The following is a 1153433-nucleotide window of genomic DNA, read 5'->3' on the forward strand; positions in this document are numbered from 1 at the left end:
ATTTATGCGACATAATCGAGAGGTCAGCGCGTGCACAGAATTCTGCACCGGCAACACTCGCAATTACGGACGGCTATAGAGGTAGCAAGACTCATTATTTCCAACGACTTATTGAGTCAATGCCACATCGAGTTGCTGTTCTATGCAGGGCAAAAGGGTGCCGACACGATGTTAGGAGTATATCATGACGTTTGTCTTCTCAGTGGTAATGGAAAAACAGCAGGATGATACGCGGTTTCGGTAGCCTAGCAAACATCCTCAGATGTTGTTCAGGCTATGGTCCATACCTAAGCACCGTGTTGTCGAAAGGGACATATCTATTAAGCGTAACTTCATAACATCGAAAGACGGGTCAAACCATGTCTGCTTCTGCATGAAACTAGTAGATTACATTGCGAGCGACACTATTAAAATTTATAATACGAATTTAATACGTTGTTATAGGCAGCCATTTATTGTATTTGTTTCCTTCTGGTAATTCTGCAAATGGCTAAATGTTGTTCTTGGCATTACCTGCACTATGTGATCAAAAGTATCCGGACACCCCCAGAAACATACGTTTTTCGTATTAGGTGCATTGTGCTGCCACTTACTGCCAAGTACTACATATCAGCGTCCTCAGTAGTCATTAAACATCACGAGAGAGCAGAGTACTATGACAGGTAGGCGGCAGGTGTGAAAACTAGGATTTCATGATCGAGCGGTTGCAAATGAGCCACAGATCACGCCAGTAAATGCCAAACGACGCCTCGCTTGGTGTATGGAGCGTAAACATTAGACGACTGAACAGTTGAAAAACGTTGTGTGGAGTGACGAATGGCCAGCCGGTGTGGCCGTGCGGTTAAAGGCACTTCAGTCTGGAACCGCGTGACCGCTACGGTCGCAGGTTCGAATCCTGCCTCGGGCACGGATGTGTGTGATGTCCTTAGGTTAGTTAGGTTTAAGTAGTTCTAAGTTCTAGGGGACTTATGACCACAGATGTTGAGTCCCATAGTGCTCAGAGCCATTTGAACCATTTTTTGAGTGACGAATCACGATACACAATTTGGTGATCCGATGGCAGGGTGTTGGTCTCTGACTCCTAGATATAGTGTGTTAATTTATACTCAATACTCCGTTCTACAATTTCGTTCACGATCAGTAAATCGTCCACTGAACAATGTACAGTTATTCAGCCAACTACTAACTTTGCCTAATTCAAATCCTTAAACTTTTTTTTTTAAATAAAGGAGACTTATGTCACTTCTTCGCAGCTTCATTCCGCCTTCTCGGTTGATTTCAAAATTCCTATAAGAGTGAATACCGCCTCCACAGCTGAGTGGGTAGCTTAGATAGCTGTCATGCAGAGGACCTGGTTTATATTCCCAGTTTTGCCCTGGATATTTCCTCTATAGGAAGACTGGTACGGGATGCACTCATCGTCTAATGATAATTGAGGGGCTACTTGACTGAGTTCCACGGCTCCAGGTCTGGAAAATCTGCAGAGCGACCTGGAGAGCTGTGTGCTGACTACATGCCCCTCCGCACCGCAGTCCCATGACGCAACAAGGTAAAGGATGACCCGGCGGCCGGTAGGCGTCCTTTGGGCCTTCACGGCCGGTACGAGGAGCACATGGAACGTACCCTTTGTGAACAGAAGTTGCTATGTTAAGTAAATCTGAAGTAAATAACGTATGTCTGCAAAATTCACTAACTCGTGAGCTATCGGTTAATAGCAAACAGTTGAGACCAAAACATACCCCTTGTTAGTTTGTCAGTAAGCAGTTTATCGTGATAAGAAAAAGGGCCGAATAATCCTATATCTTTCTCCGATTGTGTGGACGGATTGCAATAAAAATAGCACTCTCTCAACCTGTGAAGATTTGACGTTACGTTTCTACTTTTTAATATCAAGCTTATTTTTGATTTTAGACCAGGAAGTAATTAAATGTAAATAATGCATCCGAGCTTTCTACATTATCGAGTGATATTAAGCTCTGCCTCACTGGGCCCGATATTTCTTTCCTACGAACGCGCTAGATGTCACAGCAAAGTACAGGTATGTCATAATAAAACTTTCGCTACATGAGGCAGTGTAGATGGAAAGCCATTCGTCGCATGGGAATCCAACTTTACAGGAATGATATTCAGACTATGCGCTGCAGGATTTGTCTCGTTAGTACGTTAGTGATATTATTTGTCGCTAGGCGCCGGTACTGATACGGCGATCCCGAGTTGAAACACAAGAATTAGTGTGAATTACAGGTGTAGACAGTCAACATGGTTTTGGACAATGTGAGCAGGGCTTTAGTCGTAAAACTGTTTTATCAAAACAACAGCAAGAGTGCTGCTGCTCTTCATGAATATTGACGCATTAAAGGACTACGGAGAGGTCTTCCGTCCGCGCTGCGGTTGAGTAACATGATTCGGAAGTTCGAATTAACTGACGATCTGCGAATTTTTCCTGGGAGAGGTCTTCGGCTAATTGAGCCACAAATTGTTGAAGAAGTTGCTGCTGCCATGACTGAGAATGCTGGGCGCAATGTGCGATCTTTAAGCTGTACACGAGCTGTGTCGCGACATCTGAACATTCCGTGGTCCACCATTCGAAAAGTACTGCGAACTGTGAAATGGTATCCGTATAAACTTCACATTACTCACACTGATCAACGTTTGTAACCTGCAGTGTAAATATAGTACACTATAAAATGTTATCCTCTCATGTGGAAATTAAAATGTGTTTCTTCCAGCCGGCCGCGGTGGCCGAGCGGTTCTAGGCGCTTCAGTGCGGAACCGCGCGACTGTTACGGTCGTAGGTTCGAATCCTGCCTCGGGCATGGATGTGTGTGATGTCCTTAGGTTAGTTAGGTTTAAGTAGTTCTAAGTTCTAGGGGACTGATGACCTCAGATGTTAAGTCCCATAGTGCTCAGAGCCATTTGAACCATTTTGTTTCTTTCAGTGGTTTATTCGTTGTTTCTCTTACGCATGTACTTACAAATATTTCCACAATGTTTCATATTCCTACAATCACTCGTTTTTCATGGGGACCCTCTCAAGAAGCGACAATTTAATCATAACCATCCTGAACACAGCAAAAAATTATAGAAACGGTGACGCATCGGAATTCATTATTAATCCACTTCATTACAATTAACAACTCTATCAAGGTTTCCACGTTGTTTAAAACCTGTGTTATTGTCTTTCACGAATTATTTAACATAATCAACGTTTCCTTTAGTTGTCTTTCCGCGCTTCTTTAATGGCACTGGCTAATCAGCACACGCGTTTTGTTTCATGCTTGGCGTGCACCTTATGGTAACAAAGTATTAACTCTTAATTTTCTGCGAAGAAAATAATGTCGTATCAATATTTGTGGAATCCAAACACATTCTCAACAGTGAATACGATATTGCGGTCGCTCGGTTCCGGACTGAAGCGCCTAGAACCGCTCGGCCACACCGGCCGGCCGGCCAACATGAATTAGATGTTTCACAGGTGCTCTAGATGGTGAGTCACCTAACATTACCGCTGGATATATTTCGTAAACCACATCAAATACTAACGAATCGATTCCACAGACCGAACGTGAGGAGAGGGGCTAGTGTAATTGGTTAATACAAACCATTAAAAATGCACGGAAGTATGTTTTTTAACACAAACCTACGTTTTTTTAAATGGAACCCCGTTAGTTTTGTTAGCACATCTGAACATATAAACAAATACGTAATCAGTGCCGTTTGTTGCATTGTAAATTGTTAATTACATCCGAAGATATTGTAACCTAAAGTTGGCGCTTGAGTACCACTCCTCCGCTGTTCGATCGTGTGTATCGGAGAGCACCGAATTATGTAGGGATCCAAAGGGAACGGTGATGGACCTTAGGTACAGAAGAGACTGGAACAGCAAATGACGTCCACATGCTGTCACCTTTTTATTGGTCTTTTTCACTGACGCACATGTACATTACCATGAGGGGTGAGATACACGTACACACGTGGTTTCCGTTTTCAATTACGGAGTGGAATAGAGTGTGTCCCGACATGTCAGGCCAATAGATGTTCAATGTGGTGGCCATCATTTGCTGCACACAATTGCAACCTCTGGCGTAATGAATGTCGTACACGCCGCAGTACATCTGGTGTAATGTCGCCGCAGGCTGCCACAATACGTTGTTTCATATCCTCTGGGGTTGTAGGCACATCACGGTACACATTCTCCTTTAACGGACCCCACAGAAACAAGTCCAGAAGTGTAAGATCAGGAGAACGGGCTGGCCAATTTATGCGTCCTTCACGTCCTATGAAACGCCCGTCGAACATCCTGTCAAGGGTCAGCCTAGTGTTAATTGCGGAATGTGCAGGTGCACCATCATGCTGATACCACATACTTCGACGCGTTTCCAGTGGGACATTTTCGAGCAACGTTGGCAGATCATTCGGTAGAAACGCGATGTATATTGCAGCTGTTTGGGCCCCTGCAATGAAGTGAGGACCAATGAGGTGGTCGCCAATGATTCCGCACCATACATTTACAGTCGACGGTCGCTGTCGCTCTACCTGTCTGAGCCAGCGAGGATTGTCCACGCACCAGTAATGCATGTTCCGTAGATTCACTGCCCCGTGGTTTGTGAAACTCGCTTCATCGGTGAACAGGTAGAACTACAACGCATTCTCTGTTAATGCCCATTGACAGAATTGCACTCGATGATTAAAGTTATCACCATGTAATTGCTGATGTAGCGACACATGAAACGGGTGAAAGCGGTGACGATGCAGTATGCGCATGACACTACTTTGACTCAGTCCACCAGCTCTCGAGATGTCCCGTGTACTCATGTGTGGGTTCATGGCAACAGCAGCTAACACACCAACTGCACCCGCTTCTCCTGTGACGGGCCTGTTACGGACCCGTTTGCGTTCTACGACCATACCTGTTGCATACAGTTGACGGTAGATGTTTTGCAATGTGCGGCACGTTGGATGCTCTCTGTCCGGATACCGTTCTGCATACACCCTGCAGGCTTCAGTTGCATTTCGTCGACGCTCGCCATAGATGAGTATCATCTCCGCCTTTTCAGAGTTCGAATACACCATGATCACAGTTCCTACAACACTACACTATCACAGACGTCTGGTAACACGGAGTACTACAGTTGGTCTGCGTGCGGAGACCAATGCAGAATAACAATAGCAGCAAGCGCTACATGCGGACACTGCGAAAGCTAGACCAAACCACAACAGTGCACTACAGCCACACTCGTAAACTCCGTCGTCATGGGAAACATGCTGCTCGCCGACCGTGGCCCGTATTTGTTACAACACACAACTGAACGTCGGAGGTTTCAAGCGTCAACTTTAGGTTACAATATCTCCGAATGTAATTAACATTTTACAATGCAACAAACGGCACTGATTACGTATTTGTTTATATGTTCAGATGTGCTAACGAAACTAACGTGGTTCCATTTTAAAAAACGTAGGTTTGTGTTAAAAAACATACTTCCGTGCATTTTTGTATGGTTTGTATTAAACAATTACACTAGCCCCTCTCCTCACGTTCGGTCTATCTAATCGGTTCGTCAGTATTTGATGTGGTTTACGAAATATATCCAGCGGTAACGTTAGGTGACTCACCCTGTATATGCAAAGTCATAACCGATAGTTCGCTGATTGTTTTTCGTTTCTGCTGTGTACAGTTAACATGAAATCCATTTAGTACAATTCCTAAAATTATGGACTACTTAATGACAGTCAGTTTCTGTCACAATTCTTTGTTACTGGAGATGCGCTGAAAACATTTCTTTCCATAGACATTGCTTTTGTCGTCTAGAAAAGATAGATCTAGTGTGAAAATTCCTTCTGGGAGATGACTGTCAGAATTATTTCATTCTTACCTATGCACCTCCAGAGGCACTACTGAACTGTTGAAAATATAAATATTGCAATATTTCATCAGCATTAAAGTCATGTAACGAAGTACGATATTCTGGGGTGCTCTTGATTTGAAAATTAATTTTCTGCCTGCTCTTTCCGTAATTTGTCTAGAAACAGCCTGATACCTGCAATGAGTGTAGGACCTACTAATTCCACAGAAGTCCGTTTTGAATAGTTGCTTAAGCTGTAATTACTCTATGTTTCGCTCATGACTATTTTCACAGTGAGGGGAACGGGCGTCCATGCACGCCTTCCTATGTGGCACCCTGTCTTACGGAATCTGAAGGTGCAAAACGTGGTTTGTAGCTGGAACAAATTTCTTATTACTTTTTTTCCTTGTAATTAGAAGGCTATAAAATGGACCCATTACAATCATCACAATATTTAATACAACTGAGGCTATTTAGAACACACACAAATAAGTTTTTCGGTTTTTGCGACCGGTGCATACGCGTGTGTACTTGTAGTTAATGCAAGCGGCAAAAACCAGAGAACTCGGAATTGGCGTGCTAATAGACAAAGTGGCCGAACTCGGGCAATGGCAAACAACTGCCAACAGCCAAATATACGCCATAGTACAATACGTATGCTAATCAAGTATCTACTGCAAGCTGATAGCTACGACTACGCATTCTGTCAAATCCCACCGGTCTCTCTAGCAAATGAGATGATGTTCCGACGGGGAGATCAAAAGGGGAGACGCACTGGCAATAGATTTGAATGTTTTTAGGGAAGATACCAACATAATTAATAAAAGTTGGTGATTTAGGAATACGGGTTAGACATTATAGGAGTGGGAATGCCTATTTCTTCCGACAAAGATATTGTGTGTATCGAGGTCGAAACTGAGTCTGGCTGCAAAGTTATATGGACGCAATTATCCCGATTAGATGAACTCAAGTTTCTCGTCGGATGTTTTTACCGGCCACCTAATTTCGATGTAAAGGTTGTAAAATCATTCAAAAAAGTCTACTCACGGTAGTGGTAACACAGTAGTACCCCAATGACGCTGTGTTATTTGGAGGAGACTTTAAACTAATGAATACCTTCTAACAAGGGAGTTCTCAACGCTTTCTTCGAGACTGTCTCGAGCACTTATTTCGGCAATCCATTCACAGTGGAAATATTTTTGACCTCGTAGCTACAAAAAGGCCCGAACTTACCTCCAATGTCAGCGATCACGAGGTCATGATAGACACAGTAGTTACTAAAGTTAATAAATCCATTACTATGAGTGATGGTCTTTTATGAGGTACCAGACTCCAAATGTCCACTGCTTGTAGCTCTACTCGAAGTGTTCGGAAACTGGTTGAGTTCGATATGCACTCACCGACAGAACGACAGAAGCAATTTCGATCGAGTAGGTTAGGAGCTTCTTGCCACACGCCACGCCATGCCACTAATTGCAACCCCCCCCCCCCCCCCAGGTTCGAGTCCTCTCTTCGGGCATGGGTGTGTGTGTTGTTCTTAGCTTTTAAATAGTGTGTAAGTCTAGGGACCGATGACCTCAGCAGTTTGGACCCTTAGAAATTCACACACATTTGAACATTTGATCTTCTTACAACCATTCTTATTTCACCCCGTTATAAGGTTGCGAGTAGTAGACTGTTGTTTGAAGACAGTTCTTCTGTAGACAATCGGGCAACTTCAGTGATGGTCGTGTCCAAACACGATAGCTGTTATCTGCAGTTCTCTTATTTTTTTACGTCCACCCTACCTACAGCGCTGATAACATACAGCGGTTTGTCACGCACACACCGCTTCACTCTCGTAACCAAAACTATCACTAGGGGACAGAGTGACAGTCTGGTAATTGTTATACACCATTACAGTACACCACAACGACCAGTGCGCTGCTTTTATGGGGTCACAAACATTTTGTCCTATGAGCTTACGAAATCATGTTTCAGCCTCCTGTCGTATCTGAAAAACGACAATACAAAATAATAACAATTTGTTAAAGGATGTGTAAGATCTGTGAAAGAAATTGAAATGTAAATAAGCTAATAACGTAACTAATTAATTTTTGTACATTGTCACATAAGGTACGACGCTGGTGAAAATAAGTAAGGTTTATGTTGTGTTCTATATCATCTATGATGACACACCTGCATTTCAGCAAATCACAGAGATCCCAAAATTACTGTAACTCATAATGAATCAGAGGCAGGGAGGAGTGTGCTCTTCTTAATATTTCGCTGTGAAACTACAATGACTGTGAATCACAGAAAATGTCGTTTGTATAGTGAAATTTTATTTAAATCGCAGTGACTGAGGTAATTGATTAGTATTCATATATGCAAGCGTTGGAAATGATAATGATCATGAAATGGTGAGCAATAATATTCGCAGCCAGCCTTGGTGTAAACAGTTGGCAAGTTATTTATAGGTTGAAGTTCGGTATCGGTGATGTTATTCGCAGTAAATATGACTTAATGATATCGAAACGGCACGTTCGATAAGTCAGTATCTGTCTTGGTACAATTACTATAACCGTCACTTATATCAGGCACGTGCCAGCGGAAAACAATTTGTGCCTCTACATTCATTTAATTACTGAAGTCGTTTTTGTCACTGGTATTAGTGGCATCAGACTTCAACTTTGAATATCTGGCTTGTGCATTATTCGTCACATCACCATACATGCTCGTGGTGGAATCGGTTGCTCCTAAACAACCGAAATCTGTTATTATCGTTTCACATATCTATAAACTGAATGTTTTTTCTCCGATAAGACGGAAAATACAGTTCATTTGGTTGTTCTTGTGTATCAGGTCTTGCGAACACTATATGATCCAGACATTCACTTGAGAACTTTGTAAGAGACCTAACGCCTCAGGAAAATTTAAATTTGTCTGTCTATTGCCAAAGCTCACTCACATCATTTTTGAAATACAACCGACATTGCCTGATTTTGATACAAATTAATGAATCAGGTAATTTTAAATAAAGAGCTACGACATTCCCCTTCATTTCTAATAATAATATTCATAATTTCTGTAGGTAGTGGAAGAGTTGCTGAAATACTGTATTCATAAATGTATTCTTGCTTTGCTGTGACAGTTGACAGGTTTAAGAGATATACATATTGTATGGCCAAATGTAAGCAGAAAGTAGTATACAAATTATCTTATAGATGAGTTTCAGCATGATAGCGCTAGTTTTCAATATTGTAGCGACTTCATATGTACAAAAAGAACAAAAATAGCCTTACTTTCGTACTGAATGTTTTCAAATGACTCTAATGACGTCGACATCGACGGGACCTTAAACCGTAATCTTCCTTCCTTCTTCCTTAATTTTTTTTTTCAAATCCGGCAAAATGGGCCACAACAGACGCGCAAATACATTTTGTGAAACACAAGTTGATTCGCCCATCAATCGCAAACGTTATATTGAATCCAGTTCGTCTCACAACTGTAACCACAAACAACAGAAGTCGATTCTCATGTGGCAGGAAATTGATTCTTAAGCATGGATGAGAATTCGGTCAGCTCGACGTTTTATGAATTTTTCAGAACATCTTAAGCTGATAGAGTGTGTTTCCCAGTTGATTAACACCAGCTGTCTTTTCATAAATCTTCTTCTTATTTTGCCTGTGTTGTTGTCTCGCAGTTTCGCCGGGTCGATAGGGTTAGTGTCGGATTTGGCGAGGTTAATTTTAAGGGGTGGCCGGAGGCCCTTCCTGCCGCCACCCCGTACCCCCCCTTGACAGAATTAGTGTACCACAGCTGTCTATGTCTAGTGTAATCCATGGAATAGTGCAAACGTGTTCAGATGTCTGCGAGTCGTGTAACTGAGGCCGAACGTGGGGAACAGCCTAGTATTCACCTAGTGGGATGTGGAAAACCGCCTAAAAACAACATCCAGGCTGGGCTGGCACAACGCCCTACGTCGGTAATCCGCAGGGCGGATTCGATCCGGAGCTGGCGCGCCTACTCGAATCCAGTAAGCAGCGCATTGGCGCTCTCGGTTAACCTGGAGAGTAGCTGTCTTTTCACATAGATATTAAGTGAAAATCTTGTCCAGGTACCTTTTTTTCCTCGTGTACTAATTTAAACATTCCCACAAAGTAATGAGCAATTTCACACTTTCTTACCGTGATACTGGGTCTCGCTATGCATTCTAATCTGTCTAATGTTTTACAAGCATTTATGTCTTTCCTCAAACGTTGGTTTGAAGTGAGGTATCAAGTCCACCTATGCTAACAAATCTCCATCGAAACATAGTTATTAGCACGTTGTACCGTTTTTCTAATTCTTACGGAGTTTTTGTTCTCGGAAACACTTTGACTGATTGAATATATGTTTTCTTCTGACCATTTATCTTGGCCATCTGCTCTCTGCATAAATACAGACACCATTCACTAAATAAAAATAATAATCTATTCACCTTGCCCATCCTTTCCGAAACATGTGAGGGCCTATATTACCCTACCGAGGTTATAAACGAAACCATGATGCACTATCAAAATAAATGGAAATATTTGTTCAAAATTTTGATTGCGAGCTATAGACACAACTAGCTGTTCGACAGTGTTGGCTCCTTTATCCCCTATCTGCTTTTCATGTTATGGGTAACGGAACGTAACCCAAGAAAACAACTTATAGGCAGAAAGACACGGTACAATCAAAGTAACCTGGCCCAGAATGTATTCCGCGTAGTTCAGCAACACTGGCGTTACTTCTGAGCTCTTGTACTACCTGCTGCCGAATTCTAATATCGCTCAGTGGACGGTACTAAATGCTAGGCCGTTCTACTTTCTACTAATCGTGTGTAGCATTTATTAGAAGCGCAAACGAAAATCAAACAAAACAGTCCTGATACTTGTAGGTTCTCTTCGTTCAAATAAGCAGTTCTGCGTTTCATTGACTGCTGATTATTTCAAAACAATATTGGGAAGGTATATCCGTAGAGCGATATTTTATTAAGAAAACAGAGTTAAAGGCTGTTACGGGAAAAGTAGTATAAGTTTGCCACAGCTCTACACCCGCTGCTTATCCACCTCATACATCTCTCGCTTCCATCGAGCGACGGACCCCCTTGAAGATGTCTCCCGCAGTCGGAGACGAAATGTTGGGAATCGACACAGAATTCATCAACCGACCACGGCATAACAGCCCGGATAATTATAATGGACAAGATTGCGAACCTTTCACAGAATTAATTTCTTTCGAATATTATTTTAGTAATTATAATGATTTGCTTAAGTCTTCTGAACAGGGCGAGTCCCTCAGAATGTTTCAATATTTTTATCACTTTCCATTGCATCCACTTCAAAGGACGGAACAATGCACCAGATAAAATTGTCAGGCGAACATTTATTCACAGTGAAGTTGATTGGAGCATCCAAAGAATTAATTTCATCTAGAGAACGAGCGCACACACATAATAAAACTGAGAATTGAGACAGAGATACCATAAAGAAAGAAATTGCTAGGTTTTAATCGGTTGAGTGTACCGGAATAGTTTCTCTGTTGCTTGAAATTAACCATTTTATGGTGGAGTAAGTACGCTACGAGATGGCAGAAAATAGTTGGCCGCATCGTGTCGCGGCGACCATGTAACTCAGGCTGATTGCATTACGCATCTGAATGAACTGAACAGCACGGCTTCACTTGATACAGCCATCTGAATAAACATGAGGCTACGCTGTGGGGTGTGTGTGCTGCCACCGCGGACAAAGCCGTGCGTCTGGGCCACCACCGCCTTGTGGAACCTCGTCAGGTACAGAAATTATTCCCTTTATTAGTTGGTTTACTACTGCAGCCCGGCGCGGCTAGGTGATTAGTTCACTAATGTCATCAACGAGTCGTGCGCGCCAGTAGCATCGAAAGAAAAAGGATTGAGAACCTGACAGCGTCATAGGTAATTAAACACGTTACCAAATACTAATAATCGTGCTTCAGATGGTTTACACAGGTGGAAAAATTGTATCGAGAGTGCCAATGTCATGTCAAATAGACGATAAAGTTTCCTGAAATAGCCTATTAAGGTGAAATTACATGTACTGATCGAGGAGATGTAGCAATTTGGACGTTTTGGAACTCTAGACCAATGTATCGTAAGCTCAGTCCCTCTAGTTCCACTTTTGTTTGCATTTCTTCCCTAAACGTATATAACACATAAGCATGACGAAAGGGATCTGCGCTAACACCTTTTCTAATTTTTGCTATCTTTTCCCTCCCATTTACTCCCAGTTACTTATGTGAACTGATGATGATATGCGTACCAAAGAAAAACAAAAAACACAAAAAGTGGAGAACAAATCCATTGCGTAAGTTTCGCTGATTACATTGCTCCATCCTCAGATTCACGCAAGGATACGAACAGGATGCTGGAAGAACTAGGAGCTTGTCTCACAAGGTGGCAGTTTATGATAAATGGAAAGCAGGGGAAGCTCCGAGAAGTAAGCAAGTGCGTCCAGATTTCTGCTCTGAATGTAAAACTGCATAACACTGTCGGTAATAGCATTTTCCGTTGCAGTTAACGTTCCGGTTCTTGATTCCCGGTACAGTACACAGGTTCAATCTGTCAGATCAGCGAACACTCAAGTGCAGAGTGAAATATTCTTCATCTTTTGAACCCAGAAATCTATCAAGTAACATATTTTTGTTATTTAGGAATCACGACTTCCGAAGGCAGCAGATTCGACTTAGAGATTAATACTTAGCTCTAAACGCAGCTTCCAGAACACACTTAAGACCCAAAGAAACTCGTACACCTGCTTAATAACATTTAGGGCCCCGCGAACACGCAGAAGTGCCGCAACATGACGTGCAATTGACTCAAATAAGGTCTGAAGTAGTGCTGGCGGGAACAGACACATTGAATCCTGAAGGGCTGTCCATAAATCCGTAAGAGTACGAGGGGGTGGAAATCTCTTCTGAACACCATGCTGCAAGGCATCCCAGATATGCTCAATAATGTTCATGTCTGGGGAGTTCGGTGGTCAGCGGGACTGTTTAAACTTAGAAGATTGTACCTGGAGTCACTCTTTAGCAATTCTGGACGTTTGGGGTGTCACATTGTCGTTCGGGAATTGCCTAAGTCCGTCGGAATGCACAATGAACATGAATGGATACAGGTGATGAGACAGGATGCTTACGTACATGTCACCTATCACAGTCGTATCTAGACGTATCAGGAGTCCCATATCACTCTAACTGCACACACCCCACACCATTACAGAGCCTCCACCAGCTTGATCAGTCCCTTGCTGACATGCAGGATCCATAGATTCATGAGGTTGTCTCCATACCCGTACATGTCCACCCGCTCGATACAATGTGAAACGAGACTCGTCCAACCAGGCAACACGTTTCCAGTCGTCAACAATCCAATGTTGATGCTGGCGGGCCCAGGCGAGGTTTAAGGCTTTGTGTCGTCCAGTCATCAAGGATACACGAGTGGGTCTGTGGCTCCTAAAGCCAATATCGATGATGTTTCGTTAAATATGGTTCGCACGCTCACACTTGTTGATGGCCCAGCATTGAAACCTGCAGCAATCTGCGGAAGGGTTGCACTTCTGTCACGTTGATCGATTATCTCCAGTCATCGTTGGTCCTGGCCATCGGGACACCAGAAAGGTGAACATGGAGAAAAGTAACCAAAACAATCTTGAAGCAAAAGTAGATGAAAGAAGATCTCTCTTTAAATAGACGAAGCAAAGGAAGACTCTCCTCTCAGGCACAGCAACATCCCAACCAACATCTTTGAAGCAGAGTACTGTAGCAGACACAATGAGGTAGAACCACAATATGTTACTTTGAAGAACGCAAGGAAACGATAGGATTCAGAAACTATTGTGAAATGAAAATTTTTATCGTAGGATTATTTTTTGTTTGATAGTATCAATCTTGTCAGCCATATCAGATACCAAATGATTCTCCGCCTGTATTAAAACATTAACTAAATTCAAATAATTAGTGATGTCGACCGTAAAAGATGTTGTCACTGCAATAATTATCTTTAACTTAGATTTTTTCGTAATGAGTACCTTCACTTCAGCCTGCATTCACTTTCGTTCATCACAGCAGAAGTTGGTCATGTCACCTTTTATGGCTGGTGTTGTAATGATGGCTCTCAAATGGCTCTGAGCACTATGCGACTTAACTTCTGAGGTCATCAGTCGCCTAGAACTTAGAACTAATTAAACCTAACTAACCTAAGGACATCACACACATCCATGCCCGAGGCAGGATTCGAACCTGCGACCGTAGCGGTCGCGCGGTTCCAGACTGTAGCGCCTAGAACCGCTCGTCCACTCCGGCCGGCTGTTATAATGATGTTCCAGAAATGCTTTTCCAGCACGTAATTGTGCGATGGCACACTAAGCACGCTGCATGGCCTTCAAGACATTACGAAAAGTAAGGTAATTCCCTTTCAGCGTTTCAGAATCAAATGATATGGTTTCCCCACCATGTTATGAATTTATTTATTTACACTGAAGCGCCAAAGAAACTCGTATGGGCATGCGTATTCAAACATAGAGATGTAAACAGTCCCTGTGGTCGGCAACGCTTATATAAGGCAACACGTGTGTGGCGCATTTGTTAGATCGTTTACGGCTGCTACAATCGCAGGTCATCAAGATTTCAAAGAGTTTCAACGTGTTATTATGGTCGGCGCATGAGCGATGGGACACAGCATCTCCAAGGTAGCGATGAAGTGGGAATGTTCCTGTACGACTATTTCAAGAGTGTACCGTGAATACCAGGAATCCGGTAAAACATCAAATGTCCGACAGCGCTGTGGCCGGAAAAGATCCTACAAGAACGAGACGAACGACGGCTGAAGAGAATCGTTCAACGTGACAGAAGTGCAACCCTTCCGCAAATTGCTGCAGATTTCAATTCTGGGCCATCAAGTGTCAGCGTGCGAACCATTCAACGAAACATTTTCGACATAGGCTTTTGGAAACGAACGCCCGCTCGTGTACTCTTGATGACTTCACGACCCAAAGCTCCAAGCCTCGCCTGGTCCCGTCAACACCGACACTGGACTGCTGATGACCGGAAACTTGTTGCCTGATCGGACGAGTCTCGTTTCAAGCTGTATCGAGTGGATTGACGTGTAAGAATATTGAGACAACCTCATGAATGCATGGACCCTGCATGGCAGCAGAGGACTGTTCAAGCTTGAGGAGGCTCTGTAATGGTATGTGGCGTGTGCAGTTGGAGTGATGTGGGACCCCTGATACGTCTAGATATGACTCTGACATGTGAAACGTAAGTAAGCATCCAGTCTGATCACCTGTATCCATTCAAGTCCATTGCGCATTCCGACGGACTTCAGCAATTCCAGCAAGACAATGTGACACCTCACACGTCCAGAATTGGTACAGAGCGGCTCCATGTACACTCTTCTGAGTTTAAACACTTCCGCTGCAAACTGAACTCCCCCAGCATGAACGTTAATGAGCATATATGGGACGCCTTGTAACGTGCTGTTCAGAAGAGATCTCCAGCAGCTATTACGGGTTTATGGACAGCCCTCCAAGATTCAGGGCGTCAGTTTGCTCCAGCACTACTTCAGACATTAGTCGAGTCCATGCCACGTCGTGTTGCGGTACTTCTGCGTGCTCGCAGGGGCCCTACACAATATTAGGCAGGTGTACTAGTTTCTTTGTCTCTTCAGTGTAATCCTTTTATGTCTGACAACTGCGCGGGCGCTATGATATTCCTAATGCGGAATGTAAATCTAATTTGGTATTGTAAGCAAACTGTGACAAGCTGAGTGCTTCTCTGTAGCGGCGTCCGGATGCAGCCTTCCCGTTGCTTTCCTCCTCGCCCCTCACTCAGCAGCATTGGCCGCAGCGCTCGGAACATTGGGCAGGTGCGCGGCCGGACCGCTCACTCTCCCGGAGCGCCATTTGGCCAGGCCTGCTCTGGAGCAAGTTCTAACCGTGTCCAGGAAGCGATCGTATTCGTTTGAGATTGGACTGAGCGCCTGAATTTCATTAACTAACGGCCCGCCTGTTGTGTTGGCAGAAGAGCCAACACCGTGTTACTAGTGGAGGCCGAAATGCACGTCCACAGCTCGTGGTCGTGCGGTAGCGTTCTCGCTTCCCGCGCCCCGGTTCCCGGGTTCGATTCCCGGCGGGTTAGGGATTTTCTCTGCCTCGTGATTACTGGGTGTTGTGTGATGTCCTTAGGTTAGTTAGGTTTAATTAGCTCTAAGTTCTAGGGGACTGATGACCATATATGTTAAGTCCCATAGTGCTCAGAACCATTTTGAACCGAACTGCACGCATTTTAGCTCACGCAGGCTGGCGTGAGGAGGGAAGGACTATACTGACGTGAGGTCTGGAACATGACAAGGAATTAGAATTCAGTATGCGGACGTAATTAGTTTGATACTTAACTTTAATCCATTAATGATGAACGTCGCTTTTGACGGTACATGATTCACAATATTATCTGTTCAGAATACATTCTTGAAGATGAATATGGCGCCTTGCTTGGTCGTAGCAAATGACGTAGCTGAGGGCTATGATAAACTGTCGTCTCGGCAAATGAGAGCGTATGTAGACAGTGAACCATCGCTAGCAAAGTCGGCTGTACAACTGGGGCGAGTGCTAGGAAGTCTCTCTAGACTAGACCTGCTGTGTGGCGGCGCTCTGTCTGCAATCACTGATAGTGGCGACACGCGGGTCCGACGTATACTAACGGACCGCGGCCGATTTAAACGCTACCACCTAGCAAGTTTGGTGTCTGGCGGAGACACCACACCGCCGAACTTGTCACAGCTGGCCTAAAATTGTATCTCCCACAAAACTGCGCCTTTTGTGGCCATATAGCCAGCAGCATTTGGCACATAATTGGTCGATGTTGCGTGTTCAGAATAAGAGAAAAAAAAAAAAAGATTGGAAATACTGCAGGGCTGCCTCCTCATTCACGGAAAGGAAGTCATGTTTGTATCCACGGTGTCATCTTCCGCTGTCGAAAGACGAAGGAGGCCCTTTAGTCCGGAACCGCGCTGCTGCTACGGTCGCAGGTTTGAATCCTGCCTCGAGCGTGGATGTGTGTGTTGTCCTTAGGTTAGTTAGGTTTAAGTTGTTCTAAGTTTAGGGGACTGATGACCTCAGATGTTAAGCCCCATAGTGCTTAGAGGTATTTGAACCATTTGAAAGACGAATGTAGTTTGTTGCCAGGAATAATTCAAAATCGATTGGTTTCTGCCCACGTCAGTACAGTTTTGCCATTTTGGTCTTCTTGCGTAGTATCTGACGTAACTGTGACTGTTAAAATCATGAATGGTGGAGGATGGTATTTTGTTTATCGAGGTTTCCTGGTGACTTACAGCTGAAATTATATGTTGAAGTCTTATAGAGGTCTCTTGGAACACCTGAACTCAGCCGTGACGAACCGAGTATTGTTCTCCTCAGTGTGGCATCTGATTCTTACTTGGAGGTCTCGTTATGAGAGGTTTGTACGCCTATATTGCGTGTGTGATTTTTCTGCGTCCAATTTTATCCCTCGAACGCTCAAACGTCGGTGACTGTTGTCCCTATGCGTTTCTTTCAAGCAGAAAGGGAATGTAATTAATCCACTGAATTACAGACCCGCATCAGTAACGTCGATTTGCAGTAGGATTTTGAAACGTATATTGTGTTCGAACAGTATGAATTACCTGGAAGAAGACGATTTATTGACAAATAGCTAATACTGGTTCACAAAATATTGTTCTACTGAAAAACAGCTAGCTCTTTACTGGCACATAGCAATGAGTGCTATCGACAGGGAATGTCAAATTGATTCCATATTTTTAGATTCCCAGGAGGATTTTCACATGGTTCCTCACAAGCGACTTCAAATAAAATTGTTTTCCTATGGGGTATCGTCTCGATTGTGCTACTGGTTTTGCGACTTCCTGTCAGAAAGGTCACAGTTCATAGTGACTGACGTTGAGTAATTGAGTAAAACGAAGTAATATCGGGCATTCCCTAAGGGAGTGTCATAGGCCCACTGCTCATCCTGACCTACACAAACGATTACGAGATAATCTGAGCAGTCCTCTTAGATTACTTGCAGCTGATGCTGTCATTTACCACCCTATTAGGTCATCAGATGCTAAAACAAGTTGTAAAATAATTTACACAAGATATCTATTTAGAGCGAAAGTGGCAATTTACTCAAAATAATGAAAAGTGTGAAGACATCCACATGAGTACCACAGGAATTGCGCTAAATTTCGGTTACACAGTAAATCACACACATATAATGCCTGTAAATCCAACTAAATACACCTTGTGATCAAAAGTATCCGGACACCTACAAAAACATACGTTTTTCGTGTTAGGTGCATTGTGCTGCCACCTACTGCCACGTACTCCATATCAGGGGTCTCAGTAGTCACTAGACATCGTGAGAGAGCAGAATGGTGCGGTCCACTGAACTCACGAGCTTCGAACGTGGTCAGGTGATTGGGTTTCACTTGTGTCATACGTCTGTACGTGAGATTTCCACACTCCTATACATACCTAGGTCCACTGTTTCCGATGTGATAGTGAAGTGGAAACGTGAAGGGACACGTACAGCACAAAAGCGTACAGGCCGACCTCGTCTGTTGACTTACAGAGACCGCTGACAGTTGAAGAGGATCGTAATGTGTAATAGGCAGACATCTACATCTATCGCGAGATATACGTAGGAGGGAGCAATATACTGCTTGTCTCCTCGGTGAAGGTATGTTATCGAAACTTCAACAAAAGCCCGTAACGAGCTACTGAGCGTTCCTCTTGCAGAGTCGCCGGCCGGAGTGGCCGTGCGTTTCTAGGCGCTACAGTCTGGAACCGCGTGACTGCTACGGTCGCAGGTTCGAATCTTGCCTCGGGCATGGATGTGTGTGATGTCCTTAGGTTAGTTAGGTTTAAGTAGTTCTAAGTTCTAGGGGACTGATGACCACAGCAGTTAAGTCCCATAGTGCTCAGAGCCATCTTGCAGAGTCTTCCACTGAAGTCTGTCTGTCATCTCCATAACGCTTCCGCGATTACTAAATGATCCTGTAATGAAGCGCGCTGCTTTCCGTTGGATATTCTCTATCTCTTCTATCAACCCTATCTGGTACGGATCCCACACCGGTGAGCAGTATTCAAGCAGTGGGCGAACAAGTGTACTGTAACCTACTTCTATCCAGTCTATCACACAGGAATTCCAAACAGCATCAGGATCCACTAGAAGTACTGTGACAGTTAGGCGGGAGATAAGAAAACTTGGATTTCATAGTCGAGCGGCTGCTCGTAAGTCACATAACACGCCGATGTATGCCAAACGACATCTCGCTTGGTTTAAGGAGCGTGAGCATTGGACGATTTAACAGTGGAAAAATGTTGTATGGAGTGGCGATCCACGGTACACAATGTGGCGATCCGATATCAGGGTTTGGGTATGGCGAATGCCCGGTGAAAGTCATCTGCCAGAGTGTGTAGTACCAACAGTAAAATTCGGAGGCGATGGTGTTACGGTGTGGTCGTGTTTTTCATGGAGGAGGCTTGCACCCCTTGTTGTTTTGCGTAGCACTATCACAGCACAGGCCTACATTGATGTTTTAAGCACCTTCTTGCTTTCCACTGTTGAAGAGCAGTTCGGAGATGGCGACTGCATCTTTCGATACGATTGAGCTCCTTTTCATTATGCACGGCCTGTGGAGGAGTAGTTACACGACAACAACATCCCTGTAATGGATTGGCCTGCAAGAGTCCTGACCTGAATCCTATAGAACACCTTTGTGATGTTTTGGAACGCCGACTTCGTGCCAGGCCTCACCGACCGACATCGATACGTCTTCTCAATGCAGCACTCCGTGAAGAATGGACTGCCATTCCCCAAGAAACCGTCCATCACCTGATTGAACGGAAGCCTGCGGGAGTGGAAGCTGTCATCAAGGCTGAGGGTGGATCAACACCATTCGAATTCCAGCATTACCGATGGAGGGCGCCACGAACACGTCAGTCTTTTCAGCCACGTGTCCGGATACTTTTGTTCACATAGTGTACTTAGTAATTGGAATAACGATAACTTAAATTGGAATGATCACATAGATAATGTTACGGGGAAAGCGAACCAAAGACTGGGATTTATTGGCATAACAGCTAGAAATTGAAATAGGTCTAACTAAGGAGACTGCTTACCCTACGCTGTCCACCCTCCTCTGGAGTACTGCTGTGCAGTGTGTCATTCACTTCACATATCACTGTCGGAGGACACCGACAAACTTCAAAGAATGGGCTGCTTGTTTCATATGATCACGAAGTAGGCGAGAGAGTTCCACAGATATGATACTTCAGTTGGGCTGACAACCATCTAAACAAAGGTGTTTTTATTTGCGGCGGATCTTCTTGTGAAATTTCATTTACCAACTCTTTCCTCCAAGTGTGAAAATATTTTGTTGGCGGCCACCTACATAGCGTGGAACGATCATCATAATAAAATAGTACAAAGCTCGCACAGAAAAATTTAAGTATACGTTTTTCTCGGCCTGTTTTAGAGAGTGGAATGGTAGGTAAATAGCTTGAAGATTGTTCGATGAACTCTATGATAGTCAGTTAATTGTGAATTGCAGAGTAGTCATATAGATGTAAATGTACAGATCCTCACATTTATTTGATATAACTTGTGTAGCATAAGTTCTTTCCAAGATCAAAAACCTTACGTTTTCGTAGAGGTAATAGAGGAGGTTCCGAAAAAAATGTTCAAATGTGTGTGAAATCTTATGGGACATAACTGCTAAGGTCATCAGTCCCCAAGCTTACACACTACTTAAACTAAATTATCCTAAGGACGAACACACACACCCATGCCCGAGGGAGGACTCGAACCTCCGCCGGGACCAACCGCACAGTCCATGACTGCAGCGCCTTTAACCGCTCGGCTAATCCCGCGCAGCGGAGGTTCCGATGTGAACCTTATAGGTTACTTGCGAAACACTTAAAATGACTCTACTAACTGTGATGCTAGTAGTTGAAATGAATGAAGCATCTGTAGTCGTTGCCGAGGGAGTCCGCAGCTCGTGGTCTAGTGCATAGCGTTGCTACCTCTCGATCGCGATATCCCGGGTTCGATTCCCGGCCGGGTTGGTGATTTTCTCTGCCCGGGGATTGGGTGTTCGTATTGTTCTCGTCATTTCATCATCTTATTCATGACAGTGGCTCTATTGGACTGTGTAATAATGGCTCCATTGGACTGTGTAATAATTGGGACGTTGTACGGGCGCTCATGACCGCGCAGTTGAGAGCCCCACAAACCAAACATCGTTGCCGAGGGACGCCAGAATGTAGTAGCACGTTCTGCGGGGACGTATCTTTCATGCCGTCGCGTTGAATTACATCTGTTAGGGCGTCCCGCATTGTATCACAAAGCTCGCATTTTTGCAGTCTAGGAGGCAGTGTGTAATTGTATCGAATACTTTCCGTCAGTCAGGTCACGGCGTATTACTGGTAGACGTTACCTAACGCCACGCTCAAATCAACGGACTTCGGTTTGTCCCCTGCACCGTATCCACTTTGTTCGAAATAGTGATACAAAAAGATGGCGTCGATGCTATTGTGTCACTGAAGAGAAGCGTTCTGAGTCTGACATAGCCTTTCAGAAATACCCTTACAATGGTTAGCTGTCGTTGTTCCCGAAGGACTTCTGGTACTTATCTCCACAACAGGAGCGGCAAGTTAAGAGGGCTTCCGTACAATAAGCTTATCGCACACAGTCTGTGGCGTAAAGACGAACCAGAAGCAAACCTTTCATCCTTTTTCACTGGTGGCGTATGGGTAGTGATTGCAAGACGACATGTGCAAGCAAATGGAACACGCAGTGTCACGGCTGAAAGCGTGCCGTGTCCCGTGAGTTTAGGTAACAGCTTTTTTGGCTTAAACAAACAAGTTGTTGGTAAATTTTCAGTACTTGCAGTCCACATTACTTACAGTTATTAGCTATGAAAAGTTAGTAGTTTTCAAAACCAGCAAAAGATCAGCATTAACCAAAATATCAGTTTTAGTAGACATATATCTCGGTAAAATATAAATTTTGAATATGACAGGGGTTTTTTTCATGCAAATATGCAAATTCTACATATCTTTTGAAGCCTTTGGCTCGTCCAAAAAGTAGTTAAAAAGTCTCTCGTCTCTGTGTGGTCTATTCGTATATCGTATACGTTGATAGTTGATAGTCCCATCCTTTCGTTATATATATATATATATATATATATATATATATATATATATATATATATATATATATATTAGCGAGGTTTCTACGGCTGCCGCTGCCTCTCGCATCCGAATCTCCATCGCTCACGGTCATTCCAGTCTTCTTCATTAAGACCTCTTGCCGCCGTTGCTTCGTTGACGTCGTCTTTCCAGCATCTCGCAGGTCTACCGCGCTTTCTTCTTTGATGTGGAGTCCATTGCCATACACGTTTTAGCAATATTGTATCTGGCATGCGCTGTAAGTAACCATACCAGAGTAGGCGTTTCCTTTCTATGTAGTCTAGGAATGTGCTTTCGACATTAGCTACCATACACTATAAGAGCCAGTTATCCTGGAGGAAACATTCAACTTGGTGTTGATGAAATGCTTCTTACGTGTAACAGATGTGTTGAGTATCGTCCCATGGTAGTTTGGCTGTTACTTAGTTCCAGTTCAACCGCTGACAAAACGACATTCAATTTCCGGGTCGAAAATGGTAGGCTCGAAAAACTTTCTTCTATCATTGCTTTGAGTTTCTGTGGATAGAGCCATCCAATATCTTTATCATCGCTTTACGCCTCTCCACTTTCTACGATGCTATTCCAATTACAACGGCTCTTTAATCGGCTAAACCAACCGTTATTAGCGTTAACATTTCATCTTAGGCCGCCGCCCTAGCTTCTTCTTTCAGTCTCTCAAATATCAGCGTAGCTTGAGAGAAGAACTTGTTCTGATCAACTGCACAATTGTTCTTCTTACTTGATTATCAAACCATAATTTTAATACTGTTTCCATCTGAGCGATAATACCATGACGTTTACGAAAGATGTTCAAATGTTTAAATGTGTGTGAAATCTTATGGGACTTAACTGCTAAGGTCATCAGTCCCTTAGCTTACACACTACTTAACCTAAATTATCCTAAGGAGAAACACACACGCCCATGCACGACGGAGGACTCGAACCTCCGCCGGGACCAACCGATCAGTCCATGACTGCAGCTCCTAAGACCGCCCGGCTAATCCCGCACGGCTTTACGACAGATACTTGAATTCAAATACTGAACATTTTTCAAAGCTTCGAGAATTTTCTGTTTACCTTTTACAATTGTTCCGACTGTTGATTCCAGTGGATTAAACTTCTTTGCCAATTATCAAACTTTAATTTTTATATTAAAGTATTGATACAAATGAATCAGTTCTGCTTCGTTTGGGTGATATAGAATCTATCATTTAAGCCAGCTTCGTGGTTAAAATGATTCTGCACTAAACATTTCAGAACCTGTCGTAAGCGAAACATTGTGTGCACGGAGCGGGAGAATAGGGGTGCACGACGTTCTAACAGATGAATCGCGTAACTCGGAATTTGCGTAAAACAGGGTAACCTAAGTCGGGGTATTACTGAAGTGAAATTCTAGTGCACCTTGATTTCATTAAAAGTTACTAAAAATACTTTTGTCCCATTTTTACGGAACCAGTAAACAGGAACACACTGTAAAACCAAGATATATTTGTGGGTTTGTAAGCAGTGCGAGGAAAATCGAACTGCGTCGTATACAACCTAATTCACGACATTATCAAATTCCATCGTTCTACACCAAAGAAGCAATCTACAATTTGCTCTTGACATATGGTACTCGAACCGGAACCGTCTCTTCGAAATGTTTAGATGCGATACTAATTACGGGTAACTCTAACACATTTCTGTTTGCTGATGACACTAGCTTGGTAGTAAAGGATGTTGTGTGCAACATTGGCTCGGTTTCAAATAGTGCAGTTCATGACAGAAGTTCACGGATTGTAGAAAATAAACTATAACATTAAGACTCAGTTTTTACAGTTTCTAACACACAATTCAAAGAAACCTGACGTTTTAATTTCACAGAGTGGGCACATGACTAGTGAAACTGAACAGTTCAGATTCGCAGGTGTTCAGATAGATAGTAAACTGTCACGGGACGCCCACGTTCAGGATATTGTTCAAAGACCTGATGCTGCCATTTTTACTACTCGAACAGGATCTGAAGTAAGTGATAGTTTGACACGAAAATTAGTCTACCTTGCTTATTTTCATTAGCTTATGTCATATGGTATTATATTTTGTGGTAACTCTTCCCATTCTAAAAGGATATTTTTGGGTCAGAAACGAGTGGTTCGGGCAGTAAGTGGTGTGAGTAAGCGAACTTTTTGTCGACCCCAGTTCCGAGTTTGGGTATTTTCACATTGGCCTCTCAATATATATATATATATATATATATATATATATATATATATATATATATATATATTCTTTCCTGTCGTTTCTCGTTAAAAATATCAGCTTATTCCCAAGGAATAGCAGCTTTCACTCACTTAATACTCGGCAGAAATCCAACCTGCATTTGGATCAGACTTCCTTAACTCTTGTGCAGAAAGATGTGCAGTATACTGCTACATACATTTGCAATAAGCTACCACAAGAATTCAAAATTCTTAGCAGTAATCCTCGCCCTTTCAAATCGTAACTGAATAGTTTCCTCATGGTCGCTCCTTCTATTATCTTGCGTACTTCCTTGAAAAATTAAGCTGATTCTTATGTTATATTGTTGATTTATGTTATATTGTAAGACGTTTCCAGGGGCAGATGTGGACTCTGACCACAATCTATTGGTTATGACCTGTAGATTAAAACTGAAGAAACTGCAAAAAGGTGGGAATTTAAGGAGATGGGACCTGGATAAACTGAAAGAACCAGAGGTTGTACAGAGTTTCAGGGAGAGCATAAGGGAACAATTAAGAGGAATGGGGGAAAGAAATACAGTAGAAGAAGAATGGGTAGCTCTGAGGGATGAAGTAGTGAAGGCAGCAGAGGATCAAGTAGGTAAAAAGAAGAGGGTTAGTAGAAATCCTTGGGTAACAGAAGAAATATTGAATTTAATTGATGAAAGGAGAAAATATAAAAATGCAGTAAATGAAGCAGGCAAAAAGGAATACAAACGTCTCAAAAATGAGATCGACAGGAAGTGCAAAATGGCTAAGCAGGGATGGCTAGAGGACAAATGTAAGGATGTAGAGGCTTATCTCACTAGGGGTAAGATAGATACTGCCTACAGGAAAACTGAAGAGACCTTTGGAGATAAGAGAACCACATGTATGAACATCAAGAGCTCAGATGGAAACCCAGTTCTAACCAAAGAAGGGAAAGCAGAAAGGTGGAAGGAGTATATAGAGGGTCTATACAAGGGCGATGCACTTGAGGACAATATTATGGAAATGGAAGAAGATGTAGATGAAGATGAAATGGGAGATACGATACTGCGTGAAGAGTTTGACAGAGCACTGAAGGACCTGAGTCGAAACAAGGCCCCCGGGGTAGACAACATTCCATTGGAACTACTGACGGCCTTGGGAGAGCCAGTCCTGACAAAACTCTACCATCTGGTGAGCAAGATGTATGAAACAGGCGAAATACCCTCAGACTTCAAGAAGAATATAATAATTCCAATCCCAAAGAAAGCAGGTGTTGACAGATGTGAAAATTACCGAACTATCAGCTTAATAAGTCACAGCTGCAAAATACTAACACGAATTCTTTACAGACGAATGGAAAAACTAGTAGAAGCCGACCTCGGGGAAGATCAGTTTGGATTCCGTAGAAATACTGGAACACGTGAGGCAACACTGACCTTACGACTTATCTTAGAAGAAAGATTAAGGAAAGTCAAACCTACGTTTCTAGCATTTGTAGACTTAGAGAAAGCTTTTGACAATGTTGACTGGAATACTCTCTTTCAAATTCTAAAGGTGGCAGGGGTAAAATACAGGGAGCGAAAGGCTATTTAGAACTTGTACAGAAACCAGATGGCAGTTATAAGAGTTGAGGGACATGAAAGGGAAGCAGTGGTTGGGAAGGGAGTAAGACAGGGTTGTAGCCTCTCCCCGGTGTTATTCAATCTCTATATTGAGCAAGCAGTAAAGGAAACGAAAGAAAAATTTGGAGTAGGTATTAAAATCCATGGAGAAGAAATAAAAACTTTGAGGTTCGCCGATGACATTGTAATTCTGGCAGAGACAGCAAAGGACTTGGGAGAGCAGTTGAACGGAATGGATGGTGTCTTGAAGGGAGGATATGAGATGAACATCAACAAAAGCAAAACGAGGATAATGGAATGTAGTAGAGTTAAGTCGGGTGATGCTGAGGGTATTAGATTAGGAAATGAGACACTTAAAGTAGTAAAGGAGTTTTGCTATTTGGGGAGCAAAATAACTGATGATGGACGAAGTAGAGAGGATATAAAATGTAGACTGGCAATGGCAAGGAAAGCGTTTCTGAAGAAGAGAAATTTGTTAACATCGAGTATAGATTTAAGTGTCAGGAAGTTATTTCTGTAAGTATTTGTATGGAGTGTAGCCATGTATGGAAGTGAAACATGGACGGTAAATAGTTTGGACAAGAAGTGAATAGAAGCTTTTGAAATGTGGTGCTACAGAAGAATGCTGAAGATTAGATGGGTAGATCACATAACTAATGAGGAAGTATTGAATAGGATTGGGGAGAAGAGAAGTTTGTGGCACAACTTGACCAGAAGAAGGGATCGGTTGGTAGGACATGTTCTGAGGCATCAAGGGATCACCAATTTAGTATTGGAGGGCAGCGTGGAGGGTAAAAATCATAGGGGGAGATCAAGAGATGAATACACTAAGCAGATTCAGAAGGATGTAGGTTGCAGTAGGTATTGGGAGATGAAGAAGCTTGCACAGGATAGAGTAGCATGGAGAGCTGCATCAAACCAGTCTCAGGACTGAAGACCACAACAACAACATTGTTGACTGCGTTTACTTAAACCTATGGCTTGACTTTTTGGGTTGATAAACATTTAATTTTCTCCTGTTGTTACTTCTATGTTGTAATTTTTTATATTGACACGTTACATGACCTTGGAGATTTGCTCCTTAATTTGGTCCTACGGAACATAACGTGTAAGTAAAAAAGTAAATAAATAAAAAACAGGTGACGGAAAATATTTGTTCCTAAACTCGTTATTCTGGAGCCCCTTACATATTTGTAAACAAACCTCCCAAAATTATTCATTATTGTCGCACCTTGCGATACCCTACGTATTTTGTTAAAAGTTCATGTTTCAGGCGGAATGCTTCCACCTTCTGATTGCATGATGAAGAAGCTTTCACTGCTGTCACACAGTGGCCTTTGCTGCGTAGTTCACACACAAATAGAGCAAAAGCGAAATAAATGTTGACTGCAAAAGAACACCAGATGGCTGTATTGTAAACAGTGTGGGCGCTTTGTTTGACAGTTTCCTGTCTGTGCTGCGTGCCGCGTTTTAATCAGCACGTGTCAGGACCACTGCTGCCCTCTGTGGCGTGTGGTTTGATTCTGCAGAGGCTCCCTCTGAACTTTGCCTGTCTGTCCCCTGCCCTCTATTACTTCGGTATTTCCGTTTAGAAATTCAATTTCACAATGAAATCACAATTTGACTGGTTCGCCTGTACGAGACGGACACTATGGAAATTACTGCCTGTGTTTTTTGGCCCTGCAATGCACTTTTTCGATCAGGTTATCATTTTCTGCTCTCCAGAGCTATGTATATCAGTATGTTTGTGTTTTCCATAAACGAATCTGCCTTTAGAGCCGCTCTCAACTTCAAATTTTACGTAAAAAGAAAGGACGTTCAGTAATCGCTGAGAATTCCTATAACTTACTGTTTGTGGTTTATCTGTTTTCGAGTACACGTCATCTAACACCCTGTTAGAGAAAGTGTAAGAAAAACATTATTTGCCGAAAGATATACACAATGTAACTACAAATCATCGTAATATTATAGCTCTGGAAGGGTAATCCTTACGTACAACGTACTGGAATGAGCTCAAGGTATGAGTAAAATCAGCCGGGTCTCCTTTATGGCTGAGTATGGGTAAGGTCAAAGCCATTGCGGTAGCCATTACATTTTTCATGACGCATATCTGCATTCTCTTATACTACGAGCGCCATTTTTATTTCAACCTCCGTGCGGTCATGAAATGGAAACCACAGTGAAAAGAAAGAAATGTTTTATTTGCAACATTTAGCTATAGCTCCTAGCTACTGTGTGATGAAAAGTATCCGGACACCCACAAAAACATACGTTTTCCATATTAGGTGCATTTTGCCGCCACCTAGTGCCAGCTACTCCATATCAATGACCTCTGTAGTCATTAGACATCGCGAGGGAGCAGAATGGGGCGCTCTGCGGAGCTCAAGGACTTCCAACGTGGTCAGGTGATTGGGTGTGACTTGCGTCATACATCTGTACGCGAGATTTCCACACTCCTAAACATCGCTAGGTCCACTGTTTCCAATGTGATAGTGAAGTGGAAAACGTGAAGGGACACGTACAGCACAAAAGCGTACAGGCCGACCTCGTCGTTTGATTGACAGAGACCGCCGACAGTTGAAGAGGGTCGTAATGTGTAATAGGCAGACACCTATCCGGACCATCACACAGGAATTCCAAACTGCATAAGGATCCACTGCAAGTACTATGACAGTTAGGCGGGAGGTGAGAAAACTTGGATTGGTCGAGCGGCTGCTAATAAGCCACACATCACGCCGGTATATGCCAAACGACGTCTCGCTTGGTGCAAGGAGCGTAAGCTTTGGACGATTGAACAGTGGAAAAACGTTGTGTGGGGTGACGAATCATGGTACACAATGTGGCGATCCGATGGCAGGGTGTGGGTGTGGCGAATGGCCGGTGAACGTCATCTGCTAGCGTGTGTAGCGCCAACAGTAAAATTCGGAGGCGATGGTATTACGGTGTGTTCGTGTTTTTCATGGAGGGGGCATGAACCCCATGGTGGTTTGCGTGGCACTATCACAGCGCAGGCCTACGTTGATGTTTTAAGCATGTTCTTGCTTCACACTGTTGAAGAGCAATTACAGGATGACGATGTCATCTTTCAACACGATCGAGCACCTGCTCATAATGCACGGCTTGTGGCGGAGTGGTTACACGAAAATAATATCCCTTTAATGGACAGGCCTGCACAGATTCCTGACCTGAATCATATAGAATACCTTTGGGATGTTTTGGAACGCCGACTTCGTGCCATGCTTCACCGACCGACAACGATACCTCTCCTCAGTGCAGCACTCCGTGAAGAATGGGCTGCCATTCCCCAAGGAACCTTCCAGCACGTGACTGAACGTATGCCTCCGAGAGTGGAAGATCTCATCAAGGTTAAGGGTGGGCCAACGTAATATTGAATTCCAGCATTACCGATGGACGGCACCACGAACTTGTAAGTCATTTTCAGCCGAATGTCCGAATACTTTCGATCACATAGTGTACGTCTTTACACAGTCACCATACCGACTTACACGTCTGTCTTCGCATACCAATTTTCCAGTTCCCTCCTCACAGAAGGCAGTTTCCTGCGATTTCCGCTAATTCCCTGCGCTGGTCTGCAGCTCGTTGTGTGTGCCAAAATTCTGCCGTCAAAAACGGTTTTTGACGTGAGCGAAGAGACGAAAGTCAGAGGGAGCTAAGTTCGGGCTGTGTGGTGGGTGATCAAACATTTCCCATAGAAAGGGCAGCACGAGCGTCTTCGATCCACTTGCAGTGTGCGACCCAGAATTGTCATGAAGAAGGAAATGAGAGTCACGTAATTTGCAATCAGGCGAAACTCCCGAGCAAGACTTCCCGCTTGGTGAATGACACTATTTTCTAAGCATCTTTATGTGCTCAGTGTGTGCCCAGAATTGAAATTGCGACATGGGAGATAAAAGAATATACTAGAGACGCTGCACAACACTTCTGCGCAAATCTTTGCCGGATTTCCTTTGGTCTTTATTTCGCGACCGATCGGTTGTTGGAATAAAATAGGGCTCATATAACGTAATATACCCTACTAAATGATACAAGTAGCTTAATTTCATTTACTCCTAGAAATGGTAGCCCAAAATGTTCTGAAATTATAGACCAATCACTTTCTTGCTCACAGACTCTATAGTTTCGGATTATATATTTAGTTCTTAATCGACAGACTACTTTAACATATCCACAGAAAATACACGTTTCAATAAGCCTACAAGACAACTCAACTGATTAGTCTAAGGTTGTTAGCGATGATCTCCTACACGTAAAATCAAAACCATGGTTTTTAATCTACTTTATTTCGTAATACTATTTAAGTTTAGAATTTTTAATCTTTCGAGAATTCTGCTATCGGCGAGCAGCAGCCTGTGAAGCATACAAAAATATGTCGTCAGTCGAACGGAGATTGTGTCTTGAAAACATACATTTTTCAGGACTACCATAGGCGTCCCAGAACAGTTATGTTTTTTTCTTGGTGTCAATGATCTGTGCTTTCTTCTTGTAAATGTAAGTTATACGATGCCTCAAAAACTATGACAAATTTTGGAAGACATTTCCTTTTACCGGGAGTAGGAAAACTGTCAGCTCACCATATTGAAAAAGTATATATACCGGTAGCTATTTTTGTCCTGAGGATATAGGAACAGAGAGAGTACGATTCTAATGTTGCAGGGTGCGTACGCTAGAAATCAAAGCGCCGCTGATGCGTCAGTGCTATACAACCTTCTTCCTTCCCGCTGTTACTCCAGAAAAAAAATATCAAATTAGGGAAATAATTTATAAAGTTTTGAAGTTTCGGGAAACTACTCATATGCGTTGTATGTGCAAAAAGCAAAAAAGTTCCCCACATTTGGAGGGTTTATTGCTCCCCCCCCCCTTTTTTTGATCCCAACCTAACGTCAGTTTCCTTCGCTTTTAAATTTATCCACAAAATGATTCAATTTTAGAAGACAACACCAATTACAAAAAAAGCTCCTCGTAAAATTCTGCACTAAAAAGGTCTTGCTCTTATTTTAAGTCAGACCCGAATAGTTTTAGAGATATAGGGGTTGAAATAGGAAGCTGTTGATTGATAATTTCTACAGTTTTTGTAGCTTTGTCAGTTATGTAACTGAAAAGAATTAAGTCTGTGGAAATATTTTTTGTACTTTCAACTTGATAGAGTTTCTTTTGTGTTCAGTATTGTTGAAATCAGGACTAGGTAACCAACAGTAAAAAAGGCAACTAACAGAATTTAAGCCGAGCGGTATTCTCGTCACACGCTGAATGTGAAACTGGTACAATTTTTCTGCATTTAATGTTCGCCGTACAATACTTCGTTGGACACTCTTACCTGCAGAAAGTAGTAGGACTAAGCTACACCGTTTCAACAAACTGTTGCTATTCCTGCACAGGTTGTTGGACTCCGTGTTCAGAAGAATACCTGTTCAACGCAATATGCTAAAAAATCTGGTATAGAGGAATGCGACGTGTCTGAAAGCGCCGGCGGTATTCTTCAACAGCAGTGGGAGCACTACTACTGGAGAAACCCTAAACGTACACCACACCTGTATATTCTTCATTAGTGTAGATTTCTGGTATTTTAGCCAGCGCGCGTACAAACATAGGTAACCGAAGCTTCTCACCGATACTCTCTCAGTATCTCGGTCAACAACACTGACAACACATCTTGGACAACTGCCCTGTCAACGGGGAAGTTGAAAGTAATGAGGTAGATTGGACTTAAAAAGAAAAAGACTTTGGGTGGACAAGACTCATATGTGCACACCACTAACCCAAAAACAAATGTACATTAAATATGTTCTATCTCGGAAATCATCTGGAATAACTCATATGTACATCTCAAGTTTTCCGCTTCAAATGAGCGTTCCTGTCATATCCCTTAATACTCACCATTCATTCTGGGACACTTTGTAGATGGCGTTTAGACTTTCTCGTCCGACGAAAGAATTATTTTGTAGGGATAAAAAAAAAGTCTTCAAATGTGTGTGAAATCTTATGGGACTTAACTGCTAAGGTCATCAGTCCCTAAGCTTACACACTACTTAACCTAAATTATCCTAAGGACAAACACACACACCCATGCCCGAGGGAGGACTCGAACCTCCAACGGGGGGAGCCACGCGAACCGTGGCAAGGCGCCTCAGACCCCACGGCTACTTGTAGGAATATGAGACTGCCTTTTCGCTTAGTTTCGTCCCTATCCCAACTGGGAGAACTGGTCCATCTCTTTCATTTTTCAACCTTGAGGTAGTCAGCGTGAAGTAATATGGTACAATATCAAAGGTCTTATATCATACTCCGCTTCACTAGCTGGTTTACAATCTAATTTGCCAGATAATTATGCGTCTGGCGGGGCTCCGTTTCTTAGTTTTCATTGGAAGAGTATTCTACAATCGCGCATTATGTTTTCAACTGTCATAAGAAGTATTTAGTCAGCAGATAATAACGGATGGTTTTTCGAGCCTATGACACATCGATAAAGCACCTCTGCAATTCAGTTTCCTTTGAGTAATATCAGTATGAATATCCTAGAGGTAAATATGAGAAGGACGGGAAAATGTGCGGGTTATGGAACTGGTCACCTCTTATTCATCCATATTAATGCTGTGGGTAAAATTTTGATGTAGAGTTATGAAATTTCGGAACTAGATTTGTTTAGGTAACGTATCTAAGTGATTAACCTTGCAAGATCACAGGTTAATTCAAGTGCGAAATAAGCCACTGTAAATAGGAAGATCACATTGCTCGGTAACATCAAATAAAAGGGTTCTTTCAGTAGTTTATGAAAAACGAACCATTTAGGATGTAAATGTAATTGATATTTTTATATACTTTGGCTCGGGTAATGTGCATCAGAAGTTTGTCGATGTATCTTTGATGTATCCTGAATATGACGGCTGTAACATCTGTACTCATAGGCGGAACTGACAGTCTGCATTCTACGGGTATTTAACCTATATATCAGACCGAACGAACAGAAGCCGAAAATGATGAAAATTTCCTCCCATAATCTAGTCAATCAGCATTTTCTCGAAGGAAGTTCTATAATTGTTCCCGAGAATACCTTTCTACTTTATCCATAGCAGTAAAATACACCGACTTCAAAAATCGCAACACCAAAAATTTTGATTTAGAGTTATGAAATTTCGGAACTACATTTGTTTAGGTAACGTATCTAAGTGATTAACCTTGCAAGATCACAGGTTAATTCAAGCGCGAAATAAGCCACTGTAAATGTGAAATTTTGATGTATTAATAACCGGTGTAACCAACCAGAATGATGAATACAAGAATGCAAAAATGCATTACGTATGCTGTACAGATGCCGGATGTCAGTTTGCGGGATGGAGTTCCATGCCTGTTGCATTTGGTCGGTCAGTACAGAGACGGTTAGTTCTGTTTGTGGATGATACTGGATTTGTCGTCCGATTATATCCCATATGTGTTCGATTGGAGACAGATCTAGTGATCGAGCAGGCCAAGGGACATGTTGACACACGGTAGATCATGTTCGGTTACAGCAGCGGTATGTGGGCGAGCGGTATCCTGTTGGAAAACACCTCATGGAATGCTGTTCATGAATGGCAGCACATCAGGTAGAATCACCAGACTAACGTACAGATATGCAGGAAGGGTGTGTGGGATAAGCACGAGAGTACTCCTGCTGTCTCACGATCATACGAAATCGCACCCCAGACCATAACTCCAGGTGTAAGTCCAGAGTGTGTAACACGTAGACAGGGTGGCTGTGGCCCCTTAAGCGGCCTCCTTCTAATCAACACACGGCCGTCACTGGCCTCGAGGCAGAACCAGCTTTCGCCAGAAAACACAAAAGGCCTCCACTCTGACCTTCAATGAGTTCTCGCTTTACACCACTGCGGTTGCAGCTGGCGATGGTTTGAGATCGGTGGAATGCACGCTACAGGGCGTCTAGATCGGAGCTGTCCTTGCAGTAACCGATTTTTAACAATTCGTTGTGTAACTGTGGTGCCAACCACTGCACAAGTTGCTGCTGGAGATGCAGTACGATGAGGCAGAGCCATACGTCGAAGACGATTGTCGTTTCTCTCGGTAGTGCTACGTGGCCCTACGGAGCCCGATTTCCTTGCGAACGTACACTTTCGTGACCACCGTTGCCAGCAGTCACGTACAGTGGCTACATTCCTGCCAAGTGTTTCTGCAGTCTCTTGTAGCCCTATTACACGACCTTTTTCATACACAGTAAGGTGTTAATAATGGCGTCTTTCTCGTCATAAAGGCATTCTTGACTAACATCAACTCAGTGCGTCCAATCTGAAAGGTAACTAAGGCTAATAGACGTCATGCTTCAGATGCAGAAATACGCCTAATAACTTTCGTTTATGTCGCACAAATTCTTCTTGGTAATGCGATTTTTTTCCATCAGTGTGTTTTCTTGATTATTTTCTGTGGTGGGGCCATAAAGGTACACACATCAAAAAAAGTTTTTCGTCATCTCGCTTCCGAGAGTTCCGGAACCTGTACAGAAAATTGGAATAGAGATCTACATAAACATCATTTCCGCCCTTGTTATTGCTCATGAAAACCACACATTGTGTGTTGTACCACCATACAGCAAGACCTTCAGAGGTGGTAGTCCAGACTGCTATACACACCAGTACCTCTAATACCCAGTAGCACTACACTTGCACTGCTGCATGCCTGTATTCGTCGTGGCATACTATCCACAAGTCCATCAAGGCACTGTTGGTCCAGATTGTCCCACTCCACAACAGCGATTCGGCGTAGATCCCTCAGAGTGGTTGGTGGGTCTCGTCGTCCATAAACAACCCTTTTCCGTCTAACCCAGGCATGTTCGATAGGATTCGTGACCGGAGAAGATGCTCTAGTTGAGCGATGTCGTTATCCTGAAGGAAGTCATTCACAAGATGTGCACGATAGGAATGCGAATTGTCGTCCATGATGACGAATGCCTCGCCAATATACTGCCGATATGGTTGCACTGTCGGTCGGAGGATGGCATTCACGTATCGTACAGCCGTTACTGCGCCTTCCATGACCACCAGCGGCGTACGTCGGCCCCACGTAATGCCATCCCAAAACAGCAGGTAATCTCCACCTTGCTGCACTCGCTGGACAGTGTGTCTAAGGCCTTCAACCTGACCGGGTTGCCTCCAAATACGTCTCCGACGATTGTCTGGTTGAAGGCATATGTGACACTCATCCGTGTAGAGAACGTGATGCCAATCCTGAGCGGTCCATTCGGCATGTTGCTGGGCCCATATGTACCGCGCTGCATGGTGTCGTGGTTGCAAAGGTGGACCTCAGCATGGACGTCGGGAGTGATATTGAGCATCATGCAGCCTATTGCACACAGTTTGAGTCGTAACACAACGTTCTGTGGCTGCACGAAAAGCATTATTCAACATGGTGGCATTGCTGTCAGGGTTCCTCCGAACCATAATCTGTAGGTAGCAATCATCCACTGCAGTAGTAGCCCTTGGTCGACCTGAGCGAGGCATTTCATCGACAGTTCCTATCTCTCTGCATCTCTTCCATGTCCGAACAACATCACTTTGGTTCACTCCGAGACGCCTGGACGCTCCCCTGGTTGAGAGACCTTTCTAACACAAAGTAACAATGCGGACACGATCGAACCGCGGTATCCACAGAGTAGGCATGGCTGTACTACAGACAACACGAGCCTTGTACCTCCTTCCTGGTGGACTGACTGGAACTGATCGGCTGTCGGACCCCCTCCGTCTAATAGGCGCTGCTCATGCATAGTTGTTTACATCTTTGGGCAGGTTTGGTTCAAATGGCTCTGAGCAGTATGGGACTTAACTGGCTCTGAGCACTATGGGACTTAACATCTGAGATCGTGAGTCCCCTAGAACTTAGAACTACTTAAACCTAACTAACCTAAGGACATCACGCACATCCATTCCCGAGGCACGATTCGAATCTGCGACCATAGCGGTCGCGTGGTTCCAGACTGTAGCGCCTATAACCGCTGGGCCACACTGGCCGGCTTGGGCAGGTTTAGTGACCTCTCTGAACAGTCAAAGGGACTGTGTCTGTGATACAATATCCGCAGTCAACGTCTACCTCCAGGAGTTCTGGGAACAGGGGTGATGCAAAATTTCTATGATGTGTGTATTCAAAGCTTTCACTTACCTATACTCTATTCAAGATGTAGGACTATTTCCACTTCAGGTGAATGAGAACTTTATCTAGCCTCTAATCCAACCAAACGTGTAGCGGAGTGCAATAAGTAATTCAACACATTATTTCCTGGAAGCAGGTTGGATTTGTTCAGGATTCGTATATGCCATAATATTCCCCACTCTTCTGGCCATAGTGCACTATTTTTCAACATAATCTCCGTTCAATGAGACGACTAACGCTATCTTACTGGAAGGGCTCACATGATACCATTCTACTAGTTGACGTCGAAACCAACGCCTTACTACACCAACAACCTTCTCATCATCCACGTACTACATCCCGCGTAGAGCATCCTTCACTGGTCCAAGCAGTTGAAAGTCGAAAGGTGCGAGATTCAGGCTGTAGGGTAGATGAGGCAGAACAGCTGCATAAAGATTTGTGAGCTCCTTTTAGGAGCGCAGATTTTTGTGAGGATTTGCGTTGTCGTGGAGAACGGAAACTTCGCTTGCATTTTTGTGGCGACGAACACGTCAAAGTTGTTTCTTCACTTTCCTGACGGTGGCACAATGATGGTAGCATCATGATGAAGGACATCAAACTGAATAGCACCTTCATAGTACCAGAAGACCGTTGCCATGACTTTACCGGCTGACGGTTAGGCTTTTATCATTTGCTTCCGAGGAGAGGTTGTGTGACGCCACTCCATGGATTGCCGTTTCGTTTCCGGTTCGAAGTGATGAAACCATGACAAACTTCCATTGGCTTCTGTCTCGGGTTCTTCGGCCGACGTTCATCTAATGATTTTACTGACGTTTCGCCAGCACGAGTGGCTGGCATTGTCAAAGCTTAACCCTCCATTGTCGGTGGTGAACTGGAGCCGAGCTCGCGGCCGCGGTTCTAGGCGCTACAGTCTGGAGCCGAGCGACCGCTACGGTCGCAGGTTCGAATCCTGCCTCGGGCATGGATGTGTGTGATGTCCTTAGGTTAGTTAGGTTTAATTAGTTCTAAGTTCTAGGCGACTGATGACCTCAGAAGTTAAGTCGCATAGTGCTCAGAGCCATTTGAACCATTTGCACGAGGAGTATTGTAAACTGAAGTGCCGATCAGAGTTTAATTGTTGAGTTATGCGAGGTATTGTTGTGTGACATGTAGCATGTGACAGCACGTCATTGGTGAGTGTCGCTGTTAGAGTACAACTAATGCCACCGGAGAAGAAAACCGCAGACCGAATCGGGCAGTACTGAATGCTAACGTGAGATTGAAGAGTGAAGTGGGCATTACTGTTTTAATAGCGTGTACCGCCGGGGAACGGAAATTTTTCTGACAAACAACAGACACAGCGCATAACCATCTAAATTTGCACTGTTGTGTGCAGATACTTTTAGTGCAGTACAAATACAAATACAAGTAAGAAATTGAACGAAATGCGATTACTCTGTAAGAGCCGCCGGAGACAGCGGATCTGTTGCACAAAAATACCTAGAAAATTCGCTGAACTATATCCGAAATTTTGGGTGTGGAATCTACTACATCTACATCTACATCCATACTCCGCAAGCCACCTGACGGTGTGTGGCGGAGGGTACCTTGAGTACCTCTATCGGTTCTCCCTTCTATTCCATTCTCGTATTGTTCGTGGAAAGAAGGATTGTCGGTATGCCTCTGTGTGGGCTCTAATCTCTCTGATTTTATCCTCATGGTCTCTTCGCGAGATATACGTAGGAGGGAGCAATATACTGCTTGACTCTTCGGTGAAGGTATGTTCTCGAAACTTTGACAAAAGCCCGTTTCGAGCTACTGAGCGTCTCTCCTGCAGAGTCTTCCACTGGAGTTTATCTATCATCTCCGTAACGCTTTCGCGATTACTAAATGATCCTGTAACGAAGCGCGCTGCTCTCCGTTGGATCTTCTCTATATATTCTATCAACCCTATCTGGTACGGATCCCACACTGTGGAGCAGTATTCAAGCAGTGGGCGAACAAGAGTACTGTAACCTACTTCATTTGTTTTCGGATTGCATTTCCTTAGGATTCTTCCAATGAATCTCAGTCTGGCATCTGCTTTACCGACGATCAACATTATATGATCATTCCATTTTAAATAACTCCTAATGCGTACTCCCAGATAATTTATGCTTCCAGTTGCTGACCTGCTATTTTGTAGCTAAATGATAAAGGATCTATCTTTCTGTGTATTCGCAGCACATTACACTTGTCTACATTGAGATTCAATTGCCATTCCCTGCACCATGCGTCAATTCGCTGCAGATCCTCCCGCATTTCAGTACAATTTTCCATTGTTACAACCTCTCGATACACCACAGCATCATCCGCAAAAAGCCTCAGTGAACTTCCGATGTCATCCACAAGGTCATTTCTGTATATTGTGAATAGCAACGGTCCTATGACACTCCCCTGCGGCACACCTGAAATCACTCTTACTTCGGAAGACTTCTCTCCATTGAGAATGACATGCTGCGTTCTGTTATCTAGGAACTCCTCAATCCAATCACACAATTGGTCTGATAGTCCATATGCTCTTACTTCGTTCATTAAACGACTGTGGGGAACTGTATCGAACGCCTTGCGGAAGTCAAGAAACACGGCATTTACCAGTGAACCCGTATCTATGGCCCTCTGAGTCTCGTGGACGAATAGCGCGAGCTGGGTTTCACATGACCGTCTTTTTCGAAACCCATGCTGATTCCTACAGAGTAGATTTCTAGTCTCCAGAAAAGTCATTATACTCGAACATAATACGTGTTCCAAAATTCTACAACTGATCGACGTTAGAGATATAGGTCTACAGTTCTGCACATCTGTTCGACGTCTCTTCTTGAAAACGGGGATGACCTGTGCCCTTTTCCAATCCTTTGGAATGCTACGCTCTTCTAGAGACCTACGGTACACCGCAGCAAGAAGGGGGGCAAGTTCCTTCGCGTACTCTGTGTTAAATTGAACTAGTATCCCATCAGGTCCAGAGGGCTTTCCTCTTTTGAGCGATTTTAATTGTTTCTCTATCCCTCTGTCGTCTATTTCGATATCTACCATTTTGTTATCTGTGCGACAATCTAGAGAAGGAACTACAGTGCAATCTTCCTCTGTGAAACAACTTTGGAAAAAGACATTTAGTATTTCGGCCTTTAGTCTGTCATCCTCTGTTTCAGTACCATTTTGGTCACAGAGTGTCTGGACATTTTGTTTTGATCCACCTACCGCTTTGACATAAGACCAAAATTTCTTAGGATTTTCTGCCAAGTCAGTACATAGAACTTTACTTTCGAATTCATTGAACGCCTCTCGCATAGCCCTCCTCACACTACATTTCGCTTCGCGTAATTTTTGTTTGTCTGCAAGGCTTTGGCTATGTTTATGTTTGCTGTGAAGTTCCCTTTGCTTCCGCAGCAGTTTTCTAACTCGGTTGTTGTACCACGGTGGCTCTTTTCCATCTCTTACGATCTTGGTTGGCACATACTCATCTAACGCATTATGTACGACTGTTTTGAACTTTGTCCACTGATCCTCAACACTATCTGTACTTGAGACAAAACTTTTGTGTTGAGCCAACAGGTACTCTGAAATCTGCTTTTTGTCACTTTTTCTAAACAGAAATATCTTCCTACCCTTATTAATATTCCTATTTACGGCTGAAATCATCGATGCCGTAACCGCTTTATGATCGCTGATTCCCTGTTCTGCGTTAACTTTTTCAAATAGTTCGGGTCTGTTTGTCACCAGAAAGTCTAATATGTTATCGCCACGAGTCGATTCTCTGTTTAACTGCTCAAGGTAGTTTTCAGATAAAGCACTTAAAAAAATTTCACTGGATTCTTTGTCCCTGCCACCCGTTATGAACGTTTCAGTCTCCCAGTCTATATCCGGCAAATTAAAATCTCCACCCAGAACTATAACATGGTGGGGAAATCTACTCGAAATACACTCCTGGAAATGGAAAAAAGAACACATTGACACCGGTGTGTCAGACCCACCATACTTGCTCCGGACACTGCGAGAGGGCTGTACAAGCAATGATCACACGCACGGCACAGCGGACACACCAGGAACCGCGGTGTTGGCCGTCGAATGGCGCTAGCTGCGCAGCATTTGTGCACCGCCGCCGTCAGTATCAGCCAGTTTGCCGTGGCATACGGAGCTCCATCGCAGTCTTTAACACTGGTAGCATGCCGCGACAGTGTGGACGTGAACCGTATGTGCAGTTGACGGACTTTGAGCGAGGGCGTATAGTGGGCATGCGGGAGGCCGGGTGGACGTACCGCCGAATTGCTCAACACGTGGGGCGTGAGGTCTCCACAGTACATCGATGTTGTCGCCAGTGGTCGGCGGAAGGTGCACGTGCCCGTCGACCTGGGACCGGACCGCAGCGACGCACGGATGCACGCCAAGACCGTAGGATCCTACGCAGTGCCGTAGGGGACCGCACCGCCACTTCCCAGCAAATTAGGGACACTGTTGCTCCTGGGGTATCGGCGAGGACCATTCGCAACCGTCTCCATGAAGCTGGGCTACGGTACCGCACACTGTTAGGCCGTCTTCTGCTCACGCCCCAACATCGTGCAGCCCGCCTCCAGTGGTGTCGCGACAGGCGTGAATGGAGGGACGAATGGAGACGTGTCGTCTTCAGCGATGAGAGTCGCTTCTGCCTTGGTGCCAATGATGGTCGTATGCGTGTTTGGCGCCGTGCAGGTGAGCGCCACAATCAGGACTGCATACGACCGAGGCACACAGGGCCAACACCCGGCATCATGGTGTGGGGAGCGATCTCCTACACTGGCCGTACACCACTGGTGATCGTTGAGGGGACACTGAATAGTGCACGGTACATCCAAACCGTCATCGAACCCATCGTTCTACCATTCCTAGACTGGCAAGGGAACTTGCTGTTCCAACAGGACAATGCACGTCCGCATGTATCCCGTGCCACCCAACGTGCTCTAGAAGGTGTAAGTCAACTACCCTGGCCAGCAAGATCTCCGGATCTGTCCCCCATTGAGCATGTTTGGGACTGGATGAAGCGTCGTCTCACGCGGTCTGCACGTCCAGCACGAACGCTGGTCCAACTGAGGCGCCAGGTGGAAATGGCATGGCAAGCCGTTCCACAGGACTACATCCAGCATCTCTACGATCGTCTCCATGGGAGAATAGCAGCCTGCATTGCTGCGAAATGTGTATATACACTGTACTAGTGCCGACATTGTGCATGCTCTGTTGCCTGTGTCTATGTGCCTGTGGTTCTGTCAGCGTGATCATGTGATGTATCTGACCCCAGGAATGTGTCAATAAAGTTTCCCCTTCCTGGGACAATGAATTCACGGTGTTCTTATTTCAATTTCCAGGAGTGTATTTTCCAAATTATCCTTCAGGTGCTCAGCCACAACAGCTGCTGAGCCAGGGGGCCTATAAAGACATCCAATTACCATGTCTGAGCCTGCTTTAACCGTGGCCTTCACCCAAATCATTTCACAATTCGGATCTCCGTCAATTTCCTTCGATACTATTGCACTTCTTATCGCTATAAACACGCCTCCCCCTTCACTGTCCAGCCTGTCTCTGCGGTATACATTCCAATCTGAGTTTAGGATTTCATTACTATTTACATCTGGTTTCAGCCAACTTTCTGTCCCTAGTACTATATGGGCGTTGTGACCGTTTATTAATGAGAGCAGTTCTGGGACCTTTCTGTAGACGCTCCTGCAGTTTACTATTAGCACATTAATATTGTTATTCCCTGTTGCATTTTGCCTACTCCTACCTTGCTGCGTCTCAGGAGGCGTCTTGTCGGGCCTAGGGAGGGGATTCTCTAACCTAAAAAACCCCCATGTGCACTCCACACGTACTCCGCTACCCTTGTAGCCGCTTCCGGCGTGTAGTGCACGCCTGACCTATTCAGGGGGACCCTACATTTCTTCACCCGATAGCGGAGGTCGAGAAATTTGCACCCCAGATGTCCGCAGAATCGTATTATTCAGGATCATCAGTCAGAAAAGAAACTGTAGTGGGCTTGGCGCGGCTGACACAACCAGAAGCGAAACTCCTGCTTTTTTTTTCGACGTCTCAGTGTTGTCGAAATTTGAGACAATCGAGGTTTTCATTCAATGCTGCTGCAGAGTTTGGCACTTAGTGGTAGCGGAGCTACCAACTGTAAGGAACCTACCATCTTCAGGCCCCTGACCGACGTGTAGGAAGATCCCACCTCGGTTCTGATCAAAACAGGGGCCAGCCATACTGGTATTAGGAGATTTCTACTTGCTCTAGCGATACCTTCAACCATCACCTTCCGGCTGAGAGGTTTTTAATTTGACATTCTGTATCGAACAGCCGAGTTTCCCAACCACCTATGAAAAGATGGACATACAGATATAAGGCACCTTCTGACCCGTGGAGAATAAGAGCACTATATTTTAATGTAGTATACTTATATTTTAATGTAATAAAAAGATATCTGAATGGTGCGAAACGTGGCAGTTGACCCTAAATAACGAAAAGTGTGAGGTCATCCACATGAATGCTAAAAGGAACTCGTTAAACTTCGGTTACACGATGAATCAGTCTAATCCAAAAGCCGTAAATTCCACTAAATACCTAGGTATTACAATTACGAACAACTTAAATTGGAAGGAACACATAGAAAATGTTGTGGGGAAAGCTAACCAAAGACTGCGTTTTATTGGCAGGACACTTAGAAAATGTAACAGACCTACTAAGGAGACTGCCTACACTACGCTTGTCCGTCCTCTTTTAGAATACTGCTGCGCGGTGTGGAATCCTTACCAGATAGGACTGACGGAGTGCATCGAAAAAGTTCAAAGAAAGGCAGCACGTTTTGTATTATCACGAAATATGGGAGAGAATGTCGCGGAAATGATACAGGATTTGGGCTGGAAATCATTAAAAGAACGGCGTTTTTCGTTGCGACGGAATCTGCTGACGAAATTCCAATCACGAACTTTCTCCTCCGAATTCGAAAATATTTTGTTGACACCGACCTACATAAGAAGGAACGATCACCACGATAAAATGAGAGAAATCAGAGTTCGTACGGAAAGATATAGGTGTTCATTCTCTCCGCGCGCTATACGAGATTGGAATAATAGATAATTGTGAAGGTGGTTCGATGAACCCTCTGCCAGGCACTTAAATGTGATTTGCCGAGTATCCATGTAGATGTAGATTTAGATGTAAATGTATACAGTGCTCAAAGGGCAACATCATCGGCTAAGTCGGTGGCGGAAGTCAACTCTTGAAATAGGTTTCCTGCTACAACTTTAGAATGAAAATATCGGAATTTCGTGACAGACAACTTGCGGCAAATGAGTTCCCGTACGTAGCGATTCTGGGACACTGTACACTATATGGAAAAACACTCTGTATATAACTTAATTTACAAAAAAGTAACGATACTGCTTGTTTTCAGTAAAACAGTAGTCGTACATCCAGAAAAGTGTGCTCGACCGAAACCGGCCATGTTTGCGACCTCTGTCTCTCCAACCATGAGAAAGCTCCAACGGCTTAAAAATAACACGCTGGCGGTACCTCTGAATAACAGCTTGACATATAAATCTTCTCCTACGTTCGTCACTATTGACACAGGTCATAAAAATACATTGTGAGAGCGCTTGTTCTATTGGCTTTTTCTTCGTATTATTCGGACGCAGTGATGGGAGGAAATGCCCGTCAGAGGGCCCTTCCGTCAACAGTATCTCCTCCACGCTCTTATTTCAATTCCAGCAGTAAAACTGAAAAAGAAAACAGGATGATGAAGCGACGCACCTTGTCTGCGGACGCATTACTCAACATCACTCCATACGTTTCCCAGATGTTCCATTTCTTCCTTAACTGGCTCTGTTTTACTGAAAGCATGCTTTGTTGTACAACCACAGCCTCTATCGATTCCAGATTCTAGAAATATGAGGATAAAGGCTCCGTGCCTACAAACTGTGTAAGATTAAATAATGTGAGAAAAGTCCTAAAAAGTTTTCTGAGCAAACCATTAACATTACGCGTGAGAAACGTACGTGTTTAGAGTAGTATGGTTGATAAAAAGGTTGTATTGAGGTGGGTCATTTGTAGGTTTGTGAACTAAACTATAGACCGAAGCAATGAGTATAAATTTGCCTGGAATTAGTTAGTTCCGGGAAAGCTTTTGAATCCGTTTCAAATAAATCTGCACTGATAGCCTCAGACTAAAAAAAGAACATTGATACTACATGCTTGAGTTTACTGACGATTATGTAGGCCAGTACTGCAGCTTCGAATAGAAGGCTTCATCACGCCAGTGAGAAATTCATAATTATAACGAAGGTAGGTAAGCAACTTCCAAAACACAAAAACTCTTCTCAGCGCCCTAAAATAAGTTTTAAAATCCCTAAAATGGGAAAACGAGGAAGAAATGGAACATATCTGAACAACCTTCGTTTTGCTGATGACATTGTAGGGCTTGCCTCTAATGCAGAATAGGTCGTCAACTAATACAAGAACTTGCGGAAAGGAAGGAATACTGGGATTGGTCGTTCGGTTGTCGAAGAGACCGTTAGAGATGCAGGATATACTCCAATTCGGGAAGAACAACGAAGGAACTCTGCGGTTCCCTTTCAAAACAACCGTCCCGGTATTCGGGAAGGACAGCGAAGGAAATCTGCCGTTCTCTTAAAAAAAAAAAAAAATCCCGGATTTGTGAAAATCTGCAACTACGTTCATACACCACAAAACACCATGCGGTGCATGGCGGAGGATACCTTGTAGCTACTACTGCTAATCATTCCCTTTTTTCACTCGAAAATGGCGTGAGTGAAGAACGACTGTCTATTTGCTTACGTACGAGCCATGATTTCTCTTATTTGCCTTTTTGGCCCTTACGCTAGATGTACATTGGTGCCAGCAGAATCATTCAGCAGGCTGTTGCAGATGCCGATTCACTGAACTCTCAACAGTGTTTCGCGAAAAGAATGTCGTCTTCCCTGCAGGCATTCCCGTTTGAGCTCACGGAGCATTTCTGTAATACGCGTCTTAATCAAACCTGCCGGCAACAAATCTATCAGTGCGCTCCTGAATTTCTTCGACGTAACGAACACCTAAGGTCAGTTGTAGGGAACTCGAATGGTCTACTTCGGTTTATTGGGAGAATTACAGGACAATGTCGCTCATTTATTAAGGAGACAGCGCGCGAGTGTTTGGGATCCCTAGCACGTTTGATTCGAGGAAGACATCGAAGTAATTCAAAGGTAAGCGGCTAGATTTGTTAACAGAAAGTTTGATCAGCACGCCAGTATTACGGAATCCCTGTTGTGGAGATGACGCGTTGTTTTCGTGAAATGCTGCTGACAACATTTGGACAACCGGTATTTGCGTCAGAGCAAGGAACGACCCTACTCCCACCAACAGACATCTCGCGTGAGGACCGGGTGGACAAAATAAGAGAAATCAGGTCTCAAACGGAAGCATGTGGACAGTCATTACTGCATCGCTCCGTTGGCTAGTGGTATGAGAAACGGTGGTTTCCAACATGCAGAGTACTTTTTAATCCGATTCTGTATGGATCCAAAACACTCGAACGGTACTCAAGAATTGGTCGCTCTAGTGTTCTGTATCTTTTCTCCTTTATAGATGAGCCACACTTTCCTAGAATTCCCCAAATAAACCAAAATCGACCGGTCGCCTTCCCGACAACCGACTTTCCGTGTTTGTACTATTTCATTTCGCTCTGCAGGGTTAACACTTAGATGGAGTGGCTGTGCCAAGCAGTACACCACTGACACTGTATTCAAACATGACATGATTGAAACTTCCTGGCAGATCAAAACTGTGTGCCGGACCGGGACTCGAACTCGGGACCTTTGCCTTTCGCGGGCAAAGGCAAAGGTCCCGAGTTCGAGTCTCGGTCCGGCACACAGTTTTGATCTGCCAGGAAGTTTCATATCAGCGCACACTTCGCTGCAGACTGAAAATCTCATTCTGGAACGACAGGATTGTTTTTCCTGCTCATCTGGATTAGCTTACAGTTTCCACACTTAGAGCTCCCCTTCATCACACTAAACACAAACTCGGCCAAGTCATCCTCTGTCCTTCTACAGCCGCTTGACGACACCTTACCGTACACTACCGTGTCATCAGCAAACAGTCACATTGTAGGCCTAAATCCCTATTGTGGACAAAAATTTCAGCCTCCTACGAAGTGCGAATCCAGTATCTCTTCAGTTCTCCACATCGCTCGTAGTACAATGACGTGAAAAAAATGATTGGATACCTCCTAATACCATGTCGGACCTCCTTTTGTCCGGTGCAGTACAGAAGCTCTACGTGGCATGGATTCAATAAGTCGTTGGAAGTCCCCTGCAGAAATATTGAGCCATGCTGCCTCTACAGCCGTCCATAGTTGCGAAGCTGTTGCGAGTGCAGAGTTTCGTGCACGAACTTACCTCTCGATTATGTTCCATAAACGTTCGATGGGATTTATGTCGGCCGATCTGTGTGGCTAAATCATTCGCTCTGACTGTCCAGAATGTTCTTTAAACCAATCGCAAACAGTTATGGCCCTGTGACATGGTGCATTGTCCTCCAAAACAATTCCATCGTTGTTTGGGGACATGAAGTCCATGAATGGCTGAAAATGGTCTCCGAGTAGCCGAACATAACAGAATACCTAAAAAGCGGGAGCTATATCAACAGGCTAATATTAGTCAAAGGATGAAGAGGAGGACACTGAAGTGGGGCGAACATCTAATTAGGACGGAGGAGGAACGACTACCTAAAGTAGCATTCTCTGGATCCATAGGGGGCAGAAGGAAACGGTGAAGGCCACGAATCAGATTGAAGGATGACATCGGCGAGGACGCGGTGGTAATGGGCTTGAGAATGGACTACAAAAGTTAAGAACAGAGAGCACTGTAAGAGGAATGTAGGGAACGAGTATGGTCTCCAAGGCTCAAGCGACAGTTACGAAGAAGCAGCTTCTATTTAATTGCAAACCAATTCTTCTGAGGGATTTGAATAAGAACAGGGCGAACGCTGTAATTTCTCTCTTATTGTCATGAAATGCAGCAAGTAAAACAGATGACGTTCTAGCAAAAAATGTTATTGTTGATATATAGACGATATCAGATGTATGGGAGGTGATGATAAGGATTAATTTTGAAACAAAAATAGCAAAACATCAGTGGATAAAAAGTAATGTGAAGCTTATGTAAAATATACTTAACTGAAAGATGCAGAAACTGAACAAAAATTTACAGAACATTTAATACCGGCCATTAAAATTGCTTCATCAAGAAGAAATGCAGATGATAAACGGGTATTCATTGGGCAAATATATTATACTAGAACTGACATGTGATTACATTTTCACGCAATTTGGGTGAATAGATAATGAGAAATCAGTACCCAGAACAACCACCTCTGGCCGTAATAACGGCCTTGATACGCCTGGGCATTGAGTCAAACACAAGAGCTTGGATGGCGTGTACAGGTACAGCTGCCAATGCAGCTTCAACACGATACAACAGTTCATAAGAGTAGTCAGTGGCGTATTGTGACGAGATAGTTGCTCGGCCACCATTGACCAGACGTTTTCGATTGGTGAGAGATCTGGAGAATGTGCTGGCCAGGACAGCAGTCGAACATTTTCTGTATCCAGAAAAGCCTGTACAGGACCTGAAACATGCGGTCGTGCATTATCCTGATGAAATGTAGGTTTTCGCAAGGATCGAATGAAGGGTAGAGCCACAGGTCGTAACACATCTGAAATGTAACGTCCACTGATCAAAGTGCAGTCAGTGCGAACAAGAGGTGACCGAGGCGGGTAACCAGTAGCACCCCATACCATCACGCCGGGTGATACGCCAGTATGGCAATGACGAATTCACGCTTCCAATGTGCGCTCATCGCGATGTCGCCAAACACGGATGCGACCATCATGATGCTGCAAACTGAACCTGGATTCATCCGAAAAAATTACGTTTTGCCGTTCGTGCACCCAGGTTCGTCGTTGAGTACACCATCGCAGGCGCTCCTGTCTGTGATGCAGCTTCAAGGATAACCGCAGCCATGGTCTCCGAGCTGATAGTCCATGCTGCTGCAAACGTCGTCGAACTGTTCGTGCAGATGGTTGTTGCCTTGCAAACGTCCCCATCTGTTGACTCAGGGATCGAGACGTGGCTGCACGATCCGTTACAGCCATGCGGATGAGATGGCTGTCATCTCGACTGCTAGTGATACGAGGCCGTTGGGACCCCGCACGCAGTTCCGTATTACCCTCCTGAACCCACCGATTCCATATTCTGCTAACAGTCATTGGATCTCGACCAACGCGAGCAGCAATGTCGCGATACGATAAACCGCAATCGCGATTAGCTACAATCCGACCTTTATCGAAGTCGGAAATGTGATGGTACGCATTTCTCCTCCTTACACGAGGCATCACAACAACGTTTCACCAGGCAACGCCGGTCAACTACTGTTTGTGTATGAGAAATCGGGTGGAAACTTTCCTCATGTCAGCACGTTGTAGGTGTCGCCACCGGCGCCAACCTTGTGTGAATGCTCTGAAAAGCTAATCATTTGCATATCACAGTATCTTCTTCCTGTCGGTTAAATTTCGCGTCTGTAGCACGACATCTTGGTGGTGTAGCAATTGTAATCGCCAGTAGTGTAATTTCGAATATACAACAACAGATGGAGTCTAATAGAAGTGAAGTTTCTTCATTCATTAACAATGGAACAGGATATAAACACTTTTCAATTACTGTTATAGAACACATAAGGATAGATATTGTGGTGAGGCATATTTACTAGAGATATGGTGTACACGCCGCAGTGAAAGCTGACATAAGCCGATCTTATAGTTTGTATCTCTTGTATCTTGTAACGAATGAAGACAGCAGAGACGTGCTGGCAGTCGTCACTTGGAGTGTCGGGCTTACAAAACGGGTAGGCACGCACGGCTGAGGCTGCTGGCTGCCGTCACACGGAGGCTCGATTCGCGTTGCCGCAGATTCATTGTAGCCACGGCACGCTGCAGCCGGCCGAAGACCTCCAAGTTTCACCGCGATAAGGCCCATACTTCACTCCAAACTTGTAGCGCGCTGTAAATCTGCTGTCGTTGTTATTTAGTAGTTTCCCTGACCACCTACAGCGCGCTGCTTTAGTTTACAGTATGTATTCAGAATCTGGGGATCGCGGGTAGAAATACTCCGGCGACACTATTCCTTTAAAAAAACCACTCGTTCGCTGTCGATGCTTCAGTGAATAATAGAAAACAAAATCTAACGTTTGGTGAAGTAAGGACACCTAAATTATGTTACTACCTCCATTATCTTTATTCAGTCATATTTTTAACGTTTGAGCTCTCTACCGACTATGTGATTTCTAGTATAAAATTCTGTCAGCCTTCACGCTGCGTCATGTCTAAGATAAAACTCGAGCTGTAGAATATATTTATCACGTTCTTCGTCAAAATTTGTGTTCTACCTCAGACATAGCTTGGCTACAATGGCTAGAATGCAGAGAAAATTTTATGGAAGGATGACGCAGCGGAAAAACATCATTGGGTCTTCACATTACTTTCTTCGTCAGTGAGTTACCTTCCGAGCTGTAGTACATGACATCTCTCCATCTTTCTATTTCCAAAAGCTGTTGGCTGTGAACTCTGTTGACCGTCAACCAATTTTCTTAGAGTGTCACTGGCCGACATGTAACAAACCGAGGTCTTATAATTCTTTTTTCCAAACCCCACGTCGTTTAATAAAGCAAAACGTGAACAGAGTTTCGATTTAACACCTTTTTTTACTCTGTCCATGTCAAATGATAAAAAACAATTGCTTCTGCAAAAGGCTATTGTTAGTTTCCGCATGTGTGAGAATACCGTTATTTTAATTTGTTTTCTTTCAGGATAATCCTATTCTTTACGCTGCCTCAGAAATCGAGTATTTTCTTTAAATGCTCCAACTTTATCATCGGTCACACCACGACTAGGTCTGCGATTGATCATGCATACTGAAAAGGAAAGGAACAGTTCTACGTACTATCGACAACCCACGATCAAGTCCGCCGGGCGAAGTGGCCGTGCGGTTAAAGGCGCTGCAGTCTGGAACCGCGAGACCGCTGCGGTCGCAGGTTCGAATCCTGCCTCGGGCATGGATGTTTGTGATGTCCTTAGGTTAGTTAGGTTTAACTAGTTCTAAGTTCTAGGGGACTAATGACCTAAACAGTTGAGTCCCATAGTGCTCAGAGCCATTTGAACCATTTTTGAACCACGATCAAGTCCGTCCTGAAATACCACGCTGATGAAAGCAATGCTTCGGAGAAAGACGTTAATTTTAGTTTTTCAACATTGGTGTGTATTTGCTTAATGTTTATTGCACTGTGTTCTATGAGCATACTCCTTTAGACAATAAACCACTTTTTCCCAACAGAAGCACGTATCAGAACAAATGGGCAATGGGGACAGATTTTTTTCCGAATCGGACGCGATTTAGTTAGGATACCAGCTATGATTAAAAATGTAAAATCACTCTCGGCATGTACCTCATCTAGAGATAAACTCTTCTAAAACAGGTTGGGGGGGGGGGGCAATTGGGATGCTTTCCGTGTTTTCAGTAAGTGATGTTTCTACTGGTGGAGGCACTGGAGAAACAAGTCAATCTTCATAGCGGAATGATCAGCGAAGGTGGCTGCTATGCGGAGGACCAGGAATTGATCCCTGGAAGTTCCAACGTTTTTTCCATAGTGGAAGGTCTGGTACGGGGTGCACTCTACCTCGTGATGCCAATAAAGGAGCTACATGAATGAGAAGTAGCGGCTCCACGATATGGAAAGCAAGCGAAATGTCCGGAAGAGGTGTGCTGACCACATGTCCCTGCATTATGCATCTGCATGACGCCGCAAGGCAGAGGATGACACGGCGGCCGGTCTACATCCATTCGGACTACAAGGCTTGGAGAAGGGGTTAGTTACTGGAGGCGCAGACTCATCGGGCAATGCCGCCACAGGCAAACTTCCAGAAGCCATTGTATACATGGACAGGTCAGTCACTTGTTTCGCCTATGGGTCAAGCACGCCAATGCATAATCGAGGTGCCCGTCCAAACAACATCACAAGATTCACGACTCGAAACGACATGGGTATGGCGTATTCTGATGAGATATATTAGTAAAATAACTATTATTCTTTTTGGAAAGTATACATGTCTTTTAACGCTACCGACGGTTCAAACCCGCGTCCGGCCATCCAGATTTAGGTTTTCCGTGATTTCCCTAAATCGCTTCAGGCAAATGCAGGGATCGTTCCTTTGAAAGAGCACGGCCGACTTCCTTCCCCATCCTTCCCTAACTTGATGGCACCGATGACCTCGCTGTTTGGTTCCCTCCCCCAAATCAATCAACCAACCTCTTAACGTGGGGTAAAGATGGCGTTACAGAAAAATAAGGTTCAAATGGTTCAAATGGCTCTGAGCACTATGGACTTAACTTCTGAGGTCATCAGTCCCCTAGAACGTAGAACTACTTAAACCTAACTAACCTAAGGACATCACACACATCCATGCCCGGGGCAGGATTCGAACCTGCGACCGTAGCGGTCGCGCGGTTCTGGACTGTAGCACCTAGAACCGCTCGGCCACTCCGGCCGGCGAAAAATAAGGAAACTTGCTAAACTTGATTTACGAAAAAATAATCAGAGCTGTTTAACAAGGCTGAACTTTCGAGAACGCCAGGGGACAACAGACAGAGAGAGATACTGCAATTGCTAGGCCTGAGGTGAGGCACTTAAATTCTGCTTGTCTGAGAGCTTATCTCTTAGTTTAAACCAATAACAAACAGCCAGAAAAGTGATCCTCAGATCCTTGTGTATGTAACAGCCATCTATTTTTCCTATTTTATCTTATTTTTAACAACATGATATTAAGGAATTTTGTCCAGGGTAACTCGAATCAGTTTGGTTCAAAATAGCTAAATTTTGTGGAAAGAAGCATTAATAGATCTGTCAGTTTACACCTACATCTGGAACACACAACTTTTTGTGTTTGTTGATTGACAGTAAAGAGCTTGAGCGTATTGTTTATATAACCATTAATACACAGTACATAACAGACAATAGGTAATTACCTTGTCAAAAAACGATTTATCGCAAAGCTCGATAACGAATTTAACTACTAATGTGACTGCAGTTTTTCTGTAGGTAATTGAGAAGAGTGAATATGTCACTGAGGATGAAAGAAAAGTAAGAGGGCGAAGCCTGTACTAGCAGATAGCTTACTTTCATCGAGACGGGTCAACATAGATAATATCAACTGCCTTCAACACAGTTTGTTTGTATGTAATTTAATCCAAGACTTTTCAAATATATAAAGTATACAGCCAACCAGCTTGAATAAGTTTAATGCTAAAACCTTGACCAGATTTCAATACCACTAAGGCTATCTTCTTCAAAAGGAAAGTCACCTATAACGTTTTAAACATATTACAAAATAAAAGTCTAAAATACTTAATACCTGACAACACTGAAAAGGCGTACATGCAATAGAAGCGATACTTACATAATTTACATGGCGCTAAACTTGTGCCGGCCGTTGTGGCCGAGCGGTTCTAGGCGCTTCAGTCTGGAACCGCGCTGCTGCTACGGTCACAGGTTCGAATCCTGCCTCGGACATGGATATGTGTGATGTCTTTAGGTTAGTTAGGTTTAAGTAGTTCTAAGTCTAGGGGACTGATGACCTCAGATGTTAGGTCCGATAGTGCTTAGAGCCATTTGAACCATTTTTTGCTAAAATTGTAAACATACATGATGGACTAAGGAGCTCAAGTCAAACAGCAGAAAATGTGGAATAAAGTCTTCTATGGAACCAGTAAAAATTCTTACACACATAATAACTTATTGAAAGAGCAGACATTGGACTGAACGTGTGACAACTAGTCACTATGCTAGGTAAACATGGAATAATGTTCAACTGTGTGTGAATTTCTAAGGGACCAAACTGCTAAGGTCATCAGTCCCTAGACTTACACACTACTTAAACTAACTTATGCTAAGAACAACACACACACCCATGAGCGAGGGAGGACTCGAACTTCCGACGGGACGGGCCGCGGAGTCAATGACTTTGCGCCCCTAACCCCCCGGCCACTGCGCGGGGCTAAACATGGCATAGAGCGCGGCATTCACTGGGCGCTAGTAGCGTGATAAACCCTCAATTGTAAGAGTTGCACTACTGTTACAGTAATACAGCAGTATGATACATATTTATCTGTTTTAAACAAAGTAAATTACTTTTAGTATATAAGAAAGTGTGTATAAAAGATAAAAATGGAATAATTTTTTTTATAAAAATGACTACTACAGTCTGTAAAGTGAAAAGATAAAATGGTCAATTACAAATGCGTGCTGAGAATAACGAACGTGTCCCTCCAAATCCACCTCAGTCAGCTTACCTCCTGGTGTAAGCAATGACTCCTTAAGATTATGACCTCCAAAACCTTGGCAGTAGTTACAGGGCGCACCGGCCGCTCCTTCTGTCTCCACAACTTCTGCCTCATCATTTATGACAGTCCCACCCAGCTAACTAACACACTAAAATACCTTTGACTAACCTTCGACAGGCGACTAACGTGGAAACCTCAATTTCTGAACATCCAACAGAAAGCCCATAATAGACTAAAACTACTAATACTGATCGAACGTGGGGACTACATCCCCCTCCTTTGCTATGCAAATATTGCGTGAATATCAGCCACTCCCACGTTCTCTAAGTCCCTCCAGATCCTGAGACGCCATGCACTCCGCTTTCCGCATCTCTTTACCTTCCCACACAAGGATCCTTTACCAGCTCATCAAATTCCCGCCTATCCCCACAGATACTGAACACTTCCGAACAATCTACGCCATCTGCACACTCGACTCCAATAATGCTGTCGTTTCCCGCTCTACTGTCGAGTCCTCATATGCTGCCGCGCCTTCACCAACACATTTTGCATCCCCTGTACGCACACACCCTCCCTCCACCAACCTCCCAAAGGAACTTCAACCATCTCTCCTTCAAAGATCGTGAACTCCGCCCTGGCATTTACCCATCCTAGCTATAAGTCCACCCCACCTATTCTACCTCACAGGGCTTTCTCTCCCTCCCATCCCCACATTTCCTTACCCTTCTTTTTTCCACCACCTAACTTACTTTTCCCATCCCCTGATTTCCAACGACTGTTAGTGTCACCAGTTCCTCCTCTACTCCACTCCTTCTCTCCCAACAGCACCTCCTACGCCATTGCAGCTATGCAAAAGTCCTCCATCCTTATACCACTACAATCCTACCTTCCTCACCACCCAACATTTCCCCCTTCAACAACAGTCTTCACAACCCAGGGTAGGTCCCTCCGGTTCGTAGTGACAGAAAAGTGCTTATTTGAATATCAGTGTTTCGGTATCAGGCTATAAATGTTTTTAAATGTGCGCTTATTGTGTTTCGTTTTACCTCTTATTATCACTGTTTTTAATTACCAGTGCAAGTGGTCGTATGTCTCATATATCTAAAAACTTCCATTTTATTTTTCTCCCTCAAAAATTCAAATTCAATATAAATATCTCCCCTATTTGTTTCTTGTTTTTTTTCATCTAATTAAATTTTTACTGTCAGTTGGCTGAAGAGCGGGTTGTCTGTACCGCTGACAGCCGAACCTCTCCCCCACCCCACCCATGTGGGGCGTGCAGGAATGAAATAATAATAACGAAAAAAACGAACGTACTTTAGCAGGACTTGATCAAAAAGTTACAATAAGCAAAAACAGGCAAAATATGCTTTACACAAAATCTGCAAAACGAATGTGGTACCCAGTGCCGTCTGACGTGCAATCAGTAAGGAAGTACAGAGTTCATAATTGAAAGTCGGGACAACGTTTCCGAAATGGAATCGAACGAAAACATGAACCGAAGCATCATACAGTTGCAAGCAATGGCTTAAAGAAGCTTTTGTTTCGTAACTGTAGTTGTTCGTTTAAAATGAGTCCTTCGTTACTGCCCATATGTGTAAATATCTCAAATTCTACCAGTACATCAAGTTTCCACCTTTTCTTCTCTCCATGTAGAATCATCATTTTATCTACTTCCTTTGGACTGTGACCTGATATTAATAAATGCTCAGCGAAAGTAGAATTATGAACATTAGCACCTTTCTTCCCTAGTATGTGCTCCTTATATCTTACGTTAAAAGCCCTACCGCTTTGTCTGATATAAACCACTGGGCGCCGGCCGTTGTGACCGAGAGCTTCTAGGCGCTTTAGTCAGGAACCGCGCTGCTGCTACGGTCGCAGGTTCGAATCCTGCCTCGGGCATGGATGTGTGTGATGTCCTTAGGTTCGTTAGGTTTAAGTAGGTCTAAGTCTAGGGGACTGATGACCTCAGATGTTAAGTCCCATAGTGCTTAGAGCCATTTGAAAACACTGGGCACATACCGCAAGTAATTCTGCAAACTGAGACGCATAAAGATTACTTTCAAGTCTATAAATTATGGATTAAATACTTTTGTGAATTGTCATTCGTGGAGAAAACCTTGCAGCCATATTTTCTAACTAACTGTCGCTGAATCCTATGCGATACACAACATAAGTAAGGTAGTGACATACATTTCCATTTATCAATATCCCAATTCAGAACCTTACCTGGAGTAGTGACTCTTTTATTAGTTTTCCCTTCGAAAATTTTACCATTAATGAGAGTTAGTAACCATTCTATGTGCTGACACTATAGTGCAACGAATAGCTGAATGAAATAAAGCTGTCTTATGGGACTGAGTATGTGGTGAACAGCAGGCACAATCTGATCAGTATTCGTTGTCTTACGGAAGATATCTACTATGGCGCCGGCCGGAGTGGCCGAGCGGGCAGTCTGCTTTCGGCTGCGGTGGGGCGAGGACGTCCGCTGCGCCCCGCCGTGCGCGACCGTGAGCGCTTGCTTGTGTTTACCTTCTCGCAGTGCGAGTTGTATTTGTTCCAAGTTCAGTGCGACTATGGCACACACATGGCGCCACGATGCGATCAAATTTACTTTCCAACCAGATCACGCGCGTCCTCGAGCCTATGAAATAGAACAGTTCATACGTGATGATCTACGTTTAGATCCGGCGACTGTCGTCGGAATACATTTTTCTATAACGGCGAGCGTGGTTTATGTTAAAATGACCAGTGCAGAGGTCTGCGCGACTGTGGTGTCTAAATACTTGAACTCACTCAGATTCAAACATTCTGACGGACATATTGGCGCAGTGACGGTGGATCATGCAGGCATGGGTCTAAGGACTGTAAGGGTTTTTGAGCTCCCCTTCGAGGTCCCTGAGGAAGTTGTCAAGGACACCTTCCGACCATATGGCAATGTCATCAGTCACGTTGCAGAAAAGTGGCAAGCTTTCTCGACGTATAAGGTCTACAATGGTGTGCGCCAAATTAAACTTGAGCTCAAGAAACATGTGCCGTCCTATTTGAACATCGGTGGCTGTCGTGCAATCATAATGTACGACGGTCAACCGCGTACCTGTTCCGGATGTGGACAGGAAGGCCATGTTCGATCGAGCTGCTTACAACGTAGAATTGCGCACACACCAGTGGGAGACTCCATTTCTCCGACGGCGACGACAATCCTGCCCCTCACGTACGCTCAGACGACGATGCGCACCATAGTTGAGGACGACACGGACGATCGGGCACACCCATCGACGTCAGAAGAACCAAGAGAGGAAGTGGAAGGACCCCAGATGCCAACCCATGTGTCGCCTCCTTCGCGGCAACAACAGCAGCAACAGTCCCACGGACTCGAGACGCAACATAACAATCAGAACGAGATGGACGTGGACGCGGACATTGTCCCGACCGCGGCTTTCCTAGCGGAAGGTGATACGATGCTGGATTGCCTCCCACATTCGGATACGGATGTCCACGTTCGAAAGCAACGTTCGCCTCGACGACGCAAGGGACGTCGGCGGACCCCTTCTGACGATTGCCTCCTACACACGGTCGGTCAAGAAGGTGACATCTCGTCAGACGGCATGGATGCTGCGCCTGCTGAGGATCTAAGTTGTGTAGACGGTTCACTTGCCCATACTACGAGTGCCCAGTTGCTTCTTGCACCACAGACGCGGAAGGTCGCGTCGATGGATGGCGCTCCGTCTACCTCTGGCAAAGTCGACGTGCGTGAGAGAGATTTAGGTGCCGATCAGCTACACAGCATCGTGTTGCACCCACTGTGGTCGGACGATGTTGAGGAACTTCCTGGAGAGGGCACGGGTGACAGAGGGGGGGGGGGGGGGGGGGTGGCGTTGAGGATGCCACTCCTAGCGTGAAAGACTCATAAGTTGTAGCGGGTTCGGTGGGTCCGACATCTCTTGCGGTTATCTTCGATTGCCATGGCGTCTACACTATGTGAAGCGGCTAGGCAGCACACCTTTCGCCTTGCCACAATCAATATCAACGCGATAAGGGCACCACACAAACTGACAATGCTACAACGCATGCTCGATGCGGCGGACATCGACGTGGCCCTCTTGCAGGAAGTATGTGTCGCTAGTTTCCCTGACTTCTACGGATATACCGCCCACATCTCCCACGCCTCTTCTACCGATTGTGGTGTGGCTGTTCTGCTACGGGACGGCATGGCAGCTACGGACATACTGTACTTACCATGTGCAAGAGCCACGGCAGTAACTGTCAATGGTGTACGACTCATCAATGTATATGCCCCTTCAGGGTCAGGGAGACGGAGAGATCGGGCCCGCTTTTTTTCGGAAGATATTACGCCTCTATTTATGGGCCGCATAGACTATATGATGATCGGAGGAGATTTTAACTGTACATTATCTCCGTCTGATCAGCAGCCACATCACGTCCAGTGTGTGGAATTGGAAATGCTAGTGCGTGATCTCCACCTGATCGACACGTGGCGCCACATCCACGGCCCAGCTCCTGGTTACACCCATTATACAAGTCATTCATCAAGTCGGTTAGACAGGAGTTATGTCACAAGCACCCTTTCGACGGCGACGAGAGGAGCAGAGCTCTGGCCGAGTGCATTCACCGACCACACAGCCTATATTTGCACCATTGCCCTCCAACCTGCACGTGTGTGGCGCAGTAGGCCCCACCTGAAACTGGACGTCGCCCATCTGGACGAGCCAGCATGTAAATGTGCTATCGAAGAGTCGTGGAACGCATCCTTACAGCGTCGTGGTCGTTACCGATCGACCCTCAGTTGGTGGATTGAATGTGCGAAGCCTGCTCTTAGGCGCACCTTCATGGCTCACGGCCGGGAAGCAGCGGCATGGAGGAGGAGCACGGAAAACTTTTATTACACCGTCCTACGGGAATGTTTTGCTATGGAGCCCTCACCTGACAGGCAGATCATAGTCAATCGCGCGAAAGCGCAGCTCGTCTCCTTAGCACGCCGTCATTTACAAGGCGCTGTTATACGGTCGCGTGCTCCAGACACGATACAATCAGAAAGGCCATCTATGCACCACGTGCTGCTAGAACGCAGGATGCGCCGTAGGGCACTGGTAACCGACATGATAACGGACGACGGTCGACACGTGGTAGAACAAGCAGATATAGCAGAAGCCTTCTTTGGGCATTACACTCAACTTTATTCAGCAGTGCTCCCTGATATGGCGATGGTAGACACCGTTTCAGCACATGTCCACGGTACAGTTCCACCAGACATGGTACCGACTTTACTGGGAGAAGTGACAGAAGAGGAAGTGCTCGACGCCATTGGTAAAGGCGCTCCCCATAAATCACCAGGAATCGATGGATTACCATTAGAGTTCTCTCGAGCCTTTAAACAACTGTTGGTACCGTGTTTGATTGAAATTTGTCAGGAATTGATGTCCCCGGGTATAACGTTGCCTGCACCGTTCTTGGAAGGTCTGATTGTCCCCATCCATAAGCCGAAGGGACGGAATAATGTCCGCGATTATCGCCCCTTAACGTTATTGAACAGCGACTTCAAGATCTTTTCGAGGCTGCTATCAGAACGTATTCGCGGCACACTATTGCACGTCCTGTCCGGTGATCAGACGTCCTTGAGGGGACCCAACAACATCAGAACTGCGTTATGTCGTTACAGAGATCTCATCTCCTTTGCACGGGTGAGACGTTTACCGGCATCCCTGGCGTCTATCGACTTTAGTCAGGCTTTTGACGGTGTGGGCCACACTTTCCTCACGACCGTCCTACGGCGCATGGAATACCCCGACCCCTTTATCACAGTGTTGACACGCCTTCTGCATTCTGCTACTTCTCGAGTTCTTGTTAATGGAACACTGACGGCACCCATGCCGATCCGCCGATCAGTACGACAGGGATGTCCATTATCAACATTGTTATTTGCATTGGCCTTAGAACGTTTGTTGTGTGGTCTCCGAGACAGGCTCACTGGGATACAGTTCGGCGGCTCCATCTATCGTTGCACCGCATATGCGGATGATTTGATGATCGTCATACGTGGAGCTGGCGACATGGCCGCGGCTTTGGACTGGATTGCAACCTACGGTACAGCTTCTGGTAGCCAAATCATCGTTGAAAAGTCCGTCGCCTTGAGCATCGGGATTGGGCTACCGCAGGAACACATTGCCCCCTTACGCTTCAGTGATACTGTACGCTGCTTGGGCTTAGATTTCATGAACGACATGCGACGCTCGACGACGCTCACTTATCGACGCCTTCTTAACCAAATTAGGGCCGGAATTGCAAATCAGCGCTTGCGATCCCTCAACATCGTACAGCGGGCGTATTATGCCAATGTATACCTTGCGTCCCGCATACCGCATGTCGCCCAAACGCTACCCATTCCGAAACCCTTGGCTCGTAGCATTATGGCAGCGCTGGGATACTTTGTCACCGCTGGTATGTTACTGAAGATCAGATACGTATCTCTTACCCTCCCCAAGGAAAAAGGTGGTCTCGGCCTAGTTAACGTCCATGATAGGGCCATTGCCCTTTATGTTAGCTCACATTTACGTCTGCTGCGCCGTTGTCCTACGAGCCTCACGAGTCTGCTTCTGACGGCGCTACGACCTGCTTCACTAAGAGCGCCAGTACCATTACAGGACATTCCAGCGCCCCTCTTTTATATAGGACGTTTCTATTTAGAACAAAGCTATTGCAGTGTAGCGCTTACGACACCGCAAATGGCCACAACTCGACGCCTATATCACGGCATGCTGCAACGCTGCCCCCAAAATGTGGTCGAACTAAAATATCCTGACGTACGTTGGCGCGTGGTGTGGAAGACTGTACACGATGCCATGTTTGGTTTCGATGTTGTTTCCCAATGGTACGTAGTCGTTAATGGGAAGCTGGTGACGCAAGAACGTCTCTACAATATCCACATGGCAGAATCTCCCAACTGTGTGGGTTGCAATGCAGTAGATTCTGACGAGCACCGCCTCAGCTGTGGAGAGGCGGAACCGGTTTGGCACCTTGTGCGGCAGATGCTGGCTTATCTCTTGCGAGTTAGGCCGGAGCGTATATCTGCACGCACGTTATTGTTTCCGGATGAGACATTTTACTCTACGACTCGAACCAACTCTGTCACCTGGATACGTGGACATGCGGTCCATTACCTCTGTCGTGACGGACACAAGAACTTACTTGACTTCTGGCTCTATTTCTTTTTTTTTTAAATTCTTTATTTCCAAATACATATTAATCATACAATGTAGCCCACTACCTTATGTGATTAGTGGGCCGTAATACATGTACATTTATTCATCTTTTTGCAGCTATTCTACATATAACTTAGTAACTAGTTATTTAGAGCACTATATGAGAACTACAATGGGCATAGTAATGTGTTCTTAGTACTAAGTGGTATCCTACTAACTATGGACTAGTCACTATAGCCTGCAGCGTTACAAATGTGTCAGCTGGAAGTATAAACCTACTATAAGGCCTTGCTCATTGGGCTAACCCCAATGAGCGTGCCCCTGACACTGGGCAGGCCATGGTGTTAGTCGCTGCAGGTTCCTATAATTAAAGTCTATAAACTAGGTTCTACAACTAAACTTATCCTAGGGTCAAGTTTGGGTGCGTTGTCTCATTCAGTTTTTAAGTGCACCCCACTCCCCCTAATCCCGAGCGCGGCGGATTCTCGACTGAAGAAGTCGGCCTTTCCGCGCTCAGGCGGTTTGGGAATAGGGTACTAGACTTCATCGGTATTTAAGGTGTCTTAGTATGGAGCTAGTTCGGTTCTCGCAGATAGTCCCTTAAGACTTTCCGTGATACCGCGTTTGCCAGTTCGTTAATAGTCTGAAAAGTGTCGCGTTGTCTCAACAGCCTGAAAGTGTCGTTGTGGGGTAGTTGGTCTGTAACACAGAGGCCACATCATTGAAAAGGGGGCACTCGTAGACTACATGGTCAGGAGTACCCTCCGGAACACCACAGTCACACGCGGGTGTCGCCTTTCTTCCAAATCGACATAAGTATGTCGGATAGGGTCCATGGCCAGTGAGAAGGTGAATCAGTCCCCTAGTTGGTTCGAAATACTTCATTTCCATTCTTTCCTTGACATCTGGTAAGAAGTTGAAGGCTCTTCGCCCTGTTTCTTCGTTTTCCCATGAATGTTTTAACATGTAATTGCTTCTTTATAACATTTTAAACATATAGGTCACATATCTAAATCAGCAACATACATCTTAAGGACGTTTTTGTAACTCTGTCCACTGTTTATACTCTTGAGTCTTCGGCTTACGACGTTGATCAATCGCCACGTAATGTAATAATGCAATAAACTCCACTCTTTGTAATTTTCGACTGTATGTCTCTACAAAATAAAATTTAATGATACCTATTCTTATTGCCAATAATGAAGCCCGAGATAAATAATTAAATTTATTTATAGTTTCAAAAGATAGAAGCTTTGCGAATTTGCTGCCCTTGTGGGCATCATTTGTACATGTATATCATTCCCGAGGCTGTCTCTTTCTGTGCGCTTATTAGCCTTGGGGTAAGAGTTCTTCGAGGTTTCTCAGTTAATTTGTTCTTCCATTAAGAACAAAGCCAGAGGCTACCATCCCCGCCAACGCGCATGCGCAACGCAGATACGTTTGTCTTAGTCTGGTGTGTTCCCTACAGTGCTGCTGGCTGTCTCAGCTTCATCTTTCTACTTCAGCGAGTGCAATGAAAGACGCCTACAGTGAACAATATTTTATTCCAACACGCCCAAGACCAAGCGCTAGGACCGCTCCTGGCCTTCATACGCAGACACGATCTGTCGGAAAGCATGGACAGCAAATTGCTGTTGGCACCCCTGGAAAGTGTTGTCGTTGAGGGCCTGTAGTCATACTCGGGACGTGAATTAATGGGTACGGATGAAAGAAACATTCTTATAACGTTGTAAATCAATATTAATGGCACGATTCCTGGTTCAGTCACTTTGATTACTTATGAGTCAAAATGGAAGGAGCACATAACGTCAGTTGTAAGGAAGGCGAATGGCCGACTGCGGTTGACTGGGAGAGTTCCGGGAATGTGTAGTGCACCTGTTAATGAGAGCGTGCACAGAATGCTGGTGCGGTTCTTGAATACTAGCCTAGTTATTGTACACTGGCCGAAGAAAGTAGAAAGGCACTCAAAAGGAGAGAAGGAAACGAAATGAATTTGACCGTTTGAGAGTGTGTGTGATGTTATTTCAGTGTTTACGATATCGAATCAAACTTACAAAGAACTTGGCAGTATGAGCCCAAATATATGTATGACGTTGCGCTCAAGCCGTTGCGTCCTCTCATGAGGCAGGCTGATCCACAACTGTTGCAACAGGTCGTTGAGACCCGTGACGCTGGCACTGGGACGCAGATGACTTGTAAATTAGGCCCACACATGTTCTATCGGGTACAGATATTGAGATCTTGCTGATCACACTAGTACCATAACATCACGCTGACATCATTGAGACAAAAGTCGTGCGCTGATGAGCATTTACCCGTTGAAAAATGTAGCCACGATAATGGCACATGAGGGGTAACACATACAGACACAAGATGTCCGTGATGAACGGTTGTGCCACAGAGTTCTCTCAGTCTCTGCGAGCTACGACCTGTAGTCACACCATAACGATCGGAGTAACCGTGCTGTGTGTGTCCAAAACATTGGACCACTCCTCAGATCACCGCCGCCCTCCGTACTATGATCATTCGCGGTAGTGCACAACCGCGATTCACCGCTGAATAAAATGCGATGGCATTCACCAGCAGATCATACTTCTCGCACATGGCAGTGTTCACTGATTGCGTCTACATCTACACATATACTCCGCTAGCCACCAAGCGGTGTGTGGCGGAGGGCACAATTCGCGCCAAAGTCATATTCTCCCCTCAAATGGTTCAAATGGCTCTGAGCACTATGGGACTTGGTCATCAGTCCCCTAGAACTTAGAACTACTTAAACCTAACTAACCTAAGGACATCACCCACATCCATGCCCGAGGCAGGATTCGAACCTGCGATCGTAGCTGTCCCGCGGCTCCGGACTGAGCGCCTAGAACCGCTAGACCATCGCGGCCGGCTATTCCCCCTCCCCTCTCTGTTCCACTCGCGGATTGTGCGAGGGAAAAACGACTGTCTGAACGCCTCAGTAGGAGCTCTAATTTCCCTTATCTTTCAATGGAGATCATTGCGTGATTTGAATGTTGGTGGTAATAATATATGCTCTACATCCTCGGCGAAGATCGCATTTCGGAATTTAGTGAGCAGCCCCTTCCGTTTAGCGCGCCGTCTATCAGCAAGTGTGTCCTACTTCAAACTTTCAATAAGGTTTGTAACGCAGAGGCAGATGTGAAGAATTACTATGTGTTTGGCATACAATATGTCGATACTCCTTTGTGATGTTCGGACGTGGTCTTGACGACGAGAACGGCTGGTCTCGCGTTCCAAAATCGGTCCACTGTCACATCAGACTGCTCCACAAAACACGATATTGCACGATTCTACCAGCCGGTGAAATGTAAAACCACAATGAGGCCCATTTTAGAATCCGAGAGGTGCTGATAACGCTGCCTCATATTGATACACAGTATCTCCGAGTCCTTCGCAGTGATCAGTAAACATCTGTTCACGCCTCTTATATACCTTACGGGGCCTTGTAACAGGAGTAAACACGAACACCGCTAATGCAGTCTGATGGTCATTCTGGCACAGAGAATTGTAACTCCAGTCGTTTACATACATGCACGCAGTTACATAGACATCCCATCACCTCTTCGGAGTGCGTCACGTTTTTGTCTGGCAGCGTATTTACATAGCGTACAGCACACAGTACATCCTCCACATCTAAGCGTTTCCTGTTTCACATGGCCATCTTCTGGCTGGTCGTGTTTAGATTGTTAACCAGAGTTACTTGAGTTTAGCGAAGTTAGGGTCTTGAAATAAAGATAAATAGTCCTCGTTTTTAAGATTTAAAACTTACGTACCACCTTTCCGACGTATCAGACGTTCCCTCGTTTTCCAGTTCGTACCAGTGTAGACCCTTTTTCTCAGCAGTGCCTGCGACTGTGCTCACTCGCCACAGCGTTTGATTTTTAGTTGACTGGTTTGTCCAGTGAACTTTAAGTATACGATATCACGTAACTGCAACAAGTCATCAACCCTTCTTTCCTATTTCTGGTAAAACAATATGTGGTTATGGTGAAACTAATTTTTAAATAACCTCTTTAGAAAGCGAAAATCTCCTCTATCAAAATTAAACTGGATTCCACAAACAGAGATATTGCGAAACTCCGCTCACTCTGCTCCCTCGCGAGATCTATAGCCTGTAGACAACGGCGCTCAAGCTGACGCCGAATTCTTTGACTTCAGGAAGGTATTTGACACCGTCCCGCACTGCCGGTTAGTGGAAAAATAAATAAAAACGAGCTTATAGAGTATCAGACCAGATCTCCGACTGGATTCAAGACTTCCTTGCGGATAGAACTCGAAATGTCTCTGTATACCCATCTTCGTACAGATGGTTGTGGGACCTCGGCTGCTCACTAAGAACAGTGAATCAAAACACCTTTCAGCCGTCTAAATTTCAACTGTTATTTGATTGATCAATAAAAATTGATATTTAGACCGCTGAAAGGTGTTTTTATTCGATATTCAGAACTCAACGCGTCGCCCGTCAAACTTCACCGGATGGGTCCTCCCGGCCAGCGATTCCATACGCTCATTTCATTTCATTTGTTTCTGTAAATATGTTACAGATATTTTTCTAGTTTTCACCAGTACTCGGTCGTATAAGAATAAAGGATAGCTTTCTTATTAAGAACTCTGTTAAAATACTGTCCAATGCAAAGAGAAGATAAACACATGCAGTACGCATGTAGTTTGTAGCTGGTGACGTGGGATAAGAGTTTGTACTGTATAATGACGAACCCAAATCTCGTCACCAAAGTTTGCTGGAAAGTCTGAAGACAGGACCTGTGTTAGCCTCATCTGAGATTTGAACCACGCGTATTTGAGAACTCTGAAATCATTACGGGAAGTTGGAGTTGCAACTTATTAGGGAACCGGAGGATCGCTACAAATTGCAAACTTTAAGTAACTTTAGACGCTTGAGTGAACTCAGTTGAATGTCGACCGTGATTATTTTACAATATGCCAGAAACGACTTTTCGGGATAAATTTCAGTCATCAGTTGCAGATAATACTACAGTTGCTGAAAATTACAGCTATGAATAATATGACAGAGCCGCGCGAGGTAGCCACGCCATCTGAGGGGCTTCACCACGGTTCGCGCGGCTTCTCCCGTCGGAGGTTTGAGTTCTTCCTTGGGCATGAGCGTGTGTGTTGTCCTTAGTTTAAGTAAGATTAAGTAGTGTGTAAGCCTAGGGACCGATGACCTTATCAGTTTGGTCCCGTAGGAACTTACCACAAATTTCCAAATTTCCAACATAACAGAAAATTCTTATGTACGTTGATAACCGTTCTTAAACAGCCAAGACAGCTTTTTTCTAGACAGTATAGCTACTTTTATACGCATAACTGAAGAACACATTGAGGTTCTGTAAATTTATGATTGATATTCCCACGAAGATCATTTAAAAATTCAGTTACGTCCACAATAACTTTTACTATATTTTGTGCGTTTGACTAACAGTTTGACGATTTGTAGAGGTGTGTGGTCACCCAGGGACACCGACCTTAGCTGGCCACATGTGATGCAGCAAATGGACAGCTCCATGCTAAAAATATCGCCTTAAGAACCGATGATTGGGGGATACCGTTGCAAAGACTGTTATTTCCTTAAAGGTGTAAATAAAACAAGGAAGCGTGTTTTCTAAATCCTCGACATACTCATTGAACATGATCGCAGACTTCGTCTCACTAGGATGTTACTGGCGCGTGGAAGCTGGGAAAGGAAGTGTTACTTAACTGGTTTCTAAGTGGTTTGCGAGACGAGAATCAGTCGACCATCTGTGTGTAAGAAAAAAAGGAAGGCTGTCACCAACCCGAAGGTTGATTTGAACACCACAATCCTTTACTAGGTATGGTGCTATTGAGAGTAGTAAGGCAAGCCAGTTGTAACAGAAACCACAGTTAAACGCGGCTTCCGAACCACGCTGCATCTCGTCATTTTTCACACTGACAAACATCGGAGATTAAAGAAGGGATAACTAACAAATAAAAATCTTATAACCGACCGGAAATCGAAGACCTGTTCTTATATCCATAGTTTGTCACTTAACGGACGAGGCTCCAAGCCCAACTACTTGTCTGTATTGCTAGTAAATTACTTTGGTAGGGATCGAATACTGGTCGGATCACGGATTTTTCATTCTGCGTTTCAACGTAGCTTTCACCTCTCGACTTGTGGAGTCGAGCATATCGCCGAAGTGGCGTCTAATTGAAACACATGCACCAGATAATTGAGCCGGACGTCTTCCTCATTAGCAGGCTTTGATGCATTTCCAAAACTGCCTTTCACATGTTGTCCTGTGTACTTTTTGCGCACATATTTTCATTTTTCTATGAGAGGAGAGCGTCCTAAAAATGTGATCTTTTCTGTTATAATCATTCAATAGCGGCGTCGTTTGCTTCTAACTTTCACGCTAGTAGGTAATTGTGCGTACTTCACTATACATTGTAGTAAACTAGTTGTTTACTGAAATTCCCAAGAGGAGCCTCTGATGTTCATAATAGTGTCCTCCTCCGGGACACACGAGCGCTAAGCCACGTCTGTCCATTTTAATCATTAAAGGCGCTGTTTAAACGGGCCATGTATAAAGCGGTGTCGGAGCATTGTCACTAGAAGTAGTTATCGGTACTCAAACACAAGTTATTCTTGTTTTGGATCATGTTCCTCAATTTAATCTTCCAGGTTCACTGTACAGTATTTAGAATTTTTCAAGATCAATTCGCGAAAGTTTGAACTAGGCTACGTTTTGTCTTGAGGTACGAGCTTTCTTGTATTTAGTGTGTAATTTATGACTACAGGGTGTTACAAAAAGGTACGGCCAAAATTTCAGGAAACATTCCTCACACACAAAGAAAGAAAATATGTTATGTGGACATGTGTCCGGAAACGCTTACTTTCCATGTTAGAGCTCATTTTATTACTTCTCTTCAAATCACATTAATCATGGAATGGAAACACACAGCAACAGAACTTACCAGCGTGACTTCAAACACTTTGTTACAGGAAATGTTCAAAATGTCCTCCGTTAGCGAGGATACATGCATCCACCCTCCGTCGCATGGAATCCCTGATGCGCTGATGCAGCCCTGGAGAATGGCGTATTGTATCACAGCCGTCCACAATACGAGCACGAAGATTCTCTACATTCGGTACCGGGGTTGCGTAGACAAGAGCTTTCGAATGCCCCCATAAATGAAAGTCAAGAGGGTTGAGGTCAGGAGAGCGTGGAGGCCATGGAATTGGTCCGCCTCTATCAATCCATCGGTCACCGAATCTGTTGTTGAGAAGCGTACGAACACTTTGACTGAAATGTGTAGGAGCTCCATCGTGCATGAACCACATGTTATGTCGTACTTGTAAAGGCACATGTTGTAGCAGCACAGGTAGAGTATCCCGTATGAAATCATGATAACGTGCTCCACTGAGCGTAGGTGGAAGAACATGGGGCCCAATCAAGACATCACCAACAATGCCTGCCGAAACTTTCACAGAAAATCTGTGTTGATGTCGTGATTGCACAATTGCGTGCGGATTCACGTCAGCCCACACATGTTGATTGTGAAAATTTACAATTTGATCACGTTGGAGTACATACTGACGAAACTAAAATGAGCTCTAACATGGAAATTAAGCGTTTCCGGACACATGTCCACATAACATCTTTTCTTTATTTGTATGTTAGGAATGTTTCATGAAAGTTTGGCCGTACCTTTTTGTAACACCGTTTATAGACGACTTGTATGAATACAGATACAAGTGTAATATTGGTTTATTATTTTATTTGTTGCTCGTTTTGTTGTTGACGCTGAGTCTACAGATGGATTAAAGGAGATTCTCAAACATATTAAGGGAAGAGTAAAAACTTTGTCGAAAATAACAGAGAGATATTTAACTAAGCAAAGACTGTTTTTGCCTTGTTTCACACTTTTATTATTAATGTTACTGTACTACCTAGGTTTCGGGTTATAAGCCCATTTTCCGGTAAATTACTGATTCTCAAAGATGATAATGCACAGATAAACATGATGACAAGCAAAGATAACCATGTCAACTTCTTAAGGTATCGATCAATAGCTTAATGTAAAATTACGTCAGCGGCCATTTTTAACAAATTACGTTATTACACAGGTCAGCAATTATACTAACCTGACAGGACTAAAGTTATGCATCAGCCAAGAACTTTTAAACTACGATGGACTGGGACACAGAGTTTTGCTTCTATCCTGGGGTTGTGATCTCATCAAAAAGAGGCGAATAGCTGAATTGGGTTTGCTCGTTTAATAATAGGTGTGAGGATGTATAGATCTATCCTTAAATTTCTAAAATTTCTAATTGGTTGAGTTTAGCCCCCTCTTCCCCTGGGTGTAAGACTTGTACATCTATTATGTATTTGTGGTTATTGTTCAAGCAATGTTCTCCAAAGGCTGAATCAGGATTCTTCAGTCTCCAGCTTCTGTGCTGTTCTTTAAGCCTGGTGCACACTGACCTCCCCGTCAGTCCAGTGTAGCAAGACTGACACTCACGGCATGTCGTTTTATGAACTCCACTTTTTGTGATGGCTGGTTGTGTGTCTTTTGCATTGAACAAGCAACTACTTATTGTCTGAGCGACATAGAAAAACACAGAGAAACCCTTTGCCTTCAAAATGTTACTTATGCTATTTTATGTTTTCCTATAAAAGGTAATCTGCACTATTACTTTTCCAATAGGGACCTGGCTTGCTTCTTCACCTTTTTACCAAAAAATTTTATCAATGATTTTGGGGTTAAACTTATTATTTGAGGCTATTATTTTTGTTGTGCTAAGTTCCTGGTCAAAGCTTTCTTGGGACATAGGGATAGGAAGGAGAATATGGATCGTGTGGTGGAATGCTGCATGTCTGCAGGTTGTAGGATACTGTGAGGAAGCTGGCATGAATGTGCCAGCGAAGGAGTCTTTTCGGTAAATTTTCAATTTAATAATAAAATTGTGAAACAAGGCAAAAACAGCGTTTGTTTATTTAATTTACAATGTTTCACCAAGAACCCACAGTCGATTCAATTTAAAAGAGATATTTTGTCTTGACGTTCCTACTCAATGGTTGCAATAACCTGTGCAAGGACAACGTTCCCTGTTTCAAACCATTGCATTACAGTGCGGTACCTTTAGTTACCGGGTATATCAGCGTGCGCAGAATTTTCTACAACCACAAATGAAAACATTTCATTCTAGTCCAACTGAAAATAAAGTTTCCGTGGAAGACGCGTGGTTGCAAACACCTGATTTGCAAAGTAGTATCTGTTTTATATACCTCCACGAAAAAGGGATAGTATATTTCAGTCACGAACTGATCAATTCACAACGAAATATTTAATTCTTGTAACCAGGTGAGTATTTACAGTTCTGTAGCTAAATCCTGAAGTCTTCTGGATGCAGCACACTTATGGGTACTTCCAGTAGGCAGCACGAGTGTTAAGTTATTCACTTTGTTTTTCTCAGAACTTTATTTCACACTTGTGCAAACTAATATAAACCCTCGTATAAACGTTCATCGTACAAAAGCGTATTTATACACTACTGGCCATTAAAATTGCTACGCCAAGAAGAAATATAGATGATAAACGGGTATTCATTGGACAAATGTATTATACTAGAACTGACATGTGATTACATTTTCACGCAATTTGGGTGCATACATCCTGAGAAATCAGTACCCAGAACAAACACCTCTGGCCGTAATAACGCCCTCGATACGCCTGGGCATAGAGTCAAACAGAGCTTGGATGGCGTGTACACGTACAGTTGCCCATGCAGCTTCAACACGACACCACAGTTCATCAAGAGTAGTGACTGGCGTATTGTGGCGAGCCAGCTGCTCGGTCACCATTGACCAGACGTTTTCAATTGGTGAGAGATCTGGAGAATCGGCTGGCCAAGGCAGCATTCGAACATTTTCTGTATCCAGAAAGGCCCGTACAGGACCTGCAACATGAGGTCGTGGATTATCGTGCTGAAATGTAGGGTTTCGCAGAGATCGAATGAAGGGTAGAGCCACGGGTCATAGCACATCTGAAATGTAGCGTCCACTGTTCAAAGTGCCGTCAATGCGAACAAGAGGTGACCGAGATATGTAACCAATGGCACCCCATACCAACACGCTGGGTGATACGCCACTATGGCGATGACGAATACACGCTTCCAATGTGCGTTCACAGCGATGTCGCCAAACACGGATGCGACCATCATGATGCTCCAAACAGAACCTGGATTCATCCGAAAAAATTAGGTTTTGCCGTTCGTGCACCCAGGTTCGTCGTTGAGTACACCATCACAGGCGCTCCTGTCTGTGATGCAGCGTCAAGGGTAACCGCAGCCATGGTCTCCGATCTGATAGTACATGTTGCTGCAAACGTCGTCGAACTATTCGTGCAGATGGTTGTTGTCTCGGAAACTCAGGGATCGATAGGTGGCTGCACGATCCGTTACAGCCATGCGGATAAGATGCCTGTCATCTCGACTGCTAGTGATACGAGGCCGTTGGGATCCAGCACGGCGTTCCGTATTACCCTCCTGAACCCACCGATTTCATATTCTGCTAACAGTCATTGGATCTCGAGCAACGGAGCACCAGTGTCGCGATACAGTAAACCGCAATCACGATAGGCTACAATCCGACCTTTATCGAAGTCGGAAACGTGATGGTACGCATTTCTCCTCATTACACGAGGCATCACAACAGCATTTCGGGGTCTGGACCCCTCCACCATCCTCCACACCAATAAATCCCTCATCCGCCCTATCCTTTGTTACGCCCATCCGGCCTGGGTCTCCGGCCCCCCTACCTTTTATAAATCCCTACAAATCCTTAAACGCCATGCCCTCCGCCTCGCCTATCGCATTTGTCTCCCCTCCCCCATGCAGATCCTGTATGATCTCATCCCCTTTCCCCACCTCCTCCTTTTCCTTGAGAGGATACGGATCCTGTACACCTCCCACAAACTCGATCCTCCTCATCCGCTTGTCTCACCCATCCTCTCCCACCCCCGCCCATTGCCGCACCTGTATTCCCACATCCCACCCGGTCTCCATCTTTCCACCCACCTTACCCTCTCCCAAGGTGGCTTCCGCCAGCTCCCCCTCCCTGATGATGTCCTCCTCCCCTCCATCTACCCCTCCTATCAACTTTGATCCTGCCCCCCACCCCCACTTCCAGTGTCCGTTCCTTTAGGCACCCTCCCTCCTTTATCTTCCCTTCCCTTCTCTTTCCTTTTCCCCCATCCCCTCCCTCCACCCCTCTTCCCCCATGCTTCATCCCCTTCCTCCCTCCCCCCATCTCCCCTGCCCATGGCATCCCTGCTCTCCCCTCTCCCTCACCCACTCCCTTTCCCGCTCCTCCTCTCTTGGCAGGTCCCCGGACTCGCACACGCTCAGTGAACATTCGCGCGCTGGAGATCATCGCCATCAGTGTCTCGTGTGTGTGCCGCCGTTTGTGTTTAGTGTTTGTTCGCCGTCATGCCACCACTGTTCACGTGTACCGTCGCCATCATCCGTGTTATGTGCGCCGTGTCAACTAGTGCTAGTGATGTTTCTCGTCCAGCGTGAACGGCTCCATGTTTTTTGTTTCTTAGTGTCTACATTTTTTGCCCGCCGTTTTTGTCTTCTCTGTACCACCTATATGTTTTACTTCTTGTAAAACTAAAGGCTGCATAGCGGCGTACTCTGCTGCTGACAGCCCGCCATGTGTAAGGTGATCAAAATCACAATAAAGGAGAAAAAAAACAGCATTTCTCCAGGCAACGCCGGTCAAGTGCTGTTTGTGTATGAGAAATCGGTTGGAAACTTTCCTCATGTCAGCACGTTGTAGGTGTCGCCACCGGCGCCAACTTGTGTGAATGCTCTGAAAAGCTAATCATTTGCATATCACAGCGTATTCTTCCTGTCGGTTAAATTTCACATCTGTAGCACGTTATTCTCGTGGTGTAGCAATTTTAATGGCCAGTAGTGTATTTAGAGATCGTGTGGCTTAGTATCTAAGTATACTTGAAAACGTAACTCTACTGTTTGGTATTAAGTTGCAACGCCACGGCTGATTTTGCTAGTCGTACAGAAAGTGCCATCTGACTTTGTGGTGATTTTTGCTTCTGCATTCCGGAACACATGCCTTCCTTGTTAAAAACGGCTATGTTCATCTACTGGAAAAGCTGTAGTAGAACCTGTAGCACTATACGAACCCAACAGGTGCCAGAAATGTTTCTCAGTATCAGATTAGCTGAGCTATTAATTGAAAGGTAGTTTGAGAGTAAAAATTTCAATGCATTGTCACTTGTTTGTTACAAAAAACGCTGTCAGGCCCGTGCTAATGCTAAGTTCTACTTTCAATACTCATACGCAATCACAGTCATTCGCAATAGCCAGCTTACGGTAATAAATCAAACCCGTTACCAAAAGGATTAACAAATGGATTATCTTCGAGAGAATGCTACGAATGTTCAGTTTACGATCGCGCCTTGTATAACACCCCATTCGGATTTTAGTTATTGAAAAGTTACAGTTTACATGTTAAAATCTAAGTTTAGCATGTTCGTCTATTTCACACCTTCGCATCCACTTTACGGTACTCCACGGTCAAGTTTTAATCATTATTTTGCAAAACATTCACATCTATTCAGAGCTGTTTGTATCCATGTCCGAACATGACCACGGCTGGGATTCGAACGGACTCTTTAGACTTCACAAAGCAGATCTTTATTCCACAACATACGCGCGAACGTTCTATCCTCTGACTGGCTGATATTCATCGTAACCAATCCAATATTATTATTCAACGACGCAATCCCGTGTCTTCTACATTTGACCAATCACAACTTGATAGCTTTTAGGAACAATTTATCAAAAAAAATATATAAATTCCACAAACATCAAAATAACTCCCTCTTTAAATAACAAAATTATCGTAAAATGTATCTTGTTCTCTCAGTCCCATAAACTGGCTAGTTGCACTTTCCGATTCCCCCAGAGTATGATTCACTCTCTCAGTACTCAGTTCTCTACGAACATGTACTCCGTTAATAAACATAACAGTATTCATTTATTAAACACTTCGCATTCACACTAGTAATTAAAGAAATTAGCAATAGTTAATGAAAATCGGATAAATACTGTTTTGTTTCCCAAATATACAGTAGTGACTACTTGATAATTTCATAGTCCCTTTCTGCCACAGCCAAAATTACCGGATCCGTCGACATCTGTTATACTAGACATGACTACGTATGAAACCGTCTGGCTGCTACGCTCTCTTACCTGCAAAGGCGCGATGCAAGACGCAACGCTTCAAAGTGTTAATTGCTGTGAAGATCTGCTTTAGCGCCGAGGTCTCATTATGACGACATCGATGTTGTTAGACTGTGGTATGTGTCATTCACCATAAGAAAATACGCAAAGTGAGATATTCCTCGAGCGCAAAATCTTATATTTTGCCTAAAGGTGACTGTTGAGATGCCGGGCAGGGAAAGGAGAATGTCTTAGAAAGGGCTGATATGAAGCAGACTAAGCGCATGGCGTGTTTCACACTTTTATAAGGTGATTTACATTATCGTCTTTGTGGGACTGATTGTCGCCTGGTAGCGTCGCGCGTACGTGACACGGTAAGAGAAGTATGTAAGCGGAGGAGAGATGGATGGACTATCATTCTAGTAACGATACAGGTTGTAAATGGAGAAATCCACTGGGATATACACTGATATAAGCGAGTTTGACAAACTGCAGATTGTTATGCCTCTTCGCTTGGGAAACACCATCTCTGAAACGGTTAAGCTTATCGGCTGTTCGAGTGCTACTGTCGCGAACGTCTATGAAAAGTGGTTGGCAGATGGTGAAACCACGAGTAGGCGACAAGCTGATTGACGTTCCTGCCCTGTCAGTTAATGTGGATCCGCGCAGTGGTCACGTGGTTTGAGGCGCCATGTCACGGATTGCGCGGCCCCTCCTGCCGGACGTTCGAGTTCTCCCTCAGGCATGGGTGTGTGTTTGTTCGTAGAATAGGTTAGTTTAAGTAGTAAGTAAGTCTAGGGACCGATGACCTCAACAGTTTGGTCCCTTAGGAATTCACACATATTTGAACATTGAACAGTTAACGTGGAGATTGGAGGCTTCACTGGATACTAAAGCAAGATAGGCGGCTGTTTGTAGCTGGTCAGGCGACAGACCACAATGCTGGTGCAAGAACAATGGTTTCAGAGCACACAGTTCAGTGCACATTGTCGAAGACAGTGTTCTGTAACAGTCGACCGTATGTGTCCCCACGATGGCTCAACAACATTCGAAATTACGACTACAGTGAGCACTTGAGCATCGAGATTGGACCGTGGCTCAGTGGAAACCTCGTTGGGTGAACCACGTTTCTTGTTATACCAAGTCGACGGTCGTGTCCGGATATGCTGTTATACAGGTGAACGGCTGATCGTAACATAAACCGCACTGTGATAGAAATCTAATGGGGCAGTTTGCGCTGTAACGACCATTCATCTGGGTTTCCGTGCAACCCGGGGTAGTAATCGAAAACACTAGGACAACTGTGGACTGCGTGACCATCTTTACGGACCCCCAGTATCCCTTTATGCTATGTCTCCCCCGACTGCGATGCCATCTTTAGCAGGATAAATGTCCGCCTCACAAGGACAAAATGCTGCAATAGTGAGTTGAGGGGCACCACAGTGATCTCACGTTAATTTCTTGAAGCCCAAATTCGGTAATCTGAATCCGATGGAACACATTTGGAATGTCATCGGGTGTCATCTTCGTGTCCACGAGACAATGGTCCTTATTGTAAGGGAACTGCGTTACATGTGCGTAGATATTTAGTGCCCCCTAACACTGGAGACCTACACCGTCTAGTAGAATCCATGCACACAGAATCGCTGCTGTAGTGCGGTGGACTAACACTCTGTCATTCAGATATACGTCATGTTTTGGTGCATCTGTGTATATCTCATCGTACTTTTAAATACGATAAAAAATTTACACTGGATCCTAACTGCCACTATCAGTCACACTTCAGTTACATACTTTGGTTTCCTAGTAACGCCTTTCGAGTTGCTGCTCATGATAAATTATCTTTCATAGCACATAGAGAGGAAGTACAAGTAACTATTCCTTTATAGTATGTCGCACACTGCTCTCTCGATAACGAGACTGAAATCAAAGTTGAACAACGTGTTGTGGTAATATCATTAACGGTAAGACACATTTTTTCCGATCTACACAAATATTAGCAGGAAAGATGCGTAAATCTATAGCCCCAGGTCATTGACAGCAGTATCTTGTAGAATTACGAACCATATTTTATGTAGTATGAAGAATTTTATGGAGACCGAATATTTTTTCTTCAATAGCAGCCAACTTGGACTCCGCAAGCACCAGTCGTGAGAAGCTATTTGCTCTGTTCTTTCATCAGTTTCACAAGGGAGTAGACAGAGGAGTTCTGACTGACGATTCGTTTATTCACCTCTGGATAACCTTTGGTACACTTCGGAGTGAGCCTAGCACCACGCGGAGTGGCCACGCGGTTTGAGGCGCCATGTCACGGATTGTGCGGCCCCTCCCGCCGGAGGTTTGAGTCCTCCCTCGGGCATGGGTGTATGTGTTGTTCTCAGTGTAAGTTAGATTAAGTAGTGAGTAAGTCTAGGGACCGATGATCTCAGCAGTTTGGTCCCTTAGGAATTCACATATATTTGAACATTTGAAGTGAGCCTAGCAAAAACAAAATTACTTCCATAGACTATAGAATAAAGGAACAGATGGAATGGAAAACATCCTAGAAAACTGCAAGCTGGCTCCTATATATACCGAGGTAGCTGTATTCATTTTCCCCTTAAGGTAGTGCTATGGGAGCGCTGTTGCTAGTGATATAAGAAATACGTGACCTGCCAGATAACTTCTATACTACTATAAGGCAGTTCGAACACAAAGTGGTTGTGTTCCGGTAGTGATATAGTTAGAAAATCGTTACGCCATGCTGGGAGACTTTGAGATGGTAGGCACCTGGTGGAAAGACTTACAGCTCACTCTCTCGATAAATCCAGATAATTTAACGCCCGTAAACAGCCGCAAAGATCCGCTATCTTTTGCTTATACATTCGGACATCTGTCACTGCAATGAGTCAAAACCGTCAAATGTCTACCAGGAAATGGCGAGAGCGATGTAACAAGTCGACTGGCGACCACTATGATCGGATTGCATCCGTCCCATCTTCGATGGCCGCGCATTTTCCACGGAGAGCTGAGTCAGCTTTGAAAATGAATCTGTATTAAGGCAGCGTGGACTGAATGTGGTTGTTAGTCTTGCTGCACTATTGACAGACATTTACTTCAAAACGTGATACAGTTTCTTAGCGTGATTTCTCATTTCGAGAGTACATTGAGACCTTTACAGTAAATAGGGACTTAAGTGCAAATTAAACACATACTGTTATTAAAATTGTGTTGACTGTAGATTAATATTGTTTGAAGCAATAGCCTTAAAGTATTCAGAAAACAAACAGTGACTGCATAAGTGATTTTTATGGCTCCAAAGAGGGCTGATCTAAGTCAGACTCGAAAGAAGATACTGTGGAGTGTGTTAAGCCTCGAGTATCCCAGAACAGTCATCACCAAATAAGCCACCTACAAAGAAGCAAATTTGTCCGGTCATAGCCAGTGGATTAACTCAGTTTCCGTGAAATAATGTACTTAAAAAAAGAGACAGCTACTGGTATCAGTTTCATCCGACAGAAAACTTTCACCTTTTTTTCACGCGATAGTTATTGATTTTCTTCGTATAGCAGTTGCGAAAACGGACAGATATATTTTAGAATGTTGTTGAATCAGAATTGGGTGACTGCTAATGTGTTATTACACAGGATAGTCAGAAACAGTCTGGAAAATTTGTAAAGGTGTTGCAGAATAGACCGTGCTGGGAAATAACGATTAAGAAAAAAATTCGATACGTTGCACCGCTTCCGAGTTAATTAGCACTGAAATTAGCCAGTCAGGCCATCGCGCGCCCAAATTCAAGCGACCCACCAGAGACAGTGCCACCAAGCGTATTCTTAGTTTGGTTTCCTAAAACCTAAAAAGAGAGCGACACGAGAAGTAGTCATGGGACGGTAGTAAGGATCGAAACCGAGCCATAGGCTGAGCAGGCTCGTGCGCTATCATCTTCGCAGTGAGGACAACGGACACTAATTGTAACCGGCTGTCGGCGCAACCGCCTAACTGGCTGACTTCAGTCCTAATTAACCCGGAAACGCCCAAACGTATTTCATTTTTTCTTAACAATTTTTTCTCAGCTCAACCTAGCCTGCGACACTCTTACAGTCTCTTCAGACTGTTTCTGACCACCCTGCAGATGAGCGTGATCTGATGTCGTCTGTGGAAGCAGTGGGCTTACCTCCACTGGGGAGACGTTTCCTTCTCCTTGCTGAGATAAGGCGAGCAAGTAGTCGCCTTACTCGCAGCCAGGGGTAATGCTTGCCGTATCTTTATGCGTTTCTCCACCAAGACTAATTCTCAAGAAGCGTAGGCAAAAAGTGAGTGAGACGAGTCTTTTTTTAGCTCTGACAAGTTTGGTTGCGAAGCAATCACCAGCAGCAAGCACAGAAATGTTCGTTTTGTAAATAAAAACCGTCGCTTCTTGCTCCAGTGTATTTTATTTAATTTTACTTCTTCCAGACGCGTTTCGCCTATTAAACGGCATCTTCGGTGGAATCTAGAATGATATAGTTTTGTTTTCCTATGCGATTTTTGTAGGTTATGAAACAATTCACCTCTCGGTTTTCTAACATTCTGCGTGGTGTCTGTTTGTTCTATATCGTGTCTCCCTACCACTTTCGCGCAACGACGCTCTGAGCGTGTTTTTTAGGGAACTGACTAGTTTGAACCTGGGACCTGTTGCTGGTAAGGAGACGCCAGACCACACATGACATGTAGAGCTCAGAAGAGTTCAGTGAGACTAGCGATGATATAACCAAATACGTAAATATTAGCCGGCCGCGGTGGTCTAGCGGTTCTAGGCGCTCAGTCCGGAACCGCGCGACTTCTACGGTCGCAAGTTCGAATCCTGCCTCAGGCATGGATGTGTGTGATGTCCTGCGGTTAGTTAGGTGTAAGTAGTTCTAAGTTCTAGAGGACTGATGACCACAGATGTTAAGTCCCATAGTGCTCAGAGCCATTTGAACCATTTAGCCATACTTAATTATTTCAGCGTCAGCTCCACTTCAGACACTATAAAAGAATCTTAATACTAACTAAATTTAGTGGAAGGGGTTCAAGGCTTTCCTATTTTTAGTTAGCTGGTAAAATAACATCGAAAAAGCAGTTAAGTTTACCACTGGAAATTTTATTCTACTCACAAAACATTGTTTATAAATTGCACTATTGATAAAAGGAAATGTTTTAATACAGGATGGCAAAAACCAACTGCGTTCAACAAAAATGTGAACGAATATTCCCTGAATGGGTTTCCAAGTTCTACAATGGATTGAAGGATGACCTCTGCCATATCACATCTATAATCCAGGTTTAAATTAAGTTTCACAAAAGAGAAAACTATCAAAATGGTCTACAGTGACCCTCAATTATCTTTAATTACTTATCTAACTTGTCGTAAATTACAGTGGCTGATGTGGCTTCTCAATAACTATATAACAGAAAAATCATCGCATTTCAGATTTTTACTTCAAGTGGAAAATGTGAACACCATGAGCTTTAATTGACGATCGACACTAGTATTACGCAAAAAGGGGGTGTAACAGATGAGACTTCTGCAGTTCTGAGTGAAGCTTTATGCGCTGTTATGCGGCATCGCGTGCGTTCATTACCTTGTCAGTGTTCGTCAGGGGGCGGCGGGCAGTACAGCTCCGCTCACCTCGCCGTCTCGGAAGCCACTCCCTCCTAACTTCTCCTTACTACAATTTACTGAAGTTTGTTTAAAAAAACTATCTGGCTGTGTTTTCATCTGACCAATCAGGGTCTCAATGTTAACCTTAAGCTCCACCTACAAAAATTCTGTCTATCCAATGAGAAACGTTATACTTTTCGTGGTGGGGCAATGTTTTTAAAGTTTGCAATGTAACAGAGACGCGAAAAAGTCTCACGCTGAAACTTGCAGCTGGTGTGGTCCTTTTAGTGTTATCGTAAGATCTACACTGTTCTTCTGGAGGGCTCTATCTTTTAACATGGGCTGGGGGGTGGTCCTCACGTAACAGAGACGCGAAAAAGTCTCACGCTAAAACTTGCGGCTGGGGTAGCCCTTTTTGTGTTATCGTAAGATCTATACTGTCCTTCTGGAGGGCTCTAGCTTTTAACATGGGCTGCGGGGTGGTCCTAGCGGATAGCTGGCGACGTGGGTGTCCGTCCCTTATCGTAGGGTCTTCCAGCTTAACACGGTTCTGCTCTCGGCTTCTGTTCTCGCTTCTCCCCTCGGAACTGCGTCTGTCTCACGGTGGGAAGGTATGACATGCATTTAGGCATTCTTGTGTTAGTCTGTGGTATTCCATTTGCTCACTCGTTACTCGTATTACTTTGGTTAATTTAATGTCACAATTTATTTGGAGCTATGTGACATACTACTGGATTTGCTTATCATGTCAGGGTTTTCATGGAATGTGTTGGATTTGCCTGACACCTTACATATCACCACCCTTCGAACTTACTATTTGTACTGAAGTTAGGCAATGATTGAATCGTTGTCTAAGCCAGTCAAAAATTATTCCGTTATCTAAATTTTGTTGCCTACTGTTCAGCCACGTTATTCTGTTCTATGCTAGTTTGTATTACTAATTTATATTTTTTTATTCTTCCACATTATTATCAGAAATATGTTTATATTGACAAGGGAAGTATATTTTTATTCTATTATAATTATTTTTTGATTATTTTCTTTCTTTATTTAATTGTGAAGTTTTTTTAAGAAGTTTGTTATCGAAAGTGAGGAGTGTTTCACATCGATTTTCTTAGAAACATTGTTTTTATAAATGTAGTAATTAAGTAAAATCTATTCCTAATACATTTTCTAAATATCATGTACAAGTAAAATGTTTTTGTTTCTAGATACTCATTTCAACATTGTTACGCTAACAAATAAGAATTATTTCCAAGAATTGCTTTGACAAAGAAATAGACATACACAAGTATTGAGATATTATCCTAACAAATGGTACAAATGTTAAAAAAAGGGAAACCATCCAACAAGATAATTTTTTATTCTTTGCTTTTATAAGGAGAAAATAAGTAAAATATAGCTATTCTTTTATTTTTATGAGGACAAAATAAGTGGCATATAGTTTTAGTGTTTGTTATGCCTTACTTTTGTTCTTTATATACTGTCCATTTCAGAACTAATGACTTATTTTTATCGATAGTCTATTTTTTTTACTTAAGTCCATAGTCAATGACTGTTATTTTGTAGTTTATTAGCTGTCTGGTGTGCTTAACTTATTTAGTTTCTCACACTTTTGTTTTGCACAATTCCTACATCACATAATTTGATTTCACACATTCACACAATCCTATGAATGTTTAAGCATGAGGTTGGCGAATGTTTTTTGCATGAAGGTGATGGACTTGAGTGAGATGGATGTGGGCAAGTATTTGATGTACAGCTTCGTTCGTCGTTCCTTGTTGGCTTTGCAAGTGTGTGTTGCTGTTGTGGAGGTCCCATAATGGAGTGGAGCTGTGAGCGCAGAATCTCGTGGTTTACTGGCTTTTTATGCGTGAAAGTCATTGTTATGTGTCGCTGAAAGCGGTCGTTTTTCGTTGTAATACTTTGCAGACGACCAGTTTACAATAGGATAGGGATTTGGGAAGGTATCTACATCTACATCTACATCTATACTCCGCGAGCCACCTTACGGTGTGTGGCGGAGGGTACTTATTGTACCACTATCTGATCCCCCCTTCCCTGTTCCATTCACGAATTGTGCGTGGGAAGAACGACTGCTTGTAAGTCACCGTATTTGCTCTAATTTCTCGGATCTTTTCGTTGTGATCATTACGCGAGATATATGTGGGCGGTAGTAATATGTTGCCCAGCTCTTCCCGGAATGTGCTCTCTCGTAATTTCGATAATAAACCTCTCCGTATTGCGTAACGCCTTTCTTGAAGTGTCCGCCACTGGAGCTTGTTCAGCATCTCCGTAACGCTCTCGCGCTGACTAAATGTCCCCATGACGAATCGCGCTGCTTTTCGCTGGATCATGTCTATCTCTTCTATTAATCCAACCTGGTAAGGGTCCCATACTGATGAGCAATACTCAAGAATCGGACGAACAAGCGTTTTGTAAGCTACTTCTTTCGTCGATGAGTCACATTTTCTTAGAATTCTTCCTATGAATCTCAACCTGGCGCCTGCTTTTCCCACTATTTGTTTTATGTGATCATTCCACTTCAGATCGCTCCGGATAGTAGCTCCTAAGTATTTTACGGTCGTTACCGCTTCCAATGATTTACCACCTATGGCATAATCGTACTGGAGTGGATTTCTGCCCCTATGTATGCGAATTATATTACATTTATCTACGTTTAGGGAAAGCTGCCAGCTGTCGCACCATGCATTAATCCTCTGCAGGTCCTCCTGGAGTACGTACGAGTCTTCTGATGTTGCTACTTTCTTGTAGACAACCGTGTCATCTGCAAATAGCCTCACGGAGCTACCGATGTTGTCAACTAAGTCATTTATGTATATTGTAAACAATAAAGGTCCTATCACGCTTCCCTGCGGTACTCCCGAAATTGCCTCTACATCTGCAGATTTTGAACCGTTAAGAATGACATGTTGTGTTCTTTCTTCTAGGAAATCCTGAATCCAATCACAAACCTGGTCCGATATTCCGTAAGCTCGTAGTTTTTTCACTAAACGTAAGTGCGGAACCGTATCAAATGCCTTCCTGAAGTCCAGGAATACGGCATCAATCTGCTCGCCAGTGTCTACGGCACTGTGAATTTCTTGGGCAAATAGGGCGAGCTGAGTTTCACATGATCTCTGTTTGCGGAATCCATGTTGGTTATAATGAAGGAGATTTGTATTATCTAAGAACGTCATAATACGAGAACACAAAACATGTTCCATTGTTCTACAACAGATTGACGTAAGCGAAATAGGCCTATAATTATTCCCATCTGATTTATTACCCTTCTTGAAAATGGGAACGACCTGCGCTTTCTTCCAGTCGCTAGGTACTTTACGTTCTTCCAGCGATCTACGATAAATTGCTGATAGAAAGGGGGCAAGTTCTTTAGCATAATCACTGTAGAATCTTAAGGGTATCTCGGCTGGTCCGGATGCTTTTCCGCTACTAAGTGATAGCAGTTGTTTTTCAATTCCGATATCGTTTATTTCAATATTTTCCATTTTGGCGTCCGTGCGACGGCTGAAGTCAGGGACCGTGTTACGATTTTCCGCAGTGAAACAGTTTCGGAACACTGAATTCAGTATTTCTGCCTTTCTTCGGTCGTCCTCTGTTTCGGTGCCATCGTGGTCAACGAGTGACTGAATAGGGGATTTAGATCCGCTTGCCGATTTTACATATGACCAAAACTTTTTAGGGTTCTTGTTTAGATTGTTTGCCAATGTTTTATGTTCGAATTCGTTGAATGCTTCTCTCATTGCTCTCTTTACGCTCTTTTTCGCTTCGTTCAGCTTTTCCTTATCAGCTATGATTCGACTACTCTTAAACCTATGATGAAGCTTTCTTTGTTTCCGTAGTACCTTTCGTACATGATTGTTATACCACGGTGGATCTTTCCCCTCGCTTTGGACCTTAGTCGGTACGAACTTATCTAAGGCGTACTGGACGATGTTTCTGAATTTTTTCCATTTTTGTTCCACATCCTCTTCCTCAGAAATGAACGTTTGATGGTGGTCACTCAGATATTCTGCGATTTGTGCCCTATCACTCTTGTTAAGCAAATATATTTTCCTTCCTTTCTTGGCATTTCTTATTACACTTGTAGTCATTGATGCAACCACTGACTTATGATCACTGATACCCTCTTCTACATTCACGGAGTCGAAAAGTTCCGGTCTATTTGTTGCTATGAGGTCTAAAACGTTAGCTTCACGAGTTGGTTCTCTAACTATCTGCTCGAAGTAATTCTCGGACAAGGCAGTCAGGATAATGTCACAAGAGTCTCTGTCCCTGGCTCCAGTTCTGATTGTGTGACTATCCCATTCTATACCTGGTAGATTGAAGTCTCCCCCTATTACAATAGTATGATCACGAAACTTCTTCACGACGTTCTGCAGGTTCTCTCTGAGGCGCTCAACTACTACGGTTGCTGATGCAGGTGGTCTATAGAAGCATCCGACTATCATATCTGACCCACCTTTGATACTTAACTTAACCCAGATTATTTCACATTCGCATTCGCTAATAACTTCACTGGATATTATTGAATTCTTTACTGCTATAAATACTCCTCCACCATTGGCGTTTATCCTATCCTTGCGGTATATATTCCATTCTGTGTCTAGGATTACGTTACTGTTCACTTCTGGTTTTAACCAACTTTCCGTTCCTAATACTATATGCGCACTATTTCCTTCAATAAGAGATACTAATTCAGGAACCTTGCCCTGGATACTCCTGCAGTTTACCAATATTACGTTAACTTTTCCTGTTTTTGCTCTCTGAGGACGGACGTTCTTTATCAACGATGATAATGTCCTCTCTGGTAAGCCGTCAGGTATTTTATCGTTTCGCCCAAGGGGGGGTCCCTCTAACCTAAAAAACCCCCGTGTGCACGCCACACGTACTCTGCTACCCTAGTAGCTGCTTCCGGTGTGTAGTGCACGCCTGACCTGTCTTGGGGGGCCCTACAGTTCTCCACCCAATAACGGAGGTCGATGAATTTGCAACCATTATAGTCGCAGAGTCGTCTGAGCCTCTGGTTTAGACCCTCCACACGGCTCCAAACCAGAGGACCGCAATCGACTCTGGGCACTATGCTGCAGATATTAAGCTCAGCTTGCACTCCACGTGCGATGCTGGTTGTCTTCACCAAATCAGCCAGCCGCCGGAAGGAACCAAGGATGGCCTCAGAACCCAAGCGGCAGGCGTCATTCGTTCCGACATGTGCTACTATCTGCAGCCGGTCACACCCAGTGCGTTCAATAGCTGCCGGAAGGGCCTCCTCCACATTACGGACGAGACCCCCCGGCAGGCACACTGAGTGCACACTGGCATTCTTCCCCGACCTACCCGCTATTTTCCTGAGGGGCTCCATAACCCGCCTAATGTTGGAGCTCCCTATAACTAATAGGCCCGCCCTCTGTGACTGTCGGGACCTTGCCGGAGAATCGGCCACTGGCCCAACAGGCGAGGCATCCTGTGGTGGCTCGGAAACGATGTCATCACCACTAGGAAGCACCCCGTACCTGTTGGAAAGGGTAAGGCAGCTGCCACGCGGCCAGATCCCACCTTCGCCTTTTGGCCAGGCACGCGCGAGCCCACCACTGTCCGCCATTCACCCTTGAGTGATGGCTGACCGGTAAGATGCTCACTGCCGGAAGACGCAGCGACATCAGGGGTTCCATGTGATTCCAAGGCCACCGAAGTAGGCATAGGTCTCACCACAGTTGCCCCAATGCCACTACGAGCCGACGCCTGCGCCTCGAGCTCGATGAGCCTAACAGACAAAGCCTCCACCTGCCCCCGAAGAGTGGCCAATTGTCCTTGCGTCCGCTCACAACAACCACAGTCCCTACACATGACTATGTTTACCCTACTCTATACGGTGACAAATTCCCAAGATAATCTTCTGATGAGCTACTCTGATAATCAAGAAACACTCACTGAAATACGAGACGCGAAAACTACGCTAGGTTTTCCCAGAAAAACTATTTAAAAGCTAAGCGCAGCAAATAAGTACAAAAACGCTTTATACAAACAGTACTCGCTGCTGCTGGTGCTCTCGCTCTGGCTGTCACAAGACTATTCTTCACCCATCTTCTTTCTTGGTCTCAATCTTGCGAATCTTCAACTTCGGTTCTTCCTGCTTTTTCTCTACTTCTTACTTGCTTCTTGGTTCTTCTCTGGGCAGGATATGGAAATATTTATTGATAACTAGTCGCTTTGAAGTACTCCTCTTAGTAACAGTTTGATAAATTGTTTGGGCGTATCATTTATACCTTGTGGAAGTTTTCTTCAGTTTCATGCATCAGCGTGCTGTTTAATAGCAGTAGTGTGACTTTTACTCATATTTTTTTTTAGCCAGTGGTGCCTTGCCCAAGCAGTCTTCTCGTCGGGCCATTTTTTTCTCGCTCCGCTAAGTCGGGGCGTTCGGAGACCTTTCTGGCGTTCGGTGTCCTGTCGTGTCTCTGCAGGGCTCCGCCACTGTGTGGTTCCGTGTTCTGTCCCAGCAGGGTTCCGACACCCTGTGGTTCAGCTTGGCGGGAGATTTATTTACTGCCCACTTCGGCTACAAGGGCCTTCTGTTGGTCTCGCTGTCCTTTCCCTTCTCTAGACACTTCTGCCTTGTAGGCATCGTATCTTGCTAATTACGTCCTTTCCTTTCTTGATACTTCTCGCGTTACAACATGTGGGTCATTGCATCTCGTCCTTGCTGGAGTTTTTACAATGGTTCTTACAAAAAGTTTTACTTATAATCATCTAACATATGTCTAGTACCTACATTGTTTTATGCCTTCTTAAAAGCTTTACAAATTTCGGCGCCCTTCCCATGTTACAATTCTACGATATTTTGAGTCTTAACTTCTAAAAGAATTCTCAAATTCGTTTTTTTTTGTGTAGTGTCGTTGTGTATCGCATTTTAGTATTTCATGCTGTTAGACTATCTACGTTTTATCCCTTCACCTTAATCTATGGTACTATTGGTATTATTTTTGTTTTCGTTTTTATTAAAACTACTTTCGTTTTCCCACCTTCCTCTCTCTTCATTCTTCTTTCTCCTGACGATCTTATCTGCAACATAATCTTGAAATATTGTGCTGATTATTTACCAGTAATAAAATTAATCTTCCAACTTGTACTGAAAGTGTTTAATACTGCCGGTCTTAGGTACAAATACCTCTGCTTTATCTCGTAAAATACCCTCTCTTTTACTGTGTTCTGAAATACCATGAACTTCTTGCAATTTTTTGTCGATTTCCTTATGGACTTCTAACATGAGTTGAGGCGATTCCCCCTTTTGTGCATACCATTCTAATTCTTCATCCTCTTTATCTTGAATCATTCTTAATTGTTTGTTTATAACTGGTATTTCTTCTAATTTTAGCTTTTGCTCAAAGAGAAGTGTGACACTCCCGAATGTTACGCTACCTTTCCCCATATCTATTATCGCTTGTCTCTCATTTAAAAAATCTGCACCTATGATCAAATGTACAGTTAGTTTAGGTATAATCACGAAGTTGGTTTCGATCTTTTGACCTTGACACGAAAGAGTTAACCTTGTTGGCATTGGCGCTTAGCTGTCAATTCGAACGTTTATCGGGACTTGGTGGTCTTGTCTCCACCTCTTCTATCTGTACTCTCTTTTCTTGTTCAGCTTGTTGATAGTGGTTTCTTTGTTGATAATTTGTCGGTCTATTGGTTCTCCAGTGCCCGTTCCGGTTGTCGTTACTCCCTCTGTAATAGTTGTTGCCGTTCCTGGGTGAATTATAGTTATTGGCATATTCTCTTCTAAATCCATAACCGGTTCTTTGTTGAAATCTATTGTCGTTTCTTGGTGCAAAGTTATCACGTGGTTCGTAATTATTGTTTCTTCGTACTGTGTCTTGTGGATTCCACTGCTTTTTGCTTTCGTTTTCACGTGCGCTTCGTCTTCTTCTTGCGTCATCTTCCGAAAATATGAACTCTATTTCCCTTAGAATACCTTTAAATGCTTCGACGTCATTGCCTCCACGACCTACTAATGATTGCTGGTATTTCAATGGTAGCTTCATCGCGCATAATTTAATCAACTCTCCGTCACTGTATGGTACATCTAAGCATTGATTTTTCTTTGCCATTAATTCGAAAAATTTCACGGGACTCTTCTCTCCTGAATTTTCAAAATATGGGTTCTGTAATCATTCGTACTTCACTCTGTTCTGTGCTTCGCTACATCAATATCGTGAGAGAAACGTCTCTCTGAAATCTTCGTACGATCGGCATGTCGCTGCAACATTCTGCATGGTTGCTGCGACTGTTCCTGACATGTGTGCACATATAAAGTCTAATTTGTGTGCTATCGTCCAGTGTTCTGGTAATCCTACTCGGAATTGACCAATAAAAGTTCGTGGATGTAATGAGTTTCCTTCTCGAAAGTGTTGAAATTTCCTGACTGTGAGGAAATGATCGTTGTCGTACTTCGTCATAGTTCCATATGAAATTCGCGATTCTTCGCCACTTTTGTTTCTGATCATTTCTCCCGTCGTTCTTTCCGGTTGTGGTAGATCCATTGGATATTGTCCACTGTAACTTTCGCCTACCCTTGCGTAGTATCGTTGGAGTGGTACGCAATAATTTTCTTCCATCAGTTGTGAACGTGTAGCTGAATGCATTGCACTGTACTCTTCGCGACCTGGCTTTCCATTGTCAGGTATTGGTTTGGTATCTTGTCTGGCTAACCTTGCTGCTTCATTGCACGATCCAAACTGTCTTGAATCATACATTTGTGATTCCGCATGTGTTTGTGATGACGTTTGTTCATCAAGAATTTCGAAACGTGTTTGTTGCTGTGCAAGCTGTCTGATTTCACTTATGTTGCTTTTCGCCTGTAATTGGAATCGCAAATGCGTAATATCTTCGTTAATTGCTTGTTTTTCCGGTGCTGTTACAGATACGGATGTGGTTGCAGACTCTGTGCTTGTTCGATCCTGTTCACTACGCTCTTCAATGGTTTGCAACAACTCTGTTCGCAATTTCTGAAATTGTCGCTTCGTTTGCGCTTCTATTTTGACTATGCGGTTATCATATCTTTTCAGCGCTGCTTTTGTGATACGTTTGTGTAACACACTGTTTTCAACAACTTCACGCGCTGTACCAGCTGCTTGTCTAGTAATTTTGTTTATCTGTTTCTCTACTTTCTTGACTTCTCCCTGGGTGTTGTTACGTAATGTTTTGATCTCGTCCTGAATGTCATTACGCAACGTTTGTACGTCCGCTTGTACCTTGTCAATGTCTGATCTCAATTGATTGTGGCCTGTTATTAAGTTTCCTATCACTTCTCGAGATTCCTTTGCCTCGTCTTCAATATGACTTAGGTGTAACTGAATTTTTTTGTTTTGTTCTTTAATCTCACGCATTTGTCTCGTGGTTTCTGCATTCTGAATTTGAATTTGGTTCGCTATATCTTTATTTTTCCTTGTCATGGTTTCCGTAATTTGTTGTAATAATTCTGCCAGATTGGTGGGTCCTATTGCGTTTTCTTCCGACATCCTACGCTCTGTGTTTTCGCCCAAGTGTTGGTTCGCAACAGATTGCATTGAACTGTGTGGTGACACGTTTCTGCTCGCATTCCACGTACTCTGTGGTGAGGGAGCTCTGATTACTTGTACTATGGGTTCTACGTATTCAAGACGCAAGTTAGAATCCTCATCAACTATCTCTCTACTTTCCTGTTCCTCTGTCGTATGCTGACTTACGTTTTCTATGCCTTGACGTACATTATCCTCGTTATGGTGCGTTATATGTCCTATTTCTCGCGATACTGCATCGTCTGTTGTACTGTCCTCTTTTCTCTGTCCATCTTCATCCTGGGTCTCTACCTCAATTCGGTCAAGGTCTCGATCTGCCATTGCTAATCTTTCCGAATCGCTTATTTTCTGTTTTAAAAGCAATTCACGCGCCCTACTTCGAGTCAACATGCGCTCATACAATCTCACGCGTTTCATAAACTTTTCGTTCACACGACTTGACACTTATTATACCCAAGACTGACTATCCATTCACTTACCTGTTGGGTCAGAACCAACTTGTCAACGGCGTATCCGCCACCTGTGCTCTTGCATTGAGGAGAAAACTTAATTCTAAGAATTTTAAAATTTATAACTTAATTATGCTATTGTCTCTGCTAGAATGTCTCACTATCTATCTCTGCAGCTACTGTTTTCAACTATTTATGCCTTTCAAAAAAAATTTTTTTTTATTACGAAAAATTTTTAACAGCATATTTTCCTGACCTAGTTAGGCATGTGGTCGACCTTCAATCATGGTATTTTACCATCCTGGCAGGGTCGCCATTTTCTAACATTCTGCGTGGTGTCTGTTTGTTCTATATCGTGTCTCCCTACCACTTTCGCGCATCGACGCTCTCAGCGTGTTTTTTAGGGAACTGACTAGTTTGAACCTGGGACCTGTTGCTGATAAGGAGACGCCAGACCACACATGACATGTAGAGCTCAGAAGAGTTCAGTGAGACTAGCGATGATATAACCAAATACTTAATGATTTCTGCGTCAGCTCCACTGCACTCCCTGTAAAAGAATCTTAATACCAACTAAATTTAGTGGAAGGGGTTCAAGGCTTTCCTATTTTTAGTTAGCTGGTAAAATAACATCGAAAAAGCAGTTAAGTTTACCACTGGAAATTTTATTCTACTCACAAAACATTGTTTATAAATTGCACTATTGATAAAAGGAAATGTTTTAATACAGGATGGTAAAAACCAACTGCGTTCAACAAAAATGTGAGCGAATATTCCCTGAATGGGTTTCCAAGTTCTACAAAGGATTGAAGGATGACCTATGCCATATCACATCTATAATCCAGGTTTAAATTAAGTTTCACAAAAGAGAAAACTATCAAAATGGTCTACAGTGACCCTCAATTATCTTTAATTACTTATCGAACTTGTCGTAAATTACAGTGGCTGATGTGGCTTCTCAATAACTATATAACAGAAAAATCATCGCATTTCAGATTTTTACTTCAAGTGGAAAATGTGAACACCATGAGCTTTAATTGACGATCGACACTAGTATTACGCAAAAAGGGGGTGTAACAGATGAGACTTCTGCAGTTCTGAGTGAAGCTTTATGCGCTGTTATGCGGCATCGCGTGCGTTCATTACCTTGTCAGTGTTCGTCAGGGGGCGGCGGGCAGTACAGCTCCGCTCACCTCGCCGTCTCGGAAGCCACTCCCTCCTAACTTCTCCTTACTACAATTTACTGAAGTTTGTTTAAAAAAACTATCTGGCTGTGTTTTCATCTGACCAATCAGGGTCTCAATGTTAACCTTAAGCTCCACCTACAAAAATTCTGTCTATCCAATGAGAAACGTTATACTTTTCGTGGTGGGGCAATGTTTTTAAAGTTTGCAATGTAACAGAGACGCGAAAAAGTCTCACGCTGAAACTTGCAGCTGGTGTGGTCCTTTTAGTGTTATCGTAAGATCTACACTGTTCTTCTGGAGGGCTCTATCTTTTAACATGGGCTGGGGGGTGGTCCTGACGTAACAGAGACGCGAAAAAGTCTCACGCTAAAACTTGCGGCTGGGGTAGCCCTTTTTGTGTTATCGTAAGATCTATACTGTCCTTCTGGAGGGCTCTAGCTTTTAACATGGGCTGCGGGGTGGTCCTAGCGGATAGCTGGCGACGTGGGTGTCCGTCCCTTATCGTAGGGCCTTCCAGCTTAACACGGTTCTGCTCTCGGCTTCTGTTCTCGCTTCTCCCCTCGGAACTGCGTCTGTCTCACGGTGGGAAGGTATGACATGCATTTAGGCATTCTTGTGTTAGTCTGTGGTATTCCATTTGCTCACTCGTTACTCGTATTACTTTGGTTAATTTAATGTCACGATTTATTTGGAGCTATGTGACATACTACTGGATTTGCTTATCATATCAGGGTTTTCATGGAAGGTGTTGGATTTGCCTGACACATAACAGTTTTTGCGTAAATAAGTGATTGCTTGTCCATGAACCTCTCTACAAAACATTTAAACCAAACCTCATTTCAGCTGAACACCAAAACTTTCAACCACTCTCTGACAACTATTGCGTTCATATTCAACTTTCTACAGGTCGCACTGAATAACCACCGACACACGCACACACACACACACACACACACAGGGAGAGAGAGAGAGAGAGCTTGAGAGAGGGCGAGAGGGAGAGATAGAGAGAGAAAGAGAGAGAGAGAGAGAGACATAAACAGAACAGAAACATGAATGGACATTAGTTTTCACCACCAACTTCGTTAGGTCGGCACGGCAACATGTACGTAAACAATCCAAACAGGATTTGACATAAAGTGAGCTCACAGCAGTCACGACCTTAAATCACAGTTTTAGATCAAATGCATATAACTAGTGACAGAAGACAAATAGTGCTACACAGCAATAAACGCAAACAATATGAGAATTATGAAGAAAAAAGTTCAGAACATGAAACCGTGATTATGTTTCGTAAGTGAAATTATAGTGCCACCTACCGCATGTGACCAGATGAGAGGAAACACTGATGTCAACCAAAAACGCGAAGAACTGTGAGTAATCACTTGTTTAGATAAAGAAACGAAACGTGGACTGTTTTGAAATCTAGAAATATGTATATAAAAACAAAACTGTATCATTCTTGATTCCACTGATGATGCTTTAAAGCAAGGGGCGAAACGCATCTAGAACAAAAAAACATACATTTCAGCAAGAAAAGGCGGTTTTTATTTACCAAACGAATATTTTTAGCACTCCTTCCAAAAAACCAGGCGACTCTGAAAACCACCATGCTATCAACCCTCTGTCGCCGCTAGCACCAACGCCTGCAGCTACCCACCGTGAGCGGCGGAACTGTTGCAACTGCATCGGGTTCGTACACACTGTGCTTGGGGTACGGAAACCTGAACGAAGTAACCGCATGCAAACGAACAATCGCCTGCTTCTCAGTGGTCGCCCTTATGCTTAACGGCTAATGCCATCAAACTGAAACTTTGGGTACCAGAGACTTCTGTACCAGAGAACGTCACTGACAACAATCCTTGTTCAATCCAACGAAACTAAATATACAAAATTCGGCGAAAAGTTTGCTGAAATCGAAACTAATCAGCACATCAATATATAAATTACACGACTACACCTCTTTCATCATAACAGTGAGAACCCGCTCACTTCGTCATCGATTTTTGTAGTCAGCGTAACAGAAATGTTCAACAAGAAGCACTGTCAGACGTGACAAGAACGGCGTACAGTGTCTTGTAGACTACATACGTAAACGTAGAAGATCTCAGAATTAACCTCTGGTGATGTGAGAGGGTAGAGGAAATTTCAGTGCTCGGCGTGTGATTTGAATCGCAGTGCACCAGCGCGACAGACCCGCACTTAAACGCAACTGCAGCTCGCAGCTCACTCCGTCCATCGAGAAGCGGGGTTACGCTCATAAGCGTTTACCACACACCACGTAATGCCACATAGTGCAGTTCTTGTCACTCGAAAAGCAGTTCGTAATTCAACGACAAGTAGTATTCCAATCTTACTTTCATTGTTTCTATTGCATGCTTGAAGTAAACGTGTGGATTACATATGGCGAGCGACATATCTACATCTACATCATACTCCGCAAGCCACCTAATGGTATGTGGTGGAGGGTACTTTCGGTACCACTGTCTGATCTCTCCAATCCTGTTCCACTCGCGAATAGCGCGTGTCATGAATGATTGTTGGTAAGCCTCTGTATTGGCTCTAATTTCTTGAATTTTCTCGTCGTGGTCAATACGTGAGATGTATGTGGGGGGAAGTAATATGTTGTTTGACTCCTCCTGAAAAGTGCTGTCCCGAAATTTCAATAGTAAATCTGCACGTCATGCACAACATTTCTCTTGTAACGTCTGCCAGTAGCGTTTGTTTAGCATCTCCGTAAAGCTCTCTCGCCAGCTAAACGATCCCGTGACGAAACGCGCCGCTCTTCATTGGATCTTCTCTACCTCTTCTATCAGCCCTACCTCATAGGGATCCCAGATAGATGAACAGTACTCAAGATTCTGGCGAACAAGCGCCTTATAAGCCACTTCCTTCGTGGATGAGTTACATTTCCTTAAGATTCTTCTGATGAATCTGAGTCTTGTGTCTGCTTTTCCCGCTATTTTATATGGTCATTTCACTTAAAGTCGCTCTGGATAGTTGCGCCTAGATACTTTACGGCAGACGCTATCTCTAGTTGTTTGTCATCAATAGTGTAGCTGTACAGTAGTGGATTTCTTTTCCTATGTATGCGCAGTATGTTACATTTATTTACGTTCAGTTTCAACTGCCAGAGTCTGCACCATTCATCAATTCTCTGCAGGTAGTTCTGCAAATTCTTACTATCTTCTGGCGTTGCTACTTTGGTATAAACAACTGCATTATCTGCGAATAGCCTTAAGGAGCATCCGACGTTTTCTAGTAGATAATTTACGTATATTGTGAACAGCAACGGTCCTGTCACACTTCCCTGTGGTACTCATGATGTTACTTCTACATCTGTCGATTTAGTTCCGTTAAGAGCGACGTGTTGAATTCTATCTGCAAGAAAGTCTAGAATTTAATCGTAGTTCTGCTCCGATACTCCGTAAGCTCGTTTTTTTTTTTTTCATTAAACGGCAATGCGGGACGCTGTCAAATGCCTTACTGAAGTCAAGGAACACGGCATCAGCCTGAGCGCCGTTGTCCGCTGCGCTGTGGCTCAAACCCTGATATGACAAGCAAATCCAGTAGTATGTCACATAGCTCCAAATAAATCGTGACATTAAATTAACCAAAGTAATACGAGTAACGAGTGAGCGAGCTGAATTTCGCAGAATCTCTGCTAGCGGAAACCATGTTGATTTTTATAGAGGAGCTGTTCATTTTCCAAAAACGTCATAATTCTTGAGTATAATTCCATGATTCTACAACAGGTTGACGTCAACGATATAGGTCTATAATTGTGTGGATCTATCTTACAGCTTTTCTTAAAAATGGGAATGACCTGCCCTTTTTTCCAGTCGTTAGGTACGTTTCGTCGCTCAAGCGATCTATGATAAACTACTGCTAGAAGGGGAGCAAGTTCTTTCGCATAATGTTTATAGAATTTTATAGGGATCTCATCTGGTCCTGAAGCCTTTCCAATACTAAGCGATTGTAGCTGTTTTTCAATTCCGCGTTCGGTTATCTCAATATCTGCCATTTCGACTTTCGCGCGACGATTGAAAGGAGAGACGGTGTTACGATCTTCCGCGGTGAAACAACTTCGAAAGACCGAATCAGTATTTCGGCCTTCTCTCTGTTATCTTCCGTTTCTGTGCCGGTGTGGTCGCTGAGAAAATGAATGGGTGATTTTGACCCACTTACTCATTTTACATACGACCAAATTCTCTTAGGGTTTTAACTCATGTCGGTTGACAACGTTTTACTTTCGAAATCATAGAACGCTTCTGTCATTGCTCTCCCTACGCACATTTCCGCTTCGTTCAGCTTTTGTTGGTCAGCTACTTCTGTTTAATCTGAGGTGAAGCGCTCTTTGTTTACGTAGCCCTTTTCTAACATGACTATCAAACCATGGTGGCTCTTTCCCATCCCTTAAATCCTTACTCGGAACATACTTGTCTAGGACATATTGAACGAGACCTTTGAATTTTTTCCATTTGTTCTCCACACCTTCGTTCTCATTACTGAATATTTGATGCTGACTGCTGAGATATCCTGAAATTTGTATCCTCTCAGCCTTTCTGAGCAAATATATCTTCCTACCTTTCTTAACATTCCTTGTAGGACCCGTCGTCATACACTCCTGGAAATTGAAATAAGAACACCGTGAATTCATTGTCCCAGGAAGGGGAAACTTTATTGACACATTCCTGGGGTCATATACATCACATGATCACACTGACAGAACCACAGGCACATAGACACAGGCAACAGAGCATGCACAATGTCGGCACTAGTACAGTGTATATCCACCTTTCGCAGCAATGCAGGCTGCTATTCTCCCACGGAGACGATCGTAGAGATGCTGGATGTAGTCCTGTGGAACGGCTTGCCATGCCATTTCCACCTGGCGCCTCAGTTGGACCAGCGTTCGTGCTGGACGTGCAGACCGCGTGAGACGACGCTTCATCCAGTCCCAAACATGCTCAATGGGGGACAGATCCGGAGATCTTGCTGGCCAGGGTAGTTGACTTACACCTTCTAGAGCACGTTGGGTGGCACGGGATACATGCGGACGTGCATTGTCCTGTTGGAACAGCAAGTTCCCTTGCCGGACTAGGAATGGTAGAACGATGGGTTCGATGACGGTTTGGATGTACCGTGCACTATTCAGTGTCCCCTCGACGATCACCAGTGGTGTACGGCCAGTGTAGGAGATCGCTCCCCACACCATGATGCCAGGTGTTGGCCCTGTGTGCCTCGGTCGTATGCAGTCCTGATTGTGGCGCTCACCTGCACGGCGCCAAACACGCATACGACCATCATTGGCACCAAGGCAGAAGCGACTCTCTTCGCTGAAGACGACACGTCTCCATTCGTCCCTCCATTCACGCCTGTCGCGACACCACTGGAGGCGGGCTGCACGATGTTGGGGCGTGAGCGGAAGACGGCCTAACGGTGTGCGGGACCGTAGCCCAGCTTCATGGAGACGGTTGCGAATGGTCCTCGCCGATACCCCAGGAGCAACAGTGTCCCTAATTTGCTGGGAAGTGGCGGTGCAGTCCCCTACGGCACTGCGTAGGATCCTACGGTCTTGGCGTGCATCCGTGCGTCGCTGCGGTCCGGTCCCAGGTCGACGGGCACGTGCACCTTCCGCCGACCACTGGCGACAACATCGACGTACTGTGGAGACCTCACGCCCCACGTGTTGAGCAATTCGACGGTACGTCCACCCGGCCTCCCGCATGCCCACTATACGCCCTCGCTCAAAGTTCGTCAACTGCACTTACGGTTCACGTCCACGCTGTCGCGGCATGCTACCAGTGTTAAAGACTGCGATGGAGCTCCGTATGCCACGGCAAACTGGCTGACACTGACGGCGGCGGTGCACAAATGCTGCGCAGCTAGCGCCATTCGACGGCCAACACCGCGGTTCCTGGTGTGTCCGCTGTGCCGTGCGTGTGATCATTGCTTGTACAGCCCTCTCGCAGTGTGCGGAGCAAGTATGGTGGGTCTGACACACCGGTGTCAATGTGTTCTTTTTTCCATTTCCAGGAGTGTAGATGATGTCCCAGCCATATGAACACTGATACCTTCCTCTACGTTAACTGATTCGATAAGTTCAGTTCTGTTTGTTGCCAGGAGGTCTAAGACATAAACCTATCGCACTTTTTCTTTCGTAAACGGTTCGAGATATCGAAACGACGTTTCCGGAAAATTATAGTAGGCAGAGGGCGACTTCATGTTGTTGCATGAGTAGTTCTGTTACCTGTTGTATCAACCGAAAAGCAAGTGTGTTCTTTTCTAACTAGGCTGAATCTTTTTAACAGTATTCGGATACCCCTGAAAAGGTGAGTACAGTGATGTAAAATTATCTGACAAATCTGCCGAATTTGAAAAGCTAGGCTGCCGAAACCGGCTATTGTAGTGTAAATTCCGCCAGTTGAGTTTCGTACGCCAGACTCCGTCGTTTTTTGCTGCAGGAAAATACGCCTACACTACTAAGATAAAATTTATTTCCCATTGGCCCTACTATATACGGCATAGATGAAGGGTCAGCTCCGGCTGTTGCAAATGAAACTATTGATAGCTTCGTGTTAGAAAGGACCTCGCTACGGTCGCAGGTTCGAATCCTGCCTCGGGCATGGACGTGAGTGATGTCCTTCGGTTATTTAGGTTTAAGTAGTTCTAAGTTCTAGGCGACTGATGACCTCAGAAGTTAAGTCCCATAGTGCTCAGAGGCATTTTTAGAAAGAACCTCGGTAAACTATGTTAGGTGTGTGTGTGTGTGTGTGTGTGTGTGTGTGTGTGTGTGTGTGTGTGTGGGCGAGGGGGGGGTTGGGAGGAGGGGGGGAGAGGGAGGCGTACACACTCAACACACTCAAAAAGGCTGGATACAAAGGTGGAACATGAAATGAGATCTATTTCTGTTACCAAGGGCTTTCGAATGACGATAAAGAAATTTATTGTTCCATTAAAAAATTATTACTGAAGCATATCTTAGCTGGTACAAGAATTGCACAATTTTGTGCTCCTCTGCGTATTATCATTTGCCGGAAACCTCTTTGCGATGTATTTAACGATGCTCGAAATAAAAACGGTGCAAGTCTTAGGTGATTTTATCTCTCTCTCTCTCACCACCACGCTAGAGAATGTGAGTATGTGTGTATGTGTGTGTGTGTGTGTGAGAGAGAGAGAGAGAGAGAGAGAGAGAGAGAGAGATGGATGTGTATGTGGTGTAGGACGCGTGTGGTGGCCGGAGGTAAGAGCGGGTTGTGTGAGAAATGTTTGTGGATATGATATGTAAATTAATGCGGAGCCCGGCCTGCGGGGGTTAAAGGAGCAACTGCGCTCGCAGCCGCAGGCTGGCTCACGCACGTTTACTTCCGCTCGGACTGTCTCTTCTGCTATCTTTATATTAATACCCCACAACCTCTCCAGATTGTCGCCGAAAACAAGTCATATTTTGCATTTATACTGTCACATCTTACGTCGAGTTACCCGAGGTTCAATAATAACCGAGTCTTCAAACTTAGCAATTCACAGCCACCGAAATCAGGAAATGCGGTGACTTCCCGATGCGCACAGAAATGTCATCTACAGAGAGTACACTTAATTACCAGACGAAAATACATCTTCTGTTTGTTTGCTTGTTTGGCCAACGGTTTAGTCAATAATTAAGGATAACGATTGTGTACATAAGAACAAACTTCGGAAATATTCGTGACCGGAACAGAGAGGAGACTTACTGCGTCGTGTTGAAACGATCAGTGCGGGGAAATATGTGCTGCGTTCGTGAAGTGGCGCTGGCGGCTCGCTAGATGTGTCCTTAGTTCCCACTGTCTTTCATGTGGTCCACTACTAAAAGTTTTCGTGCAGTTTGATACCATAACGCTTCATTTCCAAGCGTTCTTTTTAATGCTATCTTTTCTGATAAAGCTGGTCAGGTTTATGTTTCTCCGACATGTCATTTGTCATCAACAGAAAAGTACCGATTGCTCATTAAATTTTGGTTTTCTTGGAAACTGATACATAACATTCCTTTTTATTTGTACCTTGTTTAATTTTCTTTACAATTAAAGAGTTACAGAGGATAGGCAGTCCGGAGCTCGTGGTCGTTTGGTAGCGTTCTCTCTTCCCGCGCCCCGGTTCCAGGGTTCGATTCCCGGCGGGGTCAGGGATTTTCTCTGCCTCGTGATGACTGGGTGTTGTGTGATGTCCTTAGGTTAGTTAGGTTTAAGTAGTTCTAAGTTCTAGGGGACTGATGACAATAGATGTTAAGTCCCATAGTGCTCAGAGCCTAAAGAGGATAGGCATAATAATGTGAACAGTGGTAGTAATTGGATGGTTGTGTTTAAGGGTCAACAGTGCAGGTAAGGCACGTGTCGCGCTGGACTGTGGGTGTTCAGTACGAACTAGAGATCAGTGCAGGTTGTTTACGAGTAATGCACACTTCGTATTTGAATTTAAAGGCAGAGGTCGACGTACAATGGAAGACCTAACAGAGTTCCAATGAGGGCAGACTGTGGGGCCCTATTAGCTGGAGCACCAGTAGCCAAGACAGCCAACTAATTTAAATGTTGCAAGACCAACTGTTTCAACATTCGTTACAGCCTGCACAAAACATTGAAAGGTATCATCGTGCAAACATAGTAGTGGGTGCAAATCAAAACTAAATGAGAGAGATCGTCTTACGCTAACACGAATTGTTTCAAAACAACACAAAACTACGGCGGCTAAAGTGACGGCAGAGCTCAGTGGCAATCTTCGATACCCCGTATCTGTCGACACTGTACGCTGGGAACTCCATAAAGCGAATATTCATGGACGTGCTGCTATACCGAAACCATTGGTGACGACAACCAATGCAAAGAAGCGTAAAACATGGTGTCAGGTGCATAAATCCTAGACGGCTGATCAGTGAAAACACCTCATATGGTCCGACGAGTCAACGTTTTCGTTATTTTCAACGTCGGGCCAAGTTTACGACTGCAGAACGCCTAAAGAAGCTTACAATCCTGATTGCTTGATTCCAACGGTTAAGCATGGAGGTGGAAGTGTGATGGTGTGGGCAGCCATATCACGATATTCTGCTGGTCCCATCATTACTCTCAAAGGCCGTGTTACCGCTAACGATTATGTGAACATTTTAGGTGATCAGGTGCACACCATGATTCAAACGTTGTTCCCCAACAATGATGCCATATTTCAGGACGATAATGCACACATTCACACAGCCAAGACAGAGGAGCAACTGCTGCAGCGTCTTCCCTGACCAGCACAGTCCCGGACTTGAACATTGTCGAGCCCTTGTGGGCGGTATTAGAGCGCAGACGCCGGAGCAGATTTCCGCCTCCCTTGTCACTACAGGAGTTAGAGGAGATTGTGATCGAAGAGTGGCATAACATTCCATTGCAGACTATACAATCATTATACGGCAATATTCCAAGAAGAATCGCAGCTATATTACTGGCAAATGCGGGTCCAAACCCATATTAATAAATGTAGGCGCCCGGTGGTCCCGGTCGCCTACGGTGGACTGGAAGCCGAGCGGTGACTTCTCCAGTGGTCAGGATGCTAGGAAATGACTGTGGACGCGTCAGAAACGCCAAAGAAACATTATTAATTCATGACTCCTTTATTCCTGCCGAGTACAATGTGGTCCGCGTAACACAGGCTGGCTGAGCTTGGTGATATCAACGACCTCCCACGAGTCCTCGCTGACTGAGCGATGACACCAGCTCCGGGCCGCACCAGTCTTGCTAGCGCAGCGCCGCGTGCCGTGACGTAGCGGAGGAATGCCCTTACTTCGGCCGGCGTGGCTGGCGGCGTCCGGCTCGGCGGCGGACAACAGGAGGCTCCGGGTTGGAGTCCCGGCAGTGTCGGCGCGAGAGGCGTTATCGTAGTGCGGAGTGTACTCTACCCCACCCCGTGTTCTTCCCTGCTCCTCCTGGTGGCTCGTCCGCCGTGGACGGGCGGAACGGGCTGCAGTCGCCCAGCGTCGTCGGCTCACCCGGTTGTGACGGCGGATGCACAGGGCCTAGGCCCCGCACGGTCTCGACGACGGCTCACTGATATGGTCAGCATTGGCGGCGAGCGAGTCTGCCGCGATGTCTGCTAATTCTGGGTTGATGATTGACAGCGGCAGCAGAGAGGACCAGAGCTGGTACTGTCCCCTCACGTCTACTGCTGGATGGGCCGCCTATAGTGCAACATCTTCATAATAAAGATTAACATGTCCATCACCGAGCTGAGCGCTACGCAGCGATCCAGTACACATCTAACTGCAAGTCTAACCGCGAGTGCCTTGTTGCTATCAAGCTGGTGTATTTAAAGGAAGCACGAGCGACGTCCTGACGTCATGCTTGTTTCTAATGATTGCATTCGTTCCACTTATACTGCTGATTTATCTGTTGTATTCGCCCCTTAGGTGTTCTTGTGAGAGAGTTACGTGTTGTTACGACAGACTTACGCAAAGTTATGAAATGCAGTACAGCTGACGCTATACCTCTGTCTTACACTCTACGGAAGTCTCCATCTAACACCGCGTGCTAAGCAATTCTCTCTCGCCTGTTGTGTGTAACCAGGCCACTGCCCCTGCGTGACGACATATTCCGGTACACGTGCAATCCTCTTACATCTTGGCTAACCTACTGCCTCTGGCTCTCAGCATAGGCAACGAAACTTTGACAATATTCCACGTTTCCAACTTTTTTTGCCCGTATCTCGTGGTCGTGTGGTAGCATTCTCGCTTCCCACGCCCGGGTTCCCTGGTTCGATTCCCGGCGGGGTCAGGGATTTTCTCTGCCTCGTGATGGCTGGGTGTTGTGTGCTGTCCTTAGGTTAGTTAGGTTTAAGTAGTTCTAGGTTCTAGGGGACTGATGACCATAGAAGTTAAGTCCCGTAGTGCTCAGAGCCATTTGAACCATTTTTTTCCAACTTTTTGCTATTTTGCGACACTACATAAACAATTCCCAAGTAAGTAGAGGTGTTCGCATTAATTTGCCTATCCCCTGTACTTACAGACGGCCAACTCACAGTAATAATACCACCTCATATACAAGAAGTCGACGAGCAATAACCATTCACAGACGACAGGGGACAGTACTAGCAGTGGAGGGTAAATAAAGCGCGTCAGGAGATATCCAAAACAGTGTAGTCGTGTCGTAATACGGAAACGGAGCGATTATCTTATGTCCAAATGGACGTTATCATTGGGTGTCCGGTCAAGGGTGGAAGCATTTCCGAAATGGATAAGTTTGTAAACTGATCGCATGCCTCCACGCTTAAAGTATACCGTGCATGGCAAAATGGCGCAATCCAAAACTGGCGCCGATGGAACTGTAGTTCCCTCTCTAGATTGTCGCACAGATGACAAAATGGTACATATCGAAATAGGCGACAGACGGATAGAGAAACAATTAAAATCGCTTAAAGGAGGAAAGGTCGCTGGACCTGATGGGATACCAGTTAGATTTTCCACAGAGTACACGAAGGAACTTGCCTCCGTTCTTACAGCGCTGTACCGTAGGCCTCTACAAGAGCGTAGCGTTCCAAAGGATTGGAAAAGGGCACAGGTCATCCCCGTTTTCAAGAAGGGACGTCGAACAGATGTGCACAACTATAGACCAATATCTCTAACGTAAATCAGTTGTAAAATTTTGGAACACGTATTATGTTCGAGTACAATGACTTTTCTGGAGACTAGAAATCTACTCTGTAGGAATCAGCATGGGTTTCGTAAAAGACGGTCGTGTGAAACCCAGCTCGCGCTATTCGTCCACGAGACTCAGAGGGCCATAGACACGGGTTCACAGGTAGATGCCGTGTTTCTTGACTTCAGCAAGGCGTTCGATACTGTTCCCCACAGTCGTTTAATGAACAAAGTAAGAGCATATGGACTATCAGACCAATTGTGTGATTGGATTGAAGAGTTCCTAAGTAACAGAACGCAGTATGTCATTCTCAATGGAGAGAAGTCTTCTGAAGTAAGAGTGATTTCAGGTGTGCCGCAGGGGAGTGTCGTAGGACCGTTGCTATTCACAATATACATAAATGACCTTGTGGATGACATCGGAAGTTCACTGAGGCTTTTTGCCGATGATGCTGTGGTGTATCGAGAGGTTGTAACAATGGAAAATTGTACTGAAATGCAGGAGGATCTGCAGCGAATTGACGTATGGTGCAGGGAATGGCAATTGAATCTCAATGTAGACAAGTGTAATGTGCTGCGAATACGTAGAAAGAAAGATCCCTAATCATTTAGCTACAATACAGCAGGTCAGCAACTGGAAGCAGTTAATTCCATAAATTATCTGGGAGTACGCATTAGGAGTTATTTAAAATGGAATGATCATATAAAGTTGATCGTCGGTAAAGCAGATGCCAGACTGAGATTCATTGGAAGAATCCTAAGGAAATGCAATCCGAAAACAAAGGAAGTAGGTTACAGTACGCTTGTTCGCGCTCTGCTTGAATACTGCTCAGCAGTGTGGGATCCGTACCAGATAGTGTTGACAGAAGAGATAGAGAAGATCCAACGGAGAGCAGCTCGCTTCGTTACAGGATCATTTAGTAATCGCGAAAGCGTTACGGAGATGATAGATAAACTCCAGTGGAAGACTCTGCAGGAGAGACGCTCAGTAGCTCGGTACGGGCTTTTGTTGAAGTTTCGAGAACATGCCTTCACCGAGGAGTCAAGCAGTATATTGCTCTCTCCTACGTATATCTCGCGAAGAGACCATGAGAATAAAATCAGAGAGATTAGAGCCCACAAAGAGGCATACCGACAAACCTTCTTTCCACGAACAATACGAGACTGGAATAGAAGGGAGAACCGATAGAGGTACTCAGGGTACCCTCCGCCACACACCGTCAAGTGGCTTGCGGAGTGTGGATGTAGATGTAGGTAAACTACTGGCCTTAGACGACAGGATTAAACTTCGGCTGTGGAGACGGTTACGGGAGAGAAAAAGTCCAACTGTCGAGCAACTGATCGGTAGGATGGACCAAGGGGCTACCAGCAGTGTCTCCTCAATGACCATTCAGCGAACGTTGCTACGTATGGGCCTCCTTCGCAGCAGCCACACTGTTCACGCACTCGTACCCACTGCTGTTCATCGGTGACGAAGCCTGGAATTTGCACGACAGTACCACAAATGGATGTCCATTGAGTGGCGACACGAGGCCGTTTCACATAAATCAGGTTTTATGCTCCATCGGCGTGAAACGTCTAAAAGAAAACACACTGCAACAATCGTCCGAAGGATCCACTCCTGAGGAGGGAGCGTCATGGTTTCGGTAGTGTTTTCGTGACATTCCCTGGGTGATCTCGTCATTCTGCAACGCACAACGGATCAACACAAGTATACATCTATCCTTAGAGATTGTGTCCGCCCGTACATGAAGTTTGTTTCTCCCCGAAACGATGGCATCTACCAGCAGGACACTGCAAAGCTCTCTGTGCACGTGCGTGGTGCGAAGAGCAAAACGATGAGTTCACCGCAGCCTCCTGGACATTGAACTTCCCAGATTTAAACCCAGTCGAAAATCTGGCTGTTCGTGACATGGCTCCTCAACTGAGAAACCTTGCGCAGCCACAGCACTGATTGGTTCAAATGGCTCTGAGCGCTATGAGACTTAACATCTGAGGTCATCAGTCCCCTAGAACTTAGAACAACTTAAACCTAACTAACCTAAGGACATCACAAACATCCATGCCCGAGGCAGAATTCGAACCTGCCACCGTAGCAGTCACGCGGTTCTGGACTGAAGCGCCTAGAACCGCTCGGCCACCGCGGCCGGCCACAGCACTGGCTTCGGCATTATTCCACACGCGAGTCGGTACCTTCCAGAAACTCATTGACTACTCTCTTCCTTCACGTCTCGCAACTGTCCGCCCTGCAAAAGGTGGTTATTCAGGCTTTTCACAGGTGGTCACACTAATGTGACTGGACGGTGTACTTTGGCTACGTTCACCATAAACGGTATTTACTTTTTTGGCTTTTGTATACGTTGTGAATGTTTCAATAGCTTTGCGAGTAAGTTACGTGATTGCTACAACAGCAGAACACAGACTGAAGGGCTTCAAGCGCACTGACAAATATGAGAACCGTATCTGCGTTCGTTTGTGGAACAGCTCTAACGGGGAGGCAGTGGTTGTCGGCACTGTTATCTTTTCGCTGAAGTTCTCGTAGAAGATTTTTTCGGTTATCACATATGAAAGCACGTAGTCCCACTACACAAAAAAAATCTCGTGTCGTAACTCGGCGACTATAAAAGACAAAAAGCTTAAACAAAACATTTAAAAGAACCCCGACATCAGAAACCTCTAAAATGTAAAAAAAAAATGTATTGCCTCTTTAATGTAGGTAGTCATATTACGATCAAAGCGTCATCGCGTGGGGGGACCGGTCTGTAAATATTTTTTTAAAAAAAGTTACCAGCAGCTATCCTTTCTAGAACAGCATTTTTTCATCATTGCTGGCTATAAGACTCTTCCGTTTGGCATCATCTCTTCCACCTCTGTGCGTCCCGTACCCACACCCCTAAAAAGCTAGTGAAGTTATAATTACTTATTATACAAAATATGAAAACTAATCCGTCTTTCACTAGCCTAACACTATTAAAGCATAGAATTACCTCTTTATTTTATATATATTTTTACATAATTACGTACGAACTTAATTTCGTGCATGCAGGAAGATCTGCAGCGGATATGCACTTGGTGCGGGGAGTGGCAACTGACCCTTAACATAGACAAATGCAATGTATTGCGAATACATAGAAAGAAGGATCCTTTATTGTATGATTATATGATAGCGGAACAAACACTGGAAGCAATTACTTCTGTAAAATATCTGGGAGTATGCGCACGGAAGGATTTGAAGTGGAATAATCATATAAAATTAATTGTTGGTAAGGCGGGTGCCAGGTTGAGATTCATTGGGAGAGTCCTCAGAAAATGTACCCATCAACAAAGGAGGTGGCTTACAAAACATTTGTTCAACCTATACTTGAGTATTGCTCATCAGTGCGGGGCCCGTACCAGGTCAGGTTGACAGAGGAGATAGAGAAGATCCTAAGAAGAGAGGCGCGTTTCGTCACAGGGTTATTTGGTAAGCGTGATAGCGTTACGGAGATGTTTAGCAAACTCAAGTGGCAGACTCTGCAAGAGAGTCGCTCTGCATCGCGGTGTAGCTTGCCGTCCAGGTATCGAGAGGGTGCGATTCTGTATGAGGTATCGAACATATTGCTTCCCCCTACTTATACCTCCCGAGGAGTTCACGAATGTAAAATTAGAGAGATTCGAGCGCACACAGAGGCTTTCCGGCAGTCGTTCTTCCCGCGAACCATACGCGACTGGAACAGGAAAGGGAGGTAATGACAGTGGCGCGTAAAGTGCCCTCCGCCACACAACGTTGGGTGGCTTGCGGAGTATAAATGTAGATGTAATCTATCTTACGAGGCCGATGCCCTGCAGTGGTTTGATAACAGCGTGCTTCCTCACACTTGATTAAACCGTGAGCGCAAGTCGCGGGGTGTGCGGTATGTGGCAGGCGGGGCATGACCAAGTTCGACGGCCCGAACGGGTGTCGCGTGAGGGCATGTGTCGTTGACTGCTGTGTCTACATTGCGAATTGCTCGGAGTGAGTGAATTAAGACTTAGACTCAACAATAAGATATTGTTGTTTTGCTATTTATCTACGCTGCCTAGGTACACTATGTGATGAAAAGTATCCGAACATCTGGCTGAGAATGACTTACAAGTTCGTGGCGCCCTCCATCGGTAATGCTTGAATTCAGTACGGTGTTGGCCCACCATTAGCCTCGAGAGCTCCCGCTCACGCAGGCATACGTTCACTCAGATGCTGGAAGGTTTCTTGGAAAGTGGCAACCCATTCTTCACGGAGTGCTGCACTGACGAGAGGTACCGATGTCGGTCAGTGAGGCCTGGCACGAAGTCGGCTTTCCAAAACATCCCCAAGGTGCTCTATAAGATTCAGGTCAGTTCACGTCAGGACTCTGTGCAGGCCAGTCCATTACAGAGATGTTATTGTCGTGTAACGACTCCGCCACATATTGTGCATTATGAACAGGTGATCGGTCGTGTTGAAAGATGCAATCGCCATCCCCGAATTGTTCTTCAACAGTGCGAAGCAAGAAGGTGCTTAAAACATCAATGCAGGCCTTAGCCTGATAACGCCACGCAAAACAAGAAGGAGTGCAAACCTCATCCATGAGAAACACGACCACACCATAACACCACCGCCTCCGAATTTTACTGTTGGCACTACAGACGCTGGCAAATGACGTACACCGGGCATTCACCATACCCACACCCTGCCACTGGATCGCCACATCGTGTACCGTGATTCGTCACTTCACGTAAAGTTTTTTCATCGTTCAATCGTCCAATGTTTACGCTCCTTACACCAAGCGAGGCGTCGTTTGGCATTTACCAGCATGATGGGTGGCTGTTGAGCAGCCGCTCGACCATTACATCCAATTTTTCTCATCTTCAGCCTAACTGTCATAGTACTTGCAGTGGATACTGATGCAGTTTATAATTCCTGCGTCATGTTCTGGATAGATTTCTGCCTATTACACATTACGACTCTTTTCAACTTTAGGCGGTCTCTGACAGTCAACAGACGAAGTCGGCCCGTACGCTTTTGTGCTGCCCGTGGCCCTTCACGTTTCCACTTCAACATCACATCGGAAACAGTGGACTTAGGGATGTTTAGCAGTGTGGAAATCTCGCGTACAGACGTATGACACAAGTGACACCCTATCACCTGACCACGTTCGAAGTCCGTGGGTTCCGCGGAGCGCCCCATTCTGCTCTCTCATGACGTATAACGACTACTGAAGTCGTTGATATGGCGTACGTGGCAGCAGGTGGCAGCACAATGCACCTAATATGAAAAACGTATATTTTTAGGGGTGTCCGGATACTTTCGATCACATGTGTACCTTACTTGCATCTAAATTTCATACCATATCATTTTCACATGTATTTTGCTTTTATTTTATTTACTTAGTGGTCACTCGACGCTACGACGCTTGGATATAAATATTACTGCTTATATTAAATTTAAAGGAGCAATACATACTTTTTTTACTTTTTATAGCTTTTTTTACGTCGGAGTATTTTTAAATTTTTAATTTAAATTTTAATTCATGCATTTTAAACGCCGTATTTTACTGGAAGACATTCTACGATCGACATTCTATCCGCACATTTACACAAATACTGGCGGACACAGAATAACGGGAATGTTTGAAATGAGTAGTGACAGCCATTAGCAGGTGGCAGCACTGCAAGTTCGAGACAATTAGCGAGTAAAAAGTCCGCCATTTCAGTAATCATGGATCAGTGGAACGGACAACAGCGTGCGTTAGCCATAAAAATGATTTATAAAAACAATGATAGTTTGGTTGCGGCGCAGAGGTTTCGACGTTTTTATAATTTAGGACGTCATGGTGCCGTTCCGTCGTAACACGCGATAAAATGTTGGATTAATAACTTTGAAGTGACTGGATCTGCCTTCAAGAAGGAACCAACACGACGACCAACCAGAGCCACATAACCTCATCCCTTCCACCTAGCCCCACAATCCTGACTCTTCCTCCGAGAATCCCATCGGTTGTAACGCTCCTTCTTGCGGATTCGTGACTAGGATACTATCACGCGTCAGCTGCAAACTCGAAGAGATATCAGGAATTTATTAAATGCAAAAAAAAAAAAAAAAAAAAAAAACAAGACTGGCGTCAGATATGCACCAGTCTCAAAGCTACACTCCGCATTAACTAATTGAAGTGTTGGAAAGCAGTCCATCGACTCACTGTCAATATCGCCACTACTCGCTCCTTCACAACAACCATCTCTTACCTGTCAACCTGAGCAACGCTGATCACGTTACATGCTCTCTCTCCAACGCCCTTTGCATCCCTGATGACTCTCATTTTGAGTACTCCCTGTTCCATACCATCAATGAACGCAAAAGCACTGCTATCCCACCTGCGCCTGCCAGCTCCAGTATTTGTACAACGAATCACAAACAGAATTAAATACACCAACACAGCACATGACATAAAACAAGTACTCCACAAAAAATGGAACACTTTCCCTGTCACGACTGCATTACCTACCGACGTCTCAAAGAACGCTCAGTCTCCTATCTAGTGACACTTACAACCACATTCAGCATTATCCTCAGGAAAGTCTACTAATCTCAACAATGAGAAAACCCCTGAAATACTACTTCTTCCCAAGCCGCTCAAACCAGCTACTGGTACATCCTCCTACCATCCTGGCTGCCTCACCTCAGTGTTTATGTTCAAAATGGTTCAAATGGCTCTGATCACTATGGGACTTAACATCTGAGGTCATCAGTCCCCTAGAACTTAGAACTACTTAAACGTAACTAACCTAAGGACATCACACACATCCATGCCCGAGGTAGGATTCGAACCTGCGACCGTAGCGGTTGCGCGGTTCCAGACTGAAGCGTCTAGAACCGCTCGGCCACTGCGGCCGGCCCAGTGTTTAGGAAAGTATTCGAATCCATCCTCTCCCAACGCATCCATCAACACCTGAACCAACACCACCTCCTTCCCACTAACTAGTATGGCTTCTTTGGTGACCAACTCTACACCTCAACCATCTCCTATTCCACCAGCTCAACACCTAGCCGTCTCCAGATAGGTATTCGGCCTGGAATCTCATTGATTGGCATAGAATCGTCTTCAGAGATAAGTCTCCGCCTCGAACTCAGCCACGATGATCAGCAAAAACGTGATTGAAGGCGTCCCGTCAGTGACGGCATACCAACCTAATTGTCGCCTGCTGTACTGCCCAACAACCAAGAGTGATGGTCTGAGGTGCCATTTCTTTTCGTAGCAGGATCCCTTTGGTTTTCATCCACTGCACCCTTACAGCACGTCAGTACGTCGACGATATTCTGCGCTCCGTTTTGTTGCCCTTCGTGGCAAGCCATCCCGGGCATACGTTTCAGGAGTATAACGCTCGCCCGCTCACGGAGAGAATTTCTGCAGCTTGTCTGGATGCTTGACAAACCCTACCTTGGCCAGCAACGTCGCCAGATCTCTCCTCAATCGAGAACATTTGGGACATTATGGGTAAGGCCCTCCAACCAACTCGGGATTCCGACGATATAACGCGCCACATCGACAGAATTTGGCACGATATCCCTCAGGAGGCATCCAACAATTCTGTCAATTAAAGCCAAACTGAATAACTTCTTGCATAAGGGCCAGAGGTGTACCAACGCATAATTGACTTGCTCAATTTATGAGGCTTTTTCTCTTGAATAAATCATCCAATTTTTCTGAAATTGTAATCATTTGTTTGCCTGTATATGTACGTCACATCTTCCGATTTCCGTCCCATTTGGATAATTCCTTCATGGTGCATCGTTTCCTTTGTCTTGGAGTGTATAAGAGACAGGCGGAATACCGTTAGACTTCAAGAAGAATGTAGTAACTTCAATTCAAAAGAAGGAAGATACACACTACTGTGAATTCTGCCGAACCATCAATTTAATAAGTCATGGTTGCAAAATACTGACATGAATTATTTAAAAAAATGGAAAATCTGGTAGAAGACGACCTCGAGGAAGACAAAAGTATCCAAGAAGATGAGTTGAAGAAATGCAAGTATATGGTTTTAGCTTTTGCATATTTATTGAAAGCCTTTGAAAATATAGACTAGATGACACTCTTTGTTACTATGAAGGGAGCAGCGACAAAATACTGGGAGCGATAGGTTATTTACAAATTGTACAGAAATCAGTCTGCAGTCATAAGAATCGCAGGATATGAAAGGGAAGCCGCAGCTGAGAAAGAGAGTGGTAGCCTTTCCCCTACGTTATTGATCAAGCTGTGAAGGAAACCAAGGAGAAACTTGGACAGGGAGCTGATGATACTATTATTATTCCGTCTGAGACGACTAAGAGCTTGTAGGAGCAGCTGAACGGAATGGTTTGTGTTTTGAAATGAGATTGTAAGATGAACATCAGTAAAAGTAGAACAAGTGTTCCGGAATGTATTCCAATTAAATTAGACAGTTCCGAGAGAATTAGATTAGCAAATGAGACACTAAAAGTGGAAGTTAAATTCTGCTATTTCGGCAGCAAAGTAACTGATGATGCCCTAAGCACAAATGATATCAAATGCAGATTTGCAATAGCAAGAAATGCATTTTTGAGGAACAGGTATATTCTAAGATCTAAAATAAATCTAAGTACCAAATTGTTGCCGGCTGGTGTGGCCGTGCGGTTCTAGGCGCTTCAGTCTGGAACCGCGTGACCGCTGCGGTCGCAGGTTGGAATCCTGCCTCGGGCATGGATGTGTGTGACGTCCTTAGGTAGTTAGGTTTAAGTAGTTCCAAGTTCTAGGCGACTGATGACCACAGATGTTAAGTCCCATAGTGCTCAGAGCCATTTGAACCATTTTGAACCAGATTGTTAGGATTTCGTGGCCACTTGTTGACAAATTGCCTCATAGCTTCTGTGTAGGGTTCTTCGGTCAATGTTTGACAATTTTGGTAACGTTTCGCCTGCACGAGTAGCTGGAATTGTCAAAGCTTCACCCACCATCGCTGGTGGACTACAGGAATCGAGCTCGCGGCCAAAGATTGTATGTATCTGGCGCGCCGAAGTCGGAGGGCATTTCCGTTGTCATTACTGCTGTGGCGCTCCCCTTGTTACCTGCAACGGTCGTTCGCTGCAGCACGGGAATGCAGTATCTGTTCACCTTGAGGGTTTCCCCTTTCTTGTTGAAGTTACTGTCATTTTTGTGGATTTGTATAGCTTTCCTGAAGAAGTGGGTGTGCTCTTCTCCATACAAAGAACTTCCGTGTCGGGGAATTTTATTATGTTGTCGGTTCCATACAACACGTTCTCCGCCGGCCGCTGTGGCCGAGCGCTTCTAGGCGCTTCAGTCTGGAACCGCGCGACCACTACTGTCGCAGGTTCGAATCCTGCCTCGGGCATGGATGTGTGTGATGTCCTCAGATGTTAAGTCCCATAGTGCTCAGAGCCATTTGAACCAACACGTTCTCCGCCACAGCCGATTTCTCCATTTGTCCCAACCTGCAATGGCGCTTATGTTCGATGATTCTGGTGTAGATTGATCGTTCAGTCATTTTAACTTCGACTTTTCCGCATCTACATAGTGTGCAGTATATTCCTAACACTGTAAACTGGTTCTTATTCTCCTTTACCGATCTGGAACACACTTTGTTCTTCTTTGTCGGTTTATAAATAGTCTTCACATCGTGTTGGCGCAATATAAGGCCGTTTTTATCCATCATTCTGGGAAAGTATGGTAAAAAGGCTGTACCCGACAATTTTTCTTCCGATTTTGTGTCACTTCGCCTAGTGTTTGGTTCCGTGACGCTTCTTATGCAACTGGTACCCATTGCTCCTCAGAACGCTTCCTAGGTGTTGCATCTCGCATCTGAGGCGCTGCGGCTCACATATTCGTGGTGGTGGTGGTGGTTGTTGGGATGTTTAAGGGGGACTAAACAGCTAAGGTCATCAGTCCCCCACACATATTCGTCTTTCGCACGTTACAAACGTATTAATTATGCCTTTTTTGGCCCAATTGGCGATTTGACAGTTCGTTCAGGTATTGGTTCGTATGTGTGGGTTTCCTGTACCCGCTATATCCCAAGTTTTAGTCATCCTCGAAAACAGCACATCTAGAAAGAGTTGCTGCTGATTCCCTTCTCTGTTGGCAGAGAGACTGTTCAGGTGTCGTAGGAAGTCACCGAGCTGTTCCTCACCTTAACTGCAGGCAATAAAGGTAACGTCGGCTTATATACGAGGGTCGTTCAATAAGTAATGCCCACATTTTAAAAAAAATATCCGTTAATATACATAGACAAACGTCCTTGTTGGTGCTTCACAATTGATGTTTGTTCTGTGCGCCGGTGAAGTTTCGAACCCTCCTGGCAGGTGGTACAGCCGTAGTACAGCGTCAAAGTGGCGTCTACATACGACTCACGTTACAAGCAGCGTGCTGTTATTGAATTCTTGTGTGCAGGAAAAGAAACCGTGGTGAACATCCATAAATGTGTGTGTGCAGTGTATGGCGACGCTGCATTTGATTGATGTACAGTTGGGCGATGTGTAAACAAAATTACAGCCTCAGGAAATGCAGAAACGAAGTTTTATGTTCAGCCACGCTCGGGAGATCCTGTCACAGCCACGGCTCCAGACATGCTGAATCGTGCGGATGCCATTATTCGTGCGGACCGGCGCATCAAAACTTGACAATTGGCTCTACAATTGTCTGTCAACATTGTAAGTGCGTCTGCAGTGATCGAGACTCTCTGATATTCAAAGAGTTACTCACGATGGGTTCCATGTAATGTCACATCGGACCACAAGAATCAATGGAAGGCCATTTCATGTGAATGGTGAATCTCGGATTGCCATTTCTTTGGGCCGGTTAAAGATTATCTACACGGAACACACTTTGAAGATGACGAGAGTGTCAGTCACCCAGTGAAAACATGGCTACGCCTACAGGACAAGAGCTTTTACCAGCAGGGAATACATGCTGTTCCACAACATTGGCGTATGACCATAGAATGTGATGGAGGCTACGTAGAAAAATAGAACATGGAAAAAACGTGTTGATGTACATTGTCATCAAATTATGACTCTTAACGATAAAAATATTCTAAAAAAATGTGGGGCATTACTTATTGAACAATCCTCGTATAATACATCTTAGGTTTATAAGCTGTCAGTTCCAGCGCCTGGCCGGCCGGAGTGGCCGAGCGGTTCTAGGCGCTTCAGTCTGGAACCGCTCGACCGCAACTGTCGCAGGTTCGAATCCTGCCTCGGGCATGGATATGTTAGTTAGGTTTAAGTAGTTCTAAGTTATAGGGGACTGATGACCTCAGATGTTAGGTCCCATAATGCTCAGAGCCATTTGAACCATTTTTGAACCAGCGCCTGTTTTCCGAAATGTTCCAAGAAGAAGTTCGATACCACTGGATTAAGGCTACCCATGGGGTCGTAGAAATTGCCATTCCACATGAAATAGCTCGTGGTGAGACATGCATGGAAGAGCATGACGATGTCTTGCGGAAAAATGGAACCGACATACACCAGAGTATCATTGAGTGTCACATTGGTAAACAACATCAAAGCCGACTAGGATATCACTTGGTCCAAGTTTTAGTTTCTTCAGTGAGTGTTAATGTTACAGTCTTTTACGATTAAACGACAAAAATGGCTCTAAGCACTATGAGACTTATCTGAGGTCATCAGTTCCCTAGACTTAGAACTACTTAAACCTAACTAACCTAAGGACATCACACACATCTATGCCCGAGGCAGGATTCGAACCTGTGACCATAACAGCAGCGCGGTTCCGGACTGAAGCGCCTAGAACCGCTCGGCCACTTAGGCCGGCTGATTAAACGACAGAATCATCGGAAATGCACAGAATTTGTATACGGAAGGAACCGAATTCACACCCTGGAATCGACAATTGCATTGTGATATTATGTGGTTAATTTACGTCATTTCAGGATGAAGGCTTAGCAGTTCCATCCTCGTATTCTATTTTCAGCGTTAACAACATGATGTCAGTACTGTACTTGACTGTGACGATCCTCATAGGTGTAGAACCGGAATGAATAACAAAAAGTGCCGTATGAATGAACCCATGTGAGATGTCGCTATCGTTTCGGAACGCGTCACACGCAGAAGTAACGCATCGCCATTGTTTTATTATGACAATTGGTTATTTGTGGCCGCACGCGCCCCATTTACGACATCGAGTCACATTGATCACTTTGCTTTGAGGAAGGACACAGTAACATTTGAAATGAGCTGTTTCTGCGGGATAATTAATTTTGTATTATCGGCTGCTCTTTCGTTCATTGTCAACGCGTCGCACTACTATGCGTTTCGTTTCTGGGCTTGTCCGCCCGTTTTCAATCGCAGCTGTCCCTGTTCCCATAAACAAAAATCGCTTAATCGTTTGTCAGTGTGAGTACAGTTTTATGTATCCGTGACTGTTCACGCACGGAACGAGCTCATACAGAGCGACACCATGTTTCACACAAGAGAGGAGCTTTTATGCGCTGCTCTGCATTTGATACGGTCTAGGCGTAGAAAATAAAGACTTTATCGGAACACTGATATTTACACTCAACAGTAGACGCTATCGTAGGCTTTCGCGACCATCGTCACCTTTGGTACGACTTTTCTGATTTATATGACATGATTATCTCGTTGTTAAATATCCCAATGTTACGTCCACTAACGCAAGGATGATGTATCTATCAATGGAGTGTCATGTCCACACATCGTTAAGTGTTATTGCATCCTGCTCCTAGAGCCAGATGGAACGTACGTTTACAGAGACGCGGTCGATGTTTTCGGTGATCCGTGCTTTCTAAAGCCCTCTATACACAGAAGCGAACTCAAGCGAATGCGCTTTCAACCCGCATGGGATTCCGGGTAAACTATTTTTATTTATCATGAAAATTCTCCAACATAGCAATGATACATTACCCACTTCATTACAGACACCACGAACATAAGCAACGGAAATGGTCAGTTTTTTCGTATATTTTTAAATTTAATAAGCATAATAGATGTGAACTTCATCTTGTTTACATCCGAGGAAATTTATTACGCTTTTTCTGGCTTAATAAAAAGATTTACGGGGCTTGTGTTTATTTATTCCTTTCCCGCCCGTTGAAAATAATGTAATGAATTTATTGTGTTTCTCATATCCCTAGTAGGACTTTTGGCTTGCTAGGCGATTTCCTACCAGTCATATTTCTTTTTCAATGGTATTTGTGCTGTGGATGTCCCGGATCCCAGAAGCACATATGATATCTACATTCATCCATCAGCAACACTACATTCATTTCTCTCACACAAATAATGTCAACGACAACAGAGGTAGACGAGATAGCAGACGAAAGCTTTCTATACTGCTAGCGCCGAAGCGAAAAGGACGTGAACATCCTTTGATGGGTCGCTGAAAAGCTGAAAACTAGCGGAGCACGAAAGATCAATTGCGAATGCGAACAAAGTACGACATAATGCCGTCTGTGCACACGCACCTGGCGTTTTCACCAGAAATAATTCCTGTTCGCTGCTGTCCGTGCGCTTGCGTTCGTTTCGGTTACGAGTGCTTAATGCGGGGGTGGCACATTTCTTGCCTCCTGCTCGCCCCAAACATTGAGCTCGCCCCAAACTGATAGAGCTAAAGGGCAAATAAACCCTTGTTGAAGAAAAGAGCCAGCGTGATTATGTGAAGAAAACACTCAAAGGCTCAATGTGGCAAAGGACAGTTAAGCAAATATACAGAAAATATTTTGCATGTGGAAATTGTTTTCCTTTGTTCTTGCTACTGGTAATAATCAACCAAACTAACATATTACCGACAAAGGGAAATTAAAATTAATAGAAAATTAAAATAATTCTGTCCTCGGCAGTACAGGTCTAGTACGATAATAGTAGCCTGCTACGATATGCCTCTAACATTTGAAGTTGGTTCTAAATATAAGGGCGTGTATTCTAGCTCTAGTTCCCGTGTGCTACAAAGTTGTTCCTAGAAATTTCTTGTAGCTATTCAGTCTTACATCCACCCTCCGGTAACTGCGAATTTTCTGGAAATTTGTGGAATACAAGCGCAGTTTCTAGAGTATTGTCTGTGGGCTTTATTTCACTTCCAAAGATTTTCTGCATAGTCAAAACTGATTTGCCAACTACCGAAAAACATTTTCCACCGCACGTTGTACGCACCACAATGATAGCTGAATACCTACCATACTCATCAGCAACCAGCCGTTGCAGTAACTGTAGCATTAGATTTTAAAATAATGGAAATGCCTCACCCCCTGTAGAACTTGCGAAAAATTTCCCTGTAACCGCCTTTATGACCTGAGATATGCAATTCAGCTTCTTCATTTCTTATGTTTGCAACTAATAAAGTAATTACGAATACATTTCCATCGACATATTTTATTTTTGGTACACGTTTCTGCTGCACTCCTGATTGATTTGCTCGTAATGGTTACAAAGTTACACGACAAGATCGCGTCGCCGGTTTGCCATTATCAAGCGTCCAGATGGTATAATATCTATAATATTGTTTCTTGCGTTTATGTTAGTTTTTGCATCTACGTTGGGTACATTACACTTACGTCTTAGCTGGTACGATGTGGCCATATTGCATCTTGGAGAGTAAATGTCGGATGTCCTTCTTTTATGTTATGATCACATTATTTCTATATCTTTTTCTCGGTACAATTGTTTTTGACATCTTCTTGACAGCTCCGGCTCCAGCAGTGCTTACAATGGAAATTATATTTCGCGGAAAGTCAGTGACTAAGTTTCATTTTCAAAGATAGTATATTTTGATTTAACGTAAATAATATTCTATTGTTTTGCGATAGTCGTGATAACTTACCCTCTGTCTTTGTTAATGTCAATAAAATGTTCTAGTATTTTTTTATGTTTTAAATCTGTTTGTTCATTAAAGATGTTCCCTGGGTATTTTTCTGTAGGAGTGTAAATTTCCATTTCTTCCAAAATGCTCCTTGTATGTACATACTTTAACAGTAATTCCGAAATTCCTAAGGGTATGTCGAACAGAAAATTTATTGCATTTCTCACAATAAATTACGTTGAGGCATGGATTTGAAAAAGTGGATATATTATTTTTTGATTATCGATTTAGGCCGTCAGGATGTTATTCGTACGAAATGATAATATTATATTTGTTTTCTTTTACAAATTGTTCGTCTTACTCAATAGCTGACCCCTGCATTAATCTGTGACATTGGTAGGTTTGTTTATGATTCTTTCTTACCTCTTTAATGTTATTTCTTTCTGTGCGCTATATGTTTTTTTGTATGCTGTTCATATAATTTCAGTAATATTTTGGGGTTGAAGTCATTTTGTTGTGCTATATATTGTAGCGCTTCTATTCCATTTTTCATCGTATTATTATCTAGAGGCAATTTCAAAAATCTGTTAATCATTGATTTGAAATAAGCTATTTCTGCGAATCTGGATGACAGTAACCATAATGTACTATACAAGCCGAAACGAGCTCGCCGTGTAACTTTGTTACCACTACAAGTAAATAAATCAATAGTGCAGCAGAAACCTGTACCAAAAATAAATATGTTGTTCTTCGAACTCATGCTTGCCCACTGGGAAAGAAGTTGTTGTATATAACACTTCCATAGCTAAATGGAACCATTACATCAGTTGCTGTAGCTCGATATTTCGGATCAGCTGTTGCCGCAAGTACTACTGAAAATGTTTTTTGGAGTTATAAAATAAGAGAAAGATGCTGATTTAGCACGTTTAATTAATGTTTACTTCAACATTAGCAGGCTGCTTCCCAGCCTCTGTCACCTGTCCTATCTGTCTAGTGAAGGTGCAAATTTCTCGACCTCCGCTATCGGGTGGAGAAATGTAGGGTCCCCCTGAATAGGTCAGGCGTGCACTACACGCCGGAAGCGGCTACAAGGGTAGCGGAGTACGTGAGGAGTGCACATGGGGGTCTTTTATGTTAGAGAATTCCCTCCCTAGGCTCGACAAGACGCCTCCTGAGACGCGGCAAGGTAGGAGTAGGCAAAATGCAACAGGGAATAACAATATTAATGTGCTAATAGTAAACTGTAGGAGCGTCTATAGAAAGGTCCCAGAACTGCTCTCATTAATAAACGGTCACAACGCCCATATAGTACTAGGGACAGAAAGTTGGCTGAAACCAGACGTAAACAGTAATGAAATCCTAAACTCAGATTAGAGTGTATACCGCAGAGACAGGCTGGACAGTGAAGGGGGAGGCGTGTTTATAGCGATAAGAAGTGCAATAGTATCGAAGGAAATTGACGGAGATCCGAAATGTGAAATGATTTGGGTGAAGGTCACGGTTAAAGCAGGCTCAGACATGGTAATTGGATGTCTCTATAGGCCCCCTGGCTCAGCAGCTGTTGTGGTTGAGGACATGAAGGATAATTTGGAAAATATTTCGAGTAGATTTCCCCACCATGTTATAGTTCTGGGTGCAGATTTTAATTTGCCGGATATAGACTGGGAGACTCAAACGTTCATAACGGGTGGCAGGGGCAAAGAATATAGTGAATTTTTTTTTAAGTGCTTTATCTGAAAACTACCTTGAGCAGTTAAACAGAGAAACTAATCATGGTGATAACATATTAGACCTTCTGGTGACAAACAGACTCGAACTAGTTGAAACAGTTAACGCAGAACAGGGAATCAGCGATCATAAAGGGGTTACGGCATCGATGATTTCAGCCGTAAATAGAATTATTAAAAAAGCTAGGAAGATTTTTCTGTTTAGCAAAAGTGACAAAAAGCAGATTGCAGAGTACCTGACGGCTCAACACCAAAGTTTTGTCTCAAGTACAGATAGTGTTGAGGATCAGTGGACAAAGTTCAAAACCGTTAGATGAGTATGTGCCAAGCAAGATCGTAAGAGATGAAAAAGAGCCACCGTTCTACAACAACCGAGATAGAAAACTGCTGTGGAAGCAAAGGGAACTTCACAGCAAACATAAACATAGCCAAAGCCTTGCAGACAAACTAAAATTACGCGAAGCGAAATGTAGTGTGAGGAGGGCTATGCGAGAGGCGTTCAATGAATTCGAAAGTAAAGTTCTATGTACTGACTTGGCAGAAAATCCTAAGAAATTTTGGTCTTATGTCAAAGCGGTAGGTGGATCAAAACAAAATGTCCAGACACTCTGTGACCAAAATGGTACTGAAACAGAGGATGACAGACTAAAGGCCGAAATATTAAACGTGTTTTTCCAAAGCTGTTTCACAGAGGAAGACTGCACTGTAGTTCCTTCTCTTGACTGTCGCACAGATGACAAAATGGTAGATATCGAAATAGACGACAGAGGGATAGAGAAACAATTAAAATCGCTTAAAAGAGCAAAGGCCGCTGGACCTGATGGGCTACCAGATCGATCTTACACAGAGTACGCGAAGACAGTCGTTCTTCCCGCGAACCATATGCGACTGGAACAGGAAAGGGAGGTAGTGACAGTGGCACGTAAAGTGCCCTCCGCCACACACCGTTGGGTGGCTTGCGGAGTATAAATGTAGATGTAGATGTAGATGTAGAACTTGCCCCACTTCTTGCAGCGGTGTACCGTAGGTCTCTAGAAGAGCGTAGCGTTCCAAAGGATTGCAAAAGGACACACGTCATCCCCGTTTTCAAGAAGGGACGTCGAACAGATGTGCAGAACTGTAGACCTATATCTCTAACGTCGATCAGTTGTTGAATTTTGGAACACGTATTATGTTCGAGTATAATGACTTTTCTGGAGACTAGAAATCTACTCTGTAGGAATCAGCATGGGTTTCGAAAAAGACGATCGTGTGAAACCCAGCTCGCGCTATTCTTCCGCGAGACTCAGAGGGCCATAGACACGGGTTCACAGGTAGATGCCGTGTTTCTTGACTTCCGCAAGGCGTTCGATACAGTTCCCCACCGTCGTTTGATGAACAAAGTAAGAGCATATGGACTATCAGACCAATTGTGTGATTGGATTGAAGAGTTCCTAAGTAACAGAACGCAGCATGACATTCTCAATGGAGAGAAGTCTTCCGAAGTAAGAGTGGTTGCAGGTGTGACGCAGGGGAGTATCGCAGCACCGTTGCTATTCACAATATACATAAATGATCTTGTGGATGACATCGGAAGTTCACTGAGGCTTTTTGCAGATGATGCTGTGGTGTATCGAGAGGTTGCAACAATGGAAAATTGTACTGAAATGCAGGAGGATCTGCAGCGAATTGACGCATGGTGCAGGGAATGGCAATTGAATCTCAATGTAGACAAGTGTAATGTGCTGCGAATACATAGAAACATAGATCCCTTATCATTTAGCTACAAAATAGCAGGTCAGCAGCTGGAAGCAGTTAATTCCATAAATTATCCGGGAGGACGCATTAGGAGTGAATTAAAATGGAATGATCATATAAAGTTGATCGTCGGTAAAGCAGATGCCAGACTGAGATTCGTTGGAAGAATCCTAAGGAAATGCAATCAGAAAACAAAGGAAGTAGGTTACAGTACGCTTGTTCGCCCTCTGCTTTAATACTGCTCAGCAGTGTGGGATCCGTACCATATAGGGTTGATAGAAGAGATAGAGAAGATCCAACGGAGAGCAGCGCGCTTCGTTACAGGATCATTTAGTAATCGCGAAAGCGTTACGGAGATGATAGATAAACTCCAGTGGAAGACTCTGCAGGAGAGACGCTCAGTAGCTCGGTACGGGCTTTTGCTGAAGTTTCGAGAACATACCTTCACCGAAGAGTCAAGCAGTATATTGCTCTCTCCTACGTATATCTCGCGAAGAGACCACGAGGATAAAATCAGAGAGATTAGAGCCCACACAGAAGCATACCGACAATCCTTCTTTCCACGAACAATACGAGACTGGAATAGAAGGGAGAACCGATAGAGGTACTCAGGGTACCATCCAACGCACATCGTCAGGTGGCTTGCGGAGTATGGAAGTAGATGTAGATGTAGAAGGTAAGTGGCTGCCTTACGATGTGTGGCGAAGGGTTCTTGCTTTCCCAGTGTCACTTCCCCTTTTTCCCGTTTCGTTCGCGAAAGGTTCACGTTAAGAACGATTGCTGGTAAGCCTCTGTATAGGCTCAAATTTCTCTAATTTTGTCTTCCTGGTCTTTTCGCGGGATATAGGCTTCGTAGACGGAAGTAATACATTGGTTGATTCTTCTAGGAACGTACGCTCTCGGGACTTTAACAGCAAAAATTATCGTGATTCTAAACGCCTCTCTGGCAGCGTCTGCCACTGGAGCTCGCTGAGCATTTACGTCATGCTTTCGCGCTTAATAAATGAAACTGTAACGAAACGTGCTCCTTTTCTTTGGCTCTATCTACTTCCTCTATTAATACTACCTGCTTCAGATCCCAAACTGACGAGCAGTATTCAGGTATTTGTCGAACGAGTGTTTCGTAACTACTTCCTTTTCTAATGGACTAAATTTCCTGAGGATTATTCCAGTAAATCTGCTTTAGACGCGATAAATTTAATCGTTCCACTATAGTACGCGAGATTCGCAGAACTTAATAGTTTTGTCACACTCGTTATGCTGTTTAGCTAAAGCTCATTGAAAGGCATTCCCATTATGTGAAATTCGCAATTGTTCTCGTGTGTTTCGTTCCTGTCCCGGTGTCCTCTTCAGAAACACCTACGTAGTAAGCGACGAATGGATAAATAGTAATGTACAGTTATTTAATTAAATAGTTGAATAAAGGACAAAAAAGTAGGTAAAAGCAGCATATAATATAATTAATTACCTAAATGAGCAGTTTTTGTTCAAGTCTTCTGTATCGTAATGGTTATTATTTATTCATACATAATTAATTCCGTCACTTATTCACGCTTCGTTTTAGTCAACGCTGTGACGCAGGGTCTTCGGGGCTGTGGGACGAGTCTGACTACTTCAGCGAAGTATGCCGCAACAAGTAACGACTGCTGATAACCTGGGAAACAAATAGCAGCAGGAGTTGCAATTTTACTTTCTGACACTAGGCTCATAACCTATAGAAGTTAGCCTTAGTGGCTGAAACCAGTCTTGGTGTCAGAAAATAAAATTGCAGCTGCTTCTGTTATTCGCTTCCAGGAAATTACTACAGTAGCGGACTATGAACCATCATGTTCCCCATACTGGACAAATCTTCCCACATAGATAATTATAGGGATTAAAATTCAAAAGGCTCCAAGCACTATGGAGGTCATCAGTCAAAAAAAAATGGTTCAGATGGCTCTGAGCACTATGGGACTTAACATCTGAGGTCATCAGTCCCCTAGACTTAGAACTACTTAAACCTAACTAACCTTAGGACATCACTCACATCCATGCCGGAGGCAGGATTCGAACCTGCGACCGTAGCAGCCGCGTGGTTCCCGACTGAGGCGCCTAGAACTGCTCGACCACCTGATAAGTGTCAGCCTGCGAACCATTTCACAAAACATCATCGATATGGACTTTCGGGATCGAAGGCCCACTCGTGTACCCTTTATTACTACACGACACAAAGCTTTACACCTCACCTGGTCCCGTCAACACGGACAATAGGACTGTTGATGACTGGGAACATGTTGCCTGATTGGATGAGTCTGGTTTCTAACTGTATCGATCGGATGGACATGTACGACCTCATGAATCCATGGAAACTGCATGTCAGTAGGGGACTGTTCAAGCTGGTGGAGATTCTGTAGTGGTGTGGGGCGTGTGCAGTTGGAGTAATATGGGACGTCTAGATACGACTCCGACAGGTGAACACGTACGTAAGCAACTTGTCTGATCACCTGCATCCATTCATGTGCACTGTACATTCCGACGGACTCGGGCAGTTCCAGCAGGACAATGCGACACCCCAAAATCCAGAATAGCTACAGAGTGGCTCCAGTAACACTCTTCTGAGCTTAAACCACTTCCCCTGGCCACCACACCCCCACACATGAACATTATTGAGCAAATCTGGGATACCTTGCAACGTGCTGTTCAGAAGAGATCTCCACCCTCCCGTACTGATACGGATTTACGGATGGCCCTGCAGGATTCATGGTGTCACTTCCCTCCAGCACTACTTCAGACATTAGTCGAGTCTACGGCACATCGTGTAGCTTACAATAATTTCTTGGGTCTGAGCACTATGGGACTTAACATCTGAGGTCATCAGTCCCCTAGAATTAGAAGTACTTAAACCTAACTAACCTAAGGACATCACACACATCCATGCCCGAGGCAGGATTCGAACCTACGACAGTAGCAGCAGCGTGGTTTCGGACTGAAGCGCCTAGAACCGCTTGGTCACAGCGTCCGGTGGTAAATTAGCACCTCCCTTAATTCGAAAAATCAAAGTGCAAAACTCAAACACGAAACACAAATTAAATTTCCTTTCTAACTTTCACCATAAAGTCTCAAAAACCTTCCTTCGAATGAGGTGAGTGACGTCGGTGAAGCGTTCTCGGGTGAACTTCCTTCATCGAAGTCTCTTGATAGTGCCGTTATACAAGACATTGTATTTCAAGTCTGCTGATTTTGAATATTAACAGCCACCGAATCCCTGACTTCGTCACTGATTTTGCAGCACTAAAAACTTGAAGTAACTGCGTAATTATTATTTACAGGCACCACATCTGATACCATTAACAGAGCTTACGGACGTGGAAAGAGGGGGTGGGGAGGGATGGCAAGTTCATAGTCAGTTGAACAGGGCCGGTTGGTTATGTATCTACTGAGGTTATTGGCCTACGAAGTATTTTTGTTATTTCTGTTCTACATAGCTCTTCTTGTTGTGGTATTCAGTCAGAAGAATCGTTTGATGCAACTCTTCATGCTAATCTGTCTTGCGCAAGCCTCTTCATCTCTGCATAACTACAGCAACCTACATCCACTTGCACCTGCTTACTGTATTCAAGCCTGAACACTAAATAAATTTTGTATACCTCACAGTTATCTAGTAATTGAGCCTTATCTTCACTATTGAAAATACACTCGCGTGTGGTGTTTGTCACATTGTATGAAATCCTATAGATGCAGGATTTCAGACATATTGCTACGCTTTGTTGTACTGGTCCTTGGTATGGGCTTGTGTACCGCTTCCTGCAGGTAGTTGAAGGAGCAGTAGAGGGGGCGTAAGGGCGAGATATAATTTTCTGTTTGTTTCCTATGCAAGATGTGGTCAATCAGGATTATAGCCACTGGTTGAGGCAATAAATTTCATTATGTCTAACTCCTTTTTGAAATCTTCTTTGGACAGTGGAATAGATATGAGACGGTGCTCTATTGAGTGGAAAGCTGCTTGTTTGTGTGTTACTGGGTGTTTTAAGAAAGAAGGTGATACTACGTCTGTAGTTACTGTTTTTCTAGAGATTTTGAAACAATGAGCCAGTGTACTGATATCAGTGGTTAGATCTAGAAAGTTTATGGATTGTTGTCGACACCATTGTCCGCGCGGTTTGAGACACCATGTCACGGATTACGCTGTCCCTCACGGCAGAGGTTCGAGTCCTCCCTCGGGCATGGGTGTGTGTGTGTCGTTATTAGCATAATTTATTTTAAGTTAGTTTAAGTAGTGTGTAAGTTTACGGACCGATGACCTCAGAAGTTTGGTCCCTTAGGAATTCGCACACATTTGAACATTTTGAACATCCATTGTGAAATGAATGTTTTTATGTTGAAAAAAGGTGTAGAGCTGTATTCGAGGGCCTGTCCACATACAGAGAACATCATTTACGTATTTGAAGCAGCATTTAATATTTGCACTCAAAGGTGCTTTATTAAGAAAATATTTTTCAAAACATTCCATAAGTATTTCAGCTAAAAGTGGTCGGTTGACATTAGGCCTGTACATCAACTCTGTCAGAATATCAACGTATTTCCCGACTAGTATGTTGGAAAACAAACTACAGACATCAAAGAATACTAATTTAGCATTGTGGGAGATAGATCTACAAACTTATTTTCGTTGTCTACTAGATTTGAAATACCATGCTTTGATTTGAATTTTGTTTTACTTTGATTAGAGTTTATAAAATGAAGTAGTGAATGATGATATAACTGGATGGATGGGTACACCATAGTTGAAGTAGTTTTGGAAACCATACAATCTAGGACTCTCTGGGCCAGTTTATAGCCAGTTTATAAAATGGAGCAGTGAATGATGATGTAACTGGATGGATGGGTACACCATAGTTGAAGTAGTTTTGAAAACCATACAATCTAGGACGCTCTGTGTTCGTATTAGTTAATATCCAGAACTCATCTGACAAATCCACGACTTCGTTGCACCTAACTACTTACACATCTACATTTATACTGTACGATCTTGTTTCACGTGCATGGTTGAGACCCTTCAGGACCGACCTACATCTACGACACTATACTGCAAATCGCACTTAAGTATTTGACAGAGATTTCATAGAATCGCTTACATATTATTTTTCTACTGTTGGACTGTCGAAAAGGACGTGGGAGTAATGAACACCTCCGTGAGAGCTCCTTTTTATTTATTTTAACACGACTGTCATTTCTCCTTATGTATCTCTTGTCTAAATGACCGCGAAATTTGTTTCCATCTTCTGATGACTATACTAGACTAAAGGACAGTATCACCTGCTAGCAGTCTAAGATGGCTCCTCAGATTGTCTCCAAAATCGTTTATATAGATTCAAAGGGCCTCTAATACTACCTTAGGGAACACCAGATATAACGTCTATTTCACCCCATGACTTCTCATTACTTATTGCGAGCTATGACCTTTCTGACAGGAAATCGTAAATCTAGCCCTGGCGCTGGGACGATATTCCATAGGCACGCAGTTTGATTAGAAGCTGGTTGTGAGGAACGGTGTTAAAAAGCCTCTTGGAACTCTAGAAATCTTTAATCATCTTGAAAGCCCCTCTCAATAGCATTTTATTGCGTCTTGTTAATAAGGGCCAGTTGTTCATAAGAGCAATGTTATCTGAAGTCGTCTTGGTTAACATACAATTGTATTTCTTGAAGTTTTGTAACTTGGGTATCGGGAGGTATTTTGTGTCTATCTCCGACCTTCTGTCACTTCATATTTTTCAGTATTTCCGTCACAGACTCAAGCGAGTAAATAGAAACTGTAACCATTCGTGTTCCACCTGTGTATGATATTACGCGCTCAGGAGGGCCACCGTTAATCTTAGGAAATTTCTCCTTGTCGTGGATGTTATCCTGTATTCATTCACATTCAGAAAGAGCTGTCAATCACTGCACCAAGTGAAAATTAAGGGTTTAAAACTCGGTTGTGGTAGTATAAAATATAGTTACTGTCAAAGGATTTGTTGACACGATATCGTAGGATTTAAAGTACTGTTCCGGGGGAGAAACTGAGCTATTGGACCAGAGGCGTTGGAAGCATGCGACTTTTCTGTAAACAGGAATGAATGTCCACGAGAACTGGAGAAACGGGCGCGGGGCGTCGCCTACCTTCCCTTGGGCCGCCTTTCATTATGGCGCTGACCCGGTCGATTTTAATAAAGACACGGCTATGCTACGACCTCCCCTGCATTTTAGAGCAGAAATGGAGAAGTTTTGCGAAACATATTACTAGACGTTCTCCGGGAAGGCGCACGTCAGGGAACGCTGATTTTATACAATGAAGGAGGAATCTGGTACACATCTTTAATCTTCTCCTTGCTGATCGCAGGTAGAGTATTAAAAACGAAAGGTTGCCTCTGTCGTGGCATCCAATGCTCTTTCATGTCACACGAAAGTAGGTATATTAGTTGTACTGTGTATCCATTCGCTCTTTTACTTAATGTTGCCTTTTATTCGGTTACAAATACCTGAAATCTCGTGTTCTAAGATTTGAAACAGTCTTACCTCTGTTCACAGAACGAATGTTCCAGTCTGAAGTTGAGCGTACACTATTTAGCAACTTGCAGACAGTTTAAAATTGTTTATCGAAATGGAACTGAACGCAGGACTTTTTTTTGTACGGGCAGCGTTCTTTCAGACAGAGCTTTGTACGCACGGAAATCTACCTCGGTAAGAGCAGTTACCAAGAAAGGCAATGTTCTGGTTTCGAATCCCAGTACAGTACAGGCTATTCCACTTCAAATCGGGCGAAAAATTAGAAAGTTGAGGTGGTATTATTTTAGAATAAGTAACTTCTATGTATGTTGATTTCTCTAAAAGAAAATGACTTTTATAAACTTATCTATTAAATGTGTACTAGCTTCCGAGTTAAAATTAGGTAATTTTGAGTTATTTTCCGAAGTAGGCAATCTGTCTGCCGTGTAACTCAAGAATCTAAAATAGGATTTCAGTGAGCTATGATTCATTTTGAAGCTGAGTGTCTGTTGTTGATTGTGGTAGACAACAATAACAGAAGGAACATTAATTTCATGAACTGAGCTTATATACAGTTCTCATAACGATTAAACTTACGTAAGCTTGAACCCCTTTTTATTTCACTGTGACTTCATTTTTCAGTTTTATGGAGCCCTTGTCTGAAACTCGGAAAAAGTAATTAAAGAATGACTATTACGCTCGCCCTGTACTTAGGTTGCTATGAGCTGCCGTCTGATACTCAACATGAGTAGAGGCCTCGCAGGTAGTCAAGGTTAACAGCAGGTGCAATATTACGCATCGCAGCCAATGGGCTTTGCCGCTGTAACCATTTACTTTTTAATTTTTTTCGTAGCTGTCCATTCAAGGCACTATATAAATATTAACTAATACTACTTGAAATCAAATTCTGAATAATATGGCATAATTTCTATTCCATTTAAAATGTGAAACATGATGAAAATTAAATAAAATTTAAGTTCTAAAAATACTGCATCAGTACAATATCAAACTATACAATACGACCTTCATTCTGAAATTTATTTGCGAATTTTACTTTGAATAGTTTCTGAAATACGAGTCTCAGAATCGTGTGAATTTATTAAATTACCGTAAGCTTGAGCCCTAAAAATCCGAGAAACGTTTGTTTTGCACAGCTACCATTTTGGAAAAGATATTGACCTAACGTCTACTTTAGATAATAGAACACTGTATCCCCACAAAAAATGTGAAGTTTCCTGCCGCCCGAATTAAAATGGAACATCTCCTACAAAATTTTAATCATCAAAGAAGTTTAATTGAGTATGTTGTTTGTGTGCCGCTTGTAATCAGTTTCGTCTACATTGTCGATGTCAGATGTACTACTTGACATCATTTCTGTAGGCACTGAACACAAATAATTATTAGGTCACGGATTCTTGAAAACCTTTCCAGTTTATTTAATTCGGGATCATAGATAGCACGATGGTCTATTTTGAGGAAGAAAAAAATTAGAGATGTTCATGGTCATACCACACAGTCTTGTTTACACTCTTCACTCGTAGCTCGGGGTCAGTGTATACACTACGAACAGCGGAGTCATCATAGGCTAAATCAACTCTCGGTATAATACAGTTCCAAGGAAGTCCACAGCACAAGTTCAAATGCAGAAACCAGTCAAAGAAACGGAATCCGCAGCGAAGATAATTAAACTGGTTCATTGTGAAGATATACGCAGTTTTCGATGCTGAATATAATGTTGGCTGTAGAGAGATTCTGCACTTCGTTGCTTTAACCCATGGATGTGATAAGGTCTAAACCTATTAGTTTTACCGCTGTCGTGCTTCTTCCGTTAATTAAACCGTCGTCGTCGATTACTCAGTTTACTGAGAACAGCGACGGTCCTTTTGACCGTATAACGTAGCCGGAGGCATTTCCCAGTAGTCGCGCCGTGACCGGTGCTTACGCCCAGATCCGGAATTTAGCGCCGGTGGAAATTTCAGTGATTTCGGTAAGTAAATAAAAGAAATGACGAATAATAGACTGGAGGTGGGTACCATAACGCTTTCAATGCACCTTTACAGCCACCTGCAACTGCAGTGAGACTCTACTCGGAGATAACCATTTCACTAGTGATGGCGGAAATTCCCATCATGACCATACATTCCTGATCACGAGAGTATGTACCAGTTTTCTGGCTTAGATGCCACACCTCTCTGCATTGAATTATTTCGTTTGTAGAGGATACTAAACTCGGATGTTACTAAGTAGTAGGCGATTCATCTTCTCCTTTCCCTTCATTCCATACTTATGCATTATAAAAAGAAAGCACAAGAAAGCACTCGGGACCATCCGACCGCTGTGACATCCTCAGGGATGCGGATAGGAAGGGCGTGCGGTCAGCACACCGCTCTCCCGGTCGTCCTGATGGTTTTCCTTGACCGGAGCAGCAACTATTCCGTCCAGTAGCTCCTCAATGTGCATCACGAGGTTGAGTGCACCCCGAAAAATGGCAACAGTGCAGGGCGGCCTGGATGTTCACCCATCCAAGTGCCGGCCACGCCCGACAGCGCTTAACTTCGGTAATCTGACGGGAACCGGTGTATCCACTGCGACAAGGCCGTTGACCTATGCATCCTAACAGAAAGAAAATACTACAGTACACACTTCCGCCAGTACTTCAACATTCACGAAGTCTCCTGCATACCGGCACACAATTTCAGTCTGTCAGGAATTTTCAGTGTAGACGTCGTGTATTGAACTGGGGACCTAGAAACGATGGAGAGGCTTCGTCCCGCCGTAGCCCTCAGTGGTACACAACCCCACAACCGACCACAGCAGACCCCCACCCCACCGCCGCCCCACACCGAACCCAGGATTATTGCGCGGTTCGGCCCCCAGTGGACCCCTTCCCCTCCCCACCCCACCGGAAACGTCTCATACCAGACGAGTGTAACCCCAAACGTTTGAGTGGTAGAGTAATTATGGTGTGCCTGCCGTTGTGGCCAGCGGTTCTAGGCACTTCAGTCCGGAGCCGCGCTGCTGCTACGGTCGCTGGTTCGAATCCCGCCTCGGGCATGGATGTGTGTGATGTCCTTAGATTAGTTAGGTTTAAGTAGTTCTAAGTTTAGGAGATTGATGACCTCAGATGTTAAGTCTCATAGTGCTCAGAGCCATTTGAACCAATTATGGTGCACGCGTACGTGGAGACAGTGTTTGCGCAGCAGTCGCCGACATAGGAAGGAATACATACATACTACAACAAATAACAGATCACATTTGAGAAAAGAATCTCTGCTGGACACACAACTGGCTGTAAAATTACTATACATCAATGTTCCTCGCAAATTAAAACTGTCTGCCGGTCAGACACGAAGAATTCTGGACCTTTGCCTTCCGTTGGCAAGCGCTCTACCGTCTAAGCTAACCAAGCACAACTCACGATCCGTCATCACAGGTTTACTTCTGCCAGTACCTCGTGTCCTACATTCCGGAATGGACAGAAATTCTCCTGGGAGACTTGCGGGACTAGCACTCCTGGAAGAAAGTATGTTGTGGAGACACGGCTTAGCCACAGCCTGGGTGATGTGCGGAAAGCAAAAGTCCCGAGTTCGAGTCTCGGTCCGGCACACAGTTTTAATTCATCGGGAAGTTTCATATCAGCGCACACTTCACTGCAGCGTGGAATATACATTCTGGAAATATTCCCTAGACTCATCATAGTGTGTAGACAAGCGGCCAGCGTCCTCATTGGTTAAAACTTCCAGGCTGAGAGGCCACAGTCGATCTGTAAAACTACTTCTTCCAGACGTTTCGTTGCCAACTGCGGGCAACATCTTCCGAGGTGAGTCAGCGACTCCTCCCACACAGCCTGAGCCCCCTACAGAAAGTGACTTATGTCAACAGATATGTGGCGCTTAAACTGGTCCATGCCTCCCAAGCACTCCCTCTACCATCGATCCTGCAACGTCAACTCCAACAGGTTCTTGGGTATTTCGTTTCAGCCGGTACCATCTTCAAAATCCGATATGCAATTCTCACACCCTCTCCCACTATATATATATATGTTGAGATCTTGACTGGAACCTTCACCCTCCCATAAGAAATGCATCTGGGAAGTCCTCATTCCAGACTCACATGCCCCACCAATCAGTGTAGAACACGTTGCTCCAGTGTTACCTCACAATTCTACCTATTTCATCGAACTTAGTTATGCACTCGACGCTCTTCCAAAAACGCGCCACCGAGGGCAAAGGATTTTTATAAGTTGTTGTAGATGCACAGCCCCCACAACACGATGGAGGTACAAGTACCGGACGTCCAGTAGTCGACGGTTTGAAGCTTTCCTTCTGTCTGACATCAGGACGTTTTGATACCACAATGTCAATGGCAAGTTTCCCATCAACCAACGGTACACAGTACCAGTCTGTCTCCATCACCATTTTGCACAAGTTGCCTACATAAGGACACCGATGATCACCGCCTCACATGCACTACGAAACGTGATGTCTGGATCCTAACACAATGTATATTTACGATTACCTCCGCATCTCAGCAGCGAAGATCCACCCCTATCTCCTAGAATTCCCACACAATTATTTTACTGCAGCGAAGCACCACGCTATCACTTGGTTCCGAGGTTATGTAATCGCCTACCTTTTCCGTGATCCACCGCGCCTGACCTTTAGCGCCATATACTGGAAGCTCATAATACGCTCTAACGTTCCTCAACATATCGTCGGAACCTTGCCAGCTGTTTGCGCAGTGTAATCAACTTCTCCCCGCCCCCTCCCCCCCCCCCCGTTCCCTCTCCTTCGTAGTTGTGGAGTATCCAATCTCCGCCTTTCGTGACACGTGTACGATTGCTCTAGAATGGTGCGCCGTACCAACATGTCCAAGCAGGCGACATGAACGTGTGCAGTGAGATATTTTCAGTTTTTTTCTGGATTTAAATTTTAGCTCATGTGTTTGCCCGTGATGTCGAGGGCCTCGCCCCGTATTGCTTCCACCCCCCCCCTACTCCTCTCCTCCCACCTCCCACGAACGGCCTGATACGCCGACCGAATCTCGTCTCGTAGATATGTGTTGAAAAGTAAAAAATAAATAAAAAATAAATAAAAGAAAAAATAACAACAAAATAAAAGTAGAAAACCATTGTTATCAGTTACCTCGATTTAATTCCTTTCACGGCACACCCGTCGTAGCGGGTACGGGGGAAGGGGAAGTCGCGGCCAGGTCTTGGATTGCAACCCCTACCCTCTTCCCCCTCCTGCCCTCCCCGTCACGACTCAGTTTATGTGATCAGGTAAATAAAAAAATATTGGTAGAGCACTTGCCTCCAAAACGCAAAGGTCCCGGTGTCGAGTCTCGGTCCGGTACCTTACCAGGAAGCGCACGTTCTGCTGCAGAGTGAAAAATTTATTGTGGTTGCAATACACAACTTTGCTAAAGTATATGATGATTGCCGATACAGGACTGCTAATAAGAGCGCACACTCCCGCAGCTGTAAACGTCACGTCATGCGTAAGGGAACTGTGGAATTTCGTGTGCAGTGTGATGTCTCGGCCGGCCTGTGTGGCCGAGCGGTTCTAGGCGCTACAGTCTGGAACCGCGCGACCGCTACGGTCGCAGGTTCGAATACTGCCTTGGGCATGGATGTGTGTGGTGTCCTTATGTTAGTTAGGTTTAAGTAGTTCTAAGTTCTAGGGCACTGATGACCACAGAAGTTAAGTCCCATAGTGCCCAGAGCCATTTGAACCATTTTGTGATGTCTCGGCACTTGGTACTGCCAAGCTCCTGCTAACTTTTAACGAGCAATCAGATAAATTCCAACCACGAAGAACACCCTGCCCTCGGAGGGATACTGTACCCGCCAACAGCTACTTTTACGGTTGCCGAATGGAACTCTAGGGCTGCCTACTGTGGTATCTAGTACGAATGATGTTTCTTTTCTTCAAATTACTGAAAGAAGAAAAGCACTGTAATAAGAATTGAATGGTTATTAAAAAGAACACTTCTCTCTTAATGCATTTTACTCCGTTAAAAGTTTAAAAGGATCCAGTGGGGAACGTATTGATCGCTCCAGCCCAGTAACGGTATTATTTTAAATCTACATCTATATTTATACTCCGCAGGCCACCCAACGGTGTGTGGCGGAGGGCACTTTACGTGCCACTGTCATTACCTCCCTTTCCTGTTCCAGTCGTGTATGGTTCGCGGGAAGAATGACTGCCGGAAAGCCTCCGCGCGCGCTCGAATCTCTCTAATTTTACATTCCTGATCTCCTCGGGACGTACAAGTAGGGGGAAGCAATATATTCGATACCTCATCCAGAAACGCACCCTCTCGAAACCTGGATACCAAGCTACACTGCGATGCAAAGCGCCTCTCTTGCAGAGTCTGCCACTTGAGTTTGCTAAAAATCTCCGTAACGCTATCACGCTAACCAAATAACACTGTGACGAAACTCGTCGCTCTTCTTTGAATCTTCTCTATCTCCTCTGTCAACCCGACCTGGTACGGATCCCACACTGATGAGCAGTACTCAAGTATAGGTTGAACGAGTGTTTTGTAAGCCACCTCCTTTGTTGATGGACTACATTTACTAAGGACTCTCCCTACGAATCTCAACCTGACACCCGCCTTACCAACAATTAATTTTATAGGATCATTCCACATCAAATCGTTCCGCACGCATACTCCCAGATATTTTACAGAAGTAACTGCTACCAGTGTTTGTTCCGCTATCATATAATCATTCAATAAAGGATCCTTCTTTCCATGTATTCACAATACATTACATTTTTCTATGTTAAGGGTCAGTTGCCACTCGCTGCACCAAGTGACTATCCGCTACAAATCTTCCTGCATTTCGCTGCAATTTTCTAATGCTGCAACTTCTCTGTATACTACAGCATCATCCGCGAAAAACCGCATGGAACTTCCGACACTATCTGCTAGGTCATTTTATACATTGTGAAAAGCAATGGTCCCTTAAAACTTCCCTGTGGCACGCCAGAGGTTACTTTAACGTCAGTAGACGTCTCTCGATTGAGGACAACATGCTGTGTTCTGTTTGCTAAAAACTCTTCAATCTAGCCACACAGCTGGTCTGATATTCTGTAGGCTCTTGCTTTGTTTATCAGGCGACAGTGCGGAACTGTATCGAACGCCTTCCGGAAGTCAAGGAAAATGGCATCTACCTGGGAGCCTGTATCTAATATTTTCTGGGTCTCATGAACAAATAAAGCGAGTTGGATCTCACACGATCGCTGTTTCCGGAATCCATGTTGATTCCTACAGAGAAGATTCTGGGTTTCCAGAAATGACATGATACGCGAGCAAAAAAACTTGTTCTAAAATTCTACAACAGATCGATGCCAGAGATATAGGTTATGCGTTAAACATCGCCCATCAACACAATGTGGTGCCAACAACACACTGCTCTAACATTTATTTACCTTTTTACAACGATTATTGGGAACGCAGTTTCCGGTTTAAATAATTGAAAAAAAAGTACAGGCCGTTAGGATTGTTCAGATTATTTTCAGTCAGTAGAAACTCTCGATCGTTCCTGCGACCCACGGTAAGTTGTTGCTAGACGAGGACAAGTTATTTGGATTTTCGGCACAAAAAGGTCACCCTGTCAGGTCCTGTGACCTTTCACCTGTCGAGCGATTTCTACATCTACGTATACATAACTGCACTGGATTCACAAGAAAGTGTCTGGCAGAGGATTCACAGAATCAACTTCAAGCTATTTCACTGCCCATTCATTCTCGAAAAGCGTGTGAAGAAAACGAACACTTAAATATTTCTGTGCGCGCTCTTGTTTATTTTATTTTATTACAATACCTATAAGGGTGCGCGCCAACAAAATGCTTCCTCATTCGGAGGAGAAAGTTGATGATAGAAATTTCATAAGAAGACTCTGCCGCAACGCCCTTGTTTTAATGTTTGCCACACCAATTCGAGTATAATATCTCTGGCACTTTCTTCCCTGTTTCGCGATAATGCAAAACGAGTTGTCCTCCCCACATAATTGTCTATGCTATCATTCCAATTTAAGTTATTCGTAATTATAATCCCTAAGTATATAGTTGAATATACAGCCTTTAGATTTGTGTGATTTATCGTGTAACTGAAATTTAGCGGATTCCTTTCAGTACTCCTGTGGATGACTTCACGCTTCTCATAATTGTCACTTTTCGCGCCTTAGATACATGTTGTCTGTATCATTTCGCAATTGGTTTTGATCATCTGATGACTTGATAACACAGTAAATGACAGCATCATCCGCAAATAATCTAAAAGGCCTGCTCAGATAGTCTCCTAAATCGTTTATATAGATCAGAAACAGCAAAAGGCCTAAGACGTTTCATTGGGGAACGTCGGTTTTTACTTCTCTTTCTCTCGATAACTTTCTGTCCAATACTACTATGTAGGCACGCTATTTGATTAGAAGTCGCTTGTGAAGGACGATCTCAAAACCCTTCTGAAAATCTAAAAATATGGAAGCCATTTCAGATCCCATGTTGATAGCACTCATTACTTCGTATGAATAAAGAGGTAGTTGTATTTCGCAAGAACGATAAATCGTTATCTTCGCAGTAATTCACAATGTTCAAACATATTATACGTCCCTAAATCTTACTGTAAATCGACGTTAGTGATGTGGATCTGTAGTTCAGTAGATTGCTCCCATTTCCTTTCTTTAGCATTGGTGTGACCTGTGCAAATTTCCAGTCTTCAGGTGCAGATCTTTTGTCTAGCGAGTGGTTGCACATTGTTTTTCAGAAAAAGAAACAGAACACCTTGAACGACTAGAGATAGAACGTTCATATCTACAGGACATATACATTAGTATGTTCTGCAGAAATGATCAAAATTTCAGTCACCTCGGTTCACTATGTGTCCTGTTGCCTAGTAGGCACAGGGTCCACCATGGCCCCTGATAACTTGTTCCATGCATCGAAGCGTATAAGGAGCAAATGGCGTCCTGTGGCATAGCCATGCATGCTGCATTCACCTCGTTCCAAAGTTCATCTGTAGTGGTTGGCATTGGGTCACAGCGCTGCATCCGTCATTCCACCATATCCAACACATTTTCTGGTCATGCATTGTCTTGCTGAAGAATGGCGTCTGGAGTGTTGTATTGACATGATATGGCTGCAGGTCGCAGGATATCATTCACGTAGGTCACACTGGTCACAGTGCCCTGGACACGCACCGACTGTGATTTGTCATTGTACCCAATAGCACCCCACACTATAAGGCCTTGAGTTGGTGCTGTATGTTTTATGCGAATGCAGTCACCATTATGCCGCTCCCCCTATCTGCGGCGAACAAAAATGCGGCCATCATTTTCAAACAAACAGAACCTGGATTCGTTCAAAATCGCTATCTGATGCCATTTCTGTCCTCAGTGACGTCGTTCAATACACCATTGCCGTCTGGCATGTTTCTGCACATTCGTCAAAGATAGACAGAGAAGTAGACGACGCGCACGTAACCCATGCCGTAATAATCGCTGACGGACTCTCCCTTTGACAGTGTACGATGTGTTACGCTGTTCCACTGTTGCGCCAAAGCCTGGGAGAACGCAGATCTGTCCTGCATTGACATTCGGATGATATGTCTATCTACTACGCGGTCGGGGGGAGGGGGGCGGGGGGTCAGGATAGTGCGACCTGACCCATCTCGTCGTGTTCTAGTGTTCTACGGCCTTCCGTGAACCATTCTGCACACACCCGTTGCACTGCCGAAACACTTTGTCCCATACGAGCAGCAGTGTCCCTGATGGATGCATCACATTCTCTTATGCCAGTAATGGGCCCTCTTTCAAAACTCACTGATTCGACGGTACGGTTCGGGCATTCGTCTCCGAGGCATACTGCATACCTGCTCAAGTCACGCTGATCCATTACCCTCGGCTAACAGTGTCAACGAGAGCCGCAGCCACATTTTGCGGGTAGGTGGTGGTGTGCCACAATATCGATGTTGAACGTGAACCGTCCAGCCGACATGGTTCAGACGCTAGTCATTTCTGCAGAACATATTGACGTACACGTCCTGTGAGTATGAACGTCCTTTCTCTGGTTGTTCGTGCTGTTCTGTTTTTTCTGAACATGAGTGTACGTTCTTGGTAAGTACGGATCTATTGTACCAGCATACCCTGAAACGAACCTAACTGGTATACTATGTGGACCTCAGGCCTTGCGTTCAGTAAGTGGTTGATGCTGCTTCGCTAGACAGGATAGTTACTTTTAAGTTACTCATGTGGGCAGTTCGTCTTGAATCGAACGTTGGTATATTTATTTCGTCCTCTTTGCTGAAGGACTTCCGGAAACTTGTGTTTAATAGCTCTGATTTAGGGGCGTTGTCATCAGGAAAATTACCATTGCTTTCACGAGGTGAAGGTATTGATCGTATCTGACGCACGACCAGAACCTCTTGGGATTTTCTTCCAGATTTCGAGCTTGTGGAAACTAATAAATTGCTTACATTACTTGAGGGTATTTTTGTTCCGTCATTGCAACTACAAAAATGAGTGATTCTTTTACAAGGCGCGTTTCGCTTTATTGAGGTCATCAGTGGTCTGTAATTAAATTATTTACATTTTGATTTGCTTTTAGATCAAAAACAGTTCGTTAAGAATATGGTGATTTGTACTTACGGTGATTTTCGCTTGATTTCTCGCTTACATCGGGAAACGCCGTCTGCTAGCATACTGTTGCTTTTCGGCCTTAGACACTGTTAATTTTAGTCTAATATTTAGTTGTTTTGCAGCAGTATGCCCACACAAATCAAGAACTGATTCACATTAAGTCATCGGGCCACATCAATTTGCGACAATTTGCTTCCATTCTTCCCATAGTCCTCCACCGCAAAGAGAATGGTAGGTGTCTTCTCAGTGCCATATTGCACAGACTGTCACTGTGCATACAGCGACTGTGGATCTGGGACTACCCGGCAAAAACAACCCCGTGTGACAGGAGCCTTGACGCCATCGTTGGCGGTGTTGTCCGTTGACCAGGATGCCATCTTCGGTGCAGGACACGATCGTACGGATATCTGTTGACATTTTGTACGATTATATCGTGATTTAAACACAGGACACCAGTGTATGTGCGACGTTACTTTGATATCCGACCGTTTCTCCTGGAATTTTTACTTTTATTGTCAGCTAGTATAATAAAATCAGTCAGGATTTATTCGAACAAGGAGTCGGCATTACCATCAGCGGCATTATTATCAGCAAAGGAATACAGCAACATTTTTACGGATACTGTCAGCGAAGCGTCGTGAGCAACAAATGTGAATTATGCTGTACGTTCTGTTTCCGTTCTTGTTCCAAACTGGTAGTTCTCTCAGTGGCGCCCACAGATGCGTAGCGTGTGACAGCGCTCCAACTACAAGAATACTGAATTGTGCGTTATCGCTCCTCTCGGTTTCTCGGGTGTAAAAACGACTGTGCTGACACCGTGGTCAGGTCTTCAGTTCGCCGTGACGGGTACTGCCATTGTTTTTCCTCAACCTCTATACAGGATGCAACTAAATTCCTTTACGCACCTCCAGGACAGGTTCCTTACACCGAAAGAATGAAATAAGTCTAATAAACATTGTCTATAAAATGCATATCTTCAGAGCTATGAGTACTTGTTAATCTTATATACTGTGAAATACGTCTCTTCCACTGTAATCCCTTTGGTATCCATATTTTGGAAGGTGGTACTATGGACCAAAACAGGAAATATAAGTCCCATATACACTCCTGGAAATGGAAAAAAGAACACATTGACACCGGTGTGTCAGACCCACCATACTTGCTCCGGACACTGCGAGAGGGCTGTACAAGCAATGATCACACGCACAGCACAGCGGACACACCAGGAACCGCGGTGTTGGCCGTCGAATGGCGCTAGCTGCGCAGCATTTGTGCACCGCCGCCGTCAGTGTCAGCCAGTTTGCCGTGGCATACGGAGCTCCATCGCAGTCTTTAACACTGGTAGCATGCCGCGACAGCGTGGACGTGAACCGTATGTGCAGCTGACGGACTTTGAGCGAGGGCGTATAGTGGGCATGCGGGAGGCCGGGTGGACGTACCGCCGAATTGCTCAACACGTGGGGCGTGAGGTCTCCACAGTACATCGATGTTGTCGCCAGTGGTCGGCGGAAGGTGCACGTGCCCGTCGACCTGGGACCGGACCGCAGCGACGCACGGATGCACGCCAAGACCGTAGGATCCTACGTAGTGCCGTAGGGGACCGCACCGCCACTTCCCAGCAAATTAGGGACACTGTTGTTCCAGGGGTATCGGCGAGGACCATTCGCAACCGTCTCCATGAAGCTGGGCTACGGTCCCGCACACCGTTAGGCCGTCTTCCGCTCACGCCCCAACGTCGTGCAGCCCGCCTCCAGTGGTGTCGCGACAGGCGTGAATGGAGGGACGAATGGAGACGTGTCGTCTTCAGCGATGAGAGTCGCTTCTGCCTTGGTGCCAATGATGGTCGTATGCGTGTTTGGCGCCGTGCAGGTGAGCGCCACAATCAGGACTGCATACGACCGAGGCACACAGGGCCAACACCAGGCATCATGGTGTGGGGAGCGATCTGCTACACTGGCCGTACACCACTGGTGATCGTCGAGGGGACACTGAATAGTGCACGGTACATCCAAACCGTCATCGAACCCATCGTTCTACCATTCCTAGACCGGCAAGGGAACTTGCTGTTCCAACAGGACAATGCATGTTCGCATGTATCCCGTGCCACCCAACGTGCTCTAGAAGGTGTAAGTCAACTACCCTGGCCAGCAAGATCTCCGGATCTGTCCCCCATTGAGCATGTTTGGGACTGGATGAAGCGTCGTCTCACGCGGTCTGCACGTCCAGCACGAACACTGGTCCGACTGAGGCGCCAGGTGGAAATGGCATGGCAAGCCGTTCCACAGGACTACATCAAGCATCTCTACGATCGTCTCCATGGGAGAATAGCAGCCTGCATTGCTGCGAAAGGTGGATATACACTGTACTAGTGCCGACATTGTGCATGCTCTGTTGCCTGTGTCTATGTGCCTGTGGTTCTGTCAGTGTGATCATGTGATGTATCTGACCCCAGGAATGTGACAATAAAGTTTCCCCTTCCTGGGACAATGAATTCACGGTGTTCTTATTTCAATTTCCAGGAGTGTATATATATATATATATATATATATATATATATATCACCTGGCCCGGGTGATAGTACCTCGTAAGGGTCCCTTGCCAGGGTAACGGTGAAGACCTCAACGGCAGTGAAGGCGGAGATGAAGATCATCGGAACGGCGGAACTGGCGGAAGAGGTGAAGATTAACCAACGGTCCAGAAGGCGGAAGAAGACACTATATGTCCCAACGGCTTTTGGAGCGGAAGAGTTATCTTCAATCAGCAGCGTCTGTACTTCAGAGAAGCGGCTGCGAAAGGCGTCTGTACTCCAGAGGAGCGGCCTGAATTAACTTCTTAGTGTAGCGAACTAAGTCTTAGTGGAAGGAGGTGTATACCTCTGGAAACAACAGCTTTAACCAAGTATCAGAAATGGAAGGCGCAATGAGAATGTTTCCTCCCCGTGGTGGTAATACCGCCGAAGCTGGGCATTCGGATCCGGGGGCCCAGCATCATTGCGCAACAGACCAGTCGGAGGGTCCTAGGATCCCTAACGCTAAACATAGGAACAGACATCAAACGTTCATAGGAACACTGAACGTGAACTCAATGCTGAGAACAGGTAAACAAAAAGAACTGACAAAACTAATGGATGAACACAAACTAAAAGTTCTGGCTATACAAGAAACAAGATACCCAGATGAGGATACAGTACAGGCAGACCAGTACAGGATTTATAAAGGGAAACCAGCACAGATAGTAAAGAATACAAAAGGTCTTCGGGTATATGGCACAGCATTTGTGATACATAACTCATTTTCTACTAAGGTACTAGAATTTAAATCTAAATCACCAAGAATATCATTGATAACATTCAGAAATAAAAATAAAAAGTACACACTTATAAATGCCCATGCACCAATAAATAAAGACAACCAACAAAATCCAGAGAAAGTGCAGACATTTTGGGAGGAACTGGAAGAAACAATAGGGAAGATCCCTGAGCAACACACTACAATTCTGTTAGGAGACTTTAATGCACAAATTGGAAGAAACGAATTATCAAAAAGCACAGGGAGGTTTACAGCACACACTAAAACTAACATGAATGGCCAGAGATTAGTAGAGTTTTGTGAGAAATTCAAATTGAACATTATGACAACTAAATTCCAGAAGAATCCCAAAAAACAAACAACATGGAAATCACCGAACAAATTACTTGGCGAGTTCCAGATTGATCACGTGGCAATAAGTTATGATAATTCAAGGGACATTCAAGATGTACAGGTGGTGAAAGGGGCCAACTTTGATTCTGACCATTATCTGACCAAAATTAAGATGAAATTAACACCAGAAAGAAGTCACAAGAGTGACGAAACAAAAATAGCCAAATACAGAGTACAGGACTTAATGCTCAATCAGCAAGTCTTAGACGACTACAAGGAAAAGACAGATAAAATCAAAAGTCACAAATGGGAAGAAATTGCAACCTCAATACGAGACGCAGCAGAACAAACAATTTTACTAACCAAAAAGAAAAAGCATCCCTGGTGGAATGAGGTCTGTGAGAAAGCACTACAGAAAAGAGCCAGAACTTGGGAGAAATACAACTCAACCAAAAGGCCAACTGACTGGGAGCAGTTCAAAACGCAAAGACGTGAAACGACGAAAATCATTAAGAGTGAACGAAGGAAATATGACACACAACAAATACAGAAAATACAAGATGAATTTTCTAAGAATAATACACGCAATTTCTTTCAAACATTCAGAACTACAATAACAAGATATAAACCACCGACACTCTGCTTCAAAGATGAAAAAGGAAATCTGATCACCAGCGTGGAACAAAATTGCCAACACCTAGCGAACTACTTTGAAACGCTGCTAAGCTGCAAAAGACCTGATGAAACCTTGACATTTGAGAAGCCTAAGAATAAGCTACCAGACTCTGAACCACCTAATAAAGAAGAAATTAAAGAGATCTTGAAAGGATTGAAAAACAATAAAGCATCTGGTAAGGATTCGTTAGTCGCGGAACTACTGAAATACGCAGGAGAAAAATTAATAAATAATTTCGAGGCGCTGTTTGAAGAGATTTGGAATACAGAGAAGATTCCGGAGGAATGGAAGACAGCATTGATTCATCCGTTACATAAGAAGGGTGCCAAGACAAATGCAAATAACTACAGAGGTATCTCATTGTTATCAGTGGCTTATAAGATCCTATCCAAGGCACTACAAAACAGGATTGAAAATCAGGTAGAGAAAGAACTGGGTGAATATCAGGCTGGGTTTAGAAAAGGAAGATCATGCAGTGAACAGATATTCAGTCTACTCTCCATAATACAACTTCGCGCACGCACATCGAAAAATCTAGTAATTACATTCATAGACTTCAAAAAAGCATATGATTCTATTGATAGACCAACTCTGATTAACACATTAGAAGAATTTGGGATTGATGATAAAAGCAGAAGTCTAATCCAGGAAACCCTTACGGGAACAAAATCGCAAGTGAAGTTTTTGGGTAGATTGTCACAACCGTTTGTAATTGGAACAGGTGTTAGACAAGGGGATGGGCTCTCCCCGCTGTTGTTTAACATTGTCCTTGAAAAAGTGGTCAGGGAATGGAGAAAGAAGATGGCAGAAGCTGGAGTGAAAAATGGGATAACGTTAGGAAGAAATAAAACAAAAATTGAATGTCTGGCATTTGCTGATGACATGGCAATATTGGCAGATGACATCGAAACAGCAAAGATTCAGATAGAAATGCTGCATGAGATCGCTGAGAAGACAGGTCTACAAATATCGTATGAAAAGACAGAACTGATGATACAGGACAAAACAGACCCAACACAGACATTGCAAACTAAATATGGAATAATTAAGAGAGTTCATAAATTTAAGTATCTAGGGGAATGGATTACACCGACAGGGTTACCAAATGTTTCACTACAGGAAAGAGCAATAAAGATGGAAACGGCATACCAGCTATGCCGAAATGTATACAATAAAAAGTCGATCTCCATCAATGCCAAGCTCAGGCACTACAATGCGGTAATAAAACCAGAAAGTTTGTATGCGATTGAATGCATCCCACTGAACAGAAAACGTCTGTTGGAGAAATTGGAAATAAAAGAGAGAAAAATACTGAGAAAGATCTTAGGACCTAAAAAGGATGGACAGGATTATAAATTGCGATCCAATAAAGAGTTATACGAGAAAATTGAAAAACTGACAACATCCTTTAAAAAGAGAAGACTGAGTTTCTATGGGCATGTCAAAAGAATGGCACCAGAAAGAACGGCAAAGAAAATCCTGGAATACATGGAAAGCAGAAAGACACAAATTAACTGGCTGAAAGAAGTAAAAGAAGACATTGCAGAAATGAACATTATACCAGAGACAGTTTACAACAGAATGGAATATAGGAATGCCATCAACAAAATACAGGGATTCAAAGACCGAACGCAATCAAAGAAGACGGGAACAACCTGGTCGCAAGAACGTAAAGAAGCCCACTCAGAAAAAATGAAGAAGTACTGGGAAGAACGCAAGAAAAAGCACAAGAAATGACTGATGCTTAGCGTAGTCCAAAGTTGACTGTAACGAATAATAATAATAATAATAATATATATATATATATATATATATATATATATATATATATATATATATAAGGGCTCTAAAATGCACACCTTAAGAACTATGACAAATTGTTAAGTAGAAGCAATGTGTTTCTCAGTAGCGAAGATTAACTACTGCTCATACATTGAAGCGCCAAAGAAACTAGTACACCTGCCTAATATGGTGTAGGGCACCCGCGAGCAACCAGAAGTGCCGCAACACGACGTGGCATGGACTCGACTAATGTCTGAAGTACTGGTGTAGGAAACTGATAACATGAATACTGCAGGGATGCCCAAAAATCCGTAAGAGGACGAGAGGGTGGAATCTCTTCTCAACAGCATGTTGCAAGGCATCCCAGATATGCTCAGGAATATTCATGTTTGCCTTTCGAGGGCAAGTGCTCTACCAACTGAGCTACCGAAGCACGACTCACGGCCGGTACTCACAGCTTTACTTCTGCCAGCAGCTCGTCTCCTACCTTCCAAACTTTACAGAAGCTCTCCTGCGAAACTTGCAGAACTAGCACTCCACAAAGAAAGGATATAGCGGAGACATGGCTTAGCCACAGCCTGGGGGATGATTCCAGAATGAGATTTTCACTCTGCAGCGGAGTGTGCGCTGATATGAAACTTCCTGGCAGATTAAAACTGTGTGCCCGACCGAGACTCGAACTCGGGACCTTTGCCTTTCGCGGGCAAGTGCTCTACCAACTGAACTACCGAAGCACGACTCACGCCCGGTACTCACAGCTGTACTTCTGCCAGTATCTCGTCTCCTACCTTCCAAACTTTACAGAAGCTCTCCTGCGAAACTTGCAGAACTAGCACTGCTGAAAGAAAGGATATAGCGGAGACATGGCTTAACCACAGCCTGGGGGATGTTTCCAGAATGAGATTTTCACTCTGCAGCGGAGTGTGCGCTGATATGAAACTTCCTGGCAGATTAAAACTGTGTGCCCGACCGAGACTCGAACTCGGGACCTTTGCCATTCGGGGGCAAGTGCTCTACCAACTGAGCTACCGAAGTACGACTCACGGTCGGGCACACAGTTTTAATCTGCCAGGAAGTTTCATATCAGCGCACACTCCGCTGCAGAGTGAAAATCTCATTCTGGAAACATCCCCCAGGCTGTGGCTAAGCCATGTCCCCGCTATATCCTTTCTTTCAGGAGTGCTAGTTCTGCAAGTTTCGCAGGAGAGCTTCTGTAAAGTTTGGAAGGTAGGAGACGAGATACTGGCAGAAGTAAAGCTGTGAGTACCGGGCGGGAGTCGTCCTTCGGTAGCTCAGTTGGACAGTGCGGCTCTCGCAGCCGAGCGAAGCAGACGTGCGGTGTGTGCTCTCCGCTGTCAGAGAGAGCCCGCGCGCCTTGTTTACTTTCTTCGGGCAACACTAACGTGACGCCGTAGCGCTACAAGACCATGGCAAACCAATACAGAAGATCAACCTTGAAATTCACATTTCGGAACGACTTTACCCGACCAAAGGCGCTCGAAGTCGAACGCTTTTTAAAAGAGGAAGCCAAGATCCCGGCTGCCGACATCGTCGGCATTCACTTTTCGATCGTCAGTAGCACGGTCTATGTAAAGCTCATAAACGAAACTACATGCGAGAAGGTACTTCGTGAGATGAAACAAGAACTCCGCTTCTGCCACGCAGATGGCAATGTTGGCAACGTCGAGGTTGGCCATGCCGCAATGGGACTGCGGACTATCCGCATATTCGAACTTCCATTTGAACTCCCGGCGGCAGAAGTTGCAGCGGCGCTCCGCCCCTACGGCACGGTACACGAACACGTGGCTGAAAAATGGACCCAGTTTAAGACGTATCCCGTACTCAATGGAGTACGCCAAGTGCGCATAGATCTCCAACGACACGTGCCATCCTATCTACAGATAGGAGGATGCCGGGCCATAGTTATTTATGACGGCCAGCCGAAGACGTGTTCCGGATGCGGCAAAGAAGGACACCTTCGTTCCGAGTGCCTCCAGCGTCGGATCACACAACTCCCACCGAAGGACGTTGCACCACCAGCGGCGAAGACTATTCTACCCGTGACTTACGCGGCGGCGCTCACGACGTTCTCCACACAACAGACACGGCCGACCGCTTCAGCGGTACAAGAATCACTTTCCACGGACAAAAACCTGGATGATCCGCCGACCTGGCCAGTGGTGGAAAATAGTACTACGACTCTGGAGCTACCGAACGCGACAGACATTGACGCCGGCAAGATGGCAATTGATTCCCTTATTGTACCGACCGAAGCGTTTGTTCCGGCGGAGCGTGAGTCAGTGCCGTCATCTGACAATGAAGGTCATGTACGGAAACAGCGATCACCGAAACGCCGAAAGCGCCGTCGTCGGACCGTGTTGGAACACAGCGGTTCGCATTCGGCCGGGGAAGAACTGACCCCTCAAGAAGCCAGCCGCGAAGCTGGGGCTGTTTCCACTGACTCCAACCTTGCAGAACAGACAGAAAAACATGCAGCTTTCGAACATCAGCCCATTGACAGAAACAGTGAGCAACGGGAAGGTACCAGTGCAGGCAGCGAAGTCGCCCGGTCCCTTACTACCAAACATTCCGAGGCTATGGAACATGAACAGACATCCGCGCCCGCTTCGTGGGCCGAGGACGTCGAGACACAAGATCCCGACCCGCGGCCAGCTGAGGCGCCGCCGGATCATGCAGCATAAGCAGCACAGGGAGGACCGCGTTTGGCGGGGGGTGACATTACTTCCGATGTTCGCTTCTCTCCAACTTCAACATGGATAACCTCACCCAAACAACGCGTTGCCAGGCTTACCGCCTGGCGACAATGAATATCAACATGATCAGTTCCCCTGTCAAGATCCAACTTTTGAAAGAAACCATACGAGCCATGGGAGTTGACTTTGCTTTCCTACAAGTAGTGAAAACGACTGCACTCCCGCACTTTTACGGTTACGCCACACATGTGACGCCCGGTAGCCCTGCAGACACTGGAGTGGCCATATTAGTGCGTGAAGGTATTGAAGTTACCGACGTCACGTTTCTTCCCTCCGCGCGAGGAATAGCATTTACGGCACTCAACACCCGATTCATTAATGTTTACGCGCAGTCGGGTACCACAAGACGTCACGACCGCGCCAGATTCTACTCCACAGATGTCGCTCCCCTTTTCCTTGGACGATACGACCACAGCGTCTTCGCCGGCGATTTTAATTGCGTACTTCACCCCAAGGACCAAATCCCACATTACATGCCTTGTTCGGAACTGGGTGCGATGATCCAAGAACTTCACTTGTGCGACACGTGGAAAAAAGTCCACGGTAACCGCTCTGGCCACACTCATCTTACCAGTCATTCGGCCAGCCGACTTGACCGCGTATATGTGTCACAAGATCTCACACAAGGTGTGGTGGACGCCGAATTATGGCCTCAAGCCTATTCCGATCACAGTGCCTATATCTGCACTATACACCTACGCCCCCAACAAGTCTGGCGCAGCAATGGCTTTTGGAAGCTCAACATAACTCATCTCCAGGACCTGGATTGCCGTCGGCAAGTTGCAACAACGTGGACTGACTGTGAACGCCGCCACCCAGGATACACCTCGACCCTGGAGTGGTGGCTCCTCTGTGCCAAACCAGCAATCCGTAGGACACTTACGCGATATGGCAAGGACGTGACTGCGTGGCATCGACAGACCCTCGATTTTTACTACGCGGCACTCAGGGACCTCGACGCCTTACCCCCTTCCCCGGAGAGAAAACATGACCAAAGCAGAATCAAGGCTCACATACTATCATTGACGAAGCGTCGACTAGAAGGTGCAGTAGTCCGCTCGCGACGGCATGACCGAACGGTTGCAGAGGAACCCACTATGCACCACGTTGTGGCGGGTAAGCGCCGACAACGTCAACATTTAATCACACAACTCAGGACACACGTTGGTCGCTTATGTACGACCCAAGCAACCATAGTAAAGGCGGTGGAGGATCATTTTCGTCATCTTTACAAGGAAAGAACCGTCACTGACGAGGCCACTACTGAAGTGTTACAGCAGATAACACGTACTATCGACGAGGCTACCGTGAATGCACTAACAGAGGAAATCTCACTCGAAGAAGTCGAAGACGCCGTGGACAAAGGTGCGGCCAATAAAGCTCCTGGACCTGATGGATTGCCCATCGAATTCTACCGGACTTTCCGTGACATCATGATGCCTCGCTGGGTTATAATGTTCCGCGAACTTATGTCTCCAGACTGTGTTGCGCCGCCAGCGTTTGTAGAAGGTCTCCTCATACCAGTACACAAGCCAGGTGGAGGGCTATCGATTAACGACTATCGGCTGCTTACAATGTTGAACGCCGATTACAAGATTTTCACCAGGATTATGGCGAGCCGTATTAAGACGACTTTGCCGATGATCCTCGCTCCAGAACAGACGTCGCGGGGGGGAGAAGCCAACATACACATGGCCACCGGTGACTGCAGGGACTTAATAGCGATCGCTTCTGCGTGCCGTCTGAGAGCGGCGATCGTCTCCGTCGATTTCAACCGCGCCTTTGATAGAGTGCACCAAAACTTCCTCCTACGAGTGATGGACTGTATGGGATTCCCCCCGGGCCTCATCGACACCCTACGGCGTCTTTGGACCGCAGCCAGCTCACACGTCCAGGTCAATGGAAGGACGGTAGGACCAGTACCCATTAAGAGGTCTCTACGACAGGGTTGTCCCCTTTCTACCTACCTTTATGCAATCGCACTCGAGCCACTCCTAGGGGGCCTTAAACACCGCCTATCTGGTATCACGCTGCGGGACGTCACCTTTCGCTATAGGACATACGCTGACGACCTGCTACTGCTGGTTCGTTCCAATGACGAAGTTCAAAGCGTACTAACCTGGATTGAGCGATACGGACAGGCCGCAGGCAGTCTTCTGAACATCAACAAGTCGGCGGCGTTGGACATTGGGCGTGGTCTCGGACCGGAAGCCCTCGCTCCCCTCCCACCAGTTTCTGATCTGCGATATTTGGGCATCACGTTCAAGAAATATGTACGTAAAACAGCTGCAGCAAACTACCGACGGTTATTACAGATCATACGCGCAATGGTGCGACAGAACCTGCTCCGGGACTTGAATCAGCTACAACGTGCTGAATACTTGAACCTCCACGTAGCATCCAAACTCAACCACGTGGCACAGGTCCTCCCACTACCGCTGCAGATAGGTCGCCGGCTTCAGGCGGCCTTCAGTTACTACGTTTCCGCAGGTCATATCTTTAAAGTACGATACGACACTCTTACCCTCCCAGTGCACAAAGGAGGGCTGGGATTGGTCAACGTCAGGGCGAGAGCAGCTGCCCTTTACATGAGCAACATGAGGAAAGCGATGGAAAAGTCAATATACCTCTCTCACGGGTCGTTTACTACAGGTTCTGATGCCAGCCTCTAACGTCCCGCCGGTGTCGGTTGCGCACGTCGCACCACAGCTCTCCCATATGTCGACCTTCATTCTTGATTACAGCTATGTCAGCTTGAACCTCTCCGCCACACGTCCACCGAAGGCGAAAGATTTTTATACCAACCTTCTGCGGGCTGTTCACTATAACGTGGTGGAAAACAAGTACCCTACGGTTCACTGGCCAAGAGTGTGGAAAACGATACACCACCACTTTCTGTCATCCACGGTGCGTTCGAAGTAGTATCAGATCGCCAACAAAAAATATGCCACACGCCAGCGACTTCACACTATTGGACTGGCAGACTCCCCTTATTGCCCAGATTGTCACCTTTTGGATACCGATGAACATCGTTTTACTTGCGCATCATCGTCCGGAGTTTGGCGACTAACACAGAAGATACTGGCTTGTTACCTCCGGGTCACACCTGATATGATTGACCCGCAGACCCTACTCTGTCCCGATGAAACTTACTTTCCGGCTGCAAAATATCATGCGCTTACATGGTTCAAGGGACTTACCGTCGCCTACATCTTTAGCGACGGGGAGAAAGAGCAGCTTGATTACTGGTGGTTCCTACAAAATGCTCACAATGCCCTCGAACGCACACCGAAATACCGTACGCTCTTCGCAAATTATTTACGCAGCGTTTTCGTTAACCCCCCACTCAGCTGGGGAGTGCCAGGCTGTGGTTAATGTGCTGTGCCGCATCACACTAACGGCTCAACGTTCTGCCTTGTCAGCCATGACCAAAGGAAGACACAAGCTGCTGCAAGGATACTGTTTTCCTTGAGGCACTAGCGAAGCAGAATGCCTCCGTTGCAGATGCCCTTCAAAGGCGCTATTGGAGATTTCAGATAACGATGGCAAGGCTCCACGTGGAACCAGTTACATTATTGAAGAACCTTTTAGTTAGAATTACATCAGTGGTTTATATATTTATTTTTTTGATTACTCTTTTATGCCACCTTTGTTGTTGTAACACTTACTTGTAACACTTAGTTACTAGAATTCTCATTTGTACACGCTCCCTAAATGTAATCATATAAGAAAATAAGAAAAAGTGGCAACGAATAGACCTAACCTTTATTCCCATACTTCCCCTGGTCTATAGGCAGCTCTCTGGGGTGGGTTTACTCAGGAGTCAACGCCTGAAGTGGATCAGATTTTTTTTGTTATAGGATGACAAGTGGCGGTGGCACTTAGGTTTTTTATTTTTTTATTTTTTTATTTTTATTTATTTATTTTTTAGTTCCATTTTCCTAAGGGGCTTTTTAAGGGAAAAAAGTGGTCCAAAAGGGGGGTAGCGTCTAAAAAACAAAAAAAAAACAAAAAAGACAAAAAAATAAAAAAGGGGGGTAACGTAAAAAAAAGAAAAAAAGTTGGTAGAGCATTTGACCGCGAAAACAAAAATAAAGATAAAAAAAAGAAAATATGTAGGAAAAAAAAAGTTGGTAGAGCACTTGCCCGCGAAAGGCAAAGGTCCCGAGTTCGAGTCTCGGTCGGGCACACAGTTTTAATCTGCCAGGAAGTTTCATATCAGCGCACTCTCCGCTGTAGAGTGAAAATCTCATTCTGGAAACATCCCCCCGGCTGTGGCTAAGCCATGTCTCCGCTATATCCTTTCTTTCAGGAGTGCTAGTTCTGCAAGTTTCGCAGGAGAGCTTCTGTAAAGTTTGGATGGTAGGAGACGAGATACTGGCAGAAGTAAAGCTGTGAGTACCGGGCGTGAGTCGTGCTTCGGTAGCTCAGTTGGTAGAGCACTTGCCCGCGAAAGGCAAAGGTTCCGAGTTCGAGTCTCGGTCGGGCACACAGTTTTAATCTGCCAGGAAGTTTCATATCAGCGCACACTCCGCTGCAGAGTGAAAATCTCATTCTGGCATGTTTGGGAAGTTTGGTGACCAGCGCAAGTATTTAAATATTGCAGATTCTTTCTGGAGCCACTCTGTAGCAATTCTGGACGTCCCAAGTCCATCGGAATGCACACTGGACACGAATGGTTGCAGATGAGCTAGCAGGATGCTTACGTACGTTTCACCGGTCAGAGTCGTATCTACACTTATCATGGGTCCCATATTACTCCAATTACACACGCCCCACGCCATTCGCTTCAGTCTGGAACCGCGCGACCGCTACGGTCGCAGGTTCGAATCCTGCTTCGGGCATGGATGTGTGTGATGTCCTTAGGTTAGGTAGGTTTAAGTAGTTGTAGGTTCTAGGGGGCTGATGACCTCAAATGTTACGTCCGATAGTGCTCAGAGCCATTTGAACCCACGCCATTACAGAGCCTCCACCAGCTTGAACAGTCCCCTGCTGACATGCAGGGTCTATGGATTCATGAGGTTGTCTCCATACACATACACGTCCATTCACTCGAGAAAATTTGACACACGTTTCCAGTTACCAACAGTCCAATGTCGATGTTGACGGGCCCAGGTGAGGCGTAAAGCTTTTTGTCGTGTAGTCATCAAGGATACACGAGTGGGGCATCGGATACGAATGCCCATATCGATGATATTTCGTTGAATGGTTCACACGCTGACACTTGTTGATGGCCCAGCATTGAAATCTGCAACAATTAACGGAAGGGTTGCTCTTCTGACACGTTGAATGATTCTCTTCAGTCGTCGTTGGTCCCGTTGTTGCAGTATCTTCTTCTCCCCGCAGTGATGTCGGAGATTGGATGTTTTACCGGATTTCTGATGTTCACGGTACACTTCATCCCTACATCGGAGATGCTGTGTTCCATCGCTCATTCCCAGACTATAACAACACGTTCAAACACACTTAAATCTTGATAACCTGCTGTTGTAGCAGCAGTAACCGTTCTCTCAATTACGCCAGACATTTGTCTTATATAGGCGTTGCCGACCGCAGCGCCTTATTCTGCCTGTTTACAAATCTCTGTATTTGAATGTGGATGCCTATACCAGTTCGTCTGAGGCTTCAGTGTAGCTCTTCAGGTGTGCGTTTAAGAGCCCATGTTCACTGGACTTGTTTTCGTTCGTACAACCTCCTCCCTAAATACACTCTATGGAAATGGAAAAAAGAACACATTGACACCGGTGTGTCAGACCCACCATACTTGCTCCGGACACTGCGAGAGGGCTGTACAAGCAATGATCACACGCACGGCACAGCGGACACACCAGGAACCGCGGTGTTGGCCGTCGAATGGCGCTAGCTGCGCAGCATTTGTGCACCGCCGCCGTCAGTGTCAGCCAGTTTGCCGTGGCATACGGAGCTCCATCGCAGTCTTTAACACTGGTAGCATGCTGCGACAGCGTGGACGTGAACCGTATGTGCAGTTGACGGACTTTGAGCGAGGGCGTATAGTGGGCATGTGGGAGGCCGGGTGGACGTACCGCCGAATTGCTCAACACGTGGGGCGTGAGGTCTCCACAGTACATCGATGTTGTCGCCAGTGGTCGGCGGAAGGTGCACGTGCCCGTCGACCTGGGACTGGACCGCAGCGACGCACGGATGCACGCCAAGACCGTAGGATCCTACGCAGTGCCGTAGGGGACCGCACCGCCACTTCCCACCAAATTAGGGACACTGTTGCTCCTGGGGTATCGGCGAGGACCATTCGAAACCGTCTCCATGAAGCTGGGCTACGGTCCCGCACACCGTTAGGCCGTCTTCCGCTCACGCCCCAACATCGTGCAGCCCGCCTCCAGTGGTGTCGCGACAGGCGTGAATGGAGGGACGAATGGAGACGTGTCGTCTTCAGCGATGAGAGTCGCTTCTGCCTTGGTGCCAATGATGGTCGTATGCGTGTTTGGCGCCGTGCAGGTGAGCGCCACAATTAGGACTGCATACGACCGAGGCACACAGGGCCAACACCCGGCATCATGGTGTGGGGAGCGATCTCCTACACTGGCCGTACACCAATGGTGATCGTCGAGGGGACACTGAATAGTGCACGGTACATCCAAACCGTCACCGAACCCATCGTTCTACCATTCCTAGACCGGCAAGGGAACTTGCTGTTCCAACAGGACAATGCACGTCCGCATGTATCCCGTGCCACCCAACGTGCTCTAGAAGGTGTAAGTCAACTACCCTGGCCAGCAAGATCTCCGGATCTGTCCCCCATTGAGCATGTTTGGGACTGGATGAAGCGTCGTTTCACGCGGTCTGCACGTCCAGCACGAACGCTGGTCCAACTGAGGCGCCAGGTGGAAATGGCATGGCAAGCCGTTCCACAGGACTACATCCAGCATCTCTACGATCGTCTCCATGGGAGAATAGCAGCCTGCATTGCTGCGAAAGGTGGATATACACTGTACTAGTGCCGACATTGTGCATGCTCTGTTGCCTGTGTCTATGTGCCTGTGGTTCTGTCAGTGTGATCATGTGATGTATCTGACCCCAGGAATGTGTCAATAAAGTTTCCCCTTCCTGGGACAATGAATTCACGGTGTTCTTATTTCAATTTCCAGGAGTGTATGCTAAGTAAAGGCTGTGCAGTAAAAGAGCTGTGTTCCTCAGTATGGACAAACAGCAAGTGCTCATGGTTCTTAAGGAAGTCATTTTAGAGCCCATTTTTACTAGACATTTGTTCTTGTTTTGGTGTAAGGAACCCGTCCTCAAAGTCTGGAAAGTGAATTTAGTTGCACCCTGTACAGGCGGAAGTCCATTCATCTCCCATTCGTTGTTCATCACTTAATCCTGCACGATGTAATGTTGTTACATAATTTTAAGATGGTTTACGATTTACAGTTAACGTGCCACAGGTGGTAACATGCAGCCGGCAGTAATGCATTGTGCGGCGTGTGGCATAGCGGCGGTCACCTAGCTGTGGCTGTTCTCTCACGTGCGTCAGGAATGTGCTGCGGCATGTTGCTATGCTAACAAGGATCGCCCTGTGGCTGCCACTGGACAGTTCTGTTGTTTCTAACAATTCCACGTAAAATTCATGGTTAGGTCCAAGCCCTGTCGCGTCACTGGACGTAAGTACGGTGCGGCTTGTCGTTTCCGCACGGACAACCCTGTCTTTAACACTTTCGCCATCAATTTTTTTTCCGAGTGAAAGCCATTAATGAAGAGTTATTTTACTTAATGTCGTCGTCAGAAGTAACAATACGAAAAAAAAAAATAATTCCCGCCGTTTCGTTTTCCAACTCGGGGAGGAGTGAGACATATGTATCCCACTCGTCTTTTGACGTAAGACGTAAGTGTCACTATGGTAATTTTCAGAAAAGGACTTGGATCGTATTTATGATTACACTTAAATAATTTGACGATTCAGAGGCTACCAGGATACAGATTAGCTGGCTGTTTTTCAGCAAGTTACTTGCGGAGTGGGAGACTGGCAATGTACTTAAAAAACAATATTCCGTTTGAATCCATAGATGTATCATGCCACTGCACTGAACAGATATTTGAATGTTGTGCAGGGGCAGTAGAATTTAGCGAAACTAAACTTCAAGTTGTTGTTGTTTATAGATATCCTGACTCTGACTTCAGAGCATTTCTGCTCAAGCTAGAGAGGGTTCTTGGTTCACTTTATAGGAAGTGCCAAAATTAGTTATACGTGTGGACTTCAATATTAATTTTGTATATGATTGTGCAAGAAAAATGATGTTGGTAGATCTCGCAAACTCATATGATCTGATACAGACTGGTTTTTCCAACTAGGGTGCAGGGAAACAGTAGCACAGCCATAGACAATATTTTTCTTCATTCTTCATTACTAGATGGGCATTCTGTTGGTAAAAGGGTGATCGGCCTTTCATACCATATTGCACAAATTTTAACACTAAATGGCTTTTGTACTCAAACAGATGTCGTATATAATTACAAACTATGTAGGAAAGCTAATCCAACGGCAATAGGGAGTTTTTTAAATCTCGTTAAGGAACAAGAGTGGCAGGATTTCTCATACTCTGAGAGTTGCTTTCCATTAGAACGTTCTAAACGGGCTACTAGCAGTAAAAGACAGCCTGGGTGGCTGACTAGTTGGATAAGGATATAATGTAGAACAAAGCGGGAATTATATCAAAAAGTTAGAAGTAATCACAATCAAGCTACTGTGGCCTATTACAAACAGTATTGTAAGGTGCTTAAAAATGTTATTAGGAAGGTAAGGGGTATGTGGTACACAAATAGAATAGCTAATTAACAGGATAAAATTTAAACTATTTATCAGTTGTGAAGGAAGCGTCTGGTCAACAGGACTTAATCGACGATATAAAGTCAGTTCTTAGTAAAAATATTTCTGTTTCTGATAAGTCAGATATACGTGCAGTATTAAGCAATCATTTTCTGAGCGTTGCTGGTGAATTAAATAAAAACTTAGCTGCTACAGGGAATCATACAACACTCTTGGAAAATGCGTTTCCGAGACTGACGCCTGAAATACTCCTCTGTGATACTGACAAAGGGGAGATTGAGTCAGTAATTAAAACAGTGAAGACTAAGGATTTTCATGGATATGATGGAGTGTGTAACAGAATATTAAAATACTGTGCTGCACATGTTAGCCCGATACTTAGCCATATTTGTAATTTTTCCTTTCAGAATGGTCAGTTTCCTGAACGATTAATATACTCAGTAGTAAAGCTGCTTTATAAAAATGGAGAAAGAGATAATGAAGACAATTTTAGACCTATTTCCATGCCATCAGTGTTTGCTTAAGTTATTGAAAAGTCTGCGTATGTAAGGGTAATTGATCATTTTATATCTTGTAATTTGCTATCAAATGTACAGTACGGCATAAGAAGTGGTTTAACAACTGAAAATGCTACATTCTCTTTTCTCTGAGAGATACTGGATGGAGTAAACAAAAGGTTTCGAACGCTAGGCATTTTTTTCGATTTAACTCAAGTGTTTGGTTGTGTTGATTACAAAATATTTCTCCAGAAATTGGACCATTACGGAACACGGGGAGTAGCTCAAAATTGGTTCACCTCTTACTTTAACAACAGACAGCAAAAGGTCATTATTCACAGTTTTGAGAATGGCTATGATGTTGTGTTTGAGTGGGGCACGGTCAAACGAGGGGTGCCCCTGGAATTAGTGTTGGGGTCACTCCTGTTTATTATTTATATAAATGATATGCCCTCTGATAATACGGGTAACTAAAATATTTCTGTTTGCTGATGACACTAGCTAGGTAGTAAAGGATATTGTCTGCAACATTGGCTTGGCTTCAATTAGCGCAGTTCATGACATAAGTTCATGGCTTGTAGAAAATAAATTAATGGTAAATCACAGTAAGATTCAGTTTTTACAGTTTCTAACACACAGCCGGCCGCAGGGGCCGAGCGGTTCTAGGTGCTTCAGTCCGGAACCGCGCTACTGCTACGGTCGCAGTTTCGAATCCTGCCTCGGGAATGGATGTGTGTGATGTCTTTAGGTTAGTTAGCTTTAAGTAGTTCTAATTCTAGGGGACTGACGACCTCAGATGTTAAGCCCCATAGTGCTTAGAACCATTTGAACCATTTTTTTCTAACACACAATTCAACAAATCCCGACATTTTAATTTCACAGAATGGGCATATGATTAGTGAAACTGAATAGTTCAGATTTGTAGATGTACAGATAGATAGTAAACTGTCATGGGAAGCCCACGTTCGGGATACTGTTCAAAGACCTAACGGTGCCATTTTTACTATTCGAACGTTATCTGAAGTAAGTCATTGTTTGACACGAAAATTAGTCTACTGTGCTTATTTTCATCCGCTTATGTTGTATGGTATCATATTTTGGGGTAACTCTTCCCATTCTAAAATGATATTTTTGGTTCAGAAATGGGCGGTGTAAGTTCCCGAATCCTTTGTGGACCCCTTGTCACTAGTGTTGGTATTTTGACATTGGCCTCTCAATATATATGTATTCTCTACTGTCGTTTCTTGTTAAATATCAGCTTATTCCCAAGAATTAGCAGCTTTTCTCGGTTAATACTCGGCAGAAATCCAACCCGCATTTGGATCGCACTTCCTTAACTCTTGTGCAGAAAGGTGTGCAGTATACTGCTGCATCCATTTTTAATAAGCAACCTCAAGTATTCAAAAATCTTAGCAGTAATCTACGCCCCTAAATTCCAAACTGAAGAGCTTCCTCATGGGTCACTCCTGCTATTCTGTTGAGGAGTTCCTTGAAAAACTAAGCTGATTCTTATGTTATATTGTTAATTGCGTTTACTCCAACTTATTGCTTGACATTTTGGGTTCATAAACATTTTATTTTATCTGTTATTATTTTTATGTTGTAATTTCATGTACTGAGACGTTTTATGACCTTTGGTATTTATCGAGGGGACGCTAACCAGCACTCAATAAGTACATAATGTTGCAGTTCTTGCAACAGGAAGGTGATGTGTTGTTCCAACAGGATAACGATCGCCCACACACTGCCCTTGAAACTCAACGTGCTACGCAACACGTGAATCAACTCCCCTAGCCAGCACCAACACCGGACTTGTCTCCAATTTTGTACGTGTGGGATATGATGGGAGGAGTAGTGACTCGTGCGACTTTTCCACCAACAACTCTTACAGAAGTACATGAACAGGTAGAGCAGGAGCGGTATAGCATATCCTTGGACGGTATCGTACAGTTGACTGGATGCCCGTCAGCGCCTGCATTGCCACCCGCGGAGGCTGCACCAAGTACTAATATATGTTTCAGCGTGGGTCGACAGCTGATACCTCAGAATCGCGTATGCTACTGATCTGTAAATGCTATTGATCTGTAAATGTAATCAATATACGTACTCCATATGCACTGTTGCAACAATAAATCGTGCGTGAATTGGAAACTTCTAAAATGATGTACGAATTTTTTTTTCCCGCGCATCGTATTATGTCTGCGGCAGACCTTGCTTTTCGTGTCAGTGATCGTAAAAGTACGAGGCGTATACCGAAAGTACGGTTCGACGGGTCGAGAATTGGAAACTACAGTGAAAATCCGATAAATCTGCATAGGTGTGTTGGACAGTGGCCGGCCGGAGTGGCCGAGCGGTTCTAGGCGCTACAGTCTGGAACCGCGCGATTGCTACGGTCGCAGGTTCGAATCCTGCCTCGGGCATGGATGTGTGTGATGTCCTTAGGTTAGTTATGTTTAAGTAGTTCTAAGTTCTAGGGGACTGATGACCACAGCAGTTAAGTCCCATAGTGCCCAGAGCCATCTGAACCATTTTTTGTTGGACAGTGTCCCTAGTACGCCTGTTGATCGCGTCATGTCTGTCTTTTCAGTTCTGAACGCATAGTGAGCACGTAAAGATGCCTAGAAAACAGTGTCTCCCGCACAGTATGAGTGTCTGTGAGAGATTTCGCCTGATTTGATGCAGCCCACATAATAGAACTATCATGCATTTCCTTTTTCATGACAGTTCTCGCCCGCACTCTGCAGGGGCAATGAGGACACCGCTGCAGTGTTCTCGACGGTAAGCGTTTTATCGCCCTCCATACAGCCCGGACTTTACTCCCTTCGATTTTCATCTCTGCTGACATGTGCCGCTGGCTATGAAGTCATCGTTTTGGCACAGACAACGAACTGCACATCAGCGTAGAGAATCGGCGAAAAGTGCGGCCGCTTGCCTTCTGTGACGAGGTTATTGGAAAGTTGGTACAAGGCTACGACAAATGTCTCAGACGGAGCGGCGACTATGTAGAGACGTTGCTGGAAGGCGTGGCTAACTGCTGCAAATAAAACACTTTTCATTTTCACTATGGTTTCCATTTATCGACCGATTGGACCTTTATTTATTTCTAATTTCTGCTACCAGTCACTTGTTTATTTTATGTTTAATCTAACACAATGCAACGCGTTTCGAACGTGTTCTGTTCATCTTCAGGCGTTTTTACATACATACATACAGAGAAATGTTATTTAAAGAGAAAAGGTCTTAAACTATATTAATCTAGAACTGACAGTACCACCTCAAGCGAAGCTTCTATCCCTAGATATTGTAAACATTTACGGCAGTATACCTGTAGATGAAAAAGTTGAGATAATAAGAATGAACCTATTGAGAAACAAGACAATGAGCAAACCAGAAATCATAGAACTTGTAGAAGTACTTCATTTAGTGCTCTCACACAATGACTTCTCCTTTAACAATAAAATTTAGAAGCAGTACCAAGGACTAGCAATGTGAAGCCCTCTCAGTGGCCTAATAGCTGAAATATTTATCAAACATATAGAAAATAAAATTCTAACACTAAATGATAACATCACAAGCAAAGTTAAATTCTATAACAGGTATGTAGATGATACCCTCATTCTATTTGATGGCACAGAGGATGAAGTGACAAACCCTTATAACAAATTCCATAGCCTACATAAAAATATTCAATTCACTCTTGAACAGGAAGAAAACAACACCATACCTTTTCTTGACATAAAAATATCAAAACAGAACCAAAAGGTAGCTTTTAGTGTTTACAGACAACCTACTGGCACTGACACCACTATACCAAACTCCTCTACACATCCCTCCTCACACAAAAAAGCTGTACAGAGCACACAAATTTCCACTTCAACATTCAGAACTCCAACAAGAAATAGAAACCATAACATATACTGCAATAAACAATGGGTATGACCCTTCTCTAATTAATACCATGTCACAACAGATAAAAAATAAACTGAACAAAGAACATCAAATTACACTCACAACTGACAGTGCCACAGCAGTCAAATATGTAAAAATGCCATACCTTGGAATAATATCTGACAAATTAGCAAGACTATTCAAAAACGCAGAAGTAAAAATCAGCTTCAGCACCAACAACACCCTAAGTAGGAGCTTATTCACAATATAAAACCACCCGATACAAGTCTTGATACATATGACATTTGCTAAATTACCTGCAGCCAATGTAATACACATTATATCGGCTAAACGGGCAGAAATTTCAAAACCCAATTCGCTAAACATTTAGACTGCTACAGGATTGATAAATGCAACAAATCAGCAGTAGCAACTCTCATTAAAGACACAGGCCACCCTTTGAAAATCGAAAACAACCTCGAAATTTTACACAAAATAGGAAAAAGTAAAAGAATGGATATCATGGAAGAAATGGAAATTTTCATACATAATACAAAGCTTTAAGATAACATTCTTAATGAAATAACCGAATTCAAAAACTCAAAATTCTTCAGCAATCTTAAACCTGTTCAAACTCAACAGATTCCAGATATGTCAATGTAAATAATTGACTACAAATCTGTCAGTACCAAGAATATCGGTACAAAACCTCGATAATCGATACAGACTCACATGCTACAGTCCGCCATCTTGTGTTGTGTGCATAACGTCGAAGCAATCTAGATTAGATTAGAGTAGATTAGATTAATACTAGTTCCATGGATCATGAATACGATATTTCGTAGTGATGTGGAACGAGTCGAATTTTCCAATACGTGACATAATTAGGTTAATTTAACAACATACTTAAGTTAATATAACAACTTTATTTTTTGTGTTTTTTTATTTTTATTTTTTTATTTTTTTATTTTTTTAATGTTTTTTTTCTTAATTTATATCTAAAAATTCCTCTATGGAGTAGAAGGAGTTGTCATTCAGAAATTCTTTCAATTTCTTCTTAAATACTTGTTGGTTATCTGTCAGACTTTTGATACTATTTGGTAAGTGACCAAAGACTTTAGTGCCAGTATAATTCACCCCTTTCTGTGCCAAAGTTAGATTTAATCTTGAATAGTGAAGATCGTCCTTTCTCCTAGTATTGTAGTTATGCACACTGCTATTACTTTTGAATTGGGTTTGGTTGTTAATAACAAATTTCATAAGAGAGTATATATACTGAGAAGCTACTGTGAATATCCCTAGATCCTTAAATAAATGTCTGCAGGATGATCTTGGGTGGACTCCAGCTATTATTCTGATTACACGCTTCTGTGCAATAAATACTTTATTCCTCAGTGATGAATTACCCCAAAATATGATGCCATATGAAAGCAATGAGTGAAAATAGGCGTAGTAAGCTAATTTACTAAGATGTTTATCACCAAAATTTGCAATGACCCTTATTGCATAAGTAGCTGAACTCAAACGTTTCAGCAGATCATCAATGTGTTTCTTCCAATTTAATCTTTCATCAATGGACATACCTAAAAATTTGGAATATTGTACCTTAGCTATATGCTTCTGATTAAGGTCTATATTTATTAATGGCGTCATACCATTCACTGTACAGAACTATATGTACTGTGTCTTATCAAAATTCAGTGAGAGTCCGTTTACAAGGAACCACTTAGTAATTTTCTGAAAGACAGTATTGACAATTTCATCAGTTAATTCTTGTTTCTCAGGTGTGATTACTATACTTGTATCATAAGCAAAGAGAACTAACTTTGCCTTTTCATGAATATAGAATGGCAAGTCATTAATATATAATAAGAACAACAAAGGACCCAAGACTGACCCTTGTGGAACCCCATTCTTGATAGTTCCCCAGTTTGAGGAATGTGCTGATCTTTGCATGTTACGAGAACTACTTATTTCAACTTTCTGCACTCTTCCAGTTAGGTATGAATTAAACCATTTGTGCACTGTCCCACTCATGCCACAATACTTGAGCTTGTCTAGCAGAATTTCATGATTTACACAATCAAAAGCCTTTGAGAGATCACAAAAAATCCCAATGGGAGGTGTTCGGTTATTCAGATCATTCAAAATTTGACTGGTGAAAGCATATATGGCATTTTCTGTTGAAAAACCTTTCTGGAAATCAAACTGACATTTTGTTAGTACTTCATTTTTACAGATATGTGAAGCTACTCTTGAATACATTACTTTCTCAAAAATTTTGGATAAAGCTGTTAGAAGGGAGATTGGACGGTAATTGTTGACATCAGATCTATCCCCCTTTTTATGCAAAGGTATAACAATAGCATATTTCAGTCTATCAGGGAAAATGCCCTGTTCCAGAGAGCTATTACACAGGTGGCTGAGAATCTTACTTATCTGTTGAGAACAAGCTTTTAGTATTTTGCTGGAAATGCCATCAATTCCATGTGAGTTTTTGCTTTTAAGCAAGTTTATTATTTTCCTAATTTCAGAGGGAGAAGTGGGTGAGATTTCAATTGTATCAAATTGCATAGGTATGGCCTCTTCCATTAACAGCCTAGCATCTTCTAATGAACACCTGGATCCTACTATATCCACAACATTTAGAAAATGATTATTAAAAATATTTTCAACTTTTGACTTTTTGTTCGTAAAGTTTTCATTCAATTTGATGGTAATACTGTCTTCCTCTGCTTTTGGTTGACCTGTTTCTCTTTTAATAATATTCCAAATTGTTTTAATTTTATTATCAGAGTTGCTGATTTCAGACATGATACACATACTCCTGGATTTTTTAATAACTTTTCTTCATATAACACAGTAGCTTTTATAATTTTTGATAGTTTCTGGGGCACTACTCGTTCTTGCTGTCAGATACATTTCCCTTTTCCGGTTACAAGATATTTTTATACCCTTAGTAAGCCATGGTTTGTTACAAGGTTTCTTACGAGTATATTTAACTATTTTCTTGGGGAAGCAGTTTTCAAATGCATTTGCAAAAATGTCATGAAATAAATTATATTTTAAATTGGCATCAGGTTCACGGTACACCTCATCCCAGTCTAACTGCTGTAGGCTTTCCCTGAAATTTGCAATTGTTAAATCGTTGACTGAATGTACTACTTTGGAGGACTGTTTAGTATTGCTGAATGGAGCTATGTCATATATTGTAACTAGCTGTGCACCATGATTAGAAATACCATTCTCAACAGGCTGAACATTTATCTGGTTAAACTTATCTTGGTCTATAAAGAAGTTATCTATCAGTGAGCTGCTATCCTTTACCACCTGAGTAGGAAAATCAATAACGGGTGTCAAATTGAAAGAACCGAGTAATACTCAAGGTCATGTTTCCTATTACCCTCTTTCAGAGAATCTACATTGAAGTCCCCACAAATAATAATTTGCTTCCCCCTGTCTGACAGATAGCACAACAAGGAGTCCACATTTTTCAGAAATAGATGAAAATTTCCTGATGGGGACCTATATACAGTTACAATTATAAATGTGCCTTTATTTAATTTAAGCTCACAGCCACATGCTTCTATATGTTTCTCTACACAAAACTTTTTTGTTTCTATACTTTTTGCACAATGATAACTTTTGACATATATGGCAACTCGTCCTTTCTCCATATTTTCTCTCATTACATGTGCAGAGAGCTTATAACCACTTACATTTACCTTATCCATATCAGTAACAATGTGATGCTCAGACAGTCATAGTATATCTATTTCATTCTCAGCTTCTAAATCTTCTAAACAAACCAGAAGCTCATCTACTTTATTCTTTAAACTCCCAATATTTTGATGAAATATACTTACATTATTTTTAATTATACTTTTATGAGAACCTTTCCTTATTCTAACATTTGCAGTACTCTCCTGTCTGAGTTTCTCATTGTGCTTAGGCCTAGTTCCTATACCAGTGGTCACATGGTGTTCAGAGAGGCAGATTATGTCAACTGGGTTGGGTGACTTTAATTCATCAATGGAATTACCTAGGACTGAGATACAACTTGGTGGAGATAAAATTTCTGGTGATTGGTGAAAATTTATAATTGATAGCTGTGATTGGTGATCCAATGTGCTAGAATTGTGCTGTTTAATTTCTTTCCTAAACTGAAGATTTGTTTCATGCATCTGTGCAGTGAATTACGTTGGCAATCAGTGACAAAATACAATGTGCAATAGTGTAATGTCAATCAATAGCTCCACCATTACACCAGTGATGCAAGTGTAGCAGCAAGATAATGAAATCGTAAGTGATCAACCGTCATATAAAAGCCTTTCACACTATTTCGTAACACATAACTGATGCAAATCTATCTGCATCCTACACAGTCAACCACAAGGAAGAAAACCAGCAGAAGACATCATTGATTTCGATTTCTAGCCATCCACTGCCCCCCTCCTCCCCCTCCACCCCCCAAATGCCACACCAGTCACTACAGTAACAAACAATGGACAAAGAGTTCTAGATTAATCTAACTTAAGACTGTTTCTTTTTAAGTAACATTTCTCTTTATGTATGTATGTATGTATAAACGCCTGAAGATGAACAGAACATGTTCGAAACGCGTTGCATTATGTTAGATCAAACATAAAATAAATTAGTGACTGGTAGCAGAAATTAGAAATAAATAATTATCCCACACACTCACGGTTCACAAACATAGCCATTATGGCCGAAAATAATTACGATCGAACCTTACTTTCGGAATATGCCCCGTGCCTGTGTTACCTCGAGACTTTATTCCAATGTTGCATCGAAGACGGCTGATATTCGTCGATCTTGAATAGAGGCTGACGATTCCATGTAGATTATTCATCCGTTTGAAGCAGTATTCAGACATGAATACCTTTCTTGTAATAATATCTCAGTATCTAGATGTACATGACGCAACCACACGCCACATAATCGACCGCTCAGGATAAATTGGCATCCACTGTCACAGTCCGTACTTACTACGACGTTATAACGGTTTATTTGATTATAAATATAAGTTGATTCGCAGTCACTCACAGTTTATTTGTTGTCAGCGTGCAATTCATATACATGTCGCTCACGCATTGTTTCAATTGCAAGTTAGCGCTTAGCGTCTGTAGCACTAGCAAAAACGTTGTTGCCTTTAATGTCACTGTTCTTTGACTATTTGCCGTTAACCAATGCCCACTAACTGAACTGTTCTCACAGTAGTGTCCACATTTTAACCGGATCGCGTAACACACAAAACCCGAAAGCAGCTCTCGCCCTTAATGAACAAAGCCGTGACGACATGCACCGCTGTTCTTTCGATCTTCACCATTCCTCTCTTAATCCCACCTGGTAAGGATCCCACACTGACGATCACTACTGAGATACAGGTGGAAGTAGGGTATTGTAGGAGACTTCACTCGTCGTAAATTACATTTACAGACGATTCTTCCAGTGAATCTCAGCCTGGCTTATAGATTTCCTGCAGGTGGTATTATTGAGTCGTCCGTAATTAGGTAGCTACAGATACTCTTAGAAATTTTATGATTATCACTGTCTCAAGAGAACAACATGTTAATAATTTTGTCGACAACGAGATAACTAGATGCAGCACAGAAGTTCACATTCAGGAGGAATAGAGACGGAAGCCCTCCACGTCCTTTCCCAAGCAACCATTCCGCAACTTTAATCAACAGGCTGGGTGAAATTAAATGTCCCGGAAAATATTTCGTGCTCCTTAAGGCATGCAACCCAACTTACATAATCCACCTCAATTACAGATGGTGTATAACTTGTGTTTCCTTTCTTAATGCGCATGTAATATTTTTTGGGCCACTTTCATTTTGCCCACCTTGTACTTCAAAGATCGTGGAATACCTCAGTCTGGATGTCCTGACGAGTATTTGAAGACTGGTTCTCCCGAATGTGAGTCCAATGTCTCCAGTACTACATCTCGCTTCAGAAAAGAAATTCGCATATGTGCCCGTTATTACGAGAGTAAGTGAACACTTATTTTAGCAAGTACCTCAATGTTGCCTAGTTTCTACGTAGATTTTTGCTGGTGTTGCTCACGCCCTAATGACTACAACGGGTTGCCGAGCTAATCCCATAGTGCTGTCGAAGTCATCATTCTCTGAATTTGCGGAGCCGTTTTTAGGTAGGCTTCCGAATATTTTAGTTGCTACAGAGTCCAAAGGTCAAACAATTTGAATATACCATTCTGCCACACTGACTATCATTCATAGGCATTCTGAGTCTTCGATCCTTCAAAATAAAGAAACGTATATTTTCATAAAAAAATTAGTATTTCAATATTATTATAGCTCTCTTACATTCCATAATTATACATATAATCCTGGTATTTGCGAATATAGAGCATATCGTTGAAAGGGTTCCCCGTGAGCAAAAGACTGTCAGTTATGTACAGTGCAGTTAGTGCTGCGTGTATATGGTCTGCAGGAGTGTATCCTTTATTTCCTTGGCACCGTTTGAAAAATGGTTCAAATGGCTCTAAGCACTATGGGACTTGACATCGGAGGTCATCAGTCCCCTAGACTTAGAACTACTTAAACCTAACTAACCTAAGGACATCACACACATCCATGCCCGAGGCAGAATCCGAACCTGCGACCGTAGCAGCCGCGTGGTTCCGGACTGAAGCGCCTAGAACCGCTCGGCCACAGTGCGCTGTTTGAAAGGACAACGTTATGTGCCCACGCCGAGTTACACCGTTTCCGTCTTTCAGCAACTTAAACAAATTGAACATAGTACTGTGAGCTATACCCACAACTATCAGTCAGTTAAGCTGATACACTTTTGAAGTGATGGCATAGCCTCCAGCAACTGTTAACAACACGGTATCAACCGTGGTGGGAAATATTGCCATCTTGGCCTCTTGTGCTGTCTTAGATGGATGAAAATCTATTACACTGAAACAGAAAAGAATTTAGAAACAACAGTTATACTGCTCGAGATAAACAGAGAGAGACAAAGAGAGAGAGAGAGAGAGAGAGAGAGAGAGAGAGAGAGAGAGGTGACTGGTTGAAAACCACCTCAAGTAACGGATCTGTAACTACCCACTTGATTACAATAATCAAATGCGCCGTATGACCTTACTTCCTCGCTCCACGTAGCCTCAGGTAAAATAATATCACTTAGTTAATTAGTGACTTAAATCCTTCGTACGCAACTGCAGAGACCTCTGTAGGGTATGACAAACCTTTAGGATAAAAATTATAGGGACGATTGAGGATCCTAAACTGTGATAAGGAACCAATGGTCGGAAGCGAATTTTTCAACTTGCACGAGGCCTTCAGTGAGCAGTGCATTTGAACCACCGCGTTGAAAAACAGTAAACGAACACCTCTGATGTGAAGTTTACTAACTACTGAGACTGTCGAAGATGGAGCAATCCTCGTCACAGGAACATTCAGACACACACTGACTGTGAATGAAAACCTCGTGCCACTTCGTAGGGTATAATGCCCGGAAAGCGTAAGAATATGCATCAGGTGCCATTGTAATTCGAAGAAATGTTTCTCCATGAGTAGAAAGTTGCGAGAACCTGGCTAGTTTCAGCCTAATTGTTCGCACCGTAGAATTTGGGAGCTGGTGTTGGATCTTGTGGGAGCAGATTCGTCTATGACCACTCATCACTTGCCTGAAAATTGCACGCGCATAAAATAATGTATTATTTTATTTATGACTGGATATTTTTCTACGTATTCGCCTATGCTTTTTATCTTACAGTAACATGGTTATCGATTATTACAAAGTATCTACCTATAGTGGTCGTTATAGACGCTACTGCCTGTAGTAATGTACTATGTAATTATTTTACTTGTTTCTCTGTTAACATATATTACATATTCATGTCGAATATTCACCTGTAGCTTACATGTTACGCATTTTAATATTTGAAAATGGCAGTTTAAATTTGTCGTAACTACTCAGCACTGTAGAAACAGTTGTGATCTTGGCAAATAAAGTGTTCGTATAAGAAGATTCAGCATTTATAATAATAAATACAATTTTTCGATAGTAAGTTGGAATCGTATTGTAACCCAGTCATCAACGAAAGTTTACGAATATATACAAAAAGCAATTCAAAGTTGCTGTTCGTAAAGTATGTTGAGTCAGGGCTTCCACATGTAGCGGACTTAATTCAGTAGAGGAGTGCCTCACCTCGGAATTGGATGCAGTGTAATTGAAATATTACCCTTAGGCAGTTTGGTCTTTAATATGTTTGCGCAACTAAGGTTAGACAAAGAACTTCGTACGTCGCTTTAGTGGTCCATTGATGATGAGCCTGTGTATTTTGTGATTTAAACTTATCTTTGATACTGAACTGCCATCAGCATAGAATGCTATGCAAAATAAAGATGTTGCCTACAATATTGTCGTTGTAGTCTTCATTCCGGAGACTGATTTAATGCAGCTCTCCATGCTTCTCTAACCTATGCAAGCCTCGTACTCTCTGAATAACTACTGCAACTTACGTCCTTCTGAATCTACTTACCGTATTTTTTTCTTAGTCTCCCTCTGCAACTTTTACCCCCCACAATTCCCTCCAGTACTAAGTTGCCTTGATGCCTCAGAATGATTCGTATCAAACGAGCCTTTCTTCCAGTCAGGTTGTACCACAAATTTCTTTTCTCCTCTATTCTATTCACTAGCTCCTCATTAGTTATGTGACCTACCCAGCTAATCTGAAGCACTCTTCCGTAGTACCACATTTCAATAGCTTCTATTTTCTTCTTGTATAAACTGTTTATCCTCCATGTTTCACCTCGACACGTGGCTATATTCCATATAAACATTTTCTAACACTTGTGCCTTTATTCGATATTAACACACTTCTTTTCTTCTGAAACGGTTCTCTTGTCATTGCCCGTCTACATTTTATATCCTCACCACATCAGCTATAATCAGTTGTTTTGGTCCCCAAATAGCAATCTCATCTACTACTTTAAGTGTGTCATTCCGTAATCGAATTTCCTTAGCGTCGCCTGATTTAATTCGACTACACTCCATTATCCTCGTTTTGCATTTGTTGATGTTCATCTCACATCCTCCTTTCAAGACACTCTCCATTCTGTTCAGCTTCTCTTCCAGGTCTTTTGCGGTCTCTGACAGAATTACAATGTCATCAGCAAACCTCAAAGTTTTTATTTCTTCTCCCTAAGCTTTGATCCCTATCCCAAATTTTTGTTTTGGTTCCTGAATGCTTACTCAGTGTACAGACTGAATAATATTGTCGTTAGGATACAAGCATGTCGCACTCATTTGTCAACAACTGCCTCCCTTTCATGACCCTCGACTCTTATAACTGTCGTCTGGTTACCGCACAAGACATAAATAGCCATTCTATCCCTGTATTTTCTGTCTTCTATCTGGTCCGCCCCGATAGCTGAGTGGTTTTCTTTAGGGTGCCGGAGGTGGCCCCACTCTGACTTTGTTGTTATTTCACGCTGCGTGGTAGGACGGCAGCGAGGTTCCTTCCACGGCAGGTAATGTGTAAGGATGTATTATGTTTATTTTGTGAGTAATAAAGGTTTCAGTTTCTCCTACCTTCCTTAAAAAAAATAAAAAGAAAAAAATATAAAAGTGGTCAGCGTGACGGATTGCAGTTCAACGGGCCCGGGTTCGATTCCCGGCTGGGTCTGAGATTTTCTCCGCTCAGGGACTGGTTGTTGTGTTGTCTTCATCATCATTTCATCCCCATCTAGCCCGCAGGTCGCCCAATGTGGCGTCGAATGTAATAAGACCTGCACCAAGGCGGCCAGACCTGCCCCGCAAAGAGCCTCTCGGCCAATGACGCCAAACGCTCATTTCCATTTTCTTCTATCTTAAGAATATCAAAGAGAGTATTCCAGTCAACAGTATCAAAAACTTTCTCTAAGTTTACAAATGCTATAAATGTAGCTTTGCATTTCCTTAACTACTCTTCTAAGATGAGTCGTAGGGTCAGCATTGCCTCGCGTGTTCCTTTATTTCTCTAGAATCCAAACTGATCTTCTACGAGGTCAGAATCTGCCAGTTTTTCCATTCTTCTATGAAGAAATAGTGTCAGTAGTTTGTAACCATGACTCACTAAACCCAAAGTTCCAAAATATACACAGCTCTAAGCACCCTTTCTTTAGAATTGGAATTATTACATTCTTCTTAAAGTCTGAGATATTTCGCTTGTCTCGTACGTCTTCCACTCCAGATGGAAGAGTTTTGTCCTGACCGGCTCACCCAGAAGTGTCAGCGGTTCTGACGGAATGTCGACTCACGGGGCCTTGTTTCCACAAACGTCTTTCAGTGTTCTGTAACATTCTCATCGCAGTAGCATATCTTCATCTACGTTGTGACGGTATAGCCCCCAAAAAGATTTCCATAAACTTTGAAAGAGGAAGCGACTGAGTCCGCTAGATTTGTTTTGGGCTGAAAGACAGACGTAGCCGCGCGACCGCGAGTTCGACAGCAAAACAGGGTGGAAGCGGGCCACGTGGAGGCCGTACTGAGCTGCACACAGCGGCACCAGCTTCGAAGTTCCACCAGTAGATAGCGGTGCTCCTTGAGGTTCTGCTAATGGGTCGATATAGAAGTACGAAAAATCCTGGTGATTAGCAAACATTCAGGATGCTCTGAAAACACGTGGTTCGCTGGCCGTTGGGGGCAAGGAATGGTTTAAAGACTCCCACCACTAGCCAAAAGCATCAGCTAAAATGTTGAATATAAGATATCTCAATAAAGAATTGAACCTCTTCGCATACTGGAAAGCCAGTACCATACATAATTAGGACACTGGAAAGCCAGTACCACACATAAAAGGAGAAAGTTATGACGAGAGCGAGGATTTAGATGGCAGAGCGGTTCTAGGCGCTACAGTCTGGAACCGTGCGACCGCTACGGTCGCAGGTTCGAATCCTGCCTCGGGTATGGCTGTGTGTGCTGTCCTTAGGTTAGTTGGTTTAAGTAGTTCTAAGTTCTATGACCTCAGCAGTTGAGTCCCATAGTGCTCAGAGCCATTTGAACCATTTTTGAGGATTTAGACGTACCCTTGGTACGATGGATAGTATCTAAGTTATTTTATGTTAAATACTTTGTGAACAGTATTAACTTTAAAAATGAAAAAGTTGACAACACCTTTATCAGTTTTTTTTTAAATGAAGTGTTTTTGAATAGGTCTCGTAGAGATCCAGCAAAGAATGAGTTGTTGTAGACATTACTAGTTTCGAAATGAAGGCTGCAAAGTTTATTCCGTGTTTGAAAATAGTGGATTTTAGCCATAAAGTTAATTAATATATTGGAAGTATAGACAGTACTGTAAAATAAATATAGTTATTGAAGTATGAGTATGGTTACTGCTAATTGTTTATATCTGTTAAATACAATATAACAACAAATAACATTTTCCATGATAGAATTAGAAGTTACGAGAAAACTAGTGAATGGAATGAAAAAGTGAAAGCAGCTATGAAAATATGAGAAAAAGTTCATACAAAATCATGTACCTCGTACAATACATATGTATAGTGAAATATTTATAGTTTTTATACGTTCCAAAAGAAAGAAAGTGTATGTTTTAATTCATGTTACAATTCGAGGATATAAATACTGGGCAGCCATCTTCGTGCAGACACCCTGATAATGGCGGCGCTAAAAGGCGAGTAGTCCAATTCTGGCAGTATTCACAGGCAGTCGTTTTGGTGTATTTTTATGTGCAGCAGGACAGTCGGTTCGTGAGAGTGCTGGAATTTCCTTAAGTGTCTAAACGTGGACTTAAAAAATTTACATGTGTATCACTAGAAAACACAATATTTTTCGTCAGAGAACGATTCAGAACTTTGAATCTTCACTGGCGACCGTAACGAATGGAATTTTCTTTTAATCGCGTAATTTTTGCCATTTCGCAACTGAGGAGCTTTAACTTGAATTTTAAGCGAATGGGCTCAGAATTGTTACGAGATTTTGGAGCGCACGAGATACTGCCTGGCTTTATTTAAGTTCTCGCAATGGCGTAGTAACATTCTTTATTGATAGTACATAAACTCGTTACTGTGAGAATAACAAGACATAAACTTGTTACTGTGAGAATAACAGGACGTGAATTAAATGTTTATACACTTCCATCCGTGAGTGTAGTGAGCAAATTCCTGCCTCCATTTCATTGGAAGTTCCTTTTTACTTACTCGATAATTTTGGGGCGAATGCGATGAGTGATGTATTGGGCTCTTGACTTAAACGTAGCCAAATTAAGTAAACAACAAATAGTGCGGTCCTTTGTAGAGTGCTACTAACTGGAACATTAACTTGATGATATTCTGCAGAGTAATGCAGGGGGCTCTTAGCTAATTCAATTGTTTTTTGGATGTAAGCTTTTAAGAGACAGTTACAGTTTCTTTTTTATTATTATTTCTTTTACAAGTTAGTGTGCACCCGAACTGAACCTTGGAGATGGATTTGAAGTCTTGGTCTGGTATTGTTCATGCTGAACTGACCCGGAAAACAGCAGGGTTGCGAGGGAGAACAGTGCTACAAACCACGAGGAACACCGTACCACCACCAACAACAGCAGCAGCATCAACAGTGGCGCGAGTAATAGCTACGCCTATCACCTAACCGGGGGTCGCGGCCTCGTTTGGAGAAGGTTAGCGCGGCGTCGGACAGCATCATGTGGCTTCGCAGAGAGCAACCGGTGGGATGCAGTCTACAGAGGTTCCACACACGCCTCTCCGCAGCAGCAGCCGTATTCAGCGTCAGCAGAGCCTTAGCAAGCACCAAAGTTAAGTTCCGCAGCAGGCGCTTTAATTGTTGTTTGTAATTCCAGTTCTCTTGCCAACCACAACGATGGAGCTGTTGATAAAGAAGTCGTCCAGTGATCGTGATTCGAACAGAAATGGGAGTGAGCCGCAGAGCCCACAAAGACAAGAATTAGTGAAAATGGCTCAGGAGGATATGCTTACTAGTTTGTTGATTTCGGTGGGGAGTTAAAAAATTTAAATTAAATCCGATCAAGAAAGTTCTATAGGGGACGTGGATAGCAACACTGGGAGTTTAGAAAATTCAGTGAGTAAATTAACAAATAAAATAATGGCTAATTTAGACAAAATTTGGAAGATCTAACGGGAAAATTTGGGACAGTGGAACAGTACTGGCTTACCAGAATTGGCACTGTCGAGGCTGAGATGAAGCGTGAAATTGACTCAGGGGAACAGCTGTGTGATGTTAGGAATTTAGAGACAAGGTATGCTTTAGTTAACGTGGATAAGAAGATTGTGGCCAGCCGTGATGAGACCAAGACAATGCTGATATGGTTCAAATGGCTCTGAGCACTATGGGACTTAACTCCTGAGGTCATCAGTCCCCTAGAACTTAGAACTACTCAAATCTAACTAATCTAAGGACATCACACACATCCATGCCCGAGGCAGAATTCGAACCTGCGACCGTAGCAGGCGCGTGGTTCGCCTAGAACCGCTCGACCACAGCGCGCTGTTTGATCAATGTAAGGTTAAATTTGCGAAGAGGTTGTTAGAGGGTTCTGCTCAAACATCGGCAAATCAATGAACTGATCACTTAATTCACTTCAGGCAGTTGAAAAATTGTTTTTGAATAGGTGCTGGAGCAATTAAAACAAAGTAGATTGCAGAATAATTTTCTGAATGGTCCAGTGTACAGGTTGGGTAACTTTACCATTAGAAAATTTTGCCAGGAAGAGTTACGAAAGTTTGTGCATTTAGGCAGGCCATTGCGGGTACCCACTGAGGTTTCTGCTTGGAGAAGGAGATTGCCAGAAAACTTGGAGTGGGAGATGATGCATTGTCCAATTGATTCTATTGAAAATTTTCTATACCTTATTGAAATGATGGATGAGGCACTGTCCCACTAACCAAGTTATGGGAGGAATAATCAAGTAACCAGTCAGAGGGATCAGCATGATAACAGGAGTAACAGCAACTGTACAAACTGCCAGCAGAATCATAATAGAAAGAGGGATATGGATTAAAGTTGGAGAGAGAACAGGGGGAGATTAGGTGATGAGGATAGGTAACAAAGGGGTCCGGGGGAAAATAACAGAACTGAACCAGGCCAGTGGAAGAAAATGGAAACAGGAGATGGGAGCAGAATAACAAAAGACTACAGGGCCACAGTTCGAAAAACTACTAGTTGTTCCAAATGGGGTCCATTTTGGGACAAGGAATGATCCATGAAATAAGACCAAGTTGGGATAATAATTACAGGCAGTTTAGCAGGAGATGTTTCAGGAATAATAATAATAACCATAATATAAGTAAAGAGATAAGGGAAGAAATAATTCTCAGAATAGATGCATTTCTGGGTAATGGAAGTTTGTTTGGTGGTTGGCATATGCAGTATGATAAACGAAATGTAAACAGATGATCTTTATGACCAGGCAGTGGGATCTGTCTCTAATTTTTATGGGGAGAGTGAGTGTTATTTGCAGGATGGAACTGCATATAATGTCTCTGTTGTAGGAGCTGTATCTGGTTAAAATAGAGCCTAATGATGTAAATTCTGTTGAGATTTGTGTGAATAAGGTTGGACAGCCAACTTTATTATTAGTTGAACCATGGAAGAATAAAAAGGAATGTGTTTTTGATTTAAAGGATCGGCTAAACAGGGCCAAGTGGATCCAGAAGTGGGCGCCAGAATATTGGTCACTTAGCAAATATGTTAAGCAGTTGGGGGAGTGAGGAGAGAGGGATGAGGCATACTATGACGCTCTTACAGAAATATTTGATGGGGATAGACAATTTGATGTACTAAGGAGAGTTTGTGTGTTAATGGAGGGAGAAGATAGGATGAGGAGTAATAATGTACAACAAATAATTGTTCAGATAGTGGAAAATGGGGTGGAGATGATGAAATTCATAATTTCTTGATTTGGAGAAAAATTAAAACAACTATGAGGCCAGTCACTGGGTAAATTTTGGAAAGTACATTCAGAAAGTGGAACCAAATATATGGCACAAAGAAAAATTTAGTTTTCGCAGGAGGCTAGGGGGTTGAGTGTAGGGAATACTGAATTTCAAAATGCATTTGAGTTAATGTTTGCAGGGGATGATGAGATAGAACCATATAGTGGGGGTCAAGTGAGTACCATGGTGAAAGATTTTATACATAAAGTAGTGAGGACCGTTTAGCTGAGACTGAGTTAAAGCATGAATACACTGAAAATGTGCAGGCCGGCCGGTGTGGCCGAGCGGTTCTAAGCGCTTCAGTCTGGAACCGCGCGACCGCTACGGTCACAGGTTCGAATCCTGCCTCGGGCATGGATGTGTGTGATGTCCTTAGGTTTAAGTAGTTCTAAGTTCTAGGGGGCTGATGACCTCAGATGTTAAGTCCCATAGTGCTCAGAGCCATTTGAACCAAAAGGTGCAGCCAATAATTAATGTTAAAGTGGGAAAAGTATGTGAGACTGCTGTAGTAGACATTGGCACTTCCGTTAGGGGAACAGCAGAAGGTTTTTGTGATCACATCAGGCCTGATAAGACAGTTGAATTTCCAGTCGTAGGGGTGAGAATTAAAAATGCAACCAGAAATTATAGCAAACAAGTGAGGAAGGAGTCTCTACTAGATATAAACATTGGGGGTGAATTGTTTAGTCATGCATTCCTCATGTTTAAAATATACTTAAGTTTAAATCTGGTAATGGGCATTGATTTTTGAGTAAGGATAGGGCATATATTAACTGTAAAGATAAGGTGTAGGAATCTAATGTTCTAATGTTGGGGGAGGCATGAAGTGCAATAAATGATGATGACTTAGTGCAGGCTTTCATGGGTCTCAATGTTTATTGGATGAAGTAGAGACTGAGGAAGAGATAAGCAGGAAGGTAAATGACTCTACGGGTATTGACGACACAGAAAGGAGAGAACTATACAACCTATTAAGTAGAAATAGAAATGTATTTTCAGAGATGCCAAGGAAGGTGACCAATTTCGAGTGTTCTCTCAGAGTGAAACCACATGAACGTATTAGGATTATATCATATGCCATTGCAGTGACAGAAAGAGAGGATGCTAGAACGGAACTGCAGCTTATGCTTCATGTGGTGATGTATTTGTAATTAATTACAGGGGTAGTATTATTTTGCTGTTATATGTAAGAATTTTGGAGGGGCTGACTCAGAGTAAATATGTGCAATTGTGTCAAAATTCTGTGAGTGAGTTAAGAGGATTGGTAGATGGCAGAGAAGAGAAGAATAATGGTATTATAAGTGCCAGTAGCTACAGTCCAGTTTAGCAATTAATAGGTAGTTGATCTGAACTTAAAAAGAAGGCTATTAATCGAAATGTAATATGGAATTGTGTTTAGAGCTTTTGTTTTGGTTTGATATTTGTCATATGCTGTTGCAGCCATGCACGTATAGATATTTTGTTTTGGACCAACACCATATATTTCTTGGTGTGTAAGTGGCCATGTGGAGGCCATATTTTTAGCAGCTAATCAAGAGCAGAGTAACTTAACAGTACTTTCAAGTCACTGTTATCATATTTGAGGGATTGTATTTCTGAACAAACTAACATTTTGGTTTCCGTTTCTGAAGGCCTATGGGTTTTATTGGCTCCATGTACAGCACTGATTAATATCTTCCTATGAATTAGGATATCTTTGGTCTCTGTGGCACTAAGCTTAAATTAAGATGTTAAGTAACATCACTGGAAATTTGGATTGTTGTTCTAAATAGGGCTTGTTTGTTTGTTAATACTTTTTCATGACACGAGTCACTTGAACCGTCTTCTTTGAGCATTAATGATTGCAGATCATAATTTCACTTTTATGGGAGAAACCTTGCCTCAGTGTAGTACAGTCGCAATGACTTGGATCCTTCCGTTTCTGAATGGCGAAAGTTGTTATGACAGAAATGTACTTAGCACAAGCTCCTTACAAGCACTAGAATCTGTTTATTTCCATCAGGCGTCGCCCTGAAATTCAGTGTTGATTGTGTCAAGTCTGAATTGCGGATGGGGTGGCATTCGATCCGACCAGTCCTTGGTGTTCAGACAATCGGCAGTCGCAGAAATCTCGTTGGGCTACTTTCGTTTCTTGCCAATGTCATGTCAGCTGGGTGGCAAGTCAGCTTGAAACGGCGCCTCTGACATGAGTTGCCTTATTGTAATGACGCTGGGCAGCTCATCGTAAGACTACAAAACGTGTAGCGAATTTATTGTCTGTGATCCTTTAACATATAGAGAAAAGTGAATTGCCAAAACTAGAGAATTTTTTAACAGCAAAACGAATTGGGAAAAAATTACTACTTGGTAGTAAACTTCAGTTTTCTTAACAGTGGAATTGTGTCCACGGGAATTTTGATTTCAGTTGTCTTTTGTTTATTGCGTTTGCCAGACAAAACTGTATTTCACATAAATATAGGAAAACGTGAGGTTAGCCGTTAGTTTTTAGGAGCTGTTTAATTGTTACATGTTGTCTAACGATTTGTAGTTGAGTATTTTTTATGCACAGTACTACTAATATTTAGATATGTGATTGGGATAGGATTAGGGTAGTAAGTGCCGGTGCATCAGTTAGTTTTACTTTCTCTATACTTAATGAGTGGGCAACGGCCTTGCCGCAGTGGATACACCGGTTCCCGTGAGATCACCGAAGTTCAGCGCTGTCGGGCGTGGCGGGCACTTGGATGGGTGACCCTCCAGGCCACCAAGCGCTGTTGCCATTTTTCGGGGTGCACTCTGCCTCGTGATGCCAATTGAGGAGCTATTCGACCGAATAGTAGCGGCTTCGGTCAAGAATACCATCATAACGACTGGAAGAGTCGTGTGCTGACCCCACGCCCCTCCTATCCGCATCCTCGTCTGAGGATGACACGGCGGTCGGATGGTCCTGGTAGGCCACTCATGGCCTGAAGACGGAGTGCTATACTTAATGAGTTGGGGAGATACTATGTTGATGTGATACTATACTTACTGCTAATTGCGACACCCTTCACTGTGTGAATGAGTCGCGAGTGGGGTATTGTGACGGTACAGCCCACAAAAAGATGTCCGTAAATTTTGAGACCAAACGCGACTGCCTCCGGACTGTTGGTTTTGGGCTGAAAGACAGACGTAGCCGAGCGACCACGAGTTCGACAGAAAAAGAGGGATGGAAACGGACGGAGGCCGCGCTGAGGTGCGCACAGTGGCACCGGCTTTGCAGTTCCACCAGTAGATGTTGGCGCTCTTTGAGCTTCTGCTGCTGGATAGATATGGAAGCATGAAAAATCCTGGTGACTACCAGACATTCAGGATGCTCTGAAAACACATGGCCGGAATTCCTCGTGCTCGCTGACTGTTGGGGGCAAAGAGTGGTGGAAAAGACCGCCATGACTGGCCAGAGGGGCCAGATAAAATTCTGAATAAAAGATCTCAATAAAAAGGTGTACCTGTTAGGATACTCGAAATCCAGTACCACATATAAAAGGAGAACGTGATGACGAGTGCTAAGGTTCAGACGCGCCTTCGGTTCGATGTATAGTATCTAGGTTATTTTAAGTTAAATATCTTGTGAACAATGTTAACGTTAAAAATTCATAAGTTGATGACACCTTTACTGATTTTTATAAACGAAGTTTCTGTGAATAGGTCTCGTAAAGAGCCATCAAAAAATCAAGACAGGATTGTTAGATTACCAGTTTTGAAATAAAGGCTGGGGAGGGTATTCCGTGTGGGGATGATAGTGAAATTTTGCCGCAGCATTAATTAATATGTTGATAGTACAGACAGTATTGTAAAATAAATATAGTTATAGAAGTATGAGTATGGTTACTGTTAATTTTTTGTATCTGTTAAAGACAATGTAACAACAAATAACGTTTTGCATGATAGAATTAGAATTTACAAGATAACTAATGAGTGGAATGAAAAGCTGAAAGCAAGGATGACAAGATAATAAAACGTCCATGCAAAATCATGCATCTCGGATAATAAATATGTATAGCGATGTATTTATATGTTCCAGAACTAAGAAAGTATATGTTTTCACTCATGTTGCAATTGAGGATATAAATACAGGGCAGCCATCTTGGTGCAGACAGTCTGATAGTGGCGGCCCTAGGAGGTGAATAGTCTGACTCTGGAGAATTTGCAGGCAGTTGTAGTGGTGAATTATGTATGCACAGTATGATAATCACTTCATGAAAGTGTTGAAAATTTTTTAAGTGTATAAAGGTGGACTTGAAAAATTTACATTTGTGTTCCTAGAAAACACAATATTTTTCGTCAGGGGACGATTCAGAACTTTGAAATTTCACCGCCGACCTTAACGAGTGGATTTTTTTATCTTGTAATTTTTGTTATTTCGCATATGAGGAACTTTATCTTGAATTTTAAGTGAGTGGGGTTCACAATTGATGCGAGATTTTGGAGTGCGCGAGATACTGCGTGGGTTTATGTAAGTTCTCTCACTTACTTAGTAACATTCAGTATTGATAGTTCATAAACTTGTTACTGGGAAAATAACAGGACAGAAATTCAATTTTGATATACTTTCTTTATTGAGCGTAGTGAGCTCTCTTTACGAAAATTTCTGCAAGCATTTAATTGGAAGCTCCTTTTCCTTAGTTGACAATTCTGGTGCCAATGTGACGAGTGATTGATTTGCCGATAGAATCAAACGCAGCCAAATTAAGTAAAATAAATACAAGCATTCACTGCAGCCCTTGATAGAGATCTACTAATTGGGACATTAACTCGTTGATAATCTGCACAGTAGTGCTGGGGTCTCCGAGCTAATTCAGTTATTTTTTGGACGTAAGGTTTTAAGAGGCAGTTACAGTTCCTTTTGTACAGGCTATTGGAGTGTTTTCTGGAAATTGTTTTAAAAGATTAATTATGTTTAGATTTGGATGAATTTTAGGTAATGCTGATAACAATGAGAAGGAACTATACCGTATCTAATTACGAGATTAGTGGTTATCTTCAGCGCCACACATTGTAGAAGCAGTTACGGGTAATACCTATACATTGTAAAATCTCTGTCATCAAAAGGAAAGGAAGACTTAAATTTGTGGAATGGGTTCTTAGAACACGCAACACATCTGTAAAGGAAATGGTACTTAATACGCTATTGCGACCAGCTCTATAATATTGTTACCGTGTTTGGAGTCCGTATCATACATGCGTGACAACAGGCATTGAACTTATTCAGAGACGCGTCGCAAGAACCCCAAAATGTCGGTATAGCTCACTCGACAGTGTAAAGGAAACATCCGGGGAACTTGAATGGGAGTCCTTGAAATGAAGATGATCTCGAAAAACTTTGTCGCATAAATGTCGTGCTGCCGCCATTGTAAGTCTTGTTTAGGGATCATGAGAACAGGGTGAGATGGATACAGAGGCATGTAGACAGTAATTTCTCCCTCGCTTAATACACGAGTGAAATAGGAAAGAAAATCGATAATATTATTAAGATGTAACTTTCACGATGCACTGTAGGCCTACATCGGCCAGAGGAATACGTAGATGTACAGGGATCGCACAAAAATATGGAAACACCGCGAGAAATGCATGCTTGAACATAAATACAGATGCTAGCCTAGTCTGCAAGTTGCGCTGTTGGATTTCACCACGAAAGGCAACTATGTAATTTCCTCAATATGTTGTAAGAATCAGTCGTGGTATGAACAATGTCCTGTGTAGTTGTAAGTGCACTATCTCGGAGCTAAGAGAATTTGATTGACGGCAAATTTTTGGTATCTTATGGTGTATGCTTCCGTAACCAAGGTAGCCGAGGTCTTTGGTGTGAAAGAGGCAACGTGTCGAAGATTTATATCGTATACAGGGAATGAGGAAAAACATCACCCACCAAACCACATGGCCGACGACAGTGTGTATTGTGTGACGGTGACGGACGGTCATTGAAGAAGATTGTGACGAAACATAAAAGGATGACAACGGCAATTGTCACTGCAGAACTAAATTTCGCATTCGCGAACCCTATCAGTATAAAAATTGGAAATTTGTGATAAGTTTCTATGGGACCAAACTGCTGAGGTCATCGGTCCCTAGCCTTACACACTACTTAATCTGACTTTAACTAACTTACGCTAAGGACATCACACACACACACACACACACACACACACACACACACACACACACACACACACACACACACACATATATATATATATATATATATATATATATATATATATATGCCCGAGGGAGGACTCCAACCTCCGACGAAGGGAGCGACGCGAACCGTGGCAAGGCGCCAGAGACCGCGCGGCTACTCTGCACGGCGCCTGTTGAGCTTATGGCCGGAGAGGCCATGTCAGTTCTGAACGTCTCCGACGTAGCCTGGTTCAGACGCCGATCGGAGTCGTCGCTGCGTTACCTCTATCTCATGCGTCTGCGGCGGTGCTGCCTGCTGCATCCCCTCTAAATCCATCGGCATCGACTCCTCTCGACGACGCGATGGACGTATCGCCTGTCTCTCCTACACGCCTGTCAGAGGCAATGCAGAGGAATTATGACCGCAGCAGGTACATGCTGTCTGTCCCGACCCATGGTTGTTGCTAATGGAGCTGTACCGGCCTCCGCTTTTCTGCCATCTGGCCACATGTCGGACGATAGCCTCCCGCTATCCGACACGGAACAGCATGTTACGAACCAACGGTCCTCGAGGAAAAGGAAGAGACAACGCTGTACCCCTTCTGAGACTGCCTCCATGCCTCCATCGGATGTGTGCACAGATGACGACCCTGCTACTGATGGCGCTCTGTCCTCTAACGCCGTGACGTCTGTATACGGGGTGAGTCACCTAACGTTACCGCTGGATATATTTCGTAAACCACATCAAATACGGACGCACAGATTCCACAGACCGAACGTGAGGAGAGGGGCTAGTGTAATTGTTTAATACAAACCATAAAAAAATGTACGGATGTATGTTTTTTAACACAAACCAACGTTTTTTTAAATGGAACCACGTTAGTTTTGTTAGCACATCTGAACATATAAACAAATACACAATCAGTGCCGTTTGTTGCATTGTAAAATGTTAATTACATCCGGAGATATTGTAACCTAAAGTTGACGCCTGAAACCTCCGACGTTCAGTTGCGTGTTGTAACAAACACGGGCCACGGTCGGCGAGTAGCATCTGCAGAACATGTTTACGATGACGACCGTGTTTACGAGTGTGGCTGTAGTGCACTGTTGTGGTTTGGTCTAGCTGTCGCAGTGTCCGCATGTAGCGCTTGCTGCTATTGTTATTCTGCATTCGTCTCCGCACGCAGGCCAACTGTAGTACACCGTGTTACCAGACGTCTGTGATAGTGTACTGTTGTAGGAACTGTGACCATGGTGTATTCGAACTCTGAAAAGGCGGAGTTGATACTCATCTATGGCGAGTGTCGACGAAATGCAGCTGAAGCCTGCAGGGTGTATACAGAACTGTACCCGGACAGAGAGCATCCAACGTGCCGCACATTGCAAAACATCTGCCGCCAACTGTATGCAACAGGTATGGTCGTAGCACGCAAACGGGTCCGTAACAGGCCCGTCACAGGAGAAGCGGATGCAGTTGGTGTGTTAGCTGCTGTTGCCATGAACCCACACATGAGTACACGGGACATTTCGACAGCTGGTGGACTGAGTCAAAGTAGTGTCATGCGCATACTGCATCGTCACCGCTTTCACCCGTTTCATGTGTCGCTACATCAGCAATTACATGGTGATAACTTTAATCATCGAGTGCAATTCTGTCAATGGGCATTAACAGAGAATGCGTTGCAGTTCTACCTGTTTACCGATGAAGCGGGTTTCACAAACCACGGGGCAGTGAATCTACGGAACATGCATTACTGGTCCGTGGACAATCCTCGCTGGCTCCGACAGGTAGAGCGACAGCGACCGTGGACTGTAAATGTATGGTGCGGAATCACTGGCGACCACCTCATTGGTCCTCACTTCATTGCAGGGGCCCAAACAGCTGCAACATACATCGCGTTTCTACCGAATGGTCTGCCAACGTTGCTCGAAAATGTCCCACTGGAAATGCGTCGACGTATGTGGTATCAGCATGATGGTGCACCTGCACATTCCGCAATTAACACTAGGCTGACCCTTGACAGGATGTTCAACGGGCGTTTCATAGGACGTGGAGGACGCATAAATTGGCCAGCCCGTTCTCCTTATCTTACACCTCTGGACTTGTTTCTGTGGGGTACGTTAAAGGAGAATGTGTACCGTGATATGCCTACAACCCGAGAGGATATGAAACAACGTATTGTGGCAGCCTGCGGCGACATTACACCAGATGTACTGCGGCGTGTACGACATTCATTACGCCAGAGATTGCAATTGTGTGCAGCAAATGATGGCCACCACATTGAACAACTATTGGCCTGACATGTCGGAACACACTCTATTCCACTCCGTAATTGAAAACGGGAACCACGCGTGTACGTGTACCTCACCCCTCATGGTAATGTACATGTGCGTCAGTGAAAAAGACCAATAAAAAGGTGTCAGCATGTGGACGTAATGTGCTGTTCCAGTCTCTTCTGTACCTAAGGTCCATCACCGTTCCCTTTGGATCCCTACGTAATTCAGTGCTCTCCGATACACACGATCGAACAGCGGAGGACTGGTACTCAAGCGTCAACTTTAGGTTACAATATCTCTGGATGCAATTAACATTTCACAATGCAACAAACGGCACAGATTACGTATTTGCTTATATGCTCAGATGTGCAAACAAAACGAACGGGATTCCATTTAAAAAAACGTAGGTTTGTGTTAAAGAACATACTTCCGTGCATTTTTTTATGGTTTGTATTAATCAATTACACTAGCCCCTCTCCTCACGTTCGGTCTGTGGAATCGATTCGTCAGTATTTGTTATGGTTTACGAAATATGTCCAGCGGTAATGTTAGGTGACTCACCCTGTATAAGAAGGGCAAAGGACGAATCCTCAAAATTACAGACCAATACCCTTAACATCGGTTTGTTGCAGGATTCTCGTACATATTCTCAGTTCGAATATAATGAATTTCCTTGAGACAGAGAAGTCATCATCAGATGGCATATTCCTTGACTTCCGGAAAGCGTTTGACTCGGCGCCCCACTGCAGACTCCTAACTAAGGTACGAGCACATGGGATTGGTTCCCAAATATGTGAGTGGCTCGAAGACTTCTTAAGTAATAGAACCCAGTATGTTGCCCTCGATGGTGAGTGTTCATCGGAGGTGAGGGTATCACCTGGAGTGCCCGAGGGAAGTGTGGTAGGTCCGCTGTTGTTTTCTGTCTACATAAATGATCTTTTGGATAGGGTGGATAGCAACGTGCGGCTGTTTGCTGATGGTGCTGTGGTGTACGGGAAGGTGTCGTAGTTGAGTGACTGTAGGAGGATACAAGATGACTTGGACAGGATTTGTCACTGGTGTAAAGAATGGCAGCTAACTCTAAATATAGATAAACGTACATTAATGCAGATTAATAGGAAAAAGAATCCCATAATGTTTGAATACTGCATTAGTAGTGTAGCGCTTGACACAGTCACGTCGATTAAATATTTGGGCGTAACATTGCAGAGCAATATGAAGTGGGACAAGCATGTAATGGCAGTTGTGGGGAAGGCGTATAGTCACCTTCGGTTCGTTGGTAGAATTGTGGTTCATCTGTAAAGGAGACCGCTTATAAAACACTAATACGACCTATTCTTGAGAACTGCTCGAGCGTTTGGGATCCCTATCAGGTCGGATTGAGGAAGGACATAGAAGAAATTCTGAGGCGGGCTGCTAGATTTGATACTGGTAGGTTTGATCATCACACGAGTGTTACGGAAATGCTTCAGGAACTCGGGTGGGAGTCTCTGGAGGAAAGGAGGCGTTCTTTTCGTGAATCGCTACTGAGGAAATTTAGAGAACCAGCATTTGAGGCTGACTGCAGTACAATTTTACTGCCGCCAACTTACATTTCGCGGAAAGACCACAAAGATAAGTTAAGAGAGATTAGGGCTCGTACAGAGGCATATAGGCAGTCATTTTTCACTCGTTCTGTTTGGGAGTGGAACAGGGAGAGAAGATACTAGTTGTGGTACGAGGTACCCTCCGCCACGCACCGTATGATGGATTGTGGAGTATGTATGTAGATGTAGATGTAGAACGCGACGTCTTTTCCCACCTCCATCTCCAGTCAGCGACCTGCTCGTGACACCGACATTCCTCCTTGCGTCTGATGCGGTTGCCTCCCTTTCTGTGTCTGGCGCTACCTGTGGGTGTACCTCTGGGTGTTCCACTGAACCGGCCCAGTGACACGTCTGCCTCCTGCGCAGACGTCGTCGATGCTGAGATGAATATTCTGGAGATGTACAGAACGATGGACCCCCCCCCCCCCTCGGTCGGATCGGCTCCCTCTCTGTCACAGTGATGTGCCCTTCCACAGGGGCCTAACAGGGATCTCCCTGTGATTCCCCATTGTTTGAATCGCCTGTCCTCATGGCGATGCCACCTTTCCAGACTTATCACATAGCCACGGTCAATATCAATTCCATTCGCATACGCCACAAACTGGCTTTAATCCATGACATGCTGTATTCTGCGGACGTTGACTCTGCTCTCATTCAGGAAATGCACGTTGCAGCGTTCTGTTTACCCCATGGTTTTATAACATGCGTTTCTCATGCTTCACCTACTGGTGGTGGAGTGGCGATCCTCTTACGTGACGGTATCTTCGCTGATGCAGTTGCCTTTCTTCCTGATGCCAGAAGTATGGCTCTCACGTTTAGTCGCGTCAGGATCGTCAATGCCTATGCGCCATCTGGTTCGGGTCGCCGCCGTGAACGTTTCAAATTCTTCTCAGAGACAGTCACGCCTCTTTTCCTGGATCGGTAGGATGCATTGATCATGGGAGCCGATTTCGACTGCTCCCAGATATCCAAAGACCAATTACCACGTAACTTCCCGTGCACCGCGATAGCGTCAATATCCAGCACTCCAGCCTTGTGGGTTCTTAGGAGCATGTTCATGGTGATCGTCCGCGGTTTACAAATTTCACTAGCCATTCTTCCAGCCGCCTCGATAGTGTTTACATCTCCCGCGATGTTGTAAGTGGCGTGCAGGCTGCTGAAATCAGGCCCATTGCTTTCTCTGACTATGACGCATATATCTGCGCCATCAGTGTCTGCCGCTGACTATGGATCACGGGTCCTGGGTTCGATTCCCGGCCAGGTTGGGAATCTTCTCCGCCTGGAGACTGGGTGTTTGTGTTGTCATCATTTCATCATCTTTCATGAAAGTGGTGAGTTTGGACTGATTAAAAATTGGGAATTTGAATGGGCGCTGATAACTGCGCAGTTGAGCGCCCCACAAACCATCGTCATCACCAGTCTCTGCCGCCAAAGGGTGTGGCGCGCCCGTGGACCGTGAAAACTGAATATGATCCAAATTACTTCACCCGACTGCCGGCAGCTCATCGAGACCACGTGGACAGCTTGTCTTCGACACCGTGATGCCTGTCAATCTGCCCTGTCTTGGTGGGTGCTCTGTGAAAAGCCTGCCTCTTCGCAAGGCCTTGATTGGTTACGGAAGGGAGGTTGCGGCGTGGCGGCGACGAACTCAGGAATTCTGCTTCACCATTCCCGGGAATCTACTATGATGCCGTATTCGCCATAATGCCAAGACACAGATTACATCCCTCTCTCATTGCCACCTCGAAGGAGCTATGTTCAGGGCGCACACAGACGAGGGGTTAGTGCAGCAGAGTCCATTTATGTTTCATGTCATAGCGGAACGACGTCACCCTCTGAGGACTTTGATTACTGTTCCTGCGACCGATGATTGGCAGCGTTGGATCTGCTTGCTTGCTAACGTCAGAGAGGACGAAGTCCATGATGATATCCAGGCGGGTTCTGGGCGAACAGGTCGCCTGGGCCAGATGGCCCCCAACTGGAGTTTTATCGTATGTTTCTTCCCCTTCTGGCGCCAGTGTGGACGGAAATTTGTCAGGACCTTATGTCACCTTTCGTGCCAATTCCAGACGGGTTCCTCGATGATTTCCTCATTCCCATCCATAAGCCTCTGAGTACCTCATACATATGCAATTACCGCCCCTTGACGTTACTCTGCAATTACACAAAGACCTTCAACCGACTATTGGCTACGCGGCTTAAAGTGGTGGCTCCGTACTTGGGTTCCCCCGATCAAACTTCTTTGGGAGGTGCCAATGATATGCGCACTGCCTTCAGTCACTATCGGGACATAATGGTGCTCGTCGTTTCCGTAGACTTTTGGCAGCTCTTGACTTCGGCGTTCCATCGGGTCGATCACGACGACCTGGAGGGGCTGCTCCGGAATGTGGGATAACCTGATACTGCCGTCGACGTCGTAACGCATGTCCTCCTTGGAGCTACGTCTCGTGTACTCTATAATGGCCGTCTCACTCCTTCCATCTCAATCCGTCGATCAGTGCTTCAAGGCTGCCCGCTCTCTGGACTGTTGTATGCTTTCGCCATGGAACCGTTGCTCTGCGGCCTCCTTCAACGCCTCTCTGGGATGTCTGTGGGTGACCATGTATTCAGCTGCACTGCATATCCAGACGATCTCGTCAACGTTATTCGTAGCCGTTCTGAGGTCAGGGAGACACGGGCATGGGTTACCACCTACGGCGAAGCTTCTGGTAGCTGCCTTAACGTCCAAAAATCGGACCTTATGGCTATAGGTGCGGGGTTCCTGCGGACAGCGCTGCTGCTATGCGTGTAGCTGATAATATCAAAGACGTGGGACACGATTTCGCAAGTGATCTGCGGCGCACGATTACCCTCAACTGCCGGCGCCTTTTTTCCCAACTAAGAGCTGGGCTCTTACATCACCATTTACGAGCACTCGATCTTCTTCAACGGACACAATATGTAAACGTATATTTGGCGTCACGTATCCCCCACGTGGCACAGACACTTCCTATTCCGCCATCTATGGCCCGACGCATACTAGCGACACTGGATTCATTTGTTTGCCACGGCTTGCTGTCCAAGATAAAGCACGAGACCCTCACACTCCCGCAGCGCAGGGAACGTTAAGTTCAAATGGCTCTGAGGACTATGGGACTTAACTTCTGAGGTGATCTGTCCCCTAGACTTAGAACTACTTAAACCTAACTAACCTAAGGACATCACACACATCCATGCCCGAGGCAGGATTCGAACCTGCGACCGTAGCAGCATCGTGGTTCCGGACTGAAGCGCCTAGAACCGCTCGACCACAGCGGCTGGTATATTAATGTTAATTTAAAATAATAGGAAAATAAGTAGATAAGCCATTGACGTTCATTGTACCTCTGCTCCACGTTCAGTACGCTTTCCTTGGTTCCTGAGGGGTGGGAACGGGACGTGGTGGCCAGGTCTCGGATTGCAACTCCCGCCCACTTTGCACTACCGCTCCTTTCAGCCCCAGGAAGATCCCTAGAAACGGCGACCGCTCGCGATAAGTGGAAATCCAGGTTCTAGACCCGGTCGGTCACAAATTTTCATTGCCGCCATTCCGTTCTACAGCTGAAGGTTTTCTGTATTCACAATTGCGAATACATTTCACGTACTACATAACTATATAAGCCGTAACTGCACCCTTAATAATCGAACTTGGTTTCTGTTCATAACAAAATATGAACAACCTTCTACAACCCTATACTATGTACCTCTAACCATTGCGATTACTTTTTCTGAGTTTCCAGATCGTAGGAGCGAAGTAGATCTGTGGGGTCTTTTATTTAATACCTTTCACGGCATGTTATCTTATTGTTATCCATATTTCGTCGCGTGTAATTAGTATCTCTCTTAAGCTATTTTTTGTCGCTCAGTCAGAGAGAGTAATGTTAAATCAACTATCTGGCAGTCTGCTAAGACCTCGATTATTGTAATTATCTATGGCTCGCTGTCTGTCCAGGATGACAACAATCGACTAAAATACTTTCCTAAAATTTGATATCTACAGCTATCTGAGCTGTAAATTAATTTATGGAAATTTAGGATCGTTGTTGACCGGACTTTAGACGACTTAATCTTCAATAAGTCAACTTATTTCCACAAACAATATCATATACCACTGATGGAAAATGTTGAATTACGGATACAGTGATAAATAATTACGAGTGTGTCCTCGCAGAAGCGCATTAGTACGGTTGCCAAACATGACTTAGTAATGCACAAGTTCCAACATATATTTTACTCGTCGAACGTTTCAAATAACTTATGTAAGTGTTATAGGCCTTATATTATTCTTAATCTGTAGAAAACACTTAATCCAGCAAACAGAAGAGCAAAAACCCCTTCATATAACAAATTATAACAGCCCCTCTATAATTACTGCACTACTGAATTTATTATTGAATTATTATTGAACTTTATTGTATTATTGAATAACAACAACCTGCATAAACCTTTGTATAGTTGACTAAATTCGTCCAACGAAGGCCACAAAATAAAAATAGTAGAGTATCTGAGTAGGCCTCTCAGAATTTTTCCATTTGATGTTGTTATTTAGCGTTTAATAAAGTCATTAGAAGACCAAAATCAACTGCAAAATTATTTAGACAAGATGTCTGTTGCGAAAAGTGCCAAGTGCTTCTCAACGATGAAACGTGTGAGGATCTCCACACGCGCGCTTGAAGGAATCCGTTAAATGTCGGTTAGATGATAAATCACACAAATCTAAGGGATGTTACTTCAGCTAAATACCGAGGAATTACAATTACGAACAACTTAAAATGGAACGAATACGTAGAAAATGTTGTTAGAAAGTTGAACCAAAGAATACGTTTCATTGGCGGAACACACAGCAGATGCAACAAATCTACTAAACAGACAGTGCAACAAGTCTACTAAACAGACAGCCTCCACTCTGGTTGCCCGTCTTCTACGAGAGTAATGCTAAGCGATGTTTGATCCTTATCAGATGAGATTGATGGAGGACATCGCAAAAGGTCAAAGGAGGGCAGCTCGTTTTGTTTCCTTGTGAAGTAGGGAAGATAGTGTCACGGATATGAGATCAGAGTTAGGGTGGTAATCATTAAAACAAAGACGTTTTTCGTCACGGTGACATGTTTTCACGAAATTGCATATTTTGTTAACTCTCGCCCTCAAAAAGAGATTGACCATCGTAGTAAAATAAGTGAAATCAAAGATCGCTAGGAAAGATTTAAGTATTCATTTTTCCCGCGTGCTGTTTAAGAGTGGAACGGTAGAGAAATAGTCTGAATGTGTTTCGATGGACCCTCTGCCAAGAACTTAAATGTGAAATGTAGAGCTGTCATGTACATTTAGATATAGATGTAAGTAAGTTAGTAAGTAATGGGAGATGTGAATCGCTAAAATATTGCTAAATCCGAAGTAGCTTCACTTGATTCAAATTCTGTGTCGCCGACAGCACATAAAATGGTAAAATCTCAGAATAAGCATCTAAGAATAATCCAAAGACTACCGACTACGGTCACACCAAATTCTATCAGCTGCAATATTCTACCACGGAATTTGCTTTTTTAACTATAGACGACACTTTTCGCAGAAAATCGTTACACTCCACAACCGGAATTCGCCCTAAATGCAGCAAACACTTGCAGCTTTCTCACTCTGACTACACCAATAAGCCATATGCATTATACACACGCCTGGCAGGTAACTTGTGTACCTACGATATTTTGTCCCGCTTTTTGTGAAAATCATTCCTGAAGTGCATTATGCTCAATAATCGACTCAGAATTGGAGGAATGGATAGATGATGGGAAACTGAACATTTTTCATCATCATATGTGGATGGAGCAGACGCTTATTTCCCGAGAAATCGAGGAAAGAAACTTTGACGACTACCGCTTATGTAACCATAAGGCAAACAAGGAAAGTGACGCTGCAGACCGGAGAACCGTGTTCTATACCTACATGCATTCTGTAGTAATTTTTTTCGGATATATTTTTCATCGTATAAGATTTGCTGGCAATAGTGAGTTAATTTGTTAATAAATCAAGAAGAAATAATAACAAGGTCGGTAAATAAATGTTAAATCTTTATTAATTCAATCTATTTGAGACATATACTTACCTACCTTGTAATTATTTATGATTTATTTATTTACCTGATTCACCCTACTATTCCGGCAAAGTTTGATCCGTGGAAAAAATACTGCAAAGTGCATGTAAGAATCGAACAGACAGTTTCTCAGCTGGCCAAACAGAGTCCTCTGTTTTCTGCCGCTTTCCTTGAATGGCCTTAACCTTACTGGTACATACGCCAGAGTCATAAAAATTTCTTTTATAGCTTTCTCTGAAATAAATGCTAGTGAACACCATATAAGATGATAGAGAATCCCGTCAATTTTGTGTCAATTGTGTGTCATGAACATTGGGCTGGTTTGCGCAAAAAAAGGGAGAAAGGGAGGGGAGGGATATATCTGCCGAATATAAGCCGAATCGGCTGATGGTGTCTCAGGCTTTCCTCTTGTTGGTGAGATTTTTTGCAAAATAAAAGAAATTTGTTAAAACTGCAGTAGATACGCCTACAATATGATATCCTGTAAATATTTTTCGTCACTTTTGCTGTGATGCACTCAGAAGTAACATTGCGTCGTTCAATCATGAAGTTGTGGTCATAAATATTACACAGCGTCTGAAGTAATTAATTATCAAACACATATAAACAAGTAGACTTATAAATCGAAAGATATATTGTTATTACTATATACTAACCCGACTGCATGCTGCCTCCTGTGTGCATGTGTCTATTGTTAATTACTTGGGAATCGTGACTGAAGTACATTAGCAGTTTGCAGTGGGTGCCAGATAATTAATATAGTTCACAGTAGATAAATGTACTGCGGTCCATATCACTTAAGAACTGGCATCACTTTTTGTTTGACAGATATTAATTTTCTACTACATTACTTCATTATGTACTCGTATTTCTAAGCAAGAATAACTCTTAAAGTGTTCATCATATCACTCAGCCCTTTATATGAGAAATTCCTGCTTGAAATATCCTTTTCAAACGTTGTACTTTGCTTTATCTTGGCTCACCTGATACTGGCAATGATAATTCATCCAGACTCTGTATACTACCGATTTCCTGCCATTTTCGGTATTAATTACAAGATCAGATTAATTTTCAGTATTACCTAGTATGTGGTCCGGAAAATTGCGTGCGTACCACATGGCTACCTGTTTATCGGTGAAAACTTGTTTCCTAGTGTCCTCTGCCTTCCACCGTCCCTGCCCCGGTGGCAGATGAGACGTACATCGCACTGACGGCCAGATCAAAAACCAGTTACTCCCACTCCTCTGCCCTCGACATGTCATGTAACATCAAGTTACAACTATGTCAGTTATTTTGCTCAGATTCGTACTAATAGCGTTTACTGATGAGAAACCCAAAGATGTGTCACTAATGACTGAAGTACGAGATTCGCTCTTGCTCTGTACGTTTACTGAAGTAATCTGATAACCTTAATTTGATGAAACGTGCAAGGAAAGAATTTACGCGTATATTTTTAATTTTTTATTTTTTAATGAATGTAAATTTATTCTTATAGTTCTCTTTTACGGCATTACTTCTTCTTCCTGTAGATGCTTATAATACGTCCGTGAGTTGCCTTCCGCAAATAGTGTTAGCGGCCAGGCGTCACAGAGGTATGTCGCTCCAAACTTTTCGTATCGTAATACTTCTGTTTCGGTGGCAGTTCCTCTTTACAATCTTATGACACACAGTCGCTCTTTAGTGTGGCCTAGTACTCATATATTCGGAATGTTCTACTTTAGCTAATCGTTGGCGAAATGAAAAGGTAAGGGAAAAGCGTCTTTTTTCTTACATTAATAATTACTAACCCTGGGTGGCTGATTGCCTATCATCTGCGGGTATCGAAACCGAAAATAATTTGGATAGAGAGAGAGACAGAGAGAGAGAAAGGATTTACTTTAGTATCAGAATAAGCAAAACTGAAAGCTGACAGAGAGGAGGAAAATGAATGTCTGCTTCTTTCTTGAAATTCATTCCGTTTGCGCCTATTTGAAACATGTGTTTTGCATTAAGAGATAAGTATAAATGAAGCGTTTTTTTTTCATTTTTCTCCTTGAATATGTTTTGAACACCTTCAGAATGACTCCATCGCTGGTTGTCACACTGATGATATTAATATTACCACAACTTCCAATTTCAAGTTAACGTCACATGTTTAAAGAGGTACATAAAAATGTCTTACTCCACAACGTTTCATTTCTCATTATTTCTTCAAAAGTGTTAATCTTTTATGTGCCCTTCAAAATGTGTGTTGAGTTTCAGGAGGACCGAGGAAGTTTGTAGGATACATTGTATCGCATTTATCAATGTACAGGTAATGAATTATTCAATTCTAACGTGAATATCTTTTATAACCATAATATTAATAATTCTGTATTCTTTTAGGTAACAATTGATGCAACATGTTTGACAGAATATTAATAGAGACGGTATTTACAGCCAATGCGAAACAATAAACAGGGTGGCGCGTATTGAAGATACACCAGCTACTTCCTGTGAAAGTCTACTAGATTTTCATTTTTCGTAGTGTCATTATAACCTTGGGGGAAAATGTTACTCATGGCTAGTGACTAGATATGACAGAACTGTTAAAAAAGGTACACGTTGCAGTGAATATTGACATGACCGTAAATCGTTACAGTTCCAAGTGTTTCAGTATGTCAGTCAGGAACTGGTGAACAAGTAATGCTGGTACGTCTAATCCAAATACATCATAGCACACTATTTTTTGATGAAGGTGTGTTGACAGGTTAAAACTGTCCGTCAGGCCGGTAATCGAACCCCGCCTGTAGCTGTTCCCATAAAGCAACCCACTCATTATGCACTCGTTTTTTCCCTACCAAACAGCCATCCAAAGCCAGAGATCAAGTTCCAATTCCCGGCCCGACAAACAGTTTTAATCTGGTAATCTGGTACTAATGGTTGATTTCGGCGCACATTTCGCTGCTGAATGAAAGCTGCTCATTCAGAAATCGTATTATTTACTTTCCCTTTGTTTCTCTTTAACTCCCGCGGTCTCTCTCCACACACACACACACACACACACACACACACACACACACACACACACACACAAGCGCTACACAAATGCATATGTGAAACATATACAAACGCGCACTCGTGCCAGTGATAATAGATATTTCTATTATGATTTACGGGCATTGATAGTTAAGTCCAATAAACATCTGTCACATACAAGGATATTTTGACAAGTGACTTGTGTTTTTAAATGAAGTCATTCAGCTTTAAGCTGTTTTTGTTCTTTATTTGCGTATATGTTTCGATTGCAATTTTGTCACATGGTCACTTTCAGGCTGAATGATTTCATTTAAAGATTTCGCGAAAGCTGCGGACACAGTTCTCATCAAAAAATGTCTTGTTTTGCTTAAAAGCTCTTTTTGTGTTATCTGAAAATCTTGTAAGGCTGTTGCAGAGTAGGTTGTGCTGAGAAATAATTGTTAAGAAAGAATTCGATATGCTGTGCTGTTTTACAGTCAACTAGCGTTGAAGTTAGCCAATCAGCCCGTCGCGCACGCTTATCGTAGCGTAGATGATAAGATACTGCACTGTCTTTGGCTCGGGTTCGAACCTTACTACCGTCCCATACCCAAGTTTTTTATCGCTGCCATGTTCGATTTTAGGAAACCAACCAGAGAACACGTTTGGCACAACCGACTGGCGCGTTGCTTGAATTTTCGGCCGCAGCGGCCTGTTTGGCTAACTTCAAGGCTAATTAACTCGGAAACGGCGCAACCTATCGATATTTTTTCTTCGCATCTACCTATTTTTCAGCACAACCTACCCTGAAACACTCTTACAAGCTTTTCGGACTGTTTCTCACTACTTCCCATGTTCAATTTTTGTATTGCTCTCTTGTTTGGTTCTAGGAAACCAAACGGATTATGTTTTTGGCGACACCGTCTTTGGCGCTCCAATAATATTTGCACGCCAAAAGACCTGAATGGCCGAATTTTTTCTCCACAGCAATTTAGAGGCACAACCTACCCTGAGCACCTTTGCAAGCTTTTTAGGCTGATCTTCACCACCCTGCATATGTCATGAAAACAGCTTTGCAAATTATTGTGTATAAGAAAAAACAGCTTTGTCAAGAAATCAAATTGCTGCAAAAAGTGTCAATAAATGATACTTTAACGAACTGTATCGCAAAACATATGCTTAATAATAAATAAATAGCTATTTGATGTCATTGTTATTATTTCCAGATCCTTTGGCCATATAATTATTGTTGATAATAATTTATTTGTGACAGATCTAAAACTCTCCATCATGACACAGAGACCTCGAAACAAGAGGCCTTCACAGTTGAATTGGTACAGCATTTCAGTGTTACTTGTAGAAGAATCAAATCATTTCTAATTCTGTCCGTTTTGTTTCTCCTCCACGCAAAATACGAGGGTTATTCCAAAAGTAAGGTCCGATCGGTCGCGAAATGGAAACGACTATGAAAATCCGATAAAGCTTTGCACAGATGTGTTGGGTAGTGTCTCTAGTATAACCCCAGTTAGCATCACGTCGCTCTTCTCATTTCTGAGCTCGCAGTGAGTGCGTAAAGATGTCTAGAAAATAGTGTCTGCCGCCAAGTACGAGGGCCTGGTGAGAAATTTCGCCTGAAGCTATGCAGCCAACAATACATAACTGTCGTGCTGTTTCGTCTTCACGACAATTCTCAGCCGCATTCTGCAGGGGCAATGAAGATGCTCCTGCATCGTTTTCAAATGGAAATGTTAGATTACCCACAATACAGTCCGCAATTGTCTCCCCCTGAGTTTCATCTCTGGTCACATGAACCGCTGTCTTTGAAGACGACATTTTGACACAGACAACGAGGTGTAGGCCAGCGTGGAGAATTGGCGGAAAGCACTGGCGGCTGCCTTCTATGATGAGGCTATTGAAAAGTTGGTACAACGCTATGACAAAAGTCTAAGTCAGAACGGCGACTACGTAGAGAAGTAGCTGAAAGGTGTAGCTAATTGTTACAAGTAAAACATTTCTGATGTTCACTGTGGTTTCAATTTGGCAATCAATCGGACCTTACTTTTGGAATAACCCTCGTATATCGAAACAGGTTAGGTGATTGTAGAAGTCAGAGTGTTCTACGACAATAGCCACGTATTAGACAGTTAGGTGTAGGTGTGCCAAGGATTTGAGAAGCAATTTGTGGGTATAGTGGGAATGTGCTCTATTAGTAAGGCAACTGAACGCCAACAAAATATTATTGAAATGAAAAAAATTTTACAAACACTACTTAGGTTCATTAACCCTAGTGACCATGCCATTGTTTGCAGTGAATATATTTCTAATTAACTGGTCAATTACAGGTCTCACCTCACTGTTACAGCTGATGTAGTTTGTGCCCACAGGCGTCGTGGAAGCCAGCGCTGCCATACAAAAATTGCAGAGTTTTAACCAAAAAGTTACTTTCTGTCAAATATAGAGAGGATCTGCATACTATTTTCATCGTACGCTGTAAGTCTACGTTTACATACAAACTACAAGGTACCTGGAGTAGATCAAATTCTGACACAAATTCCTCGATAAAACTAACACTGGCAAGACTCATCGATATGACACCCAGGATGTATGAGCCAGGGCGCAATACCTCAAGCTTCAAAAAGAATGTAGCAATCCTAAAACCAAAGAAGACCGGTGTTATATTTACGGAACCATCACCTTAATAAATCAGGGTTGCAAAATACTGTTAACTGCAGAAGAATTAAACGACTGGTAGAAACCGACATGGGGAACATCAATTTGATTTCAGAGGAAATGTAGGAACAAACGAGGCAGATAGACTGAAAAAAGACAAATTCACATTTGTAGCAATCGTAGGTTTCCAAGAGACTTCCGAGAATATCTTCTGGAATACACTTTTAAAAATTCCAGTGTTATCACGGATAAAATGCAGGAAGCGACAGGATGTCTTCGGCTTGTACAGAAACTTGACTCCAGTTCTACGAGTCGAAAAACGCGAAAGGGTGCCAGTAGCAGAGAAAGGTTCGAATCATATCCTCCAATTCATTTCGTCTCTACATAGATCGAGCAGTAAAGGAAACTGTGGGGAAGCTCGGAAAAGGAATTAACTTTAAAGCAGAACAAAACGCTGAAATATTTGTGGAAAACATTGGAATCCTGTTATAGACGAAACAGTGCTTGGATTAACAGATAAGTATAATGTATAACGTCTTGAGAAGATACTGTAAGGTGAATATAAACAAAATTGAAACACTGGTACTGGACTGTAATTGAATTAAATCAGATGACACTGAATCAACTGGAATAGGTAATGAAATACTAAAAGTAGTGGCGATTTATATATATTAGAGAAACGGGCACATAAACGGTAAAGAGACAAAAAAAATAGAATTTTTGAAATGTTGTGCTTCGAAAGATGCTGAAGATGAGAAGGGCAGATCGAATAATGTATTAAGAAGCCTTGAGTCAATTTTGGGAGAAAATAGCTTTGTGGCACACTGATTTTATTTGAACACTGAGGTAAAAAGCAACATCGGTCCTAGTCACTACTGCCCGCACCGAAACAAGGTTTATTGTAACCGTATCACTTCCTGCGATTCTATTAAAGCCGACCACTACCGTTAAGGAGTATTAGGAGGCCATTTACTAGTTATGTACATGCTACGATCTTTACAGCGCTTACGCTAAACTCCTCTGCCCACACTCTGATAGCGGATATTTACGTCTTGGATACCCTAATGAGATTGCCCTCTCTACATTAGGCTATATCCCGCATACCCCAGTCCCACTGTCTTTTTCAGATTTCGACCCGTCAGAAATCAGACAGTGTCTCCTGCACGGTGTCTTGGTTCGTTCTTCCACTGCTCCTTACCTCCAATTGTTAAAATGGAAGGTTTGCTGTTTTAGCTGGAAGTTATTGTAGAGTCATGCGACATTTCCCAGACAATTCCTATGTCTACCACATTTCCTATACTGATGTGTAGTTAAGGATATCATAAAAGTTTGCAGTTATTTCCGTCTTTTAGCCTATATGCCCCTATCGCTGATTCCATTTTAACCCACAGGCGTAATGGTGGATGTCCAGTATGGTTTCCATCCCAGGAGTGAGTGCGTTACTAATTCCGCCTGTTGTGGTTAAGAAGGTCGGTCCTGGATCTTGCCAGCCTCCTGTTCTACTTTTTTCCACCATACTGTGGCTCCTTAAATTATAATAGGTCTTACTACAGTGGTGTATATCCAGTATATACTCTTGGCACTTAGACCGTACATTTTTTCATGCGAGTGCTTTTCGTCTTGGAGCATATAAAGGACGATAGGTACATGCTTCGATGGATGATAGTATTAGTGCTTCTGAACAAAACACGTCAGCTGAACATATGACCTATTCTGAACAGTTTCTGAGATAGAACACGTTTAATGTACATTGTTATTTATTTTCTGTATTTTCAAACATAGTCATTGTCTACAATGTATCGCCGTACTGTAGACGAAGTAGTTCTAAGTTCTAGTGGACTGATGACCACAGATGTTAAGTCCCATAGTGCTCAGAACCATTTGAACCATTTTGTAGACGAAGCTGAGACGAACATTGTGATACAGGACACTTGTGGTCTATTAAATCGGAAAACTACCTCTAAGTGGCCTACAAGAACGACCTAAGTAACAACTCACGCCTGTTGTGCGCGATTTTGAATATCCTCGTTCTATCTTCGCAAACACTAAAAGTGCTAGAGAAAAAAATATGGGTAGGCCCTTTTTTAAAGAAAACTGGACATAGTTTAATTTTGTGCTGCGACACGTTTTCGCTGGAGGCAGAGGTTTTCGAGTTACTCAGAGAAGATGTACAAAAGTGATATTAAATGTGTTCTACCTCGTAAACCATTCAGAATAAGGCATATGTCCATATAATATTTTTCGTTCAGAATCACTAATACATCACTCCTCAAAGCATGTACCTTTCCTCCTGGCTCATGTATTTCTTATGTGAGTGGTCGATGATAGTTTCTCATCTAGGGTTACCACTAGATGCTCCATTAGCCTCTCTACAGATAGAGCTTCATCGAGAAGCTTGATATTCTAGCTTCCTCGTAAAGAGCACTACAACAGTTTTCTTGGAGCTGACCAGTTTTGTGTAATGTTAAATGCACAAAGTGCCAATGCTCTAACAGTACTAGCAAATTCATCAGTTCCAGATTATTGTTCCACTAAGGTACATTCGTGTTTGTGCACTTCTTTAGGATTGGACCGTTTTTTTTTTAAATACTAGGTCACGAAAGCGGACGTCACTGGGTCTGACATTTCCTCGAAATCTACTGGATTCCTTATCGAAGTTCTGACTTTAGAGAAGCCTGACGTGATATTTTTCATGCGAGTCCCATTTTGTTTTCTTATGACTCATATAGCGCATGGTCTATTCAAAACCCATTTTAACTTCAAACTAAATATACATGTGGTCAGATAAGGATGGCTCCAACGTTACGTGACACTGTTTGACGTAACTGCCAATTATAATGGGCCCGAAAGTTTGTCTATTACGTATTGCCTTTTTATGTTCTGAACGTAGGTTCCCTGCCCTAAAGTAAGATTTTGGTTTTCTTGTTACATTCCTATAACTATATCCTTACAACTATCCTGATTATCGAATAAAAATGCCCCGCGATTTTGGATGAAAAAATCTGAAAATCGTCCGCTGTCAATTTAAGAGCCTTGGTAACGAAACTAACACCTTTGCGATGTTGAAAACATCAGCCGCTGTCTACACCAGCAGCTTCGCCTCCCCTCACATAGATATCTTGGGCACCATCTCCTTAAGCCACTCTATCGTTAACATCCCCTCATAGACAGACCTTCCTGAATTTGGGTCCTAGACTTGCGTCTCCCGCACTCTTACCAAATAGATCCATCTGAACAAGCTTCATTCGCTGCAAGGTAACGTTGACCAACGGATATCGCTGTTGTATAACAGCCATCCTGAGAAGTGGGCGTGTTTGACCCTCTCCTCTGTTCTCTTGTTTTCTATCTTAGAGGTGAACAGGGTCTGTTCAACCCCTCCAGTTGTTTGGGGCCATCCTGATAAGTGGGAGTGTTTGACCCTCTCCCCTGTTCTCATGTTTTCTATCTTAGTGGTGAACAGGGTCTGTTCAACCCCTCCAGTTGTTTGGAGTCTTAGGATCAAGACTTTTTAGTCCTCTCCTTTTTTGTTTAGAAAGCCATTGTTTACCTTCCTTTTGCTTTTGTTCTTTGAGAATTTTTCTCCTCTGAGCCCCACACAGGGATTTAATCTCGATCTGATCTAACTCCTCGGTGGAAATTTCCACTTATTGGACTCGTCCATCACCCGATCCAGTTGCAGAAACAGTTTCCATCGGTTCCAACCACGATGCTTGCCTGTTTGAGGTTTCATCTCCCTCAGCTTTTCTTTTTTCTTGTTGCCTATTCTCCATTTCACTCCACGATAATTGGGGATTTATTCAGTCGACACCACGGAACTCCATGGTGCAAGCATAATTATTAAGGAAGTGCGCTTGGTATCCCTGCGGCTTCATTAATGACACGTCTTCCCATCTAACACGCACACCTCGGCATCTTCGGTTCGACTGGGAAAGAAGTTTTGTTGTTGGACACTCTTCATCTGGTTCATTCGCTAAGCCCTGTCTGGCATGTGATACTCTACGACTATCTCTGCTACCACTGACATAGCCCTCAGCTTTTTGCGAAGAAGCAAGTCTCTCTGCCCGCACGGACAGTGTTTCTACATGGAGGTGTCCGCCAGACATATTGTAAGTTTTCTCTGTAATTTATCTACGTATAAGACACAGAATATTCTTTTTCAAAAACTTTCTCCTCGTGTAACATGTCCTAAGGATATCGTATTAAACTGCTGAGCAATACTGACTGTTGGTTGTCCCTGTAGTGCGCTTGTGAACAGTGTCGTGAGTCAAAACTTTAATCTTAGTGAAATGCTGAATTTCAAATAATGAAAATTAATCTAATTAAATCACAAAAGAAAAAGAAAATTTTGCATCACTTGGCACCAATGAAGATTCTGTTTTATGTGTCTTGTCATTAACTCAGACGCAATACTGAAGAACATTGTGAAATTTATGTAGCATGAAGTGCAATATCTGACTAGAAATATCCACGAAATGAAATACTGCACATCTCGGAAGAAAATAACTGTCCAAGATAACGTTCACTGTTCACTGTAAATTACTCTGCTTGCTTAGGACAACACCTGAAACTTCTGGCTACATAATGTTTGCTTACAAGAATGCAAAGTGAGATCTGCCACGAAAGAAAAGTAACTTACCTCTTAACCAGCATGCTATTTTGTGTCTTGTGTATTGACGTGCTTGAAAGCAAATTGAAATGTTCAAATGCTGCAGATAAAGAAAAATAATATACTCCCTACTAAATTTTTCTTTGCTTGTCACAAACAGTTTGAGCCTACATGTGGCGTAAAGTGCAATGCACATACAACAAAATATTTAAAACTTTACTAAAAATGATGGAGAGTTTTACTCTACAGGAAAACGTTCTCCAAATATTAGACTCCAATTACTGACAAAAAAAGACTGTACAACATAAGATGACTATAACAATTACGAAATAATCTCATCACAAAAATTACAGACAGTTACACCATTTCTTTTATTAGTGACATAATGAAAAGAAAGAGATCAAATTAACAGTAATGCTGAATATCGTTAGTTATCTAAGGGACAAAGATTTCCTTCAGTTATTAGTTCTCACAAGCAAATATGTCATCCCTGCAAGTGGATTGGATATCTTGAATATTCCTCGAAATATCTTGTTCATCCGAACAGCAAAAAAATATCATTACAAAGAAGTTTTCGTCTCCATCATAAGGTGTTCCCACTAATTTCATCCAGATTCACAAATATCAGATCTCCTTCTCTAAAACTCAAGTGCTCGCTAGCACATCTCTAATAAGACTCTCCTAATGCAGCACAACCGACCGGCGACCAAGCGCAAAACAGATTGCATTAAACACAGAGTCAAAAGCTTATCCACTACTCGTGCAGTATGCTCATGATTCTTGGTTCCAGTAGAGTAAAGATAAAATATTCACAATGGCAGAAAACATATTAAACCCCTACATTATTATCTGATCCCCCCACCCACCTCCCAGAAAAAAAATCATATGGATTGTCTTAGCTACGGTAAGGCAAGAAGTATCACAGTAAAAAAAAAAACTACAAAGAGGTGAGTACAATAAGCTAGAATTATGAATAACATTACAAATTGTATGATTTCAGGTTACAAAATGTACAACAGACTGTTCTCAGTTGTGTTTCACATACGAAGATTGTCTTTGCACAGTAGGGAGTACACACTTTAGTTGCCGAATTCTGCATATTGTGGGTAAATATTGCATTATTTATAACCACCGAAGATTTTCTTTAATATCTCATTTCATCAGTCCTGAGGCTAGTGTGGGAACACAGTTGAAGAAAAAAATTTTGCATCACTTAGCACCAATGAAGATTCTGTTTTATGTATCTTGTCATTAATTTTGTAGTTAACAAAAAGAATGCAACTAACACAATATCGACAAATCTCCTAAAGCACTGATGAAATCATATCTGAGATAGACTCAGTAAGGTAACTGATTACCCATCGCTGGTAACACACTGAAGATTGGTAGTAAATATAGACTCAAATATGAACAGACTCAGGAAAGTAATTTTCCACTAGCATCTCATATGTCCATTTGAAATCTCGTAGACATCCTCAGTATGTGGTATGCCGTTTCGACAAATGTTTAACAGTCTGTTCTGTGTGGCACTCAGTGCCACTCAAATTATCACTCCATATTTCCTTTAAGAGTGTGCAAAAATTAGTTAAATACCTGGCAACTGCACTGAGTTTGTTGTTTTACAGTACATTGAAAATTAATTATGAAACGAAAAGCAGAAAAGTGTATTACATTACAAAAATCTGAACTGTATTAGCAGTATTGTTTCTCTAAGAAATGACTTATGGATATCTATGTCAAGTAACAAAAGAAATTAAGCTTTCATATACAGTAAAAATATGACCTTCTTCCTAGCAAACATGTGAAATGGTACAAGAGTGTTACATGAAAATATAATACGAAGCTTATGTCTAAAGCAGCATTATCTATGGATTACCACAATCGTTGTGATCAGCATACATCTATTTGTACAAACAGTTGTGAAATATTCTGCGCAAGATGCAAAAGTAAAGTTTAACTAGTGGAGCAACTGAGGAACCATCAGTATCTTAGAATAGTGACAAACTGCAATGAAAATGTGCAAGAAAATCTAATGTACACACGGTAGAATAGCTTGTGTCGCACAATCACTCAGAAAATGTTTGGTTACATAGAATTAATGACTAACATGTAAAATGTAGGAATAGTGGTAGTAAACATACATATGTGGGAAATACATACATGAGAAATACACACGAACAACATAAGAGCAAGGAGGTACATTGACCACAAAGAAAGGGTAAACAGACAAATGTATCATGGTTCACATAAAAGTAAGAGGAATGAGAACTGTGCGCACTTCAGAAACAGTCTGTCAATCAATGTCATATATGACTCTATTGTACTGATCAGCTGTTTAACTTCTTTATTGTGTGTATGCTTAATGAATTCACAATTTCGCTTGGATCTCATTCTTTCCTCATAATACCTCCCATCTCAGCTCACTTGCCAAAAACATCATATTCACATAATAATTCCTTTCATTTCAATTTACCTGCCAAAAACATAACCATATTTCCTGAAAATATTTCATTATCACACTATTATAACCACAAAATATAACGATTATTCAACCTGCCTATACTCATTTTTATTTCGACATTACCATCAACCTCTTTCTTCAAACATAGTGTATATGCAACTTCATTCAACTGGTCTACTCAAACATATTACTACTTCCATATATCTGTATTAATTTCTTTCTCTTTTCTAGCTGCGCGTGGTACAGTCTCCATTTACTCTCTTTCTACACCCATTTTCATAATTCACTCATTAGTCATGACACTTACCTTATTTATAGATTCCAACAGCAAAGGATTATCCTAAATGCGCTCTTGTAAAACTATGTGCACCACGATATACACACATTCACAAAAATATTTCATGAGGAAAGCAAAAGAGCCAAATTCATTATCATACACTTATGAACACAAAAAATATTTCATCAGAAAGGCAATGCAGCGAAGTCTCTTATCATACACATATGCAGCAAAAACATTATGGTGAACCAGTAAACAAAATGAAGTACACATTCTCAAGTTCAGGCAACTCATAGACAAAAAATTTCATTCTAAAAGCAATGGAGAAACTAAAGCAAAGTATGTCATCACATAAATGCAAGATAACAGTGTCAATATAACATGCCAGTAAGAAATCGGTGTGAAAAGGTATGTTGGTGCATCAATAATTGAGTAAGGCATAGCTATGTTAACCAGTAGTCATATTACGCAACAATAATTATGTACATTTCACAAAACTAATCTAAGCTATGGCTAGGAAAGTAATCAATATATCCTCAAAGCCAAAAACGGGAAAAACATATTCGACTGATAGCACTTTATTAATTAAAATACTAATTTTCACCACAAGAGTATGTTTGTGTTTAGACACTCGACGTTCGAAAAGAGAACAAATATGGTCAAAAATACAGTTGGAACACCCATATGTACCATCTCTAGGGAAACTTTTGCATATCAATAGTATTTCCATTCACGTTTTCCATCTGTGCCTGGTATCATCATACAGCAGTGAGAAATTTTTGAGTTAGTAGTGCATCCTATGTGCAATGTGCAAACATGTCTCATAACTCTGGAATGTATGCACAGTAGCCAAAATCATTTTATATAATCCGTCATAATCTAACCTGTAGACAAAAAGAAGTACATTTAATTACAAAAAAATACAGATTTCAACAGTATGATGCTCTTGTATATCATATACAGCAAAATCAGAAAAACTGTCACAAAACATCATAATGAACATTATATGAAAGAAAGATATGCCATAGAAATAGCGATTTAAGGATGTTTCCAAGACAATCATATCTGAAGAAAATATAAAAATCACTATTCTACAAACAGTTTGATTTTTGCTGCGTAATGGAGTGCTTTACTCTTTTTAGCACGTGTTTTTCTGGCTCTCTTTTCCATATGATTGAAGTAACAGGCTGGGCGGAGTTTATTAAAGCACTTACATTGCCCATAATGAGTGTACCTGATATGTGTGCGCTAAATGATTTCGTTTACTGAATCGTCAGGTGTTTGCAAGACCCAAAGTGAGTTGTTGATAGTACGTCTCTTAAAGAGAATCTTGTTGTGTGGTAGGCAACACTGTCTTACCTCTTTGTATCTTTTGCTGTGCCACTTATTTTTAAGGTGTCTCCAGATGGGATCCTTATCCTGTTCCTGTGCGATATGTTTTAATGAGGAAGCAATGAGGATCTCAAAGGCAACTTTCTGTGTAGAGGGAATACTGAAGTATTTCTCAAGACTGCATCTACGCATATAAATTTTTGTTTAGCCAATGGGTGGACGAGGTAAAGTGTCTGGAGCAACATTTTGTGAGCCAGGAGTATGAACTATAGTAAAACTGAATTCATAAAGACACAATTCCCAACGTTTTAGCCTGTCATGATTCAGTTTTGAAGACATCAAAAATAGTAGTGCATGATGATCAGTGTAGGCTTTAATGTTATTGTCAAACAAGGAAAAACGAAATTTGGAAAATACCCAAATGTTTCCTAGTGCTTCTAGTTTAGTCACCGAATAATTTCTTTCTGATTTCGTTAGGACATGGATAGCAAAAGCTATACTTCTTTGCACAATGATACCATATTCCTCAAGTTCCTGGAATAAATGAGCACCTAACCCAACTTTTAGAAACTCTGTGTCAAAACAAAGACCACATGACAGGTCTAGATGAGCAAGAATTGAGGCATTCAGAAGTGCATCCCTTAAACTACCACTACCATATTGTGTCTTTACCAACAACAGAACAAAATTTTGGAGTGGCAAGCATTTCCATACTCAAGAAGTAACGGTAAAAATTCATTAATCCAAGAAAGCTACGAAATTGTCTTTTGGTGTCAGGAAGAGGAATGGCTTTGATTGCCTCAGTCTTTTCAGAAACAGGCTTTATGCCTGATATGAGATGATAATGGCTAGAAACCTTACTCTGGTGTTGCCAAATACTGATTTTTCCAGAGTAATAGTAATTCCTGGTACTTGAAAAATGCATAGCAAACTATTGAGGATAAAGTTATGTTGTGGCTAAGATTTTTCAGCTATGAGAATGTCATCAACATATTGTAACGTTACGCGTGTTTAGGCAATCTAATCGGCCGCCTAGAACTGCTGCGAGACAAGATGAATTTGTTGTACTGCTGAACATAAACAGTCACAGGACACGCCTTAGTCAGCCCGGCTAGTTGACCCTTTCCGGCAAGCTACGTACAGGGACAACGAGCGCGTCGATGGAAACGGGTAAACCCCACAGCTACGAATTTGGACGGCTGATTCTTGCATTGCCTTTGTGCAGAATATGAGCCAGGAAATGACGGAGTGTCATAAAATCTTGAAGATGGCTACGTTATAGCTCTCTGAGATACGACAATAACTCACATCAAATATTAATACAAATCTGAATAAATCGGCGATCTCAGATGAATAAAACGCATCCACTGACACAGCAACATTTCAATATCCTTAAGACAGAAGTTAATATTTCACAATCAATTAACATTTACACAATGAACCTCTGAATTAACAACTTTTAAACGCATTGCACTATAGCTATCATCCCTGAAAGTTACGTATTATCTAAATTATTTGTATCTTCTTCATTAAGGAAATTTTTATCAAAACGTCGTATTCTCCACATTTATACAACAAATGAGTACAGCATCAGAGCCTCAGATATTGTTACACTTGTATTTTTACTCAATGAACAGAATTCTTACACTAATTTTATTTAAATGTTGATTGCGAGTGGTGTTAAAATCTTTCATTAATGAACAATCCTTTATTTGTAAGTATTGCGAATAACATGTGTAACAGCATGTTTGTGATATTTCTTTATTTAAATATTTTTGTATAATGTTAGTTCAGTCCAGGAAGTGATCATGTTGAGTGAAATCATGTCTTTAGAGCCTGAGAATGACGTATTTTTGATGGGGACGGTCTTAGGCCAATGAGAGTTGGACGGTATAGGAACACAACGGGGGTCAACTGGAGACTGGGAATTTTCGGCTGAAGAGCCCAAGGGAACGAGTCTGGAATCTTTTATGTCGAGAGCTGGAAGAAAGCAGACCTGCCTATGGTAACGTGCCTGATTCAGTAGTATAGATGAGTGATTCTGGGTGGTGAACGCCCATTACGATACTTTTGAAGGTACTTTATACATATTTCGAGAGGTCTGAATGTGCTCCAGAGCAGGACTCTAAGTTTTCCGTTTGTATTAAGGAAGTGAGGATAAACAGAGTATGCGTTACTATTCTTCTTATCGTCTGTGTTAATTTGTGAACCATGACGTCGAGCTCTGAACGATTTTGAGTTGGTGAATCTTTCGTGTATTGTGATCACGAAATGGACTTATATTTTGCAATTCTTTCACAACATTGTCTGGGGACTTCGCTACCATCCTCGTAACACTCTCAAATTAAACTTTCCTGCATTTGATAAGGGTCCTTTCTGTCTGTATTTTAACTGAATACCGCTGCGGGCTTTCAAAAAGAAATGGTAGCCTTAAACTGACTTAGAGTTCCAATATTAAACGTTTTGGCTGGTTTCGTTGTCTAGGGGCTAGGATACGTAGTTGCCACATAGATGCCAAATACTGCTGAGTCTACAGTATACAATACGAATATACACATGAATCGAATGGTCGAAGGTTACCATCACTCGGAAATTGCGAATTTTGAATGTATCACAGAAATTTATAAATGAAATATTTAAATTAAATAAAATCTGCAGGTACTATTTTAACGACTTTAAATGATGAGTACGACAGCAGAAGTACCTTTAAGAATGCCATTTATTACTGTAAAACACTTATTGCTGTCAATGGTCCAGCAATTGAATAAAATATAAGTTCAATAACAGGGAAAAAATAGATTCCTACTTCACGTAATTAAGTATGAGTAACAACAAAGCTCACGAGGTATTCACTTCTAAACGCAGAAGCCATGGAAATCTCACAAGTGCACAAGTAGGCACTACAAAATATTTCTATCTACTGCGACCACGCGAAAACTGCTCAACACTCTCCAAGTATTTCCTGCGACCGTCGGTCGCGCCTTCCCATCCAGCACTCCACCCATGTCCTCTGCGACCGCATACTCCCCCACTTCCATACGGTCTCTCAATTGACTTCGGTAGTCGCCTACAGTAGAAACGAGCGCTGTGACTGGCTAGAGCGCTCTCGCCATGTCTCCAAGCCAACGCACACTCACAAACATATTGAAACACACACGAAATACTGGATTTGCATTTAAATAACTTGAAATTCAATAAATATTCCTACGGCTGGACCATAAACACGCTCTAACAGACATTATTAAATACATGAACAGATTAAATAAACATATATCAAAGGAATAGAAACAGAAGTAGGCCATTAGCCTAATGCCTCTGTGCTTTCTGAAACACAGTAAATATTTGACCAATTTCTTCATGAATAGTGTATATCTGATATAAACAAAGACATAGACGAATAAATATATTTATAAGCATGCTGCTAACGTTTTTTCGCGTAGTTGTGGAGTACTTATGGCCTGATGCGATCAATAGTGATCGGCCACTTTGACCTCCAATAACTCATGTACTATTCAAGTTACATGCCTGTAATTCATACCAATTTAGAGTTACACTAATAGCTTTCTAAAGACATGTCTATCGACAAAATCGGATGAACCGTTTAGATTTTGGAAATTAGTTGCTGGGTGTTACTTGTATAATTTACAGTCAGATACTAAACTTTGAACTAATAAAGATATTGAAAATCTGATTACACCATCAGAATCATCGTGCAAATAATTGTAATGTACATACTTCTTTTTAAGGTATCTTGATCCCTCTGGCGATTAATAACTTCTACATGAACTGTGAAATGTCTACCATTATGGTTTCATGAAGTCTGCCATCTTTGTCACTCCCGGCGTGCAAATCTCCTTCATCGACACAAAGCCCAATCCTCGACACAGCGCCAACATAGAATTCCCAGCCACGCGGTCAGCCCGGACCACGCCGTAGGGCTACCCCTCTTGCTCCTGCTGATGTTCGGCACCACATGGTTGCTGACGAGCTCCGGCTTGCCAAGCCGCCCGTGTGGCTACGCCTACTCAGAAATTAGAATATTTTCAGGGCGCCACAACTCGCCCGTTACCTCACACGCCTCCACTTATTACATTCTGGCTTGTCAGAATCTTCAGAAGTAGCACCCTTCAGTTCATACACGTACATACACTCCTGGAAATGGAAAAAAGAACACATTGACACCGGTGTGTCAGACCCACCATACTTGCTCCGGACACTGCGAGAGGGCTGTACAAGCAATGATCACACGCACGGCACAGCGGACACACCAGGAACCGCGGTGTTGGCCGTCGAATGGCGCTAGCTGCGCAGCATTTCTGCACCGCCGCCGTCAGTGTCAGCCAGTTTGCCGTGGCATACGGAGCTCCATCGCAGTCTTTAACACTGGTAGCATGCCGCGACAGCGTGGACGTGAACCGTATGTGCAGTTGACGGACTTTGAGCGAGGGCGTATAGTGGGCATGCGGGAGGCCGGGTGGACGTACCGCCGAATTGCTCAATACGTGGGGCGTGAGGTCTCCACAGTACATCGATGTTGTCGCCAGTGGTCGGCGGAAGGTGCACGTGCCCGTCGACCTGGGACCGGACCGCAGCGACGCACAGATGCACGCCAAGACCGTAGGATCCTACGCAGTGCCGTAGGGGACCGCACCGCCACTTCCCAGCAAATTAGGGACACTGTTGCTCCTGGGGTATCGGCGAGGACCATTCGCAACCGTCTCCATGAAGCTGGGCTACGGTCCCGAACACCGTTAGGCCGTCTTCCGCTCACGCCCCAACATCGTACAGCCCGCCTCCAGTGGTGTCGCGACAGGCGTGAATGGAGGGACGAATGGAGACGTGTCGTCTTCAGCGATGAGAGTCGCTTCTGCCTTGGTGCCAATGATGGTCGTATGCGTGTTTGGCACCGTGCAGGTGAGCGCCACAATCAGGACTGCATACGACCGAGGCACACAGGGCCAACACCCGGCATCATGGTGTGGGGAGTGATCTCCTACACTGGCCGTACACCACTGGTGATCGTCGAGGGGACACTGAATAGTGCACGGTACATCCAAACCGTCATCGAACCCATCGTTCTACCATTCCTAGACCGGCAAGGGAACTTGCTGTTCCAACAGGACAATGCACGTCCGCATGTATCCCGTGCCACCCAACGTGCTCTAGAAGGTGTAAGTCAACTACCCTGGCCAGCAAGATCTCCGGATCTGTCCCCCATTGAGCATGTTTGGGACTGGATGAAGCGTCGTCTCACGCGGTCTGCACGTCCAGCACGAACGCTGGTCCAACTGAGGCGCCAGATGGAAATGGCATGGCAAGCCGTTCCACAGGACTACATCCAGCATCTCTACGATCGTCTCCATGGGAGAATAGCAGCCTGCATTGCTGCGAAAGGTGGATATACACTGTACTAGTGCTGACATTGTGCATGCTCTGTTGCCTGTGTCTATGTGCCTGTGGTTCTGTCAGTGTGATCATGTGATGTATCTGACCCCTGGAATGTGTCAATAAAGTTTCCCCTTCCTGGGACAATGAATTCACGGTGTTCTTATTTCAATTTCCAGGAGTGTATAAAACAAATTGCAAATAACAGAATTAAATGATTAAAAAGCCGCACCAATAGCGTTTATAAAATTTTTGTAGTGGTGTGGGAGCAGCATGAATTTTGAAATAAACTTAAACTAACACAAATTATGAACGAAACGGCATGTTAAATAAATGCCTGCATTTCAGTTATGCATAAACAATTTTTTGGACAAGAAATAAAAATTTTTAAATGCACTTTCACTTATGTGCGAATTTGTATGCATTTCTTGTGACACTCACTCAGCACTAAGGCGCCTTCTCTCACTAATTTTTCCGTCGCACAATACACGCTCTTGCAGATTTTAGCACAAAGTACTGATCAACTCACATCAGTCTTTTGACCAAGTGCCTCGCAGAAATTGTGTCTGCCTCTGAATTCCGAGCTCCACCATTTATCGTGACAAATCTGTCTACAACGAAAGCCAAAAGCACAAACTCGTCAACAAACCGTTTCGAAAACCCAACCAGGATCCTCGCTAAAGATTCCCCCAGTGGAAAACGATACTTTAGGAACAAAGGCAAACGACTGAATCACAGTAAGCTCAAATTCCCACAAGTTCTATTTAATTGACTTTAATAAATCCTTTCTGCCTCCATGCACCAAAAAACGGGTGCACATACAATCACAATTTTAATACCCTTCAAACTGATCACTAAATTCTTTGCCACACTCTTATACTAAGCATAAATCAATATATATTTTACTTAAATGCACGAGGTCACTGACCTCCACGCACCCTCAGTGCCTCAACTTCCCTGTCTTGCACAAGTGCAGTGTCACAATAAACTAACAAATTACTGATGAATCCCCAAGTAAAACATATAAAATCATCCCTCCAGAATTACTACCTCTAATCACAAATTAGAACAGCTTTTCATTTCTCCTATTTCTCTATATATAACCTCAACTCCGTCACGTTTCTTAGACCCAGAGGTTTTCCTGAGACAGGGTATTTTAAATGGTATGCAATTGGATGAGGACACTCTGACACAACAAATGGTCCATAGTACAACTTGAATAATTTCTTAAGCTCCCCGTCCACTTCGGTGGAACGCTCTTTGGTGCGTACGAGCGCTTTGTCCCTCACTTTGTACTTCATCAGGTTCTATCGCCCATCGTGTCGCCTAACTTTTTTCAGGTGGGCCGTTACTGCCTGCTCTCTTTCAGCAGCCGATTCAGCTTTTCGCAGCGGGAATTCTACCGTTCTGTGAGTAGAAACTCTGGTTTCACCGCAGTCATGACTTCCAAAGGTGAGTACCCGGCAGCCTTACTTTTTACGCTGTTGAGTACGTCCTCAAACGCGCTCACGCACTGCACCCACTTCGAATACCGACTGCTGGCATACATCCTACATAAACGTCCTATTTCCCGCATATACCGTTCACACGGGTTGCTCGCTAGGTATTAGACGAATATACGGATATGTTGCTCACCCTGGTCGTTCATGAACGTGTTCCAATCATTCGAAGTAAACTGTGAAACGCGCTCACGTACTCCACCCACTTGGAATGTCGATTGCTGGCATACGTCTTACATTAACGTCCTACTTCCCTCATATACCGTTCACACAGGTTGCTCGTTGGGTGGTAGACGGATATACGGATATGTTGCACACCCTGGTTATTCATGAACATGTTCCAGTCGTTGAAAGTAAACTGTGATCCGTTCTCATACAACAGCCTTACTGGTTTTACAATATTCTGGAAGAAATCCTTCTCCAGTTTGGCGATCAGGGTTTTAGTATTCGCTTTCCGTATCGGATATCGTTTAATGAACTTAGAGAACACGTCCACCGCAACAAAGATGTACTTCATGCCGCCGCGTCCTGTGGATAGTGGGCCAAAATAGTCCTCAGCCAGTAAGTCGCGCACTTTGGTAGTTACAATGCTTTGCATTTCCCCCTGTCGCGCGGTCGTGCAGTATTTGACCCGTTGGCAACGGTCGCACGCCGCCAGCTGCGAACAGACCCACCTGGCCAGGTTATTTACGGGGGCGTATTCCTCGATTATTTCAGTGCACTTTTCGGCACGTAATGTCGGTGACATAAATCGACGTAGTCTATTAACTGTTCCACGAACCTATTGGGAAAACACAATCTCCATTTGTCCGTCTCTTCATCTTTCTGCCCGAATAACACTCCCTTGTGTATCATAAAATATTTGGGTACTTTGTCGTATCCCTTGCTGTAGAAATTCACCTTAATGTTTTTCAGTTCAGGATCATCGTTTTGTGCTCGGCACGTATCTTTGCACACTGCACGGATTTGTTTCTCCCCCGCTATCCCCTGCATATACAGTAGCTTAAATTCGTTCGGGTCCTCCCTTCCATCGTCTTCCGCCCCCACTGGTAATCTGGACAGAGCATCAGCATCACAATTTTCTGTACCCTTGATGTAGCGGACTTTGTGTTCGAATTACTGCATGAACATTGCCCAACGCATTAAGCGGTCGTTCACTATCCTGCAGTCCTGCAGATAACTCAGCGCCTTGTGGTCCGACAACACTGTCACTTTTCTGCCCTCTAAATACATGCGGAATTTCTTAAATCCGTGCACGATGGCAAACATCTTCTTCTCCGATATGCTCTATCCCCGTTCGTAGCATGCGGCTGGAGAATTACCCACTACATGTTCAATTTTTCCATTGACTAGCTTTCCCTGAAATAGCTCACAACCTATTCCATAGTCCGAACTGTCCGACGCTAAACAGAAAGGAAGATTCATATCTAGGTAGTACAACATCTCACTATTGCACAATTTATTCTTTATACCCCGGTATCTCGTTTCACATTCCTCGTTCCACCTCCAAGCTGCATTTTTCAACAATTTGCCTAAATTTGGAATATTCATTCCTCCCTCCCCCAAGAATTTTCTGCAGAAACCGCACAAGCCCAAGCATGACTTCAGTTGTTTCCTACTTTTGGATCTATTACATTCGGCAAAGGACTTTAATTTTTCGGAACTAGGTAAAATGCCTTCCGAAGCAAGGATATGCCCCAGAAATTGAATTTCTGCTCGAAGAAACTCACATTTTGCGAGCTTTAAAGTCATTCCACTTCGTCTCAGAGCCGTGAGTACCTCCTCCAAAACACGACAATGGTCATTCCACGTTTTTGTAGTGATCAATACATCATCTACGTATATCACGAGTTTGCTCATTAGACTCTCCTCCAGGACATGACTCAACGCTCTTACAAAAACTGCCACAGAAATTATAAGTCCGAATGGTACTACCGTAAACCGGTAGCTCCGCTCTTCAAAAAGGAAAAAAGTGTACCGTCTGCTTTCCTCTGCCAACAGTATCTGCCAGAATCCCGAGGTCAGATCAGCAATGGACATTAAACTGATATTATTAAAATTATGCAGCAGTTCCTCCATATTTTCAAGTTGATCTAATTCCCTTACAATTACTTTATTTATTTTTCTCGCATCTAATACAATTCTGGCCGAGTTATCATGCTATTTTAACAATAACGACAGGATAGCAGTAATTGGACCTACATTGTTCTATACCCCAATCTATAATTTGTTTTAATCGAACTCTGACGGCATCCCGATCAGCTATAGGTATTACATACGGTTTGCACTTTATTGGTTCGTGAGGTTTCACTTTAATGGAGTACTCGAAATCGGTAACCTTACCAGGTCGATCCAAGAATACGTCCTCCTAGCGGTACAAGAACCCACACATCTCTTCCTTTTCCCCTTCTGATATACCCTTGACTGCATCAATCACTTCCTTAATTCTGTTATGCATATCGACTTCCTTACTCTATCCCTCAGTAAATATGGCATGAGCAATCTGACTTTCACCTGCTAAAAGTCTTTTAAATTTTACTTACCGTTTTTCATTCTGAAACTGAAATTCTAGGCATTTCTCTACATAATTAAGGGAAGCATAGTATTTGCACAGGAAGTTAGTTCCTGAAATTACGTCCTTTACAAGACCACTCACTACAAAACATTCTATCTCGAATTTATTTTCTCCACATTTAAATTCTAAATGTATTTGTTGTCTTATTGACCTACTCATACCACCAACTGTCGTTTGAATCTGCACGCTAGTGACTAGGAAGATAACTTGTTTCCTATTTTTGAACATGTTCATAAAACTTTCCGACACCGCTGACACATTACTACTTGAATCTAAAAGTGCAACTACCATTTCTTTGCCAATTTCAATTTCAACAATTGGCTGTACATTTATCATTTCCTTTCGTTCTAAATATATCTCCCTTAATAAATCATTTTCTACGTCTCGTCCCTTCTCTTCTAATTCTAGCGCACACACATTCTGTTCTATCTATCCCTCAATCTCATGTTCATCCCAAAATAATTCATTAAATATTTCCTTCGTCCCAAATCCCTTGCTTCCCTTTGCTAAACCTCTAGCAATTTTAAACTTCTCTCGTTTCCACATATGCGGCAGTAACGACCGTAATGTTCTAAAGTAGCAACGCCAGTCACACTAAAATCACACTCCTCGTTCATATACCAATTAATACTAACTTCATTACACAAACTATCCCCATCTATACTATTTACTTCAGCCATCACTAAATTTTCTGTTAGTTCTTCCACACATTTCGCCGATTCACTACTCACAGCATGCACAACTTAACTGTTTTTCCCCTCCAAAATATCGACACTTGCAGCTTCAACAAAATTACATATCAATTCACTGTTAAACACTTTGTCTCCCTGAAATAATACATTGATGCCCAAGTTATCATCACCATATATATTTCTCTCAGCAACCTTATCTTCTGATACACCATTTAAATCAATACATAAATTCACATCAGAAACTTTACTTTCCTCCGTCGACAAATTAACTTTAAGTGAATAGTACACAATTTTATCCTCCGCCGCTACATTACACAAATTGCTGCTACCTTGTCGTACCATTTTGGGACTTCCAGACTTGCTACATTCCGCCGTGATCGGACAAAACTCAGCACACACTGCCATATCTACACACTTTTTATCCAGGTTAGCCCCCGATCCTACTTTACATACATTCTCACATTCATACTGCGACAAACGTTTTAGATCCACACATTCATCATTAACTTTCGTTTCACCTTCATTCGTTACTAGAAACACGTAAATTACTTCCTCCGAAGTATCAATACCAGTAGCTTTTACATCATTACATATACACTCCTGGAAATGGAAAAAAGAACACATTGATACCGGTGTGTCAGACCCACCATACTTGCTCCGGACACTGCGAGAGGGCTGTACAAGCAATGATCACACGCACGGCACAGCGGACACACCAGGAACCGCGGTGTTGGCCGTCGAATGGCGCTAGCTGCGCAGCATTTGTGCACCGCCGCCGTCAGTGTCAGCCAGGTTGCCGTGGCATACGGAGCTGCATCGCAGTCTTTAACACTGGTAGCATGCCGCGACAGCGTGGACGTGAACCGTATGTGCAGTTGACGGACTTTGAGCGAGGGCGTATTGTGGGCATGCGGGAGGCCGGGTGGACGTACCGCCGAATTGCTCAACACGTGGGGCGTGAGGTCTCCACAGTACATCGATGTTGTCGCCAGTGGTCGGCGGAAGGTGCACGTGCCCGTCGACCTGGGACCGGACCGCAGCGACGCACGGATGCACGCCAAGACCGTAGGATCCTACGCAGTGCCGTAGGGGACCGCACCGCCACTTCCCAGCAAATTAGGGACACTGTTGCTCCTGGGGTATCGGCGAGGACCATTCGCAACCGTCTCCATGAAGCTGTGCTACGGTCCCGCACACCGTTAGGCCGTCTTCCGCTCACGCCCCAACATCGTGCAGCCCGCCTCCAGTGGTGTCACGACAGGCGTGAATGGAGGGACGAATGAAGACGTGTCGTCTTCAGCGATGAGAGTCGCATCTGCCTTGGTGCCAATGATGGTCGTATGCGTGTTTGGCGCCGTGCAGGTGAGCGCCACAATCAGGACTGCATACGACCGAGGCACACAGGGCCAACACCCGGCATCATGGTGTGGGGAGTGATCTCCTACACTGGCCGTACACCACTGGTGATCGTCGAGGGGACACTGAATAGTGCACGGTACATCCAAACCGTCATCGAACCCATCGTTCTACCATTCCTAGACCGGCAAGGGAACTTGCTGTTCCAACAGGACAATGCACGTCCGCATGTATCCCGTGCCACCCAACGTGCTCTAGAAGGTGTAAGTCAACTACCCTGGCCAGCAAGATCTCCAGATCTGTCCCCCATTGAGCATGTTTGGGACTGGATGAAGCGTCGTCTCACGCGGTCTGCACGTCCAGCACGAACGCTGGTCCAACTGAGGCGCCAGGTGGAAATGGCATGGCAAGCCGTTCCACAGGGCTACATCCAGCATCTCTACGATCGTCTCCATGGGAGAATAGCAGCCTGCATTGCTGCGAAAGGTGGATATACACTGTACTAGTGCCGACATTGTGCATGCTCTGTTGCCTGTGTCTATGTGCCTGTGGTTCTGTCAGTGTGATCATGTGATGTATCTGACCCCAGGAATGTGTCAATAAAGTTTCCCCTTCCTGGGACAATGAATTCACGGTGTTCTTATTTCAATTTCCAGGAGTGTATTACCAGTACTCTGTTCCTTCAAACAGAAATCATCTACCTCCGCCGATACATTTTTAACTTCAACTGGTGGCAAGACCAATGCTAAACTTCCTTTAGTAACATTGACGCTTTCCGCCGAAACACAGTTACCCTCATTTGCAGCTGTCGAGACCAAAGCTACGCCACCTTCACTAACATCGACGCTTTTCGCCGACTCACAAATACTTGCTACTACAACACCTTCCGTACTGCAATTGCTACTATTTGCTAATACCTCTTAATACCTCTTCAGGACTCTCCACACAATTTGCTTTCACGAAATTCATCTCCTCTTTAACTTGTTTTTGAACCACTGAATCTTTCCATTCATCATCATTCACACACTCATTCATTACACATTCACAACTTACATCATTCCCCGTAAATTTATTCCCATTACTTTTACTTAAATCTCTCACAAATCTATGCTTCCGCCGTTCGCGCCTGCTTTTGTTGAAACAGCCACCTATACAGCTCTCCTCTTTAACATACTCCGTATCACATATTTGTTGCCTTTCTCCAAACCCATCAACATTTCTACCATTACCATTGTCTACAGTCCTTTTCATCACCTGTTCAGATCGCCATCCCCGGACATGAGATGTGGTGAAAATCAGTTTCTCGACCGGTTGTTAGGCGATTGCACTTCGTGCAAATTTCCCCCGTCAAATCTGCGTTCTTTACGTGGGTCCCGTTCACGGAAGTTATCAGGCCCGTTCCTTCTGCTCATTCCACCTACTATCTCCCTGAGAATTCCTTTGATTTCTCTCACGATTATTATTTTGGTGATGATTAATTGGATTCCCATTTTGATAACTACCACCCGGTTTGCTCTGAGGTTTGAACTTCAAAGCCCTCTCTAACTTTTCTACAAATTCTAGAAATTCGTCCACGGAATTAATGGACTCTGGACAAAATTCCACTGCAGATTTTCGGGTAATCACCTTTTTAACGTGGTGATTTCCTCTAAAACCCCAAACTGATATTTTGTCTCACTCCAAAATTTATCCAAAAAACACTTTTCGAACTCTTCGTAAGATTCGCACGAACTACATTTAAAGTTTGCCCAAGACTGTGGGTCTCCCTCCAAATGCCACTTAACGTATTTTATTTTCGCTTCGTCCGACATGCCGTGAACAAAAGCATTTCTACACGCAGCCAATAAATTTACTGGGTTACATCTTCCGTCATCTGTGCACCATTTCACAGATCCGGCATTTGCCCAAGGGATATTTATAACCAGCGTGGCCTGTTGGGAGGCTAACGAATTTAAATCACTTTCTATCTGCTCCATTTGTCTTCTAATTCATTTTCACTAGTGATACTGGACTGTATTTTATCTTTAATTTTGCCCACTTTTTTTTCTCCCGCTCACCTACACGATTGGCAATGTCACTAATTGCTAAATTTATATCGCTTTTATGAGCATCTTGCCATTTTATACAGTCGCTTACCTTGCTCCCAAGTTCCGTCTGTATCTTATCCATTTTTTCCCAATACCTTTTTCCATTGATTCGATATTAGGTTTTACTATTACAACTTTGTGTGTAATTTTCCCCATGTCCACTCGGACACATTTTAATTTATCATCAGTTCCTTTTTCAAGGTTACACATAATATTTCAACTTCCTTTTTCATAGCGGAACCTCTTTCAGTTCGAAAGAAATGGTTCAAATGGCTCTGAGCACTATGGGACTTAACTTCTGAGGTCATCAGTCCCCTAGAACTTAGAACTAATTAAACCTAACTAACCTAAGGACATCACACACGTCCATGCCCGAGGCAGGATTCGAACCTGCGACCGTAGCGGTCTCGCGGTTCCAGACTGTAGCGCCTAGAACCGCACAGCCACTCCTGTGGGCCTCTTTCAGTTCGCATTGTACCCATATCAGTCCGAATTGTATCCTTAACTGTTTGCAATATGCCCATATCTGTTCGCAATGTACCCATATATCTTCGAATTGTACTGATATTAGCCGGCCGGTGTGGCCGAGCGGTTCTGGGCGCTTCAGTCTGGAACCGCGCGACCGAAACGGTCGCAGGTTCGAATTCTGGCATGGATGTGGGTGATATCCTTAAGTTAGTTAGGTTTAAGTAGTTCTAAGTTCTAGGGGACTGATGACCTCAGATGTTAAGTCCCATAGTGCTCAGAGCCATTTGTACTGATATTATTTGCCATTGTATTCATATTCTTTCCCAATCCCTGGATCATTTGCATTAGCTGGAGCATCATATCTCTTCCACATTCATTCCCCTTGCCTGAATTCCTACTAGTTACAATTTCGCGCTCTGATTTCGGACTAACTGGCTCACTTCCGTTTCCAGAATTACACATGCTAGGTGACTGTTTTAAATTAAGAGATCTATAAGTGGAGCTTGAACTTCAGAGCTAAACACTATATCACTATTTGCGCAGGCACTTACCTGATCTGAGATGGTTACCTCTGCCATGGTGATGCTGTCGGTTGTAGTGGAAGTCGACATTGAAGACTGCCCTGGAGTACTTGAAGACGCTGCTGTCGTACTGCAGTTGATCTACGTCCGACACTGGAGACATCGCCTGATGTAACTGTAGCTCTGCCGGTTACGGCATGTTCCAACCATCTCCAGTGCCGCAGTCTGTTAAATGCGCTAACCACTACCGTTCCCTGCACTGAACTTATTTAGACTCTGAGCCCCCACGCAAATTGCCTTTAATGTGATAGATTAGGACTTGTATCTATAGCATGTGTTAGTTGTAAATATTACTGCATAATACACTATTGCCAGCCGCGGTGGCCGAGCGGTTCTAGGCGATTCAGTCCGGAACCGCGTGACTGCTACGGTTGCAGGTTCGATTCCTGCCTCGGGCATGGATGTATGTGATGTCCTTAGATTAGTTAGGTTTAAGTAGTTCTAGGTTACGGGGACTGATGACCTCATATATTAAGTCCAATAGTGCTCAGAGCCATTTTGAACCATTTGAATAGACTATTTCCAGAAACCTACTTGTGGGGACAAAAACCGATCTTACGCTGTGTTTAGTGAGAGGTTCACACTACAGAAATCTCTATTTGTTTTGCAAAGATTTTAAACTTCGCATAGTACGCTAAATAACAAAGAGCAAAGAAATTACCACTTTGCGAGACACATATCCCGGACGACCCCCGAACTGCGGGCTTTCAAAAAAAAATTAATGGTGGCCCTCAACTATGTACCCTCAGACTCAGAGTTGAAATATTAAAAGTTTTGGCTGGTTTCGTTGTCTAGGGGATGGGATACGTACTTGCCTGTATTACATATCAAATACTGCTGAGTCTACAGCATACAATCTGAATATACACATGAATCGAATGGTCGAAGGTTCCTATCACTCGGCAATTGCGAATTTTGTATGTAACATAGAAAATTTATAAATGAAATATTGCAATTAAATAAAATCTGCAGGTACTATTTTAACGACTTTAAATGATGAGTACGATAGCAGAAGTACCTTTAAGAGTGCCATTTATTACTGTAAAACACTTATTGGTGCCAATGGTCCGGCAATTAAATAAAGTATAAGTTCAATAACAGGGAAACAATAGATTCTTACTTCACATAATCAGTTATGAACAACATAGTTCGCGAGATATTCACTTCTATGCGCATACTATGTCTTCACTGCAGATGCCATGGAAATCTCACAAGTGCACAAGTCGGCACTGCAAAATATTTCTATCTGCTGCGACCACGCGAAAACTACTCAACACTCTCCAAGTATTTCCTGCGACTGTCCGTCACGCCTTCTCGTCCAGCACTCTCCGCTTTTCCTCTGCGACCCGATGCTCCCCCACTTCCATACAGTCTCTCCATTGACTTCGGTAGTCGCCTACCATAGTAACGAGCGCTGTGATTGGCTAGAGACAACGCACACTCACAAACATATTGAAACACACACGAAATACTGGATTTACATTTAAATAACTTGAAATTCAATAAATATTCCTACGGCTGGAACATAAACAAACTCTAACACAAATTATTAAATACATAAACGGAGTAAATAGACATATATCAAAGGAATAGAAACAAACGTAGGCCATTAGTCTAACGCCACTGTGCTTCCTGAAACACAGTAAATATTTGACCAATTTCTTCATGAATAGTACATATCGAATGTAAACAAAGACATAGATGAATAAATATATTTATAAGCATGCTGCTACCGTTTTTTCGTGTAACTGTGGAGTACTTATGGTCTGACGTGATCGATAGTAATCAGTCACTTTGACCTCCAATAACTCAGGTACTATTCAAGTTACATGCCTGTAATTCATACCAATTTAGGTTTACACTAATAGCTTTCTAAAGACACGTTTATCGACCATATCGGATGAACTGTTTAGATTTTGGAAATTCGTTGCTGGGTATTACTTGTATATTTTACAGTCAGATTCATAAACCAAGTGTTAACTATGATTAAATTACGCTCTGTGCAAAATTCTACCGGGCGTCTTCCGCTTTCATTCCTTCCCTCAGTCCATATTCACCTTTATCATTTCACTGCCCTAATTTTAACGAAAGTATAGACTCTTTGTGAAATTGATGGGCAGTTAACTACATACATCACAAAATGTCGTGTAAGGCATGAAAAACAGTTTGTTAGTAACGCAAGATGTTTGGGATATTAGGTTGCATTCATAGATTAGATTTTCAGTTGTTACTAATTTCCAGCAGAAAACGCAAACACTGCAGTTTAGAACAGATTCACTCTCTTGGAAGCTCCAAGTACTTAATTTGCAATGTACTTTAAACAGTTTATTCATTATCTGTCCTGTTCCAATTCAATGGGATCCGTGTTCCTTTTCATATCACCGCACCATCTGTTCTGGGGCCTCCCATTCCTTCTTTTATATCCTCTAGATTTAAAATGAAACATCTTATTCCACCATCTGTTAGGATCTGGTTTCGGTTTGTGGCCAGCCCACACCATTACAGGCCGGTAATGTGTTATGTGTTTTCTGTTCCCGAGTTCTTACTCCGCTGACCGCGTTCCTCATCTTGACCCTGAGACAGACGCCCAGACTCCGTATCTCTATACCCTTCGCGCACAGTGTAATTTATACGCTCTGAACTTTTTCAGAATCAATGTTTCTAGACTGTAAATTGTTATTGATAGGACACAGGTATTGTAAACTTTTGGTTTTAGAGTCATTGAAACGTCTTTGTTGACCAGGATGAAGCGAAGCGTTCTAAATGCTACGTACAGCAGATATCCGTAAATTCGTAGAGAATTCTTGTTGGTTGATTTGGAACAGGGAACCAAACAGCGAGGTCATCGGTCCCATTATGTTAGGGAAAGATGGGGAAGGGAATCAGCCGTGTCCTTTCAAAGAAACCATCTCTTCGCTTGCCTGAAACGATTTAGGGAAATCACGGAAAACCTAAAGCAGGATACAGGACGCAGGTTTGAACCGTCGTCCTCCCGAAAGCGAGTCCAGAGTACTAACCACTGAGCCATCTCGCTCGGTGGAGCATTCTGGAAAATGCTTCTATCCAACAGTAGATTGTGAATGACAGATATTTAAAGTGTTGTCAACTCCACTATCATTGTCTGATTTTCATGTTTACTGTGATATTTTTTGTATAATGCACGCGTTGTCGGCCATAATTCCCGGAAATTTCAACGTCAAATACCTGTTCATAGCGACGCTCCATTAACCGTTTCATTCTTTCATCGATGTGCTCCCAGGGACAACGATTTTGCTATGCAGACCAATACAAGCTTCCTTTACTCAAAGGCACGTTCACTTCAGCGGCAAGAGAGTTGTGTTCCCGGGAAAATGAGAAAATAGCCTATATTAGTAGAACGCACAGAAAACGAGGGAAATGGTAATCAAAAGCGTCTCTTTGCTTTTCCACGACATTCCTTTTCGAATGTTTGTAGGGTTTAATATTGGTTCTTCTATATTATGGCACTTTGTCTGATTACTCCAGAAACTCCGAGACGAAAGGAGCTGAATGCCTTTTCTCTGCCGCTGACTGAGGGCGGGGCATTGCTGGGAAAGGTGGTGTGTGGTGTCGAATAATACCGCGCAACGTTCAGCCCCGACAAACATTACCATTCAATTTTTGTGGGCCGAGTAATAAAGTTCTTGCTTTTTAAATATGAGTTGGTGTAACATCTGAAATAAATGTCTAGTGTTCTAACATAAGTACAGAATGTGGTATGAGCGTCGTTACGTCGTCTACTTCATTGAGAGACTCTCAGATATAAATATCAGACCGTAAGGTTTAATATACATTATGGTTAATAAATATATACCAGTCTCAGCACACGCCTATATCGTCAGTGTCTAAAATAATTAAGCAGATCTACAGTTGCTTCTAAAAATGGAACTGTAACTGTAACACAGGGCTCAGTAGTGATAATTCCCGAAAAAGTGTCGTATTTAATTTCTGATACCTCAGCACCAGACAGATATTACATCCGAAAGACTTTAGCATTGGCAGCAAAGGTTCCATCCAATTATAGGGTAATAGGTTCACTTATTTCTGGAATCAATGCTCACTTGTGGTGAGATCTTTATTCATTTTTTCCCACTCAAAATGCGCTAGAAACATAACTGTGTTTACACGCGAGCATCATGTTGATGAAGAGGTGATATTTTGCATTTATGATGGAATGTGGCGGGAGTGCCGCAGATCAGTGTCTAATAATCATTTAGTTGCCAATAATTCCCATTCAGCTGTGCTCTGTACGTTTTCCAGTATGAATGGAGAATTCCAAGAGTGCTTGTGTGTTAAAATAATGCATACTTTAGCTATAAATGGTGTTTTTTGTTAGCGGAAATGCGTCACAATTTTCATATTGATCTCACTAAGCAGAAAAGCGTTTGCTACTCTTATCTCGATCTCATGTCAGCATTAACAGACTATTGCATGGTCCTTTCTTACCGAGGCAGGGTAAACAATTATTTATTAGAATGTAGTGGGAAGCGTTACACACATTCAATAGAGAAATGAACAAAACCATACAACTTACATTTTATACTATCTAACTCAACATAAGACGACCGCAATGGAAGGAAAAGCCTATCAGTGGTTTTTATACAACAGTAGATGTCAAATTGCGGGTGGTGAGTGTTCACTACTTATAATTTTTAAATGCGCTGATGGGTTCAGACCCCCTCTGTGAATATCGTATACAGCGTAAGTTGACTACTGTCGAAAATATTTAAATTTAATACCAACGAGTGAAAAATACCACAATTTTAGACAGTAAATATCGCTTCAGACTACTGAAACGATGCGATTAGGAGAAGTGACATCGACATTAAACATTCCCACCTACAACGACATAGAGAGAGAGAGAGAGAGAAATTTTCAAAGAAACTAAACTAAAGAACTTTCTGAAGTTCGGAATAGAAGGTGCAGAAGCCGCAATGTTGCAGCGAAAAGACGTAGCGCTCCCCGTCGTTTCAGTGAGGGAGCAACAGGTGGCATTGTATCAATAGCGAAACAAATCATTTAATTACTGAGCCATTTTGTGGCCGCTGGAGCAGCTCTCAGCAGGAAGCAGGGGGCAGCACTTGTGTTGGTGAGCGTGCTCATATTTACACCCGGAGGCCCGACAAACGCCGCTGCTATTGTCACTGTGCGACCATATCAGCTCTAATGTTGCAGAAGATAGTCCACAATATCTCATTTCATTCTTTTGGCTGCCACTGAGAACTGTTTTACACAGATGACAGAGAGCTATGGAATCGCTGTCGCTCTGCTGCAAAGAGACCTCTCATTTCTCCCTCACATTTCGGAAATATTTTTGTAAAATTTACGTTACAAAATATAGCTGCAGCAATGAACACGTCTCGTCAACTTTTTTATTTTCATGACGTTCCCGATTACCACAATTCATTCGCCCATCTTGGAATTCCGTAGTTTTCTTTTTCTTTTATTTCACATCAGTGATCACATTCAGTGCTCTCACAACACCCTCATTTTCAGAAAGACGCGGCCGACCCCCTACACGTACGTGTGACCAAAATTATTCTCAGTATCGTTGGGGAATTTTTGAATCCTGGAATAGGAAAGCGATGAAGGAACATTTCTTAATGGAACATGTATGACACAACTCAGTTCTGTTGGAAACGGAGTACTGTTTGCCGCTAGTAAGGTAGAGGCCTAAACAACTGGAACTATTTAACTAGGTAATCTTGAGAGTGAGCCCGAAAATCAATTACAATAACCAGTACACTGAAATTAAACCGAATAAATTAACAACTGAGAGTAAGAAAAACTTCTTTAAAATTATTTCTCTGGAGTACAGCCTTGTGCAGATGAAGGACATAGACGACAATCGGTACAGGCAATAAGGGAATAGAAGTTTTTGGAATGTGGTGCAATACAATAATACTAAATATTGCATGGGTATATTGAGTAACAAATGAAGAAGTACTGAATTAAACTCGGGAGAAAAGAATTTTACAACTCAGTTTTGCTAAAAGGAAGAATAGTTCGATAAGACACAACGTGAGGCACCAAAGAATAGTTACCCTCGTGACGAACGGACACACAAGGAATAAATTTTATAGAGGTAGGTCAAGGCCTGAGGAGCTTCATGTTTATGCAGGAAAACCCTCTGTGGCGACAAAATGGAATAACCACACAAGACGATTTGTAGAAAAAACAGACGCCAGGCTGAGATTCATCGGAAGAAACTTATGGAAATGTAATTCATCCACGAAAAAAGTGGCTTACGAAACGTTCGTTACTTAAATTATTGAGTATGGTTCGTCACACTGAAGCCCTTACCTGTTTGGATTAATAGAGGAAATAGAGAAAATCCAACGAAGAGCGGTACGTTTTGTCACCGGATCGTTTAGTAATTGCGAGAGCATTAGAGAGATGCGCAACAAACACCAGTTGCTGATTCTACAACGTAGTCGCTATGCATCACAGAGTGGATAACTGTGGATATTCCGAAAGAGAATAGGGTAGCTGACCGCGTAGATAGGCAACCCACTCATACATTCTGAGTTGTCTACACTATCGGGACACAAAACTTTCATCTTAGTGAAATGCTGAATCTGTAATAATGAAAATGAATATAACAAAATCCTAAAAGAAGCTAATTGTGTGCCCATTGAGAACTATTTAACTGAAACTCAATACTGAAATACCTTATGAAAGTTACGTGACATGGAGTGCAATGTCTGACTTGGAATATCCACAAAATAAAATACTGCTCAACTCGGAAGAAAATAACTGTTCAAGATTATCTTCACTGTAGATTGTAAATTAGTTTTTCTTTGCTTTTCATAAACACTCTGTGGCTGCGTGTGGCGTAAGGTGCAATGAGCTAGCGACAGAATATTTAAAACTTCATAAAGAATGATAGAGGACGATTCTACTTGAAAGTAAAGCGTTCTCCAAAAATGAAACTCCAATTACTGTAAAAAAGGAGACTGTACAACATAAAGTGACTCTAACAATTACGAAATTCTCTCTTTCCAAACATTATAGACATTTAAAACGTTTGCGTTATTTGTGACATGATAAAAATAAAGAGATCAAATTAACACTGATCACGAATATTATCAGTTATCAAAGGGACAAAGATTCCTTGAATTAATAGTTCTCACAAACAAAATTTCATTCTCTCACATTCACTGGTTACCTTGAAGTATTCCTCTAAAAATCTTCTCGAACCATACAATCAATAAAATACTTTTGCAAACAAGTTTTCATCTCCATAATAAACTATTTCAACTAATTTCTCCCAGATTCAGAAATATCAGATCTCCCCTAATACTCAACTGCTCGCTGCTATGCCCCTAATATGAACGCCCTAACGCAGCACCACTAATTGGCGACCAAGTGCACCACAGAGTCAAGGGCTCATCCACTACTCGTGCAGGGTGCACAAGCATCTCTGTCCTATTATAGTGAAGATGAAATGTTTGCAGTGGCAGGAAACATATGAGAACCTTAAATTACCACCTGCGCCTCAGAAAAAAAATTCATACGGTTTGCCTTATCTGTGGTAAGGTAAAGAGAACGAAATTTTCAAAGAAAGAAAGTTACAGAGAAGTGAGTACAGTAAGCTAGAATTATGAATAGCATTACAGATATTATGACTTTAGATTACAATATGTACAATAGAATACTCCGATTTGTGTTTCACATGTGAAAACTGTTTTTGCAGAGGGAGGTAGTACACACATTATATGTCGAATACTGTCCATTGTAGGTAAATACTGCATCACTTCCAACCATCGAAGATTTTCTTTAATACCCCATATCAATCCTGTGGCTGGTATGCGAATAGTTTAATGTCTCTTGTCAGTAGTCCTGAGGCTAAGAAACGAAATGCAGTACCACTAAATTGACAATCGATGTGCCCTTTACGCGTGTACAAAAATTAGTTAAACTTGTGGTTTTATAATGCATTGAAAATAAACTAGGAAGCTAAATGTATAAAAGTGTGTTACATATCAAAAATCTGGACTGCACATACATTTTTGTGTCTCTAAGAAGTTACCTTTGAATAGATATGAGAAATAACTAAAAATGGATGCTTTTATACATAGTAAAAATATTACCTTCTTCCTAGCAAATACGTGAAATAGTACAAGAGTGTTGCATGAAAGTGTAAGATGAGGCTTACGTACAAAACATCAATATTTGTGGGTTACCATAATCAGTGTGATCAGAAAACGCCTATATACACAAATCATTATGCAATATTTTGTGCAAGATACAAAAGTAAAATTTAACAAGTGGAACAACTGAAAGAAACATCAATATCTCAGAATGATGACAACCGGCCATGAAAACGTACAAGAAAATCTAGTGTGCACACAATAATAGATCTTATTTTATGTAATCACTCAGAAAATGTTTGGTTACACAGAACTAACGACTAACATGTAAAACATAGGAATAGTGGTAATAAAAATATATACATGAAACGCACACACACACACAACTTAAGAGCAAGAATATGTAGACCAGAAAGAAAGGATAAAGAAACAAATATATTATGGATCGTGTTACGGAAAAAGGAAAGGGAATTGAGTGTACTTCATACTAGAAGTCTGAGTCACACTGCGTGATATTTTCTCCAAGTGTCATACAAGACTTTAATGTACTCATCAGCTTTCTAATTTCTTTACTGCAAGCGTACTACTGAACTTACACTTTCGCTGAAACCTCATATTCCCCTCATAATACTTTTCATTTCAATTAACGTGACATACAGTACCTTTCATTTCAATATAGCTGTCTAAAGCATCATAACCATGCTTCCTCCAAATATTTCGTTATCACTTTATGATAACCACATAATATACAATATTATTCAACCTGCTTATACTTATTTATATTTCCACGTTACAACCAACAGCATTCATCAACTATAGCATATAAGCAACTTTATTTAACCTGCCTACTCACATATTATACCATTTCCGAATATCTATATTCATTTCTTTCTCTTTTATAGGTGCATCTGTTACATTCTCCATTTACTCTCTTCCTGTACCAATTTTCATAATTCTCTTACTAGTCATGACACCTACCTTACTTATAACTTCTAAGAGTAAGTGCTTATCCTAAATGAATTCTCATAAAACTATGGGAGCCTCGATATACATATATTCCCAAAAACTGAGAAAAGCAGTGCATCCAAATTCATTATCAAGCACATATGAATGTGAAAAATATTTCATCAGAAAGGTATGTTGGTGCACCAAGAATTGTGTAATGCATAAGTTCACATGAGGCGGTGGCGACTGGGTGGCTAAATGACCCAGAAATGAAGTGCAGATCCACAAGGTAGGCGGCCTCCAGTCGATGGAAGTTAGCAGGTGGTCCCACCGGCGGAAGGCAAATAAAGGGACGCAGACTTTCGGAGACAGCGTCTAGCGGCGTCATCCATTTCAACATGTTGAACGACGTCGTCTTCCCCTCATGTTGACTCCTATCGGTGTCTGATTCTACTTGTCTAAAATGGGCAGTATTTATGTGAGCTCGGTCTACTGCTATTACTGAAACGGCAGCGCTTTCCCACAAGCAGAACCAAATGCGACGCGTAGTCATTGGGCAATCATGACTTCACCGCCTCAGTGACCCAGTCCTTGCGCTGTGTCAGTGGTACAGGACGTGCTGTGACGGTGCTGCAACTTCACTTTTCAGGAGCCCTGGATGACGACTTCAGCAATGTCAGAACAGTCTGATTACGGCTTTTTGCGCTGGAACATCTGCCATTGAGACTTCTTGCTCCTCCGCGCCAGACTTCTGTCTGATAAATCAGTCACGGGTACCTCCCGCTATGCTCACCAGAACCAATGCACTACATTATTTCTTAAATTTACATATTGTCTCGATGAAGGATAATTGCTATATTAGCGGGAGATGCTTGATGATAAATGGCTCGCCGTTGTGAGAAATCAGTTTGCAGGTTTGCAATCAAAGGAAATGTGATTTATGTCTCCTGTTGCTCAGTCATTCATAGTATGGGGTGTTTCGTTCTATTACTGCTACTGCTCGAGGCTTCTTCAGAGGCAATGGAGATGTAGATGCAAATGGAGTTGATGTTGCAACGAAAGCTGCTTTAAAAGGAAGGGCTCTGACATATGGCTTAAAATAGGGTCTATTTACCAGAAAACGATTTCAACAAGATGGAGGTTCTACGAATCGAGCCTTTGTCTTGTGAGTAGAAGGGGCCTCTCTCAGCCTTGGTCATATGCAGCAAACGTCGTCCGAGGCCGAGCACCTTATCGTTTTCCATATGAGATTGAAAGAGATCGACTATGGCTGATCACTACCGCGACAAACCTAAATTTGGGTGACTGGACATAGATAAGAACCCCATTCCTTTCCTACCAGACTACCAAAACGGATTCCCCTCCCTCCTTCCCTCTTCCCTCCCCCATCCTCCCACGTTCAGTGAAAGACTTACAGAGTCACACCTTTTTGATGCTGAGTTAGTTCTAGTATTTCCTTTAGCAAATGGGAAAATTTCTTCTAGCGCTGAGGGATGTTCTCCGATGGCGTAACTGAATCACAAATAGTGACTTTTCCTAAGAGATTCTCGTACTGCCATCACCACTCACAGACAAGTACTGCATGCTTCCACTCTACTGATTCAATGGAAACGTTATCCTGCAAGTACATCAAGGAAATGAAAAGTTAGATGAAAACTAACTAACTAATACTGAGATCGCAGAAAGTAGTTGAAAAGGACAGAGAAAATGGAGATCGTGTGACACAGAGGAACAGAATATATCAAGTCCAGATTGGGTTCGTGGAACTGGATGCATCCGACTGTAAACCTACGAGAATTCCGCCTGTTAGTTTACACTGATGCTTGTCTATGCTTACATAGTGCTCACAATATGAACACGACTCTGTCTAAGGTAGCTTTCCACACACACAGAACCCACACACATGAGAGGGAGGAGGCGCAAAGATACCTTAGACACAGTCGTCTTCGATTTTGTGGATCATGCATAATGAATCGTCGCTGAGAATCAGTGTGAACTAGACACAAATTCTTTGAAGATCCTAATGAAAACAACTTGTCCATCACATCAAGTGAACAGGAGGACGCTCCTGTGAACTTCATTCGGTACGCAGGAAGATTTATCTTTGGAGCTTGGCAGCTTCTTTCCTCAACTGCGACCGCCAATATCTACGAAACCTCTCTAAATTCGGAGCTTTGGTCAGATCGGATGTGTCTCACTCCTGCTTATCTCGGCCGTGAATCACGGGATCACCGATATGCAGGCAGCAGCAAGCCTAACTCCTGCCCCACTCCCCCCTCCCCCACCCCCCACCCCCAATTCCTATCCACCCCCACCTCTAAGTTTCTTTCGCTGCAGTTTTCGTATCCTCCTATCTCAGCCAACTTTGCGTGCGAGCAGTGCGCTATTGTTTTGAGGAGAAAGAAAGTTCGGCGTAAGGTGCCAGGATTGTGTTTTAGTTTAATTCGAAAGTACTGTTGAAAACCTATTATCGGTAGAGAATGTAAGCAGTTTTCCACATTAAGTGCATAGTTGATGTGTGTTTGGCTACAATTTAAGCAGTTAGGGTGCGGGCGCAAAGTACAAAAGGGTTAATTAGTTGTAATTATTTTGCGTTAAATTCTCGCCAGGCTGTAGTTTAGGTTCAAATAGTTCAAATGGCTCTGAGCACTATGGGACTCAACTTCTAAGGTCATCAGTCCCCTAGAACTTAGCACTACTTAAACCTAACTAACCTAAGGACATTACACACATCCATGCCCGAGGCAGGATTCGAACCTGCGACCGTAGCGGTCACGCGGTTCCAGACTGTATGTAGTTTAGGTAGTACAAAGGACTGTTTTGATGCGCTCAATATACACACTGGTAGTGGGTTCTTCGTATACGCTGATTTCGTGCGACGTGTGATGGTTGCCTAAAATGGAAAACTACGTTCAGCCTACATGTTGCTATATTGATGCTTACAATCATATATAGATTATAAAGACTATAAACTGCGACTTTAAGGAAGATAGTTCTACTTCATCACTTTTTTCTTTTTCTTTTTTACATTGGATTGCATTTTGATTTCAAGGGTAATGCCATAAATTAGAGTAAAGATTTTCTGATAACTGGGAATGACTGCATGATTCCTGAACTAAACTATCGGTAGCTTTCCAAAAGAAGCCTTCTTGTACCCCCTTAAGCTTTGTAGGGAAAACACGGCAAATTTAGTTTACGTCAGCTTGAGGAACGAATCTCAAAAAGACGAAGCCAACGCTTGAACCCACTAAGACTCTGTTTATTGTCTACAGTCAATTGATTTAGAGTACGTCCCAAGTAGGAATGACATTTGTAAAAATCTGAAAATGTCAATTGTACATCTCAAGATCATTACAAATTAACCGTGTTACTTAAATTACGAAAGCTGGAGATGATGATCTAAGTCCTCCTATTGCGTGTTGCCCAATAGGTATTCGACAATGCTATCGTGGGGCAACAGTATTTACACGTTGCGTGCAGCGTCCAAAGGAAAGAAGGTTCAAAATGGCTCTAAGCACTATGGGACTTAACATCTGAGATCATCAGTCCCTTAGACTTAGAACTACGTAAAATTAACTAAGGACATCACACACATCCATGCACGAGGCAGGATTCGAACCTGCGACGGTAGGAGCGTGGGGAAGGAAGGAAGAGTACGGTTTAACGTCTATGAGACAACAAGTTCAATACAGATGGGAAACGAGTTCAGATGCGATATGGTATGAGAAGTAAATCTGCAAAAGAATTAACCAGTAATTTGCCCCAGTCGATGTAAGGAAACCACGGAAAACATAAATATGAGTGTCCAGGTGGTAATCTGAATCCCGCCCCCCCCCCCCCCCCTAATGCCATGGCATCACCTCTCGAAGTATCCTGCTGGCGTTTGGGGACGTGCCGAATGGGTGTGATGGATCGTCCCACAACCAGCGAAGACAAGTCACATTTCACAGATTTAAGGGACATCCAATACGGCGAATGTGTTCATAGAAATACTTATGCAAAGACTGCACATGATGGTGTCGTCATGACAGAGGTTAAACTGTGTGGGGAAAAAAAAATTGGAAGCGTAACTTTCTTGTTCCAGTTTAGCCTGAGTGTATATTCAGTTATGACTTCGTTGTTTATGACATGAAATTATTCCCCTATGTATGAAATTTTACCCATGAGCGATCAACAACGTGATCCGACGACATTTAACGAAATATGAAGTAGTGACCACACTTTCATAGCGCAACGAAACAATCAAGTAAATGAAGACAAATTGTAACCAAGATTTTCAACTGTCGTAATACAAACTTTCAATGTAAATGCGCCCCTCCTTGTAGTAGAAAAGTGTGCAATGCAGGTGCAACTGCGCGCTGCTTGTTCTAGCACGTATCGGAAGGAAAATGTTAAATTTTAAAGCAAACACTCAAAGTGTTTATTGCTGCAAAACATGTCTCGAAGTTCACTGCGACTTGCATTCACCTTAACTGGCTGTAAATCGTGAATATAATCGTAAAATAGTATAACTACCGAAGACATATTATAGAAAAATTAATTCTGCTCAAGGTAGTTCATTCTAAATACGTTGGGCTCATACCTGCTATGTGTATGCTTTACAGTCCACATAATACTATTAGCGAGTGTGATACACAATTGTCCTTGGTGCACATGTATCTTGTGACAGTACAATTATTACTGTAAAAGAGGTAAATGTTATATTTGTCGCCGCGTGACAGGACGTTTTAGTGGGTACTATCTGTATATTTGTTCAAAACATTCGTCAATGATATATTTTTCATAACGTGACACATTTTATTAAACAGACACTGAATCCAGTACAAAGGTAACAGAGCTGCAAAATGTCTAGTGACACTAAGGTAATTAGGAAAAAAATAAAGCGAGAAATTAAATTAGTACATGTGTTTCAAATAGTATTTAAAAATGGAAAAGAAAAGGCAGGCAAAACGTTCAGAAGAAACCAGGGAGATACGAGAAGAAGATAGGACAGAATCATCAGCAAGTATCTATGATAATCATTATACATAGGAATCCATAATATAGCAGCAAACTTATGTAGGAGGTGTTGAAAACAGTAGTGAATATTTCGATATTTTGAGCCCATCACAGATCAAGAAACAAATTTTAGATTCAGAGGACGAAGAAGCAGTTGAGGAAAACAGTCCAGAATAGAATAGACAGGCACAGATAGATGTGTATAAAGTGCTGAAAAGTTTACTAGCACGAACTAGTAATACGAATAGACAACATCAAGCACAAGCAAGTAATATTAATAAATAGCTTAAAAAACCAACTAGTAGTATAAATGACCAATTTAAAGCACAAACTAAACATATGAGGGAAAAAGGAAGTAGACAACAAAGTAGGTGTTTAACTAATGAAATTAAAAACATGAAAAATAAAGACTGACAGGATAAAGAAATATTTTTATACTAGGCAGGGAGAAATCAATAATATCAATGAAAGATTTGATACTAAAATAGAGAAAAATCCAAGAAAAATTTAAACCGTACAAATGAAAGTTCAGGAAAAGATTTCAGGTTTAAAAAGGGCAGTTGCTACGGGCAATGAAGAACATATTTTTCAGTTGAGAACTATTGTTCACGAATCTGAGAAAGTACTGTATAAAAGAGTACAAGGTTGCGAAGGAAAGAGTAATAGCAAAACTTCGGGTATTCGCGGAAAATTTTGTGATCTCGAAAAGAACATCAAGAGTGCAACTACATACATAGTAGACAGGGCTGCCCACAACAAAGAGAAGAAAAATTTGACCTTTACCTTTATCTTTGGCAGGTTTTACCAAAACTGTGAAAAACACATGGCTCAGGAAAATGTAAATATGTTATTAGTGGTTTAGCAGGAAATGTTAAACGGTGGGAGATCAACTTAAGCACTGAAGAAATGTCATTCAGTGAGCTTCGACAAATGTTTTTGAACGGATATTGATTCGAAAAAAATACAGAACACTCTTTGGAGAGAATTTATTAGTGTGAGAATGTTCGTAGAAAGTGGCCAAATGACTGAAAGAGTTTTGTGGGTAATGGTATAGGAAATTGGTTCATTTACGGAATCGAAGATCAGGTTGCGAAATAATTTGGGTTTGGAAAAAGTTCTCTGTAGGCTTAAAGAGATATGTTAGTAGCAACCATAAATCCTTTTCATCGTTCTTGGAAAGAGTGATCGATGAAGACCAGTAGCATGAGAATCACAATTTCCACCAGAATGAATACTATAAGAACCATAGAAACAATACACACGATCATGATAACGACAGATACGGGGTAAACATGGTTCAAAAGGGGAGAGAAGAGGCAGATTTACGTCAGACCGTCACGGTAAGGGAAATGTATCTCGTAATAATTCTACAAATCGTGAAGTTAAAAACTAAGATCTGCGAATGTTAAGAGGCCAGACGGACGCGGGACATGATGTACGGCCCAGACGTAGAAATAATGGTCGGAATAGACAGAGAGTTTTCAAAGCACAGCAGTAACGTGCTAATGCTTTGCGAGACAAGGAGACGGCCGCAACAAATCGTCAGCAGAAAGAAAGACGGTCGAATAAGAACAGGAGTGCGAAAGAAGCGGAAACATCGGTGTCATTAGCTGTGCAGGCTATGTGTGATGTCCCAAGAGCGAGCGTAAGTCAACCTAGAGCCGGTAACAGCTGATGTTTAAGTAGGGCGAGTGGAAAGTGATCCACTCGTAGTGACGAAATTGAAGCCAAACGACAGTAAATACAGTAAACAAATATTAAAGGAACCAAAGGAGGAGTTGTTCGGAATTGATGATTGACGTTTACAGATGGATTACCTGCATAGCGGTTTAAAGTAATATAATGAGGAAGATTGTGGCGTTGAAACGTTCGAAAATTTTGGGGAAAGAAGAGGTGATCCCGAGAGTAAGAGATTATTAAAAGGAGTCGCGCAGAGTTCGTGTGCTGCCGATAAAAGTAAAAGTTTTAGCAGTGAATTAAATCGTGCAGCGCAGAGATCGCGAGCTGCACTCATTAGGGAAAATAATAAATGGTTCAAATGGCTCTGAGCACTATCGGACTTAACTTCTGTGGTCATCAGTCCCCTAGAACTTAGAACTACTTAAACCTAACTAACCTAAGAGCGTCACACACATCCATGCCCGAGGCAGGATTCGAACCTGCGACCGTAGCGGTCGCGCGGTTCCAGACTGTAGCGCTTAGAACCGCTCGACCACTCCGGCCGGCGGAAAATAATATGTTCCTGGGTAGACGCTGTGTAGAGGATGAAATGATAAGCATTGCAGAAGAATAATTCCCTAATAACAAAGAAGGAGAAGATGAAACTGTCGTTTACAAACCTGAAAAAGTTGTTAAGAATGAGTACATCCGAGCTATAGAAAGCCATAAGGTCTACAGTTAGCGTGAAGTGAAAGTCATACGAGGACATCAAGAAGACAGTCCGGATGACGAACTGATCATAAATGAAAATAATGTTGCTGCTTCAGAGTAAGAAGAAGAAGATGTAGTTACAATAGGACGCATTCAAGAATGCGTGAATTACAAAATCAGTAGTGATATAGAGTTTACGAAGAAGATATTTTATGATGGAACCAGAAAGCGAGTACGAGGATGCTGACTCATAAGAAAATGAAGAGACCGACAAGATACGTAAAACAGGAGAACAAAAAATTAATAAAAATTTCAGTTCCGTAGAAATGTTAATACAAAAGGAAGAGCTCACTCTGTGTGAAAAGTTCCCAAAATAAGGCATGAAAAAAGAAGAGGAAGCATATGAAGGAAAAGTGATTTATCAGAATGTGAAAGAAGTAAAGAATATGGTATTTCTACCCAGCATCCAGAAGACATTACGGATCCAAATAAGAAAAATCCTCGTGCCGTAAGTTTCAATAATCAGCAACGAATGAATATCCTGAATGAATTCACGGTATAATGGTGGAACGGGATTTACTGAGGGAAGATCAAGAAGATGTGAGAATGACTAAACAGACTGTTATTCTTGTAGAAATTTATGATTATAAACTAAGAGCATTGTTGCGCACAGCGTCACAATTAGCACGTTATCTCAGTCATTTGAGGAATATGTAAAAGATAAACCAGAATTAGTAACTATATCTGTTCAAGGAGTCAGGATTAGAGGAGCTGCAGCAAAAGAAGTAAACCTATTATAACCAAAGTGTTATTGCAATTCAAAATAAAACGTCAAACATTTACGCTTGATTTCTTAGTGATTACACAATTGAGCACCGATGTAATTCTGGATATTGAATGGTTATATAACAGAAAATAACCTTTATCAGCTAAAGAATGAACAATAAATTATGAATGTAGATTTTGAAGAAGTAGAAAAGTTTCTAGAACAGAAACATACCTCCATGACATTAAAAATAGGTGTGGAAAACTGCGGATTATCTGAGGTATTTGAAGGTTACCACTTCAGAAGCATTAAATGCTTAGACCTAATGCTAGAAAAATTTAGGAGGATTGTCAATGAAATACCTAATATAGATTCAGTGCAGAGAGATTGAACTATAAAATCTCGAATAAAGCTATAGAACCTTTCCGGATAAACCTGGAAGGCTAAAGAATTTTGAACAGCGTACGGAAATACTACCACATGAACTACTTTTTTGTCCATATTTAACACCGTCAGTGGAAAAACAAGTTTTTCAGGAAGAAATTGACGAAGTGATTGAATGGGGAGTCATGGAACGTGATAACAGTGAATACAATAATCAACTGATAACCGTTAGCACGGAGGATGCAGGCGTGAGAATAGTCATTGACGTGAGGACAGTGAACAAAATTGTGAAAAGAAAAGTAGAGCAACCAGAACCGTTCGACAAAATATTGAAAGGACTCTATAACGATAGATATTCAACCAGTCTGGATCTGACAGCCGAGTACTGGCAAATGGTCTTTGATGCTGAATCTAGAAAATATACCGCTTTTCTCTTTGTTGGCAAGTGTTTCCATTACAAAATGATACCGTTCGTTTTAAATACGGCAGTTTCTGCGTTTACACGTTCATCAGATTGGGTATTAGTAAGAGCTTTAAGTACAAAACTCACAATATATGTATTCGATCTATTAACAGTTATACACCTATGGAAAGAACTTTGTGAATTGTTAGAACAAGTATGCATTGCTCTACAAAAAAAGGTATCGTTTTGAAACTTAAAAAAAAGTGTCAGTTAGTGAGGAAAGGAGTAACATTCTTAGGCTATATCATTACCACTGCTGGGACAGAAGAGGACCTTGAGAAACTTAAAGCCACAGTTAAGTGTCCTCCTCCGAAAAACAGGAAACAAAAGCATTCCTGGCATTATATAGATTTTATAGAAAATTCATAAAGAGGCAAGCGTTTAACAGTTAAACTTTCAACTATTTAACGAGAAAAAACAGCTCATTTATTTGGACTACTAAGTGTCAAAAGGATTTGAAGAAATAAGGCGAGAATTGTTAACAAACAACAGTCTCCATCGTCCTGATTTAGCTTTACCATTTCTTATGAGTACTGACAGCAGTAATTATGGAGCAGGATTAGAAATCTTTCAAGAAATAGAGAACCTGGGAGAAATAATCTACAAAACAATAGCTTGCGCGAGCCGACCTCTACCGAAGTGGGAACGAACTACAAAATTTCTGAAAAGAAAACGTTAGCCATAATTTGGGGATTGAAAAATTTCGCAGTTACTTATGGGGGCACAAGATAATAAAGCACTTACCTTTTTGAAGGACTGAAGGATTGTCGACTATTAAACCAAAGGATATATCATCAATAAAGCAGTATCGGGTTTCATGTCGCGTCTAGTGATTAACTGCCCACGAGAGATCTCCTTGCCATTGCCAAGTGGTTGACTGTGGTGTGAATGGTGCTGCCGTGCTTATACAGCCGCGCCACTGCCAGTGAGTTCACTGGTGCCAGTCCTGCTCCATATATGGCAATTTTTTGGTTGCGCGACCATCGCGCCCACCACAACTCCGCAATCACAGGATCCCAGAACGTACTCAGCTGCAATCCACCGTCTTTATCGTTCGTCTTTATCGTGGGTGCTATCTGGTATTTTGATCTCTATTGCTTCATTTATTACGCTATTCCAGAAGCCGTTGGTCCGTTTAATAATAGAAGTATCGTCGAATGCAATTCTGTTCTTTTTCCAGTGCATCAACGGCTTCTGGGATAGTGTAATAAATGAAACAATAGAGATCAAAACATCGGACAATACCTTCAATAAAGACAGTGGACTGCAGCTGAGTACAGCTTGGGATCCTGCAATTGCGGTGTTGAGATGGGCGCGGCGGTAGCGCCACCAAACTGGCACTAGCGATGGCGCAGCTACACACCATAAGCACGGCAGTGGCATCCATTCGACAGTCAACCATTTGACAATGGCAAGGGGGGGGGGGGGGAAGGGGGGAGATCTCTGCTGAAAGCTCATGAGCAGTTAATCACATGATGCTGCTTAAAGCCCAAGGATATTTTATTAACGGACATCTCCGCGAGAGCCGGCCCCGAATCGCATCCGCCCGGCGGATAAACGACGAGGGACGGTGTGCTGGCTAGCATGTATGTGGTTTTTAGACAGTTTTCCACACCCCCCTACGTGAATACTGGGCTGGTCCCAACGTCCCGCCTCAGTTACACGACTCGCAGACATCTGAAACATGTTGGCACTATTTCATGACAGCTATAAAGGTTATATCGTTGGGCTTGTATCACCAACAGTTTGCTTACGAAATGCATTACATAAAGGCACAGAGAACCAGGTTTCAGATGCACTTTCTAGGCTCCTAGAAAATAAACAATCAACTTATCCCAGAACACCATGAGGAAGAAACATAATTTTTTTTTTCATTTAAAAGGAGTACCATGAAGCGATTCAATAGAGAACATTTGTACGAACATATAAGGTTTAAGAATGAAGATGATGTCTTTAAATCTGGTGAAGTAAAATTTGTTAATCCAGAAAGTCCTCAAATACACAAATATTATGAAACTTTTAAAGGAGTGTTTATAGGAGCAAGGGAGGTAGTAGCAAAGAATGGCAACTTTGCTGCCATCTCAATTTGAAGGAGAACATTGGATTATTTTCATATAGCCTTTAGACATAGTGGACCAAAAAAGTGCAATGAGAAAACAGTAAGTGTATTCAGGATGTGAAATCTTGTGACAGTTGCCAAAGAACCAAGGTAACTAAAAACTCTAACAGAGGCACTATGCAGAGTTTAAGACCAAATGATAATCTTGAGGTGCTATCAGTGGACTTATATGGATCACTTCACAAAACTTTTGGAAATTTCACTTATATATTAGCAATTTTGAACGTATTTTCAAAATGTACAGAATTATATCCCATCAGAAAAGCTACAGCTAAAGCAGTGTTTAATAAAACGTTACAATATTTTAATGAAATAAGAACACCGGAAAAGAAACCTTACTGTCACACAAATCGTAGAAATTGGGACAAATTTATCTCAGATTTGATTTATACCTGAAGGAATAATATTAAGCTACAAAAGTAAAATCTTGAATTTTCACGCAGCGCAGAAGTAAGTATGGACAGAAAAAAGGAACTGGTAATGGAACTGACAAAAGGGAAAGCAGAAGATAGAGCTAAAAGACATGATGAAAAATTAAACTCAGTAATATTCACTATAGGCCGATTGGTTCTCATTAAAACACACAGGAAATACAGTGATGTAAATCACGAAATATCAAAATTTAAATATGTTTATTACGAACCTTTTGAAATATAGGGGATTCCACACACAAATACGTATTTTTTAGTATACCCTAGATCGAAAAAATCGTTGGGGGTCAGGAATACAGTCGACTTGAAAAGATATGAAAGTAGAACCGAACAGGAGAGTGTAATATTTGATGACGATGATTGTATAATTATTGTGTTATGTTATAATGCAAACCTCTAAAATTCGCAAGAATTTCAGATTCCGAAATATATACTGCTCTGGCTGCACAAAACATTGCTCAGCAATCCACTATGTGACACTTTGGGATTCTGTACAACATATACACTCCTGGAAATTGAAATAAGAACACCGTGAATTCATTGTCCCAGGAAGGGGAAACTTTATTGACACATTCCTGGGGTCAGATACATCACATGATCACACTGACAGAACCACAGGCGCATAGACACAGGCAACAGAGCATGCACAATGTCGGCACTAGTACAGTGTATATCCACCTTTCGCAGCAATGCAGGCTGCTATTCTCCAATGGTGACGATCGTAGACATGCTGGATGTAGTCCTGTGGAACGGCTTGCCATGCCATTTCCACCTGGCGCCTCAGTTGGACCAGCGTTCGTGCTGGACGTGCAAACCGCGTGAGACGACGCTTCATCCAGTCCCAAACATGCGCAATGGGGGACAGATCCGGAGATCTTGCTGGCCAGGGTAGTTGACTTACACCTTCTAGAGCACGTTGGGTGGCACGGGATACATGCGGACGTGCATTGTCCTGTTGGAACAGCAAGTTCCCTTGCCGGTCTAGGAATGGTAGAACGATGGGTTCGATGACGGTTTGGATGTACCGTGCACTATTCAGTGTCCCCTCGACGATCACCAGTCGTGTACGGCCAGTGTAGGAGATCGCTCCCCACACCATGATGCCGGGTGTTGGCCCTGCGTGCCTCGGTCGTATGCAGTCCTGATTATGGCGCTCACCTGCACGGCGCCAAACACGCATACGACCATCATTGGCACCAAGGCAGAAGCGACTCTCATCGCTGAAGACGACACGTCTCCATTCGTCCCTCCATTCACGCCTGTCGCGACACCACTGGAGGCGGGCTGCACGATGTTGGGGCGTGAGCGGAAGACGGCCTAACGGTGTGCGGGACCGTAGCCCAGCTTCATGGAGACGGTTGCGAATGGTCCTCGCCGATACCCCAGGAGCAACAGTGGCCCTAATTTGCTGGGAAGTGGCGGTGCGGTCCCCTACGGCACTGCGTAGGATCCTACGGTCTTGGCGTGCATCCGTGCGTCGCTGCGGTCCGGTCCCAGGTCGACGGGCACGTGCACCTTCCGCCGACCACTGGCGACAACATCGATGTACTGTGGAGACCTCACGCCCCACGTGTTGAGCAATTCGGCGGTACGTCCACCCGGCCTCCCGCATGCCCACTATACACCCTCGCTAAAAGTCCGTCAACTGCACATACGGTTCACGTCCACGCTGTCGCGGCATGCTACCAGTGTTAAAGACTGCAATGGAGCTCCGTATGCCACGGCAAACTGGCTGACACTGACGGCGGCGGTGCACAAATGCTGCGCAGCTAGCGCCATTCGACGGCCAACACCGCGGTTCCTGGTGTGTCCGCTGTGCCGTGCGTGTGATCATTGCTTGTACAGCCCTCTCGCAGTGTCCGGAGCAAGTATGGTGGGTCTGACACACCGGTGTCAATGTGTTCTTTTTTCCATTTCCAGGAGTGTATATACATTACTAATATATATAGGGAAGCCACTAACTATTGCAACCTAGAATAACTCCGAAAGTATGATAGTAACTGAAATGTTTGTGGGCTAAAAGTTGCATGGGACAACGGTTTTTGGTTGCTAGATGGGGTCGCTTTAGACATATGAAGGTCAACTGTTTTTTTTTTTAATGGGGTGTCATAGCTTGGTGCTTATTTTCTGATAGCGGCTATCGAAACGAATCCAATGATGTGCAACAGTAAGGTCATTGAAGGTCAAAGAAGGTCAAAAAGGTGGCATGAACGTCCATGGCTGTATTGTATGTAAATAATGTTGTTCATTAAGTTTAAATTTTTGTGTGATCTTAAAATGTAGGTAAATATGAGGATTTTAGTATATCAGGGAATGAACAGTTTTAATGAATTTTCAGAGTATATGTAAAATGTTTTGGATCTTATGTCGAATAATGCTGTGTGTGATGCATAAGAACGTTATTTATAGCTAAAGATATGAGAGCTGTAGTTTTGCGTTAATTTTTCAGGAAATAGGCTCCTATGTAACGCAATCGCCCCTAACACATATTTAATTACCTTTTTTTTTCACAACCTGTCTTGTAAGAATCGATCGCAAGTTTTATGGATTATCTCTGAAGGTTAATGGCTTTGAACAAAACTGCTATAAAGCACACTTATTCTAAATTATAATAACATGAATCTGTAAAAGATATTTGTATAACATTTTCTGAAAAAATTTATTTCTAAACAAAATGAATGTGTTAAAAGAAATATTGTCAACCTTAAAACTGATTCATGCTGAGGGCACTGACGTTAAATAGGTGAAATGTAAAAGAGATAGTAGTTTCCATCTCAAACGGAATGGAAAGGCGGGAAGGCAAAAAGATGGAATGATATGGCGCGCTGCAGCTAAGCAGAACAAAGGAGAGTGAAGTTAGTCTGCAGGCAGCAGTGATAGAGGCAACATCTTACACTCGGAGGGAGAGTGGCTTATGCATGAATCATTGCGTGAATAGCGTCGGATGGAGAATGCTGTTTTATACTTACACGGCATTTACAATTATACTATATTATATATCAATCGATGCTAAGAAAAAAGAATTTAAGCCCAAAAACATGAAGAACAATGGCTGCTAATGCATGAGTTGTGTTGTGTAGTCGCCACACTGAAATGTCACACCCGTCGCCTACAAAAAAAGGGTTAAGAACTTTATTTAGAACTGTAGTAACAGCTTGAACCGGTAACTTTCTGTGTGTGCTTTTGAAAATAATAATTTGTTGTTATCATACACTGGTTCAAAGAACTTCATTTTCCTCAGACATATACCTAGACAGTGTCCTATCCTAGTGAAAGATTCCGAGTAACCTAAAATTATAAAGATCTATGATTTTGCAAACTTAATCTAGTAAAATATTTCGGAAATGTTTTTTGTATAATCAGTAAATGTTGTTTGAGGGGCATTAAAGTTAAGGTTTTGTGGAAGTTACAGTTTTGCAACTCTGTGTTTTACTTATGAAATGAAAGGAAAGAGCCGCTTAAGGAAAACAAAAACAGGAAAAAATTATTTATTTAATAACAAAAGATCTTGCTGTTTTGATACGCAACTTTGAAAGCATCTTATTCTGACCTCACAAAGAAAAGTAGTATACTGAAAATGGTTACAGTAAATGATACTATACAGTTGTATAAAAGATTTAGCTGCTTAAATCAAAATAGATTCGTTTTATTTGTCTAACAGTGTTTATTGGAGATTTCATGAGTTGAAAGTTTTTACCATTCTCAGACAAAATGCGGTTTAAGAGCCACCATTTTGACAGTTGGTGAGATGGTCCGTGAATGAAAGAATGAAAATTTCAAAGTATATGTTAATATTGTGTTAGTATCGTAACACAGTAATTTTGCTAAGCTAACTCAGTATAATAACTGGTTTTTCAAATCTCAGATACAGAGACACTTCATGATCGATTTTTCTTTGCCTACACTTGAATAATATTATCTACACAAAGAATAGAGAAAGTGTTAATGTATCTGAGTACTGTAGTATAATTCCTCTGGATATGACAACGTAAGAATGAAAGTTAGCTGTTGTACTGCTCATGAGAAACTGGTTCTGCTTTCCTAAATACAGTAAGGTACATACAAAACAGCAGTTCATAATTATACTTCAGACTAACCACATTAAAGCATTAAAGTAATTACGTACCTAATTGGGCTGGCGACCGTTCGTAAATAGTCTCGACTACTTAAAAGACCTGAAACCAAGAAGTTACTGGTTCGATTCCTGATAATCTGTAATATTACCCCATACTGGAATCCCTTCAGGATATGAAATGATAGTCTGATATTTGTATCCAATAGACATACTCTACAAGGTCAAAGAAACTTTTGAAATTTCTGTAAAAGCGGTAACCTTAACTTACGGAATGTAAGGTCCAGAATCTCCTTTGGGAGTAACTTTTATGGGAATTCTTAGAGAAGGTACTGATTCGAATACTCCGACAGGAGGCCATTATAGAAGAGAAGATTACAGTTGTGTAGTGTTGTACTTGTATCTGCGTGACAGGACGTTTTAACGTTAAACATGTTTTTTTTTCCTGTGATGCTACTAATAATACTGTAAAAGAGTTAAACGTTATAAGTGAGAAAGTAATGTGAAGGAAGACCTATATCCTCAGATGACTCAAAGAAAAATCGACATTGATCCTTCACAATCAAATAAAGACGCGATCTGAACAAAGAGCTAACCTTGTTCACACAAATACACAAATTTCAATAGCATGTCGCATAGATGCACCTGAAAAATCATGTAATACTGCATTACGCCACCGCAGCGGAAGTAAACAACGGCCGCACCAATAATTTAGGACGTTACAACTTTGAAATGTCCATCTCAGCAACACAAAGAACAAAATGTTAGAACTTAACAAATCGTCATCAGGCTGATCTATGTTAAGTACTGTTTGAAGACAAGCTTTTTCGCTACTCAGCTAAAGACCTTTCTAGCCGAAGAAAACATGGACTATAGCCTCTTTGGGCCATGCGAGTGAGTTGCAGCTCGCACATTTCTACATTACATGAAAGACTTTCATAAGAGACGACTTTCACCGTGAACCACTGTCAGACAAACCCTGCTGTCAGGATATCGTGACACCGAAAACCAACTTATCGTCGCCTCCATTACGCTCACAGTTTCATGGTAGTACTGCCAACTTCACACACGACTTCGTATTCCATTAACTGGAGAGCAATTTGAGTGTTGAGGTCAACGAACACCTTTCAAGTTGTTAGCCGTATATGAAGTCGGCATTTTTCCATTTATGCTGTCTTTATTTTAATCTCTTCTTTCCACAACTATTTTCTGCTTTTTAAGCCGTTATCGAGAGTTTAACTGTATAAAAAGCACATTACATTACCGCCGCGAAACGGGAGCACAATAGTGTCAACGTTAACTTCACGGAAAAATGGTTACCCGGAACAAGGCTCCATACGTATCAAAATGGAAGTGTAGTGACATGATGCTCTTTCGTTCACTTTGGTTTACAAATTGAGCGGTTTGAAGTATAGTTTTTGCACTTTGGGGGGGGGGGGGGGGAGCGGGGAAGAGGAGGGGGCAATAGATGTAGAAGGTAAGGATGGAAAAGTGAGCGAGACTACACTTTTTGAAAATAAAATGTGAAGTACCTGAGTGTTTGGTGTGTAGAAAGACGTGGTGTGGGTGTAATATGACCAGGAGACAATGCAAATTATGAAGCTTGAAACAGGATTCTGAACGAAGCTGTTGAATAGGACAGGACAAGAACCATGACATGGAGAAGAAAAGAGGGATATGAATGTACGTTATGGCGAATTTCGGAGTCTGGTAGAGTCACACCTTTAAAGTTGCCCTGAGAGATGTTTAACTGTAAGGTTGGGTGTATGTTTTCGTGTATGCGTGGTAGAGTACTGTTTCTGAGAAAAGGAAGGATCAAAGGGTTAGTTGGTGTCGAGTTCATGAGACGTAAAGAACATTCGCAGGTGTTCAGTGCCACAAAAGAGGTAGGAGAAATTCATTATCTCGTAAAGGATTCCGGTTGAGGAGCATTTTGTATCGTTATACTTAATGCACCACCTCCATGAAGCATCCCATAAGTTGAGCCATTTTAGAGGCATAGGGACAAACCCGTCCGACCACCATGGTGGGAACTTCAGCAGAACCTTTAGTTCCTCCACCACTTTCGTACTGACTGTTCTAGAGAGTGTGTTTTGTGGGGCAGAGAACGACTCGTGGTACCAATACATGTTGGCTAGATGGCTAGATGGGTAACTGCTTTCCCACTGTAACGCATAATTAATGATATAAAGCGCTGAAGTTCGTCATAGTAAATGCCAATTAAATGAAAAAATACCGATTTCAGCGCCATCTTATCGTTTGTCTCACTTCAGTAATGGAATTGAGAATGAAAGTACCTCACGATTCTGAAGCGTGAAGAATGAGGAAACATCGTCTTCACAAAACAATTTTACTGTTTGAGGCATCATGTTGTCTGCTGTTGCTCTCACGTGAAAAGCAAAAAATAATGTATGTAAGATGAATAAATTATATGCTGTTTGACGGTCAAGGATTTCAACATACAGTGCTTAATAAGTGAATGTAGCCATCCGAAACCGGTTAGGATTTGAATAGAGAATTAATCCTTTGTAAAACTGTGACGGCTGCCTTCCGAGTTTCTTCCTACATAAAACAACTGTCTCCCTTTCACCAAGCAGACGACATAGTGTGAAACATGTGCTGTAGTGAGATACCTCACAAGAAGAGTTTGCGACAATTGATACCAGAAGTACCGCGAACATCCGTCCGCATCAACAACATCGCTGCGCGCAAACTAATCACACTCGCTGCAAAAATCACACCCACTGGAGCGGCAGCGCCAACAGGAAGTGAGACTCGCGCTTAAGTAACAGTACACGAGAATAAGTTGTCAGTTGCAAGTTGTAGGTCAGTCCGAGGCTTAGTAAGGAATTACTGCAAAAGAAGCCGAGTGAGATAGAAACAGTGGCCGATAGATAGTGGCTAGTCTTCAATAGAAACAGAACAGTGCATAGGATTATCGATTATGGAAGGAGACCGCCTGCCTAGAGATTCGACTCAGTACTGTTAGTTTGGAACTGTTCTTCAAATACTACATGAAGACAGGAGATAAGCTTTCTTGAGTCTTTAGTTCAGAGAATATTATTTAGTTCTTGTTCACGCAATGGTAGTCAACGCACGACAGACAGACTAAACCTGCATTCCACAACTGCTATAACCAACGTTACCAAAGTTGAGTAACACATCTTACTATTCACTACTCTGTGTTAGTTTTTCTGTGTGTGTGCTACCCTATAACTCACAAATCCGTCCTATCGGGACACCTTATTAGTCTTTTTCAGCAGCAGCGAGATTTTCATCAAAGTGGACGCCACCAGTCCGCAACAGAACACGTTACCCACCAGGTTTCTTCTTGCAGTATTGCAGCACGTAAGTGGTACAATACGTTTCCAAACTATGTCTCTTGTACAAATCACCATCGATCCGGTGCCTGTACTTAGAAACACTCGTTTAAGATGTTACCTGACATGATTAGCAAGTGCACGACTCGATCTGTAAATTTGTACTGTAAACTTCTTATGAAAACTCTTATTTATATGCCAAAATCGCTATGTTAATACGTCAGGGGATTAGTAGTTTTGCCCCGCGGGATTAGCCGAGCGGTCTCAGGCGCTACAGTCATGGACTGTGCGGCTGGTCCCGGCGGAGGTTCGAGTCCTCCTCCGGGCATGGGTGTGTGTGTTTGTCTTTAGGAAAATTTAGGTTAAGTAGTGTGTAAGCTTAGGGACTGATGACCTTAGCAGTTAAGTCCCATAAGATTTCACACACACACACACAAACACACAGTAGTTTTGTCAAAATAAATTGTCATCTTAAGATCCATAAAACCGGGCAGTGGTAGTTATATCATAAAACGATTTAAAACACTCTGTCACAAGAAGAACATACAATATGTATAAGAATGTCGAGGCGTGTGATTGCACATATGGCATGTTATTGTAATGAATCGCCTTTATTATGCACTTAGTATGTTCTTCTCGTGACAATACGCCCTGTTTTATGCATTTGAAGATGGAATTTATATTGCCGAAACTAGTAATCCACTGATATGTTAACATAGCGATCTTGTCAGTAAATACAAGTTTTCATAAGAACACCTATAAAAAGCTGCATCGTGAATGGTATCATATAGTTTTTGCTGTGATTATATATATATATATATGTCCCTTTATTCAAGTACAGCATTGTTGGTATACACAAACACAATGACTTTTATTAGTTTTAACCGAGGCAAATCTAAGCGTATTCTTCTTTAACATTTGCACATTAAAATTCTAGTACGATTGGTGCCTATTTAATCACATTACTGTGTCCAAGAAGAGAGTCAGTGATGGGATGCAAAAAATACTTACCGCGATTTCTGAGTGTTTATTCTTATTCTTATCGGACTATCTTGCAAAGAGATTTCGTAGTGTCTTGTATCTTGCTAGACGTAAAGAAAAGTAGTTTCTCCACTGTTGAGGATTCCCCTCTCACACGCTCGATTAGATTGTCATATAACCGTCCTTTATTGGACACGTTTCAGTTACATCTTTTCTCGATGCTTCTCGGGTGTGGTAATTGCGGTCCGCCGCTGTATTCGATAACATGATAAATTTGCATCATTGAGCATTCTAATCACTGCTTCAGGCCCTCTTTTACGGGATATTTAGCCGTTAAAGGCGCTTTGTACAGCACCATCAGTTACTGGATAATATGACTTCTGAAGAAAAATTTAAGTGACTTTTCAGCAAGGCGGTTGTCATTACTCTCATATCAAGCAAGGAGGCCGGTGTTTAAAGCTCTAAATTCGCATTTAACAGCTTTAAAATTTCATTCCCTGCCCGATCGTCTTGATTTACCTTTTCCGTGAATTCCCTAAATCACTTAAACCGAATACTGGGATGTTTCCTTTGAAAAGGACGCGACCAACTTCCTTCTCCATCCTTGCGCTGCCGAGGCCTGTCCTCCCTCTCTAATGACATCGTCTTGCCTTTTCATCTCTCTGATTAGCGTTACCTGAAAGGAAATTAAACTAAATTATTGACACAGTATAATTATCTAATAAAAACTGTAAGATATATAAACCAAAGAACTCATCATATATAAAAATGTCGTCAATTGGAATTTTACTTAAAGATTACTTGTCTCCATGTCCAATGACAATAAATATTGGTGCTGTTTCTAATATTATCGAGGACGAGACTGAGCGGTGGAAATAATTTTGATCGTCAGTTCTGGTTGAACGTTCCTGGTTCAAATGGTTCAAATGGCTCTGAGCACTATGGTACTTAATATCTGAGGTCATTAGTCCCCTAGAACTTAGAACTACTTAAACCTAACTAACCTAAGGACTTCACACACATCCATGCCCGAGGCAGGATTCGAGTCTACGACCGTAACAGTCGCCCGGTTCCGGACTGGAGCGCCTAGAACCGCTCGGCCACCACGGCCGGCGAACGTTCCTGGTCATCAGCTTTTGCATAATAAGGTAATTTCTACACCTCAGTACTGCGGTGTGTGTCTCATGGATATGCGTAGTTCAGTGTGGAGTGGCATTAAAGCCAATTCATGCCTTGGCTCCAATAATCGCAACAACCAACGTCTGCCCACGTGATTTCACATTTACCTTTTCTTCATAGGACTCATACTTAAACTGAAATCAAACTCACTGAACTGTAACGAATGTAATCTACTGGAATGAAATCAGTTAAATCCAGTGACATAGAATTATATCAGCAAAATCTGTTCAGAAATGGTGAATCATCATTGTAATGAATATGTGGTAACAAACAGAAAGTTTTATCTAATTGGGGTTTGAACAAGGATCTCATAAGTATCACCCTTACCAATTGAGCAATCCGAGCATGTCTCCTGGACTGACGCAAGCCTTTTAGGTACTGATGGTTCCGCCGGCCGGGGTCGCCGAGCGGTTCTAGGCGCTTCAGTCTGGAACCGTGCGACCGCTACGGTCGCAGTTTCGAATCCTGCCTCGGGCGTGGATGTGTGTGATGTCTTTAGGTTAGTTAGGTTTATGTAGTTCTAAGTTCTATGGGACTGATGACCTCAGAAGTTAAGTCCCATAGTGCCCAGAGCCATTTGATACATTTGACCTGATGGTTCCGTCGTATTACTTCCTGCCAGTACAAGGAAAGAGTCTCTCACAAGGTAGCGGGTAATAGCACCACCACAGTTACGGTTATGATAGAAATACGATGGCCAATACAGGGGCTAGACAAAAATATGGAAACACCAAAAACACGAAACATTAAAATGCCTAATACGGTGTAGCAAAACCGTTGGCATTCAAAAGAGTTTCCAGTCGTCTCGGAAAGGATTCAAGGGAATCTTGTACCACTCTTCCTGCAAAATAATGGCAAGTTCAGGTAATGAAGATGGAGGTGGATACCAACCACGCACCCAATTAACCGAAGTAGATCACGAAGGCTCAATAATTTGTGATCTGGTGACATTGATGGCAAGTGGAGATGCGACAGTTCATCCTCGTGCTCACAAAACCAGTTCTGGACGGTGCGATCTGGGTGAACAGAGGTCGTTTCGTCTTGGATCATATTATCACTATTGGGGAACAGACGTTGTATCCTGGGATGGACTTGATCAGCCAAAACTGTCATATAATCCTTGGCAGTAATGCAAATTTGCAAGAGTACCCATGGGGCCCATGGAATACCACGATATGGCTGCCGAAATCATAACCGAACCCCAAACATGTTTCACTATTAGGACGTCAACGTGACCAAAAGTTGGAAACAGTGTTCAACGAGATTCATTCGGCTAAATGACTGTCTTTCATTGCCCCATAGTTCAGGTGTTATGGCTTCGGTACCACGTTTTCCTGTTGCTTGCATTTGAATTCCAGTTCGCCCTGCAGTTTCTTGCTTATGGAGTTCCCCATTCGTGTTGTTTTGATGCTGACAGGGTACGCGAGTGCGATATTCGGTTACAGAGTGACTTTTGTAGCTCTAGGTCTTCTATTTTTCGTCCCAGACCCCTTCAATGAGCGCCTCTCACGATCACCCTACACACACTTTCGTTCGCATTGTGAGCTAGTGGGAGGCGTTTTCCCACTTTTCCTGCATGCTTTATAACTCATCGACATAGTGCCTCTTGAAATATCAAACACTTCGGCTCCCTTGGTTACGGAACCACCCATCCGCCAACGTTTCCAGTTCACTTAGCTCCGACATAATGCACTTCAAACTAGAGAGAACACTGTTCTCACTATGACTGATACTTGCAACGTGCTGAGGAAATTGCACAGGTGCCGTTGGTGATCAAATACAACAGCGCAACCTGCAGGTTTGACAAGCATCTTTTTTTATGGTCAAGCATGCATTTCTCGCGGTGGGTCCATATACACTACTGGACGCTAAAATTGCTATACCAAGAAGACATGCAGATGAAAAACGGGTATTCATTGGACAAATATATTATACTATAATTGAAATGTGATTACATTTTCACGCAATTTGGGTGCATAGATCCTGAGAAATCAGTACCCAGAACAACCACCTCTGGCCGTATTAACGGCCTTGATACGCCTGGGCACTGAGTCAAACAGAGTTTGGATGGCGTGTACAGGTACAGCTGCCCATGCAGCTTCAACACGATACCACAGTTCATCAAGAGTAGTGACTGGCGTATTGTGACGAGCCAATTGCCCGGCCTCCATTGACCAGACGTTTTCAGTTGGTGAGAGATTTGGAGAATGTGCTGGCCAGGGCAGCAGTCGAACATTTTTCTGTATCCAGAAAGGCCCGTACAGGACCTGCAACAGGCGGTCGTGCATTATCCTCCAGAAATGTAGGGTTTCGCAGGGATCGAATGAAGGGTAGAGCCACGGGTCGTAACATCTGAAATGTAACGTCCACTGTTCAAAGTGCCGTCAATGCGAACAAGAGGTGACCGAGACGTGTAACCAATGGCACCCCATACCATCACGCCAGGTGATACGCCATATGGCGATGACGAATACACGCTTCCAATGTGCGTCCACTGCGATGTCGCAAAACACGGATGCGACCATCATGATGCTGTAAACAGAACCTGAATTCATCCGAAAAAATTACGTTTGGCCATTCGTGCACCCAGGTTCGTCGTTGAGTACACCATCGCAGGCGCTCCTGTCTGTGATGCAGCGTCAAGGGTAACCGCAGCCATGGTCTCCGTCCTGACAGTCCATGCTGCTGCAAACGTCGTCGAACTGTTCGTGCAGATGGTTGTTGTCTTGCAAAGGTCCCCATCTGTTGACTCAGGTATCGAGACTTGGCTGCACGATCCGTTACAGCCATGCCTGTCATCTCTACTGCTAGTGATACGAGGCCGTTAGGATCCAGCACGACGTTCTGTATTACCCTCCTGAACCCACCGATTCTACTTTCTGCTAACAGTCATTGGATCTCTACCAACGCGAGCAACAGTGTCTCGATACGATAAACCGCAATCGCGATAGGCTACAATCCGACCTTTATCAAAGTCGGAAACGTGATGGTACGCATTTTTCCTCCTTATACGAGGCATCACAACAACGTTTCATCAGACAACGCCGGTCATCTTCTGCTTGTGTATGAGAAATCGGTTGGAAACTTTCCTCATCTCAGCGAGTTGTAGGTGTCGCCACCGGCGCCAACCTTGTGTGCATGCTCTGAAAAGCTAATCATTTGGATATCACAGCATCTTCTTCTTGTCGGTTAAATTTCGCGTCTGTAGCACGTCATCTTCGTGGTGTAGCAATTTTAATGCCCAGTAGTGTATTTGTACTGCCCCTGTAGGATAATGCGGCTGCTCGCAGTAATCGGGAGATCCGGCTGGTGCAGATTTCCACTGGTCTCAGCATAATCAATAATTAACAGCTATGCCTAATGCTTCTCTTAGAAAGTGCTCAATAGAATCCTCGGCAGTATATGGTTCTCACTCAAAAAAGTAAATGAACAGAAATTTGTGGAATTTACTTAGTTGAGTGACGAGTACTGAACGATTTTTACAAAATCGCGATACTCACTATAGCTCCAGATCTCTTACCTTCCACAATGTTGTAGGAGTGTCAGATGTACTCCAAACGACGCGGCCAAATTTTATAAGTGCAGATGTCCAGACGCAAGTAGTGCTTGGTATGAGATTCCAATGTCGGTCGATGTTACTCAGGTACAGTCACACTGTTATCCACAATATTATGTGGCTAGTGTCCAGTCATTTACAGAATAGACGGGATGTTCCGCAACGATTCCAAGCTGGACTACCAGAGTGTATATTACACAAATTACAAAAAGCACGCTCTTATATAAACGGGAAGAGAAATTAAATTTTACTTGTAATGTGATGTTTTTAACACGGATATTGAAGCCAAACAATGCTAGAAAAGTTTACAACGCTCACTGATAAGGGGTACAGATATTAGATAACAATCACTTAATGTGATGACGATAATAATAACGCATACTTCAGTTAGTTCCCCTGAGAAATTTGTCAGTGGAGTTTAAGGAGTTGACTATTGTTTTACCCATTGGGCATGAAAATTATTGAAAATAGGTGCTCTTGAAGAATGGACGCTTTTCAGGACCACAGAAAGTAATTAATATACAGGGTGGTTCAGGAGGAACGTCAAGTGATGTGTGATGTGATTTTACCTGTGAAAATAGACCGAAAAAGTCCTATGAACATGAGTCCGATTTTCGATCGTTACGGATATGGAGCGAATTGAAAACTACACACATCCATGAATGATTATGAAAGCAAGTGTGAATATTACCTTCCGAAATGCTGCATAGGCGCTAAGATGTACAGAATAACAGTGGGACTGATGACAATTCCATCTTACAAGAGGTGTAGGGGTTCACCAACAGATGCCAGCCCTGTGATGTTGCACCTAGGCCACAGCTGGAAGGGTTCCTAGTGTGTAATCATGAGTTGGATCAGTGAGCAGTCGTGTGCGTCTAGTGCTTGAGTGTTGTTTAACTGAGCAAGTACGTTATGTTCGTGAATACCAACATGTTGCATACCTTCACCCATGCAGAATACACAGACATGTAGTCTGTGTACGAGTACTGTGATGGCAGTGCCCGTGCGGCTGTGACACAATACCAGAGACGTTTCCCTGATCGACGAACCCCCTGTGCAAGGTTATTTCCTAGGGTTTTTCAGACGTTACGTGAATCCAAAACACTACCCATTGCGCACTAACATCGGAACTTCAGGTTGTCCGGTCAGTTTAGGAAAGGGATGACAATATTGCAATGGTACAACAGAGTCCCATCACCAGCACACGGCGCATTGGCCGTGAGTTCGATATTTCACAAACACAAGTGTGGTGTACGTTACATTCCGAGGGCTTGTACCCATTCCATGTGAAGCCCGTGCAACATTTGCATCCAGGTGACTCAGTAACCAGACAACAATTCTTTGAATGGCTGACTACAGAGAAACATCGTGCAGTACACTTTATTTACAGGTGACGCTACATTTACACGTAATGGTATCATGAATACCAGCAATTACTGAACGGTCCCCTGCTGACATGCAGGATCCATGGATTCATGAGGTTGTCTCCATACCCGTACACGTCCATCCGCTCGATAGAATTTGAAATGAGACTCGTCCGACCAGGTAATAAGTTTCCAATCATGAACAGTCCAATATTTGGTGTTGACGTGCCCAGGCGAGACGAAGACTTTTGTGTCGTGCAGTCATCAAGGGAACACGAGTGGGCCTTTCGACTCCGAAAGCGCATATCGATGATGTTTCGTTGAATGGTTCGCACGCTGACACTTGCTGATGGCCCAGCACTGAAATCTGCAGAAATATGCTTGAGAGTTGCTCTTCTGTCACACTGAACGATTCTCTTCAGTCGTCGTTGGTCCGGTTCTTACGTTGAACGATTCTCTTCACTTGTCATTGGTCCCGTTCTTGCAGGATCTTTTTCCGCCAGTAGAGGTGTCGGGGATTTGACACGTTTTACCGGATTCCTGATATTCACGATACACTCATGAAATGCTTGTCCGGGAAAATCCCCACTTCATCGCTACCTCGAAGATGCTGTGTCCCATCGCTCGTGCGCCGACTATAACAGCACGTGCTTATGGAATATCGTCTCAGCTACGTAACTGGATTCCTGATTTCCTGTCAGAGAGGTCGCAGTTCGTAGTAACTGAGGGAAAATCTTTGAGTAAAACAAAAACAAGCAATTTCACTACTAGCTGCTTCTGTGAAAGTGGAAGTTGGTTGTGGGGAGGGGACCAAACATCGAGGTCATCAGTCCCATCGGATTACGGAAGGAACCTCTAACCTAAAAAAACCACCCAGTCCACGCCACACAGCGCCTACTGCCCGTGTAGCCACCTCCTGCGTGTAGTGGACTTCTAACCTATTCAGCGGAACCCGAAACCTAACCACCCTATGGTGCAAGTCGAGGAATCTGCAGCCTACACGGTCGCAGAACCGTCTGAGCGTCTCATTCAGACCCTCGACTCGGCTCTGTAGCAGAGGTCCGAAATCGATCCTATCGACTATGCTGCAAATTGTGTACTCTGCTTTCATCTCGCAAGCACAACCGGCAGCCTTTATCACGTCTGCTAGCCGCTCGAAACCCAGATCATTGGTACGGACGTGAGCCACCACCTGCAGCTGGCTGCACCGTGTGCTCTTCATGGCATGCTGAAGGACCCGCTCCATGCTGGAATCACTCCACTCCGTATGCACACGGAGTGCACATTGGCTTTCTTCCCCTCCTTGGCAGCCATGCCCCGAAGGGGCTCCACAACGTGCCTAACGTTGGAGCTCCCAACTACAAATACTCTCATCCCCTGTGAATGTACAGATCTTGCAGGCTGAGAGGTTTCCTCCGAAACAGGCGGCTGCATCTGGCTGAGAGACAGTGTCAGCTGCAGACAGCTCCTGGAACTTGTTTGTCAGAATAACTGGGGAGGCCTTAGTGCGCCCCCTGGGAAGTCTTTCGCCACCTGCCACGCCCTTAGGTGACCTCCCACTCGATCATGAGTCAGGGGTCAACCTCAGTGCGATCAGCAACTGGGCCATCTACCGGTGCGGACCGATGGGCAGACCCAGACGTTCTGGACGTCCTTTGGGCCCCCGCAGCCAGCCCACAACAGTGACGCCCATCCATTGCAGTTTCAAGCTGTGTAACCGAAGCCATCACTGCCTGTAGCTGAGAAAGAAGTGTCACCAACTGGGCGCACATCGTCACAGAGCACTCACAGTCCCTCTCCATACTAAAGACTGGCCGGCCATTGTGAACGAGAGGTTCTAGGCGCTTCAGTCCGGAACCGCGCTGCTGCTACGGTCGCAGGTTCGAATCCTGCCTCAGGCATCGGTGTGTGTGATGTCCTTAGGTCAGTTAGGTTTAAGTAGTTCTAAGTCTAGGGTACTGATGACCTCAGATGTTAAGTCCCATAGTGCTAAGAGCCATTTGGACCATTTGAACTAAAGACTGTGGAAAACTTCACTACACAGACAAACGGACTATCGACACACGCTGCGGAACTCTCCCGTAGACACTGAGGATAGCGCAAGAACTGTGCCCAATAAAATAGATTAATAAGCAGAGATTCAAAAACTGAATTAACAAAATACTAAGGTGAGACTAAATAATTCGCTCGTGATTAGGAACTTGTAATATGTCACGAAATGGATTTACCTTCTGACTCAAACGAAAACTCGAGAACTGTGTCTATTAATATTAAATTAACAAGCAGACACTCAAGGAACTTTACTAAAGTACACAGATGAAGCGTAATGGTTACGAACTCGTAAAATGTCAGAAAATTGGTTACTTCTCTGTTACTGCTTGTGTCACAAGCAGTTGTTGGTGCCTGACTGGGCACATAGGATTAACGGAGTACATCGAGGAAGTTCAAAGATGAGCAGCACGTTTTGTATTATCGCGAAATAAGGGAGAGAGTGTCACTGACATGCTACAGGATTTGGGGTGGGCATCATTAAAATAAAGGCGTTTTTAGTTTCTGTGGAATTTTCTTTCAAAACTTCAATCACCCAGTTCCTCCTCGAGAATGAGAAAATATTTTGTTGACGCCGACCTACATAGGGAGAAACGATCATCATCATAAAATAAGAGAAATCAGAGCTGACGCGGAAAGATATAGATGTCTGTTTTCTCCGCGCCCTGTCCGGGATTGGAAGAATGGGGAATTATTGTGAAGGTGGTTCGATAAACCCTCTACCAGGCACTTAAGTCTTCAAAAATGGTTCAAATGGCTCTGCGCACTATGCGACTTAACATCTGAGGTCATCAGTCCCATAGAACTTAGAACTACTTAAATGTAACTAACCTAAGGACATCACACACATCCATACCCTAGGCAGGATTCGAACCTGCGACCGTAGCAGTAGCGCGTGTCCAGACTGAAGCACCTAGAATCGCTCACGTAAGTGTGATTTTCGGTGTATCCATGTAGGTGCAGATCTATTAAAGGAATAAAGTTAACTACTGGTAAAGTCATTAATGTGACAAAACACGTATTTCATTCTCAGTCAGATAGGGAGGAAGGGGTAGAGAGAGAGAGAGAGAGAGAGAGAGAGAGAGAGAGAGTATTCTACAAGCTCTACTTACCCGACAGCAGGGACACAGTTTTTAAATTCCTCTCTTCGTGCAATTCGCTATCATAAAATATGATATTAGTGTTAGTGACGTAAATCTGAAGGCGGCTACAGGAGCACAACTGCGGAGTAATTTTTGCTACCCGTATCTTTTATAAAACTCCTGAAGCACATGAAACATTTTTGGATTAGATAAAACGCGAAAGGAACGCCCACTCCAAATCCACAGAACTGCATGACGAAGTACGAGGTAGAAAGCTTTTCAAGGGAACAGTACAGGAAGACAAACACCAGTCATGAACGATGAAGAGCTCTTTAAAAATTTTTTAGTGGATCAAATTCCAATGAGCAGTACTTTCCAAGTAGCAGAGAATCTATAAATAACTAAGAAAATTGTGTGTTAATGTGGGTTTTATAACTGTCACAGGACCCATATCGAACAAAACTTTAAAGGTTCCCATAAACACGCTGACTGACATCGGACGTCATATGTATGACTGATCCAACATTTAAACATACTTTATACACAAACGATATAATTGTGGACATGTATTCCCTACCAAACCTTAATCCTCTAATTCCCCTCTACAAAATCCTAGAGCCTGGAATAGAAATTGTGAAACATCTTGTATATCCTTTTGTTTGCATTCGATTGCGTCGTTCGCAATAACACGTTAGCTCTGAATTGTGATGTAATCAGAATTACTTAATACGACAACTTATCCTACCGAGACTATATGTCCCACAGCACATTTATGCGTGGTTTGGTGCCAAACTGAGGTTACAAGCCTCCAACTCACAGTTGCAATTAAGGCTTTAACGAAAATGGCAAAGGTAATGTTAATCAGAAAACTGGGAGGAGTTTTGGTGTAAATAACAATATACGTATTTATTCGTTCTTAGCATCACAAGACAAAAAAATGACTAAATAAACGTCACACAAACATCTTTATTTGGCAAACGCTTTCACTAATATATAGTCTATGTGAACAAAGTGATCAGCTGGGGATCATCACACTACACTAACTAGAACTAATCTCTTTACCTGCCTTCATACCTGTGAATCCGTGTATGGCTCAAAAACTACTCTACTCTCAAGGAACTATACTCTACTATTCCATAAAAAAATATGGTTCCAAAGAACAGGGTGCTGAGAAGCATATACTGGAGCCCTACGCCGTGCCAGCGAACACCCTACCCTCCTGCTGGTCAGCGCAGCACATCACGATGCGCTCGGCGACTGGAGTCATGGACGGCAGTAATCTGTTACTAATGGCACGCGCCTGAAAAAAAATGTAAATGCAAGGTCTCGCGTTCGGCTAATTCGGAATGCAGGTACTTCCCTATGAGCCTCTGAAACCCCAGTGGATTCCAGTGTGCAGGTGGACCCGTTTGCTGGTCTGCCAAACCAATTTGACTCGGTGCCACGACTATGTGTGAGGGAATATGTCAAATGTTTAGACAGCCAACACAAGACAAATAAGTACAACCACGCATCACTCGTTGTGTGCATGATGCTAGAAGCAATATCTCTGATGGATCAGATGGTGACTGGCACGAGCTCTAAGTGGCACACTAGCAAAGGACGCAAGTCTCACCGTTTAGGTAAAGACCTGCAGTTCTTTACTAGCGAAGCGCCTGTACAAGAGTGTCCTTTTCTCTTTCTCTCAGCTTTCCTCACCAGCGCGGTAGCCTAAATGGCTCTGAGCACTATGGGACTTAACTTCTAAGGTCATCAGTCTCCTAGAACTTACAACTAATTAAACCTAACTAACCTAAGGACATCGCACACATCCATGCCCGAGGCAGGATTCGAACCTGCGACCGGAGCGGTCGCGCGGTTCCAAACTGTAGCGCCTAGAACCGCTCGGTCACCCTGGCCGGCTCGGTAGCCGAACCCTCCCACTCTAGCCCAAGCCAATCACGAGTTGTAGCATGGCACTCGAAGTTGGGAGACCGCCCCTAGCTGTGCTTACACAGATTTGACCAATCATCGACTTTAAAAATTAATTGGGAGAAAAGGAAAAAAGACTCAGCTTCGCAGCCCCTTTCCCATGCGTTTACGCTGTGTCTTTTGCTAAAAGCATGACCTGTATGGAACTACAGCCCTCCATAAAAAGACTGTTATCTCCCCAGTTGCGTCCATATCGAACTTTCCAAAGAACGGCCATAAACTCGTTAAAAGTCTCGTGCCTTCACAAGTATGTTTTGTAGCAGAGTCTGGACGTCTGGGTGCCACTGACCCAGCCCACGGAAGTTCGCAGAAACACACAGTCGTTTCATCGGCTTCCTGCCAAACAATGGCCCATCCTCTGCTTTACTGCCGTTCATCAATACTCTGCCCATAGGACTGGCGACTCCTTGGCGCTAGTCAGCCTACCTGGACACGGCCGCCGACCGACCAGCACCATCCAACGTGTCTGCACAATGACACCGAGGGACTGGACAGTCCGCAAATGTTTTCACCCAAGTTCCGCCGAAAAAACACTCCCCTCGGCCCTCAGCCACCGTACGCTTTTACTGCAGTCATTTAAATCGGCACCCTCTTCCTTTGAACGCAGGTAAAACTTACCTCTATTCCTTCACTAGAGCACACAGAATAAAGCGTTAACTACTGACAACCATTTCATCATACGAATGAAGTCAGATCGTATCCAGGTATAACAAGTAATAAAGATCAACTTCGCTAAGAAATATTATGCAGCATAACACTGTATCAGAAGTGAGAGTGCCCTGCAGTCTCTTACAACCTCCCTGTTGCTCTCAAATTTTGTCTTGGGGAGTTTCACACTTTAAAATGGTTAGTGTAACATGAAACAGAATAAACTATGACACTTTAGTTGGCTCATTGTCAAAGAAATAAACATGAATCAATCTTTGTTCACCATAAACCCCAGCACAATGTTATACCATGTCCTTACCACATTCAAACAGGGGTCTCTGCTGCATTCCTACAAAATTAAAATGGTTCAAATGGCTCTGAGCACTATGGGACTTAACATCTTAGGTCATCAGTCCCCTAGAACTTAGAACTACTTAAACCTAACTAACCTAAGGATATCACACACATCCATGCCCAAGGCAGGATTCGAACCTGCGACCGTAGCAGTCCCGCGGTTCCGGACTGCAGCGCCTAGAACCGCACGACCACCGCGGCCGGCTGCAAAATTAAAGTGAGAAATAAAAATGTGATGGGCATACCATCAGGTCATATTCCCAGACTTTCATGACAGTTACTAAACGGTTACAGGTTCATGCAGACATTTATCTACTCATTCATCCTGAAATTGGGGCCAGAGAAGGTTATTTCCCTAACCAGAATATAATAATGTTGTCTTGAGGATTCTGTGCCCCATGGAAAATTACTACCCCTGCTCAATTATACACATGGCCACATTCATTCCTTGCCAGAACATCGATCACAAATGTTCTCACATTCACCCAATATAAAATACTCCTAGTGTTCATGTGGCACGTGACATCTGTTCAGCATGAAAAATAAAACATGAGTTCATTACGAGAGAATAAAACTTGATAAGAAAACACAGAAAATATATGCAATCTTTTAAAAATGAAATCAGGAAGGCATATATAAAACAAATTAATCGAAAACAACAAACACCTCCTACAGTTCCCTTCTCAAAGGTCTTTAGGGAGTACGATTTTTAAATTTACAATTGTCACAAGAATAAACACAGTACTACACATGTCATGTAGCAGGTTAGATGTGACAGCTACGCGGGATGAGTTTGCCAAGATGGGTTACCCATTTTTCTCGGCATGTACAGGCAGCGCTCTCGGTGTGGCAGGACCTTGTCTGTGGCAGCCATCAGTGGCGTCTCAATTACTGACTGTCTTGGATGATGTGGTAGTTGCAATGTTGCAATGCATTGCCGTTGTTTAAGACATTCATGGGATGACCCAGGCAGCATATGGACACAGGTTTGAGGTGAATCGCCTCCCACCGTCGCCGTCTACATCGATACGTGTCTCGAGACACGTAAGAACCTCCATTCAGCACTTTGCAGCACGCCCCTGTGGCGCGCGCTCGCCCTTCCATTCAGCGGCAGGTGCCCAGCACCTTGCAAAAAATTGGTTCAAATGGCTCTGAGCACTATGGGACTTAACATCTGAGGTCATCAGTCCCCTAGACTTAGAACTACTTAAACCTAACTATCCTGAGGACATCACACACATCCGTAGCGGTCGCGCGGTTCCAGACTGTAGCGCCTAGAACCGCTCGGTCACCCCGGCCGGCAGGACCTTGCAAGTCGGAAGCAGCTGTGAAAGTGCTCGTGTGCCGCCAGGGCACCAGCCCTTCGTTGACAGCTCGTGGCGTGAAGAGGCTCGTCCACAGATGCCTCCAATCACGTAGCCCGATGACGTCATGTCAACCAGGTGCCCTGCAGTCACTATGTGGGTCATCACCACCTGGAGAGAGCTATGTCCCCTCCGTTTCACAGGGCTGTCGGACGTCCTTGACTGCCCTTTCTGCCCAGCTGCTATACCCGCTCCGGTGTCAGCGACCTCTCCAACTGCTTGTTACGTCACCATCCACTCAGCTCCCATAGTCTGCACAATGCTTACATGGGGACTTAGTGCTGTGTTGTTACAAATATGTTTACAGTATAAATACAGTGAAAATTATAACGTAATTGTAAAGGATTGCGTTACACAATTACTCCAAGAATAAAAAAAATAAAATGGTTTACAGAGCTCTTTTCACAAAAATAAAATCTTATTCTATTCTACAAGTATTCTTTGATTTTATTACCGCAATAATTTTAAATGATTAATTTTCTGTGTCTAAACCTCTATAATCATAAATAGTGGTAAGGTGTTGTAATGTATGATATTGTAGTGTTAATTTCCCACAACCTTCCATGCAACTCAGAGTACTAAGCCAGCTTAGACTACACATTCACTTCAGTCACTCTCACACCATCTAAGTCTACAACTTATTAATGCAACCCTACTACTAAAACAAAAGATATACGAACTACTGGAGGTACTAGACTTCCCATTACTTTTTTGTCGTTATGGTGGCACTAACGCTGGTGTAAGGCATGAATCTCGATGAGTGCCTATGTCACTAGTCTGCTCTCTCTCCTATGTGGCAATAGATTTATTCTGCAAAATTATCTTTTTGCTGGAACTGACACAAAATTTTCTCAGGTTGGTGTACAAGTTTTCCACTCCAACTCTTGAAACAAACATAAAAAGAGCACAAGGTATTATTGACATTTGCCTGCAAAGCTACATTTCTCCCGTTCTTCTCCTTCTCACAAATTGATGGTGTGCCTCACTCACTCTGCAAACACATACCAAAGTGACTCGCACATTCCGTGCTCACGCCACATAGTGCAAACTACCGCCCAAGATCTACCACTCAGGCACTCGCGAACTGCTCCCGAAAGCCCACACGAATATTATCGCACAATAGTGTGCAAAACCAAATGCTAAAATCACAAGCGAATAACCACAGAGAACTAAAATCGCATAAGAAGCGATAGCTCATCTGTGTAACCACACTCGAATAAAATATCCCATTCAAGAGAAACATCGCACCAAAGACGACATCCATAGACAGAAAACACAACACAAATACATCGCGCCACTGGCGATGACAATAGTCAGCCCACAGTGAAGACACACTGCACTGGGCAATGGTCACAAACCACGGCGAAACGCATAAGAAAGTCAACACGCCTCTCACGTGGACAATACACGACCATCCTGCAAAATACCTCCACGGTTCTTGCAAACTAATCTCAACGACGCCCCTCCCACACACTATACCACGAATTGCATACTGGATCGTGCAAGGGCGTTTAGTGGAATGCACACACAATAAACAGAAGAAATATGATTGTAGCTGAACTCCAGGATGTTATGAGAAGAATTCCGTCCCCAATACTCATGCACTTGTTTCGGGCTCGAAGACATACACGCCGGCCGGTGTGGCCGTGCGGTTAAAGGCGCTTCAGTCTGGAACCGCGTGACCGCTACGGTCGCAGGTTCGAATCCTGCCTCGGGCATGGATGTGTGTGATGTCCTTAGGTTAGTTAGGTTTAATTAGTTCTAAGTTCTAGGCGACTGATGACCTCAGAAGTTAAGTCGCATAGTGGTCGGAGCCATTTGAACCATTTGAAGACATAAAATTCTATCTTTGTTGTGAGACGTGATATTGTCGTTCCATGCAAACTACAAATCTGCTATGAGAACATATTAACGCGCTCGAAATAGGACTCAAATTAACAACGAAGTTTTCATCATGAAATCGGCACAGTTCTACTCTCAACAACTGTAGTCAGTCAGCTCTGGGATGACCAAGTGTATATCTATAAACTTGATACATGTCACGAAGAAATACATGTACAGTGAAATTCTAACAATGCCTAACTCTGCTGGCCGGGGTGGCCGAGCGGTTCTAGGAGCTACAGTCTGGAACCGCGCGACCGCTACGGTCGCAGGTTCGAATCCTGCCTCGGGCATGGATGTGTGTGATGTCCTTACGTTAGTTAGGTTTAAGTAGTTCTAAGTTCTAGAGGACTGATGACCTCAGAAGTTAAGTCCCATAGTGCTCAGAGCCATTTGAACCATTTGAACATAACTCTTATGACAAGCAGTAACGGGAGAAGTTCCTATACTAATTATCATAGCGAATCACAAAAAAGTCTAAAGAAATGATTGTTGTCTTTAAAGCTATTATAACTAAACAGACTTATGCTACTATGCTTATGTTCGACTGTCACCGACCATTAAGCTATCTGTGACTTGTTCAGAATAGGTTATTTCCAGCAAAGTTTCTTCTAGATCGTCGTATCTAATAATATTGGTGAGGCTAAGTCCGAGTTCAGTTGCAGATGCATTTTGTGCCTCTTCTGCCTATTCAACTAATCATTGACGTTGGCTGACATTTCCTCGCTCCCTTCGTCCTGGGTTCGGTCCCCGAACCTTAATTTCCTCGGCCTGACCTCCATTTCCGTTTCGTCCGTTATCATTCGCGCACCTCTTCCATTATCGTTGAGAACGGAGCCATGGTTTCGCCATCCGTTGTTTTGTGGTCCGTAGCCTTCATTCTTCTTTCCATTCCAGCCTCTGTTGCGTAGTACATAATTATTGCGGTTCCCATTCCACTCTCTTCGTTGTTCAACTTCATTACTCCCGAAATTTCCCTACCGTGAATGGTTTCGGTAAGATGGTTCATTCCGTACGTTCCCGTTCCTATTATTTTAGTGGTTAATATTGTGGACGCGACTTAGGGCCTGCGACGTATCTGTCAGACTTTCCTCTGTGCTCTCTGATATTCTCTGCTTGGAAAGAGTACTCCAATTCGTAAAGAGTGTTACGGAAACTACTGAGCTCCACTTACACCTGCCAACTAAAACTTATTGGTATGCAGACAAAAATATGGTGTAACAGTGACATATGATTTCACTGGTAGAGCATGTTACGTCAAGATACTGGTTCTTGTCAATCATTGCATCAAGGAACTTGACTGGGCTTTTGTAGCCTGAACTCTCAAAATCTTTGCCAACAATCATCTGGTACTTTATGTGCTCTTGGGTCTCCTTGGACCAGTAGATATTTAGGAAGCTGTCCAATTCATGGTAACTTCTACACGTCGTTGATATTTCTCGCATTTTCTCCACAACTGACCCTTGCAAGTGTCGGCAAATAAAGTCTAATTTGCATTTTAAAGGCCAATTTGGAGGTAAAAAAATGGTTCAAATGGCTCTGAGCACTATGGGACTTAATTTCTGAGGTCATCAGTCCCCTAGAACTTAGAACTACTTAAACCTAACTGACTTAAGGACAATACACACATCCATGCCAAGGCAGGATTCGAACCTGCGACCGTAGCGGTCGTGCGGTTCCAGACTGTAGCGCCTAGAACCGCTCGGCCACACCGGCCGGCCTTTGGAGGTAAAGAGAGGTCACATTGTGTTATCCAAGTGCATGGGTGGGTAAAATTACCCTCATCTGGGAAAATTTCGAACTTTCGGACTTGTTGAAAATCAATTGGCGTTTCGTCGACAACTTCCGTCCTACGGAAAATATCAGTCCTTTGGATGTCCTCGTTCGACGTCTCCTCGTTTGTGCTGCCTCTACGGCTTCGAGAAAATGCGACGTTCATCTCACCATGTCGTCTGCTCGCTGCTAACGGTATGCAGATATCCAACTCATCCGAATTTGTATCTGGTTCCGTCGCGTTCGAGCTTGGCAGCATTTGAAGTTGTTTCCTTAGCACCTCATCCAGTTTCTTCTCCATGCGCGTGTTGATAGCCTCCTGTTGAAATTTGAACGAAATAAGAGTCCGGACCTCTTCAGTCTCGCTCACTGGAGTTGCAGTTGTTACATCCGAACCAGTCCCTAATTTGCGCAGCTCAGATTCTAATTTGTACATGGCCGCTGTCGTATGAAGATCCGTGGCTTCACGTATTTTCCTGTCGAGGCGCTGCTCCGCGTCATTTTGCCGCTTTTGCACGCTTTCGACCTTCTTGTTCAAATTGACTACTGCCTTTCGTCCTTGCTGTTCTGCGTGGTTAGTCGCTTTCGATGCTTCAGCTGCTACTCGTCTTGTGAAACTTCCAACAAATACAATAGTAAACACCGCAAAAATAATACCACAACGCCATTAGCAACGATGGGAAAACGGTCGACAAATGTCACAGAAATCACTGACACAAATGCACTCTAAATACAACAAATAAACACCTAAACAACACAATCAGAGAAAGATCCTGGCAGCAATCGCCAATTGAAAGCCTCCAACTATCAATTGTAATCAAGACATTAATGAAAATGGCAAAGGTAATGTTAATCAGAACACTGGGAGGAGTTGCGATCTAAATAATAATAGGTTAATTCATTCTTAACATCACAAGACAAAAAAATGGCTAAAGAAACATTACACAAACATTTTTATTTGACAAACGCTTCCACTAACATGCGGTCTGTGGTAAACAAAGTGATCAGTTGGGTATCATCACACGACACTAACCAGAACTAATCGCTTCACCTTTCATACATGAGAATGCGTGGTATGGCTCAAAAACTAAGCTACTCTCAGGCAACTATACTCAAATATTCTATAAAAAATATGGTTCCAAAGAACAGGGTGCCGAGAAGCATATATTGGAGCCCTACGCCGTAGCAGCGAATACTTTACCCTCCTGCTGGTCAGCGCAGCACACCACGATGCGCTCAGCGACTGGAGTCATGGACGGTAGCAGTCTGTTGCTAATGGTGCGCGGCCGAAAAAAAATGTAAGTACACAGTCTCGGGTTCAGCTAATTCGGAATGCAGGTACTTCCCTATGAGCCTCTGAAGCCCCAGTGGATGTGAGTGTGCAGGTGGACCCGTTTGCTGGTCTACCAACCCAATTTGACTCTGTGTCATGACTATGCATGATGATGTATGTCAAATGTTTAAACGGCTGACTCAAGACAAATAAGTACACCCACGCATCACTCGTTGTATGCGTGATGCTAGAAGCTATACCTCTTATGGTTCAGATGGTGACTGGCACAGGCTCTAAGTGGCACACTAGCAAAGGACGCAAGTCTCACCGTTTAGGTTCAAATGGTTCAAATGGCTCCGAGCACTATGGGACTCAACAATGAAGGTCATCAGTCCCCTAGAACTTAGAACTACTTAAACCTAACCAACCTAAGGACAGCACACACATCCATGCCGGAGGCAGGATTCAAACCTGTGACCGCAGCAGGCGCGCGGTTCCAGACTGAAGCGCCTAGAACCGTTCGGCCACATCGGCCGGCACCATTTAGGTAAAGACCTGCAGTTCTTTACTAGTGAAGCGCCAGTACAAGAGTGTCCTCATCTCTTTCTCTCAGTTTAGTAGTCTAAGATGTAAATTTTCTACCACTTTAGCCCAAACCAATCACGAGGTGGAGCATGGCACTCGAAACTAGGACACCGCCCCTTACTCTACATACACAGATCTGACCAATCAGGGACTTTAAAAATCAATTGGGAGAAAAGGAAAAAAGATTCAGCTTCGTGACCTCTTTGCGACACGTTTGTGCCATGTCTTTTGCTAAAAGCATGACCTGGATGGAACCACAGCCCTCCATAAAAAGATCGTTATTTCCCCTGTTGTGTCCATTTCGAACTTTCCAAAGAACGGCCATAAACTCGCTAAAAGCCTCGTGCCTTCACAATTATGTTTTCTAGCAGAGTCTGGACGTCTGGGCGCCAATGACCTGTCCCACGGAAATTCACAGAAACACACAGACGTCTCATTGGCTTCCTGTTTAACAAGCGCCGATCCTCTGCTTCATTGCCGGTCATCAATGCTCTGCCCATAGCACTGGCGAGTCCTTGGCGCTAGTAAACCTACCTGGACGCGGCCGCCGACCGACCGGCGCCATCCAAGAGCGTTAACTACTGCCCACCATTTCATCACATGAATGGTTAAGTAATAAAGATCAACTTCCCTAAGAATAATGCGCAGCATAACACCGTATCAGAAGTGCATGTGCCCTGCAATCTCTCAAGGTATCCCAAGAAAAATTGATGAAACTTTAAAAAAGTAGCATATATGATGCTCTGTGCCCTACATTCATTCGACGACACTTTCCCACAAATCCTCAGCACACAGTTTCTGGTAGCTCCCCAACCTATTCGAAAAATCATTTCTGAACATGGAGAAGAGGAGCGGCCATATTACACTTCCATGTCTCATCTCGGACGTTATCTTCTGTCTCTAATTAATACGAGGTGTCCAGGACAATGTTGAAAGTTCTGTTGTTAAAAAAGTCTTCGAACAAGTGAAATATTTGAGAATCTATTCTGTATTCTCACATATTTGCTTACAGTCCACTGTGTCGTACAGGGTCGAACGCTTCCCCAAAGACGGCCTGCAAACATAGCTCAGAGGATATCAAGTGTAAAAAGGGGGAGCTGTGATTCACATGAGTGATTCTTTCTAAATCCATGCTGATATATGGAAACAACCTTTTGTCTCTTTATGACACTCATTATAATTGACGACAATGCCTAATTCCAGTAACTGCCACGTTGTGGTATAATCAAACAATATCGAATCTTTTCGCTTATTTCCCGCCTGATCATTAAATATTTCAAGCAAATTGTCTAAGCAGCTGTTCAAGATAATTCTCAGATGTAAGTCTTAACACAAAATCGCATTAAACTCTCCCGCTCCCACCCACGCTAAACGTGAGTGTGACCAATTCCATTGCTAGCATGTCCTATCAATATTACGTGATCGGGAAATATATGTACGACATACTCTAAACTTTCTCGGAAACGTTCAGATACTCCAAAGCCTGATGCAAGCATTTGTTATGTACAACCAGTTACTACACTCTAAGATAAAAAAACGACACATCAAGAAGAAATTATCCGAACGGGACGGAAATCGGCAGATGAGATGTACGTGTACAGAAAAACAAATGATTTCAGTTTCAGAAAAATTCGATGGTTTATTCGAAGGAAAGAGTTTCACAAACTGAAGAAATCGATAGCATGTTGGTCCATCTCTGACACTTATGCAAGTAGTTATTCGCCTTGGTATTGATTTACAGAGTTGCTGCATTTCTTCTCGAGGGACATCGTGCCAAATTTTGTCCAATTAGCGCGTTATACCGTCAAAATCACCACGAGATGGTTGGAGGGTCCTGCCCGTAAATGCTTCAAACATTCTCAATTGGGGGCAGATCCGGCAACCTTTTTGGCCAAGGTAGAGTCTAGCAAGCACGAAGATGAGCATTGGAAACTCTTGCCCCGTGCCAGCGGGCATTATCATTCTGAAATGTAAGTCCAGGATGACTTCCTATGAAGGGCAACAACACGGTTCGTAGAATATCGTCGACGAACCGCTGTGCTGTAAGGGTATCGCGAAATGACAATCAACGTGACCCTGCTATGAAAAGAAATGGCATTCCATACCATCACTCCTGGTTGTCGGGCAGTATGTCGGGTGAGAGTCAGGTTGGTATCCCACTGCTGTCTGGGGTGTCTCCAGACATGTCTTCACTGGTCATCGGGCTCAGTTTGAAGTGGGACTCATCGCTGAAGATAATTCTACTCCATTCAGTGAGATTCCGGGGCGAAGACCTGGAGAAGTCCCAGGCGGTGGTGGGGTAGCAACCTGACTGTCGCCCGCCTTAAGGCCCGATAACTAGGCGTGAAGGTCTGGGATGTCATTTCATTCCATAGCACGACACCTTTGGTTGTCATCCGCGGCACCCTTACAGCACAGTGGTATGTCGAGGATATTCTATGCTTCGTTTTGTTGCCCTTCATTGCAAGCCGTCTTGGACTTACATTTTAGCAAGATAATGCCCACCCGTAAACTGCTTGTCCTTGTGTTTTCCAAACCCCACCTTGGCCAACAAGGTAGCCAGGTCTCTTCCCATTTGAGAACTTTTGGAGCGTTATGGGGAGGGCTGGTCAACCATCTCGTGATTTTGACGATCTAACGAGCCAATTGGACAGAATTTGGAACGATATTCCCCCGGAGAACATCCAACACCTCTATCAATCAATGCCAAGCAGAACTGCTAGCAGCGTAAGAGCCAGAGGTAGAGCAACTCGTTATTGACTTGCCTAATTAGTGAAACTCTTTCTATTAAATAAATCCAATTTTTATGAAAACGTAATCATTTGTTTGTCAATACATGTACATCACATCTACCAATTTCCATCCCATTCTGGTAATTCGTTCGTGGTTCATCAAAAAAAAAATAGGGAAGAGAGAGTAGGGCGCGCGTAAACAGTCATTGATCTACCACAATAAAGAAATGGGATAGGAAAGAAAATAAGTAATATTGGTACGATGTACCGTCCTCCATGCACTGCGCAATGGCTTGTGGACTGTGCGTGATGTTTCACTATTACTTTAATCGACCACAATATTAGTGCTGCTGGGAGCTTATCGTGAGTTTTTATCATGATATTTCACGAGGACACTCCAATTTTTATGAAAATGTAATCATTTGTTTGTCAATACATGTAAATCACATCTACCAATTTCCATCCCATTCTGGTAATTCGTTCGTGGTTCATCAAAAAACAAAATTAGGGAAGAGAGAGTAGGGCGCGCGTAAACAGTCATTGATCTACCACAGTAAAGAAATGGGATAGGAAAGAAAATAAGTAATATTGGTACGATGTACCGTCCTCCATGCACTGCGCAATGGCTTGTGGACTGTGCGTGATGTTTCACTATTACTTTAATCGACCACAATATTAGTGCTGCTGGGAGCTTATCGTGAGTTTTTATCATGATATTTCACGAGGACACTCTGAACAACTTGACAGTATTAGGACGTTGTGCCTCCGAATTTTTAATGTCAAAACATTATTAATATTCTAAATCTTTATTTTTCGTATTTGAAATAATTGGAAAGCCACGATCGCTTCAATATCGTTTACTAGATGACCGATTTCAGCACTCTGAAGGTGCTATCATCGGATATGAAACGTGGATTAACATTTATAAAACCATATGGACATCATGGCACATGAGGCAGATCATCTGGTTGTGACAATCATTTTTATCAGATGGTCTGCCTCATGTGCCATGATGTCCATGTGGTTTTATAAATGTTAATCCACGTTTCATATCCGATGATGGCACCTTCAGAGTGCTGAAACCGGTCATTTAGTAAACGATATTGAAGCGATCGTGGCTTTTCAATTATTTTAAAAACAGAGTGATCGCCCCACGACACACCATGTGTTTATTTTTCATGTCTACATATTTGCAGCCCTCTGATACTAGAGAGCTCTGAATTGTAACATGTAACGTGGTGGTGCGTAACGTAACTAAAACTATGCGCGAGAAAAAGCGTGCTGTAATCGAATTTCGGATTCTAAGAGCTCATACACACATGAAGCACCCTCTGCTTCAGCATGACACACGAGCGCTCCGACATCTGCAACAGTTCGACGCCTTGTGCCCACTTTCGTCCATCATCCACTGTACAGTGTCGACTTGGCCACATCAGCTTTTCACCTGTTTTCAGAACTTAAAGAACACCTTCCAGGACTTCACTTTCATAGCGATGAAGCAATGCAAGCTGAGATGAGTCTATAGCTCTGTCAACAATTCAAATTTTCTACAGTGACAGTATCAGCAAACTGGTGTTCGTTGCAAGGTGTTAACGTTGAAAAGAAATATGTAGACATTAAGAATAAAGATGTAGGATGTCAATATAGTTTGTTTTATTCAAAATGCTATAAGCGATTTCACATAAGTAGTTAGGAGGCATTACTTTTTAGTACGCCATCGTATATGCACAACTGTCTTTAAATCATTCATAGTGCGACACGATTTTCTTAGTCACCCCTGTATTCGTCTACTTTAACGTCACCGAGTGTTTCTAATAACGGTCACGGTAGTCCAAGTGCACTAATATCGCGGTCAGGTAGAAGGTATAAACGAAAGAGCGAGCAGAGGACAGTGAAACAAGCAAATACTTGCAATAAACACAAATACGGAAACCAATGGTTTCCCCGATACTACATATTATGCTAAGCACCTAAACACCTTATACAAGAGTTTCTGAGGACCCAACTCAACATATGCACTTCAGGGCAAACACAGTTCTACAAGTGTTCCCAAGACCACTCTTCACGTGACGGCAGGCTTCAGAACGTCTCCTCATAGATGCCTGTACACGTTAAAAATCACAGGAGTATTCCAAATACACTGACTACCGTCCACAATGAATTCCAGGAGTTCATCGACATCACAAGCAGGGCTAGAATATACCAGAGCTTTCAAATCCAATGGGTTCAAGTCAGGGGACATAGGAAGCCATGTTATTGGCAACCCACGATCGATACACATGTTGCCAAAACGATATTTACCAGTTGTTGTTGTTGTGGTCATCAGTCCTGAGACTGGTTTGATGCATCTCTCCATGCTACTCTATCCCGTGGAAGCTTCTTCATCTCCCAGTACCTACTGAAACCTACATCCTTCTGAATATGCTTAGTGTATTCATCTCTTGGTCTCCCTCTACGATTTTTAGCCTCCACGCTGCCCTCCAATACTAAATTGGTGATCCCTCGATGTCTCAGAACATGTCCTACCAACCGATCCCTTCTTCTAGTAAAGTTGTCCCACAAATTTCTCTCCTCCCCAATTCTATTCAATACCTCCTCATTAGTTATGTGATCTACCCATTTAATCTTTAGCATTCTTCTGTAGGACCACATTTCGAAAGCTTCTATTCTCTTCATGTCCAAACTAGTTATAGTCCATATTTCACTTCCATAAATTGCTACACTCCATACAAATACTTTCAGAAGCGACTTCCTGACACTTAAATCTATACTCGATGTTAACAAATTTCTCTTCTTCAGAAACGCTTTCCTTGCCATTACCAGTCTACATTTTATATCCTCTCTACTTCGACCATCATCAGTTATTTTGCTCCCCAAATAGCAAACATCCTTTACTACCTTAAGTGTCTCATTTCCTAATCTAATTCCCTCCGCATCACCCGATTTAATTCGACTACATTCCATTATCCTCGTTTTGCTTTTGTTGATGTTCATATTATACCCTCCTTTCAAGACACAGTCCACTCCATTCAGCTGCTCTTCCAAGTCCTTTGCTGTCTCTGACAGAATTACAATGTCATCGGCGAACCTCAAAGTTTTTATTTCTTTTTCATGGATTTTAAGACCTACTCCAAATTTTTCTTTTGTTTCCTTTACTGCTTGCTCAATATACAGGTTGAATAACATCGGGGAGAGGCTACAACCCTGTCTCACTCCCTTCCCAACCACTGCTTCCCTTTCATGTCCCTCGACTCTTATAACTGCCACATGGTATCTGTACAAATTGTAAATAGCCTTTCGCTCCCAGTATTTTACCTCTGCCACCTTCAGAATTTGAAAGAGTGTATTCCAGTCAACATTGTCAAAAGCTTTCTCTGTCTACAAATGCTATAAACGTAGGTTTGCTTTTTCTTAATCTATCTTCTAAGATACATCGTACGGTCAGTATTGCCTCACGTGTTCCAATATTTCTACGAAATCCAAACTGATATTCCCCGAGGTCGGCTTCTACCAGTTTTTCCATTCGTCTGTAAAGAATTCGCGTTAGTACTTTGCAGCAGTGACTTATTAAACTGATAGTTCGGTAATTTTCACATCTGTCAGCACCTGCTTTCTTTGGGATTGGAATTATTATATTCTTCTTGAAGTCTGAGGTTATTTCGCCTGTCTCATACATTTTGCTCACCAGATGGTAGAGTTTTGTCAGGACTGGCTCTCCGAAGGCTGTCAGTAGTTCTAATGGAATGTTGTCTACACCCGAGGCCTTGTTTCAACTTAGGTCTTCCAGTGCTCTGTCAAACTCTTCACGCAGTATCATATCTCCCATTTCATCTTCATCTACATCCTCTTCCGTTTCCATAATATTGCCCTGAAGTACATCGCCCTTGTATAAACACTCTATATATTACTTCCACCTTTCTGCTTTCCCTTCTTTGCTTAGAACTGGGTTTCCATCTTAACGCTTGATATTCATACAAGTGGTTCTCTTTTCTCCATAGGTCTCTTTAATTTTCCTGTAGGCAGTATCTATCTATACGCCTCTACATCCTTACATTTGTCCTCTGGTCATCCCTGCTTAGCCATTTTGCACTTCCTGTTGATCTCATTTTTGAGACGTTTGTGTTCCTTTTTGCCTGCTTCATTTACTGCATTTTTATATTTTCTTCTTTCATCAATTAAATTCAATATTTCTTCTGTCACCCAAGGATTTCTACTAGCCCTCGTCTTTTTACCTACTTGATCCTCTGCTGCCTTCATTACTTCATCCCTCAAAGCTACCCATTCTTCTTCTACTGTATTTCTTTCCCCCATTCTTGTCAATTGTTCCCTTATTTTCTCCCTGAAACTCTGTACAGCCTCTGGTTTAGTCAGTTTATCCAGGTCCCATCTCCTTAAATTCCCACCTTTTTGCAGTTTCTTCAGTTTTAATCTACAGTTCATAACCAACAGATTGTGGGCAGAGTCCACATCTGCCCTGGACAAGTCTTACAATTTAAAACTTGGTTCCTAAACCTCCGTCTTACCATTATATAATCCATCTGAAACCTGTCAGTATCTCCAGGCTTCTTCCATGTTTACAATCTTCTTTTATGATTCTTAAACCAAGTGTTAGCTACGATTAAGTTATGCTCTGTGCAAAATTCTACCAGGCGGCTTCCTCTTTCATTTCTTCCCCCCAATCCATATTCACCTACTACGTTTCCTTCTCTTCCTTTTCCTACTATCGAATTCCAGTCACCCATGACTATTAAATTTTCGTCTCCTTTCACTATCTGAATAATTTCATTTACCTCATCATACATTTCTTCAATTTCTTCGTCATCTGCAGAGCTAGTTGGCATATAAACTTGTACTATTGTAGTAGGCGCTGGCTTTGTGTCTATCTTGGCCACAATAATGCGTTAATTATACTGTTTTAGTAGTTTACCCGCGCTCCTATTATTTTATTCATTATTAAACCTACTCCTGCATTACCCTATTTGATTTTGTATTTATAACCCTGTATTCACCTGACCAAAAGTCTTGTTCCTCCTGCCACCGAACGTCACTAATTCCCACTATATCTAACTTTAACCTATCCATTTCCCTTTTCAAATTTTCTAACCTAACTGCCCGATTAAGGAATTTGACATTCCACGCTCCGATCCGTAGAACGCCAGTTTTCTTTCTCCTGATAACGATTTCCTCTTGAGTAGTTCGGCCCGGAGATCCGAATGGAGGACTATTTTACCTCCGGAATATTTTATCCAAGTGGACGCCATCATCATTTAACCATACAGTAAAGGTGCATCCCCTCGGGTAAAATTACGGCTGTAGTTTCCCCTTGCTTTCAGCCGTTCGCAGTACCAGCACAGCAAGGCCGTTTTGGTTAGTGTTACAAGGCCAGATCAGTCAATCATCCAGACTGTTACTCCTGCAACTACTGAAAAGGCCGCTGCCCCTCTTCAGGAACCACACGTTTGTCTGGCCTCTCAACAGATACCCCTGCGTTGTGGTTGCCCTTACGGTACGGCTATCTGTATCGCTGAGGCACCAAGCCTCCCCACCAAGGAGAGGGGAATGTCAATATAGTTCGTTTTATTCAAAAAGTTTTAAGCGTTTTCACATAAGTAGTTAGGAGGTATTAATTTTTAGTGCACCATCGAACATGCACAACTGTCTTTAAATCATTCATAGTGCGACAAAACTTTCCTAGTCACCCCTATATTCGTTTACTTTAGCGTCACCGAGTGTTTCTAATAACGGACACGGGAGTCCAAGTGCACTAACATCGTGGTCAGGTAGAAGCTATAAACGAAAGGGGCAAGCAGAGGACAATGAAACAAGCAAATACTTGTAATAAACACAAATACGGAAACCAATGGTTTCCCCAATACGACAGATTATGACTGAGCACCTAAACACCTTATACAAGGGTTTCCGGGCACCCAACTCAAGATATGCACTTCAGGGCAAACACAGTTCAACAAGTGTTCCCAAGACCACTCTTCACGTGAAGGCAGGCTTCAGAACGTCTCCTCATAGATGCCTGTACACGTTAAAAATCACAGGAGTATTCCAAATACACTGACTACCGTCCACAATAAGTCCCAGGGGTTCATCGACATCATAAGCAGGGCTAGAATATACCAGAGCTTTCAAATCCAACAGGTTCAAGTCGGGGGACATAGGAGGCCATGTTATTGGCAACCCACGATCGATACACTTGTTGCCGAAACCAGGATTTTTGAGGAATGATGAGAAAATCAAACGAGAGTAGTTTATCACTTTGCAATTTGCGCCTCAGTTGCGGTTTCTCGAAATAAGTGTAATGTAAACATTCACAGGACTCGGATTCAAAAGTGGGTTCTCTGAGGGAGAGGATGGGGAGGAGTGTCCACGGATGGGTCCTGATGAAAGGATAGGTCAGCTGCAAAACACTGGTTGTTGGCTCTCTGGACGAGGTTAGCTTCCGCTCGTAATACTCTCGGCGGCAACGAAAGTGGCCGGCAGACGCACGCACTTGCGCCCGCTGCTGCGACCGTAGCTGCGCTGGCGTAGCTCGAATCCAGTGCTTCGGCAACGGCGCCACGGCCCTGTTGGGTCGTACCGCGACGGCTGGAACCTCACGCCGATTGCTTCTGTTACGATCGCGGCTGGAGGGCGTGGCGGCGACGGTAGCCGGACAGGTCAGTACCCCGTCTCAGCGACCATCCCCGGTGATGGTTTCCTGGCGTCGGGCGGACAGGATCTCTGCTTCCGTCCCGGTCATGGTGTTTGTGGAGGCAGCGTCCCAGGACGATGGCGACAATACGTCACCACAACGCACCTCAGGCATTGACTCCCATTACTGGTGGCTGCCTGCTAACAGCGTCCGACTACAGTGACGGTGATGACTACCGTGGCGGCGTCACTCTGGCGCCTCTTAGGAGACGACATGAATTACGATGGTGACTATTACGGTTCAAATGGCTCAGAGCACTATGGGACTTAACATGTGAGGTCATCAGTCCCCCATAACTCAGAACTACACTACTGGCCATTAAAATTGCTATATCACGAAGATGACATGCTACAGACGCGAACTTTAACCGACAGGAAGAAGATGCTTTGATATACAAATGATTAGCTTTTAAGAGCATTCACACAAGGTTGGCGCCCGTGGCGACACCTACAACGTGCTGACATGAGGAAAGTTTCCAACCGATTTCTCATACACGAACAGAAGATGACCGGCTTTGCCTGGTGAAACGTTGTTGTGATGCCACGTGTAAGAAGGAGAAATGCGTACCATCACGTTTCCGACTTTGATAAAGGTCGGATTGTAGCCTATCGCGATTGCGGTTTATCGTATCGCGACATTGCTGCTCGCGTTGGTCGAGATCCAATGACTGTTAGCAGAATATTGAATCGGTGGGCTCAGGAGGGTAATACGGAACGCCGTGCTGGATCCCAACGGCCTCGTATCACTAGCAGTCGAGATGACGGGCGTCTTATCCGCATGGCTGTAACGGATCGTGCAGCCACGTCTCGATCCCTGAGTCAACAGATGGGGACGTTTGCAAGGCAACAACCATCTGCACGAACAGTTCGACGACGTTTGCAGCAGCATGGACTATCAGCTCGGAGACCATGGCTGTGGTTACCCTTGACAGACAGGAGCGCCTGCGATGGTGTACTCAACGACGAACCTGGGTGCACGAATGGCACAACGTCACCTTTTTCGGATGAATCCCGGTTCTGTTTACAGCATCATGATAGTCGCATCCGTTTCCAGCGACATCGCGGTGAACGCACATTGGAAGCGTGTATTCGTCATTGCCATACTGGCGTATCGCCCGGCGTGATGGTATGGGGTGCGATTGGTTACACATCTCGGTCACCTCTTGTCGCATTGACGGCACTTTGAAAGGTGGACGTTCTATTTCAGATGTGTTACGACCCGTGGCTCTACCCTTCATTCGATCCCTGCGAAACCCCACATTTAAGCAGGATAATGCACGCCCGCATGTTGCAGGTCCTGTGCGGGCCTTTCTGGATACAGAAAATGTTCGGCCGGCCGCGTTGGCCTAGCGGTTCTAGGCACTTCAGTTCGGAACCACGCTGCTGCTACGGTCGCATTTTCGAATCCTGCCTCGGGCATGGATGTGTGTGATGTCCTTAGGTTAGTTAGGTTTAAGTATTTCTAAGTTCTAGGGGACTGATGACCTCAAATGTTGAGTCCCATAGTGCTCAGAGCCAGCCAGAAAATGTTCGACTGCTTACCTGGCCAGCACATTCTCCAGATCTCTCACCAATTGAAAACGTCTGGTCAATGGTGGCCAAGCAACTGGCTCGTCACAATACGCCAGTCACTACTCGTGATGAACTGTGGTATCATGTTGAAGCTGCATGGGCAGCTGTACGTGTACACGCCATCCAAGCTCTGTTTGACTCAATGCCCAGGCGTATCAAGGCCGTTATTACGGGCAGAGGTGGTTGTTCTAGGTACTGATTTCTCAGGATGTATGCACCAAAATTGCGTGAAAATGTAATCACATGTCAGTTCTAGTATAATATATTTGTCCAATGAATACTCGTTTATCATCTGCATTTCTTCTTGGTGTAGCAATTTTAATGGTCAGTAGTGTACTTAAACCTAACTAACCTAAGGATATCACACACATCCATGCCCGAGGCAGGATTGGAACCTGCGACCGTAGAGGTCGCGCGGTTCCAGACTGAAGCGCCTAGAACCGCTCGGCCACACCAGCCGGCGGTGACGATTATTATCACTATGATGACAGTGACGACTCCGAACTGGTGGCGGCGCTGAGTGACGTAGGCTCTACCTCACTCCAACTCATCATGATGGTTGATGATGACAAACTGGGGGCCAGTCCTTAAATAAGCCTTGCTGCCGCTGATGTTTGCGGTTCTTCCTCCTCAGTGGGTCGTGCAATATTCTGGTGTTGCTCAGCTGGCGTAACTGACTGGATTACCAACCTCGATATTGACATTCTGGCGTGCGGCGAGCTGCTTCTTGTCACGTCCCCTGATGGTCGGTAACACAGTGTTCTCCTTCGTGTTGCTTAACTCGGCGTTCCAAAAAAATGGTTCAAATGTCTCTGAGCACTATGCGACTTAACTTCTGAGGTCATCAGTCGCCTAGAACTTAGAACTAATTAAACCTAACTAACCTAAGGACACCACACACATCCATGCCCGAGGCAGGATTCGAACCTGCGACCGTAGCTGTCGCTCGGTTCCAGACTGCAGCGCCGGAACCGCACGGCCACTCCGGCCGGTAACTCGGCGCTCCGGCGACCCACTTGCATCACGGTACCATACGACTGAGCTGCGCAACAGAATATAATACACATACGACATCTCGCTCCCTATATTCCTTCACATTTTAACAAACTTCATTACTGTAAGACTCCTACCTTTAACTAACTTGATCGCTCTAATCATTCGACCCTCTACAGTAGCGTTAGTCATTAACAGTGTAGTAACATTGGCATGACTGTATCGGGGAAACCGATGGTTTCCCGGCCAATGTTTATTACAATTATTTGCTTGTTTCATTGCCGTCTACTTGCCCCTTTCGTTTTTACGTACAACAGTCAGTAAGCAGATGTAGATGTGGAAGTTTGGCATTATTTCTCAACTGGTGAAAGCTTGTATGTGTACATAATATGTAAGTACAAGTTTAATATTTTACTTTTTTCTTTTTTACTACTATTATTTAAAATCTTTCTTCTAAATTTTGTTACAATTAATATTTTTATTATAATTATTGCTATTGCATGAAGCTGAAAATGCTGATACTTTTCTAAAGAAAATCTTACTACTATTCTCATGGAATGTGTACCAACGTGTGATATAGTAAGGAGGAAAATTATTTGCACAGTATCAGTGTCAAGCGCAAAGACTGCCAGTTGAGCATCATTATAGAAACAATTGTAACGTATTGCACATATCGTCTTCCGCATAGTTGGTGAACAGTTACCAGAATCAGTCACAACCTTCAAGTATGTGGGAGTCCGCCCCCGATAACTGAATGGTCAGCGTGACTGATTGTCAATCCTCTGGGCCGGGGCTTGATTCCCGCCTGGGTCGGGGAATTTCTCCGCCCAGCGACTCGGTTTTGTGCTGTCATCATCATTCTATCGTCCTGATCGACTGCAGGTCGGCGAAGTGGAGTCAAATTGAAAGACCGGCACCCGGCGAACGGCCTGCCCCACGGGGTGCGCTAGCCATACGGTTAAATAAATAAGTATGTAAGAGTTCCGTGCGGTGAAGCGACAACATAAATCTAGCTGTGTGGAATGCAAATGCTAGACTCAGATGTACTGGAAGAACCATAAGAAATTACAAATCGCACACGCAGACGACCACCTAAAAAAACATTCGTTTCACCGATCTTAGGTATTGTTACTCAGTCTGGGACCCTCACTAAATTCGATTAACGAAAGAAACAATTAATATTCAGTGAAGAGCTGCACGATTTTTCACGGCTTTGTCAGAGTGAATGACTCTGAGATACTGAATAAACTGCAATGGGAGACGCCCCAAGCAAGTATTGAGCATAGCAAGAGCCTTACACAGTTGCGAGGTTCCACATTCCAAAACTAGTCAATAAATACACTGATTCACCCAATGCAGGATCCGGAGTAATGACTATGACAATTTAATTTGAGTTATTCGCTCTCATACCGAGGGAACCGACAGTCTTGTATCCCACATATGGTCTGTCAATGGAATAGGACTGGAGGAGAATGATACTGCTACATTATGAACCTTCCGCCAATCGCTGTATGGTGGCTTTTGGGGCACAGATGTAGACGCTGTTATATCAAGATAAATATACCGTATGCCGATACGTCATAGAAAAATATTTGACGGGACATCTAGAAGATAGTTGTGGATATTATGTGCTGATACTGAAAGCTGATCATTAATCTGCGTATTCGACAGAGAAAGCGAACATAGTGAACAAGTCATGACTGTGTTAGAAATGATTCTACCCATGGGAATTGTAGGGATTTTGTGCATTCTGTCTGACGTACGGACAACTGCCGTTTGTTTCATATGTTAAAATTTAAGATGTAGCCTTTAGTACGTTGCCGGATCACTCTTTCACGCCAACCGTTGGAATCTGCTGGTGACCCGGGTGTCGCTGCATCTTCTGATACGCAGTATCTGACCGGTCCTACCTCACTCGAGAGTGGGTAGCAGACAGTGGTGGATTCACGTGTCACTGGGCGGAACGCGAAGAGAGAGCAAGTCGCATCTTAGCAACAGGCACGAGGTGCTACCAGGTGTTGATCATAACTCTGAACCAGCACGGCATGCTTCTCCTGTTGGCCCAGCGGCTGGTTTCCCTGTCCAGACTGGACAAGTGTACAGGGTAGGTATGCAGGTATGCTTGTCATTGGGATCTCCAATGCTAGGAGGGTGATGGAACCCCTCAGGGAAATAGCAGGCAGGGCGAGAAAGAATGCCAGCTTGCTCACGGTACATATGCCAGGGGGTCTCGTCTGTGATGTGGAGGAGGCCCTGTGGGCGGCTATCGAGCGCACTGGGTGCAATCGGCTGCATATAGTGGCACATGTCGGCACCAATGACACCTGCCGCTTGGTTTCCGATGATATCCTCGCCTCCTTTTGGCAGATAGCTGATTTAGTGAAGGCAACTAGCATCACACGCGAGGTCCAGACTAAACTGCCTACTTGTGGCATCGTACGAGGGGTTGATCGCGGTCCTCTGGTTTGGAGCAGAGTGGAAGGTCTAAACCAGAGGCTCAGACGACTTTGCGGTGGTACCGGACGCGAATTTCTCGACCTCCGCTGTCGGGGACAGAATTGCAGGGTTCCCCTTAATAGGTCAGCCGTGCACTAAACAGAGGAAGCTGTTAAAGGGGTGGCTCACGTCGGCACCAACGACGCCTGTCGCATGGCTTCTGAGGCGATCCTCAGTTCGTACAGGCGGCTGGCGGAGGTAGTGAAGAATGCTAGCCTCGCGCATGGGGTGCAAACATATTCGCAGCATCGTTCCAAGAGTTGACCGTGGTTTGGAGTCGAGTGGAGGGTCTCAACCAAAAGCTTCTTCGACTCTGTGACGGTCTTGGCTGCAGATTTCTAGATTTGCATTATTGTGTGGGGATTTGTAGGGCTCCCCTTGATAGCTCAGGGTGACCCGGGTGTCGCTGCATCTTCTGATACGCAGTATCTGACCGGTCCTTCCTCACTCGAGAGTGGGTAGCAGACAGTGGTGGATTCACGTGTCACTGGGCGGAACGCGAAGAGAGACTTAGATTATACCGGGCAGCTAGTGCGCCTCCGGCACCGCTATATATATTTACTTAGCCCGTGTTGCTGGAAAATCAAGTTTATCAGCGGAAGTGACGTCATGATAAGGAGCGCGTGACGTCTTATCAGCTGGCCTTGGTGTGCTGGCTGCTGCTGGCTCATTTCACTCGCGGCAGCCGCTGAGTACACATCGTTGTGCTTAAGTTAATGATGGCTTAAAAAACGGCTCATGGGAGCACTACACAAAGGAAGTAGCTAATTGGGTAGCAGAGTACTTATGAAGGCCACATGAGGTTTTAGGCGGTAGTTCGAGGTTCTCTGATGAACTCTCATCACTTGATTCACAGCAAGGGAATTCAGAATAAAGACACTTCGACTGTTACAATTTTATCTGTAAACTGTCGAAGTATTCGTAATAAAGTCCTCGAATTTACTGCTCTCCAGGAAAGCTTTTCCGCTCAAAATATTCTTGGGACAGAAAGCTAGCTGAAACCCGAAGTGGAAAGCTCTGAGATGTTTAGCGACTTGTGGACCGTATATCGAAAAGACAGATTAGAGGCCATAGGAGGGAAAGTGTTCATTCCAATTGATAAAAATATTGTCTCTATTGAGGTCGAAGCCGAGTGTGACAATGAAGTTATCTGGTAGGGTGTAACAGGTGTAAGTGAACCTAATTTAATTGTTGGATGTTTTTACCGGCCACCCGATTCTGCTATGACAGTCCTAGAGTCATTCAAAGAGAGTCTACGGTCAATAGCGCGTAAATACCCACATCATGCAATACTGGTTGGAGGCGACTTTAACCTGCCAGGTATAGACTAGTATGTCTACGGATTCATTTCGGGGGGGGGGGGGGGGGGGGTACAGACAGACAGACATGCGAAATACTTCTTGAACACGTTTTCTGAAAATTGTCTTGAGCACTCAGCTCGTGTGCCACACGCAATGGAAATATCTTACACCTCGTAGCTACGAATAGGCCGGATCTTATCGACAACGTCAGTATAGAAAGGCAGATTTGCGATCAGGATGTCATTATAGCAAACTATGATTACGAAAGTTAATAAATCAGTCAAGGAGTCTAGGAGAACTTCATCTCAGATTAAAGTGCAGTAAAAACCTAGCTAACAAACAAAAACTGAGCGAAGCGAAAATGTGCGAAAGGAGAGCAATGAGAGAAGCGTTCGATGGCTTTGAAAGTAAAACCTTGTCAACCGATATGAGTAAAAACATTAAGATATTTTGGACGTATGTACAATCAGTAAATGGGTCAAAATCATCTATTCATTCACTAAGCCACCATACCAGCACCTAAACGGAAGATAACAGAGAGAACGCCGAAATACTGAATTCTGTCTTCCGAAATTGTCTCACCGCGGAAGATCGTAACACGGTGTCTCCTTTCAATAGTAGTACCAGCGTCGAAATAGCAGATATTGAGATAACCGATAGCAGAATACAAAAACAACTACAATCACTTAGTAGTGGAAAGGCGTCACGACCAGGTGAGATACCTATAAGATTCTACAAAGATTATGCGAAAGAACTTGTTCCCTTTCTATCAGTAAGGTTCGCAGCTCGTGGTCTTGCGGTAGCGTCCTCGCTTCCTGCGCACGGGGTTCCGGGTTGGATTCCTGGCGGGGTCAGCCATTTTTCCTGCCTCGAGATGACTGGGTGTTGTTGTGTCGACTTTATCATCGTCATTCATCCCCATTACTATCGGAGGAAGGCAATTGCAAACCACCTCCACTAAGACCTTACCTAGAACAGCTTTGCGGGTCTCCCGCATCGTCCCCTACGCTCCTAGGAGTATGGGACATCATCATCATCATCATCATTATCATCTATCAGTAATTCATCTTAGATCGCTTGAGCAAGGAAGGGTAGCTAGCGACTGGAAGAATGCTCAGGTCATTCCCGTTTTTAAGAACGGCCGTAGGACAGATGTACACAATTACAATCCTATATCGTTTACGTCAATCTGTTGTAGAATTTGGAGTATGTTTTATGCTCAAGAATTGTGCCATTCTTGGAGAAGGATACTCTCTGTAAAAATCAGCACGGATTCCGGAAACAGATACTGAGAAACTCAGCTCGCTCTAATGGCGCTCAGGTTGACGCCGAATTTCTTGACTTCAGGAAGGCATTTTACACCATGCAGTGCCGTTTAATGAAAAAAAAAAAATACGAGCTTATCGAGTATGAGAGCAGATATGCAACTGGATTCGAGACTTCCTTGCAAACAGAACTCAAAATGTCGCTCTTAATGGAACAAAATCGACACATGTGAATGTAAATTTCGGAGTACCCCAAGCACCGTTGCTATTTACAATATATATAAATTATCTAGTCGAAAGAGTCGAATGCTCATTAAGGATGTTGGCAGGTGATCCGTTTGTCTATAACAAACTAGCAACGCCGAAAGATAGGGTTTGCAGAATGACCTCCAGAGGTTTGATGAATGGTGCAGGCTCCGAAGGCTGACCCTGAACGTAAATAAATGCGTATACATAGGAGAAGAAGTCCACTACCGTACAGCTACACGGTTCATGTCAAACCTCTGTAAAACCGCGCGGGGTAGCCGCGCGGTCTGGGGCGTCTTGTAATGGTCCCCCCGTCGGGCTCGAGTCCTCCCTCGGGCATGGGTGTGTGTGCTGTTCATAGCGTAAGTTACTTTAAGTTAGATTAACTAGTGTGTAAGCTTAGGGACCGATGACCTAAGCAGTTTGGTCCCATAAGATCTTAACACAAATTTCCAATTTTACCTTTGTAAACAATTTCTACCGTAGCATATCTAGGAGTAACTATCCAGAGCGACCTTAAGTGCAATGACCACATAAAACAAATAATTGGAAAAGTAGATGCCAGACTCAGATTCATAGAAAGAATCTTAAGGAAATGTAATTAACCTACTAAGCAAATGGCTTTTAAGGTGCTTGTTCGACCTATTTTTGAGTATTATTCATCTTTCGGGGAGGTCTACCAGATAGGACTGATAGAAGAGATACAGAAGATCCACCTAGAGCGGCACGTTTCGTCAAGGGATCGTTCAACCTGCGCGAGAGCGTTACAGAGATGCTCAACAAACTCCTTTGGCAGACGTTACAACAGATATGTGCATCACGGAGAGACTTACTACTGAAATTCTGAGAGAGCACTTTTCACGAGGAATCAAAAACATATTACTCCCCCCCCCCCCCCCTCACATATGTCTCGCGTAATGGCCGCGAGAAGAAAATTCGAGAAATTAGAGCCAATACAGAGACTTACAGACAATTATTCTCCCCACGTGTTATTCGTGATTGGAACAGCGTTGAAGGGCTCAGTTAGTGGTAAAAGAATTACCCTCCGCCACGCATCATTAGGTGGCTTCGGAGTTTGATGTAGATGTAGGTCATGGCTAACCTGATGCTTTGTGCCTCCAGAAGTAGCTGACGTTGGGACTTCTATCAAGATAAAATCAATGGAACCATGAAAGGTAGGCACAGTACGTATCAGCGCCTCAGAGCTCGGCTGCTGTCTCTTAATTAGCAATATCGCAGTCCTAAGAGGATGTCGCATCTACGGATCTCCAGGCACTATGAACACTGCTATAATACTAAAATAAAAGATGCTTAAAAAAAGTGTCGCATATTCCAGCAGGAGGTAGTATTGGTCAACAGCAGAGGAAAAGTTCCTATAATTCTGTTCCCGGAAACCAACACCTGTTCAGATATGAAGACCTCGGCTGTAATCAGTGGGAAGAGTTATTAGATGAGAAACAGATTTATTGCCTGTAAAACAAAGAAAATGATGTGCTTCATTCATGTTAGTTGTTGATTCCACATTAGGCCGAGATATGGCAACTCTATCTCAAATTTCAGACTCTCACTAATGGCAACTTTGTCAGGCTTTGCGCACGCAATCAGTGGCAAGTGTCGAAATGATGGTTGGCTCAAAATGGCTCTGAGCACTATGGGACTTAACATCTGAGGTCATCAGTCCCCTAGAACTTAGAACTGCTTAAACCTAACTAACCTAAGGACATCACACACATCCATGCCCGAGGCAGGATTCGAACCTGCGACCGTAGCAGTCGCGCGGTTCCGGACTGAGCGCCTAGAACCGCTCGGCCACCGCGGCCGGCAAAAGGTGGTTGCCAGTAGCAGCAACGTATGCAGTGTTCGTGCCAGGAAGCTGATTTTCATGGACGATTTTTATAGGGAATAGACTGGGTCTTCTAGTCCAACTGAACCGATCATTGGCTGGAAATGATTATGTTCGGCTCCTTGGAGACCATTTGCAGCCATTCAAGGACTTCATGTTCCCAAACAACGATGGAATTTTTTTGGATGACAATGCTTCATGTCACCTGGTCACTACCGTTCGCGTTTGGTTTGAAGAACATTCTGGACGATTCGGGCGAATGATATGGCCATCCAGATCGCCCGACTTGATACCCATCGAACATTTATGGGACATAATAGAGAGGTCAGTTCGTGCAGAAAATCCTGCGTCGGTAACACTTTCGCAATTATGAACGGCTATAGAGGCAGCATGGGTCAATATTTCTGCAAGGGACTTCCAACTACTCGAGTCCACCCCACATTGAATTGCTGCACTGCACCGGGCAAAAGGAGGTCCGACACAATGTTGGGAGATATCCTATGGCTTTTAAACCTCAGTGTACATGACGTAGCAAGGTGATTGCTTAAATTAATTTTATATCGTACTAAAATACAGGGTAATCTTTGCGGCTGCTACACGTAATTATTGCGAAAATTGTGAATGAAAATGTGATTATCAAACAATGAAACAATTCTGATCTTTGAAACTTGTATTTTTGAGTGCTTTCGCAGTGAAGTTTCGTTAATTCGCCTAGCAAGTGACCAGCGGTAAGTCAATACTAACGCATATCAAGTGAACTCAGTTTTCAAGTAAACAATGTTGAGTTCCCATTGACGAATTTTGAAGAATAATATTTTGGATAGAATTAAGCATTTTAGAAATACGTGGTTATTGGACTTATTTGAATAAATAGATCACATTTTATATACTTCAGATATGTTATTTACGAGATTTTATTGAAACTTTAGTGCGCAATTCTTCAAAACAACCCGTTCGTTCATTATCATTAGTCTTCATATGATTCGTTATACTTGTGATAAATACTGTGTAGTGTTTGGTGACGTAGGACGTCACAAGAGATGGCATTGTAAACTGTCACAGTACGCAAGTGTGGGCAGATGCAAATCATCAAGTAGTCGTGGAGCTGAGGCATCACCATCACTTCATTGTCAATGTATAGGCAGGAACTGTCGGTGGCAGACTCATAGGTCCACAAATTTCACCAAATAGATAAAAGGTGCTGTGTATCACTAATTTCCGTGCGATGAATTACCAGTGCTGTTGGAGAACATTACCGTTGCAGAGAGATAACGATTGCAGTTCATGAACGATGGGTACCAGCCTGTTTTCTGCGGACCGTGCGACAGTACCCCATCGCAACGTTTCATCGGTGATGGATTGGTCGAGGAGGTCCGTTCACGGGACATGAATCTGCTGAATTTCTGGCTATGGGAGCATTGAAAGGCCTTGTGTATGTCCAACCCATCGACAACGTGCAGACGTTAAAGGAGCATGTGACAAATGCTTGTGACGTAATCCGAACGGAGGCGGGTGAATTTGAACGAGAATGTGATGCACTGCAACGAAGGACCGAAGGTTGCGTGGTAATCACATGGGACACTGTCCGTAGTGTCTACTTTTGAGTAACGGTTAGATGAGAGTGAGAGGACAGGCTGGCCCATAACTCAATAGTTATAGGCTTCCGGAAATATCACTGTAGGAAGTTCATTCTAGTTTTGACCTATATAATCTCTTGTATCACCCTGTATCCCGTCGGGCGATTGCAAGCTGTCCGAAACGGCAGATTTGCACAATTGTCCTGTGTCAGTTGCGTATTATTCATCAAGTCCCCTCAGATTCCCCTTATTTCCCTTATTTTACTCTATAACTGGTACGCTGCTCAGCACAGTTAACCCATTTAGGTGCAGAGCTACTCAAGTAAACGTGTAGACAACAACACTCCAACTGCGGAAAAAGCTTCCAGTTCGGGAGTAAATTTCTCGGCCCGGATATTGGGACTAGGTTTGCTGCTAAGTGATTGGAGTGGGCGGCGCAGACTTCGGTCTGCGATCTGTGTTGATCGCATTCTGTCCTCCCTCGCGGATGGCTGGCTCCGTGAAAATCCCACAGCTGGTTGTGAGATTCTAGAGCCAGCAGCGCCCTGGCGATCTGATTGACAAAATGGCGGTTTCTTTTCACTGAACACTTTCAACGTGCTATGCTGAGAGTCTGTTATCTCTCATTATGCGACACTATGACATTGTTTTTAACTTTAGAACAGCTTGACACAATTGAATTAATAGAGAATCAACATATTAGCCACATCGTTTGACAGCAGTCATCTTAAAACTCATTACCTCTTTTGATTCTAAGAAACATCATACGTATCTTGTAGAAGTTCCCTTAAAACAAATACTATACAAATATCACCCTCGCCCTCCCCCCCCCCCCCCCCCCCCGGCCGGCCGGAGTGGCCGTGCGATTATAGGCGCTACAGTCTGGAACCGCGTGACCGCTACGGTCGCAGGTTCGAATCCTGCCTCGGGCATGGATGTGTGTGATGTCCTTAGGTTAGTTAGGTTTAAGTAGTTCTAAGTTGTAGGGGACTGATGACCACAGTAGTTAAGTCCCATAGTGCTCAGAGCCATTTGAACCTCCCCCCCGCCCCCAACTCTTCCCCAGTTTTCTGTATCCAATTATATTCACAGTATACAGGTTCTGACCAGGGATATTACAATCTTGGTTTCGATTTAATATATCATGTTTACTCTCAGCAAATGCTGCTTTACTAGTGGGACATTATCGTAAAATTTCCATACACCCATCTTTCAATGGATATTGGGACAACAGCTGTTTTATTTATGTGTAGGAACAGTAACACCATTCCCTGCCTGCGTAAGTTTTATTTAATTGGAACCGGTTTCGGTGATACAGTCCACCATCTTCAGGCCCCTAGTTAAATATAACATAGTTCGTGAAGCCAGTTACACTGCACCAATTTAAATCATGTGCGTGCCTACGAAAAACATCGTATTAAAACTGCAAATGACAACAGCTACAGAAACTGCTCCTCTGTAACATATTTGTAATAGCTGCTAAAAACGAAGTAGCCTACACAATAGGTGTATTATTCAGTAATAGCATACATACATATAAATGAGAAGATGTGCATTGTTGTTTTTTGGACCCTGCGCACCTACTGCAACTCCACCCAAGTGCGACGAAGTCCTACTGTTATTATTCACAGTTCAAACGATCGCTTGCAAGCCGATATGGGCAAGAGAACACTAGTATTCCCGTATGAACGCAAATGTAAAACGCCACTTTTGGACATACCAAGGTTCTTCATTACTTTTCAGTGTTTTTGTTGTTATTCTTGTTGTTGAGATCTTGAGCTGAAGATGTTTCACGCAACCCTGTACGCTAGTCTATCCTGTGCAAGTCTCTTCATTTCGGTATAACCGGTGCGACCGACATTCATTTGAAACTGCTTACAGTGGTGGAGCCGGCCGGTGTGGCCGTGCGGTTCTAGGCGCTTCAGTCTGGAACCGCGTGTCCGCTACGGTCGCAGGTTCGAATCCTGCCTCGGGCATGGATGTGTGTGATGTCCTTAGGTTAGTTAGGTTTAAGTAGTTCTAAGTTCTAGGGCACTGATGACCACAGATGTTAAGTCCCATAGTGCTCAGAGCCATTTGAACCATTTTTTTACAGTGGTGGAGCAATGCAAACAAGTCGCCGCTTCCTTCCGTTACCAAATTCACGATTCGTTAATGCCTTTGGATATGCATCTGTCCTATCAACCGAACTCTTCTTTTTGTAAGGATGTGTCAGAAATTTCTTTTTTCCCTAATACCATTCTGTAAGTCCTCATTAGTTATTCGATTTACATAGCTAATCCTTAGTAGCCTCCTACAGCACCACAGTGCCGAAACTACTGTTTATTGATATTGCCAAACTGCATTTATCTCTTTGCAAAAAAAATGGTTCAAATGGCTCTGAGCACTGTGGGACTTAACTACTGTGGTCGTCAGTCCCCTAGAACTTAGAACTACTTAAACCTAACTAACCTAAGGACATCACACACATCCATGCCCGAGGCAGGATTTGAACCTGCGACCGTAGCAGTCGCGCGGTTCCGGACTGCGCGCCTAGAACCGCTAGACCACCGCGGTCGGTCTATCTCTTTGCATGTCGTCTTTGTTTCGACGATCATCAGTTATTTTGCAGGCCAAATAGTAAAACTGAAACAGTATCTCTAGTGTGTCAATTCCTGATCTAACTTTAGCCGGCCGGAGTGGCCTTGCGGTTCTAGGCGCTACAGTCTGGAACCGAGCGACCGCTACGGTCGCAGGTTCGAATCCTGCCTCGGGCATGGATGTGTGTGATGTCCTTAGGTTAGTTAGGTTTAATTAGTTCTAAGTTCTAGGCGACTGATGACCTCAGAAGTTAAGTCGCATAGTGCTCAGAGCCATTTGAACAATTCCTGATCTAACTTCCTATGCATCGATGGTTTAATTTGACTACTTTCCATTAACCTTGTTTACTTTTATGATGCTCAGTTTATATCTCCTTTCCGAGACAGTTTCCATTCTGTTCAATTTGTCTTGCAATTCCTGTCTCTGACTGAATTCCAATGGCACCGGTAAATTTCAAAATTTTGATTTATTTCCCCTGAACTTTAATTACGTTTCCAAATCCCTTCTATGTTACTTTCACAGATTGTTCAGTGCAAAGAATGAATGACATCTGGGATAGGCTTCAACCCTGTCTCATTGCTTTCTCAACTACTGTTTCCCTTTCATGTCCTTCGACTCTGATAGCTGCAGTTTGAAATGACTTTCACTCTCTGTATTTACAGCCCCGCTACGCTCAAAATTTCAAAGTGTGTAATCCAGTCAACATTGTCAAAGTCGTTCTCTATAGCTACAAATTCTACAAGTTCGCTTTGCTTCAACCTACCTTCTGTGATAAATAGCAGGGTCAGCACTGCCAAACGCAAAGTTGTCTTCCCCGAATTCGGCATCTACCAGTTTTTCCATTCTTTTGTAAATGATACGTATCAACATTTTGCAGTCAGGACTTACTAAACTGACTCTTGTCAGCACCTGCCTTTTTCCAAATTGAAATTATTACGTTCTTCCAGAAGTCGGCGGGTATTTCGTCTGCCTGCTATAGTTTGCTGATCTGCTGGAATATTTTTGTAATGGCTGGTTCCCCCAAAGATCTCTGTAATTCTCAGGGTATATCGCCTATTCCAGGGGCCTCCATTAATATGTATAGCTGAATCTGTAACTTTTATTTCACTTTACTCTGATTTTATTTTGTCTCCACTGACTTAAAAAGGACTCGGAAGATGTTTACTTTGTTATTCTAGTCTGGCAACACAACTCATATTTATGATTTCTAAAATAAATTGAACAATACTACTTCCATTTTCGACATTTTGTCATTAGACAGAAAATCATAGCTGGCCAAAGTTCTTAACTATTTATATGGAAGACTACATTTTCTTTTCATTTAAGAAATATGTATGAAAATACAAATATTTTTTTACGACACTCAACTGGATAGCGCATGCGAAGGCTTCCAAAAGCAGACTGTTGTTACGGCAGTAATGAATGTGGAAAGCATATGCGCCACCGGTTCCATCATGGGCCACTTTAAGTTGGCAGCACCAAGACAGCACTCATACCCGGCAGGCTAAACGTTGTGTTGATGTTTTGATCTCTACATCAGTTTGTGCGTTTAGAATGTCGTTTATTTAAGTTTTAACGAAAATGTGAAACTCAATAAACGATACAGTCAAGCTATATTACATGGGAAAATATTCCTTTACTCTGCCAACAATGTTGCCACAGGAACCAGTTTGAAGATATGTATACCGTAGCGCCCCGTTTCGTAGTATTTTCGTCATACGTATGTTGAAGTACGCATATTATTTCTGAAAATAGAGGCGAGTAATTTTACAACATGACTCGGCACAAGAGACACTCGTTTAGCCTCAACGGTTGACATCCCACCGAGCGGAGTTAAGAGACAAGAACGAGTTTAGTGAAATGCCAAACGTATTCAGTTGATCACGTCGTCACAATTCTTCTGCTGCTCTGCAACAATATGAGTACCCCATTGTTCTAAATTTTTAATATGTTCTTCTTGAAACACCAGGCGACATATAGGATTAATAGACATACGATTAACAGCCTCAAGAATCTATTGTGAGAAAGCATCGAGAAATCAAGTTATTTTCTGTTCGTCTTTGAATCATTTATAACTGTCTTACGTACATTTTTTCTGTCATTAATAGCTCTATTTACGATTTTTGGGGTTGTGGCTGCTTGTATTAATGATTTTAGTTGTCACGTCAATGAACAGCTAGGTTGAATCATATTTTAATCACAGTAACGAATTTTTCGGACAACCTAATTACGCGAGTACAGTAAAGCTCTATATTTTATTATTAATGGCTTCATACGTAGAATGAAATAATTTCATGGGGGTATTGCAAACAACAGCTAATAACACATTGTGATCTGAGTTTACGTAATAGCATGCTAAAGCTGATGAATGTGGTAATGATTCATTAAATTCTAACGATTATTCGGATAATAGATGAGCTAAATGGCAACAGAAATTACGAAGAATTATTCGTGAGCTGTACGTCAAGGTTCCCTTGTGACCATTATCATCGTCAGTAGCAGCAACCATTTCATGTCCAGTTTCCTCATCGCATTTCGGTATTCAGCCATGTGCATCCATTTTCATGTGCATATTTCTAATGATAATCATACATCTTGTATTAGATTGTCTTCTATGTTTTCCCTAATACCTGTAAATCCAGAAAAGAATTGGTCATCTGCCTGTACACATGACTTCAACTCCTATCCAACCCCGTTTCATTTTCTTGAGCCGCCATAAATACAAAAAAAAATCTTGGTCTCGTAAGGTTTCATTGTTAGTTTGAAGAAGTTTGTCTTAGATGTATTCTTTACTTTTTAATTATTCCTAGTGAAATGCGGGGTTTTTATCAGACTTGCACTGTTCGTTGAATTTTATCTGCACTTATATCAACCAATCAGCAAAACGAAGGAAATTCTACTTTTTATCAGTTTGAGAGTTTGAGAATCTGAAAACTCGCTGTAGAACTGCTGAGTATAGTTTCGGTGACATCGGTGACAGGTGCAATCGCTGCGCTGCGCGATAAATCTCTGACAACTACATTACTGCGAGGGACCATCCGGTTCTTCGCACTTTATTACTATCACGTTAAGGTGAAGTAAGTTCAACAAGTGATACATCGCCACTCTAAGGTCGTTAGTCGGTAGTGCGGTGAGGAACAGGGTCTGCTTAATCCCACGCTCATCCAGACGATCAGGGGCAGAGAACGTGGTCATTCGTACCTTCACGCCATGTGTCGTGAAGTTTTTGACCAAAAGCGTATCCATGCCCTTGGCTTCAGTGATTACTCAGTGCTGTCTTCTCCGGATATACCGGGTGATCAAAAAGTCAGTATAAATTTGAAAACTGAATAAATCACAGAATAATGTAGATAGAGAGGTGCAAATTGACACACATGCTTGGAATGACATGGGGTTTTATTAGAACCGAAAAAAAAACAAAAACAAAAATTCAAAAAATGTCCGACAGATGGCGCTTTATCTGATCAGAATAGCAATAACACTGTTCTACAAAAAAAACCTTTGTTCTATTTCTGATAAAAAATATTGTGATCCTAGTTGTATTTTGAGTGCTGAATTGAAAACTGTTTTTGGTTTTTTTCTGTCAGGGATAGTTTATGAGTAATCGCAATTTTATTTCCCTTTTCAGTTTCTGATATAGTGCAGCAAACGTGAGGTGAAATTCGACAAACAAATGCACATCTTTATGATGTTATAAGTTCATCACATTAATGGAGGGTGGGATCTAACATATAGCACAGTAACCTTTGTGTATACACTTTGAAGCATTTATTTGACATGAAAAATTACAGAAAATTGACAAACAATGAACCACTGCCTTGTATTGCACATCACTTTTTTTCTCTTGTATTGTGAATCTTTCTTCTCTCGAATGATATTCCAGCAATAATCTGCTAACATAGAAGGTACCCACTTCCCTTCATAGTGCCTTTCTATGGTAGAAATGTCTTTATAGAATCTTTCCCCATGTTCATCCGATACGTCACTACAACTCTCTGTGAAGTAGTCCAGATGAGAGTCCATCATATGTACTTTCAAAGACATATTGCACCCTAAATCCTGATATGCTTTGATCATATCCTTCACCATTGCTTTGTCGTTAGTAGCTCTTCTTCTTCTGAGGAAGTTTTCCGACACCACCTTGAAACAGTCCCATGCGGTTTTTTCTTTATCAGTTAAACATGCTTCAAAATTTGTATCTTTCTGCAGCTCCCTGATTTGTGGGCCCACAAATACACCTTCCTTTATTTTTGCAGCTGAAAGTCGGGGGAATTTGGTAGTTAGATATGCAAACCCACAGCCTGTTGGATCCATGGCCTTCACGAATTGTTTCATCAGGCCAAGTTTGATGTGAAGCGGTGGAAGTAGTATACATTCCGGAGCTACCAGACTTTCACGTTGCACATTCTTTTTGCCAACTTTCCATCTTCGCCTAGGCCATTTCTTTTTCACGTAGTGTGAATTTCGGTCTCTACTATCCCACTCGCAAAGAAAACAGGCATACTTTGTGTAGCCTTGTTGCATTCCCAGTACCATAGCAATTACCTTGAAATCTGCACATATTTTCCATTTGTGTTCATTGTATTTTAATGAATTTAGCATCCTTTGTACAAATTCGTAATTCTCTTTTGTCAAACTAGCGTAAGCTACTGGAACAGAGGGTATTTTATTTCTGTTATGGAGCAAAACACCCTTCAGACTTGTTTTTGATGCATCTATGAAAAGTCTCCACGCCTGTGAAATATAAGTGAAGTTCAGCACTTTCATCAGGCCAGTAACGTCATTGCAAAATGTCAGTGCTTCGTCAATTGAAAAATAAGAAATAAAGGCATGTTCTCTGTGCCTGAACACACTGATTTTAGTACTTTGGTTCAGTAGATTATACTCTTGTAATTTTGAACCAAGCAGCTGCGCCTTTTGTTTACTTAGTCCTAGATCACGTACTAAATCATTTAAATCTGCCTGTGTTAACAAATGTGGTGATGACTCACTTGTGCAGTGATATAAAGAATCATCATCTGTGATTTCTTCAGTACTACTTATTTCAGTGTCACTTGAAATTTAACCTCGAGCTCTTGAAGGTACTGGAACGTTGTCGGAATGCTGCAATGGCATTCTCGCTGAAGGCTGATCTGGGTAAACAATGTGCCTCTTCGACTTTTTGTTTGTAAAACTCTGAATTTTTGTTAGACAGAAATAACATTCAGTAACATGGTCCTTAGCCTCCCTCCACACCATGGGAACAGCAAACAATGCCACATTCTCTTTACTTTTCCACCACTGAATTAGTTTGCAGTAACATGTAGCACAGCAGAAATGTGGTGCCCATTCTTTATCTTGGTCTCCTCCCTCTACTCCAAAGTAATGTTTGTATGCTTTCTTTATGACTGAAGAAATTTTCTTTTTATTTCTGGCAAAAGTGAACTTCCCACAGATGTAGCAGAAGTTGTCCGGCTTATATCGACATCCACGACGACGTGGCATTTCTGCAAATTTAAAAATACCACTTTGGTAATACACCTGTATTAAATTAGTAGTAGGGAACTAGAGGAACGCTGATGTGTAAAAACAAGCAGTCGTTTTACCTTCAGCACCAGGCCAATCAGTTTACACACAGGAACTAAAAAATTCAACCGTGCTCGGAAATATGACAGACAGTTACTTGTCAGCCAAAACACCCACTCGTTAAGACTGACACAAATTGTGGCTAACACCACTGTTGTAAACTCGATGCACCTGCCCCTAGAAGGCGTGAAGCTTTACTGCCTAGGCAGCGACCGGCTGTCGCTGTTCGAGTTAATGAGATGTTTCAGGTGGTCTTAATGATATAGGTGTGGCAGGGGATAACCTAATGATGTCTGATTCTTCCCACCCGCTGTTGCACATGAAATTATCATGTTCTATCACTACTGGATGCGGCAACATACCCGTATTTCTCTATAACGTCTCTGCGTTTGCCATGAATTGTGTGAATATACATATATATACATATTACATAAAAAGTATCCCTGACAACGATATTTTGTGTACATATTTGAATTTCCCACGGTAAAATGGTCTAGAAGCACATACTTTAATATCAGAAATAGAACCCATGTCGAACAGTGTAATTAGCATAACAAAGTAAGACAAAGCAAATATGATGTTCTTTACAGGAAATGCTCAATATGTCCACCATCATTCCTCAACAATAGCTGTAGTCGAGGAATAATGTTGTGAACAGCACTGTAAAGCATATCCGGAGTTATGGTGAGGCATTGGCGTCGGATGTTGTCTTTCAGCATCCCTAGAGATGTCGGTCGATCACGATACACTTGCGACTTCAGGTAACCCCAAAGCCAATAATCGCACGGGCTGAGGTCTGGGGACCTGGGAGGCTAAGCATGACGAAAGTAGCGGCTGAGCACACAATCATCACCAAACGACGCGCGCAAGAGGCGTCTAGCAATATGGGGTGGTTCTAATAAAACCCCAAGTCATTCCAAGCACGTGTATCAATTTTTACCTCTCTATCTACATTATTCCGTGGTTTATTAAGTTTTCAAATTTATACTGACTTCTTGATCACCCGGTATACAATCATTACTGCTTCACTAGTCCGCAACGCCACCAAGCGGATATGAGCAGTTGTCACAATCTTTTGGCCCACTAGTGTGCATAACATCTGTCATTACTAAGTGTTTGTCTTTCCAGTCATTGATAGTATTTATGTACTTGGTTCATCTCTTGAGCTACACAAACTTCCGGTACTTGTAAAATTTTCTCTTTATTGCTAGTTTCTGCGCTATTTGTGATTTTAATTGATAAAATGTCGAATCTGCTAAATGTGTGGTTTTTTCCCAACATCCACATCTACATAATTACTCTGTAATTCATGGTTAAAGGTCTTTATGGGTTCATCGAAGAATCTTCGTATTCTCTCAGTTTTCAAATTTGTTTCTTATTCAGTTTTCATTATATCTTGTCATATCCAGTTGGAAGACATATTCAAATTGTTCTCGTTAATTCAACACACACTATCGTGCTTTTTTTCATACCGCGATATGGAACGATTAAGTTTCCGAGTATATCCACACGTTCGGGATCTCTTAAGAACATACTAAATCAATCTGTGTACTCCACATTGCGTAGAGTGGCAAGCTGATTTGCAGAACTTGACTCCAATTTCCCAGTAGCAGGTGTGCGCAGTTTGCGATCACCGGAAATTCTCTGACGGCGTAGGTAACTCAGTATAAAACAACTTCATTTGGGAATGTTTAAGATGGATTCAAATGGTTCAAATGGCTCTGAGCACTATGGGACTTAACAGCTGTGGTCATCAGTCCCCTAGACTTAGAACTACTTATACCTAACTTAACCTAAGGACATCACACACATCCATGCCCGAGGCAGGATTCGAACCTGCGACCGTAGCAGTAGCGCGGTTCCGGACTGAAGCGCCTAGAACCGCTCGGCCACAGCGGCCGGCGTTTAAGATGGAGAACATCCTTAGTGATACCTTCACCAAGTGCTCGGAATAATAAAAGAAAAATCGAAAACATACCGTGAAGCCGATTCTATAAGAAAAATAAACCATAGCACAAAGGCCCTTACTTCTAAATGGCTTTTGAACGACATCTGTTTCTGCATGTCACTGCTGTTGGTCGCGTATTGATTTGTTATACAACTGACTGACGAACGATGTCCACATTGCATTCCTCTATGTCTCCTGTTTGCTCTACACGACATGTGATGACCGGGAAACGTGTTACATTGAGGGACTTTGCATGTCGAGTTATTGGTAGCGATGACAGGGCTGCAAACGCTAACTGTTTCGCATTCACAGAACAGTATTTTAGCATAAATCTGTACATATTTTGACTTGTTTTTCATAAGTTGACTGACTGTACAACAATGCGATATTATTGACCAAAATTTTGTTCTGCTTGTAAACACGGTAAAGAATCCATTGAATCAAGGATTTCGTGCGCTGTAAGAGCGAAAAGTAGGGTGGAGAAATAGCGGAGCATTAGTGGAAAAACACGAGAGCACTGTATCTCTGGCAGTCTGGTAAGTTACTGTAGGGCTCCGTCATACCACCATATAACTGTGTAGTTTGTACCTTCGTGTCTGTATCATAATGGAGATCATAATGCAGAGCGTTGGCCGTGGACCCTTTATTGAACCTGGTAAGATTACGTTGCACATCTGTTGTAAGCCTTAAAAAATTGATATAATGTACTTCCGCTCTTTACTAACTTGTGATAAATCCGTTTGGAGTAGACTGTAAAACCATGAATCACTATCTGTTTTTAACATGACTAACCAAATATTTAACCGAACTTCGCACAAGCACTGTCTTGCACATTTACAGCCTATGCGGCGAAAACTGGCTGAAATGGTGTTAATGTCGTTGAGAGATGTGATATGAATCATGATGCGTAGTATATAATCCATGGTGTACTTGTAAACAAACGTTGTTACAATATTGTCAAGAAAAAACTTAGTTCCAATTTAGTTGTTTATGCAAGACATCCTCGTAGGATTATATCGAAGGACGTTATCCCATGTGCCTAGAACAAATGCTCCATCGTATATCTTTTCCTCTGCAACTTCTGAGAACCGAAGATATGAGCCACCCGGTATTTTAAAATCTGTGTCAGCACTTGTATACAATTATCATCACCCACCTACTAGCAATATTCTCTGAACATGTTTCACTACAATTGTGGCGTTTCCAGTGGGCGTTTATTTATTTCCTAAGTCATACCTGACGGGTCCCTACACAATGAAGGCAGGAGTAACACCGCTACGTCTCTCAAAACACTGGAAGAATGGGACCTATCCCCAGGTCGAGTCCATATTCGCCGGCGATTGTCACAGCGGGTAGTGCACAACCGCGATTCATCGCTGAACAAAGTGTGACGCCATTTATAAGCATTCCATGCTTCCTTGTTAGGTCACCATTCCAGACACAGTTCGAGTTGCGGTGTTATCGGCAGCCTACGTGCGGGACGGTAATTCCATAGTCCTCTTGCTGTAAGGCGTGACACAGAATGTTGCAGCAAGTCAATTACTTGCCCTGGGACGGCGGGTGCAGATGTGGAGGAGTTGCCATGTGTTCGGTGCGCAATGCAGCGCTCCTCGCTTGTGGTGATCAGGTGTGGTCTGCCCTGATGGTTCCATGCGGTCCAACATCGGGCAACTGTCGCATCCTAATGCCCCACAAAGCTAGATATTGCAAGATTCAAACCAGCCGGCCAAATGGCGACCGGCGGTGAGTCCCTTACGAAACTCTGCCAGCTGCTGACAACTCTGCCTCAACGAGTACGCGCCATCTCCGTGTCCTTCAACATCTGACGCTGTTCACGGCCCTTATAATCCCTACCAGACCTGCTAACAACATAAAATGCGAATAAAGCAAAGGCCCTCTGGGGGCCGTTCCACGTGTCACGGAGATTTATTTATTTATTTATTTATTGTTACGTGGGACCACATTTAGGAGAAGTCTCCATGGTCATGGAACGAGTCAATACATGAAATTAAAACACGATTGTAGAAACAGATAAAATGAAATATAGGAAACATATTCAGGCGACAAGTCGTTAGTTTAAATAAAGAAAATCAAGAATGTAACACTGGAATTTGCCTAATTTTGTAGCTCTTCCAGGAGCTCCTCGACAGAATAGAAGGAGTGAGCCATGAGGAAACTCTTCAGTTTAGATTACCAACTCTATCATTTACATTTCCTCCAATAACGTGTATGTGTGCGAAGTTACATTGACATTCGAATATGTCGCCTAGGTGCTTCAATTTTTTTTTGTCGGACAGTGTACAGTATTTAAGTAATATGGTACAGCGTATTTAAAAAAGATTCATACGATTTCACAAGGCTACACCTCCTGCATCAATGAAAATAGAAAATGTGGGTGATACGCCCGCTAAACCCGCTGGGCAGAACAGGTAATAGGATTGTGGAAAGGGCCAAAGTTTGAGGTCAGTTTCTCCTTCTAATTGTCATTTATTGAAATTTAATAATCTTTACAACCAAAGCGGCGCATAGCCGGACCTTTACCGAATGCAACTCTTTGCGGGCCGAAGGCCTCCAAACAAGAAATCTTAACAAATTAACAAGATAAAAATCCAAGTAAGATAGCAATAAAATAATTTTAAAAAACAGCCATTATATGCAAGGTGCAATACAAATGGCTGAGGGCCACAATTAAATTTCAAAATTTTAGAATTTATTACCATAGACTTTTAAAGGCAGAAAGCCGCATTGTTTGAGCTTGAAAGATAAATTTAAGAATTAATTTGTGAAATTTTTAAGAAAATAAAAAATAACCATAAGCTTTGAATTTAAAGTAGCTGACAACAGATAATAAAACACCGGTGGCACTCAGAAGCCTCCAGGGAGGTCGGTCTGCCCTCGTTCACTTAGGCGAGACAGGTGGTGAGCCCAACTATACTTGATCCGTCGGAACCCAACCAGGGGACAGCCGCGAACCGACCGACACAAAGACTTACATGAGAACTCTAACCGGAAAGTTTACAAACGTGATAATCCACAATGGAGTATGTATTAGCTGTCAATGTTACAGACCATGTTGGACAGCGACAACAGGTGGGGAAAGGACGCTGCCTGAAATTACGTTAGTGGCCAGGGCAGGTAACCGGAACACTAACGGCCACAAGACAGAAAATTCCACTGGTGCACTCAGATTGTAGTAAACTAAAATAGTTAATTGCACCACATGGCGGCTAAACTTCAGCAGTAGAAACACTCGGTGTTGCTCACAGAAAAACATCCCCAACAGCAAACCACAGAAACGAACCACCACAGTATGAATCTACATCTACATCTACATTTATACTCCGCAAGCCACCCAACGGTGTGTGGCGGAGGGCACTTTACGTGCCACTGTCATTACCTCCCTTTCCTGTTCCAGTCGCGTATGGTTCGCGGGAAGAACGACTGTCTGAAAGCCTCCGTGCGCGCTCGAATCTCTCTAATTTTACATTCGTGATCTCCTCGGGAGGTATAAGTAGGGGGAAGCAATATATTCGATACCTCATCCAGAAACGCACCCTCTCGAAACCTGGCGAGCAATCTACACCGCGATGCAGAGCGCCTCTCTTGCAGAGTCTGCCACTTGAGTTTATTAAACATCTCCGTAAAGCTATCACGGTTACCAAATAACCCTGTGATGAAACGCGCCGCTCTTCTTTGGATCTTCTCTATCTCCTCCGTCAAACCGATCTGGTACGGATCCCACACTGATGAGCAATACTCAAGTATAGGTCGAACGAGTGTTTTGTAAGCCACCTCCTTTGTTGATGGACTACATTTTCTAAGCACTCTCCCAATGAATCTCAACCTGGTACCCGCCTTACCAACAATAAATTTTATATGATCATTCCACTTCAAATCATTCCGCACGCAAACTCCCAGATATTTTACAGAAGTAACTGCTACCAGTGTTTGTTCCGCTATCATATAATCATATAATAAAGGATCCTTCTTTCTATGTTTTCGCAATATATTGCATTTGTCTATGTTAAGGGACAGTTGCCACTCCCTGCACCAAGTGCCTATCCGCTGCAGATCTTCCTGCATTTCGCTACAATTTTCTAATGCTGCAACTTCTCTGTATACTACAGCATCATCCGCGAAAAGCCACATGGAACTTCCGACACTATCTACTAGGTCATTTATATATATTGTGAAAAGCAATGGTCCCATAACACTCCCCTGTGGCACGCCAGAGGTTACTTTAACGTCTGTAGACGTCTCTCCATTGATAACAATATGCTGTGTTCTGTTTGCTAAAAACTCTTCAATCCAACCACACAGCTTGTCTGATATTCCGTAGGCTCTTACTTTGTTTATCAGGCGACAGTGCGGAACTGTATCGAACGCCTTCCGGAAGTCAAGAAAAATAGCATCTACCTGGGAGCCTGTATCTAATATTTTGTGGGTCTCATGAACAAATAAAGCGAGTTGGGTCTCACACGATCGCTGTTTCCGGAATCCATGTTGATTCCTACATAGTAGATTCTGGGTTTCCAAAAACGACATGATACTCGAGCAAAAAACATGTTCTAAAATTCTACAACAGATCGACGTCAGAGATATAGGTCTATAGTTTTGCGCATCTGCTCGACGAACCTTCTTGAAGACTGGGACTACCTGTGCTCTTTTCCAATCATTTGGAACCCTCCGTTCCTCTAGAGACTTGCGGTAAACGGCTGTTAGAGGGGGGGCCAGTTCTTTCGCGTGCTCTGTGTAGAATCGAATTGGTATCCCGTCAGGTCCAGTGGACTTTCCTCTATTGAGTGATTCCAGTTGCTTTTCTATTCCTTGGACACTTATTTCGATGTCAGCCATTTTTTCGTTTGTGCGAGGATTTAGAGAAGGAGCTGCAGTGCGGTCTTCCTCTGTGAAACAGCTTTGGAAAAAGGTGTTTAGTATTTCAGCTTTACGCGTGTCATCCTCTGTTTCAATGCCATCATCATCCCGGAGTGTCTAGATATGCGGTTTCGAGCCACTTACTGATTTAACGTAAGACCAGAACTTCCTAGGATTTTCTGTCAAGTCGCTACATAGAATTTTACTTTCGAATTGACTGAACGCTTCACGCATAGCCCTCCTTACGCTAACTTTGACATCGTGTAGCTTCTGTTTGTCTGAGAGGTTTTGGCTGCGTTTAAACTTGGAGTGAAGCTGTCTTTGCTTTCGCAGTAGTTTCCTAACTTTGTTGTTGTACCACGGTGGGTTTTTCCCGTCCCTCACAGTTTTACTTGGCACGTACCTGTCTAAAACGCATTTTACGATTGCCTTGAACTTTTTCCATAAACACTCAACATTGTCAGTGTCGGAACAGAAATTTTCGTTTTGATCTGTTAGGTAGTCTGAAATCTGCCTTCTATTACTCTTGCTAAACAGATAAACCTTCCTCCCTTTTTTTTATTTTCCTATTAACTTCCATATTCAGGAATGCTGCAACGGCCTTATGATCACTGATTCCCTGTTCTGTACATACAGAGTCGAAAAGTTCGGGTCTGTTTGTTATCAGTAGGTCCAAGATGTTATCTCCACGAGTCGGTTCTCTGTTTAATTGCTCGAGGTAATTTTCGGATAGTGCACTCAGTATAATGTCACTCGATGCTCTGTCCCTACCACCCGTCCTAAACATCTGAGTGTCCCAGTCTATATCTGGTAAATTGAAATCTCCACCTAAGACTATAACATGCTGAGGAAATTTATGTGACGTGGATAGGATAGTTGAAACCACTACTCAACTTTGACGTCCTGGGTCGGTGAACCACGAAGCTCGTAGCGATCGGACAGCTCCACACACGCTCCGACACTGCGCAGGACTGCCAGCGGCTCCAGCCGACAGCACCGTGCGGAGATAACTTCCCTCGTCCGCAACAACCGACCGACTGCCTGCTGGTCCGTCCGCGACTGCTGCTCCGTCGCGACTGCACTGCTGGTGCGTCTCCTACTCACTTCCAAACACACGACGGCGGAAATACTAGCTCGGACCCAAGCATGCAGAGGAAACACGCCCACTGGCTAAACGACATACCTGCATCAGGAAAGGAACGACCCAAGCTCCACAAGATGGTAATTGAAGAGGCCCAGAAGCGCTCTGAGAACCAGTTACATGTCACCTGATGAGACGGCCGACCTCTCAGAGGCAGTACGCCGATAACATTTAAAATAACTTGTCAAAGGAAATAATGACAACTGCATACACAACCTGACAAACACTTGCACGAAGACCTGAACGATGCGCAACAGTCACTAAGCACGCACGAGGACAAACTGGGAGTCGATCGATGCGCACACATACACACACAACCGACTCACGAACGATCGGCGAGCCAAAACGCGTCGTCCGGTAGGACGACCGACCGACGATCCACCAAGGCCGTGGCCCGGCTCAAGTGAAGCGTGGCGGCGACGGTCTGGCGAGCCATGCCGACGCAGACCTCACTGCTGCTCCAATCCGACTGCACTAGTGTCACATTACAACTCCCCGACTGGCAGGTCCGGACTGCACTCCAGTGCTGCCGACTGGCAGCCCGAACTCGCGACCCGAACTCCCGACACGAACTGCTCACGACAGACAACGAGCGGGAAGTAATAGCCGTCGAGCATAGACACTACGAGAGGGGATATACCGATACGCGCTGCTAGCGCCGGTCACGGTCAGGTAAAGCAGCAACTCAGTGACAGTAGTAATTTGAATTAACGTAGTGAGGTGGAAGTACGTTAAAAACAGGGTGTAAAATACATGATGGCGGGAACACGAGCCACACACGGCTCAGTGGGTACATTTCAATGTATACATATTAGTACAAAATTTGTAATTTCAAAAGAACATCCGATTTTACAAGGTTAATCTTTTATATGCACGCTCATGCAACCGTGGGGTACTTCTTACAGTCACATGTAGGTGCAATGTTTCCATTTTCCCTTCAGAAATATTCAGGACACCTTCCTGGATACACACGAATAACATCCAGACCCTACTAAAACCCGACCAACACTTTTCCCAGCACGTCTTGAGTTTGTGCATTCACTGCTGCTGCCACGAGGATTCGTATGTCTCCCAAAGATGTGGGAAGGGAAAGCCACAGGCCAAGTCTTTCAAACATCCCACCCCAACAAAAGAAAACAAAGAATGACATTCGATGAGATCAAATTATCTTGGAGGCCAACGGTGCATAAGCGATATTCATACGTCCCTTATGGACGATCGTTGAGGCAGTGAGGCGGTGGAGTATCATACTGTGGACGAAAATGCCGTGGCACACCTGTAACTCAGTTCTACTTATTGAAAGGGAGCACGCTTTTTGTTACTGTTATGGACTTGGCGCACATTGTGTAATAGAAAGGTAGGAACACTAGGGTTTAACCCAGTCGATAACGAGGTCATTAGAGACGAAGATTAAGTTCTGAACGATTTAAGGATGGGGAAGGAAATCAGCCGTTCCCTGTCAAAGGAACCATCCCGTTGTTTCCCTGGAGCGATTTAGGGAAAGCACGAAAAACCCTGGCTGGCAGGACACGGATCTGAACTGTCTTCCTGTCAAATGCGGGCACAATGAGCTAAGCATTGCGCCCCCTCACTCTGACATTGGGTAACAAGTGCTAGGGCGAGTACGACAACTAGATAACTGCCCTACAGGAAACCAAATCAACTGGCAGCATGCAACTGTCGCCAAGCTAAAATTTTAGTTTCGATGCGTAATTTAAAATGCACAAGTTTTTATCGTCATTTATGTAGAAGATATACTCTTGTGTAATTGGACAACTCTTTTAGAAACACCCTGTTCTGTAGGTGCGGCGGCGGATCCAAATCACAAATGCTTTCATGGCTCGCAAAATATTAGGAGGCGATTGTAACATGTAAAGTGAAATTTGTTGTTTAATGAGTGTTCTACCAATTCCATCTGAACCAAAATAAATCGTCAGTCATGACATTTGAGCTTGCTTTTCTTTCCAGAAGCGTAGTGATTTGTAACATTTTACACGACTTGGTTTTGAGTGCGGGTCGATTAGTTCGCAGTAGCGTGTATAAATGTAAGACACATGGGCTTAGGTTCCCTTTTTATTTCTCAATCGTAACTTTTCAGCAGTAGTCTTCGTTTTGTTCGAGATACAGGATACTTAGTTGGTAAACTTTTCCCTGTAACTTGCATTCTGATTTACATTTTTCGCCATCCGAGCATCGTTTTCACTTTACCCCAAGTCTTCACGCGTTTCAGGCAGGCCAACTGGTTTATTCACTCAGTTTATTTCATCGACTAGTTAAGTGACAGAAATAGCTTCGGTGATGCAGCATATGCTCTCCCTGTCACAATTGCTTTCATCACTGGAAAATTGCAGTTATGTTTCCAGCGTACGCCTCGGTGCACAATTTGTCAATCTTATTCCACTAGGTGTTTATATGGTGCTACATTGAGAAAATAATGCGCATCATATAGGAGCAATGAGTCGAACATCTGCTGTACACCCATGTTTTACAGTCAGGTAAACCCGAAGTTCTGTGTATATTGCTCACTTCCATTAATTACGAAGAAGTTAAAATACTTACCTCCATGTCACTATTTTTGGGGGTCGACATTTCCAAGAGAGTCACTCAACTACTGCTGAGCGCCGGGTAAATATTTTTGCCTCAGTACATGCAGAACAACACTTTCCTAGATATGCACTCACAAAAGGCATTGCTTCGTAAGTTGCTGCTTAAATCGGTATCTAGATACCTGTTACCAAGTCTAACCCACAGACAGATTTTACGGTGGCACTGCACTTTGAGTAGACCTTTGACACCAGCAGTACATCCGTTGTTTTAATATCTGTGGCTGCATGCTCCTCCTACTTGTGTGCACGTCTCAAATGTCTTTACACAAAGACGGCTGGTTTCTCATTCACAAGAAAGGTGGAAGGTTCGCAAGCTAAACACGAGTGAAAAATATAATGTTGCAACATTTATGGCTTCTCATCCATCACATATGTCAGTTCCTGCAACCAGCATGTCACCGTATGGTATCTGGCGGATGGTAAGTAGTGAACCACAATGATTTCTCCCTTTACTATTCCATTTGCAGATAGTGCACGGGAATAATCTGTCAACACCTCAGTATCGCTGACATTTTCTAATCTTACCGTAGTAGCATATTATGCGAGTTGTATCTGTCAGTAAGTAATATTATTTTTGTCCCCATTAGCAACATATGCTCTGAACCTTCGTGAATAATGCTCTAAACAAAGCACTACGCCTTTCTTGTAGGCTCATGCTGCACTTTAAATATTGCTGTGACACTCCGAATTTCACCAATTCAACCCCTAACGAAGTTACAAACTCTGACTTGAATCCCGTACATCTATTCTGTTAATCCAACTTAGTAAGACCAAGAATGACGAACAGTACTGAAAAATTGATTAATCGACGATTTTGTGAGGGACGTCTCGATTGCGTGAGTTGAATGTTTTACCATTCTCCCAATAAATCTAAGCCTGGCATCTGCTTTGTAGTTGTCATCTTATTGCATTCACTTTAGGAAGCCAGTTTTATATGTGCAAATGGATTTATTATGTTACCCAACAAAAAGAAAATTTACGATATTCACATTTATTATCTGGAAGTGTTGTACTTGAAATGACACTTGTGAAGAATATCGAATATAACAGTTGTCAGTTGCTGAAATGCTCTTACTTGCAATGAATATCAAATAAAACAAGTAGTTGTCATATGCTGGGATGTAAATAAGGTGTATCATAATTGCTTTTATTTCCACGAAACTTATGTTATTCTGGACCACAGTTGAACTGAATACAGTCATTCTGTACAAAACTTAATCTGAAACGACTTACAGCTTTCAATCTCACACCAACATTCAACATAAAACAATAACATGCCCACGGCGATAGGTTTGTTGGAAGTATTGTTCATTTTAAGGTGTCTTACCAGTAAATTGTCTCACAGTAGGAAATTAGTTCTATCCCTCTCTCTCACCTGATGTTTTGCAAAATTCGTCCTAGAAGCTTCCTTTCATTTAATTGGCCAGATCGATGTCATTGATCCACCGGTTTAATTATTTCTTAGCTAATTTCGTTGCTGTTATATAACATCACCATTTTTAATGCTGAAAGGAATAATATGCCAAAATAATCCATTCGATAAACTTTGCATTCCAGATAAAATTTAGTTTCCCGATATCTCTCTAAATCTGCAATCCATTGCGTACTGATGGGTTATAAATTTTCTTGTTCTCAGGCTCGTCCACTGTGTATCGGTCACTGTCAATTCTGGGCCAAGAAAAGGCCTTTCATCTGGTCCCTCACACCTTTAAGGAGATTCTGGGAGGTGCTTGCAGGATCATCGTCTAACAAGACGCTTACGCCTTGCGCCGAAGAGGGGTCCTGAAAAATGCGAACACGGCGTCTCTGGTTGTCTAATTCGGTGATGGTATTTCGTCTTCACCCCCCCCCCATTATATGCTTTTAAAATAAAATAAATTAATAAATGCGTCCTTGACGTAATTAATCAAACAGACAAATGGTTACTACGTTTCACACAGTTGCAGTTTACGCTGCATAACGAGCCGCAACTACAATGTTTACATTTTTACCGATAAAAGTTTATTGTCATAAAATGACCACTCATCAATTCGCAGACTCGTGGAAGCAACTGAGCGATTAAATGTTTTGAAATAGCTCGAGCCCCCATATAGTGGTTAGCTATCTCACTGTATAAAAAATACACTACTGGCCATTAAAATAGTTACACCACGAAGATGGCGTGCTACAGACGGGATATTTAACCGACGGGAAGAAGATGCTGTGATATGCAAATGATTAACTTTTCAGAGCATTCGCAAGAGGTTGGCGCCAGTGGCGACACCTACAACGTGCTGACATGAGGAAACTTTCCAACCGATTTCACATACACAAACAGCAGTCGACCGGCGTTACCTGGTGAAACGCTGTTGTCATGCCTCGTGTAAGGAGGAGTAATCCGTACCATCACGATTCCGACTTTGATAAAGGTTGGATTGTAGCCTATCGCGATTGCGGTTTATCGTATCGCGACATTGCTGCTCGCGTTGGTCAAGATCCAATGACTGTTAGCAGAATATGGAATCGGTGGGTTCAGAATGGTAATACGGAACGCCGTGCAGGATCCCAATGGCCTCGTATCACTAGCAGTCGAGATGACAGGCATCTTATCCGCATGGCTGTAACGGATCGTGCAGCCACGTCTCGATCCCTGAGTCAACAGATGGGGACGTTTGAAGGCAACAACCATCTGTACGAACAGTTCGACGACGTTCGCAGCAGTATCGACTATCAGATCGGAGACCATGGCTGCGGTTTCCCTTGACGTTGCAACACAGACAGGGCCGCCTGCGATGGTGTACTCAACGAGGAACTTGGGTACACGAATGGCAAAACGTCATTTTTTTGGATGAATCCAAGTTCTGTTTACAGCATCATGATGTTCGCATCCGTGTTTGGCGACATCGCGGTGAACGCACATTGTAAGCGTGTATTCGTCATCGCCATACTGGCGTATCACCCGGCGTGATGGTATGGGGTGCCATTGGTTACACGTCTCGGTCACCTCTTCTTCGCAATGACGGCACTTTGAGTAGTGGACGTTACATTTCAGATGTGTTACGACCCGTGGCTCTACCCTTCATTCGATCCCTGGGAAACCCTACATTTCAGCAGGATAATGCACGACCGCATGTTGCAGGTCCTGCACGGGCCTTCCTGGATACAGAAAATGTTCGACTGCTGCCCTGGCCAGCACATTCTCCAGATCTCTCACCAATTGAAAACGTCTGGTCAATGGTGGCCGAGCACACAATACGCCAGTCACTACTCTTGAAGAAGCGTGGTATCATGTTGAAGCTGCGTGGGCAGCTGTGCCTGTACACGCCATCCAAGCTCTGTTTGACTCAATGCCCAGGCATATCAAGGCCGTTATTATGGCCAGAAGTGGTTGTTCTAGGTACTCATTTCTCAGGATGTATGCAACCAAATTGCGTGAAAATATAATCACATTTTAGTTGTAGTATAATACATTTGTTCAATGAATACCCATTTATCATCTGCATTTCTTCTTAGTGTAGCAATTTTAATGGCCAGTACTGTATTAATAAAACAAAAATAGCTGGAAAACACGGACAGCGTTCACAGCTAAAAGTTAACTGAAGCTAAATATCATACTAAACCACGTCTAATCAGTGTCAAACTGACACACAATGCACAAACCTAAGTGTCGATTAGTAACAGAAAATATTATAAGTCCCTCACTGGCAAACTGAGTTAAAGTGCAGACTCAATGCACAGATTCAGAGTCACAAACAACTTCACAGGCGAAAATACAAGTTTTGCCGAACTGCTGGCAATAATAAAGAGGAGTTCGAAGTAGTGTAGAATAATTCTAAGTCCCAATGAGCTCTTGCAAAATATTCAACGTGTAGCGACTGACAACGTAAAAAATCTCTGTCGCCGAAAATGTACACTCTGGATCACCACTCATACCAGCATAGACGTTGCCCTAACACGTACCGAAACGTGTCTCTGCAAGATGGTCACCACCCTTTTTAAGGTCTTCAACCACCCGTCCACGGCAAACCCTGCATCTGCGTCAGATAATGACTCTGTGATCATATTTTCACCAACCTGATTCCTAGCTGCACGCTACATTTATAACCAAAATTGATACCTTAAACTTATTTTATATGCTGCAGTTCACCCAAAATTTAAAATTAAACAAATGCAAAGTTTTGTTGCAGAGTTAAAAAACAGTTCATTCTATCTGTGTCACCAATTATTACAATAAATATGAATATGGAAACATTTTCGTATTGTATTTTTCGTGCTCTTTCCCTTGCAACATTCAGAATTATATAGTATAATAATTTTCAAGTTGTGGACAAAATTACACGTATTAACCAAATAAAAATATAAATCTTAAGAACTAAATGTTGATGTGGTATTGTAACAACGTTCGCCAATGCATACTGCCTTGCTGATTGTCTATATGCCTCGTATCGGACGTTATTTTGACTTTTAAAAGTTCAGTTACGAAGCGTCTCACAGCTCAATTGCATTAAAAAACACGCGATTATCTCAATGGATGTGCGTAACTGACAGCTACAGTTTGTGAACTTGATCTCTTTTCTGTCTTAAAGAGAGTAAAGTTATTGAAGATTTGCCGAATTTCGGTTACAAAAAACTTTTCGGTGATATATCTTCTCATCTCACGTATGTTAATTACAATTTATATCTGCATATTGCCAGAATCTTGTTGCTCCTCTCCTTAATTTGACGTATTGTCCTTCACTTTATCTACTACGGTTTTAGTTGTATGTGGCCAAGCAAGAATAGTACACACATCAAAAAACGTTTTGCGTCACCTCGGCTCCGAGTGTTCCTGAACCTGTACAAAATGGTTCAAATGGCTCTGAGCACTATGGGACTTAACATCTATGGTCATCAGTCCCCTAGAACTTAGAACCACTTAAACCTAACTAACCTAAAGACATCACACAACACCCAGTCATCGAACCTGTACAGAAAATTGGAATAGAGATCAACATAAACATCATTTCCGCCCTTTTTATTGCTCATGAAAATCACACATTGCATGTTGTACCATCATACAGCGAGACCTTCAGAGGTGGTGATCCAGATTCCTGTATACACTGGTACCTTAATACCCAGTAGCACGTCCTCTTGCATTCATGTATGTCTGTATTCGTCGTGGCATACTATCCACAAGCTCATCATGGCACTGTTGGTCCAGATTGTCCCATTCGTCAACGGCGATTCGGCGTGGATCCCTCAGAGTGATTCGTGTGTAACGCCGTCCATAAACAGCCCTTTTTAATCTATCCCTTAGCATGTTCGATAGGGTTCATGTCTGGCGAACATGCTGGCCATTCAAGTTGAGCGATGCCGTTATCTTGCAGGAGGTCATTCACAAGACGTGCACGATGGGGGCGCGAATTGTCGTCCATGAAGACGAATGCCTCGCCTATTTGCTGCCGATATGGTTGCACTATCGTTCGGAGGATGGCATTCACATATCGTGCAGCCGTTATGGAGCCTTCCATGAGTACCACCGGTATACGTCGACCCACATAATGCCACCCCAAAACAGTAAAGAACCTCCACCTTGCTGCACTCGCTGGACAGTGTGTCTAAGACGTTCAACCTGACCGAGTTGCCTTCAAACACGTCTCTGACGATTGTCTGGTTGAAGGCATATGCGACACTCATCGGTGACGAGAACGCTATGCCAATCCTGAGCGGTCCAAATGGATCTGAGGTCATCAGTCCCCTAGAACGTAGAACTACTTAAACCTAACTAACCTAAGGACATCACACACATCCATGCACGAGGGAGGATTCGAACCTGCGACCGTAGCGCTCGCGCGGTTCCAGACTGTAGTGCCTAGAACCGCTCGGCCACTCCGGCCGGCCTGAGCGGTCCATTTGGCATGTTGTTTGGCCCATTTGTACCGCGCTGCATGGTGTCGTGGTTGCAAAGACGGACTACGCCATGGATGTCGGGAGTGAAGTTGCGCATCATGCAGCCTATTACCAACAGTTTGAGCCGTAATACGACGTCCTGTGGATGCACGAAAGCATTATTCAACATAGTGGCGTTGGTGTCAGGGTTCCTCCGACCCATAATCCGTAGGTAGCGATCATCCACTGCTGTAGTAGCCCTTGGGCGGCCTCAGCGAGGCATGTCTTCCATATCCGAATAACATCGCTTTGGTTCGCTCCAAGACGCCTGGACACTTCCCTTGTTGAGAGCCCTTCCTGGCACAAAGTACAGGGTTATTACAAATGATTGAAGCGATTTCACAGCTCTACAATAACTTTATTATTTGAGATATTTTCACAATGCTTTGCACACACATACAAAAACTCAAAAAGTTTTTTTAGGCATTCACAAAGGTTTGATATGTGCCCCTCTAGTGAATCGGCAGACATCAAGCCGATAATCACGTTCCTCCCACACTCGGCGCTGCATGTCCCCATCAATGAGTTCGAAAGCATCGTTGATGCGAGCTCGCAGTTCTGGAACGTTTCTTGGTAGAGGAGGTTCAAACACTGAATCTTTCACATAACCCCACAGAAAGAAATCGCATGGGGTTAAGTCGGGAGAGTGTGGAGGCCATGACGTTAATTGCTGATCATGATCTCCACCACGACCGATCCATCGGTTTTTCGATCTCCTGTTTAAGAAATGCCGAACATCATGATGGAAGTGCGGTGGAGCACCATCCTGTTGAAAGATGAAGTCGGCGCTGTCGGTCTCCAATTGTGGCATGAGCCAATTTTCCAGCATGTTCAGATACACGTGTCCTGTAACGTTTTTTTCGCAGAAGAAAAAGGGGCCATAAACTTTAAACCGTGAGATTGCACAAAACACGTTAACTTTTGGTGAATTGCGAATTTGCTGCACGAATGCGTGAGGATTCTCTACCGCCCAGATTCGCACATTGTGTCTGTTCACTTCACCATTAAGAAAAAATGTTGCTTCATCACTGAAAACAAGTTTCGCACTGAACGCATCCTTTTCCATGAGCTGTTGCAACCGCGCCGAAAATTCAAAGTGTTTGACTTTGTCGTCGGGTGTCAGGGCTTATAGCAACTGTAAACGGTAAGGCTTCTGCTTTAGCCTTTTCCGTAAGATTTTCCAAACCATCGGCTGTGGTACGTTTAGCTCCCTGTTTGCTTTATTCGTCGACTTCCGCGGGCTACGCGTGAAACTTGCCCGCACGCGTTCAACCGTCTTCCCTCACTGCAGGCCGAACCGTTGATTTCCCCTTACAGAGGCACCCAGAAGCTTTAAACTGCGCATACCATCGCCGAATGGAGTTAGCAATTGGTGGATCTTTGTTGAACTTCGTCCTGAAGTGTCGTTGCACTGTTATGACTGACTGATGTGAGTGCATTTCAAGCACGACATACGCTTTCTCGGCTCCTGTCGCCATTTTGTCTCGTTGCGCTCTCGAGCGCTCTGGTGGCAGAAACCTGAAGTGCGGCTTCAGCCGAACAAAACTTTATGAGTTTTTCTACGTATCTGTAGTGTGTCGTGACCATATGTCAATGAATTGAGCTACAGTGAATTTATGAAATCTCTTCAATCATTTGTAATAGCCCTGTAACAATGCGGACGCGATCGAAACGCGGTATTGACCGTCTAGGCATGGTTGAACTACAGACAACACGAGCCGTGTACCTCCTTCCTGGTGGAATGACTGGAACTTACCGGCTGTCGGACCCCCTCCGTCTAATAGGCGCTACTCATGCATGATTCTTTACATCTTTGGGCGGGTTTAGTGACATCTCTGAACAGTCAAAAGGACTGTGTCTGTGATACAATATCCACAGTAACGTCTATCTTCGGGAATTCTGGGAACCGGGGTGATGCAAAACTTTTTTGATGTGTGTATATAAAATCTCTTTGTGCTCGCTAACGGCGCAACTCATGTCACCTCCGCTAGTTTGAATCTGATAGGGAGCACATGGCTCGGCCAACCGGCCGCCGCTGGTCAGAAGCAAGGCACCGGAAGCCGCAGCCGACACGCTCACCACGGAAGCAGTACGTGCGCCCTGCCTCGTCGTCCCACAGTGCGCGTGAACCGAGCGTCGTTCGCGACCAAAACGCGTCACCTACGCTCAACAGTCCGTCGGATCACAGTCTCACTGTCTCCAATAAAGACACGTCACAGCGTCTGATACAGCGAGAGTTCTGTGAATACTTCAACTCCACTCGCCTTGGCCAGTTGCAGATTTTTAATAGCTCTGGCTGAATCCTGTGACTGTTCACCGATTGCATAGTCAATGTTATCGGATCTTTTCGCCTATTGACGCACATTGCACTATATTCATTTACATCAGTCTGCAAATTTATCTCCACATTTCAGAACAATGTCAAATCCCTGTACGCAGCTGCATTGTCCACAAATAGCCTCAGAAGTACTGACGTTTTCTGGCAGGCCGTTTAAATGTGTCATCAACAGTAGTGGGCCTCTAACACTAGCTCGTGACACACAGGACGCTAGTTTAACTTTTGACGATGCCTCCCCACTGCAAACGACGTACTGTGTTCTGTTCCTTAGGAAATTTTCAATCTAATCCCGTTCTTGGTTCAAATGGCTCTGAGCACTATAGGGCTTACCTTCTGAGGTCATCAGTCCCCTAGAACTTAGAACTACTTAAACCTAACTAGCCTAAGGACGTCACATATATCCATGCCCGAGGCAAATGGTACAAATGGATCTGAGCACTATGGGACTTAACATCTATGGTCATCAGTCCCCTAGAACTTTGAACAACTTAAACCTAACTAACCTAAGGACATCACACAACACCCAGTCATCACGAGGCAGAGAAAATCTCTGACCCCGCCCGGGCCCGAGGCAGGATTCTAATCCGGCCGGAGTGGCCGAGCGGTTAAAGGCGCTACAGTCTGGAACCGCACGACCGCTACGGTCGCAGGTTCGAATCCTGCCTCGGGCATGGATGTGTGTGATGTCCTTAGGTTAGTTAGGTTTAAGTAGTTCTAAGTTCTAAGGGACTTATGACCACAGCAGTTGAGTCCCATAGTGCTCAGAGCCATTTGAACCATTTGAACCAGGATTCTAACCTGCGACCGTAGTGGTCGCGGGGTTCCAGACTAAAGTGCCTAGAACCGCTGTTAGGATATTTAGTATACACTTATTTTGTATAGGCGTACTAGGCGAAACTATGAATCTGTATCAAAATATTTCTGGAAGTAAATAAGCACAGCATCAACATGGGGTGTGCTATTAACTAGCTGCTTTGTATCAAGAATAAACACAGCAAGTTTCACACGACAGCAGCCCGTGAAGACCATGTTGATTCCTACGCAGCAGGAAAGTCACATTACACGAACCCAAAATAAGTTACTGAGTTCTGTAAAATACTGACTCCAACGAGATAGTTCTACAGTTGTGCGTACCTGTCTTCTAAGTCGTATTATTGAATTAAACGACCTGAGGTATTTTCTAGTGCCGTGCTAGCCCTGTAGTTCTCAGGACCTATTGCTAACAATGTGGATAGTTCTGATAAAAAATTCAATGGGCATCACATGATCGCCAATGGCCTTTACTCTGTCGGACGATTCGAACTGAAATTCGGTACTGCACTTATTGTTTTCTATTTAGGCGAGTTTTTGGCTCCCGAAGATAAGAATTACATAATGAATTGTTCGGTGAAGCAGATTCGGAAGACACGTTAAATAGTTCAGCTTTCACTTTATCATCTTTGTTGATGCCACCACTATCGACGAAACGTAACCAGGAGATTTTATCCATTGACTGTTTTTAAGTAGTGCGGCGGCGCGGTTCCTTTCGTCCATTACCTGCACCTACCTATCAACTCGTTGCAGCAGATCGCCGGTAGGAAAGCCGAGCAGAAACTTACCGTACTGCAACCAGCACTGGGATGCAAACAACGTAACTATTCTAAGAATCGGGAAACGGTATTAATTTTGAATGAAACGTGAAATACTGGCAAAACTTTGGTATATGCTGAACCTTGATAATGTACACGTTCAGTGCCAAGCCAGTGCTAATCTTAACACAGTCATGCACATACCCTTTCACTCTTGTTGGCAAGCAAATGGTAACGTATTTCCCGAAATCTGAACAGCTGCTAACCACGGATTGTTCTTAAATGAAAATGCTCGCCATACTATTAAGTTTATCGGTATCTAATGCACTCAGATCTTTAGTCACCGCCCTGCTCAATATGCCACTCGAAATTACTGCCTTTTCTCATACACAAAATTACTTAAAAATCCGTAATTTCTAAAAGACACACCGAAATAAATATGCCTTCACTTTAAAACACTTTTGAAACATATAGCACAACTAAAACCGGCAAATTATGACTTTCTTCGGAGCTCATACTACACACGACCGTACCATTGAAAGGCTGGGCTCCGACTCCTTTAGACTGCTGTAAGCATTCTATATCTCCAAGAGAAAAGGCGCGCGGAGAATACTCCGTTCGGATTGGTCAGTGTTCTTTAAGGCCAATAGAAAAATATTATTCTCCCACGTTATTCGGTGCTTTCCATAACTAACTAATCAACAAGCAACACACTTTCGAACTGTACTTTTTCCCGAAATAAATATTTAACATTCTGATATTTTGTTTATACTTCACGTTATTACCTATATTCATTTGTACTCGAATTAGCTTTCCTTTTACCATAAACTTACTTAACACATTATGATACAAAATTCCCCGTCGTCTACATTCACACTGTCTTAAAACTTTCTCACACCAGTTCGTGCAGCGTTCATCAGTGGAACAATGATCTACATATTTACCTTAGACCACATTCACGCATCATTAACATTACTAAAAGCATATACAAAACTGTAAAAACATAAATAAACAGAAAAGCCTTGAAGAAATAAACAAAACAATTCACAAAAACATTCCCTTGACCTGTTTCTTGAATGTCTCTGTGCACTACTGTCGTCTAGAAAATGAAAACTAGAGCTATGTACTCGAGTGAACCCGCTTCAGACCATCTGTCAATGTGCACGCATGAGTCATTCTCCCAATACACCGGCTCTAGACACGAGCGATATAAGGCGCCACGCCTCAGTAGAACCCATTTTTTTGCCCTTTTTGATAACACGGATATGATCTTACTTTCGAATACAATGAAAGGTTGTAGAGTAGCTGACTTTAAGCCAATTTTCAGTTCGTGAAGATTTTGCTTGTCAACAAGGATTCTGTTTCGTTTGAATATGGCATGCTCCTTTTGCAGAAACTGCAGTTGATACATGTATTTTTTATTTACAGTAAACTTGGTGATGTATCGTATTATCTTCCTGAAATACACTATTGGCCATTAAAATTGCTACAGCACGAAGATGACGTGCTACAGACGCGAAATTTAACCGACAGGAAGAAGATGCTGTGATATGCAAATGATTAGCTTTTCAGGGCATTCACACAAGGTAGGCGCCGGTGGCGACACCTACAACGTGCTGACATGAGGAAAGTTCCGATGCCCCGTGTAAGGAGGAGAAATGCGTACCATCACGTATCCGACTTTAATAAAGGTCGGCTTGTAGCCTATCGCGATTCCGGTTTATCGTATCGCGACATTGCTGCTCGCGTTGGTCGAGATCCAATGACTATTAGCATAATATGGAGCGCATATTGGAAGCATGTATTCGTCATCGCCATACTGGCGTACCACACAGCGTCATGGTATGAGGTGCCATTGGTTACACGTCCCGGTCACCTCTTGTTCGCATTGACAGCACTTTGAACAGTGGACGTTACATTTCAGATGCGTTACGACCCGTGGCTCTACCCTTCATTCGAAACCCTACATTTCAGCAGGACAATGCACGACCGCATGTTGCGGGACCTGTACGGGCCTTTCTGGATACAGAAAATGTTCGGCTGCTGCCCTGGCCAGCACATTCTCCAGATCTCTCACCAATTGGGAACGTCTGGTCAATGGTGGTCGAGCAACTGGCTCGTCACAATACGCCAGTCACTACTCGTGATGAACTGTGGTATCGTGTCGAAGCTGCACGGGCAGCTGTACCTGTACACGCCATCCAAGCTCTATTTGACTCAATGCCCAGGGTATCAAGGCCATTATTACGGCCAGAGGTGGTTGTTCTGGATACTGATTTCTCAGGATCTATGCACCCAATTTGCGTGAAAATGTAATCACATGTCAGTTCTAGTATAATATATTTGTCTAATGAATACCCGTTTATCATCTGCATTTCTTCTTGGTGTAGCAATTTTAATGGCCAGTAGTGTACAAGCCCATTCCGCGGATGACAAGCAACAGGGTCCTGCTATGAAGAGAAATGGCAGCCTAGACCACCACACCTGGTTGTCGGGCCATGTGGCAAGCGACAGTATTCCAGCACTGGGGTGCACGTGTCCAGACACGTCATCGCTGGTCATCGGCGCTCAGTTCGAAGTGGGACTCATCACTGAAGACAAGTCTACTCCAGTCAATAAGATTACAGGCCGAAGACCTGTCTGGAGACGTCCCGTAGGGCCCGACAACCAGGAGTAATGTTCTGAGGTGCCCTTTATTTTTATAGCAAGATTACTTTGATCGTCTCCCGTGGCACCCTTACATCACGGCGGTATGTAGGCAGTATTCTATGCTCCGTCTTGTTGCCCTACACGGTAAGTCATACTGGGCTTACATGTCAGCAAGATAATGCCCTCTTGCACTCGGAGAGAGTTTCTTCTACTGGTCGTCGTGCTTGCGAAAGCCTACCTTGACCACCCAGGTCACTGGATCCTTCCCCAATTAGGGAGCAATATGGACAGGGCCATTGGATAGAATTTGGCTAGATGTCCCTCAGGAGGACATCCAGCAACTTTGTCAATCAATTCCAAGCCGAATGATTGCTAGCATAAGGGCAAGAGGTTGGCCAGCACATCATTTACTTACTCAGTTTTTTAAATTGTTATCATTTGTTTGTGTGTACTCACATCTACCGGTTTCCGTCTCATTCGGATGTCTCCTTCGCGGTGCGCATTTTTATTTTCTTTTTCTTGCATTGTGTTTTGTGGATGGTAACTGTTTTCAACAATTGTTCTGCAATAGTTTAACCATACAACAACGCTCCTTCCACCTCTTTATGCACAGAACGTTGCATTTGACTGCCTCGCGCCAACTGCCAATCCCAGGACCAAGTGTCGATCCTTTTCAAGTCTTCCGGTATTTTGCTAGAATTTTCCAGCGTTGCGACTTCTGTATGCTACAATATCAACCCGTGAAATGCGTTGTGAAGTTTCCTACGTTACCCACTATGTCATTCATATATACAAGTTCACAAACACACATGACAGCACATCAGGCAATTGGGAACGTTCTGTCCGTACTAGTTTTTCAGCTCCACACTCAACAGGGCAGTGAGTTGGAGCACCATCATGTAGTAGAAATATTACTCTTTGTACACAGACCTGTGAGAGGAGGGTGGAGGCGGGAAAAGCTCCAGTGTCCAAGCCGCATAGGGGCCCAAATCTCCAAGGGTTCGGATCCCTCAGGGAGCTCAGTTGGGAAATATAGTACCAGACCGCTATTGTAAAATAGATTTAGTATCATATATTAAATAAAAGAATATTATCACAGCACCAGTATAGCCAGTCTAGCACTTGCTTTTTACTTCAGTTCTTCACATTTACCTCCTTACAGGCCTATTGCATACAATTCTATTTTGGTGGCAAGAGATGTGAAACATCGTTATAATGTGGTAAGATTTCCAACAACATTCAGTGATTAGACACTTCTCTTTCGCCCCCTAGGTGATTTTGCATGAAATACACAGAAAATATTTTGCATTCAAAAGTAAACAGAAAATAAAATGTTTCTACTTGTACGAGGGGCTTTTGAAAAGTCCATGCAAAAATAGAAACTACTTACGTGTTTGGGGTAAACCTTTTTTTTATTTTTCGACATAGTCTCCTTTTAGACTTATACACTTCGTCCAACTCTGTTCTAATTTGTTGATCCTTTCCGAATAATGGGAATTGTCCACGTCTGAAAAATAGCTATTAGTTGCTGCAATCACCTCCTCGTTTGAATAAAACCTTTGTCCCGCCAGTCATTTCTTCAAATTGGGGAACAAATAGTAGTCCAAGGGAGCCAAGTCTGGAGAATAGGGGGGATGTGAAATGAGTTGGAATCCTATTTCGATTAATTTTGCGACCACAACTGCTGAGGTGTGTGCTGGTGCACTGTTGTGATAGAAAAGGACTTTTTTGCTGTCCAATCGCCGGCGTTTTTCTTGCAGCTCGGTTTTCAAACGGTCCAATAACAATGAATAATATGAACCTGTAATAGTTTTACCCTTTTCCAGATAGTCGAGGAGGATTATCCGTTGCGAATCCCAAAAGACAGTCACCATAACCTTTCCGGCCGAAGGAATGGTCCTCTCCTTTTTGGTGCAGATTCTCCCTTGGTAGACCATTGTTTAGATTGTTCTTTGGTCTCAGGAGTGTAGTAATGTATCCATGTTTCATCTACAGTGACGAAACGATTCTTAAAGTCCTGCGTATTCTTCCTGAACAGCTGCAAACCATCCTTGCAACACTTCACACGATTCCGTTTTTGGTCAAGCGTGTGCACTCGCGGAACCCATCTTGCGGATATCTTTCAAATGTTTATGCAAAATATTATGTACTCGTTCATTAGAGATGCCCACAGCACTAGCAATCTCATGCACCGTTACTCCTCTGGCATCCATCACCATATCATTGATTTCATCAATGATTTCTGGAGTCGTAACCTCCACAGAATGTCCAGAACGTTCAGCATCACTTGTGCCCATATGGCCACTCCGAAAATTTTGAAACCACTTATAAACTGTTCTAATCGAAGGTACAGAATCACTTTAATGTTTATCAAGCTTCTCTTTAGTCTCCTGAGGCGTTTTGCCTTTCATAAAGTAATGTTTAATCCCCACACGAAATTCTTTTTCGTCAATTTTTTGACAATCACTCGACTTCCTTGATTCACACGAGTGCCAAATACAAAGAAAGAGACCAATGTGGCTGAAACTTGGTGTGCGTTCTTACCAAAGATGCTACTAACTAAACATGACCTCGACACGTGCCAGTGGTGCCATCTCTCGGACTTGTACGGACTTTTCAAACGCCCCTCGTAATAGTTGCTCTGGAAGAATCGTAAGGGTGAAGAAATGAAATGGCATGAAAGAGGTACACTGGCCATGCTGATACTCAGAAGTAAAGAGTAATGTTCTTATTTTGTTCGCCCGTAGATTACCCAACTTACATGTTACTTTATGTGACATTATTTCTTGGCCAAAGAAGTTCATCTCAGAAAAGTTGGAGATCCAATTAATGGAAATTTCCTCGAAATATTAGCACTCTTGAGTCATCACTATCCAGTTCATGCAAAATATGCATAAATAGTTTTTACAAGTGCATTATCTGTTAAATGATATTCTAAATGAATTTTTTTCCAGCTCTTCCCACCATGTCAGAACAGCCATGTTGAAACAGTGAGAAAATGAGCAGTATTGTTTAGTTATTATCTATGCAACTCTTGATTCAAATCACGCTAAATAGACAACATTCTACCTGTGTTATATTTACTTCAATAAGGAAATTGAAAAATGTGAAATAAATGAAGGGTTTTTGGAACTCGTAGATTGCAATCAGAAAACAAGAGTTCCTATTGCAGATTGAATTCGATCAGTAATTGTGCAATCTTCAATTCCCATCAGTGCATGCAGAGGACAAGTTTATGATAACGGAAGTAATTTGTGAAGGTTTTATAAAGGAGCTCAGACGCACTTCTCTGAGTGGAGCCCTCTTGTAAAATTTTCTCTATGTGCTTCTCATGGCCTTAATTAACAATGTAAGTGTAGATCAGATGTGGCTTGAATTCAAAGAAATAGTATCGACAGCAATTGAGACATTTATACCAAGTTAATTAACAAACGTCGGAGCAGATCCCCCTTCGCCCACAAAACGGCTCAGAACACTGTTGCAAAATCAACTAAAAAAGCACGCCAAATTTAAACTAACGCGAAATCTCCAAGATCGGCGATCTACAAAAGCTCGAAATTAAGAGCCGACGTCAATTCGAGATGCTTATAGCCTAATAGTTCCCACAGAGTATGAGAGTCGGTTAGACCGTCAGCGAGAGCGCACCGCTAGTTCCTGCTACTAATAAGGCGAGTACACCGTTCGCTTGTTGCATATTTTTAAGAGCTTCAAACAGGAGCGACTGCAGTAATGGATAGGAACTGTGATTGTTGTGAACAGATGCGAGCTGAGCTGGCGACCCTTCGCTCACAGCTTCAGGCTGCGTTGGCTTCCGTCACACAGCTTGAGGCTGCTGCCAAGGGGCATCAGTGTGGGGCATCGGACGCGGGGATGCGAGGGACATCGAGCACGTTCCACGTGTCCTCCGATCGGTCCACTGCTGTAACCTCCCCGGGTACTGCCTGCACTGAGGTTGACCCCTCACCCGTGGTCGAGTGAGATATCATTCCAAAGTCTGGCAGGCAGCGAAAAACTTTCCGAGGGGCCGATCTTGGGGCCTCCCCGGTTCCTTTGACGAACAGGTTTCGGGCGTTATCTGGGGCTGACGATGTCTCCGAGCCGGATGCAGTCGTCCACCCTCTTCCAGAGGAAGCTTCTCGGCCCGCAAGTTCTGGGCGTTCACAGAGGGTGGGTTTGCTGGTAGTTGGGAGCTCCAACGTTAGGCGCGTAACGGGGCCCCTTAGGAACATGGCTGCCAAGGAGGGGAAGGAAGCCAGTGTGCACTCCGTGTGCGTTCCGGGGGGAGTCATTCCGGATGTGGAAAGGGTGCTTCAGGATGCCATGAAGAGTACAGGGTGGCTCATGTCGGTACCAATGACGTGTGTCCTTTTGGATCGGAGCAGATTCTGTCTGGTTTCGGGCGGTTAGCGGAAATGGTAAAGACTGCCAGTCTTGCTTCCGAGATTAAGGCGGAGCTCACTATCTGCAGCATCGTCGATAGAACCGACTGTGGACCTTTGGTGCAGTGCCGAGTTGAGGGTCTGAATCAGAGGCTCAGGCTGTTCCGTGACCGTGTAGGCTGCAGATTCGTTGAATTGCGCCATCGGGTGGTGGGTTTTCTGGGTTCCGCTTAATAGGTCAGGAGTCCACTACATACAGGAGGCGGCTACTCGGGTATCGGGGGCTGTGTTGAAGGGACTGGGCAGCTTTTTAGGTTAGAAGGTCTCAGGAAATCACAGAAGGGGCGTCCGTCTCAAAGTGGGCAGGTAAAACACACTAAGGTATTCGTGAAACGATTGGTATTGTAGTTGTAAATTGTGGTAGCTGTGTTGGGAAAGAGCCAGAGCTCCTAGCCCTAATAGAAAGCACTGAAGCTGAAATAGTTGTAGGTACAGAGCGCTGGCTAACAGTGTTCAGTAAGGATAGATAAAATACAGTTGGTGGTGGAGTAATTATTGCTATCAGAGGTAGTTTGCCTTGTAGCGAAATTAAAGTATATAGTTCACGTGAAATAGTATGGGTAGAGGTTATATCTGAGAATCGGACTAAACTATTAATTTGATCGTTTTACCGACCCCCCCGACTCAGAAGACACCGTTGCTGAACAGTTCAAAGAAAACTTGAGTCTCATTTCAAGTTATAGTCGGTGGTGACTTCAATCTACCATCGATATGCTGGAAACATTTTACGTTTAAAGCCGGCAGCAGGCATAAAACATCATGCGAAATTGTACTGAATGCTTTCTCAGAATATTATTCTGAACAATTACTTAATGAGCTCACTCGAAGCGTAAATGGTTGCGAAAGCATACTTGACCTTTTAGCAACAAATAATCCTGGACAAATAGTGAGTGTTGTGACGAATACAGAGATTAGCGACCACAAGGCAGTTGCTGCTAGGCTGAATACCGTAACACCTAGAATCATCAAAAAGAAACGCAAAGTATATTTATTTAAAAAAGCTGATAAAAATGCTCTTAACGCCTTTCTAAGAGACAGTCTTCTCTCCTTCCGATCTGATCATGTAAGGGTAGAAAAGTTGTGGAATGTTTTCAAAGAGATAGTATCAACAGCAATTGAGAGATATATACCACATAAATTAATAAGTGATGGTACTAATCCCCCACGGTACACAAAACGGGTCAGATCGTTTTTGCAGAAGCAACGAAAAAACATGCCAAATTTAAAAGAACACGAAGTCCCCAAGATTGGCAAAGTTTTACAGAAGTTCAAAATATAGCGCGTACTTCAATGTGAGATGCTTGTAATAATTTCCACAACGAAATTCTGTCTCGAAAACTGGCAGAAAACCCAAAGAGATTCTGGTCATACATAAAGCACACCAGTGGCAAGACGCAATCAATACCTTCACTGCGCGATAACAACGGTGAAGTCACTGATGACAGTGCCACTAAAGCAGGGTTATTAAATACGGTTTTCCGAAACTCCTTCACCAAAGAAGACGAAGTAAATATTCCTGAATTCCAATCAAGAACAATTGCCAAGATGAGAAACGTAGAAGTAGATATCCTCGGTGTAACAAAGCACTTAATAAAGGCAAGGCCTCCGGTCCAGATTGTATACCAGTCAGGTTCCTCTCAGAGTATGCTGATAGAATAGCTCCATATTTAGCAATTATATACAACCACTCTTTCACAGAAATATCCGTACCTAAAGACTGGAAAATTGCTCAAGTCACACCAGTACCCAAAAAGGGAAGTAGGAGTAATCCGCTGAATTAAATTCCTATATCACTAACGTCGATTTGCAGTAGGATTTTAGAACATATACTGTATTCCTAGTACCTAGTACCTAGAAGAAAACGATTTATTGACATATAGTCAGCACGGATTCAGAAAATATCGTTCTTGTGAAACACAACTAGCTCTCTATACTCATGAAGTAATAAGTGCTATCGACAGGGGATGTCAAATTTATTCCATACTTTTAGATTTCCAGAAGGCTTTCGACACCGTTCCTCACAAGCGTCTTCTAACCAAACTGTGTGCCTACGGTGTATCGCCTCAGTTGGGTGACTGGATTCGTGATTTCCTGTTCGTAGTACTAGACGGAAAGTCATCGAGTAAAACAGAAGTAATATCCGGCGTTCCCCAAGGAAGTGTTATAGGCCCTCTATTGTTCCTGATCTATATTAACTACATAGGAGACAATCTGAGTAGCCGTCTTAAATTGTTTTCAGATGATACTGTCATTTACCGTCTTGTGAAGTCATCATATGATCAAAACGACTTGAAAAATTATTTAGATAAGATATCTATATGGTGCGAAAAGTGGTAATTGATCCTGAATAAAGAAAAGTGTGAAGTTATTCACATGAGTGCCAAAATAAATCAGCTAAATTTCGATTACGCGATAAAGCACACATATCTGAGGACTGTAAATTCAAGTAAATACTTAGGGACTACAATTACAAATAACCTAAACTGGAACGATCACATAGATCATATTGTGGGTAGAGCAAACCGAAGACTGCGATTCATTGGCAGAACACTTACAAGGTGCAACAGGTCTACCAAAGAGACTACATACACTACACTTGTCTGCCCTGTTCTGGAGGATTGCTGTGCGGTGTGGGATCCGCATCAGGTGGGACTGACGGATGACATCGAAACAGTACAAAGAAGGGCAGCTCGTTTTGTATTATCGAGAACTAGGGGAGATAGTGTCACAGACATGATACGTGAATTGGCGTGACAATCATTAAAACAAAGGCGTTTTTCATTGCGACGGGATCTTCTCATGAAATTTCAATCACCAGTTTTCTCCTCCGATTGCGAAAACATTCTGTTGGCACCCACCTACATAGGGAGAAATGATCATTACGATAAAATGAGAGAAATCAGGGCTCGCACAGCAAAATTTAAGAGCTCGTTTTTCCCACGTGCCGTTAGAGAGTGGAACGGTAGAGAGACAGCATGAAGGTGCTTCATTGAACCCTCTGTCAGTCACTTTATTGTGAATAGGAGAGTAATCACGTAGATGGAGATGTAGATGTAGAAAGAAACTTTAACTCGAAATCTGGCAGAAAATCCAAAGAGATTCTGGTCGTATGTAAAGTATACTAGCGGCAAGACACAGTCGATGCCTGCTCTGTGCGACTGTAATGGAAATACTATCGACGACAGTGCTGCGAAAGCAGACTGCGTACCAGTCAAGTTCGTTTCAGAGTATGCAGATGCAATAGCTTCATACTTAATCATACACAACCGCTCGCTTGACGAAAGACCCGTACCCACATACTGGAAAGTCTCACAGGTCACACCAATATTCAAGAAAGGTAGTATGAGTAATCCACTAAATTACAGACCCATATCATTAACGTCGATATGTAGCATGATTCTGGAACATATATTGTGTTCGAATATCGTGAATTACCTCGAAGAGAACGGTCTATTGACACACAATCAACACGGATTTAGAAAACATTGTTCTTGTGAAACACAACTAGCTCTCTTCACACGCGAAGTGTTGAGTGCTATTGACAAGGGATTTCAAATTAATTCCGTATTTATAGATTTCCAAAAGGCTTTTGACACTGTACCACACAAGCTGCTTGTGGTAAAATTGCGCGCTTATGGGATATCGTCTCAGTTATGAGAGTGCATTCGTGATTTCCTGTTAGGGAGGTCACAGTTAGTAGTAATTGACGGAAAGTAAACGAGTAAAACAGAAGGGGGTTTCCGGCGTTCCCAAAGGTAGTGGTAGAGGGCCTCTGCCGCTCCTTATCTACATAAACGAGTTAGGAGACAATCTGAGAAGCCATCTTAGGTTGTTTGCAGATGATACTGCCGTTTATCGTCTAGTAAACTCATCAGAAAATCAAAACAAATTGCAAGACGATTTAGAAAATATATCTGAATGGGGTGAAAATTGGCAGTTGATCCTAAATAACGAAAGGTATAAGGTCATCCACATGAGTGCTAAATGGAATCCGCTAAACTTCGGTCACACGATAAATCATTCTAATCCAATGGCCGTAAACTCAACTAAGTACCCAATAATTACAGTTGCGAACAGTTTAAATTGGAAATAACACACAGAAAATGTTGTGGGGAAGACAAACCAAAGACTGCGATTTAGTAGCAAAACACTTATAAAATTTAACAGATCTACTAAACAGACTGCCTACACTACGCTTATCCGTCCTCTTTTGGAGTACTGCAGCGCGGTGTGGGATCCTTACCAGATAGAATTGACGGAGTACGTCAAGAAAGTTCAAAGAAGAGCGGCACGTTTTGTATTATCGCGAAATAGAAGAGAGAGTGACACGGACATGATACAGGTTTTGGGATGGGTGCCATTAAAAAAAAGAGGTTTTTCGTTACGGCGGAATCTTCTCACTAAACTTCAGGCGCCAAGTTTCTCTTCAGAATGCGAAAATAATTTTTTGACGCCGACTTACAAAGGGAAAAACGTTCACCATAAAAAAATAATGGAAATCAGAGCCCGCACGGAAAGACATAGGCGTTCGTTTTTTCCGCTCGCTGTTCGAGAGTGGAATAATAGAGAATTATTGTGAAGGTGTTCGATAAACCCTCTGCCAGACACTTAACCGTTATTTGCGGAGCACCGATGTAGATGTAGATATGTGGAGTATATGCAGCTGAGGGTTAACATGAAGCAGATATTTGTATCAGAGTGATTCAACATCTTTACAACCTGATAATGCAGGATTTCTCGGCGAATCTTGATGTTAAAATCTTCTTTGGTTGACAGCCGAGTCAGTGGATTGTTCTCCGGCAATGTTTCAGCAAGTTTCTTAGTTGCCATCTTCAGGCGAAGTCTGAAGCCTGAAGATGGGAAGTAATAAACTTGCTGAAACGTTACCGGAGAAAAATGCATTGACTCGGCTGTCAAACCGAGAAGGTGTTATCATCCTTACAACATGTTTGGCTGCAAGTTTCAACAATGGGAAATACTGAAACAGTGTGTTGGAAGTTCCTTATACCCTATGCCGGATAATAACTGGTGCGATAATCCGCTGCTATAAGGCCAGCTCACTTGGATAAGATTGCCATTGCTACTGAAACTCTCAGCTGAAACGCGTTCTGTGGTATGGGTTTTATCAGTTACGTGAAATCTTTCAATTGTTTAATCATGGCATCAATTTAGTTAAAGTTGATGGTACGAATTAATTACAGAAGCAAATTACAACAAGCTCGAAATACTACGATTGTCGTTTAGGTAACACGTTATTAGAGCTCTTTAAATGACAAAGTATCTCGTGAAAATTGGGACAACATTCTCCCTGAATCTAAAGTCGTTACTTGTACAATTAATATCGATCCTCAATTTCCAGAGGTGCCCAGCGCATTTAGAAGAGGAAATTATTTCATGAAGAAACCAGGAAAAAAGTAACAGACATGAATTGAGACGATTTAATCTAGATACATGTTTTTACGTGATTATTGACAGTCTAGGTTCTGTCTTGAAACCCCGATATGATACATCGAAGATTTTAGATGGAACATTTAGTTTCTACCGAAATACTCAAAAATGAATGATGATCATGACGCTGAGGCATGTAAGTTATTGCTGTGTACATAGTTCCGCGTAGTCAGCACGTACACAACTTTCCCACCAGAGCGCGCCCCGCTAAGCACAACAGCGCAGGCGCAGCGGTCGTCCGTCTCCACACTACGAGATGGCGCTGTCTTAGAGACGGACCAAATTCTGCTTCCGCCGATCCACCTATTAATATGTAACGCAGCCAATGAGATTGCTGCTAACGTAGAACCTTTTCTCCTCGCAGATCACACTCGCGCAGTGATACTTGAATGCACGAGGTATTATAACGAGTGTACAGACCTCCGATCTGTCAGTCTGCAAAGAACCTTTTCTCCTCGCAGATCACACCCGCGCAATGATAATGTGCGAGGTATTATAACGAGTGTACAGACCTCCGATCAGTCAGTCTGCACCAGTCTGTACCAGTCTGCATTAGTCTGTATCAGTCTATAGTCAAGTTTCAGTCTGCACCTAAGAAGATTATCATATTCCTGTACATAGCCATGTAGATAAATGTATAGACACTTTGTCAAGTATCAGAGATATGTGAGAATAAGATTAACGTACCAAGACCAATGGAACTTCAGATTGTCAGTTGTAAACAGCATCCAGAATCAAGTTACGTAATGTCTATGCTTTTTATTATTTTAATAAATGTGTGTGAAAATTAATCAAGTTCTGTTTAAAGTTGGTCACCGTCAATCTGCTACTCTAAGCGTGCAAGTGGCATTTCTATCGTCTGACCTAATGGCAGAAGATAAACACGCCACGATAAGACCACGAGACATATTGCTGACACTCGCCTACTTCGTTAGAGCGACAAGTCAAATAATCTGATGGTCTGTGTACCGAAGGTCTTATAGTACGCACACCACAGTTATTTATTAATTAAAACCATAATGTCACAATAGATTAAGAAGAAGAAATTCAATATCTGAAAACAAGTCACACTTAACTTTTTGAATGCATTACTTGGGAACCATTGGATGTCTTGAATAAGTTGCACGAGCTTAAAAGTTCAAGCTTATTTCCGAATGTATGTGTAGCTGTGTGCATCATTTACCCTGTACCAGTGACTGTAGCTGAAGTGAACAGGTCATTCAGGTCTCTGGCTCATGTTAAAAATTGTCTCAGATCAACTATGCATTAACAATACCACACAGATTTGGGAACCTCGGCAACTGAATACAATCTGGCAAGGTAACTAGACTTTGATGCTGTCATTCAAACATTTGCTGAACGAAAGGTTCGCAAAGAGCCATTGACAGCGCTATATGCATGAAAGTCGGCAATGCGATATCTATTGCAGCAGTCATTGCGGTTTACATGCGAGCGCGCTGACGTCTGTGTCCTGAAATGTGTGCGCATGTCAGGGAACGATCGAGGACAGAACACACTATATCGCAGCGTACAGGCACCAAACATTTCGTCAATGTACCAACCAGTATAATCCTTAGTCTTTTGTTTTAAAGTGAAGTGAAAGTCAAATAAATCAATTTAAAAAATAAAATTAATTGCAGCGCACATACATTTTACAATAATTCATTATTTTGTAGCATCTGAACTCGAACATGTAATTCCGTCAGTCGTTTTAGTTTTCTCTCTTGCTGTGTAGGTGTCGATCGAGCTATCATCCAGTTCTCTAGCTCTGGTGGTCTTGGGTTCCTAATAACTGCCTTCACCACTAGATTTCAAACCAATGTTTATTAATATACTTTCACTCTCCTATTCCATGAAAGCGTCATGGTGCTGATTTTCTTTCGCAATACATTTAAACGTTGTACATTAATGACTCGTCCGACTGCTAAGTTAGTTATTTCAAAGACGCGGTGGGAAACTTCTTCTTTTACTACATTCCAAATGATTTCGATTGTAACAGAACATTATACAACGTGTATCATAATAATTACTTTTATCTGAAATAACAGAGGGCATGAAATTAAACAATTTTCTTAATAAAGCAATTACTAATAATGCGATGTTTTGAACTTGTACTGGGATGAAGGAAACAGTATATTGAAATAAAAGTGCTGTAAGGGCTTCATTGCAAAACGAGTGTGAAATCTAGAGCACGATATTAGCAATGACATCACGCAAGTGTGCTACAGACTGCTTTCGTTCTACGAGATTATTAAAATTAAGTGATATCAGGTGTTCCCCAGGGAAGCGTCCTGGGACCTCTGCTGTTCCTGATGTATATAAATGACCTGGGTGACAATCTGAGCAGTTCTCTTAGGTTGTTCGCAGATGATGCTGTAATTTACCGTCTAGTAAGGTCATCCGAAGACCAGTATCAGTTGCAAAGCGATTTAGAAAATATTGCTGTATGGTGTGGCAGGTGGCAACTGACGCTAAATAACGAAAAGTGTGAGGTGATCCACATGAGTTCCAAAAGAAATCCGTTAGAATTCGATTACTCGATAAATAGTAAAATTCTCAAGACTGTCAATTCAACTAAGTACCTGGGTGTTAAAATTACGAACAACTTTAGTTGGAAAGACCACATAGATAATATTGTGGGGAAGGCGAGCCAAAGGTTGCGTTTCATTGGCAGGACACTTAGAAGATGCCACAAGTCCACTAAAGAGACAGCTTACACTACACTCGTTCGTCCTCTGTTAGAATATTGCTGTGCGGTGTGGGATCCTTACCAGGTGGGACTGACGGAGGATATCGAAAGGGTGCAAAAATGGGCAGCTCGTTTTGTATTATCACGTAATAGGGGAGAGAGTGTGGCAGATATGATACGCGAGTTGAGATGGAAGTCATTAAAGCAAAGACGTTTTTCGTCGCGGCGAGATCTATTTACGAAATTTGAGTCGCTAACTTTCTCTTCCGAATGCGAAAATATTTTGTTGAGCCCAACCTACATAGGTAGGAATGATCATCAAAATAAAATAAGAGAAATCAGAGCTCGAACAGAAAGGTTTAGGTGTTCGTTTTTCCCGCGCGCTGTTCGGGAGTGGAATGGTAGAGAGAAAGTATGATTGTGATTCGATCAACCCTCTGCCAAGCACTTAAATGTGAATTGCAGAGTAGTCATGTAGATGTAGATGTAGATGTAGATGTAGGAATACAACAAAAATTGCAAATATATTTATAAATATTATTTTAATACATAGCTACCACAATATATTCTAATTTTGACTGAAAATGTATGTGAGGATTATAAATGTGAATGCAGAAAATGTGCTCGGTTCGGAGAAAAATTACGTACTGTAGGCCGGAAGTTTAACAGTAATTTTTGAGGACATTTCCAGTGGAGAAAAGCGGTTTTTCTTAGTATTTTAAAATAAACATAAATAGTCTTGACCACAAGAAACCTTTATATTTGTGGTTGAGCAGTTGATGTTAGTGGAGTTCGTGGCTCCTCTCCGTTCTCCGCCACCCCCTACCATCACGGTATGACGTCTGAAGATGGCCAGTAACCGACCGAAATCGGTAACCACAACAATAAAAGTTTCTTGCGGTAAACACTGTTTATGTTCATTTTATAGTAAATTTAACTTTCCGTGTCATTTCTTAAATTAGGAATTCTGTCATTCCGCACTTTCGTACAAAAGCAATGAGTATATACACGAAACTAAGTAAGCAACTGTCACAGAAGTAATCTGTGACTTATAATAACAAACTAAATTCAGTTGATAAGTTTTTCCATAGTAAGAATAATAACTGAAACTATAGTAACTACAATTTGAGTGATGAGCACTGGCTTTTGTATAGAAAACGAAGCATTTACGGCTGCTGTATTATTTATAAGTAATATATATGTTCATATCCTCCACTACATCAGAAAATTAGGGGTAGTTACTCTGATACATCTATATAAAACCTTTCTGCTGTGCATCGGAACATTTCTTTGGGGGGCAACTGCTTTCGAAATACAGTGCAATAGCATGTCACAGTCTGTATAATTTCCTCGAATGTTAACAGGATCTGTAATACAGGCTAACACTGCATCCAACATGCAACCGACCTTAGTGCTGTTAACAGTGGTTCGATGATACAAGTGTGTATACTACTGTGAGCTATGATTCAGCCTGTTGTGTCATGAACAGTTGTTAGTTCACTTTAATTTCGCCATCAATATCTCGTGCATCGTATACTACCATAGTATAAAGTTCATTTGTGGACATAAGTTTAGTGATTAATAAGAAAATATATTTATTCTGTATTTCATCTGAATGAGTATTTTTGTGTATCTACAACGTTTACCGAATTGTGCTATATTCAAATCACATCAAAACATCTTCAAAATAACAATAAATTTGGATTGCTATGTTTGGAGATGAGGCTCAATCACACATCCTGCCCCGGACCCAGTCCTGGCTCTCAGCACCCCTGTTGGTGCCATCAAAAGGCACGTTTTCCATCAGGGGAGACAGGGTCCCCCACCAGAAGTGCATATATGCCTCGCTTGTGAGGTGTTGTGGAAGGATAACTGGGCTACCAGGCCGTGGTCAGTGCGCAATTGCCGCCCACATGTTAAGGATGAATTGGTGCTGATGGTTCGCTGCCGTCTTCTGTAGCCTACGGGTGGGTGCTTTGAGGGTTGCCGATACTGTTCTTCGTAAAGGTAGTTTCATCTGCGAACAGGATGGCTGAGAGAAATACCAGCACGGTGGTGGCCTGTGCGACGAACCAGCGGCGGAACCGTCGCCACAGAGGCAAGTCCATAGGTGATTAGGCTTGCTCGCATTATAAGTGATACAGGTAGTGGCAGCTGTCATCGAGAATGTTCCACACGGTCGTCTCGCTTATCACACGTTGGCGGGCCACATGCGTGGTGTTGACATCAGGGTCGCTGTCAAAAGTCTTTCATCTCCACCTTCAAATGGGTGTATCTCACTTGGAACGCATATCCGGCCGTATGTTCGCATGAAGTTTCTTTCTTTCTTATTCCCTCATGGATCTTTTCCTGCAAAATGTCTCCATTTAGCAAAATCGCACTGTATTTTCAAGGGCGTTATAGGCGAAGCTCCATCTTGGGTTGGAATGAGGAGCGATCTTTTACAAACGAACTGTAATATCCTTTGCTGAGTGACGTAGTGACATTCACTATTTAAAATAACCACTGTTTATCACAAGAACCAAACTAAATACAACTTCTGGGAATAAATGTCTATAAAACTTGAGGACAGTAAAGTCTTGAGGAGCAGGTAATATTAACAATGACCCTCACCCAAGAGTATATAGGGTGAAAAGTATTTAAACCGACAAACTCTGGGAGGTTGTAGGGGACATCAAAACGAATATTTTTCCCTAATGTCATTTTCTCCTATGAGGAGTATTTAAACCAATAGAGGAAGATTTCTCTGGCTTCAAATCAATTAAACCAACAAACACTTTTCCATTTTTTTATGATCAAGAATTAACAGATTAACACAACCCAGTTTCAATTACAGTAGATTTTCAAAAATGCCTCCATTGACACGTAAACAAAGGTTACACTGTCGGATCATGTTCTGTCTGACACGGGCAAAAACCCCAGGAGTATCCTGAATTGTTCCTTCGGCTGCTACTATCCGGGCAACCAGATCCTCTTCTGATGAAACGGGAGTTGCAGAAACATGCTTGCGCATCTCTTCCCACACAAAAAAGTCCAGAGAGGACATATCTGGGGATCGAGCAGGCCATGGTACAGGACCACCTCTGCCAATGCACGTTTCTGGGAACCGTCGGTCCAGCAATCGACGCACTCGACGGCTGGAAATGTGCCGGCGCCCCGTCATGTTGGAACCACATGCATTGTCTTAAAGGGAGCGGGACGTCTTCCATAAATTCTGGCAACGCTCTGACGAGAAAATTGTAACAGTGCTTGCCATTTAATGGCCTAGGTAGCAGATACGGCCCAATTAAACAGTCCCCAGCAACACCGACCCACACATTAATGAAGAACCGCACTTGATGAGCGCTAGTAACTGTGGCATGTGAGTTATCGCCACTCCAAACATGCGGATTGTGAATGTTGAAGACTCCATCACACCCGAACGTTGCTTCATCGGTAAACAACACAGAGGATGGAAATGTAGGATGTATTTCACACTGTTCAAGGTACCACTGCGAAAAATGTGCTCTTGGTGGATAATCAACTGGTTCCAGGTTGTGGGCACGCTGTAAGTGAAATGGACATAACAATTGCTCTCGAAGGACTGTTCTTACATTCGTCTGATTCGTCCCCATGTTACGTGCAATTTTACGAATGCTGATTGAAGGCTCCCGCTCCACATGTTACAAGGCAGCTTCCTCAAATTGCAGCGTTCTTACCGTGCGACGCCGTCTCTGTCCAGGTAATCTGCTAAATGACCCGGTCCCACGCAGCCGTTGGTACACAGCAGCAAAGGTCGTATGATGCGGGATACGGTGATTAGGATATTGTTTTTGATAAACCCGTTGTGCACCAAGTCCGTTGTGGTGCGCTACGTAGTACGCACCAACCATATCAGTGTACTCACTCCAGGTGTATCGCTCCAGTAGTAAACAGAGACAATGCACTACTACACTGGTGGACAGCAGTTGCCTACAACTAAAGAGCGTAATACGCCCTCTAACAACTGAAGATCGTAATACGACCTCTAACAACCGAACTGAAGAACCGGTTTAAATAATCCTCATAGGAAAAAAATGACATTAGGGAAAAATATTTGTTTTGATGTCCCCTACAACCTCCCAGAGTTTATCGATTTAAATACTTTTCACCCTGTAGAAACTCCTGATGAGCAGCAGGTGCTGAAACGATACCGCCCAACGACGCTGGGAGTTCGTAGGCAGTCTTTTGGTACATATACGGCCCTACGAGGCTGGGAGCTCGTTCGCTGTCAGTCGGGGAGCAGCGAGACAAGATACTACGAGACGACGAACTTGTGGGCAGTCACAGCGAATACTGCGAAGTGGTACCCTCCGGGCGGCTAGCGGAAGAGCAGCGTCGGACGTCGCTCGGGACGCGGGCGGCACCTCAATGGGCACCGGGAGCGCCAGCACCAGGCGTGGTCCGTAGACGAGACTTGAGTGGCTGTTGGTTGTTAGGAGCTCTCGAGATACACAGGTGGCGCCAGGTAGTGTGTCGCTAAAATTGACATCTACGGCAGATGGATGGTTCGTTGTGACCTTCATATGGTTCAAGACGCATCTCGATGCACAGGAGATACCTGAGTTGGTAGACACGTTCGACATCTTCTCTCCTAATAAGGGAGACGACATGAGTTGGCAAAGGAGTTAACTTCCAGGTGTCAAGGTCCATTTTGCTGTATTGGTGGACCAAGGGGTCCAGGACCTTGAGTCGGAGTAATTCATCTCTGACGTCTGTTTCCGTAACTTCGGAGGGAAGGTCTTTGATTATAAATTTTGCTCTTCTGTCGTCGGAAGCCTGATGCGTGTAATAATTCATGGTCTTTGACTTCCCAAAGTTGAGGACTGTGAGGTAGTCGTCCTCCGTTTCAAGCAGGTACTTGAAACGGTCTTTCTCGTAAACTGCCTGCAGTTGGCCTGTAATAAGGCATTGCAGGTCATTGTTCAGTTAAATGTAATTCATGGGATTGTAAACCACGGTAAGATGTATTGTCTCCTTCTTTGGTGGTGTTGGAGGCGGATTCTGAGATTTAGGGTGGGGAGGGGGACACATCTCCTGGTCCATGTGGCACCAACAAGTGTGGTTTCCTCTGGTAGGAAGGCATCCAAATCACAACTGTTGTTGCTGGGATGAGCGTGAGCGTTTGACCATTTGGGGTGGCGGGGGGGGGGGGGGGGGGGAGGGGAGGGAGGGGCCGGTAGGGAGGCGAGAAAGGCGGAATCTCCAGAGATGGTGTAGACGAAACAGCTCTCGATGGTGCGTCCACGTGGTGGTCGGTTGCATCAGTGTTTGATTCTGACACGGCAGGACAGTCGATGAGTGAGAGGTCTATTACCAGGCGGTCATGGGAGTCGTCGGTCCCTTATGCAGGGCTGTGGACAAGACCCTGGCGAACCGGCATTACTGTCAGTGGTTACAGGTGAATAGTGACGGGAGCGCTCTGTCTTTGGCCCTGGAGAATACTCAGTATTGTAGAACACTCAGTACAATGTCGTTTATTGAAAGTGAACTACATTTCTCGAACAAGCACTATATACACATAAAAACAAATAACTTGTAGACGACCATTCATCAAGAGCGACGGTGAGGTCCGTCGGAGCTGGTCCTAGCTCGGCGAGGAACTGGCTGTACTGCTGCTGCGCTGGCCTTATAAAGCCGGCGGAGTACTCCAACTTTCCCTGTATCTGTGAGGCGACCTCTGCAGAAAAAGGTTCGCATTAGTCTCTAGCAAGTTCTGTTTGTTCTGAAGAATCGTTTTCCTCTTGGTTGCTCCTGCAAGTGTTTGTGTATTTTATGTGGTACACAGGGGTGTCTTGAGTGTAGTCTGCCGGGCAGGGGCCGTCTATGGCAGACGTAACAGGCCCGTTGGGTGGTGTCGGTATCGGCGCCTCCGACATTACGCCAGGATGGGCGTCGATCGGCACGTGTCACATTGCCGCGTGGAGGGGCGGCGGAAGATTCGCTTAGCTGCGGATTCTTGATGTTGGACCTATTCATGGTTGGCCTCGGTCCGACTGACGTAGCCTGGGCCCAGGCGTCCTAACTCCTGTTGTCTATAAATCCCACGTAGTCCGGGTAACTTACGAAAAACAACAGTGACTTGAAGGTAAACAACAGATCACCGTCACCTCAGGCACTATGACTAGCAACTCGTAACCGTTACGACTATACGCACGTACTCGTAAGTAAACACTGTCACGAGGCCCATGAGAAAGACAGGCCATGGCGCGTAGGCCTACGTCATAGCTCGTGACACTGTAGGTATTACGAGTGACAGCATCCGTCTCCGGCGGGGAGCGAGTAACTACTTCAGGCGAGTTTAATAATTCCTGACTGCGTGTTTAAAAGCATGCAAGTCTAGATAGCACACGACAAAGTAAGGTCTTTAGCGGGTGCCTTTTCAATTAGATATTAATTTCCTCACTGCTCGGAGCCGAGGATTCACGAAGTGTGGCGGACAAGCTGACTAGTGTGACGTCACAGGTTCGTTGCAGGGTCCATATACCCCGTTGGCCCCGACACTGTCAGGACTCCAACCTGACTGACGGTCTCCATTGGCGGAGTGCCGACCTAAGTACACGCTTACACATGCGCGGCATCACGTGAGCACGTGACAGTGGCGAAGCTGGCGCTCTCGGATGCTGTGGCGGCTGCTGGCGGCTCAATTGCACAGTACGTTGCCTCTTCTATTTACAACTAACCTCCTAGTTGAGGCAGCTGCCGGATCTGGCCCGCGAAACATGTACGTAATTGTGGTAGCCGAAATATGGAGGGAGCAGACCTGCATACACCGCAGAAAATAACGTGCAATTTGCCTTGAGTGATGTAAGGAAACCACGCAAAACCTAAATCCGGAAGGTAAGTGGCGGTTTGAACCACCTTCCTCCCAAATATGAGCGCGGTTTGTTACAAATGTGTCACCTCAATCGGTAATGGACATACGATTTATTCACTCACCGATGCATGGGATTACTTGATACGTTGAGTACAAAGAAGCGTGCTCCATTGTTTTTATCGTGATGTGAGTCATGATGAAATGGAAGACGTATTGCCGGTGACGCCACTGAAATGTGTGGTTGCTGGGTCACCATTACAACATTCACATTCGTTGATTCCTGCCGTCTCTGTGACAGTCAGCTGCTTGCGTACCTAAGATAGTGGAGGAAATTGTTGAAAATTGAAAATTAGATAAGTTTTTGTTCAGGCAACCTGCGATAAACTATTTCTTACGATTTTGGGATTTGGAACAATGGTTCAAATGGCTCTGAGCACTATGGGACTCAACTGCTGAGGTCATTAGTCCCCTAGAACTTAGAACTAGTTAAACCTAACTAACCTAAGGACATCACAAACATCCATGCCCGAGGCAAGATTCGAACCTGCGACCGTAGCGGGCTTGCGGTTCCAGACTGCAGCGCCTTTAACCGCACGGCCACTTCGGCCGGCGATTTGGAACACTAGTTAAAGACTACACTCGTATTTTTGGAGGAGCGAGGCAGAAATCTTCGCCTGATCTTCTTGATTCAGTTTTCTATCAGTCTTCGAAAGCTAGTTCGTGATGTTTCCCACAGTCCCTATCGTTCTCTACCAAAGCAAGTACTCAGTACTCCTTTCTAATTACTTTCGTGTCGACAAGAGATCAACGATTAACCTTTTTTCTTGTCTGCCACTTACAGTGACGTTTTGAAAGTCTAATGTTCAATAAATTGTATCATTCCTAGTTACTTCACTGAACGTGAAAATCGCATGACAGTGGCGTCTGTATGTTAACATCTCAAAGTTATCTTTTTTCTCTATATCGTATTACAAAATTTATGTTTGTAACTGTTATGTTTAAGCTTGCATCCGTTTCTTATGTCTTCAAAGTCGTTCATTTGTTGCATATATACTATCAGCCGTACACCTATCAGGTGAGAAATACCTTTTGTACGTGCTTTATGAAGCATGGATTACTTTCCGCTCCCGTTAATAGGTCCAATGTTCCTATATTCCCACAAGTTAGGAAACACGTTAGACGTGATGATTTCAACAGATGGTTCAGCAGCCGGCCGCTGTGGACGAACGGTCCTAGGCGCTTCAGTCCGAAGCGCCACTGCTGCTACGGTCGCAAGTTCGAATTCTGCCTCGGGCATGAATGTGTGTGATGGCCTTAGGTTAGTTAGGTTTAAGTAGTTATAACACTAGGGGACTGATGACCTCAGATTCCCATAGTGCTTAGAGCCATTTGAACCATTTTTGGTTTAGCAAATACCTTGTTGAAGCAGGGTCATATAACAAATTTCCTATCAAATATTCTGGGTAGAGTTAAAATCTTTCATTGTAACAAATGTTTTCACGTTTTGCACTCTGTGGAAGGCTTTATCACATAGAAACGATACTTTCTGGATGACACTTCATGTCAGATTTCATCATTCGGGAAAACCACATAATACAAAAGCGGAATTTTGACCAAACCAGTATTACAGAACAAAAATACCTACAGCTCTTATGCAGAACGAATTTTCACTCTGCAGACGAGTGGCAGCTTTCCTTCTGACAGGCATGTGCTCTACAGACTAAGCTATCAAAGCACGACTCACGGAACACGCCCCCCCCCCCCCCCCCACACACACACACACACACACGCATTTGCTCCCTCCAGTAACTCATCTCCCACCTTCCAAAATTCTCAGATCTTCTTCTGCATATCTTGCGGCGCTCGCAACCCTGTAAGAAAAGAGATTGTGGAGACATAGCTCCATCACCTTTTCCTCTCCTCATGATTCTAAACCTCATTATAGTAAAGCATATTTATGTTGCCCATATACAAGGTGACAATAATTGAACTATATGAAATAAAATCGTAGTAACTTCTGAACCGTTTGCGTTAGGACATTCAAAGTGCACGTTTGGCCACGGGGCATTATGGGATTTAGTATGCGCACGCGCATGGTTTTGTTTAGCGACGAAGTCCACTTTCATTTGAATGGGTTCGTCAATTAGGAAAACTGGCTCATGTGGGGGACTGAGAATTCGCATTTCGCGACCGAGAAGTCTCTTCACCCTCAACGGGTGACTCTGTGGTGAGCAATGTCCAGTCACGGAATAATCGGTGCGATTTTCCTTGATGGCGCGGTGACTACCGAATGGTAGATGATTTCATCCCCATTATCCAAAGTGACCCCGATTTCGACAAGATGTGGCTCATGAAAGACGGAGCTCGAGCCCATCGAAGCAGGAGAGTAGTATTTGATGTCCTGGAGGAGCATTTTGGGGTTCGCATTCCGGTTCTGGCATGGGCCTCGATTGGTTGCCATATTCTCCGGATCTGAACACATGCGACTCCTTTTTGTAGGGCTGTATTAAAGACAAGGTGTACAGCAATAACCCCAAAACCATTGCTGAGCCGAAAACAGCCATTCAGGAAGTCATCGACAGCATCGATGTTCCGACACCTCAGCAGGTCATGCAAAATTTCGCTATTCATCTGCGCCAGGTCATCGCCAATTATGGCAGGCACATCGAACATGTCATAACCTAAATCCTAATATCTCTAGTGACGATTGCATGTTGAATAAAGAGTGTGTGCACCGTAGTTTGTAACTAATTTACGTTTTTTTCATATAGTTCAATAATTGTTCCCTTGTATGTCTCTTTACTCTTAGCTATTGTTGATTTGCTCGAGATTATGTCAGGCTTATCTGTAAAAACTTAAAGAAATTTACGTTTTCGTAGAGGCAGTTCAATGGTAAACAAGAAGACCAATTACCCTGAATATAGTGAAAATTTGTAAATTGTGTAAAAGCAGATTTTACGTAGAAACTGTTAACTTATATCTCTTAAGGTGCATACTGTAGGTAACTTGTTTTTGAAACGGAAATGTATCGGCAACTAAACTGGAAGGATTGAATGCAGTTTATATAGTATACCGGACCCCTACTATTTCAAATCTTTATCGGCGAGTCGACCGCAGACGATGGCCATAAGTCGCATAAAACATTAACAACCCATAAAAACCATTTAACGTCAGCAGATAGCAAGAACGCTCTTTATTTATGGTCTGTTATGTGGAACTGCTATCTTTCATTGCCGACTCCTAGCTGAATTTTATCGGTTATTCACTTGCTAGCGAGAAATAAATTCGGGATGTCATCGAGAGAGTAATGACTCTTTGCAACACTGTCGTGCGATCGTGTTTTGCAGATACATCACGCAGAGTCATGCTCTAGCGGAGACGCCCTTGGTATTTAGTTGCGGACTGTTAACGAATGGTGGTAGGTGTTTCTAAAAATGAACAGCCCCATCTTGTTTGTATTACGTACTACTTCCTGTTTTGATTGTGCAGAACACGACAGAATAATCTTGCGAGGTTTAGTCGAAAAAAGCGTAAACGAATATATATTTTAAGATGTTCAATCAAAGCAGAGAAAGTTTTTACGTCTAAGAGTTTAACTTATAACCGTCAATAATGAGCAAGTAGTTGTACATGGGGGTATTTGCGATTTTGTGTGTGTGTGTGTGTGTGTGTGTGTGTGTGTGTGTGTGAATTCCTAAGGGACCAAACTGCTGACGCCATCGGTCCCTAGACTTACACACTACTTAAACCAACTTATGCTAGGAACAACAAACACACCCATGCCCGAGGGAGGATGTGAACCTCCGGCGGGAGGGGCCGCGCAATCCGTGACATGGTGCCTCAAACCGCGCAGCCACACCACGCGGTGTTTTTTTGGTTCAAATGGCTTTGAGCACTATGGGACTTAACATCTGAGGTCATCAGTCCCCTAGAACGTAGAAGTACTTGAACCTAACTAACCTAAGGACATCACACACATCCATGGCCGAGGCAGGATTCGAACCTGTGACCGTAGCGGTCTCGCGGTTCCAGACAGAAAGGCCTAGAACCGCTCGGCCACACCGGCCGGTGGTGTTTTTTTGTTTTTTTTTTGTTTTGTTTTGTTTTTGCAGTAATAGAACAGGCCATTCAAAATAGGATACATAAGGGCCATCATCAATAAATTCTCACCAGCTGCCTCTTTGTTTTTTACTAAATCGCATGGTAAAATTAAGTTCCGGGTGACTCTGACACAGCAATGACACGAAAACGCCGAGTTGTCTCTCATTACATTTGTAGTAAATGAGAGCATGGCTTCTCTGTAAGAATGAGATGTGTCCTTATATTGATTCTAGATATTTCATTAAGTATTTGGTCAGTTAGTGTTTTTCAACGTTTTTGTTTGCTTCCTGTGGCACATTACACTTTCGCTCAATCAAAAAATTGAGTTACAACACGTGACAACACACGATAATAGCAAACGTCTCCTTAGAAAAATTAATGAATTTCTGTGCTGATAAACCTCTTACATTATTTGATTTTGAAACAGCTGAGCAGAACTGAACGTACTCAGACATTTCGCTCTTTACCTATTCTGATCAACACTAAACTGACACACAATATTTTTTAGCGCAACGCAATCTGACTTTCAATAATCCCTACAAAAGAATGGCCCTGACTAACATTAACCTATACCTTTCACAAATCACTTACCTCACAAAAATCTTCGTTACTCGAACTACTGCAATACAGCGAGCGCCACTACTGCCAGCTAAATAAAAGATTCAAACTACTGAAGGCACTAACTACTGATAGGCATATTTAGCAAATGAAAGATTTTGATAGAAAACAAACAATGTATTTACCTTAACAGTGTTCAAAAGTCATAATATATATAGCAGTTCATGACATCCAGTCTTACAATTTTACTGTCTCTGATGGACACACGTCCAGATCATCTGCTCTCAAAACTCCGCCATCTCTCTCCCCATATCCACCACTGGTGGCGGCTCACCTCCAACCGCGCAACGCTACGCGCTGTTAACAGCCAACTGCCCAACACTACAATAGCAAATTCCAACAATGCAAACCAGCCATAGACTTCACACAGCACAACCAGTTATTTTCATACAGAGCGCTACGTGGCGTTACCAACATAAAAACCTAAACAGCCTACTTACACAGTGTCTTCCTTATTTCCTTTGATATTCCTTTTCTCGCAATTTTTCTGACAATATTTCTAGTATATTCTGAGACCAGAATGTATCTACTTTCCTGGATAGCAAAACATTCACAGCCGGAAAATGAAAAGGAAAACTGTCAATGCCATAGCAGGGATTAATAAATACTCGTAAATTGTTGGTAGTTTATGTCGGAATTTAAAAAAAGAAAAGGGCATGAGATGCGGGCAACCAAAGAGCAGACAGAGTGGAACGGGAACTGCCATACACATAGACTCAGGACCAAAACGAGAAAATCCTGAAGGTACTGACATACTTGACCATTTTTTTTCACCATATGAAACTAATTTCAGTGTCGGTGAGAAAACACTGTACTCTTTTTACAATAAGTACACCCGTTATAGAACCAAACAAATCTCGAACACGTACAGTAAAAGACAGAGGAAATAGCAAGTAAAAACCTGAAGAAGCTAAAAATGAGGGCATAAACAGAATACATTTAAATCGTTAGTGCTTGTAGTGCCGTACCCAGAACAGCACATACGCCAACAGAGAAACAAGCACACATATAATGCAACTTTAGAATAAAATAATTTATATTGAGCCAAAAAGTGCCAGAACTGTTCAAAATCGGAAAATCCAATGCTGTAATATGTGCAGGAACAACGCTGTTTTTTGTGTGAGGGTGAAAATATTTGACGGTGCTAAATGATTTTTAATAAAATCGTGGTGGCAAAATAAAAATTGCATTTGGTGAATTGCCCAGAAGAATAAATTCAAAAATCATTAATTTAAGAAAATATTTGGTTTCACGCTCGTTTTTGACAGCGGAAAAAACAAATCACGCAGGCACTGTTGGTACTTGCTGTAACGTAATTATTACAAGTAAAAAACTTTTTTGTCAGTGTTTCTTGAAGCAGTGGTAAATTATATCTTTAACTGCAGTCATTCAGCTCTTGAAGAGCTTCCATCAACAAAGCATAAATGAATTATTTCATGTATTTATTTTTGCAACACTCATTCACGCACATACTTTCCTCTTTCTGAAGTTATGCCTGACAGTTTTATTCTGTATAGCTTTCACTGGAACAATATTGTACGCTTCTCAAGTATATGGCGACGTGGTTACACCCTTAATGAAGGTCAGTTTAATCCATAACCAGTGACTTCGGAAGCAAATTTTGTCTTCTACTGTGCTGTGACTACTTTGTGGATTTGTGCCCCGTTGTAATCGTGGCAAATTAATCTATTAATCCACAAACTCTAACGTAGCACATAATCTCTCTCAGTATTTTACGAAGATGACAAATTATCTACTTTTATTGTTTCTCTGAGTTTAATATAATTCGAAGAAAGGAATGCGCGCCGCAGGAAGGACGAAAATCAGTGCTGCAGAATAACAGAAAAAGTGAGGTATATGGGAAATAGTCAGCCACTTTCCTGCTCAGAAGTGTTGCATACCAATCGGAAATTTCTAGAGCTTTCCTAGAATAATATGGTCTCCGTTTTACCGCCTTTACGTTACGGAATCGCACAGCATGTAGGATCCTCTATTCCAGCCAATTAAACGCTGCACAGCAACGAAAAGTTTCATTTCACGACTCAGAGCTCACCGTTAAAGAACTCGTTTGAAACGAAGCGGTAGTTGTTTGTGAGTGCATGCCGTTTAACTTTTAATTTCAATATGAGAACAGCAGATACACCTCTGCAAGCGATTATATTTAATCTTCCTTCTTGTCATGTACCGCAAATGATACGATTTGCGAAATTTCAAAGAAAGCATAAAACCGAATTACTGAAGCTAAATAAAAGTCATTGCGCGTTACACGAAATTGGAGGTTTCTCTGTGTCAATTAATATACGCGAAAAGGAGGGCCGACTGTAATTTATAGCAAACGAAGCGATTAAACACTTTAGTTCCGTGAATAGCTGCTGTATCAGAATAATAGAGTGCGGTACTTTAGTGCTGACACATAGAAATAAAGGATTTTCTACGTTCATTTGTAACAATGTAGATGTAGAATTCGTACAGTTCATTTTCAGTACTTGTTCCACTTTGCAGTGAAATTCAAATTAGTACACCGAAGCTTTCTCTTGGGTTTACAACTATGTACACATGAAAAGAGCAGTGCCCATAAACAGATACAGGAAGAGTCGTGAAATTGAAATTAGTGGATTACTCAAATTATTTCTGTATTTCAGGAATCTGCTGAAAAGTTTACCACATCAGTTTGAGCTGTACACCTACTTGTAAATATTAACATGAGCATTACATGGTGAACAATCGGTTAACTGTTTTGTATGGATTTTTTACCGCCCACGGTGTTCTACCTTCTTAGTGTGTTGCGCTATACGGACTGCAGTAACACTGTGTTATTGCGAACACATTTCTGCCAGCATGGCCGAACGAAGTAGGGCTGTGGTTAGCACACTGCACCTGCATTCGTGAGGACGCCTGTTCAGATCCCCGTTAACCAGATTTAAGTTTCCCATGAGCTCCCTAAATCACTCCAGGCAAATGTCTGGATGGTCCCTTCCTGTCCTTTCGTACGACAAGCTTCTACTCCACCGCTAATGACCACACTATCGACGGGACGTTATACGCCCTTCTTCCTTTTTCTTATACCATCACGTTTTTAGGCAGCAATTCCCACACTGAAAGATGATTATCCATTTATTTTGCTAGTTCGTTTTGAGAAAGGTGTTTTAATTCCAGTATACAAGCTTTGCAGCTGAATGGAGATGAATGCTATTACTTTCGCCTTACGCAAAGTATTACGTGAACATGGCAAAAAATAGCGAAGTTGTATATCATGGGGATTTGTAAATTGGATTTGACGAATTTTGAATGAAGTATTTTCGCGCCCCAATGGAGGAGTTGTACAGCATAGTACATCAGTAGTGGAATGTCACAAATTTCAGTTTACTGAAGTACCGGTAGCATTTCTATTCCATTCTCTTAATTCTAATAAGAGAGCAATAAAGACGCATTAGGCGTACGATTGTCGCGTATTATATTGCAACGAGGACGGGTGATACTTTCCTCAATGTCTTTACTATTACGTGTTGCTTACAGCTTTAGTCGACGGTGACGTTGAAGTGAAGTTTAGTTACAGTTCTGCAATTTTATTTCATAATTTCCTGTGTACAAGCATTATTCAAGTACTGTAAGTGAAAGTAGTCAGAGAAATGCAGCGATTTGACACACGTATTCCGTGTGCAACAGTGTAAAGTAATCTGCTGTTGATGAATTATATAGCATCTCATCTGTCAATTGCTGTCCGGATTTTGTTCCTGCAAGTTTATATCCGAAATGCGACACATTAACGATTTACTACATTTTCCGTACTTTATTTTATTCTCATGGGGACAACAGCAACACAACTACTACCATTGTTGCCTCATTCCTGAACACTATTGTATATGAAACATTTACACGCATTACTAAACGGCTACCGTTAACAAGACAAAATATATTTGCTTCCTTTTTCAATAGAGTATGAAACCCTCTCCGTTTCATTTTACAAACTTTAGGCTAGGGTTGGTTTGTCACTGTCTTTCATGATGCGGTAATTTGTCGCCGGCCCGGCTATTTCATAATATTCAGGTACAACTGAACAACAATAAGCTAGCCTCCATTACTGAGTCCTGAACATTATCTACACAAATAAAATGACTCGTTATATATATATATATATATATATATATATATATATATATATATATATATATATATATATGGATTAAGCAAATAAAATACATATGAGCTTGCAATCAACAAAAAAATTTTGACTTACTCTTGGAGACAACTTTGTTGTGTCTAGGCTGCTATTTGGTGTGATATACATCGAATGCAAGAGGAAAAAACATGTAACAATCGTTTTTCTGTTTCCCCTACGGTCTTTCACTTAAGTCTTCCTTTGTAACGACTCCAAAATATATTTACTTTTTCAAGGTATCATCTGAGACATCCTTAAGTGGAGACATTCTCATTGGAGCTCTGCCCATCATCAACGGCAAAGGATCGTTGAATGCAGCATGGGGACTGGTTCAAGAAGCCAAAAAGGACAAAAGGGAAAACGTAGCAGGGTTCCCTGTAAAAGATTTTTGATTACCTTTGCTCTGAGATCGCTGTTGATAATTGTACATATTTCATTTTGCCTGTTTGTAGCTTGAAATAGCAATTAAGTGTATCCTTACCGGCAACAGTTTAAGTACCAGTTAACTGTGGAGCCAGATTTCTCTAGAGGACACAAAAAATTACTTCTTGTTTCGTATATGTTGTCGGAAAATCGCTGTTTGCAGTTAGCGACGATGTGTACTTTAGCGTCTTATATACGCTGCTGCTACGGATCTCTAACTTTTTGAACAGCTTCACTGAGTCTCTGAAGGTGGGACAGCATGTTGATAAGACGCTCCGATACGTTTCAGTACCTTCTGTCTTAAAACTGCCCCTAGTCAGTCATTAGTCGCACACGTTTACAGCCTCAAGACTTCTGCGTCAGCATGTAAAGGATGCTCTTGCATACTGCTTGCATACTTGTAGGACGTGTAGAAGGGTGCAGGCCTAGATAATAATTGAAACGGCAAACTATATCAGGAAGTCAATGAGCGCAAAGCAATGTGTAGCATTCTGCTTCATCCTCTAGCTGCAAGGACAGTACTCAGGTGTCATATTAGACACTCAGTGTCGTTTCTACCTCTAACGGTCCCACTTTCCGGTCCACCATAATGGCACGTGAGAGCATGGATTCTACACTACTGCCCATTAAAATTGCTACACCACGAAGATGACGTGTTACAGACGCGAAATTTAACCGACAGGAAGAAGATGCTGTGATATGCAAATGATTAGCTTTCCAGAGCATTCACACAAGGCGACACCTACAACGTGCTGCATGAGGAAAGTTTCCTAACGATTTCCCATACACAAACAGCAGTTGACCGGCGTTGCCTGGTGAAACGTTGTTGTGATGCCTCGTGTAAGGAGAAATGCGTGCCATCACGTTTCCGACTTTGATAAAGGTCGGATTGTAGCCTATCGCGATGGCGGTTTATCGTATCACGACATTGCGGCTCGCACTGGTCGAGATCCAATTACTGTTAGCAGAATATGGAATAGGTGGGTTCAGAAGGGTAATACGGAACGCCGTGCTGGATCCCAACGGCCTCGTATCACTAGCAGTCGAGATGACAGACATCTTATCCGCATGGCTGTAACGGATCGTGCAGCCACGTCTCGATCCTTGAGTCAACAGGGGGGGGACGTTTGCAAGACAACAACCATATGCACGAACAGTTCGACGACGTTTGCAGCAGCATGGACTATCACCTCGGAGACAATGGCTGCGGTTACCCTTGACGCTGCATCACAGACAGGAGCGCCTGCTATGGTGTACTCAACGACGAACCTGGGTGCACGAGTGGCGAAACGTCATTTTTTCGGATGAATTCAGGTTCTGTTTACATCATCATGATGGTCGCATCCGTGTTTGGCGACATCGCGATAAACGCACATTGGAAGCGTGTATTCGTCATCGCCATACTGGCGTATCACCCGGCGTGATGGTATGGGGTGCCATTGGTTACACGTCCCGGTCACCTCTTGTTAGCATTGACGGCACTTTGAACAGTGGACGTTACATTTCAGATGTGCTACGACCCGTGGTTCTACCCTTCATTCGATCCCTGCGAAACCCTACTTTCCTGCAGGATAATGCACGACTGCATGTTGCAGGTCCTGTACGGGCCTTTCTGGATACGGAAAATGTTCGACTGCTGCCCTGGCCAGCACATTCTCCAGATCTCTCACCAATTGAAAACGTCTGGTCAATGGTGGCCGAGCAACTGGCTCGTCACAATACGCCAGTCACTGCTCTTGATCAACTGTGGTATCGTGTTGAAGCTGCATGGGCAGCTGTACCTGTACACGCCATCCAAGCTCTGTTTGACTCAATGCCTAGGCGTATCAAGGCCGTTATTACAGCTAGATGTGGTTGTTCTGGGTACTGATTTCTCAGGATCTATGCACCGAAATTGCGTGAAAATGTAATCACATGTCAGTTCTAGTATAATACATTTGTCCAATGAACACCCGTTTATCATCTGTATTTCTTCTTTGTGTAGCAATTTTAATGGCCAGTAGTGTACTATAACGTTAGATAATTGTTCACAAATGTAAAGCTTACCTAAATCATTGTACGAGAGTCGTTCAATAAGAAATGCCTCACTTTTTTTAAAAAAAAAAGATCATTAATATACATAGACAAACGTCCTTGTTGGTGTTTCACATTTGATGTTTGTTCTGTGCGCCGGTGAAGTTTCTAACGGTACTGGCAGATGGCAGAGCCGTAGTACAGCGTCAGAATGACGTCTACATACGACTTACGTAACAAGGAGCGTGCTGTTATTGTATTATTGTGCGCAGAAAAAGAAACCGAAGTGAACATCCATAAACGTTTGTGTGCAGTGCATGGCTATGCTGCAATTGATAGGAGTGCAGTTGGGCTATGGGTAAAGAAAGTTACAGCCTCATGAAATGCAGAAACAGAGCTTCATGATCTGCCACGATCGGGAGGTCCTATCACAGCCACTGCTTCAGACGTGCTGAATCGTGCTGATGACATTATCCACGCCGACTGGCGCATCACAACTCGTCATTTGGCTCTACAGTTGTCGGTCAGCATCGAAAGTGCGTCTGCAATGATCGAGACTCTCGGATATTTAAAGAGGTGGGTTCCATGAGTGCTCACAGCGGACCACAAGATTCAAAGAAAGGACTTCCATCTCCTTGGGCCGCTTAAAGATTGTCTACGGGTAACACACTTTGAAGATGACGAGAGTGTCAGTCATGCAGTGAAAATATGGCTACGACTACAGGACAAGAGCTTTTACCATCAGGGAATACATGCTCTTCCACAACGTTGGTGTACGACCATGGAACGTGATGGAGACTACGTAGGAAAGTAGGACATTGAAAAGACGTGCTGATTTACATTGTCGCCAAATTCTGACTGTTAACAATAAATATGTTCTGAGAAAAAAATGTGGGGCATTACTTATTAACGGCTTTCGTACATTATTGTAACTCTTTTTGCCACTAAGCTTTAGAAAACAGAATAGATTTTTTTGTATGTTTATACCTGTTTTCCTTAATCGTGTTATAATGGCATAAAATCTTACGTAATCTGAATTATAATTTTTAAGCGTTATCTGTGAAGATTGAGTAGAAATTGTTGCCCAAGAAAAAGAACTTTAATTCGGTCTTATACTCATCCGTATTACCGATAAGACATTTAATGCGGTTTGGCAGATTGGCGAATAGGCGTTTACTCGTGTATATGAGACATTTCTCTAGTCCCTTGCAGACGTAGTAGATGTTGGTTTTGGTTCTCGTATTAAGTCAAATTTTTGCACTACTGTTTTTGACCAAAACAGTTGATAACTGCAAAGGACATTACCGGTAATGAATATAACAAAATGGTTCAAATGGCTCTGAGCACTATGCGACTTAACTTCTGAGGTCATCAGTCGTATAGAACTTAGAACTAAGTAAACCTATCTAACCTAAGGACATCACACACATCCATGCCCGAGGCATGTCGCTCGGCTCCAGACTGTAGCGCCTAGAACCGCACGGCCACTCCGGCCGGCAATGAATATAACACCCACAGAAAAATAGTACACCTAGAAAGACGACGTCGATTTTGATCTGTTGACAGCATATGGAACCTGGGTGATAGCAGATGTACTGATGATGGTTACAAAGTCGTCCACCAACAGATAGCGTAGTGGCATAGCTATCACAGCGTCGTAACTGCCGTCTGCTTCACATTTGCTGTGCAGCAAGTTATGTAAATTTAAGTATTAACTGAGTTTTTCTTACTTGTCACTTCTTTTTCCGTGTGTTTTTGCTTTTATGAAGCTTTAATTTTCGAGTACTAGTAATAGTGTTCCATAGATTTCGTGTTTGTTTTGAATACAGTCCAGAGACAGGTAGTGCTTACTTTGTTTCCAACAAGAAGTGTCTAGTAACCACAGTTTAGTCAGCTATCAGCCACCTTCATTGAATTAGCAATCTAGTTAAAAGTTGATTAACTCTCTACAGTAAATTTTTGATTTCTTAGGATGGATAAGATATGTGACTGCTGTGTACGGACGCAGGAGGAGCTGACCACTGTTCGCAAGCAGCTGAACGTGTTTATGGCTGCTGTCAGCCGTCTTTAGGCCGCTGCCTCGGAGTGTAGCGGCAGTGGGGAGTCTGGTGCGCCGCATGGTACACCCCAGGTGTTACATGCTTCACCCACGGTCCCTGCTGTCGAGACATCTAAGCGGGTACTGGGCGCGGTTGGACCACCCTCTCCCCAAGGGGAGTGGCGGGTTCAGAGGCATTCGTGTCGCACGAGGCGGTGGGTCAATGTGGAGGCTGGCCGTGTGGCATCGCCCGCTCTGCCTGTGAGTGGACATGTGGCCGCTCCTTCAGCAAGGTCCGAGCAGGCACACGGGGGGAGGGGTTTATTAGTGATTGGGAGCTCCAATGTTAGGCGGGTGATGGAGGCCCTTAGGGAAATAGCGGAAAAGTCGGGGAAGAAGGCCAATGTTTACTCTGTCTGCTTGCCGGGGGGTCTCATTCGAGATGTGGAGGAGGCCCTGCCGGCGGCGATAGAGAGCACTGGGTGCACCTGACTGCAAATTGCTGCTCATGTCGGCACCAATGACTCCTGCCGTCTGGGTTCAGAGGTCATCCTCAGTTCATACAGGCGGCTGGCGGAGTTGTTGAAGGCGGAAAGCCTCGCTCTCGGGGTGGAATCTGAGCTAACTATTTGTAGTATCGTTCCCAGAATCGATCGCGGTCCTCTGGTTTGGAGCCGAGTGGAAGGCTTAAACCAGAGTCTCAGACGATTCTGCGGAGATCTGGGGTGCAAATTTCTCGACCTCCGCTATCGGGTAGAGAAATGTAGGGTCCCCTGAATAGGTCAGGCATGCACTACACGCAGGAAGCGGCTACAAGGGTAGCAGAGTACGTGTGGAGTGCATATGTGGGTCTTTTAGGTTAGAGAATTCCCTCCCTAGGCCCGACAAGACGCCTCCTGAGACGTGACAAGGTAGTAGTAGGCAAAATGCAACAGGGAATAACAATATTAATGTAAACTGCTGGAGCGTCTATAGAAAGGTTCCAGAACTGCTCTCATTAATAAACGGTCACAATGCCCACATAGTACTAGGAACGAAAAGTTGGCTGAAACCAGATGTAAATAGTAATGACATTCTAAACTCAGATTGGAATGTGTACCGCAAAGACAGGCTAGACAGTGAAGGGGGAGGCTTGTTTATAGCGATAAAAAGTGCAATAGTATCGAAGGAAATTGACGGAGATCCGAAATGTGAAATAATTTGGGTGAAGGTCACGGTTAAAGCAGGCTCAAACATGGTAACTGGATGCCTCTATAGGCCCCCTGGCGCAGCAGCTGTTGTGGCACAGCACCTGAAAATTTGGAAAATATTTCGAGCAGATTTCCCGACCATGTTATAGTTCTGGGTGGAGGTTTTAATTTACCAGATATAGACTGGGAGACTCAAATGTTTACAATGGTTGGCAGGGACAAATAATCCACTGAATTTTTTTAAAGTGCATTATCTGAAAACTACCTTGAGCAGTTAAACAGAGAACCGACTCGTGGCGATAACATATTAGACCTTCTGGTGACAAACAGACCCGAACTATTTGAAACAGTTAACGCAGAACAGGGAATCAGCGATCATAAAGCGGTTACTGCAGCGATGATTTCAGCCGTAAATAGAAATATTAAAAAAGGTAGGAAGATTTTTCTGTTTAGCAAAAGTGATAAAAAGCAGATTTCAGAGTACTTGACGGCTCAACACAAAAATTTTATTCAAGTACAGATAGTGTTAAGGAACAGTGGACGAAGTTCAAAACCATAGTACAACGTGCATTAGATGAGTATATGCCAAGCAAGGAGGAGGGCTATGCGAGAGGCGTTCAGTGAATTCGAAAGTGAAGTTCTATGTACTGACCTGGCAGAAAATCCTAAGAAGTTTTGGTCTTATGACAAAGCGGTATATGTGTCAAAACAAAATGTCCAGACACTCTGTGACCAAAATGGTACTGAAACAGAGGATGACAGACTAAAGGTCGAAATACTAAATGTGTTTTTCCAGAGCTGTTTCACAGAGGAAGACTGCACTGTAGTTCCTTCTCTTGACTGTCACACAGATGAAAAAATGGTAGATATCGAAATAGATGACAGAGGGATAGAAAAACAATTAAAATCGCTCACAAGAGGAAAGGCCGCTGGACCTAATGGGATACCAGTTCGATTTTACACAGAGTAAGCGAAGGGACTTGCCCCCCTTCTTGCAGCGGTGTACCGTAGGTCTCTAGAAGAGCGTAGCGTTCCAAAAGATTGGAAAAGGACGCAGGTCATCCCCGTTTTCAAAAAGAGACGTCGAACAGATGTGCAGAACTTTAGACCTGTATCTCTAACGTCGATCAGTTGTAGAAATTTGGGACACGTATTACGTTCGAGTATAATGACTTTTCTCTAGACTAGAAATCTACCCTGTAGGAATCAGCATGGGTTTCTAAAAAGATGTTCGTGTATACCCAGCTCGCGCTATTCGTCCACGAGATTCAGAGGGCCACTGACACGGGTTACCAGGTAGATGCCGTGTTTCTTGACTTCCGCAAGGCGTTCGATAGAGTTCCTCGCAATCGTTTAATGAACAAAGTAAGAGTATATGGACTATCAGACCAATTGTGTGATTAGATTGAAGAGTTCCTAGATAACAGAACGCAGCATGTCATTCTCAGTGGAGAGAAGTCTTCCGAAGTAAGAGTGATTTCAGGTGTGCCGCAGGGGAGTGTCGTAGGACCGTTGCTACTCACAGTATATATAAATGACCTTGTGGATAACATCGGAAGTTCCCTGAGGCTTTTTGTGGATGATGCTGTAGTATATCGAGAGGTTGTAACAATGGAAAATTGCCCTGAAATGCAGGAGGATCTACAACGAACTGACGCATGGTGCAGGGAATGGCAATTGAACCTCAATGTAGACAAGTGTAATGTGCTGCGAATACAATGAAAGAAAGATCCTTTATCATTTAGCTACAATATAGCAGGTCAGCAACTGGAAGCAGTATATTCTATGTTTTGGTTGGCAGGAGAGCCAACACCGTGTTACTAGAGGAGGCCGAAAGGCACGCGTTTTAGCTCACGCAAGCTGGTGTGAGGTCTGGAACAGGACAAGGAAATTAGAATTTAGAAAAACGGACGTAGCTAGTGGAATACTTAACTTTAATCCGTTAATTGTGAACGTCGGTCTTGACGGTACATGATTCAATATCAATAGTAACTGGTAATGGCGCCTTGCTAGATCGTAGCAAATGACGTAGCTGAAGGCTATGCTAAACTATCGTCTCGGCAAATGAGAGCGTATTTTGTCAGTGAACCATCGCTAGCAAAGTCGGTTGTACAACTGGAACGAGTGCTAGGAAGTCTCTCTAGACCTGCCGTGTGGCGGCGCTCGGTCTGCAATCACTGATAGTGGCGACACGCGGGTCCGACGTATACTAACGGACCGCGGCCGATTTAAAGGCTACCACCTAGCAAGTGTGGTGTCTGGCGGTGACACCACATTCCTCCCCCGCAAATCGGCGTACGGTTGTGGCATAAGGCTTCCGCCCGCCGTGGGGAGGACCCCATGTTGACGTATGCGATGAGGTGGGGAGCCTAACTACAGGCGAGGCTGTGCCACCCGCACCCTGCCATTCGGACCGCGGGGAGCTAGGAAACGCCTGAAAACCTGCTCCAGAGTGCACGCCAACATGCGGTGTATGCGCCCGCAGAGAGAGACAGGAGGGGCCGAAGGGTCGACCTCCATCGGGCCGGGGCACCCGACGGGAGAAGACGACATATGGTCCGGAGCGGGCAAGAGTTCCATGTCGGAGGACATCCGGACACGGGAAGCGATCGGCAGCGCGTGACCCAGGGAGGCGCCCGGCGGTTGCAGTGATGCGTCCACTGCGGGCGTCGCCGGCGGGAGAAGAGGCGGCGGCGGCGGTGGCGGCGGCGCGTCGCCATGGGGCAGAATGGAAGGCAGCGTCGGTAACACCTGGGGCTGAGGCGAGCCAGTAAATGGGTCCCGAGGGCGCTGACCGGACGGCACCGTCGCTGAAAGCCGACGGCGAGCGGCAGATCCCATGCGACGACAGAGGCGCAGCTGGTTGAGATGCTGGCGCACCTCACCAGAGGCCCCCAAAACCAGATGCATAGCACGTCCAAGGCAGCGAAGAATGCGCCCTTCGAGCCAACGCCGTGAACCTCGGTAGTGACGATAGCAGACAACGTCGCCTGGAGCAAAAGCAGGTGTCTGCCGCTGCACAGGAACCTGATGCGGCGGATGTAGCAAAGACATCAAGGTTCGATGAGGGCGACCATGCTGCAACTCAGCCGGCGAGCGACCATCTCGAGGCTGAGAGTGATACAAGGACAAAAAGAGCAATAACGCGTCCTCCCGAGAATGAGATTCTTTCAACTTCAACATCTGTGACTTGAAAGTCCTGGCCAATCGTTCAGCGGCACCGTTTGACTGTGGCGAAAACGGCGCGGACGTCAGATGTTGAATACCATTGGCCTTGCAGAATGACTGAAATTCTGCGGACATGAATTGTGGGCCATTGTCGGAAACAATAGTCTGTGGAAGACATTCAATGCAAAAAATAGCAGATAACGCTTGGATGGTGGCAGATGACGTCGTGGAAGACATTCGGACAAGAAAAGGAAAATTACTGAATGAATCTACCATAACCAACCATCGAGCATTCCAGAATGGACCAGCAAAATCGATGTGTAATCGTTGCCAAGGGAAAGTGGCTTTTGGCCATGCAAAGAATTTCCGCGGTGGGGCTGATTGTTGTTGGGCACACACCATGCAAGAAGAGCACATATTCGTAATCGCAGCATCGATTCCGAACCAAGTACAGTGCTGACGAGCAAGTTGTTTCGTTCTCACTATACCCTAATGTCCTTGGTGGAGAAGCTGTAAGACAGAGGACTGTAACGAACGGGGGAACACGACCCTGACTGATCATTGTCAGAACGCAACAGCAAAACACCACGTCGTACAAAAAGTCTCTCCTTGTGAGCAAAAAATCGGCAAACCAACGGGTCCCCGATCCGTGACTTTGACAAGGGCCATTGAGTAGCAACAAAACGCAGAATGGTAGCAGGGACAGGGTCGGCAGCTGTGGCTGTAGCTACACGACGAAAATCAATCGGAAACGATTTGACCACGTCATCGGTTTCCGCATCAATGAACATGCAAGCAAGTTCGGAGGAATCGAATGCTCTATCCTCAGCAACAGGCAAACGAGACAACGCATCGGCGTTTCCGTGCTTAGCAGTAGACCGATACAAGATATCGTAGCGGTACTGCGAGAGGAAAATAGACCAGCGAATGAATTTCTGCGCTGTACGTGGAGGTACAGGCTTGTTCGGATGAAAAAGCGGTGTCAAAGGTTTGTGGTCTGTGATGATGGTAAAGTGACGACCATACAAGAAATCATGAAACTTTGTAACACCAAATACAAGAGCCAATGCTTCTTTCTCGATCTGTGAATAATTTCTTTGCGCAGACGAGAGCAATTTGGACGCAAAGGCAATAGGGCGATCGTGCGATCCATCTTTGTGCGCAAGCACCGCACCGATCCCGAAATCCGATGCATCCACCATCAACAAAAGGGGCTTCTGGGGATCGAATGGCGTAAGGCAAGTATTGGAAAGCAACGCCGATTTAAACTGGCGAAAGGCGCGTTCGCATTCCGTCGTCCAGACGAACGGAACACCTTTACGGCGTAAGGGATGAAGCGGAGCTGAAATGGAAGAGGCATGCTGCATATATAACGGACGTAGCTGGTGGAATACTTTAATCCGTTAATGGTGAATGTCGGTCTTGACGGTACATGATTCAATATCGATAGTAACTGATAATGGCGCCTTGCTAGGTCGTAGCAAATGATGTAGCTGAAGGCTATGCTAAACTATCGTCTCGGCAAATGAGAGCGTATTTTGTCAGTGATCCATGGCTAGCAAAGTCGGTTGTACAACTGGGGCGAGTGCTAGGAAGCCTCTCTAGACCTGCCGTGTGGCGGCGCTCGGTCTGCAATCACTGATAGTGACGACACGTGGGTCCGACGTATAATAACGGACCGCGGCCGATTTAAAGGCTACCACCTAGCAAGTGTGGTGTCTGGCGGTGACACCACATTCTATAAATTATCTGGGAGTAGGCATTAGCAGTGGTTTAAAATGGAATGACCATATAAAACTAATCGTCGGTAAAGCAGATGCCAGACAGATTCATTGGAAGAATCCTAAGGAAATGCAATCCAAAAACAAAGGAAGTAGGTTACAGTACACTTCTTCGCCCACTGCTGAATACTGCTCACCGGTGTGGGATCCGTACTAGACAGGGCTGATAGAAGAGATAGAGAAAATCCAACGGAGAGCAGCGCGCTTAGTCACAGGCCAGTCACAGTCACAGACAGTCGTTCTTCCCGCGAACCATACGCGACTGGAACAGAAAAGGGAGGTAATGACAGTGGCACGTAAAGTGCCCTCCGCCACACACCGTTGGGTGGCTTGCGGAGTATAAATGTAGATGTAGATGTAGATCATTTATTAATCGCAAAAGCGTTACGGAGATGATAGATAAACTCCAGTTGAAGACTGCAAGAGAGACGCTCAGTAGCTCGATACGGGCTTTTGTTGAAGTTTCGAGAAGATACCTTCACCGAGGAGTCAATCAGTATATTGCTCCCTCCTACGTATATCTCGCGAAGAGACCATGAGGATAAAATCAGAGAGACTATAGCCCACACATAGGCATATCGACAATCTTTCTTTCCACGAACAATATGAGACTGGAATAGAAGGGAGAACCGATAGAGGTACTCAAAGTACCCTCCGCCACACACCGTCAGGTGGCTTGCGGACTATGGATGTAGATGCAGATGTAGATGCCCTTCAATAAGCAATGCTCACAGCCAGAAGGCTCAGTGTGGTGCAAACGTGTATTTCACTGTAAGAGCAGTGTTATTCTGTGAGCAGTACGGTACTGGATGTTCTGAATGTTATTAAACTTAAATGTTGAACCACTTGCACCGAACCTTTTATGATATTTTAGGTATTTTATTAGCTGACTTTTAGTTAAGGAAAATGTGTTAATTTGATTCACAGTGGTTATAATTTTTATTATATTACATCACCTTCGGACGAATTTGAAAGACACTTCTGATCGATTAGTCACCTCTCAGTCCATTTCTGTTTCGTGACGCAAATATATTCAGTGAAACGCAAAACATTTTGTGTTGACTGTCACAATGTTACAACAAAGAATTTATATCACGGTAAGTTTCGGAGAACACCCACATTTCAGTAACACTTTTTTGTTCACTTTGTTGCTGTAAAATCGAAAATACAACGTAACGAAATGATGTTGCAGTGCCAAATGGGAAACCAGTGATCAGGACGGCGCACAACATAAGCGCGACATCGGTGCAGCTGACCTGGCATGCGCCCCCTGACGAGACCATCCACGGCGAGTTCCTGGGCTACAGACTGGAGTACCGGCCACGCGACCAGGGACCGGAGACCGTCCGCGAGACCTACATCCGCGACTCCAACGTCAACGTGAGTACCCTGGCTGCACGTCAAGGCTCAGCTGCAATCTGCACGGCACAGCTCAGCTCTAGCTGCATCCTCGGCGACAATTCTCGCCTTCCAAAGCGGCAGCTTTGTTTCAGCCTAGTCGTAGATTGCTTCCCTGGCAGAGAATCTCAGCTGGGAGACACTTTTCAGGACGGTATCATCGGAACATCTTAACTGGATCGCTCACCCGCAGACGTCTGGTTACGGGAAATTCTCCGAACTGCAGCGTATACCTGTGTGTTAGGTCACGTAACTTTAATTTCAACGAAGATAAAAAAGGATATGGAACTATACTTACTTCTGTTTCGTTTATCATCTGTAAGCTCATCATATTGCTTATATTTAGAATATCTGCACTTAGTTTAAATTACATGAAATTCAGTTTTACCGTGCTTCTTAAGCCAGTTACAGAAAATAAGCCAGCTACAGAATATGCCCGTTTCATTCAATTCTCAGATTGTCTCTTATCAGACGTACTGGCCCTTTTTTTTTTAGAAATAAATACGCCCAGTCTTTCGTTGTCTAGAAGCTAGTGAAACTTGGACATAACAAACTGAACTTCAGAATTTCAAATGAGAACTTGGTACGAAATTAACACCTTGAATGGTGTCTGAAAACTTTTTTTTATTTTTTATTTGGACAGCGTTCTTGATTTTTCTATTTACTGAGATTTTCCTTTATACAAAGATTTCTCTCCAACATAACAAATACCCGGAAATTATTACATCTCTTACATGAGATCTTTATTTATCCCGTCAGGATATCCCTCCAGGTGTATCGATCTTGTCTATCTTCTTCCTCTGCGCCAAGTCTTCTCATTGCTAAGTGTACATTTTGGACCCATGTGGTCATAGGGATTCCTCTTCTCTTCTTTCCCTCTGGTTTCCATTCCAGGATCATTATCGAAATTCTGACTTCCTCCATTTTCTCTTACATGCCCGTACCATTGTAACTTCCTTCTATCCATCACATCATGTATTGTTTCTCTCACTTCCATTCTCTTTATTATTTCGTCGTTTCTTACTTTCTCTTTTCCAGAAATTCTTCCTGATCTTCTCCAGAAATCCATTTCTACTGCTTGCAGTTTTTTTAAGTATTTCAGATTTGTAGTCCACGTCTCCATTCCATACATAACTACCCTCTCTAGTTGAGCATCCCAGTGACCTTCTTTCCACTGCCAATTCTTTTATTAATTTCTACCTCTGACTTTCCCTCCAACTCTAAAATGGATCACAAATAACAGAAAGGGTTTACCTTCTTCATTTTCTTTCCCTCTATGTATAAGTCATCTGGATCAGTAGTGACGTATTCTGTCTTCTGGTAATTAATCTTCAATCCCCAGTTTCTATATTCTGTTGCTAGTTGGTTACACATACAATTTGCAACCTCTCCGTCTTGTTCTATAACAACTCGATCGTCAGCAAATAGTAGGTGATGTCCTGAAGCTCCATCTTTAATTTATAGCCCCCGTCTCATTGCGTTTATGAAACGATGTCTGAAGACTGATATCTATAGAGATTTTAAGTAATACAGAGTCCTTGATACCATCGAGAAACTCTTCCTGGATCTGATGATGTGAGCAGTTTTTAACACGAATAACAAGTAGTTTTGTAGGCTATTGGACCAGTGGAGCCCGCATCTCGTGGTCGTGCGGTAGCGTTCTCGCTTCCCACGCCCGGGTTCCCGGGTTCGATTCCCGGCGGGGTCAGGGATTTTCTCTGCCTCGTGATGGCTGGGTGTTGTGTGATGTCCTTAGGTTAGTTAGGTTTCAGTAGTTCTAAGTTCTAGGGTACTGATGACCATAGATGTTAAGTCCCATAGTGCTCAGAGCCATTTGAACCTTTTTTTTTTTTTTTGGACCAGTGGATGACTTTTCTTAATGTTGGAGTGAGGGCGAAAAGCCTCTTCTTATATGTTCCGTGTTGAATAATCTCTTTTTGTCGCATTAAATCTTATAAATATTGCTAGAAAAGAATGTATGTTTAGGTTTACGGTAATAGATATTCATAAGGCTTTTCGTCTTTTCCTAAGCACAGCTGTGGCCGCCTTTGTGCACTCCCTAGAATTTTTGCAGCTAGGAGCGAACAAAATGCTTTTCGTATTAGAGTTTTCATATCATCCTTCATTGTAGAACTTCAGTGATGCGTAGTGTTCTTGACACTCCCCCAAAAGAAATAATTAAGGAGTGCTAAATCTGGTGTCCGTTGTGACCAAGTCATTGGTCTTCACTAAAAATCCATAGACTATGAAAAAGTCAATCTAAGTACTACTGACCGCCAAGAAAATGCGCCGAATATGTATCTTTCTGCTGCTGCTATAATAACTGTGCTGCTAATGGAACATCTGCTAGTAACGCTATCAGTGCGTGTCGGAGAAATTGAGTATTTCACTCACCATTGCACTGTTCATAAAAAGTAAAGTCCGATAGCTTCATCACGGATCAGTTCGCAACAGTCAGCTTCAGACGTATTTGGTTGTCTTCCTGACGTAACCAACGTTGGATTTTATCTTCCCAAGAGAGAAAAACTGAATATTTAACTCTCTATTTGATATGAAAGCAGCCACAGCATGAAAGTTGAAAGTCTTCGCTTAGTGTCTGATGAACATGAAGTGCAACGAACCTAAATCATCATTATCTTGAAACTTTCAGACGACGTTTCTCCTCATCACTCTGCGCTTCTATTGACTCGACCGCGTCTTTTGACTTGATTGTTACGACTGTGAGTCATTTGCTTATGCCACTAATGCGAATCTGTGCTCAAAATCATCAAAAACACATAATGACCTGTGGGGACAATCTCAGTATATCTCTGCATAAAGCCGCTCTATTTCGAGGTAATTCAGGTATCATTCTCGAAGTGAAATAATCAAACCAAATGCCTGTTCGTTGGAATATGCCATTACTGAAATAATAACAAAATACATTAAATTCCATTACAAAACCCTTTCACGGTGTAATACCAAAACTCCTTTTGTCAGACACAAGTAGTGGCATTGCTGGTGAGGAAATGCGTTATAGGATACTACTTATCACTCGCTTCCGTTGAATGAGCTGGCGTTTCATGGCTTGGAGCTTTGCCAGGAAGAGTATTACAATAGGATCAGACAATCAGCGCGAAATACAAAATAAACTTTCAAGGCAAAAGTGTTGGATTTCGACATTAGTATTGAACGTTGGTAATTTTGTACCATTCTCCAGTTTAAAGTTCTGAAGCACAATCAGTTTCCTCCATTTTCAAGCGGTTTCCAGGTCGTGTAAGGTTTACCATTCAATTCGCCCTAATCGGTCTGCCTAAAGCGCATTTTACTGCTAAGTGATCGGACGCGACATTTTCGAAAAACAATGCCGGCCAACTGGGTGGAAGCACCCTGAACGTAAGATCGTTATATCACTCAGCAGCGTGTACTGGTAAGTTGCCATCTTTCCGATAGCTTGAATTTCTTACGTGACAGGATGCAGTACAAAGCTTGGAATCAGTAGAGATTGATCAAGCGCAAATCAAACATTGTTCGGGAGACATAATTTGAGAGTTCTGTATGAAACAAACTGTCCTTTAGGTCTATGCAGCGCAATCATGCATCGATTCATAACGTATAGGGAACTTTTCACTTATCGTGATATTATTTTTAACTACATATTTACGCCCCGTTTTCGAAACGTACTAAGTTCTATGAAACTTACAATGCGTTCACCGTGGTGTGTGACAACAGATTTTAATCGAGAAACTATAGCATGTATGTCGGCAGAGTAACGGTTTCTCTACGATGTATTAGAGGTACACAGATAATTTTATAACACATAAGGGGACCTGGACGCGAACGGGCTGCATTTTTATACCTCGCTCTCAGTGCACATTACTCTTGATCTACAATGCGGAGGAAGTTGTGATTTTTTACCAACAGTGAATGACATTACCCCGAGAAAGGAAATTTATTGAAGTATCTTTTATAGTTTAAGAATTACAGGATTTTGACTAACAGATATTTTTGTAATACACGTTCCCATTCTGGTACCATTTTCTGGCCCCTCATCATCAAACTGTGGCAGGCTGCTGTCAACATTCATAGGAACATATTATGTCTCTCGTTTTGTAGTGTGGAGTATATCCGAGGAAACAGAAAAACCCTTATTATATCACATTACTATTTTGTCTAACAAATACCGATAAAATTATATACAGAATGACAAATATAGATCATTTCTGCAATGTATTAGGCATAATACAAAGATACTATCCCATTCTGCACTTGAGAGAAATTTGGTGAACATGGATAAAACCATTGTGAAGTTATATATACATAATGTTCTGAAAATGTAGTTTCGAGAAAATGGGAAAAGAATGTTCACAGTGTTTTTGACTCACCGTATGCCTCTTTCAGAACATTCCAGCAGCATAATCTTACTAGCCAGCTGCTTCTTTATCCTCTGTAGACTTCTTCAGGAGCCTTTTCCTTACTCTGGACTCTTTAGTGGTGGCTTCCACAGCCCTTTCAGCATCGACTAGTCGCTGACGATCTATGGTAGTCAGAGCAGCTATCATATTATTTCCTGGCTGGATACTTAACTAGTCCATTACTTTTGTCCTTCTGATTACACCATCATTGAAACACATGACAGCATCCATCACACCCATTTTGAGTACTGTCCATTCAACAAACACTGTTTTTGGTACTCGTTGCCATACGCAGCTGTTGAAACTCTCATTAGGGTTTTGTGTACGGCCATGTAGACATTTGCGAAGTAATTTTTTATCTGCAAGATCCGTGTATATTGGCTTTATTGTTTCCATGACTGTGGCAGCCATGGAACGTTTATAGTGATATTCCTTGCCTGAAGCATCACTCACCCGGTACTTGCACCATGAAGTTTCGGATTTAGGACATGGTCCATGCTGTAGGTTCTCATCAATAGAAATTTTGTGAAACCAAGGTGCCAGAAGGCTTTCCTCATATTCTCGAAATCTCCAACATTTCGTCTAATTGGAAGTCCATAATATTGAGACAATTTGTCTATTTCACACTTTGTCAGACGACCGACCCCGCCTATACATTTTCCGTCTGAGTGTTTCTTACCACTCAGGTTTTTAAACAGGTTACTCAGCCTGGCTCCCATTCGTTTCTGGACATGTCCTATACATTCCAGCTTCTGTATTTGTGTATCACCATATATCCTGTCATTTGCTACACTTTCATGGCGTCTACAATCTCCATCCCCAAGGTAACCTACCTACATTACACCAAGACAGGCCACAGACCTCCTAAACATATTAATTACGCGTTGCCACTGGCGCCTTCAAAATTCTTTACACTCAAATGAGTGCCAATATTTTTGTTTTCACAAGCATTCAAAGTCCAAAACCTTGCCAGTTTCTATAAATGTTGCTGACACAACACCGTTTAGAGAGGTATGCCAAGAAAACTAGGCTTTTGCGTGTCAAGCAGCGACAGTGAACTGACAGGGGGCGTAGCCAGTGTTCAGAGATTTGTTCAACGAGGAACGTTTAAGACTATAATAACAATTTAAAAGTTAGTAAACCATACATTTTTGGAAATGGGAGAAATTTGTCTTTCTCATGGCGACAAAATTTGTTTTTAGATTTTTCAGTCATTTTCGCGTCCAGGTCCCCTTAGGGGTGTGCAAAGAGAATCCACTGCAGAAAAAAAAAGAAAACAAATCATGCGAAAAGAAGTTGTCTGCGCTCCCGTGTTAACTCGATGAATGAGCGGTGGTAATTTGCCGTGTTTATGGTAACTGCTACATCTGTAATCAATTAACCATAGTGGTAAGAGTGCCTGGGGTCAGAGACGGTTTATCCACACAGCACATACTATGGACCTCGCACTGCCCATCCACCCACTAGTGCTCCTGAACTGAAACTACACTACTGGTCACTACAATTGCTACACCAAGAAGAAATGTAGATGATAAACGGGTATTCATTGGACAAATATATTATACTAGAACTGACATGTGATTACATTTTCACGCAATTTCGGTGCATAGATTCTGAGAAATCAGTACCCAGAACAACCACCTCTGGCCTTAGTAACGGCTTTGATACGCCTGGGCATTGAGTCAAACAGAGGTTGGATGGCGTGTACAGGTACTGCTGCCCATGCAGCTTCAACACGATACCACAGTTCATCAAGAGTAGTGACTGGCGTATTGTGACGAGCCAGTTGCTCGCCCACCATTGACCAGACGTTTCCAACTGGTGAGAGATCTGGAGAATGTGCTGCACAGGGCAGCAGTCGAACATTTTCTGTATCCAGAAAGTCCCGTACAGGACCTGCAACATGCGGTCGTGCATTATCTTGCTGAAATGTAGGGTTTCGCACGGATAGAATGAAGGGTAGAGCGACGGGTCGTAACACATCTGAAATGTAACGTCCACTGTTCAAAGTGCCGTCAATGCTAACAAGAGGTGACCGGGACGTGTAACCAATGGCACCCCATACCATCACGCCGGGTGATACGCCAGTATGGCGATGACGAATACACGCTTCCAATGTGCGTTTATCGCGATGTCGCCAAACACGGATGCGACCATCATGATGATGTAAACAGAACCTGGATTCATCAGAAAAAATGACGTTTTGCCATTCGTGCACCCAGGATCGTCGTTGAGTACACCATCGCAGGCGCTCCTGTCTGTGATGCAGTGTCAAGGGTAACCGCAGCCATTGTCTCCGGGGTGTTAGTCCATGCCGTTGCAAACGTCGTCGAACTATTCGTGCCGATGGTTGTCGTCTTGCAAACGTCCCCATCTGTTGACTCAGGGATCGAGACGTGGCTGCACGATCCGTTACAACGATGCGTATAAGATGCCTGTTATCTCGACTGCTAGTGATACGAGGCCGTTGGGATCCAGCACGGCGTTCAGTACTACCCTCCTGAACCCACCGATTCCATATTCTGCTAACAGTCATTGTATCTCGACCAACGCAAGCAGCAATGTCGCGATACGATTAACCGCCATCGCGATAGGCTACAATCTGACCTTTATCAAAGTAAGAAACGTGATGGTACGCATTTCTCTTCCTTACACGAGGCATCACAACAACGTTTCAGCAGGCAACGCCGGTCAGCAATTTTAATGGCCAGTAGTGACAGTGGCACGTAAAGTGCCCTCCGCCACACACCGTTGGGTGGCTTGCGGAGTATCAATGTAGATGTAGATGTAGTGTATATCATGCACAAAGAGGACCAGCCGTGTCTTGCATGACCGCTGTTTCCTAAAACCGTGCTGGTTTCTGCAGATTAGCTTCTCAGAGTATAGAAAGGTAATTATGTATGAACACAAAATATGTTCCATGATTCTACAACAAACTGATGTCAATGAAATTGGCCGGTAATTATGTGCATCCGATAATCGTCCCAGCACGGTAAGTTGACTCTACCTATAGATAATTAGAAAATTATTCCTACCCCATCACTCTGGTTTCCGTAATTGCTGGAAATATGAAATAAAATATTCCACAAATTTAATTTAATTTATCCATGAACTATAATCATCTACTGCTTTGGGTTATTTAATGGTAAAGTTATAAATACTACGCGCAGCGAACATTGATTCTTTTTACTGCAAATGCAGTATGGACACAATTTTCCCTACTACCAATTTTCATTATAAAATTTAAAAAACTAGTAACTCTTAAGCGGTTATTATCAAATTAAATTAAATTTACATCTGTTAAAGAAATCATAATTTATCGGACAATTTTCTCTCTTATTTCAACCCTCACCTTTCTATCTAATAAATATACGTCACGCACAAGACTACCAACAAAAATGATATACTTTTCGCATGTTTCATAATTGATAAGAGACGACGACGATTCAATGTCCTTTCAAGTTACTGTCAAATCACATAACGCTTTTAATACTGATGACGTTAATTTTATGGGATATCATAAGGAACTAGACTTACGAATGTGCCGGACGGTGTGGCAGAGCCGCTCTAGGCGCTTCAGTCTGGAACCGCGCGACCGCTACGGTCGCAGGTTCGAATACTGCCTCGCGCATGGATGTGTGTGATTTCCTTAGGTTAGTTAGGTTTAAGTAGTTCTAGGGGACTGATGACCTCAGATGTTAAGTCCCATAGTGCTCAGAGCCATTTGAACCATTCGAACTTACGAATGTACTACTTTTTAATATAGATTTATACTAAACGCTTTTAGATAATGGTTTTGTACTCAGCGAATATTCAGCGAAGAAAACTTAAGCCACAGGTAATTTACTTTTTATAGTCTTTCGTCCCTGTCAAACACAAGTTCGTTGTGGTATTTTGAACTTCATGAAAAGCAGGTTAATATACCGTGGCAAATCAATATAGTCTAATGGCAGCAGTAACTGTCTACCTTGGAACTCACAGTTTCTGGCATGCTACATACAATATTTAGTGCGTGATTGTTGATTAAATTTTTAATAACCAACAATTTGAGTACTCTTCAGGGATAACCTTAAGGCACTGTTTACTGAGAAACGTCAGAGAGACCCTGTCAAAGGTACAGCTACGAGATATGGCGCAGAGCAAATCTACACATCAGTAAATAACAACACGTAAAAACGGCTGACAACAGAAGCTGTTCAGCGAAAATACAAAATGGTTAAAACACTAAACTCATTTACAGCAAGATCATGTTTCTAATCCTGGTCTCGCTATCCCATTTAGTTTTTCTGTAATTTCGCGGACTCAGTTAAGATGGTAAGTTTCTAAATTGTTAATTGTTAATGAGGTTCTTCATGTCTAGAGAAATCAGAAACATGCCAACCTCCAATCAAAGGAGGTTACTTAAGATTTCTTGAGGCGCAGTCTTCCTTCCTCGTACTCTAGTGACTGAAAAAGACTACAAACATTGTTGTTGATAATTCTTCCGGGTTATATGGCCGTGGTTCATGGAATTTTTCTATTCCTAACGTTTCGTCCAATACTACGTTGGACATCTTCAGAGGTATGGTTGGTCCTGCTGAGTCCTGCCGACCAGGAGGACCAACCATACATCTAAAGATGTCCAACGTAGTATTGGACGAAACGTTAGGAATAGAATTCCATGGACCACGGCCATATAACCCGGAAGAATTATCAACAACAGTACCATCCGGTCGTGAAAGCCTTCATTGTATGACTACAGACATTAACTGTATTGTAGGAGGATCACTATGGCTAACTAGTTCCTTAATATTATATTTTGTAATTTCTTGGTGTAACCTTGTTTAAACGGTACCCTTGATCTACTGTCCGCCCCGATAGCTGAGTGGTCAGCGCGGCGGTCTGTCACGCCAAGGGGCCAGGGTTCGATTCCCGGCTGGGCCTCAGATTTTCTCCGCTCAGGGACTGGGTGTTGTGTTGTCCTCATTTTCATTTAACCATCACCAGTGGAAGGCAACGGGAAACCACGACTGGACTCACTTCCCTAGACGCTCAAGCGGTGGACCTCTCTGATGAGGCTTCCCTCATGACAAGAGCTGCCGCAAGGCAAAACACAAAGTCTTGATCTACTGTGCAGATACCGTTTCTTACTTGACGAATACAACACGGTCCAGTCAGATCAATGTGATCACCACATATGTAAAACGTAACTGCTCAAAGAGGGAATGTGTCACACTAGCAGTGGAGGGTACATAAAAAGTGTCGGGGAGACACAGAAACAGTGCAGTCGTTGTTGTAATGCGGAAACGAAGCTATTTATGTGACGCCCCAAAGGGCGTGATCATTGGTATTCGGGCCAAGGGTGGAAGCATTTCAGAAACGGCTAAGTTTCTGAAATGTTCACGTGTCGCTGTGGTTAAAGTATACCACGCATTGGCAAACTAGCGCTATTCAGAACCGACGCTGAGACAGCTGTGATGCAGGGGTGAAAAACAGCTGTGGAAATGCGTACGGGAGAATAGACGAGCAACTGTTGAGCAGCTGACTGCCCGCATGAACCAAGTGGCTACCAACAGCATCTCCTCAACGACAGTTCAGTGAACGCTGTTGGGCGCCGATGATAACTACTGTTCATCGGCGACAAAGGCTGGATTTGCACGCCAGTGCCACAACTGGACGTCCACAGATGGGCAACAGCTGGCCTCGTAAGATAAATCAGGTTTTATGCTCCATCGGACAGATGGCCGTTGGCGTGTAAGTCGTGAAACGTCTGAAGGAAAACACCATGCAACAATTGTCGCAGGGTCCAGCAAGGAGGAGGGAGCGTTATCGTCTAGGGAATGTTTCCGTGACATTCTCTGAGCGATCTAGTCATTCTGGAGGGCACAGTTGATCAACACAAGTATGCATCTCTCCTTAGGGATCATGTCCAGCGTTATATCCAGTTTTTTTCCTCAGCACCATGGCATCTAGGCCGGCCGCTGTGGCCGAGCGATTCTAGGCGCTTCAGTCTGGAACCGCGCGACTGCTACGGTTGCAGGTTCGAATCCTGCCTCGGGCATGGATGTGTGTGATGTCATTAGGTTAGTTAGGTTTAAGTATTTCTAAGTTCTAGGGGACTGATGACCTCAGATGTTAAGTCTCATAATGCTCAGAGCAATATGATGACATGTACCAGCACGACAACCCACCGTGTCACACAGCTCGTAGTGTATGTGCGTGATTCGAGGAGCAGAAGATTGAGTTTAGAGTACTCCGCTGGCCACCAGACTCCGAAGAATTAAACCAAATGTTGTGTACATAGTTCCGCGTAGTCAGCGCGTACACAACTTTCCCACTAGAGCGCGCCCCGCTAAGCACAACAGCGCAGGTGCAGCGCTCGTCTGTCTCCGCTCTACGAGATGGCGCTGCCATAAAGACGGACCAAATTCTGCTTCCGCCGATCCGCGTATTAATACGTAACGCAGCCAATGAGATCTCTGCTAACTTAGAACCTTCTCTCCTCGCGGATCACACTCGCGCAGTGATACCTGAACGCGCGAGGAATTATAACGAGTGTACAGACCTCCGATTAGTCAGTCTGCATTAGTCTGTACCAGTCTATAGTCAAGTTTCAGTCTGCGCCTAATAAGATTATCATATTCCTGTACATAGCCATGAAGAGAAATGTATAGACACTTTGTCAAGTATCAGAGATATGTGAGAATAAGATTAACGTACCAAGACCAAAGGAACTTCAGATTGTCAATCGTAAATAGCATCCAGAATCAAGTTAAGTAATTTTATGTTTTTATTATTTTAATAAATGTGTGTGAAAATTAATCAAGTTCTGTTTAAAGTTGGTCGCCGTCAATCTGCTACTTTAAGCGTCCAAGTGGCGTTTCTATCGTCTGACCTAACGGCAGAAGATAAACACGCCACGACAAGATCACGAGACATATTGCTGACACTCGCCTACTTCGTTAGAGCGACAAGTCAAATAATCTGATGCTGTGTGTACCGAAGGTCTTACAGTACGCACAACACGTCAAATCGTGTATTTGTGTGACCACCTCGATCGGGCTCTACGCGCTATGGATCCTTAACCGAGAAACCTAGCGCAGCTGGTCACGTCACTGGAGTTGTCATGGCTTCATACCACTCCCTGTACCTTCCAGAACGTCACTGACTCTCTTCCTGCGCGTCTCGCAATGGGCTGTGCTGCAAAATGTGGTTACTCTGGCTTTTAGTAGGTGGTCACATTTTTTTTGACAGTGTATTACCCTTTTGATCCTCTTCTTCATATTTATAGTCTGCATCATGACACCAAATAGCAACAGTTGAGCATCGTCACCATCAGTGCACCATTTCCTACAGGATTTACACGATAACAGTACAGTATCCAATGGATTATTGAAACTGACCACAACAGCAGTGCTGTTGTTTCCCATAAATCTGCTTACATATAATCTGAAAGAATGTAGATTATATGAAATGGCAAGGGACTCAAGTAGGACTCTAGAATCACTATAATCTGAAACAGTTTAAACTTAATGCTCCATCTGATGAAGGTTCCTCTGGTTTCCAGCCGGGTGGTAGCGTTGGTACATCGCGAAGTTTCGTGAAGTGTCGTACTAACCATCTTCTGGCGAAGTGTCGAGATTCGCGGAGAGCGGGGTATTTACATGCGCGGTCACCCCCAACCACTTGACCTCTGGATGGTGCGGTGGACCGGCAGCGTGACCGCGGTGCTGGGGGTAACGGTCGCCCCCGGCGGCCGCGTTCGATTCTCGGTGTAAGCATCCTGTCTGCCTCTGCGGCGGAGGACATTGACGGGCGCGCTCCCGACGGATTGCCGCTGTCGCAGGGTTCCATGCTGCACTGAGTTGGTATCCCTCATCCCTCTTGACCAGGTTGTCGTGAATCCTTATTTCTATGGATTCTTCGATAATACTTTCCCAGAAGCCAGATGCTCGGCACAGCACCTTCGTGTTTTCGAAGTTGAAGGTGTGTTCTTCATTTACGCTGTGTTCTGCCATGGCTGATTTTTCTGTGTGACCTAGTCACACACATCTGATATGTTCTTCACAGCGTTTAGATATACAGCGTTGTGTTGGTCCAATGTATTGTTTACCACTTTTGCATGGAATGCTGTATATTCGTGGTGGGTTAAGCCTCAGCGTGTCTTTGGCAGAACCTAGGAGCACCCTCGTCTTCGGTAGTGGGCGGAGAACGGTTTTGGTATTGTTTTTGCCCAGAAGTCGTGCAATTTTGGTCGAGAGCGGTCCACGTATGGAAGGAACGCGAGTCGTTTGTCTTCTTCTTCTTCTTCTTCTTTTCCTGGGGTTGTCACTGCTTCCTTCTTCCTTTTAAACGCCCTGTTGATCTGCGGTTCACTGTAGCTATTTTGGTGAAAGACTTCCCTCAGGTGTTGCAGCTCAGATGGTAGGCTGTCTTTGTCTCAAATGGCGCGCGCCGTATGTACCAGGGTGGCCTGTACTGTTTGTCTTTGTGCTGGATGGTGGCATCTTGTTGCATGAAGGTATAGGTCTGTGTGTGTCTTCTTCCTATGTACTGCATGGCCTAGTGAACCATCTGCCTTCCTCTTAATTAGTATGTCAAGGAAGAGGAGGCACCCATTTTACTCCATTTGCACCGTAAATTTGATATTCGGATGGATGCTGTTGAGGTACTCCAGAAACTCATCTAGTGCCTGTTTGTCATGTCCTCAGACGACGAAAGTGTCGTCGACATAGCGGAAGAAGTGCTTTGGTTTCTGTCTGGCAGTTTGAAGGGCCACCTCCTCGAAATGTTCCATATAGAGGTTTTCCCATGGCCACACCGTCGATCTGCTCTAAGAATTCCCCGTTGCACTGAAAGTAGGTGGTTGTTAGTGCGTGTTCGAACAGGCTGACTGTTTGTGGTTCAAAGTGCTGAGCGACCGCTATCCCCACCACCGTGCGCACGCTGCCGGCGAGATCTAGTGGACGGGGGTGACCGCGCCTGCAAAAACCCCTCTCTCCGCGAATCTCGACACTTCGTCAGAAGATGGGTAGTATGACACTTCCCGGAACGTCGCGATATACCAACGCTACCACCCGGCTGGAGACCCGAGAAACCTTCATCAACAGTTTACGTCGGGAAAGCCTACAGTCAAATTCTCCATTTATTCCACCCCTTTTCGCTTAGAAATTAAAAAGTGTAACAGAACGTCAACTTTTTAAATGAAGTATTCAGAATTTACCATATGGTGACTCATGTACTGTGACTATTACCAATAGTTTTCTATAAATTTTTGATTGTGTAACACCATCGTCAAATAGCTGATCACTACAACAATCTGAAAATATCGTTGTTTTTAAATTTGTGTCCCTTCCTAATCAAAAAGGCAATTTCTTTCTCCATGTTTGGCATACTGTGGTTGGATAAAAAGCTACAGCCATCCATACTCAGTGTTTCTGCTTCTGAGATTGCATAATATTCAATAATACGTGTTATATTGACATAACGTTTAGGCTATAGTTCGTATAACAAATCTATTGTTCATTAAAATTAATTTTGACCCTCCAATGTACTTTGACTTTTACAGGTATTCGGATTAAAACTATATGTGTCTTTTAGCGCTGTCAGTTTGAACTCTGACTTCGACCCATGGAAGATGCTGCCCTCAGACCAATGGCTATAAGGATGAGTGTCATAGTGCCAGCTGACAGATTCTGTTGTCATCTCAATCCGTGTATTGTTCCCTTTCCCTCTGAGATGTAGGACATAACTCATGAAACCTGTCACTAACATTGACAGGAGCCAGAGCTATAATCAGTCCATAAATGACAGAAGCAATCCACCTAGTTGCATGTTTACCCAGCTCGGTGAGCTGTTCAAGTAGAACTCAACACAACGCCTCAGAATAGGCTGTGAGCACTATGGGACTTAACATCTGTGGTCATCAGTCCCCTAGAACTTAGAACTACTTAAACCTAACTAACCTAAGGACGTCACACACATCCATGCCCGAGGCAGGATTCGAACCTGCGACCGTAGCAGTCGCGCGGTTCCGGATTGAGCGCCTGAACCGCTAGACCACCGCGGCCGGCGCCTCAGAATAGGAACAGACTCAACATTGTTATGCGTCTTTGCTGAATTTTTATTTTCGAGATAAATCGCGGTACTTTATCTTTGATTCTTGTCAGTACTGTATCCTGTCCTACTCACTGTTGCAAAACTATTGTAGCTAAAATCCTTGTACAAAGATCCTATGTCCTCTACAACTTATTAAGGTGTCTTGATGGAGTTTGTTACTCGGTACACGCAGTCTTCCGTATCATTTCAAGAAAATGTGTGACTGAGCACATTTACAGCTACCACATTATTACCACTAATGTACAGTTTTATCATGGAGCAATAAGAAATGATTTCAATATAGAAGATGATACATCGCTGAACTAGTCGTATTGCTGCTCCACATAATCACGCACTGTATTGCGTTTACTGACGCTGTATCAAACTGATACATCCATTTGATATATTTTAGGGAGTCTCTGGGGTGAAACAGAAACCCCTTGTCTGGGGCTGTGTGCACATCCTGAGTTGTCGTGTTTTTGTGGTTTCAATGATTTTGGATAGGCAGCATACCACTGCTCCGGTTTTAACTTTCATTTCTCAGTAGCCCATTTTAGGTAACTGTTTAGACTCACGAGTGTCTGAAGTCAGTTTTCAATAACTACCTTTCATTTCTCTCTGTCACGATGGTATTGCCACCGCTCATGAATGTATAGTCACACGGCCAGGAACACGGACATTTTGTCTAATTTTATTTCCTCCTGTTTACTACGCGATATTGAATAACGCAGGCGAGTAAATTTTCACTCAGGGTAGCTTACATTCTGCTAATTTGTTACACTTAGTGTGGGTTACGTAACTTGTGAGTCACTTTAATTTTGGCGTTTAGGTGCACGAAAACGGAAAGACTGTACCACCATTTGTTCAGACATCTTATTTAGTAAAATAACTTGCGTCAAAACGCTTCTTAATTAATGAACAGATTTTGTCTCACTTACATGATGTGACTTTCTTTCGAAAATAAAAGACGTGAAAAGTTGCGAGGAAATCAGTTCAGTTTTGCAAACACGACTGCAGCCTAGAACTATACAGCTGAAAGAGACTCACTCACACATAATAAAAGACCATTCATGTTACGAGCACCTGTATTACGCAGCCGCAGTATATATATGCCCTTTCTTTTACTGTCACTTATTACCGTAGCGAGCATAAATAGTGTGCACACCCGAATCTGGTCTAGGAAGTGCGGCGGAATGCTATTGTCACAAACATCAATGAGATACACGCTGTGGTAAATAAATAAATACTCCTACTGACATAGTACCTCTCTGGTCTCATTTGTCATCGCAAAATAGATTGAAAACTATGAATAAATTACAAAATAAACAAAATTTTATTTAATGGTACTCTTTAAATACAGAAAAATTTAGCTAAAAATATTTCCGAGGCCGTGTAAGATGTAATTATACCAGGTGTTCAAAAAGTCAGTATAAATTTGAAAACTGAATAAATCACGGAATAATGTACATAGAGAGGTACAAATTGACACACATGCTTGGAATGACATGGGGTTTTATTAGAACCAAAAAATTTTAAAGTTCGAAAAATGTCCGACAGATGGCGCTTCATCTGATCAGAATAGCAATGATTAGCATAACAAAGTAAGACAAAGCAAAGATGATGTTCTTTACAGGAAATGCTCAATATGCCCACCATCATTCCTCAACAATAGCTGTAGTCGAGGAATAATGTTGTGAACAGCACTGTAAAGCATGTCCGGAGTTATGGTGAGGCATTGGCGTCGGATGTTGTCTTTCAGCATCCCTAGAGATGTCGGTGGATCACGATACACTTGCGACTTCAGGTAACCCCAAAGCCAATAATCGCACGGCCTGAGGTCTGGGGACCTGGGAGGCCAAGCATGACGAAAGTGGCGGCTGAGCACGCGATCATCACCAAACGACGCGCGCAAGAGATCTTTCACGCGTCTAGCAGCATGGGGTGGAGCGCCATCCTGAATAAACATCGTACGTTCCAGCAGGCGTTTATCAGCCAGGCTGGGGATGATGCGATTCTGTAACATATCGGCGTACCTCTCACCCGTCACTGTAGCAGTTACAAAACCAGAATCACGCATTTCCTCGAAGAAAAAAGGCCCGATAACGGTAGATGTGGTAAATCCAACCCATACCGTGACTTTCTCGTCGTGCAATGGAGTTTCCACGACAGTTCTAGGATTTTCGGTAGCCCAAATTCTGCAGTTGTGGGTGTTGACAGACCCTCGGAGCGTGAAATGAGCTTCGTCGGTCCACAACACGTTACTCAAACAATCGTCATCTTCCGCCATCTTTTGAAACGCCCACATTGCAAATACCCTCCGCTTCACTAAATTTCCAGGTAACAGTTCATGACGCCGATGGCTTTTGTACGGATAGCATCGCAGGGTACGCCAAAGTGCCAACCAAACAGTAGTGTATGGAATGCCGGTGCGACGTGCGACTGCACGAACGCTGACTTCCCCGTGCATAGACGAACCCGCTACAGTCTCCATTTCTTCCTGAACTGTCTCAGCAGCATTACGCCTTGTGCTCGGTCGGCCACTACAGGGTCTATCGTCTAAACAACCCGTGGCTTCGAACTTGGAAATCATTCTCGCCACAGCTGCATTTGTCAACGGACCTTTAATCGTTCGAATCCCCTTCCTATGGCGATAGTAACGCTGAACTAGCACATTCCCTATTCTGATAATACAGCTTCACTAAAAGCGCCTTTTCAGGTAACGTCAACATGCTGCGACTGCTGGTGCCTCTGATTTTCTCTCTCATTACAGCTCCTTTTATACACGATTGTCATGCACAGTCACTGACGTTTTGCTATCCAGCGCCATCTGTCGGACATTTTGTGAACTTTTTTTCTAATAAAACCCCACGTCATTCCCAGTATGTGTGTCAGTTTTTACCTCTCTATCTATATTATTCCGTGGTTTATTAAGTTTTCAAATGTATACTGACTTTTTGATCACCCGGTATCTTGGCCCAGATCAATAGCAAGTGTGCCCTCACTATACGGCGTACAGTCCCTTTTCACAGCTATACTAATTACAGGCATGTCGTTATGAATTTCGCTTTTTGAACTGCAAATGTAACAGTTTCTACTACCAGTATCGTAATTCCAAAAGAGATGAATACAACGGCGTTTCACTGTTCAAACACCGATTACTAGTTTCGTATTAATTACAATACTAAGAAATCAGTACTTATCTCTTTGAAACCGATTGCTGTCTCATGCGGAAGTTCATGTTCTTATAGGGAAGCGAAATTGATACCAGTATCTCTGTTATCAATATCGCCATGGAAAGACACGTTGTGTCATTTAGCGAGGACATTTCACGGTTTATTTGGGTGAAAGAAGAATTAAGCTATCCTAAACGTTCCAGGAAATATCTGATGCGAGCCACAAAGATGAATCATTCTGTATACTGACACACGTTTTTTTTTTTTTTTTTAATTTCGTCAGTCATAACTGATTTATTTGGAAGGCTGACAAATGCACCAGCAATTTATTTTTCCATGCTTAGCACAACGCGTTTCTAGAATTTATTCTCATTTCCAACCGCATTTATACACACAAACATTTGTTTAATATTTGCATGTGTGATTTTGTGCCTCTTTTGCACTGTAGCTGTCTCTTTGAAGTTATAATGCAATCGGGAAATCGAACAAATCAGTACTGGTATGTTTTTATATCATTATGTTAGAGACGGTGTTTTTCTTTTTTTACTTATAAGTATCCATTACACAGAACATAAAACACACGCAAATCATCAGTTACACTTTTTGTTTGGTAATCAAACATGCTACATAGATATTACTACAGTATTTCAACGAAGTACAGAACACACAAAATGGTTATATACTTGTGAACATTCACTCTCCAGAGGCGGATCTCACAAATCAGGGATCCTAAAAATGCAAACCTAAAATATTTACAACACCTTCGTTTATATTTTGAAAAGAACTGCGTTGTTGGCAGAGACGTCTCTGCTGAAGAGCCAACCGTCTTCTGCAAACTTACTTATAGTCCTGTAAAGTCGCAGCAGTTGTTCTGAATAACAGGATTCTATGAATATTTATACATACATTTCTTACCCTTCAGAATATGAATATGGTCACAGAAAAGAAACATTAGGCATCCAGAAAGATCAGTACAATGAATCCTTCTTTTTACGCATGTTATCTTATCTGCCTTCAGTCCGAAGACTGGTTTGGTACAGCTCTCTATGCTAATATACTCTGTGAAATGCTTTTCATTTCTGCAGGACTGCTGAAACCTAATTCCGTTTAAATCTGATTGGTATAGTGAAGCCTAGGTCTCTGGCTGAAACTCCCACACCTGTCTCCTCCCCCCCGCTCCCGGTCTCACACACACCCACACACACCCACACACACACACACACACACACACACACACACACACACACACAAACAACACTACAAGTACTACTACTTACCTCTGGTAGCAAATAGCTATCCTTTGAAGACTCTGAATGTACCCTATCAACTTATCCATTCTTGAAACCAAGTTGTGCCGTAAACTTATTTTTTCTACAGTTCAATTCAGTACTTCTTCATTAGTTTTCCGATCTACGAATATAATCTTCAGCATTTTTCTGTAGCGCCATAGCCGGCCGGTGTGGTCGAGCGGTTCTAGACGCTTCCGTCTGCAACTGCGCGACCGCTACGGTCGCAGGTTCGAATCCTGCCTCGGGCATGGATGTGTGTGATGTCCTTAGGTTAGTTAGGTTTAAGTAGTTCTAAGTTCTAGGGGACTGATGACCTCAGTAGTTAAGTCCCATAGTGCTCAGAGCCATTTTTTGTACCGCCATATTCCAAAAGATTCTATTCTATAAAATATTTTGAGGAAAGATTTACTGGCACTTTAATTTATATAACGTGTTAAAACATTTATCCTTTCTAGAAATGTTTTTCTTTCTATAGCGACTCTGTATTTTATGTCTTCCCACCTTTACCCATTATCAGTATTTAGCTACCCAAATAGCAAAACCCGTCTACTACTTTTAGTGACCCACTTCCTAATCTAATTTCTTCAGTACCCCAAGATTTAATTCGCCTGTGCCCCAGTATTCATGTTTTCCTTTTGTTGACGTTCGTCGTACAGTCTCTTTTGAAGGCATTATCCGTGCCAGTGCAGTACTCTTCCGAAACCTTTGCCGTCTCTGACAGAATAACGTTGCCAGCAACAAAACCAATAGTGTATAGTAAATGATTCAGCTTCTATGGCCTACGCGGAGCATGAGGCAGTTAGGCTTAATGGAACAAAGAGAATGTCTGGTGGGCGCGTTTACTGGAAGCGTCAAAGTGGAACCACGGTGTAGCTGTGTGTGGGGCTGGACCGTCGAATAGCGACCAGCGGCCGTGTATCGCAGTGGTGAAGTCACGTGCACGCGCCGTGAAGTTTCCGATCGACCAACCCCGACCACGCAAAGCGAAGACCTCCTATTGTGCGCCTCATGCCGCGCAAACTCATCCTTCCTGCGCCTGACGCACCCAATGGACACAGGTACTGCTCTCTATCGCATTAAACCTGTCGTCATCCCACGCTATTAAACGGTGACCAGCCCAGCAGAGCCACGATTGTACCATCCTATGCGATGGGTGTTGTTAATGCCAGAGAATATACGGCTGCGTCTGGAGCAGTACCGTAATCGAGACAAACGGCCTGCTCATGAGTTTTGTCATTTGCAGCAATAGATATCCATCCGGTGTTACCACTGATGCCCATCCGATATGAATACGGACATACTGGAGGAAGGGAGTGCGTGCATAGAAAGCCACACGCTCGTAACGTCTGACATTTTCTTCTTCATCAGCTGTCTGGTGTGTTGAAACGTCCCCTTAAAAAAATTATACATGACTGTGCTTAAACTGACACACAATATTTCTTAGCGCAACGCAATCTGACTTTCAATAATCCCAACAAGAAAATGGCACTGACTAAATTGACCTATACGTTTCACAAATCACTTACCTCACAAAAATCTTCGTTACTCTAACTACTGCAAATGACTGTGCTTAAACTGACACACAATATTTTTTTAGCGCAACGCAATCTGACTTTCAATAATCCCTACAAGAGAACGGCCCTGACTAAATTAACCTATACGTTTCACAAATCATTTACCTCACTAAAATCTTCGTTACTCGAACTACTGCAATACAGCGAGCGCCACTACTGCCTAAATGAAAGATTAGAACTACTGAAGGCACTAACTACAGATAGGCATAGTTAGCAAATGAAAGATTTTGATAGAGAACAAACACTGTATTTACCTTAAAAGTGTTCAAAAGTCATAATATATATAGCAGTTCATGACATCCAGTCTTACAAATTTACTGTGTCTCTGATGGACACACGTCCAGATCATCCGCTCTCAAAACTCCGCCATTTCTCTCCCCACATCCACCACTGCGGGCAGCTCACCTCCAACTGCCCAACGCTACGCGCTGTTAACAGCCAACTGCCCAACACTACAATAGCAAATTCCAAGAATGCCATACAGCCACAGACTGCACACAGCACAGCCAGTGATTTTCATACAGAGCGCAACGTGGCGGTGGCGTTACCAGTATAAAAACCTAAACAGCTTACTTACAGTGTGCCAGCATCACTTTCGCCTCTTACCATTTCATTCGAGGATGTTGCGAGGAAAGAAAGACCGTTAGCACCCCTTCCTATTATTCAGAAATTTCTCTTGTTCAGTGTCTTGGCCATTACACGAGAGGTACGAGGGTCACTCCAAAAGAAATGCACAATATTGTTTTAAAAATTCATCTTTTATTCTACATGTTTGAAAGTTTTATAGTGTGTAGATACATCCTTTAGGAACAATATTTTCATTTCTCCACATAATTTCCATCCCTCTCAACTACCTTACGCCATCTTGGAACCAGCGCCTGTATACCCGCTCGGTAAAATTCTGGACCAACCTGTTGTAGCCACTGTTTGGCAGCGTGCACAAGGGAGTCATCTTCTTCAAACCTTGTTCCACAAAGAGAGTCTTTCAGTTTCCCAAAGAGATGATAACCACATGGTTTTCTGACTGACATGTGGCCATGCATTGTCGTGCAACAGCAGAACATCCTGCTTTTGCCGATGTCGTCGAACACGACTCAGTCGAGCTTGAAGTATCTTCAGTGTCGTCACATATGCATCAGAATTTATGGTGGTTCCACTTGGCATGATGTCCACAAGCAAGAGTACTTTGGAATCGAAAAACACCGTAGCCATAACTTTTCCAGCATAAGGTGTGGTTTTGAATTTTTTTTTTCTTTTTCTTGGATGAATTTGCATGATGCCACTGCACTGATTGCCTCTTCGTCTCTGGTGAAAAATGATGTAGCCATGTTTCATCACCTGTCACAATTCTTCCAAGAAATTCATCTCTAACATTCTCGTACTGTTCCAAAATTTCGCTGCATACCGTTTTTCTCGTTTCTTTGTGAGCCACTGTCAACATCCTGGGAACCCACCTGGCACAAACGTTTTTTAACGCCAACACTTTCAGGATTCTGCAGACACCTCCTTCCCCTATCCAAACGTACCGTGACAATTCGTTCACTGTGATGTGTCTGTCAGCAGTCACCAATTCGTTAACTCTCTGCACATTGTCTGGAGTGCGTGCAGTGCGAGGCCTGCCGCTGCGAGGACAATCCTCAATACTGCCGTGCCCGCTTTCATCACGTAACCTGCTTGCCCATCGAGTAATTGTTCTGCGATCGACAGCAGCATCTCCATACACCTTTTTAAGCCCCTTCTGTATGTTTCTTACTGTCTCGTTTTCACAGCACAGGAATTCTATGACAGCACGTTGCTTCTGACGAACGTCAAGTGTAGCAGCCATCTTGAAGACATGCTGTGACGGCGCCACTCACGGGAACAGGTTGAACTAAGTTTGAAAACAAGCGGGAAGGATGTATCTACACATTGTAAAACTTTAACACATGTAGAATGAAAACTGTATTTTTACAAAAATAGTGTGCATTTCTTTTGGAGTGACCCTCGTATTTTGGAGGAAGCACGAAATTTCTTTACTTGTTTTGGAGCGTAGGTTGTTGGAATTTTGAGAATAAGTTTCTCTGTACCTCCTTTTCAGTAGCGTCTCCGGCTGCTGTTCTTGTGTACACCTGAGACACTGACGAATGTTGCTGATGTTCTATCCCTTTCGTTAACCCAGCTACAGAAAGGTCCAGACCAACGAACAAAACCCAAGTACTGGAGGGTGTAGTAAGCTGTTATCTGGCTGAGCTAAACTTTCCTCGGATTATTTGAATAACTCTTAAATCTAGCCTTCTATGCGGCCACGTTCATGTGATCGTTCCACTTTAAATATCTGCGTAAAGATATTCACAGATACTAGAAAGTTGTGACCGCGTGCTCAAACGACAACGGATATTTTCATGTATTTATGCCCGTTACATTGATGACGTGGAACGCAGTACTGATACTGAAATAAAGAAGACGATAGATAGTGAGAGGAATGCAGTGCAGCATCAGACCTACCTAAGAACTGACCAAAACAACAATGTCGCACATATTTCGGCACTTTTCAGGGGTGCATCCTAGATAGTATTATCTATTCTAACGATATTTCGTTTGGTAACCTTGCAGCCATCTTCAAGGTAAGTCGTGCGCAGAATTGGAACCATTAGTTCACATTATTGTGTCGAGTGGTTTGAATTGTGCACGTAACTCATCTTGAAGCTGCCTGTAAAGATATCAGCTGAATACTGGAAAAAATTATAATACTACAGCCGGAAGCACGCCAGAAAGGTGTGGAATATTCTACCCTCTGGGAAAACTTCAAGAAAAACATTACTTATGTCTATCTTGTAAGTCAGCAACCACCAGACACTGATCTCCGGCAAGTGTCCCTACATTTCGAAACAAGTCTTTCTGCAATCAACAGCTTAGTCTGCGATCACTCTTGTAGGTTCAAATGGCTCTCAGCACTATGGGACTTAACATCTGTGGTCATCAGTCCCTTAGAACTTAGAACTACTTAAACCTAACTAACGTAAGGACATCACACACATCCATGCCCGAGGCAGGATTCGAACCTGCGACCGTAGCGGTCATGCGGTTCCAGACTGAAGCGCCTAGAACCGCACGGCCACACCGGCCGGCTACTCTTGTAGGCCTAAAGTCGTTTACCGCTAGGTCCTTTGTACAGATCATGGACAGCAGCGGCCCTGTCCTGCTAGTTTGAGGCACGGCTGAACCTAAATTAAATTCCAAGCCTCTCCGCAGAGATTATGAAGTGAGGGTATGTGTCATTGGTGATGGTGATTCTTCCTTCGGACGTTAAGCTCAGCCGTTCCTTTGGAGCTTTTAGACAAGGGTAGGCTATGAGTTGGCACCGGTATCACCCGGTGCCGTTTCTCATCATCATTCAACCCAAACATGACAACGTGTTGTACACGCATCCATTATAGTCACCTACATTAAGCAGGTACGCTTAAGGGGCAACTCTCACACACCACGAGGAGAAAAGCAATTGTATACGGAGGAAGAAAACCCTTTCTGAATACGTGACTGAACCTGAAGCAAGTCGGTCAGTAAAGTGACCGACTAGTTTCATACAATGCTTCTTACGCTACCCTGGCAGGGAAACGATGATAACAGTAATAAGAAAGGACACAAACAATTGCACGAGATCGATGAATAGCCCCTTACAGCACCCCATTTTCCATGTAGTTAAGATATATCTGAGTGAAGCAATGGTTGAGAAATTGTAATCTTTCGTAACGTAAATAGTTCACGTTCTCTCGTAGGATTTTCGTATGGATGCATCCGGTCTAAGTGGAGACGCTTTCTTTCGTTTCAACTCACTTTAAAATAGTCGTGGGCACCTTTTTGTCGCCTGTTCACAAAAGGCCGGTTACGCCTACAAGACTGGAGGGCTGACCATTTACAAATACAGCGACTTCCGCGGCGTATGTGGAGAGTTGGCGCAACGACTGAGCGGGACGCTACGTCGAGAGGCGCCTTCCCATTTTATCTGCCCGGGAACAAGTCAGTTACAAATCTACGAACCGTTTTCGTTCAACACATCTGGCGCGATGTGCTCGCTTGGTCACGCGGTAATCAGAACACTAGGAAGTTCGTGTGGAAGGGGACAGCAACTTCTCGTTTGTCTCGCCTGACCGACCGTACGGTGTTTATACGATTTTGATTGCAAGAAGCAAGCTACGTGTCTTCTTAATAGAGATTAAGTGAAACTGAGATGGGAATTACGAAAATTATTTTTGGAGCGAAACTCCGAGTGGGGCAGAAGAGGTGCATGACGCTGAGGCTTCAACCTTGACAGCCCATCCCGAGTGGCTCAGACTCCGAGTTTCAGGGAGCAGGAGCCGAGTTCGTCAAGCCTCACGGAACCAGTAGATGCGCAGGTTTCACTTATTTTCGTTCGTTCTTTAACACGTGAGTGGACGAGAGATGCTTGGTTGTTTATCCATTGTCGCGCAGATGTGATTTCACCTCATGTATGCTGAACTAACATTTCTGTTGAACAATATGATCGAAGCAATTGTTTTGTTCGTAAGGTCTCGTAGTTTATGGCCGAAGTCATTGCAAGTAACATACGAGGCTTTTTCGGAAAGTAAGGTCCGATTTAGCGCAAAATGGAAACCACTGTGAAAACCCGATGGAACTTTGCACAAGTGTGTTGGGCAGTGTCTTTAGTGTGCCTGTCGATCGCTTCACGTCGCTCTTTTCACTTCAGAGAATGAAGTGATCACGTAGAAATGACTAAAACAACAGTGTCTCCCTCCAAGTATGTGGAACTGGTGAGAGATTTCGCCTGAAGCAATGAAGCCCACATAACATAAATGTCATGCGTTTCTTTCTTCAAGACAATTCTCAGCCGCAGTCTGCAGGAGCAATGAAGATGCCCCTGCAGTATTTTCGATGGGTAGCGTTCGATCACCCAAAATACAGCCCTTAATTGACTCCCTCCGATGTTCATCTCTGCTCACATGAACCGCTGGCTACGAAAACATTGTATTCGCACAAACAACGAAAGGCAGAACAGAGTAGAGAATTGGCGGAAAGCACAGGCGGCTGCTTTCTGTGACGAGGGTACTGGAAAGTTTGTGCAATGCCACGACAAAAGTCGGAGCGGCAACTATTTAGAGAGGTAGCTGGAAAGTGTGGCAAACTGTTGCAAATAAGTAATGTTAGACCTTTAGTGTGGTTTTTATTTCGCGACCTATCCGATCTTACTTTCCGAACATCCCTCGTATTTCATTTGGACTTGCTAGTTCTCCTTCCGGACAAGTCACTGAAGTAACAAGTCAATTTTTTATGATCTTTGAAGATGTTAATATTCAGATATCTCTATAAGCTGGAAATAATTTGTAAAAGTCTTCGCGCTTTTGTCATGTTTATGAAAAACATTAAACAATCTAATGTATCCTGGACTTACAGTTTTCTTTAAGTAGTTAGAATGAGCAAACTGACCGCTTTCAAATCTAAGCGTCAGGGTCTCCCAGCCAAAAATGTCAAACAACTATTTTTTTTCTACTTCATTCAGTGAAGTGTCAAAGAAACTGGTATAGGCATGCGTATTCAAATACAGAGATATCTAAACAGGCATAATACGGCGCTGCGGTCGGCAACGCCTATATAACACAACAAGTGTCCGGAGCAGTTGTGGCCGGTCGGGGTGGCCGAGCGGTTCTAGGCGCTACAGTCTGGAACCGCGCGACCGCTGCGGTCGCTGGTTCGAATCCTGCCTCGGGCATGGATGTGTGATGTCCTTAGGTTGGTTAGGTTTAAGTAGTTCTAAGTTCTAGGGGACTGATGGCCTCAGAAGTTAAGTCCCATAGTGCTCAGAGCCATTTCTTTGGAGCAGTTGTTGGATGGGTTTCTGCTGCTACAGTGGCAGGTTATCAAGATTTAACTGAATTTGAACGTGGTGTTATAGTCGCCGCACGAGCGATGGGACACAGCATCTCCGTCGTAGCGATGAAGATCAGGAATCCGGCAAAACATCAAATCTCCGACATCTCCGCGGCCGGGAAAAGATCCTGCAAGAACGGGACAAACGACGACTGAACAGAGTCGTTAAACTTGACAGAAGTGTAAATTGCTGCATGTTTCAATGCTGGGCCATCAACAAGTGACAGCGTGCGAAGCTTTCATCGAAACATAGTCGATATGGGCTTTCGGAGTCGAAGGCCCACACATGTGCCCTTGATGACTGCACGACACAAAGCTTTACGCCTCGCCAGGGCCGGTCAATCCGACATTGGACTGTTGATGACTGGAAACATGTTGCCTGGTCGGACGAGTCTCATTTGGAATTGTATCGAGCGGATGGACGTGTATGGGCATAGAGATAACCTCATGAATCCAATGACCCTGCATATCAGCAGGGTAGAGGCTCTGTAATGGTGTGGGGCGTGTGCAGTTTGAGTGATATGGGACCACTGATACGCCTAGATACGTGTCAGGTGTTAGGTGATACGTACGTAAGCATTCTGTCTAATCATCTGCATCCATTCATATCCACTGTGCATTCCGACGGACTTGGGCAATTCCAGCAGGACAGTGCGACACCCAACAAGTCCAGAATCGCTACAGAGTGGCTTTAGGAAGACTCTTCTGAGTTTAAACCCTTCCGATGGGCGCCAAACTGCACAGACATGAACATTATTGAGCATATCTGGGATGCCTTGGAAGCGCTGTTCGTACTCTTACGGATTTATGGACAGCCCTGCAGTATTCGTGGTGTCAGTTTCCTCCAGGACTACTTCAGACATTAATCTAGTCCATGCCACGGCGTGTTGCGGCACTTTTGCTTGCTCGCGGGGTCCCTACACGATATTTGAAGGTGTAACAGTTTCTTTGGCTCTTCATTGTATAATGAATACTAATTGAAGAACTGAGTATAATCATTCAACATGCCTGTTACCAGTTCCTAGCTTCACAGAGTCGTTGTTTGTGATCGGCGTTTAGCCTCAGTCATCCCAGGTGCGTCTTTTTTGCAATGTCAAAACCTTGGCGCTTCTCGTGCCATCTTGTGTGTTATCATTGCTCCCTGTTCAAAAATCCACGTCTGTTTCCCTACCAGTGCCGCCTAAGCCTAGCAAATAAAACTTAAACATTTCGGAATAAGTGGAGGGCTTGTCAAGGCTGTCATGTTAGAAGATAATGGGCCATAGTGAATCCAATGTTGAAACATAATCTAAGTTGACGGTCAACTGTGTTAAATATCCGCACTCGGTACACCGCTTAAAAGTTTGGAATTTAACCAGATATTTGTGTACTGCATTTCGAACACTCGTGGTCTTGCGGTAGCTTTCCCCGCTTCTCGCGCACGGGGTCCCGGGTTCGATTCCCGGCGGGGTCAGGGATTTTCCCTGCCTCGAGATGATTGGGTGTTGTGTCGTCTTCAGCATCATCATTCATCCTCATTACGGTCGGAGGAAGGCAATGGCAAACCACCTCCGCTAGGACCTTGCCTAGTACGGCTGTGCGGGTTTCCCCATTGTCCCTTACTCTCCTCGGAGTATGGGACCTCATCATCATCATTCTTTCCCCGTTGATGGTCAACTTCCTGTTTTCATTATTTGAAATTGAAAAAAATAATAAAAAAACTTTCGTCCCGAAATATCAGAGAGAAGGCTGAGTTCCGACCGATATCCGTCAGCCAACAAACTGTGTGCCATCATGTAATTACTCCCATCGGTTTGTCGTGCAAACCCTCTCTTCACTACTGAATGTTCTCATTTATAGTGGAGGCATACTTCCTTGGAGCTGTGATGACGTTACTTAGAGCAACATCGAATAATTTTCGAGTTTAGAGGACAGCGATTATGCTGAATCGGAATTATCTTATGTATAAGTTAATTTACTCTTGACGCAAAACTCGATATTTCAATTGGTATGATCATAATTTATCATGTGAGCTTGTCGAAAACTATTCGCAGTCCGAAATGTAACATCCTCGTTAGTTAATTTGTAGCTCCATGTCCATCTCCGTATTTACTGTGAAAGGGCAATATACGGAACAAACTGAAAATGTAGGACAACTGCATATGCACAACTGAAATTTGACCGACATAAAATTCTTTCCTAATGATTTTTGCTTTTTGGGAAGTTTGTTGCATACTTTAATCTGCTGTCAGAAAGCCCACCACTTCTAAAAATTTCTGCTCGCAAATTTTTAGGACTGGGTTGGGTACTTACGACAACCGGCATTCGACGAAGGAAGTACGAGAATTCTGTGGCCACTACCGTATATCTAGCGTGGGGATCACAAGATGAAGATAAAAGATTCCAGAGGCATATACGCAGTCATTGTCCCTAGCTCGGTACGGAAATTGCACAGGAGAGAAATCGTTAACATTGACACAAGACTCTCCGTCATGCACTGTGCAATGGATTGATGTATACAGTATATGCATATGTAGATACAGTACTAAATTATTAAACATATTTCATTATACGCCACTAAATTGGAACTACGATAAACGCATCATTCACATGATATCGACTTAAAACATCATAATTATTCAGGAAAAGTGTACAAATGACATAATCTAAATTCTCAGACTAGAACAGCAAGGATATTATACAGACTCCTATTGCTGGAGATGTTCACATGTAACAAGATTGTTTCGATCGTTCTGAAGAACTTCAGAAATGAGAGGCGAATTTCTTGGTAAAGGTGTTTTAGCAAAGTTTATGTACATCCACAACTTCCATCGTTGTCATTTCCTAAGCTCCTCAACTAAAATGTTAAACGCGCTGAAGTTTGCTGCTCAGTAGTTTGAGCACACGTCACCGCTGCATGCAACTTAGGCACACGCGCTTCCGACACGGGTTGTACCTACACCCTCTACCTGCTGTGCACACAGAAACAGGCAACTACTGTTTCTCTAGGCTGCTATAAAGCATGAAGTCTCTACTACTGCACTGCAAATCGTTTGCTTCAGAGCAACCGTTTGTACGCCAGAAATAATATTTGGTTTCCTGCAAGCCAGTATCTCGAGCCATACATCGCTACAAGTCCCTTTCAAACTGTTACAATCACACTATAAATCACCCAGGAGGGTCTGACTGCTCCACCATTCAGAAAGGATAGTATATAAACGAGTATCAAATTTCTTACCGACTGTGATCGAAGGCTTTATTTATTTCCCAATGTGTGGATGCAAAATATGTCCGTGTAGTTTCCAATTACAGTTAGAGTTTCTTTGTGAAGCGTTTTGAAATGCAGTTCGATAATAATTCACCAACAGAGATATCATCGTACGACTAAACTAGATAACTGTAGGAAAAGTAGATGGCAGGCTGACATTCATCGGAAGACTCTTAGGGTTAAGTAATTTACCAGTGAAAGAAGTGGCTTGCAAAATAAACTAAAAGTTATTCGTTTCGGTATTTAAAAGTCAATCTGAATCTGTAGGTAGCTTACCGCTAACTGCTGCTGGTGACAAAATTCACCTGCGACGAAGCACAGATAAATCTAGCTGCGAGAATCTTAAGAAAATCATGCCCTGTCTGAAACATGTTGTAATTACAAAATCTGACTATGGCTCTGAGCACTATGGGACTTAACTATTGTGCTCATCAGTCCCCTATAACTTAGAACTACTTAAACCTAACTAACCTAAGGACATCACACACATCCATGCCCGAGGCAGGATTCGAACCTGCGACTGTAGCAGTCGCGCGGTTCCGGACTGCGCGCCTAGAACCGCTAGACCACCGCGGCCGGCAAATCTGGCTATGAACTTTGATAAAAGAAGACTGATTACTTTGAAAGTAAAACTGATCCCTGTGAAATTTAATTAAAGAAAGAATCTGTAATCTACACAAGTTGTCTTACCTGGGTGCAAATTGCTCTCGTAACTACAGCGCGCCTCGATAATAGAGCTGCAAAATCTAACTACAGAGACACGAATAGGTGCAATGCCTACTCTAAAAACATTGCTATCATACTATACTCTGAAAACATTGCTATCATAATTTTTTGATAATGGTTTTTAAATAACTGCAAATTAATTGACTCTTGGTATGTGGGCGATGATTCCTGTTTAAATGAACTCAATTCCAGTTTTATTTCCTTAGACATAATGACATTTAATGGAACCTCAAAAATATTTAAGATTTCTCTGAAACAGCATAGCAATAATCCAAGAATTACAAAACCTAATCTTCACATGTATAATCCCTCTTCAAAGAAAATTCCAAAATCTAATTCTTAAACCCAAATTTTCTCGACAAATCCCAATAAAAAAAATGAAAAGTAAATAGATTCCTGATGTGGATGTCTGACGAACCAAGAATGATGCATTATCAAACCGCTGCCTCAAATAAAACTAATTTAATCATTACCTGTAATACATTCTTCACAAATGTTGTAGTACTAAAGTAAAAATCAATTATTTTTCTTTCCAGAATAAGTCGTCTATTGATTCATAGTATAATTCCAAATATCTCCATTAGTGGTCCCTTGCTGCTACATAACTGACATACGTCCAGTCAAACTCCTTCTCTCACTACTACACATTTAGTTAGTTAGTTACGTGTTCCATTGATCAATCTTACCGTAACCGTTATGATGTGGAACGTTTCAAGTGCATAAAAAATGCAAACATGAATTTTACAATTTTTATTACCTACCCCATTCCCTTAAATGGTACAAAATGCATATATTATACCTATAGCTTTATTTATTCCTATTCAAGAATTCATCTATGGCATAAAATCTAACTTGCTTTCCTTGCTTCTAATTCCTTCGTTCTCCCCTCGATGTTCAATCCCACATTTCCATCGCTCTTCTATGCATAGCTACGGAAGCTTCTTGTGCTCTAAGAAAGCGTTGCTGCGGAAGAGATGCGAGAAAAATGCAAAAAGTAAATGACAAATGTCACACGCTAAGATGATAGTGCAATAAGAGTGTCACATTTTCAGAGGAGAGTACATATTCCGGGTTTCCAGCAGACACAGCTGTGTTGCGACACGGTTAACAGATGCACTACTGTGTGGAAGTGAAATGACGCGGCAATTGGAAAGGTACTCAAAGATGAAGTTCGGGGAACAATACGATCCTTGTGCACAAAACGTCTACATCTCATTCAGATTCATATTGGAATATGGCGATATATGGAGCAAACTCAGTGCGGCGCGCAGCCAGCAATTGACCGAGCTCCCACAGACATGGATGATGCTGCTTGATTCTCAAGGCCATCGACACCGACCACAGACTGAAATTTGCTGGCAGTCGAGAAACTAATTTGTAGCAATCGTAGATTTTTCCAATGCTTAGGATGCTCACACAGTGATTCTCGAATGGCTGTGGCACCGAGGAGCGGATTATTAACGTCGAGGAATTGAAGAAGTCCCGACCGTAATTTACAAACACTTGGTGACTATATCGAAAAGTAGCGCAATGTTTTTGTCACTTTCAAGTGTACTGCGGCCTTCAGTAAAAGTTACTTGGCTTGCCATAATAGAGAAGTGACGGAACGTGAACCAGGAAGAGATGTGGAGAGCAAGCAGAATAAAGTATTCGTCATCGAATTTTGGGAGACTGGGATAGAGTACTAAATAACTCTGCTAACCGGTTTCAATACGTGAGCGAATACTGACATGTAAATATCTTGCCTACAGGCGTGAAGTATGTTATCTCACATAGAATTTCTCTTTCATTAATGGAAACTGATGCTTAAATTTGAGTCATTACTAAGCAGTACAGATCTTCGCTATAAGCGACAACTGTGAGATACAATGATAGAAAAAATTGTAACACCAAAAAATAATTAATGTAGACTAATGAAATTTCGGAAATACATTTATCTAGATAACGTACACTACTGGCCATTAGAATTGCTATACCAAGAAGAAATGCAGATGATAAACGGGTATTCATTGGACAAATATACGAGGGCTATCCACAAAGTACATTACGTTTTGGAATTAAAAATAAATAAAGTATTGGAAATTTTTTTATTATATACAGATGAAAGCCACACTTAAATACTACTTTTCTACATAGTTACCATTTAAATTAAGGCACTTATCGTAGCGATGGACGAGCTTGGAAATTCCTTCGTCGTAAAATGTAGAAATGTAGTATTTAAGTGTGGCTATCATCTGTATATAATAAAAAAATTCCAATACTTAATTTATTTTTAATTCCAAAACGTAATGTACTTTGTGGAGAGCCCTCGTATTATACTAGAACTGACATGTGATTCCATTTTCACCCAATTTGGGTGCATAGAGCCTGAGAAATCAGTACCCAGACAACCACCTCTGGCCGTAATAACGGCCTTGATACGCCTGCGCATTGAGTCAAACAGAGTTTGGATGGCGTGTACAGGTACAGCTGCCCATGCAGCTTCAACACGATACCACAGTTCATCAAGAGTAGTGACTGGCGTATTGTGACGAGCCAGTTGCTCGGCCACCATTGACAAGACGTTTCCAATTGGTGAGAGATCTCGAGAATGTGCTGGCCAGGGAAGCAGTCGAACATTTTCTGTATCCAGAAAGGCCCGTACACGACCTGCAACATGCGGTCGTGCATTATCCTGCTGAAATGTAGGGATTCGTAGGGATCGAATGAAGGGTAGGGCCACGGCTCGTAACATATCTGAAATGTAACGTCCACTGTTCAAAGTGCCGTCAGTGCGAACAAGAGGTGACCGAGACGTGTAACCATGGCACCCCATACCATCACGCCGGGTGATACGCCAGTATGGCGATGACGAATACACGCTTTCAATGTGCGTTCACCGCGATGTCGCCAAACACGGATGCGACCATCATGATGCTGTAAACAGAACCTGGATTCATACGAAAAACTGACGTTTTGCCATTCGTGCACCAAGGTTCGTCGTTGAATACACCATAGCAGGCGCACCTGTCTGTGATGCAGCGTCAAGGGTAACCGCAGCCATGGTCTCAGAGCTTATAGTCCATGCTGCTGCAAACGTCGTCGAACTGTTCGTGCAGATTGTTGTTGTCTTGCAAACGTCCCCAACTGTTGACTCAGGGATCTAGACGTGGCTGCACGATCCGTTACAGCCATGCGGATAAGATGCCTGTTATCTCGACTGCTAGTGATACGAGGCCGTTGAGATCCAGCACGGCGTTCCGTATTACCCTCCTGAACCGACCGATTGCATATTCTGCTAACATTCATTGGATCTCGACCAACGCGAGCAGCAATGTTGCGATACGATAAACCGCAAGCGCGATAGGCTACAATCCGACCTTTATCAAAGTCGGAAACGTGATGGTGCGCATTTCTCCTCCTTACACGAGGCATCACAACAACGTTTCACCAGACAACGCCGTTCAACTGCTGTTTGTGTATGAGAAATCGGTTGGAAACTTTCCTCATGTCAGCACGTTGTAGGTGTCGCCACCGGCGCCAACCTTGTGTGAATGCTCTGAAAATCTATTCATTTGCATATCACAGCATCTTCTTCCTGTCGGTTAAATTTCGCGTCTGTATCACGTCATATTCGTGGAGTAGCAATTTTAATGGCCAGTAGTGTATTTAAGTGGTTAACATTGCAACATCGCAGGTTAATGTAACCACGAGATAAGAAATCGAAAATGTGAAATGCTGGTACATTAATAACCGGTGTAACTGCCAGAATGTTGAATGCAAGCATGCAGACGTGCATGTATTGTGTTTCAGAGGTGCCGTATGTCAGTTTTTGGGATGGAGCTCCATGCCTATTGCACCTGGGCGGTCAGTACAGGGACGGTTAATGCTGTTTATGGACGACGCTGGAGTTTTCATCCGATGATACCCCATATATGCTACATTGCATACAGATCTGGTGATCGAGCAGGCCAATGCAACATGTCGACACTGTGTAGAGAGTGTTGCGTTACAACAGCGGTGTGGGCGAACGTTCTCAGGTGGGGAAACACCCCTGGAATGTTCATGATTTGCAGCACAATAGGTCGAATCACAAAACTGACGTGCAGTTTTGCAGTCAGGGCGGGTGGGATAACCACGAAAGTGCTCCTGCTGTCATACGAAATCGCAGCCCATTCTATAACACGAGGTGTAGGTCCAGTGTGTCGAGAAAGGTTGTTTGCAGGCCCTCAACTCCCCTCTTCCTAACCAAGATACGGCCATCACCGGCACCGAGGCAAAACCAGCTTTCATCAGAAAACACACAAGACCTCCACCCTGGTCTCACTTGACACTCCCTTGAACCTGCAAATGGCGGTGATATGGGGACAGTGAAATATATGGCACAGGGCGTCTGTCTCGAAGCTGTCGTTGAAGAAATCGATTTGTAACAGTGCGCTGGGTGACTGTGGTGCCAACTGCTGAAAAAAAGATAGAAATGAGCTTATGGCATCGTTGGCCGGAAGGCCCCATCCGGGGAAGTTCGGCCGCCAATTGCAAGTCTTATTTCAGTCGACGCCACATTGGGCAACTTGTGCACCGGTCATGAGGACGAAATGATGATGAGGACAACACAACACCCAGTCCCAGAGCGGGAAAAATCTCCAACCCGGCCGGGAATCGAACCCGGGCCCGCTTGCATGGGAGCCGAGCACTTTACCACCCAGCTAAGTAGGCGGATACTGCGGCAAAAAATTGGTGCTGCAGATGCAGTACGATGCGCCAGAGTCATACATCGAACACAATAGACTTCCTTCTCGGTAGTGTCACGTAACCGTGTGTATTCCGGTCTTCTTATGACCGTACATTCTCGTGACCACCGTTGTCAGCAATCGTATACAGTGGGTACATTACTGCGAAGTCTTTCTGCGATGTCGCAGAAGGAACATCCGGCTTTTGGTATCCCTATTACACGACCTCGTTCAAACTCAGTGAGGTGCTGATAATATTGTCTTTAATGGCATTTTTAATAACGTTAGCTCACCATGTCCATTGTCCACCTGCTTAGCTGGGTGGTAATGTGCTCGCCTCCCAAGCAAGCGGACCCGGGTTCGATTCCCGGGCGGGGTGGAGGTTTTCTCCGCTCGGGGACTGGGTGTTGTGTTGTCCTCATCATCATTTCATCCTCATCAAGTCGCCCAACGTGGCGTCGAATGAAATAAGACTTTCACTTGGAGGCCGAACTTCCCCAAATAGGGGCTTGCCGGCCAAAGATGCCATACGCTCATTTCATTTTTTACCATGTCCATTCTTAACTATAACTAACGCTCACGACCGTTACAGCGTGTATTTAAGACAAACATGATACGCATCCTCATATGGCGCCACTCTTATGCGACTGTCCCGAAATTTGAATGGAAGTCATATTTCAGATGTAGAGAGACGTCTACCAACATTCGTTTATGTCGCACAACTTCTTCTTGGTGTGGCGGTTTTTCTGTCAATGTATTTGACATTATTGGTCGTTTTATTATAGAAGTGAGGTAAGGTAACCACTATGAAGGCTTCATAATAGAATTTTGAAGGTGGGGTCAGGGAGCAAATAATACATCAACTGGTGCTAACACGAGAGTCAATGTTGAACAGTACGTGTCTTCTCTGCAAGCAGGAACTGTGTTGTTTCCGATAGAATTGGCATTGCAGTTACGGGAGCGAGACATTTAACTGAGCCGACGAACTCTGCGCTGAACTGGAGTTGGCAGTGGTAGAGGCTGGGAGCAATTAGGCACTGCCTGCCGGCTCGGGCCGGAGCATTGCCCCCGCTGGCTTAGCCATGCCTAATCTGGCGGCAACTGCGAGTTGGGTGGTCGTCCATCCGGCAGAGAGCCGCGCCCAAGTTCTGCCGATCACCTGCAACACGTTCGCATGCTGCGGCTGTGTGCTTCCCGACAACAGGCAATTCGGGTACTCCCGGGCGCCTTGGTGCTCGCTCCCCGATTATCGAGGCTCATATTCCTTCGTTATATAGAGAGTTGGTATTGGGACGCGCTACAAGCTTTGTGTATTGACAGTCACACAACTCCTCAAACTATTCTTAGGAATACAACCATATTTGGTATGACTTACCAGTCTTTTCTCCAGGGACGTGAAGGAGATTAAATAATCTTAAACAAATATAAGCGGACTACTCCTGGACTATAAAGACAGGGAGAGACAGGATCAGATGATGGAAACAAATCTTGTTTCTTTTTCAGCTAGCTAAAGAAAAGAGTGAAATGAATGATACGTGAGCTTTCTCGGTATAGTAACGCAAAAAATTAACTAACAGGTATCACAAAAATATTACAAAATTTTGTCGGGCTTCCAGCCGAATCAGGTCGTTAGAAACTACACGAGCTTTTCTTCGACTTCTCCTTTGTCATTGTGAAATACCGAGAAGAGCCGGTAGTTCGTGTGATTTCAGCCACTTGTGAGCCTGGAAGCTCGAGGACATTTTATAAAAAATAAAAAAATAAATGTTCAAATGTGTGTGAAATCTTATGGGACTTGACTGCTAAGGTCATCAGTCCCTAAGCTTACACAGTACTTAAGCTAAATTATCCTATGGACAAACACACACATCCATGCCCGAGGGAGGACTCAGACCTCCACCGGGACCAGCAGCACTGTCCATGAATGCAGCGCCTTAGACCGCCCGGCTAATCCAGCGCGACGAGATTTTATTAACACATACTGCAGTGAGACCATGCAGTCCTACTTCGGAGACATTTATTTGGTTACTGGTTCTTAATGTAAGGTTTTACTCAACCCGAAACTGTATTTGAACACCACACTGCTCTGAATTTGTTGTCATTTATAGCGGTGTAGTACTCGTCTTCTTCAGCCCAGGCCTCCCCCTTATTGGGGAACCGACACTTCACATAAAATCCGACCCAAGGCGCAACTCAGTTTTTATTAAATCGCCAAGGCAATGCCAGAGATGAAACTCAAGCTACCTGCAGAAACAGTCTTTATATCATTTGAAGACATACAGCAATCAGCCACTTTTTATATAGCTTTATTTATGCCAAGACTGGTTTCGGTGTTTCACCCACTTTCAATTGGCGTAATACATTTATAGCTTCATCAATATTACACTTCTGTCGGCTGCGTTTTGAACCCTGCATCCGCATCTTATTGCTATATCAATAAATGGGCGAATTCGATAGTAGGGGAAATCCCGAGAAATCAAAAATCGGTTAATTAATAATGGAAGTAACACTTCCTGGTAAAAGTCGGTGATACCACTATGCTGAGTATATTAAAGATATATCATCTGTAATAAGACCAAGATCGGAAGTTATGAACTAGGGCTTCTGCCCATGTTTCCCCACTTACATTTTTGTGGTTTTAGTCTATCAGTATTGTTGGAGGACTACAATATATGCATAACATATTGGTGGGCATATAAAAGTGCAACAATGATACAAAGAATATTGTACATCATGGCGCTATGACGCAGATTTGCTTGGTGTGTACACATGGTTCAGTCATATTTATGTTGCCCCCTGTCAGAAACCTGAATCTACATATACAGCTAATCTGTTCCACTCGCAGATAAGGCGAGAGGGAAACGACTGCCTATGAGCCCCTGTACGAGCAACTAATTTTTCTCGTCTTATCTTCGTGGTCCTTATGCGAAATGTACGTTGACGGCAGTAGAATCGGTTTGCAGACGGCCTCAAATGACGGTTCTCTAAATTTCTCTCGCGAAAATAACCTCGCCTTGCCTCCAGGGATTCATATTTGACTTCATGATGCATTTTCGTAATATCTGGGTGCTGATAGAACCTATAGTTAACAAATTTAGTAGCACGCTTCTGATTTGCTTCGATGTATTCCTTTAAGCCGACTTGGTGGGATCCGAAACACTCGGGCAGTACTCAAGAATGGGTCACACGAGCGTTCTACGATGTGCGACAATAAAGTAATCAGACTGATATGAAAAAAATGTTGCTTACCGTTTTAGTCAAGTTTAGTGTTGTCTCCTTCAAAGTAGTTCCCTTCTGATTGCACACACTTTTTCCAGCGCTTCTGCCATTGATGGTAACATTTCTGGAACTCATCTTCTGTAATATCCTCCAAGACCCTCGTCACAGCTTCTTCGACATTTTGTGTTGTTTGAAAATGGTGTCCCTTGACAGCCGTTTTGACTCTTGGAAATAGAAAAAAGTCGCATGAAGCGATATCTGGTGAATAAGGTGGCTGTGGTACTACTGAAATTTCCTTTGAGGTTAAAAATTTCTGTACTGGCAGAGCAGTATGAGATGGCGCATTATCATGATGCAGAATGCAATTATCGGCAATGTTGGTACGGACACGAAGAACTCTTTAACGAAGTCTTTCAAAAATTTCTTTTTAGTAATATTGGTTAACTGTTTGTCCAGGAGGAACCCACTCTTTATGAACAATTCCCTTGGAATCAAAGAAGCACACAAGCATGCATTTCACTTTTGACTTTGACATGCAAGCTTTTTTTGGTCTGGATGATCCCTTTGAGCACCATTGCGAACTTTGGCGTTTTGTCTCTGGATCGTACTGAGAAAAACAACTTTCATCAGCAGTGATAGCACGGCTCAACAATTCTGGATTGATTTCCGTTTGCTCTAACAGATCGGCTGCCACATTTTTCCGTGTTTCTCGCTGTTGTGGTGTGAGATTTTTGGGGACCATTTTTGCACAAATCTTTCCCATACGAAGATCTTCAGTTATTATTAGTCGAACCGTTTCTCGTATAATGTTCAGTTCTTCTGCAATCATTTTCACGGATAATCTTCGATCAGATCGTACGAGTTCACGCACCCTGGCTAAGTTGACATCCGTCCGTGAGGTTGATGGTAGTTCACCGCAGTCTTCATCTTCAACATTCGTTCTGCCTTCACTAAACATCTTATGCGAACGAAAAACTTTAGTTGTTGACATAACCTCCTCTCCAAAAGCCTTCTGAAGCTTACCGTAAGTTGTCATCGTGTTTTCACTCAATTTAACGCAAAAAGAAATGGCATACCATTGCGCAATATTATGCAGTTCTATTTCCGTGACAAGAGACACAAACATGTGTTAACTTATTACAGCACAACTCACGACTGAGCAGTTGCATCGATTTGCCACTTGGACTAGAAGGAACTTGTAGACCAAGGTCAAAGATATTGTGCCCTTGCAAGCTCGCAGAGTTGCCACATGTTGCGAAGAAAATCAGTCTCATTACTTTATCGTCGCACCTCGTATACGCAGTCTCCTTTACTGATGAGCTATACTTCCCCAAAAGTCTCCCAGTCAAACGAATTCCTGCATTACCCTTCCCACCCACCAATGTGACGTTCTCTTTCCATTTCATATCGCTTTGCAACGATACACCTAGATATTTAATCGATGTGACTGTGCCAAGCTTCACATTACTAGTGCTGTATTCGAACATTACAAGATTGTTTTTCGTAATCATCAGCATTAACTTATTTTTTCTATATTTCGGTCAAACCGCCATTCACAACACCAACTGTCAACTCTATCAAGTTATCTTGTATGCCCCTATGGCCACTCAAGAACGACACCTTCCTGTACACCACAGCGTTATCAGCACATAGCCGAAAATTCCTACTCACCTTCTTACCTGAGCATTTATGTATATAGCGAATAGGAGCGGTCCTGTCACACTTCTGTTAGGGCACTCCCGACGATACCGTTATGCCTGACGAACACTCATCGTCGAAGACAACGTATTGGTTTCTATTACTGAAAATAGTTTTGAGCCACTCGCATATCTCAGAACCTAATCCATATGCTAGGCTCTTCATCAACAGTCTACAGTGGGGCACCGCGTCAAACTATTTCCGGGAGTCTAGGAATATGGAATCTGGCGGTCGCCCTCCAACCGTGGTTTATAGGATACCATGCGAGAAAAGAGCAAGCTGAGATTCGCACGAGCGATGCTTTCTATATCCGTGATGATTTGTTCACAGAAGTTTTTCTGTCTGAAGGAGCGTACAGCGTGCAGTCGTCAGCAAGTTGGAGCTCGCGTCGGCATCAATGACGCCTGCCGCATGGGTCCTGAGGCCACCCTCAGTTTTGAAAGGTGGCTGGCGGAAGTGGTGAAGACGGCTGGTCTCTCACGTGGGATAAAAGCAGAGACCGTAGTTCGGGAAATCGTTCCCGGAGTTGACCGTGGTCCTTTGGTTTGTAATGCTGTGGAAGCAATGGCTGTTGTAGTCTTGGTTCAAAAGAGGACGTGCAAATGACGACAGGCAAAGATTACTAGAGATTTTTGCATCTGTGAAAAGATCTATGCGCGAAGCGTACAACAGCTACCATCGTCACTCCTTCGCTGAAGACATGGCGGAGAGCCCGAAAAAATGCTGGTCCTATGTAATATCGCTAAGCGGGTCTACGGCTTCCATCCATCGTTGACCAGTCTGGTTTAGCAGTAGAAGTTAGCAAAAGTATGGCCGAAATTTTAAATTTCACGTTTAAGAAATTGTTCATGCAGGAGAATCGTACAGACGTACCGTTGTTTGACCATCTCACAGAGTCCCATATGGATGACACAATAATAAGCAACCCTGGCGTAGAGAAACTACTGGAAGTGTTGACAACAAACAATTCTCCAGGTCCGGATGGAATCCCAGTTCGGTTTTACAAAGAGTACTCTACGTTATTGGCCCCTTACTTAGTTTGCATTTATCGCGAATCTCACGACCAGCGCAAAGTGCCAAGCGACTGGAAAGAAGCGCAGGTGACTCCTGTATACAAGAAGAGTAAAAGAACGCACACTCAGAATTACAAATCAATATCCTTAACATCGGTTTGCTGCAGAATTGTAGAGCCTATTCTGGGTTCGAATATTATAAATTTCCTAGAGACCGAAAAACTAACCTCTACGAATCAGCGCGGACTTAGAAATTATCGCTCGTGCGAAACCCAGCTTTCTTTTTTCTCACATGATATACTGCGAACTGAAGATAAAGGGCAACAGGCTGATTCCATATTTCTAGATTTTCGAAAAGCACTCGACACGGTACCCCACTGGAGACTGTTGACGAAGGTACGTGCATACAGAATAAGCTCCCTGATACGTGACTGGCTCGAAAACTTCTTAAGTTGTAGAACTCAATATGTTGTCCTCGACGGCAAGTGTTCATCGGAGACAGGGGTAACATAAAGAAGTGTGATAGGACTGTTGCTATTCTCTATATACGTAAAGATCTGGAGGCGGGCTGAGTAGCAATTGCGGTTGTTCACTGATGATGCTATGGTGTACAGGAAGCTGTCAAAGATAAGTGACTGTAGGTTGATACAAGATGACCTAAATAAGATTTCTAGTCGGTGTGATGTATGGCATCTGGCCATTAATGTAGAAACATGTAATCTAATGCAGATTAGTAGGAACAACAAACCCGTAATGTTCGGATACAGCATTAGAAGTGTCCTGCTCGACACAGTCACGTCGTTTAAATACATTTACATCCACACTCCAAAAGCCACCCAACGGTGTGTGGCGGAGGGCACTTTACGTGCCAGTATCATTACCTCCCTTTTCTGTTCCAGTCGCGTATGGTTCGCGGGAAGAACGACTGCCAGAAAGCCTCCGTGCGCGCTCGAATCTCTCTAATTTTACATTCGTGATCTCCACGGGAGGTATAAGTAGGGGGAAGCAATATATTCGATACCTCATCCAGGAACGCACCCTCTCGAAACCTGGACAGCAAGCTACACCACGATGCAGACGCCTCTCTTGCAGAGTCTGCCACTTGAGTTTACTAAATATCTCCGTAACGCTATCACGCTTACCAAATAACCCTGTGGCGAAACGCGCCGCTCTTCTTTGGATCTTCTCTATCTCCTCTGTCAACCCGACCTGGTACAGACCCCACACACTCAAGTATAGGTCGAACGAGTGTTTTGTAAGCCACCTCCTTTGTTGATGGACTACATTTTCTAAGAACTCTCCCAATGAATCTCAACCTGGCACCCCCCCCCCCTTACCAACAATTAATTTTATATAATCATTCCACTTCAAATCTTTTCGTACACATACTCCCAGATATTTTACAGAAGTAACTGCTACCAGTGATTTTTTCCGCTATCATATAATCATACAATAAAAGATCCTTCTTTCTATGTATTCGCAATACATTACATTTGTCAATGTTAAGGGTGAGTTGCCACTCATTGCACCAAGTTCCTATCCGCTGCGGATCTTCCTGCATTTCGCTGCAATTTTCTAATGCTGCAACGTCTCTATATACTACAGCGTCATCCGCGAAAAGCCGCATGGAACTTCCGACGCTATACCTGAGCTTTATGTTGCGAAGAGATATGAAATGAAAGGAGCATGTGGGGATTGTGGTAGGGAAGCTGAGCGGTCGACTTCGGTTAACTGGGAGAATTTTAGAAAATATAGTTCATCTGTAAAGGAGACTGCATATAAGACCCTAGTGCGACCTATTCATGAGTACTGCTCGGGTGTTTGGGATCCACATCAAGTCGGATTGAAAGAAGACTTCGAAGCATTTCAGAGGCGAGCTGCTAGATTTGTTACCGGTAGGTTCGATCAACATGCAAGGGTTACGGATATCCTTCGGGAGCTCAAATGGAAATCCCTGGAGGAAAGAAGACATTTATTTCGAAGAACCCTACTGAGAAAGTTTAGAGAACCTGTATTTGAAGTGACTGCACAACGATCCTATTGCCACCAACATACATTTCACATAGGGGCCACTAAGATAACATACGAGAAATTAGGACCCATACTGAGACACATAGGCTGCCTTTTTCCCTCGATCTATCTGCGAGTGGAACGCGAAAGGTAACGACTAGTTGTGGTACACGGTACCCTCTGCCACGCACCGTACGGTGGCTTGCGGAGTATGTATGTACATGTAAATGCAGCTGAAGTTTACTATATTCTAACTCAGAATGTGTTCAAGTATTCTGCAACAAACCAATGTTAAGGATATTGGTCTGTAATTATGCGGGTCCGCTCTTTTACCTCTCTTGGATACAGGAGTCACCTGTTCTTTTTTCCAGTCGCTTGGGCTTAGCCCAGCGCAAGGGATTATCCCCGTACAAGTGAACTGGGATTCTGTCTGCATCTGGTGACTTATTTCTTCCCAGTCCTTTCAGTTGCTTCTCTACGTCAGGGATGCTTATTTCTATTTCCTCATGCGGAAATCTGTGCGCCAGTCAAATGACGGTATATTTGTACGATCCTCCTGTGCGAATAATTTCTTTAACAAAAAATTTAAAACTTCGGCTTTCCTTCTAAAGTCTTCTGTTGCCACACGAGGCTGGTAGACGAGTGACTGGATAGAAGCCTTCGACCCGCTTAGTGATTCTGCGAATGACCAGAATTTTCTCGGGTACTCGGCATGATATTTCACTGAGGTATGACGGTGGAAGTTGTTGTATGCTTCGCGCTTTGATATTCTTGCGGTTGCACGAATTTCTGCTAACTTTTTCCAGTCGACATTTGCGCCTTCCTATTTGAACCGAGAGTGTAACAGTCAATGTTTTCTCAGCATTTTACGAATCTGATTATTAAACTAAGGTGGGACTTTTCCATCCTTAATCCACTTACTTGGCACATACGTCTTCAGGGCGCGATTAATAATTAGTCCAAGCTTTGTCCATAATTCCTTTACGTCCGTCGTATTGGAACTAAATGATGTCCATTCATCTTCCAATTGGGATGCTAACAACTGCTTATCTGCTTTTTGTAACATAAATACTCTCCTAGCCTTCCTTATGGACTTATTAACATTAGTAACCATCGTGGCTACGATGACGACCTGATCACTAACCCCTGTCGCTATAGTGAGACTGTCCATAAGGCTAGGCCTGAAACTTCCTGGCAGATTAAAACAGTGTGCCGCACAGAGACTCGAACTCGGGACCTTAGCCTTTCGCGGGCAAGTACCCTACCATCTGAGCCTCCCAAGCACGACTCACGCACCGTCCTCACAGCTTTACTTCTGCCAGTACCTCGTCACCTACCTTCTATACTTTACAGAAGCTCTCCTGCGAACCATGCAGATTAGGTCCCGAGTTCGAGTCTGGGTCCGGCATACAGTTTTAATCTGACAGAAAGTTTCATATCAGGTCAGACTCCACTGCAGAGTGAAAATCTCATTCTCAAGTCTAGGCCTGTTTGTTGGTACAAGATCTAATGTATTTCCTCTGCGTGTGGGCCGTCGAACTAGTTGTTCAAGGCAGTTTTCGAGAAAAGTGCTCAAAATTACTTCACAAGAATGTGTACCCTGCAGTGAATCCACAGACGTCCCAGTCTGTACTCGGTAGATAAAAGTCGCCTGCGACTAATGCTGGATAATCTGTGTACTTCCACACTACTGCGCATACACTTGAGCTGAAAGACTCTACAACTGCTAAGGCGAAATCAGGTGGCCGGTAAAAACAATCGATAATTGACTTGAGTTCATCTAGACCTGCTATTCATGTTCAGATAACTTCACAGGCAGTGTCGACCTCGGCAGACACAATTATTCTGTCGACAGAAATAAACACTCCATCTCCTATGGCCTGCCTTTTGCAGTGCTGACGTGTCCGCTCCGATAGCTGAGTGGTCAGCGTGACGGATTGCCGTCCGACGGGCCCGGGTTCGATTCCCGGCTGGTTCGGAGATTTTCTCCGCTCAGGGACTAGATGTTGTGCTGTCTTCATCATCATTTCATCCCCATCCGGCGAGTAGGTCGCCCAATGTGCTGTCGAATGTAATAAGACCTGCGCCAAGGCGGCCGGACCTGCCGCGCAAGGGGCCCTCCGGCCAATGACGCCAAACGCTCATTTCTATTTCCAGTGCAGACGTGCGGGGAGAGAAGCAGTGACGTAATGAAAGGTACCGAGAGGGATGTCGAGCCATGTTGACTCCAGCCATGGCCACCTGGGCTGGGTTTCTCGGTTGAGGACCCGTGGCGAGAAGTCCGCAGCTTGTGGTCTCGCGGTCGCGTTCTCGCTTCCCCAGCACGGGGTCCACGGTTCGATTCCCGGCGGGGTCAGGGATTTTCATGTGCCTCGAGGTGACTGGATGTTTGTGCTGTCCTCATCATTTCATCATCATTCATGAAAGTGGCGCGATTGGGCTGAGCAAAGGTTGGGAATTTGTATGGGTGCTAAAAACGCAGTTGAGCGCCCCACAAACCAATCATCATCATCATCCGTGGCGAGAACAGACCTATCCAGGTGGTTCCACAGATTCTCAACTGAGTTGAAATCCCGGGGTTCTGTGGTCACAGTGTATGGTAAACCCATCCTGGTGCTCTTAGAACCACGCACATACACTGCGTGCTGTGTGTCACGTTGCATTGCCCTGCTGAAAAACCAAGCTGCATGTCGTGGTGGACATGGCCCCCAAGGATAGCTGCATTGTTCATTCCAGAATCACGAGGTCAACCAGGCAATGCCACGAAAACATTCCCCAGATCATAACGCTTCCTCATCCGACCTAGACATTTCCGACGATTGTTGCAGAGCGCTACACGGCAACAATGATCTGTCCGATGGAGCATAAAACGTGATTTATCTGAAAAGGTCACCTGTTGCCAACCAGTGGACGTCCAGCTGGGGTATTGGCGCGCACATTCCAGCATTCGTCGCCGATGAGCAGCAGTCAGCATGGGTGCATGGAACAGGCGGCTTGTGCGGATGCCCATACGCAGCAACGTTCGGTGAACGGTCGTTTGCTGAACTGTTGGTAGGTCCTCGGTGCATCTGGACGATCAGTTGCTCAATAGTTGCACGTCGTCAGTTCGCTCGTACACGTCTCCGCAGCCATTGTTCGCCTCTGTCATGCACCAGAGTTGCCTCGGCACCAGTTTTGGATAGCATCATTTTTTCATGCGCGGTATACTTTAACACGAACAGTGTACAAACATAGCCATTTCGGAAATGCTTTGGACCGAAATCCATTGACCATGCCCTTTTGGATACGACAGATAAATTGATCTCTTTCCACATTAGAACGAATGCACTGATTTCCGCGTCCCACTGATATGTTTTTGTACCCTCCACTGCTAGTGTCTGTGAGCGATTATTGCACGTTGACCTCGGTGGTCATATTAATGTGACTGGACCCTGCATATCTATTGAGAAAGAACGCTCATCAGCTATTAAAATAGCCACTTGCATAGCAATTAATAATATTTAAACCTCCAAAAGACGATAAACTCACTAAAGACAGCTAGAGATAATTCAATAGGCAAACGGTCCGTTAAGTTACGAATAAACAAAAAACGGGTGATTCTTGAAAACACACATGCGTGAGTATGATAGTAAAGGAAACAGACGTTTAAGTAGCTATAGTATAGTGCCTCATATAGCGTGGGTAAGACAGGAAGATTTGAACTGGTCTCGAATTTGGAGAAGGGAGTATTGTCGATTTGAGATCTGTCCAAGGTATCCTCCGGATTCCAAACGGCTGTTCAAAGCAATCAAAAAAATGGCTCTGAGCACTATGGGACTCAACTGTTGAGGTCATTAGTCCCCTAGAACTTAGAACTAGTTAAACCTAACTAACCTAAGGACATCACAAACATCCATGCCCGAGGCAGGATTCGAACCTGCAACCGTAGCGGTCTTGCGGTTCCAGACTGCAGCGCCTTTAACCGCACGGCCACTTCGGCCGGCTCAAAGCAATCAAACTAGCACATTGTTTAGGACTGTTTATAATGTAAACGACGATGGGAAATCTGATGTTTTTAGATTCTTGAAAACTCAATACAAGGTGACTGGAAAAGGCATGAAGCGCTTTCTTGCTGCCTATAATTTCTGACAGACGAGAGGTCAGAAGATGTGTAAATAACTTCGAAAATATATGATTCCTGAGAGGAAGAGCAACATGTCTGCGTTTAATTTTGTCCCTCCCAACTTCGAAAATCTTATTTAGAAGGTATGCAAAATTCATAAGCAAGTACATCTTTTCTCTCGGGGAGGTACAGGTCGGTGCGCGACTTACGCCTGCTCTTAAGACGGTGTATGTTGGTTGCTCTTCCTCTTAGTTCATTAATGTTATCCCTATAGGCGGGAAGAGGTCTTCCTCGAAATTAAATTTCTTGTCGCTGCAGAAGCATGGAAGAATCTTATTAAGATCAATAGGATCGCAGCGTGATTTAGGTTCCTGTCAGCCGCAGAGTATCGAGAAGTGGTGTACTTTAGCTACAGCTGTATGTGGCTGCTTAAATAATTATAAGTTGCAATTTTCTCTGCCTCCTTGCATATGTGAGCTCTTGAAAAGCCGGGTTTCTTCACAAACAGATCCCCTAAAAGGAAGGATGTCGACGATGAGAATGGGATGGAGTGGTAGAAAACGAGAAGTATACAGGGTGTTTGAGGAGAAAAGGTCAATATTTTACACAGTGATAGTATAAGTATTTCTGAAAAAAAAAAGTTATATGAACATAGGTCCACAAATGCTTTGTTGGGGATGTATGGGTATTGAAAAGGAACTTTAATTCTGCAAACTGATCTGCACAACGTGAAGGTATACGTAATACAACTGGACCGTAACGTGATTTTCTTGAAAACAATGATACAGAGAAGGACAGTTATGTTACACATATTTACATTATGTTTATTTACTCTGTATTTAGTACATAATGCATTAAAACATGCATGTTACACGTATTCAGTTGAAAAAAAAACCGTACCACGTGTTCTACAAACGGCTTTAACACTTATCGTACAGATGTTGTACGCTTCACAGAACAGGTTCGAATATCCCACCATGGACGTCAACGCACTTTTGCACTCTAGAGATAGCATGTGTTGCTTGTTCAGTTGTCTGTGGTTGGTTCTTAATCAATTCAGCAGCGTCAATGATGTGACGAAGCAGTTCATCTCGAGTCTTTACCTTCACTTTGTGCACCTCTGATTTCATCCAAACCCATAAACAGAAATCTAAAGGTGTAAGGTCAATTGATCTTGGAGGCCAGTTAATTGCACCGCCACGGTCAATCCAGCGATGAGGGCAGGTGCGGTTGAGATGGTCCCTCACATGTAAGGTAACATGTGGAGGGGCACCGTCATGAAACTACATTCCAGTTCGCTTGGCTAAAGGAACGTCTTCCAATAATTCCACAAATGAATTTTCCAAAAAATGCAGTAACCTCTCTCCCGTCAATCGCTGATTGATAATAAATGGACCTATCAAAAGGTTACATATCATTCCGCACCAAACATTTATGGCAAAACGACGTTGGAAATTGCTATCCAATGAAGCGTGTGTATTTTACCATGACCACCGATGATTATTGCGTGTGTTTTTCATTCCATTCGTGAAAACTGTGCTTCGTCAGTGAATAGTATGTATGGAAGCAAATGACTATTCTCAATTACTCAGTGACAGAATTGAAGTCGTTGGGCATTGTCGCCAACGTGGAGATTTTGGACACGCTGTATGTGAAATGGATACAGGTTTTCCGCGTGTAATGTTTCCCATACACGTGTCTGTGGGACATTCACACCCAGGGACATTCTCCGTATGCTCGTACCGAGACTTCGCTTAACACTTGCGATAATTTCTTCCTATTCTTGCAAAAATTTTTGACGTGAATGCTCGGATGAAAAATGTCTACTTGGAAGGGAACCTGTTGCACGCAGAGTGATAAACTCTTTGGTAAACACCCTGCGATCAGGTAATCGTCGAGTCGGAAAGTGCATGTGGTATTCTTCTCTTGCAGCGGTAGCACTACCGTCGCAGAAGCCATAAACACATACCATATCTGCGTATTCCTCATTACTGTAGACGCGTGGCATTGTTAGCAACACTTGTATGAACACAGTTAACACTATACACTACACAGCTAGCTGATCCGTACACTACGCAATGCGGCCTACACGGCACAACTGCGCAAACAACGGGTGATTGTACTACGTACGTCACAAGACCATAATACGTGGTAGGTTGCATAGCATGGCATGTACAAGTGCATTGTTTGCAAGAAAATCACGATACGATCCAGTTGTATTGCGTATATGTTCACATTGTGTACATCAGTTTGGCAGAATTAAAGTTCCTTCCAATACCAATACCTCCCTAACGAAGCATTTGCGGACCTATGTTCATATAACATTTTTTGTTCAGAATTACTTATATTATCACTGTGTAAAATATTGACCTTTTCTCCCCAAACACCCTGTATAAATAATAAGCAACATGAATAGACGTCTGCACTAAACCAACCATAGCATTGATGAATGATATCCCAACACACTACGTCTTCAGGGCAGTAATCTTAAATTTTCAACTATATAGCGTCTGGCAGATTCGCGTATATGTGGGTCCACTGTGCATTTCCCAGCAACAACAGAACTCTCACTCGGTATGAATGAAGTTAAATGAAAACATCGAAACCAAAATTATCTTCCCTGACACCGTCATTACACTGTTATCGCCGTTAGGGAAATTATCATGGTCAATTTCCTGTTATTCACCGGTCAAAATATCGATAGGTTTCAAACATTGTAAACACTCCGCTCACAGGGGAACTCCCTGAGATTTAGTGATAAGATGGCCCAGTGGATAGCGTGTCAAAAACTGAAGACAGATCAAACATGAAAAGAGAAATAAGGTGTACTGATCTGTGAAAAAAGAAGCAAAATAGAAATACTGAGCAGTCCGAGCTCAAGATGGGCAACATCGAGCGAACTTCAAGAACTATGCCGTCGTGGTTATGTGATCACGGTGATGGACTTCGAAAATGAAGATCCGTGTTCGAATCTCCCTCACGTGTCTTTCTTTTTCTCTCTCTCTCTCTAGCAACGCTATGAACTGTCCGTCCGGTCATTGACGAGCCTTTTCGCTGTATTCAGATCTGTGTCTTTGTCGTGCTGTAACATCCGTTTGCAACAGCGGGGTGTAAGGAAGGGACATTCAGACGTACGTACTTCCTATTTGTTCTACACAAGTACTACATGTTACAACTCTCGCGTTCCATTTTGGAAGTTTTGAATTCCTTTGTTGTGACATAGTTCATACCCGTTTATTTATTGTTTTCATTTATGTGAGAGGCCTATGCAGCACTCACAATTAATCACATTTACTAGCGACGGTAATATATATCCTTAACATATGACTGATGTTCTCTAACCAATGTATAGTATGACAATCAAAATATCCACGGGTATACTGCCGGTCTACAGTGTCCAACGGGCACAATATTTCGGCGATCATACATGTCGCCATCATCAGGCGAACCGACGGACTGAGCTCCTGTGAACGTGCCGGCACGGAGATCCGTACGCTATGGCTGCTCAGTGGGAACTGGGTTCGGTCGCGGCGGCGGCCGATTTAAATACCCTCCGCCCGCGGCGCACTCACTCCGCCGTCCGCGCCCCGCGCCACGGTCGCGTGGTGGAACAGATTGCGACGACGTCTGAGATGACGTCGGTGTGATAGCTCTGTCCGCCGTGGTCGTCACAACTATACGTTTCCGTGATTTACTCTTGATTAACCCAATCGCTGGTTCCCAAGACTTGCTAAGATTATAGCCACAGTCACGGTTTATGAGGTCGTCATTGGTGCGAATTTCGATGGCCTCTCTAACAACGCTGTCCCAGTATCTCGACGTCTGTACCAGAATCCTCGTGCGTTCATACTCCATAACGTGATTTTCGGACAAACAATGTTCAGCGACCGCCGACTTACTCGGATACATCAGTCGAGTGTGCCTCTGGTGTTCACAGCATCGATCCTCGACGGTACGCATCGTCTAAGCAATATACGACTTGCCACATTGACACGGAATCTGGTACACGCCTGCCTTCCTCAAACCGAGGTCATCTTTGGCACACCCCACCAGTGGACGAGGTTTATTCGGAGGACAAAACACAGTTCCGACCCGGTGTTTCTTCAAAATGCGGGCGATTTTCCCCGACAGTGCGCCTGTATATGGAATAAACACAGTTCCTACCTCCTCCCTCGTGATTTCATCCATCTCCACAGGTTGTGCTGTAGTGGTTGGGCGGAGAGCACGTTGAATCTGCCACTCTGAGTACCCATTTTTTCGAAACACAGTTCTCAGATGTTCCAATTCCTGGGGTAGACTGCGTCAGAGATAGTGCGCGCCCTATGTACTAGTGTTTTAAGTACCCCATTCCTCTGTGAAGGGTGGTGGCAGCTGTCTGCGTGCAAATACAGATCAGTGTGCGTTGTCTTCCGATACACTCCATGACCCAGGGTGCCGTCAACCCTTCTCTTGACCAAGACGTCAAGGAAAGGTAATTTACCCTCCGTTTCAGTCTCCATAGTGAATTTGATGTTGGGGTGTATGGAGTTTAGATGTGTAAGGAAGTCAAGGAGTTTATCCATACCATGTGGCCAGATGACGGACGTGTCGTCCACGTAACGGAAAAAGCAAGTACCGCAGCATGAAGAAATTTGAAATGACAGTTGGCAAGTCTACAGAAAGTGAACAGACACGTCAAAGACCGGATAGACAGGTCATAATTTTGTGAAAAAAAAAAGAATGGGGCAGGAGAGGGATTTGGACACACATCTCGCTCTTTGCAGTCCAACGCCGTGATCACACAGCCACGGTAAAGGTTCTGCCAATTCGCTCAAGGTTGCATTTCTTGAGGTTGAACCGTTCACTGTACCTATTCTTCTTTTTTCATAGTTCAGAACACCTTCTTCCTAATTTCACGCTTGAACTGTGTTCAGTTTTTGACGGGATGTCCAATGGGCTTTAGTCTGGAACCGCGCGACCGCTAAGTCGCAGCTTCGAATCCTGCCTCGGGCATGGATGTGTGTGATGTCCTGCATGATGACAATCGAGCTGACAGCTCTTCTCATATGCGCTGTGGTCAGAATGGCCACAAAATTTACTCTCTATGTGAGAAAACCACTATAGCGTCAGCGACATTCATACTTTTAAACATCGGTTTTCCAGCGACAAAATATACACTGTAACGCCAAAGAAACTGATACACGCATGCGTATTCACATACAGAGGCACGTAAACAGGCAGAACACTGCGCTGTCGTCGGCAACGCCTATTTAAGCCAACAAGGGTCTAGCGCAGTTGTTAGATCGGTTACTGCTGCTACAATGGCAGGTTATCAAGATTTAAGTGAATCTTCCTGGCACATTAAAACTGTGTGCCGGACCGAGATTCGAACTCGGGACCTTTGCCTTTCACTGGCAAGTGCTCTACCAACTGAACTACCCAAGAACGACTGACGCCTCGTCCTCACAGCTTTACTTCTGCCAGTATCTCGTCTCCTACCTTCCAACCGTTACAGAAGCTGTCCGCCGATCCTTTCTTTCAGGAGTACTAGTTCTGCTGGGATCGCAGGAGAGCTTCTGTAAAGATTGGAAGGTGAAATCTCATTCTGAAGATTTAACTGAGTTTGAACTTGGTGTTATAGTCTGTACACGAGCAATGGGCCACAGCATCTCCGAGGTAGCAATGAAGTGGGGAATTTCCCGTACGACCATTTCACGAGTGTACCGTGAATATCAGGAATCCGATGAAAAATCAAATCTTCGACATTGCATGTCAGCAGGGGACTGTTCAAGCTGGTGGAGGCTACGTAATGGTGTGGGGCGTGTGCAGTTCGAGTGATATGGGACCCCTGATACTTCTAGATACGACTGTGACAGGTGACACGTACGTAAGCATCCTGTCTGATTACCTGCGCCCATTCATGTCCATTGTGCATTCCGACGGACCTGGGGAATTTCAACAGGACAATGCGACACCCCACACGTCCAGAATAGTTACAGATTGGCTCCACAAACGCTCTTCTGAGTTTAAACGCTTCCACTGGCCACGAAACTCCCCAGACATGAACATTATTGAGCATATCAGGGATGCCTTGCAACGTGTTGTTCAGAAAAATCTTCACCCGCTAGTACTCTCACGGAATTATGGACAGCCCTGCAGAATCCATGGTGTCATTTCCCTCCAGTAATACTTCAGACATTAGTCGAGTCATTGCCAGGTTGTGTTGCGGCACTTCTGCGTGCTCGCAGGGGGCCTACACGATATTAGGCAGGTGTACTAATATCTTTGCCTCTTCAGAGTGCAATCTTCAAATATGCCTCCTAGACAACTGTCTACTTCATTGAAGAATCAACTGTTATGGACTAAAATCTGTGCAGTCCAGTGATGGTTCAAATGGCTCTGAGCACTGTGGGACTTAACATCCAAAGTCATCAGTCCCCTAGAACTCAGAACTACTTAAACCTAACAAACCTAAGCACATCACACACATCCATGCCCGAGGCAGGATTCGAACCTGCGACCGTAGCGGTCTCGCGGATCCACACTGAAGCGCCTAGAACCACTCGGCCACACCGGCCGGATAGCCCAGTGATGCCGACAGGTACTAAAGAAATGTAAAAAATCAGAAAGAAGGATCTGAAAGAAAATGGCAACATTATCGTGTTGTGTGTAGTGTCATAATGTGACTGCTCATATCGTGTGCATATTTAAGTGAAAGTGCCAAGAGATTTGAAAAAGGTGATTAATATACTTGGACGGTATTGCTGTTGTTTTTAGGCTGTTTCCCGTACTGGTCTGTATAAGATAAATATTGATTATACATTTTAGACTCAGTTATCGAATGATCAAACAGCTATAGAGCAATAATTGCTACTTCACAGATGAATTTTCGTTTCCTACTTTATGACAACGCTATGGGTACAGGATGGGCAATAGGTTAGAAAAACAAATCCCGGGCCCAGAACGGTCAGATTCCCATCATGTGTAAACAAAATATCGTGAACAACGCCAGCAAAATAATATGGTGTTTAACAGAACAATCATATCGACTTCGGTGCTGATGCTTTAAACGTGCAATGTAGCTACGCATTGCAAGCCATTAGTTTTTATGAATTCAGTGTGTTCCCGTTTTGATACAGCACTGGAGAGGCCCAGGTGACACTTTTTAAAGCTATTTTACACAGCTATCCATACCGCTGCACAAGCTGTTCGCTATGCAGTTTTCACGGCTCATATTATTTTTTCCGTTGTAAACGACGTTATGTGCCCTGAACAAAGTTGTAGCTTACCGTGTTCCCACCTTGTGCATACATGTTCACATTTCGTCTTCGTACATATTTAACATGCGTCCGTGCTCTCGTGCAGGCACGCATTTTTGCTGTAGAAAGAGACGTATTTTCTTACCCAGTTTACGTCGCTGCGTGTAAAACATTGTTATCGGCGAAGTTCTCTGCTGTATTACAAGCCATTCTTGCCGTTTACGATCTTTTCTGGACAATTCTAGATTACCATAATTTAATATGCGCTGATCTTTTGGTTGTCTCGCCCTCCAACCTCCCCCCCCCCCCCCCCCCGCCACTCCCCCACACCAAACATAGCGTTTTCTGTGTAAAAACACACAGTATCTACCTCTACATCTACATGGATACTCTGCTAATTACACTTAATTGTCGGGCAGAGGGTTCATCGAACCTCCTTCACAATAATTATCTATTATTCCTCTCTCGAACAGCGCGCGGAAACACCTATATCTATCCGTGCGAAATCTGATATCCCTTATTTTATTATGATGATCGTTTCTCCCTATGTAAGTAGGCGCCAAGAAAATATTTTCTCATTCGGAGGAGAAAGTTGGTGATTGAAATTACGCGAGAAGATTCCGCCGCAACGAGAAACCACTTTGTTTTAATGGTGTCCATCCCAAATCCTGTATCATGTCCGGACATTCTCTCCCCTATTTCGCGATAATACAAAACGTGCTGCTCCTCTTTGAAATTTCTCAATGTATTCCGTTAATCCTAACTGTTAAGGACCTAAGAACGTGCAGCAGTACTTCAAAAGAGGACGGACAAGCGCAGTGTAGGCAGTCTCTTTAGTAGATATGTTACATTTTCTAAGTGTTCTGCCAATAAAACGCTGTCTTTGGTTTGCCTCCTCCACAACATTTTCTATGTGTTATTTAGATTTCCTAGGTATTGAGTTGAATTTACGGCGATTAGATTAGACTGATTTATCGCGTAACCAAAGTTTAACGAATTCCTTTTAGCCCTCATGTGGATTACCTCACTCTTTTCGTTATTTATGGTCAATTGCCAATTTTCACACCATACAGATATATAATCTAAATCGTTTTGGAATCGTTTTTGATTTTCTGATGAGTTTACAAGACGATAAACGACAGTATTGTCTGCAAACAATCTAAGACGACTGGTCAGATTGTCTCCTTCATCAAATAGTTGAAATGGCTCAGAGCACTATGGGACTTAACTTCTAAGGTCATCAGTCCCCTAGAACTTAGAACTTCTTAAACCTAACTAACCTAAGGACATCACACACAACCATGCCCGAGGCAGGATTCGAACCTGCGACCGTAGCGTTCGCGCGGTTCCAGACTGTAGCGACTAGAACCGCTCGGCCACCTCGGCCGGCTCTCCTTCATCGTTTACATAGATAAGTAACAGCAGAGGGCCTACAACACTACCTTGGTGAACGCCAAATAACTTGTGTTTTACTCGATGACTTTCCGTCAGTTACTATCAACCGTGATCCCTGTAACAGGAAATCACGAATCCCGTCACATAACTGAGACGATATCCCATACGCGCGCAATTTCACTACAAGCCGCTTGTTTGGTACAGTGTCAAAAGCCTTTTGGAAATTTAGAAATACGGAATCAATTTGAAATCCCTTGTCAACAGCACCAAACACTTCGTGTGTGTAAAGACCTAGTTGTGTTTCACAAGAACGATGTTTTCTAAATCCGTGCTGACTATGTCAACAGACCGTTCTCTTCGAGGTAATTCATAATGTCGAACGCAATATACGTTCCAGAATCCTGCTGCATATGGACATTAATGAAATGGACCTGTAATTTAATGGATTACTTCTACTACTTTCCTTGCATATCGTTGTGACCCATGCAACTTTCCAGTATGCAGTCAGGACCATAGCACTAGCTTTTATTAAGTGATTTAAAAGCTTTATTTCTCTTATTATATCTACTTCTAAGTTACTCATGTGGGCAGCTGTTCTTGCACATATCTTAAAAACTGAAGAAGCATGTCACATTTTTTTTAGGTTCTTCCGTCGAGACGCATTTTGAGCTTTTGCCCATTAATGTAGTTACGTAATTACCAATCTTTTATCTACTAATTTTACAACCCTTCGATTGTCCTACACATAATAACATTATCTTTAGCTACCGTGTTGTAGAATTACTTGTACACTACATTTAAGGGGAGTTAGAACGGAATTTTTTTTACATTTTCGAATTTTTATCTCATTATAAAATTTGCAATTTTCCAAATAAAATGATGTATATATCACTTATGAACTCACATGGGAAGTATTTTATTTTATTTTTTTATATGTAATATACACCGGTTGAAAATGTTAAAATTTTTACATGCATTACTTCAAGATCTAATAAAATTGGTAATTTTTTATATAAAAGGCAGTGGATTGCTGTTATAAAGGTTAACAGTGTTGGCCATGTCCAGAAGAGGATGGGCACTAGGTTGAGGAAGTTGAAACAAAGTCTGAGAGACAAGAAACTTTCTGATGGTAAAACCATAAGAGGCAGGCTGACAGACAAAATTATTGATGAACTACAGCAGTATTATGGGATGACCATTAGAAATAATACTGAGGATTTGTTGAAAATGAAGCAGGCGGTATGGGCTACCTTCTTCCAGAGAATGTCAGCTGATGAAAAACCGGTACACCACCTTTGCCCTCCTGGACCTGATTCATGATGCAATTACCACATTGGCCGGTACTCAGACAGTTCATACAGCCATAAACAATCCATCCCAGCAGCAGTCATAGATATCATAAAACCTATTAGAAATCTGGCAAATCCTTAATTACTGAAGATGCGTTAGCATGGTCAGGTTCAAAATCCCAATGAGTCCAATAATCTTATATGGACTCGCTTACCCAAAAATATTTTTGTTGGAATGAAGACACTAAAGAGGGGAGTCAGTGATGCTGCTTTTGTTTTTAATTATGGCAACATTGGTAGGGTTAAAGTGCTACAGAATATGGGAATAGTCAGGATGGAAGGCAGGATTTTAACGTCCTGTCGACGGCTGGCGCCGAAGGGAAGTGGATCGGGATGAAAAACGACCACTTCCTTTGCAAGGAACTAATCCGCACTTTACTAAAATTAATATAATCATAAAAACTTGAAAAAAAGCTCATATGGTGTTGATGGAATTTTAAACAAAATTCTGAAAAATTGTTCTAACTTCATCTGTAATGTGCTTAATGATACACGTAACGCGTCACTTCTGCAAGGAATTTTTCTAAAAAAATGGCTCTGAGCACTATGGGACTTAACTTCTGAGGTCATCAGTACCCTAGAACTTAGAACTACTTAAACCTAAGTAACCTTAGAACATCACACACATCCATGCCCGAGGCAGGATTCGAACCTGCGACCGTACAAGTCGCGCGGTTCCAGACTGTAGCGCCTAGAACCGCTCGGCCACCCCGGCAGGCGAATTTTTCTAGACATATTAAAATATGCAATAATTGTGAAGCCTCTTTATAAGGTTGGTCACAAGAAAGATTTACATAATTACCGTCCAGTTTCCTTACTGATGTCTTTTTTCAGAATATTCGAAAGAATAATGTACTCAAGAGTAGTCTCACATTACTTAGAACATCAAATTCTGGTTTCAATAAGGACTGCTCGACTGACAAGTGGACCACTCGGTGATCGGATTTTTATAATTTTTTATGGTTGTATTACGTTAAGTTCAGACCCCAAATATACCTCTCCCAAAGCAGTTCAATGCAACTCTCAAAAATTCTCGTGAAAATCGACTTTGAAGTTTTCCGAGCGTGTTCAATATGCTAAAACAAGGTACAAACTTTTAGACAGTGAGCCTCTGCGGTAGAGAGCTCGGTCGCTAACTGCCGGGGCTCGGTTAGAATCGTGGTGGAATCAATTTTTTAAACAGAGGTGCATGTTCTGTGAGCATTTACGTGCAGTGTACAATGCGAAAATACGGGAAAAAAATAATCAGTAAATTTTTAATTATTCAATCTTGATTAACACTACTCCATACAGGTTCGATGATTAATAACTTTTTTGTAATGAAAACTCGATTTCTGCATGCAATTTATAATTATAAATAAGAAGACGTGCATTTTTTATAATGATAGCTATTAGGTGTGTTAATAAGCATATATTCGATCAATTTTATATCTAAATGACGTATATATACTGGCTGAATGGTATATTTTAACAAATGCTGCACTGAGACCTGAGTTTCTCCCGCCGAATACAACGTTCGAATAACTTTGAGGAATGGAGCGGATGCTACTGTTGACGACGTCATTTGGCTGCATTCCTGTACGTTATTTGAACAAATGTTGCACTGGTAACATTGTGGCGTCGATGTGCAGTAGGATTTTGGAACACGTTCTGTGTTTGAACATTATGGATCACTTCGAAGTTAACGGCCTATTGACATGCAGTCAGCATGTATACAGAAAATATCGTTCTAGTGAAACATAACTTGCTCTTCACTCGCATGAAGTAATGAGTGCTGTGGAAAGAGGATCACAAATTGATTGCTTATTTCTAGGTATCCAGAATGATTTTGACACCGTTCCTCACAAGCGGCTTCTAATTATATTGTGTCCCTATGGAATATCGTCTCAGTTGTCCGATTGTATTCGTGCTTTCCTGTTAGAGACGTCACGGTTCGTAGTAACTGACGGGAAGTCATGAAGTAAAACTGAAACGATATCTGATGTTTCCCAAGGAAGTGTTATAGTCTGTCTGTTGTCAATAAACTACATAAATGATTCAGGAGACAGTATGAGTAGCCGTCGTAAGTTGTTTGCAGATGATGCTATCATTTACCGAACATTAAAGTCATCAGAAGATCATTATTTAGGGTGATTTGCCACTTTACGCACCATACAGACATCGTGTCTATTTAAAATTGCAAATTAAATATACACGATGTCTGTATGGTGCGTAAAGTGGCAAATCACCCTAAATAATGAAAGGTTTTTTTTGTGGTTTTAGGGCGCAAAACTTCTATGGTCATTAGCGCCCAGCCCGTGACGTAGGAAACAGGAAAAAAACGAAATTTAAAATCAGCAGCAATGGGAACAAAGTCATAAAATTTGAGAAACTAAAGGCAGAAGGAATGCTTAAAAATCCACTATAAAAAGGGGTTGGTTGTCCCCAAAAAAAGCTTCAAATGACTGACGTCATTTCACTGTCACTAATAAACTGTAGAACGCGGTCTGCTGAGCGCGTGTCATCTGATAAAATCGACGATAGATCAGGCGATAGCTGTAGACGGGAGCGTAACGGATTAAAATAGGGGCATTCAATTAAAAGGTGTCTGACCGTCCACAGCTGAGAGCAGTGGGGACAGAGTGGGGGAGGATCACCGCTTAAAAGATGTCGATGGCTAAAAAGACAGTGCCCTATCCGGAGTCTAGCTAAAATTACCTCCTCCCGACGACGCGTTCGGGAGGAAGAGGACCAAGCGCAAGGAAGGGCTTTCACTTCCCGCAATTTATTATGGGGAAGTGTTGACCAATGCGCATGCCATAAATGAGCAACTTGGCGACATAACCCGCTCCGGAGATCGGTAAACGGAAGAGACTGAATAGCTGGCCGAGGAAGAGAGACTGCAGCCTTGGCCGCTATATCGGCCGCCTCATTCCCACAGATACCAGCGTGTCCCGGGAGCCAGAGGAACGCCACTGAGACGCCCCCCAGGTGGAGCAAGCGCAGACAGTCCTGAATCCGGTGGACCAGAGGGTGCACAGGGTAAAGAGCTTGGAGACTTAGGAGAGAGCTGAGAGAATCTGAGCAGATTACGTACTGTATCCGCTGATGGCGGCGGATGTAGTGGACAGCCTGGAGAACAGCGTAAAGCTCCGCAGTATAAACCGAACACTGGTCGGGAAGCCGAAAGTGATTTGGGGTGTCGCCAACAATATAGGAACTCCCTACACCTAACGATGTTTTCGAGCCATCGGTGTAAATAAATGTGGCTTCCGTCATTTGTGCACATAGAGCAGCAAATGCCCGACGGTAAACAAGTGTAGGGGTACCATCCTTGGGAAATTGACATAGGTCTCTGAGCAAGTCGATCCGGGGACGGAGCCAAGGCGGTGCTGTACCCCAAGTTGTCAAGAAGGTTTTAGGAAAGCGGAAGGAAAGAGAATGGAGCAGTTGACGGAAGCGGACTCCCGGGGGTAGGAGGGAGAAGGAGCAGCCTGCGTACCCTACATCACAGGAGGCGTCGAAAAAAAGGTCATGGGCTGGATTAGCAGGCATAGAAGACAGATGGCTAGCATAACGACTGAGAAGGACTGCCCGCCGATTGGACAGCGGAGGTTCAGCAGTCTCAGCATAAAGGCTTTCCACAGGGCTGGTGTAAAAAGCTCCAGACACTAAACGTAATCCACAGTGGTGGATAGAATCGAGACGCCGAAGAATAGACGGCCGAGCAGAGGAGTAAACTATGCTTCCATAATCCAATTTCGAGCGCACTAAGGCGCGATAGAGGCGGAGAAGGACCACTCGGTCCGCTCCCCAGGAGGTACCATTCAGGACACGGAGGGTGTTAAGGGAACGCAGACAGCGAGCCGAAAGATAGGAAACGTGGGAGGACCAGCACAGTTTTCTGTCAAACATAAGACCCAAGAATTTAGCGACGTCGGAAAACGGAAGGTTGACAGGACCTAGATGTAAGGAGGGCGGAAGAAACTCCTTACGTCGCCAAAAATTAACACAAACGGTCTTACTGGGTGAGAAACGGAAGCCGGTTTCGATGCTCCACGAGTGGAGGCGATCGAGACATCCTTGAAGACGTCTTTCAAGAAGGCTGGTCCGTTGAGAGCTGTAGTAGATCGCAAAATCGTCCACAAAGAGGGAGCCCGAGACATCAGGAAGGAGACAATCCATAATTGGATTAATGGCGATGGCAAACAGTACAACACTCAGCACGGAGCCCTGGGGTACCCCGTTTTCTTGGGAGAAAGTACGGGAGAGAGTAGTGTTCACCCGCACCCTAAATGTGCGCTCTGCCATAAATTCGCGAAGAAAAAGGGGCAGCCGGCCTCGAAAGCCCCAAGAGAACAGTGTGCGGAGGATGCCTGTCCTCCAACAGGTATCGTATGCTCTCTCCAGATCAAAAAATATTGCTACCGATGGTTGTGAAGTTGCGGTACGTAAAAACTCTTCATGAGAATGCTCTTTTTTCGAAGACTTGGCGTCTGACTTTTGGGCTCGAGATTTAGCAGAACCCGACGAAGGGTGAGCCATAGAGTGGGCAGGTGAAAGAGGTGAGGTTGAACGGGCGATCTTTGCGCTGGCCGATCTGACGACCGTGGTACTAAAGGTGAGGTCGCAAGTCTGCGTGGCCGCCTCCTTTGTTGGCCGAGGAGAAGCAAGGACAGTGCTGTATTTTCCTTTCTGAGGCACGGTGGGCTGTCGACTGGCGAGTAACTTTCGAGCAGCAAAGGTCGACACCTTTTCCTTCACTCTTATTTCCTGGATGAGCTTTTCGTCCTTAAAAACGGGGCAATCTCGAGAGGAAGCAGCGTGGTCACCCATACAGTTGATGCAGCGAGGGGATGGAGGTGGACAAGCACCCTCATGGGCATCCTTGCCACACGTAACACATTTGGCCGGATTGGAACAGGACTGGCTGGTGTGATTGAACCGCTGACATCGATAGCAACGCGTAGGGTTAGGGACATAAGGGCGAACGGAAATTATCTCATAGCCTGCTTTGATTTTTGATGGGAGTTGAACTTTGTCAAATGTCAAGAAGACAGTGCGGGTTGGAATGATGTTCGAGTCAACCCTTTTCATAACCCGATGAACAGCCGTGACGCCCTGGTCAGACAGGTAGTGCTGAATTTCTTCGTCAGACAATCCATCGAGGGAGCGGGTATAAACGACTCCACGCGAGGAATTTAAGGTACGGTGCGGTTCCACCCGGACAGGGAAGGTGTGGAGCAGAGAAGTACGCAGCAATTTTTGAGCCTGGAGGGCACTGTGTGTTTCTAACAACAGGGTGCCATTCCGTAATCTGGAACAAGACTTTACAGGACCCGCAATTGCGTCGACACCTTTCTGAATAATGAAAGGGTTGACCGTGGAAAAGTCGTGACCTTCGTCAGACCGAGAAACAACAAGGAACTGTGGCAACGATGGAAGAACCGTCTGTGGCTGAGACTCAGTGAACTTACGTTTGTGAGCAGACATAGTGGAAGGTGAGGAAACCATTGCAGAAGAATCCCCCATGATTACCAGCGTCTCCGATGGCGCGCTCCTCCCTTGTGGGGGCCCTTACCGAGGGCACACCCGCCTTAGGTGATTGTTCACACCTCAGGTCACACCTCCCGACAAACGGACGGAGGGACCAATCGGCACTTTCGGAAGGTATCAGCTCGGGTAATCACCCCTCCCTGGGCCTGGCCGTTACCAGGGGGTACGTACGTGTCCTACCTGTCTACCCGGGGCGGGGAATTACGCGTTACCCCATCACCGGCTACGCATGGAAGTGCGTGGGTCGGCCTTCAGACACGCACAGGGAGGAAAAAAGAGAAAGGGAAAGGAAAGAAGAGGGGGTCTCAAACGCCGCAGCGGAGAAAAGGACAGAGGAAGGACGAGGACTTGCACGTGTAGAAAGCAAGGAATTTGGAACAGTTTCGAGCGTCCGTCTCCGGACGTAGGCACAAACCATACTCCCAGAGGGGGAGAAAGGGAAGGAAAGAACCAGTGGTGAGGGGGGGGGGGCGAAGATGGGGGACGGGGAGGGATGCGGAAAGGGAAGGGAAGGTATGCAGCCCGGAAAGGAAGGAGGGCCACATTAGCTCGGGGTCCCGTGCTCGCAATGCACGTGTCCACAAAAGAGTTGTGGACCCCCTGGGGGGGATTATAATGAAAGGTGTGAGGTCATCCATATGAGTACTAAAACGAATCAGTCAAATTTCGGTTGCACGATAAATCACACATATGTAAAAGCTATCAGTTCAAGTAAATACATGGGATTAACAACAACGAACTATTTAAACTGGAACGATGACATACGGAGTGTCCCAGGAGGAATGGTCAATATTCAGGAATATGATAAGAACAATCATTCAAAGCGAAAAGTTCAATCAACATGGTCTCTAAAATGGATACCTGAAGACCTATAAACCCTTATTCAGTGGAGAAGATGTGTTTCACAATAGCGAAGATAAAGAAGTACTCGTAGCTCTTAAGTATACATTTTTCAGCTCATGTTTACTAGATTTTCTTGCTTCGCATGATTGTTCTTGTCATATCCATGAATATTAACCATTCGTCTTGGGACACCCTCATATAGCGAACCAGACACAGCATGTTATTGGCAGAGCACCTATAAGACGCTTCAAATTCACTAAAGAAACAGTCTACACTATCCGCTAATCCGTGCTCTGCAGGAGTACTGCTGTACTGTATGGGACCCTTACCAGTTGCGATTGACAGAGGGCATCGAAAAAGTTTAAAAAAGAAAGGCAGCTCATCTTGTATTATCGTGAAATAGGGGACAGAGTGTCACGTACATTATACAATAGCTCGAGCATTAAAACAAAGGCGTTTTTCGTTGTATGGAGAGCTTTTCACGAAATTTCAATCAGCAACTTCTCCCTCCGAATAGGAAAGTATCTTGCTGACACCCATCTACGTAGGGAGAAATGATCACCGTAATCAGAGCTCGCACAGGAAATTTGAGGTTCGTTTTGCCCCTTGCACTGTTCGAGAGTAGAATGGTAGAGAAATGGTATGAAAGAGGTACGATGAACCCCCTTTCAGGCACTTAAGTGTGAATTGCAAGAGTATTCCTGTAGATGAACACACGTTCTCGATTTGTTGATATTTTATTCACTCTTTGCATTTTGGTCATTTAAATTTTTGGAGAACTGTTTGGACATGAAATTTAAACCTGTAAAAAATTAATTTATCTTGCAGAAAGAGTTAACTGGATCTTAATTGGCTATAAACCTGTACTCGCCAATCAGCTCACCTAGAGTTCCAAAGAATCTATCAACATTTTCCTTCCTGAAATATGCTACTCGCTGCAAATTCGTAGATTCAGCGGGCGTCAGTTTTAAGTCTTCAAGTCCATTCATAAAAGCATAATCGTTCGTCTCATTCAATCGATTATTTATTTCCGTTTGCTCTGCATATTTGTGCACTATATTTACAGCTCATATTTTCGTAAAGGCATAAGCTGGTTATATAAGTTTTTCATATGGTCGTACAATGTTGTTTCCTGTTCTTCACTAAATGTTCTCGATAAGAAATTTTTATACGTTAGAACAGGTTTTCTGGCTACCTCTTTGTTTCCTGTAAAGCCTTAAGTCTGCCACCTAGTACGTATTGGAACTGAATACTTCTCATTCGCTTCCTTAATTATCATTTCAAGAAGTCTGACTTTTTCAATTGCTTTCTTCGTGTTAATTTGATCCCGCTTACGCTGATCAGCCAGAACATTAAGATCCCCTACCTAATAGCCGGTGTGTCCACCTATGGCACAGATAACAGCAGCGACTCGTCGTGGCATGGAAGCTATGAAGCCTTGGTAGGTCTCCAGATGGAGTGGCACCGCATCTGCACACACACAAGTCACCTAATTCCCGAGCATTCCTGGGAGGGAGAATGAGCTCTGACGCCACGTTTAATCACACCCCAGATGTGTTCGAACGGGTCCAGATCTGGCGAGTTGTGGGCCAGCACATAAGTTAGAACTTGGCACTGGGTCTCTCGGACCACTTCATCACACTCCTGGCCTTGTGAAATGGCGCATTATCATGTTGAACAATGCCACTGCAGTCGCGAAACATGATCGTTATGAAGCTCTGCAACCAGTGTACGATACTCCTTGGTGGTCATGGTGCCTTGCACGACCTCGACTGAGCCCACGCATACCCATGTGAATGTTCCCCAGAGCCGAACGGAGCCGCCGCCAGCTTGTCTCTGTACCGCAGTACAGATGCTGTTCACCTGGAAAGCAACGGATTCGCACCCTCCCATCGGCATGATGAAGTTAACGGATTCATCAGACCATGCACACTCCGCCACTGCGCCAGCGTCCAATGCCGATGGTCACGTGCCCATTTCAGTCGTAGTTGCCGATGTCGTGGTGTTAACATTGGCACATGCGTGGATCGTCGGATGCGGAGGCCCATCTTTAGGAGTGTTCGATGCACTGTGTGTTCAGACACACCTGTACTGTGCCCAGCATTGAAGTCTGATCTTAGTTCCACCACAGTTCGCCGCCTGTCCTGTTTTTCCATCTGCTCTGCCTACGAAGTCCGACATCTGTAATGAGCGGTGGCAGCCCAAACACACGACGTTTGGACGTGGTTTCTTCTTGGTTTCGCCATGTGTTTGAGACACCCACCATAGCACTCCTCGAATACCCGACAAGTCGTGCCGTTTCCGAAATGCTCGGGCAATCACAGTCTGCCCTCGGTCAAACTCAGATACATCGCACGCCTTCCCCATTCTACACACTGTTACTACATGAATCGTGAGTGCGTCTGACCAGCAGTCAATTCTTGCCAGGTGACACTGCTATCGCCTGGATGGATTTATATCGCTATTAGGTGGAGAAACTTAAGAATTTTTTCAGTACATCCCTAAATTGCTTTGTGCGATGCTATACGAAAGTACGACTGTGGTAGCTTAACATTTCTATTGATATTGCTTGGTATACACATTGTCACAGAGAATAATAGCAGTTCTAGCTAATGATACAATAAATATGTAATATTTTTTACTTACAAACACAACACTCCAAAGGTATGTCCGTGCACTCACTAGGAAAGCATAACTTCTTGTCATTCCAAACTTAATTGTCGCTTTCAGTCAGAATCGCGTGAGTGGTGTTGATCGTCCGTAGTTGACACTGCAGTAGTGCGACGGATGCTATCGGTAGAGCTAGAGTTTAGAAAAGCTCTTCTCCGATGCACTCCGATGTTCGATACTACCCAATCATCCCCCAACACTTTTCCTATCCTCTCACCGTAGGTTCTGTAATGTCCCTTCTGAATACGATGTCCTTGTTACGTACTAAGTTAAGAAACTGAAACACAATTACTGATTCGATCTTATGAATGGAAAAAGGCACGACGCTAGTGTAATATTCTATAGTGAAACTTCCTGCCAGATTAAAAGTGTGTGCCGGACTGAGACTCGAACTCGGGACCTTTGCCTTTCGTGGGCAAGTGCTCTACCAACTGAGCTACCCAAGCACGACTCACGCCTCCTCCTCACAGCTTTAATTCAGCCAGTACCTCGTCTCTTACCTTCCAAACTTCACAGGAGCTCTCCTGCGAATCTTGCAGAACTAGCACTCCTGGAAGAAAGGGTATTGCGGAGACATATCCATGCCCGCGAAAGGCAAAGGTCCCGAGTTCGAGTCTCGGCCCGGCACACAGTTTAAATCTGCCTGGAAGTTTCAGATCAGCGCACACTCCACTGCAGAATGAAAATCTCATTCTGGAATTTCTATAGTATTTATTATTTTACAAGCCGATTTTCATCTGTCACGCCATCGTCAGGTACAAAGATAAATATGTACGGCTATAAATTTTTTTGTAGGTTTAATGTATCTCAGTTGGTTTCGGAAGATGACAGTTGTTCATGTCTGATATAAGACTAAATCGAGAGGGATGATTTCAAAACATTCAATGTAAAAATATTAATGTTAGATCAAATATGTGACACATTAAATGATGAAGTATATAACAAATTACAATAGCTGTTACGAGGGGAAAAATGAGTTGAAAGGTGGTGATGTCTTGCAAGGGCGTGAGTGAACAAGATAATCTTGTCCTAATGGCCAAAATTACGAACAGGTACAATATAATAAGCGAGAGTAGAAAGGTAAATAAAACAACTGTAAGAGTACAAAGTAAAATTTTAACGGGCAAGTGAAACTACAGTAACTGAATTAAAGAAGAAGTGAGCAATGTGTAAACTTTGATCATTCAATACTAAGCTTGAGCAAGTGGACAAATGTTTATTAATCTCAATTCAAGGTAGTTCATCTTCTTTCCTTTTTGCATATTACGTAAGACTTCATGCTGCAATTTGTGACTGTGGCTATCTTTAAGCAGGTTGTCTACAGTAGTTATGTCTCCGTTTGAAAGTCTCCAGCTTCTAGGCTGTTCCTTCACGTGGGTTGATATTACCCTGCCAGACTGACCTTTATAGAATTTATCACAGTTATAAGAATAAGTGTTTTTGTACATTCCACTCTTTTCCAAATCCAGAGTCTTGTCTTTACCATTGGAAAAACAGTGTCCATTAGTGTTATGCACATAAAATTATGTTTCAAACTTCCTGGAATTAAGTTTTCTGACAACCTTCAAAGAGACATTTCTTAAATGTGGAACGGTGCACCATTTGTTATTGTCTTGAGGTAATGTGTTATTTTTCTGCATTATGGAGTATACCAACGCAGGAGTGCAGCCTTGCCTGATGTTATTTGTTTGTAATTAATTACGTATTGTTTTTGCACTATGTTAAAGTCTTTGATACCACAAAACCTTCACAGCCAAAAGTATTTGTTTCTCTACCTGACGATCACGTAACAGCCTGAAACTGGCTTGTGGAGTAAAAAGTATTTTAGAATTTTGCAGAATATTACATCACTGTCGTCCATAATGTGTGAAATATTCTACCAACTGAACAATGAAACAGGCAGTTAATGCGATTCGATCTCAGTTAAAAATGTGGTCGGCTGTCGTGGTCAGTCAACGGTACCAACCAATGGCTTTTTCAAGTGATTTTGCAGGAAACAAACACATTACATTAATCTTATCTAAGTTTTTCATGTGGGGTTTTTTGTTTATGAAATATTAGAAACGTGGCTACAAAATACGACAGGTATGCTTCAGTAATCGTCAGCCCATAGTAAAAAGTCCCACTGATTTTATTTTTTCAGTGATTTGTTTTGCATAGAAACAGCTATAAAAATTATTTGCCGTTCGCAGACGCAATGTCAGCATCGGACGCTGACATATTTGTGGCTGTCAATAACAATGCTGTAGATGTATTTAATGTACTCTGTTGTAGTGTTTGACGAGTCTGTTTTAGAACGTCAGTATCCGAAATAGTTTCCTATACACCCCTACGGGCGTATTCCTATTTATACTTAGCTTTGACGATGGTAGAAATGCGAGGCCGAATATTCCTTTGAATGTTGAAATCACCGGTACCCGTTTCACGCCCGCAAATATTTCGGACATCCAAAGCGTAGTCGCAGTTGTTAGAGATGCACGGCTCTTTGGAGTGCTTCATATCAACCAAAAATTTTCTATTACAGGAATGTGAGAGAAAATAAAAACGAGTCCCCAAAGAGCCGCTGTGGTGCAGCCCTGCAGGAAAAAGAAAAAAACTGCTGCCATCATATTGAGCAAAATGAACACAGCCAAATAGTATGGGCATCTACAAGCACGGCTAAGAGAAATGAATAATAATATCGTCAGTCACAGTCATCATCATCATAACCATCATCATCATAATCACCACCATTAATTTGAGGTCCAGTTCTGAATAAAGACGCTTTCGGAATTCTCCATTACGGTCTTCCGTCACAAGCATCCACGTTGCTGACTCATGTTATTTATTTCCGTTTCATTACGTCTCCCATTCCACTCCGTTCCTTGATCCATGTTTCTTCTATCTCTCCTTGCAATTCTTAATAGACATATCTTCATTGCTCTCTGAGCAACAGTGAGTTTTTGAATAGTTTTCACATGAATAGTCCGTAAGTCAAAAGTTGTAGCCGCACTGTCTGGGGCGCATTGCCACGGTTCGCGCGGCTCCCCCCGTCGGATGTTCGAATTCTCCCTCGAGCATTGGTGCGTGTGTTGTCCTTAGAGTAAGTTAGTTTAAGTCAGGTTAAGTAGTGTGTAAGCCTAGAGACCGATGACCTCAGCAGTTTGGTCCCATAGGAACATACCACAAATTTCAAAAGATGTAGTACACGCTGGCTGTCAACTTTACTTTCCAAGCACGTCGGAATATTCAATACTAAGCAATCCATTGTATAGAGAACTATAATAAATTTTTAAAAAAATTCTAATTCAACGATTTTACGTCAACGCAATATTAAAGTATACTGAAGCGCCAAAGAAACTGGTATAGGCATGCGTATTCAAATAGGAGATATGTAGAAAGTCAGAACACTGCGCTGCCGTCCGCAACGCCTATATAAGACATCAAGTGTCTGGTACAGTTGTTAGCTCGGTTACTGCTACTTCAATGACAGTTTATCAAGATTTAGAAATGTTGGAAATTTGTGATAAGTTCCTATGGGACCAAACTGCTGGGGTCATCGGTCTCTAGGCATACACACTACGGAGTCTAACTTAAACTAACTTACTTTAAGGACTACACATACACCCATGCCCGAGGGAGGACTCGAACCTCCGACGGCGGGAGCCGCGCGAACCGTTACAAGGTGCCCTAGACCACACGGCTACCCAGCAAGTTAATCAAGATTTAAGTGAGTTTGGACGTGGTGTTACAGTTGTCGCACGAGCGATGGGACACAGCATCTCCGAGTTAGCGATGAAGTGGGGATTTTCCCGTACGACCATTTAAAGAGTGTACCGTGAATATAAGGAATCTGGTAAAACATCAAATCTCCGACATCGCTGCAGTCGAAAAGATCCTGCAAGAACGGGGTCAACGACGACTGAAGAGAATCGTTCAGCATGACAGAAGTGCAACCCTTCCGCAAATTGCTGCAGATTTCTGTGCTGGACCATCAACAAGTGTCAGCGTGCGAACAATTCAACGAAACATAATCTATATGGTCTTTCTGAGCCGAAGGCCCACTCGTGTACCCGTGATGACTGCAGGACACAAAGCTTTACGCCTCACCTGGGACCATCAACACCCACATTGGACTGTTTATGACTGGAAACATGTTGGCAGGTCGGCCGAGTCTCGTTTCAGATTGTACCGAGCGGACGGACGTGTACGGGTATGGAGGGACGTTTCAAGCTGATGGAGGCTCTGTAATGGTGTGGGGCGTGTGCAGCTGGAGTGACACGGGGCTCCTGATACGTCTACATATGACTGACAGGTGACACGTTCGTAAGCATCCTGTCTGGTCACCTGCATCCATTCGTGTCCATTGTACGTTCCGACGGACTTGGGGAATTCCAGCAGGACAATGCGACACCCCACATGTCCAGAATTTCTACAGAGTGGCTCCAGGAACAGTCTTGTGAGTTTAAACACTTCTGCTGGCCGCAAAACTCTCCAGACATAAACATTATTTGGCATATTTGGGATGCCTTTCAAAGTGCCGTTCAGAAGATATCTTCACCCTTTCGTCCTATTACGGATTTATGGACAGCCCTGCAGTATTCATGGTGTTAATTCCCTCCAGCACCCTCACCATCTACTGCGCAGTAATCAGGCCGCGCACACTCTGACGCAAACCGGCAGCAAGTGAGCGCCTATATGAATGGATCACAAATAGAACCCGTACCCACACATGATCAATTTACTGCATGGGAAATTGCTAAACCAACTAACAGAATATTCGAAGTTTTTTAGCCTGTTCTTTCACAGACAAGCTACAATAAAAAAAACTGCTGGGAGTATGGAGCTATGCAGTTGATAAAAGTTTGATGCACATAGAGACTTTTTAATGAAGTAAATATTCCTACACTTACGTATGTTGCTCCCATATTATACACTGAAGAGCCAAATAAACTGGTACACCTGCCTGATATCGGGTAGAGCCCCGCGAGCTCACAGAAGTGCCGCGACACGTCGTGGCATTGACTCACTATGTCTGAAGTGGTGCTGGAGGGAACTGACACCCTGAATCTTGCAGGGCTCTCCATAAATCTGTAAGAGTACGAGGGGATGGAGCTCTCTTCTGAACAGCACGTTACAAGCCGTCCCAGATGTGCTCTATATTGTTCATGTCTCGGGAGTTTGGCGGCCAGTGAAAGTGTTTAAACTCAAAAGCATGTTCCTGGAGTCACTTTATAGCAATTCTGGACGTGTGAGGAGCCGCATTGTCCTGCTGGAATTGTCCAAGTCCGTTGGAATGTACAATGGCCGCGAATGGATGCAGGTGATCAGACAAGATGCTTACGTACGTGTCACCTGTCAGAGTCATATGTAGACGTATCAGGAGCCCCGTGTCACTCCAACTGCACACGTCCCACACTATTACAGAGCCTCCATCAGCTTGAACCCTCCCATGCTGACATGCAGGGTCCACGTATTTATGAGTTTGTCTCCATACCCGTACACGTCCGTCCGCTCTGTACAATCTGAAACGAGATTCGGCCGACCTGCCAACATGTTTCCAGTCATCAGCAGTCCAATGTGGGTGTTGATGGTCCCAGGTGAGGCGTAAAGCTTTGTGTCCTGCAGTCATCACGGGTACACGAGTGGGCCTTCGGCTCCGAAAGACCATATAGATTATGTTTCGTTGAATTGTTCGCACGCTGACACTTGTTGATGGTTCCAGCACAAAAATCTGCAGCAATTTGCGGAAGGGTTGCACTTCTGTCACGTTGAGCGATTCTCATCAGTCGTCGTTGATCCCGTTGTTGCTGGATCTTTTCCGGCTGCAGCGATGTCGGAGATTTGATGTTTTACCAGATTCCTTATATTCACGGTACACTCTTTAAATGGTCGTACGGGAAAATCCCCACTTCATCGCTAACTCGGAGATGCTGTGTCCCACGCTCGTGCGCCAACTACAACACCACGTTCAAACTCATTTAAATCTTGATTAATGAGCGGGGTAGCCGTGCGGTCTGGGGCACCTTGTCACGGTTCGCGCGGCTTCCCTGTCGGAGGTTCGAGTCCTCCCTTGCGCATGGGTGTATGTCTAGTACTTAAAGTAAGTTAGTTTAAGTTAGATTACGTAGTGTGTATGGCTAGAGACCGATGACTCCAGCAGTTTGGTCTCATAGGAACTTACCACAAATTTCCAACATTTCTAAATCTTTATAGCCTGTCATTGAAGCAGCAGTAAACGATCTAACAATCTCGCCAGACACTTGATGTCTTATATAGGCGATGCCGACTGCAACGCAGTATTCTGCCTTTCTACATACGTGCCATCTGTCAGAGTTGTATCTAGAAGTATCAGTGGTCCCATATTACTGCATCTGCACACACCCCACACCATTACAGAACCCTTATCAGCTTGAACAATGCCCTGCTGATATGCAGTATCCATGAATTCATGAGGTTGTCTCCATTCCCGTACACGTCCATCTGACCGATGCAATTTGAAACGAGACTCGTTCGACCACGTAACATGTTCCCAGTCTCCCAGTCGTCAACAGTCCAATGTTAGTGTTGACCGGCCCAGGCGAGGAGTGAAGCTTTGTGTCGTGCAGTCATCACGGGTACAAGAGTAGGTCTTCGGCTCCGAAAACCCACATCGATGATGTTTCGTTGAATGGTTCGCACGCTGACACTTGTTGATGTGCCAGCGTTGAAATCTGCAGCAATTTGCGGAAGGGTTACACTTCTGCCACGTAGAACGATTTTCTTCATTCGTCGTTGGTCCCGTTTTTTCAAGATCTTTTTCTGGCCGCAGTGATGTCGGAGCTGTGATGTTTCACCGGATTCCTGATATGCACGGTACACTCGTGACATGGTCGTACGGGAAAATCTCCACTTCATCGCTACCTCGGAGATGCTGTGTCCCATCGCTCGTGCGCCGACTATAACAGCACGTTCAAATCAATTAAATCTTGATAGTCTGCCATTGTAGCGGCAATAACAGATCTAACAACTGCGCCAGACACTTGTTGTGTTATATAGATGTTGCGACTGCAGCGCCGTTTTCTGCCTGTTTAGTTATCTCTGTATTTGAATACACATGCCTATACCAGTTTCTTTGGCGCTTCAGTGTATATCCGTGAACTCCCTGTAGAACACTGGATTCCTTGAAACATTAATTCCTAAACCCCCATGAGCATCATCTATATAAAATTGATTCCAACAGCGAACCGAAATAGTGGATACGGTTGGCTAGGCAGCGTTGCATAGGAGTGGAGATAGGGTAGAGAAAACTCCAAGGATGACTATTACGCGAATACGTTTGTTGCTGTAGCAGATACACTGTGTGATAAAAAGTATCCGGACACCCCCAAAAAACAAACGTTTTTCATATTAGGTGCATTGTGCTGCCACCTATTGCCAGGTACTCCATATCAGCGACCTCAATAGTCATTAGAAATCGTGAGAGAGCAGAATGGGGCGCTCCACAGAACTCACGGACTTCGAACGTGGTGAGGTGACTGGGTGTCACCGTCTGTATGCGAGATTTCCACACTCCTAAACATCTCTAGGTCCACTGTTTCCGATGTGATAGTGAAGTGGAAAGGTGAAAGGATACGTATAACACAAAAGCGTACCGGCATACCTCGTCTGTTGATTGACAGAGATTGCCGACCGTTGAAGAGGGTCATAATGGGTAATAAGCAGACATCTATCCAGACCATCACACAGGAATTCCAAACTGCATCAAGACCCACTGCAAGTACTATGACAGTTAGGCGGGAGGTGAGAAAACTTGGATTTCAATGGCGAGCAGATGGTCAGAAACACACATCGCGCCTGTAAATGCCAAACGACGCCTCGCTTGGTGTAAGTAGCGTAGACATTGGACGATTGAACAGTGGAAAAACATTTTTTGGAGTGATGAATCACGTTACACAATGCGGTGATCCGATGGCAGTGTGAGGGTGTGGCAAATGCCCGGTGAACGTCATCTGCCAGCGTGTGTAGTGCCAAAAGTAAAATTCGGAGGCGGTGGTGTTATGATGTGGTCGTTTTTTTCATGGAGGGGCTTGCACCCCTTGTTGCTTCGCGTGGCACTATCACAGCACAGGCCTACATTGATGTTTTAAGCACCTTCTCGGTGCCCACTGTTGAAGAGCAACTCAGGGATGGTGATTGCATCTTTCAACAGGATCGAGCACCTGTTCATAATGCACGGCCTCTGGCGGAGTAGTTACACGACAATAACATCCCTGAAATGGACTGGCCTCCACAGAGTCTTGACCTGCATCCTATAGATCACCTTAGGGCTTTGGGATGTTTTGGAATACCGACTTCGTGACAGGCCTCATCGACCGACATCGATACCTCTCCTCAATGCAGTACTCCGTGAAGAATGGGCTGCAATTCCTCAAGAAACCTTCCAGCACCTGATTGAACGTATGCCTACGAAGGTGGAAGCTGTAATCAAAGCTAAGGGTGGGTCAACACCATACTGAATTCCAGCATTACCGATGGAGGGCGCCACGAACTTTTCATTTCAGCCAGGTGTCCGGATACTTTCGATCACATAGTGCATAATAGCTATGGTAACACTATTATTAGTACTAGGAGAAGCTTTATCATGAAAACATAGCACCAAGCTGATAACTGAGACATGAGATAACCATATCATGAATGAAGGAACTAAGATTAGGGTTGAACGTACCATCGATGACGACGTCATTACATTTTTGTTTCCCAATAGACACGGAGCTAGAACTCGAACTGGATAACTAAGAGAAAGGAAATGTGTTGGCACATTTCAAAGGAGCCATCCTGCCAGTCGCCTTAAGTAATTTAGTGTGATCGTGGCAAGTCGGAGTCAGAATGGCCGTCTGGGTTCACAGTCTCACACCTTCCGAATAAAAGTGCTATATCTTAACCACTGCATCACAACGCTCCGTTCTTTTGACGAAGATATTCGTGTTACGTGTCTACTTTCAGAAACTCCCAACTTTTAGACACTGTAAATTGTCACCTGAACTTGATTTCCATTTTAAAAAATGTTTCCTAGGTTACTTTGCAAGTGTCGTCTCTAACATCGTCTCTTCCATCATGCCATCTGTGAAGTTCAAGTCAAGATACTGCTTGACAATAAATAACCTATTTGTTGAAAGTCCTGATGTTCGCCGTTGACTGTAGAAAATTATTTATTTCAGTTCAGTACAGCAATTTCGGCCTTTCGGTCATTATTAAATGGTACTGCGAAAGTAAAAAAAACATACAAAAATTTAAGCACAAAGCGAATATACGGAGACGTACAAACATGCCATTAAACAGTGGTAGGTTGCACGAGATTGTGAAAATAACATCAGTTACATTCTGCTTCAGCACATGTCAGACTTAAAATCTTCGTCGTCAAAGCTAAGACTTTTCACTGTAGGAATACAATAACATAAAACTAGCGTGAGGCTCTGTACATCGTGAAATGGTGTAAATTACCTAAACTGTTACCAACGTTAACATCCTTCACACAACTCGTCACAAATCAGTGTTCTAACATACTGTTTACGTGGGAACTGAAGCCGTTGGCGCGAAAGTTGATTCACTGGTAATATTTTCTGCGCACTTAGCAAAGACAATAATTCCAGCAATAACAGCTCTAAGCTTCATATCAGAATATAATTTTACATCTGTTTGTAACACAAGCTTTCTATGCGATGATATAAGTCGTAAAGTACAAGATGACACGACAGGAAAATGTATTTATAATGAGTTGGCTTCAAAATACACTACTGGCCATTAAAATTGCTACAGCACGGAAATGACGTGATACAGACGCGAAATTTAACCGACAGGAAGAAGATGCTGTGATATGCAAATGATTAGCTTTTCGGAGCATCCACACAAGATAGGCGTCGGAGGCGACACCTACAACGTGCCGACATGAGGAACGTTTCCAACCGATTTCTCATACACAAACAGCAGTTGACCGGCGTTGCCTGGTGAAACGTTGTTGTAATGCCTCGTGTAAGGAGGAGAAATGCGCACCATCACGTTTCCGACTTTGATAAGGGTCGGATTGTAGCCTATCGCGATTGCGGTTTATCGTATCGCGACATTGCTGCTCGCGTTGGTAGAGATATAATGACTGTTAGCAGAATATGGAATCGGTGGGTTCAGGAGGGTAATACGGAACGCCGTGCTGGATCTCAACGGCATCGTATCACTAGCAGTCGAGATGAAAGGCATCTTATCCGCATGGCTGTAACGGATCGTGCAGTCACGTCTCGATCCCTGAGTCAACAGATGGGGACGTTTGCAAGACAACAACCATCTGCACGAACAGTTCGACGACGTTTGCAGCAGCAGGGACTATCAGCTCGGAGACTACGGCTCCGGTTACCCTTGACATTGCATCACAAACAGGAGCGCCTGCGATGGTGTACACAACGACGAACTTGGGTCCACGAATGGCAAAACGTAATTTTTTCGGATGAATCCAGGTTCTGTTTACAGCATCATGATGGTCGCATCCGTGTTTGGCGACATCGCGGTGAACGTATATTGGAGGCGTGTATTCGTCATCGCCATACTGGCGTATCACCCGGCGTGATGGTATGGGGTGCCATTGGTTACTCGTCTCGGTCACCTCTTGTTCACATTGACGGCACTTTGGACAGTGGACGTTACATTTCAGATGTGTGTTACGACCCGTGGCTCTACCCTTCATTCGATCCCTGCGAAACCCCACATTTGAGCAGGATAATGTACGACCGCATGTTGCAGGTCCTGTACGGGCCTTTCTGGATACAGAAAATGTTCGACTGCTGCCCTGGCCAGCACAATCTCCAGATCTCTCACCAACTGAAAACGTCTGTTCAATGGTGACCGAGCAACTGGCTCGTCACAATACGCCAGTCACTACTCTTGATGAACTGTGGTATCATGTTGAAGCTGCATGGGCAGCTGTACATGTAGACGCCATCCAAGCTCTTTTTGACTCAATGCCCAGGCCTATCAAGGCCGTTATTATGGCCAAAGGTGGTTGTTCTGGGGACTGATTTCTCAGGATCTATGAACCCAAACTGCGTGAATATGTAATCACATGTCAGTTCTAGTGTAATATATTTGTCCAATGAATACCCGTTTACCATCTGAATTTCTTCTTTGTGTAGCAATTTTAATGCCCAGTAGTGTACATACACAGATGAGCTTGTCTGTCCAACTTTGGAACGGAATACATGACTGATTCTGGATTGAGCGTTGGTTCAGTTTGTTGGTACGTTTGTCGAAGCATGTGGCATTAGTTGTCTACGCAGAGGTTATGTAATTCGCGTAAATAACGGACTGCCGATCTGCGTACGCTGTAATGGGCCCCGATAGCGACCAAGATGGGTTCCACAGGATTTACATCAAGCGAATTTCATCGCCGGGGCATCAACGTGAGTTCACTATAATGCTCCTCAAACCAGTATCACACAGTTCTGGCAGGTAGACACGGACAATTGTACTGCTGAAAGGTGACATCGCCGACGGGGAAGACATCAAGTATGAAGGGATGCAGGTGGTTTGCAGCTGTCAGTATGTCTTCAGTTACTACCACAGACCCCATGCAAGAGCAGGAGAATGTCTCGCATAGCATAATGCTGCTCTCACCAGCTTGCGTCACGGCGCGCTGCGAGGAGTCGTTCACCTCGATGACGGCATTTGTGGAGACGACTATCAACCTTGTGTAACAAAAATTTGATTCACCTGAAGAGCCGACACGTTTCCATAGATTGACGATCGAATGCCGATGGTCCCGTGCCCACTGCAATCGTAACTGACGGTGTCGTTGGGTCAACAAACGATGAACGATGTACTCCGAAACATTTGTGCGTGCACCAGCACTGTGCTCTTTCAGCAGAGATGCCATAGATCACCATCTATCCTACTTTAAAAAGCAGGCAAGCCTCCGAACCCCACGTTCTGCGAAAAGTCGTGGATGTCCACCAATTTAGTGGCAGTTTCACTGTCATTCTATCCCCGTTCGTAGATGCTCACAACAGTAGCATGCGAACATTCGACCAGCTTCGCCGTTTTCGAGATACTCGTTCTTATGCTGTGCGTAAGAATAATCTTCCCTTTGTAAAAGTCGCTTATCGCAGTGGATTTCCTCATTTCCATGTCCGTGTCTGCTCCGCTTATATACTTCTCTTACCGCGTCGCGTGCACGTAACGTCACCAGGTTGTTTCCCATGTCGCGGTGGGCAATGATCGTAATGTTTTGGCTCATCATTGTGCTAAAGGTCTTACAGTCGTTTGGGTGCTCATGGTAACGGGAATCTTATCGTATCACATTGTTTGCGTAAACATTGTCATTGATGAAAAACACAGAAGGCACAAAATTCTCGCCCATGAAACAACCTACACTGTAGCACAACAAATTGTGAAAATGCATGACAAGAATAATGATGGCATTTCATGATATCTTTAGTGTGGGTGCTCTGTAGATCCAACCTTATCGTCACTGAATTATTTCAATGTCCTCGTGCCGCTAGCGTCAGTATTTCTCTTTTATCATGTCTGTTGTGGTTCCGTTCTTTCGGACATGTCCGGAAGAACAGACACCACGCATATAATATTAATGTAAACCCATCTTCTGCACGAAAGAAATATTGTGACTCTGACGATAATTATTATACTCGAAGACAACAAACTCACGTCGTATGAATGTAAATTATTGAACGCAGGCAGATTTTTTTGCCGTCTCCATGACGTCGTGATGATCTGTGTCAGCCAACTACAATCTGATTACTGATCATAAAATGAAATGGGGGCGGCAGCAGCAGTTGCGACAGTCAACTGTCCCTGAGGATCGTGAGGGCGGAAGACACCCGAAGTTTCACTCAACTTTGACATATCAGAGACGTCGGAAACTTTTTATACAGTAACAGAAACTGTTTCCATTCCGATTATTTAGAATTTGTATTTATGCATCTTTGCAGCTATTTAATAACTTGATTTTTATGGTTTATATTACAGGATGGACATATCTCTAGTCATTCATTGCCATCCACTTTCACTATCTTCACAGTCAGAAATTTAAATATGTATTTAGTAGCCACATATTCACATGCTGCAAACGGAAAGAAAACTTGTATTGTTGCTTTCAGAACCCTCACATTGCCTCTCCAATGAATAAATGTCATCTTCTTTGGTCCTGTAACCTCAGAAGAAACATTACATGGTATTTTTTCGTTGATTCTTGTTTCATTCGGCACAGACCTTCACGTGTAAAAATTTCACTTTTAGAAACTACTGTCTTCTAAATCCACTACTATGCGATCATAATTTAAATTTAGCGTATTACGCAAGTCACTTAAGACCGTTTTCGCAGTTAAAATATCCGTTTCAGTACTTTTTGATTGACTATTTCGTAAAGGAATTTTTCATCTCGAACGTATAAGAGAACCGTCGTTCTTGGGTACACAGCAACCACTTTCAGTTTATTTCTTTAAATCTGTGGATTATTCTTTAAGGTTTATATGTGTCATTAGCATCACAACTGCACATTCACTATGACGATTATGTAGTTGTTTTCACGTAATGTGCTATACACTGACGGAAGAAATATTCGGCGATCTTAAAGCACAAAGTTTCACCGTCATTTAGCGAAATGAATGTGCAAGCTCTTTGATGAGTTAATGTTTGAAACATGGTTCTGCAACTGAAGATGTCAGTGTAAACGCAGAAAATGTAGTACGATTAACGCCATAGGTGTTAAAACCTTATAAAAGTCGTGCTTCTAATACATGTTTTTCACCATTAATAATTCTTCCAAAAATCTTCCAACATTCTTCCAAATATCTGATGCAAATATATTTACCCAATTGCTAGTGTCGAAAACAATATACTGTTCATGAATGAAAGACGCTAGCTGTTAATATTGTTTTCTATCACACTCGCAGTGTATATCGCCTTCTATAAATAGAAATTGTCCCCATTGCGGAATAACATGATGAAATTTAATACTCTTATACATTTTGAAGGCTATCAGAGTTCCTGTAACAATAAATGGTGGAACTGCTGCAGAATATATTTAATTTCGAATCATTTGTATTCAATTAACTGTCATCAGGTTGCTGTTTGCTGTTATTTTCGTGGCTGACGAGAAAATAGCAACACAACTTTTTACAAAAAAACATTACGTCGTTATAATTATTTTAATCATACCCGTAATTTGGAAACATGAGCTGAGGGTTAATTACGATGGACAGCTATTTCACAAATTGCTGCTGTCACCGAATCCTGAAATACTGGTGCCTCATATTCCTCTGCATAATTCAATCAGTTAGGCATAACACAGTTAGAAAATCTTTTAGTACCTCACTTACATTCGGAGAGCACTGATAACACAATGGAAAGAAAATGTGTATTTTTGGCATACGCTTGGGACGAGAAGACAGGTAATTTGAGATACTCTTTTCAACCATTTCTTTTATTAACACCATACTCCTCGACAGTTAGGCGGAGGTAATTCTCACTCATGTTGAATAACCTCTATTTCTTCATCAGGAAATACATTGCAATAATAACAAACTTGTTCCAGACAACGGAGTGTCGATCTAAAGAAAAACGGACTTTTTAGTTTCTTTACTGAATCTCCGAAGAATTTCTCGGCGAGAAAAGTGACTTCTCTATTTTGATTCAAGCCCCCTCCTCCACTCCAGTCTCCTTACACCCCCCCCCCCCCCCTTTAACAATCACACACACACACACACACACACACACACACACACACACACACACACACACACACACACACACAGTTAAGTCAGTAGATCAGTAGAGACTATGAAAGTCTAAGAACAACGAGTGGCGGAGGGGGTTTGGGAGGTTTGCAAACCGATTCAACCTCAGAGAAGTAAAGGGGTTAATGTTATTGTTGTTGTTGTCCGAAGACTGATCAGATGCAGCTCTCCAAGCTACCCTATCCTGTGCCATTCACTTCATTTCAGAGTGACTACTGCAATCTACATCCTTCTGAATTTGATTATTGTATTTATCGCTTGGTCTCCTACGATTTTCACCATCAACACTTCCCTCGAGTACTAAACTGGTGATCACTTGATGTCTCAGAATGTGTCCTACCAGCCGACCCATGGTTATGCCATAAATTTATTTTCTCTCCAGTTCTGTTTAGTGCCCCCTCATTAGTTACGTTATCTACCCATCTGATCTTCAACGTCCTTCTGTTGCTCCACATTTCAAAAACTTCTTTTCTTTTCTTGTCTAAACTGTTTATCGTCCACTTTTCACTTCCACACGTCGCTACACTCCAGACAAATACCTTCAGAAAAGACTTCCTAACACTTAAATTTAATTTCAGTGTTAGTAAACTTCTTTTCTTCAGAAACGTTTCTCTTGCCACTGCCAGTCTACATTTTATATCCTGTCTATTTCGGCCATTTGTTGTAGAACAGCAAAACTCATATACTACATTAAGTTTCTCTTTGCCAAACCTAATTCCCTGAGCATCACCTGACATAATTTGACTACTTTGCATTATTCTTCGTTTGCTTTTATTCTCCTTTCAAGACATGTGTCAATTTCGTTCAGATACTCTTCCAAGCCCTTTGCTGTTTCTGAAAGAATTACAATATCATCGGAAAACCTCAAAGATTTAATTTCTTCTCGCTGAACCTTGGTGCCCACATTAATTTTGTCTTTGCTTTCCGTCAATGTTTGCTAAGCCCACAGACTGAATAACATCGGGGATAGGCTAGAACCCTGCCTCACTGCCTTCTCAACCACTCCTACCCTTTCATGCCCTCGACTCTTATAACCGCTGGATTGTTTCTGTATAAGCTAAATAAATGTAAATGTCGTGTGACTAGGGCCTCCCGTCGGGTAGGCCGTTCGCCGGGTGCAAGTCTTTCGATATGACGCCACGTCGGCGATTTGAGCGTCGATGGGGATGAAATAATGATAACAACACAACACCCAGTCCCTGAGCGGAGAAAATCTCCGATCCAGCCGGGAATCGAACTCGGGCCCTTTGGATTGACATTCTGTCCAGCTGACTACTCAGCTACCGGGGGCGGACTCTGTACAAGTTATAAACAGCCTTTTCCTCCCTGTATTGTATCTCTGTTACCTTCAGAATTACAAATAATGTACTTCAGAAAACATTGTCAAAAGCTTTCTCTAAGTCTACAAATGATAGAAACGTAGGTTTGCCTCTCCTTACCCTATGCTCCAAGATAAGTCGTAAGGTGTTCCTAGATTTCTTCGGGATCCAAACTGATCTCGAGTATAATTTATAAACGTCAGTTTCCGGAATAAATGCATTTCCATTCAGAAAAACACATTTATACGTCTGGTCTTCAATGTTTAGCACGTATCAATGCTACACTATACTGATACAGCTACAGTGTGTTATTAAATTTTCCTTACCAATTCTTCGGATGCGTAGTTAATAGCCCAAGAGAACCCTTTTCGTGAGTGCTTACAGTGCGGGTGCGACAGGAACAAGTATTCAAAATAAGAAGTTTCATTTTTCCAGATGTAATGGGCCAATGATCTGTAACAGTATTCTCTGGTTCTGGTAATTAACACATTTGTAACCAACTATCCGATCCGGTAACCATGGCCAACACTAATTGCTGTTCTAGTAGTGGAACGTGATACTAACTATAGGCGGAAAAACAGAGTTCTATATAGTATAGAACGAAGTTCTATATGGTGTCTGGTGCCCGAAGTTATAGGTTTTACTGAGTTTCATTTGTTTGTTTGAAGGCTTTGGAGGGCCTAATAAAATTCAACTTATGTTTCGGAGACGAAACAGCACGTAGCACCATATGCTGCAGAAGCACGTAACTTTTCCTCTTCCTTTCCCATTTGTTTTCCCGTTTGGCAGCTACCTCGTTTCTTCTTGTCCATCCTCCGGGTGGCCAGTAGCCAGGGCTTATGTAATCCTTGCTTATAACACCTGTCTTTGAATGACTTTCATCCTGACTCTTTTTCGTGTTTTACATGTGGTGAATAAACAATCTTAATAAAATCATAATCCACAGGCACGAACGCAAGTAATCGTGGAGAATCATACGGAAATCTGAAACAGTTCGTTGAAAATCTTGTCCTAATTCAATCTGAATAATAAAATTTGTCACCAGTTTTATGACAAGCATATACTGCCAACGGAAATTGGCAACCAGTGTCCAAGCGTATGTATGAGAGCTCCCAGCTACGTTAAAGAAACCTGTATAATTCACAGTCCAACACAGGCCACTAGGTTAAGTTTAGAATCAATATTTTGTGTGTGATTACTGATGTAATTATAATCTGCTGACGGTCACACAATTAGCTACTTACCCGGATAGGCGAGTGCGCAGTCTGCCCTCGTCGGAAGTGCAGTGCGGACGTCCTCGCTGTGGCGCGCGCTTTCGAGGTGTTCACATGCTGAAGCGTCTTTCGCGCAGGTGGGTTTCTTTCGAAGTAAATGGCCAATTAGTATCGGAAATCGACACTGAAATTCAGTTTCTCAAATGAATGTGCGGGTTCCGAAGCGCTTGAAATAGAACGATTTCTTCGAGACGATATGAAGATTCCTTGTACTGAACTTGTTCAAAATGGTTCAAATGGCTCTGAGCACTATGGGACTTAACATCTGTGGTCATCAGTCCCCTAGAACTTAGAACTACTTAAACCTAACTAACCTAAGGACATCACACACATCCATGCCCGAGGCAGGATTCTAACCTGCGACCGTAGCAGTCGCGCGGCTCCGGACTGAGCGCCTAGAACCGCTAGACCACCGCGGCCGGCTGAACTTGTTGGAATCAAATGGTTCAAATGGCTCTGAGCACTATGGGACTTAACTTCTGAGGTCATCGGTCCCCTAGAACTTAGTACTACTTAAACCGAACTAACCTAAGGACATCACACACATCCATGCCCGAGGCAGGATTCGAACCTGCGACCGTAGCGGTCACGCGGTTCCAGACTGAAGCGTCTAGAACCGCTCGGCCCCATCGGCCGGATTGTTGGAATCCAATTCTCAATTGTGAGCAGCGTGGTTTACGTAATATTAGTAACTGATGCTGCATGCGACGCGATTCTAGACAAGACGAGAGACGGGCTCAAATTCTGAACGCAACATTGGTCCATTGACTGTGGATCATGCGGGTCTCTGACTCAAGACGATCCGCATATTTTAGTTCCCATCGAAGTGCCGGCGGACGAAGTGGTGGCTGCACTCAGGCCCTGTGGAACGAACCACAGCCGCGTCGCGGAAAAGTGGGCACAGTTTACCACCTACCCTGTATTGAATGGAGTGCAACAGGTACGCATTGACCTCAATAAACAGATTTCGTCCTACCATTATGTGGGGGATGCAATTATACATGACGGCCAGCAAAAGACCTGCACGGGCTGTGGAAAAGAGGGCCACGTTCGATCAGAGTGTCTACAGCGACGGACTGTCCAGCCGTGACCAACAGATCTGATGCCTTGTAGCACCCCGACATCTTTACCTCTCATGTATGCGGTGGCGCTCCAGACAGATTCCAGCCAGATGCGTAGGCCCGAAACCAGAGAGGATCTTACGCAACCAGAGATGTCAAGACAGAACAACGAGGGGCTGTCGACGCCTAACATAGCCCCCCTCACGCCTCGCCGACTCTAGAAGGATGAGAAGAGGAGCCCTATGGTGGTTTAGAAGTTGCAGTGGTTGCGCCCACGGCCGACTTTGTGCCTGGAGTCGGGGTTCAATCCCGTCATCTGGCACAGAGACGCACTCTCCGGAAACAGCGGTACTGAAAGAGGCATAAAAAGGGAAAGATGACCTCCGCCAGTGTGTCCACGATACAGTCGCGAGACGATGCGATCTCTCACCACCACGATAAACTTTCGATGGACGCCTCCACACCGGATTCTGACGCGTGTCCTTCCACCGTATTGGCCGCTGACTCACTCTTGTCGAACCTGCAGCAGCTGATTGGCGATCAACATGACGAACGATGCCGTGTGTCATGTGAAGTATCCCAGCAGCCACCGCGTCCCAAGGGGAGGCCCCTGAAGACCTTACCACTCACCCGTTGGCATGAGCGTATGTTATTGACCCCGAATCTTGGCCGACACTGCACAGGCGACTATTGCCTCGGCAGCACAGGAAGGTTAGTATGTGTTGTACAGCCGAGGGGTGGATCGGTTTGGTTAATCTGGTGCTGTAGTTACACCTCCTCTCACTGTTGTTATGAACGTCCTACTGCCTGCAGACCAGATCCAAGCATATAAGATAGCCTCCATCAATCTCACCTTCCCATACTTCTATGGGTTTACTGCTTACTCCACTCCTGCTGCGACGGGAGATATTGGAACGGCTTCACTTGTGCGGAATGGAATAGAGGTAACTAGTATGATAAATTTACCATCGGCTCTAGGATTGGCGTTAAATACACAGGAGACTCGAGCTGCTAACGTTTAAGCCCCTTCTGTGACAGATAAAAGGCGAGACGAGTCACGGTTTTATGCGGAAGAACTTACACCTCTCTTCTTGGGCCGCTATAACCACATCATTATTGGTGGAGATTTTAATAGCCTGCTGTCTCAGAAGGACCACGACCAAACTACATTCTGTGCACCAAACTGTGTCTATTAGTACAACACCTACATCTTTCTCATACTTGGAAAGTATTACATGGTGACCGCCCTGGCTATACTTATGTGACCAGTCATTCCACCAGCAGACTCAATCGCATCTACGTCTCCTCTGACCTTGCTGAGGCGGTTCTAGCAGCAGAGCGCTGGCCCACGACTTTCTCATTTGTGTCTTCACAGAGCCTTTGTTAACTGTAAATGCCGAAAATTCCTTTTGAAACGCGTACATCGCCAAGCACTCCTACAGCATTTGCGGAGGTGTGTAATGAAAGTGTGCATAATTGCTAAATGTCAGCGCTCCAGAATAAGCTCAGTGAAGCAGAAACGGCTTTTGTTAGAACGGATTTGCGAATTCCACTGTGCGCTACGCGCTAGGGGGGCCAGTTTATTTAGTGGAAGATGTGCAAACACAGAGGGCACCTCTTGTAAAATTCCAGTGGTAAGGATCTACAATAGGTGACGATTGTACCGCAATGCAGTGATATAAGCATCTCGCAGCTGTCGTCCAATAACAAAGGTGCGTGGTAGGAAGTTAATAGAAGTAGAGGGACTAATACAGCGAAGCGCAGGCTGCATGCTGCATGCTCCTCCATTGTGCGCGTCACCGCGGGGCACCCTTTGTCAGGCGCCCTTTGGCCGCCACGGCTGCCTGCTGGGCAATGCCGCCGCACTCTAGAATTTAATTAACCGCCCTCCCATATCTTAAGGTTCGCCACGTCGTCGAACATCACTAAGTTCCGAGTATTCCATCCTATTATACTCAGTTTACTTCTACACGGGTGGCCATTAAAACTACAACACCAGGAAAGATAGCAAAAGACGGTATTTTACTTATTCTTGCGAACACAGTACCTGATTTAATATGTAAGTGATTTGTGGGTATACAAGGCGCGACATTTAGTGCTCAGCGCTGCCACCTTTGGCATCTACAATAGCTCTCACCCGGCCGTGAGTCGAGTCGAATTGAGCGAGCCTGCAGCACAGATACGGGTATATCATTCCGTACTGCTTCAGTCGTAATGGGTAACGAGTTTTGGATTGCCAGTATCTCGGCAGCCCTCGACCAGATTTTTCCCTGCAGATCTGGAGAACGTGCTGGACGGGACACCCTCTGCATCGTGGCAGGTCGGAGCACAGAGGGGAACATCAGGTTGAAAGCTACCGTCGCGAAGATGTAGAAGATAGGGCACTGTCACCAAACTTACAAGTCAGTTAACTAGTGACATATTCCATAGATAATTTGAACCATTCTTTTATCGAAATGATGTGGAACGACTCAGTTTACAGTATATGTAGACATGATTAGTGTTAATAAGTGTCTTGAAAGGAGGATATAAGATGAACATCAACGAAAGAAAAACAAGGATAATGGAATGTAGTCTAATTAAGTCGGGTGATGCTGAGGGAATTAGATTAGGAAATGAGGCACTTAAAGTAGTAAAGGAGTTTTGCTATTTGGGGAGCAAAATAACTGATGATGGTCGAAGTAGAGAGGATATAAAATGTAGGCTGGCAATGGCAAGGAAAGCGTTTCTGAAGAAGAGAAATTTGTTAACATCCAGTATTGATTTAAGTGTCAGGAAGTCATTTCTGAACGTATTCGTATGGAGTGTAGCAATGTATGGAAGTGAAACATGGACGATAAATAGTTTGGACAAGAAGAGAATAGAAGCTTTCGAAATGTGGTGCTACAGAAGAATGCTGAAGATTAGATGGGTAGATCACATAACTAATGAGGAAGTATTGAATAGGATTGGGGAGAAGAGAAGTTTGTGGCACAACTTGACCAGAAGAAGGGATCGGTTGGTAGGACATGTTCTGAGGCATCAAGGGATCACCAATTTAGTATTGGAGGGCAGCGTGGAGGGTAAAAACCGTAGAGGGAGACCAAGAGATGAATACACTAAGCAGATTCAGAAGGATGTGGGTTGCAGTAGATACTGGGAGATGAAAAGGCTTGCACAGGATAGAGTAGCATGGAGGGCTGCATCAAACCAGTCTCAGGACTGAAGACCACAACAACAACATTAGTGAACACATTAACATTTTATTCCTATTCCTGCAACTACACTTAATTATTTGTTCTACCAGTTTTTAAGTAGAAATTCGTCAATGAAAAGGAGTTGTCCAGGAGAAAATTAGATTTAAACCATGCTTCGCTACCTGCCAAACATTTTATGTCATTCGGAAAGTGATGAAAAATTTTTATTCCATCGTATTGAACTCTTATCAGATTCGCTGGCGGCTATAACAGTAGGTAATGAAGATCATTATTCCGTCTAGTGTTGTAGGTATTTATATCACAGTTCTTCTCAAACTGTGTCGGATTATGTATGACGAATTTCACAAGCGACAATACGTATTGTGATGGCGCAGTTAAAATGCCTAGCTCCTTGAAAAGGTGCCTGCATGACTTCTGTGGGTGGACACCACCTATTATTACTGCTCGCCTTTGTGCAATCAATACTTCCTTTCTAAGTGGAATGTTACAACAAGAAATTGTTCCGCACAACATTATTGAGCGCAAATACGCAAAATATGACAGTTGATACTTTTGTATCCAAGATTAGCAGTTACATGAAGATTAAAAGTAGTTGAACTTAATTATATGGGAAACTCCGTAATACGCTTCTTTCAGTTCAAGTTTCATCAGTATGTACACCCAAAAATTTGGAGCACTGTACACTACTTAGTTCATGTGCTACATCAGTTGTATGGAACTGAATGTATGGTTTGGTTTTTTTTCCAAAATTTAAGGAGAGTCCATTTTCAGAGAACCTCTTAATAACTCTTTGGAAAATGTCATTTACTAACTCTTCTGCTGCATTCTGTCTAACGAGACTTGTTATAACAGGATCGCCTGCAAAAAGAATCAAGTTTGCTTGTTGAATGTTAAGTGGAAGGTCATTCACATATATAAGGAGTAGGAATTGACCCGAAATTGAAACCTGTGGGACTCCCTTTGTGATTTTTACCCCAGTCACTAAAATTTTCTACTTTTCCAACATTGCCTGAATTATTCAGTACAACCTTTCACATTCTGTTTGTCTCAGATGTGACGACTGCTGTCCAAATTACTGGCTATGGGAACCAGAGATGCCGTGTTGCCTCCCCCGTACCATCCCGCCAGGTGATAGGCCCGTATAACGATGACGAACGCGATTTTGCAACGTTCATTCTCCTCGGAGCCACCACTGACCTAGAAGTCCATCGTGATGAACGCAGAACCGGGTTACTTATGTGTCCAGTGTTGTTCGGGGCCGCACTGTCGACGCACCTCTCTCTGCGAACAACCAAATGGAAACAATTCAGTCGCTTGCTGGAAAACAGTCGACACATTCAGTTGTAGTTTCACGTGTCTGAGTAACCGAATGAAAACAATCGATTCAGTCGGTTCTAGTTTTACATATCGGTTGGAGTATTCATTCATTCATTTCTTTCGAGTGAAACCAGTTTTTGGAAGCAAGCAAATGAAAACAGTCGACACAATTTTGCATACTCATTGGGTTATTCCTTCCTTCTTTCCAAGTGAAACCAGTCTACAGTTTTTCTGTCGTCTGAGTCACGGATTTTATTCGTTCTTTCAACTGAAACCCGATGACTGAGCTACCCACTCTTCTGAATCGGTACGTTGCTCTACCCTGGGACTATGTAAAGAAAGCATGGGGGGATGGGGTACACGAAAGTTAAAATAAGCTTTATACGAATGAATTCAATTATATATTGAATAGAGAAATTCTTTTTTGGTCATTTAAAACTAATAAATACACTGAAGCGCCAAAGAAACTGGTACACCTGCCTAATATCGCGTAGGGCCCCGTGCACACGTAGAAATGCCGCAACGCGACGTGGCATGGACTCGACTAATGTCTGAAGTAGTGCTGGAGGGAACTGACACCATGAATCCTGCAGGGATGTCCATAAATCCGTAAGAGTACGAGAGGGTGGAGATTTCTTATCAACAGCACATTGTAAAGTATACCGGATATGCACAATAATGTTCTTGTCTGGGAGGTCTGGTGGCCACCGGAAGTGTTTAAACTCAGAGGAGTGTTCCTGGAGCCACTCTATGGCAATTCTGGACGTGTGAGGTGTCGCGTTGTCCTGCTGCAATTATCCAAGTCCGTCGGAATGCACAATAGACATGAATGGATGCAAGTGGGCAGACAGGATGCTTACGCACGTGTCACCTGTCAGAGTCGTACCTAGACGCGTCAGGGGTCTCACATCACTCCAGCTACACACTCCCCACACCATTACAGAGCCTCCACCAGCTTGAACAGTCCCCTGTTGACATTCAGGACTCATGGATTCATGAGGTTGTCTCCATACCCGTACATGTGCAATTTGAAACGAGACTCGTCCGAGAGGCGTAAGGCTTTGTGCAGTCATCAAGGGTGCACGAGTGGACCTTCAGCTCCAAAGACCCATATCGATGATGATGTTTCATTGAATGGTTCGCTCGCTGACACTTTTTGATGACCCAGCACTGAAATCTGCAGCAATTTGCGGAAGGATTACACTTCTGTCACGAACGCTTCTCTTCATTTGTCGGTTGCAGGATCTTTTTCCGGCCGCAGCGATTTCGGATATTTTATATTTTACCGAATTCCTGATATTCACGGTACACTCGTTAAATGGTCGTACTTCAACATTGCCTCGGAGCTGCTGTGTCCCATCGCTCGTGCGCCGACTGTAATACCACGTTTCAAACTCATTTAAATCTTGATAACCTGCCATTGTACAGGCAGTAACCGATCTAACAATAGCATCAGACTCTTGTTATCTTACACAGGAGTTGCCGATTGCAGTGCCGTATTCTGCCTGTTTACATATCTCAGCATTTAATTACGCATGCCCATACTACTTTAATTGCCGCTTCAGTGTGCATTGTTGTTCTGGATTGTGGTGCTATATCGTTGGCGGCACCAAGTTGAGCATAAAAACTTCCTTAGGGTACATGAAGAAGAAAGGAACATTGCCAACTTTTAGCGACTGTTCCGTTTCACTGAAGAGGTGTGTGTCTACCAGGGTTTCATCCGTCACGAGGAGGTGGCCAGCTAGTCCCGTCCGAACATCTCGGCAGTTCACCGGTGGCCACGCCACCTGCTTGTACCGCGTATATCCTGGCCGCCGACGTTTGCCGGCGGTCAGTGACGTCGTCGCCCCCGGACGGAGAAAGTCTGAAAAAGAAGATGATAAATCACTCGAACCCAGAGACTGACTGAAAAGCATTCACATAGGAGATGTAACTGTTAGAAGCACGTCACATTAAGCGAAACCACTCAAACCCAGAGAGTTAGTGATAAGGATTCATGTGGCTGACGTGACCAAGAGACTAGTTTCATTTGGTGTTTGTTTCATTCTACTGAAAAAAAAAAATCAGCTGAACGAAATAACAGTAGACCTATTTCTCGGTTGTTAGAATCAGCCAGCTATCCCACCAGTACCCCTCTCTGTTGCAACGTCGAGGAAAACCGAAAGAGTGGACGGCGTATTGACAGATCGTGACGCACACGCACTCTCTGTGTCGCTACTTGTCTTAGTGCAGACAAATCCACTTCATGACTCGAGGTAAATGACGAGGCTGTACGTTCCTGCACGGCCAGGCAAAAATTTGTCTCAGCTCTCGCTCGCTGGGAGCGTGGCTTCATTGAGATCCTTTGACAGTCGTTTCTAAATAGTACAGCAATATCCCAGACTGATGAATCGTATTCTCAATAGAACGCAATCCTGGCGCTGACGAATTCCGATACTTGCTGGAAGATGTTTAACCATCCTACACGAGGCATAACACCATCTTCTCACAAACTACTTTCAAATGTGATTTACGAATGAGAAGCACGCTGCGCAATCTTTCCTTACAGAATGTGGATAGCGTTAGACCAACCTACTGTGTACAGTTGCTCTGAAACTCTAGTCAATTTGCAAGCATGTAGTTCGACGTTTGCTGCACGTCACATTCATTGTCCTTCAATTTTAATGGTCAATAGCATATGCACAAACAAATTGTTCCGAAGTTATTCGAGCAAATTAACACAGGGGTTAACCACAGCAGAATAAATATATGTAGTTATGATACATATGGTCCCTGGCGGCAGTACCTGATGCTATGGACGATTTACACAAAAGTCAGTTTAGCATGCTAATTACAGCAGTGTCATCCACAGGAACTGATCGAATGTGCGATCATTGGCCTGCATGTAGACCATTGTGTGTCGTGTCCGTTCGAAGATTCCTGGAATGTCCGCAATAGTACCACCAACGACGGCAATTCTAGCGACGACATCTTCTTCTGTTCCGTCAACGGTTTCACACACCAGCAGCTTCATATGCCCCCAGAGGAAGAAATCCAGTCGCGTCACGTCAGGTGGCCAGCCTACAGGGTCACCTCGGCCGATCCATCGACTCCCGAAGGTGGCTCTCAGGTAATTCCTGCAGCAATGCTGACATGGCTGGCGCCCTCGTGCTGGTAGGACCTCTTTTGTTTCGAAACATACCTCTGAGCCACCCATCTGACCTCATAGCAGTTTCGAATGTACACATTACCAGTCAGTGACACCGGCAGGACAACGTAAGTCAGCACGATAGCTGGGCACAACACCGTTAATCTGTTAATCGTTAATTAACGAAGCAGTCTTTTCGGGTAACAGATCAACCTTTAAGTTGATTTTCAAAACAAGTTTTACAGAGTCTTTAATTTCCGTTAACTGTTTTTGAGCCCGTTAATCACTAATTAGGTACCCACTATTTATGACAAAAATGACGCCGGTGTGGCCGAGCGGTTCTAGGTGCTTCAGTCCGGAACCGCGCCGCTGTTACGGTCGCAGGTTCGAATCCTGCCTCGGGCATGGATGTGTGTGATGTCCTTAGGTTTGTCAGGATAAGTAGTTCTGAGTTCTAGGGGACTGATGACCTTAGATGTTAAGTCGCATAGTGCTCAGAGCCCTTTGAACCATTTTTGGAAAATGACGCTGGGCAGCCCGCGGAAATCATGTTTTGACAAGTTGGGTTCAAATGGATCTGAGCACTATGGGACTTGACTTCTGAGGTCATCAGTCGCCTAGAACTTAGAACTAATTAAACCTAACTAACCTAAGGACATCACACACACCCATGCCCGAGGCAGGATTCGAACCTGCGACCGTAGCGCTCGCTCGGTTCCAGATTGTATCGCCTAGAACCACACAGCCACTCCGGCCGACGACAAGTTGGGATCATGTAGGTGTGCATGTAAGTGGGGTGCTAGCAGTAGATGAAAACAATCCAGCGCAAGCGAGAATAACTAGCTGTTGGCTGTTTATGGTTATTTGTCAACTAAATTCGCGCTAAGTACTACAAACGGCGGTGTATCCACTGCGGCAAGGCCGTTGCCTTGACAATTATTGAACTATAGGTTGGTTGGTTGGTTGGTTTGGGGAAGGAGACCAGACAGCGTGGTCATCGGTCTCATCGGATTAGGGAAGGATTGGGAAGGAAGTCGGCCGTGCCCTTTCAGAGGAACCATCCCGGCATTTGCCTGAACTATAGCAAAATTAGCTACGAACTATGGGGTGCTCACACTTTACTCAACATGTAAACGTCACTACAGATATTCGGATTTAGGTTATGACACATTCAATATGCCTTCTAACATTGGCGATGATTTGGCGCAGACGAATAACGAAATTCTGCATGACCCACTTAAGTGTCGGAACATCGATGCTGTCGATGATCTCCTGAATAGCTGTTTACAGCTCAGCAGTGTTTTAGGGTTATTGCTGTACACCTTGTCTTTAGTATAGCCCCACAAAAAGAAGAATGTGTTCAGTTCCGGAGAATATGGCGGCCCATGCCATTGGCCTCTGGGTCCCCAAATTGGTCCTCCAGCACGTCAAACACTCTCCTGCTTCGACAGTGTCGAGCTGAGTCTTGTGTGAACCACATCTTGTCGAAACCAGGCTCACTTTGGATAATGAGGATGAAATCACCTTCCAAAACCTTGACGTACCGTTAGGTAGTCACCGTGCCATGAAGGAATATCGCACCGATTATTCCGTCATTTGTTGAGTGTGAAGAGACTTCTCGATTGCAAAATGCGGATTCTCGGTCCCCTAAATACGCCAATTTTGCTTATTGACGAACCCATTGAAATGAAAGTGGGCTTCGTCGTTAATCCAGACCATGCGTGCGCGTACTAATTCCTAATTCTCCCCGTGGCCAACATTGCAGTTTGAACGTCCTATCGCAAACCGTTCAGAAGTTATTATGATTTTATTTATTATAGTTAAATAACTATCTATTTTATATTGGCGACGTTATTTCGTTTGCTTTTCTGTAAGAGTAACTTTGTGGTCATTTGCCATAGTTACCAGAAAATGTTAAGCCAGTTACTAATTTTTAATGTCATAATCTTGAATAACTATGACTTCCGACTTCCATTGTTACACGGAAAATATATTTTTTTTCCTTAGGTTGTGGCTAGAAGGCGAACGCTAACAATTCAGAATAAAAGACTCAGAGCTGGAGAGGCACAGAATTGACGTAGATGAAGGAAGATAACGATAATGCATCTGTTTTACTGAACAATCGTAATATTAATATGTGAGCATGGAAAAATCAAGTACCGATTTTTAAAATTAATTATACGAGGAGGCCAAAGGAACTTATATAATTTGAAAGGTACTTTGCCATAGCTGTGCACAAATAGAGCCGTGTGTGTACATAGCCATTAAGAAAGGTAAATGGAAACAGACATACGCACATAGTAAAAGCTATTCTCTGTCTTTCAGATTGCTGTCAACTTCGACCACACGTACCGATCAGGTGCTATGGTAGAAATGATACACAAAAATAATAAAGTTTCGTGAAATTGCATTTTAGGGACGTACATATTTAAATGTTGCAGATGGTTCATTTTCAAAAACACACGCATACCGGGCAGTTACAATGCCGCAACTGCTTTCTCGTCAGCAGTTTATTAGCGTACATAGAAAAAACTTTGTGTTCGTTAGCTGCCGTGACCATAAAATCTGAAATCTTTCTAATTTTCAGTTTCTTCATTCTGAATAGCTACGACTTCCCTTATTATACGGAAACTATATTTGTTTTAGGCTATGCCTCGAAGATGAACACTAATGGATCGGACTGAAAGACGAAGAGCTACAGGAAGATAGACAATTTTTATGTAGAAAAAGTAACAGAAATAATGTGGCGTTGCTTCTCTTGAAAGATACATTTAAACGTGCAGTGAACGTAATTCCAAATAATTTTGAAAGTTATAATTGCGGTCTGATGATTTACAGTGCAGCTTTTGTAAAGCAAATAAATTGGTATCTGAGGTTACTTTACGCGGTACAACGGCATTCACATTGTGTTGTCGTAAGTTAATCTGCCACCGTCAACACAAAATGGTTCAAATGGCACTGAGCACTATGGGACTTAACTTCTGAGGTCATCAGTCCCGTAGAACTTAGAACTACTTAAACCTAACTAACCTAAGGACATCACACACATCCATGCCCGAGGCATTATTCGAACCTGCGACCGTAGCGGTCACGCGGTTCCAGACTGTAGTGCCTAGAATCGCTCGGCCACCTCGGGCTTGGCCGGCACTTGTGTGGGTGACCACCCAGGCTGCCATATGCTGTCGCCATTTTCCGGGGTGCACTCAGCCTCGTGATGCCAACTGCGGAGCTGCTCGACCGAATAGTAGCGACTCCGGTCAAAGAAAACTATCATAACGACGTGGAGAGCGGTGTGCTGATCCTCCTATCTGCATCCTCAAGTGAAGATGACACGGCGGTCGGATGGACCCGATGGGCCACTTGTGGCCTGAAGACGGAGTGCTTTTTTTTTCAATAATTGTCACCCTGTACAACGTTATTTACAGACTTTGTTACTAAGACGTTTTGATTTTCACTGCTGACATCATCGGCCTGCCAGCACTGCAAATGACAGAAGTAAACATGAACGTCCCTACGATTGGATCGCTTAGGTGTGTTATTTCTACCATAGCACCTGATCGCTACGCAAGGTAGCAGTTGGCGGCACTTCACTTCAATTGTCGATGTTCACGTATTGGAAATTTTAATGCGTGGTAGAAACAGTATCACCAAAGTTGTGAATGCAGAAAATGTACCTTCATTTACCACTCTTAATGGCGACGTACATGCATGATTTTTTCTTTGTGCACATCTATGGCAAAGTACCTTACGAACTGTGTAAGTTTCATTGGCCTCCTTGTATAACTAATACGGTATTGAAAATTGGTACTTCAGTTTTCGTATTCACATGTTAACATTATGATGGTGAAGGTTCCAGCCTGACGAAATGTTCTCAAGAATGGGTTGAAAGACAATTTCTCTAGCTACTTTCTTTCCAGATAAATTGCATTCCCTTCTCAGTCCGGCATCTGTCTCTCCTAGAACTAGGTTTGTGTGGTCGCTCCACTTTAGGTTGCTCTGGATAATAATCTCAGATTTTTATGGTTATTATTGTTAACAGTGATCATTCGCCGATAGTGATTCGAATTATAACCCATCTATAGCTGGCGTCAGTCCTCAGCAGATCTTCCTGCATTCGCATTACACAATAGCTTCGCGGGACTTACGGCACTAGCCACCTGATCATTTAGACAGGTGTCCCATAAAGACAACGACAAATTTTGGGGGCAGATTCCTTACATCAAAACAAGAAAAAAATTGTCTAGTAAAGATGGGGTCTAAAGCGCATCCCTTAAGAGCTATAAGCACTTGTTCAGTAGAAGAGATGTGTTGCACACTAGCGAAGACGAACAAGTGCTCACAGCTCTTAAAGTATGCGTTTTAGACCCATGTTTACTTGACTTTTTTATTCTTGTTCTGGTCAATACTTCCTCCACGTAAAATATGGAAAGCAAAGACCTTGCAGTAGAAGATACCTGTTTCGTAGTACCAAGATGAACGAGAGCTCATTCTTCCTAAAGTATACATTTTATAGCCCATGTTTTCTAGAAATTTTTTACTTATTTCTCTATAAGGAACCTGTCCCTAAAGTTTCTAGTGTTTTTTTTTCTTTTTTTTTGGGGGGGGGGAGGGGGGACACCCTTTACATACCGCGAACAGGAACTTCTCTATAACATTCATTTGGGGTACTACCCAAGTTAGTTCTAGATCCGACATTTTCAATTTGTGTATTTGTCTTCAGTGACTCCACGGACGAATTTTCCACATGCAGTGCATTCTACGGTTGGAAGGCGACGGAGTTGAGTTGCACACAGCTTCCGTGTTTCTTTTTTCACGTCATCATATCTGAAACTTACACTTCAGAGTCAACAAGAGCCGTGCTGCCAGTTAGGCGCCATCAGCTAAGATCTCTCGCCGAGGATCGTGGAGTAAACATTTACTAGCATTACCGAGATATCTTTACTTTCACATAGCATCTGTAAAGAAGATAATAATCAGTTACAAACCCCAGCTCAACGTGCCATCGTGGACTACCGCCGGCCGAAGTGGCCGTGCGGTTCTAGGCGCTGCAGTCTGGAACCGCGAGACCGCTACGGTCGCAGGTTCGAATCCTGCCTCGGGCATGGATGTGTGTGATGTCCTTAGATTAGTTAGGTTTAACTAGCTCTAAGTTCTAGGGGACTAACGACCTCAGAATTTGAGTCCCATAGTGCTCAGAGCCATTTTGTGGACTTCTATAATACGATCGAAATTGGCCTTCACTGTGCCACTTATTGCCAGAATTTAATTATCTCATCATCACTCATGAAACTATATTACATTCACAAAGCCAAACAACTACAAGTTAAAAGTCTAAATCAAACACGCACTAACTCTAAAAATGCATGCATCAAAAAATGGTTCTGAGCACTATGGGACTTAACTTCTGAGGTTGTCAGTCCCCTAGAACTTAGAACTACTTAAACCTAACTAACCTAAGGACATCACACACATCCATGCCCGAGGCAGGATTCGAACCTGCGACCGTAGCGGTCGCACGGTTCCAGACTGTAGCGCCTAGAACCGCTCGGCCACTCCGGCCGGCTGAATGCATCACTAATACCTCGAATTACTGCGTTGAACCACAGCCACGTGATATCGTTATCCACGTTAAACGACGTGTTTCTAACCATGTCAGAAGCTCGAATGTAGTAATTAAAGGTATTAGTAATGTCTAAAAGTCGTTAACTAACGTCTATGAAAGTAGACAGTATTGAAATGAATGTATCACGATACCCAAAGTTACCAAAAGTTTAAAAGAGTCTCACAAAAACAGACTTTAACTAGTTCATCTACACTTGGATATGAGTTAATATACACTGAAAAGCCAAAGAAACTAGTACACCTGCCTAATATCGTTAGAGCCCCCACGAGCAGGCACAAGTGCCGCAAAAGGACGTGACATAGACTCGACTAATGTCTGAAATACTGCTGGAGGGAACTGACACAATGAATCCTGCAGGGCTGACCATAAATCCGTAAGAGTACGAGGGGTTGGAGATCTCTTCTGAACAGCATGTTGCAAGGCATCCCAGATACTCTCAATAATCTTCATGTCTGGGGAGTTTGGTGGCCAGTGGAAGCGTTTGAACTCCGAAGAGTGTTCCTGGAGCCACTCTGTAGCAATTGTGGACGTTTGAGGTGTTGCATGGTCCAGCTGGAATTGCCCAAGTCCGTCAGAATGCACAGTGGGCATGAATGGATACAGGTGATCAGACAGGACGCTTACGTACGTGAGACGTATCAGGGGTCCCATGTCACTACAACTGCACGCGCCACACACCATGCCTTTACCAGCTTGAACATTCCGCTGCTGACAAACAGGGTCCATGGAATCATGAGGTTATCTCCGCTCGATACAATTTGAAACGAGACTCGTCCTAGCAGGAAACATGTTTCCAATCATCAACAGTCCAATGTCGGTGTTGACAGGCCCAAGCGAGGAGTAAAGCGTTGTGTCGTGCAGCCATCAAGAGTACACGTGTGGACCTTCGGCTCCGAAAGCCCATACCGATGATGTTTCGCTCAATAGTTCGCACGTTTACACTTGTTGATGGCCCAACATTGAAGTCTGCAGCAGTTTGCGGAAGGGTTGCACCCGTTATTGCAGGATGCTTTGAAACCATGTCTTGTAACCAGCAATAAGAGAAGTAGTCGCCAACAACTGTGGCAGCACTCGTCTAGTGAGCGCCAGGTAAGTAATATCCTTCATATAAGGGTTGCAGCAAGTTACTTTCCAGGAACTTAACACCTAAAACATTCGACGCAGACCAGCTGTTGCTGATTTCAAAATACACTCCTGGAAATGGAAAAAAGAACACATTGACACCGGTGTGTCAGACCCACCATACTTGCTCCGGACACTGCGAGAGGGCTGTACAAGCAATGATCACACGCACGGCACAGCGGACACACCAGGAACCGCGGTGTTGGCCGTCGAATAGCGCTAGCTGCGCAGCATTTGTGCACCGCCGCCGTCAGTGTCAGCCAGTTTGCCGTGGCATACGGAGCTCCATCGCAGTCTTTAACACTGGTAGCATGCCGCGACAGCGTGGACGTGAACCGTATGTGCAGTTGACGGACTTTGAGCGAGGGCGTATAGTGGGCATGCGGGAGGCCGGGTGGACGTACCGCCGAATTGCTCAACACGTGGGGCGTGAGGTCTCCACAGTACATCGATGTTGTCGCCAGTGGTCGGCGGAAGGTGCACGTGCCCGTCGACCTGGGACCGGACCGCAGCGACGCACGGATGCACGCCAAGACCGTAGGATCCTACGCAGTGCCGTAGGGGACCGCACCGCCACTTCCCAGCAAATTAGGGACACTGTTGCTCTTGGGGTATCGGCGAGGACCATTCGCAACCGTCTCCATGAAGCTGGGCTACGGTCCCGCACACCGTTAGGCCGTCTTCCGCTCACGCCCCAACATCGTGCAGCCCGCCTCCAGTGGTGTCGCGACAGGCGTGAATGGAGGGACGAATGGAGACGTGTCGTCTTCAGCGATGAGAGTCGCTTCTGCCTTGGTGCCAATGATGGTCGTATGCGTGTTTGGCGCCGTGCAGGTGAGCGCCACAATCAGGACTGCATACGACCGAGGCACACAGGGCTAACACCCGGCATCATGGTGTGGGGAGCGATCTCCTACACTGGCCGTACACCACTGGTGATCGTCGAGGGGACACTGAATAGTTCACGGTACATCCAAACCGTCATCGAACCCATCGTTCTACCATTCCTAGACCGGCAAGGGAACTTGCTGTTCCAACAGAACAATGCACGTCCGCATGTATCCCGTGCCACCCAACGTGCTCTAGAAGGTGTAAGTCAACTACCCTGGCCAGCAAGATCTCCGGATCTGTCCCCCATTGAGCATGTTTGGGACTGGATGAAGCGTCGTCTCACGCGGTCTGCACGTCCAGCACGAACACTGGTCCAACTGAGGCGCCAGGTGGAAATGGCATGGCAAGCCGTTCCACAGGACTACATCCAGCATCTCTACGATCGTCTCCATGGGTGAATAGCAGCCTGCATTGCTGCGAAAGGTGGATATACACTGTACTAGTGCCGACATTGTCCATGCTCTGTTGGCTGTGTCTATGTGCCTGTGGTTCTGTCAGTGTGATCATGTGATGTATCTGACCCCAGGAATGTGTCAATAAAGTTTCCCCTTCCTGGGACAATGAATTCACGGTGTTCTTATTTCAATTTCCAGGAGTGTACTAATTTTATGATCAACTTCTGTTACTATAATTTTGACCCTAAAGTCTTGCAGCACACTGTATTTAAGCTACGTTAAATGAAGAGAGATTACATAGAAATACTTCTTGTTTCATGTTTAATTATGTTGCGATTTTGTTTGAACAAGCAGAGAGGTAATGAGAAGCAGGACTAATGGTTAGCAGGTTAATTCCAAATACCGTGAGGGTTTCGTCAATGCATTCAAACAGTCGCTGACAGTTGTGTATGGCGAATGTTTGGACTGCAAGGTGCGCCCGCTGTTTGAGAGAGCTTTTGTGCCTAGCTGACATTTGACCGTTCTCCCAGTGCGCGTATCTTTCCATTCAGAGGAATGGGGTCCTTGTTTTGTGCTCAGCTGTAAATGAGCGGCCGGTTGCCGAGACAATTGCCGGCCACCTGGGCGTGCCGTTGCCAGCAACAGGTCACGCCGGCTCGCTGCCATTACAGTCAACATTATTGGCTCCCAAGAGCAAACACTGCGCCGCACGCGCTCGGCAAGAACATTTCAACCGCTCTCTCGGCTGCTGTATCACGAGTACTTAGATTCACTGTGACAGGCACCTGGCCTTCTACCTTTTGTTCAGATCGGCCATTGGGTCTAATTATCATCTCGAGTTTCTATATAGCATTTGTGTAACTTATGGCCCGTGAATAACACTCTTTTAATTGAATGCTCCCTAAAGTAGCCTACACCCTGTCTACACTACACTCTGCACTTGCACTTTTCTTAAACGGTGAAAAGAGATTAATCGCCTACATCAATGCACGCAGTCTCAGCCTGTAATGAACAACAGCGATTCTTTAAAAAACTGTTCTATTGATAGTTCGCTGATGTAACATAAGATGATGACGTACTGGTAATAAACATTGAAGCGGTAAAGAAACTGGTATAGGCATGCGTATTCCAATACAGATATATGTAAACAGGAAGAGTACGGCGCTGCGGTCGAAAACGCCTATATGAGACAACAAGTGGCTGGCGCAGTCGTTAGATGGGTTACTGCTGCTACAATGGCAGGTTCTCAAGATTTCAGTGAGTTTGAACGAGGTGTTATAGTCGGCGCACGAGCGATTGGACACAGCATCTCCGAGGTAGCGATGGAGTGTTTTTTTTTTTCGTACGACCATTTCACGAATGTACCGGGAATATCATGAATCCGGTAAAATAGCAAATCTCAGACATCGCTGCTGCTGAAAAAAGATCCTTCAAGAACAGGACCAACGATGACTGAAGAAAATTGTTCAATGTGACGGAAGTGCACCCCTTCCGCAAATTGCTGCAGATTTCAATGCTGGGCCATCAACAGCTATCAACGTGCGAACCATTAAACATCATCGATATGGGCTTTGGGAGCCGAAGCCCCACTCGTGTACTCTTGATGGTTCAAAATGGTTCAAATGGCTCTGAGCACTATGTGACTTAACTTCTGAGGTCACGTGTACTCTTGATGACTGCACGATACAAAGCTTTACGCCTCGCCTGAGCCCATAAACACCGACATTGGCCTGTTGATGACTGGAAATATGTTGCCTGCTCTGACGTGTCTCGTTTCAAATTGTATCGAGTGGATTGACGTGTACAGGAATGGAGACAACCTCATGAATCCATGGAACCTGCAAGTCAGCAGGGGACTGTTCAAACTGGTGGTGGCCCTGTAATGGTGTGTTGCGTGTGCAGTTGGAGTGATATGATACGTCTAGATACGACTCTGACAGGTGACACGTGCGTAATCATCCCGTTTGCTCACCTCCATCCATTCATGTCCATTGCGCATTCCGAAGGACTTGGGCAATTCCAGCAAGACAATACGATACCCCACACGTCCAGATTTGCTACAGAGTGGCTCCAGGAACTCTCTTGTGAGTTTAAACACTTCCGTTGGCCACGAATCTCCCCAGCCACGAACATTATTGAGCATGTTTGAGATGTCCTGCAATGTGCTATTCAGAAGAGTTCTCCAGCTTCTCGTACTGTTACGGATTTATGGACAGCCCTGCAGGATTCACGGTGCCAGTTCCCTCCAGCACAACTTCAGACATTAGTGGAGTCCATGTCACGTCGTGTTGCGCCACTTCCGCGTGCCCGCGTGGGACCCTACATGATATTAGGTAGGTGTTGCAGTTTCTTTGGCTCTTCATTGTACCTATTTTTCCTCATTAACTTAACGGAATTTGCTCGTGGCACGTTAGCATCTAATAATGAAACAACCTATATGTTGTGGGTTGTAATTAGATGGCCCAACACTGGACGCCGTTTAGGTAATGCACAATTTGTTAAGCCTAGCACTGTGCACAGTTTTGTGAGGTGGTGGACTTTGTTAGTCTCTACGCGAGGTATCATTTAGACAGTGAGTAAACCAACTTTCAGAAGCTAATTAAAATTGATTACGTAGATTTAATGCAGATATTTTTGCATTTGAGTGCAGTATCTGCAGTTAATAATAAATAAAAGGAATTTAAATAAATAGTATTTTAGTCATTTCATTTCCACTAAATATAAATACTTTGGGATGGAGCTGACGTTATATTTGGTCCCATGCATGCTATAGTGGGTACGTATGGATTGATTTTCCTGGCCAAGAGGTCCTCCGACATTACGCTAGCAGCTCATAGACATGTGTCGCCTGCGGACGATGCCCTGTAGAAGGTGGTATCAGAATAATGTCTACTGAAATGTGGTACACGAGAACGCTGCACGTTCGTTGCACCAGTGTGCCTCCAGAGTTCCCTGAATCATTACCAGAGGTGACCCAACGTCATACGCGAGACGGCGCTCCACAATATGGTGCTTACGGCAACACTGGTGTGCTTCCCAAAAATATTGTCAGAATGTGTCACGACACCTCGTGGCCGCCATGCTTGCAGATGATGATGTTCTGAGGTAGTCCAGAACCGAGCTTCATAGCTATTCAGCAGTCCATACCTCCCAGGTACGGCACCACTCCAAAGGCTTCCGTCTGTCTTCTGGTCTTAAGGGCAGCCGACGCGCGGGACGATCGTTCAGTAGCTCATAGCCAGCCTCTCTCCGTCTAATAGTTGTAGCGAGTTCGTTACCTATGCTCGGATGGAAGGCGCAGAATTGAAAGACTCACAATGTGTTTGACCCGCAATACGGCGATTTTTTCTTGATGTGACCAACGACGGACTCAATGGGAATGCGAGGGACGTTACATGTGTCGCTAACATTCTTGTCGATCAACGTTGGCCTACTGTCAAACCCGAAAGGCGCACACGCGTACGTTGCACATTCCAGATGTAGACTCATCGTGAAACCCTTTGAAAACTCTGCCATGTTTTGCCAACGCTGCCTCACTCAAACACACCCTCTCCGTAGTCCTTCATCCGCCCGTATAACAGTGCGCGTTAAAGTGCCGCTACTGGGACGCGGAGAAACGCCGGCCTCGGACTGAATCCACCCGGTGGATTAACGACGTGAGACGGTGTGCCGGCCAGCTTGGGTGTAGTTTTTAGGCGGTTTGCCACATCCCACTAGGTGAATACCATGCTGGTACAAACTCCCGCCTCAGTTACACACTTCACAAACATTTAGAAAACTTCTGCTCACTTTCACACCAACAACACTACACTTAGGCAGTCAAGGTGCACATAGGTAATGTATCAAGGGGAGAACGAGCCAACCTTCAAGTGACCTTTGGTGTCATATTAAAGGTTACGCAATTGTCAATGATTCAAGATCACTGGCAATGCGTGTCAAGGTTCCCAGAAGAGTTAGGGGTGAGGTGTAGGACAGGAAAGGGCACACATATTCCACCCGTCCAGGGGGAGTGTTGAAACGGATTGGCGACAGGAAGGGCATCCGCCAGCCTCCGCCCTGCTCCCACCCTTTAAATTAACCCTGCTAAATCCGTAAATAACCTTGCCGATCCTGTGATGAAGCGGGAAAATGGCACAAGAGAAAGAAAAATACTCTCCACGGTCCTTCATAATGACACTAATCATATATCGCAGGGCACGTCCATGATATACCCTGTCAGGCTCATAACCTGGTCTCGTGGCTGCACCACTAATGCACATAGGTGGTCATGCTAGCTGTGTGACTGCCCCCCTGTTCTTTTTAAGTTTCATTAAGGTTTGCAACCCCACCTCTTAGTTCAAGGTTTTGTAATTCGACTGCAGTGATCCGTCGCTATTAGGAACCAAAAATAAACCTGCTTGGAAGTATTAATTTAATATATGACGGGGTGCCTAGAATACGCATTTGACTACCCTTACCAACGTTCTACTGCTATTGGCGCGGCTATGCTCCAAAGAACATTGAATGACAGAGTAAGAATAAATAATGGTCACAGCATCACGCAGAAATTAATAATAAAAAGTAAATACAAAAGTCAAATGGTTCAAATGGCTCCGAGCACTATGGGACTTAACTTCTGAGGTCATCAGTCCCCTAGAACTTAGAACTACTTAAACCTAACTAACCTAAGGACATCACACACATCCATGACTGAGGCAGGATTCGAACCTGCGACCGTAGCGGTCGCGCGGTTCCAGACTGTAGCGCCTAGAACCGCTCGGCCACCGCGGCCAGCTAAAAGTAACTACACACTCTGCAGTTAATTAAAAGTAAGTCATATATGTCAATTAAGTAAAATAAACGATTGATTGCTTAACTAGAAATCCGAATATAATCTGAAATTAATAATGCAGGTACTACACCTCGTAGAATTAAACTTCCGAAAAGAATTTTAAATCACTAATTAAGTGCATTAGTCCTAGCCTGGCACAAATGTGAAACACGTCGGTCCAAAATGGATACAATACTATGACTGAGGAATTCATGGTTGAATTATCATCGGTTTCCTTTTCAGAATGGCTGGCTGTGAGTACCGTTTCTCTTAGATGCCTCCACCTCTTTCACCTCACCCATCTGTGCTCTACAGTTACCAGAAATTCAATTTATGGTTTTTCTGTCGTCTCCCTAAATCGCTCCAGGCAAATGTCAGGATGGTTCCTTCGAAAGGGCGCGGCCGATGTCCTTCCTCATCCTTGAAACATTCCGAGCTTGTGCTTCGTCTCTAATGACCTCGATGTCGACGGGACGTTAAACTCTGATCGAAGCTAGGCGGTGGCTCGTAAGTTATTTGACGAAGATATGTACACATCTTTCCACAAATCATTAATAAAAATGATTTTTGCCCACTTGCTGCTATTCTCCCATCACCCGGCAACCATTTGAAGTTAATATTTTTCCTCGCTTATGATTGAAACTAATATCTTATCGGGGAATAAGAAAATGTATGTAACTGGACCATTAGTGCCATTAAAGATTATTGCAATTCTAAATATTTATATACCAGCTTTTGGTTCGTTTATATATGGAATAGAGCCAACATCACAGCATTCTTGTTTTAATACACTTTTCAGAAACTGAAATAACAAGAAACATGAATTTATTTAAAATCCATCTGATGAATTCATTCGGAGAAAGGTGCGTGAGAGCTGACATTATTTCGTGCGTCACAAAACGATACACAGCTTAAGGAGTGTTTTCCACCTGGATGCTAGTAAGTGCACAAAGTCAAACGCTCCGCGCTGTGGACTGGTAATGTTAGTGTGCAGTGTTCTGTGGAATGCGTACAAGACACGGAATTTGTAGCCTCAAACTGCAGTTCAGTTGCAGCACTTTAGAGGCGCTGCGTAACCTGTTTGCACCAGCAACCGCTTCAATAAAGCGTGCGCGTGAACAAATGTCGTGAGCACTGTAATTTGTTGTTTGTTGAGTAACCCTATGGCTTCAAGTGAGGAAGTTTGTAGGAAACAGGTTACCGAGCAGTTTCCTCTGCAACGGTACAGCTAGTATACAAAACATGATAAACTGTGATGAGCAGAATGTTTTTCTACTCTTTATTGGCAGCGTGCCCATAACAGATGGAGCTCTGTTTGGGCACGTGATTCACACGGGTGGTCTAAAGGAGGAAATACTAGCAGCAGCTAACCTCAAATGGCTCAAAGCACTATGGGACTTAACATCTGAGGTCATCAGTCCCCTAGACTTAGAACTACTTAAACCTAACTAACCTAAGGACATCACACACATCCACGCTCGAGGCAGGATTCGAGCCTGCGACCGTATCGGTCGCGCGGTTCCAGACTAAAGCGCCTATAACCGCTCGGCCACTCCGGCCGGCTGAGGTACTAATGAAAATATTTTCCGTGTACATTCTGACTCAAACTACCCTGTAACTTACGAGAACACACAGTATACCATCGCTACTAGTTTCCATGGATTTCCACCAGTGACAATACATAATGGTAAAACTACGACAATTTTTCGCGGAATCCGAACCTATGCACGCTTGGCATTTTTCACATTAGTAAATCATTGTAAGGCATGAACGAAGCGACAAATTACAGAAAATAATCCTGAGACATACACAAGGGACGGTCAAATGACAACGAGATGGATGAAAAAAAATAAGTAAGCTGTTTACTGTTTCAAAAGTAATCGCCTGTAGTGTATCACTGCGAGTTCTGTGCAGAAAATCGCTGATGTCAGCATCAACATTGCTGAAATCGCTGACCGCAGCATCATTCCCGGAATTGTCTCCCCCTCACCAATTTCCTGGAATTACCGCCCCTTGCGCCTCCCTCCCCCTCCCCCCCCCCCCCCCCCCCCCCCGCATCCCTTGGCCAATAGCGCCACATCGCCACATACGCACGTGGACGTGATCATGTTCTCAGCCAGTTACGTTGGCTCCCTGTAGTACTGACGTTTCAGGCAATGGCGTGCAAACTCAGCCCCTCATCCCTCTAGTAATTTTAATTTTTATAATTCTAGAGTGCGCCATCATTTGCTGTCTGCACTTTGTAGTGAGATGATGAGTATGAAAAGCCACCAGCAGCAGCATTCAGCTGGAAAGAAGTGGACTATCGGCATGTATTTTCTCCATCGATTTCTTCTTCTTCTTCTTCTTCTTCTTCTTCTTCTTATTATTATTATTATATGCGTATTTTCTTATATTTAGTACTTTGTTGTTATTACAGCCTAGCAAAACTACTATTGCCTGAACCATCACAACATCCACAATAGTCCGCAGCATAACAGGCAACACGGTGGTGTTCACATCATCAGCCTCTTACATCAAAAACTTTTTCCAGGTGACTGTCAACAGCATCAGTATACTTGAAGAAATGCATGATACACACTGTGCTGTCTTACGGTATATTTATTCACAATCGGTTTCGATCATGGGCAATCTTCACAGTGGAAAAATATCTATTGTGACAACTTCACATGACATACACGCAATTTAATCAGAAAATTATACGCCATTGCTGACTTTAAAGCGTCAGAAAATGACACTTAACGCCATAATACGGCTTAAGCAAGCAGAAAACATTGAAAACACGAAGACACTGCCTGATCAATGGTGCTGTGCACCTACTGCTGTCCTCCAATTGTTTTAGTGGGTACAACAAACCAATTTTACCAATTTCCCGTTTTGTGTTCTAACCATTTGCCAATTTTACGAATTTCCAAATTGGATGTCCTATCAAACTGCCAATTATACAACCAGTTTTACCGATTTCAGAAGCTGATATCCTACTGTTTTGCCAACTGCACAGTCAATTTGCCATTGTTCAGCCAATACTGCCTTTTCTTTAAATAACTAATAGCTTAAATTTCCTTTCAAAACTAACACCTCTTTCTTCCTAAGAGAATGTTGTTATTTCATTCATGGCATTTTAGAAGAATGAAAATTATGTTCTGATTGTATCTGAAATAAAGGAACTAAGCCATAACTGTACATAAACTAGAGACTTCCTTTTAACTAGAGACTTTCCTTTTAAAACATCCTTGTCTTTATAAAAAGTGCGTGCATGATTTTTCTTGTCTTTGAAGCCGGGAACGTTTGACATCCTTACATATTGCCTTCTTGGTGTCAATTTCAGCCTTTGTTGCCTTTAATAGCATTGCTCATTTAAATTTTGTCCGCTTTCAGAAGCCTAGGATTCGTGAACAACCTACTGTTCGCTGTGTCAATCAAGCCACAATGTTCTCAATAAGTGTTCCCCGGGAGTCTCAGATGGTGTCACCTTGATGCTCTCGAAATCAAATCGTTGGAGAACATGTAAGCAGCCGAGCACAACGTTGAACTTATAGTCGTATCCGAAAACTTAGACCAATCTAGCTTCCAGTTAAGATCTTCGTTCGTGGAGGGATGTACCGTCTATGCAGCCAAATGAAGGCAGTTTGTTTATTGCCATACGCGCTTCGCTTCTTTTATTTGGAAAGCATAATCAGAGGCCTGAAATTCATGTTTCCTTTTATACATACAATAAACATACATTATATTTACCACATAATACGTTTATTGTATGTTCCTTGTTCGGTTTTAGAAAACCAAAGAATAACAAGTTTGATGACACCATCTCTGGCGGGCCGCTTGAATTTGCGCGCGCAGCAGCCTGACAGCCTAATTTCAGTGTTAATTAACTCGGGAATGGCGCGACGTATCGATTTTTTCTTAATAATTACTTCTCAGCACAACGTATCTTGCAACAGCCTTACGATCTTTTCAGACTGTCCCTGACCACTATGTATACACTGAAGTGCCAAGGAAACTGGTATAGGCATGCGTATTCAAATACAGAGATATGTAAACAGACACAATAAAGCGTTGCGATTGGAACTCCTATGTAAGACAACAAGCGTCTGGCGCAGTTGTTAGATCGGTTACTGCTGCTACAGTGCCAGGTTACCAAGAATTAAGTGAGTTCTAACGTGATGTTATAGTAGGCGCACGAGCGATGGGACACAACATCTACAAAGTAGCGATGAAGTGAAATTTTCCCATACGACCATTTCACGAGTGTACCGTGAATATCAGGAATCCGATAAAGCATCAGATCTCCGTCATTGCTGCAGCCGAAAAAAGATCCTACAAGAAATGAAGCAACGACGACTGAAGAGAACCGTTCAACGTGACAGCAGTGCAATCCTTCCGCAAATTACTGCAGATTTCAATGCTGGGCCATCAACAAGTGTCAGCGTGCGAACCATTCAACAAAACTTCATCGATATGGGCTTTCGAACCCGAAGGTCCACTCGTGTTGGCCCGTCAACACCGACATTGGACTGTTGATGACTGGAAACATATTGACTGGTCGGACGAGTGTCGTTTCAAATTGTATGGAGCGGATGGACGTGTACGGGTATGGAGACAACCTCACGAATCCATTGACCCTGCGTGTCAGCAAGGAGGAGGGGGGGGGGGTTGTTGGGATGTTTAAGGGGGACTAAACAGCTAAGGTCATCAGTTCCCCATTCCAAAAAACAGGCGAGACTGAAATGCATGAAGCAGGTAAAACCCCAAGGGGAAGGAGACTCCCCCCCAGGCCCTAAAAGAACACAAATGCGGTAACGAACACTACAGACACGAAGACACCAGACAAAAAGAAACAGAACAAAAGAAGATGACCGGAGACTGGTTGACTGACCACGACAACAAAAAAGGGAAAGAGTCAACCAACCGACTACACACTAAAATCTGCAACCAAACATAAGAGACTCGAGGACAAGAGACACACAAAGGGAAAGGAGCAGGACTTCCCTAAATGGAACCATAAAAAGGACTACCACGGATAAAATGTAAAACATTGTCAGCCATAGAGGCATCGTCACATAAAATCAAAGGTAAAGTGCCCGGGAGATTAAAAGACTGCCGGAGGGTGCGCAGTCAGGGACACTCCAATAAAATGTGGTTGACCATCAGCCGGAACCCACACCGACACAGGGGGGGATCCACCTGACGCAAAAGATGGCCGTGCGTCAGGTATGTATGGCCGATGCGGAGCCGACACAGGGAGGAGCGCCACACATCGGTCGTCTTCTTGACAGCCCGCAGTTTATTAGGCGCTGTCATGCCTCGCCACTCAGCAGACCACATCCCAAGCACCTTACGGCGCAACACCAGCTGCTGATCGCGAGACGTGAGGCCGATCTCCAAAGCTGGGGCGTCGATCGCCCCTTTGGCCAGCCTGTCAACACATTCGTTCCCCGGGATGCCAACATGACCTGGCGTCCAAACCAAAACCACCGAACGACCAGAACGGGCAATGGCGGAAACAGACTCCTGAAAAGAGGACACCAGAGGAGAAGAGGGATAGCAGCGGTCGATGGCCTGAAGGCTGCTCAGGGAGTCACTGCAGATAACGATGGACCTACCTGAGCAGAAACGCATATGCTCAAGAGCGCGCAATATGGCCACCAGCTCTGCAGTAAAAATACTGCAGCCAGCCGGCAAGGAGCGCTGCTCAACATGGGCAGCGTGAGCAAAAGCGTAGGCAGTGCGACCACCAACCAGGGAACCATCAGTGTAGACGGGCTCACAGTCCGAAAATGAGGCGAGGAGCGCAAGAAAACGGCGACGGAGGGCCACAGGCGGAACCGAGTCCTTGGGTCCCTGTGCCAAGTCCAGACGGACAGACGGCCGGGACAAACACCAGGGAGGTGTAGGTGCACGGACCCGGAAGGGAGGCAGAAGAGGGAATGACCCCAGTTCCGACAGCAGGGACTGGACACGGACAGCTACGGAAAGCCCAGACCTAGGTCGCCGTTCAGGCAGATGGAGGACCATGGCAGGGAAAAGCAGGCGACGATTGGGATGGCCTGGCGAGCAATGCACGTGGACAGCATAGTCGGCGAGCAGTGGGGGAACCCCGGCCTCCACCAGTAGACTATCCACGGGGCTGGTACGAAAAGCGCCAGTTGCAAGCCGAACCCCACAGTGGTGTATGGGGTCTAACAACTTCAACACTGAGGGTGATGCAGACCCATAGGCCAGGCTTCCATAATCAAGCCGGGACTGCACAAGGGCTCTGTACAATCGCAGCAGCGTGCAGCGATCTGCACCCCAAGACGTGTGGCTAAGGCAACGGAGGGCGTTGAGGTGTCGCAAGCATTTTTGCTTCAGCTGAGTAACATGAGGAACCCATGTGAGCCGGGCATCAAACACGAGTCCCAAGAAGCGGCAAGTGTCCACCACTTCAAGCAGGTGGCCGTCGAGGTAAAGTTCAGGATGAGGGTGGACCGTCCGACGCCTGCAGAAGTGCATAACTCGAGTCTTGGCAGCAGAGAACTGAAAACCATGAGTCAGAGCCCATGATGCTGCCTTGCGAACGGCGACTTGCAGCCTGCGTTCAGCAACTCCCGTAGTCGTGGAGCTAAATGAGATGCAGAAGTCGTCGGCATACAAAGAAGGAGACACCGACGACCCCATTGCTGCAGCCAGACCATTAATGGCCACTAGAAATAAGGAGACGCTCAACACCGAGCCCTGCGGGACTCCATTTTCCTGTATATAAGATGAACTAGAGGTGGCACTGACTTGCACCTGGAAAGAGCGGCGCAATAAAAAGCTTTGAAGAAAAGCCGGGAGCCGACCATGAAGACCCCACTCATGCAACGTGGCGAGGATGTGATGCCTCCATGTGGTGTCAGACGCCTTCCGCAGATCGAAAAATACAGCAACGAGATGCTGGCGTCGGGCAAAGGCCGTACGAATAGCAGATTCCAGCCGCACCAAATTGTCCGTGGCAGACCGGCCCCGACGGAAGCCACCCTGGGATGGAGCGAGGAGACCGCGCGACTCAAGGACCCAACACAAACGCCGCCCCACCATACATTCGAGCAATTTGCACAAAACGTTGGTGAGGGTAATGGGACGATAGCTGTCCACCGCCAGTGGGTCCGCACCAGGCTTCAAGATGGGGACAATAAGACCCTCTCGCCATTGCGCGGGAACACGCCCTCACTCCAGATGCGGTTAAAGATGGTGAGGATGTGTCTCTGGCAGTCCCTGGAGAGATGCTTCAGCATCTGTGCGTGGATGCAGTCCGGTCCTGGTGCTGTATCAGGGCAATCGGCGAGGGCAGCGAGGAATTCCCTCTCGCTGAAAGGAGCATTGTATTTTTCAGAACGATGCATGCGGAACGATAACGGTGTCTGCTCAGCACGCTCCTTGAGAGAGCGAAAGGCAGGGGGATAAGTTGCAGTCGCAGAGCTCTTAGCGAAGTGCGCAGCAAGGTGTTCAGCAATGGCGGCTGCGTCCGTGCAGACAGCGCCGTCCAAAGAGATCCCAGGGACACCCGTAGGGGTCTCGTGTCCATAAATCCACCGTATCCGGGACCACACGAGTGAGGGGGAGACACGGGAGCCCAAGGAGGAGACATACCGCTCCCAGCACTCCTGCTTACGCCGTGTAATAAGACGACGGGCAAAGGCACGGAGCCTCTTAAAGGCAATGAGGGTCTCGAGAGACGGGTGCCGCCTATGACGCTGGAGAGCCCGTCGACGGTCGCGAATAGCCTCAGCAATCTCGGGTGACCACCAGGGTACAGCCTTCCTCCGAGGGAGGCCAGAAGAGCGGGTGATGGCAGCCGTGGCCGCCGAAATAATTGACGTGGTTAAGACGTGGACCACCTCATCAATGTCACCCTGTGGGGGAGACTCAATGATTGCAGCAGAAGTAAAAGCCGCCCAGTCAGCCCCATGGAGAGCCCAGCGGGGCAGGCGCCCACAAGAATGACACTGGGGCAGTGACAAATAGATGGGAAAATGGTCACTACCGGACAGGTCAGGGTGCACCCTCCAGTGGAGGGATGGGACAAGTCCGGGCCTGCAAAGAGAGAGATCGATGGCCGAGAACGAGCCATGGGCCACACTGAAATGCGTGGGAGCACCGGTGTTCAAGAGGCTAAGGTCGAGCTGAGCTAACAAATGCTCCACGGCCCGACCGCGGTCATCAGAGACAGTCCCACCCCATAGAGGGTTGTGGGCATTGAAATCGCCCAGAAGCAGCAATGGTGGCGGGAGTTGAGCCAGCAGCGCAGCCAAGACATGTCGGGGGAGCTCCCCATCCGGAGCAATGTAAACAGAGCAAACAGTAATAGCCGGCGAGAGCTCAACCCTGGCAGCAACTGCCTCTAAAGGCGTCTGAAGGGGTACTGGCGAGCTACAGACAGAGTGGTGAACAAAGAGGCAAACCCCACCTGACGCTCGTTGACAGGCAGCACGGTTCTTATAGTATCCCCGATAACCATGACGGGCGGGGGTCCGCATTGCAGGAAACCAAGTTTCCTGCAGAGCAATGCAGAGAACAGGGGAAACACTCAGAAGCATCCGAAGCTCAGGCAAGTGGTGGAAATAACCGCCGCAGTTCCATTGGAGAATGGAAGCAGGAAGGGACTGGGAGGGCATGAATGCGACTAAGAGGCAGACAGCTCCTCAGAGCCAACTGCCGCCACCGGGGGAGAGTCAGCTGAGTCCATAGGAGAGGCCCCCAAGGGTTCCGTGAGGGCGAGATCCGCGGCAGAGGTGAGGATCTCCACCTCATCCCCGGAGCCAGGACCATGTACAGCAGGCGGTGCTGAAACCGCCGGAACGCCCTTCTTCTTGGACACATGCCGTTCCTTCTTCTCACATCGGCCCTTAGGGTGAGAGGGCTGGGAGAGCTTCTCTGAAGGAGCGTCGGAGGCTGACGATGACGCAGAAGCCCTACAACCAGCAGGTGGCGGAACCTTCAGCCACTGGCTGACATCCGGCTGGGTAGGAGAAGAAACGGAGGAAGGGAGAGCCCCGAGGGACCCCTTCCGCGAGAGAGGAACCGGCGGAGGCAACGCCGGCGGAGAAGGAGGGGGAGGGATCGAGCCTCCCGGTTGTGGTGCAGATGTCACTCCCGAAGTAAGCGTGGGGGGAGCGACAGAAGAGGGTTTGCCCCCAACCGCTAAGGGGGCAACAGAGGAAGGCTTGCCCCCAGACACGAGGGGGGCAGACAGAGATACACGGCCCCGAGGGCCCACTGAAGGCGGCACAGATGAGGCGACAACCGTCGCTCGCGGGGCGACGATAACGTGGCTGCAGCATAAGATGTTCGAATGGAAGCAGGATACAACCTTTCATATTTCAGTTTTGCCTCTCGATAAGTAAGCCGGTCCAGAGTCTTAAATTCCATGATCTTCCGCTCCTTATGAAGAACGGGGCAATCTGGCGAGCATGGAGAGTGGTGCTCCCCACAGTTGACACATACAGGCGGAGGCGCACATGGAGAACCGGGATGAGAGGGGCGTCCGCAATCTCGACATGTAGCGCTGGATGGGCAACAGGAGGACATATGCCCAAACTTCCAGCACTGAAAGCACCGCATCGGGGGAGGGACGTATGGCTTGACGTCGCAACGGTAAACCATCACCTTGACCTTCTCGGGCAAGACATCACCCTCAAAGGCCAAGATAAAGGCACCGGTGGCCACCACGTCGTTCCAAGTCGGCTCTCAGCTCGTCATCGGATTGTAACAAGAGGTCACGATGGTAAATAATCCCCTGGACCATATTTAAGCTACTGTGGGGAGTGACGGTAACAGGGACGTCCCCCAGCTTATCACACAAGAGCAACGCTCGTGACTGGGCTGGGGAGGACGTCTTGAGGAGGATGGACCCATTCCTCATTTTAGACAACCCCACCACTTCCCCAAACTTATCCTCCAGGTGTTCCACAAAAAACAGAGACTTCGTCGTAAGAAAGGAGTCACCATCAGTCCTGCTGCAGACAAGGTATTGCGGTACGTAAGGCTCCCGCTTGGCACTAGATCGGCGTCCCTCCCATGGCGCAGCCAACGAGGGGAACGACTGAGGGTCATATTGCACAGCATCAAAGTCTACTCTACCTCGCTTAGAGACGCTGGTGGCCGTGCGACCACCAGCTTGGTGTGATTTATTGCGCTTCATTGCGCCACATCCGCCCAGATGCCACCTACTCCGAACGAGGGCTCTCCCCAAGGGCGCCACCCAGTCAAAGCAACGGGTACCTGGCCGATATCCCGTTGCCCGGAGTCCTCGTGCCCCAGACAAGATGGGCACATACTCCTTGGCATGCATGGGGAGGAAACAGCTCTGGCATCTGCGTGGTCAGGGGGCTACCACCAAGAGGGTACATGACGACCCCATCACAACGGACTGGCTACCGTGCTGGATTTTAGGTGTTGAAAGGGTCCACAGTTGTCGTGGGCGCGAAGAAGGAGAGTGCGCACAAGGCGAGAAGGAGACAACCCAGAAGATGTTGGGCGTAGACCCCCCCCCCCCACACGACAATAGGGAACATGCAAGATGGTGGAGCATGATGGACCAATAGAAAAACACCACGTAAGGTGTCCTTCCCCAAATGGCACGCACTAACAACGGAAATTTGGAGGAAAAAAAAAAAAGAGGTCAAACCCAAGAGGGGACCATCACAGAAGGCCGAAACATTTGAGACTCCTTTTAGTCGCCTCTTACGACAGGCAGGAATACCGTGGGCCTATTCTTATCCCCGAACCCGCACGGGGATGTCAGCAAGGAACTTTTCAAACGGATGAGGCGCTGTAATGGTGTGTGGCGTGTGCAGTTGGAGTGATATGAGACCCTTGATACCTCTAGACACGTCTCTGAAAGGTGACACGTACGTAAGCATCCCGTTTGAGCGCCTGCATCCATTCATGTCCGTTGCGCATTCCCACGGACTTGGGCAATTCCAGCAGAACAATACGACACCCCACACGTCCAGAATTGCTACAGGGTGACTCCAGGAACACTCGTCTGAGTTTCCGCTGGCCACCAAACTCCCCAGACATGAACATAATTCAGCATATCTGGGATATCTTGCAACGTGCTGTCCAGAAGAGGTCTCCACGCCCTCCTACTCTTACGGGTTTATGGACAGCACTGCAGGATTCATGGTGTCAATTCCCTCCAGCACTACTTCAGACATTAGTTGAGTCCATGACACGTCGTGTTGCGGCACATCCGCGTGTTCGCGAGAGCCCTACACTATAGCCGGCCTGAGTGGCCGAGCGGTTCTAGGCGCTTCAGTCTGGAACCGCGTGACCGCTACGGTCGCAGGTTCGAATCCTGCCTCGGGCAGGGATGTGTGTGATGTCCTTAGGTTAGTTATGTTTAAGTAGTTCTAAGTCTAGGGGACTGATGACCTCAGATGTTAAGTCCCATAGTGCTCAGAGCCATTTGAATTTTTGAACCGTATACGATATACAGGTGTACCAGTTTCTTTGGCTCTTCAGTGTATGTACATGAAGATAACAAGGGATACTGAGCCTAATGGATTCCATCTAAAAACGGAATAAGAACGACCGTTAATTGATTTCAAACTGGACGTGGAAGATATAAGGTCATACTATAAACATAGGACAAGTTCCTTCCAGCTGACTGTAGTCGTGGATAACATGAACCTGTGTAATTAATGACAGCTCGTATCTGCACTCTCTTACCCGATTCGAGTCAAAATTTGGAACAGACAGTATAATAAACGTACATCTCATAATTGTAATAAAAATCGTTAACTTCCTGGCAGATTGAATCTTTACTATCCAAACATGACACGACCGGTCCTCACAGATTTGTTTCCAGCAGTACCTCTTTTGCTAATTCGTAAACTTCACAGAAGGTCTCTTACATATCTTGCGAGACTAGCGCTCCTGGAAGAAAGGATAAGGTGAAGACGTGGCTTAACCACAGCCTAATGGATTCCTTCCAGAATGAATTTTCAGTATGCAGCGACGTGTACACCGATTTGGAACTTCCTAGCAGATTAAAACTGCGTGACAGGTCGAGACTCGAACCATCGTCCTTTGCCTTTGCTGGCAAGTGCTCTGCCGACTGAGCTACCCAATCCCGCAACTTTCGTCAAAAAATTCATTTGACTTCTGGAAAATAGAAGAGAATATTTTAAGAAATGTAGCCCTGTTACCATTGTGACGAGAATCCATGTCGAAAGCCATGCGCTTAATAACAAAAAAACAGAGCGATAAATGATTATATAAGTAAGGTCTGAATTTTCATCTTTGGTTGATTGCACTTGAGAATAGTCGCATTGTACCATACAGACCGACGTTTGCAAGCTGTTGTGGCACAACACCCAGAGACAAGTTCACAACCGTGTTGGTGCTGTACTTTTGTGTATGGTGACACTAATGTTGAAACAGGAGCGCGAAGTATACGGCTACCTCAAAGAATATGCACCATCAGAGAGAGCAAAAACTGCTCGACATAACTTAAATTTTGAGCTGTCTCTTCCACACTGTGATTTTATTTGGCAGCAGAATTGAAAAGCTGGCACTGGAAGCGATACGGTATATTTTCGAGAGAACGAACAGCGCGAAGTACTGCTTCAAACACAGAGCGACAGAGATGGCGTGCCATACACGGCAGAAATTGGCAGGCAGCGCGAAATTTCACTTTAGGAGTATCTCTGTGGTACAGTTATTTCCCCACGTTTTTCGTTTAACTTCAGTTTAAGATAGCCAGACTGCAGAAAGAAACTCTCCCTCCGAAACACACACACACACACACACACACACACACACACACACACACACACACACACACACACACACACACGCTGCGTACTAATCTTAGAACATTTGGAAAGCGGAAACGCTAATGTTTCTCTGTTTTTGTTTTTGTAGATCTGTATCTACATATCAGCTCCGCAAGCTACAAATGGTTCAAATGGCTCTGAGCACTACGGGACTTAACTTCTAAGGTCATCAGTCCCCTAGAACTTAGAACTACTTAAACCTAACCAACCTAAGGACATCACACACATGCATGCCCGTGGCAGGATTCGAACCTGCGACCGTAGCACAGTGAGACGTATCCCTTTTGTCAAGTGGTCACATTCAAAAATAGAACAGCAATTTAGTTCGAACTCTTTTTTTAACGATGCCACAATTTTAATATAAATATCAACGGCATGTTCGGTTAAGCAGGATGTTATTAAGCTGATGGTGAAAGTATGCTTGACCACGCATAGACAAGTTTGCCTCAGCGTAAAAAACTTCTAATTTCCTCTCATGGTCAGATTAATTTTTGTCCTGAATGAAAAACCGTGTTGCTGACGACCACAGTCCAAATTCATCTGCCGACTCTGAGAGAAATTAGAAAGTCAAACCCTAATTTACAACGCACTATTGGACATAAGCCTCTGTTACAGTAAGATATAGGCCTATTTAAGTTTTTAGCACAACTACACTTTTTAATACAACTATCACTAAAGAGAAGCTAATTGTACCAGATGTTATCTATACTGTGGAGGCCCGCGGCCTTTAAAATAAGTGGTTATACATGCGTAATTACATCAGAACAAAATCAAAGATGGTGCGTATCAGAATTCACATACTTTCCTCGAACTCGAGTGAACCAAGAGAGTGGAAGAAAGGACGCACACTAAACTTCACTCACGTAAGAATTTACGTTTTATAAATGGCACAACACGGCTAATCTATGTTGGGGAGATGGAATTAATTCTCTTTACTCTGCGGAACTTACCACAAATCGCCAGGATAGTTTGGAAAGCCGGAAATAGTTAATTGGATCTTCTCCAAGCCAGAAATTGCACAAATTTCGAGTCGCAGCAAAAGGGTCACCAGCAAGGATAATATCGCAACACTGTTGTAGTTTAACAGTTTGCCAGTACGTCGCGCCAGACCTATGTTTACACTCGTGAGTGATGCATTGTTGTTGTTGTGGTCTTCAGTCCTGAGACTGGTTGGATGCAGCTCTCCATGCTACTCTATCCTGTGCAAGCTGCTTCATCTCCCAGTACGTACTGCAGCCTACATCCTTCTGAATCTGCTTAGTGTATTCATCTCTTGGTCTCCCTCTACGATTTTTACCCTCCACGCTGCCCCCCAATACTAAATTGGTGATCCCTTGATGCTTCAGAACATGTCCTACCAACCGATCCCTTCTTAGCACACGCCATAAGCTTTGTTCATTAAGTGCTTTAGTCTAAGCCTGAGCAATTCTTCACCAGCAGAAATATAGTTAAAACACAGTCTTAAAGATCACCGCCTGTGTGACATTACTTAGACAACGTTACGAGCGCAGTACGTGCTCCAAGCAAAGCTTATTTGACAATCATGACGACACCCGGCATACGTCCATCCGGTTCAGCTGCGGAGTTGCGTCTGTCTAACAATGACTACTTCCGATTCTTGGTGGCAGTTATGCCAGACACCACAGTTTACCGAATATTAACTCTGCTTGTAATTATATCCTTCTCTACAGTTTACGGCCACGGAGACAGCCCTAAACTTTACTTTAATAAATACTGAGAATTGTCTGTATGCCACAATAAAATGTGAGGTGGACTATTTTTACTTTGAGCTGGGTCTGCTGGCAGACACGTCCACAGGAAACAAAGTGAAGGTGCGTCCGCCCCTGTAAACTACGTCTTCACCTTTGCTTCAGATTCTGTTTCAGTATCCATGCGCCTGATCCTCGACTTTCGAGACCCCGCTGACTTCGCCCCCCGTACTGACTGGCGATACTTGGGGACGCCGCCCGGGATTGCCAATTAACGCGAAATCTTCTCGAGCTCCAGCCACCTCTGATACGCTCACTGAAATAAAACATAAATATCTCCACTGCGAATTCCCAAGTCTTATGCGGTTTTTCCCATTCTTAGTGTACTAAAACATTGCATCATTCAATACATTTCAAGTTAATTGCCTTATTTAATTATTATGCTTAATTGTTTATTTGGTTTAATTGTTAACTTTAGTTTGCACAGTGACATGACTCCTTAAAAATGTGTGTTAGTAAATGACTCAATTTTTAAGACTACAGGGGATGAACTAAAATATGGGAACATTATAATAAATGCATATGATAGCGAATCCTGCAGGTTTCGGTGTTGTATCTGATCACGAACAGCAGCTGTCCAATGTCCTCAACACATTTCAAGTCAGTCGTGATCAGAATAGCGTTCTACGTAGTTGTGTATGCCTTATGTCAGAGCTTAGTGAATCCACACATGGGTGTGGTGTGCGTACTGTAAGACCTTCGGTACACACACCATCAGATTATTTGACTTGTCGCTCTAATGAAGTAGGCGAGTGTCAGCAATATGTCTCGTGGTCTTATCATGGCGTGTTTATCTTCTGCCGTTAGGTCAGACGATAGAAATGCCACTTGCACGCTTAGAGTAGCAGATTGACGGTGACCAACTTTAAACAGAACTTGATTAATTTTCAAACAAATAAACAAGCATAAAAATAACTTAGCTTGGTTCTGGATGCTATTTACAATTGACAATCTGAAGTTCCTTTGGTCTTGGTATGTTAATCTTATTCTCACATATATCTGATACTTGACAAAAGTGTCTATACATTTATCTTCATGGCTATGTACAGGAAGATGATAATCTTATTAGGCGCAGACTGAAACTTGACTGCAGACTAATGCAGACTGACTAATCGGAGGTCTGTACACTCGTTGTAATACCTCACGCGTTCAGGTATCACTGCGCGAGTGTGATCCGCGAGGAGAAAAGGTTCTACTTAGCAGCCATCTCATTGGCTGCGTTACATATTAATACGTGGATCGGAGGAAGCAGAATTTGGTCCGTCTCTACGACAGCGCCATCTCGTAGTGCGGAGACGAACGAGCGCTGCGCCTGCGCTGTTGTGCTTAGCGGGGCGCTCTCTAATGGGAAAGATGTGAACGCGCTGACTACGCGGAACTATGTACACAACAACGGTCAAGTTGTTGGTGCTCATATGGTGGGCGCCTCCATAACCAAGTTAGCCATAGTGTCTGGTGCTTCATTAGGCACCATATTGAAGATTTATACTGTATTCAGGGAGAGCAGAAAAAATTCATCTGCTAATTCACAATGAGGATGAAAGTAACTGTTGAGTCATCACGATGGAGTCATTGAAGAGCATTTTAATGGAAAAAAGGTGACGACAGCTGTAAAAGCCATTGCAAAACTGAATGTCACATTCTGTCAGCACCGAAACAACATGATCTGGGAATTTAAGGGCGAGCTGGAATTCTAAAACCTTCAAGAGGGAAACGTGGTGCCGAAGCTATAAAACCTGGACTGTAGAGCAATGTAGGAATATTATTTAGTTGGATGAATCTTGTTGCCACTGTTTCCAACTTCCAAGATTGCAACAGGGTGGCGAATGGGTGACGAATTGGGCAGCAATATCGTGGTATTCATTGGGCCTCATGGTTACTCTGCGTGGTCGCATTACTGCCAAAGATTATGTGACCTTGTGGCCAATGGTACAATGTTGGTCGCCCATGGTGATGCTGTGTTTCAAGACGGCGGGGCAGCTATCCATATAGCTGCCTTTGCCAGTATTGGTTTTGTGAGCACAGGGTGAATTGTCGCATCTCCCCTGACCACCACTGTCACCATATCTGAATATTATTTAGCCTTTGTAGTCTACTTTGGAGAGAAAGGTGCATGATCACTATCTTCCCCCGTCATTATTACTTGAACTTGCCACTATTTTGGAAAGGGAATGGTATAACATTCCCTTGGAAGCCATACAGGACTTGTAGTTATCCATTTCGAGACGAATGGCAGCTGTTTTGAATGCTGACGGTTTCCTACATCGTATTACGTATGGTAATGTGTTGTGTTTGCAGTGTTTCGATATTTTTGTCCATCCTCTGTATGTTTTTAGTTTGAAATGTGAAATGTTCTGAGTAATGTAGTTAATGTGTGAAACGTTGTTTTCGCTCAAGAACATAACAAGTCCCTGCGACGCCCTTCATCCACCAATAATGGTAATGTCAAATTTATTGCACTTCTGCTCTGGTTGAACACCACGTGTAGGATTCTGATAGCATACTCTGATCCATAGTTTCATGAAAATAATGTAAGTGAACGTAGCAGTGATACTGCTCTTTTCCAATGTAAAGATCAAGGTAAATACATTTCCGAACTGAACTGCTAGGTGAAAAACACTCCACTGTCTGCCTTACCTCAAAGCGGGGTAGCAATATCTCAACAGTGCTGATGAAAATTAAGATTTCATAAATGTATTGAATTAAATTGTCTGTGGCTATATTTAATTTGAGTCGTATGTTTTTCCGATAGGGACAAGTAACAGAAGCTACGAAATCTACAGCTGTATCTCCCCAACTATACGTACATATATGAGGTGGTCAGAAACAGTCTGAACAGTTTGTAAGGGGGTTGCAGGGTGCGGAGAAATAAGTGTTAAGAAAAGCATCGATGCAATGCTCCGTTTCGGAGTTAATTAGCATTGAAGTTAGACAACCAGACCGTTACTTGCGCACATTCAAGCGACCCACAGAGACTGTATGCCTAAACGTGTTCTTCGTTTGGTTTCCTAAAGCCGAACAAGAGAGCGATACGATAATTGGACATGAGACGGTAGTAAGGATCGAACCTGAGCCAAGGGCTGAGCAATCGCTTGCGCTACAATCTACACTATGAGAACAGCTGATACTAACTGGCAGGCCGCTTGTATTTGCGCAGTACTAATTAATTTGGAAACGGCTCAACGTATCGAATTTTTTTTTCCTTAACACTTATTTCTCAGCAAGACGTAGCCTGCATCACCGTTACAAGGTTTTCACACTGCTTCTGATCACCTTATTTTCCAAACAGTATTTGGAAGGAAATAATACGTTTTTCTTCTTGAAATGTGAGTTCTTGGACTTTTAGCAGTAAACCCTATCCGGGATGCTCTTTCGTCTACTAGACGAACTTGTGATGAAACAATTGCTCTGCTTTGGATATTATCTGTCTTCGCTATTTTTTCTGTCTGATAACGAACATAATAATGTTCGAGGGACTGTGCCAGCTGCGCGGAATTAGCCGAGCGGTCTGTGGCGCTGCAGTCATGGACTGTGCGGCTGTTTCCGGCGGAGGTTCGAGTCCTCCCTCGGGCATGGGTGTGTGTGTTTGTCCTTAGGATAACTTAGGTTAAGTAGTGTGTAAGCTTAGGGACTGATGACCTTAGCAGTTAAGTCCCATAAGATTTCACACACATTTGAACTTTTTTTAGGGACTACGTCGGTCACACCTATTCCACTAAAATGTTTGTTTGTTCTGTTTATTGGATGGTAAGCTCAGTAGCAGATTTAAGAGTGGCAGGTGTAAATTTAGAGCTACCACTTGGCCTAGAAAACCTCCTAGGAAAATTATTGTTAAATTTTTTGTAAATTTGTCGTAAGGTCTTTGGGACCAAACTGCTGAGGTCATCGGTTCCTAAGCTTACGCACTGCTTAATGTAACTTAAACTAACCTACACTAAGGACAACACACACACCCATGTCTGAGGGAGGACTCGAACCTCCGACCATGACAAGGCGCCTCAGACAGCCCGCTACCCAGCGCGGTGCAGATATTGTTAACGGTAGGCTTGAGACGTGTTTTAAGAAGATAAATTCCAGATCGATATAGTCTTACCTAAATCACTATCAATATATTATGGGAGAATATATAAAATTTATAAATTTAAATACATAGGTGAAATTATAGAAGCAGATTAACGAAGAAACCAATAAAGTCAAAACGATGAAATTAGAAGTGGTACATCATTTGACTAAACGTAAGCTTCACAAAAACAGCTTCCCTGTCACCAGAAAAATCACACATTAAATTCAGTAGGCACTCTAGAAAACCTACAAATGTTATAAATGACGTCACGAGAAGTAGAACAGCTGGAAAAGGAACAAAGGAAATTACAAGAGTGAAAAGGAGAACCTGTGGATCCAAAGAAACAAAAAGCAACGCTTGACAAGTACAGGTGTAACAGGAGACATAAAACAAAATTACTTTTAGGTATATTACACAAGTTTTAATGATTTCCAGTATAAAATAAATTCTAGTACTCGACTGGCGAATAGAGACAAAAATTAATAAGATGGACGTATTGGAGGACTGCGAAGGAAGTGGAAAACAGGCAGAAATAATCACAACGGGCTTTTGACAAGGTCCGTAGATGGCCAAAATAGAAAGGAGATGAAGAGCCGGCGTTCTTAACATATTCAAAAAGCATTTTAGTCGAGAGGTGTATGTGACGTAAGAGATTCGTGATGAAATAACGGTTAGGTCACGTTCCTTTGCTTGCGAACTGACGGAGACTTCGGAAACCTGTCAATATCTGAAGACTAAAAGATGCATGGGCTGTGAGCAGGTCGATTCCGCCCCCGGCGGCTCTGTCATTCGGCGGTCAAGCTCCATTACTGTGCCAGGCAGCCAACTATCCATTTGCGCCACTAGCCTCTTTTAATAATTTCTCCTCTATTATCATTCGAGTGTTAGAGCTACCACACTCGGAAGACTTGTCACACTGGATTGCCAAGGGGACTGCAGAAGCATTGCATTAACCAGCTGGAGTAATTACGCATATCCGTCACAAACTGTCACACGATTCCACCGCACCACACGCTAGGGGAATAAAATATGCACGTAGAGTGGGTCCCTGTCCATTTCTGGACATTTCTGTAGGTGCCAAGTTGTAACCTCGATCACAGTGAAGCCAAATGAATTAATTTAGTTCGAAAAGGCCATTACAAGATTGCTTTTCTTTTGTCGGGTTTCTTAGGGCATTTTAAGACAGGGCTACATAATTCACAGAGTCTTGCTCAAGAAAATTGGAAAACACGAAAACAAGGGATTCGCCATGGTACATCCAAATAAGTAACACAGTTGAGTGACTGGCTCTTATCTAGTTCGAGGAAGTCACAAATAAAAGAAAGGTGCCTGTGAGAAGCCTTCTAACTTATATTTGAGGTTCACCATGCACATTTTTAATCCTACTGAAAATGTGACATGCAGATTAGTGAAACATTTCTGTAAAATGATTTGAAGTGTTATCATATACAACTCGTTTCTCTGCCACTTCTTTTAAATGAGTATACACTATTAACCACAAAATCCGCGTCAGTAAAGTTGTACAGGAAGGGCAAAGCTATAATTCAAAACGCAGGAATAACAGCCTGAATGAAGTCCGCGAATTAGTGCAGCAGATACTTCTGACTGGGTTAGAACCTTTCTGTGTGAATACACATATATGCGCGCAAGTATGATATCATGTCAGGAAATAGATTTCATACACTACTGGCCATTAAAATTGCTACACCACGAAGATGACGGGCTACAGACGCAAAATTTAACCAACAGGAAGAAGATGTTGTGATATGCAAATGATTAGCTTTTCAGAGTATGCACACAAGGTTGGCGCCGGTGGCGACACCTACAACGTGCTGACATGAGGAAAGTTTCCAACCGATTTCTCATACACAAACAGCAGTTGACCGGCGTTGCCTGGTGAAACGTTGGATTGATGCCTCGTGTAAGGAGGAGAAATGCGTACCATCACGTTTCCGACTTTGATAAAAGTCGGATTGTAGCCTATCGCGATTGCGGTTTATCGTATCGCGCCATTGCTGCTTGCGTTGGTCGAGATCCAGTGACTGTTAACACAATATGGAATCGGTTGGTTCTGGAGGGTAATACGGAACGCCGTGCAGGATCCCAGCCAGCATTAGAGATGACAGGCATCTTATCCGCATGGCTGTAACGGATCGTGCAGCCACGTCTCGATCCCTGAGTCAACAGATGGGGACGTTTGCAAGACAACAACCATCTGAGCGAACAGTTCGAAGACGTCTGCAGCAGCATGGATTCTCAGGTCGGAGACCATGGCTGCTGTTACCCTTGACGCTGCATCACAGACAGGAGCGCCTGCGATGGTGTACACAACGACGAACCTGGGTGCACGAATTGCAAAACTTAATTTATTTGGATGAATCGAGGTTCTGTTTACAGCATCATGATGGTCGCATCCATGTTTGGCGACATCGCGGTGAACGCACATTGGAAGCGTGTATTCGTCATCGGCCGGCCGGAGTGGCCGAGCGGTTCTAGGCGCTACAGTCTGGAACCGCGCGACCGCTACGGTCGCAGGTTCGAATCCTGCCTCGGGCATGGATGTGTGTGATGTCCTTAGGTTATTTAGGTTTAAGTGGTTCTAAGTTCTAGGGGACGTTAGTCCCATAGTGCTCAGAGCCATTTGAACCATTTTGTATGCGTCATCGCCATACTGGCGTATCACCCGGCGTGACGATATGGGGTGCCATTGGTTACATGCCTCGATCACCTCTTGTTCGCATTGACGGCGCTTTGAAAAGTGGACGTTACATTTCAAATGTGTTATTACCCGTGGCTCTACCCTTCATTCGATCCCTGCGAAACCCTACATTCCAGCAGGATAAATCACGACCGCATGTTGCAGGTCCTGTACGTGCCTTTCTGGATACAGAAAATGTTCGACTACTGCCCTGGCCGGCACATTCTCCAGATCTCTCACCAACTGAGAACGTCTGGTCAATGGTGGACGAGCAGCTGGCTCGTCACAATACGCCAGTCACTACTCTTGATGAACTGTGGTATCATGTTGAAGCTGCATGGGCAGCTGTACCTGTACGCGCTATCCAAGCTCTGTTTGACTCAATGCCCAGGCGTATCAAGGCCGTTATTACGGCCAGAGGTGGTTGTTCTGGGTACTGATTTCTCAGGATCTATGCACCCAAATTGCGTGAAAATGTAATCACATGTCAGTTCTAGTATACTATATTTGTCCAATGAATACCCGTTTATCATCTGCATTTCTTCTTGGTGTAGCAATTTTATTGGCCAGCAGTGTATAAGCTAAGTAAACAAGTTACCACGTTTCATTGTCAGTGAGTAAAAGCAAAAGTCTGTAGTTCTATCCGTAACCTGGCTATTGGCCTAACTGCAGCTAGAGTATAGCCTTTCTTCGTCGCGGCGCTGGGAGAATGTGGGTGGCGGGCTCATCTGCCCGGCCGACTTTTATTCCCGGGGAAGGATACCAGTAGGCTCACTCGACGGACTGCAATGAGCACCTACCTGGGATCGAATCCGGTATCACTAAGACCGGAGTCTATCTTTCTACGCACCCACTAGACCACCACGGCTACATTCTCAGTGTCTGTGGATGAAAATACTAGTACTGTAAACAGAAGCTTCAGTTTCTGTACAGGCTCCTGAAATTGATACTTTCAAGAATGCTTATCATCTGTCGGCAGAATTAAGAATTTAAATGCCAACTTCGCTGATTATTCTGCGATAGCATAATTTCGCTTTTACGAGTATTCTGTGTTGTAAACTGAGTGTATTGTGTTTTGCATCAGTTAAGAAACAATCTGTTCTCTGTCAGACACTTGGTAATGCTAAATTGTCCGGTTTTCTTGTCATTGAAATTAAATTTCATTTGCCTCATGACAAAAATCTACAAAAATGTTTTGAACCGTTTGTCTTGTTTAGTATCAGAACGTTCAGGGAGTCCAATTATATTCAAATTTGTTACCTTTTCGTTGACAATGGAGGAAAATCCTCCGATTTAGTCACAGGATAGCCACGAATAGTGATTACAGCCTGAGTTGGCGTCGACATTAATGTTATTGAAGACGAAGCAGAATTTAATTTGAAGAAAGATAGCGGAATAAAGCCGATGTTTCAAATGGCTCTGAGCACTAAAGGACTTAACTTCTGAGGTCATCAGTCCCCTAGAACTTAGAACTACGTAAACCTAAATAACCTAAGGACATCACACACATCCATGCCCGAGGCAGGATTCGAACCTGAGACCGTAGCGGTCGCTCGGTTCCAGAATGTAGCGCCTAGAACCGCTCGGCCACCCCGGCCGGCTAAAGCCGATGAGTGTGTTGTAGAAACCATCCAGAGATTCTTTATAAGTGATCGAAAGAATAAATAACTCGGCAACGGTTCTTAGCGACATTTTCCGCATTTCATATACCGTGCTACTGCATTCTGACATGCAGTAAGTTGTACATGTACTATGTGTCCTAGAGATTTAATATAAGTCCTCCTTTGAACTGTTTCGTCGAAAAAATTCTATCAAATTATTTTGCTTCATCAGAATATTTTAAATATGAAATTGGGTGCCGTAGAATATCGAACAAAGTGAAACGTCAATAGCTGTTAGAGACCCGTGGACGGTATTTCAAGAGGGTGGAAAACAAGTAATGTATGCTGTGTCATAAAACAGTAGAATTAGTGCAGATAATAGACTGAACTATCCTATACGCAACACTACCTTTCAACACAGTCACCATTCATTTGTGCACATTTGCGCCGTCATTGAACCCAGGCATCGTAACCAATTTGGAAAAATTCAGGGTTTTGCTACTTGATGCATGTTTTTAGAGCTTTTTTAATCTCAACCACGAAGAAATTGTATGGGTACGCTGTAATGGGCATCAGCAGTGTGCGGCGCTGCGCGAAGCAGTTTGGTAACGGAGAAATGGACATTGCAGATAAATCGCGCTGCGGCCGGCCGGTAACATCTGTCACAGATGACAATCGAGAACGTGCTAGCGAAGTGATTCCAGAAGCCAGACGCGTTTGAGTTCACAATCAACGGCGAAATCTAGATTTTTTTGAATGTTGGCTCAAAAAGAAAAACCCCGAATTTTTCCAGACTTATTTTTGTACCTGGGTTCAACGACGGCTCAAATGTGTTCAAATGCATGGTGACTATGATAAAGAATAGTGTTGTGTGGAAGACAGTTCAAGCTTTTATTTTTATTAACTCATCCGTTTTATGTTCGCTTTTAAATTTTGTATGACACAGGAGGCGTTTACTTTTTGATCCACCGTCATATATCGAACGTGTAATGTATAAATTCCACAAACGAGCTCTGTATCTAAAAGCGACGACGGTGGGACATGTTTCAGCCATTAGTGGCTAGTGTTTTTAAGATTTATATTTACATGTTCTAGTTCTGTAGTTATCCGTTATTTTAAAACGGGTTACCTTTATTTCTTATGAGTCTGTGTTTGATCGAGTAACATAGCATAGGAAGCTATGTAGTCAAAGTATTATGCAGAAACTGTCCCTCAATAATGGTAGGAAAGAAGGAAAGGAGGAAACAATGTTAGAACTTAGGGTCTTGTACCCACCGAGATGACCGCACAAGGAGGAGAGACATGGATATAGGAAGGAGGTGGATGTGGCATGTCGTATACCACTTCCCCTTCTGGGTCCATTCGCGACAATTAGTCGACTCAGGACGAGAACACGGAGACAAAGGAACTGTAGAACTTTGTCTGCCATTGTACGTTATTTAAAGCACTTAAACAACACATTCCTTTGCATCTGATTTCTACTCAGCTCTTAGCGACTCACAAATGTAAAGTAACGTAAGCAGAAGAGCAGACAAAGATTCCGTACTTAATGTGTAGGGCTCGCTACGTGCTCACATCCTCTCCTATACTCCTTCGATGTTGCTTAGCCGACGCAGAAAAGAAGTGCTGTTCCCCCATCTAACGTCGACTAAACATGTGAATGTAGAAAACTGCTAACATTAGATTAGTTTTATCCTAATAGTAGCTACAGTGTCTCTTCAACGTAAAATAAAACTATAACTTTATCAATTTACATTGTGTTCATCAATCAGTATTACGAACGGCCCTGCAATGATGGCAGACACTCTGGGATTCTGAGCTCTATGCCGACCGGTGTGACCGAGCGGTTCTAGGCACTTCAGTCTGGAACTGCGCGACCACTACGATCGCAGGTTCGAATCCTGCCTCGAGCATGGATGTGTGTGGTGTCCTTAGGTTAGTTAGGTTTAAGTAGTTCTAAGTTGCAGGGGACTGATGACCTCAGAAGTTTAGTCGCATTGTGCTCAGAGACATTTGAACCATTTCTGAGTTCTATCAACAATTATAGGATTGCATAGAAGTAGAACTAGTCTTCCAGTGTAGGAAACCATCCATAGGCTGTAAGACTCAATGTATATTTCAAGGCCACAATCAACGATAGATGCGATGGGGATCCAGCCTATATCTCCCATTATTATTTTTATTCTCCTTTTTCTCTGACTATATTTTGGTTACATTTAAATAATTTTGTCAAAATGAGTAGCTCGACAAAATTTTCTATGCAAAATTAACATTAAAAAATACGTTAGTAACAATATCTTCAAACTTTTCGCATAGACTATGTTTATTACATTGAAGCGCCAAAGAAACTTGTATAGACATGCGTATTCAAATACAGAAATATGTAAACAGTCAGAATACTGCGCAGCGGTCCGCAACACCTACACAATGTGATCAAAAGTATCCGGACATCCCCAAAAACATACGTTTTTCATATTAGGTGCATTGTGCTGCCACCTACTGCCAGGTACTCCATATCAGCGACCTCAGTAGTCATTAGACATGGTGAGAGAGCAGAATGGGACGCTCCGGGGAACTTACGGACTTCGTACGTGGTCGGGTGACTGGGTGTCACTTGAGTCATACGCCTGGACGCGACATTTCCACACTCCTAAACATCCCTTGGTCCACTGTTTCTTACGTGATAGTGAAGTGGAAACGTGAAGGGACACGTACAGCACAGAAGCGTATAGGTCGACGTCGTCTGTTGACTGACAGAGACTGCCGACAGTTGAAGGGGGTAATAGGAAGACATTTATCCAGGCCATCACACAGGAATTCGAAATTGCATCAAGATACACTGCAAGTACTATTACAGTATGGCGGGAGGTGAGAAAACTTGGATTTCATGGTCTAGCGGCTGCTCATAAGCCACACATCACACCGATAAATGCCAAACGACGCCTCGCTTGGTGTAAGGAGCGTAAACACTGGGCGACTGAACAGTGGGAAAACGTTGTGTGGAGTGACGAATCACTGTACACAATGCGGCGATTCGATGTCAGGGCGTGGGTATGGCGAATGCCCGGTGAACGTCGTCAGCCAGCGTGTGTAGTGCCGACAGTGAAATTCGGAGGCGGTAGTGTTTTGGTGTGGTCGTGTTTTTCGTGGAGAGGTGCTTGCACCACTTGTTTTTCGTGGCACAGATCACAGTACAGGCCTACATTGATGTTTGGTTCCCACTGTTGAAGATCAATTCGGGGATGGCGATTCCATCTTGCAACACGATCGAGCACCTTTTCATAATGCTCGGCTTGTGGCGGAGTGTTACAAGAGAATAACATCACTGAAATGGACTGACCTGCACAGAGTCCTGACCTCAGTCCTATAGACACCTTTGGGATGTTTTGAAACGCCGACTTGTTGCCAAGTCTGACCGACCGACATCGATACCTCTCCTCAATGCAGCACTCCGTAAAGAAACCTTCCAGCACCTGATTGAACGTATGCCTGCGAGAGTGGAAGCTGTCATTAAGGCTAAGAGTGGGCCAACAGCATATTAATTCGAGCATTACCGATGGAGGGCGCCACGAAATTGTAAGTCATTTTCGGCCATGTGTCCGGCTACATTTGTTCACATAGTGTATATAACACTACAGGTGTCTGGCGCAGTTGTTAGATGGGTTTCTGCTGCTACAATGGCAGGTTATCAAGATTTAAGAGAGTTTGAACGTGGTGTTATAGTCGCCGCACGAGCGATGGGACACAGCATCTCCGAGGTAACGATGAAGGGTGAATTTCCCGTACGACCATTTCACGACTGTACCGTGAATGTCAGGAATCCGGTAAAATAGTAAATCTCCGACATCACTGTGGCCGGAAAAAGATACTGCAAGAACAGGACCAAAGATGACTGAAGTGAATCGTTTAAAGTGATAAAAGAGCAACCCATCCGCAAATTTCTGCAGATTTCAACGCTGAACCACTAACAAGTGTCAGCTTGCGAACCATTCAGCGGAACGTCATAAAAAAATGGTTCAAAAGGCTCTGAGCACTATGGGACTTAATTGCTGAGGTCATCAATCCCCTAGAACTTAGAACCACTTAAACCTAACTAACCTAAGGACATCACACACATCCATTCCCGAGGTAGGATTCGAACCTGCGACCGTAGCGGTCGCGCGGTTCCAGACTGTAGCGCCTAGAACCGCTCGGCCATCCCGGCCGGCTGGAACGTCATCGATATGGGCTTTCGGAGCCAAGGGCCCAGTCGTGTACTCTTGATGACTGCACGTCATAAAGGTTTACGGCTAACTTGGGCCTGTTGATGACTGGAAACATGTGGCCTGGTCGGCCGAGTTTCGTTTTAAATTGTATCGACCGGATGGACGTGTACGGGTTTGGAGACAATTGATGGTCTCAGCATGACAGCAGGGGACTGTTTAAGCTGGTGTATGCCCTGTAATGATGTGAGGCGTGTGCAGTTGGAGTGATATAGGACCCCTAATACGTCTCGATACGACTCTGACAAGTGACACGTACGTAAGCATCCTGTCTGAGCTCCTGCATCCATTCATGTCCATTGCGCATTCCGATGGACTTGGGCAATTCCACAGGACAATGCGACACCCTACACGTCCTGAATTGCTGCAGAGTGGCTCCAGGAACACTCTTTTGAGTTTAAACTTTTCCGCTTGCCACCAAACTCCCCAGACATGAACATTATTCAGCATATCTGGGATGCCTTGCAACGTGCTGTTCAGAAGAGATCTCCAACACCTCGTATTCCTACGGATTTATGGACAGTCCTGCACGATTCATGGTGTGGGCCCTACACGACATTAGGCATGTATACCAGTTTCTTTTGCCCTTCAGTGTAGATTAAGGTGTATAGGGTGCATTAATAAGTAATCAGAGCAATTATTTTGTTCTATATACCATTCTGTATTTTATTTTTATTCTACATTCAAATTATATTGAAATAGGTGAATTCAAAAAATAAGTTAAACATTATTATAGCGGGCCATGTAACTTTTGTTCAGTGATGCATTACACTTCCGCGTGACACAGATACATGACACTATTTTTCAGCATAGTCAAAAATGGGGCAAATGGCTCTGAGCACAGATTGCTGACGAATAGTGGCACATCATTTTCAGGGATGAATCTAGATTCTTTACTACCTCCGATGAACACCGTAAGTGAGTATCGCAGGAAATTGGTTCAAATGGCTCTAAGCACTATGGGACTTAACATCTGAGATCATCAGTCCCCTAGACTTAGAACTAAGTAAACGTAACTAACCTAAGTACATTACACACATCCATGCCCGATGCAGGATTCGAAGCTGGGACCATAGGAGTTGCGCGGTTCAGGACTGAAGCGCCTATAACCGCTCGGCCACAGCGGCCGGCTCAGCATAGTCACCAAGTCTCTATAACCAGAGGTCGGAACGTTCTATGAGTCGTTCATGTCCTCGACCGTAGAAAACTCACTCCTTGGTTATGGAGCCATTCGGGAACTTTTGTGTGAACATCTTCATTATTGCAAAATCTCTTGCCACTCACATGTTCTTTCACTTTGCCGCAATCACGAAAATCACATGGTGCATGATCTGATCACAAGTACTCACGTGTGGGCGACCTCGGTCAAATTGTTGGCACAATTTCACTACTGCTGAACGCGACATTGCATTTTGCTCATATACCGTCGGAATTGCATTGTGAATCTATGTGCAATTTAGACGTTTTTCTCACAAGACTCGTGCTGTCCTGCATACTTCAACTTCGGAGCACATTTCCAGTTGCAGCGCCATTTCAGCGGCATACTGTGGTGCACGTGTTATCCGTGCCACAGTGGAGCTGTGTCTGCAGAGTGCGCTCTTGTTGTGCAGTGCTCTTATTTTGGAATAACATGTCTAACCTCGTACTTTCTGAAGTCTTTAGCTGTATTCGACCTGTGAATGTACGTTGCTATGTATACGATATTATTGAAACTAAGATTGTAAAATTGTTTAAGCGTAAAAAGCTAAACAAAATGCGTTTTGTTCCTGTCATATTTGCTTATTACTAAACGACTTTCGGCTTATGGCCATCATACGTGGCATCCCCACAAATACGAAATAGTATGGTTTTACCAACATGGCTATTTCGTTAGGTATATGTTAACACAAGTACTATGTTTTCTCATCTTTCTTTGAACTTTACAACATTCATTTCTGTGACGCGATCATGTTGAATAAACAAACACGTATCGCATCGCGCAGTTCTTCCGTAAGTCTTCTCAATTTCTTCAGTCAGTTCTACCTGGTAAAGGTTGCAAACTGATGATCCATAAACACAAATCGATCGAATGAGAGATTTTTTCTTAGGACTCTTGAACTAAATATAGCTATGGTTCCCACTCTTCCAGTAACTAGTTTATGTCATACCTGTACCTCATATCAAATGGTTCAAATGGCTCTGAGCACTATGGGACTTAACATCTGAGGTCATCAGTCCCGTAGAACTTAGAACTACTTAAACCCAACTAACCTAAGGACATCACACACATCCATGCGCGAGGCAGGATTCGAACCTGCGACCGTAGCGGTCGCGCGGTTCCAGACTGGAGCGCCTAGAACCGCTCGGGTACCCCATATCACTCTGGGGACATACCTATGAAAACATGATGGATGGGGCTGATTCATCAATGATGTGATCAAATTATAACGGATCTACCAGTTTATTTCAGTGAAATATGTTGCATTTGTTTATGCTGAAGTCTAGGACCAGGCGTTGAAGCTCTCGAAGACTTATTGCATTTCGGTTTAGTTTTCTAGGGTAGCGACGTCCCTCTATTTACCGAAAATGATTCAGGAAATCCACGAAAAAGCTAAATGAGAAATGTAGAAGAGTGCTTGAATGTGGCTCTTTACGAATAAAAGTCAATGAGGAAGTGAAATGGGATTTTTCGGCGCTATGCCAATAACTTATCAGGCAGCACATCAATTCGGATTTACGTACGATGTGTTGTGTAAATCCTCTTAGGAAGGAAGGTACAGGTGTCATGGCCGGCCGGTGTGGCCGTGCGCTTCTAGGCGCTTCAGTCTGGAATGGGGTGACCGCTACGGTCGCAGGTTCGAATCCTGCTTCGGGCATGGATGTGTGTGATGTCCTTAGGTTAGTTAGATTTAAGTAGTTCTCAGTTCTAGGGGACTGATGACCACAGATGTTAAGTCCCATAATGCTCAGAGCCATTTGAACTATTTTGAACAGGTGTCATTTCACTCAGAAGTAGTTGCCTCTGAAATCCTGGTGAAGAATCTAACTTTCATTTACTCGCTCTGATTATTTTCATTTTCGACAGAAAAATCGCAAAGCAGTAAAATTATTTTTACGAAGATTAATTTTTAACAACTTTGAAACAAGCTACAAACAGAGTTGGAAGTCACACAGCATAAGATGAAATACAGTAATTATTGTAATGATGAACAATTATATTATAACTTAATAAAGAAATAAATCTTTGGTTCACGCAGTTTTTCCAAATAAAGACATGGTTGGAGACAGTGGCTGCTAAATGTAATAAATTGCTGATAATGTTCCGCAACCAGCCACAAATTAGTTTCAGGTTACTTTATTCGAAAAGTACCGTTACCGGTTTCGAATTTTTTCACAATTCCTCATCACACGGATTTTCATGGTTTCTTCAAAACAAATTATACATTGATTTCCTCTGAACTGCATTAGCATAAGCATCGGTTCACAGTTAACAACGTTGCGCTAGAGATTTGTGTTGGAATGCAGCTTGTGTCAAATGTCCATCTGGCGCATTTGGTTTTGCGGTTTTCTTGCAATGAAATATATTAGTTTTTGCAATTTTCTTGCAATGAAATATATTAGTTTTTGCAATTTTCTTGCAATGAAATACATTCTCAAGAACGTATTTCATTACAACAAAACCGCAAAAACTAATGCCCCAGATGGACATTTCACGTAAGTTTCATTCCAATACAAATCTGTAGCGCAATTATTGTGTCTTGGTTACACGTTTGTCATTGTGAATTATTGTTTATCCGACGGCAGCTCACAGGAAACCAATGTATAATTTCTTTTGAAGAAAGCATTAGAAAGCCGTATGATGATGAATTGTGAAAAAATTCGAAACTGGTCACAGTTCTTTCTGAATAAAGTAACTTAAAACCAATTTGTGGCTGGTTGCTGTACATTATCAACAATTTATTTAGCTCTTTGGTTATTTGTTCACGATAAGATCCGTATATGGATACTTTATGTCTGTAGATCGTAGTGCTGCGAATGGCTTGCACCGAAGGATTATAAATCGACCGATACGGTCCCTGACATATATCAAAACAACTTTGCATATTTCAGTAAATTATTACTTTTTAACACAGATGTCCTCTAACCCATAATGGAGCTGGGAACATTGTCTCAGCAGTAGCAGCAGCATATGCATCTATAACCAACTATTTCTGTCCAAATACAAGTTCTCACTACCACCCACAGACAGCTTCCTGTCGTACTAGCGAACAGATTCTCGAAATTCCGCTTCTCACGTTGTAGTATTGGGTTTCAGGAGTGCGCTATATTTAAATTGGATTTCGTGTGTGTAGCGGTGTGGCGCGACGGCATCTCTCTCTCATAACGCGTCACGTCCGGTTGCCCAGAGATATTTTTCACCAGGCTGATTTCATCGGTTTTTCACAAAGAAAGATCCATTTCAGCAAGAGGCCGTTTCTGAATATCCGCTATGCAAAATTTACGTATCAACTAGGGCGAATCTCTCTGGGTCACCTTCGGTTTTATTAATAGCGTCTGACAGTCATAGAATCGAAGAACAGAGAGCTTCAACATAAACAGAAAAACTAATTTTCCTACTATTAAGTACTAGATTACACTGTATTGCCAGATACGGCCGCAAAAAGTTGCTTTGAAACCAAATGCTCCGGCCATTTACTTTGAATTGGATGGTTCGCAATTACGTCGCAGCGCAAAGTCAGCATCAAGATATGGCAGCGTCTAACCCTAGGTATGAGAAACGAGAAGCACGAGGATTTCTCGATTTTTTTTTTTTTTCATTAAGCATCCCTCACGAGACTTCTGAGAAAATAAGAGGGTAGCTTCTGTCGCGGTTACACGACACACTATGAATAATAATAGGCTTTTATTGTTATAAATTGGGGCAATAGGAAGACCACACGACACACCTTGGTCTTTTACTCGTAATTAACAGTGTACGTGAAAGTAGGTAGCTCTGCAACGCCATAAGACACACGAAGAAACAACCATACCTCTAGTATGTTTAAAATCCCAAAAAAGCGTCTTGGCAGAAATACAGCCATACACAGAAGTATCTGGTTGCTGTATTTCTTCAATTAATTGGTTGGTTCCAGTCAGAGATAAAAAACTAGCACAGAAGAAAAGAATATCGGAACCAACAATTGCATAGTTAAAATTTAGACCTAAGTAATCAGCTTACGCCCACGCAGTTCAACTATGTTTTAGATCATACCAATGTGGTGTTAGGAAAGAACAGTATAATATTAGCTGTAGACATAACGAAAAGTTAAAAACAGTTATGTCACATAAACCAAATGTAGACAACAGTGTACCTTCCAATGAACATATATTCTTCAAAAATGGCCGGCCGGGGTGGCCGAGCGGTTCTAGGCGCTACAGTCTGGACCGCGCTGCTGCTACGGTCGCAGGTTCGAATCCTGCCTCGGGCATGGATGTGTGTGATGTCCTTAGGTTAGTTAGGTTTAAGTAGTTCTAAGTTCTAGGGGACTGATGACCTTAGAAGTTAAGTCCCATAGTGCTCAGAGCCATTTGAACCATTTCGAATCTTCAAACATGTGGTAAACTCAGCTAACATTACATTCAATGAGAAAGAATTAAACTTGTTAAATAAATGACTTGAATATAAAATCAGCGTCCTAATATTGCAGATTTAACAGCAACCATTGAAATAGCTTGTGACACAATCAAACTAAGCCATAGTGGCCAGACTGCTGCAGGTCACAAAGTAAAGAAATTTATCACCAAACAATACAGGAAAAGGAAACAATAATAACAAGAGAGCGAACGACCGTAGATTTCTTAAAACCTTTAATAAATAAACCGAGTCACAATAATGCTTTACTGCTAAAATGACATGAAACTGAACAGTAATGTAAGATAGTAAATGCGGTAGTAAAACCATAGAATTCTTCAAATATAACGATATAATAGAAATTCTGTCAGATGTCACGTCTGTATTGCAGAACAAACTTAAAAATCTAACGAAGAAGAGCTACTTCCTCTAAATTTGAACAGCAACTGTATTGTCATGACACCATCAGCACTCTGCTTCTGTGCACAACCCATAATCCACAAACCGAGTTGCCTGATACAAATGGCAAATTCTCAAGCAGTACAACCTATAACATCAGCAAGAAATTGACTGATCTCTGCAGCACATACATATACGAAGTGAATACAATTCATAACTAATTAATCCAGATGTCTGAGACAATAAAGTTTTCATCATCTGACATCACTAACCTCTACAATATATCTCACAAGGAAACAACAGAAGCCATTAAAATAACTTACTTACGTATGGAAGTTAATTTTATCAGAAGCACGTGTACATGAGGTCATACATTTAACACTGATGTTACACCACAGCTACTTTACTTCTAATAACAAAATATACAAACAGGCAGATAGCTTAGGAAAGGACAGCTGTCTTGCCAGTTTACTTGCGGATATTTGCGTTCATAACTTAGAATGTAAATTCTTTACACAGAACTGTGAAAGACGTGCTATTCACATTTGATTTTAAAGCAGAATAAAGTCGAGGCTCTTGCAAAACAAGTGAAAAACTACATCATAATATTGTCTTCATTGTTGAACAACAAACAGTCAAGATTTAAATTTCCTTAATTTCAAGTATACAATAAACCAGCTTACACAGATATTACAGTCAGTAAAATTCAATGTCTCCTACATAATTACAAAATGAATAACCGCAGATCAATGCCTAACAGAATATATAAAGACAGTGCTTACAGGTGACCAAACGGAAGAACTAAACACCATTCAAACAACTGTTTAAAGTGATGGTTGGGTTGAGGTGGGGGAGGAGACCAGACAGCGAGGTCATCGGTCTCATCGGATTAGGGAAGGACGGGGAAGGAAGACGGCAGTGCCCTTTCAAAGGAACCATCCCGGCATTCGCCTGGAGCAATTTAGGCAAATCACGGAAAATCTAAGTCAGAATGGTCGGAAGCGGGATTGAACGCTTAAAGTAATGTCTACAAGTCAAAATTATTAGATGAGTTAAATATTAAAATAACATAAATTGCCTATGAGAGTGATACCTACGAGAGCGATAAAAAGACTTGCACCAGGCGGCGGAACGTCTCCCGGCCAATAATGCCACACCCACAACAGCAGTGACAGCTACGTCCAGCGACACAGGACACGTCGTGTACTCAGACGGGCTCCGGTTCTACATACAACATTACAAATGGCTCTGAGCACTATGGGACTTAACATCTATGGTCATCAGTCCGATAGAACTTAGAACTACTTAAAATTAACTAACCTAAGGACATCACACAACACCCAGCCATCACGAGGCAGAGAAAATCCCTGACGCCGCCGGGAATCGAACCCAGGAACCCGGGCGTGGGAAGCGAGAACGCTACCGCACAACCACGAGATGCGGGCGTATACAACATTACGATGGACCTATTCTTGTGTGAAGGTTCAGAGATGAACGAACGTTCATAGATTGCATTCGTCGGCCCAGCAGCTGGCCCGATGGTATGGAGTGCCACTGGGAACATAACCAACACTGACTCAAAGGAAGGCCTCGGCGCTTGTTGGTGGCGTCACGTCAGCTAGGCACGGCGAACGCCAGGTCTGTTGCAGGCACACTCATAATGGTGGTGTCTCCCTCTCTGACACAGGAAAACTTGAAACCATTGGCGGTAGTTGACCAACATACATTGTTCTGAGAGATTTCTGCAATCAATTAATTGTGCAATTCATTACACCTCTTAACAAATAGTGTACTCCTGAACTTAAATTTCCACCTGTTTTAAGGATTCACATACAAAATCAACTTCATGGTCCAGCAGCAGCAGAATTCGTGCTTCTTTACCTTATTTGTAAATCTGAGAAAGTTACGTTTGTACTGGGTTGCTTTTACAAGAAACTGTGAACATATTGGTGCTCTTCTTTAGGTATCTTGGTTGACTATGGGGTGAGGTGCACTGAATGTTAATGAAATATCTTGCGATTGTACACGTTGGGGGAGGGGGTGGAAGACAGAAGAAGAGGTAAAAGAGAGATACTTCTTTTATCAAATAAATTTCTTTATCTTATGAAGTTTCTCCTTTCAGTTGCAAGAGGAGAATATTTATCTTTTCTACCGTGCATGTTTAAAAAAGTTTAAGCTCAGCAGTATTTTCGATGTATGAAGCTATTTTGTTTCCTGTTTAGAATTCCTTTCATTGAAAACGACTGTAATCTAATGACTGGCAACAGCTGCACATTTACACATGTAAATTAGTTCACATTTCCAGTAACGATGTCAAACGAAAATAAATAAATAAATAAAAGAAACGAGTTAATTGTAACGGGGTTGGGATATGTTTCGATAGCAAAATGGATCAAGTAAATATAGTTACTTGAATGTAAAATTTCCGAAGCTTGCAATTGGGCAAAGCATCTTCTCATATTGATCTACGTTTGCTTCGACAGGATTCAGTAATACAGAACTATGATCTTCATTTGTAGCTTTACGATAGTAAGAAAATCCAAAACAATACCAAACATTTTGTCCAAAAATAAGAGATTTATTGTGATAAGCACGCCCAGGCGTTTCTGCCTGCAACAGACCTGGCGTTCGCCGTGCCTAGCTGACGTGACGTCACCAACATGCGCCCAGGCCTTCCTTTGAGTCTGTGTTGACATAACACGTCTGTACTGTAATTTGGAATGCAGCTGTAACATTTTTGAGGTCTCATGGCCGGTAGTTTTTGTCTTACTTTGGAGTTGACAGTGACGTTACCATCTCTCGCTTCATTACGATTGCAGCCCTGTGCATTAGATTTTGCACCCTGATCTATAGCCCCGCATAGCCTGAAATTTAATCTTGTATTCTTCAAACTACACTGAAGAGCCAAAGAAACTGGTACTCCTGCCTAATATCGTGTAGGGCCGTAACACGACGTGTTATGGGATCGCCTAGCGTCAGAAGTAATACTGGAGGGAAGTGACACCGAATCGTGCAGGGCTGTCCATAAATCCGCACGAATGCGAAAGGGTGGAGATCTCTTCTGAACAGCACGTTGCAAGGCATTCCAGATATTCTCAATAATGTTCATGTCTGGGGAGTTTGGTGACCAGCGGAAGTGTTTACTCTCAGAAGCGCTATTCTGTAGCAATTCTGAACCTGTGGGGTGTCGCATTATCCTGCTGGAATCGCCCAAGTTCGTCCGAATGCACAATGGACATGAATGGATACAGGTGATCAGACGGATGCTTACGTACGTGTCACCTGTCAGAGTCGTATCTACACGTATTATGAGTCCCATAACACTCCAACTGCACACACCCCACACCATTACAGAGCTTCCACCAGCTTAAATAGTCCCCCGCTGACATCCAGGGTCCATGGATTCACGAGGATGTCTCCATATCCGTATACGTCCATCCGCTCGATACTATTTGAAACGAAACTCGTCCGACCATGCAACATGTTTCCAGTCATCGACAGTCCAATGTCGGTGTTGACGGGCCAAGACGAGACATTAAGCTTTGTGTCGTCCAGTCATCAAGGGTACACGAGTGGGCCTTCGGAACCGAAAGCCCATATCGACGATGTTTCGTTGAATGGTTCGCACACTGACAGTAGTTGATGGCCCAGCACTGAAATCTACAGTAATTTGCGGAAATGGTGGCACTTCTCTTCAGTCGTCATTGGTCCCCTTCTTCCAGGATATCTTTCGGGCCGCAGCGATGTCGGAGATTTGATGTTTAACCAGATTCCTGATATTCACGGTACACTCAAGAAATCTTCGTACGGAAAAATCCCCACTTCATCGCTACCTCGGAGATGCTGTGTCCCATCGTTGGTGCGCCGTATAAAACACCACGTTCAAACAGATAAATCTTGATAACCTGCCACTGTAGCAGCAGTAACCGATCTAACAACTGCGCCAGACATTTGTTGTCTTATATAGGCGTTGCCGAACGCAGCGCCGTATTCTGCCTGTTTATATACGTCTATAATTGAATACCCATGCCTGTACCAGTTTCTTTGGTGCTTCATTTTACATTGATATGCACAATAACTAAAATAATATTATTTGCCATACTTCCAGTTGTTTCAGTTTCAATCCCCAGCAGTGCGTTAGAAGCTACACTACTGGTCATTAAAATTGCTACACCACGAAGATGACCAGATACAGACGCGAAATTTAACCGACAGGAAGAAGATGCTGTGATATGCAAATGATTAGCTTTTCAAAGCATTCACACAAGGCTGGCGCCGGCGGCGACACCTACAACGGCCTACATGAGGAAAGTTTCCAACCGATTTCTCATACACAAACAGCAGTTGACCGGCGTTGCTTGGTGAAACGTTGTTGTGATGCCTCGTGTAAGGAGGAGAAATGCGTACCATCACGTTTCCGACTTTGATAAAGGTCGGATTGTAGCCTATCGCGACATTGCTGCTCGCGTTGGTCGAGATCCAATGACTGTTAGCACAATATGGAATCGATGGGTTCAGGAGGTTAACACGGAACGCCGTGCTGGATCCCAACGGCCTCGTGTCACTAGCATTCGAGATGAGAGGCATCTTATCCGCATGGCTGTAACGGATCGTGCAGCCACGTCTCGATCTCTGAGTCAGCAGATGAGGACGTTTGCAAGACAACAACAATCTGCACGAACAGTTCGACGACGTTTGCAGCAGCATGGACTATCAGCTCGGAGACCATGGCTGCGGTTACCCTTGACGCTGCATCACAGACAGGAGCGCCTGCGATGGTGTACTCAACGATGAACCTGGGTGCACGAATGACAAAACGTCATTTTTTTCGGATGAATCCAGGTTCTGTTTACAGCATCACGATGATCGCATCCTCTGTTTGCCGATATCGCGGTAAAGGCACATTGGAAGCGTGTATTCGTCATCGCCATACTGGCGTATCACCCGGCTTGATGGTACGGGGTGCCATTTGTTGCACGTCTCGGTCACCTCTTGTTCGCATTGACGGCACTTTGAACAGTGGACGTTACATTTAAGATGTGTTAAGACCCGTGGCTCTACCCTTCATTCGATCCCTGCGAAACCCTACATTTCACCAGGATAATGGACGACCGCATGTTGCAGGTCCTGTACGGGCCTTTCTGGATACAGAAAATGTTCGACTGCTGCCATGGCCAGCACATTCTCCAGATCTCTCACCAATTGAAAACGTCTTGTCAATGGTGGACGAGCAACTGGCTCGTCACAATACGCCAGTCACTACTCTTGATGAACTGTGGTATCGTGTTGAAGCTGCATGGGCAGCTGTACCTGTACACACCATCCAAGCTCTATTTGACTCAATGCCCAGGCGTGTCAAGGCCATTATTACGGCCAGAGGTGGTGGTTCTTGGTACTGATTTCTGTATGATTTCTCTATGCACCCAAATTGCGTGAAAATGTAATCACATGTCAGTTCTAGTATAATATATTTGTCCAATGAATACCCGTTTATCATCTGTATTTCTTCTTGATGTAGCAATTTTAATGGCTAGTAGTGTATGTTACTTCAGTTATAATAGTTTTTCCGTTCTTAAGTTACTTCAGCTACTGCCACTGCAAAAGACTCGCTTCTTGCAGTAGATTAGTGATGCTATTTTCCCAATCCGTATGCACGTTTCAAGTTCGGTCCATGACCGAGAAGCTTTTGCTCACAAGGTCATTCAGTACCTGATAAAAAATAAATAAACTGTATCCAAAATTGTTCCATCTGTGCAGTCCGTGGAACGAACCGAAGAAGCCTCGACGCGAAATAAAAAGCATCTGATGTGGCGTGTAGGAGGACAGCCGCACTTGGTTAGGTACAGCGGGCGCCCCTCCCCATCACGAAAATTACACCTCTCTCTCCCTCTGCCTCGCCACGTCTTTTGTCCGACGGCGCACGTTCCTGCTTTTCCTCCACATACGCGGAAAAAGTCCATCTTACACACTCTACCTACTTATTTTTATTAACCCCTTGCTACGCTCCACTGTTTCGACTGCAGGGAAGCCACTGCCAGGCATTGTGGGTAGAACGTTCGGGCGTTTGGCTTAGAGAAATGAACTGTCGTACTCCGATGCAGTATTTATTCTTTTACATTATTCAAAAACTGATTCCAGTGTACACCATAAATGCTGAACCCACCTAAGCGGAAATTTACGCACCAGGTAGCCACAGCCTAAATAATAAACAGAGATAAAAATTGCACGCCATAGCGCTAATTAAGGTTTCTAAAATAACTCGTGTTAAAACTGAATATGTTTTTTGATGTATCAGCTTCATGGTTTTGCAGAAACCATCTTCGCAATGTGATTAAACACTAGGATCTAATATGACTGAACTAACCTGTTCTAGAAGAGCACAATGTTTTGGAAGTATGTGCTAGTGTTAGTCGGAATATTAATTGTTCAGGAGTAGAATGTAATTATTTACCTTGAGGGAACAAAAAGACAAAATTACGAAACTTAAAACATCTGAGAAATTTATGTAATATTGCGGGTCCGATGTACGGATGCGGAAGGTATTGCAGTATTCGTAAATAATTTGATTACTGTTATTTTGTTCAACATGCTTGTCTGACAGATGACATCTACAAATGTCGATATCAGTTCCATCAAATATGAGCTCCAGCTGTCACTTGATAACATCCTCCGACTCTTCAAATTATGTTCTTGTATTTAGACTTATGTTTTCTATGGATTCCGAAGACTAAATGTGTGTTTTCATTGCGTATCATGGAAAAATCGTATCGCGGATTTTCCTGCTATTTCCTTGTATTTTGCGGCTCTTAAAATTAATATGGGAATGTTTAGCAAACTGGTAGCAAAAAATTGTCGAGTACCACCAACCAGGGTTGTATCTATACTACACCATGAGAACATTAAAAGCCTTCAAGGTAAATGCCAGGTTCGTTCCTTCCTAACATAGTCCCATTCGAGTCTGCGCATTGTTTGCGAATGACCTCTTCTTCGATGTGACATTAACTGTCTATTTTATTTGCGTACTTTGTCATTTACGGCAACTAGTCAATTCCCGATCAGGGATAGCATCATCTTGGAAAAATAAATAGTCACAACGGTTCCTTTTCTTTAGCCTACGGGCTAAAAACTTTTTGGAAAGGATGAATTTACTGTGTTTGATTTCTTTACGCAGGATTAAGCGCACATTGTTTGCAGTCCAGTTCCTTAGCAAACGATGAATAACGCGTGTTCAGCTTGGCTCTCATATTTTCCTCTACGTGAAGTTGTATCTATAATTTCGAGGCACATATGAAGTACAATCCTGTTTCTGTGTTAGACATTACAGACATTACTTACCACTTTTGGCTTATGAACAGCCGTTAACTAAGAATTAGATCGATTAAAATGTAATGTGGCATAAAATCGGCGGTATATAAAAGGTGAAAGACTAAATGCTTATGAAAGAAAAGAATGGTCAGTTGTAGGCTGTAACGAACAGTGATACAAATACCCACTGAGTCGCTCCGATTTTGCAACCATTGCAGTCATTCATGTGTTACACCATGAACTTCTTAATAACGTGACGAACATTTTTCAGAACTGACTTGCATCACATAAATTTAAAACGACGGTTTCTCATCAGTTTCCACCGACTGACACCCCTTTTCACGTAAGTACGGAACCAAGCAGGCCTAACTATCGCCCTCACCATACGCTCATTAACAACTGAATTAAACACTAAGTAAAGGAGGCATTTTTCCACTTGGGTTGTATTTTCTTAGATTTCTTCTTCTTTCCACAACTCGTTTAGACATTACCGAGTGTTAACTGTATACAAAGCAACGTTGCATACATCGCAGCCAAATTAGAATACAACAGCGTGAATTTGAAGTAACGGAAAGAAAGTTAGCTAGAACAATGTGCTATCAGTATAGAAATCGAAGTGTAGATACAAGACGTGGTCCCCTTCGTTTTGCTACACAAATCTTACTATTATTGATGGTTTGAAAAATAGTTGACACACTTAAGCCTGGAAAACATGTGTTAAGATATGGCCCACTATTCGTACAGCTTAACCGTTAAATATAACAGGAATATACTAAATTGGAGGTGACAGTTTTGACGTGGAATACATCGGTCATACCGGGAGTGAATCTCGGAATCGTTTTAAAGAACACACGAAAACCTAACCGTAATAATGGAACTGCGCTGGCGCTACAGTTCATAAACTTGAAACGTACATCTCGAAACATTAACGATAAGCACCAAATCCTTCATTACGCAAAAAGGCAGAAAATTAATACTCTAGAAGAGACCGAATTTTTTAGTCATTTTAGAAATCTACCGCATATACTCATCAACGGAGTATATACCGGGTGATCAAAAAGTCAGTATAAATTTTAAAACTTAATAAACCACGGAATAATGTAGATGGAAAGGTAAAAATTGACCCACATGCTTCGAATGACATGGGGTTTTATTAGAACCACCCGATATTGCTAGACGCGTGAAATATCTCTTGCGCGCGTCGTTTGGTGATGATCGTGTGCTCAGCAGCCACTTTCGACATGCTTGGCCTCCCAGGTCCCCAGACCTCAGGCCGTGCGGTTATTGGCTTTGGGGTTGCCTGAAGTCGCAAGTGTATCGTGATCGACCGACATCTCTAGGGACGCTGAAAGACAACATCCGACGCCAATGCCTCACCATAGCTCCGGACATGCTTTACAGTGCTGTTCACAACATTATTCCTCGACTACAGCTATTGTTCAGGAACGATGGTGGACATATTGAGCATTTCCTCTAAAGAACGTCGTCTTTGCTTTGTCTTACTTTGTTATGCTAATTATTGCTATTCTGATCAGATGAAGCGCCATCTGTTGGGCATTTTTGAACTTTCGTATTTTTTTGGTTCTAATAAAACCCCATCTCATTCCAAGCATGTGTGTCAATTTGTACCTCTCTATATACATTATTCCGTGATTTATTCAGTTTTCAAATTTATACTGACTTTTTGATCACCTGGTATGTAGATATAGATATAGAAACAGAAGATTTCTCGATAATTTTAGTCACGTCCTGCTTAAAGCTAATCAGAACCAGGGTGTCACTTACACTCATAGTTTCCACAAACAGGATTATTTATATCGTATATATTTAGAGAGAAATTTTACTCTTCCATATCCTTTTAATATTTTTCATCTTTATTTTTACTAGGTTTTATTTAGGTATAAGAAAACACTAATGATCTGCTTACATACGCGTGGATCTTTGAAACTGTTAGCCTATTCTCAACTGTATTCTTTGCTCAGCATTGTTAATTACCTATAATTTGAGTCAACCTCGCCGGCCGGAGTGGCCGAACAGTTCTAGGGGGCTACAGTCTGGAACCGTGCGACCGCTACGGTCGCAGGTTCGAATCCTGCCTCGGGCATGGATGTGTGTGATGTCCTTAGGTTAGTTAGGTTTAAGTAGTTCTAATTTCTAGGGGACTGATGACCTCAGCAGTTAAGTCCCACAGTGCTCAGAGCCATATGAACCATTTTGAGTCAACCTCAGACAGGATTACAGTTGGCAAGCTGAATAAGCGTCCTTAATACACTGCTATGTAACTGAAATGTTTCATGGAGCCTTGCTTCATACTGCGAGTGTAACGACATATTGATTTGTGAACTCGATCAAAAAGGCTCACAACTTTCCTTTTCAAAGATAAAGTTTAAAATATAGGTTGTGGATAACTTTTCAAAGTCCATGAACCTATACTGAAATTTCACAGCTCTTCAAACACGACGCTGCAATTCACAGTTTAAGTCCCGATCCTACACAAAAAGATTTCCGGGTCTAAAGCCGCTCTGCTGCTCAGCGTCCATGAGCGCAACTGTAGAAAATTTCTCTAAGTTAACGAAATGCTGTAGAAATTCTAAAAGCCCCTTCACTTGTTGCCCAAAAATTTTTAATTACTTCAATCTCGACTGTCGCGCCGCACATCTTCACTCAGCGACGCCTCAAGCGAAGTGACCCAGGCCAACATGGGCACTGCCGTTATATAGATGCGTCCTGTCTTTTCAAAATCCACAAAGTTGCACATACTATACCTATTACTACAAAAGCCACCAATATAATCCGTTACATGTGTCGCGCTTGCAAGTTAATTCCTTTGAGCTATTAAAATAATACATGTTTCATTGTATACACATCTGAAAAACCTATCATTATATATATATCGTCTGTTGCACATGAAAATTATAATTAATAAGAAATTCGGTGAAACGTATCGTTTCTATAAGTATTAGCATGAATTAGGGATAGAATTTCACCAACTTTATCGTGGTGACATTAGTTTTCTCCTAGGGTCCTTGGCTTTTGAATTATTTGCATTTTATTCACGAAAATGGCCAAAATTTGTACTACTTACTATTATGTATTCTAAACCAGAGAATCAAACGTCTATAGATAGTCATTGTAGTCTATTATGTAACACTGCCGCTATACGTATTGTTTTGAAATTTATCCTGCCAACCGAGCGAGGTTACGCTGTGGGCGTCACATTGGACTTGCAATCGGAAGGACGATGGTTCAAATCCCTGTCCTAACATCCACATTTAGGATTTCCGTAATTTGCCTAAAACGGTCGAGGCGAATGTCGGGATGGTTCTTTTCAAAGGGCACGGCGGACTCCCTCATCGTTCCATAACCCGAGCTTGTGCTCCGTCACTAATGACATCGTTGGCCACGGGACATTAAAAACTAATCTTCATTAATACCTTAATTTTCCACTAAAATGCGTTATTCAACCCTCAGAATCAATATTCCGGCTCATAACTTGAATAGCGCGTTTTCCCCAACCTGAACTCGAACGTCACAGCAACGGCCAGTGCAGCGCCTGAGAACATATGTCACGCACGCCATTCACTGTGGAGGCGGTCTCTCTCTCTCTCTCTCTCTCTCTCTCTCTCCAATATGCGTCAGCTGTCTCTAATTCATTTTACGAAGACTGTGTTTTAAAGTTTTCTAGATCACCTAGTATAGCATATTTCAGCGTGTATCAACCATCGTACTGATGTAATACTTATGTGTGAGCCTTTCAGAAACGATCCTGCGAGAAGAGCAGAGGCGGTGCAAGTCACCTCGAGTAGACGAAATTCAACCAGAATTGTTGTGCTTCTTAGGAGCACGAATCATGAAAAAACTAAGAGATAAAATTTTATTTATCGTCTCATGACGCGTTTCAGGAAAACTCCATTATCAGATCTGTGGCATGACAATGTAATACAAGATATTAAAAGGAATCCATTACAACAACGCAGTGAAGCTGAGAAACATACCTATTAAAAGCAATACATAGTATCTTGTCCTTTCTACTCCATTCCAACAATCATGCCTGGTGTCATAGGCATTGCTGTCACTAACGACACCTGCTGGTAAAATTGTTTATCTTCTTCCTTGCGTAACTGCCTACGTCTGTTGGACACAGATCGTGTTATGGCATGAGGTAGGAGGCCATAAGATACTCTGCATTGATTGTATTGGGTACGTTTCTCAGCTTCATTGCCTTTTTGCAGTGTTTTCCTCTTAAGATCTTGTCTAATATTGTATGTTTTATGCAGCAGATATGAGGATGGGGTTCTCTTGAAACGCGCCATGGGTTGTCAAATAACATTATTTTGGCGACCAAGGCACGTACTTTACCATTTAGTTTTACCATGGTGGCAAGTCTCCTTAAAAATTTTTATCTAAAGTGATCAAGTATGAATAAACTCTTCCATCTATTATGGGAGATGTATGAGGCGAGCGATTATTCTATCTTGAAGTAGAATATGATGATACCAACTCCAAAGAAAGCAGGTGCTGCCATGTGTGAATTTTACTGAATCATCAGTTTAATAAGTCGTGGCTGCAAAACATTGACACGAATATTTACAGATGAATGGAGAAACTGGTAGAGGACGACCTCGTCAAAAATTTGTTTGGCTTCAGCAAAAGTAGGAACATAGGAGGCCATAATGCTCCTACTGCATATCCTAGAAGATAAGCTGAAGAAAGGCGAACTTACATCTATGCCAGTTTTAAATTTTGTAGAAAATGTTTGACAGTGTCGACTGTAATAAGCACTTCATCATTCTGAAAGTGGAAGAAATAGAATACAGGGAGCGAAAGCATATCTACACGTGCAAAGAAACCAGATTTCAGTTACGAATGTCGAAGGGCATGAAATGGATGGAAGCAGTACTCAGATCGGAAGTGAGACCACGTTGTAGCTTATTCCCAGTGTTATTATCTGTACACCGAGAAAGAATAAAGCAAACTAAATAAAAATCTGGATAGGGAGCTAAAGCTCAGGGAGAAGGATTAAAAACTTTGACGTTTGCCGATGACATTGTAACTCTTTCAGAGACAGAAAGGGACTTTTAAGATAAGTTGCACGGTATTGATATTGCACTGAAAAAAGTTAATAAGGTGGATATCAACAAAATTAAAACGAGGGTAATGGAATGTAATCGAATCAAAACAGGTGATCATGAGGGAATTAAATTAGTAATTGAGACGCTGAAAGTAGTAGTAGTTTTGCTATTTCTGCAACAAAACAGCTGACAATGGTGTAAGTAGAGAGGATATAAATGCAAATTAGCAATTATAAGTAAAGCTTTTCTATAAGAAACAGAAATGTGTTAACATGGAGTGTAAATTAAAGTGTTAAGAAATCTTTCGCTGTGGAATTTGTCTGGAGGCAGCATTTTACGGATGTGGCACATGGCTCAAAAACAGTTAAAACAAGAAGTCAACAGACGTTTTTGAAATGTGGTGGTACAGAAGACTAGAATGAATTTTCGCTCTGGAGTTGGATGTGCGTACACTCCGCTGCAGACCGAAAATTCATTCTAGAAACAATAGCCTAGACTGTGGTTAAGGCATGTCCCCGTGATAACTTCTGTGGAGTTTCGAAGATAGGAGATGAGGCACCGGCGGAAGTAGAGGTGCGAAACTGTGAAGTGAGTCGTGATTGGATAGCCCAGTCTGTGAGCAGGCGCCTGCGAGAGAAAAAGGTCCCAGGACCGAGTTACGATCTGGAACATAGCTTTAATCTACCAGGAAGTTGTAGTGTTGAAGAAAATATGGGTAGATCGGATAACCATTCAAGAGGTACTGAATGGAACTAGGGAGAAAATAAATGTGTGAAACAAAATGACTGAAAGAAGAGATGGTTTCTGGAACACATCCTGAGTCATGAATGAGTTCTCACTTGTGTAAGTGAGGGAAGCGTGAGGAAAAAATTGCTGAGGGTGACGGAGGCTGGGATATAGTAAGAACATTTAAATGGATCTAGGTTGGGGCAGTTAGAGACGAGACTTGCACGGGATAGAATAGTATGGAGAGATGCATGACATTAGACTTTTGACCGAAAACCCCGACAACAGAAAAGAACTATTTAGGTAATGTCTTGAATACACAAGGGGATTTAAGTACGTGTCGCCATATAGTTGAAGGAAGATTAAAATTCAACGTATCGTCAACGAGGAGGTCGCTGAAGGCAAAAAACAGTCTGTGACTGTGGCGGCATGGGGAAGGAAATCAACCTTTTGAAAGCAATCGTGCCGGAATTTGACTTAAGTGACGTAGGATAAGTACGGGAACACATGTTTGAATAGCTGAACTGGGATTTGAACGGCCGTCCGCCCTTATGCGAGTTTAGTGTCTTATGACTACATCAGCTCTCTCATTGTCAGGTAGCAAACAAAGATAAAATAATGATAGCTTCAGTCTTTCCTCGGAAAGGTAAATTATTAACTGGAAGCATATTTCAAGGGGTTCCCACATCGCACTTTATTTACAACACCTAGGCAGGAAAGAAGTCACATTTGTTGGGTCCAAGCAATTTTATTGATGTTTCTCCACATCCAAAAATGACCCAAAAACATCTCTGCGTTTGGGTGATGAACTTCTATGCTAGCCCACAGACGTCTAGGGTAGCCGTGACATTAGTACACAGAAAAGCATATGGCTGAGAACAATAGGGGCATTCCCACAAACTCATTTCATTCAAATCAAAGTAATAACTCTGCGCTGCTCATTTAGCTGTGTAAGCCAATGTGTATTTACGTATTTCTCAACCGGATATTGTTATGGTCCTATTCGAGCCCGTGCTCTGTCAGTAATGACATCACCATATACAATACTTTAAACACTGACCTCCCCTTCTTCTTCGACTCCGTCAGACAAAGCTTTCGCTGTGAGCACATTTCGTGTTACAAAAAAGCAACTATTGTTAATTTTCGTTTTCCTGAGCTATGTAACAAATCAAGAATGGTCTTCTCACGTCTTAAGACTTACACATAAGACTCACAGAGCACCTACGTCAATATTATCTTATATCTCATACTGTTTCTAAATGTTAATGCTTCTACATATATTATGTTAACGGATATTTCGGTCACTCTGTGATGCAACACCTTCGTATTTAAATGCGAAATGCTCACAAACTCAGATCGCTCCATTACTATTTATTTTGTAGCAAATACGTATTAATTGATGATTTTCTAATAAGCGAAAAATAGATTTATAGCAACATTAATACTTACCGAACAGAAATAAGTGCACTTGTCGCCTGTGAACACCAGTTTGAAAAATGGTTCAAATGGCTCTGAGCACTATGGGACTTAACATCTGAGGTCATCAGTCCCGTAGAACTTAGAACTACTTAAACCTAACTAACCTAAGGGTAGCACACACAACCATGCCCGAGGCAAGATTCGAACCTGCGACCGTAGCAGTCGCGCGGTTCCGGACTGAAGCGCCTAGAACCGCTCGGCCACATCGGCCGGCCGAACACCAGTTTGAAATAAAAGGCTATATCCATTATGCGGCTGATACGTCGTCTGCTGTCATAGCTGGTTTATGAGGAGCAGGTTAAAATTGATGCTAGTGACGCTATTTTTGTCAACATAGATATGCTATATCCTGATGAGAAGGCATTTAAACAGTGAGTAATTTACGCGATATCTGTGAATGAAGCAAATCTTCTTAAGTAAGAAAGGGGAACCGTTTCCCTTTCACAATTGACTATCAATACGTGTAACGGAGTACGAGAGTCGATAATTAGCTGCTGCCGGAAGCACTTAACTAATTTCTCATACACCGGACTTAACGTGAAAAGCCATGTTCAGAAGTTTGTGATCATCTCGCCTGAAAAATTGAGAAGTACAGGGTGGCCGTATAGCAGCACTGGATAAAAGATTCACTGAGTAAATATGTAGGCTGTAACTACAACTTGTTCGTGACTGACACAAGCACAGCGTCAGACAGTCCCGCGTAGTTGCCAGTGTATCCCGCCTAATTTATTTAAGCAAACTAGAGACGGGGTGCATGCGATCCGCACTGGTGATGCTTATCATAGCTGCCCCCTCCACGTCAGGCTGGTAAAAAGTCCAATGACTCGTATAAAATATTTGACACCAGCTTCCGAACAGCGGAATACGGAAACCCTACTTTCAGAGACATTAATGCGAAACGAGACGGTGCCGAGCGAAACGAGATAGACCGTCACACCGTCAACGTAGCCAATGACGCTGCTATTAACTCAACGCATACGCTGGAGACTCTTTCCTGATCCAGGTGGACGACTTGGAAATACACAACAAAACGAAAATTCCAGAATGATATTTTCAGTCCGCAGCTCGTCCTCGTGTGGTAGCGTTCTCGCTTCCCGCGCCGGGGTTCCCGGGTTCGATTCCCGGCGGGGTCAGGGATTTTCTTTGCCTCGTGATGACTGGGTGTTGTGTGATGTCCTTAGGTTAGTTAGGTTTAAGTAGTTCTATGTTCTAGGGGACTGATGACCATAGATGTTAAGTCTCATAGTGCTCAGAGCCATTTTTTGAGATTTTCACTCTGCAGCGGAGTGTGCGCTGATATGAAACTTCCTGGCAGATTAAAACTGTGTGCCGGACCGAGACTCGAACTGGTCCCGAGTTCGAGTCTCGGTCCGGCACACAGCTTTAATCTGCCAGGAAGTTTCAAAAAGGCAACGTCCTTGCCGCTGTGGATACACCGGTTCCCGTGAGATCACCAAAGTTAAGCGCTGTTGGGCGTGGCCGGCGCTTGGATGGGTGACCATCCAGCCGCCGAGCGCTGTTGCCATTTTTCGGGGTGCACTCAGCCTCGTGATGCCAACTGAGGAGCTACTCGACAGAATAGCAGCGGCTTCGGTCAAGAATACTATCATAACGACCGGGAGAGCGGGTGTGCTGACCCCACGCCCCTCCATCAGCATCCTCCTCTGAGGATGACACGGCGGTCGGATGGTCCCGGTAGGCCACTCGTGGCCTGACGACGGAGTGCAGGAAGTTTCAAAACGAAGATTATTCTTTATTCTGACAGCAATTAATGTAGTACTTCATCAAAACTCGCGGCGTACGCGAGGAGGACTTTCCAAAGCCGTGAAGTTTCTTTTTCGAACCGGTAAATTCTACCTTGCGCAAGGGAATAGTTATAAGTACAGCAACAAGACACATCATGTAGCAAAATGTCGATGAAAAGGATGGAGAAGACGACTGTGGACATAACGTGTGTCAGAGGGCACTTGCATTATTTCTTTTCTACATTGTGCGATTCGCGATTGGTGTGGGGAAGAAAAATTGTCAGTAAGCCTCCGTATGAGATTCAGTTTCAATGATTTTTTGCGTCGCGGTCATTTCGCGAAACCTATGTAGGACGAAGTACTGTGTTACCCGACTGTTCGTGGAACATACGCTCATGTAATTTGAATAGGGAACTTGTGGCCGGTGCACAACGTCTCCCACCGGAGACCCTTAGCGCTCCTGCGCTTACTAAGCGAACCTGCGACGACAGGCGCAACTATTATTTGGATTTTCTCTGTGTCTTCAACGTATCCCACGTGGTAAGGGTCCCACACTGCCAAGAAACACTCAAGAATTGATCGAACAAGTGTTGTGTGAGGAATGTCTTTCTCATATACAAATTACGCTGTAGGCCAAAGAAACTGGTACAGGCATGCGCATTCAAAAAAATGTTCAAATGTGTGTGAAATCTTATGGGACTTAAGAGGGGTAGGACGTCAAACGGGCCAACTTGGAGCAGGAGAGGCACCACAGGACATTTTAATTTCCACTGTCTATACTTTTACAAGTAAATTCCTAAAACTTCGTCAGCATGACCAGGAAGGATTCAGGATTCACACTCATAGCAGCGGAAGTTCAAAAACATAACAAAATAATTTTTTTACGTGTGAAATTTCATCATTTTTTCACTTACTATTGGCTAATCCCGCGCGGAATGCGCATTCAGGCAGAATACGGCGCTGCAGTCGGCAACGCCTATATAAGACAAGTGTCTGGCGCAGCTGTTAGATCGGCTACTGCTGCTAAAATGGCAGGTTATCAAGTTTTAAGTGAGTTTGAACGTCGTGTTACAGTCGGTGCACTAGCGATGGGACACAGGATCTACGAGGTAGTGATGAAATGAGGATTTTCCCGCAAGACCATTTAAAGAGTGCACCGTGAATGTCAGGAATCCGGTGAAACATCATATCTCCGACATCGCTGCGGCCGGAAAAAGGTCCTGCAAGAACGGGAACAACGACAACTGAAGAGAATCATTCAACGTGACGGAAATGCAATCCTTCCGCAAAAGCTTAACACCTCGTCTGGGCCCGTCAACATCGACATTGGACTGTTGATGACTGAAAACATGATGCCTAGTCGGACGAGTTTCGTTTCAAATTGTATCGAGCGGATGGACGTGTACCGATATGGAGACAATATCATGAATCCATGGAACTTGCATGTCAGCAGGATCTGGTCAAGTTGGTGGGGTGTGTGTAATTGGAGAGATATGGGACACCTGATAGGTCGAGATACGACTGTGACAGGTGACACGTACGTAAGCATCCTGTCTGATCACCTGCATCATGTCCATTGTAAATTCCGACGGACTTGGGCAATTCCAGCAGAACAATGCGACTCCGCACACGTCCAGAATTGCTACAGAGTAGTTCCAGGAACACTCTTCTGAGTTTAAACACTTCCGCTGGCCACCAAACTCCCCAGATATGAAGATTATTGAGCATATGCAATATGCTGTTCAGAATAGATCTCCACCCCCTCGTACTCTTACGGATTTATGGACAGCCCCGCAGGATTCAGGGTGTCGGTTTCCTCCAAAATTACTTCAGATATTAGTCGAGTCCATGCCAGGTCGTTCTGTGGCACTTCTGCATGCTCGCGGTGCCCCTACACGATATTAGTCGGTTGTACCAGTTTCTTTGGATCTTCGGTGTAGATTTCCATAAGATTTTGTCCATGACATTATCATTTTCAGGTAACATGCTAACCATAGTCAGCACGAAGTGTGTCGGCAATTGAAAGTCATCCGTAGAGATTTCAGAATGGAGGAAAAGATAAATCCAGTGTTGCAATCCAGCACCAGGATCGTTATCCTACTTAAGAGGTCGAATACGTCCAATGGGCACAACTCCTGCTCCTTCTGGAGACCAGTAGAGCTTGTATCTCCCACCTGGCTGGGTGTTTTCAACTGCAGTGGATAGCTCTGAGTTCCTGCCAGATGCAGTCTCGGGTAACTGGAGTGTCGTGCCCACTTTTAATGAACTCCGAAACAGTGAGGTGATGGTCGACGCACGGATGGGTCGCAGGTTTTCCTGGAGAAAGATTTTCGTCTTTGTTCAACCAGCAAGCCGTGGGCACGTTACAACCTTCCTCACAGATGAAATCGTCTAAGGAATACGTTAACCATTGCATACACGGCCTAGAAGTACCATGCTGTATATTTGGCTGCATACTGGAATAGTGTAGGCTCCATGGCCACAGTGTAGATGGACATAGTTTTCACCTGATGAATGGTTACGTGCGACCACGCACGTGTCGCTTAGCGTAGGGGCAATTGTAACACGGGGACATTACGAATCTCGTGTGTCCAACTCCCTTGTGGGATGTAAATGGTGTAGACCGAACGGTTACAAACATAATACCGCCAGCACACACAAGTGCTGACTTAAGCGGAGCTCTGCTCCAGCAATGGGAAAAATCACCGGAAGCCGAGTTGGACGGACAGATCCAAAATATAACGAGTAATCATAAAGTTGTAATTATCATCTCGAAAAAATCGAGCTGCGACCACGAATCTTAGTGGTGATGATAAGGCTAGTCCTCTATCCTCCACTGTGTCACGTTTCTTCCCAATGATGGACGACTTGGCGGAAACATTGGTTGTGTGACTCTGCATTTTGATTGTTCAGACAACACTGTAAGACGAAAACCATCTCATCGTCATTCTGCGAATACCTGCTACACAGTGATTTCTTCAGCCGAGGACAGAGGAAGAAGTCACAGGCTGTCTGAGTACGTGAATTCAGAGGGGGAGATAAAATTTGGTCTGACAAAGGTGCAGCATTTTTTAGTGTGTCCTATGCAGAGCAAACGCATAGCCTTCGACATACTCGTGTATTCTGTTCCTAATGAACATAACATGTTACCACTACACCATGGATGTCCTGAAAAGATGGTAAGATTTCCCGCGTTAGTTCACTGACATACATATTTTGAATAAAACCGTCGAGATCGCTTAATACACATAAATATTATGCCGTTTCGGCTACTGCGATCATTATATCAAAACTTAGAACTTGCTAAGCAAATCTGAGTGTCACACTGAACCTTGTGTTGAAAAGTCTTAGTTTTGATCTGATGATGGCGTAGCGGAAACGGAGTAATAAAATAAATGTTTTAAGCGATCTAGACGGTTTCATTCACAAAAATGTTCCGAAAACTGTCAGCATCACCTTCCCGGATGGTAAGTGGGGCTTCACCTTTTTAGGCAATGGTTCAAAAATGGTTCAGATGGCTCTGAGCACTATGGGACTCAACATCTGAGGTCATCAGTCCCCTAGAACTTAGAACTACTTAAACCTAACTAACTTAAGGACATCACACACATCCATGCCCGGGGCAGGATTCGAACCTGCGACAGTAGCAGTCACGCGGTTCCGGACTGAAGTGCCTAGAACCTTACGGCCACCGCGGCCGGCTTAGACAATGGTGCACCCACGCGTTTCTACTGCTTGCTGTGCTCCGTTGCCTGAGCGCCACACGAGACACCTAGCGCTCGCCCATGGCGGAGATTAGGAGGATAAACAATCAGTCTGGATGGGCACGACACAGCTACATCATTTCCGCTGTGGCCTCGGTTCGGCGTGATTTTGAGTGGGTGCCATCAGTCGCTAAGCGCAGCGACATTTGTCGTCTTCAAAATGTTATGCAGGATTCTGGAAATTGATCTGTGACTGATTTTCACTTTTACACTATCAACTATGGCAGGCCTGTCTTCGAGTCCCAGGGCTTCAGCTTTTCTTGGGTTCGCGCTTCATCATTCATACTCGTCTGGCCGTGCTGAAGGCGTCATCGCGACATCACATCACGTCACCACTGTGTCGTGTGCAGCCGTACTCTACTATCAGCTCAGCATGGACTGCTGCAGCAGTATTCCCCTGAAAATGCACAAAACGCATTCCCACACGATACTCCACTTTATCATCTGGCTGCGCTAATTTGTTTTACCTCCGCTAGCGGCGTGCTGCTCTACCGTGGCGCGAGGATTTCAGAATACACCACGGTTGCAGTCCTGTAGCTGCAAATTTTACTCCGTATCTTTCATTTTTCGAGGTGATAATTATAACTTTATTACTATTCCTCATATGTGGACTCTTTATGCACCCTCTAATGTGCGGTTATCACATTTTTCATTGATATTCTTTATAGCGCTGACTGTGTTTTACCCTCGCCCGAGGCTGATTCTCCAACATTCCCTTTTCCTGTTACATCGTGATCACGCATATATTATAAAGAACAGTGTAATATCTCTTACATTCGTACATATAGTTCGTACAACACGCATTCATTATTCGTATTTTACTTTTTCCCTCATTTTATTGCCCTTCCTGAAAATTAACTGTATGGACAGATACGCGAGAAGCGTTCAATTACAAAGTAAGTTCTTACAGGCTGTGCAGTGAAAAACGTCTTAAGTAATTTTGACTCTATATAAAATCTGCCGACTGTATCGTCTTTGCAGATGCTCGTGGAGCACAATCTAACCTAAACGAAAAAGACAAAATGAAAACTAGAATTTAAATTACGAGTTCCGAAAGTGCTTCTCCGAAGAATATCAGAACGCAGAATCTACTTTCTATGGTCACAATGATGCAGTCGTTAAAAAGAGGAAAGGCCACTGGATCTGATCGGATGTCCGTTACACTCTACAATTCCTGACAAGTGAAGCACCCATTAGGGGTGCAGGAAGCGAAATGAAACTTCAGCGTCTCAGATGGTACGTGATGTTACTTCAGCGATTAAACAATCAAGTCAAATTCACAGAGAACGTGGCAGTATGAACCCACTTATCAGTAACCCTCTCTGGTCTGGATGCATGCAGTCATTCGGTTTGGAAGAGTGTCATTAAGCTGTTGTATCCTGTCATGAGAAAGGCTGGCCTGCAAATGTCGTCAATGGTCCGTAATATCCTGGACACTGGGGCTGAGTTCAAATACGAGATTGTTCCACAGTTATTCTAAAAGGGACACCAGCAGACTTTCCTAGCCACTAGAGTACTTCAGCACCATGCAGACATTTCATAGAGACACGTGTTGACGAGCATTATCTTGTTCAAAAATGGAACACAATACTGTCGCATGAGGGGTAACATATGAGGATGCCAGATGTCCACGATGTACCGTCGTGCCTCCATAATTCCTGTGCTGTTGTAAGCTGTTGTCAGCGCACCAGTCGGCAAAGAAGAAGCGCGAAGACCGATTGTAGGCGCTGGATCGAGAGTGCCTATCATGAGAGAGGCCAGAGACAGACTCACAAGCAACACGCCGCCAACGCCCTCTCAACAACAAGTATTTAGGTCGCCGCCGCTGACCAGAGGGCCTCAGTCACTAACTCACACTCCAGTTTGGCGTCTGTCAGTTAGTTGCAGTGCGCGCTCAGTTCATGTCACAGGCTACGACAGTACATAGTGATCAGATTAAGTGTAATAGCAAGATTACCGATATTGTCTTCAAGAGGACTATTACTGATGAGCTTCCGCCACAGAGCATGGACTTTATTTCATTTAAGTAAAACTGCCCGTTCTCGTAAATAAGAACCGTATTAATCCACGTGTGCATTTAAGTTGTAGAAAGAGGTTACCGGCCACCCATAGCAACATCCTCTCCCTTGTTTCCTACGGTACAAGGCTCTACAGTGGCGACGAGGATACTACAGTTCCCTCAAGTACCACCAATCGTGGCCTAAAGTCATATCTGACAACTCCCCACAGCATGACGCTAGCAGTAACACAGCTGTTTCTCACCAAAGCATTGGAAGAATGCGACCACTACCGACATAGCCGCCATATTCGCCGAAGACGGTCATCTGGCGTACAGAAGACGTGTGAGTCATCACTCAGCACTTTTCTTCCCAGTCAGGGCATCACTCGACACACAGCCCGTTTTGTGTTGTAACGTTAACAGCTGGCTATGCACAGGACGATAATTTCCTGCTTGTCTCCGAGAATTGGTGCGGGAAGACACGTAAAGTTGTAGTGAGTCCATTATTTGTTCTCGGATGACAGGTGCAGAAGTGAATGGGTTATGATGTTCAAAATGGTTCAAATGGCTCTGAGCACTATGGGACTTAACTGCTGAGGTTATCAGTCCCCTAGAACTTAGAACTACTTAAACCTAACTAACCTAAGGACATGACACACATCCATGCCCGAGGCAGGATTCGAACCTACGACCGTAGCAATCGCGCGGTTCCAGACTGTAGCGCCTAGAACCGCTCGGCCACCACGGCCGGCGATTATGATGTGCCTGGTGCACAATAGGGCGATAATCTTATATATGAAATGTATTCACAATTGCGAATATGGACAACCATCAGCTATAGAATGGAATGACGACAATGAAAATTTGTGCCGGACCAGGTCTCGAACCCGGATTTCCCGCTTATCGCAAGCGTTGGCCTTACCGTTTGGCTATCCGAGCACGATTAACGGCCAGACTCAAATTTCAGTATATCGTCAACCATGTGTCTGTAACGTGTACTCGTAAACCCATTATGTCCGAAGGAACGGGCAGAGCGGCGACTACAGCCATCATGGAATATATGAAATGTATTCACAATTGCGAATATGGACAACCATCAGCTATAGAATGGAATGACGACAATGAAAATTTGTGCCGGACCAGGTCTCGAACCCGGATTTCCCGCCTATCGCAAGCGTTGGCCGTACCGTTTGGCTATCCGAGCACGATTAACGGCCAGACTCAAATTTCAGTATATCGTCAACCATGTGTCTGTAACGTGTACTCGTAAACCCATTATGTCCGAAGGAACGGGCAGAGCGGCAACTACAACCATCATGGAATATATGAAATGTATTCACAGTTGCGAATATGGACATCCATCAGCTATAGCGTGGAATGACGACAATGAAAACGCTGGCCGGTTTGGCCGACCGGTTCTAGGCGCTTCAGTCTGGAACCGCGCGATCGCTACGGTCGCAGGTTCGAAACCTGCCTCGGGCATGGATCTGTGTGATGTCCTCAGGTTTAAGTAGTTGTAAGTTCTATTTCTATCGCTATCGCTTGCGCTTGTGTCCCGCATTTTGTGCGGGGTTGGCGTGGTTAAATCGGATTTGGCATGTTAATTTAAAGGGGTGGCCGGATGCCCTTCCTGCCGCCACCACCTACCCCCCGGGACGGAATCAGAGTACCCCATCTGTCTGCATCTAGTGTAAATCATGGAAAAGTGCGGATGTGTTTCAAATGTCTGTGAGTCGTGTAACTGAGGCGGGACGTGGGGACCAGCCCGGTATTCACCTAGAGGGATGTGGAAAACCGCCTAAGAACCACATCCAGGCTGGTCGGCACACCGGCCCTCGTCGTTAAGCCGGCGGGCGGATTCGATCCGGGGCCGGCCCGCCTACCTGAGTCCAGGAAGCAGGGCATTAGCGCTCTCGGCTAACCTGGCGGGTTAAGTACTTCTAAGTTCTAGGGGACTGATAACCTCAGATGTTGAGTTCCATAGTGCTCAGAGCCATTCGAAACATTTGAACAATGAAAATTTGTGCCAGACTAGGACTCGAGCCCGGATTTCCCACTTTTCGCGAGCTGTCGTCTTATCATTTGGCTATCCGAGCACGATTCAGGGACAAACCCAAACTTCCATATGTCATGAACCATACGTCTACGACCTGCACTCATACATCCATTATGTATATTCCCATACAGGTGAGACGTTGTACTTGAAAGTCGCTTGCCCGGTATCGGCAGATAAATGCGATATTTGCAGTGCTTGTGTTATTCTCATTACGATGCACAGTTCCTTTTCACATGCGTTCATGTCCAAAGGAACGGATAACTGTGGGGACTACAGCCGTTATGAAATACGTCAAATGAATTCGCAATAGCGAATAAGGACAACCTTTTGACATACATACATGTCCAAAGGAACTTTGCATCGTAATCAAAATAATGGATGTACGAGTACAGGTCGCAGACGCATGGTTGACGACATATGGAAGTTTGGGCCTGGCCGAGATTCGTGCACGGACAAGCATATATTAAGGCGACCGCTCGCAGTAAGCGGGAAATCCGCGTTCGAGTCTGAGTCCGGCGCAACCTTTCATTTTCATTATTCCATTCTACAACTTATTCGCAATTTCAAATTCATTTCACGTATTACACGACGGCTGTAGTCGCCGCAGTGCCAGCTCCTTTGGACATCCATGCATGTCCAAAGGAATTTTGGATCGTTATCAGAAACACACAGGCACTGCAATATTGGAAAAGTAGCATCCAACGTACGTACGTCAAGTGTGGCAGGACCGTTTGCAGTTTCTTGAGAATAATGTTCGCATTCGAGGCTGCTTTATACAGGATGGTCATGTAATTGGAAAATTGCTACGAAATGCAGTAAGGGTTGCAAGCGGTTAGTTCAAATGTCTCTAAGCACAATGGGACTTAACATCTGAGGTCTTCAGTCCCCTAGACTTAGAACTACTTAAATCCAACCAACCTGAGGACATCACACACATCCATGCCCGAGGTAGGATTCGAACCTGCGACAGTAGCAGCAGCGCGGTTCCAGACTGAAGCGCCTAGAACCGCTCTGTCACATCGGCTGGCTGCAAGCGGTTAGTGTTTGTCTCGAAGACTGGCAGCTCACACTCGTCGTTACCAAATTTAATTTATGTATGTTGATTATGAAAACACTAGTCGTTAAATATTGTTCCTTACCTTTCCTTACACCGCCGCGTGGGGCAGCCGTGCGGTCTCGGGCGCCTTGCTAAGGTTCGCGCGGCTCCCTCCGTCGGAGGTTCAAGTTCTCCCTCGGGCATGGACGTGTGTGTAGCCCTTAACATAAGTTAGTTTAAGTTAGATTAAGTAGTGTGTAAGCTAGGGACCGACGACCTCAGCAGTTTGGTTGCTGAAGTTACCACAAATTTCTAGAATTTCCCTTTCACCAGTTATCTCCGCGTAGCACCTCAGTTTGAACATCGTTAATTCAAAAAGCTATTTTTTAAACTGAATTGAGTCATTGATTTTCACTTGGTTAATTTACTTGTTGTCATTACGGATCAAGGTAAATCTAACGTTATATCACTATCATTAAAACACAAAGAGAAAATAAATCATTGTGGCCACAGGACACTTGAATGTATTCGCCTACTGCGGTAGCTAAAACGTGGGCATCCCCGGGAAGACAGAAACCTTTTCGCACTCCACTAGCCTGAATACAGCTCACTGCGAGTCCCATTTTACCGCGAGCGTTGTTTCTCAAAGTTGAAACTTGAGGATATCGCCAACCATGACTTGCAAAACAGCCTCCCGAGCAGGCCTCACCTATGATATCATCAGTGGACATTTAATATAAAAAAAACTCATTTATATGCTTGAGAACCTGCGCAGTGGTGACAAAAACAGTAGGGTGTATAACGTTAAAACTGTTTTCACAGTTGTTAATTAGTTCCTCGTGCGTTCACGAGCCACAAACGAGGCTTAAACACATTTCAAATTAATTAACGAAAGTATAATTCCAGTTTGTAAGGTAAACAAGAACTTTTAATTGTTTCAAATTAGTACATTTCGCGCACACAGTATCAAATTTATGGCGGACAATCAGGGAACTGATTAACAAGAAATAACAATACATTTGGATGTGAAACATAAGACATCAGTTTTAGAGAAATCACATTCTTTCGGGATCCCTGCTGTACAATGCACAGTTCAAGAGTAAAATATAAAATTTTACCGCGAAAACAGCTAACTCTGCGCATTATTCCTCGCACAGCTGCACTCAAAACTGTTCATAGCACTGTTAATTACGTGGATGCTTACCGCCGTTTCAGTATCACGAGTGAGACTACGGTTAAGCTTTAATCATAGTCCTGTTATGCTGTCTAGATCTGTACCTGGTGACCTATACAGCGACGGACTGTTCCCCATAAAATAATGTGGAGCATTAAGATAAAGCTGCGGAATGAAAACTGTAGAACATCTTAATTTGAACAATGGTGGCGAATGAAATAGGGGTACCATAGCTAGTATAGGTACAATGTCAAAGGGTGTCATCTAACTATGGAATCAACAAAAGGTCACAGTAAAGTCCTGTTTATTTCTAAAACGCATGGACTTGACTTTAGACATTGAATATGTAATACACGTAATTATTAGACACAAACTGGTTCAAATGGATTGTTGAACATATATTTTGGGAAATGTGCAATGAATATGTTTATTCAGAAACGCAAGACTCTAACTGGAATCAAATGACTTCGCATCCGCCTCGTCACATCGTGTACAGACGCTGCACTTGTTTCCTGTCAACTTGGGTACAGTGGTAGCTGAAAGCAACAAGTTCAGGACTGAATCTGTGATCGACCCTGAGATGCAATCCCACAGTTAAAGCATTGTCCGCTGGTAGTACAGATGAAGATGAAGTGTTCCCTCCATGGGGCACTTCAGATAGCGGAACAAACACTGGTAGCAGTTACTTCTACATCTACATGATTACTCTGCAATTCACATTTAAGTGCTTGACAGAGGGTTCATCGAACCACAATCATACTATCTCCCTACCATTCCACTCGCGAACAGCGCGCTGGAAAAACGAACACCTAAACCTTTCTGTTCGATCACTGATTTCTCTTATTTTATTTTGATAATCATTCCTACCTATGTAGGTCGGGCTCAACAAAATATTTTCGCATTCGGAAGATATCTGTAAGATATCTGGGAGTATGCGTAAGGAACGATTTGAAGTGGAATGATCATATAAAATTAATTGTTGGTAAGGCGGGTGCCAGGTTGAGATTCATTGGGAGAGTCCTTAGAAAATGTAGTCCATCAACAGAGGAGGTGGCTTACAAAACACTCGTTCGACCTATACTTGAGTATTGCTCATCAGTGTGGGATCCGTACCAGGTCGGGTGGACAGAGGAGATAGAGAAGATCCAAAGAAGGGCGGCGCGTTTCGTCACAGGGTTATTTGGTAAGCCGATAGCGTTACGGAGATGTTTAGCAAACTCAAGTGGTAGACTCTGCAAGAGAGGCGCTCTGCATCTCGGTGTAACTTGCTGTCCAGGTTTCCAGAGGGTGCGTTTCTGGATGAGGTATCGAATATATTGCTTCCCCCTACTAATACCTCCCGAAGAGACCGCGAATGTAAAATTAGAGAGATTCGAACGCGCACGGAGGCTTTCCGGCAGTCGTTCTTCCCGCGAACCCTACGCGACTGGAACAGGAAAGAAAGGTAATGACAGTGGCACATAAAGTGCCCTCCGCCACACACCGTTGGGTGGCTTGCGGAGTATAAATGTAGATGTAGATGTAGATGAAGTCTCCTCCTCCACCAGAGCTCCAGTGTCAAGTGTCCTATACGCTCTCCTTCTCAAAATCTCTTTGTTATCCCAGCATCGGATTCTTGTTAGCCAATCACTGTGGACTTTCTATGTTCCGCCCAATGAAAAAAATCATAAAACACTAACAGTCTCCCTCTTCTTAAAAATTCTGCTCTGATAACCACTGACACACATTTCTCTCTTACAGTGGGGCAGAAAACAGACATTCTCTCCCACTATGGGGCTGGTTTCACATTCCGACCGATGATGCTGCCTACACGTAGACACTCGCAAGTTCTCATCTCCGCGACAAAAATAATTTTACTGAGCCAATCACGGGCTACCCTGCATGACTTACACATCACTTAATGTTGTCTCTTTTGGATCCAACAGATTCGTATCGCTCTGAGTGTCTCATGCTTGTCCATCCTCTCATCTGTTTAGAAAGCGCTCTTTTCGCTGCGTCTAACACTGCAAGTTCGGTGTCTGCTCCCTGGTGTGGTCGCCACCGTGCCACGAGCTCCGCCGCAAACAGCGTCTGCCAATTACTCTGCCATTTAGCGAAAAACAGTTTTACGACCCACCTGCCCTCACGTTCTTACAGACAGCCAGCGGACTCAACTCAGGAAAAACTATGCAGACCTTTCATCACTGTACGGAAATGTAGTGAAGAAGTACTAATTAAATTCACGATCATTAGTTTTTGTTTCAGTTATATGCATAATTTTATGCGTCGCTTGTAATTCGAATTGATTTGGTAGTCTAAGTTCAATAGTGGACTATTAACGGAGTTACGTAGAAATTCTGGAAAAAACTGTTCCTTAACATACAGTTTGAAATGATATGGAATTTGCAAGACATACAAAGCCAGTCATGAGTGTAGATGCACAGAATCACAGGTTATTAGAATGTGTGCAAGGTGAAAAACACATTCTGAATGCCATTAAAAATGGTTCAAATGGCTCTGAGCACTATGGGACTCAACTGCTGAGGTCATTAGTCCCCTAGAACTTAGAACTAGTTAAACCTAACTAACCTAAGGACATCAGAAACATCCATGCCCGAGGCAGGATTCGAACCTGCGACCGTAGCGGTCTTACGGTTCCAGACTGCAGCGCCTTTAACCGCACGGCCACTTCGGCCGGCTGAATGCCATTATTAGGATTCTATACTGAGGTATGTACAAGAGCATACAGCATTGTGAGTCTTTGTTGGACAGTGGTAAGTGTTCCCCGGTATGTTATTGTGCCACTTCGACGATAAATGTCAGTATAATTATAATCTTGTTCTCCAGTTTGAACCGGAACAATCAACGCATAAATTCTACAGTTTCCATCAGAGGAGTCGCAGCAATACCGTATTTACGGAAGCAGTGAATGTACACATCTACTAGCTTCCCGATTGCCCATACAACCCCTCTAAAGTATGGGTAACTCCCCTTTCCACCGACGCACCCCTCTTGGAGCACACACCACATGCAATTCGATTTTATCTGCTTAATCACGTTCATTATCCCCGTCTCTCTCTCTCTGAGTTGTCACTTGAACACCCTCTAATTTCTTATTATACCCATATACCCAGTTCTTGTCTTCTGGCCCTCAACGTTACGTTTACACTGTAACTAGGCACAATAGCTGTAACTAGCTGTTTGCGACTAGTCTGAACAACGGGAATTTCATTTGAATATTTCTTATAAAGTACGTGTCACAAATGCTGCTGATTATAGCATTATCTCAGGGAAATGAATTGCGGAATTACACGTCCTGTAGAATTAAAGCAAAGCCCCTTTCTTACCAGACGCTTCTTATATCGAATTTTGGAAAAAGTGTGTCCGCAGTATATGGCAATATGTAACTCTGTTCTCTCCAGTATGATTACTGCTAATGAATCTCTGATCTTTCATTCTGTCATACTGAAATACCTTAACAGTCATGATGCAGACAATATAGCATTATGTTGTTTGGAAAAACATCCAAAGAAAGTAAATGAAATTAGCTTCATGTAGTCATTTGTGACAAACAGATGTGGGTTAAGAACAGAACACATCTACTACAGTAGACTTTCCTGGGAAATAAGTCTAATTTTCAGTTTACAATACTGTGTTGTTGTCATTCTTCCTACATTCAAGACGTCTTATTTCCTGTGCGTCCTTTGGAAACTCTAAGACAGATTTCTTTTCCTTCTTGCCTAACTAATTGTCTTTGGACCAAACGGAACAAATAACGACCGCAAAATTTTTTTATTGGCTTCAGCCAGTCAAATAGTACAGTCAGTGTCTTTAACAGTTCTTGAAGTAGTAAACGTAAAATATAATGATGTCAAAATACCACACACTTAGTATAGCATAAGAATACAGAAATACGATGAAACATGGTGTTTTAGGTACAGTGACAAGTAATTAAGTACCTGTTTATTCGTTTTACGCGATATGATGTAACTGAACATTGTAGCAAAATTATTTAAATTACAAAGTAATCTTTGTCTCAAAGAACTTTACTATTGAAATTTTGCTGATGGTGTTGTTGTTGCTATTTAACAAAACAGATAGTGAAGAGGTGAATGCGATTCCTCGTTTTATAAGTTTCTTCCTTCGTTTCTCTCGCATTTTCCTGAACTCTTGACGTGCCTGAAACATGCGTTTAAGTTCACCTGTTTGAAAAGCGTTTTCGGGGCAGTACGGATTGTCATTAACATTATTTCTATGCCTCTGTTAGCAGGTGTCTCGAAAACACTTCTTAATCATGTATGTAGTTTAGCGTTTGCTGCGATTCAGTATCTCTTGAGTGCTTTCTTGAATTAAGGTTAATTGGTCGGTTATGAGACTAGCGACCTTTCGCTCTAAAAAAGGTTAAGGGAGAAATAATCAAGGAAGTAAATACTTTTTAAACAGCCCTTTGTAACATTCTGCTTCCTTACTTCATCCTCCGTTTCGCTATGACACGTCCGAACACAATCCTTTATACATTTGTTAAATTAACAACTTGTTGCTTAGTTACGGCAATACATATCTCGCCCAAAATATCTATTATGCAAGTTGTGCTAAGCCTCTTGGATCAAGATTACATGGCTGGTAGTGAATCCTAGACCGCGTTCACTGAGATTATTAGCAATGGACGGAAATGAGTAATTGTATATACCAAAGTGACGACCGCTAGGCTCATTGTACATAATACGGTGAAGTAGAAATTTATTACACACTATCCTAAATATCACTGTTGTGTTTCGGACTATAAAACAAGTTTGTAACACCCAACCTACCAGTCCGTCTTCAGTTTATACCAGGGTTTAATATTTTGTAGATTTCATATAACGCAACCGGAAAAAATCCGTAGGAGTTAAGTCCTGCAATCGCGTTTGCTGGAGTTTCATTCAGCTAACTTCATGGAACCACACACATAATAAAGGATACTTGCTTTTAAGGCGCCCACAGAAGTTATTATGGGAGAGGAATACTGCACCGACTTTTTGAAGCCACAGACAACAAGAGGTTCACCTCCAACAACTGTAGCAGTCTGAGTACTTGGAAATGTGCACTTTCCAAATGTGGGGAGAGAAAATAAGGCCCTGTTAGTTTATGTCGTACAGTTTGTAACGTTTACAAAAACAGAAGAATGGCGACTGTTGATTAGTATTATAATGTTCGCCTACCTATCCTTTCCACGTTGAGTTTCATAAATGCCCTACTCAGCTTGCAGAAGTGTCACCGTCGATCATACCACAGTTTATGGCAGTATGTCTTTTCACTGTCCTAGCATCACTGACTTTGATTTCCTTACTTCGTGTCTTCTAAAGTTGTCTCGTATATCTCGTCCCGATTGGCTTCTTCTCCCTATAGGTGCAGGATTTGACTGGCAAACAACAAACTGACCTAAACTGAAGTGGCAGTGTGCGAGAAAATTCAATGCTACGAAATAAAGTTATCAAAACATAGGATGTCATTTGATTTTTATTCGTTAACGTTTAGCGGTAATCAAGAACCGCAAGTAAGAGCCTGGTTATATTCATTCATTAAATCATGTTCAGCGGAAGCTAACTATGTTCAGAGCACCGCAACAAGACACGATATAATGATTCACAGTATTACAAGATGTTCAAAATTTTACACGACCTTTCACCAAGGCACTGTTCAACACGACAGACGTTTTCCGGTAACTCGTTACACTATACCGTGTTGCATTTATTCATATCTGATATAAATCTTCTAACGAGTTGTTACACACAAAGGTTTTCCGAGGCACTGTTAATTGCGACGAATAATTATCGGCTTCGTATTCCACCTGACCGTCCCGACGCGGATTGCCTCGGTCGTACGCGGTAGAAGACTCCTAGTGAGTTACAGTAACAGTTTGGCGACTGCTTATTTAGCACGCGCTTCCGATTGGTACATCGTCTTCTACCAAATAAGTTAAAATGTTCTTCTCACTGACCTTTTTATTTTAGTTAATGACTTTATGAAATTATTATTAATCTTCTATCAGTGCAGCTATTGTTGATGGTATCTCTGGAGGAGCATAGTAGTGTTCAAATAACAAATATTAAGTAACAACATGTTAGTGGTTCGCGCCACGCTCAGTATGTGATCCCCGGGTGTTTATTCGGTACTCCAGCGTAATACAGACACCGATATCAATTGCGTTCCCAGACTCTCAAACCATCTGCCGCACAACTCAATACACGGTACTGCTGCTGAATGTGCTTGTACGACTGATAGCTACTAGAAGTAAAATAAAAATGTAATGTGAGCAAAAATTTAGCAGAAACGCCACAAATTCTCTCTCAGAAGTCGACAGAATTCTGAGACGAACGTGTCACATGAGTTTCCAGCGCTCCATAACTGGCAACTGTGACGACATAAATCCCATCACTGTTAAAAGATGCTAAGTCCGAGAACAATACACACTGTATAAATGCACTGGATTATCCATTGACAGAACAGGACTCAGGGCTATAAAACGTTTAGTTCCTTTAGTAACCACCGGCTGCTTTGGCCGAGCGGTTCTAGGCGCTTCAGTCGGGAACCGCGCTGCTGCTACGGTCGCAGGTTGGAATCCTGCCTCGGGCATGGATGTGCGTGATGTCCTTAGGATAGTTAGGTTTAAGTAGTTCTAAATCTAGGGGACTGATGACCTCAGATGGTAAGTCCCATAGTGCCTAGAGCCATTTGAACCATTCTGAACTTAAGTAACCGCTGTGTCCTCCAGAAGGCTCGGGGCACAGCCCACTTACTGTAAAAGAGCGCCAGGGTGCCATCACTCAGGAACAACATAGCTTGGTTATACTCGTAGCAACGAGCACACGACATTCAGTATGCCACGCAATTTGCTTTATGTCACACAAATAGTTCGAAGTGGACATCCGCCAATATAAGCAGACACATGGCTCCACTCAGCAGTTAGTAGCCAGGTAGTGCCTCAAGACAATGTCACGGCTCATCTATAGTTGCCGTCAAGAAGAGCCGAACTGGGCATTATACTAGACGTTAGACGTGGTTCACTGGACTGTACCAACTTTTAACGACAAATCAGTGCAAGTGAATCTTGACCTATACAACCATGCACAATCTTGAAAACTTCTATTAGTAACTCACTATAAATTGTTGCTAATCTGTGTTGCCATCAATTTTTGTTATAGTTGTTACTTGACCCTATTTACGCCCTGTAACGACTCCGTATAATTGCTTAGTGCAAGCAAGTCACCTCGTAACAGCAACTAAGTCGGTGACAGGAGGTTCTCTTCCTGCCACGTTTAAGTGCATTTGGAAAATGCAATACTTACAAACGTTATTTATGGCAGGATTGTAATTGCTGCTACACCAGTCCGTACAATTTTTACCCTAAAGGCTTGGAACAATCTGTATGTTTATTACTTTTGTTCCAGATGTTGCGATGATGCAAATTTCATTACTGGTGGAAGAGTTCTGTCGGCTCTGGAGAGATCTTCCTGTCACACACGTTTGTATTTCAGTTGCAATGGAAGTCGTCTGTAGTAGCTGATGAGCCCGTCTACCAACTGACTGGCACCATCGAACCTGCAGCTCCGCGTTCCCTACCAGTTAACGTCTTAGGCTTATTTTTCCACTTCACACTAGCTGAGCAGTGGAGCTACACATGTGTGATTGTCGTGGAAGGTCTCTGACGAGATATTCGAAATTGTAGACCCCTACAATCGACCCGCGTTAGAACTCATTCACGTTCTCTGTTGACGTATTTTGACAGAAAACACGTTTAAGAGGGTAATACATTTCGTTCCTTCCCTGTCGTCACGTAAATAGCATTTAGTGAAGTGACTTTGGACTTTCCAGTACTTATTGTAACAATAACTAACAACCATTGAGAGAGAAAGCTTGGCTAAGTAGGTAAATGGTAAGGTGTCAGATGCTCCAACACATTCGATGTTTTCGTTTGTTTTTTTTCTGTCACTTATCGCTTCTTCGTCTCTAGCAGTGACTAGCATACGTCAAAATCTCCAAACTGCATGTTGTTTCGGAGTCCACGTAAGAACTATAGGTGCCCCTACAGCTAGCTGGAAAGTCGATTCAAGGCCTAAAACCTACACCAGGGCAACACCCGATAAGGCCCAGTGGTGTTGAAACTAGTCTTTGGTTGTGGACAGCTTGACATGACAGACAGACACAGATAGGTAATATCATCGTTACTAATAAGCTGAAATATGAATATGTATGCACTTCCTATATTTAGAAAGGACAGTTGTGATACTGCTATTTTTCTTTAGCATAGCCATCTCAAGTTCTCTGTGTAGCTGCCAAGGGACAAAAATTAGACCCTTAAGAGTAAAATGGTGTTACTGCAGCACATGGAAGACAAAACAGGAAATTAGAGCATGACGGTTTTTAACTTTCACTCAGGACCATCTAAAACGAAGTTTGTTGCTTACTTAAATCTTAACATCTCGCATCACACAAGATTAAGTAAAGAATTAAAGTGAGCGAGGATCTTGAGGAGCTAGGCGACAATGACATTATCACAATAGGTCGAAATTATTCTTGCTGCTTTTGGGAGCGGTTGGATGCTTTAAAAAACTTTATTATGAATACACTGGTTAAGTTTTTGCGTTTAAAATATTTTCAGTTGATCTCTATTTCTTACCTGGGATCTAACGTCGTATTGCTAGTACTTTTTTTAGTGGATGTAGTGGTATATGTAATACCTCCCTAAAGATATCAGAAATGAAGGTTATCTACAACGTGTACAGAAGTCAGACTGAGTTATAAGAGCCGAAGGGTAGGAAAGGGAAGCAGAAGGTGAGATGGGAGTGAGCCAGGGGTGCAGCCTGTTCTCGATATTGCCCAGTCTGTAAATTTAGCAAGCAGCAAAGGAAACCAACGGGCGCTTTGGCAAGGATATAAAGGCTCAATGAGAACAAATAAACACTTTCAGGTTTGATAATGACATCATAATTCTGGCAGTGACAGAAAAGTACGTTGAAGATCGGTTGGACAGAATGGATAGTGTCCCTGAAACAGGTTATAAGATCAGTATCAGCAAAAGTAAAACAAGTGTGATGAAACGAAGTCGAATTAAATCAGGCGATGCTGACGGAATTAGGTTAGGAAATGAGGCACTAAAATTAGCAGACGAGTTTTGCTGTTCCAGCAGAAAACAACTGACAGTGGAGGAAATAGAGAGAATAAAAATGCGGGCTGTCAATATTATTATTAAATATAAGTTGAAGTGTTAAAAAATCTTTTTCTGGCTTGAGTGAAACATGGACAATAAACAGTCCAGACAAGAAGGAAATAGAAGCTTTTGAATTGTTGTGCTACAGAAGATTACTGAAGATTTGATGAGTAGATCGGATAACTAGTGAAGAGGTACTGGGTTAAATTGGGAGAAAATTAATTTAAGACGCAACTAGGAGGGATCGGTTGATAGAACACATCTTGAGACATCAAGAAGAAGTCAGTTTGGTAATAGTGGGTAGGTGGGGACGGGCGGTAGGGTGTGGCATAAAAATCGTAGAGACAGGCCAAGGCGTGAAATAGAGTAACCGGGTTCAAATGGATGATAGTTGCCTTAGACGTAGAGGCTTGCACAACATAAACGAGCGCGGAGAGCTGCACCAAACCGGAATTCGGGCTGAAGAACACAACATTCTCAAGTTATTGTCCGTTCGCTCCATATCAAGTACAGATACAGCTCTGTCCGACAACTCAGTTACACGCTAATGATTACATTTTAACAGACTACAAAAATACACATGTGTAAAAACGGCTCCGATCTGATAAACCAGAATGTTTACTATGTAAGTAGTCTATGTGGGCGAGTATGGCCTCTACTCAGCTTACAGATTGTAACACATCTCTCTAGACACTTTTTTTTAAGTCTGAAAAGCCGTCCTAGTGTAAATACTTCTACGTCTGAAGACAATTAGAAGCATAGGCTACTTACGGTATCAGAATGAAATGCATATGAGATACACCGAAATTAAGGATTGAAATGTAGGAAGCTACTTCTATAATTTTGCCAAAATAAATATGACCTGTAAAATGTTGTAAATGTAGGCTTTCCCGGCGTGTACTACTGAGGAAACGGCAACGTCAATTAGCTGTAAGTGGAAATTAAAAGTTCGTCGCGTCATAAAATCATTGAAATGAACCTGCGCCTTTATCCTAAACAGTTTTCTGTTATACATAAACTGAAGATTCCATACCATTTCTTGTTCATTTCTGTCGGCACTTTTTGAATGAAATGATCCTTAATTTTTCACTTCTTCAATGGTTCAGCCCCTCCGGTTAATAGAACTCATAGTAAACGCACCATCAAGCATCAGAAAATTCTCATAAGTAAGTTAAAATTTCAGTCCATATTTTTGTGATTGGAGGCTGGTTGGGAATTTCCGGACGAGTTATATTTTGGACATCCTACACAACAAAGACTTCCAAAATAAATTCAGCTTTTACGCCAATAAAATCCTGTGCTGTCCTTAAAATAGCAAGACAAAAGAAGTAAGGAAAGATGCAGCGAACAATTTATGCTGCAATCCATGATGAAGTGGCGCAGTGATGGCTTGCGGCTGTAGCTTCGGTGGCTAAAGCCAATATTTGCAGTGGATACAAAATAGTTAGCTGAGCCCTGGCTGCAGTAACATTGGCCGGGCCGTCAAAACAGGATTTGATGGCATGTCTCTTCCAACCACAGCGTAATTAACCCGTGTGCGTTAATTGTGTCCGCCAAGAGATATCTGCTTGCTATTCTGGCTCTACCTATAGAACCTAAGCAAATAAGTGGCCAAATAAGAAAGGTGTTGAAATATTTCTTCACCGCTTTCTGTGAACATTGCTCCAGTCTAAGTAAGTTTTAAACGAGTCAAGCATTTGTTACTTTCATACGCTACTGTCACTGTTTATTGCAGTTTACGAGATATTTATTAAGACACGTGAAATTTTATCATTTTGCAAGTAACACAGAAATGTGGACAGTAATAATCTAATACTCTCATCTGTTGAAGACCAGCTGCAAGTACGCAACTGTTTATAAAATCTGAACCATTGTGAAACCAGTACGAAATGAATACAGTTTAGTTCACGCCAGACCTAATATCATGCAAGGAAGCAGCAGGCTTTAGGCAGAAACAGTAACGAACACTACCGTTCAGTTATAAAATACATGAAGAGGTTTTCTCAATACTTGAGTTGAGAAAGGAGATATGAACATCTGGAGTATAGTACGTCTAGAAACTATACACACACAAACATATATCTGACGAGATACTTCTTATATTCAAGCAAAAGAAACCACTCACCTACAACAATTTATCATAGACAGCCGTTGCAACGGGGTTTCCCAGACGTTTCAAAATACTCGCACTTCATTCTCGTTTTCGAGAAGTCTCGTTGGACAGACGTTCATAACTGAAGGCCTATTTCAGCAACGTCATTCGGTTGTAGAATAGTGAAATACGTTTTATGATCGCGTATTATGTCCTTTTAGGAAAGTGAATATCTGTGTTGGATGATGGATTCCTTATGGAGACTGCGAACAGCAATCTGGAGAAAATCATATCGCTCTGTACGCCTGTGAGAGTCAGAGAGCAATAGATATGGTGCTGAGGTTGACGCCGTGTTCCTCGACTTCCGGAGGAGGAGGAGGAGGAGGAGGAGATTAGTGTTTAACGTCCCGTCGACAACGAGGTCATTAGAGATGGAGCGCAAGCACGTCGACTTCCGGAAGGAATTCAGTATAGTTATGTATTGTTGCTTAGTGAGAAAAATACCTTACTCAATACCGTATTGTTCTGTGACTGAATTCAGGACTTCCTGTCAGAGTGAACTCGATACGTCGTCTGTAACAGTCTCTTCCCAAACGAGTGTTTTAGAGCCATTCTGTGTACGATGTAAATATTCAAAAATTGTTCAAATGGCTCTGAGCACTATGGGACTTAACATCTGAGGTCATCAGTCCCCTAGAACTTAGAACTACTTAAACCTAACTAACCTAAGGACATCACACACATCCATGCCCGAGGCAGGTTTCGAACCTGCAACCGTAGCAGTCGCGCGGTTCCAGGCTGAAGCGCTTAGAACCGCTCGGCCACACCGGCCGGCGATATAAATATTACATTGGTGCACAAGTTCGTACCGTTTTTGTTTCGCATGTTGGTATTCCAGTTGCTACGAGTTTATTTATCGATTGCCTTTTTTTATTTGTAGTTCACTGTTGCTATCTGAGTAAACACACTGTCATTTTCTCACTTGGAGATAGTGAGTGGAGTTCTGGACGCTATAATATGGAGTGCCAAGTGGAGGAATCGGAACATTTTCGACATATTCTTTTGTCCGAGTTCAGTAGAGGGGTGATGGTAGCGGAAGCAGTCAGAAACATTTGCGCTGAATGTGTGGTAATGCCATTGGACAGGACGTGGCAAGAAATGATTTTCTGGTTTTAAGGAGGATCATTTCGACATCGGTGACTCTCCATGATCAGGAAAGACTTGCGGGGTGTGATGAAGAACGTTTACAAACATTGATCCACAACCATCCACGTCAGTGAACTCGGGAACTGGCAAGTGTGATTAACTGTGATCATTCCACCATCGTGCACATTTGAGTGTTGTAGTGTACCGCGAATTGTTCCCCGAGGTGTAACCATCACTGCTGACATTTATTGTCAACAACTGAGACGTCTTGTAGACGCAATCTAAGAACATCGACCAGGAAGTCTGCTTGAAGTGGCGCCACTCCACGATAACCGCCGCCCGCATTCTGCTAGACTGACAAAAAACACTACACAATAGTTGGCTTGGGAAGTCATCCGCACCCGTCTTATTCACCTGATCTTGCGCCCTCACATTTTCGTCTTTTCCGCTCTCTATCAAACAACCTTTAAGGAACTTCCTTTTCGGATGAAAATACGCCTCGAACATGCCTCGACGAGTTTTTCGCCTCAAAACCGAAAGGTTTTTGCAGTCGCGGAATCTAAAAGTTACCACAGCGTTGGCAGGCTGTTGTTAATTGTGTAGGAGAATATACACTCCTGGAAATGGAAAAAAGAACACATTGACACCGGTGTGTCAGACCCACCATACTTGCTCCGGACACTGCGAGAGGGCTGTACAAGCAATGATCACACGCACGGCACAGCGGACACACCAGGAACCGCGGTGTTGGCCGTCGAATGGCGCTAGCTGCGCAGCATTTGTGCACCGCCGCCGTCAGTGTCAGCCAGTTTGCCGTGGCATACGGAGCTCCATCGCAGTCTTTAACACTGGTAGCATGCCGCGACAGCGTGGACGTGAACCGTATGTGCAGTTGACGGACTTTGTGCGAGGGCGTATAGTGGGCATGCGGGAGGCCGGGTGGACGTACCGCCGAATTGCTCAACACGTGGGGCGTGAGGTCTCCACAGTACATCGATGTTGTCGCCAGTGGTCGGCGGAAGGTGCACGTGCCCGTCGACCTGGGACCGGACCGCAGCGACGCACGGATGCACGCCAAGACCGTAGGATCCTACGCAGTGCCGTAGGGGACCGCACCGCCACTTCCCAGCAAATTAGGGACACTGTTGCTCTTGGGGTATCGGCGATGACCATTCGCAACCGTCTCCATGAAGCTGGGCTACGGTCCCGCACACCGTTAGGCCGTCTTCCGCTCACGCCCCAACATCATGCAGCCCGCCTCCAGTGGTGTCGCGACAGGCGTGAATGGAGGGACGAATGGAGACGTGTCGTCTTCAGCGATGAGAGTCGCTTCTGCCTTGGTGCCAATGATGGTCGTATGCGTGTTTGGCGCCGTGCAGGTGAGCGCCACAATAAGGACTGCATACGACCGAGGCACACAGGGCCAACACCCGACATCATGGTGTGGGGAACGATCTCCTACACTGGCCGTACACCACTGGTGATCGTCGAGGGGACACTGAATAGTGCACGGTACATCCAAACCGTCATCGAACCCATCGTTCTACCATTCCTAGACCGGCAAGGGAACTTGCTGTTCCAACAGAACAATGCACGTCCGCATGTATCCCGTGCCACCCAACGTGCCCTAGAAGGTGTAAGTCAACTACCCTGGCCAGCAAGATCTCCGGATCTGTCCCCCATTGAGCGTGTTTGGGACTGGATGAAGCGTCGTCTCACGCGGTCTGCACGTCGAGCACGAACGCTGGTCCAACTGAGGCGCCAGGTGGAAATGGCATGGCAAGCCGTTCCACAAGACTACATCCAGCATCTCTACGATCGTCTCCAAGGAAGAATAGCAGCCTGCATTGCTGCGAAAGGTGGATATACACTGTACTAGTGCCGACATTGTGCATGCTCTGTTGGCTGTGTCTATGTGCCTGTGGTTCTGTCAGTGTGATCATGTGATGTATCTGACCCCAGGAATGTGTCAATAAAGTTTCCCCTTCCTGGGACAATGAATTCACGGTGTTCTTATTTCAGTTTCCAGGAGTGTATTACTGATTACTAAAGACTCTGTTATGTGTATCCGTTGTGTTTATTATACTTATGGAAAAACGCTAAGAACTTCTGCACCAATCTAAAAAATCATCTAGTGATGGAATCGGAAACTCTGAGATGATGTTCGAGCTCAACCTGTAAACAACAACATAAGCCAGGAGCTCCACCGATAAAATTTCGTTGTTCAGGGACATTTTCTCAATATTAAGGTGGAAGAGACCCGACATCTCGGGGGTTCGTTACGGAGGAATTGTTGGTGGGTTGGTTGATTTGGGGGAGGGTACCGAAAGCGAGGCCGTCGGTCCCATCAGGTTAGGGAAGAATGGGGAAGGAAGTCGTCCGTGCCATTTCAAAGAAACCATCTCGGTATTTGCCTGAAGCGATTTAGGGAAATCACGGAAAATCTAAATCAGGATGGCTGGGCGCTGGTTTGAACCGTCGTCCTCCCGAATGCAAGCCCTGTGTGCTAAACACTGGGGAACTTCGCCCCACAACAGTGTTAATGCCAAAGGTACTCACTGTGTGTCTTTGGAAACAAATTTAAGCGATTCACTCACGGCAATATCTGTTGACAACAGTAATGGCCAATTTACAATTCGCCCTCAGGTTTGCATTATGTCTAGGGTTTGTTATCCCGGCAGTGTTAGTTGCACGTTAACAGTGATGCACACCCCTATTGATAGTTTTACTAGACGAACAGTCGGCCGATACGCAACTCATGTATGGGTTCAATAAATGCAATCAAAGAGCAGCACATGACGGTATGCTCGCCTGTTCCGACAGCGGCGGCATTGGCATCACAGTACTTTTGCATCGTTGCAGTTTTACATTTATCTGTGTTTCAAGACTTTTTCACTGTTAAGTATTTTCACAGAAACAAAGGTGACTGATGTAAAAAAAATTGGTCAAGTGCGAATAGGACTCGAGCACTGGCGTTCCATACAAACCTAATTTCATTTGTAGATAGTTCAGCCAGCCCAATGAATGGAGAATGCCGACGGTTTTTGGCTGTTGTCGATATTAATACAGGAAAGATATCGGTCCCGGAAATTCCAAGACAGTAGCAAAATCTTTAAAGTAGTTCCTGAGAAACTTGCCCAGACACATAAAAAAGTGAGCAGAGGACTTCACTTTATATGGCTCTGAGCACTATGGGACTTAACATCTGTGGTCATCAGTCCCCTAGAACTTAGAACTACTGAAACCTAACTAACCTAAGGACATCACACACATTCATGCCCGAGGCAGGATTCGAACCTGCGACCGTAGCAGTCGCGCGGTTCCGGACTGCGCGCCTAGAACCGCTAGACCATCGCGGCCGGCTTTCACTTTATATATACTGGGTGTTTCACTAAATGTGTTTGCCTCTGTAAGTTACGAAGTAATAGGCGATGGAAATATTTATTGCGGTAGGTCACCATAAGAAACGTTACACTGTCTGCGGAGCTATGAACATAGTTTATTCTGTAATTATCCAAATAGTTACAGCAAAAAGATACGATTTTTTAAACGGAACAATAGTTGTTTCTATCGTGCACTGGAATCAGTAACACCAGCTGTGTATACATCAATTTAAATTACATTCATATCACTTTTAGTTTGGGAGCTACAACACTACGAAGTTTCAGGTGCGCCTTCTAAATATGGTGCGGTCGAGTTGTAACGTCACCGGTATCACGGCGTGAGAAGCTTCCTCGATGCTCTGTTAGACTGGCGACTGTCGCCGCACACGGCCGTATACCCGACAGTTTGAACCACACAAACAAACGGTTGAAGATGGCATACACGAACAACGCGTACGTTGACATGATACTCATGCTGTGTATACATCAATTTAAATTACGTTACTATCACTTTTAGTTTGAGGGCTACAACACTTCAAAGTTTCAGGGTCAGATACCACACACTCTGCACAGAACGCAAAGCGCCTTCTAAATATGGTGCGGTCGAGTTGGAACGTCACCGGTATCACGGCGTGAGAAGCTTCCTCGATGCTCTGTTAGACTGCCGACTGTCGCCGTACACGGCCATATACCCGACGGTTCGAGCCACACAAACGAATGAAGATGGCATACACGAACAAGGAGTTCGTTGACACGTTACTGTTGCTCGGCGAGTGCCGACACGATGCCACTGAAGGAGCCATGGCGTACGCCGTGAGATATCCTAGGCGAAGAGCTCCGGTAGCCATAACGTTCTTATGTGCCGGACAACGACTTCGGGAAATAGGCAGCTTGGTAATGCGCCACAGTAACAGGCGAAGAACTGCAAGAAGTGAGGAGACGGAGGTGTTTGTTTTAGCTGCAGTACACCACGATCCTCATGTCAGATTACGAGCAGTTGCTGCAGTCGCTGGTGTCAGTCTCACATCTGTGTGACGTATAGTACACGGCCACAGGTTTCACCCGTACTGCCTGTCACTGACCCAGGAGCTGCATGGGAACGATTTGCATGTGAGAGTTACATTCTGTGAATGGGCCATGCGTAATTTCACGCTGGAGTCTTTACAAGGTGTTATGCTCCCTGATGGGTCCACGTTCATAAATTATGGTGCAGTAAATCGCCATAACGTGCACTACTGGGCCACATACAATTCTCGGTGGGTACGGCCTGAATGTAGTGTATGGGCATATAAGGTGAGAATGTGGGTCTTGCTGGAGGCGTGCGCGAGATAGTCCCTGCAGTCGCACTGTCCTCTGTGCCTTCAGTGGCTGAGATGGATAGAGCGTCTGCCATGTAAGCAGGAGATCCCGGGTTTGAGTCCCGATCGGGGCACACATTTTCACCTGTCCCCGTTGATATATATCAACGCCCGTCAGCAGCTGAAGGTATTAATATATAATTCTAATTTAGTTCTGTACGGCTGCAGGTCATCAATAGTGTCTGTTCTTTCGGACATGTCCGAAAGAACAGACACCATATCCATGTAAGTATAACTTGTTGGGATTGTGCCAATGGACCGTTTTCACCCTGACGCCGTCTATTTCCCGATGACACGGATGAATGTGGTCAACTGGCTGAAGAAAATGGTGACACATGAAATGTAGTGCGGCAGCGAAAAGGAAGTCCTCGATTTGTGGCAATACACTATGGACGAGTTCATAGTCTTAACAAACAGAACGCAATACCGGAACCTTTTCGCTAACAATTTGGGGTCGTCGTTCATGGACCCACTGCCCACCTGGTGTGTGCCGGGCGTGAGAAGAAGTTGAACTACAGACGTGGTATTTCCACGATCCCCCTACGGTAGCAAAAACGGTCTCTGACTGCGTGCAGCGGCTCCGGACACTCCGACGGTTGATGCCTGGTGATAACCGTCGAAATGACGACCGCCTCATACCGACCACCCGCTTCGATAAGGTGTCCCCAGCGGGGAGGATGGCTCTTTTTAGTTCACATGATGTCAACTTTTGGGGTATGGCTCCACTGTATTGTTGATTTTTAATTCATTTTCAAGAAATTAAAAATAAAAAGTTGTGAACGTGCACCCTGATGGTAGGATGGGGGAGGCATCGTGGCTAGGCGTTGGAACTCGACCCCTGCACGCCTTGCCTCCTCCTGCCTGTGTTCCTTCATAAGAAATTTTTAAAAAATGGTAGACTGTGGCGCTCGTGGAGTATCGAGCCGTATGTCGCGAGTTCTGTACGTGTTTCTTAGCGTTTGTTCCTTTCTTCCGTACTCAGTATTACACAAACAAAAATTTTAAAAAATCAAGGAAAGAAAAGGCGGTAGAGCACTTGCCCACGAAAGGCAAAGGTCCTAAGTTCGTGTCTCGTCCGACACACAGTTTTAATCTGCCAGGAAGTTTGATATCAGCTTATACTCAGCTGCAAAGTGTAAATGTCATTCTGCATCATAATGGTTTGTATAGGCTGACTATCGTCAAGTTCCCTACTTTAATAGCAGCGGTAAAACTTTGTCATCTGAAGTTGATGGCATGACTTCGTAGTTACTGATGTTGTTTCTTATGTAAGTTGCCAGTCCACATTTAGGATGACTGTTGTCAGTTACCAGCTTAATGTGTGGAATCCTTCCCCTGCTGAGAAGTTGTACATCATCTTCTTTCTTGGAGTAAGACGATATCAACTTGTTCTTTCACTGCTCTGGATAAACATTCACTCTTTGCTCTTCTTATGGCCTACAACGTTTTACGGTAAATTGATACTGAAGGTCCACTCTTACGAAGCTTACAGTCCTGAGAAGGAAAGACCTCTTCTGGTACCTTTCCTCCGTACAATCCGCGAGACGTCATTTTCCACAGTTCGGTCTCGTCTTAATAGTTGTCACTCGCGTGCGTAAGCAACAGCGCCCTTCCGCGAAAAAAAATGAAACGTATAAATAATAATGAAATCATTACTGTGTAAAGAGCTACTGGAAGCCCCGGACCTCTTATATCAAAATAATCGGAAAATTATGCAAAAGGACCACCGAATTTTTAGCGATGGTGTTCGGATACAACCTTTACAAGAAATGTTGCAGCATCAGAAAAGTGTAGCAATACGCAGGAAGGCAAGATCAGGATCCACGCTTGTTGCTGGGATCGGACTTTGACCCTCAATACAAATAAATGTAACGTGAATTCTGTGCATCGGTAACAGTTTTCAAGGTTTGCTTTCTGGCACACTAGTGCATTTTTTAGAATGTGGTCTGTTGATACCTAATGATTGTCGAATAAGCTGAAAATCGGTTCGTAATAAGCAAATAAGCCAATATTAGTGGAACAGAATGTGAAAAAAAAGGTGACGAAAACTCTGCCCATGTTTGAAAATTCGTAGAAAGTGCGTTGTCTAACGACCATAAGTCACAGAAATCAGCGTATTCACATCGCCAAAACATATGAGAAAACACAACAACAACAAAGCCATGACAAGTTGTAGATTGTGTAGCAGACTAACTACCAACAGCCGAACGCAGTGGCCGAGCGGTTCTAGGCGCTTCAGTCTGGAACCGCGCGACCGCTACGGTCGCAGGTTCGAATCCTGCATCGGGCATGGTTACGTGTGATGTCCTTAGGTTAGTTAGGTTTACATAGTTCTAAGTTCTAGGGGACTGATGACCTCAGATGTTAAGTCCCATAGTGCTCAGAGCCATTTGAACCATTTGAAGCTACCAACATAAATACCCAATAGCTGTATGTAAGTAAGAAAATAAAATAACTCAATGAAGCTAGCACTCAATGAAGCTGGGTAAAACGAAACTGAATTCCTCGTCCTATTTTCATAGCAAGCACGGACATAAGAAGAACTGCAACATCAAAAGATGATTATTAAAAAACTTGCTTTGTTTTTCACCCTTAATTATTTTTAACTGTGCCAGTGCAGAAAATAATTACAGATTATTTAAATAGAAATTACCTGTTTGGCGACAAGGACCACTTTCACATCTACGAAATATAAACTAATAACGATAAGTAAGAAACGCTGCTTAAAGTTTGTCGGAAATAGGTATTTTGTGGGTTTATCTTAAATTTTTCTTTTCTTTTTATTATTACTGTATTTATATGTGTAGTTGATGAGAACCGATAGCATCCAAAACCGATAGTTACTGTAGAAATTTTGTGAGCTTCTGCAAGTGTACAAACAATAATAATAAAAACCAATTACCGACTAGTCTCTGTTACAACAGACATGTGGCTCTTTTCAAATTTTCTACTGTAATTTTCGACGATCGCTGTACTATTTACTACCCATTTCCCTTTATCCCGATAGTAATTAATTTTGGGTACTAACATAGAAAACAGAATTTGTAAGGTACTGGACAAATTTTTCTAGAAGACTAGGTTCATGCGAGGTTCGATCGTCCCAAATAACAAAAAAGCCAGTCCGCGGTAAATACATTTCCTTACCCGAAGTAAATGTGCAACACGTTTCTCGCGTAATTATTTTTTGCAATGATTATGAGATGGTCAATGGAAACCACCATCGTGGTGGAATATGGGTATTGTAGTAAAAATTTCGCGTCTGCCGTGAAGATGCAGAAGCTAAGACGCTTTTTCAATGGCGCCGCGAGATGGCACGATTGGATAGCACGGCTCAGCCCAGCTTACAGCGGGTCGCTCATTTCACCAGATTTCAAACGCAGCAGCCAGTCACAAGGACAGCGAAAGCTGTACCGGTCGATGGTGACCTGCAAAGGTGGAAACATATTCTTTGTTTACCATGAAAGTCCGTTTCAGCACCTTTCAGTGCACAAAGGGCACGCTATTATTTCGTTAGCAGTGACGTAGAATGTGGTGTACCACTGGGCATAGTTCATTTATTTCCTCGTTCCCCTCCGTCTTCTCCTTCCCCCCTTCCCAATCCCCTCCCCCTCCTCTCCTCGCCCTCCAGCTCTTCTTTCTTTTTGTCTCTCTACCTCTCTCTCTCTCTCTCTCTCTCTCTCACTCACTCACACACACACACACACACACACACTCACTTATTCTTGTATAAATTCACAGTTTTCAAGATTGAAATCTCAAATGTGGACTTGCTTCTTCTAGTTTCATTCGCTGATACCTTACGGCGTACTGTAAGCCAAGGTGCCACTGAGAAAGAAGGTGTCAGTTGCATGGATGCGCCTGATCTTGGGCATATTGAGGATAAGATGTAGTGTTCTTCCCAGAACCTCTTATAGAAAATTTTTTTAAACAGCCGGGCACATTGAAAACAGCCTTAAAGAAGTGGTGAAGTTTGTTGTCAATAATCAATAACATCTCTCAGGTGTTCACGACGCGATTGACTTATGGTGGCCTTCCGGGTTCTCTGCCGAGTTGTTGCCCATCTCTTTAGGCACAGTTTTTCGATGATCGGTACAGCCGACTTTTTCAGGTGTTGCTAGTTTTGCTGTTACGTGTACTCGCTGACTGGACTCCAAAAGGACTGAACTAATGTTGGACTCGTCCCCCTATTTATAGCCGAGTTGGATACCCGACGCCCACTACTCCCTCTTTTGTTTCTCAGAGCTCGGACTCATATTCCCTGAAATACATATTCTCTCAGGGTTTTCCAGCTGTGGAGGATGTGACGGTCGGCGACAACTTCATAAATTGTGTGCTGAACACGATTCCTTGGTCATATTGAAACCTACGTCCCTGTTTATAAGGTTATTTGACATCTTTATTTCGATAAACCCCTTAATTATGCTGTTCCAGAAACTGGGCGTTCGCACCACGGTACTGGTCTCATCGTACTTTATTTCATGATTACATTCGAGGTAGCGTTCGGTGACAGCTGTATTTCTTGGTTGTTAAAGTCATATGGGTGTTGCTGATGTTCCTTGCATCTGTCTTTGATTGTGCTGATAGTCTTCCCCACTTAAGACATGCAACTTTCACACAGATTGCGATAGACGCCCAGCTTTCGGAAACCTAGATCGTCTTTAACACTATAAAGAATTCTTTTTATATTAGTCGAAGACAGCGACATACACTGAAGAACAGAAGAAACTGGTACACCTGCCTAATATCGTGTAGGGCCTCCACGAGCACGCACGAGTACCACAAAACGTTATGCCATGGACTGGAATAATGTATGAAGTAGTTGTGGAGGGAAATGACACCATGAATCCTGCAGGCTGTCCACATATCCGTAAGAGTACTAGGGGTGGAGATCTCTTCTGAACAGCATGTTGCAAGGCATCCCAGATATGCTCAATAATGTTCGTGTTTGGGGAATTTGGTGGCCAGCGGAAGTGTTTAAACTCAGAAGAGTGTGCCTGGAGATACTCTGTAGCAATTCTGGACGTTTGGGGTGTCGCCGTGTCCTGCTGGAATTGCCCAAGTCCGTCGGAATGCACGATGGACATGAATGGATGCAGGTGATCAGATAGGATGCTTACGTACGTGTCACCTTTCAGAGTCGTATCTAGACGTATCAGGGGTCCCATATCACTGCAACTCCACACGCCTCACACCATTACAGGGCCTCCACCTGCTTTAAAAGTCCTCTTCTGACAAACAGGATCGATGGATCCATGACGTTGTCTCCATACTCGTACATGCCCATCCGCTCGATACAATTAGAAACGAGACCCGTCGGACCAGGCAACATGTTTACGGTATTCAAAGGTCCAATGCCGGTGTTGACGGGCCAAGGCGAGACGTAAAGCTTTGTGTCGTGTCGTCATCAAGGGTACACGAGTGAGCCTTCGGCTCCATAAGCCTGTATCGATGATTTTTCGTTGAATGGTTCGCTAGCTGACACTTGTTGATGGCCCAGCAATGAAATCTGCAGCAATTTGAGGGAGGGTTGCACTTCACTGACGTTGAACGATTCTCTTCAGTCGTCGTTGGTCCCATTCTTGCAGTATCTTTTTCCAGTCGCAGCGATGTCAGAGACTGATGATTTATCGGATTCCTGATATTCACGGTACACTCATGAAATCGGAGTACGCGAAAATCCCTACTTTATCGCTACCTCGGAGATGCTGTGTCCCGTCGCTCATGCGCCGACTATAACACCAAGTTCAACCTCACTTAAATCTTGATAACCTGCTATTGTACCAGCAGTAACCGACCTAAGAAATGCGCCAGACACTTGTTGTCTTATATAGGCGCTGCCCGCAGCGCCGTATTCTTCCTTTTTACATATCTCTGTATTTGAATACGCATCCCTATACCAGTTTCTTTGGCGCTTCTGACCAGCAAAAGGTAGATAACCGATTTTTGTTTTCTTAACCTCTTTCAGCCGTTCTTGATTTTGGCTGCATGTCCCGTTCAGTTTTCGATCTGAATACCCATTCCTTCGGAACACAATTTGTAGGCGTTTTACATTATCCAGCCACGTTAATGTCACCACCTGTCAAAAGCCTGAGTAACTTTCACAACGCGTACCGCTGGTGGACGTGCAGAAGAGAGTCAATGAGGTTCTGGAAGGTATCGACTGGGATGTCAAGCCATGCCGACACCAGTGCCGTGGTCAGCTGCCCTAGGTTTCTCAGTTGAGGATCCATGGCACGAACAGCCCGATCGAGGTGGTCCCACAGATTCTCGATTGGGTGTACGGTGTCCAGGGGCGTACGATAAATTCATGCCGGCGCTCTTCGAACGATGCCCGTACACTGCTAGCTGTGTGAGATGTAGCATTGTCCTGCTGGTAGATTCCGTCGTGTTGAGAAAAAACGAACTGCGTGTAGGGGTAGACACGATCCGCAAGGACACATGCATACTTGTGTTGATCCAGTGTGCCTTCCATGACGACATCACCCAGGGAATGCCATGGAAACATTCCCCAGAGCATAACACTCCATCCTCCGACCTGAAGCCTTCCAACAATTATTACAGGGCCGTACACGTGATTCATCTGAAAAGACCACCTGCCGCCATTCAGTGGACATGCAGCTGCTGCACTGGTGTGCGAATTCCAGCCTTCGTCGCCGGTAAACAGCAGTCAACTTGGGTGCATGAGTCAGACGCCTACTGCGGAGGTACACACGCAGCCACGTTGACAACGCTGAAAAGTCGTTGAGGAGACAGTGTTAGTAGCACCTTGGTTCATCCGGGTGGTCGGTCGCTCAACAGTTGCACGTCTACTGGCCCGTTCTCATCTCCGCAGCCGTCGTTCAGTCTACATCTACATCTACATTTATACTCCGCAAGCTACCCAACGGTGTGTGGCGGAGGGCACTTTACGTGCCACTGTCATCACCTCCCTTTCCTGTTCCAGTCGCGTATGGTTCGCGGGAAGAACGACTGCCGGAAAGCCTCCGTGCCCGCCCGAACCTGTTACGAATCCCACACTGATGAGCAATACTCAAGTATAGGTCGAACGAGTATTTTCTAAGCCACGTCCTTTGTTGATGGACTGCATTTCCTAAGGACTCTCCCAATGAATCTCAACCTGGCACCCGCCTTACCAACAATTAATTTTATACGATCATTCCACTTCAAATCGTTCCGTAAGCATACTCCTAGATATTTTACAGAAGTAACTGCTACCAGTGTTTGTTCCGCTATCATATAATAATACAATAAAGGATCCTTCTTTCTATGTATTCGCAATACATTACATTTGTCTATGTTAAGGGTCAGTTGCCACTCCCCGCACCAAGTGCCTATTCGCTGCAGACCTTCCTGCATTTCGCTGCAATTTTCTAATGCTGCAACTTCTCTGTATACTACAGCATCATCCGCGAAAAGCCGCATGGAACTTCCGACACTATCTACCAGGTCATTTATATATATTGTGAAAAGCAATGGTCCCATAACACTCCCCTGTGGCACGCCAGAGGCTACCTCAACGTCTGTAGACGTCTCTCCATTGAGAACAACATGTTGTGTTCTGTTTGCTAAAAACTCTTCAACCCAGCCACACAGCTGGTCGGATATTCCGTAGGCTCTTACTTTGTTTATCAGGCGACAGTGCTGAACTGTATCGAACGCCTTCCGGAAGTCAAGAAAAATGGCATCTACCTGGGAGCCTGTATCTAATATTTTCTGGGTCTCATGAACAAATAAAGCGAGTTGGGTCTCACACGATAGCTTTTTCCGGAATCCATGTTGATTCCTACAGAGCAGATTCTGGGTTTCCAGAAATGATATGATACGCGAGCAAAAAACATGTTCTAAAATTCTACAACACATAGATGTCAGAGATACAGGCCTATAGTTTTGCGCATCTGCTCGACGACCCTGTGCTCTTTTCCAATCATTTGGAACCTTCCGTTCCTCTAGAGACTTGCGGTACACGGCTGTTGATCCACTGTGTCTTCCGTGACGACATCGTTCAGGGAATGCCATGGAAACATTCCCCAAAGCATAACACTCCAACCTGAAGCCTTCCAACAATTATTACAGGGCCGTACACGTGATTCATCTGAAAAGACCACCTGCCGCCACTCAGTGGACATCCAGCTGCTGCACTGGTGTGCGAATTGCAGCCTTCGTCGCCGGTAAACAGCAGTCAGCATGGGAGCATGAATCAGATCCCTGCTGCGGAGGTACATACGCAGCCACGTTGAAAACGCTGAAAAGTCGTTGAGGAGACAGTGTTAGTAGCACCTTGGTTCATCCGGGTGGTCTGTCGCTCAACAGTTGCACGTCTACTGGCCCGTTCTCATCTCCGCAGTCGTCGTTCAGTCCTGCCACCTATGGCCCGTGATGGACCACAGTTGCCTTGGCGCCGATTTTGGATAGGGTCATTTTGCCACGCACGGTGTACATTAACCAAGGCGCACGCGAACTGTTTACAAAATTAGCCGTTTCGAAAAAGCTTCCACCCTTACTTCGAAAGCGAATGATTATGCCTTTTGGCCGCAGGATAAATCGGTCCATTTCTGCATTACGACAAAAACTGCGCTGTTTCCCGTGCCCCAGGACACGTGTCGTATAACCTCCACTGCTAGCGCTGTTAGCTGCCGTCTGCCGTCTGTGAGTGGTTATTGCACGTACGGGTCGAATACAGTCGGTGGTCACATTAATGTGTCTGGGCTGAGTAATTCTTCGACGAGGCTCTCCTTGTCTGAAGGTGTCCGAATTCTACGGACCAGAATCCAGAAGCATTGAATTTGTTTGTGAAGGATGGTGACGGCTCGAGGCCAGGAGATAGAGGTCAGTGTGTGTAGGTTTTCTATACACACTGTGACTCAGAGATCTGTATATTTTCCTCTTACCTAATGGTTGTTGGCCCTATTTTTCAAGTTCCGTCGTGAATTTTATATTACGGCTGATAAAACTAAATGTTCCAGTAACTCATCAAGTTTTTTCGTCCCATGAGGCCCCGCCACAAATGTGTCGACGTACCGACAGAAATACATTGGTTTCATCTTGGCGCCGACCGGTATGGCCAAGAGGTTCTAGGCACTACAGTCTGGAACCGCGCGACCGCTACGGTCGCAGGTTCGAATCCTGCCTCGGGGATGCATGTGTGTGATGTCCTTAGGTTAGTTAGGTTTAAGTAGTTCTAAGTTCTAGGGGACTGATGACCACAGCAGTTAAGTCCCATAGTGCTCAGAGCCATTTGAACCAATTTTTTTTTCATCTTGGCGGATTCTAGTGTCTTTGCTTCAAAGTGTTCTAACTACAAGTTCACCACGACAGGCGATAATGGATTATCCATCATCGTGCCATCGGTTTATTCATAATATCTTCCGTCGAACAGAAGTTCTTTGAAATAGTCGTCAAAGTCTTTCGCAATTAGTTACAAGGAAGCAGAAAGTGAAACTCTTGTAAGGATGGAGACTACATTCTGTTTAACGTTAAAGCCGATCTGGGTGTGTAACGCATTCTATTCGAATGTGGCATGACTTACGTGTGGCAGGTTATTAGAACATCAGCGATATACGTGACTAAAACAACCAAGCAAACCAGCTGTCGCAGAACTCTATGATGAGACCAATATGGTGGCGCAGAGACCATGTTTCTGGGAGAGTTTAATTAAGGCGTCCATAAAATCCAGATGTCAGAAAACCTAATAAACGAGAACAGAGGTTTCAATTTAAACAAGTCTTGGTGTCCGGCACTCAATTTAGTAAGATCTCGCCGGCCATCACATACACCAGAGCTGGAAAACGCTGAGCGAAATTGTGTTTCACGAAATATCAGTGCGTTCTCTGAAAAACAAAAGAGCGTCAAAGGGCGTACTGGGTGTCCGAATTCGAGAGCCCAACACACAGTCTGGTTCGAATTGAGGCAGCGAGGACACATAAAAGCAAAATTCGCAGCACCTGAGGAAGATGGCTGGGTCGGTCGTCGAAATATTCTGTATAAAATGGAAACAACTACTTGGCAGACAGCGGAGGAACACCATTAATCACTATCAGTTTGAAAGATCGGTCCTATTTTTCGTTTTGCCGTTTCCCGTTTCTCTACGAAGTCAGCATTATGATATGACAACATGCTGAAGCCAGCACTATCCAGGAGAAGGAATTTGTGTGTTCCATCTCTCTGCGTCTGTTATAGCTCTCATGTTCAAGTGTGATAACGTGTTTGTAGTGCAGAAAGGAGTGTGGTATTTAGCAGTAAATTTCTTTGACTATCTACCAGTTACGCAAATAATATTTTCTAATAGATAATAAAATTAACTTGAAACATAAGCTGAAACCTTACCTGGTTGATCCGTCCGGATAGTTGTGCCCCTTTAAGGACCCCATGTGGGCCAAGGCAAGACATGCTGGCCCCGTTTTGAATCTTCCTGCCGGATTAGCGATGAGGGCTGGTGTGCCGACAAGCGCAGATATTATTTCTATGTGGTTTACAGTATCCCGGTAGGTGGATACCGGGCTGGAATCCCGACGTCCCGCCTTAGGTACGCGATACGCAAACATTTAAAAAACTTTCTCAATCTTGCACACAGAAGACGCAGAGAGGGGGTACACTGATTACGTCCTCGGGGTGAACAGGAGACTGATGACCTTAGAAGTTTAGTCTCCTTAAACCTACGATCAGCAGCAGCAACATATCTGGTTGACAGCTTCTTATACTCCATAGAAGTGGTTTTGGAAGACTGTCATGTAAATGGCCAGCATGTTGCCATTTTTCTGACCGAGAAAGTGCGCTGCAACACTCGTTCCACGGTATAGCGAGAGGTTGCAATTACTCTCGGTGAAACATGTAAATAAGGGAACTAAAGCCGGCCGAAGTGGCCGAGTGGTTAAAGGCGCTACAGTCTGGAACCGCACGACCGCTACGGTCGCAGGTTCGAATCCTGCCTCGGGCATGGATGTGTGTGATGTCCTTAGGTTAGTTAGGTTTAAGTAGTTCTAAGTTCTAGGGGACTTATGACCACAGCAGTTGAGTCCCATAGTGCTCAGAGCCATTTGAACCATTTTTTGAGGGAACTAAACTAACAAGGTGTCACAAACCATTACGGTCAAACTTAGGTAGCTGGTATAGATAATCCTGATAAAAAGTATTTTGAGATTGGTAACCAATGGGCAGAAATGAATATTTCAGACAGTGCGAAGTCTAGAATGAGGCAAGTTTTCTTCTCCTTCTTTTTATTTTCTCTTTTGACAGTGATGCCACTGCCTTGAAAAACTATACAGAGTCGCTTGACTCGTGTGCGTGGTGGAGCTTACCACGGTGTACAGTTCATGATTCGTTGTCGATACTGCAGCATTACTCGTTACAAGAAACTGCAGACATTCATTTTTACATATGGTGCAGCTACATGTAATGCCAGGAAAGATGAACTAATTTATAGGGAACATAATGCAATTGGCTTCATCCTCACTGAAATAAATTTATTGCCGTGCACAGAAATGGACGAGCAACTGGGTGGTTCAAGTGGAGGCTAGCTGGCGCAGGTTCTTTACAGAAAAGTTTAGCTTACAAGAAATTAATGAGATTATGTAGGATCATGTGGGAGGATCCTCATCAATAAATATGCGTCAAGCTGTCTATGAACTGCTAGTGTCAAATACTACAGAGAAGAGAGAGCTGGTGGAGCAGTAACTACATCTTGTCACAGAAAACGCGTGCAAGCAAGAGAGCCAGACGATTTCAAGCCCAGGTTGAAGTTTTGTTATTGACATTGCAGTATCGAACTTCCTACAGTTTGTAGTGTTCTTAGTGATCATGGAGACGCCTCTTTGAACTGTGATGGTGCTTTCAATCGCCATAACATCTACTTCCCATGATCATCTCAGATGACGATTGTTTATTTGCGGGCTAGAATAGTGTAAGATCAACCAAGACCACATTATTTACTGACACTTAGTAGGAAAGCTATAAGTTAACTACTGTTCATTCAAAACGTTCTACTGTCCGCAGCTAGTGGTCTAGTGGCTAGTGTTCTTACCTCTGGGTCAAGGGGCCCGGTTTCGATTCCCGGCCGGCTTGGGGAATTTCTCTGCCCTGGGACTGAATGTTTCCGTTATCATCATTCGTGAAAGTGGCTAGATTGGACTGTGTACAGATTGGGAATTTGTACGGTCGCTGATGACCGCGCAGTTGAGCGGCCAACAAACCAAACATCAAGATGTACAACCACAGCTGGAAACTGTACTTCTCCTTTTCGATGAAAGGGTGTGGTCTGAACGCTATGGTGCACGACTCCATTTCGATAGCAGTGTTCGTGAGGACTTCAGAAACATGAAAGTTACCCTCATCGTTGGACTGTAAGAAGAGGCCCTGACCCATAGCCAGCACAAATACCATATGTCACTCCTGTGGGATTTTTCCTATGGTGCTACACGAAACCGTTTATGTGTGGTAGGTGGTATGAGCAGAAATACTGTATTTCAGCAGCATGTCAGGAACTAGTTTCCCTTATGCTTCCCGCTCATCAAGCATATACTAAGTACTAGTGACTTTTGACATTGATGTAACCAGTATGCTTAACAATACCTCACACGAACACATTTTTCCATCATTTGGTAAAGTCGCATTGCATTTCTGTCTAGAGGACAGCGTTTATTCAACCACGTAATTGTAATATATATATATATATATATATATATATATATATATATATGTGTGTGTGTGTGTGTGTGTGTGTGTGTGTGTGTGTGTGTGTGTGTGTGTTGTGACGTGTTACTGATATTTTGGTGGTAAGTTCCTATGGCACCAAGCTGCTGAGATCATCCGTCCCTAGGCTTACACACTACTTCATCTAACTTACACTAACTTACGCTAAGGACAACAAACACACACCCATGCCCTAGGGAGGACTCGAACGTCCGCCGGCCGGGGTGACCGAGCGGTTCTAGGCGCTACAGTCTGGAACCGCGCGACCGCTACGGTCGGTGAAAAAACTTGGATTTCATAGTCGAGTGGCAGCTCATAAGCCACACATCACGCCGGTAAATGGCAAACGACGCCCTGCTTGGTGTAAGGAGTGTAAACATTGGACGATTGAACAGTGTAAAAACGTTGTGTGGAATGACGAATCACGGTACACAATGTGGCGATCCGATGGCAGGGAATGGGTATGGCGAATGCCCGGTGTACGTCATCTGCCAGCGTGTGTAGTGCCAACAGTAAAACCCGGAGGCGGTGGTGTTATGGTGTGGCCGTGTTTTTGACGGAGGGGGCTTGCATCCCTGGTTATTTTGCGTGTCACTATCACAGCACAGGCCTACATTGATGTTTTAAGTACCTTCTCGCTTCCCACTGTTGAAGAGCAATTCGGGGATGGCGATTGCATCTTTCGACAGGTTCGAGCACCTGTTCATAATGCACGGCCTGTGGTGAAGTGATAACACGACAATAACATCCCTATGATGGACTGGCCTGCACAGAGTCCTGACCTGAATCCTACTGAACACCTTTGGGATGTTTTGGAACGCCGACTTCGTGCCCGGCCTCACCGTGGATCGATACCTCTCCTCAGTACGGCACTCCGTGAAGAATGGGCTGCCATTCCCCAAGAAACCTGTCAGCACCTGACTGAAGGCATGTCTGCGAGTGTAGAAGCTCTCATGAAGGCTAAGGGTGGGCCAACACCATACTGAATTCCGGCAATATCGATGGAGGGCGGCACGAACTTGTAAGTCATTTTCAACCAGGTGTTCGGATACTTTTGATCACATAGTATACATATATGCTCTGCAAGATATATATTTCTCGTGCCACTATGACTTGCACCTCTTCGTGTTTGGCAGGATATAGCTAGGTGGCGCATTGTTAAGACAATGGACTCAGTCGGGAGAACAGGGACTAAGTCGTTCAAGGCAAATGCTGGGATGGTTCCTCTGTAAAGTGTATGGCAGATTTCCTCGACCATCCTTCCACGAACCGAGCCTGTACTCGGTCCCTAATCATCAATTTGTTCACGCAGTGTTAAATCCTAATCTTCCCATTTTTAATTCGCGAATAATAGAACAACTGCCAGCAAGACACAGTGTCTGCTCAAATTTCTCTTTGTGTCTGGCCATGGGCAGTTGGCAAGATTTATGTTCCACGGAGCTCATGGACGAGTATTATTTGCGGTTGGGTTGGATTGTTTTGAGGGAAGAGGCCAAACTACGAGGTCATCGGTCTCATCGGATTAGGGAAGGAAGTCGGCCGTGCCCTTTTAAAGGAATAATCCCGGCATTTGCCTGGAGCGATTTAGGGAAATCACGGAAAACCTAAATCAGGATGGCCGGACACGGGATTGAACCGTCGTCCTCCCGCATGAGAGTCCAGTGTGCTAACCACTGCGCCACCTCGCTCGGTATATTATTTGCGGAATACTTCTCCTACAAAGGATGTTTTCGGTCTCCACGCTAACATAAAACGCGTTCCTTAATTTAGGTTGACATCAGCGATAAAGACATAATTGGGTGATACTGTCTGACGACCTTTCCTGACAACGCAAACAACCTATGACTTCTGAACCATCTTCTCTAATGAAACAATTCCTGAAGCCCGAAATCAGTACTGCGGCCTTCTATGTCATTTTCCGTTTACGTGCCCTATAATCTACCATCTGTTTCCAGTCACACTAGATAAACAAAAATATTTCCTACTTTCCTTAACATCCTTTTTAACACTTAAAGTCATTGGTGCTATAAATAATAATCACACTTGTCTCTCGGTACCAGTGAAATGTTATGTCAAATATACGAGGGCGTGCTGGAAAGTAATGCTTCCGATTTTTTTATGTGAAAATTCTTAAAGCTTTTTAAATGAAACAAAAGTTATTAACATTTTACGAGTATATCTGTACCCTTCATGGCTACATGTTTGCAACCCCCTCTGCCGCTAGAGGACTCCGCATTCTACCGTGTAACGTGGTGGTATATAACGTAACCATGTCGGTGCGCGAGAAACAGTGTTGTAATCGTGTTTCGAGGTCGAGGAGCTCGTTCACACATGGAGCACACTCTCCTTCAGCATGAAAATCCCAGAGCACATACGAGCTCCACGATATCTGCAACAATTCAACGCTTTTGGGTTCACTCTCATCGATTATCCTCTATTCAGTCCCGACTTGGTTCCATCCGATTTTCATCTGTTTGCAAAACTTATATTATTACTGTGACACCGTTTCCAGTGAAAGGAAAATATTGCTTTTATCACAGAGCGCCGGAAACTCTTGCATACCATCCACGTTTGTCGTATGATTTTATGATACGAAATTCCCTCTCCAGTCGCCTAGAAGGAATTTGATAAGAATTTTTCACCGAAGGTTTCGCCACTGTGTTGTTATTGCCTTGCACGATATTAAAACCCGATACGACAGGAAAACGTAAATACTCCAGAAGCGGAGCAGCTGACAACATTAAAACGTTTTTTCTTTCCTGCATAAAGTTCAAATCTTCTTCGTCCTCTTTATAAATAGTAAAACTCAGAAAACTCTTCGTAGAGCTTTTACCAGAGTACTGAGCGTTCCGAACTCAGCTTAAGTTTGTATTGTTTCCCTGTTTTTGGCCTTTCCAAAACATGCAAAAAACAGTGTTAGTACGGAATTCTATAGTATTGTGATATGAGATGAAAGTTCCCCACGTCCATACCTCTCTTTCTGCAAATATTACGTTGTAGGAGAATATTGTTCGATACACCTTCCGCTATACAGACCAAGAACTAATTAGTTATGTAAATGCATTTCATCATCTATACTGAAGACTTGAGGAGTGATACTGGTATCGCTATTTTGGATCGGAACGCGATAATTCTTTTTATCAGACGAGCAAGGTGGTTTAGCGGTAAGACAAGGGACTAGAATTTGGGCGGACTGAATTTCCAGTCAAGCCTTCCAAGCGCCAGTTTTGCGTTGTTTCCCTAAACCATCCAAATAAAAACGTCATTTTTCTTTCCCCATTCGTCCATAATGTTATCTTGTGCTCCGTCTCTAATGACATCGTCACCGCCTGGACCTTAAACGCTAATCTTTCTCTCCTCCTTTTACGCGTATTTACAAAAAAAAAAAAGTCTCTGACCGCTATGGGACTTAACTGCTGAGGTCATCAGTCCCCTAGAACTTAGAACTACTTAAACCTAACTAACCTAAGGACATCGCACACATCGATGCCCGAGGCAGGATTCGAACCTGCGACCGTAGCGGTAGCCCGGATCCAGACTGTAGCGCCTAGAACCGCTCGGCCACCTCGGCCGGCCGCGTATTTACAGGGGAATACTCGACAGATTTTCAATTTCAATCTAAAAGTTTAAAATGAGATGCGTGAAAAGTACAATATACATTGCAAACGTTACGGTAGGCATAGACGTAGCGATACTGATTGTTATAAAAACTCAGAGTAAAATTGGTTGGTTGGTTTAAAGAGGGAGGGGGGGGGGGAGGGATCAAACAGGGGGGTCATCAGTCTCTTCAGAGTAAGACAACCGAGAGGTATGGCGCTGTGATGAGATATTCGACTATCTTTCTCCTCGTCAAAGAGACATTAAATCGTAACTTTCCCTCCTCCCTTTAGGGTAATACATGTGTAGGTTATGAGAATATGGCACACAAAGAAAGTCCAGGCTCTGCTGCCACCACAAGGATGCTGTAGAAGACACATAAATTAAGATATTCAGAATGCAGTTCAGTTGAAACGTTATAGCAAACACTCACTTGGATACACTTTAAATGCTGAGAAAATTTTCAAGTACGACAGAAGCCTTAGAGTTATCAGCGTCGAAAGGCAACGATTTCGGCTGGAAATTTTAGAAGTTCCGTGATACTATAGATGGTACGAAATGCTATCCAACTTGAGACTTGAATAAATGAAAGAAAAGCAAATCCATCGGCTCAGTGAGCGGTTTTAGTAGCAATTGTGGTGCAGGTGGGCAGTCGTTACATATTTCAGACCTGGAGATGTGTAACTATTTCGTGTAATGAGAGTTCCATCAATTGTAGTGATGTGTGTCTGTTTTACGGATGAATGCTTTGAAAGAAAATGTCGTTAGGTATTATTGGCCACAGACTCCTAACGGCCGATCAGCAAACGAATTGCCAAACGTTTCTCTCACACGTTCATATTGTCATCTGCCCTTGCTCGAAGCTGAATAATTTATTCTATATTTAGATTAACGATTAGCGAACGGAAAACATTTCTGACACACAAAGGGACCTAGCATACCATTGATTTACAGGAAGTTGATGAGAGATTTCGGAAATACAACCAGTCCCAGCACCTGACGGATAGGAAATGAACGGACACACATATGAGTTGTCCCAAATCTTCAGGGCTAAAATTACGGATATGGTGGAGGATCCTAGACTGGTACTCGCAGATCTGGAACCGATTGTTGGAAATTAATACACAGCCTGACTAAAAAAGAAAAGAAGCCAGAATACATGGTTGCAAGTCAACGTAACATCATTCGTGTACACAACATCGGCGGGTACGTAAATTATTAGTGTTACGTCTGCCACAGACAGCCCCTGCCAGGCAGCCTACACTCAAGACACCCCTGTGTACCATATAACATACACAAGCACTTGCAGGCACAACCAAGAGGAAAACAATTCTTTAAAACAAACAGAACTTGCTAGAGACTAATGCGAACCTTTTTCTGCAGAGGTCGCCTCACAGATACAGGAAAAGTTGGAGTACTCCGCCGGCTTTATAAGGCCAGCGCAGCAGCAGTACAGCCAGTTCCTCGTCGAGCTAGGACCAGCTCCGTTGGACCTCACCGACGCTCTTGATGAATGATCGTCTACAAGTTATTTGTCCCACTGGAGAATACACAGTATTGTAGAACACTCAGTATAACGTCGTTTATTGAAACTGAACTACCTTCTCGAACAATCACTATATACACACAAAAACAAATAACTGGCTGTACTGCTCCTGCGCTGGCCTTATAAAGCTGGCGGAGTACTCCAACTTTCCCTGTATCTGTGAGGCGACCTCTGCAGAAAAAGGTTCGCATTAGTCTCTAGCAAGTTCTGTTTGTTTTGAAGAATTATTTTCCTCTTGGTTGCGCCTGCAAGTGCTTGTGTATGTTATATGGTACACAGGGGTGTCTTGAGTGTAGGCTGCCTGGCAGGGGCCGTCTGTGGCAGACGAAACAAATAGAATTGCAATTTTTTGTGGCAAGAAGAACGGCCACAAGAGTGAACTAGTGTCGTTCGTGTTTAGTGTTGTTACTAGCTCCTGTATGATACATAAGGGGCACGAACTACGTCAGATCTTGAGTGATCACGATGAAGGACACAAAGATGCCGCATCTTCATGTGAGACAGCGTTATCAGCAGCTGAAAGAGTTTGAAACGCCCCCCATTGTAGGTCTCCATTTCGGCGGTTGGTCAAAGTAGGCTTTTCTATTCGTGACAGAGGAATCGGATAGGTGACAATTGAAATGCACGGGTAACAGTAACAGCTGTTTGTTTATTATTTATGAACAGAACTGAAAACAGTTTCAGAGGACGAGTGCCCATACTACTGAAATTTTAATTCGTGACGATGCCTCGGACGTACTCACAATGACGAAGTCAGTAAAAACGGTAGTGGGCAATGAGTAGGAGGGTGCCGAGGATGATTACCGATAGAGTCCCGTGAGACTGCGGTCTTGTGGGCCGTTGAAATGCTGGTTCAGCGAAGCGTTGCACTCTGGAATTGATGACGGAAGTCCATTGACGAACTACTGATGCTCATGGCGAGGACAAGACGACTGCGTTTGATGGCGAACAGAAGCAGCCGGTGTTGTGCGTGGAGCGTGCACTGGCCGCAGAGTGGTCGAGCGGCGGCCTACATTCTCGTCATCGGATGAGGTGCGGCGTTACGTAGGTACTTGAACGCGCAGAAAGCGAAATGGTGTCTGCGACAGCAGCGCTCTTTGTTGTGATAGCGCGACGCAAGTTGGGACGGCTGACACCCCACAATACCTTGGTAGCTTCGTGAGATTTGGAGGATAACAATCTGGCGAACTGTGTTGATTTCTGTCGTTTCCGTGTACACTTCGGTAAGTGTGGCAGTCACGTTGCAAATCCTTTATACACTGAAGAGCCAAAGAAACTTGTACACCTGCTTAATATCGTGTAGGGCCTCCGCGAGCACGCAGAAGTGCCACAACACGACGTGGCGTGGACTCAACTAACGTCTGAAGTAGTGCTGGAGGGAACTGACACTACGAATCCATAAATGTGTGCGGGGTGGAGATCTCTTCTCAACACCACTTTGCAAGACATCTCAGATATGCTCAATAATGTTCATGTCTGGGAAGTTTGGTGGGCAGCGGAAGTGTTTAAACTCAGAAGAGTGATCCTGGAGCCACTCTGTAGTAATTCTGGACAAGTGGTGTGTCGCATTGTCGTGCTAGAATTGCCCAAGTCCGTCGGAATGGACAATGGACACGAATGGATGCAGGTGATCGGACAGGATGCTTACGTACGTGTCACCTTTCAGAGACGTGTCTAGACGTATCGAGGGTCTCATATCACTCCAACTGCACACTCCCACACCATTACAGAGCCTCTACCAGCTTGAACAGTTCCCTGCTGACATACAGGGTCCATGGATTCATGAGGTTGTCTCCGTAGCCGTACACGTCCATCCTTTCGATACAATATGAAACGAGACTCGTGTGACCAGGCAACATGCTCCAGTCATCAACAGTCCAATGTCGGTGGTGACAGACCAAGGCGATACGTAAAGCTTTGTGTCGTGCAGTCATGAAGGTTACAGGAGTGGGCATTCGGCTCCGAAGGCCCATTTCGATGATGTTTACTTGAATGATTGGCACTCTGACACTTGCTGATGACCCGCACCGAAATCTGCAGCAATTTGCCGAAGGGTGCTCTTCTGTCTCATTGAGAGATTCTCTTCAATCACCGTTGGTCCCGTTCTTTCAGGATCTTTTTCGGGCCGCAGCGATGTCGGAGATTTTATATTTTACCGGATTCCTGATATTCACGGTACGCTTCTGAAATAGTAGTACGGAAAAATTCCCATCGCTACCTCGGAGGTGCTGTGTCCCATCGCTCTTGCGCTAACTATAACACCACGTTCAAACTCACTTAACTCTTGATAACCTGCCATTGTAGCAGCAGTAACCGACCTAACAAGTGCGCTGGACACTTGTTATCTTAGGCGTTGCCGACCGCAGCGCCGTATTCTGCCTGTTTACATATCTCTTTATTTGAGTACACATGCCTATACCAGTTTCTTTGGCGCTTCAGTGTCATTTTCCTCCCAGTTTTTGCTTGAGTTACCCGAAATCCTTTGAATTTTTTTGTAGATAACTGTGCCATTTTCTCTTCACGCTCCCTATTTTCTTTTTCAGTATTCTATCGATTTCGCATAAACGCGTTGCTTAGTGCCGTTGTATCTGATTGCTATTTTTAATTGACTGGGATTTGATTTCACTGCTAGGTGGGATTCCTTATAGTTCTTCCCATATTTATATCAGCGACACCGAGGTTTTACTCACACGTAATTTGAAGGGCTTATTTCAATAGTGGTATAAGTCCATTTTTATTAATTCTGAGATACAGAGTCCTGAAGTTAAATAAGCGCTGAAAAATCTGCAGTTGAGATACCAGAAATATTCAAGCATATGGCTTCTTGCTAGAGATGAATCTTTCTTTCTGTTTGTTTGGACCATTAATGTCAGAAACATTATAGGCAGAAAAGTGGAGGTAATGGACTTGTACCACTATTGAAATAAGCCCTTCATTTAATCGTTAGTCCTACGTCTACCGATTCTCCGATAATCACGTCCCCAAACCGGAGTCTTTGATCCATGGACTATAACATTCTCCCTCTTTAGCGAGCTCATTTTCCACGACACTATTGGCTGTTATTTTCTCCTTTTGCAACGACATTACTACACTCTAAAGTCAAAGGTACAAAACACAATGGGGGACTGATGACCTTAGCTGTTTAGTCCCCCTTAAACATCCGAACAACCACCACCACCACAAAACACAAGCCTAGTTAACTTCCGCTGCGAAAAATACGTCACGCGTGAAATAACTGAAAAGTTTCGCTTACAACAACTGTTTCAAATTAGGCACAACTGCCATTATTGCAACACTTAGACTTATTACTGCGACTGTTGATTGCTGTGATGCGGTGCGATCTTGCAAACTGTGTTGCTCCCTTGTTTCATCCTGATGGTCTTCTCGAACGGCTGCAATCCAAGAGGATGTAGAAATGCTCTTACTGTCTCCCTTGCAGTCGAGTACGTTATATATTTTCGTTTCACAGACGTTCTGTCAGTAACGACGCACTCTTATTGCTCTCTCCATACGTTGACTCGCAGGTCTGTTGTTCACAGTTAATTCTCATTGAGGCACACCGCCTCCCCGTTCTTGAAACAAAAGGCAATCGTTCCGGCGCACTGTACGCCAAATGAAAAGTAAGTGTGGCGGTGCGATGATAAAATACAGGCTGTGTCCTTTCACAGAGACAGATGTAAAATTACTGTCTCTGTCTCTGTCTCTTTAGTTCTGATAGTGTTTTTTTCCTATTATCGGACTCTGGTTTGGTGGCTTTGCTGTGAGTACACGCTTCGTTAAGATGTAAACCTGACCGTTGTCTAACACGAATATGTGTCTCTTACACTTAATTTAAGAATGAAAAATGTCACTGTCAAATGACAAACGTACTAGTCAGTTGACTTTGTTTCATTTTCTCTTTAGCATGAACACAGTTCACCAACAATGCCCACGGTTATCCAATCTCGTTTTAACAGTTACGTTTCATATTCACAATGAAACAGCCATTCCTACGTTGAGTTTCCACATTACTTAAACAGGTAGCCCTTACATGTACGTCCTACCAACAACATATGTCTCCATGACAATTACTGATCCTAAACACGACACTGTACCAGCCGCAAATTTCTTAATTAATCCCGCGTGCCTTCCCACGAAATAACTGAATTACTCAAATACTTTTCTTCCACAAATTGACGAATCACTTTTCACTACTAATTCCACTTTCTAGAAAATTCTGCATAGTACTTATTCGCGGCGTCGGAAGCTAAACACCGACTCTTCTGCCTACGCCAAGACGGGCTGTCCACTAGCGCTGGGGCATTTTTGTCATTATACAGCAAGACAACGCTCACTCAGAGAAAAAGGCGCTCTCGGCTCCGAAAGTTCCAGAAACCAGAGATAAGTAAGGAGTACGGTATCGGTACGTTATGACATCACAGACAGCAGTATTTCTTACACATTCAGCCATTACAACAGTGGCGTTCCGACTGTCAGCTTTTACCATTACTGTTTCACACTTACTTATCAGTTCTGTCATAGCGCTTAGTTGTTTCTTTGTAATGTTTGCTATTGGTGGTGCATGGAGTCAGTAACCCCACAGTGTGCAGACAAACTATAGACCTGGCGAGGAACTGAGTTTTTCGGTGTCGTCCAAACGTTTCCCAAAGCAGAAATTATAGAGCCAGCCAACGATCCATTACACCATCCTTTCAAAGACGAGCCGGACAAAGTAACAGCATGGAAATACGAATTTAAACCAAAATAGCAGAGGTGCTAGAACAATAATATATTGCACTCTTATCGTGTGCGTGGGGCGTCAGTGAAGATGTGGGGAAAGCTCTCTGTCGAAATGGCATCAAACAGATCTTCCGAAGCAGCAGAAAATATATTTATGTCCCAACTGTCAGGTTCTGGGAACTGCTGCAGTTCCGAAATCTCTCATCAAGTTCCTGTAAAATAATCGTATGTTAGGTCTCTCTGTGTGTCATGTCTATAAAATGTATCGGCTATGAAGGACGTTAATCCCTTCATCCTTACTCATACCAAGCTGTCAAGATTCAAGTTAAATGGCGTTTATGACCAATTGAAACCAGGAACATGGTTAAATAATCTACAACAATTATATATTGAGTTCCCCCGTCTCGTTTTTCTATCTGTATGTTATAGCTAATATCAGGAACTGCTGTAGAGATTTCGATACCGTTTTCACTAAAGGATAGATTGATTCACGAGGAAGGTTTGTGTACATCACTAAAAACTAAATTTCTCGTTCAGGCCTTCCTTGATGACCACGCGATTTCGACAAGCTGCCGTACCATCCTCTGTATGACATGTGGTGTCACCAGAATGCGGTACTGAGGAGAATGGGGTCAGCACATCACTCTGCCGGCCGTTCTCGACTTTTCAGATCTTGTAGCCGCTACTTCTCATTCTTGGCTCCTCAGTTCGCATCGCGTGAGTCAGTGCGACCAATTCCAGTACTCAGACTAAGGAAAAATCTCTTGCAGTACTCTGAACTGAACCCGAGTCGGCCACGTGAGAGTAAGACATGCTGACGACGTTTTTGGTGTTTTTCTGGGGGTGGTGATATGTACAGGCTTACAATTATTGAACTATATGATACAACGTAAACTAGTTACAAACTACGGTGTACACACACTTTATTCAACAAGTAAACATCACTACAGATATTCGGATTTAGGCTATGATATGTTCGGTATGCCTGCTATCATTAGCGATATTGTGCCGCAGACAGATAGTAACACTTTGCATGACCTACTGAAGTGTCGGAACATCGAAGCTGTCGATGACCTCATGAATGGGTGTTTTGAGCTCAGTAATGGTTTTGGAGTTACTGCTGCACACCTTGTTTTAATATGGCCCTACAAAAAAGAGTCACATTTGTTCAGATCAGGAGAATATGGCGGCCAATCGAGGCCCATGCCAGTGGCCCCTGGATACACCAGAGCCAGAATGCGGTCCCCAAAGTGCTCCTCCAGGACATCAAACAGTCTCCTACTTCGATGAGGTCGAGCTCCGTCTAGCATGAACCACATCCTGTCGAAATCAGGGTCACTTTGGATAATGGGGATGAGATCATCTTCCAAAACCTTCACGTACCGTTCGGTAGTCACCGTGCCATCAAGGAATGTCGCACCGATTACTCAGCGAGTGGGCATTGCGCAGCACACAGTCACCCGTTGAGGGTGAAGGGATTTTTCGATCGCTAAATGCGGATTCTCAGTCCCCCAAATGCGCCAATGTTGCTTATTGACGAACTCATCCAAATCAAAGTGGGCTTCGTCGCTAAATCATACCATGAATGTTTGAGGGTGGTGTGCCTGACGGCAGGGAGAGGAAGGGAGAGAGGGGGTTGCGAATGATGCCTAACTTCCAGTCAGTGTTGTGTGCTCAGTTGGCCATGGAAGCGGACTTACTGCTACCCGTGCGAAGCCAGGGCCTTGTATGTTCTGTAGTACTGTATAAAGACAAGTCGTTGTTTAAAGTTGTTACCAAAAGTCTCGAAAAGTGCTTGACCGATTTACTTCAGATTTTTACACAATAGTCTAATGAACGTTCGGACAGGCAATATTTAAAATAAATATTTAATGTATAAATGCCAAACGTTCTTACCAAAAAATCTCGAAAAGTACTTGATCGATTAATTCAAATTATTACGTGACAGTAATTTGGACGGACGTAGGCTGCATACTTTTCCAATGTATACAATATCTGTACTGCTACATAAAAAAAAATTCGTTGTTGAAAGTTGCTATCAAAAATTTCGAAAAATACTAGACCGATTTATTTCAAATACTTACATAGTACTCTAATGATTATTCAGACGGACACAGGCTGTACTTTGCAAGTATATGTAGCACTGTCACCTCCGTTGTTTATCCTCTGTATGGACACTGTGATATACGACCTACAGTCACCACACCTTTGGGCACTCACATATACTGACGATGGTTTACTGGCAAGTAAACTCCATGAAGATCTCCAGGGACAGACGCAGCAATGGAAACAACGACTAGGCAAATATGGTCTCCGATCAAGAAGACAGAATACATGGTATGTGATATTCAAACCGATGGAAGCACCAAAGTCGGTGGAGAAGACCTGTTGAACGTGGCGCAGTTCAAATACCTTGGCTCACTCAAACGCGGTGATGGCGAAAGCCCAACCGATGTCTGTGCCTGTGTTACCAAAGCCCGGATGAATTGGCGCTACGCCCTAAGTGAAAAATTTATAGAACTGTAGAACGCCCAGTCGCACTTTATGGGTTGGGGTACGGGCCACCGACAACGAAGAATGAGCAGGCTCTCCACGTGATGGAAATGCGAATGCTCCGATGGTCCCTTGGGCTTACCCAATTTGACCATGCAACAAACTGCAGAGTGTTGTACCGGGGAGGCAAGGGAGAGGATATTATCGGTGGCTGGAATCCTCTTTCTACAACACAAATGAGCGCATGTATTAATACAGTTCTTTATTTACATGAACTGTAAGTTTAACTTAAGTGGAGTAGAGTCCATGTTCTGTGCTAGAAGCTCATCAGTAATAGTCCTTTTGCAGATAATATTGGTAATCTAGCTATTGTCACAATTCTGGTCGCTATGTACAATCGTAGCCGGTGACCTGCTCTGCGAGTGGACTGACAGACGCCAAACTGGAGTGTGACTTAGCGAGCCAGTGAGGCGAGTCAGGCCCTCTGGTTAGCGGCGGCGGCCTAAATACTTGCTGTGGAGAGGGCGTTGGCGGCATGTTGCTGGCCAGTGTGTCTCTGTGGCCTCTCTCGTGATAGGCGTGCTTGATCCAGCGCCTACTATCGATCTTCGCGCTACATCTTTGCCGATGGGTGTGCTGACGACAGCTTATACCAGTACACAAACGTCGACATTCGACGGCGACTTTGAGTTGCACCCATCTCAGACAAACTCTGGGAAAGCAGGTTAAGACGGTACGGACACGTGATGTGCAGTGAAGCAGACTCCGTGGTAAGAACAGCTATGCACCTGGACATAAGTGGCCGACGACCTCGTGGTAGACCCAAGAGACAGTGGGTGGACTGTATCAAGAAGGATATGGAATTCATCAATGCCACCTATGAAGATGCCCTGGACAGACCCAAATGGAGGCAGACATGTCAACAAGCAGAACCTGATAGTATGAGATAAACACTAAGAACAAGATGTGAAATGTATGTGTAACACATAAAGGGAAAAAGTTGTTCCCAAAAATCTCGAAAGTTCTTGAGCATTTACTTCAAATTTTTACACGATAATCTAATAAACATTCAGATGGACACAGGCTAATATTTCTTAAACAATAATGTACAGGTTTTCTGTTAAAACCAGCTGTGATAAAGAAAATGCTGTTCACACATGTTCACATGAGTGTGAATTTTTAAGGGACCAAACTCCTGAAGTCATCGGTCCCCAGACTTACACACTACTTATCCTAACTTAAATTAGCTTACGCTAAGAACAACGAACACGCCCATGCCTGAGGGAGGACTCGAACCTCCGGCGGGAGAGGCCACTCAATCCGTGACATGGCGCCCCAAAAAACGCGGCCACTCCGCGCGGCTGTAGTCTGTTCTAACTACGATAGCAGGGTATGATTTAAATGTCTTGTTCAAATGGTTCAAATGGCTCTGAGCACTTTGGGATTTAACATCGGAGGTCATCAGTCCCCTAGAAATTAGAACTACTTAAACCTAACTGATCTAAGGACATCACACATCCATGCCCAAGGCAGAATTCGAACCTGCGACCGTAGCAGTCGCGCAGTTCCGGACTGAAGCTCCTAGAAACGCTCGGTCACCGCGGCCGGCAAATATCTTGTTATCTCAGTTACATATATAGCAGTCGGTTCTCACAGAAAACTGGAAATTATGTTAATGGCATATGGCATATAGGGTTATGACTAAAACTTTTCTACAGAATATGAATTTGTAACAACCGTAAAAAAGGCTTAAGGTCAGAGAGAGGAGGAAGTAGGGGGAGATAGACAAAGAGAGGTAGAGGAGGTGATGTACAGAAAGAGGGGGGAGAAGCAGATTAGGATGTACAGGGCTATTACAAATGATTGAAGCGATTTCATAAATTCACTGTAGCTCCATTCATTGACGTATGGTCACGACACACTACAGATACGTAGAAAAACTCATAAAGTTTTGTTCTGCTGAAGCCGCACTTCAGGTTTCTGCCGCCAGAGCGCTCGAGAGCGCAGTGAGACAAAATGGCGACAGGAGCCGAGAAAGCGTATGTCATGCTTGAAATGCACTCACATCAGTCAGTCATAACAGTGCAACGACACTTCAGGACGAAGTTCAACAAAGATCCACCAACTGCTAACTCCATTCGGCGATGGTATGCGCAGTTTAAAGCTTCTGGATGCCTCTGTAAGGGGAAATCAACGGGTCGGCATGCAGTGAGTGAAGAAACGGTTGAACGCGTGCGGGCAAGTTTCACGCGTAGCCCGCGGAAGTCGACGAATAAAGCAAGCAGGGAGCTAAACGTACCATAGCTCACGGTTTGGAAAATCTTACGGAAAAGGCTAAAGCAGAAGCCTTACCGTTTACAATTGCTACAATCCCTGACACCCGATGACAAAGTCAAACGCTTTGAATTTTCGGCGCGGTTGCAACAGCTCATGAAAGAGGATGCGTTCAGTGCGAAACTTGTTTTCAGTGATGAAGCAACATTTTTTCTTAATGGTGAAGTGAACAGACACAATGTGCGAATCTGGGCGGTAGAGAATCCTAACGCATTCGTGCAGCAAATTCGCAATTCACCAAAAGTTAATGTGTTTTGTGCAATCTCACGGTTTAAAGTTGACGGCCCCTTTTTCTTCTGCGAAAAAAACGTTACAGGACACGTGTATCTGGACATGCTGGAAAATTGGCTCATGCCACATCTGGAGACCGACAGCGCCCACTTCATCTTTCAACAGGATGGTGCTCCACCGCACTTCCATCATGATATTCGGCGTTTCTTAAACAGGAGATTGGAAAACCGATGGATCGGTCGTGGTGGAGATCATGATCAGCAATTCATGTCATGGCCTCCACGCTCTCCCGACTTAACCCCATGCGATTTCTTTCTGTGGGGTTATGTGAAAGATTCAGTGTTTAAACCTCTTCTACCAAGAAACGTGCCAGAACTGCGAGCTCGTATCAACGATACTTTCGAACTCATTGATGGGGACATGCTGCGCCGAGTGTGGGAGGAACTTGATTATCGGCTTGATGTCTGCCGAATCACTAAAGGGGCACATATCGAACATTTGTGAATGCCTAAAAAAACTTTTTGAGTTTTTGTATGTGTGTGCAAAGCATTGTGAAAATATCTCAAATAATAAAGTTATTGTAGAGCTGTGAAATCGCTTCAATCATTTGTAATAACCCTGTATATCCCATTCTCAAACATGTCTAGCAATTGCAAAGCATTGCTGGGTTCACCAATTACTATATTAGTTCTCAAAGTGATAGTGGCACAGTAGTGAACACACTACCTTGATTGAGGTAATTTTCTAAAGGTCTCCAAAATAACTATTTGTTTCGCAGCATGTCGACGTGGTCAAATGTCCACAGAAGATTTACTGACAATGGCCGCGGAAGTCTACTATCGCAAAGAGAACCTCTCGAACGGAACGGCTGAATCTGCCTCTAGAAGTATTTCAGTCAACAATACCATAAATGCTACTTTTACTTTTAGTAGGTTTATGATAGTTTTCTCGACGAGTCCAGCGCTCTGTGAGCAGACGTGGCGGGAATGTAGGCTGCGAAACGGCGGAACGAACGAGACGCGTCCCAGCTACTGCAGTAGTTTAGCGGACCGAGTGGTGTGAAACCGCAGATCGGTGGTTCCCTGGTGGAGACATATTGTTAGTTCGTCTGAACGAGGACACTTGCATTAACGTTTCCGCTGTAATCCTTAACCGCCGAGGAAACGACCTAGCAAGTTCAGTAGGGGTGCGGTGTCGGACCCACAAAGTCGAATGACTACTGCCACCAACTCTGGCGCGTAAACTCGAATGAACGCCGATTGCAGGCACCACTTTATATGCGTAAAGGAACTCCTACAGCAGATTTCCATTTACGGAACGTAGCCCGAGGTTGGCGGGAAAGCTCGTTAACCCCATTCTCTCGCTAACCAAAGATGTAGAAGAGCGAATCCAGAAGCGAACTCCCTCTTCACGGGCTTCTGAGGTTTCAATGACGATGAAACAGTCGAAATTGCGTAGCTGGCAGCTACTAGTCTTTCGCTAAAAGGACTATGTATCAGAGCAAAAAGTCGCCTGAGTTGAGGGGCTGTCATATTTTTGCTTTACTAAAGCGAGATGCATACCGCGCTGTGCGAACGAATTGTCAGATTTTTTATGAACATATGTTTATGTTGTGACTACCAATTATTGCATTGCCTCTTATGTACATTTGCTTTAGTTACTGAACTAATGTTAACGAAATCAAAAAGTGTTTAAGGTAACAAACACAAGTGCATCTAGTGTTAATACAGTGGTGGCAAAAATTAAAGTAACAAACCACAATTTCACCGTCCTGTGTATAATTCACTATATAATCATACAACTGTCAACCAAATGTCCGTACGATCGTTTTCTGCACGGAAGATGGCATTCCTGTCAATGAATAATCATGCCAGTGATGACGTCAGGGCGCCTGTGAAACGAGATAGTGTTTTCTGGGTAGTCCGACATCCACAATCGCTGTGTAGACAGTCACAGACGGTGTAGTATGGCACAGAGAAGATGCCTACCAGGCTCTCTGCGGCGCAGAGCCAGAGAAACAAAGGAAGCGGGACAGTCGCAAACTGATGTGGCCGATGGGTTAGTGTGAATCGTTCTGTTGTTTCACGGATGTGGCAATAGTGTACAGAGGCAGGAACTGTATCCCGAAGACCAGGGCAGGGCCGATCACGTGTGACTTCAGAATAAAGGACTTATTTGACTGTAAGGGCACGACAGTACATCAACATCTACATACATACTCCGCAATCCACCATACGGTGCGTGGCGGAGGGTACCTCGTACCACAACTAGCATCTTCTCTCCCTGTTCCACTCCCAAACAGAACGAGGGAAGAATTACTGCCTATATGTCTCTGTACGAGCCCTAATCTCTCTTATCTTTGTGGTCTTTCCGCGAAATGTAAGTAGGCGGCAGTAAAATTGCACTGCAGCCAGCCTCAAATGCTGATTCTCTCAATTTCCTCAGTAGCGATTCACGAAAAGAACGCCTCTTTTCCTCTAGAGACTTCCACCCGAGTTCCTGAAGCATTTCCGTAACACTCGCGTGATGATCAAACCCAACAGTAACAAATCTAGCAGCCCGTCTCTGAATTGCTTCTATGTCTACCCTCAATCCGACCTGATAGGGATCCCAAACGCTCGATCAGTACAGAATAGGTCGTATTAGTGTTTTATAAGCGGTCTCCTTTACAGATGAACCACATCTTCCCAAAATTATACCAATGAACCGAAGACGACTCTCCACCTTCTCCACAACTGCCATTACATGCTTGTCGCACTTCATATCGCTCTGCAATGTTACGCCCAAATATTTAATCGACGTGACTGTGTCAAGCCGGCCGTTGTGGCCATGCAGTTCTAGGCGCTTCAGTCTGGAACCGTGCGACCGCTACGGTCGCAGGTTCGAATCCTGCCTCGGGCATGGATGTGTGTGAGGTCATCAGTCCCCTAGAACTTAGAACTACTTAAACCTAACTAACCTAAAGAGGTTAGTTAGGTTTAAGTAGTTCTAAGTTCTAGGGGACTGATGACCTCAGATGTTAAGTCCCATAGTGCTCTGAGCCATTTGAACCAATTTGACTGTGTCAAGCGCTGCACTACTAATGCAGTATTCAAACATTACAGGATTCTTTTTCCTATTCATCTGCATTAATTTACATTTATCTGTATTTAGAGTTAGCTGCCATTCTTTACACCAATCACAAATCCTGTCCAAGTCATCTTGTATCCTCCTACAGTCACTCAACGACGACACCTTCCCGTACACCACAGCATCATCAACAAACAGCCGCCAAATTGCTACCCACCCTATGCAAAAGATCATTTATGTCGATAGAAAACAACAGCGGACCTACCACACTTCCCTCCAGATGATACCCTCACCTCCGATGAACACTCACCATCGAGGACAACGTACTGGGTTCTATTACTTAAGAAAAATGGTTCAAATGGCTCTGAGCACTATGGGACTTAACATCTGAGATCATAAGCCCCCTAGAATTTAGAACTACTTAAACCTAACTAACCTAAGGACATCACACACACCCATGCCCGAGGCAGGATTCGAACCTGCGACCGTAGCAGCCTCGCGGTTCCGGACTGCAGCGCCAGAACCGCACGGCCACCGCGGCCGGCGCTCGCTCTCCCGATTTGAATCCCATAGAGCGTGCCTGGCATGCACAAGGGAGATAGTTTGCACCATGTCAGCATGCACCAACCACTCTCCAAGACAGCGAGCAGCTCTGCAGGAAGAATGGGCGCTCTTACCTAAAAACAAGACTGATGACATCATTCACAGCATTCTCCGTCGTTTTCAGGCCTGTATTGCTGCCAGAGGTGGTCACACCCCACACTGAGCACATTAATCAGTTGTCAGCGTGTGTGTGCAAATCCGTTAAGTTGGAAAAAACGAAGCACATTTTTGCCAACCGTTATGCATGTTGCTGTTGCTTACCTTCTGTATTCTATACACTGTTCATACTTTACTATCACCTGTTTGTACTGTTTTCTGGCAAAATAAACGCAACCTCGCAAAATTTCCGTTTGTTGCTTTAATTTTGGACACCAGTGTATTTATTAGTACTTCGTGAGTTACAGTCACCCATATAACGCTGTAACATGTCCAGTATTTGTTGTTTTCCCTTTTTTCGAATGTGCTATTTCTTGTAGTTAAATAGTTAGTGAATCGATCTATCTGTTAGCGAAAATTATATTAAAATCGCTACAGTAGTTCCTCAGATCGCCCTTCACATACAGACAGCATGTGAGAATTCACATAATAAATTTCCTCTTATAGTGACTGTGATACCTTTTCCAACAAGATATAGAACAGACAGCATCCTAGTAATATCGGTTAAATAAGGAAACATAGTTAGGACGTAGGATGTGCCAAGATGCTGAAGAAATGATAATTTGTGATTGTAAACTTATTTCCCTGGGACTGCAGTAGATTGCTAATAGGTGGGTGCATTCGAGAGTATTCTTTCATTTTCAAAACTGAAATGAAATTGGTGGGCCGATGGTGGTGAAATCAGTGAAGATGCAGTGACACATATGAGAAACCGTTCACATATGCTGACCCTGCAATGTATATCTGAACAGTTTATATTCTCATCGATTTCGCCAGCACCGATCCATTCATAGCGTTTCACTGCATTTAATGCATTTGATAAATATCCCTTGCGGCATGGTAAGATACGGCTCTCCGTCGACCCCGTCCCCAAGTCGTGCAATTCGTGAGCCTCTGTTAGTAGCGTTCGGAAACCGTAAGTACAAACATGAATGACGATAACAGGTTGGTGAGGTTTGGAGGCGTTTTCTGGTAGCATAAGGGTTAAGCGATGCTCTAGATAAGCTCGAAATCTAAGTTTACGTCCGGGCGTGGCACAGACTTCCAGTTTTCAGTGTGCAGGGTGGGCTGGAAAGTATTTCATGTAGCTTAAGACAGGCAATCCAAATTCATCAATCCAACCCAGGGCCATTTTCACTTTGCCCACGCTGTAGGTTCTTTTTAACGTTAGTTTACGATGTTTCAGGATTGATAGAGAAGATAGTATGTATATTTAACTAGCGATCCACCCTGGTTTCGCGCCGGTAGCACCAGGTATGTATGACCGAACGACTTGTCTGGAAAGTCACTAACAAACCACATACACAAACCTTCCTCGTGAATCGGTCTCTCTATTAACGAGAAGCTTATTAAAGTCGCTATAGCAGTTCCTCACATTAGCCTTCACATACATACAGAAAAATGGGGCGGAGGACTTTCATTCATTATAGTTCAGCCAATATGATCTAAGTATTTATAAATCATACACAAAAACCTTTCCGGTTAATCAGTTTACCTATTAGTGGAAACAGTATCAAAATCCTTACAGTAGTTCCTGAAATCAACCTTCACATTATCGAGGGAGCTTGTTATTTATAATATGTGTAATGTGTAGATGAAGAAGACACGTGTAGATGTACAGATTCTGGTAATAATAATTTCGTGTGGCTCAAAGGTCTGGAGCAAGTCTTTCAACTGGACGCCGCTTCTCGACTTCCGTGCCCCTCACCTACCCCAGTTACCCAAGTGCGGATAGGAGACCTACTGTTTAACGTATCGTTTCGGGTGAACCTCCACGTCACCAAGAATTGAATGAGAATTAAAAAGGCAGAGTGATAACTCCGTGCTCTGACGGGGATTCGGTGCCGTGACGTTTCGGTTTCCAGGCACGCACTTAACCGCTTTTTTTTTATTGCTAGAGCACCAGGTCCGACAGAGCTACTGATCAAGTTTCACTCCACTCTTGATCTTCGGCAGCTGTTTACTCTTTTCCTGCTAGATATCACGTCCTTTGTACCAAACCAACTTGTAGCTCCCATCATGGTCACGATATGTCACTCCAAAAAAATGGTTCAAATGGCTCTGAGCACTATGGGACTTAACATCTGTGGTCATCAGTCCCCTAGAACTTAGAACTACTTAAACCTAACTAACCTAAGGACATCACACACATCCATGCCCGAGGCAGGATTCGAACCTGCGACGGTAGAAGTCCCGCGGTTCCGGACTGCGCGCCTAGAACCACTAGACCACCGCGGCCGGCTATGTCACTCCAAACGCCAATTAACTATGTATCAAATAACAATAAATGTATTGCACGCCCATCTTACATGGCTGTAATAAATTATATACTCAAACGTTCCTCGTGAATCAATCCATTTACCAGCGAAAATCGTATCAAAATCCCTACATCATTTCCTGTGATTAGCCTGAACATACAGACAAAAGCAGCGCCGGGAGACTTTAATTTATAATATATACCGATAGAAGAAGACTGACAATTTCTGTGTTGAAGTAATTGTAAGATGTGTCTGAGTGAGTCTGATTTTCTTCATTATAAATTGTCTTGTGAAAGCCTGCGACTGTGAAAATAATGGGTTTGTTTATAAATAACTTACATGCTACCAGTAAGGATCTTCTTTCATTTATTATTTATCGGGAAATGATTCCCATTTACAAGCGCGTGTTCTCTGTGTACTATGCCATTTTACGTAATGTTTTCTCTGTGTGAGGTTCTGCCTTGGTTTGCTGACTTTACTGCAAAATATAAAAAATACGCAATTTTTAGTTAGTTATAGATTTTCATACATAATTCGTGGTGAAATTTGGATGAACTTACAATTTTCTTATTGTCCATTTGTGCAGAGTCTCACACATGTTAAAAATAACACATAATTTTCTGTTCACAGTACACATCGAAAATAATTTACATAAACAAACGATTACAAGGATGTTTTTAGATATAGTCGACAGAGATAATGTCACTGGTCAGAATGTGCTTCCTCGGATGTCTTCTTTACAGTGGCGCTTATTTTTACATTTACTGTTTCCACCTTAGTATATTGAGAAAGCATCTGAAGAAATTCACTGATTCACTTTCAAGTTTTTCGATTAACACTTTATCTTCATGTTTTCTGTAATGTTAATATATCTCCTGTTCTTATGACAAATTCATTTTACACCCTTTATTTAATCGGTGCAGTACTTTGATATTTTGCTCTACATTTCGAAACGGGTGTACTGTATTGTGCATGTGTGGTGCTATTGCCAATGCTAGCATCCCATACATTGGCAATATATCACAAAAGATTGCATTTATTTTCACAGCCGGCAGGTGTGGCCGTGCGGTTCTAGGCGCTTCAGTCTGGAACCGCATTGCCGCTACGGTCGCAGGTTCGAATCCTGCCTCGGGCATGGATGTGTGTGATGTCCTTAGGTTAGTTAGGTTTAATTAGTTCTAAGTTCTACGCGACTGATGACCTCAAAAGTTAAGTCGCATAGTGCTCAGAGCCATTTGAACCATTTTTTTTTATTTTCACAAATCACAAAATAAAAGTCGGGTTTTCTACATCTAATAAACTACAATAAAGACTAACGCATAATATAATATTTAATCATGACCCATACTCAAGACTCTGGAATACACAAAGCAATGCCGGCCGAAGTGGCCGTGCGGTTAAAGGCGCTGCAGTCTGGAACAGCAAGACCGCTACGGTCGCAGGTTCGAATCCTGCCTCGGGCATGGATGTGTGTGATGTACTTAGGTTAGTTAGGTTTGACTAGTTCTAAGTTCTAGGGGACTAATGACCTCAGCAGTTGAGTCCCAAAGTGCTCAGAGCCAATACACAAAGTAACATGTCGGGGATGTTCCCTGTTCTAATTAGGACAAACAGATCGAAATGTCAATACCAGGTACACAGAGCTCATTGAAGCGTACACACACACAACACACACACATCATCAGCAGAATATGCTAATGTGTATTTTACAGTGGTCCTTATTTTTATATTTACTGTTTTTATTTAAGTATGTGGTGAAAGCATCTGAAGAAATTCACTGATTCACTTTCAAGTTTTTCGTTTAATATTTTATCTTCATGTTTTCTGTAATGTTAATATATCTCCTGTTCTTCTAACAAATCCATTTTACACCCTTATTTTAATTTTTATAGTACGACTGGGCATGTGGTATGCGGATCACTGGTCAGTTTTAGTATGGTACCTGGTAATAGCTAACGGAAAACATGGAGCAACTGTGAGTAACAATTTGATCCCACAAAAATTTAACAGCCGCGCATATTTATCTTTGAACGTGGCGAAAACGAGTCTATAAAACAATACATTCTGTAGAATATTACACTAGTGTCGTCTGTTAGAATAATAGATCCTTGAAAAGTATCGAGGAGCTGTTTACCAAAAGATATAAAGACATATAGTAATACACAATAGAGAAAATAATAAATGTAGCAAATTCTTTGATAAAAATTCATCGTTATGACTGCTAAATTTGGTGATATACCAGATTTTGTCCCTGTTACAAAAGACTACCCCCCATGAACCATGGACCTTGCCGTTGGTGGGGAGGCTTGCGTGCCTCAGCGATACAGATAGCCGTACCGTAGGTGCAACCACAACGGAGGGGTATCTGTTGAGAGGCCAGACAAACGTGTGGTTCCTGAAGAGGGGCAGCAGCCTTTTCAGTAGTTGCAAGGGCAACAGTCTGGATGATTGACTGATCTGGCCTTGTAACAATAACCAAAACGGCCTTGCTGTGCTGGTACTGCGAACGGCTGAAAGCAAGGGGAAACTACAGCCGTAATTTTTCCCGAGGGCATGCAGCTTTACTGTATGATTACATGATGATGGCGTCCTCTTGGGTAAAATATTCCGGAGGTAAAATAGTCCCCCATTCGGATCTCCGGGCGGGGACTACTCAAGAGGATGTCGTTATCAGGAGAAAGAAAACTGGCGTTCTACGGATCGGAGCGTGGAATGTCAGATCCCTTAATCGGGCAGGTAGGTTAGAAAATTTAAAAAGGGAAATGGATAGGTTGAAGTTAGATATAGTGGGAATTAGTGAAGTTCGGTGGAAGGAGGAACAAGACTTCTGGTCAGGTGACTACAGGGTTATAAACACAAAATCAAATAGGGGTAATGCAGGAGTAGGTTTAATAATGAATAGGAAAATAGGAATGCGGGTAAGCTACTAAAAACAGCATAGTGAACGCATTATTGTGGCCAAGATAGACACGAAGCCCACACCTACTACAGTAGTACAAGTTTATATGCCAACTAGCTCTGCAGATGACGAAGAAATTGAAGAAATGTATGATGAAATAAAAGAAATTATTCAGATTGTGAAGGGAGACGAAAATTTAATAGTCATGGGTGACTGGAATTCGAGTGTAGGAAAAGGGAGAGAGGGAAACATAGTAGGTGAATATGGATTGGGGGACAGAAATGAAAGAGGAAGCCGCCTGGTAGAATTTTGCACAGAGCACAACATAATCATAACTAACACTTGGTTTAAGAATCATGAAAGAAGGTTGTATACATGGAAGAACCCTGGAGATACTAAAAGGTATCAGATAGATTATATAATGGTAAGACAGAGATTTAGGAACCAGGTTTTAAATTGTAAGACATTTCCAGGGGCAGATGTGGACTCTGACCACAATCTATTGGTTATGACCTGTAGATTAAAACTGAAGAAACTGCAAAAAGGTGGGAATTTAAGGAGATGGGACCTGGATAAACTAAAAGAACCAGAGGTTGTACAGAGATTCAGGGAGAGCATAAGGGAGCAATTGACAGGAATGGGGGAAATAAATACAGTAGAAGAAGAATGGGTAGCTTTGAGGGATGAAGTAGTGAAGGCAGCAGAGGATCAAGTAGGTAAAAAGACGAGGGCTAGTAGAAATCCTTGGGTAACAGAAGAAATATTGAATTTAATTGATGAAAGGAGAAAATATAAAAATGCAGTAAGTGAAACAGGCAAAAAGGAATACAAACGTCTCAAAAATGAGATCGACAGGAAGTGCAAAATGGCTAAGCAGGGATGGCTAGAGGACAAATGTAAGGATGTAGAGGCTTATCTCACTAGGGGTAAGATAGATACCGCCTACAGGAAAATTAAAGAGACCTTTGGAGATAAGAGAACGACTTGTATGAATATCAAGAGCTCAGATGGAAACCCAGTTCTAAGCAAAGAAGGGAAAGCAGAACGGTGGAAGGAGTATATAGAGGGTCTATACAAGGGCGATGTACTTGAGGACAATATTATGGAAATGGAAGAGGATGTAGATGAAGATGAAATGGGAGATACGATACTGCGTGAAGAGTTTGACAGAGCACTGAAAGACCTGAGTCGAAACAAGGCCCCCGGAGTAGCCAATATTCCATTGGAACTACTGACGGCCGTGGGAGAGCCAGTCATGACAAAACTCTACCATCTGGTGAGCAAGATGTATGAAACAGGCGAAATACCCTCAGACTTCAAGAAGAATATAATAATTCCAATCCCAAAGAAAGCAGGTGTTGACAGATGTGAAAATTACCGAACTATCAGCTTAATAAGTCACAGCTGCAAAATACTAACACGAATTCTTTACAGACGAATGGAAAAACTAGTAGAAGCCAACCTCGGGGAAGATCAGTTTGGATTCCGTAGAAACACTGGAACAAGTGAGGCAATACTGACCTTACGACTTATCTTAGAAGAAAGATTAAGGAAAGGCAAACCTACGTTTCTAGCATTTGTAGACTTAGAGAAAGCTTTTGACAATGTTGACTGGAATACTCTCTTTCAAATTCTAAAGGTGGCAGGGGTAAAATACAGGGAGCGAAAGGCTATTTACAATTTGTACAGAAACCAGATGGCAGTTATAAGAGTCGAGGGACATGAAAGGGAAGCAGTGGTTGGGAAGGGAGTGAGACAGGGTTGTAGCCTCTCCCCGATGTTATTCAATCTGTATATTGAGCAAGCAGTAAAGGAAACAAAAGAAAAATTCGGGGTAGGTATTAAAATTCATGGAGAAGAAATAAAAACTTTGAGGTTCGCCGATGACATTGTAATTCTGTCAGAGACAGCAAAGGACTTGGAAGAGCAGTTGAATGGAATGGACAGTGTCTTGAAAGGAGGATATAAGATGAACATCAACAAAAGCAAAACAAGGATAATGGAATGTAGTCTAATTAAGTCGGGTGATGCTGAGGGAATTAGATTAGGAAATGAGGCACTTAAAGTAGTAAAGGAGTTTTGCTATTTGGGGAGCAAAATAACTGATGATGGTCGAAGTAGAGAGGATATAAAATGTAGGCTGGCAATGGCAAGGAAAGCGTTTCTGAAGAAGAGAAATTTGTTAACATCCAGTATTGATTTAAGTGTCAGGAAGTCATTTCTGAAAGTATTCGTATGGAGTGTAGCCATGTATGGAAGTGAAACATGGACGATAAATAGTTTGGACAAGAAGAGAATAGAAGCTTTCGAAATGTGGTGCTACAGAAGAATGCTGAAGATTAGATGGGTAGATCACATAACTAATGAGGAGGTATTGAATAGGATTGGGGAGGAGAGAAGTTTGTGGCACAACTTGACCAGAAGAAGGGATCGGTTGGTAGGACATGTTCTGAGGCATCAAGGGATCACCAATTTAGTATTGGAGGGCAGCGTGGAGGGTAAAAATCGTAGAGGGAGACCAAGAGATGAATACACTAAGCAGATTCAGAAGGATGTAGGTTGCAGTAGGTACTGGGAGATGAAAAAGCTTGCACAGGATAGAGTAGCATGGAGAGCTGCATCAAACCAGTCTCAGGACTGAAGACCACAACAACAAACAACAAAAGACTACACTCCGCCATTTATTTTTATAAATAGTGACTATATCGCTGTGACGTATTCCCCTATATCAGCATCCTCCACCTCCTCCTCCTCCTCCTTATCATCATCATCAGCAGCAGCAGAAGTGGCCATGTGACAAAGCCCTCCTCTAGACTGTATTATCTTCAGCCATACGCAACCTTATAGGTTGTGCATGGTTGCCAATGCAATCTGCCCATCTTTCATAACATCATCGCCTCGGTCCCTGTGCATCTCTCTTGGAATCCATCAAGGAAGTTACATGGTGTATCTATCAACCATTCGCTTGTCTGTGCTTCCCATACTATCATAATTACGTCTTCTGTTTCAGTCTGCCCCTAACCCAACACATAATGTGTTTTCTCTTCTTTCCCCATGATCCACTAAGCATCGCTCAGTTTTTTAACATAGTTTTCGACTTAAAAGTCGATGTACAAGGTGGTTCTTGATCGTGACCGGGGCAAATATCTCACGAAATAAGCGTCAAACGAAAAAACTTCAAAGAACGAAACTTGTCTAGCTTGAAGGGGGAAACCATATGGCGCTATGGTTGGCCCGCTAGATGGTGCTACCATAGATCAAACGGATATCAACAGCATATTCCTGTAGTACGTAAATGTTTTAGTACGTGAATGTTTTAGTTAGACCACTTTTTCGCTTTGTGATAGATGGCGCTGTAATAGTCACAAACATATGGATCACAATTTTAGATGAAATGTTGGTAACATGTAGGTTTTTAAATTAAAATACAGAACGTAGGTACGTTTGAATATTTTATTTCGGTTGTTCCAATGTGATACATGTACCTTTGTGAACTCATCATTTCTGAGAACGCATGCTGATACAGCGTGATTACCTGTAAATACCAGATTAATGCAATAAATGCTCAAAATGATGTCCGTCAACCTCATTGAATTGGCAATACGTGTAACGACATTCCTCTCAACAGCGAGTAGTTCGCCTTCCGTAATGTTCGCACATGCATTGACAATCCACTGACGCACGTTGTCAGGCTTTGTCGGTGGATCACGATAGTAAATATCCTTCAACTTTTCCCACGGAAAGAAATCCGGGAACGTCAGATCCGGTGAACGTGCGGGCCATCGTATGGTGCTTCGACGACCAATCCACCTGTCACGAAATATGATATTCAATACCGCTTTAACCGCACGCGAGCTGTGTGCCGGACATCCATCATATTGGAAGTACATCGCCATTCTGTCATGCAGTGAAACATCTTGTAGTAACATCGGTAGAACATTATTTAGGAAATCAGCATACATTGCACCATTTAGACTGCCATCGATAAAATGGGGACCAATTATCCTTCTTCCCATAATGCAGCACCATACATTAACCCGCCAAGGTCGCTGATGTTCCACTTGTCGCAGCCATCGTGGATTTTCCGTTGCCCAATAGTGCATATTATGTCGGTTTATGTTACCGCTGTTGGTGAATGACGCTTCGTCGCTAGATAGAACGCGTGCAAAAAATCTGTCATCGTCCCGTAATTTCTCTTGTGCCCAGTGGCAGAGCTGTACACGACGTTCAAAGTCGTCGCCATGCAATTCTTGGTGCATAGTAATATGATACGGGTGCAATCGATGTTGATGTAGCATTCTCAACACCGACGTTTTTGAGATTCCCGATTCTCGCGCAATTTGTCTGCTACTAATGTGCGGATTAGCCGCGACAGCAGCTAAAACACCTACTTGGGCATCACCATTTGTTGCAGGTCGTGGTTGACGTTTCACATGTGGCTCAACACCTCCTGTTTCCTTAAATAACGTAACTATCCGGCGAACGGTCCGGACACTTGGATGATGTCGTCCAGGATACCGAGCAGCATACATAGCACACGCCCGTTGGGCATTTTGATCACAATAGCCATACATCAACACGATATCGACCTTTTCCGCAATTGGTAAACGGTCCATTTTATACGGGTAATGTATCACGAAGCAAATACCGTCCGCACTGACGGAATGTTACGTGATACCACGTACTTATACGTTTGTGACTATTACAGCGCCATCTAATACAAAGCGAAAAAAATGGTCCAAATAAAACATTCATATTTCTTTACGTACTACACGAATACGTAATAAAAAATGGGGGCTCCTATTTTAAAAAAACGCAGTTGATATCCGTTTGACCTATGGCAGCGCCATCTAGCGGGCCAACCATAGCGCCATCTGGTTTCCCCCTACAAGCTAGACGAGTTTCGTTCTTTGTAGCTTTTTCGTTTGACGCTTATTTCGTGAGATATTTGCCCCGGTCACGATCAAGAACCACCTTGTACATCGACTTTTAAGTCGAAAACTATGTTAAAAAACTGAGCGATGCTTAGTGGATCATGGGGAAAGAAGAGAAAACACATTATGTGTTGGGTTAGGGGCAGACTGAAACAGAAGACGTAATTATGATAGTATCACTATCAATGGACCACCCTGTATAGCAGCCACATTTTAAATGAATAGTACACATTGCCATACCTTTGTAGTCGAGATCGCTAACGCCCGCCTGTGTGGTGGCTCTCGACTCGGAGGTAAGCCGGTTCGAATCCCGGTAACGTAAAATTTTCACTGCCAGTGTTTGCCGGCAAGTGGAGGAAAGATGGTGGCGTTAGGTTCCTCACCACCAGTTTTTACGCCAATGTCTGGATTCATTTTCAGACCTCTTCGCAGTGTGCCATGAAGTGAGAGCATGTGATGCTGATTCGTACATCGGATGGAGACGTTAAGCTCATCGGCCCTCTTGATGCTATTCGAAAGGAGTAGGCAATGTGCTAGCACCCAGTTTAACCCTCTCCCTTCTCTTCATCCTTAGCAACACAAACCCAACACCACACTGAGCAAACACTCATCACGGTAATCCACACGTCATATATAAACACCTGAAACTCCACTAGGACATCGTCAAGAACGGTGATTCAGGATTCCTGCATCTGCCTCTCCACTCTCATTCCCTCTGTATGGGACCACTTTTACTTTTGAATACACGCTCACTGTAAACATTTCGTTTTACACGCACCGAAAGCTTTGTTTTGAAAACTGTGTATAGTTTATGTAAATCACTTCAAGCCGTTTTTACTCTCCTGCTTATTTCATTTCCTGCCTGTCCAGTTACTTTCTTCATGTGTCATCATGCAAAATTGCAACAACTCGGTCTATGAGTTCACCGTTAATTAACATTATTTTCTTTCGATATGATGGTTATATATTCTTTTTGTACAATTGTTACTGATTTTGTTGTCTATTTTCATACTTTCCCTACGTTATTGCATTTGTTGTTGAAATTCATCTGCACTAAAGGCAAACAATACGATGTTACCTACAAAGATAACGGCTTCTTATGTGTCCCATTAATACGTACGAGGGGCGTTTGAAAAGTCCGTGCAAAGTCCAAGAGATGGCACCACCGGCGCATATCGAGGTCATGTTTAGTTAGTAGCATCTTTGGAAAGAACGGACACAAAGTTTCAGCCATATTGGCCTTTGTCTTAGTGTTTGGCATTCGTGTGAATCAAAGAAGTCGAGTGATTGTCAAAAAATTGACGAAAAAGAATTTCGTGTGGTGATTAAACATTACTTTGTGAAAAGCAAAACGCCTCAGGAGACTAAAGAGAAGCTTGATAAACATTACGGTGACTCTACACATTCGATTAGAACAGTTTATAAGTGGTTTCAAAATTTTCGGAGTGGCCATATGGCCACAAGTGATGCCGAACGTTCTGGACGCCCTGTAGAGGTTACGAATCCAGAAATCGTTGATAAAATCCATGATATGGTGATGGGTGACAGAAGAGTTACGGTGTGTGAGATTGCTAATGCTGGGGGCATCTCGAATGAACGGGTACATAATATTTTGCATAAACATTTGGACATGAGAAAACTATTCGCAGGATGGGTTCCGCGACTGCTCACGCTTGACAAGAAACGGTATCGTGTGAAGTGTTGTAAGGATGGTTTGCAGCTGTTCAGGAAGAATCCGCAGGACATTAAGCGTCGTTTCGTCACTGTGGATGAAACATGGATACATTACTATACTCCTGAGACCACACAACAATCTAAAAAATGGGTTACCAAGGGAGAATCTGCATCAAAAAAGGTGAAGACCATTCCTCCGGTCTGAAAGGTTATGGCGGCTGTCTTTTGGGATTCGCAAGAGATAATCCTCATCGACTATCTGGAAAAGGGTAAATCTATTACAGGTGCATATTATTCATCGTTATTGGACCGTTTGAAAACCGAGCTGCAAGAAAAACGCCGGCGATTGGACCGCAAAAAAGTCATTTTCCATCATGACAATGCACCAGCACACACCTCAGCAGTTGTGGCCGCAAAATTAATGGAAATAGGATTCTAATTCATTTCATATCCTTCCTATGCTCCAGACTTAGCTCCCTCGCACTATTATTTTTCCCCAATTTGAAGAAATGGCTGGCGGGACAAGGATTTTATTCAAACGAGGAGTTCATTGCAGCAACTAATAGCTATTTTTCGGACTTGGACAATTCCTATTATTCGGAATGGATCAACAAATTAGAACAGCGTTGGACGAAGTGTCCAAAAGGAGACTATGTCGAAAAATAAAAAAGGTTTACCCCAAACACGTAAGTAGTTTTTATTTTTTCACGGATTTTTCAAACGCCCCTCGTATTCCTTCTTCGTTATCGCAGTTTAACGATTTAAATATTTCCTCTAGGGCTGCTGAGTGTAGTTTTGGTGTTATGAAATCTCCTAGCCAGACTCCTTTCCTATTTGCTCGCGCTAAGTATATTAAAGACATTTCTGAGAAAATTGCTATGGCTCTGAGCACTATGGGACTCAACATCTTAGGTCATAAGTCCCCTATAACTTAGAACTACTTAAACCTAACTAACCTAAGGACATCACACACGCCCATGCCCGAGGCAGGATTCGAACCTGCGACCGTAGCAGTCCCGCGGTTCCGGACTGCAGCGCCAGAACCGCTAGACCACCGCGGCCGGCTCTGAGAAAATTGTAGCACAGAAAAATAGTAGCAGTGATAGAAGAGACATGTGCCGGAGGATTTATCATAAGACTAAAACGAAATACATTGTACTATAAACAAAGGAAAGTAGAGGAAATGAAGCTATTACAGGACACTAGTTGCTAAAGCGAAGGTAAAAAAGAACGTAATACGACATTAAAATGGATTAAATATCTTTGTCGCGAAATTCCCCACCCGACTCCCCTTTCTCTTTCACAAAAAAATATATTGAACCGAGAGCTGTGTACGAAGTGAAAGATAAAAGTGCAGCCTATCCCACGAGTTTTCTCGATCTCCTTTATGGAAATTATTCTTTGCATTCAGGCGCTAGCAGATCAGGCTGTGCAACAGAGGTGGTCTTTATTTTACGAAGGAAATCGTTTCGAGATATGGGAAACACAGAGCTGATGCTACCTACAAGCAGAGGAGAGAGGAAGCGCTATTTCCGGTACTTCATCCGACATCAAATTTCGATCTCCGCAGGCATGTTAGCGTCAATGGCTTCGTCTAAATATAAAACTGAAACTATGGCTGAAGCTCTACGTCGCTTCCGGCTCTTTGTAAACACATGCAGCGGTATGTGCTGTAGTAGCGTTATCTGTATAATTACACTGCCAACCGCAAACATATTCTAATTTTGGAACAATAAAGGCGCTCGTGGCTCCAGAGATTACCGTAATACTTGTTATTTAAATTCCCACATAAACATTGCATAAACGCGTTGTCGATATTATAGTAACGACTAGCTGAATGAGATTATTTTTAAAATCACAATCTTCGAAAGAGCGGCCAAATTTGCGTAAAATCGAGCAAAACGCGACGCGCTGAGGACCGGCACTGTGGGAAAATTAAATATCTAGCCACACGTGGTCTGCGCGCATATCAATAACGCGGGGCATCACAGCACTTACACGCACAAATTAAATAAAATCTCAGCCTCGGCTGCCGTAATTAAAATATGTGCCTTTATTCACATTGTTGCGCTGGCGGCAGCATCGAGCGGAACTCTCGTTTTCCACTGTGTGGTCACTAGTGCTGTCCTCTAAACCGAAATCTGTATTTCAACTCTTCTTCTTCAAAAAACATGTTTCTGTCACTAATCGACACTTTATTTCGGAATCGAGCCACTCTAAATTACTTCACTTTCAGAAACACAAATATTACAGTGCCGAAAATTGCATAGATTATTGGCATGATATCGGTCTCTGGGCAGCCAGGGCTCAATTCTCCGTAATGTATTAAATGACCAGCGTTAGAATTTCTAGGTACAAATTTCAGATGAGAAATGGAAAGGTAAAGGTGCTCAAATAACTTAGGAAATGGACAAAAAGTGATTATTTGCTCAACTAATTCATGAAATCTTCTTCTTGCTGTTCTAGTTTATTGAGTTACAAACATGTAGATCAAATCATCACTCATCAGAAGAAGGAAAAAAAACGTGAGGCTGTTGTACTTCAAGACGTTAAGCATCTTTATATTTTTAAAAGGCCGGCCGCTGTGGCCGACCGGTTCTAGGGGTTTCAGTCCGGAACCGCGTTGCTGCAACGGTCGCAGGTTCGAATGCTGCCTCGGGCATGGATGTGTGTGCTGTCCTTAGGTTCGTTAAGTTTAAGTAGTTCTAAGTCTAGGGGACTGATGACCTCAGATGTTAAGTCCCATAGTGTTTACAGCTATTTGAACCATTTTTAAAAATAACACTGTTTCTCTTAGTATATAGAACCCCTTTTTAAATGCTACAGCTTCTTCCGACATCCACAAAAACCAGTGGGGTAAACTTTGAGTTCACTTGGAATGATAACTTTACAGATGTGCAAATTCCTCAATATCCAGACTATTTTGAAGACTAGATTCAGTTTTGTCTTAGACGAAGACATCTAATTCCTCCCTGATGGAAGTAAAAATATTTCACTGTTTTTGCTTTTCAAGATCTTGTTCTTCTAATCGTTTAATGGCTTCTGTCAGGCAGCGCGACTGCTACGGTCGCAGGTTCGAATCCTGCCTCGGGCATGGATGTGTGTGATGTCATTAGGTTAGTTAGTTTTAAGTAGTTCTAAGCTCTAGGCGACTGATGACCTCAGATGTGAAGTCCCATAGTGCCCAGAGCCATTTGAACCATTTTCTGTCAGGCACTTGTAATAATAGACACAAAATAATTCTGTCTGCAATTTATTTGTTTTCTCTGGTAGCAGAAGTTGCTGTCACTTGGAAACTGATATACGTTGGCTGTATCCAAACCTCTTTAATCTTGTCAAAATAACATAGCAACACGCTAATTCCAAAATCCCCAGAGAGCGTAGTCAACAGCACGGCTCAGATCTTTCACCAGAATTTTCCTCAGTTCTTTCAAGACTCAACTTGAAAGAACTATGAAGGAAGCACGAACAACAGGGGACTGACGTATTAGAACATGCAATGACACGATGTAATTGTCCATTGATAATGGCTAGGCACTAGCCTAAATCTAGATTTGCCGAATAAAACCTGGAAGAAAGGAACGACTGATGGCTGTGCTGTATCATTTGAAAGTCATATCAGAGCCGTTGAGTGCACCCACGTTCCTAATGGAAGGTAACCTGATGGTTGTTGAATGATTTAAGTCTCTGATTACAGTATGATTAGGGAACTTACATACAAGTGAACTTTTTGGTTACATAAGGAGGTGAGTCTGATGGTCGATAGAAGGAGCCAATTATAATTTTGTGCCCGCCACTGATGCCGAGTCTTGTCGAGACAGTCCAGATTGTAACTTCAATTCCTATCTCGGCAGATTTGGGTTTCTTGTCTACTGCGACAAATATACCAGCCCCTTTCCCATTACCTTATCCTTTAGACACACGCTTACATATTTCCACAAAAATTTCACTGCAGTCCTCTGCAGGTTTTAACTAGCTTTCTGTATCTAGAATCGTGTGAATTTCACTGACTTTTCAGAGTGCTTCAAATTGGCGCTTTTTTGCCAATGCTTCTGAAGTTGACCACTAGGATTTTAATAATTTGACGTGTAGAGGGCATTTATATACATCTTCCGCTGGTACTTTCGGGTCTTCTACAGCTATCAATATACGAACTGGATGGTGAGTCGCCTAATCTAAAAAACCCTTATATACACTCCCATATACAGACAACTGCCTGAGTAGCTACCTATATTGTGCAGTGCACATCAGACCCATTTAGGGTCACCCCACAATTCGCAAACCTAAGGTGCTGGTCTAGGAGATTGCCACCTAGCTCGTCTGGTCACAAAACTTTCACAGCTTCCGGTTCGTGCCTTACAATTGGCTCACAAGCTGAGGGCCCGTTCTATTCTAAGTACAATGCTGCAGATTATGAGCTACGTAGAAACTCCTCGAGAAAGGCTGGTCTTCTTAACCATTTCCATATGTTAACAACAGATGCAGATTTTGTCCCAACGTGAGCCACAAGATGGCTTCTGCGCAGAGAGGAAGAGACAGAGAGAGGGAGAGACAGAGAGAGAGAGAGAGAGAGAGAGAGAGAGAGAGAGAGAGAATCAATTTTTTGCTCTGTCGCCACTGAGCTCTCGATCTGTCCCACACCGCACAATCCAGCTGTTTTCTCTCCTGTGGTAGTTGTCAACACTAGACTGTGCTCTACTTAGAGACACTTTCTGCTTCTCACTCATTCTCGAAAAAATTATGTATTCGTAAAATCAGCACTATCATTAGTTGTCGTAATATCTATTGTGTTTGCTTTGTCATCCAAATGAATATGACACTGGTTAAAGAGCTCGATTGAGGCTAAATTAACGTGAAAATCAACGCTAATTGTTCCGCACGCTTCCCGAAGCTCACGCTACAGACGGAAGCTGCAGAATGGTACTCTTGGCTGATGGAGCACATTGTCCTACCTGTTTTTACGCAGTTTATACTTAGTTTTGTCACGTTATACTGTCAGATCTATACCTGGAATAACGACGACATATGTTTATTACCCTACAACTGAAACTACAAAAGTGGCCGTGCGGTTCTAGGCGCTACAGTCTGGAGCAGCGTGACCGCTACGGTCGCAGGTTCGAATCCTCCCTCGGGCATGGATGTGTGTGATGTCCTTAGGTTAGTTAGGTTTAAGTATTTCTAAGTTCTAGGGGATTGATGACCACAGCAGTTAAATCCCATAGTGCTCAGAGCCATTTGAACCAATTTTGAAACTACTACTAAAATTACCGTAATATCTCCTCCAGCACCTTGAATTTATTGCGTCAACGAATGCTAACAGCACTCGGGGTGCAAACACTGATTACATTCTTTGACTTACTAACTTCCATTTTTTATTGTTTTCGTCACTGACCATGCAGTTAAATCCTATAGTGCTCAGAGCCATTTGAACCAATTTTGAAACTACTACTAAAATTACCATAATATCTTCTCCAGCACCTTGAATTTATTGCGTCAACGAATGCTAACAGCACTCGGGGTGCAAACACTGATTACATTCTTTGACTTATTAACTTCCATTTTTTTATTGTTTTCATCACTGACCATGAAAGTGAAATTCGCTAGTCTTGCCTCATTCCACTCGTTTTCCGTTCACTTTAATCTGAGGAAGGCGCCGCGCACAGTACTGTTTTGGAATGTAAAAAGTTTCTCTATTGGTTATGTAACTGATCGGACACACAGGTTCAGCAACATTTTGGTACCTCTGGATCGTATGGCAAAATATCAGAAAGAGCCACTACATTTTTCACAGAGTATTACTTATTCCTCTGTGCCTCTGCCTTTCGTCCGCCTCCGTAGTGGAATGGTCAACATCACAGACCCACCTTTGGGGAGCTGATTTCGATTCCCGGCACTGCCAGGGATTTTTCGTTGGTGGAAGGACTGGACTGGGGTGCATTCAGCCTCTAGATGCAAAGTGAGGAGCCACCTGAGTAAGAGATAGCTTCTCCAGGATCGAAACGTCGATAACGGCCTGGAGTGCTGTGTGCTGACCCCATACCCCTCCATACGTCATCCGATAATGACTAAGGATGACACGGCGGTCGGTCGGCTAGCGCACGGTGTTCAGGGCCTGATCGCGGGAATTTCTTTTCTTTTCTTCTTTTTTTCACTCGTCCTTTTGGTGTTCCGCTACTAGGCCAAGCGATTTTAGAACCAAAGGGCATCTTCGCCTTTACTTGGACTTACTCGAATTATGATGCAGACAGGTTTGCCTCTTAAAATCTGCCTCACGGTACTTGCCATGTCTCCAAGTAGAGGACATTCCCATATACGTCCAGGTGTGCTCATTTCTCCTAACACAACCTGGAAAGAGTCTAGAATTCTTACACGAGTTTTACCGCATCGTAGCTCTTCACAGGCGAGGATTCAAATCTCGTCTCTTAGAGAGCGATATCGCCAGTTAAAAGTATAGTAAACGTAACACATGCCACTTACCACATGAGAGGATCGTATCACCATCTTCCTGTAGTCTAGATAGAGAGGGAATTCGAAAGTTAAAACAGAACACTGTAAGCTTACGATTAACGTTCTTTAGTAAAACAGATTTCACATCGATTGTCCGTCATTTCAGAAACATCTTAAGATGGAAAGTCCATTACTTTCATTTGATATTTGCTTATTCATCTTCGTCGTTCTCGCCAGCTTGCTAAAATGCATGGAAACAAATTACACAAACTAGTCAATCTCTTGATCTAGTTAGGGCTAACACATAATCGTCACATTATCTTTTAAGTTATATACATATCACTAGATATCTACGTTTTAAACATACATTTGCTTCACAGAAGGTCAGCACTCGCTAATGACATCGAAAAATTCAACCGCTGCTTTGAAATATTACTGTCAATTTATATTCATGTGATGTATATCACCAATAACGAGCTACCATTTATTGTGACAGTGACAAATATGCAAATCTTATCATCTGCACAGTCTCGTACAGACTCTGATGTTGCTGAGTTGCATTCAGTGCTTCAGGCTATGCGTTGCTCACACTGTCGTGATAAGATTCAGTTAACCTGCATTGTGGTAAACGAGATGACTGGTCGTGATACTAATTTGTTGACGTCCTGCCCTATATTATATATCTTCGCGTACCACTGGATACTTTTCTTCTAATTTTGGTCCATACTACCTCCTCCCAAAATATGGAAAACAGAGAGTTGATAGTAGAAGAGATGTGTTCCACAGCATCAACGATGAATAAGTGTTTAATAGACTTTTTTTCTTGTTTTGCTCACTAACAACAAACCTGAAAATTTTTCGGTGGAGTTCTGGTTCACCCTGAGGACACTTTTCGATGGTGAGACAGATTCGGGACTTGAATCTGCGTCCCTTGCATATTATGTGTTGCCATGTCGGAGCGCCTATTACGGCAGAAGTTGCCGGCATTGCTTCGTTGATAGAGGGACACTCGATTGTAGTTTCCATAACTGCTGGGAGGCTTCTTCCATGTCGCCCAGTGTATTGTTGTTGACACATACACTTCCAAATCCAGCCAATCGTAGACTTCTATACATAGCACTGTCTACAATGATGTTATTGAAAAAGCAGCAGAAGGAATGCATTTGTTCCCACATCACGCTTCCAATACTGATTTCAGTTCGAATCCTTTCTTCGCTTTCTATCCTTCAGCATCGATGTACGTGTTCCTTATGATTAAGGGAAAGACTTTATTTTCCTTCACATTGATGATTAATTCCGTATATAGAACCAAATAAATTTGTATATCTGTTACGATACTTCATTTTTAATAAATAAGATCATGCAGCATCGTGAGTAATTATTTTTCGTTGATTTTAACTCATCATAAATTTAGCCCATTTTTCCGCCTCTTTTGTAATGTTATTGTCGACTTATTCACTTGGGGATAGCCGGCCAGTGTGGCTGAGCGGTTCTAGGCGCTTCAGTCTGGAACCGCGCGACCGCTACGGTCGCAGGTTCGAACTCTGCCTCGGGCATGGATGTATGTGATGTCCTTAGGTTAGTTAGGTTTAAGTAGTTCTAAGTTCTAGGGGACTGATGACCTCAGATGTTGAGTCCCATAGTGCTCAGAGCCATTTTGAACTTGGGGATAGCATCGCTCTTTATTAGGAGGACACTACATAATATTTAGAAACCAACCAGAGAAATGCACAAATCCATATAGTTGTAGTGAAAAACGTAGTCATTTTCGTTCCCACAATCTCCAAAGTTATGCGCATCGCGTACATTACTTTGGCTGTTGTTTTGAGACATAACGAAAAGCTGAATCGTGGTGAGAACCATTTCATTCCTGCGTGTCTGAATTCAAGTTTACATAAATGAACGTCGTCTTCGTCTCATTTAATTAAAATGCGTCGCAAAAGAGTGAATGATCCAGAAGGGGAGTGGGAAACGAAATGAAACTTTATGGCTTGAGATGGTATATGATGTTATTTTAATGATTACAAAATTGAGTCAAGTTTACAATGAACTTAGCAGTATTAGCCTATAACTGAACCCTCGCGATTACAGGTGTGTTGTCAATTTGTTATATTATCTGGTAACAAATCTCGTGCAAAACCAATCTAATTTTTATGTAACAGTTACTGAAACACTGTTACGCTATGACCGTGTCAACGTATGTACTCTTTATCTCATCAGTTAATACCCTTTAGAAATTCCAAGTGTAACCAAGACATATATTCTGAGCTACGTTAGATAGAATTCCGTATCTTCAGGCGCTACGCTTTAAAACTACTGCTTCATGTGAGTGATATCTTATGGGATTTAACTGCTAAAGTCATCAGTCCCTAACCTTACACACTACTTAACCTAAATTATCCTAAGGACAACCACACACACTCATGTCCGAGGGAGGACTCGAACCTCCGCCGGGACCAGCTGCACAGTCCATGACTGCAAGCGCCCAAGACCGCTCGGCTACTCCCGCGCAGCGACCGCTTCATTGGCCGGATGTGCGACCCTAGCACGCGACCTTGACCGCAAAACGTATCGTAGCATTTGTTCTCGTAACGGCCAATAAGCAATATAAAAGATTTGTTCCACCACTCAATGGGATAAAGGCAATGTTATTCCAGTAGAACTAAGAAAATAGTTGCAGTTGTAATACACTTGTTAAAAAGCTATCGCCTATTAAATCCCAAAGTAACTGGCGAACAGATGGGTTCGATGGAATATCTAAAACACAGACATAAATACATTTCACTACATTTATCTCTGACTACCTACGTTATCATTTGTGATAACGAGATTACAGTCGCCAGTAAAACAGTTGTTCCATGTAGGAATAGGATGGAAGCTGCTTTTAACTCACCTTACGATCATCTCTCTGAAATAAATAGAATAACTATGAATTTACGATAACTCCGTAGGAGCTTAATTAGTTTACTGCTTCTGAAATTTACGGTGAAGCAGTAATTAATTTTTTCATTCTAATTTGTACTTAAAAATCAACATGGAAGCAAGCTGTATTGTTTCTGATGCAACACCACATTTAAAATTCACATGAGGAATTACTCCAATTGATTAATCAGAGCCTGAGATTTCATCCAAGCAGAATTAACGTCAGCAAATGAAATAAAAGGTGACCAATGCTTTAGTTTTACTTTCAGTTCTGTTTCAATTAACAGGGTAGGACTTTATAATACCTTTGAATCGAGACTTTGTCGTGTTATGGAAATACAATTTTTGACATCGTAATTCTAACATAAATCATCAATTAAAATATATGACATACAAATTAGCATAGTAATTTGACTGTATGTTAAATGATTCTTCGAAGTACTGTGAATACAGAAATTATATTGTTCCAACCATTTTCTGTTTAACAATTGCCTAATATGACTGCCACTTCGTTAAAACAAACCAAATTCTATCAAATAATATAAAAATCTTGGCTGTTCATGGTGTGCCGTCGAAATAAGTAGTGGCAAACAATCTTACACAGTTTCTTCACATCTCTGAAAAAGTGAATTAATCACTCAACGAACTTCGCGACATCACAAGCCTGGAAATTCTTGCATCCGAGGCCAAATAAATTCAGAGATGACTTATAAACATGCACGTAAAAGCCACATCACTTAACAGGTGATTCGATTTACAATTAATTGCAAATTAAATATACATCTCCTGCCATCAACAGTTCCCCGCACGCGAACATCTCGCTACCGTCTGTCTCTTTCTCGCTACTGCGCGCGCCACTTGGCAAGTCAAGATCAGGGTGAAATACTTAGGTGGTCGAATGTTTGAAATTTGACTTTCACGAAATATAATTCCCTTGAACTGATGTAGTCATTTACAATTTTATAAACAATGCTTTTATTATATTTATTATCATAGTCATTTGTCAAACCAATACCTGTTAAAAAACACTCACTTAAAATTTTTCAGACAATACAGTATTTTCTATCGTGAACGTACTGATATCAATCGTCGTATAGTTACCTCAAAAGTTTCGAAAAAATTTATACTTCAATAAGTTCAGTCCATGAGGGCGTGCTGAAAAGAATGTCTCCAATTTTTCTGTGTGAAAATTCTTAAAGTTTTATAAATAAAAGAAACGTTTTTAACATTGTAAATCTTTATTCTTCATGTCTACATATTTATTTCTCAACATAATCACCCTGGCAACGAACAAATTACTACCAACGAAAGACCAGTTTTTTGATACCGTCACTGTAGAATGTATAACTTTGTTGTCGGTACAAAAACCTCACCTGTGCTTGAACCGCTTCATCACTATTAAGGTGAAGTTCTCGAAGATGTTCTTTAAGTTTTGGAAACAGATGAAAATCGGATGAGTTCAAGTCGGGACCGTATGGACGATGATCGGTGACAGAACCCAAGGCGTCGGACGTTTGCACTTCATCGCTACCTCGGAGATGCTGTGTCCTATCGCTTGTGCGCCGACTATTAGAGCATGTTCAAACTCATTTAAATCTTGATAACCTGCCATTGTAGCAGCAGCAACAACCGACCTAACAACTGCACCAAACACTTGTTGCCTTATATAGACGTTCCCGACCGCAGCGCCGTATTCTCCCCGTTTATATATCTTTGTATTTGAATACGCATACCAGTTTCTTTGGTGCTTCATTGTATCTGGCGATGGTGTGCACGTGTACATATTTACATTTACATCCGATCATGTGCTATGGGTGCTTTATTTCTTTTCTTTTGTTAGACATTGTATAGAATCCACGTTTCTGAGCTTCAAGAATTTCCAGAACGTAGTCAGAGTATTCTATTGTACTTAGTACCTCTAATTCAGATTTTAGTTTTGTATTCGCGGGAACGAACCACAGACTAAACAACTTGTCGGCGGGTTGGCAGATCTCCGGTAGTGTGCTGGGGTAGCACTACTTCTGGTCCCACCATCTCCTTCCTGCCTAACGCATTAACTTCATTTCCAGTTTGCCTTCTGAATCTACTCACTAACATCACAACTCTCCGTTAATTGCTCGGGGTTGTGTCGTTCCACACTCCCAGCACGGCGGTCGCTGCCGTAATCGAGCGAGGAAGGAAGTGGTAATTAAGCACTTCCCTCTCTGCCCGCCCCACAATGTACGTTCTTCTACGACGATGCAGGAGGGGCTAGTTTGTTGTACCAGTTACTATCTGCAAAGACGTCCAGTGGGTACGTGTGTTACTGAAAACAGCTGTTGCGGATCAGTCGACAACACACGGACACTCATAGTGAAGGCACTGACCTCATCTGCAAAGAAGTAATCAAATTACTCTGTGCGCCAGATAAATATTTATCGGTTGATTAAAGATTCGAACTTCTTTAGTACGAAATGTACTGATTAGACAATGCCGGCATTCGATAGACTGAGACAAAATAAGTAACGTATGCTACAAAAAGGAAAGAAAAGAGCAGATGGATTTGAGGTCTCGTCGACGTCAGCCTGGGGATGTGGGAAGAGTAGGGAAAGAAGTCGACTAGGAACTTTTTGACGTAAAATTCCCAGCTTTTCCCTTTAGTGATTTAGGTAAGCCACTGTAAACTAAAGTAGAATAGGGCGACTGGTATTTCAACCGCCATTTTCCAGAAAATGAGTCAAGTTTGTTACCACTGTGCACCTCACTCGCTAGTAGCTTTATTGAATGATCTCTAGTCAGTTGTGTTAGGTCTAGGAAAGTTTCATCTCGACCTGTTCCGAAGATTATTTGCCACACATAATAGACAACTATTCCGAGTAGAATGATATGTCTCATGCTGTGAAACTTACAAAAGCGAAAGACAAAATCACTTCTGAATCATAATTCGAAATGCAATGCGTCATATGGAAATGACACTGTTTCAGGTAACTGAAGTAGATACCATTACTGATGATTTCCTAGAAATTATGTTCTGAAGGTTATACTGAGCTCAACCAATAATAATGTATGTCATTTTGATGGTGAAATCTCTATTGTGCTTGTGCTTAAGATTAACTTAATTAAATGCACAAAACAATATTGCTTTTTCATAAGACTGCAGTTACAAGGATATTAAATAATAAACTTGAAATGTTTCAGATATACACCTTCCCTACTGTTTTCACATTGACGTTTTCAGAGAACACACTTAAAATGCCTTCGCAACGCGAACTTCGTAACGGCTTTTTATTGACTGGCTTACACTAACCAGGATTCCAAGCAATCAATGACTCCTGTCAAACGCATAGTTAGCGCGACTTAAATATCAGCCACAATGGTGAGAGGAGTAGCAACATATTTGTATTAGCAGATTTCGTAAAAAATGTAGGTCCACTATCCCACTCAGTTAGTGGTATTAATTGGATTCTGCAGTTCTGGGAAACAGCGCCATCAGACAGTGCTGATTTGAATTTTCTTAAGCCACCAGAGTTGCTCTCTGCCCCGTCAGTAAGTGACACATTCTCCGGAAACCCAAGGCTACTCACAGGATTACTATCACTGCGAATGCAGAATGAGCCAGGAGCCAATAATACTTCATAGACGGGAATTTGGTCAGGTAAGCTGGCTACACGGTATAAAACGTGTAAAGTAGATTTACTTCTTGGTCCGCCTTCTATGCTGCCCACTTATTGAATAGATTTTCTTCTCGTGTAACAACTTCTAAGTCACATATGTTCAAAGGGCTATTGTCTCTAAATGGTAGGGTTACTTATTGTACATCTCAAAGAACAGATATTGGTGACGATCCACAGGTTTAAGAAATATTTTCGCTGACTGTGAACTCCTTGGCATCAGCTATGTTAGGTGTAGATGTACTACCGTTATTGTCATACGAAAATTTGTGCTTGACCGGGGCTCTAGCGAGCGGTCGCCTTAACCACTTTGGCTATTCATACACTCTACCCTGACCCCTACAAACCTCCAAATATCACACTGTCGAAATCCTTATGTCATAGTCCACCGTACTCATCATGTAATGCTCGCAACATTGCTTGGATTCTCGCAACAGGGGGAATGAGACTAGGCGAATCGAGACCAGTGTAATTATCGTCGTATGCCCACCTAGGCTTGTGATACTGAAAGACGTTTTTGACGATCGACACCTGTCGAAATAGTTCGAAATATATTCTCTGAGCGCGAATTCTTTGGCATCAACTGCATTAGGTACCGTTATACTACCCAACCGGGTCGGAGCAACCTCTGACTGACAGAAACTGTGCCACTGCGTGTGATGTAGTCGTAGAGCCAAGGCCGCTTCCAGATCAGCTTGTGTTTTTGATTACGTTGAATTCAACGATCTTTAACAGTCAAAGACGATATCGAGTGCTCAGTAGATATCTGATCAGTTTCTTCCGATTAAAAGCTCTCTCTATAATTTAAATTCCCACATCTTAAAAAAGTTGCTTCTGTTGCAACATAACAAGCAATTTTGACTGTAACACGTCTTTTCAATCAATCATTTGATTTATATTTGTGGTTGCCTTAGAATTTTTTTGTAGGATCTACTCCTAACCATGCGAACAATTATTAAACCATGATTAATCACAGTGAGGTATTAGGTTTTGTGGTGGATAGTTTTCGTGAGCTAATACTACCAAGGTTTCTATGAAAGACGTGCTACATCTGCTTTTTGCTCTTTTTGAAAATAGTCTTTTAAAAGATTTGAGCTTTCTCTGTCGAAGCAAGAAGTCAAAATACCTCGACTCATACAGTTCGTTTATTACATTAGACATTTTTTGAATTATTATGAGTTTATGAAAACACCTATAAAATATGTCGATCACTTTGAAAAACTCTGAGTGTTTGAGGGAGTGAAGTTAACTGAACCATGACTAATCGTGATGCAAACAGACGCTTAAGACCAAAAGCTGGAATAAATGTACAAAACAGAATGATTAACGCTATGAAAGATCGTAACCCTAACAAGGTGGGGAGCGTAAATTTCATCATTGAAAAATATTAAATATGATCAGGGAGGCATCGTCTGCCCGAATGAAATACACGATTTAAGTGATCTCTTTAGTTTACTACGAGAAGGCATGAGAATGAACAAGAATCTAAATAAGTCACGAAATCATAAGATTACAGACATAGACGTTAGTTATAAGAAGTAGGTATGTGAATTATCAGATGGGGGAAGTTTGTAGGTGAGGGTCAGAATTAGCTGATAATCATATAACTGAGTCCGTGAAATTTAACTCGACCTGCGTACACTCCAGTTACAGTAATTGTTTGTCTGACCGGAGAAATGAAGAAGCCCATGCAACTGAGAATGCTCTGGTGAACGTGGGAAAGTGAATCTAAACATGACTCTGAATTTCTTGTTCCTTATGATCCTAACATGCCGAAGCTGCAAGTTATGCTCACCATTATCGACAGTGCAATATGGGCAGATCGATGACACCGTGTCTGGCTGGCATCAAGTATGTCATTAAAACCGAGTGTGCAGAAGACTCGAACATTGGATCCACTCTGCTAATGGAGTCTGCAGTTCGATTTGAGAGTGGAACTTGCGGGGTACCGATGCGTTCAGCGCCAAGTCCAGAAACGAAATCCCAATTTTTTAGTCAGTAAAGAACTGACTGCACCCTTATTCCCACCAAGAATCTCGGCAACCAATCCTCTTGAAGTTATATCTGTCCGCCAATGCCGCAGTTGTTTCCCACTAACAAAATATCTCTCCAGGAGGGTGAAACGTTGAAAACCAATAATTTAGATTCCCTTTCCACTTCCCTAAATGAATATCGCATTGCGTGTTACGTCCTCTTGACGTCACATCTATTTCATCAAGCGGTGCCTCCCCAAGCAGCAGCTAGCCTCGCATCAAAACCCATGGGCAAAGCTAAAAGGCAGTGCTCGAGGCCATCTGCCAACTCTTCGGTTTCTTCTAAACCTGAATCAAGTCAAAGCTGGTTTGCCGTGTTTTTAGGTCAGATGAGAGGCGTTTATCAGCCGAATGAACTTTTATTAGCGTTGCTCGGATGACTTCTTCCTGTTAGCAGAATTCTGTCGTCTGGAACGAATGCTTTCAGCTCAGTCGTCCTAAGTGGATACGTGCAATAAACTGCATATTAGGGTGGACGCCAGTATGATAGCCGAAGCGACTTTCCCCAAGACAACACGAGGGCAGCTTCTACCTATCCATCTCCCGCTAGCAGTTCTGCGAAGGTCACGTTTTCTTGCACCACGTACGGTTAATTTCGGCGTGCCACACTTGCGACTCTCCTGTCCTGTATCCTCAGCGCTTCTCGATTGTAATTCACACCCAGAAAGCAGTTGAATTGGACAGCAACAGGTTAAATTAAGGAACGGTAAAAAAGGAACTTAAATCAGCGCATAAAACTGCTGCAAATCTCATTAATCCGTGTAAACTTTTCTATTGTCAAACCTTGTCTAGCTCAGGTCACGTACAGTATAATCGTTTTATCAAATACACTCCTGGAAATTGAAATAAGAACACCGTGAATTCATTGTCCCAGGAAGGGGAAACTTTATTGACACATTCCTGGGGTCAGATACATCACATGATCACACTGACAGAACCACAGGCACGTAGACACAGGCAACAGAGCATGCACAATGTCGGCACTAGTACAGTGTATATCCACCTTTCGCAGCAATGCAGGCTGCTATTCTCCCATGGAGACGATTGTAGAGATGCTGGATGTAGTCCTGTGGAACGGCTTGCCATGCCATTTCCACCTGGCGCCTCAGTTGGACCAGCGTTCGTGCTGGACGTGCAGACCGCGTGAGACGACGCTTCATCCAGTCCCAAACATGCTCAATGGGGGACAGATCCGGAGATCTTGCTGGCCAGGGTAGTTGACTTACACCTTCTAGAGCACGTTGGGTGGCACGGGATACATGCGGACGTGCATTGTCCTGTTGGAACAGCAAGTTCCTTTGCCGGTCTAGGAATGGTAGAACTATGGGTTCGATGACGGTTTGGATGTACCGTGCACTATTCAGTGTTCCCTCGACGATCACCAGTGGTGTACGGCCAGTGTAGGAGATCGCTCCCCACACCATGATGCCGGGTGTTGGCCCTGTGTGCCTCGGTCGTATGAAGTCCTGATTGTGGCGCTCTCCTGCACGGCGCCAAACACGCATACGACCATCATTGGCACCAAGGCAGAAGCGACTCTCATCACTGAAGACGACACGTCTCCATTCGTCCCTCCATTCACGCCTGTCGCGACACCACTGGAGGCGGGCTGCACGATGTTGGGGCGTGAGCGGAAGACGGCCTAACGGTGTGCGGGACCGTAGCCCAGCTTCATGGAAACGGTTGCGAATGGTCCTCGCCGATACCCCAGGAGCAACAGTGTCCCTAATTTGCTGGGAAGTGGCGGTGCGGTCCCCTACGGCACTGCGTAGGATCCTACGGTCTTGGCGTGCATCCGTGCGTCGCTGCGGTCCGGTCCCAGGTCGACGGGCACGTGCACCTTCCGCCGACCACTGGCGACAACATCGATGTACTGTGGAGACCTCACGCCCCACGTGTTGAGCAATTCGGCGGTACGTCCACCTGGCCTCCCGCATGCCCACTATACGCCCTCGCTCAAAGTCCGTCAACTGCACATACGGTTCACGTCCACGCTGTCGCGGCATGCTACCAGTGTTAAAGACTGCGATGGAGCTCCGTATGCCACGGCAAACTGGCTGACACTGACGGCGGCGGTGCACAAATGCTGCGCAGCTAGCGCCATTCGACGGCCAACACCGCGGTTCCTGGTGTGTCCGCTGTGCCGTGCGTGTGATCATTGCTTGTACAGCCCTCTCGCAGTGTCCGGAGCAAGTATGGTGGGTCTGACACACCGGTATCAATGTGTTCTTTTTTCCATTTCCAGGAGTGTATGAATGAAAAGAGAGGAGATGAACGGCTTGGCGCTTTCCATTTTTCCAGATGCTTTTTTTTTTATAGAATCTGATTCGAAATTCATACTGCCCAAATATAATGGCGTCAATCGATATTCAGAACACTAACATTCCGTCCAAGTATTTTTTGTGAACTGAATGGTAAATTTTATTTTAACTTCTTTAGCATTTATATCTGCATGTTAACCTAGGTCATTGAACATATTATAAAAGTTATCTGTGTGCATACAGAAGTGGCACTCGATGAAGGACTCTGATATCTATCATCATGCGCTGAACAATAAAGAATATTGTTTTTCTGCTTAAATTAACAACAAATAAAATTTAAATCAAATTAAATCCCTTAAGAGAAGGACAGACGTGACCTATTCTCAGCGTTGAGAGGAGTTCGACAAGAAATGTATGCCACACGTGTCACTGTATATCCTTTTGACTTAGTTTTGTGGTGGCAACACTGATCCAACCATTTTAAATTTGGAACCAATTATTATGGTTCAAATGGTTCAAATGGCTCTGAGCACTATGGGACTTAACGCCTGAGGTCATCAGTCCCCTAGAACTTAGAACTATTTAAACCTAACTAACCTAAGGGCCTCACACACATCCATGCCAGAGGCAGGATTCGAACCTGCGAGCTTAGCGGTCGCGCGGTTCCGGACTGAAGCGCCTAGAACCACTCGGACACAAAGGCCGGCAATTATTATGCTACCATATATTTTTGTCTGGAGGTGAAACAAAATAAATATTACCTAAAGTTCTTTCTGTTAAGTTTTTAATCAATCATATAACGTCTAGATACTATCCAAACATCAAGAGAACCTCTAGATAAGACAACGAGTTCAGGATCGAAAAGATATGAAAGCAAAATATTACTAATCAACCGCAGAGAACATGTATAATACCGCATAATACCGCCTCTCTTTGCATCGGCACTATACCACCGACTGAAATTTCGTGTAAAGGTCCTGCCGCAACGAAAAATGCCTTTGTTTCAATTATTTCCAACCCGAAAGCACGCATCATGTCCGCGGCACTCTCCCCCTCCTTCACGACAATACACAACAAGCTGCCCTTCTTTGAATTTATTCGATGTCCTTTGTCAGTCACTTCTGATACAGATCCCGCATCACACAGCAATACTTCAGAAGAGGGCGGACAGGCATGGTGTAAGCAGTCTCTTTAGTAGACCTGTCGCATTTTCTAAGTGCTTTACCAATAAATCGCAGTCTTTGGTTTGCTTTCCCCACAACATCCTACAAGGCCTGCAATTCATTGTCTTCGAACTTTTTCTGTCATTTCCAGCGCTCGTCGTTTCTCACGTCAAAATCACCAGTTTCGAATTTTTGAACCACCCGAAACACTGTGTTTTCCCAAGAGCATGTTCGCCGAAAGCTTCGACAAGCATTCGATGCGATTCTGCAACAGTTTTCTTCAAATGATAACAGAAAACCAATGGCGTCCGCAAATCGTAGTTCGTAGGCACAAAACTCGACATGTTTACGGGTTTGAAACATATACCGATGTATGGAAATTGAATTACTGTGTGTTGGCATTCGTCGTCAGCCGTTACAGGAAGGAGATGGCGGTGCAGACGCGGGCTCCCGGGCCATACACTGACGGCTAGCACCATCTATAGGGAAATTCCGGTTTCAGACTTGTACACCTGGTAGAGTGTATATCCAATCCCTACATAAGTTGAGCAGCTGCAAACCATTGCTGGGTTCGCTAGTATCAATGGTAAAGTCTATTTTTAAGACAGCTTCATCAGGCGAGTTTCTTGCACTAGAAGAAAATAGAGCTCACGCAATAAAATTTTCACCATTGAATACTACGGGCAACGGCCTTGCCGCAGTGGATACACCGGTTCCCGTGAGATCACCGAAGTTAAGCGCTGTCGGGCGTGGCCGGCACTTGGATGGGTGACCATCCGGGCCGCCATGCGCTGTTGCCGTTTTCCGGGGTGCACTCAGCCTCGTGATGCCAATTGGGGAGCTACTCAACCGAACAGTAGCGTCTCCAGCCATAGAAAACCATCGTAACAACCGGTAGAGCGGTGTGCTGGCCACACACCCCTCCTATCCGCATCCTCATTGTGGATGACACGGCGGTCGGATGGTCCCTATGGGCCACTTGTGGCCTGAAGATGGAGTGCTTATTCAATACTACACAATAGTTCAAAAAAATACGAGGGTCATTCAATAATTAAAGAGACAAATTAGTCTGGAGAAAAAAGCGTTTATTTTCACAAAACAATACTTTTTCTACTTTCCAACATTATCCCCTTGAACATTTGTGCACTTGTTCCAACGGGCTACAAGCTTTTTTATTCCGGCTGCAAAGAACTCTTTATCTTGTTGTTTGAACCAATTTCCCGGAAACGATTTCACGTCCTCGTTGTCCTAGAACCTCTTCCCACGTAATGCCTCCTTCAGTGCACCAAACAAATAGAAATCACTTGATGCTAAATCATGACTGTGACGGGGATGAGGCAGTACTTCCCAGCCCACTTTGTCGACGGTTTCACGGATTATGAGGACGTGCGTTGTCTTGCTGGAGAATCACACATCTCCTCTGAGATCCACGACGTCTCTCTCTCATGGCTGGCTTCACCTTGTTTAAAAGCAAATCCGAGTAGTATTGGCTGTTCATTGTACGCTGCTCTTCGAGATAATCACAAAAAACTGGATCTTCAGACCGTCAAAGTGACTCTTCCTGCTGATGCTTGGATTTTGAATTTTTTCTTGACAAGTTAATTGGTGTGCTTCCACTCCATGCTTTGTCTTTTTGATTCTGGCTCGTAATAGTGAACCCAAGTTTCATCACAAGTTAAAATTTTGTTAGGGAAGTGCTAACACTCCCTTTCATAACGTTCCTTTAGCTCTATGCACACTCTCAACCTTATTTCCTTGTGTAGCCGCGTCAACTCCTTTGGGACTCATATTGCACATGTTTTGCCGTACTTCATCTTGTTACTGATAAAGTTATGAACTGTACCAGTACTAACTTGAACCTTATCAACTATCATTTACACGGTCACACGGCGGTCGGCACGAATATAATCAATTCGACTTTCAAGTGAGGGAGCTGAAACTGCAACTGGTCGGCCAGAACGGTGTTCGTTAGTCACTGAGTCACGACCAATTTTGAACTGCTCTACCCACTTATAAAAATTTTCACGATTCGTACAATCTTCGCCATAAACTTAAGACATTCTACAATATAAATTCAATGGTCTCTCGCTTTCAGCAAGTAAAAAACGACTAACAGAACGTTGTTCAACTAATGTGGACGTTCCAAGCGGAATCGTCATCTTGAAATGTATATATATATATATATATATATATATATATAAAGAAAACAATGTTGATACATCAGCAGATCATCAGGGCTAATCCCAGTGATGCCAACTTAAAGCCATAAAAGTAACAAACTAGCCCTACTAACAGTTTTTTCCCCAGATCAATTACACTACTGGAAATTAAAATTGCTGCACCGCGAAGATAACGTGCTACAGCCGCGAAATTTAACCAACGGGAAGAAGATGCTCTGATATGCAAATCATTAGCTTTTCAGAGCGTTCACACAAGGTTGGCGCCGGTGGCGACACCTACAACGTGCTGACATGAGGCAAGTTTCCAACCGATTTCTCATACACAAACAGCAGTTGACCGGAGTTGCCTGGTGAAACGATGCTGTGATGCCTCGTGTTAAGGAGGAGAAATGCATACCATCACGTTTACAATTTTGATAAAGGTCGGATTGTAACCTATCGCGATTGCGGTTTATCGTATCGCGACATTGCTGCTCGCATTGGTCGAGATCCAATGACTGTTAGCAGAATATGAAATCGGTGGGTTCAGGAGGGTATACGGAACGCCGTGCTGGATCCCAACGGCCTCGTATCACTAGCAGTCGAGATGACGGACATCTTATCCGCATGGCTGTAACGGATCGTGCAGCCACGTCTCGATCCCTGTGTCAACACATGGGGGCGTTTGCAAGACAACAACCATCTGCACGAACAGTTCGACGACGTTTGCAGCAGCATGGACTATCAGATCGGAGACCATGGCTGCGGTTACCCTTGACGCTGCATCACAGACATCGCCTGTGATGGTGTACTCAACGACGAACCTGGGTGCACGAATGGCAAAACGTCATATTTTCGGATGAATCCAGGTTCCGTTTACAGCATCATGATGGTCGCATCCGTGTTTGGCGACATCGCGGTGAACGCACATTGGAAGCGTGTATTTGTCATCGCCATACTGGCGTATCCACTGGCGTGATGGTATGGGGTGCCATTGGTTACACGTCTCGGTCACCTCTTGTTCGCATTGACGGCACTTTGAACAGTGGACGTTACATTTCAGATGTGTTACGACCCTTGGCTCTACCCTCCATTCGATCCCTCCGAAACCCTACATTTCAGCAGGATAGTGCACGACCGCATGTTGCAGTTCCTGTGCGGGCCTTTCTGGATACAGAAAATGTTCGAATGCTGCCCTGGCCAGCACATTCTCCAGATCTCTCAGCAATTGAAAACGTCTTGTCAATGGTGGCCGAGCAACTGGCTCGTCACAATACGCCAGTCACTACTCTTGATGAACTGTGATATCGTGTTGAAGCTGTATGGGCAGCTGTACCTGTACACGCCATCCAATCTCTGTTTGACTCAATGCCCAGGCGTAACAAGGCCGTTATTATGGCTAGAGGTGGTTGTTCTGGGTACTGATTTCTCAGGATCTATGCACCCAAATTGCGTGAAAATGTAATCACATGTCAGTTCTAGCATAATATATTTGTCCAATGAATACCCGTTTATCATCTGCGTTTCTTCTTGGTTTAGCAACTTTAATGGCCAGTAGTGTAGTCTCTTTAATTACTGAATGGCCCTCGTAGTTAAAAACACGAGTTAGCCGGTTTTCTTTCTCGGTTCAATTTAAAAAAAGCTATTTTGGGTGTGTTATCGCCCCACAGCGCAAAACGTACGGCACTGCCTCGTACCGAAAAGTATTTCGCCGAAATGTCGGGTCTGGTGTAGATGAGGGCGTGCCAGTACTCGGCAGGTGGCTTCAAGCTGAGCGCATAAGGGGTGTGACATACGCCCGTGGAGGGGTGGACCTGCCGGCACCAGATGAGGACGTATTTCATAGCGGCGGCAGCTGGCGCCCTTAAAATCCGAAACCGAATTTCGCGGGCCGCGCGCTAACTTGTGACAAATTTCCATTCGGCGCGGCGGAGCACGCGTCGGACGGATTCAATTGCGCAGCCGTCGGGGCTGACGTTGTGTTGGTCAGTTATGAGAGGAGCGGGCGGGAGAATTGGGTGTGCGGTTATTTTGGCGGCGCGAGGACCGCGCGGAAGGCCCGCTGGATCAATAGTCCGCCGCTCGGCTCCCGCGCTCTCATCTGGCGCCCTGCACCTCCTAAGGCGCCACCCCAAAACACTTGCCTCCTTCATCACAACGGCCCTCACCACACCACAGCCCCCCACCACCCTCTCTTTCCACCGCCAGCGGCAGCGTCTTCGTGAAGAGGGATCGCCCGGATTTGGGCTGGAGACGATATACAAACAACAGCAGACGATATCCCGTTACATATACTGCTAATCAATATCTCGAGCCAGCTCGCTCACCAACGAGTAATTTATGTTAATCGCCTGAGCTACAAAAAGGATTATAAATTTTACAGTGTAATAAAAGAATTTGCTGACCTGTTACTTAGTACTTTCATATTCCACGGATCATTTGCACGATAAACCATAATGATGCAGAACGAGTCATTTTAAATTCATATCACAAATTATTCTTTAAATACCCCTATATACTGATTGTAGGCAAGTTTTTTCAAAATTGTGCAAATGGCTCTGAGCACTATGGAACTTAACTTCTGAGGTCATCAGTCCCCTAGAACTTAGAACTACTTAAACTTAACTAACCTAAGGACATGCCCGAGACAGCATTCGAACCTACGACCGCAGCAGCATTGCGGTTCCGGACTGAAGCGCCTAGAACCGCTCGGTCACTTCGGCCGCCTCAATTTTTTTTAATATAAAAAACCTAGACATACAGAAGTGAATTAGTAATTCCTACCCTACCACTTTTTACACATTACAATAATAGAAATACTTCTGTGGAATAGGAGGAGTTGTTAAGGAGAAACATTATCTCTTTTTTTTTTTTACTTTGCTACATTTTATATCACTGAGTAAGTGACCAAAACTTTGGACCCAGCACTGTGCTAAAGACAACGTTAATGTGGTGTAATGAAGTCATTTTTTGCTGGTAATGTAACTGTGTACATCATTGTTCCTATTGAACTCGTGTGGATTATTTACAACCAACTGTTACAGCACAGAATAGTAAGGGGAAGAAATTAGAAAAAATTTATTACAACTTATTCAGATTGTCACAGGGCAAGTCAAACCATGCCGGACACACAGGTGGAAACAGGAAGCGAGTCAGTGGACCAGGTCGTCATTAGCTCGTAAGACGTGTTGCAAGAAACTCTCTCACAACAGGCACATAGCGAGGAACTGACACAGCAGTTAACAGCCTGTTGAGTGAATATGGCAGAATAAGTAGGATACACGCGATCATTATGAACGGAGTCTCGAGCCGTAGCCTCACGCTAGTTTCATTGAAATACTCCAACTCTCCAGCTCACATCATGAGTTCATCATTATTATTGATGGAATTCAAAGTAATAGCACCCGATTCCATTATTACGATACTATAGTGAATATATGTCCTAGATTCTCCAGTACAGTCTATGAACTACCCGAAGATGACCTCGAGATGATGGACTTCACCTGATGAACTTCATACTGCTAGGTGCCTACTGTCTGCTGATGGAGGAACTGACTGTCTTCCGACAACATCATATTGCAGGGGGCTGCCAGTACTGAGCTTCAGTGCAGTTGCAAGCAACAGGGCCTCTCGGTGTCCACGTTCCTGTTGAACACTCGGGCACTTCCAGGTGGCGAAACCTACTAGGAGTAGGGAAGAGATCAACTAGCCACACGACTGCCTACATACACCAGGCACATTGCACATGGGTCATCGAGGAATCGGAGTGGGACCGAGGACACTCCAGCAGCCAATCCGAGACCAGTTCGCGTTGGGCAATGGCCGTGCCTGCTCGCCGGCTTCGCGCCGCGGCATTGCAAACCTCGCCTGGGCGTGCAACCGTTGAGCTTTGTTCAAACGGCTCTGAGCACTATGGGACTTAACATCTGAGATCATCAGTCCCCTAGAACTTAGAACTACTTAAAACTAACTAACCTAAGGACATCACAGACATCCATACCCGAGGCAGGATTCGAACCTGCGACCGTAATGGTCGCGCGGTTCCAGACTGTAGCGCCTAGAACAGCTCGGCCACACCGGCTCGCAACCGTTGAGCTAACTGGACACACATCAACTAGAATCCTACACATAGCTGAATGAGGAACAGCCCAGGCTGGTGCGGAGAACGTCACTTTTAAACATCGAGAATAAATGATTGAACTTCAATAATGTTTTACTGGCGTCGTTGATGCTTCGCATGTCCCCAACAGCTGTCCTGACTTCGCGCAGAGGTGTCTCAACTCGGTGCTTTGTAAAACTTGATGAGGGAACAAAAAATACCTAATTCCTTAAACATATGTCTACGAGATGATCGTGGGTGAGCACCACATACTGTCCTTGCAGTATGGTTTTGAACAATGAAGACATTCTTTCTTAAAGATGAGTTACTCCAGAACATTATTCCATATGACATTATTGAATGAGTACACAGAGCTACGATTATTGAACTACGAGTATGTGCAAAAACGTAAATTAATTACAATCTACGGCGTGCACACACTTTGTTCAAAATTCAAAAGTCACTACAAATATGCGGATTTAGGTTATGAAATGGTCGATATGCCTGCCATCATTGGCGATGATGTGGCGCAGACGAATAGCGAAATTCTGCATGACCCGCTGAAGTGTCGGAACATCGATGCTCCTGAATGGCTGATTCCAGCTCAGAAATGGTTTCGGGGTTATTGTTGGACACCTTGTCTTAAATATAGGCCCACAAGAACGAGTCGAAACTGTTCATATCCGGAGAAAATGGCAGCCAATCGCCCGTGCCAGTGGCCTCTGGGTATCCCAGAGCCAGGATGCGGTCCCCAAAATGCTCGTCCAGGACATCAAACACTCTCCCGTTTCGATGGGATCGAGCTCCGACTTGGAAGAACCACATGTTGTCGATATAGGGTCACTTTGGGTAATGAGGATGAAATAATCTTTCAAAACATTCACGTAACATTCGGTAGTCACTGTGCCAGCAAGGAATATTGCACAGATTATTCCGTGACTGGACGTTGCACAACACACAGTCACCCGTTGAGAGTGGAGAGACTCACCGATCGCCAAATGCAGATTCTCAGTCCCCCAAATGCGCCAGTTTTGATTATTGACGAACCCATCCAAATGTAAGTGGGCTTCGTCGCTAAACCAAACCATACTACATCCCATCATGCCCCGTGGCCAAACGTACAGTTTGAACGTCCTAACGCAAACCGATCAGCAGGTGTGACGATTTTATTTCATGTAGTTCAATAACTCTCACCCTGATGAAAAATATGTCAACTTATTGATTTCACTCTCCTCAAGATCTGCAATGATCCTAAGTTCAAACGTGGCTGGAATAAGTTATTTTATAAGTTCCAATATGTGCTTTTTCCAGTTTAAATTTTCATTGCTATTGACACCTGAGAACTTTCAAGCTTCCACTCTATTTATTGTTTCCTCACGTTATGTTGCACTTATGATTGGTGTAGTACTGAGCAGAACTGAACGTATTGTGTCTTTCTAAAATTGAGGGTGAGACCATTCGTAATAAATCCTTCCGTGCACCTACAAAATTGCATGTTATGAGGAAGTGCTGAAAGTAATGCCGTCGAATTTTTTGTTCTGTGATTACATGCCATGCATATTATTCGGTTAACTTTCTCGCTTCGCTGACCAATTTGCAACACTCTGACGCTAGAGGGCTCCAAATTATAACGCGTAATGGGGCGGTGTGTAACGTAACTATGTCGGTGCGTGAGAACAGCGTGCTGTAATCCCTTAGAAAACTGAAAGAGTTTGTCCACACATGGGGAGCCCTCTCCTTCAGCATGACAATGAAAGACCAGACACAAGCGCTGTGACATCTGCAACAATCAGACGCCTTGGGATCACTGCCATCGATCCACGTGCACACAGTTCCGATTTGGCCCATTTGACTTCCATCTGTTTCACTTTGATAGTGATGAAGCGGTGCAATCAGAGGCCGGCAGGCGAAGACAGTTCAAGATCAATTTAGGAGGGAGCTGTACTTAGAACTCACGGAGCAGACCCGCAACTGATGTTGTTGGGTGCAATGACACCCTTTAGAACCTGAAGGGACATCTGCCTGCAGAGCCTAGTGGAGTGGGCGTGGCCCATTTCTAGGAAAAATGCTGCATAGTAAATTTAACTTGGCATGATTTGGCACTTTTTATTTCATATCAAATACTTTTTGTATTTACTTTATATGTCATCTCAAAGGTATTATGTATTTGACATTGTTACGATACTTTTGAAACGATTGTCTGATAGTAATTTTTGTTTCAGCTCAGCGGATAATTGGTAAACTACTGAATCTCAGGAGTCAGTAGGGACTTTTCTGCCTCCTAACAGTTCTTTTACCTCTGCACATGATTTATTAATATGAAAAATGCCAAGTTTCACTGTAATATGGAGTCCCTGTTAAACTGTAAGAGCCTGCATAGTTAGCTGGGTATAAGGTCAGAGCAAGGTAAGGGAATATCCCCTCCAATAGGACTCTACTCAGTACAGCACAGCGGCGATCAAACCAGTCTTCAGAATACTTTATACTTCTTTCCTCTAAACGGTTTGACTGTTTTCTCTGATTGCAATGTTTCTCACTCTTGACAGTTACTCAGCTAACAGGGAGTCGTTTTACTGTCTATTTATTCTGCACACAAGAATGGCTTAAAGTGTTGAGAACCTGTCTACAGTTTTCTTCACTTTCGTCCAGCTGTTATCAGTTATTCATCTGCTAAGGCGATGCATTCTCCGAGACTTTTACTATTCTGATGCTTTGTAAGTAGTAGCTCTGTGTCAATACGCCAAACTCGTGACAACACACTGAATCGATTCTTCAGTTTCTCCCGGTGTATTTCTCGCTCGAACAGTCCATGGGTGTACTGCCGATCCATAGTGTCCAACGGGCATAATATTACGGCCATCAGACATGTCACCATCGTCAAGTGCGCTGACGAACTCAGCTTTTTTTTTTATTGTGATTTTATTCCCCTGTCCCATATGGGCAAGAGAGGGCTGTCAGCAGCACAACTCGCCACTCTTCAGCCGAGTGACATGACAACTAAAACAAGAATAAAATGCTACATAGATAAGGCGATAAAAAAGGGGAAGGTAGGACGTGGTTTGTTAAACGTGTTGATGAGGGGGGGGGGGGGAGAGGTGAGGTTGGGGCAGTTCTTGAGGAAGCTCTGCAGTGGGGACAAGTAGGGCGGTTCTTGCAGGCAGAGGTAACATGGTCATTGTACGTGAGGCAGCGTTGGCAGCGGTAGGATTAGACTGGGGAACGTGAGGGGTCGAACTGAGCTCCTGACGACGACGACGACGACGCACATGATGGAGGGTTGAACCCTCTGCCGGGAACGAAGTTCTAGCGCTTTTGATGCGCTTCTCCTTCTTCATTGGTGAGGTGAAAATGTGGGTGTGACATGACGGGTGGTATTGTCCTTGACTGTTGTGCTGGATTTTTTTTTTTTTAAATAAAGAAGATGAAAGGATAGTTAGAGAGACAGTGAGAGAAATGGAAAACGAAGGGCCGATGTGACTGGCTCCTGAGGCGGGCGGCCGTATTAAATCCCCTCCCCTCGCGAGGCGTTCTCTCCGCGGACCGCGCCCGCACGTCAGCGGTCGCTGAGACGCTGGCGTCGGAGTCTGTGGTGGCGTCGGTGTAATTGCCTCGTCCGCCATAGTCGCCCGTTCGTTTCCTTTGCTGAGCGTCTTTTTAATTAGACTCAGTGCTGGTTGCCATGCCCTGCTGAGGCTAATGCGTCCGTCCCTGGTACGAATTTCAATAGCCTCTCTAACGACGCTGTCCCAGTATTTAGATATCTTTGCCAAGACCCTGGTATGTTGGTAGACCATTTAGTGATTTTCGGACAAACAGTGCTCTGCGACCGCCGACTTGTTGGGGTACCCAAGTCGAGTGTACCTCTGATGATCTGGGCAACGATCTTCGATGGTGCGCACTGTCTGTCCAATATAAGTCTTCACACATTGACATGGAATCTGGTACATGCCGGCCTTCTGCAAACCGAGATCGTCTTTGACACTTCTCAATAATGCTCGTGTTTTATTTGGTGGGCAAAAGACGGTTCCTACTCGGTGGTTCCTCAATATTCGTCCTATTTTCCCCGATAGTGCGCCAGTATACGATATATAGGCAGTGGCTACCACCTTCTCCGTGACTTCTTCCGTCTCCACACGCTGTACTGTAGAGGTGGGGAGTCTAAATAGAAACAAGCTCAGCGGAAGAAACGAACGGGTGACCAGGGCGGACGAGAAAATTACACCGACGCCACCACAGATGCCGACGCCAACGTCTCAGCGAGCGCTGACGAGTGGGCGCGGACCGCGGAGAGAACGCCTCGCGAGGGGAGGGGATTTAAGACCGCAGCCCGCCCTCAGGAGCTCAGTTCGTCAGCGCACCTGACGATGGCGACATGTCTGATCGCCGAAATATTGCGCCCGTTGGACACTATGGACCGGCAATACACCCATGGACTGTTCGAGCAACACACTGAATCGTTTATAACAGGTCTTGGTAGTGATCTTCGCTATTTCATTACTGAGGCATTCCGTGTCGTCTGTCTGTCTGTCCACTAATCTCGAAGGCTGTTACAGAAACATCTGGGACAATCCATTTTCACATTAATCGTAATATACCGCGATAAATTATCAAACACTCCTGTTATACCAATCATTATGACTAAGAGTATTTTACCTTCTGACGAGTTGACAATATGAAGTCGATTATTTACTGCATCAAACGGCTCTGAGCACTATGGGACTTAACTTCTGAGGTCATCAGTCCCCTAGAACTTAGAACTACTTAAACCTAACTAACCTAAGGACATCACACACATCCATACCCAAGGCAGGATTCGAACCTGCGACCGTAGCGGTCGCGCGGTTCCAGACTGTAGCGCCTAGAACCGCTCGGCCACTCCGGCCGGCTTTACTGCATCGGTAAAGGAGTCTGTCCATCTCCGCAGATGAGCGGTGAGTGTGTGATTGTGAGGTGGGGCGCCCGGGTTCTACTCCCGTTACTGACAGAGACTGTTGCCTCCGATGGAAAACTGGGATACTGAGAACTGCGACTTATTAAAACAACTGAGGAGCTACGTGACTAAGAAGCAACAGCTCTCCAAATTCTGAAAGCCGACAACGGCTAGAACAGCAGTAGACTGAGCGTATACCAAACGGTATCCAACGATGCCAATGGCAGATGACGACAAGGCGGCTGATCAGCGTTGCGCGGTCCTCAGAAACCGATAACTCATCGCCGAGTTACTCTTCACTGCAGTTCCCTTCCTGAAACCGTATTGCAGGAGCCTAATGCAATCTATTAACATGGTATCCGTCTAGCGGCTGCAATAGAAATTCTCCCTAGGTGTAATTAGAACATATACCAAGCAAATCGGCTATAAGAATTTGGCTGTCTACAAGCACTGTCTTCTCCTTTACTTTGTATGACATATCGTGTATCTTTCATCTTCGTGTCTTGTGGAAGCAAGATCCCTATTAGGCAATGCGCTATTGTCTCTAAGTCTGTTGCCGTCGTGTCATCGGGTTTTCTGGAGACTGACAACGCGGTGGTTTTTACTAGTTGTTACTGTATTTATGTAATTTGTTGTTCTTACCATTTTTACCAACCCTAAGATTTGTTCTTTAACATTTGTAGTTCTCGTCTACGATGAATGATTACACAGTCTGGTCCATTTTTCGCTGAGTACTAGACTCTCTCTCTCTCTCTCTCTCTCTCTATCTATCTATCTCTCTCTCTCTCTCTCCCACTCTCCCGCCCCTCAATGTCGTACAATCATTTTCATTTTTAATTCTCTTCCCCTCCACCCCCTCCTCACTCTCTGGCTACAAACAAACAAACACAAGAAGAAGGGAAGCTTTAACGTCCCATCGACGTCGAGGTCATTAAAGACGGAGCACAATCTCGGATTGTGTCAAGGATGGGATGGAAATCGGCTGTGCCCTTTCGAAGGAACCATCCCCGTATTTGCCTGGAGCGATTTAGGGAAATCACGGAAAACCTGATATCTAGGTGGCAGGACGCGGGTCTGAAACGTCGTCTTCCCGAATGCGAGTCAAGTGTGCTAACCACTACGCCATCTCGCTGCGATGAGCGCGTGCACACACACACACACACACACACACACACACACACACACACAGAGTGAGAGAGAGTGAGAGAGACAGAGTGAGAGAGAGAGCAGCCAGTCGGTATAGTGATAAACAGGTTACGTGGCTAAAGCATAAAAAGGATATCGTATCATCAGTTTGTTTGTAAGTGCAATTAGAAACATCGGCCCGACAATGCTATGGCTACTGCAAGTTCCTCACAATTTTATTGAAACATTTCTTAGAATTAAGCAAGACTGTTTCAACCATGGTGTACGTAGGTTTGGAAGTAGCTTCCTTAAACGTGCAGTAACTATGCTTATGTAACTTGAGATCACAATATGCGTTAGTTTTACCTGTAATTTGCTATTTCGTTATATTTGTATGTATTGTACACGTAGACTGGACGCCATACCGTTAAAAAGTTAACGGCCGTATTCGCTCCAAAATTTACGACCGAGGCATAGCTTTCCCGTAATGGCGGAACCCATTGCCGCGCAGCCATGAAACGGCCCATCCACCTGCAATAATTTTGGTTGTAACGTAAATCCTGCGACGCTCGATTACCTGTATCGCACCTTTCCAAAAGCGTTCTCGGCACGAGCTTAATTTGAAAGCATAATGAGAAGCGCTGTGTTTGTCCGCATTCGAGCTCATCGAACGTGTCCTTCAATTTTTGGAATATTTGTAACGACGTTAAGACACTAAATGTCTTACACCCGCTCCTTTGGCGATAGACTCCTCCAAAACGTAACAGCTGTGCGTCACAAAATAAAGCTATCTATCGACTGTGTAAATAATTCTTTGAAAAATTGTGATTTATGGCGGTGTGAAATATGATTACAGCACCAAAGACAAAAAAATATGTAGACCACGTGGTCGTTATATAAATGGATATTAATGAGTCCCATTTATTGCCTTTCTGACAGCTAAATATGTAAAGAGATTAATTTAGATTTGTGATGTTCATCAAGAGAACGAATTCTTCGCGAAAATTTGAAAAAATATTTTTTTTTTCTTTGGAATGTGTTCATGAGAATTCTGTATCAAAATGTAAACGAAACCAAACATTATTTTCGCTGCAAGAAGAGCTGCATAGAGTACCGTCTTCGAAGAACAGAGACATTTATCTTAGATGCAGTCTGCTGGCTGCAAGACGTATGTACCAATGATAATATAAACGGTATCGGCAGAGCTGATCAATGAAAAGATGAACACGGAAATTACTTTGTGAAACATGTCCGTGACACTGGAGGAAAAATTGCGCGGCACATTATTTTTCTGTAGTTTATATACTATCACTCGTCTTAGGGAGTGATTATTATCATTTTTGTCAGTACATGGTATATCGAAGGTGCCGTCATTGTATGACAACGGAAGTTTTAAAATAGCTAACTAACAAGTAATTTGAAAATGTTTTAAAATATTTCATTGCTCCTTACCGTTACTGATTTCGAGCATATTGTTCACCGTCGAATTACTACATTTCATGTGTAGGACCAACTTTTAATAAGCTGCTAAATATTTTAAGTGTTATGGTGCCAACTGAACTGTTCCGTTTTTTTCCGAAAATTTCCATTTATCGCGTAGCGCGGAGTATGACGTTGAAACATTAATCAGAGTATTGCATGCTTCTGTCAGCCCTAGCAGGAATATTTCAAGCTACCAACTTCTGGTATTAATGTGAGACCATACTGTTTAGCGATCATATGCTAATGGTGAGCCACCCTACTTTTTTCACTTGTTCGCATTTCAGCATAACAGCTGAATTCCACATCACCGATGCTCTGCCTAACGTACTCATCTCTAGGCCTCCCTCCCCAATTCTTTCTTTCTACCATCTCATCAACTACGGTTTACGGGGAGAGACTCTTGTTGCAAAAGTTGCCAACATTTCTGTATTTTCGTTTTGTTACTATCTTTATTAGACTTTCTTTTCTCATCGAACGTTGGCTGACGTCTTCATTCCATAATCAATCCACATAGTCTTCAGCAGTCTCCTGAAACACAACTTTCCAAAGGCTTTCAGTTGTTTCATTTCTGTCATTCTACTCCCCACGCCACACTGCCTTATTTCGTACTAATAGAGAGCTGCGCTTCAAAAACAGATCTTTATTGATCTCTCTGTGGTCTCAAGGCGTTAAATATGAGAATTTTAACAGCTGTTTCTTTTACATAAAGCCCTCTTTCCTTCTGAAATTTTTGTTAGTACACTGCATGACTAAGCTGTGAAACATCCAGAAGGGAAGGAGGAAATCAACTGAAAACTCAATGATTGACGGTGAATGTGATGTTATTTGAGTGATTACAGGATTGAGCCAGATTTACAAATAACTTGACAGTAAGAGCCTACATACTAGCACTATGTTGCAGTCACTCTGCCCTGGTTGCAAGCACTTTTTCGATTGGGAAGAGTACCACAAAGTCGTTATATCCTCTCCTGAGACAAACGTGCAAAATCGCATTCGAGGTACGACTTGGGAACGCAGGGTATCAGTGATGTATCGTTGTGCCGACATAGTTCCCTGAGCAATACACCCGTGACATAAAGTCATAACCGATGGCCCACCACACCAATGCAGAAGGCATAGCACCGCTGTGCGCCTCCAAAACATTGTAAGAATGAGATCTCTCCCCAGTTGTTCTCGGATGGGAGTCACAGATGTGAACAGGTTACGATGGGCTTGGTGAACAACGACGATTGTCTTTTGTGGTGGTCAGACGTGGTCGGCCGGAAGCTTGACAGTGTGTATGGCTACGCTCATATTCCCACGCAGCTCAACAGCGGGCCACTGTTACATCCGAATGCCAAAAAAAAATTAAGATCTTGCGCGATTCGAACAGCCGGAGAAATGGAGGCCCACACTGCGATTGTTTCAAACACCTTCAGGAGATACTCTACTGGCCATAAAAATTGCTACACCAAGAAGAAATGCAGATGATCAACGGGTATTCATTGGAAACATATATTATACTAGAACTGACATGTGATTACATTTTAACGCAGTTTGGGTGCATAGATCATGAGAAATCATTACCCAGAACAACCACCTCTGGACGTAATAACAGCCATGATACGCCTCGGCAGTGAATCAAGCTTGGATGGGGTGTACAGGCACAGCTGCCCATGCAGCTTCAACACGATACCACAGTTCATCAAGAGTAGTGACTGGCTTATTGTGATGAGACAGTTGCTCGGCCATCATTGACCAGACGTTTTCAGATGGTGAGAGATCTGGGAAATATGCAGGCCAGGGCAGCAGTCGAACATTTTCTGTATCCAGAAAAGCCCGTACAGGGCCTTCAAGATGCGGTAGTGCATTATCCTGCTGAAATGTAGGGTTTCGCAGGGATCTAATGAAAGGTAGAGCCACGGGTCGTAACACATCTGAAACGTAACGTCCATTGTTCAAAGTGCCATCGATGCGAACAAGAGGTGACTGAGACGTGTAACCAATAGCACCCCATACCATCACGCCAGGTGATGCGCCAGTATGGCGATGAAGAATACACACCGCGATGTCGCCAAACACGGATGCGACCATCATTATGCTGTAAACAAAACCTGGATTCATCTGAAAAAATGACGTTTTGCCATTCGTGTACCCAGGTTCGTCGTTGAGTACACCATCGCAGGCGCTCCTGCCTGTGACGCAGCGTCAAGGGTAACCGCAGCCATGATCTCCGAGCTGATAGTCCATGCTGCTGCAAACATCGTCGAACTGTTCGTGCAGATGGTTGTTGTCTTGCAAACGTCCCCATCTGTTGACTCAGGGATCGAGACGTGGCTGCACGATCCATTACAGCCATGCGGATAAGACGCCTGTCATCTCGACTGCTACTGATACGAGGCCGTTGGGATCCAGCACGGTGTTCCGTATTACCCTTCAGAACCCACCGATTCCATATTCTGCTAACAGTCATTGGATCTCGACCAGCGCGAGCAGCAATGTCGCGATACGATAAACCGCAATCGCCATAGGCTACAATCCGACCTTTATCAAAGTCGGAAACGTGATGGTACGCATTTCTCCTCCTTACACGAGGCATCAATCCAACGTTTCACCAGGCAACGCCGGTCAACTGCTGTTTGTGTATGAAGAATCGTTTGGAAACTTTCCTCATGTCAGCACGTTGTAGGTGTCGCCACCGGCGCCAACCTTGTGTGAATGCTCTGAAAAGCTAATCATTTGCATATCACAGCATCTTCTTGCTGTCCGTTAAATTACGCATCTTTAGCACGTCATCTTCACGGTGTAACAATTTTAATGGCCGGTAGTGTAATAACATAGCCTCACAAGAGTGCGCAGTATCTACGTGACCTTCACGCTAATCACTCAATATCTGACGCTGTTCACGTCCCTTACATGCCATACCAGGAGTCAGGACTGGTAATAACGCTGAACACGAACAACGCTAAGGCGCTTTGGTGGCCGTTCTACCTGATACAGAGGATTTACGTACGCACCGGTGGTGTGAACGTTTACATTGATACCCGACCATTTTTTCTCGTTGCTTCTCATTTTTTCCGACTGTTTATGTATTTCTCGCATATTTCTTCTTTATCTGTTCTACTTCCAAGATAGTAGAAGTCGTCCACGTCTACAAGAATCTCTTGTCCAAGTTTAGCTTTTAACCATGCAGCACATCCACAGCCACTTGTTGCGCTCTCCAATACTCCAGTTTTTCTTTTGCTTATGTGCATATTATAGCCATTAACTAATAAACGTTTCATTTCATTAGGCGCCTGTCTGCGTTCCCGCTGACTCTGGGTCGCTACTGCTGTTCTGTCAGCAAACCGGTCAATGACAAATGACTCCGCCGGCCGGGGTGGCCAAGCGGTTCTAGGCGCTACAGTTTGGAACTGAGCGACCGCTACGGTTGCAGGTTCGAATCCTGCCATGTCCTTAGGTTAGTTAGGTTTAAGTAGTTCTAGGGGACTGATGACCTCAGAAGTAAAGACCGATAGTGTTCAGAGCCATTTGAACAAATGACTCCCACATGGAGATAGTCCTTCACTTCTTCACTGCCTCTTCCATACACAATTTACACTGAGATGACAAAAGTCTTGGAATACCGTTTAATATGGTGTGGGTCCACCTTTTACCGGCGTAGTGCAGCAACTCGACGTGCCATGCACTTCACAAGTGATTGGAAGTCCCCTGCTGAAATATTGACCCATACTTCCTCCACAGCCGTCCATATCTAAGAAAGTTCTGGCGGTGCAGGTTTTTGTGCATGAGGTAACCTCTCGATTATGTCCCATGAATGTTCGATGTGCCACCATATCATTTGCTCCAACTCTCCAGAATGTTGTTCAAATCAATTGCGATCAACTGTGCCCGGTCACATGGCACATTGTCATTCATTAAAATTTCATCGTTGTTTGGGAACATGAAGTCCATGAATGGCTGTAGATGGTCTCCAGGTAGTTGATCATAACCATTTACAGTCAATGATCGGTTCAGTTGGACCAGAGGACTCGGTCCATTCCATGTAAACACAGCCCACACCATAATGGAGCCACCACCAGCTTGCACAATGCCTTGTTGACAACTTTGGTCCATGCCTTCGCGGGATCTGCACCACACTCCAACCCTACCATCAGCTCTTACAAGAAATTGGGGCTCATTGAACAGGCCACGTTTTCCAGTCGTCTATGGTCCAACCGATATGGTCATGACCCCAGGAGAGGCTCTTCAAGCGATGTGCTGTTGGCGAAGACACTCGCGTCGGTCGTCTGCTGCCATAGCCCAGAAACGCCATATTGCGCGGCACTGTCCTAACGGATACGTCCTTCGTGCGTTCCACAATGATTTCTCCCGTTATTTCACGCAGTTTTGCTTGTCTGTTAACACTGACAACTCTACGCAAACAACGCTGCTCTCGGTAGTTAAGTAAAAGCCATCGGCGACTGCGTTGTCCGTGGTGAGAGGTAATACCTGAAATTTGGTATTCTCGGCACACTCTTGACACTATGAATCTGGCGAATCGCTGGATAGAATCGGATGAGCCAGCCAGTCTGCAGCGCGCCAAAATCAGCGGCCTGAAAGCTCCACCCGGAGTCCAGATAATTAACAAAATTTTGCAAGCCCGGCCACACTCGTCTCGTAATCAGCTACAATAGAGGTCAGATCCCTCCTAAATTTGCTTCTGCCCGCTTATGTAAATATAAAATGTTCTCAGTTAAAACGTGTCGCATTGTTATTTCCTCACCCTAGGGATCACCGACAGGGGAGGGGGGGGGGGGGGGGGGGGGGGTTCCTCTCGCCGGAGGAGGAAGCTCTGGGTAAGGGCACAGAAGGCGGGTCATGGCAACCTCGTCACAACGGAGTGACCGGCCAGAGGAACGCCACGGACGAATATCTCATAAAGAGAGTGGATTACCCTTCTATCTGTGTAGCTGATACCACAATGTGTAAGGATGGTTCAAATGGCTCTGAGCACTATGCGACTTAACTTCTGAGGTCATCAGTCGCCTAGAACTGAGAACTAATTAAACCTAACTAACCTAAGGACATCACACACATCCATGCCCGAAGCAGGATTCGAACCTGCGACCGTAGCGGTCGCTCGGTTCTAGACTGTAGCGCCTAGAAACGCACGGCCACTTCGGCCGGCTGTGTAAGGACGGAAAACATTGTATTCCATTCTACATTATCATCAGCCTTCTTTCTTTCTCTTACGCCATAGGCCCGCAGCGACCGCAGGATCGCAGGATCGGCGTGGTTAGAACGGATTTGGCAAGGTTAGTGTTAGGGGTGGCCGGATGACCTTCCTGCCGCCACCCTGTACCCCCGAGAAGGGAATCAGTGTACCACAGCTGTCTGCATCTAGTGTAAGTCGTGAAATAGTGCGAACGTGTTTCTAATGTCTGCATTGCGTGTAACTGAGGCGGAACGTGGGGATCAGCCCGGTATTCACCTAGCGGGATGTGGAAAACCACCTAAAAACCACATAAAGGCTGGCCAGCACACCGGCCCTCGTCGTTAATCCGCGGGGTGGATTCGATCCGGTGCCGGCGCGCCTACCCGTGTCCAGGAAGCAGCGCATTAGCGCTCTCGGCTACCCAGGCAGGTCTATCAACAGCATTCTGCAGTTCTGTGAATTAAATGTAAATATCTTTTGTGGTGTCACCGCCAGACACCACACTTGCTAGGTGGTAGCCTTTAAATCGGCCGCGGTCCGTTAGTATACGTCGGACCCGCGTGTCGCCACTGTCAGTGATTGCAGACCGAGCGCCACCACACGGCAGGTCTAGAGAGACTTACTAGCACTCGCCCCAGTTGTACAGCAGACTTTACTAGCGATGCTACACTGACAAATACGCTCTCATTTGCCGAGACGATAGTTAGCATAGCCTTCAGCTACGTCATTTGCTACGACCTAGCAAGGCGCCATTACCAGTTATATTGTGAAGCATGTACAGTCAAGAGCGATGTACACTAATTATAGATTAAAGTTAAGTATTACAGCAACTGCGTCCGTTTTTCTAAGTTCTTATTTCCTTGTAATGTTCCAGACCTCACGCCAGTCTGCGTGAGCTTAAGCGCGTGCCTTTCGGCTTCCTCTCATAGTGACTTGGCTGTCTTGCCAATATCACCACGATAAAATAAGGGAAAGCAGAGATCGTACTGAAAGACATAGGTGTTCGTTCTTTCCGCGCGCTATACGAGATTTGAATAATAGAGAATTGTGAAGGTGGTTCAATGAACCCTCTACCAGGCACTTAAATGTGATTTATAGAGTATCCATTTAGATATAAATGTAGATGTAGATGTAGTCCGCCAAATGGAGGCCCATAACGAGGCACATTTGAAACGCTGTCAGGTGCTGATAACGCCTTGTCACGTGAGTACACGGCACCTCTTTCTTTTCCTGAAATCTACTTAACTTGCATCACGAACGCCCCTGCTTCTCCTGAGATCAAAGTGATCATCCCCTAATCTACTTTTATTTTTCCCTTCCATTTATCGACAAAGTACGCTTGTGAGTCTTGTGTCTCAACTGAGTGAAGGACCAAAGCAGTGCAGAAACTCGCCGCCGACGTCTGGCCAACAACGCTATTCCTACGTAGTTCTACCGGAGCACCGTAGATGAGGATCTTGTGTAGACAAATCAGTTAAGTTCGTGAAGCAGTTTACACGGATTGTAATATTATAATCTACTCGTGTTTAATTCCTAAGGTTCTCTGTTCAGCTTCTACACGTATTTCTTTGCTTTCATAAATATTAAACTCAACGTTCAGTAACGTTTGTCTTTCACTGGCATTTATTTATTCAATTGTGAGTACATCGATTGATGACTGTCCGATACCCAACACACTAAAAAAGTAATAGTCCGTACAAAATTATTAATTTCTTGCAAGAAGTTTTTGTACGGAATTCGACACAAAGGCTCGTCATTAAGCCCTAACAAATGACAGTCGCTGAGTAGCAAGCAATATTCATGTTCAAAATGTTACGTGCCATTTACATACCAACTTTTGCTTCAACTTAAGGACAAGGAGGTGCCGTGTACTCACGCGACAAGGCGTTATCAGCACCTGACAGCGTTTCAAATGTGCCTCGTTATGGGCCTCCATTTGGCGGACTACATCTACATCTACATTTATATCTAAATGGATACTCTATAAATCACATTTAAGTGCCTGGCAGAGGGTTCATCGAACCACCTTCACAATTCTCTATTATTCAAATCTCGTATAGCGCGCGGAAAGAACGAACACCTATGTCTTTCAGTACGATCTCTGCTTTCCCTTATTTTATCGTGGTGATCGTTTCTCCCTATGTAGTTAGGTGTCAACAAAATACTTTCGCATTCAGAGGAGAAAGTTGGTGATTGGAATTTCGTGAGAAGATTCGGTCGCAACGAAAAACGCCTTTCTTTTAATGATGTCCACCCCAAATCCTGTATCATTTCAGTGACACTCTCTCCCATATTTCGCGATAACACAAAACGTGCTGCCCTTCTTTGAACTTTTTCGATGTACTCCATCAGTCGTATGTGGTAAGGATCCCATACCGCGCAGCAGTATTCTAAAAGAGGACAGACAAGCGTAGTGTAGGCTGTCTCCTTAGTATATTTGTCACATTTTCTAAGTGTCCTGCCAATAAAACACAGTCTTTGGTTAGCGTTCCCCACAACATTTTCTATTTGTTCCTTCCAATTGAAGTTGTTCGTGTATTTAGTTGAATTTACAACTTTTAAATTAGACTGATTTATCGTGTAACCAAAGTTTAACGAATTCCTTTTAGCACTCATGTGGATTACCTCACACTTTTCGTTATTTAGGGTCAACTGCCAGTTTTCGCACCATTCAGATATGTTTTCTAAATCGTTTTGCAATTTGTTTTGATCTTATGATGACTTTATTATTTGATAAACGACAGCGTCATCAGCTGCTCAGATTGTCTCCCAAATCGATTATATACATAAGGAACAGCAAATGGCCTATAACACTACCTTGGGGAACTTCTGTGGTACAGTATCAGAAGCCTTCCGGAAATCCAGAAATACGGAATCGATGTGAAATCCCTTGTCAATAGCACTCAACACTTCATGTGAATAAAGAGCTAGTTGTGTTTCGCAGGAATGATGTTTTCTAAACCCATGTTGACTGTGTGTCAATAGACCGTTTTCTTCGAGGTAATTCATAATGTTTGAACACAATATATGTTCCAAAATCCTGCTGCATATCGACGCGCAATATTGAGATTAGTGGGACATTAGAATGTGGTAGTAGTCCGACGTTGGACTGCGTGGGGACGTAAGGGCTGACATACTCATCGTAAAATTTCGTATCGACAACCACAGGGCAGATTGTCATATTCTGCATTAAGCACATCGTAACTCCCTTTACATCTGTGCCTGCCACACGTAATGGATTCTCTGGAGTATTCTATGCCACTGGAATGACTCTAGCGGCATTTGGACAAGAGAACTAACGTGCCGTGCTTTGGCTGGAGTTAACATCAGAAGAAAAGCGGCTGCATTTGGAGTGATGCCGTGACAGCGAAGTTTGAACTGCTGATGATAAGCATCGCATTGTGTTCTGAGATGAACTGCGTTTCTGCACAACACCAGAATACTGAACTGGGGAGAAGTGCCATTGTTCGAATATTTCGGAGAGGCACACTGCTTTCGTCATGCTATTGGGTATGACTTCACGTTACGGCTGGTAGTCAGTTAAGGAACTCTGACGCCAGGAAGACATGCCATGGACATCCTGCGACCTCTTGTCTTACCTCTCATCTGACAGCATCATCGTGCCATTTTTCAAAAGGACAATGCTCGTCCATATGCGGAACAAGCTCGGACGTCAATTCCGTAAGTGTTAGCATCCATGATATCAAAGATCAATTACAACAATTGTGGGCCAGCTTGTCTCAGGAGAGGATGCAGCGGCTTTATAACAGCCTTCCCAAGCAAATAAGTCTATGCATATAGGCCATATCATACTGATATGTGGGTCCACACTGCCAACTTCTTTGCATATCTGACTCGATATTATAATCACTGAAATAGGATAACATACGCTCTCAACCCGCGAAGTTTCCTTTTACTTTCCTGGGCGCCTTACTTTTTTGTCAGGCAGTTAAAAATGGAAAGACTCAACTACGTTGATGACATCATCGACAGAAATTTAAAGACAAAGTAAAGAAAAAATACCTCAATGGAACTCCAGAGCTCGTTCGTATTCCTACTTTAGTATACTGAAGTATGGCTTGAGTGCTAACGAAATGGAGAGAAAGACGATTAAAGCACCTACAAATGAGGTATTTTAGAACAGTAAGAGTTTCAGAGAAGGGGGCAAGAAAAAAATTTAGAAATTAGAATGGAAAAACAATAGATTGCATAATGGCCTACAAAAATTAATAATTTGTTTACATACAGTGGCCCATCTGCGAGAGTGGGAAGGATGATGATAATACCAAGGCTGTCACACCGCCAGTATAAAGGGCATATCGTAACTGACCACACAGCTTAATACGTGATTAAAGGAGATTTTCTTTTTTCTTTTTTTTTCTTTGTGTAGCTTTCAAGCCTACCTGTGACCCCGCGCATCGGAACTGTTTTTGGGGGTTTCAAGCAAAAGGTTTTTTTTTCTTTTGGCCCGAAAAAGTCCTTTCTATACGTTTGAGATTAAATTTCGACAAAAATTATTGTGTGTTACACCCCTTCTCCCAAAGATACCTATGACTTAAAAATCCAGATTCATATATTTGAACAAGAATACGAATTAAAATATTAGGAAACCTTCTTCTCTACAGTAAATAACGGACATGATATTGAAACCTGGATTTAAAACGTAAATAAAACGTATTAAGCCCTGTTAAATATGACAAAGAACGGAAATGTCTCTAGGAAAATCTAAATTTTTATTTTATTTATTTCTATACGCATATTTAAGTCATTTACACAACCTATTTTCACATAAATGTGTAAAACATTGTCTCTGACCAAAAAAATGGGAAATAAGTCAGAGTATAGAAGAAAATACTACCTGAAATTTTTGGGATAGTGAAAGACCCTGTCAGTAAAGTAGCGAATCAGTACAATACCTGACAGTAAGCAAAAGTAAAACCCAAAAAAGGTGAACTGTCGTGGCCGTGTAATAAAATCATCATAAGTGAGATTCATAAAAACTGTAGTAGAAGGATCCTTGGAAACAGGGTGGCCACCAGGGTGTCCAGGAAATAAATTTTTAGATGATGTGGAAAAGATTTAATGTTTCTGAAAATGACTAAGTGAAGAAAACATAGTAAAGAAGGATAAATTTAGCAAGCTATTGTTCTGTCACCAGCAGAGAGTTAAATAAATTGTTATTATTTTTATATTATATTATTTTTAATAGGCAAGTGCCTTGCTGCAGTGGATACACCGATTCCCGCGAGATCACCGAAGTTAAGCGCTGTTGGGCGTCGTCGATACTTGGATGGGTGACCGTCCAGCCGCCATGCGCTGTTGCCATTTTTTTCGGGGTGCACTCAGCTTCGTGATGCCAATTGAGGAGCTACTCGACCGAATAGTAGCGGCTTCGGTCAAGAATACCATCATAACGACCGGGAGAGCGGTGTGCTGACCCCACACCCCTCCTATCCGCATCCTCAACTGAGGATGACACGGCGGTCGGATGGTCCCGGTAGGCCACTCGTGGCCTGAAGACGGAGTGCTTTTCTTATTATTAATAATAATATTATTGCCATAGGTGACCGTAACCTGTGCCGAATCCTGCACTTATTAATTTAAGCTCAAAACCTAAGACGCTTTCGCCGGTCACTGTGACGCTCTAATTGCTGTCGACTGTAGGGAACTCACCGGTCTAAATAACTTGCATGTAATCGTCCGCAGAAAAAAATCACAGACCAAACGGCAGGTAAGGTCACGCAACACCCACGGATCGCTTTGCTGGGTGTGCATCGACGATGACCGCCATTAGCGAAGAGGCCAACAGTGGCGTATTACTTCTTCATTGTGGTGAAATTTTCAAGAGTTTTTGTAGGCGGCGACAATCGGAAAATTAGCCGCGTTGGTGGGAGCCTCTTTCGGCCACCTACGCTGTTCGATCGATAATTCGGCGCTGTCCTCCGGCAGACAGAAGGGAACGCAGATGTAGATAAAAATTCGCGTGCGCCGGCTGGTTAGCACACGTCCTATCTCGCCGACGGACGTCCGTCATTTTGCCGGCGTGGCTATTCCACCCCGGCGGAGTCACGCTAACGTGCAGCCGGCCTCTGGGCTGCGTGATGCATGCCCCCCACCCCCCACTGACATGCTAACAAATGTGACCCAGTTTTGATACACCCACTTCTCGCGCCCCTAATCATCCTCTCATTTCATGCGAAACAATTAAGTTCGAGTCGGACACAGAGAAATCGTCGTCTGGCAACAAACTGTGAGTGCGGCGCTACATATTTTATGTAATCAGTATGACAGTGAAATTTACATCTATATTTCATTACAGTGCCGCTGATACTAGCCACGTTTCACTGGGGTGTAAAGGCGTATATACACCCTGTAAATCGTATCGCAAGTTCAACTAAAATGTAAGATAACATCACCAAATCGCTTGACTGTCAGTGATTTTAAAGTTTTTTTTTTTTTTTATGACAACGGATGCGCCTTTGCGTTAAGAGGCTTCTTACGTTTCGACACGTACAGCTCACAGCTGAAACGGCTCACTGCAAAAGTAAAAGCACTGATTTACGCCTGATATAATAAAACTAAAAGAGAAGCACTTTTCAGCAACAGTCTTCGTCAAGCCGGCAATATTATGTCGCACTTCCCAAAACATTTTCAGCTGGTTCTGACATGTTGAGCAGGGTTTTCATTTAATTTCTCTGAAATTTCGCCATCATCACGGATATTAAGCACTGTCCAAGGCTTCTTCTTCTTCTTCGTCTTCTTCCTCCTTCTCCTCCTCCTCCTCCTCCACCACCTCCTCCTAATAAATAGATGTCCAAAGGCAATACCCTGGTAGTCACAAGTCCTCCTGTTCGAAAGCAACATTTAAGATGGTTCGCTTTCATATTTCCCACTAGAACACTTACGCGTCGAAGTCATTTCCGTATCTCAACACTTCTAATTTTGTCTTTTATCCGTACGTAAAACACAGATTAAAGAAACCTCTTTTCTATTGCTTACATTTTTTTCTTATCACTGTCAGAATTAACATTTCGCAGGAAGAACAAAAAGGTGGAGTATCCAATGCGCTAAGGAAATAACGATTGTAAGCATAAAAATATGTATCAAATAATTGCTGCTATTTAACGAGCAGTTAAAATGCTGATTCCGTTATCGCTCACTGAGAAATGTTGGCGAATCGCCGCTTCGCACTTAGGAATCTCCATCAAGCGATTTTTACGGACTAGTTACGCCGTAAAGTTCCGCAACTCTCAGTCGACTGCAAAAAGCGTTTTGAAGAGCGAATTCTTTGCGCTCGCTTTCACTCAATTCCAGGCAGCAACTTCGTGAGAACGCCTCAGGATAATGTGTCCATCTAACAGCAACCACTCGTGTTCAATAACGCTAGCCGCAGCTAAATAGCAGCACCGCTACTTAGAGGGTAAGCTAAAGTACTTCCACCAGTACACGCTTTTCAACGTCATACAGACACGCTGAAAGGAACGAATGAAGTGCTAAGTGTTCACTGGCCAGTCAGCCGAACGTTACCAGAATTTTGGTCCTATTACGTTTGGTTTCAACTGCCGAATTACACGAACAGAAATAAAGAATAAATGAAATCTTATCTACTTTTCATGGGAGAATAATGAAACCTAAACAATGAAACTGAATTCTAAACCACTTTCCCTTAGTTACAGATCAAACTTTAAAAAAGCGAATTGTTACTTTTTAAAAACTTACTTGTATTTTTTCTCGCGTGTGTTTCAAAAATGTTCAAATGTGTGCGAATTCAAACTGCTGAGGTCAACGGTCCCTAGACTTACACACTACTAAACTAACTTATGCTAGGAACAACACACACACACACACACCCATGCCTGAGGGAGGACTCGAACCTCCGGCGGGAGAGGCCGCACTTGTGTTTATCGACTGGTAAAGTCAGACAGTTAAATAATCACCCGAATATTTACTTTCTACAAGATAAAACTAACTTTCCAATGGATCAGATAGACAACATATAAACTTCAAGGACCTTTGTATTGGCATTGTCACATATAACACTATTTAAGCATTCACAAAAAAATTGCAGCTAATCTCTGGAAGCTGTCACCCACAAGACAAAACATGAGGCCGGCCGGAGTGGCCGAGCGGTTCTAGGCGCTACAGTCTGGAACCGCGCACCGCTACGGTCGCAGGTTCGAATCCTGCCTCGGGCATGGATGTGTGTGATGTCCTTAGGTTACTTAGGTTTAAGTAGTTCTAAGTTCTATGGGACTGATGACCTCAGATGTTAAGTCCCATAGTGCTCAGAGCCATTTGAACCAGTTGATATAATTTGTCACAGTCTCCGTATAGCAAAGCAAAGTAAACGACGACACTACTGGAAATACCAGAAATAAATAGGCGAATGATACGGAATGCTAGTTATCATTAAATGAAGAAAAATAATTTCCTTTTACCCCCTATTAACTAGCAAAATTCATTATCATTTGAGAGATCCAGGATATCACCGTGAAATCAGTTTTTAAACCCATTTCCGTATCACACTATGTGTCAGTCTTTCCCAAGAGCCAGTTATCACCTGATCGTCTAAGATCCTGAAAACCTGTTAGTGCCTAAGTAAACATCGCTACAGAACATCAAGAAAGTGTTTCCTTCCTTGTTCTGATTAAATAAGTTTTAAAGAAAATTCTTTGCAAGTTACGTTTTCAGCCGTCTCGCTCCAACTTTGCTGCTTTATAGGCTCCATATTTTTGACATTCTTCGTTTCCTTTACTTCAACTCGGAATCCATAGCGTCAAAGTAATTTTAAACGTAAGTGTAGCAAAACGATCAATATACGATATAATTTCGAATTACACTAATCCCAACTCCATCGAATGTTCATTTGCACGGTCATTGTAATTTTTGGGATTAAAAGTAATGTGAATAAGAAGTTCTGGACGGGTGCAACCCCGGTTTCTCTGATGACTTACAGCTGAAACTTTTGCAAGGTTCCCGTTGACAGCACTCAGACAGGTTGTCTCTTGTCCACGCCCATCGAGATCGCGAACTCGTTTCAACTTTGGGGCAGTTTGGTCTCACCTAAGTTTTCGAAGCGACGAGGGCCCTGTGGGGGCGTAACGGCAGAGTGGAAACAAATGACAGATGTAAGAAACGCGACACGCTTCTGCCGTTGTTACTGCTGCGTGGGATGCTCCAGGTTTAAAACTCACGGCGATACTGGTTGATAGTAGTACGGGAGATCTGATACAATTATCGCTAATTAACATTCTGCTAGCATCAAATTACATTGCAACCTAATTAATTTTCCGCTTGAGGCAATTCTAGAGGACACATGTGTAGAAACATTCCATTAGAAGTTTGCCGACGTATAGAGTAGCTCGAGGACAGTAATTGCCTGGTTACTAAACCTCGTATTATTTCCATAATCAGTGATCCCGCCATTGGATGTGTCCCGAAAAATTACGTATTAGCAACTTTCACTTTTTCGTATTAATAATCCTTCACTTCGTTGCTTCATATTATTAACTGTTAATGGTAAATTATTGTATTTTCTTGCAGTTATGCTGTTCCTTTTTTTTCAATGGACTCATGCATTTACAAATGTCGGTACTTTCTTTTGAGCAAAATAAACTGATTGGCCACCGTTGTAATTATACGTTTTATAAACTCAGCTTTTTTTGGGAAGAGGTAGCTCCTCTTAAAATTTTCTCCGACTGTTATTTGCACATTGCAGTTGGTTACGAGCTTCTATTGGCTATGTAATGATTTTAGTATATATTTCTTCGACTAATCAGATACTAACGTATCATCTCACATGTAACTTTGTAACTCATCCGTCATTCGTCAATCCTCCATTTCTCTATATGGGTACTTTAACCTCCATTATTTTCTGCGCTCTTCTTGTAACACATACGTCTCCTTCAAGGTTTTTTTTTTTTTTCAAATACGCGAACCTAGCAGCTCATACAAGGCAGAAGTTACAACAGTTAACGACTGCAGAAATTGTAATTTACCATAGGCAACGAAACTATCATTATATCCTTGAAGTATGACTTTTTCGCAGCTGTAAGTACTTAACAACTAAATGTCAGTGATGTCCCTTTGCCCGACAGCAAGACAGATGTATGTTATTCATCATCCGACTAATTATTCAAGAATCTTTTTATGTTTTCATTTTCGGAAACGATAGTCTGATGCTTTTCTCTCAAGTTGTAAATCAATAATCTGTGTGCAAGGTACGAATAGTAGCGTTTCCACCGATGCCATCCTGGAGCTATTGTAGCAAATTGGGCTGTTTCTACTCACTGGGGTTTGAATATTTACCTTCTCGCAACAGAATACGCATGGCCGTAAGGTTTGTTAGAGACGGCGGAGAGCACTAATTGACCGTAAAAATGTTGATTATTTGACCATTAGCTTTAGTGCATTCAGTACACTTCGGTAGTATAAATACGTCAAATCCTACCCTCATCGTAATGTAGCATCAAGTAACTGTTAACATCTTTCCCGATCATCGGAACACTGTATATTCTTCCTCAATGTGCCCTAGTTACAGCCGGTTTACTTTCCGCAGTAAAATAATTCTCTTGTTTTCGATAATCTTCATTGTGTTGTTTTAACATCATTGTCAAATCAGGTGTTCTCTTAACATCGTTGCCAAATCAAGTTTCAAATTCATTGTACGTTTAATCGCCGTACATACCCGCTATGAGCAACTATGCCAGCAGGTAATCTTTCAGTTCCTTACATACTGTTTTATGTGTTGTCAACGTCTTCAGTGACTCTACAGCACAGATTGTCACATAACCTTTCCTGCTGATACACTGTACAATGTTCCGCAAAAATTGTTGTTTATGTGAGTATCCAAGCCAGCACACAAACGTGATTTTAACTGTTGTCTGTCTTTATGTGTTTACGTAGTCTGTGAATGTTTCAAGACGTTCAGTTGGTCATGACAGGAAGTGTTGTCTCATGCCACGTTGTATCTGCACGGACCCTTGGTCTTAATGTTCAAATGACTTGATGAATGATTATTAATCACAACAAGCTGATTTCTTTGTTGTGTTTGTTTAGCGTCCCTCATTACGTCAAATTCTTTCTCATGCGGATCATGACCGGTTCTAACATCTGCTGTCACCATACCACCTACGAGTGTGTCAAGGTTTGCAAATTTTGATGTCAGAAGCTTTTGTGAAAACACTTCTACATCTACATCCACATCCACATAGATTGTCCGCAAGCTACCGTAAGGTGCGTGGCAGAGGGTAACCCGTACCACTACTTGTCATTTCCCTTTCTGTTCCAGTCGCAAATAGAGCGAGGGTAAAACTATTGCCTGTACGCCTTCATATGAGCCCTAATGTCTCATATCTTATCTTCGTGGTCCTTATGCGTGATGTATGTTGGCGGGAGAAGAATCGTTCGCCAGTCAGCTTCAAATGCAGGTTCTCTAGATTGTGTTTATAGTGTTTTCCGAGAATAATTCCACCTTCCCTCCAGGGATTCCCATTTGAGCTTCCGAAGCATCTCCGTAACACGTACGTTTTGTTCGAAACTACCGCTATCATAGCTAGCAGCTCTCCTCTGAACTGATTCGATGTCTTCCTTCAATCCGACCTGGTAAGGATCCCAAACACTCGAGCAGTACTCAAGAATAGGTCGCACCTGGGTCCTATATGCGGTCTTCTTTACAGGTGAACCACACTTTCCGAAAATTCTCCCAATCAATCGAACTTGAACATTTGCCTTCCCTATCACAGTTTTCACATGCTCGTTCCACCTCATATCGCTTCATAACGTTACGCCCAGACACTTAAACGACTTCACTGTGCTAAGCTGGACACCAATAATACTGAATCCGGACAGTGCAGGTTTGTTCTTCCTGCTCGTCCACATTAACTTACATTTTTCCACTTTTAGGGATACCATCACGCCGGCCAGTTGGCCGAGCGGTTCTAGGCGCTTCAGTCTGGAACCACGCAACCGCTACGGTCGCAGGTTCGAATCCTGCCTCGGGCATGGATGAGCGTATTGTCCTTAGGTTAGTTAGGTTTAAGTAGTTCTAAGTTCTAGGGGACTGATGACCTCAGATGTTAAGTCCCATAGTGCTCAGAGCCATTTGAACCATTAGATAGTATCACATCAACTCGAAATTTTGTCTAAGTGGTCCTGTATCTTCTTACAGTCACTCAACTTCGACACCTTACCGCAGACTGCTGACCATCCCCTCCGTCAAATAATTTATATATATAGAGAACAATAGCGGTCCTATCAAACTTCCCTGGGGCACTATTGAAGATACCCTAGCCTCTGATGAACACTCTCCGTCGAGGACAACATACTGGGTTCTATAATTTAAGAAGTCTTCGAGCCACTCGCATATCTGTGAACTTATTTCACATGCTCTTACCTTCGTTAACAGCCTGAAATGGGACACCGTGTGAAATGCTTTCCGGAAATATAGAAATATGGAACCTTCCTGTTGCCGTTCATCCATAGTTCTCAGTATAACATGTGAGAAAAGGGCAAGCTGAATTTCGCACGAGGGATGCTTTCTAAAACCATGCTGGTTCGTGAACATAAGGTACTTAGCGTCAAGAAAGTTCTTGTATTTCCACCATTTCTGTCTTCTGGAGCAATAATTATCAAACTATCCCCTGTTGCTGCGCTTTTACACGTGGTAACAACTCAGAACATTATAACTGTTGTCTCCGCAACTCTTATATGTCTTCTCATGGCTGCATAAAAAGCGTCGAAAACCATAACGTCAAATTTAGAATGTTAACTGCTCTGCAGCTTGGAAATAAATATGTGTGTGGTACTATAAATAACAAAAACATAATTAAAATACTTTTAATATGGCTCAGTGGCTCATAAATAAACAGCGCAGCTCGCTCGTTTGTTTACACTGCGTGAAGTACGCAGAGGCCGGACTCCACGGAAAACGTTATGCACGGGCTACATATTCGTCCCTCCCCTACTTCCATTGTAACGTTCACAGATGACAGCCTAGCTAAAAAAAAAAAGCTAAAAAGAAACGCCTACAGAAGAAACTGTTGTCTAGTGGGTAAAATTTAGTAGAAGAGAGGTCACAAGACGCAAGAATTTAGAGACCAGAATCCGTCGATCACTTCCGTTGTTCCTGTTGCTATCAGGATGCTTCAAGTTAGCTTCTTTGGCGTCATCGGTTCAAGCAGCGCAAAAATTAACTGTCAGGACTGACATGCTTATGTACGAGTATACTGCTCGATAGTAATTTTCTGCATGACACACTAGGTGAAAGTGCCACCCACCGCTAACAGTCTATTTACAGTAACACCTCATCTCATATCCGTATTATTACATCACCCGTCACAATGTTGCCACGACAACCTTTTGGAGCACACACTATTACTGTAGTTCGTGCAACTTAAAGACGTATACACATTATGAGAACGAGCTTGGTATCCTATTATCAGCAGTTTCTCGTTCGTCGTGTTCCAAGCGATAGGTAAAAGGGCGCAGGTCATTCCCTTTTTGAACAAGCGTCGTCGAGTAGGTATACGTAGCTACAGACCTTTGTCACTAATGTCAATCTTAATAGAAATATGGGAAAAAGTTGCAAGCGTTTCTGTCGGAATAAAACAGGTTCTGCGTGCAGCGATCTTAAGGAATTCAGAAGGTAAGAGATAATGCCGCCAATTTTTATGTACGCAGAAAGTATTCGATGCAGTTCTGTACTTTCACCTACTGAAAAAAAGTATCAGCTTACTTAATATCGCCGGCCACTGTGGCCGAGCGGTTCTAGTCGCTTCAGTCCGGAACCGCGCTGCTTCTACGATCGCAGGTTCGAATCCTGCCTCGGGCACGGATGTGTGTGATGTCCTTAGGTTAGTTAGGTTCAAGTAGTTCTAAGTTCTAGGGGACTGATGACCACAGATGTTAAGTCCCATAGTACTCAGAGCCATTACTTAATATCGGACCAGCTTTCTGCTTGGAATTCGGGAGGACGGCGGTTCAATCCCGTCTCCGGCCATCCTGATTTAGGTTTTCCGTGATTTCCCTAAATTGCTTCAGGCAAATGCCGGGATGGTTCCTTAGAAAGGGTACGACCGATTTCCTTCCCCGTCCTTCCCTCACCCGAGCTTGCGCTCCGTCTCTAATGACCTCGTTGTCGACGGGACGTTAAACACTAATATCCTCCTCCTCCTTCTGCTTGGATACAAGACTTCCTATCAGATAGACACAACATATTTTTTTTTTAACGAGGGGAATTGCTCATCGGTGAAAGCAGCGTTGCAATAAGATACTTAGTCTAAATTTTCTGTCTGTCTCTCTCTCTCTCTCTCTCTCTCTCTCTCTCTCTCTCTCTCTCTCATATACCTGCGTAGAATCGATGCATCATGCAAAGACTAGCAGTTCACTCTCAACATAAATAAACCCAGAACATTGTGTGGAAGTAGATGGAAAGGAACATTATTTTTTTATTACACATTTGTCGATGAGTCAGTGGAAACAGTGACTACAGTAAAATACCTAGGCGAAATGGTCTGTAACGACCGCACAAGACAGGAAGTTTAGTGCTTAAGGCTCGTTGGCGACGAGGTCATTAGGGACGGGGCTCCATCTTGAACTGGAGAATGATGGTATTGTGACGCCAAATAAGTGTCAGTTTCTGCAAGGCGGCCACGTAGCTACAGATGACGGTATTAATGAAAGTCACCACATTTATTCGAGACCCAATATATACAGTCTGATACATCGTATAAAACAGACAAGTTGTCTAAAGATAAAAGCAAAGTCCAAATTTTATAAGTTATAAATTACTGACACAAAGTCCAATCCAGGCTAGCTGATTTTTTGGGCGTTGTTCCATCTGTAAACGTTCGTAAGCCAGAGTAGAAATGTGGAAGGTTACTCCAAGGTTAGTCGATGACTACTGCTAGGCAATTCGTGGATAACTGCTCGTAGAACTCTGAGGTAACTGCTGATCACTTCACTTTATGGCATCACAAATCAACTGGTTCCACGACCGGAAACGGCTAGCTCCGAGCTGTACGGCCTTCTCAATATCGGCCGAGCGGAAGGTTACTTTTGCTGCTCTCTTTTCGTACATGTGACCAGCGTAAGGAAGCAGCGCGGAGATTTTAGAACCGCTAGTAGCGCCGTTGTCGCGGGCTGTGCGAGTGGCGCCTTGCGCAAGCCAGATCGTAAACGCGTCGTTATTATGCTGTTGACGTGAGGTGGGTAGGCAACCCGGCAGACTGGGCTGTATCGCAGAAGGACATGCGCCTTTCTCCTCGAGAGATTAACGAACGTGAAGGAAAAACAAAATCTCGATGTCGAGATGGGGATTTGATCAGCTCCTCCCGAATACGGGTATAGAAACTTACCGCTGCGCCCCCTCTCTCAGTTCAACCATGTAATATCAGTTCTAAAAATTCAGATGGGCTTCTGAGATCCGCCGGCCGCTGTGGCCGAGTGGTTCTAGGCGCTTCAGTCCGGAACCGCGCGACTGCTACGGTCGCAGGTTCGAGTCCTGCCTCGGGCATGGGTGTGTGTGATGTCCTTAGGTTAGTTAGGTTTAAGTAATTCTAAGTTCTAAGGGACTGATGACCTCAGATGTCAAGTCCCATGGTGCTTAGAGCAATTTGATTTCATTTACATCTACATTTATACTCAGTACTCAAGTATAGGTCGAACGAGTGATTTGTAAGCCACCTCCTTTGTTGATGGACTACATTTTACTGAGATCCAGTATGACAATGATAAGGAAATATAATACAGCCACTGAGGAAGTAACTTGCATAACGCTTCTTTGATAGGTTATGGAATATATCGCGTTAGCCTGGGATCCTAATCAGGTAGAAACAAATAAAATGCCATTCCCGCTGGAGGTTCAAGTCCTTCCTCGCGCATCGGTGTGTGTGTTGTTCTTAGCATAAGTTAGATTAAGTTGGTCTGTAAGTCTAGTGTGCAAGTCTAGGGACCGATGACCTCAGCAGTTTGGTCCCTTAGGAATTCACACACAATAGAACATTTTGAAGAAATAAAATAGTCCATGTATAAAAAGTTTTGTTGCTGGCCTTATACCTGAAGCGTCAAAGAAACTGATATAGGCATGCGTATTCAAATACAGAAATATGTAAACAGGCATAATACGGCGCTGCTGTCGCCAACGCCTATATAGGAAGTCGATCGAGCGTCTGGCGCAGTTGCTACATCGGTTACTGCTGCTACAGTGGCAGGTTATCATGATTTAAGTGAGTTTGAACGTGGTGTTATACGAGCGATGGGACACTGCTTCTCCGTGGTAGCGATGAAGTGGAATTTTCCAGTACGACCATTCCACGAGTGTGCCGTGAATATCAGGAATCTGGCAAAACATCAAATCTCCGTCATTGCTGCGAACGAAAAAAGATCCTGCAAGAACGGAAGGAACGACGACTGAAGAGAACCGTTCAACGTGACAGCAGTGCAACCCTTCCGCAAATTCCTGCAAATTTCAATGCTGGGCCATCAACAAGTGACAGCGTACGAACCATTCAACGAAACTTCATCGATATGGGCTTTCGTGAGGGCCCGTGAATACCGACATTGGACTGTTGATGACTGGAAACATATTGACAGTTCGGACGAGTGTCGTTTCAAATTGTGTGGAGCGGATGGACGTCTACGGGTATAGAAAGAACCTCACAAATCCATTGACCCCGCAAGTCAGCAGGGGACTGTTCAAGCAATGACAGGTGACACGTACGTAAGCATCCCGTTTGATCACCTGCACCCATTTATGTCCTTTGCGCATTCCCACGGACTTGGACATTTCCAGCAGGACAATGCGACACCCCACACGTCCAGAATTGCTTCAGAGTGGCTCCAGGAATGCTCTCCTAAGCTGAAAAACTTCCGCTGGCCACCAAACTCCCCTGACATGAACATTATTGAGCATATCTGGGATGCCTTGTAACGTGCTGTTCAGAAGAGATCTCCATCCTCTCGTACTCTTACATATTTTTGGACAGCCCTGCAGGATTCATGGTGTCAATTCCTTCATGCCCTACTTCAGACGTTAGTCGAGTCAATGCCACGTCGTGTTGCGGCACTTCTGCGTGCTCACGCGGATCCTACACGATATTAGGCAGGTGTGCCAGTTTCTTTGGCTCTTCAGTGCATTTATAAGGCTTTTTCTAGTAGTATTTCCCGTGATGATATGGGACACATTTAGGGGCAGTATATATATATATATATATATATATATATATATATATATATATATATATATATATATATATGTGTGTGTGTGTGTGTGTGTGTGTGTGTGTGTGTGTGTGTTTCTGTCTAACTAAGATATTGTGTATAATCAAGTTTTGTGTTTAATTAATACTAAAATGAATCTGTAAACTAATATACTTTCTAAGTTGTAAACAGTATTGATACTTTCGTAAACACGTAAATAACATAAGTTTGTCTCATTTCATTCGTTTCCCTATCCATTGTATAAAACTGGAACCTATAGTACTAAACGGCGTAAACGGTCGCCTGGGCACCAAGTCACCCACTCTCAGTTGCGGCGTGCCTATCTAATGGTTTCCATGAGCAACAACAATTTGATTTTCAGTATCTTACATAATTATTGACCGAATTTAAAAATTTAGAAGCTGTCATAATCTGCTCATTAAGAGGTGTAATCTTGCGCTAAGGCCGGCCGGTGTGGCCGTGTGGTTCTAGGCGCTCAGTCTGGAACCGCATGACCGCTACGGTCGCAGGTTCGAATCCTGCCTGGGGCAAGGATGTGTGTGATGTCCTTAGTTTAGTTAGGTTTAAGTAGTTCTAAGTTCTAGGGGACCGATGACCACAGATGTTAAGTCCCATACCGCTCAGAGCCATTTCAACCATCTTGCGCTAAACTTTTAACTAAATAGGTCAAGTATTAAAAATTAGAAACTGTATATATGTCGTGTTGAAAATCTGTGAAAGCTACATGAAAAATATGATCGTTAAAGCAGTAGGTAAAAGCACCCTGAAGTTGTACGTGAATACAAGTAAAAGATATACCCTGCGTAAAATCAGATGTAGTCCTTTGCGTAAGCAGCTCACGGCGTACAAATTACGCAGACTCTATTCGTCCAGTATTAGAAAATGAGAACACTTCGCGACTTCTAGGAAACTTTACACATAATTACAAATATTTTCGAGACTTTTTCTCACAAAAACCTCCAACAAAATAATGAATGGAGAGAATTTTATCATTTGCTACATTTGTGCACTTCATGGCGCAAATGGCTCTGAGCACTATGGGACTTAACATCTGAGGTCATCAGTCCCCTAGAACTTAGAACTACGTAAACCTAACTTACCTAAGGACATCACACATATCCATGCCCGAGGCAGGATTCGAACCTGCGACCGTAGCAGCAGCGCGGTTCCGGACTGAAGCGCCTAGAACCGCTTGGCCACCGCGGCCGGCGGGTGCACTTCATGCAGTAAAACTTCGGCATCAGGCGTAACGATTTTATTGGTTTGTTCTTTACTACTAACTCTATTCGCAAACCATCTTTCAGTAAGTATCCACAAATACCACTGAATTTATCTGCAAAATTATGTCAGTGTACAACACTGTTTAAAACACACGACAGAGATGCGTTAAGAACTAACTTTTCTCAAAACGAAGTGCAAATTCCCAGAACTAAACTCATCCAGTTTGAAACTGTTTTATGCAGTGGGGTTCGAGTCTTTATAGAATCGAGTATGGTTAGTTTAGTTGTAAATAAACAGCTGGACAGCAGCGGGTGATAGCATAAAACAAGTCGCTGTAAAGCACTGTCTTCTATCTCTCTGACCACACCACACATTCTCCACTAGGACCTGTCCCAGCATTACTGAGAGCTACGCTACCCGTCGCAGCTTTCATCCTTCCTTGTCCTCCCTGGAAGTTCACGAATCTCGTTCCGAAAAGCAGCGGTTTCTGCCAGCCGCAAATGGTAGCGCAGCCTCATCGATAAAGAAAACGCAAGCCAGACAATGCCGCTTCGCCAGCTGCGGCCCTGGTCGTATGATAGATCAGACCACCCGCGTTGTCAGAGGTCGAGTTTCTAGGCAGCAAAGCCCTCGCTGCCCGACAGCCTGCCATCCGATCTGTCCATTGTGGCTTCAGTAACCCTCTGCAGGCTAGGACATGCAGTAGCAATGTCCTCCCTTCAAGTTTTCGAAGTACTGTCTGCTAGATCTTCGACTAGCGAAAGTCACGCTTTCCCCGAAGAAAAGGAGACCAGTCGTGCTCTAGGGCTTCATCGTGGTGGATGGTCCACACCGTACAGTCTCTTTATACGACGTCTTCGTTCCTTTGGAACATGCACAGGACCATTATCTGACTTCATTACTATGACAATGTTTCTCTGTTCACTCGAAAAGCTACATTTGGATCTAAAAATTTCCTCTCACAAAGATAAAAACGCTAGCTGAAATAACGTATTTACTTTTAAGCACATACTTAAACGTCCGTGGCTTTATAAACCCAGAGTATGAAAAATAAGTAGGCATCAGTAACCAGTCACAATGATTAATGATGTGCTACACGTCGTGTAGCTGTTCGATCGCTTCTGCGTTAATATCTGTTAGAATGATCTCATTTGCGCTATCTCAGAACGTAATAAAGTAATGAGTATTTTGCAATTATAGACAAAAACTAAAATAAATCTCTCTGTTTATACATTTAAAAGGTCTTGGTCACAATAAAATGTAATTGCAACTTGATTTTAACCAATTTCGTTTGACTAGCAACTATACTCAGATCATGCTTACAATGAAATTGGTACCTATGGGCTGTCTTGACCATATCAACGTCGTTACTAAGCGCCAGTTGTCAGTGTTAAAACGCTGGTCAAAGCATGACTGTTAGCTCATGTTTCCCACCGGGTTTGTACGCAAACTGTCATGCTTTGACCAGTCTTTTAATACCGACAAGTTACGGTTAGTATCACTGTCGTTATGGTCAAAACTGTACTTTGTACTAATTCTAGTGTATGCATGATCTGAGGATACATGCCAGTCAATCTAAACCATTTACCATGTAGCTGTAATGATATTTTATTGCGATCATTAGGATTGAAATTTATAATAAATATTGAAAAGCGCTACTTCTCCTTCGCCTCAGCAGGTCTTAAAAATAAATGCCTCTGATTAATTGCTAGGTATGCCCACAAACGCAATAAATTCGTTTCAAATTTCAAATTTCCAAACGCTTTGGAGCAAAGTTTGCATTGTTATTAAGCCACGCCATTTTGGAAAATATAGGCGGCACAAAAACTTACCGTCTCTGCAGATTACATATGACAAACACACACAGCTCTATGTATAATATCAGTTATACCTATAATCCTTGTGGGGGATTCATGGAAAATATCACGTAGGAAACATTACAACTAGCTACATTCTAGCAGAAGTACATACACTGATCAACCAGAACATTATGACCAGCTACCTAATAGCCGGTATGTCTGGCAGGCGTAACAGCGACGACGCGTCGTGCCATGGGAGCAACGAGGCCTTCGTAGGTCGCTCGAGGGGGTTGGCATCACATCTGGACACACAAGTCACCTAATTCCCATAAATTCCGAGGCCACGTTCAATTACATCCAAGACGTGTTCGAGCGAGTTCAGTTCTGGCGAGTTGGGGGGCCAGCACATCAGTTAAATGGTTCAAATGGCTCTGAGCACTATGGGACTTAACTTCTAAGGTCATAAGCCGATTAGAACTTAGAACTACTTAAACCTAACTAACCTGAGGACATCACACACATCCATGCCCGAGGCAGGATTCGAACCTGCGACCGTAGCGGTCGCGCGGTTCCAGACTGTAACGCCGAGAACCGCTCGGCCACCCTGGCCGGCCATCAATTAAAACTCGTCACTGTGTTCCTCGCACCACTCCATCACACTCCTGGCCTTGTGACATGGCGCATTGTCTTGCTGAAAAATTCTACTGCTGTTGGGAAATATGATCGTCATGAAGGGCTGTACGTGTCTGCTCCTTGGCCGCCATGGTGCCTTGCACGAGCTCCACTCGACCCATAGATATAGTTAAGGCTAACGGCCATTGACTTCTTCTTTTGTGCAGATGCACACGTATTTCCCGAACTCTTACGGCAGTCGGTAAGATTGTCTGCAGCGAGTAATAAGTGTAATGGGCAGGGGCACTACGAATGTAGTGTGTGGACATTAATTTGGGAATGTGGGTCTCACGGGGAGTGTGCAAGGGATAAGTCCCTGCAGTCGCACTATCCTCTGTGCTTCGGTGGCTCGGATGGATAGAGCGTCTGCCATGTAAGCAGGAGATCCCGGGTTCCAGTCCAAGACTGGGCACATATTTTCAAACTTTCCCCGCTGATGTATATCAACAACTGCCGGCAGCGTAGGATCTTCATTTAATTATTATTTATGAAATCACTTCTGTTTTATTCGATGACTTTCCGTCAATTACTACGAACTGTGACCTATATGACAGGAAATCACGAATCCAGTGACTTAACTGAGACGGTATTCCACAAGCACGCAATTTCACTACAAGCTGCTTGTGTGGCACAGTGTCGAAAAGTCTTCTGGGAATTAATAAATACATAACGAATTTGAAATCTCTTGTCAACACTTCGTGGAAGTAAACAGCTAGTTGTGTTTCACAAGAACGATGTTTTCTAAAGCCGTGTAGACTGTGTGTCAAAAGCCGTTTTCTTCGAGGTAATTCATAATGTTCGAACACAATGTCTGTTCCAAAATCCTGCTGCATATCGATGTTTATGATATGGGCCTGTAATTTAGTGGATTACTCTTACTACCTTTCTTGAATATTGGCGTGACCTGTGCAATTTTCCAGTCTTTGGGTAAGGATTAAGTGGCAGACGCTACAGGAGAGGCATTGTGTAGTATTACAGAACGGTTTACTATTGAAATTCCGATAGTGCATGTTCAAGGAAAAGTCCCACATATGCCTCACGAAATGACTGTGACGAGAAAACTCAGAGAAGCTAGATCTCACACAGACGTGAACTGACAATTTTTCTTCCTACGCACCATTCACAAAAGGCACAGGGAACAGGGAAGGTAGTTATACCATAAGTACCCTCCGCCACACACTGTAAGTGCTTGAGGAGTACAGTAAGTGGTACACTGTCTTGCTAAAATCAGTATCAAACTGGTAGGCGGTGGTTGGATATTATTTTGCATGCACGTGACACGTCGCGATGGCAACGATATGTTTTGCGCCGCCTCGCGGCTGACAGCTGTCCAATAAAATGGTTCAAATGGCTCTGAGCGCTATGGGACTTAACGCTGAGGTCATCAGTCCCCTAGAACTTAGAACTACTTAAACCTAACTAACCTAAGGACATTACACAACACCCAGTCATCACGAGGCAGAGAAAATCCCTGACCCCGCCGGGAATCGATCCCGGGAACCCGGGCGTGGGAAGCGAGAACGCTACAGCACGACCACGAGCTGCGGGTGATCAGACAAAATGCTTACGTACATGTCACCTGTCAGAGTCGTATCTAGACGTATCAGGGGTCCCACATCACTCCAACTGCACATGCTCCACACCATTACAGAGTCTCCACCAGTTTAAACAGTCTCCTGCTGACATGCAGGGTCCATGGATTCATGAGGCTGATTCCATACCCATACACGTCTATGTGCTCGATACAATTTGAAACGAGACTCGTCCGACCGGGCAACATGTTTCTAGTCATCAACAGTCCAATGTCGGTGTTGACGGACCCAGGCGAGGCGTAAAGCTTTGAGTCGTGCAGTCATCAAGATCACACGAGTGGGCCTTCAGCTCCGAAAGCTTATATATCGATGATGTTTCGTTGAATGGTTCGCACGCTGATACTTGTTGATGGCTCAGCGGTGAAATCTGCAGCAATTTGCGAAGGGGTTGCACTTCTGTCACGTTCATCGATTCTTTTCAGTCGTCGTTGGTCCCGTTCTTACTGGATCTTTTTCCAGCCACAGCGATGTCGGAGAATTGATGTCTTACCGGATTCCTGATATTCACGGTACATGTGGGAAATGATCGTACTGGAAAATCCCCACTTCGGAGATGCTGTGTTCCATCACTCGTCCGCCGACTATAACAGCACGTTCAAACTCACTTAAATCTTGATAACCTGCCACTGTAGCAGCAGTAACCGATCTAACAACTGCACCAGACACTTGTTGTCTTGTAAAGGCGTTGCCGAACGCAGTGCCGTATTCTGCCTGTTTACATATCTCTGTATTTGAATATGCATGCCTAAACCAGTGTCTTTGGCGCTTCGGTGCGTATTGCCACACCGAGTCGAGCCCTAATCGAGGTGTGCAAACGACTAGGTACCATACGAGGTAGTATGCAATACGTTATACGACACCGTTGCCAGCCGGATGTAGTGGGACGTAGCCGTTGCAAGCTGCCACTGCTGTCTGGTAACCTCCGTGACAGACAGAAGACGCGGACGAGCCTGGGGCCATACCGAGTGATGCAAATTATTGCCTTCAGCCTGTTGGGTCAGGCTCCAGGTGCCCCCTCCTTGGCTGTACGCGGTGCTGCTGATTCGTGTCCTGGGCTCCCACCTTCATGACGACACTCGCCGTCAGTGATATGCTGCTGGCGTTAGTCTAAATGCACGTCCGTGTTCCAGCGCAGGGGAGGTCCATGTGAGTTAATTGTGACTAGGACTGTTGATATTTTTAAAAATATCGGGAATCCTATATACAGATATTTAAAAACGTATCCTCAATGGCCGAAGATACACCGAAAAAGTATTAATGCATCGTTATATCTAAGGATAAAATATCTACGTACAGGCCTATAAACATATCGGCTGCGCATTATACACTACTGGCCATTAAAATTGCTACACCAAGAAGAAATGCAGATGATAAACGGGTATTCATTGGCCAAATATATTATACTAAAAATGACATGTGATTACATTTTCACGCAATTTGGGTGCATAGATCCTTAGAAATCAGTACCCAGAACAACTACCACTGGCCGTAATACCGGCCTTGACATGCCTCGGCATTGAGTCAAACAGAGCTTGGATGGCGTGTACAGGTACAGCTGCCCATGCAGCTTCAACACGATATCACAGTACATCAAGAGTAGTGACTGGCGTATTGTGACGAGCCAGTTGCTCGGCCACCATTGACCAGACGTTTGCAATTGGTGAGAGATCTGGGGAATGTGCTGGCCAGGGCAGCAGTCGAACATTTTCTGTATCCAGAAAGGCTAGTACAAGACATGCAACGTGCGGTAGTGGATTATCCTGCTGAAATGTAGGGTTTCATAGGGATCGAATGAAGGGTAGAGCCACGTGTCGTAACACATCTGAAATGTAACGTCCACTGTTCGAAGTGCCGTCAATGCGAACAAGAGGTGACCGAGACGTGTAACCAATGGCACCCCATACCATAACGCCGGGTGATACGCCAGTATGGCGATGACGAATACACTCTTCCAATGTGCTTTCACCGCGATGTCGCCAAACACGGATGCGACCATCATGATGCTGTAAACAGAACCTGGATTCATCTGAAAAAATGACGTTTTTCCATTCGTGCACCCAAGTTCGTCGTTGAGTACACCATCACAGGTGCTCCTGTCTGTGATGAAGCGTCAAGGGTAACTGCAGCCATGGTATCCGAGCTGATAGTCCATGCTGCTGCAAACGTCGTAGAACTATTCGTGCAGATGGTTGTTGTCTTGCAAACGTCCCCATCTGCTGACTCAGGGATCGAGACGTGGCTGCACGATCCGTTACAGCCATGCGGATAAGATGCCTGGCATCTCGACTGCTAATGACGAGGCTGTTGGGATCCAGCACGGCGTTCCGTATTACCCTCCTGAACCCGCCGATTCCATATTCTCCTAACAGTCATTGGATCTTGACCAACACGAGCAGCAATGTTGGGATATGATAAACCGCAATCGCGATAGGCTACAATCCGACGTTTATCAAAGTCGGAAACGTGATGGTACGCATTTCTCCTCCTTATTCGAGGCATCACAACAACGTTTCACCAGGCAACGCCGGTCAACTGCTGTTTGTGTATGAGAAACCGGTTGGAAACTTTCCTCATGTCAGCACGTTGTAGGTGTCGCCACCGGCGCCAACCTTGTATGAATGCTCTGAAAAGCTAATCATTTGCACATCACAGCATCTTATTCCTGTCAGTTAAAATTCGTGTGTGTAGGACGTCACCTTCGTGGTGTAGCAATTTTAATGGCCAGTAGTGTAAATATACTGCCGTTTTTAGAGCTGTATATTGAAGTATTGATTTATTATAATATATTCTGTACATCAACTAACTAGCAGGCTGCCAGTTCCCTTTACAATAAGGGTTGAAAGGAAAACGATGCAAGTCGACTCTTCATGATAACCACTTTGCTAACTGTGGTAACTGCACGTAAGTGACACAATAAAAGGTGCCCCAATGGGTCCGTCGTTCGGTCTCGTCACATATCGGTTTTGTCAGGAACACTTTCCTTATTTTTCATTTCTGCCACGCCAGCGACCCAGCAGATGTGGTGTCAAAAAGGTGTGGTGAAGCTAAACGTTGCAGTGTCTGTTGGTAGCGCCGAGCTCCAATTACGTCAGCATTTCCCATCACACGCCTCCGTCCACCGCAAAGACCAATATTATCATTTAGATTTTTGTTCGTCGTTTTCTGAAACTGTTTTTGAAGGATGCCGATGTGAAGAAACTGCACACTATTTGCGGTAAAAATTGTTTTCTAATGCAACGGGTGTGCTCTCTCTTCCCATCGGAAATCTTGTTATTCCATTCACACCGTCATCCACCAGTGCATTTGGACTTTGTCTCACCTATACTTGCTTCACATGTGATGAAAGCTCAAAAAGTAGTAACAATGCTTCACACAGTGAAAGTAAATTTATATTCTACTAGAATTTCAAAAGAACAACTTCAGATCTTTACCGAAAATGGTGAAAAAATATAATAGAAAATAAAATATTGGCACACGATATTGCCATATTGATATCGATATATCAGTGGAAAATATATCGCTGATATGTGTCTGTATCTTTCAGAAAAAATAGCACTACATCGACATATCGATGTCGGCCGCAGTGGCCATGCGGTTAGAGGCGCTACAGTCCGGAACCGCGCGATCGCAACGGTCGCAGGTTCGAATCCTGCCTCGGTCAAGGATGTGTGTGATGTCCTTAGGTTGGTTAGGTTTAAGCAGTTCTAAGTTCTAGGGGACTGATGATCACAGAACTTAAGTCCCATAGCGCTCAGAGCCATTTTGAACATATCGATATTTTATAATAGAACTACTTGTGACTCATGGTAGGCTCACGCCCACAGACTCCTGTTATGGCTACCTGCACAACATCGTTCTCGGGTTCTGGCCTGCACAAAGCCCGCAGCCTGCAGTGTGCTGCTTCCACATTCCAGGTCGCACTCGAGTGTGCGATTCAACACGCCTTCCGCCGCGCTGGAGAAGACAATCCGTAAAATGGCTCTGAGCACTATGGGACTTAACATCTATGGTCATCAGTCCCCTAGAACTTAGAACTACTTAATCCTAACTAACCTAAGGACAGCACACAACACCCAGCCATCACGAGGCAGAGAAAATCCCTGACCCCGCCGGGAATCTAACCCGGGAAAAGACAATCCGTAATTCAAAATCACTAATAACAAATATGTTTCCCGACTGCACTATTTAACTGACGTTCTTGGGCAAGTAACAGCAATCCTCGCGGGAATATGACAGCAACCTTCGCCAGTTCCACAGCTTGTCCTCCTGCGCCTGTAACAGCAACGCCTCAACTACCCAGCCTCCACGCCCATTATTCCTTACCGGAGGGGTGAGACCTACAGTACGTTCCTGTCACATATCTGCTGTCAGAGAATGAAATCGTGGAAATGGTGGTTGGGAGAAAGAGTCTTATCGCTAGCCCCTATTACCTCATAAAAATATTTGGAAGTAACTACAATTAGCTGTGTGAAGTAGAACGATGACTTTGACTCTGTTGTAGGTCAAGCTAATGGCAGGCAACGATTCACTGGTAGGATACTGGCACACTCCAGTTGGTCTCAAAAGAGACTGCATACAAAACCTTTGTACAACTCAAATGAAATTGCATACAAAATGTTTGTATGGCTCAACTGTACCGATCGCTTAGCAGGTCTGACTTACAGAGGACATCAAGTTATAAAAGAAGAAGGATCATGAATGACATTATCACTTTGCAGCGGAGTGTGCGCTGATATGAAACTTCCTGGCAAATTAAGAGTGTGTGCCGGACCGAGACACGAACTCGGGACCTTTGCCTTTCGCGGGCAAGTGCTCTACCGTCTGAGCTACCCAAGCACGACTCACGCCCCGCCCTCACAGCTTTACATCTGCCAGTACCTCGTCTCCTACTTTCCATTCTGGAAACATCCCCCAGGGTGTGGCTAAGCCATGTCTCCGCCATATCCTTTCTTTCAGGAGTGCTAGTCCTGCAAGGTTCGCAGGAGAGCTTCTGTAAAGTTTGGAAAGTAGGAGACGAGATACTGGCAGAAGTAAAGCTGTGAGGAGGGGGCGTGAATCGTGCTTGGGTAGCTCAGACGGTAGACGCCCGCGAAAGGCAAAGGTCCCGAGTTCGAGTCTCGGTCCGGCACACAGTTTTAATCTGAAAGGAAGTTTCAAGTACGATCATAATTGTCAGAAGGTTGTTTGATTGTCGAAAGAGTGTAGTAGAAATACTGAAGTATCTTAACTGGCAGTCACTCGAAGAAAGAAGCAGTACATCTGGCGATGGTTCAAATGGCTCTGAGCACTATGGGACTTAACTTCTGAGGTCATCATCCCCTAGAAATTAGAACTACTTAAACCTTACTAACCTAAGGACATCACACACATCCATGCCCGAGGCAGGATTCGAACCTGCGACCGTAGCGGTCACGCGGTTCCAGACTGTAGCGCCTGGAACCGCTCGACAACCTCGGCCGGCATCTGGCGATAATTTTAGAAAACTTCATGAACTGTCTTTCACACCGAAACTAATAATATACTTCATTCCCTACATATCGATCCCGTGGGGATCGTGTAAATAAAATATGGCAAATAACACTTCACTTAGAGGCGTACGAGTAGACATGCTCCATCCGCGAACAGAACGGTAAATAACCTTTGCATATGATACAATAGAAAGTACCCTCCGTCACAAACTTCTTATTGCTTGGTCGAGTGTAGATATAGATGCTGATTACATTTTTAACTGAACTCTGAGACCGATTCGCTTTCCTGATACCTAAATCGCTTAAAAACCTTTCTGTATTTGGTTGGATAGAATCCGATAACCACCTTCTTTATCAATCATCTACATAAAACTAAGGATTGTATAATATTCGTTGATCATACGAAACTGAATTTTCCTTGTGCTCAGTTGGCGACGTGATAACATGGAAAGTTATAGTTTTCTTGGCTACAGATACTGCTGTCGCAAAAGTTGTTTTGAGGAACACGATGAGAAATATCGAGGAGAGATTTTAATCATGTTTTACAACCGTGTAACTTTCAAAGTTTCAGTGACGGTGACGCAACGTGGGGCTCACCGGAGGCCACACCGATATATCCGCTGACGACGTTAAGGAGACGCAACTGAAGCGCAACTTGTAGTGCAGAGTTTCGCGTGTCGTATCGTCTCACAGTATGGTTTGATAGAGTCGCCGCAGTTTCACGTAGATCAACGATCTGTCGTCAACATTATAGAATGCTATGTCAAAGAGGTGTCTTCCGTAGATACAGCGATAAAAAGCGCGTCATTCACATTGGAAGTCTTTATCGCCTAAGCAGACTGCGCCGTACCTGTATTTGTCTGATACAAATAAAGAAAGAATTATGGAAAACTTTTCAGACAAAGTCAAAGTTGAAACTTCCTGGCAGATTAAAACTGTGTGCCCGGCCGAGACTCGAACTCGGGACCTTTGCCTTTCGCGAGCAAGTGCTCTACCAACTGAGCTACCGAAGCACGACTCACGCCCGGTACTCACAGCTTTACTTCTGCCAGTACCTCGTCTCCTACCTTCCAAACTTTACAGAAGCTCTCCTGCGCACACTCCGCTGCAGAGTGAAAATCTCATTCTGGAAACATCCCCCAGGCTGTGGCTAAGCCATGTCTCCGCAATATCCTTTCTTTCAGAAGTGCTAGTTCTGCAAGGTTCGCAGGAGAGCTTCTGTAAAGTTTGGAAGGTAGGAGACGAGGTACTGGCAGAAGTAAAGCTGTGAGTACCGGGCGTGAGTCGTGCTTCGGTAGCTCAGTTGGCATGCGGCCGTGCGAAGCGGAGGTCCGATACTTCCGCCTGTGCGGCGTGTGCGAGTGTTTGTTTACTTGTGGACTTAGTCTGCGCTCGGGCTAGTAACAACGATCATGGCGAACAAGTACAGGAAAACTACATTACGATTCAATTTCTGCAAAGCCTACGAACGACCAAAGGCTTTAGCAGTGGAACGATTCATTCGAGAGGACGTCAAGATACCGCCAAACGATATTGTCGGAATTCATCTGTCCATCGTTAGTCCCACGGTGTATGTTAAGATGGTCAATAACGCGGCGTGTGAGAGAATTCTACAGGCGACAAAAGCAGGTCTCCGATTTTGCCATAGTGACGGGAATGTCGGCACGGTAACTGTAGAACATGCTGGACTGGGTGTACGGACAATACGTGTTTTTGAGCTGCCATTTGAGCTCCCGGCTGACGACGTTATCGAGGCTTTTAAGCCATACGGCACGGTACATGGTCACACAGCAGAACGCTGGACACAATTCGCCACGTACCCAGTTCTTAACGGAGTGCGACAGATCACTATTGATCTTCAGAAGCATGTACCGTCCTATCTGACAATTGGTGGTTGTCGGGCGGTGGTGATTTACGATGGTCAACCACGTACATGTTCTGGCTGTGGCCAGGAGGGACACCTCAGGTCGAACTGTATGCAACGGCGGATTACGCAACTGCCTTCAGATGTGCGGGAGCCGTCGCCGGCGATGACAGTACTACCGATCACCTATGCCAAAGCCCTCACTGCGTCAGCTGATGACCGAAAAGACACAGCCCCGGTGGAAGATCAAGATGGCACTCTCCGAAACCTTGTAGCAGACGTCGGGATGACAGAGGATGCTGCTCCGTCGAGCATACAATCTACGGCGACAACATCAGATGAGACCCAACTCTCACCAAGCACACCGATAGTACAAGAAGCGGTTCCAGCCACTACGGATGCTGTTCCGTCTGGAACGCACTCTATGACAACAACATCAGTTTCGACCGAACTCCCGCCAAATACAACGATGGGACTCGAAACACTTCCTGTTCCTACGAATGCTTTTCTGTCGGGCAGCCGTCATTCCCTACAATCTGAGGACACGGAAGGAAGATCACGCAAACAACGTTCCCCGAAAAGGAGGAAACGGCGTCGTCGCACGACATCTCCTAGGGATGACTCCCCATGCCCCGACGACGATGTGCCTGTGGACCAAGACGACACAACAACCTCTACGAAACAGGATGCGGCAATGGAAACTGTTCGATCAGACCTGCAGCGGTCTGTCAAATTGACGGTACCGGGACGTGGTGATGCTGAAGAGGAATCACAACCAGTTGGCTCTCCAGACGCAGATGCTGTGGCTATGGACACGAATATATCACAGCCTGAAAAGATGTGGTATGAGGATATTGAGGAGGCGCCGGACGTCATACAGAGGCAGCCGGCACTCACGAAGACGGCCTAATAATTGCTGAAGGTGAAGGGAGAGGGGTGAGAGAACGTCTTCTAACTCAGCCCCCAGCGCCGATGCAGGGAGATGTTGTTGCGCCTCGACAGAGTGTGATTCAACGCCATGCGAACCGTATTGCAACATTAAATATAAATGACGTGCGTTCACCGGCCAAAATACACCTACTGAAGGAAACGATTTGGGCATCTGATGTGGATATTGCTTTGCTGCAGGAAGTCCACATAGCTGCACTCCCATACATCGCAGGCTACCAATCCTATTTGTCACATGGAGATCACAATGGGAGTGGGGTGGCAGTTTACGTGCGAGATGGCTTCCCAGTGGAAAACGTGTGTTACCTTCCGTCGGCCAGGGGAATGGCTTTCACGACGTTTGGGACACGCATCATCAATCTTTATGCACCGTCGGGAAACAATCGGCGGCGGGAAAGGGCGCGATTTTATGCAGAAGACATTGCCCCACTTTTCCATGGACGTTATGAATGTGTAATAATTGGTGGAGATTTCAACTGTGTTCTCAGCCAGAAAGACCAATGGCCGCAAGCAAACATCAGCCAGGAGTTGCGAATCGTTGTCAACGACCTTGTACTTAGTGACACGTGGGAATTACGACATGGAGATGCACCGGGATACACCTATGTGACAAGTCATTCGGCGAGCAGGTTAGATCGCATTTATATCTCACGGGCTCATGCAAATGATGTCCAAGACGCGGAACGCTGGCCATTGGCATTTTCCGATCACAGCGCTTACATCTGTACGGTGCTTCTTCCCCGTAGAGAGGTGTGGAACAGTAAGGCCCCGTGGAAATTAAACATTCAACATCTACATGATCCTGAATGCCGTCACCGGATCCTTGAGACATGGACGATGTGCGAGCGAAGGGTTGGAAGGTATGCGACGAAGCTTGATTGGTGGCTGACTTGTGCTAAACCGGCGCTTCGCCGTACGTTCATCGCATATAGCAGGGAGATGGCAGAATGGCGCCGCCGTAGACCGACTTTTATTTTGCAGCGCTGCGCGACCTGGACGATGATCCGCCGGGACAGGACGTCTGGATCCAACGCAAAAGGATAAAAGCTAAACTAGTGGCTTTAGCTCGGAAACATCTTCAGGGAACCATGGTGCGCGCCAGATGTCACGATACGATAATGCACGAGATTCCTTCCATGCACCACGTCGTGAATGAACGAAAGCACCGACGACGCGTTTTGGTACGGGAATTAATTACCCGCGAAGACCGAAGAGTGACGCGTCAAGCGGACATTGTCTCTGCATTCGTCGACCACTACCAACACATCTATAGGGAAGAAGCAGCCTCTGTCGATGACCTCGAACGTATAGCCACGTACGTCTCCCGTACACTGACGGTGGAAGCCGCGGGAACCTTACTGGAAGCCATTAGCTGTGATGAAGTACATGATGCGTTCGCAAAGGGTGCGTTGAATCGGTCCCCAGGCATTGATGGGCTTCCTGCTGAATTTTATCGAGAATTTCGCAACGAAATGGCACCACGATGGACGGAAATGTACAACGAGATGTTAAATTCCGATGCAATGGAACAAATGGGATTTCCAGACCGTTTTACTGGTCTCATTAGAAGGATTTATGGGGGCGCACAATCCTTGGTACAGGTTAATGGGCGTATAGCAGGGCCCATTCAAATTCGACGATCCATTCGCCAGGGCTGCCCTCTTTCGATGCTGCTGTTCGCGATAGCGTTGGAACCATTAATTGGGAGGCTAACAAATTCTCTTTCTGGGATGGAACTGTGGGGCTACACCTTCAAATGTCGTGCCTATGCGGACGACCTCCTGCTGCTCGTTCGTTCTGAAGAAGAGGTGAAGACGGCCCTTGAACAGTTGTTGGACCACAGTGTGACGGCGGGTAGTGCAGTGAACATGAACAAATCGGCAGCAATGCCGGTTGGAAGGGGCCTTACGCCGGAAGAAATCAGTCCGTTTCCTTACGTGCAACGATTCCACTATCTCGGCATAGACTTTACCTCATCTGTAAAACATACTGCGGCAGTTAACTACCGACGTATTTTACAGACAACACGTACCATGGTCCGACAACATTTCCTACGGCGCCTTGATCCTTTGCAGCGAGTCGAATATCTGAACACTTATGTGGTTTCTCGAATGGTGCATATTTCGCAGATCCTGCCCCTACCACTCACGCTCGTACGTCGACTTCAATCAGCACTAGGCTATTTTGTGATGATTGGATCGCCCCTCAAGGTGCGATTCACAACGCTCACGCTCCCTACGGACAAGAGGGGACTCGGACTTACGAATGTTCACTGCCGAGCGACGGCGCTCCTTCTAGCCACGATGTACAAGCAATGGCGTAGCGGGCGTGATTCCCTTACATCCCGCCTACTGGATCTCCTAGTTCCAGCGTCCCTCACACCTCCGGTAGCGGTGGGCAACATTACGCCACATTTTGCGCATCTATCAACATTTATCGTGGAACTTAGTTATATCAGAGACGAGCTTCCGCGCACGAGACCACCATGCGCGAAGGATTTTTATGTTTGGCTGCTACGACAGATAAGTCGTAATGTCATTGAACTCAAACACCCCAAGTTGCATTGGCCGAAGATTTGGAGACATGTGCACCAAAAATTCCTTCCTACCTTCGTTCGGGCGTTCTCTGTCACCTGTGGCAAGTTCAACACCAACCAACGACTCCATGCAATTGGACTAGTGGACACTCCACTATGCCCGAAATGTCGCCAAGTGGATGACGACCATCACCGCTTAACTTGTATCGCGGTGGAGGACGTATGGCTCCTAGGAAGACAGATGGTGGCATGCTACCTCCGTGTGACCCCGCAACATATTACACCTGCTTCCTTCTTACATCCGGAGAGTGACTACTTTCCGGCGACTAAATCACACTCGATCATCTGGGTCAAAGGTTGGACGATCGCGTACCTCTATGGGGATGCTGCCAAGTCGCGACTCGACTTTTGGTATTTCTTGCAGCAAGCCCATAATGAGGTTCATAGATGGTCACACTATCGGCAAACCTTTGCCAACTATCTTCAGGCAGTCTTCCTCGACCCCCCACGCAGTTGGAATGTGCCGGTTGCAGTCGGTGTGCACATTTGACAGCTGATAAAGAACCTCACGCTTCTCTCACCGCCCCATATATAATGCACATACTATACCATGAAATGATCTACATGTTCCTTTTAACAGAGTGATCTTTATGGAAAATAAATAAATAAAAACAACATCCCTGTTCCTTAAAAATTGTGATTTGTTTTACAATGATTTTTTTTTTGTTTTTACAGAGGATGCATTTCATTTAATGTTTGTGAACTGCCTAAAAAAAAAAAAAAAAAAAAAAAAAAAAAAAAGATGGTAGAGCACTTGCCCGCGAAAGGCAAAGGTCCCGAGTTCGAGGAGTCTCGGTCGGGCACACAATTTAAAAAAAAAAAAAAGTTGGTAGAGCACTTGCCCGCGAAAGGCAAAGGTCCCGAGTTCGAGTCTCGGTCGGGCACACAGTTTTAATCTGCCAGGAAGTTTCATATTAGCGCACACTCCGCTGCAGAGTGAAAATCTCATTCTGGAAAGTGAAAGTTACGTATTTCAAGGAACTAGCAAATATGTTTAGCAGAAATGTTCGCTTTTTCTGCGACTAGAGACGGTAAGGACAGAAACTCAAGAAGAATACCAGAAAGGGAGATGCAAAATCGTTATTTGGACATTAGTGTTTCACACTTATCATAGAGAACCAAACAAGCAGTGAGTGAAACGCTGGCAAGGAAACGTACACTGTTTGGACGTAGCAGGAGCCACATTTGAATATCAATAAGGCTGCTATGTTTTGTGTTTCCAAGTCTATAGACTCGGTCTTTCCTCCGACGAGTCCTGGAGTGCGCCTCAATAGTGTGTGGAATGCATCGGGTTCACATATCCAACTAATACACGTAGCCAAGAATCGTGCACACAACCAGCAGATCGACTTCTTCACAGCGCAACGACAGCAAGTCACTGATGTTCCCCTCCTAAAGTAGCGTTTGTAGACAGAATTGGATAAAACTTTCATTTTGGGCTCTCTTTAAACGTGGATAAAATTCAGCATAATACCTATAATGAAGAGGAAGTATTCGATGGTATTCCATTACTAGGAGATGACAGGACATCTCACGCACCGGTCAGAAAATGCTGTGTTGCAGTAACATCATTTATTGAGTCAGTGTTGCAATTAGCATCGCGCCAGGTGCTATCCCCTATGAGGGGGCGAATGTAATCTGGCAACGTTCATTCCCTTCAGAGCCTCCACACACAGATACGTCCATCGTTATGCTGTAAGCAGAACAGAGATTCGACTGAAAGAACTACATTGTGCCGCTCCTGTGGTCAGTGTTATGCATGGGCGCAGTACTGTCAGCGTCAAGGGAAACCACAACAGCAGGCGCGGTGCTCTAGATGTTGATAAACTCTCCACGCCGACACTTGTCTCTGTAAACATGCCCACGTTCTGGCGCAAGGTACGTGACATGCTTATACGATCCTGCACGGTCAATCGAACTTTGTCTGTCCTCTCGGGCGCCAATCCTTTGGGACCACAGAGATGCCGCATGGCCTTGAGTATAACCATCATTATCTCATCGGTTCCGTATTCACATGCCAGTCCTAGGATCCCGACCAATGCGAGCAGCAATATTGCGAAACGATAAACTGCATTCTCCGTGGGCCACGAAGTCGATTCTGTCGACTGCCGCCATATGTTGGTAGGTGCATTTTCCTTCTTACTCGAGGCAAACGAGAAACCACCTGCATAATCTTGCCTTACATACTGATGCAGATGGTGTTTCTATATCTACTATGTCAATTAAGCTGAAATGTTCACCCTTTCCATATCCACGTACGTAGTATACATTGTGCAAATTTCACGTTTGCTATATGCCGCAGTGTATTTTGGGGTTACATTAAGGACCGCAACCAAATTTTGCAAACAGTTTACTTTAGGAAAGGCGAACGGATGACTTTGATTCGTTGAATACGTTCTAGGAAAGCGCAGTGCTTCTGTAATGCAAATTGCATTCGAGACAATAGTGTGAGCAATTTTGGGGTATTGTTGCAGTATTTGCAGCCAAGTAGATTTGATGACAGCAATTGTACGAATTCACATGGCTGTAATTTTTACGATTCATTCCTAAGATCCAGATCTGGAATAGACTTGAAAATTTTCTTGGTATCTTTATCCGTTTGAGAGATACTCAGGTTCAAAATTACCCTACTTGTACACGTTAAATACGCACGTAATATCCGGAGTGAGGCGAAAACGTAGTTTGTGAAGTGACATAGCACGGAGAAATATGCTCTTAAGTGTCTCCATTACCATCAGAAGGATTCTGGGAACCCCATGTTGTAGTGCTTAAGCACATGCACTATTTATTTATTTATTTACTTAAGTAAAATCTGGTCTGAGGTGTAAAATTATTTTCGTTGTTATTTGAATTCTACGTTAGCAAACTATAAAAATTTTACTGAGTAATAAAGTTCTTTTCACATGAATGACGGGCCCTGCTGTATCAGAGAAAGAAGGGAACCAGCAGAAAACTGCGAATATGTTCCCTCTTGTTTTAAAGACTGACTGTAAAGTGGGGTACCAGCTGCCTCATTCTTTCTCAGCACCTTTAAAAACTCAAAAATTTTGACAGGCCTCTTCTAATCCATTCTTTCAGGTCTTTTTTGGCCGTCCTTGTCCTATAATCTACCATTAACGTCTGCGTTAACCTTGGCAGAACGTCCTTCGACATTAGCTGGATATATCCAAATCACTTCAGCTGTTGCTCTTGGGCAGTCTACTCCTGAGACTTTGCATTTAGGTTTCTCCGGATGGCTGTTTGGTTTCTCTTTCTCCTAGTCTCATCTTTCTTCCGACTTCAATCTGAAGTTTTCCTTTCATACTATTCAAGATCCGCAACATTCGCAGATCAGTGGAGGGATGTAAGTGTGTCTACAGGCTGTGGAGCAAACTGCAGGAAACGATCTTTGAGAACGTAAGGCGCAGATAAGGCCATGTGGATATTTATTAATTAATCATGCCTGTACAGTACAGTTACTCCCCCCCCCCCCCTGCCCCTCCCTCCTCCCTCTCCCCGTGCCTCCTAGCGTGAATGCGTTGTTCCAGTATCTACATGTCCAGGATTGGCTCCGCATATTCGACTTCTTTCAGGTTTCCCCACAGTTAGGAATTTTACAGGATTGAGGTCCGGCGAGTGGGTGTGCCATGACGCTGGACCACCTCGTGTGATGATCTTGCCGCGGTAGATGTTTTCGAGATACTTCCGCAAGGAAATGCGGAAGTAAGCTGAAGTACCATCATACAGTAGCCACACTACCCTTCGCACTACCAAAGCTACGTCTTCCAATAGGAGAGGCAGTGTCATCTGCTGGAAGTCCAGACATGCCTCGCCTGTTGGGCGTTGTGGAAGGATGACTGGTCCCACGAGACGATGGCCAAGGGGGCTCCTAGATCTGTTTGTACAGTGCGCACTCAGAGAAGAAATATAGAACACTCCACGACTTCAAGATAAACGAACAAGTACAATTCGAAAAGTAAATGCGGATATACAAATCAAGAAAGCGATGCAAAACTTCTCTATGGCAATAGTCTAAATATGTAACGATGCAAAAAAAATAAACAAAGAGCTGATAGATAAATAGCAAATTACTTATTATATTCAATATCCAAATACTCTAATTCTTTAAATTAATTACTATCGTAGAAATTTGCATAATATAATCGAGAACATACCAAAGAAAATCGGTCGAAGAATGCAAGGATTTGCTAGACGGAGAGGGGATGGATCACACTTCATTATAAGAAATAAAAAATAGAAAAGGGACCTGTGTCTGGACATTTTTAATTCGCTACAGGGTGGGAAGCAGGTAATAAAATTTTCATACGGCCCACTGTAATCAGTATTAAAATTTTCACGCGTCTTTAAAATTCTTTTTGAACGTTCGTTGTTACATAAATATGCTGACCGAGACTTAACATTTGGCCTGTAGTATCGGGTGTGTTCCTCTGCTGTCATAAATGCGCCGTGCTACGAACAGGGACTCACACCTCGATTAATTATTCAGCAGCGACGCGTGTCTGTCCTTCACAAAGATAATATTGCTCAAATGTGACGTTCCGCGTATTACTGTGGTGAGCAAAATCTTTGGCAGCCAGTGTTGGAACTGTCACTCTAGCGTTCCTCAAATAATTCTTACTTTTCTATTATTCATATCGTTGGTACTACCTCAAACGTAATGTTTGTATTGTTCGCAAACGTAATTTACTTGTTGGGCTTCCGTCGAATGTATGTAAATATGAAACATGACGAACATAGTTCTAGAAACACTTGAAATGTCAGAGAACGGTGAAATATAATGCTACACAACGAAGAAGGTATTCCAACACCGTGCCATGTTGGGGAAAAACATGAAACTATAGTTTTCTGTAGAGAAATTCACGTCTTGCACCTTCATTTGTGAGTAAGAATCCCTCAGCACGAAGTATAAAATATTACACCAATAATGCGATACACCCGCGTATTTTATTCCTATTAATATTCTTTTAGATCAAAGAATCTTAGCGGTTATCCAACAGACTGTAACCAACTCATAACGACATAAAAACACTTGTAATAAAAGATCTTATTTAATTTGAAAGAAAGAGAACACCATATAGTCATAAAGAACAAGCTAACTCAATGGTTAAGGCTCTGAACGTGAATTAGGAACGAACAGAGTCCAAATACCCAACTAGTTGTTCCAATCTAGGACCTGCGTAACGTCTCTAAGAAGTTTATCATATGTAGGGTCGTTCCTTTGAAAGACACGGCCGACATCCGCACTTATGCTTGCTCTATCCCAACTTGGGAAGGTTGATTTTAATTTAGTTCCTTTCTAAAAACGTATTAAAACCAAGCACAAGTGTTTCTGCACTGAGTATACCAAACACACACACATACACACACATCACACACGCACACATGCGGGCGCTCAGACAATGTTTTCTTTTTTGCGATAGGGCAGTTCTTGTGTGAGTCTCTAAACACATACACCGGTTGACGAAAAATGTGACGTTCCCGCAAGCGGAGGAGGAAACAAAATGAAACTTCACGGTTTGAGAAAGTATTGGATGTTGTTCCAAGAATCACAAATTCAAACAAAATTTACGAATAACTTTGCAGCATGATCCCAATTATCAGTGAGACGTTGCATCACCTCTGGCCTAGATATATGCACTGATTCGGTTGCGAAGAGTGTCATTAAATGATTCTATCGTCTGCTGAGTCAAACTAGCCCACAACTGTTGTAGCCTGTCCTTGGTATCCTGGGTACTCGTATTGGGACGGCGTTTGTGTCAGATCTGGTCTCACACATGTTCTGTCAGGGGCAGAAATGTGGATCTTCCTGGCCACGGGAATACCGCAAAATCACGCAGACAGTTCATAGACACACATGCCATCCGTGGACGGGGGCTGCCCTGTAGGAAAATAGTACCACAGTAATGTCGCATGGAAGGTAACACATGTGGACGCGCTGATCAGCTTGTCGTTGAGCACCGCTGAACCACCAACACACATGAGAACGTGGGATGTCCGTGATATACGGTCAGAATTCCGTCAATCAGCATTTCCAGTGACGTGAATTCATACTGGACGGAGCCCACACCATGACGTAAAAGAGACACTGCTGTGTCTCTATAAAACAGTGGGAGCATGAGATCTCTCCCCAGGTCGCCGCCAGCAATGGTTATCAGGGGTAGTGCAGACACGCAGTTCATCTCCGAACACAATGTGACGCCGTTTGTCAGCAATCCGTGTTCCACGGTCACGACACTACTCCAAAAGGAGTCGTTGATGTTGTGGTGTTAGTGGTAGAGTAAACCTGGGACGTTAATTCCCTAGTCTGGCTCCTACTATCCTCCAACCAATGGTCCTGGATGACGCAGAATGTTGCAGGAAGTCCATTACATTTTCTTGATGTGCCCCTCCCCTGTGGTGGTTAGACGTGGCCGACCGGAACTTTGATGACGACTATGTAAGGGCTTACCTGCCCATGCAGTCCAACATTGGGTCACTGTCACATCCAGATGCCGCACAAATATGGATAATTCTTGACGTGATCAGCTGGCCAAATGGAGATCCATAATAAGGCCCCTTTCAAACTCTGTCAGGTGCTGATAACGCTGCCTAACATGAGTACGACTAACCTCAGTGTGCTTCACACTCAACATCTGACTCTATTCACGCTCCTTATACACCCTACCAGGCCTTTTAACAACGCTAAGTACTGTGCGGCAGGTCCCGGCGGAGGTTCGAGTACTTCCTCGGGCATGAGTGTGTGTGTTTGTCCTTAGGATAATTTAGCTTAAGTAGTACGTACGCTTAGGGACTGATGACCTTAGCAGTTAAGTCCCATAAGATTTCACACACATTTGAACATTTTGAACAACGCTAACCACAAACAACACAATCCACATTCGTGGCCGTTCTATCTGTAAAAAAAATTGCAACTCTAAGTCATTTACATACCCGCCAGTGGTTTATACATAAACGAAGTTACATTGTCATCTGACCATGTCTTCTACGTGCTTCACTTTTTTTTTTTGCCGTGCAGTGTATTTTTTACTTGCCTGTGCGTACTCCACATATTTCATTTTTAGGACAAGCATCCAAAACTGAGATTGTTAAAATAAATATTTATCTGTTACTTGAGGCAATGTATTTTCTAGGCCCTCAAAAAGGGAGTGACTGGTGGGCACTGTCATCATCATTATCAGCCTTTCAACATGCAGTTCGGAGTAAAAGCCTTATCTGGCCTTTTACATGAAGTATGTTCTTCAGCCATACATAACCGTGAATCGTGAATATTTTGTAATTTCACCTACCCACCCCCGCTAGGTCGTTCATTTTCACTACGATCATAAATACTTTTACCTCTGCAGACTATCCCCTGATGAATTAGTTTGTTTTCTAGTCTCTTCGAGTGTCTCCATTGGAAGTTGAACAACCCTTACCTTTTAATGATTTTTCAATTTTTTTCATTAGGAGTCCATAGCTTGAAGCCATAAATCAGTACTGTCAAAACACAGTAATTTTAAACTTTATCGTTGCAGAAAAGTGGTAAATTTAATTTTGAAAACTCTCTTAAGTTTGTCAAAACACCGCGATTCATTTTCACTCCTCTGTGTACTTCTTTTCCTGTCCATACATCTATTATCTACACCTACTTCATCAACCAATTTATCGACATCATTGTTAATTTGAACAATTTTCTTTACGGTGTGTTCATTAGATATTGCTTTAGTCTAATTGTAATTGATTTTCTAGCCTTATTTCGAACTTACTCTATTACGTTCGCCCATTAGTCGTTAAAATTTATCTTGATAGAGACAATCAGTACATTATTATCAGCAAAACAATGGTAATGTGCTACTTGCTACTGACCCGTATTCTATCTTTTCCTCAGTTTAGTGGAGTACGAAACTTCATATACGGCTTTCGAGAAGAGTTTTGGTGATATGGAAGGTGCATACCTATCTTTCTTATACATCAGAGTCTGCCACTGTTCTGGAGAAATCAAATGGAAGCTGTAAATTTAGTGTATATATTATTCAGTGTATTCACATAGGCTGAATCAGTATTTAGTACCTCGAGGTGTGTTAACACAGCTCTTTCGTTAGTTAAAAGCATTCTCGAAATCTGTGCATCCAAGGCAGAGCGGAAATGAAAACTCAGTCTTACTTTCCATAATTTCGTTCAGGATTTTCAAATCGTCCATGGTGTTATATTTACTGGTAAAGTTTGCTCGTTCCTTCATATTAAAACAATGTTGTCCGTCCAGTTATAGTTAATGTCATGTATATTACAAAGAGAGGGTGATAGTTTTATAGTCGCTGTTCTTGTGAAGAAATAAAATTACAGCGTTATTCCATTTTTGTGTAACAGTCTTATGCTGCAGGCAAAATTTTACAAGTATCTTTTGCATTACAGTTTACTTTGCCTGTAAACATCATGCGTCGGCGTCTTTCTTTTCTTCATACCTCGGGTAGCCTTATATACAGCTCATCTGCCATAATTTCTAGGATTTCATTATTTACTACCTTTGACAAAATTTTCTCATGCGTCCAGTCGCTTCAAGTGATTAAATAACCACGATCTTTCTTGAGTACTCTTCGGTCATTATCAAGTGGTGAGTGCCGTGCAATTGCTACTGCTGTCCTTATATAGCCGTTGAATCACCGGTGCAGTGGCCAATACCCAGTCCAGCGCCACATAAGGTAATGTATTCGTTGTGCGCCCTCCGCACTCGCTTCAACTTTCCGAGGCCCGTGTCCCAAGCTGTACTTGGCTGCAAACAGCCACTTTCACGGAGATTGTTTTCAGAAATTTTCCTTTTTGACAACACCCTCAACAAATATGGTGGTTTGCAGCTAAGCACAATTGGGCCCCGGCCCTTGGAAGGTTGAAGTGGCACGGGGAGGCACGGAACGAACACATTATACTTTATTGGGGCTGGACGGAGACCATTGGCTTCAGAGGGGGTAGCAAGGCTACAGAAGAACGGCAGTAGCAATAACCCAACTGTCACTACTTTACAATCACCGAGGAGTACCCGGCCGAAAGCTCGTGAATATTTAACCAATTGACATGGCTGGAAGCTCGAGAACATTTAAACATTTTGTATCGCCGTGAAAACATGCATTCGTGCATTACCTGCCTATGTCTCTGATTCATCTATTGAGATACATGACCATTTGAAGAAGTTTTGCAGTGCTTGTAAAATATCTCTTTTGTAGATTGCTGTGCCAGTTTGCTGCTATTACACCACTGGCCATTAAAAGTGCTACACCACGAAGATGACGTGCTACAGACGCAAAATTTAACCGACAGGAAGATGCTGTGATATGCAAATGATTAGCTTTTCAGAGCATTCACACAAGGTTTGCGCCAGTGCCGACACCTGCAACGTGCTGACATGAGAAAAGTTTCCAACCGATTTCTCATACACAAACAGCAGTTGACCGGCGTTGCCTGGTGAAACGTTGTTGTGTAGGGAGGACAAATGCTGGACCCCAACGGCCTCGTATCAGTAGCAGTCGAGATGACAGGCATCTTTTCCGCATGGCTGTAACGGATCGTGCAGCCACGTCTCGATCCCTGAGTCAACAGATGGTGACGTTTGCAAAACAACAACCATCTGCAGGAACAGTTCGACGACGTTTGCAGCAGCATGGACTATCAGCTCGGAGACCATGGTTGCGGTTATCCTTGACGCTGCATCACAGACAGGAGCTCCTGCGATGGTGTACTGAACGACGAACCTGGGTGCACGAATGGCAAAACGTCATTTTTCGGATGAATCCAGGTTCTGTTTACAGCATCATGGTGGTCGCATCCGTGTTTGGCGACATCGCGGTGAACGCACATTGGAAGCGTGTATTCGTCATCGCCATACTGGCGTATCACCCGGCGTGATGGTATGGAGTGCCATTGGTTACACGTCTCGGTCACCTCTTGTTCGCATTGACGGCTCTTTGAACAGTGGACGTTACATTTCAGATGTGTTACGACCCGTGGCTCTACCCATCATTCGATCCCTATGAAACCCTACATTTCAGCAGGATAATGCACGACCACATGTTGCAGGTCCTGTACGGGCCTTTCTGGATACAGAAAATGTTCGACTGCTGCTCTGGCCAGCACATTCTCCAGATCTCTCACCAATTGAAAACTTCTGGTCAATGGTGGCCGAGCAACTGGCTCGTCACAATACGCCAGTCACTACTCTTGATGAACTGTGGTATCGTGTTGTAGCTGCATGGGCAGCTGTACCTGTACACGCCATCCAAGCTCTGTTTGACTCAATGCCCAGGCATATTGGCCGTTATTACCGCCAGAGATGGTTATTCTGGGTACTGATTTCTCAGGATCTATGCACCCAAATTCCGCGAAAATGAAATCACATGTCAGTTCTAGTATAATATATTTGTCCAATGAATACCCGTTTATCATCTACATTTCTTCTTGGTGTAGCAATTTTGATCACCAGTAGTGTGCTAATGAAATATGGTCTTCATCCAAAATATGTTTTTATTTTGTAATTGTCACACTATTGTTGCTTTCTCTTGGTCGTCTAATAAAATTTTGATCATATATTCTCACGTCTCCTCGAAGACGTTACCGAATAGCTTTGTTTAATCTAGTACATTCTATAATGTACCCATTATGGTTCGTCTGAAAGTACCACTTGCTTTCTAATGAACGGAAAGAAGTGAGATTGGCGTGTCTAGTTGGACGTTAAACCTCAAGAACGTGGCATCAGTTCACAACTATGCTCTCGCTTATGTGGCAAAATTTGGAACAAACGTTCTTTTGGTGGCCTTCGTGACGAACGTACTGCCTTTCATCGCACCCCATATCAGTTTTTATTCCTGGTAGAGGAGACATCATAACTGCTCCATGTCGTGCGAAGAATAACATAATCGATTAAGAACGAACGTGAAAATCCTACAATTAATTATAGCACTTCGGATGCACGTAATTACAACAAAAATGAATAAGCACTTCAGAATCACTCGTTGTTTGTTTCCACGGTGATGTAAACGACAGTTTCTTCGTACGAAAACAAAGAGCGGTCATTTCTCAGAATTCACCACATGGAATACGTTGCTTATTTCTATTGCTGCGCCCGTATATTACTACTTGAAATCTGGTTAAACTCAAATCTATCTTGCTCTTTTTTGTGGAAGTCCTACTTTTCCACCAAGTGTGCGTCTTTCGACAACATCTGCTGTTCTTGTGTGACCACACGAAATAATGAAATCATTCTGGATGTTTCTGAGACTGTGTCCCACATCTGACTGTCCACGATTGAAGACAGTTCTTTCTTTGTTTGTAGATAGCTGATACTAATGAAATCCTATGCTCTGCCCGCAGTATATGCAAAGAGTAAAGGAAAGCACTAACAGAAAAAGAGCAAAATAAAACTGACACGAAAAATATTTGAGCACTCTGAAATGAAATTAGCGTATGGCATTGTTGGCAGGGAGGCCCACTCCGGGGATGTTCGGCCGCAAAGTGCAAGTTTTATTTCAGTCGACGCCACACTGGGCGACTTGCGCGCCGGTAATGAGGATGATATGATGATGAGGACAACACAACACCCAGTCCCCGAGCGAAGAAAATCTCCAACACGGCCGAGAATCGAACCCGGACCCGCTTGTATGGGAGGCGAACACGTTACTAATCAGCTAAGCAGGTAGACTTGAGCACTCTAACATAGGCAACACAATTAATACCATCCGCCCCGGCCGCGGAAGACGTTAGTTTGATTGGCTATCTTAAAGCGCATGAAATATTTTCAGGGACGATTTTGTTTCGCTCACCCTTTAGTAAAACGCGCTCGTTTTTATGGAAAGAATTCCCTCACACTTTCCTCTAAACAGTCGTATTACATATCAGGCGCATGAAATTTACGGTTGCGTCTAGGAACTATGCTGGACTGTACTTTCCATTAAGATGAAAATTGTACAATCTCATTTTAAAAAATAGCCGGCCGGGGTGGCCGAGCGGTTCTAGGCACTACAGTGTGGAACCGCGCGACCACTACGGTCGCAAGTTCGAATCCTGCCTCGGGCATGGATGTGTGTGATGTCCTTAGGTTAGTTAGGTTTAAGTAGTTCTAAGTTCTAGGGGACTGATGACCTCAGATGTTAAGTCCCATAGTGCTCAGAGCCATTTTTTAAATAATGGCATAGTATATAACTATGACGTACAAAATTTCGTAGCCAATTACAATATATCTAATAAAATATACAGGGTGGTCATGAACAGTCTGAAAAGCTTGTAAGGGTGTTACTTGATAAGTTGTGCTAAGAAATAATCGTTAAGCAAAATCTCGATACGTTGCGCCGTTTCTGATTTAGTTAGCATTGAAATGAAACAACCAGGCCACTGTGCGCAAAAATTCAAGCGGCTCGCCAGAAAACATTAGTGTCCGTTGTTCTCATAGCGGCCATGATAGCCCACGAGACTGCTAAGTCTTTGCGTCGAGTTCAGTCTTTACTACTTTCCCATGTCCAATTTTTGCATCGCTCTCTTGTTCGGTTTAGGAAACCAAACGAAGCACACGTCTGTTGACACCGTCTCTGGCGGGCCGCTTGAATTTGAGCGTGCAACGGCCTAATTAGATAACTTCAATGCTAATTAACTCCGAAACGGCGCAACGTATCGAATTTTCTTAACGATTAATTCTCAGCTCAACCTACACTGCTACACCATTACAAGCTTACCAAGTTGTTTCCGACCACCCTGTATATTGTATATGGACAATTTAAGCAGTTTTACGCGTTACGTACACTGAAGCGCACAGGAATGATACGGCGCTGCGGTCGGCAACGCCTATGTAAGACAACAAGTGTCCGCCGCAGTTGTTAGATCGGTTATTGCTGCTAATGGCAGGTTATCAAGATTTAAGTGAGTTTGAACGTGGTGTTATAGTCGGCGGACGCGTGATGGGACACAGCATCTCTGACGTAGCGGTGAAGTGGGTAGTTTTCAGTACGACCATTTCACGAGTGTACCGTGAATATCAGGAATCCGGTAAAATATCAGATCTCCGACTTCGCTCATTCATTATCATTCACTCACTCGATCAGGCCCAGTGGACCGCTCGCCACCACAGTTAGAGCTCTCCATCTGTCTCCGCCTTCTGCTATCTGTCCCCAGTTTTCCGTGACTCCCAGCTGCAACAAGTATTTTCTCATTCCATCGATCCACCTCTTTCTAGGTCTTCCCACTGGCCTGCGGCCTAACAGGATCCAGTCCATTGCAATTTTGGGCCACCTTGTTGCCTCCATTCTAACTACATGTCCAGCCCGTTGCAGTCTTTTACTTCTCATCACTCACAAGATGGTAGGCTCCTTGTACAGCTCTTCTAATTCTGTGTTATGGTGTCTTCTCCATTCTCCAATAGTCTGATCTCGGACTGATCCAAATATTTTCCTGAGGACCTTCCTTTCAAACGTAAGCAGTCGGTTAAGGTCTTGTTTTCGAGTGCTCCAGGTTTGATAACCATAAAGTACTACTGGCAGTAATAATGTCCTACAAAATCGTAGCTTTAGTTGTTGAGAGACACTTCTACATTTTAATATAGGGTCCAGAGAGTGATAGCATCTGTTTCCCGTCTGCAGTCGTGCTTTTATCTCTGCTTCAGTTGATGTTATTTCTGTACAAATTGATCCAAGATATGTGAACTCTTTTACATGTTTGCACCTGGATCTTTCTTCCTATGGTCATATACTCAGTCTTTTCAGAGCTCTAATTTGTAAACCGATCCTTGCTGCCAATAACTCCTAGGTCTGGATACTTCTTTTCATATCTTCTTGTGTGCATGCTAATAGAGCAATGTCGTCTGCATAGGCCAGATATGTATGTGTTCATCGACAATTTGAACGCCCTGGAAGTTTTCTTTGTTGAACTCCCGCATTACCTTCTCAAGTGCCAGATTGAGTAGGACAGGTGATAGCTCATTTCCTTGGCGTCATCCTGTTACAAGTTGGAAGCTTTCTGTCATTTTATTGCCTACCTTAACCTTAAGTTTTGTGTCTTTTTGACATACCTCTACCAGTTTGACCAATTTCTTCGGCATACCAAACTCTGTCATAGTTCTAATCAGGCTAGGTCTATGTATACTGTTGTAAGCCTTCTTGTAGTCTGCAGAGAGGAGATGCATCTCTCTACCATATTCGTACATTTTTTCAGAGACCTGTTTTAGGACAAAAATCTGGTCCTTGGTTGATCTCCCTGCTTCAAAACCTTCTTGGTATTCTCCAATTATGTCTGTTGCTAGAGGTTTTATTCGTTCTGATAGGCAGTTGGAGAAGATCTTATAACAGATGTTGGGTAGCGCTATGCCCCTATAGTTGTCACGTACTGTTTTGTCTTTCTTTTTATATATGGGGCATATCACAGCTACCTTCCATTCCCCTGGTATTTCATGTTTTGCCCAAATTTGATCGATTAGCTTGTGGATTTTGAAACAGAGGATTTCGTCTCCAGCCTTGAGAAGTTCAGCGGGAATTCCGTCCTCTCCTGGACTTTTACCGCTCTTAAGGTATTTTTTATCTGGTTCCTCATCTCTTCATTGGTGGGTGGAGGATATTCTGGGTCTACTGTTACTGGGACATCAAACTCGAGTAGATCGGTTGGTTCATCAGATATTTGTAATTCTCTGAAGTATTCCACCCATCTTCTTTCAATTTTTTGATCTTCTGTTAACATTCTTCCACTGGCATCTTTTATGAATTTGCGTTGATGGTACGTTCCTCCTTCAAAACTTTCCACTTTTCTATAACGTTTTTTATACCTATTTCCACGAAAGTCTTGTTGAGCTTCCTCCATGATGATTTTTACATATTTTCTTTTTGCTTTCCTCAGTGTGGTTTGTGTCTACCGTCGTATTTCTTCGAACCTTGATTTTTCTTCCCCCTGCATATTACTTTGTATCCACGGTAGTTTGACCCGTTGTCTCTCCCTAATAGCGTCCTCACACTCATCGAACCACACTTTTCCCTTTTTCTCCTACATCGCTACCACCGGAAAAAGATCCTGCGAGAACGGGACCAACGACGACTGAAGAGATTCGTTCAGCGTGACATAAGTGCAACCCTTCCGCAAATTGCTACAGATTTCAGTGCTGAGGCATCGTCAAGTGTCAGCGTGCGAACCATTCAACGAAGCATCATCGTTATGGGCTTCCGGAGCCGAAGGCCTACTCGTGTACCCTTGATGATTGTACGACACAAAGCTTTATGCGTCATCTGGGCCCGTCTACATCTACATTGGACTGTTGATGCCTGGAAACATGTTGCCTGGTCGGACGAGTCTCGTTTCAAATTCTATAGAGTGGATCGACGTGTACGGATATGGAGACAACTTCATGACTCTATGGACCCTGCATGTCAGCAGAGGACTAATCAAGCTGGTAGAGGCTCTGTAATGGTGTGATGGTTCAAATGGCTCTGAGCACTATGGGGCTTAACATCTGAGGTCATCAGTCCCCTAGAACTTAGAACCACATAAACCTAACTAACCTAAGGATAATACACACATCCATGCCCGAGGCAGGATTCGAACCTGCGACCGTAGCGGTAGCGCGGTTCCAGACTGAAGCGCCTATAACCGCGCGGCCATACGGTCGGCTGTAGTGGTGTGACGTGTGTGCATGTGGAGTGATATGGGACCCTGATAAGTCTATATACGACTCTGGAAGGTGACATATACATAAGCCTTCTGTCCGATCACTTGCATCGATTCGTGTCCACTGTGCATTCCGACGGACTTGGGCAATTCCAGCAGGACAATGCAACACCCCACAGGTCCAGAATTGCTACGGAGTGGCTCCAGGAACACTGCTCTGAGTTTAAACACTTCCGTTGGCCACCAAACTTTCCAGACATGAACATTATTCAGCATCTAGAAAGTTTTAATCTGCCAGGAAGTTTCATTATTGAGCATGTCTGAGATGCCTTGGAACGTGCTGTTCAGAAGGATTAATCGACAGCCCTGCAGGATTCATGGTGTGATTTCCCTCCTGCACTTCTTCAGAATTAGTCAAGTCCATGGCACACCGTGTTGCGGAACTTCTGCGTGCTCGCCGGGGCCCTGAACGATATTAGGCAGGTGTACCAGTTTCTTTGGCCATTCAGAGTATATCTCAATGTTACTTTTGCATGTCGTGTTACTCATTATGATGACTGTTTTTAAAAGCAAGTAAAAGAAAGCTGGAGAAAAGTAGGGAAAAGAATAAAAATAGGGAGGGGAATGTGTTAGGTTTCCATCGCTGCCGCCGGAGATTGTATTGCTTTTTTAACAGACATAATCATCGATTCTTCATCAGTTTTATTATTAAAACTTATCGCACTGGTAAAGTAGTTTAGGCTGTATGGTGTGCCTGAAACAACGGCGATCGGCGCGTTCAAAAGGGCGAGGGGTCACGTAGCGGCGGATCCTGCCAAGGGGTAAGCGATCGTTTACCCACGCTAGACGCTGCCCCCCTGCTCTGGCCTCCGGCGCCAGGAGCAAGTTTTGCAAAGTAACATGACGACTGCGGGAGGGCTCTGCCTTCCCTTCAGAATCCAGTTCGCCTCCCGTGAGAACTCTCTTTAATTCAGTTCGTGAACTCGCAGACCGGAAAACCAGTTAGCTCAGGGAAAGTGGCGAAACGGCATGAGCTAGTATTGTGGCTCACGTGAACTGTTTCTCTGTCTAATGTGGAAAACGACACGAAATGTTACGTGGGAGTCTACTGTGTGACGGCGGAAAAAGGTTACTATGAAGATGATGATGATGTTTGGTTTGTGGGGCGCTCAACTGCGTGGTTATCAGCGCCCGTACAATTACCCAATCTTTGCTCAGTCCAATTTCGCCACTTTCCAGGATGATGATGAAATGATGAGGACAACACGAACACCCAGTCATCTCGAGGCAGGTGAAAATCCCTGACCCCGCCGGGAATCGAACCCGGGACCCCGTGCTCGGGAAGCGAGAACGCTACCGCGAGACCACGAGCGGCGGACAAGGTTACTATGCTCAGCAGCTACATTCTACGAGTATGTCTGCTAACTTAATGCGTCGTAGCATAGGACTTCAAAGTATTCGTACATTCACATTAATAAATTCATCGCGTAGTAAGCCACATGCTTCGGAAACATCACTACTAAGCATGATAACCGCATTTTGACAGTTATAAACAAACTAAAATATATTCCTGAGGAGCTATGATGAGTGATGAGGCAAGTGAATACAGAACTGGAATTCCTGAAAAAAACGGCTACCTCAGATAAGGTAAAAAATGAGGCGTAAAATAACTGCAACAACCGAAGCATAGGAAAAGTGATTAATTATTTATCTTCACAATGTGCTCTGATCCGTTAAGGTAATGCCGCATATTTTATGGTTCAAATGGTTCAAATGGCTCTGAGCACTATGGGACTTAAATTCTGAGGTCATCAGTCCCCTAGAACTTAGAACTACTTAAACCTAACTAACCTAAGGACATCACACACATCCATGCCCGAGGCAGGATTCGAACCTGCGCCCGTAGCGGTCGCGCGGTTCCAGACTGTAGCGCCTAGAACCGCTCGGCCACTCCGGCCGGATGCATATTTTATGAAGGTCTGACTAAGAAGTGAATGGGGGCCATGACAATCCGACATTTTTCAAAGTCGTTTATGTCAGGGGACTTCCATATTTTCGCCCCTTATCATCGCTAGAATGATTCCTAGTTCGCCTCTACCCCGCTAATACACTGAAGAGCCAAAGAAACTGGTACACCTGCCTGATATCGCGTGCCGCTACAAGACGTGGCATTGCCTTGACTAATGTTTACAAGTAGTGCTGGAAGCAGTTGACACCATGAATCCTGCAGGGTTGTCCATAAATCCATAAGAGTACCAGCGGATGGAGATCTCTGCTAACAGCACGTTGCAGGACGTCCCGGGGAGTTTGGTGGCTAGCGGAAGTGTTTAAACACAGAATAGTGTTCCTGGAGCCACTCTGTAGGAATTCTGGACGTTTGGGGTGTCGCATTGTCCTGCTGGAATTGCTCAAGTCCGTCAGAATGCACAATGGACACGAATGGATGCAGGATATATCTAGACGTATCACACCAACAGCACAGGCCCTACACCAGTGCAGCTTGAACAGTCCTCTGTTAACATGGATTCATGAGGTTGTCTCCTTACCCGTACACGTCCATCCACTCGATACAATTTGAAAAGAGACTCGTCCGACCTGGCAACATGTTTCCAGTCATCAACAGTCCAATGTCGATGTTGACGGGCCCAGGCGAGGCGTAAAGCTTTGTGTCGTGCAGTCATCAAGGGTACACGAGTGGGTCTTCGGCTCTAAAAACCCATACCGATGATGTTTCGTTGAGTGGTTTGCACGCTAACAATTGTTGATGGCCCAGCATTGCAATCTGCAGCAGTTTGCGGTTCTTGCGCTTCTGCCACATTGAACGATTCTTTTCGGTCGTCGTTGGCCCCGCTCTTTCAGATCTTTTACGGGCCGCAGCGATGTCGGAGATTAGATGTTTTACTGGATTCCTGATATTCACGGTACACTCGTGAAATGGTCGTACAGGAAAATCCCCATTTCACTACCTCGGAGATGCTGTGTGTTTAATCTCACTTAAATCTTGATAACCTGCCATTGTAGCAGCAGCAACCGATTTTACAACTGCGCCAGACACTTGTCTTATACAGGCGTTGCCGACCGCAGCGCCGTATTTTGCCTATTAACATAATCTGTATTTGAATACGTATGCCTATACCTGTTTCCTTGGAGCTTCACTGTATACTTACATTGCCATGTCAGGTGCCTGCAACGCTGCTAGGTGATGTTAAATGTTTTTGTTATCCGTGTATCTCCAGTTGCATTCTCCATTCAAACAGGAGTCTGGCAAGGAGATTACGTATGCTATTTTCAGCATATTTTCAGGAAGTTTTCAGATCCTTAAACTTGGGATTCGAAGAAGAAATATTTTTTACTGGAACATACTGAATCACCTTACTTTTGCTGCTGATAACATTGAGCTGTGTGTCATTACTACAGATAAACTTCAGCGACGAACGGAGGAGATGAAAACAACATACCTGAAACAAAATAGTACATCTTAAAAATGCCGTTTTACTCCTGCTGGCCGAGTTTCTGCATTTAGAGCCGTTTGTAAATCACAGTTGGAGGGACAGTAAAACATATAAATAAAGTGAAGTTTGTGCCGCTCAGTTCATGAATGGGCTACTAGGTTTATTACAGATTGATTGCAGCTTTCCGTTCGCCGTATCACTAGGAAGGGGAGGGTGGTGAGCATACCGCCCTGGCCGCCGCTTATGCTTGGAAAAGATCCCCGATACTCATTTGATAGCCAGATAAGTGGATCTGCGACCGTCCTGAAGGAAGGAGGAAAAATCCCCACCGCTTTCTGGGACGGAATCCGGGACCTCCGGGGCTAGAGTGTAGCACTCTACCCGCTAGACCATGACGGCCGCAAAATAAAGAAATAGAGGATTAAAAATAGCCTGGAATTGCTTTAGTAAACTAAGTAGAGGATTCAGAATACGTTTCCGGTGTGACTGAAAAGGGAAATTTGAAATAAATGTATTTGCACTGGTGTGATATGAAAATTTAATGCGAATTCCACTGAAAAACTAAATGTTGTCAATTGAGTGATGGAGAGATATGTGTTGGGAGTTACTAGGAAACACTTGTGAACAAACAAATTGATCGGCGAAAGGAAAGCATTGGAAGGCATGATAATATCTGTGTTGAAACTAGAATCGATATTTTTCGGAGCACTTATCCAAGTGATTGAATGGTACAAGACGCGGTGAAGTTCTTTGTTAGATTCAAAGAGATAAGGAAAGACGGAGACGACGATCCAGTGGAAAGTTGGTACATGATATTTGCAAAATTGCAGGAAGAACAGAGGTCTTTGTAGCTGAAGACCGTAATGCATGGAAAAGTTGAGCGCAGTCATTTAATCAAAATGCGTTGCGGGTAGTGGTGCTGATGATGATTATGATGAACCAAATGTGCCACTGCATCAAAACGCAGTGAGTTAAATAGCTTTCGTCAAGTTTACATCAGAGCCATGCGTGTTGCAAGGCGCATCGTTGCTATCGATGCCACAAAATCAGCTTATCATACCGAGCGTGGTACCGCAATGGTTAAGACTCTGGACACATACTCGTGAGGATGGGATTCGTTCTCCATCGAGGTTTAGTTTCTCCGCGATATTCCGAAATAGCTCGAGGAAATGCTTGTGCTTCGTCGCTAATGACCTTCTGTCGACGCGACGTTAAACCCTAATCTTCCTTTCATCTTTCCTCCTTTCTTCCTTCTGCTCTACTCTAAGCGACGTCGCGCATTCGTTCTTGTGATCAGAAGTTTCTAGATAATGAACCTCCCACGAAGAGCGAGTCGGTCAGTCTTTTTGTGCATCAATATCAGTCACCAAAGCATGTTAATTGGAGCTGAGCTTTTCTGCTGTACTCGACCAAAATGCGTGACGATTGCTTCGCAGAGCACGTTTCAGACCTCGGAGATCACTGCCAATTATTTCTTAGGTCTACGACAGTGGTGAATATGTTCGACTCACGCCTAGATTTTTCACAGTAAGATCTCTAACTGTAGACGTAGCTCCTGTAACTACTGTGAAATATTTCGACAGAATATTCGTCAGTGATATTCGTACCATGCCACCTGTATTCGTCTGCCACGTCCCATCAGCTCAAGAACTTAGTGAAAGCACGCTCTCCCTATGTGACGTAATGGCACCACTGTAGGTGAAGGAACTGTTAATCGGCGGAGTCAGTCAAGCCTCTACGTTCCTTTAGTAGCTACGTAGATTTTGTAACAGCCTCTAGTCTCACTTTGACTCCCTATACGAGGTTAAAAGTTCGTAACACTGACTCTGTTGATCACTGCCGCTTTCGAACGCAGTTACTCTCAGAAAAATTCCAAGATTCAACCACTCGACTGCTTATTACAGGTTTATTTAGTAAGTATAAAAGCAGCACAGAGATGATCAACCAACTTCAGTGGCAGACGCTGTAAGAGAGGAGTTCTGCATCATGGTGTTGGTTTATTGCTAAAGCTCCGAGAGTATTCGTCCCTACGACTGTCAACGAATATATTGCTAAATCCTACATATATCTCACGAAAAGACCATGAAGATCAGATTAGAGAAATTAGAGCCCACGTGGGGCCTCAACGGCAATCATTCTTCCTGTAAACTATTCGTGGCTGGAACAGAAAAAGGCTGAAGCGACACTGGTACACAACGTACCCACCGCTACACACCGCAAGGTGGCTTGCGGAGAATGGATACAGATGTAGATTATGCAGTACTAATAGTCTCGGTTTAGTCAATACGCTCTGCTATCTCAGCAAATGAGAAGTAACGCGACGGAAATTCAAAAATATCTAGTTCAGAAAATCACGCGAAAATTAAACACTTCAGCATCCCAGTAAAATAAAACCGTTCACTGCCACATTTATAAACCTGACCAAATCTTTTTCACCTACCAGCTACTCCTCCAACCAACTGTTATCTCCCCGAAACAACACAAGGTTGTCACTTAATAACAACAACTGATTAGCTAAATCACAGTACTGTCATGTTAGAGAGAAACAATTGGCTATCAGGTAGTACTTGAATAAAGCTTACGCAGTTACATCATGTAAGCCCGCGCTAAAATGAAAAAGTTCGTTTACGTATTCCGTAACTGCTGGTTCCATCGAACCCGTCTTCTTCACTATATCGATGAGTTACCCATTTTTTCAAATTCAGAGCAACTCTCCAAATTTGTTGGACATTTAAAATCTTGTAGTGAATCAGCACTACGTAGATGATTGGCTTGCTTTGTTTTGTTTTGGAAAGTGACATTGCATAGCTACCCTTTGATTTTGTTTTATTTATTTATTTATCTTTCTTTCTTTCTCTCTTTTTGTCATTAAGATTAGTTTCACTAACGAGGAGAACACGGCAATTGCCATATTCGATTTCCCAGAAACTTTGCTCAGTGAAAGACGGGTCAAAATAGGCGAAAATATGTCTCATCTTATACGTAGATACTCGACAGATTTTGAAAAAAAGACGAGCAAAAATTTCGAGGTACGTTTTAATGTTTTCCAATGTATTTTGAAGTAAAGTTGTCCTTAGTTGTCTACTAATTGTATGATGAATGAATTAAAATGAAAAAAGACAATAAATGAAAGGAAAATTTTTTGAAATTGCTTTCGGTGAAATTCCTGTGATCTATCTCAATTCATAATCAATTGCAAGCGCCATTTTTCGGAAAAGTGATCCGTTATGCGTGTTTTACCGCGAAATTACTGCCAAAGCATGGAATCTTCAGCAATGCTAACGACGTTTCATTGCCGAGTGAGATTCACGCGAAGGCAAGTCGCTGTGACAAGCCTGCCTTCGCACGAAGCTCGTTATGCTCGGATTTTGTATGTTTCAAATGTTTCTATGATCGGTATCATACAAGGGAATGCACCAAATCTTCCTAAAGAATAAACGTAGGAATAAAATATAAGAATTAAGAACTGAAATAAGAATGAAATATAAGAATACGAGATGTTAAAAAGGTTGTAACCCCTGAAAATACCATAACATATAATGTAATAAATGTATAACACGAATTTTAAAACCCAGTTGTAATTTTATGATTAATGTAATGTCTTTGTATACTCTGATTAGATAAGAAACATTCGTGTAGTAACCCTCTACGCATATGACTACATACATGAAAAAATAAAACCAATGATCGGGTTTCGAACACGGGACGCAAACGTGAGAGGCGCGACGCTAGCCGTTGTGCCACCAGTTAACGTGAGCTTATCGTACGCTAAAAGACATCTAAATTACTTCGAAACCTTTGACGGTCGTTTTCTCAGAAACGGTCGAGTACCTACGAATAAGCCGAGACATGTGTTCGCTTATTTTAACAGGTCTTCCACTGAGCGAATTTTCTGGGAAATCGAGTTATAGCATTTAACGTGTTCTCCTCATAAGGAGCAAGTTGACAGCCTGGGAGACTTGACGAACATAATCAGTTTTCACTCTGCAGCAGATTGAAACTTCTTGGCAGATTGAAACTGTGTCCTGGACTGATACTGACAGACTGGATATTTGCCTGTCATGGGCAAGTGCTTTACCGACTGAGCTATCCAAACACGACCAGCAATCGCAGCTCAATTCCACCACTAATCTGATGGAAATTCTGGGGGCGGGCCCTGAAGAAAGGTCCCAGGCTCCAGAATCGGTCGAGCACAAAGTTTTAATATACGAAAAGGGGGGGGGGAGGGGAGAGAGAGATCGAAAAGTTTCTAGCCTAACAAATAAAGAATGACAGACATTTCATAATACCAGTTTATTTTTCAATTTAATACCCGTGTTCACTAATACACTTGCGGACACGCTCCGATAACTCCTCCAGACCATTCAGATAATAGGTATTCGATTTCGAGTCCAACGAAACGTTCACAGCATCAGTCACTGCATCATCATTGTCGAATCGTCGTCCTTTGTGGCCTTCTTGTAGGTTTGGGAAAAGAAAAAAGTCTGATGGAGCCAAATCTGGAGAATATTGCGGACGACGTAGCAATCGGACGCGCAGTCACGCAGAGTTTCCAGTGCTGCGAGGGTTTTGTGCGCCGGTGCGTTGTCCTAATGCAAAAGAAGTCCGCGCGTCAGTTTTCCCCGCATTTTTTTCTTTATCTCTGTTCTCAACGGCACGGGAGGGTTCATTGATAGTTACGTCCTTTTGTAGGTATTCCACCATGATTACCCCTTCTGTGTCCCAGAAGACCGATGCCATTTCCTTACCGGCTGATTTTTGCACACGGAATTTTTTGGGGTAGGGGATGAAGGATGTTTCCATTGTTGTGACTGCTGTTTTGTCTCAGGATCAAAGTGATGAATCCACGTTTCGTCCATTGTCACATAGTTTGAAGAAAGCCGCCTTCATCCGCTTCAAACTGGCGAACGATTTCTTCACAACACTGCACACGCTCCCGTCTCTGATCTGCATTCGAGTCTTTCGGAATCCACCGAGATGAAACATTCCGTATTCCCAAAATATCCATAACAACGTCATGAGCACACTCATCGGAGATTTCAAATATGGCTTCAATTTGCTGTAACAATGTTCGACGATCTTGCAAAACCATATCGTGAATTGCGGTCACTGTTTCATCAGTGGCAACAGTGACAGGCCTTCCGCGCCTTGGCAGATCTTCCACACTCGTTCTTCCAGGTTTGAAGTTAGACACCCAGTTTTACACTGTAGTATAAGATGGAGCACTGTCCTTAAGTGTACTCCGCATATCCTCCGCAGTTTCGTTGGGCGTCATTCCCTTCAAATGAAGATATTCAGTCACAGCACGGTTCTTGATTCTCTCGATATTCACCATTTTGCTTACACTACGCTATACAGCGCGTCCTAGCGGTGAAACTAACGAAGCTGGAGGCGCTAAATTTGACTCGCATACCTACAAAAACCCACAATAAAAGTAGGTGGTGTTGTTTGTGCGGAACACTACGGTAACTATCTCGGGTTAGAAACTTTTCGACCGCCCCTCGTAGCCTGCTAGAATGTTTTTAACGTACGAAATTGCTCGAGAATGGGGCTGCGACACGGTAGCTAGTCGCAAAGAAACAAAAGCAAACAAATAAAACACAAACGAAGAGCAGATGCGAGACGTCTGTCTCCGAAACGAATACTTATGACCTATGGACCCACCATTAAAAGTCTTCTTTAAAAGGAGGTGAGAAGATCGTGAGAAATTGGCTCGACTCGCACCGCTAGGGATTCTTATTGACGTGGCACCCTCTATAGCCTGTAACAGCACTACGTAGCGATCTAGCACCTGTGAGGCGGCGGCGGCGCCGTCTTTTACGAGAGCTTGAAAACTAATTTTGTGATCAGCCAGAAAGCGGTGGAGAACATACTGACCAATGTTCCCAGTCTGCAAGTCCGCATTCTTGTTCAGCCCACTGAAAGAAATATTACTATTCTCTATTTACTCAGCGGGATCAAGAACTACGGTTATAAATGAAGATTTTGAGTTCTAATTGATAGATGTATTTGATCATCATTCACACGCACAACACAGTAACGATTATGTTGTTGTTGTGGTCTTCAGTCATGAGACTGGTTTGATGCAGCTCTCCATGCTACTCTATCATGTGCAAGCTGCTTCATCTCCCAGTACGTACTACAGCCTACATCCTTCTGAATCTGCTTAGTGTATTCATCTCTTGGTCTCCCTCTACGATTTTTACCCTCCACGCTGCCCTCCAAGACTAAATTGGTGATCCCTTGATGCCTCAGAAGGTGTCCTACCAACCGATCCTTTCTTCTAGTCAAGTTGTGCCACAAACTCCTCTTCTCCCCAATTCTATTCAATACCTCCTCATTAGTTATGTGATCTATCCATCTAATCTTCAGCATTCTTCTGTAGCATCACATTTCGAAAGCTTCTATTCTCTTATTGTCCAAACTATTTATCGTCCATGTTTCACTTCCATACATGGCCACATTCCATACAAATACTTTCAGAAGCAACTTCCTGACACTTAAATCCATACATTAACAAATTTCTCTTCTTCAGAAACGCTTTCCTTGCCATTGACAGTTTACATTTTATATCCTCTCTACTTCGATCATCATCAGTTATTTTGCTCCCCAAATAGCAAAACTCCTTTACTACTTTAAGTGTCTCATTTCCTAATCTAATTCCCTCAGCATCATCCGAGTTAACTCGACTACATTCCATTATCCTCGTTTTGGTTTTGTTAATGTTCATTGTGTATCCTCCTTTCTAGACACTGTCCATTGCGTTCAACTGCTCTTCCAAGTGCTTTGCTGTCTCTCACACAATTACAATGTCATCGACGAACCTTAAAGTTTTCATTTCTTCTCCATGGATTTTAATACCTATTCCGAATTTTTCTTTTGTTTCCTTTACTGCTTGCTCAATATACAGATTTAATAACATCGGGGATAGGCTACAAACCTGTCTCACTCCCATCCCAACCGCTGCTTCCGTTTCATGCCCTTCGACTCTTATAACTGCCATCTGGTTTCTGTACAAATAGTAAATAGCCTATCATACTAATAATAAATGTCTCTATCCTAAACATCACTATAAGCAGTTCAGAGACGACTTCAATGGTAAGGTCCCTTTAAATGGTCTTTCGCCCTGACTTCTGATAATCAATGTAATTGCTCGTCCACAAAAGTGGAAAATAACTATCACCACTTTCCACACGGTTTTGTTAACATTACGGGCGACACACAACTAGTTACTTCCGCGAAATCTAAGCGATCCAGGACGGTGAACAGTCCTCGCGAATTCACTTTCTATTGTTACTGAAAATATGCGTTTAGTAACAGCCTGTCTGTGACGTCATCCGAGGCAGCGCGTACTCCGGCCTTCGACTGACGCAGAACGTCAGGTAGCTGGGTGCGAAGTGAAGTCAAGCGACTATAGAGGTGGGGCCCCTCCACGCCCGCACCAACGTGGTGACCAGACCAAAACTTCTACTGTCACCTCCGTCAACATGTTAGTTATCTAATAAGTGAATCACCGGATACTGGGCTGTGATGTTATCCGCACGTCTGGGTAAGACTACGCATCAACACGGTCCATCAGGTGATAGTGGACGAAACGGGAATGAGGGTAGCAATTTGAAGAGCAAAGGGAAAAAAGTGCCAAGGCTCGTGCCGTGGGAAAAAAACCTCTGCGACAGTGGGATGGGTAGTAAGAGCAGTAGTGGCTTACTAGCTGCGATAGTTCATGCAAGGTTGGGTTTGTTAGTATGGGTATCATGCTTCATTACCGTGGCAAGCGATGGCGATGTATCCCGGTTTGCTGCAGCCGCTGCATTCCTGGAACAATAAAGATCGTTTTATATAGTAGTGGGAGATAGGCCTCACTATGTGGGGCGGTTCGGCTTCCCTGCGTGGTGCCAGTTATTCGGCAAGTGTGTTCCAGCTGGATATCCAGTAATGGTGCCTGATTAACAGGGGCTCACCTGTACCGTTGTGTTTGTGTGTACTTGGCCATAGATGTTAGGTCCTTACAAGTATGTCTTTTGGTCTTTTATGTTTCTATCTATGGTTGTGGTCGTAGTTCCCCAGATTCAGAATAAACGGGTTCTGCGAATGTCTGGAGTTTCTTTATAGTCTTATGGTGAGTTTGTGGATTACCTCCATGAGAGCCTGAAGTCGGTATTCCCGGTGAACGTCCGCGATGCATGTGTATTGTGAAGCATTGCTTATGATTTTGAGTACTTTGTTTTGTATGATCTGCAGAGGGAGCAGGCGTGTGGGCGCAGCGTATCCCCAGACAGGAGCTGCGTATGTAATCAGGGGTCGAATAAGTGTCATGTACATGGACCTCGACACCCTTCTGTTCACTGTGCTACGCCTGTTCAACATAGGGTAGAGCTGTTTGAGCCTCGCGCTTGTTCGGTTGGTCATGTGTTGTATGTGGTCCCCCCAGAGTAATTTCCGGTCCAGCCAGACACAGAGGTATTTGACTTTCTCACGGAAACGTACTGGGCGTGCATGTAGAGTTATTGGTCTGCAGTATCGGTGTTTGCGTAGTTGCTTCGGTTTTCTAGTGAACAGAACGGCTTCGCACTTGTCGACGGCCGGCCGGGTTGGCCGAGCGGTTCTAGGCGCTACAGTCTGGAACCGCGCGACTGCTACGGTCGCAGGTTCGAATCCTGCCTCGGGCATGGATGTGTGTGATGTTCTTAGGTTAGTTAGGTTTAAGTAGTTCTAAGTTCTAGGGGACTTATGACCTTAGAATTTAAGTCCCATAGTGCTCAGAGCCATTTGAGCCATTAATAACAGAAAAAGATTTAGCTCGCCTACATGTAAACTTCGCCGTCTAGAATTTTTAGAACGGAACTGACAGTAGAACATGACCTCTGAACTACAAATTGAAGACACCTTGTATTGGTTGTTATTTACACAGAGTCTTGAAACTTGTTGTATCTTCATTATTTAATGTACTTAATCACGTGGTGTTATCAGAACTTGCTAACATTAATATACCAGATACTTAATCTACCATAAATAAGGACATTTTTGTTCCAAATTTAGTTTTCAGTAAATTACTCGATAACTATTAGAGATAGCTCAATAGGGTCACGTAGTTGCTATGTCGAACTGAAGCTTCGTACACATTTTTGGCTTTCTAGTTTTATTATTTAACGTCACTTATTTTTCGTAAGAACGAGGACTCTGACTAAAATTTTGTTCCGGTTGTTATGGTAACGTGGCGCTACTAGCAGTGAATTGGGGTAAGTCCCGTCACACTCCTTCGCCTCTGTATCTCTCAAATGACAAAGCACTTGTTTCGCCACACACCTAATTGTGATAACTAATTACGGGTTGTACGACTGCTGGGGATTTCAGTGTGCAGATAGTATTCGCAGACGCGGTAGTTAAGGAGCGTGGCCGCAGGCTGTGCAGCGGCACATGGCACCACGCAGTTTTAGCAGCGCAGCGGCGGGCTTCACGCTAGGCTACGCCACGCCACGGCTGGCTGGCCGACACAACAGCTGCGGCCAAACATTGTCACCGCCGAGCGCAGCCGATCCCGCCTACCCAATGGCTTTCAGTCTCGCGAGCGACATACAGATGCACTGCCCGGCGTACAGAATTTCACCCGGATAAAGCGTGCCCGTGTGTCGCGCCAAATAAAACTCACAAAACATTATCCCTTGTGACACGCACATGCTGCTCTTGTGACGAAAGCGCATCTACTTTTTTTTTTTTTACGCGTGCGTGGAATCCGCTTTTTTTAACGTTGGGGGCGTTTACAACTACGTTAGGAGACGCGAGTGTGTGATCTAACATTCCCCGTACTTACTGCGCTGCTACGAACTTTACGTTTAGTGCGTGTTTGGGTATTCAGGAAAGCACAAAGTTTAGAGCTTAATTACCCGTTAACGGCAAGATGATTAAAGACGAATCACAACCGGGCACTGGTGAAGGAAAAGGGTATCTATAATTTATGGAAATCACAGAAAATGAAATCTGAATAGTCGAAGTGGAGCGTCCGACTTTCTAAACGCGACTCCACTGCTTTAACATTCCGTCATGTGGCTCCACAGTAGATTCTCAGTTATAATACGCTGAAACCAGGTGCTGAAAGATGCGAAAATTACCGAACTACCAGTTTAATAAGGCACGGTGCAAAATACTAACACGAATACTTTACAGAAGAATGGAAAAACTCGTAGAATCCGACCTAGAGGAAGACCACTTTGGATTCCGGAGAAATGTAGGAACATGCGAGGCAATACTGACACTACGTCTTCTCATAGAAGATAGGTTAAGGAAAGGCGAATCTACGTTCATAGCATTTGTAGACTTAGAGAAAGTTTTTGACGATGTCGACTGGAATATTCTCTTTCAAATGTGGCAATGGTAAAATACACGGAGAGAAAGACTATTTACAATTAGTTGCCGGCCGCTGTGGCCGAGCAGTTCTAGGCGCTTCAGTCCGGAACCGCGCTGTTGCTACGGTCGCAGGTTCGAATCCTGCCTCTGGCATAGACGTGTGTGATGTCCTTATATTAGTTAGGTTTAAGTAGTTGTAAGTCTAGGGGACTGATGACATCAGATGTTAAGTCCCATAGTGCTTAGAGCCATTTTTTTTTTTTTTTTTTTTTTTTTACAATTAGTACAGAAACCAGATGGCAGTTATAAGAGTCGAGCGGCACGAAAAGGAAGCAGTGGTTAAGAAGGAAGTGGGATGGGGTTGTAGCGTATCCCCGATGTTATTCAATCTATATACTGAGCAAGCATTAAAGGAAATAAAAGGAAAATTCGGAGTAGGAATGAAAGTCCAGGGAGACGAAATAAAAACTTTGAGGTTCGCCGATGGCACTGCAATTTTTTCAGAGACAGCAAAGCACTTGGAAGAGCAGTCGAACGGAATGGACAGTATCTTGAAAGGGGGATACAAGATGAAGATAAACAAAAGCAAAACGGGGATAATGGAAAGTAGTTGAATTAAATCATGCAATGCTGAGGGAATTAGATTAGAAAATAAAACACTTAAAGTAATAAATGAGTTTTGTCATTTGGGAAGCAAAATAACTGATGATGGCTGAAGTAGGGAAGATATAAAATGTAGACTGGCAATGGCAACAGAAGCGTTTCTGAAGAGGAGGAATTTGTTTACATCGAGTATAGACTCAAGCGTCAGGAAGTCGTTTCTGAAAGTATTTATATGGAGTATAGCTATATATGGAAGTGAAACATGGACGATAAACAGTTTAGAGAATAAGAGAATAGAAGCTTTTGAAATTTGGTGCTACAGAAGAATGCTGAAGATTAGATGGGTGAATCACGTAACTAATGAGGAGGTACTGAATAGAATAGGGGAGAAGAGAAATTTGTGGTACATTATGGCCAAAAGAAGGGGTCGGTTGGTAGGACACATTCTGAGGCATCAAGGGATCACCAGTTTAGTACTGGAGGGAAGCGCGTGGGGCAAGAATCGTAGAGGGACACCAAGAGATGAGTGCAGTAAGTTCATTCAGAGGGATGGAGGTTACAGTAGTTACTCGGAGATGAAGAGGCTTGCACAGGATAGAGTATCACGGAGAGGTGTATCACATCAGTCTTTAGACTGAAGACCACAACAACAACAATAAGGTGAACGAGAAACTTTATTCTTTCCCTTACATAATTTTTCAGTATCTGTCACACAATTCTTCCGAGCTGCAAAGAAATAACCAGGTCGTATCATAATTAACAGCAGAAGCTAGTAAGGGTCAAAGTATATGATAAAAGAAGCAAAAGCGAACTTCAGTAACAAATATTTTCGTAGTTGGTACACATGAATCTGAAATGTAAACTGCTCAATTAAACAAACATATAATTGAAAACATGTCGATTAACTCCCCATATATGTTCAAATTTCACTTGTAGCCCTGGTTATGGTATCTGAACTTGCTTGATATCCAACCAGCACATTCTTTTGCCGGTGTAAGGCGACATCTAACGCTCCTATATGGTCTGAGATGGATAGATGAAGCTGGGTCTGCGCACCTGACAGCACTCCCCTGGATTTTTCTGCTTGGGATCATCTCAGAAGTGACGTCTGCAGCACTCACGTTAAGCACCCCCGGTTGAACAAGTGGTGCAGTGAACTGTTCAATATTTTCAAGCTTTACGAGGTGGTCCGGGGCTGTCTGAATGAATTTTTAAGCACAGAATCGAGTGAAGTACCGCATCCGAATGTGTGACCGACACATTTAACAAGTACGTGTGTACAGTAAGTTTGAACGTGTAATGTACTCAAGTACAGGGTTATTACAAATGATTGAAGCGATTTCACAGCTCTACAATAACTTTATTATTTGAGATATTTTCACAATGCTTTGCACACACATACAAAAACTCAAAAAGTTTTTTTAGGCATTCACAAATGTTCGATATGTGCCCCTTTAGTGATTCGGCAGACATCAAGCCGATAATCAAGTTCCTCCCACACTCGGCGCAGCATGTCCCCATCAATGAGTTCGAAAGCATCGTTGATGTGAGCTCGCAGTTCTGGCACGTTTCTTGGTAGAGGAGGTTTAAACACTGAATCTTTCACATAACCCCACAGAAAGAAATCGCATGGGGTTAAGTCAGGAGAGCGTGGAGGCCATGACATGAATTGCTGATCATGATCTCCACCACGACCGATCCATCGGTTTTCCAATCTCCTGTTTAAGAAATGCCGAACATCATGATGGAGGTGCGGTGGAGCACCATCCTGTTGAAAGATGAAGTCGGCGCTGTCGGTCTCCTGTTGTGGCATGAGCCAATTTTCCAGCATGTCCAGATACACGTGTTCTGTAACGTTTTTTTCGCAGAAGAAAAAGGGGCCGTAAACTTTAAACCGTGAGATTGCACAAAACACGTTAACTTTTGGTGAATTACGAATTTGCTGCACGAATGCGTGAGGATTCTCTACCGCCCACATTCGCGCATTGTGTCTGTTCACTTCACCATTAAGAAAAAATGTTGCTTCATCACTGAAAACAAGTTTCGCACTGAACGCATCCACTTCCATGAGCTGTTGCAACCGCACCGAAAATTCAAAGCGTTTGACTTTGTCATCGGGTGTCAGGGCTTGTCGCAATTGTAAACGGTAAGGCTTCTGCTTTAGCCTTTTCCGTAAGATTTTCCGAACCAACCGTTTCTTCGCTCACTGCGGGCCGACCCGTTGATTTCCCCTTACAGAGGCATCCAGAAGCTTTAAAATCCGCATACCAACGCCGAATGGGGTTAGCAGTTGGTGGATCTTTGCTGAACTTCATCCTGAAGTGTCGTTGCACTGTTATGACTGACCGATGTGAGTGCATTTCAAGCACGACATGCGCTTGCTCGGCTCCTGTCGCCATTTTGTCTCACTGCGCTCTCGAGCACTTTGGCGGCAGAAACCTGAAGTGTGTCGTGACCATATGTCAATGAATGGAGCTACAGTGAATTTATGAAATCGCTTCAATCATTTGTAATAGCCCTGTAGTTTTGTATTTATTGTTAAGGTAAGCTATAGGTAAAATTTTAGCTCATTTGCAAGGGGACTTTGTGGAAAAATTCGCGTTTCAAATTCAGTTGTAGTACCTAGTGCAATATTGACGTCAGTGGCTGCCCGTAACCACGCATTCGCAAGTATCTGGCGAACGCTTCTTTTGCGGACCCATGTTTACAGGGACGTTTATGAATCTACCCTGCATGCATACTGTTTCTAAACTCCTCATCCCAAGTCCTAGGACATGTACACTGCATCGGATTGATAATTTGAATAGGAACACATGCTTCTGTGCTACAAGAACAAATATGTTAAACTGTGTATTCCATTTTAATAGGTTTGCGGAAGAAAGAGTCACAGTAATGCCCACGGCTCTGACAACTATACATTTCTAACGGGTTAAATTACGTGGTTACCACTGTCGTGTAGTACCCACTGTAGTAAAAATCGATTGGGATGTGTATCTTCAGTGGAAGAAGAGACCCATAATGTGTAATGTTAAACACAATTTCATCACCATCAGTAGCAGTCATTTCATATCCACACCTACGAGTACATTAAGGCTTCCTCCAGACCTCTAATTCATTGTGGACTTCAGATTTTTTTTCATTTCATTAGGCAATCACTTCGAACTTCCTTTTTTCCTGTAGCTGATGCAATGGTTAAGATATGGACTCGCATTCTGCATGACTGGAATTAAATTCCCCTGTCTGATCATTCAGATTTAGGTTTTCCGTGTTTTTCCTAATTCACTAAGGCGAATGCTGGGGTGATACATTTGAAAAGGACTCGCGGATTTCCTTCCCTACCCTGTCCACTCCGCGGTCTTTCTTTCTAAGGACGTCGTCTTTGACAGGCCTTTAACGCCTTATCTTCCATTCTTTGTTCGTTGTCTCCTGAAATCCAGCGAAGGTCTTATTTGGCCCTTCTATCATCCATCCTTCTGGTTACATATCACCCTAACATCCATTTTGTTCCCATTCCAGTCTAAATTACGTCTTCCACTCCAGACTCTAGCCTGGTTTCTTTGTTTTCCTGCTTCTGCAACTTGCATCTGTAAGTTTTTGAACGTTTTTCGCATTAAAAACCTACGGCTCCTTCCTGCAAGGCAAGACTGGTAACAAAAGCCGTTTTAAAGTTTTTTCATTGTTCAGTTTATTTCGTTTCTTCTGCATCCAGTCGTTGTGTTTAAAGGCCCTAAAAAACAAAAATTCATCAACATATCCTATGACTTCGCTAGCTGTAACCAGTATGTCTTGCAAATGCCCCTTCTTCTGTGTAAGTACACATTTCACTCATATTTGTGCACATATTTCACTCGTATCTCTATCGAATTTTGTCTTGTAGTTCCATCTGAATTTTTAAGAAAGTAGTAATTCTGCCAGTAACTGATTGTGATTTCGAGAAAAAGGATTGTCGCTGGCAACTGTGTGATTCTCCCCTGCGACTCTAGAGTGGACGTTAAATGTACATGTGGTACTGATCATTGGCTCCGAGGCACTATATGATTGATTTACTGAATGATCCAAATGAGAGACTGATTGCGTTTCATACTTTTAAAGTATTGCAAGTAAACCAATGAGAGAAAAGAAATACCATGGTGTCGTTTTTGGATGTTTAGTCCTAGGAAGAAACTAGTTTTATTTAGGTTATCCATTACGTGTTAAAGTATCCCTCTGCTACAGTCCAGCATTTCAGTATAATCAACAGAATGAAAACGTATCCCTTTTCATCACCATTAAGTTATCTAAAAACTTCCGCTGGGAATGATGATGAAATGGAATCTTCTTGCCTCACTCAGCTTTAAATTCTGAATGTGCCACTATCGTGGTGAAGCCCTGTGGAGCCTGCCAGCACTGACATATATAAATTTCTTAACGTGGAAACATATTGTCCCAAAAACTGATACATGGTGACAATGATTGAACTATATGAAACAAAATCGTCATATCTTTTGAACGGTTTGCGTTAGGACATTCTAACTGCACGGTTGGCCGCGGAGAATGAAGGGAGTTAGTATGCGCTGTATGGCTCAGTTTAACGACGAAGCCCACTTTCAGTTGAATGGGTTCGTCAATAAGAGATGTTGTGTGCATTAGAGGGCCTGAGAATCCGCATTTCGCGATCGAGAAGTCTCTTCACCCTCAACGGGTGACTGTGCGGTGTGCAATGTCCAGTTACGGAATAATCGTTGCGACATTCCTTGATGGCACGGTGACTATCGAACGGTACGTGAAGGTTTTGGAAGATTCATTCCCATTATCCAGAGTGACCCTGATTTCGACAAGATGTGGTTCATGCAAGACAGAGCTCGACCCAAACGAAGCAGGACAGTGTTTGATATCCTGGAGGAGCACTTTGGGGACCACGTTCTGGCTCTGGGGCACTCTGGCATGGGCATCGAATGGCCGCCATATTCTCCAGATCTGAACACATGCGACTCCTTTTTGTGGGGCTGTATTAAAGACAAGGTGTACAGCAATAACCCCAAAACCACTGCTGAGCTGAAAACAGCCATTCAGAAGGTCATCGACAGCTCGACGTTCCTTCACTTCAGCGGGTCATGCGCAGAATTTCGCTATTCGTCTGCGCCACATAACCGCCAATGATGGCAGGCACATCGAACATGCCATAACCTAAAACCCGAATATCTGTAGTGACATATACATATTGAATAAAGTGCGTGCACGCCGTGGTTTGTAACTAATTCACGTTTTTTTTTTTTTTTTTTTTTTTCATGTAGTTCAATAACTGTCACCCTGTGCATGTAAATTATTGCTCCGTCCCAGGTCCAACACTTATGAATGTCTTAATGTTTAGAGTAAACGTGTTAAGGTCCTGCCTATGGCCTGTTCTAAAGCATTATTTTATAACTACTGTGTTTCATTGGTGTTAATTTCGGAAGTGAACATATAGACTTACTTTCCAATACTGGTGAGTAGACTCAAAATTCGAGTACTGATTGTGGAAGTCTTGGTGAAACAATTACAAATTCAAAATAATTATGTAAAATACGCTTGAATCTAGAGTGTATTAGTACATCCTTAAATTACATTTAGGAAAAGTGTTAAAATCTGCACGAATGCGGTAACATATTTCAATTTCTTTCTGAATTCCCTGACTTGGCTGAACAAGAAATTAAAAATTGGCGTTCGAGTTTATATGTTTCTCTTACAGCTAAGACTGGAAGACAAAGTTTAAGCTTGTTGGTGGGCTGAATTGTTCAGCACAGTGACAACGTACAGATATTTCAGTACAGAAGTTGCAAATGCGTCATTCCATCTAAAAATTTAGCCTATAAAAACAAAATATGATTCGGCGCCATCGTTACACGAATGTTTAGTACACTGACAGTTTTCCTGAAATTATCAGTAAGCGTTGCACCATCTGAACGGACGTATTTCCAAATTCGGATTTATGAAGATATATTTAAGAATATCAACGACTCTTGAGTGTTTTAACAATTTAGTTTTACTGCGTGTGCCGTGGAAACGGTGTGAAAGCTTGCAAAAATCTGCCGAAGTTAACCAACTGGTAAACAAGGAACAAGAGGGGAGGGGATTTTTAGAAGCTTGTTTTGCCAACTGACAGTACAGTGTATAATATTTCCAGGTCATTCTGTCCTGAAGCAAATAGTGTACAATGCATAGGTTTTACGAATATAACTATCCCCGACAGCTATATGTAAGAATGAAAAGAACGTCCTCGCGATATCAACATGATCATGCCCCCTAACAGCATATTTAACGACTCGTACTCGATCGTTATCGGCTGGGCGCGAAATATGACATGCACATAGTCGACTAAAACTAAAGAAGCGGCGCTGACCGAAATCATAGCGATACATGTCTGACTTAAAATATTTTCGCTCTTTTAATATAACTCAATGCTTAAGCCTGAGTTAAGAACTGCAGAATCTTTTGGGCCCTTTTGAATTATGAAGTACGGATTAAATAGAGAGCATCTGAAGATAGCGTCTCGGGCCTCTAAAGAAATACGCCATACCGAGACGCATCTGAAGCAGCCATTTTCATCCCTTCAGTAATTAGACTTTGTGCTTGTAAACGGCGGAGAATCGCAGCAATTATCGGAGAATTAATGGGACCTTTCTTGTTCAGTGCTCCTCCTAAATTCGGTCCAAAAGTAGGTTCTGCTTCTGCAGATTCTTTTGTCTTTCCCGATTGACAAGGGTCGCTTATGTCGGGATATTGGTTAGAGGGTCTCACCAAATTATTACCCTGTATGCCGATATACTTGATCTGTAGCTCTCTCCCTCGAAACACTCTTCTTTAGTCAGCTTTTTCTGTACTGATGAAGTAAGTTTCCATCAAGAACTCTGTGCATCATACGTTTAGCCACCGAAGTTTCGTTATGATTAAAAGCCATGAATTCTTCATAGCACAAACTTTTCAAATATTAATAGAGCTGAATCTATCTGAACAGTCCGAAGCACTTGTAGAAAAAGCCTGTAAAAGTTATAGTCGCTTGTTATTCTCTCTCTCTCTCTCTCTCTCTCTCTCTCTCTCTCTCTCTCTCTCTCTCTCTCGTTTGCAGGTTTCCACGTAGGAAGTCTCTTCATTTTTTCAATAAATGAATACTCGTCTGCCTCCCACCCGGTACGCGCCACACTGCTTTACACACTTTTGCAAGATTTCGTTGAGAGTAATATTTTTCCATTCTTATTATTAGTGGATCGTGATACGTTTTAGTGTCGTCCCTCACGTGTTTTGCTACCTCTCTTTCTAACAATAATGGCATAGAATATCAAGTAAATAGTGCACTCGTAAACTGAAGGCTGCGATGTCTGATTCTAAACTACCTCCGAAACGAAAATTACTGTCGAAAGCGACTAATTTCTGCCTTAGCTTTATACGTATCTTCTGCTCTAGTAAAAATACAGTGTACACGAAGGGAACCATTCCCCTCTCTTAGTATAAGTAATCTGTAAAATGGAATATTCCCCATCATAAGAGAAGCAGTTATAAAATTTACCTATGACACATAGAGTTAACTAAGTAAAAGTAAACTGGACAGTGATAAATATCGTAACAATACCAAAATACTTAAATTCTTGCACTTTTATATTGAACTAGCACACCCAGCAATGCCTCGCAATTGCTAAATATTTATAGGATTGGATATACATCCTAGTCTGGGCTATCCCTTGCAGCTGTGTCACGAGATAGATTTTCGGTCGCCGTTGCGACTTCGTCCATTTTGAAAGTGTGGAAGATGAAATTATAGTAAATTATACGCAATATGAACGAAAATGACTCCTTTACTTTCTTTTTGCTGTTTATTTTTAAGCATTTTTAAAAAAGTTGTACACAATATATTTACAAAATTTTAGAATATACATTTTTCGTTTTTGATACAGTGTGGTAAGAGCATGAACTGGTGTTCCGAAAGATCAGTTCGTGAAAGGGTAACATAAAATAGACCACGCGAAAAACATTCTGATCCTAAATCATTTTCAACGTATTTGAATGTCTGATCTTCAGCTTTATTTAACGTTTCTGCAAACGAAACCTTGATTCACTTAAACTGGATGGGTAAATTGGCTAGAATCATAGCAGACAGGTTATAAGGGAAGCCTCTCCAGTCGATTAATCTGTGTAGATAGTAGTTTCAATGATATTATTTCGGACAGTTTTAATCTGCGAACGGGTGACATCGCAAAGTTTCAAAAATTTTAAAATGTTCAAATGTGTGTGAAATCTTATGGGACATAACTGCTAAGGTCATCAGTCCCTAAGTTTACACACTACTTAACCTAAATTATCCTAAGGACAAACACACCCACCTATACCCGAGGGAGGTCTCGAACCTCCACCGGGACCAGCTGCACAGTCCATGTCTGCACCCCCTAAGACCGCTCGGCTAATCCCGCGCGGCTTGCAAAGTTTCGGGTGATTCATTTTCATAGTATTATTCTAATCGTAAGCCGATAAGCAATAGTAATTTCCTAATCCACAGGTTTTCTGTTAAACACGCCTGCGAGGAAGAAAACAGTAGACCGCATTGTTGCGCATACAGTTTTCGTTTAAAACTACACTGGTGTCCAAAATTAAAGCAACAAACAGAAATTTTACATGGTTGCGTTTATTTTGCCACAAAACAGTTTGAACAAGTAATAGTAAAGTAGAAACAATGTAAGGAATACAGAACGAAAACAAGTGTAACATGCATAACGGTAGACAAAAATGTTCCGCGTTTTTTCCAATTTAACTGATTTACACACACAGTGCCACAACTGGTTAACGTGCTCAGTATGCGGTGTGATCACCTCTGGCAGCAATGCAGGCCTCACAACGACGGGGCTTGCTGTGAATGATGTCATCAGTAAGAAGCCTGGACCCACGGCACCTCGCAACAACCGCACGAGGTCCCAAGAGAAGGTCCCGATGCCCGACAGCAGTTATATCTTGCTGATTCAACCGTACAATTTCATGAAGTGGTATTCGAGTGGTCAGCATAATCCCTGCCCCCACCATTACGGATCCTCCTTAGTACAGGTTCCTTCCCACAATGTTTGGGTTCCAAAACCCTGTACCCTCCAGATGCAAATCCGTCGAGAATCACTCCCCAGACCAAATCGGGACTCATTTGTGAAAAGAACATTGGCTCGACCGTCCAGGTGGCATGTTGACGACTCCACTCTAGATATTCCCTTTAGTGAAGATACGTCCGAGGTACACATACATCAGGTCTCCAACAATAAAGGTCATTCTGCTGAAGCCTTCTGTACACCGATCGCCTAGATACAACACGTGCAGTGGTTGCTGCGAGGTCAGATGCCAGTTGCCGCGCAGTACTAAGGCGGTATCGTCGTGCCCTTACAGTCAAATGAAGGTACTCTCTTTCTGATGTCACACGTGTTCGGCCCCGCCCTGGATTTCAGGATACCATTTCGGTCTCTATAAACTGTCGCCACATCCGGGAAACAACAGAGCGATTCACATTAAGCCATCAGGCTACATCAGTTTGCGACTGTCCTGTGCCGGCCAAAGTGGCTGAGCGGTTCTAGGCGCTACAGTCTGGAACCGCGCGACCGCTACGGTCGCAGGTTCGAATCCTGCCTCGGGCATGGATGTGTGTGATGTCCTTAGGATAGTTAGGTTTAAGTAGTTCTAAGTTCTAGGGGATTGATGACCTCAACAGTTAAGTCCCATAGTGCTCAAAGCCATTTTTGACTGTCCTGCTTCCACTTTTTTTTTGGCTCTCCACCACAGAGAATGTGGTAGGTGTTTTATCTGTGCCATACTGCACTGTCTTTGACTGTGTAAGCCACGATTGTGGATGTGGGACTTACCGGCAAACATTGCCTTGTTTCACAGGTACGCTAACGTCAGCGTTGGCATGTTGTCCGTTGACGGGAATGCCATCTTCCGCGCACAACACGATCGTACGGACATCTGTATGACAGTTTGTATGTTTATATCGTGAATGAGCCACAGGACGGGGAAAAAGCGGTTTGTTGCTTTAATTTTGGACACCAGTGTATATACACAAGGAAGCAGTACATATGTGAGAAACAATTGTCTAATGCTTTAAATTCTTTGGTGTCGTTGTTGAAACCGAAAGCAAGAAATAAACCGAAATCGTACATACTCACAGTTCAGGATTGTCTTTCTCGTAGTCGGTTTCAATAGAAACCTGTAGATTGTTGTTTAACACAGCAAAACAGCTTGTTGTTGTGGTCTTCAGCCCTGAGACTAGTTTGATGCAGCTCTCCATGCTACTATATCCTGTGCAAGCTTCATCTCCCAGTACCTACTGCAACCTACATCCTTCTGAATCTGCTAAGTGCATTCATCTCTTGGTCTCCCTCTACGATTTTTACCCTCCACGCTGCCCTCCAATACTAAATTGGTGATACCTTGATGCCTCAGAACACGTCCTACCAGCCGATCCCTTCTTCTAGTCAAGTTGTGCCACAAATTCCTCTTCTCCCTAATTCTATTCAATACTTCCTCATTAGTTATGTGATCTACCCATATAATCTTCATCATTCTTCTGTAGCACCACATTTCGAAAGCTTCTATGTTCTTCTTGTCCAAACTATTTATCGTCCATGTTTCACTTCCATACATGGCTACACTCCATACAAATACTTTCAGAAACGACTTCCTGACACTTAAATCTATACTTGATGTTATCAAATTTCTCTTCTTCAGAAACGCTTTCCTTGCCATTGCTTATGACCGTTAAAATGTTCATTAGAGTATATAGAGCAAAAATTTGAAGTAAATCGGCGAAGAACTTTGAGATTTTTGCTAATAACTTTTCCCTCTTACGTATTAGTATAGATTTAACTTTGTTCAACCTATGTTCTTACTTCTGCCGCCATTGTCTTATAATACTGGTAAAATGCTGTTTCATTTCGTACCCTGAAACTACTAGAATTAGGGTTACCAGACGTCCGCATTTAAGCGGACATGTCCTCATTTTCGACGTGAAATGTAGCGTCCGTATACATTTTTGCGATTTCTGTTAACTTCCGCATTTTTTGGTTTTGGGAATGAAGATCTGTTGAGTTTTGTTTTCATGTCGTATCGTCAACAATTTATGTACTTTTTACTACGGTCATTGAATTGCATCATTTGTTATTAGCTTAATTTTGATCTGTTACACTCACAAATCGAAAATATCGATTTGTATTGCATACAGATTATGCATTTTTTACCTTCGAGATTGGAGCTTCGACCATAGGTAGTATCTATGGTCAAAGCATAGCTGTGATTGTCTACGTGCTGTTTGTTTTTGTGTGACACACGTGTTTTTAGCGAACTTGTTGATCATCCAGCTGCATCTTTACTTTCCGTATTCATCTTATTGGATAAGTTTCGTGAATTTCAAAATATAGCTTATGGCACAGAATTATAGTTAAGTTTTGTAAGTGAAGACTTTTTCATGGTTTAGCTGAACAATACGTTTTGATCATTCTTTGTTTAACATTTGTTTAAGATAATTTCTCATCATGTCAAAGAGGAAGTGTGCATTTACGAACCCTCTCAATGAGCTATATCTATGGCATATCCAATCTTTAGTTGGCATTTTTCATAAGTATATTAGTATCTTAGAAAAGGAAGATAACTCCCTTATCGATGTCATGAATGTACTGTATTCCCTTTGTGGTGTTCTTCAGCACAGAAAAGATGAAAATTTTATATCTTTGAGTGTGAAAGAAAGATTGTTTCAAATGGAAAATGATGGTTATGCTTTGAAGGTGAAGCATTTTAAGTGCCATGTTGTTACCCTCTATGAAGGATGTTTGGAGTACCTGAATATGTGGATGGAACCATTTTGTGAATTTTCTTGTTTTAAGTGGCTCGATTTTTCAGATACTTAGTGGTCTTACGTGGAAGAATCAATCAAATTTTTGTTGAATAAATATATTAAAATTGACGATGAAAAGTGCTTCGATCAGTTTTCCAGTTAAAAAAATTCATAGCCACATATGATGGAAAATCAGAACCGGCCCATAAGAAGTGGTGCAAGTATGTTGAGCCGTGTAGCAGTGAGGAACAGTTTAGCGAGTTAATTAATATTGCACAATTCTTCTTCGCGTTACCAGCCCTTAATGCTTGTGTGGAGAGGTTGTTCTACTTAATAGAGGCACAGTGGACAAAGGAGAGAAATACGCACTGTTGACACTGTAAAGGGCATTGCAATGGTGAAATTTAATTTGAGGAATTTGAATTGCAAGAATTTTTTAAATATTTGTGTCAAGATAAGGAACTTTTAAAAAAGATTCAGTAAAATGAAAAATACGTAGGTGTGTGAGATGTGTGTACTGTTTTTTTTTCTTATGTAATAAATTTAAGAAATAGCAAGTGCCCTCTTTTTTCATCCTAAAATATGGAAAATGTCCTCTTTTTGGCATTCCGAAATCTGGTAACCCTAACTAGAATCTGTTTTGTTTTGGATCATACAACTTTCTTCCGTTCTTCTGCTTGGGCGCTTCACACTCCACGTTCACCACAGGTTCGACGACCACAATCTGCCACACAGTTTTTACGATCGTCAGATGCACCATCACAGTCAGGAGTTTCCTTAGCTACCACCCTACTCTGCACTAAACGGCAGAGTTCCCTGCAGCAGGCTGCTCCGAGTTGAGTAAACGGTCCCGCCTGTAATGATCTGAACGTCGGTGGAGAACCGGGAGGGAAGCGAAAAGCGAGCAGAAAGCCCGCCGCTCAAGTGTCGGGAGCGAGCTGCCTCGAAATGCAAAGAAGTGCCCGGAGCATTATTTCCTCCGCTGGCCTGGCAACGCAGCTTGTCCGGTTGGCGAGTTCCTTTGCCGCGATACCCCGCCGCCTCGCCGCGACCGCTCCCCCGGCGTTTGCTCAAATCCGGCCTACTACTCACTGTCTGCGCTCTTCACTTCCTCTTTCCCTCGTTTCTCTTCCTCTTCCGCGCTTTTTACAAGCAGTGCCGGACTTCCTAAGATTGCCAACACTTTTCTCCTTCTGACGCTCTTCCTCGAGAGTTTTACCAAATACTTTTCACGACGGCTGAAACTCATCGTATTATTGGCAAGTTCCGACGGGACTACTTTTATTCTACAGTAGTAATAATTACTGCAAGGAGGCAAAAACACTTATGTTATTACGAAGAAAGAGAGGTTATAGTTTCAGGCCAGTACACTACGAGTGCGGGTACCGGATTCTCAGGAGAATATGTAGGTATTCATTTCTGAACAGATTGCCAGGGTCCCATTTCTCATAACAGCTGTCATGAGAAAAATGTAAAGGTCGCATGGCATTGTTGGCAGGGAAATCCCAGCCGCCGGACGGAATGGGTGATATTCCTCCGCACACATTGGGTCTTTCCTTCAGGATATGTGAGGATTGTGTCGTATGTGTATTTGTGGAGCGTAGATGATTGTAATGGGTACATGTGTAGTATAGTGCTATGTTTGCGTTGGATGATAATGATGATGATGATGAGAGAAAAGAGGGGGTGAAACACTGTGCCGTCACATAGCCTTTCAACTCTAATAGCACTAAGACGGCTGCCAAGCTTGTCCCCATCTGACGGATGATGATGATGATGATGATGTTTGGTTTGTGGGGCGCTCAACTGCACGGTTATCAGCGCCTGTACAAATTCATCTACATCTACATTGATACTCCGCAAGCCACCCAACGGTGTGTGGCGGAGGGCACTTTACGTGCCACTGTCATTACCTCCCTTTCCTGTTCCAGTCGCGTATGGTTCGCGGGAAGAACGACTGTCTGAAAGCCTCCGTGCGCGCTCTAATCTCTCTAATTTTACATTCGTGATCTCCTCGGGAGGTATAAGTAGGGGGAAGCAATATATTCGATACCTCATCCAGAAACGCACCCTCTCGAAACCTGGCGAGCAAGCTACACCGCGATGCAGAGCGCCTCTGTCCAATCTCGCCGCTTTCATGAATGATGATGAAATGATGAGGACAACACAAACACCCTGTCATCTCGAGGCAGGTGAAACTCCCTGACCCCACCGGGAATCGAACCCGGAACCCCGTGCTCGGGAAGCGAAAACGCGACCGTGAGACCACGAGCTGCAGACGCATCTGATGGATAGATCACCATCAAGAGCGTCGCATGCCCTCACTTCACGAGACATTGCACTGACGTTTGGAATTTAATACAGGACGTTGGCCCAAAGATTGGTGATCGCGAATTATACGACAACAAATCTCCTCCCCTTGCCAGCCAAATACTGGCAGGGAAAATTTCATCCATTACCAAGGTTCGACCCGGCTTCCGTCCGAGTCGCGGGGGTTCGAACATTTGCACGGACTGACATTTGCACGAAGTGACACTCGCACGGAGCCTGGGGCACTTGCCGGGCTAACCGGCTTTCCACAGGTACAAGCACAATAAGAAGTCTGGCAGCTGAGCACAGCTGCTCGTGCGAGATGGCTCGCACTCTCACCTTAGCAGTGAGCAACCATGCATCGCTTGAGAGTGGCTCATTAATGTGTTTCGTGCCAAATTTATTTTCAAGACTGTTGTATTAATGAGAACTGACAATGAAACTCAGCATAATGAGAACTTGTAACACTATAACACAGTGCCCACATATAATTTTTTTTTTCTTGTCTTAGTTACTATGTGCATTTAAATGAAGTGTACAAACGTGTTGTGTATATATTGTGATGTCTATATGTATTAATAATTTCCCGAGTGCAAAATAACCAATGAAATAGAATGTAAAGAATTGTGGTAGACGTACTGGACAAGTTGGGGAATGTCGTTATGTAAACCAAAGATATTACTGTCATTGTCGTACTGTCGCTGGGAGCGGCAGCGATCGGCATTCTAGCAGTGTCTGGTGGTAACGAGAGTCGATTAGTAGCGAGCGAGCGGGTCGGACGCAAAGGAGGAATTCTGCTGCGAGTGGACGCAGACTTGTTTCACTGTAAGATACCACGTACGGTATGGCCAGGCATAATATGGAGAAGTAATTGGGCACAGCGCAAAGCGTCAGGGTTAACCAGTGTTTAAGAAGAAAGCTGGGGGCCCAAAGTTAACTGCGGTGAAGAGCCTTTGGCCGTACATGGTCGTGGTATAATGGGCATCGCCGCACCGACGGCACCGCTGTGAAGTAAGACCCGACCAGTTTATCATTTAGAATTGTAAAAGGCTTGACAGTGTTAGTTGCGAATCGTCCAACAACAAATACTTTAGCAACTCATGAGTGTTAAGATGTATAATCCTTAGTAACAGCTACCTCAGAGGATCCTCCCCATATCCATAATTAACCGAGTATGTCATTAATGAACTGAAAATAATGATAAGAAGAGTGGATTTTATCGACTTGATTAATAGTTTAAATGCAAGTGAACAAAAAAGATAGGTTTTTTTTTGGACTTCCTTATTAAGTGCTCATTTACAGTAGTTTACAGACAGAGTCAATATTAATTCATCATTTCGGACCAAAATTTCACTAGCTAGTTTCCGTATTATTTTGTACATTTTTTATTTCTGCAGATCGATATTGCGCACAGTAAATCGCATAGTAACGATGAAGTTATGACAGCACCTGACTTCTTCCTGGTAATATTTTTACTTCGGATTCGATGCCTTATCCCAAATTAATATTAAACCATTAGCAGCACGATAATTCTTTAATTAGTCTACCATTCGGAGAGGAAGGGGAGAGCTATAAACTGACAATGAAGTTCAACAACTCTTTTAATATTTTGACAACGCAAAGAATGCTGGGCAGATAAGTAAGAAACATGGTATTTGTTACGACTGTTGCAGTCTTATGATGACTGCCGCTTTAGGACGAAATTTAAATTGACAAATTTATATTTCGTTACCATTTTATTTAAACGTTAAACATAAAAACACAGAAAATCAATAAATATTACTTATTTTGCTTTTCACTAGAGGATCGATGTCTGGCACTGTTTTTCGAGTAATGCTAATTCGAAGACAAGCTCTTAAGTTGAAGTCTACCAGTGAGCTTCTGTAGGTGGATTTCGTTATCTTCATTGCGTAAAAAAGCGGCATGTACACTCGACAGCAAAAAAAATGGGTCACGCCTGAATTCCAACATGTAGGCTGCACCTGAATGTATCCAACCATCATCGCATATCTGTGTTGCACATCGTCGCAACCCTCCACAGTACAGCCGTTTTACGATACACAATGGGTACCGCTAAAGACTACTAGAGAACACTGGTCTTTATGACAGTCCATCCACATGTAAAGTAACACCACGATAGTACAGAAGAGATCAGACAGTCCTTAACGTGTGTACCTTTCCTGTAGACCTTTGTAATATGGAATCATGAGGAAGAAGACTTGAATGATTTTCTGGTACACTTAAATAGCATCAACCCAAAGATTAAATTTACTATGGAGAAGGAGAAGAATGGATAACTTTACTTCTTGGATGTATCAGTTATCAAACGGGCGGATGGGACCTTAGGCCATAAGGTCTACAGGAAAGGTACACATACTGATCGCTACCTCCATAAGAACTCAAACCACCACCCTAGGCAAAAGAGGGGGGTCATAAAAACATTAGTGGATAGGGCCAATAATATTTGTGAACCGGGCTACTTACAAGAAGAACTAAATCATTTACGAATGGCCTTTGCGAAAAATGGTTATACGAAAAACGAGATTAACCGAGCACTTCACCCAAATAGAAAAATGCCTAAAAATAGGGGACTGTAACAACCATCAGCTGGAAAAGTATTTCTTCCGTTCATCCATAATATCACGGACCGCATTGGAAAAGTACTAGCCAACTTTCAGGTAGAGACCATTTTTAGACCTACTAAGAAAATTAGTTAATGCCTAAGATCAACAAAAGATGCTCGTCACCCCCTAGCCACCCCAGGGGTATATAAAATTCCGTGTAGTTGTGGCAGGGTTTACATAGGAACTACAAAAAGAAGCATCAATACACGTTGACGGAGCACAAAAGAAACTGTCGCTTGGGACATATCGACAAATCGGCAGTAGCGGAACATGTTTTTAAGGATGGAGATCGCGAAATAAAATTTGGTGAAACAAGCGTGCTAGCGAGGACGTCGCACTATTATACACGTATGTATAGAGAGGCAATTGAAATCCACAAACATCAATACAATTTTAATCGTAAAGAAGAAGGATTAAAATTGGATAAGATACGGCGGTCGACGTTGCATCAATCACGTGACAATCGATTGCCTGCAATCGAGAGAACAGACGATAGCCAGAGATAGCTGCACATCGACGCCACGTGACGTGTGGTGGCGCCCCCTACGATCTCTATATAAGCGGCAGCCCCAGCTCCTAGCAACCAGTCGTCGACTCACCTCGGAAGATGTTCTCCGTAGTTGAGAACGAAACGTCAGGGAGAAGAAGTTCTACAGATCGACCACGGCAACTTAGCCCGGAAGAGTTTACTGATAAAGACGCCGGCCGTGAAAGCCTACATGGAATGATTAATTACAATAAGTGACATTTCAAACGTTATGGGACATCTAATTTTGTCACATAAATCGTTCAGTAATGCTTAGGCACAATTAAATATTTGAGACAGTATATGGATTTACAAAGTTGTATGGCAATTGGAAACAAGTTCTTTGCTGTCTATAAGGTTTACCCAACACATGCTGAACGTCGTTCAACGTTCAACGGGGAGTGGTTTCGCATCAGCTTTATGTACTACTAAGCAGTTAAAAGAAAACGTGATTAACGGCGGCAACCACTCTACTGAAGTCCCAACATTAATAGCGAATCACAAGTAACATCATTGTTCACATTACTCATCAACAGTTACTTGTACTCAAAGTTGTACTTTAAATGACATGATCAACGTCTTCGTTCTGGATCCGGATGCAAACCCAGAACGTAAAGCCATTGTTAACCAAGCAAAAAAAAAAAAAAAAGTGCCTTATCGAGACTCGATCATTACGCAGAAAGAGATGTCAAATATTGACGTTTGCACCAATATCAGTTATCAATTCTCAACTTGAACGTAAATGACGATAATGTTTGTACGAAACCAGGAACCCTAACATGACAATTACCTTCTTGGTAATTAACCTCGAAAGACTTTGTATATTGTTGTATTGTCAAGGAACAAAGGATGCACATGTTTAAAACTGAAATGTCATCATGCAATGCTGGTGACAAGGAGGCGAACCCAGCACCTAATCGGATTGTTGAATAAGTACGTAAAATCAAAATGCAGGTATCACAGTTTGTCACCAGTAGTGAGGTTGGACCCTTAAATGACGACTGAAGTTGTATTGCCAAATCGGGATTCGAACCCGGCGCCTAACGCCGTCGTTGTCTAACGAGGAACAGACGAGAAATGTCCATTGTTGGTCCACCATTAGCGAGATGTGCGCACGTTTAACTAGAAATAAGGCGACGAAAACGTCTATGCTGACTGAGAGTCGAACGCCGCACACATGGTTATGAAGACACGTTAATAATCAAATTCTTATTCAGTAGTAGCTAGGAGTGCCTCAGCAGAAAGTAATTTCCGTCGTGGGGCACGTATTGTTTCAGAGACACTGAGTGCATGTTATAAGTGCACAAAACGTGAATTATATACTACGTATATACTATTATTTGGAGAAGCTGCCGCCAAACCTATTTACTTTTACATTCCGCTTAGTTGTCGTGGTTGGTTCAAAATGGTTCAAATGGCTCTGAGCACTATGGGACGCAACTGCTGAGGTCATTAGTCCCCTAGAACTTAGAACTAGTTAAACCTAACTAACCTAAGGACATCACAAACATCCATGCCCGAGGCAGGATTCGAACCTGCAACCGTAGCGGTCTTGCGGTTCCAGACTGCAGCGCCTTTAACCGCACGGCCACTTCGGCCGGCACAGTCGTGGTTGAATACACGTTTTCTTAAGGTTACATCTAATGCAGAGCGCTTACAAGAAAGAATAGTTTCCTGCGTCATGCTATTGCTAGCTGGGTGAAATATTTTGTGGTAGCTATGTTTAAAATGAATGTATTTTTGAACGTATTGTTCGTCAAATATTTGAATGAATCGTCAACTGTAGGTGTGCCTCCACATCTTATAGATTAATAGCTGTAGCTCCGTTAGTTTATACTACAGGCTTGGGTGGGTCAGGTGTAACTTTTGATCCTTCAAGGGGTGATCGTGGCCTTGCGGCCCGGGTCTGTATTAGCCGCGGCTAGCAAGCTACGGGTCAGCCAGGCTGGCTGGTTCAAATAGCTCTGAGCACTATGGGACTTAACATCTGTGGTCATCAGTCCCCTAGAACTTAGAACTACTTAAACCTAACTAACCTAAGGACATCACACACATCCATGCCCGAGGCAGGATTCGAACCTGCGACCGTAGCAGTCACGCGGCTCCGGACTGAGCGCCTAGAACCGCGAGACCACCGCGTCCGGCAGCCAGGCTGGCCGAGGCGAGACGGAAGTGAGCGAGCTGGCGGTGGCGTTGGGTCAACAGCCCGGGACGAGCCAGCACAGCTGCGCCGCATGCCTTTGCCTCTGCCGCTCCGTTTGACATAAATGTGTTTACCTCCTCTCCTGGCATCAGTATAAGAGCGGCAAGCAGAAATACACATCAGGCTGTCTGCCGTAATGTCTCACTGAGTGAGGTCTATTCGAGACAGAGTCGGCGCTCTCATTGAAGAAAGAGGATGTTCTGTCAGAGAAGCTGGCAGACGGTATGGCGTACCACATACCAACGCAACGAGATGGTGGAGGATCTGCCTTGAAAGAGGCACCACCAACAGGGCTCCTGGCTCAGGCAGGAAGAGAGTGAGCTCACAACAGGAAGACAGGGACCTAGTGTAGGGACCTAGTGCAGAGAAAATCCCTTTCTGAACGCGAAGTAGTTGCGACGGGAGACCAATTTCCCTGGCTCCAGTGACACGATTCGCCGAAGGCTGAGGGACGCTGGACTGCATGCACGACGATCCGCCGTGAATCAAAAGCTCGGCGAAGACAACGTTTTATACCGGCTAGCATTTGCGGAGCTCCATCTGAGGGCGTCGTGGGATAACGTCAAAAAAATGTTCAAATGTGTGTGAAATCTTATGGGACTTAAAGGTCATCAGTCCCTAAGCTTACACACTACTTAACCTAAATTATCCTAAGGACAAACACATACACCCATGCCCGAGGGAGGACAACTGTTTTCCACCAGTAACGACGGTCCACGAATCGTTTACAGGCCGCAAGGCCATCGACGCGTATATGTAACCACGACGAGAAGAAGTGGCTGGTTATCTGTTACCTGCCGGGGTTGGATTTCTGCGAGAGGGGCGGGAATTCTTCACATGATAGAAGGAACTCTGGACAACGTGCAGTATGCCCACATATTGGAAAATGTGATGCTTCCGTCAGTGCGAATGCTGTACGCAGAAGGGGACGTCACATTGCAAGAGGACAATTCTCCCATTCACAAGTCTATATTTGTTCAGCAGCTGGTACCACGATTGGCGTCAACGTCATGGACTGGCCGCCACGGGCGGTTGATATGAACCCCATGAAAAGCATGTGGGCTGAGATCGCCAGAACATTAACAGAGAACTGGCCACGAAACCAACCAACTACTGCGGACGCTCTTTGGGACTGCGTCCTGGAAGCCTGGGAGGAAGTTGCTTCTTCAGGCTGTTACGTCCGACGGCTTATACATTCTATGCCAAGACGCATGATAGAAGTACAGAATAATGAAGGATTCTGGATAAAGTATTAGAGTCCTTAAAATGTTTTGTTTGCCGCGAGGAATTAGCCGAGCGGTCTAAGGCGCTGCAGTCAGGGACTGTGCGGCTGGTCCCGGTGGAGGTTCGAGTCCTCCCTCGGGCATGGGTGTGTGTGTTTGTTCTTAGGATAATTTAGGTTAAGTGGTGTGTAAGCTTAGGGACTGATTTCCTTAGCAGTTAAGTCACGTAAGATTTCACACACATTTTTTTAACACACACAAGTGCCTCTCCTTCACCCCTAGTAAGGCCAAGTGCAGAACGCCAGTAAGCTCCGTAGTTCAATATCCGCAGTAAAGGTAACATCCCTTCGCTGCCGACGGGGGCAGAGCGGCATTCGTTTGAGCTGTGACAGATGGAGAACCCCGGAAGGCAGAGACTCCGTCACCAGCAAGCCGTCGTAAACTAGGAAACGTATTTCATTTAATGAACCAATGGCCATGTAACTTCACAAGGCTCTTACTTTATTTGCAACTGAGACGTTGAAAATTGTGGTGCTGGACTGGGATTCGAATTCGATTTCACTGTGTTCCCCAAGACTGCAAACTCTTCTAGGCCTCCTCGAAAGGCACCTACCTGGTTTCGAATCCCGATCAGCACAAAATATTTATTATTTCATTTCAAGCCCTAGCATGTGCACTCCGAACTACTAGTGAAAAATAGTTGCATTTTCAACGTCTCTTCGTGCGTTGTCAGCTGTAATGTGTTCTTTTCAACTCACAGCCACATGATGAGGTTTTTATCACAACATTACAAGATCAAACGTTTCCTTACATCTTTTCAAGTTCAAACATTCCTCTCCATCCTACTGGCGAAAACGTATTTGGATTTGACGTTGTGTTCGTTGTGATCACCAACTACGATATGTTGTGGATTCAACTTCTAGTCAGCAGAGTATTTTCCATCATTGAAAGTACAAACATGCCACTCCTAGCTATTATTGGAAAAGAATTTGATAGTTAAAGTGTCTTCGTAACAACGTGTGCGGGGTTTGAATTCCATTCAGCACAGAACTTTTCGTCGCCTGATGTCTAGCTAAACATGCGCACATCTCGCTACTGGTGAACCAACAATAGCTATTTATAGTCTGTTCCTGGCTAGAAAACGACGGCACTAGATGCTGGGTTCGAATCTCAGTCAGGCAAAAACAATTCCATCGTCATTTAAGGTCTCGCTAGTGGTGAAAACATTTGATATTTAACTTCTGATTTTACGTAGTTCGTTAACAATCCGATTAGGTGCTGGGTTCGCATCCCTGTCACAAGCATTACATGATGGTATTTCAATTTTAAACATGAGCGTACCGTGTTCCTTGTGAATGATACCATATTAAACGTCGTTGGGGGTAGTTCACAGGAAGGTCTCCGTTATGACAGGATTCCCAGTTCAGTACAAACATTTTCGTCATTTACTTTAAGGATCTGAATTGATAACTGATACTGGTGCAAACGTCTATACTTCACGTCTCTTTATGCCTAGTGATCGGGTCTCAATAAGGCACAAACAAAGCTTAGCTTAGTTAGCAATGGTTATAGGTGCTCGGTTTGAATCCAGGTCCAGAACGACGACGTTGGTCATCTCATTTAAAGTTCACATTTGTATACACGTAGTTGTTGATGTGTTACGAGAATAATAATATTACTGGTGATTCGCTGTTAATGTTGAGATTTCCGTAGAGTGCTTGTTGCCGTTAATGGCGTTTTTTTACTGGTTCGTCCAATATCCAGTTCACAGAGCCACTCGCCATTGAGAGACGTTCAGCACGTGGATGGAAAACCTTTTAGAGAGCGAAAAACTTTTTTCCAATTGCCATACAGCTTTGTAACTCCATATATTGTCTCAAGTATTTAATTTTGACTAAGGATTACTGTACGATATATGTAAAATAATTCGTTTTCTCAGAACTTTTGTAATTAAGGTTAGTTTATGAGTGTTATGGGGTGTCTCATTGCTAAGAACATGTTTTCTAATATGTTTTGTATGACGATATTAGTTTACGCTTAGACTGACTGCCATAAACACCTGTGGTCTCAAGTAGTCTCTTGCGGTACCCATTGTGTGTAGTCAAACGACTGTACCCCACGGGGTTTTGGTGTTTAGAGGACCTGCAACACAGCTGCTTTATGTTGGTTGTGTTCGGCAGTGACCCACTTTCTTTGCTGTCAAGTGTACATGTGAGTCTAAACATCGACATAAGCGTAAGTGCAGATTTGTAAAGTCGCGAAAATTTACATTGAGAAAACAGAAGTCTACGAGGCTAATTTTGCTATGAAACTAATCACACGAACGTCGCACTGTTGGCCTATGAGCTCGAGCCGTAGCCGAGTTTCCACACTATCAACACAACCTGAAAATCAGTGAAACTGCGCAACCCTTTACAAGTTGGAGAGCAGTATGGTAACTTGATCTAACTGTAGATTCATTCGTTGAGTGTTCCTCATCAAAACAAAAATGTTTATTCATTATGAAAATGTCGGGAAAATGATTCAGACGTTTATTTCTTAGCTTCCATATGATGATTACTTTCTTCAGTCATTCAGTCATTTCGCATAAAAGCGTTTCTTTTCTTTTTTTTTTTTTAATTTTTACACATCGGCTTCTCGCTGTTCGCCTTCCAAGTGTCCATAACATTTCTCGTGGAATCTATTGTAATGTTGTTGTAAACTGAATTTTTTCTTTGTGTTCGTAGTTTCGAAGCACATGCAGGAGAATTCGTCGGCGTTCTAAACAGACAGTGTATAAAACCATCGAGAATATCGAGTTCGCAACAACAGCTGGAGACAAGAAGAACCGCATACCAGTCAAGAGTGTTGCTGCTACTGCACTTGTCGACGGACCATGTGTTTTCTGTGGTTGTATACTTAATTTTAGTATTGATATTAATGATACTTTTGATCGTGGTAATGGTTGGCTCACCGTGGCTATTGTACGTGGAGGTACAGGAGTTCCTAACGTACCCGGACTTGAAAGTTTTGTTGGTAGAGACATTATTGCCTATCGTACCTACCATATGGCAGAACCTGCTAATAAGGACTTTGGTAAATCTGCTTATATGTCGCCTTCTGCATTGTCTTTGTATACTCGTAATAAGAGAAAAAAATCTTATAGGAGATTTCGTCGCCGTTCTAAACAGACAGTGTATAAAACCATCGAGAACATCGAGTTCGCCACAACAGCTGGAGACAAGAAGAACCGCATACCAGTCAAGAGTGTTGCTGGTACTGCACTTGTCGATGGACCTTGTGTTGTATTGAAGTTATTGATACTTTTGATCATGGTAGCCGGCCGCGGTGGTCTCGCGGTTCTAGGCGCGCAGTCCGGAACCGTGCGACTGCTACGGTCGCAGGTTCGAATCCTGCCTCGGGCATGGATGTGTGTGATGTCCTTAGGTTAGTTAGGTTTAAGTAGTTCTAAGTTCTAGGGGACTGATGACCACAGCAGTTGAGTCCCATAGTGCTCAGAGCCATCTGAACCATTTGATCATGGTAATGGTTGGCTCACTGTAGCCAATGTACGTGGAAGTACGGGAGTTCCTAACGTACCTGGACTTGAAAGTTTCGTTGATAGAGACATTATTGCCTATCGTACCTACCATATGGCAGAACTTGCTAATAAGGACTTCGGTAAATCTGCTTATATGTCGCCTTCTGCATTGTCTTTGTATACTCGTAATAAGTGTCTATACTCAGCAAAACTGTGAAGTGCATGGCAGAAAACAGTTCAGTTCCTATGGAGCGTTGAAATAATGGTCGCTTAAGTGCTATGACTAGCGTAATATTGTCTTTACGATCCCTACAGGTGCGATACACAGCGCGCTATGGTATATTCCTAGATTCATCACTTGATAGTGGTTCTTCAGGCTATGTTAGTTGGCTTTTGCCCATTAAAATTCACCGATACCATCACGTTTTCACTTCATGCTTATATGAGGCTGCTTCTTGTAATTTCAAGCTTTTGTGGGACGGTTGTTTACAACCTTCCAGCGTCTGCCACTTCAGATTTTCCAGCATCTTAGTGACACTCATCTTTAATTCAAACTACCCTATGACCATTTGTGCTGACTTTCACTGTATGCGTACAACAGCCCTATAGTCCTCTTTGGTGTGGGTCCCACAGATTTGAGCAACATTTGATTTGTAAACAACGTACTTTGCGAAATTATTACATTTTCCTACGTAAAAATAATGTGTGTGAAATCTTATGGGACTTAACTGCTAAGGTCATCAGTCCCTAAGCTTACACACTACTTAACCTAAATTATCCTAAGGACAAACACACACACCCATGCTCGAGGGAGGACTCGAACCTCCGCCGGGAGCAGCCGCACAATCCATGACTGCAGCGCCCGAGACCGCTCGGCTAATCCCACGCGGCTACATTTTTCTAGCGCAACAAGATAAAACCTTAGGGTACTAACATAAATGTGCACCGTAAGACTTCTGCTGCCATAATTAAAGTGGTAGAATGCTTACGGTTAACTGTGAAGTCTGTGCGCAACACATCTTACGTTTGTCAGACACATTTCGTCTAAAATTTATTGAGTCATCTTAAGTGGTAGTACGTGTTGGTGTTATTCTGAATTTGATTGCTGTTCTGCTGGTACTGCTCTTCTGACAACACAACGAACAATTATTGTCAGCAACATGGTGGAAATATATTATGCTGCTCTGACAACAATTCTTAGTGGTGTAGCAGAAAGGTTGCTTCACCAGTAGAACAGCAAGCACGCTAACATGTAATACAACTGAAAATAAGTTATTAGAATAAGACGAAAAGTGTGTGGCTGAACGTGTATTACATTTATTCTCTTGTAAGAAGACATACATAGCCTGAAAATCAATAATATACACTGAAGCGCCAAAGAAACTGGTACAGGCACGCGTATCAAATGGTTCAAATGGCTCTAGCACTATGCGACTTAACTTCTGAGGTCATCAGTCGCCTAGAACTTAGAACTAATTAAACCTAACTAACCTAAGGACACCACACACATCCATGCCCGAGGCAGGATTCGAACCTGCGACCGTAGCGGTCGCTCGGTTCCAGACTGTAGCGCCTAGAACCGCGCAGCCACTCCGGCCGGCGCACGCGTATCCAAATACAGAGATACGTAAACAGGCAGAATATGTCGCTGCGCTCGGAAACGCCTATATAAGACAAAAATTGTCTGGCACAGTTGTCAGATCGGTTACTGCTGCCACAACGGTAGGTTATTAAGATTTAAGTGAGTTTGAACGTGATGTTGTAGTCGGCGCACGAGGGATGGGACACAGCATCTCTGAGGCAGCAATGAAGAGGGGATTTTCCCGTACGACCATTACACGAGTGTTATGTGAATATCAGGAATCTAGTAAAACATCAAATCTCCGACATTTCTGTGACCGGAAAGAGATCCTGCAAGAACGGGACCAACGACGACTTAAAAAGAATCATTCAACGTGACAGAAGTGCCGCCTACTACAAATTCGTGCAGATTTAAATGCTGGGCCATCAACCAGTTTCAGCGTGCGGACCATTCAACGAAACATCATCGATGTGGACTTACGGAGCCGACGGCCCACTCGTGTGCCCTTGATGACTGTACGACACAAAGCTTAACGCCTCGCCTGGGCCCCTCAGTACCGACACTGGGCCGGTGATGACTGGAAACTTGTTGCCCGGTCGGACGAGTCTCGTTTCAAATTGTATCGTGTGGATGGACGTGTACGGGTATGGAGACAACGTCATGAATCCATGGACCCTACATGTCAGCAGGGGACTGTTCAAGCTAGTGGTGGCTCTGTAATGGTGTGGCGTGTGTGGAGTTGGAGTGATATGGAAAACTTGATACGCGAAGGTACTACTGTGACAGTTGAAACGTACATAAGCATCCTGTCTGATCACCTGCATCCATTCATGTTCATTGTGCATTCCGACGGACTTGGGCCATTCCATCGGGAAAATGCGACACCCCACACGTCCAGCATTGCTAGAGTGGCTCCAGATACACTCTTCTGAGTTTAAACACTTCCGCTGCGTAAACTTAAGCACTACTTCAGACATTAGTCGAGTCCATGGCACGTCGTGTTGCGGCACTTCTGCGTGCTCGCGGGGGCCCTACATAATATTAGGCAGGTATACGTCATCAAGCGGGTGGAGACTCTGTAATGGTGTGGTGCGTGTGCAGTTGGAGTGATATGGGAACCCTGATACGTCTAGATACAACTCTGACATGTGACACGTACGTAAGCATCCTGTCTGATCACCTGCATCCATTCCTGTCCATTGTGCGTTGCGACGGAGTCGGGCAATTCCAGCAGGACACTGCTTTACCCCACACGTCCAGAATTGTTTCAGAGAGGCTTCAGGAAAACTCTTCTGAGTTTAAACACTTCCGCTGGCCACCAAACTCCACAGACGTCAACATTATTGAGCGTATGTGAGATGCCTTGCAACGTGCTGTTCAGAAGAGATTTTCGTACTCTTACAGAGTTTTGGACACCCCTGCCTGATTCATGATGCCAATTGCCTCTAGCACCACTTCAGACATTAGTCGTGTCCATGGCACGTCGTGCTGCGGCACTTCTGCGTGCTCGCGGGGGGACCTACACGATATTACGCAGGTGTACCAGTTTCTTTGGCTCTTCAGCGAAATACTTACTAGCACAGGAGAATTTACTGATCAAGAGCATTAGACAGCTTTTCATAGAGGTTATAGTGTAAACCTATTACTGAAAGCACAGTAGCCAAAACGTCTATGCACAATGACGAATATCTTTGCATGCTGACCCCGACATAAGAAGGGGTTGATAGAGTGACACTACTTTTGTCACATACGCTATTTAACCCTATATTCACATTTTGTGAGTGCTGTGAATTCAGATACAGATTTTCACTATAAATTCATTATGAAAATCTCTGTGACGAAGTGATGATTCCACCGCTAACTGTAAGCATTCCCCCAGTTCGATTATGTAAGTAGGTTTCTTGTGTAGCTTGTCTGCCTCAGCAGTTGAGTTGACAGTCAGCCTTGGGCAGCGTAGCGGCGATGACATATTGTTTGCGTCCGTCCTGTCTGTGGTTTTCTCGAACGCACACAGTCTGTTTACATCTTCACCGCTGCTTAGTGCTGTGACCGCCGTCTGTCATGACGTAGTGTCCAGAAATGCTGGCGGCCTGAAGTTCAAACACACCGACGAACACAGAGGACCGCTCACAGTCGATCACGCGGAGCTCAGATTACGCTCTCTGAGCGTCTTAGAGCTTCCTTTTGAAGTGCCACCTGACGCTGTCATTGCTGCCTGACAACCATATGGAAAAGTGCTCAGTCACGTAGCCGAAAAATGGAATACGTTCACAACACATTCGGTCCTTAATGGAGTCAAACAAGATAAGATGGAGCTAACTAAACACGTTCCGTCGTACATCAACAATGTTGTCTGCCAAGCAATAATAATACATGACCGATTGTCACGCATGTGTTCCGGATGTGGCCAGGAAGGCAATGTCAGGTCGGCGTGCCTCCAACGATGCCTCACGCAACTCACACTGGGCGATCAGTCGCAAGAGCATGCGGCCACGACCCTCCCCCTTAATTACTATATTAAAAAACTAGAAACCCGCCTCGATTTAAAAAAAAAGCACCTAGTGTTAACCTAGGTTTCGGCGTAGATAACTACACCTTCTTCAGAACAATAAAACCCACAAGTGCCTAAGAAGACCATTGTCAATGATTAAAAGACCACCATAGCTATACGTTTCTGAAGAAGGTTTAGTTATCTACGCCGAAACCTAGGTTAACACTTGGTGTTTTTTTGCATTCGAGGCGGGTTTCTAGTTTTTTAATATATTAACCAACGATTGCTGACGCGCTGCGATGTTGAAGGTTCCCCTTAATTACGCTGTGGCAGTGAGGCCAGTATCTTCTCCTGAAGAAGGACAGACTCTCTCTCCCGAGACGTCAACTTCCGACGCCACTCCAAGGGCAGATTCGAACAATGATGTGCCGGGGGTGGAGCAACAGCTAGACGCCGTTCAATAGCAGTCATTGCCAGCTCCAGCTTTTGATCCAATGGATGTAGATGCCAAGATTGTGACGACCTCTGCTTTCCTTTCGGAGGCAGATGACCATCCGTATTCCGATTCTGACTCACTGTTCACAAGCAACACGCGCCGCGGAAGCATAATAAGGGACGTTGGACACCCTCCGATGATTGTCTCTTGTAGACATCAGCCATGGAAGATGGATCTCTTGTGGCCGCCGAGAGCAGTTCGGAGATCCCGGATATCAAACTCTCCGCAGGCCTAGAGACCAAGCCTCGTGACATTACACTTCCAAGCACGTCTCCATCCCACGAGCTGATCTCTACAGCCAGCCCCATGTCGGTATCACTTCTGACGCCGTGATGGTCGATACCTACCCACAACCACTGACCGCTCTTACCTTATGAGCGGATGATTCCGAAGAGGCTGAGACGTCGTCAGCCAACAAAAGCATGAGGGCTCTCCCCACGCTACACTGGGACATCGACCACAATGGCGGTTACGACACAGCTCACTGTTCACCTTTGCATCTTAGTGGCTGATGGTGACTTTTCACAGGGAGACAGAATTCATGTATATTGATCATCAACGTCAACAACATGTGCACTCGTCCTAAGTTACGGTTGTTACTGGAGATGTGAAGCAGCTGACGTCGATATAGCTTTCCTCCAAAAGATCAGCATAACATCCTTCCCCAACATTTATGGTTATACCGCGTTTATGTGCCATTGTATTGTATGTTAACCGGGGGCCTAGAAACGATGGAGAGGCTCCATCCCCGCCGCAGCCGCTGTGGTCCACAACCCAACGACGACTACCGCAGTCCACTTCACGCCTCCGCCGCCCCACACCGAACCCAGGGTTATTGTGCGGTTCGGCCCCCGGTGCCCCCCCCCCCTCCCCCCAGGGAACGTCTCACACCAGATGAGTGTAACCCCCATGTTTTCGTGGTGGAGTAATGGTGGTGTACGCGTACGTGGAGAACTTGTTTGCGCGGCAATCGCCGACATAGTGTAGCTGAGACGGAATAAGGGGAACCAGCCCGCATTCGCCGAGGCAGATGGAAAACCGCGTAAAAACCATCCACAGACTGGCCGGCTCGCCGGACCTCGACACAAGTCCGCCGGGCGGATTCGTGCGGGGGACCAGGCGCTCCTTCCCAATCCGGAAAGCCATGCGTTAGGCCGCACGGCTAACCGGGCGGGCTTGTGTCCCATACTTCACACACCGGCAGCAGCGTCGCAATACACCTCAAGGAGGGACTACAGGCAGATGACGTGTTCTAGTTCAGGATGTTAAGAAGAACTCCGCTTACAACTGGTAAAATTATTGTTTATTAAAACACGGCCGGTTTCGTGGCTTCAAGCCGCATTGTCAGGTGAACCTATACCGTAAAAAGCAAAGTACCGTGTCACCACATTTTGTGGATATTAAAATTAATAAAAGAATGTCTAAAATATACTCACAACGTTTGCGCCCAAATATGATTTTTTTTTTTTTTTTTTTTGTAAAATACCATATCTGGGCGCAATACCCGAAAAAATTGGCAAAGGTATGGCATCCAGAAACATTTCCAGGTCAAGGCAGAGAACTTAGACACAAGGAAAAAGCTGTGGTAAATATAATGAAGCAGGTGTATATTGCATTGCATATAATGATTTCCCTAAGAAATGTATGGGACAAACCTATAGGTAATGTCTAATAAGGTTTCAGGAATACCTTAACTTAAATAACCCGCGATCTGCAGTAACAGCGCATTCAAGCGATGAGGACCACAGCATCACAAGCCCTTCAGAAAATTTGAAAAATACTTCACAAAAAAGAAAGAAAAAAGAAAAGCCATATTTTGAATATATTAGAGGAAGTGGAAATTTGTAGACATAAAAAAGAAAACGCACAGTTCACGTTGAGTAACCAATTGGAATTAAAGTGCCATAGCATTCTGGCTAATTTTGATTGTATGATTAGGTGTTAGTATGTAAAAAAATTCTGTATTGTTCGCTTGTAAAGGTAGCGACTCAGCGCTCCTAGTCATGAGTATATGACATCACACTGTCCACATGGATAGCTTCCGTTCCGCCAGCCAGCTAGTCTCTCTTTGTCATTCGTGCAGACCACTTTTGCCTCGCCTTGCACTAAGCTGCCCTGCTGTCACACTGGTAAGAAATTACCACCTGATGCTTTTCAGATAGCGATTTTCATAGGCCGCCACTAACCATGTTAGCAGTGACAATTCTTTATCGCCAATCCGGCCTCCTTTTAAAAAACTTAACGTCCACTCACTATAATTTTTTTCTTTTTTTTTGGATGCAGGCAAATTTTAAAGAATGGAGCACATTTTCTTTACCTTTCGCTCGCCATAGTGTTGACGATGTTCTCTGAATAGTAAACTTTAACTAGGAGCAATGGGTATACATATAATCTTTTAAAGTTGTGAGTATACTTTAGACATTCCTTTATTAATTTTAATATCCACAAAATGTGGTGACACAGCGCTTTGCTTTTTGCCATGTAGGTTCACCTAAAGATACGGTATGAAGCCGTGAAATCCGTGTTTTAATAAACAACATCTTTCCCAGCTGTAAGCGGAGTTCTTAATAAATTCATACCTTTCAGCAGCTGCGGTTTCCCGCATTACAAAACAGTTTGTGTTCTAATTCCCTGATGTCAGAGGGACGGCACTCACTGTGTTAGAGGTGAGACTTATCAATGTCTACGCTCCGTCTGGCTCCACACCCCGCCGAGGCTGCGCACGATTTTTTTACGAAAGAAGTGGCTCCTCTTTTTCAGAGCAGACATGAGGATATCATTCTTGGCGGCGACTTTAACAACGTCCTAGCGCCAAAGGACCAGATCCCGCGACATTCTCCATTTACAGGACTAGGGCCCTTATTCGGGATCTTAGACTGATGGATACTTGGAACCATTGAAAAGAGATCGTCTCAGGCTCACCCATTAAACACGCCATATATTCAGTCGCATTGGCAGGACGTATCTCGTCGCCTTATACGTGCTTTGATAGATGCAGATCTGTGGCCAACTGCCGTTACGGACTATATCGCCTACATAAGTGCTATCGCTCTCCGCTGCCAGCGAGTGTGGGGAAGTCGAAGTCACTAGAAGCTTAACACTGCTCAACTGACACCCATCGCCTGCAAAGTCGCCATCAAGGATGCCTGGCACTCATACATCCGCCGTACAGGAACATATCCCAAAACGTCAGAGTGGTGGATTGCTTGTGCGTAACCGATTATCCAGCGTACCTTGACTGCGTACGGCTGCGACGCCGCCGCATGGAACTGGTGGTCGCACGATTTCTATTATAACATCTTACGTTACTACACTTCGATGCCGTGCTCAACAGAGAGACGGACAGCGGGTCAATACGGCCAAAGGAGAGATCATGGCACACGTGCCCCGACCGTTAAAGGGCGCAGTCGTTCAAGCACGGAAGCCTGATAGGTTTACAGTGGACAGACCACCCAAGTGTCAAGTTAGCAGAAAACGCCGGGGGGCCAACGTGCTCTGATCGATGTCGCGGCGCTTTTCTATACTGCGTGACATCAGTGCAGCCTTCTATGAACACTTCACCACGCTTTACTTTTCTAGCACCCTCGGTGATGACACGAAACCTCCCCATCGTTATACTACCCAAACTATTTTTACGTCGGATTTAGCTATGATTGCCTCGCCATACCAGCAATGCGGAATGTTCATCGTGTTCTCCGAAGCGGTCGATCCCTGAACGTCACAGAGGTGAAACACCCACACTTCCAAAGAAAGATCGCGTGGAAAACGATATGCATGGGCCTGGTGGACACTGATGTTCAGTCTGCGTGGTATGTAACGATCCGTCCTAAACAGGGGACTCAATCAAGACTTTGTGGGGCAGCGAGTGAGTTCGTTAAATAATCTACTGTATAAATGATTGCATGTAGAATCTGTTTCTGGCTTTTAGAATGTTGTTAATGCTGTCTTTCGCCGTTCTCAACACTGGCTCTCTATTTACTTTTTGGCACCCAGAAAGTGATTTAATAAAACATGGAACCAGTAATTAGAGATCCTAGTCCCCACTTTATCTGAGAATGTTATTATAGCTGCAGCTTATAGCTCTGAGGAATTAGGAGATTGTCCGGGATTTCTAATCAAAAACGGTTTTCCAAAATAGTTGAGTATATTCTGAAATTCACTGATAAAAAACACAAGTATCCCTACAACCTAACTAACAGAGCAGTTCAGAGTCTAATGCGCTGATGCAACTATAAATGTCCGAATTAAATGTTAAAAAGAATGCTCGCCATACTTTGATGAGATTACTTCATCAAACGCCACGCTAAATATTTGGTAGAATGTCTGTCCCGCGACGGCACGTGAAAATACGACAATTCGCAAACTGAAGCTAGATAATGAAAATCATCCCACAATTAACACTTCACTTGAAATGTTTTCATGGTTCCGCGTATCTCTAGTAACTTAATACGGCACCCGAGGCTGTTTGTAGCAGTGACACTGATGCGACGCGGCTCCCGACACTGATGGCGTGTCATTCAGCGTCTGGAGAGAACTGGGGCCTTCCTTCCTCGCGCAGCGTTCTTATATATAAAGCCGCGGTGCGGACGGCTAAGGAAACGCCTGATCTTTTCGGCTCTCCCGACTAGCCGCTGGGCTAGTAACGCACCACTTCAAGTTACATAATAATTTATAGCTTCTTTTGCTGATGGCCGATGAAGCTCTTAATTTAAACGTGCATTCAGCACGCAGGTAAGTATTGATAATAAATTGTTGACGTGGCTAAGTTAAATATTTTGGGCGAGAGAATTAATTAAATTACACTGCACGCAGTAGATGAGCTCTGAACTGGCCCTTTTGAGATCCACTATCGCTGTAATTTTATAGGTATTCAAAAGAAACTTTACACATCTTCATAGTCATAGCGGACCTCCAACCTATTTAAATCTAAACATCCTAGCCTTATTTACTAGCCTACTTAATCTATCTTGCTTCCTTCAGTTTTGAGACGAAAACCACAAAATCATGAATTTCCACTAAAGTCTTAATTTGTGAAATCCAAAGTACTGTTTTTATTAAATCATTATGAAAGATGAATCTAAATATAAATTTTGAAGTCTCTAGCTCTTTTCTGTTGCGCCAATGATTTTTTCAGAAAAACGTCCAAATTTCGAAAATGACTGAAGTTATCGAACTGATATTTAACACACATTAATTTAGTACTATTCCTGACATGCTAGAAAAGTTTTAGGTCATTTGTTTGACTTTTAAGGTATTGCGCAACATTTATGACGTCAGAGCTAGTTACAGCAGACTGGCTGGCACACAATGGAAACTGATGTGAATTTACTACAGCGTGAGTAGGCTGCTTCCCTACAACTTCACCAGATCAACATGGCAGACTCACCCAATCGTACCACCCGCAGAATGCTGGATACAGATGCACTACATATTTACTGTGGAGAGGTGGATGGCATCTGCCACCTCACGGAATAATTGGTGCGATATTCCTTGTTGGCACGGTGACTACCAAACGGTACGTGAAGGTTTTGGAAGATGATTTCCTCTCCATTATACAAAGTGACCCTGATTTCGACAAGATGTGGTTCATGCCTGACTGAGATCGACCCCATCGAAGCAGGAGAGTGTTTGATGTCCTGGAAGAGCACTTTGGGGACCGCATTCTGGCTCTGAGGTACCCAGAGCCCACTGGCATGTGCCTAGATTGGCCACCATATTCTCCGGATATGAACACATGTGACTCCTTTTTGTGGGGCTATATTAAAGACAAGGTGTACAGCAATAACCCTAAAACCATTGCTGAGCTGAAAACGCCATTCAGGAGGTCATCAACATCATCGATGTTTCGACATCAGCGGGACATGCAGATTTTCGCTATTCGTCAGCGCCACATAATCACCAATCATGGCAGGCATATCGAACATGTCATTACCTAAATCCAAATCTCTTTAGTGACGTTTACATGTTAAATAAAGTGTGTGCACGCCATAATTTACGTTTTATCATATAGTTCAATAACTGTCACCCTGTATAAAGCGTTAAAATACAGCTATGACACAGTAAATCATCAAGGGAAGCGGATACCTACCATTGAATGATTGTATAATTTTTGTGACCTTAAACAGCATCTAACTTTAAAACTTATTAAATATGTCCGCGACAATGTATTGCTCGTACGTTTCTACTTATGTATAAACCTTCAAATGAAGGAATTGCTATAAAATTAAGTACTTTTTATGGTATGGTTTGTTAGTTCGGGCTGGAAACTTTTTGTTCTCCAGGCGTTGTCGCTATGCGTCTGTGGACACCGAGAAGTAGTACTCTCGCTTTGCTAAAGCCGGTTGCTTGCAGGTCGTGTGCAGGTAGCTGTGGCTGTGTGTTTACGTTCGTTAGGCGAGTTGTACAATTTATGCGGGCTATCTCCGCAGGCTGGCGCTTTGTCGCCGTGTGACGCGGAATATACATCACGCCTTATCAAGAAATTACTTCTGCGGGGGATGCTGGCAGCGCTCCGCGCTATCTCCTGCCATGCGGGACTCAGCCGAATACCGCCCGATAAATTAAATCCTTTAATTTACTTTTGATGTGTTTGGAAACGAGTTAATTGACTCTGGCTTTGCTCGTCCGTCGTGTGGAATCCTTTAAACTCTCCGATGGAGCGAAGACGCTCTGTCAGGCAGCCAAACGAAATTGCTGTCGTTATGCCTTTCACATGCATTCGGAGTCCGTCTCCTCGCAGTAATTAAGGTATGCTGTAGGATCAAAGGTGTGTGTCGTGGCAATAAAAGAATGCTTTGTCTAATGAGCAATATAGTGAAGACACAAAAACAAGAGGGTGCTTGTTATCTGCGTCGCACGGCACTGTTATTAATCTCAGCTGCTTGGGACACCGTCCCTTTGTGCCTGCCGTCTGTATGTTGGTTTTGTACTAGAAATATGAGAAAATTATATGTGTCTCTTTAAAGAGAAAATAGCGACGAAGTGACAGGTTTTCTGTCGTCTGCAAAAGCAAGAAGGGAGACAAAAACCACGTCCCAGTTTCGGTAACTGAAAGTTATCAGTCAGCCAGTTACATTTTGTCACTGCCCCCTCCTAGTCTCTCTTCTGTCAACAGACTATATTAGTGACCAACAAATTAAAGAGATGTTAAAATATAGCAAAAGATTTTATTTTTTCCTTTCAATATACTGAATGTAAAAATGACACCAGGATAAAGCATATGAAAAAAAGTGACACGCACTTGTATATTCGCACAGTTAAACGATCGATGCAAAATATTAATGAACGTGAACTTGTGGTATTGTGTAACGCCACTCTTACAAACTTGTCTTTAAATCAGGATGAAACTCGAGAAAAAGTTTAATATTTCACTAAGCCACTCACTGCTGCTGTCCTGTGCAGGATGCTCATAAGCCAGCTGAAAAGTGGACTCTACCACACGTTTCTAACATAGGGAGAAAATAGTATTTCTTACTGTATAACGAACAGAGCTTTGGCTTAACGAACGACCCTGCGGCGCCTTACTGACCCGTAAGACGGGAATTACACTGCCTGACAGAAAACTGTGACATAACACCATCAAACTCCAAAAATTATTACATATGTCTGCGATAAAGTATTAATCATGAAATGAAGGAATTGTAACAACATTAATCACTTTGATGATAGCGTCCGTTACATCATCCTAGAAACGTTTTGTTTTCCAGGCGTTACCATCAGGCGTCTGTGGTCGGATATAAGCGTAAATTTGTACACGTATACACCATCGGCGCGTATGCAAATGACCATAGTTGCAATTCTATGTGTCAGATAGAACAGCCACCAGAGTGCCTTAGTGTTGGTCACGTTTTGTGTCGATACCAAGCCTGGTAGCCTGTATACGGCGTGTCAACGGCATCAGATGTCGACTGAGCACTGAACGGCACTGAGATTTCGGGTATTCGTATGAAACAGCGTTATCAGCATCTGACCTCATTGTGGGTCTCCCTTTGGCCAGCTTGTCGAAATGTGCAGTATACAGTTTTGTGGGGCATTCCGATGTGACAGTGCCCCTTGTTGGACTGCATGGGAACAGGAGGGCAGGCCTCGTATTCATCGTCAGGTTTCCAGTCTACCACGTCTGCCCACCACAAGGGAGGACTTGTATGTCCACCCTTCTGACTGGAGGTTTGAGGGACTTCGGCCGTTCACTTATGTAATAAAATGGAGCACCTACAGCCGTTCCGACTATGCTATTTATTATATAGCTACCAGTTTCGGTGTTTCAGTGCACCATCTTCAGGCCTTAACTGATGCTGAGGGGGTTAACTCCAATCGTATATACACTGAAGCGCCAAAGAAACTGGTATAGGCATGAGTATTCAAATACAGAGATATCTAAACAGGCCTAATACGGCGGTGCTGTCGGCAACTCCTACATAAGACGGCGCAGTTGTTCGAACGTGGTGTTAGAGCCGGCGCACCAGCGATGGGGCACAGCTTCTCCGAAGTAGCGATGAAGTGGGGATTTTCCCGTACGACCATTTGATGAGTGCACCGTGAATATCAGGAATCCGGTATAACATCAAATCTGCGACATCGCTGCGGCCGGAGAAAGATCCTGCAAGAACGGGACCAACGACATCTGAAGAGAATCATTCAACGTGACAGTAGTGAAACCCTTCCTCAAATTGCTACAGATTTCAGTGCTGGGCCATTAACAAGTGCCAGCGTGTGAACCATTCAACAAAGCATCGTCGATATGGGCTTTCGAAGTGGAAGGCCCACTCGTGTACCCCTGATGACTGCACGGCACTAAGTTTTACGCCTCGCCTGGACTCTTCAACACCGATATTGGCCTGCTGATGACGGGAGACACGTTACCTGGTCGGACGATCTCGTTTCAAATTGTATCGAGCGGATGGGCGTGTAGGAGTATGGAGACAACCTCATGAATCTATGGACTTTGCATGTCAGCAGGGGACTGTTCAAGCTGGTGGATACTCTGTAATGGTGTGGGGCGTGTGCAGTTGGAGCGTAGGGAAGCATCGTTTGTGCTCACCTGCATCCATTCATGTCCATTGAGCATTCCGACGAGCAAGGGCAATTCCAGTAGGACAATGCGACACCCCACGCCTCCATAATTTCTACAGAGTAGCTCCAGGAACACTCTTGTGAGTTTAAACACTTCCGCTGGCCACCAAACTCCCCAGACATGAATATTATTAAGCATCTGTGATGTCTTGCAACATGCTGTTCAGAAGAGATCTCTACCCGCTCGTACTCTTAGGATTTAGGGACAGCCCTGTTGGATTCATGGTGTCAGTTCCCTCCAGCACTACTTCAGTCATTAGTCGAGTCCATCCCACGTCATACTGCGGCACTTCTGCGTGATCGCAAAGCCCCTACACGATATTAGGAAGGTGTAAAAGTTTCTTTGACTCTTCAGTGTACGATTCATCAGTGGCCAACATCTATGAAATGGTTGTCGTAGACTACCTGTAACGACGATGCTGTGTCTCCAACCATGAACTGTCGATCTGCTAGTTGATGGTTGGAGACACAATATCGTTGTTACTGGTAGTCTGCGAAAACCTGTTCATCGATGTTCGCCGCTGATTTATCGTACATACGATTTGAATTAATACCCTCGGCATCAGGCCTGAAGCTGGTGCCATGAAGCACCGACACAGGTAGTTGAAATGGTTTAAATGGCTCTGAGCACTATGGGACTTAACTTCTGAGGTCATCAGTCCCCTGGAACTTAGAACTATTTAAACCTAACTAACCTAATGACATCACACATATCCATGCCCGAGGCAAGATTCGAACTTCCGACGGTAGCGGCTAGAACCGCTCGGCCACTCCGGTAGTCATATAATCATAAGGGAAGCTGTAGGTGTTCCATTTTATTACACATGGGAGGACCGTCGTACTGTGCGCTAAAAACATCGTAAGCCCTTTACATCTGCTCCTGCCCTTTCGAGAAAAAGTAATGGACTCTATGTAGCATTCTGTGTCATCGCCCACCATTGGTCGCTGCCGGACAAGGGAATCACAGTCCCATGCAAGGGCTGTTGTTAGTACCACAACAGAGGGCTGCATTTGGAGTGCTGCCGTGACCGGGAAGAACAGAAAGAGGATGAATGATGTCAAATTGTGTTCAGCGATGAATCACGGTTGTGCGCTATCCCCGGGGACCATCGCTGGCGAGTATGGTTGCGACCTGTCGACTGTGTGAGTTCAGGTCACGGCTGATACTGTGAGGGAATTATGACGTCATTACGGTACGCACTGACATCCTGCGTCCTCGTATGTTACCTCTCATGCGAAAGTGTAGTGGTGCTGTGTTTCAACAGGACAATGCTAGTCCACTCATGTGACGAGTCTCTGTGACCTGTCTGTATGATGCCGGGGTTCTCCTGTGGCCAGCAAGATCGGCAAATTTATCTCCGATAGAACATACAGGGTTATTACAAATGATTGAAGCGATTTCACAGCTTTACAATAACTTTATTATTTGAGATATTTTCACAATGCTTTGTACACACATACAAAAACTCAAAAAGTTTTTTTAGGCATTCACAAATGTTCGATATGTGCCCTTTTAGTGATTCGGCAGACATCAAGCCGGTAATCAAGTTCCTCCCACACTCGGCGCAGCATGTCCCCATCAATGAGTTCGAAAGCATCGTTGATGCGAGCTCGCAGTTCTGGCACGTTTCTTGGTAGAGGAGGTTTAAACACTGAATCTTTCACATAACCCCACAGAAATACATTGCATGGCGTTAAGTCAGGAGAGCGTGGAGGCCATGACATGAATTGCTGATCATGATCTCCACCACGACCGATCCATCGGTTTTCCAATCTCCTGTTTAAGAAGTGCCGAACATCATGATGGAAGTGCGGTGGAGCACCATCCTGTTGAAAGATGAAGTCGGCGCTGTCGGTCTCCTGTTGTGGCATGAGCCAATTTTCCAGCATGTCCAGATACACGTGTCCTGTAACGTTTTTTCGCAGAAGAAAAACGGGCCGTAAACTTTAAACCGTGAGATTGCACAAAACACGTTAACTTTTGGTGAATTACGAATTTGCTGCACCAATGCGTGAGGATTCTCTACCGCCTACATTCGCGCATTGTGTCTGTTCACTTCACCATTAAGAAAAAATGTTGCTTCATCACTGAAAACAAGTTTCGCACTGAACGCATCCACTTCCATGAGCTGTTGCAACCGCACCGAAAATTCAAAGCGTTTGACTTTGTCATCGGGTGTCAGGGCTTGTAGCAATTGTAAACGGTAAGGCTTCTGCTTTAGCCTTTTCCGTAAGATTTTCCAAACCGTCGGTTGTGGTACGTGTAGCTCCCTGCTTGCTTTATTCGTCGACTTCCGCGGACTACGCGTGAAACTTGTCCGCACGCGTTCAACAGTTTCTTCGCTCACTGCAGGCCGACCCGTTGATTTCCCCTTACAGAGGCATCCAGAAGCTTTAAACTGCGCATACCATCGCCGAATGGGGTTAGCAGTTGGTGGATCTATGTTGAACTTCGTCCTGAAGTGTCGTTGCACTGTTATTACTGACTGATGTGAGTGCATTTCAAGCACGACATACGCTTTCTCGGCTCCTGTCGCCATTTTGTATCACTGCGCTCTCGAGCGCTCTGACGGCAGAACCCTGAAGTGCGGCTTCAGCCGAACAAAACTTAATGAGTTTTTCTACGTATCTGTAGTGCGTCCTGACCATATGTCAATGAATGGAGCTACAGTGAATTTATGAAATCGCTTCAATCATTTGTAATAGCCCTGTATTTGGGAACTGCTCGGACGTCATGTTTGTCCCAGTACCGATTACGTCAAGGTTCATTTGCGACAGTTGTAGGCCAGATTACCACAGGAGAGGATAAAACGGCTTTGTGACACCCCTCCCAAGCGAATCACTGCACGCATGCAGACCAGAGGGAATGCAAAGTGGCACTGACAAGTGGGCTCGTACTAGTAACTTCTTTGTAAATTTGACTCCATTTTCGAATCACTGTAATAACACCACATATCGTCCCACCCCATAATGTCTCATTTTGTTTCTTCCTCCACTTCTGGATGATTCGCGTTTTTGGTCGGTAGTGTATATTAGAAGAAGGAAAACAAAAAAGTTTACGGACATAGTAAATGCTGTAAGAATGTCGCAAATTTGTAGAAACTGGAATTGCCAATGACGTGAACGACACTAAGTATAATGGCAAATGTCTTTTGCATGTTGGATTACTCCAAAAGGGCACACAGAAACACAGGATACTTACGCAGTCTTCTACAAAGATAGGCGGAAGTTGTGGCACTCAGCACTTCGCCATCCCTTAAGTCATTGACTGTATTCATGATTCCATTGTACCCTGCGATTTGTGAAGATGATGGGTATTTTTACAGTAAAATTAGAAAGACTTTATGTTGAACATTATACTAAGTGCGCTGAAGATTACCACCGACGAGAATGAGTGAACCCGATTACTGTTATTCGCAGTTGCAGGGAAGATGGAGAAGTCGAAATCGCCTGCCGGTGTGGCCGAGCGGTTCTAGGCGCTTCAGTCTGGAACCGCGCGACCGCTACGGTCGGAGGTTCGAATCCTACCTCGGGCATGAATGTATCTGATGTCCTTAGGTTAGTTAGGTTTAAGTAGTTCTCAGTTCTAGGGGACTGATGACTTAGATGTTAAGTCCCATAGTGCTCAGAGCCATTTGAACCATTTTGAAGTCGAAATCACACTTGCTCTAGTTCCACTCCATTTTAGTGCGATCATTCTCAACCACTTTACGAGCAGAAATACTGTATTTCAGCAGCATGTCAGTAACTGGTTTCTCCTTCTCCTTCCCGCTCATCAAGCATATTCTAAGTACTAGTGACTTTTAACATAGATGTAACCAATATGCTTCACAATACCTTACACTAACACAGTTTTCCTCTATTTGGTGAAGTCGCATTGCACTTTTGTCTAGAGGACAGCGTTTATTCAGCCACGTAATTGAGAGACGTGTGTGTGTGTGTGTGTGTGTGTGTGTGTGTGTGTGTGTGTGTGTGTGTGTTTTGTGACATGTTACTGATATTTTGGTGGTAACTTCCTATGGGACCAAACTGCTGGGGTCAGCAGTCCCTAGGCTTACACAATAGTTAATCTAACTTAAACTAACTTACACTAAGGACAACACACACACCCATTTCCGAGGGAGGGCCCGAGCCTCCGACAGGGGAAACCGAGAGAAGCGTGGCAACGCGCCTTAGACCGCGCGGCTACTGATATTTCCCTTGGTTCCGACACATAACCTACCCTTCTCGTATAACATCACCGTGGGCGCTGAGCTTAACGAGTCCACTCGACGAGCTAATCACCCCTCCTTAGCCGCAACGTATTTCCTGAATCAGTGAAACACTGCAGAGATGTTTCAAATTTGACCCAAGACATCGTCGTAAATTCTGCCAATGAGGAGCTGTACGCCGCCACCAATCCTCTTATTACACAGCGCGATAATGAAATTTGCCGCACAACAAAAGTATATGATTCTTATGTAGTTCGGTGCCCTGATGACAATGGTGAAAACCATTGTTCGCTCTCACTTAAACTTTCTTCTGGAAACGCAATTTTATCTGTGCTTGGCTGCGTTATTAATATTGTCGCGACATTTATCACACACTATCATTTTAGAGATATTATTCCATAGTGGTGGATGTAGAACTGGGAGCGGGAGACAGTTACTTGGGGTAGGTAAAGGTAAGCTGCAATTTCATCAGTCAATCGAGTATCGACTATCTCACTATCGATTCTTGACGTGTTTACAACCGCTAACGTGAAGAATATTGTTTCGGGTGTTCGCGTGTTTCTTATACTCAGCTATGTCTAGGAAGTGTGTTGATTCACCACATCTTTTCTATTATGTGTATGGCGAGTTAACGACTAAGTCTCAAAGACATCCCATTTCACCGATTGTCAAAAAGGCATATGAGTTGTATTTTGAATTAAAGGCAGATAAGGGTAAGTACTGGGAACCACAAAACTGTTGCTCACGTTGCTCCCGCTATTTATGAGGTTGGTTGCATGGGACCCACCCATTTATGCCATTTACCGTTCCACATTTGTGGAGGGAACCTAGAGACCACATTACAGATTGCTACTTTTGTTTAACTAGAGTAAAACGAATCTCAATTAAATCAAAACACACTGCTCAATAATGTTTACGTCTGGGGAGTTTGGTGAACAGCGGAAGTGTTTAAACTCAGAAGAGTGTTCCTGGAGCTACTCTGAGGAATTCTGGACGTGTGGGGTGTCGCATTGTCTTGTTGGAATTGCCCAAGTCCGTCGGAATGCGCAATGGACATGAATGGATGCAGGTGAGCAGACAGGGTGCTTACGTACGTGTCACCTGTCAGAGTCGTATCTAGACGTATCAAGGGTCCCATATCACTCCAACTGCACACGCTCCGCACCATTATAGAGTCTTCGCCAGCTTGAGCAGCCTCCTGCAGACATGAAGGTCCATGGATCCATGGTGTTGTCTCCATATCCGTACGCGTCCATACGCTCGATACAATTTGGAACGAGACTCGTCAGGCAAGGCAACATGTTTCCAGTCATCAAAAGTCCGCCGGCCGCTGGTGGCCGAGCGGTTCTAGGCGCTTCAGTCTGGATCCGCGCGACCGCTACGGTCGCAGGTTCAAATCCTGCCTCGGGCATGGATATGTGTGATGTACTTAGGTTAGTTAGGTTTAAGTAGTTCTAAGTTCTGGGGGACTGATGACCTCAGATGTTAAGTCCCATAGTGCTCAGAGCCATTTGAACCAAGCCATCAACAGTCCAATGTCCTTGTTGATAGACCAACGCGAGGCGTAAAGCTTTGTGTTGTGCAGTCATCAAGGTTCAAAACTGGTTCAAATGGCTCTGACCACTATGGGACTTAACATCTGAGGTCATCAGTCCCCCAGAACTTAGAACTACTTAAACCTAACTAACCTAAGGACACCACATAAATCCATGCACGAGGCAGGATTCGATCCTGCGACCGTAGCGGTCGCGCGGATCCAGACTGAAGCGCCTAGAACCGTTCGGCCACCACAGCCGCCCAGTCATCAAGGGTACACGAGTGGGCCATCGGCTCCGAAATCCCATCTTGATGATGTTTCGTTGAACGGTTCGCACGTTGACGCTTGTTGATGGACCAGCATTGTAACCTTCCATAATTTGCGGAAGGGCTGCATTTCTGTCACGTTGAACGAGTCTCTTCAGTCGTCGTTGGTCCCGTTCTTGCAGGATCTTTTTCCGGCAGCAGCGATGTCGGGAATTTGATGTTTTACCGGATTCCTGATATTCAGGGTACACTCGTTAAATGGTCGTACGTGAAAACCCCCACTTCGTCGGTCTCGGAGATGCTGTGTCCCATGTCCAAACTCACTTAAATCTTGATAACCCGCCATTGTAGCAGCGGTAACCGATGTAACAACTGCGCTGCGCGCTTGTTGTCTTACGTAGGCGTTGCCGACCGGAGCGCCGTATTCTGTCTTTTTACATATCTCTGTACTTGAATACGCATGCCTATACCATTTCTTTGGCGCTTCAATGCATAACTTGTCCTCGTTTGAAGTCACCGATTTCTCCTGACAGACCAGTACTGCTATCACTACTTTTGTGCCGACAATACAGTACTACCTGCTTTCTATTGTAGTGATGAGTATACCTCTCGTGAAATCTAGCGGTTAATTCCGCATTATATATTCGTGTCTGTACAGTTTTGATCATATATTGTATGTAATGGCATGTAGCGATGAGCTGCCTTAGTCATATTATAACTGTATTTCCTACACAGGAATTTTCCCCTATGTGTGCGAGGGTCAAATACCGCTGTAGGACGACTGATCGTCGCATATTCTCCGGCCCGTTCCTCGGACTCTGACAAAGCGCGTATCGGTTGTAGCCAAACTAGTTAAGAGCGGCATTAGAGAGAAATCCGATCAAATCGTTGCGTCACTTAGGATTTCAGACTGGTTGCAAACTTGTGAACAGACTCCAAGTGAATCCTTACAAATTAAGTCATACATCCACTGACCCGCACAGATACTTTTGCTCGATCTCAGTAATGCAGCTGATTATTTCAGTCGGTGAATGATGCGAGAGGTTGACCCTGAGATGCTCTTTTTCCCTGACGAAGCATGGTCGGATTTATAGCTGAATATTAACTCACAGAACAATCTACATTGGAGTTCTGAAAATCTATAGAACTTTCATCAAGATCCCATACACGATGTGAAAACAGAAGTGTGGTGAGCAATTGGCGCAATACGAATTACTGGAGAGATATTTTTCCATCACACCACAACTTCTGATAGGTATGTGAACAAGTTATTGCCCGTTTTGTTATTTATTTATTATATCGCAGCCCCTCACCAATAATTTCATCACAGGCTATGTTCTTTCTAACTGAAATTAGTAATATCAACCGTTAATATCATTTGCTATACATCGGCAACTAACAGTACTACTTTTACAATTTCAGCTAATGTAGTACTGCTTGCCGTTGCCACAAATATTTCTACTATTAATGAATTAAAGAAGATTACTCCCATCATCACACCTTGGTATACCTGGCACCAGTATTGCACTTCAACCAGGTTCCCTCTAGCAATCACTAAGTGTAATACAGCATGTATGTATGAATGAAATATACTATTAAAAACCTATCAAAAGGCACTCCCTTGCTTCCCAGTCCGTGGAAACAACCTGTCGGTTCCCTGGACGCTGCGAAATAATCTGTCTCTGCCGATGTCGCAACTGTTCCGACGAAGCGTTGTCGTTGCCCCACCACATACCGGCGCACGTCACCCTGTTTCTAGCTCCTTGAGTGGCAAGGTACGGAAATGGTTCAAATGGCTCTAAGCACTATGGGACTTAACAGAATGGTTCAAATGGGTCTGAGCACTATGGGACTTAACTTCTGAGGTCATCAGTCCCCTAGACTTAGAACTACTTAAACCTAATTGACCTAAGGACATCACACACATCCATGCCCGATGCAGGATTCGAACCTCCGACCGTAGTGGTCGCTCGGTTCCAGACTGTAGTGCCTAGAACCGCTCGGCCACCGCGGCCGGCGAGGCTTAACATCTGAGGTCATCAGTCCCCTAGACTTAGAACTACTTAAACCTAACTGACCTAAGGATATCACACACATCCATGCCCGAGGCAGGATTCGAACCTGCGACCGTAGAAGCAGCGCGGTTCCGGACTTAAGCACCTAGAACCACTCGATCACAGCGACCGGCGCAAGGTACGGACACATGACTGCACTTCCCCTCTGATGTGGTTACGTTCCCCGAGCGTACGCTGTTGTCTGTCTATCACAGTCATTGACCCCAACTACTTTCGCTGCGTTTCTTCTCGGTCGTCCGTCGCAACCTCCCGTAGTGGAGCGGACGACGTCAGACATCTTGTCCAGGATTTTCCTTGCCTCGCAGCCCAGTATCTTCCTCAAGTCAAATGTTCTGTCTCGATTCAGTTGCCACCGTTAGATCTCAGCATCGGTACACAGCTGACATTCCCAGATGTGTCTTCTTCGGCAGAAGCACGTTCGGAAGTATTTCTTCGCCCAGTTCCATGTCATTAGGTGGCATGAGGCCCACGACCCGTCAAGAAGTGTGGCATTCCTCTTGAGGAATTAAAGTGCCTCATTCCCACCCCCCCTTTTGTAAAAGGTTGTTACTGGCGGGAGTAAATCTGTGAGGACGGGGCGTGAGTCGTGCTTGGGTAGCTCAGATGGTAGCCGGCACGGTACCTCAGAGTGTTCGGTCAGAAAGCTGGTTGGCCTCTGTAATAAAAAAAACTGAGTGGAAGGATCAACAAACGAACTTTAACGGTTGTCATGTGACGTCCGCAACGACCAAACCCAACGATTAAAAAAAAAAAAAAAAATACACTCCTGGAAATTGAAATAAGAACACCGTGAATTCATTGTCCCAGGAAGGGGAAACTTTATTGACACATTCCTGGGGTCAGATACATCACATGATCACACTGACAGAACCACAGGCACATAGACACAGGCAACAGAGCATGCACAATGTCGGCACTAGTACAGTGTATATCCACCTTTCGCAGCAATGCAGGCTGCTATTCTTCCATGGAGACGATCGTAGAGATGCTGGATGTAGTCCTGTGGAACGGCTTGCCATGCCATTTCCACCTGGCGCCTCAGTTGGACCAGCGTTCGTGCTGGACGTGCAGACCGCGTGAGACGACGCTTCATCCAGTCCCAAACATGCTCAATGGGGGACAGATCCGGAGATCTTGCTGGCCAGGGTAGTTGACTTACACCTTCTAGAGCACGTTGGGTGGCACGGGATACATGCGGACGTGCATTGTCCTGTTGGAACAGCAAGTTCCCTTGCCGGTCTAGGAATGGTAGATCGATGGGTTCGATGACGGTTTGGATGTACCGTGCACTATTCAGTGTCCCCTCGACGATCACCAGTGGTGTACGGCCAGTGTAGGAGATCGCTCCCCACACCATGATGCCGGGTGTTGGCCCTGTGTGCCTCGGTCGTATGCAGTCCTGATTGTGGCGCTCACCTGCACGGCGCCAAACACGCATACGACCATCATTGGCACCAAGGCAGAAGCGACTCTCATCGCTGAAGACGACACGTCTCCATTCGTCCCTCCATTCACGCCTGTCGCCACACCACTGGAGGCGGGCTGCACGATGTTGGGGCGTGAGCGGAAGACGGCCTAACGGTGTGCGGGACCGTAGCCCAGCTCCATGGAGACGGTTGCGAATGGTCCTCGCCGATACCCCAGGAGCAACAGTGTCCCTAATTTGCTGGGAAGTGGCGGTGCGGTCCCCTACGGCACTGCGTAGGATCCTACGGTCTTGGCGTGCATCCGTGCGTCGCTGCGGTCCGGTCCCAGGTCGACGGGCACGTGCACCTTCCGCCGACCACTGGCGACAACATCGATGTACTGTGGAGACCTCACGCCCCACGTGTTGAGCAATTCGGCGGTACGTCCACCCGGCCTCCCGCATGCCCACTATACGCCCTCGCTCAAAGTCCGTCAACTGCACATACGGTTCACGTCCACGCTGTCGCGGCATGCTACCAGTGTTAAAGACTGCGATGGAGCTCCGTATGCCACGGCAAACTGGCTGACACTGACGGCGGCGGTGCACAAATGCTGCGCAGCTAGCGCTATTCGACGGCCAACACCGCGGTTCCTGGTGTGTCCGCTGTGCCGTGCGTGTGATCATTGCTTGTACAGCCCTCTCGCAGTGTCCGGAGCAAGTATGGTGGGTCTGACACACCGGTGTCAATGTGTTCTTTTTTCCATTTCCAGGAGTGTAGTAGAGCACTTGCTCGCGAAATGCAAAGGTCCCGAGTTCGAGTCTCGGTCCGGCACTCAGTTTTAATCTGCCAGGAAGTTTCATATCAGGTCACAATTCACTGCAGAGCGAAAATCTCAGTCTCCCTTATGTGTTTGGGGGGGTAACCAGGTAACCATAGATACACGTCGCTGTTTAGTATCAGCCCTTAGTTTCTGCCAAAGGAGGAGGGTCAGATTGCGTATCTCCTGCATGTTTGTGGTCCGTATTCCTATTCAGTGCTGCACTTCGTTCTTCAGCCATTACATTGCAGCTGTTTTTCGTATCTTGAGAATGACTGAACGTATCTCAAGTAATGCTTACAGTCCATCACATGGCGCAGTACCAAAAGGTCCCGTCAACCGAGGAAATACTTCAGTTTGTAACTTATTAACTAACCGCGCGTCTGTGTGTCCAGATATTGTATCCCATGATCGTAGTTAGGTTAGAGCATGATAGGTCATTATTTTTGGCCTTGGTAGTTTTCAGATATGTGAACAAAAAACTGTAACATTTTTAAGAGAACTAACAACTAACAAAAAGACGTACGGTTATTTCTTGCAGGACAGTGAGAGATTATACACCACCAATGCGTCTCTGACGGCAGAACGAGGTGTTTTTGATGACAGAGTATCCTACTGACGTCAGGCAACTGTATCTGAATTGGTCGGTACATGCACACCTCTTACTTTGTAAGATTTCAACTGAGTTGGTGGGTCACTCGCATCTGCCCAAGGAGCTGAACACAGCCTGAGGCTGTAAATCGCGCAGTTACATACCTGGCATTATTTCCAAGGCTGCTCATAACTCGTGTAATTCGGTTAAAACAGACTCCGAATCCGAGGAACGGGGCGGCCTGTATGCGGCAGTAGGATGCTTGCTGCGCAGTGCCCAACATAGCGCTTGCGCCCTACGTGGCGTACTCTGCATTATAAGAACTATAATGCCATCAAAACTAAAGCGGAAGGAAAAATGTGACAGAGAAAGAGACGAAAGAGAAAGGAGTTGAAATATGGAAAGATTTAGTGTAACAATACTGACAATTCAGATCAGTGCGTATTTGGAGTCAGGAGAAGTATAGGAGAACTATTATCATTTCAAGTTTAAGCTAGTCGTTTATGTTTGAAACTGGGAAAATTTCTAACTTTTCTGATCTTCCATAAATGAGTACTTGAGTTACAGGAAAACTTTGCATAAACATTTATGGCATGATGGGGGACTTAATGTAATCTAGAATGTAAAGATCTGGTGAATAGTGAATGTTCTCTGTAGGAAAAAAAATAAGCCGATAACTCTTCATGGATTAGTCGACACCAGGTATTTATGCCCCACGTAACAGGAAAACTGAGTGGTCCGGATTTGAAGCCATATTTCTCAAGATAAGAGTCCACAGCATACAATGTTTTAGAGTAAGTTAAAGGAGTTGGTACAGGATGTGGTATATGCAGAAAGAGAGTCTAATATCAAATTCAGTTTATTCCATAGTAAATTAGTGTGAATAAAATGTTATCCAGGAGAACCATTAGAAAAAGAAGTAAACCGTGCATAACTAAGGGAAATAAAACCAAGTAAGAGGCCAGAGGCGAGAACATGTCAAGATCTGACATTACTTGCATATTACAAAAACTACCGTTATATTTTAAGCAAAGTCATTAAAATGTCGTGAATTATGAATTTCCTGAAATAAATTAATAATGTGGATAATAAGATAGAAACCATATAGGATATTGCCAAACGGGAGGCAGGCCAGCCAGTTAGTGCACAAAATACCATAACCATTAAACTAAATGACAATATTGCGACTGATAATTCACAACTTGCGCGTACATTTTAACAATCACTTTCTAAACGTAGTAGCGAAAATAAGATTAAATAGTTCAGTTGAAGAAGCAAGGTGATATATTAAAAATGTCATTCCACAAAACTTGAAGCAATTAGAAGTAGCAACATCTTTCAGTGAAATTAATAGAATTATAAGAAATCAAGAAATGATAACCTCACGTGGCGTTGATGGAATGTCAAACAACATTCTGGAAAGTTGTCCAAACTTAATAAGAAATATTCTTAGTAACATATAGGATGTTTCAGCTGCCCCTACTGAAGTCGATTTACGCAACACTCAATGGTATATTTGGCCTTCAAAAACCACACGCGATATTTTCATATTCTCTCGCTCTCTACGTGCAAACTGCTAGTCCTGCAGAAAAAACGAAACGGCCTTTTTTGTAGGAGATTTAATGCAGTTAAATTTTGTTGTACGCGGCACTCCCTCCTTCCACTGCACAAAAATTGCCGACTACAGGAACTATTCTCGATATTGGACCTTTTTTGGTGTCTATTGATTGGGCTATTACACGACCAGCATAGTCGGCTGTTTCGTTAACAGTATTAATTTAAACGTGCCTGTGAGGATAATGAAAGAAAAAACGAGTTTTATAAAAGTTTCGCTAAAGCTAATTAGATTGATAATTCGATCCAAACTTAAACCTTTCAAGTACAGTAGTTACGTAGTCAGAAGGCCTGAAGGAATACAACGATGTAATTATTCATTCTACGCTATTAAAATTAACAAAATTGTTAGGTAAAATTTACACAAACGCCAATTTCACAGTTTTTAAGTGCTCGAGGAAGCCGGCGGTGTAATAAGGCCAATCAATGAAGACCAAAAAAGGTCGAATGTGAGAAATAATTCGTGTAGTCGCAAATTTTTGTACAGTAGTAGGAAGGAGTACCACGAACAACATACTAGAAATTCTGACCTGTGGGGGCTGAGTGTGGCAGTGAGTGTGCGTTTGAATGTGACTTTTTTACGTTTTTATTGAATAACTCAAAAACTACAGCCTCTAGCGAAAACGTATCCCATTAGAAAATTTTACTAATAGGATTAATAGTTTCCACGTAATCGGTGAAACGATATGAAAATCGCGCGCATGGTTTTTAAAGGCGAGGTATAAATTTGCAGGTTGCATGAAACGACATCGGTAGGGGCTCCTGAATCACCTTGTACGTAATGCATCACTGAAATTAGAATTTTTTCCAGAAAGGTCAAAATACGCAATTGTTAAACCTCTTCATGAGAAGGATTACAAGAAAGAGCTAAACAATTATTGGCCAGTGTCCTTACTGACATCTTTTTGCAAAATATTCGAAAAGTTAATGTATCCGAGAATAGTCCCACATTTAAGTGGAAAGAATTGTCTTGGCACGTCTCAATTTGGAATCCAGAAGGGTTGTTAGACTTAGAATGCTATTTATAGATTCACCAAACAAATAGCACAAGCCGTAAATCATAAAATATCGCCAGTAGTGAAGTCCTTTTCTGCTGGAAGCCATTTTCCGTGCACGTATAGAGCAGATCAGGATAGTCAGTCGTCCCAGCCCGGGAGGAGTTTGGCGTGACTACAGGCAACTTGCCATAAAGCCTCACTGCCTGAGAAGTGAAAGGAATCCTTTTTAGCTAAGATAAGAATCTGAAAGAGAGGACAGAACATTAAGCCACTAAGTGCGGTGTGGGAACCTTACCAGGTAGGACTGACGGAGTACATCGAAAAAGTTCAAAGAAAGGCAGCACGTTTTGTATTATCGCGAAATATGGGAGAGAGTGTCACAGAAATGATACAGGATTTGAGCTGAAAATCATTAAAGGAAAGGCATTTTTCGTTGCGACGGAATCTTCTCACGAAATTCCAATCACCAACTTTCTCCTCCGAATGCGAAAATATTTTGTTGACACCAACCTACATAGGGCGGAACGATCACCACGATAAAATAAGGGAAATCAGAGCTCGTACGGATAGATATAGGTGTTCATTCTTTCCGCGCGCTGTACGAGATTGGTATGATAGAGAATTGTGAAGGTGGTTCGATGAACCCTCTGCCAGGCACTTAAATGTGATTTGCAGAGTATCCATGTAGATGTAGATGTAGAAGTGTGGGACGTGCTTCAAGCCCAGTGGAGGCAGCTGATATATAGGTTCAAATTTTAGTAAAGAGTTCTGTGATTGGCTCATGGTAAATATTTTGGTAGTGGGGGCGAATTCCCACATGTGCGTATGTGCAAATCACCTGGTTGGCCAAGACAAACTCTGTCGCCGGCCGAAGTGGCTGAGCGGTTATAGGTGCTACAGTCTGGAAACACGCGACCGCTACGGTCGCAGATTCGAATCCTGCCTCGGGCATGGATGTGTGTGATGTCCTTAGTTTAGTTAGATTTAAGTAGCTCTAAGTCTAGGGGACTGATGACCTCAGAAGTTAAGTCCCATAGTGCTCAGAGCCATTTGAACCATTTATTTTGAAACTCTGTCATTAATAGGAGAGATCTGTCATCTTCCTCGCACCACGGGAAAAGTATACCTTATTGGTTAGCCATAACAAAATCTGCAAGAGTCGGAAATTGTTAAGCTTGTTTATTAAGTTATCATTGGCCGTAACTCACGAGCTCTGCTGCAACTGGCCAGCGACATTCCGACACTGGCAGAATCAGCTAAGTTTCGTGGAGATCAGTTAAAAGACACCTGCTGCAGAGAGACTACAGGGAAGATACGTCTCCTTAGTCCGTCACAGAGGACATTTGTTCCAGAGCTTGAGGCAGTACGCTGGGTCTCAGAGCTGCAGACATGTTGCCGACTTCGAGCAGAGCGCAGAGACCGTGCTCAATTCAGAATTTTCAGCCGCTATTGCAGCTGTTCTCAATCCTTGCACATCTGAAGAATGGTAAGAATTGGCCTTCGTTGTAGCCATTCTGACAAGGTGAGCGCGAAGTCAATTAATTTTCATCAGGAATTCGTTTTGCAGATCTAACTTTCACAGCCACCAAGTTGCACCCATCATGCACTTAGGCGAAAATATCCGTGTTCGTTCGTGCTTTTCCTGGCTTTTTCTCTAAATCATTAACCTTTTCTGCAAATATTGGACATATTCGCGACACAGTTTATATCACCGTTTTGTGTATTCACCGACCTGTGCCAAGACTGTAGTTCGCAATCGCTCGTCCACTTGTCAAATGGCTGTATTCTTGATTCAGTAGCTGTAAAGCAGACCATTATAGTGATCATTACTTTCCTTTCACATTTTGATGATTCCCATTATCATTATGTTTTTGTGAGATGTGGTACTCGCACTCTCATGCTTAATCGTGCACCCCTAGTAATTTTCACTTAATAAGCCATTATCCATTGTGCACCATTATTTCCTTCAAATACGCATGATCTTATGGTGAGCTTTACATCTCCGTAGGTCCATGGGGGCACAATCTATAACATCTTAGGGGCATGCTGATCAGCTCAACTGACACCACACATTAGCATATCACACGTTGGATTCCAGGTCCCAAATAATTCAATCAATGTTGGAAGGGTAGAAAATTTTAGTGATTGGGAAGAAATCACAATGGGAGTCCCACATGGTTCAATTTTGGTCCGCTCCTATTCTTTACATATGTGAATGACCTTTCCTTTAACATTCTACGAGCAGAATTGGTGCCTTAAATAGATCATATTAGTGTTACAATAAATCCCTTTAGGGAGAAAGTAACAGAAGAGATTATAAATGATATTTTTCCAAGTATTATTAAGTGATTCTCTGGAAATGGACTCCCTCTAAGTTTCCAAAAAACACACTATAGTCAGTTCCGAACAATAAATAGCCATACCAACAACTGACGAAGAACATGAGCAGGAGTCCGTAAATAGGATTGAATGCTCAAAATTTTTGGGTGAACATGTCGATGAATACTTGAATTGGAAGATGCGTATTACTGAGCTCCTCAAACAATTAAGTTCATTTACTTTTGTTCTTCGCATGTTTGTTAATCTTGGAAACAAACGAGTTAACGTACTGACATATTTTGCATATTCCCACTCAGTAATGTCCCAGGGAGTAGTTTTCTGGGGCAACTCACCAGTTACAAAGAAAGTATTGATTGCACAAAAGAAAGCAGTAAGCCAAAGGCGTTATGTAGGTACCTTTTCAAACAGTTACGCATTTTAAATGCTCCGTCGAAGTGCATATATTCTCTAACGAAATTCGTCGTAAATAATCCATAACAACTTGAGATGAACAGTGAGGTCCATACCTACAACACTAGAGCGGATAAATTACCTTTATTACATATTATTAAAACTGTCAGTGGCTCTGAAAGGAGTTCAGTGTGCACCAACAAAATCTTTTATCTTTGCTCAATGACGTAAAATGTCTAACAAGTAGCAAAGCAAATTTTTTATCCAAACTAAAATCATTAGTCCTGATCAACTCCTTCTATTCTGTGGACGAATTTCTATTTAAAAACTGCTAGCCCGAAAAAATTACCAATTTTTAAGTGTAGCTGCATGCCAAGTACAAAAATGTGTTCATTAAAGTTAACAATTCATGTTTACATATCAGGTAAACTCACTCGTCCCACATCATTTCAAAAATGGTTCAAATGGCTCTGAGCACTATGGGACTCAACTGCTGTGGTCATCAGTCCCCTAGAACTTAGAACTACTTAAGCCTAACTAACCTAAGGACATCACACACATCCATGCTCGAGGCAGGATTCGAACCTGCGACCGTAGCGGTCGCGCGGTTCCAGACTGTAGCGCCTAGAACCGCTTGGCCACTCCAGCCGGCACACATCATTTCCATTAAAGATTCGTTCAAATGATCTATGGAACATGTAACTAACTAACTTACTAACTTACTTCGTAGCTCTGCTTGGTGGTGATTCATAAATAATTCAGTGATTCTTTGGAGTCGTGTCCGTACGGGAATAGAGTGGTATGATTTCCTGGAAATAGAATAAAACTACAATAAGTATGAGGAACTAAAAATATCTTGTCAATACAACATTTCATCTTTATAACTCATTGGTGTTCCTGTAGTGGAAAGTAACATACCTAAATAAGTGACTAAAGGAAGGAAACAACCAATACACAAATGGTTCAAATGGCTCTGAGCACTATGGGACTTAACATCGATGGTCATCAGTCCCCTAGAACTTAGAACTACTTAAACCTAAGTAACCTAAGGAGAACACACAACACCCAGCCATCACGAGGCAGAGAAAATCCCTGACCCCACCGGGAATCGAACCAATACACCTGAATACTTTTATAGATGTTTCAGTGTAATGTATATTTGTGGTATGCGTTTGTGTAACATTCACCTGGTTTCCTAAGGCTCGAGGGACATCGTAGGAGCGGGTGTATCATACCCGAATGAAATAATAGTTCATTTTCTCCTTTAGATTCACACATCATTTCTGAGCTGAGCAAAGATATTGCATTTTGACGCTCACATGTAGGCAAAACCACACCACATATTTTATATAGCAACAAAAGCATAAAATGGTATGCTTCTTCCTGCTCAGGGACGCTCGTTTTATGTCCACCATCGCGGCATAGCCTTACGGAATCACTACCGTAGCACTGGTCCGCACTTTTCAATTCCGCAGTACTATACGACAGCTATCCGCACCGCGACGAGTATCAAATCTTCCACTGAAGCACAGCCCAGATTTATGATTACGACCAGACCTCCAAATCACAAAATCACAGCGCGAGCGTAACGGGAAGTGTAATTGATGGGCTGCAAGCAGAGCTTAACTGCTGTCAAAACCCCTCATGAAAACGAAAAAGAAACTAAACTACCCACACATAACACCTGACGTTACTCTAATTCGTAATGCACGTGCTCCAGTTAATTATTATATGTTTATTTTCTTACTGAAGTGTATATTAATGTAAAATTATATTGATTACCATGACGAAAACGTTGCCAAAATATTAAAACTAACCTAATAGAGAGGTAAACACTAATTTAATTATTATGGACAGACGCAAAAAAATTTCGTGAAAATAAGTTTACAATTGAAAATCTTTGGTTATTGGTGTTTTTCTCTCAGCATTAAACCAAGACTAGGCTACGTACATGAAACTGAAGATGTTTTTGGCATAATCGTTGTGCACTTAGTCTTGGTAAGTGGAATAACTTATCGACCATGATCCTTTTCCGTACTTCTGTGAAGCCATTTCTTCGTTTGTGGTCAAGTATTTGTTTAAAACTCAAATAATTTTTCCTACGTTTGATTAGTTGTGACCTGCCATAATGTAACCAAATGTTCAAGTGAGTGTGAATTCTTAAGGGACCAAACTCCTGAGGTCATAGGTCCCTAGACTTACACACTACTTAACCTAACTTAAACCAACATATACTAAGAACAACACACACACCCATGCCCGAGGGAGGATTCGAGCCTCCGGCGGGAGGGGCCGCGCAATCCGTGACATGGCGCCCAAGACCGCGTGGTTACTCCGCGCAGCTATTATTTAACCGATAATCGAAGAAACTTAAAGCGTCAAATGAGTGTCACAGGAGACACATGACGAGAAAAAAAGTTTACAGTAGCAGGACAGACAATAAGGTATCTTTATTAACTGTGGATGGAGCAACGTTTTTCCGAAGGCGAGTTTTATAACGAAATATAATTATTTTTTTAATTTTCGTAGATTCGGAAAGTGAACGCTAAGTAGCTGTATTGAGTAGTTACAATTTTTCTGTATTAAAGGTATTCATGTACATCTACATGGATACTCTGCAAATCACATTTAAGTGCCAGGCAGAGGGTTCATCGAACCACCTTCGCAATTCTCTAACGTTCCAATCTCGTATAGTGCGTGGAAAGAACGAACACCCGTAACTTTCCGTACGAACTCTGATTTCCCTTATTTTATCGTGCTGATCGTTTCTGCATGAGTAGGTCGGTGTCAACAAAATATTTTGGCATTCGGAGGAGAAAGTTGGTGATTGGAATTTTGAGAGAAGATCCCGTCGCAACGAAAAACGCCTTTCTTTTAATGATGTCCAGCCCAAATCCCGTATCATTTCAGTGACAGTCTCTCCCATATTTCGCAATAATATTAAACTGATGGAAATTCAGTCATTACTGAACAACAGTAATGTTAACGTGTTTATGATGTTTGCTTATTGTATCCCTTTCTTAATAATTGCCGAACAACAGTTTAGCTGGTGATAGAATATAACTAGATATCTATGGACCCGTTGCGCACAGAACTTAGTGATTTCTGTGACTCGATGTTCTCAGGTGAGCAGCCGCCTCTGTCGTGTATTATACTGCGCGAATATTCAGTTCTCCGTACTGGTGACAACGTTCGGGAGTACGATACAGAATTGAGAGTATCCTAAAGTCCGTAAATAGCACATTATGTCGAATGAAACACTGCAAACATCCATTAAAGCCAACAGTCAGAAATTTAAAAAGCAGATTGTTGCCTTTGTAATTATTGAACAGCTTTACAAATACACACTCCATGTCTTCAAAGTGCAGCACTTTTAAGAAATCGTGCCCCATTCCTGAAGAAGGGTTTATTAATATGAGAAGTTCTTCTTTTATTTCATAGAATCCTAAGAAGCACGAAATATTAAGGAAATTCGTAGAAAACTGCTTGGTTACACAATTATGCAATGACATTCACTGAAAGGAAAATAGTTATTGAGAAAATTTTTAATTCGCTAATAACACAGTTTGTTTCCATTCTTATCCACATTATCATTGACACTGAACTTCCACAACAAATACAAAGCGATTTAATTAAGAGGTGGTGGTGGTGGTGGTTAGTGTTTAACGTCCCGTCGACAACGAAGTCATTAGAGACGGAGCGCAAGCTCGGGTTAGGGAAGGATTGGGAAGGAAATCGGCCGTGCCCTTTCAAAGGAACCATCCCGGCATTTGCCTGAAACGATTTAGGGAAATCACGGAAAACCTACATCAGGATGGCCGGAGACGGGATTGAACCGTCGTCCTCCCGAATGCGAGTCCAGTGTGCTAACCACTGCACCACCTCGCTCGGTAATTAAGAGGAAATAACATTTCATGTAGAAATAAAATTACAGTATCCGTAAAGAAGTTGCAGATGAACTGCATCAATACTATATACATTGTTGGTAATGTTCTGTGTTTTGGTTGAGGTAGAGTCACGTCTTTTGCGTTTTGAAATGCTGTGACGAGTTACTGGTATTGGGAGAAAAGAAGTGAATATAACATAGTGTAACACTTGCTTCAAGTGTGAAGTGAACGAGATAAAATGGTTTTAAATTCACAAAAAAAGAATGAATAACATCTGAAACACTGTATTTGCTCATTCAAATTCATTACGCGAATATATGAAATTAGTAATGTATATGTCATCACTAAATTCGAATTAGTGAAGCATACCCTGTAAGGTATGACATCCATCATGTGTGCACGAACACTTTGCCAACGAGTTATGTAAAAGGGAGGCAAACCTCGTTGTCTCCTAGCTGGCAACTGTGTGACTTCCTAATTAAAATAACGTCTACTTCCAGTATTAGGTCCGAGAAAGTTATTTCGACACATTTTTACCGAGAAAGTGTATTTATTTTGTAATTAATAAGGATATCTGTTCCAGAGCGGATGATTAGCTAAGCAAGAAGTTTATTGGTTAGGTAAACATGGTTGCATTTGTAATGACATCTTTAATTTTCAATATTCATCTAACACAAGTAAATCACCGCACTATTTGACACTACACACACAACTATCTATTATTACATATCGATTATTTTATTTTATTTAGCATCGCGCACCAGCATGCAGTATACAACCCGATTTTGATCTAATGAAAGGCATCAGGTTGCAGTTGGGCAGCATTAGTACCACAATAATAGCCCGAGTGGTTTACATCCGCTGCACAGATGCCTAAGACAATGACGGAGCTCATCCTCGTCTTTTATAGATGAAATTACTTCAATAATATGTCAGCGCTGTTGTAATTCGAATGTACGAAAGGCCTGCGATTAGCTTTCCGGTCCTTCATAAGCAGTTCAGAACTGACTGCGTGTGTGGCCTAGTTGCAGCAGAGGCCTTTGTTAAGAACCGAATGAACCCCTTTAATTACAAAACAGCGATAACGAAATGTTGGCGCTCATCGTTAAGGTAAACGCTGAATACGCAAGAGCGGCAGCCTAATTGGGTGCCGGGTTGTGGCCATGCAGCTGTTCTCGGTAGCAGGCCGTGTCCTCGTTGTTCAACAACACGCTGGAGAATTCCGCCGTTTATTTCAGTCTGTTTTGCATATTCTCAAACGTTTGCATCTATAATGATATCTCGCAACTTCTGCCTCCCCCCCTCCCCCCAAAGCGATGGTTCCTAGCAACAGTGCCTTCTAAGATTAAACCTCCAACATATCTGGAGCACTGTAGCATGTAGTGCCAACTGCCGCAGCTCAAAACAATATAGGTGTTAACGTCAGGTATTTCGTTGACGTTTACGGCGTTGCTTATGGATCTCGTTTTTTACCGGATAGCAATGCTTTAAATTAAAAGTGGACTGTCGCATGTAAGATGTACACGAAGTTTGTGTATACAGGGTTTTTCTATACTACAGGGTGTTACAAAAAGGTACGGCCAAACTTTCAGGAAACATTCCCCACACACAAATAAAGAAAATATGTTATGTGGACATGTGTCCGGAAACGCTTAATTTCCATGTTAGAGCTCATTTTAGTTTCGTCAGTATGTACTGTACTTCCTCGATTCACCGCCAGTTGGCCCAATTGAGGGAAGGTAATGTTGACTTCGGTGCTTGTGTTGACATGCGACTCATTGCTCTACAGTACTAGCATCAAGCACATCAGTACGTAGCATCAACAGGTTAGTGTTCATCACGAACGTGGTTTTGCAGTCAGTGCAATGTTTACAAGTGCGGAGTTGGCAGATGCCCATTTGACGTATGGATTAGCACGGGGCAAGAGCCGTGGCACGATACGTTTGTATCGAGACAGATTTCCAGAACGAAGGTGTCCCGACAGGAAGACGTTCGAAGCAATTGATCGGCGTCTTAGGGAGCACGGAACATTCCAGCCTATGACTCGCGACTGGGGAAGACCTAGAACGATGAGGACACCTGCAATGGACGAGGCAATTCTTCGTGCAGTTGACGATAACCCTAATGGCAGCGTCAGAGAAGTAGTTGCTGTACAAGGTAACATTGACCACGTCACTGTATGGAGAGTGCTACGGGAGAACCAGTTGTTTCCGTACCATGTACAGCGTGTGCAGGCACTATCAGCAGCTGATTGGCCTCCACGGGTACACTTCCGCGAATGGTTCATCCAACAATGCGTCAATCCTCATTTCAGTGCAAATGTTCTCTTTACGGATAAGGCTTCATTCCAACGTGATCAAATTGTAAATTTTCACAATCAACATGTGTGGGCTGACGAGAATCCGCACGCAATTGTGCAATCACGTTATCAACACAGATTTTCTGTGAACGTTTGGGCAGGCATTGTTGATGATGTCTTGATTGGGCCCCGTGTTCTTCCACCTACGCTCAATGGAACACGTTATCATGATTTCGTACGGGATACTCTACCTGTGCTGCTAGGACATGTGCCTTTACAAGTACGACACAACATGTGGTTCATGCACGATGGAGCTCCTGCACATTTCAGTCGAAGTGTTCGTACGCTGCTCAACAACAGATTCGGTGACCGATGGATTGGTAGAGGCGGACCAATTCCATGGCCTCCACGCTCTCCTGACCTCAACCCTCTTGACTTTCATTTATGGGGACATTTGAAAGCTGTTGTCTTCGCAACCCCGGTACCAAATGTAGAGACTCTGCGTGCTCGTATTGTGGACGGCTGTGATACAACACAATATTCTCCAGGGCTGCATCAGCGCATCAGGGATTCCATGCGACGGAGGGTGGATGCATGTATCCTCGCTAACGGAGGACATTTTGAACATTTCCTGTAACAAAGTGTTTGAAGTCACGCTGGTACGTTCTGTTGCTTTGTGTTTCCATTCCATGATTAATGTGATTTGAAGAGAAGTAATAAAATGAGCTAGCTCTAACATGGAAAGTAAGCGTTTCCGGACACATGTCCACATAACATATTTTCTTTCTTTGTGTGTGAGGAATGTTTCCTGAAAGTTTGGCCGTACCTTTTTGTAACACCCTGTATATGCTAACCGGACTTATCAGATTACTTACCTCAAATAAATATAGAAAGACATATACAATACAGGGTCTAAAATGATATTCGTGATAGAGAGATGCCTTGAAAGGTGCCGACATGAAATGTGTCACTCAACAGTAACTTTGAAATCTCTTGCAGTGAAGTTACGAAAATTGGCATACAGCCAGATACTCACATGGAGTGTCATCACTCAATATGTCATTACAGAGATTACTCTTCATGCCTTAAACAGCGGTTCATATATATCTGGAGCACTGCAGCATGTAATGCCAATTGCCGCAGTTCAAAACAATACAGGTGTTAACGTCAGATATTTCGTTGAAATTTATGACATTTCTTATGGATCTCGTTTCTTTTTACCGGATAGCAAAGCTTTTAATTAAAACTGGACTGTACAATTTTGTAACCTAGGACTTCGAGTTTACACGAAGCATTAGGATGAATCATGCAAAAATCGATATAAAATTTCACTTTTGTTTTCAACTCAAATCTTCACCGTTAACGGGGAATCCACATTTCATACACTGTCTGATCAAAAGTATCCGGACACCTCCAAAAACATACGTTTTTCATATTAGGTGGATTGTGCTGCCACCTACTGGCATATCAGCGACCTCAGTAGTATAATGTACTGTTAGTGCAACACTTCCCTAGTGCTGCCGGTACAATTTATTGAACATGCGGATCTCTTTTGTACAGTCGCGTCTTATTGATATCCTTGTTTAAAATATAGGAGTTCTTGCGTAAAAAATAATAGTTTCCTAACTGTCGGATAAGTTTTCCATAAATATAGCTTTTTCTCATAATTTATTTATTATATTTTATTTCCTTATCTTGAATGGACGTATGTTAAGCGTTTTACGTTCCTGCTAATGAACTTTTTCATGGCATCTGTTTTCTATATCATGCTTAATATTTTTGCTCCTTTGCCATTATAGCTCCTTCAGCTAAATCCGTAAGTGTTTGATTATCGGTAACTGAAAGCGTGAGAGTCACACACAACTATATATAGCAAATAATTCATTAGTATGACGGGAATCAGCCTTAAAGCTTCAAAACAAAACCAAAAGAGAAATAGAGAGCGAAATACTCATGCCCTGCTTCCTTCTGAAATTTTAGTCATTATTCGTAAAGTACGTCGTGTTTTTGTTCTCACCCGTCCAGAAATTGATGAAACGTGATGTAAAGACAATATGTACTCGTTTCTCTTCGATATACATAATTCATGCGAATAAAACTTCGCCGAATACATAAACAAAAACCAGCGACTGGGCTGGCGGAGCAGACTTATCTTTCAAGGTCCAGTAGACCTACCTATCGGATACATTTCATTTGCAATTATTGATTTTCTGTACTTCCTATTTCGCTGAATATTTTAACATAGTCATACGTTGGGTCTGTAAGAGAACATATACCAGTATCATTTTCGTAGCTAGTTTTAATTTATAGTTGCTATCTTGTGTTCGCAAACGTTTCTCTAAGTATTATATAAAATACGGCTTTTGGAGTGAAAGTCTTATTAACGTCCGTTAATTTAAAGCCCATTTCGACGAATTTCAGTAACGCACTGGCCTTTCGGTAAATTTTATTAACAAAACTGAATCGTTAATTAAAATAACTGCTATTAAGATGTATTTCGACTTATATTAAGTAACAATCTCGGAAACTGAAAGACATCTTTCCTTACCCATAGCTAATCAATGTCAATTTTCAATTCAGTTTAGAAAGTTGCTATTGTTTAAATTATCATGTAGTCGTTTGACGGTGTTACATCGGCCTTACTTTTCTAGCTAGTGTTACTTCACTGTCGTGTTAGTCAGCTTAGAACGCCAGCAATCACTATTATAACTTCAAAGTTTGCAGACAAAAATCACATGCCAAGCTCAATGTTTATAAATAATCCTTACGAGCGATGTGCGGAATGCCCAAGGAAGTCTAGTATTATTTTAGTTTGCATTACTGGCATTCATTAACTTTCGCCAAATGACGAAATCTAATCGTCTATAGCGTGCCATACGACATATCAGTGACGGCCACAGTAGTGCCGTAGTGAAAGGAATGATCTGATGATTTGCTAAAAAAGCAGCCGTCACCAAAAACTCATCCTGTGGTCCTGACGGTGAAATACCGAAGAGTGATGACGAATTCATGACAAAATATATATTTCTAAAAATCTACGTCTCTTAGCAGTTACACTCCACAGCGTCATTCCGGACAGTGCAAAAGCTGCTCGTTCCTGTCTCAAATATATCGCTGAGACCTGTAGCACTCATCAAAAAAATCGTTCAAATGGCTCTGAGTACTATGCGACTTAACTTCTGAGGTCAAAAATGGCTCTGAGCACTTCTGAGGTCATCAGTCGCCTAGAACTTAGAACTAATTAAACCTAACTAACCTAAGGACATCACACACATCCATGCCCGAGGCAGGATTCGAACCTGCGACCGTAGCGGTCACGCGGTTCCAGGCTGAAGCGCCTTTAACCGCACGGCCACACCGGCCGGCCTTCTGAGGTCATCAGTCCCCTAGGACTTAGAACTACTTAAACCTAACTAACCTAAGGACATCACACACATCCATGCCCGAGGCAGGATTCGAACCTGCGACCGCAGAAGTCTCGCGGTTCCAGACTGGAGCGCCTAGAACCTCTGGGACACTCCGGCCGGCTAGCACTCATCGCTGTAGCATGTCCGTCACGTATCTTCAAGCCTGAGTAGCAGTACTCGCCGCTATCTCCTTTTACCGACCTCCCGACTCAGCAGCATTAGTGGCAGAACAACTGAGAGAAAATTTGGAATACATTTCACATAAATTTTCTCAGCATGTTATAGTCTTAGGTGGAGATTTCAATTTACCAGATATAGACTGGGACACTCAGATGTTTAGGACGGGTGGTAGGGACAGAGCATCGAGTGACATTATACTGGGTGCACTATCCGAAAATTACCTCGAGCAATTAAACAGAGAACCGACTCGTGGAGATAACATCTTGGACCTACTGATAACAAACAGACCCGAACTTTTCGACTCTGTATGTACAGAACAGGGAATCAGTGATCATAAGGCCGTTGCAGCATCCCTGAATATGGAAGTTAATAGGAATATAAAAAAGGGAGGAAGGTTTATCTGTTTAGCAAGAGTAATAGAAGGCAGATTTCAGACTACCTAACAGATCAAAACGAAAATTTCGGTTCCGACACTGACAATGTTGAGTGTTTATGGAAAAAGTTCAAGGCAATCGTAAAATGCGTTTTAGACAGGTACGTGCCGAGTAAAACTGTGAGGGACGGGAAAAACCCACTGTGGTACAACAACAAAGTTAGGAAACTACTGCGAAAGCAAAGAGAGCTCCACTCCAAGTTTAAACGCAGCCAAAACCTCTCAGAAAAACAGAAGCTAAACGATGTCAAAGTTAGCGTAAGGAGGGCTATGCGTGAAGCGTTCAGTGAATTCGAAAGTAAAATTCTATGTACCGACTTGACAGAAAATCCTAGGAAGTTCTGGTCTTACGTTAAATCAGTAAGTGGCTCGAAACAGCATATCCAGACACTACGGGATGATGATGGCATTGAAACAGAGGATGACACGCGTAAAGCTGAAATACTAAATACCTTTTTCCAAAGCTGTTTCACAGAGGAAGACCGCACTGCAGTTCCTTCTCTAAATCCTCGCACAAACGAAAAAATGGCTGACATCGAAATAAGTGTCCAAGGAATAGAAAAGCAACTGGAATCACTCAATAGAGGATTCTACACAGAGTACACGAAAGAACTTGCTCCCCTTCTAACAGCCGTGTACCGCAAGTCTCTAGAGGAACGGAGGGTTCCAAATGATTGGAAAAGAGCACAGGTAGTCCCAGTCTTCAAGAAGGGTCGTCGAGCAGATGCGCAAAGCTATAGACCTATATCTCTGACGTCGATCTGTTGTAGAATTTTAGAACATGTTTTTTGCTCGAGTATCATGTCGTTTTTGGAAAACCAGAATCTACTATGTAGGAATCAACATGGATTCCGGAAACAGCGATCGTGTGAGACCCAACTCGCTTTATTTGTTCACGAGACCCAGAAAATATTAGATACAGGCTCCCAGGTAGATGCTATTTTTCTTGACTTCCGGAAGGCTTTCGATACAGTTCCGCACTGTCGCTTGATAAACAAAGTAAGAGCCTACGGAATATCAGACCAGCTGTGTGGCTGGATTGAAGAGTTTTTAGCAAACAGAACACAGCATGTTGTTATCAATGGAGAGACGTCTACAGACGTTAAAGTAACCTCTGGCGTGCCACAGGGGAGTGTTATGGGACCATTGCTTTTCACAATATATATAAATGACCTAGTAGATAGTGTCGGAAGTTCCATGCGGGTTTTCGCGGATGATGCTGTAGTATACAGAGAAGTTGCAGCATTAGAAAATTGTAGCGAAATGCAGGAAGATCTGCAGCGGATAGGCACTTGGTGCAGGGAGTGGCAACTGACCCTTAACATAGACAAATGTAATGTATTGCGAATACATAGAAAGAAGGATCCTTTATTGTATGATTATATGATAGCGGAACAAACACTGGTACCAGTTACTTCTGTAAAATATCTGGGAGTATGCGTGCGGAACGATTTGAAGTGGAATGATCATATAAAATTAATTGTTGGTAAGGCGGGTACCAGGTTGAGATTCATTGGGAGACTGCTTAGAAAATGTAGTCCATCAACAAAGGAGGTGGCTTACAAAACACTCGTTCGACCTATACTTGAGTATTGCTCATCAGTGTGGGATCCGTACCAGATCGGTCTGACGGAGGAGATAGAGAAGATCCAAAGAAGAGCGGCGCGTTTCGTCACAGGGTTATTTGGTAACCGTGATAGCGTTACGGAGATGTTTAATAAACTCAAGTGGCACACTCTGCAAGAGAGGAGCTCTGCATCGCGGTGTAGCTTGCTCGCCAGGTTTCGAGAGGGTGCGTTTCTGGATGAGGTATCGAATATATTGCTTCCCCCTACTTATGCCTCCCGAGGAGATCACGAATGTAAAATTAGAGAGATTAGAGCGCGCACGGAGGCTTTCAGACAGTCATTCTTCCCGCGAACCATACGCGACTGGAACAGGAAAGGGAGGTAATGACAGTGGCACGTAAAGTGCCCCCCGCCACACACCGTTGTGTGGCTTGCGGAGTATAAATGTAGATGTAGATGTAGCCTAACAGTACCACCACATCGCAATGAACGACACTGTTTCTGTCAAAACCAGTGACGTCATAATTACTAGGGCTTCGTTATTCCCAACAAACGGTGAAAGTATTTTGATTTCTAAACTCCGCATACTGAATGCTTACCCATTGTCTTATAATGTCCTCGCAAAATACGTATTATATTTTCAGAATGCGGCTGTGAGTTATGCTGACGATTAAAATGAGTCTTAAAGCTAAAATCGGGCACCGGTAAAGAATCTAATCGAATGACACCCCTCGTCACTACTCTCAGATCATAAAAGAATTCTGTGTGTACTAGAAGCACCGCTCGTCCGATTTTGTTTTATTTATTTTTTTATTGAGAAAAACCCCAAAACATCAATGTTAAACCTTTATAAAATATAGATTCCCTCCCTTTCCCACCTAATTACGAGAGGACTTTAAAAAATAAGTTACACATTACTATGACTGGCCAAGCAGCTTTTACTGAATGCAACATCACACGTAAATGTGACGAAGGTCCGGGGTGGCTGAGCGGTTCTAGACGCTACAGTCTGGAACCGCGCGACCACTACGGTCGCAGGTTCGAATCCTGCCTCGGGCATGGATGTGTGTGATGTGCTTAGGTTAGTTAGGTTTAATTAGTTCTAAGTTCTAGGGGACTGATGACCTCAGAAGTTAAGTCCCATTGTGGTCAGAGCCATTTGAACCATTTTGTGACGAAGGTAAAACAGAGTCGCCAATATTCTGCGTACAACGGTCTGAACTTCCTACCAGTCCTTCAGCTCCTCAACTATAGGTATCCACTCCTTGGTCACTGAGCCGTTCGACAACCGCTAGTCCACACCCTCTTCGTCGGAAAATCTCTTTCCCGCGGATGTTCTTTCAGTTAGCCGAAAAGATGGAAATCGCGATGAGGTGAGGATTTCCCGTCCGACCATTTCACGAGTGTACCGTGAATATCAGGAATCTGGTGAATCATCAAATCTCTGACACCGCTGAGGCCGGAAAAAGATCCTGCAAGAATGGGTCTAACGACGACTAAAGAGAATCGTTCAACGTGATAGAAGTGCAAACCTTCCGCAGATTTCAATTTTGTGTCACCCACAAGTGTCAGCGTGCGAATAATCCAGCGAGACATCATCGCCGGCCGGAGTGGCCGAGCTGTTCTAGGCACTTCAGTCTGGAACCGCGCGACCGCTACGGTCGCAGGTTCGAATCCTGCCTCGGGCATGGATGTGTGCGTTGTCCTTAGGTTACTTAGGTTTAAGTAGTTCTAAATTCTAGGGGAGTGATGACCTCAGCTGTTAAGTCCCATCGTACTCAGAGCCATTTGAACCATTTGAAACATCATCAATATGGGCTTTCGGAGCCGAAGGCCCAATCGTATACCCTTGATGAATGCACAACACAAAGCTTTACGCCTCACCTGGATCCGTGAACACCGATATTGGGCTGTTGATGAGTGGAAGCGTGTTGCCTGGTCGGACGAGTCTCGTTTCAAATTGTATCGAATGGATGGACGTGCACGGGTATGGAGACAACTTCGTGAACCCGCGGACAGTGCATGTCAACAGGGGAGTGTTCAAGCTGGTGGAGGCTCTATAATGGTGTGGCGCTTGTGCAGCTGGAATGACATGGGACCCCTGATACCTCTTGATACGACGCTGACAGGTGACACGTACGTAAGCGTCCTGTCTGATCACCTGAATCCAGTCATGTCCATTGTGCATCCAGATGGACTTGGGCAATTCCAGCAGGACTATGTGACACCACACACGTTCAGAATGCTACAAAGTGGCTCCAGGAACACTCTTCTGCGTTTAAACACTTCCGCTGGCCACCAAACTCCCCAAACATGAACATCACTGAGCATAACTGGATGCCTTGCAACGTACTGACCAGAAGAGATCTCCACCCCGTCGTATTCTTACGGATTTATGGTCAGTCCTGCAGTATTCATGGTGTCAGTTCCCTCCAACACTACTTCACACATTAGTCGAGTCCATGCCACGTTGTGTTGCGGCACTTCTGTGTGCTCGCGGGGGCCCTACACGATATTAGTCAGGTGTACCAGTTTCTTTGGTTCTTCAGTGTAAATAATATATAACTTTTATTTCGTTTAATGTCCATATAGAGTACAAGTTAAGAAAGCAACAAAACACTTAAAAACTGAGTAATGGTATTTTTTGTAGCAAATAGGAAAGCAGGTACGATCTAGTTATACCACCGATCTATTTCCAGCCAGTTTTGTACTTTTAGAGTTTACTAAATTAATGTCGACTTCTGCTTATAACGTTTCATAATTATTCCATAATGTCACATTCGTAGAAGTGGCCAGAAACATAGCATTGAATTCAGACATTTTAGGGAGCTGCAGATGCTATGGCGGCAAGTTCTTGTGCTCGAAGTGGAGCGTACTCGGTATATCTGCATCGCCGGCGTGTGCTTCTAGCTGACAGAGTCAACAGGCTGTCCGCGGAGAGGAGGCGGCGAGCGCGTAGTCGCTATTGTAAGCGTCAGCCACAATAACGCACTGCCTGCTGTCTGATTAAGCGCCTGTCCGCTGTTTCTCAGCTGTACACTAGAATCGAGCGTCGGGGGAGCCTGCCTTTGAGTCGTAGTGTGCCCAAGTTCGGTTAGGGAGAGAACATGGGAAGCAGCAAGATGGTGGTGCTCTGTTCGACAGAATACAGTTACTTAACTATTTCAGATACTGCATACTCTCTAGTCTAGTTTTTTAAGACATCCTGGTGAAGTACGGTATTCTACGTTACTGTTTTTAAGATAGAGTATTAGAGCGTTCGGTTTTGTTAAAAATGTTAATGTTGTTAGCTGTTGACAATTATTGCAACAAAGACGCAACAAATAGTAGAAAAAGCTCCTACTTATCGTTATCTGCGAGTGATTGATTGATTCTGGCTACTTATATTAAGCCTGATGTCGTCGTACAGCTAATTCGAAAACTACCTTGACTTGACTCAGTATATGTAAGGAAATTTCTCGTAGAATGTAAATAATTTAGGAGTAAAGGAGACCACTCACCGAATAGCAGAACCGTTGAGTCCTCGCCAGCCGCACTTTGCTAGGTTTGGAAGAAATCCTTTGACGAGCTACGGTCGAAATACAGCCCCCCCCCTCCCCCACACACACACACACACACACACGTGTACCTGAATTGGGACTCCTGGACACACATCTGGCACACTATAGGTGCACTCTCTTCTGTGTCTGTCTGGCGACGACTCAACACTTGTGCTACTCAGTGAGTGGTCTCCTTTACTCATAAATTATAGGAGTAGAAATCTTTTGAAGTCAGTGAATTCCCTGCGACTTGCGTGTCCTATCTATCCCAGTTATCACACTGGGGAAAGTGAATCTACATTTCAACGTGGAATCCGAACCACGTGTCTTCCCTGGCGACGTCTCACATCATGGAGAGGTGGAGGCCATAGGCCCTATTAAAATTATAGTGAAAATTTCCATCCGACCAGATAAGAGCTGCACTTCTTTTTTTTTTTAATTTTTACTGTACCGTGACTCGAATCCAGATGCTCCACTTGTCTAGAAAGGTTGCCTTTTCGTCCTTCATTTCGTTCGTCATTGCTCTCATCCTTTGGTCTGGACGGACGTCATATGACACCTCTTCAAGTTCATACTTCCCAACAGATTTTCTTTTATTATTACAGAGGGAGCGACTCCTCTGACCGAAACGCTGAGATACCGTGCCGGAGACGCTAGACACGCAGGCCTGTCTGTTGAACGTACTAGTGAAACTTGAAGTGAAATAGGCAACGGCTCGGGTGAGAGGAAGTGTGTGTATCATATCGAAATAGTGAAGACAGGTGCAGCAGGAATGGCGTGACGATTAATTAATGGTTCAAATGGCTCTGAGCACTATGGGACTTAACATCTGAGGTCATCAATCCCCTAGAACTTAGAACTACTTAAACCTAACTAACCTAAGGACATCACACACATCCATTCCCGAGGCAGAATTCGAACTTGCGACCGTAACGGTCGCGCGGTTCCTGGTTGGTTGGTTGGTTGGTTGGTTGTTTGGGGAAGGAAACCAGACTGCGAGGTCATCGGTCTCATCGGATTAGGGAAGGACGGGGAAGGAAGTCGGCCGTGCCCTTTCAGAGGAACCATCCCGGCATTTGCCTGGAGCGATTTAGGGAAATCACGGAAAACCTAAATCATGATGGCCGGACGCGGCATTGAACCGTCGTCCTCCCGCGGTTCCAGACTGTAGCGCTTAGAACCGCTCGGCCACACCGGCCAGCGACGATTAATTCCTTTTATTAATAGACATTTAAGTCGTGGGTATCCATGGGTGTGACTTCTAGGTTAGGGATCATTAATTGTTAATAGTCCGTCATCAGTCACAAGTTTTATTTTCTAATAGCTGTCCAACGCGTTTCGGAGCTACAATTTCATTTTCAAGGAATGTGTGGATATTCTGGGCGTTACATCTGCTTTATTTTTTTACCTAACAGTTACAGAACAACACAGTTGTTAGTTATAACGAGATAAACTGTATCTGAGACAGGATTAAAGGGGTGAAGCTAGATAAATGTGAGGAATAATGTCTAGTAACACGTTATATTGTTCCTCTCACTTCTCTAAGTTTATGTTATTAATCCTGCCTGAGGTATAGTTTATCTCTTTAAATCTGACGACTGTGTTGTTCTGTAGCTGTTAAGTGAAAAACTGAAGAAGATTTCACGCTCATAATGTCCATAAAGTCCTTGAAAATAGCGTTGTAGCTCCGGAACACGTTGGAAAGCATATAGAAAATAAAATTTGTGACTGGTAGCCGAATATTATTAATTAATAATCCCTAATCTATAATAATTAATTGCTGGTCATTAAAATGGCAGCACCGTGAAAGCGGCAGACGGTAAACCACAAACTGCCATGGAGTGTACTAGGGTATATTTTTGGATTATCCAGTGATTAGCACTTCTGCGTAGTCGCACGAAGTAGTATGAGTAAGCCATTCACACTCACTACCAGTGTGAAAGAAAAGATTAATAAATAGAATTTTCAGTCTTAAACGCCATTTGCATGTTGTTTGTTTGTGAAAATGCCTTATGTCGGAATGAGAAACGGCCCATCACGCCAGAGTAAGGCTCGTGGCCTATAGATACTTCAGAACGTATCGGAGAATATCAGCTATGACCTGAACTCTAGATTGTAGAGAATAAATACAAATTCGGATGCGTATGTTACGAGGTGCTGAAACAAAGAAAATATTGCTACGTATTAATCATACCTAAGTGAGCTGTGCTAGTGTTGTGATTGGCATATATGATACACAAATGCTGATGTTGTGATTGGCATATATGATACACACATGCTGATGAGGCTAATGCAAACTTTATCCAATCAGTAAAGCATAGAGCCACAAATTACTTTAGATGAAAGCTTCATGTGCATCATACGCCGCAAGCCACCTGACGTTGCGTGGTGGAGGGTACGTCTGGTACCACTTGGTGATTCCACCTTTCCAGTTCCTCTCGGGAATGGCGCGTGAAAGAATAATTGTCGGTAAGGCTCTGTATTGGCTCTAATTTCTCGAATTTTCTCGTCGTGGTCATTTCGTGAGTTGTATGTGCGAGGAAGTAGCATGCTGTCCGACTTTCCCCGGAAAGCACTCACTCTAAATTTCAATAGTAAACCTCTCCGTGATGCCCAAGCTTCTGCTCTGCGCTGGCGCTTACCACTAAAACAACACAACATAAGAAACCGTCTGGAACTCAGCGAAAGGAACCAGCCGAACAGTATTTTAACCGACAAAACTTTATTAAGAATGGACTTCAAAATAATATATGAAATTACTTATTTACGTAATACAACAAAAAAAATCCTTGATCGGTAGTGTCCAGAAACGAAATTAACTCCCGGATATAACAGCAACAGTTATGGAAAAACGCAGAGTGTTGATTGTGAACGTAGTAAATTTAACATACCACTAACATAAGATTGTACGTTTCCTGACATAGAGAATTACCGTAGTTTTTATGCTTCCTACGATTTGTTGGAGAGTCAAGTTTAAATAGCGTTCAGCAAACCCTACTGAGGTTGGCTATTGTTTCACTAAAATCTCATATTGCAAATACTAGGATGGTTCCTTAGACAAAACGACGTCAAATTTACTGCTCCAACTTTTAAAGCGACTGAAATAATGCACCGTCTCTAACGTCATCGGTCACTTCCTTTCTTTCTTTTTTCCTACGAAAAAGGATGTGGTGGCCTCTACACCTATATCCACATCTACATGATCACTTTGCAGTTCACAAATAAATACTTGGCAGAGGGTTCATCGAACCATCTTTAAGCTACTTTTCTTCCGCTCCACTCTCGAAAAGCGCGCAGGAAAAAAGAACACTTAAATCTTTCCGTGCGAGCTCTGATTTCTCTTATTTTATTACAATAGTACTTTCTCCTTATGTAAGTGGGCGTCAACAAAATATTTTCAGACGCTGAGGAGAAAGTTGGTAGGCGGAGACGTGGACGACGCTCACGTAACCAATGCCGCGACAAACAGCGATGGACTGTCAACCCTGATAGTGTACGATGTGTTACACTGTTGTGCCAGAGCCGAGGAGGTCGCAGATCCTCTCTACCATGTCATTCGGGTGAGGTGTAGATCTTCTCGGGGGGTGGCCTGGTTGGTACGACCTGACCCATCTCGTCGGCCTCCTGTCAACCATTCTGTACACACTCGTTGCACTGCCGAAACACTTCGTCCCACACGAGCAGTAATTTCCCGGATGCGTGCATCACATTCTCTGATACTGAGCCGTAGTAAAGTTAGCTTTGAAAAGAGCGCTGCAGCGCGTAGCGTGAAGCAATCGCCCTCCGTTTTCTGGCGGTGGCGCTCTTGTCGCAATTGAAGGCTTCGGTGTCTCCCTCTAGCGGGAAAGGGGAAAAGTGGGCTGTTCGCGCGGGTTTAAGAAGTGGCTGTATGGGCTCTCGTGTAGAGTTGGCAGTAGGGGCATCAAGAAGCGACTGCCGGTGCTAGAGGGACAGCACGCAGACCGCGGCATCAGCGTAAGCGACACGAGCAGCGGCTCCGTGGTATGGGGCGTTAACTGCTCAGCGCGAAAGGTATCCTCCTGAGCGTGGGTCCGCAAGGGGCCCAGTCTGCAGTTCGGATGTATGCTGTCGACCGGCGAGGAGGTTCTGAAAATCGGCGCGCCTTCCTGCGTCCATTGAAACGGCCGGCAGTGCTGCGTTGGTTCAGTCCTGGGAGTCGTAACGCACCAGAAGTTGAGTATTGATTGTTAACAGATTTTATAAAGTTTAATCGAATTAAATTTACTTATTCTTTTTAATTATACCAGCCGTAGTTTTTTGGGGTTTTCCCGCCATTCATTCTCGTCTGCCCACCCGCAGGAAGGTAGTAATATTAGAAAGTGTGGTCCGTTTGTCCCCTTTTGAGGACGAAAGGGGGGGGGGGGGGGGAGTCGGAGTAAATCTGTGGTTCGGATTGCTTCTTTCCCCTCCCAGCTTACCTACGGGTTTATTCGACTGTTAGCCTCTGCCATGTCGGTGAAGGACTAAGGCACCAATGACTGTACTGTTTAAAATGCAAGGCACTAAGACCTGATCCATTCTCTCGCCTGCCATAACTAATATTACTAGACTCACGTGTAAGAGTTACTCTAAGAAAGATGAGAAATTCCTTTTGCCTCGTGGTAAGAACTAGTCAATTGCATAACGAACTCCTGCCCATCTGGAAGCTGTAACTTACGTAAATTTGTGTTTATGTATATTTGGCTATAATCAAGCAAGGTTAATGTGCGCCGTAGTGGATTTTTTTTATATTGTTTCTAGTCAGCAAAAACTGTTGTGTGTTTTTGCAATTCAATACCTTTTAAGGGTTTTACTCAACGTGCTTATGTATTTTATACAGGTAGTTGGTTATTAGTGTGTTTTCTTACCATGCAAAAGTTTGCCATTTCATTGCGGGTAGAAATTGTTGCCTTGAAAGGAGAATGTTGTAAAAGTTCGCAAGTCCTACCTGGCGAGCGTGTGTGTTTGCCGTAAGCTAACTGCCAGAAATTTGTAAAGTTTGTTTTTTTATATACTTTGGAAATGTTAATGTTATTAACTGTGAGTGTCCCCCCGTGTGCATGACTCATGCGTTTTGGTTTTTCTATTTTGAGAACTTTTGTAAACAGGATTGTCCTTAAATGTTGCAGACAAGTTAGATTCTGCGCCATTTAATGAATGGAGTGAAATTCACCTGTAATTTAGCTGAGCTTGAAATATTATACAGCGTCGCGTTGTATACGTTAAATTGCTTGCCTGTACTTGCCTTTTACTGGCGTGAAATTTTTTTATAATAATTTAATAATTTAAAAGTCCTTCCCTATCGTAAATTGTGACTTATTTGTTAATTGAATGTTGGTCTTCTTTTTAAAAAATGTCGTAAAGTCTTGCACCAAATTTGAATAAAGAGTGTTATTGAAAATTGAGTGTAATTTCACCAGTTATTCCTTTAATTTACATTTTGTGTGTTGATCGAGATTAATAACCTTTGGTGAACCAGTAGTAATTTTGCGGTTCAGATACCAATAACGCACTCTCTCTCAGACTCACTGATTAGACGGTACGGTTCGCGCGTACGTCTGCGAGGCATCCTGCACGTCTGTTAAAGTCAAACTGATCCATTACTTTCGGTTTGTAGTGACAACAAGAGACACAGGCACATTTTACCGGTAGGTGATGTTGCGCCGCGATGTTGATGTTGAACCCGAACGCCGACATGGTTCAAATGCTAATCATTTCTACAGAATATACTAATGTACCTATCCTGTGAATATGAACATTCTGTCCCTAGTCGTTCAAGTTGCTCTGCGTTGCATGAACATGAGTGTATTTTCTGCACAGACAGAATTATTGTGTCTCTTTATCGATGTCAGTAAGATATCCGACTCGAATATCAGTGACAAAGTGGTTGACGTAGGATGCGTTACGCAGTTACAAAATTCAACAAATTTATGTGCTACATTTTCCTTCCCTGTAACTAAGTTTGTTAGGTGTTCTTTCAGCAGCACAGGGTGGGATACCTAATTTTGTCGCAACAAATATATCATGTGGCGCACTCATTTCGATACCCTGTAACGTCTTTTGATGACGGTTCTTGTTCTTAGTTCATTTGTCATTATATCCTCTAAAATCATTCAGAGTTCGTCAGTACCAGAAAGATACCTGTAGTGCCGAAATTACAGAGGTCAAAGCCTGCCTACGCAGCAGCTATTTCGGTCTTCTCCACTGGAGACTGCGTCACTCAGTCGCGGTCACTGAAAAATAAATAGGACAGGTCCATAGAAAGTAACCGGGCCTGTAGCCCGTCAGGGTATTAACTCACATTCAGTGGTGAAGAGATGGAGAAGCGTGGAACTTCGGCCTCTCTAGCTTCGAGACTCTCTGGTGTCTTCGCTGCGCGTTATCGGACAGGGGCTCCCAACCTCAGTTTGTTCTTTCAGACACCCTCTACAACTCCTCCACGTTATTTCGGTTATTGCAAAATCTAGTCAAATTTATAAATAATTTGGCAGTATGAGCTCACTCATCAGTATGACGTCGCATCCCATCTGGCCTGCATGCATGCACTGATTCGGTTGAGAAGAGTGTCATAATGTGCTGTATCCTCTTCTGAAGCACGCTGTCCTACTGCTACGTCTACATACATACTCCGCAAGCGACCATACGGTGCGTGGCGAAGAGTACCCTATACTACTAAGTAGCCATTTCCTTTCCTATCCCACTCGCAAAATCGGCACTGAGCGTATTTTTCTGGTGCTGACGAACTCTGAAGGATTTTAGAGGATATAGTGATAAATACACTACTGACCATTAAAATTGCTACACCAAGAAGAATTACAGATGATAAACGGGTATTCATTGGACAAATATATTATACTAGAACTGACATGTGATTACATTTTCACGCAATTTGGGTGCATGGATCCTGAGAAATCAGTACCCAGAACAACCACCGCTGGCCATAATAACGGCCTTCATACGCCTGGGCACTGAGTAAAACACAGCTTGGATGGCGCGTACAGATATAGCTCCCCATGCAGCTTCAACACGATACCACAGTTCATCAAGAGTAGTGACTGGCGTATTGTGACGAGCCAGTTGCTCGGCCACCATTGACCAGACGTTTTCAATTGGTGAGAGATCTGGAGAATGTGCTCGCCAGGGCAGCAGTCGAACATTTTCTGTATCCAGAATGGCCCGTACAGGACCTGAAACATGTGGTCGTGCATTATCCTGCTGAAATGTAGTGTTTCGCAGGGATCGAATGAAGGGTAGAGCCACGGGTCGTAATACATCTGAAATGTAACGTCCACTGCCATCAATGCGAACAAGAGGTGACCAAGACTTGTAACCAATGGCACGCCATACCATCACGCCGGGTGATACGCCAGTATGGCGATGACGAATACACGCTTCCAATGTGCGTTCACCGCGATGTCGCCAAACACGGATGCGACCATCATGAAGCTGTAACAGAACCTGCATTTATCCGAAAAAATGACGTTTCGCCATTCCTGCACCCAGGTTCGTCGTTGAGTACACCATCGCAGGCGCTCCTGTCTGTGGCGCAGCGTCAAGGGTAACCGCACCCATGGTCTCAGAGCTGATAGTCCATGCTGCTGCAAACGTCGTCGAACTCTTCGTGCAGATGGTTGTTGTCTTGCAAACGTCCTCGTATGTTGACTCAGAGTTCGAGACGTGGCTGCACGATCCGTTACAGCCATGCGGATAAGATGCCTGTCATCCCGACTGCTACTGATACGAGGCCGTTGGGTTCCAGCACGGCGTTCCGTATTACCCTCCTGAACCCACCGATTCCGTATTCTGCTAACAGTCATTGGATCTCGACCAACGCGATCAGCAATGTCGCGGTACGATAAACCGCAATCGCGATAGGCTACATCCGACCTTTATCAAAGTCGGAAACTTGATGGTACGCATTTCTCCTCCTTACACGAGGCATCACAACAACGTTTCACCAGGCAACGGCGATGAACTGCTGTTTGTGTATGAGAAACCGGTTGGAAACCTTCCTCATGTCATCACGTTGTAGGTGCCGCCACCGGCGCCAGCCTTGTGTGAATGCTCTGAAAAGCTAATCATTTGCACATCACAGCATCTTCTTCCTGTCGGTTACATTTCGCGCCTGTAGCACGTGATCTTCGTGGTGTAGCAATTTTAATGGCCAGTAGTGTAAAACAGGAACAGGAACCGCCATCCAAAGACGTTACTGGGCATCAAAATTACATGGATCACATGATATCTGTTGCGACAAAATTAAGTACCTCATACTCTGTTACCGGAAGAACCCATTACAAATCTAATTGTAGGGAAGGCAAATGAAATACTAAAACTGGTTGTTTTTGTAACTGCGTAACGCTCAGTACGAGTCCTAATTCTGTTATCTTCGCGGTCCTTACGCCGTGTTGTTCGAGTATACTGGTAACAAATCTAGCAACCCGTATCTGAAGTGCTTCCATGCCTTCCTTTAATCCGACCTGGTACGGATCTCAGATACTCGGGCAGTACTCAAGAACATGCTTCGAATGTCTTCCTTTAATCCGACCTGGTACGGATCTCAGATACTCGGGCAGTACTCAAGAACATGCTTCGAATGTCTTCCTTTAATCCGACCTGGTACGGATCTCAGATACTCAGGCAGTACTCAAGAACGGGTTGTACTAGTCTACTACATGTGGTCTCCTTTACAGATGGACCACACTCTCCTAAAATTCTCCCAATACACGAGAGTCGAAGTATTTGAACAGGGCGAACTACGATACAGTTCACACTATTTTTTGTTCGACATCCTCTGGCGGCGCGAGAAGACAACCGCCGAGGAGGGGGATGTTAACACAGGGTTCACAGGAACGACGTCCATATGCAAGTCTTACTTATACCCGGGAAAAAAGGGGGGAAGTTTTGAGAGTGAGATTTACTCGCCTGGCGGTCGAGGGAGTCAGTACGGTCGGAGAGAAAACTAGTTTCAGTGGCGCGCTTGGCGGTAAAGGGGTGCCAAAAACGCCGGGTATGAAACGATAATAAAACCGCCTGGTACTGCTGGCGCTCACTGAACATCACCTCACTGAAATACACTACACTACACAAAGTAATCCACGTGCTGATACCGGGGGGCAGAACCGGGCGTCCGGCGTCACACTTTGTACAGCCGCAGTCAAGGAAAGTCCCCGATTGAAACTCAGCTCGTGTAGGCGGCACGGAAGACACGGTAGCACTCCTCTGGTTACCTGACCGCGAGAAAACACGGAAACTCTACGCGGATGCGAAATCCTGCTACTGGCGCGCACTTGGGCGAGGTGAGGCAGCTGACGACGTGAGCCTCGTGGCGTTGCGCGAGAGCACGGCCGGGAGGTCTTGCCTCGCCCGAGCGGGAGCGAAGACTAGTCGAGCGACGGGTTGGCGCGTGTGGGCCCCGGGAAGCGTGCCACTCTCAGGTTTGCCGCCGGCGGAAATGACCGGTGGAGGCGGGGCCGATGCGTGATACCTCACAGGGAGGAGCTGCGCTGGTCGCTGGTTTTCGGTCAGCGCAGCACGTCGTCTTCTGATGCAAGTGGAAGCGAACGGATGGTGTGGCTACAACCCTTCTTAAGTACAGGAGTCATCTGCGCTTTCTTCCAGTCGCTTGGGACATTGCGCTGGCCGAAAGATACGCGATAAATGCAAGTTAAGTAAGGAACCAATGGTGTAGATACCCAATGCTCAGACCTGATAGTTCCTCACACCCTGACGCCAGAAGTAACGCCGCTGTGCCTCTCCAAAACATTAGTCGCCACCATTCTCGCCGACGATGGTTAATCGGTGCAGACAGAAGAAAAGCACCTCTCCCCAGGTAGCCGCCATACACGCTTACGACGGTAGTGCATGTGCTGGTGTACGCCTTCGCCAGTACACCGGTCGGCACTAGAAACATTGTATAGGTGCTGAAGTAAGCGCGCCTATGGCAGAAGACCAAGACACGTCCCCAGGCTACGCTCCGATAACGCCCCCTGGCAGCGTCCATATAGGCCGCCGACACCGACCGAGCTTTCTCAGTCTCTCAAGCTCAGTCCCTCAGTACGTTGCATCGGGACTCAGTTCGCATTGCATCTCAATACGTCGCACTGTGCTGTAGTCCTCCACAGTGATCGACGCCGTCTCGCGCCTTAGCTACTCTACTGGCCATTAAAATTGCTACACCAAGAAGAAATGCAGATGATAAACGAGTATTTATTGGACAAATATATTATACTAGAACTGACATGTGATTACGTTTTCTCGCAATTTGGGTGCATAGATCCTGAGAAATCAGTACCCAGAACAACCACCGCTGGCCATAATAACGGCCTTCATACGCCTAGGCATTGAGTCAAACAGAGCTTGAATGGCGTGTACAGGTACAGCTGCCCATGGAGCTTCAACACGATACCACAGTTCATCAAGAGTAGTGACTGGCGTATTGTGACGAGCCAGTTGCTCGGCCACCATTGACCAGACGTTTGCAATTGGTGTGAGATCTGGGGAATGTGCTGGCCAGGGCAGCAGTCGAACATTTTCTGTATCCAGAATGGCCCGTACAGGACCTGAAACATGTAGTCGTGCATTATCCTGCTGAAATGTAGTGTTTCGCAGGGATCGAATGAATGGTAGAGCCACGGGTCGTAATACATCTGAAATATAACGTCCACTGTTCAAAGTGCCGTCAATGCGAACAAGAGGTGACCGAAACTTGTAACCAATGCCATCCCACACCATCACGCCTGGTGATACGCCAGTATGGCAATGACGAATACACGCTTCCAATGTGCGTTCTTCGCAATATCGCACAAAGGCGGATGCGACCATCATGATGCTGTAAATTGAACCTTGATTCATCCGAAAAAATGACGTTTTGCCATTCGTGCACCCAGGTTCGTCGTTGAGTACACCATCGCAGGCGCTCCTGTCTGTGATACAGCGTCAAGGGTAACCGCAGCCATGGTCTCCGAGCTGATAGTCCATGCTGCTGCAAACGTCGTCAAACTGTTCGTGCAAATGGTTGTTGTCTTGCAAACGTCCCTATCTGTTGGCTCAGGGATCGAGACGTGGCTGCACGATCCGTTACAGCCATGCGGATAAGATGCCTGCCATTTCGACTGCTAGTGGTACGAGGCCGTTGGGATCCAGCACGGAGGTCCGTATTACCCTCCTGAACCCACCGATTCCATACTCTTCTAACAGTCATTTGATCTCTACCAACGCGAGCAGCAATGTCGTGAAACGATAAACAGCAATCGCGATAGGCTACAATCCGACCTTTATCAAAGTCGGAAACGTGATGGTACGCATTTCTCCTCCTTACACGAGGCATCAAAACAACGTTTCACCAGGCACCGCCGGTCAACTGCTGTTTTTGTATGAGAAATCGGTTGGAAACTTTCCTCATGTCAGCACGTTGTACGTGTCGCCACCGGCGCAAACCTTGTGTGAATGCTCTGAAAAGCTAATCATTTGCATATCACAGCATCTTCTTCCTGTAGGTTAAATTTCGCGTCTGTACCACGTCATCTTCGTGATGTAGCAACTTTAATGGCCAGTAGTGTATATAGTTGTGATATGGACACGGACAGGATTCAAGAATTAGTACATGTTATTTCATTGCTCTTAACCACACAACTTCAGATGGGACATCATTGAAGTTAAGTACTCAGTTGGTTCCTGTAATAAAGTGTATTTTATGCATTTTGTATTGCAGTGAGAGGAAACGGGCCACCCACCTATCATACCACACTCTCCTCATCCAGCCAGGAACATAAAAACATTACAAAAGGGCACAGCAACAGCAGCGCAGAAGCACAATTCATCGCTTTTCCGGCACCATCTTCGGCAATCCATCCCAAACGCCGCCGTTGGTGTTGTGTTAACGACAACCGACGCAAAGGGCGCTAATTCCATAGTTGCGGGACCACACGGAATGTGTCCTTGAATGGCAGCCGCAGATATGAAGGGCTTACGATGTGCTTGGTCCACAATACGGCGATCCTCGCTTGAGATGGTCAGATGCGTTCGACCAGCACCTTGGCGACGAGTAGGCGTGCCCTCACGTTCCCATGCAGTCCAACATCGGACCACTGTCACATCCGCATGCTCCACAGATCTGGATTTTGGATGATTAGAACAGCTGGTCAAATACAGACCTACAATTAGACCCCTTTCAATTTGTGCTAGGTGCTGATGACGTTGTCTCAAACGAGTACGTGGCATCTTCGTGACCTCCACATTGACCACTCAGCATCTGGCGCTGTTCTCGCCCCTTTCATACCCCACCAACAGTGGTAACTACAGTAATCACGAAAAACACTGATGTACTCTGGTAGCCATTCTGTGACAGAGAATTTCACTCTAATCATTTACATACCCGCCAATGGTGTATACATATGATAAGTTACACTGACATTCAACCGTACCTCCTGGGTGCATCACTTTTTTTGTATATCTCTCAAACCACAGTAAGAAGGCAGTTATTTATAACACCATTTCTGCTTTCAATCCGGTTCCCGTCAGATCACCGAAGTTAAGCGCTGTCGGGCTGGGCTAACACTTGGATGGGTGACCCACTGTTAGTAAGCGAGGTGCACTCAGCCCTTGTGAGGCAAACTGAGCAGCTACTGGATTGAGAAGTAGCGGCTCCGGTCTCGTAAACTGGCATATAGCCCGGAGAGCGGTGTGGTGCCCACATGTCCCTCCACATTCGCGTCCCGTGACGCCTTTGGGCTGAAGATGGCACGGCGGTCTGTCGGTACCGTTGGGCCTTCCAAGGCCTATTCGGACGGAGTTTAGTATTTCTCCTTTCAATAGCTTCTCTTAAATACACGTGCTGCACTACTGAACGCGGTCAGATCCTCGGCACGTATCATAGAATTCGTCTCAACGACAACTGATATTCTGTAACCACGTGACTCTACCCCTTAATTTGATTAAACAAAGTTGATGTCTTTATGTCAGCAGGTAATAAGTACAGCTACTGCAGTACGTGAGCTCTTGAGCAGTGCGCACCAATCTGCACCTGGAGCATTTCGTTCGTACATAGCGCCTAGTTTAACAGTTTTATCACGTAAACAGCAACTGTTTCTTTCTTGTATGTGTTCCATAGTACTGTTTAATTTCTTTACTTGTTTATTTTTCGAACGTTTTGTTAGCGTGAGCTAGCTTTACAGGGCAGTTTCACATCACAATAAGCGCCTCTGTCACCTGATTCAGTTTGCATTAGCCAGCGATGTTAATATTCAGTAGTGAGTGCCCCAGAGCGCTACCTGTTAGCAGTAATCAGCTCCAGCAGTACGTAGTTCGTTCGCAGGGATTACTGCAGCAGTTTTTATTACGTCCTTCTGTGTGCGAGTAAACACCATTTTCTCCCTTTTCTCCCCTTTTTTAACGCTCTTTAGGGTCATGCACAATACTTCAGACAACCTGAGTTGTTCCTAAGTTCTGAAGACGTAAGAGATGTTTTTTGATCTTTTCAAATCACACTCTCAGAAAAAGAAACGGTGCACCAAGAAGGAATTATGTGATGTACAGTCGTGGACAAAACGAGCGAGACCCCTCGCCTTCCCGTTATGCTGATCCGCACAGCTTTAAAGTCTGCTACACAGCATACAAGGCAAGGCGGCGAAGTGCTACCAACATACTATGCACAGTGGTGAAATTGAAAAACTATCCGAACTTTGTCAGAGTGTTTTCAATCACGTGTAAGACTATATTAATGCTGATTAGTGTGTTAAACAACACGTAAATATAAGATGTAAATGAAAGAAGAAACGCTAATTAGCATGAACTGTACCAATAAAAATGAATTTTTTACACCACCAGGGGACCGTATACCGCAGGAACTGCGATACATTTCCGCTTATTAGGTCTACCTGTACTCGAGGTAAACGGGTTTTAAAGGTTGGGTAGACAGATAGACGGTCAAGAAAGTGAGACTAGTAGGGTTCCATTTTTACCGATTTAGATGGCGAAATCCCAACAACGAAAATAGCTACAACACTTACTGAAGATGAGGGGCGGATAAATAATTCCCCCTACTCTTTATTCGAAATGTTCTAGTTGCAGTCGATACATCAGTATATTAATCGTAGCTATGCTTTCGATCCAAATCACGTTTATAGGAATGCAAATAAAATCCATTTGCTATACACGTGGTAATTCAGATCCCAATATTAATGCCACCGCGTTTTAGAAGTGCGAACATTCCCATTGCTAGCTAGCTTAAGAAACACTTCGGTTAATGAACGTTTTCTGGCTGTGGCGAGTCTACTGGAGAATTCGAAACATTGTAGAATACGTTTGGCAGCTATGTAGCCGTTTATTTACTGGACTGATGCAGAATTAGCCTTCGAAATTTACTCGCTAGTAACAGTATTTTGTTATTTCGATAAAAATCCCGAATGATTGTCACATAAGCAGTGACATGAAGATAGAAAATTCATGTTTTTGAGTCCAAAAAGCTCTATGCAACAGAAACTGCAGATCATTTTGCCATTTTAATTGCGAAATTGCCGGCTTATTCATGTGTGTCCGCAGCTCGTGGTCGTGCGGTAGCGTTCTCGCTTCCCGCGCCCGGGTTCCCGAGTTCGATTCCCGGCGGGGTCAGGGATTTTCTCTGCCTCGTGATGACTGGGTGTTGTGTGATGTCCTTAGGTTAGTTAGGTTTAAGTAGTTCTAAATTCTAGGGGACTGATGACCATAGATGTTAAGTCCCATAGTGCTCAGAGCCATTTGAACCATTTATTCATGTGTGGGGTAATAATAGAGGTCTGTTTGCCTGGGTTGTCTGCTAGCGTAGCGAAAGGTGTTTGCTACTGCAAGGGAGGTCTGGTTTGTTTTCGGTTCTTCTCGATGGAGACTATCAGTAAAGCAATTGTAAGAAATTCTCGTGCCCTCAATACGTTTTACTGCTATCTTTATTGTGTACCGGCGTCCTGTGGATGCAAATATGAAAATCTTGTAGAATTTCATACTTGTTACTGCCTACTTTTTCCACTTATGTCAATAAATGAATTGACTTAAGTGTGGCACTGAACGATTTTTAAATGAATTTTGTTATGAATCTTCACGCATTGCTAAATTTGCACACTTTCATGGAATGTCAACAACGGTAATCCATTATGACTGTTCTGAACGTTGACCCAGAACGTATTGTGGCCGAATGCGCATAATATTTTGCTAATTCGTAACCATCTGGGGTACTTTGTCTTACTAAAACTGTTATGTTATCTCGATAAGCTGAAATTCATTTTTATTAGTACAATTCATACTAATTAGCGTTTCTTCTTTCATTTACGTGTTCTGTTTAACACACCAATCAGCATTAAGATAGTCTTACACAAGATTGATAACAGTCTGGCAAAGTTCTGATAGTATTTCAATTTCACGCCTGTGCATAGTATGTTGGTAGCACTTCGTCGCCTTGCTTTGTATGCTGTGTAGCAGACTTTAAAGCTGTGCGGATCAGCATAACGAAAAGGCGAGGGGTCTCGCTCGTTTTGTCCACGACTGTACATATACAGACAAAAAATTATTGCACATTAAAAAAATTGAATGATTTGTTTAAAACAAAGAGCTTCACAAACTGAGCAAGTTAGCAACGCGTTGGTCTACCCCTGCCCTTTATTCAAGTAGTTATTCGGCTTTGCATTGATTGAAAGTGCTGTTGATTGTCATCCTGAGGGAAATCGTGCCAAATTCTGTCCAATTGGCGAGTTAGATAGTCAAAATCCCGAAATGGTTGGAGGGCCCTGTCAATAATGCTCCAAACGTTGTCAATTGTGGAGAGATCTGGTGACCTTTTTGGCCAAGGTAGGGTTTGGCAAGTACGAAGACAAGCAGGCGAAACTCTCGCATCGTGTGGACGGGCATTATCTTGCTGAAATGTAAGCCCAGGATGGCTGGCCATGAAGGGCAACAAAAAGGGTTCAAATGGTTCAAATGGCTCTGAGCACAATGGCACTTAACTTATGAGGTCATAAGTCCCCTAGACCTTAGAACTACTTAAACCTATCTAACCTAAGGACATCACACACATCCATGCCCGAGGCAGGATGTAGCGCCTAGAACCGCGCCGCCACCCCGGCCGGCAACAAAAAGGGACGTAGAATATAGTCGACTACCGCTGTGCTGGTAATCGGGGCACAGCTCGAAGCGAAACTCATCACTCAAGACAATTCTACTCCAGTCAATGAGATACCAGGCCGAAGACGTGTCTGGAGACGCCCTGGACAGTGGTGGTATACCAACCTGACCGTCCAGCGCCACACGGTCTGACAACCAGGAGCGATGGTCCGGGGCGCCACTTCTTTTCGTAGCAGGACCCCTTTCGTTGCCATCCGAGGCACCCTTACTGCATAGCGATACGTCGGCGATATTCTAAGCCCCGTTTTGTTGCCCTTCGTGGCCAGCCATCCTGGGCTTAATGCCCGCCCGCACACGGCGAGAGTGTCTACTTGTCTTCATACTTGCCAACTTCTACCTTGGCCAGCAAGGTGGCCGGATCTCTCCCCAATTGGGAACGTTTGGGGCGTTATGGACAGCCAACTCGGGATTCTTACGATATAATGCGCCAGTCGGTCAGAATTTGCCCGATGTCCCTGAGGATGACATCCAACAACTGTATCCATCAATGTCAAACGAAATAAATGCTTGCATAAGTGCCGGAGGTTGACCAACGCGTTATTGACTTGCTCGATTTGTGATGCTCCTTCTCTTCAATAAATAATCCAATTTTTCTGAAATTGTAATCGTTTGTTTTTCTGTACATGTGCATCACATCTACCGATTGGCGACCAGTCCGATTCGTTCCTTCGAGAAGAGTCGTTTTTTTTTTTTTTTCTCTGAGTGTATTTCAGATCGTTCATTAGTTCTGTGTATCAGTGGAGGATGCAAGGGATTGTGGTCGTTATACGAGGATACAGGGGAAGGGGGAACTGACCAGGCTCCGCAAACAGCTAGAAACTGCAATCCACGGGTCTCGGGCTGAGGCAGGTTCCCTGGGATGCAGAGGCTCTGGGGCCTTTGGAAGGGCTCGTGGCACCTCGCGCCCAGGCTGTGCTACGTCACCTGGCTAGTTCGTCCTCACCCTAGGCTGGATGAGAGTTCTGTCCTTGCACCTGTCTCCGTGTGCCTAAGATGCAGCTATGAAAGCCATTGTTGAAATTACGACTGAGCTAACAAGAAACGACACACCTGTTACTCGACCGGTTCTTCCTGCTAGGTTAGGACTTGCACAGAGGGAGGCACTGCTCGTTAATCGAGGCTCTATTGTTCAGGCGGCTGATGGAATCCATCAGGGAAGTAGCTGCTAGATTGAAAAGCAAGTTCGTGTGGACTTGTTGTGCATGTCGAGGGATCTTGTCCCAGCCGTGGAGGAGCCTCTGCCGGCGGCTATTGAATACAGCGGATACAAGTGGAGGCTGACGTCGCCACCAGATGCAGGCCTCGTTGTCGCTCTCCTCGCTCGCAGCACCAACGCACAGTTCGCCCTCTGGTTTGTAGGCAAGTGAAAAGTGATCCAGGCGATTCCGGCGATTCTACGACCATCTAGGATGGAGCTACCTTGACTCCCGCTTCATCATAAAGTACGCACTACACATTGGAAGCATCTAGAAGAAGTGTGGAGTGCACTTTTCTTTTCAAGTCACTGAAACTTCTATTTATACGGAAAATCAGCATAGAACAGAATCGAGAGCGGGTTATTATGGAACCAGATAAAATAAAATATAAATCTAAAATTTGTTCAAATGTGTGTGAAATCTTATGGGACTTAACTGCTAAGGTCATCAGTCCCTAAGCTTACACACTGCTTAACCTAAATTATCCTAAGGACAAACACACACACCCATGCCCGAGGGAGGACTCTAACCTCCGCCTGGAGGTGAAATATTATTTAGGGCAGGATACCAGAATTACTCTCATTTATTAATGGTAACGATCTGAACGTAACAGATGGGGTACACAGTTCGATGAAACCATAAGTAAATGACAGAAATATGTTCGGAATGCATACATATTACAAGAACACGAAAAAAAACCCTGAGGTTGATGTGTTTATTTCCGTAAAATAACACCGTAATGTTAAATGATATAAATGTGAGATAATCTGCTCGAAGATAATCGAAAATGGCCTTAAAATAATAACCTGACGTTCCCATTTTTCACCAATGTCGTGTGCAGATATAGTGAAATAATTCTGAAAAGAGCAAATATCACATTTCTGAAGTTTCAAACCCCCCCCCCCCCCCCCCCCCCCCCCATGAACCATGGACCTTGCCGCTGGTGGGGAAGCTTGCGTGCCTCAGTGATACAGATGGCCGTACCGTAGGTGCAACCACAACGGACGGGTATCTGTTGAGAGGCCAGACAAACGTGTGGTTCCTGAAGAGGGGCAGCAGCCTTTTCAGTAGTTGCAGGGGCAACAGTCTGGATGATTGACTGATCTGGCCTTGTAACAATAACCAAAATGGTCTTGTTGTGCTGGTACTGCGAACGCCTGAAAGCAAGGGGAAACTACAGCCGTAATTTTTCCCGAGGGCATGCAGCTTTACTGTATGATTAAATGATGATGGCGTCCTCTTGGGTAAAATATTCCGGAGGTAAAATAGTCCCCCATTCGGATCTCCGGGCGGGGACTACTCAAGAGGACGTTGTTATCAGGATAAAGAAAACTGGCGTTCTACGGATCGGAGCGTGGAATGTCAGATCCCTTAATCGGGCAGGTAGGTTAGAAAATTTAAAAAGGGAAATGGATAGGTTAAAGTTAGATATAGTGGGAATTAGTTAAGTTCGGTGGCAAGAGGACCAAGACTTTTGGTCAGGTGAATACAGGGTTATAAATACAAAATCAAATAGGGGTAATGCAGGAGTAGGTTTAATAATGAATAAAAAATAGGAGTGCGGGTAAGCTACTACATACAGCATAGTGAACGCATTATTGTGGCCAAGATACACACGAAGTCCACGCCTACTACAGTAGTACAAGTTTATATGCCAACTAGCTCTGCAGATGAAGAAGAAATTGAGGAAATGGACGATGAAATAAAAGAAATTATTCAGTTAGTGAAGGGAGACGAAAATTTAATAGTCATGGGTGACTGGAATTCGAGTGTAGGAAAAGGGAGAAAAGGAAACATAGTAGGTGAATATGGATTGGGGGTAAGAAATGAAAGAGGAAGCCGTCTGTTAGAATTTTGCACAGAGCATAACTTATTCATAGCTACCACTTGGTTCAAGAATCATAAAAGAAGGTTGTATACATGGAAGAATCCCGGAGATACTAAAAGGTATCAGATAGGCTATATAATGGTAAGACAGAGATTAAGGAACCAGGTTTTAAATTGTAAGACATTTCCAGGGGCAGATGCGGACTCTGACCACAATCTATTGGTTATGAACTGCAGATTAAAACTGAAGAAACAGCAAAAAGGTGGGAATTTAAGGAGATGGGACCTGGATAAACTGACTAAACCAGAGGTTGTGCAGAGTTTCAGGGAGAGCATAAGGGAACAACTGACAGCAGTGGTGGGAAAGAAGTACAGTAGAAGAAGAATGGGTAGCTCTGAGGGATGAAATAGTGAAGGCAGCAGAGGATCAAGTAGATACAAAGACGAGGGCTAGTAGAAATCCTTGGGTAACAGAAGAAATATTGAATTTAATTGACGAAAGGAGGAAACATAAAAACGCAGTAAATGAAGCAGGCAAAAATGAATACAAACGTCTCAAAAATGAGATCGACAGGAAGTGCAAAATGGCTAAGCAGGGATGGCTAGAGGACAAATGTAAGGATGTAGAGGCTTATCTCACTAGGGGTAAGATAGATACTGCCTACAGGAAAATTGAAGAGACCTTTCGAGAAAAGAGAACCACTTGTATGAATATCAAGAACTCAGATGGAAACCCAGTCCTAACCAAAGAAGGGAAAGCAGAAAGGTGGAAGGAGTATATAGAGGGTCTATACAAGGGCGATGTACTTGAGGACAATATTATAGAAATGAAAGAGAATGTAGATGAAGATAAAATGAGAGATACGATACTGCGTGAAGAGTTTGACAGAGCACTGAAAGACCTGAGTCGAAACGAGGCCCCGGGAGTAGACAACATTCCATTAGAACTACTGACGGCCTTGGGAGAGCCAGTCCTGACAAAACTCTACCATCTGGTGAGCAAGACGTATGAGACAGGCGAAGTACCCTCAGACTTCAAGAAGAATATAATAATTCCAATCCCAAAGAAAGCAGATGTTGACAGATGTGAAAATTACCGAACTATCAGTTTAATAAGTCACAGCTGCAAAATACTAACAAGAATTCTTTACAGACGAATGGAAAAACTGGTAGAAGCCGACCTCGGGGAAGATCAGTTTGGATTCCGTAGAAATACTGGAACACGTGAGGTAATACTGACCTTACAACTTATCTAAGAAGAAGGATTAAGGAAAGGCAAACCTACGGTTCTAGCATTTGTGGACTTAGAGAAAGCTTTTGACAGTGTTGACTGGAATACTCTCTTTCAAATTGTAAAGGTGGCATTGGTAAAATACAGGGAGCGAAAGGCTATTTACAATTTGTACAGAAACCAGATGGCAGTTATAAGAGTCGAGGGGCATGAAAGGGAAGCAGTGGTTGGGAAGGGAGTGAGACAGGGTTGTAGCCTCTCCCCAATGTTATTCAATCTGTATACTGAGCAAGCAGTAAAGGAAACAAAAGAAAAATTCGGAGTAGGTATTAAAATCCATGGAGAAGAAATAAAAACTTTGAGGTTCCCCGATGACATTGTAATTCTGTCAGAGACAGCAAAGGACTTAGAAGAGCATTTGAATAGAATGGACAGTGTCTTGAAAGGAGGATATAAGATGAACATAAACAAAAGCAAAAAGGAGGATAATGGAATGTAGTCGAATTAAGTCGGGTGATGCTGAGGGAATTAGATTAGGAAATGAGACACTTAAAGTAGTAAAGGAGTTTTGCTATTTGGGGAGCAAAATAACTGATGATGGTCGAAGTAGAGAAGATATAAAATGTAGACTGGCAATGGCAAGGAAAGCGTTTCTGAAGAAGAGAAATTTGATAACATTGAGTATAGATTTAAGTGTCAGGAAGTCGTTTCTGAAGGTATTTGTATGGAGTGTAGTCAGGTATGGAAGTGAACCTTGGACAATAAATAGTTTGGACAGGAAGAGAATAGGAGCTTTCGAAATGTGGTGCTACAGAAGAATGCTGAAGATTAGATGGGTAGATCACATAACTAATGAGGAGGTATTGAATAGAATTGGGGAGAAGGGGAGTTTGTGGCACAACTTGACCAGAAGAAGGGACCAGTTGGTAGGACATGTTCTGAGGCATCAAGGGATCACAAATTTAGCATTGGAGGGCAGCGTGGAGGGTAAAAATGGTAGAGGGAGACCAGGAGATGAATACACTAAGCAGATTCAGAAGGATGTAGGTTGCAGTAGGTACCGGGAGATGAAGAAACTTGCACAGGATAGGGTAGCATGGAGAGATGCATCAAACCAGTCTCAGGACTGAAGACCACAGCAACAACAACAACAACAACAACAACGAAGTATCAAAGCACGTTGCAATCTCTGCACCACTTTCACATCTTATCAAGGTCTGTCTGAACATTTGTGCACATACTTGCACAATTTGCGATCAAACTCTGAGGTTAATATTAACATAATTTGCCAGTTCATTCACATACAACATGAACAGTAAGGGTCCCATCACATTTCCCTGAAATTATTTCTACATCTGCCGATAACTCTCTGGCCAAGATAACATGCTGCGTACTCCGTACCTAGAGAACCACAATCCACTCACACATTTATTTTAATACCTCACATAACCGTGCTTTCGTTAATAAGCGTTGTGGAATCGATTGGTTGGGTTGGTTGATTTGGGGGGAAGAGACCAAACTGCGAGGTCATCAGTCTCATCAGGTTAGGGAAGGATGGGGAAGGAAGTCGGCCGTGCCCTTTCAAAGGAACCATCCCGGCATTTGCCTGAAGCGATTTAGGGAAATCACGGGAAACCTAAATCAGGATGGCCGGACGCGGGATTGCACCGTCGTTCTCCCGAATGCGAGTCCAGTGTGCTAACCACTGCGCCATCTCGCTCGCGTGGAATCGAGTCGAATGCTTTTCGAAAGTAAAAAAGTACTGCATCTACGTGATTATTTTAACCGTGGATTTCGGGATTTCATGTGATAAAAACGCGCTTTGAGGTTTCCATGATGGATGTTTTCGCAGTGCTTTCTGGTTGGCATAGTTTTCAAGACATTTCATTACTTATGAGCTTGTAATACGTTCTAAAATTCTACAACAGACGGATGTAATTAATACTGGTCTGAGTCCTGTGGTACCATTCTGTAAAACGGGCGTGAAACGTACTTTCTTCCAACCACTGAACACAGCTTCTTGTTCGAGGGACCTACAGTGCATTATGGTTAAAAGAGGGTTGAAACCAGCCGCAGTTTCTATATAGAATCAGATACATTTCCATTGGATCTTGTGCCTTATTCAACTTTAGCTATTTCAGTTGTTTCTCGACGACAAGGATACTAAAATCTGCATCACCTATCGTTGCAGTCGTGCAGGAATTAAAAATGGTTCAAATGGCTCTGAGCACTATGGGACTTAACATCTATGGTCATCAGTCCCCTAGAACTTAGAACTACTTAAACCTAACTAACCTAAGGACAGCACACAACACCCAGTCATCACGAGGCAGAGAAAATCCCTGACCCCGCCGGGAATTGAACCCGGGAACCCGGGCGCGGGAAGCGAGAACGCAACCGCACGACCACGAGCTGCGGACGTGCAGGAATTAAACTGTGGTACCAGTCTTGGATCATCCTTTGTAAACGTACGTTTGAAAACTGACTTCATTACGTCTGCTCTCGCATTTCTACCATCAGTTTCGGTTCCCGTTTCATCAGTGAGTTTCTGGTCACTATACAGTATTTGATGGTTCTGATAGCCCTAACATATAACCTGTTATGCAATGTTCTACGTCACTGTATATTCCACGATGTTTTTCATCAATGCTAAAACTCCAAAAATGCCTTCGGTGACAGTTTCAAGCTCTTTTATAAATGACTCAGCAGTTTATAGTGACTAATGGAGATTAATTTGAAAGCAAAATAGCTTCTGTTTTATTTGCTTTAAGATACCATACACTGAACGTTTCAGACATATCTTGTAATTACTGAACCGATGAAAAGCTCTGCCACAGGCTTTCCTGATAATTTGTTCGTGAGCTGAACTTATCACATTCCTGATTCAAGGAAGATAGCTAAAATCAACTGTCTTAAACTGGCTGAAACTCTGTATCTGTCTCTCGCGTACATGGTTGCTCTGGTCTTTTATCTTTTCATCTCTTTGCTCGTTACTTGTTACACACGTTCACTAGCTTTACTGTACTTCAGTCGTTTACAAAACAAGATCACACATTTCTCACTTTATTCCTCAGACGTCAGATTATGGGAGCATTCTATCTGAAACATTAATGTTTATGAATGGAGATGTGGGATACCAATGGTTAAAATTCAAGGACATTTTGTAATGTAAGTGCCCAGCAAAGTTTTGACTGGTGGGCAGGACCTGCTGTGGTTAAATACCTATTCTGGAATGTTGTTACGTGAAGGAAAGCGAGATATATACGAGGGCCATCCACAAAGTACATTACGTTTTGGAATTAAAAATAAATAAAGTATTGGAAATTTTTTTATTATATGCAGATGAAAGCCACACTTAAATACTACTTTTCTACATAGTTGCCATTTAAATTAAGGCACTTATCGTAGCGATGGACGAGCTTGGAAATTCCTTCGTCGTAAAATTCGGCCGCCTGCGCCTTCAACCACGTGGTTACCTCTTCTTGAAGCTGTGCGTCGTCATCAAAACGCTGCATAGCCAACCACTTCTTCATTGCTGGGAATAAGTGGAAGTCGCTCGGTGCCAGGTCGGGACTGTACGGCGGATGAGGAAACAACTCCCACTTAAAAGATTCGAGAACTTCACGAGTGGCATTTGCCGTGTGGGCCCGGGCGTTGTCGTGAATCAGCAAGATCTTTGAGCCCAACTTTCCCCTGCGCTTGTTTTGTATTGCTCTTCTGAGGTTGTGCAGAGTTTGGCAATACCTTTGAGAGTTTATTGTAGTGCCTCTTTCCAGGAAATCCACAAAAATCACACCATTTCTGTCCCAAAAGACAGTCGCCACGTGGTTGAAGGCGCAGGCGGCCGAATTTTACGACGAAGGAATTTCCAAGCTCGTCCATCGCTACGATAAGTGCCTTAATTTAAATCGCAACTATGTAGAAAAGTAATATTTAAGTGTGGCTTTCATCTGTATATAATAAAAAAATTTTCAATACTTTATTTATTTTTAATTCCAAAACGTAATGTACTTTGTGGATAGCCCTCGTATATATATATATATATATATATATATATATATATATATATATATATATATATATATATATATATATTACGGAGTGAAGTCGAAGCCTTCCGAAACGAAACGAAATGAGCGTAAGGAGAGCAGTGCGAGAAGCATTCAGCGAAATCGAAAGTAAAATTCTGTTCACCGGTCCGATTAAATTCCCAACCAGTTTCACTCTTAGGTGAGAATCATCTACACAGTCGCTTAGTAGTCAACTGACAACGAAACGCAAGATGACACACGTAAGACCAAAATGCTGGATTCAGTCTTCTGAAATTGTTTAATTGCAGAACATGGTATCACCACCCCGCCTTTTAATCACGGAGTGGAAACGAAGTTGCAAATACTGAGAACACACAGTGGGCTAGAAAATTAACTAAAACCGCTCAATAGGGGAACTAAACGTGATGCCATACTTCTACGATTCTACACACAATATGCCAAAGTACGTGATCCCCTTGTAGCAACAATTTATCGTTTACCAGTGGAGCAAAGGACGGTTCCTATAATTGAAAAAACTGTACAGGACATTCTCGTTTAGCGGTTGTTTATTATTCTGCTGGTTATTAATACTTGTGAAATAATGGAACGATAGCACACTATTGAGAGATGTTTTACTTTTAAATGTAAATAAATACACTGTTTAGTTTGCGTAATATTAATAACAGAGGATTATCATTTTGGAGCGCAACTTCCGAATGCAGCAGCCAATCGCGGAGTAGGACCACAATTTAAGCGGTCTTTCTCACGATACCCGTACCGAACAAACCATCTGTCATCGGTACTTCACCCGATTACGTCATCTTTCGAAGGCTGCCTTCTCAACTACTCTAAGAACAGTTTCTATTACCTGAATATGATGGCTGGAAAACCATAAATATTATATCGTTTGTACCTACAGTACTGAAACGGCCAACATACTTTTGACGTAGTATTAAACTTCATTCGATGGCGCCTTTCGTCTGAAGGTATTCGTCTTATTTGGCCGTGTGTCTCATGTCCAGAGTGGGCTAGTACCTGTGCGGTAATTTTCGACTGAGTTTTGCCACGTCTGTTTGAAGCTAGGAAAACAAGCACGCGTGTTAGTGTAGCAGTTGTCGCGGGAACTCTCTTTTGGACGGCCTCCAGGTTCACTGGACAGGAACGACCGTGCTAAAGGTAGTGAACTGTTTCCCTCCGCCTGCACCTCCCTCACTCAACTTAACTGCAAGTATAAATAACTCTGGCCAAGACTCGTCGGGAGAGATTCGCTGCCCGGAAAGCAGTCGGCAGAAATAAAGTGCTAACGACTGACTCCTTAGTGTCCGCTAATAAAGAGTGAGCTGCACAACTTGAGCCTGCTAATACGAGTAAGGACCCACTCCGCTGCATTTTTTTTTACTCCCACTTGTTTTTAAAGTATTTACTCCAACTGCGCAGGAGCTACCTGTACTTTCCTGTTAAGTAACCGCATTACGGCAGTCCTGGCGACCGTTGAGGAAAAGGCTAAATCCTCTCTTGCTCGGACTGTTTCAAAAATTTGAAACAGAGTGAAGCACAATTAAATAGTCTCCATCGAACCTGCCTATAAATTGTAATTTGCGCTATGAAGAACCAGAAAGACCGAGTCAAGAATTACGCAATTATCGACGAGTGCCTATAAAATCGTATCTGATTTCATTAAAGATGCGCAATTTAAAAACAAAACTAAAGTCTTTGTTTTACAATACTTTTTCTAGATTATAATACTTTTCCCAGTTATAGTGTGAATAGCAATTTAAGAATATAGTTTGTCGTATAATAACAAGTTTTTGAATAAAATGGTTCAAATGGCTCTGAGCACTATGGGACTTAACTTCTGAGGTCATCAGTGCCCTAGAACTTAGAACTACTTAAACCTAACAAACCTAAGGACATCACACACATCCATGCCTGAGGCAGGATTCGAGCCTGCGACCGTAGCGGTCGCGCGGTTCCAGACTGAAGCTCCTAGAACCGCTCGGCCACACCGGCCCGCACTTTTATTACAATAGGAAAAGATTCAATACTTAACTTTGGCAATTACACAGATGTGTCCAAACAAAGGGCGACATACAAAATAATCTTCTTCATATAAACAATATCAAGTCTGTGCTAAATAGAGAGTACAATCTTGAATCTGCTATTGAACTGGGCCGTCACCATTCGTTAGCGGAGCTTATGTACTCTTCACACAGGATCCGCTGCTGTCGCGTTGTCGTCCTGGAGAGAAGTGCGATTGGCTGACTTCTTTTCACAGCCTTCTCTTATTTTTCTTTCCCGACTGGCGTGCCGGCGCTTGACTTCACGTCGTAACAGTGTGTATTCTCAATTATCTTAGAGCATCACGCAGATGACCATTACTTCAGTAAAACAATGCATCAACCGTACTCTCCCGCATTGCCTGGAAACGGTTTGAACAACAACGTGTGGGTAAGAGGGTGATTGTCACTCTCCATGCCATTTGATTCCGCTCCTATTGAAAAGGAAATGTCGCAGGGGTCGTCGGGCGGCAGACCTCGCCTAGTTCCCCATCCGCAATGATCCCTTTTCTCGGCGCGAGAGAAGTGTATCTGCGTGTGTAGATGACTGTAGTGGATGAAGGCATTTGTTACGAGAGATTGTAATCCGTCTGACAGTTTAGGCAATACGCTGACATAGGGCTCAGCCTATTTTTCCCCTCCGATGATCAAGCACACAAACTCAACTGCGACGTACAAGGTGACAATTATTGAACTGCACGAAAAAAAAATCGCTATAACTTCTGCACGGTATGAGAGAAATGAAAAATGATGGTATGGCATCATCGGCCGTGAAACCTATTCCAGTGTTGTTCGCTCCCTGGTGCAAGTTATTCTATTTGACGCGACTTCGGCGACTTGCGCCTCGATGGAGACGTGATGAAATAATGGGGCAACAGAAACGCCCAGTCCCCGAGTCAAGAAAATCTCCGACTGGGCCGTGAATCGAACCCGGGACCCCGCGATATAGAGGCAGCGACGCACACCATTACACCATGTGGTGCGGACATTCTGAGAGAAGGGAGAATGTGAAAGCCAATACCAACACTGGATTTCTCTTACAACACCAAGCGGGTGGCAGAGTTTAACGTCCCGATTTGACAAACCAATTACAACCAGCAGTGTCGCATGCGCTTGTCCCGTAAGACACTGCGGAGAGATTTGGCTTTTAAGCCCAGACATTGACACGAAGTCTGATATTCAGGAACTTTACACCTTCTCCTCTCCTCTCCTTGTCGGTGTAATATAGGCGGTGAAGTTTCATCCACCAACGGCTTTCGAAGCGGCCACCTTCTAGTCGAGAACCACCACAGAGGCGTGCGTTAGCGACTTCATCTAAGGAGGCGAGTAGTTCTATTGAACTTATCTGGGACGCTATTGAGCGAGTTTTGCGCTGTTTGGAACCAACTTCAAATGGCCTCCGTAATAGGTGGGGGCTTTTGAGCAGAACTGGGTGAGGGCGACTCTAAACACTTTCACTGTCTTGTCGAGTCTATGGCACGAAATGACACCGACGTCATCACGATTCAAGGAGGTACTACGCAATGCGGGGGATTCAGTTGCTCGTGCAAAAAACTTAGAGACCCGAGGGTCATCAAAGCTTGGTGTCAAGACTGGCATGTGACTCTCAAATAAGTAAAATCAAGCAATGGAAAATCCAGGATAGAATAATGCTATTATTATGAAAAGGATAGACTGCTTCTCACCATATAGTGTAAATTTGAGTAGCAGAAAGGCACAATAATAAGACTGTTAAATAAGTAAGCTTTCGACCTGAAGACCATATTCTTAATGAGACAAGAGACATACACACGTACTCGTATTTAAGCAAACGCAATTCACACACACATGACCACTGTCTTTGGCTACCCAGCCCAGACTCGGCAACCAGAGACAGGAGTCGTGTGTGTGTGAACTGCGTTTGCGTGAATCTGTGTGTGTCTATTGTCTAATTCAGAAGAAGACCTTTTAGCCGAAAGCTTACTTGCAGCAGTCTTTTTGTTGCGCCTGTCTGCGACTCAACATTTCCACTATATGACACCTAGCAATCTATCCTTTTCGTAATATTGTCTGAAATAAGTAAATTTAACGATACGCGCGTAAACAGCCAAAATGACCAGATACTGATCGATTACACCATCTCCTAGCAGGCACTGGAATTAGTGACAGCGCTACGGTTGCAGGTTCGAATCCTGCCTCGGGCATGGATGTGTGTGATGTCCTTAGGTTAGTTAGGTTTGAGTTGTTCTAAGTTCTAGGGGACTGATGACCTCAGAAGTTAAGTCCCATAGTGCTCAGAGCCATTTGAACCATTTTGAATTAGTGACAACCATAAAATATCCGAAATTATGAATGCAAGGACGGAAGAGTTCAAAAAGAAAGGAAAAAAGAAAAATTGTAATTTAAAATCGCTTCGGTGATGAGTTCATTAGAGAGAATATTTGCTCGGATAGATCAAGGATGAGGAAGGAAACTGAACGTGTTTCTTTTTTTTTCCTAAAGGAACCATCTACTGCAAACGCAAATGTACACATGTCGACAATTTGCAAAAGCATAGCTTACACGTCCCTTTTCCCCCACAGCAGCAACTAATGTATTGAGAAAACGATAACGTGATACTCTTACAATATTCACCATCCATCATACACTTTGCGGTGTATAGAGAAATACCTTACATATAAATGTTATGGCAATTCACACTCCAAAACCCAAAATATTTCCAGACGTACGTCTGTTACTAATATACATACTGAACGAATAATAACCAAAAGGCAAATGTAAGATCTGGAGACTTTGGAAACTGTGTGAAAGCACTAAGTATAAAAATAAAACTTCCCCCGTAAATTAGCAGCAAGAAAAACTAACAGCAAGCGATTTGCAAAATTTACATTAAATGATAGCAGCCATCCCGTGGCGCAGATACTTTCATATGCTAATACTAAATGCACAACAGTATTGATGTGTATGAATACGCAAAGTTACGCGTAGCTCTGCAAGACTGCAAATAGTGACACGGGATTTATTTGGACAGGAAGTGTGCACTTAGCGACACCCTCCGTATTCGTACTTGGGTCAAGGCACTCGGCCATCTCACTAATGAAGAGCTCTTGAGGAAACGTTCGCTCTAAGTAACGGAACTCCGGCTGCGTAAACGTAGCTCACTGCAGCGTCTTGCGAACACCGTACTCATTTACCGTTTTAGTAATCACATCATCCGCAGGCCAAATCTGTAGCCGTTTGGGCTCTTAATTCTCAGCACTACACCCTTGTCAGATACACAAAACGTGTTGGAGAATACTTCAGCTCACAACCAACAGCATGTGAACTCGACTGCCATGGTTTTCAACGTTCTGCCTATCCTAAAAGTCAATACAACATGGCCGTTGTCAACTAGTTAATTAGAAGAGAGGAAAAAAATCGACTTTGGCTTTAATGACTCCAAAAATTTTCTGAATTGTTTTGGTAACTCACAGGAGATCTAAATAAGAATAGATATAGAAAATAATAAAAACCCTAGGTTTGCTAGTGTAATCAGCTAGAGGTCAGTTCTACACCAATACTCCGAATGGCAACTAAGAAGTGTAGTGGACGTACAGTCGATAAAACAAAACTGTTCGCATAAAAAATGATTTAAATGCTACATCGGGCATTCTCGGCCTATACAGCCACCTCACAGTTTATGGCAGCACTTGCGCCCCGTTAATGCCCATTTTGCGTAACGGTGACATCTCACATCAGCGAGATGTACAATAGACAACATGGGATATTAATACCATTAATTATGCACAGAAGTATAGGATATCGACAGCAATCGAAAACTATGCAGTGATTTGGCTGGTAACGCTAGAAACGGTCCGAAAGAGATGTTAGCGTCACTGTGACAATATCTCAAGGTCAAAGTGCCTGGAAGTGCTTCGTTGAAGTGAGCTTCGTTTCTGATATTGTGTTAATATATTTTTTATGTCCTTGTCGTGTGGAACTCTCAGAGGGCGAGTCCAACTCGGATTTTTTTTCCGAATTTAAATCCTAGTCAGAGTGTACACCCAACTGTTTTCAAGACTCTGCATTACGTTTCAACTCTTACTGATGCCTTATGTATTATTGGTGTTGTATGTTCTCATGTGCAAATTTGAATATGTCACTTTTTAGGATTCCGTACCTAAATCGGTAAAAATGCCTGTCTTCTGTCTATTAGACTGTTAAAAACCACATATTAAAGTCTGTGGTCCCTGTACGGTGTAAAAAATTGAAACTTCTAAGTCAAAGCAATCAAAAGATATTGCCTTTTGTGTCATATATTTTGATACTCGCAAACTCACTCTTCGTCATCTACAGTGTATTTCCCATTAGCCTAGAATCGTGAAATTTGGCAAGAAGTAAGGTTTCACAGTACAAGCAAACGAAAAAAAAAACAGAAAATTGTTAATTCGTAACACGGAAAACGTATTTCTTTGTCATTTGTTATCCGACTTAAAATTTAAAGTTTTAACATTCTCAGAAGGTTTGGAATTCCCAGGACCGATATCTTATCAGTATCAGTGTCGAAAAAAGACCAAAATCGTTGAGATTCTCGATTCTCAAAATGGATGAATTCTCCGTATACATAATTAAGTTTGTACGGGACCTTCGGATGTTGAATCGTCCTCGCAACTGCCCAATATTTTGCTTTAATTATGAGAGATATCAACGAATGTTTAATACTCGGTGTAGACTGTACTTTTTCCATTTTTTCTTTTAAAACATATCAAATCTTTTTTAGGGAATGTGAAGATATGAAATCGACAAAATGGTACAGGGAAATGGCTACCATTTAGTGTGATTAGTGCAGATGTTCTTTCTGCTTTCTCTGCTTGGATTATGAATAGTCAGACACGCTGAATGGTTACCAGGATGAGAAAAAAATAAGAATCATCGAGAACCAGAAAAGTAAAAAGTAAAAGGATACCAGTCATAGTTACGTAACACATAAGGCCCACCTTCCTCAAATATCTCCCCATCGAATCGAAATCACTAATTTCCATTTTTTGGAAACTATTAAATTTGCGAGTTCTACATGAATAAATGAAATTTCTTTATTTGTTCCTTTCGTTATTATCCTTCATTGTTATGTACCATGTTTCCGTGTAGTCCTTTCACATGGATTATTTTTCGGAAAATGAAACGTAATGACCTACACCGTTTCCTACAAGTTATTCTAGAGTTGCCCCTGAGTTGTGTGCAGATATTGGTCGGAAATCGAGGTTTGTAGAAACTGGCCTCTCCCTTCTAGCGAAGCTGAGTGCACAGTCCAGAAACTTGGACCAGTGAATTTTATTCTGGTAATGGTGATGTGAAAATGAACATGGCGCGGTATGGATAGGACCGATCTTCGTATCACGAAGGAAAAGACAGATGTTAGCTTAACTTTCCCTCGACAACTACGCGTTATAAACCAGACGCAAGCTTTGATCAGACAAGAATGGTACAAAAGGCTGATCGTGTTTTTGTTGAAGAAATCAACAAGGCATTCGCCGGAAGGGATGAAGCAAAATCATGGGCATCAAAGAGACCGGAATTATAGTCCTCCCAAACAAGAGGAAATTGTTTACAACCACTTAACTCGATTAACATTTAGAAATTCCCGTTTTCCTGAGAACTGCACTTTCTTCTGCGATTTTTCAGACTTCGTTTGACAAGTGGGATGCGTAGTGAACGAAACAATATTTTTATGCTGAAGTAGCATATTTTGAGCATTTCCTGTGACTGGTAGATGCATAACTACAAATAAGGTTTTAGCTCGACCAAATTCACGATTCGGGTTTTCTTCCTCATCCTTAAGAGAAAACAATCCCCGTTTGTACTCAGTCTCTAATGGCCTCGGTGTCGATGGGATTTTAAACCCTAATCCTTCTTTTTTTGTCAAGAAACCAGTGGTGTAGACAATAAGAACACTTAAGACTGACTCTTCTGTAATTGGCTTAATCTTTAACTGACGGAAATGTAGAAAACTTATGTTTGAAGTACGCCTTACGATAGTTTTCAGTTAGGTTAACGTAAAACGCAATGCACTGCGTAAAACACAAGCACGTAGCCTTCTACATTTCGAACAGTTCAACTTTAATTTCTGTTTGCCTTTAAGCACGTTATTTACGACACATTGAGGAAGTTTGTGACTGTTGCTTTTTGTAAACAATCACCCTCCACATTAACACGAAACCAGGAACGCTGAATATGATTTGAAAGCATTCTCCGCCAGGTCATTCAGCCTGCCTGCAAACTGCAATGTTCATCGACCTTCAGTTTGAAATTATTTCTCTGTTTACCTCAGATGTTGGGCAAGGTCTGGGACTGAAATAGCACATTTTACATTAGCAGAAAGCGTCGACTTAACGAAGAATTCATAGCAGTGTTTGGATTACATTTGCTGCCACGCTGATAATTGTGGCCACGGAAAACATAGATAATTGAAATTCTCGCTTTTCACGAGGGAATTTCACGTTCCAGCGCCCCGAAGCGTTATAACCGCACTTATTACCACTTGTCAATGTTTTGGTGTTATTAGCTTGTTAATACTGTTTCGGTATTTGGCTTTTTGCTCATATATTATCAAATATCACCTATAATTCAAATTGTAGACCACTTATTTAAACGGCATGTCACTGCACAAACACACACTCTAATCACCTATGGCGTTCACAACGCGTCACGCAAAACTATAGAGTTAAACTTTGTACGGACCTTCCAACTTATTCGGGGAGCTTGCAAGCAATATTGAACTATAGGGTGTAAATTATTCAACTATATGAAATAAAATTGCAGTAACTTCTGAACGGTTTGCGTTACGACGTTCAAACTGCGCGGTTGGCCACGAGGCGTAATGGCAGTTGGTATGCGCATGCATGGTTTGGCTTAGCGATGAAGCCCATTTTCATTTGCATGGGTTCGTCAATAAGCAAAATTGACGCGTTTGTGGAACTGAGAATCCGCATTTCGCGATCGAGAAGCCTCTTCACCCTCAACGGGTGACTGTTAAGTGTCCAGTATCCAGTCACGGTATAATCGGTGCGATATTCTTTGATGGCACGGTGACTATCGAACGGTACGTGAAGGTTTTGGAAGATGATTTCATGCCCATTATCCAAAGTGACCCTGAATTCGACAAGATGTGGTCATGCATGACGGTGGTCGACCCTATCGAAGTAGGAGACTGTTTGATGTCCTGGAGGAGCATATGGTTCAGCATTTTCTTGGACCATATAGTGAACACAATATTCAATAACATTGTAAAACAGGGAAGGTACAAAATAATCTACCGGTACCGATATGTGGATGATATAATCTGTCTTGTAAATGAAACACATAACGGGATAGAAGAACTACACAGTAACATCAACACAGTACATCCACAAATCAACTTTACAATGGAAATAGGAAAAAAAAACAAGGAACTAAATTTCTTGGATCTTACAGTCATAAGAAACAACCACCAACATGAATTCTCCATCTACAGAAAACCCACATCCACAAGCACTGTTAGCCATAGGTCATCCAACCACCCAACAGTGCATAAATATGCCAGTTTCACACACATGCCCCACAGGATAAACAGAACACCTCTTAAACCAGAAAACTACACACAGGAACGAAATATAATCAAATTGCTGTTGAAAACGGCTACAAAACAGACATCATAAACAAACTCAACAACAAGGAAAACTGGAACATGCAGTACACAGACAACACAGCAGACCACATCACTTCAGGAAAAAGAGACAGAAGGCACACACTAACATACAATAACAAAATGTCACATAGAATTGGAAACATCTTGAAAAAGCAAGGGATCCCAGTAACATTCAGAACAAACATACAGTTCAGAAAAGACTAAGACCAGTCAGAAAAACCTCGGACAGATTCAGCAGTGATAGAATATATCATCTCACTTGCAACTCCTGCCAGGCACAATACATAAGACAAACAAGCAGAAACTTCCGAACGAGGTACACAGAGCACATGAGAGCTCTAAAGAGTGACAGCACACATTCAACTTTTGCAGAACATCTAATGAACAAAAACCATAGCCCCACTAATATCGAAAACGATCTACACATTCTGAAAAACAGCAACAGTCTATACCGACAACTAACAATAGAAGAAAAGTACTACATAGAAAAGGCTATAGTCGAAGTGAAAAATGTAATAAACGAAAACACAACACGTTGCAACAACACGCTCTTTACCGCTCTGAAAGAACTGACCAAGGACACAGAACAGAAAGCACACACACGCAAAAGGATCACTTCCCCATCACACACAGAGACATAAATAAGGAACAGAAGTCGTCTTAATTCGCGCTACAGTTTTCGTAGCCTTCTCTCAACATACGATACACCTCTCGCGACACACGCGAACAGGAAGATGGCGTAATATACCTGATCATAAACCAAGTGCGAAAGTTTTGTTTTTCTGTGTATAGAATCAGCTATATACCATCCAACGAACGTAAGTACACGAATAACTAAGTAACAGGTCAGTACACACCAAATAAATGGATTCCACAACTCTACCGCAACCCCAAGTGTATACAGGGTGTTACAAAAAGGTACGGCCAAACTTTCAGGAAACATTCCTCACACACAAAGAAAGAAAATATGTTATGTGGACATGTGTCCGGAAACGCTTACTTTCCATGTTAGAGCTCATTTTATTACTCCTCTTCAAATCACATTAATCATGGAATGGAAACACACAGCAACAGAACGTACCAGCGTGACTTCAAACACTTTGTTACAGGAAATATTCAAAATGTCCCCCGTTAGCGAGGATACATGCATCCACCCTACGTCGCATGGAATCCCTGATGCGCTGATGCAGCCCTGGAGAATGGCGTATTGTATCACAGCCGTCCACAATACGAGCACAAAGAGTCTCTACATTTGGTACCGGGGTTGGGTAGACAACAGCTTTCAAATGCCCCCATAAATGAAAGTCAAGAGGGTTGAGGTCAGGAGATCGTGGAGGCCATGGAATTGGTCCACCTCTACCAATCCATCGGTCACCGGTTGTTGAGAAGCGTACGAACACTTCGACTGAAATGTGCAAGAGCTCCATCGTGCATGAACCACATGTTGTGTCGTACTTGTAAAGGCACATGTTCTAGCAGCACAGGTAGAGTATCTCGTATGAAATCATGATAACGTGCTCCATTGAGCGTAGGTGGACGAAACTAAAATGAGCTCTAACATGGCAATTAAGCGTTTCCGGACACATGTCCACATAACATATTTTCTTTATTTGTGTGTGAGGAATGTTTCCTGAAAGTTTAGCCGTACCTTTTTGTAACACCCTGTATTACTGACATACGAAGTTCCCCTTCTAGTATTTTGTTTACTAAACGCCGCTCACACAGTTGAAGACAACATGATGTTCGCTGAGAAAAAAACGGAACAGAAAAAAAGCACAGAAAATATTTCGCAAACAGCGTCAATAATTCTCAAAAACATGCTATAACATACAATAAATAAGGTAGTATGAAAGTATCCATAGAAAACTACATTTCAAAAAACGAATATAAAAATGTATTAATGTGTCACTGTGTTTGTATGACTATGCTATTTTCTGATGATGGTGATATATGTCACCGAAACTAGTTTGGGAAAATAACCAAGTTAACAAATAACAAGGTGTTTTGCATCAATTCGGACTCAGTTTCTGATACTGTTGTTTTTCAGTGGCCGATCGGTTCTAGGCGCTACAGTCTGGAACCGCGCGACCGCTACGGTCGCAGGTTCGAATCCTGCCTCGGTCATGGATGTGTGTGATGTCCTTAGGTTAGTTAGGTTTAAGTAGTTCTAAGTTCTAGGGGACTGATGACCTCAGTAGGTAAGTCGCATAGTGCTCAGAGCCATTTTTGACCTCAGAAGTTAAGTCCCATGGTGCTCAGAGCCACTTGTTGTTTTTCTATGCAAACACAGAGCAGATGAGAGAGTTCCATGATAAAGTTATTATAGGTTCAGTTACAGTTGGGCCACGCAGGAAAATCTTGTGTGCAGTGGGAGACATCCAGAATGAAATTTTCACTCTGCAGCGGCGTGTGCGCTGATATAATCTGCCAGGAAGTTTCAGTGGGAGATATGGCTATAAATCAATATACAGTCTCGCTGTTTCAACAGTATATGCAGCAAGTTTGTCTGTGTCTATCTTTCGTCCACTGAAAATAGCTTCTAGAATAACCCTGAACAAATGAGTTGCAGATCTATACCTCTTATTTCTGCTGATGTCCGCCCCAGTAGCTGAGTGGCCGGCGTGACGGATTGCCGTCCTCTGGGCCCGGGTTCGATTCCCGGCTGGGTCGGAGATTTTCTCCGCTCAGGGACTGGGTGTTGTGTTGTGTTCATCATCATTTCATCCCCATCCGGCGTGCAGGTCGCCCAATGTGGCGCCGAATGTAATAAGACCTGCGATATGGCGGCCGGACCTGCCCCGCGAGGGGCCTCCCGGCCAATGACGCCAAACGCTCATTTCCCATTTCTGCTGATGTTTCAGAATCTGCAAATAATTCTTCTACTGGTATTTCTACCATTTCCATTTCCATATCCCTGCTTGGCAACTTCTACAGTTAACCCCAATCGATTTATAAACATTTTTTGTTTATGTTCGTTCTATAGGACAAATGCAACAAAAATTAGAAACATCTAATTCGGGCATAGAGTGTAGACAGGTCGATCTGAAACGCCTCTATATTTATTACCTTGGTTTTTAACAAGCAATTGAAGTCTTTTGTCGTAGCCTTGCAAACGTAGCATCTCATTATCGACGCTGTCTCTGTTGTTGAATTACAGACCTTTGCATCTACCATAGTTATCAGCAGCGTGTGTTTCATGGATAAATCACGCTCTGTTCTTGCAATTTTTATTCCTCTAAATGTTTAAACTTGCCTGTTGATATAACCAATTCCTTCATTAGTGGCCGAGCGGTTCCAGGCGCTTCAATCTGAAACCGAGCGACCGCTACGGTCGCAGGTTCGAATCCTGCCTCGGGCATGGATGTGTGTGATGTCCTTAGGTTAGTTAGGTTTAAGTAGTTCTAAGTTCTAGGGGACTGATGACCTCCGATGTTAAGTCCCATAGTGCTCAGAGCCGTTTTTGAACCTTCATTAGTAACACCAGCTGTTTCATGAATAAATCTGATTCTTAATGGTCTGCAGTAGCGAGGAGATGACGGTGTAGGATTTTTCCAAACAATTAGGTCATTCTTCGTGCGACTAATAAGTTGCAGAAGCATTAAAATGACTGACACATGTTTGCATCAGAATCATTGTTGTTTTCAGATTTTATTTTAAACAGAATTTTCTGTGAACCGTCACAACCCCTTTTATAGATACGTTCCAATGCAAGTATATCATCATTTGGAAGATCATTTAGAATATCTTCCAAATATAATATTAATCGCTCACATGTATTATTAAGTAAGATTTGAAGTTGAATCATCGCACATATGTCAGTCATCTGATAGGATTCAGTCACAGAGTAGCACCGCTTTTTAGCCTCTTGAAAGAAACTGTAACAGGAATAGACCTTCCTATCAGCTATCCGGATGATTCCGTATTATTTCCTTGTCAGTGAAGCTTCCACAAAGATTGACAAGGCTTGGATATATGAAAGCAGTTTGTGATTATAAGTCTCTACGACTCTCGATCTAATGCTCGTCTGTATCTAGTTCCTCGTGTAGAAGATGAAGTAATATCCTTAACCACTTATGAACATTCAGCATTTCCAGGTTGTTGGAGCTTCACTTGTTAGCATACGTTAAATTTGTGGTTCCAGAATTGTTTCTCAATATCTGTGTCTTGCGCCTTTTACTGCGTTCACTTAATTCTACGAACGACTCTGATGGTGTCAAAACTCGAGCTTCGCAGCATGGAATTTTAATGTTACTTTGCAGCCAATTAAGGTTATAACTTAAGAAGACACTTACAAATTTGTGAAAAGCAAGCCGTCGTTAATTGAATTGTGACTTTATATAACAAAAAAAAATGGCTCTGAGCACTATGGGACTCAACTGCTGAGGTCATTAGTCCCCTAGAACTTAGAACTAGTTAAACCTAACTAACCTAAGGACATCACACACATCCATGCCCGAGGCAGGATTCGAACCTGCGACCGTAGCGGTCTCGCGGTTCCAGACTGCAGCGCCAGAACCGCGCGGCCACTTCGGCCGGCTCTTTATATAACAGTTTATGTCTAAATCTTCTCTTTCCTTCATCAGGTAAGGTAGGATTTGATATACATAATTTTCCATAACGTTCAATCTTTTTACAAATTCTTTTTAAGAACATCTCTTCGTAAGGTGATAGAGGCCTTTTCTTGTCACAGTTTTGACTTTCGAAGGATCTAGGACAAAAACAAAACACTTTCAGAATTCATTTTTGAGATGACAGTATTTACAGCTGACAAATCATTACTGTAAAGCAATCGTACAAAATCAAACTGTGGTATTCAGCGATAACTTTTATTAAATTTCCAGTAGAGGAATGATTTTTCGATCAGGCTGTATTAAATAATATGCAGGGAAACACCCTGAACTATAACAAAAAGAATAATTACTGAGAAAAGCAGTAAATGCTGTAAATGAAAATAATTGTAAATAACGGTGTATATCCGTATCCTCGGACTCCTTATTACTTTTCGCCACACTTCAAGTAAAAACGCAATTTTACACATTCACAAACGTGGAGTGATTCAAGCCAGTATGGAAGCTTCAGATGACCTGTAAGCGAGACGCAGATATAGGCTACCTCTACCGTGTCTCAGTGTGTAATAAGCAAGTAACACACTGACTCAGCAGTGCCCCATCTATCAGACTACTGCAGGAAGTTATGCATTCCGGGAATCACTCGCATTTGGAAACTGGACTTTCGACCAGCCTTTAAGGAAAAATACCCAATGAGTGTTGGAAAATCTTTCATGCGGTTATTATGCTGGAAAAGCCACAAACAACACAACAAGAGAGACATTTCGGTAAGGATGTCTAAGGCCTATAAATATATTGAATATCCCGTTACGGTCAGAAAAAAATGACGAAGATTACAAAGGAAAGGTAGTATAGAACAATATTCACAGTACATTACGGTATGTAGCAGAAACACACACAATGAAACAGAGATCGTCAAAGATTAGCACAAGCGGAGTTCCAAACAGTCTACGGGCCTAGGAGAGATTTAACTTCGAGGATCCCACCGTTGAGGAGAATATGCAAGAGGACGGTCTTAATACACTTAACTGTAGTGTACCCATCTTTCTAACAGGCCCTTGTGAAACTGCTGATAATCAGTTTTCATTCCGTGGACCTCATAATGAATTCTTTGACTCAGTTACAATTTTAGCAGCATTTCGTTTTAATTCCTAGTTCATTTCGAAGGCGTAGGAGTTCTACGTAGACAAAGAAGCGAGGTAGGCGCTTTCAGATCCTCATACTGACAACGTACTGTCGTGTTGTACTCACAAAAGAAACTTTGATAATTTTTGTGTAATTTAAAATACATAAACGTAGTATTGTTCGGTTGCTGTAGGAAACACGAAAACCTGAAAATGTCCATGTACAAACTTTTCTATGTCAGGAATGAACTTGGAAATGGGAATGAAATGTTCATGGCTGTTATGTTAAATGAATGGGGAGAGTGAAGAAGCTACTAGACTTAAAATTGACGTCACGTTAGCGTCGGAATTAATAGAGGACTGGAAAATGCCAGTTCTGCCCGTTATCGTGTAATTAGGAGTATTTTTAACAACAACAGTATTATTTGGACACGTTATTTTGGCAGTTTGAAGTGGGGGGTATTTTAAACTATGGTAGCAGATGTCAGCTCTGAACTATCCCGCTGTAGCCGTTACCGAATGCTTTGCGAACTCCGCTTGGATTCGTGCTGTGCATTGATCGGTGCTTTCTTTTCTTATTTGGAAATAAGTGGAGAGACTAAACCCGGCTAATGAAGAGATTAGAGTACAATCCTGACAACACCAGATGTGATCGGCCATTTCATATCGCTCGTAGACGACTGACATGTTATCGTGCCCTACTCTACCTATCCGAGTCATATCATAACAGGGTGAGTGAAAAAATAAGATAACAAGGGCTCGGACAGCTTTAAAATTCCTTCGGTTGTATGAATTTCCCTGTCGATACAAATACGCACGCACGCACCCCCGCAAGCACGCAAACGATATTGCAGACTCTCCTACATCGCCTATGAAGTAGTTGTTATCGCGAAAATCACTTGTGGAGTAGCTGCGATCACGAAAATATGGTCTATCATAGCAGCGCAGAGTGTTGCCTACTTTCCGCATTAAGCTGGCACTCCACTACCAGAAATCCTCGACCAGCGTGCTAATTACGATCTAAGCCTCCTACTCGTTTATGAAATGAACGTAATACATGACAATATGTAACTTCAGTAAAAAATGCCCTGAAAATGGGTCCTTTTTATATAAAATGTTGACCCAAGAAAAAGTTTTGCAGTGAACACGTAGTGCGTAGTGGGGCGATCACACTGTTGTAAAAATAATTCAAAAGCCAAGATAGCTTAAATACTCTTTGCTGGATAACCAGTCTCAACACACTAAAGGTGCCATCATCGGATCTGAATGTAGATTAACAGCCGGTCGCAGTGGCTGAGCGGTTCTAGGCGCTTCAGTTCGGAACCGCGCGACTCCTACGGTCGCAGGTTCGCATCCTGCCTCGGGCATGGAAGTGTGTGATGTCCTTAGGTTAGTTAGGTTTAAGTAGTTCTAAGTTCTAGGGGACTGATGGCCTCAGATGTTAAGTCCCATTTTTTGTAGATTAACATTTATAATCCATTTGGATATAACGATACATAAGGCAGAAAAAAATAAAAAACAACTGCTCTCATGGTCATGTACCAAATAATTTTATCTTGTGGCTGCGGTTTTACATATCGTGTGGAAAAGAATCACCCTGAAAGGCTCAAGTCTGACACATAACAACATGAAATATAACAGTCACATTGAACTTAGTATGCAACCAGCACGCAGTCTTGAAGTATCGCCTGTACTAACTCAACTTACTAGCTGTGAAGACACGCAAAAAATTTTAAGAGCTTCTGCTGATGCCAGTTTGGTTTCTCTTTGACTAATAATTGGTGAAAGCCGCTGAAAGCAGAATTCGCAGTGAAGTTTGTGCCCAAGTCAAGTACAGACAAGACTGAACATAAAAACATGTGTGCAGACGAAGTAAAACAATAATTTTACAAATAATTGCCCAAATAAAATAAAACGTAGATGTTTTAGTGAAATTCCCCTTCATTAAAACCCAGTTCAATAACCAGTAACAATAAATTATACTCGTATAAAAGTTCGCGATGTATGAAAATCAGAACAAAAGGGCTCTCTATGCTCGTCGGAATACTTTGAGCATTATTAAGTCAGTGGGAGTGTAACGAAGCGAACACGGTATCCTCACAGACGGGCCAGTGAAATACAAATATTGTGCCATTATCATGGAACAAGAACCATCTCTTTGAGCAAAGGAAGTGAAGTGTAAACACGAATGAAAGTCCATCTATAGACTTGCAAGGATGCAAACAAAACATGCTGCCGAGCGGCTGAAGCACGCCGCGGCCTCGCTGTAATCCTCAGCGACTGTAGCGTGAGAATGGCTATCAGAACGTAACCTTATCTCAAATACACATCGCCCACAACCCAACACCGGCCAGCGCCGAGAAGCAAGACAAAGGAAGTGGTCCACGCAAACTCGGAAACAGCAGCAGAACAGAATTTCTTTGGGTCCGTCTGACAGTCTACGCTGACATGCTTCTCTGCCCGCGCAAGCCTCCGATTGTCAGTTCACTGCACCTCCAAAACTACACTGTAGCGCCAAACAAACTGGTATAGGCATTATTCAGAGATACATAATCAGGCAGAATACAGCGCTGTGATCGGCAATGCCTATATAAGACAACAAATGTCTGGCGCAGTTCTTAGATCGGTTACTGCTGCTACAATGACAGGTTATCAAGATTTAAGTGAGTTTGAACGCGGTGTTATAGTCGGCGCACGATCGATTGGACACAGCACCTACGAGGTAGCGATGAAATGGGGATTTTACCGTATGACCACTCCACGAGTGTACCGTGAATTTCAGGAATCCGGTAAAACATCAAATCTCCGACATCGTTGTGGCCGGAAAAATGTCCTGCAAGAGCGGGACCAACGACGACTGAAGATAATCGTTCAACGTGACAGAAGTGCAATCCTTCTGCAAATTGCTGCAGATTTTAATGCTGGGCTATCAATGAGTGTCAGCGTGCGAGCCATACAACGAAACATCATCGATATGGCCTTTCGGAGCCGAAGGCACACTCGTGTACCCTTGATGACTGCACTACATACAGCTTTACACCTTGCGTATGCCCGTCAACACCGACATTGGACTGTTGATGACTGAAACATGTTGCATGGTCGGAGGAGTCGGGTTTCAAATTGTATCGAGCGGACGGACGTGTACGGGTATGGAGACAATCTCATGAATCCATTGACCCTGCATGTCAGCAGGGGACTGTTCAAGCAGGGTGGAGGCTCTGTAATGGTGTGGGGCGTGTGCAGTTGGAGTGGTATGGAACCCCTGATACGTCTAGATACGACTCAGAGAGGTGACACGTACGTAAGCATCCCGTCTGATCACCTATATCCATTCATGTGCATTGTGTATTTCGACGGACTTTGGAAATTCCAGCAGGACAATGCGACACTCCACACGTCCAGAATTACTGCAGAATGACTCCAGGAACACTCTTCTGAGTTTAAACACTTCTGCTGCACCAAACTCCCGAGACATGAACGTTATTGATCGTATCTGGGATGCCTTGCAACGTGGTGTTCAGAAGAGATCTCCACCCCCTCGTATGCTTACGGGTTTATGGAAAGCCTTAGCATTAGCTCTTGTCAACTGAAATCAGGACACATGTGACCAGGTCACGATTTTTCAGTCGGTAAGGTCACGAGGTCAGGAGAGGCTGTGCAGGCAATGTCGTGCTGTTAGCAAAGGTAGTCACGTCGGCAGTCTGCTACCATAGCCGATTAACGCCAAATTTTGCCGCACTGTCCAAACGGATACGTTCGTCGTACGGCTCACACTGATTTCTGCTGTTGTTTCACGCAGTGCTGCTTGTCTGTTACCACTGACATCTCTACGTCAACGTCGCTGCTCTCGGTTCTTAAGTGAAGGCCGTCGGCCACTGGGTTGTCTCTGGTGAGAGGTAATACTTGAAATTTGGCATTCTCTTCACACTTTTGACTGCTTGATCTCGGAATATTGAATTCCCTAACAATTTATGAAATGGAATGTCCGATGCGACTAGCTCCAGCTACCGTTCCGTGTTCAAAGTCTGTTCATTCCGGTCATGTGGTCATAATCACGTCGGAAACCTTTTCACATGAACCACCTGTGGACAAATGACAGCTCCACCCATGCACTGCCCTTTTATGCTTCGAGTACGCGATATTACCATCAGCTGTGTATGTGCACAAGGCCGTGTTACCTCACTGAGTTACCTTTTCCTATATACACTTATGAGCCAAAACGTAACGTCCACCTGCATTTAGCCAGTTGGCCCATCTTTGGAAAGCCATACAGCAGCGATTCTACGAGTAGTGGCACCAGATATCTACCCACAGGCCACGAAATCTCCAGTAAATTACTAGCCAGTCATTTGTGGGCGTAGAGCTATCGCCCGCTAGATTTCACCCCACTCCCCCCGCCCCCCCCCCCCCCCCCCCGTTATATACTTTCGTTTTCAAATTAGGTAAATTCGGTGGCAAACATACGAACGTGAATTTCCTGTTATGCTGCTCAAGCCTCTATAGCACGATTCAGCCTTTGCGAGTCTTCCTGCAAGAAGATGCCGTCTCCGTCGGGGAAGACACTGAGCAAGAAAGAGTTCTGGTGGTCCGCAATAATGTTCATGTAATCCACAACTGCTGTGGTGCCTTCGATTACTATTTTAGGTCCCATGGAAGCCTAGGTGAAGGTCCCCTGCCCTCACTGGCGCCTAATGTTGTTGTTCAAATTAGCCTTGATGTTTACAGATTACATTCGTCGTCGTCATAAGGGACCGCCCTATTGCATGATAGTGTGGGGTGAAATTACATCTACATCCACACTGATATCCTCCTGTCCACCTTACGCCGCGTGGCGGAGGGTCGCCCGTACCACTGCTAGTCATTTCCTTTCCCGTTCCATTCGCAAGTAGAGCGACGGAATAACGACTGTCTGCATGCCTCTCTATGGGCCCTAGTTGGTGTTGGAGGCAACATAATCGTTCTGCAGTCGACTTCAAATGCTGTTCCTCGAAAACAACGTATCCTTCCCTCCAGGGATTTTCATTTGAGTTCCCGAAGCATCTCCGTAACACTCGCGTGTTGTTCTAACCTACCAGTAAAAAATCGAGCAGCCCGCCTCTGAACTGTTTCGATATTTTCCTTTAATCGGACCTGGTACGGATCCCAAACACTCGAGCAGAACTCAAGAATAGGTCACACTAGCATCGTGTATGCGGTCTCCTTTACAGATGAGCCACACTTTCCTAGAATTTTCTCAATAAACCGAAGTCGACCATTCGCCTTTCCTATCACAGTCCTCACATGCTTGTTCCATTTCATATCGCTTTCCAGCGCTACGTCCAGATATTTAAACGATGTGAATCTGTCAAGCGGGGCACTACTAATGCTGTATCCGAACTTTACGGGTTGGTTTTTCCTACGCATCCTCATTAACGTTAGATTCGTTATTTGGACAAAAATGGCTCTAAGCACTATAGGACTTAACATCTCAGGTCATCGGTCACGTAGACTTAGAACTACTTAACTAAATAGGCCAAGTATTAAAAATTAGAAAGTGTATATATGTCGTGTTGAAAATCTGTTGAAGCTACATGAAAAATATGATCGTTAAAGCAGTAGGTAAAAGCATCCTGAAGTTGTACGTGAATACAAGTAAAAGATATACCCTGCGTAAAATCAGATGTAGTCCTTTGCGTAAGCAACTCACGGCGTACAAATTACGCAGACTATATTCGTCCAGTATTAGAGAATGAGAACACTTCGCGACTTCTAGGAAACTTCACACATAATTACAAATATTTTCGAGACTTTTTCTCACAAAAACCTCCAACAAAATAATGAATGGAAAGAATTTTATCATTTGCTACATTTGTGCACTCCATGGCGCAAATGGCTCTGAGCACTATGGGACTTAACATCTGAGGTCAGCAGTCCCCTAGACTTAGAACTACTTAAACCTAACTAACCTAAGGACATCACACACATCCATGCCCGAGGCAGGGTTCGAACATGCGACCGTAGCAGCAGCGCGGTTCCGAACTGAAGCGCCTAGAACCACTCGGCCACAGCGGCCGGCTAATTTGGACAGCAGGTGTCACTTTTTCACGTGTTAAATCTGGTGGTTGGGCTCTATGTTCGAGGTCTCGGTGAGCCTGTCAACGAGGAAACGCAAGATAGCCTGTTGTCTATACTGTGCTTGCCTACCTCGATCTCGATATAGAGGCTGTTCGACCGTTACCCTGGCCAACAAGTTGGCCAGATGTCTCCTCCGTTGGTAACATCTGTTCACAGGTTGCAGAGACCGATACACCACTTGTTTCCAACCACTACAATTGAAGAAATCTGCCATAGAGTTGAAGTAGCATGAAATGACGTGCCATATCTATCATGGCATGCATTTGGCAGCTCTCTGTATCAAATTTCTCACACTGTACCATGTAAATCGCCTACAAATTTCATCAAGCATTTTTCCTGCTAAGAAGTATGCACACAGTTAGTAAGGTATCGTTATTTGTTATCTTTCCTACTATTTCAGTTTTAACAGCCAGCACTGTGTTTACAGCACCGTCCACAGCTAACCGAGCAAAGTGGCTCTTTAGGTAAGACACCGAACTCGCATTCGAGAAAGTAGCTTAGCATTTCACATTCCATGGATAATAGGTTCATTACAAAGAGAGTATACGCTCGGACTGAACAAGTGTTGGAAAGGAAATGGTCGTATCTTTTTCAAGGGAATTATCCCGTAAATCGCCATCAGCGACTTAAGAAAACCACGGCTGACCTAAAGCTGAATGGCCAGACGGGAATTCGAACCCCGCTCCTCCCGAATGTGCGTCCTGTGTCTTATCCTGTACCACCTCACTCGCTCATCACGGTTCGAATTTTCTTCCAAACTACCTGATAAAGTTTTCCGTAGTTTCCATAAATCACATCAAGCTAATTCCGGCATGGTTGCTTCTACATGGCCACCGCCGACTTCCTCTCACATGCTTGTCGAACTTTGTGGCCCTTCTCTAATGAACCCCTTGTCGGCGAGACTTTAACCTCTAACCTTCCTACAGCAAACTCTAGACACAGTACCCTGTCCTTATCGAGGTAGATAGTGTTCGTGCTAGTTAGAGTAATGTGTAACACCGCAACGGGGCACTTCCCCGCTGTCGGTCTGTAGGAGTGCCAGAAATAGCGACGAGCTGGAGAAAACGCAGGTCTCAGCACAGTTGTTAATACCTTCGATTATGGATCCGTCCGCCTTCCTTCTATAGTTGCTGTACTGACATACAGTGTTAGAGATACAGATTTGATCTTAAATTTGAAGCGTTTCTAACATTTTATTGTTCATTAGTTCAATCATTTTTACACGGTGCTCCAACGATGATAACGATGTAAAAGAACACATTAGCGCCAAGTTAACTATGTTTTCCGTCTCAGTTAACTGTTCTATAGGTATTTAGTACAATTGTCTTCTTCATTTGTTAGCAGAGCGAAGGACGCAGTCTTAGGCTCTGTAGGCTCTTCAAAGTCAGTTTTGGGAAAACGTCGCTGTTCAATCCTATTCGAGGATTCTATCGAACCTTTTTATCAGTTATCTGCTGCGCTTATAGAAAATTTTTAATTAGGCGCTTCAGTCCGGAACCGCGCTGCTGCTACGGTTGCAGGTTCGAATCCTGCCTCGGGCATGGATGTGTGTAATGTCCTTAGGTTAGTTAGGTCTAAGTAGTTCTAAGACTAGAGGGCTGATGACCTCAGATGTTAAGTCCCATAGTGCTTACAGCCATTTTTGATTCTGCTGTATTAACCTATGGCGAATTATATGGGCAACGTCATCATACCTTTTTAAGTATTCTGTGGGTGCCAGGGTCTTACATCCAGATTTAATGTGTGATATGGTCATCTGCTGATCTCCATACTTCCTGCAGCTGTCATCTTTTCCTGGCTCCTTCAGGATACTCTTCCTGCAGTTACTCGTGGAAATTATCCCGCCTTACATCTTAGTGAGATATGCCTCAGTTTTGGTGTGCAAACCAGCAAATTGACATGGTCCAGGCTCAGGTCGTTAGCATGTTTCCGGTGTAGTTCCTTTCTGCTCCAGTCCGTCATCGTTGTGCCACTTATTCCTGCCTTAGGACGGTTCCATATTTTTTAAAGTGATCCTCCTGCAACTATCAGTCTTCGGTTTATTTTATGTACTGTCGTACAATTTCGGCCTTTGGCTATTTTCGAGTACCTGAATACGTTAGTTGACAGCATTATCATCAACATCTGTGATGAACAATGTTGCAGTGCTGATCTCATACACACGTTGTATGTAAATCATATCTCTTGCGAAAATACTGGTACATATTCCAACGTTTCGCGCAGTTGCTTAGTATCTGTTATCTCTTTGTCCCCTTTCTCACATGAGCCATTCAACAACTGATCTAAAATGATTGACGGCATAATCCGTGATAATTCTTCGTGTTTTCCTCTGTGTATCTTCCATTCCCAGTTTTTCTGTAGTTAATAAGGCCAAAAGTGTAAGTCGGCACCAGAACTGCATATGTATAATCGCGCTGAAGGTGTTTGTTGCATTAACTTTCGATTTCGGAATTCCGGGAATTCTTCGCTTTTATGGTTTCCGCATCAGTCGTTGAAACACTTCTAAATACTTCTGGGTGTTGTATTCTTTTATGATTTTACTTCTCGGTGTAACACTTTAATAATGTAATTGGGTCTCTCTTCCATTTTTGATCGCCAACGACCTGGCCGCAATGGTTAATATCAGTTCCCATTAGATCACTGAAGTTAAGCGCTGTAGTGTTTGGCTATCACTTGGCTGGGTCACCGTCCAGGTCTGCCGAGTGTTATTGGCAAGCTGGATGCATTCAGCCCTTATGAAGCCAATTGAGGAGCTACTTAATTGAGAAGTAGCGGCGCCGGTCACGAAAACTGACAACGGCCCAGAGAGCAGAGTGCTGACCACGTGCTCCTCCGTATCTGTATCCGGTGACGCCTAATGGCTGAGGATGACACGGCGGCAGGTCGGTACCGTTGGGCCGTCAAGGCCTATTCGGATGGTGTTTGTTTGTTTTGCTATTTTTGATTATGTTCATTAACTTCTCATGGCCTTTTTAAAGATTTGTTGTGAGCTTGAACACAGTTACTTCTAAAGAAGTTACTTGTGTTGTCAAGGTTATTTCACAATCTATTTGTTTAATCTGTTCTTATCCATTCTATATTAAGCTATATAATTATTTATTGAATAAAGTGCAATAGTGAAACCAGTAAAACGAGACCGCTCCGCTGAATATCGTATTTTACTACTGATAGTACATTTCGGAAGCATCTAGGAGAGTGGTATGTTTCGACCGATAATGCATAGAGATCCCAATTAAGCAGGTTTTACAAGTTTTTAGGCTGCCACTAGATAATTAACGTAAAAGTTTTCTGGGTGTGGTGGCGTGTCATGTTGTATACAGCAACTGTCATCGACGTTTCCGCTAGGCTTGCTGCGTCCTTCTTCTAGATCTACTAGTGTACTACGTTGTCCACAGTTCACTTTTATTACGTCATGATCCCTCTACTGGCAACGATATTACATTACAAACTTAAAAAATGTTGATATGATTGGTTTACTCTTGTGGGAGGATTGGGGTATCTGCTGTACTCTTACAGCATGAACTATGATTGGTAGTCATCGACGAGTGTACATTCCTGTCTGGGATTGGGGATTCCTGTCTGCCTCATGTGGGACCTCAGTTCAATTTGTTTGTGCAGCTTGTTTGGCTCTGTTGGCTGGCAGCCACGATGGTGCAAGCCTGTATATATTCTCCCTATTCATGTTATCAGGGTGTTTTAATACAATGCCTACCAAAAAAGTGAAGCACCCGGAAGACATGGTTGGAGGTCAAGGTATCTTCGCACAAGTACACACCATGGGCCAGTATGTATATAAGGGGCGTGAACAGCGCCAGATGTTGAGGTATCACCAGTATCTGACAGAGCTTGAAAGGGGCCTCATCGTGGGTATCCATTACACCGGCTGGTTGGCTAGTGCAAAATCTAAATTTTTGAGGCATTCAGATGTGACAACGGCCCGATATTGGACTGCACGGGGTTGTATGGGCAAGCACACTCGCCGTCAAGGTTTCAGTCAAACTGGTTCAAATGGCTCTGAGCACTATGGGACTTAACATCTGAGGTCATCAGTCCCCTAGATTTAGAACTACTTAAATCTAACTAACCTAAGGACATCACACACATCCATGCCCGAGGCAGGATTCGAACCTGCGACCGTAGCAGCAGCGCGGTTCCGGACTGAAGCGCCTAGAACCGCTCGGCCACAGCGGCCGGCAAGGTTCCAGTCGACCACGCCTGACCACCACAACCGGGGATCGCCGTGTTGTGCACTAAGCACAACGCAATCCCTTCACATGTGGGTCTGTCATCCGAGAGCAAGTTATGGACTCCTTACAACACTGTGTCATCACGCTCCATTGGTCAGAGACTAGCAGTAACTCCACTAGGGTAGAACCGTCTCATGCACAAACGACCATTAATACGGCAACACAAAAAGCCGTGTGGTTTCATGAACAGGATGTATGGACTGCTGATGAATGGCTTCGCATTGTGCTCAGGGAGGTTTCGCACTACCCCATATGGCCTGCGTCAATAAGTACGGCGGTGACCTGGGCTGAAATACCATATTTCAGATTTTTTGGAGAGGTAACGGGGTGTTACCCATGGCATCATCGTGCGGGGAGCCGTCAGCTATGATTTCAGGTCGCTGCTGGTAGTAATTGAGGGAACTCTGACAGTACAACGGTACATCAGACATCCTGCTCCTCGTGTTTTGCGTCTCATGACAATGCTCATCCACACGTGACACGTGTCACTATGAAGTATCTTCGTGATGCTAAGGTACTCCCGAGACCCGCAAGGCCAGCACATGTGACCGCGATACAACATGTATGCGACCGTCTCGTCCGTCAACTTCGTCCTAGTGCCAGCATCCGCTATATTAAGGACCAATTACAACAATTGTAGGCCACCGTTCTGCCTGATTCTTGCAGCTGCTAACGCTTCACCGTTCCTTGTAGACACATTGGGCAATCTGCGTTGAAACATGGACAAATGGGAAAATTTCATTCACTGGTTGTCATGGTTACGTCCAAACACAATAACTCCTTTCTCCAATTCTGTCAGGTCCCCACATGGGCCCATCGTCTGCGCTGATGCCGTACAGCCGACTGTCACTGACACTCACTGACACACCAGTGCACTACCATGACTTCAGTAAGGTCACATGACCAGTTCAGCTCCATATACAGCGCTATAAAGTGGTCAGTGGGTCACTAATATCCTGTCCGGTGAGTTTTTTTGGTCAGCAAGTCGCTGATGCTTTGTAAAAGTGGCAGACTGCATACAGGAACAAACCCCAAGAACGTACAGTGATTTTTTTTAATGTCGTGTGACTAGGGCCTCCCGTCGGGTAGGCCGTTCGCCGGGTGCAAGTCTTTCGATTTGACGCCACTTCGGCGACTTACGCATCGATGGGGATGAAATTATGATATTAGGACAACACAACACCCAGCCCCTGAGCGGAGAAAATCTCCGACCCAGCCAGTAATCGAACCCGGGCCCTTAGGATAGACATTCTGTCGCGCTGACCACTCAGCTACTGGGGGCGGACACGTATAGTGATGAATGCCATGGTGTGGGATTCGTGCCTTTAGCAAGGCAGCCATAATCCTTCTCCTTATACCCTTCAACTTAGTAACCATAACAGTGTCGTCCACCAGGGCTGTGACCATTGCTCCCCGCCATTCCTGCCCATCCCTATGACTGCCTGCCACCAAGGACAGTCACAACATTTGCTGCATTCCCGTATTGCCTACAATCGCTTTTGGTGTGAACAGATATCAGAACAGGAGACACTATTGTGTGCAATTAATGCCCCACCCGCTGTTTTCTCTGCTACCTGAATGGATCCCTTGATGTGTAGTGTTGTTTGAGACAATACTGAACACAGTCTATGTTTTATGTAAAGGATACATGATGCCTGGGGACTAACAAAAAGGCCAAGGTTGACGTCTTTGACACTCAGCTGGGAATCAAACAAATTGTGAGGTTTGAAGAAAGTAAATGAGAATGAGGTAGAAGCTTTGGTGGCGAGTAACACTGCCCACCGTGGACACAGTAACGTATTATTTCTGACCAGTAACACAAAACTATACGATTAGTGAAGTACCGGAAGAGGAGAGAGAAAATAATGAAAAAGTCTACGGACGCGCCCCCTTCTCCCCCCCCCTCCCTCCCTTCCACACACATACATACACAGAGAGACCCGCACACACGCAGGCGCGCTCAAGCGAAAGGTCAAGTATCTGCCAAATAGTCCATCCCACAGCTACGTGAGACGGCTACGTGCACTCTACCAACGGAGTCATTCGTTGCCTGACTTGCTGCCATGTAATGGGCTATCTGACCTGTCTCCAGTGTCCCAACCAGCCCTAGAGTAGCAGAGAATTGGAAGTTGCCTGCCAGATCGTGAGGGAGGAACGCTTTCTCTTCACATTACTCACCCAGGTCAGTTGCTTTGAGATGTGCCTGGCATTTTTAATTTACTTGTTTTATTCAAAATATAAATTAATAATGGATTTGTTTGTTTAATGTGTGCGGTTTCCTGTTAGCTGCTGTCCTTCATGTTATCTTTTTCCTAACTGATAAAATTGATCAGTGGTCTATATCCCAGCAATGATTAAAACGACGAACAGAAAAGAGGGAACACTGTAATTTCATTTCAGACCAAGACATATAGAAGCTTTGATTACAGCGTAAATGATTTCACACCATATTGATTTCTCTCTGTCAGTGATGATGTACAGATGGTTCAAATGGCTCTGAGCACTATGGGACTTAACATCTGTGGTCATCAGTCCCCTAGAACTTAGAACTACTTAAACCTAACTAACCTAAGGACATCACACACATCCATGCCCGAGGCAGGATTCGAACCTGCGGCCGCAGCAGTCGCGCGGATCCGGACTGAGCGCTTAGAACCGCTAGACCACCGCGGCCGGCGATGATGTACTGTCTCGGGGTCCTAATCATTTGTTTACTGTAGCGTAACTAATGTGTGGTAAAAAGTTCATTTCATTCTCGTGTTTTGTTCTCGGAACTGCTAGTTTCACGGTGTACTTTGGCTGAATTTGTCTTGTTTTCCGTGAAACACATATCTAAATGTACAAAAAAAGACGAGATTTGTAAACTGGAAGTTAGTATGGAAATATTACGCACCGAAAGCAGATGGCAGGGATCTCAGCAGAGAAGCACGCACATGTTGGAGCTTTACCTGAAATTCTCCGTTTTCTTGGCCTGTCTCCGCATCAGCATGCTAGCCGGCGCGCTTCCCACTCTTGCATTCATCTGTGAACACAGCCGCGTCTGTATCGGGACCTGTACTGAAATTGAATACAGATACGCCGCTGCATTTGAATGTGTGCTTCTATTTGCATCTACGTCCACGCTAATAAATTCCACCGTGCTCCGTATCAGTCCGTTTCATTGTCTACACGCTAGGCTGCGTACACGCTACATGTTTACGCTCGTTTTTCGCCTTTGAATTTTCTTTGTACAACACAGATACTGAGAACGTCTTGAAACATTAAGTATGTTTCACGCCTCAGTTGGAAGAACAGTATCGGTTCCGGAAACATATCAGTGCAAACCAACAAGATCGTTTAACCCGCCATTGCATGTTGTTGCTACCGTAAATTTACGTATAACGTTAAGGAAACCACTCATATACGCATTATGTTGCCGTCCAAAAACACATACAGTCTGGCTGCGTCGAGCTAGATTGCGGTTAATGTCATTATTTTGGAAGAAACAGTTCAAAATCGATAATTGTTGCTGAAGATCGAGTGCATGTAAATACACGCGAAAGTAGCGGAAAGAATGAATTACTTCTGCCACTTAGATCACATCTAGTTAGCTTTTTAAGGTACCTGAAATTATGCTTAATGTAGCAGAGTTAATGTTTCCATGTATCTGTAACTGGATCACATTTGAGGAAGTGGAGAAAATGGTCAATAGATTGCAGTGCAATAAAGCGGCTGGGATGGATGAAATTAAGTCGGAACTCATCAAATACAGTGGAATGTCAGGTATTAAATGGCTACACAGGATAATTGAAATGGCGTGGGAGTCGGGACAGGTTCCATCGGACTGCACGAAAGCAGTAATCACACCAATCCTTAAACATGGAAGCAGAAAAGATTGTAACAATTACAGAGGTATCTCTTTGATCAGCGTTGTGGGTAAAATCTTCTCAGGTATTGTTGAAAGGAAAGTGCGAGTATTAGTTGAGGACAAACTGGGTGAAAATCAGTGTGGATTTAGGCCTCTTAGAGGTTGTCAGGACCAGAACTTTAGCTTACGGCAAATAATGGAGAAGTGTTACGAGTGGAACAGGGAATTGAATCTATGTTTTATAGATCTAGAAAAGGCATATGACCGGGTTCCTAGGAGGAAGTTATTGTCTGTTCTACGTGATTATGGAATAGGAGGCAAACTTTTGCAAGCAATTAAAGGTCTTTACATAGATAGTCAGGCAGCAGTTAAAGTTGACGGTAAATTGAGTCCATGGTTCAGAGTAGTTTCAGGGGTAAGACAAGGCTGCAACCTGTCTCCTCTGTTGTTCATATTATTTATGGATCATATGTCGAAAACTGCCTAGTAAGGCGGCGCGGTTCTCCAGAGTCGCTCCCCTACGCTCTGTAAAAGAAGTATGGGACTCATCATCATCATGTTGAAAACAATAGACTGGCTGGATGAGATTAAGATAGGTGAACACAAAATAAGTAGTCTCGCATATGCGGATGACTTAGTTGTGATGGCAGATTCTATTGAAAGTTTGCAGAATAATATTTCAGAGCTAGATCAGAAATGTAAGGACTGTGGTATGAAGATTAGCATCTCCAAAACAAAGTAATTGCAGTGGGAAAGAGATATAAACGGATTGAGTGCCAAATAGGAGGAACGGTTTCAAGTACTTAGGATGCATATTCTCACAGGTTGGCAACATAGAGAAAGAACTGGAAGCGAGGTGTAGCAAAGCTAATGCAGTGAGCGCTCAGCTACGATCTACTCTCTTCTGCAAGAAGGAAGTCAGTACCAAGACTAAGTTATCTGTGCACTGTTCAATCTTTCGACCAACTTTGTTGTATGGGAGCGAAAGCTGGGTGGATTCAGGTTACCTTATCAATAAGGTTGAGGTTACGGATATGAAAGTAGCTAGGATGATTGCAGGTACTAGTAGATGGGAACAATGGCAGGAGGGTGTGCACAATGAGGAAATCAAAGAAAAACTGGGAATGAACTCTATAGATGTAGCAGTCAGGGCGAACAGGCTTAAATGGTGGGGTCATGTTACACGCATGGGAGAAGCAAGGTTACCCAAGAGACTCATGGGTTCAGCAGTAGAGGGTAGGAGGAGTCGGGGTAGACCAAGGAGAAGGTACCTGGATTCGGTTAAGAATGATTTGGAAGTAATAGGCTTAACATCGGAAGAGGCACCAATGTTAGCATTGAATACGGGTTCATGGAGGAATTTTATAAGGAGGACTATGCTCCAGACTGAACGCTGAAAGGCCTAATCAGTCTTAAATGATGATGATGATGTAACTGAACTATTAATTATTAATCAATATTTTAGTTTTGTAGCCGTATGGCAACATATCTAAAATATTGAATAAATGAAAATTAAATCGAAATTTCTATAGTCAACCTGTTACACGGTATTTTGTAAGTCACACCCTACCCCCAGATATTTTTTTCACCGAAATTGGTTTGATGAAAAAAAGTTGTGCAACAGAGGGTTAAACATATATTTTGTGCATATTGTGCCAAATCATGGAGTAATGGAATCAGCTGAAATGATATTACAGAATGTGAGAACAGAAACACTAGACAATACGCTTTAGATGCTTGTGTGCCGAGCAGGGTTGTGAAGGATGATAACGACTTGCCGTGATTCAATGACTGGGTAAGAACGATGGTACGGACGTAGAGAGAGCGTCATGATTTTTAAGCCAAGTTAGAGGCTTGATGAAAAACAAAATATGCACGAAGTCACAATGAGCGTACCAAGAGGGACACTAGGAGCGATCAATGAATTTTGAAAGGAAGATTATAGTGAGTGATCTGAGGAAAATCCCCAAGAGTTTTTGGTCATACAAATATCTGAAAACGGAGCAAAATTACATAATCAGCAGTTCAATGATAATACCGAAAACGACAGAGAACAAGACAGAAACGAAATGCTGAATTCAGTCTTTCGAAAGAGTCCGAATGCAGAAGATCGTTCCCCATATCAGTCATCACCCAACGCCGAACTAGCATGTAGTGTGATACGTGATCTCGGAATAGAGATTCGATTAAAACACAGAAGAGGTATCAAAACTTGACGAGGTATCTGTACAAATCCACATGCGAAAGTGCTTGTTTCGTTCCTAGCAGCAGTTTGTCTTCGGTCACTGGGGAAACAAAGGGTTCAAACTGATAGGAAAAGTGTCATCGAAAATCACTGACATAGACCAACTGCAGGGTTATGGAACACGTTTTATATTTCGTATTTCGACCTAATTAGGAACGAAACAACGTCTTTCACATGTTGGTTCGTACAGATTCCTCATCAAGTTCTGATATCTCTCCTCTGTTTTAATCGAAACTCTGTTCCGAGATCAGGTATCTCAGTATCTGCTAATTTGGCGTTTTGTGATGACTGAAATGACGAACCTAATCATGATCTTCTGCGGTTCAAGCAATAAGTGGTGTAAGTTCGCGGACATTTGTCGACCCCTGTTCACTAGTCTGGGTATTCTGACATTGGCCTCTCAATATTAATATTCTTTACTGTCGTTTCTTGTTTACAATATCAGCTTATTCCCAAGAATTAGCAGCTTTCACTCAGGCCATACGAGGCAGAAATCCAGTCTGTATTTGGATCGCACTTCCTTGACTCTTGTGCAGAAAGGTGTGCAGTATACTGCTGCAAACATTTTCAATAAGCCACCACAAGAATTCAAAAATCTTAGAAGCAACCCACGCGCTTTCAAATCAAAACTGAAGAGTTTCCTCACGGGTCACTCCATCTATTCTGCCGAGGAATTCCTTGAAAAATTAAGCTGATTCCTGTGTTACATTGTCGATTGCGTTTACATAAACTTATGGCTTGTCTTTTTTTGGGTTCATAAACATTTTATTTTATCGGTTATTACTTTTATGTTGCAATTTCATACACTGACACGTTCCACGACCTTGGAGACTTGCTCCTCACATTGGTCCTAAGGAACTGGACATGTAAAATAAATAAATAAAATCTCTTCTGTAGGAAACAACATATATTCCGGAAAGAGAGATCTTGAGAAACTCAGCGCTCTATGTTCGTCCATGAGATTCAGATTGCATTAGACAACGGCGCCCATGTTCGTGTTGTATTTGCTTGACTTAAGGAAATAAACCCACGCAGCTCAACATTGTCGCTTTGTGAACATAAGAGGACCAAATCTCTTACCCGCTCTTTGACTGGTTTCTTGGCTTTTTAGGAGACAAAACTCTACACGTCGTTCTTAAGGGGGTGAAATCGTCAGATTTAGCAATAACCTTTGGAGTATCCCGTGTAGGCGTTATGCAGCCATTACTCTTTCCGATGTATATAAGCACTCTGATTGGAAACACTAAGAGACCTATTGTTGTATCATGTTGTTGTGTATGGGAAAGTTACAACGCCATAAAACGGCAATAAACCAATCCAGGTAGATCTATAGAGGACCGACGCTGTATACAGGTACTGACAGTTGGCACTCAACGCAAATGAAACTTATTGCTCATACACTGCCGGAAACACAAATTTTTTTAGATTATACGATTGGCGAACAATCAGTAGAAACAATGACAACCATATAATAGCCATGAGCCTGTGTCCAGAGCGTATCTGAAACGAAATGGCCACATGAAGCTTTACTGATGTCTGACAAATTGATTAGAAAAATATTAAGCAAATGTAGCACTCACACGTAAGAGGTAGAGCAATATAATCTCTTTTGACAGATTCTTGAGAGTTGTTCGACAGTCTGTGGCAGTTACGAAGTGTGAGTAATTGAGATGATAGCCCAGATCGAAAGTAGAGCTGCGCGTTGCGTGTTTGAGCAGTTTATTTTGCCGAAGAAACACAAACATTTTTTTCAATTTTTTTTACATATCTGCAGTTTTTTTGGTTCATTGTTGAAGTTCCAGGTACTCATAACATTTTGGTAGACCCTACATACACTCTGCGAGTATGATGCAGTTCTGTAGACGGCAGTGGTACACGTCGCACTGAATCGGGCAACGCCCATCTGAATGCGGTGGCTTTACTCTGCAGCAGCATGCAGCGAAATTCCACGTTATTAGCAATGGGAAACAGCGAGATTATTGAATGCGTCCAGTGAAGGCAGATATGATGAATTCTGAAATTGTGTCTACATCCGAATACATCAAATGTCAATTTAGTTGGCTTGGCTGGTGGAGCGCTTGATACAGAGTTTTCCATCCGATCCTACTACGACCGTGTACCGATGTCGATTTATTCGTCGCTCGTTAACCCGCTATAATTCGTTCATCTCGCTGCCATTTCTCTGTAACAAACATTTGACACCAACCGGTGCCTACAGCTGACCAACAGTCTTTCATATTTCAAGTTAACTTACCATTTTCTGAACTGATAATTGAGTATATGGTCATACGTATTGAAAAAGTTGTAATCCCTCAAAGTAAGACGATGAAGTATAATATTGTACAGTAAAGTGACTAATGTAAAAGGAATTAAAAATTTTGTGTTTTTTTTCTGTAGAAATACTCACCGTGTTACATACAAGTAACATATGCCACATAAAGCACACGGCCATGACAAAGAATTTTCTTTTTCGCTTAAATGGGGATCTCAACTTCAGTTCTTTCATACGATGTGCTTTGAAAGGTTTCTCTTAAGCCCACTTTAAGCAGCACACACGCCATACTTTTCATACAGGGTGATAATTATTGAACTGTATGAAATAAAATCGTCATAACTTCTGAATTAGCGGTAGGACTTACAAACTGCACGATTGGACGCAGGGCATAATGTAGAATTATTATAGTTTGATGTGAATATCGTTTGGTTTAGCGACGAAGCCAACTTTTATTTGGATAGGTTCGTTAATAAGCAAAATTGGCGCATCTGGAGGACTGAGAATCCGCATTTCCCTATCGAGAAGTCGCTTCAGCGTCAACAGGTGACTGTGTGGTGTGCAATGTTAAGTCACGGAATAATCGGTGCGATATTTCTTAGTGGCACGGTGACCAACGAACGGTACGTGAAGGTTTTGGAGGATGATTTCATCCCCATTACCCAAAGTGACCCTGATTTTGACAAGATGTGGTTTCATACAAGACGGAGTTCGACCACATCGAAACAGGAGAGTGTTCTATGTCCTGGTGGTGCATTTTGGTGACCGCATTCTGGCTCTGGAGTACCCATAGGCCACTGGAATGGGCCTCGATTGGCCGCCATATTCTCCTGATTTGAACACATGCGACCCCTTTTTGTGCAGCTATATTAAAGACAAGATGTAAAGCAATAATCACAAAAGCACTGCTGAGTGGAAAACAGCCATTCAGGGGGCCACTGACAGCATCGATGTTCCGACACTTCAGCGGATCATGTAGAATTTTGCTATGCGTCTGCGCCACATCACCACCAATGATGGCAGGCATATCTAACATGTTGTTGTGTTGTCGTTGTCTTTAGTCCTGAGACTGCTTTGATGCAGCTCTCCATGCTACTCTATCCTGTGCAAGCTTCTTCGTCTCCCAGTACTTACTGCAACCTACATCCTTCTGAATCTGCTTAGTGTATTCATCTCTTGTTCTCCCTCTACGATTTTTACCCTCCACGCTGCCCTCCAATGCTAAATTTTTGATCCCTTGATGCCTCAGAACATGTCCTACCAACCGGACCCTTCTTCTTGCCAAGTTGTGCCACAAACTCCTCTTCTCCCCAATTCTATTCAATACCTCCTCATTAGTTATGTGATCTACCCATCTAATCTTCAGCATTGTTCTGTAGCACCACATTTCAAAAGCTTCTATTCTCTTCTTGTCCAAACTATTTATCATCCATGTTTCACTTCCATACATGGCTGCACTCCATACAAATACTTTCAGAAACGACTTTCTGACACATAAATCTATACTCGATGTTAACAAATTTCTCTTCTTCAGAAACGCTTTCCTTGCCATTGCCAGTCTACATTTTATATCCTCTCTACTTCGATCATCATCAGTTATTTTGCTCCCCAAATAGCAAAACTCCTTTACTACTTTAAGTGTCTCATTTCCTAATCTAATTCCCTCCGCATCACCCGACTTAATTCGACTACATTCCATTACCCTCTTTTTGCTTTTGTTGATGTTCATTTTATATCCTCCTTTCAAGACACTGTCCATTCCGTTCAACTGCTCTTCCAAGTCCTTTGCTCTCTCTGACAGAATTACAATGTCATCGGCGAACCTCAACGTTTTTATTTCTTTTCCATGGACATTAATACCTACACCGAATTTTTCTTTTGTCTCCTTTGATGCTTGCTCAATATACAGATTAAATAACATCGGGGACAGGCTACAACCCCGTCTCACTCCCTTCCCAACCGCTGCTTCCCTTTCATGCCCCTCGACTCTTATAACTGCCATCTGGTTTCTGTACAATAGCCTTTCGCTCCCGGTATTTTACCCCTGCCACCTTTAGAATTTGAAAGAGAGTATTCCAGTCAACATTGTCAAAAGCTTTCTCTAAGTCTGCAAATGCCAGAAATGTAGGTTTGCCTTTCCTTAATCTATTTTCTAAGGTAAGTCGTAGGGTCAGTATTGCCTCACGTGTTGCAACATTTCTGCGGAATCCAAACTGATCTTCGCCGAGGTTGGCTTCTACCAGTTTTTCCATTCGTCTGTAAAGAATTCGCGTTAGTATTTTGCAGCCGTGACTTATTAAACTGATATCTAACATATAATAACCTAAATTCGAATATCTGTAGTAACGTTTACATGGCAAATAAAGTGTGGCACGCCGTAGTTTGTAACTAATTTACGTTTTTTTCATATAGTTCATTAATTGTCACCCTGTACGTTACAGTCGAATACCGTTGAAGGAAAACTCTACAGTTCACATAAGACGTAAGGATTACCGACAAACAACTCCCCAGTCTATAAAAAGATCGACGTGCAGAGCGTAAACATGTTGCCAAGAACACGAGAGAATTATGGCCCTGTATAAAATTTCTAAGCGGATGAAAGGCTGCTATTCCGTCACTCGTCGACTCGTCTGAAGTTGTAAATCTCACGTTTAAAAATTTATTTACGCAGGGGAGTCGTATAGACATACAACAGTTTAACCCTTACACAGACTGCCCTGTGGAACACTTCAAATAAGCATTCCTGGCGTTCAGAAACAATTGAAAGAGTCCGGATTGAGTCCCATATCGGTTTTACACAGAGTACTCCTCCGTATTAGCACCTTCTTTAGCATTTATTACGAATTTCTCGTGCAGTGCAAAGTCTCAAACGTGTGGGAGAAGGCACAGTTGACTCCGGTGTACAGGTATTCCAGGAGGAATGGTAAGTATTCATGGATATGACAGGAACAATTATTCGCAGCAAAATGTCTAGTAAACATGGCGTCTAAAATGCACACTTTAAGTGGTATGAGCACTTCTTCATCTTCGATACTGTGGAACAGTGGGAGCTGGTAGTATGGGCCAAAACAAGGAAAAAATGTCCAGTGCGTAACTGAAGAGCTAGGAGCACCTGTTCCATGGAAGAGATGTGTTTCACAGTAGCGAAGATGAACAAGTGCTAACAGCTCTTAAGACGTGCATTTTATAGACCACGTTTACTGCACATTTTTGCCTCGAATGATTGTTCCTGTCATACCTCTGAATATAGACCATTCTGCCTCGGACGTCCTGTATAAGATAGGGAAAGGAACAGACCCAGACAATTACATGTATCCTCTACGATGTATTGCTGCAGAGTTAGCGAGCATATACTGCTCTAGTATAAAAAAATTCCTTGCGACAGAAAAACTGCTGTCCACAAATCAGTACGGATTTAGAAAGCATCGCTCGTGCGAACCTCAACTTGCCCATTTCCCGCACGATATCGTGCGAACCACGGATGGAGGACAATAGCCATATCCCATTTGGCTAGATTTCCGGAAAGCGTTTGACACAACTCCACAGTGCAGACTTTTAACGAAGGCTGGAGTATACTGAATAGGTTCTCATATATACGACTCACTCGAAGACTAAGTAATAGCACTCAGTACGTTGACCTGGACAGGGAGCGTTCATCAGGAAAGCCCCGGGGATATGTGTCAGGATCGCACTTTTTTCTCTGTATACTCGCACACCAACTATGTACGGGAAGGCGGGGCAAGATGGGGAAGCTAACTTTAAACCCTTACAAAAGGGTCAAAAATAAACAAATTCAAGTAGGTTTGATTATCATTTGCTTACTTAACCATTGAGTTACAATGCATGCAAAGAAACCTGCAAACTTGTTACATTTAGTTAGAAATATCTCGATTTGAAACATAAACTACCAATTACCCGTCTTGCCCCATATGAGGGGTAAGATGGGGAACTAGCATGAATTCATCTCTAAAGCTTAAATAAGGACTGGAATAACGATATCATGTGACGATAAGGTTTCGAAACATGGTTCTGCGAATTGTAGAATCAGGTATTACGTTTTATTTAGGCCCCTTACTTTCACATAGTACACAAGTGGGGACAGCCTCGTCATCATCACTTTCTATCCCTGCACAAGTGTCGTGGGCCCAGCGTCCGTAGCTAATACACCGTATCCAGCCCCCTTCAGCGAAGTCATAGCAGTATAAACATTCTTCACTCTCTTCCTCCTTGTCATTCAACCTCAGTTTATTATCCCTTGAGCATGAAGGGGTGGTTAAGGCGTCAGTAACGTTCGTCACTTTTTCGTTGTCATTACGTCCTTTTGGTGGTATCCCAGGTTTATTAAACGTCTTTGAGAAGAGTTTTCGTTTACATGCAGCACGTTTGGGGACTCCTTTTCGTTTAATTTCTTCAGATAGTTCACTCCTATAAGGAGATTCGGTTAAAGCAATGGGTTTTCCACGGCTGTTAGATGGTTTCCTTTTGTTTTTTTTTATCCACCTTTGGAATAGCTAAAACCATTTCAGGGCTGGTAACCTGAAAGTTAGACGAAACAGAGGCTTGATCGTCAGTTGTTAATTGTTCAGGTGTTTTACGTCTTGACAACATCTCTGGTATTTGGTCTTCCGTTTCTGTAACTGCAGATGTGTGAGCTTGACGGATGTCTGTAGTTGAATAGGGAAGGTAATCACTTTCCTGAAACACATGTCTGTTTACAGGCCAAATGCCTGTTTTCCGAAACCCGTTCACTGCTGTGGACATTGTGGCTGAATGAATGAAGGCTTTGCCGAATAAACTTCAACATGTAATTTACGTGTTCAAAACCCGGAGCGAGGTAAACACATGAGACGATAAGAACGTAATGGTTGGACAAATAGCAGGAGTAAGACGGGGAAGGTCCCCATCTTGCCCCACCCCGTATTGCCCCTACCATGCTGTCAGGTTATGTTACGCCTACATGAACACTATTTAGTGAACACTGACTACTGACACAGCAGTTTACTGTTAATAAGACGTACTATTCAGTGCTATAAATACAGTCTGGACGAATGTTCACGAAACACATGTTTTAGGACCTCGCAAGGTGTAAACCATTGCAAATCAATATAACAATTGTACGTACCTTGCGAAGCTCACAGAAACCGCCGCGAAACTAAGGTTCAGCAATGTCAACACACTGAGACCTGTGTATTGATGATGTTGACGTAGCTATCCACAGATGGCAGCGCTAACTGTAGCTCATAGCCTTTCCCCGTCTTACCCCACCTCCCCGTCTTGCCCCGCCTTCCCCTAATCTTAGATGAGTAACAATTTGTGACTATTCGGTGATGACGCTGTAATGTACGAGAAAGTATATTGGTCATAGCTTATTTCAGCAGCTGCAGTGCGTATTATTTCAACTAAGATAAAAATCAGTCGCATGCAACGCCAAAATTTTGAGTCTATTTTAAGATTTTTGTGCAGCAGACGACTGATTTTTATATCTGTTGAAAGAGTAAGAGAAAGTGTCGTCTTTGAATGACTGTACGATGGCACAAGATGACTTCGATAGAATTTCTATTGGGTTTGATGAATGGCAGCTTGCTCTAACCGTGCGAAAATGTAAGTTAATGAAGATGAGTAGGAACATCAATCCTGTAATGTACGAATACACTGTTGGTGTGGTGCTGGTTGACACAGCGAAGTCTGTTAAATTTCTGGGCGTAACGTTGGAAAGCGACATGAAACGAAACGAGCACGTAAGGTCGGTTGTAAAGAAGACGAATGGTTCGGTTTATTGGCAGAATTCTAGGAAATTGTAGTTCATCTACAAAGGTGAACGCACACAGAAAACTTATTCGACCCATTCTTGAATATTGCTCCACTGTTTTGGATTGCATCTAGGACGGATTAAAGGAAGACATCGAAACAGTTCAGAAGTGTGCTGCCAGACTTCTTAATAGCAGGTTCGACCACCTCGGAAGTGTTACGAAAATGCTCCGTGAACTCAAATGAGACTCTGTGGAGTGACGATATTCTTTTCGCGAAACAATGGGCATTTGCGACAGACTGGATAATAATCGTACTACCACTCACCAACGTACCTCTGGAGTAAGGACTGTGCAGCTAAGGTAAAAGGAATTAGGGCTCGAACGTAGTCATACAGGCAGTCATTTTTCCTTCGCTCCATTCGCGTGTGGAATAGGAATAACTAGTAGTGCTAAAAGCTACCCTCCACCATGCACCGCATTGTGTCTTGTGAATTATGTACGCAGATGTGCACGATGACAATAATTGAACTACGTGAAAAAAACGTAAATTAGTTACAAACTACGCCGTGCACACACTTCATTCAACATGTAAGCGTCACTACGCCCGCCCGGTTAGCCGTGAGGTCTAACGCACGGCTTTCCGGATTGGGAAGGAGCGCCTGGTCCCCGGCACGAATTCACCCGGCGGACTTGTGTCGAGGTTTGGTGAGCCAGCCAGTCTGTGGATGGTTTTTGGGCGGTTTTCCATCTGCCTCGGTGAATGCCGGCCGATTCCCCTTATTCCGCCTCAGCTGCACAATGTCGGCGATTGCTGCGCAAACAAGTTCTCCACGTACGTGTACACCACCATTACTCTCCCACACAAACATAGGGGTTACACTCGTCTGGTGTGATACGTGACAGGGGCGGCACCGTGGCGGGGGTCGGAAGGGGGGGGGGGCACCGGGGGCAGAAACGCACCATAACCCTGAAAGAGTTGTTCGATGTGGTGCGGCGGAGGGGTGAAGTGGACTATGGTAGTCGTCTTGGGGTTGTGGACCACTGCGGCTGCGGCGGGGACGGAGCCCCTCCGTCGTTTCTAGGCTCCCGGTTAACATACAATACAATACAATACAAGCGTCACTACAGATATTCGGATTTAGGTTCTGACATGTTCAATATGCCTGTCATCATTGGAGATGATGTAGCGCAGACGAATAGCTAAATTCTTCATAACCCGTTGAAGTGTAGGAACATCGATGCTGTCTGTAGGTGAACTCCTCAACGGCTGTTTTCACCTCAGCAGTGGTTTAGGATTATTTCTGTACACCTCGTCTTTAATACAGCCCCAAAAAAAGTAGTCACTTGTGTTCAGATACGGAGAATAAACAGGCATTCGAGGCCCATGCCAGTGGCCTCTGGATACCCCAGAGCCAGAATGCGGCCCCCAAAGTACTTCTCGAGGACATCAAACACTCTCCTGCTTCGATGGTGTCGCGCTCCGTCTTGCATGAACCACATATTGTCGAAATCAAGGTCACTTTGGATAATGGGGACGAAATCATCCTCCAAAACCTTCACATACAGTTCGGTAGCCACCGTGCCATCACGCTACGATTATTCCATAACTGGACATTGCACACCACACAGTCACCCGTTGAGGGTGAAGAGAGATCTCGATGACGAAACACGGATTCTCAGTATCCTAAATGCGTCAATATTGCTTATTGACTTATCTATCCAAATGGAAAGTGGGGCCGGCCGGAGTGGCCGTGCGGTTCTAGGCGCTACAGTCTGGAGCCGAGCGACCGCTACGGTCGCGGGTTCGACTCCTGCCTCCGGCATGGATGTGTGTGATGTCCTTAGGTTAGTTAGGTTTAATTAGTTCTGAGTTCTAGGCGACTGATGACCTCAGCAGTTAAGTCGCATAGTGCTCAGAGCCATTTTTTTGGAAAGTGGACTTCGTCGCTAAACTAAAACATAATGACCCTAGGCCAATCGTGCAGTTTCAACATCCTAACGCAAACCGTTCAGAAATTATGACGATTTTTATTCTATATAGTTCACTAATCGTCATCCTGTAGATGTGGAACTGGGACAACTACCTAACAGACGTTGGGTGTGTGACATAAGAAAACAAGGAGAAACAACATGGATGTGTCTCTCACTGAAGACAATAATTCATGGAGAGGTCTGTAAGAGATCTTTATCAAGCAGCTAATGTCCAGTTGATGATAATGACGATGATTTGTGTGGTTTTTATTTTGCATGACAGAAAAATTGCGCATTTAACCACAAAAATGTTTTGTGAAATTGATGTGGGAGTACTTCTTTGCAAGAACGATAAGCAGACATAAAAAATTGTCATTAAGGCCCACGTCCTCCCATATTTGTCTGTAAGACCAGAGTACTTTTGTTTCCTCTGTTTTATTGAAATGCAGTTATTTTCTTGCACCACTTAATTTTATCTTGCCATTGTTTGCTGCCATCTTCATTTGACTGTCTGCATTGTATTCCTACCATTCGCGGCTCTATATCTCTTTTTAAGTGTAGCGAATAAGTTACTTTAGATATTTTGCATCTCACACGCACCGCCTTCTACTTCCTGATGCTTCTGCGCAGTATTTAATAACAGCCTCGTTAACTACCATAAGATTTATGTTCTTCAGTTACTCAGCGTTAATCCTGTTTCGGACAGGGTCCACTGTACTCAAGGATTTGGCAGTTATATTTTATTTGACTTTGCGGCCAGATTCTCTGGTGTGTGCCACCTGTCTGTTAATTGTGTACACGTTATTCTGTGTGCTGGGGTATTTTAACTGTTTGTGCATCACATTTTCTGAGACGGAAATTGGGGACCAGTCGAGCATTTGCCTAAACGAGGGTGGGAAAACTGCCTAAAAACCGCACTCATCCATTTTACCTTAAGTCTCGCAAGCAGCGCACAGTACATTACGCTATATTAGCAGACTTTTAATACACTACAGTATCTGTAAGAATTTCCACTTAGATCATGGACATGGTACGTTTTATTTGCTGTCGAATTCCGTGTTGAAAGAAAATCAATTGTGGTGAACATGTTCTATTATTTTCCATAAGGAATACAAGTAACAGAACAGACAAAATCCTTTTTGCCTTCGGATTTTTTGCTCCCGCGAAATCTAACTTACGCGTTAGTTCGATGACTTAAAAACAACACATTGGGAAAATCCTGCTCTCGAAATGGCTCTGAGCACTATGGGACTTAACAGCTATGGTCATCAGTCCCCTACAACTTAGAACTACTTAAACCTAACTAACCTAAAGACATCACACAACACCCAGCCATCACGAGGCAGAGAAAATTCCTGACCCCGCCGGAAATCGAACACGGGAACCCGGGCGTGGGAAGCGAGAACGCTACCGCACGACCACGAGATGCGGGCGGGAAAATCCTGCTGTGGTCTACTTAAAATAAGTGAGCAAAAATTCTTGCTGGATAATTTAGGAACTAATGTCAAACTTTTAGAACGATAATACAGCGTTTTGAGCTCAGTAAAAAGGGATTTATCTGTGTTTTCATTCGACGATGAACTGACTGTTGAGTCTGTAATACAGGCTACATTGTCAATTGTGAGTGAGCTGTTGAATCGCTTCCATTAGCTATGTATGTTATATACTGGGGAAAGAGAGAGAGAGAGAGAAGCGCTAATATGCTGTACTTGTGCATTAGGACAGTTGTTAAAGCGCTTGTCCGGTTTTACATTTTCGGATTTCGTGGTGACTCCAGGTGAATTCCTCTGTGATAACAGATACCTAAGACAATAATTACTGGCCTGTAATTAGCCTCCAACAGCTAGGAAAATCGAATTCTGTGAATGAAGTATCAGTAGCTGAACACGTGCCTCGTGAAGTTCTGGTGTAAGTAATTTATGTTAATTCATGGCTGATGACGACGATGTGGATGGGTCGTTAGACCTGAAAGCGAAAGCGAACTACCTCGTAAAGAATGAAAGCAAATTGTCCGCGCCGTAATTCGCGAGGCTTGGCCTTATGGTGACTCAGCGTGGACTCCAATTAGATCAGAGTGATTAAGTTTCCCCCAGCCAGAAGGGACCAGCTCCCCTAGCGTGCCAGCAGCAGCATCGCAGCTCGGGGCGCCTTAGTTTCGTCCTTTTGCGCTCGGTGAGCTCGCATGACGGCAAAATTAGAGAAATACGACCTCGCACAGGCGTTCTTTCCGCACACCATTCGCGAATGGAACAGCAGAGGACGGAACCCGAGCAACCTTCTGTCACGCGTCGGAAGGCTGCTTGCTGAGTAGACTTAATTTACACTACTGGCCATTAAAATTGCTACACCACGAAGATGACGTGCTACACACCCGAAATTTAACCGACAGGAGGGAGAAGCTGTGATATGCAAATGATTAGCTCTTCAGAGCATTCACACAAGGTTGGCGCCGGTGGCGACACCTACAACGTGCTGACATGATGAAAGTTTCCAACCGATTTCTCATACAAAAACAGCAGTTTACCGGCGTTGTCTGGTGAAACGTTGTTGTGATGCCTCGTGTAAGGAGGAGAAATGCGTACCATCACGTTTCCGACTTTGATAAAAGTCGGATTGTAGCCTATCGCGATTGCGGGTTATCGTATCGCGACATTGCTGCTCGCGCCGGTCGAGATCCAATGACTGTTAGCAGAATATGGAATCGGTGGGTTCAGAAGGGTAATACGGAAGGCCATGCTCGATCCCAACGGCCTCGTATCAGTAGCAGTCGAGATGACAGGCATCTTATCCGCATGGCTGTAACGGATCGTGCAGCCACGTCTCGATCCCTCAGTCAACAGATGGGGACGTTTGCAAGGCAACAACCATCTGCACGAACAGTTCGACGACGTTTACAGCAGCATGGACTATCAGCTCGGAGACCATGGCTGCGGTTACCCTTGACGCTGCATCACAGACGGGAGCGACTGCGATGGTGTACTCAACGACGAACCTGGGTGCACGAATGGCAAAACGTCATTTTTTCGGATGAATCCAGGTTCTGGTTACAGCATCATCATGGTCGCATCCGTGTTTGGCGACATCGCGGTGAACGCACATTGGAAGCGTGTATTTGTCATCGCCATACTGGCGTATCACACGGCGTGATGGTATGGGGTGCCATTCGTTACACGTCTCGGTCAGCTATTGTTCGCATTGACGCATGGACGTTACATTTCAGATGTGTTACGACCCGTGGCGCCACCCTTCATTCGACCCCTGCGAAACTCTACATTTCAGCAGGATATTACACCACCACATGTTGCATGTCCTGTACGGGCATTTCTGGATACAGAAAATGTTCGACTGCTGCCCTGGCCAACACATTCTCCAGATCTCTCACAATTGAAAACATCTGGTCAATTGGTCAATGGTGGCCGAGCAACTGGCTCGTCACAATACGCCAGTCACTACTCTTGATGAACTGTGGCATCGTGTTGAAGCTGCATGGGCAGCTGTAACTGTACACGCCATCCAAGCTCTGTTTGAATCAATGCCGAGGCGTATCAAGGCCGTTATTACGGCCACAGGTGGTTGTTCTGGGTACTGATTTCTCAGGATCTATGCACCCAAACTGCGTGAAAATGTAATAACATGTCAGTTATAGTATAATATATTTTTCCAACGAATACCCGTTTATCATCTACATTTCTTCTTGGTGTAGCAATTTTATGGCCAGTAGTGTTGATACAGCTTTTAAATTCCATTAGTGTGGTTTTTATAACACAGCTTCCTCCAAAGTACCATTTTTTTGCACTTGTGTATTTTTAAAAGCAGAAAATTAGCCGAAACAAGCGTTTTGCTCCTCATCTACAACTACACCCCCAAGCCTATTTACAGTGTGTGGCACCACAGTGCCATCCCTCACTCCCCCCCGGCCCCGTCCAACTGCCCCTGTTCCATTCACGAAAGGCACATGGAAAGAATGATTTTCGTTTGTCCTTCGTAAGGACTCGAATTCTCTGATATTCTCGTTGTGGTCAGTTCGCGAGACGTACCGGGGACGGAAAGTAATATGTTTTCTGACTCTCCCTGGAACGTACAGTCTATGAATTTTAATCGTAAACACCTCTCTTGCAGCATCTTTACCTGGAGCCTGTTGAGCATCTTCGTAACGCTCCAGCGCCGAGTAAATAATACCTTGAAGATATGCGCCGCTCTTCGTCGGCTCTTACCTCTCTCTTCTGTTAATTCTACCTGGAGCAGCGCTCAAGAATAGGTCGAGCGGGTGTCTTGTAAGCAACTTCTTTCGTGGATTAAATACATTTTCTTAAGCTTCCACCAATGAATTTCAGCCTGACATCAGATTTTCCAGCAATTAGTTACATGTGGCCATTGCAATTTACGTCGCTTCGGATAGTTACTACTAGGTGTTTCATGATATGTAACTGTCACCAATGATATATCATCACTAGTGTAATCGAACAGTAGCTGATTTCTTCGCCTATTTATACACAATATATTACATCTGTTTACGTTGCGGTCAACTGTCAGTCCCTGCAGGAATCAACGTTCCCCTACAGATCTGCCTGCAATTTGCTAGAATCTTGTATCGTTGCTACCCTCCTGTAGACAACTGCATCATATTTGAACAGCCTCGTGGACTTGCTGACGTTATTCACTATTATATATTGTAAACAGTAGACGCTCTATAACGCTTCATAATATTATTTTGACAACAGTTGATTTTCTTCTGTCAAGTGTGACTCGTTGAGTTCTATCTCCAAGGAAGTCCTGAATTCAGTCAAAAATTGGTCTGATGTTGGTAAGTTCATATTTTGTTTAATAAATAGTGCGAAACTGTATCAGATCCCTTCATGGGGTCAAGGAGCGCGGTATCCATGTTTATTTTTATCGAGAAAATTTTCGTTCTCCCGCAACATCACAGTATATGAATATAAAACATGTTTCTTAAGTCTGCAACAGATTTACGTCAGCGATATAGGATTCTAATCAAGTGCATCTGTCCAACGACCCCTCTTGAAAACTGTAGTAGCTTGCGGTTTTTTCTACTCGTTAGGGAGCTTTTGTTTCTTCAGCGACGTACGATAACCTATTGCTAGAAGAGGAAAAACTTCCTTCGAGTAATCTCTGTAGAATCTCAGTCTTTGTGTTAAAGTGTCTTGATCTGTCTTCTACGCTTGTAGTGGTGTTTCCAGAGCATGCCAATAATGTACATCTACATATTACTCTGCAATTCACAATTTCCAGGGTTCCACTCTCAAACAGCCCGCGGGAAAGGCGATCACTTAAATCTTTCCGTGCCAGCTATGATTTCTCTTATTTTACTGTGCTGATCATTTCTTCCTATGTAGGTGGGTGCAACAGAATATTTTGAATCACTGAGGATCAATATGGTGATCAGAAAGACATGAGAAGATCTTCCAGCAATGAAAAACGCCTTTGTTTTAACGATTGACACCTCAGTTCACGTATCATATCCGGGACACTCTTTACCCTATTTCGCGATCATACGAAACGAGCTGCCGTTCTTTGAACTTTTTCGATGTCCTCCATCAATCCTATCTGATGCGGATCCCATACCGCGCAGCAATACTTCAGAAGAAGACGGATAAGCGTAATGTAAGCAGTCTCGTTAATAGACCTATTACATTTTCTAAGCGTGCTGCCAATAAATCACTGTCTTTGGTTTGCATTCCGCAGAGCATTATTTATGTCATCGTTTCACTTTAAGTTATTGGTAATAGTAATCCTTAGTATTTAGTTGAATTCACAGCCTTTAGATTTGTGTGATTTATAATACAACCGAAAGTTGGCGGATTCCTTCTAGTACTCATGTCGATGACCTCACACTTTTCGTGATTTAGAGTCAGTTGCATTTTTCGCATCATATAGATATTTTGTCTAAATCATTTTGTAATTTTTTTTGCATGATGGAAAACGACGGAATCATTCGGTTTTAGTTTTATGTATCGGCTGATTTCTTCATTCATTCTTTTCAATGAAACCAGTCTGTGGGAGCAGCGAATGAAAACAGTCGATTCAGTCGGTTGTTGTTTTACGTTTCAGTGGCATTACTATTAATTCATTTATAATATATGAGTGAGCAACCGAATTAAAAACAGTCGACTTAGGCCGTTGTAATTTTGCATATTGACTGAATTATTAATTCTTTCTCCTCAAGTGAAACAGGTCGGTAATTCTTCTTAGTGTTGTACTACGTATTCGTTCTTTCAACTGAAACCACTCTTTTGTGATTTAACTGGCTAAAATATCCTAGTATTCTTGTGAGTTAAACAAATCTGTAGTACTTTCAGAAGTTGAACCAAAGCAGTGGTACACAATCTGGACACACATAACCACGAAGGGTAACCCGACCGCTAGGGTACATGTTGAGATCTCAGGTGTACGCCGAAGCTGAAAAAAAAGGCTGAACTTCATTCGAACAAGCCTCGGAAGACCCAGTGGTACTGACAGACAACCGTGTCATCCTCAATCTACAGGCAGCATTGATTGCCGTTATGGAGGGGCATGCAGTCAGCACACCAGCCTTTCACAGTTCTCCAGTTTGCCTCACAAGGGTTGAGTGCACCCTGCTTGTCAACCGCATTCGGTAGACCGGACGGTCGCCCAACCAAGTGTTAGCCACGCCCCGACAGAAAATAGCTTCGGTGATCTGACGGGAACCGGTGTTACCACGGAGGTAAGGCCGTTGGCAAAGTTGAAATGAGTATTATTTAATTATGTGCTGAATAGACTACACTACTGGCCATTAAAATTGCTACACCACGAACATGACGTGCTACAGACGCGAAATTTAACCGACAGGACGAAGATACTATGATATGCAAATGATTAGCTTTTCAGAGCATTCACACAAGGTTGGCGCGGTGGCAACACCTACTACGTGCTGACATGACGAAAGTTTCCAACCGATTTCTCATACACAAACAGCAGTTGAACGGCGTTGTCTGGTGAAACGTTGTTGTGATGCCTCGTGTAAGGACGAGAAATGCGTGCCATCAAGTTTCCGACTGATAAAGGTCGGATTGTAGCCTATCGCGATTGCGGTTTATCGTATCGCGACATCGCTGCTCGCGTTGGTCGAGATCCAATGACTGTTAGCAGAATATGGAATCGGTGGGTTCAGGAGGGTAATACGGAACGCCGTGCTGGATCCCAACGGCCTCGTATCACTAGCAGTCGAGATGACAGGCATCTTATCCGCATGGCTGTAACGGATCGTGCAGCCACGTCTCGATCCCTGAGTCAACACATGGGGGCGTTTGCAAGACAACAACCATCTGCACAAACAGTTCGACGACGTCTGCAGTAGCATGGACTATTAGCTCGGAGACCATGGCTGCGGTTACCCTTGACGTTGCAACACAGACAGGAGCGCCTGCGATGGTGTACTCAACGACGAACCTGGGTGCATGAATGGCAAAACGTCATTTTTTCGGATGAATCCAGGTTCTGTTTACAGCATCATGATGCTAGCATCCGTGTTTGGCGACATCGCGGTGAACACACATTGGAAGCGTGTATTCGTCGTCGCCATACTGGCGTATCACCCGGTGTGATGGTATGGGGTGCCATTGGTAACACGTCTCGGTCACCTCTTGTTCGCATTGACGGCACTTAGAACAGTTGACGTCACATTTCAGATGTGTTACGACCCGTGGCTGTACCCTACATTCGATCCCTGCGAAACCCTACGTATCAGCAGGATACTGCACGACCGCATGTTGCAGGTCCTGTACGGACCTTTCTGGATACAGAAGATGTTCGACTTCTGCCCTGGCCAGCACATTTTCCAGATGTCTCGCCAATTGAAAACGTCTGGTCAATGGTGGCAGAACAACTGGTTCGTCACAATACGCCAGTCACTACTCTTGGTGAATTGTGGTATCGTGTTGAAGCTGCATGGGCAGCTGTACCTGTACACGCAATCCAAGCCTTGTTTGACTCAATGCCCAGGTTTATCAAGGCCGTTATTACGGTCAGAGGTGATTGTTCCGGGTACTGATTTCTCTGGATCTGTGCACCCAAATTGTGTGGAAATGTAATCACATGTCACTTCTAGTATAAAATATTTGTCCAATGAATACCCGTTTGTCATCTGCATTTCTTCTTGGTGTATCAATTTTAATGGCCAGGAGCGTAATTCTTCTTGCCATCATGTAAGACAGATTAATATATTACAGTGGATTAAAATTTTCCAGATACTATTAACAGGTAAATAATTAAGCGAATGCAATAAATCTGATGACTATATGAAATGTGATCCTCAAGTTAAATTCAACGAGATTTACAGTATCTGCAAGGATGACTCATATTCTGAAACTATATCCATTAAAGTAATTCGAAGAAAATTAACGAATGATGATAAATATTTCCGACAAGCGACAATATATGCTTAAAAAGCGAGTGAATAAATGAACAATTAAATTATACAGTTAGAAAAAGTGTATCTCATATGCTTTCTCTTCACATCTCCTCAGCATTTACCGAAGGAGAATTATACAAACCAGTCGGAAGAGAGGGGTAAGACTTCAATATAATGAGTGAATGAACGAACGTTTCTTGCTAGTAGCCGCTAATTGAGTGGTATCTTCAACATAACTACCATCTTTAATCAAAAGGCCAGAATTACAAGACCTCGGTAACGACGGTACTCCCGACGGAGTTAGTGGTTCATTGAAATGCTCATCCTTTTGACATTACGCCTTCTCGTGATGGCTACTGTTACAAAAGAGGCAGCGTAGCCTATAATATCACGCGTGAAATATCTGCTTCTGTTTGTGAATCATTCTCAGTAAATGGTGTATCACGGTATTTTCGCGACACTGTACCATGGATCAAAGCTGTATCTTCCCACTCAAAAATTCTTTCTGCCTAACACCCGTACTGACACATTTTCACGAGAAATATTACACTTTCACTTTGAGTTTATTACACACGGTATTCACAAATTCCACTTAAAAAGACCTTGGACATGTTGTTTCCGAAGACGCCACGGCTGAAATAGGAGAGAAGCTCCGATTCCCGCTACAGGGCCAAGATGTTGAAACAATATGTTGCACTCCCCCGCATCTGCATTGAGAAACACGTAGAGTAATTACCACATTTGCAATATAGTAGCAGTACTTAATGATGAGTGCTCTTTTACGAGCAGAGCGTGATAGATGCCCCCCAGCGGAAAAAGTAACGAAAAATTCACACTCGTATTTGGCTACGAGACCTCTAGGGTTGGTTTAGCTGTATAATTCGCATCCTTCCTTCGCGAAGTGTGAGAGTCGTGTCTTAAACGTTACTGTTGAGTGTAACTGACTTTGTTAAGCGCATGTCAGTATTAAGCGTATTGTTAATGGTTGTCGCCTCCGTATCTAAGTGGTCAGTCTGATGATTACCACGCAGAGATACCGGGTTCGATTCCCGGTACTGCCAGGGATTTATCCTCGGTGAGGGGACTGGAACGGGTTGCAGTCAGCCTCAAGATGGCACTTGAGGAGCTACTTGAGTGTGAAGTGGCGGCTCCGAGGCTAGGAAGCTGACAGTGGCTCTCAGAGCGTTGTGCTGACCCCACACCCAAGCCCCTTCCTTGTTGTGGTTACTATGGTCTTCAGTCGAAAGACTGATTTGATGCAGCTTTCCATGCTACTCTATCCTTTGCAAGCCTCTTCATCTCCGAGTAACTACTGCAACCTACATCGTTCTGAATCTGCTTAATGTATTCATCTTCTTCTCTCCAGTACTAAGTTGGTCATCCCTTGATGCCTCAGAACGTGTCCTACCCACCGATCCCATGTTCTAGTCAAGTTGTGCCACAAACTCCTCTTCTCCGCAATTCTATTCAGTATCTCCTCATTAGTTACGTGATCTACCCATCTAATCTTCAGCATTCTTCTGCAGCACCACGTTTCAAAACCTTCTATTCTCTTCGTGTCTAAGCTGTTTATCGTCCATGTTTCACATGCCTACATGGCTACACTCCGTAAAAATAAGTACTTTCAGAAAAGACTTACTGACACTTAAATATATACTCGATGTTAACAAATTTCTCTTATTCAGAAACGCTTTCCATGCCATCGCTAGTCTACATTTTATATCCTTTCTACTTTCGACCTTCCTCAGTTATTTTGCTCCCAAAATAGCAAAACTCATCTACTGCTTCAAGTGTCTCATTTCCTAATCTAATTCCCTCAGCATCACTTGACTTAATTAGGCTACATTCAGTTATCCTCGTTTCGCTTTTGTTGATGTTCATCTTGTATCCTCCTTTTAAGACACTGTCCATTCCGTTCAACTGTTCTTCCACATCCTTTGCTGTCTCTCACGGATTTACTATGTCATCGGAAAACCTGAAGGTTTTTATTTCTTCTCCCTGGATTTTAACTCCTACCCCACATTTTTATTTGGTTTCCTCTACTGCTTGTTTAGTGTAAAGACTGAGTAACATTGGGGATAGGCTGCTAACCTGTCTCACTCCCTTCTCAACCATTGATTCCCTTTCGTGCCCCTCCACTCTTATAACTGACTTCTAGTTTCTGTACAAATTATAGACAGACTTTCGCTCCTTGTATTTTACCTCTGCCACCTTCAGAATTTCAAAGAGAGTATTCCAGTCAACATTGTCAAAAGCGTTCTCTAAATCTACAAAAGCTATAAAGGAGGCTTGCCTTTCCTTAACCTAGCTTCTACGATAAGTCGTAGGATCAATATTTCCTCGCGTGTTCCAACATTCTTACTGTATCCAAAGTGATCTTTCCCGACGTCGGCTTCCACCAGTTCTTCCATTCGTCTGTAAATAATTCGCGTTAATACCTTCCAACAGTGACATATTAAACTGACAGTTCGGTATTTCCGCACCTGTCAGCACCTGCTTACTTTGGAATCGGGATTATTATTTTCTTCTTGAAGCCTGAGGGTATTTCGCCTGTCTCATACATCTTGCTCAACAGATGGAAGAGTTTGGTAATGGCTGGCTCTCCCAAGGCTGTCAGTAGTTCTAACGGAATGTTGTCTACTCCCGGGGCCTTATTTCTGCTTAGGTCTTTCAGTACTCTGTCAAATTCTTCACGCAGTATCACATTTCCCATTTCATCTTCATCTACGTCCTCTTCCATTTCCATAATATTGCCCTCAAATACAACGCTCGCTTAGTCGTTATGCACTTCCTGTCGATATCATTTTTGAGAAGTTTGTGTTGCTTTTCGCCTGCTTCATTTACTACATATTTATATTTTCTCCTTTCGTCAATTAGTCAATATCTCTTGTGTTACCCAAGGATTTCTACTATTCCTTGTCCTTTTACCTACTTGGTCCTCTGTTGCCTTCACTATTTCATCTCTCAAAGCTGCCCATTCTTTTTCTACTGTATTCTTTTGCCCTGCTCTTGTCAATAGTTCTCTGACGCTCCCTATGAAACTCTCTACAACCGCTAGTTTTTTTCAGTTTATCCAGGTCCCATCTCCTTAAATTCCTGCCTCTCTGCAGTTTCTTCAGTTTTTATCTACAGTTCGTAACCAGTAAATTGTGGGCAGATTCAACATCTGCCCCTTGAAATGCCTTACAATTTAAAACCTGGTTCCTAAATCTCTGTCTTGCCACTATATAATCAATCTGAAACCTCCCGGTGCCCCCAGGTCTCTTCCACGTATACAACCTCCTTTTATGATTCTTACCGCATCCGAATGACATCATTGACAGAGGACGACACGGCGGCCCGTCGGTACTGATTGGCCCGACAGGTTCACTAGACGAAGGTTTTGCATTTAGAAGGTGACGGTGGCGGTGGGAAAGAGATGGGGAAACTCGGTGCCAATACAGAGACTTCTCCTCTAAAATATCACTAAAGGTTTCGCAGAGCTCGGAGTCCTCACCCGACGGACGGATCACCGTCTGCTGTCTTAATCCCCTTGCTCGAAAAGACACTGCAGAAACTGCAATTTAATTAAATACACATTTCCTCAAAATCTGATATGAGGAAGTGCGCACAGTTCCCTTCCCGGACGAATACTGGCGATGAAAATGTCTACCAGCACCAGGGTTCGTATCGGCTACCTCCGAGTCGAGCGCCAATGCAGAAACGTGCGGTAGCAAGGGCTGCTGCGCAGCCAGAAGAATATGAGCTAATTGTGTAACGTGAATCCTGTATTTTTCACATACTCCGTAGTACTGGCTATTGTTGCCACGTTAATCGGCTTTTACTGCCTTGGTTACCAGAATCGTTATAAACTCATATCGCATTTTCACAAGATGGTAGCAGGACAGAAGAACATATTACAAATTAGTGCCCCAACCGCGTTTTCCTGTCTCTATGTGAAGGCTAAACTACTGTAGGGATTTCGATACGGTTTTCACTAAAACATAGACCGATTAACGAGGTAGGTTTTGTTTAAAATTATAGTAGTGATGAATGAGTATTATACAGGGTGAAAAGTACTTAAACCGACAAACTCTGGGAGGCTGTAGGGGACATCAAAACAAATATTTTTCCCTAATGTCATTTTTTCCTATGGGGATTGCCGGCCGCGGTGGCCGTGCGGTTATAGGCGCTGCAGTCCGGAACCGCGGGACTGCTACGGTCGCAGGTTCAAATCCTGCCTCGGGCATGGATGTGTGTGATGTCCTTAGATTAGTTAGGTTTAAGTAGTTCTAAGTTCTAGGGGACTGATGACCTAAGATGTTAAGTCCCATAGTGCTCAGAGCCATTTGAACCATTTGAACCTATGGGGATTATTTAAACGAGTGGAGGCCGTATTACGCCCCTCAGATGTTAGAGGCCGTATTACGATCTTTAGTTGTTATAGGGCGTATTACGCTCTTCAGTTGTAGGCAACTGCTGTCCATCAGTGTAGTAGTGCATTGTCTCTGTTTACTAATGGAGCGATACACCTGGAGTGAGTACACTGATATGGTTGGTGCGTACTACGTAGCGCACCACAAAGGACGAGCTGCACAGCGGGTTCATCAACAACAATATCCTAATCGCCGTATCCCGCATCATGCGACCTTTGCTGCTGTGTACCAACATCTGCGTGAGACTGGGTCATTTAGCAGATTACCTGGACAGCGACGCCGTCGCACTTCAAGAACGCTGCAATTTGAGGAAGCTGCCTTGCAGCATGTGGAGCGGAATCCTTCAATCAGCACTCGTGCAATTGCACGTAACATGGGGACGAATCAGACGAATGTAAGAACAGTCCTTCGAGAGCAATTGTAACGTCCATTTCACTTACAGCGTGTCCACAACCTGAAACCAATTGATTATCCACCCAGAGCACAGTTTTCGCAGTGGTACTTGGAATAGTGTGAAATGCATCCTACATTTCCATCTTCTGATTTGTTTACCGATGAATCAACGTTCGGGCGTGATGGAGTCTTCTCGTCGTGTGCGTCGATTCCTGGACCGACGGTTCCCAGAAACGTGGACTGGCAGAGGTGGTCCTGTGCCATGGCCTGCTCGATTCACAGATATGTCCCCTCTGCACATTTTTGTGTATGGAGAGATGCGCAACCTTGTTTACGCAACTCCTGTTGCATCAGAAGAGAATCTGGTTGCCCGGATAGTAGCAGGAGAGCTTCTGTGAAGTTTAGAAGGTAGGAGACGAGATACTGGCAGAAGTAAAGCTGTGAGGAGGGGGCGTGAGTCGTGCTTGGGTAGCTCACTTGGTAGAGCACTTGCCCGCGAAAGGCAAAGGTCCCGAGTTCGAGTCTCGGTCCGGCACACAGTTTTAATCTGCCAGGAAGTTTCATATCAGCGCACTCCGCTGTAGAGTGAAAATTTTATTCTAGCAGAAATGATGTTTATGTTGATCTCTATTCCAGTTTTCTGTACAGGTTCCGGAACTCTCGGAGCCGAAGTGATGCAAAAAGTTTTTTTGATGTGTGTTACTTTACTCTTCACGGAAACGAGCATAGAAATTTAACTTTGTTTAAAAATCTACGACAGCTGGCGATCGAACCCACGTCGCCCACATGGCTGGCAAGTACTCTAGCACATCGCCATGCTGCCTGTCCAAAAATCCATCTCACCTTTGGGATATTAAAGACGCTAGGCATATTTCAATTTCTATCGAACAACGTTCTGTGATTAATATTTGCGTTATGAACTTTACGTACCACAAATATAAAAAATTTGAAAAATCGGATTGCCGTTTGGTGTCGTTGTAAGTGTTGCTCGTGCGAAGGCTGGGCAGGTCGCTTGTATTAGACATTTGTTCCAGTAAAACGAAAATGATCCGTCTGTCAGATAAATATCCGTTCCTTCCCCATTGCTCCCTGTACACGCTATATGACTGTGGAAGGGGAACGCAGACATAACTTGCACAATTACAGAAAGTGATTGTTCATCGAGCGCATTTAGGAGAAAATAACACATAATTGCGAAGTTCTGTTATGAGCGTGGAATCAGAAGCATTGGAATCGGTAAAAATGTAACTGAAACAGCTCTGAAACAACTCAAGAATTGTAAGGAGCCCAAAGAAGATCGGATGCCGAGCCAGATGCTAAAAATTAAAGCAGCGACACTTGAAGAAGCACTCTTAATTCTATTAAATAACTATCTCGAGGAAGGAAAAATTCCAGAGCCGTGAAAAAACGCAGAGGTCGTTCTTGGTTCAAATGGCTCTGAGCACTATGGGACTTAACATCTCAGGTCATCAGCCCCCTAGAACTTAGAACTACTTAAACCTAACTAACCTAAGGTCATCACACACATCCATGTCTGAGGCAGGATTCGAACCTGCGACCGTAGCGGTCGCGTGGTTCCAGACTGAAGCGCCTAGAACCGCTCGGCCACAGACTATAGTCATGAGTCCTGTCGATATCACGATCACCATCGAAGACAGTACTCTGGATGTAGTAAATGAATAGATTTATCTGGGACACAGTCCAATTTGGGGACGATAACTAGACAGCAGAGATCACACGGTGAATTGGGCTCTCTTCGATGGCATTCTGGAATTTTAGTTACATTCTCCGTAAACCGATTATACCTGCATTTTTCAAAAGGTGTATGAAAAATGTATCCTGACAGTAACAACATAAGGCTCTCAAAGAGTGACACAGCAAGCAGCGCAAATCGACTCTGGGCCTGTCAAAGGACAATAGAGAGAGCAATGCTTGGAATGAGTTTGACATGCAGGATCAGGAAGAAAGAGATAGGGAGAGGAACGATGTTATACACTGAAGAGCCAAAGAAACTGGTACATCTGCCTAATATCGAGCACGCAGGAGTACCGCGACACGACGTGGCATGGACTCGACTCACGTCTGAAGTAGTGCTGGAGGGAACCGAAACCATGAATCCTGCAGGGCTGTCCATAAATCCTTAAGAGTTCAAGGGGGTGGAGCACATCACGTTGCAAGGCATCCCAGATATGCTCAATAATGTTCATGTCTGGGGAGTTTTGTGGCCAGCGGAAGTGTTCAAACTCAGAAGAGTCTTCCTGGAGCCACTCTGTGGCAATTCTGGACGTGTGAGGTGTCGCATTGTCCTGCTGGGACTGCCCAAGTTCGTCGGATTGCACAATGGACATCAATGGAAGCAAGTGATCATACAGGATGCTTACGTACGTGTCACCTGTCAGAGTCGTATCTAGACGTATCAGGGGTCCCATATCACTCCCAACTGCACACGCCTCACACCATACCCGTACACGCCCATCCGCTCGGTACAATTTGAAACGAGAATCGTCCGACCAGGCCATATGTTTGCAGTCGTCAACGGTCCAATGTCGGTGTTGACGGACCCAGGCGAGACGTAAAGCTTTGGGTACACGACTGGGCTTTCGGCTCCGAAAGCCCATCTCTATGATGTTTCGTTGAATGGTTCGCACACTGACACTTTTTCATGGCCCAGCATTGAAATCGGCAGCAGTTTTCGGAAGGGTTGCACTTCTGTTACGTTGAACGATTATCTTCAGTCGTCGTTGGTCCCTTTCTTGTAGGATCTTTTGATGCCGCAGCGATGTCGGAGATTTGATGTTTTACCGCATTCCTGATATTCACGGTACACTCGTGAAATGTTCGTACGGGAAAATCCCCACTTCATCACTACCTCGGGGATGCTGTGTTCCATCGCTCGTGCGTCGACTGTAACACCACATTCAATCTCTCTCTAATCTTGATAATCTGCCATTTCAGCGGCAGTAACTGATCTACCAATTGTGCCAGACCCTTGTCTTATATAGAGATATAATTTTGCATTCCGCCGGAGAACGTCACGTTCTAGTTCTGACACATTATGAACGAGGATGATGTTGAAAATTTGAGTACCTTGCAAGTTAACATAGATCTGCATTCGTTCGCTGTTGTTCTGAAGTGGTTTCTGGATGTTGTTCTCCATCAGACCAAGATCGATGTCGCGTGCTGGATTAACGAGAGTTAGTCTGGTATACTGGGCAGCCTGAGTATAATTCTTGGCGGTTTTAAACACTCTTCAAGACAAATGCCAGGCTTTATTTCCATCTGGTTTAGAAATCTAATACGCTAACCTTGGAAATAACTAACACGCTCAGAAAAGAGGTCTAGCGATTCACAGATAGATATACACAATTATTCCTCCGTAGCAAAACTGACAACTGTAGGTTATTGCTGATCGGTAGCCTACCTTCCATCATACAAATTTAAATGAAACTAATCTCTAAAAATAGAGAGAGTAAGGTCACATATATGGGAAATAAAAATGTAATGTATTCCATTCATCGGAAACTAAGAGTGCTCAATAATAAAAAGCGAAGTGCTTATTGGGATAGCAGATCACTGATCTTGATTACGCAGCAACCCAGAAGTGCCCGAATGTTTCAAAGAAACGTGCCATATTGGACAATCCATTGTCAAAGAAGAGCTGAAGAAAAGATGTGACGTTACGATTCGGCTAAAAAACTAGAGGCGCTATGTAAGCAATAGGCTGTAATGATACTGAAAAATATTGGTGGTGTGACGCAAGTATGTATGAGGTAAAAGTCTTTTTTAATTTATTCCAATTGTTCAAATGGCTCTGAACACTATGGGACTTAACATCTGAGGTCATCAGTCCCCTAGAACTTACAACTACTTAAACCTAACTAACCTAAAGACATCACACACATCCATGTCCGGGGCAGGATTCGTACCTGCGACCGTAGCAGTCGCGTGGTTCCGGACTGAAGCGCCTAGAACCGCTCGGCCACCGCGGCTGGCTTTAATTTATTGGCTTTCGGGACGTGCCCATACAGCCATTTCAATATTGTAATATCAGTTATGACGACACAAACGTAAGGACAACACAACACCCACAACCCGAGCGATAAAACCCATCATTCTGTCGTGAGCGCTACAGTGGCAATCACCAATAACACACGTAATGGCGTCTGTCATTCACTCTGCGCTCCGTGAGCTAATATTTATTTGACCTGAATACGCTAGGAGCTCGTGTTGACATCGATGCAAGATCAACATATTCATATGCTACATCTCTCAAATAAATCCAGAAACACGGCCACATCGTCAACAATCCTTGTTCAGCAAAGAGCCAGCTGAAATATTTACAAGGTTAAAATTGTACAAAATATTACATCCGAGCTCTAGAGTTTTGTTTGCGAATGGGTTCTATGCCACTATCAGCGGCAGAATTAATAATTTATGGCTAAATATACTCGTATGGTGCCTTTAGTTGTTTCTGTTGGAGATCCGAGACATTATGCAGAATTTTTTATTTAGTTTTACAGTAGTGCACTTTATTCCTCACTATGCATTTCTAAGCGCAGTTTCTACTTCGAGCCTTGAGCTCTGATATCAACGCGATAAAGACGATTATGTATGTGAGATCAGCGCAAATTTAAACGTAGAAAGATCCAAAACTGATATTGGAATTTATAGGTAAAATATTTAGAAGTTTATGGACGCTCAGCAGCGCGGCTATCAGCGTGCACCTAGCTATATACTTCTGAATGTTTTACTGTTCCTTGAAGATGACATAGCAACGTAAGTTTTTCCCAGTTCTGTAGCAGTTTTTATACAGTAATTGCAAAGACAGCAGTAGAAGTTCCAAGGGCATAATATTGTGCATGAACTTTTCTATTATCAAGAAGTACAATAAAACTTACTTAACACCAAACAAGAGATGTTTGAATAAATTTTGCGATTCTATGTGCCAAATGAAATTCCATCTAACCTGTCGCAGCTAGGTGTCTCCCTTAAGCTGGAATGAAATTCCCTCAATACTCGGTTGAGACTTTGAAGATAAATATGCGCCACAAATCTACAGCGCAAGATAAAACACTGTTATTGTAAAACTGTCTACAGAATTTAAGTAATACATTGTGCAGGCCTCTTTCTTATAATTATAGTCAGCCGTAATCAACACAAATATAGACTAAACACTTCTTTTTAAAGTCCAAACATATTTAATTCTGGTCGTCGGTGAGTAGGGATAAAATGTGGAGGGATGGTACGGTGGATTGGGATGTGGGAGAAATGAGTGTGCCAGAAGACATCTTGTTGCTACAAACAAAGGTTAAACCTGACATCCACACGCAGATTGGCGACATAAGGGGCCTTTTCAGTACTAGCCGCCTTGCTTTAGGCCGATTATTTGTAACGATAAAAGCGGTACTCTCATACATTATGCCTTTAGATCTACTCTCAGTGTACGGCTTACTATTGCACCACCTCAGGTCACAGCGTGATAGCGCAACATCCGGGATGCAGCCATACACTGAGGTGATAAAAGTCATGGGATACCTTCTAATATCATGTGAGACCTCCTTTTACCCGGTGTAGTTCAGAAGTTCGACATGACGTGGACTCAACAAGTCGCTGGAAGTCTTCTGCAGAAATATTAAACCATGCTGCCTCTATGGCCATCCATAACTGCGGAAGTGTTGCCGGTGCATAATTTTGTGCGCAAACTGACGTCTCGATTATGTCCCGTAAATGTTCGATGGGATTCATGTCGAGTGATCTGGGTGGCTAAATAATTCGCTCGAATTGTTCAGAATGTTCTTGTCGCGAACAATTGTGGTGCAGCGACATGACATCGTTGTTTGGGAATATGAAGTCCACGAGTGGCTGGAAATGGTCTCCAAGTAGGCGAACATAACCATTTCCAGTCAATGATCGGTTCAGTTGGACCAGAGCATCCACACCATTCCATGTAACCACAGCCCTCACAATTATGGAGCCACCACCAGGTTGCATAGTGCCTTGTTGACAACTTGGGTCCATGGCTTCGTGGATCTGCACCACATTCGAACTTTACCATCAGTTCTTATAAATTAAAATCGGGACTCGTCTGACCAGGACACGGCTCCAACCGATATGGTGACTGATTGATTGATGTGGGAGAGGGGACCAAACAGCGAGGTCATCGGTCCCATCTGATGAGGGAAGGATAGGGAAGTAAGTTAGTCGTGCCCTTTGAAAGGAACCATCCCGCCATTCGATGGCTGTACGCGGGTTTGAACCGTCGTCCTCCCGAATGCGAGTCCACTGTGCTAACCACTCGCTCGGTACCGACATGGTCACGAGCTCAGGAAAGGCGCTCCAGGCGATGTTGTGATGTTAGCAAAAGCACTTGCGTAGGTCCTCTGCCGTATACCATTAACGACAAATTTCGCCGCATGCCCTAACGGATACGTTCGTCCTACATACGACATTGATTTCTGCGCCTATATCAAGAAGTGTTGCTTGTCTGCTAGCACTGACAAATCTACACAATCGCTGCTACTATCAGTCCTTAAGTAACAGTCATCGATCACTGCGTTGTTCGTGGTGAGAGGTAAGGCCTGAAATTTGGTATTCTCGGCACACTCTTGGCCCAGTGCATCTTTAAATATTGAATTCCGTAACGATTTCCGAAAAGCCGGGCGGTGTGGCCGTGCGGTTAAAGGCGTTTCAGTCTGGAACCGCGTGACCGCTACGGTCGCAGTTTCGAATCCTGCCTCGGGCATGGATGTGTGCGATGTCCTTAGGTTAGTTAGGTTTAATTAGTTCTAAGTTCTAGGCGACTGATGACCTAGGAAGTTAAGTCGCATAGTGCTCAGAGCCATTTGAACCATTTTTTTTATTTCCGAAAAGGAATGTTCCATACGTCTAGCTCCAACTTCCATTCCACGTTCAAAGTCTGTTAGTTGCCATCGTGCAGCCATAATCGCGTCGGAATTTTTCACATGGATCACATGAGTACAAATGACAAATGTATCAATGCCCTGCCCTCATACGTTGTGTACGTGACACTACCGCCATCAGTATACGTATATATCGCTATTTCATGAGTCTTGTCACCACAGTGGACCCCACAATGATACATTACAGGAGCTGATGTATCCTCCTAATACTCCTGGCGGCCAACATAAATAATTCAAGAAGAGAACCCCTGTATCACCGAAGGAATTGCTGTTACTGTGTGGCTTGCTTGTAGCGTCAATTACACACCCTCGTCACAGGGCGAAAGAGAGTCAGGCAAACTACGACAGAAATTATGGCAACACAGATTAGTGACAGTTTACAATAATTTGTTACAGGAAATGTTACACCATATGATTTTAGCCTCTATAGTATGCTGGGAAATGTACACTTGTGTCCAAAATTAAAGCAACAAAAGGAAATTTTGCAAAGTTGCGGTTATTCTGCTACAGTCCGTGTAAACAGGTAATTGTTTATAATTTACTAGAATACAGAAATCAAACGACGGCAACATGCATAACAGTAGACAAAAATGTTCATCGTTTTTTCCAACTTAAAGGATTTGCACACACATTCCAACAACTGGTTTATGTGCTCTGTATGGGGTGTGACTACCTCTGGCAGCTATACAGGCCTCACAACGACAGGGCATGCTGTAAATGATGTCATCGTTCTCGTGTTGAGGCAATAACGTCCATTCTTCCTGCAGAGCTGCTCGTTGTCTTGGAGAGTGGTTGGTGGATGCTGACGAGATGTAAGCCGTCTCCCTAGTGCATCGCAGACATCCTCTGTGGGATTCAAATCGGGAGAGCGAGCAGGCCACGCAATGTGCGTAATATTTTCCGTTTCCAAGAAAACATCAACCACCCGTGCTCTATGAGGCCGAGCATTATCGTCCATCAACACGACGTCTGGGCCCACAGCACCTCGCAGTACCTGCAGACGAGGTCCAAGATCTCGTCACGATACCTGACAGCCGTTAAATCTTGCCGATTCACCCGTACAATTTCATAAAGAGGGATTCGAGTGGTAAATATAATCCCTGCACACACCATTTGGGATCCTCCTCGATATCGGTCTCTTTCCACAAGTTTTGGGTCCCGAAATCGTGTTCCACGTTCTCTCCAGAAGCGAATCGATCGAGAATCACTCTCCAGACTAAATCGGGACTTATCTGCGAAAACAAAATTGGCCACTCTTCGACTGTCGAGGTGGCATGACTCCACTTAGACGTTCCCTCCTGTGAAGAGGCATCAGAAGCAGACATGCAGCATGTCTGGCAGTAAAGGCCCCTCTACCGAAGCCTTCTGCACACCGTTAGCCTCGATACAAAACGTCCAATGGATGCTGCGAGCTCAGTTGCCGTGCAGAACTAAGGTGGTATTGTCGTCCCCTTACAGCCAAATAACGGTCCTCTCTTCTGAAGTCACACATGATCGGCCCAACCCACGTCTTCGGGATACAGTTCCGGTCTCTATAAACTGTCGTCACATCCGGGAAACAACAGAACGATTCACATTAAACAATCGGGTCAAATCAGTTTGCGACTGTCCTGGTTCCTTTCTTTCCATGGCCCTCCACCGCAGAGTGTCTGGTAGGCATCTTCTATGTGACATACTCGTACTGCACCGTCTGTGGCTGTGTACACAGCGACTGTGGATGTGGGGCTACCCGGCAAACACTACCTCGTTTCAGAGGTGCCCTGACGTCATCGTTGGCATGGTCCAAATGGCTCTGAGCACTATGGGACTTAACTTCTGAGGTCATCAGTTCCCTAGAACTTAGAACTATTTAAACCTAACTAACCTAAGGACATCACACACACCCATACCCGAGGCAGGACTCGAACCTGCGACCGTAGCGGTAGCGCGGTTCCAGACTGTAGCGCCTATAACCACTCGGTCATCCCGGCCGGCCATCGTTGGCATGGTCGTCCGTTGACCGGAATGCCAACTCCTGCGCAGAACACGATCGTAGGGACATCTCGATGACAGTTTGTATGATTATATTGTGAATTAGACACAGGAAGGGGAAATAGCGGTTTGTTGCTTTAATTTTTGCCACCAGTGTAGTTAAATGTTCACCGTTTCTTTTGGAGCACACAGCATGTGCACAAAATTTCGATACTGTAATAAATGCCGACAAAAAGATAATGAAAGACACTTGTCAATCAAACTAGAGCTAATACCTCTCATGGGAATTGAAGCATTATTTAATAATTTTGAAAAAATGACAATTTTCTCTTGTAATGTGTAATGAAGTCTGAAACTTACTGGCAGATTAAAACTGTGTGTCGGACCGAGACTCGAACTCGGGACTTTGCCCTTCGCGGGCAAGTGCTAGTTCTGCAAGGTTCGCAGGAGAGCTTCTGCAAAGTTTGGAAGGTAGGAGACGAGATACTGGCAGAAGTAAAGCCTGTGAGGACGGGGCGTGAGTCGTGCTTGGGTAGCTCAGTTGGTAGAGCACTTGCCCGCGAAAGGCAAAGGTCCCGAGTTCGAGTCTCCGTCCGGCACGCAGTTTTAATCTTCCAGGAAGTTTCATATCAGCGCACACTCCGCTGCAGAGTGAAAATCTCATTCTGTAATGAAGTCTGCCAGAAAGAGGTACTGATTGCTGATTTTCATTCCAAAATTCGGCCCTGAGTAGAACGACACAAGCTTGCTGATCACCACACTATTCGCTCGTGTTTTCGCTAAATGTCGAATGGTAGCGTTCACAGATAATTCCCCAAGGGATTGAGACGTCTGACATAGTAATGTTACCTTTGTTTGCGCCTAGTACTCATCTTAGGTTTCCGACATACGATTATTGTGTCGTAACTGACACTGTTTCCAATTAGTGAGCGAAGGGTCCGTGCGTAGTATAGTCCAGCGCTTACGTTGCTCTTAACAATGGGGAAGAGCGGGGCAAGGATGAAACCTGACGCCGGGACTTAGCCTGCTCCTGTCGCAAAGCACCCAGAGGGCCGCCGGGCTTAACGCACCAATCTGATGCACGTATCACGATCGATAGACTGACATGAACCTATCACGTGACATGCTCTTGAACACGATTGAGTTTTAAACTACATCAGCAGCGAATAATCTTCCGATCACGAATTTTACATTACTTCCTCTTCGTCTGTTAGATAACTACTTAAGTGAGAAATTTTTTCTACCCTAGCATTCGAACCCGGCTACCTGCGTATCGAGAGGCATCGCAGCAGTGCGCGTTAACATCGGTTACGGGTGTTGGTAAGAGTTTTGGAACATTTCTACGTCGAATTATGAACAGTACGAACAGTGAACTCCAAAATCTCAGTTCAAATGCAACTCCCAAACGCTACAAGGAGCAAAGTGAAACAGAATATCCACTGCACCAATAACAGACAACCACAATTCCGACACAAATCTACACTACTGGACATTAAAATTTCTACACTACGAAGATGACGTTCTACAGACGCGAAATTTAACCGACAGGAAGAAGAAGTTGTGATATCCAAATGATTAGCTTTTCAGAGCATTCACACAAGGTTGGCGCCGATGGCGACACCTACAACGTGCTGACATGAGGAAAGTCTACAACCGATTTCTCATACACAACATACACAAACAGCAGTCGACCGGCGTTGCCCGGTGAATCGTTGTCGTGGTGCCTCGTGTAAGGAGGAGAAATTCGTACCATCACGTTTCCGACTTTGATAAAGGTCGGATTGTAGCCTATCGCGATTGCGGTTTATCGTATCGCGACATTGCTGCTCGCGTTGGTAGAGATCGTGCAACCACGTCTCGATCCCTGAGTCAACACATGGTGACGTTTGCAAGACAACAACCATCTGCACGAACAGTTTGACGACGTTTGCAGCAACATGGACTATCAGCTCGAAGACCATGGCCGCCGTTACTCTTGACGCTGCATCACAGACAGGAGCGCCTGCGATGGTGTACTCAACGACGAACCTGGGTGCACGAATGGCAAAACGTCATATTTTCGGATGAATCCAGGTTCATATACAGCATCATGATGGTCGCATCCGTGTTTGGCGACATCGCAGTGAACGCACATTGGAAGCGTGTATTCGTCATCGCCATACTGGCGTATCATCCGGCGTGATGGTATGTGGTCCCATGGTTACACGTCTCGGCCCCCTCTTGTTCGCATTGACGGCACTTTGGACGCTACATTTCAGATGTGTTACGATCCCTGCGAAACCCTACATCTCAGCAGGATAATGCACGACCGCATGTTGCAGGTCCTGTACGGGCCTTTCTGGATACAGAAAATGTTCGACTGCTGCCCTGGCCACCACATTCTCAAGATCTCTCACTAACTGAAAACGTCTGGTCAATGGTGGCCGAGCAACTGACTCGTCACAATACGCCAGTCACTACTCTTGATGAACTGTGGTATCGTGTTGAAGGTGCATGGGCAGCTGTACCTGTACACGCCATCAAAGCTCTGTTTGACTCAATGCCCAGGCGTATGTAGGCCGTTATTACGGCCAGAGGTGGTTGTTCTGGGTGCTGATTTCTCAGGATCTATCCACCCAAATTGCGTGAAAATGTAATCACATGTCAGTTCTAGTGTAATATATTTGCCCAATGAATACCAGTTTATCATCTGCATTTCTTCTTGGTGTAGCAATTTTAATGGCCAGTAGTGTATATCTACATCTATACTCCGCATGCTACCTTTCGGTGTGTGGCGGAGGGTATATCGTGTACCACTGTCACTTCCCCCTTTTCCTGTTCCAGTCGTGAATGGTTCGCAGGAATAACGATTGCTGGTAAGATACCGTGTGAGCTCGAACCTGTCTCATTTTACCTTCACGATCGTTTTGTGAGATTTATGTAGGAGGAAGTAATATTTTGGTTGACTCTTCTAGGAAAGTACGCTCTTGCAATTTTACCAGTAAATTACACTTTGATGCAAAATGCCTCTCTTGCAGCGTTTGCCGCTGGGGTTAGCAGAGCATCTCCGTACGCTTTCGCGCTTGCTAAATGAACCCATAACGAAATGCATTACTCTTCCTCGGATCTTCTCTATTTCCACTGTCAATTCTATCTGGAACGAATCCCACACTGACGAGCAATATTTAAGTACTAGTCCAACGAGAGTTTCCTGAGGTACCTCCTCTGTGAGTGGATTACATTTCCTGAGAATTTTTCCAATGAATCTCTGACCGACTTCTTCCTCACCCGCGATTAGTTTTATGAAGTTGTTCCACATTCAATCGCTCCGTACGCATACTCCTAGATATTAACTTTTTTATGGATGTAATTGCTTCCAGTGATTCCTCTGCAATGGTGTAATTACACAATAATGGGTCATTTAGCTGTATGGAAAAAACTACGTAGTAGAACTAAGTCCCTTCACCACAATAAATTATCGTACCCCACAGCCAGCAGACACCAACAAAAAAAAAAAAACAAAAAAAAAACAGATATGAGTATCCCTTCTATCCTGAAAGGCTAATACAGATGGCATAGCGGCCGGGACACGTGACCAGTATTCCGTAGGAATGGGGTTCTTCGAACCCTTGGTCCGTCGATCCATATTTACATTTTCTCCAGTTTCCTTAAATCGTATCAGGCGGATGCCGTTTTCTTTGAAAAAAAGTCACGTCTGATGTCCTAACTGGTCCTTTTGCAGCCCGACCCTGTGTTCCAGCACTAACGACCACGAAATCGACGAGACGTAAAATTCTAGTCTTCCTTTCTTTCCAGCGATGGGGAATACAGCCTCACTAGCGGGATGAAGAATGTTGCTACAACCATCTAGAAGCATATGCTGAACCCTTGTGTCGCTTTATGTTAACAATTGAGCAAGATGGGGCAGTGGTTAGCACACTGGATTCGCATTCGGGAGAACAAAGTTTCAAATTACCGTTGGGCCATACAGATTTCGATATTCCTTCATTTCGCTAAATCGCTTTACACAAATCCCGTTGTGATTCCGTTGTAAGAGTACGGCAAATTTCCTTCCCTATTCCAAGCTTGTGCTTCATCTCTAATGACCTCGTTGTCAACTGGACGCTAAACACTAATCTTCTTGTAAATATTCGTATGCTGAAACTTACAGCCGTTTGTAGGAACCAAACCTTGAGATACATAATCTGCCGTTGAACGTATGAATGACGACGCAAGCTCTGACTAAATGGACGCAAGTACATAGCATAAAATTAGATTCAAAGAAATCACGAGTAATTTTATTAGTTCACCCAAAACTGATGAGTCCCCTCTTCTGCGGTTGCTCGCTCCCTATGGCAACATGGTGCTGTATCAGCAACTCAGAGGAACAGCGTTCTAATAATTGATAATCATTTTAATTAGTTTGAGAATATTGTAACTTGCCCATAAAACTGCTTTTTCTACATTCTTTGGTTCGTTCGGATAGTAATCAACTTGCGGATGTTGTAGCTCATCTTATTTTCCGTGCTAGCAAAGAAAAATTGAGGAGAAGCTCCGCCTTAAGCTAGCCTCCATTTGTTTATCTTTTGCTGTACCGAAACGTGTTCCAGCACTTTGAGCTATCTTCGGTGGTTCTGTCAGACGGAATAACAAACAAAAACCCACTGAAGATATCACAGAAACTCTAACAGCAATCGTAGAGATGCCTGTCAATCAGTTTTCACTTCTGAAACTTGGTTAAGTACGACGCGAGCACTATGAACTCCCGACGACTCGAGCTAACCGTGAACGATCACGTATGAGACTGCTACAAAAAGTGGTTCAAATGGCTCTGAGCGCTATGGGACTCAACATCTGCGGTCATAAGTCCCCTAGAACTTAGAACTACTTAAACCTAACTAACCTAAGGACATTACACACATCCATGCCCGAGGCAGGATTCGAACCTGCGACCGTAGCAGTCGCGCGGTTCCTGACTGAGCGCCTAGAACCGCTAGACCACCGCAGCCGGCAGACTGCTACAGCATTTGCCTTTTTGACCATTATATAACCTTGATAGGCTTGGTTGTATGTGATCCGACACATCAGTCGTCAAGTGTCTAAGACATCTGATTTGTCTGGTATGCTGCCTGAAACTGTTGACAAAACAATAATGTTCCCGGAATTTTCAACATAGGATTATACAGCCAACCAGTTGCAAATAACTGTTAGGCACATTGACCTAGGTTTCGACACCTACTAAAGGTGTCTTCATCAGAATGAAATTTTGATAAATCCTACAAAATAATACATAGAGAATTAAGTATGACCAAAAACACGTTAACCAAGATGACGGTTTTTAAGATCGTACAAAGGTTAATTATGTAAAATTACATTGCTAAAAAGCAATGGTCAGAACTTAGAGCAACTATGCTCAAGTGAAAAGTGAAATAAAACGTTACAGCCTTTGCACGTGTGCCTAGCTAGGAACATGAGACTGATGGAGCCAGTGGCTTACATTGCTGCCACGAAAACAATACAAGTTGCCCCATCTATCACGGGCGGACAGTGACATGTGCCCATTTGAAACATTGTAACAGAAATAATTGACAAAAACGACAGTTAATTTTAAAAATAAAATATGAAGGAAGAGAGCTTAATATCTTTTTGAAAATACACGGTAGTCAAGCAGATTAAGTATAACTAAGAGCCATCTGTTAGGTTTTACAGAAATTACTTTTACGTAAAGGACAGAATGATATAGAAAAATTTTACAAACAGCTGTACAATCCAGAAAATATTTGCATGAGGTAACTTCAGTAGCACATATCTATGAGATTCGAAGAAAATTATGTTTCGGAACCAGAATCAGAAAATATAGTAAAAATGGAGGAATCAAAATTCCACTAGCAGTGGACTGAAATCACTGTAAAAAATGTTGTTACTTAGTTGTAACTGCTTATTGAGGATGAGGCGTCGTTCTTAGAAATATGCTTTAAAACCTCCAGCTCTTCGAGTACATCGAGCCCATGACCTTTCTTCTCTCTATGTAAAATGGAAATTTCTTCCACGCATTTCGGTCTGCGTCCGGAAATTAAAAACTCTAAGTTCTCGGAATTCTTCTACGTTGCTCTTATGCTTCTCTGGGACGACATATCCGGCAGTGTATGTAAGACACAGCAGACGATGAAACTATTCCTGCTGTAATCTGTCAGTACATCATGACATAGTAAAAATTGCTTTTATTACCGTCCTAACAGCAAAGCCTTCATTATCTCTTGTCCCAATACTTTTCTCTTTCTCCTTCCCATGTCTCTTTCCTTTTTTGTTCCTTCGCATAATGTATTATACCTTAGCTATTTTCTCTTCGTTTGCACTTGTGCATAGTCTGAACTCACAATTCATGCCACAATTCAGCCTAACAGAATTCTGCCTAACCGTGTAATTCAAAATACTGTTGGACAGACAGTTCACATCACTTCATAATTTTTCTGACGCTCAGCACTTAGGACAAGAGCCTTTTTGCACAAAGAAACTTCTTTTTACGAAAAGTGGTCATAGCTCTCTTGTGGTAAAGTAATTAAAGAAATACTATAAGTTTCAAACGACAGCCGATTTCTGATCTTTGAGGATTTCACTGCTTAATTGATAGATAATACGGTATGATTGCTCGCAGAGTAATCTCGGCTAGAAGCCCGAAAAAATGCCATCAGAGCAGTTTAGTTTTTCGTTGCAAATATCTTTTAAATAAATAACTGAGTGAATGCAGAAAAATATCTCGTTTGGAGTGTTGCGGAGTTCCTTTTTATTTAATAGTTCCTCCCCTCTCACTTTATCGAGACCGAATTTGAGTTAAACGAGCCTCAAAAAGAAGACTGAGTCTTGCCCCACTGTTCGCAACCTTATTAATAACGCTTCTATCCCAGAGGCTGTTAAAGCTGCCTCATGCGCTCTCTACCTTCATTCCAGTGTATTTCAAAATTCTCATTACTTCTCTGTCGGTTTTCTTGCCGTTTTAGCTCTAAAAGATAATTCAAACTTTCCACTGCTTCCCCCATCGTAATCATTGTGAGATAAATGTCTAAACTCACTGTGTGTTGGGATTTCCCATGAAAATCCATTACAGACGTTAACATTGTCTCTGTAACTGAACGTACTCACGACCTTTGTATGACATCAGTACGATGTAGATCGGCTGTCTGTTATACAAGGTGTAACGGATATAAGCGTAAATTTTTTGTCTGCATCTAACAATCTTCCCGCAAACACGTTACATAATTTACTACCTGGTGTTTCCTACACGTTCGTAACTGCACCACTAAGTGAACTACGGCTGTCAGTAAAGACTAACAATTTTGCGTCCTCGTGTCCACACTTCTACACCTGACTTGCTGCCCAGAGGAAAATAAGGGTAACTGGACTGGTCTTGCACTTATAGAGGGCTATTCAAAAAGAAGGAACACATTTCAAACATTTATTGCTTCCAAATTACAAAAGACAGAAACACAATTCCAACGTTCCTGGAAAGAGAAACTTTCAAATTCTTGCGCAGTCTATTCATGCATCATGTCTTACTCGACAAATATCAAAACGATGGCTCATTGCTGGCCGCTGTGGCCGAGCGGTTCTAGGCGCTTCAGTCTGGAATCGCCTTGCTGCAACGGTCGCAGGTTCGAAAAAAAATGGTTCAAATGGCTCTGAGCACTATGGGACTTAACAACTATGGTCATCAGTCCCCTAGAACTTAGAACTACTTAAACCTAACTAACCTAAGGACAGCACACAACACCCAGTCATCACGAGGCAGAGAAAATCCCTGACCCCGCCGGGAATCGAACCCGGGAACCCGGGCGTGGGAAGCGAGACCGCTACCGCACGACCACGAGCTGCGGACGGTCGCAGGTTCGAATCCTGCCTCGGGCATGGGTGTGTGTGATGTCCTTAGGTTAGTTAGGTTTAAGTAGTTCTAAGTCTAGGGGACTGATGACCTCAGATGTTAAGTCCCATAGTGCTAAGAGCCACTTGAACCATTTGATAGCTCATTTCCTGTCATAAACGAAGCAGCTGGTCTCTCGTTATCGAATTCACAGTGCCAAAAATGCGATGTCGCAGACTTTCAAGAGTGTCATGCATAGGGTGGATAAAAACGCGGTCTTTTGTGTAACCCCACAAACAAAACTCACAAGGTGTGAGGTCTGAAGACCTGGGAGGCCACCGGCGATGAAGTACATCTTCCGCTCCTCCTCTTCCATGGATTCATGTCAGCAAGGGTCCGCCCCGAAGTCTGAGTGGTCAGCGAGACGGATTGCCGTCCTACGGGCCCGGGTTCGATTCCCGGTTGGGTCGGGGATTTTCTTCGCTCAGGGAGAGGGTGTTGTGCTGTATTCGTCATCATTTCATCCCCTCCCGGCGCGCAGGTCGCCCAATGTGGCGTCGAATGTAATAAGACCTGCACCAAGGCAGCCTTACCTGCCCCACAAGGGGCCTCCCGACCAATGACGCCAAACGCTCATTTCCATTTCCATGTCAACAGGGGATTGTTCAAGCTGGTGGAGGCACTGTAACGGCGCGGGGCGTGTGTAGTTCGAGTGATATGGGACTCCTGAAACGTCTAGATACGACTCTGACAGGTGATATGTACGTAAGAATCCTGTCTAATCACCTGCATCCATTCAAGTCCATTGTGCATTCCGACGGACTTGCCACATCCCAAACGTCCAGAATTGCTACAGAGTTGCTACAGGAACACTCTTCTGCGTTTAAACATTTCCGCTGGCCTCCAAACTCCCCAGACATGAACATTATTGAGCATGTCTGGGATGCCTTGCAACGTGCTGTTCGGAAGAGATCTCCAACTCATCGTACGCCTACGGATTTGTGGACAGCCCTGCAGGATTCATTGTGTCAGTTCCCTCCAGCACTACTTTAGACGTTAGTCGAGTCCATGCCACGTCGTGTTGCGGCACTTCTATGTGCTCGCAGGGCCCTACACGATATTAGGCAGGTGTACCACTCTCTTTGGCGTTTCAGTGTACATGCGACCCACATAACTGTGTCAGGACATCGTCAGAAGACATCGAATTCACACAATGAAAGGTGGCGCGAACGGTGCCAGGTATCTTTGACTGGTGAGACACTTGTAACGTACAGGGTTAAATACGCCGACGGAAAAAAATCGTTACATCAAAAAATAATTCAATTACAGTAATGAAATTTCGGGAATACATTTGTCTAGGCAAGATCACAGGTTATTGTAAGAACGTGGTAAGCCATTGCAAATGTGAAACACTGGTACATTAATAACAGCCAGAATCTTGAAAACAAACATGCAAACGTGTATGCGTTGAATTGTACAGGTGTCGGATGTCAGTTTCTGGAAAGGAGCTCTACGCCTGTTGAACTTAGTCGGTCAATACTGGGACGGTTGATGTTAGTGGACGACACTGGCGTCCGATGATGTCCCATTTGTCTCGACTGGAGACAGACCTGGTGACTGAGGAGGCCATGGTAATGCTGAAACCCTGTAGACCATGTAGGGGTACAACAGCGGTATGTGGGCGAACGTTATCCTGTTGGAAAACACCTTCTGGAATTCTGCTCTTGAATGGCAGCATAACAGGTTAAAATCGCCAGACTGACATACGTATTTGCAGTCAGGGTGCGTGGGATACCCGCGAGAGTGCTACTGCTGTCATACGAAATCGCACCCCAGACCATATCTCCAGGTGTAGGTGTAGCGTGTCTAGCAGGCAGACTGGTTTTCTGGAGGCTTTCTACTTGATTCCTTCTAACCGATACACAGTCATCACTGGTACAGAGGCAGAACCAACTTTTATCAGAAAATAGAGCAGACCTCCACACTGTTCAGTGAGCTCCAACTTGATACCAAAGTCGCAAATAGCGGTGGTTTGTGGTCAGTGGAATGCACGCTACAGGGCGTCTGGCTCGGAGCTGTCCTTGAAGTAACCGATTTGTAACGGTTCGTTGTATCACTGTGGTGCCAACTGCTTCTCGAATTGCTGCTGCAGATGCAATAAGATGCGCCAAAGGCATACGCCGAACACGATGGTATACCCTCTGGCACTGCCACATGGTCGTCCGGAGCCCGGTCTTCTTGTGACCGTACATTCTTGCGACCACCGTTGCCAGCGGTCACGTGCAGTGGCTACATTCATGCCAAGCCTTTCTTCAGTATCGCAGAAGGAACATCGAGCTCCTCTAGCACTATTACACGACTCGTTCAAACTTAATGAGGTGTTCATAACGGCGTTTTTGTCGCCTTACAGCCATTCTGGACTAATAGCAACTCACCACATGCTATCTCAAAGATTACTGATGCTCACGACTGTTACAGCATGTATTTAAAGCAAACCTGATTTGCATCCTCATAAAGGCGCTACTAGCGCTACTCTGATACAACTAGCATAAAATTTGGAGAGATATCTTCTTTCGGTGTAGAAACACGCCTACCAACTTTCATTTCTGTCACACAACTCCGTTTTGGTGTTGCGATTTTTCTTCCGTCACTGTATCTTAGTTGGCAGACAGTAGAAGAAGATACCTAATACTCCACGGAGACCTTAATAAAAATATTCAAGAATTTACTTCAGAACCTTATCCACGAATACTTCTCAGAACACCACTTATCACTTCCGTAGACATCTTAAAGATAAACGTCGGCTAACAATGGAACATACAAAAGTGTAGATATAAGCATTTATTTGTACCAAGCTTCATCCATACATGCAATGAAAAGAAAATTGGAAATATGCTACAAGAAATAATGTCCTTTACCAAGCAGTCTATAGAGACTGCCAAATTACTGATGCAAATGTCGACGAAAAGAACGATGAAAATTGTTGACTGTTGTGCAAAGGATCTGTTTGGGTGATCAATTTGCGTAAAACATGGATTATGTAGACAGATTAGCATTTAATTCCTTAAGCTAGTGGATGTAATGGAATTAGCATCAGCAATGGGAAGGCTGCCAGCTCAGACTGCCTTTCTAGGACCGGCGAATATTTCTGCCAGAGGACGCCACGTTCTCAGATTCGGTTTGACGGAAGACCACAGTTCCGGACTCCCGTATAGTCCCTACACAACTGCAGTTAGCAAGAAAGTGGATGACTGATGCTAAGAGAATATTTTTCCTTTACAGGACAATTGCAGTACGCGTATGAGTGCTTATCCACCTACGTCTTATTTTATCCGAATGTGGTGCAAGAAATTCCGTAGATTTTTTTCAACAGGTGTATTAATTTTTCCCCTTTATGTACAGTAGATACAATGTTCTCAAACCCATCTTGAATTGCATGCTCACTCCCAATAACGCCAGATCCTATCCCTTCAGTCTCTTACAAGTGGAAAACACACTTTTACAATCCTATGTTACAACTGCACGAAACTGAAAAATAGGTCGTGCGAGTACGCCCAAAGTGAATGGTGCACATACACAGCATAATACCCAATGTTCCTGCGCCGGCCGCTGGTGGCCGAGCGGTTCTAGGCGCTTCAGTAGCTTCAGGTTCGAATCCTGCCTCGGGCATGGATGTGTGTGATGTCCTTAGGTTAGTTAGGTTTATGTAGTTCTAAGTTCTAGGGGACTGATGACCTGAGATGTTAAGTCCCATAGTGCTCAGAGCCAAGCCAATGTTCCTGCAGTAAAACGGGACATGGACAGTCAAGTTGTATTTCTTGCTTATTTCGCTCAGTTGCTATACTGATCTTTGGATGTCATCTTCTTTCTTTTGTTATTTTTCAAAGGACTGGAGCTGACCTCCAACGATCGGTATACCAACTGAACGAAACAGGCAAGAAATACAACTTTAAACTTTCTACTACTAAAACGATAGTAATTGCATTCCGAGGAAAACATCCAGTCAGATCAAAAATTGTTTCCGATAATTCAGTTTTAGAAAAAGTCTCTCGAATCTCTTATTTAGGCTCTGCTATAAGGTTTGATTTCGACTCTAGTACTGAAAATAAAATACACAAATTCCAAACTGTCTGTGGTATCACTAGCAGAACGTTAAACCATAAAGAACAAAAAGAGACCGTCGTGATATTCTATAAAGTGATGGCAGTTCCTGTGTTACCCTATGGAAGCAAAATCTGGTTTTAAAAAAAGGTCTAGACAACAGAGATTAGGTTCTTTAGGAAGACGAAGGCGATCACAAGGAAAGACATGATTAGAAATGAAGATATCAGAACAGAATTAAATATTTTCAACATGAATGGCAAAGTTCAAAAGTATCGTGAAGATGGAGACCACATCTCATCAGAATGCTAGGTCATAGAATTCGCCTAAGATCCTGAACTATGTGCAGAACGGGAAAAGAGATGTTGGCAGATCTCGAAAAAGATGAGAATGATTTCGTCTTGACTTCGGAACAGTCAACAGCCTAATCCTTGAAAGGAAGATGACGATTATTCGTCTATGTCCAGTCTTCGTCCAGTAGAAGACTCTGCAAGAGGGACGCTCAGTAGCTCGGTACGGGCTTTTGTTGAAGTTTCGAGAACATACCTTCAACGAGGAGTCAAGCACTATATTGCTCCCTCCTACGTGTATCTCGCGAAGAGACCATGAAGTCAGAGAGATTAGAGCCCACACAGAGGCATACCAACAATCTTTCTTTCCACGAACAATACGAGACTGGAATAGAAGGGAGAACCGATAGAGGTACTCAAGGTACCCTCCACCACACACCATCAGGTGGGTTGCCGAGTATGGATTTAGATGTAGATTTAGATGTTGATGTATGAACGTGTAATATTGTTCCTTTGTAGTTTCACTTCCTCGCCCTCGTATCACTCTTCGCCAAATCGTTTTAAATCAATTAAAAATAACTGATAAACAATTGGCTTAATTTCATCCATCTTAAATTATGCTGTTGAAAGTGTAGTGACTGTATCAGTATAGATTCACAAATCGAAATGAACTGCACCAGTTACGTTTCGGGAATATATTCCCATTCGTAAGAAATATATATCTCGCTGAATTTAGTGTTTTTATATACTGCAACCAACGTTTTAATACCGTGGCAATGAAGTGCAAAACTTGGCGGGAATCATAATATCGTGTAAAATATACTGGTGTACAAAATTAAAGCAACGAACCACTATTTTCCCATCCTGCGTCTAATTCACCGTATAATCATACAACCTGTCAACATACGTCCGTACAATCATGTTCTGCACGGAAAATGGCATTCTGGTCAACGGACAACCATGCCAACGATGAAGTCAGCGTACCTAAGAAACGACGCTGTGTAGACAGTCACAGACGCTGCAGTATGGCACAGAGAAGATGCCTACAAGACTCTCTGCGGTGGAGAATTATAGAAAGAAAGGAAGCAGGACAGTTGTAAAGTCATTAGGCCCGACTGCTTAATGTAAATCGTTCTGTTGCTTCTCGGATGTGGCGACAGTTTATAGAGACCGAAACTATATTCTGAAGACCAGTGTAGGTCCGACCACGTGTGGCTTCGGAAGAGGACCGTTATTTGCCTATAAAGGCAAGACCAGTACCGCCTTAGTACTGCTCGGCATCTGGCGTGTGAGCTCGCAGTATCCACTGGACGTGTTATTTCGAGGCAATGGCTCTGAGCACTATGGGACTGAACATCTATGGTCATCAGTCCCCTAAAACTTAGAACTACTTAAACCTAACTAACCTAAGGACATCACACAACACCCAGCCATCACGAGGCAGAGAAAATCCCTGACCCCGCCGGGAATCGAACCCGGGAACCTGGGCGTGGGAAGCGAGAACGCTACCGCACGACCACGAGATGCGGGCTATTTCGAGGCAAACGGTGAGCAGAAGGCTTCGGCACAGTGGCCTTTATTGTCGGAGACATGCTGTATGTTTACCTCTGACGCGTCTTCACGGAGGGGAACGTCTAGAGTGGAGCCATCAACAAGCCACCTGGACGGTCGAACAGTGGGTCAATGTTGTTTTCAGAGATGTGTCCAGATTTTCGATGGATTAGCATCTGGAGGGAACGCGGAACACAATTTTGGGATCCAAATATTGTGGAAAGAGACCGGGATCGAGGAGGATCCCTAATGGTGTGTGCAGTGACTATATTGCCACACGAATCCCTATTCATGAAATTGTACGGGTGAATCGGCAAGGTTTAACTGCTGTCAGGTATCGTGACGAGTTCTTGGGACCTCATTTGCTGTTGTTGTGAGGTGCTGTGGGCCCAGGCGTCGTGCCGGCACCGGTGGTCTAGCGGTTCTAGGCGCGCAGTCCGGAACCGCGCGACTGCTACGGTCGCAGGTTCGAATCCTGCCTCGGGCATGGATGTGTGTGATGTCCTTAGGTTAGTTAGGTTTAAGTAGTTCTAAGATCTAGGGGACTGATGACTACAGATGTTAAATCCCATAGTGCTCAGAGCCATTTGAACCATTTTGAACCAGGCGTCGTATTGATGGCCGATAATGCTCGCACTCGTAGAGGGTGGTTGGTTGATGTATTCTTGTAAACGGAAGATAGTGCACGCATGGAGTGGCCTGCTCGCTCTCCTGATTTGAATCCCATAGAGCATGTATGTCTGGGATGCAGTACGGACACGGCTTGCGCCACGTCAGCATCCGTCAAACACACTCCAAAATTGAGAGCAGCTCTGCAGGAATAACGGGCGTTACTGCCTCAGCATGAGTTTGATGACATTGTTCACAGCATGCCCCGTCGTTTTCAGGCCTGTATTGCTGCCACAAGTGGTCACATCCCATACGGAGCACATTAACCAGTTGTCGGAGTGTGTGTGCAAATCCGTTAAGTTGGAAAAAACCAACAACATTTTTGATACCGTTATGCATCTTGCAGTCGTTTGCGTTCTGCATTCTTTACATTGTTTTTACTTCTCTATCACCTGTTTATACTGTTTTGTGGCAAAATAAACGCAACGTTGCAAAATTGTCTTTTGTTGCTTTAATTCTGGACACCAGTGAACATATAAAAGTGAGATTTGATGGTATTTTGGATCTACGTAAATGGCGTTTGCCTCCTTTCTTTTGTATGAAATCCTACAAATAGTTAAAAACGCTTGACTCACCGGTAACAAATTCGCTACCAGCATATTAAGTAAGAAATAGTACAAACATAAATTTACTAAATGGATAATCTTAGACTTGCGCACATGGACTCTTTCGCAAGCAATGACAACTATAATGATTATGATTTTGATCATTACAATATTAATAAGTATTACAGAGATGATAACGTTAGCGATTGTGGTTGTGACATGAATCACAGTTCTAATGAATGAGACATCAGTTATGGGTAGTCGGTTTGATAGCGGTGACTGAAATCATACGATGAATATAAGGTTGTCGGCGTATTTATTAATCTAACTCTTTCCCATCATACTTGATATGATTAGTGTTTCAGCCAAGTGATATCGATTTACTTATGTATGTATATGCTTTATGGGTGTATCTACATAAATTTACATTTTTGCAATTCGCAAACCATTTTCATTATTTTCTTGAAGACTCTTGCGTGTTCCAATAATTTTTGCAGTTAACGATCTACTTTTGAAATACAAGAAGGTCTCTGAAGCGAATGTAAATATATTCCGAATACCTATTTGGAGTCGTGTTTACAACAAACCTGTTAATTACCTGTTTTTTCCTAACTGTATTGATAAAATTTTACCAATTACCACCACTGTTTTTAAACTGTCCGTTGCATGATATATTTCGCTCCACATGCGATATTTTTATAACGTAAGATTGAAAATACCCGCTTTAGTTGTAACTTTGCTTTATTACAGTGTTTCATTATAATGATTTTATTTTAACGATTATCGGGCAGTGCTCTCCTTTTGTCAACTGTAACTCAAAGCTTTCGGTATCAACAATAAACATTCCAGTCCTCAGTGTCATCGTATGCGATGTGACAGACCATTATTTCACTTGATGAGTGTGCGGGTGTCATGTTCTCATTTTTGACGAACATAGTTTCATGTTTATGCTGAAAAGTAACTTTGAGAGCAAAGTATTTCTAGTTTCTATACAACACTACAAATTGTTCTAAATCGTTCCTGCAAGTAACAGACACTAAATGAAATTGGTTATAATAATATTTTGAACGTAATCCTTTGACCGAGGTGGTTTTTTTGTTTTTGTTTTTTACATTGATCTGTACATTGAAGAAATTAAACAGCTGTGTCTGTTGCAATTTTATTTATTCTCAAGACCAGTTTCTAGCAGTGATTACTCATAATAGGTTTCTATTAAAATGTATTCCTTTAATCTACATAATCAGTCGTTCTCGTGAATATTGTTTCAGGTGTATAAATGCGTGTAAAAGTACCAATAAACAACACCGACTCGCAGTGTTTGCTGTAAATTGAATATTACTGACTAACAAGTTCACAATGTAACAAGGACAATTACAGCACCATCTATCACAAAGCGAAAAAAGTGGTCCAACTAAAACTTTCATATTTCTTTATGTACTACACGAATATGTAATAAAAATGGGGGATCCTATTTAAAGAAACGCAGTTGATATCTGTTTGACCTATGGTAGCGCCATCTAGCGGGCCAACCATAGCGCCATCTGGTTTCCCCTTCAAGCTAGACGAGTTTCGTTCTTTGTAGTTTTTTTCGTTTGATGCTTATTTCGTGAGATATTTGGCCCGGTCACTATCAATGGACCACCCTATATATATATATATATTAGAGCTCATCTTCTGCTTCTCTTCGTTCTCACATTAATCATGGAAAACAGACATAAAGAGAACGTACCAGCTTCACATAAAACGTTTTTTTACGTCAAATGTTCAAAATATCATGTTGGTTGCCTTTGTTTGGAATGCACCGTAAGCTGTGACTCTTCAGTTCACTCCTAGTGTTTATTGTTCCAGTTCAATTAAGTTAATGTTTCATGTTACTCACTTCACTGCTTATGTTGACATGCGACTAACTTCATAGTTACACTAACATCAAGCAAATAGCATCAACTGTTTAGTGTTCATCAAGGTTTTGTGCAAGCACGTAGCATCAAATATTCAGTGTTCGTCACGGGCTGTGCAAACACCTAACAGCAACTTCTTAGAATTCATCAGGCACTTAGTGTCCGGTGTAACAGAATGAAAGTGTTCTCACATGTGGAGTTTCCAGTTGCCCGTTTGCTGCTCGTGTTAGCTGACAGTAATGGCCTAGGCGCTCATCGTTTGTATCGGGAGAGACTTCAAGAACGACGGTGCCCCAATAGGAGGACTTTTGAAGCAATTAATCGTCGTCCTACGGAGAACGGGAGGCAAAATTCTACAATTCTCGACTGGGAGACACCTAGAAGGACGAGCGTTCTTCGACTGGAGGAGGCACTTCATCGTGCAGTTGTCGATAAACCTTGTCAGTGTAAGACAAGTAGCTGCAAAAAGTAACGTTAACCACATGACTGCCTGGAGAGTGCTACATGAGAGCCTGCTGTATTTGAACCACATACAGCGCTTGAAGGCGCTTTTAGCAGCTGATTTTCCAGCACAGGGACACCTTTGCTAATAGTCCATTCAACAAGGCATTAACCTTTACTTTAGAGCAAACGTGCTGTTCTCGAACGAAGCTTGATTTGGACGTGACCAGATTGTATTAATCAGCACGTATGGGCTGTCCATTATTCTCCTGAAATTATCCAATCAACAATTTTCTACAACTTTACATTAGAATAAGTGGACGGCAAAAACATCCGATGATTAATATGAGTTCTCCAGGATCAGTTTCTCCCTCACTGGACGTTATCTTTTTGTCGATTGCAAAGATATCACCGCGTTTTGTGCAGGTCTCGGTTCCAAGTATAATTTAAGCGCAAAATTTTTCTAGGAGAGCGACATACACATAGGTTTAAAAAACACCTAACAAGCATCTCCACAAGGATTTTTTTGTAAAACATAGTGTATACAAAGTGTTTTAGAAAAATATTATGAAGCTGTATTATACATTTTAATGTTGAGTAGTAAATGACCTCTGGCAGAACGCTGTCACGGCGCATGTACATTGTATTCGTCGCGTATAGGTATCACAAAACTGAAAAACGCATTTGTCTCGCTGGCAAATTTATCCGGATCATCCCGTCTTTCAGTTATCCATTTTCTGCTTTCTTCATTCTGAATAGAGCTTAATTAAAAGCCATTGCCGTTTTATCCACCCAGTCTGTCAGAGATTCATTTTTGCCCTGTATCTGAAAACTGAGATGGCAGAAAGTAAAAGTATCAGTTCCAGTTATAGTTAACAGGTCGACTAGCTCACTAATTAAGACGTCGGGTTCCGTAGCAGAATGTTTACATCCAGTCATGCTTCATTTACTCTTCCTCTACCTTGCGTAAAATGCCACAGGCGTATTCGGTGTGGTTAATTAATTACGGCTACTCCGAATTCTTCGCGAGACTACCTGAACAAAAGTTGCTAAAAATAGGTGGCTTCTAACTTCTGATCTTACGCCGGAAGGACTCAATAGGTCCTTTAATTTCTAATTTCTTCTTCTTCTTCTTCTTTTTACTTTTCTTCCTTCTTTATTGACTGACTACCTTTCAACTGCAAAGTAATCAGGGACTGTAGATGAATATGGAAAAGAAAAATCGTATATCCAAATATACTTTGAGGATAACATACTCATTGTCCTAAAATAAGGAAGTACATTTAGTCCGTAGAAAATATTCTGTTTTTATTAATAGTTTCCACGTACGTAGCTAGACATTTCCTCTTCAGTTTTTAAACAAAAATTCGCTAAACGTAGCAGAATTTTACAACATAGAACATGGAACATTTTAAATACATCTTTTGCCCTACCATCTAGTTTCGTGTAATGTGCCGATACTTCTCACATTATTTAATTTACGTTCGTATTTTTTCCTCAGTCCTACATAAAGTTTTCTTGCTCCCAGCTTTTACATTTTCAATGTACGCCCTGTACTGTTTCACTGTTGTCCGTATCTCACAGCATGTTTATAAACTTTATTTGTATTTGTTCTGAACAGCAGCTGTAAGGTGTGTTTCACATTTTTGCTGCAACAAATTGGCCACGGCAGCTCACAGAGTTACATTCAGAACTGCTACACGTTATGACTGCTGTGTGTATGAGCCTCGGCACGTACAGTAAGTTAAAATGTATCATGCTTAGCGAAATATTCCTATGCCCAAGAGTGTGCTTCAAATAACTGTCAGGTCAGTTTTACGCTCTGCTCTGTTTTTCCTAGCGACCGATACTGAACTACAAATACCCTTCAGTTGTGGAAATAGGCGTTGTCCATGTAATAGATTCTAACATATGAAGTGCTGAAACTGCACTATACTCCCACCAAGCACTTCCAATACATTTTCTCCATTATCTGGAAGTAGTTCGAAGTACCTTTGACCTTTTCCTTTGAAAAAATGAAAACAACTGACTTTGTTTCATTGTCAAGTACACACACACACACACACACACACACACACACACTTTCTCTCTCTCTCTCTCTCTCGCTCTCTCCGTCCCTCGCTATCTCTCTCTCTCTCTCTCTCTCTCTCTCTCTCTCTCTCTCTTACTTACTTAGATAAGTAACAGTAAAAATTACAGAAGAGGAAACAGAAAGTAGGCCAGTTAGTTCTATCGCAGGATGATCACATTATTTATGCTGTATGTGATGTGCTGTTCGTTATTTGGTTGCACGGTAATGATACTTATTGAGTGAGTATTCACAAACGGTTTCTGTGAGCCAGGCTTCGTTAGTGAATTTATTGCTGATTACTGAAAATATATCTTTAGCTTACAGCTACTATAAAAAGCAGTAATTTTCGAGAATTTTGCAGTCACATTCTTTAAACGCTTGGGTTCCATAACGTCGAAGTAAATACACGAAATTTTCGTGAAATTTTGCCTGTGTAAATGCTTCAGAATAAATATCCCGTCTTACAGAAAAAAGAAATAATGCTTTATATTGAAATGCTTACTGTATTCTGAAGTCATGTGCGTAACAACGTATTTATTCCACAACTCTGTTGGTTGTCAACATTTTTCTGTTAGGAAGCGGTCCCTACCTACTGTTGAACTGTGATGGCCCCTGGCAGTACAACCTTTGCGATCGCTAAAGCCTTATCCAGTATAGCAACTCCTCGATCATTAATCTCACGTAATTTGTCGTTAAACTGATTGATGATGCTAAATGAGCATTGCTTCGGTGTAATATAGCACTTCCCGGAAATAAAATAACTGTGGAACAGTTTTTGCCGGAGTATTCAGATGGGATGTATATCTAAAATAAATAAATAAAAAACACAAGTTTCAGTCGTGTAAGATAGCACACACAACTCATATTTGAGGAAATATGCGACTGTTTATTGATTATTAACCACAAGAAATGCAACGTACTAGGCCCTCCCTGTGTCACTGCCTCTTTCTTCTTCCTTATATTACAATATATTTGTATAAAAGACTTTCCAAACAGTAACTTCCTTTCTCTGAACAAGTGCACCGCACCACACAGACGCTCTGTAGCATCTCAGTTATTGTTCAAAATTATCAGTCCACCTCCAACAGTCTGCGCTCACTTCACAACACCTTCAACACCCATAATTAACTCTCAGTGTCGTCTGTTGTGGCTTCTCGAACCACTTAGTACGACAACACTCCTCTCTCAACTCCATTGTCCTTCAACTGTCTCGCCGGGCGGGGTGGCCGAACAGTTCTAGGCACTACAGTCTGGAACCACGCGACCGCTACGGTCGCCGGTTCGAATCCTGCCTCGGGCATGGATGTGTGTGATATCCTTAGGTTAGTTAGGTTTAAGTGGTTCTAAGTTCTAGGGGGCTCATGACATCAGAAGTTAAGTCCCATAGTGCTCAGAGCCATCTGAACCTCTTTTTTTTTTTTCAACTGTCTCCATGTTCTTCTTCCTCTGATTTTACATTTCTGAGCATAGCACTCATATTACGTAAATATACGTGCATAATATTTCCACGTGTATAAAATTTACATTTTCTGGTAACATAAATAACAATGTTCGGAAAAAATAGGAAACAAAAATTTCGTTTAGGATGTCTTAGATATTCGGTGCCTGCACCACAGTTTTGCCCTTACGATTGGTCGTTTCGTGATTTTGAGTCAGGCAGTACCCAGCAACAGCTGATTTCCTTGGTCGATTAAGTCTGGCGCCCTTGCATCTCCCCTCGGTGGTTCCTATACGGTGCGATATACGACATGCGCACTGGCATCACATCTCATAAAACCCTGGTTTTCATCGGCGTCAATCGGCGTTTATATTTCATTCTTTCCGCAATAGATGTAATGCTGTCGTAAGAGCACAGCGACATCCCAAGTATCGAACCACCGTAGGAGAGCGGGCCGACTCTCTTGTCCCCTTCTTCCTTCTCCACCTTCACCTTTGACAAAGTTCCTCCCAGTATACATTCTTTACGCACGAGTTTCAGGACTTCGGTCCTTTGCTTTATTTGTTGACCAAGACAAGCGCCTTTGGACTAGCGACCAAAACACAACACTTCTCTCCGAGGGATGATGAAAGTTCGAGACCTGAAGATAGAGAACAGTAACAACGTTTTCCTGTAAGTCAGTGGGTCACATTGTTTTTCTTTTCACCAAAACGCCACAGAAAAATATCTTACTATTACGTACTGCGGTCGCTAATTGGAGCTGAGGAAGATTCAAATCTACAGCTATACTCCGCAAAACATGTTACGATGTGTGTAAAGAGTAGTTCTGTCTCTCCCCCCCTCCCCCTCCCTCATCCTTGATCCTTTCAGCAATTGTGGGTAAGAATGACTGGCTGTTAGCTTTCGCATGAGACGAAATTCTGTGATTTTTCCGTGCCGGTCATTTCGCAATGATATTCAGAGGGGAGTAATACGTTGCCTGTGACTTCAAGGGACGCGATCTTTCTGAATTTTAACAGAAACCTCTATGCATCTCTTGTTGTGTTGTTGGATGAGCATCTTCCTAACGTGACAAAAAGCGCCTCTATTCTTGGGATCGTTGTGTGTCCTCTATTCGTAACTGGTAAGTGTCTCAGGTAGCGAGCAGTACTTAACAATTAATCGAACGAATGTTTTTTTTAGCTTCGTGGTTCATAGATGAATTACAATTCCGTAGGATTCTGCAGTGAATTTCAGACGGGCATCTGCTTCCCGTACCACTATTTCATGAGATGGTTCGATTCCAGATCACACCGTGGCCGATTGTGTTCAGATAGTGTTACTGTTTCCAGTTATTTATGGACAATATCGTTAATTCATCCGTCTATGTGTGCGCAATACGTTAAGCGTATTTGTGCTGTAGGTCAACTGCCAGTCCCTGCAACACTCGTCCATACTTTGCCAGTTATCCTGCGCATGACTATTATATTAATCTGCTCCAAGAAACTAATAAATTACCTCATCTTAAATGACAGGATCAAAACTGTGTCGTTAACGCAGAGGTAGTAACACGTTAGCTGCAATTTGGAGATTCGAAGATCTCCAATTCAAAACGCCCTGTATACTCCTACATCTGCGCCACTACCGGTGAAAATTGGCTGCGTAGGTCCTGTCGTCATTTCACTGTTCCATCCTTAGTACGTATTTATCGTCACACAGAAAACCCAGCAACGTGAAGACATGTCCGACGAAACCCGATCAGATACATTTAAATTTCTCGGCAATGAGAACTAATGAATCATTAACATTGAAACTTCTTTATTTAAATGTGTGTGTCTGTACTTAAATTGCTGAATGACTGACAAGATCAAACTTCTACGTTATTTGATTCTGAAACAGCTGAGTAAAACTGAATTTACTGAGCCTACTTTACTTTTTCTTACCATGTCAAGCAACGTAATCTGACTCCCCCCAAAAAAAAAAAAAAAAAAAAAAAAAAAAAAAAATTACAACCTGACTTCAAATAATTAATACAAAAGAATGGCCCTGAATAAGAAGCAATCCTGACAATAACCTATACATTTCATTAAGCACTTACCTCACAAAAATCTTCATTACGTGAACTACTGCAATACAGCGAGCGTCAATACTGCCAGCTAAATAAAAGATTCTAATTTCTTAAAGCCACTAACTACTAATAGGATTGTGGTTAGCAAAGGAAAGATTTCGCTGCAAACCAAATAATGTATTTTTTACCTTAATAATGTGACATCCAGTTCAAACACGAATATAAATCGTCATTGACATCCAGTACAAAGATATACAATCATGAACAATTTTCAGTCTCCAAGTCGGATACTTCCAGATCGTTAGCCTACGCTAAGACTTCAGACTCTACCCTCCATCAATGCTAACTTCTCACATTTAACATCCATCACTGCTGGCTGTTCACCTTCAACTGCCCACCAGTACTTCCATAACTGCTGGCGACTAACTTCCAACTGCCCAACAGTGCTGGCGATTAACTTCCAACAACGAGTCCAACCAGCCATAGAGTCTGTTACAAATAAAGCGCAGTCAGAGATCCAATGGAAAGCTCTGCACAGCGCTGCCAACACAGTAGCAGCCCACTTACAACATGATCTCCATTGCTAATTGAAAGTAGCTCGTATATTAGTACGTTTATTACACTGGGATATACCCGCCAGGTTAGCCGAGAGCGCTAATGCGCTGCTTCCTGGCCACGGATTGAATCCGCCCGGCGGATTAACGACGAAGGGCCAGTGTGCTGGCCAGCCTGGATGTGGTTTTAAGGCGGTTTTCCACATAGCACTAGGTGACTACCGGGCTGGTCCCCATGTCCCGGCTCAGCTACACGACTCTCAGACATATGAGAAACGTTGGCACTATTTCCCAGTTTACACTAGGCGCAGACAGCTAGGGTACACTATTTCCATCCCGGGGGAGGGGGGGGTGTACAGGGTGGCGACAGGAAGGGCATCCAGCCACACTCTGAAACTAACTTTGCCCAACTCCGTAGTAACAACCCAGACCCAGCAGTAGCTGGAACAGGATCTGGATACAACAACATAACACAGAGATACAGTTCATTCGGTCACGAAATGGAAACCACAGTAAAAATCAAAAATGTTTTATTTGCAACAGTTTGCTACAACTTCCAGTTACTTATCTACATAGCCGTCGTTCTGACTGTGTTTTCCGCCAATTCTCTACGATGGTCTATAGCTCGTTATCTGTGGCAAAAGGGTGTCTTCATAGCCAGCGGTTCATGTAAGCAGAGATGAACCTCAGTGGGAGCCAATTATGGGCTGTATTGTAGGTGATCAAATACTTCCCGTCGAAAACGCTGCAGGAGCATCTTCATTGCCCTTGCAGAGTGCGGCCGAGAATTATTGTGTGGAAGGAAACGCATGACAGTTATGTTATGTGGGTTGCATAGCTTCAGGCGAAATTTGTCTTCAGACCCTCATACTTAGCGGTAGATATTACTTTCTGGCCATCTTTACGTTCTCACTGTGCGCTCAGAACTGAAAGGAGCGACGTACCGATGTCGATGGGCCTATTAGAACACTGCCAAACACATCTGTGCAGAGCTTCATCAGATTTTCACTACAGTTTCCATTTTGCACCCAGTCGGACCCTACTTTCCGAATATCCCTTATATAAAGTCGCCAGTGCTGAGTACTAGCTAAGGCGCATGTAGGAAGGAATCAGACGTAGCTTTATGAAAGGAAACAACTCTTCATTCTGTGAATTGTTTTAGGAAAACTACAGAGCATCTCCCTTATTGTGGGTGGTTCAACGCTGCCAGTAGCATAATAGCTTCACTAGGAGAAAAGCAAGCACACATGTGAAGAATGTCGCCAACCCATATTTTCACTGAAGTTTCTTCTACAAATTACTGTCAAAACGGTTACTGCATTTATTCAGTGGCTTCTAACCACATGCATGAAGGAAAAGAATATTCGGTCTAAAATCTGTAGTGGTTCATTTAACGCAGTCTCCACATACACTGATCAGCCAAAACATTATGACCACTGCCCATCGTGACGCTGGATACCGCTCGGTGGCGTTCTGGGCACGTGACACGTTAACAAAATGTGGCTGGTTGGTTGATTTGGAGGAGGGAACCAAACAGCGAGGTCATCGGTCCCATTGGATTAGGGAAGGATGAGGAAGGAAGACGGCCGTGCCCTTTCAAAGAAACCGACCAGGCATTTGCCTAAAACGATTTAAGAATGGCTGGGCGCGAGTTTGAACCGTCGTCCTCCCGAATGCGAGTCCACTGAGCTAACCACTGCGCCACCTCACTCGGTAAACAAAATTATGCAAGCGGAGCAAACACGGATGGGGGATCACTCTAGAGAAGATATTGGTTGCAAATGGGGAAATCCATTGAGATAAGCGACATTGACAAAGGGCAGATTATTATTACGCAGAGCCTGTGAACGAGTATCTCGAAAGCGGCGAAGCTGGTCGAATGTTCACGTGCTACTGTCATGAGCATCTACGGAAAGAGATAGGAGGACAGTGAAACTATCACTAGCCGCTAAATGGTTGGACGTCCATGACTCTTCACAGAAAGTGGGTTTTGGAGACTTGTCTGCTCTGTAAAGTAGGATAGATGGTGGTCGGTGACATCTCTGCCGAAAGAGCACAGTGCAAGTGCACGCACAGGTGTTTTGGAACACACCGTTCATTGCACATTGTTCAACATGGAGCTCCGCAACAGATCACCTACACATGTTCACACGTTGATCCAACGACATCATCAAGTAGGATTGCAGTGGGCATGGGACCATCGGGATTCGACAGTCGATCAATAGAAACGTGTCGGCTCTTCAGATGAATCACATTTATGGTACACTAGTTCGAAAGTCGTCTCCTCAAATGCCGTCATCGCAGTGAACGACGCCTCGAAACATGCAGCGCGTCACGGACGCAGGCTGGTGGCAGCAGTATTATGGTATGGGAGACACTCTCTTGCATGGGACCTGTGATAGCAATCGAAGACAAGCTGACAGCTGCGAACCACCTGCATCCCTTCATGCCTGATGTCTTCTCCGATGGCGATGTCATCTTTCAGCGGTATAAATGTCCGTGTGTCGGAGCCAGAATTTTGCTACAGTGATTTGAGAAGCATTATAGTGTGCTCACGTTGATGTCTTGGCGACCAGATTCTAAACTAAACTCCTCCCGAACAGGCCATGAAGGCCCAAAGGTACTGACCGGTCGCCGTGTCATCCTCAGCCCACAGGCGTCACTGGATGCGGATATGGAGGGGAATGTGGTCAGCACACCGCTCTCCCGACCGTATGTCAGTTTCCGAGACCGGAGCCGCTACTTCTTAATCAAGTAGCTCCTCAGTTTGCCTCACAAGGGCTGAGTGCACCCCGCTTGCCCAACAGCGCTCGGCAGACCGGATGGTCAGCTATCCAAGTGCTACCCCAGCCCGACAGTGCTTAACTTCGGTGATCTGACGGGAAACGGTGTTACCACTGCGGCAAGGCCGTTTGCTGGCGACCAGATTCGTCTGATGTAAATCCTATGGAACCCATCTGGGGTCGCTATCGGATGCCATCACCGTGTACACAAGTCAGCGGCCCGTTATTTACGCGAATTACGTGACCTGTGCGTAGAAGTCTAACGCCACATACCTTCACAAACGTACCAACAAACTGGTGGATCGTTGATGCTCAGTATTGTATTTCTTTCCAAAGACGGACAAACAAGCTATGAAGCAGGTGATCATAATGTTCTGACTCATCAGTGTATCATATGTTGAAAACAGCAGATGTAGGTGAACTGATGGATTCATTCTACCTAGAATTCGAAACTGTACCGCATTATCGACTTCTAATATTATACAACCGTACGGACTATCTGCACAAATAAATACTTGGCTGCAATAAGTTTTGACTGATTTAACCCATTCCTTTATATTAAATGGCAATTTTCTTTAACAGGCGTGTGCTTGATAGTCAGCGTAATCTTCTCACAAGCCATAATATTGAATTAAAAGAATAGTGATAAACTTATCGTACCTGCCACAAAGTGAAATTAGTAGTAGGGAATAAGAATGGAAGACTGATGTCCAGTACTCTCATAATGATAACCCTATCAAATGCTTTTGCAATTTGCTGTAGAGTTATACACCAGCGTTTGCAATCTTTATCAAGTGTGGATGGCAGAAAACATTGAAAAAGTTCAGAGACGCACCACTACGACCATGAAATGTCAGTACGGCCCATAGGAGAGTAACAAGAATGATCAGAGAAATTAAATGGGAATCTTTGTAAAAAAAAATTTAAAAAAAGTGTGTTAGTTCTCACGAAGCCCTTCTGGGTCAATCTAGAAAACGAGTATTCGAGGTTGATACTGAAGATAAGATTAGAACGCATTCATAAGTGTATAGTCAGTCATTATTCCCTCTCTATTAGTTAATGGACTAGGACAAGTTGTTGGTAATAATGGTACAAGACATCTTCCCTCAGCGTTCCACTGTTACTTCAGCGCAGTAATATTCCACATCAGATGGAAAGGGATTCGTTACCACTAGCTCCAGTTTCTTAACAATTCTTCCTTTCCCCAAATTCACGCATGTGAGCCTGAGGTAACTTGTGCACTATAATTGCGTTCATTCTATTGTTTTTCTTAGAAAACGGAGGAACATAAAAACGTACACGAACAAAAAACTGACACACGTAGTCGGTCATGTATTCTCGATATCTGTGAAGTAACGTACGAGGCGTATTCGGAAAGTAAGGATCGATTAGGCGCGAAATGGAAACCACTGTGAAAATCCGATGGAACTTTGCACAGATGTGTTGGGCAGTGTCTTTAGTGTGCCTGTCGACCGCTTCACGTCGCTCTTTTCAGTTCAGAGCGCAAATTGATCACGTAGAAAAGCCTAAAACAATGGTGTCTCCCATCAAGTGTGTGGATCTAGTGAGAGATTTCGCCTGAAGCTATGCAGCCCATATAAAATAAATTTCATGCTTTTCTTCCTTCAAGACAATTTTTAGTCGCATTCTGCAGGGACAATGAAGACGTTCTTACAGCGTTTTCGATGGGAAGTGTTTGATCACCCAGAATACAGCCCTTAATTGGCTCCCTCCGTTGTTCATCTCTGCTCACATGAACCGCTGGCTACGGCAACATTTTGGCACAAAAAACGAAAGGCAGACCAGCGTAGAGAATTGGCGGAAAGCACAGTCAGTTGCGTTCTGTGAAGAGGGTACGGGAAAGCTTGTACAACGCCACGACAAATGTCTAAGTCGGAGCGGCGACTATTTAGAGAGGTAGCTGGATGGTGTGGATAACTGTTTCGAATAAAAATTTTTGATTTTCACTGTGGTTTTCACTTCGCGAACGATCGGACCTTACTTTCCCAGCAGCCCTAGTATGCATCGGAGCACTGTGAAGGATTGGGCCGCATGTTTCCTTTTTGAGAATCCACGCGATGCAGTTTCATTCTATTCCCCCATTACGCTGATCGCAAAGCTCGAAGCGAGCAACTGGATGCGATAGCTCCTATGATACTTTAAGCTAGCTAACTGGTTACATAAGTCACTGTTTATACCTTGGAGCAGATTTCTGTACGTCCTTCCGCGGAATAAATCTGACTACAGCAAAATAATATTCTCGTAATCTATCGTATACGCTTCCATATTATGCAATGTCCTACAGCAAAAGTGTGTTTTTAAACGCTCAGTAAAATAGACCGCTGTGCTTCAAACAGAATAGGCGAACGATTATACGCCATTAAGAAAAAAGATACTGTAAGTAATTCGCCAAGTTCACGTATGTCAGAAGCCGGCCGGAGTGGCCGAGCGGTTTAAGGCGCTACAGTCTGGAACCGCACGACCGCTACGTCGCAGGTTCGAATCCTGCCTCGGGCATGGATGTGTGTGATGTCCTTAGGTTAGTTAGGTTTAAGTAGTTCTAAGTTCTAGGGGACTTATGACCACAGCAGTTGAGTCCCATAGTGCTCAGAGCCATTTGAACCATTTGAACGTATGTCAGACCGTATCTGAACATATATCTGCTTCTGCTTTTTAGTATGTAAGCGAGCATATGAGAAAAAACTACCAGCGTATTTTATGTAAATTATAGATACTGTTCAGGATTTGCATACTGCTGAAAGGCTCTTATACAGGTTTTATGGAAGTGCAAAGTTTTGTCTTCTAGAATATCAACTGTGTGAGTGTGCTGCAGCTAGAGTGTTTCAACTTTTTCAATTTGCATGTCAGCTACTAAAAATTTATTGTTGATGCTTCTGACCTAACAGATTAACGTTGTTAGAAACTTCCCATTTTCTTTATGAAAACAGATGTGTGCATATTAGGATAATAATGTCGTATTCCAATTTCCACTAGGTAATGCCTGTAGGAAATGTGTCAGATCATCTTGGAACCCCAAAATACATTTACGCTGGTGACGAGCTCCTGGTGCCGACACTAATCTTTGCTGCACGTGAGGTCGAGTAAGTAGAAAGTCAATACCAGGGGAAGTCTCAGTTTCCCATAGACTCTTTTTTCCTTATCTTTTATTTTACACTAACAGCACTTCATTTAAAAATATTTGCATTTTCTCTAAATGCCTTCGTTCACAGATTTTTTAAAATAAAATTATTATTCTCGTCACGCAGTTCTCCAGTTTCATCAAATATACAAATCGCTCGATATCGTTGCCTTTGACTACATCACATTCTTTGTCGCATTTGCTTTTGTCGCATGAAATTTTTGCTTGTTTTTCTGCATTCAAGGGCTGTTGGATCATTTACAAGATGCTCTTTTGATAGTCTTGTTATTGCATTTTTCGCCTAATGGTGATTCTAGCAACGCATATCCATGCATCAACGCTTCATTGCCAAGTCGTTCACAAAACTCAGTTTGAACAATAGTGATCAAGAAACCGTATCAGCTAATGCTATCACTTGCTTCGCATGGAAGGCTTCTATACAGTTTCATCTTCATAGCACCTAAGATAAATGCCTCGCTGTAAGTTATAAGAATTATAGAGTCATCTTCACTATCATCTATTATTTATACTTTTCATACAAACTCGTAAATGTTGTACACAACCTCACAAATTCAAAGAAGGCGCATCGTAAAATGTATGACGCTTACTGCATCATATAATACTACGACCTGTAAGCATTTGAAGTTCATGCTGAAAACATATTGTATTAATCACCTATAACCTCGAGTAATTTTGAGGCGGATTAAATATATAATCGGCTCTGTACTGTTTCACATTCCAGTTTCAATGGGAATGGTGCATGAGGCATTGCAAATATTGTGATCCAGAAGGATGAACGTATGGCTTATCCAAACTAAATTGAAATAACATTCAGGCAAGTATGAGGGATGGTATATGACCAGGAACAGCCTCCGTAACATGTTGCACTAATATGAATATCTCAACAAAATCGAGTAACCAATATTACATAACATTTTGTCGTCATCAAGGACAAAATCAAAAAGCATAGAACAACGTTCGGTAAATTAATACGCAATATTCTTGGCTAGCTGGGACAAGAAAATATCTAGCGGCTGAAGGAGGGCATGAAAAATGGAGATTTCTAGTTTATTCCAAGTAATAGGTTATTTTCCGTTTGCACGCTGCAGAAAAATGAGTTGTCTACAACTAGGGCTCCTTCCAAAAAAATAGATTATCACTGATACCACGAAAGAAATTAATTGGTATATAGCCACATTTGCGAGTAAGAGGAGGCGAGAAAGCCTCCAGTAAATATTGTAAATTTTTTTCGTACGGCCGTACTTGCATCTGTCGTTAGTAAGCAGTTAAGATTAAATTTTAGTAACAGTATGTCAGATGCTTGTGGGAACACCCTAGTGATAATCTTGAGGTTGAAGCTCTTCTGTCCGTGTTTGCTTATAAACAGATTTGTTTTTGGAAAGGATTTGCCTTGGGCAAAACAGCTTTAATCTTTTCTTTTATTTCCCAGACATATTTCGCTGAGCACGTTCAGTAGAGCTTCAACCTCTACATTATTATTTCAGCGCTCTGCCAGGCATTTCCAAGCAAACTCTACATCCAATTCCAGAACATCACAGCAAAGGTTCATCAAACTATTTTATCTGTCTTTCACGTACCGTAAAACTCAAATTTATATGTGTACAAGTAGTAAAGATCATTTTTCCTGTTTTATAGAAACATAAAGAAGCCCACTGATGATGCTGTAACTTCAGCGAAACATGTCTAGGAAAAAAAGGAAAGTTAAAAATTGTGTTTTTCTCAAGGCGGACCAAACCCAAATCTAGTGGAATGCACCCCACTGGTTCAGTTATTATGGGAGGCGTATAGATTCATAAAAAATTTGACACTATTTCGGAAATAATCGACCATGTTATCTCTAACTTGAAATAGATTAGCCGGCCGGTGTGGCCGTGCGGTTCTAAGCGCGTTAGTTTGGAACCGCGTGACCGCTATGGTCGCAGGTTCGAATCCTGCCTCGGGCATGGATATGTGTGATGTCCTTAGGTTAGTTAGGTTTAAGTAGTTCTAAGTTCTAGGGGACTGATGACCATGGATGTTAGGTCCCATAGTGCTCAGAGCCATTTTTTTTAAATAAATTGTTGTAAGAGGGATGGCACAGATTAAGGGCAATCGTCTTAGGAAAGAAAGAGAGTATGGTAAACTACGGGCGACCAGAAACGTCAACAAGGAATAATTTAAGTCCTTAAAATGAGATTTGTTGCACGCTAACAGGTCACGGACCCTGCCAGCAGTCAACCACAATAGCACTTGAATTTTTGTGCAGGCAGAGAGCGTTTAACCAGAAATCGATCAATACCTCTGCGGAATTGAAGATCCTGTTCCAGAACAGTAATATCGAGAAAATACGTAGCTCTGGCTCAATAGCCAAACCCTGGGCTCGCAACGTGCCACGAGCGGGAAGCGATGCTCCTAAATTCCGTAAGACTGTCGGCAGTTCCGACCGGGCGGATATTCCGAGACCAGAGAATGCGCAGGGCGTGTCACCAACAGCGGAACGGTTAGATCCCCAAGATGTCAGTCGTTCCCAGTGATGACGCAATACATAGCGAGCAAACCAAATGCTGGTATGGAAACCTGCCAGAATAAAGGAGGCCACACAATCTGACTTCAGCTCCGGGTGCTGATGATTCTACAGCAGATGGGAAGCTACTGACAACCGATAGTGGATGGCTCTCCACCTCATGGAGTACATTCAAATCCAAGTATGCTAGTACTATTATTTGGTAATTTCGGCCTGTAGCAGTTATGTAGGCCACTATTCCTCCTCATCCACATGCCGTATTAGTTTTGCCTTTCTCTCCTGACGTTCTGTTCCAGGTTTCCATATTTATAATTAAATCGCAGCAGTGGTTAAAGTAATACCTATCTGTTGCTGCATTTTAAGTTAGCACAAGTGACGATTTACACAATCCCAAGGCATTCTTAAAGTGTGTTTATTAAAAAACGTACCTGGCAATATGTAATTCCCAAGCAGATTAAAACTGCGTGAGGGGGGTGGGGGCTGGTGATGAACGAATAACCCTACCTTTCACGGGAAATGTTCTTGCTAGCTGAGCTATCCAGCAAGATTGACGACCGTCCTCATAGTTTCAGTTCTGCCAGTACCTCTCACGTACTTTACCATTCATTCCAATAACAAAGAGTCCCATATTCTTATAGGAGATAGTTCTCGTGAAACTAGAACGAAAATTCGTATATAGACATCCAGAAACAAATATTTGTTGAGATATGGGTCACTGACTTGCATCCAGAACGGTTGTTACTCACTGCCGGCCGCGGTGGTCTAGCGGTTCTAGGCGCTCAGTCCGGAACCGCGCGACTGCTACGGTCGCAGGTTCGAATCCTGCCTCGGGCATGGATGTGTGTGATGTCCTTAGGTTAGTTAGGTTTAAGTAGTTCTAAGTTCTAGGGGACTGATGACCACAGATGTTAAGTCCCATAGTGCTCAGAGCCATTTGAACCATTTGTTACTCACTGGTGTAGACTGCCTTCCTGTTGACGTTCTTTGCAGATTTATTATTCGTTATGTTTCTCTGTACTTATTCCCCTGACTGTTAAGATCTTGTCCGACATGGCTCTCACAACAGACTACTAGAGCTCTCATTCCGCACGTACTCGTGTGCTGGCATCAACACAAGATTAGTGATTCCGTGGAGTACGAACAAGTAGGCAGTGAAATGTGGTCCTATTATTCCGCGCTGGAAATGGCACTCATTATATCCCGTTATGCATTATAGGAACCACCCCATTTTCTAACACAAACATTTAATGAGCGATGGGTTGATAGAGGAAGTCCAGTAACATTGCTTTCCCTTTCACTTAATCTTCATCCTTAACGTATTTCGCCATGACGGTATTTAAAGGCACTGGCGTACAGGGGTTGGACACGAATATGGAAACACAAAAAAATACAGCACATTATCACGCCTAATACGGCGTAGGAAACGCGTTGACATTCAAAACAGCTATCAGTCGTCTCGGAACGGATAAATTTAGGTTGGTTGGTTGGTTGTTTTGGGGAAGGAGACCAGACAGCGTGGTCATCGGTCTCATCAGATTAGGGAAGGATGGGGAAGGAAGTCGGCCATGCCCTTTCAGAGGAACCATCCCGGCATTTGCCTGGAGTGATTTAGGGAAATCACGGAAAACCTAAATCAGGATCGCCGGACGCGGGATTGAACCGTCGTCCTCACGAATGCGAGTCCAGTGTCTAACCACTGCGCCACCTCGCTCGGTAAAATTTAGGTCTTTCATGGTTTTCGGCGGAATCTTATGCCACTCTTCCTACAAAATAGTGGCAATTTCAGGTAACATTGATGGAGTTGAACAACGATTACGCACCCTTCTCTCAAAAGTAGACCACAAAGTCTCAATAATATTGAGATCTGATGACTTTTATGGCCAGGTGAGATGCAATAATTCATCCCCGTGCTTACAAAACCAGTCTTTGATGGTGTGACCTGTGTGAACAGGTGTGTCGTCTTTGAACAGAGCATTACCACATTACACCATGCGTGGATCTTAGCAGTCAAAATGGCCATATAATCAAATGGTTCAAATGGCTCTGAGCACTATGGGACTTAACTTCTGAGGTCATCAGTCCCCTAGAACTTAGAACTACTTAAACCTAACCAACCTAAGGACATCACACACATCCATGCCCGAGGCAGGATTCGAACCTACGACCGTAGCGGTCGCGCGGGTTCAAACTGTAGCACCCAGAACCGCTCGGCCACCCCGGCCGGCGGCCACATAAATGGAAATGCCGTGTGGCTAGGGCCTCCCATCGGGTAGGCCGTTCGCCTGATGCAAGTCTTTCGAGTTGACGCCACTTCGGCGACTTGCGTGTCGATGGGGATGAAATGATGATGAAAGACACACAACACGCAGTCATCACGAGGCAGGGAAAATCCCTGGCCCCGCCGGGAATCGAACCCGAGACCCCATGCGCGGTAAGCCACATAATACGTGGTATTAATGCGCCCTTGCATAGAAACCATGGGACCCTCAGAATACCACGATAGTGTAGTGTGCTCGTCGCCACTGTCGAGTCTTGTACCATAGGAATATAAGGGAAAAGATGTTACTGGTGGCCGGAATCCTCTTTCTGCAACAGAAATGCTCACGTGGATTAACAGGGTTCTTTATTTACATGAACAAAAAGCTTATCTTTAATAGAGTCCATGTGTTGTGGTACAAGCTCTTCCGTAATAGTCCTCTTGCAGACAGTATCGGTGACCTTGTTATAATTTGACGCTATGTACTGTCGTAGCCTAAGCCCGCTCTGCGAATGCATGACAGACGCCAACCTGGAGTAGTGAGTTGAGCCAGTGAGCTAGTGACTGAGTGACTGAGGCCGCCCCTGTCAGCGACGGCGCCCTAAACACTTGCTGTCGTGAGGGCGTTGTCGGCGTGTTGCTTGCGAGTCTGTCTTTAGCCTCTCTCCTGATAGGCGCGCTTGATCCAGCGCCTACTATCCATCTTCCCGCTACATCTTTGCTGACTGGTGTGCTGGCGACAGCTTACGCCTGCACAGATAGGACTGCCAAAGTCACCACAGAGCCTCTGTCATCTTTCACTCTTGTGATGTGAACTCGTCCAGAAGTTGTAACAGTCTGAAACAAGACTCACCCTACAGAATGACTTCCTTCCATTGCTCCACAGTCCAGGTTTTATGGGTTTGCATAACTGGTGAGAGGTTTTGGAAATTTAGCTCACTCTGCAGTTTCCTGATTATGGATTTCCCTTCGTGTTTTCTGTGGCACCGACAGTACTTATTTATCATTACACACCTCCTCAATGAGCGTCCATCACGGTCACTCAACACACACTTTCGTCCGCGTCGTGAATTAGAGGAGGATGTTTCTCCACTCTCACTGTATGTCTGTAAATCTTCGGTAGAGTGCCTCTTGTAACGCTAAACACTTCGGCTACCGCGGTTACGGAAGCACTCCCCACACGAGCATCTACAATTGGCCCCCTTCGGAATTCACTTAGCTCTGACATAATGAACTCACAACTACGCAGAACACTGTTCTGATCACGATTACATTTGCAACTTGTTGAGGACATTGAACATGTGTGGATAAATACCACAAGCCAACCTGCACGCTTGGCTACCATCTACATTTATGTCCAAGCATGCATTTCTCGCGATGTTTCGTATTTTTGTCCAATCCCAGTTTTCCATACCCACCGACAATTGGGAGACGTTATAGGAATGTATGTTCCACGAATGTGACCGGAGGCTGCCCGATGTGTTGGGACAACTTCGTTATGTTTTGAGTAAGAGTGCTGAATAATGTGTAAGAATGAGTGGTAGCCACCTTGTACGCCGCCTGTGGTATCGATAGCCAAATGCCCAACATCTCAATAACCATTTATTTCTAGCATATGATCGTAGGGGTTGTTTTTTATAATTTTGACCAGTCCTTATTTCCTGTAGGAGTATGGCACTCCGTCTTCAGGCCACAAGTGGCCCATCGGGACTATCCGACCGCCGTGTCATCCTCAGCAGAGGATGCGGATAGGAGGGGCGTGTGGTCAGCACACCCCTCTCCCGGTCGTTATGATGGTTTTCTTTGACCGGAGCCGCTACTATTCGGTCGAGTAGCTCTTCAATTGGCACCACGAGGCTTAGTGCACGCAGAAAAATGGCAACAGCGCATGACGGCCGGATGGTCACCCATCCAAGTGCCGACCACGCCCGACAGCGCTTAACTTCGGTGATCTGACGGGACCCTGTATATTTGTATGTACGAGAATCGATTGAAAAAATTATACTGGGTGATATATTTCACAGTACCATGAAGGTCACTGTCCTAGTTAGACCTGTGCTCAGCCTGAAGTTTAGTTTTACACCACAGTAGTTTCATAGCCTTGGTCTTACTGGAGGTAGGATGTTTTAAACTTTGTCTCACATCTGAGTTGCTTATCCACCCAGATACAAGGGACTCCCAACCACGATGTAGCTTCACATTATTTTTGTTAACTTCTAAAGGCGAACAAAGAGATAACAGGCAAAAAATTGGCCCTAGAATCAACGGAAGTTTGAACCACGAAGCTTTTGATTTTCAGCCTAGCGCGCACTTAGCCACCGCTCCACATTTTTATGTAACTTAAAATGTAGAGCCAACAAAAAAAGTCGATACTGAAAGTCAATTTTTAGGTAAGGATGCGAAACTTAATAATTCTTAAACGAAATAACTTATATGAATATAGAAAATCAGATCGCTGTGTCTCTCTTTCTGTTCCTTTATCTTATTTACCAAAACAAAAAATAGAAAAGAAAGAAAAAGGAAAATCATCAATTTATCGATAACGATTAAACGATTATAGCGCTTTGGAGAAAAGTCGAGGGTGGCGAAGGTAGAACACTTGGTTCGGGGTGTAAACACTCATGACCGGTAGAAGACCACGGAGACAATTATTGCTTATAGGCTGATGGCCCCGATGCAGACACAAAAGCTATCGCAGGGCTGGCTCGCTCCCCTCGTGACGCCGTAATTTATCATCCCTCCTCCCTCGCCCCCACAAACAGCGTCCGCACGGGGAAAGGGGAGATCCGACCACCCTCGTCTCCTGCTATGTGCCTAGCTGTCAGCCGCACAAATCAATGGCATTTGCCACAAGACATTTCCTCTTTGTGTGCTCTACCAGCCACGAAAATACAGCAACTGTGTTCAGGAATGGCCGCGTATCCATACTGCGTGGGGTTATTTCCATATAAGATATGCTTTCCTTTCAATCGCATGTTGTATGAAGACACGCCTCTCTTTTTTATTCTTGGAATCTAAAAGAAAACTATTGTACTTCAAATATTTGGAAACGGTCCGTAGTCACATCGAGCTGATAATAAGAACGAAGTATGCACGAGTTAACAATGGTTCGAGAATGTGGAATATGATCTTAAACATGTATCTGACTAAAACACGGTTTCGTTGGTAGAAACCAGTATGTTGTTTGTCCTGGATGGCGAGTGTTAATCACGGAGAAAGGTAACGTCAAAAGTGCCCCGAGGAAATGCGAGAGAAAGCTTCCTGCTTTCCACACATGTAAACGATCCGTCATACAGACTGAGTAGAAACCTGGGAGAGATTGCTCATTACACTGTTGTGAATGGGAAAGTGACGTCGTTGAGTGACTGTAGGAGATTTTAAAATGACTTGAACAGACTTTATATTTGCTCCGATGGACGAAAGCTTCCTTACTCACAGGGTGAAAATTATTGAACTATATGAAAAAAAACGTAAATTAGTTACAAACTACGGCGTGCACAATCTTTATTCAACATGTAAACGTCTCTAAAGATAATCGGATTTAAATTATGACACGTTCGGTATGCCTGCCATCATTGGCGAAGATATGGCGCAGACGAATAGCAGACTTCTGCATGATTCGCTGAAGTGTCGGAACATCTATGCTGCAGATGACCTCCTGAATGGCTGTTTTCATCTCAGCAATGCCTTTGGCGTTAATGTTGTACGCCTTGTCTTTAATATAGCTCCACAAAAAGGATTTGCATTTGTTCAAATGATTCAAATGACTCTGGGCACTATGGGACTTAAAATCTGTCATCAGTCCCCTAGAACTTAGAACTACTTAAACCTAACTAACCTAAGAACATCACACACATCCATACCCTAGGCAGGATTCGAACCTGCGACCGTAGCGGTCACGCGGTTCCAGACTGAAGCGCCTAGAACCGCACGGCCACACCGGCCGGCGCATATGTTCAGATCCGGAGAATATGGCGGTCAATCGAGAGCCATGCCAGTTGCCTCCGGGTACCTCAGAGCCAGAATACTGTCCCAAGAGTGCTCCTCCAGGACATCAAGCAATCTCCTACTTCGATGGGGTCGAGATCCGCCTTGCGTGAACCACATCTTATCGAAATCAAGGTCACTTTGTATATGGGGATGAAATCGTCTTCCACAACCTTCACGTTCCGTTCGGTAGTCAACGTGCCATCAAGGAATATCGCAACGATTATTCTTTGACTGGACATTGCACACGACGCTGTCAACCTTTGAGGGCGAAGAGGCCAGTCCATCGCATAATGAGGATTCTCAGTACCGAAAATGGGCTAATTGTGATTATTGCTGAACCCCTACAAATGAAAGTGGGCTTCGTCGCTAAACCAAACGATGCATGAGCATACTAATTTCCATCATGCCCTGCGGCCATCCGTGCAGTTTGAACGTCCCCGCGCAAACCGTTCAGAAGTTATAACGATTTTATTTTGTATAGCTCAATAGTTGTCACCCTGTATATGTCCACTATGTGATCAAAAGTATCCGGACACCCCCAGAACCATACGTTTTTCATATTAGGTCCTTTGTATTGCCACCTACTGCCAGGTACTCCATATCAGCTACCTCAATAGTCATTAGACATATTGAGAGAGCAGAATGGGGCCCTCCGCCGAACCCATGGACTTTGAACGTGTTCAGGTGATAGGGTTTCACTTGTGTCATATCTCTGTACGCGTGATTTACACACTCCTAAACACCCGTAGGTCCACTGTTCCAATATGATAATGAAGTGGAAACGTGAAGGGACTCGTATAGCACAAAAGCGTAAAGGTCGACCTCGTCTGTTGACTGACAGAGACCGGCGATAGTTGAAGAGGATAGTAATGTGTAATAGGCAGACATCTATCCAGACCATCACACAGGAATTCCGAACTGCATCAGGATCTATTGCAGGTACTATGACAGTTAGGCGGGAGGTGAGAAAACTTGGATTTCATGGTCGAGCGGCTGGTCATAAGCCACACATCACGTCAGTAAATGCAATGCCAAACGACGTCTCGGTAGGTGTAAGGAGCGTAAACATTGGACTATTGAACAGTGGAAAAACGTTGTGTGGACTGACGAATCACGGTACACAATGTAGCGATCCGATAGCAGGGTGTGGGTACGGCGAATGCCCGGTGAACGTCATCTGCCAGCGTGTGTAGTGACAACAGTAATATTCGGAGGCGATGGTGTTATGACGATTTTATTTCATATAGTTCAATAATTGTCACCCTGTACGTACGCGCCATTGGATAGGAGAGTATTTTGACCTTACCTGATTAACGTTTAGTGATTTTCACTTTTCCCTGTATTATGACAGACTTGGTTGGTTACCAATTCACCTCGTGATCTCCGCTGTCAGCTACGGACCGGAACCGCCTGTTTCGTTCCGCCGGCCTTCTCGTTACCACCAGCCCGAGTAATCATAAAATGTGTATCTACCTACGCAGAGCAGCCCAGGGAAATGAGCCTACTTATCACGTTGCACCCCCTCTGACATGGATACAGGCACTGATTCGGTTGGGATGGGTGTCATAAAGCCGTTACATCCTCTCTTGAGGCAAGGTGGCGTACAACTGTTGTAACTGGCTCTTGATATACCGGATGCAGCCACTAGGACTGAACTGACGTCCGACTGATTGAGTGATTGATTTAGGGGAGCGGACCAAACAGCGAGGTCATCGGTTCCATCGGATTAAGGAAGGATGGGGAAGGAAGTCAGCCGTGGCCTTTCAAAGGAACCATCCCAGCATTTGCCTGAAGCGATTTCGGGAAATCACGGAAATCCTGAATTACGATGGCCGGACGCGGGTCTGAACCATCGTCCTCCAGCATTCGAGTCCAGTGTGCTAACCACTGCTCCACTTCGCTCGGTCTGACGTCTGAGCTGGTCCTCATATGTTAGATCTGAGACAGATTTGGGCCTCTTGTTGGCAGTAGGAGTACCTCGGCATCGCGCAAACAATTCATAGAGATACGTATCATATGTGAGCGAGCATTGTAATGTTGAAAAGTGGCACCACGATACTTTCCCGTGGGAACTAACACACGAGGACGCGGGATAACCATTACCTACCGTTAATCTCAGATATGCTCAGACGGAGCTCGGACACCTGGCTTAGTACTCGAAGTAATCAAATGCTCCAAGAGATGTTTTCTGAAACAGTTCAACACTCCTTAAATTTGTGCATGCATTGTCAAATAATCACATAGAAGTTAAATATTTCTTATCACCAACAATATTAAACAGTTTCATCTTCCCCAGAGACGGCACGGCCCCCAACAAAATATCGAGAAAATACTGTTTTAAACGACGTGAGAAGGGTAAGGCGCGAATGATCTGGGGAATTCATAGAAAATGTGGAAAGTGCTATTGGTGTCACTTCTGATGAGTCTCTCATTCGACGCATTCTGCTGTGGTCATCTCATTTCTCACATCCAAAGCTGGCATAAAAGAATAATGGATTTCTAATAATATTAACTATGGGCGATCCGGATAGTTATTCGAACAGAATTAATTCCATTTGGTACATGTATACTTCAACCCTTCATTCAAAATTCACACACAATATTAACAACAGAATACTCTGTCCGAATAAAGAGGCGATGTTTTCAAGATAATGAATCGTGTTCGAGAGGAACATTGCACAAATATCTAACCAACCAAAGTGATTTATGTTTTTTCTAAAGGCGAATACTCTTTAAAACAAATTCTGGAATGGTACCTTCTATAGGTGCCATGCCGCTGTGAACGTATGATCCGCAGCGCCAATTCAGAGTGAAAGGTGAAATTTATCCGAAGTGCTCTGGACTTATCTGGTCAGCAGTTTTGATTTTATCTTATATAAGGTAATAAAGAAAGCACATCCTCACTGTTTATTTAATTTCCTGTTGTACGTGCTTGGGTCATTTTGGTAATCAAATACTTCAGCAGAATACATGTGATTTTATATATATATATATATATATATATATACACATTCGTATTTGATCTAAATGGAAGAGAGTTTGATATCGATGTGTGGAAACTGTATGTCGGATTGGCACATTCATTTCGCTAACACCGTAGCAGCAAAGCAACGTTCCATTCCTCGTCTGTAGATATTAATTACGAGCTTGCAGACTTTATCTCACTAATTTTGTAACTGGATTTAGGAGATCTTAGTAGATGGAACTCAACAGGTCTTTCTTAACGGGGCGAAATGGACAGATGTGAGAATGACTTCGGGCCTATCACAGGAGTGTGTTACAGGGCCGCTACTGTTAACTACGTGCATAAATGATGCGGTGGATAACGCCAGAAGCTTCGTGAAGCTATTCGGAGACACTAATGTTGTCTGTATGCAGATTGTAACGCCATAAGGCAGCGTTGAAATGCGGAGAGACCTGCGGGGAATCGACGGTTAAGGCAGAGACTGGCATCTGACTCTCATCGTAAATAAAGCTGACGTATTGCGCACAAAAAGGCGGAGTGATTCATTACCGTGTGATTACACTAATGACCATAAATCAATGGAAGCAGTAACAACCGTAAATTACCGAGATAGCATTCCAAAATTGACATCATGGAGTCTATGGTTAGCAAAGGTTAACAGCGAACTACAAAACAGCAAATACAAATTTACATTGGAATATTTATTCTGTCTATTCCATATTACATGAGTGCACATCATGATACGAAAATCATCCAGAGTGCCCCAAATTTTTGGGGACAAAATTATACAGATCTTAGAGAACCCTGAACTGCTATTTTGAAATAAGGAACTAAAAGTCGGAAATTATTGCTTAATTTTTTTTATTGGCACACTCAGCTTAAGCCCAATAGCAACAACCTAATCTCGTAGCAGCTGTCCAGCGTGACGACCGGCTGTCTCACTGTATACATTACAAAATGACTCACTGACAGCCTCCCTGTTTGTCTATGAGAGGGATGTGATCACTGCTCCGGCAATACTCTCGACACCGTATTTTGCCAGTCGTGCGTTTCACAGGCAAATTGACAGGTACTCATTGACTAATCTTCTCCCACACGATCCAAAACCGCCTCCTCATACTCTAATATGCGAACAGTTCCTTCGTAGAGAACCTTGGCTAACACTGTGTGGCTCGAAAGACTTAATTTTCGTCAATTTCTACCACCGCGACAAACTTCTTGCATTTTTTTTTTGCTCGCAGTTTAGGGGCGCCTGTCGAAAATCTTGTCTCTGCGTATTCGTTCGGCTTTCTGGATACTACATCCTGCTGTACCATACATTGAAAAAATTGTTCAAATGGCTCTGAGCACTATGCGACTTAACTTCTGAGGTCATCAGTCACCTAGAACGTAGAACTAATTAAACCTAACTAACCTAAGGACATCACACACATTATGAAACGCAGTCAGGCTACTGGTACGTGGCTTTCACACATCGCTCATGCAAGATGCAAGACTTCTCATCGCCAAAAATCCACAAATATTCTCTTACGAACACTGCTTCCTTACATCTATGAACTCAGTGTAGGATCCTCTACATTCGGCAAATTTTTACGCTAAAGGTTTAGGACATCCTCTATACATTTCGGTGTTGGAGACAAAGTAATTCATACTGGCTATACAAATCCAGCAGTAAAGTGAAATATAGTACCGAGTTAAACTCTCATTTTTCTTCTTCATTTTGGCTTTATCGAGCCTGGTGACCTCGTCGCAAAGCATGTGCCTGGAAACCGTGTGTTCGCGGGATCGAATCCTAGTCTGACACGGAAATTTTCTGATTGCCTTTAATCTACCCTTCACCTCTCAGCGATGTGAGAAGTCGCCACGAACGACATATAATTCGGATTGCACGTTAAATTATAGGCCCCCATTCTTCGGGTGGATAACTGGGGTAGATTAGGGACACGGAAGCCGCCAAAGTGACGCCCAATTGGAAGACTTGCATCCGGCCATTGAGCCTTTCGTTTCATGACCACACAGCAATCCATAACTGAAACATATTAAGAACAGTCAGTTTTGAGTGTTGTCTACGTACATAATGTCTCGGAAGGAATGATCAGTATTCGGGGATATTTCAGGAACAATCATTTGTAGCAAAAAAGGTCTGAAACTGGGTTGTAACAAGCATATTTTTTTCTTTTGCAGGAGGGAAGTAGGAAAGTAGGAGGAGCATAACGCATCATCTGTAGCCCAGAGTGATCTGAACCGTTTCGTGATTTAAGGAAAATGGGTCGCCAAAAAGTGTTTCGCCGGTTGCAAACTACGCATCTGGAGCTATTCACGCCCTGCGACATAGCGAACTTCATTTCACAAGTGTCTGAACTCAATTGTGCCTCCAGTGCGGCGTCGGGGAGGCAAATAAAGTTGCGTCCCCGCAGTGGCTGCCTGCGCAGACTCCCGCAGGACTGTTTCGCGAGCGATTTGCGGCGAAGAGGGAAATACTTGGAAGCAGAATGCGCGCGGCGGCCTGCATCCAGCTGCCGAATCACCATTTCTCATACGTTCACTCTGCATCGTAGTCATGCTTAAGTGCAGCACATACTGTACAAAATGTTGACTCGACACATACTATTTAACCGTCGATCTGCATGCTACACTCAGCAGACATGTTTCATGCACAGGATAGATTAACGCCGCGCGGGATTGTTCAAATGTTCAAATGTGTGTGAAATCTTACGGAACTTAACTGCTAAGGTCATCAGTCCCTAAGCTTACACACTACTTAGCCGAGCGGTCTAAGGCGCTGCAGTCATGGACTGTGTGGCTGGTCCCGGCGGAGGTTCGAGTCCTCCCTCGGGCATGGGTGTGTGTGTGTGTGTGTGTGTGTGTGTGTGTGTGTCTTTAGGATAATTTAGGTTAAGCAGTGTGTAAGCTTAGGGACTGATGACCTTAGCAGTTAAGTCCCATAAGAATTCACACAGATTTGACATTTTGATAGATTTTTGTGGAGAACTGCAAGTCTTTTCATCTCTGTCGAACTATGGCTACTTACATCCAATTGAGTTTGCTAAATGCCTTGACTCGTCCCCTTTTTTTATACCCACCGATGACTCCCATTACTACCAAATAAATTATTCCTTAATGCCTCAGGATGCGTGCCAGCAGCCGTCCCCTTCTTTTCGTCACATTGTGCCATAAGTTTCTACTATCCAGTTTCGACTTAGTACCTATTCTTTAGTTTGATACATAGCAATCTGATCTTAAGCGTTCACTTTTCAAGAGCTTGTATTCCCTTCATCTCTAAACTGCTTATCGTCCACTTTTCACTTACGCACACTAGAGACAAATAACTTCAGAAAAAGACTTCGTAACACTTAAATCTATATTATAGGTGTTAACAAATTTCCGCTTCTCAGAAAATCTTTCCTTGCTATTGCAGGTCGACATTTTATATCCTCTCTACTTGGGCCTTCGTCCGTTATTTTGTTCCCCAAATACGAAAAGTAGCCTGTTACTTTTAGTGTCTCATTTCCCAATCTAATGTGGAGACAGTGTTTGCGCAGCAATCGCCGACATAGTGTAATTAAGGCGGAATAAGGGGAACGAGCCCGCATTCGCCGAGGCAGGTGGAAAACTGCCTTAAAAACCATCCACAGGCTGGCCGGCACACCGGACGTCGACACTAATCCGCCGAGCGGATTCGTGCCGGGGACCGGCACGCCTTCCCGCTTGGGACACCATACACCATAATTACCACGCCAACATTTGGGGCTACACTCGTCTGGTATCAGACATTCCCTGGAGGGGGGGGGGACAATTGGGGGGGGGGAGGGGGTCCACTAGGGGCCGAACCACACAGTAACCCAGGGTTCGGTGTGGGGCGGCGGTGGGACAGGTGGACTGCTGTGGCCGGTTATGGGGTTGTGAACCACTGAGGGCTACGGCGGGACGAAACCTCTCCGTCGTTTCTAGGTCCCTGGCTCAATACACACAATACACAAAGACTTAGTAAGCTGATGGTTTGGTAATACTGACACCTGTCAGCGTCTTCCTTCTCTGGAATTGGGATTGTTGCTTACAAACCCTAAAAATTATTTCAATAAGTGTTTATACCACGCTGACTGAAAAGATCTGAGGCTGTTCGCCGTACTAAAAAAATCACTTGCTGTGGCATATTCGCATGTGACGGCTTTTCGACGTTAAAGTGTGTCATTACTCTGTGACAAGTTCCATCAAAATGGGTTTACTCGTTAGTAGAGAACGAGCAGTTTAGTACAGACATGTTGTTACACTCCGCCGGGAAATGTCATGAAAGAATTCTGACACAAAAAAGAACACGAATTGTTTCTGTAGTTTTCTGCTCTTGTTTAATATGTTAAGCTTGTTGCGGTCGCCTTCGGAGTATGGCTTATTGCAGTCAGCGTACGTCTGAAATTAATCCTTCCATTGCCTTAAACCTTTCTGCCTGTGCCTTACCGTGGGGTGCGCAGGAGCTGCGTTAGTTTTGGTTTTTCGCGGATATCAGGAACACGTCTGTAGTCAAATGCTCGTCAACTGCCACTACGTTGATCGATTTTGATCGTAAGGACACCTTTCAAGGTCATAAAACTGTTGTGTACTAATACGCCACGACAAATAATTATTTAGTAATGTTAGAACACATGCTTTTCGGGTTAGTGCACCTCTACAGTATGCTTAAAGCGTGATCCATAAATTACGAAGGATAATTCCAAGGATCGCAAGCTGCAATGCACAGAAAAATCAAGGACCAGTGTTATTATTTCCTCCCTAAGCTTAATGAAACAAAGAAAAAAGTTGACCATTTAACGAGACACCGAAGAACGTCAAGGTATGGATATGATACTGTTTACATTGCAGTCTTACGTCCTGGCGCACAAGAACACTCGAAAGTTCACTTCACATTTCTGAATTTTATAGAATTCACGCGCACTGCCATTTATGACACTAGAAACGTGGGAAAAATAATTTTGTGCCTGTAGCTCGCTGTGTGACACTACGTGCGAAATATTTTTCCTCATTCGTGAGTTACGTTGTACGTGCACCCCTGTTTTCAAGCATGCTTGAAATGGGCAAATTGGCTCGAAATACGTGACACAAACTAAAATAAAGACGTGAACTTGTTCAACATATTGTGACGGGAATTTACTTTGAATATGTTTCCCTTGCAATGACAAAAGTTGCAGGACTAATTCACTTCAAATAATTCGAGGCACATTAACCGAACTTTTGATAAAGCTTGTTACATTTCGGATCCAGAAGTTTCTAAGTTATTGTGCGAAATGGGTGGTTGACAATAAAGTAAGGCAACATTTCAATACACGAGTATTGACAGAAAATTTTAGCTGGGGCCTATACAACGCCAGCATCTACAATGTTAATTTTGTCCTCAGGCGCGAGCGTAATACGCTAACGTATATTTTCACCACTATATCAGCGTATGTCGAGATCTTTCATTCAAAATATAAGTATTGCTTCTTGTAACACTCCCCATGTAAGTGAAACAATATAAAGTCAGTACTCAGGTACAGAGTTCTTTCTGCAGCAGCGAAGACACGACGACAGAATGAATAACGTACTGTAGCATCATACTCGTATTAGTGAAAGCAAGGTCATCAGAATGGAGTAGGATTTCAGTGGAATTTTAGAAATCACAAAGAGCATTGGTGCAATCATATATAAAAATATGCAAACTGCATTTATTGTTTTTCGTAAACGAAGAGTGCACATAAGACTCAGTACTCATTTGTGAAAATGTGAAAAAGTGGGTCATTTACTGCTACTAACAGTATCTGCCATCTCTGAAAGTGAGTAATGACTTCCAGCAGGAGGCGTAACCCAATGTTAAACTTAAAGGTTGCAGCCTCCCCAGTAGTACTGATTAAGGACGCTAACGCTAATTATGAAACCACAACAGAAACACGACGAGGCTTTGTAGCGAAGGCGCGCGCCGCGGGAGAAGGCGAGCTGGATCATGACTGCCATCTCTTGAGAGCTCCCCGAAGTGCGAGCTGTGCGGCGGGCGTTCGTTGACACGGCTGCTCGCGCGAAACCACTGACCAGGAGTATTTCTTGTATTAACAACAGCTCGATGGACAGAAGGTTTTCAAACAGCCTAGCAAATTCGATGACGTTGTCCAAGCCAGTCTGGCTCACGGGTTACGTTTAGGATGTATACAGTTTCCAGTTGTTAAATTTTTAGACGAATGTACTTACAAACTAAATTTCCGCCTTCAGTTTCAAATAATTTTTTAAGGACATACCACATTCTCTTTAAATATCTAGCCCTTCATATAGAAGTGAGCTGAAATAGTCCCTCCATGCAGACCATATCAAAGCTAATTGTGAAAGTTCTCTGAACATATTTCGTACTACAATCGGGAACACATGGGGCATAGATCGCGTAACAGCATTAAATATGTATTGCGCGCCACACCGACGTTTCCTAGTCTAGGCCCGTATGTTTTAGAGCGAAGCCTCCAGGCAGCTGCTGCAGAAACCCTACGGGTATCAATGTAAAGCACTGCGGTTACGAATAGGAGCACTAGGATCCACTCCGACGTACGCACTGTTAACGGACACAGTGAAAGCACTCTTATCAAAACGTAGAAAATGCCCTCGGCAGGAAATTTATTCCGAAACACCAACAGCGTGACCTTACAGTGAGATGCTACACTGGACACACACCCCTATGTGAGTACCAGAACCTAATTTGGAGAAGGCAACTATTACCCTACTTTGGGCAATGGTACGAACATATCAGACAAGCAATGGCAGTACTTATTAATGTGGTCTACTCTGAGAACCCAGTAATTAATAACAGCAATTTAGAAAGCCCTTTCGAACAATGGTCAAGCGCTGGGCGTGTGTATACCGATGAGTCCAAATGCGATGACTGTGTCAGCTGTGCCGCTATGTAGATGCTAAAAACATATTGTGGACCATTCCGTTTACTGGAAAAGCGCCGGTTTATACGGCCATTGAAAGGACACTAAGATACAGAATGACCATCACAGCTAACAGTATTATAATAATCATGGACTCGCTCTCCATCACTGTGCAAACACTGACATCAGTTCTTAAAGAAGGAAGGAGTTATTTTTCACACCAGACAGCTGCTACTGCATCAGAGCGAAAAACGAAAAGACAGGTAGGAAGGTGTCATTTGTATGGATTAAGAGCCGTGTTGGGATTGTGGGGAATGAGGAAGCTGACAGTTTGACAGGGAACACAACAAAGAATGTAAAAGAGAATGGATCACGGCGTGCGAGACCGAAGATCTGTGCAAGGCCATCTACTAGAAACAAATCCATCCTCATTTACCAAAGCCCCAATGGTACGATGAAAAGTGGGATGTGAAATGTAACTCAACTGGCATTTGAATCAAGAGGCAGTTCGTAGGGACCATTGCCATGTTGAAATTCAGCTATGGCTGCTATCATCAGTACCTCTATAGAATCCACGTTATACCATTACCAAACAGACTGCGGGGAGATGTAAGACGCCCGCAACATTTATTTTTGCTGCCATCGATACAGAAGAGGATCAGACTGGGTACTAAGAACCTGGTCTACAGGAACCAAAAACTTCTCTCGAACGTGTTAACACTCTTGACAATGAATGTAGACATTAAACTGCTTGTGAAATTCGTGTTAAAAGTTGGGATTAAACTGAAATCGTTCAATCTCGATTTGTGTGCATTGCTTAGGTTAGGACCTGACAGTTAACCTAAAATGTCACTGTATTTAATTATGTATTATCAAACATGCCAATAAAATTTATGTTTTATGTTCCTCAGAAATTGTAGAAAAGAGTGACTGATGACCTCAGAGGATAGGCAGCACCGTAAGTTAGGACTGGCTGTATTGGTGCACCCCTGAGGCCAATAAATAAATTTAGAAAAAGTCATTCAAAATTGCTTTCGGACCCCGTGCGTACTGTAGTTTTTGGTTCCTCCTCCTATCTATATGTCAGATTTCAGAGGTGAATTTTGATCATATAATTCCTTTGGTCATAAAGTAAAAACGGGAAGAAAATAAAATTATATAGTAAGCCAACTTACAGTCCACACAAAATACTTACACTAACAAGGCTATAATCAGAAAACAAGGCTACAAAACAGAACGTACTGACTGAATTTTAATATAAAACAGTGGTTTACTGTGGTTTACTGCTCCTCATCCACGATCGCCAAGCTGAGTGTATGTTGTCAGTCTGTGATTCCTAAAACAAAACAAAACAAAAAAGTTGACATGTGTCCATATGTACATCTGGCATTCGGTATATGGTGGAGGGTACACAGTAATCCAGTATAATGTCTCCTCTTTCCTATTCCATTTCCAGATAGTACTCTGTAGGTACCCATCAGTATGGGATCGATTTATTTTGTGCAACTGAAACGTCGTTGTCATTAAGCGATATATATATATATATATATATATATATATATATATATATATATATATATATATATATAAAAGAAGCATATTTAATGACTCGATTTTGGAATGTCAATTCTCGGAATTTTGTGACTAAGTCTCTTCACGATGCACGTCTTTCTTGTGAAGCCTTTCACTGCAATTTGTTGAGAATGTCTGTGACAATTCCACTCTGAGTAAACAAATGGTGTTGAAACTGTGCAGCACGTCTGTGTTTAGCTACGATACCTCTGACAGAGTAATTTCTGTATGCGTAATATTAGCTTCTAAAGCGTCTAATCAGATTAAATACGTACGAGTATTACGAAGCAAAAAAGAAATGGAACGAACTAAGCGAGCAGGACTCGAATAATACGATTTACTGAGAGGAGGCCGAGGAAATGCTCTGTGTCTCTAAAAGAGACAGCGTAGAAGGTTAATGCCTAGTTTCCCGCACTAATATTTTCCATCCCCATTGAGAAAGAAGAGGTCGAATGACTAGGAAGACGTGCTACTAGGATTGTTATTGTTGCGCGTAGTCGGTAAGACAATGTTACCGAGATCTTCAAGTCACTGGAATGTGACGCAACTTCAGAAAGTAAGTTACACATTATTATGGCAGATCAAGTAACGTTTAGAGAATGCTGCACTACACTTCAAAGTGACACAGATATACGATACTAAATTTCAACATAGTCACCAAGTCTCTGTAAATGACGGTCGGAACGTTGTACCAATCGTTCAATTTCCAGAATGCGATTTTCACTCTGCAGCGGAGTGTGCGCTGATATGAAACTTCCTGGCAGATTAAAACTGTGTGCCCGACCGAGACTCGAACTCGGGACCTTTGCATTTCGCGGGCAGGTGCTCTACCATCTGAGCTACCGAAGCACGACTCACGGCCGGTCCTCACAGCTTTACTTCTGCCAGTATCTCGTCTCCTACCTTCCAAACTTTACTGAAGCTCTCCTGCGAAACTTGCAGAAATAGCACTCCTGAAAGAAAGGATACTGCGGAGATATGGCTTAGCCACAGCTTGGGGGATGTTTCCAGAATGAGATTTTCACTCTGCAGCGGAGTGTGCGCTGGCGCTGATATGAAACTTCCTGGCAGATTAAAACTGTGTGCCCGACCGAGTCGAACTCGGGACCTTTGCCTTTCGCGGGCAAGTGCTCTACCATCTGAGCTACCGAAGCACGACTCACGGCCAGGAAGTTTCGTATCAGCGCACACTCCGCTGCAGAGTGAAAATCTCATTCTGGAAACATCCCCCAGGCTGTGGCTAAGCCATGTCTCCGCAGTATCCTTTCTTTCAGGAGTGCTAGTTCTGCAAGTTTCGCAGGAGAGCTTCAGTAAAGTTTGGAAGGTAGGAGACGAGATACTGGCAGAAGTAAAGCTGTGAGGACCGGCCGTGAGTCGTGCTTCGGTAGCTCAGATGGTAGAGCACTTGCCCGCGAAAGGCAAAGGTCCCGAGTTCGAGTCTCGGTCGGGCACACAGTTTTAATCTGCCAGGAAGTTTCAATCGTTCAATTCCTTGACGATAGAACTCCGCTCCTTGGTCACGCAGCCATTCGATAACCGCTGAGACAGTGTCCTCGTGGTTGGAAAATCTCCATCCCCAGGTGTTCTTCCAGCTTGCCGGAAAGACGCAAATCGCGTGGTGCACTGTCTGGACCTCCCGAGCGGCATCACGCACGTGCGAGCAGCCTCGGTCACATTGTTGGCACCATTTCCCACTACGGCTGGACGCGACATCGCATTTGGTCAGTATACCGTCAGAATATCACGGCGAATCTGCGCCAATCTGGGCGGTTTGCCACAAGAATCGTACTGCCCCGCGTAAAACTTTGGCCTAGGTTTCCAGTTGCTGCGCCGTTTCACTGGCGTGCTGTAATGCACCTGTCGTCCGTACAGCAGCAGAAATGTCTCCCCAGGAAACTGGAACATGTAGTCTCTTCCGACTTTGCGCCAATCTTGTTGCATAATCATCATGCCGTGAGACAACGTGTGAAACTTACCTTCTGAAGTTCTTTCGTAGGAATCAGTGGGATAATCTCGACATTCATTTCGCAGACGCCAATCAAGTAGTGTTAGAAAAGTAGTATTCAAAATTGGCTATGAAACGATACTTCAGCTTCCGTTTTTTTCCTTCTTTATTGAGTTTCGATTCCCCCCGAAGGGGGCGGGCTGGCAGCAGCTTAGTACGCCGCTCTTCAGCCTACAGAATGTGTTTTAAAAAGATGAAGATAATAAATAATAAAAGTTGGCGATAAAATGGTAAAATAGCGGAAAATTTTGGAACTTAAAACAAAACAAAGGGTTGATGATGCTAATAAAATACACAGGAAGCAGAAAAATAATAGACAGACAATTAAAAAACACGGCGAAATATTATATCGTGTTGCACTGTAAAAAAACTCATTTTAATGACACGTGATTACGAAGAAAGCATGGCTTCCACGAAATTACTTGTAGTTCGAGTTCTTTTTTAAAAAAAATACATTTTTTCAGTAATAGAAAGATTCCATAAGAGGCGAACAAAAAGTTTCCGTTTGAGGGCGTTACTGCAGCGTGTATGCAACACAGCACGATTCCAATGCTGGTATACAAACACCGACATATACGCAAAGGGTTAGTGCGGGCTTCGATCGCCAATTATACTATACCATCTTCGATTTGCTGATGACGTTTTATTGTTTGCCTCTAGTGTCGGTAAACTTCAACAATGAATGGTATAATTAAAAGTATAAATGTAAAAGTATCCCTGAAAATCTAATGTGTGGATTAATAAGTGGAAAAGAAAATTGCACACAGAAACACGGACCACATAGGGTAAATTCATGAGTTCATCTTGTCCACCTAAATAAATAAACATGAGAGAAATACATGGCTTTAATATTTCGGTTAACTAAGGAAGGCACACTGGACTCCGCTCGATACTATTTGAAACGAGACTCGTCCGACTAGGCAACATGTTTTATAGTCGTCAACAGCCCAAAGTCGGTGTTGACGGACCCACGCGAGGCGTAAAGCTTTGTGTCGTGCTGTCATAAAGGGTACACGAGTGGGCCTTCGCCTTCGAAAGCACATATCAATGATATTTTGTTGAATGGTTCGCACGCTGACAGTTGTTGATGGCCCAGCATTGAAATCTACAGCAATTTTCCGAAGGGTTGCACTTCTGTCACGTTGAATGGTTGTCTTCAGTCGTCGTTGGTCCCGTTCTTGCAGCATCTTTTTCCTGCCGCAGCGATGTCGGAGATTTTATGTTTCACCGAATTCCTAATATTCACGATGCACTCGTTAAATGGTTGTACGGGAGAATCCCCACTTCATCGCTACCTCGGAGATGCTGGTCCCATCACTCATGCGCCGACAATAACACCACGTTCAAACTCACTTAAATCTCGATAACCTGCCATTATAGGAGCAGTAACCGATCTAACAACTAAGCCAGACACTTGTCTGACATAATCGTTGCCGACTGCAGCACCGTATTGTGCCTGTTTACATATCTCTGTATTTGATACGCATGCCTATATTAGTTTCTTTGGCGCTTCAGTGTATGAACATCAGAAATACCAGAAACATTCCACAAGACATTTCTTCGATAACGTCATAAAATTTAGGTTACGCTTAGTGCTATAATTAAATATATAAATTGAGATTAAGCGTAACATTTTAAAGTGACTTTTACTATAATCAGTGGCTTGGGCTGAATCTGAGTGATGCTCGGAACGTGTAGCAACATGAATTTAAAATGCTCGTACCTTAAAATAAAACATGATTTGTCACTGGTATTTAATGGCCAAGCTGCAGATCTGAAGATCTACATCTACATCCATACTCCGCAAGCCACCTGACGGTGTGTGGCGGAGGGTACCCTGAGTACCTCTATCTGTTCTCCCTTCTATTCCAGTCTCGTATTGTTCGTGGAAAGAAGGATTGTCGGTATGCTTCTGTGTGGGCTCTAATCTCTCTGATTTTATCCTCATGGTCTCTTCGCGAGATATACGTAGGAGGGAGCAATATACTGCTTGACTCTTCGGTGAAGGTATGTTCTCGAAACTTTTAACAAAAGCCCGTACCGAGCTACTGAGCGTCTCTCCTGCAGAGTCTTCCACTGGAGTTTATCTATCATCTCCGTAACGCTTACGCGATTACTAAATGATCCTGTAACGAAGAGCGCTGCTCTCCGTTGGATCTTCTCTGTCTCTTCCATCAACCCTATACGGTACGGATCCCACACTGTTGAGCAGTATTCAAGCAGTGGGCGAACAAGCGTACTGTAACCTACTTCCTTTGTCTTCGGATTGCATTTCCTTAGGATTCTTCCAATGAATCTCAGTCTGGCATCTGCTTTACCGACGATCAACTTTATATGATCATTCCAATTTAAATCACTCCTAATGCGTACTCCCAGATAATTTATGGAATTAACTGCTTCCAGTTGCTGACCTGCTATTTTGTAGCTAAATGATAAGGGAACTATCTTTCTATGTATTCGCAGCACATTACACTTGTCTACATTGAGATTCAATTGCCATTCCCTGCACCATGCGTCAATTCGCTGCAGATCCTCCTGCATTTCAGTACAATTTTCCATTGTTACAACCTCTCGATACACCACAGCATCATCTGCAAAAAGCCTCAGTGAACTTCCGATGTCATCCACAAGGTCATTTATGTATATTGTGAATAGCAACGGTCCTATGACACTCCCCTGCGGCATTGTGGACCGAAACCGGTTGTCTGAGAAGCTAAATAATTTGTGGCCATAGACGTGAAATAAAGGAAATTTAATTTTTCTCCAGATCCTTCTGTAGTGTCTTTCTTAACCCACCCCAGAGTTGGGGTGTCACTGAAGTGAGGTCTTGACCCTTTTCTAAGAGCCTGTTATTTTCTAGTCGTCTATTATTCTTCTTCAAAAACCTATGCGTCGATAATGTCACTGAGTCTGGCGAGTAGTCGCTTCCTCATCCTCGCGACGCCGGTTTCCTGGTATTCTCGGTGGTATCAATAATTATATACATAAAAAGTACAACAGAAAATGAATGAATAAATAAATAAATAAATAGATGGTGTTCTTCGTACCTCTACTCCACGTTCCTTACACAGTTCTTGGTTCATGGGGAAGAGAAAGGGACAAAGAGATATAGTGCCCACGACTGGGCTGCGACCCCTGCCAACTTTGACCCCATCCCTTCCTTTAGGCTCCAGGAAGGTTCCTTAAAATAAATAAATAAAAATAAAGTAGTGGTCAGCGCGGCTGACTGTTATGCGAAGGACCCGGGTTCGATTCCCGGTAAGGTCAGGGAGTTCTCCCGTGTGTATACAGTACACTAAAAGCAACACAAGAACACAAGCGAAGCGCTTGAAGATGATGGGTTCGAAACTTAACGAAACGCGACAATACGATGCCACCGCTCGGCTGATCATCCGAGAACAGTACATCATTGGAATACGCTGAAAAAACCTGCAGTCACATAGAACACAATCTTCTCGCAAACAATCAACATTTAAATTGCAACTTCAGAGTGAGAAAACCTCTGCGTGATCTTTCCTTTTATACAGAATGCAGATGACTTTACACTTACCCACTTCGTGCGGTTGCGCCGAAACGCTAATGATTTGTGTATGAGCATATACGAGCTTCGTGCCAATTCGACCTTTGCTCTATGCCGCGTTCACGGTGTTGCCAGCAGTGTGGCATTAAAACGCAAACCCCTGTAACATTTGGTATAAGAGGCAGCATTTCACTTTATCTCTCGGCAACATGAGAGGAAAATGCAATGTATTGAGAGATATCGACGCGCAGCAACTGCGAGCATAAATTTCCTTCGATTGCCGTTGTTAATCCAGCTAATTACCACTGCATCAAAGAACTCGCATAAAACGATGTTTACTTGAAAGTAATCCCCATAGGGATTAAAGGCGACCGAATGTGGAAGCAGGCTGGTGCCGGGCGCTTCGGTAGCAGCTGCGGCGGCGGCGGCCGCACCATTCTTCATGCCGCACTCTCGCCCGTCAGCGTCACTTTTACGTGCCGAGTAATCCACTTGGCCGGCCTTGCTTTTCTGTTTTCCTCCTCCACTTAACACCGCTCGCTGTATTTGCACGAAAAACGAGGAGTAGCCGAGATTTTTTATCAGAAATGAACAAATGGAGAATCGTACGAGCCGTGAAATAACTCCAGTCCTGTTTATGTCCGACTTCAGATATGCAATTTTGTAGAGTGTGTATCATAATTAATAGCTAACACTAATACGGTTGAAAATATACGATAGCCGAAGCAAAAACCTAACAGTAAACATGGATCTGCAAACCTGCCACTGACTTCAGTACCAAATATTGTCTTAGCTAGAACAGCAAAGCAAGCACGTCCAGATGGGGCCGTCGGCACCGACCGGCCGCCTTGTCATCCTCTGCCAATGACGTCATTTGAATGCGGGATAGAGGGGCGTGGGGTTAGCGCACCGCTCTCCAGGTTGTCGGTTTTCTTGACCTTGAAGTCGCTACTTTTGAATCAAGTAGCTCCTCCTTTGGCCTCATGAAGCAGAGTGCACCCCGTACTAGCCCTCTCACCAAGGAAACATCCCTGGCAGTTCCGGGGATCGAACCCGGCTCCTCCACATAGCAGCCAGACAAGCTTACCACTGTGGTACGGACGGGGGGGGGGGGGGGGGCGGCAGTTATTACTGTGTGGGCCAAAAGTCACGAATGAGCAAAAAATGAGAATAACTTTTTTATCATTACTTTCCACTGATATTTCAAAGATTTAAAAGCTAAGCATGGTCAATTTCTCCTTCCTTCCTCTGTCACAATCTGAAACATGACAAAGGAGAAAAGACTAAATAACAAAGTTACTTAGTCATAGCCTCTTCCTGAATTTTGGCCCACAGTGTAAAAATGCATTTGTAATGTAAACTTTTCGTTTAGGTCCTCGCTTAAAATAGCTCTGAGCACTATGGGACTTAAAACCTGAGGTGATCAGTCCCCTGTTGTTGTTGTTGTTGTGGTCTTCAGTCCTGAGACTGGTTTGATGCAGCTCTCAATGCTACCCTATCCTGTGCAAGCTTCTTGATCTCCCAGTACTTACTGCAACCCACATCCTTCTGAATCTGCTTAGTGTATTCATCTCTTGGTCTCCCTCTACGATTTTTACCCTCCACGCTGCCCTCCAATGCTAAATTTGTGATCCCTTGATGCCTCAGAACATGTCCTACTAACCGGTCCCCTCTTTTTGTCAAGGTGTGCCACATACTCGTCTTCTCCCTAATTCTATTCAGTACTTCATCATTAGTTATGTGGCCTACACATCTAATTTTCAGTCCCCTAGAACTATTTAAATCTAACTAACCTAAGGACATCACACACATCCATGGCCGAGGCAGGATTCGAACCTGCAACCGTAGCGGTCGCGCGGTTCCAGACTGAACCTAGAACCGGCTCCCGCTTAATTGGGCTTAAAATTCATCTGTGCCTTCCCTCATACAAAACAGAGTACTACTTCAGCATGTTACTTGTTGCAGTTTACTGTACACTCGCATATGTTAAAGTAGATATTACGTGTGTCATCGTCGCATTTGGATGCAATACTGCACTCGTTTCTCCAGTCAGATACGGATTCTTTCAAACATCCTAAAATCATTATACAGGATGTTTCAAAGTCTTTGCATCAAGCGTCTAGGGGTGATATATAACGCTATAGGGAGCAACTTCTGTTACAGACAAAATGTTTGCTGGTGCTTCCCACCGACTCTAGGCGCCTTTTAGTTGAATTCGCCGACCCTGGGACGACGAGATTTCACCGAACTAGGAGGATCTACTAACTAGGTGCGATGCATCTACGTATTATCTAATCCAAAAATTTGGCAAAGTCATTTTCAACATCAAAATCCCAAGAATGAGTATCTCTAAGCGGAGAACATATTTTATAAGCAAATCAGTAAATTTAATTTTGCTCGGCCAACGCCCTTTCACACGGGACAGATGACGGATACAGGCAACACACACTGCATACGCACACCACATAGTACCTACTCCATCGCCCTCTCAGGGACATAAAATAGACTTCTAATGTCACCGGGAAGCGTCGGCGAACATTTTGTCTCTAACAAAAGTTGTTCCCCATGATGTGATCTATCACCTCTACGCGTTTGCTGCAGTGTGTTTGAAACACCCTGTGTAACTCTCGACAAGACTCTGCACTTTGCAACTAAAGTTTTTCAATCATGTCAGTGGACGGTGAGAGGTGAGACGATATTGGAGACCAAGCTAGAGGCCCTGCTGAAATTCTTCGTCTTAGCCCATACTAGCGCGTTGTATATCGTCTTACATCAACAGCAAAATGTGCCAGTGCCCCAGCATGGATATACCACATGCCCCAACCACGGGCCACGAGCAAAATTAGATAGGGACTTAATTGAAAAGTTTATATTTCAAATACTTGTGTAATAACTAGGAGAATACTTCACCTCGAAGTCAGTGGCGCCTCACAACCACACATTCACAATTATCTCACAACGTATCTGTGTGGACTCATGTTTCCCGGAACGTTTTTTCTTCTCTTGTATATTTTCGCCCGTATCAGTTTTCGCTATTTATTATAACACATTATATATACCTTGATCGGTCCATTAATGTTGTCACTTTACACTCGTGAACGAATTGCCAGCTAGGGTCAGCAGCACTATTAAATTGTTCTCGCCGGCCGGTGTGGCCGTGCGGTTATAGGCGCTTCAGTCTGGAACCGCGTGACCGCTACGGTCGCAGGTTCGAATCCTGCCTCGGGCATGGATGTGTGTGATGTCCTTAGGTTAGTTAGGTTTAAGCAGTTCTAAGTTCTAGGGGACTGATGACCTCAGATGTTAAGTCCCATAGTGCTCAGAGCCATTTGAACCATTTTAAATTGTTCTCCTGCGATGTTGGTGTGTGTTGGAGTGTTGTCACTAGGTAATACAATGAAATGCAAAACGACTTAACATTTCCATTTATTATAGTAAATGATCACTTTACTTAAACGTATGTAAGTACAATGTAAATAAATTACTGTTCGGTTATTTGTCTTTCGGATTCTCTGCTTTTTCATGCATGTAGCTACGCATTTCCATCACAGGAGAAACTGAGTGTCATCGAGAATCGAATCCGGAACCTCCACGTCACTAGCCAACGACGCTAATCACTAAATTCCACAGGAGGTTAATGCAATATGATACGAATAATCTATATGAATGACCCAATAGTATTTTGGCATGATTTTCAAACTTAGATATTGCTAGCTGTAACAGCAGGGAGCCGAATAAATTTAACATTGTAAAACAAACCAGAATATAAGAAAAAAGTAATGAACAGAAAAGACGCTCCGTCTGCTCTATGTTAGCCGTTGGTAACGCTTCGGCCTTTGAATAGATATTGCACGTTGAACCTGCTCATAGCTCTTCTTTTATGATCTACCATGTATCAACGGGGTTAATTCCGGCCACGGAAACGCAAATATCTAAACTGCCTGGTGTTGGTTTATGTTAGCACTATGTCTACTATTCCTGTTTGTATTATTACATGTGTAACTACTACTCTAACTTAATTGCATCTGAATCTACGCATAGTTAATGATAACGTTGTGTGTATATACGTGGATACACCCCATCTCCGGCACTAGAAGTGATTGACATCAATGCTGGAGTTTGTGAGAGAGATCAGCCAACGCCGCTGACTTATTCCGTTGTCTCTGGTGGAACAAGTAAAAGGCTTTTAGACTATCTTAGTACTATCACAGAGTACTAACAGGATCAGATGTGATAGTATACTTACTACTCGATACGCCACAACGTCTTCACATGTATGGCGGTGCTACTGCTTCCGGTATTTTTACGTGATTCAGTCCAGGGACGTAGCCTAGAATTCCTCAGGCCAGCCTGTACTGACTGACATGAAAGCTTAGATAAGGTAGGGAAGTTAGCAACACTACTTTGGTGTTGGGGTGGGAGCTTCCAGAAAGGGTATGAAATAAATGGTAATTATATAGAGACGTCTCTTTAAGGAAATACTGAAGCTAGCATAGTTACTCGATTTGCAGTATGCTTTTGTCTCGTTTCGAGCGGGTATACGAAAATGAAAAGCGGTAGTACAGAACACCGACGATATTTTGTTTCGATATAATTTTTACCGTTTCCGTTATATTTTTACTATTTATATTATTAATGTTGTGATGTCCATCTTATCTGTAGCACGAGATCTAGGAGAAGTAGTAAGTTAATTAGCTGGTTGTAAGTTGGTAAAAACAAGTAAAATGATGCCAGGAGAAACAGCTCGGTAGTAGTTACTGAACAGTTGAAGCAGTGACTTAGAAAACAAACCGCGTTCAGAGGTTATGTATGTCTTCAGCTCTGCATTTTATGTCACAGAATTATCTTCCTTTGATGTCCTCATCAACCGATAGAGTAGCGAGGGTTGCAGCTGCAGTCTATTTAACATACCAAGTTCGTCTCTTTACTTCACGTTGTGCCCTTTTTGCTAACCGACATAGATAAATTAGTCTTAAGTAACCAGTTCATTTTACACCGAAACTGTAGCTTGTAATTAATATGCTTGTTGCGGTGAGGTGGTTTCTGGGGATGACTGAGATGTTCAAAAATCGACTGCATTGTAAATTAAGGAGCTTGTTATTATTTGAAAATTATGCTTATATCGTTATGACGAATAATTTGTGAAATTTTGGGATTACGAAACTTCTTTGAATTCGACATGGCACTGGTAGTGTCATGATAACATATATAGAATAATGTTCTGTTATTGCTTCCTCCATTTTAAGTATTCGTTGCCAATTTTGCCATCTAATATTTTTCAACTTTTTTCCTAAGTTATATTCTTACCCTCATTTATTTAAGCACCACATACAATTCATGTTCGTGCTTTGAATTAGTTTCTGGATATAAGAATCCGCACCTTTCTGTCGCAGCAGTTTTCTCTGTAAATGCGTTGATAGTAGTGATTTATTCGATGATTGATCATCCGTCCCCCCCCCCCCCCCCCCCGCCCCCATACACACATACTGTGGTTGCCATCGTCTACTTGAAAGTGTGAATGTGTATCTGGGTGTCCGAGTTGATGTTGAAGATTCGACAGCCTGTTCGCGATCGACCATATCTGAAAACTCCACATTAACTGCGGCAGCGTTGGCACGCGCTCAGAGATAAACAACCGTAAAGCTCATTTTTGAGCCCAAAGATGCCTATCCGCCCGTTGTCGAACCTCATACAGGTTGTATTTCTTCTCATATAGATTGAGATGCAGCGCAGATGACCTAACAGTACCTAGAAAAGGCAGTTGCACCGTTACTGGAATTCTGCTTTAAAATTAAGGTTCACTCTTCTACCCTCCCCCAAATAACTATCAGTGGCTGTCTGGTCGCAGTTCAGCATCTTTAATCCACATACCGCTTGCCAGGCTGGAGGAACACCATTTACATTGCGACCATGCTTGTGACGTTCAGAACAACCTTACACTTGCGGACTGACTGCTTTTTCTTCTCCCTATTTTTCTTCTTTTATTATTATTATATTGTTGTTGTTGTTGTGATCTTCAGTCCAAAGACCAGTTTAATGCAGCTCTCCATGCTATTCTGTCAAAGCCTCTTCATCGCTGAGTAACTACTGCAACCTACATCCCTCTGAATCTGCTTACTGTCTTCATCTCTTGGTCTCCCTCTGCAATTCTTACCTCCCACGCTTCCCTCCAGTACTAAACTGGTGATCCCTTGATGCCTTAGAGTCTGTCCTACCAACCGATCCCTTCTTTTACTCAGGTTGTACCACAAACTTCACTTCTCCCCAATTCTGTTCAGTGCCTCCTTATTAGTTACGTGATCTACCCATCTAATCTTCAGCACTCTTTTGTAGCACCACATTTCAAAAGCTTCTATACTCTTCTTGTCTAAACTGGTTATCGTTCCTGTTTCACTTCCATACATGGCTACATTCCATACAAACACTTTCAGAAAGGACTCCCTGACGCTTAAATCTATACTCAATGTTAACAAATTTCTCTTCTACAGAAACTTCAGAAACGCTTTTCTTGCCATTGCCAGTCTACATTTTATATCCTCCCTACTTCAAACATTGTCAGTTATTTTGCTTCCCAAATAGCAAAATTCATTTACTACTTTAAGTGTCTCATTTCCTAATCTAATCCGTGAACATCACCTGATTTAGTTAGACTATATTTCATTATCCTCCTTTCAAGATACTGTACATTCCGTTCAACTGCTTTCCCAAGTCCTTTGCTATCTCTGACAGAATTACAATGTCGTCGGCAAACCTCAAAGTTTTTATTTCTTCTCCCTGGATTTTAATTCCCACTCTAAATTTTTCTTTTGTTTCTTTTATTTTTTTGCTCAGTTACAGATTTAATAACGTCGGAGATAGACTACAACCCTGTCTCACTCCCTTCTCAACCACTGCTTCCCTTTCGTGCCCCTCGACATTTATAACTGCCTTCTGGTTTCTGTACAAATTGTAAATAGCCTTTCACTCCCTGTATTTTACCCCTGACACCTTTAGAATGAATTAGACAGAGTGTATTCTAGTCAACATTGTCGAAAGCTTCCTCTAAGTCTACAAATGCTATAAATGTAGGTTTCCCTTTTCTTAAACTAAAAAAATTTGAACTTTGTGGCAAGGGTCTATGGAACCAAATTGCTGAGGTCATCGGTCCCTGTTTTCTTAAACTATCCTCTATGATAAGTCGTAGGGCCAGTATTGCCTCTCGTGTTCCTATACTTCTCCGGAATCCAAACTGATCTTCCCCAAGGTCCGCTTGTACCAGTTTTTCCATTCTTCTGTAAAGGATTCGTGTTAGTATTTTGCAACCGTGACTTATTAAACTGATAATTCAGTAATTTTCACACTTGTCAGCAGCTGCTTTCTTCGGAATTGGAATTATTATATTCTTGATGTTCGAAGATATTTCGCCTGTCTCATAGATCTTGCTTACCAGATGGAAGAGTTTTGTCATGGCTAGCTCTCCCTAGGCTATCAGCACCTCTAACGAAATGTTGTCTATTCCCGGGCCTTGATTAGACTTCAGTCCTTCAGTGCTTGGTCAAATTCTTCACGCAGTATCGTATCTCCCTTCTCATCTTCCTCTTAGTGTTATATTGTTTGCTAATGACTGACACTAATCTGCTACACACTACTGAATGCAACGGTTGCAGGGTCCTCAAAATTAAGTGACACTGAAAATTAAATTTCTTCTTTAGAAGAAAATTCCTTACTATTAGACGATCGAGTCTAACATACCAGCATCTTAAAGACTGGTGATCTATCAGCTTGTCTCCGAGGGCTACCGTCATATTCTTCGAGCAGCTGGAAGTCAAAGATTTGCGTGTCGCATGTTGTTCGTTTCTCTTACATCACACATAATGTACTGCTGCATAAAGGTATATTCTTATGAAACTTAGTGGCTGTAACCCTATCACACATGATTTGTGCACAAGGTATGTTTAGAAATGTGTTATTAGCGTTACATTGTAATGGATACACTCACGCAATGTACAAGGAAGTTAATTGATACGGTGTTTCCGTGTGAGGAAAATAAGGTCTCCTCACGCAACCCACGATATGAATTCACAAGTTTTCGTTTTCTTGTGAGAATTTTAGCGCATTACTAGCTATGCATCTGCTCAGAGTAGCATTCACTGCTTCCTTAGATAATCGAGTAGGTGCATTGTAGTAGTATTGATCAAAATATTACGTAAGTCCAAAACGTTTTGCTACTGCATTAATAAACATACAGAAAGATTAAAATGGTGGTTGTAAGGCGTGAGGTGTTCTAACAGCCTGGCCCTTCCTCCCTCTCCCCAAATGCACAAAACGTTCATACAACAACGTGAAACTGTCAGAAAAAGCCTTATTTGGGATGTTGTGCAACTCGCCCGTTACATTGTCTTAAAAGTCGTTTATGTTATCAAAGCGTTGAGCCTTTCTGTGAATTTCTGCATTTTTTCGTTTTGTGGTAGGTTCGTATTGATAACACCAAGACTCGTCAGCTATGATGATTTTTTACAAAAAAGAATTGTCGCGTTTTGCGTTTTAATCAAGTTGCGGCAGGCGTTCACGCGTCATTTTTGTTCGGGATTCGAGATATGTGGGACAAATGTCTTCAAAACATTGCGACGAATTTCTTGAACACATAATGTAAAGACGCTGCTCCTTTGCGATTTGTGAAACAACAACGCTGACACAGTTCGGCCACACGTCCACCACCTAACACTGCCTTCTCACATCTGACTAGTCGAGAACACATACATCATTTACAGTTGTTGTTTCAAGCTGCTACTGTAGTTACTGGGTTTACTTCGTTTATACGCCAGGTGTATGTGTGTTCAATTAGTAAGTCGGTGTCTGATTACATTAGCTTATGATCAAGAAGATTCGATGTTTGATCGCTAGTGGACTCTGGGTTTCTATCGTTACTTTTGTCTCTAGCATCTCCGTTCGGTATATGTTCAGATCATACGTTAGCTTAGATCCCTCTATAACAATCGAGGTATGTCAGTTCACAAGCAGGAAAACAAAGGCATTTCATTTCATGGCGTTATGCCCTGCAATGCTGAAAACCAAAACATAACGCTCACCACAGTTTTACTTTTCATTAATATGATCGCGATTTATAAATGGAGATGGTTTCCGAGCCAGAGGAACTAAACAAATGAAAAAAGGAAAATACTGAGAGTTAATGTCCCGTTGACGACAAGGTCATTAGAGTCGAGTGTAAGCTCGCACAGAAGAAGAGTGAGAAAGAAAATTAGCCGTGCCTTTGAAAGGAAAAATACCTGCTTTCACGGTAACAGACTAAGGGATATCACGTAAAACTAAATTAAGGAAATTTGAGCCGTCGTTCTCTTAAATACGAGCCCTTTGTCTCACCATTGCGGCACTTAACTCGGTCAACCTTGAAGACAGCGAAACTGCGTTATGTCATTTGTGTGCTCGCGATATTCAAATTCTGTGAATGCATCAGGTCTGCATGTAGACTAATATACTACAAAGCAATTATACAAATAAATCTACACTGACTGACAAAAAAATTTAAGCAGCCAGAATGGGAGGAGAAAACGAAATGAAACTTCACGGGTTGGGAGGATATATAACGCTATTTCGGTGATTGTAAAATCGAGTCAGTGAGGTCGCACACCCTCTGCTTGGATGCATTCACTGAATCGGTTGGGAAGAGTGTCATAAAGCCATTATATCCTCTCCCAAGGCGAGCTGGTCCACAACTATTGTAATTGGTTATTGATATCCTGGATACTGACAATGGGACTGAGTTAACATCAGAGCTGGCCCCCACATGTTCCATTGGGGACAGATATGAGGATCTTGCTGGCCACAGGAGTACTTCAACATCCTGCAGACAGTTCATAGTCGTATGTGCCATGTGTGGACATGCATTGTACTGTTGGAAAATGTGTGGATGTGCATTGTACTGTTGGAAAATGTGTGGATGTGCATTGTACTGTTGGAAAATGTGTGGACATGCATTGTACTGTTGGAAAATGTGTGGACATGCATTGTACTGTCGAAAAATGTGTGGACATGCATTGTACTGTCGAAAAATGTGGGGATGTGCATTGTACTGTTGTAAAATGGTACCATGATACTATTACATGGGAGGTAATACATGAGGACACACAATGTCAGCAACGTCCAGCTGTGCCATCAGAGTTCCCTCAGTCACTACCAGTTATGACCTGAAGTTATATCCTATGGCTCCACACACCATGATGCCACGAGTAACACCACTGTGCCTCTAAAGATAATTGGAATAATTAGAACAGCCGCATGTCACTGTCATACTCACCTACGGAGTGTAGAAGCACGATTCATCACTGAGCACAATGCGAAGCCGTGCACCAACAACCCGTGCTTCCCCGTCACTTAACCATTACAAACGCAGCCGTTTGTGGTGTCGTTTTAACGGCAGAGTACTTATGGGGCGGTAATTCCCTAGTTCAGCTGCTGCTGGTCTCTGATCAATGGTGCGGAACGACACATAATTGCAGGGAGTCCATTACTTGTTCTCGGATGTCAGGCGCACTTGTGTAGGTGTAACAGTGCGTTTGGTGCACAGTACGGCGATACTCCCTGGTGGTGCTCATAAGTAGTCGAGGGAACCTTGGCAACGAGTGTGCTGCCCTCACAATCCCGTGCAGTCCAACACTGCGTCACGGTCACATCCGAATGCCCCACAAATCTAGTTATTGCACAATTCGACCAACCGAACGAAGAGAGCCCCACATCGAGGCCTCTTTCAAACTATGCCAGGTGCTGATAACGCCGACTCAAACGAGTACGCGACATACCCGGGTCCTTCACACTGATCACTCAACATCTGACACTGTTCATGCCCCTTACATACCGTACCAAGCTTGGTAAGAACACTTAACACGAACAATACTAGTGCAGTTTGGTTCCACTTGTCACAGAGAATTGCAACTCTAATTATTTACTTCGAACTAATATTACCAGCTTTGTCCTATTCCATTCGCGTATTGAGCAATGGAAAATGGCTCTCTGCTCTTTACTCTCTGCTGAGCCGTACTTGAGGTATAAGACGTTGCAGCTGTCACTCTGTCTTTCTCGGATAAAACTTGTTTAAAATTACCCCCTTTGAGACTGATGCGAAATAAACCTTCAATTTTTCTACGTGAACATAAGTGTAGAAGATCTGTTTCTGGTGATGACTATCGTATTGTTGACAGTGGGGTATAACATACGTGTAAATCATTTTAACTGAATCAGATGTGGGTTCTTGGTGAAACATTGTAAATTAACCAAACAAACACTGTTTTTGCCTTATTTCACAATTTAGGAGTAAATGTCTCAGACTGTAACTGTAGAATTATTCCACCGTGGCGTCTTGTAAAGAATCACCCTGGCAGTTGTATGCAATGAGTCAAGAAAACCACAGAAAACGAGGGCCTCAAATTAGTTTCTCTGAAATACAAGTGCAGCGCCTTATTTATGGGGAAAAATCTGCACTCTCAGGCTGCCATATTAAAAATGTATTTACATGTGATTAATTTTGTTACCTTAATGGAGATACAATCTGAGAAATTAGCAATTTTTATTGAGATAAATGAGTGTTAGGTGAGCTTTATTGTAGAAGGAACAGCGTTACAGTCACAAGTTTGCTTGAAGTGAAAAATTGTGATATCACGCTAAACGTCAACTGCTGTTGCCTTAATTTGGCGGTTCCTCACACCCGCGCCACTTTTATGTCGTGGGCTGTGTGGTAGCAGCAAAAATTCAACCTCCTGAGCTGCAAACATTTCTCTTACTCCATTATTTCGGTATGAAAGTGAAACAATACGCTTAAAACAGAATGCGTCCACCCTTTTTCCTCTTGGTGTAGCCCATAACTTGTATATTGTGGATATTTTTCCCGGTTGGATGTTTCCACGTAGATGAGTTCAGCATTTTTCACGCTATGTGAATCTAGGGTGAACTCTAGCAACTCTGTGTTTCCATATGAGATACATCCTCCACCGCGGGATAAATGTTGCGCGGGCAACGATTTCACCAATAACTCGAGTTTATTTTTGTTTTGGGAGATATAAAATCAAGCCGTTTCTGTCCGTGGAAGCTGTCATATCCTGCGATATTTTTGTTGCGGTTCGATTACTGTTACAGGTGCGTAGCGTTTTCCAAACACGATTGTGCTACTGGAAATTCGAAATTTAGGTTACGCCACTCAGCTCAAATCAGAAATGATTGCTTAAAGGACTTATTCATAAAGGAAATCGTGCAATTTTAATTGCTTCAGCATGCTATTTTTCACAGTCTTAAGCTTTCTTAACATAATTGCTTATGTATAAGGAGAAGTGCATGCATTTTGACCTTTCGCGAGTTTGATTATATTGCGTAGATTAGTGTTGTCATTTGCAAAAGTATCATTCTATTACTACGTCTGTCCTTTTCTGTACATGCAACTGGACATTTTATTTAATATGTTTTCTCAATTTAAGGTAATTAATATGACATCAAATATAATAAAATAAAAATATGCATGTATTAACGGCTTGCATCATTGTAACAAGCAAAAATCTTATTTAATTTTTTCTGTAATAGGTATAGGATGTTCAAAAAGGCCAAGTATACAATATCATGAAAAGATTGTTTCCGTTACCACATAACGTACAAGTAAATGGAAGTACGAGAGAACCTATAAGAAAAAATACTCGTAAAGTCACTCAAGTGATGATATGAAATACTACTTTTTATGAATACTGAGAGCAAAAATAGAAATTCATCCGAAATATTTTTACACAATCTGCATTCAGTTAATGTCTGTAAGAAGTTGTGCAAAGTCTTTCTAAGACTGAAGAAATTATGAAAGAAACCAACTACCTTATGTATTTCAGAGCAGCTTATTAAGTGTTGTTGTGAACAACCAGCAGTATTCTAAAGCCTTTGAAATGTTCAACGGCTGTTTTCGTTGGAGTAAATCAGTAAAATCAGCGACTAATTGTAGGTGGAAAATGGCTCGGAGTTGAGCTGGACATCTGCTCAGACTTCTGGGTCTCTGAAGTTCATACAGTTTATATGCTTTGGATGAGCAACATCCGCTTAATATGCAAAATTAAAGGATATAATTATGCTAAACACTGATCAAAGCTTCTTAAGTCGTTCAGCTTACCGAATTACCGATGAAACTCACTCTCCATCTGTATGTTTATTATAGCGATGTTTGTAAAGCAGTCATCACCTCGAATGCTAAGCAAAAGTGTAGTTAGTTATGCTTATATCGTTTTATCTTTCACCATCCTGGAAACATTTAAAGTTAGAATCCGAAATCACTGCAAATTCACTTTTTCCAAGTTTATACACAATAGAATAGCAGAGGTGCTAGTGCTGTTAACCAGCAGCAGAAAATCCTAGAACCACCAAGTCATAGAATTCCCTGTTCTAGGAGCTTAGGCAGCGAGGATGGCACTTCGTAGAATGATGGCTCACAACCAAGTCCGGGCAATATCATTAATGAACTGAATTGAGTGCACTGAAATAAATTAAATGGATCAATGGGGATAAAATGCTTCAAATGGCTCTGAGCACTATGGGACTTAACTTCTGAGGTCATCAGTCCCCTAGCACGTAGGACTACTTAAACCTAACTAACCTAAGGACATCACACACATCCATACCCGAGGCATCTGAGGTCATCAGTCCTCTAGAACTTAGAACTACTTAAACTAACCTAAGGACATCACACACATCCATGCCCGAGGCAGGATTCGAACCTGCGACCGTAGTGGTCGCGCGGTTCCAGACTGTAGCGCCTAGAACCGCTCGGCCACCCCGGCTGGCCAGTGGGGATAAAGTCAGAAAAAATGCGAAGACATGAAATGATATTGGTGCAAACCGTTCAGAAAATCTGATCCTGCAATTCAATGAGCATGTCGTCACTAATGAAAATTTCTACCTGGTCGAGACATGAGCGCGAATTTCCGACCTTTCGTGAACAGTCACTTTAGCTACTTAGGTTTTCCTCCATCAGACCCGTTCCCGCAGTGTACTGGTACTGTTTATACATCCCCGAGCGAGCACCCTTGATAGTGATGTTTGGATACCTTTGGACGAAACAACGCCGTTTAGGTGTGCTGTGCTAGCCTAATGGTTAAGGCGATTGCTGGCGATGAGCATGAAGTTCGAGCTCTAGTCCAAGTCTAGAACAATTTTCAGTTATCAATACATATTCATTACATCCTCATTGAGTCTTCCCTTGATTATGAATTCGCTAAAGACTGCTGGCGGGGTGGGTCTTTCAACTAGGTCATCGGCTGTTTCCTCCTCATCCTACACAAAATGAACTTATTCTCCGTTTCAATACGTAGTTCTTCAAATTTTCTAAAAAAAATGTAGAGTGAAACTATAAGTTTACTGTAACCAGTAATTTTTTTTATTTCCACTACTCGTTACGGAAGTTTAAACTTTCAACATCAGGTCGATTGCTAAGACATGTATGTGTCGACCCCTAAGACATGTATATGTCAGTAATCTGTGCCACTCTCTGGCAGCAGGAGACACAAGTCAAAACACTGTTTTAGTACAACATGGTCACAGACTCCTTTCCTGTCGTCTTTACATCATATACGCCCTACATACGCTGAAGTAAACAAAGATGGCGTACTAGAACCTTACTAGTGCAAAAAACATAAAATAAAATCTATCTTTCTAATGAAACAGTGAATTTGGCAAACGTAGCAACATCTGCAGACAACACATGATCTGACTTCCTTAATATTTCTATACAAAATACACCGAATTTTGAAAATCTTAAGCAAAAGATACGTGATCTGCAGCTAGTTGCTCCAATATAAGACAAGAGTATATCTGAATGCACCGCCGACAGGATCGTTCATTGGAACACTTTACCCAGTGCCATTTTCTTCCTGTATGTATCATCGTCTAATCGTTTCACATCGAGAACAATATTGTGTTAAGGACTAAGTTCGGGATTCTTTGTTGCCAGTGCCTCCAGCTTTATTCCTTTCTGGAGCAGTGCAGCACACAAAATTCGTCCCGGACAGACGTACATTGTCGCCGTCCCCTTTATTGTCTTTCCCGCTGCCAGGCACAGAGAGGTGTCACGAGGGTCATGCCCTCGCCATTCTCCGAAACAACATTACATTAAAATGATTATGTTTTTACAGAAATTAATTTGAAACTTTTTTAGCTAACCTTCGTGGACTACATTATCGCGAGAGCTAAGAGTCTCGAAAATGGTAATAAGTTCTCAAAAACATGCAGGCTTCGTTTAACACAGGATGCTTTTCAGTTGCGTTCCTCGGTATCAGCGCACGTGGGTTAGTTTATGGCCTGACTGGCGTAGTGAATAATAAATCTGACACGTTTCATGAGTCCACAGGTGGTGGTGGTGGTGGTGGTGGTGGTGGTTAGTGTTTAACGTCCCGTCGACAACGAGGTCATTAGAGACGGAGCGCAAGCACGGGTTAGGGAAGGATTGGGAAGGGAATCGGCCGTGTCCTTTCAAAGGAACCATCCCGGCATTTGCCTGAAACGATTTAGGGAAATCACGGAAAACCTAAATCAGGATGGCTGGAGACGGGATTGAACCGTCGTCCTCCCGAATGCGAGTCCAGTATGCTAACCACTGCGCCACCTCGCTCGGTTTAGTCCACAGGTGGGACCGACAAACTGCAGATTGTTGGGGGAAGGTAAGACTGAAGGAAAAGATGCCCCATTAAGTAAAATTGAAAAAGACTGACCTACCCGAAAGTAAGTGGAAATAGCATATAAAATGGAGACAGGCTATAGCGCAAGAAACATATCGAAGAGAGCAATTTGTTAACATCTAATACAAATTTAAGTGTCAGGTAGACTTTTCTGAAGGTATTTCTCTCGCCTGCAGCCTTGTACTGAAGTAAAAGGCGAACGGTAAGCATTTCAGACAAACTTCTGAATTGCGGAGTACAAAACAATGACTGGGATGGTAGACCGAGAAACTAAGAAGGAGATACTGAATTGAATAGGGGGAAGAAGAAATTTATGGCACAACTTGACAAAAAGAAGGGATCGGTTGACAGGACACACGTTGAGGGAAGAAGGACACGTGAGTTTGATAATGGAGGAAGGGGGAGGGGTAAAGTTGTAGAGAGATACCGAGGGATGAATACAGTAAACACGTGCAAATGGAAGTAGGTTGTGGTAATTATTAGGAGATGGTGGAGCTCGCGCAGGATAGAGCGGCTGCACAAACCAGTCTTCAGACTGAAGATCAAACAACTAGTGGAACTGCAGAAAGATACAGCGTTCCAGTTATATACCCGTAGTCTGTAGACCTGTGTTCATAATCTTAAACTATATGAAGTATTGATAACGATGTGTGTACACTTCGATTTCAAAATGGTGAAAGTTTGTTGCTATTATCGCTCCTGAAGCAACCTGTTGCCATAGGGACTTCTCAAATATTTGGACATATAAGTTACAAACTATTTATCTGAATTGCAATTTCCCTCAGTTTATGATTAAGTGATGTAATAAGAACTGCACTCACTCAGCACTCAGGCTTCAGGCCACGAGTAGCCTACCGGGGCCATCCGACCGCCGTGTCATCCTCAGTGGAGGATGCGGATAGGAGGGGCGTGGGGTTAGCACACCGCTCTCCCGGTCGTTATGATGGTATTCTTGACCGAAGCCGCTACTGTTCGGTCGAGTAGCTCCTCAATTGGAATCACGAGGCTGAGTGCACCCCGAAAAATGGCAACAGTGCATGGCGGCCCGGATGGTTACCCATCCAAGTGCCGACAACGCCCGACAGCGCTTAACTTCGGTGATCTCACGGGAACCGGTGTATCCACTGCGGCAAGGCCGTTGCCGTAATAAGAACTGATATAAATAAATTATATGAAAGTAGTGAAAGCTTCAAAAATGGTTCAAATGGATCTAAGCACTATGGAACTTAATCTGAGGTCAGCAGTCCCCTAGACTTAGAACTACTTAAACCTAACTAGCCTAAGGACATCACACACATCCATGCCCGAGGCAGGATTCGAGCCTGCGACCGTAGCAGCAGCGCCGTTCCGGTCTGAAGTGCGTAGAACCGCTCGGTCACAGCGGCTGGCGTGAAAGCTTCGATCGGGTGGCAGTAAGAAGGCTAGGTACACCAGGACAGCTTTTCTGGCGTAGCGGTAATATACTATATACACGAACCTTCATGATGTATCACTCCGTCTCTTAGTGAAATTCATATCAAAATCGCTAGTGTAGTTCCTGAGGTTAGTATTCACATACAAGCAGAAAAAACACGGCGGGGGGCTTTTTATCTATATAGAGGTTGTAATACATTTATAATAATATATTGTCATTATCTTTAAAATTTTAGGCACCTACGCTTCATTAAAAGTGGGGGTGATGGGAAGATATATCTGGGGTGGGTGGCAGGGGGGTGGGGGGCTTGGTAGCAACACACCATTCATCCGCGCATTCCGTAAGCCATTGTAGAATGAATGACGGAGGGTACATAGTGTACCAATTGCATTATGCTTTTCAATTCGCGGTTGGTAAATAAGACACCATTTCCCATATTTTAGCGTCATGGTGACTGCCTGAGATTTGTATTGGAGGAAGTAATCTGTTTCTTGACTCGTTTCGGGACGATATCACTCAGAATGACACGACTTTGTTGTAGCGTCTCTCACTTCAGCTTATTTCTCTGTAAGGCTTATGTTATCAGTATCACGAGCTTTGTTATGATTGTAAACAAGCAGCGCACTGAGTCTCTCAACCGCTGGCTGTTTTCGTAACACCTTGAAGCACGGCGGAGTGCGTAACTCCGAAACCGTTGAAGGAGTTACCGTCGAATAGGCACAACCAAGCGTGTGACACCTTCTGTCTACAGCTATGGCGATTGTTAACGGCTACGCGAGATATTAATACAAGCGAGCCATCCCAGGTAGCATAAAGTAACTACGGCCGGATGACTTTTCTGATATAGCGACAAGAAAAAAGTTTATAGATTGGATTAATAAAAAATAGAGAAAAGATAAGGCGGTGGTTTTAGTGCTTCAGGAATTCTACGTGTTCTCCATCCACCTCAGTACAATCAGGTGAGTGTCATAGAAGGCTTTTTTTATGTTGTTAACTCGCGCGTCCTATTGGCTTCAATGGCGGTTATGTCGTCAAAGAGTTGAACCTTTATGTGAACTTCTGCGCTTTATCATCTTGTGGCAGGTTCGTATCGATAACACCAAGTTTTGTCATCTGTGATGATTTTTTCTACAACAAAATGTCTGCCATTAATGGATTTCCATCTTATTGCATGGACGAGGGCCTTCAGCTGATGATATACTTGTATATGGGAAAAAGTACCACTCTAGCGGTATCTTGAGAATGTCTTTATTCTATCACACGACTAGTTTTGGCGGCACATTACCCCCAGTCTCAGGTCCCACCACTGCCAAAAGAATATTTAATTTCCTTGGCGCATTTACTGCGGGATCCTTGTCATTAGCACACGTGAGTTAGCTTTCTCCAGGAGTCTGTACTCGACACCGTGTCGAGTGAAGAACTGTCTGCGTTTTGCATTCAATCAAATCGCGTGAGGCGTCCACACCTCATTGTTTCTCTTCAGGACTCAAGGTATGCGGAATGAAATTTGCACCCACTTTTTTCTTTTTCAAAACATTCTAGTAAATGCCTTTAACATTTGAATTAGAGATGTTGTTCCCTTGTGATTTGTAGCACAATTAAGTTGACACAGTTCGGCTTAGGGTCCACTACTTAACAAAATGGTTCAAATGGCTCTGAGCACTATGGGACTCAACTGCTGAGGTCATTAGTCCCCTAGAACTTAGAACTAGTTAAACCTAACTAACCTAAGGATATCACAAACATCCATGCCCGAGGCAGGATTCGAACCTGCACTACTTAACACCGCCTGCTCACAACTGACTGGTCAAGTGTTCATCTGTTGTTTACAGTTGTTAAAAAAAAAGGTTCAAATGGCTCGGAGCACTATGGGACTTAACAGCGGAGGTCATCAGTCCACTAGAACTTAGAACTACTTAAACCTAACTAACCTAAGGACATCACATACATCCATGCTCGAGGCAGGATTCGAACCTACGACCGTAGCGGTCGCTCCGTTCCACACTGAATGTGTTAGTTCAAGCTGACACAGTAGTTACTGCGCTCACGTCACTTATACGCCAGGAATAAAATTAGTTTCCGAACTTTTTGAATGAACGGTGTACACAAACTTCCCTTGTGAATCAGTACACCTATTAGTGAAAACCATATCAAGGTCCCTGTAGACTTTCCTGAAGTTAGCCATCACAAACAGACAGAATAACGCAACGAAGGACTTTAATTTATAATATGTACACATTTCTGATCTCCTTCTAGTGGCACTTAGATACCCAGTTGATGTTCACCGCACTCATCTCGTCAGTATACTGTTATCGTTTCATTACTACGCAGATGGAAATGTTTGATCAAAATAAGACGATTACAGTATCTTGACGATCGAATTAAATGGAAATACTTTACTACTTGTCCTCCCAGACGTATACATTATTTTAACTGTACACGAAAATTCTGAAGGAATGTGTAAATGGACGTTACGTTCTTGCAAGATGGCGGTGCAGCGTAATACGCGAGGAAGATTTCGCATTTCCATCACAGAACGACGCAAGCAGCATTGAGTGAGCGTTGACGCAGGTCTGTATCGTCTCGTCTGTGTCGCAGCCCTATGCTCTGGCGAGCTTGCAATTAATTTCTAGACAGCGCCTGCGTTGAAAGCGCTCGTGTAGTCATCCCTATTCACTTATAAGCGTGAATACGTATTAACCGTAAATTCTGTTTCCTAGCTTCTAGTAGCTTCTCTCTCTCTCCTCTATTTCCGACAAAAATTTTCACGTATACTCCACCCACCTCTGCTGGCGACTTTGCCTACACACGCTAAGGCGGTTGCAGTCTGCCTTGAGGTAGTCCGTTGGATCCCTGATATTGGAACAAATTTTCACCACCTTATCTGACCGGCAAGGAAAGGCGAGGTAGTAGCATACAGCTCCTGTTCACGCCGGCCGAAATGGCCGTGCGGTTAAAGGCGCTGCAGTCTGGAACCGCTACGGTCGCAGGTTCGAATCCTGCCTCGGGCATGGATGTTTGTGATGTCCTTAGGTTAGTTAGGTTTAACTAGTTTTAAGTTCTAGGGGACTAATGACCTCAGCAGTTGAGTCCCATAGTGCTCAGAGCCATTTGAACCATTTTAGCTCCTGTTCACCAAACACTGCGAATAGCAAACCTCTACACTCTTCTCACCCACATCACGGGAAACTACACTAAACAGTTATACTTGAAGCACCTAATACGGAAGCCGCGACACGTAGAGTCCACTGTCTGCATCACGTCATGTATCTGGCTATATTGTGCATCAGACCTTTGTCTCTTTTGCATACCTCTGTGTCATACGATTTTTATCTATATTACCAATATCAAGCATATAAAAGTTCCAGATAACGCTTTTTTTTTCTTTGGATGTAGAAAATAAATAAGCCAACTATTATGGCCTATCTATTAAAACTCAGATTTATGTCCATCGGTGAAGCTGTTCGAAATGACGGAATTCATCTTAGCACATAACGTTTTCACTTTCAGAAATATGTGTTATCATGAGAAGACCGTTCACTTATGGGAAATAGATTGGCTGCCCATCAAACGTTTGAAGAGACTAAACATCAAACATCATGTCTCTTTGTCTCTTATTCATCCACCCCCTCAAGGACGTCTACAGACGTTAAGGTAACCTCTGGCGTTCCACAGGGGAGTGTTATGGGACCATTGCTTTTCACAATATATGTAAATGACCTAGTAGATAGTATCTGAAGTTCCATGCGGCTTTTCGCGGATGATGCTGTAGTATACAGAGAAGTTGCAGCATTAGAAAATTGTAGCGAAATGCAGGAAGATCTGCAGCGGATAGGCACTTGGTGCAGGGAGTGGCAACTGACCCTTAACATAGACAAATGTAATGTATTGCGAATACGTAGAAAGAAGGATCCTTTATTGTATGATTATATGATAGCGGAACAAACACTGGTAGCAGTTACTTCTGTAAAATATCTGGGAGTATGCGTGCGGAACGATTTGATGTGGAATGATCATATAAAATTAATTGTTGGTAAGGCGGGTAGCAGGTTGAGATTCATTGGGAGAGTGCTTAGAAAATGTAGTCGATCAACAAAGGAGGTGGCTTACAAAACACTCGTTCGACCTATACTTGAGTACCGCTCATCAGTGTGGGATCCGTACCAGGTCGGGTTGACAGAGGAGATAGAGAAGATCCAAAGAAGAGCGGCGCGTTTCGTCACAGGGTTATTTGGTAAGCGTGATAGCGTTACGGAGATGTTTAGCAAACTCAAGTGGCAGACTCTGCAAGAGAGGCGCTCTGCATCGCGGTGTAGCTTGCCGTCCAGGATTCGAGAGGGTACGTTTCCGGATGAGTTATCGAATATATTGCTTCCCCTGCTTATACCTCCCGAGGAGATCACGAATGTAAAATTAGAGAGATTCGAGCGCGCACGGAATCTTTCCGGCAGTCGTTCTTCCCGCGAACCATACGCGACTGGAACAGGAAAGGAAGGTAATGACAGTGACACGTAATGTGCCCTCCGCCACACACCGTTGGGTAGCTTGCGGAGTATAAATGTAGATATAGATGTAGATGTAATCTGCATACCTCATCTGTCTACATTTGCAGTTAATCCTATGCGCCAGTGCGATATAACGTATTCTACATGTTTGCGTAGTGCTTGGGTTCCAGCCCGGTATTCGCTTAGTGAGATGAGAGAAATCGCATAAAAACCACATCGAGACTGGCAGGCCCACCATCCCTCATCGTTAACCTTGGAAGGGATTCTAACAGGGTCAGGCCCACATCCTCTGGTCCCTGAGACATGACAGCAGACATACCATATTCCCGCCTAAGAGCAATCAGCCGCATTTTCTCTCATATTTTGACAGCTATTTCATTTTTGCAATGTGTAGCTGGAGTTGACCCAAAAATTTTGCTAATCACGAGTTTCATGTGTAGCACAGAGTCGACGGAAGGCATCGGTTTGCTGTCCATTAGAAACAAATTGATTCTTAAAGCGCAATTTTGCGCGCCCATTCGATGGAGCGGTCCCAGATCAGTCTAGTGCGGTATTCTTTGTATAGATATGTGTTAACAGAGACACTAAAACACGAAGAATAACCAGTACTCTAGCAGCGATTGAGCAGCGCATGGCGGTACCAGACAGCACAGGCCATGGTGCTGCTCAATCGCTGTTGGAGTACTGGTTATTCTCCGTGTTCCACTGTCCCTGTTAATACATATCGATACAACTAATATCGCACTAGATTAATTCTGGGACCACTCTACCGAACGGGCACTTATATTTACACTTGAAAAATCATTTTGTTTGTGACGGGAAACAAACCGACGCTTTCTGTCGACATGGGGCGTCACATGGACGATGTGGCAAACAGTATTTGTTTGAACTGACTCCAGCTACACATTGAAACAGTTAAATTGCAAACATCCCTCGAAACACTAGAGAAAAGTCGCATTTTTAATATTAATCCAGACAAAGAAGAGAAGCATATATTACAGGAGATACGTCGATAATTGCGTTATGCTTTATCGAGGTAACAGAGATGTCAGAAAATCATGTACAAAACAAAATGGGTACAATACAATCAAAAATAAAATGTGATGCAGATTTTGAAGTAAAAAAATCGATAAACTTCGCAGATATTACGATCTGGAGACAGGGAAGAAAACATATTTCCAATATAAACAATAAATCGACTTTTATAGGTGTAATCATTAGTGACAATTCTAATCATCCTTAAAGCTCATAAACACGTTAGTTCTACTTTGTTACACCGGTCTGTGCCTTTGCTTCTGAACAATAAACAACATGAGAAAGAGCTACGGATCATAAAACAACTGGCAGATGATAATTGTTTTCATACGAACATTGTAGAATGTATAAGCAACAAACAGAAACATAAAAGCAAAATTGATATAACAAATAGAAATATAAAAGCAAAATCGTAAAAGAAGCACTAAAGATAAAAGAAAACGTGCTAATATGAAAGACACCGCTTGACAAAGAAAGTGAAATACCCAGAAGACATTGTCGGAAGCCAATACAACTTGCTACACGTACATACCATCAGTGACAATGTAAATGATTATAGAGTTGCAACTCTCCGTGACAGAATGGCCATCAGAGTGAATTAATGTTGTTCGTGTTTGGTATTGTCACCAGGCCTAGTAGGATATACAAGGGATGTGAAAAGCGTCAGATGTTGAGCGATCACTGTGAAGGACAAGTAGATGCTGTGTACTCGTATGAGACAGCGTTATCAGCACGGCGCAGAATTTGAAAGGAGCCTCGTTGTTGGTATCCATTTGGCCGGTTGATCCAATCGTGCAATATCCAGATTTGTGGGTCATTCGGATGTGAAAGTGACCAGGTGTTGGATTGCATGGGAATGTGAGAGCAGGCATACTTGTTGCCGAGGTTTCCTCGACTACGTATGATCACCACCAGGGAGTATCTCCGTGTTGTGCACCAAGCACATTGTAACACCTAGACATGTGCGCCTGCCATCCGACAACACGTGATGGGCTCATTGCAAGTTTTATGTGTCGTCCCGCACCATTGGTTGGAGACGAGCGGCAGTTGGACTAGGGAATTACCATCTTATGCAAAGCCTGCGTTAACCTCGTAACAGAAACGGCTGCCTTTGTAATGTTTACGTTACCAGGAAGCAAAAACATGGCTCTGAGCACTATGGGGCTTAACATCTGAGGTCATCAGTCCCCTAGAACTTAGAACTACTTAACCCTAGCTAACCTAAGGACATCACACACATCCATGCCCGAGGCAGGATTCGAACCTGCGACCGTAGCAGTCGCGTGGTTCCGGACTGCAGCACCTAGAACCGCGTGGCCACCGCGGTCGGCTTACCAGGAAGCGTGGACCGCCTATGAATGGTGTCGTACTGCGCTCAGCGATGAATCGCGATTGTGCGTGACCCCGGACGACCATCGTCAGCGGGAATGACGGCGACCAGTTTCTCGGAGAGAGACAGAGGTGGTACTGTTGGTGTCATGGTGAGGGGAGCAATTGTGTATGACCAGGTCTCGGCTGGTAGTGATGTGGGAACTCTGAAGGCACGACGGCATGTCAAGGCCATTCTGCGTCCTCATGTGTGGTCTCTGATGCGACAATATCGTGGTATCACATCGAAAAAGGACAATGCTCGTCCACATGACACGTATCTCCATGAACTGCCTGCGTGATGTTGAGGGACTCCTGTAACCAGCAACATCCCCAGAGATGACCCGATAGAACGTGTCTGGGACCAACTCGGACGTCCCAATGCCATTATCCGGATGTCAAGGACCATTTTCAACGATTTTTGGCCAGCTTCCTTCAGAAGAGGATACAACGGGTTTATGACACCCACTCCAACTGAATCATTGCATTTATCCTGGCCAGAGGGGATGGAATGTCGTACTGATAACTGGACTCATAACGGCAAGAACTTTCTAAAAGTGACTCGATTTTGTAATCACATACCCTCGCAACCCCTAAGGTTCTACTTTCCTCTTAGAAATGCTTCATTTTTTTTATTTTATTCTTTTTATTTTTATTTTTTTATTTATTTTTTTTTTTTTTTGTTGGGCAGGCAGTGCATAAGGGAAGCGTATAAAATAAAAACTGAGCGGATGTTTTGGAAAAAAGGATGTAAAAATGGATTCAAAGCAGAAAATTTAAAATTTCTTCTCTGATACGATATAAAAACTACAAATTATTTGTTTACCAGTTTCGGCGTGTACAATGTCATGTGTGACGCTGTCCGCCCCATTAGCTCAACGGTCAGCGCGTTGGAATGCCACACACGGGGGCCCGGGTTCGATTTCCGGCTGGGGTGGGAGATTTTCTCTCCTCAGGGACTGGGTGTTGCGCTGTCCTCATCATCATTTCATCCCCATTGTCGATGCGCAAGTCGCCTAATGTGGCGTCGCACTCAATAAGACGTGCACCTGGCGGCCGAACTTCCCGCCTGGGAACTCCCGGCCACTGAGGCCATACGATCATTTCCATTTGTGTGACGCTTGTGAAAATGGTTATATAGGCCTGAGGGGAAGAAATTTTCTGACACGTTGCAAAAAACGTACATAGGCCAGCAAAAATCGTACATAGGCTAGCAAAAAAACGTACATAGGATCTTCACTCGCAAGCTGCAAACATAATATTACAAACATTAATAAAATTCTAAAAAAGAATTCACACACGCAAGAAGGGAAATTATCTGGACACACTGCAAAATCTAGAAAATTATTTGGTTAAGGATTTCTGTACCCGGATTACACCTTATGTCTAAGCAGAATCTTCAGTGAGCAATCACCTCCACATGCATCGGAAATGAGCCAATATAATAATAGAAATAATAATGGAAATCATAATATTAATAATAATAATAATAATAATAATAATAATCGGGAGCAAAATCTTCTATAGTAATGAATATGTGGAATTTAAGAAGCGTCAATTTTGTTAGTATTAAGAAATTTCCTCATTACGTCCTTGTCGAATGTGAGTAGTCGCAACTAAGACAAACGTATAACAAGATTACCGAAGATATCATTGTGGGGAAGAACGTGATTTGATGAGAGGAGGAGTGAGAAATCTATATCGCAAACAGGAAGAAACTGGAGGAATTACTGTAATAGACGAAATGAATTCGTCATGAACACGTATGTCATTATACAGGATGACCTCCTGCTCTAGAAAGCTGCCCTATAAACAACCCACAACTCTTGCTTCAGTGCTCACGTCCTGCTGCTGACCAGAGGTGGTTCGTTCCAGAAGAGGTGATTCCAAACGAACTGTTCACTAAACTGAACGGAAGGATCGAGGAATGACTTCTAAGAACGGTCATTCACCGTTCATTTGAGGTTGCTCTCGTTACCCACTCGGTCTCGTTCTTTTTCGGGCGGCACTCGTTCCCCGCTTCAGTTCCACCATTCTTCGTTCAGTGCCGAGTTACAGTTTCTTTCGTTCATTGCGTACTCTCAGTCTTGTTCAGTTTTAAAACGTTCTCGAAATCTCGACTTTGACTTCTTTGTATTAGCCATTCAATGACGACTACGGGTAATTTATAACTTAGCTGAAAATACCGGTCGAGGTGGCGTAGTGGCTAGAAAACTGGACTCGCATTCGGGAGGACGACGGTTCAATCCCGCGTCCGGCCATGCCGATTTAAGTTTTCCGTGATTTCCCTAAATCGCCCCAGGCAAATGCCAGGATGGTTCCTCTGAAAGGGCACGGACGATTTCCTTCCCTAGTCAGATGAGACCGATGACCTCTCTCTCTGGTCTCCTCCCCAAACAACACAACCCAACTTAGCTGTAATTATGTATTAACATTAAAAAAAAGAGATCCTGAATCGCTGGAACTCGCTTTGTGACACGCTATTCTATGTTTCTGAAAACAAAGTACTCATGAAACAACTAAAGAGCTGAGCGTTGCCCAGAACGATGCTAAAATTCAATTCTACTTTTAAAAACCAGTAAGAAATTCTCCTGATAATAGTTGGAATGTCCGAGAGGACGATAAAAGCTATCGAGGAAAGTCTTTCTTATAAGTCGGTTATTGCTGTCCAAGTAGCATTATCTGATTCACAGTTCTCTGCTTAAAAGGGGTTAAAAGCAGACAGCACGAAATATGCGCAGACTTATGAAGGAATCGTAAACAAAGTTAAGGAAAATAACAATTAACCTGCTTCGTTAATTTCCATATCAACTATACCTTCATCATAATCATCATTCATATCATCATCATTGTCGTCGTCGTTCTCTTTTCGCACAGCAAATAATCTTAATTTTTGGGAAGACTTCTACAAACAAGTGGCAAAAACAACAACAACAACACCATTCACAGAATATAGCTGTCACTGAAATCTACAAGCACATTTCTGAGGAGGAGGAGATTAGTGTTTAACGTCCCGTCGACAACGAGGTCATTAGAGACGGAGCGCAAGCTCGGGTGAGGGAAGGATGGGGAAGGAAATCGGCCGTGCCCTTTCAAAGGAACCATCCCGGCATTTGCCTGAAGCGATTTAGGGAAATCACGGAAAACCTAAATCAGGATGGCCGGAGACGGGATTGAACCGTCGTCCTCCCGAATGCGAGTCCAGTGTGCTAACCACTGCGCCACCTCGCTCGGTAAGCACATTTCTGAAATGTTGCTTCCGAGAGACATTGATCCTCCTTATGATGGGTACAATGAAAACTTGCTTACCCACATTTACGTACATTGGTCTAAAAACGCTCTGCATGCCGGCAATTTTAGCGTTTTGAAAAGGATATTTTCAAAGGCAGGACAAATTCTGACTGAGAAGAGAAGTCGATTGTGGCCATCAAATCTTCTTCAAATAATACTTATCAGTGGTAATGGTCAAGTTCAAATTACGAAAATTTTTGATCTCACTTCAGTTAGGGAATAAGCGATATTTAGTCTGTATGGGTTAAAGGTGCACTGAATTGTGCAAAGATTGTTAGTGATGTCACGCATTATTATAGAATCTGAAATAAAGCACCTGTCCTTTATACACTCCTGGAAATGGAAAAAAGAATACATTGACACCGGTGTGTCAGACCCACCATACTTGCTCCGGACACTGCGAGAGGGCTGTACAAGCAATGATCACACGCAAGGCACAGCGGACACACCAGGAACCGCGGTGTTGGCCGTCGAATGGCGCTAGCTGCGCAGCATTTGTGCACCGCCGCCGTCATTGTCAGTCAGTTTGCCGTGGCATACGGAGCTCCATCGCAGTCTTTAACACTGGTAGCATGCCGCGACAGCGTGGACGTGAACCGTATGTGCAGTTGACGGACTTTGAGCGAGGGCGTATAGTGGGCATGCGGGAGGCCGGGTGGACGTACCGCCGAATTGCTCAACACGTGGGGCGTGAGGTCTCCACAGTACATCGATGTTGTCGCCAGTGGTCGGCAGAAGGTGCACGTGCCCGTCGACCTGGGACCGGACCGCAGCGACGCACGGATGCACGCCAAGACCGTAGGATCCTACGCAGTGCCGTAGGGGACCGCACCGCCATTTCCCAGAAAATTAGGGACACTGTTGCTCCTGGGGTGTCGGCGAGGACCATTCGCAACCGTCTCCATGAAGCTGGGCTACGGTCCCGCACACCGTTAGGCCGTCTTCCGCTCACGCCCCAACATCGTGCAGCCCGCCTCCAGTGGTGTCGCGACAGGCGTGAATGGATGGACGAATGGAGACGTGTCGTCTTCAGCGATGAGAGTCGCTTCTGCCTTGGTGCCAATGATGGTCGTATGCGTGTTTGGCGCCGTGCAGGTGAGCGCCACAATCAGGACTGCATACGACCGAGGCACACAGGGCCAACACCCGGCATCATGGTGTGGGGAGCGATCTCCTACACTGGCCGTACACCACTGGTGATCGTCGAGGGGACACTGAATAGTGCACGGTACATCCAAACCGTCATCGAACCCATCGTTCTACCATTCCTAGACCGGCAAGGGAACTTGCTGTTCCAACAGGACAATGCACGTCCGCATGTATCCCGTGCCACCCAACGTGCTCTAGAAGGTGTAAGTCAACTACCCTGGCCAGCAAGATCTCCGGATCTGTCCCCCATTGAGCATGTTTGGGACTGGATGAAGCGTCGTCTCACGCGGTCTGCACGTCCAGCACGAACGCTGGTCCAACTGAGGCGCCAGGTGGAAATGGCACGGCAAGCCGTTCCACAGGACTACATTCAGCATCTCTACGATCGTCTCCATGGGAGAATAGCACCCTGCATTGCTGCGAGAGGTGGATATACACTGTACTAGTGCCGACATTGTGCATGCTCTGTTGCCTGTGTCTATGTGCCTGTGGTTCTGTCAGTGTGATCATGTGATGTATCTGACCCCAGGAATGTGTCAATAAAGTTTCCCCTTCCTGGGACAATGAATTCACGGTGTTCTTATTTCAATTTCCAGGAGTGTGTGTATATATATATATATATATATATATATATATATATATATATATATATATATATACACTTGCTTTGTTTTAACCCAAGAATACTAAAGGGGGAAAATGTTACATTGTTGCTAAAGTAACGTAAATTTTACTACTCCATGTTTTAGTCAAAGAAAGTCATTGTTTGTAGTTTATGCACTAGTTAATTAAAATTGTAAAGTAAAACGATAAACTGGTAGCTAAGATCCAGGAATTCTTTTTATTCCATGATTACCGGTTTCGGTGAAACTAAAGTCACCATCATCGGATATAGGGAGGGCAGAAAACACTTTAAAAGTGGGCTTGGATTCCACTTATATAACATGTATACATATAAATTTAGTTACATACCTTAGGACACATTCAGGTTACAACATCAAGGCAAACAATGGTGATATCAATAGCTGCCTGTAACACGCAGGCCTTACAAAGTTGTCCTAAGTAGCACATAGGCGTCCAGGAGAGATGACATTATACATGTTAAGTGTCTCCATCACATACAAGCGCAAGCTGGGTACTACTGCAGTTCCGGCTCTGTTCTTACACTACCGGCCGCGTCGCGAGATGGCGCTAGCAGAAGAGGCGCCAATGAATGTCACAGCTCGCGTCATAACAGGCTCTGCGTGTGTGGTAACATTACGTCATTAGGGCAAACAATTTTGTAAGGCCTGCGTGTTACAGGCAACTACTAATATCACCATTTTTCGCTTTGATGTTGTAACCTGTATGTGTTCTAAGGTATGCAACTAAATTTGTATGTATACATGTTATATAAGTGGAATCCAGGCCCACTTTTATGGTGTTTTCTGTCCGCCCTAGATCCGATGATGGCGACTTTAGTTTCGCCGAAACCGGTAATCATGGAATAAAAAGAATTCCTGCGATCTTGGCTACAAGTTTATTGTTTTACAAACATCTAGATCGTTCCAGATGAACACAATGTGCTCCCTACACAATTATAAGGTCTCCAGTAACATACGCCGGCCGTGGTGGCCGTGCGGTTCTAGGCGCTTCAGTCCGGAACCGCGAGACTGCTACGGTCGCAGGTTCGAATCCCGCCTCGGTTATGGATGTGTGTGATGTCCTTAGGTTAGTTAGGTTTAAGTAGTTCTAAGTTCTAGGGGACTGATGACCTCAGATGTTAAGTCCCATAGTGCTCAGAGCCATTTTTTTTTTTTAGCCAGTAGCATATCACATACAAAATAAGTAAGAAATGTCCTGTTTTGCAATCTATACTGACAATACCAGGTTGGCGGATACCAACTGCAATCGTAAATTTTACTATGGTTTAGTAATCTAGGGTTAATAGGTGTCACTAGAGACAGAATTTTCGTCACATACGTTTTTTGAAGTTTCATTTGAAAGAAGTTCTGCTATAATTTTCTTCGAATAACTTAAAACACAGCTATTACATGGCATGAGAGTGCCCACCTAATACACAGACAGACTTACCAGTTTGAATCAAGGAAGAACATTTCGTTGAAAATGACTAGTAGCAAGTGTACCCAGAACCACACGTCGCGAAATCTTGAAACTATTTCCCTGTTTACCGCGAAATTAACGTGAGTTGTCCCCCTCTCCCTCCCCAGTAACCACCAAATCAGGTACTGGGTACATTCATGTAACTGGGTGCAGTACGCTAGTTTTGCATTTTCACTTTTTGAAAAGTCATATAGCAGTACAAAATTAGATAAAAAAGGAACGGAGAAAGAGTGGAAATGAACGCGACCGAAAAAGGACCGATCAGCAGTAAATTAGTTCCCAAAGATGACGCCTGTGACTCGACTGACTGCGATGTAAACAAACAGACAAACAGTCTAAGAGTAAGCGACCTGTAGTGCACCTTGGCCAACACTGCGTCAATATGTTGAGAATTTTTGTAATATTTGTGTTGTAAAAAGAAAAAGAATCATCTGTACAATAAGAAAGTAACGAATTTTTAATTAAAATGAGGAGCATAATCATTCTATCTAAACAGTTTAGCAAACGTAGTTTATTTTTATCGCTTTTGTAACCACCAAAATATGTCGATAGCAGATGGACTTTACTTCATTTTTCGATTCTTCTATGTCAAACGTAACGAAGTACTTTTATGTTATTGATATCGCATTGTTCCCGAGTCCAGTTTTCAATCCACTCGCTGGACATAACAGAAACGTCCAACTCCGTTTCAAGTGGAAGATACTATGGTGGGCTTCCAACATCTCAGTCTCCTTGTAAGAATGTGCGCTAAATAATGTTTTCAGTTCTCACGATATGGCGGTCAGTAGTTTTAAGATAACAATCACGTAGCCCTAACGCATCTTCTGAACAGTAATAGTTCGAGGAACACAGGGTATCAGCTCGAAGGCGTCAATCGAGAAGCGTGGCGCATCTGGGATTCCCGTCCCACCGGACTTGGGTAGGTTTTTTCTTGTTTCCTTAACAAACTTCCTGTGAATACTGGGATGGTTTCTTAAACAAGACGTGGAAGATTCTCGTAAAACTGGGCTGGTGCTCCGTGCTGGAGGTCCTCAAACTTAGTAGGCTCCAGTGATAGACTGCATGGAGCAATACCTGATTTGGTTCCTTCGCATAAAGGTGTACCAGAAATCTACACTTCAAAACACTGATCCCTTGCATCTGACCTTGCTGCTACCTTAATTAAGGGATCATGATAAGTTATGAAAAGTAGGGCTTGGTTCTTGAGAGGGGTATTATGGTGGTGAGGGATAGTGTGGTAGTGGAGGAAATATATATATTTGGTTGAGTGTAAGGTACAAGAATAACGATGCAGGGCATGTTATTTAAATCGTCTACGAAAAGAAGTTTGCGTCCAGTGGTGTTTACAGAAAGGCTAATAAAGATTCACATAACATACGAGAGATGAAAGCTATTGAAAGAATCATTTCCTTTGTAGGTCACTGAAGATGCCTAAAAATCAGTTAGGAGAAACATGTTTTGTCAGAAATAAAAATTAAAAAAGTTTGCGAATGACAAGAATTATTCTTATCTGCATGATAACGGCATAGAATTAAAATGTCATGCATAGCGTTAAAGTTTTCATTTGTCACGATTACACCAACAGCTCCACTTGGCACTCTCAAGCGCAGAAAAGAGTACAGTTGTCACTGATACTCTCTCTCGTTTCGTTTGCTCTTTTTATAACAGCTTTCGTCATATGGGTCTGAAGATGTTGTCACTGGGTCGAAATATTCATATGTGCGTGTCATGAGAATGAACAGTGCAAAACTGTACTCCAGCCAGTATGTTGTCTTCCAAAAGAAACTGACTTAATAAGCATCCGCTAACAGAGTTATGTTGAATCACAAATCAAGAGTAAAATCGTTACAAATCGGACAAGCGCGATTTCGTAACTCGATGTTCTACGTGTGAACAACTGCTGCTGGTTTTTGCCACGAACGTTCATCAGAATTGATTATATTGTAAACATGTTACGCGGAGAAATAAGTTATTTGTGTATCCGAATTCCGCTTGAATAAAACCGTTCGTTACGTAAATTGAGCATAAACAAAACTCTTGTGCGTGTTCGCGTGCATTTCATTGATTCATTGTGTTGATTTCATTGTGGCTCATAACATCAGACTCCCGCTACAGTCATTTTCAGAACTGTACAAGGAAAAAGTGGAAGAAAAATACTAAAAAACGAAAACACCCTGGAAATGAACCGTAGCAACGGGGAGATTCCTTTTCCAAGAGAACGGAGGTTCCGTCGTTACATTTGATTTATGGCGCAGCATTATGCAAATAATCTGCACCAAGCCCGAAGACAGAATGCCTCTAGATAACCTCGTGGCCTCATTTCATACGCCGAAGGAGAAACCTGTGCAAATAAATCCGTTCACAAGTTCACGTAACTTTAAAAGTTCTTCATTGTCAGGCTGAGGCGCAAGTTTCGGCGAAGACGCAGACGTTCTGCGTTCCGTGCGAGCATATAGGGTGCTAATGTCTTTTTAATAAAACAAGAAAGTAGTAGATTTTCAGACGTCTCACAGAATTCAAAAAATTGATTATACACTTTTTTCTCTCAGTACAGAGAATAAACTAAATAAAGGCAGGCGGAGATAATAACTTTTTTTGTTATCATAATGTAACTTATTGTTTTTGGAGTTCTCTGTGACTACCGTTTTCTAAATTAGACATCTTAAACAAGGGCTGAAAAATGCGTAAGACAAATAATACATAATGGGTGATACGCAAATAGTGTCCCCACTTAAGTTGTCTGTTCAAATGGCTCTGAGCACTATGGGACTTAACTTCTGAGGTCATCAGTCCCCTAGAACTTAGAACTACTTAAATCTAACTAACCTAAGGACATCACATACAAACATGCCCGAGGCAGGATTCGAACCTGTGACCGTAGCGATCGCACGGTTCCAGACTGTAGCGCCTAGAACCGCTCGGCCACTCCGGCCGGCTAGTTGTCTGTCCATTTTTAATTTTTGTACTGCAGTGACATTTCCTGGCAATAACACGGCACCACAAAACACACTGATAACCCAAAAACGCCACCCATTAAAAAATGCACAAAATTATAGAAATATGATGACTACATTTTCCAGGAACTGAAACTAGAGTGAATATTAGATATTACATACATGTATTGCTTGTTTCTCAACACAATACCACAGTTATTGAGACATTCGTTGTAACGGTCTTCTAGCTTTTCAGCCCTCTGGAGCCTGTCGGTCGAAGCACATTCTCAAAATGCCCTCCAATTCCTCAGTACTTTCTGCCTCAGGGAATAGCTTTGAAGACGGCTACGTGTGATCCGACACCGCGAAACCTAAGCCGTAACCAACAGCATGCTGATGCTTCAATTCAAGAGCTCCGTCAAAGATCCAGAATGGAGACAAACGGTCCGGGTCAGATGGCTCACAGCCATTTCTCTAGCTTTTTAATTTTTATGGCCTTTATAGCTCAAATAAAATAGCTTTGTGACTGACATATTGTAGTGGCCGAGGGTAGTGTTGCCCGCATGCAGCCAGCCACGTTTGACAAGGCCCTGCATGTACCTACAAAACAGCCAACACAGTGAGCACACACCGCTCGAGAAAAGGATAAGATTATCTTTATGTAGTAGGCATATTATCTGTATGTATAGGTCTTATTTTATTTGCAGTCGATTTCGGTGTTGGTTTATGTCGCCTTCAAGACCCTCTATCTGACTGTAGTCTGGCATTGTTGGCTGGTATGTCCCATGGGGTGGTTTCAGCAGTCTGTCGAAAGGTGTGTCCTTCCCTTGCGCGCATTAGTCCGTTTCCGTGCGGATACGTCAGAGTTGTGGCGTATGTGTATTTGTGAAGTGTAAGTGAGTGTGATGGATGCGTGTATTGATGCAGTGTTACGTTTGTGCTGTATGATGGTAATAATGGCAGAGGAAAGAGGATGAAACCCGTAGCCGCCACATAGCCTACTCTCCTGAAATAGCACCAAGAAGGCCGCTGAACTTAACGTACCCATGCGACGGACAGAATATCATCAGCAGTATCTCATGCCTTCACTTCATTAGACACCCCGGAGATGTTTGGAATTTAATCCGGGACACTGACATAAAGATTGGTGATCATGAACGTTACGCCACCAACCCTCCTCCGCTTTCCATCCAAATTCTAGCAGTGAAAATTAAACCATCACCGGGACTCGAATCGGTACACCTTCGAGTCGAGAGCAATCAAAAAAATGCTTCAAATGGCTCTGAGCACTATGGGACTTAACATCTGTGGTCATCAGGCTTCTAGAACTTAGAACTGCTTAAACCTAACTAACCTAAGGACATCACACACATCCATGCCCGAGGCAGGATTCGAACCTGCGACCGTAGCAGTCGCGCGGCTCCGGACTGCGCGCCTAGAACCGCCAGACCACCGCGGCAGGCTCGAGAGCCATCGCATAGTCTTCCGTAGTGACCCTTTTTCCGAGCCCTCGGTTTCCAGAAACACGATCTACCACTTATTTCCCCTAAATATCAAACGAAGAAGAAAAACACAACCAAGAATCGAACACGGACCAGCGGCTTGGTAGTCTAAAGTCTCTACCGCCTTTTTCTAATTTGTTTTATTTAAAAAGAGACCAACAGGGCCACAAAAATGAAATATCCTGCGAAAACCATACATCTGAAATGACCTTGGCTTCGGGGGTAGGTACGCATTTCTATGATACCAGATGATCATATCGGTCAACTAATCTCAGATGTACTGTCGCTGTTTACACAATAAGCATTCTAAAAAGTTCAGCAAAGCTGAGATGGATATTTTCCACCCACTATGAGATGTGTAAAGGTGCAGTAAGTAAACTGTTTACTATTTCAAAAGCAATCGCCACAACTCTTAATTCATTTATGTAACTGTGAGACAAGACTGTCAGTTCCTTCATGGAAATATGTTTGCGGTTGCCTACGAAAACATGATTGTACCCGGGCGTACACTTCTACTTCCGGAGCAACTCGGTGGCCACGAATGCCTTTCTTAAAAGCTCCAAAAATGTGGAAATCGCGTGGGGTGGCATCGGGACTGTATGGAGGACGTGTAAGAGTTTTCCCAGCGAAATTTATGCAGCGTACTCTTAACAAACTTGGAAACAAGTGGCCGGGCCCACTTCGAATTTCCCCATACCGTTTTCATATTTTTGGAGTCTTGAAGAAAGACATTCGTGGCCATCGATTTGCTTCGGACGAAGAGTTGCACGCCTGGGTACAATCATGGTTCCGTAGGCAACCGCAAATATTTTTCCATGAAGGCGTTGACCGCCTTGTCTCAGAGCTGGATATACACTCCTGGAAATGGAAAAAAGAACACATTGACACCGGTGTGTCAGACCCACCATACTTGCTCCGGACACTGCGAGAGGGCTGTACAAGCAATGATCACACGCACGGCACAGCGGACACACCAGGAACCGCGGTGTTGGCCGTCGAATGGCGCTAGCTGCGCAGCATTTGTGCACCGCCGCCGTCAGTGTCAGCCAGTTTGCCGTGGCATACGGAGCTCCATCGCAGTCTTTAACACTGGTAGCATGCCGCGACAGCGTGGACGTGAACCGTATGTGCAGTTGACGGACTTTGAGCGAGGGCGTATAGTGGGCATGCGCGAGGCCGGGTGGACGTACCGCCGAATTGCTCAACACGTGGGGCGTGAGGTCTCCACAGTACATCGATGTTGTCGCCAGTGGTCGGCGGAAGGTGCACGTGCCCGTCGACCTGGGACCGGACCGCAGCGACGCACGGATGCACGCCAAGACCGTAGGATCCTACGCAGTGCCGTAGGGGACCGCACCGCCACTTCCCAGCAAATTAGGGACACTGTTGCTCCTGGGGTATCGGCGAGGACCATTCGCAACCGTCTCCATGAAGCTGGGCTGCGGTCCCGCACACCGTTAGGCCGTCTTCCGCTCACGCCCCAACATCGTGCAGCCCGCCTCCAGTGGTGTCGCGACAGGCGTGAATGGAGGGACGAATGGAGACGTGTCGTCTTCAGCGATGAGAGTCGCTTCTGCCTTGGTGCCAATGATGGTCGTATGCGTGTTTGGCGCCGTGCAGGTGAGCGCCACAATCAGGACTGCATACGACCGAGGCACACAGGGCCAACACCCGGCATCATGGTGTGGGGAGCGATCTCCTACACTGGCCGTACACCACTGGTGATCGTCGAGGGGATACTGAATAGTGCACGGTACATCCAAACCGTCTTCGAACCCATCGTTCTACCATTCCTAGACCGGCAAGGGAACTTGCTGTTCCAACAGGACAATGCACGTCCGCATGTATCCCGTGCCACCCAACGTGCTCTAGAAGGTGTAAGTCAACTACCCAGGCCTGCAAGATCTCCGGATCTGTCCCCCATTGAGCATGTTTGGGACTGGATGAAGCGTCGTCTCACGCGGTCTGCACGTCCAGCACGAACGCTGGTCCAACTGAGGCGCCAGGTGGAAATGGCATGGCAAGCCGTTCCACAGGACTACATCCAGCATCTCTACGATCGTCTCCATGGGAGAATAGCAGCCTGCATTGCTGCGAAGGGTGGATATACACTGTACTAGTGCCGACATTGTGCATGGTCTGTTGCCTGTGTCTATGTGCCTGTGGTTCTGTCAGTGTGATCATGTGATGTATCTGACCCCAGGAATGTGTCAATAAAGTTTCCCTTTCCTGGGACAATGAATTCACGGTGTTCTTATTTCAATTTCCAGGAGTGTATGTACTAGCAGTTACGGCGATTACTTTTCAAATATCCACTCCTACATCTACATGGATATTCTGCAAATCACACTTACGTGTCTGGCAAAGGGTTCATCGAACCACCTTCGCAATAATAATGATGAGCGTATGGCATTGGTGGCCGGGAGACCCCGCGACGGCGACTTGCGAGTGAATGAGAATGAAATGATGATGAAAGACACACAACACCCAGTCATCTAGACTCAGAGAAAATCCCTGACGCCGCCGGGAATCCAACCCGCGACCCCGTGCGCGGGAAGCAATAACGCTACCGCCAGACCACGAGCCACGGACGCCTTCGCAACAATTTTCTGTTATTCCACTCTCGAACAGCGCGCGGAAGAAACGAACACCTGTATCTTTCCGTACGAGCTCTGATTTCCCTTATTTTATAATGATTATTGTTTCTCCCTAAGTAAGTCGGTGTCAATAAAATATTTTAGCATTCAGAGGAGAAATTTGGTGACTGAAATTTCGTGAGAAGATTCCGCCGCAACTAAAAACGCCTTAGTTTTGATAGTTTCCATCCGAAATAGTGTATCATGTCCATCACACTCTCTTCCCTATTTCGCGATAATGTAAAACGTGCTGCTCTTCTTTGAGCTTTTTCGATGTACTCCGTTAATCCTACCTGGTAAGGATCCCAGGCCGTGCAGCAGTACTCCAAAAGAGGACGGACAAGCGTAGTGTAGGCAGTCTCTGTAGTAGATCTGTTATATTTTATAAGTGTTCTACCAATAAAACGCAGTCTTTGGTTTGCCTTCCTCACAACATTTTTATGTATTCTTTCGAATTTAAATTGTTCGTAATTGTAATTCCTAGGTATTTCGTTAAATTTACGGCCATTGGAGTAGACTGATTTATCGCGTAACCGAAGTTTTACGTCTTCCTTTTAGCAGTCATGTGGATGAGCTCACACTTTTCATTATTTAGGGTCAATTTCCAATTTTCGCACCATTCAGGTACCTCTTCTAAATCGTTTTGCAATTTATTTTGATATTCTGATGAGTTAGCTACACGATAAACAACCTAGGACGGAGTGTTCAGATCGTCTTCTAAATCGTTTATATAGATAAGGAACAGCGGAGGGTCTATAATAATACCTTGGGAAACGCCAGAAACCACTTCTGTTTTACTCTACGACTTTCCGTCACTTACTGTGAACTCTGACAGGAAATCACGAATCCAGTCACATAATTAAAGCGATATTACTTTTGAAATAACATTTTACTTACTTTTTTCCATGCGTGTCGTTTCGCTTTCATTTGACTGCCGCTTCTGTAACGATGATTGCCCGACAACAGCGTGATAAGCTGATATCACAAAAGGGCTAAAGAAGCTGTAATGTAACACTGAAATAGATTTCAAATAAAATAGTACCTATAAATGCAAGATATTACAGGGGGAATAGTCAGTATTCAGGAATATGACAGGAATTGTCATTTGAAGCGAAAAGGTGAGTAAACATACACTCTAAAATGAGCTATGAGCACTTCTTCAATACTGTCAAAAAAAATCTTTTCTCCTGCAAGTTCCTTGCTTTTCATATTTTGGGGGGATGTAGTATGGACCAAAACAAGAAAAAACTGTATAGTAAATATGAGTTTTAAAACGCATACCTTAAGAGCTGTGAACTCTTGTTTCACAATAACCAAGATGAACAAGTGCTCATAGCTCTTAAAGAATGCATTTTTCTGTTTTCCTATTACATATCTAAAACAGGATGGACAGAGAAGTATGAGCGGCTCGCGGTTGACCTCTGCCAGTCGACTCGCTGGAACCTCCGTCAAAAAAAATTTTAATCAAGGTATAGCCAATGCATCACTGAACACTCACTGCTTGTCGCGCCACCAACGGCCTCTAGAACAGTGGAAAAACGCCGTGTGCAGTTACGCATTCGTTTAGATGAGAATGGTCTGAGTATGACAGGTGAGCACTAGTTCAGCTATGCGAAGCCTAGCAGAGGAGGTCCTTTGGTGCAGACACGTTTCCCTTCTTGTTCCACTGGTCTAATTTCATCTATATTTCTTGTATTTTCGTCATACATATGCTTCCGTCCGTAAACTGACTGCTATCGGCCCAACTGAGAACTTTTATGGTTAGTATAGTACCAGATAAGACCGGCGCAAAAGGGCTATTGGATCGTTCGTAGTCTGCTTCCCAGAATGGTCAAAACACTTGTTACAGCATACTGACAATATTTAGGTTTCTCGTAAGCCCGTTCTTAAGGGTCTACAGTCAGCAACACTGTGCACTTGCAAACAACGAGAACCAGAAGAAAAGACCCATCAGTATCAGTAGTAACCATTTTTCATCCATTACCTCGTAAAGACTTCCTCCAAATTTATTCACATATTACGATCTCCATCTTAAAGTCTCAAAGTTTATTCTACCTGTTTGCTGTCTGCACTTATTCAGCTGCCTTTAGTTCCTCGCCCATGAGGTTTTCTATCGTTAATAACCCTCCTAAGAGCATTTCCGTCATTTCATCTGGCATTATTGCCCACCAATCTCCATTTCAGTCGTTACTATGGCAGTCTCAACCACTGTCTTTTTAGTCCCAGCGGCACAAAACCGTTATAGATTTCCTATTTAGTATTATCGTAACTCGCTATTCGCAAATCGTGCTACATCCAACTGTAGAATCTTACCATAAAGATACGGTCACTTTAAATAAGCCACTGCGTAACGGTTTTACATTACGGAGAAGCTTAAGTGCTGGGGGCTACATAGCTGATATGTCCGTAACGTCCTAGCTCTTCCCATCAGAGAGGGAATGATGATAATCCACAGATCCAGATCAGATTTGTACGTTCATACTTAAATAGCCCGCAGACCAGTTACCGAATACCATACAGACTCAGAATAACGTACATAATCTAGCTACTGTGTTCGACAAAGAGGTTTTCTAGAAAAGATACTGATTCCACGATACTTGTACGACACGAAACATTTGGCGAATCGTATTCATTGTTTCGCGCTGAGTAATTCGCATCTGAACATTCAGGTAAGCTGGAAATACAAGATTAAGAGGAACGGAAGAAGTTGCCCACTTGCGAAATGTATTATGCATAATTTAGAAATAACCCAGAACAAGGAATCTTAAAAGAGCTGAAGGTAGTCAAAGTTTCAGATTTAAATTAATGCATCTGGAATGCCGAGTAAAATATTCATTAATGTATTTCCTTGATCCATAAACAAACTTCTGAAGGAAGGAAAGAAGAAAGGACTGAAGTACAAAGGCCCGTCGATGATGAGGTCATTAGGCACACAGCACGGGCTCGAATAGGGCAGCAGTGGAGAACGACGTTGCTATGTCCTTTTCAAAGGATCTGTCGCTACTCGTTTTAGGGGAAAAAAGTCAGGATCCTCCAGAAAACGAGTTCATTGTTATAACATCGCCCATACCTTTTAGTATCTCGTTCTGTAATGAAGAAATTATACTATTAATTACGAAATGGTGAGCTACAGTGCTTATTGATTTTCTCCAAGAACTGATGTATCTAATTGATAAAGCAGTGTGCATCAGTCAAAATTAATTCGTCGGCAACAGCTCAATTTTTAAATAATGCTTTTCGATGTGTTAAATGTCCTGCTTTTTAATCTATCTAATAATTTAAAGTTATAAAGATTATAGTGAATGGTTACGTAAGTCACTGTTTTCATCGAAAATTGAGTACCAAGTTCACTCTGAAGCAACAGTAATTAAGAAGAGAAAGTACGGCGGATGTGCAATCCTTGATTGAATAGTATCGTGATGTGACCTCAAATTAAAGTAAGGCCTCTGCAAGATCGGTAATGTTGATCAACGTTATGGTAACGTATTTCTTTCAGCATGTCAATATTTTCAAACAATTGTTATTTATTCCACTTGAAGTAAAAATTTATACGTCACAGATTTCATGTCACCTGACTATACAAGCAGCGATATGTTTCCCATGAAAACTTTACATTTTTATTTGTCCATACCCGTGACGTTTACAGGAAGCAGTTACTCCAGCACGTTAAACTCTCTCAGGGCAACAACGTACGCAAAATTTCTAAAACCGAAGCAAAATATACATTCTTACTTAGCAAAGAGCTCAGAGTGAAATATTGTGACCTCGAGATTTCAATAAATGTAATAATAATGCTACCGTTCATTTTTAATTGTATGTTTTATTATCAATTCCGTTTGAACTAATCAACGTATCTTAAGAGTTCTGAGCTGCATTTAAAGGAAATTTAACAAATACTCAATGTGTATCATCTTCACATGCTGTTCAACCACCCGAAAATTTAGTAGGTGAATCAGAATTTCGATCTTTAATGAAAAGTAATCGACAATTCCATACAGCTAACTAAAAGTCGAAAATTTCGACTGTGATCTATACGTAGACAGTACTCCCAGTAATTTTCTAAAGTAATTAAAGGAAAATTATGAAAAAGTCGAAATTTAATATTGCCGAATTACGCCTTGAACCTCGATCCTCCTATATGTGGGTTCCAGAGAGGTGGTTTTCCCAAGTTTCCGTTTGTCTTGGCCACCTCTGTCATTTCAAGCCCGCTATTTTTTTCTGGTTATCAAACTTTCTGAAGTATTCTCATATTCATTAAAATTGTATTTTCTTTCCCGTCTTATTCCAAATATCCCTGTGCTTAGTATTGACTTTACGTGGATATTTTACGTACTTAGGACATTGAATAAATATGTTACGTACAGTGTATCAGTGTTACGATACTTCCCATATCCAGAATTCCTCCTGAATGGTACTGTAATAAACGTATCAGCCCCAGAGGTCCAGAAAGAAAATTTGGTTTTTATTGAGACGCTCCGTACGTTTGTGAAAAGAGTAGCTGTATTACAGATAGAGAAAAAGTCTAAATAACCGTGTAAAACCACATTCATATGTTTATCAGGTAAGCCAGTAAACTTTGTGGTTATAAGTGTATCGACTACGAGTAAAAGTGCTGACGAATAAAGATAGCGATTCTCTATGTGACACATAGTATTTTAAGCTGCGAACGCCGTTCAGCAGGTATTGGCTTATAATAAGAGCTAGCACTGAATTCACCGTCATCCGACGCGAGCCCGGTGAAGATTCTCAGACCGAAGAGACTAATGGAAAAGCAATTGGAGCGAACGCAATAAGTTTGTGGAAACATCCGCAGCTTTGGGAGAACTGTAGGAATTAGAGAAACTTTAAATGTCTCTGATGTGGCTTTTAATCAACTTCAATTTTAATTTTAATACTTTCAATCAAGAAACATTTAAGGCGTGCAGTTGCTTCTGCAACTTTGCCTCACGAGGCTAAGCAGTGCGTCCTGATCCTCTCACTATTCTGCGCTTGCTTGGGCACCGCTTTCAAGCAACTTCAGTTTTAATTTTTATCTCTGTATTTTTTAGGCTATCTATAACAAAAAATTTACAAAAATCCACCATTTAGTATATGACAGAATCAACAGTAATTTTATGGTATCTTAAAAATATCACACACCTGAAACTTTCATTTTTCCTTCCCTTCTGGCAGACTGTGCATCTACCGATATTTTCTTTCTCTCTTAGCTTCGAAATGCAGCTTACTAAAACCTTCTACATCAGATAAAGGGGAATTGAAATCCCTCATAAATAATCCACAATTGGAGAAGAATAGCCATGCCCATACCCAAAATACTAGAAAAAGAAATTATCTTTATTACTCGTTATGAAACCTGTCATTGCCTCAGAAAGGAGTTCTATGTGCATCAACTAAAATGTTTGATGATTTACCCTGGAATATAAAATGTGTGACAAACAGTAAAGCATGTTTTAAATCAGACCTAGAATCATTTCTTCTGGACAACTTCCATTCCATAGACGATATTTTATTTAAAAATTGGTGGCCGCTAAGAAAATGTAGAAAATATAGTTTTAAGTGCAGTTACATGAGAAAGGCTTGAATACAGTTTGTTCAGTGATGTTAAAATTAGGCCAGTGTGTCATCTAGAAACTAGTAAATTGTCAGCATATAGTCCACTGAAACTAACTGTGTACACATATCTTGTAAACTGACTCGTTTCACATCATTTCTGAAAACAATCGTGCAAATCACCTATGGAACGTATAACTAACTACACTACCGTTCGTGAAAATTTCGATGCCCATAAGGACTGGTCAGAAACACCCCAAAATCGGGGAATACCTAGAACAGCGGCAGCGTAACGAGTTATTATGGTTGCAGACATATGGCGTGCACGTAGGCCTAGCAGCGCCAAATTTTAGGCCATGCTCTGCCGACGAAGAGTCTTTAAACGAAGTGGAAACGTGCAAGTAATTGCTGGTGTGCCACGTCAGCGTCAGAGGGTACAATATCAGCACGTGAGTGATGATTGGTCTCTATGAATCAGGTCTGCCGTACCGCTACATTGCAACTCGTATAAGGCATGCTGCTACAACAGGGATGTTTGCTTGGAACCAGTGGCTAGAAGAGGGCGGTAGACAGTGAAGAGCGGCTACTGGACCACACAACGTGACCACATCGCAGGATGTGCGCCATCTTATCTGCACGCCTGTCACCGACAGATCAGCTTCGCCCACAGTGTGGACTCGTCGTTGGAGCACTTCAGCGGCTGTGGATATGTCTACAGTGACTATGGAGGTAAAAATAAGAGGAGCTATCATGACGTCACAAACCTGAAGCCGACCCAAGTGAAGATCCGCCATGTTAGCTACCCCAAAACATTCGCTACTGGTAGTTTTGATTCCGTGTAGTCGTGAAGTGTTTTTGATAAAAAAAAATAATGCCGGCTTGCGTCGCTTGCTGGTGTACTAATCGTTCTGATTGTAGTCTAAAGTTTAAACAAATCACATTTCATTCGTAAGTGGACTTATTTAAGCGCTATTTTCTTATATATACTTGAAATTCTGTAAAGTTTTACAGTATGATTTCATTTCTGTGATTTGACTTTACATTTCCTATCAATCCAACGCGAAGAGCGCTCTGGAGGTGAGCAATGCACTTGGTTTTCATTGTTTGGTTATTCCCAAATAACTGAAAAGTCCTGGCAGGAAATATCCTGGAAATGGGGACTAATGTTTTAAAATGCGATAATTTAATATAAAAGTAATGTAACTACGTGTAGTTAATTAAATCTTCAGTAAAATGTGTGAAACACCTGTTACAGTGGTTAAATTATAAGTACTTAAAGGGATACATATTTGTTAAAGCAAAGTTCCCCCATCTATGTCCAGGCTATTTAGATCATTTCATTAATCACTGTGTTGTCGTGTTACCCTGTAAATTGCTGTTATTTGCCGCACTGAATGTCACTTGGTAGGTACAATTTAAAAACAAAGCAGATGTGTAAATTACAATGGGCCTGACAATCTTAAATTCCGTTCTTTTCCTTCGTAATTTAACGAATCTTTCACTTTATTGAGATGAGAGCTGGCTCGTTTATATCATCCCTGCATACATCTATGGGACACCAAAGGAAATAAGGCAAGTTTCTTGCAAGTTTGAACATTTAAAATTTTCATTTGACTTGAAAATGCAACAAATACAAATCGGTGCCTCTAAACTATCAATCATTGCTTTTGCAGTTCTGGCTTTATCAATTGTCGACACCAACTCAATGAAAGTGAATAGAAATTGATTACGAAATCACGCTTTTCATAGCACATACTTCTCTTCTCGGTTATTCGACGTGTATAAACAAATAGGAATTATAGTACTGAGGCCAGAAGTGTCATATTTTCGTGTCGTTTTACTGTATCGAATACGCATTTAAGACCAGAAAAACGTTTGAAGTTGCGTTCCTTATGCTGTGTTGTTCATGAAAACAGTGTAACATTTACTATGTAAAATAAATATCGCGTGCACACGACAGAAATAACGAACAAGAAGGAATTGTAAACACTCGTCTGCTAATGTTTTGGGGGATCCAAGATGGCGGCAGGCCCCGCCCACTGGCTTCAAAACAACGTACAGCGTTAAGTCTGTAGCGCCATCTCCCCTTAGTCTACCTCCATGGCAGTGACAGTTTGACGCCGTCTTCTGTTCGCCGGCACGCATGCTGTTCCGTTGGCTTCTACGACCAGCAACCATCAACGCCTAAGACTGCAATGAGCACATGAATGTCGTCACTGGCATGCTGAGTGGAAGGACGAAGTTTTTTCAGATGATTCCCGCTTTAACTTCCCTACAGAGATGGCCGCAAATGTGTTGGACGCTACCACGGTGAACGCAGTCGTGTAAACTGCACTAATCTGCGAAATAGCGGACAAACGCCAAGTGTATTTGGTTTGAGCGCCATTGGTTATAACATGTGATTTCGCCTCATATGTTTTGAGGCCAATCTGAGCAGCAAACTTTTCATCAGGGAGGTATTAGAGCCGAGGCGCTGCCTCTTCTTCAGACAGCTCCATGTGCCATATTTCAGTAGGACAATGCTCGGCCACAGTGGCGAATTATGAGTAAGTCTTCTTTTAAGAAAATGGTTCAAATGGCTCTGAGCCCTATGCGACTTAACTTCTGAGGTCATCAGTCGCCTAGAACTTAGAACTAATTAAACCTAACTAACCTAAGGACATAACACACATCCATGCCCGAAGCAGTATTCGAACCTGCGACCGTAGCGGTCGCTCGGCTCCAGACTGCAGCGCCTAGAACCGCACGGCTCTTCTTTTAAGAACGACAGGTAGCACTTCGTAACTTGGCCTGCCTCTTTGCGTGACATGTTGCCTATCGAAAGTATCTGAGCTAGGGTCGGTCAGAAACTTATTCTTTATGGTCCTCCTTAAACCACTGTGTATGGTTTGTGGATTCGCCTACAAACCGCGTGGCAGTGTTCCCCAGCAGCGTATAAAGACCTTGTCTGTTTTCAAGCTACGACTTCTAGAGGCTCTGAATACAGTACGTGACGGCTTCAGACTACTGAATTCTTAATCATGCTGCATGAACAGTTCTGCAATTCTGACCATTTGTGTATTGTAATGTGCCTAATATGTGGAAGAAATTTCATTGCAGTCACTCGTCCCTCTTGGCGCTGAAATTTTCAGAAACAGTAACGTAACTGGAATGAGATTTTCACTCTGCAGCGGAGTGTGCGCTGATATGAAACTTCCTGGCAGCTTAAAACTGTATGCCGGACCGAGACTCGAACTCGGGACCTTTGCCAGGAAGTTTCATATCAGTGCAAACTCCGCTGCAGAGTGAAAATCTGATTCTGGAAACATCCCCCAGGCTGTGGCTAAGCCATGTCTCCGCAATATCCTTTCTTTCAGAAGTGCTAGTCCTGCAAGGTTCGCCGGAGAGCTTCTGTAAAGTTTGGAAGGTAGGAGACGAGGTACTGGCGGAAGTAAAGCTGTGAGGACGGGGCGTGAGTCGTGCTTGGGTAGCTCAGATGGTAGAACGCTTGCCCGAGAAATGCAAAGGTCCCGAGTTCGCGTCTCGGTCCGGTACACAGTTTTAATCTGCCAGGAAGTTTCAGTAATGTAACTGAGTTTCATTACATCTAGGTGCAACATGTTACATTTATGTCGCATTTAAGGTGTTATGTAAAACACGAAGCACGCACTTACGAAAGAATCAGTGAAATCATGGTGAGTTCTGTCTTAAAGACTTCCGCACAAAATTTTAAATTGAAATACAACTGCCAGCAGGCAATCCGGTGCTGGCACCCAGCCTCCTCCTCTCGGATAGCACCAGAGGTTCTACAGAGTTTGCACTCCCTGTCCAACGGACGGGCCACCAACAACGTCACATACCCTCACTGCATGAGACACTACCGTGAGGCATGAAACGGAATTCAGGACATTAGCGAAAATTCTGGTGATCAGGAACCATACGTCACAAACTCTTCCCCGCAAGCTAGCCAAGTGGCGTCTACTTCCTTGTTGAGCGCCACAGCTTTCGTGTACTGACACGTAAGTGACGTTTGTATCGGCGGCGAGTATATTCGTGTCGAGGCCGGTGCCTACGAACTTGGGCCAATTATTTCACATGTTGTGTGCAAAGAAATTACCTTCCCTCAGTTTCAAGCGAGCGAAATCGAATAAACATAGCAGCAAATGCGTTACCAGCATTAGTACAGTCACATATACGAGTAAACCGAAATAATGCCCGTTCCTCAAGATCGCTTTTTAGCCCGACTCTGATTCTTCACGTCAGGTATTGGCGACCATCTGGTTTTCACACGGACAGCAGCCGTTATAAAATCCTCGTCTTCATCACTCTTCCTCACGGTGGATTAAGACGAACAAGAAGGCAACTATAGTTATCCATCCTTTTAAACCTTTAACGCTGAGACATGTCATATGACGGTACATTTTCAGTGAAGTAACTACGCATCTTTATTTAAATGATCAATTTCGCTCATATTTATGTTAGTTTCTCTTCGGTTTCTAATTGTTAAATGATAGTGAAACGAAACAAAATTGTAACTACTATAGGTGATACAATAGCGTAACGTTATACTAACAGATGAGACAAAACGTTACGACCGTTTACTTAATAACGAGTTGCTCCACTTTTGGAAGCAATTCAGAAGCGATTCTGCGTACGTGGTAGGTTTCCGGAGCTTTGTGGCACGAGATGTCAACGGACAAGTCACGTAGTTCTTGTAAATTAGGAGCCGGTTGTGTGCGGGCGAGCAACTGCCACGCGATAACATCGTAAATGTGTTCCGTCAGATTTATATTAGGAGAATGTGGTGGCCAGGACATCAATGCGAGTTCAGTGTTATGGTCCTCAAAGCAGTGTAATACGATTCTGGCCTTGCGCCAACGATAGTTATCTTGCTGGAAGATGCCATCGCCGTTGGGGACAACATCAACCATAGGGTTGGTAAACTACCGTAGTCTACTGTAGACTACCGTACGTAAGCATAGGCTACAGTAGTTCTCCTAGTAGCTTTGGTCAGTAAAGGCCGTACCTGTGTTACCTGTACACTGTTGGGTTGCATACCTGTTGGGCGTTACCTCATAATGATCGCTTTCTTTTCATATGTGGTTAGTGTCTTACTAAATTCCCCTAAAAAACGGAAGCGGTGAACCGTCCAGAAACTGAGTGAGAATATAGAGGGTGAAGCGAAATTCGCGCACTCGGTCTTCGCAGCGCGACTCCACACATGCCAGTGACAAAAAAAGTCTCTCATAAAATTTCGTCCGTCGAGTACATTCGGTAGAAAAAGGACGTTAAAGAGTGGGAATCTGGCAACACTGTAACCACATGTATAGTTACTAGCTCTGTCAACACATCAGAATTGTGCTATACACTTGGTGCAGTGGATAGAGTTTTGGGTTAGCGTGCAGGAGGTCTAGGGTTCGATCATGGGTTCAAGAATATGTTCTTTATTTGGTAAATGTAATCCGAGTGGTATATTATCTGACATCTTAATCGTCAACAGCGACTGCAGCGGGTCCTCTGGTAAACATTTGCACTTAGATACGACAATCGTACGAATGGAACATTGGTCAGCTTTTAAAGATGCCCTTTCCAGGCCGTGGCCTCGAATTTATGCGCACCACTTCCTCTACTAGAAACGAAACCTGTTTTCTTTGTACCCTTCTCTAATGGTCACATAGATTAGTACCAACTATTATTCTTGCCTCGTTCAGGTCCATTCCTTTTCGTTAGGCCTTCCGTTACCAGTCGGACTAGCAACGTGCTTTGAGAATAATGTCCAAACTCGGTTACTATTTGTATTTGTTTCACCACGGTCCCATTAATTGTTTCATCTGCCTTTTTCTTATTTTTCTAACCACGTGTTTGTTGTGTTCAGCGTTACAAAATGTCGTAAATTTAGGGTACATGTGACATAAGAGACGGTCTATGTTACAATACGAAATGTCAGAATGAAATTAGTAAATAAAAAAAAGTACCCCAACCCAGGATTGAACCCTGGACCTACTGCATGCTAACCCAAAACTCTACCCACTGCGCCCGCATCTCGTGGTCGTACGGTAGCGTTCTCGCTTCCCACGCCCGGGTTCCCGGGTTCGATTCCCGGCGGGGTCAGGGATTTTCTCTGCCTCGTGATGGCTGGGTGTTGTGTGCTGTCCTTAGGTTAGTTAGGTTTAAGTAGTTCTAAGTTCTAGGGGACTGATGACCATAGATGTTAAGTCCCATAGTGCTCAGAGCCATTTGAACCATTTTACTCTACTCACTGCGCAAAACGCTACAAGAAGATTAAATCGTGTAGACAGAGGTAGATAGCATACGTGTTGTTACAGTGATGCCAGATTGTCACTCTTTAACGTCCTTTTTCTGCCGGATATACTCGCCAGACGAAATTTTGTGACAGACATTTTTTTTTATCGCTGGTATGTGAGGAGTCGCGCTGCGGAGCCCAAGAGCGCGGATTTCGCTTCACTCTGCATAAAGCGCCAGATAACCTATTGAACATTCTTTTGTTCTACATAGTTTTCCTCTTGTTTGTTACTTAAGAATAAAAAAAATAGTTCTGGTGAAACAAATTGTAAAATTCAGTTTTACTTCGAAAATTATTGATTTGTAACGTGAAACAGAGGGTTAGTGTAGTAAAAATAAAGAAAACAATACGTACTTATCATATAGCGCTAGTAAACGCAATTTCCTCAACAAAGAGGTAAAACAGAAAACAATCGCAAAACGAAAATACATCAAATATCTCTTCAATACTTTCTGCTAGTCGAACTTATGAAAAATATATTTCTGTTCTTCATAAAGAAACTTCCGCATTTATCAACAATAACAAGAAACTTCTGTCTTTTATTATCATAAGTACAAACTAATAATTATATACACTAAACACCCGGCCGGAGTGGCCGAGCGGTTCTATGAGCTTCAATCTGGAACCGAGCGACCGCTACGGTCGCTGTTTCAAATCCTACCTCGGGCATGGATGTATGTGATGTCCTTAGGTTAGTTAGTTTTAAGTAGTTCTAAGTTCTAGGGGACTGATGACCTCAGCTGTAAAGTCCCATAGTGCTCAGAGCCATCTGCACCATTTTTATACTAAAGATTCAAAGAAACTGGTACACCCGCCTTATATTGTGTAGGACCCCCGCGAGCACGCAGAAGTGCTGGAACACGACGTGGCAATGGCTCGACTAATACGAGTATCTGAAGTAGTGCCGGAGGGAATAGACACCATGATTCCTGCAGGGCTGTCCACAAATCCGTAAGAGTACGAGGGCGTGGAGATCTCTTCTGAACTGTACGTTGATAGGCAGCGTAGATATGCTGAATAATTTTCATGTCTGGGGAGTTTGGTGGGCAGCGGAAGTGTTTAAACTCGGAAGAGTGTTCTTGGAGCCACTCCGTAGCAATTCTGAACGTTTGGAGCGTCGCATTGTCCTGCTGGAATTGCCCAAGTCCGTCGGAATGCACAATGGACATGAATGGATGTAGGTGATCAGGCAGGAAGCTAGGCGTATCAGGGGAGCCATAGTACTCCAACTGCACACGCCCCACACCATTACAGAGCCTCCACCAGCTTGAACAGTCCCCTGCTGACATGCAGGATACATGGATTCATGAGGTTGTCTCCATACCCGTACACGTCCATCCGCTCGATACAATTTGAAACCAGACTCGTCGGTGTTGACGGGCACAGGCGAGGAGTACAGCTTTGTGTTGTGCAGTCATCAAGGGTACACGAGTGGGCCTACGGCTTCGAAAGCCCATATCGATGATGTTTCGTTGGATGGTTCGTACACTGACACTTGTTGATGCCCCAGCATTGAAATCTGCAGCAATTCGCGGAAGGATTGCACTTCTGTCACGTTGAGCGATTCTCTTCAGTTGTCGTTGGTCCCGTTCTTGCCTGATCTTTTTCCGGCCGCAGGGATACCGGAGATTTGATGTATTACCGGATTCCTGATATTCACGGTACAGTCGCGAAACTGTCGTACGCGACCGCGGAGATGCTGTGTCCCATCGCTCGTGTGCCGACTATAACACCACGTTCAAACTCACTTAAATCTTGACAACCTGCCATTGTAGCAGCAGTAACCGATCTAACAACTGCGCCAGACACTTGTCTTATTTAGGCGTTGCCGACCGCAGCGCCGTATCCTGGCTGTTTACATATCTCTTTATTTGAATATCTCGAGCAATCTTTCGTCTGGATGACGGCGTAACCGAACATGAACAACTACCTGGTGTAAGAGGAAATGTGATTCGCCCGACTAGATGACCGGCTTCTACTGATCCATGGTGGACGTCCAACCCGTTGTCGCCTACTCATGGTTTAATCTCCTTCAACCACCTTTCGCAGATGCTCACGACAGTAACACGCGCTCAGGCTCAGCGTTACGAGACACTCGTTTACAGACACCGGACCATAAGAATCCACATTTTTTCAAAGATGCTTATAGCAGTTGATTTCTTCATTTGTGGAGTGTATGGTATTGTCGCTATAACGATTCCCCCATTAGTTTTTGCTCTGCTTATGATACTTACCTTACTGTGTAACGTGCCTGCAAAACCACCAGGAGGCATCCGGACGTGAGCTGTCGTCATAATGTTTGGCCCCATCAGTGCAAATCTGCATTTATATTCCGTAACGGTGTATGGCTTAGAGTACTTCAAGTAAAAATATCACTAATGTGACTTTCCGTCTGTTTATGAGCAAAACGGTAGATTACTTTACATGGAGAGTGCACCAAGCGTCTACAGATTTTCATTTTGCTAATGTTTTGTGGCATCGCGTATCTCCTACAGCCTCACAGAGCGTTTATACTGAACAGTTGTCGACGATCAGGCTGTAGACACCGTGCTTCATCACAAAATAGCCCATCCCAAGTTATCGGCCTACTTCTACGCAACCCGCAGGATAGGTGACGTTCCGTGGCAAGTGTGACGAGAGAGCTCAGTGCTGGTGCAGGCACATTGTTCAGCGCCCATTACTGAATACAGAGCTGCGCAGGAGACGACGTCTATGTGTTCCAATGACACCGTCGTTTAAGATTGCAGTGGACGCTGGACCATCGAGACTGGACCGTGAATCAATGGAAACGTGTCGCGTAGTCGGATGAATCACGTTTCGTATTACTCCAGATCGGTGATCTTGTCCACATACGCCATTATCCAGCCGAATGCAGCGCACCATGAGCTCAGACCGGTGGGGTCAGTATTATGCTATCAGGGACATTCACCTGGGTTTCCACAGGAGCCACACCAGTAATAGGGAACACCATAACAGCTGCGCACAACGCGAACCGTATTACGCACCACCTGCATCCCTTCATGCTTCATGCCTTCCTTGATGGCTGTTCCATGTTCCTGCAGGATAACTGTCCGTCTTATAAGGCCAGAATAGTGATAATGTTCCAAAAATGGTTCAAATGGCTCTGAGCACTATAGGACTTAACATCTGAGGTCATCAATCCCCTAGACCTTGAACTACTTAAACCTAAGGACGTCGCACACATCCATGCCCGAGGCAGGATTCGAATCTGCGACGTAGTAGCAGCGCTGTTCCGGACTGAAGCGCCTAGAACCGCTCGGCCACAGCGGCCGGCTGCTAATGTTCCTTGAGGATCACTATCCTGATATCTTAGCCACCGAATTCGGCTGATCTAAACCCTCTGGAACTCACCTGGGGCGCAAGTCCGCACCTACATCCACTGGCCGGTGATCTACGGGAATTGCGTAATCTGTTCGTTGACATCTAGTGCCACATAGCTACGGAAATCTGCTAACTTCTTGTCTAATCCATGCTACACAGAATCATTTTTCGTCCCAACGGTCGACCAGAAATTTCCGAGATATTATTAACAATAAAAAAAATACCAAAGTTTTGAAAACTTCGCTGATTTTGTCGCATAAAAACTGATTACAGGGCAAGTAATGATCTACAAGAAAAATTATTCAGTCTATGTTATTTGGTTTTAAATGGTGTGTACAGGATGGCGGGTATGGGCAGGCGGTGGGCGTTATGGAATAATAGAGTAATTTTTAGAGAAAGGCCATTTATTGGCTAAAGCATGTTAAAAAGGGGCTACATATGCCTAGGGAGGTGAGGGTGAGCCAGAGCTTGCAATTTGGCGAACATTGTTCGCGAAGCTACCGAAAGTGGTTGTCTGCCAAAACTAAGTCCACAGTGCCGCAGCACCGGGAGAAGCTGGAGATGATCAATGCTACAGGGCGCGCATCCGACTCGCGGGTGAGCAAGAATCCAAGAGAGCGGGCCCGGCGACGGGCGGCCGGGTATGTTCGACGCACCACGCGGCTTCCTCCACCCTGATTGGTCAGGACCGAGCAAACCGTGCGGGCGGCATGGAACTTTCCAGAGCGTTGCCTGCTAAGCGACGCCTGGGACGGCGTTACCTCGTCAGCACACGAGAGAGGCGCGTGAACAAGGTGCCCTTTCTCGGTGCTGACTTCCTGTTACTAAACCGTGGGACGAAAGAATTTACAGGCAGCTAACGCTGCCGGCCGTGGCTTGGCCGCAATGGAAAAATGAAGTTACTGGTTGGAGGCTCATATAATAAAGTAAAATCTCCTATTGTCTGGCTCATCCTTTACATTCCTCCCCCTTCCGTGGGAGCGGAGAACGTACGTGAATTCGCTCAATGTAATTATTATTTGAATGTAAATAAATTTAGGTTGTAAAGCAAAGTAAACATTACTTGATAAAGAATGGCCCTCACGGAAGACGGCAGGGGTCTTAATCTATGGGAGGGTATAGAGACTCTAAAGACCTCCTAAGGGTCCCAAGGGGACTTACACATGTCAACAATATTGTGTGTATACAGGAATCATCATAAGACATCAAATCATCATAGAATATCAAAACATCATAAAACATCAAAACAAAATTAGAACAAAACATAGCAGTGTGAATTAGACAAACATGTCAAGTGTTCTTGTTGCTATGTTGAAGTAAAAATATCTTTTTTTTTCTTTTGTTGGAATAAGTTGAAAATATAAACACATCACCACTGATGAGTCACGGCGAGGGCGAGTGGCACGAGGCGGCGTGGTGTGTTGTCCTCAGCGGGCAGCGTGCAGGCTGCCGGCGGGTAGGGGGCGTGGCCGTGGCCAGGTCCGTGCACTGGAACTCAGCGCAGGGGGGTATGAGGGGAGATTCACACGTTTCAAAACACAGTTGAAAAGGGAGTTATTACTAAGGAAACACTTCACTACACTACGCTAGTTTTTCCACATTAACTGATATCTCAGTTTCACTCTTAAAACTAAGGGAGGGCACATGCCTGATAGGTTCTTGTTTCCTCTTTTTTGTTTGGTTTAATTTGCGACTGTTTGCCATTCATTTAAGTGTGCCAACAGGCGAAGGTAAGAAATTTGTCCTTTTTTCATATTTTAGCAAGTCATCAATTGACGATAGGAGGTGAACATTTGATATGTTAGACAAAGCTGGCAAGTCAGCTGACAAGGGATCACGAATAAGCTTTCAGGTATAAAAAAAACATAATTAAAGAGGTGTGAATACTAAGTAAGCCGTAGTGGCATGAAAGATTATTAATGGTGTTCCAACAGGAACCGTTTGCTGAAGATCTGCGCGGAGGCTACGTCAGAGTGGCAGCTGACTGCAAGGCCAATCTCGCGCTACGTCAGAAAGGCGCGCGGCAGATAACTTCCAAGGGCAGTGCGGCAGCTGAGAAGCGAAGCTGAGGCGGCTACGTGCAAGAAGCAAGCGTCAGGTGTAAGAGCGGGAGAGAGCGATGAAGCTTACCGACGCTGTTCACTGCGCTGTCTGTATTTTACGCTCTCTCCACATGTTCTTGGGCTCCTGCGCCAGATGAGCGTATTTATGTGCTTCAAAGTGACGAATATTAATGTCACAAAAAGGGGTATAGCATTACTGAATAAAGGGGAATAGATATGCGTAATCGATATGTTTTTTTTTTCAACAATAACCAACAATACAGAAGTGGAATTACGCGTGACAAAGCTAGATGAGCTGTTACAGTGGGTTCTGTTTAAAATTACATTAACATACATAAATGTAGAAATGAGGCGCACAAGTATAATATCAAATTGTTGCAAATGCCATATCAATAACAAACAAAAAAGTTAAATGCCTCCTTGGGCTAACCATCCAAGTGTAATAACATTCACATTTTGAGAAGAATTTTCTCGTCACTCAATATATTTGCTGCACGCCATTAAGTGAGAGTGACGAAGAAAAGTGACACCAGTGTGGTGCAGGTGGGACATAGATTGTGTCGTAGGATGTCAAGGCTGTTGCTAACGAGAGGGGGGAAACAAAACTCGACGATGTCCATAGTGGACACAGAGAGTATAAGGAATTGGATTAGAAAAGACTAAGTTGAGCGTAATTTCTGAAGGACTTTCCCTTTATGAAGGTGCAGTGCAAGGCGCATCGTTTACACGACATTATCGCCTACTTAACTGTGTATACGACAATTCTGCGATTCCAAGATAGCTGCTACTTACTTCTTCCTCAAACTCGACATCTCTTACATTAAAAAAAAATTACTGTGCGACAAAATTCACCATCTTCATCCTCTCAACATCTTGCAACAAAACCTTACTTTGCGACCAAATTCGCCGTCTTCATCCTCTCAACATTTTGCGACTAAACTCGCCGTCTCTGTAACTCCGTAGTGCTGGCCTCCTCGGGCCCATCTGGTTGCTTAAAACTCCGTCTATCCTTCCTTGTATCGCAGTGTCCTGGGACACGTCATACAGTTAAATGCTACTACTTCAATAGTCGGTATTCCTTCGGAAAATACAACGGGAAAACAAAGAAGGCTCAAGGTTTTGAACAGAGATTTCCGCTTACTGGCGTTTAGCTGCGGGCTAGACGCGGTTCGCGTCTGACGTTGCCTGATCAGCTGTCGTCAGAGAGCACGGAACACTGTTCTCGTGAACTCTTCTTTGAGATGGAAGATCAAAGTCTGGGCTGAATGGTTTTGTGTCTGTTGAAAGTTGACTGATCAAAGTGGGTAGAACGGACTATGCCGCGAAACGGAAAAGTGGAGGAACGACACAGACAGCTAAGGGACCGCGCGGGTGCCAGCCGCGTCACGTAAGATACGTGCCCTTGCGGGTGGTGCACGACTCTTCATGTGTTGTTCTGTTGATAGTGGAAAGATGAAAGTGGGTACTTTGGACTATGTCGCGAAACGGAAAAGATAAGAAACGACACAGACAGCTGAGGGACCGCGCGGGAGCCAACCGCGTCACGTAAGGTACGTGCCCTTGCGGGTGGTGTATGACTCTTCATGTGTTGTGTTGAGAGAGGAAAGATGAAAGTGGGTAGGTTGGACTATGTCGCGAAACGGAAAAGAGAAGAAACGACACAGACAGCTAAGGGACCGCGCGGGTGCCAGCCGCGTCACGTAATTACGTGCCCTTGCGGGTGGAGCATGCGGTATGTCCCTCCAGATAAACATTCAAATACAAATCAAAATAAAGCATGGTTACATCCTAAACTACTCTTCTAAAACAATTTATCACCTAAGACATCATTATTATTAACCAGATAATTGGCAGTACTCGGGAACTTACTCTAGCATGCTTGAAATCCTACAAAATGACTATCCTCATCAATATAGTAACACAGCGACACATAGAAACACTAGGCTGATACAAATACTAAATTACTGGTGCTGGAAAAACTTTAGCAAAATTCTCTAAATAGTTAGTAATAAAACAGTCAAAACGAACAACAATAAGATAATACATGGACTTAAGTAATTGGACACAAGTAATTAGACATAAGTAATTGGACATAATCAATTAGACACAAGCAATTTGACATAAGTAATTGGCAACTCGTCATAGTAATATAAGCGGTGGCAAAACCGTAACAAAAGCAAAAGTTTAAAATATTATTTCCTTCAAACAAAACTTCCTTATCCTCCAGTTACATTTCGTAGCAAAATGAATGTAAACATCCCCTGGTATTCCTTTAAGCTCTCGTTTGTATTTTCATTCCAACCGATCTTTGGTACTTTTTCCTAGAAGAAAACTGTCTTTACGTAATGGCAATGTTGTGTGTAATGCTGTGGAATAGTGTAATGTCACGTTGATGCTTCCTTTAACAAAATTCTGATGAAAAATGATTTTGTGTCTCCTTCAATGGACGGACCAATAATTATTAAACATGTGATATGCTGTTTGCTGTGTTGATTTGTTTTTGCAAATATTTGTGATTATCCGTCACCCAGTCAATCGTTCAGGGATATGATTGTTGTTCCTTTTGTTAATTCTCTCACTTACTTGCTTCCATATAATCAATATTGGCGGCTCGACGAAGCTGGTTGCATCTCGAAGATGTCGATATGACTTACCTGTCGGTGCTTTGGTTTTTAATAAAATTAGAGTTCATTTGTCATATAAAAAGTGTGTAGGGAGCAAAGTAAGTTCCTGACTATTGAAAATGTGCACAAAGTTATTCATAGGGTTCGTTATATCATGGTTAAGTATTTCTGTGTTGAGATTCAGTGCAGCTTGAGGTGCTAAGGTGCGACACGCGTCGCGCTCATGAGATTGTAAGTTGCTGACAGCACAGCTGACACTACGGCTGCGTCCGGTTTCACTGGCTCGGCGGCATAACTGGCGTCCACGCTGGGTCCGTCCTCTTGCTACGCATGGAGTTTATCTCTCGGTACAGTCACAAAATTTCCTTCCAGAGTTATGTTGTTTACGACAGTTATGCATGGAGAATGTTCTTTTCTAAGGGACTCTAATAACTTCAATCGCTAGAGGTCACAAAACTATCGGGTTACAACTATTTTACTTAAACACTCTGTTCTTCAAAATTTAGGTAAATGGCAGGTGTTAGGCTTCTATATAAACTATATTTTGCAATGGCATTCCAAACCCAACTCCTTGGCTAACGCGTTCCCCACACAGCGATCGTTTACAGGACAGATATAGCGGCAAGTGCCGGCTTTCTTGACGCCATATAGATCCGTTTATTAACCGTGTTGGTGATCCAACATAGCCGGAGATCGATCTGAAATTCCAACGTTTACTAATCCTGATGGTTTAGTCAATGCGTACCAGGAAAAAGTTCTCTCTCACGATTTTGTTCCTTACTGAAAACACGGGTAGACGTCAAAAATAGATTCCCGTCTTTAGATAAGACTAATAAAATCTGTAGGGCAATATTAAGCTGGTGATTTTATTTCTATAACTATCCCTTTAGGTTTGCTGTTTAAACTGCAACGTACGAATGTAGGAATGTGTAGCGTGGCTGAGGCACGTGGCCTGCAGGGCAATGGTAGGGTGGCGTGGAGGGTCGAGGGGAGAGGTGCAGATGCTGCACGCACCAAAGACAGAGGCGGTGGGTGGGGAAGGGGGAACTGCAATGGCCGCTCTCTCTCGTCAGGCTGTGAGAGGGAAGGGAAGGGGGCCGCGTCGCCAGCTGACAGGGAGGGGCGGGACTCGCCGCATGTGAACAGCTGTAGACCACAGCGGCGGTATTTACGCGACTCCTTCCGTGGCATTTAATATACAGAAATACGTGGTACCAAAAAACTTACCTCGTTGTCTGTTCAACATCGGAAATAAGTTACACCAAACATGAGTGCTAGTAGTTCCTTCTCAGTTGTGCTGTAATTTGACTCTGCTTTATTAAGCTGTCGAGACGCATAACCAATTGGTCGTTCTTCGCCATCTATCTCTTGTGGCAGGATGGCTCCTACAGCATAATCTGAGGCGTCCACTGACAGTATGAATGGTTTTTCAAAATCCGGGTGCGCTAGTACAGGGGCTCTAGTTAAAACATGTTGAATTTGTTGCATAGCTTTATCACATTCTTTGGTCCAAATAAAACTAACTCCTTTTTTCAATAAATTAGTCAGGGGCTTAGCAAGGGTGGCATAATTATTCACGAAACGTCTGTAGTAGTTTGCAAGGCCTAAAAATGACTGTAGTTCTTTGACATTTGTCGGTGTTGGGAATTCCTTTACTGCGGTGGTCAAACGGGGGTCCGGTTTGACACCTTCTCCACTTATTATATGACCTAAATATTGTACTTGTGACTGGGCGAAAGCACACTTTTCTAATTTTACACTCAAATGAGCTCCTTTTAACCTTTGCAAAACATCCCTCAGTCTTTCTGCATGTTCTTTTATCGTTTTAGAAAAAATAATAATGTCATCTAAATACACCAAGCAGGTTGTAGGTTTCAACCCACGCAAGTCTGCAAATCTTTGAAAAGTGGCAGGGGCGTTTCTCAATCCAAATGGCATCCTTACAAATTCATACAATCCTGTAGGTACAACAAAAGCAGTTTTATGGCGGTCCTGGGGTGCAACAGGGATCTGATGGTACCCAGAACGCAAATCAAGGGTGGTAAAATACTTACAGTTGCCCAATCGGTCCAATGTTTCATCAATGCGCGGTAACGGATATGTGTCTGGTGTCGTTACCCGATTTACTGCCCGCATATCGACACATAGGCGATAGGCTTTCTCCCCATTTACTGATTTCTTTGGCACAACGACCACGGGAGACGCCCACGCACTCGACGAGGGTTGTATGATTCCTGCAGCTAATTGCTGCTGAATCGTATCTTCAACTACAGACTGCAAATGATATGGTATACGGTAAGGTTTTTGTGCAATTGGCCGAGCTTCTTCGGTCGGAATTTCGTGCTGAACCAAATCCGTAGCCGGTAGAAACTGCCTCTCTTCAAACAACCACGAAAATTCCTCTAATACCGGCTGCAACATCCTTTTCTCCTCACTGTTTATTTGACCTAACTTCTCTGCTAACTGACTCTTTATCGTCGACGCGACATATCGCACTTCTCCAACTGAACATTTCTTTCTTCTCCTTCCTTTCTCATCTTTATCTCGCTGCTTCTCAGCTCCTCTTATTTCCTCAAAAATTTCCTGACCACTGGCAACAATAGTACCCTTCGGTATCACAACATCTTCTACACCAAAATTATCTATACTTACTGGTATCGCAAAACCCTTCTGTCTCCTCTCCGGTCGGCAGATACTTCTCTTTATATGTACTGACTGACGATCTAAAACATCATTCTGGGTGAGCGGGTCAACCAGAATGTCTGTCTTGGGGCGTTCTTGATTTTTGACATCTATCCAGAGAATCTTTCCACTTCCGCCTTTTATCGTCACAGGGTTAGTGGTTTTTATCGCCCACATCTGCGGTTTTATGGGAGACTGTGAACGGCGCCTTTCGCAGCTCCCTCGCGTCTGACGGGGGTGCGCACTGCCAAATCGGTGAATTGCTTCGCCGAACTGCACAGTTCGCGTTCGATAATCCACTATCCCCTGATAACGGTGCAGGAAGTCATTCCCTAGTATGATGTCAAATTCACCCTTCTTTAGCCTTACTACCTCCATCATCTGACTGTATTTACCCTCGTCGATTTGCAGGTTCACTACACACGAACCTGCAGGGACAATTACTTCCTCTCCAAGGCCACTGATATGGTACCGGGGTGGCTGTAACACCCTTCGATCATTTTTCTCCACAAACAATACACTAACTTGAGCACCAGTATCAACTAAAATTCTAACTGATTTGTTCCCGAGTACGCCAAATAGACTAACGTGTTCCACCTCTTTACATTTTTCGGTCCTAACCGGGTGTATTATTTTTGTCGGGGGCGCGGGTGGGTGGCGGAACCTGCCCCCCAAGCGTTTCCCTGATGCGACCCCGCGTTGCGGCGGTGGCCGCGCATCTGATTTGAAAATGGTGACTTTGTGGAGCAAACATTATTAGCATGACCTACTGTCTGGCAAATAGTGCAATACGGCGCGCGACAGCGCATTGCCGTATGGTTAGGCTTCCCACAACGCTGACAAAATACTTCTTTTGCTGGGACCGGTACTGGGTCCGATGGGCGCGGGGCGGCAGCGCAAAAACGCAACACCTCTTCGCGAAGCATTGCCAAACGAACAGCTTCAAACAGAGAAGTAGGGGAGGCAGCTTTGACTTCTCCTCCGATGCGGGGGTCAATACCGCGAACAAATGCATCAATTGCACGCGCTTCGGCTTCTGAGCGCAAAATTCTGTTTTCACTGGCATTTTCACCTAGCTTGTAGGTACGACAAGACACTGCTCGTATGCGATCTGCAAAGGCATCAAAATCCTCATTAGGCTTCTGCCTAAGGGTTGATAATTGATCTCTGTAATATGCGGTACCTCTGGTATCGGAATAACGCGTAGTCAATCCGCGGGCCAATACTTCAAATTCGTGCGTGTCACGCAATTCGTCCACTGTTTCTATGAACATTCGGGCTTCCCCTGTCAACTTGAGTCTGGCTATATTGACCAATAGATCATCCGGCCAGGCACACGTGCGACCCACATCACGAATATTTTGTAAGAACATAGCTACATTTTCGTGGGACTTCCCAGAAAAGGTGGGAATGAAATCAGCCGCAGGAAAATTGCTTACAGTCGCCATGTTAGCAGAAATTGTGGCGTTTGTATTAGAGACAGAATTAGTGTTAGTTGCCTCTGTTTGAGCATTTGTTACAGGGGTGGAGCTAGCCACAGGTATGGAAGTTCGCGCACTAGCTTCCAGCGTCTGTTTCAAGACGCGGTTTTGCTCAAGTAGCTCCTGATTTTGTGCGAATAACTGGCGCATTTGTGCATTTATGGCCTCGAGCGGGTCTTGCGAGACAGATGCCTCTACGGGGGTATCCCGTTCCGTCGCTCGTGTCCCTATCAGCATGTTTACAAATTTATGGGACGCTAGTGACCAGAAAAAAGTAATGATTGTTACAAAAAAAGGACGGCCACAAAGATTCTCAATCCAGCGGCGGAAGATCGTCGAAGATATAGTTGTAAGCATCGCGGCGACTTACATGGTGATGGCGATGGTGCGACGCATTGGTGACGGCGACGGCATGGTGCAGTGGCGGCGAGCGGTGGTCGGCGGGCGGCGGCGACGGCGTCCAGACCCGTGGGCGGCGGCAAATGTGTTGGCGGCGGACGGCGCTGGCTCGGCCGGTCGGCGATGGCGGCAGCCCCTGGCGCGTCGGTGACAGCGGCGGGCGGCGGCGGCGTGGCGGATGACGGCGGCGGATGACGGCGGCCCGGCCGGTCGCGCAGCGCAGCGCAGCGCAGGCCCCTCGAACTCAGGCAGCGGGCAGCGCGGCGGCGTCCGGCTCACGTGGCTGACTAGCGTGGGCTGCCTCGCTGCAGCGCGCGCCCTGTGCGTGTTTAGTGGAGCAGCCACGGCCCACGTGGAGCAAACGTGGCGGCCGGTTGGCGCATTCCATGCGCGAAGTGTACGGCGTCTTGCCGGGAGAAATTTTGTGTAGCGACAAAGTCACTACGGGAACCCATCCCACTTCTGACACCAATTGTACAGGATGGCGGGTATGGGCAGGCGGTGGGCGTTATGGAATAATAGAGTAATTTTTAGAGAAAGGCCATTTATTGGCTAAAGCATGTTAAAAAGGGGCTACATATGCCTAGGGAGGTGAGGGTGAGCCAGAGCTTGCAATTTGGCGAACATTGTTCGCGAAGCTACCGAAAGTGGTTGTCTGCCAAAACTAAGTCCACAGTGCCGCAGCACCGGGAGAAGCTGGAGATGATCAATGCTACAGGGCGCGCATCCGACTCGCGGGTGAGCAAGAATCCAAGAGAGCGGGCCCGGCGACGGGCGGCCGGGTATGTTCGACGCACCACGCGGCTTCCTCCACCCTGATTGGTCAGGACCGAGCAAACCGTGCGGGCGGCATGGAACTTTCCAGAGCGTTGCCTGCTAAGCGACGCCTGGGACGGCGTTACCTCGTCAGCACACGAGAGAGGCGCGTGAACAAGGTGCCCTTTCTCGGTGCTGACTTCCTGTTACTAAACCGTGGGACGAAAGAATTTACAGGCAGCTAACGCTGCCGGCCGTGGCTTGGCCGCAATGGAAAAATGAAGTTACTGGTTGGAGGCTCATATAATAAAGTAAAATCTCCTATTGTCTGGCTCATCCTTTACAGGTGTCAAAACAAGAGGCTTGTGTGCAAATGAGATAATATACACTACTGGCTATTAAAATTGCTACACCAAGAAGCAATGTAGATGGGAAACGGGTATTCATTGGACAAACATATAATACTAGAAGTGACATGTGATTACATTTTCACGCAATTTGGGTGCACAGATCCTGACAAATCAGTACCCAGAACAACCACCTCTGGCTGTAATAACGGCCTTGATACGCCTAGGCATTGAGTCAAACAGAGCTTCGATGGAGTGTACAGGTACAGCTGCTCATGCAACTTCAACACGATACCACAGTTCATTAAGAGTAGTGACTGGCGTATTGTGACGAGCCAGTTGCTCGGCCACCATTGACCAGACGTTTTCAATTGGTGAGAGATCTGGAGAATGTGCTGGCCAGGGCAGCAGTCGAACATTTTCTGTATCCAGAAAGGCCCGTACAGGACCTGCAACATGCGGTCGTGCATTATCCTGCTGAAATGTAGGGTTTCGCAGGGATCGAATGAAGGGTGGACCCACGGGTCGTAACACATCTGAAATGTAACGTCCAGTGTTCAAAGTGCCGTCAATGCGAACAAGAGGTGACCAAGACGTGTAACCAATGGCACCCCATACCATTACGCCGGGTGACACGTCAGTATGGCGATGACGAGTACACGCTTCCAATGTGTGTTCACCGCGATGTCGCCAAACACGGATGCGACCATCATGATGCTGTAAACAGAACCTTGATTCACCCGAAAAAATACGTTTTGTCATTCATGCACCCAGGTTCGTCGTTGAGTACACCATCGCAGGCGATCCTGTCTCTGATGCAGCGTCAAGGGTAACCGCAGCCATTGTCTCCGAGCTGATAGTCCATGCTGCTGCAAACGTCGTCGAACTGTTCGTGCAGGTGGTTGTTGTCTTGCAAACGTACCCATCTGTTGACTCAGGGATCGAGACGTGGCTGCACAATCCGTTACAACCATGCGGATAAGATGCCTGTCTTCTCGACTGCTAGTGATACGAGGCCGTTGGGATTCAGCACGGCGTTCCGTATTACCCTCCTGAACCCACCGATTCCATATTCTGCTAACAGTCATTGGATCTCGATCACCGCGAGCAGCAATATAAGTCGGAAACGTGATGCTACGCATTCCTCCTCCTTACACGAGGCATCACAACAATGTTTCACTAGGCAACGCTGATCAGTTGCTGTTTGTGTATGAGAAATCGGTTGGAAACTTTCCTCATGTTAGCACATTGTAGGTGTCGCCACCGGCGCCAACCTTGTGTGAATGCTCTGAAAAGCTAATCATTTGCATATCACGGCATCTTCTTCCTGTCGGTTAAATTTCGCGTCTGTAGCACGTCATCTTCGTGCTGTAGCAATTTTAATGGCCAGTAGTGTAGTTTCCAGGAAGGTACACTACATAACATTTTAACGTAACAATGAAGTATCAAAATTAAATCGGCCAGTAGTTTATACAACAAAAGGTGCATTTATACACATTACACTGTGAACAAATGTCAAAATGTAGCGTGTTATGGTGCTTCACCTGTAGGAGTTTTGGAATGTACGAAATTACTACGTCTCCTCCCCTGCATCTGGAGAAAAAATACGGCCGTGCTACCACCCTGGTATGTCTTCAGTTCACTTTGTTAAAACTATCGTCGAGATCTTTCCTAGGAAAGACATTGCTTAAATAAAACAGAGGTCGGCACACAATTTAGCTCAGCAAACAGATGGTAAATGGACAAAAATAAATGAAAACTTTCACGCAACGCGTTGGAGACGGTGAAGTAGATAAAAGTGACAGTATGCATTCTGAAACATCCGAGGGCAAATTGAAAACACATAGCTGAAGATGGTAACCCACTGAGAAATATGAACATGTTTATCCATTACTGGATGCAAATGGCTGATGATGACGATGATGATGATGGCAGCATGATGACCATGTCCCCAATTACCTCGGTGTCAGTGTCATCTTAATTAAGACGTAGAACACGTATTCCACTTTCTTGGAGTTTCGTCTCTCTCTACAGTAGACAGTAACAGAGGCTGTGCAGAGAAACCCTGGGTCAACAGAAGGCAGTCAGACGCAGGGCCGGCTTTCATTTCGCCGCTGGATTAGAGAACCTGTGCGGATTGGCCCAGCAAACTGTGGGAGCGGGAGTCGTGCCGGTGCATCTGAAATATCTCCGGCACAATCATATTTGGGCTCTGCTGACGGCAGCCTTCCCCACCCCAGGCCTTTACACCCTCCCTCCCCCCCAACCCTTCCAGCCGCTCTCTCCCACAGCCTACCGGGGCTCCCAAACAACATTACCTCAAATACTTTGCTATCCCGTGTGAGGCCTGTTAATGCGTTGATTTAGCAGGCAACGGATCGAATAAACTAGATATACACGAAACAACGTACACAAGAAACTGCATGTAGTTGAGCATACGAAAGGCGCATTAAACAAGATATCTACTTTAATATCGTAATAAACTTAAAAATTAAACTGCCACTTTAATAGCGGCTTATGAAACTCTCCGGTAGCGTACGTAATAGCTGCAATTTTTAACCCTTCGCTGATGACTGCGATGGTGCGCGTTCCAAAAAATTACCTTTCTGATTAATGTGTAGACGAAAACTTCGTTATCCATTAAATAATGAAGCAAATTCGAAAACATCGAACTACTTAGTGTGAACACGTATTCTTTGAAATGTGGCATCTTGTTGCCTCTGTAAAAGTTCTCTCCCTGTAATCAGTAATACTTATCTCTAAACAACACGAAGCAAAATATACACTGCAATTTCCTGTAATCAAGGCCACATAGATTTTAAAATATAAATGGTGCTTCGGATGGCACGATTTTATTGAATAGTGTATAAGTAAAGAAAGCTGCAAACACTATGATGAAACTGTTTTAAGAACTTAAATTTCATATGTACGGAGAAGGGAGGAAAATCATGGTTAACTGCACGTCGACAATAAGGCAGTAGAGTATAGGAAATAAAGTCAGCAGCGTCCTTCTGAAAGAAACCATTCCGGCACTTGCCTTAACTTGTTTAAGAAAATCGCGGGAAATCTAAATCTGGATGGCCAAATGGTGATTTCAACCTCGATCGTCCCAAAGCTGTCTAGCGTCTTAACCGGTTCGTCACCTCGCTGGGTCATGTATTCACATCGTTTTGGGAACAAAAAACAAGCCGACCGAAAACGTGTAACACATCTACATCTACATATATACTCCGCAAAGCATCATACGGTACGCGGCGGAGAGTACCCTCTACCATTACTATCATTTTCTTTCCTGTTCCGGCCGGCCACGGTGGCCGAGCGGTTCTAGGCGCTACAGTCTGGAACCGCGCGACAGCTATGGTCGCAGGTTCGAATCCTGCCTCGGGTATGGATGTGTGTGATGTCCTTGGGTTAGTTAAGTTTAAGTAGTTCTGAATTCTAGGGGACTGATGACCTCAAACGTTAAGTCCCATAGTGCTCAGAGCCATTTCTTTCCTGTTCCGCTCGCAAATATAACAAGGGAAAAACGAGTGTCTATATGCATCCGTACGAGCCCTAATTTCTCGCAACTGATCTTCGTGGTCCTTCCGCGAAAAGCATGTTGTCGGCACTAGAATCGCTGTGCAGTCAACTTCAGATGACGGTTCCCTAAATTTTGTCAATAGCGCTCCTCGAAAAGAACGTCGCCTTCCGTTCAGGGATGTCCATTTGAGTTCTCTAAGCATTTCCGTAATACTTGCTTGTTGTTCAAATCTACAAGTAACAAATCTAGCAGCCCGCCTCTGTATTTCTTCGGTGTCTTCCTTCAAACCGACTTGGTGGGGATCCAGAACACTCGAGCAGTACTCGAGAATGAGTCGCACAAACGTGCTATATCCGGTCTCGTTTACAAATGAACCACATTTTTCTAAAAATCTCCTAATTAATCCAAGTCGATCATTTGCCCTCCCTACTACTGTACAATCATTAAGTGCTAGTCCCATTTCGTACTCAACGTTACGTCTAGATATGCAATAGATGCGACTGTGTTGAGCATCCAGATTTAGGTTTTCCATGATTTCCCTAAATTGCTCCAGGCAAAGACAGAGATGGTTCCTTTGACAGGGCACGGCCGATTCCTTCCCATCCTTGACACACTCCGAACTTGTGCTCTGTCTCTAATGACCTCGATGTCTATGGGACGTTAAACTCAGCCTTCCTTTCTTTCTTCCTGTGTCAAGCAGCACACCACTGATGCTGTATTGGATGATTACAGGTTTGTTTTTCCTACTCTTCCGCACTGACTTACATCTTTCTACGTTTAGAACTAGCTGCGATTCATCACACCAACTAAAAAGTTTGTCTAAATCATCTTCTATCCTCCCACAGTCACTAAATTTCGACACCTTCCCATAGACCACCACACAGTCAGCAAACAGCTACATATAGCTGCTCACCCTATCCGTTAGATCATTTATGTATATAAAGAATAATAGCGGCCCTACCACACTTCCCTCGAACGCTGCCGGCCGGAGTGGCCGAGCGTTTCTAGACACTACAGTCTGGAACCGCGCGACCGCTTCGGTCGCAGGTTCGAATCCTGCCTCGGGCATGGATGTGTGTGATGTCCTTAGGTTAGTTAGCTTTAAGTAGTTCTGAATTCTAGGGGACTGATGACCTCAGACGTTAAGTCCCATAGTGCTCAGAGCCATTTGAACCAACCTTCGAGCACTCCTGACTATAATCTTGTCTCTAATGAACACTCATCGTCGAGGACAACGTAAAGTATTGTATTTCTCAAGCAGTCTTCCAGCCACTCACGTATCTGGGAACCTACTATTCCGTATGCTCGTACCTTCTTTAGCCGTCTGCAGTGGGGCACCGTATCAAACACTTTTTGGGAATCTAGAAATATGAAAGCTACCTGTTGCCCTTCGTCCATGGTTCGCAGTATATGGTGTGAGAGAAAGGCAAGCTGAGTTCGCACGAGCGATGCTTTCTGTAACCGTGCTTACTTGTGGACAGAAGCTTTTCCGTCCTAAGATCGGTCCCAGCGCTAAAGCCCTGAGTTGAAAAACAAGTAAATTTACTGCTCACATACGCCTTCTGGGAGCCTCTGACAACACAAGACGTGTGGGATGACTCATCATTATGCCAATGCATCTGTGTTCACTTCATTGGTCCTCTGAAAATTCGTGATTATAGAGAAAACAATTCTGCTGGCCACCAAACTCCCCAGACATGAACACTGTTGAGCATATCTGGTTGGTTGGATTGGGTTGTTTTGGGGGAGGAGACCAGACAGCGAGGTCATCGGTCTCATCGGATTACGGAAGGATGGGAAAGGAAGTCGGCCGTGCCCTGTCAAAAGAACCATCCCGGCATTTGCCTGGAGCGATTTAGGGAAATCACGGAAAACCTAAATCAGGATGGCCAGACGCGGGATTGAACTGTCGTCCTTCCGAATGCGAGTCCAGTGTGCTAGCCATTGCGCCACCTGGCTCGGTGAGCATATCTGGAATGCCTTGCAACGTGCTGTTCAGAAGAGATCTCCACCCCCTCGTAGTTTACGCATTTATTATCAGCCCTGCAGGATTCATGGTGTGAATTCCCTCCAGCAGTACTTCAGACATTACTCAAGTCCATGCGTGTTGCGGCACTTTTGCGATCTCTCGGGGGCCCTACACGATATTAGGCAGGTGTGCCAGTTTCTTTGGCTCGTCAGTGTATTATCGTTTAGCGAGACATGTCCTGCGGCCGCAGATTCATGTTACTACCCGTGCTAAGTCAGTGCGGATCGCTAGTATTACCTACAAAAACATTTTAAGTTTTTCCGCTGCTTGCTGATGGAAGTACGAAAGGCCCTATCACAAATTCACCAACAAATCCGGCCGAAACACAGACGTGACCAAGAGAATGTTTTCTAATTTTCCTCGATACCAACGACTGGGAGAAAGACACCAACGTTGAAGGGATCATATGGGAGTATTGGCCAGGAGACCCCTTTCGGTGCTGTTCTGCTGCTCGGTGCAAGTCTTTCTACGAGCTCTTAGTCTATGTTACGCCGATTCTCCAATACAACTGTTATCTCGCTTTTCTGGACCTTAACTTCGTTTAGAAACTCTGTGCGTTGTTGTGAAAAGCGATTCAGTCCTTATGGCTTTATTCCTCTCTACTGATTTGGGTTCACTTTACTTGCAGTCGTAACGTTCCCTCTCTACGGAGTTTTCGGCCATTGATACAGCATTAACCTTGCTTGGTCTTAACACGCATCAGGATAAGCGGCAGTAGCCTGGCTAGCAAGTGTCAGGCTGCAACACAACACATCCCTTATCTCCGGATCCTCAGTTTAGGAGTTCCTACAGTCTATAATTCGGACCCTCAATGTTTCAGAAACCCCCTATTTTGGCGCTTTTGACATACTGATGAGACGTCTATGTTTGTGGGAGTTGTAACTACTGAGGTACTGGTTGCCAGCTTAACACTTCGCTGAATGAGAAACTATCTGAAGCGAACAGCTTCTACTCGAGGTGACGGTCAATCGGCGCGTTCCCCACGCGATTGGTACACTTGTGCGGAGAGACATTTCCGCTGAGCCAGGAACTCTTGCTGAAATTAGCGGATTTTCACAGGTAGCATAGTGGCACACTATGAATTTCCAGAATGAAATTTTCACCCTGCAGCCTAGTGTGCACTGATATGAAACTTCATGGCAGATGAAATCTGTGTGCCGGATCGATACTCGTCGACACCTGCTCCACCGACTGAGTTACCCAAGCACGACTCACGGTCCTTGTTCAGAGTTTTACAGTGTTCCTTTTAAGTCATCCACAGGGACCAAAGCTTTCATGTGGAGTTGCTGCTACAATTCTTAGAAGTAAATGGCTCTGAGCACTATGGGACTTAATATCTGAGGTCATCAGTCCCCTAGAACTTAGAACTATTTAAACCTAACTAACCTAAGGACAGCACACAAATCCATGCCCGAGGCAGGATTCGAACCTACGACCGTAGCGGTCGCGCGGTTCCAGACTGAAGAGCCTAGAACCGCTCAGCCACAGCGGCCGGCGATTTTCCGGAGGTAGCGCTAAGGTGCCGAGCTATAATCAATAATGGCGGCGATTGGATTAACTGTTAGGTAATGTAATAACATGTATTTTCATATAAACGTATATATTTATAATAGTGTCTTATTTCATACAGATAACGACGTACACTTTGTTGTGGAACTGACTGTACTTCCGCCAGTACTTCTTCTCCTACCTTCCAAACTTCACAAGAGCTCTCCTGCGAAACTTGTAAGAGTTGCACCCCTCGAAGAAAAGATACTGCGGAGACATGACTTAGCCACAGCCGAGGGGATGTTTCCAGAATGAAATTTTCACTCTGCTGCGGAGTGTGCGTTGATATGAAACTTCCTGGCAGATTAAAACTGAGTGCCTGGCCGAGACTAGAACTCGGGACCTTTCCTTTACACTAAGCATTTGTTTCCTACATAGCAGCGTAGCAAAGAGCACTGTCACCTGCGACACCTTTCCTAGGAATTGGTTTATGTGGAAAGGCTGAAAAAACTGTGACTACTAACATTTTTACAATTATTTTGCCTTACCAGTTTCAGGCTGGTTGCCCACCTTCAGACTACATCTAGCTTAGTTAAGAACGCGAGAGTTTGGTTATTATTTGACGAAGCCAACGAATCTGAAAGCAAAAGACCTGGTTGTAGTGAGAGACTGACTTGTAGCTTAACCCGAGGTCTTGCTTAGGTTGGAAAGTGTCAGTTTCGTTGTGAGATGGAGAAGCCAACGAATGCGAAATAGGGAATATCTACCTCAAATACACTCCTGGAAATGGAAAAAAGAACACATTGACACCGGTGTGTCAGACCCACCATACTTGCTCCGGACACTGCGAGTGGGCTGTACAAGCAATGATCACACGCACGGCACAGCGGACACACCAGGAACCGCGGTGTTGGCCGTCGAATGGCGCTAGCTGCGCAGCATTTGTGCACCGCCGCCGTCAGTGTCAGCCAGTTTGCCGTGGCATACGGAGCTCCATCGCAGTCTTTAACACTGGTAGCATGCCGCGACAGCGTGGACGTGAACCGTATGTGCAGTTGACGGACTTTGAGCGAGGGCGTATAGTGGGCATGCGGGAGGCCGGGTGGACGTACCGCCGAATTGCTCAACACGTGGGGCGTGAGGTCTCCACAATACATCGATGTTGTCGCCAGTGGTCGGCGGAAGGTGCACGTGCCCGTCGACCTGGGACCGAACCGCAGCGACGCACGGATGCACGCCAAGACCGTAGGATCCTACGCAGTGCCGTAGGGGACCGCACCGCCACTTCCCAGCAAATTAGGGACACTGTTGCTCCTGGGGTATCGGCGAGGACCATTCGCAACCGTCTCCATGAAGCTGGGCTACGGTCCCGCACACCGTTAGGCCGTCTTCCGCTCACGCCCCAACATCGTGCAGCCCGCCTCCAGTGGTGTCGCGACAGGCGTGAATGGAGGGACGAATGGAGACGTGTCGTCTTCAGCGATGAGAGTCGCTTCTGCCTTGGTGCCAATGATGGTCGTATGCGTGTTTGGCGCCGTGCAGGTGAGCGCCACAATCAGGACTGCATACGACCGAGGCACACAGGGCCAACACCCGGCATCATGGTGTGGGGAGCGATCTCCTACACTGGCCGTACACCACTGGTGATCGTCGAGGGGACACTGAATAGTGCACAGTACATCCAAACCGTCATCGAACCCATCGTTCTACCATTCCTAGACCAGCAAGGGAACTTGGTGTTCCAACAGGACAATGCACGTCCGCATGTATCTCGTGCCACCCAACGTGCTCTAGAAGGTGTAAGTCAACTACCCTGGCCAGCAAGATCTCCGGATCTGTCCCCCATTGAGCATGTTTGGAACTGGATGAAGCGTCGTCTCACGCGGTCTGCACGTCCAGCACGAACGCTGGTCCAACTGAGGCGCCAGGTGGAAATGGCATGGCAAGCCGTTCCACAGGACTACATCCAGCATCTGTACGATCGTCTCCATGGGAGAATAGCAGCCTGCATTGCTGCGAAAGGTGGATATACACTGTACTAGTGCCGACATTGTGCATGCTCTGTTGCCTGAGTCTATGTGCCTGTGGTTCTGTCAGTGTGATCATGTGATGTATCTGACCCCAGGAATGTGTCAATAAAGTTTCCCCTTCCTGGGACAATGAATTCACGGTGTTCTTATTTCAATTTCCAGGAGTGTATTTTGGTCTCTGAAGAAATGTCAGTACATTCCATCTGTAACAAACTTTTTACATTACCGCGGCTTCATCTGCCATATGCTCAGGTGAGGTGTAACATGTGTAAGTGGTCTGTTCTTCTGTACTGAACAAGACGGCGCAGTGGTGATACATTGGGAGGTCGGCCTTTCCAATCCCGGTCTCACTATCCAGGTCTACGTTTCCGTCCTCAGTCCAAGCTTGTGGTCCATCTCCAATGACCTCGTCGTCAATGGGATCTTAAACCGTAATCTTCTTTTCCTCCTTCCACTCTGCTTTTACACGACCTGCTTGGTCTGACAACTACTTCACCTTTCAAAATTTCGGCGGCCCTTTTGGATGCTGTCGCTTACCGCAGGTGTCTGAGCGGGGACCTATTAGATTGCTAGCTGACTTTTTCATTCTTACCTTTCACACTCCCTCGTTGGTTGCAGCGAGTTCGATCTGCCCGCAGATCAGTCCAGTTAAAAACTAACTTATTAATATGACTCCTTTTGACGTCGAGGCACGATATACATTGTAGTTTACTGCGTGCGGAGAATAACACATTATGATTAAGGCCCATCTATAAGCTCTGCTGTCTAATTGCTTAAAATGTCTACATTTACGAATGTATATTCAGTTAAAAATAATTTCTAGGTTTGTGACGGCATTGTCAATACATATAACTACCGACGTTTCGGTCACTATTGCAAGTGACTTTCTTCAGGGTGTTTTTGTTTACTGCTGAACAAGATTTTTCTTTCTTTATTGTGATTTCATTCCCGTGCCCCATATAGGCAGGGGAGGGCTGTCAGCGGCACAATCCGCCGCTTTTCAGCGGAGTGACATGACAACTTAAAATAAGAATAAAATGTTACATACATAAGGCGATAAAGGGGAACTTAAAACAGAATAATGGGAGAAAATGGAGGTAAAAAATATAGACTAACACGGAAACGTTCATGGAGGACAGTTAAAAAAAGTCATCAGAAAGTTAAAAAAACACAGTTGGCGATTCTTCAAAACTCAGAGAAGACACTGAATGGACATGCACAGTAGTAAAAACACTCCGGAACAACACACTTAAAACCCACTTGGAGCATACACGATGAAGAATAAAAACTGCCAGGCGGGACCTGCCGAGGGAAAGGGCAGAGAGGATGGAAAAGGAGGGGAGAGCAATGGGCAGCAGGGGAAGCGGCGGGATGAAGAGAGGAGGGGCATCAGTGGGCACACGAAGAGGCAGGAGACACGTGGGGCGGGAGATGAAGAGGGAAGAGTAGGATGGAGGGGGAAGCCGCTCAGGAGGAGGGAGGGGGAAGAGAGGGAGCCCTGAGGAGGAGGCAGGAAGATGGGGTTAGGGTTGGTAGGAAGGGTAGATGTCAGGGCGAAGCTCATCATCCAGGAGGGGTAGAGCTGAATAAGAAAACTGTTTCTTATATACCTGCATACGTAGCTGCTATCTAATTCTGATAGGCTGTTAAGGATGAAAAGGAGGAATGTTCTTTTCATTGGTAGAAACCCGACGTTTTGATTGGTGTTTGCATTACTGCTTGTGATTGGTGGAAATTAGCGAATGAAAACCAGGTGGCAGTTGTGACGTTGTGTTTGTTTTCCTGCTTTCTAGCGCCGGCTGAGGTGCGCCAGTACTCTGTGTACCTACGGCAGCTGCGGTCTCCCGCGCGCCTGCGTCTATTGCTTCAAGTGAGCTGAGGTCCCGTAACGCTGTTATTGCTGGCAGCCAAGACGTCGGTAGTCGGTACCTGTCTTCTCTGTTCATGTTGGCGGGTCGCTTGGCTATTTCTATTTCCTCTCTAATCTTCCTCCTGAGAGTAAGAGACTGTTTCAGCATTACACGAGCTTCACCATAATCAATCTGTTTGCCGCACTCATCCTGGTGTTCTGCCTTCATCCTTAACAGCCTATCAGAATTAGACAACAGCTACCTCTGCAGGTATATAAGAAACAAAGTTTTCTCATTTGGCAGTAAACAAAACCATCCTGAAGAAGGTCACTTGCAACGCCGACCGAAACGTCGGTAGTTTTACATATTGACAATGCGTTCACAAGCCCAGAAAAATTTTAGTGAATGTGACAACGGCCGCGGAAGCCTACGTTTATAATTACGAACATATAGTCATCGAACATCGTTAAAAGAACGCGAACATCCAGACAAATAGTATACATTTGTATCCGATAGCTCCTTATCGTGTTATGAATTACGCAACTTTTGTGGGCAATTAATACGTGTCAGCAATGAGCCATTTCCAAAAAATTTCCAATAAAGTGGAAGATTTTACAAAACGAAAGAAAATTTTGTGTAAATACTTCCAATTTTGGGATGTACCACGGTATAGACTAGTCAGCATTTTTTTTAATCGTGGAGGGTACATTTAAATGAAGGGATCAATTTTAATTATGAATTAAAAGCCTTTTCCAGAAGCTCTCGCCGGGGATATTATGTCAACCAGTGCCTGTTACTTTTGCAATTATTGTTTAATAAGCGTTAAATTAAAAATAATATGTCGCAGCAAATCACGGCTGTACTTCATTTTTAATCAAAACGCGCTTTTAATCCTTTGCCACGGACTGAGAGCGTTACTGTGTAGTGGCAAGCTGTGTCGCTGACGTTCGTTCCCACCGCTCCGAGTACGTCACGTTTTATCCGTCTCTACCATCACGATGTCGGCTGAACACTTAGTTCCAGCTATCATCCTTTTTTCCACGAACGTTTAAAAATGTTTGATTCGGCTTTTATTTCTGAGGTCTGCTACTTTGTGCATGTACGTAAAGAACGAAAGTGTGGCTAGTGATCAGGCTTTTCATTTTATCAATCATTCAGCACGTTAGGTTGTTTGATCCGTCTGTATCATCACGATGTCGGCTGAACGCTTAGTTCTAGATATAATCCTTATTTGCACGAACGTTTGAAAACGTTTGATTCGGCTTTTATTTCTGACGTCTGCTACTATGTGCATGTACGTAAAGAACAATGCGGCTGGTTATCAGGCTTGTTACTTTATCAATCATTCAACACGTTAGGTTGTTACTGGTGGGTTATTACTAGACCAAGAAGAAGGCCACTGTTGCCGTGGCCGAAACTTTGGCGTTAGTTATTTACAATATGACCCTGTACTATATCCAGAAGACTTTTACATTAGCTTGGGTCATCCTCCAATGCTCCCTGTCATGTGCTAATGTTGCAATCTGTAGATGCTTACAGATACAACAGTCTCGCCCTTATGTTTTACACATGCATAACTTTGTCAGCGCCAAGTTAACTATCCTTCGATAGTGTAGCAAATCTCTCATTACTCTGTTTCTGGGCCTTGAAAAAGTTTTCCAAATGCTAACTGTTTCTTCGCCTAAGTTTTCCACCACTTTACGACATGTATCATCTGACCACCCCATTTTTAAGATTATTCTGCAGCAGCACAGTTCAGATGATTTCAGTTTCTCCTCCGGCTTCCTAGTGTCCCACTTTCAGGTACATCTTCCCCAATTCTGTATCAACATTTTATAACAATAGAACTCTAAAAAAAGATTTCCTGCTGATGGGAAGCTGTCGGGTTTACAGACAGGTGGCAGTGTTAAAATACGGCGACATGTACAGGAGTTTCGTATTCATCATCTTCGCCGTAACACTGCCACCCTGATGGACACCCGAGACCTTTCCACCAATGGTATATGCCGGGAGAGTCTACAATCACACCACAGGTTTTCTGTAAAATGTAAACTTTCACGGCCGGAAATGTCACAGATCGTTTTCTGCCTGCCCTAATCTGCTTATCGGTCTTCCTTATCACTGCTATCCTGTGCTGTGCAGTCTTGCCGCGCGGTCCGAGGGCCTTGCACGGTTGCGCGACTCCCCCGGTCGGAATTTCGAGTCCTCCCTCTGGCATGGGTGTGTGTGTGTGTTGTCCTTAGCTTAAGTTAGTTTAAGTTAGATTAAGTAGTGTGCAAGCCTAGGGCCCGATGACCTTAGCAGTTTGGTCCAATAGGAACTTACCACCACAAATTTTGTGCAGTCTTGCTTCTTAGATAGGAAATTTTTATGATTTCTTCTATAACTTTTTTCCCAATCTGAATGTTTAGTATGTGTTGTGGATTGGCAAGAGCCAACCCACGGAGTTTGGAGGAAGCCGAAAGGCACGCGTTTTAGCTCACGCAGGCTGGCGTGAGGTCTGGAACAGGACAAGGTAATGAGAACTCAGAAAAACGGACGCAGATGGTGGAATACTTAACTTTAATCCATTAATGTTAAACGTAGCTCTTGTCTGTACATTCTTTACAATATCAATAGCAACTGATAATGGCGCCTTGCTAGGTCGTAGCAAGTGACGTAGCTGAAGGCTATGCTAACTATCGTCTCGGCAAATGAGAGCTTATTTTGTCAGTGAACCATCGCTAGCAATGTCGGTTGTACAACTGGGGCGAGTGCTAGGAAGTCTCTCTAGACCTGCCGTGTGGCGGCGCTCGGTCTGCAATCACTGATAGTGTCGACACGCGGGTCCGACGTATACTAACGGACCGCGGCCGATTTAAAGGCTACCACCTAGCAATTGTGGTGTCTGGCGGTGACACCACAGTATGTAATTATTTACCTCAATAAAGCCCGTCATTGCCTTTGTTTTAGTTTCCTTCATCCTGTCCATTCCCTCTAATACGTCCTTTACGTCTTCAGATACACGGTCCAGTAACATTAATGTGACCAGCGCCTGTTTTCGACGTCAACGTGCCATTACCACTCACAGACGGAAGGTGGCAGCACCAGCAGTGGAGGGTACTTAAAGAGTGTCCGGAGGACGCGGAAAACAGTGCAGTTGTTGTCGTAATGCGGGAACGGAGGTATTTATCAGACGTCTGAAAACGTATGATCATTGGCTTTCATATCAAGAGTGGCAGCATTTCCGAAACGGCTAAGTTCGATAACTGTTCGCGTGCCGCAGTGGTTGAAATATACCATGCATGCCAAAATGGCGCCATCCAAAACGGGCGCCGAGGCAACTGGGGTGCACCACGGGCCATTGATGGCAGGGGTGAACGAGGGCTGCGAGATGTTTTTGCGAGTGAATAAACGTTCAATTGTTGCGCAGCCGGCTGCGCAGTTGGACCGAGGGGCTATCAACAGTGTGTTCTCAACGAGCGTTCTGCGAACGTAGGTGGGTATGGGCCTCCACAGCAGGTGTCTAGTTCGTGTAACCATGTTCACTGTTGTTCATCAGCGACAAATGTTGGAAATTGCACACCAACTGGACGTCCACTGACTGACGACAGCTGGTCTTTTCGGATTAATCACGTTTTATGCGTCATCGGAGTGAAGTCTGAACGCAAATACCCTGGAAGGGTCCAGGCCGGAGGTGGAGCGTAATGGTCTGGGCCATGTTTTCGTAGTATTCACTGGATGATCTCGTTATTTTTGAAGGAACAATGCATCATAAGTATGCATCTATCTTTGGGGACCATGTCCACCCCTAATTGCAGTTTATTTTTTCTCGGCACAATGGCATCTACCGGCAGGACAATGCAACGTGTCACACAGCTCGCAGTGTACGTGCGTGGTTCGAAGGACATCGGGATGAGTTGACCGTATTCCCCTGGCCACCAAACTCGCTGGATTTAGACCCAGTCGAGAATCTGTAGGACCACCTCGATCGGGCTGTTCGCGCAATGGAGGCTCAGTCAAGGAACCTAGCGCAGCTGGCCAGGGCACTGAAGTCGAAATGGCTCCACATCCCTGTCGGCCCCTTTCAGAAACTCACACATTTCGCAGCGGCAGTGGCAGATGGTCACATTAATACGACTGGACAGTGTATTCAACAGAGTGGGTGTGCCGTATGCCATTCTTAGCATTCCTTTTCACTTTAATACTTCCTTTTCTTGATTGTGTCCTTGACATACAAGTTAAGGATAGTGTGAAGCAGGGTTGCAGCTGGTCATCAACATGTCTATTTTCGTCATCCACACATATTACTACCATTTGAATTTTGTAGATACCGTAAATTACTCTTTTGTCTGTGTGCTTTATCTCCATACGTTTCTTCTAAACCACCAGTTTTACGCTCTTACCTGTGCTTTCCCTTTACGTTTTGTAGCAGCTCCTCGTAGATTAACAGTTTTGCTTTTACTTATCCGAAATTTCCGTTTATCTTCCTCTTCGTGAAATCACTTTTCCGCTGTATGGTGTTTAGGAGAGTATATTTAATTTCAGAGGTGCCGCTCTTCCCTAACACAGATTGAGCTGTAAGTCAAAAGGAAGTATGTATGAGGTGCGACAACAAAATAATGAGACTGATTTTCTTTGCAAGATGTGGCAACCCTGCAGGCTTGGGTAGGCACAATACATTTGACCTTGGTCTATAAGCTGCTTCTAGTCCAAGCGGCACATCGATGCAACTGCTCAGTCGTGAGTTGTGCTGCAATAAGTTAATACGTGTTTGTGTCTCTTGTTACGGAAATGGAACTACATAATATTGCGCAACGGTACGCCATTTCTTTTTACGTTAAATTAGGTGAAAATGCGAAGACAACTTACATTAAGCTAGAGAAGGCCTTTAGAAAGGAGGTTATGTTAAGAGCTCAAGTTTTTCGTTGGCATAAAATGTTTAGTCAAAACAGAAAGAATGTTGAAGATGAAGACCGCAGTGGACGAACATCAACCTCACGGACGGATGTCAACTTGATCAGGGTGCGTGAACTCGTACGATCTGATCGAAGAGTATCCGAGAAAATGATTGCAGGATAACTGAACATCAATTGAGAAACGGTTTGTATAATAATAATTGGATTCCGCATCACGATAATGCGCCATCCCATACTGCTCTGTCAACACAGCATTTTTTAACCTCAAAACAAATTTCAGTACTACCACAGCCACCTTATTCACGAGATATCGCTCCGTGCGACTTTTTTCTGTTTCCAAGAGTCAAAACGACGACCAAGGGACACCATTTTCAAACACAAGATGTCCAAAAAGCTGCGATGAGGGTGTTGGAGGATATTACAGAAGATGAGTTCCAGAAATGTTACCATCAATGACAGAAGCGCTGGAAAAAGTGTGTGCAATCAGAAGGTAACTACTTTGAAGGATACAACACTAAACTTTACTAAAACTGTAGGCAACATTTTTTTCACATCAGTCTCATTACTTTATTGTCGCACCTCATATGTGCATTCAAATTTGTCCGAGGAAATGTGCACAGGACCATCTGTATTTTTCGCATAGTAGGACTGGAGCAGCAGAACCGTAATTTGCAGTTCTGATTTCATAGTGAATTTTCCAGGAAGACTTGAGGAATTTAATATAGTTCCCTCGAATATGAATGCTGCACACTTCCTATTAGGCGGCGGCGATGATCATGCTTACGGAAAAAACTGTCCTATAAGTCATTGCACTTGTAATGGCTATCCTTTCATTAGCATATCCTCGAGAGTATATTTGGCATCGTATTCCTGCGGCTGGAAGCGTTATTTTCTGGCCAGATGATAAACGAACTTCAGGAGCACGCGTTTACTACAGAAGCATTTATTTTATTACTCTACGTCTGATATTTACTCCGTATAATGAGGTGAATTACTCTTAGTTATGGCGAATTAAGTGAATGAGTCGCTGCAGCAGGTAAGGATAGCGTTGGCATGAAACTGCAATAAAAGTTAATATACTCGAAGTCTGACCAATATTAGATAGCGCACAATACCCGATTCTAATGATTAGGTTACGACTTCACCTGGATAGAAATTGCAAGCTCCATTCAGCAAATTTGCCATTTTCTCTTGTGTTTACACTCTGACGGAAAAAAATCGCAACACCAAAAAATAGCTAATGCAGGGTAATGAAATTTTGGGAATACATTTGTTTAGATAACATATTTAAGCGATTAACATTGCAAAAAAAGTGGTTCAAATGGCTCTGAGCACTATGGGACTTAACATCTGAGGTCATCAGTCCCCTAGACTTAGAACTAACCTCAGGACACCACACACATCCATGCCCGAGGCAGGACTCGAACCTGCGACCGTAGCCGTCGCACGGTTCCGGACTGAAGGGCCTACAACCGCTCGGCCGCCGCGGCCGCCGATTTACATTGCAGAATCACAGGTTAACGTAAACGTGCGATAATCCATTGCAAATGTGAAATGCTGGTACATTAATGACCGGTGTAACCCCCAGAATGTTGAATGCAACCACGCAAACGTGCGTGCTCTGTGTCGTATAGTTGGCGGATGTCAGTACGTGGGTTGGACTTCCATGCCTGTTGGCCTTGGTCGGTCAATACAGATACAGTTTAGACTGGTTGTGGATGACACTGAAGTTGTTCGATGACGTTTTATTTGTGCCCGATTTGAGACGGATCTGCCGGCCGCTGTGGCCGAGCGGTTCTAGGCGCTTCCGTCCGGAACCGCGCTGCTGCTACGGTCGCAGATTCGAATCCTGCCTCGGGCATGGCTGTGTGTGATGTCCTTAGGCTAGTTAGGTTTAAGTAGTTCTAAGTCTAGGGGACTGATGACCTTAGATGTTAAGTCCCATAGTGCTTAGAGTCATTTAAACCATTTTGAGATATATCTGGTGACTGAGCAGGCCAAGGCAACATGTCGACACTCTATAGAACGTGATGGGTTACAACAGCGGTATGTGTGCGAATGTTATCCTGTTGGAAAACACCCTCCGTAATGCTGTTCGTGAATGGAACCCAAATGGTCGAACCACCAGATTGACGCACAAATTTCCAGTCGAGGAGCGTGGGATAACTACGACAGTGCGCCTGCTGTCACACGATTTCGAACCTCAGACCGTAACTCCAGGTGCAGATTCAGTGTGTCTACCATCCAGACAGTTTGGCTAGAGGCCCTCTACTTGCCTCCTCCTAACAAACACACGTCCAATACTGGCATCGAGGGGCAGAATCAGCTTCCATCAGGAAGCACAACAAATCTCCACCCTGCCCTCCAATGAGCTCTCGCTTGACACCACTGAAGTCGCAAATGGCGGTGGTTTGGGATCAGTGGAATGCGCGCTATAGGGCGTCTGGCACTGAGCTGCTCTTGAAGTAATCGATTTGTAACAGTTCGTTGTGTCACTATGGTGCCAACTGCTGCTCAAATTGCTGCTGCAGATGCAGTACGATGCGTCAGAGCCTCACGCCGACACGATGGTCTTCCCTGTCGGTAGTGCCACGTGGTCGTCCGGAGCCGGTTCTTCTTGTGACCGTACATTCTAGTGACCACCGGTGCTAGCAATCATGTACAGTCGCTACACTCCTGCCAAATCCACCTGCAGTATCGCAGGAGTAACATCCAGTTTCTTATAGCCTTATTACACTACCTAATTCAAACTTACTGAGGTGCTGATAATGGCGTCTTTGTGACTTTAAATGCATTCTGATCATCATGAATTCACCACATCCAATTTCAAAGGTAAATAACACTCACTACCGTTACACCGTGTATTTAAATCAAACCTGATCTGCACCCCCATGCCGGCCGGAATGGCCGAGCGGTTCTAGGCGCTACAGTCAGGAACCGCGCGACCGCTACGGTCGCAGGTTCGAATCCTGCCTCGGGCATGGATGTGTGTTATGTCCTTAGGTTAGTTAGGTTTAAGTAGTCCTAAGTTCTAGGGAACTGATGACCTCAGAAGTTAAGTCCCATAGTGCTCAGAGCCATTTGAACCATTTTGCACCCCCATAGTGGCACTACTAGCGCGACTCTTATTCGACTGGGGCGAAATCTGAATAGACACCATCTTTCAGATGTAGAGACAAGCCTACCAACTTCCGGGTATCTCGCACAACTCCTTCTTGGCGTTGCATTTTTTTTTTCGCCAATGTATTTTCTTTAGATGTCATTGCTGATTGATGCACCCTAACAGCTATCATAAATTTTGAATAAAAAGTTTTTAACTAACTGATTGGTGACACTGTCGTGTCCTGGCGCCTTTTTTGTGGGGAGGGACCTAATTACTTTTGCCACGTCTTCGGGGTGAAAAGTGGGGGTTCGTCCTCTGAGTCCTCCTCAGCGTTGAGGAAGACAGCCAGTTGACGACGGTCTACCTCTTCATGTTCTTCATTCTCGGTTCTGCCGCTTGAAACTACTTCTCAAAGGAGTCAGCGAGGGCCTTTTCAGCGTGGCTGTGGGCCAAACCCCGCTCGCCGTGCAGTGGCGGCATCGTAGAGCGTCTTTTTGTGAATTGCTTGGTTGCTTGCCATAGAGTGTTTTCGTCTACTTTGAGAGCTGTAAGGCGGTTTTGCCATTGCTGGTTTCTGTGCTCATTGAGCGCTACCTTCAGCTCTCTCTGCAGACGATTTAGCAGCCTGGTTTCTGGTGATCTTCCACTCTTTTGCCACTCTGTTCTTGTGTCGAATTTGAGCAAGCAAATGTTCCGGGACCTGTATCTGCGGGGGCGGCCCGTCCCGTCCCTTTGTGGGGGGGGGGGGGGGGGCGCCTCTTCCGCCACGTGCAGAATGGTGCCTGTTAGGTCTTGTCTTGTAGCGCTTGTTCTACTGTTTCGGCAGTAGGCGGCAGAGCGCGAGCGATATCCGAGGTGACAGTTTCTCGGAATCGCTCCCAGTCTGTGCGTTTGTGGGATGACTGGTACCGCGGGAGTGCTACCCATTCTCCCACATCGACCTCGAAGATGAGAGGATTGTGGTTGGAGGACATTGAGGACATTCTGTTGACTGTCCTCACAGCCACAAACCCTGTGATCCTCCTAGTGAGAGCTATGTCTAATACGTCGGGGCCATCTCCATTTTTAGGAAATTGAGGGGGCTCGACTGGACCCCATGTTTCAAAGTGGTGGTTGCGCGCTAGCTGTTGCAGTTTGGATGGTAGCTGTTGCAGTTTAGGGTGTATCTGCTTATTGTTGGTGTTATTTATGTCCGTCAGTCGGGCTTCGAGACCCTGCGCCGACGGTCCGATTGCGGCCGCCGACATTCCGATTACGAGCGCCACCGCTTCGATTGCGGCCGTAGTCGGAAAGTCGGCGGCCGCAATCGGACCGTCGGCGCAGGGTCTCGAAGCCCGACTGACGGACATAAATAACACCGACAATGAGCAGACAGCACACCTCCTCCTTTTCCTCCAGCATCTCCGCATCCTCTACACTGTCCGCAGGCTTGATTCCCCCCCCCCCCCACCTGGTTTCCTCCTTTCTCTCCACCCCCCCGCCCGTAGCCGCGCGCCTGTATCGCTGTATCCCTCCCTCTCTCCACCTCCACACCCTCATCAGGGCAATTTCCAGCACCTCCCCCTCCTGGATGTTGAACTTCGCTGTGACATCTACCCTTCTTTCCAAGTGTAACCTGGCCTTGTTCCCTCCACTCCCCAGGGCCCTTCTTTTCCTCTCCCCTCCTTCTCCCACAGCGGATTTTCCTCCTTCCCCAACCCTTGAGTCCTGCACCCCTCCTCAACTGTGCCCCTCCCACATCCTTCCCTCCCCAGCCCTCTTCGACGTGCCCCCACCAGTTCTCCCCCCCTCTACCCCCCTCCCTCCCTTCTTCCCATCACCCTTATCTCCAGGACCCTGGCAGATCCTGTGTTTTGCTCACCATCATCAGTGTGCTACATCAGTGTTGTGTTTGGTGCCGTTCTCCTGTGCGTCGAGTGCTGTGATTTTAATTGCGTGCTGGACTTGTACATAGTGTTACTGTCAGTGATTGTTACGTGCTATGCCATCCACCGATACTTTTATGCTGCAGCCATACTTCGCCTTGTGTTCTTTTAATTGCACAATACTTTTTTAAAGTTTTTATCTCCATTTTACAGACAGTCCCTTTTTTCTATTCTCTTCCATTTTGTTCCCCCTTTTTTATATTTTTATCTGCCATATTTTCTCCTTTGTAATTTTAAATGTCTTCTGTTGTATCATTATTGTCTTTTGGCTGAATAGCAGTGCATATGCTGCTGCCAGCACGCCCCGGATGGGGAATTGAAGTACAATAAAGAAAAAAAAGAAAAACAAGCAGACAGCGGACTACTGCGCTGCTGGACTCGCTGCAGTTCACTTTGTCGTAGTCGCCGTCGCTGTTGCCACTAGTGTACTTCTCAGACATGGCTGGACATGGCAAGGGAGGCGAAGCCAAGGGGAAGTCAAGATCCCGCCATCTCGCCGTGCTACTGGAGCACATGGCCGAGAAGCGTGAAGCGGGAAGAGCGAGAAGAAGAAGACGCAGCAGGGCTACAAGTGCCAATAGTTTGGCCATGTAGCGAAGTCCTGTGGCAACACGGTCGCGTGCGTGAAGTGTGCAAAGGCACACGATACACGCGACTGCAAAAAGCCGCGAGATGCTGCTCCGACCTGCGTGAACTGTGGTGGCGCACATGCTATATCAGGAACTGGAGCAAGCAAAACAAGACTACCGAGGCCGCTAAACCTGAAGAGGTGGCCCAATAAGGCGGCCGCCGCGCCCCCCTATTCGGGAAGGGGGCCGTGCCGCCGCGAAGAAGACGATACGACAGTTTCCGTGAATCATTACGGAAAGCCACAGACGACGCCGTCGCCGCGCTCAAATCCGCCATGGCGGAGGAGAGTGCGGCGCTGAGGTCGGAATTGGAAGAGGCGCGCCGTCGGGTGTGGCAACTGACGGAAGCCTTGACCCTCGCGACTCGCAAGGAAGAGGTGCCCTCCCACTAGGAAGGCGGTAGATGCGAAAACCCAGACGACCGCCTCCCTGGCCGACGCAGAAACGCAGGTTGCTGGAGAGGTGGTCGAGGAGACGGAGGAGGCGGTACAGCAGCCAGAAGAAGAGGACGCAGAAGCAGCACAAGTCGCTGCTATGGTTCAAGACGAGGCTGCCAAACGCGACTACCTACCGCTGCCGGACAACCCACAAGCCGCTAAGTTGGTGATGGACATGTTAGCGGAGTCGCTGTGAGATGGTCCATGTCCCTTCACCCCTCCCGATGCTCCTAAACCCTCTCTTCCCCATCAACTATACGACTTCGGTTGGGCAGCCGAAAACATGCACAACATTGTTTCAAAGAAAGACCTAGCCCTGATCAGTTCCCATCCCATCTTCACGCATTGGGATTGGCAACGCATCATAGATGTGGTACCAAGAGCGAGGACTAAGAAGAAAAACCGCTAGTCCCACTAGCACTACCAGTTATTCAATCCTGCCTCGCTCAGGCAAGTTCAGTTTTTCCTAGTCCTAGTCAATTATCCTCACCCCATTATTTTTGGAGTAAATGTCAAATGACAAAGACTCCTCATTTTACACAACCTCTGGGAGGATGTCAGTCATACAGAGCAAGGGTGAGGCATACAGACCATTCCATCAGAACCACCTGATGATGGCGGAAAAGTTATTCGCCGAAATATCGTGGGATTTCAACTATAGTATCCGGCTAGACACCCGAGAGTCCCGGAAACAACACATACGCCGGGAAAGCCTCCGATCACTCTTTATTTTTGGTTATGAAATTTTACTTTTTACCTCTAGCGGATGTAAACTTATTACAGCAAATATGAAAGTGGTCCTGAAACTTATCAGAGCAAATATGAAAGTGGTCCTCAATTTCTAGTATCAAGTAGTACTACCACATAAAAACTACAAAAACAAAGCAAACCAAGTCATAGAATCATTTGACTAGTTTTTGTGTTTAGGACGATTCTTTTCAACGGTTCAACGTGCAAGACAAGGAATAAGCACAAGAGTAGAAGTGGTCTACAGCGCTTTTGGTAAAAATAAACAGAGTTTTCAAATTGAGGATTCCGATATGTCTGAAGTTTACCGATCTGTGCACATCAGGTCAAGGTCAATGACATCACACTATAACAATAAATTATCGTTAAACCACAAGTTCTCTTGGAGTCTTGTTATTTTCTATTCACGAAGTGAAAAAGTTACAAATTGTTAAACAATTTTACTAATCGCAGTGGAAGATGGAGTTTTAACGCAAGAACCTTTCAAAGACTAAAAATCTCGCAGAGGTCAATGGACACGCGGTCTGGGAAGCACTATAAAAGAAACAAAACACGGCTAACATAACAGGTAGAAGTGGAATATGTAATAAATTATGGCTGTAATGAAAATGAAATTTCGGTGGGCGGGGCATGTTGCCAGGCAGATGGATACTGGATGGACCAAGAAAATTAGTCCTTGGTAGATTCCAAGAGAGAAACAAGGTGGGAAACAAGCATGAGTAAACCAGGTACAAGTCGTAATGCAAGGAAACTTTAGAGGAGATCTTAATCCAGCACTGTCCGGTGATGAATAATCATTTCATGGGTATCCAGGGATGACTTATTAAATATAGGCACAGCCGATTTCTTCTTGTATCATTGTTGCCAGGCGAAAATCTTTCTCTATGACTTCCAACTGAATGATACTATAGTCGCTGCTGACAAGTCAGCAGCGCCTACTTTAAAATCGGCTCAAATGTGGCTTTGTTTCGTGCAGACTGGCGTATATTAGATGTTTATAATGACATGTCAAACGCCACTGTATTGCTGCTCCAGGTAACATGATTCTCAGGACTCAGACGCCACATTCTGCTGATTGTATTTGCACTCTGTTCTTAACATGGCACCTTTAACACATTTTGGTTATTCTTGCTAGTCTTTAGTCTCGTTCAGCTTTTCCACCCATCCTTTCTTTCTTTCCGTTCAGCTTACGTTTCCTTTAACTCACCGAGTTTCCTGTAACGCTTCTGTCCAATGCCGCCTTCAGTCACCTAACCCATTTATGCATCTTTCTCAATTACCATGCATCTTTCTTAATTATCATAAAATTATTTAACAGTAAGTAAAATATAATTCTGAAAGTTATTACAATTTATGTTTACATTTTTCAGACCCACATTTTAACCGACCTGGAGACATACACTCAGTACCGCGTGTCATTACAAGTATTCAACCCTGAAGGCCTTGGACCAAGCACAACGGTTATCGTTATGACAGATGAGGGTGGTAAGTACCAAAAATTTCTTTATTGCTGTCATCCTTTTGTAACCTGAGTTATATGTTGGCGTAGTGCAATGTAGTTTTATGTTTACGTTAGTTCATTTCTCAGAAGCATTTCAGACAACTGATCAGAGAACCATAACCTCTCTATATCTCCAACTGACGTCGATATGGAAGATTAGTATTCGAAATATTTTATTTTAGTGCGATGTTAAATCACATTTTCTTGGCTAATGTCCTGTCAACTCCCAATTTGAGCATGCTGTGTCAGTTTAGCATGCCTTTCAAGCATCTGGCATAGTGATAGTGTCGAGCAGACAGCATTTTTATCTTCCGAGGTAGAGATGAAAATAGCGCAAGCAGTAATTAATAAGGAGACACATTGCCAGGGCCTTATGCTGCTTTGCACATAATCTTGTAAAAATAAAATTAAACGAAAGACTTTCAATAAACGCTAGGTAACATCATTTTGTGATTTTAATGGGCAGCGAAATATAATCTTAAACTAAAAACGAACGCGTGTTTCAATAAGAAAATTATTTAATATCGTAGGAAAGATAGGCTGCACGGAATAACGAATGTATATTCTGGAGTTGTGCGCCCATTATATGTTCCTTGTATGCGCTGCGTGCTGTGGACCCATTATGTGCCTCTTGTGTGGGCTAGTTGCTTAGCTAGTGGTGGGTCATGGATGAACACGCCCACCAACAAAATAATCACATTTATTTCTGAACTTTTAAAATTCAGTTTCTCGCTAGCACTACGTGATCAACAATGCTATACTCGATATCATTCAGGGACACCGCGTCTGAAATATTCTTCGTAATTTCTTCCACGCCATGAAAATTGGCGGTATGAAGATCTTTGAAATATCGGTCTTAACCAACGGAAGACCACCCACGTGACAATCGCCAAAACAAGTCCAGGTAGTTATCTGCATTTAGAATTGGTGTCCTTCAGGTGAGTGTCAAGTAAATAAATCCATGTTTTTTTCTAATCTTAAGTATCGGTGTAATGAATCTGATGTAGGTAAAGAAATAGGCCACCAAACACCAACAGCTAACCTTCAGGAGATGGTATACACACGCGCAAACGAACAATACGTGATCATGGGATGGTATCAGTTTCATTGACAGAATAGTATCTCTCATTCGTTAAAGTTTTCTTATCGGACACTTCTAGATCAAGCAGAAAAGTTTTCTGTGAGTCTAGAGAGTGTATTTATTACATCTGAACTATCGCAATAATAATTTAGTATATTTTTGCGTCCAAATTGTTAAGTTTTACCTTCAAACACTGGTATCAGCCAAACTTTTTACTGCTACTGACACTATTCGCGCCAAACCACCTTCAGATCCAGACAAAGCTGAAACTGAATCCCACGCTGAGTCCTCTATTGAAACGAATGAACTTTGTTCAAACGTCAAATTCTCTACCATACTTATGTCTGTAGTTGATGAGACGCCATATAAACCTTTCCACGCAAGTCTTGTAACGTATGTGTCTGAAATTCCATGCTGAAGAAGTTCAATACTGTTAAATTTTTCCAGTTTTTAGCCGTTTCTTTGCAATGATGATAAACTGGTCAACAATTCTCGTAAATGATTCTTCGTCTTTTTTTCCGTATTGGGTCAACTATGTACTGTGTAAAATGTAAGGTTTCTTGGCCTTTTCATTCTTTGACTTCTTTTTCTTCTCTCCCCCTCGTACGGACGTCCTCTCTAGTGGTTTCCCTTCAAATGACTTTGCTTTTGATTTCTGCTCTGTTTTGGGCCATCTCTAGTGTAATACTAGTTTCTTGTGCATCTTTTTTGACCTCTTTTACGCATTTAGAGTGGACTTTCATCATGTGATGTGGGCCTATTTGAAGACTTTTTTGCTCAGTCGGTTTTCGTCCATTCGTATTCGGTGTCCATAAAATAAACCGCCTTTTTGTATTGTGTCCGTGAACTTTTCGGTGTACTTGTAGAAATCCTTGTTTTCCTTATTTTTACAAGTCCCATCTGTTGTCTTCACGGGTCCTAAGCAAGTTCTAAGTTACTGGTTCTTCCTTTCATTGACTTTATCCAGTTCATTGGGTTTGGATCTGTTCTTGTAAGTCGTTCCATTTATCAGTCCTTTTAATGTTCCACATTTTACCTTCACGTATTTCTCCTCACGTCTATGTTCAACATATTCCGTCTATTCCTACGAGACTTTAAGACCTGTTTTTCCAGCGATTTCATGGAAGGTCTCCAGCATTCTTTGCACATCCTTTCGGTTTCTGGCTAAAAGATTAACACCTGATTTCCAGGTTGTTTCCTTTCTTCCCAAGATGTATTCCACTTATTCCTTCCAACTTCAGAGTTTCTTCCCAGGGTTTCATTATTTTCTGCAAGACGGTACTGAAGATAATTGGGGATAATCAGTCCCCTTGCCTGACCCCTTTCTTTATTTCAAAGGCCTCAGAGTTTTCTCCAAAAAACTTAATTTTCTAGGTGGTGTCTGTCAGGGCATGTTTTACGATTTCCTTCGTTTCTCTATCAATTCCGAATTCCTCTAAAACCCTAAATAAAGCTTGTCTGCCAATCAGCTCTTATTATTTTCGTGAAATCTACAACAATTACTACTGTGTCCTGGCTTCTTATTGCTCTTGAAGTTGAACATCTGTCTTTTCGAATACCAGCTTGATATTCAACAGTGAGGTGATCACACTGTTGTTAAATTCTCCTCAGCAGTACTTTGGAGAGTCTCTTGCAAGCAACTGAATGTTAAGTAAACCCTCTGAAGTTGTTCGAATCCAATTGATTGTCTTTTGGTGTATGACCACACATTTCCACTTTTCCGTTATCTTTTCAGTAACCCATATTATCATTAGCTCATCAAGAAGCATTTTAAAAATAAAGTAATTAATATCGCTACAGAAGCCAGTTGTATATGTCTAATAATCCAAGCTCTTCTTGTGTCTGGTTATGAATAAAAATATGTTTATAAAGGTCGCATAAACTATTGCTTATTAGTTTTTCCACTATTTATATTCTTTAAATACTGTCACTTCCAGAGCCTATGATCTCTAAATATCACTTACTTGCCTAGCTTTAAGCCACTTTATTATCCAGCCATATTTTTAAATAATTATTTCTCTTTCTCACAAACGTAACAAATACCTTGCTATTGTTCTAAAATAAAATAACGCTATCAGATAGTGTCAAACTTTAAAAGTTTTTCTGGGTATGTCTACATATATACGGTATTTCTTGTCCCAGGAGGATCCCTGACCAACTATACGTTCATTAAACTTAGGAAATACCACACGTAGCCTTTTTGAAGCGATAGAAGCACGTTGAAAGAAATAAATAACATAATGACTCCTATAATACCTAACAGAAGAAACAATAAGAGTACTGTCTTCAATTTATCCATCAAACATCTTGTTAATGACGTAGCGCTGCAGCTTTAGTATTTATACGAATAAAATATCTGTCTAACTAAAGTGAATAACATCCATTATAAATATGACAATGCTTTTCTAAGCAATGATATGGAAATTTGCAAAAAAAAGAGAAACACTTAAACATTGCGAAATTTCGTTACCATTGCGAGGTATTCCGATGAAAAGAATTTCAAAGAGCTAATAGTTATTTGCTAATAAGGTAGCACGCGTTTTCTCCTCATAACCTATGCACAACGTCGTACAGAGATTTTAACTGTGTAAAATACGGAGAATTGATTATCTCTTGCCATTAACAACGTATGGTGTGTGTCAGCACTTGTGAAAATGTCAGAAGGACAACGCAAATCCCAGGGCTCCGTATTTGACGTGGGAACGTTACATCTTTGTTATGGGGATCCATATCCACATCTAATTTCTTCATCCAAGAGTTCAAGTAGCTTATCTCATTGCGCTTCCAATCGTAAACCAATACTTCAGAAATTAATGTTTCGTAATTTTCTTTTGTCTATATTATCCGGCGAGTATATGAAGCACAAAATCTGCTCAGTTGGGCTTATCCACGAAGCGTTTTACCCTTCGTATGAACTTTGATCATAATATTGCATTTGAGTACAGTTGGGAGTTTAAGAATTTGTTACCCTCCTCTCTGGTCTTTATTTAATGTATTCGATGCCTCCACATGTGTTCACTCAACAACCACATTCTCCAAACGTACTTCATTGATTTTAATTATATTTAAAATTGGGGTGAAGCAGTCTGTGTTAAGCAATGCTCACAGTTACACAATGTAAAATTTTTCAGCCATATAGGTAAGTCTACTTTGCTGTGGAACTTAGAAATACGTGCCGACGAAGACGGAGTAATCAAGATAATTTGTATTACCACACTACCTCATGGCTGAAGATACAATTTCTTTACATATGCAGTCACAAAACGCGTAAGATCTCCAGTAACGATTCTAATATCAGTTTTAACTAGTTAACTCAGGTTGAGTTGTGCGAGAGTCCTTGCCACTCTGAAACTTTAGTCGTCTCAGATCAGTCAGATTGCGTTTACTTACAAGCGGGTCAGTTTCAGGGGATAGCCTTTCATGACATAAAACAAGGGTCACAATCTCATGTGAACTACCAGCTTAAAAGTAAATCAAGAAGAGCAGGCTTTCACAGTCACACATATATGTGTGCCTCGGATGAGATGCTTTAAACAAGAATGCAAAAATATATATGTGACATTACTGACGACTGATTGAAAGATGTAAATCATCACGCAGTGTTAGTTGGTAAATACCCGTACGTCTACAAACAAAGTATTACTTTTCTTCCGCCTTCACTAGTCTTGTTTAGGTACCTGCACATTTCGAATTTACTTCCTATACTCGTACTTACGAAAGTTTTCAGTAGCAGTTTTTACAATTATTAGAAAAAAGTCGGTAAGTCGTCAGAAGTTCTATTATAAAAACATGAAGGTCGGGGAACCGTTGTAGTGTTCTGAACTTCCGGTACGTATCGTTTATATCATTTAGCGAAAGAAGAGCGTAAGTTAAAATCAAAAGAAACAAATTTCAAATTGACTTCAAAAGATACGCTTGTCTATACCACGTTCAACATAAAGGTATATCTAATGCGTTAACCATAAAACGGTCCTTGCCATACAAATTCCGCAACCAATTTACGGTCGCTACAACAATTAGCAAAGCATGAAATTATACATAATGAAACATGATGAAAATTAATAAACAAGATAATTCTTTATATTTTCGTAATTACGTTGTTTAGATAATTAAGTGGGTGCGCAGCGAAAAAATGGGAATAAGCTCATACCGGCAGGGACTCCCCTCATGTTTTCCACGCAGCTTGCGCCGCCTTTCATTAGCTTTCTCATCTCGCAGTGACGTCCATCTGAGACGTAGATTGGCTGCTCATCGATCACAGCTGGAAATGGTGCGGGTTAAATCACCCAGATTTAGTCGCAATATTAAACTCTTAAAACCGCCACAACCCACCTGATTCCTGAAGTTGGTGGATCTACTTAATCATGGCTAGGTGTTATTCTTCCTCTCATCTCTAAGTTAATTCTGCGAGACATGCACATCAATAAACATCAACACACGAAAAGTGAGCTGAACAAAGGCTTGAAAGGTAATGAGAAGATACTGTCGCTATCACCAGCCGTCCGCGTACAAGTTCGTTCTTCCTGAACACTATCCGACACGAATGATGCATATGCCCTTTTATTTAATCCATCAAAAATGTTTACTTTACAGCATTAATTTCGAAATTTCGCTTTCTGTCACACACATAAAAACTTAACAAATTTGTGGAAATTGTTTCTGCACCCTAGATTCCTCAAAATGAAAAATAAACGAATTAACTGTAGCAAAGTATTTTTCAAGCAAAAGGAATTCTTCAGTGTAAATACTATCCAAGGAAAGACTTGTGTGATTCATAGTTTCAGTAATTTACATAAATTTTCGAAACTAAAACTGCTGCGAGCTTTAAGAGAAAAGGGCATTTATGAGTAGTCGGTCATCTCGGCATACGGAACGTTCGTATTAAAACGGTAACAGACTCTGTAGCGAAGCTTGGCGGTTAAGATCATACTGAAAACTTATCTGAACTGCAAGAACCGAAATGTATGTTACTATACACACTGTTGGTTCACGCACACAAATATTAAGACAAATAATAAATCAAAAATGTTTCTAGAAAGAGGGAATAAAAACTGTGGATTAGATGATATCATTGACAGTGATAACTACACAAATTAATCCGCGAACGGATCACATTGGCCAAAAGTTGAACAGCAGAATGAAATATTTTGTGGAACTAAGTTCCGGCTTATAACTTATGAATTTCTAGGCTTGGAGGTAGCTCTTAAATGAACGCAGACTATGAAAATAACTTTTTATGTATTCTACATCTACATTTACACTCCGCAAGCCACCCAACGGTGTGTGGCGGAGGGCACGTTACCTGCCACTGTCATTACCTCCCTTTCCTGTTCCACTCGCGTATGGTTCGCGGGAAGAACGACTGCCGGAAAGCCTCCGTGCGCGCTCGAATCTCTCTAATTTTACACACGTGATCTCCTCGGGAGGTATAAGTAGGGAGAAGCAATATATTCGATACCTCATCCAGAAACGCACCTTTCGAAACCTGGACAGCAAGCTACACCGCGATGCAGAGCGCTTCTCTTGAAGAGTCTGCCACTTGAGTTCGCTAAATATCTCCGTAACGCTATCACGCTCACCAAATAACCCTGTGACGAAACTCGCCGGTCTTCTTTGGATCTTCTATCTCCTCTGTCAACCCATCCTGGTACGGATCCCGAGTTATTTTTGATTTATGCCTGTCTGAGAAGAAATCAGTTTTTTTTCTCGTTTCTCGGAGTGTGTCATATTAAGGCAACCCTGTAACGATAGAGAAAAATTGTAAGACACGGAAACTGATAGACATTTACAGTGTTCCCACTCATTTTAGAGATACTTAGTGAAACTCTGATCAGGCAGACAGACAACAGGAAACGACAGTACAAGGTAGTAGAACCGACATATTATTCAGAACTACACCGCAAATTAATTAATAGTGAAGTGTTTAATAATGAAGATTTATTAAAATTTGAATTCATTTACGATTAAATGGCAGTTAAACCGGTATACATAGCACGTTGAAAAACTTGACGGTTGGAACGTGAACTCAAGTGAAACATACCGTCGTACAGTTGTTTTGCGTGGGTAATGTGCTTCTCAGAAATCTTCGATGGGAGAATATTAGACGCCAGTGAAACTTTATTTTATAAGAACCTCTTTCGCGACTTCTCAATGCGCGAAGGTCTTCCACATTCCATGAAAGTGCTTACAGATATAGTAGCTGTAGGAATTTATTTAATTATCACACCCCTCCGTCTATTACGCTTACGCCTACGGCACACGCCACCTTACAAAATTCAAATGGTTCAAATGGCTCTGAGCACTATGGGACTTAACATCTGCCAGCCGGTGTGGCCGTGCGGTCTAGGCGCTTCAGTCTGGAACCGCGTGACCGCTCCGGTCGCAGGTTCGATTCCTGTCTCGGGCATGGATGTGTGTGTTGTCCTTGAGTTAGTTAGGTTTAAGTAGTTCTAAGTTCTAGGGGACTGATGACCACAGATGTTAAGTCCCATAGTGCTCAGAGCCATTTGAACCATTTTTGAACTTAACATCTGAGGTCATCAGGCCCCTAGACCTTGGAACTACTTAAACCTAACTAACCAAAGGACATCACACACGTCCATGCCCGAAGCAGGATTCGAACCTGCGACCGTAGCGGTCGCGCGGTTCCGGACTGAAGCGCCTAGAACCGCTCGGTCACAAAAGGCCGGTAGCCTTACGTGTGTGCTGCGAGGCACTTCGTGTACATTGTCTCGAGAATGATGACCGTAAAGAACGATATTCAGATTAACTTCGGATTAGCTTGAATCTCTCTGTGTTTGTACTTCGTAGTCTTTTAACGAGGTACTTCTAGACGCTCTCGGAATTTCATGTGTAAGCTTCTCCGTGGTGCACAACGCCTCTCTTATACGTGTTGTTTAAGAAACTAGACTCATATTCGGAAGGACAAAGGGTCCAAATCCAGTCGAGCCATCAAGGCTTTTGTCTGTGGTTTCCCTAATTCACTTAACGCAAATGCAGGGATTTTTCTTTTGAAAAGGGCGCCCTTTCCCATTTTGAGCCTCTACGGTACTCGACGTGAAAGAGAATTTGATCCTAATCTTGCTTCCTGTTGCGTCTCTTGCAGCGCCTGTTACTGGAGTTCAGTGAGTATTAGACGAACCAATGAAAAACGCGCTTGTCCTCTTGAATCATCTCGATTTCCTCTATTAATCATGCCTGGTAAATATCCCAGACTGGCGACAGTATTTAAGAATCAGTGGAAAGATAGTTTTATAAGTCAGCTCCTACCTTGGTCTATTAGGTCAGTCTCATATCCGCCATTCAAAAATTAGTTTTACCTGGTAACATAATTTCGAATTTTCTCCAAACACTTATTCGCAGATGATTAACAATTGTTACTATTTGCTGTGATTGATGGTCAACCGTGTAATAGAACAATAAATGATCTTTCCGTGCCGGCCGCGGTGGTCTAGCGGTTCCAGGCGCGCAGTCCGGAACCGCGCGGCTGCTACGGTCGCAGGTTCGAATCCTGCCTCGAGCATGGATGTGTGTGATGTCCTTAAGTTAGTTAGGTTTAAGTAGTTCTAAGTTCTAGGGGACTGATGACCACAGATGTTAAGTCCCATAGTGCTCAGAGCCATTTGAACCATTTGAACTATGATGGCAGCTTGAACTACCGATTGTAAACAACAGATGTGCATGCAACCAGACAGCTGTAAGCAGGTAGCGTTAAGTAGTAAACGTGCGGCCTTACTGAGTGTACGTTGTTGTCGCAAACAGCAATGCAGCTACATCTCTAAATCAAGTGCTCAAGATATTCTCCAGAATATTTTGAAGAAGCAAAAACTGTGTTGTACTCAAGTGGAGGGAGACACCTGAAGCACCTTAACGTCGGTAGTTTTTATTAATCTTTTTGGTCTGAAGGGGTATGTTTTCGTTGACGGTCAAGTGCGAGTCTCTACACGAAAAGTGGATCTTCTGGGCTCCTCTCCACGTTTTCCTGCATTTCGCTACAATCTTCTATCGCTGCAAGTGCCCTAGTCAAAACAACATCAACCGCTGACTACCTCATGGAACTTCCGAAGTTAAACTTCGGATAATTTCTATGTATCTTGAATTCGCAATAGACCTATAGCATGCCCTCTGGCTACGCGCGAAGCTAATTTCATATCTGATGGACCCTCCCCGCTAAGAAAGACGTGCTGAGATTTATTGGTTAGGATCTCTTGCCGCTGTGACCGAGCGGTTCTAGGCGCTTCAGTCCGGAACCGCGCTGCTACTACGGTCGCAGGTTGGAATCCTGCCTCAGGCATGGATGTGTGTGACGTCCTTAGGTTAGTTAAGTATAAGTAGTTCTAAGTCTAGGAGACTGATGACCTCAGGTGTTAAGTCCCATAGTGCTTAGAGCCATCTGAACCATTTTTGCACTCTTTAATCCAAACACAAATCTTGTCCGATATTCTGTACGTTTGATCGAACAGTTCGCGGGTGCACTGCTGGTTCACAGTGCCCATCGTTCACAATATTTCGGTGATTAGGCATGTCGCTATCGTCGGCTGCGCTGACGAACTCACCGCTTGAAATATCGTACTCGTTGGACACTAGAAACTGGCAGTACAGCCGCAGTATACGCCAGGAGAACGTGAAAAATCGCTTCTATACGTGTGTCTTTGGTCCACCTTGTGATAGCTTGTAACGGGATCCACGTCTTCCTGAAGTGATGAGGCTACTACACTGAAGCGCCAAAGAAACTGGTATAGGCATGCGTATTCAAATACAGAGATACGTGAACTGGCAGGATATGGCGCTGAGGTCGGCAACGCCTACATAAGACAAGTGTCTGGCGGAGTTGTTAGATCAGTGACTGCTGCAACAATGGCAGGTTATCAAGATTTAAGTGAGTTTGAACGTGGTGTTATAGTCGACGCTCGAGCGATGGGACACAGCAGCTCCGACGTAGCGATGAAGTGGGGATTCTCCCGTACAACCATTTAACGAGTGCATCGTGAATATCAGGAATTCGGTGAAACATAAAATCTCTGACATCGCTGCTGCCGGAAAAAGATCCTGCAAGACAGGACCAACAACGACTGGACAGAATCCTTCAACGTCACAGATGTGCAACCCTTCGGCAAATAGTTGCAGATTTCAATGCTGGACCATTAACAAGTCTCAGTGGGAACCATTCAACGAAACATCATTGATATGGGCTTTCGGAGCCGAAGGCCCACTAGTGTATCCTTGATCACTGCACGACACAACGCTTTACGCCTCGCCTGGGCCCTTCGAACCGACACTGGACTGTTGATGACGGGAAACATGTTACTTAGTCGGACGAGTCTGGTAGTCTGGTTTCAAATTGTATGGAGCGGATGGACGTGTACGGATATGGAGACAACCTCACGAATCAATGGAACCTCCATGTCAGCAGTGGATTGTTGAAGCTGGTGGAGGCTTTGTAATGGTGTGCGGTGTGTGCAGTTGGAGTGATATGAGACCCCTGATATGTGTAGATACGACTCTGACAGGTGACACGTACGGAAGCATCCTGTCTGATCACCCACATCCATTCATGTCCATTGTGCATTGCGACGGACTTGGGAAATTTCAGCAGGACAATGCGACACCCCACACTTCCAGAATTGCTACAGAGTGTCTCCAGGAACACTCCTCTGAGTTTAAACACTTCGGCTGCCACCAAACTCCCCAGATATGAGCATTATAGAGCATGCCTTGTAATGTGCTGTTCAGAAAAGATCTCCACCCCTCGTAGTCTTATTGATTTATGGGCAGCGCTGCAGGATTCATGGTGTCAATTCCCTCCAGCACTACTTCAGATATTTGTGGAGTCCATGCCACGTCGTGTTGCGGCACTTCCACGTGCTCGCGTGGGCCCTATACGATATTAGGCAGTTGTACCAGTTTCCTTGACTCTATTCTGGCCGCTATTCTGCCTTCATAACCTTACGGATGAACAGAAAAACTGTATATACATTACAAAGCTCTAGACATTGTATGTCAGATACTTTTCTAAAAGAAATTGCGATTTAACGTTCCGTTAACAACTGGCCTATTGGAGACGGAACACTAGGTCGGTCAGGATGTTGGCGTTCTACACTGATGCCAACAAACCGTCGGTTCTGAAGGTGGTGTGTAGCATTGCTCTTTTCTGTACAAGTTTGGGACGGTTCCTATGTAAAGGCCGCAGTCAATTTTACTGTTCTGTTCGAGATTGTGCTCGGTTTGTTGTGACCCTTGCGTCAATAACACGATCTTCCTTGTGTTTTAATACGAGAATTTTCATATACAGGAACCGTAAAAGAAGAGAACTCACCTAACAAGTAATATAAATACGTTATTAAGCCCTCCACAGTTATTTCGCTAACTTCCTTGAAAGCTCCTTCTCACTTTTGTCGTTTATTTCATCGTGGAAAAAATAAAGAAGGAAAGCAACAAGGTCTATGAGGAACATGGTTGTGCTTAAAATGTAATGTTCGAACTTAGAAATTCTCATCACAAACATCAGCTACTAGGAAAGAGTAGTTTTAGTTCGCTTACTTTACTCCCATTTATTCTGGAAATGGTTTGCTATTTTCGAAGCGCTGCGAGACCCCATTATTCCAGATTACGAGGGAAAACAGCTGCGTAAGCGTAAATTGAGCGAAGCGTTGAACTTCAGCCAGGCTGCCGTGCGTTTCTGTAGCCGCGACCTTTTGTCATGAAAATACGTTTAGAGCACAAATACGGACGTGCAGCCGCGAAACGTTGTGTTTGTACAAGCAGCGGTCAGATATAAAAAGAACGAGTAGGTGAGTGGCGGCCGCTCCGTGCGAATAGTCTTATGCACGACCTGAGCTAAATTCGATTCGTGCACGCAAATAGCCCAGCGACACTGCCAACACAAGGGATAAGTGAACAGCCGCTTGCCTTGCAGCTCGAGATATGCGCTAACCATCTCCTTGTCATTACGATCCGCTTCAGAACTGAAGACACCAACTTTTCTCTTCTACGCTGCACATTCATTAACCCAAGCGTCCTGCAATTGAGAGAAGAAACAGTTCTTACTACCGAACTTAACTTCTAATCTCGGCTGCCACAGACACAATCCGGTGCCAAATTACTTTTGCATCATATTATGGTATGCTTAGAGTTTTATGAAGAACCTGATTTATAATATTGTCAGCTCTAATGCGTACGTAGAAAAACTGAAGCTTTCCTGTGTCCTGCGGCCATATTACAGAGATGCTGAATTATCATCATGACTAATAGTAAACACATTACAGCAAATATCTAAGCCTCTCTGAATCAAAAAATATTGCTTACTCCCTTGCATCTTAAAAATGCTGCTGATGCATAAAACATTCAATGTTTGTATGAGTGTGAATTTTTAGATTCTTCAGAAATAATTCACTCACAAACCAACCGTGGCGTACGAGAAAAATTTTGAAACGGAGCTCATTAGGGAATATTTAATCTGGTAAGAGAGGAACGTATTCTTTTTTGGGGGGTGGGGTAAAAAATTATGTAGAGACACAAAGGCATGACTACGGTAAGCAAGCTCAAGTGAATATGAGGGTTGGGTTGGGTTGTCTGGGGGAGGAGACCAGACAGCGAGCCGGCCGGAGTGGCCGAGCGGTTAAAGGCGCTACAGTCTGAAGCCGCACGACCGCTACGGTCGCAGGTTCGAATCCTGCCTCGGACATGGCTGTGTGTGTTGTCCTTAGGTTAGTTAGGTTTAAGTAGTTCTAAGTTCTAGGGGACTTATGACCACAGCAGTTGAGTCCCATAGTGCTCAGAGCCATTTGAACCATTTTTGAACCAGACAGCGAGATCATCGGTCTCATCGGATTAGTGTAGGACGGGGAAGGAAGTCGGCCGTGTCCGTTCAAAGAAACCATACCGGCATTTGCCTGGAGCGATTTAGGGAAATCACGAAAAACCTATGTCAGGATGGCCGGACGCAGGATTGAACCGTTGTCCTCCCGAATGCGAGTACAGTGTCCAAGACGCTGCATCACCTCGCTCGAAAAAAATGGTTCAAATGGCTCTGAGCACTATGGGACTTAACATCTATGGCCATCAGTCCCCTAGAACTTAGAACTAACATAAGGACATCACACACATCCATGCCCGAGGCAGGATTCGAACCTGCGACCATAGCAGTCCCGCGGTTCCGGACTGTAGCGCCTTGAACCGCACGGCCACCGCGGCCGGCGACAGCATTGGCTTATTTGGTAAGCCCGAGAGCGCACGTTCAAATTACTGCGAGATAACGTAATACATTAAAGCGCCAAAGAAAATAGTACACCAGCCTGATATCGTGTAGGCCCCCACGAACACGCAGAAGTGCCGCAACATGACGTAGCATGGACTCAACTAATGTATGAAGTAGAGCCGGAAGGAATTGACACCATAACTCCTGCAGGGCTGTCCATAGATCCGTAACTGTACGAGAGGGTGGAGTTCTCTTGTGAACAGCACCTTGCTAGGAATCCCAGATATGCTCAATAATGTGCATATCTTGGGAGGTCGATGGCCAGCGGAAGCGTTTAAACTCAGAAGAGTGCTTCTGGAGCCACTCTGTAGCAATTCTGGAAGTGGGGATGTCGCATTGTCCTGCTGGAATTGACCAACTCCGTTGGAATGCACAATGGACGTGAATGGAAGCGGGTGATCAGACAGGATGCTTACTGTCAGAGTCGTATCTAGACGTAAATAAGTTATACAAAACTGCAACCAGTGACTATTTTGAATAAATTATGTTTTATTCCATGAACCGGTTTTCGAACCTATTCAGGTTCATCTTGAGATGGTTTCAGGAAGTTACATCATTATTGCTAGCATAATGCTGGGTGCTGGCTCGCGACAGTATAGGCGGCTTTTTTCGGTTAGTGTCCATCCGTCTGCCTCCATTTTGATGTCCAGTTGTTATATCACTACACACACTTCACATAAACTATATTAATTTACATTCTGATAGCGAGGCTTTTCCAGCATCCAGCATGCGCTTTACAACTGTTGCTTGTAACAAAGATCTTGACAGAATGTATTCCTGTCCGATGTGTCTGTTACGTCAGTTTTTGCTTTTGTCAAATCCTTCTTAACTTCAGTTACCCATGGTACTGATGCTTTAAGGGATATCACAGCCTAATAGACGTTTAGTAGTCTGTTTCCAGGCAATCTGTCTAGTTGTCCGTAGAACTTCATTCGTCTCTTTCTGATGTCAATTTCGACGTTTGATACTTTTTCTGTTGTCTCGATGGGTTGCAGTCTGTTTCCATCTTATGTGTATCGTGATCCCAGAATTTTTATACTAATCTTTCTCTCCACTTTCTTAATTTCTTGAAAATCTAGTTTTCGATTCAATGAGAGTATTTCACTTGCATATGTGACTGTTGGTTTGATTATTGTGTTGTAGTATCTGATTTTAGTGCCTTTTGATAGATATTTTTTGTTACACAAATTTGAAACAAGTGGAGACGCTTGATTTTCTGCCATCTGATTTTTGTGCTATTTTTTCAAGTCCTGTTAGTTTAATAATTTCACCGAGGTAGGCACTACTTAAAGCGATTGACTCTGTTCATTTCACCATAATCTGTCTTACGTTTCGGCATATCTAACTTGGAACACAAGAATTGCAGGTCAGCCTTCTCTGCACAGTCTCTGTGGGTCTCGATTTGTTTTACTGGTGTTTCTTCACTGTCGGTTAGAATCTGCAAACGCCAAGTATGTAAAGTTCAATTTTCCTTGACATCTTCATAGTGCGGTTGGTTTCTAAAAGTTTTGTTTTGTTAGTTCCGTTTCTCATTCTTTTATTACTTTGTCTAAAACTGTGTTGAATAATAGTGACGAGATCCCATCTCCTTGTCTTACTCCTGTTTTAACTTATTATGGTTCTGAAACTTCATCTTGAATTTAATTTTTGATTTGGTTTCTAACAGTGTTTGTTCGATTAGTTTTCGCGCTTTGGCGTCTAGTTCGCGTTCTCTAGAATATTGCATAGAGACTGCCTATCTATAGTATCATATGCTTTTTTTAAAAATCAACAAATGTGCAAATTATTGGTTTCGACGTGATTGCTTTAATTTTTAAAATTGTTTTAAGATTAAAGACTGTCCCGGGCACGATCTATTAGGTCGGAAGCCTTCTTGGTAATCTGAAATTGTATGTTCTAGGTATTCTTGTGCCCTCTTTAGAAGACACGCGGATAAAATTTTGTAAGTGACCGGCGAATTTAAATGCCCTCTATAGTTTTTACGTCTGATCTCTCTCCCTTTTTGTGCAATGGATGAATCTGTGCTCACTTCCAATCCTCTGGAATTTTTCCTTCCTGCCAAATTTCTTGGATGATTTGAGTGATCTCTTTTAAGGAATTTGGACCAAGGTTCTTCAGTAGTTCAGCTAAAGTTCCATCTTCTCATCCTCCCCCTCTCCTCCCGAACAGGCCATGAAGGCCCAATGGTACCGACCGGCCGCTGTGTCATCCTCAGCCCACAGGCGTCACTGGATGCGAATATGGAGGGACATGTGGTCAGCACACCGCTCTCCCGGCCGTATGTCAGCCTACGAGACCGGAGCCGCTACTTCTCAATCAAGTAGCTCCTCACTTTGCCTCACAAGGGCTGAGTGCACCCTTCTTACCAACAGCGCCAGGCAGACCGGATGGTCACCCATCCAAGTGCTAGCCCAGCCCGACAGCGCTTAACTTCGGTGATCTGACGGGAACCGGTGTTACCACAGCGGCAAGTCCGTTGGCTCATCTTCTCATGATGACTGATTATTTTTGAGCTTTTTAATGAGACTAGAAATTTCTTCTCGAGTTGGCAGTAATGAAGATTCGTGTGTTCTGGTTGTAATCTGGAGAATCCCGCACTTGATTGTGAGAAATTTAGAAGTTGTGAGAAATATTTGGCTAATTCTTGACAATTTTCTTTGTTAGTTACTGCCAATTTTCCATTTTGTTTCCTGAAACAGAGGTCTCGTGGAGTGTATCCTTTGATTTGATTTGCAAACGTTTTGTAGAAGTTATGTGTTCTGTGGTTCCTAAAGTCTTCTTCAATTGGGTTTGGTTGCTCGTTAAGATATTTTCTTTTCGTTTGTCTAAATATTTTAACTGTTTGTTTTCTGACTTCGAAAAATTTCTCTTGTGTGGTTTCTGATTTGTTACAATTATAGTTTAAGAAGGATCGTTGTCTCTCTTCTATTGCATTATCACAATTTTAATTTTTTCTTTAATGGGACCAGTCCTCTTACTTTCTGTATAATTTTTGTTTGGAAATCTCTACATCTACATCTATACTCCGCGAGCCACCTTACGGTGTGTGGCGGAGGGTACTTATTGTACCACTATCTGATCCCCCCTTCCCTGTTTCATTCACGAATTGTGCGTGGGAAGAACGACTGCTTGTAAGTCTCCGTATTTGCTCTAATTTCTCGGATCTTTTCGTTGTGATCATTACGCGAGATATATGTGGGCGGTAGTAATATGTTGCCCATCTCTTCCCGGAATGTGCTCTCTCGTAATTTCGATAATAAAGCTCTCCGTATTGCGTAACGCCTTTCTTGAAGTGTCCGCCACTGGAGCTTGTTCAGCATCTCCGTAACGCTCTCGCGCTGACTAAATGTCCCCATGACGAATCGCGCTGCTTTTCGCTGGATCATGTCTATCTCTTCTATTAATCCAACCTGGTAAGGGTCCCATACTGATGAGCAATACTCAAGAATCGGACGAACAAGCGTTTTGTAAGCTACTTCTTTCGTCGATGAGTCACATTTTCTTAGAATTCTTCCTATGAATCTCAACCTGGCGCCTGCTTTTCCCACTATTTGTTTTATGTGATCATTCCACTTCAGATCGCTCCGGATAGTAACTCCTAAGTATTTTACGGTCGTTACCGCTTCCAATGATTTACCACCTATGGCATAATCGTACTGGAATGGATTTCTGCCCCTATGTATGCGCATTATATTACATTTATCTACGTTTAGGGAAAGCTGCCAGCTGTCGCACCATGCATTAATCCTCTGCAGGTCCTCCTGGAGTACGTACGAGTCTTCTGATGTTGCTACTTTCTTGTAGACAACCGTGTCATCTGCAAATAGCCTCACGGAGCTACCGATGTTGTCAACTAAGTCATTTATGTATATTGTAAACAATAAAGGTCCTATCACGCTTCCCTGCGGTACTACATCTACATCTACATTGATACTCCGCAAGCCACCCAACGGTGTGTGGCGGAGGGCACTTTACGTGCCTCTGTCATTACCTCCCTTTCCTGTTCCAGTCGCGTATGGTTCGCGGGAAAAACGACTGTCTGAAAGCCTCCGTGCGTGCTCTAATCTCTCTAATTTTACATTCGTGATCTCCTCGGGAGGTATAAGTAGGGGGAAGCAATATATTCGATACCTCATCCAGAAACGCACCCTTTCGAAACCTGGCGAGCAAGCTACACCGCGATGCAGAGCGCCTCTCTTGCAGAGTCTGCCACTTGAGTTTATTAAACATCTCCGTAACGCTATCACGGTTACCAAATAACCCTGTGACGAAACGCGCCGCTCTTCTTTGGATCTTCTCTATCTCCTCCGTCAGACCGATCTGGTACGGATCCCACACTGATGAGCAATACTCAAGTATAGGTCGAACGAGTGTTTTGTAAGCCACCTCCTTTGTTGATGGACTACATTTTCTAAGCACTCTCCCAATGAATCTCAACCTGGTACCCGCCTTACCAACAATTAATTTTATATGATCATTCCACTTCAAATCGTTCCGCACGCATACTCCCAGATATTTTACAGAAGTAACTGCTACCAGTGTTTGTTCCGCTATCATATAATCATACAATAAAGGATCCTTCTTTCTATGTATTCGCAATACATTACATTTGTCTATGTTAAGGGTCAGTTGCCACTCCCTGCACCAAGTGCCTATCCGCTGCAGATCTTCCTGCATTTCGCTACAATTTTCTAATGCTGCAACTTCTCTGTATACTACAGCATCATCCGCGAAAAGCCGCATGGAACTTCCGACACTATCTACTAAGTCATTTACATATATTGTGAAAAGCAATGGTCCCATAACACTCCCCTGTGGCACGCCAGAGGTTACTTTAACGTCTGTAGACGTCTCTCCATTGATAACAACATGCTGTGTTCTGTTTGCTAAAAACTCTTCAATCCAGCCACACAGCTGGTCTGATATTCCGTAGGCTCTTACTTTGTTTATCAGGCGACAGTGCGGAACTGTACTCCCGAAATTACCTCTACATCTGCAGATTTTGAACCGTTAAGAATGACATGTTGTGTTCTTTCTTCTAGGAAATCCTGAATCCAATCACAAACCTGGTCCGATATTCCGTAAGCTCGTATTTTTTTCACTAAACGTAAGTGCGGAACCGTATCAAATGCCTTCCTGAAGTCCAGGAATACGGCATCAATCTGCTCGCCAGTGTCTACGGCACTGTGAATTTCTTGGGCAAATAGGGCGAGCTGAGTTTCACATGATCTCTGTTTGCGGAATCCATGTTGGTTATGATGAAGGAGATTTGTATTATCTAAGAACGTCATAATACGAGAACACAAAACATGTTCCATTATTCTACAACAGATTGACGTAAGCGAAATAGGCCTATAATTATTCGCATCTGATTTATGACCCTTCTTGAAAATGGGAACGACCTGCGCTTTCTTCCAGTCGCTAGGTACTTTACGTTCTTCCAGAAATCTACGATAAATTGCTGATAGAAAGGGGGCAAGTTCTTTAGCATAATCACTGTAGAATCTTAAGGGTATCTCGTCTGGTCCGGATGCTTTTCCGCCACTAAGTGATAGCAGTTGTTTTTCAATTCCGATATCGTTTATTTCAATATTTTCCATTTTGGCGTCCGTGTGACGGCTGAAGTCAGGGACCGTGTTACGATTTTCCGCAGTGAAACAGTTTCGGAACACTGAATTCAGTATTTCTGCCTTTCTTCGGTCGTCCTCTGTTTCGGTGCCATCGTGGTCAACGAGTGACAATAGGGGATTTAGATCCGCTTACCGATTTTACATGTGACCAAAACTTTTTAGGGTTCTTGTTTAGATTGTTTGCCAATGTTTTATGTTCGAATTCGTTGAATGCTTCTCTCATTGCTCTCTTTACGCTCTTTTTCGCTTCGTTCAGCTTTTCCTTATCAGCTATGATTCGACTACTCTTAAACCTATGATGAAGCTTTCTTTGTTTCCGTAGTACCTTTCGTACATGATTGTTATACCACGGTGGATCTTTCCCCTCGCTTTGGACCTTAGTCGGTACGAACTTATCTAAGGCGTACTGGACGATGTTTCTGAATTTTTTCCATTTTTGTTCCACATCCTCTTCCTCAGAAATGAACGTTTGATGGTGGTCACTCAGATATTCTGCGATTTGTGCCCTATCACTCTTGTTAAGCAAATATATTTTCCTTCCTTTCTTGGCATTTCTTATTACACTTGTAGTCATTGATGCAACCACTGACTTATGATCACTGATACCCTCTTCTACATTCACGAAGTCGAAAAGTTCCGGTCTATTTGTTGCTATGAGGTCTAAAACGTTAGCTTCACGAGTTGGTTCTCTAACTATCTGCTCGAAGTAATTCTCGGACAAGGCAGTCAGGATAATGTCACAAGAGTCTCTGTCCCTGGCTCCAGTTCTGATTGTGTGACTATCCCATTCTATACCTGGTAGATTGAAGTTTCCCCCTATTACAATAGTATGATCACGAAACTTCTTCACGACGTTCTGCAGGTTCTCTCTGAGGCGCTCAACTACTACGGTTGCTGATGCAGGTGGTCTATAGAAGCATCCGACTATCATATCTGACCCACCTTTGATACTTAACTTAACCCAGATTATTTCACATTCGCATTCGCTAATAACTTCACTGGATATTATTGAATTCTTTACTGCTATAAATACTCCTCCACCATTGGCGTTTATCCTATCCTTGCGGTATATATTCCATTCTGTGTCTAGGATTTCGTTACTGTTCACTTCCGGTTTTAACCAACTTTCCGTTCCTAATACTATATGCGCACTATTTCCTTCAATAAGAGATACTAATTCAGGAACCTTGCCCTGGATACTCCTGCAGTTTACCAATATTACGTTAACTTTTCCTGTTTTTGGTCTCTGAGGACGGACGTTCTTTATCAACGATGATAATGTCCTCTCTGGTAAGCCGTCAGGTATTTTATCGTTTCGCCCAAGGGGGGGTCCCTCTAACCTAAAAAACCCCCGTGTGCACGCCACACGTACTCTGCTACCCTAGTAGCTGCTTCCGGTGTGTAGTGCACGCCTGACCTGTCTAGGGGGGCCCTACAGTTCTCCACCCAATAACGGAGGTCGATGAATTTGCAACCATTAAAGTCGCAGAGTCGTCTGAGCCTCTGGTTTAGACCCTCCACACGGCTCCAAACCAGAGGACCGCGATCGACTCTGGGCACTATGCTGCAGATATTAAGCTCAGCTTGCACTCCGCGTGCGATGCTGGTTGCCTTCACCAAATCAGCCAGCCGCCGGAAGGAACCAAGGATGGCCTCAGAACCCAAGCGGCAGGCGTCATTCGTTCCGACATGTGCTACTATCTGCAGCCGGTCACACCCAGTGCGTTCAATAGCTGCCGGAAGGGCCTCCTCCACATTACGGACGAGACCCCCCGGCAGGCACACCGAGTGCACACTGGCATTCTTCCCCGACCTACCCGCTATTTTCCTGAGGGACTCCATAACCCGCCTAACGTTGGAGCTCCCTATAACTAATAGGCCCGCCCTCTGTGACTGTCGGGACCTTGCCGGAGAATCGGCCACTGGCCCAACAGGCGAGGCATCCTGTGGTGGCTCGGAAACGATGTCATCACCACTAGGAAGCACCCCGTACCTGTTGGAAAGGGGTAAGGCAGCTGCCACGCGGCCAGATCCCACCTTCGCCTTTCGGCCAGGCACGCGCGAGCCCACCACTGTCCGCCATTCACCCTGGAGTGATGGCTGACCGGTAAGATGCTCACTGCCGGAAGACGCACCGACATCAGGGGTTCCATGTGATTCCAAGGCCACCGAAGTAGGCATAGGTCTCACCACAGTTGCCCCAACGCCACTAGGAGCCGACGCCTGCGCCTCGAGCTCGATGAGCCTAACAGACAAAGCCTCCACCTGCCCCCGAAGAGTGGCCAATTCTCCTTGCGTCCGCTCACAACAACCACAGTCCCTACACATGACTATGTTTACCCTACTCTATACGGTGACAAATTCCCAAGATAATCTTCTGATGAGCTACTCTGATAATCAAGAAACACTCACTGAAATACGAGACGCGAAAACTACGCTAGGTTTTCCCAGGAAAACTATTTAAAAGCTAAGCGCAGCAAATAAGTACAAAAACGCTTTATACAAACAGTACTCGCTGCTGCTGGTGCTCTCGCTCTGGCTGTCACAAGACAACTGCTGATTCAAGTGACTAGTGGCTAACGGCCGCGAAACAAACAAAAGACGGTTTTAGGGCGCTTTCTGTTCTAAACGATCAAGAAAACACTAAGAAATCTAACACGAAAACTACGTAAAGTTTTATCAAGAACTGTTAGTTACTATGCAGAGCAGATAAACACAAATAGAATCCCTTCCTTAGTGGAAGGTCGTAAACAAAATGCAAAATAAACGCTTTATACAAACAGTACTCTCTGCTGCTGGTGCTCTCGCTCTGGCTGTCACAAGTTGTTTGTAGATTGTTTTTGCCAAAATTCTGTAATTTTTGATTCTTGTATTTTTTTTCAAATCATTTTTGGGAATTACTGGTGTTTTCCTTCCGCATTTCCTTTTTGGTGTGAATTTAATTTTGACTCTGGTAAGATAGTGGGTATAATAATAAGCGTTCTCGCTTCCCGCGCACGGGGTCCCGGGTTCGATTCCCGACGGGGTCAGGCATTTTTTCCTGTCTCGAGAAGATTGGGTGTTGTGTCGTCTACATCATCATCATTCATCCCCATTATGGTCGGAGGAAGGCAATGGCAAACCGCCTCCATTAGGACCTTTCCTCGTACGTCGGTGCGGATCTCCCGCATCGTCCCCTACGCTCCTCGGAGTATGGGACTTCATCATCATCATCATCATCATCATCATCATCATTATTATTATTATTATTATTATTATTGAACCCTAGTGCGTCATTTCCATGCCTCGTTATTTTCCATGGCACAAACTCATCAAGCACAGGAGTTTCGATAACCTCGAATCAATGCTACACACCATCCACATTCTCCTCACACGACTGAATGTTTGCTGCTATACGCTTACGTATATTTGAATCAATTTTGACCCACTTGTTAATGAGGAATATTGTTCAGTATTATAATAGGCGTCCAAAAGTCTCTGCCCGAAGGCCGCACAGTCCAGAACTAGTATGTCAATCAAGCAAAATCGCCGTGAGCACTGAGGAAATCATCTCACCAACGCAACAGGTCGAAGTTACTCATTTTGTAGCATACCGTGCACTGCTGCGTGAGGACGTCCGTAAATGCCTGCTGCACATCCTCATCCGACAGGAATAGCCGACCCTTCAGAGCCTTCTTTTAAGGGCCGGAGGCGTGCAATTGCATGGGGAGAGACTAGGACAATAGGGCGGGTGATCGAGTGTCTCCCTCTTGAGTGGCGTAACTTCCGTGGTAGGACATTTGCGATATGGGGATGTGCGTTATCATGAAGCTGCAGGATCCCTTGCCGAGCATCGTTCCACAACGGTGATTTTCGACAGACGTGCTACCACCAAACACATTCTTTATTCTCCCTTGGATGTCTACCGGTGTTGGTGCTTCGGCAGCCAAGAAAAGAACAGCAGCACATTGGTCCTGTCTGGATTCATTTGGTAACAACGCCCCGTTTTTCACGCTTCCGCGTTTACCGCACCCACGTCGGAAAGATACGAATGCCACACTAATCCCGTGCCTACAAGAGGGAGCTTATATACCAGCATCGAAGTCGCTCTACGTTGCACATACGCTACAGCAACGCCCTCAGCCGGCCAGGGTGGCCGAGCGGTTCTAGGCGCTAAAGTCTGGAACCGCGCGACCGCTACGGTCGCAAGTTCGAATGCTGCCTCGGGCATGGATGTGTGTGATGTCCTTAGGTTAGTTAGGTTTAAGTAGTTCTAAGTTCTAGGGGACCGATGACCTTAGAAGTTAAGTCCCATAGTGCTCAGAACCATTTGAACCAACGCCCTCAAACGCAAACTTTTTAATCGTCCCTTATATTTAACTTTTCGCTCAACTCCAATTACCACTGATGCTATAGCAGATTACTCATCCGTAATTCCTGTCTGTGGTGTCACCGCAAGGCACCAGACTGGCTAGGTTGTAGGCTTCAAATCGGCCGCGGTTCGACAGTACACACTGGACCCGCGAGTCGCCTCTATCGACGCTAGCAGACCGAGCGCCGCCACTCGGCTGGTCTTACGAGACAAGCTAGCGCACTGGCCAGTTCTACAGCCGACTTTAATAGGAATGGTTCACTTGTTTTAGCTTCAGAGATCTCATCTGCAGAGACGCTAGTTAGCATAGCCTTCAGATAAGTCAGTAGCTACGACCTAGCCAGGCGCCACATACAGTTTATGCATTGCCAATTGATCTATATGTGTGAAGCAATCAGAATTGTAAAGTAGTATTCGCAGATCAGTCTATAGCTGATTATTTTACAAAGTCAAGATCGACGTTCGTCGCTGATGCTGAATTATAGCTAACTATTTAATTGTATTCCTGTCTACTAACTTCTAATCACCTAAGATGTTCCAGATACATCCCGTCAAGTATAGTTCATCGATCCTCACGTCAGCCTACGTGATCAACGCATGCTATAATGGCCACCGCTTTTGATCAGACTAAGAGTCAAATTGCGTGACTCAGCCGGGTCACCCTTTTTCCATGAGGCCCATAGTTCCGCCTCATACATAACACTGTCTCTGCGTTCATTGAATCGAAATGTTACATCCATTTTGCTGCCACCAGATCTAATACCTTAGCCTCGCAGAATGATAGACTCATCAACTGCTCAAAATAATTTTCAGGAAATATGTTTAGTGCCACATTACAAGATGTAGTTCCCTTGTTTCTCCTTCGGGTGAAAGAAATCTCTCATCCCTGGAGCATGAACGGAGAATTTATGCCTGATGTTTCCCCATCTTTCTCTGAAGCGTTCCACTTCTTACATATTTTATCTGGGTGGACGACACAAACATTCGAGGACTATTCTAGACCCACCTTTCACGTTTACCTTCACCCAGATAAACACGCAACCTAACTCAGTAGTTTCTTTTTCTTCTTCTTAACCTTAATCCTATCTAGTGCGTGGTCCGCTGTCTCTAGTTTTGGCAAATTTATTTTGTTTAACTTTGGGGCCAGATGTCCTTTCTGCAGCAGTCAGTTACGTAAGGGAGGCACGTAACGTGCGCCACAAGACTGAATTGTCTTAATTTTGGTTCGAATGGCACTGAGCACTATGGGACTTAACAACTGAGGTCATCAGTCCCCTAGACTTAGAACTACTTAAACCTAACTAACCTAAGGACATCACACACATCCAGGATTCGAACCTGCGACCGTAGCAGCAGCGCGGTTCTGGGCTGAAGCGCCTAGAACCGCTCGGTGACAACGGCCAGCTCTTAATGTTGTTCCGTGTGTGATCTTATATTAACTGTTTTTATAGCATTTCTTGAGGCGGAAATTAGGAACCAGCTCAGCGTTTGCTGAAACGATCGCTGGAAACCACACTCACGCTAGCCGGTGCAAGAGCCACGTTCGTAGTTTCCTGTCTCGCGAAGCAGCGCGCTGCGTTTTACACTATACGGGAAGGTCACATCACAGACCTTTTTATGGATAAAAATACGCTTCCACCGTTAGCGCCCACTCTATCTTCTCAGTGTACATGTCATTCCTAATTGAATACTTCACTGCTGTTTATTTTTAATTTCAGGAAATCTTTTGCTCAAATATTACGTGCGCGTTGTTTTCTTTAATGAGAGCCAGTAATTTTGAGGCCTTACGCTGAACGCTTACGCAGTCAACTAATACTATGATTATATATTTTTTCTGTCCTTTACTAATGTGTATTCCGTCCATAATTACTGATGGTCAGTTCATAGCTCTGTCGCGTACATCAAGTGACTATTCACTAGATTTTGTCTCACCACACATTTACTTTTCCGCGGCTCACATATCTACCATATATTAATAAACAGCTAAAAATACCCGCTTGCAGTAGTGGGTTGCCTAGGTAACGGCATCCAAGGACAAAAAAATTGATTTTCAGTAGTTCATACATTATTGACGGAATTAAAAAATGTAAAATTCTGTCACATTCTACTCATTAGGAGGCACAATCTTAAATTAAAGGTTTATTGTTTTAAGGCAGTGTAACTCATGGCACGAAAATTACCCAGATTATATCCATCCAGATTTTGAGAATGAAAGTACGTAGCGACTTGCAACAAATTTTCCCACGATTTCAAACCTTTTCGAAATTTTTCTTGCTGCCGCCCTCCACAAAATAACGAAGGGGGAAAAGTTGATCACTTACTAAATTTTCGCTGTTTGTGCAGAAAAACTTAAGCATCTAGCATGAAGTTTCAATTTATTACATCTTTATCACTAACTCTATTCACATATACCACTGAATGTACATGATCTGATTAAAACTACCACAACATCTATTAATTGACATTAATAAGTGTTGCATCCACACTTCTACGTTACTCCAACATGAGTAACGTAGAAGTATATGTCCTCGGAGTAGTGAAGCAACTTAAATTACTTAATAAAAGCAAGTGTTCTGGTACAGAATGTATACCAATTAGGTTCTTTTCAGAGTATGCTGATGCAACAGCTCCATACTTATCATATACAAGCGATCACTCGACGAAAGATTCGTACCCAAAGACTGGAGAGTTACACAGGTCACACTAACACTCAAGAAAAGAAGTAGGAGTAATCCACTCAATAACAGGCCCATATCATTAACGTCGATATGCAGCAGGATTTTGTGTTCGAACATCATGAATTACCTCGAAGAAATGAATCCTCAGGAAATGCAGTCCACTCACGAAAGAGATGTCTTACAAAACCTGTGTGCGACCAATTCTTGAATACTGCTCGTCAGTCAGGAAATTTTAGCAGAAACAATTTATAGAGGAAATAGAGAAGCCCCAAAGAGGAGCGGCGCTTTTCGGTACAGGTTCGTTTCGTAATCGCGAAATCGTCACAGAGACATTGTCCACCACGGTGTGGTTTACAGTTAAAATTTCCTGAGTAACCTTTCCTAGAAGAGTCAGCCGCCCCAATACACCGTGAAGGTAAAATTAAGGTGATTCGATCTTACACGGATGCTTACCAACAACGATTTTTCCTTCGCACCATTCGTGACTGGAACAGAAAAGGGGTAAAGTGACAGTGGTACACGAAGTATCAAGAATGGTTCAAATGGCTCTGGGCACTATGGGACTTAACATCTGAGGACATCAGTCCCCTAGAACTCAGAACTACTTAAACCTAACTAATCTAAGGACGACACACACATCCATGCCCGAGGCAGGATTCGAACTTGCGACCGTAGCTGTCGCGCTGTTCGAGACTGAAGTGCCTAGAACAGCTCGGCCACTCCGGCACACGAAGTATCCTCCGCCAAAAATCATAACGTGTATTGCAGAGTATGGATGTAAGTGTAGATAAGAAGGTGCGGCGGCCAGTGGATTGAGAGGTGCCAGAGGCCCCATCACCGCCGCCAGCCCAAGGTAACAGCATCAAGTTTGTCGACCAGTGCCAGCGGAGCCTGTAGCTGTTTGCAGACTGTGGTATATTCCTCTTGAAACCTCCCAACGGCAAGCACATACCCTACGCATCGCTCTTTGTTAGGTAGAACAAATTAAGCACTTCAAAGAATCAAAAATGGATCTAAAGCCGTCTGATCAGTTACTATAAAGCACTATGACACAACAAGTATGCCAAACTCTAGCTGAAATTCTATATAATATAAAGATCAGACTCTCATAGTATAAACAAGGAAAGAACTTAAAATAACCACTAATAAAAGACAAAAATTAGTTTCTGTTAGCTTTCACACCGAAGCACATCATACAAAGGTCACTCCAAAAGAAATGTTCACTATTTTTTTTTTAATGCATCTTTTATTCTACATGTTTGAAACTTTTAAAGTGTGTAGCTACATCCTTTAGGAACAATATTTTTATTTCTCCACATAATTTCCACCCCTCTCAACTGCCTTACGCCATCTTGGAACCAGCGCCTATATACCCGCACGGTAAAATTCTGGACCAACCTGTTGGAGCCACTGTTTGGCAGCGTGCACAATGGAGTCATCATCTTCAAACCTTGTTCCACGAAGAGAGTCTTTCAGTTTCCCAAAGAGATGATAATCACATGGAGCAAGGTCAGGACTGTAAGGAGGGTGGTTCAGTGTTGTCCATCCGAGTTTTGTGATCGCTTCCATGGTTTTTTGACTGACATGTGGCCGTGCACTGTCGTGCAACAGCAAAACATCCTGCTTCTGCCGTTGTGGTCGAACACGACTCAGTCGAGCTTGAATTCTTCAGTGTCGTCACATATGCATCAGAATTTATGTCTGTCAGCAGTCACCAATTCGTTAACTCTCTGCACATTGTCTGAAGTGTGTGCAGTACGAGGCCTACCGCTGCGAGGACAATCCTCAATATTGCCGTGCCCGCTTTCATCACGTAACCTGCTTGCCCACCGACTGACTGTACTGCGATCTTCAGTAGCATTTCCACACATCTTTTTCAACCTCTTGTGGATGTTTTCCACTGTCTCGTTTCACAGCACAGGAATTCTATGACAGCACGTTTCTTCTGACGGACGTCAAGTGTAGCAGCCATCTTGAAGACATGCTGTGACGGCGCCACTCACGGGAACAGGTTGAACTAAGTTTGGAAACAAGTGGGAAGAATGTATCTACACACTGTAAAACTTTCACACATGCAGAATGAAAACTGTATTTTTACAAAAATAGTGTGCATTTCTTTTGGAGTGACCTTCGTACAACGACTAAACTAAACGCTATGTACAAATTAAGTTCTAGAACAGCTGGCTGCTGTTCATTACTCGAGAGCTGGGATATTACTAGCTGATTAACGTTCTGAAGTGAGAGGAACAACATTTTTTACATTTCTGAAGTAACACTGAAGAGTACTAGTACACGATGCCCGCACAAAACATTCGCCATTAGCTGTATATTCACTGTTGAGTTAATTGTATTGAGTAGAGTAGACATTTGCAGAGCTCTTTTCACTAATTACAGGCGTCTAAAATTTTGTCTCGACCCATAAACGTGTTTTAGCAATACTATTAAAAGGTTTCCTTGAAGAATGAAAACCGGGACTCGGTTCCTGTGACACGTTAATCACAACTGTACCCCGTGTATCAGCTAGGCTGTTAATCGGGGGATAATTTTGCGTGTCTGTCAAACTAATAACGCCGCGGAGGATTGCCAAGTATTCGTAGACAGGAAAGTTACAGTCACTGCGTATCTTGACGGAATTTTCTCATGTGCTGCTGGCATGTGCCGCGTGCCGTGGCCGCCTACAGCAGCCGAGGAATCCGTGCAGTGGTTATCGGAAATCGGTCAGGACATATTAAACATAGCCAGCGATAATCAGTCGCGTCCGGTACTAGCTCTCAACATCCAGTGCAACAGCCTTCTCTTGTGGAACTACAGAACGATACAACTTCTCATGAACAAGTGACTACACACAACGTACCATCATTGTGGGTTTCCCTTTTATTCTATTCCTTTATTGAACGAGGGTAAAATGACTGCTTCTATCCCTCTGTATGGCTCTGGCCATGGTATGTCAATACCAAGTAGCACAACGGTTCATGGTCCATGCTATTCTAAAGGTCCTCCTATAACAGGCGGGGTAAATCAGTTCAAACTTCGGAGGAGGGCAAGAACATATCACTTCCATTCGGATTCCTTCTAGTAAAGGACTGTCGTATTTGTTTGAGGACAGCCTTAATATATGCCTCCAGCCTCATGATCCTTGCGTGAGATATGCGATGGTGGCAGCAGAACTGACGCGTAGACTTACTCAGATATATGTCTCGCTAAATTTGTCCAACAAGGGTTCGCGATAACAATGCCGCCTTTCTTCCATAGTCTCCCACTGAAGTTCCCCGAATACGTCTGTCACACTTTCGTAGTTGCAACACCGACGTAGCAGCGCGTCTGTATTGGTTTGATGTCTACCTGATAAGAACTACAAGCACTACAGTGGAAAAGCTATGCAAAATTTCTCATGATGGACACTCCTTTCAAGTTAATCTAAAAAGAAATTTAAAATGTAATCATGTGTGTCAAATAATTTATTCGTATATTTTGTCTGTAATACGACTATAAGAAGTTGTACATGTCACAATACGTACTGACTACGATAAGGTAAAAAAGGATTATCTTTAAAGTCCCATCGACGACGAAGTCGCCGTAGACGGATTACATACCAAGTCTTACCGTAACATCACAATGTGTGAGCGGCTAAGTGCAAGATACTATTTGCATGCTACAGTCCAATGCCGCATGCAGCAAAACAATGTTACGTGACTATTTAACATCGTTAGGTAAACTCAGGTAACAGGCCCTGACGGGAGTTCGACATGGAGAGGTTTTTTGCTTTGCTTTAAAAATTACAAAATAACGGTTATATGTGACTATAAATAAAATCCATTGTAGCTTGATGTTAAAACAGTCAATATAAAAAATGCAAGTACAAAGAGAAATTTTGCAAAACATGAGCGTCATGCCTCGTAGCGCCACCAGAGGCTAACCTGTGTAAGACTAAAATGACTGTAACGTACAAATTGATCAATAATTCAATTTTTTGTTCAAAAAACCAAAATACCCGAGTCACAAAATAAAATCTAGCATGTATCAAAAGGAATTTCACGAACCCTTTCACGTCATACTTCGTAGCGCCATCAGGGGCCAATCAGTATAACAATAAATGACTGTAAGGCACACAATGATGTACCGTCCAACTTATTCAATCATATTAGCTGAAGTGTCCAAGACTGCTTAAGCAAGAACATAACAAAACTACATTATATTGTTTATTGACAATAAAACATACTGCAATGCGTACACTACCATACGAATTGAAATTAACAAACACATAATAGATCGCACTTATTGCATTACAGCAAGGAAACGTTTAACATCATGCCTACGAAGTCCATTCATACTGACCAGAACCGCCCCGCTACTAATACCCCTCTAATAATCTTACAACTATTGTCAAAAACAGATACGCGAGATCACGTATTAAAAACGTACAAAGAATGCCTTGGGGTCCGTTCACAACGAACAGAACCCTCTCATTTGTAACACAACCTGATGTGGAACATAAAATGTGAAAGGGCTCAAATCAGTTACTGCCTTCTATAGGTATACCAAAATTTTCACGTGTAACAATTAAAACAATATCCTGGGCAAGGGAAGAGGGGAATGGAATAAGGGTGGGTGTATGGAAAGAGACGGAGGGCGGGCTGCGGAACTGCCGTAGGAACAGAATCGGTCTTGGGCAGGGAGTGGAGGGGGAGGGGGAGGGGGGAACAGAAGATATGAATAATACATAAAGCAACCTAGTGTATATACAATTTAAGCAACAGATACCAAATAAGGATCCCCGGCCGGTGTGGCCGTGCTGTTCTAGGCGCTTCAGTCTGGAACCGCGTGACCGCTACGGTCGCAGGTTCGAATCCTGCCTGGGGCATGGATGTATGTGATGTCCTTAGGTTAGTCAGGTTTACGTAGTTCTAAGTTCTAGGGGACTGATGACCTCAGATGTTAAGTCCCATAGTGCTCAGAGCCATTTGAACCAAATAAGGATTAGTCTAATTCTAGTAAAGACTAGTTTCTCAGAATCAGACAAAATCTGACTTAACGGTCTCCTAAGGTAGGCCATGAACATATAAAGACACATTCCTTCATGCCAGTTTGAACGTAAATAAAATATTGATGCTTTATTAACGAGATGGAGGCCTCGGAGGGTCTTTGGGCACACATTAATTTTTCTCTTTACGTATAGTAACTGCAGTGTCTTTGTACGTTTTTAATACGTGGTCTGTCCTGTTCTGTTTCTGACAATAATTGTAAGAGTATTAGCAGGGGACTGGTAGCGGAAGGTTCTGGTCCGTATGAATGGACGTCGTAAGCATACTGTTAAATGTTTTATAACTACATACATAATACAATGAATGTGCTCTATTATGTGTTTGTTAATTTTGATTCGTATAGTAGTGTACGCATTCCAATATGATTTATTGTGAATAAACAATATAATGTAGCTCTGTTATGTTCTTGGAACTAATGTGGCCTGTATATCACCATGTACATTACATTCATTTATTGTTATACTGACTGGTCACTGGTGGCGCTACGAAGTATGAGGTGGAAGCGTTCGTAAAATTCCTTTTGGTACATGCTACCTTGTATATTGTGACTTGCGTATTTTAGCTTTTTGCACAAAAAAATTGAATTGTGTACCATTATGTACGTTACAGTCATTTTAGTGTTATAGAGGCTGGTCTCTGGCGGCGCTACGAGGCATGAAGCGCATGTTTTGCAAGATTTCTTTTTTTACATGCACCTTTTATATTGTGGCTGTGTTTTAACATGAAGCTAAATTGGATATTGTTTATAGTGATATGTAACTGTTGTACTGTAATTTTGTAAAACAAAGCTAAAAACCTCTCCATGGCGAACTCCCATCAGCGCCCCTTACTGAGTTTACCTAACGATGCTCAATGGTCGCGAAGCATTGTTTTGCTGCACCCAGCACTGGTCTGTCGTAAGCAAATAATGTATTGCACTTAGCCGCTCATACAATCAGTGTGGCCAGCGTACACACATCACGGTGTTATGGTAAGACTTGTGTGGCATGTAAACAACTTGACAAAAGTATCTGTATTTTGGTTGACCTTATGTATTGTATATGTTAATTGTAACACGGTATACTTTGTTCCACAGGATTGCTTGACTTAAATCCGAACCTCATCGCCATTTGAATAAAAACAAAGTTGCGCTCAACTCTGACGGTTTTATAATTTCATTGAATCATAGAAAGAGGCTATCTATTGCCATTAACCTTGCTGGAAGTGAGGAAACAGATCATTTTTGGTGCGGTTCGAGAGAGGAATGACTGATTTTTGTTAGCTCCGGTTGGCGCAGCGGAAAGAGTACGGCACTGTAATCGAAGGGTAATTGGATCTGGTTCCCAGAGCGGGAACTATTTTTTCTTCCCTCTGCCTGTAATTTTTAAGTTACTCACACTGCAAATAAGAAGAAATATGCATTAATATTTTCATTAAAGGCATTAAGAGTAAATGCAAAGGAAAATTTGGGATTGCATATAAGTTTCCAGGAAGCGATTGTAAGACGTACACGAGAATTTCACGTACAAAATTAGATATGTTTATTGTTTTGCTGTTGATGATTTAAAAGTCCTGGGGTGATACCCATACTAAAAATTGGCAGGAGTAATTTTCTCTCCATCTTGCACACTCTGTAAACGACACATTCTTATAATTACACTGATGAGCCAGGACATTACGACCATCTTCCTAATAGCCGGTATGTCCACGTGTGGCACAGACAACATTAGCGGCGTGGAATGGAAGCTGTGAGGCCTTGGTAGGTCGCTGGTGGCAGTTGGCATCACATCTGCACACACAAATCACCTAATCCCCCTAAATTCCTGGGGGAATCACAACCAACAGGTGCCCAATCGGAGTCGTATCTGGCGAGGTGGGGGGGGGGGCCAAGAACATCAATTGGAACTCGCCACTGTGTTCCTCGAACCACTCCATCTCACTCCTGGCCAAGTGACATGATGCGTTATCTTCTTGAAAAATGCCACTGCCATCGGGAAACATGATCATCATCGAGGGGTGTACGTGGTCTGCAACCAGTGTACGATACTCCTTGACCGTCTTGGTACCTGCATGATCTCCACTGAACCCTTGGACGCCAATGTGAACGTTCGCCACAATATAATGGAGCCTCGCTAGCTTCTCTCCGTCCCGCAGTACTGGTGTCAAGGAGCTGTTCCCCTGGAAGACGACGGATTCGCGCCCTCCCGTTAGCACGATGAAGAAGGTATCGGGTTTCAGCAGTCCATGCAACGCTCTGCCACTTCGCCAGTGTCCAGTGCCAATGGTGCAGTGCCCACTTCAGTCGTAATTGCTAATGTCGTGGTGTTAACATTGGCACAAGGATCGGTCGTCGGTTGCGGAGGCCCATCGTTAGGAGTTGGGTGAACTGTGTGTTCAGACACACTTATACTCTGCCCAGCATTAAAGTCTGATGTTAGTTCCGCTACAGTTGGCCGCCTCTCCTGTTTTACCAATCGACCCAGTTTACGACGTCTGACATCTGTAATATGGGATGGCCGCCCAAGCCCACGACGTCTGGACGTGGCTTCACCTTGGTTTCGCCACGTGTTGAAGACATTCACCACAGCACTCCTCGAACACCTGATAACTCGTGTAGTTTCCGCAATGCTCGTGCCGAGCCTCACTACCATAACAATCTGCCGTCGGTCAAACTCAGAAGCGCATCTTCTGCATTCTACACACGGACAGCACGCTCCCTGATACTACATGCACAGTACGCGTGTCTGACTAGCAGTCATTCCTCGCCAGGTGACGCTACTATCGCCTGGGCGGGTTTATATGGGTAGTAGGTTGGTGGTCATAGTGCTATGACTGATCGGTGTACAAAGTTCTTCTAAAGTTTCTATAGACATGCACATTGGTTGACATTCACAAAAGATTCTCCCTCATCGGACAGTTCAGCAGCAAACCACGGGCAACGCGTCTTGTCGCCAGATATTGGCGAGGATAGCTGGTGATGTACGGTGAAAGTTATTCTGATGTAGTCTTCTCGGGATGTGATTTCTTTGTCTCTTAACGAGGTAAGAGCATTTTTGAAGCGTTTTGGTAAAATTCGCAACGTAAGTAACGTAAAAGAATAAACGAAAGGAAAGAATCTCTCCACCTAAGGACTGGACCCCGCCCCCCTCCAATTAGCATGCTATAGTCCTTCCGCTACGCCAACAGCTGCCTGGAAACTACGCTAACGTAAAAGGCGTTGCCCTACCCGTATCAAAAATGCTATTGTATCTAAACGCTTGGCCATCTGGATGTGTTACTTATGTCACTTTCATTTCTGACCAAGCCCTCCTTGTTCCACAAATTTGGACGAAATCTGTGACGATGGGTCGGCACAGCCCCTTGTTAGGTCTCTTTGAGTGCCCAGACGCCCTGCGACATACCTGCAACGCATTCTGTTGTTGACTAAAACAAAACTATCTACAGCGACTGTGGCACATAACTTTTTCAGCCATGCACTGAACTTTGCTTTTACCTTCTTTTGGTAGATATCGTATATCTGCGTGAAGCGACGCTTGGCTCTTCCACATTTACTCAGCTGCCAAATTTCTCTAATCAAGAACGGCTAACTGGGATGTAGAGGAAAACTAAATCATAAATTCTTTGAAAAGCTGATGTAACTTTCGAGATGGATAATATTACGGAAACTCTAAGTCATTCTGTTGCTACCTATAATTAGTTCATTGACTGTTCGGCATCTATGGGATGCAGTCATCGTTACGTGCCGCTGTCAGCTTACAAATATGAGAACGTTATTCGGTATGAAGGAATCTCAGTAGTGTCTTGCATTCCATTTTCCTCCTCGCCATTTGTTTTGAGGAAATTCTTTCATCTCCTTTTAAGCGGGTGGCTAAGGAAAGTATCACAATGGATACAAGTGGTTAACGAAGTAGATTATAACAGAGCAGCGCCCTTCTTTTGGTCAGTAGCTGACATTTATCGAACTGGAAATACAAGAGTCTCCTTATAGGGAGATACCAGAAAAGCTTATCTTTTGTTAGCTTGACATCTGCACGCTTTTGCTCAGGACACGCAAAGCAGAGCATCGAAGCTGAAACAAGGCCTATCAAAGGGACGCTGAGGAGAAGCAAGGAAAAGCAGGTTTTACACCCCGTCAGCGCGAGGTCATTAGAGATTGGGGAATGATGGAGAAGGATATTGGCCGTCCCATCTCAAAGGAAGTTAGAATGTAAGGATCAGTCGACGTCGATGTCATTAGCGACGTGTGTCGGGCTCAGCTATACAAGGTCTGCAGAGAAAACTGGCCGTGCCCTCATTAAAGCAATCATTGCGGAATTTGACCGAAGTGGTTTAGGGAGTCCATTTGATGCTTAAATCAGAGATGTCGAATCTCACTCTTACCTGATAGGAATGTAGAGTCTTCACAATCGCGCCATCTCACTGGGTGATACTTTCATAAGTCCCGATAAAACCGCAGTAATGGAGTTTCCTACACGTGATGATACTTCTCGACGGAAGAACAGCCGCCGCGCGGGATTAGCCGAGCGGTCTAGGGCGCTGCAGTCATGGACTGTGCGGCTGGTCCCGGCGGAGGTTCGAGTCCTCCCTCGGGCATGGGTGTGTGTGTTTGTCCTTAGGAAAATTTAGGTTAATTAGTGTGTAAGCCTAGGATTGATGACCTTAGCAGTTAAGTCCCATAATATTTGACACACATTTGAACATTTTTGAAGAACAGCCCAAACCAGTTTACGAACCGGAGAAAAACTGGAGATACAGCTATCCTCAAAAAGAGGAAACGCTTAGGTGCCGAAATTTACCGTCTGAAACGACTTTCAAACATTCCGGGAAATACGTAGGAAAAGCTCCTCTGCGGTCGTCAAACACCAGGGAGTCCTTACCGGTCCAAACCAAAATCAGTCCGCCGGCCGAAGTGGCCGTGCGGTTAAAGGCGCTGCAGTCTGGAACCGCAAGACCGCTACGGTCGCAGGTTCGAATCCTGCCTCGGACATGGATGTTTGTGATGTCCTTAGGTTAGTTAGGTTTAACTAGTTCTAAGTTCTAGGGGACTAATGACCTCAGCAGTTGAGTCCCATAGCGCTCAGAGCCATTTTTTTGAACCAAAATCAGTCCGACTTCTGAAACACAAGATCAAACGATGACTGTACAGCACGCGTTTTGCCGTTTCTCTGCGCATTCAAAGTCATAACAGTCACCTTACGATATTTCTCCCTCTTTCCAATACTCGTGGAACTTAAAGTTCACGGACATCTATTTTACTTCACAGGGCTCTTCCATAAACTGAGAGGACCTCTATCCCGTTCACAAACCCTCACGCAAGCTGACATGACAGAATGAAGATGCAGCATGTTATCATGTTACTTTGATGATAGTTACAAAAGATTTCAGTGATAAATTGGAATGAAACATTAGGATACGTTAAGAAGAGCGGACAAGAGGAGCGCGCTAGATACATATATGAGTGGAACCAACGTACATTATTTGCATAGATCTGACCCACAGCACATTTCTACGCTTTAAAATAATAGTTATTTTAATTTAACGTAATCACAACTTCGTTTACTGTTGTTGTTTCTGTTCCCATACAAATCACCATTTGGCAGCGACTAAAAATGTTATGCATTTTGTATTACGTCATCGTAGTCATATTATAACGCAATTTCCTGTAACTGTTACCAGTCAAGACTTAAATTTATCACAGTACGTGAATAAACTGAGCCTGGAGTTGTATGGACCCATTTTTGATTGCTTGATACGTCAGCACAATAATTATTTGCTTCAATGCGCTCCACTGTTTCCCAAACCTTGGTAATACAGATCACTTTATATAGACATTTACGTTTTCACTTATTCACATCAAGGCTCTAAACAGAGACGGTTGTATGAGTGTCAGCTGTACGATGCAACGTTTTCACGCAGTGAATTCTCTTTTTCAATTCATGATCCACTGTAAACATGCAAGCATCACAGAAAAAGTACACAGGACTGCATTTAATTATCGCTCAGGTATCAATATGTTCAAAAGCGTATATATGGTACAATCAATTAAAAGTGATGCAGTTATAATATGAAATCTAGATAAAATAGGACACGAGATGATACATGACAGCTGGAATAGCGTAGTACAATATGTATATAAAATCAAAATAGGTAAACGAAAATTATGTCTAACATCGTGTAGGACCCCGCGAGCCCGCAGAAGTGACGCAACACGACGTGGCGTGGACTCGACTAATGTCTGAAGTAATGCAGGAGGGAATTGACACCATGTGTCCTGCAAGACTGTTCATAAATCTATAAGAGTACGAGGGGGTGGAGATCTCTTCTGAACAGCACGTTGTAAGGCATCCCACGTATGCTCAATAATGTTCATGTCTGGGGAATTTGGTGGCAAGGCGAAGTGTTTAAACTCAGAAGAGTGTTCCTGGAGACACTCTGTAGCAATTCTGTACGTGTGGACTCATGAGGTTGTCTCCATACCGGTACACGTCCATCCGTTCGATACAATTTGAAACGAGACTCGTCCGACCAGGCAACATGTTTCCCGTCATCAACAGTCCAATGTCGGTGTGACGGACCCAGGCGAGGCATTAAGCTTTGTGTCGTCCAGTCATCAAGTGTACATGAGTCGGCCTTCGACTCCGAAAGCCCATATCGATGATGTTTCGTTGAATGGTTCGCACGCTGACACTTATTGATGGCCAAGCACTGAAATCGGCATCAATCTACAGAAGGGTTGCACTTCTGTCAAGTTGAACAATTCTCTTCAGTCTTTGGTCCCGTACTTGCAAGGTCTTTTTCTGGCCTCAGCGATGTCGTATATTTGATGTTTTACCGGATTCCTGATATTCACGGTAGACTCGTAACATGGTTGCACGGGAAAATCCCCACTTCCTCGCTACCTCGGAGATGCTGTGTCCCACTGCTCGTGCGCCGACCGTAACACCATTCTCATACTCACTTAAATTTTGATAACGTGCTATTGTAGCAGCAGTAACGGATCTGGCAACTGCGTCACACACTTGTTGCTTACATAGGTGTTGCTGACCGCAGAGTCGTATTCTGCCTGTTTACATATCTCTCTATTTGAATACGCATTCCTATACCAGTTTCTTTGGAGCTTCAGTGTATGATCAAAAGTATCTGGATACGTATTAGTGAACATTAATATGGGGCGTGTCCACTCTTCGCCTTTATGTCGGCCTAAAGTCTGTTGGCGACACATTCAGTGAAGTGCCTAATGTCTGTGGAGGAATGGCAGCTCATTCTTCGTCAAGAGCCGAAACCAGAGAAGGCAGTGATTCTGAACGCTGGGTGTAGAAGTAAGTCGATTTTCTCACTCATCCCAAAGATGTTACATTGGGTTCACGTCAGTTCTCTCGTCAAGCCACTCCATTTCGGGAATGTTATTCTGCACAATCTTTGCGTCACTGATACTGCTTTATGACAGGATGTATTCTCATGCTGATACAATGTTCATATCCTTTCGCGTTAAGTGTTTTGTTAAGCGCAATAAGGAGACCACACCCTAACCAGGAAAAACATCCACATAGCGTAACATTACCTTCTCCGAACATCACCGTTGACACTACAAAGGATGGTAGATAACGTTCCCCAGGTATTCACCAAACCCAGACCTTTCCCTCCGGTTGCTAGAGAGTATAGCGTGATTCATCATCCCTAATTACTGGTTTCCAGTCGTCCACTGTCCAATGCGGTCGCTCTTTACACTACCTTAAGCGTCACGTAGCACTAAGTACACAAAATGGGTGACTTACGACAACCTGCAGGACCATTGTGCCTCCTTCTTTTTACCTGCCTGCCCACAGTCATTGTGCTAGCGGGCCTACAGGTAGAATTTTGAGATTCACAATTGATTCCCTTCCGTGATTTCGTGCGATTTTTTACAACCACCCTCCACAACGCTCAACGGTCCCTGTCTGCCAATACGTGAAGCCTGCCTGGTCTCCGCTCAGATGTGGTTGTCCCTTCGCGTTTCCACTCCACAATCACATCACCAACAGTCGACTTGGACGGCTTTAGAATGCTTGAAATATACCTGATGGACTTGTCACGTCCGAAGTCACAAAGCTCTCCTGCCCGACCCATTCTGTTGTTTCTGCTTCCCTGTTGGCAACACTGTACTCCCCACCACCCTTTATACCGGCTCGACCGTCTCTCCTGACATCTAGTGGCCAATTCCACATAACACAGGGTCGTCAGGACACGACTGATCAGATTGTGTATAGAGTGCTTCAGACCTATCATACAGTTTTTTTCTCTCTCTCTCTGAAACGGTATGTCCGAACTTTATCTAGTAAAATGCATATTTGGCACACCAATAAGGGCGAATAGAGTGCTGAACTTAACATTCTCAGGAGAAAACGAACTCAATTTCATAATATTAAATGGGAAAGGAAACAGTAGTCTGCATCCTGTGAAAGGAATCTGGAGTGAAATTGTATGCAGGGTGGTCCACTGATAGTGACCGGGCCAAATATCTCACGAAATAATCATCAAACGAAAAAACTACAAAGAACGAAACTCGTCTAGCTTGAAGGTGGAAACCAGATGGCGCTATGGTTGGCCCGCTAGAAGGCGCTGCCATAGGTCAAACGGATATCAACTCCGTTTTTTAAAAATAGGAACCCCATTTTTATTACATATTCTTGTAGTATGTAAATAAATATGAATGTTTTAGTTGGACCAATTTTTTTCGCTTTGTGATAGATGGCACTGTAATAGTCACAAACGTGTAAGTACGTGGTATCACGTAACATTCCGCCAGTGCGGACGGTATTTTCTTCGTGAAACATTAACCGCGTTAAAATGTGCCCTTTACCAACTGCGGAAAAGGTCGATATCGTGTTGATGTATGGCTATTGTGGTCAAAATGCCCAACGGGCGCGTGCTATGTATGCTGCTCGGTATCCTGGACGACATCATCCAAGTGTCCGGACCGTTCACCGGATAGTTACGTTATTTAAGGAAACAGTAAGTGTTCAGCCACATGTGAAACGTCAACCACGACCTGCAACAAATGACGATGCCCAAGTAGGCGTTTTAGCTGCTGTCGCGGCTAATCCGCACATCAGTAGCACACAAACTGCGCGAGTATCGGGACTCTCAAAAACGTCGGTGTTGAGAATGCTACATCAACATCGATTGCACCCGTACCATATTTCTGTGCACCAGGAATTGCATGGCGACGACTTTGAACGTCGTGTACTGTTCTGCCACAGGGCACAAGAGAAATTACGGGACGATGACAGATTTTTTGCACGCGTTCTATTTAGCGACGAAGCGTCATTCACCAACAGCTGTAACGTAAACCGGCATAATATGCACTATTGGGCAACGGAAAATCCACGATGGCTGCAACAAGTGGAACATCAGCGACCTTGACGGGTTAATGTATAGTGCGGCATTATGGGAGGAAGGATAAATGGACCCCCCATCTTATCAATGGCAATCTTAATGGTGCAATGTATACTGATTTCCTACGTAATGTTCTACCTATGTTATTACAAGATGTTGCACTGCATGACAGAATGGCGATGTACTTTCAACATGATGGATGTCCGGCACATAGCTCGCGTGCGGTTGAAGCGGTATTGAATAGCATATTTCATGACAGATGGATTGGTCGTCGACGCACCATACCATGGCCCGCACGTTCACCGGATCTGACGTCCCCGGATTTCTTTCTGTGGGGAAAGTTGAAGGATATTTGCTATCGTGATCCACCGACAACGCCTGACAACATGCGTCAGCGCATTGTCAATGCATGTGCGAACATTACGGAAGGCGAACTACTCGCTGTTGAGAGGAATGTCGTTACAAGTATTGCCAAATGCATTGAGGTTGACGGACATCATTTTGAGCATTTATTGCATTAATGTGGTATTTACAGGTAATCACACTGTAACAGCATGCGTTCTTAGAAATGGTAAGTTAACAAAGGTACATGTATCACATTGGAGCAACCGAAATAAAATGTTCAAATGTACCTACGCTCTCTATTTTAATTTAAAAAACCTACCTGTTACCAACTGTTCGTCTAAAATTGTGAGCCATATGTTTGTGACTATTACAGCGCCATCTATCACAAAAAAGTGGTCCAACTAAGACATTAATATTTCTTTACGTAATACACGAATATGTAATAAAAATGGGGTTCCTATTTTTAAAAACGCAGTTGATATCCGCTTGACCTATGGCAGCGCCATCTAGCGGACCAACCATAGAGCCATCTGGTTTCCCCCTTCAAGCTAGACAAGTTTCGTTCTTTGTAGTTTTTTCGTTTGACGCTTATTTCGTGAGATATTTGGCCCGGTCACGACCAATGGACCACCCTGTACACTAAGCTCCACACTTTGCATCTAAAACGATACATTCACTTCACCTACCACTGTATGACATGTAACACTCCTGCAGAAGGCAATAATATTGTCCGTAGCAGAATTAGGTGGACTTCAGCTCTCTATTTATAGCTTGTCTTCCGACATTATAAGGACGGAACTGATTATGAAACGGAAAAAACATGGTAATCCGGAAAAACATTGCCTAAACGCATCACATACTACACAGAGCCGGCCGGGTCGGTCGTGCGGTTCTAGGCGATACAGTCTGGAACCGAGCGACCGCTACGGTCGCAGGTTCGAATCCTGCCTCGGGCATGGATGTGTGTGATGTCCTTAGGTTAGTTAGGTTTAATTAGTTCTAAGTTCTAGGTGACTGATGACCTCAGAAATTAAGTCGCATAGTGCTCAGAGCCATTTGAACCATTTGAACTACACAGAAAACGCAGAAGCACAGAGAATTACGTACGAATTGCACGTGAAAACTATTTTCTAAATTCGCATCTGCTGAAGAATAAATTTGCTATCGCACAGCAGAATTGGTGGCACTTTCATCAAATGCAGATAAGAAGAGATACGGCATATTGCCGAATTGTTATGGAATACTTTTCAATTCTCTCTCTTTTCTTCTCGTTTCCACAGATTACGAAATAAAGAGTGCGTTGCATGGGAGAAAACTCAGTGAAATTAAATTTACTGTGAAGCTCTCAGAAATGGCCACGTAATTTGCTGTTTGGTATGCTAGACAGCTGTCCTGTCAGGAAACAAACTGTCAGGGAACGTAAAGTTCAGATCTAGATACATGCATTTACACAAAGTTGGTTAATTAAGTTGCGGAAACAGACGCTACGCACAGCGCGCCACAAGTTGCGTGCGGCTCCCACAAAACGCCCCGCTGTCTCCGAGTTGACGCTCGCGTCTTTCTGCCACGTTAAACACCCCTTTACGGTTCCCCATAAATACATTAGCACTTGTCTTTCTTTTGACTTATATCCAAAAGAGTCACTATTTGTCAAAACGCAACATTTCTGCCAGCGGCTGTAATTATTGTTTATTCTCCAATATTGGCCAATTTCGGTAATTATGCCATTTTCAAGCTTTAGTTCATGTACATGAGGACGAGCCACCGAGGTGTCCAGCAAGTAGCATACGACGGGCAAACATAAAACTCGTGAAAATCGCTCATCCGTAAAACTGATGCTGAAAACAGTTTAAACGTTGTAGCTCAAACGAAGGCGCTAGCCATTGCGAATGTTCTCGTTTCTGGTACTACTTTTAAGTTAAAAAATAAAAGGAACAAAAGAATCACGAAATATAAGAACAGAACACCTGTTGCGTAAACAAAGCAACCCTGCTATTCCACAGAGAACTGGGCAAGCAAACTATGAATCTTTACTGGCAGCATTGTTGCAATGCTTTTTCGAGAAGAGTGGAAATGCCAAACGTTCTGAGTCAAAAAAAAAAAAAATGGTTCAAATGGCTCTGAGCACTATGGGACTTAACATCTGAGGTCATCAGTCCCCTAGAACTTAGAACTACTTAAACCTAACTAACCTGAGGACATCACACACACATCCATGCCCGAGGCAGGATTCGAACCTGCGACCGTAGCGGTCGCGCGGTTCCAGACTGAAGCGCCTAGAACCGCTCGGCTACCATTGCCGGCTAGGCCTATTATGCTTCCACAGAATTATGCTGCTCACCTCATCATTGTAGTAAATGAGACAAATTAGATGATAAATAATTTATTAAGAAACTTGTTGGTGCCCTACCAGGAAACTTCTTTCTAAGTGGAAACAAAAAACATTTTGGTTTCAAGTGCCGTTAATAGTGACGCACTACGTTTCGTTTGTGATAATACAACAGTAATATTTCAACTAGTATAATTTTAATCAACAAAACTATTCCTCATGTAATTTAAATTTTTAGGAGGGAAAACATTAGATACAAGGAAAAAATCTCGCAGTTTTTTGAATTCCATTTCTTACGCAACTCCGTTCTTGTTGCGAAGTTTATTGTAGAACTCCCTGTACTGTTGAGGTAGAAATCGCAACATCATCAACAAGCTTTGTTTTGCAGCTGATAAACGTTGCCGGTCTTTCAGACGAAGTACGGCATGACATACCGAGCCGTGGCCTTTCTTGTATCTAATGCATTGATACTTTTCCCTTATTCTGTTTTAGAGTGAGAATTTTTAGTAGTTATCTAAAATGGATTAGTACGAGGCACTTTGATCATCCTGCATTTGGAGATCCTGCACGCCTGCATCGACAAATGCGCTTCAACTGCATCTTTAATATCAATTAGGTGAAATGGGTTCATAACTTTAGCTAACTCAACATACTTACGTAAACCTATGGTAATAAAGACTTTTACGCATAGCATTTAGAACTCGAGAGGCAACCACTTCTTGGTACAAAGACAATGCACCATCTATCAATAAATGTTTCAAAAGTTTTCTCGGTGATCTGGGACGTGGTACAAGTCGGCCGAGGTTTTGCGGAATAATAATAACGTTTGAGATCTCCATTCTTCATATGTTGCGGCCCTCTTTGACATCCGAAAATTGCAGTTACAGTGTATTACACTGAAGCGCCAAAGAAACTGGTATAGGGATACGTATTCAAATACAGAGAGATGTAAACAGCCAGAATACATGGCTGCGGTCGGCAACGCCTGTGTAAGACAACAAGTGCCTGGCGCAGTTGTTAGATCGGTTACTGCTTCTACAGTGGCGGGCTATAAGGATTTAAGTGAGTTTGAAAGTGGTATTATGGTCGGCACACGTGCGATTGGACACAGCATCTCCGAGGTAGCGATGAAATGCGTATTTTCCAGTACAACCATTTCACGAGTGTATCGTGAATATGAGGAATCCGGTAAAATATCAAATACTAAAATGTAGACTTTCACGGCCGGAAATATCATGTCTATTACAATTATCCGGGCTGTTATGCCGTGGTCGGTTGACGAATTCTGTGTCGATTCCCAACGTTTCGTCTCCGACTGCGGGAGATATCTTCAAGGGGGTCCGTAGCTCAATGGAAGGTCCAACACACCCACTGGCTCGCTACTGACTGACAGTCAGAATTCGTCAACCGACCACGGCATAACAACCCGGATAATTATAATGGACAAAACATCAAATCTCCATCGCTGAGGTCGGAAAAAGATCCTGCAAGAACGGCACCAACGACAACTGAAGAGAATCGTTCAACGTGAGAGAAGTGTAACCCTTCCGCAAATTGCTGCAGATTTCAGTGCTGGGCCATTAACAAGTGTCAGCTTGCGAACCATCCAACGAAATATCATCGATATGGGCTTTCGGAGCCGAAGGCCCACTCGTGTATCCTTGATGACTGCACGACACTAAGCCCTACGCCTCGCCTGGGCTCGTCAACACCGACGTTGAACTGTTGATGACTGTTAATATGTTGCCCGGGCGGACTAGTTTCGTTTAAAATTGTAACGAGCGGATGGACGTGTACGGGTATGGTCAGAGCCTCATGAATCCATGGACCCTGCGTATCAGCAAGGGACTCTTCAACCTGGTGGAGGCTCTGTAATGGTGTGGGGCGCGTGCAGTTAGAGTGATATGGGACCCCTGATACGTCTAGACACGACTGTGGCAGGTGACACGTACGTAACCAACCTGTCTGATCACCTGGATCCATTCACGTCTGTTGTGCATTCCGATAGACGCGGGCAATTCCAGCAGGACAATGCGAGACACTCCACACGTCCGGAATTGCTAGAGAGTGCTTCCAGAAATACTCTTTTTAAACACTGAGTATCTATAATAATATTTATTCAGCATTTTGAGTTTACAGACTTATGAAGTGTCATCAGAGCAGCCAGGCGTTAGCGCGTGCCACGAAGATGTGTTAACGCCTCGTCAGCTAGTCGTGACAGCACCCCACATATCAGTGAGCCACAGCCTTGTGCTGTGCAGTTGGCAGTGGGCTGATAAGAAGGCGTCGCGTGCCCAGGCATTTCTGTGATACAGTGCAGCTCTCACCTCATGGCTCTCGTAGACAGCGCGTTGCATGCTCAACTGAAAACAGCCGATGTGGTCCAGGATGTCGGTTGTCGTGAAGACTAGGCCCTGGTCAACCACGGTGGATCGACCACGGTGGATCGACCAAGACTGAAACAGATGTTCAGTGTCGGCCAATGGGATGTGCGAATGCGCCCCGTGTGGTGTGTGTGGAGATATGTCAGTTTGCATACGATCTGCGATGACCCTTAGCGGAGGGCTGGCCACACACACGAGACTTCTCATTCTCGTGTGCCAGTGGGCATCAACGGCAGACCGTGGCTGTGGTATGTGTCAGGTTGGAAGCATCTCGGTGTTGATTTCAACTAGCAGGTAGCAGGCATCGCTCAGTTTGTTGTGATTTCTCTGAAACTCAAAAGACTGTCGTTGTCTCTGGCTGCAGCGACACGGACAGAATGGCAGCATGACTGAATGTTTCTTTGGGCTCCGAATGCCTCGTTATTTAAAAGACTGATCCTACACCTTTGATGTGGTGGCTCTGGATGAAAGAACGTATTTGTCCTCGTTTAACGGTCCCGTCAGCACTCCTTGCCTCGTTATGGTAGTTCAGGAATTCTTCTGGACCGCCGTGCTCGGGTCTTCCTGACTACGTCTGATCTTTCACTGGCCCTCTGGCACTGAAGTTACGAAGTGCTACTCCACACTACCTTGTTATGTACCGCTGCAACGCTTGTGTTTCTGCCTTCGTTGCTCGGAGGTTGTCTGGCAGTGCTCGTCTCGTACTCTGACGCCCGTCTCATCGGCCATACGTCTTGTTGACATTCCGATTGGCACTCTGTTCTGAGTTTGCCTGCTAGAACTTTTTTTTTTAAATTAAATGTGTACAAAAAATCATTCTGTCACTCACTAATCCAAATTTTTGTTTGGAGGTCGACGGTCTGGTTTGAAAAAAAAAATGGCTCTGAGCACTATGGGACTTAACATCTGTGGTCATCAGTCCCCTAGACTTAGAACTACTTAAACCTAACTAACCTAAGGACATCACAAACATCCATGCCCGAGGCAGGATTCGAACATGCGACCGTTGCAGCAGCGCGGTTCCGGACTGAAGCGCCTAGAACAGCTCGGCCACAGCGCCCGGCTATTTCTGTCTTCTGCACGTACTCCTCTAGCCTTGCAGTTACTCACTTGTCGACCTGGTGGCATCGCTCTGTATTCTCCTTTGCTAACTCAATGAGGCGCCCTTCGGTTTTCCTTTCGTTTTCTGCTAAAACATCTACATCTACATAGATACTCCGCAAGCCACCGTACGGGTCGTGGCGGAGGGTACCTTCTATCACTGCTTGTCATTTCCTTTCCTGTTCCACTCGTAAATACAGAACCACTGTCTGTATGCCTCTGTATGAGCCCTAATTTCTCGTAGTCTATCTTGGTGGTCCTTACGCGCGAAATATGTTCGCGGCAGTAAAATCATTCGGCAGTCAGCTTCAAATAGTGGTTCTCTAAATTTTCGCAACAGTGTTTCTCGGAAAGCACGTTGCCTTCTCTCCACGGATTCCCATTTGAGTTCCCGAAGCATCTCCGTAACACTTACGTGTTGTTCGAACCTACCGGTAACATATCCAGCAGCCCGCCTCTGAATTGCTTCGTTGTCTTCTTTCAATCCGACTTCTAAAGGATCCCAAACACTCGAGCAGTACTCAAGAATAGGTCGCACCAGCGTCCTATATGCGGTCTCCTTTACAGATGAACCACTCTTTCCTAAAATTCTCCCAATAAACCGAAGTCGACCTTTCGCCTTCCCTACCACAGTTGTCACATACTCGTTCCACCTCATATCTCTTAGCAACGTTACGCTCAGATATTTACACGACTTGACTGTGTCAAGCACGACACTAGTAATACTGTTCCCGAACATTAAATGTTTGATCTTCCTGCTCATTCACAATAACTTACATTTTTCCACATTTTTAGGGCTAGCCGCCACTCATCACACTAACTGGAAATTTAGTCTAAGTCGTATTGTATCTTCCTACAGTCACACAACCACGACACCTTACCGTACACCATGGCATCATCAGCAAAACAGCCTCAGATTGCTACCCACCCCGTCCGCCAAATCATTTATGTATACAGAGAATAAGAGCGATCCTGTCACACTTCACCGCGGGGTAGCCGCGCGGTATACGACGTCTTGAACGGTCCGCCTGGCTTCCCCCGTCGAAGGTTCGAGTCCTCCCTCGGCCATGGGTGTATGTGTTGTCCATAGCTAAGTTAGTTTAAGTTAGATTAAGTAGAGTGTAAGCTTAGGGACCGATGACCTAAGCAGTTTGGTCCCATAAGATCTTACCACAAATTTACAAAGTCCTGACGATACCCCTGCCTCTGATAAACACTCGCTGTCGATAACAACGTACTGGGTTCTATTATTTAAGAAGTCTTCGAGTCACTCACATATCTGTGAACTTATTCCATATGCTTGTACTTTCATTAACAGCCTGCAATGAGGCACCTTGTCAAATGCTATCCGGAAATCTAGAAATATAAAATATGACCGTTCCCTTCATCCTTAGTTCTCATTATATCATGTGAGAAAAAGGCAAGCTGAGTTTCACACGAGCGATCATCACGGTTTTTCATGTTGTTTCGAGGTTTAAGCTACCAGCGCGGCACTCTGTCTTCCTTATAGCTCATCATTCCTGCTACTTTGTACCTCATTCTGCTTAATCAGGTTCGGCAATAATTCTTCGCTCCACCGATGGATTTCCGCAACTTGCTCTATATTGCTTTTGATGCTTTCCACTAATGTGTTCAGCGTTATAACGTCGACAATCGGGTTGGCAAGTAAAACAAGACTGCACTCTTCTCTCACGTGTCCTGTTGTAATGTTGGCTATCTCTGGTTACGGCTGCTCCTCTGACAATTATAATTTCCCCGGCGTATCATTCTCGCTTTCCTCCTTTTCCTGACTTGTACCTGCGGTTCTTATCAGTTGATCGCCGATTTCTAATTTACTCCTTTTCTGACTAAGATTTCGTGTTACAGCCTGGTGCTCGTCTTTCTGTGAATGAATTTCCGATTCTCCTGTTCTGTCTTTAAAGACTGATCGACAAGCTACCCACGAGAGGGTCGTTAACAGTGGTAACAGATTCCATTCTCATCCACCTCTCGCGGTTCGGCTGGCTCACCTCTCTGCTTCGATCCCCGCCTACTGCATACAGCAGACAGCTTTTCATACGTATACTCCACCCTGATACAACAGATGCAAGGAATAATAATACCCCATATCCACCGGTATGAAGGCTAGAAGAGTATTTTTACTAGTTAAGTAGTCGCTAGCAACCCTCTTAGACAATGAGTGCAGCATGATGGAAGTAGAAGAATTATGGCAAAAGGTTAAACGGATTGTAAATCGCACTCTGGAGAAGTATCTGCCGAGTAAGTGAATTAAACAAAACAATTACGTCATATATTACATAAAATTATAACAAAATTCTGAAAATATGGAGGAAGCAAAGACTGTTGCACCCTCGGTTCGAAAGTGAACGAGCAAATGACTAGAGGCAGAAGTTAGTAGAGATACGTACCTCGGTAAAAATGTCGATAAACTAAGCATACAGCTACTACCACCGTCATTGCTTAGCAAAGGATCCATTCGAGAACCAGAGAAAATCCTGCATGTATTTACGTAAAACCGCTAAGCTAGTCGAAGACTTCTAGTCAGTCACTCGACCAATCTGGCGTGGCAAAAAGAAAAAGAAAAGCTAAAGTTTTATGTTTCGAGTTTAAGAAATCATTAACGTAGGAGGATGGTACATACATACCGTCATTTGATCATCGCACAGACTCACCTATGGAGGACATAGTAATAGGCGGACAGAGGCAGCTGAAAGAGCAGAAAACACATAAGTCTCCAGATCCCCGTGGAATCCTAATTCCGTTCTACAAAGAGTACTCTACGGCACTGGCCCCTCACTTAGCTTGCATTAATCGCGAATCTCTCGCACAGCGCAAAGTCCCAAGCGACTAGAAGACAGCAGAGATGACTCCTGTATATAAGAAAATAAAATAACTTACGAGGGGCGTTTGAAAAGTTCGTGCAAAATCCGAGAGATGGCACCACCGGCGAGTATCGAGGTCATGTTTAGTTAGTAGCATCTTTGGAAAGAACGCTCACCAAGTTTCAGCCATATTGGTCTATTTCTTTGATGTTTGGCATTCGTGTGAATCAAGGAAGTTGAATGATTGATAAAATTGGACGAAGAAGAATTTCGTGAGGCGGTTAAACAATACATTATGAAAGGCAAAACGCCTCAGGAGACTAAAGAGAAGCTCGATAAATGTTACTGTGCCTCTGCACCTTCGATTACAACAGTTTATAAGTGGTTTCAACATTTTCGGAGTGGCCATATGGGCACAAGTGATGCCTGATCTGAAGGATAGCATACGATGACATATCGCTCTGGTTACACTAGATACGCTGCGAGCAATTTTCGACCACATCCTCTTGTTGTTGTTGTTCTGGTCTTCAGTCCTGAGACTGGTTTGATGCAGCTCTCCATGCTACTCTATCCTGTGCAAGCTTTTTCATCTCCCAGTACCTACTGCAACCTACATCCTTCTGAATCTGCTTAGTGTATTCATCTCTTGGTCTCCCTCTACGATTTTTACCCTCCATGCTGCCCTCCAATACTAAATTGGTGATCCCTTGATGCCTCAGAACATGTCCTACCAACCGATCCCTTCTTCTGGTCAAGTTGTGCCACAAACTTCTCTTCTCCTCAATCCTATTCAATACTTCCTCATTAGTTATGTGATCTACCCATCTAATCTTCTGCATTCTTCTGTAGCACCACATTTCGAAAGCTTCTATTCTCTTGTTGTCCAAACTATTTATCGTCCATGTTTCACTTCCATACATGGCTACACTCCATACGAATACTTTCAGAAATGACTTCCTGACACTTAAATCAATACTGGATGTTAACAAATTTCTCTTCTTCAGAAACGCTTTCCTTGCCATTGCCAGCCTACATTTTATATCCTCTCTACTTCGACCATCATCAGTTATTTTGCTCCCTAAATAGCAAAACTGCTTTACTACTTTAAGTGTCTCATTTCCTAATCTAATTCCCTCAGCATCACCCGACTTAATTAGACTACATTCCATTATCCTTGTTTTGCTTTTGTTGATGTTCATCTTATATCCTCCTTTCAAGACACTGTCCATTCCATTCAACTGCTCTTCCAAGTCCTTTGCTGTCTCTGACAGAATTACAATGTCATCGGCGAACCTCAAAGTTTTTATTTCTTCTCCATGAATTTTAATACCTACTACGAATTTTTCTTTTGTTTCCTTTACTGCTTGCTCAATATACAGATTGAACAACATCGGGGAGAGGCTACAACCCTGTCTTACTCCCTTCCCAACCACTGCTTCCCTTTCATGTCCCTCGACTCTTATAACTGCTATCTGGTTTCTGTACAAATTGTAAACAGCCTTTCGCTCCCTGTATTTTACCCCTGCCACCTTTAGAATTTGAAAGAGAGTATTCCAGTCAACATTGTCAAAAGCTTTCTCTAAGTCTACAAATGCTAGAAACGTAGGTTTGCCTTTCCTTAATCTTTCTTCTAAGATAAGTCGTAAGGTCAGTATTGCCTCACGTGTTCCAGTGTTTCTACGGAAGCCAAACTGATCTTCCCCGAGGTTGGCTTCTACTAGTTTTTCCATTCGTCTGTAAAGAATCCGTGTTAGTATTTTGCAGCTGTGACTTATTAAGCTGATAGTTCGGTAATTTTCACATCTGTCAACACCTGCTTTCTTTGGGATTGGAATTATTATATTCTTCTTGAAGTCTGAGGGTATTTCGCCTGTTTCATACATCTTGCTCACCAGATGGTAGAGTTTTGTCAGGACTGGCTCTCCCACGGCCGTCAGTAGTTCCAATGGAATATTGTCTACTCCGGGGGCCTTGTTTCGACTCAGGTCTTTCAGGGCTCTGTCAAACTCTTCACGCAGTATCGTATCTCCCATTTCATCTTCATCTACATCCTCTTCCATTTCCATAATATTGTCCTCAAGTACATTGCCCTTGTATAGACCCTCTATATACTCCTTCCACCTTTCTGCTTTCCCTTCTTTGCTTAGAACTGGGTTTCCATCTGAGCTCTTGATATTCATACAAGTCGTTCTCTTATCTCCAAAGGTCTCTCTAATTTTCCTGTAGGCGGTATCTATCTTACCCCTAGTGAGATAGGCCTCTACATCCTTACATTTGTCCTCTAGCCATCCCTGCTTAGCCATTTTGCACTTCCTGTTGATCTCATTTTTGAGACGTTTGTATTCCTTTTTGCCTGTTTCACTTACTGCATTTTTATATTTTCTCCTTTCATCAATTAAATTCAATATTTCTTCTGTTACCCAAGGATTTCTACTAGCTCTTGTCTTTTTACCTACTTGATCCTCTGCTGCCTTCACTACTTCATCCCTCAGAGCTACCCATTCTTCTTCTACTGTATTTATTTCCCCCATTCCTGTCAATTGCTCCCTTATGCTCTCCCTGAATCTCTGTACAACCTCTGGTTGTTTTAGTTTCTCCAGGTCCCATCTCCTTAAATTCCCACCTTTTTGCAGTTTCTTCAGTTTTAATCTACAGGTCATAACCAATAGATTGTGGTCAGAGTCCACATCTGCCCCTGGAAATGTCTTACAATTTAAAACCTGGTTCCTAAATCTCTGTCTTACCATTGTATAATCTATCTGATACCTTTTAGTATCTCCAGGGTTCTTCCATGTATACAACCTTCTGTCATGATTCTTAAACCAAGTGTTAGTTATGATTATGTTGTGCTCTGTGCAAAATTCTACCAGGCGGCTTCCTCTTTCATTTCTGTCCCCTAATCCATATTCACCTACTATGTTTCCTTCTCTCGCTTTTCCTACACTCGAATTCCAGTCACCCATGACTATTAAACTTTCGTCTCCCTTCACAATCTGAATAATTTCTTTTATTTCATCATACATTTCTTCAATTTCTTCGTCATCTGCAGAGCTAGTTGGCATATAAACTTGTACTACTGTAGTAGGTGTGGGCTTCGTATCTATCTTGGCCTCAATAATGCGTTCACTATGCTATTTGTAGTAGCTTACCCGCATTCCTATTTTCCTATTCATTATTAAACCTACTCCTGCATTACCCCTATTTGATTTTGTGTTTATAACCCTGTAGTCACCTGACCAGAAGTCTTGTTCCTCCTACCACCGAACTTCGCTAATTCCCACTATATCTAACTTCAACCTATCCATTTCCCTTTTTCAATTTTCTAACCTACCTGCCCGATTAAGGGACCTGACATTCCACGCTCCGATCCGTAGAACGCCAGTTTTCTTTCTCCTGATAACGACATCCTCTTGAGTAGTCCCCGCCCGGAGATCCGAATGGGGGACTATTTTACCTCCGGAATATTTTACCCAAGAGGACGCCATCATCATGTAATCATACAGTAAAGCTGCATGCCCTCGGGAAAAATTACGGCTGTAGTTTCCCCTTGCTTTCAGCCGTTCGCAGTACCAGCACAGCAAGGCCGTTTTGGTTATCGTTACAAGGCCAGATCAGTCAATCATCCAGACTGTTGCCCTTGCAACTACTGAAAAGGCTGCTGCCCCTCTTCAGGAACCACACGTTTGTCTGGCCTCTCAACAGATACCCCTCCGTTGTGGTTGCACCTACGGTACGGCTATCTGTATCGCTGAGGCACGCAAGCCTCCCCACCAACGGCAAGGTCCATGGTTCATGGGGGGGGGGGGGGGGGGGGGGGCACATCCTCTTACAGATGCAGAAAGTTGCTGAGTCTAGTGACCATTTTGTACTCATTCTGTAACTCGTGACCATGTTCTTATAAACGTGCCAGAGCCACCATTATCATGTGTTTCATCGTTCCTCCAATTTTCCTCCACCCACACCGCATTCTGACTGTTTACAGCGCCGTATCTTCACCTGGCGGCAGAAAGTGCTACTATTTTTTTCAGCACATTTCACAAGCCCAGCGATTAATGAACGTACCTACGATGCTTCAGCATCCTGAAACATATACACTAATCCCTGCAACACTCCGAACACCGTAGGTTTCATTATAGTCAACCGATATTTCCAGCTCCTACGTATATTTCGCGAAAAGCCCGTGAAGGTAACATTAGAGAGATTCGAGCTCACAAGTAGGCCTGGGAACAACCGTTCTACCCACAGACCATTAGCCACTGGAACAGGAAATGGGGGAAGTAACAGTGGTATACAGAGTACTCTCTGCCGCACACTAAAAAGCTGGCTTTCGTAATATACCCATTACAATTGCTACACCACGAATATGACGTGCTACAGACGCGAAATTTAACCGACAGTAAGAAGATGCTGTGATTTGCAAATGATTAGCTTTTCAGAGCATTCACACAAGTTTGGCGCCGGTGGCGACACCTACAACGTGCTGACATGAAAAAAGTTTCCAACCGATTCCTCATACACAAACAGCAGTTGACCGGCGTTGCCTGGTGAAACGTTGTTGTGATGCCTCGTGTTAGGAGAAGAAATGCGTACCATCACGTTTCCGCCGGCCAGAGTGGCTGAGCGGTTCTAGGCGATACAGTCAGGAACCGCGCGACCGCTGCGGTCGCAGGTTCGAATCCTGCCTCGGGCACGGATGTGTGTGATGTCCTTAGGTGAGTTAGGTTTACGTAGTTCTAAGTTCTAGTGGACTGATGGCCTCAAACGTTAGGTCCCATAGTGCTCAGAGCCATTTGAACCATCACGTATCCGACTTTGATAAAGGTCGGATTGTAACCTATCGCGATTGCGGTTTATCGTATTACGACAGTGCTGCTCGCGTTGGTCGAGATCCAATGACTGTTAGCAGAATATGGAATCGGTGAGTTCAGGAGGGTAATACGAAACGCCGTGCTGGATCCCAACTGCCTCGTATCACTAGCAGTCGAGATGACAGGCATCTTATTCGCATGGCTGTAACGGATCGTGCAGCCACGTATCGATCCTGAGTCAACAGATGGGGACGTTTGCAAGACAACAACCATCTGCACGAACAGTTTGACGACGTTTGCAGCAGCATGGACTATCAGCTCGGAGACCACGGCTGCGGTTACCCTTGACGCTGCATCACAGACAGGAGCGCCTGCGATGGTGTACTCAACGACGAATCTGGGTGCAGGAATGGCAAAACGTCATTTTTTCGGATGAATCCAGGTTCTGTATACAGCATCATGATGGTCGCATCCGTGTTTGGCGATATCGCGGTAAACGCACATTGGAAGCGCGTAATCGTCATCGCCATACTGGCGTATCACCCGGCGTGATGGTATGGGGTGCCATTGGCTCTACCCTTCATTCGATCCCTGCGAAACCCTACATTTCAACAGGGTAATGCACGACCGCATGTTGCAGGTCGTGTACGGTTCTTTCTCTATACAGAAAATGTTCGACTGCTGCCCTGGCCATCGCATTCTCCAGATCTCTCACCAATTGAAAACGTCTGGTCAATGGTGGCCGAGCAACTGGCTCGTCACAATACGCCAGTCACTACTCTTGATGAATTGTGGTATCGTGTAGAAGCTGCATTGGCAGCTGTACCTGTACACGCCATCCAAGCTTTGTTTGACTCAATGGCCAGGCGTATCAAGGCCGTTATTACGGCTAGAGGTGGTTGTTCTGGGTACTGATTTCTCAGGATCTGTGCACCCAAATTGCGTGATAATGTAATCACATGTCAGTTCTAGTATATTTGTCCAATGAATACCCGTTTATCATCTGCATTTCTTCTTGGTGTAGCTATTTTAATGGCCAGTAGTGTAGATGCTGATGTATACGTATGTTGTATGACGACATGAGAGGATTGCAGATATTTGGCAGGGCGCTCTGTCTATAGTCCGTCGACCTAGGAGACTTACAACGGGGCAGTTTGTGCTGGCTCGCGACATGTTACGCCGCTGGACGTCCCGACAGCCAACCATTCATGGCTGAGCGGCCTCGAACCGGTGTCCCCAGCGTCAAAGACAGCACCTGTTGCTGTGCCCGCAATTAGTGAGGAAAAGCGCTTCAAAGCAGCTGCTCGCATTGATCGGCCCTCCTATATCGCAGCTCAAGCGATCTAATTACGGCAGAATGACGTACACACCACCTCATCAGCCGCAGCTGCCTCTGCTACACGCGCTGCCGCTCGGTGTGCGTGCTCACGCGGCCACAAACGCCGACAAAAACAGTACACGCAAGCTCGAGCAACTAAACCATCGTCCGATTCAAGTTGCAGGTGCCTACCGAACGGCTTCCAGGGGCAACATATATTTGGTTTGCAGTATTCCGCATAATTATTGACCGAATTTAAGTATTTAAATTTCTGTCATGATCCACTCATTATGAGGCATAATCTTACGTTGAAGATTTACAAGTAAGCCATGTACTGAAGGCAGCAGTTGTGTATATGTTTCCAGGTAGCATAACTCGTGGCGCGCAAATTACTCAGACTGTATTCATCTAGTATTTGAGAATGAGAGAACTTATCGAATTCCAAACTATACACGTCATTTCAAGTCGTTTTGGAACATTTTCTCGTTTATGCCACTTACCAAATTATGAAAGGAGAAAAATTCATCGCTTATTAAATTTTCGCTGTTCATGCAGTAATATGTCAGCGTCAGGTACGACGTTTTAATTAATTATTTCTTTACTGCCATTTTCCCTACAAATTTTGTAGACAGTATACAAATATACCACTGAATGTACATCGAAAAATATACCACTGTACGACGCGTTCTTCAGGAGATATAACGTAGTAACCACTGATGTGCGTGATAAACTAGCTGTTCTTAAAACAGACCGCAAATTACCCTAATCATACTCATCCAGTTTTAGTTTTGACTTCATTAGTATGTGGCTGAATAACTCGACACTAATAAAAACAATACAATTAGGGTTTTGTGTCCTTAACCACGACATTTTTATATCCTGAACTTCAAATATGTACCACAGTAACTCATTCGTAAAGTAATCAGATGTTGCAAGCTGTTTCATACATGGGAGTTCGATTCTTTCAAGCATCGAGGGTGGACGGTTTATTGATTTCTATCTATCTTCTGTCTTCATCTGAGCGTTTTCCTCACACTAGCAGGATCAAATGGTTCAAATGGCTCTGAGCACTATGGGACTTAACATCTGAGGTCATCAGTCCCCTAGAACTTAGAACTACTTAAACCTAACTAACCTAAGGACATCACACAACACCCAGTCATCACGAGGCAGAGAAAATCCATGGCCCCGCCGGGAATGGAACCCGGGAACCCGACTTGTTGACATCTGCCTACATTTGGGTCTGTCAAGAGCATCTATAGGTGGCATTGATGAATTCCACATCCTTCCTGTTACGTTCCAGCCATCGTGTCCTGGATCTGCCACGAGGTCCAGGTGCATAGCTGTTCTTGCCACCGAGTCTGAGTAACTGCGCATGAGGTGTCCGTACCATCTTAACCTGCTTACCCGCAGTTTGTCTGAGATGGTGTAATTTCAGGTCCCCATCGAACGTAGACATTTTTTGCATGGTCAAGTCGGGTAAGCCCAAGGGACCACCCGAGCATTCGCATTTCCGTAACTTGTAGAGCCTGCTCATGGTTCGTTGTCGTTGGCCCACACTCCGACCCATAAAGTGCGACTGAGCATACTACAGGCCTATAAACCTTTGACTTAAGGCGTAAAGGCATACGGCGGTCAGCCGGTCGGTGTGGCCTTGCGGTTCTAGGCGCTTCAGTCTGGAACCGCGTGACCGCTACGGTCGCGGGTTCGAATCCTGCCTCGGGCATGGATGTGTGTGATGTCCTTAGGTTAGTTATGTTTAAGTAGTTCTAAGTTCTAGGGGACTGATGACCTCAGAAGTCAAGTCCCACAGTGCTCAGAGCCATTTGAACCATTTTTAAAACCATTTGCCATGTGTTAACACGGGGACGGACACCCGGTAGACTTTCACCATCATTGCTTATGAGTGAACCAAGGTATTTGAATTGCTCCACTTTCTTCAGTCTTCTCCACCGACTTTGATGGTCCCATCAGTTTGGATACCACACAACATGTATTCTGTCTTCTTGATCAAAGGCCAAATTTGCCAAGTCGTTGATTCCATTGCTGCGTCTGTTCCTGAAGGTCTTCACAGTGTTCGCTTGTCTGTAAAACATCGTCAGCATATATGTGTGACCGAGGTTGTGGTGACTTTAGGTCGTATGTCACAGTGACAACACAGAGGATATCTATGTAAACTTCTCAGAAAATGTATTTCTACGGACATGTGGGCGCTTGGAAAAAACATGAGCTCTTTCTAACTAATGCATAACTTTACTGCGAAATAAAATCAAAGTCAAGGTAATTTGTTAGAAAGTTCACTTCTTTGTAGGGCCAAAAAAAGCATTTTTTCGCCTCAGATGTATATATTTAAATTTATTCTTGATCGGTTTCGATTATGTCAACCATTGTCAGTGAACTACTGAACAAACAGAGAAAATATATGTAGTATACACCGACGAAAATATCGGAAATATAAGAATTGTACCTCTATACGTCATCATCATAAACAATACTTACAAAATTGTGCATCTGTCGGACCAAAAATGGGTAGTTCTCATGGAAGACACGCTAGGTTTTCTGTTTGTATCATTAGGTGAAACGTAAATAACGTGATTTTAATTTATAAACAGACACACCGAATTAATACTTTGGTCGTAGCCCGAGGACTAGGCTGGCTCTGAGCACTATGGCACTTAACATCTGAGGTCATCAGTCCCCTAGACTTAGAACTACTTAAACCTAACTAACCTAAGGACATCACAAATATCCATGCCCGAGGCAGGATTCGAACCTGCGAACGTACCGGTAGCTCGGTTTCAGACTGACGCGCCTAGAACCGCTGGGCCACATCGGCCGGCTCCGAGGACTAAGTTTCATCTTTTTGGCAGCCTGAGGTCTTAGCTTCGTGGCATCTGCAGCCCGAGGTCTACGTTAAGCTACATGCATGTACTATAATGTAGGTTTATATCTAATATAATTCTCTCACACCCTATGTTTCGACAATTGTATATTAACTTTTTGTATTACGTAACTGAAGTTTGACCTCACTGTTTCTGAGTAAACGATGTCTAAGGTAAAACAAAAACCATTTTTTATTTCATGACTGTCATATAAAGGTTCATTTACGGATGTGACTTGACAGAAGTGCACTGTCACGCTCTACTAAGTTTGTTGACTTGCATTTTATTAGTGATAAGGATGGCACTTTATATTGTAGGGTAAAATATGTTATCATGACATTACCTTTATTAGATGACACGCTCAATCATTGTAATCCCTGTTTACAACTGTCTATTATTGCAGTGTTATTATTATATCATTATAGATGGTGTTTCAAAATTATACCAATAAACTTCTAGGGGATGTAGAAAGTGTCTTGAGGAAGAAAATGAGGATAGGAACCCGTGTCTGCAAACGTCATCCAACGACGCTATAGAGCTTTGAAGTTTCAGATGCCGGCGCCAGCCGCTAAGCCTTGCCTCAGTCCTTACATTGGATGGCGGTGTACGCGGCCACTCTTCAGAGACCGCTAACAGAGGTAGCGGCAGAGGGAAAGACAAACATATGCAGTAGAAACACAGCGCTCATTCGTAGTTTGTCGCGTGCTTGTGTGCCGTATCGTGGAGACGTTCACCTGGGCCGAGCATGGAGGTAAAAATAAGAGGAGTTGTCATTACGTCACGAACTTGAAGCCAACCCAAATGAAGATCCGCCATATTAGCTACCCCAAAACACTCGCTTCTGCTGGTTTGATTCCGTGTAGTCGTGAAGTGTTTTGATAAAAAATGCCGGTCTGCGTCGCTTACGGGTGTACTAATCGTTCTGATTGTAGTCTAAACAAATCACATTTCATTCGTAAGTGGACTTATTTAAGCGCTATTTTCTTATATATACTTGAAATTCTGATGCACTGTAAAGTTTTACAGTATGGTTTTATTTCTGTGATTTGACTTTAGATTTCCTATCAATCCAACGCGAAGAGCTCTCTGGAGGTGAGCAATGCACTTGGTTTACAATTTTTCGTTATTCCCAAGTAACTGAAAAGTCCTGGCAAGAAATATGCTGGAAATGGGGACTAATGTTATAAAATGCAATAATTTAATATAAAAGTAATGTAACTACATGTAGTTAAATCTTCAGTAAAATGTGTGGAAGACCTGTTACAGTGGTTAAATTATAAGTACTTAAAGGGATACATATTTGTTAAAGCAAAGTTCCCTATCTACGTCCAGGCTATTTAGATCATTACATTAATCACTGTGTGTGTCCTGTTACCCTGTAAATTGCTGCCAAATCAGTGCCTCTAAACTATCAATCATTGCTTTTGCAGTTCTGGCTTTATCAATTATGGGCACAAACATAATGTAAGTGAATAGAAATGGGTTACGAAAGCACGCTTTTCATAGCACATACTTCTCTTCTCTGTTATTCGAAATGTATAAACAAAAAGAAATTACAGTACTGAGGCCGGAAGCGTCATATTTTCGTGTCGTATTACTGTATCGAATCCGCATTCAAAACCAGAAAAAAAATTTGAAGTTGCGTTCCTCATGCTGCGTTGTTCACTAAAACAGTGTAACATTTACTATATAAAACAAATACCGCGTGCACAGGACAGAAAGAACGAACAAGAAGCAATTGTAAACATTCGTCTGCTAATGTTTTGGGGGATCCAAGATGGCTGCAGACCTCGCCCACAGACTTCGAAACAACGTACAGCGCAAGTATGTAACGCCACCTCCCCTTATTCTACCTCCATGGGGCCGAGCAACGCGACATGTCTTTCACAAACGGTGAGGCAAAAGGCAACGGGCATGCAGTGTTACGCACCTATGGGCAACGGTGTCCCCCTGATAGGCGTCAGCCGCACCGCTCCACGTTTGCTGCCATCCATCGGCGTCTGGGTGAAACGGGTGTTTATCACAGGGCGTCGACACGACAGAGGTCGCGCGCGAAGCGCACGCGCACTACGCTTTGCGGAGGTCGACGCAGACTCATCCAGAGGCACCCGCGCTGTAGCACACGCAATGCAAAGCTCTCACTCTGCAGTTTGGTGGGTAATGCATGGCCAGGGAAGGCATCCATTCCCTCTTTAGGAAAGACGGGGGCGGTTGGTCCTGCGTGTGGAACGAAGTAATCAGGAAAAGTTAACCATCAATGTATGGGCTGGCATGGTCCACGATTACTTGATTGGCCCCTAGATGCTTCGCCCTCGACTCGCAGCCGACAGCCATAAAGCCCGTATTACACTACACTCCTAACATACACAAGTCTGCACCATCGCCCCAAGCGACAGGAGGGAACTATCGACTGGTTCCCGCCGACCGATTACACGATATACCTACCGAGTATGTCTACCCTAGCGCCCCAAGACAACATACTCGGAACTAAAGCATTCTTTACGTTGCCGAGTGTGAAAATTTATCTTTTCGTAGAATTGATAGCCGGCGGCAGTGGTCGAGCGGTTCTAGGCGCTTCAGTCGGGAACCACGCGGCTGCTACAGTCGCAGGTTCGAATCCTGCCTCGGGCGTGGATGTGTGTGATACCCTTAGGTTAGTTAGGTTTAAGTAGTTCTAATTTTAGGGTACTAAATAAACGTAAATGTGTGACTAGGGCCTCCCGCCGGGTAAACCGTTCGCCGGGTGCAAGTCATTCGATCTGACGCCACTTCGGCGACTTGCGCGTCGATGGGGATGAAATGGTGATGATGAGGACAACACAACACCCAGTCCATGAGCGGAGAAAATCTCCGACCCAGCCGGGAATCGAATCCGGGCCCGAAGGATTGATATTCTGTCGCACTGACGACTCTGTTTCCGGGGGGCGGACTCTAGGGGACTGATGACCTCAGATGTCAAGTCCCATAGTGCTTAGAGCCATTCCAACTGTTAGAATTGATACTTCTGAGAAGTCTAGATTCGTATTTATTAAGCAGCACTAGAATGAAATTCCATTACGGTTATACAGATTGTAGCTAAAGTGTTCTATTGGTAGTGCAAGAAAATTATTATTGTCAATGTTTACTTTCGCTTTCGTTTCACAGCGTTATGGATAACGCTATTATTTATGGTTCAAATGGCTCTGAGCACTATGGGACTTAACATCTGAGGTCATCAGTCCCCTTAGAACTACTTGAATCTAACTAACCTTAGGACATCACACACATCCATGCCCGAGGCAGGATTCGGACCTGCGACCGTAGTGGTCGCGCGGTTCCAGACTGAAGCGCCTAGAACCGCTCGGCCACAACGGACGGCTGTTATTTATGCCGCATTATGAGCGACAGTAGCCTCTTCAGTAGTTACGAGGATCTGTAGGGTCATATAAGCACATTTCTTTGCTGTATTCTTCAATTAACACTTGAACGCTATCTCTATTTCATTCCTTTGTTACAAAAAGAAGCTGTCGTTCGATGTAGCGTTTCCTTTCAACGGCAATACAAAAACGAGGATTTTCGTTTGTTTCATTAATGTATTTATAAACTATTACTTAATGAAAAATACCCAGAATATTATGTGGAATCGTCTAATCAGTCCTGAGCTGTCCACGTGTTTCGTCTGCTGCCGAAAACAATAACTAACAGAAAGTCCGCACGAAATGCTGCGTTCTGCGCATGCGCGGACGCACCGCCTGTACTCCGGAAGCGCGCACACACGACAGAATAGAACCGCTCCTACTTCTGCCTGGCGGATGAACAGTCTGCTAAAATCTTAACTTCACCCGTTTTGCCGCCACATGGCAGGCCAGCTACATCTGACCTGTTCACCTTCGGTTTGTCGTGTAATACGGGCTTAGGACTTTCATCCGGGAAGTGCTGCCGGAATTGCTGGAGGAGATGCCACGTTTAGTCCGTCGTCGACGTATGGGGCACCCACACAGTTCAGTCGAGCTGCCAGAGCCCAGATTGTACGAATGTTTGGGGATCACAGGATTGATCGAGGTGGCCCTGTGATTACCCGCTTCGATCCCTGACCTCAACCCGCTTGTTTTCTTCTTATGCGGTCACCTTAAAAATGTAGTGCACGAAACCCCGGTGGAGTTAGCGGCGCGACGCTAATGCAGCATGTGAGGTTGTTCTCACCAGGTGAGCTATCTTTGAGCGAGTGTGGCAGTCAATGTCACGCAGATGTCAGGCATGCTGCAACGCTGTGGGCAGACACTTTGAGCACCTACTACAATTGCATTAAATAGTAATTGGTGAAAGCATTTTGCGGGGCGGGGGGAGGGGGATGGGGTTACCAGCGATCCGATAAACTTATTTAAGCAAGTGCAGAAAACAATCTCGATTGCAATGGGACACATGTTGCTTATTTTGTACAAGATACTTAAGCTATTGTACCAACAGATTAAATGGTAATGTACATTCCTTGAATCCTGTTGTCTGATGCCTGCCGCAGTTTCTACACGTATGCGTCCTCTCCGTTTCCTTGCATTCATGGTTCCCGTCCTTTAAATTCAATAACGGCGCCGACGTCCCGGAATGTCTGCCGTTATTCATGTAATGCGGCCGATTGCCTCACACTAGCGGAGTAGACGGCAATGGCTGTCGCGTAGGCCTCCATTCGCCCCATAATTTCGACGGTGTCGTTGTCTGACAGTTATAAGCTGTATACTACACCGCAAAACATCGGAGGTTAGATAAGGCAGGATCTCTCACACGCGGAAAATCACGCGTGCAAAGCGAGGTGCATCGGTCCAATCGGCTTAATTCGCCTCAACTCTGACGGCGTGGGTGAAGCCGTCGTGGTGTGCTACCCAGTGCGTTGGTAGATAGCTTACTCAACACAGAAGTCGATAAGCGCAAGATAATTACTAGAATTATCTATTAACCTGCTCCGAAAAAAGCAAAGATATCCGGAAGTCCATTTAAACCGGAGTGGCAACTTCCCTATGTTTCTGTTAGTTGTGATTATGAAACCACATGTCTAAGCTGCAGTAAAGTAATTACGTGTGTAAGAAAATCGTATGTTGAAGGATACTAAAGCAAACTGCATTCATAAAAGTGTAGTGAAGTCACAGGGGACGACAGAGATGAAGAATTGAGGAAGTTGCAAATTCTTGTAGAAGAGAATTCGATATCCAAAAATGAGGTTCGTTCCAGTACCGTAGCATGTTTCAAATGGCTCCGAGCATTACGGGACTTAACATCGGAGGTCATCAGTCCCCTAGAACTTAGAACTACTTAAAACTAACTAACCTAAGGACACCACGCACATCCATGCCCGAGGCAGGATTCGAACCTGCGACCGTAGCGGTCGTGCGGTTCCAGACTGTAGCGCCTAGAGCCGCTCGGCCACACAGGCCGGCCGTAGCATGTTTATTTTGGTTATAGGTTCTGTGAAACGAACTGAAGTTTGTTTACATTCCTCTTAAATGTGCATTCGATTTCGTTTCGCTTATATTATTCCCAACACAATCTTTTTTTCTCTAATTTGGCCGAAGAAGGTGAAGCGTTTCGCGAAAGTACAACTAGAGCTAGTCACAAAACTGCAGTACGTTTAGAAAGAGCTGGTGTGCTGTTTATGGAAGGGCCATTAATAAAGAATAGTTTGTTGGACGTATTGGAGACAATGAATCCCGCATTAGCTCCCACATACACCACAATGACACTTTCCAGTATGACAATATCTCGGCGAATCAGCGACACTGGCGCGAGTTTGCATGAACAATTGACAGCAAAACTTGAAAACCCCCTACCGTACTTCATCGAGCTTAAGTCCAACGTCGACCTACATGTAACGGAAGAGCTGAAGGAAGAAAGACTGAGATTAACGTCCCGTCGACTTCGAGGTCATTAGCGTCGGAGCACAAGCTCAGATTGTGTCAGGGGCGGGGAAGGAAATCGGCCGTGCCCTTTTCAAAGGAACCATCCCGGCATTCGCCTGGAGCGATTTAAGGAAATCACAGAAAAGATAAATCTGGATGGCCGGATGCGGGTTTGAACGGTGGTCCTCGCGAATGCGAGTCAATGAGCTAACCATTGCGGAAGAGGTCCCGGATATGATTTCCGTGAAGGATACTGCTGCAGGGGTGGATGTTTTAGCAGCGATCGAAGCTGCAGATGAAGGAATAGGTCTCACTTAGGAAAAGCTGTTTTCAGTAACCACAGACGGGCCGCCAGCAATGCGCGGTAAAGTCAAAGGGTTTATTGGTCCACTGTGGAACAAGCTTAACATCCCAGATTTATCTGCCGTTCATTGTTTTGCATACCAAGAGGCTTTCAGTGCAAAAGTTATCGGTTTTCAAGAAATGATGAACGTAGTGGCGTATATCGTGAACTGCATTCGTTCTCACAGACGCATTCACCATCAGTTCAATGGACTTTTTATTTCCTTTGAAGAGGAGTATCCATATATTCTTTAACGTGATGTATGCTGGTTGAGCGAAGGAAAAGTGATTTCTCAAGATTTTAAATAACGCCACGCCGTGGCTCAATTTTTGGAGAACAAAGGACATCCGAAGTCACTTTTTATGACCTTGAATGGGTAGCTGACTTACTTTTAGCAGACGTTATAGCTCTCCTAAATTATTTAAATCTGAAATTCCAAAAATAAAATAATCTGATCACGTTATGATCAGATTAAACTTCAGCTCCTCTAAAACAGCCTCTCAGAGAAAAGTACGAAACACTTTCCTGAGGTAGAGCAGCACTATATAAATTTTGCTTTTAATACGGCATCCGGATTTTTAAAAGTGTTTTATTCAAAACGCTACCAAGGCTTTGTTTGACAGCATCGGCGCGTGAAGTAGTGCGCTTTGGAAAATACGTCGAGGTGTTAAATTCCCTTGAAAATTAGTATAGAAACCGATTCCAAGTAATGTACCGGCATATCACTAAAAGGAAAATAAAATCGGTTCTTTTAAATGTACGAGTGTAACATTATATTAAAAACAATAGTCCACTGTAACCGTTTGCCGCGCGGGATTAGCCGAGCTGTCTTGGGCGCTGCAGTCATGGACTGTGCGGCTGGTCCCGGCGGAGGTTCGAGTCCTCCCTCGGGCTGGGTGTGTGTGTCTGTCCTTAGGATAATTTAGGTTAAGTAGTGTGTAAGCTTAGGGACGGATGACCTTAGCAGTTCCATAAGATTTCACACACACACACACACACACACACACACACACATAGTAACCGTTTATTAAAACATATCGCCTTTTAGTACTTGAAAGCAACTTTATACATTACTTTCGTTTGTTAACGTTTGGTTTTGTTCTTGTTCCAGGAAATTACTAACATGTGGCCAATACCTGATGTGTTTGTAAAGTCCCGGTAGTTGAAAGTGCGCCTCCCGATTTACACTTTGCACTAATCGTTTTGCAAACCGATGATCACCGAAAGGATTTATTCACAGTACCAAAAGTTTGCTGTAATTCTACCAGAATTTTTCCAAGGAAGAATTACCTAAGCTGCACACAGAAGGCCGGCCGCGGTGGTCTAGCGGTTCTAGGCGCGCAGTCCGGAACCGCGCGACTGCTACGGTCGCAGGTTCGAATCCTGCCTCGGGCATGGATGTGTGTGCTCTCCTTAGGTTAGTTAGGTTTAAGTAGTTCTAAGTTCTAGGGGACTGATGACCACAGTAGTTAAGTCCCATAGTGCTCAGAGCCATTTGAACCTTTTTTTTTTGCACACAGAAGCTGCGAAGATATTTCTTTGTTTGGTACCACATGTTTTTGTGAAAGGTTGCTTTCTGTTTTGTCTGGCACGAAAACTAGATTGGGTGTAGTTATCTCTAACTGTAATTTAAAAAAATGCTCTCAACAATTTTGCCAGGCGATCCCTTGTGCCAGACTTTAGTAGCATAACTGCAAATAAAAAAAAAAAGAGAAAATGAAAGACAGTTTTCTGTTGAAACCAAATTTAAAGTTATTATTATTATTATTATTATTATTATTATTATTATTACTTAAATCTCTGCATATGAACAATTGGTAATGACGAAGAAAAGAAGTGGAAGAGATAGAGACAGACGGACCGAGAGTGACAAGCGTAAGAACAGAGAGAGACATTGCTACTGTGCATAGTCGAGGAATTGAGGTTTGCGCCTCCGTCAACACAGCGAAGCCACTTTTGCACTCTGCACTGGGCGATGCGCAGGGTGTATGCAAGGCCCTCGAATGAGGGAGTCCGACAGACAATACACTGCGAATAGAAGCCCGTGTCCAACACGATCAACCACCACAGGAACACAGCATCGCATTCACCGCAGACAAGGCCTCTCTATGCGACAGCTGGTTCCATCTGCTCCAGTGGCGATCGTGGCAGTCAGTCCCGACAACGGAATGTCGGAAACCATAGGCCTCGGTCTGCCGCGGACTCTTCGAGTACAAAGTTACGCCTGCCGCCGGAGGCAAAGCCTAGCGGCAGGCGTCGGCACTAAAACCTCAACGCTCTGTAGCGTCGTTGGATGACGTTTCCAGACACGGACTCCTATCCTCATTGTGTTCCTCATGACATCTTATACATTCCGTCGAAGTTGGAATCACTCTGTATATGTACATTTTATTTGTCATGTCTGGTTTTCATTCTGCTACACCAATAGACTATTTGCAGCTCGTGGTCTCACGGTAGCGTTCTCGCTCCCCGAGCACGGGGTCCCGGGTTCGATTCCCGGTAAGTCAAAGATTTTCATCTGCCATGAGATGGCTGGGTGTTGTGTTGTCTTCGTCATCACACCATTCATCCCCAATTACTTTCGGAGGAAGTCAACGGCAAAGCACCTCCACTAGGACAAAACATGAAATATTGTTAACTATGCTACTTTGTCACATTATTTGTCAATATTCAGCATTTAATTAGCAAGTCTAAAATAAATTGATTTTGCACTTTTATTTAAACTATTAATCAGTTCGACATTGCAGCATGTTGACAAGCGTGAACAGTCGCAAAGGCACTAACTCGCGCTCATTATGAAAACACAATGATCACCTCAAAAAAAATTCAGTCATGGACAAAAGCAAACTTGCAACTACTTCATGAAATTAATTACTAGTTCATCACACTACGAATTACATAAAAACTGAAACTGAACTGCGTTTCTCACTGTAATGCTAACTGCTCACGCATCATTCCCCTACGCTCTGTCAAGAAATATAGGACTTCATCATCACACCCAGTGCTGTTTGTTGATGTTAACCACAGATCCAAACCAACATTGAACCAATCTTGTTAACAAGTTAAAACTCCCCCTTCCTCTCCGGGTGGTAGACTAATTAAAAAATTACCGTATTGCTAATTATTTGATATTAATTTGGGCTAAACGCATCGAATCCGACGTGAAAGTACTACATGGAAGAAGTCAGACGCTGTAATAACTTGATCGTTACGGTGCGATTCACTTTGCGCAATAACGACAGGCAGAAATAAAAAAATATACGAAATAATACGGAAACTAGCTAGTGAAATTTTGGTCCGAAAAGATGAATTAATTATGACTGTTTGGAAGTTACTGTATATTAACAGTCGCCAGCTCACTTAGCATGAACGAAATCAATTAAAACTCTTGATTCTGAAACTAAATCACGTTGCTATTGTAGCATGTTGGCAGGCGTGGACAGTCGGAAAGGCAGTGACTCGCGCTCATTATCAAAACACAATGATCGCCTCAAAAAATTTCAGTCATGGACAAACGCAAACTTGCAAATACTTCATGAAATTAATTACTCGTTCTTTCCACTAGCAGCTAGATGAAAACTAAACTGCGTTTCTCACTGTAATGCTAACTGCTATTAAACTGTTTTGCAAAGGTAAACTTTTCGAAAACAATAACTTTAGTATTGAAATTGACCGTTCTACGATAATAACTGGTTTTTAAAATGATTACGGAGTTCGCTATTCAAAATGGTTCAAATGGCTCTGAGCACTATGGGACTTAACATCTGTGGTCATCAGTCCCCTAGAACTTAGAACTACTTAAACCTAACTAACCTAAGGACTTCACACACATCCATGCCCGAGGCAGGATTTGAACCTGCGACCGCAGCGGTCACGCGGTTCCAGACTGAACTGCCTAGAACCGCACGACCACACCGGCCGGCAGTTCGCTATTCTGACTTATTATTGCGTAAATTACTTCTCATACAAAACTGTCTGAACATGGAGTATTGTTAAATATACTGCTTTGTCAAATTTCTTGTCCATAGTCAGCACTTAATTAGCAATCCTAAGAAAACTAACTTTTTATTACATAAATTACTTCTCGTACAAAATGATCTGAACATGAAATTTTGTTAACTATGCTGCTTTGTCACATTTTTGTCAATAATGGGCACTTGATTAGCAAGTCAGAAGAAACTAACTTGTTTGTTCACTTTCATTTAAACTATTAATCAGTTCTATAAACTTCACTCTTCTTATCATTTACTTTCAGCTCATTAATGACCCACTCGGTAAATTATGGATGCATAGAGGGTCCTGTCAGGTAGTTGTTACTGAAGATTACACACCTCAACGCAAATAAGTTCCTGAAGTATTTGTTATTGAACGATTCGCAACAAACACTGGCAAGCCTTTTACGATTCTAAATGATAAAGTGGTCAGGTCTTACTTCACAGCGGTGCTGTCGGTGCGGCGAGGTCCATTATACCACGACAATGTACGGCCAGAGGCTCTTCACCGCAGTTAACTTTGGGCGCCCAGCGCTCTTCTTAAACACTGGTTAACCCTGACGCTTTGCGCTGTGCCCACTTACCTCTCCACATTATGCCTGGCCATACCGTGAGTGGGACCTTGCAGTGAAGCAAGTCTCGCGTCCTCTCTAGCAGAATTCCTCCTTCGCGTCCGACCCGCTCACTCGCTACTACCGACTCTCGTTACCACCAGACAGACAGATATTCCCTCACTTGGCCAGTGTGTCTACCACAGTTCTTTACAATCTTTTTCACTGGTTATTTTTCACCACAATAATATACACAACATATTTATATACTTCATTTAAATGTACATACTTAATAAAGCAGGAAAAAATGAATATGTGGGAACTATGTTGTTGCGTCACAGAGTGTTCCGTCTCACTTCTCCAACGACGGTATTACAGATATTCTTGTGCTTTTACTCTTTGATATTAGACTTTTTGGTGATCTGTCATCACATAGGCCTGAGACGTCATTCACTTGCTTCACTGTCAGTAGTGTGTATGGAACCTCCCTTTGTGTTACATGAAATTGTTAAATTATGCTTATTTTACAATATGTCATCATTATATTTGGTATGCTACGCGTCTTCTATGAGAAACATGCATTTTTGATCCAACAGATTTTTGTAAGTATTATCTGTAATGTTGATAGAGGTTCAATTCCTATATTTTCCATCTTTTTGTCTGTGTATACGGCATATATTTTTACTGTTGGTTCACTCTTCCAGAATGATGGTTGAAATAATCGAAACGGATCAAGAATATATTTAAATATATGCAACTGGCGGCGAAAAAATATTTTTCCTAAACATCTAATCATTTACATACCTACCGATGTTGTTTACGTGTACGAACTTCTGTTGATATCCATTGACGTTTTCCGGGTATATCACGTCTTTGTCAGGCGTTGTGTTACATAGGTGTAATTCAGCGCACAATACGAAGTTTTCTAATCGTATTGTCAGCTCGATTCCCCATCGAGACGAGACATTGTTCATGCTGCATGTTACTCGAAGTAGCATACGATGTATGAAATTTTTAAACAAACTGCGTAAAATTGTTGTCAATAAATTGATTTATTTTTTATGTATGCGCCAGGCAAACCCTATCAACATATCTGTGTACATCATGAGGGAGGGTCGCAAAAAACAGTAGTAACACACTGCAAATGGCGTGATGTGTGCCCTGGCATGCTCAGTGTTGTTGTATGATCGCCGTATGTGCTTCGAAGTGGAACTGTACAGTCGACCAGCTCTTGTGAGATTGTACCAGGATATGGCATTAGCGGACATAGTTTTCGTGTATCGTGAAGCGAATGGAAGCTTTAACGAAGCTGACAGCGAAACTTTGTCTCGAAACCTGGCAAAAAATCCAAAGAGATTCTGGTCGTATGTGAAGTATGTTAGTGTTAAGAAACAATAAGTGCCTTCTCTGCGTGAAAGCAATGGAGATACTATCGAACAGAATGCTGCCAAAACAGAGTTACTAAACACAGCCTTTCGAAATGCCTTCACAAAAGAAGACGAAGTAAATATTCCAGAATTCCAATCGAGAACAGCTGCCAACATGAGTAACGTAGAAGTAAATATCCACGGAGTAGTGAAGCAACTTAAATCACTTAATAAAAGCAAGTCTTCTGGTCCAGACCGTATACCAATTAGGTTCCTCTCGGAGTATGCTGATGCATTAGCTCCATACCTAACAATCATATACAACCGTCCGCTCGACGAAAGATCCGTCCCCAAAGACGGGAAAGTTCCACAGGTCACACCAATATTCAAGTAAGGTAGTAGGAGTAATCCACTTAATTACAGGCCCATATCGTTAACGTCGATATGCAGCAGGATTTTGGAACATATATTGTGTTCGAACATTACGAATTACCTCGAAGAAAACGGTGCCGGCCGGGGTGGCCGAGCGATTCTAGGCGCTACAGTCCGGAACCGCGCGCCCGCTACGGTCGCAGGTTCGAATCCTGCCTCGGGCATGGATGTGTGTGATGTCCTTAGGTTAGTTAGGTTTAAGTAGTTCTAATTTTTTTTTTTGAAGAAAACGGTCTATTGACACACAGTCAACACAGGTTTAGAAAACACCGTTCTTGTAAAACACAACTAGCTCTTTATTCACATGAAGTGCTGAGTGCTATTGATAAGGGATTTCAGATCGATTCCGTATTTTTGGATTTCCGGAAGGCTTTCGACATTGTACCACACAAGCGGCTTGTAGTGAAATTGCGTCTCAGTTATGTGGCTGGATTCGTGATTTCCTGTCAGAGAGGTCACAGTTCGTAGTAATTGACGGAAGGTCATAGAGTAAAACAGAAGTGATTTCTGGCGTTCCCCAAGGTAGTATTATAGGCCCTTTGCTTTTCCTTATCTATATAAACGATTTGGGAGACAATCTGAGCAGCCGTCTTAGGTTGTTTGCAGATGACGCTGTCGTTTATCGACTAATAAAGTCATCAGAAGATCAAAACAACTTGCAAAACGATTTAGAAAAGGTATCTGAATGATGCGAAATTGGCTGTTGACCCTAAATAACGAAAAGTGGGAGGTCATCCACATGAGTGCTAAAAGGAATCCGTTAAACTTCGGCTACACGATAAGTCAGTCTAATCTAAAGGTCGTAAATTCAACTAAATACCTAGGTATTATAATTACGAACAACCTAAACTGTAAGGAACACATAGAACATATTGTGTGGAACGCTAACGGAAGACTGCGTTTTACTGACAGGACACTTAGACAATGTAACAGATCTACTAAGGAGACTGCCTACACTACGCTTGTGCGTCCTGTTTTAGAATTCTGCTACGCGGCGTGGGATCCTTACCAGATAGGACAGACGGAGTACATCGAAAAATTTCAGAGGAGGGCAGCACGTTTTGTATTATCGCGAAACATGGGAGAGGGTGTCATAGAAATGATACAGGATTTGTGCTGGACATCATTAAAAGAAAGGCGTTTTTCGTTGCGACGGAATCTTAAGAAATTCCGATCACCATAGGGAGAAACGATCACCGCGATAAAATAAGGGAAATCAGAGCTCGTACAGAAAGATATAGGTTTTCGTTCTTTCTGCGCGCTATACGAGATTGGAATAATAGAGAATTTTGAACGTGGTTCGGTGAAACCTCTGCCGGACACTTAAATATCTTTTGCAGCGTATCCATGTGGATGTGGATGTAGACAGGATTGTTATCAGGTCAAGATCCTACATATTATGGTCACCATGTTTCCTAGATTATTCCAACCTCTTTAGCAGGCCGGAGTAGCCGAGTGGTTCTAGGCGCTTCAGTCTGGAACCGCGCGACCGCTACGGTAGCATGTTCGAATCCTGCCTCGGGCATGGATGTGTGTGATGTCCTTAGGTTAGTTAGGTTTAAGTAGTTCTAAGTTCTAGGGGACTGATGACCTCAGAAGTTAAGTCCCATAGTACTCAGAGCCATTTGAACCATTCAAACCTCTAATGAAAATGGGGCAAGTGGTGCCTCTGGACAATGGCCGGTAAAGATGACGAATTGCGCGGAAGCTGACCTCGGAAACAAGGCTTCCACGTCTCCATGAGGGGACTTCAGTCAAAATACTGTGTGTTGCAAGTGAAACAGGCGGCGTGTACTGTACGTTGTGGAGAGTAATGCGGAGAGAGCAAGAGGAAGGATATGGATGTGGTCATTACAGACCAAATGCAACGTCTGGTAAGACGAGGATGAGAACAAAGCCGCTCTTGTCAATAGTATTTGCTTTAATTTAGTAAACCTAAATCTAGATGAGGTGACGAGAATTTCGTCACCGTTCCTGCCAAATGCGTTCCCCAGCTAATAACCAAAGAACCGCCGGCCGTGGTGGCCGGGCGGTTCTAGTCGCTACAGTCTGGAACCGCGCGACCGCTACGGTCGCGGTTTCGAATCCTGCCTCGGGCATGGATGTGTGGGATGTCCTTAGGTTGGTTAGGTTTAAGTAGTTCTAAGTCCTAGGGATCTGATGACCTCAGAGGTTAAGTCCCAAAGTGCTCAGAGCCATTTGGACACTTTTTTTTTTTTTTTTTTTAACCAATGAACGACCTCGCTCGGTTTGTGGGAACGGTGCAGATGAGCAATATTCCCTCTCATAAACTGGTGTGTTCACTGACCTCCAGAGGTAAGAAAAGTTAATATTTGTATACAGCCTCCTTTGAAACTGCTTTATAGCCTAAGAGCAGCGCACAGCTGGTGTACACTGCTATATCGTAACAGTCTCTGTTCACAAAAATAGTGAATTAAATATAAAAATAACACTTGTTAAGCAAAGGCTGGCTGTGCTGATACAGTACGCAGTATGCCCCAGATTATACCGACTTCTACCGGCTGTGGACTAGGGAGACGAGCTGTCGAAAAGAACACGCACTCTGCATGAATATAAGGTTGCGATATGTTTCCCCATTCCTTTTTGTTTTAGACAAATTCCACCCACAAAAAAATCGATAACAGGTACACATTTGTTTATACTGGAATGTGATAGTATTTCAGTTCGAAAAGAATTTTACTTCTGTTTAGTTTTCCAAGTAAAATCCCATTCTCATTCACCCTGATGTGTACCTTTTTTAATTTAATGCATTAGCATTTCAGTATGAGGTCCCTTGTTGTGTGTTCGACGCAAGAGAATGGGGCGAGCCCTAAAAATAAAAAAATGAGCTGTAAATATAAATGAAGCATTTCTGGAATTACCTTTGAATGCGTACTATAGAACTACATTTGAATCAGTTTATTCTTTACATGCCAGAAAACGAGAAAGGTGCCGAAGTCAAAACGAATGGATTATAAACTGACTAAACTACTTTAGCAACAAAGAGAAGAAATGAACCATTGTTCGAAATTTATGAAGTACATTAACTCATTTCTAAGGTAATCGTGCATTGTACATTACAGTCAATCTTTACGTTCGCTGTGGGAGGGATGGTTCAAATGGCTCTGAGCACTATGGGACTCAACTGCTGAGGTCATTAATCCCCTAGAACGTAGAACTAGTTAAACTTAACTAACCTAAGGACATCACAAACATCCACGCCCGAGGCAGGATTCGAACCTGCGACCGTAGCGGTCTTGCGGTTCCAGACTGCAGCGCCTTTAACCGCACGGCCACTTCGGCCGGCTGTGGGAGGGATATATAGGGAGATTTACACTGATCAGCCAGAACATTATGACCACCGACTTACTATCGATATAAACCCGTCCAGGCGATAGCAGCGAGGAATGGCTGCTTGTCAGACACACGCACGTTGCATATTATATAAGGGGGCATGTTGCCCGTGTGTAGAATGGGGAAGGAGGGCGGTCTGTCTGCGTTTGGCCGAAGGCAGATTGTAATGACCCGGAGACTCGGCACGAGTATTTCGGAAACTGCACTTCATATCGGGTGTCCGAGGAGTGCTGTGGTGACGTCACGAAACCAAGGTGAAACCACGTCCAGTCGTCGTGTGGTTGGGCAGCCACCTCTCATTACAGATGTCGGACGTCGTAGGCCGGGCAGACTGGCAGAACAGGACAGGCGGCAAACTGTGGCGGAACTAACATCAGACTTTAATGCTGTGCAGAGTATAAGAGTGTCTGAACACACACTGCGCCGAGCACTCCTACAGACGGGCCTCCGCAGACGACAACTCGTGTTTGTGCACATGTTAACACCACGAATCGGCAACTACAACTGAAATGGACACTTGACCGTCGGCACTAGACGTTTGCGCAGTGGCAGAGCGTTGCCTGGTCTGATGAATCCCGATGCCTTTTCGGCATACAGGTGGGAGGGCGCGAATCTGTCGCCTTCAAGGGGAACAGCTTCCTGACGCCTGGACTGCGGGACGTAGACAAGCTGGCGGCGGCTCCGTTATGCTCTGGGGAACATTCACATGGACACCCATTGGTCTTGTGTAGCTCGTGCAAGGCATCATGACGGCCAGGGAGTATCGTACACTGGTTGCAGACCACGTACACCCCTTCATAACGATCATGTTTCCCGATGGCAGAGGCATTTTTCAGCGTAGTAATGCATCATTCACAAGGTCAGGAGTGTGATGGAGTGGTTCGAGGAACACAGTAGTGAGTTCCAATTGATATGCTGGCCTCCCAACTCAACAGATCTGAGCCCGAAGGAACACATCTGGGTTGTGATTGAACGTGGAGTCAGAACTCATCATAGGGCCTCACTGCTTCCATGCTACGACGCGTCGCCGCTGTTATCGGTGTCAAATGTGGATGCAACGGTATTAGATTGGTGGTCATAATGTTCTGGATGACCAGTGTATGTAGTACGGCGTAAGCTCAAGTGCCGTAAAAATATCCTAACTGGCAAACATCAGAAATAAGTGTTACTCTTTGTCAATGACAATCGGTTTCAAATACGACAGGTATTACTGATGGCAGTGAATACTGGTCCATCCCAGCCAGTCTCTGAGTGAAAGGGAGTGCACGCAATGGAACAGGTGCGTTGCTCTAGAATTGGAGAGGGCAAAATATCGGTGGTCACCGAATACGAGAAATACAGCGGCAAGAAAACAGGAGACAGCGAAATTTGGGTATTTGTGAAACAGTCAGATATGCAAAGAGGCCAGTGAAATGCTGACAGACAAAAAAGTGAAATACCTACAACTGGAGGAGGAAACAAAATGAAACTTCACGGGTTGAGTGGGTATGTGGTGTTATTTGAGTGACTATCCAGTCGAGTCAGATTCAAGAAGAACTTGGCAGTATGAAGCAACATATCAGCATGACTGGATGTATGCACTGATTCGGTTGGGAAGGTCATAAAGCTTTCGTATCCTCTCGTGAGGCAGGGTGGCCTACAGTTGTTGTAATTAGTCCTTAATATAGCGGATACTGGCACTAGGACGAAGTTGACGTCCGAGACGGTCGCATACATGTTGTATCGCCGTCTTGCAGGTCTCGGTAGTACCTCAGCATCACAAAGACACTTCATAGTGACACGTGTCACGTGTAGATGAGAACTGTCATGAGACGCAAATCCCCTCTATTATGCTCTGGGAAGCATTTATGTGGGCATCCTCGGGTCCAGCGGAGCTCGTACACGGCACCACAACGGTCAAGGAGTATCGTACACCGGTTGCAGACCACGTACACCCCTTCATGCTTCCCGACAGCAGTGACACTTTTCAGCAAGATAATGCGCCTTGTCACAAGGCCAGAAGTGTGATGGAGTGGTTCGAGGAGCACAGTGGCGAGTTCCAATTGATGTTTTTCCCTCCAACTCGCCAGATCTGAACCTGGTCGAACATATCTGAGAAATGATTGAACGTGGCGTCAGAGCTCATTGCCCCCATCCTAGAAATTTACGGGAATTAGGTGGCGTGTGTGCAGATGCGGTACGAACTCTCTCCAGCGACCAGATTCATCCATGCCACGATGCGTCGCCGCTGTTATCTGTGCTAAATGTGGGCATACGGGCTATTAGGTATGTGGTCATAATGTTTTGGCCGATCAATATAATGTTTCATGGTTTTTCTTCATCGTTTATGTTTTCACCTGATAACGTCGTTACGGTACGTGCAATGAAGGCTATTACTATTTCCGTTGCTGTAGCTTTTAAGTCAGCGAGTTTTGTTGTGCGCAGATGTAGTGGATGCTGGTAGAAATGATTCTAGCCGAAACTGGCTCTAAAAATTCGCTTTAGCTGAGAGTTCATGAGCTAAAAAAGCTTTGTAAAGTACTACTGAATGATCTCCTCTCATCGGTGGTTTGTAAAATGTTACGGGTTGTCGAATTCTCGAGAAAGCGAGAAATGCACTAATCTCGTGTTCCGAACAACATATTTATAACGATCAGTGAAAGCTTTACTTGTCTGATATGTCTTGTACGTTTGGTGCGGCAACTTTGACAAAACTTACATGGTAGTACCTGAACGAAATTTTTAAACATATGAACCTGAAGGGCACGATTTTGTCTTCAATTAGCAAACAATTAAAAGAACAAAACCACATAGCCAGTGGCATGGCACAGTCCTTATGAGTCTTACATATTGCAGAAAAAAGGAAATATATTATGAGACATCCTAACATGACTTTGAATCAACAGACCGATCTAAAAACAAACAATTCTTAGAAAATTTCACATGCATTCTTTGACGTACAACACATTACTTTGTTCTTTTAACACAGGCAATACAAAATAGAAGTAAATTTATATATGTAGTCTACGATATATTACAAATAAAGATCTTTGCATGTGTAGCAATTGACACTAACAACTTCTTGTCCTCGTAAAAATTTCTTATGCTGACCAAATTATTACATGATTATTACGAAACATTATCTTTTGCATACGTAAAAAAGCATTACATGTAAGACAAGGCGCCGGCCGGTGTGGCCGATCGGTTCTAGGCGCTTCACTCTGGAGCCGCGCGACCGCTACGGTCGCAGGTTCTAATCTTGCCTCGGGCATGGATGTGTGTGATGTCCTTAGGTTAGTTAGGTTTACGTAGTTCTAAGTTCTAGGGGACTGATGACCTCAGACGTTAAGTCTCATAGCGCTCAAAAAAAAAAAACAAAAAGACAAGGCACATTAAGGAAATATGTAAAACCACTTACTCATAAAACACTAACGTACATACTAAAAATAACACTAAAAATGTACACATTTAAGAATGAAATCCGCCAAACAGCATTGCAAATGAGATGTTATTTTGTTTCATTTTTGCTACCAGTTTCCGCAATTCATTGTGCCATCTCCATGCCCCATATGCACCTCTAAAAAATAACCGATATTGGCAAGAAAAAAAAATGTTCAAATGTGTGTGAAATCTTACGGGACTTAACTGCTAAGGTCATCAGTCCCAAAGCTTACACACTATTTAAACTAAATTATCCTAAGGACAAACACACACACCCATGCCAGAGGGAGGACTCGAACATCCGCCGGGACCAGCCGCACAGTCCATGACTGCAGCGCCCTAGACCGCTCAGCTAATCCCGCGCGGCCGATATTGGCATACTGGGACCATATGTTTCTGGATATTGTGAATTCTCAAGTGCTTCCTTCGAAAACTTGAGTTGCAGTCAAGTCTTAGAAGGAACCACTTGAGAATTCACGACATCCAGAAACATATGGCCCCAGTATGCCAATATCGATTATTTTGAGAGATGCATGTGGGGTCTCAAAATGGCACAATGAATTGCTGAAACTGGTAGCGAAAATAAAATACCATTTCAATTGCAGGACCGTTTGGTGAATTTTATTGTTAAATATTTGACCAGCCGCTGTCTCATGCCCACAGTGGATCGACAGAGACGATGCGTACATGTGGATTCAGCCGTGGAAAAAAAAATCTGTAAATCATCAGTTTTCAATTTTTAGTACTAATAAAATTTTACAATCCGTACGTTTCGAGATAAAATTTAATAGCTGGATCATATAGCCATTCATTAGAATTCATTTTGGTAGATAATGTAGTCAGTCTGTTCCTGCACTCGTTTTATCCTCCGTGTGTGCAATGTAATTGTAGATGACTATCTGGTAGGTCCATGTTTTTCATGATTTTTTTTCGCGAAGAGTACTCTGTTCTCTGAAAACAACACGAGACTTTTCTGCTAATGAGGGGGAGGAGGAGATCAGTGTTTAACGTCCCGTCGACAACGAGATCATGAGAGACGGAGCGCAAGCTCGGATTAGGGAAGGACGGGGAAGGAAATCGGCCGTGCCCTTTCAAAGGAACCATCCCGGCGTTTGCCTGAAGCGATTTAGGGAAATCATGGAAAACCTAAATCAGGATGGCCGGAGACGGGATTGAACCGGCGTCCTCCCGAATGCGAATCCAGTGTGCTAACCACTGCGCCACCTCGCTCGGTTTCTGCTAATGAGGAAATTGAAAGTACAGATCCGCAGTACTGTAAGCCTATCAACCTAGCATAGACCTGCCAACTGAAAACACTTTTTCCGTAACATAAACTAGTTCTTCAATGGCTTTGATTATTCATCTATTTGAAACTTCCAGACCTGTATCTTTTAGAGATAAGTTCATTGTCTTTTATAAGTTTAAATGAAATGTAAAACTGTTTTCCAAATAGCACGTGCCACATGGTACGTGTAATAAGATTAAGAGCTATGGAACACGTAGTTAATTAACTGAAATTTATACAATTAAGGTTTTTCGGTTAGTGACAGCATAATAGTGGACAGCCAATACACTGTTAACCAATTATTCGTACGGTCTTTATTACTATGGAGAAACAACGATGTTTCAAACACTTCGCGAACCATTAGGCAGGAACTGTGTAGTATGTGACGATCAGCGTATCAAGGGCAGCTGCTATTACGTAATTGGTTTACACTGCTTTAGACATCCATCAGAACTCTGTTATGTAACAGTAGCGGTAAAGCTCCCCTAATCTAACAGTTCCCCTTCTCTTTGTTAGGACACTTCTCAGATATTACTTCGAAGATATTCCCTAAAAGCGCGGGTAAGGATGTTATCGCTTTTCTCCTCGTTAATAAATATCTTGAAATCAGCTTAAAGCATTATGTAATTTTACAGAAAAAAAGGAAAAATAAGCCATCGTTTTTCCGTGCCTTCGTAGATAAAACTTTACGAATATAATGCAAACTTTTAGTTACGTAAAACCGAAATTTGGTAACTTCAACTACAGGGTTATTACAAATGATTGAAGCGATTTCACAGCTCTACAATAACTTTATTATTTGAGATATTTTCACAATGCTTTGCACACACATACAAAAACTCAAAAAGCTTTTTAGGCATTCACAAATGCTCGATATGTGCCCCTTTAGTGATTCGGCAGACATCAAGCCGATAATCAAGTTCCTCCCACAATCGGCGCAGCATGTCCCCATCAATGAGTTCGAAAGCATTGTTGATGCGAGCTCGCAGTTCTGGCACGTTTCTTGGTAGAGGAGGTTTAAACACTATCTTTCACATAACCCTACAGAAAGAAATCGCATGGGGTTAAGTCGGGAGAGCGTGGAGGCCATGACATGAATTGCTGATCATGATCTCCACCACGACTGATCCATCGGTTTTCCAATCTCCTGTTTAAGAAATGCCGAACATCATGATGGAAGTACGGTGGAGCACCATCCTGTTGAAAGCTGAAGTCGGCGCTGTCGGTCTCCAGTTGTGGCATGAGCCAATTTTCCAGCATGTCCAGATACACGTGTCCTGTAACGTTTTTTTCGCAGAAGAAATAGGGGCCGTAAACTTTAAACCGTGAGATTGCACAAACACGTTAACTTTTGGTGAATTGCGAATTTGCTGTACGAATACGTGAGGATTCTCTACCGCCCGGATTCGCACATTGTGTCTGTTCACTTCACCGTTAAGAAAAAATGTTGCTTCATCACTGAAAACAAGTTTCGCACTGAACGCATCCACTTCCATGAGCTGTTGCAACCGCACCGAAAATTCAAAGCGTTTGACTTTGTCATCGGGTGTCAGGGCTTGTCGCAATTGTAAACGGTAAGGCTTCTGCTTTAGCCTTTTCCGTAAGATTTTCCAAACCGTCGGCTGTGGTACGTTTAGCTCCCTGCTTGCTTTATTCGTCGACTTCCGCGGGCTACGCGTGAAACTTGCCTGCACGCGTTCAACCGTTTCTTCGCTCACTGCAGGCCGACCCGTTGATTTCCCCTTACAGAGGCATCCAGAAGCTTTAAACTGCGCATACCATCGCCGAATGGAGTTAGCAGTTGGTGGATCTTCGTTGAACTTCGTCCTGAAGTGTCGTTGCACTGTTATGACTGACTGATGTGAGTGCATTTCAAGCAAGGGCATACGCTTTCTCGGCTCCTGACGCCGTTTTGTCTCACTGCGCTCTCGAGCGCTCTGGCGGCAGAAACCTGAAGTGCGGCTTCAGCCGAACAAAACTTTGAGTTTTTCTACGTATCTGTAGTGTGTCGTGACCATATGTCAATGAATGGAGCTACAGTGAATTTATGAAATCGCTTCAATCATTTGTAATAGCCCTGTATTTTTGCTCAATTGAAGATGTCTGCGCAAGCTGGTCAACCAATTTCAGTCTCATTAATTACAAATAGTTGCATTTGTCATATCAGATAGAAAGAAAACCTGAATATACTGTTGGTTAACGCAGGTACATCTAAGAATAGGTTCCAGAAATAGTCTCTCTTATTAATGGTGGCAGCGCGGGGTAGCCGCTTGGTCTAGGGCGTCTTGTCACGGTCCGCACTGCTCCCCCGTCGGAAGTTCGAGTCCTCCCTCGGGCATGGTTGTGTGTGTGTCGTCCTTAGAGTAAGTTAGTTTAAGTTAGATTAAATAGTGTGTAAGCTTAGGGACCTATGACCTGAGCAGTTTGGTCCCATAAGACATTACCACAAATTTCCAAATTATTAATGGTAGTAGTACCACTAGGGAAAGAAAGCTGGTTGAAACCAGATGTTTACAGCAATTACATCCTAAATTCCATTCCAAATAACTCTGATAAAGCAATTACTCGAAGAACATTTTTGGAGTATTATGTAACGAAGAAGGAAATTTCAAACTTGAGAAATCTGCTTATATTTTCAAAACTGAGATAAATTTTCAGGGGGAGGGATAATTTCGTTAAATTTTGAAAGAGATGGGACTTCGTTCCAAGAAATGTGAGAAATAAAAGAAGCATCCTTACAGAATTTTCCGACATTGCTGCAAAGCGTGCAGAATACTTGAGAGTAATCATAAGAAATAATAAGGGGCCAGATAAACAAGTAGTATTCCCGGACAAAATGTGGATGTATGAGCATTATACCAACAAAAAAAATTTCTGACAGCATAATGGAGTTCTAGGTGCAATGACTAACAGCAGTGCAGGCCAAAGCGTTATTATTGTCCACGCTGGAGGAGCAATGAATTTCATAGTGGGAGCACAGTTGGTTTGTGATTGAAATCTAAATCCCGAAATAACCATGATGATATGAATGGCGATAATTATCACAAACTGTTAGAACATAAAATGATTCCTAATATCCCAACTGCTATTATTGTTCTTGATAACACACTGTTCAGACAAATAAAGCCGCACTAATGCCACTCACAAAAAGGACATAACTGAATGGCTCACTCAGAAAAAATCTTTTTTCACCGAGTTTAACAAAAAATAAGATTCTACAAATTGTGCGTTATAGTGAACCAAAGTCTGTTTTTGAAGCAGATGCAGTTTCAAGGGGGTATACTGTTCTGAGGCTCCCACCATACTACGGTTATTTGAACCGTATGGAGCTAATATGGAATACAAGGAAACAAAAATTGATAAATAAAACGTTCAAAAAATGGTTCAAATGGCTCTGAGCACTATGGGACTTAACATCTGAGGTCATCAGTCCCCTAGAACTTAGAACTACTTAAACCTAACTATCTAAGGACATCACACACATCCATGCCCGAGGCAGGATTCGAACCTGCGACAGGATATAACTGAATGGCTCACTCAGAAAAAATCTTTTTTTCCGAGTTATAAAAAAAAAGATTCTACAAAATGTGCGTTATAGTGATCCAAAGCGACTGAAGCGCCTAGAACCGCTCGGCCACTCCGGCCGGCAATAAAACCTTTCTTCCATTAATGCAACCAATGAGTCAAGTCTTTATCTAATTAAAACATTAAGAACATGTAAAAAGAAGTGAAAATAAATATTAGCACTGAGATGAGTTAACGGAACAGGCAATAGAAAATATAATAATCAACAATGGTCTGAAGAGTGAAGATGTACGCGCAGCCCATGACGACGACAGTGATATGTAAACTGACACGACGAAAGAAATTAGAATGGATTCTGGTGAAACAGATATAAGAGATGAAGAATTGGCGTCAGTCTCTTGTGTGATGGACCATCGACTTCCTAACTCTAATCACAGAGGTTAGCTTAGTTTTCATTGTATAACAGTAGTTTTACCGTCCTTTCTCCCCTCCTCGATCCCGACTGCGCGCTGACTCACGAGAAGCCGACGTAAGCACCTCAATAATATTGTGGTCGGCTAACATTTGTAGGCGGTACGGCCTGTTATTGTGTGATTACACTATTTCCTAATACGCGAGTATAAGCACGCAGCGATTTTAAGTAGAACGTCCACATAAAACTACTCGTGTGAAACGTAGATGCTAGACTCAGAGCCGCTGAAATAACCAAGAAATGTAGCCCACAGACGAATCAGAAAACTCTCCTTCGACCAGTACCTGAGCATTGATCGCCACTCTGATATCATTACCAGATAGAACTGATAAGTTCCAAAGAGGTGTGGCGCGTTTCATCACAGGCTCGCGACACGGGGATACTGCAAGAGAGGCATTGTGCATCACGATGTGATTTACAGTTAAATTTTCGAGAGGAAGATAGAAAATTCAACCAATTTATTACTTCCTCCTACGTATATCTTGCGAAAAGGCTATGAAGGTAAAATTAGTGTGTTTCGAACTCACGCGGCTTCTTAGGAACAATCGTTCTATCAGGGCACAATTCGCGGTTGGGACAGGAAAAGGGGGAACTGGCATCTACATCTGCATCTACATCTGCATCTACATGGGTACTCTGAAAATCACACTGAAGTGTCTGGCAGAAGGGTCATCGAAAAGCCTTCACAATAATTCTCTATTATTCCACTCCCAAACAGCGCGCACAAAAAAGCGAACACCTATACCTTTCCGTGCGGGCTCTCATTTCCCGTATTTTATTATGATGATCGTTTCTCCCTACATAAGTCAGCGTCAGTGAAATATTTTCGCGTTCGTAGGAGAAAGGTGGTGACTGAAATTTCGTGAGAAGATCCCGGCGCAACGAGAAACGCTTTTGTTCTAATGATGTCCACCCCAAATCCATTATCATGTCCGTAACACTCATTCCCCTACTTCTCGATAATACATGTGCTGCCCTTCTTTCAACTTTCTCGATGTATTCCGTTAATCATGTCTGGTAAGAATCTCATACAGCGCAGCATTACTCCAAAAGAGGACGGACAAGCATAGTGTAGGCAGTCTCTTTAGTAGATCTATTGCATCGTCTAACTGTTCTGCCAATAAAACGCAGGCTTTGGTTCGCGTTAGTATTTTCCCAACAAAATTTCCTATGTGTTCTTTCCAATTTAAGTTGTCCCTAATGCAAAATGTAAATGTCTTGTGACTAGGGCCTCCGATCGGGTAGACCTTTCGCCGGTTGCAAGTCTTGTTGTTACCCTGCTGGGAAAAAATTTCGCAATACCACTCGAAACCAGTGACAGAAACATTTAAACTCTACCCTACAACTACAAGCTGGAAAGAAAAAGGTTGGGGTGTAAGGTACTATCTTTATTCTTATTTGGTGGGAAATATGTTCAACTGACGAGAACACATTAAAACACATTAAAAAGTGTATTACTTCTAAGCACACAGCATCTATCGCTCTTTGACATCAGAGTTCGCTACAGACGCCTACTAAAAATCACCCTACGGCCCAGCTAACCGAAGCCGATACACGCCATCACAGCTGACAGAAAAAATGAGTCACAGCTATAATTACACTTCGAAATTGTCGTGAAAAAACCGGCATTCGTATTGAACGGGTCATAATGCAGCACATGTACTGGGGAAAATCGTCGTCCTAAAAGACTGCAGAGGAGGCTCTAGTTGAACGTGTGTTCTCCTCGATGTACAATCACAAACTGCCGAAAATCGAGGCCCTCTTCCCTCCCTCCCTCCAACCACCTACGGGGTGGATGGAGGGAGGGAGCTACTCTGCCAACAGCCAACGGCGCGTGCTGGTCGCTGTCCACCTTAAGGTGATGGTCCTTCGATAACACAAAAGCAGGTATAATTAACTAAACAACAGGAGATAAAAGAACAGCTGTCCCAAATGCATCTTAGTCGTCTAAAGTATGGTGAGATAGCCGCCCCTAATGGTTAGGGGACACACGCGCAGCGACCAGATGTCACAGACCAGATAGGTCCCCAATGCCTCCAATACGCATCTCGTTCTGCGATGGAAAACACTTTTGTTTAATGTCAAGTAGGACGCTCCAGATGGGACTGAGGGAGAGCAACAGTCTCATAGGGAAGTCACCCGCCATTCTGCGCTGGACTATTTAACATCAACTCAGTTCCTATAATAAAGCAGCTATTTAAAAAAGGAAAAAAAAACATTCGTGACAATAATAAAAGTCCTGTTTCCATGACAATAGACGAAGTCCATTTTCATTTAGTTTTATGAGCGAAATCGGTGTAGTTTTTTTACGTTTGTCTGCACTAGCACCTCATTATTTTGTGACGTCCAGGGAAGTGTACCACCACCAATCACAAATGATCAGCAGAGACATACACACCCTGTGTAAAATGAGAGAAAAAAATTTCACTATTTTATGCGAAAATTACCGATCACCGCAGAATGTTCTCGTTATTTCGAAATTAAATTGATCATGAGAGTCACTTTTCATGGCGATTATTTTTTGTAGTTTTTTTCTGTCGTCGGGTTACACTCACCAGGTAGATCAAATGGGAACGGCTGGTCCCGGCGGAGGTTCGAGTCCTCCCTCGGGCATGGGTGTGTGTGTTTCTCCTTAGGATAATTTAGGTTAAGTAGTGTGTAAGCTTAGGGACTGATGACCTTAGGAGTTAAGTCCCGTAAGATTTCACACACGTTTTTTTTTTCAAATGGGAATCTGTGGAGGGAACACGATGTTCTTTTCGAGGAACACAACATACATTTCACGTAAGGACCGTGCTATTAAAAACACGACCGTCGCGACTATGTTACCATCACCCTGCATAAAAAGCTGTCTTGAGCCTACAGGTACACACACAAGCCGCTGATAGTGTTATACTTTCTGGTAGAAATGCTGTCCACGATTTTGAATCAAGTCTATCGATTCAATCACTTACTTACGTTGGATCCTGTACTGACCTCTTTTAATGATTACAGCCACTGGTGAACCATATTCGTGGCACTCTCATATCCCGAAATGAGTCACCTTTTTCGAACTTATGTGCTAATGATCCCAAACGGCAGAAATTCCAGCGTTGTTTTTTAGACAGTCCGTCTGCATCTTGTAACTGCACCTATGTCTATGCCCCCGCCATCCATGCAGCTTAGTCTATGTGATCGCCCCAATTTAAGTCTGACCTGTACGGAAATCAGAGAGTGCTATATCTAAGACCTTCTACATCCTGTAGGGAAAGAGGGCAAGCTGAGTTAATGCGATAGCAGCGCGTGTTGGCCACTCGGTAGAAATGGTAACATGATATCATATCTCCGTCAACCATGTACAGTGTGTAAGACCAGCGCCAAACGAAGCTTTCCTTTGCAACACGGGGTAGTAGGAGAGATAGTACGAGCAGTTATGGTGATGTTTCTTGTTGGAAAAATTAGGAAGACTACACATCATACATTGTTTTTTCTACCATGACTTAGAGATCCGTGTCAGCTGCTGCTAAACCAACATTAACACGCTTCGATTCTCTGTCTCTCACAGAAAACTGAACATCACATGGCATAAACTGTACAGCTATCACACCACAGGCTGGCAGAAATAAAACACAGACGCGACGTTTCCCATTGACAAAAATGTAGAAGACATCGCAACATATGGAAACTGGAAGAGTCTACGGTATTGTAAAGCGCTTCCTACAACTATTCGAAGGTGGTGAACCTGTACAGTTCATCTCATCTTCCCATCGAAAGGGTGGAGGATGTCTCGGTGCTCCGTTTCTAAAAGCATTGTTCTTTTTGTTCTTTTTTCCTTTTTTTTAATAGCTGCTTTATTATAGGAGTTGAGTTGATGTTAAATAGTCCAGCGCAGAACGGCGGGTGCCTTCCCTACGAGACTGTTGCTCTTCCTCGGTCCCATCTGGAGCATCCTACATGACGTTACACAAAAGGGTTTTCCATCGCAGAACGAGACGCGAATTGGAGGCATTGGGGACTTGTCTAGTCTGACAGCTGGTTGCCGCAGATGCGTCACCTTACCATTAGGGGCGGTTGTGTCACTATACTTTAGAAGAACCAAGATGCATTCGGGACAGCCGATCTTTTATCTCCTATTGTTTAGTTAACTTTACCTGCTTTGTGTTGGCGAAAGACCATCCGCTCAAGGTGGACAGCGACCAGCACCTGCTGCAGGGCTGTTGGTGGAGTAGCTCCCTCCCTCCAACCACCCCGGAGGTGGTTGAAGGGAGGTAGCGGAGAGGGCTTCGATTTTCGGCAGTTTGTAATCGTACATCGAGGAGAACACAAGTTCAACTACAGCCTCCTCTGCAGTCTTTTAGGACGACAATTTTCCCCAGTACATGTGCTGCATTATGACCTGTTCAATACGAGCGCTGGTTTTTTCACGACAATTTCGAAGTGTAATTACAACTGTGACGCATTTTTTCCATCCGCTGGGATATCGTGTATTGGCTTCGGTTTACTGGGCTGTAGGGTGATTTTTAGTAGGCGTCTGTAGCGAACTCTGATGTGAAACAGCGATAGATGCTGGGTGCTTAGAAGTAATACACTTTTTAAACAGCTTTCTGTCCAACACCAGCAGCTCATCGGTTGAACATATTTACTACCAAATAAGAATAAAGATAGCACCTTACACGCCAGCCATTTTCTCGCCAGCTTGTAGGTGTAGGGTAGAGATTAAGAGCTTCTGTCGCTGGTTTCGAGTGGAATTGCGTAATTTTTATCCAGCATGGTAACTCCAGTTGTATGGTATCGTCAGTTTTTGTGGCGTATTGCGCATTTTTGCCGTCATTGTGCAGCGCTTTGCATATAGTTGTGTAATTAGGCCCGATCTTTGTGATTAATTATGTAATTAGGTTAGATATTTGCGTAAGTTTACCGACTAAAATAACCGCATCTGGACAGTTCCCATGTATTAGGGGGTGCACCTGGGATTTCCATCCAGTAGAATCAGGGTTTGAGTCCCTGAAAGGGCACCGCCATTTATAATTTCCCATCAATTCCAAGCGCCTCTCGTGTTTAATTGCATAAGGTGAGTACACTTGGTCTTTCCTCCCAGGAGGTCCAGGGTTCGAGTCCCGGAAAGGGTACTGCCAATTTTTTATTTCCCGCCAATTCCCGGGTGGGAGTGGGGTGGGATGTCAGCACAACCCTGGGACAGAGAAATTCCCACCATAATTCGAAATTCCCGCCAATAGCATAGGATGGGGGAGGGTTGGGTGTGGCGATGGGGGGAGGGGGGAGGGGAATGATTAGGCTGTGGAACACGTACAGCTGGGAAAAACACGTGACGTCATCTGGTGGTGGATGTGGGCAGGTCGGGGGCAGGGGGTGGGCTGGAGTGGGGGTAATTAATTGATCAGTTTAATTAATTAGCATATCAATTTGATATCAAAAGTGTCCTGACGCCGCCACTACCCAACTACTATAGTTGTTATCGACACTGTGTTTTCATTCTCGTGAGGCAGCTCCTACTCTGACTGCGGCATATAATTTTTAAATCATCTTTGCCTGATGTAGATACGGTGCTCAACATTCCCTCTTCTGCAGCTTTCATTATTCACCAGCGCAGCTGTCTTTAGTATACGACGACGTCCCTTACAGGTGCGTGAGATTTTGCAATGGGTATAGTGATGCATCGCTCTTCAAACGACTTTTTGCTGGTCAGGTTAAACAGATATATTCAAACGTTTGTTTTGTACTCATGCCAGATAACGATCAGTGTAGCTTGTAATACTTGATGGAGAAAACGTGTTTTACATGCACTTGTCACCCTGTTGCTGGTTTGTTTGCAGTTTGTGTCCATAGTCCGTCGAAGAGGACTCGCCAAACAAAAGGTCAGCATTTACTTCAGTTGACTCCATATCACTCGTTACCATCCTTTAAAGCTCTCGAAACTACGAGAACACAAAAAAAACTAAGAGGAACGTTAAACGAAGAAATACAGACCGTAAATTTTACTAAAAGTTCGACTATACATACAGTATTATTTGAGTAGCTCTGCGAATGGAAAGCCACATGAATGATAATAAATGCGAAGGTCTTTCTCTACCACATGGCAAAGTGTTCAACATTTTTGCTAAAACATGAATTGAAAATGTTTGTGTGAAAAAAAGATCCACCTGAATGCCCGCGTCTATGACTTTAACTGGCTCCTACTTTTCTACATGTAAGACCTCCATTTTAAACGTATTAATCCTAAAACAGCAAGGAAAATTTTTCCAGTATTTTAAATGTGAGACAAAAATGGCTGCGTGTATGACTTTAACTGGCTCCTACTTTTCTACATGTCAGACCTCCATTTTAAACGCATTAAACCTAAAACTGCAAGGAAAATTTTTACAGTATTTTAAATGTGAGACAAAAAGAAATTCATATAATGGGAACAATGATTCTTAATCCTAAACTTAAGGGGAATGTCAGTCTTCTGTATTTACTAGCACCTGAATCTACATGTTTTACAACATCAATTCAAATTACTAGGCATTTCACTCACGATTTAGCTGAAATTTTTCGTGAATTATTTCCTGATTTTATAATGAGCTTAACCTCGAAACTAGTCATCAAGTAGTAAAGGAAATCAATATTGCAATTTTGACGGTTCTCTGCAATTCATCGTATATATGTAATTGTTAGTCAAGTCAGAGACAGCAAAGGTCTTGGAAGGGCAGTTGAACGGAATGGACAGTGTCTTGAAAGGAGGATATAAGATGAACATAAACAAAAGCAAAACGAGGACAATGCAATGTAGTCGAATTAAGTCGGGTGATGCTGAGGGAATTAGATTAGGAAATGAGACACTTAAAAGTAAAGGAGTTTTGCTATTTGGGGAGCAAAATAACTGATAATGGTCGAAGTAGAGAAGATATAAAATGTAGACTGGCAATGGCAAGGAAAGCATTTCTGAAGAAGAGAAATTTGTTAACATCGAGTATAGATTTAAGTGTCAGGAAGTCGTTTCTGAAAGTATTTGTATGGAGTGTAGCCATGTATGGAAGTGAAACATGGACGATAAATAGTTTGGACAAGAAGAGAATAGAAGCTTTCGAAATGTGGCGCTACAGAAGAATGCTGAAGATTAGATGGGTAGATCACATAACTAATGATGAAGTATTGAATAGAATTGGGGAGAAGAGGAGTTTGTGGCACAACTTAACAAAAAGAAGGGACCGGTTGGTGGGACATGTTCTGAGGCATCAAGGGATCATAAATTTAGTATTGGAGGGCAAAAATCGTAGAGGGAGACCAAGAGATGAATACACTAAGCAGATTCAGAAGGATGTAGGTTGCAGTAAGTACTGGGAGATGAAGAGGCTTGCACAGGATAGGGTAGCATGGAGAGCTGCATCAAACCAGTCTCAGGACTGAAGACCACAACAACAATATTCCCGTCAACTACTATTTTTGTGCTACTACTATTGCTCTACGGTTGGTGCAGAGCTAGGGGATGCAGAGGAAGAGGTAAGATACTAGACAAGCTGTCCGGTGTCCAGCTCCCCGTCCCGTCACTCCAGATATAGGATTTTCATGTTTTTTTTTCTAAATTACTTAAGAGGAATTCCGGGATGGTTCCTGTCCTATTGTCTTCCCTGTCGCGGTACATTTCAAGCTTGTACTTCGTCTCCGATCAGCTAGTTCTTAACGGAACACTAAACCTTAATCTTCTTTTTTTTAACCTTTCCTTTAGGCTACTAATTACACGCAAAACGTTACACCACCGCCAGGAAACAGCTTTTTTGGGAAATGTTTCCTTCCACACACCACAGAATACGAACGGTTTCACGCATAACTGTTTTTATAAATTGCTGAAACGTGAGTCAACGGACGAGACCCAACCCACAATGCAATTTCACTGTTTTATTCTGAACGAAGCGTGGCAAATAATTTACATAATGTTCCATCAGTCTCCGGCGGTTCAATCCATTAACGTGACCACTTTCGTGACCTGGCTGGAAATTCGTGTACGTGCTTCGGCAGCATAACTCTGTGATAGAATTCCCCACTGCAGCTATGCAGCCTGTATGAGTAGTAGTGGGTATAGCTTTCCCCTACTCTGCTAACAAGTCGTTCCGTCCGATAAAATCCTTCTACGTCGTGGACGCATATTTAATTAAGCACTGGCAGCATAGTAGAAAAATACGTGTAGTAGTTGTTTGAACAGTGACAAAGAGTAGTAGGGTCAGTTTCATTTTATTTAAGCAATTGTGCTATTTATTATTCTGAAAATGGCTAGCATGATCCATACTCATAAATAAATCATGTGCACATAGCCTGTAGACAGATTTGTTCCAATACACATCGTCCCGAAAGAGATCGTGAAAATGTTTTGTGGAACATATAATTAACTCCTCCTCCACACCAAACATCTAAACATGCTTTAATACCGTAAAAGTGAAACGTGATCAGACTTTTCTTAAAGTGACAGTAACACCCAAAGATCCTTCCAGTCCTTCCTAATTCGTTAATTAATGCGAAAAAACAGGAATATGAGCAATAAACTGATTAATACAGTTCAGTGGCATTGAACGGCAACCAATGAAAGTTGAAGTGGAAATTAACTCGTACGACGTCTAAAGTAGAATACACAGTCATGTAAAATCATTGTCCTGTAAATAAAACATTTGCTGGATGTCTGGAAATAATAGTCTTTAATCGCTATGATGCTTCCATTCCACTGAAAAGGATTATTTCCTTCCCCATCCTTTCGTAATCCGAGCTTATGCTCTAGTTCTAATGAGTCCATCTCCGCTAGGACGTTAAACCCTACTACTATCTCTTCAAAACTTTCGTCAATCGAATTGGCCTTTTTTCATGATTCGAGCATCCATTGGCCCATGCATATCTATGTGCACTGTGGCTCACTGTAAGCATAAATACATGTGTGAGCGGTGCTTTTGCACACCATAGCCAGAAGGCGGCTCTGGATAGAATGGCTCAGCGAATATTTGAAATAATTCCATACGAAAAGCTCAATGTTAACACGACCTCGGAAATGGAGTGTCCCTTGAAATGGGCATTACGATGTGGACGCGATCAAACGTGCGGGTATCGTGCGACTTGGCTCTCCCGTGCTCGAAAGTCTCGCCAGTAGCGACCGCGAAGTCTGGCTACATCCAAGTCACGTGACACCATTCATTTCGTCATGGACACAAGCATTCTCTCTCTTATATACATAGTAGCTGTTCCCAATTCCGTTTCCGTGAGTGCAAATGTACTTATTTAACTATTTCGCAGCCAAAAGAAAGCTTAAACCTGGCCGACATGTAGTAGGAAGCTATTATGGTAAACTGTGGTGACTGTACTGAACTGACTGTACAATATGTTGCAAAGCAACTTACTGTTACAGCATGATCTGTATATAACAGCCGAAGTCGCCTGAAATGTTCAGATGACTCCCAAAATTCTATTTTTACAGATGTTGATGTGCAGTATTTGTATGACGTCGAAGCAATACTTCGTGAAATTCTTGCGCTTGTCCAGATATGAAACTTGATCCTTGAGGACAGTTAGTAAGATAGACTACCTTGGGACATATTGTTTGCTTCTTAATATGTAATTTCTCAGTGTGCTCTCTTACATCCGGTTTCAGCAGTGGGCATGATTTATTAAATCTATCGTCTCATATTTGTGACGGATATCTCTTGACAATTATAATATGATGCCTTGCATTAATCTGTATGAGTATGTGAAAAATGTGTGGGTGATTTGCTATATACAGAATATAAAAGAAACTAAGTATATAAAATTTTAGAGTATTTAGAGAAGATAAAAAGAAACATTTTTTGTCACGAACACGTCACAGGCGAAACATTCCTACCCTAGTGGAACGTGAACGTTTTGACGCTGGTGACGCTCAGAGACGGTGTTCAAATTGTCTTGTGATTAACAGTGTTTTAGAGATGTTGCTGAAAATGCCATCCGTCCACATCATTGCTCAGCTGGCATCAGGGCACTAATGATGGTGAAAAACGCTCAAAACAACCATTTGTTTCAGAAATAATAGCTGCAGAATCAGTCAAACGGTAACCAGTTTTCTGGAGTATGTATCTGTGAGTGGTACACCGAATCCTTCATCTCCACCAACAAAAAGAGATCCATATGACTCCCATTGGGAGAACGTTGTGGTCACAATACAGTGTGTAAACTTTTAGATGGCAGACCTCTCCCTAGTCCTGAATCGGTAGAAGTCGGTAAACGTCGGGAGGCTTCGGTAGGCACGCAGTTTCGACTGCTGCCAACATTACGTAGCTGACTGTATTGTACAAGGTAGCCATTGTCGTCTGCTTCGTTAATGTTTTGCGCTGTACTGTTCTGCGTGTTTTTCTTGTGCAGTTGTGCGTAATATTATCAAAATGAGTGAAGAGGCAGTTGCTGACCCATGTCAGGAGTCGCCAACAACCCCTACCGGTAGGCCTACGGTTAGAAGGAAACCAGTATTACGTAGCGATGCTCGCAAAATTATATTGCGTGTGATTGAATGTTGCGAAAGGGAAATGGAGCAGAAAAAATTGCTTCACCCCATTTACAAATCTTCAGTGAGAGCTGCTACATACACAGGACAAAGCATGCGAGCAGTGGAAGATTCAAACAGTTTTCCAAGAATCATCCTGGCGTATCACCACAAACGCCTGGCAAGAAAAGGTGAGCTTCCATTTCAGATATTTTGTTCGCGATCACTTTGAAGGAGCCCCCTATTTCGTCCGAATTACCTTATATTTCATTTTTACTTGCTACCGTATTCCTTTGTATGAAAACACCACTGGTTACTGTATCATTTCGAAACACATTCATTGTAGAGTACATTTCCAAATTCAAAAAAATACATGCAGTGCAGAAGGCATTTTCTTATAAATTTTCTCTCTCTTTTAACTTAGGAAAAGAAGTGGAGAAATCGAAGTAATGATCGATGATTTCAACCAGCGTGTCATTCGCGACACGATAGCGGAATTTTATTCAGTGCAGAAGATTGTGCCGAGCCTGTGAACACTGCTTCCAGTTCGGAGAACAACTCACCATAGTTTCATTGCAATCGGGTGAATGGTTTGTGAGCGCATAGTAGACAAACATACATACATTCATTTATGTATATATAGATTTTAATGTACATGACGAGTTTTACTTCCAAGCCTTTTGTCTGCTTTCGTGTAAGCATGACGCGCAATTTGTAGTGTCAGCACTGCAACTGGTAGGCGTGCCTTGTCGTCGTCCCCCGCCACCCCCCCCCCCCCCAACGGCTCCTCTCCCCTCGCCGGCCAATGCTTGCTTCCTCCTCCTCCCCGTACTTTCCTCACAACTCTGTCGTCTTACAGTTAACACACTACACTGGTAAACGCATCCCAGTCCAACAACTGTAGAAAAAATTGTTTACACATTCTTTGTATCAACATCGAAGATTGGTGGGGCATGCTGGAATCAAATCATAAACATTAATGGGACTACTAGCGGGCCATTCTCCGGCATCCTGCACCATTTCCTATGCGACTTCATCGAGAAAGATACGATAATTCCCTCCACGACAAGTGATAAGCAGAAGATATGGCCCAATCTGGTAGTCACGAACAATACCAACCCACAAATTAATGGTAAACCTCTGTTGATTGTGGAACACACGCGTTGCCTTAGGAATTTCCTACTCCCAGACATGGCTATTGTGAAGGCAGCCTCTTCAGTAAACAAAACACTTGTTTCCAAGTCATTGGTGTTTACGATTTGATGTAGACACGGTCTTGTACCTTCTGGTAGTTGAATGGGTGCATGCCGGTCTCGAGCAGGACGTTCTGCACCTTGGTGTTGGAGGTATTTAGTTCTTTGTCTGTGGACTGTGTGCTGGTGCTGAGGTTATACTGTGACAAATTCCTCACGTTAGAAAGTTCACATACTATGAGGTCCACCAGCTTCTCTTCTCTGTAGTCTTATTTCAACATAAGTAAAGCAATGCATTACAGCATATCACTGTTCTAGAATTGAACATGGTAAGTCTCATTACATCACACACATTAACAACCATGGAAAGATATACTGTGGATATGTGATATGTGGCTCCGCTCTACAAGAAACAGTAACTCCTGAATGGAAGCGATTTATGCAGTGTACCAGGAACACAATTAATGGTGAGATAAGTGCAGTAGCTTTATGGTCATACATTAATTCACCACCAAGAACTACAACACATTTACACAGCTTTACAACACACAGTAAACGATAGAGAGAAGCAAGGTGCCACATTGGCCAGTCCAATCCCTATCCCACCAACACTACACAGATAATTGACAACATCATATTTACAAATTGAACACTTTTTAGCCATTGTTTTACAGGAACGTATTACACATTATTGTAAAGTACCGCCGCATGTATCGACACATGTATCATACAGGCTTTTGTTTATTTCTGCTGATCAGAAAATTTCAGTGTCAATTAGACCGTCAGTGGGGCAGCTCCTTGCATTCCCGCAGCTGAACAGGCGAGTAAAGCGTTAGTTTCTGAATTATTTTTACGAACTTCAAGCAAGAGTAACTTATTTCCTGTTACCTGTGTGGTTATTAGTTTAATTTTTAAATTTCTTACGTGTTAGTGTGCTTTCTGGGCATGGTCTAGCGTTCCAATTACTGGGTAGTTTAGAGTTTTGCAGTCTTTGGCATGGACAGGGACTGTGATTGCTGTGTTCGCATGCAGGCTGAGTTGGTGATCCTTCGGTCACAGCTCCAGGCGGTGCTGGCTTCAGTCGTACAGCTTCAGGCTCTTGCCAGTTGGCCTCACTGGGAGGGGGGGGGGGGCGGATGTGGGGATCTGAGGGACATCCTGCACGTCTCACATGTCTTCCAGCTACTGCCCACCCTTGGGCTGACCCCTCAGCCCTTCCAATGCCATTAATCAGGATATCAAGGACCATTTGCGACTCAGCTTGCCTCAGGAGAGGATAAAACGACTTTATAACACTCTTCCCAACTGAGAATCAGTGCAGGCAACCAGACCAGACATTTTCATACTGATGAATGGGCTCATATCGCCAAGTTCAATGTAAATTTGACTCGATTTTGTAATCACTGCAATAACATCAGACACCATCTCAACCCGTGAAGTTTCAGTTAGTTTCTCCTTCGCTTATCGGTGTTTCACATATTCAATCAGGCAGTGTAGTTGATGTTTGTCATTGGCCGCAAGGTGGTAATGGCAAACCAAATCCATCTGAGCAGTATGCACTAGGCGAGTGGGTATTACGACTTGTTACCAGCGCTTCGTTACGAGAGTGATTTGTGCACACCGTAGCTATAATTCCCGGAGGGCGGGTTTCAGAGTTTATTAGCAGATAAATGAAATGAAGCTACAAGGGCGCAGACAGCTAATCCCGGTGTGAATACGTGAGAATGGAATTGCAGGGACGGCAGCAGCTGCGTTGTCGTCTGCTAATGAGAAGCGTAACCGCTGCTCAAATGTAAATAATGTTGCACCGAGGCAGACGAGAACCGTCCACTGCGTGAAAATCTGTCGGAGTTCTACGTCTAGCGGAACACGCGACTAATGCCGGCCTAGCTCTGCTGAGTGCGTGCTCCACATGTCACAAGCTGTTACTCGTTGCGGCTAATCCATTTCCGAGTCAGGTGGTGCTGTGATAACGACAACGGACTGGCATTTGGAAGTAATCACATTCAAACCCTGGGCGACCCACATGATTACAATTTTATAAATCACTTCAGGATGATTTCACAATGGTGCTTTAATCAGTGCTAACATCTATTACCTTCCGAGTCCTCGTCTGGTTGCCTTTGGTGTTCCGCTTCTGACATCTAATTATCTTTTCTCCGGATGTCATCCCCCAAAATGTTAAGCATACTAAGTGCGTACGTTTCCTTTGATTTACATTTTAACATAGGATCATAAGGTGCATCACCTATCTGTAAAATATCTAAATATTGTTGAACGACCTGCCAAACACATTATTATGCAGTGACAAATGAAAATCTGTGTAAGACTGAGACACTAACTTGAATCTCCCGCCCCTTGCGAGTAGACACTTCAACTAAATAGGCCACCGGAACACTCCTCCAGGTCAGTTAGTCCCATATAAGGAAATGAGCGTTGGGGGAAGATCGGAGAATTCAACACTCCCGTCCCGGCCAAGGTCCTCCTGGATGTGGCCTGCCATTGTCTTCATCAAACTTGTTATGAAGTGTCTAGAATGTATATGTGACGTGTGAATGACCGATTGCCGTGCTTATAAAATGTAATGCTGAGCGTGTGTTACGGATGAATGGATGCGAGATGATGAAACCCTGTAACAACATATAACCTAATCCTGTCAAATAGCATCAAAGGGACCTTTGAAATGATCATTTCCATCCAACTGATGGATCATCAACAGTGTCACATGCTCTCATGCCATAAGACATTGCAAATATATTTGCAGTTTCTGTTGCGCAATTACGCAATTAATTCCATGGTACTAGAGGGAGCTGTAGACGGTAAAGTTGTTGGGTTGTTTGGGGAAAGAGACCAAACAGCGAGGTCATCGGTCTCAGCGGATTAGGGAAGGACGGGGAAGGAAGTCGGCCGTGCCCTTTCAAAGGAACCATCCTTGCATTTGCCTGGATCGATTTAGGAAAATTACGGAAAACCTAAATCAGGATGGCCAGACGCAGGATTGAACCGTCGTCCTCCCGAATGCGTATTTTCAGTTTCACTTAGGACAATACGCCTCCAGGACTGACTCAGATTCTCTATGCCATCGATGTTTACCTTACGTTTTTCCGAACAAATAGCCAGAAGGTAACCCTCCGAATTTATGGCAATAGCATCACCATAGGAACGGTTATTGTGCAGGCCTGTGGCTAATCCACAGTTAGGAATACACATTAACTCAAATTCATTAAAAAAATGAATGAAGGGAATCACTTTATATGAAATCAGTAATTTGCACTAACACGAATCAGTGAAACTGTAATGTAATGATTATGATTATAGTGGAGAGACTGAAAAATTTTGTCACGCCGATTTCGGTCTCCAGGTCTCCTGCTTTCCGCAAGTCGTAACCTTAACCATTTACGTCATCCCCCACCAAACATGTTCATCCCGTGTGTGAATCTCTGGTTACAGTGGTGGGAAGTACTGTGAGGAACCATCAGGGCCTCTGATACTTAACCCGGGACTGGAGACGTTCTCACATAGCCTAATGGTTAAGGAGACTGTTCGCTGTAAACAAGAGAGCCGATTTCGAATCCAGGTGTGGCACAAATTTAAATCGTAACAGAAAGGTGCGGTTAAACTTTCACGACACTTGCCTTGCACATTGAACAAGGCCGCGCGGAGTGTATGGGTGGTTTGAGGCGCCATGTCACGGATTGCGCGGCCACTGCCGCCGGAGGTTCGAGTTCTCCCACACTGGACTCGCATTCGGGAGGACGACGGTTCAAACCCGCGTCTGGCCATCCAAATTTAGATTTTCTGTGATTTCCCTAAAATCGCATCAGGCAAATGCCGGGATGGTTCCTTTCAAAGGGCACGGCCGATTTCCTTCCCCATCCTTACCCAATCCGAGCTGGTGCTCCGTCTCTAATGACTTCGTTGTCGACGGGACGTAAAACGCTAATCTTCTCCTCCTCGAGTTCTCCCTCGGGTTCTAGGCGCTACAGTCTGAAACCGCGCGACCGCTACGGTCGCAGGTTCGAATCCTGCCTCGGGCATGGATGTGTGTGATGGTCTTAGGTTAGTTAGGTTTAAGTAGTTCTAACTGCTAGCGGACTGATGACCTCAGAAGTTAAGTCCCATAGTGCTCAGAGCCATTTGAACCATCTCCCTCGGGCATGGACGAGTGTGTTGTCCTTAGCGTAAGTTAGTTAAGTAGTGTGTAATTCTCGGGACCGATGACCTTAGCAGTTTGGTCCCTTAGGAATTCACACACATTTGAACATTTTGAACTTAGAACAAAAATATATCTTACATGGAATGTGCCAAGTATGGTTTATTTCCATGTTACAGCTCATTTTGTAAACTCTTCATAGTACAGTAATCACGAGACAATGTCCTACCCATTCTTCTACAATATTTTCCTTTATCAGTGCAACGAAATACGTACTTCATGCACGAAGGAGATCCTTCTCATTTCAGTTTCAAGGCTCATCAACTTCTACACGGTCCAGTCATATTAATGCGAACACTTGTCAGAAGTCTGGATATCCACCTTTTGCAGCGCGGGCCGCTGTGAGACGAGCGGGAAGAGAGTCAGTCAAGTTCTGGAAGGTATCGCAGAGATGTGGATCCATACCAGCATCCAGTGCTGTGGCCAACTGCGCTAGCTCTCATAGACGGTTTCTTCGTAAATGACACTACCGATTTCCTCCCCAATCGGTGCTAAAGCTCCATTTCTTATGGCCTCATCCTCGACGGGACGTTAAAGAGAAATCTTCCTCAAATTTTATGGTTCGCCTAGAATACATATATTTATAATGTTCTGACCATTTTCGTCTCACTCGAACTACCGTCAGATCTTTGTATGTCGACTAGAAGAGTAACACTCCAGTTTCTATAAGCAATATGCATGCTACGTTGTGAAACAGTTACTGCAAACTTTATTAACATTCGACATTTCTGTTCTTCATGTCTACATATTTATTTTTCAACATAGTCACATTGTCGACAAAGACATTTTTCCAAAAGGCATATCAGTTTGCTGATACCTTCATTGCAGAATATTATCATTTGTTGACGGAGCCACAACCTCATCTCTGCTTGCACCACTTCATCATTATCAAAGTGAAGTCCTTTAAGCTGTTCTTTAAGTTTTGGAAACAGATAACCACTACGTTACTTTAGAGTTTTCGTATAAAAAACTCGGAGGCATTAAGTTTCATCACGCTCTCGTACTGTATATGCTATACATGCCGCCAAACGTTTTGTACAATCACTGACTCCAGAGTTTTCCAAAACTAGACAATATGTCAGTTTTTGCCTTATCTTTTTCCCTGTCTATTTTGTGAGTTTTCTTGCATAAGGAACCGGAAAAGCACAGGCAAACTGCCTTCAGCGACAACTGCAAATAAATTTTTCCCCACGTTAAGAGAAAATACGAAAATTAAATGTTCAGACGCATCCTGTCCGACTGACAGCGTTTCTAGGTTTTGGTCTAGAAGCAAACAACGCTACTCCAGCAAGCATTACGCCAGCGTTTTGACAAGGGTATAATTTTCGCTTGTTGACAGATAGCGGCCTTGCTGAGCAAGCGCTGAGCCCTCTGCTGTCACAGCTGAAATTCAGTGTGTAGTAGAGCACAGCCAAGCATTAAGCTCCGTCAGTGCGTGCCTCTCGCCTCTGAGCCAGACATACGGATCACTATTCCGCGCTTCCGCCGTCGACTAGTAATGACTGTATCAGCTCCTGTTCGTAGTCACCACAGAGGACATCGACGAGTATTTCGGTTACAAATAAGATTGGAAATAGACTCTCGTCTCCGACAGTCTACGTTTACCAAGTTGAACTAACAAGAGAGACTATACTTTACATTAATACTTGTCCCATAGATCATGAATACGACGTTTCATAATGATGTGGAAAGCGTCAGTTTAACATAAGTTTTCTGTACACGATTTACTACCCGCCAGGGTAGCTGAGAGCGCTAACGCGCTGCTTCCTGTATCTGGGTAGGCGCGCCGGCCCCCGATCGAATCAGCCCGGCGGCTTAACGACGAGGGCCGGTGTGCCGACCACCCTGGATGTGGTTTTTGGGCGGTTTTCCACATCCCCCTAGGTGAATACCGCCCTGGTCTCCACGTTCAGCCTCAGTTACGCGAGTCGCAGACATTTGAAACACGTTCGTAATATTTCACGATTTACACTAGACGTAGACAGTTGGGGTACACTGATTCCATCCCGGGGGGGGGGAGGGGGGTAAGGGATGGCGGCAGGAAGGGCATCGGGCCACCCCTTAAACTAACACTGCCAAATCCGTTGTAACTACGCCGACCCTGCTATTGCTGCGGGACTTAGGTGTAAGCGAAAGAAGAAAAAGAAGAAGAAGAAGATATACAGTTACTACTTCATATCTAAAAATTCATCTATTGAGTATAAGGAGTTGTCATTCAGAAATTCTTTTAATTTGTTTTTAAATGCTCGTTGGGTATCTATTTGATTTTTAATGCTATTTGGCAAATGACCAACCATTTTTGTGGCACTATAATTCACCCCTTTATTTGTCAAAGTCCGATTTAACACGGAATAGTGAAGCTCATCCTTTCTTTAGTTTTGTAGCTATCCACTTCGCTATTATTTTTGAATTAGGATGGGTTATTAATAACAAATTTCATAGGTGAATATATGTATTGCGAGGGTACTGTGAATACCCCCAGTTCCTTAAATAAATGCTTGCAAGGTGATCTTGGGTGAGCTCCAACTACATGCTTTTGTGCAATGAATAGTTTTTCTCTTAATGATGAATTACCAGAAAATATGATGCCATATCAAAGAAGAGACTGAGAATAGGCACAGTAGGCTAATTTATTGATAGGTTTATCACCAAAATTTGCTAAAACCCTAAGAGCATAAGTAGCTGAACCTAACCATTTCAGCAGATCATCAATGTGCTCCCTCCAATTCAATTTCTCATCAATGCACACTCCCAGAAATTTTGAATATTCTGCCTTAGCAACAGACATCTGTTCAAAATCTATATTCATCTATAGTCTTATGCCATTTACTTTACAGAATTGTATATACGGTGTTTTCTCAACATTTTGCGAGAGTCAATTTGCAGAGAACCACATAATTACTTTCTAAAAGACATTATTTACAATTTCCACAGCTAATTGTTGTTTGTTAGATGTAATTACTATACTTCAGTCATCAGCAAAAATAAACCAACTTTGCATCTCCATGAATATAGAATGGCAAGTCATTAATGTATATTAAAAACAATAAGGAGACACCATTCTTAATACCTCCCCAGTTATAGGACTTTGTCGATTTTCACGGACTACCTGTACCGTTAATTTCAACCTTCTGTATTCTTCCAATTAAATATGAATTAAACCATCCGTACACTGTCCCACTCACACCACAATACGTAAGCTTATCTAGAAGAATCTCATGATTCACACAGCCAAAAGCCTTTGAGAGATCACAAAATATCCCAATGGGTGATGTTCGGTTATTCAAAGAATTTAATATTTGATATGTGAAAGCATATATAGCATTTTCATTTGAAAAGCCTTTCTAAAAACCAAACTGACATTTTTGTTAGTTCTTCATTTTTACAAATATGTGACGCTACTCTTGAATATATTACTTTTTCAGGATTTTTGGATAAAGTTGGATATTTTTTCCAATTTCGGATTACTTCAATGAGACACTGATGGATTTATTTCTTCAGCATACCTTCTATCTGTTAGCTCTTTGCGTCAGTGACATTCTTTCTAACTGTAGCCATTATTGAATTCTGTAAAGTCATAGAATTGCGGAAAATATGATACCTAAACAGGTTAATTTGTCCAGAAATGGATGCAGTAGCAATAATGCCCACAATCTTCAGAACGAAATGAAACCAAACACTACACAGATCGTCACCTACAAACTTATAAGTACTTATGATTTCATCTTTTACCTATTCATGTACTTTTGGCGTATGCCCCATTTTCTATGGTAGTCAACTGAGAAAAGAGCAACACTCAATTCAGTCGTACCGGAAATTTCCTTGTTTTGCAATGTCACTTTTCAGCCTGTTTATCGCTACAATTAGAGCAGGATACTACTAATGACCGTGAATATGTTTATCATTAAGGTCTGATTCAAACAAATTGCAAGTGTTATCCATTTCATTAGCATGCGCTTATCGTTCACTAGTTTCCATTTAGCACAGTTCTTTTTATGTCTGTCCGGCTAAAAAGTGCACTGAACATAGTGTAATTTCTTTTAGCTTTGTAACATATATTTATGATTTTAAGCTAAATTAAAAATAACATATCATTTTTCTTCGCTATGTTGATTGTCTTCGTGCCAAAATTAACCAAACTTCTGACCAATTACAGGTCCAGTAATATTAAAAGCAGGCAGAATGTCCTATGTTACTACTGACTTCAGACTTGCAGTATGTAATTCTAATTTGAGATGAAGATTTTCAGTATATAACTCTAGTTCTAAAACTCATTATACTTCTTAAATAAAAACACATTATGCCAAGTAAATCATTTAATTTACTTGTTGGTCACATAAGAGAAAAACAAACCTCGAAACATGAGGTGAACCTGGTGCACGTGCACCTCTAGATGAGCCATCGAGACGAAACCTTGATAGATAAATGTGCTGTTGACAAAAGTCATTGATTTGTCGAGCTCCCTATTTATAGTTATGAGGCTCGAAAATCCTTAAAGGCCTGAACAGATAACCAATACTCATAATGTAGATTTCTAGCTGAATTCTGCCACTGATACACTCGATGATCCGTTTGAATAAGTGCGTGAATTGATAAAGCAGTCTCCATTTTTATCTACTTACACTGAGGTGGGGCCATGCTCACTTCACGGAGATCACTTTCCACAGTCCCTTGAAGCCAGTATCTGCCGCAGACAGCATTAAAAATCTGAAATGGGGAAAGGAAATTGCTGTTGCCAAAAATCTGAATGATAATAAACTCTATACCTTCTTCGAAAGGCAAAAATTAAGATTAATGTTGAACGAGAATATCATTAAAGACGGAGCGCAGACTCGGTTTTGGGAAATAAAGCGACCATGTCCTCGCCAAAGGATTCTGCCCGCTTTTGCCTTAAGCGATTTAGTGAACCCACAGAAAACCCAAGTCCGGTTGGCCTCACAGAGATCTGAGTCAATGTCCTCCCGAATGAGAATTCATTGTCAACAATGATGTCATCTCGACCAGAATTTTTTAATTATAAATATTCACAAATACATCTTATGAAATTTCAGGTTTCAATTAAACTGAATAAAATGAATCTAATCAGTGGGAAGGAAATAAGTAAAACGCTATGTCAGTGAAATCTTGTGAAAAATGATGAACCTGCAACGTAATAAATATGTGGTGACAGTTATTCCCGAGGAGACAAAGTCATGTTGTTTTTTCAAATATCAGGTCATGTCATTGCATTTCACTGGCTTCACTCCTAATGATTCAATTTGTTTCAGTTCAGTGATTTCATTAAATTGATTTATAGGCATATGATAAGCTAGCCCACAGTTTTCCGTTATATCCTTTCCTTTTCTGATGCAGTCCTGAAGGAAAATCCTGCAGTTTCTTGCTGGAAAAAATAGAAGACAAACGTAAAATAATACCGAATGTTTGAGTCAGATCCAGAACCTAATTAGTTGTCCAAGATTCTACTCCAGGCGGGTGTAAAAATGAATGTGCGCAACGGAAATACTGAACGCGAAAATGAAGATTTGGCCCTGTTTTACTACCCCCTGAAGCAGATCTTAGGATCTCTTAATGGTGATTATCTCCTCCTTCTTGCACTTTAACATATAAATTACGACATAAACATAAATTAAAGATTAAGGGAACTAGTAACTACCAGATGATAAATACTGTTGCCACTTATACATTTATTGTAAGTTAAAACCCCCTTTATATTACAAATGTATATACATCAATGTCTAATGGACATTAAGGGATACAAATGAATTTCCTAACTAATATGATTGATCAATTGCCCAAAGCTGACCCTTTTATGCCCATGCGGTCTAATATAAATAACGCGAGACGATTGACACCATCTATGTACCAAACACTAGAAGACTCTACTTTCAAAGATGATCTACAGTGGTGTGCAACTTCAGTGGAAATCAAATTTACGTGATCACAGCTGTTTAGCTTTATAGGCCTAATAAGCCGAAGCAATTAACAATATCACCGTATGTACTGCGTCCGATGCGTTGGAGTGATGGTTCTCGTACACGTCTGCGACGACAGAAGAACTCCAGCCACAAACTATATAAAAGAAAACAATAGGACGTCACAAGACGGTCCTCTGACTTGTATAATCTAAAACTGTCTTCTCCTCTCTGTGTTCTACAGACGAGAAACGCGAACTCCCAGCCACAAGGACGGAGTTGAGATAACGTCTCAACGTGAGCATAGGCAGAAGAAGTGCTCTCAATCACTGAATGCTGCGTACTCAACGACGACTCCCAACCCAGAGGCGAAGTACAGAATCGTATAAGTTCGCAACAGTACGGTGCCTAACCATTCTGACTATAAAATCTCCTGAGAGCAAAGACAGCAAGTCCGTCTGTACCAACAAAATCTGATACTGAGTGACTGTTCAACATGGGCACTCAAAATGGAAGACCTCTTCTCTCCACCGCTGGCTTCCCAGTAAACCTCGACTCCCATCTCTTGTAACTCAGAAGGCGAATCATATTCTCTAAACCGCGGAATATTCTCCCTCTCTACACATTCTTCCAAACGCCGACCAACCATATTTTAGTCTTTTGTCGTCCATCGCGGGAAGTTTGTGAGGAAATACCTATACTCGTACAATGGTACACTGCTCAGAGTAAAAATCCTCGGAAATAACCCAGCCTGCGATTTCCGAGGTAACGCTTCCTCATTCCTCTCTGCTGCGTCAAAGATTTTCAGAGTTTCCAAAGTATATCCATTTATCCTCCCGATCGTACTATAACATCGGCCGGCCTCCGCTGTATTGTGCTTCTGTGCTCAGGTGACCAGACTGTCTGTCTTGGCACTTCCTGTGTGAAGCAGGACCAACACACCTGTGTGAGTTTTTCCACCCAGGGCTTGAGTTATACCTATCATTTCATTTCCACTGGCGTTCCAACCTCTACTAGAATAGGCAATCATTCATTACGCAGTTTTGATAATAAAGACACTCCGTCACCTTTCATGCAATAAGCGTTAACAACTGTTTACAAGGTGTACGTGACAATGTCAGTCTTCTTTAAATATTCATATATACGACATGCAACCTATCAAATGGTAACTAATTGCGGTTGTAAATCACGGCAAAGTATGTAAATGAGTGCTTGTAAGGTGCGAAATTATACCCACCTTACACTTGATCGCGAGATAATTGGGAGATATGTGTTCGAATGCCCGTCCGGCGCAAATGTTCATAAAACCTATGAATTGCCTCATCTTATTTCATTTCTCCAACGCCATCATTCACAATAATAAAAGAAAAGATAATATTAGGTGTCTTTTGCGTCCACAGTACCCGCCTTTCAGACGTGTCATGTAAGGAACAAATTTCGACGCGTTTCGACTTCGCAGAATAGTCGATTACAAATGAACATAATGTTTCTTTAAGTCACCATCACAATCTATTGGGAAAGTTGCTACGATGACTCTTTTCTAGAAGGCAGAGGACAGCGTAGCAGAATTGTTAAATGCCATGAGGTTGACATTAACTGCAGAACTAACGCAGCTCTTTGCATTCACAAAGTCACCTACGTCAGTGGGTCATTTCGTATGAGAGTAATGACTGTTTGGTATCGCTCAGGTTATAGAAGCTGAGCAATAGCTCCTGGCAGCTGATGGACTACGTGGGTAACAATAGTTGGCTCCAGGGCACCCGAAAGCTATTACAAAATTAATTGGTGTGGTGAACGGCCTGAATAGCTGACTTTGGCGTAGATTTGTGGCCCCCTGGTGGAGGCTTTATGTGGATTAACTGCATGGACGTAGTTAGTATGGGCCTCAAATAGCTTCGGTATCCCTATAAGCTGTACATTATACTGAAAATCTTCTGTATTGATTCTCCAGTTTAATGTCAATAGCAACACGTCTTTCCGTAAGATTGATTTTTCATCTGTTTACAGTTACGAGCACATTTTTGCAGCCCAACACCCATACAACAGGAAAAACAATACTTCACTCGAAGTAGCGAAACGGTCTTGGAGCATATTAGAATATTGATAGGTTAGGCTCTGTTGCCTCTCGGGAGTTGTTTCTTGAACTTTACCACTTTTGAATCTTACGCTATTAGACAGAAAACTCTCTCGCCTAACACATTTAAATGACAGAAAAAGATAGTAAAGTTGGCAATGACTGTGATTCTACACGTACAAATCAGTTAGTTACATGCTCCATACATCATTTATACGATTCCCATAGACGGTTAACGGGCCACGTATAAAGGATTTTTCTGTGTGTATTTTGTATGCTAACCATTTACAGATTAATGCTTATCTATCGTAAAACACTAAATTTAATCTAATTGATCATATTACTATTTGTCACTGTTCATGTTATAAGTGAAACACAAATTTAACAAAAATCTATAATCAAATATTGTTCCAGAGAAGAGAACGAGTCGTGCAGAATAAATTATTTCAGTCTGGATTTAAAATTTGATTTTCTAGATGTCAGGCATTTTGTGTTATAGCGCAAATAATTTGATGACTGCACATTGAATTCCTTTCTGAGCCACTGAAAACTTTAATAATAAGTAAATACGGACATTTTTCTTCTAAAATGTTGCTATTCCTCTCAAACAGCGAGGGATTATTTATCAAGAATTTCGTTAGCGAGTATACATAATGAGAAAGTACAGTTACATTGTCTAGCTTCTTTAAGAGATTCCTATAAGGTGACTGGGTGAACATTAGAAGTTATTTTCAGTGCTTGCTTTTATGCCATCAATATTTTCAACCTAAGTGGTGAGCTACTGTCCTGCTGTAGTTGTCCAAGTCCGTCGTAATGCACAATGCACATGAATGGATGCAGGCGATCAGACTGGATGCTTACGTATGTATCATCTGTCGAAGTCGTATCTAGGCGTGTCAGGTTACCATCTATAACATACGCAATAGTGAACTAACGAAGCCGGTCGGGGTGGCCGTGCGGTTCTAGGCGCTACAGTCTGGAACCGAGCGACCGCTACGGTCGCAGGTTCGAATCCTGCCTCGGGCATGGATGTGTGTGATGTCCTTAGGTTAGTTAGGTTTAATTAGTTCTACGTTCTAGGCGACTGATGACCTCAGAAGATAAGTCGCCTAGTGCTCAGAGCCATTTGAACCATTTTTGAACTAACGAAAATGAAGTAACTGGAAGAATACTTAAATTGATCCTGAGATAAATGTCAGCAAGTAAGTTAGCAGTGCGACCAGTACACTTTAGATAAATACAAATAGAATTTTAGCGGTTTTTTTTCAGCAAAATATTAGTTCAGATTACAGTAATGTTCCATTGTCGTGATTCTTGGAAATTAATACGACCTTCCGACCGTTTGTTTTTAAATAATTATGTGTAAAGAGAGTGACTGGGAAATGGGATACTGTTTATGATTTTAGGATAATGAATTTAAGAAAGAATTTTAAGTAACGTACTCTATCCCATAATGGCGTCTGAAGTTTGGACTGTAATATTCGATACATTTTTACTCACTTAGATCTAATAAAAGTTCTTGCCTAGTTTTCGTAGCTGTTGTGGTTCTGTAGCTGCAGACAGCATAGTGATGATTGGCTAGGTTCTTCACGTCTCCTTTGAGATGAAATTTGTTTATTACCACCACGTTGCTTGCCGTACCCATTTTTCTTGATGTAGCGTAGCCTCCAAATTCCATCACAGATCAGTATTGAACAATCTGGCTTTCCAAAACCTGCAATTTCGAGCCACGACTTCGTAATACGGATGCCACTGCCACATCAGTTTTCATTCTAATTTGCACAGTTTCAACGCTCACTAAATTTTAACATCAGACGTGGCACAGTTACGTCCGCACAGCAGTCTGCCGCCTGTGTGACTGTCATCCTTTCTTTCTTTCCATGCAACTCTGCGCTAAGGTCATCCACTCGAGTGGATCTCCGCCTTTCTTATTAGCTTTCTCAAACGTTTAATACATTTCCAAATAACCTGCGAATGTTACGGTTGTTATGACTGTTATAAACATTCATTATAATGCTCTTACTTTCTTTAACAAATACTTCTTACTTCACTAGCGACCCGGCTCGGCTTCGCTTGGGTACCAGTATGTATCTACTGCCAGATGACGTAAGTGGTCTAGCGTGTTTTTCTTCTTTTATATATAAAGAACAACACTGAGTAAATGAGTGTCATCGCTTTCATATATACGGTCCAGTCACATTGATGTCACCACTTGTCGAACGCATGATTAACCATGTATTGCAGTGCGGACCGCTGCGAGACGTACAGATAGTCAACGAGGTTCTGGAAGATACCGACAGAGATGTGAAGTCACGCCAACTGCAGAGCCATAGCCATCTGCGCTAGGTTTCCCGGCTGAGGGTGCATGGCGCGAACAGCTCGATAAAAGTGGTCTCGTAGTAAATAATAATAAATGTCGTGTGACTAGGGCCTCCCGTCGGGCAGACCGTTCGACGGGTGCAAGTCTTTCGACTTGACGCCACTTCAGCGACTTGCGCGTCGATGGGGACGAAATGATGATGATCAGGACAACACAACACCCAGTCCTTGAGCGGAGAAAATCTCAGACCCAGCAGGGAATCGAACCGGGGCCCTTAGGATTGACATTCTGTCGCGCAGACCACTCAGCTACCGGGGACAGACGTGTCGTAGTTTGTCGATTGGGTTTAAGTCCGTGGGCTTTGGTGGCCAGTGGATTACGATAAACTCATCCTGAAGATCTTCGAACCACTAATGTACACCACGAACTGTGTGGCACGTTGCATTGTCCTACTGGTAGATGCCATCGACCCGAGGAAAAACAAATTCCATTTAGGAGTGGACATGGTCACCAAGGATCGATGCCCGCCGGCCGGGGTGGCCAAGCGGTTCTAGGCGTTGCAGTCTGGAACCGCGCGACAGCTACGGTCGCAGGTTCGAATCCTACCTCGGGCATGGATGTGTGTGATGTCCTTAGGCTAGTTAGGTTTCAGTAGTTCTAAGTTCTAGGGGACTGATGACCTCAGAAGTTTAGTCCCATAGCGCTCAGAGCCATTTGAACCATTTGATAGATGCGCACTTGTGATTATCCATTGTGCCTTCCAGAATGACAAGATCATCCAGGCAATGCCACGAAAACATTCCACAGATCAGGGGTTGTTGCAAGGCCGCGCACGCCAAAGGCTATTTTTCCGATGGAGCTCAAAGCGTGATTCGTCTGCAAAGGCCACCTGCCGCCAGTCGGTGTACATCCAGTTGAGGTGCTATCACCTAAATTCCAGCCTTCGTCGCCGATGAACAGCAGACAGTATGGTCCATACGCAGCAACGTTCGCTGAACGATCGTTGAGGAAACAGTATTGGTAGCTCCTTGGTTCTTCTGGGCAGACAGTTGTTCAACAGTTGTACATCTGTTCTCCTGTACTCATCTCCGCAGCTGTCGTTCACACCTACTATGGCCCGTGGTGTACCACAGTTGTTTCGGCACCGGTTTTGGATAGCAGCATTTTGCCATGCACAGTATACTTTAATTTCAGCGGCACGCGTTTCCGAGATGCTTCCACCTTCGGCCGGAAAGCCAATGATCGTGCCCTTTTGGGCGTCATATAAATCGCTCCGTTTCCGCATTACGACGACGACTGCACTGTTTCCCGCGTCCCCCCCAACACACTTTATACAGGGTGAACATAAATAAAACCGACAAACTGCAGGGACTGGTTCCTAACTGGTTCAAATGGTTCAGATGGCTCTAAGCACTATGGGACCTAACATCTGAGGACATCACATACATCCATGCCAGAGGCAGGATTCGAACCTACGACCGTAGCAGCAGCACGGTTCCAGACTGAAGCGCCTAGAGCCGCTCGGTGACAGCGGCCGGCTTCCTAACTGGCAAAGGAGGAAAAATGTCCTATGAACACGCGTCCAGAAATGCATCGTTGTCACGGTAGATGGCTCTGACAAATTAAAGTCTCTTTGAACATGTGCCGTGTGTTCCTTGTGTGTTGAGGACTGTGTGATTGACGCATCGTACTGTAAGCAGCAGAATGATTCTGTACTCACGTCGGGAAAAAGCCGAGATGGTGGTTGTGCACGGCCAGGCAGATGGAAACGGTAGAGAGACAGCGCGGCTACACCAAAATACAGACACCAACCACATCACATAACATTTCAAACCTTTTTTTTAGGCGTGTGTGATCATGGGTCCATTCAGACAGACAAACGTGCAGGAAGATGGCGGACTGTACGTACACCAGATTTGGAGGACCGTGTTGCCTCTCGACTGTTTCCATCCTCTTGACCGGACACGTACAGCATCTCAGCTTGTCCCCGACATCAATATCGGACCATTCTGCTGCGTCAGCCACACAACCGTACAAGGAACTCACAGCACGTGGTCTGAGCTGTCATTCGTCAGCGCCATCTACCGTGGCAACGATGCATTTCCAGACACATGTTCATAGGAGCTTTTTCCTCCATTTCCAGCAAGAAATCCGTCTCTGCAGTTTGTCGGTTTTATTATCGTTCACCCTGTATGTCCTCCGATGCTAGTCCTCCCACCTGACGTCTGTGAGTGGTTATTGCAGGTTGATGTCGATCATATGCGGTGATTACATTAATGTGAATAGACTGTGTAACTGATGCGATGTACGCAACGCATGCCAGAACACTTGTCTGGAGGCATGAATGTTGAGTGTTCCTTATTGAATTTGGAGTGATATCTCATGACAATGATGGGAACACATCGTGTTGTAACTAACATGCGTACAACCAATGAAAATATTGTATGGGAATCATGAGTGTACGTGTGTGTGTGCGTGTGTGTGTGTGTGTGTGTGTGTGTGTGTGTGTGTGTGATTCAGTATGTATCGGAGGCTGGATGGGGTGGTACAAACAGAAGAAAAAATAAAAAAACACGCATGCTCTACATGCTGAGCTCGTGTTAAGCTCTCCTCTTGTGAAGCTTAGTGCGCACTGTGTTGCTTTGTTGAGACTTTCGAGTGTTTCTTTGTCGTGGACTCTTTACGGCAGACTTTTCACTATACCACGCAAAGAATAGTTTCCACATCTAGGTTTGATTCAAGGAAAGCAGAAAGCTGAAATTTGAGTCATCTACTGTGCTACTGAAAGAACATACTGTATATAAAGGAAACAAAGTTACTGAAGTGGTTTTCGCAAAACGTTTTACTTGAAGGATTAAAAAAAAGAAACACCACATATTTTGGATTCGCATGGTTTTTGCCATGCAATTCTTGTAATTGGGCTACTTGGGCTAAGATATTTGATTATTTCATATCGTAAGTCTCACATCACAGCCTCAGGATGAGGTGGTTATTTGTTCGTTATTGGTCATATTTATTACGATACGTCAGAGTTTAGTGTTCGAAGAATTTGCAGTGAATTAAGAGTGTGAACTGCGACTGGTAATCTGAGGTAAGCAGAAATAGGCAGTCTGAAATTATGATCATGTTTCAAAATGCATTCCTGAACCATCCGTAGGCATATTTCGAAATCTTGTGTATTCTTCTTCAAGAAATTTCTGAATTCCAATCAAGAATATCGTACCCATGTCTTAACCATCTTCAAAAGGCCTAAATCTCTTTCTCGCCTGCCGAGATCCGTTTATCAGTCTTCTGTATAGTTTGAAAGTGTCCAAACTAATAATATATTTCGCCCCACCACGCAGGGATAAGTGTTCTCATGTATGATTGACTCAAGGGAAGGAGGGAGCCTAAAGTTGACTCATTTTCTGCGCTGCCGCAAAACTTTCTATGCAGGGTGTCCCAAAGAACACCGACAAACTTTGGAGACATTCTCCTTCCTACAAAACAAGAAAGAAATGTCTAGTAAATATTGGCTCTAAAATGCATACCTTAAGAGCTATGAACATTTGTACAGTAGAAGAGGTTTTACACACTATCGAAGATGATCAAGTGCTCATAGCTCTTAAAATATGCAGTTTAGACCCTATATTTCCTGGACTTTTTTTTTCTTGGTTTGGTCCACAAAACCTTTTCCCAAAATATGGGAAGCAAATTCTTTACAGTAGAAGAGACTTGTTTCATGGTATCGAAGATGATAAAGTTTTCATAGCTCTTTTTTGTCCCTAAAGCTTGTCGGTGAATTTTTTTTTAAGTTCTAGGGGACTGATGACCTCAGATGTTAAGTCCCATAGTGCTCAGAGCCATTTGTTTCTTGGGACACCCTGTATAAACGAAGAAAAGTTGAAAGTTTATCTCATGCTGCGTTTTACCCTGTGCATAAATAATTAAAAAGTGCATGTTGCGGACTTGCATGTTTTTTCGCTAGGTTGTTGTTCCGAAACGATAGCAAACAAATGGATGTCATTTTGGCAACTTGCATGACCCTAACCAGTAATCAAACAGGGAAAAGGGGGTCTCCAATGTGTATCGTGGAATACGAGCCACGTTTCGTTTCTGGCTACTTTTCACATCATTGAGAGCTGAACGCTATGTTAAAAGGCAGAGTGAAAAAAAATGCAGTGGCAGGCATTAGATCCTGTAAACTTTCTGTTCTTTCCCAAGCATTCTACGATTTTTTTCTTCATTTTGTTCGCCATTGTTCTTATCATTTGGTCTGGGTGGACGTCACGTGACACCCCTTCAAGTTCATCACTAAATACGTCACGAAGTTTCTTTATTACAAAAGAGGCAGCCAGCCCTCTGACCGAACACGCTGAGCTAGAGTGCAGGTTTTCATGAAAAGGAAGATTAGAGTTTAACGTCTCGTCGACAGTGAGGTCATTAGAGACGGAGCACAAGCTCTAAGAAGGAAAGGATGGGGAAGAAATTCGGTTGTGCCCTTTGAAAGGAACCATCCCGGCATTTGACTTGTGTGATTTAGGGAAATCACGGGAAACATAGCCGACCGGAGTGGCCGAGCGGTTGTAGGCGCTACAGTCTGGAACCGCGCGATTGCTACGGTCGCAGGTTCGAATCCTGCCTCGGGGATGGATGTGTGTGATGTCCTTAGGTTAGTTAGGTTTAAGTAGTTCAAACTTCTAGGGGACTGATGACCACAGCAGTTAAGTCCCATAGTGCTCAGAGCCATTTGAACCATTTTTTGAACGGAAAACATAAATATACTTGCCGCCATTAGACCTTCAAAGCAGATACGAATCTAGAGACGTTTTCTGCAGACTCGAGGTGCTGCTTGACTCTCGAGTTATGGTGGTGTTCGGTAGGAGGCAGTAGCATCATTTTCACAACTCAACTTTAATTCATTGTAATTCAGACAACTTGTACGAAACGTATGTAAATTATATACAGAAATCTTTCTCTTTAATAATTGTATGTATTAGTGAAAATCGGATCAAAATGCCTACAGCATTTCCTGAGATTAGACTGCACATACAGACAGACGCTAGAACGCGACTTCAATTTATATACAAAGAGCAAAGACATTTAACATAGTTCGTAAAGTCGATATCTCATGGATCGATTTTTATGGTTACAGTTTAATCGAAAAATTTTAGTAAATTTTAGTCACATTTAAGCTGTTACGTTACAAGCGAGAGGTCGCAGCCATTTGCAATTACGTACCAAACGAGAATGTGGTTTGTGAGGCATGAGCCAGCGCTTAATGATATCCCGTAGGGTTGATATTCGGCAAATTTGGGGCCAGAACGTGGACTGGAATCCAACGTGGGCTTTTCCAACCACAGCATTGTGGCAGGGACAGAAGCTGCCCAGACCGCTGCATTACGCGATACGCTGCCCGGGTGCGACCTGATCGATCGTTCATTCATTCATTCCTCGTCTAACACGGGCATTAGTCGTCACCGAGGCAGGAGCTCCAGTGAGCCATTGTGCAAAGGAATTGCCCGGCGGTATGAATAATGACTACCGTATGTGGTTGCAGTAGTAAAAGAAGAAATAGTGTACTGTAGCTATACCGAGGATAAAATGTAAAACCTTAAATGAGCTCCGCCTATATCAGCTGGAGTTTCGACTGCGTTGTCATCATAACAAACAAGGATTATACCATTCTTAATCTGTTCTGCTTTTAACAATCTTAGCTCAAACATCCCTTCCCTGCTCGGTCATCCAATGTCCCTTTTTCCGTGTTCCGGCTTGTGTTTTAACAATACCTATGGAATTCTGACACCATTCATTCTTGTCACATTTTCTTACCATTTTTCTCTGTATTTTGTTATTACTGCATTAAAATCAACTGTCTTTAGTCCCACAGTTATGTATTCTCTTGTGTTACTATCCAGTAAAGGACTGCTAACCACGCTTCTAAGAAAGCTCTTTTGTGTACTCCATACTCTTCTGGTCTGTTGTTTCGTTGGCGTCCAACAGGGACTTTCATAAAGCAATGTTGGCACCGTGATTCGTTTGTATGACTATAGAAGTGTCTTTTAAGGTGCGCGGATTTGCTTGGTGGTTGTGACAGGAATTCTCCTCCAAGTGGGAGCTCCATTTTTATCTTAGCATCTTTATTTCGTTTCCACGTTAACACACAACGTGTGCATATGAATGTTTAACCAGGGCCCTTTTGCAAGGCAACTGTCAACTTTGTAATATTTTAATATAATTAAATACTGAATATCATGAGCTCGTGGTCTCGCGGTAGCGTTCTCGCTTCCGGAGCACGCGGTCCGGGGTTCGATTCCCGGCGGGGTCAGGGACTTTTTCCCACATGCCTCGAGATGACGGGGTGTTGTTTTGTCGTCTTCATCATCATCATTCATCCCCATTACGGTCGGAGGAAGGCAATGGCAAACCACCTGCGCTAGGACCTTGCCTAGTACACCGGTGCGGGTCTCTCGCATCGTCCCCTACGCTCTGTCAAGGAGTATGGGACTTTTTCATCACCATGTATTGAATAACACAGTTGCCACTTGGTTTTAATAACAAGAAAGAAGTAAGTTCTTGTTGTGACTTGACGAGACAGCCAAGCCACTACGAGGTAGCCGAAAGGCACGCGTTTAACCTCACGCAGGTGAGGTCTGGAACAGTTAAAGGAATAGAGACTAGCAAAAAAGGTACGTAGCTTCTGGAATACTTAACTTTAATCCATAATTGGTGAACATCGGTCTGACGGTACATGCATCACAAGATAAATAGCAAATGATAATGGCGCCTTGCTAGGTCGTAGCAAATGACGTAGCTGAAGGCTATGCTAACTGTCGTCTCGGCAAATGAGAGCGTAATTTGTCAGTGAACCATCGCTCGCAAAGTCGGCTGTACAACTGGGGCGAGTGCTAGGAAGTCTCTCTAGACCTGCCGTGTGGCGGCGCTCAGTCTGCAATCACTGACAGTAGCGACACGCGGGTCCGTCATATACTACCGGACCGCGGCCGATTTAAAGGCTACCACCTAGCAAGTGTGGTGTCTGGCGGTGACACCACAGTTCTGCTGCTCTTCATGTCCATGTGAGAGCAGCGAATCAATTTTCCAGATCATATACACTGATGAGCCAGAAAATTATGACCACCGACCAACCATCGATATAAACCTGTCCAGGCGATAGCAGCGCCATCTGGCGAGGAATGACTGCAAGTCAGGCACACGCACCGTGCGTGTTGTATCACTGAGAGTGCTGTCCGCGTGTAGAATAGGGAAGGCGTGCGATATATCTGAGTTTGACCGAAGGCAGATTTTGATGGACCGGAGGCTCGGAACGACCATTACGGAAACTGCACGACTTGTCGGGTGTTCGAAGAGTGCTGTAGTGAGTGTCTTCAACACGTGGCAAAACCAAGGTGAAACCACGTCCAGCCGGCCGGAGTGGCCGAGAGTTTCTAGGCGCTACAGTCTGGAACCGCGCGACCGCTACGGTCGCAGGTTCGAATCCTGCCTCGGGCATGGATGTGTGTGATGTCCTTAGGTTATTTAGGTTTAAGTAGTTCTTAGTTCTAGGGGACTGATGACCTCAGAAGTTCAGTCCCATAGTGCTCAGAGCCAAACAACGTCCAGGCGTCGTAGGGTTGGGCAGCCACCCCTCATTACAGATGTCAAGACGTCCTAGGCTAGTGGGCCCAAGCTACCAAGTATCTCGGGGTCTGGTTGGATAAGAAACTTTTCTTCCACCGCCACGCAGAATACGTCACCCAAAAACGGTTAAAGTTGACAAAGGCCTCGCACCCGCTCTTCTCCAGCCGAGAGCTGAATTTAGATACCAAGCTCCGGCTGTATCACTCCGTTGTCCTACCCTCACTAACGTATGGTTCCTCCGCGTGGGCCACGATTAGTAAGTCCCGGATGTTTACGCTCCAGCGCCTACAGAATAAAGTTCTCAGGTGGAGTCTTCACTCCCCTCCGCTCACTAGAATTGTTACTCTGCATGAGGAGACAAATACGGCCCTTCTCAAGACGACCATTCGCCGTAAGGCTTGCCAACTGTACCGAAAAGTGGACGTCCTCCGGGAGACAATCGCTGGACTCCAAACCATCGGCACTACAGTTCAACGGCGCTGGCACGGACAACCCGTTCCGCTCACCATCCTGGAGGACTCGGATTCGGGCTATGACTGACGATAGGCCCAATACGACGACGTTTTTCTGCCCGTTTCGTACAGTCACTAGCAGTGGCCTGTTCACGTCCAGCCACTTTTCTCCTTGACCATAGAGTTGGCGCATTACTGCACCCCTCCTCTGTCCTTCCACCGCCGGAGGGTGGCATGGAACAAAGTTCCACCGCCACACTTTCAAAGTGCTGTGATCTGCTGTTATTCAGCCGTTGCTTTGAGTCTCCTCTTACTTGTCCATCGAGACAGTTGGACCGCATCTGAACCGGAGACAGACTGGTAAAACAGGACTGGCAGCGAACTGCAGTGGAACTAACATCAGACTTTAATGCTGGGCAGAGTAGAAGTAAGTCTGGACACACAGTGCACCGAACTCCGCAGCCGACGACGAATGCATGTGCCAATTTCAACATCACGACTCAAATGGGCTCGCGACGTCGGCACTGGACGTTGGCGCAGTGTCAGAGAGTTGCACGGTCTGATGAACACCGGTACCTTCTTCATTTTGCCGATGGGAGGGCACGCATCTGTCGTCTTCTAGCGGAACAGCTCCTTGACGCCTGTACTCCGGGACAGAGACGATATAGCGGCCCCTCCATTATGATCTGGGGAACTTCCACGTGGGCATCCATGGGTCCAGCGGAGCTCGTGCGCGGCACCATGACGGCCAATGAGTATCGTACACTGGTTGCACACCACGTACACCCCTTCACCCCATTATGAGGATGTTGTTTCCCCACGGCAGTGGCATCTTCTACAACATAATGCGCCATGTCACAAGGCCAGGAGTGTGATAGAGTGGTTCGAGGAACATAGTGGCGAATTCTAATTGATGTTCTGGTCCCCCAGTTCGCCAGATCTGAACCCGATCAACCCACCTGGGATGTGATTGAACGTGGTTTCAGAACTGATATCCCCTTCCCCGAAATTTACGGGAATCAGGTGACTTGTGTGTTTAGATGTGGTGCCATCTGCCTCCAGCCGCTGTTATATGTGCCAAAAGTTGACATACCGGCTGTTAAGCAGGTGGACATAGTGCTCTGGCTGATCAGTGTATAATTAACTGTCGGAACTTAAAATTTATGAAGACACGCGTTTCATGAGACACAGTAAACATTCATCGATATATAATTTAAATTAATTTATTGCCACGAATTGACACGGAACACATTTCTTAGAAAAAATACGACACACAAACACATAAATAGTAACCTATATGCGTAGTTAATTCTAAAGACACGTATACGTATGCTACCGCCCTTCCATGGAACTTACACTCGGTCAGTTCCCTGGTGCACCTAAGAGTCACCCTTCCTCTCTCAGATCACAGTTGCTCCTAGCCGTTTTTTATGGGGCTGGTGGTCGCTTGAAACTTAACTGCTCGATTTTGAAATGAGACATATACCCTACCATAACTCAGGTCACCTTTCCTTGCTGCAAATACTGACTTATTATTTAATATCTATAGAATATGGGTCTCTCTTTAATAGGAGTCATTTTACACTTCACCGAGCGAAGTGGCGTTATGGTTAGACACTGGACTCGCATTCGGGAGGACGACCGTTCAATCCCGTGTCCGGCCATCCTAATTTAGGTTTTCCGTGATTTCCCTAAATCGCTCCAGGCAAATGCCGCGATGGTTCCTTTGAAAGGGCACGGCCGACTTCCTTCTCCGTCCTTTCCTAATACGATGAGACCGATGACCTCGCTGTCTGGTCTCCTTCCCCAAACAACCCAACCAATCATTTTACACTTCGGAACCGGCCGTTTTCTAAGAAAAGAGAAAATAAAGTAGCTATTTTAAAGAAAGAAATTTCTACATAACCAAAATGTGGTATTTTCTGTAGCGGTTCAGTATTCAGAAGTAATTTTTGTGAACATTATCTCTGCCTTGCCGGTATTCATCTATTCCCTTATTAGAGATTTAGTACGGAATGTTACACAAAACTTCACTTGCAAATGGTTGGTGAAGTACTCGTTTCTCGAACTGTGGTTAAAACTAAAGCTGTCCTCTACCCAGAGGTTGGTTAGAACACTTGAGGGCTTTATTAGGCATAGTCGTGTTGGATGTTGTATGCCCTCTGTTTCCCCGATGTCTAAACTGACATACTCATCCAATAGTATGGTTCAAATGGCTCTGAGCACTATGGGACTTAACAGCTGTGGTCATCAGTCCCTTAGAACTTAGAACTACTTAAACCTAACTAACCTAAGGACATCACACACATCCATGCTCGAGGCAGGATTCGAACCTGCGACCGTAGCAGTCGCGCGGTTCCGGACTGCGCGCCTAGAACATCCAATAGTAGAGGGACCTACTGTTTAACGTGGATTACGAGCCACTGTGCACCCGAAGTTTTTCGCTTACATGAATCATTGGCAGAGGAAAGAAAAATTAAGTGATAAAAAGTCATAGGACCGATCTGGGATCGAATGCTGGACCGTTGGATTTGCAGTCTTAGTATATGCATTAAGAATTATTGGAGTCAGCGGAATTGTGTGCCGCGATTCCAGCAGCCTCGTTGTTAATCGCTGTGTGCCCTACTCCATGTCTGCTTGCATCCGTATCCTATGAAGGAAATCATTGTGTGATTTTGTGGACTGCGAAATGTCGTAAACGACCCGTAACTACCAAACGCGCAGTCTAATTTGACACTCGATGAGGGGAATGCTGCGGCGGCCATAAGGGGTTCTGCCTATTCCACCACCTAGACTGCCCGTAAAATAATAAATAGTATGCCTGTGTTACTGAAGTCGTGCAGATGTACTTGTGATTTGAAAAAATAGACGTCGGTAGCAGGTAAGGTATTACATGGACGCAGATAATTAGTGTGGTTCATTATAACGTACGTGACAAATTTGTCGCATCAAAAAGAGTAACTTGTGGTCAGTTCAAGCTCAGAATAAGTACGGAGGATTTAACTACTGCATGACGCACATATCCCGATTAGTTAGCACTTGTGATCAAACAGTTACCGTGGGAAGACGCACAAGTATGTCACGTGATGTGAGATGAAAGGTACACAGAGTCTGCTTTACTTCTTACAACAGAAAGAGAAATGAATATTAGAATATAGCGTCCCATCAACGCCGAATTCATTAGAGACGGATCGCGAACTGGATTCAGCAAAGCTACGGAAGGAAATGGGCTTGGTCTCCACAAAGAAACCATCCAGCCATTTGCTCCGACCATTTTAATGAAAGCACGGGATTTGAGCCGCTGTCTTCCTTCTCATGCGCTGCTTAAAACGGAAGTGAGCGTACTGAATCTTTTGTCCCGTGTGTAGAAGCAGAGGTAGCTGTTATTTTCTTGTCGTTATTACGTCAGACAAAGAAACGCTTTAATATGACTGAAGGACTAAGTTTCCCCTCTTCTGAGCTGTTCACTTCCTGCGCTATTGTTTCTGAACTTACAGTGAAAAATCAATCATCAACTATTCATATACCGTAAATACCACGCAGGTACATCTCCACTTCGCGAGACACAATTATTTCTTCTTATTTCACCCACACATGTTTCAGTACATTCTGTTCCATTCATCAGCCTGTAATTATTGACTGCCTGAATAATTCCAACGGATCGTCTGTTTCTGAAATTTTGACATTATTAGATGAAACAGCCATTTTCCCTTACAAAACATGCTGCAAACTTCTGCATGAAGGAGTAACACAAACGTATTTCGGAGAAGTGAAAAAGTAATATGCACGGAGTAAGCTGGAAATTTCATGGTAGTACTTCGTTGGTAGCATTGAAGCGCAGAAGAGCCGTAATATTCACAGGACGATAACTAAAAATAGCTTTGATTTTCTATGGTATATAAAATGAAAAGATAGAAGAAGCTTCTCTTTCGCAAATGATAATTTGAGCACAAACGGTAACCGGAGTAGTAGATAGTAATGAGTTCCGAGGAAGAAATAAAGAAAGTAACTCGGGCAGAAAAAACTGCATGTAATAGCAGTGCTTTCAAAGGATTCTTTTGTGTAAGAAACTTTGAATTAAATGTACTTTAACTTGTTTAGCGTCTTAGTTTACGAAATTATCTACAGGGAGCGATTATATGTTTCTTTGGTGGGATGTTTTCTAACAAGGCAGCACCATTACACCCTCTGCGCGAATGACAAGCGTAGTAAACATAAAAAATGTTGTGATCTGAGACTTTCCCGGCGAATGTGCTGTATCCAAGGTTCTCGGGTGTCCAGCCGGATCCAATCGTCGAAGTTCAAATGGTTCAATTGGCTCTGAGCACTATGGGACTCAACATCTGAGGTCATCAGTCCCCTAGAACTTAGAACTACTTAAACCTAACTAACCTGAGGCCATCACACACATCCATGCCCGAGGCAGAATTCGAACCTTTGACCGTAGCAGTCATGCGGTTCCGGACTGAAGTGCCTAGAACCGCACGGCCACCGCGGCCGGCCGTCGAAGTTCCACGACATTTCGGCGAATAACTGTTCCGCCATCATCAGGTGGTGCTGATGGAATTATCTGTCTGCGCTGTGTCCGTGGTGTTTACGTCCGCGGGGTCCCGAATCGTACCCCCTTCCCACCACGCGGCGCTCCACCGGCCGTCCGCGCCGGGGTACGACTCGGGACCCCGCGGACATAAACACCACGGACACACCGCAGACAGATAATTCCATCAGCACCACCTGATGATGGCGGAACAGTTATTCGCCGAAATATCGTGGAACTTCGACGATCGGATCCGGCTGGACGCCCGAGAACCTTGGATACATAAAAAAATCTTCCTTAGCTAAAAGTCGAGGCCGTTCCATACATTTACATGCATTGTCATACTATTACTTCAAGAAATTTCAAAAACTGAAGGAAACTGTCACTTGTTATCTTATTATATAATTTCAGGAAATGAGTGATGTATTGTGACTTCTTTATCATTCTGAGCTAACGGACTTATGGACGCCCTGTCACCGAACAAGATGACGGGACAGTGTACTGACGAGGAAGCCTCTCATTCCCGTCCGACCCACTTGGAATGGTTTTACGCAGTTTCCCACCATTATTTCGACACTCCTCCGACAATGCTATCGCCGAGAGGTGGCGCAGCGGTAAGATACTGATTTGTACGAGGGTTGCACAGAAAGTTGTGCACCGCATTTTTTTTCTCAGCCGAAAACAATGGTACGAATGGAAAACGTTACATATGTATTATCTGAAGTCTCCTGAGTGAGCGCGCCAAGTTTCCGACGCTTCCAACAGGTAGCGTAGCTGCAAGACAGTTTCAAAATGGCGTCTGTGCTCTCTTTCAAATTATGAAGGTGGTAGGGGTAAAATACATGGAGCGAAAGGCTATTTACAATTTGAACAGAAAGCAGATGGCAGTTATAAGAGTCGAGGGGTATGAAAGGGAAGCAGTGGTTGGGAAGGGAGTGAGACAGGGTTGTAGCCTCTCCCTGATGTTATTCAATCTGTATATTGAGCAAGCAGTAAAGGAAACAAAAGAAAAATTCGGAGTAGGTATTTGGAGAAGAAATAAAAACTTTGAGGTTCGCCGATGACATTGTAATTCTGTCAGAGACAGCAAAGGACTTGGAAGAGGAGTTGAACGGAATGGACAGTGTCTTGAAAGGAGGATATAAGATGAACAACAACAACAGCCAAACGAAGATAATGGAATGTAGTCGAATTAAGTCGGGTGATGCTGAGGGAATTAGATTAAGAAATGAGACACTTAAAGTAGTAAAGGAGTTTTGCTATTTGGGGAGCAAAATAACTGATGATGGTCGAAGTAGAGAATATTTAAATTGTAGACTGGCAATGGCAAGGAAAGCGTTTCTGAAGAAGAGAAATTTGTTAACATCGAGTATAGATTTAAGTGCCAGGAAGTCGTTTCTGAAAGTGTTTGTATGGAGTGTGGCCATGTATGGGAGTGAAACATGGACGATAAATAGTTTGGACAAGAAGAGAATAGTAGCGTTCGAAATGTGGTGCTACAGAAGAATGCTGAAGATTAGATGGGTAGATCACATAACTAATGAGGAGGTATTGAATAGAATAGGGGAGAAGAGGAGTATGTGGCACAGCTTGACAAGAAGGAGGGACCGGTTGGTAGGACATGTTCTGAGGCATCAAGAGATCACAAATTTAGCATTGGAGGGCAGCGTGGAGGGTAAAAATCGTAGAGGGAGACAAAGAGATGAATACACTAAGCAGATTCAGAAGGATGTAGGTTGCAGTAAGTACTGGGAGATGAAGAAGCTTGCACAGGATAGAGTAGCATGGAGAGCTGCATCAAACCAGTCTCAGGACTGAAGACCACAACGACAACAACAACAGGTGATGTACGTGCCGTCATCGAATTTCTCACTGCAGAGAAAGAAACTGGGGGGAATATTCACAAACGTTTGTGCAAAGTCTATAGAGCATCTGCTGTTGGCAGAAGTGCAGTTAGTCGCTGGGCACGGTCATCAGAAGGCGGCTCAGCGGACCTGCACGATTTTCAGCGGTCGAAGACAACATCCACAGCTGTCACACATGACATGTTGCAGCGAGCTGATGTTGCCATTTGCGAGGAAAGACGCATTACGACTCGGCAGTTGGCACTGCACCTGTCAATCAGCAAGGGAAGTGTGGATGCAATTATCCGCACTCTTGGAGATTCAAAAGTGTGTGCAAGATGGGTCCCGCGGTGACTATCGGTGGATCACAAACCGCACAGAAAACAACATTTGTCTTGATTTGTTGCAATTTTTTGAATCTGAGGGGGAGACCTTCTTGTCCCAGATTGCGACAGGTGATGAAACCTGGGTTCATCATTTTGAGCCCGAAACAAAACAACAGTCGATGGAATGGCGTCTTTCACACCACTCACCGGAGGAAAAAATTCAAAGCAACTACTTCCGCCGGTAAGGTCATGATCACCGTGTTCTGGGACTGTGAAGGTGTGATTCTCATTGATGTGATGCCAAGAGGCGGTACCATTAATTCAGAAGCATATGTCAACACAGTAACAAAACTCAAGACGCATTTCTGGCGACTTGGACGCCACAGCAACCCAGGAGATATTTTGCTGCAACACGATTATCTCGGACCCACGAAAGTCTGAAGACTTCTGAACACATCGCAAAACAGGGTTGGACATTGTTACCCCATCTACCCTACAGCCCTCACCCAGCCCCCTCGGACTTCCACTTGTTTGGGCCATTAAAGGATGCCATTCGTGGAAGACATTTTGAGGACGATGAGGTGGTGATTCACACAGTGAAGCACTGGTTCCGCCACCAGGACAAGGATTGGTACCGACAGGGCATACACGCCCTCGTTTCGCGCTGGAGGAAGGCCATAGAACGGGATGGAGATTACGTGGAAAACTAGGGAGTGTAGATAAAATACCATTCTTTCTTGTGTGTAATTCTCATTATGTTCAATACAGAACTGCTGAAGAAAAAAAAATGCGGTGCATTACTTTCTGGGAAACCCTCGTATTCTGGTAGACAACGCTTCAAATCCTCGTCCTGCCCTGAAGATTTAGGTCTTCCATTAATGCTGGGATGGTTCCTTTGATGTGGCACACACGATCCCTTCCTCATCCTTCCCCAATCCGATTTTGTGCTCTGTCTCCAATGATCTCATCGTCGAAAGGACGTTAAATCCAAATCCTCTTTTTTTTCCTTTGATTACATCTCTACCTTTTTCGTTTGTGCTAGCATTCCGATTCTGTAGGAATCAGCATGGGCTTCGAAAAAGACGATCGTGTGAAACCCAGCTCGCACTATTCGTCCATGAGACTCAGAGGGCCATAGACACGGGTTCCCAGGTAGATGCCGTGTTTCTAGACTTCCGCAAGGCGTTTGATACAGTTCACCACAGTCGTTTAATGAACAAAGTAAGAGTATATGGACTATCAGACCAATTGTGTGGTTGGATTGAAGAGTTCCTAGATAACAGAACGCAGCATGTCATTCTCAGTGGAGAGAAGTCTTCCGAAGTAAGAATGATTTCAGGTGTTCAAATGGTTCAAATGACTCTGAGCACTATGGGACTTAACTTCTGAGGTCATCAGTCCCCTAGAACTTAGAACTTCTTAAACCTAACTAACCTAAGGACATCACACACATCCATGTCCGGGGCAGGATTCGAACCTGCGACCGTAGCGGTCGTGCGGTTCCAGACTGTAGCGCCTAGAACCGCTCGGCCACTCCGGCCGGCTGATTTCAGGTCTGCCGCAGGAGGGTGTCGTAGGACCGTTGCTATTCACATTATATATAAATGACCTTGTGGATAACATCGGAAGTTCACTGAGGCTTTTTGCGGATGATGCTGTAGTATACCGAGAGGTTGTAACAACGGAAAATTGTACTGAAATGCAGGAGGATCTGCAACGAATTGACGCATGGTGCAGGGAATGGCAATTGAATCTCAATGTAGACAAGTGTAATGTGCTGCGAATACGCAGAAAGGAAGATCCTTTATCATTTAGCTACAATATAGCAGGTCAGCAACTTGAAGCACTTAGTTCCATAGATTATCTGGGAATAGGCATTAGGAGTGATTTAAAATGGAATGACCATATAAAATTAATCGGAGGTAAAGCAGATGCCAGACTGAGATTCAAAGAAGAATCCTAAGGAAATGCAGTCCGAAAACAAAGGAAGTAGGTTACAGTACACTTGCTCGCCCACTACTTGAATACTGCTCACCGATGTGGGATCCGTTGATAGAAGAAAGAGAGAACATCCAACGGAGGGCAGCGCGCTTCGTTACAGGATCATTTAGTGATCGCTCCCTCCTAAGCGTATCTCGCGAAGAGACCACGAGGATAAAATCAGAGAGATTAGAGCCCACACAGAGGCATACCGACAATCTTTCTTTCCACGTACAATACGAGACTGGAATAGAAGAGAGAACCGATAGAGGTACTCAAGGTACCCTCCGCCACACACCGTCAGGTGGCTTGCAGAGTATGGATGTAGACGTAGATGTAGATGTAGATATTGACCTCGATGTGGGCGTTATACGTTATGTCGAACACCATCGTCGTTGAAACTTACGTTGATGATTCGTCAGGAAGGCCACGAAAATTAAAGTTCCTCGCCGAGCGCGAATTTAAGAAGAGATACGGCCGGCAGTATATATTCTTCTTGTGTTACGATAAAAGCTGCAGTGACAGGTTCCCTGGATTTATTGGCAAAGCGGAGCAGCCCGCTGTCAGAGACCTGTGTCCCGCTGTGGACCGGCTACAAAAACACGTCCCCTGTCAGCTGCACCCTGTTACGCCAGCACCCGGCCAGCTCCCGGCCTGTCATTCTCCCGCACGAGCTGAACCGCTGCGGCCTTCCGCCTTTACCCACATGCTTCGACATATCCCTGGCCCCCCGACCAGTGACTAACACTCGTACGCTTACCCAGGGCCAACAAATAGAATAATTTTCAGATTATGACCAAACACAAAGCAAACGAATGTTCAGTATACCAGAATGAATTTGAGATTTTGCAAGTGTGTGCCTGTTCTGGATCGGGATTCGAACACGCACCCTTGCCTTGTAAGGCAAATATTGGTTCAAATGGCTCTCAGCACTATGGGACTTAACATCTATGGTCATCAGTCCCCTAGAACTTAGAACTACTTAAACCTACCTAACCTAAGGACATCAAACACATCCATGCCCGAGGCAGGATACGAACCTGCGACCGTAGCAAGTGCGCGTTTCCCGACTGAAGCGCCTAGAACCACTCGGCCACAGCGGCCGGCCGAGCATAAGTGACGCATAAACTGACTGACCGTATACTATTGATATTGATGTAGAGTAGGGCCACAAATGTACCAGAGAACGCTGGCGAAAGAGAAATTGACCATTTAATAATTTCGTATACTACACTGCCGGCCATTAAAATTGCTACACCACAAAGATGACGTGTTACAGACGCGAAATTTAACCAACAGGAAGAAGATGCTGTGATATGCAAATGATCAGCTTTTCGGAGCATTCACACAAGGTTGGAGCCGGTGGCGACACCTACAACGTGCTGACATGAGGAAAGTTTCCAACCGATTTCTCATACACAAACAGCAGTTGACCGGCGTTGCCTGTTGATACGTTGTTGTGATGCCTCGTGTGAGGAGGAGAAATGCGTACCATCACGTTTCCGACTTTGATAAAGGTCGGGTTGTAGCCTATCGCTATTGCGGTTTATCGTAGCAGCGTGGTTCCAGACTGAAGCGCCTAGAACCACTCAGCCACAGCGGCCGATCTTCATGCTACACACTTCTAGATGTTGTAAAGGGACTTAATAGAACAAATTTTACATAGAATCCCATGTCCGGAAACATCATTCAGTGACGCTACAGAGCAACGAAGTTATAGGCGCCGGTACCTGTAAATGTATACAGGGTGGTCCATTGATCGTGACCGGGCCAAATATCTCACGAAATAAGCGTCAAACGAAAAAACTACAACGAACGAAACGTGTCTAGCTTGAAGTGGGAAACCAGATGGCGCTATGGTTGGTCCGCTAGATGGCGCTGTCATAGGTCAAACGGATATCAACTGCGTTTTTTTTAATATAGGAACCCTAATTTTTTATTACATATTCGTGTAGTACGTAAAGAAATATGAATATTTTAGTTGGACCACTTTTTTCGCATTGTGATAGATGGCGCTGTAATAGTCACAAACATTTGGCTCACAATTTTAGACGAACAGCTGGTAACAGGTAGGCTTTGTAAATTAAAATACAGAGCGTAGGTACGTTTGAACATTTTATTTCGGTTGTTCCAATGTGATACATGTACCTTTGTGAACTTATCATTTCTGAGAACGCATGCTGCTACAGCGTGATTACCTGTAAATGCCACATTAATTTAATAAATGCTCAAAATGATGTCCATCAACGTCAATGCGTTTAACAATACCTGTAACGACATTCCTCTCAACAGCAAGTAGTCCGCCTTCCGTAATGTTCGCTCATGCATTGACAATGCGCTGGCGCATGTTGTCAGGCGTTGTCGGTGGATCACGACAGCAAATATCCTTCAACTTTCCCCACAGAAAGAAATCCGGGGACGTCAGATCCGGTGAACGTACGGGCCATGCTATGGTGCTTCGACGACCAATCCACCTGTCATGAAATATGCTATTCAATACCGCTTCAACGCTAACTATGTGCCGGACATCCATCATGTTGGAAGTACATCGCCATTCTGTCATGCAGTGAAACATCTTGTAGTAACATCGGTAGAACATTACGTAGGATATCAGCATACATTGCACCATTTAGATTGCCATCGATAAAATGGGGGCCAGTTATCCTTCCTCCCATAATGCCGCACCATACATTAACCCGCCAAGGTCGAGTGCGGTTGAAGCGGTATTGAATAGCACATTTCGTGACAGTCGATTGGTCCTCGAAGCACCCCCTTCAGGCTAGACTAGTTTCGTTCTTTGTAGTTTTTTCGTTTGACGCTTATTTCGTGAGATATTTGGCCCGGTCACGATCAATGGACCACCCGGTATACATGGTGACAGTCATTGAACTACATGAAAAGAAAACGTAAATTAGTTACAAACTACGGCGTGCACACTCTTTATTCAACACGTAAACTTCACAACAGATATTCGGATTTAGGTTATGACATGTTCGATATGCCTCCCATCAGTGGCGATGATAGGGCGCAGACAAATTGTGAAATTCTGCATGATCCGCTCAAGCGTCGGAACATTGATGCTGTCGACGACCTCATGAATGGCTGTTTCCAGCTCAGCAGAGGTTTTGGGATTATTGCTGTATACCTAGTCTTTAATATAGCCCCACAATAAGGAGTCGCAGGTGTTTAAATCCGGAGAGTATGGCGACCAATCGAGGCCCATGCCAGTGGCCTCTGGGTACCCCAGAGCCAGAATGCGGTCCCCAAAGTGCTCCTCCAGGACATCAAACACTCTCGTGCATCGATGAGGTCGAGCTCCGTCTTTTCGAAATCAGAGTCACTTTCGACAATGGGGTTGAAATCATCTTCCAAAATCTTCACATACCGTTCGGTAGTCACCATGCCTCGAGGAATATAGCACCGATTTATCCATGACGTGACATTGCACACTACATTGTCACCCGTTCAGGGAAATACGGATTCTCAATCCACCAAATGCGCCAATTTTGCTTATTGATGAACCCATCCAAATGAAAGTGGGCTTCGTAACTAAACCAAACCATATTCGCATAAAACTATTGTTCGTCAATTGTGAGAACAATAGAAAAAAATTGGCGAAACACAACTGCTGTTCCATGGCCCTGGGGCTTAATGGCTGATGGGTTTGAATTTTGTACAGGAAGACATGCAGGTCTTCAACAACAATTTGTCACAGTGTCTCCCACTTGATTGCCACATGTTGTGCAGCTCATGCAATCGATTTCCTGGTGGAGGTTTGAAAGACAGCGTGTGTGTTCTCGGTGTTTTCAGACGTTTTCACCCTTTTTGGACGACCGACGTTGCTAACACTGTCATCACAAACACTACACGTTCTCTCAAACTTTAGAATCAAATTCTTGATTGTTAGCACACTTGGACCCCTTGTCTTCAGTTTGAACTCGGTCGCAAGCTTACTTTGAGCCGCAGTTGGGCTACTGTTGCTTGCATAGTAGACATTTACAAGCGCTATACGCTCATCCAAGCTGTACCGTGACATATTCACGTGCAAATGGCCGACAACACCAAGGCGCGTGCGCATGCGCAGTTCAATTCCCATCATACACCGCGGCCAATCGTGCAGTTTGAACGTCCTAACGCAAACCGTTCAAAAGTTATGACGATTTTATTTCATACAGTTCAATAATTGTCACCCTGTGTATGCAGTGTGATTTCGTGATGATCTTACAAATTTTCAAGAATGATGTAGATGGATAAATGTATCAGTTTGACGTAAGGATCCCTGTACCGGAAACGAACGAGTCGAAGGTTATAAGCGAAAATCATTCTACATCTTTGACAGTGAAATAACGCACCGGTATTGTTGTTGCTAAGAATTTAGGGTATGCTACTTTCAGAGGTTGTAGTATGGACCAAGAAAAAGAAAAAAATGTCCAGTAAACATGGGATCTAGAATGCGTAACCGAGGAGCTATGAACTCTTGCTCATCTTCGCTAGTGTGAAACACATCTCCTCTATTGAACAAGTGCTCGTAGCTCTTAAGGTATGTATTTTAGATCCCATGTTTACTAGACATTCTTTCTTGTTTTGGTCCATACTACCTCCTCTGAAAGTTGCCTACCCTACAATGTTAGCAACAACAGTCCTGGTACATGTATTCCACTGTCAGAGGAATCAGAACGGTTTTCGCTTGTAACTTTCGTCTCGTTTCGTTTCCGGTACACAGACCCTTACCTCAAATTGATACATTTAGCCTTCTGCATCATCCTTGAAAGTCTGTAACATAATCACGGAATCATCCTGTATATACATACATTTACATGCGCCGGCGCCTATAGCACTGACGGTTCCGGACAAGGGTTCCTATATCTACTGAGTCCCCTCCACAACCTCTAAGAGCGTGTAACACGAATTGCGAAACACCCTTTAGATGTGATTTTCGATCACGTTTCACGACCAGTCTCACAGGTCCCATCTTCTAGTGCATCTAAGACTATGCCTGGATAGTCCAAGGAACAGAAAAGCAACTGGAATCACTCAACAGAGGAAAGTCCACTGGACCTGACGGGATACCAATTCGATTCTACACAGAGTACGCGAAAGAACTTGCTCCCCTTCTAACAGCCGTGTACCGCAAGTCTCTAGAGGAACGGAAGGTTCCAAATGATTGGAAAAGAGCACAGGTAGTCCCAGTCTTCAAGAAGGGTCGTCGAGCAGATGCGCAAAACTATAGACCTATATCTCTGACGTCGATCTCTTGTAGAATTTTAGAACATGTTTTTTGCTCGCGTATCATGTCATTTTTGGAAACCCAGAATCTACTCTGTAGGAATCAACATGGATCCGGAAACAGCGATCGTGTGAGACCCAACTCGCTTTATTTGTTCATGAGACCCAGAAAATATTAGATACAGGCTCCCAGGTAGATGCTATTTTTCTTGACTTCCGGATGGCGTTAGATACATTTCCGCACTGTCGCCTGATAAACAAAGTAAGAGCCTACGGAATATCAGACCAGCTGTGTGGCTGGATTGAAGAGTTTTTAGCAAACAGAACACAGCATGTTGTTATCAATGGAGAGACGTCTACAGACGTTAAGGTAACCTCTGGCGTGCCACAGGGGAGTGTTATGGGACCATTGCTTTTCACAATATATATAAATGACCTAGTAGATAGTGTCGGAAGTTCCATGCGGCTTTTAGCGGATGGTGCTGTAGTATGCAGAGAAGTTGCAGCATTAGAAAATTGTAGCGAAATGCAGGAAGATCTGCAGCGGATAGGCACTTGGTGCAGGGAGTGGCAACTGACCCTTAACATAGACAAATGTAATGTATTGCGAATACATAGAAAGAAGGATCCTTTATTGTATGATTATATGATAGCGGAACAAACACTGGTAGCAGTAACTTCTGTAAAATATCTGAGAGTATGTGTGCGGAACGATTTGAAGTGGAATGATGATATAAAATTAATTGTTGGTAAGGCGGGTATCAGGTTGAGATTCATTGGGAGAGTCCTTAGAAAATGTAGTCCATCAACAAAGGAGGTGGCTTACAAAACACTCGTTCGACCTATACTTGAGTATTGCTCATCAGTGTGGGATCCGTGCCAGATCGGGTTGACGGAGGAGATAGAGAAGATCCAAAGAAGAGCGGCGCGTTTCGTCACAGGGTTATTTGGTAACCGTGATAGCGTTACGGAGATGTTTAGCAAACTCAAGTGGCAAACTCTGCAAGAGAGGCGCTCTGCATCGCGGTGTAGCTTGCTGCCCAGGTTTCGAGAGGGTGCGTTTCTGGATGAGGTATCGAATATATTGCTTTCCTCTACTTATACCTTCCGAGGAGATCACGAACGTAAAATTAGAAAGATTCGAGCGCGCACGGAGGCTTTCAGACAGTCGTTCTTCCCGCGAACCATACGCGACTGGAACAGAAAAGGGAGGTAATGACAGTGGCACGTAAAGTGCCCTCCGCCACACACCGTTGGGTGGCTTGCGGAGTATAAATGTAGATGTAGATGTAACGAAATCCACTCTGCCCTTTATCTCGTACACTGGTGTTGTTCCGCCATCCGCCATCAATTTTTTCCTTAACCATACTTGCGCTGAGTAATTTTCATTTCAAAAATGGTATACACTCACAGTCTCCGTAAACGCTATTTGTACTCTAATTGTCTCACTGTTCATATGTACCGCAAAAATGGATGACTCTGCTGCTTGCTTCGTACTGAGACATTCGCGAGGAACACCGTTAATGGCTAGAAAGAAGTTGTTCTTAATGTTTTTCACAACTTTACAGATAAAAATCAGTTTTCACGTTTTTCGGGAAACAATATCTATTAAATATATAGGCGAGCCTGCCGATTGTATTTCTGGTGTAATCGGGAGCGTCTCAGATCAATAACAGACAGTGCTCATGGGCGACATTTCGTATCCCGAAATATTCTACTTTTTTCGGTTTGAATACTTAAATGATTTAAATATGAAATTTATCAGACGTATCGTAGTTAACTCATACTTTACCATCATTTTTTTCAAGAATAATTCACGTCTTCTAGTTTCTAATTACATATCGCACCAAAAATTTTGGTATTCATTGCAAATACACAGTTTCAACTATCGATATTTTATAAAAGATTGTTAAAGATTTTAAATTTGATAAAACATTACACAATAAAATTTTTTGGAGAAAAATGAAAAATCAAATACTCTTTGTCTGGATATGCCCATTATTTTATAGGACAGATGTGATCTCACACGAGCCAGAGTTATAAGCGTCATTGAAACATGGAGAACAATACTTTTCACGGCGTTGAGCAAACTATACAAATGATGCATTTTTATAGTTGTCAGCGAATTTAAGGTACCTGTAGCGAGAAATAACAAGACATTTAAGCTGCCAAACTTACTGGAACTAACGCACAGAACTTTGTGACACGTAACTGCCGAACGCTGGCGAAATGCAGAACAGGACGCCATGAACTTGGAGGAGGAAATGCGGACTTTTTGGGGGCTTAGGATTCTGTTGCTGATGGCCTCGTTATCAACTAGCAGTAATGAAATGTACTGTATTCCTCTCATTCCGAAACGGAAGAAGTTCGGAGATTACCAGACGACTGACTGTAATACCTTCCGTGGGTTCAATATTTGACTAAATGGTGAAATCCCAGCAGTGCGCTTTTGCTCTGCGCATAGCTCATGCAGAAAAATTACCTTTGTTAAAGTCAGGAATTTTCATCTCTCGTTTTTAATTACAGTACTACGTTAGCTAAGATAAAGAGCATGTAATGTTTTCTATCAGATTACCTAAGAAGCGTATCGCCTGAGTTTTTACCATTATTTCCTTCTGTTCAAAAATTAAATGACATTCAAGTCTATATTTTTCTCTGCTCGTCACTTTTACCTCTTTACTACAACTGTTCACAACACTGTAGGTTGACTGGACCAGGTGGCTGGCCAGTGCTGCCCAAGTTAAATGCGCCAGTAAAGCTATTGTTCCGAATTATCGCTGAGTCTATGTACGCGTAGCGCAGTGCATAAAACGCAGTGAGTGTCTTACTTGACTGTACTCGAGACAGCTTCGCTTCTGCTCCACGTGAAACGAAATCCAATGAGGTTCCAGGAAGCGCGGAAGAATACATAGTGTAATGTTTACATGAGGTTTATTCGTATATGAACGGAGTATATCCCTTGACCCGTCGTACGACATGCAACCTGCAAGTCAGAAGAGAACACAGACTGATAAGCTGCGAAACACTATCTGTATGAATATGAGGGGAGAAGAATTTGGTAGTATAATGAGGACATCGCCTCACGCATTAACTACAAAAGAAACTTGCTTCTGGACAGGATAGCGTATCCGGAAATGAAAGTGAATTAAAATTAATATTATATAAATTTATATAATATATATATATATATATATATGGTAGATAATATATAAATATATTATAATAAAATTAATATCCAAATGAAAGTGAATTAAAATTAATATCCAATATTACGTGATATCGAAAAAAACGAGACAAGCCTAATGGATCACCGGTACTACTTTACTATGAACATAAAGTATAGAGAAATCATAAATGTAACGAACACATGCCAAGATACTTGATTATAATTATACTGTACTAAGTTGCCAAATTGTAAACAAATGCAACACAAGAAACCTCGGCCACAGCTGACAAGATGCCGATGTAACAAAAAAAAATCTACAGATATTGGAAACCAACTGTATTTGTAAAACATAAACAAGTACAAGACGTTCTTGCATAATTTCCACATTGAAGACTTACGTGTGAATTTGTTATAATGGCCGGCCGTAGTGACCGAACGGTTCTAGGCGCTTCAGTCCGGAACCGCGCTACTGCTACGGTCGCAGGTTCGAATCCTTCCTCGGGCATGGATGTGTGTGATGCCCTTAGGTTAGTTAGGTTTAAGTAGTTCTATGTCTAGGGGACTGATGATTCGGATGTTAAGTCCCATGGTGCTTAGAAACATTTGAACTATTTGTCATAATGTACGTAACTGTTTATAAAGTGAGTTTGTTTACCGTTGTTTTGATGCAATTATGAGAACAAGATTTTTTACCGAGCGGGGTAGCGCAGTGAGTGGTTAGCAGACTGGACTCACATTCAGGAGGCGACGGTTCAGACCCGCGTCTGGCCGTCCTGATTTAGGTTTCCCGTGATTTCCCTAAATCGCTTAAGGCAAATGCCGGGATGGTTCCTTCGAAAGGGCACAGCCCGTGTCCTTCGCCATCCTTCCCTAATCCGAGCTTGGGCTCCGTCTCCAATGACCTCGTTGTCGACGGGACGTTAAACATTTAATCTCGTCCTCTTCCGGAAGATGATTTAATTGTTAAATAAAAAATTTTAATAAAGAAGTCAGTAGAAGCTCTGACCTCGGGACACTAGGGCACGGTTTCGAATCCTGGTCAAGCTCACAGCTTTTTCTGTCAAGAAGTTTCTTTTTCAGTTCTGATTCCAATGTCCTGCCAACATGGGAAGCACTGTAATCAGAGTTACAAGGTTAATATGGCGATTTAAATTTAAAGCTATGTAGGAAAATTAGTATTTAAGGGGTCATTAGAGATAGAGTATAAACTCAGAAAGAACAAAGGATAAGCTTGGTTGATTGGTGAATTTGGGGGAAAAATGGAAATTTGTGGTAAGGTCTTATGGGACCAAACTGCTCGGGTTATCGGTACCTAAGCCTACGCACTACGTAATCTAACTTACGCTATGAATAAGACACACAGCCATTCCCGAGGGAGGACTCGAGCCTCCGACGGGGGCAGCCGCACGGACCGTGACAAGGCGCCTGAGACCACGCGGCTACCCCGCGCGGCGATTTGGGGGAGTGGACGAAACAGCGAGCTCATCGGTCCCATCGAATTAGGGAAGGATGGGGAAGGAAGTCGGCCTTGCCCTTTCAAAGAAATCACCCAGCATTTGCCTGTAGCGATTTAGGGAAATCACAGCAAACTTAAATCAGGATGGCCGGACACGGGATTGAACCGTCATCCTCCCGAATGCGAGTCCAGTGTGCTAAGCACTGCGCCTCCTCCATCGGTAACAAAGGATAAGGAAGGAAATACGCGGTGTTCTTTTCACAGGGCTCATTTCGACTCCTTTAAAACGGAAGTGATCTGCAGATTCTTCCCATCGCTTGGTGAGGGTAATTTCTCCAGTGACCTAGAAAGGGGGCCAAGTTCTTTCGCCTTATCTATACAGAATCGTACAAGTATTTCATCAGGTCCGGTTGACTCTCCTCTGCTAAACAATTTCATTTTAAAAAAAATTCTATTTTGCAATCACTCATCTCAGCAACTATTATTTCGGTGTTCGTGTGATATTAAGGCCTTCCGTAGTGAACAAATTATGGAAAACCAAAGTAAACATCTCGGCCTTCTCTGCTTGTTTCTTAAAATTTGACATATCACCAAAAAGGGAGTATATAACCTTTCAAATATTTATATCACAATTTATTATGTCAAGAATCGCTTAAAAATTACAATCGCCGCATTACGGGTTTCAGCAATTGAGTGGCAGCTCCAAATGTGATTAATTCGTCAGTTTAATATATGACGGGATGACGTACTCATTGACATATTTTATAAGAGTTCATCATGTTCAGAATGCTTAATGGAATTGTTATAATTATGTCTTAATGAAGCTATTAGCAGATCAAATCACATTCTCTGCGTCATTCTGAATTCCGATCGAGTATGATCACTTGGCGAGTTTACAGGTAAGTTCTGTACGTCTTATGACTACAAGAGTAGTGCCCTCTAGACGACCGCTGTGGTCGTGCGATTCTGGGCGTGGAATAACTACTCACAGAAGGTAGGTGGCACCACGAGCGGTGGAGGATATATATAGTATATATTCGGGAGGGAGTGGGGGTTGGGGGCGTTGAAACAGTGCAATCTTTGTCGTACTGAAGAAACGCAGCAATTTATCTGACATCCAAAGGGCATGATCATTGGCTTTTGGCCCAAGGGTGGAAGCATTTCCGAAACGGCGAAGTTTCCAAACTGTTTGCATGACCCCGTGATTAAGGTATACCGTGTACAGGCTATGACAGTGTCTGTGTTTTTAACAAGTACGATGCAGTATTCCGACTTTTAATTAATGTGTCCCCCCGCCCTGTACTGGAATTACGTATGTGTACGAGTGCAAGTTGTGACACATGGACGACGGCATACGGAGGTTTGGGTCTGGACGTAGGTTGTGCATGGATCGAAGCCTACGAGAAAGACAGGTCGAGCTTGCTCGCTCAACGCAGCAGAAATACTGCGTTTCTACAACTGTTAACTCGTAACTGGGTGCGTATGAACAAACGAGAGTTGCATCTTCTTCTGGAATCGACTATTATGGAATGTCATGGTTATTAGTCCTACAATGATAGAAAGTGCATAGGCCTACTAATTATTTGTTACGGCTGTACTGGGGTACAATAAAATTAAAATCATGTCAAAAATGATTATCAGCTGCACACCACATCTTGTATTAAATGAGGATAGTTACGCAGAACAGACTATATGCGACAAACAGCAGTTATGCTATTTATGTCGAGTCTTGTATTAAATGAGGATAGTTACGCAGAACAGACTATATGCGACAAACAGCAGTTATACTATTTATGTCGAGAATTGTTCTTAAATTTTGTTGTACGAATAGTGATCAGTAAGACTTCAAAATAGCAAAAATGGTTCACATGGCTCTGAGCACTATAGGACTTAACATCTGAGGTCATCAGTCCCCTAGAACTTAGAACTACTTAAACCTAACCAACCTAAGAACATCACACACATCCATGCCCGAGGCATGATTCGAACCTGCGACCGTAGCTGTCGCGCGGTTCCAGACTGGAGTGCCTAGAACCGCTCGGCCACACCGGCCGCCTCATAATAGCAGATTCTTGTAGAAGATGCAACTGTCGTTAGTACATACACGCCCAGCTGCGAGTTAATAGGTGTAGAAACGCATTTTGTCTGCTGAGCTCAGCGAACGAGCAAGTTTAGGCCTACCTTCGTGACGTACGCGCCGCGGACTGTCTTTCTCGTGGCCCTCATGCACGAATAGCCAAAGCGATTAAGGCGACCGTTCGCTGAAAGCAGGTTAATCGGACTCGAGTCCCGGTCGGTAGGTCGGTTGATGTGGGGGAGGGGACCAAACAGCGAGGTCGTCGGTCCCATTGGATTAGAGAAAGATGGGGAAGGAAATCGGCCATGTCCTTTCACAGGAGCCATCCCAGCATAATCTGAAGCGAAAAAATTGTTCAAATGGCTCTGATCACTATAGTACTTAACATCTGAGGTTATCAGTACCCTACAACTTAGAACTACTTAACCTAACCAACCTAAGGACATCACACACATCCATGCCCGAGGCAGATTTCGAACCCGCGAACGTAGCGGTCGCGCGGTTCCAGACTGAAGCGCCTAGAACTGCTCGGCCACAACGGCCGGCATTTGAAGCGATTTAGGAAAATCACGGAAAACGTAAATCAGGATGGCCGGACGCGGGTTTGAACCGTCGTCCTCTTGAATGTGAGTCCAGTGTGCTAACCACTGCGCCACTTCTCTCGGTTCGATTCTCGGTCTGGTACAAATTTTCGTTGTCCTCATTCCGTTATACAGCAGACGGTTGTTCTTATTCGCAACTGCGGATGCATTTCGTATATACCGTGCATGGTAAAATGGCAGTCTCCAAAACCGGTGCTAAGGTAGCTGTGGTGCACCACGGGCCGTTGATGGCAGGAGTGAAGGACGGCCGCGTAGATGTGTACGGACGAATAGAGGTTCCGCTGTTGAGCGAGCGACCGGCCAGATGAACCATGGTGCTACTGTCAGTATCTCCTCGACGAGCGTCCGGCGAACGTTGTCGCGTATGGGCCTCCTCTGTAGGCACCTGGTTCGTGCATCCATACAGACTGCTGTCCATCGCCGACGAAGGCTGGAATTTGCACGACAATACCGCAACTGGACATCCACTGACAAGGTAACATTCCCAAATGTCAATAAATGATCTTGATGATACATTGCGGGTGTGTAGAGTGGGCAAAATAGTGCGTTCCAGTTTAGTTCAAATGGTTCAAATGGCTCTGAGCAAAAAAATGGCTCTGAGCACTATGGGACTTAACAGCTGAGGTCAGGAGCCCCCTAGAACTTAGAACTACTTAATAAACCTAACTAACCTAGGGACATCACACACATCCAGGCCCGAGGCAGGATTCGAACCTGCGACCGTAGCAGTCGCGCGGTCCCAGACTCAAGCGCCTAGAGCCGCTCGCTCACACTGGCCGGCCCACTTTCGTTGCTTCCAGACTTATTTCATGCTTAGAGAGTGTCGCTCCTTTTCTTCGTGGGTCCACTTCCATTTTCAGACCTCTTTCTTTCCTGCAGTCCTGACTTTCGTGTTTCTACTCTTTAAAGGTATTCTGTTATGTATTTCATCTATTCTAATTCCAGCGTTTCTCATTTATCAGTTTCGGCGAACCACGAGGGTTTGGATTTATAACTGTTTAGTAAGATGAGGATCTGCTTGGTTAGTCTATCACCACCCATTCTGTATGTGTGTGTCCATAGAACTGCAGTCTTCTTTCCCTCATTACACCAGTTATCATTTCCATTTTCAAAAGAGCTCTCTGTTTGATCTTAATTTGCATTCAGCATTACTATTACTTTAAGCTCCCAGTATTTTCTTAGAATTTTTCTTTCAAACTTTTCCAGTTTTTCAGGATACCCCAAATCTTATTAGTTTAAAAGTTTGTGCTGCATAGTGTTTCCGGCCTTACCACTGCCTCATACCGTCTTAGTTTTGTGATCCATGACAAAAAATTTTTGCTATATATGTTTTTGTCATATGGAAACCCTTTCCATTTTTTGTACTCTATTCTATATTGCTAATACTTTTTTTTATTGCACGTTATTCATTCTCCTAAGTATTTAAAATAGCCAGTTAACTTAGTACAGTGTTCTAGACCTCATACGAATCCGTTGCTTCCAACATCGAATGCAAGTTAACTGCGCTAAGTAGTATTCGTTTTTTTTTTTTTTAATTCTAGCTTTAACTAATACAGTGGCTTTAGTCAGGGCCGCAATAGCGGATACCTCGTTTTTGGACCAAAATGCTTTCTTTTCCAATGCTGGCAACTTGCTCGGTTTCTTTGCACTCCCCTGCTCGTGAAGCCTATATGCTGCAAGACAAAAAATTGAAGCAATCAGAAGGGGAGGAGAAAGCTTCACGGGATGCTAATCCTTTTTTTATTGCTCGTTATTCATTCTCCTAAGTATTTAAAATAGCCAGTTAACTTAGTACAGTCAGGGCCGCAATAGCGGATACCTCGTTTTCGGACCAAAATGTTTTCTTTTCCGATGCTGGCAACTTGCTCGGTTTCTTTGCACTCCCCTGCTCGTGAAGCCTATATACTGCAAGACAAAAAATTGGTTGGTTAGTTGGTGAGGGGACCAAACAGCGAGGTCATCGGTCCCATCGGATTAGGGAAGGTTGGGGAAGGAAGTTGACAGTGCCATTTCAAAGGAACCATCCCGACATTTGCCTGGAGCGATTTACGGAAATCACGGAAAATCTAAATCAGGATGGCCGGACGTGGGTTGAACAGTCGGCCTCCGGTTCAAAATGGCTCTGAGCACTATGGGACTTAACATCTATGGTCATCAGTCCCCTAGAACTTAGAACTACTTAAACCTAACTAACCTAAGGACATCACACACATCCATGCCCGAGGCAGGATTCGAACATGCGACCGTAGCGGTCACGTCGTTCCAGACTGAAGCACCTAGAACCGCACGGCCACACCGGCCGGCTCGGCCTCCGGAATGCGAGTCCAGGGTGTTAATCACTGAGATGGTGTGTAATGTTATTTAGATAATTACAAAATGGAATCAAATTTACAGAGAACTTGGCAGTATGAGCTCACTTATCAGTATGAAGTTACACCTCCTCTGGCCCGGATGCATGCACTGATTCGGTTGGAAAGAATCGTAAAGCCGTTGTATTCTCTACTGTGGAAAGTTGACTCACAACTGTTGTAACTGTGTGACCATCATTTTGATTGGACGTTTGAGGGACTTCGGCCGTTGACTTATATAATAAAATGGAACACCTATAGCCGACCTTATGATTTTATTTGTTACTAGCTATACCCGGCGAACTTCGTTCCGCCTCTGAAAATCTTTAAATGTTATAGCTGTCCCGGCAAACGTAGTTTTGACATATAAATTATCTCTAGTCTATAAGAAAAATGTATACGTGTAACACAATGTATACGTGTAACACAATAGCCGTTGTTGGCGGGAGCTCGTGACACAATCAATAATAATGGCCGAAAACTGTGTAGGGAGTGAGTAAAGGCTTAGGGGGAAGTCCGGCAGTATCGGCCACTATTAGTTCTAGTGTTTCTACGGTAGATCGCGCTGATTTAACAACTGCAGCTGATACACGGCTCGTCCATCAGCATTCAAACATAGCGGCAATTTCGTGTCTAAACATGTTCACCAGCATTATGAATAAGGCCAACCGAACACGCACCGATTTTTATCGTACGTAAACTTATTGTACGATTAAATTCTTTTAGAGGAACAAAGGAGAGCATAGCAACTTCTTTGTTCACTAAAAAAATTTGATCGTACGATATATTTCCATACGATAAAAATCGATGCGTGTGCGCTAGGCCTAAATGTCGGTTTGGCGAATGACGCGTGCAACCTAGTCAAACTTCTCGGTCTAGTTACGTCGATTCAAAGAGGGATATTCGAATCGTTGCTTTTTTCTTCAGTTACCTATATATCGAATAGTGGAAGACTATCACCGGTAGACACCTGGCGTGGATAACTGATCAAGTGACAATTGATCAGTTGTCGACCGGGGTAGAAAATTATTAAATTACTAAAATTGCTGTTAAAAATAGGAGTTGGTGGTAGAAGGGTGAAAATTTAGGGTTGCGTGTATTTTGTAATGCCACATTATAAAAAATAAAAATAAAAAGTTCTGTCCAAAAAACAAGAAAAATTTTTTTGGGGTGGACAACCCTTATCACTTAGGGGTATGAAAAATAGATTGCGACCGATTCTCAGATGTACCGAATATACATGTAAACTTTCATCAGAATCGATCTAGCCGTTGATCAAGTGATAACTGATCAGTTATCGACCGGGGATGAAAATTATTAATCTACTAAAATCGCTATTAAAAAATGGGGGTTGGTGGTAGAAGGGTGAAAATTTAGGGTTGTGTGTATTTTTTAATTCCTCGCCGGCCAGGCGACCGCTACGGTCGCAGGTCCGATCCTGCCTCGGGCATGGATGTGTGTGATGTCCTTAGGTTAGTTAGGTTTAAGTAGTTCTAAGTTCTAGGGGACTGATGACCTCAGCAGTTAAGTTCCATAGTGCTCAGAGCCATTTGAACCATTTTAATGCCACATCATAGAAAAAATATAAATAAAAAGTTCTGTCCAAAAAATAAGAAATAAATTTTGAGGTGGACCACCCTTATTATTTAGGAGTATGAAAAATAGATTACGACCGATTCTCAGACCTACCTAATATACATGTAAAACTTCATCAGAATCGATGGAGCCGTTTCGGAGGAGTATGGCAACTAACGCTGTGACACGAGAGTTATATACACTGCTGGCCACCGTAAATGCAACACCCTGAAGGAAGCATCCGAATCAAGTGAAATTTACACCATGGGTTTGCAGCGATGAGATATGCAACTGATTAGAATTTAAGCGCAGACGCACATCGCGCGCGCCTGTGGCGCCACCTCATAGCGCCATTTAAGGCTTGGCGATTTCGACGAGTGTACGTTCGGCACGTGTGTTTACCTTGTGGTTGTTTCACAAGACGATCAGTTATGCCTCGTAGACAACAGCGAACATCGTTTGATCAAGTATCCGAGTTCGACAGAGGAAGGATAATGGCTTACCGAGATTGTGGATTATCATACAGAGAAATCGCTAGTCGTGTTGGACGAAACCAAACAACTGTAATGCGGATATGTGACCGTTGGATGCAGGAGGGTACGACGGACCGACGTGGTCGATCGCTTTCACCTCGGTGCACCACTGCACGTGCTGATAGGCAAATTGTGCGCATGGCAGTGACGGATCGCTCAGTGACATCCCGAACCACAGCACAGCACATTGCGTCTATAACGCATCATCCAATGTCTGCGCGTACCATTCGACGCCGTTTACAGCAGAGTGGTCTGTCCGCAAGACGTCCATTGCTTCGTCTACCATTGACGCAGAACCACAGACGTCTCCGTCGCCAATGGTGTGACGACAGACGGATGTGGACGGCAGAATGGAATGACGTTGTCTTTACTGACGAGGCACGCTTCTGTCTGCAGCACCACGATGGTCGGATTCGAGTGTGGAGACACCGTGGAGAGAGGATGCTGGACAGCTGCATTATGCACCGCCACACTGGTCTTGCACCGGGTATTATGGTATGGGGCGGTATTGGATATTACTCTCGCACGCCTCTAGTGCGCATTGCCGGTACTTTAAATAGCCGGCGCTACATATCCGAGGTGCTGGAGCCAGTTGTCCTTCCTTAGCTTCAGGGCTCGGCCACAGCCATATTTCAACAGGATAATGCGCGACCACAAGTGGCACGCATTGTCCAAAGGTTCTTCGTCAATAACCAGATTGAATTGCTTCCCTGGCCGGCTCGCTCTCCGGATCTTTCGCCGATAGAAAACATGTGGTCCATGGTTGCTCAACGAGTGACCCAGATTACATCCCCAGCTGCCACACCAGATGATCTTTGGCAACGTGTGGAAGCTGCTTGGGCTGCTGTACCCCAGGAACACATCCAACGTCTCTTTGACTCAATGCCGAGACGTGTGGCAGCGGTGATCTCCAACAATGGCGGCTACTCTGGCTACTGATTCTGGCAGGAACCACATGCCACAGACGTCTGTAAACGTAATCATTTGATACTTGGTCAACATGTTATCTACAAAATAAATTTTGTTGTGCTACCTCTTGTCTTTCTTGGTGTTGCATTTGCGGTGGCCAGCAGTATATATATATATATATATATATATATATATATATATATATATATATATATAAAGGATATGGCTACCAGTTTCGGTGCTTCTGTGCACCATCTTCAGGCCTTAACTGATACTGAGGGGGTTAACTAGTAATTGATGGTTGGAGACACAACATCGCTGTTGCAGGTAGTCTTCAAAAACCAGTTCATAGGTGTTGGCCACCGATGAATCGTATATACGATTGCAGTTAACCCCCTCAGTGTCAGTTAAGGTCCGAAGCACCGAAACTGGTAGCCATACTATAAATAACGGCTGTAGATGTTCCATTTATTACACTGTTCTAATTGGCCGTTGATATCCCACTGAGACGAAAGTAAGGTCCGAGCTGGTCCCAAACATGTTCCACCTGGGACTGATTTAGGTCTCTTGCTGACCTTGGGAGTACCTCAGCATTACGCAGGCACTTCGTAGTGACCAAAAACATGTGTGGATCAGCATTTTGCTGTTGAAAATGGCAATCCGATACTGTCGCAAAGTGGTAACGCAAGAGGATGCAGGATGCCCGTGAGGTCCCGTTGTGCCTTCAAGAGTTCCTTCAATCACTACCAGCCGTGACCTAAAGCTATATCAGGAGGCTCCCACTCCCCATACCCCGACGCCAGGAGGAACAACGTTTTGCATCTCCAAAACATGGGAAGACTTGGATCTCTTCCCAGGTCGCCGTGTTATGGTCCGACGATGGTCTCCCGGGTCATACACAACAGCGATTCATCTCAGAGCCCAATGCGACACATTCGTCAGCAGTCCATGCTTCCTGATCACGGCACCATTCCAGATGCAGCCGTTTGTGTTGTGTTAACGGCAGCCTCCGCGTGGGACAGTCATTCTCTAGCCTGGCTTCTGTTAGCCTCCTACCAATGTTGCAGGGAGTCCATTCTTGTCCTTAGATGGCAGGCATCGATATGAAGAATTTATGATGTGTTTGGTGCACAATAAGGCGATCCTCCTCTGTGGTGGTCAGACGTGGCCTATGGGAAACTTGACGACGAGTACGCCTGGTCCCATGCCTTCAAACACAAGGCGACTGTCATATTCTAGTGTCCCAAAAATCTGCTTATTGCACGATTACACCATCTGGCCAAACAGAAACCCAGAATGAGTCCCCTTTCAAACACTGTCAGGTGCTGATAACGCTGTCTGGTACGACTACGCGGCATCTCCGTGTCCTTCACGACGATCACCAGTAACACTTAACACGAACGACGCCAATTCACACTGGTAGCCATTCTGCTGCCACAGAGCATTGTGTCATTTACATACTGGCTACGCTGTGTACGAAGTTATGTCTTCTGAGTGATTCACTTTTTTTGGTTTACAATATATTTCCAAATTGGTGCAGCTGATATGTTACATCCATCGTGTACAAGATTTCCAATCTGCGACTGTAGAAATAACAATAATCTCTGTTACAACGATTATATGAATAATTTTGGACATACTTTGCTTCCTGGTGAACTAGTCTTCCGATTTGGTAACTTTTCAAGAACCACATTCAACATTTACGGAACTTATGTCCGAGAAGCATCTGCGTCTACCACCAGTACTGCGATCTCTTGAATGATTAAACTACCGAAAGGAAAGGAGAGGTCAAGAGGGAAATGATAGGCGAAGAGGAAAATGATAGGCAAAGAGGAAAATGACAGGAAAAGAGGGAAAAGAAAGGCAAAGAGGGAAAGGAAAGTCGAAGAGCGAAAGGAAAGGCGAAGGGGGAAAGGAAGGCCAAGGGGGAAAGGATAGACGAAGGTTCAAAATGGTTCAAATGGCTCTGAGCACTATGAGACTTAACATCTGAGGTCATCAGTCCCCTAGACTTAGAACTACTTAAACCTAACTAACCTAAAGACAGCACACACATTCATGCCCGAGGCAGAATTCGAACCTGCGACCGTAGCAGCAGCGCGGTTCGGGACTGAAGCGCCTAGAACCGCTCGGCCACAACGGCCGGCTATAGACGAAGGGGGATGGGATAGACGAAGAGGGAAGGGAAAGACGAAGGGGTACAGGAAAGAGGAAACGTGAGGAACAAGAGCGTATAACTTCCTGTCCGCGACAAGGTCACTGGAGACGGAACACAAGCTAGGCTTGGACATAAATAAGGAAGGAGATAGGCCGTATCATTTTCAAAGGAACGAACCTGGCAATCGACTTAAGAGACCTAGGGAAACTACAGAAAACGTAAATCTCGGGGGCTGGATGGGTGAGTAAACCTCACTCATTGCGAATTTCGGTCCAATATCTTACCACTGCGCCACTTAACTCGTCTAACTGTCAAAGCAAATTTCGGTGCCAGTTACGATGTTACGCCTACTTTAGCAGTGTTTTATTTGAAATTCGGTTTTCCCACAATAGTATTTAAGCTCAGAACCTCAACACCGCCCGTCTTTAAGCAGGTTACTCCTTGCAGCGAATGACTCTAAGCTAATACGAACGAAGTGAATTTTTGACCTATTTTGAACTAACATTTCTTAGGGACTAAACCGTGTGAGCAGCAAGTAATGCGGGAGGGAAAAGTGGCGTATCAGTCTCGCCTGCAGACTGCTTCGCTCGCATTCCTGTTAAAGTAAAAAATGAGTCACTCAGCGCTAAAGCGGATTTGAAAGCTGCGAGCCAATATCTGCAGTGAGGGCCGCACGCCGGTATCAGGTGCGCAAACTCTCTGGATCCTTCAGCGCTCCCATTTGTTAACTCGAGCCTCGACAGCAAACCTTAGTCCTAACAAATATTTATCGTCCCCGAAGATTTTGCCCGTAAGTTATTACGACGGGGAGAATATTACTGAATATTAAGTATCGACGGAGGTCTATAAAACGATAAATAATTTATATGCTGACGTAATAAAAAAGACGTGCAACTAAATAAGACTTCTACTTTAAAATTAAGCTAAAAATTCGTTCGTACTACGCGGCCGTCCGCCGTGCAGTTGAAACTCGCTTTTTGTTCTCAGAAGCATCGTTACTGTCCTAACATTTCACTACTCTAGTAACAACGTTTCTGTGGTTTTATGTACTCTATTTAGCGTCTCCGATAACGTTATTTAGCTTTACAACAGTTAATTAATCGCATTAATTTTCATAGAACTTCCCAAATACGTGAAAAAATAAAACTAACGGTGAAAACGCCAGAGGTGTAATTAGTAACATAAACCACCGGTACCAAAGGCATTGAGTTAATTATTAGTTATTTGCGTGTTCCATACATCATAATTGCGATTTCTCGCTATGACGTGGGATCTGTCAGGTTATAAATGTGATGCCCATTTTCGATGAAAAATATAGCAACGTCCTGACGGTTTACGTGACACACACACACACACACACACACACACACACGTGCACAGGCACACACACGAGCGCGCGCGTATATTTAGTTCTATTGTAATCTTACACGGATGCGTTTTGTAGATGAAAAAATGTAGAAATCATACGGATATTTTAATATAAGTGCTCTGATAACTTTTCTGTAGGATATCATTAACGGGAAAATTATGGAGAAAGTGACTGCTGCATAGGATAATATCAGAACAAATAAGTTGAATCTTTTTTTGCCGTTCACTTCCTTGAGTCTCGCAGAAGAGCAAAATAACAATTCTCCACTCCTCAGTCAATTGATTTTCTTCAGAAACAGGAATAATTCTTAAATTAGTTGAAATACTTACATTATTTCAAAATTATTAAAATTATGACTACGAAGACTGGTTTGAGGCAACTCTCCACGCTGGTGTGTGACTACTCCGTGCATGACTATTGCAACCTGCATTCAATTGAAATTTGAACCGGCTTGCTGTAGTCACGCCTTGATGACTCTACAGTGTCTACGCTCCCCCCCCCCCCCCCTCTCACATTCCCTTCCATTACTAAACTTACGAATCCCTGATGCCTCAGGATGTCTTATCAACCGACACCTTCTTTTACTCAAAAATGTACCATAAATTTCTCTCCTCCCCAATTCGATTCAGTACCTCCATATTACTATACGACCTACCCATCTACTCTTCAGCATTCTTCCGAAGCGCCTCATTTCAAAAACTTCTGCTCTCTTCTTGCTTGAACTTTTTATAGTTAACATTCAGCTTCCGGAAAAGGCTACTCTCAAGACTAAAGCCTTCAGAAGAAACTACGTAACTATAAAACTCAGGAGTATATTCAATGTTAAATTTCTCTCCGCAGTGACACTTTCCTTGCTGTTGCCTTCTACTTTGGCCATCGTCAATTACTTGAAAAGATACAGCAAAAGCAATTCAGTCCGCAGCTACGAAGCTGCTCCATCGTTAATATGGATAAGTTAACATCGTCTGTTACTTTGCTGCGCAAATAGCAAAACTAATCGATTACTTTTAATGTCTCACTTCATAATCTAATTCCCTCAGAATCGCCTGATTTAATTGGCCTACACTTCATTGCCCTAGTTTCAGTTTTGTCATTGTTCCTCCTATAATTTCTTTTCCGTATACTATCCATTCCGTTCAAATGCTCTTCCAAGTGATTTACCGTCTCTGACAAAATTCCAATGCCTTCAGCAAACCTCAAAGTTTCTATTTCTTCTCTCTTAATTTTATTTCCTTTTCCAAAATTCTTTCACAGCTTGGTCAATGCACAGCCTGAATAACATCGGGGATAGGCTTCAAACTAGACTCACTCCTTTCTCAAGTACTGCTTTCCTTTTATGACCTTCGATATCGGGAAAAACGTCAAGCATTATATGGGAAGGTAGTGTAAAGGGCATAAAAGAATGAGTTAAATTTGACAGAAAAGATAAAGGGCAGAGTGGATTTCGTTACATCTACATCTACATTTATACTCCGCAAGCCACCCAACGGTGTGTGGCGGAGGGCACTTTACGTGCCACTGTCATTACCTCCCTTTTCTGTTCCAGTCGCGTATGGTTCGCGGGAAGAACGACTGTCTGAAAGCCTCCGTGCGCGCTCGAATCTCTCTGATTTTACATTCGTGATCATCTCTGGAGGTATAAGTAGGGGGAAGCAATATATTCGATACCTCATCCAGAAACGCACCCTCTCGAAACCTGGGCAGCAAGCTACACCGCGATGCAGAGCGCCTCTCTTGCAGAGTTTGCCACTTGAGTTTGCTAAACATCTCCGTAACGCTATCACGGTTACCAAATAGCCCTGTGACGAAACGCGCCGCTCTTCTTTGGATCTTCTCTATCTCCTCCGTCAACCCGATCTGGTACGGATCCCACACTGATGAACAATACTCAAGTATAGGTCGAACGAGTGTTTTGTAAGCCACCTCCTTTGTTGATGGACTACATTTTCTAAGGACTCTCCCAATGAATCTCAACCTGGTACCCGCCTTACCAACAATTAATTTTATATCATCACTCCACTGCAAATCGTTCCACACGCATACTCCCAGATATTTTACAGAGGTAACTGCTACCAATGTTTGTTCCGCTATCATATAATCATACAATAAAGGATCCTTCTTTCTATGTATTCACAATACATTACATTTGTCTATGCTAAGGTTCAGTTGCCACTCCCTGCACCAAGTGCCTATCCGCTGCACATCTTCCTGCATTTCGCTACAATTTTCTAATGCTGCAACTTCTCTGTATACTACAGCATCATCCGCGAAAACCCGCATGGAACTTCCGACACTATCTACTAGGTCATTTATATATATTGTGAAAAGCAATGGTCCCATAACAATCCCCTGTGGCACGCCAGAGGTTACTTTAACGTCTGTAGACGTCTCTCCATTGATAACAACATGCTGTATTCTGTTTGCTAAAAACTCTTCAATCCAGCCACACAGCTGGTCTGATATTCCGTAGGCTCTTACTTTGTTTATCAGGCGACAGTGCTGAACTGTATCGAACGCCTTCCGGAAGTCAAGGAAAATAGCATCTACCTGGGAGCCTGTATCTAACATTTTCTGTGTCTCATGAATTCTGGATGAGGTATCGAATATATTGCTTCCCCCTACTTATACTTCCCGAGGAGATCACGAATGTAAAATTAGAGAGATTAGAGCGCGCACGGAGGCTTTCAGACAGTCGTTCTTCCCGCGAACCATACGCGACTGGAACAGGAAAGGGAGGTAATGACAGTGGCACGTAAAGTGCCCTCCGCCACACACCGTTGGGTGGCTTGCGGAGTATCAATGTAGATGTAGATGTAGAACAAATAAAGCGAGTTGGGTCTCACACGATCGCTGTTTCCGGAATCCATGTTGATTCCTACAGAGTGGATTCTGGGTTTCCAAAAACGACATGATACGCGAGCAAAAAACATGTTACTTGGGAGTAATTGTTGCATTGGAAAAGATACGGGGGTTGTAGAACAGAGGACTGAAGAATCGTGTTGATATTGACATGGAACTGTACTAGGATTGGAAATTTGATGGATACGATAAGGTTCCTGGATTTAGGTTTTACCTGACACATACGATATACGATGTTTAGGCAAAGAAGTAAAGAAATCTGATGATCTCTTACAGAATGGGTGTAGGGAAAAACAGGTGAATTTGTAACAGGACTGTGATTGTGTGGATATCCAGGTGACATTCGCATAAGATAGTGTGTTAGGTCAAGGGTTTGTCCCTGGAAATGATGGTGTTTGGCAAGTTGGTACTCTTATTCTACCGTTGGTGTTCTGTTAGAGGGTTAGTATTTTGGGTTTACATTTTAGTTTATGGTCGAGAGTTAGACAAGGGTATTGTAGTGAAATCTGTGCGTGCTTGATCCTATAATTATTGCCCCGGTTTTGGAAGGCTTTATCCTAAGGAATACTATTGCACTAGTAGGTAAATTGTTTGAATTTAGTCTCTGTTATATTCCCCAAATAAAAAAACCCTGGTAACATGGGGTGGGGCAGTGGTTCCTGTATATTCATTGAGTTAAAGGAGGAGGGAGTAATCTAAATGAGGGCTATCAGGAACTGTGAACGTATTATGCAAACAGAATCCAGAGTTACTAGCTTTGCTCAGGCTATCATGTAGTGAGTGGAGATTGCGAATAAATTAGTAGTAGGGTGCATTCAAGGCCTTAAATGGTTTTATAGTAAGCGTCGCATTACGTTTGGTGTATGTTTGAAACCAGTCTCACTGACCAAGCACGTTGGTGCTATATAAATCCCCGCCGAACCATCCAGAATTAAGTTATCCGAGACTCTGCTAACTCACGTAAAGGAAATTTGGGTGGGGGGGGGGCTTCGTCATGGTTCCTTTCTTCTTTGAAAATTTTCTGGCCCATCGTCCCCCGGCCTGAGTCTTTTGTAACGTAAAAGATAACTAGAGTGAACAGGTACTTTCTTATGCGAAGTACAGGCGTCGACAAATGTGTTACACACGGCAAGCCGTAATTTACCCTCAGATTTGGAGCTGACTTTATACATTCGTACTATAGGTTTCTTATCAGATAAATGATTAATGGAAATACTCTCAGTCAGTGTTCTTCCATCAACTCATAGTGTGACTGTTCAACTAGACTATGCAAGCTGACGTGTACTGGAATTTATATTAATGTTACGTGAATCATTTGGAGTATGATGATTTCTTTTTCTTAAAGCCATATCCTGTACAAAGTAAACAGTCCATTGCTTCCAGCAGCAAAGACTTCCTTCCCTCCAGCTGTGTCGTCTGCAACGACAACATTACAGCCTGGTCCCCTTTCACTTTTAACTCACTACAGGTATCCAATCAGTCAGAAATCGGCATTGACCTATGAAAAAGACTAATGTTTTCTTTTGGCCAAATTAAATCTGAAGGTACACCTTGTCTGACACAACTTTACCATAGGCCTATCAGTGAATTTGTGTTTGCTGACAGTTACCAAAAATGTGCGTGAAATCTTATGGGACTTAACTGCTAAGGTCATCAGTCCCTAAGCTTACACACTAATTAACCTAAATTATCCTAAGGAGGAACACACACACCTATGCCCGAGGAAGGACTCGAACCTCCGCCGGAACCAGCCGCACAGTTCATAACTGCAGCGCTTTAGACCGCTCGGCTAATCCCGCGCGGCGACAGCTACCGTGACATCACAGTAAACCTTGTAAGGTGACCATAGCCTCGGAGACCTCAGATATCACCTCAAATTTTTATTAATGCACGCATTATTAAAATTCTGTATATTTAAATTAATATCTAAATTCTCTCTTGAATTCAGTGATCCTTTGACGTAACTGTTTGATTACAGAAGTGCCGTAAAGAAAAGGAGTTTTCTAGAAGAATGTTGCGCTTCTCTGGCGATGATGTGAAAGCCGTAAGTTTTGTTGACAACCTCTGAGTTCTGTCAAGTGATCACAACGTGCAAGGCTGGTGCCGGCCAGCGGAACGGACGTTACGTGAGTGCGAGTCGGACGTTAAAAGGGAAGGGAGCGACAACGGATGATGCGGAGTGCGTGCAAAATATTAACTTTCCAACATTTGGGTTAGAGCGTAATGGGTGCAAGAAAGACGCGAGTATTACAAGTGAAATAACGAAACAGAAGTGATGTCACTGTTGGACAAAACGTCGAACATGATTAATCAAGTTTGTGCAATCAGTAACGGCTTCGTATTAATAACAGCTGGTGCGGCAAAAAGCAAAGTAAACGATAATAATTTACAACTCAGAACGACTAATCGTGTGTTTCTTCAACTTAATAATCTTCCGACAAAACGTTACCTTGAACGGAACGACACGCTCAACTAGGTTTCACCATCATGTTGGCGGTAAAACAGAGCACATTATTGGCGTGTTCCAAAAGCCAGAAGTCATCTCTTCAAGAGTAGAAGTCAGATCACGACACACTTTTAGCAGAAAGACTGTTGGGTTCAGTGCTTAAGAATAAATGTTGCACGTCGCAGATTCTCTCACTAACATTTCCATTTGCAGTTAGATTAGAGCATATAAAAATAAGAACCGCTGAGCAAAAAGGGAAAAAAGTTGGCATTTACAAGGCATTAACATTAACAGATAATTCTTCTAATTCAGAATTGTTATTGTTGTGGTCTTCAGTTCAAATAATGGTTTGATGCAGCTCTCCACGCTACTCTACCCTGTGCAAGCATCTTCATCTCCGAGTAACTACTGCAACCTACATCCCTCTGAATGCGTCAACTATATTCATCTCTTGGTGTCCCTCTACGGTTTTTACCACTCACGTTTCCCTCCGGTACTAAATTGGTGATCCTTTGATGCCTCAGAATGTGTCCTACCAACCAATCCCTTCTTCTAGTCAAATTGTGCCACAAACCTCTCTTCTCTCCGATTCTATTCAGTATCTCCTCATTAGTTACGTGATCTACCCATCTAATCTTCAGCATTCTTCTGTAGCACCACATATCAAAGATTTCTATTCTCTTCATGTTTCAACTGTTTATCGTCCATGTTTCACTTCCATACATGGCTATACACCATACAAATACTTTCATAAAGAAATTCCTGGCACTTAAATCTATACTCGATGTTAACAAATTTCTCTTCCTCACAAACGCTTTTCTTGCCATTGCCAGTCTCTACTTTATATCCTCCCTACTTCGACCATCATCAGTTATCTTGCTCCACAAATAGTAAAACTCATCTCCAACTTTAAGTGTCTCGTTTCCAAATCTAACTCTCTCAAATGGTTCAAATGGCTCTGAGCACTATGCGACTTAACTTCTGAGGTCATCAGTCGCCTAGAACTTAGAACTAATTTAACCTAACTAACCTAAGGACAGCACACACATCCATGTCCGAGGCAGGATTCGAACCTGCGACCATAGCGGTCGCCCGGTTCCAGACTCTAGCGCCTAGAACCAAGCGGCCACTCCGGCCGGCCTAACTCCCTCAACATCACCTGATTGGCAGGTCCGGCCCCCTTGGTGCAGGTCTTATTACATTCGACGCCACACTGGGCGATCTGAGCGCCGGATGGGATGAAATGATGATGAAGACAACACAACACCGAGTCCCTGAGCGGAGAAAATCGCCGACCAACCCGGGAATCGAACCTGGGCCCCTTAGGACGGCAGTTCGTCACGCTGACCATTCAGCTATCGGGGCGGACTCTAAAGTCTATAGAAGATGTGCACATGCTTAAGTTTATTTGCTGTAACAATTTCTAACAATCCTCGCTTGGTCATGTCTTCTGTCACACATGTTTTTCTTAACCACGACTGAGTATTTTCTTTTGGGAAGCAACAGTCGGAGCTTTTCTTGAGCTGTGCAATATGAAGCAGTGAGAAGTACAATAATGCATTTATTTGAGAGATATCAGGTATGTTGATTCTACAACCAATTTACATGCGAGGGCTGTTCGGAAAATAAGGTCCTATCAGTCACGAAACGGAAACCACTGTGAAAATCAAAAATGTTTCATTTGTAACAGTCAGCTACAGCTTCCAGCTACTTCTCTACATAGTCGCTGCTCCGTTTCAGATATTTGTGGAAGCGTTGTACCAACTTTACCATGTCCTCGTCGCAGAAGGTAGCTGTCTGTCCTTTCCACCAATTCTCTACATTAGTCTGCAGCTCGTAGTCCGTGCCAAAATGTCGTCTTCATGGCCAACGGCTCATGTGAGCAGAGATGAAATCAAGGGGAGCCAATTACGGGCTGTATAGTGGGTAATCAAACACTTGCCACCGGAAACGCCGCAGGAGCAGCTTCATTGCCCCTTCAGAGTGCGGCCGAGAATTGTCACGAGGAAGGAAACACGTGACAGCTATGTTATGTGGGCTGCACCACATCAGGCGAAATCTCTCACCAGGCACTCATACTTGCCGAGAGACACTATTTTACAGGAATCTTTAAGTGCTCACTGTGCGCTCGAAACTGAAAAGAGCGACGTGATGCGATCGATGGGCATGCTAGACACACTGCCCAATACATCTGTACAAAGCTTCATCGGATTTTCACTCTTGTTTCCATTTCGCACCCGATCGGACCTTACTTTCCAAATAGCCCTTCTAATTGATACAGCTAATCACATACGCTTTCTGTAATGGCTAGAGAGGCCTACCATTTTTATGCTTTACACGTGTTTTCTGCTCTGACATAGTATAACTTGCGGTAATTTCATCGGAAGTGATACTATTACTTGCTGCGATTTCATCTAAGATAGATTCAGTCTACTTGCTTAACGGATAAATATAGTATACATCCTTCGGTGTAGGTGAACAGCAGGTGCACTAATCAACTAGAAACTATACCTACGACGGCGCAGTATAAGCCTATTCGTCAGCTCTCAGCTACTCTTGTAGCTCGTTGCAGTATTTGCCGCCGGTAAAGATATTTGAAAAGGATTACATGCATCGTGATATGTAAACAAATCGCATCCCGTGATACGAGTACCTCGCAAAAAACTGTGGAGAAACAACAAAAGAGATTATAAAGCCGTCTTCTCCAATTGCGCGGGACTAAACATCCACAAAAAGCCCAAAATTCTGTAATGATAACCATCAAGAATGGTTTAATACACAGCGAAGACTCATATAAATAACTCCAACTTTGAGATATAGTTAAAAATAGACGTGCAAAATTGCGCGCTTTTCTAGACATATTGTCACTCTGACCAATTAACACGGTGATAAATGATTGTGATAAGGACGATGCAGCAGCTCCAGCTATGACTAATACCACACTCATTGCCAAAGAAGACATCGTCCTCAGGAAAGATCCACGTTCTTTTAATCATGGACCGAGAGACGTGGCGTAAACGTATAGCCACTGTACTTGCATTCGGGATGACCAGTGTTCGAAACCCCGTTCGCCATCCAGTTTCAGCTTTCCTTATATCGCTTAAGGCAACTTCCGCGATGGTTCTTTTGAAAGGAACACGACCGATACCCTTCCCCGAACCGAGAACAAGCGGAGGAAGTGCACTAGTCTGAAACTCCGGCTTACTCGCCAGTCTTCAACACTACAGCAGGAGGTGACGAGAAAATCCAAGTGGCAGCCGGTGGCAGGAAAAGTCTTACCGGCGAGCGGATGCGGTGTCAGCGACTAGTGCGCTCCTAACGGCTGTTTCCGATACTTCCGCAGGAGGCTGAGAGAAAACAGTGGCGGCCCTAAATCGATGAAAAATAGCGAATTGACTGTCGCACTATGCAGTTTTCGTGCCAGAAAAGCATTTTCCCCGGGAATAGTATTACGTTTCGAATCGGAAGTTATATAGGGCGTATCATAATTAACAGCGAAAACCTATGGAACTACACGACAACGAAGCAAAAACATTCTAGTAAACGTGGGGCCGCAAACGGCCGGCTTACAAGTCAAATCAGTATGAAATATTGTTCCAGTTAGTACAAATACTTCTGAAATAGAAACGGTTCTACGAAGTCCTTGTCTTGGCCGTGCGGTCTAACGCACGGTTTTCCGAGCGGGAAGGAGCGCCCGGTCCCCGGCACGAATCCGCCCGGCGAATTTGTGTCGAAGTCCCGTGAACCGGCCAGTCTGTGGATGGTTTTTAGGCGGTTTTCCATCTGCCTCGGCGAATGCGGGTGGTTCCCCTTATTCAGTCTCAGTTACACTATGTTGGCGATTGCTGCGTAAACAAGTTCTCCACGTACGCGTACACCACCATTACTCTACCACGCAAACATAGGGGTTACTCTCGTTTGCTGTGAGACGTTCCCTGGGGGTAGGGGTGGAGGGGGAGTCCACTGGGGGCCGAACTGCACAATAACCCTGGCTTCGGTGTGGGGCGGCGGAGGGGTAAGTGGACTGCGGTAGTCGTCGTGGGGTTGTGGACCACTGCGGCTGCGGCGGGGACGGAGCCTTCCGTCGTTTCTAGGTCCCCGGTTAACATACAATACAATACAAGTCCTTGTCTAATTGACCTCAAATTTCACTCGTGGCCCATGGTTGACAAATGTGGTCGAGGCCATGCTAAAAAGTAATTCCTCCGAATTTCTTATGTGAAAACTCTTAAAACTTTTAAAATAAAACAAGCATTATTAACATTCTGCATCTTTTTTCTTCATGTCTACATATTTATTTCTTAACATAGTCATCCTGGAGACGAACACGGTCCTCCCAACGAGAGACCAGTTTGTTGATACCATCATTGCCGAATGTTTGACTCTGTTGACACAGCCACAACTTCACCTCTGGTTGTACCGCTTCATCACTTTCATAGTGAAGTGTTCTTTAAATTCTGGAAACAGATAAAAATCGGATGGAGCAAAGTCAGAATGAGGATGATCGATGGCAGTCTACTCAAGACGTCGGATTGTTGCAGACGTAGCAGCGCACGTGTGTGGTCTTGAATTGTCATGCTGATAGAGAAGCTGCTCCATGTGTGGACGAACTCTTCGAATTCGAAACTCGATTACAGCACGCTTTTTCTCACGCACCGACCTACATTGAAGAGCCAAAGAAACTGGCACACTGCCTAATATCGTGTAGGACCCCCGCGAGCACGCAGAATTACCGCAACACGACGCGGCATGGACTCGACTAATGTCTGAAGTAGTGCTGGAGGGAACTGACACCATCAATCTTGCAGGACTGTCCATAAAATCGTAGGAGTACGAGGGGGTGGAGATCTCTTCTGAACAGCACGTTAGAAGGCATCCCAGATATGCTCAATAATGTTCATGTCTGGGGAGTCTGTTGGCCAGCGGAAGTGTTTACAATCTATGTTTGAGAGTTCTAAAGAAAATTTGTTTAATAAAGGTTCGCAAGAAGCCAGAGAACAACTAGGCGAAGAACTTAAACAACGGAAAGAAATCATTAACTCAGGAGAGTGTTCCTGGAGCCACTCTGTAGCAATTCTGGACGTGTGGGGTGTCACATTGTCCTGCTGGAATTGCTCGAGTCCGTCGGAATGCACAATGGACGGTCTATTGACACACAGTCAACATGGGTTTAGGAAATATCATTCTTGTGAAACACAACAAGCTCTTTATTCGCATGAAGTGTTGACTGCTATTGACAAGGGATTTCAGATCGATTCCGTATTTCTGGATTTCCAGAAGGCTTTTGACACTGTACCACACAAGCCGCTTATAGTGAAATTGCGTGCTTATGGAATATCGTCTCAGTTGAGTGACTGGATTGGTGACTTCCTGTCAGAGAGGTCATAGATCGTAGTAACTGACGGAAAGTCATCGAGTAAAACAGAAGTTATTTCTGGCGTTCCCCAAGGTAGTTTTATAGGCCCTTTGCTGGTCCTTATCTGTATAAACGATTTGGGAGACAATATGAGCAGCCGTCGTAGGCTGTTTGCAGATTATGCTGTCGTTTATCGGCTAATAAAGTCATCAGAAGATAAAAACAAATTGCAAAACAATTTACAAAAGATATCTGAATGGTGCAGAAATTGGCAGTTGACCCTAAATAACGAAGTGTGAGATCATCCACATGAGTGCTAAAAGGAATCCGTTAAACTTCGGTTACACGATAAACCATTCAAATATAAAGGCCGTAAGTTCAACTAAATACCTAGGAATTACAATTACGAACAACTTAAATTTGAAGGAACATATAGAAGCCGGCCGGAGTGGCCGTGCGGTTCTAGGCGCTACAGTCTGGAACCGCGTGACCGCTACGGTCGCCGGTTCGAATCCTGCCTCGAGCATGGATGTGTGTGATGTCCTTAGGTTAGTTAGGTTTAATTAGTTCTAAGTTCTAGGGGACTGATGACCACAGCAGTTAAGTCCCATAGTGCTCAGAGCCATTTGAACCATTTTTGAACATATAGAAAATGTTGTATGGAAGGCTAACCAAAGACTGCGTTTTATTCGCAGGACACTTAGAAAATGTAACAGATCTACTAAGGAGACTGCCTACAGAATGCTTGTCCGTGCTCTTTTAAAATACTACTGCGCGGTGTGGGGTCCTTACCAGATAGACTGACGTAGTATATCGAAAAAGGTCAAAGAAGGGCGGGACGTTTTGTATTATCATGAAATATGGGAGAGAGTGTCACAGAAATGATACAGGATTTGGGCTGGACTTCATTAAAAGAAACGCGTTTTTCGTTGCGACGGAATCTTCTCACGAAATTCCAATCACCAAGTTTCTCCTCCGAATGCTAAAATATTTTATTGACACCGACCTACACGTGGAGGAACTATCGCCACGATAAAATAAGGGAAATCAGAGCTCGTACGAAAATATATAGGTGTTCGTTCTATCCGCGCGCTTTACGGCATTGGAATAATAGAAAATTGTGAAGGTGGTTCTTCTGTAAGGCACTTAAATGTGATTTGCAGAGTATCCATGTAGATGTAGAATAGATGCAGGTGATCAGACAGGATGCTTACGTACATGTCACCTCTCAGAGTCGTATCTAGACGTATCAGGTGTCCCATATCACTCCAAATACACACGCCCCACACCGTTACAGATCCTCCATCGGCTTGAACAGTCCCCTGCTGGCATGCAGGGTCCATGGATTCATGAGGTTGTCTTCATACCCGTATACGTCCACCCGCTAGCTACAACTTGAAACTAAACTCGTCCGACCCAAGCGACATGTTTCCATTCATCAACAGTCCAATGTTGTTGACGGGCCCAGGCGAGGCGTAAAGCTTTGTCTCGTGCAATCATCAAGGGTTCACGAGAGGTCCTTCGGCTTCAAACGCCCATACCGATGATGTTTTGTTGAACGTTTCGCACGCTGACACCTTTTGATTGCCCAGCATTGAAATCTGTAGCAATTTCGCGGAAGGGTTGCAGTTCTGTCATGCTCAACGGTTCTCTTCAGTCGTCGTTGGTCTCGTTTTTGCAGGATCTTCTTCCGGCCGCAGCGATGTCGGAGATTTGTTTTACCTGATTCCTGATATTCACGGAATACTCGTGAAATGGTCTTACGGGACAATCCCCACTTCACTGCTACCTCATAAATGCTGTGTCGCACCTTTCGTGCGCCGACTATAACACCACGTTCAAACTGACTTAAATCTTGATAACCCGCCATTGTAGCAGCAGTAACCGATCTAACAATTGCGCCAGACACTTGTTGTGTTATATAGTCGTTGCCGACCGCAGCGCGGTATTCTGCCTGTTTACATATCTCTGTATTTGAATACACATGCCTATACCAGTTTCTTTGGCGCTTCAGTGAAGATGACTCGCCTGGTTGTTCTTTCGCGAATTTCTCCTTGCAGATTCTTATCATCGATCGTTCAGCAATTTGTAGAGCAGCTGTAGTTTGCTGTTTGCTCCACCAGTTTATCCAAAGAAAGTAGCGGCGCTCCTACCCCCCCCCCCCCCCCCTCTCTCTCTCTCTCTCTCTCTCTCTCTCTCTCTCTCTCTCTCTCTCTGTCCCTCGCTCTCTCTCTCTCTCTCTCTCTCTCAAAATTCTCCCTCGTGGAAGACGCGAGTTCACGCGACTGACAGCGTATAATCAAGTAATGCGTGGCACTTTTTGAAGTTTCCTGGAAGTGTGCAGCCACGGTCTGCCCCTCTTTCGACTACTTTCATCACACTTCGTAAAGTAAGTGAAGCTGAAAGTCACTCAAATCTCTCACTACAACGGCTCGCTGAGGACTGGCTGGCACAATGCTTTAGGCGGCGCAACGGAAGTGGCAACGCAGTGGGAGCCAGCATTGCCAGGCTCCATTTGGTGTATTGGTAGCGGGACCCACGCAGCCGGCTACCTGTCAAGTGACAACTAGTCTAAGTCAAACTTATATACCGTACTAAGTTTTCAAAGTTTAAACCAGATACAACCAAACAGAAATATCGCAATAACAGCCACAGCCAAAAGGAGACGATACAAATAAACATACAGAAGCTATAAATGAACCTTATTTATAGACTATAAAGAGGACAGACAGAAAGCGTAACAAGTAGAAGTCGTCCTCTTATAGTTTACAAACTGGAGACTGAAGTATGTATGTCTAACAACGTATATAACTCTTTATAAATTTAGTTTGTTTTCTCTTATTGTGGTGCAACTCAGTAAGACGTTAGTGAAATTTAAACCTGTAAAGAAAGTTACTAAGTGCGAATCTACAAACCCAAAAGTCTGGTATTTGACCTGTAGTCATTCCATGGATTTTTCTTCTGTTATTTATCACTTCTTTCACTTTTGGCAATAATTTATGGATGAAGACGATCACACCTTTTTATGCCAAAACTCAGATCCGTACATGTAGCAGCTGTTTTAAAGAGCAACGAACTAAAAAGTTCTTTTCTATTCGAAAATGAGGATTATATATAATGTGAGCTCGTCAGTAAAATGTTTTCTTTTAGGATGATTTTTTCTTGTTATACATTAGAATATTTATTTTATGATTCTTATTTCATTCTGCTTTCTACATCGGAAGTAATAATATGCCTGTTACTTCAAATTCAGTCGCCATCTTCAAAGCTTTCCATCCGCAAATAACAGTTAAATCTCCTTAGAAAACAAACTCCTACTGAACACGAAGCCAATTTCACATAAATTCACTATTATGAATTTTGACATATTATTTCCGCGTATTCTAAAGATAGCAGTAAAATAGACGACAGGCAACTTCCCACATTTCCTATCCAACCTGAGGAAGTAGGAGGCTCCGACTAAAATACACCCTAGAGCGAAACTTCCTAACTTTCGCATACGAAAAACATGTTCTGTGATCAGTACTAGCCCCGTCTCGAATGACCGCGACGTCGATGGGATGTTTTATCCTAATCTTCGTTCTTGTTAAGTACGACTCACTGAAAGCGCGTAACTGCATAAAGAAGTTAAGTTAGTCTCTGCAAATATCTAGATCTTTCATATTTGCCCGGTCCTATTCTGTATTTCATAAAAGTTCTGGGGAAACTTAATGAGTCACTGCCTGGTACACTGACTGACACATTTATATTTTCAAAAGTATTCCGTCTCCAATGAAGTCGTTTTTCATCTCTCCTCTTTATTACGTCCTGTTGGCGGTCAGTCTTCGTCTGGGTTGTATAATAGGCTGTCTTCCCAACTTTCAAAAGTTTCGCTAATGACACGATGTTTTTTTTGTAGGACGTCCATCTGCATTCAGTCCATTTCAGTAACCAAGCTGGCGGCTGCCGTGCCAAGAAAAGGACCCACTGTGAGGCTGTAGGCCGCGGGATGTAAATCGGATCAGCTGGGTAATACGGCGGTGGCCGACCCATTCGAGCGCGCAGCCATCGGCCAAGGCCGGCGTGTAAAAAGTGCTGCTGGCTTAAGCGTCCAGACGCTGCGCCGCATTGTCCCACTAAATCACTGCGTTAAGCCCGCCGCCGCTCTTTAATAACGGCTTTACCTAGTTCCTTCCCGTTCCCCATGGAAGATCACCAAAGATGAAGTTGAATCGATTTCCGCGTCTGGCGCACCGACCGATCCCAGTTTGAAATCGTTTCATTTATTTTGAAGAGTGAATGAACGCTCTATAAGAGGATTCAGCTCCTGCGCGATACTCGATTTTATTGTTCCTGGTATTAGTACAATCGCGAATTATTTCCACGCTTCAATAGCATCTGTTCGTTGACGAAGTGGCGGTTGTGTGTGTGTGGGGGGGGGGGAGGGGGGGAGAGGGAGGGAGAGGGAGAGAGAGAGAGAGAGAGAGAGAGAGAGAGAGAGAGAGAGAGAGAGAAAGAGAGAGAGAGAGAGAGCAACTGCTAATTAATATCAGGGATCAACAGAGTCATTTGGAACATCTTATCTCAAAATGTATTCTTGCATGTGTATTTAGGTTCGGTAAGAAATTAAGAATCTCGCTTACTTCGTTGAAATTTTGATCCATTTCTGTTCCTATTGACAGCTTGGATTCGTTAATAAAAGCTTTCTTTCCTCCCTGCTTCGGAAAGTACGTGGTCGCTCTTTTTAATAAAACATGCCATTCATAATGTTCTGCTGTATTTTATTTATTATAGAATGGATTTCCGCTAATTTTTGCACAATACAAATTATCTTTTGGGAGCACATCTATGGCATCGTCACCATTAACAAAACGGGTTCTGCTAACAGTATACTACGCCTTCCACATCGCTGGCAATGGGTTCTACACAACGCTGGTGACTAGTTAGAAGGACCGTAACAGGTGCAAACCTGTAACTCTTTTGTATCGGTTGTGAATAAATAGTTGCCACTATTTAAGTTCCAGCCCTCGTATTAGACGATAATTACCAAATGCGGTAGTTATTACAGAGAAGGTACTGAATAAATGACCAAGGAGTTGAAATGGGGAAGAATATTCAAGTTACACGTCATATAACTGATTCAAAAATCAAGTGAACAGAGTAATGCATGACATCTTAGTAACAAAATGGTTCAAATGGCTCTGAGCACTATGGGACTCAACTGCTGTGGTCATAAGTCCCCTAGAACTTGGAACTACTTAAACCTAACTAACCTAAGGACATCACACACATCCATGCCCGAGACAGGATTCGAACCTGCGACCGTAGCGGTCGTGCGGCTCCAGACTGTAGCGCCTTTAGCCGCTCGGTCACTCCGGCCGGCTCTTAGTAACACAAAGACACGCTGTAAGTAGGCCAGTTATTCGATCATCGTTAGAAAGCAAGTTCTATACACAACACAAAACATTTCAAAAGCTAAAGTGAATGGAAGAGTGACTCAGCTGACTATACTACTTTTCGGATTAAATGTCTAAATTCTGATTCTGTACAAGCCTACTGACATCATAAGACAGAATTAGCTATGGTGCACAAACATAATTACAGCCACGGCGTTCATAGCAACTTCGCTACGTAAATCAGCAAGACTTTAACCATGAAGTGGAAATACTTCGCCAATGCTTAAAAAAATAACTTTAGAGACAGGCAATTTCTACGGATAACCCTAAGAGCATCAACTACCTCTCCAAGCAGCAAACACAGCGATCGCGTGCATTCAACCCAGCACATCTTATTACTACACACCGACCAGCTCACGATGAACTGTTCAGTGACTGATTGGCTCCTGAATCGTAAACCTGATATGCGACTTCCCCAAGCTTCAGAGACTGCACGAGTTAACCAAACTGTTTGTAGCCTATTCTTGGTACATTACTTCAGCAGTAACTGGTTCACGAAGTAAAGTAATAACATAATGGAATATTTAAAGTGTCTACTTAATAGGCATCTTTCAACTTCCATTGTAATTTGCCGCCCGAAAACTTTTTGTGAACACTTACGGCTTCTTACCGAAGTTCTTATTTTCGTGTACATGTCCCTCATTTACTTCTGCCATACCAAATCGTTTTACTGTGTGTGATGGAAGGTACTTCGCGAAACACTATCAGAAATGGTCCACTCTTCTTTGGAGCTTCTCTGTGTCCTTTACTAACCTTGTGTTGCAAAGGTCCCGGACTGAGAAGCAGTACTCGAGAATCGCTCAAACGAGGGTTTTATAAGCCACTTCATTTGTGATTTACACTTTCTTAATATTCTTCCGATGAATGTCAATCTACCATCCGCTTGTCCTACAAGTAGTTCTATATAGTCTTTCCACTTAAGGTTGATTTGTACGGATGCTCTTGTATATTTCACCGGTCTTCCTATTTCTCATGACCTACCACCAATAACCTAATGGAACAATAATGTGTATTTTCGCCTGTTTTATTTATGTTTGGGGTCATCTAGCAGTCCTTGCACCATGTATCTATCCTTTGTACGTTCTCATACATTTCCCTACATTCCTCCGGCGAAGTAACATTCCTGTATGCGAGGGCGTTATCTGCATACAGCCTCGTGAAACTTCCGACGTTATCCCCAGATCGCTTATGCGTATATTGTAAATGGTAACGGGTGCACAACGTCCTCTTTGTGTATGCCTGAAGTTACTTTTATACTGGACTATGTTGCCCCATTCAGTATGGGCTGAATTCTATCTACTATGAATTCCTGAGAGCAGTCACAAAGTTAGTCCAGTACTCCGTGAAAACTCTTTAAATTTCAGTTTTACTAAAGATTTGTAATTCGTTGGGCATTACCTTCAAACACAGAGCAGAATTAGTGTTTTTCAGAAACAGCTGGAAGCCAGTTCTACAGTCTTTCTGCAAACAAGTCTAGATTTAGGACATCACTAACTAATGATTATCCTTTTCCTCATCACCATCGTCATCATCATCAGCAGAAGGAGCAGCGGTAGTAGTAAAAACATGACAACACACTATACACTCTCTCCTGACAGTCACCATTCATTTATGAATAACGTTAGAAAAATTTAGGCAAGACCGTGTCTCTCAGGAAATCATCTTCACCACATGACTGCGCCCTCAGTTGGACCTCATTTCCTCCGATCTGAGAAGATTGTGTACGTTGTTTTGTCGTAAAAAATTTTAATGTCAATTAAGCAGTAAAATATCATGATATAGCGTGCTTTGCTGTTTACCATGTCTCTCGTGCCCTCGCTGATACATAAACCCATAATGAACTCGAGAATGAAGTCTTTCGCGACGGCACTGATATGTAAAACATTCTCGGTTTTCTTGCCGGATCAGTTCGGGATAAAAGCTCGACCTTCGACGATAGCCATCGTCAATTGCTCCTGACGATGACGATGGGGGCTATCGTCGACAGCTCGAGGTTTTATCCCGAATTGACGCGGTAAGAAAACCGAGAATGTTTTACATACCATAATGAGCTCGTTTCGAGACACGTCTGTGACTCGAACTGTGTCTGGAATTTTTGTTTGAAGTCGATGATGTATCACACATTGACTCTTGAAGGTGGAGCACTGAAGGACGACGGTCCAGTCGTCCTGCCACTGGTTTCGTGTGTTTTGCCTAAATCGGTTAAAGCGAATACCGTGATGGCTTCTTTGAAAGGACATCACTGATTTCCTTCCCCCAGCCGAGCTTTGTCTCGTCATTGAGGGGACGTGAAACCCTAATCTTCCTCCTTTTCTTCAAGCAGCCTCTTGACAGACGACTGCTTTTCAGTAAGACCGTATGGCTTTCTTCCCTTACTCTTCCTTATTCTACGCTATCGCAATTTTTTTAGAGAGAGTTGAGAAGGCTGTGAAAAGGTTGCTAATAGACTTCATGCTCCCATAAAAGGTAACACATTTAACGTTACTGTAAGTGAGTTTAAGCTTTGACGATTACTTCCCGTAACTCAATTGGTAATCAGTGTTTAGTTACTTAAAACTATACAGGAATTTAATAATAGGACCCGGAAAAATGGGAAGTTTTCTTAGCAAGAAAGGAAGCGACCCGAACAATAAGATGGACCAGAAGATGAAGCAGGAACTGGACGAGATTGAGACCAACCTGAGGAAAAACAACAGCAGACAGTTTTTCGGGAAATTCAAAAAGAGTCTGATTGGATACAAGGGTAGAGAACTGTTTGAAGAGAGAGAGCCACGCCCTCCAGCCAGGGATGAAGTCGCACATGCCATAAGCGATCTAAAGAATAATAAGGCAACTGGAGAAGGTGGTAAAGCAGCCGCGATGATAAAGTGGGGGGGGGGGGGGGGGCAACAAAGCAATAGACAACATGACCAACATAATGCACCAGATTTGGAGAACAAAGAAGTTTCCAGAAGGAGGGAAGAATGCAGTTGTAGTACCAATATATAAGAAGGGGGACAAGAGAGATGCAAACAACTACAGAGGAATATCGCTACTAGAGGTCGGATACAAGGTGCTGTCAAAACTCTTGCTCAAGAGTGTAGAAGAATAGGTAGAAAGTACAGTTGGTGACTACCAAGCGGGATTCAGGAACGGAAGAGGATGTATAGAACAGATATTTATCCTGAAGCAACTGATAGAACACAGGGCCTTAAAAAACAAAAAGCCAGTAACAACCTTCGTGGACTCCACAAAGGCATATGACTCCATCGACAGACACTCTTGTTAGGATTCTGAAGAACAGAGGACTGGATGCAACTACACAAGAACTAATAAAAGAAATTCTGAGAGACACAAAAGCAAGGGTGAGATTCAGAGGAGCACTGTCACAAGAATTTGAGATCAAGACTAGTGTTAAACAGGGACATGGATTGTCACCATTGTTGTTCAGTATAGCACTGGACGAAGTGATCAGGCAGTGGAGAGAAATAAACGAGGAAAAGGGAATACCAAAGACCCATGTGGGGGACAAGAAGGACAACAGGGCTCAAGTGGACTGCCTAGCCTTTGCAGACGACATAGTAATAGTAAGTGAGATGGAAGAAGACGCAAAGACACAACTCGACAACTTAAGAAAGGCAGCCAGAAACGTGGGACTGAGGATCACCTATAACAAGACAAAGACATTAAATAGGACTGCAGACTGGGAAACACTGGAAGGCACTGTGCAAATGGTGGACTAATTTACATACCTGGGGGAATTTATAACAGGAAGGAACAGGAGGGAGGAGGGGATAACAGAGAGGATAAAGAAGATGAGGTCAGCCTTGTGTAATGAGAGAGATATACAATAAAAAGAATATATTCACAGAGTCAAAGATAAACCACTACAAGGCAACGGTGAGGAATTCAGTATT

General features: G+C 43.8%; 1 non-coding gene and 4 pseudogenes across 1 annotated transcript; 2 read left to right on the top strand and 3 right to left on the bottom strand.

Annotated features, from left to right (window-relative positions):
- The first annotated feature begins 177508 nt into the window (after positions 1-177508).
- LOC124723388 lies at positions 177509-177626 on the top strand (annotated as a pseudogene).
- A 426636-nt stretch (positions 177627-604262) lies between these two features.
- On the top strand, positions 604263-604380 carry LOC124723456 (annotated as a pseudogene).
- A 139470-nt stretch (positions 604381-743850) lies between these two features.
- Trnaa-cgc lies at positions 743851-743923 on the bottom strand. The gene has a single exon. It is a non-coding gene; the product is annotated as a tRNA-Ala (tRNA).
- Positions 743924-915496: 171573 nt separating this feature from the next.
- Positions 915497-915614, bottom strand: LOC124723355 (annotated as a pseudogene).
- Positions 915615-1001794: 86180 nt separating this feature from the next.
- On the bottom strand, positions 1001795-1001912 carry LOC124723702 (annotated as a pseudogene).
- Between the last annotated feature and the right edge of the window lie 151521 nt (positions 1001913-1153433).

Source organism: Schistocerca piceifrons, chromosome X (assembly GCF_021461385.2).
Source record: "Schistocerca piceifrons isolate TAMUIC-IGC-003096 chromosome X, iqSchPice1.1, whole genome shotgun sequence".
In the NCBI taxonomy this organism is placed as follows: Eukaryota; Metazoa; Arthropoda; class Insecta; order Orthoptera; family Acrididae; genus Schistocerca; species Schistocerca piceifrons.